Genomic DNA, 1,034,974 nt, shown 5'->3' with positions numbered 1-1,034,974 from the left:
CCTATCTGCTATTTATTTTAATATCAAGTATTCACTCATACCTTCCTTAAGCCCTTATAAGTGAATACATGAAATGACCACTGGGAACAAATTAAAACAACCTTCCTATAAAGAACTGAGTAACAGTTGATCATGAAAAAGAGATATAGTCAAGAATGTAATTTTAGGGCTGGGGATTTAGCTCAGTGGTTCTGCCACCTGCCTTGCAAGTGCAAGGACCCAAGTTCAATCCCTGGTACCAAAAGGAAAAAAAAGAAAGAATGTAACTTTAAATTCAGATCACCAAACATATTTGCACATTTTATTTCAAAGGAAATCCTTTCTAATTCATTGCTTCCAGAAACATATGGACTATACTGCTCCCTTTTGTAGATTTACTACACCTACATGTACAAAGAACAAATGAATGACCTTAGTGAACACTGTAATTCTAAATGGTTATGACATTATTAAATGATACTTTGGATTTCTCATGAAACATTTTTTTCTGAATGGAGAGCAGCTTTAGCTTATGATAAAGGTCAGTTTGAACATTTATAGGGGTGTATTGAGTGAAGCCTGTGAGATTAGGATTTTTGTTCATATTCAGTGTATAAGTACAGTCAGTACAGGAGAGAAATATAACTATACTATTTCAATTAGGCTCTCCTACTTTGGCTTAACCATGGAAGTTGCATATTTGCTTTCTTATAGCAGGTTTTCCCCCTAAAAACAAAACTAAATAAGGCTTTTATTTCATAACGGAGCCAATTTGTGAAGGAAACTTATCAATGGCTTTGGAGTAACTTTGCTTTAAGCCGTTTTGAATTACCTGTTCTAATTCAGAAGAGCTTCCCAAACAGAAAGTAAAGAAGACAAACATAGTACCAAGAAAAACAAACATAGTACCTGGTATATTCATAATATATTCTTTTTTGAAAGTTTAATTTCCCAATCTTTGGTTTAGAGAATGAATGCTTAACATCAGTCTAGTTGAATATTTAGACAAAAATCATATTTCTGGGCCGGGGATTTAGCTCAATTTTTCCACTGCCTGCCTTGCAAGTGTTAAGGTCCTGAGTTCGATCCCCAGTACCAAAAAAAAAAAAAAAAGAATCGTATTTCTTCACAATATAGCATGGATGGCATCAGGATAAACCCTTTGAAAGTCTTTGCAAGTATTTCCTTCACAGGTCATTTCAGATGTGGAGCTGGACACTGCAGGCTATATGGTCTGATGCCATTAGATAGTTTATCATACCTAAAACCCCTTACTCAATTCCAGCCCCAACATTAGCAACTTCCATATGCTTCTCCTATGATGAAAGAATATATTTAACCTTTATATTTTTCTTTGTAAATTACGTTTCCTGGGGTTTTATTTACACCCATTTCTTATGAGTTTAGAAATGCATAGTTGTGCTTTCTAGGAACAGTACGGTAGTAGGACTATACACTTGGGTTTCTGTAACCCCCTAAAAGCTAATAGCCAGGCCCTGGACCTCAGAGCTCACTAAATGTGTCATTCTGCTGTGTTGAGAATCGAATAAACTTCATGCCTGCTTTAGAACTTTGATGGCTGCTTCAGGTTCAATCAAACCAACCTACTTAAGACTCATGAGGGACAGCAATATTTTTGAGATAGGGCTTCTAAACAAAGTACCTTGGGGTTCTGAGAGGAAAACCAGGGAGATCCAAGAATGAGAAAAAGAGAGATTAATAATATCAAATGCTGCATTGATCCTGTAATGATGACAGCAGACTTGTTGAGAAAACAGTAAGGGACAGAATGGAGGATATGAATATAGGCAATGCTTTTAAAAAGATTAGTTATAAGGAGAAAGGTAGAAGCTAGTAGTTAGAGGATTATACCAGAGGATAATATGGAGTTGAGGGAAAGTATTTCTTTTAAGGCTTCAGTATGTCCCAAAGCTGACATGAAAGTGTCAATAATAGTAGTTAGGAAATTGAAGATTGAAGATAATTGGTGAAGGGAGCTCCATGAAGGGTTTGGGGTAAACAATCTATTGTGTGGGTGGCTTGATTAGCTTCAGATAAGAGAATACATTCATCTTGAATTTGAGAAGTAAGAAAGGATAGATAGAGATGCAAATAAATTTGTTAGTTCTCATGATGGGACACTGAGGAAAGATACCAATGTTATTTACTAAAGATGAAGGAAGAGTCATTGACAGTAAATTTGAAATAGTTGTTATTTGAAATGATAGTTGCTATAAATAAGAGAGGCTAACTGAAGCAACAGAAAAAATGGTGAGCAGAGACGACTCAGTAGAGGCTGGTGACTACAAATAAGCCATCAGTAAGATCAACATTGTAGTGAAAGGTGAGCCCAGATATTATGCAGAAAAAAATGAACTACAGCATTGATCCAATGTAAATATTTTTCCAGGTGAGAGGCCACAAGACATTGAATCAAACTTAGGTTAATTTAAAGAAATAATATTGGAGCAATGTGCCATGGATTAAGCTTATAGTCTATAAAAATAGATAGGATAGATAGGAAGAAATAGAGGAATATGGAGACCTTGGGTCCCAATAGGTTGAAGAAATTGTGTACGAGAGAATATTGACTAAGAGGAAAATAGAGAAGACTGTGGACAGAAATCTGGTATTTCTGATGGAGGATAAGGTGCCAGAATGCAGAATGGAGGTTAAGAAGTCCTGACCAATAAAGGCTGGATTATCAAAAAAGTGATAGGTTAATCAGAAAACGTAATTCTTAGGAAGGAGAATAGAGGGAGATATGGAACTAAATGTAGAAGTCTATGAAGAATGAGTCTCTGGAAGGCAGATAAATAACAGCAAGGAGGAAAAGTCATGAGGTAGCAGAAAAGAATGAACATTAAAAGAACTGGGTTTTACATGGAAGTGTAATTATTCTGAATATGTCTTTAGATTGTTTAGGGAAAGCTGACCTGGTCTTCTAATGGTGAGCAAGGTGAATCATGGGAAAATAAATAGTCTTCATTTCAGAGGGCTCTATGAAGGGTGACCTAAAGAGCTGGTTTGACAAGAAAAGCACTGGTGATCCTAACATAATTATTACTAGTGCTCCTTTCTGCTCTTTAAAAGTTTCCTAGTTTCTATATCAAATTACATATTCACCATAGCTTAGAATGTAGTAGCCTCAAGTGAGAGTTCTTTTATTTATAAAATAAACGTATTTTAAGAAAGTAGGAGGATGTAGGATACATTTGCTTGTTTGTTTTGTTTGAGACAAGACTTTAGTGGCCACAGTATGAAGAACTTGGGAGGTCGTCCAGCAGTGGGATATTGGTTTAGGGAAAATGAGGTAGCAGGCAGTGTTGGAATTGAGCGACCTCAGCTGGAGTTCCCATATTACATTTTTACCTCTGTATCAACTTTTTCACTCTTTCAATTGGAGTTGAACAGGCAAGTCTTCAGAAGTTAATGTGCCCATTCTTATTTATATCTTTTTTTAAACAAAACATTTATTGGTACATTTTACATATACATAATGATAACACATCATAGAAAATTTGCACCTGTACATGATATTATCTTCTTTATATCTTTACATTGTAGCCAGTGATTGCAGTAGTTACTGTACTACAAGATGAAGGAATCTGGTAGGAGACCTTCATAAATGTTTACCAGAGTCCAAGTTCCTGCAGATCACTACCATACAATGACTCCAGTTGGGGCGATAACCTCCTAACACTTGCTTTTCCCTGCACTGACCTACTGAGTGTTCTTTATTCTGAGCTCTGGCATATTCAGCTATTTTTGTCAACTCACCTCTATTACTTCCTTCAAAATCAGGGTAAGGAAACAAGGCAGTTTAACGAAAGAAGGCAGCTTAAGGAAAGGTCTCTGGATCTTATGAAGACTTTGATTTGTTCATCAAAGTCACTAGATTTGTATACTGAAATTGACAAAAGGACTGTCATGCTTATGTCAAATGGCAATGTAAAAAGTGGAAATTACTTCTTTCACTTAAAAGGAAAAGATTCTTATGTATCCAGTCACAGCATAGGCTGAATTGTAACTCCAGGATCAGTATAATGTACCCATATTGGAACTGAAGATTCTTTTGTTTAAAAAATAGGGATGATCCCCTCCCACTAAACATAGAAATCCCTAATACAACACCATTTAAGTCAATGAGGTCATTTGTATTTAAGTCTACAAATAATACACTGTAATGCAACTGAGACCTAAAGCTCATCGATATGACCTGTAAAAATGTATGTAAAGTCGTTTCCATGATCTATCAATATTCTTCAGTTGCCATGGCAAATAAATAAAATGAGTGATTTGCATTCACTTTCTAAAAATATTTATTCAAATTTACAAATAGATTGTCCACAGATATCTTTAAAGTAGTAAGATTGCAATATCAATTTGAAGTATGAATCATGTTTAAAAACCTATTTTATATATGAAATTCATTTTATGAATCATGTATTTATAAATGCAATTGTTCAAAATTACCTTGATAAGAAATCAGTGAGAAACTGGTTCACAAATTTGTTTTCTGTACCTAAAACATTCACATGTTTAATATATTCCTGTTAACACATTAGTTGCATGCATTTAGCATATTGTATTTTTATGGCTGAAAATATTCTAGGCTGGACTCACCCATCTCCTAGCTTCCTACTTCATCCTATAGGAATAGCAGAGTATTTGAAGTGCTGTAGTAGTTTGAAAAATATCCCTTTAGAATCATGTTTTTCAAAGACCTGATTTATAACCCATCAATTAGCTGTGTATTTAGAAAAGAAATTACCAAGAAAAGGAGAAAGAAAAATATCAAGAAATTCTAGTTATGAAAAAAACTACAAGTAAACACAATGCTTTGGAAATCATAGCAACCAGATAAAAGAAGAAATACACTGTGGGTTATATAGATCTAATTGTATAGGAAGGCTATGAAATCATTGGCCTAAACAATGGTAACTACATACATATATGTGTATTTTTAAAATATGTGTATCCTTGCCCTGCCTAGCTCTGTGCTCCAAGAGAACTTTGACCCAGGGGGTACTGACAAAAGTATTATTGGTGGTACATGGATCAAGAGCTTTCAAGTCAGAAAGCCTAGGGCTAAATGCCAGTTCTACTACTTACTGTGCTACTGCACAGTTGGACAAATTCTTAATCTCTACTTCCTCAGCTGTTAAAAGTAGACAGAAATAATAGAACTTAGTTCATAAATATTTTTAAAAATTTAATATTCATAAATTATCAAAGCTGAAGATAATGTCTGGCTCTAGTAAGGACTATATTGTGTTTCTTTAACAAAGTAAGCAAGAAAATAGTCTGAATATCAATTTTACAAAGGACATGCTTTGAAAATCACCATGTATAAATTATAATTAGTGTGATAGAAGTTATTGCAGTTAATTGTGGCAATGACATAAAACTGACCATTGCTTTGTACCTAATGTCCTATTGACTTCCTTACCTTTATTTGTTTTTAATCTTTTCCTAAATATACAAGGTCATTTATACAAAATAAAATTCAAATATAAAAAACATTTTCTGCTACTTAGATAAGAGTATCCATTTCTTATTCTTACACTTCAAAAAGCAATGCTCTTAATAAAATATGTCCCATTCAAGTTTTTTCTATCCAGACCTCAACCAGCTGTAAACTAAATTATCTGTATCCTTGTCCAGAAAACTTCACATGGCAACAATCAGCCAAATTAACCTATGCTCATGTGGGAAGCACACAGTTCAGAACAACTGACCAGCTAAGTTGTCTTCCTCAAAGATTAAAGCCTGTACAGTTTTTATTCATTTGCTCTTGTTGAGACTCTACAGTGACAAATTTTGGCTTAAGCATTTTTAATGAAATCAAATCAAAAATATCAAAAATTATTTATACACAAAAAATTTTCCATGTGAAAAGTCGATAAGCTCTATCACATCTTACTCTTATGCAGCTTTCATTCTGCTAGATCACTATGTCACAATTTTTTGCCCTTAAATAATGCTGATATCATGCATTATAAATGTTTGCTCTGTAATTTCATTTAACTCAATTTAGCACCTACTATCTGATGTCAATTATGTTATCATTAAACTCACAATAAAATATATATTTTTATACAATCTGTGCTTTTTTCTACTATGCTAGAACAATTTTAGAGAAAGGCTGGGTCATCTTTTGATAAAGTTCTTATTTCTTTTTTTTTTTTTGGTACGGGGGGTTGAACTCAAGCCCTTGAGCTTGTGCAGCAGGCGGCGAAACCACTGAGCTAAATCCCCAGCCCTAAAGTTCTTATTTCTTAATATAGTGCTTTATACACATTTGGTACTGTGTTAATAAAAATTATCACAGAAATGATATTCTTTATCAATAAATTATTTTGAAGTATTCTAAAGCTGCCCAGTCTTTCATGCATTAAAAAGCATGTAATGCAGTTTCTTTTCCCTTTTTATGTATTTAAATACCTATGTTTTATATATTTAAATACCAATGTTTTTTACTGCCTACATCAACCTAACCACTCTTGTCTTCTGCAGCTCTTAAACAAACATCTCACTGGGTTTTTTTCAGTGTTTATAAAATCCTGCCGAATGCTTTTAACCCTCTCTTTTGGAAATTATATTATCTTAGCCGTTCAGTTTTCAATATACACTTCAAACATTGCTGTCCATTTAGAATACTGTATTGGTGTTATGTACTATTAAAAAATGAGCTCTATTTTAAAATAGCATATGACTTCAATATGATGATAGGACTAAAACTAAGGTTAAAGTCAAGCTTTCAGAAACACCTGTTAACTTATTTTCCATTTCCTTTCACTCAGGCTAGAAAGCATAGTGAATTTTTACTTTGTATTCTTTGCTAATTTTTACTTGTTTTTCTGTAATTCATTTAGTATTTTACATTATGCAATAAAAAATAAAAAGTTAACTTAGACATTAAATTGAAAGGAAAAATATGTATTTATTATAGTGATGTAGCATTCTAACCCAGTATGTCTTAGTCTTAATCTTTTATTGTTTCATGTTAAAAAATTTTATGATAGATTTCCTCAGGAGCAGAACATCTTAGGAATTGTCAGAATAGTTAATTTATCTCCTTTCCACTGTTCATATCTCTCATTTAGTTATATAAGAACTTAACATTTTTATTGGCACATTCATGTTGCAAGGTGGATGTACAGGCTTTTTTATTGCAGGCAGTGAGGACTTTATTACAATTAACTCATTTTTATTATATAAACTTTGATTAATTCTAAGAAATATTTGAAGCTACTAAGAGATATTTGAGAATCTGAAGAATTAACTTAGGAGGCATCAATTACTGTCAAAGTAGATAGGATTAAATTCAGAATGATGTAATAAAACATTATAATATATTTGACACAACTCATTCATTTGATATAGTGTTTATCATATCTACTGTATTTCAGGAGGTCATCATCATAAACTTTAAATATCCTTTATAAAAATATCTTGTAATTGAAGTAAAATTAATTGTGATATGAAATAATAAAATTATAGAAAATTATTATAGCTTGCAGATTAGTAGTTGTTACTGAGCTTTGATTCTTTAGTAGAAGTAGATATGTTGTTACTTATCTCTTTGGACAAAATGTGTGTATTAGAGAAAGCTTCCAATATATTTTATAATAAGAGCCAAAAGATCTTTTAAATAGAATTAATAAATTATTGTTTAGATTTACTTTTAACAAGGAAATTTTTATTAAGACTTATCTAGCTAAGTACAATAATAACAATAGGGAGAAAATCAGAATCTCTTCCATTACCTGCTTCTATAATTGTGCATGCATAAAGTATGCATGAAGTCTTTGAAAAGAGATTCTGTAAGCTGAATACTAATTTCATGAATACTGTAATTTCATGTCTGCTATCCACATTCAAGCTGGTTGTGCTTTGAGAAGCAGCTGAGGCTTTATGGAAAACTTTGTAAAATATTCTATTTTAGAAGCAATTCTTTTTCTTTGCATTATGTGCTCTGGGTATTTTTCTTCCTTTGTGTTTTATTTTGAGAACATTTGTATGGAAACAAGATCTTTGTTTCTTATAAGCACATCTGCTCTTGCTGCTTATAGATTACGAGAAGGCATCATCCTCTGTGACATCATAATCATTTCCTTGGCAACCAGTTTGGCTTACTTTTTGTGAAAATGTAATAAAAAGTTACAGAATGTTAGCAGCAGTGGAGTGTTTATTTCATACTTATTTCTTAGTGATCTGCACCCACTGCACATGGCCCTTACCTTTTAAAGCACTAAAGTTTTACCCTGTTGCATTTAATTTCCTTAAAGTCCATGTGACTTTTGATTCTAATTACCCATCACTTTGAGAAAAAATAAAATGCTTTACCAATAAAAGGATATACAGTTGAAAAAAAAAACTAGATAGTTTTTTCTGCATAATGTCCCAGGCAAGAATAAATAGAAAAAAATTACAATAAAAAAAAAGAAAAAAGAAAATGCTTGAGGAAACAAATTCTGAAGTGACCAACTTTATTGTACCTCGATGCTCTGTCATGTGGCTTGGCTGGGGTTAGTTCAATAAGGGAGAAAATAGATGAGAACCTGGTGTTTTATGTTCTACAGTAAATAATGATATAGATTTGGATAACATCTGGAAGGATCTTGAAGCCTTTTACTTGAAATGATTTTATAAACAGGCAGTACATTCACTCAGCCACTTCACTGCTGTCACTGCTGTGATGAAATGTGGCTACCAGGGACCTCAGAACATAATCATTTGGATAGGGAGCCAAGGCTGCTAAGGAGGACTGAAAGTAGGGACAGACTTTGTGACATTTTACTACATGAACATTTTCCAAAATTATGAACTTTTATACACAGTAACCAGACAATCCACAAAGAAATATTTATTGAGTGTTTGTTACATGTATTGCACTATATTGGAGATCATGAATGAGATAAGGTGGTAAAGGTAAAATCCCTGACCTCTCAAGGATTAGTATCTAATTGTTACTTATCACTTTTTTTTAGCACTACTAAAATATTTTTAATTAAATCCTTATCCCTTTTATTCAGCAGGTTCATTTTATTTTAAAAAGTGTACACGTTTGATATGAATCACATTTCAGGAGAGTTGACTAGCTGAGCTAAGTAAGCTGCTCTGTGATGAATACTGGGCATGACCCATGGAAACTTTCCTCATGATCTTCTGCTCTGTTTTAGTTACTTTTCCCATTTCTGAGAAAAAATACCCAACACTCAAAGTTAAAAGAGGAAAGATTTCTTTTGGCTTACTGGTTGTAGAGGTTTCAGTCCATAGTGAGCTGGCTCCAAGGCAGGGTTGCATGGCAGAGGGGCATAGCAGAGGAGAAACAGTCCATGGCAAAGCAGGGCAGGCAGAAGGCAGCAAAACAGTGAAGCAGCAGCCTTCTTTCTGTCCCTTATATTCCATTCAGGCTACCTGCCCTTGAGGTGGGTAGCACTCACACTCAGGGTAAGGGACCCTTAATCCCAGCATTGCACCATTAATCCCAGCATTTCACACTCTAGATTGATCTACCTCCAAAAAGCTCCAACCGTTATTGCATGAGGCTTTGGGGGACATCTAGATAAAAGCCATAAGATACTCTCTTCCTTCTCTTGTCTCTCAGGTATATGTAGGAAATACAGTAGAGGATTCAAATTGCCCAAAGGAATGATTGAGCAACAGTTTAGGAAAGTTCTGAATCTTTCCAAATGCTTTGAGATATATACTATAATATATATATATAAAATATACGTATATAAAGATATATACTATATCTGTTTTGCCCTAATTCCATTAAGTAGAACTCAGTTACAATGGAATACCTAACTATAAGAGTGCATAGGGGGCCTGGGATGTAGCTTGACGCCACGCCTGCCTGGCAAGCACAAGGTCCTGAGTTCGATTCCTAGGGAATACAGTCTAAAAGTGAGCCCTGAAGGATAAAAGAAATAGGTTTTGGTAAATCAATAGTCTTAGTCACCAAAAAAATCCTATAATTTTACTCTTTCCCCACGCAAAGAATTTACTCATCCTCAACCCAAGTGAGGGCATCCAATGCCTCATTCAGTCTCTGAATCTATCTCAAACTCTAAGATCATGTTTTCTGTGGATCTCTTGGGCCCAGCTGGTACTGGCTTCATGAGTGTGTTGTCTGTAAAATTGCATGAGGCCTCACACTTACACAGCCGCTGAGATTGGTTTAATGATCTCTTATCTTTATGTCTTAAAATTCCTAATAATTTTACCTTTGAATTTGTGTTTTAAATGCCTGACAGGATAACAGTGCATGTGTGCATGTGAGTGCAGATATGTGCAGTATATGTGGCCTCTATTCCTTGCTTCCCCACTCACATACAGCATTTGTGATATCCCATGAGCACAGAATTCCAGTACACCTATGATGCTTGGGAGTCCAGCAAAACTCAAAGCACAAAAGAATCATGTTATTCCTCAGACTGAGTAAGCAGTGACTATTCTGAGAAACCACATTTCCCATTTGAAACAAAACATGTTTTGGACACACGATATTCTAAGAAGCAGGAAATACCAAAGAAAACTATTATATCCTTTTTGTTGCACTATCTTTCCCTGTGTTAGGCAATGGCTTACACTAAAATTATGTCATAGAAGGAAAGAGAACGATAGAGCAGCCATAACTCCTGCTTCTAAATCTTTCTTACTCATTAGTAAGAGAGTATTGCTAAGATATGAACACATTGAAAAGCAAAATAAAAAACAGTTGAATTACATATGTGTGCAGAAGCCATGAATGATGTCATTTTGGTAATTCTGCATACAAGTTAAACACTGTTGTATTTGCATTTAAAATTGGCATTGCTTGATATAAAGATAAACAGTGAAATTACACTTTTTTTTATTTAAAGGAGCATTAAGTAGCAAATATAAAACGGTAAGTTTAAACGTACTATAGAATGAAGGAAAACTCTTTGTAGTTAGTATTTTTAATGACACATTTTGTCCATTTTTTTAACAAATGGTCCCACTCTTTCATTTTGTATTGGGTCTTACAAATTATGTAGCCAATTCTAAATGTGGTGAGCTGTATTATCTACCCAGTTTAACTGTAATTAAAGATTTCACTCAGAAAAGGGAAGAAACGACAGTACATAGCAGTGGATGACCAAAAAAATCATTAAATCTTTTGGAGTGGGTACTTTGACTACCCAAGATTTGGAAGTTTTCCTATCTGTTCCCAGTGCTTCTTTTTGTGACCCTTGGCTACTCTTTGAGAAAATGTCTTCCTTAACTCTTAGCCTCCACGGCAATATCAGAGCTGGTTGTTGAGGAATATCCTCTCCTGTGTGTTTCATATTTATCTTCCTTCACAAGGGTTATTTTAAGACCCTTTTTAGCTCTAGCTCATGGTTTTCTTAGCACCACAATTCCTAAAAATTTTCTTAGTAAGCTTTTGATCCATTTGAGTCCAGTTAGTTCCATGTGCCAGGGTTTTCACTAGACATAGTTATTAAACTTGCCATACTCTTTGTTCTCTAGTTTCCCATGTTTTTCCTTCAATGTAATAGCAGGAGCCTTAAGGCTATCTGAAACAATATTCTGCAATAGAAAAGTATCTCTCTTAATCCAATGTTTATAGAAGGGCTGAGTTGTTTAAGAATTTCACTGTTCCTTTGTTACTCAGGGCCGCTTATTATTCTGAGTCCAGAAGCTATCACTTTCTAAATCACATACATCCCTCAATTGCTGAACTTTCTTTTTCTTGTTCTCTGCTTAGAAATTAACCCAAACTCATCTGATTGTCTCCTTATTACTAAAGTTGTAGTCAACATACCGTCACTCTGAAATTCCAGCTATTTCTCCTAGAGCTACAGAGTTGGTAGATATGTGAGCTGACTTTCACATTCTCCTATGATAGCTTTACTGAAAATGTGCTGAGGCACTCACATTAGAACTTTCCAGATACCTAGTGTATTGGCCAGCTTTTCTGTTGCTGGCACAAAGCACCCAGTACCTACAACTTAAAGGAGAGATCTGTTTACACACAGTTTCCATCCATGGTGGACTAGATCCAAAGTAGACACATCATGGAGGGAAGGCACAGTAGAGCATAGCTGCTCTCTTCATGGCTACAGGGAAGCAGAGCAGAGAAACAGCACCAGAGAGAGATAAGCCTTCCAAAGGCACGTCATTTAACTGGGCCCCACTTTCTAAGCATATTGAATATGTACATCAAGGGATTAATCTACTGATGAGTACAGTACCCCCATGATTTTATCACCCTTCCAGGACTCTCTTCATCCAGTCTAGATGAAAATTAAGCTTAACTATTTCACCCAGCCTTCTGTATTTTATGCTCTCTGCTGACAAGTCACTGTTTTGGGGTTTTGTTATAATAGTAGCACAAATTCCCAATTTCCCTACTGATCTAGGTGGTAGAACTGTTGTAAATAACACTAAAATCTCAATGTCTCCATATACTAAAAGTTTATTTTTACTTTTATGATGAAGAATATACTACTCAATGATTAAGACAAAAGAGTCCTATTTTAAATTATTTTATTCTGTATTACCAAAACTTATATTTTTGAAAATCTTGGTTTAAAACTTTCTGTTGAAGCATTTAAAAGATCAGTGTGGATGTTCTATTTATTGTAATACTTGAAATGTCATCAACCAGATTTGATGGTTGTCACAGTTAAAAACCTCCTAAAATTGGAGGTAGAGGCATATGAAAAAAAATATATATTTGCACTGGAAAATTTATACTCAATTTTCAGTATTGTCTTTGAGGTTATATATAGCTTTTGATGAAATTTTATTTGTTAAAGTTCCATATTTTCTGATACCAATTAGTAGTTCTCAGAAGGTAATCAAAGAATTGACTATTTTATTTTCCACAAATGCTCTTTAAACTCACTGAACTATCTTTAAGCAAATTAGAAAATTCTGTTTAAAATTTCATAGCTACTAAGATATGAAAGGTGTTTTTAAAGATGGCACATTTACTTATACTGCTTCAACTACGAAAATACAGTATAATAGAAAACATTGCGAAAAGTTCCTTTTTCCAAACAGCATGAGATTCTTTTAAAAGGTAGTTAGTATTTGACTCATTGTTAAAATATTACCAGTACCAGAAATAGATAGACTACTTGTCTCTTTGCAGATTTCTATTAGACAGTATGGTTACAGAAAATGTCATAACCAGAATCTCATAGTTAATGGGGTCCTTGGTCATTGCCTACTGAAGTCAGTATTACAGTTAACTCATATTTGAATATCAATAAAGTTTAATTTATTTCTTTTTAGATAGAAATAATCATAAGTACAAGATCTAATTTTTTGTGTGTGTGTGTCTTTTTGAGGCAGGGTTTCTCAGTGCAGTTCAGGCTGGCCTTCAGCTCACTTTGTAGCCCAGGCGGGCCTCAACTAGCAGTGATTCTCCCGCTGCAGCCTCCTGAGTGCTGGGATTATAGGTGTGTGCCACCACACCCAGCCTCAAGATCTAAAATTTTGTTCTTAACAGATTGAATAATTTTTTGAAAGGTCTCAATAAAAAGATGCCCTTATACCACTTTTGAAGCCATTGGAGTAAAGCGTATGATTTTGGACTATTATTGACAAGTTCCCAATAATCATGTGCTCGGTTCCCAATCATTTTTGCCAAATGAGGGAAGAATTTCTTACCTGGAGCAAAGTTTGCATCTAACACTGTTCTGACTCTCATCCATGTGTACCCAAATCAGTGTTAGTCCCAGTCCCACTTCCAGCTGGGACAATTTCTCAGACTCATCTTATGCTAAACATGTTCTCTGGCACTTTGTGCATAGCAAAGATCAACCTGTCATCACTGCTCAGTTCAAACCTGACTGCTATTGACAGAACGTCAGGGTTATGATTATGTATGAAGGACAACACATTATGTCAATGCACTTAAGTCTTTTCTGTATCTGGTATGAAGTTTAGAATTACGTTTATTTTTTAATCTGGTTGACTCTCAGAAAATAAAGCAAGAGATTTTAAAAAGAAAAAAGAGATACACAATTTAAGTTCAGTTTACACACTGAATGGGATTTTATGCTCCTACCCAATAAGCTTCATAGTAAGAAGACAATATGAACCAATAGAGACTAAAGTGAAAGACAAATGGCATTAATGTTCTTTTCTATCTTTCTTTGTCAGCAACCATTTTAAGAATAAACTTTTAACTTTAAAATAGTTTTAAATTTACAGGAAAAAATTTGCAAAGATCTTACCAAATTAAATTCAAAATAATTCAAAATCAGTTGCAAAACCACTTTTTATTTATTTATTTATTTATTTATTTTGGTTTGGTTGGTGGGATTGGTTTACTTTTTGCTTTTTGAAATCATGTACATTTAATGTTACTTCAATAGGTCAAGAAAATAATTCCAAGATTTGAGTAAGGAGGTACCACTGCCATATCTAGTGATTTAGAATAATAAAAACTATGTTTAGTTGGAATAAGAATTCAGAGGCATGACCTCTGGCCTCCTTAAGTCAATATCGCAGTGTTTAAAGCTGCCCTCTGGGAAAATATTTTAGGGCCTGATGAACGTTCAGCTTCATTTAAGATACAGCTTGTCATTAATATACCCAAGTGACTGACAATTTCTCTTTACTGTTTAATGAGAGTGTACCTGGGAGTCCACTGAAGTTCACTGTCAAATCTAGGAAAAGAAAAGAGCATCTTGTAGAGCTGACCAATATTTGAAAGGCTAGGAAGGGCACTAATCTGCAGGTGACTTGTGGTAGATTAGAAGCTTGTTGCCTGATAGCCCAAAGAAGGGTATGCATGAACTCAAAACAAGTGAATGTGACTGTCTCTTTGCCACTTATACTCAATGCCTTTAGTATATAAAGCTTCTTAAGAGCAGAGGTCTTAATTCTACATGTAAACTGTGCCAGACACATAGTTAGCATTCAAGAATTTGGTGACTGGTTGATTAAAAAAAAACATGGTGATTTGTACTGTTCATGAAGAATAAGAAGAGGCTACTGAGTTGGCAACAGAAGAGAGAAATGTTAGGATGATGAAATTCATGATTTGTTCTAGTCTAGGCTCTCCAGGGAAACAGAACAAATAGAATACATAATTTATATATACATATATAAACACACGTAAATACATATATAAAATATATGCATATATACACATATGTCTGTGAATGGATTTAGTATGAGAATTGGCTCATTTATGGGGGCTGAGAAGTTCTTCCATCTGTTGTCTGCAAGCTAGAGAACCAGGAAAACCAGTGATACAATTCAGTCTGAGTCTGAAGACCTGAGAACTGGGAGATCTCTGGGATGGATGGAGGTGGGGGAATGGAGTGATGGGAACTGGGTTGGGAGTGGGATATAAATCTCAGAGTTCAAGAGCTTAAGGACCAGGAGCTCTGATGTCTTAGTGCTGGACAAGATAGATGTTCTAGTCCAAGCAGAGAGAGAGATTGGAGAAAATTCATCTCTGCATTTTTGCTCTCTTCAGATCATCAAAGGATTATTAGTAAGGATGATCTTTAATTGGCCTACTGATTCAAATGCTAATTTTTTCTGGAAACAATCCTAGAAACACACTCAAAAATAATGTTTTGCCTGCTATCTGGGCATTCTTTAGCCCAGTCAGACTGAGCTGTAAACGTTACCATTACAAGTATCCTATTTTTAAACTTGTGGGTTCTTCAAGGAAAATACATACATGGTTGAAGAAGCAAAAAAAAATGTCAGTAGCCACTCCATAGAATGTGAGAAACCATTTCTGATCGGAATCTAGAGTATTCAAATGTTGAGTATACTATGAAGTTGAGATTGAGCACTGGATAAGGGAGAATTTGAAATAGAAAGGCTTGCCCATGAGTACAATGGTGCTGACCACAGATGAAGACCATAGTGACCAATTATCTTACAAAGGATTTTCATTACCTAGGATAGCTTGGCAACAACATGTAATGAGGGATGGACTTTGGTTTAAAAATATGCTTCTCACTGGAGGATCCTGAACTTTTAGGTCTTTGCAAACTGCCTTTTGCAAAACATGTACATTGATGTTTTGTGTAATAACAATATTTTTTGAGGTCAGTGTGTACCATTACAGAGTATGTTTCAGTTTCTGGGTTGTCGCCTAGCCTCAAGGAAATTACTTTAAAAAATAGATTCTAAACTTTATATAATGAATATCTGATAGTAATAATATTTAATATTTCTTGAGTACTTATTGAGTTGTACAAACAAATGCCACGAGATTTGAGGAGAGAAGCTACTGTATGCTTGATGGGCAGCGAGAGTCTAGTGGAAGTGAAAGATGAATGATTTCTTAGAAATTGAGAAGGATTTGGGTATATTTAGCAGTAGGAATAATCTTCCTTTACATTTGCCTCTTCCTAAAGGAAAAGGGTGAACAAAGATTATAAAATGAAAATAACCACCGATGGGTTCATAGGGTAGCAATTAAACTAGCTTAACTACAATATGAAATCCTTAATGAGGAAAAATGACAGAAAAATTGAAAATTCAAAACAAATTAAGGGAATCCCTAAAGGATGAACCAAAGCTTTTTCCATATGGGGTAGGGAAAAGAATCTGGGGCTGATTTTGAGCTCCTCTATTCACTAGATGTGGAACACTAGGTAAGCTTTCAAAACTTTTCATATGCTATCATTTCCTCATACTTAACTTGTCACATTTTGGTGAATACTGTATCATCAGTAATACTTGGATAACATGCCACTCACTGAGTGATTGGTTAAAATTGGTAGCTTACATGATTTCAGGAAATGGAGAATCACTATATACATTTTATGAGTAAAGCATTGCATCAAATAGGACTACTCATGAAACAGTTTTGAGGGTCTAAAATACACATGAAGAAAAATGAGATGGGAAGGAGTATGACAGTAGTGAATAAGTACTGACACTAGAGAAATCTAATTCCTTAGACAGCTGAGCATTGAGGAGCAGTGATAGATTCAAAAGTCAGAAGATGGTAGCAAGAAGTGTCAACTGGGCTGATTGAAGTGAAAGTGATCAAATGATGGAAACTCTGCATGGAGAGGGAGAGCAAATATATTGAGGAATGGACAAATGAGAGACAAGTTTATGTTCTAAGAAGGTAAGGATCAAGGCTGAAATCTTAGTGAGTCTGAACATTATGAGGATGTCATCTGCAAAATTAGTCATGATGGAGAGCAACGATGGAAAATACATATAGTCTGGTGAATTTGAAGAAAATCCATAGTTTTTAATTACTTATATCATAGGAGCATTCAACAAAGGTTTTGAAGGCTAGCACCCAAATTTTAAATACTAGGGGAAAAATATGAGGTATATTCTGAAAAAAATTTTTTGTCTATATTGGGGATTGAACCTAGGGCCTTTATACTGAGCTACATCCCCAGCCTTTTTATTCTTTATTTTGAGATAGAACCATGCAAAGTCACTAAGTTGTCCAGACTGGGCTTGAATTTGCAGTTCTCCTGCCTCAGCTTCCCTGAGTGCTGATATTACAGGAATGCATCACCACACCTGGCTCAGATTCTGAAATTTTGAAAATAATAAGAAAGGGCCAATTTTTCTTCAGAGTTAGATAAAGAGAGAAAAATAGCAATGTAAAAGGAAAAAGGAATAACTGGTATATCTAGATGTCTAAATATTAAAGGAAGAAAACAGAGCACTACTGGTGAGTTAAGGATCTGGAGACCCAAGAAATCAAACATTTTCTCTTTTCTCCATTAAGTAGATATGAGAAAGCCAATCAAAGATTTAGTCTTTACTAAAGACTGTGTATTGATTTCCTATTGTTCAGTGGCCACCTCAGATGCTCCCTCTTCAAGCTTTTATAGTGGGAAAGGGACATGTAGGGATGCCTACCTAGTTACCGCCTTACAGTCTTTAATAAAAACTAAATATGTGCTGTGGTACTTTTTCAAGAAACACAGTCTCACTTAAGAGAAGTGAAAAATGAAATACTGTCAAAAAATGAGAAATCTACTTAACATTTGTTTTGTGGCTGTTGTAAACAAGGAACTGTGCAATTGGAATTTACAATAGTAAAGTAGAAGTTTTACAACACATTGTAGGAAAAAATGGACTGACTATGGGAGATGGAAACAAGGAAGAGTAAAAACAATTTTGAGAATTGAGAAGCAGTAGCAGGGGAGTTTTAGACCTCAAATAGCTAGTGTGACTAAGAGAAAGAAGTTGGTTCAGAGACTTCTGAAGAGCATCACAAATATTTCCTGGCAAAGGATATCCTGAGAGACCAAGCTCTCCACACACAAGGGCACACAAATGTCAGTTTCAATATCTACAAGATAACATCTCATGGTACATTCAGCCCTCACCCTCACCCATGGACTGATCAGGTTTCAGTTCTGGAAACTTGACTTTTAGGGTTACTTGAGGAAGTGGAGAGAAGAGAAGATTTCTTCATAGGCTGTAGGAGCCAAAACAACTCAGCTGCTAGGACAGCTCTGTCTGTCTGCAACAGAATAACAACCTGGGGGATTTGAATAATTAACATTTTATAGTTTCTTCATATCAGTAAATTGAATATGATGCCATTACTAACCTACTAAAAGTTCTTGAAGTGTCTCCTGAAATCATCAAAAAAGAAGCAAATTGTTGTATATTTATTTTCTGTTTTTCAGTGGCAACCTCAACTGCTACCTGGTATTTAGACGTGCATGTAGTAAAGTGCAGTAGACATAGCTGATTACCCCTAAATATTCTTTCTGCACTACTTCATTGTCGAACAGCTACACGTTTTGGGGAAAGTAAGCCAGTCTAGCTTCGCCGCAAGTGGATCCTGATTAGCTGATGCCAATGTGAGTGACCAGTCGCAGGTCCCCACACCCGGTCACAGACAGAGATTTGTTCATGGAATCAAGGTGCAAGCCAGCTTACTACAGGGAATTCCTCTGGTCAGAGAGATTGGCCCAGGCTCACCAGGAGATGTGAGTAGTCCACTTTGAAGGAAGCCTAAGACTTGAGTTAATGCTTGGAGAAAGAAATTTAATCAATCATTTTTCCACTCTCTTACTCCACCCTCTTATCATGATTACTGATAGATACTTTGTAATCTCAAGGTTAATTAACCCTGGAATAAATTTGCTACAATAGAAAAAAAATTGGAGAAACAAAATTTCTCCTTGGTGAATACCATATAACTGCTGGAAATTTTGCCTTCAAGTTCCACAGCTAGGAAACTTTTGAGTTCTTAAGTCAATTATTACCTTTTATTAGCTTAAAGTGGTTAATAATATATCACGACTGAGATACCTTTCTGGGTTGTGATAATCCTTACCTACTAAATATTTTATTTTTCCCACTTTTTTTTCACCATAGACCCCAGAAATTCCTGATGTCATGGCAGGTCATCTAAAGTTCTAAAGATTAGCAGAAAATATTCAATGTTATCAGTTCTGTGGATGTAATTGTAGTCAAAGCTGAGTATTTTGATATTTTAGTTAATTAATGCAGCCTTATCTCGGGTAGAGGAGTTTGGAATAGGATTTGGCTACATTGAAGCTAACCAATGGCCCAAACAAATCTACTTTGCTTTTAATTTAATTCATGACACTTACTACATTTGCTCTTGATATGTCTGATTGTATTTATCTTATATATCATATATATCAACTTTCTATACTTGATTTTTGACTTTGGAAGAATATTTCACTTCTCTTAGTCTCAGTTTTCTCATTCATAACATGGGAGAATATATCACTCTTTTATTACTGGTATAAGGTTTAAATATGTTAATGAAATCAAAGCACTTAGATTAATTCTGGATATAATAAATACGGTATTGTTCTGTTATTATTGTTATGACCATTCAAGTGGGGAAATAGTTATATATGTTAAATTACTTATATTTTTTACTTTAGGTACAATAAAACATTTTCTGTTTCATAATAAAAACAAATCTTTTCATGTGCCTGGTTTGAATGTAATCTTGATGGTCTCTTTTTCAGTCAACATGCTCATGCAACAAATATGTATATGTACATGTGATAAATTAAAAAGTGACCTGCCATAGAAGTGACTATGTTAATGTTATCAAAAATAAAATAACTGTATATATAAAATGCTTTTAAAATAAGGTGAACACATTAGCCTTTAAAATGAATTTAATAATTGAAAGGTAAGTTTTTTAAAAATTAGATTTTTGTTTTAATTTGCTGTTTAACAAAGTTAATTTCATATTATATAACTACTTTTATTAAATTTTCATAGAGATAATTGTGTGCTCACATGCCATTGTGAGAAGTGATACAAAGATCCCTTGTGTACGATGTTTAGTTCTCCCAAAGGTAACATTATGCGAGACGATAATATAATATTCCAACCAGGATACTGACATTGGTACAATCCAAATAATCTTTCTCAGGCTTCTCTTTTTATTTGTATTCATTTGTGAGCATGGTATATGCATATGGGTGTGTAAACGCATGTGTGCGAGGTTCTTTACAATTTTATCACTGTTTTCATCCCAGCATTTATCACTGTACACAAGATACTGATCAGTTCCAATACCACACCCATCTCCTGCCTATATTGACTTTCTGAACTAAAAATCAGTCTAAAAAAGAACAAACCATGTAAATAAACCCATGAATCAACCACCCCTAGACCACATGCTATTTTCACTGGGAGCATATAAAGAACCGGTGGTCTTATACTTCCAATGTGGAGTTCTCTGGGCAGCCCTCACTAACAGACACATTGGTCTGTATTTTGTGATTTACATAGATTTCTGGCATCTCCACATACATTTATCTGTCTAAAATAGGAGTGAGAATATAAGGTCTGATTCATGTATTCATTTCACATTCAATTGTTATTTATTTGAATTACAAGGGATCTATTCATTGTTATTAAAATCAGACTAGAGTTTTGCCATCTGGCTTAGGCACTCCAAGATCTAATTTCACCTTTTACATACAATGTTTAGCCCATGCTTATCATGGGTATGTGACTTAAAGATTTGTTAATGAAAAATATCAAAATGGTAATACACATTGTATTTTATTTTTGTTTTAAATATGACATTTAAATATTATTTTAAATACAAAATGCTAGAATAAAATAATGCTTAAAATAAATATAGTATCTATATTCTTAATATCCTCAAAGAGAAAAATTATAGTCAGAAGAGCCAATCAGCCAGTACATACATTGGCTAAGATGTAAGTAATGACCAAAAATGGAAAATTTATGACAACAAAAAGAAAATGTAGCAAGATGAACTCTGAAGGTGCACTGTGTGTCCTTTAAATAATCTCGGTACGGAGAGTGTAGCATTCAGGAACTACTTTGGAGAAACTTGACTTAGCTGTGTTCTCTTCCCAGTCATTGGCTCTGTTAGCAGTTCAGGTCTCTAGAGGTTTTCTCACCAGGAAATGGAAATAAGCCTATCATTTGTAAGAGATTAAATATTGATTACAATTTTATATATATTTCATATTAAAATCTATATGTAAGTGCTTCATTACTGAGTTTAATTTCTGTATGATTGTTCAGGTCAGACAATACTGTCATAGGATTTTCTTCTATTGTAAATATACAAAAATTAATGCTGTAGCATATAAAATGACTTTCCCATAGAGACTGAGATTTAGCTCTAACAACAAAATAAATGTTGGTAAGTGAATGGGCCAACGTGGTGAAATATTGGAAGCAAAATAACTGAAAGGCAGGTGACTGTGGGTACTAGAACCAAACTGCAGGAATTCCTGGCTCTGCCACTAGACAAGTAAAATGTTAAAATTCCCTGGACCTCAGCTTTGCCATTTGCAAAATAGCAATAATAACAGGATCTAGGATCTAGGCTTCTAGGATTGTTGTAAGGGTTAAATTATTTTATACATATATATGCTTAAAAGATTCCCCAAAATATAACTGCTCAGTAAATGGGAGTTGTTACTAAACAACATACTTTTTCAATATTAATCTCAACTTTTATCCTGAGTACATTATTATAAAAATGATACTGAAAATAAATGCCATTTACAGTTGTCAAAACAGAAATTCAAGAGATCTTCCAATAATACTCTGCAATCATTCAAAATTAGCTGATTATGCCTTTAGAATCACTACTTCTTTATCGTAAGACTTAAAAGAAATCTGACTGGCTGTGTATAATACAATTACAGTGAAACATATAAAAAAGTTTGCTGGCTAAAGTGAGGTTTCCTTTTCATATATGTTGTGAAAGAACAATGACCAGAAATTTCAAAATGTTGTAAAATTTTGCAAGTACACAGTATGTTGAGTGTAGAGGCAAGGTTGAGACAAAATGGGTATACAGGCTGTTGGCCTTGTATGATATTTCATTTCCTTTTGTTTTATTTCTTCTGTCGTCATTTCTCTACTTGACATTTCCCAGCACCTTGCCATCAGTTATTGTTTATTTATCATACACCCATATTTAATACAAAGCATGGCATTGTATTGATCAACCCATTATGTCTTTCCAGCTCATCTTTCTATTCTGTTCTGATGGCTTTACACATTAGCTCTTTTGAATGATGTTGTAATTTGATTCAGTCTCCTGGTACACACAACTTCTTAAGAATATATTAGGCACTTCAGTAAGCTGCTTTACTTCTTTCTGCATAAACAATACTAGATTTTGCATATGGCCATAAACCATTCTTTCTTACTCTCCTTTGCAAGCTTTTCTTACTTTGCCTGTGTCTTGCATGTTTTCTTTATGATTCTAACCTAGTTTATCTTTGATTACTAATCTTAGTAGTCTGCTTAGATGATCTCTTCTTCAGTATCTATAATAATAAGCTATTTACTGAATTATTCCAAAATCTAACCCCCCAGGCTGTATCTCTACATGTAATATATCTAACTGGCCTCATAATATCTTCATGTGTATGTCCTACTAACTTTTAAACTCATTATGTTTACACTGAAGTAATCATCTCTCTAAACCGGCTAGTACTGCAAAGAATGACACCTGTGAGTTATCCTTAATTCCTCACTTCACTTTCTTCTTCCTTCTCCCTGTTAATTAGTCATCATTCCTGACCCATGTGTCTTATAAATAATTTTTTTTCTCTCCATCTCTATTCCTGGCCACCAGCATTTCTTACCTAGATATTTCCAATCTTCCTAAGTAGTTTCCCTCTATTCAAAATATTCTTCAGGATGTTGTCAAAGCAGTCTTTCTTATGAGAAGATGTGTAAGTAAGTCATTTTTCCATGCAAAACCCTTCAATAGCCTCTTACCCTGAAAATAGAATTGAAACACACCACTGTGACTCCTGAAGCCTTTCTTGACATAGCCTCATTCCAGAAGTCAACTTATTTAGTGGCAAAAACATAACTTTTGAAACTATATACCTAGATTTCAGTCGTATCTATCTATCCATACATCCATCCTTCTATTTTTGAATTGTGTGCCCCAAACAGTTTTTGTCTTTGTGGGTACATCAATGAATAATAAAATCTGCCTGGCTGGAGCTTTTATTCTAGAGGCATAAGACAAACAGCAAGAGAGCAAGTATAGAACACCAGATAACGATGAAGTACTCTAGGGTAGTGGCCGTGATGAGATTAATATGCATATTTAGTGGTATTCAAGAGATGGAACAAAGACAGTAGGTTTCCAATTAGAAGAGTGTGGAAGAGCCTTTTCATTTCACTAGGATCATCTTGACACTGAAAGTTTTTGGGGGCACTTTATGTTTACAAATTTTATTTGTCTTATTACCTAAAAGGATCTCTAGCTGCTATGCAGAGACTTTGAAGAAACAAGAGTGTAAGTTTAGGGGCAGCTAAGAGGTTATTAGCAAACATCCATAGCAGAGACAAAACTAGAGTTGTAATGGTGGACATGGTTAGAAGTGTTCTCACCCTGAGCATATTTGAATGTAGTAGAGTCAGTAGGTGTTCCTGATGGTTTTGAGGACAAGAAAATGAGAAGTGTTAAGAATTACCTTAAGGTTCTGACTCAGGAAACTGCAAATGATGGAACTATGTTCACTGGGATGAGAAAAAAAATGAGAGCCTATTTAAATTTCGGAGGGAAGAATCAAGAATCTGTTATTTTTGAGATGCTTAGTACATATCCAAGTGGAATTGTTGAATAGGAAGCTAGCTATGACAGTATGGAGTTCAGATGGATAGTTATATAACATTATCTGTCATTTGTATATAGTTTTAAAGGCATGGGACTGAAAGAAGATACTTGAGGATGAGTACAGATTAGGGATATGCTAAGAAATATTTCATGAGTGGCTCTCTTCTATAAAAAAGTATGTCCATGTATAGACCAGCACTTAGTTTACCCTTTTTTGACAGGACTTGCTGTCTCTAATTTGCCACATTTTCCCTCTACCAACTTCGCTATATCTATACTTATATAAGCCCTATTTACTTATCTGTATTACGTGCCTGGCTCTTTTAACATCAGAGTTTATTAACCAGCAGTAGTCTTTTGCCTGAACATTCTTCGCCATGTCCACCATTACAACTTCAGTTTCATTTCTGCCATGTAGCTTATTTACTCCATGCTGTATTGCATGCTATTTGTTTTTTCAAATGCCACATCACTGGTGAAATCGTGTATCATTAGTTCCAGCTTCTTTAAATCCAGCCAATATCAGTCATGGCAGCAAAAGGACAAGTTAGAAATACTCTACTTTATAAATATTTTGCTCAGTGCATAGATTATTCTTCATTAACTTGGAATTCTTTAATTCCCTCTTGTTGAACTGAGAAGCCAACACACTGCTGCTGGGATATGAGTATCTCAGGAGTTGTGTTTTTAAGAGAAATTATCACGTTACCTTGAATAATAAAATATGTTTTGGATATCTTCTTAGATATGTTAGTATATAAAATATTATTGACGTGTAAGAAATAGCAACATCTTAGATTTGAAAAGTACTCAGTGTTGAGACTAACTGGTCAAAAGAGATTTTAAAAATCATTTTCAAAATATGGTAAAGAAAATTTGTCAATTTTTGAAGTAAAGCAATAATTTCATATGTAAAAAAAGAGCTACAAAGATAATTTATTATGCAAATGATTTTGTATAGAAAAATGATATACACGAATTATATACATGAATAGCCACACACTGGATTTGTCAGTCAGTGAAGGTAAGGATCGTGGGGTTACATTTGGATACTAAACCCTGTCTTGAGTTAATTGTCCTCTCACTGAGGGCATACAGTTAGCTTTCAACCAAATGTCATAATTTTTAAGTGATTTTTTTTTCCTTTGGAAAATATATAATGGTATCTAAAAGCAATGTAAAATATTTCACATTAAAACCCAAAAGGCTCCATTATAGCTGAATAGCAGTCATAATTTTCTCTTTGAAAAATTTTTTCCCTTTCTTTATTCTCTGTTCTTCCTTTCTGTTCCACCTCCCTTACTTTTCATCGTTTTACAAGTCTATTGATATTTTTTTCCCACAGAGTACAGACAGAATATTCTGTGTGGCACTAATATGCCCAAGACCTAGGAAGCTCCTTCAAAGATATGGTAGTATTTTGAGTTAAGTTATTGCATAAAACTACATTAGCTATCTCATTTATGAAAATTTTACCAAATTCCCAGATATGTGGTAAGCTGATGCTGGTAAAAACATAATCCTAATGGTTTTCATAATTGATGTTCGCAAAAGCAGAAATAAGTCTGACCTTGTTGCATCCTTTTTACAGGACTTCAGTGGTGAAAAAGGATGCTGTATTTTATGAGATTTAGTAAATAGTATATTCAGTCTTTTTCACTGCTGTATTCCTGGAGCAGAAGTAAAACAAAAAGGAATTTTTACACCAGTTTGTGATACATTAATAAAACATACATATATTTCTGCTTTTAGTAGTAGAATTCCCAGAATGATGTGGCAGATGATTTCACAAGGAGTATGGGCATTTTTCAGCCAGCACTTAAAATACTTTTAAAAGAAGACATCATTGCACCTCTATGCTTACTTTTTTTTTTGGTACCAGGGATCGAACTTGGGTCCTTGCGCTTGAGCAGCAGGCGGCGAAACCACTGAGCTAAATCCCCAGCCCTCTATGCTTACTTTGTCTGGTAAAATGTGAGATTCAGGAAGCTTTTGGTTTATTTTTAAATTATTTTGTTCTACTTTGGTATAATTTCTGGAATTCAACTTTCTGCAATGATAATTGACCTACACATTAATTACAAACTGCTTGACCTTAATCAATTTCTCTTCTTTGTATTAGTCCAAATTTCTACTTAGTGTTTAAATATCTTAAGGAACATGACCTGACTTATTCAAAACTTCCATTGACTTTTACTGGAGTTGGTGAAATTTTGTCAGACATCCAGAATCAAATTTGTTGCTACGTCCCAGAATACAAAACTACAAACGAGAAACTGGCCAACTTTGTGCCATATAGCATGGTAATGCTCTGTTAGTGCTTTTTTCTGGTCTCAATGGAATTTTTTTGATAAATATGTACATCTATAATGACAGGTTCCTGGTAGATAAATATTAACTTATAATTTGTTCATATACTTAATGATTTTATTATATCAAATATTAACATTGCCATTTATCATTATTATTATTTTTTAAATTTACTTTTTAGGCATTCTGGTTAAATGAAGTCTATATACAGAAAAATTTTGCTGGTTATTCATTTCTAAAATATTTAGGCATAGTTTTAATGATGGTAATGGATAGATGAAATTTTTTCCTCATGTAGATAGAATGAATTGAAGATTATAAAATAGGGCTGCAGATGAAGCTCAGCAGTAAAGCACGTGCCTGGTAAGCACAAGGCCCTGAGTTCGATTCCTGGTACCGAAAAAAAATTACATACAATTGAGTGAATCACAGAAAGTTAACAATTTTGTAATGGTAACAGCATAAAGGCACAAATCTACCTCCAAACAAGAAAATAATCTCTTTGATCAAAGTAAAACAATGGCAGGGACGGGTATGGTAAAGTGGAAATGGGGGTAATGCTGACTTTGGGAATGATAACAAACACACACCACAAACGTGAAAGAATTTCTCCCAAACAGATTAGGGGTCAGAACCAAACTGAAGGAAGATGCCTTATCTTTAGAGAATATAAGAGTACTAAGGGAAGTAGAGGAAATTCTGGCAAAGCCTGCTAGCATTGGCGGAGCCCAGCTCTGAGCTGCAGACAGGCTCCCAGAAATGAGGGACCCTCAAAGCCTCTTTCCCACAAGAGTGCAACATTCCAAGGCCACACAGGCATCTCTGGAATGCAAAGTGAGTGCCCAGTCCCTGTTCACCCTGCTCCTCTGATCTGGCTTTCTGATAGTTACTGAGTTTCCTCAGGTGAAGGAGGGGATTCCCCCTCATATGAAGAGCAAAGGTCTGAAATGAAGAGGAATGGGAATGCGAACTCCAGAGGAGAATATTGACACAGGGAAAAAGCACTTAAAACTGAGAAAACAGCAGAAAGCATGGAAAATTGAAACCAAGAGGAAAGAAAATAGCCTCTACAGTTTGTTAGCCTAGGTTCCAATTCTTGGTCACTGGCTCCTACATGTGTGCTATGGAGCAAATTTCTTTGCTTGTGCCTCAGTTTCCTCATTTGTAAAATCAGCATAATGAACAACCTTATTTGAGAATGAAATGATCACATACTATTTATACACAAAGGGATTATGACAGTACCTAGCAAATGCCAAGTGTTCCATAAATTTTGATTGCTTTTATTAAATAAGTTAAATACTGCTATTATTAAATCCAAATGAAATGAGACTAAATAGCTCACTTACTTAATAAATAAAGCCTCAAATTTGACCCAAATGAAGTCTGTATGGTGTGTAAATGGGACAACAGAAGTAAAAGACTCACAAGTCAAATGCCCAGGCCGGGTGCTAGAAGACACAGTCACTATGACATGCACCCCTTGCAAGGCTACTCAGCTACAGGGACAAAGGCCACATTCTGTATCACCTGACTCGAGTGAGTCCCTTGAATATAGCTGACTTGTTCAGGGATAGACACCTGACTCGGGACCCCATAGTGGCCTCTGCTTTGTGTCCTGGCTGAAAAGGGTTTGGAAGAGAATGGATTAATTGTTTTTATATTTGGGAAACAAAATGAAGGAACTGAATGGAAGGGTGGTTATGGATTGAACTGGTAATTTCTTGTAGCCTTAACTGAAATACAGCAGGAAATGGACACATGGATCCACATCTGTCCTAGGTGGCCAGGTGGGAAACAGAGGGAAATGCCAAGGAACTATATGCCTTTAAATTTTTTTATTAATGTATCTTTACAGTACATAATGATTGCACTCATTTGGGGAAATTTATGTATATCATTGTTGATTCTCTTGTCCCCCTCCCTTCTTTTCCTTTCTGCTGGGAACTGTATGCCTTGGAAACATTCTCTGCTGCTGGCTCCTGCTCTGGGAGCACTGAGTGACAGCCGCAGAGACTTCTCCTGTACTGTATTTCTCTGCTAAGGATGGGATCTTGACAAGGAATAAGGTTGTCCTAGAGGATTGGGCAGCTGGGGATTCTTGGCACCCTGGCCTCTGGGAAGCGCTTTCCAGAGCAAGCCCCTTCTCCCCTGTGATGAGACATGCTTTTAGAAATCCATCCTGTGACCAAAGTTTGGAATGCAGCACAGGGTTTTGGAAATAAGCAAAGGCAGATTAAGGAAAAAGGGCCCTTTACTGGGAGTTCAAACTGATGTTTCCCTTCAGGGCCCTGAAGCTTAAGCCTTTATTTCTAGAAGAATGAGGAGAGGAGGAGCTAGTCCCATTTGTTGCCAAGCGACCAAAGCTTTCCCAGGTCACGCTTGCTGTTATTGAGAATCAGTGACAAGGTGGATGTAGCAAGGCAGAGAGAAATCTCTCATTTCAAGATTTCTGGTTCTGTATTTCAAACCACAGAGTTCTCAAGAACAAAATGGACCAGAAGCCCATCAAAGTTCTTCAAAGATGATGTTTTTAGAAATAAGCCAGATTGGAGAAAGGAGGATAAATTTCAGGCTCAAACCAACATAACAGGCCATCTTATCTTTCCCTACAAGGCTCAGGCCCACTAAAAAGGATGCTAAAAATAAATTTCACAAGGAATATATAGAATTTGTATGAAGGAAAACATAAACCTATCAACCCAATGGAGGACATAAAAGAATTTGAGAATAAGTGGATGGACATGTTGGGAAGACAGACATTGTAAAGATGTAAGCTTCCTACAAATTCACTTGCATGTATAACACAAAAATTCCAGTTTTTTGATGAGCAACATAATCTTCATTTATTTGGAAAGCTAAATATGTAGGAATGACTAGAAATATTCTGAGAAACAAGAGTATGGAATAGAGTTTACCTGTGAAGTATTAAACCATGTTGTTAAGGTGTGAAAATACAAACTGTTATAGTGTTTTATTCCAGTCACAGAATAAATTGACAGTACAGTTGAAGGGATAAGAGTCCTGAAACAAACCCACACATAACAATCATGGGAATTTGGCAAACACTATATGCAACGTTTTAAATCAATGGGTTAAGTGGATTTTACACAATATGCATTGGAAAAACTGGCTAGTGTTTACAAAAATATATTGTTGGAACCCTACCTCTCACTTGACTATTTATTCTGAAATTTATATTGTCTATATATTTTGAAGTTTAAAATAGGAGCTTTAAATGGAAAAAAAATAAGATAATAAAATAAGTGAGCCAGGCATGGTGGTGCATGCCTGTAATTCCAGGATTCCGGAGACTGAGGCAGGAGGACCACCACAACCTCAAGGCTGCATAGTGAGTTCAAGGCCAGCCTGGAATACATAGAGAGACCTTATCTCAAAAAACAAACAAATAAACAAAATAAGAGAAGAATGTTTAGATTAATAACATAATCTTGAGGTGGAGTGGTATATTACTGGGTCTGTACAACAAAATTCCTGTGGCTTAGATGCTGACAGATTTTCAAGTCTTTCTCCATGCTATGCCTTCATATGGCCCCATTTATGAACATTTCTGGTGTTTCTTCCTCTTTCTCAAAAGACACCAGTCATACCCCAACCCATGACCTCATTTAACCTTAATCACTTTTTAAATGTCTCTATCTCCATATATAGCTACATGGGGAAGGGTGGAGGGGCTGAAGGGCGCACAGGTAATGGGGAAAAAATAAGAACCAAGGTACATCATGTACAGGCACAAGCACCCAATGATAAATGTAAACATATTGCATACCTAAAATGTACCAATAAAAGAATTTAAGAAAAAAAATGAATATTGGAGAATACAATTCAGTCTTAGGAAATATTTTCTAAGCATTATTTCAAAGGCACAAAAGTAATTAATTTTACTAGAAATGAAAGAAATTCAAATAAGTAAAATAATAAATAATGAAAATGTCATTTTTGATTAATTTTATTTTTTAAAAAATTGGTAAATCCCATAGTTGGTAGGAAAGCATAGTACATGGGTGTGGACTCTACACAGGGCCATGTCCCTATTTGTTACATATTAAAAGAATGTGTATATCTTAGACTTTATCATAAGTAGTTCAATAGGTAGTTCAATAGGCAAAAATATATGTAAAAGTGTAGGGTTGTTTCAGATAATAAAAATAGTAATCAAATTTAATATTTACAAATAGAGGATTGAATGAGTCATTAAAATACCAATTATATAATGGAATACTTAGCCGCCATGACAAAATATACAAATTAATAGATAAGCTTACAAGATATGAACATAGAATCTCTACAATGTAATACTAAGTGAGCAAAGTAGGTTATAGTGAGTTCCCATTTATGGGCAAAATATAAATGGAAGTACATATGCTGAAAAGTGGTTATATATGGTTTGAATTATTTAATTGAAAACAATATTTTGCTAATTAGAAAAGCAAGCTGTTTTCATTTTGAAAAACAACCATTTGCAGAAATTTAAAAAAATGCACATGTAGAAAAGCATATTTTAAAAATAGCAGATTAGGGGCCGGGGATTTAGATCAGTGGTTTTGCCGCCTGCTGAGCAAGCTCAAGGACCTGAGTTCGATCCCCAGTACCAAAAAAAAAAAACAAAAAAAACCAGATAATGAAAACAATTGAAATACTTTTGCTTGACGGGGGGGGGGGGGAAGCTTTATAATTTCTAGGAATTAAACATTTTGGGACATACAGACTTAGACCTTTGCTATGAAAGGTTTATGCTGTCTGAAAAAGAAATGTTGTGAGAAGGGCCTTGAACCCTGGATGAGAAGGAGTTCAGACGCATAGATAGAAGTGAGGCACTCTGCTACCAACTGGAAGTTTATTTCCCAAATATTTCTCTCATAGTTAAGTCTATCTCTTACATGGAAAAGTGTGCATCAGATTTTCAATACTGGCAACACATCTCTAAAGGAAGAAAAATGTAATTTTTCATAAAACATGAAGTGTTATTTGCTCACAACATGAAGTATTACTTTGGTTTGTTCTTTTGGTAAGATTTTCTTTTTTTTTTTTGGTACCAGGGATCGAACTCGGGTCCTTGCACCTGCGAGGCAGGCGGTGGAACCACTGAGCTCGATCCTTGGCCCGGCCCTGGTATATTTTTAATGGATGTATTTTGAAAGATCAAATATGTTCATACTATGTTCATGGTATAAGAAGTTCTTTGTTGACAGTCTGCATTATATCTGACATTATGTGTTACCCATGATACTGAAACTTCCTTGTTGGCATTTCAAATTGAAGTATATTTCCCACAAGTCTCATGCCAAATGACGAAAAATATAATTTTATTTATCATAAATAATAAAGTACCTTGTTATTTAGTATAAATACTTGGCCTTTAAAAACGTTCCCAAATGAATATAGATATTCACAGCTTTTAGACTGTTTTTTAAAAAAAGATTTCTTGAGATGTGTGTGGTGGTGCATGCCTGTAATCCCAGCACTTGGGAGACTGAGGCAGGAGGATTGCTGTGTGTTAAAGGGCAGCCTGGGCTACATAGTGAGTTCAAGGCCAGACTGAACTAGATAGCAAGACTGTCTCAGAAAATCAAAAAAAAAAAAAAAAAAGATTTCCTCAAAAGAAAAATTGGTCAAATGTAACATTTTAACAAAGGGAAGATTCCAAATTTGACAAGGTCATAAAATATAAAGGTTAGGTGGAAATAGCTATGATTATCTATCATAAGTACATTTTTAAAATTACCAATGAAAAAAATCCCAAATGGAACATTTAAAAACTCAATTTGTTCCTGAGAATCACTGTGTTAAACAGAATTCAGTGTGTAGTTAGTTACATTTTCATCTTTAATCTATGAAATAACAACCCTATCACTTCAACCATTTGGGGATATAACTTTATATCTTCAATTCTTGCCTTATATTTCTATATCGATTCACAGTATTTAAGGGCTTCTCATGTATTTATTTAACTCTGCCATTACATAATGTTGTTCCATTGAAATATTATTTTCATTTTTGGGAGAATGATTATTCTATCTATCACAATATATTAACTGACTTTTATATGCCAGACAGTATGTTAAGTTCTGAGAATACAAAAGTGGGCATTATCTTTAACTCCAAAGATTTATTAACAATGACTATACAGTATGAGCATTATTAAAACAGTAGTATGTTTGGGATATATGGGGAAAATATAGCACAGAAAACAAATGAGAAATTGGGTCAAGAAAGATATTGTAAAAAGACATGTAAATAACTACATCAGATGTCCAGAATCATTCATTAAAATTCAGCATACCATTAGGATTTTGGAATGAATGACTATATAAAAATAGTCAAGAATATTTCTTAAATTGAAAAACTAAAAAAGCTTGCACTGCATTAAAGCAGTTCAAAACTATCATAATAAAACAATTTGATTCTAACAAGGAGATGCCAGTTTAACTGGCTTTAAAACAATAATAACAATAAGCTTTTGAATGTCCAAAAACATCATAAGCACAATTAAAATGTAAACGACAAATAGGAAATGTACATTCAACATGTAGGAAGGATAAAACATTTATTGATAACTGCAATGGATGAAGGTTACTTGAAATTTCATAAGAATAGTTGTAAGAATGATAAAGCATGTAAAATTCTACATATGTAAATAAGTGAGCAATAAGCATATTTTCATTGAATAAAGTTAAAATGTATTCTTTCATAGAAAAAAGATATACCATTTTTACACACTGGAGTATACAATGGTGAAAAGAATGACGCCAATGATTAATAAGTATGTGGGGAAATGGCCACTTTATATATTCTTCATGAGTGTGAACATATGAGAGCGACCTGCAAAATCTTTCTGGAGAAAAATTTTGGTATTGTGCACCTAAGGTTTAAAAATGCACTTTTAATTCAGCAATTTCAGCTCTAGGAGTTTATTCAAAGGAAACACATCTATGAAGAAATGTATATCCTCAAAAGCAGACACTGAAACCAAAGCTTCTGGGTGATTCCACTATTGAAGGGTCATCCAGAGATCAAGGGTGAGAATGCGGGAGTAAGAAATGGGAGAGAGCCAGGAAAAGGACCCATTATTGACTCAGCCACTCTTACAGGCAAGAGATTGGTTGCTATAGCAGGGTCATCTAGGAAGCCATATGAATTGTCTCAGGCTTTCCATCTGAGGGGAAAAGGGTGCTGTTGTGTACCTGGTCCCATCTCTCATTGGGCCAAAATTCACCCCAAGGGTTAACTCTACCATGTTTCCAGGTTATACATGACCAGTTCCTACCTATCTCTGATCCTTATGGCACCCCAGGTCTCTGCTTGAGGGTTATTCTGTCTAGGTATGACATGAGGTCCTGTCTGCCCTTGTCTGAAGCTGATCAATCACCTTGAAATGCCTGAAATATGAAACTGAGAGAAACTGAAGTGACTCCTAGGAAATAGCCAATAAAGTGTATCCGTGAAAACACTTCAGTCTACCTATGTCTTCATTCATGTGCATTTCCCTGCCTATGACCTTCCCTTTTCCCCTTCCCTTTCCGTCTTCTTTCTTCTTCTTTTGTGAGAATCATTTGGTCTTACTCTTTCCTGAAAGAGAAAGGTACAAATGAAAGATGACAGCAACTTCTTCAAGGTGGAGGCCACAGCCTCTAAGAAGACAATATAAGATGAGTGAAAAGCAAACAAAAACAAAATAAGTCCTACAATGCTCACTGATAAAGCTAGTCCTGAGCTTGTAATTATTATTTATCATTAATTTCCCTAGTTTACCAAGAATTCAAGATTTCTCTCACCCTTGTCCAGTACTTAGGCCCCCAAAAGGAGGGGATCCAAGGTAATCAACCAGCCAAATACTGTCTGGTTCATCTCCTAAGGAAATGATAAATATCATCTCAATCTGTCCAGCTGACAGGGTGGCCGTTCAGCAGTGGTACCAGTTAGGCCAAGTTGAGAACTTTTGAGTTTATGCATGGTCTACACACGGTCACTAAAGCCGCTGCATTCTTGTACTAATATGGCTAAGAATAGAGTCAAGTTGATGTCCACAAGATGTCATACTGTTCTTTGTGGTTTATTGCTGTGGTGAGTGCAGATGTTAAACACAAATCCTCATGCTTTGTGCCCAGTGTGACAGGTGAAGTCACATGCCTTTCTAACAGATCTCTTTGTTGTCAGTTTTTAAACTTCGTTCTTTTTAGACCATTGAAAAACAATTTGTCCTTGCCTAGGGCTCTATGTGCAAGTATATGCTTACCTAGATCATACTTCCTATGAACTGGATACCAAATGTACTGCTCACAATTTTCCTGCTGGGAGAATTTCCCATAAACACTGTCACTACCAAATCCTGCTATAACACAGCACTGGTCCATTTTTAGCTAACACCAAAATATCTCACTGAACTATCTGCAAATCAGGCTCAATTACTTTCCTTCTCCACTAGTTGAACTATAGAGAAGACTTTTTTCCCTCATGAAGCCATATTTGAAATGAAAAACTGTTGCAACAGAAATGTAGGTGGGGTATTTGGGTCATATGTTCAGATTGTTGTACTTAAAAAGATCATCTTATCGTGCCCAGGTCAATGGATACACACACATTTTTCAGATGTGGCAGGATCTTGAATTTTCATGGAATTTATCACCCAATTTTGACACCTTTGGTCTTTCTAAGGAATGCAGAACACCTGCCATCTGCTGCTCACAAGGTCCAGTTAGGGTGATTTCACCTATATAGTATATCAACCTATAAGCTAACCTCAGAAACCCCACACTGTCAATTCTGCTGTGTTCTACTTACAGAAAGTCATAAGCCTGCCTAGATTCAATGCAAGGAAAATTAGACTCCCCCTTTTGATAGGATAGTGGAAATTTTCTAGGGTTACATATGGGGGAAAAGATGATGTTTTGGCCATCTTTGGAAAATATAATCATCTCATGCATTTCCTGGACTCACAAAATACAACCATTCTTATATTCCTAGATCCATGAATCTTTTGCCTACTTTCTCAATACTATTCCAATGAAGTTCTGGCACTTAAAATAATCTCACTTCTCCTAGGTCAAGTTTTAAGGAACCCATACCAGGATAGTATGAAGAATTAGCCACATATCTCTGATAGGACATTGAATCCTGAGTTATAAATGAGTAGTCTTACATCAAAAATTCTTCCCTATTCAGACTTTTATTTCAACACCCTTATTTATCTATACCTATGATCCATTACTACATGTTCTCCTGGATCCTGCTAATACGTATGAGCTCTGTCTCATAATTCTTCAGTATTTAGACCATTTCTTCCAAGAACAGAGACTGCATGTAGCAGATGTTGAGAGATTTGAACCTTGTCCACTCAAGGTTCAGCCTTGTCCTCAGTTCAGCCTTCAAGTTTAACCTTTTTTCTATATGGTCCCTGACTCTGATATAGAAGATCTTTCAATATCTCACTTAAGTTCTGCCATCCTTGCAATTATATCTTTATACTGATTTTCAGACAAATGTGACCCATAACTGATTGAGATTGGATTCTCTTTCACAGCTAACATAGAGGCCCTCTGGGTTTCACAGTTTGCCAGAATTGACATGTAGTAGCTATTATGAGATTTTATTGTCTTTATCAAAACTTCCAAGAGAGATAACAGAAGCTAGCCTATACCAAAATCCATATAACTATAAATTTACCCTCATACCATGCAGGTGTCTTTTCTTCTACCTATATTTCATTTCAAGCAACCAAAGGAGAAAGCCTTAGTAATTGAGTTGTCATTCTAAAATAGAAGTTTTTAACACCAGTTGGGAGAGGAGAGAATACTTCTTAATGTCTGACCATTAAGAAATCCAGTTCTAAAATTCCATTCTGAGGAGCTGCTTTCCAAGGTCATTTCTGATGCCATCTTTAACGACCTGTGTTTCCAGAAAGCATGTACTTTATTTGGAGAAGTAGAAGGACAAGAGAAGCAAAACAAAGAGAGAAACTTGTAGATACCTGGTTACTAAATTCTGTGTGGAAATCTGAGAAACCAAATAAAATGCATGGAGGGTCTATTCCTCCAAGGGCAGAAAAGCGATAAGCAAGTATCCAACAGCTTTCAACCTCATTGGTCAAAATTTTACCCAGGGTAGAAACACCAAGTTGTTCTTGGAATATAATGCCTTGGAATCGATGAAGAATTCCTGGGATCAAAGATGAGAGGTTTATCACAGTTACCTGTGCCAAGAGGCTTACCTAATTGCATCTATGTGAAGCTGTTCAGTGCCTGTGCAGTGCTGACTGCCATAGAGAGTATCTGAAATTTTATATATATATATATATGTATGTATATGACCAAGAGGATCTAAAGGACTTCTTAAAAGGTGTCTAATATTATAGTCATAAGAACATTCATCATGAAACTAGAGAAAATAATGTAAATTTCCATCCATTCAGGATTTGCTAAATAAATGATGGCATGTTTGTTCAGCAAAACATCATGAATCTCTAACAAAAGTACAATAATAAAAACATATGATGAGGTAAAATATTCACAATAAATTTTAGATTGGGAAATCTGGTTATATTGTCAATATATAAACTGATTTTATAAAATCAACTATTTTTTGGTTAAATCAATAATTTTCTCATTCTTGAGAATGTACTTGTTTTGTATTTTCTTATTTTCCTATATATGTTGTTATAGTGTCCTGAGGTGCTGCACTCAAACTATCAAAGACTTTACTTACTCTCTAGGAATTACTTCTAAATTTCTACCAATGGAGAACTCCCATTATAATAGTGATTCTTCTCCTCCCCTTTTCTTGCCCCTTTTCTTCCTCTTCTTCCTCCTTCTCTTTTTCCTCATCCTTATTTTTCATAGGTATTTTATTAGCAGGATGGAAGTGATAAATTTGTTTCCTCTAGATTAAAACCTCTATCTCTGAAATTTCTTAAGTTACATTACCCATTAAACGTGATTACGATAGAGTGTATAGACATAGAATAAGATGGCATTTGGAGGGAATCCAACTCAAACTGTTTCACTCAAAAGGGGTCCCAGCTATAGGAATTCTGAGAAATATAGATGCTACTTTATACTTTAGTTATTAATGTTTAGCATTAGGAAGTTTACTATGTGGAGAAAGTTTTTTAAACACTATACTTTATTTGTCTCTTTAAATAAGAACAATCTTGAGATAGAATTCTGTTAAAATCTTAATAATAAGAAGCACTTACATTGCTCTTACAATATGTCAGACATGCTTCTAAGCACTTTTCATCTGTTAACATATTTAATCCTCACTGTAACTCAGGTGCTATTTGTATGTTCATTTTATAAAAGAAGAAATTGAGGCAAACGAATTCACACAACTTGCTCCAAGTGACAGGATCAGCAAGTGGCAGAACTGAGGCTTGACGTCTAGCCTTCTGGATCTAGAATGTGCACTCTTAAATGTTATATAAAGAAAATAATTTCCAGAGCTTTCACTTTTATTTCCTTTTTTTCTCATTTGCCATTGCTCTTTTATTTTTCAGAAAGTTTTTTTTGTGATCTCCAGGCCAAATGAGAGTCCAAAAATAACAATTTTAATTTCCAAATTGAGGGCATGATTTCTAAATGGACCAAGTTATTTTTGTGAACCCTACATAAAATTCAGGAGCAGAACTTTGGGAAGGATCTTCCAGATGGCAGTAAATCTTCACAGTTCAGTAATTAAGCCTTTTGAGAATGTTAGTCTGTGATGGAGCCACTGCCTGATTAACTGTACAATATCAATTATATCAAATGGCACTACTTTAATTCTGTCAAAATTTAGAGAAATCTGACATGCTGACACGAGATTCTGTGAAGTGTGATAATGAGCTGCCAAGTGTCATAAAATGCCACGGTGGGGTGGGGGGGGAACTCCCTTGCTTTCAGAGGAAAGGTGTTTTTTCCTTTATTCATATTAGGGTATGCTTTATTAAATAGCAAGAACATCTAGACACATACTTTTTCTGTTTGAAATGAACAGCCTAATTTTTTCAGTTTTTATGAATGAAGTTCAAGTATTATAATGCTTCCAGAAAAAAATAAATATAACATTTATTTTTGTTTGAGAAAGATTTTGTCTCCTCAGTCCTATGAAGCATGGCTCTTCGAAAGTTAACTTCAACTTTGCAAAAGTTAAGAAGTTTGACTTGGCTGATTTTACAATGGCAGACGCTTGTCTGGTCATTAAGGACAAATCCTGGCTATTTAAATAGCAAAGCTGGAGTTATTAAGTGACAGGGTCTTTCAACAGGTTTGGCTTTCTTGAAATTAAAGGCATGTCCTTCTCACAAAAAGTAGGAGACTTTATTTTACACGCAATGTTATCATCTAATGTAAGCATTTAGTATTTCATTAGTGAAGTAATAAGAATAGCTAAAAGGCCAGTCTACTCTGATATTTTCATCATTATTTAAGTGCAATATGTAAATATTTTAATTTTCTGTTGTGTCTTAAAGGAGACTTAGTGAGATGTCTGGGTATCCTTAATGAGCACCCTGCCATGGGGAATATTCCATACCCAGTGTTTGGCAAACAGCTCTCTGAGTGACAACCATATCTGTTCTTTCTGCCCTCTTTTGTACCTTCTTTCATGCATTTCTAGTTAGCTACTGGTCATTTCAGTTTGGAAATCCCAGAATCAACAAACTTAAAAGTCTGAAGCCCAAGCTTCCATTTCTTCCAGCCCCTTCCCAACTCTTCTTCCTCCCTTTCTTTTTGATGAAGAGAATCATCATTTTCGAAGTCATCCAAAGTTGACTCCTCAGAATCTTCCTTAGTTCTTCTTTGGCCCACCCACTTTCAACATTCTAGGGATTTATAATCCATTCCCTGAAACTTTCAAACTCAATATAAAACAAACATAAAAATGCTTTTCTTTTTGTTGAATCATAGCTTTCAGCGAACAGTCAAAACTTTGCCATTACATAATGGCATTAGGAAAAGTTTCTGTTGCCCAGATCTCCCAGTCCAGACATTGGTTAGGTTTTTACATTATGGTGCTCTTCAGTTCCCATGGTTATCCCCTATGGCTATTTCAGTCGATGTTTTCCTTAACCGGCAAGTTTTCCTCTTATAGACCAGTTGAATGCTAAAATCTGGCTACTTTCTAATTGTGTGCCTTGATGTACAAAGCTTTTAGACATCCCAGCCATGGTAAGAGGCAATAGAGCTGGCTGACACATTGCCTCCCTGTCTTTGTCTAGTTATCATTTTTCAATTATATTTTTCTTGGCTTTGGTAGGCTCAGACAGAAGAAGCAAACCCATTGGTTAAATTGGATATATGTCACTCTCTACTTTTTGCAGGTATTTCCACTTTTTTTTTTTTTTTTGGTACCGGGGATCGAACTCGGAAACTTTCACTTGTGAGGCAGGCGTCGGAACCACTGAGCTAAATCCTCGGCCTGGTATTTCCAATTTTTAATGAGTGATTAAGTTATTCTCTTACTGGTATTTGGGAAGGGAAGCACTAAGCCCACCCCACTGACCATAGTACTTCACTTTTATTTTCTGTTTTTATAGACAGTGAGGCAGGGTGCAGCTGGCATGATAGTTGAGGAGAAAAAGATTGCCAGTCCAGCTGCCTTTTTATCTCCAAAATGGGTATCTAGCTTCTATGATTTACTCAATTACTTGCAACTATATTTAGAGAATGAGGTTACTTAAGGCTTCTTTTTCCTGAACTTTGTGGCTTAGTTACTAGTTCTGAGTAACTAACACAGAGGCTCCCATTTGAGAACCTATTAAGAATTGCTAAATTGTTTTGATATGTCTTTCAAACTATTTTCCACACTCAAAGTAGGACCAAGGAGGTTATCTTATGTGTTAATGTTGAAAGATTATGTACATGTGGGGTGAGGCCTTAGGGGGACATTGTCTTGATTGAGAAAAACTTTTGAGTCTCTTGATGTAGAACATTACATGCAAATATCTGCTATTGGCTAACCAATTTATACCTTTGCTATTAGGTAATGCACATATTTGCACTTTAAAACCTCATCATTGGCACTTCAAGATTCCATCATTTCCTCTGAAATGAGAAAGTGCAGTTCAGTGATGGTATTTCTTACCATTTTCCTCTACAAAGATCAGAATTTAGAGCTTAATTTAAAGATGTTTCTGGTCCTCTCTCTTGCACTTCGCAATGTCTTTAAAAAGGAGTATACTTTGGGCCCTCCTGACAGACATGTAGGGAGAGTAGGCATGGAAGATATATATCGTGAGGTTATTACAGAGTTGTCAGGCAAGCAAGTGATTCTGCTCATAAGAGAGGTTGAAGGTTTTATAGTTCTAGTTGTCAGATTTGTTGAAGGACACCCAGATGTGCTTACTTCATGTATTAGGGTCCATTCATTTCCTAATACTAACTATTGCACAAAAGACCTGGCAGGGGTGATTCAAGTTGTGCTTTTTTTTTTTTTTTTTTTTTGGTACCGGGGATCAAACTCAGGTCCTTGAGTTTGTGAGGCAGTGAGGCAGGTGGCGGAACCATTGAGCTAAATCCCTGGCCCAAAGTTGTGCTTTAATACTGTTAACTATTAACTTAATTACGAAGTCTAAGTTCCAGCCATTTTTGCTGTATAGTTGGCCATGTTATCATTCATCACACATTTCTAGGCAGAGTGAAAGTTTACTACTCAAGGATTCTTTCACAAAGAACTAATGAAATATTTATTTTACTAAGGGGAAAATTGAACTAAGTAAAATTGTAATGCAAGGAGCAATGTTCGGCAAAGAAATTGAAAAAGCCTTAAGCAAATCCACGTAAATACTGAATGTTTACAAGAGCCTAATTTGGGGGACATTTCAAAGCAAAAGAGAATTAAAATGCTAGGTGTGATTGATTTGATTATTGTTCCGCAAGTATTCATTCATACTTTTCACATCCATCAGGGAAATGTACTTCTCCACCACACATTACACTCAGACTGGCTTTGGTCAATGTTGTTTTAACAGATGTACTAAGAAACGTCTTGAAATGTGCATACTTGCTGTGTTTGATTTTGCTCCCTTGTTTTTTTGCAATGAGAAGAGTGTGCTTCAGGTAGCCACTGTTCAAGGAAGAAGAGAGATATCAGAAGCAGATCTGGACCCAAAGCACAGTTTGGACTGAATGTTTAGTGCAGCCATGCCTAGCCTAGCCTAGGCATACCCAGTTGATCCAAAAATATGCAACTGAGAAATGTCTGCTTATTATTGTATTTTTTCAATCCGGGAATATTTTTGTGTCAGTTAAGAAACAAAACATGTATATTAGATATTAATAAGGATGCTAAAACAAAGGGGAAATGGTTTAAAGCATTCCAAGTTCTGTGGGTTATTTTGGAGGAGAAGTATTAACTTCTTAAAAATTATTATTACCTTTTTTTGGTAAATGTAATATATGTATATAATACAAAATTCAAAATATACAAAGGGTACTCAGTGTGAAGTATTTTGTCTCATACTTGTTCTACATGTGCCTATTTGCTTTCTTCAGAAGCAACTACTGCTACTAGTTTCATACATACACTTGCAGAGATATTTTGTACATTTCCCCTATTTGCAATTATAATTAGATGTATGTATATGCAATGTATATGCAATAATAGCAACATATTACACATATAAATGTTCCTTGTAAACTATATAACAAGATTGTTCTGCATCAGTACATATAAGACTGCCTAAGTGATACATAGAGGACTACCTAATAACCTATTGCTTGAAATATTAAGAATTATTTAATTAGACCTCACTTATATAGTATAATCATTACCTTTAAATATTATTATCCAAGTGAACATGTTATATATTAAGGATAATCATTAGAAGTATAGAAATAAACTTCTAAACCAGTAAAGGGAAGACTGATAAATCATCAGCCCATTAGAAGACAAAATAGTAAAAGAAAAAAAGCAAAGAAAATGCATGGTAAACAGAAAATTCAAATATTACAGTAGAAAAAAAATCTAAATATACTGGGTATTATCACTGGGAGGTATCTCGGTAATGTTTTCCAGTTAAAGGACAAGTTTCTCAAATTATAGTTTTTTGAAGGCATATATATGTGTATATATATGTATATATGGTATTTATAAAAGGTTTGCTTATAATATGACTGAATGTATAGGAATAAAAAAGAGATCACAAAATAATTATCAAAAATAATCTGGCATAGGTATATTAATACTAGAGAAGCTAGATATTAAGAAGTATTATATGTAATAGTGTATGTAATTATAACTTTCAACTCAACTGAAGGTTAGACCTGTTAAACAGGTTTTAGCAGAAGGTTAAAACATTTCTCAGTTTGTAAGCATGAAACAATATTGCCTCAAAATATATGAGGTAAAAGTGGACATTAATCAGAATTGGACGATTGACGCCATCTTTTAAAGTTAAGGTAATGGTAAAGATAATTTGAATAATAAAAATAATAAAAACTTGATTTATTTGTCAGTATAGCCAAACCAGTTGGAAACTACAGATTTTTTTCAAAAACACAGATTACTGGGCTGGGGATTTAGCTCAGTGGTTCCGGCGCCTGCCTTGCAAGCCCCGGGTCCTGAGTTTGATCCCCGGTAACAAAAAAAACAAAAACAAAAAAACACAAAAAACACAGATTACTTATAAAACTAATCCACCTATTAGGCTTATAAGAAATCTCTATATATAGTGAGAAATTGATATCATGTAGAATTCATTTTTAGACCAAAATGCAATTAATTTATAAAATAAGTAGAAAAAATTTCTCAGTATTAGTAATCTAAACAAAAAAAGCCCCTAAAATCTAAACAATTTGTGGGAAGAATTAATGCAAAGTGTAAAAATTTGAAGTTGATTTCAGTAAATGTACTGTATTAGAAATTTGTAGGACTTTGTTATATTATGTTCTTAGACATATTTAACTCTTTATGTACAATACTCTATGTATTTCTAGGAAATAACAAGGTAGAGAAAATAAATTAAAGTAGAAAAAGATTAAACACACAATTTAATGAATTAAACTATAAAAAGTGAAGAGCAACACCAAAAAAACATAAAAAACAGAAAACAAAAACAAAAAAAACCCTAGAAGCTAGTTGAAACTGGCAAAATTTATTGCAAACAAAAACAGAAAGTATAAATAACCAGTGTTAATGTTGAAAATAAGGACATAATTAGAATAAAAAAATAAGGACATAATTAGAAATAATTATTATTCTAATATTCTATATTTCAAGCAAGGTAAAATTTAAAAAGCAATGTCTTTTACTAGATTCTTCTGTGCTATTTATTCTGGATCTATGCTCATTTTGAAACTATAAAGAACTGAAGAACTAAATCAATGTCCATGATAAAACACCATAGAGGCCTTTTGTGTAACAAATTAGCATTGCATTGTGATATACCTTCAAAAGTTATGTACTTCAAAAGTTTAATACTGTGTAGTTGATATTCTGTATTGACACAGGAACAAATGTTGCCATGGACCTAATGTTTGCAACCACTGCACTAAATTCATATGTTAAAATCCTAACCTGGTGTTAGGAGGTGGGGTTCTAAGGGTGGAGCCCTTCTAAATGGGATTAGTGTCCTTACAAAAAGAGATAGGAAAATATGCTTTCTTCCCTGTGAGCATGAAGGAGAAAATGGCCTTCTACAAACTAGAAGGGTTCTTTCACTTTGATTTTGGACTTTCCAGCCTCTAGATAGTGACGAAATAAATTGATATTTTTCTGTATCAGCCAACCTCTTATGTTCTGTAATAGCAGCCCTTATTGATTAAGACAATTGTTAAAGAGTTGTCTTTTTTTCTCTCGTTTGGTACATGAGGTTCTATAATTCCTTTGCAGTTTACATAATCTTTCATGATACTTTTTAGTATTGAAGGACCAGTACCTTGACTGTCATTCCCAGTTTCCATTGTATGTAGTAATTTTCTCCACTGACAAACATTTATATCAATAAATTACACAATTAAAAAATATAATCAGCTAAATTGTTCATACATTATCTTATCTTAATACAGTAACTTCACATGTTTTGCATCAAAGAAACAGTAAATTGCTTAACTAAATTATGTTTTGAAAAGAATTATAGGCTTCAAACATAGTAAAATAAGTGAAAGATTTTTAATGGATTTTCTCAGAAATGTGAAATTGTTTTAATTTGAGTCTGGCCTTACAAAATTGATTTAGTAAAATTTCAATGGAATGTTTTTTCCAGTTCAGGCTATGTGACTCACAAATACATATAAGTTGTTCTTGGGAGAAATTGTAGACAAATGGATCTGTAGAACTGAAAGTTTAACAGGTTTAGACCATGTTGGAAGTGAAGACCAGCTTACTTTGGATTTGGCTGGCTGTGCAGAAAAAAGAACTGCCAGAACCAGTTTGGGCAAGTTCAACTGCTAAGTGAGTCATCAGAAGCCACAGTACTAATCTTTTTTTTTTTTTTTTTTAATAACTGATTGTTTTCCATTTAGGTTTGTTACAGGGTCAAACAAAGTTTCAGCATTCCAAGAAGCAAAATGGAATTACCTCTTGTAGATCATTTTATCTTCTCGTCAGGGTATCGATGCACATATTAAACCAACTGCTATTTCTTCACAAGAATTTGTTTCAAGATTATCTTCTTTATTAAAACATTTCACAGGATGAAAACAGTACTGTCTCATGAAGAGGCTGTTTCTTCCTTAGAGCAGGTTCCATATCTGATCATTTTGCCTATTCAGGAGGTGAAGAACATGACCCAATATGAAACAAGTGTAGTTAAAAAAACCATCCCAAATTTCATTAGAAGCCCATAACAGAACTGAAATCAGAACACCAGTACATACACACTTACATATGAGGATATAGGTTGAACTTTTGTGAAAGGGAAGGGCACCAAGAGATTGAGGGAGGTGGAGGGAGGAAGGGAAAGGGGATAAAAATGTTAAGAGGTGTTATATACATGTACCAACTCCCCACAATGAATGTAATCATTATGTACTGCAAATGCGTAATAAAAGCAAAATAAAATAAAAAATATGAACAAACTTTTACAAAGCTTAAGTTGAAGAGTTGTGGTTTGAAACCAGGTCTGTGAGTCAATAGAGCCTATGATTCTCTGAGGTACCAAGTGGCTCCTCACAGTGTCACAAAACGGACAATTTTATATTCTTTTTCTTTCTTTTTAGTTACTGAATGAGCTTTGTCTGCTATAGCTATGTGCTGTTCTTTACGTACATTGGGCTATTTTGACACCTATAATATATTTGCCTATTCTTTTTTTGTGAACTGCTACTTGCTGAAAGCCATCTGACTAGAATTTGGCACCATCTCAGGCAGACTTATTTCTACAGGATCTACAAAGGATGAATGTAAATGTATGCAAGTGAGCTGGGTGTGGAACAAAAGGGAACACTGTGATGGCAGGAAAGCCAGTGTTGGCATAATATGCATTCTTCCTTCATCTTTAACAATGTAACCTTAATTTTACTTTGAGGTCGTGATTCTGTGGAATAATGCCTTCATGTTGCAGCTTCCCTATAGCTAGGGATAGCTGTAAAAGTTCTGGACAGTAGTTCTTTGGAGCTGGCTAGCCTTGGAAGGACCATTTATCTGCATATCTCCCCATGGCTTTACAGTGTGATCAAGTCGCTAGCTTGAAATCAGCCACTGCAAGCTTATCTACACAATGAAGATTGGAGGGCTATTTGTCAAACATTTACTAGCTTATTACTGGTTCTTGACAGTGAGCCAACTGTAAGCTGCATGACTTCCCTTAAAAAAAAATTACCTTGCCTAAGCCCCTTCTGTCTTCTCCTTTACTTCTTCCTGCTGCTATAGCCCCCTTCTTATATTATAAAGTTAGGAGGATACTGAGTCCTGGATGACTTGTTGGGGGACCATATTGCCTGTTGACAGTCAGACAATGTGAATACTACTGGTTTGCTGAGCTATACTTTGAAAACTACTGTGACATTGGATTGTTATAGGTAGATGAATAAAATTCAAACTGATAATGTTAGAAAATTGTGCTGAACTAAAGAAATATACATATTTAAATTTCTAAAATTCTGAGCTGGCCAAAAACATACCTTTACTGATCTTATTCAGCTGTAAAACAAAATAGAAAAAAAGGAACTGCCACATTGACCCATTATGTAGCACTCTACTGTCAGCAACTGATTTACCCTAGGAAACGTAGAGAATAAAAGAGAAGAAAATATATGAGTAAATAAGTGGAAAAAGAATTAAGACAGGTATGAGTATTAAGTTTAAATAGTGAGCTGTATGAAGACTGCAGCAGACACACTCAGCATACTGCCTCAATCTTTTTATATTCTTAGACACTCTGGCTCCCTATATTTTTCTCTTAAGTTGTCAGCCTATATTTTTGTGTTGTAAGACTGACCTCTGCCTGCTGATCCTTTTTGGTTCTACTTTATTAGAAGAACCTGGGCACTTATATCACTCCAGAGTCAGTTTTTAACAAATCACTGACAGGTGCAGGGATTTAAATATTCCAGCCACCGTGGCTTGATTAGATAAATCTGTTTCCAGATAGCCACTGTGGGATACAGCCAAAAGTACCCACCATGCGACTACTTGTAAAATACCTGTGTTTAGTTTCCTTACCCTACTTGTCCTGGACAGTACTTCCTATTATCATATACGAATTCTCATCTCAGAGTCTATTTCTGGGGAACCTAACTAAAGACAGAGAGATAACAAGCATGATCATCTTCTCAGAAAATAGTGGACAGAATAAAGGCAAGATTAGGCAGCCTCTTCTAACTTTTTGTTTTTGGTACTGGGGATCAAACTCAGGTCCTTCGGCCTGCGAGGCAGGCGCCAGAACCACTGAGCTAAATCCCCGGCCCCTCTTCTAACTTTTTGAATTTGAGTTTTCCCCAACTGACATGTCTCCAATACGCTTGGGGAAAAAAATCAACCCATTAGATACATCCAGGTTCAATTAGGAAGTTGGCAATATATGTGTGGACTTCAGGGGAGAAGTCAGACCCAGAGGTATATTAAATTAAAACAACCAGAGTTGTAAACTCATAACGTATGCTGATTTACTTTTCTATGAACTACTTGCCTATCTTGCCTAATTTTAAAATTCAGTACAGCTGTGAGTTTCATTAAATGTTTATGATCCTATTATGGGATGTATTTTTAGCCTTAATAAAATGAAGTTGATAAAGCTTCATTATCTGTCGTTTCAGAGGAAGAATAAAAAAATCTAACATCTACCAAGTGAGTCTATAATATGTCATCATAAATCTTCTATTTCCCAAGCCTTTGTCTCTCTGTGACATCAAAGATAAATGACTATTACTAGAATTAATACCTCTTAAATATATCATGATTCTTCAACATTATTACCAAAAGGCTGTTATGAAAACTTCACTAAAATAGAATTTGATTTTCTTTCTATAGACTGAAAGGGTGACTAATATATTAGTACCTGTAGTGGAAACATCTTCCATATTAACTCAGCAGGTTTCCTTAGAGGAACAAAATTATTTTATATGTAAGAAAAGATATTATAAAATATAGTGGCAAAATTGTCCCAGATTTTAAAAAAATCTTTTGAAAACTACCTTCATTTAATTCACTTTACTAGAAGAGGTTAGTGTTACATGCAGGCTGGAGTCTTGCTTTAAAAAGACATAAGGCTAGTTACAAAATAATACAACTTAATTGACCTCAAGAAAGCTCTTAAGAAACAACCTTAAGATCTTTGAAGCACTCATGTTTCTCCTACCAGAAGCAAAAGATAATTCTGCTGTAAGTTTCTTTGTACTATTCTAACAAACATAATTTGTCTATGTAAAACATCCTGTAACAGTTGCTATGGAACTAGTTTCTAGCACTAACATTATTAAAGCTCATTTTGGATTGGAAAGAAATGCATCTGAAATACATTGAAAACTGCCTTCTATAATTTGGAGAGTGGCAAAAAAAAAAAAAGAAAAAATATTTGCAAGCCTTAGTTACACATGAAGATTCTATGCATTTTAATGGTGGTTATGTCAGAAAAATAAACATTTTATAGGTGTATTTTCTAGATTAGCATCAGTTAAAATGTTTCTTCTGAAATTATGAGTGTTTTATTTTTTAAATTATATGATTATTTGAATACATTGCCATATCCAAACAATACTGGCCCACATGACATTTTAGAAATTTGTTCCTTTTTTCAGGATTATACCACTGTAGGCAAAACTATAAAATAATTAAAGAATGCTTACTTAGTCTATGCCTGTGAAACTGTGAGGGATTTTTATGCTTGCTTTCTTGCTTTCCACTATAAAAGGCTGGTCTCTGACAGCAAGGACATGAATTCATACCAAGATAAGAGTCACTGCTACACAAAGCTCAAGTATAATGTCATGCAAACAGTCTAATAGTGCTTCTCTTGATTCCATTTCATGTTTATTCTCTTTATTTTCAACTTATTGTGATTTTCCTACTTAATTTTTTAACATAATATTTTGTTTATTTTGGGAACCGTCTCAAACCTGTTTTGAGGTGAAATTGAGGTATGAATAAATACATAAAACTAAAATGATAAATGATTGCATCAGTTTGCATCATTTCAGTTTCATGGATGAAAATGTCCAAGAACAAAAAGAGTAAGTAACTTGATTTACTGGATATAGCAATTTTTCTAGTTACAAATTAATACCACAAGGGCTAGGGAACTCAGTATTCTTTTCAGTAAAATTCCCCCTATGCCTGGCTTTTCTGAGGATGTCTATGAAGCGAGGTTGTTTCTAGTGACCAGAATACTGTTTTCATTTTTATTTGAAAAAGCAAAATGCTCACTTCCTGAAACATATCCCTGCCAACTTTGTAACCACAGGTCCTAAAAGTAGATGGTACACTTTAGTCTAATTCCAGTGTCTTCCTTACGGAGGATGAGCCCTTCAAGGACCAGAAGCAGCTAGGGGAACCTCATCATATGAGGTGGCTTACAAGGAGGAGATCAAGGTGTGTGTGTGGGGGGGTCACTGGAAAGAAACTGTCTTTGGGTTGCTATCATTAGTTTACCCTTAAATCATTGTCACACTTCCCCAACAAGACCCTGTTCACAAATGTGTATTCTCATAATTGAAGTATTTAAAATACAATGGGACTGAGTTTCCCCTTTATCTTTGAATTTCATTTTAATATGAAGATCAGATGTATGAGAGGATATGAGTTTATAATTAAAGATATATCACATTTGAAACATCACATTTTTTCCACAATTTTTAATTTTCTCAGGCTTTCTGGATATCCAATTTGACGGATCATGCAGATTTTTATCATCAAATTGTACATTTTGATACTTTTTCTTCATAATGCTGTTCTTTTTTTTGTTTAAAGCAGAATTTTCAAAATAAAGTGTGCCAGTAAATAACACTTATGGGAAAATAATGAATTAAGCAACCACAGATAACTGCTGTAACTCATCAAATACAGTATTACTATGATGAGAAAAGAAAGATGTTATATTCTGAAGTGGTGGAGGGAAATTAGTAAAACTAATGGATAAAAAGATGTCTGTGTGCTTCCCTAATGTTAAAATATTCTTTGAACCTGTGTACTATTTTTATTATTTTCCTTTGGTCCATTTATCATTCTTAGAACCTCTTCTTCATCAGAAATGCTATAGATTTTTGTATACACTGGTATCACTAGAACTATGTGTGCCACAAGTTTGAGTTGTTTATCCTGAACTTACAACCATACATATATTGAAACTATACCTATATTTAGTATATATTAAATTGAGGGAAATGTTGGAGAGTTGATGGAGTTAATATAAATAAATTTAAGCCTTAGTATTTCAACTACTGACCATTTACCAAAGTCATTTATTATGAAAAAACAATTTAAGGAAGTAGCTATTTTACTTTATTTTATTTATTTATTTTTGTATTAAATTCTTTTCTTGGTACATTGTAGGTATACAACACAATTACATTTCTCATTGGGAATTGTACCTTTACATAATGCATCTTGGTTCTTATTTTTTCCCCATTCCTAGCCCTCCCTTCAACCCCTCCACCCTTCCCTATTTACAAAGACTTTATTTCCATTTTTTCCATTTCTCATCATTTTTCCTTTCCCTTCTTTCCTTTCCCCTGCCCCTCCCACTACCCCTACCCCTTTGGACCTTTTCTTCCTATTTTACATTATCGATTATTCATTCTAATCATTGGTATATTTTAGGTATACAATATAATGACATTCATCATTGGAAATTTGCACCTTTACATAGTCTCTCTTGGTTCTTATTTTTCACCCTTGCCCAGCCCTCCCTTCAACCTCTCCAGTCCTCCCTATTTACAAAGATTTTGTTCCTATTTTTCCATTTTCTTATATTAATCCCATTCCCTTCTATCCTTTCCCCTAGCCCTCCCACTTCCTTCCCCTTTGGCCCTTTTCTTCCTATTTCACATGACCTATTATACATTTTAGTCCTTATTTACACTTTCAGTTTCTCACACCAGAGAAACTATTTGGTATTTACACATGTGTGTCCTATTTATTTCACTTAAGAGTATCACCTCAATGTGCATCCATTTAGCTATAAATGTCTCTAATTTCTCATTTTTTATGGCTGAGTAGTACTCCATTTTATAAAAAAACCACATTTTCTTTATCCAGTCTCCAGTTGATGGGCATTTGGGCTGTTTCCAAGTTTTAGCTATTACAAACTGTGCTGCTATGAACATGGGTGCACATATATCACTGTGGTATGATTCTTTTAATTCTTTGGGGAAGATCTCCAGCAGTGGAATAGCTGGGTCAAATGGGACTTCCAGTCCTAGTTTTTTGGGGTATCTCCATACTGATTTCCACAGTGCTTGCACCAGTCTACACTCCCACCAGCAGTGGAGCAGGGTTCCTCTTTCCCCACAGCCCCGCCAGCATTTGTTACTGGTTGATTTCATGATAGCAGCCATTCTTTCTGGAGTGAAGTGGAATCTCAGCATTGTTTTCATTTGCATCTCTCAAATGACCAGTGATGTTGAACATTTTTTCATGTATTTATTTGCTATTTCTACTTCTTTGTCTGAGAAATGTCTGTTCATTTCAGATGCCCATTTTTGGATTGGGTCTTTAAATTTGGGAGGTCTGATCTTTTTAAGTTCTTTATAGATTCGAGATAGTAGACCTTTGTCTGAGGAAGAGTAGGTGAAGATTTTTTCCCACATTGTGGGTTGTCTCCTCACGCTGCTAGTGGTTTCTCTTGCTGTGCAGAAGCCTTTTAATAAGAAGAGATCCCATTTGTTGATTGTTTGTGCTAGTTCACGGGCAACTGAGGTTTTGTTCATAAAATCTTTTCCTACACCGATATCTTCAAGGGTTCTACCTAACCTCTGTTCCAACTGGTTCAGAGTTTCTATTTTAATATTTAGATCTTTAATCCATTTAGATTTTAGTTTAGTGCATGGTGAGAGATACAGGTCTAGTTTTAATCTTTGGCAAGTTGAAGCCCAATTTTTCCAGCACCATTTATTAAAGAGGCTATCTTTCTTCCAGTGAGGGTGTTTGGCTCCTTTGTCTAAGACGAGATGGCTGAGTGTGTCTGGCATTGTTTCTGCATCTTCTAATCTGTTCCACTGGTCCTCAAGTCTGTTTCTTTGCCAATACCATGCTGTTTTCATCACAGTAGCTTTGTAGTATAGTTGCAGGTTGGGGATTGTGATACCCCCTGCCATGTCTCTGTTACCTAGAATTGCTTTTGCTATTCTGGGTCTCTTCTTGTTCCAAATGAATTTTTGGATTGTTTTCTCGAGGTCTATGAAGTATGCTGCTGGGATCTCAATTGGAATTGCATTAAATCGATATAGCAGTTTTGGAAGTATGGCCATTTTCACTGTATTAATCCTTCCTACCCAGGAGCAGGGGATGTCTGTCCATTTTCTGATATCATCTTCAATTTCTCTTTTCAGAGTGCCACAGTTTTCAGAGAAGAGGTCTTTGATTTCTTTTGTTAGGATGATTCCTAGGTATTTCAGTTGTTTGGATGCTATTGTGAAAGGAATTATTTGCCCTATTTCTCTCTCAGTGAATCTGTCATTTGTGTAGAGGAAAGCTATTGATTTTTGTGTGTTGACCTTGTAACCAGCTACTTGACTGAATTTGGTTATTAAGTCTAGAAGACTTTTGATGTAGTTCTTGGGGTCTTCTATATAGAGTATCATATCATCTGCAAATAATGACAATTTGACTTCTTCATTACCTATCTTTATTCTTTTTATTTCTTTCTCTTGTCTAATTGCTGTGGCTAATGTTTCCAGAACTATATTGAACAAGAGTGGTGATAGTGGACATCCTTGTCTTGTTCCTGATTTGAGTGTGAAGGATTTCAGTTTGTGACCATTTAGTATGATATTGGCTGTTGGTTTTTCATAGATGGCTTCTATCACTTTGAGGTAGAGACCATCTATTCCAAGTTTTTGTAGGGTTTTTATCATAAATGCATGTTGGATTTTGTCAAATGCTTTTTCTGCATCTATGGAAATAATCATATGGTTTTTGTCCTTGGCTCTATTGATATAGTGTATTACATTGATTGATTTGCATATATTGAACCATCCCTGCATCCCTGGGATGAATCCCACTTGATCAGGGTGTATGATCTTCTTGATGATCTTCTGCATTCTGTTTCCCAGTATCTTATTAAGGATTTTTGCATCTATGTTCATTAGTGAGATTGGCCTATAGTTCTCTTTCTCAGTTGGGTCTTTCTCTGCTTTGGGGATGAAGGTGATGCTTGCTTCCAGGAATGAATTTGGGAGTATTGCTTCCCTTTCAATTTCATTGAAGAGTTTAAACAGTAGTGGCAGCAGTTCCTCTCTAAATGTCTTGTAGAATTCAGCAGTGAAGCGATCAGGGCCTGGGCTTTTCTTAGTTGATCAGTTTTTAATTACATTTTCAATTTCATTGGTTGATATTGGGTTGTTCAGAATTTTTAGGTCTTCTTCATTCAACTTTGGTAATTCATATGTATCTAGGAATCTGTCCATTTCTTCTGTGTTGTCCATCTTATTGGCGTATAGGTTCTGGAAGAAGGTATTGATGATCCTCTAGATTTCTGCTGGGTCTGTTGTCATTTCACCCTTTTCATTCCTCATTGCATGGATTTTGGCCTTTTCTTTCCTTTTTCTGACAAGGTTGGCTAAAGGTTTGTCAATTTTGTTGATTCTTTCGAAGAACCAACTCTTGGCTTCATTGATTTTTTTGTATTATTCTCTTAGTCTCCATTGCATTGATTTCTCCTCTGACCTTTATAATTTCCTCCCTTGTATGAGCTCTGGGGTTGTCCTGCTTTTCTTTTTCTAGAAGCTTGAGGTTCAGGATCAGGTTGTTTAATTGGGCTCCTTCTGTTTTCCTAATATGATTGTTCACTGCTATGAATTTCCCCTGTAAGACTGCTTTCATTGTGTCCCATAGATTCCGATATGTTGTATTGTCATTGTCATTTAATTGAAGGAACTGTCTGATTTCTTCTTTAATTTCCTCTGTGACCCATTGGTTATTCAGAAGTGTGTTGTTCAGTTTCTATGTGTTTACGAAATTTTTTGAATTTCTTTTGCTATGGATCTCCAATTTCATCACACTATGGTCTGATAATATACAGGGGATAACTTCAATTCCTTTACACTTACTTAAACATGTTCTATGTGTGAGTATGTGGTCTATTTTTGAGAATGACCCATGTGCAGCTGAGAAGAATGTGTATTCTGATTTTGTGGGGTGGAAGACTCTGTAAACATCTGTTAAGTTCATTTGTTCAAGAGTTCGATTGAGTTCTACTATTTCATTACTTATTTTTAGTCTAGTTGATCTATTTGTGACAGTGGCATGTTGAGGTCCCCCACTACAATTGTATTAGTGCATATATGACTTTTCATGTCCGTTAGTATTTGTTTTATATAGTTGGGTGCACTAGTGTTTGGTGCATATATATTAATGATTGTCATCTCTTCCTGTTGGATTGTTCCCTTTACAAGGATGTAGTGTCCTTCTTCATCTCTCTTAAATCAGTGTGGGTTTGAAATCTACTTGATCTGCCAAGAGGATAGCTACTCCTGCTTTTTGGGGGGTTCCTATTGCATGGAGTATTGTTTTCCACCCTTTAACTTTCAGTCTATGAGTTTCCTTTTGAATTAAGTGTGTTTCTTGTATGCAGCATATGGTTCGATTTTGCTTCTTGACCCATTCTGCCTGTCTATTTCTTTTGATTGGTGAATTGAGACCATTAATGTTGATGGTTATAACTGAAACATATTGACTTGTCATTGCCATGACTTTTTCTTTTTGTTGGGTTCTTCCCCTTTACATTTAATTTCTTGTCTTGCCAGATGGGTTCATTCTGCTTTGCTTCCTGGGGTTGTGATCCTCAATGTCTGTTCCTAGGATATTGTGTAAAATTCTTTGGAGTGCTGGCTTGGTATTCACGAAGTTCCTAAGGTGCTCTTTGTCATGAAAGTATCTTATTTCTCCATCCATTTTGAAAGATAGTTTTGCAGGGTACATCAATCTGGGTTGGAGGCTGTTTTCTTTTAGGGCTTGGAATATGTCACTCCAAGCTCTTCTTGCCTTGATGGTTTGTGTTGAGAAGTCTGCTGTGATTCTGATGGGCTTTCCTTTGTATGTGATTTGTTTCTTTTCTCTGACTGCTTGGAGAACTTTGTTCTTCTGTTGTGTTTCTGGAATCTTAACAATTCTATGCCTATGTGTAGATTTTTTTTGATCAAGGTTATTTGGAGTCCTATATGGCTCCCTTATCTGTATGTCAAGCTCTTTTCCCCTGCTTGGGAAGTTTTCTTCCATTATTTCTGTGAAGAGATTTTTTTATGTCATCTCCACTCGCTCCTGTTTTTTCATTGAGCCCAGTCAGTCTTAAGTTATTCTTCTTTGCGTCACCTAGGAGCTGCTGGATTGATTTCTCATGTTCACTTATAATTTTGAAGCAATTTTTCTTTTCCTGGTCATTAATTGCAATCTTATCTTCTATATCTGAAATTCTGTCCTCACATTGGCTCATTCTGCTGTGTAGACTTTCAATGGAGTTTTTCATGTCCTGGAAATCTATTTGCATCTGTTTTATGGATTCCATTTGTTTCTTATGTTGAGATTCCATCATGTTCCTCAGCTCCTCTCTAGATTTATTAATCATGTCTTGCACTAGGGGCACAATTTCTCCTGTTATCTAAATTTATTTCTGATTTCATTTTTTCCAGATCCCCTTTGGTTGCCAGTTCAGTGGGTCCAGGTGGTTGAGTATCAGAGTGTTTCATCTCATTTCCCTTTGGAGTTGCTGTAGGTGATCTGGAAGTCTGGTTTTGAGACTTATTTATGTGTTTTCTCATTTCGACTGGGGTGGGGGACTGTTAGCACCTGCACGGATTACCTCCTCTGTGCTGGGTGAGGTGGGACCTTGGCCTGGAGCAGCGGTAGAGATGGTGACCCAAAAGCCCTTTCCTGTGGGCTGGGAGCAGCAGGAGGGATGGTGGCCTGGAAGCCCCTTCCTCTGGGCCAGGAGCAGCGGGACAGAGGGTGGCCCAAAAGCCCTTTCCTCTGGGCTGGGAGCAGCAGGAGGGATGGTGACCGGGAAGCCCCTTCCTCTGGACCAGGAGCAGTGGGACGACGGCTCAGAAGCCCCTACCTCTGGGCCAGGAATAGCGGGACTCAGTACCTTGGTCTGGTGGTCTGGGGTCCTCTGCATCTTTGTAGTGTATAACCAGGTGGCTGCCTGTCTGCAGCGGGGTGATTCGCTGTCTTCCGCGTGACTTAGGACCTCGGTAGGGCGTGCACAGACCTTCCTGTGTGCAGCGGGCTAATTTGGCATATTCCGCGTGACTGGGGACCTCGGTAGGGTGTGGGCAGACCTGCCTGTCTGCAGCGGGGTGATTTGGCATGTTCTCTGAAGTAGCTATTTTAAATATAGGCAGGTCATTTGACATAGCCAAGAATCATTTCTTCCAAAGATTAAAAAAGGCATTGAATTAGATGAATTTCAATAGCTCTTTCAACTCTAACCTTATCAATGACCATTCTTTCAATGTTCTCACTTAAATAATATCTAAGGCAAGTAATAGGAACAAAGGGATATGCTCACCTCTCTACCCAATATACTTTGAGGGAAGTTCATTAGATTAATATGGTCAGGTCATCTGTTTTATTTGTAATACCTGGGGGCCAGAGTAGTTGATAAAAATGATTAATAAACAGTGAAACTGCACTTGTAACATAAGGAAGTAAATATGAGCTGAAGGCTAAGAAGAAGGGAATTGACTACTGGAATATACAATGAAAGGAAATGATCCTTGGTTTAAAAATAAATATTATTAAGAAACAGGGTAAAGTTGATGCTAAAAAGATATATTCTTTCATGAAAATCTTTAGAATTTTAGAAAGTGTTTCTCTGACACTGAAAGGAGATTAGAAGCAAAATTAAGCAGTGTGTCATAACGTTTTCCAAGCTCAATGGTGAAGTTGGATAGCCCAAGCTTCTATCCTAAATAGGTCATTTAAAGCTTGGGACCTTCGATAATCTGTTTAGTCTCTCTTGCTTCAAATTCTTCATCTGTAGCACGTGGGTGATAATAATATCGAACTCACAGGTTTGTTGAGGTGATTAAATGGACTTAAATATAAATTTCCTGGCATACCAGAGGTCTTCAGTAAATATTAACTAGCCTTGTTGCTGTTGGAGTGTATTAGAGAGGGCTTTATTAAAAACAGTGAACAGACTGTATTCACCTGGTACAAATGACAATGCTGAGCCTTAAGCATGTATTCAGCTGAAAAATCTCATTTTTTGAAAGTGGAGGATTTGGTAAATTCCTGTCTTACTTCAATAATAGCTTCATGGAGTGAAAGGTAAAAAAATTATTTGGGAAATTATGATTATGAACCTGTGCATTTGCCCATTAGCTGAATAAAATTTTAAAAATTCAGAATAAAGTATAGAAAGAAACCAGTGTAACTTCCCAGGAAATTACTGACATGATCAGATTTTTAAATTGGTGAGACATAAGAAGAAAGGCCACACACTTAAATATTAGGATGGTACTGTCAGGATAATGTCAGAGGTGCTGAAGTCTAAAATGAACTGTGATGGATGAAAAATGTTAAGGCTAACAAAAATTTTTAAATACTAAAGAGGTTTCTAGAGAAGCAGAATTAATCTAAGCAAAGCACATTCTTTGGCCAGGGTTGCTAACGAGCAAAGTTTGGAGCTTACTAGTGAAGAATGGGATCAGACCTAGTTGTTATTTAGTAGAAAATGAATCATGACCCCCCAAATCCATCCACAATGAGCTTCAAGGTTGTTAAAATTTTGGGAAGGGACCTAAAATGGGTCTTGCAGCATTTAAAGGCAATTTGTGTTTAGATAAAGTCTCCATGAGGGTGGGAAGAAATGTGGCTGCGGGGGTGAATTCTATATGAGATCAGGATAGTGAATTAGAATGATGAGTCTGCACCTGGGAGGCAATAGACTCCACTAGGAATTGTAAACAGGCGGTGTCCCTGACAGGCTGTGTCCCTGTTGACCTATGGGCAGGCTACTTTAGGCCTTCCAAAAAGCTCCAACAGTGGCATTTTAGGTAACAAGAAATAAAGGGCTTTGACAGTAAAGCTTTCAGAAAGCTCTTATGAGCAGAAATGGCATGGCAGCCCTGGTAAAGTTTCAGCAGTCAAGGAAAAAGCACTCTACCACTAACCAAATGGGAGGATGTCAGAAGATGAAACAAAACAGCAGGCTTTTGAGTTTGGTCTCCCTCTCAGGATCATGACAGCAAGCTCTACTGCAGTTGTGATAAAAAGAAAAAGTGCCTATAATTCCTCCAACCTTATAGGGGCAAGTATGAACTCTTGAATGTTGAGAGAGTCAAATCAAGTTTGACCCTTTGAACATTAGTAAAGGTGTTGGGAGAATCCAGCGGTGAAGGAGCGTGAAGACTCTCAATTTCCTCTTTATTGAATTAGGTGTAGCCTAGAGTGAATCCTTCTCTAGCTACATTGAAGGACTATTCCCCTGAACTCACTCCATTATAGCTAGCTAGCTTTGTAAAATAATAATAAATTACTTGAAACATCAATTTAAACAACAAACCCAGACACTATGTGTATATGTATATAATATATATTATATATATAATCTGTAATTATAAATGTTGTTCACTGAAAGTGTGTGCCAAAGTGATTGATGTATATTCTATTTACATGCTAATCTAGAGCACTGAATGGTATGTTACATGGTGCTTTCCAGCCTTGAGACATATTTGATATTGAAAATGACAATATATGCACAGTGCTATGAAGGGAATAGAGGAGATTTCTTAGGCCAGCATGAATTTCTGGCTATTACAGCACTGAGACACACCTCTCATCTTGAAGAAGGAAGGCTGAGTCCATGTAGTCATGTAAAGAATATATTGAAAGAAATGTTCTCTGGTTCTCTCTGTGTCTCTGTCTCTGTCTCTCTGTATGTGCTCACGCATATGTGCACATACTTTATAAAAAGTGCACTTTATTGAATTCTTATTCACAGAAAGCCTCATGTTCTGTCATTAACAGATGATGTTGTAAGACTTGAAACATACCTTGTTCTGTAGGATGCAAGTGGCTGGAAACTTGGATTAACTTGCAAAAATAGAGAGAACTCTTTCATGAAGAATCTATACTATGACATTACCAAGATGCTGGCATAAAACCCAACCAGGAACCTGACTTATAATGTTGAAATTCTTTCATCCTATTAAAACACCCCATTCTTAATATATTACCCTTGATGTTAAAAAGCTAACACTAAATTTTATTTATGCAAGATTTTCATTTTACATTTAATTTAATGAGCAATATCAAATTTTATGGTCATTGTTTTTCAATTTTTAATACTCAAAGGACATTGGCAATGTGCTGACTTGACATAAGGAGCACAGAGCAGCAAATGGTGTGATCAGGTGTGGAACTCTGCAGAGCTATAATCCAAAAGCAAAGGTCCTGTCAGGTAATAAGAAATCAGATCTTCCTTTATCTTCTCCCGTGACTCAGCCTGGATGATGCCTATCCAATATTACAAAAGAACTCAAGGCTTTAAAATACTGGGAATGGGGCACAATAAAGCAAGTTTATAGATGCCTCTGGGCACAAAGTGCGGGGAATAAAATAATCAAACCCATAGCATGGTGGGAAGCACTAGAGTAATATGCGTAAGAGCACGCACTCTGTGGCCTAAATACATTGATCTGAGTCCTGGCTTCAGCGCTTACTATCTTTCATTTACTAAATAGTAAATCTATTTAACTTCCTTGTGCTTTAGTTTCTTATCTGTAATGATAACATTTTTGTAGTGTTATTTTAGAATTAAATTAATACACTTAGTGCCTGGATAATAGTGTCAATAATTATTAGATAAAACCAGTTTAGACATAACTAAGATGTGCAGACAATCTCTCTTGTGTCATTAAATATTAATATATTATTTGAGGACATGTGATTGATGAGAGACAATTCTGTGACTGGCTGTTATTTTTCATAATGGAAGTGACTGGGCTCAGAACTACAGTGTTAGGCTTTCTGAAATACTTATCTAGCACTGGTCATATGCCATGTGAAAAACTTATTGTTTACATGCACTCTTGTCTCTTTATCCTCACAACAATCCCCTGGGATAGGAAAAGTTGATTTCATTTTTATTTATTTTTTTGGTACCGGGGATCGAACTTGGGTCCTTGTGCTTGCGCAGCAGGTGGCGAAACCACTGAGCTAAATCCCTGGCCCCTGATTTCATTTTTAAAGAAGAGTAAATGTTAACAGAGACTTCAGTAATTTGCCCAAGGTAAAATAGGTAATCAAATGTAGCACTAGTATTTAAAACTGGCAGTCAATCCCAGAGCATCCTGGATGCTCTTTGCCTTCTTGATGATGACCTCCTTAACATTTTCTTCTCTAGTATGTGCATTAGGAGTGAAACCAAGGGTCATTATTGGTCACCATTGAGATAGCCTTCTACTCTTCATGAAGGAACTTGAAATAAACCCCAATTCAAACAGAAAAGGCTGAAAAATGAATTTTCCTTATCCCCAAGAATGTTAAAAAACTTCAATTTCTCATTTGGTAAATTGTGGAGCCTCAATTTCCTCATCTGTAAACTAGGAACAATGCCTGTTCCATAGAGTTGTTATGACTATTACATGAAATATTATTTGTCGAGTATGTAATGTGGTGCTTCAAATATAATAGCAGTAATTATTGTTAAATCCCCAAGAGTTATATGTTGCCTTGGAGTAAGGGAAAGTGGAGAGCGGATCTTAAGGGGGAGGAAAAGAATAAAAAGATCTGGAGAAATGCACGAGTGGTGTAAAGAGAAGACCTCAAACACATTTATGCTCATGCCATGCAGATTTTAATTCAGTTCTCCCATTATTCATATTTTCTTTCTTGCTACTCTCCTTGCTGAAAGCTTTGTCCTTTTAAAGCATATGGGTAAGTATCATATTGTGTGTGAAAATCATAGAGGCACTAGTCTAAAAATATGTAACCTGGATTCTATTCCTGGCCTAGCTACAGAGTCCTGTTAACTTATTAATGTGTGTATGTCTCAATTCCATATATATATATCTATATATAGATATATATAGAGAGAATTAACTCTCTCCTACTTACAGGAATTTTGGAGTGATTATTGAACATCTATAACTCCTGAGTTTTCTTGCAGTAAACAATGTGTATAAGCAAAGTTTATAATAGCAGGTGACATTTGCTTAAAAAAGTGTTTTAATGATACAAAGGGGATGGGTTCTACATGCATATAATCAAGAAACAGTGTTCACTTAATTAGTGTTTATTTTCTTGATGAGTTTTTCAAGTTTTTTAATAAAACATTTCTGACATTTAACTTATATTCAAACTTATTGCACACTGACAAAAGAAATTTAGCAAAAACCTACTTTACTTCACCATGATGGCTTAATGCTAAGGCACACACAAGTTAACATTACGTAAGGGCACAAGTGAAATTGATTGTTGCGTCCAATTTATTGAATGTGAATAATCTTAATTCTCAGATTTAGAATTAAATGAGGTATAAATTTTTTTAAATTGTTTTGCCACTAGATTTTAAATTTTCTTCTTTTTCTAGGTTCCTTGACAAATGCAACATAATCAGGGCATTCTAATTGCCTGTGGGGGGTTAAATATAAACATATATTTAGCATGTGAAGGTTTCCCTCAACCCTCAGAGACTCTATTTGGTTTAGCCTGCTCTGGGAGATCACCATTTAAAATGATCCCCAGGTGATTCTAAAATGTGTCCCTAATTAAGCTGTCATTTTGGTTTCACAGGCCTTTTAAATTTAAGGGTAAGTTTAGTTTTCCTAGGGACTGTCAGCCAGAGGTGTAGAGAGAACATTCTATTAAATTCTTAGAAATTTTTTTCTCCAACATTCGGTCTCTTGGCTAGAGTGGAAAATAAGGAAGTGTGAGAGAATGAAGAAAACATCTAGATTCAGGAGGAACATCACCATGTCTGGCTGTGTGTCAAGTGGAGCTCCTTTTGTGTTGTTTTGTCCTTTGTTCCTCATGAGATCTTTCCAACTTCAGAGTTCTTTTTATCTTGAAGTGCCAGCAATTAGGGTTCTTGTTAGAGAACACTTTGTCAGCATTCCATAATATCTCAGGACAAGGTAACAAAAATATGCTTACTGTATGGAGTGTTTTCTTGGAGTCTGATATTTTGGTGTTTGCTTTTATTATACTGCTCCTTAAATGTAAGTATTATTGTAATATTTGAATGTAAGTGTTCAGTGTCATATTCTTAAGTGTGATATTTACCTAGAGGGCTGTTGCATACAATGTCGCCATGAATGGGCAAAGGACTTTATAATCTGGAAAGCGACGTAAATAAATGCTCAATCCAATGAAAAAATACTTTAGTGAATTTAGTGACCCTTAAGATGTTGATCCTTGAAGGCCGTCTTGTTATGTGTATTTGCCTCTAGCACACCTCTTCTGAAATATTAAGGCAGCTTTCGAAGAGAACGTAGTTCACCTTCACCAGAGAATGTTATCTAAATTAATTATAAAAACAGAGACTTTAAAAATAAGTATAAAAGAACTATATGGTGATTGTAACAAATTCAAACAATGCAGAAATGTGGAAAATAAAAAGAACAGTTCCTACTCTATTCTGCACTTTTTGTTTCAGAGGCAAGAACTATGAATATATAGTAGTGTATTATTCCAAGATTTTATTTATATGTATGAACACACACAGTCTGTTTCTGTCTCACCTGAAACTCATTTTCTTTTAACCAAAATTGTCCTTTTTATATATCAAAAATGGTCTCAGAAAATGTTTCAAGGCATTTTAAAATTAGTTGCCTAAAGATCAGGTAATACAGTTCTTGTACTAATTTTTTGGAGTCTCACAATATTAAGCGTAAGACGCTGTTCATAGCCAGTTTTTCTGAATGTCAAGGCAAGGTACACCTGTTTTCACGTCTCCGTGTCACTGCATCTCCCCAGGGGTGAAGCTTTTACTCAGGGGATTTCTGGTTGGAGGAAGAGGGACTGCACCGCAGTCTCACTCTAAGTGATTATTATCACACCAGTAAGTTTCCACTGCGGCTGCTGTGTGCAGGCTGTGAGCACATTTGAAGTCAGCGGGGGACCGTTAGAAACCTCCCCTTCACTGAGGAGTTGTAAAACCTCTGCTTCACTGAAGCATACTTGCAACCTGCGGTCAGTCACTTCTTTTTTCATCCAGTGCTGTTTTAAACTGTCTTCTATCCCACAGAGTAAAAACATAGCCAACAACAACAACAGCAACAAAAAAAGCAGTGCAAACAATCCCCAAGAGTGTTTTTGAATTTTCCTCTGCTAATCTTGTTGTAATGGTATGAGGTCTTGGCAGGAGCCATTTGTGGTTTAGACACGCTAAATAACATAACATTCACACAGTTAAAAACAATTAATATCATGTAGATAATCAAAGGCTATTTGATGTGGAACCTAAATTAATGGGCTTTCTACCTCTCTTATGTAAAACCATTTCATCTTCTTTACAGGTTGCTGATTGCTATATAAGGATATATATTTACTAATCTATAGAAGATACGGAATATTTTATAATGACAATTGCATAATTGTCTTCTGAGCTTGCATATTAGGTTATCAGTAGGAGATTATCCCATTTCAAATAAAAATACTCAGTAGTTAGTGGAAAGTGTCTTTTCTATGTTTGTTCTAAGATGGGCTGGATTTAAGAGCACTAAAATCCTGTTTGGTATAAATTAAAAAGATGTTTTCTTGGTTGAAATCATTGATTTTTCTATCAAATAGAGTTTAGGTAAAATTTCTATTTATAGTAGAAATTTCAAGAGGAGTGCAAAAGTCATACAAGAAAAAGTGATTCTGCAACCCTTACCCCTAAACCTTCTAGGACTAAGTAATTTTCTACTAGAAATACTTTAAATTCAGACTGTGTGGAAACTGTGATATTAAAAAATGTTTATACTTAGATTTCTCTTCTGAAAAGTTAATAAACCGATAGAGATAAATAAAATCCCAGCATCAAAGAGTATGAAGGCAATAAGGTATTGCTAGTAGGCTATTGGCTTTGTTTAGTTATTTGTCTTTCTATTAATAAATCATAATAGCATATAAACCATAGTCCTTGAAAAAAGGAAATTAGAAAAGTACTAATAATGATAATTTTATCACTTACTGGCTTATCACTTGAGAACTCCAAGTTAAATAAAAAAATCATTAGTTTGAGAAAAACTGAATCAAAGGATAGTTTTTTCAACTTATCAGTCATTGATGGTTTCCATTTGAAATAGTTTTATCTTTGGCATTTGTAATTGAAAAAACTGACTTCATTATTTGGAGTGCTAATAAAGTTGAAGGTTCAAAATTTCATGATGTTTTAAATGTGGTTGGGGCCAAATATTTATCTTTCTGCCATTTGTTGGTCTTCTGAAAGAGATAAATTACTTCTATCTCATTGGATTTTCTTAAGAATAATGAACTTAAGAATAATGAACTGCAACCGTGTACAAAAAAAAAAGGAGAGGATGAAGAGATGAATGAAAAGAGGAGGGGAGGGGAGGAAGGGAAAGGGAATGAAAAAAGGAATTAAGATATGCTGTGTACATGTACCAACTTCCCACAACAAATGTAAATATTATGCACTACACAAATGGACTAACAAACTAAAATGTTTTTTAAAAAGGAAGACTTTTTGGGGGAGAAGGTTCTTATGTTTCTTTTCCTTCTGAAAGGGATACAACTTCTGTCTCCAACTCTGCTTCTGTTCCTAAGGAGGAGAGACAGTGTTTTGATTGGTCTGGATTTCTCTTCCTTACATTTATTGTTGAGATTCCCCATTTTTAGGCTCCTGATGCTCTTTCCTGTTTTTTCCCTGTTTCCCACAGCTGTTCTTCATGTGCTTTGGGCACTGCTGGATTGTAACCACGAGCTTCTAGGTTCTTGGAAAAACGGAAGCCTTGATACAAGAATAGGAGACAACTCTGACACTCCTAGCAGGCAATTCATGAATATTTTTGTATTTAGGTTTTTCTGGTCCATCCAAAGCCCCACTTCCGTTGTAGGAGCCCTTGGAGGCAGAGAAAGCAAGTGGGGAGAGGTCTCTCTATGATTGGTGCTTCTCGTTGCTCAATTTATTTCATTCCTGCTCTTCTTAGGAGTGATTCCTAAGTACACGAGAACCTCAGGGAAACCTCAGCTGATAGAGCTTCTTTGTATTCTGTGCTGTGGAGAAACATTATTTGTTGTGTTTCCATGGATATTTCATTGGAAAGGCAGGAGAGACTGAGTCACATGTGGTTAACTAGCTGCCAGAATGAACCCAAGACTCTAGAATTGAATGAAAACCATTTTATACAAATAATACATGTTTTCTACAGGAAAATTAGAATACACAGAAATAATTAAAAGTCATGAAGAATATATTCTCACCATCTTATATGGCTATATGTAAAATTTGATTGTACATTATTTTAGAATATATACTTTATAGAATACTAGATAATTTTACCTATTTGATATTATTATATATTATTTATGTAGTATATGCTATAAAATGGAATATAGAAATTGACTTCTAACTCATTTTAAAATTTAGCACATTATAAACATCTGTGGGAATAAATTAATTTTAATAACAATAATTGTAGTTATTACAGAATATTTCTAATAACAGTAATTTTAGTTATTATAGAATATGCCAATATCCTGTTTTTGCTTTTCCTACATTAACATGTATTTTTCCATTTATTTGTCATTAATACTGTGATTTAGCAATTGTAATTAAAGTTGTAACTAATATTCTTTTCAATATACAAATTCTATTGAATACATGCAAGTGATTTTCAGTTTCACTACTGAAACATGCTTTGTCCAGCTGCATGTGTTGGCAGGGATATAAGCGTTTGCTTATCCAATTTTAGAAAAATGTAGGTTTTAGCCGTTTTGTCACCGCAAACTCCATATATCTCTGTATTTTCAGTTGAACCACTCTGACTCCTAAAATCTGAAGGTCTAGAACCATGTTTGTTTTATGTTCAACTTGAAGACTTATCAAAATGAATGAAAGTCATATGAATCCTTAAATAAAAACCCGAGTAGAGAGGAAAATGTTGATTAAAACTAAATTTGTCTTTGGCACAGCTAATTGCTAAAGTAATTATAGTTAAATAGGAAGGTATTTTGGTTGGTTTAAGCTTTTATGATTATGGATATATAAAATTTCAGTTTTAAATCACTAAGTTCACAGTTTTTCACTTAGTTTTTAATATGAAACCCAGTAGATTATTCACTCGAGAGACTTGAGAACTGGTGCTTCTCACAGCATTCTGAGATCGCCAAGAAAAGGGATCTACATCCAAGAACTGTCCGACTTGATTGATTCCTATCCTGTTCAGTTCACTTCCCTCCGGCTCCCTGAACCACAGAAGGAATTCCCCGCAATGGTAACTTTGGCTTTTAAAAACTCACTATGTGTCAAATCATTCATTACTCTGAGGCAACTTCTGACCATATTCTGCTCTGCTCTTCTCCTTTTGAGTGACCTAACTCTATGTTTGTATCACTGGGGGCAATTCTGAATTAACTGCTTTTAAACCCTATACTCCTATTGGAACAAAGAACGTTAACTCAAGGGAAAAATAACAATTGGAATTTCTTGTGGGCTATCAATAAATTTATTTTTTACATAGGGAAGATAGTAACATTCTCTGTTCTTTTATTCAAATATAAGGAGCTGTATGGGCACCTTTGATAATGGAAACCTGGGTACAGATGGTCCTCCCTGTTCTATGTTTGTGCACATAAGTGTGAAAATAGATCCAGAAATACAAAAATGCCTTTTTTAGAAAAAGTGAGTTTAATTTTACTCCTGAAGAAACTTTTAAGTGCATTGTGATTCCTTTCCCGTGCTGATATCACAACTTCATTTTAATATTCTCTTTTTTAATAGGGTGAAATAGTGCCTAACTTAAACCCATGAAATGAGAGGTTTTGATACAATTAAAATGAGCCAAACAGCTATAGAGATATTTCTGAGCCTGGTTGATGAAGAAGTAATCTAGTTTGATGGATGTCTTCATTTCTGTCTTAATCACAGCATGCAAGATTAGCAATACATGTGTTTTACTTCAGTTAATTACTCAGAATGCATGCACAAATACACAGCCCTACTTCAATTAATTGGTTTGAATTTCAATAAACTTAGGAGAGACCACATGGAAAGTACCTGTTAGAATCCTTAAACATATACCTACTGAATGGTTCAGAAGCATTATATAATAGCTTCCTCCAGGTCTAGATTTTCTGTCATCATAGTGAAAAATCTGAAAATATAAACATGTAGAACATCTAACAGTAAATCAGATAATTGGATGACCTAATATCCTGTCTTTAGCTATAGTCATAACCTGAGGGTTCAAAGAAGAGTGAAAAACTATTAGACTAACTGCTGTGGTTATAGGAAATAAAAAGAAAGGCATATGTTCTTACTCATACATTGATCCACCTTTTATGACCCTCAATATAAATTTCACTAGTGACTATTGTATTGTGCTGGTCTTGGAAAAGTTTATAGATTTAAGACAAGATTATTTTCATATTTCACACTGGTTTTAAACATCTTGTGTAATATGTAAGTAAGCAGCGTTCCTCTCACTAGAAACTAGAAATAATCCATTGGTTAATGGGAAAAGGTTTAAAATTAAGAAACATAATATTATGTTGGCATTCACAAGAAAAGAACCTCAGATTTTATGGAGACAGGAAGGGGACAGGGGTATGGACAGATGGGAAGGAGTAGAGGGAAAGTGGAATTTTAAAAGGATCAAGATATATATATATAGATATATATAGATATATATAGATATATATAGATATATATAGAGAGAGTCTGCCCAAAAAATGTATATAAACTTCAGACAAAGAAAAATCGTATGATTTTTTTCAACAGATGATGTTACCCTTATATGGAGACCCTAGAGGATGTCATATATCACAGAAGACCCACTACACTGCTGGCCTTTAGAGAAGACGTTGAAAATGCATGTGCAGCAATCTCAATGACCAAGGTTACCCGAGCAGCAGTTTGCCATACTGATAAATTCCCGGAAGCTCATGGCCACCACTTTGAGCACCTCTTGTAATTGTAGAGGCCAAGGGTAACTTGTATTAATTTCATGATGACTCAATAAATTTATTATTAAAATATTTATATGTTTTTCTTTTCCTGAAGTGTATATACAGTTTTTTTGGTGGACTCTGTATATATGTACCAATACCCTACCACGAATATATTCATTATATATCACAAACATATACTATAAAAATTTTTTTAAAAAGAAAGGGGCCTTATCAAAACATGTTGGCCCAAATTAACATAATTATGTGAAAATCAAAATATATCAGAAAGAATGTTGCTGGACAAAAAGAAAGGTAATAGAAGATGTGTGCTAAAGTAAGCAAAGCTGTTTAAAAAAACTCCAAAGGAAATAAGGAAATGAGTCTGTCTCTGGGATGCTGTTATTCTCCAGTTAAAAATAGGCAAATAGAAACCTAGTAAAAATATGTGTATAACTACATTTTCATGGGCAACATTGTGGGTGTTTCTATGATAGAAGGAAGGGTATATTATTAACTATTTTAAAATTTATTCCTGTATCTAGATACATTACATCTGTGGAACTGAGAAGAGTCCGTCAAGGGAGCTGAACCAAAGTTAATGTTAACATAGCTCTGTCTAAGTAGTAGGCATTTCCATCATGCAAAAAGATAGACTGAGAAAGCAAAGAGAAGGGAAGGGGAGGGGAAGAGAAGGGGAGACAGGGCATTTTGGCACATGCCCATAATAATCCCAGCACTCTGGGAAGCCAAGGCAGGAGGACAGAAAGTTCAAGCCCAGCCTAGGCAATTCAGTTATTCAGTGAGATCCTGTCTCAAAAAAAAAAAAAAAAAATTACAAAAGACTGGGGATATAGCTTAGTGTGAAGGCCTTAAATTCAATCCCTAGTATTGCAAGAACAAATAAACAAATAAATTTAGCTGCTTAGCTGCAAACTTCCCCTGAAGTTCATTTCTCATTGAAGCTGAATTTCTATACTTTGAGCAAGTGTTCTAACTAAATTTGTATCATGCTTTATGAGCAAAACTACTGCACAACAAAGTAATCTTCACAGGAATTTAAAATTTGGATAAATTTTCTTAAAAAACTGCCTTCCTACTTCCACTTGACTCCTTTGGTAAATAAGCATTGAAAGCTCTTCACAAAGTTACAAAAACAAAACAAAATCAGAGAAGTTTCTGCAGCTTTCAGAAGGCCTACTGAAATAACACAATGTACAGCTTTTGCTGACAACAAACAGGGAAAACAGTTTCTCTCAGTGGTTAAGCTTATGTTGTAACACAAGACCAAGAATCTATTAAAAAAAAAAACTGAACAGTTGAAAATGGGTTGCTGGTTTATTCTTCAGAATTAATCGGTCTTCTAGCATATTCTTGAGAAAAAAATTAGTCTCCTTGAAAGAACAGTTGCCTTCCGACTTCTGCTAGAAAAGCTAAATTGCAGCATAGCTGTTAAATGAAACTGTATGATCTGGATCTCCACTTATTGACGGTGGAATTTGGCTTTTGGTAAGTGACTTCATTACTCATTTGTTAGCTATTCTTTGAACAAAAGTAGTTTTGTTGCTCAACCTGGGATTGAACAGATAAATATGTGACATGCATTACATTGGGGCTTGGAGTGTGGCCAAAGTAGTTTTTGAGAGTTCAAGAGTAAGTGCCACAATATTAAAGAACCAGAATATCAGACTCATTCATATTCAATGCTCATGAGCTGCAAAAATAAACAGTTCCTTCTCCTGAGATTACTTTAAACTGGAAATTTCAGTTTTTCTAAAACTAAGATGTCCTGTGCTCTACTGGATAAGAACAATCACAATTTACACAAAAACAAAGATAGTTTCAAAATATTGTATTAAGGAATGTAATAGCAATTTTTATTTCCCAAATTATAATGAACTGATGACAAGAGAGTTAGTTTATTTCTAGTATGCACTTGGACAATAAATGAAATAAACAACTGTATATGCCAAATCTTCATAAAATTGCAAAAACAAGGTAGATTTCCTATTCTATATGTCAGAAACATTCCTGTGGCTTTGTTTGAAGGATTTGCGTTCACCCCACCACCACACACTAGTGTGCCCTGTTGTGGGGATTGAACTCAGGGTCTTTCCTAAGTTCCCCAGGTTGGGCTGGAATTTGCAATTCTCCTCGAGTGCTAGGATTATAGGTGTGCTCCACCATGCCCAGTTGAAGGCTTGTTTTTAATAGCAAAATGATGTTTGTAGTGTGCACTGTAGTTTTGTTTTAAGGATAAGTATATATTACAAAGTGGAATAAGAAGAGGGTTGGGGGATGTAGATCAGTCCAAGTTCCCTGGGTCCAAGTTCCCTGGGTTCAATCTCTAGTACTGGACACAAAAAAGTTTGGAATAAAAAAGACAGTTAAGAAGGGCCGAGGATTTAGCTCAGTGGTTCCTCTGCCTGCCTTGCAAGCACAAGGTCCCAGGTTTGATCCCCGGTACCAAAAAAAAAAAAAGAGAGAGAGTTAAAGACTATTGCTTACTTGTTGGTTCCATTTTTATAGATATATTATTATTTAAATTTAAAAATACAGCGTCTACAAAATATGTGAGTGGTCAGAGCTAAATCTCTTTCTAGTGTGTGAGAGAGCACTGTTTAGTAATCGCTGTCTATTCTTTCTGCAGTTCTACTTTAAAACATGATTATTTTGTAAAGCTCCTGCTCATATACACTGAATAAAATATGAAAATGGTGTCAAGACACTGTAAAATGTTTATACTTTGAGAAATCTTTGTGAAGTGAATATTTTATTTATTTAAAAGTAAAATGATCTCTTTCTAATATACATGTACATATGTACATGAATGCACATACAGATAACATATTATATATATATTTCTATATGTAAGATTTCATTAATCCAAGGGGGATTAGAAATACTATGTGTTTTGCATCTTAATTTATTACAATCCTATGTTGGCTATTAACTATTGAAAAAAATAGTAGATATTCAATAAACCTTGAGTTTTCAAAATTACTATTTCATGTACTTAAAAAAATGTCCAGTATTTGAGAATGACTTCATTTAACATCATGTATCATGGATTATTTTTTTAAAGTGTATTACCTTTATTCTAAAACTATGGTGCAAATATAGCTCAGTCTATTCCAAATTTTAATACTACTTTTATTGAGAGATGAGAGATGATCCTTATTTTTAGATTTAAGTAACATTGGCTATTGGATATTGGTTACTGAACAGAAAAAAGAAAAGAAAACTTAGTTGAAATAACAACATAAAGTTTTGTGTCTATTGTATTTGCTTAGTATCAGTTTGCGACTGATAATGATAATTTTCTTCTGGAAACTAAGATCAAGGGCAGCAAATTCCATCACTTTAGGGACAGGCATGAAAGAAACTACTGGAGCTGCTGCCTTGGTATGGGAATTGAGGTGAGAGGCTAGCATACTCTGCTGACATATATCTAAGTTGTCCTCAGCTTTGAAAACACTGTGCTCTCAACAAAACCACTGACTCTTAACACTGTGCAGAGAGGCTAAATTTAAATGAATATGCAGCAGTTGTTCTGGGAAGGGCAGAGCCAGGGTGATGTAGTTAGTTTGTTGAGACAAATTCTAGTTCACACTTGGAAATTCTAATTCTGTGATCTCTGGAACCCATATTTTTATGCACAGACAAGTTTATATCTTATGAACTTGTGAGAAACAAGCAAATTTTCAAAAACAGATATCTAAAAGATAATGAGTTATCAGAAAGGATCACGAATGATTAAGAAACAGGGTTTTCTGAGAGACATCTGGATGTGAGGCAGTCCTTGTGTCTTAATATTGCCTAACACATTTATTTCATGTTGGCTTTTACTCCTATAAAATGTAGACAGATACAGTATACAGGACAGAAAAGAAAATAATCCAAGGAAGTGAATTAGTACAAATAAATCCTGAATGGTCAGTCCTGATTTGAGCTCCTCTTTTCAGTGAATTTCCACTTATTTAAATGAAGGCATCCTCATTTAAATGAGGAGATATTGGTTACAAATACTGTACTGATGCTTACCTGAGAAGTGTTCCTTGAACGATCTATGGAAAATAAACTTCTGCTTACCATGACTTCCAAGACTGGTAATAACAGGCAGTTGTTAATGCCATATTTGTTCTCTTAATCTGTTACTGTTCATGACAGTTGTATTCTGTAAAGAAAACATTCTACTGAACCAACGAAAGAAGTAACACACCTCTTATTTTTTTCTTTTTTCCACCTGACCTGTTCACCTTTTTTGAAGCAGTGTCTTCAGTTTGTCACTTTCAGACAGCCATCCCAGGGCTACCCCCTGACATTTTGGGTCACTGTCATTTCCACACCTTCACTGTTCTCACAAACTAGGTCCAGGGTGAGACCTGGAGACCCTACTTAACTAAGGGCAACTGGCCCCATGGTGAGGGGAGGTCTAGCAGCAGGTAGGGCCTATATTGATGGACCAGTCTGAGAACAAGAGGTTTTGGTGAGAAGCATTAGCCAAAAGTCTGGATGTTTTGGGAGACACAGAGTGAAGAAGGGAGTTTAGGCACAAGGATTCAGAAGAAAGTCTCAAGCATTAGAAAAGTGTTGGTGCAAGAAATCGGCATTTCAGTACAAGAACAACTTCCATCCTGCAGGAGAACCAAGACTGATGTGGGAACAGCGAGGGAGAGGCCAGGAGTGGAGACAGAGATATCTAGTCCTAAGACTTACTCCAAGAACTTGGTTTTTAGAAGCTGGGCTTGACGCCACATTGAGACTTGATTTTGAGCCTTACTTCTGGGATTCTTAAAATCTTCCTGTTTAATGTGAAAGATTTGTCCCAGAGTCAGATACAAGAAGGCAGAATTTAGCTGACCAGTCAAAATCATAAGTTAGTTATGGCTGGCAATAAAACTAAGTCTCAGGTTTTATCAGACTAGGTCTCTTTATGCTATGTTCCAAAGGAACTAGTGCAGATCAATATGTTTAATTGTATTTGACATGTTGTCACTATTGTTTCATAACTACAAGGGGAATTAATAATTAGAATCAATTTACTAAAGCAATAAATTATGGAATTCATTGGCATATGTAGAAATATATACACGAATTTGTCTTGGAAAAACTCAGAATTAACTGATTTTTCCTGACTTGTTCATAATTATAGGATTTCTAAAGGGAAAAAACCCATTCTAAGCAAATTTCCAAATAATATATAATTCTATGTATTCAGTTGATATATTTTTCTTTTCTTTTTTTCATTTGCAAAACCTGGCATTAAAGAAAGTTCTCAAGACAGTTTTTCTCTTTTGGCATGGTTTAACCATTGTTTTTATTGCTCTAATTACAAAATTTTGAATTAAATGTTTATTCAAGATAAATTTCTATAGTATTTGAAAAGTCAGCCATTTATTCAAAGCTATTTATACTCTTTCTTGTCATAATTGTATGTGTCATCGTATGTACTGTTTTTGCCTTAAAACCTTTAAGGTTAAAAGACTTCTCTTTTCATACTGAAAATTATCAGCCCCTCTCTTACTATTCATGAATTTGTTTCATTACAGAATTGAAATAAAGGGAACTGATTTTTAAAATTGACCAAGTCGTAAAATCAAGTACCATTTCAAGCTCGTACAAAATTTATCAGATAATAGTATTTGATCATGAATTGCATTACTGCTTAATTGCCTAGGATATATCTGGGTTGTGTTTGTTTTTAAGCAGAATTGATTCTTTTACATTGATGGATCATCGAGCTTTCTGACCTTCCTGGGCCCATGGTATTGATGTGAGTTTCATTTTGCATGGAGGCCACACTTAAAAATTGAGGTGCGCATTAGAAGGAGCAATGGGCTGAGCTCTAACATGAATGTGCCTACAGGGAGCTGCAGGTGAGGGGAGTGGTGAGAGAGTCAGCCAGGGCAAGAAGTGGGAAGTTTTTGAAAGATTTTCCACTACGGATAATATAGGATCAGGAAATTCCTAACAATGGACATTTTTATGTTTTGCCATCCAGGGAAGAAAAGAAGGTGAAAAATGGATGACAAATCCAGATATCGGGAAAAATATTTAAAGAACTAAAAAGAGAAAGATAAAATATTATGTGGTGATATCTATATTCAAGTTGACATCTATACCATTGCTAGTGAAGGTCTGATTCGAGAACTAGCAACATCAGCGCCAACTGGAAACTTAGAAATGCTCTCCTGCCTAGATAATCTCAATCAAGATCAATATTAATGTCTGAAAGGTCTGCTTTTGACACTAAAAGGATAAAAATGTAGATTCAAATGTCATCAAAATTATTCATGAAATTTTTCTCGATTTCAATTTTTATCTTTCAAAAGGTGGAAAAATGTTAAAGATATCATCAAAATGAATTTTTATTTTTTGTCTCCTCTCAAATTTCTTTTAATAAAATATTTACTTATCAAGATATTTATGAAGTATGCTTAAAGCATCCCCTTAAGTGTTTTATTATAATATTAACACATTTAAATTTCTGATCTAGTGAAATGAACTATTAATTTGCTGTTTAAATTACATTACAATTTCCCAGATTTTGTTGTTGTATGATCCATTTTATTTCACATTATTTTGGGTAAACATGAAAATACACAGCATTGAGATTGCTTTAAAAACTCAACTAACGTGGTAGTGTTTTCTTAACCTGGGTACTAGTTCCGTGAGTATGTTCAGTTTGTGAAAAGCACTTGAGCTACGTACTCATGATATATATTCAATTCTGTGAGTGTGTGTATATAAATTTCAATTATATTGTTTTTCAATTCAATAAACATTTCAATTTAATAAATATTTAATAAACACTTCAGTAAACATTTCAACTATAGAAGAAACCTATGCCAGTGGAGCACATCTGCTACCCTTAATGCAGGGCTCTTATGAGACTTTATGCACATTTCCAAAGTGCTGAAATTGCTGAAATTATTTGGGAAACATCTCTTTGGTGGTTTAAAGATTATTTCTAAATAGTGTAGAGTTAATTTACATCTCCACACTCCCTGCATCATGCCTAATATATCATAGCTCCACACACCTTTTAAATTTAATTTTGCTTTGTTTTGTTTTATTTTATTTATTACCCAGCTTAACACAATTACCCATTAGTCTTGGCTGGAAATGCCTTGTAATGTTTCAAAATTCAATTCCATCACCAAAAGCAGTTTTGTGATAGAAATAGACATTAAAAATATATGATACCAACATAGAAAGCCATTTCCAAATGTGAGTCCCCTAAAATATTTTGGACAAGGGCAATATCAGTGAGGTGAATGTTTGATTTTTCTTAGGTGCTGCTCTGAAAAAGTTCACATTAATTTAGATATATATAATTCCAACACACTTGCTAAAATATTTATTTAATTGCCTCGAAAATGTACCAAATAGCTGAAGGAAAGAAGGAAAAAAGCTAAACTTCAAAATTTATAATTCTTTTCCTTAATTTAAGATGAAAACCTGAGGCACAGGTAGAAAGGAGATAAAGTGGATCACTATAAAAATGATAGAGGGTTCTAGGTCAAGTTGGCTATTGGAAATAAAGCCACTATCATGTTTCATCAAATATTAGGACTTGGTGCCAAGGGTTTTCATTATACACAGGGTATGAAGTACTTTATAAATCACCATATCTGCTGACATTCAATTACATTCAGTCTTATTAATATGAACTGCAGAGTATTTTTAGATGTCTACCGGCAGTAAAACTATCTTTTTCATTAGAAAAGCTCGGCTTTTACGCATGACCCGTGTTCATATAACACTTTTAAAGATCCACTATACAAATGCTGATTATTTTGAAATGTTTCAAACTACAGACTAATTACCTCAGAACCTTAAAAATAAACATGTTCACATGCCCAGGGCCTGATTAAAATGTGAGAACGGACCTTGTCCAAATCAGGTGGCGATTTTCCCCACAATATGCAGATCCTGCATACCTCTTTCTGCGTGATCTGTTTATTCTGCACAATAACATATTTATATTAGTGAACCTGATGCATTTGTCTTCGGTTTTGCAAATGTTTTCAGTTTTGAAGCCTCTAAGAGACAAAATACCTGTCCTCCTTCTTGCAAACCCGCCACAGTGGTCTCTGTGTGGAAGCGGGTAAGGCGGAACGATTCAACATTTGACCGTTCTCACACTTTCTGGTAATGTAGACTCTTCTTTTCTCCTCACTTTTTATATCCTCTCCCAAATGAAAAATCCGTATACACAACTTTTAGATCAGAGGTTTGAAACACTGACTATAAATCCAGAACTACACTAAGGAATTCTGATGAGGTCTGAATGGTGACACTCAGAAATATTAATATTATTGTTGTTACTGAGGCTTGAGAATACTTGTAGAATAAGGTTATTGGGAGCTGAAAATCCCTTGTATAGTGGTAGAAAAGAGAGGAAATGTGAATGAGACCACCACAAATTCTACTGATATTTATATAATGAACATCATGACATTTTGAGATCTATTTCCGGTACATAGGTATATTGTACAATATTCACATATTTGTATAAACATATTAATACATACGTGGATGTGTACCTCATATTTACATATAAATAAATACTATATTTGAATTGAGTTTTAAATGATCTGTTCAGAACAGGGTACTCCAAACCTTAAAAGTATTCTCAGGTATGCAAACCCTCTGAAAGAGGAATTTTCATACATGACCACAAGGCGGCGCAAATGATCTGTGAATGTAAATGGAGTGGCAATTATATATGCATGTTAAAATAATTTGCTATTCGAAAATTTTTCTCAGAAGTAAATGTTATGATTTGTAGTAACAATTTTATAAAGTTCTTTCTATGCCATCTAAATAATTTCAAAATGCCCACATTTTGAAAAATATTTTACTGTAGGTAAGTCACATTTTCCAATTTAAATTCTTGGCTATCATTATAGTATAAGTTAAATAAACATATTTTAAAGGGACAGATAAATGTATCTATTGTCCAATTTTAAAATATTTCTAATGTCAAATTGATTTTCTATAAAAGATTACAGTTTTATCAGAATAAAAATAAATTTTTTTATTGATCATTAATGACTGAAGAGACTTAATTCTTGATTTTTTTCTTAATTTATAAATTTCTGAGTTACACTGTGCTTAAAGGTGATAAATGTTAAAATAATTTCCTGGTAGTTTTCAGAATTTGAGAATATTTTACATTACTTGGTTTAGCTTTTAGATAATTATTTCCCAAAATTTAACTTTGTAATGAAAGAGCATTCTAAAATAAAAGAGAAACTATATATAAAATTTAATCCAATAAACATCATGAATGTCTTTTATTTTGAGATGAAAAGTGCTGAGACTTTATACAGGCATTTTCTTTGTGCTCAATAATTATACCATTTAATGAATGTAAAGGTTGTGCTATTAGTGCAGATTAATGGGTTTGCTATTCTCTCTCTCTCCTACCCCCATGTCATACTATTAGGTCTCAGAGTTAAACATCTTCCCAAGTGGGAAGGGTCAAAGCATCCTCCATCTGGAGCCATAGAATTTCCATGCATCGTAAGCACCCTGTAAAGCAAGTGTGAGTTCTGTCTTCCCATATGCCTACTTAAGGGAAATCCATATCTTTTGTAAAAGACAGCTATAAGTGAAGCATATGTGAGCCAAACCATGATACCATGATTTTTGGTAACCCAGACCAGTTTTTGATGACTCTAGTACAACATTGTAGCTCTCCTATTTTCAAGTAGTAGTATCAGACTGAATCCCTCACACACTGCTTCCTGTCAAAGACCTTAAAAGAACTTCCTCTCTTAGATGTCGAAACTCTCTATAGTGTACATCCATCATGACAAAATTTATCTTTACTTTATATTGTTATATAAAAATCTATTTATGGGGACCTAGGTTGGATTCACTCTGAAATTGGTCTGTGTATCAGGAGGTCCAAAGTAATTAAAAGTGTTCAGAGTTGAGGCTGAACACAGTATCACTGTTTAAACCAGAAATTTATTGGTGCTGATGTTCTATGACTATTGCAGAAATAGTTGCAATAGCATGAAGATTGGTTACTCTGTTCTTTGGACATGCCACCTGGTCTTATCTGCCATTGCCATTCCTGAGCCATGCATATTTTAGAATCACTTGCCTAGAGGCAAGTGCTGAGTCCTTACTGCTGAATCCTGTGGTCTTCTTATGACTTCACTAATCGGTTTCACCACCTATTCACTGGGTTCTGGGGATTCTGATACTTGATAACTTTGATGTGAATCATCTCAGGGCTGCAGATACTTTCCAGACCATTTTCTACTCCCAGCAGACATTGATTACCCAGTCTTGCTGGAAAATGGGATGTTCACTGTGTCCACATGACTCTGATACCTGCTTCACTACCTGGATACTCCTTGTCCCCCTGTGTGGCTGCTCCACCCTATGCAGCCAGGATTTTCTGGGTCTTCAGTGTGATGGGGCCATTCATATTCCTGATTGTGCCCTGTACTGACGCTACCCTTTCTTATGTATGGAAAACAACACAGAAGACACCATTTCCACTTTCTCTAGGACTTTCCTTTGTAAACAGAATTTTTTTTCTGATCAATTTATGAATCATCACTATCGCTTCATTTCTTGGCCATTTCTTTGTTGCCTAGTGCGTTTTATTTTGTTTTCCTGGTACTGGGGATTGAACTCAGGGCTTCAATCATTCTAAGCAAACATTGTACCACTAGGTTGTCCATTTTTGAAGCAGGTTTTTTATTTTCTTCATTGTTTTTTGGAGCTAAAAGTCTCATCTTAGTATCAGTTGAGGGTACAGGTTATTAGCAGGTGCCAGTTATGATCCGCTATGAGCATTAAGTCTGCTGCCTGCTTTCAATTTTATGGAAATGAGATTCATTTTAAATAAGTTGACAGATGCATTCATATTCACAATGAGGGACTGCACCAAGAATAAGATACTACACTTAACTTTTTAGTGGAAAAACCTGACTGGGTAGGAAACAAAAACTAGGAGGGCATTTTAGCTTCTACTGTAGCTCTGAATGGATATATATGTGACCACAGAAGATAATATGAAGGAACAAAAATGTAGGCAGAAAATGAGATAAAAAAGAAATGAAACTTAACTCATCATACTAAGTTATACTGATCTGTGTGATTAGTGGGACAGGGGAGAGTCTTAAGAGGACCCTCAAAAATCAATTTTAATTTCTTGGTAGAATTGGGGACTGAACTTAGGAACTTCACAATGAGCTATACTCCAGCCCTTCTTTATTTTTTATTTTGAGATAGGTTCTGGCTAAGTTGCTAAGTTGCCCAGGCTGAGCTTGAACTTGTGATCATCCTGACTTAGCTGCTGAGAATGCTGGGATTGCAGATGTGTACCAACTATTAATTTTTAATACTGTAGAATTCCTGAGTAATAATTTACTCAGCAGTGGCATCATCAGAATGAAGTAAAGTAAGAGAATGTCCTCTAAGAACCCATGAGAAAGGTAAAAACATACCTGAAATGGATGGAAAGATTTTTTTAAACTTTTAGGAAACCCAAGTAATACAATATCTTCAGGCAGCAAAACCAGGACTTTCTGCTTTACGTCACCATCATCCTTGTGTGGTTTCACTGCTCCCCTACCAACCACCTCCACATTTGCTGTACTATAGTAAGAAAGTCTCTTAACTTTTATAATAATGAATTCTTATGGTGTTTATACTGGCATATTACTGACAAAGAAGACTGGCCTAAATTAGGAGCTTAGTTGTGGGTTTTTAGCTCACAAGGATACATGATCTTATTTTACCTGGGTCAATACTAAATTGGAACATATGGCAAGCATAGGGGAATTTCCTAATCTGTAAAATGGAGGTAGCAGCTCTGATTTACAGGATATGAGAGGTAGCAAAGTCCACACAAATCATTTAGTGCAATGTCTGTTGCAGAATCAGCATTCAGTACATAAGGTCACGAGAGTCAATATTAGCCAAGGACATTCTGCAGGACAAATGAAGACTGAGGCTCCAGTCATGCAATTGTTGATTATTTCTTGGATACCAAAGGAGTAGCAAGTTGTTCAGAGATGATTCTTGAGGTTCTAATCCTAACTGCATCACTTGATATCTTGGTGTCCTTAAAAAAATATCCTGCATTTAAAAATATGGGACAGCTTAACAGACTTCAAATTAGTTTAAATAAACTTAAGGCTTACCAATACATTTTCTTAACAATTGCCAAATTTCGAAACCTATGGTATCAATTGCTTTAGTCAGCATATGCACTACTTCAGGTCTTGTGGTATGTTTTCAAAACAGTGTTCTTTGATGAAAGCCTATTTCCTTCTGGGCATATTGAACTATTGCCTTGTCTAGGTCTGTAAGAACTTTCTCATTTGCATAACAAATGCAATTAATCTATATGCCTTTTAATTAGAATGCCGTGTATGGTCTATTTACTCAGGGACTACAAATTTTATCTCTTCTATAGGATAGTTAATATATAAAGTACATTAAGGAATTCACAATTACCATTTCAAAGTCATTATAGGGAATGCTTAGCAGTAACATGATAAAGTTATAAACACATCTATGTCTTTCTTTTACTATTCTGCTTTGTGCAGTTGTCTCCAAAAACAAATTCTCCAAATTTAAGTAGGAAAATTTCATTGCTAATTAGATTTGGAAAACAGTCAGGAAACTAATGGAAAAATAAATTTAAGAAGGGGAGCAATTAATTCAAAATTATCCATGAAGTCTTTACTGCTGCCATACAAGGTACATTTCAATTTTTAAAAAATGTACGTAAAACTGCTTTAAATAATATATAAGTGCATACAAAAACAACTGGTGTTAGAAAGTATTGAGTGAACTAATCCATGGTTAAAGAATATCTTCATTTATTAAATATTTTAGAGAAGCTGTACTTATCATTGTGTATTTTAAGATTTTGGTCACAGTATTGGATGGAAAAACCTATTTGTTTGAAATGTGTGTTACTGTACTACGACAGTAGATGTCACTGTTGTCATTTTCTACTAATGTGCTGAGTCAGAGCTGAGTTCACATGTTGCATTTTTTTCAATTAAGGAAAGAGAAGGACTACCATCCAAGAATCAATCTTAAAAGTCGGTAGGAGTTTGAAATGATGTCATAGTTTCATCCTTCTAACACTCTCTTGTTTAAGAGAACAAAATTCCTCTCACACCTTGGCTATAAACTGCTCCCTTGGGGTGGCCTAAGATCTTTTTGTGTGTAATGATTTTCTTTTAAATAATTTCAATACTTTTGCTGGCACAACAGAATGAAGCCTTACATAAATGATGCTAAGAAAAATTCAACTCTTTTCTCATCTCTGATATTCATTATCCTTCTTCAATAGCACAGCATGTATAACATGGCAGTGATGATGAAGGTTAGGATCAATTCAGTTTTCATTGGAAAGATTATGTGTATTTACACTTCCTGGCAAATTGTTGAAATTACCTCCCACCAGCATTTTGGTCAATGCAAATCCATTTACTGCTAATTTTTACCCAGATACAAACAAAACAGTATTAGCAACAACAATAAAAGCTTACTTCACTGCTTTTCCTTGCAATGAATGTGTTGTTTCTATTGTCCAGCTTAACACTGAGTCAGCCATTAGTCACTAATGGATTAGTAGTTTGAAAAGGTGGGTGCTATTGACAGGCTCACATGGATTTCTAAGCACTTGTACAAAACTCCTTTCTAATGCTCCTTTCTCAGGTGCAATGAAGCATGTCAATCCCTTCTTGCTGGTTTTGGTTTCGGTCCAATCAAGAAAGATGGGGTTTACCATCCTAGGGTTTTCATTTTGCTTCAATCTTAGGGATCTAGTTTGCTTTGCTAGGGTTTTCATAGTTAATAGAGAGTGTGAGATAATGCATTGAAAATAATTTGGAAACAACTCAAGGGACATTATCTGTTTTCATTTTATTTGCCATTATCCTTCCTTCTAACTCAGAAAATTTACAGATATCTGTTGCATTTGGTCCTTAGAATATGTATGTGATTTTCTTCAAAATACTTGAGTGTCTTTTATCTGCTATTTTATTCCAAGTAATGTGGTTATAACTACTATGATTTCCCCTACTTATTATATCCCATATACCATTAAAGTCAAAAAAGCTAAATTTTAGATATCTAATTTGATAATTTCATAAACAGAAATGGTATGAACAAAGGTGAAATATTTTATAAGAAGATTCAAAGAGGTCCAACTTTGTGTTTTATTTAGATGGCTGGCATTTGACTATGCTATAAGTATTGCTGAATTAGGGCCAAATAACTGCTATTCTTTGTACTTACAAAGAGGCCAAATAGCCTGTGGCTGATACTGAATGATTCAGCCTTATTGCTAATTAGAGCTATCAAGACAAAATTATCTCTAATTCCTATTTCAATTTGGTTCAAGCCAATCAAGTTCAAATCTATGACCTCTTTGTTTTCAGCATATTCCCTATAAGACATGGCCTGTAAACTCTGTAAGTGTTATACTGTAAGTTAGATAGGAAAGGTCCATGTGTGTTGCTTAGAGTCAAAGAATATTCTTATCGCTTTCTGTGTCCCATAATGCAGGGTGGGGTGTTGCTCAGTAAAATTTTTTGTTGAAGCTTTAAACAGAACAGTTGACTATCTGATAAGTTTGCCAATTTTCTCTTCAAGGCTTAATCTGTCCAGGGCTCCCCAACCCCTCGTCTTTTAAGCAGTGCATTAATCCTCTCTTCTACCCTTTCTAGAGACCAAGAAGTTTTTAAAAAAAACATTAGCCTGTTTTACTCCACTCATACACCTTTACTTAAAAAGTACCAGTAGATTCTTGTTACTGGATTACACTTATTTTTTAATTGAGGACTTCATAAGATGATAAGATTAGTTGGGAAATATTTAAAAATATAGGCAGTACATGTTTTGTATATGCTATAAATTCATGTGGACAATCCTTAACTAAGCTTATAATATGGGATCTAGTTATATGCAGACAATTTTAGTCGTTCTGAGATTTCTTTCAGACATCTGTGGTTAAAACTCTGCAATGGTTTGGATATTCTTTAAATGTGGCCCCCGAGGGCTCATGTGTTATTGGCTTGGTTGCCAGAATGGCAATGTGAGAGATGGTGAGACTTAAGGGACGGGGCTGGTGCAAGGTAAATAGGGAGCCCTCCATGCCCCTCTCTCTGGCTTCCTGTCTCACCATGTGACCTCTTCCTTTTGCATGTATTCCCTCCATGATCCCACCTGCTGTCATGCGACCTAGACACAGGAACTTCACCAGGAACTGAGTCAGTGTGGCTTCCCAATCTTGGACATAAGACTCCTTTTATTATGTGCTAAATAAACTTCCTTTCTTTCTAAGACATCAAGTATTTAATCATAGTATCTAAAAGTGGAATAATACAAACTCAGTTAAATTCAGAACTTTATTTTGCTTCCTTCCTTCTATCTAAATTTGATTTTAAATCATTAGACTAGGGAAAAGTTGTGGAGGCTGCCCCAAGTTATCCAACAGTATCCTGCACCTCATGCAGTAATCTGTGCTCTTCTATGTATGGCATCATAGCACCATGAGAGGCTACTGCCTACAGGGGTTCCACATGAGCAGTGGGTCTTCTTGATTTGTTTTTTTTTTTTTGATCACCAGGTTTATTTAGCAGTCTTCTATCTTCTTTTGCTCTATCCCTATGTACTTGATCTAAAGGAGAACAAAAACTAGGACTTTCTAGATCAGGATGGATTGTATCACTTTGACTCTCTTTGATTCTTTTCTTACCCCAATATAGAAGTTCTTATCTTATGTGCAAGGAAGGTGAAGAGGAAAGAAAAGCGAAACAGATGCTTTCTTTAGTAGGCAGTCTTCTAAATACTTTTTACCTAGATGGATTTTTTTGAACTGGAAAAGTTAAGAATTTACTCTATGTTTTCTGTTTTGTTCATTGACATCTCTCCTGGTGATGTTGATCCTCAGGGGAAATGCTGGGTTGGGGAGTAGGAGATAGGAAGGAGATACAGCAGCTAATCCTTCTCATACTGCTCCGATTCTTACACAGAGTAGGGACTTTATAAGGAAGGGGTTCTAGGCACAATCAAATCTTTAAAATAATGCTACAAACAATATTTCTCTCCTCTTTATCAGTAAGAAACTTGAGGTTTAGCAAGATAAAGGTGTAGCAATCATCAACTACAGAATGGCATGGCGGCAGTGTGAATCCGTGTTACCTGTCAATCTTTTCTCACTAAGATAGTGAAAATTTTAGGCATGAGTGCCAGAGAAATAGTTTTCTTAATTTTTGTCCTATTGCCTCTTGCAATCACTCCGATTCTGTATTATAAACTTCTACAAGGTGGAATGGTCCACCTCTCATTTTGATTCACATTGGACCATGTTAGAATGTTTGTTTCTTTGTATCAGCACTGATATAATTGCAACTCCATCTTATGTCTGGCATTCTTAGTATAGTTGAAAAATCCAGTATAGATTTTTTAACCTGTAGTGCCCAGGTGGGAGGTTGAAGTGTCTTCCAAAAGCCCCACCTGTGAGCATAAGAGGCCTTTGGGGGACATTCTTGATAGAAACTATAACAAACCAGATAATTTGTCATGGAGGACCATCTTGGGTATTTGAGCAGCATTCCTGACCTCTTCTTCCAGGGGCAGTCCTCCAATCCTGCCAAATAAACATGTCTTTAGTCATCACCAAATGCCCTTTGGGGGCAAAATTGTCCACCCTCCAATGACAACAAGAATATAGCCTTCTTATTTGAAATTATATCCTGTCAGTATTATTTCTGTTCTTTACTTGAAAATTCTGCTTTGTAGGACTTAAAGTTTTTATCATTTTGTGCTCCTTCTTTAAGAAAAAGAATACAAAATTATGAAAATAAAATTGAGTAAAACAGTTAAAGTTTTTTGGATGATTAAAGAGAAGTGATAATGAATCACAAATTTTGAAAAGCAGGCAAACACTAATATAACAAAACCTAGGCAAAAAACCTCACAATATTTTTATTGTTTGTAACACTCATTTTGACCTATATTTCTGACTGCCTATTCTTTGATGGCCTCATTTTATGATGAGTTCTCATTACTTTTATAAAGGGAATGGGTAATTTAGGTTTTTTTCTGTGATGGTTAAGTTGATTTTGTTTGCTACGACTGGTACTTCAGAAAAGTTTATTTCAGCCTCACAGCTTGTTATCTTGTGATCTAATATATTACAGTAAATAAAATGTGATTTTATATAGATATCTCTCTGAACTTAATGTTATTATAAGTTGGTCCTGGGAAGGAATTCCAATAAATTATAAATTACATTTCATATGATTCCCATCAAAAAAGAGATGAAATGTGGAACATATATTTGTAATAGGAACTGTTGCTTTATTGAGGTTATTCTGGTTGAGAAAGACTTCAGTTTTGACTCATCAAACAAGAATGGAATCCTTTGCTCACAGTTGTATAGAATTTTCATGCACTAGCTTCTAGATCCACATATTTCAAACCTTTTTAAAAGTTCCATTCCACATAATCTTTCAGTTCTCATTATGGAAACTTTTTGTATAGAAATACAACCTCTACCATTTCACCTTGCTATCACAATCCTGGGCCAAGTGGATACAGGACAACAAACATTCTGGTGGCCATTTCAATTTCCTTTTATTCAGAAGGAAATATGATGAAAGGGCATTACAGTGAAAATATAGGTGTCTTACTTGATGACAGTAAAAAGAACTACTGTTTTGAAAAACTCAGGAACATTAATTCCAATATAAATACATTCCTAGGGCTTTTCCCAGGGGCTTGGAAATAATACGCAACAAAGATTCTTGAAACATTAACTTCATTAACAGTTCCTCATGCTGAGTGGCAGATACCCACACCATACTTTTCTAATGAAAATATGTACTTTAGCATAATGGTAGCCAGCTGTGGGTCTCAGTACCTGTGCTGGGGGAATGCAGGAAGAAATCTTTGTGTTCACCCACTTCATATGATGAATGGCAAGGTGTTTGCACATCAACGGGTAAACGGTTGAGTTTTACCTATGTTATAGGCCATGTTACATTTTTGTGTATCTATAAGTTTTTATTAAATATATATTTTAAAATTTTTCTTGTAGAATTAGCCCAATTCAGTACAATGTCACATGAAAATCTGCTTTTACAACCTTGGGAGGAGGTTGAAAGTGAGCCATCAGTGACTTGGCTACTGAAAATGATTTGGATCATGTAAGCCAAAGAAGTAATATATGACAGATAAGACAGATATAGATGTGACAGAGAAGTACAGAATGAAGACCTTGATTCAGATGAGGAAGAAAACAGTAATGTAAATAAATATTTGACTAGTCAAAATGACTAGCCAAATTGTCATGTATACCTGAACCATCCAATATTTGAACTAGGTCAGAAAATGTTATTAGGTTCTTGCTAGGGGTGAAACACATTAGACAGAATGCCAATCCTACAATTCAATGCTGGAAATTGTTTTTAATGGATGATATGCTAAGAGATGTTTTGAAATACATTAATAATGAAATATAAGAAAACATTTTATATGAATTAATAGTAATACTCAAAAATATATTTATCATGACACCTCACTATCTGAACTAAAAGCCTTCATAGCAGGACTTTATCATTCTAATCATCAGAAACTAAAGGATTTATGGAGAAGTGACCGATGTAGCTTTGAGATTTTTAGAACAGTAAAGACACTCAAGAGATTTGGTTTCCTTTGAAATTGCCTATATTTTGATGACAAAAAGACCCAATAAGGAAGAATAAAATCCAACAATTTGGCTGCTATTTACTCATTTTTTGAAAGCTTTGTTTCAAATTGTCAAGCAGTTTTAATGCTGTCCAAATACATGACAACTGATGAACAACTTGCATCATTTTATGCTGTTGAAGGTTTTGGCAATATATACCAAATAAAGCTTCCAAATATCGTATAAAAATATATGCCTTGGTATATGTGAAGACATTTTACACCTTGAGTTAGAAATGTATCCTGGAACTCAGCCACCAGGTCTTTCTTCATGCAGTAACAAACTCTATGACTTTGTGAATAGACTCATTGCACCTTTTAAAAAAAGTAACCCAAATGTTACATTTGACAATTGGTTCACTAGTTATTCATTGATGTTACATTTTCTAAAGGAATACCAGCTGACCAGCATAGGAACTATTGGCAAGAACAAAGCAGAGATTCCTGAAAAAATATTTTAAGTTCACAATAGAGAAATATATAGTAAAATCTTTGGATTTCAGAAAGATATAACACTAGTCTCCTATATAATGTGAAGAAAAGCAAGGTAGTATTGATATTGTCAACATTATACCATGATAATAAGATTGATAGTGAGGTAGGGCATGGTGGTGCATGCCTATAATCCCAGCACTCAGGAGGCTGAGGCAGGATGATCCTGTGAGTTCAAGGTCAGCCTGTGCTACATAGTGAGCTCAGGGCTAGCTTGGACTGCACAGCAAGACCCTGTCACAAAACAAACAAATCAAAAGATTGATAGTGAATCCTCAACAGAAAAGAAGCCAGAAATGGTCACATTTTATAACAAAACAAAAGGCGGAGTAGATGTTGTTGAGGAATTATGCAGGAAGTATGATGTCACTCAAAACACAAAGCATTGGCCAATGGTAGTGTTTCACTTGATCCTAAACATGTCAGGCATAAATAGTTTCATAGATAACAAAGAAAATAACAAGTACAAAATATCATGGAGAAATTTCTTAGAGGATTGGGACTGGAAATGATAAATGATCAATTACAACAGAAGAAGAACAGTATATGTCTGCCCGAAGAACTCCATAAAAGATTTCTGGAGCTGACTGGTAAACAGACAGATGAAACATGACAAGAACCTCCTAAGAAAACAGGAAGACAGCAAATGTCAAGTATGCCCTACCAAAGAAGACAGGAAAACAAGACACATGTGCTGTAAATGTAAGCGATATTTGGGTATAGAACATGTTCTCACGTGTGAAAACTGCCTTAGGTGTGATAACTGAAGTAAAGATTATTTTTGTGGTAGAGTTTTATTTGTATTTTCATTGTAGTTCACATAAGAATTTATTTCTGCTGTTATATTTTAGATTTAGTAGGCAAAAAATAGTTGATGTTGAAAATTTTGATGTTTATTCTAAACAGTCTATATTTGCTATTTTATTTTATTATTATTTCATTTTCCTGCTAAGTGGACATTGTATAATATAATAGGAAGCTCCTGACAAAAGAGGAAGATGAGAGGTGACAAGTATGGCCTGCATAAAGGGAAGCTAAGCACACATGCTGTCAGTGTAGGGAAGACTTGTGTATGGAACATGATGTTGTCATGTGTGAAGGCTGCCTTGGTTGTGATAATTGAAGCAAAGATTATTTCTGTAGTAGAGTTTTGTTTTTATTTTCATTGAAGTTTACATAGACATTTATTTCTGCTTTTATTTTTTTAGATCATGTAAGCAGGTAAACAGTTGATGTTGAAAATGTTGATGCTTACTCTACACACTCATTACATATTAAACATTTAATATTTTATTGATATTTTATTTTCCTGTTAAATACACATTGTTTGATAAAATAAAACTCATAAAATTAAAATTAGCAATTTATCAATATAAATACTCCTAAAAAATAAATGTGGGCATTACACACTCCAATAATGCACCTTTAAAAAACTGCTGTGATGCCCGTGGGGCTATTTTAAGAATCAAACATCTAATCATAGCTGCAGATACAGAGGAAGTTGATGTGAGAGATGGTGGAGGAAAGAAGATTGAGGCAGGTGACTTACATTGGGTCTTAGGAAACAAGCAGAGAATTATGAGTTCCTATTTTCAAAAAAGTAGGAAAATTCCATAGCAAAGTCAATACAGAAGCTTTTGTTTTCCACCATAATGCCCCAAAAGCCTCATTTCACCACATATATTGAGAAAAAGTATAGCACTGATGACACACAAGGTTTATTCTCATTGAATTAAGAGGATTTTTCTTTAGTTTTACTTGTTTTAGAATTTCTTTCTTTAACCTTTGTATTGAAAACTACAGTACCCTGAAAAAGGAGATCGAAGAGGATATCACAAAATAGAAAGATATTTCCTGAAAAATGGAAACAAAGTCTATGTAAATAGGGAAAGGTGGAGGGGGTGAAGGGTGCACAGGTAATGGGGAAAAAATAAGAACTAAGATACATCATGTACAGGTACAAGCATCCAATGATAAATGTAAATGTATGGTATACCTAAAATGTACCAATAAAAGAATTTAAGGAAAAAAAAAAAAGAAAGATATTTCCTGTTCTTGGATAGGCAGAACCAATATAGTGGAAATGGCCATACTTTCAAAACTGTTATACAGACTTAATGCAATCCTGATCAAAATACCAAAAGCATAACTCACAGAACTAGAGAAAACAATCCTAAAATTCATCTGGAACCAGAAGAGACCTAGAATAGCAAAAGCAATTCTGGGCAACAAGGGCAAGGCAGGGAGCATCACAATCTCTGACTTGAAATTATACTACAAGTCTCCCCCCCACCCTTTCTCTCTCTCTCTCCTGTCACCAACTTACCTTTCCCCTCACTATTATCTTCCAGATTATTGCAAAACTCCTAGAATCTCTGTTTTCATAGCTTTCAACTCATCCTGGGTATCCTAGCTGGATTTCTCTTCTTCTTCTTCTTTTATTGTACACACACCATTTATATGGCATTTTCATTTATTTATTTTCCCACACTTTTTTTTTTTTTTTTTTTTTGGTACCTGGGATTGAACTAGCTTCTGCTTGAGAGGTAAGAGACGGCAGCACTGAGCTAAATCCCTGGCCCACCCACACTTTTTTTAGTTCCTATTGTTTGCACAGATTTAATGGGCTTCATTTTGGCAAAGTTGTACATGAACATAGCATACTTTAATAATTCCCCTCCATTACCCTCTCACCCCACCCCCTTAGTTTCACATAGTTTTTGAGGAAGTTTCACTGTGTATAATGTATTTTGAACATATTCATGCCCCCATTATCCACCCTTACATATAGATATAATCATCCAGTACGCACAATTTTGTTCTTTTTTTCAGAAGAATATTTTGAAGATGCATCCATGTTTTTGTAGGTCTGAATGTTTGGCCATGATTTGTTTTTCGGTTCATCTGTTGATGAACATTTGGAGTAATTCCAGTTCTTCTGCATTATAAGTAAAACTGTCACGAACATTCATACATATGCAAGTTCTTATGTGACTAAACCTTTAAATTTCACTTGGATCAGTTCCTAATTTTAGTCATATGGCAGACACATGTTTAAGTGAACCTCAAAAATTACTGAGTTTTTCTTTATCTCATTTCTCATCTGTAAGACAGAAATATTAGCATTTAAATTATAGCATATAACTACTTGTCTTCATTACTTTTCTCATTGCTGAGACAAAATACACAACACCCAAAGTTACAGGGGGACAGATTTATTGTACCTCACAGTTTGTAGAGGTTTCCATCCATAGTCAACTGGCTCCAAGGCAGGATGGCATGGCAGAGGGGCAAAGCAGAGGAGAAACAGTCCTTGGCAGAGAAGACAGAAAGTAGTGAAGCAGTAAGCTCCCCTTTCCTTTTATCCCACTCAGGCTACAAGCCTATTGGATGGTGCCACCTTCACTCAGGGTAGGCCTTTCCATTATCTATATCCAGAACTTTGCTAAACCAATCAGTCAACTGATATAGTTATCACACACCCTTAATCCATATTCACACACCCTAGACTCAGTCACCTCTGAAAAGCCCCACCTATGAGCACATAAAGTTTTGTGGAGGACATCTAGATATGAGCCATAACACTAGTCTAGTCTGAACAAAGTTTTTAGTACAATGCCTGGAATATAACAAACACTCAATGCATGAAATAATGAGCATTATTAGCCAAGGACATTCTCTAGGACAGATGAGGAATGATGCAACAGTCACTGGGAGTTTTGATTACTTCTAGCATGTGAAGGAAGAAGCAAGTTTTTTGGAGCAACTCTCAGTGTTCTAGTCTAAGCAGAGTCTAAAACCACCCTGCCTTTTATGAGGCTGATCTTATCTAATCCCAGCACCATCATTTGGCTACTTGTTATCCTTAGGAAAGCTCTTAACATTTCTGCAATTTCACCATCTGCAAAACTGGAGAAAACTGTTTCATAGGGTTTTCTAGTTTTAATATTCCTCTTATTGTCATTACCATACAATATTCACATTTAAAAGCACTCATTATGTTGGGAATCTATGTTTAAATAGATTTTCTGTAGTCTGATAGCCAAACGAAATAGGGTGGACTGCCTTTGGTAATTGATTTGCATAATAAAACTGTTTTATAACTTTGGGGGACTGTCTTCCTCTATTTCTTTTTGCCTTTATGCTGGAGAAGTTTTCCCCAAGAACAAATATTTTCCTGGTCTCCCTCAATCAAAGCATTCGCTCAAGGAGATTTTTTTTCCCCACAACCTAGTTGACATTTATGAGCATAAGTTGATGGAGATCTTTTTAGTTTTAGCTTTTCTGTGAGATTTATATAATTTAGGAGTCTGCTACAAGGCTTCTGACACCTGGGGAGGACATGGAACTGTAATAGCACTCTCAGACATGAACTAGTCAAGAGCAATGATGCATCTAGAGGTTTTAGAGCTGAACTTCTGTAGAACATAAAATACCAAAAGCTCTATTTCTCCTCACCTTGTAATAACACTGCCTGAATATAGGTTGCTATTGTACTGGAAGGGATTGGAATGAAAGGGAACCAAGGAACTGCTATGATACAAAAAAGGACCTTGCTTATATAAGCTTCCATGGAAAGTTATTTCTTTCAGCAAGAATAGAGACATCGCAGAAACCAGTCCAAGTGGCTTTGGCAGATCATGAAGTCAGTAAAAATATTCTTAGCATTAGCAAGCCAGACTGTCTCTATCTTCATTTTATTAACACAGGTACAAAAAGTAGACGTGGCCCTAACTTTAGTAATACATATACCTGAACTTAGTACTTATATAAAGGAAAGTTTCAAGTATATTAAATTCATAAAATGTTCTAGGTATAACTAGATACATACATTTAAATAGAGTTGAGAAATCTGGTTGTTGATGACTTACTAAATTACCTTATCAAATAAAAACTATAAAGATTTAAGGTGACCACATGATGTTTTATACGTACACATGAGCACACACATATATACCTTGTAAAATGATTACCACAATCAAACTAGTTATTATCACTTCACATAGTTACTTTTTTGAGTGAGACTATTTAGGATCTTCCCTCTGCACATTTCAATATACAATAGTTATTATTAACTATAGTCACCATGCTATATATTAGGTCTCCAGAATTTATTTATTTTGTCCCTGAAAACTACTGCTCTTTGACCAATCTCTCCTTATTTCCCTAACTGTTTGACCCCTGATAACCATCCTCCTGTCTGTTTCTATGAGTTGAGGTTTTTTAGATTTAAAAAAGATCATTCAATATTTGTCTTTTTGTGTCTGCTTCGTTTCACTCAGTAAAATGTTCTCTAGGTTCATCAGTGGTGTCTCAAATGGCAGAATTTCCTTCTTTTTAAGTGTGAATTACCTTTCTATGTGTATTCACACACACAATTCATTGACAAACATAGTTTCCCCCCCATATTTAGCTGTTCTGAATCATACTGCAATAAGTATGGACATGTAGATATTTCTTGGAGTTAGTGATTTTATTTCTTTTGGATATGTACTCAGGAGTGAAACTGCTAGATCATATGGTGGTTCTATTTTTAATTTTTAGAAGAAACACTGTACTGTTTTACATTGTGGCTATATAATTTTATAGTCCCACCAGAGGTGTACAGTGTTTCAATTCTGAACATTAATGACAAAACTTATTATTTATTATTTTTAATAATAATCATCCAAACAGGTATGAGGACATATTTTATTGTTAGTAATATTAAAGTTAATATTTAAAAATAACAATATGGAGGGAACATAAAGTAGTTGTTGTGATATACTATACTTCCTTGTTTTCATATTTAGTATGGGTAAGTTTTATAAGTATGATGCTCTGGTATAGTGTGGGAATGTTGATGTATTGTTTTGTGGGGCTATTAACTCTGGGAAAACTTTTAGAATTAAAATTTAGCTTCTGAATTGTTTCTTAATGTGATACTGAATCATAGTGATATTGCTTATTCTTCCTATTTTTATTCTCATCATTTATAACATAGGATTAATGAATTATTGACATTATCATGAAAGTGAAAAGGCACAGTACCAACAGATCATAGGGTATAATCCTCAAGGGACTTGACCGCGGGTCAGCTGTGGTTATAATCATCTGACACTCTCTGCTTTTTGGGTGAATTTGACCTTAGGACCAAGACTACTTCAGGATTATCTCTTCTATGAATAAAAATTAAACTCTCACTGTACACTGATAATTTGACTTGAGTTATTAACTTACTTTATTGTGGATATTAAATATGTTGCAATTTATACTTCATACTCATTAGTTTGTTATAGTAGTTATAACAAAAAGCATGGCGTATTCTCTCAGATGTAGAAGGACCTTGTAATTTTGGAAATAGCAATTGAGAGGCTGGAAATAAAGAATGAACTGTACAACTTGAACAGTGATAGCTCTTTTTGGGATACTTGAACAATCAAGGAGCATTGGAACTACTTTATCCAAGAGAGAGTTATAAATTCTGTAAGATTCTCATAGGTTCATTTTAAGTTGGTGGGTTAAGTGATTTAACATAGAAATAATCTCATGAAAAATCAGAAGTTTGGTATTTTCTGTTTTCCTTGATTAACCCAATGCCAAACATTTTTTTATTGCATTCTAACTCTAAGGAGCCATGAACTGATTTGTAGAAATTACAGTGGAGAACATGGGTGGAAACTATCCAGGTGAGTCAGATTTAAGAACTTTTCTTTGCCTGCATAGAGGCTTTCTAATTTGTAAAACAATATTGCTTTAACATTTTTGTATCTCTGAGGCTGGTTGAAGGTTATGTTTAAAAGCATTTCTTTCAAAGGATTTGGTGGATTGAGTAACTGGGCCCCATTCTTCTGTCTCAGCTATGGCCTCATGGCAGGTAGGTTTTTTGGCTTGATTCCAGGGTTTTACTCTGAGTACAGTTTTGGACATAATTTTTTAGTTTTACTTTGTCCAGTGGAGATCTAAGTAGATGTGGCACATAGAAAGGCCTGAAATATACTGATTGGATTTGCCCTCTTATGCTCTTCCTTTTTGCCCAAGAAGAGTATGCTTTGTGTAGCCTTTTTTTTTTTTTTAAGGAGGATGAAAGAAACATGTTGCAAAGTTTGATTTGGTCCAAAGTTGGACTCAAGATCAATGGAGCCAGCCTACAACACCTGACTCTAGCCGACTCACATATGCACATACAAAAAATAGTCTTATTGGTCAGCCCTGAATTTTGGAGTAGTTCATAAGATCACTTTATAGCTGATTGATAAAATGTTCAAGATGTTCTTATTTCTTAGTGAGAGCTTTGGCTTACTTTTGCTAATGGGGGGGGAGGCATTGTTGAAGTTATCTTCCTGAAAATCAGAAAATCATCTGAAAGTACCTTTATCAACATTACTTTAAGCCAAGACATTTTAAATTAGGATCCAAATCAATAAACATCTTGGCTATTCATTTCAAGCAAATTTTTGGAAAGCATATTTTGGGGCCAAACAGTTTGCTCATCTGGGCAAATAGCTATCTAGTCACAAAACCTAATTTGCTTGCCTAAATAAATAACTCACTTAGTGAGGCATTGATTAGTTTATCAAGACTTATTTTAAGATGTTCATCTTTCTAATTCTAAACTATTAGGGCACTGATTTTACTAATTTTAACTAGTTCCTCTCTTGAAAAATCTGCTAAACTCCTTTGAGCACAGTCTCTAACATTCTCAAATATTCTTCCCTAATATCTACCTTTGAAATATTACTAAGATTCTCAAGATGATATTATCTTTTGCTGAAGTAAAATTAATGCATTCAGCTTTGCTTGATCAACAGTTATTTTGATGGTCCTTGTGTAATATTTGACAGCTGACTTACACTAGAATTATTCCGTTGACCATTAAATACATATATTAGTAGGAATACCAAAATAAAATGCCTAGGTAGGAGTTTATTGGCTTTACACATTGAGCTATGCATCAAGCTGTCATCTACAAAGGAAAGCGATCAGGAAGAGCATCTTCAAAGTTTCCAGGTCTTAAATTCTTTTTTTTTTTTTTTTTTAACCAGGTCTTAAATTCTTATGAAGCTAAGGTTCTGAGGTTCTCAAATGCATCAGTGACTGAAACAGGTATTTTTTATTGTTGTTTATTAGTTTTTGATATCACTTAGGAGGAAGTACACAAATTGTAATTATTTAAATGATTGTTTTATTACTTTTAAAATCTAAGATAATTTAAAAACTACTGGTATAATTTATTCTTCAAATTAAAAAGTTTTTTATTTATAAGTTGCTTTATATTAAAAATATGAGACTAAATATATTATTTTTCTTATGCTAGTGATACTCTCTTGAAATGATAGCATTTCACCCATTTAGAATTCACTGGCAAGCAATATTGCCTACCTCAAATAGAAGTTCTACCTAACATTAGGATGTAAGCAAAAACATTTTTGGCAAAGAAATACTGCATAGCTTAATCACAATGTTTCATTTGATGTTTTTCCAGAAAATATTATTTTGCACATAATTATAACATGTCCTATACAAATTAGAAACAATAAAATAAATTCTAAAAATGATGCTGTATACAGGCACATTGATAACCATAGAAGTAAGACAGAGTAGTTATCATTTTGAAAAATTAAAAATAACCCAAAGTATCATATATCTGATATAGATAGTGCAAGAGCAGATATTCATAATAAGGATGTTCCACCATCTGGGTGAAAACTTATAATCTCAGCAGAATTCTTTATGTAGTCAGAGAAACATATAATATATTTTAGAAATATTTATATGCCAAAATTTTGTTTCTTAAAATATATATAGGTAACATCATATTGTTGTAAAATCTTACTATCCAAAATAATACATTACTCAAAATGTTTGGTTAATGATTTATGATACTTAGTAATATTCTTTGTTTCTTGATTTGTTTTCTTTTAGTTTTATAGCAATGATTTTCATTCAAGCTTTTATCATATATTTAATATTTTATAAATAATATTTTCACAATGGCAAGAATTAAATTTTGTCTTTTATTTTCATTTCCACTTTCATTTTATTTCTACTTCCCTATTTCCTTTCAAAACTCATTATTTCAAATATACCTGAATAAGGAAAGGTCAACTCTAGGAAAATGTTACAGTTTTGATTTAATCTATTTTTCATGTGGAAGTAAATTCAATTGTGAGAGATTTTTTTTTCCCTTCTAAGTTAAAAACTTTCATTCCTTATAAATAAGATATAGATTGATTACTTCTTGGGCTCTGGGTGTAATGATTCCATAACCTTAGAGAAAATAGTCTAGTTTCTTTGGAGGGAGGTCACATTAGAAAGTCACTTTGAAGTCAGGTGTTGCCTCCTTTCAATATTTTTGGCAGTTTAAGTGCAATATCTTCCATATGTGAAATAACTAGGGTGTTTGAACAATTTATAAAAAGCTTTCACATAGTAAGGAACTCAAACATTTTAGCCCTTAACTTAGCATTGTGAAGATAAATATAGGAATGGATGAAAAAATGAGGCAAAGAAAAAATTTTTGTAACCTCAACTAGATGGTAGATTATATGAATGAAGAAGGAAAGAAGTTATATTTTTAAATTTACAAATGGAAATTCCTGTTGCAATAATGATGGCTGTGTTCAACAGGAAAATGTATGGATCTGAGAAATTATGGATATATGTCCATATATATTTAACAGAAAGTTAAACTATTCTCACAGAAACTTGACTTACTCCTTGACTGTTTTATTTCAGTTAACAATGGTTTGGGTAATTGATCTACTTTTTGAATTCACTGATTATTAAATATTTTCTAACAGGCTGAATAATAACAAAACTCCCTGATAAGCGTCATTACAGCAGCTCTACAGCTATATAGTTCAGAGTTTGAGAGCAATATTTTAATTAAATAATTAATTAATTAATTTTTTACCATTAAAATTACAGTTGGTTTTTTTTGTTAAATTATTTATTGGTACATTTTAGGTATACAACACAATTACATTTCTCATTGGGAATTGTACCTTTACATAATGCATCTTGGTTCTTATTTTTTCCCCATTCCTAGCCCTCCCTTCACCCCCTCCACCCTTCCCTATTTACAAAGACTTTATTTCCATTTTTTCCATTTCTCATCATTTTTCCTTTCCCTTCTTTCCTTTCCCCTGCCCCTCCCACTACCCCTACCCCTTTGGACCTTTTCTTCCTATTTTGCATTATCGATTATTCATTCTAATCATTGGTACATTTTAGGTATACAATACAATGACATTCATCATTGGAAATTTGCACCTTTACATAATCTCTCTTGGTTCTTATTTTTCAACCTTGCCCAGTCCTCCCTTCAACCCCTCCAGTCCTCCCTATTTACAAAGATTTTGTTCCTATTTTTTCATTTTCTCATATTAATCCCATTCCCTTCTATCCTTTCCCCAGCCCTCCCACTTCCTTCCCCTTTGCCCCTTTTCTTCCTATTTCACATTACCTATTATACACTTTAGTCCTTATTTACACTTTCAGTTTCTCACACCAGAGAAACTATTGGCTATTTATATGTGTGTCCTATTTATTTCACTAAAGAGTATTGCCTCAATGTGCATCCACTTAGCTATAAATGTCTCTAATTTCTCACTTTTTATGGCTGAGTAGTACTCCATTTTGTAAAAAAACCACATTTTCTTTATCCAGTCTCCAGTTGATGGGCATTTGGGCTGTTTCCAAGTTTTAGCTATTACAAACTGTGCTGCTATGAACATGGGTGCACATATATCACTGTGGTATGATTCTTTTAATTCTTTGGGGAAGATCCCCAGCAGTGGAATAGTGGGGTCAAATGGGACTTCCAGTCCTAGTTCTTTGAGGTACCTCCATACTGTTATCCACAGTGGCTGCACCAGTCTACACTCCCACCAGCAGTGGAGCAGGGTTCCTGTTTCCCCACAGCCCTGCTAGCATTTGTTATTGGTTGATTTTTTGATAGCAGCCATTCTTTCTGGAGTGAAGTGGAATCTCAGCATTGTTTTCATTTGCATCTCTCGAATGACCAGTGATGTTGAACATTTTTTCATGTATTTATTTGCTATTTCTATTTCTTTGTCTGAGAAATGTCTGTTCATTTCAGATGCCTATTTTTGAATTGGGTCTTTAAATTTGGGAGGTCTGATCTTTTTAAGTTCTTTATAGATTCAAGGTAGTAGACCTTTGTCTGAGGAAGAGTAGGTGAAGATCTTTTCCCACATTGTGGGTTGTCTCTTCACACTGCTGGTGGTTTCTCTTGCTGTGCAGAAGCTTTTTAATAAGAAGAGATCCCACTTGTTGATTGTTTGTGCTAGTTCATGGGCAACTGAGGTTTTGTTCATAAAATCTTTTTCTACATTGATGTCTTCAAGAGTTCTACCTAACCTCTGTTCCAACTGGTTCAGAGTTTCTATTTTAATATTTAGATCTTTAATCCATCTTGATTTTAGTATAGTGCATGGTGAGAGATACAGGTCTAGTTTGAATCTTTGGCAAGTTGAAGCCCAATTTTTCCAGCACCATTTATTAAAGAGGCTATCTTTCTTCCAGTGAGGGTGTTTGGCTCCTTTGTCAAAGATGAGATGGCTGAGTGTGTCTGGTGTTGTTTCTGCATCTTCTAATCTGTTCCACTGGTCCTCAAGTCTGTTTCTTTGCCAGTACCATGCTGTTTTTATCACAGTAGCTTTGTAGTATAGTTGCAGGTTGGGGATTGTGATATCCCCTGCCATGTCTCTGTTACCTAGAATTGCTTTTGCTATTCTGGGGCTCTTATTGTTCCAAATGAATTTTTGGATTGTTTTCTCAAGGTCTGTGAGGTATGCTGCTGGGATCTCAATTGGAATTGCATTAAATCGATATAGCAGTTTTGGAAGTATGGCCATTTTCATTATATTAATCCTTCCTACCCAGGAGCAGGGGATGTCTGTCCATTTTCTGATATCATCTTCAATCTCTCTTTTCAGAGTGCTATAATTTTCAGAGAAGAGGTCTTTGATTTCTTTCATTAGGTTGATTCCTAGGCATTTCAGTTTTTTGGATGCTATTGTGAGAGGAATTATTTGCCCTATTTCTCTCTCAGTGAATCTGTCATTCGTGCAGAGGAAAGCTATTGATTTTTGTGTGTTGACCTTGTAACCAGCTACTTGACTGAATTTGATTATTAAGTCTAGAAGACTTTTGGTGGAGTTCTTGGGGTCTTCTATATAGAGTATCATGTCATCTGCAAACAATGACAATTTGACTTCTTCATTTCCTATATTTATTCCTTTTATTTCTTTCTCTTGTCTAATTGTCATGGCTAATGTTTCCAACACTATATTGAACAAGAGTGGTGATAGTGGACATCCTTGCTTTGTTCCTGATTTGAGTGTGAAGGATTTCAGTTTTTGATCATTTAGTATGATATTGGCTGTTGGTTTTTCATAGATGGCTTCTATCAGTCTGAGGTAGACACCACCTATTCCAATATTTTGTAGGGTTTTTATCCTAAATGCATGTTAGATTTTGTCAAATGCCTTTTCTGCCCCTGTGGAGATAATCATATGGTTTTTGTCCTTGGCTCTATTGATATAATGTATTACATTAATTGATTTTCATATATTGAACCATCCCTGCATCCCTGGGATGAATCCCACTTGATCAGGGTGTATGATCTTCTTGATGATCTTCTGCATTCTGTTTCCCAGTATCTTATTAAGGATTTGTGCATCTATGTTCATTAGTGAGATTGGCCTATAGTTCTCTTTTTCAGTTGGGTCTTTCTCTGCTTTGGGGATCAAGGTGATGCTTGCTTCCAGGAATGAATTTGGGAGTATTGCTTCCCTTTCAATTTCATTGAAGAGTTTAAACAGTAGTTGCAGCAGTTCCTCTCTAAATGTCTTGTAGAATTCAGCAGTGAAGCCATCAGAGCCCGGGCTTTTTTTAGTTGATCAGTTTTTAATTACATTTTGAATGTCATTGGTTGATATTGGGTTGTTCAGAGTTTTTAGGTCTTCTTCATTCAACTTTGGTAATTCATATGTATCTAGGAATCTGTCCATTTCTTCTGTGTTGGCCATCTTATTGGCGTATAGGTTCTGGAAGTAGGTATTGATGGTCCTCTAGATTTCTGCTGGGTCTGTTGTCATTTCACCCTTTTCATTCCTAATTGCATGGATTTGGGCCTTTTCTTTTCTTTTTCTGACAAGGTTGGCTAAAGGTTTGTCAATTTAGTTGATTCTTTCAAAGAACCAACTCTTGGCTTCATTGATTTTTTTGTACCATTCTCTTAGTCTCCATTGCATTGATTTCTCCTCTGACCTTTATAATTTCCTCCCTTGTATGAGCTTTAGGGTTGTCCTGCTCTTCTTTTTCTAGAAGCTTGAGGTTCAGCATCAGGTTGTTTAATTGGGCTCGTTCTGTTTTCCTAATATGTGTATTCACTGCTATGAATTTCCCTCGTAAGATTGGTTTCATTGTGTCCCATAGTTTCCTATATGTTGCATTGTCATTGTCATTTAATTGAAGGAACTGTCTGATTTCTTCTTTAATTTCCTCTGTGACCCATTGGTTATTCAGAAGTGTGTTGTTCAATTTCTATGTGTTTATGAAATTTTTTGAATTTCTTTTGCTATGGATCTCCAATTTCATCACACTATGGTCTGATAATATACAGGGGATAACTTCAATTCCTTTACACTTACTTAAACATGTTCTATGTGTGAGTATGTGGTCTATTTTTGAGAATGACCCATTTGCAGCTGAGAAGAACATGTATTCTGATTTTATGGGGTGGAAGACTCTGTAAACATCTGTTAAGTTCATTTGTTCAAGAGTTCAATTGAGTTCTAGTATTTCCTTATTTATTTTTTGTCTAGTTGATCTATCTATTTGTGGCAGTGGGGTGTTGAGGTCCCCCACTACAATTGTATTAGTGCATATATGACTTTTCATGTCCATTAGTATTTGTTTTATATAGTTGGGTGCACTAGTGTTTGGTGCATAGATATTTATGATTGTCATCTCTTCCTGTTGGATTGTTCCCTTTACAAGGATGTAGTGTCCTTCTTCATCTCTCTTAATCAGTGTTGGTTTGAAATCTACTTCATCTGCCAAGAGGATAGCTACTCCTGCTTTTTTTCGGGTTCCTGTCGCATGCAGTATTGTTTTCCACCCTTTAACTTTCAGTCTATGAGTTTCCTTTTGAATGAAGTGTGTTTCTTGTATGCAGCATATGGTTGGATTTTGCTTCTTGTCCCATTCTGCCAGTCTATTTCTTTTGATTGGTGAATTGAGACCATTAACCTTGATGGTTATAACTGAAACGTATTGACTTGTCATTGCCATGACTTTTTCTTTTTGTTGGGTTCTCCCCCTTTACATTTAATTTCTTGTCCTGCCAGATGGGTTCATTCTGCTTTGCTTCCTGGGGTTGTGATCCTCAATGTCTGTTCCTAGGATATTGTGTAAAATTTTTTGGAGTGCTGGTTTGGTATTCACGAAGTTCTTAAGGTGCTCTTTGTCACGAAAGTATCTTACTTCTCCATCCATTTTGAAAGATAGTTTTGCAGGGTACATCAATCTGGGTTGGAGGCTGTTTTCTTTTAGGGCTTGGAATATGTCACTCCAAGCTCTTCTTGCCTTGATGGTTTGTGTTGAGAAGTCTGCTGTGATTCTGATAGGCTTTCCTTTGTATGTGATTTGTTTCTTTTCTCTGCTTGTAGAATTTTGTTCTTCTGTTGTGTTTCTGGAATCTTAACAATTATATGCCTATGTGTAAATTTTTTTTTGATCAAGGCTATTTGGAGTCCTACATGGCTCACTTATCTGTATGTCAAGTTCTTTTCCCCTGCTTGGGAAGTTTTCTACCATTACTTCTGTGAAGAGGTTTTCATGTCATCTGAACTCTCTCCTGTTTCTTCATTGAGCCGAATCAGTCTTATGTTATTCTTCTTTGCGTCACCTAGGAGCTGCTGGATTGATTTCTCATGTTCCTTTATAATTTTGAAGCAATTTTTCTTTTCCTGGTCATTAATTGCAATCTTATCTTCTATATCTGAAATTCTGTCCTCACATTGGCTCATTCTGCTGTGTAGACTTTCAATTTAGTTTTTCATGTCCTGGAAATCTATTCGCATCTACTTTATGGATTCCATTTGTTTCCTCTGTTGGAATTCCATCATGTTCCTCAGCTCCTCTCTAGATTTATCAATCATGTCTTGCACTAGGAGCACAATTTCTCCTGCTATCTGAGAAATTGTTTCTGATTTCATTTTTTCCAGATCCCCTTTTGTTGCCAGTTCAGTGGGTCCAGGTAGTTGAGTATTAGAGTGTTCCATCTCATTTCCCTTTGGGGTTGCTGTAGGTGATCTGGAAGTCTGGTTTTGAAACTTATTTACGGGATTTTCTCATTTCAACTGGGGAAGGTGGGGTGGGGGGGTGCTGTTAGTGCCCACGGGGCTCACCTCCTCTGAGCTGGGAGAGGTGGGACGGGGCCAGGAGCAAAGGTAGGGATGGTGGCCCAGAAACCCCTTCCTCTCGGCCAGGAGTGGTGGGACAGAAGGCATCCCAAAAGCCCTTTCCTCTGGGCTGGGAGCATCAGGAGGGATGGTGCCTGGGAAGCCCCTTCCTCTGGACCAGGAGCAGTAGGATTGCAGCTCAGAAGCCCCTACCTCTGGGCTGGGAGTGGCTGAAGGGATGGTGGCCCGGAAGCCCCTTCCTCTGGGCCTGGAGCGGTGGGAAAGAAGGTGGTCCAAAGGCCCTTTCCTCTGGTCTGGGAGCAGTGGGAGGGGTGGTTGCTGGGAAGCCCCTTCCTCTGGACCAGGAGCAGTAGGATGGTGGCTCAGAAGCCACTACCTCTGGGCCGGGGGTGGTGGGAGGGATGGTGGCCCAGAAGCCCCTTCTTCTGGGCCAGGAGTGGCGGGCTATTTTTTTTTTTTTTTAATTCTTTTATTGGTACATTTTAGGTATGCAATGTGTTTACATTTATCATTGGGTGCTTGTACCTGTACATGATGTGATGTATCTAGGTTCTTATTTTTTCCCCAGTACCTGTGTGCCCTTCACCCCCTCTACCCTTCCCTATTTACATAGATTTCATTTCCTTTGTTTTTCTTTTGAGAGCAATATATTAAAGTGAAGCAACATACTAACACCTACAAAATCAAGCACTATTTCCCATACTGGGATAGTGTCATATGATTTTTTCCTTATTTTAGACTTTTTCCATGTCTACTTTTTAATTCATTATTTTTAAATTTTCATTTATTAGTACATGAATGTGGTACATGTTGTTCACAGTCCGTGTGGGAAGTAGATACATGTACACCACACCTCTTAATTCCTTTTTCGTCCCCTTTACCATTGTTTCTGCTCCCTATTTTATTCTTTTCATACCACATATTGTTTAGGTTCACACAATTATTTAAATATCAAGTTTAATCAAGTAGAAAAAAATACTGATTTAGAATTAGATCATTAGCGAGATAAATGGATGTTTCCTGAGGTCTCAGACATCCAACACTATGAGTTGATTAGCTACAACATTATAATTCACAATTCTAATTTAGTGATTAGGTGATAGAGTGCTCTCAAGTATTTTGATTAAATCCAGGTTAAACTCAGTGAATTTGGCGATTCACTATCAATTTTGCTGAACTTGAAGATGCGTATTTGAGATTCTCTGGAGAACAGTCATTAAATTCTCTCTTCACTAAAATTCAGCTCAAGTGGGGAAAATTATCTTCATTTTAAAATAGATAATATATGAATCATCTTAGTGAAATTTGCCATAACTGGAACACATTTAGAAAATTACTGGCCTCAGGCTTACTGTTCTTGCTTGCTCAATTCCTTAGAAAGTTAAGAGAAACTCTAGGACCACAGAAAGCCATAGGGAGTGATTTGAAGGAAACTGCTCAGCTTTCTCTTTATACAAGTTGCTGAAATTTGGCAGATCTGCTCAGGCTTACATGGCATCCCAGTCTTGGATTAATCGATAAAATCATTAATAATATATACGAATTTATGAGTTTTTACAGCATTTCAGAAATTTTGCCACAACTAAGTATAAACTACTTTATAATCCCATTTTATAGATGAGTAATTGAGGCCCACAAGGGTTAATTAACTTTTCTTATGTCAGCCTGCATATAAATCATTGTACAGAACTTGTGCTATTTATGACTATGCTATACTCCAACAAGCATCAACTGCCAGTTTAAAAAGTCATTTCTAGATCTTCATTTGTCTTTGTCTTACTTCACCTGCCAGGTAGCAATGATGATGAAGCAATGGTCTCCTTATGAGTCATGTTTCCCTATGATACTTTTATCTAAAAGTCTGTAGCACCAGTAAATAAAACTTCATGTCTTGGTTCATTTTCTGTTGCTACTTCAGGACACACATACTAGGTAAGCAATAGAAGGTTATTTGGCTCACAGAGGCTGGGAATTCCAAGAGCATGGAGCCACACCTCCTTCAGTTATAGCATTAATGCATTCATGAGGGGCCAAACCCCATGACCTTGTTTCTTGCTGAAGGTCTCACCTCTTACTACTGCCATGATGATAATTAAATATCAACACAAGTTATGGGAGAGCAACACACCGGAGCACCCTACATATTAAGATGTAAGTATATTTTGAACTCTATCAATGTATCCTTTTGCCTAATGCACATACAAGTAAGATAAAGTCCATACAAATATTTTCAATTCAATTGTGTTTATTATTTCAGCAGTAAAAGTAGGGTTGATCATTTAGTTGTCTTGTTTAGGTTCCTGGTTATTTGGGAAGTGTGAGACAAAGCTATCAAAACGTTTCTTTCTTTCTTTCTTTCTTTCTTTCTTTCTTTCTTTCTTTCTTTCTTTCTTTCTTTCTTCTTTCTTCCTTTCTTTCTTTCTGCCTTTCTTTTATTTTTTTAGACTATTCATTGATATTTTTTTCTTCTACAGATACTCTTAAATCAGGGAAGTATAAATAATGGCCATTTTGAAGGTGGAATTAATGTCACTGCATCACTTTGCAACAATTTCAACTCACCTCTTTTGGGTGGTAGAGTGACATAGGCATAGTTACATTTTGGGAAAAGCTTTTGCCATTAGGAAATTAAAAAAATGGGCAGGATTTTTAGAGATCAAAGTTCAGCAACCACCTATTATCCATATATTGGATGTTCCCTCAGACTGCATGAGGATTGGCCAGTGAAAACTTGAATATCTGTTAATCATTAGGAGAAAGTACTATACTAAACATCCAATTACAAGCTCTGTTTTGGTATCCTTTACCCATGCACATCCTAAGAGCAACTCTAGTAGGAAAAACTGACAGGTTAGGGGTTCTCCAACTTCAGTAACCATCAGGGTCACCTGGAAAAGTTGTGAAAACCCAGATTATAGCACCCCACTTGGGGGATTCTGATTCAGTGAATTTAGGTGGGCCCTAGAACTTGCATTTTTAACAAGCTTGCAATTGATGCTGCTGCTGCAGGTCTGAGCTCATTTAGAGAACCACTTGAAAGAACAATTGTGTTTTCAAAATATATTTTGTACAATTATATACTATCATGTATTATAGAATCCACTTTTCCTCTTTCAATGTTTTAATTTTTTTTTTCTTACTTGCTTTCATTTAATTCTTAACCCAACCTGTGTCTTTTTTTTCTCTTTTATTTTGGTGACTCATTCAATTTTTATGGCTACTTTATATTATGGGAGAGTAATTCTTTTAGAATAATTTTTCACATTAAAGTCAACTATAGAATTTTAAGCTTCCAGATGCAGGGAGTCATGTATACTGTTTGTCTTTGAATCCTCACTCTCCTCCTATCACCAGGGCATAACACTGAACAATGTTTCCAGAAGAAATCAATAGGTATGTACTATATTAAATATTGTCACATTTTTCTCTATTTTTTCTTCCTAAAACCAGTTATATAGAGAGTTTTGTGTAATCTGAAATTTAAATATAAGGAAGGAAGACAAAAAGAGGAAAAAAGAAGGCTAACAATTCTTTAAGAAGAAAAATATGAAATGATTAAACCTAAATCAATTTGAATCTTAATTTATTAAAACCTTTATTTGAATGTTCTATGTTTTCTATTTATTTGGTGGTTTTTAATTTGGTGTTTATAGTACAATATATCAAGAAGAAGCAATCAATGGAAGTATATTGATCGGAAATGAATTAGAATGGAATAAAAAACTAAATAGAATTCTTTAAAACCTGGAAGTAGTTTTTAGAGGACACTAGTTAAATTCAACCACTATTAAATAAGTGAAATAGTAGAGAATGTTTCATGGGACAATTTAAAGAGATTAAAATTGAAGAAATATTTATAACAAATATTACAAATACATTCAAAATATTTTCTCAAATGAGAGAATCTTTGTATAACCTCTGTAAAAAGTATATAGTAAACAATTTTCATAATTTTCACATATGTTTGAAATAGAAATATTTCATAATGTCAAGATGTAAAATTCTACTGGAAGACATAAAACAATAATACTGAATGACTAGAAAGTCCTATTATGTCTATGAACAGGAAGACTTCTATCATTAGGAAGTCAATGATCACAAAATTAGTATGTAAATTTAATGCTGTTCCAATCAGGATGCTAGAGTATTTATTTGGGTCGGGGGAGCACTTGTAAAATAATATTAATATTTATTGCTTGAAAAATGTTAACATAGCCTGCAAAAGGGTTAGGTAAAGGAACTTGATTTTCTAGATGTCAAAATATCAAAATAAAAAAATATTACACACAAATCAATATGGCAGTATAAAAAGAGAAAAACAGATTACAAGAATAGAATAAATATTTAATGAACAAATCTTGGCTAAAATGATAATTTAGTATATGGAACAGTGATGCATTCAATGAGAACAAAAGACATTATTTTTTAAAAGGTCCTGCTATTATTGGCTATACACTGGGAAGAAATTAATTTAGAATCTGTTTAATCTCTTATACAAAAAAACTTCAGATGAACTAAAGACTTAAATATGGAAAATAATTAACAAATTTTCAATATTTTCAAAGAGAAATTTTTTTTATTATTTAAGATTTGGCAAAATAGTCTTAGGACTGTAAACTCAGAAGACATAAAGAAAATATAGCTACAGTTGACCACAGGAAAATGGAAAGTTTACCATTTCAAAATTTTTATAAATGAAGTCAATAACAAGATGATAACTATGGACAAAAATTTAAAATAGAACTCAATAGCCCAAAGCCTAACAGTAGTAATTTACAAATTAACACAAAAATGTAGAAAATATGCAAAGGGTAAAAGATTCTTAAAATATTTCAACTTGAAACAGGTATAAATATAAAAATGACACTGTGTAGTTGACTATTTGTCAGAGTGAAAATTAAAGTAATATTGAAATGTCATGTTACATTCAAAACAAAGTAAAAAATTATAGAGAAAGCTATATACCTATACCTTTCAGATATTAATGTGAGATTTCATAGTTAATTTTGGAAATCTTTCTGGCAATAGCAGCTATTGAAATTAAAAGTAAATACAGTATATTGTTTGATTCAGCTCTTCCACAAGTCCATAGATTCTACACCATAGAAACCAAAACACCATTAATTAAAGCTTTTTGTACATGGGTTTTATTGCAGTAGTGCTTATGGTAGAGCTATACAGGGAAGGTTTGTACATTCTATTATACATACATTGAGGAATAAAGTCCAGCTACCAAAAAATAAACTTTAATAATACAAATTGACTTAAGTGATTTTCCTAAGATAATTCTGAGAAAAAAGAATAAGAGATGAAAAGTTAAATATAATGCTGTTCCATTTTTTTTGGAACCAACCAAAAGCTGTCTCTATTTATATTTCAATACGGATGTAGGATCAAGACCAAGATAGAGCCAACAACTCAGCACGTCTTGTGTGGCTTAGTTAATTTTCTCATTGCTGAGACAAAATACCTGACACACAAAGTTAAAGGAGGAAAGGTTTATTTTACCTCATGGTTTGTAGAAGTTTCAGTTCATAGTCAGCTTCGGCTCCAAAGCAAGGCAGCAGAACAGAGGGCCTTAGCAAAGGAGAAACAGTCCTGGCAGGTAAGGAAAGTAGCAAACATCAAAAACAATGAGCAGCAGCCAACCTACTTTCCTTTCCTCCCTTACATTCCAAACAGGCTATAAGCCTATTGATTGGTGCCACCCCCGTCCAGGGTGGGGCTTCCATTATCCATCCCCCTAATACCTGGGTGACACCTTAATCCAGCCACCTTCAAAACTCCCAACCTGTGACTGCAGGAGGCTTTGGGGGAACATCTAGATACAAGTCATAATATTGAGCAAGCAGAAAACACTATAGTGTTCAACAAATAAGCCAGTGTCCTCTTCCCGGGAGCAAGGAGGTATACATTATGCAGTAAAGTTGTTGTAGGTAGTCAAGTTGCAGTCTCTTTGATCTATTTAATTACATATGTGAATAAAGAAACTTCTCAATATCAGGGGAGTGAAGCCTTATAGTCTGGCATACTCAGGAATGCAAACAAGAGGAACAGCCAGGAGGAGAATTTTACTTTAGGATGAAGTGTTACCCTATCACAGAGACTGGGTGAAAGACAGCCAGGCAGACAGGCTTGTAGAGGGTGAGAGCTAGACAGAGATCTCCTGAGATTCCCTTGAAAGCTCAAACTCAGGCAATGAGGATCACTGGGCCTGAGTTATGTGGTGGGGGGACAGGTTTTGTGGGTGCAACTTTCAGAGGAGGTAGATTTGAAGATGGCATTTATTCCAGTGCTTTGCATGAGCTTTTGCTCTGCTGCCTACATCCAGCAGAAACTAGTGGTCTGATTTACTTAGTGGTCACTATCTAGGTACCCTAAGTGTTTACACTAAAACCATAGACCTCTTTGCTTTGGTTAAGTGTAGAGTGTGAGTGGTTCTTAGGGTTTTTCAGTATCCAATTTATATTTGATGCCACTGTTGTCACTGACTTTACTACTATAGCCACAGTGACTTAGTTGGTGCTGTTAATTGGTTTTCTCTGTATGCCAATATCTTGACTGCCTGGTGGTCATGAACAAAATTGTGGTTCATTCTGGAAGATCTGAGCACTAAGCCAAAGATGCTGCAAACATCAGCACAGAAAACAAACAAATTAACAAACAAAAAATAGAAACATGAGAAAACAAGGCAACAAAATGCCTCAAGAAACTCCTAACTCCCCCAGAGCTGATCCAAGAGGGATGGAAGGGGAGGAAGTCATAAGCCACACAGCAGAAAAGTCTCAAAGAATATCAGTGGAGGTAAAAAGAACAGTTCAATAAGGTGCTTGTCAAATTCAAAGAAGATACAACTAAACAGAATGATTCAAAAGAAACAAATGATCAGTGAATCTAGAGAAGACAAAAATAAAAATCTAGTGGAGCTAAAGAAAGAGGTGCAAAAATGAACACCCAGCATAGAAAAGAATGAGAATCCAAAAATAAGTTACAAGTAGAAATCCAGGAAAGTAAAAATATGATTGAAAGAATGGGCAGCAGAAATGACCAATGTAACTCTAAGCCAATGCTGATCAAAAGAAACAAAGAACACTACATATTTGCTAATAGAACTATTCAACAGGAAGAGATAATAATTGTAAACATATATGCACCAAACCACTCTCTGAACAGAACCCCGTTACAAGAAATAATATTGCAAATAAACAAATGGATCATATTAAATTACAAAGCTTCTGCACAGCAAAGGAAACAACCAACAGAATGAGTAAGGCAATCTACAGAATGGAAAAAAAATTGCCAGCTATTCCTCAGATGGAGGATTAACATATAGAATATATAAAAAACTAAAAAAAATTAGACCCCCAAATAAAAGACCCAGTCAAAAAATGGACAGGTGAAATGAGTAGACATTTCTCAGAAGAAGTACAAACGACCAATAAATTCATGAAACAATGCTCAATATCATTGGCCATTAGAGAAATGCAAATTAAAACTACACTGAGATACTTTCTTATTCCAGTAAGAATGGCCATCATCAAAAAAATCAGATAATAACAAATGCTTGAGAGGATTTGTGGAAAAATGAACACTTTTACATTGTCAGTGGGCATGTAAACTACTACAACAATTATGAAAATAAGTGTGGAGATTCTTAAAAAAACCTAAAAGTAGAAATCCCTTCTAGTTATATTCACAAGGATATCAATGTCATATTACAGGGATACATGCATATCCATGTTTATAGGAGCACAATTTATAATAGCTATATCTTAGAAACAACACACATGTTCCTCAACAGATCAACTGATAAAGAAAAAGTGGTATTTATACACAATGGAATACTACTGCGCCATAAAAATAAATTTGAGGCATTCATAGGCAAATTTCTACAACTTGAAAATACAATATTAAGTGAAATAAGTCAGACATACAAGCTGAAATATAGCTAATGTGAGAAATCATATATATATGCAGAAAAAGTATATATCTATACATATGCAAAATAGAAGATAGACAAATAGGAAGTAGGGAGAATAGCAAAATAAGAAGTAGGAAGTAGGAAGAAGTTCAAATAATTCCCCAAATCATCTATTTTATTGTTTCAAAAATATTTTAAGATATATGCTAATTTGTTTCATTTATACTGCTAGTTTCTCTTTGTTCATTGAAAGAAGTTAACCTTTTATTTGTTTGTTTTTTATAAGAGAGAGCCTTTTTTGTCTATGACTTGTACTCTAAGTAACATTTTGGCCATTCCTTTAACATCATGATACACAGTGTATTAACTATTGTTATTCTCTAACTATTTTGTTATGAAATTTTGTTTTATTTTTTCATGGAAATAAGTTGAGTGCTTTTCATATTTTCTTAATTAGTATCTACATGTATTACATTAAAATAAAAATAAAACACTAAAAATAGAGAAAGCATATAATATTTAAGCTTGTGTGTCTGATTTACTTCACTTTATATTGTGGTTTCAATGTACACTCATTTTTCCACAAATGACTGAAGTTTATCCTTTTTGTCAGAGTAGTACACCATTATGTATAAAAACCACATTTTCTTTATCCATTCATCTGTTGATGGACACATAACCCATTTCCAAGATTTACCTAGTATGAATTTTGCTACTATAAATATGGGTATGCATCTATCACTGCAGAAGGGGAATAGCTGGCTCAAATAGAATTTCTAGTTTTAGTTTTCTGAGGAATCTCCATACTAATTTCCATAATGGTTGTATTAATTCTAGGAGTTTTTTCATGGATTTTTTTGGGGTCTTCTGTGTAGAAGATCATGTCATCTCTAAATAATGATAATTTGACTTCTTCCTTTCCTACGCTTCTTTTTTATTTCTTTTTCTTGCTTGATACTGTCTAATTTTTCAGGATCTATGTTGAACAGGAGAGGTGATAGCTGTGATCCTAGTCTTGTTTCACATTTTAGAGGGAAAAGTTTCAGGTTTTCCTCCCTTGGTATGATGTTCCACTGGTTTCTCATAAATAGCTTCTAGTAGATTGAGATAATGCCCTTCTATATCTATTTTATTCAGGTTTTTTTTAATGAATGGAATTTTACATAGGCCTTTTTTGCATCAATTGAGATGATCATGTGATTTTTGTTAGTGCTTCTGTTTATGTAATGTATTGACACCTTCATTGATTTGTGTATGTTGAACCATCCTTGTATCCCTGGGATGAAGGCTACCTGGTCATAATATCTTTTTTTGGGGTACTGGGGATAGAACTCAGGACCTTGCACTTATAAGGCAGGCGGTGGAACCACTGAGCTAAATCCTCAGCCCTCATAATATCTGATCTTTTTAATGATTTGTTGCATTCTGTTTATCAGTATCTGATTGTGAATTTCTGCTTCTATTATCATTAAAGAGATTGGCCTGAAGTTATCTTTTGTGGGGTCCTTTTCTGTTTTTGGAATCAGGTTAACCATAGGTTCCAGGAATGGTTTTGGGAGTACTCCTTCTTTTTCAGTTTCATAAAGAGTTTGAAAAGTTTGAGATCATCCTTCAAGTTCTTGTAGAATTCTACAGTGAATCTATCAGGACATGGGCTTTTCTTGGTAGGTTTAAAAAAATGTTTTTTGCATCTTTTATTTCATTGCATCTTCTATTTCATTGCCTTTTTTGGATTGTTCAAGGATTTTATTTTATCTTTTTTGGTTTAAATTTGATAATTCCTATGTATCTAGGAATCTATTTTTTGTGAATTCTCCAATTTGAGTACAGGTTCCCAAAATAGTTACTAATAATATTCTGGATTTTAGCAGTGCCCATTGTGATTTCACCTTTTTCACTTATAATTGCATTTATTTGGGTCTTTCCTTTTTTTCGGTAAAAATGTCTAGGGGCTCTTCATTTCATTGATTTTATTTCTTTTTTAGTCTCAATTTCATTAATTTTTCTTCTGATCTTTATAATTCCCTTCCTTATATTAGCTTTGGACTTCAATTATTCTTGTTTGCCTAGGACCTTGAAGTGTATAATTGGGTAATTTATTTGGACTCTGTCTGGTTTTCTTATGTTGGTATTCACAGCTATAAACTTCTCTCTTAGGACTGCTTTCAATGTGCTCCATAGAGTCTCGTATCTTCCATGGGCATTATTGTTTGATACCAGAAACTGTTGAACTCTCCCTTGATTTATTCTGTGACCTACTGCTTAATCAAGAACAATATATATGTTTAAAGGTTCAATTCTGATAATTTCTTTATTTTTTGTCTTATTGATCTGTGTGTTTTTGACAGAGGAATATTGAATTCTCCCATTATAATAGTGTTGTTATTTGTCTGTTTTTTTATATCAAGTAGTGTCTATTTTATCAAGTTTTATGTGCTGCTGTTTGAGGTAATTGTGTTTGTAATTGTTATCTCTTCCTGTTGAATTGTTCCTTTAATCAGTATTTAATGACATTCTTTTCTGATTTGTATTGGATTAAGGTTCACTTTTTTTCCTGAAATTACTATAGCTACTCCTGCTTTTTTCTGGGTTTCTGGTGCATAGAATATTATTTTCTATCTTTCATTTTTAATCTGTAAATTTCTTTTTGGATTAGATGTGTTTCTTGCATACAGCATATCGCTGGATTTTGTTTCTTGATCCATTTTGCCAGTCTGTATCTTTTGATTGGGGAATTGAGGCTATTTATATTGAAAGTTATTTCTGAAAGGTGTTGACTTATTATCATGGGATTATTTCCTGTTGTTGACTTTCTTTTCTCTTTGCCTTCTGCTTAATTTCTCACCTTGCCTGGTATATGCATTCTATTAGAATTTTTTGGCATTTTTGGCTTCACTGTCCTTTTCTAGGATATACTTGAGAAAGTTTTATAGTGCTGGTTTGATGATCTGGAGTTTCTTGATGTGCTCTTTGTCATGGGAATACCTTATTTCTCCATCAATTTTGAAAGACTATTTTGCAGCATATGTACATCTGGGTTGGAAGTTGTTTTTGTGTAGAGCTTTGAAACACATCACTCTAAGCTCTCTTAACCTTCAAAGTTTGTGCTGAAAATTCTGCTATAATTCTCATATGTTTACCTTTATAAGTGATTAATTGCTTTTCTCTAAGACAGTTTAAGATTCTGTCCCTGTGATTGACTTGTGAGATTTTTGAGTATGATGGGTCATGAAGAGGTTCTTTTTATTTGGTACTGGGGATGGAACTTGGGACCTTGTGCTTGCGAGGCAGGCAGCCACACCACTGAGCTAAATTCCCGGCCCACAAGGTTCTTTTTTGATTGTGGTTATTTGAGATTTTACATGCCTCACTTATCTGTATGTTTTTTTTTTCTGTATGTTAATATTTCTGTAACCAGTTTTGTTATGTTATTTGTGCTGTCTTCTGATTTTTCACTAATTCCAGTTAACTTTAGGTTAATCTTGCTTTGTGTCGTGTAGCAGTTTATTGAGTTCATTTTTCTTTTTCTCTTGTTGTTTTTTAGTTGTCTCTGAATAATTCATCTCTGACAGCAGATCTGTCTTCTAGTTCTGCGCTCTGTCCTCACGTGGGCACTTCTTCTTCTCATACTTTCATTAGAACTTTTACTCTCCTGGATTTCTTTTCGGAACCTTCTCATGACTCCAATTCTTTGCTAAACTAGTAATTCATGGCTTGTATATTTTTGTTTAGCTCAGGTAGCTTTTTATTAGTGTTTTTTTATTACTTTATGATTAGTTTATTGAGCTCCTTGATCACTTTCTTTATTATAGCCATTATCTGTTTAATTGTATCTTCTCTGAGCTTGCTGAGGACCTTCTTTTTCTTTTTTTATCTTTTTTTTCTTTTTTTATTAAATTCTTTTATTGATACATTGTAGGTATACAACACAATTACATTTCTCATTGGGAATTGTACCTTTACATAATGCATCTTGGTTCTTATTTTTTCCCCATTCCTAGCCCTCCCTTCATGCCCTCCACCCTTCCCTATTTACAAAGACTTTATTTCCATTTTTTCCATTTCTTATCATTTTTTCTTTCCCTTCTTTCCTTTCCCCAGCCCCTCCCACTACCCCTACCCTTACCCCTTTGGACCTTTTATTCTTATTTTGCATTATCGATTATTCATTCTAATCATTGGTACATTTTAGGTATACAATATAATGACATTCATCATTGGAAATTTGCACCTTTACATAGTCTCTCTTGGTTCTTATTTTTCACCCTTGCCCAACCCTCCCTTCAACCACTCCAGTCCTCCCTATTTACAAAGATTTTGTTCCTATTTTTCCATTTTCTCATATTAATCCCATTCCCTTCTATCCTTTCCCCTAGCCCTCCCACTTCCTTCCCCTTTGCCCCTTTTCTTCCTATTTCACATTACCTATTATACACTTTAGTCCTTATTTACACTTTCAGTTTCTCACACCAGAGAAACTGTTGGTTATTTATACGTGTGTCCTATTTATTTCACTTAAGAGTATTCACTCAATGTGCATCCACTTAGCTATAAATGTCTCTAATTTCTCACTTTTTATGGCTGAGTAGTACTCCATTTTGTAAAAAAACCACATTTTCTTTATCCAGTCTCCAGTTGATGGGCATTTGGGCTGTTTCCAAGTTTTAGCTATTACAAACTGTGCTGCTATGAACATGGGTGCACATATATCACTGTGGTATGATTCTTTTAATTCTTTGGGGAAGATCCCCAGCAGTGGAATAGTGGGGTCAAATGGGACTTCCAGTCCTAGTTCTTTGAGGTATCTCCATACTGTTATCCACAGTGGTTGCACCAGTCTACACTCCCACCAGCAGTGGAGCAGGGTTCCTCTTTCCCCACAGCCCTGCCAGCATTTGTTATTGGTTGATTTCATGATAGCAGCCATTCTTTCTGGAGTGAAGTGGAATCTCAGCATTGTTTTCATTTGCATCTCTTGAATGACCAGTGATGTTGAACATTTTTTCATGTATTTATTTGTTATTTCTACTTCTTTATCTGAGAAATGTCTGTTCATTTCAGATGCCCATTTTTGGATTGGGTCTTTAAATTTGGGAGGTCTGATCTTTTTAAGTTCTTTATAGATTCCAGATAGTAGACCTTTGTCTGAGGAAGAGTAGGTGAAGATTTTTTCCCACATTGTGGGTTGTCTCTTCACATTGCTGGTGCTTTCTCTTGCTGTGCAGAAGTCTTTTAATAAGAAGAGATCCCACTTGTTGATTGTTTGTGCTAGTTCATGGGCAACTGAGGTTTTGTTCATAAAATCTTTTCCTACACTGATGTCTTCAAGGGTTCTACCTGACCTCTGTTCCAACTGGCTCAGAGTTTCTATTTTAATATTTAGATCTTTAATCCATTTTGATTTTAGTTTAATGCATGGTGAGAGATACAGGTCTAGTTTGAATCTTTGGCAAGTTGAAGCCTAATTTTTCCAGCACCATTTATTAAAGAGGCTATCTTTCCTCCAGTGAGGGTGTTTGGCTCCTTTATCAAAGATGAGATGGCTGAGTGTGTCTGGCATTGTTTCTGCATCTTCTAATCTATTCCACTGGTCTGCTGAGGACCTTATTGATCTGTTTTTCAATCTCCATTATCTTTTTGAATAATTTGTCTTTGTGGCTTTTGCTTTTCTTCCCTTTGATGCTCTATGGGGGGAATTTTAGAAGACATTTTTTTTGCCTTGTTTTCTCACATTTCTATCTTTGTTTTGTTTTGTGCTATAGTTTGAAGGTGCATATAGTGAAAAGAGTTTTTTGCTGTTATGGAGATTTCTTTAGTGTCTATTTTTCAGTGATGCACTCTGGGAATGACTAACTATAGTCCTTTGCCTCTGTTCTAATATCCAACCACCTCCATTAATTTGGGAGGGGAGGATGCAGTGTAATTGGCTCAGCACCTACTCCTCTGGGAATAGACCAAAGTATTGTTAATGACACAAATGTAATCCAGATATTGGCCTACAGACAAAACCCATCAATAGCAATAACTATGCCAACCTGTCAATAGCAAGTAAATTAGCAAGAATAGTATCATCCAAGACAAACTAGATACTGACATACCATAAGAACCACTGGTGTACTACCCTTAAACATAGGAAAGAGGTCCAAGGAATTGACTATTAAAATATGAAAATATTAAAAAAATAGGAACAAATGAGATTTATATAAGTAAACATTGGATATTAGAGCTATTAAAGAATTTAAAGATAATATTCTGCTGTAAATTCAAGAGTGAGGCTAGGGAATATTGACAGGACATCAGTTTTCATAGTTTGCTCTTAATGTTGGGAAACTGGAGCCTCTGTAATGGTTGGAATAGTACCATTCTCACCTCCAGAAACTTTTCTCCTACTTTTATTTGTCATCAGCAATCTTTGTCTCTGAAAGTCCTGTGAAGTTCTTATAAACAGCAGATTTTTTTTTTCTCCTAGAGGTTTTACCCAAACCATAGAAATGCCTATTTGTGTCTAATTTGTAACATTATTGATAAGGACACCAAATGTGTGAATCTTGGAAATACAGGTATATCTGTGTCAGGTTGGGGGAAAGCATGTTTAGATCCAAAGTAGTAATTTAGATTTAAAGTAGGATTTAATGAAAATTCTGATACTGGACTGAGGAAATAGATTATTATAAAAATTGCAGCATTTTTCATTACAGTGATTACAATCCAACCCTTTTCTGTTTCACATGTGGGTTTTAGATTTTTCCCTGTTACCTACTATTTCATGGATTACTCTCATTTTTCATGAATCTGTGACTTCTGTCAACCTATGCTTTGTCATTGGATACTCAAATTTACAGGCCTCTGGCTTTATAAATCCTTTGAGATACAACTCTATGCCAACAGTTCCAGGAATTGACCATTCTAGATTCAATGTATTCACTGGCCTTTTCACTACCAGACGTATTTTTCCACCAGGGAGAAGGGACAGAACTAAAGATTTATGTTTTAGAAAGAATTTATAAATCCTAAAGATTGATGTTTTAGAAATGATTTTTCTGCTGAAAAGAATTGAATATTACATTATATGTTTTAGAGTAAGAGTTCTTGCCCAACCCTATTCTTTCTGGTGGCATGGATAATTATGGATAATTATAGACATGCTAAGAGATGTTACAATCAATCAGAAAATATAAAACACTTCAGGTAATCTGCTCTCTTGCTTCATGTATGGGATAATACATTTGGGGATCAGGAAAAACTATGACGCCTGGAAGCAGGCTCCATCTAACAAGGACATCTTGAAAAGTGCTGGCCAGTTTCCCTGTGTTAAACATGGAATATCAATAGGCAAGTTTCCATGACTTGAAGTGGTCATTAGACATTAGATGTTCACTGCCAGAATTATCGTGATACTCTCCCAATTTAGACTTCCTTTTATAGCTACATCATTCCTGATTGCTACCTTTAACCTGTCTCTGTTCTCTACATAATGCTTCCCTCTTTCCAACTCTTGTTGTTGCTGCTCCTTTTGTCATTTGTCTTTATCTTCTTTGTTTCAGACTGTAGATGAAGAAGTGATTATTGGACAAGGTACAGGAAGGTGCACTGAACTTCTAAAATAGCTCACTCAGTTTTCTTCTATGTGTGAAAGCAAATGGAATTTCTTCCACTTGTATAAGGCAAAACGTACTTTCAGGTCTAAAGGCACAAAGGAACATTGTATCAAACCTTTTTTTGGTATGATAAGTGCACTTAAAATGAGATCTATCCTCTCAACATATTTTAAGTGCACAATACTACATTGTTATATATCACATATTTTTAGGAAAAAACACCTTAGCTGCAAAATATCTCTTCAAATAGTATGGAAGTAACAAAAATTCTCTATAGAGTCCATTTATCAGGTAGGTATTGTTTAGTTACAGGTGACAGAAAGCCCAACAGAAAATTCCTCATGCAAAAGGCATTTATTGTTTCAGATAAAAGAAATGTAAAGAGATGAGGCTTCTTAAGGCACATTAGAATCAAGTTTCAAGTAATTTTTTACAAATGAAATTTAAATTTTAGAATAGTTTTAGATTTGCCACAATGTTGCAAAGATAGTATGTGAAATTTCTATATAAATTTCTATATAAATGAACCCATATTCAATTTTTCTTATTAGCACTTTACATTAATATATTTGTCTTATAATGAATCAATGTTGACACTTTACAGTGTTATTAAGTAAATTCCACACTGTATTCAGATGTCCTTAATTTTTACCTAATGTCCTTTTTTTTGTTCCAAGATCCTACTTATAGTTAGTCTTTAGGACTATTTGCTTTTTGTTCAGATTGTTTCTTACAGTTTCCTTGCTGTCACTGATGTTGACAGTTTTTGATAACTGTAAGGTGTGTTAAGTGTCTTTCAATTGTGATTTGTTTGTTCTTTTTTCCTGATTGGTGGGACTATAGTTTTTAGGGGATAACACCACAGAGACAAAGGACTATTTTCATTGTATCAAGGGTACTTACCACGACGAATACAACTTCCTACTACAGACATGAGTCTTGATCACCTGGCTGAGTAGTGCTTATCGTCTTTCTCTATTCTGATATAGGGCTCCCTCCCCCTGTCACTATGTGCTTTTGAAAAATCTGTATGGACTCATAGTTATTCATAAGCTATTTTTATTTGTATGGACTCATAGTTATTCATTTTGTTCTTTAGATTTTACTTTGATACTACTTCATTAATTTTTGTTTCCCAGATTGTCCTAGCTTTGTCCATTGAATGCTCTTTCAATTGGCTGCCATGTACTTTTGATGTACTCCCATCATTGTGAGAGTTTTAGCAGGGGAGAAACTTTTTAACCTTTGAGCACTGTGTGATTCTCCAGGGTAATCTTTATATTCCTGGTCCATTACTAAATTTAGCCATTTCTCTAGGAAATCTTTGTTCCTTTCATTGGACAATGATTTTAGAAACCAAGATCAGAGTGCTAGGAATACTCATTTTTATATGGGTGACATTGCTTCTAGGTCTTCCTAGGTGACAGAGCATGGAAATTATGTGGTCATACTGGAAGTTTAAATGATTATATCTGGACTCAGATTTTATTTGTCCATAGCCCAGGTTCTCCATGTTGACTCAATACTTAGAAGTTTTATCTACACTTGCAAGGTGTATATAGCATCCTTAGAACCTAAGTCCCAAGAGAGAATAAGTGTCTCTTTTCCAGAATTACCAACAAATTTCTACCACGTCTAATTTGACTCCTTTTAAAACACTTGCTAATTCCAAAAAATTTCACTGTAGGCAAGAAAATTGAGATGTTCTTTTGTGTTAAGCCTGCATTATATGTTTCTCACCAAGACGGTGAATTGACCCTAAACTACATGGGATAAGAGTTTGGGAGAAATGAATTTTCAAATGAATGTTAGCAAAAAAGAAAAATATGTACTATATGGTTGAAAAATTATAATTTTCCACAATTGCTAGTGCTTCTATGAATTCAGAAATTCTAAAGCTGGCTACCACTTATTGTGAAGTTTTGAGAGAAAAATAAGACAGCTAATTTTCTAAACAGATGCATCAGTAAGTGGCTTGGGTTGTACTGGTAGCAAATGAATACTACAACTTCTGAAACTGAATAGTACTTTTCTACATATTTACATATGAGTATTTTCTCCATTGAAACTACAAATGTAGGGACTACATCCATTGTCAGATTCCTGTATGGTTTTGGTTTTAAAAATAATTTCACTTTTACATAAATGGAGGCTCTAGGCTGGGAAGAGATAAACGTTGTCCTTTGTGATTACTGCTTTATTTTTACTGTCTCCATTGATTTCTTTCATTTACCATTTTAAAGAATATATTCAAAGGGAGAGTAGAGAGTTTATGTTCATTCATCAAAATGTTAAGGCATTTTCTTCCCCTACCCCTACTTTAAAGAAATTTGTAAGATATACAAAAAAGGAAAGACTATAAGATGAAAATGTATTAAAACTCAAACTACTACTAAGATCTGAAACTTTGTTTTCTTTTAATAGGCCTTTTAAATGAAAAAGGCAACTTAAGAATTAAGGTATAGCATAATTCTTTTCAAATTCAGTCTTTGCAAAGACCAGTATCTCTAAGATATAACAAACTAGTCATAACAAAAGTTTGCATCATTTAAAAAATCTGAAGGCAATATTATTTGCTTATATTTATTATGATTATTTTTATTTATTGTCTTTAAAATGTTACTTATCCATTGTGGAAGTGAAAACATTTACAAAATAAAATATTAACATTTCTTTTAATTTGAATTTTGAAAGCACTGCTAGTTAGGTCTCTATAAAATGTGTTTCCAATTGTAGTTGAGCCACAAATATCTTAGGTGACTTAAATTTGAGAACTACTATGTGGACATACATTGGTAACTCAAAGTCTTGGTTATTTGGAACTTTCATAGAATTACAGATTTTTTGAGTGTTGTTCATAGGTAAACTTCTTGGAGTTATCAAAACATTTTTGTTTTGGGCCTTTTTGACAAAAATTCCACTTCTCTACTTTTTGCAGTGGATTCTGGCTATAATTTATTTTTTTCTTAAATGACTCTATTTTGAACTATTCCTCTTATTTTATTTTATTTTTTTTGAAAACAGAAATATTTAATCCTTTTCCCATACATTAGAACTTGTTTTGTCCTCAGGGCACAGTTTGACATGTGCATGTGCACTCAGGATTCACCTCATGATGTGCTCACTGCAGGAGAGAGAACAGAAATGCTAGCCTCTGATTAACGATCACTTCAAAATCTAACACTATTTTTATCTTCTGACTCACTCCAAATTATTCTTTTTTTGGTACTGGGAATCGAACTCAGAGACTTGCACTTGTCAGGCAGATGCTGCACCACCAAGCTACATTTCCAGCCCTCTAAATTATTCTTAACCATAATCTTTTTTTTTTTTTTGGTGCTACTAGGGATTGAACCCAGGGCCTCTCACATGCTAGGCAAATGTGCTACCACTAAGCTGCACCCCTTCCTACCATAATCTTTCTTTTCAGGGGAGAGAATTATTGATAGAAATGCAGCCAAGAAAGAATCTTTCCCACCATAATTGCAAGGGAGCCCAGTGTTCTCAGTCAATCCACCCATCAACTTCCATAAGCATGCTGTTTGGTGCGCTCAATGCACACCCAAGATTTCCCTTTCTCCTGATACACTGTGCCACCAAAATCTCTGAATTCCCTGAAGCTCAAAATTTCAAGTATCATAGCCAGTGCCAAGAGTCAAACCTGAAGATAAAAGCAGAGATGTTCCCCTCTGCAAGTGTTAGGTTTCTTCTTTGCAATAATAATAATCATCATAATAACAATAATAAAAAATCCTGGTTCTACCATTCAGGAAAAGGATTATCCCTCCCTTTGCCAGTTCTGTCCCCACTTCCCTCCTCAAGGGTGGTCCAACTGAGGGTGTCTAGGGGTGCTGTGGAGGGCACTTGGCACCTGCCCTCAGTAAGCATGCTGGAAGGAGGACAAGAAGAAAATGGGAAGGTGCTTGTACTTAGGGTCCCAAGGGTCCTCTGGGAACATGTCACTGACCTCAGAGCACCCTAGTGCTCATCTTGAGTCCAGGCATCACTGAGCCATGCTTTGGCCCTGACTGAGTCCCATGACAACAAGGCTGCATCGGGGGAGGGCTCTTTCACAGCCTGTCAATAATTTGTTCACCATGTCCATGTCCATGCTGCAGCCAGAGGCCTCTCACCACAGCCCAGTCCATTCCAGCCAAGGTAAGAATCAATGTTCCGATTCTCCTATGTGATCCTGGTCACAAGAAGCAGGTTGCAGGCCATGAACTGCACGCTCAGGACACTGCTCATCTGTCCAGTGTAGACACCCACGAGCTCACTGGAGGAGCCATCTGCGGGCGCACTACAGCATGTGTTCTGGAGGTCCCAGACACACACTGAGTTGTCCATGGAGGCAGAGGCCACTAGGCCATTGTCAGGGCTGAAGGCAAGGCTGGTGATGCTGTTTGTGTGGTCTCTAGCTCTTTAAAAAGGGTCCTGGAGGCCAGGTCCTGGTGGCCAGGTCCTACGGTTTTAACTGCTGGCCCTTGCCAACTTCCTGTTGGGAGCGAAACCCAGAGAAAGCACAAGGCCACGATGGCCTGTGAAGAGCCTCACTGAGTTCCCCTGCTGGGCACTCCACAGCCAGACAGTCTTGTCAGTCGAGCCCGTGGCTAAGTAGTTAGAGTTAGGGTGGAATCTGACACAGTCCACATCTGCCAGGTGTCCTGCATATGTCCTCAGTGGGTACGTCAGATCGAAGGACCACAGCCTGGCGGTGCAGTCGTGGGACCCACTAGCAAAGTACAGGCTGTATGAGCTGATGTCCAGGTCCCACATGGGGTAGGCATGTCCTTAGTACAGCACAGTGTTGGTGAAATCCCCCAGATCCCAGTACTGGATGGACATGTCCTCAGAACAAGAGAGCAACCCTGAGCTGTCCGTGAGGAAAACTGTGCTGTACACTGGCTCACAGTGTCCCCACAGGATTTTCATCTCCGTGCCCGCACTGACCTCCTCATCCTCCTCTTCCTCCAGAATATCACTAGTCAAGTGGATATATGATTGTCTACAAGGTGGGGCTCTGATTTCAACTTCTTGGACTGCAGACTCCAGAGTTTTATGCAGGAGTTGTCAAACCCAGCAGCAAGCAGCTTGCTATAGGAGGAAAATTCTGCAGTGTTTAGCAACTGCTCTGTGTTGTAGAAGCGGTAGAAGCAGATGGAGGTGAGGGAGGGAAGGTCATCCTTGATGTGTTTGATGCTGTCTTGTAAGACCTCAATGTGGCCTCGTTCTGCAGAATGGGGCTGGGCACATCCAGGGGCTCCAGGCCGCTGCTCTCACTGCGGGAGGAGCCACTACTGGTGTAGAGCTGATAGTTTGTTCTCTTGGCAGGCTGCACATCCAGGTGGATATGTAAGGTGAGGACCTCGTACAGGGCAGTGTTGTCACTTTGGAGGTAGTGGATCAGGTAGTTGTGGCTGTCTTCCTGGAGACGGACCACCTTCTTGTTATCTAGGAATGCACGAAGCTTGAAATTGGACAGGATGTCCTGGATGGTCTGAGTGGTCTGCAGCTGCTCAATAACATCCTTCTGGCTTGCATTCTGTGGAACATTCCATGGAAGCGGCTATAGAAACTTTCCACTGTGTTCTTCGGGTTGCTCTGGACAAGGCTGAGATGGAGGTAGACAAATAGTGGGTAGAGGAGAGGCATAACTTCACGGCTGTACTGGGAATCAGAATCAGTGAGAAAATTCCGCAGTCGTCCAAACTGTACTTTATATTGCTGGGGTTCTGCCGGGCAAGGAGCTGCAGACACTATGTTGCCACAACCAGATGCTAACTGGACTGTGAGTTTGGCTGCCATCTCCTCAGGAGTCTGAGACAGACGCAGGCCTTGCTTCGGTGGGCCATCCGAATCCACAAATCTACGTACTGCCGGCGCTTGAGGTAGCGGGACACTGCCATCTGGATGTGTTCCGTGCACACCAGTTTCATGACTGAACAACCCGGGCGGCTCCCGCTCCCACCGCTGCCGCCTGCGGCAGGGCCTGGCTCCACTGCCGCTAGCCAGGCCTCCCGCGGCCCTGGGCGGTTGCCCCACGACCGCCTAACGGAGGGGCACGCTGGCTGGGCCGCCGACGCCGACGCTCCTATTCCTCTTTTAAAGTGTTAAATATTTCTAAAAATATTTAAGTTTTATCTTAAATCTGTTCCTATATATTTAAATTATTTATAAATATACTATTCAATTTGGGCCTGGCATACTCATTCTATATTTTAAGTAAATTCATAAACAAATAGTTATTGACAGCATCTGATACATAAATGTGATAAGTGCATTTTACATCCCTTATTTCATTTACTCATTACATTTAATAAGATAGGTATTAAAATATTTTTACAGAACAGGAAACTGAGGCTCAGAGAACCTTATTTAAGATAATACAGAAGAGGTAGGATACAAACCTCTCTGCAGAAGATAACATACTACTGAACATCTAAAAATTAAGAAAAAGAAGAGGTGATTTGACAAAAGAAAAAAACAAAATGAACATTAATTGTTCTGAGAGACACTCCTCTGTGATTCTCTCATTCTTTTGCTTGTTTTGTGAGGTATGTCCAAAATTTACTGTCCTGACCACTCCTTACTCAGATCATTTTTCAGGCCTAGGTTTACAGGAAATACCCTTGAGGGATGAGTTCCCCTGAAACAAAGAGCAGAGCAGACTTTCTATGAGAGCAGTGGATTCCTCAGTAACAGAATTCCTTTCCTGTATTTTTAGCCCCCTACAACCAGAGTAGCTTTGATGTAAGAAGTTGAGGACAAAGAAAGGTGAGTAAAGAATGACTTCTACATATGAACTCTCCAAATATTATGTGTAATTGTGATATTGGAGTGTTCTGAAAAAACCAATAAAATCAATTAAATTTAATAGAAATAGCCAACATTTATTAGTGCTACTACATGCCTAGTAAGTTCTTAATGCTTTATGGTGTTACTCCTTGCAACACTGAGATAGGCACTACTGTATTATTATCCTCATTTTAAGGTATTAAGAATTTGGTCTAAGATTTTATAGCTAGGAAGTGTTGGCACCAGGCTCTGAATGTGGCCTCTTTAGCTCCACCACCCAGGTTCTCAATCACTTCCTTAGGAAGTTCCCACTATTTTTGGTAATAAACAGGAACTTTTATTAGAATCTATGTTTAGCATCCTCCATTCACCAAGAAGAGTACAATAAAAAGGGGCCTGCAAGGGAAAGGGTCTTGAAGATGCTTCAGATACATACATTATATAAACCTGAAGAAGATTCGGTCAGAGAAATAGGCCTGCACATGATAGGGCAAATATGTGTTATATATTATATGCTGGATTTTAGCTCTGGATTTTATGCTAGTGGCTTTACCTTGCAAAAAACAATGTTCCAAATACCATTCCAAATCCCAAAACATGAAACCAAAGTCAAAACAGATGTCCATATAAATGTCCATTAAAGATAGCAAAGAAACTGATTAATGTGACCACTTTCATTGCTAAGTATCTGAGGAGTATCTGGTAGCTCTCCCGGGTCAGTCTCTCAATTATGACTGTGGGACACTTCCTCCCCATTATTGTTGTTATTATTATTATTAATTATTTTCTCCAAGCACTATCTTTCTCTTTTCTAGTTTACCTTGGGAAGGATTGCGGTTCTATAAACAACTACAATTTGGGCATGTTAGAACCAAAGAAAGACAACGTAGGGAAGAAAATGAAATGAGAAAGAAATACTAGGGTCAAAGAGAAAGAAAACCAATCTGCTAAGGTAAGAAGATGTAATCCAAGCCCACTGAATTGGCATCTTGTCCACTCCAGAAACCGTTTCCTGTGCTTGCTCTCCAGGTAACTAGGCAACGACGTTGCCTTGGTAACCAAGGAAGCTCGGAGGGCCTGGAGGAGCCCTGAAGTGTCCAGGTCAGGGGCGGGGTGAGGGAGTCCTGGAATCTCGCGAGATCTACGTGAGGCTGTCGGGAGGCGTGCTGGACGCCGTTGCCCTTAGGAACAGCAGAGGGCCGGCTTGGAGCGGCCTCTGGAGTGGCGGATATGGCTGCCCCGCAAAGCCAGTCCAACTCTCCTCTGAGGGTCCTTGAGGAAGCTTTGGGCACGGGGTTGGCCGCCGCCGGTGACACGGAGGACGCAGAGGCGGCAGAGGGCGCCTACTACCTGGAGCGTATCCTTCCTGAGTGGCGTGGCCTTCAGGGCCCAGAGGCCGGGATGTAGTCGGGCGAAGGCGAACGCTTCCCTCTGGGGGCGCCGTTGGAGACCGGGGCCACTGTGCTCCTGGGACCCACGGTGACGTCTTTACCGCCCCCTGGGTTGCCACCTAGTGGATTTCTCCTTTTAGGATTTCCCCCGTTTCTCTTAGAAGAATTGGGAGACTTTCCAAGACCTTGTACTTGGTAACCACTCAAAACATTTTTGTTTGGAGGGTTGATTTTCTTGCTAAAGCAGCACAAGCGGTTGAGTCGACCCTCCTTTCACGTAATGGTTTTCCGAAATCTTCAAGTTTTCAGAATACCTTTGCTCTAAATTCAACTGGGGAATGTTAGGACCCTAGGCAAGACTTCTGCCACTAGGCTTTAATGAGCTGAGACTCAAGACTACTCTACTTGGAATCCTGTAGATGACTCAGTTGTCCAGTGATGGAACATTTTATCTCAGACCCATCATCTCCCTGAGTAGTTTCAGTATTAGTTATTTAATAATGACAATAATAATTGCTTTTTGTTTTCTTGTGCCACTAAGTGATGACCTGATGAACTGAGAAGTCTCTGAGATAATAGGAAGAAAATGGTGATGAGCAGTTACTAATAGAAGTACTAGACAAATTGAATAACCATGTGTGGATATTTAGGTTCACTATTTCTTTGTAAAGCTTGAGCACCCCTCCTGTAGGTATGTAGATTAATGATACCGGAGAGATGGGGAGTACTTGTGAGAAAAATTCTTGGTAGAAAGGTGAGATGGTTATCTATTTTATTCCTAAAGATATCAGACAAACTCAGCAACATCCCTTATTTTGTTTAGTTTGTTTGTTTTTTTAGACAGAGTCTTGCTTTGTGATTAAGGGTGGCTTGACCTCACTATGTAGCCCAGGCTGGTTTTGAACTCCTAGAGATTCTCCTGCCTCAGCTTCACAAGTGCTGGGATTACGGCATGCACCACTATGCCAGGCCTCAATCTCCCTTATTTTTGTCTCAACTCAGGTTTGCTATGCATCCATGCTTTAGGAAGTCATAAACAATGTAATGAAAAGATTACAGAAAACGTGTAGTATTTTAATGAATGCAAAATGATTTTTACAGGAATACGTTTGAATAGTTTGAAATCATTTTAATTGAAATATATGTGTACTTTAGTATCATAAATGAGGTTTTATACTCTTCATAGCTCTAACAGCTGTCTTTTCTGGTAATATTCCTTTTTAAGTTAAAAAATGATTCATTTATCATCATCAAGCATAATGTTGTCCAGTGTCCTTGCTAGTGAATGGTAACCAAGGATCTTGGCAATTTTGTATGTATTAAAATGATTTCTGTAAACATAGTTTAGTTGTTAATATGAAACACAATGCAATAACTTTTTGCAAATTTCTTTGTGGAATATATGACATATTACCAATATAATGAAACTTTTTTTTTAATGAAACTTTTAAAAATGAAAATCAAATTTCCTAAATTTGCAGGGAGGTCATAGAGTCACAGCTGCCAACGTTTAGCAATTTACAAAGACTTTGCAAATATTCACTTTAACAGACATAAGCAATTTTGATTTTCCAGTATTTTATTACACATTTTGTGAATCATCTAGCCCCTTTGTTTTTCTTCCATCTCTGTTTGGTTGACTGATTACTATTTTGTTTTTCAATTGAAAGGTAGTCAGGGGATAGCAAAGTTAAACATTTAAGCATTCAGTTTTGCTATATTCAATGTTCAGGGAAAAGCTTTAGTCAAGGATTACTTGTGAACGCCAATTATCCTTGTATCCCTGGGCTCTCTTCACATGCATAATTAAGAGTTGATTGTATAATGTTATTTGACATTGTTTCTTAAGGCAATTATGGTAGTTGCCGAAGTGAGACTTTCTTGGGTTTAAAGTCTTTAGTTCTCAGGTAATTGAATTGAGCTACTTCAGTGTATAAATAAGAGTTATAATATGCGGAAATGAATAAGAAGTCAGATGTTCTCTACTTCGTATATGTACTTAATCACTTTTAATCTGCATTTGGCCCTGACTTACCTTATTTATGGTTGAGCAGATGTTCCTAGTGCACTAGACAATGGGCTGTCAATATTGTACAAAGCTTTGAAAGAGGTTAACTTGAATTTTTCAGGAAACTGCTCACTCCTTTCCTGTGCTCATTCAAACCTAAAGAACATGAAAGGACTAACATGACCCAATCTGCATACCTAGACAGAGCCTAACATGAGGGTGGGTCGGAATGTATTCATTAATATATACTTCACTTTCTTCATAACAGCTCAGAGAATGTGTTCAGGGGGAGAATTCCTACCCTGGCAACATTGCAGAATCCCTCCCTGTAATGCCCTACCTATAACAGTGGCATTTATTTCTCTTCTGAGCAACTTTACAGTATTATTGCTTTCATCTTTTAAATGTCTACAACATCAGATACAAAATATACATGACATAGTTCTTATTTACCACCAGAATTTTAATAAATTTAGCAATGGAGTACATGAATCCTCTGTAAAGCTCTTCATTGGGAAACTATTTGCAGCATTGAAAAATTTAAGGCTAGAGTTTGACTTTGAGATATGTGGGGGCCAAGTAGATATCTCCAGAACTTGGTTGACTGTGTTTTGTGAATGAATCCTCTACAAGAAATCAACACAACTTAGTTTAGATTTTCAATTGTAGTAATGGTTAGGGGGCTGCCCCCGACTGTGGAATTCTGGGAGTGTCCGTTTCCAACTGGTAGATTCAGGCTAGGATGAATTTACATTGAGAATGCTAAAGGTTAATTGATTTTATTATTTGTTCAAGGAAGAGTAAGTGGAACGTGGAGGCCTGAAAGTATTGTTTTAGTTACCCTTTACTCTGATTCTCTGCTTCTCTAATTAACTTTTGAGCATTTCATCTTTCTATACATTCTAACACTAAGAATTTGGCTTTTTATTCTGTGACTATAAATTTGCTGGCCACTAGAAAAGTCACCCCTGTCCCCAGTAGGAGTTTCTCATGATGCTAATCAACTCTGGAGGCAGTCCCCAAATCAACTATTGATTGCAGTTGTTAAATTTTCAGCTGCAAAATTAAGGATTCCACACTCTGAAATAGGGGCTAATATTAGACTGATGCCACATCTAAGATTCATGTTTGTCTTCTGAAGTGAAATCACCAGCCAGTCTTCCACTGAAATAGTAATATTCACTGATAGCTTTTAATTAAAATGGAACTTTTACCATTTTTGCTTTTTATTTTTTTGTTATTTATTATCTTTAATTTTTGGTAAAAATAAACGTTGTAGTAAGTGAAGATAATTAGAAAGCTGGGTATATAGATTTCTCTATTTGCCTTCTTATTCTTTTGCATGAATCATTTCCTTAGATAACCTCATTTCCTTTTGTTATAAAATGATACTTCTCCACTGCCTGCCTCGCAAGCATGAGATCCAGAGTTCGATTCCCAGTACCAAAAAAAAAAAAGATACTTCTCTGAAATGTTTATACTATTAAATGAAAAGATATTTATAAAGTCCTTAATACTCATTTACTCAAATGATATATTTCTTATTATCATTGGAAAATTTACTTTGTTCATGGGTGCTCAGATATTAAGTTATATATATCCTACGTGCATTCAAATAAAAAGGATAGATAATCTGAATATAGAATGTAGACCAAAAGTCATGTTACTAAATCCATAATACTGAATATTATATGTATGAAAGTCAAAGTCTATTTAGTAAGAAAAATTGTGTTTTATTCTGTTTTCTAGTCTAGACAAACTTTAGTATGCATGTGAATCTCCCCTGGATCTTTATAGTAATTTTTTTTTTGGTACTGAGGATTGAACTCAGGACCTTGCACTTCTGAGGCAGGCAGCGGAACCACTGAGCTAAATTCCTGGCCCCTCCCCTGGATCTTTAAATGAAGCTTTTGATACAATTCTGCCTTGCTAACAAGACTATTAATACTGTGGGCTTCTGGTCTGAGAGCTGTAGTTGGAGTAAAAAGCCTGTAGTTAAACACTTTGACTTTTACTCTTCCCATTTTTAGGTAGAAGTATAATATGTAAAGCCCATGTCTTTGAATCTCCTGGCTTGGAAGTTGGAAAAGACATACACCATCATCCATAGTGAGAACTATGGTCTTATATGTTGAAAGAAAGTTATTTTCGGCTTCTATGGTAGAAGAGATGTGATAGCTATCTGGGACAAAAATGGCCAGTACATTTCCACTCTTGGCAATTCTGTTGAATTGCTAGTGACTCCCTGCTATGTGGTGTTAATAAGAATTCTGAAACCTCATGGAGACTGAGCGGTAAAGACTATAGGAAGCAAATAGCGACATGGAAAGTGACAGTAAGCATGCCCGTTGTTTGCCATCTTTCGTGTATTATTCAGTTAACTTGTTTTGTTTATAATGGCTTGCAGAAAAAAGGGGAAAATGACTTGATGTTTGTTATTTATAGTACTTTTCCACTTTAGTAACTACAGTGTTGATGATGGAGGCACCAAGCTAGATTGTAGATTGCCTCTGTGTGCATTGGCTCTGAAATGTTGGCAAAAATGAGAAAAGTGATTTTGTCTAAAATAACTGAGAAATCAAGTAAAATATAATTATGTTTCACTCTAGTTCTTTATAAAGATGGTTGTGGTGGCTATGATCATTACCTGTAAGTTCAGCAGCAGAAGAGAGTAGTGTGTGAGGAACTTTGTTGCTTGAATCTTAAGATTATGCATGGCTTTCTGGCTCTGGTTAATTTGGAGAACATTGTTTGTGAACCCCTCATACTAATTGTCAGCCCTGCTCTATTAGTCCACCTGAAATGCTTCTCCTAGGCATGTGGTCTGAGTTGTGTCTTTTGCAATACCATGATAGCTTTAGGGCTCTCTGGCAGTTGCGGTGTTACATTGGCTTATTTTCTGATATGATTTGCAGTGTCAGAATCTGGTGCAGGAACTGCTAGTGCAGAAACAACTGGCAAGTGCCAGTGAATGATTTTTACTATGCAAACTCATAAGTCTTCCTAAATTCCTTCTGTAATAGGTGCAGATGTGGTGGCATGTGAGCCTTGGTCTGTATCTAGCTTGTGTCTCTTGGATATAGAATTTTGCCTGGAGACAGGTGGTGATGTGGGTTGTGATTTCAGGGCAGGAAAGAAAGGGGAGTTACAAAAAGTACCCTGAGCAAAAACAGACTAGAAAACTAGGCACAGTTGAGGTCAAGCAGACAGAAAGGCAGGAATCAGATCTGAGGGCAACAGACAATGTGGAAAATAAAAATGAATTTTGAAACTGGAGTTCAAATATGTTCTTAGAAGAAATACTAGGCAGACAGTGGGATGGGAGTTTTGTAAGGGCATGGAGCGAGGTGGATATTATGAAACTGATTTTGAGCCAGAACACTAGCTTATTTTTCCAGTGAAAAAAATAACTGCAACAAAACTGACTAGCTTAATTGTATAGATGTTTCCTGAACTGTAGGATTATCTAAGAGATTAAATTATAGATGAGAAAGTTGCTCTGTAAGAGTAGAACCATAGTAAAGGGTTTTATTTATCAAGACCCCCCCCCCCCCGCCCCGTCCCGGCCACACACACTAATTTTTTTTCTTTTTTAGTGAATTGCTCTTTTCTGCTCTGGCAAGATTGCTGTCCAGAGACCTGCTTTCCAAACTTTTCACACATAGTGAACAATCAGAACCTGCTTTACTCTGTCTTTCAAGCTTCCCCAAAGGCCAAAGGGATTAATATCTGTACAGGACAGGGTGTTTTCCTTATGAAGACCCAAAGTATAATTTCTCTGAGGCTTTGAAGTCAGAGAATGTTTTGCATGAAACTCATCTATTTTCACTGGGTGGATACTGAGTTGGCCTGTGATTACCATTGTCTCTTTATCCTGACTGTTAGGAAGCTTGGAGTCAAATCTGTGGTTTATGGTTAAAAAAGTTTATGAAACCTATGGCATATGCTTCATCTTTATCTTTACCTTAGTTCTATTGTTTCCCTTTCTCCTTTTAGAGTCGTTTGTTTTTATATTTCGTATGTCACATATATTTGTCAACTGCCACAGAAGTACTTTAGGATTTGTTCGTGCATTTGTCCATGTCATTAGCTAGCCAGATTGATGGATGCATACAAACATACATGCCAAATACATTTATTTCTTCAGTAACATTAGAACATGATATATAAGCTGAGTTGCTTCTGGAAAGATTTCCTGTACAAATCATATTGTAGATATGTAAAAATATCAATCAGAGAGGATATCTCTTCTCATTTTGTGTAGTTTGTCCTCTACGTGACCTTTTGTCTCATTAATCTCTTGACTTTGGTTAAGTTAATCTTTGGATTAATCTTTTAGGGTTTTTTTAGAGTTTTCCCTTCTGGTCTTGAAATTGAGCTAAGTGATTTGATTTAGCTGTTGGTTACATACCTCTTGAGAGTTTGGAAAGAAAATACCTAGGACATTACCTAGGACAGTGAGGGTGAACCTTTTTGAGCTTTCAGTGACAACAAACTGCACGTCGTGGCATGTGTATAGGTCACCATCACTGACCTAGGATATTGATAAAAATTGCACATTTCTATTGTGTCACTATAGGCCCAGTGTGATATAGTAGAAAATTCATGTGTTTATGCAGGAGAAATTTGTCTTGGTCACTCATAGCTTTGTGACCTAGGGAAAATCTCTTAATTTCTCTTATTAGGCTTCTTCATTTTTAGTTTAGAGATGACCATTGATGCCTTTTAATTTCACAGAGTTGTTGTAAAAAGAAATATTATCTATGAGAAAATACTTCCATACTTTATAAAATGGTAGTTGATTTTCCTCATAATCTTTATTGATTTTTGGGGGAACAATATATGATGCATAATTAAAAGCTGTTGCCCAAAATACTTGGTAGGAGTAAAAAGTTTTTTTTGATATTTTAAGTGTTTTGAAGACAAATCACTTTTTCTTCTCGATATTGCTGTTTAACAAACTGCTATGGAAAAAGGAAAGAAAAGGCCCAAATCCATGCAATTAGGAATGAAAAGGGTGAAACTACAACAGACCCAGCAGAAATCCAGATGATCATCAATACCTACTTCCAGAACCTATACGCCAATAAGATGGACAACACAGAAGAAATGGACAGATTCCTAGATACATATGAATTACCAAAGTTGAATGAAGAAGACCTAAAAATTCTGAACAACCCAGTATCAACCAATGAAATTGAAAATGTAATTAAAAACTTATCAACTAAGAAAAGCCCGGGCCCTGATGGCTTCACTGCTGAATTCTACAAGACATTTAGAGAGGAACTGCTGCTACTACTGTTTAAACTCTTCAATGAAATTGAAAGGGAAGCAATACTCCCAAATTCATTCCTAGAAGCAAGCATCACCTTGATCCCCAAAGCAGAGAAAGACCCAACTGAAAAAGAGAACTATAGGCCAATCTCACTAATGAACATAGATGCACAAATCCTTAATAAGATACTGGGAAACAGAATGCAGAAGATCATCAAGAAGATCATACACCCTGATCAAGTGGGATTCATCCCAGGGATGCAGGGATGGTTCAATATATGAAAATCAATTAATGTAATACACTGTATCAATAGAGCCAAGGACAAAAACCATATGATTATCTCCATAGATGCAGAAAAAGCATTTGACAAAATCCAACATGCATTTATGATAAAAACCCTACAAAAAATTGGAATAGATGGTCTCTACCTCAAACTGATAGAAGCCATCTATGAAAAACCAACAGCCAATATCATACTAAATGGTCACAAACTGAAATCCTTCACACTCAAATCAGGAACAAGACAAGGATGTCCACTATCACCACTCTTGTTCAATATAGTTCTGGAAACATTAGTCACAGCAATTAGACAAGAGAAAGAAATAAAAGGAATAAAGATAGGTAATGAAGAAGTCAAATTGTCATTATTTGCAGATGACATGATACTCTATATAGAAGACCCCAAGAACTCCACCAAAAGTCTTCTAGACTGAATAACCAAATTCAGTCAAGTAGCTGGTTACAAGGTCAACACACAAAAATCAATAGCTTTCCTCTACATGAATGACAGACTCACTGAGAGAGAAATAGGGCAAATAATTCCTTTCACAGTAGCATCCAAACAACTGAAATACCTAGGAATCATCCTAATGAAAGAAATCAAAGACCTCTTCTCTGAAAATTATAGCACTCTGAAAAGAGAGATTGAAGATGATATCAGAAAATGGACAGACATCCCCTGCTCCTGGGTAGGAAGGATTAATATAGTGAAAATGGCCATACTTCCAAAACTGCTATATAGATTTAATGCAATTCCAATTGAGATCCCAGCAGCATACTTCATAGACCTCGAGAAAAAAATCCAAAAATTCATTTGGAACAAGAAGAGACCCAGAATAGCAAAAGCAATTCTAGGTAACAGAGACATGGCAGGGGGTATCACAATCCCCAACCTGAAACTATACTACAAAGCTCCCGTGATGAAAACAGCATGGTACTGGCAAAGAAACAGGCTTGAGGACCAGTGGAACAGATTAGAAGATGCAGAAACAACACCAGACACACTCAGCCATCTCATCTTTGACAAAGGAGCCAAACACCCTCACTGGAAGAAAGATAGCCTCTTTAATAAATGGTGCTGGAAAAATTGGGCTTCAACTTGCCAAAGATTAAAACTAGACCTATATCTCTCACCATGCACTAAACTAAAATCAAAATGGATTAAAGATCTAAATATTAAAATAGAAACTCTGAACCAGTTGGAACAGAGGTTAGGTAGAACCCTTGAAGACATTGGTGTAGGAAAAGATTTTATGAACAAAACCTCAGCTGCCTGTGAACTAGCACAAACAATCAACAAATGGGATCTCTTATTAAAAAGCTTCTGCACAGCAAGAGAAACTACCAGCAGTGTGAAGAGACAATCCACAATGTGGGAAAAAATCTTCACCTACTCTTCCTCAGACAAAGGTCTACTATCTGGAATCTATAAAGAACTTAAAAAGATCAGACCTCCCAAATTTAAAGACCCAATCCAAAAATGGGCATCTGAAATGAACAGACATTTCTCAGACAAAGAAGTAGAAATAACAAATAAATACATGAAAAAATGTTCAACATCACTGGTCATTCGAGAGATGCAAATGAAAACAATGCTGAGATTCCACTTCACTCCAGAAAGAATGGCTGCTATCATGAAATCAACCAATAACCAATGCTGGTGGGGTTGTGGGGAAAGAGGAACCCTGCTCCACTGCTGGTGGGAGTGTAGACTGGTGCAAGCACTGAGGAAATCAGTATGGAGATACCTCAAAGAACTAGGACTGGAAATCCCATTTGACCCCGCTATTCCACTGCTGGGTATCTTCCCCAAAGAATTAAAAGAGTCATACCACAGTGATATATGTGCAGCCATGTTCATAGCAACACAGTTTGTAATAGCTAAAACTTGGAAACAGCCCAAATGCCCATCAACTGGAGACTGGATAAAGAAAATGTGGTATTTTTTATAAAATGGAGTACTACTCATCCATAAAAAATGAGAAATTAGAGACATTTATAGCTAAGTGGATGCACATTGAGGCAATACTCTTATATGAAATAAATAGGACACAGATGTGTAAATACCAAATAGTTTCTCTGGTGTGAGAAACTGAAAGTGTAAATAAGGACTAAATGTATAATAGGTCATGTGAAATAGGAAGAAAAGGGGCAAAGGGGAAGGAAGTGGGAGGGCTAAGGGAAAGGATAGAAGGGAATGGGATTAATATGAGAAAATGGAAAAATAGGAACAAAATTTTTGTAAATAGGGCTGGAGGGGTTGAAGGGAGGGCTGGGCAAGGGTGAAAAATAAGAACCAAGAGAGACTATGTAAAGGTGCAAATTTCCAATGATGAATGTCATTATATTGTATACCTAAAATGTACCAATTATTAGAATGAATAATCAATAGTGTAAAATAGGAATAAAAGGTCCAAAGGGGTAGGGGTAGTGGGAGGCACAGTGGAAAGGAAAGAAGGGAAAGGAAAAAAATGATGAGAAATGGAAAAAATGGAAATAAAGTCTTTGTAGACAGGGAAGGGTGGAGGGGTTGAAGGGAGGGCTAGGAATGGGGAAGAAATAAGCACCAAGATGCATTATATAAAGGTACAATTCCCAATGAGAAATGTAATTGTGCTGTATACGTACAATGTACCAATAAAAGAATTTAATACAAAAAAAAACTGCTATGGCATCTCTAGCTCATAGAATCTCATTAGTACTTCCCTTATTTACAACATTAAGATCTATCCAGGTGATTTTGGAATATTTACTTCATTTTGAAAGTCATTATAGTATGAACCTGAAGGATGACATTGCTTTTCTGGAGACTTAAAGACAAGGGACTGCTATCAAAATCACCCTCTCATATCTGTCTCTGAGAAGGGATATACTTCTCTATGGAAAGAGACTAATTTACTCTAGCTGAACTTCAGGAAATTTTATCTCATTAAGTGAAAATATTTAGAAAAATATAAATCTAATACTGGAAGAGAATTTAGAATGTCTTTTTAACTTACCCGTTCATCTTAGCTTTAACCTATGGGAGAAGTATGGCATGGGAGACCTACGAGATTTCTCTATAGATACTCTTCCCTTTCCATTTTTCTTTATTTACTCATTCATTCATTATATTTTTAAATATTTCAGCCTACAAAAAAGTTGAAAAATATATACCTTTCAGCTAGAAGTGTTAACATTTCCATATTTGGTTTAGTGATTATTATGCTCACTTTCTCTGTATGCTTCTATATTCTTTTTCTTTTTTCTAAAGCCACTTGAAAATAAGTTGTAAACATTGTAAATTTTTTTTTTTTTTTGTATCGGGGATCGAACTCGGGTCCTTCCCCTTGCAAGGCAAGCGGCGGAACAGCTGAGCTGAATCCTTGGCCTCAGCATTGTAATTCTTTACTCCTTTTTTTAAGCAAAACATTTATTGGTATATTTTAGATATACATAATGAAAACATTCATCATAGGGCATTTGCACCAGTACATGATATATCTTGTTTCTTCTTTTTTTCTCCATTCCCCTCCCTTCCCTTTGACCTCTCAGATTCAGGAAAATAGTAATAACAAATAGTTGTCAGGCATTTCCTATAAGCCACATATCATTTTAAATTCTTTACATATATTACCTCTTTTAAATCTCTTGAAGTTCTATAAAGTAGTATGGTAGCCAGCCAGCCTCCTAGCATTCATGCTCCTGTATAGAATTTACCTACTGAATAATGTTGATTTAATGTAACTGATAAGATATGGAAGAGATGATTTCTGAAGCTTGGTTGTAGAAGACATTCTGGCTTCAACCCCTTGGAATACTATGAAGAGTAGCTAGCTAATGTATCTTGAAGTTGTTTCAAGCAGCCTATGGAGAGAGACACATGGGAAAAAAAACTGAGGCCTTCAGCCAACACGTAGTTTAATTTCAGTGAGCCATCTTGAAAGTGGATCCTGCTGCTTTAGCCCAGTCTTCAGATGACTGCCACCGTGCTGTCATCTTGACTGTGACTTAATGAGAGACCCCAACTCAAAATCTTCAACTAAGTGACCAGTGAATTCTTGACTCACAGAAACTGTGAGGCAAAAATGGTGATTGCTTCCTTTTCTTAAGCTCTATTGAAATTACTTGATAAATAAAATTGTGTATTTTCAGGGTATGCAGTGTGATATTTTGAAACACATATCTAGTTCATTGTAAAGTTATTGTCACAATCAAGCTACTTAATGTACTGTGTCATGTTGTTATCTTTGTTTTGTTTTTTTTGTGGTGAGAATACTTAAAATCTATTCTCTTTGTAAATGTCAAGTATGCAACATATTATTATTAACTGTAGTCAGCATGTATCACATTAAGTCTACAGAACTTATTAATCTTATACCTGAAAGTTTGTCTCTTTGACCAGCATTTCCCAATATCTCCAACCTCCAACCCCTAGTAGCCACTTCTATTTGTGTGAGTTGGACTTCATTTAGATTCCACATATAAGTGAGATCATGCAGTGTTTATTTTCTGAGTCTAATTTATTTCACTTAGCATACTGTCCTCCAGGTTCATCCACATTGTGATGGCAGTATTTGCTTATTCTTTTAATCCTAAAATTTTGGGTAGTTGGTTATCAGCAGTAATAACAGGTACAGAATTTGATCCCTGGAGTGGGGTGTTAACATAAGAAATGCTTTAAAGTTATCAGAGTAGCTTTGAAACTGGTAATTGGTGAGATGTTGGAAGTATTTTAAATTGTGTGTTAATGAAAGATTAAATACCTTGAACAGATTGCTACTAGAAGCTTGATGTGTCTAGGGAAGTTGCTGGCAAGGGATTACAGGAAAATGAAACAGATGCTATTGGAAACGTCTGCATCAATAGGTAACACAAGTAGGCACTTCACTACTACTAGTACTTAATATGGATGAGTTAAACTTAGGGGATAGTCTGAATTTGTGTAACTTTTTTTGTGTAGTTATTGCTTCATCTTTGCAGTTATTTTTTTATCCTAATTACATTTCACCTTATTATGGGGAGATACACTTAAACTTGACCATAAAACACTGATTTTTTTTTTTTGGCAGATATCTGGTATCTGAGGATTTTTAGTAACTGATCTAGGTTTAAGTGTCTCCCAGAAGTGATAAGGGATAAGGCAGAAAATGAAGGGTGATTACTTACAAGACAGTTGAGTAATGAGAATAAATTTACAGGTTGAGAACTCTGTGAAGATAATTGGAAGACACTTCTAAGTATTTATGTAACACAAAACCACATTCTGAATAAAGAGATGCAGTATTACATAGGAAAGCCTGATCCTCTGGGATTGACTCCCAACTCTGTTTGATCCTAGCTGGCACCTTGTGCTTTTGATATTGATTTGTAATATTTACATGATAATAATTCCAGCTTCATAGACAGGATGGTAGTCAAATGATGTAGTGAGATTTAAGTAAATTTTATTGGTGAAACATGTAAATGTGTTTTTCACTTATATTTAAATTTTGCATGCTTCTTTTGTTCATTCACAGTAAGCAATAAAGTCTTGTTATATTAATATATGTAGGAACTGAAACATTTAGTATGACTTGAAGATAATTTTAAAATTTGCTGTTTTTTCACATCTCTTTACATTTATATTATATTATGTATATTTTTATAAGCATTCTTAGCATCAAGCCAGAAATGATTAGATAGTAGTCCAACAGAAATAAATGTAGCTTTCATGGATTTGGGTTGTGTAAAAAATACTAATTAAAATATCTTATTCTATATCTTTATTTGTAAGGCGTATGAAGGCAAATATTTTTGGAAATTAAATTACACATATTTACAAACTTCCCACTGAGGTAGTTAGATCCAATATTATATTTTAAGTTCAAATACATTTTAATACAGTGTATTCTATATTTTTGAGATTAAAACTTGACAAAATACTTAGAAGTCACTATAACTGAAACATCTGAAGACGATTATGAATATGAAGAGGTAATTTGTTAATTTTAGATGTTTAATCTGTAAATTTTTTGCAGTCATTCTTATGAAATGTTGGTTTTATTTTCTGAAACATGTAAGCCATTTTTCTACAGGAACACTAGCTTTTTTAGCTGATTTTAGGTATTATCACATGGTTAAAAATGAGATGGGAAGATTCTCTTTAAGTATTTTATTAGATAACACATCTGGCTTTTTTGTTTTTCTGTTAATTTTTCTTCAGATTCAGCTTCTTTTCACTCACCTCAAGGATCCAGACTGTAGGCTGCCATCTCTCATCAGGAAGCATTTCCCATCATCCTCTCTGCTCTTGGCAAAGATTCTCAGAGTCCCACTACCTATTTGGAGCTCGGGCCTTTTGGTTTCTTCCAGCTTAACTGTACTACTGTAAAATATAGTTATCTCAAAGCTGTCCATTTATTCATTGTCCCCAGGACACCTATCATTACTCCTGAGACTTGGAGGATAAAGTCATTTTTCTGTGACAAAAGCTGTGAATGAAACTGTGTCGAAGCAACCCTGGCAACTTGTGGCCTGGATAAGCAAGTGACAGGGCAAACTGAGGGACAGGCTTTTGGTAAAATGGAGATAGTACTATATGTAATGAATGCAGTTACAGATTGATTTAAATGTAAAGGGTGAAAATAGTTCTCAGCGTATTAGAATGTGATAGGTGTTAGCTATCATTAATACAATCACATTGCATTACCTCTCAATTTTAACACTTAATGATTTCATTTTGTAATAAACTAGAGATTTCCTGTTGCTGTGAAAAATTAATTATGGAGAAAAGCATGGATGGAGAGAGATTGGTCACATTTAGATAGCCTAACATTTTTTCAGTAAAATTGTTAGACTGCATTTGTCAATATGGATTACAGCAGTTGCCCATAAACTAATCTGGAATTATAGGGATGGACATCGAAGGTCAGTTACAGTGAAGCAAGAAAGCTGTCTACTTGTTCCATATTTTTCACAGATATTTAGAATGATGTGGTGTCTTAGAGAAAGTATGTTTATTTTGGTGGTTTACTTTGTCATAAAATACTATTTCTGAAATGAAATACAGTAGTCTCTCCTTATCTGTGGTTTTAATACCTAGGAATTTATGGTCATTTACACTCCCAAAATATTAAATGGAAAACTCAAGAGATAAATAATTCATAAATTTTAATAACTTTTATTGCATTATATTATTAATTGTTCTATATAAGTTTATTGTTAATCTTTTACTGTGTCTAGTTTTTAAGTTAAACTTCATATGTATATATGTAGAGGAAAAATACAATAGGTATAGAGTTTGGTACTATCTTCAGATTCAGGCAGCTACAGGATGTCTTAGAATATGTCCTCTATGGATAAGGACAGCCTAAAACTTTTATTTTTCTCCTCACTCTTTCTTCCTCTGTGATCCAGATACCAGATGATAATTTCACCATTCCAGAAGGTGAAGAGGATCTGGCAAGAGCAATCCAGATTGTTCAAGAACAGATTACAGATACTCAAATTTTGGTGAGAATTTTGAACACTACTGTAGGCTGTAGCTTTGCAGTAATATTTTTATATGAAAATTTGAAAGTTATTTAAACTTTAAATACTTTATTAAATTCAACACTATTACCTGCTATGCATTTTTCACTTCTGTTTGTCACAAGCTTTCACTTAATGTGAGCAGTCATATTTATTCTTCTTTGGATTGCCATTCTCCACATCATGGCTACTCTGGCGTTATTTTGTGATAAGTGACACCTCCCCTTAGAACTCTACCTGATTAATCTCACCGCAGATTAAAGTAAAAACCTTCAACACTCATGCCCAGAATTTGGTATCATATGCAGCTATACAAACAATTTTATAAACATTTTATATCTTTTATTTCATAGAAGTATTCAGCTTACAGGGACCACTTAATATATTATGATGCTTTCTTGTAAGGCATATGAATTAGTTTCATTGAGGATTATGATGGGGCATACTTTTTGACTATCATACCAATTAAAAGTACACGAGACTGATAACATTCTGTAATGATTTAGATCTAAAGTGTCCCCCAAAAGTCAGATGTGTTCCGAGGTGGAGCTTTGGGAAGGTGATTGGATCCTGAGGGCTCCAACATTAGCAGTTGATTAATCCCTTGTTGAGTCGTAATTTGATGACTTCATTTAGGTTATGGGAGCACAAGATGGGGCCGGGTTGAAGGTGGGAGATCATGGGAACTGCACTTTGTTTCCCTTGGGAATGACACTTGATTGCTGGCCCCTTACTCTCTGTTTCATCCTTGCTGTCCCTGCCTCCCGCCTGCCATGAAGGTGGCAGCACCTTCATGCCCAGATGTTTCTGCCTCAGAGCCAGCTGACTGTGGACTGAAAAGTCTGGAACCATGAGCCAAACTAAAACTTTCTTTAAGTTGTTTTTCTCAGGTATTTTGTTACCATGAGCCAAAGCTAATACACTTCCAATAAAGTTGAAAACCACATTAAAAATCGATCATAACTTAATCACTTTAGCACAAAACTTTTAAAAAGAACTTTATATTTTTATGCCAACATTAATTAAAAAGATAATTTTTATTCAGCTGCAGATTTGTCTTCCTCAATGAAAAATACTTTGTGAGACTTTACTGTTTAGTATCACTGTTTCAATCTTTCTATACTTTTTGCAGACTTCCTTAGTTTAGAAATCCATTAACTCCTTTTTCAAATATCTATTTATTTAAAAAAATTAAAAAATCTCAAAAAGGAGGATTTCATGAAGCCAGAAATTCTATTGTAAATTACACTCTATTGTAAATGGAAGCTAATGGTAAATTGCATTTGCTAATGTATCCTATGGATAGATTTTCCTAGGTAGACATAAAGTGAAGTCTATTATGTAGACTTATTAGTCTGTTAAATATCTTAATGGAATAATTTATAAGAATAATTTTATTAAAACTTTTTTAGTATGTTTCTAATACTTGATAAATACATTCATTATGGATATATATATATATATATATATTCTTGATCTTTTAAAAAAGTTTACCTTTTTTTCACCTCCCTCCCATCTCCAGATCCCCTTCTCATCTCCACTGTCTAGCTCCCTGTCTTCTATCATTTGTCTTTTATTTTACTCTTTAAATTAGTTATACTTTGGGTTTCTCATAGAAGAGACACCATGCAATATTTAATCATCTTTGCTTGATTTATTTCAAATAGCATTATAGACTCAAGATACTTCCATTTCCCTACAAATTACTCAAATTTATTCTTTATCCATTCATCTGTGATGGGCAAATAGGTTGCTTCCAAGATTTAGTTATAATTTGTTATGCTGCTATAAATATGGGTATGCATGTATCACTGTAATATGATGTCTCTGGCTCTTTTGGGTAAATATTCAGAAAAGATATCACTGTGTCAAATGGAATAGTAACTTCTACAGTGGTCACAGGAGTTTACGTTCCCACCAGTAATGCAGAAGGGTTCCTTTTTCCTTACAACCTTGGAACCATTTGTTGTTTGCATTCTAGATAATAGCCATTCATTCTTAGAGTAAGATGAAATCTTAAGTTGTTTTGATTTGCATTTCTCTAATGGCCAAAGGTATTGAACATTTATATATACCTCTTGGTTATTTGTACTTCTTTTGAGAAGTGTCTACTCATTTCAATTGCCCATTATTTTTTTCATTGGGCCTTCTGTTTGGGGAATCTAATTTTTTGAGTTCTTCATGTATTCTAAAACTTAGTCCTCTCTCTGAGGAGTAGCTGGCAACATTTTTTTTTTTTTCCCATTCTGGTAGGTTGTCTCTTCAATCTGTTGTTTGATTCTTTTGTTGCATAGAATCTTTTTAATTTGATATAATCTTGTTTGTTGCTTGTTGGTGTTATTTTTTCCTAAAGTCCTGGCCTATTCATGTGTCTTTAATAGTTTTTTACCTATTTTATCTTTCAGCAGAGTAATTGTTTCTGTTTTAATGTTTATTTAGATCTTTAGTCTATTTTGATTTTAGTTTAGTGCATGGTGAGATGTGGGTCTGGCTTCAGTCATGTGCATGTGGATAGCCAGTCTTCCCATCACCATTTGTTAAAGAGGCTGTCTTTCTTCCAGCTTATGTTTTTGTCCTTTTTGTCAAAGATCAGATGGCTGAATGTTCCTGGTGTTGTTTCTGCATCCTTTCATCTGTTCCACTGATTCACATGTCTGTTTTTATTCTATAGTGGTGTGCTGTTTTCATCAATTTAGCTTTCTTATGTAACTTGAAATCTGGACTTGTGATGCCCCTGCTTTGCTCTTGTTGCTCAGGATTTCTTTGGCTATTCTGAATATTTTCTGGTTCTGTATAAAATTTAGAATTGTGTTTCTCTAGTTTGGTGAAGAAAGCTGTCATTATTTTGACTGGGATTGGACTAAATATATATAGATATTATTTTTGGTAAGGTGGTTATTTTGACAGTAATGTTTCTCTCTAAAAACAATGATGTCTTTGATTTTCTGATGTCCTTTTTAAATCTGTTTTTTTCCCCCCCAGAATATCAGAGTTTTCATTATAGAGATCTTTTGGCTCCATGGTTAAATGAATTCCTTTTTTGAAACTATTTTGAATGGGACTCTTTTCCTGATTTCTTTCTCTATGGAGTCATTGTTGGTGTACAGGAATACTATTGATGTTTGTGTATTGATTTTGAATCCTACTACTTTGCTGAATTTATTAGTTCTAAGTCTTTTTGTGGAGTTTTTTTTTAGGTCTTTTATATAAAGAGTCATGTCATCTGCAAATAATACTTTGATTTCTTCCTTTCCTATCTATATTCCTTTTATTTATTGCTCTTATCTGACTGTTCTAGCTAAAAGTTTGAGTACTCTACTGAAAAGAAGTGGTGAGAGTAGATACTCTTGTCTTGTTCCTGATTTTAGAAGAAATGCTTTCGGTTTTTGCATTCAGTATGAAATTAGCTGTGGGTTTGTTGTTAATGACTTTTATCACATTCCGAAAAGGTCCCTTTTTATTTATTATAAATGGATGTTGGATTTTGTCAAAGGTTTTTCTACATTTGTTGAGATGATTATATGATTTTTGTTTTTGCTTCTGTTTATAGGATGTATTAGGCTTATTGATTTATCTATGTTAAACCAGCCTTACATCTCTGGGAAGAGGCCAAACATGGTCATGATGTATAATCTTTTAATGATTTGTTGCATTTAGTTTATGGTATCTTGTTGAGGAACTTTGCATGTATGTTCATTAAGGAGACTTGCCTCTAGTTTTCTTTATTTGGTTAAGTCTTTGTCCAGTTTTAGTATCAGGGTAATGATAAGTTCCAGGAATGGTTTCAGCAGTATTCCTTTTTCGGAGGGCAATTAGTCTTCCAACTGCCTAGAAAGGGGAATGGAGAGGGCTAAAGAAAAAAAGACAATAGAGACTTGTGTAATTTCAAAGTACATAGGGGGCTGGGAGGTCAATGCCTTAGAGTGGGCAAAGACTAAGACACTCCAAGCTAGCCATTATTTATTGGGTACACACAATAATTGGAGGAAGTATCAGGTGACTTTGGAGGCAGTGGTAATCCTATGTTGATGAGAATCTTATGCTGATGAAGGCATTAGGAGACCATTCTTACAATAATAGGTGGGACAAAATAGTAGGCTAATAAAGAAGTTGCCCTTCCCCCAGGTGAAACCTTTCTCTGCTACTTGGTTCTCAAAGAACCAGGATGTCTTCAGCTGATGTACACTTGCCCTTGAGAGTCACAGTATCACACAACCATTGAGGCCTAAACTTGTGACCAGAGACAAAACAGAACTATGTTTCCACATACCATAGCTGGCTTGCAGGCAAGGTGACGTTGGGCCTTAGCTATAGTCATACTTAAATTATAAAATGATCCCCCCCAAATTTATGTAGAATGGCCCTCAACATTCTTTCTTTTTCAATTTAATGGAAAAGTTTGTGGTATATGGGTATGAGATCTTCACTGAAGTTCTGGTAGAATTCTGTGGTGATTCTGTTAGGTCCTCAGATTTTCTTGGTAGGATTTTCATTATTGTCTCTATTGCATTGCATGTTACTCATGGTTTTTATACCTTCTTGGTTCAAATTTTGTAATTCACATGTGTTTAGGTATTTCTGTGTTACCCAATTTATTGGAATATAAGGTTTTGCAATAGTTTTTTACGTGTTCTTAATTTTGGTGGTGTTTGTTGTGATTTCATCTTTTTCATTTCTAATTGCATTGTGTGCATTTTTTTCTTTCTTTTGGTAAGTCTGTCTAAGGGTTTATCAGTATTGTTTACCCTTTCAATGAACTAACTCTTTGAGTCATTGATCCTTGGTATTTTTTTTAGTCTTAATTTCATTAATTTCCACTCTGATCTTTTTAATTTCTTTCCTTCTGTTAATTATTGGTTTGGATTGCTCGATGCATCATTAGGTTATTTATTTGGCATCACTCTATTCTTTTTATATGTACATTCACTGCTATAAACCTTTCCCTTAGAACTATTTTCTTTGTGTCCCATAAGTTTTGCTATGTTGGGCTTCAATTATCATTAGATTCTAGGAACTTTTTAATTTCTTCCCTGATTTCCTTTGTGATCCATTGTTTATTCAGTAATGCGTTTTTAAATCTCCATATGTTTGTGTAATTTCTGTGCTTTTTTGGCTGTTGATTTCTAGTGTCACTATTTTATGACTTCATAGTATGCATGGTGTTATTTTGATTCTTTCATATTTATTTAAACATGTTTTATGACCTAAGATGTGGTCTATTTTGGCAAAAGTGCTATGTTCTGCTGAGATAAATGTGTATTCTGATATTGTTGGATGAAAAACTCTGTAGATATCTGTTAAGTCCAAGTCACAGCCCTTGGTGATTCCTCTTCCTGCCAGACCTCACTTTCCAGCAGCACACTCAGCTACTCAACTCACCACCATGTGAACCCACTGATGACTATATTTCAGTCACCTTCTTGAATCCTTGCCTCTGAGTACATGAGATTTTAGGAGGCAATCTCAATTTAAATTATAGCATTCCATCTGTGACCTCCCAAAACTCACATGCATCTCTGTATGCAAAATACATTTTGTGTATTTCTATATGTTGTCAAAGTCCTAATCGTACCAGCCTTGCCGAAAAGTCCAAGTCCAACCTCTCTTCTATAATTCAAGGCAAACTGCTGTGAACCCCTGTAAAAATAAAAAAGAAAGTTAGTATTACTGACATACAATGGCGCAGGGCAAACATTTCCATTCCAAAAGGGAGGGGTAGAAAGACAGAAAGAAATGGGACCACAGCAAGACAAAAACCCAACAGGGGCAACAATTCAGTCTTGGTACTACAAGTTTGGCAGCCACGGTAAAGGATGTGTATTCCAATCAACTTGAGCAGCCCTTTCCCTATGGCTTTTCTGGTTGGGGCCCTCATGGCGTCTCTCTTGGGGTAGCTTTGCTCTCACTGCCTGTGGATGTTCAGTGTTGTTTGATTGTCCAAATTCTTGGCATCTGCAGGGCACTTTCAGCTTCACTCTCATAGCTTCACATAATGACCTCTCAGAGGCACACTGGTTGACCTCCAGGACCTTCTTCTGAAATCTGGGTAGAAGCCTCCCTGATCCCACAACTCTTGCATTCTGCATACTTGTAAAACCAGCACCACTTGGATGATGCCAAGGTCTGTTGCCAGCTCAAACAATAACTGGACCACTTTGTATCATGACTGCAGAAGCATCTGAATTTGGATGGCTGAGCATTGTAAACCAAATTCTGGCAAACAAATTCCCTAGCTATCCTTTCTCCTCTAGGGTGCCCTGGGGCTCTCTTCTCCAAGAAAAACCTTTCAATTTTGTACCTCTTAGCCTATAAAGCGTATTGCCGATTCTTTAGATGGCCTCAAAGCATTTTTCACTTGTCTTGATATAAAGCATTTGACTTCTCTTATAACTTTAATGTTTTCATCAACAGAGCTCTGCTTGGCCAAAACTTTACAGACTGCAGCTTTACAAACTCAAAACTTTAAAAACTACCCTGCTTTGCCACCTGTTGCACAAGCGCAAGGACCCGAGTTCAATCCCCGGTACCAAAAAACCAAAAAAACCCCCCCAAAAAACTACCCTGTTGTACCATTTGCTCTTGATTCTCAATGTAGAGCTGGGTAAAAGCCCCAGTAGGGCCCTGAATTCTGAGTTGCCATGAAATTTCCTCTGTGAATCAGTTCTAAAGACTTCTGAACCTCATGATCAGGTGGCCTCAGCAATAGCCCCACTTCTGGTTCCAAAATTTGTCTTAGTCACTTTCTTGTCATTAAGACAAAATATTCAGTACCCACAGTTTAAAGGAGAAGAGGTTTACTTTTGGCCCATGTTTGTATCCATGATCAGCTGACTCCCAATGCACAAATGGCATGACAGAGATGTGTGGCAGATGAAAAGCTGCTCATGTCATGGCAGCCAGCAAGCAGAGGGAGAAGGGAGGAGCCAGGGAGGGAGACACACACTTCCAGGTCATGCTTCCTGATGACCCACCTCTTCTTACCAAGCTCCATCTTCCAATAGCACACTGAGCAGTGAACTCACACCAATGAGTATAGCACCCACGTGATCTAATCACCTTCACTGGAGTATGTAAAGCTTTAAGGGACATTCTTCATTCAAAATGTAACCAAATTTAATGCGTTAGATATTATATCTATTGCACTAAGTATCTGTAATTCTTGTTGCAAGCTTTAAAAAAGCATAACTTTGCCAGAGTTAACTTTATAAATTCATGGCATAGTCAGGATGGTTAAGTTCATTTAGTTTTTTTTTTTTTAACTTGGTGTTTTAGTTCTTTGGAGAAACAATACTATGTAGAAAATTCACAAATATTTGCCTTAAGCTGTTAAAATTTAATATGGATTCATTTTATTATAAGCATATTTGCTGTACTTTTTAAAAATTTGCTTTTTATTTTTATAATACTTCATTCTTCAAAAGGCCCCTTTGAATTGTGGCATGTGCTTTCTGTTTTAAAGAATAATTATTGTATATAAAATCAGTTTACTTTTGTCTAAGCTTTTATTACCTGTGTTATAAGCAAGATAAAAATTTACTTGAATGTCACCTATTCAATAAGTAGTCTTTACTAACAAATAAGAAAATTTGTAACATTTCTTGTAAAATTATTTTAATTTTAGTTTTCTTTTTTAGAGTAATATACTTTGTTTACTTGGGGATAGTTTTACACAAATAAATTCTCACTGGGTTGTGTAGACACTCTGAAAAAGTAGGATGGACTGGCACCTGGTTCAGCCGCAGTAGTGACACATACGCGCACACACACATACCCCCCAAAACGGTATGAAAATATTTTTTATTCATATAATGAAGTTTTCTATTTATAATATTTCTATCTAACTTTTGTAATAGTATCATGACTAGTTTTTCCCTGCAATCTTTTTTTAAAGACTTATTTTGGATGTTTATAATACAGAGTAGTGATGTTTGTTTGGGAGAATGGGTACATGCATGTAGCATGTATTCGTCACTTTGAATTCCTTTACCCCCATCCCTTTCTTCCCTCATCTTCCCCTGGTTCCCTTCCCCCTTTTTAAGATCTATCTTCTAGTTTTATATCATTTCACCTTTATTTTATTCATTTGTTTATTTGCATTTTATGGTTCTCAAATAGGAGAAACCATGATATATTTAACTTTGTGTGTCTGGCTTATTTTATCCATATAATGGACTTCAGTTCCATCCATTTTCCTGCAAATGACATAATTTCATTCTTCTTTATGGCTGAATAATGTTCTATTGTGTGTGATAACACATACTCAATACCATTCATCTGTTTGTGGGCATGTAGGTTGTATCCACAGCTTAGCTGGTGTGAATTGTGCTACTATAAATATGGGTATACATATATCACTGAAATATGCTGTCTTTAATTCTTTAAAGTTATACTCAAGAGTGGTATAGATGGACCAAGTAGTATTTCTATTTTTAGCTTTTTAAAGAATATCCATACTTATTTCCATAATAGTTGTACTAGTTTACATTCTTAATAACAATTAAGAGGGCTCTGTTTTCCCTGCATCCTTTCCAGCATTTATTGTTTGTTTACATGTTTTTAAATTCTTTCTATTCCCCCATTAAGTTTATTGGTACATTTTAGGTGTAAAATACATTTACATACATCATTGGGATCTTGTACCATTACATGAGTATCTTGGTTCTTATATTTTTTCCCCTTCCCCTGCTCTCCCTTCACCCCCTCCACCCTTCTCTATTTGCAAATATTTTGTTTCCATTTTTTTCCTTTTCTCATATTTTTTCTTTTCCCTTCTTTCCTTTCCCCTACCCCTCCCACTTCCCCTGCTCCTTTAGACCTTTACTTCCTATTACACAATACCAATTATACATTTTTAAAATTAAAATATCAAGACCTAGGAGACATTACCACAGATTTTACAAAATTTAAAAGGATATAGAAAACATATTTCAAAAATTTGTTTTGTAATAAATTTGACAACTTCTAAGAATTACCTTGGAAGACAAATTAATGAAGCTAACGCTGGAGGAAATATAAAATTTGAATAGCACCTATTAAAGAAAGTATTTTCCTAGCTTTAAACCTTCCTACATGACAATAACAGGCTCATATACATTTTAGCTGATGAATTATATCAAACATTTAAAGCAGAAAAAAGAAGGAACACTTCTCCCCTCATTTTTGGAAATCAACATTGTGCAAATCCTAAAACTAGATAAAGATAATAGAAGAAAAAAGTATGAACATAGGTAAAAATTTGTTTAACAAAGCAAACTATTAGAAGTCAGATCTGGCAGTATGTAGAAAGTGATTTTGTTATAGGGATGGCAGTGTTGGTTCAGCATTGGAAGATCCACCCCCAAAAGTCATCATTTTAACAGAAGAAAGGAAAAAGCCATATGATCCTGTCACTAGTTGGAGAAAAAGTATTGGACTAAATTCCACAGCTGTTCATAGGAAAAGCTATGAGGAGACTAGAAGTAGAACAGAACGTTCTCAACAGATTAAAGACATGTACTCCATACTTCCAGCAAAAACGCCTTATATGAATGGAGAAGATACAGTGCTTTCTTCTTAAGGTGGGGAACAAGGGCAGATACGCTTACTCTTCATCTGTCCATTAAACTTTGAAACCTGGGCCCAAACCAAAATAGTCTGGCAATAAAATGACACAATTAGGATAGGATTGGCAAGGTAGAAGCTAAATCTTTATATGTAGATGAAATGAACATCTACAGAGAAAATACTAAGAAATCTCTAGGAGCCCCTAGAACTTGTATTTGAATTTAGCAGGATTAGAAAACACAAGGTATATATAACAATTCAGGCCTATGTATACTTGCTATAAATGAAGAATTGGATATTGAAATTTAAAAGTTATGTAGGAGTACAAAGGACCTAGAAAAGTTAAAAAAAAAACAAACAGTGTTGGAAGACGTTTAGTACCTAATTTTAAGACTTCTTCTAAAGCTACAGTAATCAAGGCAGTGTTGTAAGGAAAGACATATAGATCGTTTTTTTTTTTTCTCTGTACCGGGGATTGAACTCGGGACTTTGCGCTTTCGAGGCAGGCGCCAGAACCACTGAGCTAAATCCCTGGCCCTAAAGACATATAGATCTTTGGAATAAAACAGAGAATCTAGAAATAGAACCACACATATATGGTCCACTGAGTTTTGAAAGATTATTTAACATTAACATTTTATAAAATATAAACTCAATTTAAGAGCCGAGGCAAAGATAGTGTTTTCAGCAAATGACACTAGAACACCTCAGCACTTTATTTCCATACATAAAAATAACTTGAAGGGATCTATGAACTGAAATATGAAAGCCTAAAAGTATAAATCTTTAAGAAGAAATTATAAGGGAAATGTTTATGAATTTAGGGTAGGCAGGAACTTCCTAGGATACAAAAAACATGATGTATAAAAGAAAAAAATTGATAAATGAGATTCCATCAAAATTTAGAACTTTAAATGACATCATTAAAATGAAAAGTCCTTAAACAGACCATATTTACAATGCATATAACCTATGAGCAGAATATATAAAGAACTCTTACAGCTCATTAATAGACAACCCAATTAAAAAGTAGACATAAGATGATAATAAATAGCCAGTACAGCACAAGGAAAGGTGTGCAATTCTAGAATCAGAAAAATACTAATCAGTACAATAACAAGATTGAATTATACACTCATTAGGGAGATGAAGTTAAAAGTTTTAAAAGCCTTGTCATGACTTTTTCTTTTTGTTGGATTCTCCCCCTTTGCATTTAATTTGTCACACCTAATGGATTCATTCTGCTGGGCTTCCTGGGGTTGTGATCCTCACTGTCTTTTCCTAGGGTATTGTCAGATTGTTTGGATTGCTGGATTGGTATTCATGAAGTTTCTGAGGTGCTCTTTATCATGAAAGTATTTTATTTCTCCATCCATTTTGAAAGATAGTTTTGCAGGGTACATCAATCTGGGTTGGAGGCTGTTTTCCTTTAGGGCTTGAAATACATGACTCCAAGCCCTTCTTGCCTTGAGGGTTTGCATTGAGAAGTCTGCTGTGATTCTGATGGGCTTTCCTTTGTATGTGATTTGTTTCTTTTCTCTGACTGCTTGTAGAATTTTGTTCTTCTGTTGGATTTCTGGAATCCTAACTATTATATGCCTATGTGTAGATGTTTTTTGATCAAGGCTAGGTGAAGTCCTATATGCCTCACTTATCTGTATGTCAAGTTCTTTTCCCCTGCTTGGGAAGTTTTCTATCATCACTTCTGTGAACAGTTTTTTTTTTTTATGTCATCTGCCCTCTCTTCTGTTTCTTCATTGACTCCAATCAGTCTTATGTTATTCTTCTTTGCATTGTCTAGCAGCTGCTGGATTAATTTCTCATGTTCCCTTACAATTTTAAAGCAATTTTTCTTTTCCTGGTTACTAATTGCAATCTTATCTTCTTTATGTGAAATTCTATCCTCACATTGGTTCATTCTGCTGCATAGACTTTCGATGGAGTTTTTAATCTCCTGGAAATCTGTTTGCATCTGTTTTATGGATTCCATTTGTTTCCTGTGTTGGGATTCCATCATGTTCCTCAGATCCTCTATTTTTTTTATCTGTGTCCTCTCTAGATTTATTAATCATGTCTTGCACTATGAGCACAATTTTTGCTGTTATCTGAGTAATTATTTCTGATTTCATTTTTCCCAGATCCTCCTTTGTTGCCAGTTCAGAGAGTCCAGGTGGTTGAGTATCAGATTGTTCCATCTTGTTTCCCTTTGGGGTTGCTGTAGGTGATCTGGAAGTCTGTTTTTGAGGCTTGTTTATGTGTCTTCTCATTTCCATGGGCGGGGGGGGGGTTGCTTCTTGCGCCCATGCCGCTCACCTTCTCTGCCCTAGGAGTGTGGAATGGCAGCGGGGGAGCCCCTGTCTGGGTGCTGGGACTGGCTCACCTTCTCTGCCCTAGGAGCATGTAATGGTGGCGAGGGAGCCTCCCTCTAGGTGCTGGGGAGAGACAACTGTTAATACACATGTTCCACAGTTGGAAATCTTAGAGGAAATATTTTTAGAAGTGAAAAAAGGGCATAAAGGATGGAAATGATAAAAGAGGATAGAGGCCTAGAATATGATTGAAGAAGTATGCCATGCTTTTAAATTCTTGATAGCAATTCTGTCTGATGTGAGACAGATTCTCAGTGTAGTTTTGATTTGCATTTCCTTAATGCCTAAAGAGGTTGAACATTTTTCGTGTGCTTATTGGCTATTTGCATTTCTTTTGAGAATTGTCCATTCAGGTTGTCCATTTTCGATTGAGTTGTTTGGGAGGGGGTAAATTTTTAAATTTATTTATAGATACGTTAATATATTAATTATAAGATATAACATTAAGTATAATATAGTAATATAACTAATATGTTACACTTAATATATTAATATAATAGTCATATAATATAGTATATTGTATAATAAGAATTAGTGCTCTATAAGAAGAGTAGGTATATATAGTTAGATATTAATCTATTAGAAAAGTATCTAGCAAAGATTTTTTCCCGTTCTGTAGGTTATCTCTTCACTCTTTTGTTTCCTTTTCTGTAAAGAAGCTTTTTTCTTTGATGTAATCCCATTTGTTTGTTCTCAATATTGTTTTCTATGGTATGGGGGTCATTCAGGAAGTTTACACCTATGCCTTCAAGTGTTTCCACTTTGTCATCATCCAGCAGGTTCAAAATTTCTGGTTTTGTATTAAGGTCTGTGATCCTTATTGATTTATTTCTAGTACAGAGTGAAAGATAGGGATAGACTTTCAGTCTTTTACAAGTGATATCCATTTTTCCCAGCACCATTTGTTAAAAAGGCTTTTATCTAACTTATATTTTGGGCCTCTGTGGGACATATTATGTACATATTTCCCCTCCAAATAAGACCTAACTGGAAAATAAGCCCTACCATGATTTTTCCCGATCCTTGTAATATAAGCCCTTCCCCAAAAACAAGCCCCAGTTAAGATGGTCAGCCAGACAGATGCATTTAGTACATCCTTTGCAATGCTTGACAGACATATTGAATTATAAAATAATAATATTAATACATAATTAAATATAAATTAATATTGTTGTTGACATTAATACTTAAATAAGTGATAATATAAATTAAGTATTTGTAAATACCCAAGCAGGCCCCTTTGGACAAGAGGTAAACACCTTTTTAAACAGATGAACTGGAGACTTATCACTAAATGACCAATCGAAGTACAGACACAACGCATGAATAATGTGTGGACTTGATGAAGGACAGATGTGGTTGTTCCTAATATGAATCTTCCTAATTCAATTTGTCATGTGTTATAATGGACATAATTTAAAACTCATGAGAAATAAAACATTTTTTGAATTTTGGTGCCTGCAACTTTTTGTCACTTGTCTGTGGATCATCATTCTTAATTGTCATAATTTTTGTTGGTATTTCTGTTTCATAAGTCTTCAGTTAACACTGGATTAAATGGAAACTTTGTGAATGCCCACCCTTCAAGAGGTCATGACATGAAGAATTTATGGGATAAAAATCACTGACAGCTGTGTTGCCAGTGCACTATGAGTAGGCTACATGGAGAAGAAGTGCTTATTCAAGGAGACTTCTATAGCTGGACATGACAGATTGAGGCCAATGGTTCTATAAGATACGGAGTCGCAAAAAATTTAGGCTGGAATTCTGGTGTGGAGAGTTATGGTGATGATCATCAGAAGAAGATGACATTACTGTTTTGGAATAAATGTAGATTTTTGTACATGAATAAATGTAGATTGTTGTATAGGAATAATGTAGATTGATGTATATGAAAAAATAAGTCATCCCTTGAAAATAAGCCCTCTTACATCTTTTGGAGCAAACAATAAGACCTGGTGTTATTTTGGGAAAATACAGTAGCTTTAGGCAAATGCGATTATTTCTGTGTCTTCTGTTCTATTCTTTATTTTTGTGCCACTACCATGTCTTTTTTTTTTTTTCGCTACAGCTTTGTATTCTAATGTTAAATATGGTATCGTGATGCCTTCAGCAGTGTTCTCTTTGCTCTGGAATGGTTTGGCTATTCAGAACCTTTTCTGATTCAACATGAATTTTAGGATTAGGTTTTTCATTGTTGCTGTTGCTGTTTCTAGCTCTGTGAAGAATGTTGGTATTTTAATAGGAATTACACTGAATCTGCAGATATATTTTGGTAATATGGTCATTTGAGCAAAATTAGTTCTGCTAATGCATGAACAGAGGAGGTCTTTTTACATGTTCTGATGCCCTCTTCAGTTTTTTTTTTCATTGTTTTGCAATTTCATTGTAAAAATCTTTCTCCTTTTTTTTTTTGGTTTGCTCCTTGATATATAGTATTTTTGAAACTATTGTGGAGTTGGTTTCCCAATTTCTTTCTCAGTGGACTCACATGCTATTGTTGTTTATAGTGTACAGGAACACTTTTGGTTTTCCTGTGTTGCTTTTCCATCCTGATACTTTAATTTATCAGATCTAAAATTTTCTGGTCAGGTTTTTTTGGGAGTCTTTTATGTAAGGAATCATATCACCTGCAAATGGGCCTACTTTCGTTTCTTCCTTTCCTATTAATATCCTTTTATTTCTTTACCTTACCTGATTATTCTGGCTCACCTCTCAACTATGTGGGACCCTTGTCTTACTCCTGAATTTACAGGAAATACTGTTTTTTGGGATTTTTTTTCTTTTATTATGATGTCTGGGGGTTTGTCATATATAGCTTTTATCAGTTTGAGGTAAGATCTTTTTATACCTATTTTCATCAGGGTTTTTATCATAAAGGGATGTTGATTTTGTCAAAAACTTTTTCAGTATCTGTTGAGATAATGTGATTTTTATCATTGATTTTATTTATGTGGTGTATTACATTTATTGATTTACATGCCTTGAACCATCTTTTTTTTTTTTGTACCCGGGATCAAACTCAGGACTTTGTGCTTGTGAGACAGGCATCGTGCCACTGAGCTAAATCCCCGGCCCTTGAACCATCTTTTTATTCCTATGATCAAACTGATTTGTTCATGGTGAACGATCTTTTTAACATCTATTGAATTTTATTTGCAAGGATGTTATTGAGGATTTTTGTATCTATGTTCATCAAAAATGTTGGTCTGTAGTTTTCTTCTTTTGTTGAAGCCTAACCTGGTTTTCGTATCAGAGTAATGCTGATTTCATAGAATGAACTTGGAGGCATTCCTTCTTTTTTTATTACATGGGAAAGTTTGAGGAACATTGGCCTTAGTTCCTCTCCAAAGTTCTGAGAAAATTCAGCAGTAAAGTTTTTAGATTCTGACCTTTTCTTAGCTGGTAGAGCTATTTGCATCAATTTTCATTGCTTTTTATTATTCTCTTTATTGTGTATCTTCTTGGTTTAGTTTTGGTAAGTCACAGTGGTACCTCGGTTCACAAATCCTTTTGTTTGTGAACAATTTGGTTCACAAACAGAAGCATATGACAAAATTTTTTTTTGTTTTCAAACTTCATTGGATGACAAATATGACCGCAGCCATCTTTCCCACACAAACTCAAATGTGGCCATCTTTTCCAGAATTGTGGAAAGAATTAAATTCATGAACTGAAGTGTCACTGTATCTAGAAATTTATCTATTTCTTCTAGGTTCTTTGGTTTATTCTAATATATTTTCAAAATAATTTCTAATAGTATTCTCGATTTCAGTGTTTTATAATTTTACCTTATTTTATTTCTAATTTTATTAATATGTGCCTTGCCTTTTTTTGGTATGTTTGGATAACAGTTTTTATTTTTTCAAAATACCATCTCTTTGATTCATTGATCATTTGTCATCTGAATTTTATTAATTTCTTCTCTGATTGTTAATATTTCTTTCCTTCTGCCGATTTTGGGTCTGGGTTGTTCTTGCTTTTTTAGGACTTTGTGATGTAGCTTAGTTTATTTACTTGGGATCACTCTGCTTTTTCTAATGAAGGTACTCTTAGCTATAAACTTCCCTCTTAGAACTGTTTTCATTGAATTCCACAGATTCTGATATGTTGTGTTTCCATTTTTATTTGATTCTATGAGTTTTAAAAAATTTCCCCCTGATTTTGTCTGTGACCCCATTAACTAGCCTAGAGAGCATTACCCAATTTCTATGTGTATGTGTCATTTCTTTGGTGTCTTTTGCTATTTATTTCTAGTTTCATTCCATTGTGATTTTGTAGGATGCATGAGATTATCTCAGCTCTTTTCAATTTTTGAGAATTGCTTCATTGCTCAAAATACGTTCAGTTTTGGAGAAAGTTTTATGAGCTGCTGAAAAGAAGTGTATTTTGCTTTTGTGGATTAATCACTAGATATTTGTTAAATTCATTTGCTCTATAGTATAACTTGACTCTGATGTTTCTTTGTGGAAATGTCATCTGGTGGACTTATTTTTGAGTGTGTTATTAATAGCCCCTGTGTGTCTATCTTGTTATGTCAAATAGTGTTTGTTTTATGAAATTGGGTTTGCCAATATTTGGTATATATGTATTTGTAATTGTTATCTGTTTTCATGAATTGTTCCATTTATCAATATGTACTGACCTCCTTTGTTTCTTCAGCCAAGTTTTGGTTTGATATCAACTTTGTTGGATTTAAATATAGCTACTCTTGTTTTCTTTCAGGCTCTAGCTGGGGGATTAACATTCTATCCTTTCATTTTCAGTCTGTGTATATCTGCAGATGCAATGTGTTTCTTGCAGGAAGCATATAGATCTTTCTTGTTTTTTTTTGTCCAGTTTGCCAATGTTTGTCTTTTAATTGGAGAGTTAGGACCAATTACATTGAGCGTTATTATTAAAAGGTATGCATTAATTGTTGTCACTTTATTGTTTTTCCAGTGTTTGATTCAATTTTTGTTTCTCATTTATTTAACTACTCTCCCAATGAGGTATATTCTTTCCTTGGCTTTGTGGGTGGTGTTGTCTTCATTGTTTCTGGTTAAGATTTCTTTAAGTATTTTCTACAATACTGGCCGGGTGATCATGAACTTCTTGCGTTTATTTTTATGATAGAAGGTCTTTATTTCTCCTTTGATTTTGAAGGATGGCCTTACAGGATATAGTAATCTACATTGGCAATTAGTTTTTTCAGGACTTGAAAACTGTCATCCCAGGAACTCCTGGCCTTTAAGGTTTCCATTGAGAAATCTGTTATGTTGATGCTATGTGATTTATTGGTACATATATATGTTGTATAATGTTTATGTCTGGTTAATCATACCTGTTTCCTTAAATATTTATTATTTCTATATGTAAAACATTCAAAATCCTGTTTTTCTAGCTTTTTGGTTTTGTTTTCATAATTTGCATGAATCTAGGAATCTCTATTTTGTCAAGAATTTCAATTTTTTGGAATACAAGTTTTCATAGTAGTTACTATCTTCCAAATTTCAGTTATGTTCATTGTGATTTCACATTTCTCATTTCTAATTGCATTGATATGAGTCTTTTCTTTCTTTCCTTTGGTACATTTGACTATGGGTTTATCTATTTTGCTTACTCTTTCAAAGAAGCAGCTCTTTTGAGTCCTTGATTCGTTGCATTTTTTTTGCTCTCAATTTTTAAAATTTCTCCTGTAATCTATATGATTTCTCTTCTTAAATTCAGTTCGGGTTTGGATTGTTGTTTTTTGAGTATCTTGAGGTCCATCATTAGGTTATTTGTACTCACTTTTTTTTTTTTTCCTAAAGTGAACATTGATTGTACTGAGCTTCCTTCTTAGAACTACTTTCCTTGTGTACCATTGGTTCTGGCGTGTTGTCCTGGCATTGTTATTTGACTCTAGAAATTGTTTAAATTTCTTCCTTGATTCCTTCTCTGACGCTTGGATGTTCAGCAATGTGTTATTAAGTTTCTATGTGTTTGTAAATTTTCTGTGGTTTTTGCAGTGATTGATTTCTAGGTTCACCGCACAGTACTCTGATAGTAAACATGGGGGATTTAAATTCTTTTGTATTTTTAAGCAGACTTTATGAACTAGTATGAGGTCTATTTTAGAGAAATTTCTGTGTGCTGCTAAGATGACTGTATATTCTGTAGTTGTAGGGTAGAATGCTATGTAGATACATATTAAGTCCATTTGTTCAAAGATGTTTATCTCTGGTATTTGTTGATTTTTTTTGTTTAATTGATCTGTCTGTGTTCTGTTGTGAAAGTGGGATATTGAAGTCACCTACTATGATTGTGTTTTTTACTTGATCTTTAATGTCCTACAGTAATTGTCTTATGAAAATATGTGCTCCAATATTTAGTACATATATATTTGCAAGTACTATCTCTTTTTGTTGAATTGTTTCCTTACCTAGTCTGTAGTGAACCTTCTTTATCTCCTCTGATAAGTTATAGCTTGAAGTTCACTTTGTCTGCAGGTAAAATTGATACCCCTGCCTGTTTTGTGGGTCCTGGTGTATGAAATTTTGTTTTCCATCCTTTGATTTCTAATCTATGAATATCTTTTTGGATGAGTTTCTTGAATGCAACAGATTGTTGGATTCTGTTTTGTGAACCATTCTACCTATCTGCGTATTTTAATTGGGGAGTTTAGCTCATTAACATTGAGAGTTGTTGATGAAAAGTGTTGATTTATACCTAACATTGCTTCCTTTTTCTGTTGATGACTCCATTGTTTTTCTTTGGTTTTTTTTGTTGTTGTTGTTTATCTGTTTGGTTTCTTTGATATATTTATTCCATGTGAATTTTATGCTTTGTAGGTTTCTTTGTCTCTGTCTAGGACAGTGATGGCAAACCTGTAATACACATTCTGCAGCTGGCTGTTTGTTGTCATTGAAAGCTCTAAAAGGTTCACCATCACTGGTCTAGGATATTCTTGAATATTTTCTGGAGTGCTAGTTTGGTGTTTATGAACCTTTGAAGTTTTTCTTTCTCATTGAATGTCTTTATTTCTCCATCTATTTTGAAAGAAAGTTTTGCTGTGTATATTAATCTGGGTTGGAATTTGTTTGTGTTTAGGGCTTGAAATAATATACTGTAAGCTCTCCTGGCATATAAATTTTGTGTTAAGAAGCCATCTGTAGTCCTAAGGTGTTTACCTTTACATGTGATTATTTTGCTTTTCTCTGACAGCTTTTAAAATTCTGACTTTTTGTTGGATACCTAGAATTTTTACTAAAATGCATGATGGGGATCTTCTTTCTTCATCGTAGTGGATGTTCTTTAAGTCTCATTTACTTGTATCTTAAAATCTTTCCTCATACTTCGAATGTTTTCTGTTAGGATTTCTATAAACAAATTTTTTATTGCATTCATGGTGAACTCCAATTAGCCTTAGATTGGTTATCTTAGCATTGTCTAATAGCTGATGGGTGAATTTTTCTTGTTTTCTTATCATTTTTAAGGTTTGTCAGTAGTTCATCATAATTTACAATTTTGTCCTTGACTTTAGAAACCCTGTCTTCACGTTGATCATTCTGCAATTTATGAAATCTATACAGTTTTCTCTTTCCAGTATTTTATATCTGATTCTTTTTTTGTGGAAGCTATATCTTTGATAAATTTGTCATTCATGTTTTGAACTGTTTTGGTTAGCTCTTTTGATTTATTATTTGTTTCTTTCATGTCTATATTGGTCATTTTGTATGATAATTTTCATGAACTTTTGAGTCATGTCCTCTTTGAACTCAACAAATTTCTTTACATCTTTAATAAATTCATAGATCTCAGCTACTTAGTATTTTTTTTCCTCTCCCATGTTGCCTCCTGCACCTGCCTTGGATTCTTTCGGAGAGTTGTGACCTTTTGGAGACCTTTTTTGGTCTTGTTTTCATATGTTAAACTTTACATTTATACTTCACCCATTATTGTTATTAGAAGTTGGTCTGTGATGTGGAAGGTAAAGGGAGGTGAAGAGTTGGAAGGATGGGTGAAAGAGGAGTGTAAATCACTAGCAGGAGAGTCAGGTAGGAGAAATAATAATAGGTACAATATTAGACAAGGGTCAGATTATTTTGGGGATCTTTTATAATTGGAACGAAGAGTTAATATTGAGGGTTTTAAGAAAATATTTCTTGGAGAGAGAACAGGTAGGAGGAGGGTTGTGTAAATTGAGATTGAGGAGAGCTGCGAGGTTGTCAGAACCGGTTGATGTATTTGTGCACCTGTATTGTGGAGAAGAGGCAATGGAAAATAAGAGGCTAAGTAAAATAAGGAAGAGCAAAAAGGATAGAATAGAGAGGACAGAAGGTTAAAACAAGAGAAGATAGGAATAAATGACAGAGTAGGATAGAGGGAAAAACTTGAGAGATTTAAAAAGTATGAGAAACAAGTAAAAAATAATAAAATAGTATTGCTACAGAAGCTACAAATGAAAAAGAATAGGAAGAAGAGAAGAGACAAAAAAATAAACAACTAAACTAGTGGAAAAAAATTAACAACAAAGAAAAATCCAAAGAGGGTACCAGATCAAGCACTCCAAGAGACTGTATGTGGAGTTCCCACATGACCGCTATGCCATAAAGCCTGAGTGCCCACACAATTCCCTTCTTAGTTGTGGTCTAATTACAGGCAGTCACATCAGTTTCCCCCCTTTTTCCTTGCAGTCATATCCCAAACTGTCCCAGGCTCAAGAATTCTTCCCTCCAGCCAGCATTTAGAATGTGACATGCTCCTGGTTTGGCTTAGGGACTCCTTCCCCCAAACATGGAGGTGGACTCAGCGGGTGGCAGGTGAACTTGGCAGGTGCAGTTCACTTGTTTATCATCTATTTGCCTAGAGTCAGGGTGTGGGGAGGTTTTCCATGCCTGTGGTCCATTTTTTAATACTTTAAAATAATAATAATTAAAACAACTGAAGCATCTGTACATTTCCTTTTTTACTGTTGTATATGAGAGGGAAAGGGCAAACTAATCTCTGTGATCTCTTCAGAGTATCTAATAATGCTGTTACCTCAGGTATCTGTAACATGAATCACTCCTCTTCCTTCTCCTCTCTCATTGTCAGCCTTTTCCTGTTCCTCCTCTGGTTCTTCCTTTTTCTCTTCCTCCTCCCCTTCTCCTTGTCCTCTTCCTCTCTTTATTTTCTGTTTCATCTTGTTTCTCCTTCTTTTCCTCCTCATTTGTGTTCAATACTTTATCCAGTGCTGATCATAATTACAAATGATACATTGTTGAAAGATTTATATCGTGAATGTTGAAAACTTAAAATCCACAATTCCACTTGTAAAGAAAGGGCTGTATAAGAGTTATAGAAAGCTGAATTCTGGAGAAGAGATTAGAGTGTTTTCAGTTATACTATATACAGATAGTTGCCAAATTGCTCAAATGTTTACTCCACCCTCCACTTTACAGGTAGTGATGTTTGCCCTCAAAAAATACCTTTCTTTAGAGAATGAAAAGAATTTGACAGGCCCAGCCACCTTAAATATCAAAGACCCTCACTGATATAGAAGTTCTTCCAGTGTTACAAAGCACATTAAATGGAGAATTGTTCCTGTTTAGAGATGTTGACTATCAAGAAATAGACATACTTCTAAAGTAAGCATGGAAAACTTCACTTTGGCTAATATATGTGAATTTCAAAATGGTCCTTATTATTTTTTGTTTGTGTTCATTTCTTTGTTTTTTCTTTTCTTTTTTTGTTGTGATCGTGGGGATTGTTACTAGAGCTTTTATACTAAGCTACCTCCCCAGCCCTATATTTATTTATTTATTTATCTAAATTTTGAGACAGGGTCTTAAGTCACTAGGTTTCTTAGGCTGGGCTTGAACTTGGATTCTCCTGCCTCAGCATTCCAGAGTGATAGGATTACAGATGTGCACTACCATGACCACCTCTGTGTGTGTATTTGTGTGTTTGTGTATGTATGTGTTTGAGTATATATAATTTATGTCCCATCTAGATCCTAAAATTTTAAAAAGTATCTGCTTCTATTTATATATTGATGCCTGGATATCGCGAAGCACTGTATAAATGTTTATATACACATTTAGTAGAGTTTTCGTTTTTTATAAGAAAATGAACTTCAGTTGAGTCACAAAACCATAATGACTGACTTAAATGACTGATTAGGTGATATCAGAGTTTCTAAAAATGAATTTCAGTGTAATGTCAATAAAGCTTGTTTTTCCATTCAGCCCAGTGCCTTTGGCTGTATCATGCATTGCTTAAAAATGCATTATTTGTCTGCATCAACAATCCTTCCAGCTGATGAATTTCCAAGAACTTTAAGTGAATAAAGCCACAAGTGACTGAAAAAGTTAGTGAAATTACTGACTGGCTTGAAAATAATTATGTGCACAGCAGGATAAAAAGACAATGCAGTGGTGCTGCCATTCCACCACCAAATATGTGGTCTGTGTATGAATTCATACTGAATGATTTCTGAATGTCTTTGTATCAGTCAGCCTTCCCATTGCTGGGACACAACACCTGACACCCACAACTTAAAGCGAGGGGAGGTTTAATTTGGCTCACAGTTTTAGGGGATTCAGTACGTGGTTGGCAGGCTCAAAGGCAGGAACATCATGGCTGAAGGGCCTGGCTGGAGCAAAGCTGCTTAGTTAATGGCTGGTGGCAAGAAGAGCAGGGAAGCAATGGCTGAGAAGGAGCCAGCAACAAGATATACTACCCAGGTTCACACCTCCATGACCGTCCCGACACAGCCAGAAGTGTGCTGAGTCAGTCCCCTGGGCAGCCTCCAAGCCATTGAAGTTGATATAATCAAGCTTAACTCATACAGTCCACACCATAGAAGCAAAGCACAGAAAATGAGGAAATAGGGAATGTTGATCTCAGTGTGTATCAAATCATGAAAAAATATAGAGCGGTACCACATAAAAGTGAATGTAAGTGTATTCTCCAAGGAAAGCCATAACCTGAAAGAAGTAGGCTCATCATGATGCAAGACTTCAAAGTACAGTTAGTGATAATCAGATTTAGCCAGCTTGTGTAGACAGCATACATACAATTTCCCATAATATAGGGTTGTAATAGACTTTTCTGTATGTTGAATTTTCTTATGTTTTTTAATTATAGTATTTTACATTTTTAATATTATTTTTACAACTTGTTAACTGATATGTTTTTTTCACATAATTTTCAATACTAGAGGTATAAATTGTGTAAAGAATTTCATGGAGATATTTTTTAAACATTTTTTGCAAATTCATTCCACAAAAGTGCTGTATGTCGTTGCTGACTTTGTATTTAAGCATTGTGTATATGCATACAAATGTTGAGATTTCTTCAGTAAATTAAGAGATATCCTTCTTGTACATCTGTATTTGTGGAAGATAAAGGTTTTTGAGTGCTCAACTCCTTGGGTGACTATGCAATGGTAACTCATCTTGTATTTGATCAGTATTGACAGAAGACTTAGGTTTTCTGTCATAGAATTTTAGATGACTTATTATAGAGCTGGGTGTACATAATGACCAACCACAGTGATATATGTTCATACTTTATGCTTTTGACCTGTTTCTTAATGAATACTATTAGTCTGTCGATAACTGTTACACCTGTGTGAATAACCTTAGCATCCTTTAGTGTTTATACTTACAAAAATATGCATGTTGTTTTTGCCTATTTTGTTTATATTGGGCTATAACATGTTTTGTAAGATTTTATGTTTCTCAAATAAACTTCCTTTGTAAAACTGTTAATGAATGTCTTTTAAAGATTTTTAAAATTGTTTCTTCTAGAATTTATTTCTGGGATTTTGATTCTTTGGGATATCAAACTAGGAATTTTGGTCTTTCAGGATTTCAGCATTTGGGCTTGTGTTCTCAGGCCTATGGCTCAAAACTCACTTTATCACTGAAAGCTTCCTTTACCATGGTATATCCAAAACTCAGCTCTGTACACATAGGGCTCTAGGCCTGGCTCTCCTTGTCTGCAAGCATTTGCTTTTTTCCCCCTGTAGGCAGTTGGTAGCATTATATATATTATGACCATTTTATATATATATATATTTTTTAGTTCTGTCTCTCCCCACTTGGCTATTACATAGGAGGGGAGAGACATTTTTGTTTTAAAAGATGCTTTATATCTAGTGATAGAAATAATTCCTGCATATAATAATTGAGATACATTTTAAAAAATGAATGAAATGCTTATCTGTACTATTCATGAAAGCCTTGACATTTACAAAATAAGCAATTTTACATTTAAATTTCAGGAACAGCAAACAGTTCTTCGTTCAAGGCATGCAGTACCTGAAGTAATAGAAGACTTTCTCTGCAATTTCCTGATCAAAATGGGGATGACCAGAACTCTTGATTGCTTTCAGTTTGAATGGTAAACAATTACATGGATAAATGTTCTTTAGCAATACTAGCAGCATTCAACCTACACTCTTTTAACTGCTTTAAAAGACTGAGTTCTGGAAAGAAACTCACTTTGGTGTTGTTGTCTTACCCTGTTAATATATTCCTGGATTGTTACCTGGGCAGTGAAATATCTTTTTTTTATCTCCAAACTAAGATTTTTCAATTGTGGGATTTTTTCATGAATTTTCAGTGGTGTAGTAGGTTGAATAATGTCCCATTTCTCACTGCCAAATACGTGTATATCCTAATCCTTGGAACCTCCTGTTACTTATATGGCAAAAAGAACTTTTCAGATGTAATCAAGTTAGGTCTTCCTTTGAAATAGAAATATCATCCTGAGTTACCTAAGTGGGCCTGATGGAGATATGAGGATTCTTTTTTTTTGTACCAGGGATCGAACTTGGGACCTTGCGCATGCGAGGCAGGTGCCAGAACCGCTGAGCTAAATCCCTGGCCCTATGATGGTTCTTTTTAAAAATTTTTATTGTATTAGTACATATTTGCTGTACATAAAGATCATATTTATCATGGGGGAGTTGGTGCATGTATATAACACAACTTAATTCTTTTTACTTCATCTTTCCCTCATATATGAGAAACTATGCAGTATTTAAAGATTTGAAACACAATTAGTGGTGCATATGTTATTTTTCCTCAATAAATGGCGCTGGAGTTTGGGGATCCATATGGAAAAACAAACCTTCAACCCTAACTTATGCCTTATGTAAAAAATTAATTTTAGGTAAATCACAGATGAAAATTTTAAATATAAAACATGATTTCAAAATATGCTAGAATAAAATATAAGACAACAGCTTATGATTTAGTCATATAATATTAAGCAGTAATAAAAAATGGAAAATTATTGGTAATGATGATAATATGGATGAATCTCAGAAACATCCTGAGCAGAAAACATAAAAAATACATGCTACATGATTCCATTTGTTAATGGTTCAAAAAAGGCAAATTAATCTATACTATAGTAGAATAGTGGGAACCCCTAAAGAGTATGTATTGAACGACATGGGGCAGGAAGAATACACCTTTTCGACTGATAAAAATGTTCTATATGTTAATTTTGATAATGTGTATCTGTATATTCATATGTAAAACACTATCAAACTCTACATGTAAGACTTGTGCAACTTACTATATATAAATTATATGTCATTAAAATTTTAAAGGCTTAAAAAAGACTTTGAAATGACAGTTTACTCAAATAGGTAGAAAACTTTTCCTTCTCCACCTCTGGAACCACAGCAGAGGCACTTGGGTGCATTCACATACAATGAGAATATTGATTAGAAAGACATTTTAATGAAATATCTTTCCCAAAAATTCAAGTTTCACTGATTTTCACAAAGTTAAGAAAAAGAAGTATCTCCTGGAGTTATATAATAGTTGAAAGCTATTTCATAAATTATTTTCATATATTGTTACATAATTATTGTTATAATTTCCTGTAACTAGACATTTTAATAACAACTTATTTATTTGCATTATTTAGTGAAAATGCTTACATTTCTCAACTTATACAATTGATTGGTTTACTTTCTGTAATATTCTTGAGCACATATCCTCCCTATGTACTGTTCCCTGGCTGTTGATAAGTTCATTATTCACTCACCTTAAACATACTTTCTTGTTCTTTTTGCTTTTCCTTATAACCATCCACCTTCTCTAAGTATTCCCTTTCCAAATAATAGTTTGAAAATAGGATTGTAAAAATTTCTTTACTTTTTTCTTTCCTATGCAGTCTTTGGTTCTCTCCAGTTTGGTCTTTGTTCTTACCATTTCACTGAAGATAGGGAGGTAGTAAAAATTCTCTGTAAGGTAATAGTGCATTTATTTAGAACATTTAATTAATTATTTAATTTGTTCTTAATTACAGGAGAAATTGTATCCAGGGGTATATTCTTTTAAATTGAAAAGAAAGGTAAAAATCCAGCTTTTAGTCAAAAAATTTTGACAAATAATTACTCAAATGTAGTCAGTATAGTTGACTTTTTGGGAGAAGGTTAGATTTTATTTTCTTCTTTTTTATATCTTAAATTCTTTTATTGGTACATTTTAGGTGTACAATACGTTTACATTTATCATTGGGTGCTTGTACCTGTACATGATATATCTTGGTTCTTATTTTTTCCCCATTACCTGTGCGCTCTTCACCCCCTCCACCCTTCCCTATTTACATAGACTTCATTTCCATTTTTTTTCCTTTCTCATAAGTTTTCCTTTCCCTTCTTTCCTTTCCCCTTCCCCTCCCATCACCCCTACCCCTTTGGACCCTTTCTACCTATTTCAAATAATCAATTATTCATTTTAATAATTTTAACCCTTATTTACACTTTCAGTTTCTCACACTAGAGAAACTATTTAGTATTTATACATGTGTGTCCTATTTATTTCACTTAAGAGTATGGCCTCAATATGCATCCATTTAGCTATAAATGTCTCTAGTTTGTCATTCTTTATGGCTCAGTAGTACTCCATTTTATAAAAAAAAACACATCTTCTTTATCCAGTCTTCAGGTGATGGGCACTTGGGCTGTTTCCAAGCTTTAGCTATTACAAACTGTGCCGCAATAAACATGGGTGCACATATATCGCTGTGGTATGATTCTTTTAATCCTTTTGGGACGATATCCTGCAGAGGAATAGCAGGGTCAAATGGGACCTCTAGTCCTAGTTCTTTGAGGTACCTCCATACTGATTTCCACAGTGGTTGCACCAGTTTGCACTCTCACCAACAATAGAGAAGGGTTCCTTTCTCCCCACATCCCCACCAGCATTTGTTATTGGTTGATTTCTTGATAGCAGCCATTCTTTCTGGGGTGAGGTAGAATCTCAGTGTTGTTTTCATCTGCATCTCTCAAATGACCAGTGATGTGGAACATTTTTTATATTTTTATTTGCTGCTTTTACTTCTTTGTCTGAGAAATGTCTGTTCATTTCAGATGCCCATTTTTGAAGTGGGTCTTTATATTTGGGGGGTCTGATTTTTTTTAGTTCTTTATATATTCTAGATAGTAGACCTTTGTCTGAGGAACAGCTGCTAAATTTTTTTTCCCACATTATAGGTTGTCTCTTAGCTCTGTTGGTGGTTTCTCTTGCAGTGCAGAAGCTTTTTAATAAGATGAAATCCCAGTTGTTGATTCTTTGTGCTAGTTCCCGTGCTGAGGTTTTGTTCATAAAGTCTTTTCCTATGCCAATGTCTTCAAGAGGTCTACCTAACTTATCTCCCAGCAAGTTTAGTGTTTCTGTTTTAATATTTAGATCTTTAATTCACTTCGATCTTAGTTTAGTGCATGGTGATAGATAATGGGTCTAGTTTTAATCTTTGGCAGGCTGAAATCCAGTTTTTCCAACACCATTTATTAAAGAGGTTATCTTTCCTCCAGTGAGGATGGTTGGCTCCTTTGTCAAAGATGAGGTGGCTGGGTATGTCTGGAGTTGTTTCTGCATCTTCTAATCTATTCCACTGATCCCCAGGTCTGTTCTTTTGCCAGAACCATGCTGTTTTTATCACAGGAGCTTTGTAGTATAGTTTTAAGTTGGGGATTGTGATGCCCCCTGCCATGTTTCTGTTGCCTAGAATTTCTTTTGCTATTCTAGGTCTCTTCTGGTTCCCAGTGAATTTTTGGATTGTTTTCCCTAGTTCTGTGAAGTATATTGTTGGAATTTCAATTGGCATTGCATTAAATATACATAGTAGTTTTGGAACTATGGCCATTTTCACTATATTGGTTCTTCCTACCCAGGAAAAAGGGAAGTCTTTCCATTTTCTTATATCCTGTGTGATCTCTTTTTTCAGAGTGCTGTAGTTTTCAGTGTAGAGGTCTTTTGCTTCCTTTGTTAGATTGATTCCTAGATATTGCATTTTTTTGGATGCTATTATAAAAGGAATTGTTTCCCTAATTTCTCTCTCAGTTAGTCTATTATTTGTGTATAAGAAGGATATTGTTTTTTTGAATGTTGACCTTGTATCCAGCTATTCTACTGAATCTGTCAATTAAGTCTAGAAATCTTTTGGCAGAGTTTTTTGGGTCTTCAATGTAAAGTATCATATTGTCAGCCAATAATGACAGTTTAACTTCTTCCTTTCCTATCTTTATTCCTTTTATTTCTTTCTCTTGTCTAATTGCTATGGCTAATGTTTCCAAAACTATATTGAGCAGGAGTGGTGATAGTGGGCATCCTTGTCTTGTTCCTGATTTTAGTGTGAAGGTTTTCAGTTTTTGACCATTTAGTGTGAGGTTGGCTGTTGGGTTTTCATAGATATCCTTTATCAAGTTGAGATAAAGACCCTCTATTCCAATTTTTTGTAGGGTTTTTGTCATGAATGGGTGTTGGATTTTGTTAAATGCTTTTTCTGCATCTATTGAGATGATCACATGTTTTTTGTCCTTGGTTCTGTTAATATAGTGTGTTACATTTATGGATTTATGAATGTTTTACCATCCTTGCATCCCTGGGATAAATCCGACTTTGTCAGGGTGTACAATCTTCTTGATGACACTTTGTATTCTGTTTGCCAGTATCTTGTTGAGGATTTTTAAATCTATGTTCATTAGGGAGATTGGTCTGTAGTTCTCTTTTTTGGTTGGATCTTTCCCTCGTTTTGGAATCAAAGTAACACTTGCTTCCATGAATGAATTTGGAAGCCTTGCTTCCCTTTCAAGTTCCTTGATGAGTTTAAAGAGTAATGGTGATAGTTTGTCACTAAATGTCTTGTAGAATTTAGCAGTGAAGTCATCAGGACCTGGGCTTTTTTTTGTTGTTAACTTTTTAATTGTATTTTCAATTTCACTCATTGTAATTGGGGTATTTAGAATTTCTATATCTTCTTCATTTAACTTTGGCAATTCATATGTATCTAGGAATCTGTCTATTCTGTGTTTTCAATTTTATTGGAGTACAGGTTCTCGAAGTAGGTATTGATGATCCTCTGGATTTTTGCTGGGACTGTTGGGACTTCACCTCTTTTGTTCTTAATTGCATGGATTTGAGCCTTTTCTTTCCTTTTTTTATAATTTTGGCTAAGGGTTTATCGATTTTATTTATTCTTTAGAAAAACCAACTCTTTGATTCATTGTTTTTTTTGTGTCATTCTCTTAGTCTCCATTGCATTGATTTCTGCTCTGATCTTTATAATTTCTTCTCTTGTACGAGCTTTGAGTTTGTTATGCTCTTCTTTTTCTATGAGCTTGAGACTCTGCATTAAGTTATTTATTTGAGTTCTCTGTGTTTTACTAATGTGGGCATTGACTGGTATGAATTTCCCTCCTAGAACTGCTTTCATTGTGTCCCATAGATTCCTGTATGTTGTACTGGCATTATCATTTTCTTGTAGAAGCTGTCTAATTTCTTCTTCAATTTGTCTGTGAGCTATTGGTCGTTCAGGAGGGTGTCATTCAGTTTCCATGTGTTTGTGGGGTTTTTGAGGTTTCTTATGTTATTGATCTCCAATTTTATTGCACTATGGTCTGAAAATATACAAGGGGTAACTTCAGGTCTTTTACATTTACTTAGACATGTCCTATGAGCTAGCATGTGGTCTAGTTTGGAGAATGACCCATGTGCAGCTGAAAAGAATGTGTATTCTGCTTTTGTGGGGTGGAACACTCTGTACACATCTATTAAGTCCATTTGTTCAATATCTTGGTTCAGTTCTAGAATTTGTTGTTAATTTTTTGTCTAGATGATCTGTCTATTTGTGATAGTGGGGTATTGAGTTCCCCCACTACAATTGTATTAGTGCTTTTTTGGTTTTTCATGTCCATTAATATTTGTTTTGTATAGTTGAGGGTATTCATATTTGGTACATATATATTTATGATTGTCATTGCTTCCTCTTGAATTGTTCCCTTCACAAGGATGTAGTGACCATCTTTGTCTCTCTTAATTAGTTTTGGTTTGAAATCTATTTTGTCTGCAAATAAGATTGATATGCCTGCTCTTTTCTGGGTTCCTGTCACGTGGAGAACTGTTTTCCATCCTTTTACTTTCAGTCTATGAATTTCTTTTTGAGTTAGGTGTGTTTCTTGTATACAACATAGTGTTGGATTTTACTTCTTAATCCATTCTGCCAGTCTATTTGTTTTGATTGGTGAATTGTGGCCATTAACATTGATGGTTATATTTGATAGATACTGATTCATCCTTGTCATGATGTTTTGCTGTTATTGGCTCTTTCTTATTTTTTTTCCCCCCTTTCCATTTAGTTTCTTATGTTGCCTGGTGGCTTTGCTCTGTTGGGCTTCATGGAGTTGTGACCTTCATTGTCTTTTTCTGGGATATTATTTAGAATTTCTTGGAGTGCTGGTTTGGTGTTCATGAAATTTCTCAGGTATTCTTTGTCATGGAAGAATCTAATTTCCCTCTCGATTTTGAAAGATAATTTTGCAGGGTACAATAGTCTGGGTTGGAAGTTATTTTCTTTTTGGTCTTGAAATACTTCACTCCAAGCTCTTCTTGACTTGAGGGTTTGTATTGAGAAGTGTGCTGTGATTTTGATAGCTTTTCCTTTGTAGATGATTTGTTTCTTTTCTCTAACTGCTTGTAGGATTTTGTTCTTCTGTTGAGTTTGGGGATCTTGACTATTATATGTCTAGGTGTACATTTTTTTTTGATCATGGCTAGTTGGAGTTCTATATGCCTCACTTATCTATATGTTCAGTTCTCTACCTTTGTCTGGGAAGTTTTCAACTATTACTTCTGTGAACAGTGTTTTTATGTCAATTGTACTATTACTTCTTATGTACTATTCTTCTTATGTACTTCTTATGTACTATTACTTCTTATTACTTTTATGTCAATTGTACTTTCTTCCTGGACTCCTGTCAGTCTTATGTTATTCTTTGCATCATCTAGCAGCTGCTGGATTGATTTCTCATGGTCCCTTACTATTTTGAAGAGCTCTCTGTTTTCAAGGTCTTTAACCACAATTCTGTCTTCTTTAGCTGATATTCTATCTTCAGACTCCCTTAATATGCTGTGCATACTTTCAATGGAGTTTTTAATCTCCTGAATATCTGTTTCAATCTGTTTCATGAATTCCATTTCTTTCTTATGTTGGGCATTCATGGCTTCTAGAATGTTTCTTAGCTCATCTATTTTTTTTATCTGTTTCTCTTCTAGAGGCTCTAATTATGTCTTTCACTCTGCTCACCATCTCTGTAGTTATCTGGGAGATTATTTCTGCTTTGAATTTTTCTAGAGCCTCATTCATCTCTTTTGTTACTTCCTGTGCTATCAGTTTAGTGTGTCCAGATGTTTGATTATCAGACTTTTCTACCTCGTTTCCCCCAGAATTTGCCTTTCATGGGGTGGAAGTCTGAGTTTGTGCCTTACTTAAATGTCTTCTCAGTTTTGTTTCTGGTACTGTCCTTGATTTAATTCCTGGCTTTGTACTTCAAAATTGCTCATTGTAAATACCTTTCTTGCTTGTAATTAGAACCCTTATGGAATGATTGCTTCTCAGAGGTGTCTTCCAGCTATAGCTGGTCTTTAGGTTTTGAGTCTCTAATGACTCTATGGCTATTTCATTTTCATTATACCAGGAAGGACAACTGAGTAGATTAATCACAACACCTTAGCCCAAGTGATACAATCATCAATACCCTAGCATCAAGTATACTTAGAAAATGACAGTTTGTGAAAGTTAGTAATATATCACCTTTAACTGTGTGAATTAAATATAAATTGAGGACCTACCTAACATATGTTTATAGTGAATAAACTCTTCAATATAGCAACTTTACCCTTCGGGATGGGGAGTTAGAAGGAGTTGTGGAGGGAGGGATAGACAGGTAGAAGGAGAGAGGAAGGTTACCAGTGAGGCCAGAGGACACAGGCAAGAGAAGAAAAAAGAGAATAACAGAAAAATAAAGAAGAAATCTGAATTAGGGCCAGGACAAGAACAAAAAGGGAGATGAAGAACAATGTGGGACAGCAAGAGAGTGAGTATGAGAGAGAAAGGAAAGAAAAAAAAAGAAGATAAAAATAAAAATTTGAAGAGTAGGGAAAAAATTAAAAAGAAGAGGAAAAATAAAAATGAAAATGAAGGGCCTCCAGGGTATGTCTCTGCTGTCACAATAGACAACTTGGGCATCAGTGTGCAGATATAAGTCAGTGAGTCTCAGCAAGCCATTTGCAGAACTGTGAGATTCAGGCAGATTTCTGGCTGCACGTCACACGTTGAGCTCCCTGTCCTCCTGCAGGGTTGCACTCTGCAAGGTTCTATTGCAGGTTCCAGCTGCCCTTCCTCCGAAGATAGTACAGGTTCCGATGGGAGGTGCTGATCCTTCCAACTTACCCAGTATGGTGGTCTGGTGTCCCCTGTTTCTTTGTAGTGTGGAACCAGGTAGCAGTATAGCCAAGAGGCCAGAGGAGCGCTGCGGGGGAGGATCCTGCAGGTGGCCGTGCGGCTAAGTGGATTGCCCCCATGGGAATGGCCAGTGACGATGGGTCCACACCTTCTGGCTGGTCCCCGCTGGTGTGCTTGGCGTGGGCTGGATGGGGCGGGGTGCCCTGCGCCCCGGGATGTCTCTCCTGCATCCCGGATGTCTCTCCTGCACCCCAGGACCTCTCTCCTGCACCCTGCAGGGAGTAGGTTAGATTTTAAAGGCAGATCCTAGAATTAAAATTACCCTTGAAGGGCTGGGGATTTAGCTCAGTGGTTCTGCCACCTGCCTCACAAGCGCAAGGTTCTGAGTTAGATTCCCGGTACCAAAAAATAAAACAAAAGAAAAAATTACCCTTGAAAAAGCTATCATGTTACCCAGTATGTATAAAAAGTATGTGTGCCATTTTTTATGTATGTAAACTTTTAAAATTAATGTATAACTTTATTATCATTCACTAAACACACACATACAAAAATTAAAATTATTCAAAGAAAAACAATGCAAGGGAAAAAACTATAATAATATTCAAATATAATAGAACTCAACTAAAGCAAAACTGAAAAGTACTTAAACATTTTTTCCATGTAATTAAAAAAAAACTCCAGCATTAACAAGACATCAGAAGATGTGATTTGTTTTAGAAAGATTTTCAAAACTAATATTGGACAAATAGTGGTCTGGAGAAAAAATTCTAATTAACTAGTAGACTCCACATAGGCCAAATTTTTTTTTAATTTAAATTTCAATACAGTCATGTGACATGTGATGGAAATATAATCTGAGAAATATGTTATTAGGCAATTTCATCCATGTGTATCGCAAAGTACCACACAGAGTACCAACTTCTAAGTGCAAACTGAACGTCAATCATTTGTGATGGCCTCTTGATATTATCCAAATATGCAGTTAAAAGCACACAGTAGGTGAGTATTTAAGTTAAAAATTTAAAAAAATATAGTGTTCTTTAAATGTGAAGGATTTAAAAATATTTTAAGCCTTGGGCTTACCACTCAGGAATTGAGTTTATATCTTATTTTTTTGGATACAGCCTATTCTCACACATTTTTTCACTTAATTCTCCCAACAGTTATATGTGTTGGATAGATACTAACACATCTTCATTTTATGGATTGGGAAATAAAGTTTGAGAGGTTAGGAAATCTGCCTCAACAAATGCAAGTATAAGTAAAAGTATACCTTGACTTGGTAAAACTGTATTACATATTTTATATGTTCTTTGGTTTATTAGTCTGGTTTTCAATTTGTTATGTAATAATTAACTTTATAAGGTCTTATAAGAAAAATAAATGAGTCTGATGCGGGAAAAATAAGAGCGGGGTGGAGGGAGGGAAGAAGAAAATTGAAACGTGTTATGTACAAATCCCCTACAATGAATATAATCATTATGTACTACAAACATGTACTAATAAAATTACAAAATAATAATATATACTTCCAAAGTTGAAACAAAAGAAAATATCTTGCATATGGAAATGCAGGATTTTCTGAGATGTATTCATGGAATTTGTAGATTAAGATTCCAATCACTTACTGTGTCTTTAAGATCATTTTTTATATTTTTTATGGATAATAGAAATTTTGCATGACATGATTTTTGAAGACTCTAAGATAGGACACAATGTAATACATATTATTACATGTATTGATTTGTATTTCCTTTGTGACATTTTATTTACATAAAATTTAATTTAGATAAAAACTACTAAATCACTTTTGCCTTTATAGAAATAATTTCTTTGGTGAATTTTAATTTTGCATTAAATAAAGAATGGTTTTGAAAATCAATTTTATGGTCAGCAAAATTTTATGGTCTAATACTTCAGTCAATCCCTGTGTGTTCTCGTCTAAGATAAGTACAAATTACATTCCAGAAGCAGATAAAATACTGAATTTATGACTAACTGGTTATCTATTTGCTGTTTTATTATTTGTGTCAAATAGTACAATATATTCATTGAATTATTTTGGCCTTCAAGTTATTCTACAGGGGTTCTCTTGATAGTTTTTTATATTAAAGTATATAATAGAAAATATTTATTAATATGTAATATATTAATGTAATGGTTTAAAATATGAAAATAATGATAATTCAAACATGTTTAATATTTAGGTTACCAAAAATAGACTCTGTAGGGATTGCTTTGTTAATAACTTTATTGTGTGAAATGTTTTTCTGTGCTGAGATTTTTATTTGGCATTATGGAGTACTACATACAGTGATTAAAATTATAATTATTTACAATTTGTCAATGATTCTCTGATATTCTTTTTTATTTTACAGAGAGAATAGAAGAGTAATTCTGCATCTCCTGTCTTTTTCTTTACTACCTGCTGCCCCCTGACCTGGGCCTTCTTTTTTCTGTCCTGTCACAAATGTAGACTCACCCAGACCATCATCTGTGGCCAGCTTTTCTCCTGCTGACTGGATCCAGCTGCTCTCACCTATTTCAGGACTTTGCCTTCTTTTCTGCTTATTTATTCTTTCCCTCTCTGCTGGATGATCTCCATAAACATACAGATGTGCGTAATACCTCACATATTTTTAAAAAGGCGGGGAGGAGCAACTTGGATGCTACATCCTCTTTCCTGGTCTCTGTATACTTCTTTGAGAAAAATTTGTTGCCACTTTGTCATTTCCTTGCATTCCTGCTGTAGTTTGTTTTTCATTCACAATACTATGCTGGAACATTTCTTTCAGTGGCTTTTATCTGGCCAGTTCCTTCCTTCACTTGACCACTGGGCCACAGCTCTCTCATGTTTGCCACTACCTCACTGGCCTCTCTTTCTTAGTTGCTTTTGGCATTGTTTTCTTTTTCTTCTTTCAACCTTGAAACAATATGGATTTTTATGGTTTAGTCCCAAGTAATTCATTTTTCTTGTTACATTCACTGCCTAACTGCTCCCTTACAGGGGCATGACTTTAAAAAGCATCTCTATTCTGAGGATGCTCAAATACAAATTGCCTCCTTGCCTTTTTCCCTGAACCCTTGACATGTGTACCCAACATTCACTTCAGTTAGATTTAATGTGAACAGACACAAGTCCTTGATTTCTCTAACCACCAGGTCCTTCTGTATTTCTTGTTTCCACTCAGTAAATGGATGTCTGTATCTGAGCCAAAAACCTTGAAGTCATCCTTGACTTCTCTCTTTTTCTAACACCTGACAGCTGATTCTTCAGAGAATCCTTTGAACTTTCCCTTTACAGCATGTCCAGAAAGTACCCACTTCTAACAACCTTCGCCGGCACCCATTGTTCAACCCACCATTCTTCTCTCCTGGACTATTGCAGCAGCCTCTCTGATTCTATGCTTGCTCCTATGGAGTCTATTTCTTCATAAATCTGTTTCATGTCATTCATCTCCAAACCTTTTCCTGGCCTCAACCTGATTCAGAAGACAATGTTGTTGCTCATTCTGGCTCCCTGCTGTCTGCCTGCCTTCTCTTACCACTCTCCCTTGTTGACATATGTGGCTGCGGTTCCAGATATTCCAGCTATATGACCTTTTGTTCTTTCTCATACTTGCCAAACACTACTTTGTGCTAGAGCCTTTGCATTTACTTCCTGTCAGCCCTGGATATACCTCTCCCATAGATCACATGGCACCATCCCTCATTTCCTTCAAATCTCCACTCAAATCATTTTATCAGTGTGCCTGTCAGTCAAGGGTGCTTTACATAAGATAGCACCAACATCCCTGCCAGTCTCTCCTCCTCATTCTTTCTCTCCCTCTTGTCCTGGTTTATTTTACTTCATAATACTTTCCCTCATCCCCACCAGACTGAAAACTCTGAGATAGGGACCTGAACAGTTTGTCAGCTTTACCATGTCTAGACCAGTGCTTGGAACACAGGAGGTGTCCAGTTATATTTTTATGCACTATGATGGTATTCATTAAATTTATTTTAACAATATACAATAAGTATTGCCATTTTAATTTATAAATGTAATATGACAGCTAATTACTATGAAATTCTCTGAGACATAGCTTTTTAAATTCTACATTAATTAAGCCAGTTTATAGAGAGAAATGACATAAAGACTTTTGTTTTATTTTTATCATAGGTATGAATTGATACAGAAGGGAGTAACTGAACTTAGACCTGCTCAGAGTGTCCCGGATGTCTACACTCAGATTATGCTTTTAGAGAACGAGAACAAAAATTTGAAGAAAGACTTGAAACACTTTAAACAGGCAGCTGAGTATGTTATTTTTAAATGATCTGTTTTTCTTTACATTTTAGACTAAGTAAAAATGAAGAGTTGAATGTAGCTGTATTTAGAAATTTAATTCCGGAGAGCAGAATTATGTTTGAAGTCTTGGTTATAAAGAATCTGAAATGTTTCACTAGCAAATTAATTGAACAAATAACCAAACTCTCACAGTTTATTGAATCACCATTTTTATTTTGTAGAAGATAGTTAAATCCTATCATGGTTTTTGAAATTTTGTCTTGTGAAAATAAGCTAATATCTGAAATAATAATGAAGTTATAGAGAGCATGGCAGAAGGAGCCAGTCTATTTTTAGGAGAAACATTTCAGTATTTGTAAATTCCCTAGAAGGAATAATGTAATATACTAAGTTTGGGTGGTACTATGCATAGATGCATCAGTTGTAGCAAATTTGGTGGGAGGTGTTGACGATGGCAAAGGCTTTGCCTGTGTGAGGGCAGGATTCATGTGGAACATTTCAGGACCCTCTGATTAATTTTTCTGTGAATCAGAAACTACTCTAAAAATATAAAGCAGAAAATATAAACTACCCATATTCTCATCACTCAGGGCCAAACAAAATTACAGCACTTTTTTTTTTTTGTACTGGGGATTGAACTCGGGACCTTGTGCTTGTTAGGCAGGAAGCAAAACCACTGAGCTAAATCCCTGGCCAGCCAATATTAAAATTTTGTTGAATATCTTTTTGTATTTTTCTCAATGCATTGTATATATATTTTAAGTGAAAAATATAATAACACTTTATGTCATATTTTGTAGTTTACTTTTCCCTTCAGTAACATATGGTAAACATTTTTATAAATACAAACTTTGTCCTAAAAACATTAAAAAATTTCTTAAAGAAAACCTTTGTTTTATAATTTTCTGTATGCCTTTATATGCAGAGCATAATCGTAACAGTTAGATGCAAATCTTTCCATATCCTTTATAATTAATGAAAGTCATGGACTTTTTGATGAATAATATTTTTGTTGAACAAATAGCCATGTTATTTTTTCACATAAATATGTGAACGTGTTGACTTGGGGAGAATCTACTCATGTGAAACAATATAATATGGAAAACCAATTATTTTATGTGAAGGATAGTTAATGCTTATTCATTTATTTAAAAAATTTACAGAAGGTATTTAAGAATCATATTAACACAAAAATTAGACTGCGAAAACTATCATATAGGAACATAGTATTTTTTTTTTTTTTGGTACCGGGGATTGAACTCGGGTCCTTGCGCTTGCGCAGCAGGCAGCGAAAGCGCTGAGCTAAATCCCCGGCCCAGGAACATAGTATTTTTAATTTATGTGAAGAATATTTAGTGTAATGAAATGTGACTTTGCATTGTAAAGTGAAGGAAACATTAAGAATAAATTTCTGGGCTGGGCATGTGGCTCTGTCTTTACCTAGCATATGAAAGAACCTGAGGTTGATCTCCCGCACCACACACACACATACAAAATTCACGCTATTTACAGTGGTACCTTAGTTCATGAACTTAATTCATGCCACAATTCTGAAAAAGATGGCTGCCACATTCGTGTTCATGTGGGAAACATGGCCACTGTCATGTTCATCACCCAGTGCAGAGTTTGCAAATAAAAGCAAAATTTTGCCAAATGCTTTGGTTTGCAAACTACGTTGTTGGCAAACAAAGGTGTTTGTGAACCAAGATACCACTATATTTGTTTATTCATTTATAATGCTGGGTATGAAACCCACTCAGTTACCCTTACCCTATAATACAGAGTATGGCTAAGTTACTAAGTTGCTCAGGTTAGGCTCAGACTTGTGCTCCTCTTGCCTCAGCCTTCTGAAGTGCTGGGATGATAGGCATATGCCACCATACCCAGCTAAAAGTTTCTACTTTGTAAAGCTGCCAGTAACTAAAGGAACATTTGTGTTATCACTTATTTACTTGTGTGTGTTTATAAGAATGTTTTTGCAAGGTATACGTATTTTATATAGTCTATGAATATAGTATTTGGAAATTTACATTTTACATAGGTATGTATAATGTTCCACAAGCATATGTTATTAGAATTTTTCTCTTTATTCTTGTTTCTATTTCTTTTTTAAAATTATTTTAATTTTAATTTTAAAGTTTTTATTTTATTAGTACGTGTTTGTAGTGCATGAAGTTTACACTCATCTTGGGGAATGCTTACAGGTACATACTACAGCTTCTTTTTTTTTTAAATTCCTTTCCCCTTCCCTCCTCCTCTAATTCTCCATTCCCATTTTTCATTGTTATCATTAATCTTAGCTCATGTCATGGTATATAATGTTTACATTAATTGAAATTACTAGGTTCCTATACATGGCATATCCTTATTCTATTTATTTCCTCTTCCCCTCCACCTCACTCCTCCCACTTTTTCTCTTTCCCTATTGCAGGAGATCCACCTCCTTGTCCTTTCTATCCATCCTTTATTATTCTTTTTATTTGTACTTTGCCTCACTGAAATGAGAGATACCACACGGTATTTAAAAATGTGTGTCTAGCTTATTTTACTGAGCATTATATTTTCCAGGTGCATCCATTTTCATACAATGTCTCAAATCTGTTGTTCTTGATAGTAGTGTAGTATTCCATGATATACAGATACCACATTTTCTTTATCCAGTCATCTCTTGATGGGTATACAGGCTGTCTCCAGGATTTAGCTATTCCGAATTGTGCTGCTAATAACAATGGTATGCATGTGTTGCTATAGTATGATGGTTTAAAGTGTCTGGGGAAGATACCTAGCAAGGAGATCACTGAGTCATATAGAATTTCATTGAGAAATCTCCATACTGATTTCCATAATGGTTGTAGTAGTTTATATTCCCACCAACAGTGAAGGAGGATTCCTTTTACATCACAGCCTTGCTGGCATTTATTATTGTTTGATTTCTTAATGACTGACATTCTTTCTGGAGTAAGATGGAATCTTAGCATTGTTTTAATTTATATTTCTTTAATGGCCAGAGATGTTGAGCATTTTTTCATATATTGTTGACCATTTGTATTTCTTCCTCTGTGAAGTGTCTGTTCATTTCTCTTGTGCATTTCTTGACTGGCTCTTTAAGGTGGTTAAATTTTTTTTTTTTTTGGTACTAGGGATCGAACTCAGGACCTCGCACTTGCTGGCCAGGCACTGTGCTGCTGAGCTATATCCCTGGCCCGGTGGTTAAATTCTTTTGAGTTTTTTGTATATTCTAGATATTAGTCCTTTGTTTAGGGAATAGCTGGCCAAATTTTTTCCCCTTCTCTAGGTTGTCTCTTCACTCTACAGATTGGTTCTTTTGCTGTACAGAAGTTTTTAGTCTGACATAATCCCATTTGTTCATTCTTGCTGTTATTTCTTGTGCAATTGAGTTTCTGTTTAGAAAATCCTTTCCTACACCTATGTCAAGTGTTTTACCTATTTTATTTTCTAGTTGGTTTAATGTTTCTGTTTTAATGTTTAGATCTTTGATCCATTTTGATTTTAATTTAGTATATCCTGAGAGATAAAGGTCCAGTTATTTTTTCCATTTAGTTTATTGGTACATTTTAGGTATACAATAGTTACATTCATCATTGGGATCTTGTACCTTTACATGATGTATCTTGGTTCTTATTTTTTTTTCCATTCCCCTGCCCTTCCTTCACCACCCTCCATCCTTCCCTATTTACAAAGACTTTGTTTCCATGTTTTTCCTTTTCTCATATTTTTTCTTTTCCTTTCTTTCCTTTCCCCTACCCCTCCCACTTCCCCTACTTCTTTAGACATTTTCTTCCTATTTCACAATATCAATTATACATTTTGATTCTTATTTACACTTTTAGTTTTTCACACCAGAGAAACCAGTATTTACACGTGTGTCCTATTTATTTCACTAAAGAGTATAGCCTCAATGTGCATCCACTTAGCTACAAATGTCTCCAGTTTCTCATTCTTTATGGCTGAGTTGTACTCCATTTTATAAAAAAACCCCACATCTTCTTTATCCAGTCTCCAGTCGATGGGCAATTGGGCTGTTTCCAAGTTTTAGCTATTGCAAACTGTGCTGTTATAAACATGAGTGTGCATATATCACCGTGGTATGATTCTTTTAATTCTTTGGGGAAGATACCTAGTAGAGGATGGGTCTAGTTTTAATCTTCGGCACACAGATAGTCAGTTTTCCCAGCACCATTTGTTGAATAGACTGTCTTTTCTTTAGAATATGTTTTTGGCCCCTTTGTCAAAGACCAAATAGCTGATTGTGTTTGTGTAAGTTTCAGTATCCTGAATTCTGTTCCATTGATCCATGTATCTGTTTTTGTTCCAGTATTGGGCTGTTTTTATCGCTATTGTTTTATAGTATAGCATGAAGACAAGTGTTGCTATGCCTCCTGCTTTGCTCTTGTTGCCCAAAATTGCTTTTTCTATTCTAGGTTTCTTCTAGTTCCATATGAATTTTAGGATTGCCTTTTCTAGATCTGTAAAGTGTGCTGTTGGTGTTTTGATTGGGATTGCACTGAATCTGTGTAACAGTTTTGAGAGTATGGCCATTTTAACAATATTGATACTGCCTATCCAGGAGCAGGGAACATCCTTCCATTTTCTGATATCCTCTTCATTCTCCTTTTTCAGAGTACGTACTTTTCTTTGTAGAGGTCTTTCACTTCCTTGGTTAGGTTAATTCCTAAGTATTTCAATTTTCTTGAAGCTACTATGAATAATATTATTTTCATAGTTTCCTTCTTATCCTGTTTATTGTTGGTGCACACAATGCTACTGATTTTTGTGTGTTGATTTTGTATCCTGCTACATTGCTGAAGTTTGTTATTAATTCTAAGAGGTTTTGTTTGTTAGAGTTCTTTGGGTCTTCTAGGTAGAGTATCATGTCATACATCTATGTAGAGCATCAACAGTTATCTAAGATTAATAATTTGAGTTCTTCCTTTCCTATATCTATCCATTTTATTTCTTTTTCTTGCCCAATTGCTCTGGCTAATGTTTTAAGTGCTGTGTTGAGTAGAAGAGGTGATGATGGACATCATTATCTTGTTCTTGAGTTTTCGAGGAATGCTTTTAGTTTTTCCCCATCTAGTATGATGCTGGCTATTAGTTTGTCCATTTATAGCTTTCATTATTTTCAGGTATGGTTATTCTAAACCTGTTTTCTTCAGGGCTTTTATCATGTAGTGTTGTTGGATCTTTTCAAAAGCCTTTTATGCATCTATTGATGTTCACATGGTTTTTGACCTGGCTTCTGTTTATTTGATGTATTACATTTATTGATTTACATATGTTGAACCATCCTTGCATGTCTGGGATGAAACCTATTTAATCATGATGGATGATCTTTTTGATGATGTGCTACATTCAGTTTGCTAATATCTTATTGAGGACTTTTTCAAGTATTCATTAAGTTCATTAAGGAGATTGGCCTATAGTTTTTTAGTTGGGTCTTTATCTGGTTTTGGGATCAGGGTAGTACTGGTTTCCATAAATGAGTTTGGGAACGCTCTAGCCTTTTCCATTTCTTTGAAGAGCTTGAGGAGTATTGGTTATATAACATCCTTCAAGGTTTTGTAGAATTCAGCAGTGAATCCATCATGTCTTGGGCTTTTTTTAGTTGGGAGATTCTTTCTCACTCTGTCAATTTCTTTGCTAATTACTGGGTTGTTAAACATATTTATCTCTTCTTCAGTTAGTTTTGGTCATTTGTATGTGTCTAGGAATCTCTCAATTTCTTCAAAATTTGATAATTTGTTGGAATATAATTTTTCAAAGTAGTTACTATCTTCTGGATTTTGACAGTGTGTTATGATTTCATCTTTTTCAATTCTGATTGTATAGATGTGAGTCTTTTTTCACTTTCTCTTGGTAAATCAGACTAGAGGCTTGTGTATTTTATTTATTTTTTCAAAGAACTGGCTCTTCATTGATTTTTTTTTTACTATTTTAAAGTGTCAATTTTATCAATTTCCATTCTCATTTTTATAATTTTTCTTCTTAATTTCAGTTTGGGGCTGGTTTGATGTTGTTTCTCAAGTATCTTCAGATTTTTCATAAGGTTATCTATTTGAGCTTGTTCTGTTTTCCTAATGTGAGGATTTATTGTGATGAATTTTCCTCTTAGAACCGTTTTTTTAATGACTCAGGTTTTGATGAGTTGTACCATTCATTTTGATTAATTTCTATAAATTTTTAAATTTCTTTTTTTATTTCTTCTGTGACTCATTGGTTGTTTAGGAATATAATGTTAATTTTCCAGGAGATTTTGCATTTTCTGAAATTTCTTGTGTCATTAATTTCTGTTTTCATTGCACAGTGTTATGATAGTATGCTTGGGGTAATTTCTGTTCTTTTATATTTACTTTAGGCTCTGTGGACTAGTGTGCAATCTATCTTGGGAAAAGTACGGTGTGCTGCTGAAAAGAATATATAGACTGTTGTAGAGGGGTGGGATACTTTGTACATATCCATTAAGTTGCTCTGTTCAGTGGTGTGGTTCAGCTGTCAAATTTCTTCATTGGTTTTTTTGTTTAGTTGATCTATCTCTTTGGGAAGGTGGGGTATTAAAATCCCCTTTTATGATTATGTTAGTATTTAATCAATCTTTTAATTTCAGCAGTTTTTGTTTTATGAAGATAGGTACAGTATGCAGTGTATATATGTTGATTAATGTTATCTCCTCTCATTGGATTGTTTTCTTAACTAGTATGTGGTGAACTTCTTTGTCTCTTCTAATCAGTTTTACCTTGAAATTTACCATGTCTGATATTAGAATTGCTACCCCTGCTTGTATTTAGGATCCTAGTGCATGAAATGTTGTTTTCCATCCTTTAATTTTTTGTCTATGAATCTCTTTTTGGATTAGATAAGTTTCTTGAATGCAACAGATTATTGGATTATTGTTTTTTTTTTTTTTTGGTACCAGGGATCGAACTCGGGACCTTGCGCTTGCTAGGCAGGTGCCAGAACCACTGAGCTAAATCTCCGGCCCTGGATTATTTTTTAAAAATCTAGTCTACCAGACTATGTCTTAATTGGAGAATTGAGGCCATTAACATTGAGTGATATTACTGAGATGTGTTGGTTATTTACTATTATTGCCTTTTTAATCTGTTGGTATATCCTTTGTTTTTCTTGATTTTTTTTTGTTGGTATTTATCTGTTGACCTCAGTAGTTTCTTCTGTATTTTTAGCTGTATCCAATTCATTGTTTCTGTCAGGAATATTCTTAGTAATTCCTCTAGAGCTGGTTTAGCACTCATATATCTTCTGAGTTGGTGTTTTTTGTGGAAATACCTTATTTCTCCATCTATTTTGAAGGATAGCTTTGCTATGTGTGTTGGAAGTTACTTGCACTCCAAGCTCTTCTCATCTTCAGGGTTTGTGCTGAGAAATCTGCTGTGATTCTAATTGGTTTACCTTTATATGTGATTTTTTTGGTTTTCTCTCATTGCTTTAAAATTCTGTTTTTTTTTTAGATATCTGGTAATTTAATAAGGATATGCCTTGGTGAACTTCTCCTTTCATCATAATTGTTTGATGTTCTGTAAGCATTGCTTACTTGTATTTTAAGCCCTTTTCTTATGTGTGAGAATTTTTCTTCCATGATCTCTATAACCATATTAGTGAATCCATCTGGCTATCTTCTAGCTTTTCTCTAAGTCCTTTTAGCCTTAAATTAGTCCTCTAGTTGTCATCTAGTAGCTGCTGGATAATCTTCTTTTGTTCTCTTATTTTCTTTTTGGATTCTTTGAGCACTTTTATCACTATTTTGTCCTATCAGACACTCTGTGTTCACACTGTTCATTTCTGCAATGTATAAATTATATATAGTTTTTTATTCCAGATATTTCTGTCTGACATATGTTCAAGGATTACATATTTTTGTTCAATCTATCGTTAAAATTTTGAACTGTTTTGGTTAGTTCATCCAGTTTTTTATGTATTTTCCCAAAATTCACCATGGAAATATTGAGTGAAATTGATGTGAACTTTTGGTTCATTTCCTCTTTGAACTCATCTATTTTCTTCATGCCTTCTATGAACTTTTCATAGATTTATGCTTTCATAGATTTGTTTTCTTCTTTCTCCATTTTGACCCTTTATTCTGCCTTGGGAGAGTTGGGAGGATATTCAAAGGTCTTTTAGTTCCTTGCTTCCCCATTTTCCTATGTATATTTGTGTATAATATATATATATATAAACATATATATATAAACATATATATATAAACATATATATATAAACATATATATATAAACATATATATATAAACATATATATATAAACATATATATATATATATATTTTAAAAATTATACATCTCCACCTCTTTTGCCCCTCCTTTTTTAGAGGCATTGCTGCAGATTAGGGACTAGAGAAAGGAGAAGAGTTTCTGGCTTATGTGGAGATTTTTGGTAGGACGTTGCCTCCCTGTGAATAATTTTCAACTTTGTATGTCCAGTGCTAGTATTTACTCCTTCTGTTAGTTACTTTAAATGTTTTGGACAGAGTCCTATGTTTTGCCAAAAGAATTACTTCTGGTTACAATAGCATCTACAGATTCAATCTTACAACACTTCTATAGTTCTTCTAGTCACACTTCTCCCCTTTGTCTGTTCTCTGTGAACTCTGTGATAGTTTATTATTTTGTGTTTGTTCTGAAATGAAGTAGGTGAGTTGGGGTGGGGAGAATGGGAGGTGGTTGGGTGAGGAGTGTTGGACACTGAGGAGGAGGTTTGAAGGAGGGAATAGTGGTAGATGAAAAGAAAAAGTTGATGTGGGATCTGATTTTATTGGAGCACTTTTAGTTGAGTTGAAGGATTAGTATTGAGAATTCTCAGAGGGTATTTTGTAGGGGCAAGGGTGAGACATGGGAGAAATGGGGTTTATTTTGTGACTGGGGAAAGCTCTGTGGTTGTCAGAACTTGCTGATAGAGAGCACAATAAGCTATGTAAGATATGGAAGAGCCAAAGGCTTAGGATGGGTAGGATCAAGGAATAATATTAGAGAAAATATGAGTACTTGTGAGGGAGCTATGTATGGGGAATTTAAAAACTTGGGAGGAGGAATTTACATCTCTGGAAAAAGAATAAAGAAATATGTTAATAATATTGTGTCAAGGGTTTAAAGTGAAGAAACTAGATAAGGAGCTGAGATGAGGGAGAGAATCTAGACACCTATTTAAATGAGACCCAATGAAAGAACAAGTACGCAATAGTAACAATCTAATAAAACCAGAAAACCGAAGAAGAACTTAGCATAACCCCACATTAATGAGTAAATAAAAAGAAAACATAAGAAACTTAAACCTGTAAGATGTCCGATGGGGACACAGATTAAATATTCCAGTGAGAAAGTGCATATGTGATTCCCTAGTAGCTTCTTTGCCAGAAAGTCTGAGTGCTCATATCTAATAACTCCTCCGATCCGTCTGCTACAATACTGAAGCTAATTTATACTCAAGACTTCTTTGTGCCAGATTGCAGGCATTCTTGCAGAGTCTGATTTCTTCGGTTAAGAACTCTTACTGTCCCTCTCTCTGGTGTGATGTTGGATTCAGAAGACAGGCTCACTAGCACTAAATTGTTCACTGAGTCAAGATCACTCTGAAGCAATCAAATCAGCTATAGCTGTGGCTGCCTAATCTGTTACAATGTTATCTATGAGAGCAAGGTGAGAAATAACATACCATGAGACCCTGTTTTGGGTCTTTCTGTAGCCTAGAGAAGAAATCCACTATTATATTGTAAGCATCTTGACGGCCCAAGTCTTGACCCACAGTTAATGTGCACTAAATGTGATGGCTTTGTCTCTCTAATAGTGAAAAACAGCATCCAACAGTAATTTTATAGACTCAGTTATATAAAGCCCAGGTTGCCAAGGACCAGGTAATGCCAAAAGTGGCAAGAAAAGAGAAAAAAATGTTTCTTTGGGGTGGGGGAGTGTCCTCCGCTCTGTGGTACGGGAAGAAATAAATAGGATGGGGCAAAGGATCCTAATAGTAATGATGTATTATATATGTAGAATGACATAACAGAAAATGGTACAAAATTGAAAGTGAGAAACGGGAACGGGAAAGATTCTATAACATAATTATTATAGAAAAAGTAAAAGGGGGAAACATGAAAAGGGAGAGAGAAAAAAAATTAAAAATAAATAAGACATGAGAGAAAGAAGTCAGACAAAGAGACGTGGATAAAACTAGGAGGGATATAAAGTGACAAAGGAAATTTCCCTTCCCCTGCCCAAACTATATGGGAAGAAAAATGGGAAGAGGAAGGGAAGCACACATACACAGACATGCTCATAAAAGAAAAAAGGGTAAAATGATAGAATAAAATATACAGACAGAAGAAAACAGCAAAGAATAAAAAAAATTTTAAAAATAAAAATAAAAAACTAAAAAAATAATACAATCCAATAAGAATAATAAAAGAAAGTTTTCTATTGTTTTGGATGCACAGCTCTTTTCCTCAGCCTTTGGTTAAGGAGCAGAGCTCGGGCCACGATGTGTCTGTTCACACTGGAAGCCTAAGGTGGTAGCCCGCCCCCAGAGCAGTGCTTTGTGTAGATCTGCTTACAGTGAGAACACAGCGCCAATGTGAGCTTCCAATCCTGTGTAACTCAGGCTGAACCTGGCCTTTTACCACAGGAGCCAGGTCTGTGTTTACCAGCCCTTGTCTCTCAGTGGGACCCCTCTCAGTCTGCTCTCCAGCTGCCACAGTTTCCCGTGACTGTCTTTCCCTCGTCCACTCTGAGAACTTGACAGTGTGAAGCAGCCGAGGCGCTGCTCTGGAACCCAGGTTCAAACGCTCAGCCCTTCCCTGCAATGGCGTCCCCGCCAGCGCTTGCTCCACGATTGCGGCTACACGTGCTATGCCGAGGTCATTCACAAACTGGGGACTGTGGAAGCAGTGTCCTGCATTTTACTAGCTGATTTCAACTGCAGAGGATTCTTTTGGTCCTGATGCAGTTCTCTGGTTCTCCTTGAGCAAAAATGATTTTAGTTTTATTTGGCTTCCCAGCTAGCGGCTAGGAAATGGGTAATGGGAAGTAATGAGAAGTCCCAACCTGTGTGGGTGGCTTGTAGCCTGAATGGACGTCTAGATATTAGTCCTTTGTCTGAGGAGTAGCTGATAATTTTTTTTCCCCATCTGTAGGTTGTTTCTGTTTCTCTGAAGTGGTTTGTACTTGTTGCCTTGAGACTGAGAGTTTTTCGTTTTTTGTTTTTTCCCTTAAATTCTTTTACTGATAAATTTAAGGTATACAATACCTTCACATTTATCATTGGGTACTTGTACCTTTACATGATGTATCTTGGTTCTTATTTTTTCCCCATTCTCTTTCCTCCCTTCACCCCCTCCATCCTTCCCTATTTACAAAGACTTTGTTTCCATTTTTTCCTTTTCTCATAACTTTTCCTTTCCCTTCTTTCCTTTCTCCTACCCCTCCCACTTTCCCTACCCCTTTGGACATTTTCTTCCTATTTCACATTATCAATTATTCATTTTAATCCTTATTTACACTTTCAGTTTCTCACACCAGAGAATCTATTTGGTATTTACACATATGTATCCTAGTTATTTCACTTAAGAGTATGGCCTCAATATGCATCCATTTAGCTATAAATGTCTCTAGTTTGTCATTCTTTATGGCTCAGTAGTACTCCATTTTATAAAAAAAAACACATCTTCTTTATCCAGTCTTCAGGTGATGGGCACTTGGGCTGTTTCCAAGCTTTAGCTATTACAAACTGTGCCGCAATAAACATGGGTGCACATATATCGCTGTGGTATGATTCTTTTAATCCTTTTGGGACGATATCCTGCAGAGGAATAGCAGGGTCAAATGGGACCTCTAGTCCTAGTTCTTTGAGGTACCTCCATACTGATTTCCACAGTGGTTGCACCATTTTGCACTCTCACCAACAATAGAGAAGGGTTCCTTTCTCCTCACATCCCCACCAGCATTTGTTATTGGTTGATTTCTTGATAGCAGCCATTCTTTCTGGGGTGAGGTAGAATCTCAGTGTTGTTTTCATCTGCATCTCTCAAATGACCAGTGATGTGGAACATTTTTTATATTTTTATTTGCTGCTTTTACTTCTTTGTCTGAGAAATGTCTGTTCATTTCAGATGCCCATTTTTGAAGTGGGTCTTTATATTTGGGGGGTCTGATTTTTTTTAGTTCTTTATATATTCTAGATAGTAGACCTTTGTCTGAGGAACAGCTGCTAAATTTTTTTTCCCACATTATAGGTTGTCTCTTAGCTCTGTTGGTGGTTTCTCTTGCAGTGCAGAAGCTTTTTAATAAGATGAAATCCCAGTTGTTGATTCTTTGTGCTAGTTCCCGTGCTGAGGTTTTGTTCATAAAGTCTTTTCCTATGCCAATGTCTTCAAGAGGTCTACCTAACTTATCTCCCAGCAAGTTTAGTGTTTCTGTTTTAATATTTAGATCTTTAATTCACTTCGATCTTAGTTTAGTGCATGGTGATAGATAATGGGTCTAGTTTTAATCTTTGGCAGGCTGAAATCCAGTTTTTCCAACACCATTTATTAAAGAGGTTATCTTTCCTCCAGTGAGGATGGTTGGCTCCTTTGTCAAAGATGAGGTGGCTGGGTATGTCTGGAGTTGTTTCTGCATCTTCTAATCTATTCCACTGATCCCCAGGTCTGTTCTTTTGCCAGAACCATGCTGTTTTTATCACAGGAGCTTTGTAGTATAGTTTTAAGTTGGGGATTGTGATGCCCCCTGCCATGTTTCTGTTGCCTAGAATTTCTTTTGCTATCCTAGGTCTCTTCTGGTTCCCAATGAATTTTTGGATTGTTTTCCCTAGTTCTGTGAAGTATATTGTTGGAATTTCAATTGGCATTGCATTAAATATACATAGTAGTTTTGGAAGTATGGCCATTTTCACTATATTGGTTCTTCCTACCCAGGAAAAAGGGAAGTCTTTCCATTTTCTTATATCCTGTTTGATCTCCTTCTTCAGAGTGCTGTAGTTTTCAGTGTAGAGGTCTTTTGCTTCCTTTGTTAGATTAATTCCTAGATATTTCATTTTTTTGGATTCTTTTATAAAAGGAATTGTTTCCCTAATTTCTCTCTCAGTGATTCTGTTATTTGTGTATAAGAAGGATATTGTTTTTTTGAATGTTGACCTTGTATCCAGCTAAACTACTGAATCTGTCAATTAAGTATAGAAGTCTTTTGGCAGAGTTTTTTGAGTCTTCAATGTAGACTATCATATTGTCAGCCAATAATGACAGTTTAACTTCTTCCTTTCCTATCTTTATTCCTTTTATTTCTTCCTCTTGTCTAATTGCTGTGGCTAATGTTTCCAAAACTATATTGAACAGGAGTGGTGATAGTGGGCATCCTTGTCTTGTTCCTGATTTTAGTGTGAAAGTTTTCAGTTTTTGACCATTTAGTATGATGTTGGCTATTGGTTTTTCATAGATAGCCTTAATCAGGTTGAGATAAAGACCTTCTATTCCAATTTTCTGTAGGATTTTAATCATGAATGGGTGTTGGATTTTGTTGAATGCTTCTTCTGTATGTATTGAGATGATCATATGGTTTTTGACCTTGGCTCTGTTAATATAGTGTATTATGTTTTTTGATTTATGTATGTTGAACCGTCCTTGCATTTCTGGGATAAATCTGACTTGGTCAGGGTGTATGATCTTCTTGATGACTCTCTGTATGCTGTTTGCCAGTATCTTGTTAAGAATTTTTGTATCTATATTCATTAGGCAGATTGGCGTGTAGTTCTCTTTTTGGGTTGGGTCTTTCCCTGGCTTTGGAATCAAAGTAACACTTGCTTCCATGAATGAATTTGGGAGCATTGCTTCCCTTTCAATTTCCTTGATGTGTTTAAAGAGTAATGGTGATAGTTTGTCACTAAATGTCTTGTAGAATTCAGCAGTGTAGCCGTCAGGACCTGGGCTTTTCTTTGTTGATAAATTTTTAATTACATTTTCACTTTCACTCATTGTAATTGGGGTGTTTAGAATTTTTATATTTTCTTCATTTAACTTTGGCAATTCGTATGTATCTAGAAATCTGTCTATTTCTTCTGTGTTTTCAATTTTATTGGAGTATAGGTTCTCGAAGTAGGTATTGATGATCTTCTGGATCTCTGCTGGATCTGTTGTGACTTCACCTTTTTTGTTCTAAATTGCATGGATTTGAGCCTTTTCTTTCCTTTTTTTGGATAAGGTTGGCTAAGAGTTTATTAATTTTTTTTATTCTTTCAAAAAACCAACTCTTTGATTCATTGATTTTTTTTGTACCATTCTCTTAGTCTCCATTGCATTGATTTCTGCACTGATCTTTATATTTTCCTCTCTTGTAAAAGCTTTATGTTTGTCATGCTCTTCTTTTCTAGGAGCTTGAGGTTCAGCATTAGGTTGTTTATTTGAGCTCTCTGTTTTCCTAATATGGGCATTCACTGCTATGAATTTCCGTCGTAGAACTGCTTTCATTGTGTTCCATAGATTCCTGTATGTTGTACTGGAATTATCATTTACTTGTAGAAACTGTCTAATTTCAGGCCAGGGATTTAGCTCAGTGGTTTTGCCACCTACTGTGCAAGTGCAAGGACCGGAGTTCGATCCCTGGTGCAAAAAAAGAAAAAAAATAAAAGAAGTGGTCTAATTTCTTCTTTAATTTCCTCTGTGACCCATTGGTTGTTCGGGAGAGTGTTATTCAAATTCCATGTGTTTGTGGGGTTTTGTGGTTTCTTATGCTTCTGATAATGTACAGGGGGGTAACTTTAATTCTTTTGCATTTACTTAAACATGTCCTATGTGCTAGCATGTGGCCTATTTTGGAGAATGACCTGTGTGTAGCCAAAAAAAAAATGTAGATTTTGTGGGGTGGAACACTCTGTACACATCTATTAAGTCCATTTGTTCAAAAGTTTGGTTCAATTCTAGAATTTTTTTGTTGATTTTTTGTCTGGATGATCTGTCTATTTGTGACACTGGGGTATTGAGGTCCCCCACTACAATTGTATTAGTGCTTATTTGGTTTTTCATGTCCATTAATATTTATTTTATATAGTTGGGGACATTCATATTTGGTGCATATATATTTAGGATTGTCATCTCTTCCTCTTTGATTATTCCCATCAGAAGGATGTTGTGACCATCTTTGTCTCTCTTAATTAGTTTTGGTTTGAAATCTCCTTTGTCTGCAAATAAGATTGCTACCCCTGCTTTTTTCTGGGTTCCTGTCACATGGAGAACTGTTTTCCATCCTTTTACTTTCGTTCTGTGAATTTCCTTTTGAAGCAGATGTGTTTCTTGTATGTAGCATAGTGTTGGATTTTGCTTCTTAATCCATTCTGCCAGTCTATTTGTTTTGATTGGTGAATTGAGGCCATTAACATTGATGGTTATAATTGATAGATATTGACTCATCCTTGTCATTATGTTTTACTGTTTTTGGCTCCCTTCCCTTTAGTTTCTTGCCTTACCTGGTAGCTTTGCTCTGTTTGGTCTCATGGAGTTGTGACCTTCATTGCCTTTTTTCTAGGATATTGTTTAGAATTGTTTGGAGGCTATTTGGTGTTCATGAAATTTCTCAGGTGTTCTTTGTCATGGAAGTATCTAATTTCCCCATCAATTTTGAAAGATAATTTTGCAGGATACAACAGTCTAGATTGGATGTTATTTTCTTTTAGGGCTTGAAATACTTCACTCCTTGAGCTGAGTGTTTGTATTGAGGCATGTGCTGTGATGCTGATAGGCTTTCCTTTGTAGGTGATTTGTTTCTTTTCTTTAACTGCTTGTAGCATTTTGTCCTTCTGTTGGGTTTCTGGGATCTTGACTATTATATGTCTAGGTGTAGATATTTTTAATCATGGCTAGTTGGAGTTCTATATGCCTCACTTATCTGTATGTCCAATTCTCTACCTCTGTCTGGGAAGTTTCCAACTATTACTTCTGTGCACAATTTTTTTTATGTCAATTGTACTTTCTCCTGTTTTTTCGTGGACTCCTATCAGTCTTATGTTATTTTTCTTTGCATCATCTAGCTGCTGCTGGATTGATTTCTCATGGTCCCTTACTATTTTGAAGAGCTCTCTGTTTTCATGGTCCTTAACCACAATCATGTCTTTTATATCTGATATTCTATCTTCAGATTCCCTTAATCTGCTGTGAATACTTTCAATAGAGTTTTTAATCTCCTGAATATCTGTTTGAATCTGTTTCATGGATTCCATTTCTTATGTTGGGTGATGGTTTCCATTTCTTTCTTATGATGGGCATTTGTGGCTTCTAGCATGTTTCTGAGCTCATCTATTTTTTTTTTTATCTGTTTCTGTTCTAGAGCCTCTAATCATGTCTTTCACTCTGCTCACCTTCTTTGTAGTTATCTGGGAGATTATTTCTGCTTTGAATTTTTCTAGAGCCTCATTCATCTGTTTTGTTACTTCCTGTGCAATTAATTCAGGGTGTCCAGGTGGTTATCAGACTTTTCCACCTAGTTTCCCCCAGAATTTGCCTTTGGTGAGCTGGAAGCCTGGGTTTGTGTCCTGCCAAGGTGTCTTCTCATTTTTGATTCTGTTGTTGGTGCTATTTTTTGCTTTAATTCCTGGGCTGATACTTCAGTATTTCTTATTTTGAGTATCTTTTTTACTGGTGTTTAGAGCCCCTATGGGGTGGTTGCTTCTCAGAGATATCTTCCAGGTATAGCTGGACTTTTTAAGCTTCGATCTCTAATGACTGTTAGGCAATCTCATTTTCAGTATACCAGGGAGGACAACTGATTAGATCAATCATGACACCTTAGCCCAATTGTCACAATCAACATCAAACACATCTTAGAAAATGACAATTTGTTGTAGCAGTTAATCTGTCACCTTTAACTGAATGAGCTAGATCAAAATCTAGGGCCAGCCCAAAATATGTTTGTAGTAAGTAAACCCTTCAATATGGCAACTTTACTCTTCAGGATAAGGATTTAGGAGGGGTTAGGGAAGGAGGAGTACAGAGATAGAAGGAGAGGGAAAGGTTAGAGGTGAGGTTAGAGGACACGGGAAGATCCCACGAATTATGGGAATCTGTTGAAGACAGGAGGAAAAGACAGAGTGAAAGAACAGAGACAAATACAGAACAAACTGACAACAATTGGGAAGCTAGAAATTGTATTCACCTTTCTATAATAGTGACAGTCAAAAGGACAGAGAAACAATTCAGAATGGGACAGGAACAGGAACAAAGAAGGAGGAAAATATAGAGCCAGAAGGGATAGAGAGTGAGAAAAAGAAAAGAAAAAAGAAAAAAATATGTATAAAACAAAACAAACAAACAAACAGAAAAAGGTCTCCCTCAGGATATGTCTGTGCTGTCCTGGTAGACAATGTGGGCAGCAGTGTGTGGGTCTAAATTGATTAGTCTCAGAAAGCCAGCTGTAGTCTACTGAGATTCAGGCTGATTTCTGGCTGCAAGGTCCAAGCTGAGATCCCTGACCTCCTGCAGGATTAAACTCTGCAAGGTTCTAGTGCAGGTTACAGCTGTCCTCCCCACTAAGCAAGTCTGGGTTTCTGTGGGAGGTGCTGATCCCACCAACTTACCAACCACGATGGTCCAGTGTGCTTTTATTGAAGAGATTTTTTTCACTTTCCGAGGGGCTTCAATTTTCATTGAGGAGCGTCAGAGAGGCCCTATATGTTGTTCACTTCTGCTCTATCTTCTGGGGCTCATAACCATGGTTTTTATGATGCCCTGGTGCCTCTGCTGTGCAGATTCAGATACCGCACAGCCTCTACGTGGCGTGGTGTGGCATGGTCTGTCTGGGGGCTATGTCTGAGATTTTGAATAGATATAAAGTAGATATATGGAAAATTTGATATAGTAAATTTTTCATAGTGCTTCTTGGCATACTGTTTCAGTTTCTTATTTCTTTGAATTATTTCTTGAGTTTTCTAATTTTTTTAGTTAGTTGCTCTTTATGGAATGAATTTTGCCCCAGTAATATAAGTCATTATTTCTTACTAAACATTTAATATGTATTACATTTAAAGCTATAATCAAAATTATGTAACATATTACTCATGCAAATTATTTTTATAATGTTAAAGAAGACATAATTAAAACAGGCATCACTCAATGAAATGTTTCTTGTTTGTATTTGCTAAAATACCAAATTTTAGTTTTAATTTGAATGGTTTATGGTTATGTCTCATTCAGTATAATTTAAAATCAAACTAATTAGAAAAGTAAAATATTTATTTGCTTTATTCTGTTCAACATGACAAATTCGAAGGAAAGTTGCTTTACCCTTGGGAGATACTCATTTTTTTGTTGCTGTTGGTGGTGTTGTGTGAATATTAAGCATGGTTTACTTTTACGGCACCTTGTGGTGAAGTATGCTCCTGTAGCTTAATTCTACTACAAAATTCTCAGAAAATGGAGAATGAAGTTTTATAATCAGTTCCCAAAGTACATCTGTCATGCTATGAGCTTGCTCCAAATTATAATGTTTTATTACCCAAGTTTTCAATTTGATTTATCAGGATATTTTTCTAACAACAGTTAATGATAAACATTAGATTCTTTTGAAATTAATCAAATATTTGCTTTTTTAAGGAGTAGACTGTCTCATAATGCAGGAAAAAATTATAGATGTAAAATACTTTAAAAATAATTAATATTTAGTATGCAGAATGACCCAGTTCACAGATACTTAATATATTGTCCTTCACTACGCTAGCAGCCTTTTGATGTATCAAGAAAAAGCAGAGAAATCATGTAGCTATAAAGTTAATATTTATTTGGAACAGAGATGCCATGAAAAGAATACTGAATTTAAAATATCTCCCTTTCAATAGTCTAGCACTTATTAACTCAGTTTTCTTATTGTTAAACTGGGAGTAATTATACATAACATTATTAACTTCCAAGGAGAGATGTGATAATTAAATGAGACAATCTATGTTAAAGAGCTGTGTAAATCACAAAGTGCTTTGAAATGTCAGCTATTATTATCAATATCTCTAAAGGGCTGTCATTCCTAGATTTAGAAAAAATATAATCACATAGTTAATATGTTTGAAATTCAGCAACGATGAAGTATATAGGAAAAAATGAAAGGGGAAAAATCTTTCCTGTTAAAATATCACTTGAATTTCTATAATTAAATCTTGAAATTGTCTTTTTCTGTTTTAGGCAATGTCAAATTTGAGCAACAGAGATTTTTCTTATACATGCTGCCAATATAGATCGTCTTCTAAAATGTAAAGTCTGAGAAATAGTTGTTAGGAAAATTTTCTTATACATACTTTCAAGGAGAAAGCAATTTGTTAAAAAAACATTTACAGTTATATTCAATGTAAAAGTATATTACATAGACCGCCATTCCACACTTCTAGGGCAGAGAAGGTGAGCCAATCCCAGGGCTCAGGAAGAGGCTCCCCTGCTGCCATTCCACCCTCCTAGGGCAGAAAAGGTGAGCCACTTGGGGACCAGAAGCACCCCCCCGCCCCCGGAAATGAGAAGACACATAAACAAACCTCAAAAACAGACTTCTGGATCACCTACAGCAACCCCAAAGGGAAACGAGATGGAGCAATCTGATACTCAACCACCTCGACTCCCCGAACTGGCAACAAAAGGATCTGGAAAAAATGAAATCAGAAATAATCTCTCAGATAACAGCAAAAATTGTGCCCATAGTGCAAGACATGATTAATAAATCTAGAGAGGACACAGATAAAAAATAGATGATCTGAGGAACATGGTGGAATCCCAACATAGGAAACAAATGGAATCCATAAAACAGATGCAAACCGATTTCCAGGGGATTAAAATCTCCATTGAAAGTCTATGCAGCAGAATGAACCAATGTGAGGACAGAATTTCACATATAGAAGATAAGATTGCAATTAATAACCAGGAAAAGAAAAATTGCTTTAAAATTGTAAGGGAACTTGAGAAATCAATCCAGCAGCTGCTAGACGATGCAAAGAAGAATAACATAAGACTGATTGAAGTCAATGAAGAAATAGGAAAGAGTGCAGATGACTTAAAAAAACTGTTCACAGAAGTGATGGCAGAAAACTTCCCAAGCAGGGGAAAAGAACTTGACATACAGATAAGTGAGGCATAAAGGACTCCAGCTAGCCTTAATAAAAAAAAAATCTACACATAGGCATATAATAGTTAGGATTCCAGAAACCCAACAGAAGAACAAAATTCTACAAGCAGTGAGAGAAAAGAAACAAATCACATACAAAGGAAAGCCCATCAGAATCACAGCAGACTTCTCAATGCAAACCCTCAAGGCAAGAAGAGCTTGGAGTGATGTATTTCAAGCCCTAAAGGAAAACAGCCTCCAACCCAGACTGATGTACCCTGCAAAACTATCTTTCAAAATGGTTGGAGAAATAAGATATAAAGAGCACTTCAGGAACTTCATGAATACCAAACCAGCAATCCAAAAAATTTTAGACAATACCCTAGGAAAAGACAATGAGGATCACAACCCCAGGAAGCCCAGCAGAATTAATCCATTGGGTGTGACAAATTAAACGCAAAGGGGAAGAATCCAACATAAAGAAAAAGTCATGACAAGGCTTTTAAAACTTTTGACTTCATCTCCCTAATGAGTGTATAATTCAATCTTATTATTGTTCATGATTAGTATTTTTCTGATTCTAGAATTGCACACCTTTCCTTGTGCTGTACTGGCTATTTATCATCTTCTTGTGTCTACTTTTTAATTGAGTTGTCTATTAATGAGCTGTAAGATGTCTTAATATATTCTGGTCATAGGTTATATGCATTGTAAATATGCTCTGTTTAAGGACTACTTTTCATTTTAATGATGTCATTTAAAGTTCTAAATTTTGATGGAATCTCATTTATCAATTTTTTTCTTTTTATCATGTTTTTTGTATCCTAGGTAGTTCTTTCCTACCCTAAATTCATAAACATTTTCCCTTATAATTTCTTCTTAAAGTTTTATACTTTTAGGCTTTCATATTTAGGTTCATAGATACCTTCAAGTTATTTTTATGTATGGAAATAAAGTGTTGAGGTTAATTTTTTATATACAGATACCAGGTGTTGTAGTGCCGTTTGCTGAAAACACTATCTTTCCTTGGCTCTTAAATTGAGTTTATATTCTATAAAATGTTAATGTTAAATAATCTTTCAAAACTCAGTGGACCATATATGTGTGGTTCTATTTCTAGATTCTCTGTTTTATTCCAATGATCTATATGTCTTTCCTTACACCAACACTGCTTGATTATTGTAGCCTTAGAGGAAGTATTAGAGTTAGCTAATAAATGTCTGCCAACACTGTGGTTTTTTTTGTTTTGTTGTTGTTGTTTTTTTACTTTTCTAGGTCCTTTGTACTCCTACATAACTTTTAAATTTCAATATCCAATTCTTCATTTATAGCAAGTATACATAGACCTGAATTTTTATGTATACCTGGTGTTTTCTAATCCTGCTAAATTCAAATACAAGTTCTAGGGGCTTCTAGAAATTTCTTAGTATTTTCTCTGTAGGTGAACATTTCATCTACACGTAAAGATTTAGCTTCTACCTTGCCAACCCTATCCTAATTGTGTCATTTTATTGCCAGACTATTTTGGTTTGGGCCTAGGTTTCAAAGTTTAATGGACAGATGAAGAGAAAGCATATCTGCCCTTGTTCCCCACGTTAAGGAGAAAGCATTGGATCTTCTCCATTCATATAAGGCGTTTTTTGTTTTTGTTTTTGTCTTTTTTTTCACTTTATTAAATTCTTTTATTGGTACATTGTAGGTGTACAACACAATTACATTTCTCTTTGGGAATTGTACCTTTATATAATGCATCTTGGTTCTTATTTTTTCCCCATTCCTAGCCCTCCCTTCACCCCCTCCACCCTTCCCTATTTACAAAGACTTTATTTCCATATTTTCCATTTCTCTTCATTTTTCCTTTCCCTTCTTTCCTTTCCCCTGCCCCTCCTACTACCCCTACCCTTACCCCTTTGGACCTTTACTTCCTATTTTGCATTATCGATTATTCATTCTAATCATTGGTACATTTTAGGTATACAATATAATGACATTAATCATTAGAAATTTGCACCTTTACATAATCTCTCTTTGTTCTTATTTTTCACTCTTGCCCAGTGCTTCCTTCAACTGCTCCATTCCTCCCTATTTACAAAGATTTTGTTCCTATTTTTCCATTTTCTCATATTAATTCCATTCCTTTCTTTCCTTTGCCCTAGCCCTCCCACTTCCTTCCCCTTTGTCCCTTTTCTTCCTATTTCACATTACCTATTATACACTTTAGTCCTTATTTACGCTTTCAGTTTCTCACACCAGAGAAACTATTGGCTATTTATACGTGTGTCCTATTTATTTCACTTAAGAGTATTGCCTCAATGTGCATCCACTTAGCTATAAATGTCTCTAATTTCTCACTTTTTATGGCTGAGTAGTACTCCATTATATAAAAAAACCACATTTTCTTTATCCAGTCTCCAGTTGATGGGCATTTGGGCTGTTTCCAAGTTTTAGCTATTACAAATTGTGCTGCTATGAACATGGGTGCACATATATCACTGTGGTATGATTCTTTTAATTCTTTGGGGAAGATCCCCAGCAGTGGAATAGTGGGGTCAAATGGAACTTCCAGTCCTAGTTCTTTGAGGTATCTCCATACTGATTTCCTCAGTGCTTGCACCAGTCTACACTCCCACCAGCAGTGGAGCAGGGTTCCTCTTTCCGAACAGCCCTGCCAGCATTTGTTATTGGTTGATTTCATGATAGCAGCCATTCTTTCTGGAGTGAAGTGGAATCTCAGCCTTGTTTTCATTTGCATCTCTCAAATGACCAGTGATGTTGAACATTTTTTCATGTATTTATCTGCTAGTTCTACTTCTTTATCTGAGAAATTTCTGTTCATTTCAGATGCCCATTTTCAGATTGAGTCTTTAAATTTGGGAGGTCTGATCTTTTTAAGTTCTTTATAGATTCCAGATAGTAGACTTTTGTCTGAGGAAGAGCAGGTGAAGATTTTTTCCCCACATTGTGGGTTGTCTCTTCACACTGCTGGTGGTTTCTCTTGCTGTGCAGTAACCTTTTAATAAGAAGAGATCCCACTTGTTGATTGTTTGTGCTAGTTCACGGACGACTGAGGTTTTGTTCATAAAATCTTTTCCTACACCAATGTCTTCAAGGGTTCTACCTAACCTCTGTTCCAACTGGTTCAGAGTTTCTATTTTAATATTTAGATCTTTAATCCATTTTGATTTTAGTTTAGTGCATGGTGAGAGATACAGGTCTAGTTTTAATCTTTGGCAAGTTGAAGCCCAGTTTTTCCAGCATCATTTATTAAAGAGGCTATCTTTCCTCTAGTGAGGGTGTTTGGCTCCTTTATCAAAGATGAGATGGGTGAGTGTGTCTGGCATTGTTTCTGCATCTTCTAATCTGTTCCACTGGTGCTCAGATCTGTTTCTTTGCCAGTACCATGCTGTTTTTATCACAGTAGCTTTGTAGTAGAGTTGCAGGTTGGGGATTGTGATACCCCCTGCCATGTCTCTGTTACCTAGTATTGCTCTTGCCATTCTGGGTCTCTTCTTGTTCCAAACGAATTTTTGGATTGTTTTCTCAAGGTCCATGAAGTATGCTGGTGGGATCTCAATTGGAATTGCATTAAATCTATATAGCAGTTTTGCAAGTATGGCCATTTTCACTGTATTAATCCTTCCTACCCAGGAGCAGGGGATGTCTGTCCATTTTCTGATATCATCTTCAATCTCTCTTTTCAGAGTGCTATAGTTTTCAGAGAAGAGGTCTTTGATTTCTTTTGTTAGGATGATTCCTAGGTATTTCAGTTTTTTGGATGCTACTGTGAAAGGAATTATTTGCCCTATTTCTCTCTCAGTGAGTCTGTCATTGTGTAGAGGAAAGCTATTGATTTTTGTGTGTTGACCTTGTAACCAGCTACTTGACTGAATTTGGTTATTAAGTCTAGAAGACTTTTGGTGGAGTTCTTGGGGTCTTCTATATAGAGTGTCATGTCATCTGCAAATAATGACAATTTGACTTCTTCATTTCCTATCTTTATTCCTTTTATTTCTTTCTCTTGTCTAATTGCCATGGCTAATGTTTCCAGAACTATAGTGAACAAGAGTGGCGATAGTGGACATCCTTGTCTTGTTTCTGATTTGAGTGTGAAGGATTTCAGTTTTTGACCATTTAGTATGATATTGGCTGTTGGTTTTTCATAGATAGCTTTTATCAGTTTGAGGTAGAGACCATCTATTCCAATTTTTTGTAGGGTTTTTATCATAAATGCATGTTGGATTTTGTCACATGCTTTTTCTGCATCTATGGAGATAATCATATGGTTTTTGTCCTTGACTCTATTGATATAGTGTATTACATTGATTGATTTTCGTATATTGAACCATCCCTGCATCCCTGGGATGAATCCCACTTGATCAGGGTGTATGATCTTCTTGATGATCTTCTGCATTCTGTTTGCCATTATCTTATTAAGGATTTTTGCATCTATGTTCATTAGTGAGATTGGCATATAGTTCTCCTTTTTGGTTGGTTCTTTCTCTGCTTTGGGGATCAAGGTGATTCTTGCTTCCAGGAATGAATTTGGGAGTATTGCTTCCCTTTCAATTTCATTGAAGAGTTTAAACAGTAGTGGCAGCAGTTCCTCTCTAAATGTCTTGTAGAATTCAATAGTGAAGCCATCAGGTCCCGGTCTTTTCTTAGTTGATAAGTTTTTAATTACATTTTCAATTTTATTGGTTGATATTGAGTTGTTCAGAATTTGTAGGTCTTCTTCGTTCAACTTTGGTAATTCATATGTATCTAGGAATCTGTCCATTTCTTCTGTGTTGTCCATCTTATTGGCGTATAGGTTCTGGAAGTAGGTATTGATGATCCTCTGGATTTCTGTTGGGTCTGTTGTCATTTCACCCTTTTCATTCCTAATTGCATGGATTTGGGCCTTTTGTTTCCTTTTTCTGACAAGGTTGGCTAAGGGTTTGTCAATTTTGTTGATTCTTTCGAAGAACCAACTCTTGGCTTTATTGATTTTTTTGTACCATTCTCTTAGTCTCCATTGCATTGATTTCTCCTCTGATCTTTATAATTTCTTCCCTTGTATGAGCTTTGGAGTTGTCCTGTTCTTCTTTTTCTAGAAGCTTGAGGTTCAGCATCAGGTTGTTTAATTGGGCTCGTTCTGTTTTCCTAGTATGTGTATTCACTGCTATGAATTTCCCTCGTAAGACTGCTCTCATTGTGTCACATAGATTCCGATATGTTGTATTGTCATTGTCATTTAATTGAAGGAACTGTCTGATTTCTTCTTTAATTTCCTCTGTGTCCCATTGGTTATTCAAAAGTGTGTTGTTCAATTTCCATGTGTTTATGAAAGTTTTTGAGTTTCTTTTGCTATGGATCTCCAATTTCATCACACTATGGTCTGATAATATACAGGGGATAACTTCAATTCCTTTGCACTTACTTAAACATGTTCTGTGTGTGAGTAAGTGGTCTGTTTTTGAGAATGACCCATGTGCAACTGAGAAGAATGTGTATTCTGATTTTGTGGGGTGGAAGACTCTGTAAACATCTGTTAAGTTCATTTGTTCAAGAGTTTGATTGAGTTCTAGTATTTTATTACTTATTTTTTGTCTATTTGTGACAATGGGGTATTGAGGCCCCCAGTACAATTGTATTAGTGCATATATGACTTTTCATGTCTGTTAGTATTTGTTTTATATAGTTGGGTGCACTAGTGTTTGGTGTATAGATATTTATGATTGTCATCTCTTCTTGGATTCTTCCCTTTACAAGGATGTAGTGTCCTTCTTCATCTCTCTTAATCAGTGTTGGTTTGAAATCTACTTGATCTGCCAAGAGGATAGCTACTCCTGCTTTTTTTCAGGTTCTCGTTGCTTGGAGTGTTGTTTTCCACCCTTTAACTTTCAGTCTGTGAGTTTCCTTTTGAATGAAGTGTGTTTCTTGTATGCAGCATATGGTTGGATTTTGCTTCTTGTCCCATTCTGCCAGTCTATTTCTTTTGATTGGTGAATTGAGACCATTAACCTTGATGGTTATAACTGAAACATATTGACTTGTCCTTGCCATGACTTTTTCTTTTTGTTGGGTTCTCCCCCTTTACATTTAATTTCTTGTCTTGCCAGATGGGTTCATTCTGCTTTGCTTCCTGGGGTTGTGATCCTCGATGTCTGTTCCTAGGATATTGTGTAAAAGTCTTTGGAGTGCTGGTTTGGTATTCACGAAGTTCCTAAGGTGCTCTTTGTCATGAAAGTACCTTATTTCTCCATCCATTTTGAAAGATAGTTTTGCAGGGTACATCAATCTGGGTTGGAGGCTGTTTTCTTTTAGGGCTTGGAATATGTCACTCCAAGCTCTTCTTGCCTTGATGGTTTGTGTTGAGAAGTCTGCTGTGATTCTGATGGGCTTTCCTTTGTATGTGATTTGTTTCTTTTCTTTGACTGCTTGTAGAACTTTGATCTTCTATTGAGTTTCTGGAATCTTAACTATTATATGCCTATGTGTAGATTTTTTTTGATCAAGGCTATTTGGAGTCCTATATGGCTCACTTATCTGTATGTCAAACTCTTTTCCCCTGCTTGGGAAGTTTTCTGCCATTATTTCTGTGAAGAGATTTTTTTATGTCATCTGCACTCTCTCTTGTTTCTTCATTGAGCCCAATCAGTCTTATGTTATTCTTCTTTGCATCGTCTAGCAGCTGCTGGATTGATTTCTCATGTTCCCATATAATTTTGAAGTAATTTTTCTTTTCCTGGTCACTAATTGCGATCTTATCTTCTATATCTGAAATTCTGTCCTCACATTGGCTCATTCTGCTGTGTAGACTTTCAGTGGAGTTTTTCATGTCCTGAAAATCTATTTGCATCTGTTTTATGGATTCCATTTGTTTCCTATGTTGGGATACCGTCATGTTCCTGAGTTCCTCTCTAGATTTATTAATCATGTCTTGCACTAGGGGCACAATTTCTCCTGTTATCTGAGAAATTATTTCTGATTTCATTTTTTCCAGATCCCTTTTTGTTGCCAGTTCAGTGGGTCCAGGTGGTTGAGTATCAGAGTGTTCCATCTCATTTCCCTTTGGGGTTGCTGTAGGTGATCTGGAAGTCTAGTTTTGAGACTTATTTACGTGTTTTCTCGTTTTGACTGAGGGGGGAGCTGTTGGCACCTGTATGGATTACCTCCTCTTAATTGGCAGAGGCGGGACAGGGGCTGTGAGCAGCGGTAGTTATGGTGGTCCAAAAACCCTTTCCTGTGGGCTGGGAGCAGTGGGAAGGATGGAGGCCAGGAAGCCCCTTCCTCTGGTCCAGGAGCAGTGGGATGGCAGCTCAGAAGCCTCTACCTCTGGGCTGGGAGCGGTGGGAGGGATGGTGCCTGGGAAGCCCCTTCCTCTGGACCAGGAGCAGTGAGACGGTGGCTCAGAAGCCCCTACCTCTGAGCTGGGAGCAGCGGGACTCAGTATCATCATCTGGTGGTCTGGTGTCCTCTGCGTCTTTGTAGTGTGGAACCAGGTGGCTGTACAGAGGCGCATGGGTGGTCCAGTGGATTGTTGCCGGGGTGTAGGCTGATTTGGCATGTTCCCTGCATGTGACGACCTCACGTGCAGACCTGCCTGTCTGCAGCGGGCTGATTGGGCATGTTCCGTGCGACTCGGGACCTAGGTAGGGCATGTGCAGACCTGATATAAGGCCTTTTTACTGGAAGTATGGAGTACATGTCTTTAATCTGTTGAGAAGTTTCTGTTCTACTTCTATTCTCCTGATAGCTTTTAGCATGAACAGCTGTGGTAGTGCGATACCTTTTCTCCAACTAGTGACAGGATCATATGTTTTTTTCCTTTCTCTTTTACAATGATGAATTTTGGGGGTGGATCTTCCAACCAACACTGCCATCCCTATAACAAATCTACTTTGTACACACTGCCAGATGTGACTTCTAATAGTTTGTTTTGTTAAACAAATTTCTATCTATGTTCATACTTTTTTCTTCTATTATCTTTATCCAGCTTTAGTATTAGCAGAATGTTGATTTCCAAAAATGAGGGGAGAAGTGTTCCTTTTTATTCTGCTTTAAATGTTTGATATAATTTATCTGTTAAAATATATATGAGCCTGTTGTTGTCATATAGGTAGGTTTTCAAGCTAGGAATATACTTTCTTTAATAGGTGCTATTCAAAATTTATATTTCCTCCAGAGTTAGTTTCATTAATTTGTCTTCCAAGGTACTTCTTAGAAGTTGTCAAATTTATTTCAAAATAGATTTTTGAAATATGCTTTCTATATCCTTTTAAATTCTGTAAAATCTGTAATAATGTCTCCTAGGTCTTGATTTTCATTTTAAAAATGTATAATTCATATTGTGTAATAGGAAGCAAAGGTCTAAAGGCACAGGGCAAGTGGGAGGGGTAGGTGAAAGGAAAGAAGGGAAAAGAAAAATTATGAGAAAAGGAAAAAAATGGAAACAAAATCTTTGCAAATAGGGAAGGGTGGAAGGGGTGAAGGGAGGGCAAGGGAAGGGGAAAAAAATGAGAACCAGGATACTCATGTAATGGTACAGGATCCCAATGATGTATGTAAATATATTTTATGCCTAAAATGAACCAATAAGCTTAATGGGGAAAAAAAAGCATATTACATACTGGATTCTGGAGAAGAATGACCTAAGTAATAGGTTGACATGTTTCTTAACAAAAGAGAACATTACTTGAGTTTTCTATTGAAATGTGAGCCAGGTGTTAGTTTAGATGCAGAGGTCCAGAGATGAAGTTACCTGTCCCACATTCCTAGAGAACTGGTGAATGAAGACTACAAAATATCATTTAGAGTTCTATTATCTTTCACAGTTAAAACACCATTTCATAAACTTTGTTTATTTGGCAGTTGACATACCAAAAGATTCACCAGGGTCTGAGGTCCATAAATAACTGCTTTGAATTGCTTTGAATTGTATAAATTGAATTGTATAAATTAGGAACCTGTTTGCTTCATCTTTTTGTCTATTTTAACAGCATTTTGTGTTCCCTTTTTGTTGCCAGTTCAGAGAGTCCAGGTGGTTGAGTATCAGATTGTTCCATCTCATTTCCCTTTAGGGTTGCTGTAGGTGATCCAGAAGTCTGTTTTTGAGGCTTGTTTACATGTCTTCTCATTCCACGGGAGTGGGGTGCTTCTGGCACCCGCGGGTCTCACCTTCTCTGCCCTAGGAGTTTGGGATGGTGGTGGGGGAGCTTCCTTCCGGGTGCTGGAACTGACTCAGCTTCTCTGCCCTAGGAGCTTGGGATGGTGGTGGGGGAGCTTCCTTCCGGGTATAGAAGTATAACTATATTATAATAAATAAATAACAAAATATATAACAAATTGAAAAGGCTACCTACAGAATGGGATCAAATATTTACATATCATGTAGCTGATAAGGTATTAATCTATAAAATACAGAAGCAACTCGTGCAAGTCAATAGTATAGAAACTAATAGGCCAATGACTTGGATAGACATTTCTTCAAAGAAGACAAAGAAATGGCCAACAGGTACATAAGCAATATCATCAAGTAAATGCAATTCACAACCAAATAATAAATAATTTCCTACTTCTGCAGATGGCTGTTATAAAAAAAAAGGTAAGTGTTGCCAAGAATGTGGAAGAATTAAAATTGTTTGTGGGAATGCAAAATGAGGTAAGCCACCATGGAAAACAATATAGTTATTCTTCAAAGAATAAAAATAGGATTACCTACATATGACTGTGCAATCTGACTTTTAGGTATTTATCCAAAAGAAATGAAGTGAAGATCTTAAAGAGAAATTAGCACTTGTACATTCACTATTCACAACAGTATTTAGGTGGAAACAACATCAATGTCCATTGATGAATGAGCTAAAAAATATGTGATTATTCATGGAATGGAATACTATGGAGGTTTTAAAAAGAAGGAAATTTTGCAAAGATAAATGAACCTTGAGGACATTAAGCTGAATAAGCCAGTCATAGATAAATACAGCATGATTCTGCTTATATGAGTCACCTAAAATTATCAAATTAACAGAATTAAACAATGGGATGGTGCTTTCCAGTGCCCAAGAGTAGAGGGAAATGAGATATTAATGATCAAGGGTTAATAAAGTTTTGTTAAGCAAAATGAATTAGCTGTACAGATCTGTTAAGCATTATTGTACCTGTAGTCAACAATAGTATATTTTACACTTAAAATTTTGTTAAGAGAGTAGATCTCGTATTGTGTTCTTACTACATATACCAGAAAAGAGTAAATATACTGAATAATAAATTTCATGACTCGAATTTATCTTTATGGAATTCATAGGTAAATGGTAAATTCATAGGTATATTATACAAATAAGAACAAAATAAAAGACATAAGTAGGAAATAGGGAGAAATTCAAATACTTCCTCAAATTACATATTCCATTGTTTCCAAAATATTTTAATATATATTAACTTGTTTCATTTACACTACTAGTTCATCTTAGTTTGTTGAAAAGGAAGTTTTGTGTTATTATTTTCTGTTTCTTCTTTTTAAGAATCATTTTGGTGGGGCCAGGGATTTAGCTAAGTGGTTTTGCCACCTGCTGCACAAGCACAAGGACCCGAGTTCGATCCCTGGTACAAAAACCAAAAAAACAAAAAAATAAAAAACAAAAAGAATCATTTTGGTCTATGCCTTGTACTCTGAGTAACTATTTTGAAGATAATGATACACATTGTATTAACTTATTATTTTGTTAGGAAATTTTGTTTCATTTTTTCATAAAATAAAAAAAAATCTCATGGGCCTATCAGAGACTTCTAATATTTATCAACCTTTGCTGGTCTTATTTTATAGTCTTATCACCAGCAATCTCTTACCATATAACAAGTTAATATAGCATTATTTTTACAGTTCTTTGTCATTTACATCAAAATGTACAAGTTTTAACTTTCTAATTTTGACAGATAATCTTAAGCCCTCACACATGTCTCTATATAGAACATTTTGTCTATCCAGAAATTCCTCTTGTGTCCTTTCTCTGTTCATTTCCTGGTCTAAGCAATCACTGTTCTGTTTTGTTTTTCTGCCTTACATTGGTTTCTCATATTTGAGAAGTTTAAAAATGGAATCACAGAACATTTCTTTTGTGTGTTTAACATCTTATACTCAGCATACAGTTTGTACCATGTACTAATTATTTTTCACAGTATAAGTAATTTGTTCTTTTTGCCAAGTAGTATTCTGCTGTATTATGTATACCAAAGTTTGCTTATCATTTCCCATTGGAGTGTTTCCAACTGTTTGTTTTTTATTAATAAAACTGTTAGTAGCATTCATGTATAAATATTTTGTGGGATTGTGTTTTCTTTTACACAAAAACTTAGGGATAGAATTTTTGGAACAATTGTGGATGTTGAACTTTGTAAGAAACTTGCCAGTCTATTTTTGAACATTCTGAGCTGTAATATGTGAGAATTCCAGTTGCTCCACCCAGTTAGCAACATAGAGGGCTATCTTTTTTTAAGCTTTAGGTATTTTAGTGATTTTGTACTGGCATCTTGTGGTTTTGATAATGTATTTTACTAATAATACGTAATGTGAACATAGATTTTTGTGCTTATTGATCATTTATGTATACTGCTTTGGGTATGTTTGAGCCTTTTTCCTAGTTTTGATTGGATTACTTGTGTTACTGAGTTTTAAGAGTTCTCTGTATATATTCTAGATAGAAGTTTTTTGTCAGAATAGTGTGAGGCTTGCCTTTATGCTTTCCTCACACTGTCTTGATTAGCAGATGTTTGAAAAATATATTTTGATGGTGCTGGGGATCAAATCCAGGGCTTGTGCAGGCTAAAGTGGAGCAAATAAGTGCTCCACCACTGACCTTCAATCTGAGCCCTTTTTAACACTTTTATTTTGAGATAGAGTCTCACTAGGTTTCCCAGGCTGGTCTTAAACTTGAGCTCTCTCTGCCTCTGCCTCTGTGTAGCTGGGATTAAATTATGCCTAGTCTGTTTTTCTTTTTTTTTATGATACTGCTTTTGATATTTTATTTGACATACCACTGCCTACCCTCAGGTCAGAGTTATTCTTCTGTTTGCTTCTAAAACCTTTAAAGAGTTAAGATTTTATTTTATCCTCTGATTGATTAGTCCTTACATTTTGTATATAGTGTGAGGTAAGAGTGAGAAGTCAATTTCCTTCTCTGAAGGAATATCCAATTATTATAGTACTGCTTCTTAAAAAACATTATATTTAAACCATGTTGAATATCTTTGGAACTTTTGTTAAAAATCAATTTACCCTATAAGTGTGGGTCTATTTCTGGATTTTATTTAGTTCCATTCATCTATTTGCTTACCATTTTTCCAACATGGTAGTTAGTTTAGTTTTAAATAAGTCTTCAAGTTGGATAGTGTTAATATTCCAGATTTTTTTAAAAGATAGTTTGGCTACTTAAGGTTCTTTATGTTGTTGTATAAATTTTAGAATCACTGCCAATTTCCATGGACATGGTGCAGTATGTAGTTTAATTTGGGAAGATCACGTCTGTGTTTCTGTGTGTATGTGTGTATACATATGCATATATTTTTGGTGTGTGTGTGGAAGGATTGATATCTTCACAAATTTGAGTCTTCTTTTTACATGGCATATCTTTCCATTCATTTGTTACCTTTATTTTTTTTTTTAATTTTTTTTTTTTTGGTATCAGGGATTGAACTCGGGTCCTTCCGCTTGTGAGGCAGGCGGCAAAACCCCTGAGCTAGATCCCCGGCCCTGTTACCTTTAATATTGTATATTTATGGAAGAACTTGTAATGTATACTTTTCATATTTAATTATCAAATATGTAGTTTTTGGTTGCATTGTGAGCTTCACATAGTAGAAATTTAGTCTTGTGTTTATTGTATTCCCAAGGCAAAGCATAGTGCTTGATAGAGAGTAGGAGCTTAAGTGCTTGTGTGCTGACATTTAGTTCTATAGTTAAGCTTTTAACAATTTTAGACTAGTTAATTGATATTTTTTGTTGCTTTCATAGGCTCCATTTTCTTTTCATGATGAGAATTTAAACAACTTCTATCAAGCCAAATCTTACCCCATTTAGAGTATTAACTTCCTTCCTGGGTTTTTACATTAAGAAAATATAATGCAGACCAGAAAGAGTCTATTGAAAGCCCTTCATATTTGGCAGAGTACTGACTGAGATTACTAACTGGAAGAGGGAAAAGTACCATTTAAAAAATAATGAAACATTTTATTATTTTACCTTATACCAGAAAATATAGACAATTAAAGAAAATTAAAATTAAATGGCAATTAATATTGATAAAAAAAAGGTGCTTTACTCAGGGGCCCTGATTTCACTTACGATACTCACTTCTTCAGAAGGTCGAAGAGTGCCAAGCTTTTGTGAAGACCCATTTAATTTAATGACTTTCAGAAACAAACACTGTGAAAATAAAGATAATAATGAAGCCCATAAAATTTCATGCTTTAGTGTTTAGGTAATTGCTTGTTAAATTAAGAAGGTATTTTTTTTTTTCTAGATATGTGTATCCCCCTTTCTTTTTTGGTTAAGAATATAATGAAAGTTTTCTAATCTGGTTGGATTCCTTTTAGCCAATCAACAGTTATTCCAATATTAAAATTAGTAGGCTAAATTTATTTATGACCACTCAAAGATAATGAAATATTTGGAACATATATAATTATGAAAAATTACTTTAGCTCATGTTTGCACATGCAGAAAATATATAACAATGCTGGCCTGCTTTTACTGGTGCAAGTTAACAAAAAAAATGTTTATATGTTTTATTTTATCAAATAAGGATAACAAAATAACTTAGCAAATTCATTATTAAATGGTCATTCCAAAATAATTACTTAAATCTACTCAGTTAAGAAAATTATTTCACCAAGGCTATTGACTTAAAAATAATTTTTAAGGGCATATGATACTAAATCACATTGATATCATGTTAAAATGGAGTTTCATAACATAAGAATATGTGTATCTTAATATTATGTACTTGAATTATCAATTTCAATGTGGTGGTTTTCTGAAATTGGAAGTTAATCATTTCACCATCTCATTAAGACAAAGCATGTGAAAATTCTGTTTTTTATGATGTACAAATTTAGACAGAAAATTTCACTGAGTAACTCCTTTGTGCCTGAAAGAGAATCTTGATCTTTGCTGTGTTAATAAAAGTTTTTTTCACACAAAAGTGTTCTATTAATGTAATGAGAACATATTCTGTAGTTTAAAATATTAATTGCTTATCTGAATATTTTAAATCCTTTAGCACAACTTTTATTTTCCTTTTATTAAGCAGATAGGCAGGAAGAAGGTCATAATAGGAGAAGCATCACCATGAAATGAATTTAAATTGTTTTACTGAGTAGACTTCATTTGTGCAAACAGAAATTCAGTCCCTGAAAACCAATTTAATGGTCAGAAAACTTTAAGGTCTAATACTTCAATCAATTCCTATGCTTTCTTTCCTGGGATGAGCACAAATAGGTTTCTAAATGTGTATTAAAAAAGTGAGTTGATGCAATGGTGCACATTTGTGGTTGTGGTTAAGAAACTTGGCAGCATTATGTTTTCAAGTATTTCTTAACCCATTGTGGGTTTACATTTGTGATAAGATAAATAAAATATATACGTATTTATATAATCCATCAAGATATTGAAATAAGATACTTTTAGTAGACTGAAATGAGATGTTCAGAAAATTTTAATACTAAAAAATATACAATATTACTAATAATAATGCACTCTAGTATTTTTGGTCCATTAGGGGAGACTTAACTACCTATTCCACACCCCCTATTTTTAGGAAAGCAAATCTGTTAGAAGAATTGAATATATTTCTTCTAGTATACTAAGTAGTAATAGTAATGTGAGGTCAATGGTGATGATTAATGGTATCATGTAAACCATTTTACAGAAATATTTAAGTAAATAAACTTTAAGTTCCATTGTATAGCCATTTTTCAGGCACTAAATCTGGTATATACATATATTGCATAGCTTCCCAAGGTCACATTGCTGTGAAGAATTTTCTATATTGAATATGATCATATTACCATGCTGGAAATACTCTACTGAAGCAGCTTGACCTATCGGCTGATTATTTCTGGAGACATAGCACTAGATTTTTATCTATTGTTCTAAACATATATGATAATCACTTTTGAGAGCATCTGTTATTCAACTTGGCACTCTAGAGCTGTAATTTTGATAAGACTATGAGAATATTCTAAAGAGGTATTTTAAAATATAAACTGAAAAGCAATGTTATAAGATCTTATACATTATTCTTTCTGCAAAATGTTTTCATAAATTCATTTTTTTTTTTGGTACCAGGGATTGAACTCAGGACCTTGCACACTTACAAGGCAGGCACAATGCTGCTGAGCTAAATCCTGGGCCCCCATTGCTCTTTTTGATAATAATTTATTCTATATATAGTCTTTCTTCATGTTTCTAATAGAAGATAGTTTTCTAATTGAGTGAATTCAGGCAAGATTCATTGTTTTCACAGCAAAATACCAACTCAAGCATTTAGTTTTCCATTCACTCTTAAAGAAGAAGTACTTTGCCTACTACCTGGGAGATTCATGGACGTGGGAGGTTTCTTATTTGGTCATTTTTCACTCTAAGAAAGGCATTCGGTATGCTGAGTCTTAAGGATTAGGATTTTTCATCATTTTTTTTTTTTTTTAGCATTCCTCCCTCTTCTTACCTCTTCAGTGTTTTGGCCAGATTCTACCCTGTATCTATAGTTGATTTTGTTGGGAATTTCATACCTGCACACCAGAAGTCAGAGACCTCTGCTTGGTGTGATAAAATTTTAGGTCAGGATGGTCACCTGTCCATCCATCAGGAGTAGATGTTTTTCTTTTGTCTTTTCTAACATGGAAAATAGCTTTGCTTCTGTCTTGTGTTTTGCCCTTTCCTTAGGGCCTAGGAAGAAAGTAGCTCTTTGTACCCATCCCTGCCACCACCAGTGGAAATCTCTAGTAGGTGATCACTGTTAGGAATCTCTTACTGGTCTCCTGGCCTGTCCCCTATCTTCCCCATATCTTTCTCCTGAACACTTGAGGTAGGCCTGATAAATGAATTCAGACTCCCCAGCTCTTTTTTTTTTTTTTTGGTACTGGGGATGGAACTTGGGTCCTTGCGCTTGCACAGCAGGTGGTGAAACCACTGAGCTAAATCCCTGGCCCTCCCCAGCTCTTTTGAGCCACTGTGGTAACCCTCATTTGATATTACTCAGTACTTAAAATTTTAGCTGATTTCTGTTGCTCTTTCTCTTCTGCTTGGCCGTAGTTTGTATTCCTATCTTTATTCAAACTGGCACAATTATATTTTGATTTCGTGCTATTTCGTTGCCTTGTCATTCAGCTCTTTGATAGGTTCAAGGAAAACTGAATTTTTAATTTACATGGCTTTTTGTGCCATGTAGGTTAGAACTAGCATATAGTTAGAACTAACCTTTTATCAATATTAATAATTAAAAAGCTAACTTAATTATTAGGCTTAAAATTGAAAGATTTCTACTTCTAAATAGGATATAGAAATCTGCAAAGAACACTATCACACTAACAACAACAGGAAACATATCTTCAGACTATCCACAATCTAAAAATTAGAAGATATATATATATATTTTTTTCTTATATTAAATTTAGGTTTTATAGTTGCAGAGATGAAAACTATCCTAAACTGTGGTATCTTTTTTTTGTAAACAGTGAATATATTAGACTTTTGACTAACATTGAAAAACAAATTGCATATCTGAAGAAAAATTACCATTAATTTTATTTTTACAGTAAAGCTTTCTTGGCCAGAAGTGGTAAAGACCAAAATAAAGAAAAACAAAACCTTTGGATCTTCATCCAACCTTATTTGCATTCTTATTTTCGAAATGAGCCTCTAGTATTAAGTAGAAGAATAATTGTAGCTCACTCTCTTTCATCAGATTATCTCTGTGTAGGTTTTAAAAAGTATGAAGAAATGAGTGTCAGTATCTAACAACAGCACTGAATGATCCACTCTAATTCACTCCAAAGATAGTCTTGAACCAATAGTTGGGAGACTGCTAACTGGGATTTAAGTCAGTGAAAGAATGATCAACATTGCTTTTGATATAATTGGTCCTTGTTTTGCCAGAAATATCATCTTGAAAGATCTGTTAAATTGCAAAACAGCTTGATAGTAAATGACAATGGTAAACTTTTGAGGAAGTTATCTCTCTTTTTCCCTCTCCCTACCTCCTTCCTTTTGTTGTTGTTGTACTGGGGATGTTACACCCAGGGGCTTCACACTGAGTTATATCCATAGCACCCTCTCCCCCCACACATAGGTAGACACCTTTTTAATTTTTTATTTTGAGACGGGGTTCCACTAAGTCACTAAATTTCCTAGGCAGAGCTCAAATTTGTGATCCTCCTGCCTCAGCCTCTCCAAGTGCTGAGATTATAGTCATGCACCACCATGCCCACCTTAATTCTTTTCTTTTAGTAAATTATGTGCACAGATGAGAAGATAAATCTGTAACTTGGAAATCTTTGATACTGTTTACATCACTGTCATTGCATGCCATGGATATGCAGCAGACATTATACTAGTCATTACAAAAAAATTTGCCTGCACAAGTTAGCATATTGATTTTTTTTGTGGTAGTAAAATGGCGAGGAAAACGTTATGTTAATCCTTAAGTTTTTGAGAAACTTAAAGGAAACTGAAAATAGTGTTAAAAGTTTACTGTATGCCATAGCTTACCTGGCATAACTGTCACTTTTCAAATTCATGGCTTGTTAGAAACTGGAAAAACTTTATCATTGCCATACTCCTCAGGTAGATTTTTTAAAGGAAATACTTGAATCAGCAATTTTTCTTGCCTACAAGATTGCTGAGATGAAAATCAAGTTGGTTAGATGCAGAGAGTAGGACAAGAGGATTGTGTTACTGGGGCATTGTTATTTATATGTGATGAAAAGTAAAAATTTGTCAGGAAAATAAAGAACAGTACAGGTCATCCAAAAAAGATTGAAAAGGAGAGGAGAAAGAAAGAAACTTGGAGTTTTTCTTCATGCATTCTGTAATATGATTTACAGAAAGAAGTCATAGTAATCAACATATGCGCCATTGGGGTTTTGAAAGCCAACCTTTATTCTATGAAATTCTTTGACAACTTCCCAGACACTGTTCCTCACCGCTCTTTTTTGACCTAGTTTAGAGCAGAAATTATTTATGTGCATTTATTTTCTGTGAATCTGAATTTTGATTTTTTATGACACAGAGAAGTAGATTTCTTCCATTTTGATCCTAATGTGAGATGTCAGTGCTCTGATTCAATTCACTTTTCACAATGTGAGAGGCTCATTGTCATAGCCCTTTGTCAGTTATCCAAGATTGTTGGAGAATTATTTTTCATTATAAATCATTTTTTACAGTATTATATTGAAACTTAGAGTGTGGAGATTGAAACATTCCCATTAATTTTTCACTTAGGACTTGGATTTAGAATGCTTTTGCTTGCTGTGCATCACGGCTCTGCAGAAGATAGGTCTAGTTGCGAGTTCTTCTGTATTCTAACACTGATATTGAAGACCTTTCTTATTAAGCTACCAATTATTTTTAGTAATGTGATCAATTGATGGTGTATTTTTCTCATACAAATTAACAGGATGAGATTTTGGTTTTCCAGAATTATGTGCTTTCTTTTCTCAGAACTAAGTAAATTTTATAGAACTAAAAACTCCATTGTATTCTTTTTCAATCTTCTAATCAAGGAAGTTCAAAGTTAAGTTCTGTAAAGACTTTTCATTTATTTGTAATTATTTTGAACTAAAAATTTCAAGTGTGTAAGCAAAAAAGATTCTCCTTGAAAGTAAATAGATTTTTGTCTTGGACTTATTGTGATGGCATATGTTTAATTTTAGTTTAGTTAAATGAAATGTGAATGGATCATATTTTTGAAATTACAGGTTTTGTTCTTTAGACTCTTACCCACTTACACATTATGACCTCATACAAATTATGTTGGATGCCATCCTTCCAGAGACTTATATGGATATTTAGACTTTTATCTTTCAAATCATTTTTTTTTTTTTTTGGTACCGGTGATCGAACTCAGTACCTTGTGCTTGGGAGACAGGCGATGGAACCACTGAGCTAAATCCCTGGCCCTCTTTCAAATCTTTTGAATTACTCAATACTGAATTTGAACTGAGGACTAAATACTTTTTTCAGAGAGTGACAATAATTCTTAAGCTATTATTATTGTTATTTTTTCAGCAAGGCTAGAGAAGATCTGCAGAAAACTCAGAAAGAACGTGATTTTCATCGAATGCATCATAAGCGAGTCGTCCAAGAGAAAAACAAATTAATTAATGATCTCAAAGAGTAAGCTGCTCATATTTATTGTGTATTTAGGAGTTATTTAATTAGGGTTAAGTATTTGACTGTGACAGAAATTTTTAGATAAAGTTATGTATTCAACTTTTATTGAGTATTTATTATATGACAGATACTATATTATACGTTTGAACCACAAGGATGAGTAAGTTTAGACCTTCGTGTCAAGGACTCCTATAGTATTAAGGTGTGTGATGGGGGAGGAGTTCAACACAAACATAACAAAATATATCTCTCTTTTGCTGTGTTTCCAAGAAGGTAGTCAGTTCTACCAGATTGGAGTGTGAGAGGACTCAAGGACCTATTTTCAGAAAAATTGAATTCTGAAGTATAAGTAAGAATAAACAGTGAGCGAGTGAGGTTGCCAGGAGGCTTTTGGTAGAAGGACCGTCCTATACAAAGTCACCACGTCATGAAGGAGCATAGCATGGTCATCAAATTATAAGTCTTTCAGAGGGATAGGAAACATATCCTAACTGAACTTGAATGTATAATAAACTTTAAGAAATTTTTTTGAAGACATTATTCAGATTTACTTACACTCCATCTTTACATTCCTTCCCCCCAAGAAACAAGAAATGAATTTTATAGTCCCCTACTAAAATCCCCATTTGTTTGCTTTAGGGTAATGCTGTCTAGTAGAAATTTCCATGGTAACATAAATATTCTGTATCTGTGCTGTCTAATACAAGTAGCCACCAGGTATTTATATTTCAAAACATAACAAACTTGTTAAATATCCAAGTACATTTAAAAGAAGTATTTTTATAATTAATTTCATATAAAATTCATCATTTCATATTATATTTTTTCATATTTTATTATCTCAGAAGCCCTGGTGAAAAAAATCAAATAACCTGGTGATACCATACTTGTTATATATTCAGATAGTCATTATTTATTTGTTTAATCATTAGGAATAATGTCTACTTTTGACCTTCTGGATGAATCACTAATGTGCATTTTCTAAGAAACTAAAACAAAAACTCAGTGACGCCATCAGAGGCACAAAAGAACTAGTTATCAGATTAGTCACCAGTAAATACTTTTTCTAGTAACTATACCATTGCATAATAAATTAGTTATACGGTAATTGATGCCTGATTGAGTTAGGGTTTGGGTTCTCTGTATCATATTTTACCTAAATATTGCAATAGTATAGCCATAATTCCTTTTTTTGGTAACTCTTTAAAAGTTGACCTTATTTTTTGTATAAAAATTTCAGAATCCTATTTTTTCATGGTCCATGTAGACTCCCCATTCTAATAAAGGGGTAATAATTTTGCCTTGGTTTTCTGGGTATCAATGGGAAGTCCTTAAAATATCTTTCCCTATTGCATAATTACCCATGTAAATGGCCGTAAATAATTTTGCGGAAGAATTGAGGCTATCATAACAGCTTATAATTGCCATGGCATTGTAGAGTAGTCTTTCTTGTGCTGTCCACAGGGGCAGCCTCAGACATTTCCACTTTGGTGAATGCTGGCTATGCCTTGTTCCAGTCCTGTTCTTTGAAGCTAATAAAGAAAGAGTTTATTATTTTGGGGCAAATTACAGTTCAATCTATCAGGGCACTCTAGAGCACAGTATAGCACATAACTCAGAGTTATCCCAACAGTCAATAAAAACAGCTAACTCCTTTTTGTTTTCTTCTTCTTTTTTTTTATGAAGCCTTTTGTTTTCTGATCTTCAAATTAGAATCAGTAAAACAGGTTTTGACAGCCAGAGACCTGATTTAGGTTTTGAGCATGTTTGTTTTTTGTTTGTTTGTTTAATTTAATTTTATTTTTTAAGACAGGGTCTCACTAGTTCAGGCTGGCCTTGAACTCAGTATGTAACCCAGACTGGCATTGAGTTTGCAGCAGTCCTTCTGCCTCAGCCTTCCAAATGCTGGTATTACAGGCATGGGCCACCAGTTCTTAAGTGTTGCTCTATCAGTAATTTATCTCAGACACTGAAGTGCTTGAAGGTTAATGAATTATTGTTTATCTAGTTTTACATTCTAAGACTTTCAAAATACTTGAAGCAAAAGCTGATAAAATTCTAAGAAAAAGCACGCATTTCTACATTTTTAATTGAAGCTTTAACCTCTTTTAGTAATTATTAGGGAATATAAACAGAAATTTTCTACATTTATAGCATAACAATATAATTAACATTTCTTGAATTCTGTTTCGGACTTTTTAGGTGTACATGGAATATTTACCTCATAATATATAATATACTGAGGATCAAAGAAGTCTGTAAATCTCAGATTGATGTCATACAAATAATATTTTTTGACCACAAACAATTAAACTTGTAACTGGCAACAAAGAGATCTGTGGAAATTTACCCAATATTGGAAAATTAATTAATACACTTAAAATAGTCCATGAGTTAAAGAAGGAAATTAGAAAATATTTTAAACTGAATGATTGAAGATACAACGTATCAAAATCTGTGGGATGCAGCTAAAGCAGCTTAAAGTGAACTGAGAGCTTTTAATGCTTGCATTAGAAAAGAAGAAAGTTTTAAAATCAAGGATACCATCTTTCATCTTCTAAGCTCTTAAAAAGAACAAGTTGTATATAAAGAAAGAAAAAGAAATGAAATAAAAATAAGAGCTGAAATCAGTAAAGTAGTACGTGGGCAAACCTAAGAAAAAGAACAAAGATGTTGGTTATTTGAAAATATAATATAATTGATAAAGTTGATAATAAAATTAATAAATTCGAATTGACTAATCATCATCTAATGTTGTCAAGGAGTACCCAGGAGTGTTTGTATTGCTCTTGGAAATATAAATTATAACCTGGTGATTTAACTCCTAGGTATTTAAGTGGAATGAAGATATATGACCAAAAATGACATAAATTACTTGTATAAAAATATTTAAGCACAAACTGAGATTTTCATCGGCAGGATATTATATAAACACATTGTTGAATGTAATACAAGGAAATACTACTCATGATAGAAAAGAAGTGAAGTTTAGGTAATGATATATAGGTCAACAAGGAACATTAAAAAAAAAACCCATAGAGAAACCAGTTTCCAAAGAGAACATATTCTATAATAAAAAATATATGTAACTTCCAAAATCTTTTGGGATGTTAGCAATACCTTATATTTTGATAACAGTGTGGATTACAAAAATATGCATGTTTCTCAAAACTTTTTGAACTGTGACATTTAAGATCTGTTTATTTTAAAAATGAAATTATACTTCAACAAAAAAGAAGAGACATTTTGAGGGCATTTTAAAATAAAACAGATTTTAAAGGTGTTTCCATGATGTTGAGTTGAATTATCTTCTATGAGATATCCAAATATTTTTATATTTAACTTTCTGAGGATAAATTTAATCAAGCTTGTTTTCAAGACCATTTTTAATTTTGGTGTAACTAACATTTCTTGCTTAATCATCCATTGTTTGTGGCCTTTGTCTTCTTGAAAATTGTTTTTCAATTGAATGAAGGAACTGCAATTTTTTAATCTCAAAGAATATCAGCAATCTTCCAAGTATGTAGTTGAATTTAACGAAAGGTGGTAGTAGTTGCGGCAAATGTGATTTCCCTTTCCTATGCTTCACCCACCACCTCCAGGTTGTGATTGAAGCTATCTATAAGTAATATTTACCAGGCTCTAGTGTGTTGATCTTGATTTGGTTATTCATTTTTTTTTCAAGCTAAAAAAATAAAATTAAAAAAGAATAAGAGAGGGAAAGATTTTAGATATCACCGATTTAACTGTTTTGCCATAGAATACTATTGGACTTTTTTTTTATAGGTTGAAGTTACACTATGCATCTTATGCACCTACTATTAGAGTATTACACGAGAAGCATCACGCTTTACTGAAGGAGAAAATGCTGGCCTCCTTGGAAAGAGACAGAGCTGTTGGGAAGGTAAAGAGACAATTTAATCTACCTCAAAACAATTTTAATCACTATATTTTCTAACATTATTAGAAATATTTTTTGAGAACATTTTAAATCATTTCTATCAATTTTCATGTAAAATTCATTTGAAAGAAATAAAAAGTATTTAATCCACTTAAAACCTTATAATTATTAGTAAATTAAATAATATTTTAACTGAAACATCAATTTATAGGAGATTATTAAAGTGTAAGTCGAAGAATATACTCAGCCAGTGTGGTTAGACAAATTTGGGTTTAAGTGCTAGCTTTGAGAGAAAGTTAAACACTTAGAGCTCAGGTTTGTTATATGTGAAATGTAACCACAAAGACCTTTTAAGTTTGTTGCACAAAATATCAGATATTAATAAAAATTCCCTGACATTTCTCCCCAGATAGATATTGGCACTTCTATTTACTGATCAAATTTTTGTCTTTTTTGCTAATTAGCTACTCTTTTTCATTCTTCCTATGGGTTTTTAGAGAGGTTTAGGCCTTCGGCAGTAGTAAGGAAACTTTGGCTTAGACAAAGGAAACAAAAGATATATATATATATCATATATAATATATATGATATATATAATATATATGATATATAAAATATATATATGTACATATATAATATATAATTTATATATACATATATAATATATATACTGATATATATGTACAGATATATATATACAGATATATATGTACAGATATATAATATATACAGATATATGTACATATATATGTACAGATATTATATATATATGTGTGTGTATATATATATATGTGTATATATATATATATATGGTTTATTAGAGAATGTAAAACTGCAGCTGTGGTTAATATCCTTTCATTGTTTTCTGAAGATTTTCACTTTTCCAAACTCAGAAACTACAAAAACATGAATGATGGTAATACTGTTATTTAAATAATTTTATTGTTAAGGAGTACTTTATTCCAGTATATTTTGTCTTTTCAGTGAAATTCTTAGCTAGTAAAATGTAACATATCATTTGTTTCAGTGTCTTTTGTGCGAGAATTTTAATTTTCTGTCCTTGAATGTTTGAATTCATTGTAAGTAATGTTGAATAAAGTGAATTTTATAATTAAATTTTTATGGCATTATATGTTAAACTCTCAGAATTTCTTCTCCTTGCTCCTTTCCATCTAACCTATACCAAGTGCCTACACTCCTCTGGGTTGTTCATTTCTACTTCTGCAACCTGTTCTGTATTGGGTCTGCCACTCATCTGCTGTGGTAGATCTTCCTGGAAAGGACCTTAGTTCCTCTGTCTCTAACAGGAGTGTGACTCTGAGGTTATATCAGAGACCATATGGAGAACATATTTAGGCCATATACAATCTTTGGGTTTAAGATTTTTCTGCTCTGGTGTAGTAGAAAGAATTCAAGATTCAAGATGGTGGCTGTGAATCTCAATTGTGCTGTAAAGTAGCATTATGTTTATTTAGGTCATTTACATATTAGTCTGTTTTCTCACCTATTAAACAAGGATAAATTACTTAACTTGTGATTGGTACGTAGCTAAAATGAAAATATGTTTGAAATGGAAACATATATGGCCTGAAGTCTACATGTATTCCCGGTCTTCACTTTCCAATGCAGTGTGACTGGCTAGATCGTATTCCTAATGCTAAGGTGTGTGGTTCTGAGTGGTTCCTTTGAGTGCAAATCCAAGACAGCTTTACTAAATCCCTGGTCTCTTACATGACATCCTTGAGCATCCTAACATCAGTAGCTTAATTGTTCTGAGTCTAGTGATTTGCTTTGTCTGATCCAGCATTGAAAGGTTTCTGATCTCCAAGCAGAAGGTATAAGCAATTAGGAAAGTATTTGATGTCTCTTTACATTGATACACACCTTCCGTCAAGTTCTAAAACACTGAGGGGGAGGACTGTATGTTTACACAGCCCAATGCAAAAATGTGAAGGGCTATTTAAGGGATTGTTGATATTCCTAGGATATCCCCTGAGAAACTAAAAGCAAGTATACTCTACTTGAAGTATCCCTGAAGTATCTAGCTCTATTTGGCATTTGCTTTCAACTAGCCCACTTGAATTTTTAGCTTGAGAAGCAAACCAGAATTTTCATGTTTTACTGCTTGTCTCTCCTTTTTTATGCACAAAGCCCTGTATATTTCTTTGAATTATTGGATAGGATAACTTATTCTCTTCTACAGTGTGGGCCATTCTATAACCCTATTTATTCCAGCCAATCTCCACTTATTACTGTGTTCACAGAGTAATTTTTATTTGATTCCATTTTATTCTAAAAAATTCCAATGGAATATACTTCCTAATGGAAAATGTCTATAAAAAGCTTATTCCTTAATGTCTAAAGCAGTACAGTTAGGATTTAGAAATAGCTTTTTTCTCTCAACCACATTTGGTATTTCACATGCTGGACTCAAGAACAATGAAAGAAAATCAGATTTAAACAGGAGATGCTACTGGTACCACCTCTTGATTGCCACCGTAGGTTTCACTTTGGACAGTGCTGATACTGGTTACCTGATAGATGCTCTTTTAGAATTACCTTACAGATGTCATTGGAAACTGGAGGTGGCAGCCACCATTCTTAGGATAAGTTCTGTCCAAAATGCAGCATGGGTTAGCAGAAAGTCTGTAAGCATCTGATACCTATAACAAAGTGGAAGACTCATAATTTACTAAACTCAAGTTGCCGTGTGGCCAAAATGATTGTCAGATATAATTTACAGCATTCTAATCCTAGGATCAATTAGTTTATTCTCCAAATGAAGGTAGAGAATATAATTTTACTTGTATCAGCTTTCTAGGTGTGTTATTCTAGAACAAGCCAAAGTTACCACTTAGTGAACTGAACCTGTCTGTGTGCCCTTAATACAAAATGGTTTATTACCACTCAACTCTCTTTTTTCTGTGACAGCATACTTAACAGGTGTACATTGGGTGTGCAGGCATGGGGATTAGCTTTTTAGCTTGAACCGATTAGTGTGTCATGAAGTCACAGAATGAATTTATTCAAAATATTCATACATTGAAAATATATTAAAATATATGAAAATTTCCTCTGTGGCTCCCAAAGGATAAATCAGTTTTTATGCTTATTTTAAAATGTCTTTCTTTTAGTGTTTGATATAGTTATCTTCTGAGAATTAACTTTTAACCAAAACTTCTAAGGTGTGAGCCAAGAGTATTAAGAAGTGTCTCATGTTTTTAGTCTGATTCCTTATAATCACTTCATTAAAGACTATATTTTAATGACTATTTAGCTTCTTTTGTTCTCATTTAAACATATACCTTGCTCAAAATTTTTAATGATATTCATTTTACAATAAGTGAGTAAAAGTGTACTATGATAAAAATCTAGTAATATGTGTTTTCACATTCATTTAGTAGTTAACAGTGAAATAACTTTTAGATTTGAAATGTAAAGAAAAACCTGTTACTTTGATTTTTTTTAGTTTTGCAAGTTCACTGAAACTATTCTTTAATATTTTGAATTAGATCTCTATGACCCCAAAATGATGGAATAAAATTCTCATATTAGTATATATGTATAATAAATTATATTTTATTGTTTCTTAGTCATAAGATTCTAATGCACAATAAATATATATAGTTTCTAATTATGTTTACTAAGAAGATCTAAAAGTAACAGTCGGTTGCAATCCATAGTTGACTGGCTACAATGCAGGGTGGTATGGCAGAGGAGAAACAGTTCATGGCAGGCAGAAGGCAGAAGTCAGCAAGAAGGCAAGCTACAAAGGACAAGACTAGCCCTCTTTCTGTCCCTTATATTTTATCAAGGCTATTTGCCATTAGGGCAGGTATTACTCACACCTTACTCTTACCCAGAACTATGGCAAACTAGTCAATACTAATTTAGTAAACACACACCATTAAACCCAGGATCACACACTCTAGATTCAGCCACCTCTGAAAAATCCCCACCTGTAACCTCATGAGGCTTTGGGGGGGACATCTAGACACAAGCTATAACAGATGTTGAGACTGATGGTGCCATTACAAACATAGGATGTGAATATTTTTATTCCTTAAATAACTCAGTTGTTTGAGAGAGCAGCACGTCCTTAAGCTTTTCTGAAATGCCTGAGAGAGAGCAGGGAAAGGAGACTGAATTGAGGTTTTTATTGAGGTTGGGAGTTACAGGTGGGGTGAGAATTTTCACATGGAGGAAAGCTGTTTCATGGTCTGAATCGCCTACCAGGGCCAAGGAGAGAGCACCTATGTGTCCTTAACAGCTTACCCTGATGTGTGGCTCAAGGGGAAGAAAGCAGGGGTAAGGCTTAAAAGCTGTTAGTTAAACATCAAAAAATGAAGCTAGATTCTTCATTATAGTGATCCAGTCTGACAATTTCCAGTGTTAATGTGTTAACAATTTGAGCACTGAACTAATATAATATAGTCTTGGATTATAACTTGAAGTATAAAATACGTATCTATAATTATATAATAATATAAACAAATGATTGAGTAAATAAGTGTGGGAGAATAGACAAATCCTCCTGTACCGAATTCCAAATAACCTGTATGGAAAATTCTGCCTTCCCTCAAGGAGATTGAACTTAATAACTTAGCTGTTAAGTGTTGGATGTACCTAAAGACTTGCTTCCAGAAGTATAGTGGGTAGAGGGAAAAAGTAACTTTTTAGTGTGGAAACCTACTGCACCATCTTAGCCAGTGATACAGGTTAACGTCATCAGTTCTGAGTCCTGTTGGAAGAGAACACCTGGATATGATGTGTTATTAATGGCATTTCTCCTCTGTTATCTTTTTCCCCAAGTCCCGTAACTCCATTTTAACCATGAGGAAATGTTGGACAAACTCAAATTTAGGGCCATCTGCAAAATATCGTTTGACCGGCATCTCTCTAAATATTCAAGGGCATTTAAAATCAGGGAAAGTCCAAGAAACTGCCCCAGTCCACAAGAGACTAATGACAGAAAATGACCAAATGTAAGGTAGTATTTTGGTTGGGTCCCTGGAACATAAAAAGGATATTATTAAAAAAATTAATGAAATCCAGACAGAACTGGACTTTAATTCATAATAATGTATTAATATTGTTCTTGTGACATATGTAATATCTTAAAATATGATGTTAACAGGAAGAAATAGTGTGTGGGGCATGCTGGAGCTGTCAGAACTTTATTAACAACTATTTGTTGCATCTTAGTGCTATTCTAAATATGTTTATTTAAAAAATTTAATTTAACTTCTAAGAATATATTTTTAACCTAGGCATTTTATTAGCATTACTTTATTGATTATACCTTATTTTCTATTAATATAAAATATTGCTATTAGAAAAATGTTGCATATATATGCAATTAAATAGATGGTAGCTTGGGTTTGTGTAATCATATACAATGAGTAATGAGGTAGCTTTTTAAGGTTGAATTTTAAATTTAAATCTTTTATTCAGGAACAAAGGTAAATGGTATGCCACCCAGGTAGCAAATGTTTTTAATTATAAGACATATTTAGTAAAATAGGGACTATATATAGGTAGAACGAACCAAGAGCTTTGGGGATAAAATAGACTTTTCATATTTAACTTTCCAAATAATTACTTCATAGTTAATAGATATAAATGATAGTTTATAGATATAAAGATGAAGCAATTGAAACAGAGGAAAAATCTCTCTCAGAGAGCTGAATAATTATCAAAGTGTGTTAATGAGTATATTTGATTTAGGAAACTATGCTGTGAAAGAGATGTTTCAGATGCTTAATATAATTAATAATTGGCTCTGAAATTAAATTTAACTAAAACCGTGTTTTCTTTTTGTTAAAGTTCACAGTTGATTTGTTGAATTTATAGACATTAATACAAGAGAGATTAAAATTTTACTATTTGCAACCATTCAGTTTTTAAACATTGTATTTTATTTAACATTTTAAAACTTATTCAGTAAATAACATTGAATCTTTGAATTTTTTTCTTTTTAGATTTCTAGACTTCATGAAACATTGAAGGGCATGGAAGGAGGACTTATTTCTTACATTCCTGAAATTAAAGGTAAAAGTAATATTTAGTGAACCTCTAATTTAACATTGTTAATATTAATCTTATGATTTCTCAGCCTTTTATCAGTGATCAACATTCTAGAAATATTTAAAACTGAATAAGTATTGTGGAAACAATTTTAAAAATCAAAATTTTAGTAAAAATATTAAGAAATATAGATATGATACTGATTTTGCTTTATTGTTATTAAAAGTAATATGTATGAAATATTTCTAAAAAACTGCACAGTAAGCCCTTTGGCTTTACATATTTTTTGCAAATTGCTTCATTTAAAATGTTTCTGAAATATATTCATTTGGATTGCTATGTTTATGTTTATTATTAATTTATACTACTTTGGTTTCTATAAAGTTGCAGTTGAATGCAAAAATGGTTACTTTCCATGTATATTATCTTTTATTATATGTAATATTTTAATATATCATAAATTAACTTAGGAAATTAGGAATTCAGGATTAATAGCTAGAAATTGGAAATGTTTAAAGAGTTGTGAAAGTTGACTTCAGAACTTTGCATAGAAAATAGATATCCTATGTAGTAAAGCAGATTATGCTACAATTTGGTACTCCTAAATTAATAGTAGAGTACAGTGCTCCTTATTATACATATACAGTACACCGGGGCACTCATTACTCCATATATTTTAATTAATCACTGCTGTTAGACTATGCTGTGCTCAGAATTACATTATGAGTTGCCAATTATTTTAACTTTTAAAAATTTTTATCAGTATATCTTTGCAGTATACACAGTTTACAGCTATCTTGGGGAGGGGTACGCGTACAGACTACAGCCTTTTTTTTGTGCCAAGGATCAAACTCAGGACCTTGTGCTTGCGAAGCAGGAGGCGGCACCACTGAGCTAAATCCCCAATCCCCTTCCCTTTTCCTTGCCGCTTCCTTCCTTCTCCTCTAAGTCCCTCATCCTGATTTTCAGTCTTGTTATTAATCTTAGCTCATGTTATGGCATATAGTATAATGTTTAAATAACTTACTGAGGGAATACTATTTACTCAAATATCTTCCCCTTTAACTTCATTTTATTTTTTTGATTTCCAATGAAATATATGCTTAGTTCCCTTATTTTAGGTTACATGTGTCTCCATCTCTTATTTTTTAAATTTATCCCTCAAGTTTAAGGTTTTCTTCAAAACCTTGTTTTTTAAGTTAAATAATTCTCTTTATAATTGTGTTTGATCTCTAAGGGAGTTAGGCATTGGCAAAGGTAGGTACCTAATAAGTATTTGTTAAATGAAGGTGTACATTTATTTCCTACATTTATTTAGAGACTTGAGGATGTTCACTTAATATTAGTGGAATGTGAATATGCATGAATGATTAGGTGAAATTTAGCAATAAAAGTGTAATGAATAAAATTTCTGTAAATGAAGATGTATTTGTTTGGTATTTGTATATTGATTGTTCCCAGGTAACATTTGGGAAAATGCATAGCACCAAGTCAGTATTTTAAGCCTTGTAATGAACAAGTATTAGATGATAAACTTGGCGATTCTATGTTGGAGATATGGACTTTGCTAAGTTGTTACTGAATATTGGAAATGCTGTGCAGGATTTGATAACTTTGAAAGTAGCATGGACCCTAATGTATGCGTATCTCACATGTTATATAAATCTTTGTATTAGTAAAATGATGTTTATTTGATGGAGAGTGGAAGTTGTGTTTATTCTTACTACCTTGGAATGTAATTAAGAACCATTATTTCTCTGCTAGCTCAATGTAATTTCTGTAACTTTTATTCGAAGAGGTTCAAAGTGTTGACTATTTCCTTAAAATATTTAGAGTGTGTATTTTTATAATTTTATTTTGATTGTGGAGTTATAGTGTGTAGTCATAAGCCAAATTTGTTCAGATTTTCCACTTTCATTTGTTGTCTTTATATTTATTTGTTTCTTGCCTTTTAGTTTTTCTTTTGTGAAATTATGCTTAGCAATGTTATGCATATTACATGAAATCTCATATGTGTGGAGTTATCTGTTTGACTTCTGGGTTTCTTTCTCTGCTGCTTTCTCCTTTGTTTCCTGTGTATGCTATTATATAAAGTGCCCTTTTAATATATAAAGGGAACCAAAAATAATGGCCTTTACAGGATTATTGACCTAATTGCGCAAAGTAATATGTGTAAATTGTTTAAAACACTGGCTGTTATGTAGTAAAAGGTCGGTGAGCTAGAGATGCTAATTATTACTTTTAATTATTGACATGATGTTGACACTCTTGGCCTTTCAAGAAGCAAATACAATAAAAGAGAATTAGAAGTTTAAAAAAATTGTCCTTGTATTTGAACAAGCTGTAATTACTGTCTTTGTGACACCTTGGTTTCCTAGATGCTGTGGGGCCCTGGTTTGTAACACCATTGAAGAGCAGCCAGTTGGTATACATGTCTTTCTAGAACTGTCCTGTGACACTGGTTACAGAGCATTCTGTTTCTCTTGGAGATTATTTTGAGAATTTTTCTCCTTTCTCTAGAATTGCTACTGAACAAGAAAAAGTAGAGCAGGAAAGAAACTAAATGCCAGCCATGTGCTTCTTTGTCCTCACGATCCCAGGGTTCTTTAAGACAGCTTTGAGATTGAAATTATCCAAACATTTTTGTGTTATTTATTTATTATGACTCTAGTGTTATAATTCATAAAATTGAGTTGTTCCTTTTATGTGTTAATAAATATAACCTTGTTAGTTAATTTAAATCAACTTGCTATTTAGAAATAAAGGTGGAAATTATATGTCCCTAAATATGTACATGTATATGGAAAGGTACAGAAGAGAAAGATAACTTTTTTGTCACCCCCGCCATGATTTCACTAGCACTGCTCATGTCCAGGAGAAGTAGAAGACCAGACCGGTGGTACACTATAGTAGGATCTTACCTTGTGTTTTTGTTTTTCCTTTCTGTTCACATGACCAGCAAGAAGCATAGATAAAAATTTGTATCAATATAATATTCTATTTTTAAAAATCTCATTTTTTGTTTAGTTTGATTTGAGAACTTTTATAACTTCTTATTCTTTACTTTGGCATTCAACATTGTTTATAAACATAAAACTTCATGATAATAGAAATTTGGATATAACACGATTGAAGATTAGTTTCTCTGTTTTGAAACTGGCTTATTCCATTTCATTAACGTTATATATTAGTGCTACTCTGCATTTTTGCAACTACATTTTGAGACCCCACTTAAACCATTTTACTTTGGTTTGATTATAATTAGTTTAATACTTTAAAAAACATATACATTAATGAAACCTTGGTTTGCATATTTTTGCATATGATCATATTTTTACAGAAAAAATGATAAATATTAAGAATAAATTGAATTATTTTGTAGTTCATCAGACTTGTGAAAAAGAAAATACTCCACAGGGTCCTACTCAGAAAGATCTTCATGAAGCCAGGGAACAAAACAAATGTAAAACGAAGAAAAAAGACAATACAAAGGTATGGTATTGATTTATGTATCCTTTAATTCATATTTAACTCTCAGATTTTTAGATCCATATACTCATTTAATATCAGGGTTTCTTTTAAACTGGAAAAGGAATTTAGAGGTTCTATATTGCAAGCCTCTTCATCTATAGAGGAAAAATGGAGTATACAAGTATTATCATTAACTAGTTGATTCAGGGACATATGGTTATTAGTGTCAGCAACAGCTCAAGGAATCTTTGGTGCCATGTACCCTAACATAGTTGTGGTTACATCAGCAAACCTGCCCACTTTTCTGCTTAAAATCACTGTTGTCAAAAAGATGTGACACCCAGATCATCTCTTGTTAGTTTCTTATAGTATAACTTCTGACTTTGCTTAGTCTTTAAAAATAACATGGAATGGGGCCAGGGATTTAGCTCAGTGGTTCTGCCACCTGCCTCGCAAGCACAAGGTCCTGAGTTTGATCCCCAGTGCCCCCCCCCCAAATGGAATGATTATGCCCCACTTAGGAATTTGCTGACGTATTGAGTACCTATATCAATGGTGGGGAACCTATGTCATGTGCCACAGCGGGGTGCTTGTTATCATTGAAAGCTCTAAAAGATTCTCCATCACTGACCTATACTTTGCAGTCAGACTGGTCATGAATTCTTCTATAGTGATTTATAGAATGGTATTAAAAATGCCTGGTCAAAAAGATCAAACATGAAAAAGGAAGAAAACTACATAAAACCTTTGAGAGGTTTCATTTCTTGTTATGCAAATTATGTAAAATTCTAGCTGAGGTAATGAATTTTCTAATATAGTTGTTATCAGAGAGTTCCTTAGCATCTGGCATTCATTTTAAAATAAAGTATTTATAATTAGAATAGCTTTTTTTACTAGTAATAGTAATCCTAGAAGTTATTGTATAAATTCACATTGTAGCATTTAGTTTGATAATGCCAGTATCCAATTTTTCCCCCTAAGGTATGTATTGGATTCAGATATTGTATAAAATATTTGAATAAAATAAATAATAAACTTTAGGTTATGCTAAGATTTTGACAGAGTAATCTGTTTTTGTGTTTTTTCAAATTAGTGTTTTATATTTCCTCTAATATCAGTATTAATTTATGGATTATGGTATTTGAAGTAGAAGCACATCAGAGTTAAGGAGTTTTGGTGATGGTGGTGATTGTCACTAAGAACATTTTCATTTGATCAGATAAATGTTCTCTTGAAGGTAGTCTTTCATATTTTAAAATGACTTGTTTATTTTTTCTTTAAGTGTTTATGGCTTATAAAACTTTATATTAATTATCCAGCATGATAATTGAAGCCTTAAAAAGTGTAGAATGAACTGAATCTTTCTCATCCTAATTGAGTAGTCAGTTTTACCAGTATTTTCCATAGTTTTCTTTAAATTATTATTAAAATAAATGGCTTAGTTCAATTTCTGTTTTGTCCATTACTCATTTTAAAAGCTGCTTACTGACGTCCTTGTGGAAATAAGCATTTAGAATACTTCACTGATTTGAGTTATATTAGTATGCATATTGTCATTATTAATAGCATTTACATTTTTCTGTAGTTTTAACAGTGTTTTCTGTCCTTTGTAAATTGATACTAAAAGTTAACTCCATAAAACAACATTTCACTGCATTATATTTAAGAAAGTATCTTTTAATCTAGTTTTAATTTGTAACTAGAACTATAGAGAAGGGAATATCAAAGGTATATGGCTCCAGACTTTATTTTAAAACCAGCCACCCTTTTTTACTTTCTTAGCTTAACTGACCTGCTCTTGTTACTCCTCACATTGTCCTCTTATGAGTTACTTTTTTTTTTTTCATTTTTCTGAAGTACCTCCTTGGATAATTTCCATAAAGAACCCATGAAGATAAATTATCTCAGTGTTTACGCATCTGAAATGTTCTTATTTTGCCTTACAGTGAGTTAATATTTGACTGATTATAGAGTTGTATATTTAAATTAATTTTCACCAGAATTTTGATAGTATTATTTTATTGTCTTAGAGGATACCAATACTTACTAATGTCTGATTGTTTTTGTTTGGTAGGGAAATACAAAATGCTATATGCAGTACAACATACCAGTAGTTTGAATAAGTAGGAAAATGAAGTAAAATCATAAAAGCAACTTTATTTATGTGACTTGTTGAACTTTAATGCTGATTAGTGGAGGCCATTAAACCCTTACCTTTGGATGAAAATTCATTTTAGGCTTGCTGAGAGTTATTAATTAAGTCTTTGTTCATTTTACTTTCCAAACATAGTCTCATATCAGTAATTAAATATTTCCAGCTTTATGCAATATCAAAGCCCCACATTTGATATTTTTTTCCATTTCTCAGCAAGGACCTTCTTTGGGCTACATACTTGTAGGAGGAAACAAATAGTGATGGTAGTGGTATGTGGTCCTTTCATTTTTTTATTTCTCTAGTTTCACTGACAGAAGGAGGAAATTTAAGAAGAGAATTTATTATTTTTAACTTTTAAAAAATTTATTGATACAATTTTGCATTACATGCAGTTTCTGATCATCTTGAGGAGTAGGTACATGTACATCCTACAGTGTGTTTCCTTTTTAAATCCCATCCCCTCCTCTCTCCTCCTCTAATTCCCCTATCCGGAGAAGTTATTTGTCTTGAACTTCTTTGTGATGGCTTAGAGTTTTTTGAAGGCCAGATACTGAAAGTTATTGCTGTAAGAACACTATCATGAGCTCTTCATTCCTTAAGGAGTTCCCTTTCCTGGAGCAGTAGATCCTGGTGGGCTACCCTTCCATACTCTCACTAGTGGTATACCTCCTAGCTTCTTTCCTACTTGGTTCTTTTTTTTCTCTGCCAGGCCACCATCTTGGATATTTTTGAAATGTCTTTAGGCCAATATTTTTCCCGGTACCATATTCCTATATCTAGATCAATGATAAGAAGGGAACTGCACATTTTCCTCCTTAGTAAGCTCTTTCTCTTGCTGTTATGGACCACAAATTAGGCACTGACACACGCTGTCCTTTCCTTGTACAAAGATCAAGCACTGGGCTCCCTGGAGGGGTCCTTTTAGAGAGCTTCACAAGGGGTTTAAGACTATGTATCTTCTCCTCAAACTTTGGAGGAATAGCTCATATGAGGGCTTTCTCTAAAGAAATTCTTACCTCTTATCCTCTCCTCCAGCCTCTTTACCTTCTTATGTCTTTGAGATGTATGAAAAGCTTGAAAGAGACAACTGTGTTTAGTTAAAAGTTTAAAAAATATTCAAGTGCTCTGATACCTCTTTTGGAATACAGAAAGTGTTGAATCTTGGCACTTCTGTGTAACTTCCAATTTACTATTATCATTTTTCTTCAATTCATTTTAGTTGTTTTTCTTTAAGTGTTGTCAAATTTCAGCAGAACCTAAATTAAGCTATTATTCATTTGCTTTTGAATTTTGTCTCTTTTATCACACATAGAACTTTTCCATATTAAGCTATGTGTGCCCTTTTACCTCAGGGAATTATTTTCCTAATATTTATTTGAATCCATTTTTTTTTCTTCTCACTTTGAAGCACATAATAGACAAATTTTGACTTCTTAAACCAGTCCTTCCTAAACCTTATTTTTCTTCTATATCTCCATTTTTGGTCTGTTTACATTTTGATATAACCTTTCAAGTTTGTCTTCAGTTGCCTGCTTAGAAATTAGTTTTATCCAGCAGGATGTGGTGGTGCAGGCCTGTAATCCCAGCACTGGGGAGTCTCAGGCAGGAGGATCACCACAAGTTCAAGGCCAGCCTGGGCTACATAGTGAGTTCAGGGTCACCCTGAACTACAAAGGGAGACCCTGCCTCAACAAAACAAAACAAAAAAAAGAGTTTTATCTAATTTATCACTATCAATCCATTGAATTTGTTTTTATTTTGAAAATTCTTATAATTGATTCCCAAAATTTATTTCTTGTTCTCCAGTTACTGATTTTTTGGAAGGCAATTGTGTGACATAATGTAATATTTACTTAAATATGATGATAATTAGACTTTGTAATTTTTAAACTTTTTGCAGTATTGTAGATTGAACTCAGTTCGTTTTGCATGCTAGGGTACTGTTCTACACTGAGCTACATTCCCAGCCTGATTACTAGACTTTTCACAAGATTTCCTGCTCCCTGAATTTTCTATTTTCTTCAGTCTATCTTCATCCTTATTTTTCATTTTTATGTTAATCTTTATTCTTAAAATGGTTGGTGAGCCTTAGTCAAGAATTCATATTCATGCATTAGGTACTAGATTAGGTTATAAAACTGTCTCAGGTCCATCATTAAAAATGTCCAATGCTGTGTCATAGTCAAAACCCCTAACTGCTGTTGTCTGCAGTACCAGACCTCTGAAGATCGACTATGGATCTCTGTGGGTGGGAAACTCCTCTGTTGTGGACGCTGGAGCAGAACAGTTAGAAAGGCTGAGAAGGATGCACAACTAACCTTGGCTAACCTGAATGGAGTAATTATGGACTTTGAGGGTGAAACAAAGTATGTTTTACTGATCTTGGCTTTCCTTTCCCATTCAGCCTTCATATCTTACTGCACACTCCCAGATGATATGGCTCCAGATCTTGCCAGATATGATGAAGGAGCTCTGGTGTCACTACAGGGTTGGCTTTTCTCTCCAGTTCCAACACTCACATGTATATCATCACAGATAGCTCGCTCATTTTATTTATGGAGCAGTGTTAGTTGCTACATAAAAACATCATCGTATGTCCTCCATGGAAAGTGGAGGAAGAGTTGGGGAAAAGGAATTATTTCTCCCTCTGCTTTTACAGTTATGAAGCAGTTGCTTAATGAATATTTCTAGAGTTTTGCATTTTCATGTAAACAAAAATAAGAAAACATTCAGTCAGGAAACAGAACTACTTTAGATCTTTTGAATAAAGTCTCTTAATGAAGAAGTGGTTAAACAGGTAATGGAAGAGATAAGATGTCAGATAGGAGACAGGGAGAAAACTCAGAGTTGCATAATAGCAGAAGACTGCCACCACCTTTTGTGTTGGAGGAACAGTGGGAGAACAAGTGTGATCAGCTGGTCTGGGCCCGTCTTGAGGGAGTTGGATTGTTGGAAGGAGCTGTCTCTTAGCACATGGAGCCATGGAAGACATATGAAAGTAGAGGAAGAACTTTTAATGGAGTACTGGAAAAAAAATCACATATATATATATATAAAACAAATATTTATAGTTGAAAAATCTATTTCTAGTCATGATGCACAGTTGGGATGCTTCTTCCTTCTTTTCAGTGTTTGACTTTGCTTAGCCACACTTTGACTTAACAGGGTCCTTTACCTGAGAGTTGACTCATATCTTCCATCTTGAAGGGACTGAGTATTTTTTGGTCCTGCCATTGAAGTGCTATAATTTTCCTTTGACATTTTCCATTTAATATGCAAATGTAAAGAGGTGCCCCATATTTTTTGCTGGGTTGTAGAAGGTCCTCTCTAAAACTACCATTTAACAGGAACCTAGTTTCTGTTTAGTAATATATCCCAAAACTAAGAGAGATGCCGAATCATAATTTAATTTTAATTAGATGGCATTTCTCCTGTGTGCCATGATAGAAGCATTCTTCCCTTTCAAATAAGTCATCTAATAGTGGAGTCCAGTGTTGTTGGAGCAGGAAGCAAAATCTGTGCAGGCTGGTTTTTAGGCATAATAATAATGGGGCTAGTTGTACCTTTATGAACCTCTAGTTTTCATTACTATGTGAGAACACTGGAGAGAATTATTTTTAAGCTAACATAATAACTGAGTTTCTAATAAATTATTCCAATTTTTTACCTGTTTGTGTCTGAGTGGTTGTCTACCATGAATTCTATAGGTATTATATTATAACCATTCTTTTGCTACAGAATGTGTACTTTGGTCAAAAGTGATTTTTTTTCTTTTTGTGAATTATTCTATTATAATAAATAAGGAAATTGGTAAGTAGGTGGATGTAGTGGATTGAGATCACTGAAGGCAAATAGCCAAACTGGAATAGTACATGCAATTACAAACTACACTTTAACAAGTTTACAGTAATTCACGTTTGTTTTCCAAGATCCATCAGTTTTCTAGGAAGGCCACTTGGCACATTAAGGGGGTTGTGATAGATATCTATCATTTGTACCTTTCAAGTGTTTTATGGTGGCATTAATTTCTAGTTTTTATAGGAATGTACTTTGCTTTTGGTTTACTCTCTTGGTAGAGATGGCAAGATCTAGGGTTTCCATTTTCTTCACCCTAAATCAGGTAACCAATGAAGAGATTTTACTAATTGACTAATATGTTTATTCCAAGTACATCCTCAAAAACAGGGGAAATAATCTGTTGCAGTGTGTGACCATGGTGGCATGAAGAATAGAAAGGATTACTCAGAGAGGAAACCTAGTTCAATCAGCAAGAGGCCTAGAGAGGCTATCTCAGCTGAGAGCACCCAAAGTTAGGGAGACTCCCAAGAGTAGCATCAAAGCTGAGAACTCACTGGCTTTTATTTAGAATATCAGTGTAAAAACAAAAAAAAGAAAAGAAGAAAAGCAGTTTGCAAAGAAGAAAAGCAGTTTGTGCAAGGGACGGTCCCAAGGATAGGCAGTTTTCTTGGGGAAAGGGGAAGAACAACGGCCAGACACAATATACCTCGTTAATTTAAACATATTGTTGTTTAACAATTCACTCCTCACAAGCCTGCATACTTTTGACCCATAGTGGAACCGCTCACTCCTTAGCCAAGTACTCCACAATAACCAAGGGATGGATTCAAAATCCCTGTGGGCTGAGTGTAAACAAATTTGTGCCCCAACACTATTGAGCAAGAGGTTATTTTAAGCCCCTTGTTTGATTAATGAATGATGATTTTTTTTTGGTGCCTATGAAAGGGCTTCTATTTAGAGTCAATTTCTAATTATCTCTGAAAAGTATATAGTATAAGAGTTGCCCTTGTAAATGTCCACTCTCGCTTAGGGAAGGGATTGTAGGAAGATTTACAGTTGGATTTATGTTTATCTAAACAGACCTTGGATTGCAAATCACTGACCCTTTAAAATGGAAATGATCCAATATAATAAACCTGTCACTAGGCAGCTGATGGGTTTCCTACAGTTAGGTGCCATAGCAAGGGTTCTGTGTTGGCTTCTGCTGTTGGCAAGCTGGGCTTTTTGCACTGGATGACAGTTAGATCATCTTTGCTTTAGAGAAGCCCTTATTATTGAGCCCATGCATAACCTCTGCCTTGACACAATGGATACCTGGGCTCATTGAGCACTTAGCAGTGGATCCAAAGAAAAAGGACAGCATTCATAGAATAGAGCTTACTGTTCATCTCACAACTGAAAATCACATCAGCAGTGAATTTCTTTTAATGTGAATATTTATGGCACATACATATTTTCACACTTTTGCTCATTTTGAGAGATCTAGCCTCTAGCAATTTACCTCTATCTTATCTCAAAATTTCCAGTTTTATTCTTCTATGAACCCATAATCAATCAGTCAAGGTGATATCCAAAGTCACAAAACAAGTATAGATCCGTTTGCCGTGCTATTTTTCCTTCCAGGGAAGGGAGATTACCAGAGGTACTGCCAAATTTCTGTTTACCTGAAGGCTTTCCATTTGTCAATGTTTAATTATAATTTTTATTAGTACATGTTTACAATTTGTAATGATTACATGATTATATTTATTGTGGGGAGTGGTACATGCACATAACATTTTAATTCTTTTTATATTCTTTTTCCTTCCCTTCCTTTCTCCTTGCTTCCATATCTTGGTCCCTTTCCCATTTGCAAAAGATATGTCTTCCTGTTTTCTATTGTTCATCTTTTACTTTGCACTTTATTTATACTTTGGATTTCTCGTAGAAAAGAAATGATGCAATATTTAAGCCTGTATCTCTGATTTATTTCATATAGCAATATGATCTCAAGGTGCCTCCATTTTCCTACAGATGACTCTGTTTTATTCTTTTTTATAGCAAAGTAGTACTCAATTATGTATAAATACCATTTTTCTTTATCCATCCATCTACTGATAGATATATAGGCTGCTTCCAAGATATAGCTCTTAAGAATTGTGCTGCTATACACATGGGTATGCATGTATTACTGTAATGTGATGTTTTTAACCCTTTCAGGAAGATTCTTAGAAGGGAATAGATGAAATGAAATGAATTTCTATTTTTAATTTTTTGAGGATTTCCATACTGATTTCTATAGTGGTTGTACTAGTTTACATTCCCACTAACAACATGGAAGGGTTCCTTTTTTCCTGCAACCTCAGCAGAATTTGTTATTATTTTATTTCTTGATAATAGCCATTTTTTATGGCATAAGATGGAATCTCAATGTTGTTATAATTTGCATTTCTGTAATGGCAGAAGATGTTGAACATTTTTCATACATTTATTGGCCATTTTTACTTCTTCTGAGCAGTGTCTGTTCATTTCAGTTGCCCAGTTTTGATTGATTCTTATTTTGGGAGGAGGGGTCTAATTTTTGTGAGTTATTGTATACTATAGATAAAATCCTCTGTCCAAAAATACAGCTAGCAAATTTTTTTCTTTTTTTTTTTTTGTAGAATATTTTTATTGCTCTTTACCAAGTAAAAAATACACATTATAGAAGCAGCAGCAATTTTAATTACAAGTGAATCTCGACTCTATTCCATGACTTATTTTGGAATCAGCAAATAATTTAAATGTATTTAGTAACCTTCAAATAGTTACGCTGAATATTTAAGTGCATTGGTTAAATTATGGCTTAAACAGTTTGTATGTGTTTTAACCAAATAAGATAACAAAATAAAGTGAGCTTTTAAAAATTAAAGTATATAACAAACTATCAAAGGGAAATTTTCTGTAACCTTGCCAAATTTCTCACCTTGGGATAGCTTATATCTGGTAATTAAAGAGTGATCATTTTATAGAAGGAAAGTTTCACAGCCTAAATTACAGAAATAATGTTAACTTATTGGTGTCCTGCTTTCAAGAATGTGAGATGAACTCAGCAGTGTTTTATTTAGGATATCTGAAAAGATCACAACTGTTTATAAATGGTAAGTCATTTTTATTGACTGAATATTCATATGACACACAAATGTAATGCTGTTTTTTCTCCCCCTAATGGATTAGGACAGGAGAAGATATTTCAGTTTAATTTCTTTTTGCACTGGTTTATTTTTTTATCTTGAGATTTAGAAAAAGGTGGTTTGAACTGACGACTTAAAAATGAGCACCAGAAGAACCAGGTACCAGTAGTCACATATTCCACCCATTCAGGAGTTTTATTATGTGAAGTTATTGCACTTGTAATGTAAAAAGTAAATAAAAGTAAATTACCAAACTCAATAATTATTCTCAATAGTTGATAAATTTTGAAATAAGCAATTTCAAAATGATTGAGTTTCCCTTCAAAGGAAATCTGGCACAAACACCTAAATCTAGCTATGTACTTTAAAAAGCAAGGATAGAGGACCAGGTTTTAATTCTAAACTATAACTGCACTATGAAAAGAGAGGCTGTTTCACATAGTGGTAGGGATTTGGTCCACATCTAATACACTGTTATAAAAATAAACAAGTTTTTATAAAAAAATTACATTGCATTCCTTGTTCAAATTGCACAGTACAAACAAGCTATCTAAATTAATACTATATTTAGGTAATCAGAATTACATATAGTGGACATGTGTTTAGTCTGAAGCAATTAAGGAATATGAGGTACTGTTTCATAATGTATGAAAGCTAAAATTTGTTGTATCTAGAAATACATAAAATATTTTTAAAGTTTACAATAAAGAATGCATTCTTTACATACTTATTTTTTGTAGCCATGATAATATAGCAAATTTTTTTTCTGTTCTCTAGGTCATCTCTTTACTCTGTTATTGCCTTTGCTGTGCAGAAGCTTTTTAATTTGATGATTCTTGATATTAATACTTGTGCAACTGGGGTTTTGTTCTGAAAACTCTTGCTTATGCCTGTGTTTTCAAGAGTTTTACCTATTTTATCTTCCAGTAGATTAAGTGATTCTGTTTTAATATTTAGATCTTTGATCCATTTTAATTTTAATTTAGTGCATGGTGAGTGGTCTGGACTCAATCTTCTGGATATCAGAGCGAGTTTTCCCAGAACCATTCTGTCTTTCCTCCAGCACAAATATTTGGCCCTTTTGTCTAAGATCAGATGTGAATATGCCTTGGGTTGTTTCTGTATCTCTTCTGTTTCTTTATCTTTTTATGCCAGCAACATTTTTTTTTTCAATCAGTGTCTTTGTAATGTAACTTGAAATCCAGGATGGTATTGCCTCCTGTTTTGCTCTTGTTGCCCAGGATTGCTTTTGCTTCTCTAGGTCTTTTCTTGTTTCATATGATTTTCATGATTATTTTCTCTAGATCTGTGATGAGTGCTACTGGCATTGTATTAAATCTATGTATCAATTTTGGAAGTGTGATCTTTGTGTCAATATTGATTCTGCCTGTCCAGGAACTAGGGCTATCTTTCTATTTTTTTGATATCCTCTTTAATCTCATTTTTCAGAGTACTATAGTTTTCACTATAGAGGTCTTTTATTTCCTTTGTTAAATTAATTCCTAAGTATTTAATTTTTTGAAGCCGTTCTAACAGGACTGTTTTCCTAATTTCTTTCTCACTGGGTTCATTGTTATTGTACAGAAATACAATTGATTTTTGTGTGTGGATTTTGTGTCCTGCTACCTTGCTGAATTTATTAATTTTAGGAGTGTTGAATTTCTAGGATGAACGTTAAATTTCATACAAAGCTTTTTCTGTATCTATTGAGGTGATATTGTGATTTTTGTCTTTGATTCTATTTATGATGTATTATGTATTGACTTGTCTATTTTGAACCATCCCTATGAATCTGAGATGAAGCTTCTTTGGTCATGATGCATGATCTTTTTAATCTTGTTGAAGATCTTTGCATTTAGGTATCTTTGCATTTTCTTGGTATGCTTTTTATTACTGCCTCTATTTTATTGCCTGTTATTAGATTACTCAGGGTTTTATATCTTCTTGGTTCAGTTTGGTGATATATATGTGTCTAGGAAAATATATATTTCTTCCATATTTGACAATTTATTGGAATATAGGTTTTGAAGTAGTTACTAATCTTCTGGATTTCAGTGGTGTCTTTTGTGATTTCATTTTTTAAGTTTCTAGTTGGTCTGAAATGATTATTTTCTTTCCATTTTGGGGGTAAGACTATTTTCTTTTTTCGTTCAAAGAACTAGCTTCTTGATTAATTTTGATTATTTGCATGTTTTTCTAATCTCAATTTCATTAATTTCTACTTTGGTTTTATAATTTCCTTCCTTGTAGTGGCTTTGGATTTGGATTCTTTTCATTTTTCCAGGACCTGCAGGTGTACTACTGTCAGGTTATTTACTTGGGCTCATTTTGTTTTTCTAATGTGGGCATTCACAACTGTAAACTTCTTGTGACTGCTTTATTGTGTTGTATTGATTTTGGTTTGTTGCACTGACATTATTGTTTGATTTTAGAAATTAAATTCTTCTTTGATTTCTTCAATCACCTTTTTTCAGTGATATATTAACTTCATGTTTTCATAATTTATGGGCTTTATTTTTCCATTGATTTCTAGTTTCATTGTACTTTATGTGGTAATATACATGGGATAATTCTAATTCTTTTGTATTTATTTAAACATGTTTTATGGGATAGTATTTGGTCTGTTTTGGAGATGGTTTTTGTGCTATTGAGAAGTATATGTATTCTGTTGTTGGGTGGAAAACTCTGTAGATATCTATTGAGTTCCTTTGTTCAAAAATGTAGTTCACCTCTGATATTTCTTTGTTCATTTTTGTCTAGTTGATCTATTTGTCATAGTTGGGAAGTGAATTCCCCGACTCTAATTATGTTGATGTTTATCTGATTTTTTAATGTCCGGTGCTGTTCATTTTATGAAGTTAGATGTGCCATTGTTCAGTGAATATGTATTTTTAATTATCTTTATCATTTCTTTGAATTATAACCTTAACCAATAGGTAGTGACCTTCTTTGCCTCTTTTGATTAGTTTTGGCTTGAAGTCCACTTTGCTTAAAATAGGATAGCTACTCCTGCTGATCCTGTTGCAAAGAGTATTGTTTTCAATCCCTTGATTTTTTAGTCTGTAACTTATTTTTGGATTAGATGTGTTTCTTGTATAGAGCATTTTTTTTTTTTTTTGTACCAGGGATCAAACTCGGGTCCTTGCGCTTAGCATAATATTTTTTTTAATCCATTCTGCCAATCTATGTCTGTTGATTTGGTAATTGAGACCATTCACATGGAGAGTTATTATTGAAAGATACTGACTTATTCCTCTCATTGCATTATTTTCCTGCTATAGATTCCTTTTTTTCCCTTCTACTTAAGTGCTCACCCTACCTGATGTATTCATTCCATTGTATATTTTGGGATTGTTGGCTCTTTCTGGGATCTTCCTGAGAAATTTTTGGAGTGATGTTTTTGTGGTCATGAATTTTTTAAGGTGTTCTCTGTCATTGTAAGACCTTATTTCTCCATCAATTTTGATGTATAGTTTTTCAAGATGTATCAGTGTGTTGGAAGGTGTTTTGTTATAGGATTTGATGCACTTCATGGCTTTTGAGTAATCTGCTGTAATTCTAGTTGTTTTACCTGCATAAGTGATTTGTTTGTTTTTACTGACAGGTTTCAAGATTCTGTCCTTGTGTTGGACTTCTGGGATTTTTAACTATGCGGCATTGTGGAGAAGTTATTTTCTAATCATGGCCATTTGGGCTCCTATATGTCTGGCTTGTCTGTATATTAAATTATTTTCCCATACCTGAAAATTGTTCTGCTATTATTTCTGTAAACATGTTTTTAAAAATGCCACTCATTCTACATAAGTTGCTCATTTGTTTAAAAGTCTATGCATTTTAATCAATGTACCTAAAGATTGTATGAATCATCTTGAATCAAGGTATACATGCATGAATGGATATGAAATCTGAACAAATTACCACAGAAGTAGAGATGTAGATTCCTTTTACAGGTTTCAATAATTCTCCTGACTTTCTAAAACACCTTCATAAATACTTTAAAAAAGGATATAATAGTATCCTTTTGTTTGCAACAGCCACCTTTTATACATATTTATGAAGAAACACATGAAATATAATTTATTAAGTATCGAGAAACATCTTATTTATCCATACTAATTAATATAACACGAAATGTGAATTTTGTCCTATTTCCAGATAGTACTGATTTTTCACAGTATTTTATATGACAGTGAGGGATAATGTTAACTTGGACAAAAACAAGAACTTATGCTGTTTTCTCTCACAGGTGAATACACACTGCTTCTGATCCTACTTTCTGATAGAATGTAAAAGAACACGTTTTCCAGATCAATGGCTGCACACTATTTACCCAAGGACATTTTAATCTGCTATTGCAAAGATACCAAATCAGGCAGAACAGCTGTAACTTAGGTCGCTGCTTTGTTCAGTTGGCAAATCTGCTGTCATCCTCCAGGATCTCTGTGTTTATAGAGGTTAGATTGGGGAATGATATGGAAATCTGATGAGAACTAATGCACTAACACCTTTTGTTTAATTTCTGCCAGATTCCACCAGTCTTCCCAGTATGAGACATTATTTTTGATTATTGTGATCAGGGAAGGGAGCAGTATTAGATGTGACCAGTTGGCATTTCCCCCTCCTGTAACCCTTCTCCCTCAGGTCAGGAACTAGTGTGAGAATTCTGCCACATGACCAAATATGTCCTTTCAGGTTACATATATAGAAATTGAGAAATGACTACCAGATATGTTTGTGGATATGATTTCACTGGAACAGATCTGGGAAGTTCTTAATTTATTACCTGATTCCTGTTTGCCTCATCCTCAACTCTAAGAGGAGATTGGGATTTATAATACTGCAAGTGTCTGAGGATCAATACCACGCTAGGCCCTATGTCAGACTCACAATGTTTGAGCATTCCTTTTTCTTTAATAGGCAGTTTTCTCAGTAAACAGCCATTTCTACCTTTGGAAAAGGAATGCAATCATTATGTATACTTCCTATGGTGTAGTAAGATCTTTTTTACTAGAGACATGATTTCTGTGTCAGTAGGCTCAGTGTGAAAACTGACTCAAGTCTGGAAACTCGGAAAAAGACTGTGTCTTTTATGAGTCGCCTTCCTCAGAATCCTACCCATCCATTTTCTATTTCTGTTGGTTTTATAGACTGAACATTATTCCTGTTGATTTTCTACCTTTCTGATCTCTAAGGGTGTTATATTCTATTAACGATGTCGTCTTAACAGCTATTCCGACCTTGCTGCTTTATTCCATAACTGTGCCTACTTTGTTTTTGACATTAGATACCTCTACCTGGCCTCTACCTTCATTGCTTTCAGAAAGCCTTGTTCATTAACAACATCTGTTATCCTGTAAGACAACCAAAATAGCTTTTCAGTGGTGTTGCTGCCCCTGTTACCAGTGTAGACGATTCCCTACTTTCGGTACATTCTTCAGTCTCGCTGTGGACATGGTTATCTCATGTGATTTTTAGCTTTGTGTAGCTTGTCCTCTTTCTCATGCTCACTCTGTGAGTCTTTTGATACTCCTCCCATCATTTGTCATAGATTTTGGCATTTATACTTCATTTATACTTCACCCCCCCCCTTTTAAGAGCCATTTTAGAATCATATTAATACCAGAGTCCTCACCAGGGTGTTAAATCCCATATCACAGAAGAGTACTCTCAAACTAGTAACCTCTCCCTTGTTTTATTTTTCAGTACCCTTGTCTCGACAGCATCAAGATGTAATTGCACATGTACTCTCTTGGCACAAGTACATGTTGGTTAGTTCCAACAGTGGCTTTGGGAGTAGTCCTTTTCATCTTTTACAGAGTCATTACTTCTCAGACTAGATTTTATTGTGACTTAAATGGATTTTTGTCTGCTGTACAGAAAAGTGGGGGAATACTTTGTAAAGGGGGACATGTGTTTTCTTTCAAGGCAGAGGACTTTGAATTGACTTTGGTCAGGGAAGCCATATCAGTCTTAACAGGGAGAGAAGACCATTTCAAAGGTCTAGAGAATTTAAGAAATATGAATATTTAAGATTTTCAAGTGAATTTTCTCCATAGCATCTCTGTCCTATATGTGTCTCCATCCTTTTCTAGTTTTGCTCTTGCTATCAGAAGAAAAGAAAAAATGTTTCAGAAGTACTATAAATTAAACAAATTAAATTAGGCCATATTCTATCACTGAGAATAAATTTATTTTCTCCATAAAATCAATTGATTTCCCTAAAAGGAGTTTACTAACTTACATTTTTAAATTTCCCTTCTTTGCCGATGACTTTCTAACCAGTGTATTACCATGTGGTAACTGTATAGCAATATTCTTGGCAAGGTACAGGAATTTTCATTTTGAGATACTACCGTCACCTCCAAGTGTTGGGTTAATTCACAAATCATTATTTTATTTTATAAATATGTTAATTTCTTCACATTTGAAAGGGCTGCTAAAGGTGCCTGTATTCTCTCTTATTCAGTTTAAAATTGTGACCTCATCTTTATTTTCCTTTCAGTTCTCCTAATTTCTCATTAATATCTTTTTCTTATTAACTGTTAGATTCTGAATTTCCTTATTTGGGAGAGGTTATAGGTTCAAATGTTGTTGGAAAAGGCATAAGAGATTTATCTTTAAGATTTATTTGCAGAATAAATTTACATAGGCTAAAAGTTCAGCTTGCTTGGATTTGGGATTATCTGGTGGAGATAAATGGGCAGCCAAAAAACCCCCTCCCCCAACTTCCTACTGTACTACCTTGTTTCCTTTTAATTCTCACTCTGACTCTCCTAAACATGGTCTTCTTGGACTACATTAATACAGTCTCCTGAATGCCTTCCTTTAATCTGTTCTGTGTGGTGTTACATGATAAGTCTTCCTATAACATGCCTAAATAAACTGGTCTAATCTTTCTTAGAAGATAGCAGTTTCGAAGAAGATGTCAGGCTGAATATCTAGCAAACCAGTTAGGTATTTATTTGCTTGATGTGCTATGATAATTCTCATGTATATTCCTATAACAGTATAAAATATCATTTTATATATTGCTTCTTCAGTTTTCAATAATAATAAGATTGTACTTTTAAGTCAATCCTTATGTTTTAAGATTTTATCTTTAATTAGGGAAATAATTGATGTGAACCTTGTGAAACACATTTTCTTCTGAAGGTCTTTAAGGTAGTCATATGCTTAAAATTCAACAACAGAGAAACACCCAATCCAAAAATAGGCAAAGCCTTGAATGGACATTTCTCCAAAGATAAAGAAATAGCTACTTAAACATGAAAAGAAGCCTAACATCACTAATAATTAGGGGATGCAAATCAAAACTATAGTGAGATTCCCTTTCACATACATTAGTGTGAGTTTTTTGAGGGGGTAAGAGAGATGGAGAGGGGGGGTGTGGAGAGACAGACAGACAGACAGAGACAGAGATGAGAGAAGGAGAATACCCTGTCAGTACTGATGTGAGATAATTGGAACCTTACTCACTGTTGGTAGAATATAAAATGGTGAAAAAAAAGTATGGTAGTTTCTCAAAAAAATTAAAAATAGAGCTAGCATTTGATTCCACCATTACACTTCTGATTATGTACCCAAAAGAATTGAAAGCACGATTTTGAAGATATATCTGTACACCTGTATTCATACCCATTTATCATAAATAAAAATGGAAAAAATCCAGGTGTCATTTAGTGGATGAATGAACAAAATGTGTTAGATACAAATAGTGGAACATTATGCAGCCCTACAAAAAAGGGATTTATGCCCTGTGCCTTAACCTGGAGGAACTGTGAGGACATTGTATTAAGTGAGATGAGCCAATAACAAAAAGACAAATGTATGATTCCCCTCTTAAAGGATTAATCTAAATTGTACTTATAGTTGTCAAATTTATAGATGCGGAAAGTAGAACAGTAGTTGTCAGAGCTGAAGGAAGTGAGAAATGAGGAATGATTGTTTAATGGGTGTAGAGTTTCAGTCATGTAAGATGAAAACAGTTCTGAAGATGGCTGAGGGAGAGGTCTGCACAAGGTATGAATGCCTTTTATACCACTAAACTCTATCCTTAAATTGTTTAAAATGGTTTTATGTTTTGTATATTTTAATACAATAAAAATTAGATAGAAATAAACATTCTACTCAACATGTATAGAAAGAGCACATGTCGAAGAGAACACATAAACATAAGCATAAACATTATGGTATGTATTCCAAAAATTTTATTTTATATCTTAATTCAAATGTCAGAGGTTAAAAGAATACCTGTAATATGCCGGGGATTTAGCTCAGTGGTTCTGCCGCCTGCCTCACAAGCACAAGGTCCTGAGTTCAATCCCCGGTACAAAGAAGAAAAGAATACTAGTAATATTTTAGGAAATATTCATATCATGTAATATTAAAGAAAATGGTTATTTATCAGGGAGAGATAAATGGTCTTTAATTATTATTTTCTTTTTTTGAGACAGTTGAAACCCAATTTTTCTAGCACCATTTATTAAATAGGCTATCTTTCCTCCAATGAGGGTGTTTGGCTCCTTTATCAAAGATGAGATGGCTGAGTGTGTCTGGCAGTATTTCTGCATCTTCTAATCTGTTCCACTGGTCCTCAGGTCTGTTTCTTTGCCAGTACCATGCTGTTTTTATCACAGTAATTTTGTAGTATAGTTGCAGGTTGGGGATTGTGATACCCCCTGTCATGTCTCTGTTACCTAGAATTGCTTTTGCTATTCTGGGTCTCTTCTTGTTCCAAATGAATTTTTGGACTGTTTTCTCAAGGTCCGTGAAGTGTGCTGCTGGGATTTCAATTGGGGTTGCATTAAATCTATAAAGAAGTTTTGGAAGTATGACCATTTTCACTCTATTGATCCTTCCTACCCAGGAGCAGTGGTTGTCTTTCCGTTTTCTGATATCATCTTCAATCTCCCTTTTCAGAGTGCTATAGTTTTAAGAGAAGAGGTCTTTGATTTATTTCATTAGGTTGATTCCTAGTTATTTCAGTTTTTTGGATGCTATTGTGAAAGGAAGTGTTTGACCTATTTCTCTCTCAGTGAGTCTGTTGTTCATGTAGATGAAAGCTATTGATTTTTGTGTGTTGAACTTGTATCCAGCTACTTTACTGAATTTGGTTATTAAGTTATGAAGTTTTCGTGGTTTCTTTTGCTATTGATCTCCAATTTCATCACACTATGGTCTGATAATATACATCGTATAACTTCAATTCCTTTGTACTTACTTAAACATGTTCTGTGAGTGAGTATGTGGTCTGTTTTAGAGAATGACCCATGTGCAGCTGAAAAGAATGTGTATTCTGATTTTGTAGGGTGGAACACTCTGTAACCATCTATTAAGTTCATTTGTTCAAGAGTTCAATTGAGTTCTAGTATTTCATTACTTATTTTTTGTTTAGTTGATGTATCTATTTTAGACAGTGGGGTATTGAGGTCCCCCCACTACTATTGAATTAGTGCATATATGACTTTTCATGTCCATTAGTATTTGTTTTATATAGTTGGGTGCACTAGTGTTTGGTGCATAGATATTTATGATTGTCATCTCTGCCTCTTGGATGGTACCCTTTACAAGGATGTAGTGTCCTTCTTTGTCTCTCTTAATCAGTGTGGGTTTGAAATCCACTTGATCAGCAAAGAGGATAGCTACTCCTGTTTTTTTTTTTCTGGTTCCTGTCACATGGAGTATTGTTTTCCATCCTTTAACTTTCTGTCTGAGTTTCTTTTTGAATTAAGCGTGTTTCTTGTATGTAGCATATTGTTGGATTTTGCTTCTTGATCCAATCTGTCAATTTCTTTTGATTAGTGAATTGAGACCATTAACATTGATGGTTATAACTGATACATATTGACTTATCATTGTCATGACTTTTTCTTTTTGTTGGATTCCCCCCCTTTACATTTAATTTCTTGTTACACCCAATGGATTCATTCTGCTGTGCTTCCTGGGGCTGTAATCCTCATTGTCTGTTCCTAGGATATTATCTAAAATTTTTTGGAGTGCTGGTTTGGTATTCATGAAGTTCCTAAGGTGCTCTGTGTCATGAAAGTATCTTATTTCTCCATCAGTTTTGAAAGATGGTATTGCAGGGTACATCAGTCTGGGTTGGAGGCTGTTTTTCTTTAGGGCTTGGAATATGTCACTCCAAGCTCTTCTTGCCTTGATGGTTTGTGTTGAGAAGTCTGCTGTGATTCTGATAGGCTTTCCTTTGTATGTGATTTGTTTCTTTTCTCTGACTGCTTGGAGAACTTTGTTCTTCTGTTGTGTTTCTGGAATCTTAACAATTATATGCCTTTGTGTAGATTTTTTTTGATCAAGGCTATTTGGAGTCCTATATGCCTCACTTATCTGTATGTCAAGTTCTTTTCCCCTGCTTGGGAAGTTTTCTGCCATTACTTCTGTGAACAGGTTTTTTATGTCATCTGTACGCTCTCCTCTTTCTTTGTTGACTCCAATCCGTCTTATGTTATTCTTCTTTGCATTGTCTAGCATCTGCTCAATTGATTTTTCATGGTCCCTTATGATTTTGAAGCAATTTTTCTTTTCCTGGTCACTAATTGCAATCTTATCTTCTATATTTGAAATTCTTTCCTCACATTGGCTCATTCTGCTGTGTAGACTTTCAATGGAATATTTAATCTTTTGGAAATCTGTTTGTATCTGTTTTGTGGATTCCATTTGTTTCCTGTGTTGGGATTCCTTCATCTTCCTTAGCTCCTCTATTTTTTTAATCTGTGTCGGCTCTAGATTTATCTAGCATGTCTTGCACTATGGGCACAATCTCTGCTGTTATTTGAGAAATTATTTCTGATTTCATTTTTTCCAGATCCTCTCTTATTGCCAGTTCAGTGAGTCCAGGTGGTTGTGTATCAGGGTGTTTCATCTCCTTTCCCTTTGAGGTTGCTGTAGGTGATGTGGAAGTCTGGTTTTGAGGCTCGCTTATATGCCTTTTCATTTTGATGGTGTGGAGGGGTGCTATTGGCACCTGCGTGGCTCACCTCCTCTGGGCTGGGAGTGGTGGAATGTTAGCCTGGAAGCCTATTCCTCTGGGCTGGGAGCAGTTGAATGGCAGCCCAGAAACCCCTTCCTCTGTGCTGGTAGTGTTGGAACAGTGGCCTGGAAGCCCCTTCTCTGGGCTGGGAATGGTGGAATGGTGGCCAATAGAGTGTTATTTTTTAAAAGCTGACCGTTTTGTGGATTTTTGTTGTTGTTATTGTTGTTTTTGGAGACAGGGTCTCATCATATACTTCAGACTGACCTTGAACTCACTATGTAGGACAGGCTGCCCTGGAACTCATAGCAATACTCCTGCCTCAGCCTCCTGAATGCTGGGATTATAGGTGAGTGCCTCCATATCTGGCTGAACACCTAACCTTTTAGTTTTGAGATTCAGATTCCCACGCAGTTGTAAGATATAAATATTAGAGCCCTCTGTGCCCTACTGTATTCAAAATATGGACATTGATACAATCAAGGCATAGAATAGACACATGACCATACTAATCCCTAGAACTGCCCTTTTAGCCACTATCACTTTCATCCATCTCTTTTCCTTTAATCTCTAACCTTAGCTAACTTCTAATCTCTTCTCCATTTCCAGATTTTCTTTTTCATTTAAATATTCTTTTTTTTTTTTTGGTACCAGGGATTGAACTCAGTTCCTTGTGCTTACGCAGCAGGCGGCGAAGCCACTGAGCTAAATCCCCAGCCCCTCATTTAAATATTCTTAAGTGGATTCATTGAGTATTTAACTTTTTAGGGTTGACTTTTATACTCTGTAATTTCCTTGACATTGATCCAGACTGTTGTGTGGCTCAATATCCAGGCTGTTTTGTAAATGAAAATGTGTTTTTTTTTTTTTCTTTGCTTTTATTTCTGAGTATTTCTCAATATCTTTTAAAAACATTTGATAGAATTCAGCAATCAACTCTTGGGTTAGGGTAAGTGGTTCAGGGCTATTCAGATTATCTCATTTTAGTTTAGTTTTGGTGGTTTGTGACCTTTGGGGAATCATTCCATTTCCTCTGAGTTGTTTAGTTTATGAGAAAAAAGTTAGTTATAATATACTTTATTTTCCTTTTTAAATAAATATAGGATCTGCTTTCATATGTCTGTTTCATTCTTAATATTTGTGATCTTTGTCTTTTCTCATTTCTTAAAATGTGTGCCAATTTTGTTAGAGGCTTATCAATTTTACTGGTTATTTAAGCTTGTATTTTGAATTTTCAATATCTTTGGTTTTTGCTTTTATCTTTATTTCTTTTCTCCTGGTATGAAGTTTATTTTACTCTTTCTTTTTTCTTGCGGTAAGAACTTAGATTACTAATTTGAGACATTTTCTCATTTGTAATATAAGCAGTGATTTCTATGGGTATCCTCAGCATTCTTTATATGAATCTCACATATTTTAATACATTGTATTTATGTTTTCATTCAGTTGTTACTTTTCTTTTCATTTCCTTTGAGTCTCTCTCTTTCGTTCTCTCTTTCTTTTTTTCTCTTTCTGCATTACTGAGGACTGAACCATGAGTCTTCACACTGAACTTCACTATACCTAACCCTTAAGTTGCCCAGACTGGGCACTGTGATTGACTTGCAATCCTCCTGCCTCATCCTCTCCAAGGGCTGGGATTACAGGTATGCACTACTACTCCTGGGTGAGTCTTCCTCTTTGAGTGATAGACTATTTTTTAAATTTATAGTTTAATTTTTGACTGTTTAGACGTTTTGTTTTTTTTTTTAATTTCTACTTTGGTGTCATTGTGGTCAGAGACTATATTACTTTTTGTTGATAGGTTGGGGGTGAGGTGCAAATCACCTTCTTAGGTTGTGTAAGGTGACAGTGAAATGTCCACCCCATGTGGTTACTCCATTTCTAACATCTCTAACCAATTTACTTTCCTGTTTACACTTCTCAGAGTTCTCTTGTCTCTTGCATAATTTCCAGGGTCGACAATTGTACTTAACATGGAAGAGTGGAGGAAGAGATGAGACTGCAGCATTTTGTCTGGACTGGACATATCTTCATACCATTTTGTTTTCCTATTTTAAATATTGAATTACCTTGAAATTGGTTTTTAAAATGTGAAATGTAGAAATTCATTTTGTTTGTTTGTTTCATTCAGATAGCGCTTGTCCTGGCCCAGTTTGTTATATGATTTCTCTTTTCTCCAAAGCTTTGCATTACTATGCTGCCATTTAATTAGCTTCCACATGTACACTCATTTGCCTCTGGGCTCTCCACTGCTGAATTTGTTTACTCCTGTGGCAATACCACACTTTTTTGTTATTATATTTCTTAGTAAGTTCTGTGTATCTGAAGGTGATTCTCTCAACCTTATTTTTATTTTTCAGAACCATTGTAGCTATTCCTATACCTTTCATTTTCTCTATAAATCTTAAAATAGCTTACCAGATTCCTTAAAGATTTTTTTCCTGTGGCTTTTATTGGAAATCTTTTATTGTTTTAAATCAGTGTGGAGATTCTAGCATTTTTAAGGAATTGGGTCTTTTAATGCATGAATGAGCATAGTTTATCACCTCATTTATTTGGACTGACTTTCTTCAGATATCTTTCAATAACACTTTTATTATTTTCTCCATACAGATGTGATACTTGTTGTAATGCTAAGTACTTCATACCTTTGCTGTGGTAAATGTTGTTTTCTAAGATAAATAACTTGTTCCTTTCTTGGCTTTGAGGCCTCCTTTGACAGAAATCAAGAGGCACCTCATAAGCTCAGAACAAGATCAGCCCTCTGTCCAAGAGCAGCAGTGGAGAGGAAGCTCACAGGCTTGGAGTGGGCCCACACTTCTGCAGGATACCACTGGCAGAAGATAGCCGAGTGCAGGAGCACTCAGAATAAGACCACCCACCTACAGCACATCTCACCTACAGCTGGAACCAAATGAGAGATTCTGAGAAACACACCCAATCCTGTTTTTCATCAACACCTACATCCTTTCTCCACATTCTTTTCAGTCCCCATAAGGATCTTATCGTTTATTCCAACACTCTAATTCTCCTTAAGACCTCTTGTATACTTTTTCTGGCCTACTTGCTCCTCCTCCTTCCTGCTTTCTGACTCTCCAGATTATTTATCTGTACTCACTGGATCTCAAATTTAGTGAACAGAATTCTCTGTTATTTCCATTTCCACTGTAAGTATTCTTACTGTCTTCTGTGCTAAAGCAAATCTAGCTTTCCTCTAGTGATTGTTCCTCCTGAGGCTAGTGGGGTTCTGATAAATGCTTAAATGATAAATCATCTCTCAAAAGAAAGAGGGGGGGAGAAGAAGGAGGAGGGGGGGAGCAAGAGTAGGTAGAGGAGAAAGGGATAAAGAAGAGATTGAAGAAGAGGTAAATATTTTCCCCACTCTATACTCAATTGTTACATTGGTCCTAGAGTTCAGATACATATTCCCCTTGCTTCTCCTTACTCCTTTCAGTTCTTCTCCCTCCCTCCTTTGGGAATGTATCATCCTTTAGATTTCACTATGGTCAGATTATCCCACTTACCATACTATTTTATTATAGATAGCTTTTCTATACTTACTTTCGTAAATTAAAAAAATAATTTTCACTTTCTTAAAAATGATTTCTGCCATAATATTCCATTATTTAAATATTTACACGGATGAGGCTTGTAACACTCTGGACTTTGAGTTCCTTGTCAGCCTGCTCCAGGATCCTATTCATTACCGATTCTCAGCCTCTCAATTCCACTGTTGTTTCCTAGGCCTTATTATTACCAATAACAGACATAATTTTTCATTTTTTGTTGCTTCCTTCTCATCTTCCTAAACTCTGCATGTTAAAGTATTATAATGTTTAGTTCTTAGACCTCTTCTGTTTTTAGTTGTCACTCCATAGGTGTGACATGGTTTTAAATTCTACCTATATTTTAATGCTTCTTTTATTCTCATTGTCTATGGAAATCTCTTCTGTGAAACCTAGTTTTATATATCTAGTTTCCTACTTGATACCTGCAGTTAGGCATTAATTTCTTAGTTACAGTTAGGTTTCCTGCAATTTTTTTCACCTTAATTAACAGATACAGTTGCTGGCTAAAAAACCTCGAGTCTTCCTTGACATTTTTTTCTTGAGTTTTTTCTCTAAGACCTCACACTTTCTATTAAAATTAATCATTTTGGTTATAGCTTGGAAAATATCTATACTTTTGTCTTTTCCTCCCACCAGCACTATTGCTATTCCCCCTTTACCTTGGATTATTGAAAAATCCTCTTAACAACTCATTGATTTAGTGTTTGTTTTCCTTTAGTCTCTTTTACACACAGCTGCCAAAGTGAACTTTTAAAAACATGTCTATCCATGCCATTTCTGCTGAAAACTTTCCAGTGGCTCCCTGTCTTACTCAGAGTTACAGAGAATCATTGTAACCTCTGAATTCCAATGTGGTCTGTTCCTTTTTATTTCTTTGTTAATTTATCCTGCTACTACTCTCTTGTCTTTGACTCATTTGCTGGCTTCCTGAGTGTCTGTAGAAAACTCTAGATGTGCCCTTGTCTTGAGGGTTTCACACTTGGGATATTTCTTCCTGGATTTGTTTCTCTTCCAATATTGGAACAGCTTGTCCCTTTCCCTTCCTTTTAAAATGCCCGCTGTTTAAGGAGACCTTGCATAGCCACCCAGTCTTAATTTTCATGCTGCCGGTCATTCCCTGACACTTGTTGGACCTTTTTCCTGCTTTATTTACATACCTTTCCTTATATATTGTGTTGTACTCATTAGCTCCTTTGTTATATCACTTTCCACTGGAATGTAAGCTTCACAAGAGCGGGATATTTATCATTTTTATTCAGTGCTATATTCCCAGTGCCAAAAATAAGTCTGGTAAGTAGTATCTCATATTTGCATTTGCAAGAGTGCGTAAATGAAAACCAAGTGTTCTGTTGTTGCATAGACATGCATTTGCTTATTAGGAACTGGCATGAGTACAGTGACCTTGCTGAATTACAGTTTATAAGTTTTAAAAATATTTTCCTTGTAAATGATGATACTCTCTGACAATGAAAGTTATAATTTTCCTTTTCTAACCCTCAAAAATTTTCTTTTCTTATTTTATATGTTGTTTATGATCTTCAAAAAATAGTTAAGTAGAAGTAGTTACAACAGGCACTTATCCTTTTTATGATTTTTAAAGGGAATGCCTCTGAAGTTTCAACAGAAGGAATATTTATTGTCTTTGATACATATTCTTTATCAGGATTTTTAAAAAGGACCCCTTTAACCACATTTGCTAAGTTTGTGATTTATCATGAATATACATTCTTCTGGTAATAAGTGAATGATAAAATTTAAAATTATTTTTAAGTATTGTGATTGTATATCATTATTGTAGATTAAATTTTCTGCTTTTTAGATGATTTTTCTCTAAAAATACTTTAATGTGGCAAATGACATTATGAATTTTCTACAGTAAACATCCTCTCTAGGATAAAGTTAATATTTCTTTCACATTATTTGATTAATGTATTACTATATCTATTTTTATTAATATGTTATTTTATGATTAAAACTGGTTGGTCTTTAATTTCTCTATAGTTACTGCCTTATGATTTTTGTATAGAGGGAATACTTCTTTTCTGTTCTTTGAAAGAGTTTTTATCCTATTGAAGACCTGTCCTTAAAAAGTATAGCAAAAATCTTCTGTAGAACTAATTGGAACTGTTATGGACAGATTTTATAATATGTATTCTAATTTCTTTTTAATTATAATAAAACTATACAGGTTGTTTTTGAATCATTTTTTTGTGAGTTATAAAGTAATGTATCCACTTTGTCTCAGTTTTAAATTTAGCAATTTAAGGTATTTATCAGATTTTTATCTTTTGAATCTCTAATGGACCCATGATTATATTCTTTTCAAATTTTTAAATTCTATTTTTCTCCATCCTTTTCAATAAACCTTTCTTCTTTATTTCTTATCTTTCTTCCTGGAAATAAGTAACTTTTATTGGTATTTCTAAAATCTAACTTTTAAGTTTTATGATTATTATTTTTAGTTTTTTCTTTCATTACTTTGCTGCTTTATTTTTTATTATTTTCTTCTTTCTATAGTCTTTTTTTTCTTTCTTTCTATAGTCTTTAGGTTTATTTATTTATTTTTCTCACTTCTTATGTTGGATATGCACCTAATTAATTTTTGACCTCTGTACAATACTAAGTAGTATTGTAAATTTCCCTGTAAATACTCTCAGGTACATCTTACACTTGTTGATACACAGCATTTAACTTTTTATGTAGTTTGAAATATTTTAATATTTCCATTATGACTTGTTTTTTATCCTTATTCAATTAGAAGTATTTTCAAATATACATATGCATAGGTTTTAGGTTACATTTTATTTGGTTATTATATACTATACTTATATTTGGAAAAATCATAGAGCATGTGGTCTGTATGAAACTAGTTCTTAAAATTTCTTGGGAGTTTCTTGGTAAAAATTGCTAGTTGTTTTACTGATACTTATTTTCTTTTTTCCTATGTTTTTCATGATACAGCTATATATATAGTCAGACATCTATATTTCTCAGCATCCTTCACCCTCAGTTGTAACCATAAAATTAAATTATGCTAATTGAATATGCACTGAATTGATTTGTGCTGTGGAATTGCTTTTCAGAAATCTTTATTCTTTTTCTTTATTTTCAAGGAAGGACACTAATTCCCTGATCACTATTACAGAATTTTTCATGTCTTTTATTTTGGTCAATGATAAGAAATCTGACAGAACAAGTCTTGTTATGTGCTTGCACGTTTAGATTTGCTCTCTTGTGCTCCTCCTGTGGACCTGAAACGAGTATGTGTCAGCTACCCAGCAAAATATAGGAGAATCAGTGCTGTTGTAAGTGGCCTATATCAGCTGACCTCCACAAATGCACAAGCTAGATAAACGCTTCTTGTCCTGTACCACTGAGATACTGTGATTGCTTATTATGTGACATCCACAGATACAGTGCCATTATCATGGCCATATCCTGAAAGAAACATCAGGGTTGAATTGCTCCAAACTCAGTTTCTTTCAATGTGGTATGGAACAAATGTGTGTCTGTGATCTGTCCTTGGTTATCTCTCAAGACAGTGTACTATACAGAGAATGAACAAAAGGGAAGGAATCCTAATCTGTTATGCTCTGTGTGTGCATCAACATTGACCACTCACCTTAGCAGAGTTACTTGTAGGAGGATTATTTTTTATTTTTTCCATTCTACCTCTGTTTTGAAGCTTCTTTGCCTTAAGAATTTGATTTTTATCCTAATTTATTTTTTTATTAGTACATGTTTGCGGTACATAATGTTTACATCCCTCACATGGATTGGTACATGCACATTACACATCTTAATTCCTTTTTTCATCCCTTTTCCCTCCCCTCCCTCCCTTCTTTCCCCTCCTTCCATCTCTCGATGTCCTTTCCATCTGAGGAAGATCTCTTTCCCTACTACTCATTGTCTATCTTTTATTTTGCTCTTTATTTATACTTTAGTTTCTCATATAAAAGAAACCATGCAATATTAAACCTTATGTCTGATTTGTTACACTTAACAGTATGGTCTCAAGGTGCACCTATTTTCCAACAAATGACTCAAGTTTATTCTCTGTATGGCAGAGCAATACTCCATTGTGTGTATGTACTACATTTTCTTTATCCATTCATCTGTTTATGGAAATATAAGCTGCTTCCAAGATTTAACTATTGTGAATTGTGCTGCTATAAACATGGGTATGTCAGTATCAGTGTAATATGATGTCCTTACATCTTTAGGGGAAGATATTTAGAAGGGAAATAGCTGAGTCAAATGGTATTTCTACATTTAGTTGTTTGAGGAATATCTCCATACTGAATTTCATAATGGTTGTATCAGTTTACAGTCCCACCAACAATGAAGAGTTCCTTTCTTCCTCACAGTCTTGTCAGCATTTGTTATTACAGTAAGTCTCTGATTTAAGAATGTTTTAGTTGCAAACTTTCACAGAAATTAACAGACCTCTCATTTAGTTTTTTATGCTTTACCTTGTATATTTTTGTCCAAGGTGTATAAGACTCACTTTGTTGGACTTATGAACAAATATGTCTTATGAACATTGTCTTGGAGTGAAACTCATTTGTAAGTCAGGGACTCACTGTATTTAATACATCTTGATTTGGATGTAATTTTCATCCTATGTATACTATATAGACTATTTTTGAACCTATGTATACTATTTTTGGTCAATATCAACAGTGAGTAAATTGATGCATCAATTTCATAAATTTTTACACATTTTGACGCTACCTGGTTTGGGGCATATAAACTACTATCAACCAGATGAACATTTATTATTTTGTAGTAACCAATTTTAGTTCTTTTTAAACTTTTATACACAAAGTATTATTTAAATAAATGAAATGGGGATAATGTTTCATGTACTCCTTCAAGTAAAAATGGTAATGTTGCATATTTTGGATCATTTTATATAGTTGGTATCATTACTTTTTAATATATTTTTGTATCATTACTTTTTCAGTTAACAGGAGCCTTTCTATGGTATTAATAGTTTTCAGAAACACTAGATTCAGCATTCTTATAATGCTTCATTATTTAGATATTTTGTAATGTATTTTACATGCCGATAGTATCTACTCACTTTGGTTATTTTCATTGTTTTGCTCTTTCAGATAATTCAGTGAGGCCATTTTCTTACACATATTCATACCTTATTCATACTTTTGGTAATTTCTTTCCAATGATATTCAAGAATGTGAATTATTAGATCAAAGTATAGAAACAAATATTCATCCTAATCTTTGTTTTGAAAGGCAAACATAATTCTCCTATAAAAGTCTGCTCCTAACATTCATTTTTTCCCTGTATATTACTCCTTATTACTTTAACTGTCTCAATTTCTAAAAATGTTTTGTGATGTGATTTATTTTATATTTACAATATTTGTTGAGGTTCATATAAATTTATGAATTATACTTTTCTGACTGATTTCACAATATCATCTTTTTGTCAGTAGCTTTACTATAATAAGTATAATGTTTTTATCAATTATCCCATGAAATATGTCAAACTTTCTGTTGTCATTTCTTACAATTCTTACTCTTTGTTTCAGCATATATTGCTTCTCCATTTAAAAATAGTCATTCTTTTTGGAGATGCATTTAGATGTATACTGTATCATCTGATTCTATCTTCTATATTTCTTAGGCTCTGTTTCAGATCTTTAATATTGTTGTTTCCCTTTGCTTTAGCATGAGAAATTTTTTCTTATCTTCCAGTTCTCTTTGTGTATGTTGAAACTTTTTAATCCATCTTTTGTGTTTTTATATATAATTTTTCTTCTAAAGGCTACATTTATTTTTTTAAAAAATGGATAATTATTGATAGCTCTTTGTGCCTTACACTTGTTTATGTGAATACCTTTTATATCTGTAAATACTCCTGAAATTATAAATTTACACTTTATGGGTGGCAAAAAGTTAGCTCTCAGGATTGTATTTCTGATTTTGTCATTTATTATCCTAACAGCACACCTTTTGCATGTTTTAACTGTTCATAGCTCATGTTATCTGTTTTCCTATCAGTTTACTTGGGTTCTAATTGTTTTTTAGCAGAATAATCCTTCTGAGTATGTAGTCTTATATATTATTATATATTAAATCAAATGTTTAATATTTAATTTTAACAATTACTATTTTATTTTTGCCTGTATTTTGGCACAATACAAGTGAACAGTTATCTATTTTTAATATGTGGAAAGAAACAATGATAATTTAAATGTATTTGAAAATAAAGTGTTATATATTCAATGTAAACCAAACTCTTGATCAGATATATTTATTGTAGATAGGATAAGAGAAAGCAAAAGATGAGTTCCAGAGTATCTTTACTTGATCTGCACAAGGGGAGTAGAGATTGAAGTAATGTCAAAAATTTAGATTGAATAACAAAGAAAGTTAACATAGATTAAAATTATAGGTACTCAAATGGGGTGTTCCCTTAGGTTCAGCTTCTTTTAAATAGCAAAGGCAGATTACAATGGCAGTATACATGCCATTTACTGATCCTTTTCAATAGTGTTTTCATTTTAAAAATGTTTTCTATGCTTTTTATCACTAAAGAGAGAGTTGGCTTGGTCATAGAAGAAAAAAATCTTACAAACTGTATGCAGTTACTTTATTCCTTCATCTGCATGTTATATATGTCATCCAGTCAACCCATGCAGTTGTGAGCAGTAATAATAATACATGCAGTTGTGAGCAGTAATAATAAAACTTAGGCTAGTAAGTTTTACAGGGTTTAATTAACATATCAATATATAACTATAAGAGCATATGCAAAATATTTTATTAGCATTTGAGAGAGATGATCTTTATCAATTTTATACTTTGGCCTAGTGCAGCATTATTCTATTATATCCATTTACTGTTTATGAGGTAACCTTGTACATTTTAGGGTAAGGCATCAGGCACCTGATTTATTTATTTATTTATTTATTTATTTATTTATTTGGTACCAGGGATCGAACTCGAGACCTTGCGCTTGGAAGGCAGGCCCTGGAACCACTGAGCTAAATCCCCGACCCCCTGATTTATTTTTTTATTCTATAGGATCCCTTAGATTTTTTTACAGAGAGACAAAGAATATGCCTGCTTTTTATTAAAGCTCTTTAAATATTTAAATATACATGCCATTAAATGTGTGTTTATCTCATTTCATCTTCATTTCCCAGGGGTTTTTTTCCAAAGATCCTTCAATAGTTTCTGTATTTTCTGAGGTCATATTAGGAAACTCAAACATTTGACACATTAAAAATACATTAAAACTATAAAGTTCAAAATCAGTTATCACAGAGTGCTTTGTTGTTGGGTCTTAGTGTATTTTATTTGTTTAGTGGACCTTAAGGTACAAAATCATTAAAATTACAGTATGTTGACATCCAGTTTTTCCAGCAATATTTGTTAAAGACACCGTCTTTTCTCCAACAGATAATTTTGGCCCCTTTGTCAAAAATCAGGTAACTGTAGGTATGTGAGTTTGTTTCTGTGCCTTCTATTCCACTGTTTTTTTATTTCTCTTTTGTGTCAGTGCCATGTTGTTTTTATAACTATGGCTTTATACACAGTGTAGCTTGACATCCAGTATAATGATGCCTCCAGCATTGCTCTTTTGCCTCAGGGTTGTTTTGGCTGTTATTGGCTATTTTGCTTTTTAATCCAAATGAAAACCAAGATTGCTTTTTCTATTTCTATAAAGAATGCTGTTGGTATTTTAATAGAAATTGCACTAAATCTGTGGATCATTTTTGCTAATATCAACATTTTCATCATATTCTGTCAACCTAAAGACAAGGAATGTCTTTTCATTTTCTAACATTCTTTTTAATTTATTTCTTTAGAATTCCATAATTTTCATTTAGAGGTTTTCTATCTTTCTTGTTAGGTTGAATCTTTTTTTTTGTGTGAGTAAAGAACCATATGTAAACAATAGTATTGACAAAGAGGGATAATTTGACTTCTTCCTTTCCTACTTATAGCCGTTTTATTTCTTTTCCTTATCTGAGTGCACTGGCTATAGTTTCAAATATCATACTTAACAGCAGCAGTAATCTTTGGGATACCTTTGTCTCATTCCTGACTTTAGAGAGAATTCTTTTAGTTTTTCCCATTTTAGTAAGATATTGGCAATAAGTTTGTCATATATCTTTTATCATTTGAGGTAAAGCCTTTTGGTACATATTTTCATCAGGTTTTTTTTTTAATCATGAAGGGGTGTTGAATTTGTCAAAGGCTCTTTCAGCATCTGTTGAGATGATTGTGTGATTTTAATCCTTGCTTCTAGCTATGCATTATTACATTTATTTATTTACTTTTCTTGAACCATCCTTGCATTTATATGCAGAAAACTGATCCCTAGATCTCTGCCTATCATCGTGTACTAAAATGAAATCAAAATAAATCAAAGACCTAGATAGAAAACTGAAAACCTTAAAACTGCTGGAAGACAACATAGGAAAAACACCTGAAGCCATAAGCACAGGTCCTGAACTGGACTCCAAAAGCACAGAAAATAAGAAAGAATCAACAAATTGGACTACATTGCATTTAAAAGCTTCTTCATAGAAAACAAAATAACAGAGTGAAGAAGCATCCCACTGAATGGGAGATCTTTGTTAGCTACTCTATTGATAGAAGAGTAATATCTAGAATGTATAAATAACTAAAAAAAACAAAAAACAAACAAAAAAACCCAAACTACTCCCTAAAGAAGAAACCCCCCCCAAAGTGGACAAATGAACTGAATATTTACTTCTTAACTGAAGAAATTCAAATGGCCGACGAATATATGAAAAACTGTTGAACATCTCTTACCATGAGAGAAATGGAAATTAAAATTCCATTGAAATCCATCTCACCTCTGTCCAAATAGTCAACTATCATCAAGAATGCTAAAAACAATGAATACTGGCAAAAGTGATGTGAGGAAAAAGGAGTCCTCCTGTATTTTTGCCTGTGTTGTCAATTAGTACAACCTCTATGGAAATCAATGTGGAGATGCCTAAAATACTAAATGTAGAATTTGAGCAGGCTATACCATTCCTAGGTATATTCCTGAAAGAATTAAGGACTGCATACTATAGTGACTCATACATACCCATATTTATAGAAGCACAATTTATAATAGCTAAGATGTGAAAACAACCTAGATGCCATTAACAGAGAAATAGATAAAGATAACATGGCATATATACACAATAGAGTATTATCATATAGAATTAAATTATGACTTGAAAGAAAATAGATTGAATTAGAGACCATCTGATAAATAAAATTAACCAGGCTCAGTAAATTAAATATCTCACATTTTCTTTTATATGAGAAACCAAACAAACAGAGATGGGAAGAGATCAGGAGATAGACTTCTGGAGATGGCAAGGGGGAGTGTAGTGTAGGAAGAGGGAAATAATGAGATTTAAATTAAAATATTAAAGTGTGTACCAGCTTCCCTGAACAATCAGAGAATTATGTAATATTAGCAAGTACTAAAACAAGACAATAAAAAATTACATTTGCAGACAGCACTATATCAATATAAAATCATGTAGACTTGGAAATTCTTCTGTCTTACATTCTTTTACTCTGTTTTCTTTGAACAAAGGAAATATTATTAACTTAATTATTCCCTTAGATTTTTATATATTTTGATTGTTTTTATAATATATACTGATGCTCTTAGAACTTGAAGTTTTAAAAATGCAAGTATATTCTAAAAATGACTATCATAAGAGGAAAACTATTAGCTTCCTTTTAGCATTAATTACTTGAAGACAATTTGTAGTTTTTATTTGTTTATTTTATTTTTTTCCCATTAAGTTTATTGGTATATTTTAGGTATAAAATACAGTTGCATTCATCATTGGGATCTTGTACCATTACATGACTATCTTGGTTCTTATTTTTTTCCCCTTCCCTTGCCTTCCCTTCACTCCCTTCACCCTTCCCTATTTGCAAAGACTTTGTTTCCATTTTTTTTCTTTTCTCATATTTTTTCTTTTCCCTTTATTTCCTTTCTCTTACCCCTCCCACTTCCCCTGAGCCTTTAGACTTTTCCTTCCTATTACACAATATCAATTATACATTTTAAAAATTACAATATCAAGATCTAGGAGACATTACCACAGATTTTACAGAATTTAAAAGGATATAGAAAGCATATTACAAAAATCTTTTTTGAAATAAATTTGACAACTTCTAAGAAGTACCTTGGAAGACAAGTTAATGAAACTAACTCTGGAGGAAATATAAAACTTGAATAGCACCTATTAAAGAAAGTATATTCCTAGCTTGAAAACCTACCTATATGACAACAGCAGGCTCATATACATTTTAAGTGATAAATTATATCAAACAATTAAAGCAGAAAAAAGAAGGAACACTTCTCCCCCCATTTTAGGAACTCAACATTGTGCTAATCCTAAAACTGGATAAACATAATAGAAGAAAAAAGTATGAACATAGATAGAAATTTGTTTAACAAAACAATTAGAAGTCAGGTCTGGCAGTATGTAGAAAGTGGTTTTGTTATAGGGGTTGGCAGTGTTGGTTCAGGATTGGAAGATCCACCCCCAAAAGTCATCATTTTAACAGAGGAAAGGAAAAAGCCATATGATCCTGTCACTAGTTGGAGAAAGAGTATTGGACTAAATTCTACAGCTGTTCATGGTAAAAGCTATCAGGAGGCTAGGAGTAGAACAGAACGTTCTCAACAGATTAAAGACATGTACTCTATACTTCCAGTGAGAACGCTTTATATGAATGAAGATACAATGCTTTCTCCTTAAGGTGAGGAACAAGGGCAGATATGCTTACTCTTTATCTGTCCATTAAACTTTGAAACCTAGTCCCCACCAAAATAGTCTGGCAATAAAATGACACAATTAGGATAGGACTGGCAAGGTAGAGGCTAATTCTTTATATGTAGATGAAATGATCATCTACAGAGAAAATACTAAGAAATCTCTAGGAGCCCCTAGAACTTGTATTTGAATTTAGCAGGATTAGAAAACACAAAGTATATATAAAAATTCAGGTCTGTGTATACTTGCTATAAATGAAGAATTGGATATTGAAATTTAAAAGTTATGTAGGAGTACAAAGGACCTAGAAAAGTTAAAAAGCAAAAACAGTGTTGGAAGATGTTTAGTACCTAATTTTAAGAGTTCTTCTAAAGCTGTAGTAATCAAGGCAGTGTTGGTGTAAGGAAAGACATATAGATCATTTGAATAAAACATAGACTCTAGAAATAGAACCACACATATATGGTCCACTCAGTTTTGAAAGATTATTTAACATTAGCATTTTATAGAATATAAACTCAATTCAAGAGCCGGGGAAGAGAAAAATGTTTTCAGCAAAGAGCACTAGCGGGCTGATTCGGCGTGTTCTGTGCCACTCAGGACCTCGGTAGGGCGTGGGCAGACCTGCCTGTCTGCAGCGGGGTGATGTGGCGTCTTCCGTGTGACTCGGGACCTCGGTAGGGCGTGCACAGACCTGCCTTTCTGCAGCGGGCTGATTCGGCGTCTTCCGCGGGACTCTTGAAAGATTATTTAACATTAGCATTTTATAGAATACAAACTCAGTTCAAGAGCTGAGGAAGAGATAGTGTTTTCAGCAAACGGCACTAGAACACCTGGTATCCATATATAAAAAATTAACCTCAACCCTTTATTTCCATACATGAAAATAACTTGAAGGGATCTATAAACCTAAATAAGAAAGCCTAAAAGTATAAAACTTTAAGAAGACATTATAGGGGAAAATGTTTATGAATTCAGGGTAGGCAAGAACTACCTAGGATACAAAAGACATAATATATAAAAGAAAAAATATTGATAAATGAAATTCCATCAAAATTTAGAACTTTAAATGATATCATTAAAATGAAAAGTAGTCCTTAAACAGACCATATTTACAATGCATAGAACCTATGACCAGCATATATAAAGACTTCTTAGAGCTCATTAATACACAACCCAATTAAAAAGTAGACATAAGAAGATGATAAATAGCCAGTATAGCACAAGGAAAGGCGTGCAACTCTAGAATCAGAAAAATGCTAATCAGTACAATAACAAGATTGAATTATACACTCATTAGGGAGATGAAGTTAAAAGTTTTAAAAGCCTTGTCATGACTTTTTCTTTTTGTTGGATTCTCCCCCTTTGCATTTAATTTGTCACGCCCAATGGATTCATTCTGCTGAACTTTCTGGGGTTGTGATCCTCATTGTCTTTTCCTAAGATATTGTCTAAAATTTTTTGGATTGCTGGTTTGGTATTCATGAAGTTCCTGAGGTGCTCTTTATCATGAAAGTATCTTATTTCTCCATCAATTTTGAAAGATAGTTTTGCAGGGTACATCAATCTGGGTTGGAAGCTGTTTTCGTTTAGGGCTTGAAATACATCACTCCAAGCTCTTCTTGCCTTGAGGGTTTGCACTGAGAAGTCTGCTGTGAGGGGCTGGGGATTTAGCTCAGTGGTTTTGCCACCTGCTGCGCAAGCACAAGGACCCGAGCTCGATCCCCGGTACCAAAGCAAACAAACAAAAACCTGAGAAGTCTGCTGTGATTCTGATGGGCTTTCCTTTGTATGTGATGTTTCTTTTCTCTCACTGCTTGTAGAATTTTGTTCTTCTGTTGGGTTTCTGGAATCCTAACTATTATATGCCTATGTGTAGATTTTTTTGATCAAGTCTAGGTGAAGTCCTATATGCCTCACTTATCTGTATGTCAAGTTCTTTTCCCCTGCTTGGGGAGTTTTCTGCCATCACTTCTGTGAACAGTTTTTCTCTGTCATCTGCACTCTCCTGTTTCTTCATTGACTCCAATCAGTCTTATGTTATTCTTCTTTGCATCTTCTAGCGGCTGCTGGATTGATTTCTCATGTTCCCTTACAATTTTAAAGTAATTTTTCTTTTCCTCCTCACTAATTGCAATCTTATGTTCTATATCTGAAATTCTATCTTCACATTTTTTTCAATCTGCAGTGCAGACTTTCGATGGAGTTTTAAATCTCCTGGAAATCTGTTTGCATCTGTTTTATGGATTCCATTTGTTTCCTATGTTGGGATGCCATCATGTTCCTCATATCCTCTATTTTTTTAATCTGTGTCCTCTCTAGATTTATTAATCATGTCTTGCACCATGAGTACAGTCTTTGCTGTTATCTGAGTAATTATTTCTGATTTCATTTTTCCCAGATCCTCTTTTGTTGCCAGTTCAGAGAGTCCAGGTGGTTGAGTATCAGATTGTTCCATCTTGTTTCCCTTTGGGGTTGCTGTAGGTGATCTGGAAGTCTGTTTTTGAGGCTTGTTTATGTGTCTTCTCATTTCCGTGGCGGGCTGGGGGGTGCTTCTGGTGCCCACGCAGCTTACCTTCTCTGCCCTAGTGGCGTGGGATGGTGGCAGGGGAGCTTCCTTCTGGGTGCTGGGACCAGCTCACCTTCTCTCTTCAATGGATTTCTCCTCCTTTATGGTGCGCAGCAGCCTCTGCTGGGTTTCCACCTCTGGGGTCAAGTGGGAAAGCCAGTCAGCTGTGCATTGGGAGCAGTCAGGGCCACCTTCCTGCCACCTAGTGCCCATTTTTACCCGCGGGAGCTGAAGTCATGGCTGGCAGGGTCCATTCTAGTTAGCAGCAACAGGGGAGCATCCTTGAACTTTGAACCTCCAACTGTCCAATTTGTAGTTTTTAAAAAATCCCATTTATGTAGATTTTCTGAAAATTTTATCATGTTTTTGATTAGTCCCTAAATTAATTTGGCTCATTTTTACTATAAAATATTTATAAATCTCAATTCTTTTATGGATAATACATTTACAATGTTTTAACTTCAGTTTAATTTATATCTTGAATTTAACTTTAAATTCTTGAGTTTTCAAATTGTTATTTGAAAGCAAATAAATATAAAAAATCTGTGTATAGGGACATATTTTCCCAACATCAGAACTATCATATGGTTAGTTTAACACAAAAATGACTTTGCTTCAAAAAATTGATAAATTCCCATTCTTTTAATATATTCCTATTGCAAAAATTTAAGCTCTGTGGGTTAAATAGTAAGCCAAGAAGTTTAAGTTTAACACAAAATAAGAAATAACTGCTGAAAAACTATTTGGCCTACACCATTCTAAATGATAAATGAGAACTTCAAGTTCAGATTTTTTTCCTTTTTTAAGATGCTATATATAAAAACAATAGCTGATCACTGCTCCAGTTTTCATACAGTATGGTGTTCTTTTTGATGTAATAAAAAGTACATTTAGGGTCAGGGATTTAGCTCAGTAGCACAGTGCCTGCCTGGCAAGTGTGAGGTCCTGAGTTCTATCCCCAGTACCAAAAAAAAGTACATTTAACTAAGAATCTCATCGTAGTTTGTGACTTAACTAAAAAGTAATTATAACTTTGTAAATATCACATTTCTGAGGACCCTGTGTCTTTGTTCTTTTCCTCTTTTAAACAATATTTCCTCAAAGATAAGAATCTGTATAGAAAGGTAAATTAACAGGTTTTCTTTTAATCCATGCATTTATTAGATAAATAAATCATCATACTTAATATTGATGTAGTATCTACTTTTTAGATAAATCAAGTTAGAAATTAGCATGTTAACTAACAAAATGGCATTTATTTAATAGATTGCAGTGTGTTTTGAGCTATCTTTTCTATCAGTGTTTGAATGTAACACTGCAATAAGTGGTAACTTAATTTTTTCAGCATTAGATAGTTTTGAAGGGATATTGTGTGCCAGCTGACTTTGGCGTAGCAATGTATAAAGCAAACATAGTTCCTGTCTGTCTTTGGCATAGATTCTAGGCCTTAGGCTCTAGCAGTTGAGAAAGAGTAATTATATAGCAATTTTACAAACTTCTCTGATGAGGGAAGTGTAGTGTGTTAAAGGCACACAGGGAAGAAATCTAGATGGTGACCCATGTAGATTTGGAGGACTCTCTAAATGCTTTCAGCAGAATGTGATAGCTGAACTAAGACCTGAGTAAGCAGGAGCATGCTACAAAGAGAGGAGGTAGATAGGCTCTGACAACATGCACAAAGACCAAGAGATCAGCTCAGTGCTTTTCAGTGTGTCCAGGAATCATTCAAGGAGCATGCAGTGTTGACTGCTTGACTGGGGCCAGGCCATGGGAGCCTTTTGAAGCCAGGCTTAGGAATTAGGGCTTTATTGTAAGATGTCTTCTCAGGTTCCCAGTGAAGGGGTTGCACTTTGAATTTTTGTGCCTGGAGAAAGTATTTTTCAGCCCACGATAAATGAAGTGGAGTGAAACTGGAAGTAATGATGCCAGTTGGGAATAAATGTAGCAATCTTACCTAAGGTGAAAAATAAGGATATATTGGCTAAGGAAGTAATAGTATAAGGATGAAGACTTGACAGATTTTGTTCTTATGAGGCAAATAGGTGGGTCTTGGTGTCTGATTCATTAAGTAGTGGATGTGATGTGTGTGTGTGTGTGTGTCTTGGATTAGGCAGTAGAGTTAACAGTTTTCTCATTTTTTAGAATAGAAGACACAATAAGGAACAGTTTTGGCGGGAAGATTATTAATTGGTTTGTGACATGATGAAATTGAATCTCTGTGGGACATCCAAGTAAAGCTGTGTAGATGACTATTGTGCACATAGTACTGGAGTTTGAGAAAACTGTGGTAGGAGGAAACAAAGGGTCGAAAGTTGCTGTGAAGGAGTAGGGTCTCTGGAGGGATCCTGGTTTGTCTGAAGGTAGGAGGCTGAAGCAGTACTTTGCAAACATGTTGAGGATATGAGCGAGTTGGTCAGCCATCAGTAGGCATGACCTAAGCATGCAATGGGAAGGAATGCTTGCAAATATGGAACAGTATGAAGATGAGATGATGAGAGAGACTAGATGGCCAAAAGGGACACATATCTTGAGTGGGGACTGATAGGCTGAGATCATGCACAGCGACTTTTCTGGTCTGAGGATGCCAAAAGGGTTCAGTATCAGAATCCCCTGGCTGTCCGGACGGGTTGCGTATGATTATAGGTCTTCTAGGGAGACAATGTCCTTGTCTGAGGTAAAGAGGGAGACTAGAAATACAGCCTAAATCTCTTGCTGTTTCCATCTCTGTCTGTCTGTTTCTCTCTCTCTCTCTCTCTCTCTCACACACACACACACACACACACACACACAGAAATTTAAATTGTTGCTGAGCTACAGGCTTCTGTTCATACAGATTCTCAGAATATATTAGGGGATAAATCTTTATATGAAAAGGCTCAGAGTTAGAGTCCCTATAGTCATAAATCTAGTTTAAGAGACAAAAGTTGGTCATAAACGTAATTAGACACTAGAAGTTCAGATTAGCTTTAACTTCAAACATCCCAGGGTATTTCCCTACTGTTGGTGTCATAAGCACAGAATACCATACAACATGTGATACTTTCAGGCAATATTATGTAACTTTTTTATACTATAGCACTCAGATAAATATTTATATGTCTTATCTTGGTAAATGGATAAGGCCTTTTTTGATAGAGGAAGCCAGCCACTGGGCTCGGGCAGTCCCAGGTCTGTCTTCACTACCCAGGGAGGAGTAGGAAAAGTGTTTTATGTTCTTTTATGAAGTAGGTGGGCACAGCTACCACAGAAGATAAAGGAAAGGCTCAGGAAAAGAAAGTTTATTCATAGTCCTAGAGACAAAAGTCATAGCACATCATACCATTTGAAAAAGGTACAAGGTGTTTGAGACACAGAAGACAGACCCAAGGGAAAACTTAAGACCAGAGCCTTTATGAAGTTTTTACAAGAAAGGCAAAGTGTGGCTAGGTGATGAATTTAGGATTAGCTAGTTTGAATAATTCTGGGGGGCTCTTAGCCATAGAGGTTGTCCCGAGTTACATGACACTGGACTCTCAGGTGATTAAGGCAAACCAATATTGCTTCATGGCACATATGGGCCAGATTAGGAAGTAAAACTTTATCATAGTTAATGTATCAAGGTTATGATCTTGGCTGGGCCCTTTGCTATTTTAAAAAACTAATTAGCCCCAGGAGGGCAGATGTCAAAATATTATACTATTCAGAAATACACACACTCACACAATACAAAGAATAATACTTCTGGCATAGGTATTGCTCATTTGTGACCAATCAACTTTAATAGGGAAGCTCTGCTTTGGATATGAGGAAGTAGAAATGAATTGGACATGACATGTCTGCTGAGTGCTTGGCCTTTAGGGAAAGGACCACATCTGTGTAACACAATGGTTTGCCTAGATGTTACAGGTGATGAATTCCAGGGGAGGATTTTTACTGTAGTGCTATGAATGTTGAGAAGAGAAACATGTTCTCAGTATTTCTGAAGTCCGTGAAAATCTTTTCATATGTTGATATCCTCACATTTGTGAAACATTAAGTCACTGAGGGTCTATGAATGTGATGTCCCCAGTATTTTTCTGATATTGAGCCAGAGCTGTTACAAATGCCAAGACTTCTGATAATTTTTCAGTGCTTTTGCATTCATATCTTTCTAGTTTCTCATACTGAGAAAATGGTTTCATATACTTTGAAATTATATTTGTGCACGTATGAGTCGTTTTCTTATTGCTGGGAAATAATACTGGATCCCCACCACTTAAAAGAATTAAGATTTAATTTGGGCTCATGGTTTTCAGAGGATTGGATTCATAGTTAATTGGCTTCAAGACAGAAATGTCACAGCAGAAGTATATAGTGGAGGAAAACTATTCAACACTTGGTTGCCATGAGTATAACACCACCATGATTCATTCACCTTTCAAAAGTATACCTCTGAAGACCAGGGATTCAGCTCAGTAGCACCATCCCTGCCTTGCAAGCGCAAGATCCTGAGTTCGATCCCCAGTACTGAAAAAAAAGAAAAGTGTACTTCAGAATACATGAGACTTTGGGAGGGAGATTCAAGATCAGAAATCCCCAACAACTGGAACCAGTTCCTAGCCAGTTAAGAACTAGACCACATAGCAGGAGGTTAGTGGCAAGGCAACAAGTGAAGTTTCATCTATAGTATTTATAGCCACTCCTCATCACTCAGTACCATATGAGCTCCACCTCCTGTCAGGTCAGAGGCAGCGTTAGATTTTCACAGAAGCATGAACCCTGCTGTGAACTCAACATGTGAGGGATTTAAGTTGTGTAGTTCTTATGGGAAGTTAATTTTTTTGAGGGGGGGGGAAGCTAATTCTTGATATGAGGTAGAACTGAGGCAGTGAAGCTAGCATTGGGGAGTGGCTACAAATTACAGAATAACACTGGAAAAGAGGTTTGATGACAAAAGAAAACAATGTGTCAATTGTTTGCACACTCATGTCAAAACCCTGTCAGTGAGTGGCAAGTGACAATTAAGCTTCATCTGGTGGTAGGCTTTAAGTCAGAATCTGACACTTATTTTAGTCTGTGTGGCCCACCCATTAAATGTTACTTACCACTTCTATCCATGCCTCTTTCCCACATTGCAAACTTGTCTCAGGCACAAACTTGTGTTTTTTGGTATACCCACAAGCTAACCCTAGCCAAAATGAGTAAAAAACACACATTATTGTAAAGCTTTCAAAAACAAGAAAGATTTGATGGTGAGAGAGCAGAAGAATCTTAAGACCATCAGCCAAAAGAAAACTACATTTAAAAGAAAATACCAACTGTCCTACTTAAATTATGGGTTCGTTACAACAAGTGATTCACATTCTCCAAGCCTACTTTGTATATGTGGCAATTGGTTAGCCAATGAAACCTTCAAAACTGCTTTGCTATATGAAGATCAAGCATCCTGCATTCAAAGACAAGTCTTTCTTTGGAATTAAAAAAAACAAACATGAACATGAAGAATGGGAGTAATTACTGAAGACCAATAATTTGTCAAATGCTCTACACTGAGAGCATCGTTCTTAGTGACTAACCAGATTGCTAAAGTTAAGAAGGCCTTTTCAATTGCTGAAGAGTTGATGCTTCCTCTGCTAAGGAAATTTCTTGTGAGCTTCTGCAGTTCAAAAGAAATTTGATAATATTATTTTAGTGCTGGTATTGTTTGATTTGCCTGTTTTGGAAGGATGATAAATCAGATGTAATATCCATCTTCAAGTTAAAATTTTGTTTTCCTGGATTCTCATTGAGCTCTCCTCTATTTCACGTTACTAAAATAATTTGGAAGAAATAATTTATTTGAATGGGAATTATAATTCTTTACAGATTACTGTAGATTATGAAATGTAATTTATGAGATGTAAGTTCTCATAACATTTTTGGGACTATATTGACACAGAAGGAATTGGCACAGTAATCTCCAGATGGTGCATCATGCTTTGTTTTCCTAAATAAGTTATTTGATGATGCAGGGCTGTCCTGTAGACAATTATTAAACATAGATAAGAAGGAAATAACTAACATTTTATTAGTTTGTATTATGTGCCAGGAACTGTATTTCATTCTTAACGTATATTGCCTCATTTTAATTTTATAAACTAATCACAATTTCTATCTTAGAAATAAGCTGTGTATTAATCAGGGTTCTGCTGAGTAAGAACCAGCAGGATATAGAAACAGATAGATATATGCAAGGGAGTTTCTTAGGGGCCTTAGTCCAACCAATTATGACTGACCGAATGTAGCCTGTAGACCCTAGGATGCCTGTAGCATGGCTTAGTCTAGGTTAGAAGACCTGAGAATTCCGTGAGTGTATGGAGGGTTTTAGTTTATGTCCCAGAGTCCAAATTCCGTAGAGCCTGGAGTTCTTGTGTCTGGGAGCAGAAAAAGAATTTATCCCAGCTCTGTGAGAGAAAAACCAATTTATCTTTTCTATATTTTTGTTCTGCCTAGGCCCCCAGCCAGTTGGATGGTGCCTGCCCAAATTGATGGTTGGATCACATGCCAGTGCCCCCTGGAAGCAGAAACACAATCAATACAATTTTTTACCAGTTGTCTAGGTGTTCCTAGTCCAGTCAAACTGACACTTATAAGTAATTTGCAAAGGCTCCTTCACAGAGAAGAAAAGACTTAGTTGGAAATAGTAGTAATTCCTTCTTATCCATGTAGGACAAATTCTAAGCCCCAACCACTGTAGATTCTTGAAATTGTAGATAATACTATATACTATGCTTTTTTTAAACATGCATATATCTGTAAAGTTTAATTTATAAATTAGGCACAGTGAAAAATTAGTAATGATCACTTTTAAAGAAAAAATATAACACTCTATAGTATACTGTAATAAAAGGCTAATATCATCTCTCAAAATATTTTACTGAATTGTACTCATCTTTCGTTTACAGTGATGTGAGATGATGCAGTGCCTGCATGAGCAGATGAAGTGAGGTGCAAGGCATAGGCATTATGTTGTAACATTAGATTATTCCCTAAGGGTTGCTTAATCACAGCACCTGCAATACCTTAACAATCATTCTGAGATAGCTTCTAAGTGACCAATGAGCAGTAGTGTATAGAGTATGGATATTACAGACAAAGGGATGATTTATGTCATTATCAGGACAAAGTGGTGACTCAGAAATATGTATTATTTAAAAATTATGAATAGTTTGTATCTGGAATTTGATATTTAGTATTTTCAAATAACAGTTGATAGCAGGTAACTGAAATCAGGGAGAGCAAAACTGCAGGTAAGAGGGGATTACTGTACACATGTACATAAACAGTAGCTTTCAGAGGTATATATTTTATCTAATTAAATATATAAGAAGTTTGTATATGTATACATGTTTAGTTGGCTTTATAGGTATATTATTTTGAACATAACTATAATTTATAATATACTATAAAATATTTATGTATCTATACATATATACTTTAAATATTAATACATGTAATTATTACCTCTATATTTTATACTATCTTCATACACATATACATACATATATACATAATTATTATAGCAAGTGAACTGTGCTTCATGCTCAGGATCTAGAACCCTTAAAGGATGTTCCTAGGCCATTCTAGAGGATTTTCAGGAAATTGTCCATTGGATTTTTCCAACTGCCATTGTGGTCCCTATTCTTTTAAGTTTTCTTCTCTGCTGAAAGAGCCCTGCAGTGGATCCCAATCTCCTGCTTGATGCTACAATGCATGGCTTGAAGAAAGACTTAGAGACAGAATTAGAGACAGAGATGGGGAACTGGGATGATCAGTGTTTGAGCAAGCAAAGGTCCTGAAAAGCCAGAACCATTGATATTTATTGGTGACACAATCGTTGTTAAATTGGGGTAAAGAGATAATGTGAAGGGGCTGTGTGTAGTTGCTAGGGATATGTTCCTGATGCAGACAAGGCTTGTAAAAGAAGAGACAAAGCATTCTTGTGTTAGGCTGGGAACCTGGGACCTGATTTTGGGTCAGTCACTCTGACCTCAGCTGTGTGTTATCTCAGGTGCTTTGGTAAGACTCACTTCTTTTTTTTTTCAGACTCACTTCTTAAAATAAGTCAATTGTGGGGTTAACTATTTACAGCCTTCACTGCTTGCAGCCTGCTTTAGCCATAATCAATGGGGTCGTCCCCCACAGCTGGGCATAGTAGTCTTTTGTTCTTGAGTACTTTTGGAGTGTTCTGCTTGATCATGGTTAAAGGAAAAAAAGTTAAATTTTACAAAAGGGTTTAGAACTGCCCTACCCTACTTTTAACTACTTCAGATTTTCTTTTGAGGGGCAACTATGTTTAAACATTTGTGATTTTCTTTTCTGTAGTTAATGCCCATTTCTTAATAATATTTCCGTATTTTATTTCTTGGCTTATGAATTTCAGATGTTAATTACTGACTTCCTTCTCTGTTGGTTAAAGATTTGGGTTGCTAACACTTTTGGTGTTCTTGTCTTCCTCTGTATTGTTGTATCATTACTTTTATTCCTTCATGGGTAAAAGTAATACATTTAATAGTAGCTAATATACTTAAAATCCTATTTTAATTCATAAAATGTATAAGAATCTGGTATCTTTATCACATTCCCCATTTCTTTACCTCTCATTGTCCCTCCTACATCCTAATACTCCTCAGCTGTGCTTTTACATTTTTCAAGATATTATTTACATTCTTATCTGTAACCCAGACTAAATCTTTTGTGTGGTGTTAGGCAGCTTTTCATCACTATCACAAAATACCTGAGCTAATCATCTCATAATAAAGAAACATTTATGTTGACTCAGTTTTCAAGGTTCTAGACCATGATAATGTCCCATTGCTCCTTTCCTGTTTTGATTTATTTTTATTCTTTATTTTTTTGTTGTTTGAGACAGGGTCTCACTATGTAGTTCAGGTTGCTCTGAAACTCACTGTGTAGGCCAGGCTGGGCTGGAACTCAGCAATCCATCTGCCTCAGCTTTCCAAGTGCTGACATTACAGGTGTTCACCACCACACTCAGCTCCATTCCTGTTTTGAGACTGGACATTGCAGTAGAAGGGTGTGATAGAGCAAAACTTCTCATCTCATGAGCAAGAGGAAGAGGAAGAGGCTGGGGTTCCATGATCCGCTTTGCAGACATATCCAATGTGATGACTTGTATCTAGATATCCCTGCAAAGCTCATGTGCTCCTAGGTGGGGGTTTTCAGAGGTGGCTGGATCTAGAGTATGTGAATGTGGATTAAGGGTTTGGGAATATGGACTAAATGTGTAATAATTGGATTAGTCCACTGATTGGTTTAACACTTTCTGGGTGTGGGTAATGGAAAGCCCAACCCTGGGTGTGGGTGGCACCAACCAATCAGGCTTGTAGACTGGATGGAATATAAAGGGAAAGATAGAAGGCAGGCTGGCTGCTTCCTGCTTTCTTTGTCCTGGCCTGTTTCTCCTCTGTGATACCCCTCTGCCACACCACCCTGCCTTGGAGCCAGTTGTAGACTGAAATTTCTACAAACTATGAGCTGTAATAAACCTTTCCTCCTCCTTTAAGGAGGGTAAGTGTCAGATATTTTGTTCCAACAATGAAAAAGTAATTAAGATACTCAAAATGACCTAAAAGCCTCCCACAAAGCCCTACTTCCCAACAGCATAACCCTGGGGACCAAGCCTTTAATACATGAGCCTTTGGGGGACATTTAGTATTCAGACTATTGTACTGTGTGTATGTAGTTTACAAAAATTAGACACTAGTAAACTTTGTTTCAATTACTATGATTATTTAAGTAACTTTTTGCTGAAAAACTAGTAGTATATTATGAATATATATTTCTGATGCTGATCATAATCCCAAAAGACACAGTCCTGAATGCCATAATTTCAAATGTTGAAATCCCAAAAGATCAAAATTGCTGAAATCTAAAGTCCCAAGACTCATAGTTCTGAAATATTAAAACCTCAATTAATGAAATACTGAAAGCCAAAATCTTAAAAACTGCAATTATCGTAAAAGAAAAAGCTATACACTAAAGGTACTAAGCCAAATTCTAGAGAAGAGATTGGCCTGAAGGTATGGCAATGATGAAAACTTCGGCTGAAGAATGTGTTATCTGTCTGCATTGGCATTCCTTATAGCTGACAAAGTTCTAGGCACTTTCAGTAAATGCAATTTGCCTGAAGAAACCAGTACAGTTAGTGACTGATCCACAAATAATTATGTGCATGGTAGGATAAGAACACATTCAATTAATTATATTGCTGTTTGGTTACCAGTGTTGTTTATGCCAAATTTGTGTTTTGTCAGAGAATGCATGCAGAACTGTACTCCTCATACCAAAAACAACATCAAGGCATGGCACAGAAGTTGGGACAGTGTAATAAAGTATGCTCATATCAGTGTACAGGAGCCATGTTATGTACAGAATGAGTATGAATATGTTTTTTCAGGATATTCATGTCCTAAAAGAAAAAAAGCAGCCATTCATTGTGATGCAAGTCCTCAAAATATAATTGATAATCATGAAAGTCAGTTCTTACAGGCTACCTCCATGCTGTTGCCCATAATCTATTCCTTTAGTACACTCTTACATATGTCAAATTTTCTTTTTAGTTTTCATTTGTTTTTGATGTTTTTATTTGCTTTCTTTTTCTCTTTTTCCTTCCACTGTTTTAAATTGTTAGCATTGATTTTTACAATTCATTAATTACAGCTCAGCATAATTTCTAATACTGGAAATATAAAGAGATCAAAAACTTTTAGAGAATTCTAATTTGTTTTGAAAGTTTAACTTTGTAAATGTGCATTAACACAATGTTGACTTTGTGAGTAATCATTGTGAATATATGTAGAAACATTAAAACTTCCTCAATAAATGAAGAGTTATCTTCTTTTTACACTTGTATTTGTGAGAGATAAAACTTCTTGAGATGTGGACTCTGAGTGATTGTGTGGTGGTGACTCATCGTGTTTTTTGATATAAAGACAGCATCTCTGTTATGGTATTTTATTTTATTATTATTTTTTAAAAAATTCTTTTATTGGTATATTTTATGTATACAATACGTATACAGTTATCATTGGGTGCTTGTACCTGTACATGATGTATCTTGGTTCTTATTTTTTTCCCCATTACCTGTGCACCCTTCACCCCCTCCACCCTGTTATGGTATTTTAGATGATCACAGTTATAAAACTAAGTGCATATAGTTATCAACCATAGTAATATGCATTTTATTTTTGGCATATTTTTTATAAATATAGAAGGTACAAAAATAGTCTTATTTTTATGCCCTGCTCAAAATCAAGCTAAATTTTAGTTTACTTCATATTTGTTACATGTTTTTAACTAAAGGTTTTCTACTCAGATGTATAATTGCCTTCCTTATTTCCTATATGAAGAAGTTATGTTTCTTTGTTCTATACTTTAATACTTACTATGTCTATTGCTTGGAATCTGTTATATTCTTATTTTGAAGTCTGTTATTTCCTATTCTAACTAGAATTACTTATTTTATACTTGGATCCTAACTGAGTTTTGTAGATTTTTATTTTCCTTAAATTTTTCTTTCCTCTTATATTTCTTTTTGTTCTGTTCTTTTATTATGTGTTGAGGTTTTTCCAGACTCTCAACCATATCCATTTAATGAAATCCACTCCTCTCTACTTCCACATTTTCCTAAAGATCTTCCTCCTAGACCTTTGTGTTTTCCATTTCTGTTGAGAGGTGTTACTATGTTTTCTGTCCAGATATTATCATAATACTTCCATTTGTTGTTTTCCTAGATGTATATTTTGTTTCATTTTATTGAGTTTCACTTTAATTTTGATAATATACTTTCTTTCTTAAGTAGTGTCCTAAGATAATGTGCAACTCATACCCAAATTTGGCCAATAAGAAAATTCTAGATAGAAAAATGTTCTCTGTAGGAACTTTAAGTGAATTAATTTGCTGTGCTTGAGCATCCAGTGATGCTAAAAGAAATGGAGAAATCAATTTAATTCTCATTCCTTTTAGTATTCTTGACTTTTTGAAGTTTTACTATGATAAATCTAGGTGCTAATCTTTTTACTTTTTCTTTAACACAACTTGTTTAGTACTCTGTATGCAATTTAATTTTGTAGAGTCCTATTGTGTATTTTTATCTGTTGTCTTTTCTTGAAAGCTTAGTTGTTGGCCTCCTGGATTAATCTTATGTTTCATGTATATATTCTCTCATATTTTCCATCTTCATCACTACTAAAACTTGTTATTTTGAGTATGATACATTCTATTTCAAAGAATTTTCTTGTTTTCAAATATGTTTATGACTTATTCTTTAATAAATCTTTTTTTTTATCAAACTTGGGATCCTGCGCTTGCAAGGCAGGCACTGGAACCATTGAGCTAAATCCCCGGCCCTCTTTAATAAATCTTAATGAATACAATATAGTCTTCAAGTATAATTAGATTTTTTGTTTTGCCTTTTGATCTTGGCATACTCTTTCATATAGAATCTTGCTTTTAATTTTTAAGATACCCTCTTCTCTTAGTAATGTTATAAGAGTGTCATAAATAGCTTCTGGCTATGAATTTTATGTTTACCATTAAGAATTATTCAATATAAAATATGAATTAGATCTCTGTATAGATTAGTTGTTTTGTCCTCTGGAAGGTTGGTATATAATGAGTGAATAAGTAGCTGATCATTGCTCTGGGCTAGTAATGGCGAACCTTTTAGAGCTTTCAAAGATACAAACAGCCCACTATGGCACATATGCCATAGGTTTGCCACCACTGCCCTGGGGCTTTTAAATGCCAGAACTGAAGAGGCTTTACTCATGGGCACCAGCACCTAAATTAATTACTAACTGATTTACTTCTTAGTTTTGCCTGGCAGTTAGGTCAGTTTCTTTGGAAGTGAATGTATTTTTTCCAGTGGTCTGACTCCTTGCCTCCTATTCATTCTAGACTGTAGGAGTAGTGAGATAAAGGTAGGGATAGTGTCCAGGAGTGGGAGTAAAGGAGAGTCAACTGTTCTGTGCAGATCAGCGATCCCTGTATGTCTAATCTCTCTTCTCACCACCACTCTGAAACTTACCTTTTTTTTTTTCTGCTACTAATCTGTTTGTTGAAATACAAATCAAAGTAGTTGTCTTGGAGCTTAACTCCTTCACCTGAATTGTTGGCTCTGCTTTCCTCTCCTTGTTTCTTCATTCAGTTTCTTCCAGTAATTCTGTCTCATTTCTCAGTATCCTCTTTTGTTTTCTTTTTCTTTGTGGGATTATGCCTTTTTATTTTCCTTTATATTAAATGTTTTAGCCATTGCTCTTTCCATACTCATCCTGCTACTTCTTTCCTCCTTAATATTAAGTTTATACAGAAGATTATCTTAGTAGCACTAAATGGAGTCAAACAAAAATAAGAGATGAAGAGAAAATTATTTATAGGAAAACATCATTTCTGAAATTTGTAATATTTATATGGTATTTATGAACTGGCAGACATTAAAAAATAATGAGATCAAATGAAAATAAAAAATGCACATTTTGGAAAATAAATGTTAATGTTTTACTTTCCTTTTTGTTTTCTTTTTTCTTCTGTGGCCTAGGTTACATTTCTTTGACCTAGAAATGTACCAACATGTTACTTGCATGCTGTTTTTTGTTACATGAACTACATTACGGTATGTATATTAGATGATAGCTTTTGAGTAGAAAAGGTGATTAAAAATAACATGTGAAATGTAAGAATTGAATATAATTTAATATCATTAGAGTTCACTGTGAACGAATCATGCTAAGGATACATCCATTTCAACTAGTGCAGTAATGTGGGCTCTGTGGGGCATTCCCATGCCAAAGCATTCATTAAAGGAACCAGCTATGTGTAGTTTTTTCCCTGTTCCTAAAGCAGATAAATAAATGACAAGATTGTATTTATAGTTATCTCTATGGATAATCATATTTTCTGGGTTAGCACCAGTTAAAATTAAGTTATATATTTATTTTATCAAACACTAATAATATCAATATATATTGGCCTACAGTTTTCATGTATACTGTACTCAGATGAATTATTGCCTAACATGTGGCATCTCTTCTCCTGGAGTTTATAATGTATATCAAAATAGAATTGATGTTTATTGCTTTCTTTTGGCACCTACACTTCATGGAAAATAAACTCTGGATAAATAATGTATTTAATCTGAATGTGAAAGATACAAGCAATGATATGTATTGTTTAGAATAGTCTGTCTGAGACACTGTCAGAGCATCTCTAGAGAGCTTGGCCATATTTTTTACTTCAAGGAACTATATTACCCATTTTTGAGATGACAAGAAGAGCAGAAGAAAATGGATTGGTGCATAAAGCAAAAACAAGTACATTATCACTCACAAATAGTGCTATTATGAACTGGAAGCTATATACTGTATACCCATTTCCATTTTAAAAGACAAGGGCCAAAAAGGATTTTAGAATTTACACAGCAATGAAGGATGTGAGTACAGAATACATGTGAGTTGCCTTAATATTCTCAAAGGAATTAGTAATTTTCCCATTGCCTCTCTGTACAATCATATATTGAATTATTCCATGTTACATAAAATTCTTATAGCACTATAGACTTTCTAAGAGCTATCTATGTTTGCTACAGAATATCTTCTGAGTTAGTTTTAGTTTCTTATCCTTTTAAAATTATCCTTGAAAAATTCATCATTCTTTGGCATTTACAAAAAAAAGAGGAATCAATACCCCTAGTCATGCTTGTTCATAAACAACATACAGAATTACTTGTCTAGGTTATATTCATAGGAGAAATAGAAACAATACCAGAAATCACAGAGTAACTTTTCCCTCATTCTCCCCACCCATCAGCAAACACACAAGCATATCATCCTCTAATTGCTGACCTAAAATAGAAGAGTCTTCGTATAGTCTTTGTATTTTACTTCTCAGCTGATGTGCAGTTAAGGGTTCTTCTAGATCAAGAGTTAGCCCAATGGGGACAATCTTTCTGTCTTGGCCCAAGCCTGAGGGCTAGCATTTGATCTCAAGGTTTCAGGCTCCAAAGATGGATATAACACCTCTCACAGCAGGCTCAGTTTGTGATGACAGCTCAGATTTCTACTCTGTGTACTTTCCATTCCTTCCCAAGCTCTTGGCTGTTAACACAAGGCTATCTTCTCACTAGTCCTCCTTTCTGCAGGCTTTTACCTTAAACACTAGAGGCTTTTCTTTTATGAACTTATTTCCTCGGGAGACAGGCAAAAAAGTATGGTTTGGCTGCTGTTGGTTAGCACTTCATTCCATTTGGGGAGATGGAGATTCTCTCTCTGGGTTTGATAACCACAACAGAATCAACTGTTATTTCCTGATACATTTGAAGCCATTGCATTCTTGCTACCTAAAACTTGGCCTAAAATTCTATATATTTTCTTTAAGGGTAGAACTGAATATACAGAAGAAGATTTTCATCCACAGACCTAAATATGGTTTGCTTCTTTTCTGTATCCAACTCTTAATATTAGATATAACCAAATAAACATTTAAGAAACATTTCAGTACAAGGTTAGGTACCATTAAGATTTACCAGGCTGGTAAAGATTGAATTCTCTGAAAGAGAGGTATTTTTTCAGGTGTTTACTTGGTCACATACTAGCTTTGTAACTTTCGTTCAATTAGAGAGATTCTGGTTGCCTTAGTGGCTTCATCTGTGAAAAGGGCTAAAAATATCTGTTACATATGATTGTTGTGAATCCCTGTATTTAACACAGTTTGATCTCAGTCATTAGTCATATTGTAATGATGATAATAACACCATTAAATACAGACACTTTACATATATGATTTAATTTTGGATCCTTTAATCAATTCTGAAAGAGAGGCTATTAATTCTTATCTTGTAGGTAAAGATACTAAAGGCCAGGAAGTTTTACTAATTTGCACCAGATCATTCAGTCAGTATCAGGCAAAACTAAGCTCAAATCCAAGATTCTGTCTTCAGTAGCTTTACTGTCTCCTTTAATACAGTCTTTTATTTGATGACTAGCATTATCAAAGATGTCTGTTTTTACAGAATATTCAGAAGAGTCCATACCTAGATCATATTCACAGAGTTATAGGTTAGTGAACTTTAGGATTTCATGTGGAAACTCAAAGACCACTTTACCTGGAAAAATTTGATTTTCCTGTAAACTGCTCTAGAGAGAGACAGAAAGCAGGTCGGGGCAAGAGATGATTTTGGGAGAAAAGAAGTCCAGTTAGAATGCTATAGTGGATGCTTTGATCTTAGAAGGGGCAGTTTGGAAAAAGTAGTGGAAGATTGGAACAAAGAGTGAGCAAGAACTATGAGAAGGGAAATTCTCAAATACATTTCAGCCTCTTCGTCATGCAGTTTAGGCCTAAGTATTATTATCAGCAGAAATAGTAAAAGGTAGAATGACTTTCAATAATGAAGTAATTTCTGTGTAAGGATATGTCATTTTACAAAAATTTGAATTTATATTTTGTCATCCTACTTTTTAAAATGACTTTATGACATAATATGATATATCTCCTGTACAGTGTTCTTTAAATTAGCAGTTATATTAAAGTACATCACTAAAATATTCTCAATGAATAAAATGAGTGGTCTTCACCTTGTAGCAATTTGCTGAAGAAATTGTTTCTTTTCAAATATTAAACTTACTTCCTGCCTTTTGTTTCTGTCTTTTTTTTCTTTCTTTCTCATTCTCTTTCCCTCCCTCCCTCTCTCTCTTGCTCTTTCTCCCATTTATTCCCTCCTTCTTGCCTCTCTCTCTCTCTCTCTCTCTCTCTCTCTCTCTCTCTCTCTCTCTCTCTCTTTTCTCAAGCCTCATTATGTTTGGCAGGTAGAGAATCCAGCCCCCGAATTATATTCATTCCCTTGCTACGGACTTTGGGGAGTATTTGTACTTTGGCAAGCCTTAGTAAAGAAGCAAGACTTGTGGGCTTCACACTCATAATTCCTTCACTGGTTTGTCCAATGTTTTTTTCAGGAATAAAGTATATTCACAAGGCAAAGGGAGAAATAATGTGTGGCCATACTACATTTATGCATATAAATACTGATGTGTAAAGTTGCTGTAACAAAAGTTCGATATATCCATTTCCATTGTACTGTTAATATTCTATACACATTTCTATTAACACTCTATACACTTATTTTGTTGAATTTTTTTATATTTTCTAATTTTTTTCTTATCTAAGATTATTAAAATGATCACAAACATTTTCTTGTATTTTTATAGTTTGTATCTTACATTTATATCTTTAGTTTATCTGGAATACATTTGGGCATAATTAGTATGAAGTAATACAACTCACTTTTCTCCTATAGCTAACAAATTCATTTTTGCAAATATAAACAGATTTGAGACAATTTAAAACTTATAAACCAAAAATATTTTCAGAAGTTATATAAAGTATTAGTACTACTGACTAGATACAATAATAATATTTTTCTTCTTATTTTTAACTAGAAGACTGATAGTGTAACCATCTCTTACATTACCAACATTATCATAAATTTTCATAACTATTAACAAGGTTAAATCTAGTGTATATATTCTACTTCAAAAGCCTACAGTCCTTGAGATCTTTTGTTTGATATTTTGCTCCTTATATGAAAAGCTAAAGGTTTTTTTTAAATAGGTGTTGAACATTAAATTTCAATTGTTTTTGGATTCATGGATGCAAGAACAATGTTGTTACTCCTCAGAGATAATTGTTATATTAAATTATAAGAATAATTTCCATAATATCTCAACTCTATTTTGCAAAACTTAGTATTGTGTCTGCGTCATGATTGTTTAGGAAAGCATGTTGTTCTGGCAAATGACCATCATTAAACTATTTAGTGCAAATTTAATTTCCTTTGCTAGATATAAAATGCATCTAAGAAGTGGTGTGTCTTATTTTATAGATAGTGATTTTGAGTGAAATAGTAGTGAATAAAGAATAAAATTCTTGTCTCTTGTACAGTGAAGCCATAAAAACTGATATGGTAAATCAAAAGAATAAGAAGAATTTAATGATAGTTATTTGGGCATTTTTATCAATGGAACTCAATATAATTTAACTTAACATTTATTAGCTCTAAAATGCTAAGAATTGTTTCACATTACATGAGTTGTTAGGACAGAAAACATCAGATTTCACTTAACTGCATCGAATTATCTTTTATTATGATTCTTTAAATAATACAGACATAAAATATGTATTCAAAGCTAGAGTTAACAATCTTTAAGATACGTGTCAAGGCTCTCTGTAATGTATCATCCTACTGTTACTTGCTAGCTATATAATCTTAGTCAGATATCTTACCCCTCATGTTTTTAATCAGTGCACCTTTTACTAGTCACATGGTGTCTCAGATATAACTTTTATTCATCATATCATCTTTGTTGTTTAATTTCTATCTTCTAAACAACTTAGATGACTGTATTAGTTACTTTCCCATCTCTGGAACAAAATACCTGGCACCTGCAAAATGAAGGAGGAGAGATTTATTTTGATACACAGAATCAGAGGTTCAGTCCATGGTTGGCTGGCTTCAAGGCAAAAACATCATGGAAGAGGTTCATGGTAAAGGAAAGATGTTCACCTCATGGTAGTCACCTCATGGTAGCTAGAAAACAGAAAGTAAAAGGAGGAGCCAGGGACAAGAATACACCCTACAAGGTCACACCCTCTGTGACCCACTTCTTTTGACCAGGCCTCAACTCCTTACATTCATCAGTGGATTAACTGATGAACATAGCGTCCCATGATCTAGTTGGTCACTTTCCAAAGACCTTGTCTTTGAAAACATGAGACTTTTGGGGGTCGTTTTAGACCTAAACCGTAACAATGACTAAGAATTAAATTCATTTCCAATTTTCTAGTTAAAATTCACCAAATACTTTCTATCAGTAAGTCTATTTCTAAAAATATGTTCTAGTTAAATGCAGCTAAAAGCACAATTAACAATCTAAATGCTGTTATTTATTAGTTGTTTAAAATTAAGTAAATTATTTAATCATTTAATCAGATATTTCTTCAAATTCTCCATTAATGATGTGTAGAATGTAAGCAGGAATAAATTGGGCAATTGAAACAGTTTCTAGATGTTTTCAAACTTGAGAGAGCGAGGAGAAATGTCAGTGGCTAATGGAGGCATTGAGTAAGGAGAGGGATGATGCAAAAAAAAATCAATATTTCTTTCTTCTGAAAGCAGTTAAATTTATTTCCTTTCAATATGGCAAGCAATGGAGATATTGGGCAATTAGAAAAATGTACAGTTCTCATGATAACATATCAAATATACATAATTTTACACAAATAAAATTGCTTTTAATTCAATTGTATGGCCAGAGCATTTTACACTTACCATGACATTGAAATTTTGTTGATGTTTTGTTCAGATAGCTCAATAGTTATTTGATGGTTAAAAATACTTATTTTATTATTTATTGTATTATATATTATACTTCATGTTACCTACACTAAAATTTTATGTATTTAAATAAATCTTAAGTATTGCATTCTATGAACTCATTTTCACTTAATTAAAAAATATGTAGTTTATAAATAGCAAATCTTTTTCTGGAATGATATTTACTTCTAAGAACAATTTAATTCCTTTTCAAATAGCACTGAATTCCTTTTATGGAAAAGGAATTCTTGCTTGCATTAATTGTTATTAGAGGCAAATGTACATTAAATTTCTTACATTTCTTGATTTCTGTCTTTTCATCCTTAGTACAGTATGTAATGATATGGAAAAAAATTGCTATGAGAATCCTCTTAGTCTTCACACATTGCGGGGAGAGTTATGGCATTTAGAATTACATTGCCAAGCCCTTGTCTCTTACTAACTTTGGAATGTTGAGCAAATTAATTTCTCTGACCTTCAGTGTTCTCATCTGTAAAATCAGAATTATAATACCTCATTTAAAAATAACTTTTATGAGAGTTAAGGAATAAAATATCTGCAAAGCATGTAGTCTGGTGCTGAGTACATGGCAGCCCTTCATATTGTTACCACTAACATAAATGTTTCTACATTTTAAAAATTATTTCTTGAAGATATTTCTATCAATTTTGTAAGCTTTGTATTTTCTCTTAAATTCAATTTATTCTACCACAGATCCTGCAGTCATAAATGTGACTCTAATCCCCTCTAAATTATTCCTTAATACTTGGCCTTACAGATCCTTGACTTATTCTGCCTCAGTGAACTTTACCTTATACCTCAGTCCCAGTCTTGTCGTGTTATTTTACATGCTCAGAGAAACTTGAGTACCTGAGTTTGTGAAACACTTGATTAATATTACTTTACCTTTTGGTTTTCTTTTTGCAGTACTATGTTACTATACCCAGTGGTACTCTACAACTGAGCTACATCTTGAGCATTTTTTATGTTTTATTTTGAGACAGGATCATGCTAAATTGCTTGGGCTGGCCTTGATCTTGGCAGTCTTCCTGCCTCATCCTCCCAAGTAGCTGGGATTCCAGATGTGTACCACCGTGGCTGCTAATTTATTTTCATATCAAAATCCTCTCCTTGTCTATTTACAGTGATCTTCACACTATTCCTCTTCATGCAGAATATATAGGTGATTTTCATTAGTTAATGCAGCAGATAGCTTCAGCTTCTCTGTCACTGTTATTTCAAGTACTTTTTGTTGCTAGTGATAGAAACTTGCTTTTAATGAGTCAAAACTCATCTTAAAGTAGCTTAGTTTTAACTAAAATGTAAAAGTTATTCATTAATATAACCAAGAAGCCCAGTGACAGTTATGGTTTAATGATGATTGGATCTGAGAGATTCAACCAGTATTATGTTTTGCTTCTAGCTCTTTATGTCTTTGTATCTCTGTTTTTTTTTGTTGTTATTCAACTACTTTAGTCCTTTGGCTCTTTGTTTCTATTAGGTTTTATTTTTTGATATGTGCTAGAAAGAAGGTTGCTTGCCATCATAATTTCATATTTATGGATAGCAGGAAAAGTGGAAACATGTTTCTGATAGCTCTGACAATTGATTTAGTGAAAACTTTGGCTCTGCTTACTTCATACACCTGTCTTTGAAGTAGTCAACAATGGCCAGGGGTGGGGACTACTCTGATAGACTAGTTCATGTTTCCAGTCCACAACTGCACAATGTGAAGTTTGTTTAAATCTGTGATTAGCAAACTGTGGCCTTTTGGCTAAGTCTGGCCCACTTCTTACCTTTATATAGTTTTATTGGAATACAAGCATGGTGTCTCAGTTTCTTTCTCACTGATGGGACACAATACTAGACACCTGTCAGTTAAAGGAGTTGCTAGAGGTTTCAGTCCATAGTCAGCTAGCTGCATGGCAGGATGGCATGGCGGAGGGGCCATGTTAGAGGAGGGTTGCTCATGACATAGCAGACAGGAAATAGAGAGAGATCAAGGGAGGTGGGAGGGAGATACACCTTCCAGGCCATGCCCCCAGTGACTCACCTTCTCTAACCAAGCTTTACCTTGCCAATCATATTTAGTATCATACCCTGTGATTCAATCACCTCCCAGTAGCCCCACCTATGAGCTTTGGGGGAACATCTTGATATAAACCATAATATATATTCATTGATTTCTGCATTGTTTTTTGGTACTTTCACACTAAAATGCCTGAGTAACAGTTACAACTGAGATTATAGAATATTTCTATCAGTATACCATAGAATATTTGCTGTCTGGTCCTTTATAGAGAATATTTGCTAACTTTTCTAGATAGATTTCAAAGATTACCCTGTGTGACATCTATATTTATATAATCACCTCTTTATGATTGTGGGCAAAATCAGTGAACATAATGAGATGCTACTCCTGGGACTTTGTTTCCCGTGTGGCAAAAGGAATTTTTTTCTGATGTAATTGAGTTCTCTAATCAGTTGAGTTAATCAAAAGAGAGACTATGCTGGGTAATTCTGACATAATCAGATAAGTTTTAAAGAGAGAGTCTAGAAATTAGAAGTGAAGAATGTCAGAGAGATTTTCTTCTGATATTCAGGAAGAAAGGAAACATTTATGTTGTTGACTTCCAGGGAGGCCAGGTAAAAGTGGCCTGTGGGTTTTCAAAAAGAGCTGACCGCAGTCCCCTGCCTGAGAGCTAGCATTCAAAACAGCTTCATGGAAACTCATTTTGCCAATAGTGACTTGAGAAGAAGACTCAGAGTATCAGATGAGAATTTTGGCCTGGCCAAATCTGTGCCTTCAGCTAGTAGAGGTCACGAGAGGATTGAGTTACTAGATCATTCCCAGGCTTGTGACCCATGTTGGATTACAAGATGTTAAAATCTACGTTGTTTTTATAGCTACTCATTTTTGTAATAATTTGTTACTCAACAATATAAAACTAACACAGACTTTTATAGTACCTAGAATAGGGGTGCTTTTGTAACAAAAACCCAGGAAAAGAAAGTAGCTATGGCTTCTGGCTGTGTGTGGATGCATTAGAATTTTAAGAAGTATGAGAGAGAATATCTAATTTGCCATGAATGATAAAACAAACCACAGATTAGGGGAAAATTTTAGCAAAGGCATACCTGAGAAAAGACATTATACAAACTATACAAATAACAAAATACAAGCGTACAAAATACACAAATAACTCTTTAAATTGTACAACATTGTATTTTGATAAACATATATGTAGTAAAATAATTTCTATAGTTAACCAAATTAATCTATCCTTTGCCTTTTGGAGTTACTTATTTTTGTGATACGATTACCTTAAATCCACTCTCCTAGCAAATTTCCAGTATACAATGCAATATTACTAACTGCAGTTCTCATGTTGTACATTAGATCTTTCAATTTATTCATCCTATATAACAGGAAGTGTGGTCCCTTTGGCCTACTTCTCCCCCTTTCCTCCCACTTCCTGCCCCTAAGAATCACCATACTACTCTCTGTGGTTATGTTTAGATTCCACATATATGTGAGATCATATAGTACTTCTCTTTTTGTATCCGGCTTATTTTACTTAGCATAATGTTCTCTCAGTGCATTTGTGTTGTCTCAGATGTCAGGACCTCATTTTTAAAGGTAGTATAATATTCCATTTTGTACATGTACCACAGGGTTTTTTTTTTTAACCATTTATCTAATGGTAGGCACTTGGAAAGTTTCCATATGCTGGCTGTTGTAAATCACATTGTAATAGATATGGTAGTACAGATAGCTCTATAAAATGCAGATTTAATTTCCTTTGAGTAAATGCCCAGGAGAGGGAATGCTGGATCATGGAGTAGGTAGTTCATTTTCAAATTTTTAAGGAACCTCTGTACAATTTTCTATGGTAGCTGCACCATTTGTATTCTACCTGCCAGCATGCAAGAGTTAAATTCTTCCTTATCCTTGAAAACAATTACGTAGTTTTTTTTTTTTTTTAAATAGTAGCTATCCTGAGAGATGTGGGATGATATCTAATTGTGGTATTGGCTTTCATTTCCTTGATGATTAGTGATGTTGAACATTTTTTTATACACCTGTTGACCATTTGTATGTCTTTCTTGGAGAAATTTCTCTTTAGTTATTTGCTCCCTTTTGGCTTTGAGTTGTGTGAGTTCCTCATCTATTTTGGCTGTTTGCTTCCCAACAGATATATAGTTTCAAAATGAAAGCATTCTTCCCATCATAAGCTGCGTTTTCATTCTACCGATTGTTCTCTTTGCTGTGAAGAAGGTTTTTTTAGTTTGAGGTAGTTGTACTTGCTTATTTTTGCTTTTGTAACCTGAGCATTGAATGATATTCAATGATATTCAAGACCAAAAAGTAGCTATTCCTTATACTGTATTTTCTAACAGGAGTTTTATGGTTTTGGATTTTATGTTTAGATCTTTAATCATTTTGATTTATTTCTGTGGATGTTGTAAGATAATAGTCTAGTTTCATTCTTTTACATGTGGATATCCAGTTGTTCTGATACTATTAAATACCGTCCTTTCATCATCTTCCTTTCACTTCAGATGGAATAGTGTATGGATGAAATGACTGAGATCCTACTGCTCCTTTCACAGATAAATGACTGTGGAATTAATATCAGAAATCAGCTGCTTAACATTTATGAAATGGAACAAATTTTTAAAAAACTATATTATGGAAAAAGTTGTTTGATATAGAAGAAATAATCCCATTTGTTCAAAATATTTATTATTTTAAATGTCTTATACCTATTGTAGATTTTTAATTGTTTTCTATATTTCTACTTATTTATATGGAAAAATTTCATTCTATAATTTGTATTTTGAATTTGAACTCAGCTTTCTTTTTTACTACAACTCTACATGTAGTTCCTAGATATAATATTTTCTTTCATCATAAATGTGCATGCGTGTGATTATTTTATTTTTCCACAAAGAGGTATTTCTTAATATTTTCTCTGTTTTAGGACTTTTCATACTTAGTTTTCGATTCAAAAAACTTCCTGTTATAATTTATTTTTCTTCTTCAATCCTAGATCTTTAATGTTGAAGCTTTGATTATATCAATTAATTATTTATATTTACTATCAATTATTTTAGATATAGTGGTCTTTTTCCCTAACTTTAGATGTGCAGACATTTATCTTTAAATATAAAGTGATTTGATATATTTATTTCAGTGTCATTATTCATGGAAATATACTGTTTTAATTCAACTCTGTTTATTGTGATTGAATGCATACTCTTTTCTCCATCCTTGTTTTTAGAAGTATAATAGTTTTCTAAAATGTTTCATTAGCTTTATTTTTTATTTAGATGATTTTTTATCAATATCATATTTACATTTGCATTTATGAACATCTCTTAAACATTAATTCATAATAAATATAGCTTGAGTTTATTTTAGTCACTAACTGCCAATGTGCAGCTTGCTATTTAGAAACTAAAATGCTTTCATTCTTCATGCATAAGAATTGATTTCATATGTCTGAAGAATCATGTTTTCACATTATTGAAATATGTGAAGAGGACTGTGCTCTGTGAAGAGTTTATTAAAGTTTAACATATTTGAAGGGTTTAGTTTGGGAATTAGTTAAAACCTGCAGCAAAATGGATCTGACAAATAATTATGTATAAAATTATTGTTCTGTTATATGGTAATTAGGCTCATGGAGTATGTATTTCATTTAGTTTTCTTTTATTATTTTTATGCATATTCAATTATTTCTTTGTTGAGCTAGGTGAGAGCTAGAGGGAAATGACTTTCCACATTATCTGTTAAGCACTTTTATGAATGTTGTCTCATTATGTATGTAAATAAGTTATGAATTTTTTTTCATTTCAAGATTGAAATGGGAAATGGGGCATGAAGATATTCCTTTCTTTCCTCTTTCCTTTCTTTCTTTCTTTCTTTCTTTCTTTCTTTCTTTCTTTCTTTCTTTCTTTCTTTTTTCTTTCTTTGATGAAGATGACTTTTGCTTCTGATTGGGTGGGAAACCAGCACGTCATCTTTTCTGCCCAGTTAATTTCTCCCACACTCACAGGTTCCCAATTTTACATTGTTCACTCACATATTTCTTAGAAATCCAGATATATTTAGCTAGCTGTTTAACTGACCCATCATCTAGGATGTCTTAAAGGTATCTCAAACCCATGTATGAACCCACGCTGTCTCCCTGGCTTGGTACCTATTTCCGTGACTGACATAATCATCCATCCTGTTAAGTACATCAGAAAACCCAAAACCACCTTCACACTCCTCTGTATCTTTCTTCCTACCACAAACTTTTCACAATATTTTCAATTTTTCTTTCATTTTCTTTTTTCAACTCATTAGTCTGTCTTCCCCTCTCTACTGCTATAATTCTACTCAAATCACCTTCTCTTACAATGTTTACCTTCTCCCCTTCTCCAGAAATAGAAAGATCTTATCCAAACAAAACTTTGTAACACATCTTTCAGTGATTTCCCCTTGTTGTTAAAAACAAACATAGTTAACATAGTAAATAGGGACCAAGAAGTTAAGGCCTTTCTATAGCTTTGTGAATTTTTCATCAAATTTCCATTGGCTTTCAGGGTCCTTCCTTCAGGTGCTCTGGTGTCTTGAACCCTCTCTTGGGGCTGGGTCTTTACATATGCTCAAACAGAATTTAAAATCTTCTGCTATTGAAAGATGATGTAGTATATTAACTACATTAATAAAATTTCTTCTCCTTGTAATCATGTTTCTATTGTTAATAGCAGAACATTAAAAATATACCATCAAAATACCGGCATTTGAGTTTTCTTTTGAAGAGATCATTTTGATATAGGGGAAATAGATGCAACTCCCAAACCTGCTAGATATCTGAAATGTGAATTTGTGTTCTCTAAAATTAAAGAATGAATTCTATGTAGGAACAACAAAGGTTAAGAGGAAAAATTTATTGAGAGAAAGCCTCTGTCTAAGAGAGACAGAAGGGGAACTGGAAAATGGGTTGCCAGTGACCCTGCTTCTCAAAGGTGTTTTATGGGACAAAGCCACAAGGTGAGGTGAGGCAGGGTCAAGGTGGGACAAAACCATAGTCACCTAGTGAGATTGCAAGTACAGTCATTTAGGTAATATTGATCAAATGAGAAATGACAAGATGGACAAAACTATGATCAACCAATAAGATTATGAAAAGTATAGTCGCTTAGGTAATATTGATTAAATGTGGATCCGATGCCGAAGCAAGTGGCATGCAGGGGTTTTTTGGTGAGAGATCTTTCCTGGAAGGGCTGGGTAAGATCTTGGTCCCTCACCATGGTAATTTATACCTATTTAGAATATCAATCACTGCTCTTTATCCTTAGGGGACACAAGCAGGTGTGCTAGTTTCTCTTCTTTTACAATGCTGGCCTTCAGTGAATGTGTCTTGATCGTCCTCCACCTTGACTCCTCCCAGGCAGGGCCCTGTAAACTGCCTACAAGATATCTAATTAACTCACTTGTCTACAATAATTTTGAATTAATGAATTTCAAACTCACTAATTCCTATATGTCCTTCAGATAGCAGCTTAAGCTTCACTTTTTTGAGTTTTACTCGACCATTCATTCTAGGTCAGGTTCCTTTCATATTCTCTTTCTCACTGAACCTAAGAACTTATCTTTTCTTCTTAGAACATTGCCTCATCACTCATGATCAATGCTTGTTTCCTGTTCTTAATGTGGAAAAAGCAAGAAGTCTACCTCTTTTTCTCATTGCTTTATCTCCAATGTCTCATATTGTGTAGATCATAATACTAAGTGATTTTTGAGGTGATAAATATAAGGAGATATTAAATTAGAGAGCTGGGATTTGAAATCAGAGCTGATTCCAAAAGTACAATTTCTCAGTGACAGCATATTTTTAGCATATTATAATAATAATAAATTACTACACTGAATGTTTAACACTAACCTTGGATACATTGAAAAGAAAAATGAGAATCCTTAGCTTTTCCAATTACATCAGTGTAATGATGTTTTCAGGATTTGTAATATTAATGAAATGAGAAATTATGATGACAGTTAACTGGTTTTGTGGGAAGAGTATAAACGTATCAGGGGAAACGTCATTGAAATCATACAGCTAGATTGTATATTGTTTGCAGTTGTGTCCAAAACATTCTAAGGGAAGCAGATGAGCTTCTGTACTTAAAAAAATGAGATGAAGTATTGCTGACAGAATTTAAAATTCATTCTCATCCTCTTTCCACATCTCTTTCCCTTCCTCCTTTTATTTCTCTCTTCCTTGGTCTTTCTGTGTATTCCTCTCCCTAACTCTACTGTAACCTCTAATATTTTAGTATTAAAATACTGTACATGTCTTGGAATCCTTGGAATCCTTGGTTTAAATGACCTGTGGAGAACCTGAGGTCAGGGCTTAGTTTTGACAGCTTTTTCTCTCTTACCATGAAAATTATAGTAGTTTCATGGAATAGAAAGTGCAGAATTTTCTGTGTTAATTTCAATGGTTTATCTTTTTGATGTTAACAAAATGTTCATTATATTATTTTAAGAAAACAGTATACATTTTATTCTAAAATCCTAAAACAGAAACATTCTAAATATTACTTTTGCCATTTGATTTTTAATGTATTTTATTTCATTTATGTTTTAAAGTACTTACTTGTATTTGTAATTTAATCTTGATATCAAAATTGTATTTTCTCTGTCTTTGTATTTATATCTTTTTTCATATATATTTAACACAGTCAAATTGAAACTGACACTGTCTTTAGAATCATCTTGAAAAAATAACCCTAAAATTAATTTCATAGGTTGCATTTACTTCTTCTTCTTTGTACCGGATCAATTTTTTTTCTAAGAACTAAAGTTATTTCTTATCAAGGGGCTAATTATGACACTTAGGACTGACTTCTTGGGCAGCCTGAGATTGCTTATTAGCAAGAGATTTGGGCTGCACCTCAAGATCTGTTGCTGCCCTCAGATATGATCGTTTTTTCTCATAAACTTAACTCTAGGAGTTAGTTCACCTTTTGTAGTCACTTTTGTAAGACACACCTATAGTTAAAATAGTTAACTGTGTCAACTTGAGTAAAAAACGCCCAACTAAAATGGATCATCACAGTTCTGGGTGTGGCTGAAGAGAGAGAAGACAGAAGACCCATCCTGGGTTTGAGTGGCACCAAGCAATAGGCCTGTAGTCTGAATGTAATAAAAAGGAAATGAAGGAAGTCTGGCTTCTATTTCTTCAGAGGAGCTCGAGTCTTCCCCTTCACCTTGGATGTTGTCTCCTGGCTTCCAGCACATACTCGTCAGCCTCTAGCACGGACACTTTAGTGTCCCATCGCAGATCTTTTAGCCTCTTGATATGGACACGCATGGGACACTACATTGAGCTCCAGGGTTTCAACTGGGTCCTTTGGATCTCCGGAGCACAGGCAACCCTTTTGCACTCTTCCACACCTGACTCTGTGGGCGGCTATTGCAAGCATGTCTTGGAATGCAAGCCTATTTTGTAAATCCTTCTATATTTATATATCTTGCATTAAATCTGTTTCTGTAGTAAGCATTGACTGATGATAGAACCAGTACCCAAGCCCCGAAATGAAATGGTTAAGTTCTACATGCCCCTAGGTTTAAATTATTAATTCTGATTAACAGCCCAATTATTTGATGAGAACATTTATTCTACTTACATTCCATATAACTAGATGATATATTGAGCTAAATTTTATTTTTACCTTCTTTATATCCTCTTTTTTTTAAAAAAAAAATTATTATTGCAAATAATACTCCATTTTTTTCTGTGCTTTCATTACTTAATAGACACATGGGAGATTACTCCTGGATCATTTGCTTATCACATCCTAATGCAAATTAGCACTTTTATTTCCTCCTAGGATCTTAGAATGTTATTTGTGCCCTTTCTGTTATTCTGTCATTCTCATATATTTTCATTTGTATATAATTTAAACTCCATAATACTTCAGTATTATTATAAAAACAGTTGGTTTTTTAGATATATTCACATATTTACCCATTATTTCTCATTATTACATTGTATATTCCAGAATATCCAAGTGAGATAATTTACTTCTAAATGATGGTTTAAAAAATTTCTGCCTAACTCATAACACTTTCTCTAGTGCATTTTGTGGAAAATGCTTTTTTTTTTTTAGATCTCCAGCTTTGCAATACATTTTCATGGAGAACACAGTTTTTGGTTCAGAAGTATTTTCCTTCAGTATTGTTTCATCATCTTCTGGCTTCCCTTGTTCTGTTAAGTTGTGTGTCATTGGTAGTATTCCTCTGAATGTACTGTGTCCATATTTCTCTCTAGCTGCTTTTATTCTCCTTATCTTTGATTTTCAGCAATAACAGTATGATAGACCTAAGTGTTATTTTCTCTTTATATATACTGCATGTGGTTTGTCATATTTTTAAAATTTCCATTGATGTCATTTATCAATTTGGAAAATTCTCAGCCATTACCTTCTCAAATATTGTTTCTTCTTCATTTTCTTTCTGTTCATAATTGGGATTCCTATGTATTTTTTACAGACTTCTCAACTTTATTTTATTTGCATCTTAAATTATTTTCTATATTTTCCAGCCATTCCTTATGTCCATCAGGTTGTTTTCTTTGGCTCAATTTTTCAGTTCACAGAGTCTGATTTTTTTCATCATCTGTACTACCTGTGGACAAAGTTCTGATATTGATAATTTCTCTTGGGTTTTAGTAACTTTGTCTTACATTTCATGTGCCTGTTTCTGTTTTGTTTGTGATTGCTGAGTGTCAGATAACATTTTTTTCAGAAGTGCAAGACTAATTTGAGTTCTAAAAGTGATATTTTCTTCTAAAGAAGACTTATACTGAGAATTTATAAACAACTATGTTGGAAGCACTATTGATTCCAAGTTGTTTTAATCCAATTAGTGACTGAGATGATTTAAGTCTCCCTTTTAACTCTAGTAGGTCAAATCTATTGCTAAATCACTCTCGTTCCCTGGATATAGTCCTCAGACTTGCAACTTATTGCCTGGAGTATTTATCAGAGCCTATCTCTTGGCTTAGTTTTAGCTCCAATGTTGGTCTTTTTTTTATTTCAACCCAGTATTCTCTACCAGAATCATCTGACTGTGACCAAATCTTAAGGTGAAAATTAATTCCAAATATCAAGCTCACCTCCAGGCATTTTTTTTTTTTGCTTTTAGGAAAAATATTTATAAGTAAACTTTTATAATTATTGGTAAAATTTATCCCATATTGAAATTTTAAAATAGTATGTTTTTGTTGAAAAACATAATCCATTTTCTGGAATCTTCTTGCTCAGAGATTTTAGTGTACCCTATAAAAATCTAATTGTTAAAATGTGATCTTGTCACTCCTTCATGGTCTTTTGCCACTCACCTTTCAGTTTTCACATTTACCTGCATTTACTCTGAGTTTGTTTTCATTTGAATTTGCTTTTCTTAATTCCATCTCTTTCTTTCTCTCCGAAGATGCCTGAAGTACCAAGTTTTGATTTTCCAAGAGTCCAAATTCTTCTTTAGATTAAAGTATGTTGTTTGTATGCAAAGACTGCAATTAATTGCTCTGTAACCCTAGAAAAAAGCTAATGTCATTATACCAAGGTAGATCCATAACATGGTCCCTTCTTCTTCTCAGTTGTCTCTCTGGATGAAAATCACCTGGCTCTAGATAAATGTGATTCACTCATGTACATACTTGCTAATATTGCAGAGAGCCACAAATAGAAATGAAGCAATACTTTGGCAAAGGTTTTAGCTAATTTTGACCATAAGACAGATGTTTGTCATAATTGAAATGCTGATATTCTTGAATTGTTATTTTATAATCCTTGATTTTGTAGTGAATGCATAGTAAATTTGATATATTTGTACATGGATATAAGCCAAAAGGTAGAACTTGAATCAGAGTCTCTGAAAAGTGTTACTAAAATACAAATGTGGCAGGTTAAATTCATATTTACATAGTAGTACAGTTACCCATAATAAATCAGAATGTGCCATTTTAGGGCCACTAAATCTTTAACACTTATTAGCATTTTACAGTACAAAATTGAATAGTGTCTCCAGCCAGTCTCTTATAGGATTTACCACTTAGTGACTGAATTAAGGAAATGTAATTTCTATGTAAGTCCATGTACAAAAATATAAATCATGTTATTTTTATTCATTTCTACTTCAGAGGAATATGTTGACTCTGTTCCATGAATAAAATATAAATAACACATTGACTTGGGGGAGGGCCATTTGTTCGCTAAATAGGTATTTATAAAATAACTATCATGTGAAAGAATACTGGAGAGATAAAAGTGAGAAATATGCTATCCTTGTTTTCTGGTAGTTCGTAGTTGATTGGAGAGACTATATAATGGCACAGTCATGATGGTTTGTAGAAAACAGTTTTGAGATGGACTGCTAAAGTGGGGCAAAAGCCTGCAATGACAACATGAACCCCTGGGCACAGTAAATTTTCATACACTGTAGCATGGCATGTTGTTTCTGTACCCTTATGTTCTTTCAACAGAATCATTATGAGACCCTGATAAAACCACAGAGGCAGAACATTTGCATGAAATAAAATGTTCTTTCAATGAAATACTGTACCTAAATGATCATTTAGGTTCACTTGCTTGTAGTCAACTTAAGAATCACTAATTGTGGCAGTCCCAAACTGAGTAATAACATTCTTAGTGTGCTATTAGCTTTGCTGTAGATGATGCCCTGATGTGTGTGGGGGTCTGATAACAGCTGGCTAGCTATTCCCAGGGACAAGGAGGGAGCTTTTGTTACACTAGTGACTCTTCATTTGCACTTGCAGATGTCTGATGACTAAAATGGCATCAAAGTTTGGCATCTCTATGTTCATATTGTGTCTGTCCCCTTTGTTGTCTTAACCCTTGTGTCAGATTCTACTCAGCTCTGAACATAGATATGTTGATCACTTAAGAATATGTTATCCAATACTGTAATATGGGGTTAATTTGGCCTGTTGTCCATTGAAACTGGTATTTTTTTCCCTTTCTTTCCCTTCTTTTCTGCCCTTACTTTTTGTGCTTCTTTAGCAGTCACAGCAACCCAAGTATCTAAAGTTCTTTGGCCTTATCATAGAATCCATACCCAAAAGCGTGGGATGTTTTACACAGGATTACGGTGCCAACTACATGAAAATTCAAGTCTCTAGGACATATCTGGAAACTTTTCCCTGGTTAGTGGAAATTATCCCCTTTATCCCACTCCTGTATATTTATAAAAATATGCTATTCTCTTTGTTCTGCAAGCAGCTCTCCGCCCCCCCCCCCACAACTGTTGCTGACTCCTTTTAGCTGAAGTCCCAGTTTAGCTGAACTGACACCCCTCTCCCAATAACACAAGTATTGTGTCCTTGTGATATTTGACCCGGTCTCAGTTCTACTTTCTCTGGGTCAAAAGATCCCAGCATCTTCTATCAGTTCCACACTAATAAGAGATATGGCATAAAAGAAGAGGAAATGTGGCATGTCTTAGAGCAGGGTACGTATTTGGGAAAGCAGATTAAGATGACATTAGAGAGATAGGTTTGAATCATCCTCCATGGATGGCCTTATTGATTGACCAATCTTAAAAATTTAAACTTTACCCTGTGGACAATAGAGAGTCATTGCTGGCAACATAGAGATATGATCTATGGTTACATATATCTTTTAATGTCATTTTGTGTGAGGAAGACACGACAGAAACTTCAGCAATATCTTGTGGAAAACAATAACAACCTGTAATCAAAAAGTGTGAATGCAGAGAGAGGGAGGGATGCTAAAATTGTAGGTTAGAAAGATTAAAATGATGGCTAGCAAGTGCCATTACTCATGATCATGAATGTAAAAAGTAGAACTGATTTGAGTGAAGTTTTTCCAAAAAAGGCAGCATGTCCAGGGGTTCTTCTGATCTGTCTCTTGCTTCAGCAGTGTTTGAACCAAACACACCTGGAGACCTTTTCTCCTCCAACCTCTGACTGCTCCAGTCTCTGCTATATTTTTCTCTATTTCCTATTTCCAGGATCAGCTAACCCCACTTTTATGGGTTAACCCCTTATTAATAAGCAACCTTGTACTCCCAGACCAATCAGAATTATTCTATGGATGTAGATGTCACCATCAAAATTTGGTCAATGTGAATCTGCAGGACTCCTTACCCATCTGTCAACCACAATGATGTATCTCTGCAGGGTGTGGGCCACTTCCCTGATTTGGCCAAAGAGAAGCACAAGAACATGCTGAGCCTCCATTGAAGATTCAAAAGCAGCACAATGATAAGACCTTGTCCCAGGATATGCAAAAAGTATCTCAAGATGAATGGAGTAAACCCTGGCTGCCTTGAAAGCCAACATAGTCCTGGAGGAGAACGTGAATACAGCCTTTTTGTATCTTTATGCTCTGGGCTCTGTCTACACAGACTTCCATCCCTGCAACTCTTAGGTGAGGAGATAAATTTTTCATGATAGCAGACTACCTGACTAATGTCTGCAGGCTGAGGAACCCACAGGCCCTTCCAGAACCCTCTCTGTATTTCCTTATATGAGGGCTCTTGCCTAAGCCTTTTTCTCAGGCCATTAGGCACCCTTTTAATGCTGGGGCCCTATCCCAACACTTGGACCACACAGAAAAAGCTTTTGGCTGGGAAAAACATGTTTAGTGCTAGTGAGATACATAGAGAAGATCTAGGTAGAGTTAGATGAAGCCAACAAATATACATTAGGGCAAGATGGTCAATTACAGATTTGAGAAATTCAGTGTTTAAGGAGCAAATATGGATATAGATATGCATATGTACAGGTGTATGTACATGTATATGTATGTGTATGAGCATGTATACTTCTGATGACTAAACTAAATTTAGTGTCAATGCCTAGACTGGCAAAATTTTCAACTAACATTAGAACATCTGTCATAAATGAAATATTGAAAAAGCGTTAAAAACCTTGGAGTTTGATTGCTTAACAATGTTGATTGTGACCCATGCACACCAAATGAATAAATGGCAACTATCATGCAGTGCAGATATTAAGTGTATCATGCAGCTTACCCCTTGCTATCAAAAACCGCTTCTAAAAAAGTAATGGATTTTCTATAAGGATGTGGTATTCCTCTAGTCAAAAGCAAATAAGCATTTATTTACATAAATCAGAGCCCACATAACCATACAGATAGAACATGGAGTTGGTTTCAACTGGACAAGTGGTATTTAGTTATTTCTACGTGACACTATCAACCATAAATGAACCTCAGCACGATCTTCTGAAATTGAATGGCATTCCATCCTAAACCTTCCTGAGAAGTTGCCTAATTGTATTTGAAGGAGGTAATGTTAGGTGGGTGAGTATCAGTAATCATAAGAAGATTAAAGAATAACAAACTACTGCATTTAAATTTTGTAATTAGTTTATGTGAAGTTACTCTGGCTTTAATAGGAAGGCCATTTTATTGTCTTAAGTCTAACTAATTAAAATTAAACACTGGCTGTGTCAGTACAGCAATGTATGTGAAAGGGCTCTGTAAATTCCATAATATAAATATGAATACTTCTTTTACTAATGGAAAATTAATAACCATATGGCTAATTGTTGGACTCTGTGAACATGAAGATAATGGTATTTTGTATTTATGAAAATACTGTCTCATCTTTAGTCCCAAGGATAATTCAACAGCATGTTTCTCTTTAGGCACTTGTAAACTCTTTTAGATCAGTGAATACCTCCAGTGTCCTTGTATCCCTAGGCATCTATCATACTGTTTGTACATTAATACCTGTTTTCCTGGATGAATTAATAGAAACCATTTGACTGTTCTAGAAGCTTCTGCTTTATTCCCACACTGTGAGTGGGAGCAGGAGGAAGCTAAGATTAAGAAGGATTCATTTATTCTTATCCATTCATCTGAATACCCTTAGGAAGCTTCAGTTATTTAAGACAAAGCCTTAAATAATCCCACTTAGGATTTCTAGTAAGTTTAATGTATTACAAATCAGGGATAGTGATAGAACATTGGCAGTTAATAGATGTTATTTGCTTGGCTCTTTCGATATTGACAGTACTCTGTGGTAAATACTTACAATAAAAATTGGATGTCAATATTTAAAATTCTTTCTAATTTGCCTAAAAATGTATTCCTCTCTTTATTCTTGTCCAGTCACACTGGCCTCCTTTTTTGTTGGAACATTGTCTCCTTTCTTTAGGTTTTTAACTAACTTTTCCATCTGCCACAAGTGCTCTTTCACTAACTAGCATCATGGTCAACTGCATCACTGTTGTTAAATCTTTGCTGAATTGTGCCCTTCTTCGTAGGCCACCATCTATAAAATTTTGCACCATCTCCCACAACTCACCCTTCCACTGCCCAGTATATTCCTAATCTCTCTTGTCTTTCTCTCTTTCCTTTCCTTTCCTTCCACAGCAATGTTTTCAAACGTTTTGTAGAAATTATACATATACGTTTATTGCTTATTTTCTGTCTCCCTAATATGTTATAAGCAATATGAGAGATGGGATGTTTGTTTATCTATTTGTTTGCTAGTGTGTTTCAGGGAATTAGAATGGCACTTGCTAGTATGTAGCCACACCACCCTGAATGCCCCTGATCTCCTCTGGAGTAGCACTTGTTAAATTAGGACTGTCATTAAATATTTGTTGAATGACTCAATGAGAAACTCGAGTATCTGACAGTTTTAGAAACAAAAACAATATCTTCTAACATTGGGCTTACATCCCTACATTACCACCATTGGTTGTAAGTCAGTGGCCACTGGTGCTTTAGGAACAATATTTATGCATTCTTCAGCCTTTACAGTCAATACTGTCCCAACTGTGTGCCCAGTACTGAGGCTTATATGTCTTACAATTAGTTTTCATGTTTCTTTTTTCTTTACTTACAGTAAAGAGGATTATTACTGTCTCATATCATCTCTGTTATCAAAAATGATTAAGAACAGGGCATTTATATGTTTACTGAAAAAGGAGGGAGATCATACATATATGTTGAAGTGAAAAATTTATCTCTGTGTTAAATATATAAAAATGTACCAATTCGTATGTGCACTAATTAATTCATTTGAATTTTCTTCCTGTTGCTTGCCCTTTGAATGTCTGTCCCCTCCTCTAGACAGTCACAACCATAACTTTATTTAAAATTCAGATAAGAAGGCTCATCAAAGCATGGATTAACAAAAATAAGATAAATATTGCAAAAGACTATATTAATAGCAAGTACCTCGACTAGCTCAGAGTGGAAGTTGTTTATTTTGTGGTAGAACTTTATAATGCTATAAGCTATCATGCCACAAGTAGCTAATCTTTGTGGACAGAGAGAGTGAAAACTTCAGTTGCCTAAGATGTTATCAGAAACTTACATTTATAGTGAAAATGTAAAACAAACAGATGCCAATCTGTTGGGCAGGACTATTAAGCATTACTCAGGGAAATGCTGTAACTCAAATAGGTGAAAGTATAAATTATTAATTTAATACAAATATTGAAAACAGGGTCATCATTTTAAAAAGTTACTCCATTGATTAACTTTGTATAAGGCATTTTCTAGCACTACTTCACTGCAAAGCGCTGATAGAAATAGTCATTTGTATCATTATGATGGTGCACTGTTTTCTGAACTTCTTGAGTTTTTTCTCTCTCTTTGCACTTTGCTTACCTCCCTTTGAATACTTTTGGATTTGCAACACTTTTTGTGTGATAATGATATCATTAAACAAAAGTAATAATTTATTATCTAGGGTTATTTTGCGTGTCATATATAATTGACGCTTTTTAGATATTTAATTATTGTATAACATTTATCAAAATGAAAAGCTGAACAATTTAAAATTGCAATTATTAATTTAGCAACCTTAGAGTCAGAGTAAGATAGCTGAGGTATGTTGCAATTTGAATTACAAAACTGTATGCTTATTCTTCATTTTCGAAGCCTGCCAACTAGAGAGCATATTAGGCATTCGGTGCAACTAGACAAGTCATCCAATTCAGCAATTTCTAGCTGGTCTGATATATCTTCAGGCAAATTTAACCTTTATAAGGCTTATTCTTCGTCTCTGCTTCATAGAGATTACACAATTGTTTCTTTTAAATGAAAATGATAGTGAGAGGGATATAACCTAAAAGTCATTGAAATTTCCACTTCTATCAATTTTAGTTTACATGCTGCTAGATGAGGGAATTAATAAAGGCTTAAAATATCTTCATTAATTTTCAAAACAAACTGCTAGTGGAGAATTCTTTACTTTTCAAACCTAAATAGATCATGTCTTTTACTGATAAATGTTCCCTACATTGGAAATTTTTGTCATCTTTCAATCAATTGCTTATAGTTTTTGTTTTCAAATAAACTTTAAAAAGTTCTTATAATTATTTGGCACAGTAATGAACTGACCTAATTTAAAACTCCTGGCAAAATATGTCCCTGTATATTTAATAGATATTCATAAGAAATAACTAGATCCTGCATGAATGACCCCTGACCTTCCTGATTCTGTTCAATTTTGTTTAGCATCTGTTTAGCCTCTAGGGTATTATAGGAACCACCAGGATGGCTTCCAAAGAAATAGAAAGATATGCAACCCAGCTGTGTGCTGTTTGTGCCAGGACTAGGAACTCTGCCAGCTGGCTACCCTTTGCAAATGTGCATAGTGAACAGAAAGTCATTGGGTATTTCTTTCCTTTCCAGAAGGGAAATTTTAGCTAAGGGGACACAAATGCATCAGATCATTATTTTTGTTTCTCAGGAATGGTCTGTTCATGGGAAGCATACTGACGTGATTCTTTGCTTTGTAGATAAGTTTACTGTAGATTCCATTGTGGTGATTTTTGTAAGTGGGGTGGGCATCAGAACATCATTGAAATGTGTACTTTGTGATAGGATATCTTGACTTGGCAATGAGAAGAATATGAAACCTGATCAGACTTTTTATTTATTTATTTATTTATTTTTGGTACCAGGGATCGAACTTGGGTCCTTGCGCTTGCATAGCAGGCGGCGAAACCACTGAGCTAAATCCTTGGCCCCAGACTTTTTTTTTAATCATTTCTTTTTCTTTTTTTTTTTTATTGTGTTTAAGTTAATTATATTAGTACATTTTAGATATACAATATAATGACATCCATCATTGGAAATTTGCACCTTTAAATAATCTCTCTTGGTTCTTATTTTTCCCTCTTCCCCTGCCCTCCCTTCAACCCCTCCATCCCTCCCTATTTACAAAGACTTTGTTTCCATTTTGTCATTTTCTCATATTAATTCCATTCCCTTCTTTCCTTTCCCCTACCCTTCCCACTTCCCCTTCCCCTTTGCCCCTTTTCTTCCTATTTCACATTATCTATTATACCTTTTAGATACTCTTAAGTGAAATAAATAGGACACACACCTGTAAATACCGAATAGTTTCTCTGGTGTGAGAAACTGAACGTGTAAATAAGGACTAAAAGGTATAAAAGATAATGCGAAATAGGAAGAAAACAGACTTCTTAATATGTGCGGTCTTGCCTGCACCAGTTTGAAATTTTGGTGATTGCATAAAAACATAACTCAAATATCTCAAAACATTTCTTTCACACACTACATGGCTGACATGAGTCAGCAAAGGAGCTCTATTCCTCATGATCATGGGGACTTAGGCTGATGAAGGCGGGCTTGACACATGCTTTCAAAGTAGGAGAGGATAGACAGGAGTGGCAGGACATGTGCTGGCACTTGCAGCTTTCTCCCAGAAGTGCCTTCTCTTGCTTGTGCTCACATTTCACTGGTCAGGAAGTAAATCACATAGCCACGCCACACCACACCTGGGTTCGAGAGGGCAGATCATCGACACGGTGGAAAGCCCTCATACTACTAAAATTTCCAGTGCCAAACTGATCTCACTTGATGGAAATGGCAGCGCCACTTGCTGGGCTTTGACATTAGTCGGAGTATAAGCTTATTCTTTTTTCTTTTTGGTACTGGGGATTGAACTCCAAACCTTGTGCCTGCGAGACAGACAGTGAAACCACTGAGCTAAATCCCTGGCCCTGAGTATAAGCTTATTCTTATCTAGTAGGAAAGAGATTTGTAAAATTGAATGTTATCTTGATTCTTTTAATTCATATGTTTATTTTTATTAGCTAATAAAATTAGAATTCGTGTATAATTATCTCAGATAATTATGAACCATCACTGGAACATGCAATTGGAAATATCTGATTGCTTCCCCATGTAGATTTTATAATATATGAGAAAAAGTTCTGATTAGAGTTCAAAATTGTGTGGTCAAGAACTTGATTGTTAATGAAGTGGTAAAGACTGTTTATGCTAAAATGAAGATAATGTTAAATGGATAAACTGATAAGTTACTTTGCATATGTTCTTTAAATATTTTCTTTTTGCAACATATATATATATATATTAAATACCATGCTTTTCCAAATGTTAAAAATAATTTTAATTCTTCAGAAAAATTTAAAAATGCAGAAATGAACATAAAAGGCACTCAGAGTTACTTACTATTAATATTCTGACATATTGGCATGTGCTACTTGATGACAGGGACACAATCTGAGAGACACATCCTCAGGCAGTTTCATCCTTGTGAGAATATTACAGTGTGTACTGACACAAAATAAGAGAATAAATCAATTGCGCCATATGGCCTCTTGATGCAATCAAGACATTAGGTAAATCTGAAATATTTGAGGCTGCTGTTTTATGCTTTATATGGAATGCTGTTTTGAAGTAAAATTTTTTATTAGTAGAAGGAAACCACTCTAAAAGGCACAGTATAACAAATACATAAACCAGCAAGTCATTTATTACTACTTTCAAGTATTATGTAGTGTATGTAATTGTACATGCTATACTTTTAGACAATTGGCAACACAGTAGGTTTCTTTACAACAGCATTACCACAAACACCTAAGTAATATGTTTTAATACAACACTGCAATGTCTACTATATTATTTAGATGATAGGACATATTGTCTCTGTTATAATTTTATGAGACCACTGTTGTATATTCAGTGTGCAGTTGGCTCATATCATGTGTTACACAATTGTACTTTTTTGCACATATGTAAATAAATCATGCATATGTGCCTTGTATTTTTTGGGTATTTTTCTATCCCTATAAGTATTCTTCATGAATATAGTTAATAATAGCTAAGTTGCATTCCATCCCCTTATATATAATATTCTCTAATCTAATTAAATAGTTATTTAATTTATGCAATTTAGGTGTTTCTAGTATTTATCTATTATAAGTAATGGTCAATAAATGACTTAGCTCATTGCCTGAAAATTTTTTAGAATACATTTTTAGAAATGGACTTACTGATAGGAAGTATTTGGTTCTTTTAAATATGCTTGATACATATTGCCAGTTCTTTCTAGAATGTTTGTTTCAGTTTGTATTGCTACCACTGGTGCAAGGGAGTACCATACATCATCAATTTTCTCATTTCTAATAGTGTGACAATTTTCAAATGAATAATTTTTCATTTGTTATTTTAGTTTACATTTATTTACTAGTGAGACAATCTTTTCCATGTTTGTTTACTACTTTATAGGTGACTTATGTATCTATATACCCTGGACCATTTTTCTTATAAAAGGTTTATTTTTTAATGCTTGATTTAAAAAACATTTTTAGTGTAGACTAATTCAATAATAATAATAATAATAATAATAATAATTCTTATTGTTACATACCCACACTTTCCTTAGTGTTTTCTTTGACTTTATCTCAGAAGTTTAAAACATTATGTAATCAGTTATAACCTCATGCTGATTTCTTAATATTATGCTTAGAAAGGGCTTCAGTATTCTAAAAGATTGTATAAAGTATTCTGTATTTTTTATGCTCTTTTATGACATTTTAGACATTAAACTGTAATCCATTTACAATTAATTTGGAAGCAGGTAATATGCAATATTTTACTTTTTCCCAAATAAATAAAACAGTTCCACAACTCATTTTGAGTCTCTTGGAGACTTCAGTTACCAGAAACATATTCTTATACGCCAAGGAAAGCAAACTGTGCAGATCTTACCTGAGACAAAGTTCTGCACTGAAAATCATTCTGCTCCTGTGTAGAAAGTCCGAATACAGAACTTTATTGGCATAGTTAAGGTAATAATCTTAATAGATCTGGCTGTCTGATTATCTGGCCTATATCTGTTGGGAAATATCAGGAAAGGGAGATCAAGGAAAGGTCAGAAAGAGCTATAATTATAATTTGAAAATAAAAATTAAAATGTAGACAAGATGTATTACTCAGTGGTAGAGTTCCACAAGATTACTACATCATGAAGAAAAAATGATTCATCATCTTTGTTCTTTTCTGCTTAAAAGCTCATTATATTTTAAGGTGTACAAACAATAGGCCTTGATACAGGAGCTAGAAAAGATACAGTAAAATGAAAAGGAGATTGGAATCAAAGAAACTTGGATTTTAATCTGATGCTCTTAACCTAAAAAATCCATATCATTGGAAAGGTTTAAATTATTGTAGCCAAATTTGCCCATCTATAAAATGGAAGAGATAAATAAGTCTTCAAGAGTGCCAGTGTGGAAGGAAAGTGGCTTGCAGCCTCATTGTGTTCATCTCTCTTTTACTTCCTCTTCTATCCCAACCCCTTTTCAAGTTTAATTTCCCAGTTGGTGAAGGCTCAAAATGGATATGGAATTCCTTTCAACAATAGCAGGAACTTTTAAATATTTTACTTTCAACTAGAGAAGCCAAATCATTCTTTTAAATTGGAAAGAAAGACAGGTCATTCACTAGTGGATCTTATTAATAGGGGTCATTAGGAGATGTAAGAATACTGATAGTTTCTGGAGCTGTAGAACAAAGAAACAACTCAGACTTTGTTGACAGGAAAATGTAGTCTGAATCTCTATCTCACCACTGACTGACTGGTAGTGAAGGCAGTTATCCTACTTGAGCTCCGTTGTTTTTCTGTTTGTAAATGCTATGATATCCAATATGTAGGTTATTAAATAAATAGTATTATTTTCAATATTCAGTATAACTACAGAAACTTCTGCTCTTGAGTGGTCTCTCAAGTTTAGTGATAAGTCGACAATATTAAATGTTACTTCATTTATTTTCAGTTGAGTTCCTGAGTACTATTTTTTATGTTCTTTGAAGATATTTCATTGAGATAAATAAAAGATACAATAAGTCATCATATATAATACCATAGATATTAAGATATCGAGTGGCCAAATTTATATTTTTCAGTTTCTGATTATATGGTAAATATATAATATATACCCTGTTGTAATAATGATTTTAGGTATACTTTATACATTTTTTAGCTAAGTTCGCTAAACTTTGGATGATGGGTTGCGCAGATAGATTCACAAATTTTAACAAGCATAAGAATCATCTGGTGAGATGGTTAAGAAAAGATTGTTGAGCCCCATTCCCAGAGTTTATGATTTAGAAGCTTAGAGTAGAGCTTGAGAATTTACATTTTAAGTAAGGTCCCAGCTGATGTTGATGTTGTGGTCAGGGGACTGCACTTTGAGAGCTGATGAAATTGACTAAGTTATTTTAAAAATAACATTCATTATTTTCAAGATAGTAAAAATATAATTTATCTCTAGAAGTTAATTTTTAAAAAAAGTGCCAATTTTTGTTAGCTTTCAATAGTATTCAGTTTCTTATAAAATAATACTCCTTTCATGCAAAATGTAGGCATTAAACATAAGTCTAACATTATTTCCTATGTTTTAAAATCAAACAATTTTTTTTTTTAGTTCTTTTATTGGTACATTTTAGGTATACAATTCATTTACATTTATCATTGGATGTTTGTACCTGTACATGATATATCTTGGTTCTTATTTTTTTCCCTATTACCTGTGTGTCCTTCACCCCCTCTGCCCTTCCCTATTTACATAGATTTCATTGCCATTTTTTTTTCTTTTCTTATAGTTTTTCCTTTCCCTCTTTTCTTTTTCCCTTCCGCTCCCTTCACTCCTTCGTCTTTGGACCTTTTTTCCTATTTCAAATTATCAATTATTCATTTTAATCATTTTAACCCTTGTTTACACTATCAGTTTCTCACACTAGAGAAACTATTTGGGATACACACGTGTGTGTCCTATTTATTTCACTTAAGAGTATGGCCTCGATATGCATCTATTTAGCTATAAATGACTCTAGGTTTTCATTCTTTATGGCTGAGTAGTACTCCATTTTATAAAAAAACCACATTTTCTTTATCCAGTTTCCATTTGATGGGCACTTGGGCTGCTTCCAAGCTTTAGCTATTACAAACTGTGCCGCTATGAACATGGGTGCACATATATCACTGTGGTATGATTCTTTTAATTCTTTGGGGAAGATCCCCAGCAGTGGAATAGCTGGGTCAAATGGGACCTCTAGTCCTAGTTCTTTGAGGTCCTCCATACTGACTTCCAGAGTGGTTGCACCAGTCCACACTCCCACCAACAATGGAGAAGGGTTCCTTTCTCCCCACACCCCTGCGAGCATTTGTTATTTGTTGATTTCTTGATAGCAGCCATTCTTTGTGGGGTGAGGTGGAATCTCAGTGTTGTTTTCATCTGCATCTCTCGAATGACAAGTGATGTTGAACACTTTTTCATATATTTGTCAAACAAATATTTTATCTGTTTTATTAATGGCACAAATAAGCAGTATTCTAGAAATATACTTTAAAAATGGGATGCAGTTGTGGAGTTTCCAAATAATAGTTTATGGGTGTGGATTTAATTTTTGTTAGTCTTTTTTCCTCCATCCTAATTTTATATGGGTCAAAAAATGGCTCAGTGATAGCTTAAAAATAAACTGAAACAAATTTATATTAGTTTTATAGAATAGTTATAAAAGAATAATATAGTCTATAGTCTATAGAGTTGAACTTTAAAGAATAATTAGATACATACTTTAGGGGTATTGAATCAAATAAGCTTAAATATATTTGGAAATATACCCTTTTGCAAGTGTAATTCTTTCCCCTGCAATCTAAGGCCACAATAATACCAAACATAAAAGTCAAGAAATTGAACAGTAAGATTGAATAAGTAAAGAAGACTTCCCTTGGATGACTCTTATTTTCCTACTTAGACTGTGAATGTCACTTAGCTCAATCAAGTCAAGCTAATAATGTCAGCTGTCAGTCATTCCTGGGTAGTGATGTGTGAAGTTTGTCAGCATATGATGGACCACTTGAGTGATGAATGAAACAATGAGGGTGCAGGAGTGTGAATAAAACTTCTCAATTTCTGGTAAATTTTTCACATGAGAAATTAAGACAAGAAAAGAAAATCCACATTAAAAAGTATTTTAATGGGGTGTTTACTTTTTAGAAGTATTAAACCTTTTAATTTTGCATTTTATAAGTAATATAAGTGGCCAATGATTAAATCATCATCATATGCTCCTAAATTCACATGGAAAAATATTTTGTGGTACAGTATTGGGATTGAACTCACCTTGAGCTATATACCTAAGCTTTAAAAAAAATTTTATTTTGAATCCTCAGCCTCCCAGTGTGCTGTGATAACAGGCATGTATCACCATACATGGCTCATGTTGAAATTTTGATTTGATTTAAATATGTAAACTAAACATATGTCTGTCTATGGATTTCTGAGTCCACAAAATATCAATAACAAATCACAGCTTGTTGTATATATCTCTGAATAAACTAAACTTCTTTCTTTAGGCTTAGCACATTTGTTTTTAGTGCTCTTTTATTATTTTTATCATATTGTTAGAATTAATGGAATATTTTAATTTTATAGCTATGGTTCATTGGTTTCCTATGAGAAGCCTATAATTTTTATCAGTTGTCAGATGTAGTCATCTGTAGTAACATGGCCTTTTTACTGGTTTTTTTTTTTTTTTGGCTTCATACACACAACTATCAATCCATCTATATAATCTATTAACATAATCATAATCACTTAATAGTAGTCTCTGTTCCAATAGTTTTATTACTTATTTCTTAACCTTAATATCTTCTGCATATTTCTAGTCTAGCTTTTTTCAATGATGTAGTTTTTTATTTATGTTGTTTTCTTACAGAACTGTGACTCTTTGAAGTGGAAAAAATGTATTCTACTCCTATTTGTAATTTACATAGTGGATTGTCAAATGTTGGCTCAGAATTATTTGGGATTAATTCCCATTAATGATCGTTCAAGGGAAAGCAAAGAAAAAAATGGAAAATTAGATCATACATGAATACCTGGCCTAGGAGAAACCTGGGTGCCCATGCAGTTCATTTGGAAGAAGTCCAAATAGGTTGACTTCCCCATAGGGATAAATACAGGGCATGCTTAACTGATATATCACTGAAATTGACAGAAAGATACCTATTTTAGTCATTTTCCTACACCTACAACTTAAAGAAGAATTGGACACACTGTCTTTAGAGGTTTCAGTCTATAGTCAGCCAGCTTCAAGGCAGAAATGGCATGGTGGAAGGGCCTGCTGTGGAGGAAAGCTGCTCAACACCATGAAGGCCAGGAAGCAGAGACAGAAAGGAGGAGCTAATGAGGGAGATGTACCCTTACAGTCTCTTCCAACCAGGCCTCACTTCCTAATATAACAATCAGCTATAGTGCTCCTGTGGTCCAATCACCTTCCAAAAGCTCCATCTCTGATCACATGAGAGGACTGGTGATCATTTTTTTGATCTAACCTATAACATTCCACCCCTGACCTTGAAAGATTCATGCATATCTTTTTATGGAAAATTTATTTAATCCATTTCCAGTTGATGCCAAAGTCTTTAGCAGTTCCAGCATTTCTTAAAAGTCCAAAGTCTCCACTGAATTTAAAGGCAAACTCTTATCCCCTTAAAAATATAAAAGGTAGACACTGCTGACATACAATGCCAGAGTAAACATTCCCATTCCAAAAGAGAAGAATAGGGGCATAGAAAGGAATAGCACCAAAGCAAGACCAAAATCCAGTTGGGGAAACATTAAATCCTGTAGCTCCAAGTCCAGCACACTGGGCAAGTTGTGGTGTGATGTGAACTCAAGAGCTTGGTCAGCCCCACCTCTATGACATTGCTGGTTGCAGCTCTTATGGTCTCTCTTGGGTGGCTCTGCTCAGTCCTTGTAACTTTCTTCAGATGTCCTGTGTTCCTGGCTTTTCCAGATTCCTGTAGCCTCCACTTTTGGCTTCACTCAAATAGCTTCATGCACTGCCATGTCAGAGGCACACTGCCCAGTCTCCTCCATCTTCTTTTGAAATCTGGTGGAAGCCTCCCTGATCCCACAACTCTTACATTCTACATGCCTGTAAAACTACTACCATGTGGAGGACATAAAGGTCTGCCACCAGTTTGAGCAGTAGCTGAGTCCTCTTGTATCATGGCTTCAGAGCCCTTTGAGTGCCTGGATGACTGAGCACTGTGAAAGGAATCCTGGAGAATCTATTCTTTAGTCAGCTTTTCTCCAGCAGTGTGCACTGGGACTTTCTCTCAAAGCAAATCTTTGAAATGAGTTTATTCTTTTCCACAACTAAGCTAATGTAAGGTCTTGGTTATTCCTGATATGCCCTCAAGGCATCTTTTCTATTGTTCTGATGCAAAGCACTTGGCTTCTTTAATGTTAATCATTTGAACAGCCATGCTCTCCCGTGTTCCAGTTCTACCTACCGACACTACTTCTTCCTTTTCCTCCTCCTCCTCCTCCTCCTCCTCCTCCTCCTCCTCCTCTTCTTCTTGTCTCCTCCTCCTTCTCCTTCTCCTTCTCCTCCTTCTCCTCCTCCTCCTTCTTCTTCCTCTTTTTTTTTTTTTTTTGGCAAAACTGCCACCTTTAAATGGGCTTTCTGGTTCTCATAGTAAATATGGCTGAAAGCCACCAACAGTACCCTTTCCACTGCCCTAATGTTGGGCTGCCTTGACATTTTTTCCACCAGGTTAATTAGTCTGTGTGACCCTTAACCACTTAACAGTTTACCCAGATTGTCACTCAGGCAGTGCATTTGTTTATTCTAAGATCCATTTTTTTTTTTTTTTTGGTACTGGGGATCGAACTTGGGACTTTGAGTTTGCAAGGCAGGCGATGGAACCACTGAGCTAAATCCCTGGCCCATGTGCATTTGTTTATGTATTGACTGTTCCAAGCATTGCTCAAGCATGTGTCATTTCAACCAATCAATTCTTCTATTGAATAAATTTGATAAAATTTTCATTTTAACATTTCCTATTATAAAAATAAATGAAAAAAATATGCATTTTTGTCATCCTATATTTAAATAATTGGACTAATGTATTAGTCAGTGCTTACTAGAGTCAGATGTAGAAAGATACAAGATATCTGTCTGCATGCTGGAGACCCGGAGGATCCAGTTGAAGGCATGGAACTAATGGCAATGTCCAGTGCAAGTCCCTATCAAGAGGCAGAAGGATCTGCTATGGGAGACAAAGAATCTGCACCAGAAAGGCCCAAGGGCCAGTGCTGGAAGCTAAAGTGTCTGTGCCAAAAGGCTGAAGGATCTAAGTGAGAGGGCTGAGGAATCTGCAGTGGAAACCAGGAGACAATGTCCAAGATGAAGACAAGGATTTAAGGTCCTCTGGAGAAAGAAAGCAGTCAAAGCCCCTCTGAAGAAAAATCACCAAATCTCTTCCAAAGAAAAGCAGCTGGAATGAAGCTCTTCCAAGGAAGATCAGCTGAAATCCTTCTCGCCCATTCTCCTTATGTGCCATTCTGACAACAAGCCTCCTTAAATCGGTCTTCCATGCCCAGGACCACGCTAACTCAATTCAGCTGAGCATTCCCCACTCAAGTTGACAATTAGTCAATTCACCACCACAACTGGTTAGTGATTAATCTCAGTCTGTAGCAAAGTCTCAGGACATGAACAAAATGTGGATAAATTTTCTGCCAGAGCATAATACTCATGGCCAAAAGTCCAACTGCCAATGGAGTCCTTGCTTTCAACTAAAACCTTCTGAGCCTTTCCTTTTGTGTCTGCATTTCTGTCAGCATTCTGGTTGTCTTAGCTCTAACTGGAATCTCCCATCAAGCTCAGCTTATAGCATTTTTGAGCTTCTCCAATTAGCATCCCCCAGTCTCTCTAAACTCTTCCCGTGAACCAATTCCAAAGTCTTCTAAACCCCCTGGTCAAGTAGTTCCAGCAATGACCCTACTCTAAGTACCAAAATTTGTCTTGTGACTTTTGTCACTGAGACACAATACCTGACACACACAACTTAAAGAAGAGGTTTATTTTGGCTCATTGTTAAGGATTCAGTTCATAGTGAGCTGGCTCTAAGGCAGAAATAACGTAGAGGAGGGGCCTGCCATGGAGGAAAGCTGCTCACATCATGGATGTCAGGAAGCAAAGACAGAAAGAAGGAGTCAAGAGGATATACCCTTTCAGGTCATGCCCCCTGCCTCTTCTGATCAATTCCCTCCTGCTAATGTCACAATCAGCTATAGAGCTCCTGTGGTCCAATTACTTTGCAAAAGTCCTGCTTCTGAGTGCATGAGTTTTGGGAGTTATTCTTGATCCAAACCGTACCAATACCCATCTGGCCCACCATCCTTTTAACCACTTTCCAGTCTAATTATTCAAATATAAATATGTGCTGCCTGAGTATTGCTTGGGATAAACTGTTAAGTGGTTAATATAAACAACAACAAATGGTTAATATAAACAGCAAGTCTATATTTAATTGCAAATGGGCTGTGAACTGAGAAGTATTATCATTAGTATTGGGGCAGCTGTAGATATCCAGACAGATCCAGCAGTTAACAGAATATGGGATTGTCACAAGTAAAGTAATAGCATACTAAAACCAAGAATGCTTAATCAATATCTCCAGAGTATAAACTTATAATTTGATTAACACAGAATTATTTATAATAAATAACTAGAATATGAAACAATAATTTACTAACCAGTTGAAATTGATGGGCTATTAATTACATAAATAATAAAAGAAATAGCATCTGTTAAGGCCCTACTAAGTCAAAGCATGTGGTGAATACAGAGATTATTTCACTCAGTTTTCACAGAATCCTATGCAACAGATATGATTTTGGTTATAATTTACATATGGAAAAATATGGCTTCAAAAGTTTGTTATATCCTTTGCCAAAGTTCACACATTATGTATATGGTGGAGGTGAATTGTTAAGGAAAGCCGTGACTTTCAGTGGTGACTTTTATTTCACATGGGAAACTTTAAAATAAACACCAAACACCGAAAGCCAAAACCACACTCTCAGAAATTATTATTCAATTGGTCAGTGACATAGGTATTTTTAAAAATTCTGCCCAGTGATTTTAATGTGTATTAAGTTAGGAACCACTTACCTATCAAAGGATACTACTGAGAGTTTATTTTTGCCCTCCACTTGTACCTTATCAGTACAATGAAATGGTAATGATTATGTAGCTTGAAATAATAGTTTTAAGATTTATTTTACTTACTCTACCCTGTAAACATTGTCTTTATTTATATATTCTACATTAACTTCACTTATCCTGCCTACTGACTCACTGACTATTGTCTCCTGGAATGTTTCAGGATATTGGCTGGGTAATATAGGAGTCATGTTTTACCTCTGCAAATGCATGCATATCTAGATAGAATTTCTTTTACCAGTGCTTTGCTGCCTTTTTGTAAGTCTTCTTTCAAATAGTTATTTAGTTATAAACTATATTTTCCTCAGCTATAGAAATGTGATAGGATCTAAGTGGCTAACTTTTATTAAATGCCTCACTTCATTAGTTTTATATAATGATATAACAATATTTATTAAATGGTATACATAATAAGTTTATGGGCTCAGATATTTCCATATAGTCAAAAAAACTATATGACTGGATTTTGATCCACTGTGGTATATTTTCCATCATAATTAATGATTTCCATCTTCCACCATTTTCAACTAAACATCACCATTAAAATTAAATACACCCATAACAGTAGAAAAATGAGCAAAGGACATAAATATGTAATTCAGAAAAAATGAAGGACACAAAAGAGAAATATAAAGCAGTTTGACATACTCAATTGATTTAAGAAACATAGGTAAAATAAAGTTTTATATATGAATTGCCAATAGCATTTTCATAGAATTTCACCTAATAGATGTAAAATAATTTACATGTGTATTATTTTTATTATTCTTGTCCTCTTGGTATAATGCAAGCTCCATGAAGAAAGGAATTTTATCTATTTTGTTTAGGGACATGTAAGAATTTAAACCAATGCCTTCCATGAAGTAGAGACTCAATAGTAAATATTGGTCAAAAGAAATAAATGTGCAATGAATGGATGATTTTAAATTGTGTGTGTGTGTATATACCATTAACAATGATGTGGTGAATTGATCAGTGTACACTGGTAGGAGTGGTACAGTGTTTCTGAAGAGCAATCTGCGAAGAGTTATCATGTTTTTATCAAATCTTTATTTTATTTGAATTATTTATTTACTCTTGTAGAACTACACTTTAAGGACATAATCAGTAAAGGGCAGATGTATAGACAGAAAACTCTAAATGCTGTATTCTAGCATTGATATTCACAAGAGACAAATATAGCAGGGTGTTATAGCAGGATGGAATTTATCATTCTTTCAAAACAGACCAAATGATGTGAAAATGAAGTAATATGATGTTAAATGAAAACTAGAGGGTGAACAATGGAGCATGGTGCCAACTTTGTAAAACTAGAGAGAGAAAGAGAACAAATTGTGTAATTTAACTGAATTGTTAATTGTGATCCTATCCTATCTGGGGGGTGAGACTAACAGTGGTTCTAATTTTCTTTGTAGTATTGTGAAATACACATCTCTATATGAATATGTATCATCTTGTTATCAGAAAAATGTCACATTTACAAAATTGAATTTATCATTTTCCAACTCTGAAGATATATTAAAAAATATATTAAATGCTACCTCCACAAGGGCAAGACTTGTTCATCTGCTTTGTCCAGTGGTAGAGTTCTCATGCCTAGCATATTGTTTGAGATAAAGTGCACTTACAAGCATTTTTTAATAAATAAGTGAATGCTTCCCTCTCTAACAATTTTGGAGTGTAATACGAAGGAAATAGATTAGTTCCTTTAAAAAATATTGTTAAGCAGTTAATCTACCCATGATTAATAGTGAGTGTCTATTCATAGCATGTCTTCTTTTCACTGAAGATTTTCTTTTCATATGGACAAAGAATTTCTTTAGAGTTTGCTCAGTGGGGAAGGAAGTGACCAATGAACAAAAGATATTTATGCCACTATATATAATTTCTTTCCTCTTTTTATTTTGGTTAAACCTTTTATCTTTACTAAATGCCTATAAATTAATGTTTCTTGGACGTAAGGAAGAAAACTTTAATAGTTAACCAATAAGCAAGTGTTATTGTTGTTTTTTATCCAAGTACTGGGGATTCACCCCTGGCCTCACACGTGCAAGGCAAGGACCCTACCACTGAGCTAACCTCAAGTCCAGCAAGGATTCTTTTGTTATTCAGTGGCATTGTTTTTAGTTCTGTCATTTACAGAAAACAGAGGGATATAAGAATTATCACAGACTGATTACTCACATTATTCTGAGGTTAAAAGCTTATTGAAAAATGACATTTGTCCAAACAAACAAGACACCATTATACTGTGCTTCATTGGAATTCACAAAGGAAGTGTTTCACATAACTTTTAACATGTAGCATGCAGCTTAAAATTGGTTAAGCAAATAGATATGTGCCTTATTTTACATTTTATCTATTTTACATATTTTTTCAAAACTAAAATGGAAAATGAAGGGCTTATGGTAAGAGTATAGCAGAATGTAAATAATAATATGTTGTAATTTAGTATTAAATAAGAATATCAGTGCCTATGGTTATTGGAATATTTAACACATGATTCTTGCTTTATGTTTTCTCCAGGATTCAGAATTTCCAATAGAGATGCAATCAAATCTAAATTTGAATTTAAATAAAGAAAATCTTCATCCACTGAAATTTGACTACAGACTGAGTGACATTTTCAGACTGCCCAAACTTCCAGTTAGCTGGTAGGATTCTTGATGTTTTATTAATTCCTTTGAGATTTTATTGTCACATCTAAATTGTGGTGACCTTATAGTCATTCCTGGTCAAAGTGGATTACTCTTAGCCTGTTCCCAAATTATTACTCATATCAGAGAAAGAGCCATCATTTAGATTCTGCAAGAATTCTAAAATTAATTGGTTTAGGCACTTGGTGGCAGTGCAGACTAAGTACATTATTGTGGAGGTTAGGGTTCTGGCTTAAAAGAATATACAGGTCATTTTAGAAAGATTTCTAGGACTATTTTAAAGATGGGACTTCAGAAACTATGTATTTTTTGTTTATTTTACTTGCAGATTTTATGAATATATGCTTTCTCCATTAATAGATCCTGTCTTTTTTTTTAAGATCATAATTTTATGAACTGTAATTACATTGGCTTAAAGACCAAAATTATTGCTTGGCATTTATTCAATACACTCTTTTATACATCTGCATATTTATATTCATGAAAAATGCATTCCAAATATTATAAAATTTATAATACTATTGTTCAGATTTTTGAGAAAATATTTCTGTGGGAGCATCTGCACGTATAAATCCTATAATAGAATTCTATGATACATTACAGGTTTTTTTGCTTTTTTTTTGTTTTTGTTTTTGTTTTTTGGTACCGAGGATTGAACTCGGGTCCTTACATTTGTGAGGCAGGCGATGGAACCACTGAGCTAAATACCTGGCCCGATACATTACAGTTTAAGGAAATGGTCAGCTTTGGTTGATAATCATGGATATAACATTTTTATTATGCTTCAGATAAGTAACATTATTTTCTTCCATTTGGTCATATAATCCAAAGTGTACATGTAATTGGTCTTCAAAAAAACCTATGATTTATGCAAAGTTTGCAGCACACATCTTGTAATTGCTGCTGTTACACTCAGAGATGATTAATCCCTTGAAATATATATTAGCAAGCTTTAATACCTTACCTAAGTTTCACCTGTGGTATTATTTTCCATTCATGAAATTTCCTCTGATCTTAATTATCTTATATGTGTAATCTTCTACCTAAACATTATTTGTTATATTTCTTGGTAAAAAGAATACTGCCTGTGATATGTGTCTTAAGAATATAACTGATATGATCTTAGCTGAATTAAAATCGAATGTTAATACATTAAGGGAATCATAAACATGATACATGATGCCTTCATGTTCTGTTTTTAATTAAAACAGATATGTGTGCATTTGTGTCAATCTTTTTTAAAAAATTTAATTTTATTGGTACATTTTAGGTATATTAAAATATAATGACATTTATCATCGGAAATTTGTACCTTTACAAAATCTCTCTTGATTCTTATTTTTCTCCCTTCCCCTGCCCTCCCTTCAACCCCTCCATCTCTCCCTATTTACAAAGACTTTGTTTCCATTTTTTCATTTTCTCATATTAATTCCATTCGCTTCTTTCCTTTCCCCTACCCCTCCCACTTCCCCTTCCCCTTTGCCCCTTTTCTTCCTATTTCACATTATGTATTATACCTTTCAGTCCTTATTTACACTTTCAGTTTCTCACACTAGAGAAACTATTTGATATTTACACATGTGTGTCCTGTTTATTTCATTTAAGAGTATGGCCTCAATGTGCATCCATTTAGCTGTAAATATCTCTAATTTCTCATTTTTTTATGGCTGAGTAGTACTCAATTTTATAAAAAAAACACATTTTCTTTATCCAGTCTCCAGTTGAGGGGCATTTGAGCTGTTTCCAAGTTTTAGCTATTACAAACTGTGCTGCAATGAACATGAATGCACATATATCACTGTGGTATGATTCTTTTAATTCTTTGGGGAAGATTCCCAGCAAGGGGAATAGCTGGGTCAAATGGAACTTCCAGTCCTAGTTCTTTGAAGTATCTCCATACTGATTTCCACAGTGGTTGCACCAGTCTACACTCCCACCAGCAGTGAAGCAGTGTTCCTTTTTCCCTTGTCAGTCTTTTGATAAAAGTTTATGACTTTTTCTTTAAGTATCTGTTGGCTGGAATTTTATGTCATATTGCTTGCATAAGTCATGTCAATAATGCATCATCTACAATTTCAATTTGTGATTATTTAATCTTAAATAACTTCAGGCATGAAGAAGATACTCTCTACACCTTTCATAACATTAATTTAATTTTCATTGACACCAATTCTGTTTATCATATTTATGTTTTATCACCTTAATTCATATTTAATTACATTACAATAGCAAACACAGCTAGCTTATTAAGAAATTTAGTAACTAAGTGTTTTGACTCTTTGTAATCCTGGAGCTTGGATGGTAGGAATAGCTGCTGGTTGACTTAGACAATACCGAGAGCTCTAAGCAGTGGGATGAAGTGGGCACAGCTTGTGTACTTCGGAGATACAGAATGGGAAGAGATGATCAATCGAATGATTAAGTAGAGGTTCAGGGAAAAGCTTTATTAATTGAAAATATGGGGGAGAGAAAGAGGGAAGCGTTTAGCTCTTACTCAAAGACAAAAATCTGGATTTCAGCTTAATTTATTTCCCGCCTTTGGAAAGACAGCTGCCCTAATAACTACTATTGCAACCTAGGGAATAATTTCTCTATCACAATCTGCACTAGTTAGTCCCTTAGGAGAAGAGTCTAGCATTATGTGTTAGGCAGTAGAAAAATGAATCAGGCCGGGGATGTAGCTCAGTGGTGCTGCTGCCTGCCTTGCAAATGTAAGGTCCTGAGTTCTATCCCTGGTACCAAAAAATGAATTAGTAGTAGAAAGAATAACCACTAATATTTTAGGGTAACAAACCTAAAAGGAAAATTAAGTTGTGACTTTGGGACAACTCTTTTACCTGGGTCTTTTTGTTCACCTTTCTACTTCATTTCCAATTTGTTTCCATTTCTGTTTGCTTATCACCATTTGTTCTTTGCCACGTGTTTGTGGTTCTCCCACCAACTTTTTCTCTCTTTGCATTCTATACTACCAATCCTTAATATAAAATTCAATTTAAAATTTTAATGTTTCACCATTTGCATAATCTTTATTCTTAATTTTAAAACCAGATCTATCACCACCCAGTACACATTTATACATATAGTGTTTTGGTGCTTAATAGCTCTTTAATAGAATATTTATTGGCTCCATTCTTTATTTATTTTTTGAGGTGCTGGAAATTTAGCCCAAAGTCTTGGGCATGCTAGGCAAGTGCTTTACCATCTTAAGTATTGCACATCCCTGACTCCCCAAAAAAGGTTCTAAAATGGTCATAAATTTATTCACTTTTGTTTGTCAATTACCATCATTGGAAAGAAAATTTTTCACTATGGTGTAAAGGTTCCTTAACTTCAAATGTATAACAATAATAGTAATTAAAATGATATAGAAGAAATATAAATAATAAGTATTTTACTAAGCACTTATAAATGCCAAGATTCATCTGCTTTGGGCATGCCATCTCTGACTTTCATATTTCAGTGAAAGAAAATATTATTCCTATTTCTGCCTCTGTCTTTTTCACACACGAGGCTTAGAAACCTTGAGAATCACAGAGAAAGAATTTGTGTCAGAGTTGTTTAATTCAAAAGCAGTGAATAAGCTACACATTATTTTTAAAAATTTCTGAGGGAATAATTTCTGTTTTTACAGTTGGGCATACAATTTAGCATTAATATACAATTATGTGACCTATGATTGAGGTGAAAGCCTTTTTTATTCTCTTAATAAGTATGGCCTAAGATAATTACTATAAATATAAATATTAAAATAATTAATTAGATTGTGTTGAAGTGGAGAATTTGCTAATTATTTGTTCTTTCTCTGGAAAACAGATTTATCAAACTGTAGTTTTTACTATGTTTTTCTAACAAGGTCATAATAAAATAAATGCATATTAAAATCCAGATAATATAAAAATTCTTAATGTCTTTCTAATTTGCATTTTTATGGAGTGTAATTTCATGGGTCAAGGAACCAGGAGGATTTTAAATTAGATTAGTTAAGAGAATTTTTAAGCTTTGATTTAGGTAGATGTCCTTCTACTACTCTTACAAGATGGTTCCTATCAGCCTAGAAAATTTCCTTCAGTAACTCCCATTAATTTAAACAAATATTCCTTTTTTGCTCAGAGAACTTCTCACCAAACTTAAGGTCTTTGGTTGTGCTCTGCTCATTTTCACTAAAAAGTCGATATAAGTGCTAACTGATCTCATAACCACCCCGTGCTCTTTTTATTCTCCCAATGGCATCCTGGTGTTCTTGCTGAATCCTAGACTGGTCTTTAAGCACATCTTCAAAGAGTTGCTCCTTTTGGGTCAGATTTCTGGTTGCTAAATTGCCCCTGGATTTCAACAGCTTCATCTTTTAACTACTGCTCAGGGGGACCTCCATTCTCTACTTTCAATATTCTCCATATAGTGATATCTTTAACCTGACATGTTCTCTGAGCTGGAATACCTAATGTGCTACTCCGCATTCTTATGTCCAAGAAAAAACCTGGTGTTTCCTGTGAAAACCTTTTCTTGAATTTCCCCATATTTGCAAAGGCAATACCTTGTGTAAACGTATACAAGCTAAAAACCTAGGAGTCATTTTGGTTTCTCATGCTGTCACATTGCAATTTCCATCAGAAAATCTGCAGGTACATCTGACATGACTTTTCTCTAGAATATTTATTTTTTCTACTTTTTTGTCTGTTGTTTAGCCTCTTGCAAAAGTCCATTGCTTTACCTCACAATAGTTTACTTACTTCATCGTAGCTAGACTGATCTTTTAAAAATGTAAATCAGACTATAGGGTTTTTTAAAAAATAAAACAATATCTTTCCTTTATTTTAAAATAGAATGCAAACTTCTTGCATGGCCTCACAGACTCTGCAAGGTGAGGCTCCTGTCTGCTGTGCTGGCTCCCATTCTCTCTTGCTCTGCAATCGGAACCACGTCAATCTCCTCACTAACTTGCAGATGTGCCACATTTGTTCTTGCTCAGACATCTTCACACAAGGTCTTCTGTGTCTTCGCAGTATTTATTTGCTAATTTTTACATGTCTGGCTCATTTCTTGTTTTCCTTAGAAATTTCACCTCCTCAGAGAGGTAATTTCTCCAAAATGTAACTAATATTTTACTCCTCACTTCTACAATCACTTTTATTCCTGTTATTCTGGATTCTTTCTTTCATGGCTCATAGAAGGCATGCAGAGGCATATATTTTAAAGTGTTTTATGAAAAAGAAAAACATGTTTTCCTAGTTTATGTGTGGCAGAATAGTAGTGTTCCTATTCTCTGAGCCCATTGGAAGAGTCCCTTCTCTAGGCTTCTCTGATGAATTTAGCATGTGAGTAAAACTGAGCAGAGGTAGTGCATACCACTTCCAGGCCTAGCTGCTAAGCCCCAGTGGGACTTTTTGCTCCCTTTCCTTGGAATGAAGGGACTTTGAAAGTGCTGAGTCATGTGATGAGAGTAGCATGGATCCTAGAGTCATCTTTGCTTGCAGAGTTCTCCAGGCTTTATCAAGCTTTTATACCCCAGACTAATGCTCTATATTCTTGTAGGTTGCATGAGATAGGCTATATAAAAAATGAAAAATAAAATCTTTAAAAAGAAAGATTGAGGGGACTTTCACATTCACTCATTCATTAAACAAAAATTTCTTGAGTAGTACTCAGGTACTATTCTGGGCAATTAACTAATTAGAGAAAAATCTATTCCCAAGAGCTTACATTTATTGGGGCAACAGTTAATAGCAATAATGAACACATACATTCTATAATTATTTGATGGCCATAAGTTCTGTAGAGCAACATAAAGCAGGACAGAGGGATGCTGAGTACAGAGTGGCTACAGAATTAAAGTGGCCTAGGCTTTTCTGAGAAAGTGCATGTAATGAACACCTGAAGTATGTGAGGAAGTAGGATATGCAAAGAAGTAGAAAGAAAATGAGCGTCAGGACAAATGGCAAATGCAGAGCCCTTGAAGTGGGGGCACAACTGTGTGTGCTGCCTGAAGTTCTTCACCTCATGTCAGTACTATTCTGTGGCTTTCCGCTGAAACAGACATTGGAAATCAGGTGGCTAAGTAACTCTTAGAGTTACAAAATGAACATTAACATGGGCTCATAAAAGCTTAATTGTTGTTTTATTTTGCTTGTGAATTACGTATATTTTCACAAGATTGCAATTAATATTTTAAAATGTAAAATTTAAAATTAAATATCTTTTAAATAATTAAAGATAAAAATGTGTATGTATAATATGCTAAAATTATGTTGTAATTTTTATAATGTGTGCATCTACCCAAATCAAACCAGCAACATATTAGAGCAAAATATGCATCTAAATTTTGAATTATCAAAGAAAGTTTAGTTTCTTAAAACTTCAAGAAAATTTGCCCTAGAAGTATAATTACATGTAGTTAAAAATAATTGTGGTCATTATTTATAAGTAGTGTACAGAAAAATTTAAAACTTTTTCTGTAATATAATGATATGGTCTACTAGTTTTATGATTTACTATCAAAGTACTAAAGCATTCATATTCAGTTAGCTTCCATTAAATAATGATATAGTAATATTTATGCTATTAACTTTTAAGAAGGAAGATGTGCATGAATTTACAATACATGTAAGCATTCATCTTAATGAGCTATTTACTTTTTAGGGTGTGTTCCATGAATAAATATATCATCTAATTAAATTTTCTATTTATGTTGGATTATCTTTAGTGCCCTTGCATATAACTTTCTTCAACATTAAATTTGTTTATACATGTTTTTTTTGAGCAGCTGTCATTTTCCAGAAGGTGTTTTGATTTGTTTTTTGGTCAACCAGTAGCAAAAATTGTGGAAAGACTTTTACATTGGTCACAGATGATACGTAAAGCATTTTCAATTCCAGTGTTTCATAGACTCAGTAAGAGGCTGACAGCTGCCCTTCTGGGGCTATAATCATTTTTCATTCTCTTTTAATTATCTAGATACATAGTAACAACCACAGTGACCTACAAGAAGACATCAATGAACATATTATAATTATATATAGCAATTATGTGTAATGCCATAATGCATAAAAATCCCACCTATTAACTAAGGTTGGTTAAAAAATGAAACTATGCTTGTCTCCCTTAGGACATAGTTTCAGTTTTTGAAAAATCTAGACATTTAGTTTTTGCAAAACATTTTTTCTGGGGTATATTATTATGATAAGGCAGGTCTATTTTCATAGAATGATGGTGCATTAATAATATTCTAGTAAATATAGAAAATGTCTCTCACTCCATCTTCTTCTTTCATTACACACTGATATTTCCTATTATCTACTTTGTAATAGAAAGGAAACTGCAAGTTCAAGGCAAAGGTTAATCTTTATATTGGAGAATGATAAGAAGGTTGTTTAGGACAAATAGCAATATACCTCTAGTTCTCTTTAACAAGTTAGTATTTCAAACTACAATATTCACACACATACACATAGTTCTGTTTAAATAATTAAAAGTCACAGACAGCAGAAAATATGACTAATCAGTAGTTTCAGCAATTTTTGTCATTACTTGATGGGGTGCCTCACCTAAACTTGCCAAAACATTCTCTTTCATCCATTTTTAAAGACAGTGTATATGGGACGGTAATCTGTATTTTTTCCTTTGCAATTCACAGTTATATGATGAATGGGTTGTAAACATCAGAGCTAATGCTGATAGATCTAAATCTTAAACCAATTTTGGAAATTTCTTATGTGGTCATGACTAGAAGATATTGTCACATTGGTTTGATATCATTAATTTTTTCACATTAATAGTGCTTTTATAATTTAATAGAAAGTAATAAAACTTGTTATTAGACTTATACACTCAACATACATAACAATACTTATGCACTGAATTCAACTATTAATTTAAAACTACTGACGTTATCCCAAGGCAATAACCATTAATTCAGAGTACCTCATAAAGTAGGACATTTTAACTTGTGTGTCTGTGAGCACCTCAAATTTAATAGTTATAAAAGCCAGTTTTTTCCTCTATTTCCTTCCTCTCCACCTTCACCCTCTTTTTCCCATTTTCATGTCATTATTGTCCATATAATAACCTAACATGACCTGTAAATCTTCCAGATATCAATTTATCATTTAAGCCCGTGTATCCTATTTATTCACAATTAATTTTTCCATCGTTCACTTCTGTCAAAGCCCATCGTCTGTCATTTAAGCTACTCAGCAGCTTTTTACTGCTTAGGACTTTTCAATTGATGAATATGTAATAAGGAAAATTTGTCATTCAAGGTACCATTGGCATATTAATATTATGTATATGGGGCAATGAATGATAAAATGCAGTTAAAATCTCCTTTACGCAGCCAAGTCACCAATGAGGAGGAAGGGCATTGATTTGATCAGAGCCAAGGATGTGATGAAATAAGTGGTCTTGAAGTGAGAATAGTATTTCCCCTTCATTTACTTCATTCAGTGGTTGTATATTTAAATTTCTACCATTTGTTTTAAACATTGGTAATGACAGAAAGAGTGAGAGAGACAGAGAGAGAGGAGAGAGAGGAGAGAGAGGCTCATTTATGTGCATCATTATATCATTATGTTAGTATAATCTAGAAACCCAGTTATTGATTATGGGGCAAGGAAAAATGGATAGAGGAGGAATGATGTTATATTTATGTCGTTTGGTGTGGTTGGAGGAAGCAGGACAAATGGAGTCCAGCTGTGACATCTGATAGTAGAAATTAAATAGTTTGTAATTACCCAGAGTATACATTTTGCATATTTTCCATAGAAGAAGGTAATATATACACATGAAAATATTTTGTTATCTTAGTTCTCAAACAACTCTAGCTCCTAATCATATCAGGACAGTATCAGGATGGGGTAGTATATTTAAACAGCATCTATTTCAAGTGTAATAAGACACGTGTCTTATGATACAGACTAGGCTTTTCCTATACAAATATATGGGTAACTCTGGGAGAGAGGAAGAGGCATTTCCATGGGAGAAAAATCAGCTGTTCATTTCTGATCTCAATATGAAGTGCTAGACTAAAGCTTTCCAAGGTAACTTATATCTGTAACAACTCTTATAGATGCTGCTGACAAGCTTTATAACTTTCATGTCATTATGTTATCAGTGATTTCTTAAAGCGCTGAATTCATTTCAAAAATTGTACCTTTTATACCAGGAACTATACTTAAGAATTTATTTTCTGTTGGCTTACTTGAAAGTCATTTAGCTAAAAGTAGAAACTTTGAAATAGAAGGCTAAATAAAAATGCAGTTTATGAATAGATTATTAGTCTCTCTTTAGAGATCAGTTAACATTTTTTCTGAAGTTTTGGATCATATTACTAAGATGATCATATGAACATTTATCGAGAAGTTGAAACAATTACAATGTTGAAAGTTTCTCAAATATAGTGATATTTAATTCTAATGAAAAGTTCTTTAATATGGTGCTATTATTTGCCCATTTTGCTGGTGAAGAGCCTAAGATTTTGGGGTGTTTGGTAACTTAGGCTTGATTTATTTGCTTCTTCTGTTTTTCCAATTAATATGATTTAAAATGATTAATAGATATAACTTTAGTGAAAGTGGTTATGATTAAAAAATGGTGAGAATGGACTGTGTACAAATCCTGGACATACCACATACTAATCCGGTGATGTTGGTCTAGTTACTTAACCTATTTGTCTCTTTTTTAATGTGAGCCCTGGGACCTTAGACAAGTTATTTAACTTTTATTTCTTCACCTATATAACCAGTATTATACCTAACCCAAGGAGCCATTATGATGTATAAATAAATCATCTTACTATCCATAAATGCTTGTTTAATAATAAAGAACTTAAGGCTTATGTAGAATGGCTAAATTTTATTGCTTTAATAGGAAATCACCTACAGGTTAAAAAATTACCATTTTTAATAAGGAATACTTTGTACTTCAGGATATCAGTACCTGGTCCAGGATTTGGAAATTTTCAGGGATTTCCTAGTTTAGTCATATTAAATTTAAAACTTAAATAGAATTTTTTGGATTGTTTACCTCAGTGCACTTAAACTAAGAAATGTCATGATTTTTCTCTAACCTAGAGGAATAAAACTGTCCATTTACATTCTACATTGTCAAGTTGCATTTAAAGAAGGTGAAATGCACATTTAATAAGTAAAATAGAAAACATGATTTAAATAATTAGCTAAAATGACAAAAATAAATCAAAACTTAAAATGGCAGTTTATTGTTCATAATATGTTTTAAGCTATAACTGCCTCTTTGCTGGAGAAAAATCATAATTTTGATGATTTTAGCAGTGACCCATTAAGAAAAAGACCACCACCTTAACATTCTCACTTTTAGAATCTTAAGAAAGCAGACATTAGGTGAAAAGTCAGCCTTTTAACTTAAACTACAGCTTAGTTCTTGACAAACCATTTGCTGCCTGTAGAAGCAGCTTGTCTTGGAGCTGGTGTACCTTGTTCCTGAGTCCTGTCTCATTTGAACCTGACTGCATCACTGTGCTCTGAAGAACACTCAAAGAGTGCCTGTTATCCACCGCAAAATTCTTCAGTAAGTCTTATATGATCTTTTTTTATCTGGTTCTTGCTAACCTCTCCAAATCTATATTCCTGCACACTATGCTACCATTGTTTCAGCAACCAGACCTCTTCAAAACTCAGTGCCTTAAACCAAAAATATTAGATTATTTCTTAAAATTGTGTAGATTCAGCTGTACAATTCTGCTGTGTGTGACTGAGCTGAGGTCACTTTCTTCAGGATGGTCACTTGTTCACCAGTGCAGCTTGTGTGTATAAAGTTCAGGAAACTTACTAAAAGGTTTCAATCTGATTCTTTCAGAAAAGAAAGATTTTTCTGGGTCCCTTCTCTGTGTTCGCAATACTTAACCATCTTGTGCTCATAATGCTTTCTTTTAAGTTCTTCATTACATTTATTGAAAATGTCCTGTGGTATATTACCTTAAAGCGCACTGAAAGGTGCCACTTGAAAAGACTATGTGACAGTGAAGTGAAACAACCACTACCATTGCTCCTCACCACACTTCATCTTTTGGGTCAGTGTCACATATATATTTTAAGAGGGAACTGACCTTCTCTTTGTGGAGAAATCTGCATGAAAAGGCTGGGGGTCCTGTCTATGGGAACCAGAAGGAGTAATGCAGGGAAAGCTGGGGGACAAAAGCTTCCTGGTGGTTTAGAGGGAATAATCCCCTCACTCAGCACTATCTTTTTTTTTCTTTTTAATTCTTTTATTGGTACATTTTAGGTATACAATTCGTGTACATTTATCATTGGGTGCTTGTACCTGCACATGATGTATCTTAGTGCTTATTTTTCCCCCATTACCAGTGTGCCCTTCACCCCTTCCACCCTTCCCTATTTACATAGATTTTGTTTCCATTTTTTTTCTTTTCTCATAATTTTTCCTTTCCCTTCTTCCCTTTCCCCTTCCTCTCCTACCACCCCTACACCTTTGGATCTTTCCCTATTTCAAATTATCAATTATTCGTTTTAATCATTTTAATCCTTATTTACACTTTCAGTTTCTCACACTAGAGAAACTATGCGGTATTTATACATGTGTGTCCTACTTATTTCACTTAAGAGGATCGCTTCAATGTGCATCCATTTAGCTATAAATGTCTCTAGTTTCTCATTCTCACTCAGCACTGTCTTAAAGAATAAGGAATCATCAGACAAGAACAGTTTTGAGATAAGCAATAAAGAGAAATTGGTAAATGACAGTGAAATGGTAAAATATAGAAACTTGAGTTGAAAACTAAATGAATTAAATGTTGTAATATGAATATAAAATACATTTAAATTTGAGTCGGAGGAACATGGTAAGAAATAAATATGGGAACTATTAAAATAGAATAAATTAAGAGGTTAAAAACTTGAAAATAGAAGCCAGCAAATGAGAAAGTAAAATAAGAAGGTTAAATTTTTTTTCAGTGTAAAGATGAACAGAATTTAGAAGTGATTTTTTTATATGGCTAATAAACAAAAATGTATGTTAGGAAATGATGAACATCAGCTAGAAATAGTGAAATAGACTAAAGATAAAAGATACAATGAGCCAAATGAAGTTTGAAAAAGGAGCAACTTAAACAACCAAAAGTAATTGAAAATACTAAAATATTGACAGGCTGCTGGACAACAAAATTGTACATTCTATAAAGGCCTAAGAAAGAAAACAAGGTAGAATAATGGGCAACAATATAAAAACTCCAGCCTGTAGACTAATGAGGTTGAATTCCAGCAAACTGGCCCTTTAGAGATGCTTTAGATGCACCTGTGTCCCACCTGCCAGTGTGACAAGGTTTACCCATGCTAGCAGAAACCTCCGACTCTGTGGAACTGCCCATGGCAATGTGCTCTCAGCCTCAGTCTCTTCCCCTCAGACTTGCTTCATAGCTTAGACAAATACTGTTTTTCTGTTCAACAAAGAGCACTTAAGCACTGGCATATATTCAAAATATCATTTGTATTATTGACATTTCAGTATTCATTATCATTTTAAGCAGCAAATATTTTGTATAAACATAAGTAGATCTTTCTACTTGACAACTGTGACCTTTGGTTTCACCTGTATTGTACAGATTATATATAATGGAGATTTAAAGAGTGTGTTGTAGGAATGGATAAAAAGAATCAATGTCAAGTGTATGAAATCTAATAGACACCATTAAAATGAGATTTATATTTTTTTACATTTAGGGTTTTTAGGATTTATTTCTTTTCATATTTTAAATTATTTGGAGAGATTGAGTAAATTTCTACAATAAAATTGACCCTTTCTGTGGGTTTTGCATATGGAAATTTAAATAACCATGAAATTGCAGTTAGGTCTATTGGGCTGAACATGTACAGACATTTTTCTTGTGCTTAGTCCCGAAACAATATAGTTTCCATAGCATTTTGATTGTATTGGATGTTATAAGCAAACTAGAAATGATTTAAACAAGAGGATATGCATAAATTAAATGAAAACACTGCATCATTTTGTATAAGGAATTTGAGGATCCAGGTATTTCGGTATATGGGGAGGATCCAGAATCTTTCCCTGTGTAGATATTGAATACTAATATAATACTATGCCCTTGTAGTAATACGTAGCAAGACTTACTCTACCATAGAAATGCACTTTTTTGGCTTTTTTATATTTTGACAGATTGCATAATTTTAATGCTGGTATTGATAATATTGGTTGCTGAACAATATTGTAAAATATAAAGTATTTTTTACTTGGTAAAGGTTCAGGAATTGATAATGACAGTTTTAATTACAAGAGAAATTGATATTACATAATTGCCTACAACTTTTGGCAACTTTGTAAATTTGGAGGAAATGATTAAATGCATTTTTTTCAAAATTATAAATACCCTTATTCTCTTAACATTCTTATTAGAATAATACCCTTGCTCCACATTTCAAATACAAAAAACCAGATAAACACTATTAACATGCCAGATAACTATTATTCCTTCAAAAAATCTTTTACAAGCCCTCTCATGCCTACTCTCCAGTGGCCAACTCACATCACATTAGAAACTGTCCCAAAACTTGCTTTATGCAGTTAAGACATCATATCTATCTGTGTTAACTGTTCCATCCCTTTCATATATCTGATCAATATTGACACATTAATCATTTAATTATTTTATTACTTTATGAAAAAGACAACTATGACTTTTACATAAACTTTTGTGTACTTATTTTCTTCACTTAAATTTATTATTTATACTATTTTACACTTTTTCTATCTGTATTGCATACAGTATATATCTGGAATTAAAATGAATTTAGAAGATTAAGCTACAACCTAGTTTTGTTAATTTTCTTTTACTACTTATGCTTGATTTAAAGAAAGAGGGTAGACAAGAAACTATTTAATTCCTGATATAATAATAAACATTTATATGATATGGAAATACCGTAGTTTTTAAGCTTTTCACTTGTAGGAAATTAATTTTCTTCAATTAGAATACATGTTGAAGTAAGTTTTGGAGCATTCAATTATACAAATATGTACATTATGCATATTTTAAACTATAGGATGTAGTATAATGTACATAAGTTCTTTCACTTAATAAATTTATTCCAAGTATATGAAGATATATTTTCATGACATTATAGTAAAAATACATTGCTGCCTACTTAATTTTCCTCTATGCTTTTTTTAATGTCTGGACCCACTGACCTCTTTGAAAAGTCACTCAAGTCCATGGTAATTAGAAACTCCTCTTTTTATTAGCGTCCACCCTTATCCCAGCTCTTTGTGCTCTGTGGCTTATTAAATGACTTTCCTGATGCTCATTTTAGAGACTACTGCTTGAGCCATGTTTGAATCCCATTTACCACCTGTATAAATTGGGATGCTTTATGGTAAGAGTGATACAACAATGACTACTAAAAGATAAAAGGAAATTATTGGGTCAATTGAGAAGATCAAAAGTAGCAGCAGCTTCAGGTCAAGCTTGATTTACTATTTTAAAGATATCACCTAGTACCCACATTCACTGCTTTTTGTTTTGTCTTTGTGTAAATATTATTCTTAGGCTCCCAAGGATCCTTTCATGGTAGCAGAATGGCTGAAGTCCCAGATTTCACATTCTTTCACAACATCCAGTAGGGAAAGAGGGAGGATCTCTTCCCTTAGCCCTTCAAGAAAAAGAATGGGAAGTTCTATGCCAGCAAGTTCAGGCAATATGACCCTGTGTATCATAGACTGAATAGATAAAATGCCATTTGAACAGTAAAAACTGTGACAGAGGAAACTAACCACAGGATTGACAAAGAACTGTCAAGGCCTACACTAGAGGTGGGGATAGTATCAGATTATGTGCATGGCTGATAATAGAAGGTGGTGGTAGTAGGGAAGAATTCCTTAAAATGCCCAGTGTAGTTACCAGAAAGAAAAGGAATGAGGCCAAACAAGTGTCAACTGCGCTGTATGTGTTTTCTTCACTGTTGGGTTTACCTGATAATCAGTGCCAACTAGTCTATTCTTCCCCAAGTAATAGTATGTCCCCAGTGTCCCAACCAGGGTCTCTGTTTGCACTGTTATTTGGAAGGTCCTGTTCTTATCACATTTAGTGTTGTGTAGCAGAAAGAAAATTACCACTGATATCAACAACTCAAGCTATTTATTTAACAGCATTGTACTCAGGACATTGTGCTACATTCTGGAGAGAATAAACAAAAGAAAACACTTCTTAGGATGGCTTAAGGATTAAGTGAAATTGTTTACATAATAGATTATGGCATTATTCTTGGAGCATTGCGTGTTCTCAGCAGATGTTAGTTTTTGCCTATTGGGTACAGTCCTTGTCAGGAATTCAGTGACCTCAGACAGAGTCTTTATCATATAGGACAATTTTTAAAAGATGTTCTTGACCTACTAAGCCTGACCCTTAGTGTTACTACACCTACTGACAATCTCCTTTATTTCTGGTGCTATTTGTATGGAGAATGGATTAATTTTTGAACAGGATGATTTGCTCTCTCCACTGCATCTCTGCTGCCATCTGTTTTCTATCTCTTGGGCACTAACTTGTGCAATTCTAGGAGGTAGGTCTATTTTCAATTTTCACTAAGTAAACACCCATGAGTCAGTAGTGCATTGTAAGGGATAACAACTTTAGATAGAGAAGTAGATTACTAATCTGGCTGAAGTAAGATCTTCTGGTAAAATAAAAGATTTACACTAAATGGAAACAATATATATTACATCTTGTTCTTTACTTTGGTAGTTTAAATGATAAGTAAGACTAATAATTAGACATGTTACAGCCCTTGATTTATTAATAGTGATATTTTATTTAAATATTTCCAGATAGAGCAGAATGAAATAATTTATGACATCATAATCATGTTTCATTAATGTTTCTGAGAGATTCACTATGACTTATTAAACCTTTGTGTGAAGTCTCTACTGCATTATTAAGGTCAGTACAAAAAAACCTAAGAAATGAGCCACTTTATTCATCCATCCATCCACCCATCCATCCATCCACCAATCTATTCATCCATCTTTATCTATTGATGAACCCTAAGCATAAATACTAAACTGTTAGCAATGGATTTCTTGATTGCAGAATAGATGATCTTTGTGTGTCAATTTTATTATAATCTGAAGCCTATAAAATGCTGGATTTTATTTTAATTTCTTGTTCTTGGAACAAAAACAAAAAAATCAGGATTTTTAAATTGTGAAGAGCAGTATCTTGTTAACCCGATAAATGATTTTTATGAGATCTTAAAAATGTAGTCATCTTTCCTATGAATTGTTATAAAAATGAAATTCAAATTATTTTCACATCATTTCAAACACTCCTGGAGATTTCTTTCCCCATGTATACTAGTAAGAAGTTTCTGGTGTAGTTTTATGGGTTTTCATGCTCAACCACAGTTAAGGTACATAGCTGCAGTTTAGCTTGACTTTAATAGAAGTCCTTATCTAGGTTTAAAGGAACTTTGTAAATTTGGTGCACCAGCTAGCCATATTCTTTCATTATTTCATGTATTATTTGTTTTATTTGCAGATGATGCTCACATATCATACCGTACTATGTTGTCACCTTCTAGGCATGTGATGAATTTTAAATTGCATTGTGAATTTTAAGATCCTTGAAACATATAGGTTATATTATAATTTATACTAAATTTCAACATGATTGATATGGAATATATTTAATTCTGGATACATGTAGCTGTGAGCAATTTAACTTAGATATTTGGTATAGCTGAGGGTACACCAATGTGGATTTCAGAGAATTACATTACCTGGACTCTATAACCTGTTGGGTTTAGAGCTTTTATGTGAATAACTGACCTTCTCTTAGGCATGATTTCCTCACCTATGAAATGTACATCATTTGTCAAATTGTATTGTATGAACAAATTGTTTTTTATGCTCAAGCTGCAGAGTCCTAAACCTATCAGGTTTGAGGCCATGTGAGGGATCTGCTTCATAGCAATGACTGGAAAAATGATACAAGATTCCAAGCTATTGTTTAATTCTACTTTGTGCTGTGGTTTGGATATAACCCCCAAAGAGTATTGTGTTAAAGGCTTTCTTCCCTGCCTTACGAATGGAGGCCTGGGGCAGCAAGTCAGGTTGCTTGGGAATGCCCTTGAAGAGACATTAGGACCCTTAGTCCCTTCCTGTGTCTCTCTTTGCCTCCTGGATGCCACAAGGTGAGCTGCTTCTCCACCATGCACTCCCCTCATGGTATACTGTTCTGCCATGGGCTCAGAGGCAACAGAGCCAGGCAACCAAACACAGAAGCCTCTGAAACTGTGAGGCAAAACAAGTCTTCCTCCTTGTAAGTTTACCTAGGCATTTTGTCAAAGTGATGGGAAGCTGACTAACACAACTGGTATCATGTTTCTGTAGGAACTGACATTTTAGTCCTGGCAACTCTGATGGAAGGAGATTGAGCTTTCATTATACCTTTGTACAGGAGGGATATGGTATAACTGCATATACCAAGGGGGAAGGACCCAGTGATGTTTGGTCCACAGTAGCTTTACCGAACACTATCAGCATTTTTCAGAAGTAAGTATGCCTCATCATCCTCTCCTGCCAAATAGAACAGGGGGCACTCCTTCCAGGGACTTCCTATGGTTTTTAAGGCTTGAAAGTTTCAAATATCCACTGCTTTTAAAGAGACTATCAATGCTCAAATGTAGTCTTTGTAACTACCTCTGCACTTCCCATCAAGACTTGAAAAGCCTCAACCTGCAGTTAATGGTCCTCCTTATCTCAGATTTCTTTTCTTCCACAGTATTAATATTTTTAGAGAGAGTAGTTCTCTAGGGATCTCAGAGTGCTCCAGGAATCTGCTGAGGTTATTAAATGAGTCTAGATGAACCCCTGTCAGGTGACTCTTTTGAATATCCTTGGTTTAATGCTATTTATTCTGTGACCCTCTTCTCCACTATCATATATTTTATTTTATCTTTTATTTTATCTTTTCTTGGTAAGCTTTGTTACCTAGTTGCTTGTCTTTTTGTCCTTCACAAGGAATTTGTAAAAATTTGCTCTTTTGTAAGGAACCTAGCACACACATTCTCTATGCTGATCTACAGGCTGTATTTGCAAAAACTCATGCCAAAACTAACAAGGTCACATACTGTTGATGATTCATTCTGTACTTTCAGTCCATCTATTACTTTAAAGATGGGTACCTACAACCCTTCCAGAAGTTTTTTTTTGTATCTCGGACTCACATATTTCATTCCTGTACATGTCATTAGCCAATTCAAGGTTCAGGGACTTATACAATAAAAGTTAATTTTCCATACAAACTTAGGCAGTGGAAATTTTCCTATGTGGATAGCTTTTCTGAGACCTCTTTAAGTAGCCATCAAAGGAATCTTATGGATTTGGGATATTTCTTTTTTGTAATACTGGCATCTTCAACACATGACCTTCAAACTTATGAGAAAGGAAAAGAGAGAGTGGACTATTGCTCTGGGAGCATTCTGGCTAGTCTTCACAGTATTGTATACTATCAGAGCTTAGTCTCACACTATTGAGCAATAGCTGTAAGGAGGACTGGGCAGTGTGTGCTAAGGTTAGTAATCACATAACACAATTGCTTGCACCATCTTCCTACTCAGTTCCCTTTGTGAATATGAAGTGTCTGCAGCAGAGAATGTTATGTTCAGTGGGAAGGAGGAAGAGACTCACTCTCCCAGTTATAGACTGTCTTTTCTTATATATATAGTCTAAAAGAAAATTGCTATATGGAGAAGCATTGAACACCTGGCCAAAATTAGGGCATCTCTATGGAAGGAAGGAACAGTGGAGATATATCAGAGAGTTAACATGGTGTGAGTGTGAGAGTCTGGGCATAATGGTATCAAAAAGCAAAATGAAAGAGAGTTTCAAATGATAGACTAGCCTATAACATTATAAAGATTCTGATTTGGGAAGTGAATGGTCCTTGGTATGTCATCTAAAAGGAATCACAAGATCATTTCTCACATTCTGGTTTGTTGTGGCATGCATGGGGGCTAAGTGAATGAGCCCCTGGTATTCATTCATAATGCTGTGCTATGTCCGGTTGGCTTTATTTCCTAAGTAAATATCTCATTCTCAGTGAGGCCCAAAACAAGAAGCATGGAACTATAAAGATAATATAAATAGTTATAACTATAGTTTACTTCATTGAAAGTATAGTTTACTTCATTAAAATTACCATTAGAAATATAGCACAATAGCAGTATATTATAATTTTTAACTTTGCAAATCTCATAGACTTAAAATAAAAATAATTTATAACATTGAATTTATTTATGATAGTGAAGATATAAATCTATGCTAATTGCTATAATAACCTAGATAATTAATTATTATGCATTCCTAAAATGGAATCCCATTAAGTTATTTTACTGTGATGGATATAATCATTTTGATAATATAAGTAATCTACACATTTTTCTAGATTAGTCACAGATGTTTTGCTAAAGCTGTTTTAATGTGATGAATTATAATAGTTCACTTATCAGCATCAAGTGTCTTGAAATCCTCTTAATAATCATCTGGATTTTATTAGCTAGAAGTAGATTGATTTTTTAAAATTAAAAATAACATATCAAATAATATGTGACTTATTTTCCAAAAAGTAACTTACATGTAATTATGAAATGAACTAAATAAATATTTAAACTATTAAGTAGTTTATAATTTTAAAAACCCTGCTTTCTGATTCAATGGAAAAATTACTCAGTTTGGTAACTCCTGATGACTTACTTGGCCTCAAAAGCCCTTACTGATAATGCCTAACTCCAATTTATCCTCTAATGTTGTCAACTCTCCTTTTAGACCAGGAAAACCCATCTAACATCCAGCTTACACCTCAAATGATGACTTCTGCTAAGTAAGGATGAAAACCAAATTCCTCTGTACTCTGGTCTGTACTCCTTCCCCAGGATCTTGTTCTACTGCTTTCAGTTGAGGTGTTTTCTGATCCTGCTTTTATCTGCTGTGTTTTCTGACATAAGCATAGGGTATACAAATCAGAAATAGAAATATTAACTGACTTTTACAACCTTGTTACTTGTTTTTTCCCATTACATTGATCTTAGTTGAAGCAGTTTGGTTCTGTACTTTTATCTAGTGAAGTATTAGTATCTGCACTGTCATTAAGTGACAGGAAAAAGTAGAGCAATTATGTGGGCAAGGAAGTTATCTTTTTTACTTTTTTGTTTGAAAAATCATTAAAGGAGCAGAAAATTATATGACATAGCTAAAATGTGCCAGAACAAGCCTAAATTAAGAACTGCTCAACACTTTACTTCCAGATAATTTTGAGAGATCCAGGAACATAAGAAACTTGTCCTCTGTTTCCTATGTTGCATAGCCATACACGTGACAAGACCTCACAGTAGAAATTGTGGTATTGTTCATCCAGGAAGAGAGTAGCACAGAGTTGCAGTTTGCCAGTATGACTCTAAGCCAAATGATTCCATGTTTTTAATAATGCAAAGAAAAAAATGGTAGCAGGAAGAGATATACTGAACTAAAAGAGGCCAGAAGGACAGGAACCAGAGTTTTCTGAAGAGACTTACTTAGTAACTATTAGTGAATTCTTTCAGTTGTGCCTGTAAAGCCGCAAAATAGGCTCTGATTATCCTACCTCCAGAGTTGACACGAAATGAGAAACCATAAGAAATTATGCTCAAAAAATTTAGTTAAAAAAGAAAGACAAGTTAAATTTCTGGCATCCGTGAAATTCTACTCTCAAATTCACACCAACTATGGAAGTTTATATCTAGCTCTTTGTGTCTAAGAAATGATATAATAAAAAATTCACCACTGAAGTCCAATCATTTTTCCTTTAATAGGTGCCCCCACATTACTAACCTGATAACAAAATGAAGCATAAGTTCTTTTGTAACATTTCATTGTTTTAAAAATAGAAGTAATTTTACAGACATTTCACTTTTAAAGAGAATGATTTGCATTTCTTTGAATTCTTTGTAAGGAATGACTCAGAGATAAATGTTGATTTATAGCCAGTTATAGATCTTTCAATCATAGACTATACATTTTTTCATTCAGTTAGAATATTGATTTAGCTATAAATATGTGTCAGGGAAAATTACAGAAATAAAGACAATCCCTGTTTTGAGACATATTTATAAAGAAGAACATGATAACCACACATTGACAGCCTAAATCCAACTATGAAGTAGAGTAAATGTCTGAAAGAAAAGAAAAAAATCTACCTGTTGTAGGTAAACTTTGAACATGGTGTTGAGAAATTGATCTATTAGGTGAAAAGGGAAATCCATTTAAAAATATTTGGTTACTTTTCCCACTAAATGAAAAAAATCATAAAAAGCCTCATTGTAGTTACTCTTCATATTAATGAATTTGTTTAGAAACATTCCTGAAAGGTTGAAAATACAGCCTATAATTTTTTGCCAACTCAGCTCTTTACATTTTCTTATTGACAAAGTTTTCTTCTTGAGCTATAAATAAACTCTGCTTAAGATTTTAACACTTACTCCTAGGAACAATTCCTCTTCACTAATGCAGAATGTCTTAGTCTTTAATCCTCCTGTAACAACCACACAAGAAAATAAAAGCAAATGAGTTTTTGTAATATAATATTTTTTTGGTTGAATTGTGTCCTCCAAAAGATATTAAGCCCTGTAAATATGATCATTTTAGGAAATAAAGTTTTTGCAGGTACAATCAAGTTAAGGTTATGCTGCACTAGTATGGCCCCCAATCTGAAATGACAGATGTTTTTATATGAAGAGAAGAGACACAAACACAGACATATACACACTGTGGAGAATGCTATTTGTTAATGAAGGCAGAGATTGCAGTTGTGTTATCACAAGCCAAGGAATAACCAGGACTATCTGTAGCCACCAGAAATTAGAAGACAGTTATTGGATGGTTTGTCCTTCATAGCTTTCAGAAGATACTCATGCTGCTCACCCATTAATTTCAGACTTCACTCAGTTGTGGTAATTGGTTACACCAGCCTTCAGAAATTAATATTGTGTTGATTCTTATTAATTTACTTATATAACTCCCAAATTAATTATTGTCTCACAGGATGCTCTTGAATAGGTCTCTCAGATGGGTTTCAACTGTGTTTATTAAGGATCAACATCCAATATAACCTTTAGACTTGGGATGATCTTCTCTTGCCTTAAGCCTCAGAGAGTACAATCATTTTGAATAGCTTTCTTGCCATTTTTAATCCTCCTTTGATATATGGGAATGTCTGAGGCTGGCATTGTCATCTGTCAGGTATTATTCTTTTGTATCTTTCTTCTTTTGGTACCGGGGATTGAACTCGGGTCCTTGCGCTTGTGCAGCAGGCGAGTCAGATATTATTCTTGACAGGATGCCCCATTCCCACTATTCTTTATGATCCTTTGTCCTGTATATAGAGTCAAACAAATATCCCAAGGAGCTCCTGGACTTTTGCCTCTGTCATCTTTCATAAACTGAATATTGGGACCCTGGCTCCAAGAAGGTGCCTGATCAATGGATTGTTCCTGCTTACTGGTATAATCCTTCCACAGGATCTTGCAGGATTGGGCTGCTGGAAGTGTGCTGATTTGCTATTTTTTTTTTTTTTTTTGGCACTGGGGATCAAACTTGGGTCCTTGTGCTTACGGGGCAGGTGGCAGAACCACTCAGCTAAATCCCAAGCCTGTGATTTGCTAATTTTGAGTGACCTTTTCAGTCACTTTAGATAGTGGATGACTCCAGAATCTGGGTGTGGGCTCCATCCTATCTATGTGTAAACTCCCATTTGTCTACTATAATGCTCAAGGACTCTACCTCTTCCTCAGGCTTGCTAGCATATTTCAGGTACTTTACCAAGGTGACAGACCCTATGTCCTTTGAGGGCTTTTGAGTCTTTTGTTCTACAATGCCCATGGCATTTTCACTTGATGGCCTTTCTGAGATCCAAATCATGAGGTTGTGGGCCAGCCAATCTTAAGTCATGCATGATTAGAAAGACATTTCTTTAGCCGTAGCAATTAGACAAGAGAAAGAAATAAAAGGAATATAGGAAATGAAGAAGTTAAATTGTCATTTTTTGCAGATGACATGATACTCTATATAGAAGACCCCAAGAACTCCACCAAAAGTCTTCAAGACTTAATAAGCAAATTCAGTAGAGTAGCTGGATACAAGATCAGCACATAATATCAATAGGAACAACAGACTCATGAGAGGAACTGGAGAAATAACTCATTTCACAGTAGCATCCAAAAAATGAAATACCTAGGAATCAGCCTAATGAAAGAAACCAAAGACTTCTACTCTGAAAACTATAGCACTCTGAGAAAAGAGATCGAAGAGAATATCAGAAAATGGAAAGACATCACTTGCTTCTGGGTAGGTAGAACCATATAGTGAAAATGGCTATACATTCCCTAGATTCAATGCAATCCCAATTGAAATTTGGATAGCATGCTCCACAGAACTTGAGAAAACAATCCAAAAATTCATTTGGAACAAGAAGAGACCTAGAATAGCAAAAGCAATTCTAGATAACAAAGACAAGGTAGGGGGTATCTACAAGGTAGGGGGTAGGGGGTATTACAAAGCTACTATGATAAAAACAGCATGGCACTGGCAAAGAAACACCCAAGGATCAGTAGAAAAGATCAGAAGATGAAGAAACAACTCCAGACACACTCAGCCACCTCATCTTTGACAAAGGAGCCAAACACCCTCACTGGAGGAAAGATAGCCACTTTAATAAATGGTACTGGAAAAATTGGGTTTCAACTTGCCAAAGATTAAAACTTGACCTGTATCTCTCACCATGCACTAAACTAAAATCAAAATGGGTCAAAGATCTAAATATTAAAACAGAAAAACTAAACCTGCTGGAAGAGAGCTTAGGTAGAACTTTTGAAGACATTGGTGTAGGAAAAGACTTCATGAACAAAACCTCAACCACATGTGAACTAGCACAAAGAATCAACAACTGGGATCTTATCTTATTAAAAAGCTTCTAAAAGGGCCAGCGATTTAGCTCAGTGGTTTCCCCACCTGTTGTGCAAGTGCAAGGACCCGAGTTCCATCCCCAGTACCAAAAAAAAAAAAAAAAAAAAAGGCTTCTATGCAGCAAGAGAAACCACCAACAGAGCTAAGAGACAACCTACAATGTGGGAAAATTTTTTTATCAGCTGTTCCTGAGACAAAGGTCTACTATCTAGAATATATAAAGAACTTAAAAAATCAGACCCCCTAAATTTAAAGATCCAATCCAAAAATGGACATCTGAAATGAACAGACTTTTTTCATACAAAGAAGTAGAAACAGCAAATAAACACCATGAAAAAATGTTCAATATCACTGGTCATCTGAGAGATACAAATGAAAATAACACTGAGATTCCACCTCACCTCAGAAAGAATGGGTGCTATCAAGAAATTAACCAGTAACAAATGCTGATGGGGTTGCGGGAAAAAAGGAACCCTTCTCCCCTGTTGGTGGGAGTGTAGTCTGATGCAACCACTGTGGAAATCAGTATGGAGATACCTCAGAAAACTAGGATTAGAGTTCCTATTTGACCCAGCTATTCCCCTGCTGGGTATCTTCCTAAAATAATTAAAAGAATCATACCACAGCAATATATGTGCACCCATATTTATTGCGGCATGGTTTGTAATAGCTAAATCTTGGAAACAGCCCAAATGCCCATAAATGGATGAGTTGATAAAGATTTTTTTTTATATAAAATGGAGTATATCTCAGTCATAAAGAATGAGAAACCAGAGACATTTATAGCTAAATGGATGCACATTGAGTCCATACTCTTAAGTGAAATAAATAGGACATGTGTAAATACAAAATAGTTTCTCTGGTGTGAGAAACTGAAAGTGTAAATGAGGTTCAAAATATATAATAGCTAATAATGTGAAATAGGAAGAAAAGGTCCAAAGGGGAAGGGAAAGGGGAAGTGGGAGGAGTAGGGGAAAGGGAAGAAGGGAAAGGAAAAAAATATGAGAAAAGGAAAAAATGAAAACAAAGTCCTTGTAAATAGGGAGGGATGGAGGGGTTGAAGGGAGGGCAGAGGAATGGGGGGAAAATAAGAACTAAGATACGTCCTTAAAGGTACACATTCTGGATGATGAATGGCATCATATTGTGTACCGAAAATGTATCAACAAACTTAATGAATAAAAAAAAGACATTTCTTGCTGAATGAAATAGTTTATTGGCTCCTCAACTATCATGTGGGCTAGTGGTAGTGTGTAGAAGGCCAAAGTCAGCATTGAAAGAGGTCATATATATGTTAGTTGGCTTTTTGTGGCTTGAAATAAAATATCTGACATTCAAACTTAAAGCATAAAAAGGCTTATTTTAGTTCAGCATTTCAGAAATTTCTGTTAATAGTCAGATGCCTCCAAAGTAGAAACATCATGGCTGAAGAGCATGGCAGGGAAAGGCTCTTTGCCTCATAACAACCAGGAAGCAGAATGACAGGGCCTAGGTATAGGATATACCCTTAGAAGCCATGCTGCCAGTTACCTTCCTCATCCAAATAGGCTTTACCACTCAATATGACCATTGAGCTGTTAACTTATCAGTGAAGTTATCCATTGATGAAATTAGTGCTCCATAATTTAATTCATTCCAAAAACCCCACCTCTGCACACATGAGCCTTTACAGGACAGTTTTGGTCCAAATTATAACAATATTTTACAAATGTGCAGTAAGTCTTGGAAAATCCACAAATAATAAACTGTACGGGGCTTAGGCTGCCCTACCCCTATGTCCTTGCTTGTTGCAGCCCACATAGGCTCCCTATTGGGCTTGCTCCACTCTCAGGCTGCAGCTTTCCTTGGCAGACATTTTACATTTTTGTCTACAACTTCCTGGAGTCTCCACTGCACCTGCACTTCATTCCCACCTTTTCAGGCACTGCCTTGTCAGGGGCTCCTTGCATGGCCTTTGAAATTTGGGTGGAAGCCTTCTTGCACCACAATTCTTGCATTTTGCATGCTGGTAAAACCAGTACCATGTGGATGACACCAAAGTTGGCTGCCAGCTGGAGCAGTAGCCTGGCTCTCTTGGACTGTGGGTATAGCAGCTTCTGAGTGCTTGGATGGCTAACCACAGTGAAATGAAGCACAGAGAGAAAATTCCCTATGAGGCCCTTCTCTAGGAGGCATCCCATGAACTTCCTTCTTAAATGAAAGGTTTTCAGATTTGCATCCTTGAATCTGCAGTGGGTGGTCAGGTCTTGCTGATTCCTGAGATACCGTCATTTCACCTTACCTTCTTTGACTTCAACTTTACACATGCTTCTTTCTAGGCCAAAATTTAAATGTTTCAAATATTTTTGTTCTGCTTTTTTCTTCCACGTATCACTAGAAATCTGGCTAAACTCAGCTAAGTATCCATGCCTGACTGTTGGACTGCTTTGTAATTTCACCACACTTAATCTCAGTCACTTGCAAAATCTCAGGACATGGTTAAAGAGTAGACAAATTTTCTGCCAGAAAATGCAACACACTTGGCCTCTAGTCTACTTGCCAATAGAGTCCCTCCCACCTGAAACTCCCTAATCCTGGACTTTACTGTCTGCATTTCTATCAACATTCTGGTCTTCTGAGTCCTGACCTGAATCTCACCCTTCAGATCCTGCATTCTCATTCTCAGCCCTTTCCAGTCCCCTTCTCTACACTTTTCCAGATGCATCTCTTTTAAAAGGCCTCTAAATGACCATGACAGGTAGAGTCTTAGCATTGACCTCAATTTTCTGTATTAGCTTTTCTGCCACTGTCTTTGGTGGAAGGATGTGATGGAACAAAGCTGCTCAGTTCTTTGGGACCAGGAGCAGAGCAGGGGAACAGTGCCTGAGAGGAATGGGAGAGGTATCCATATATAGTATCCAAGGTCATCCCTCCATCACACACACACTCACACACACACACACACAAACACACACCCAGGAGTGTCCTCTACTAATCTCATGGGCATTTCTTAATCTACTGAATTTGATATATCAGGATTAACGGTCACATCGAATAATAGGAATATGGCTTTTCCTGTGGTTGTATAAAAGAAATTGTCCAGGAATGCACCTTGAATGTAGAGAACCAAAAGATGATCCCAGGGCTAATTTGGAAGAGTTACAACTAATGGTTCATAAGCAAATATATAGATACTTCCTTACTCTAAAGTCTTACTGATAAATCACTTTAATCACATCAGACACTATTTTTAAATGTAAGTTGTTCATGTAGACAGGAGCCTAACAAAAGTATATTTGCTTTAGGCCACACATACTTAAGTCCTATCAATAGCTGTAAAAATGTGGGCAGAAGGAAAAGTTGACAAAGCCTCAGCCAAATCCACATGATATCACCTACATCTGACTGAAATGGTCTGTTCTTTAAAGTCTAGCTCTCTGGAGGGCTATGGCCTCTGACATGCTGGCCTTTTGTAGCTGACACAGACCCTGAAGAAGTTGATATCTAGACATCATCTGCCATTTGCACTCCCCGGCCCTGGGCAGCTATCCTCTCCTTAAAATGAGGGTCTGAGTGGCACACCTTTGGATTTATGGCGATTATATCGCTAGGGTTAAACTGTGTATTCGTGTATATATGAGGGACCAGATAAATTTTTTCAAGGTTATGATAAGGGAGACTCAAAGAATGACTGTCAATTTGGTGAAAATACCTTGGTATATAAATTATCAGTGAATTTGATAATGTTATTATATTTACATATCTTATTTTCTATATCACTTTTTCTCATTCCTGGGCTCTAAATTGTTTTCTTAAATCTGTCTAGCTATATATCTATCTATATTGAAACATACATTGTCTTGATTTTTTTGCTTGTTACACATTTTTAAAAAGAGTGCTAGAATTGCAAAACAAATAAAATAGTATTGCCTTGCTCCTAACCTCCTTTCTTAAGTCTCTGAAATTAAGCACTTTTACCCATCCCCTTATTGTTTAACTCTATATTTCTAAATAACCTTTTAAAATTGATTTCTTTAGTTTAAACTTTGTATTTTAATTCTAATACAGATATATTAAGATAGAAAACCATCTTGCTTAAATTATCATGTATTTTTTCCCTCTACCTGCCCACCCACCTACACACATTCTTTCCCTCCAGCCTTCCAGTTTACATCATAATTTATCATTAATTCGATATTCATTATTTATAAAATATGACTGTGGAATCAAGTAATTTGTTTTTTCATGCAACTTTTTTTCTGGCATTGATTTTTGTAGTTTTCCCCTTTATTTAATTCTACAAACCTATTAAAATTTATTTTGAAACATTTTGCTGTGCCAAATTTCTTTTGGTCTGATGGGTTTTCTTTCATCTTGAAGACCGGGCAAATTAGTACAAAGGCCCTGGGTTCATTACCCAGTTTGAAGAAGAAGGAGGATAAGGAGGATGAGAAGGAGGAAAAAGAGAAGTGGACATGAATAGGAAGAGGAAGAAGAACAAGAGAAGAAGTAAGACCTCATCACTCATCAAAAGGGTTGGAAACCTAATCATGTTGGTGCCTACAGGGGTTTTCTCTTGGCTGGTTTATGCTTCCCAGAGAAGCATCCAAGGACCTGGTTGGAGAGCATACAATGAAAGTATCTCATTATTCAGAATTTAATGTCAGTGAATCCCTCTGGTATTGGTGTGGACTCTCACCATTCCCCTCCGTGAGCTGAGGGTCCTTATGTATCATGCCTTTGTAGCTCCAGAGGATAAATCTGCTTTCTGCCATGAAGGTTGCACAGTTTCTGGAAGAACATCAGGGAGTTCAACTGTTGTTGATGTAAGGTTTCAACCACTCTGCCTCTTTTTAGCTTTACTCAGTGCCTCAAAATCCTCATATTTTCCAGAGTTCTAGATGAAAGAAATAGTTTGTTTCTTATGCTTGCCACTCTTAAGAGGTGTTTGGCTTTAGGCTTCTCAGTTAATATTTACTATTAACTGAGTTAATATTTACACACTTTGCAATTTCAAAATTTTCATTTTTTTTGTCTCTACTTCTATTGCTCTTCTATATTTTCTTTGACCTTTTGATAGTTTTATTTATTCCTGATGTCATTTTAATTGAGATTCAAGGAAAAGAATTAAGCATGTGAATTCAAACTTCTCATAATAAGTTCAGAAATTACAATTTCTGGTCAGCAACAATTTCTGCCTTTTACTCTCTGCTAAAATATATTAGTTCCTAAAATTGTAAATATTTGTAACAGTAAAATTGAAATCAAATATGGCAGAGTGAAGGTTTTCATTGGATTTTCTATTCTAAATAAAAAATGACACCCAAAGTACTTTTAAAAATAGCTCAGGAGATATAGGAAATAATATACTGAAAATGCAACACATTTCAGAAGAAAGGGTACTAAGAGCACACTTTTCTATCCATTCCTTGTAGCATGTAAAAGTTTCAAAAATAAACTCAGTGGTATACACCTGTAATCCCAGCACCCTGGGAGCCTAATGCAGGAGGAACACAAATTCAAGCCCAGACTGGGCAAACTCAGAGTAGAAATGAAAGTCATATACACAAATATTAAAAGCTCCTTTGAAATGACTTCAAGGATATGGATGAGAGGTTTGAAAAAAAAAACAGTGAAAATGTAAAAAAGTAAAGAAGCTGATTAGACAAGTGAGAGAAGGTAAAAGTCATGATATAAATTTCAAACAAGATGGATATTGACAGACCTGATTTTAAAAAGATAGCAGAAATGCAGACTATGTAGGATTCCAAGTTTTAACAAACCCAAGTGGGTTTTTGGTTTGTGTGTGTGTGTGTGTGTGTGTGTGTGGTAGGAGGTCAAACCCAGGGTCACGTGTGTACTAGGCAAGCACTCATCTACTGAGCTCTACCTCCTGCCCATAAATCTAAGTTTTCAGTAATCTGACCATCGCAATCACTTCTATGCCCAACAGGTACTCAACATAATCTGTGAGTGTAAAGCTCCAATATTATGTTGATAGTTTAGAGAAAAATAGGATTTATTTCTAAGATAATAATATTTATAAATCTACTGAAATATACTTGTGTCATTTAATTTGTGAAATAGAAAATGTTTTCATGGAAACCACTGAGCTAAATCCCCGGCCCTCAAAAGTTATTGTTTATCGAGACAGGCAGGTCTGCCCATGTCCTACCGAGGTCCCCAGTTGCGCGGAACACCGCGAATCAGCCTGCTGCAGACAGGCAGGTATGTGCACGCCCTACCGAGGTCCCGAGTCATGCAGAAGACACCGAATCACGCTGCTGCAGACAGCCAGCCACCTGGTTCCACACTACAAAGACACAGAGGACACCAGACCACCAGACCACGGTACTGAGTCCTGGGGCTCCCGGCCCAGAGGTATGGGCTTCTGAGCCACCATCCCACTGCTCCTGGTCCAGAGGAAGGGGCTTCCCAGTCACCATCCCACCCACTGCTCCCAGCCCAGAGGAAAGGGCTTTTGGGCCACCTTCTGTCCCGCTGTTCCTGGCCCAGAGGGAGGGGCTTCTGAGCCGCCATCTCACTGCTCCTGGTCCAGAGGAAGGGGCTTCCCGGCCACCATCCCTCCCGCTGCTCCCAGCCCACAGGAAAGGGCTTTTGGGCCACCATCCCTACCGCTGCTCCCGGCCCCTGTCCCACCTCTCCCAGCTCAGAGGAGGTAATCCATGCAGGAGCTAACAGCCCCCCGCCCCAGTGGAAATGAGAAAACATGTAAATAAGTCTCAAAACCAGACTTCCAGATCACCTACAGCAACCCCAAAGGGAAATGAGATGAAATTCTGAAACTCAACCACCTGGACCCACTGAACTGGCAACAAAAGGGGATCTGGAAAAAATGAAATCAGAAATCATTTCTCAGATAACAGGAGAAATTGTGCCCCTACTGCAAGACATGTTTAATACATCTAGAGAGGAGCTCAGGAACATGATGGAATCCCAACATAGGAAACAAATGGAATCCATAAAATAGATGCAAATAGATTTCCAGGAGATGAAAATCTCCATTGAAAGTCTACACAGCAGAATGAGCCAATGTGAGGTCAGAATTTCAGATATAGAAGATAAGATTGCAATTAGTGAACAGGAAAAGAAAAATTGCTTCAAAATTATAAGGGAACATGAGAAATCAATCCAGCAGCTGCTAGATGAGGCAAAGGAAAATAACATAAGACTGATTGGGCTCAATGAAGAAACAGGAGAGAGTGGAGATGACATAAAAAATGTCCTCACAGAAATAATGGCAGAAAACTTCCCAAGCATGGGAAAAGAGCTTGACATACATATAAGTGAGCCATATAGGACTCCAAATAGCCTTGATCAAAAAAAAAAAAAACAAAAAAACTACACATAGGCATATAATTGTTAAGATTCCAGAAACACAACAGAAGAACAAAGTTCTACAAGCAGTGAGAGAAAAGAAACAAATTACATGCAAAGGAAAGCCCATCAGAATCACAGCAGACTTCTCAACACAAACCATCAAGGCAAGAAGAGCTTGGAGTGACATATTCCAAGCCCTAAAAGAAAACAGCCTCCAACCCAGATTGATGTACCTTGCAAAACTATCTTTCAAAATGGATGAAGAAATGAGATACTTTCATGACAAAGAGCACCTCAGGAACTTCGTGAATACCAAACCAGCACTCCAAAGACTTTTACACAATATCCTAGGAACAGACATTGAGGATCACAACCCCAGGAAGCAAAGCAGAATGAACCCATCTGGCAGGACAAGAAATTAAATGTAAAGGGGGAGAACCCAACAAAAAGAAAAAGTCATGGCAATGAGAAGTCAATATGTTTCAGTTATAACCATCAAGGTTAATGGTCTCAATTCACCAATCAAAAGAAATAGACTGGCAGAATGGGACAAGAAGCAAAATCCAACCATATGCTGCATATAAGAAACACACTTAATTCAAAAGGAAACTCATAGACTGAAAGTTAAAGGGTGGAAAACAATACTGCATGTGACAGGAACCCAAAAAAAAGCAGGAGTAGCTATCCTCTTTGGAGATCAACTAGATTTCAAACCAACACTGATTAAGAGAGATGAAGAAGGACACTACATCCTTGTAAAAGGAAGAATCCAAGAGGAAGAGATGACAATCATAAATATCTATACACCAAACACTAGTGCACCCAACTATATAAAACAAATACTAATGGGCATGAAAAGTCATATATGCACTAATACAATTGTAGTGGGGGAACTCAACAACCCACTGTCAAATAGATAGATCAACTAGACTAAAAATAAGTAATGAAATACTAGAACTCAACCAAACTCTTGAACAAATGAACTTAACAGATGTTTATAGAGTGTTCCACCCCACAAAATCAGAATACACATTCTTCTCAGCTGCACATGGGTCATTCTCTAAAATAGACCACATACTCACACACAGAACATATTTAAGTAAGTGCAAAGGAATTGAAGTTATCCCCTGTATATTATCAGACCATAGGGTGATGAAATTGGAGATCCACAGCAAAAGAAACTCAAAAAATTTCATAAACTCATGGAAATTGAACAGCACACTTCTGAATAACCAATGGGTCACAGAGGAAATTAAAGAAGAAATCAGACAGTTCCTTCAAGTAAATGACAATGACAATACAACATATAGAATCTATGGGACACAATGAAAGCAGTCTTATGAGGGAAATTCATAACAGTGAATATGTGTATTAGGAAAACAGAACGAACCCAATTAAACAACCTGATGCTGAACCTCAAGCTTCTAGAAAAAGAAGAGCAGGACAACCCCAAAGCCCACACAAGGGAGGAAATTATAAAGATCAGAGGAGAAATCAATGCAATGGAGACTAAGAGAACGATACAAAAAATCAATGAAGCCAAGAGTTGGTTCTTCGAAAGAATCAACAAAATTGACAAACCCTTAGCCAACCTTGTCAGAAAAAGGAAAGAAAAGGCCCAAATCCATGCAATGAGGAATGAAAAGGGTGAAATTACAACAGACCCAGCAGAAATCCAGAGGATCATCAATACCTACTTCCAGAACCTATATGCCAATAAGATGGACAACACAGAAGAAATGGACAGATTCCTAGATACATATGAATTACCAAAGTTGAACGAAGAAGACCTAAAAATTCTGAACAACCCAATATCAACCAATGAAATTGAAGATATAATTAAAACTTATCAACTAAGAATAGCCCTGGCCCTGATGGCTTCACTGCTGAATTCTACAAGACATTTAGAGAGGAACCACAGCCACTACTGTTTAAACTCTTCAATGAAATTGAAAGGGAAGCAATACTCCCAAATTTGTTCCTGGAAGCAAGCATCACCTTCATCCCCAAAGCAGAGAAAGACCCAACCAAAAAAGAGAACTATAGGCCAATCTCACTAATGAACATAGATGCAAAAATCCTTAATAAGATAATGGCAAACAGAATGTGGAAGATCATCAAGAAGATCATACACCCTGATCAAGTGGGATTCATCCAAGGGATGCAGGGTTGGTTCAATATACGAAAATCAATCAATGTAATACACTGTATCAATAGAGCCAGGGACAAAAACCATATGATTATCTCCATAGATGCAGAAAAAGCATTTGACAAAATCCAACATGCATTTATGATAAAAACCCTACAAAAAATTGGAATAGATGGTCTCTACCTCAAACTGATAGAAGCCATCTATGAAAAACCAAGAGCCAGTATCATACTAAATGGTCAAAAACTGAAATCCTTCACACTCAAATCAGGAACAAGACAAGGATGTCCACTATCACCACTCTTGTTCAATATAGTTCTGGAAACATTAGCCACAGCAATTAGACAAGAGAAAGAAATAAAAGGAATAAAGATAGAAAATGAAGAAGTCAAATTGTCATTATTTGCAGATGACATGACACTCTATATAGAAGACCCCAAGAACTCCACCAGTCTTCTAGACTTAATAACCAAATTCAGTCAAGTAGCTGGTTACAAGGTCAACACACAAAAATCAATAGCTTTCCTCTACACCAATGACAGACTCACTGAGAGAGAAATAGGGCAAATAATTCCTTTCACAATAGCATCCAAAAAACTGAAATACCTAGGAATCATCCTAAGGAAAGAAATCAAAGACCTCTTCTCTGAAAACTATGGCACTCTGAAAAGAGAGATTGAAGATGATATCAGAAAATGGACAGACATCCCCTGCTCCTGGGTAGGAAGGATTAATATAGTGAAAATGGCCATACTTGCAAAACTGCTATATAGATTTAATGCAATTCCAATTGAGATCCCAGCAGCATACCTCATGGACCTTGAGAAAACAATCCAAAAATTCATTTGGAACAAGAAGAGACCCAGAATAGCAAAAGCAATTCTAGGTAACAGAGACATGGCAGAGGGTATCACAATCCTCAACTTGAAACTATACTACAAAGCTACTGTGATAAAAACAGCATGGTACTGTCAAAGAAACAGACCTGCGGACCAGTGGAACAGATTAGAAGATGCAGAAACAACACCAGACACACTCAGCTGTCTCATCTTTGATAAAGGAGCCAAACACCCTCAGTGGAGGAAAGATAGCCTCTTTAATAAATGGTGCTAGAAAAATTGGGCTTCAACTTGCCAAAGATTAAAACTAGACCTGTATCTCTCACCATGCACTAAACTAAAATCAAAATGGATTAAAGATCTAAATATTAAAATAGAAATTCTGAACCATTTGGAACAGAGGTTAGATAGAACCCTTGAAGACATCGGTGTAGGAAAAGATTTTATGAACAAAACCTCAGTTGCCCGTGAATTAGCACAAACAATCAACAAGTGGGATCTCTTCTTATTAAAAGGCTTCTGCACAGCAAGAGAAACCACCAGCAGTGTGAAGAGACAACCCACAATGTGGAAAAAAATCTTCACCTGCTCTTTCTCAGACAAAGGTCTACTATCTCGAATCTATAAAGAACTTAAAAAGATCAGACCTCCAAAATTTAAAGACCCAATCCAAAAATGGGCATCTGAAATGAACAGACATTTCCCAGGCAAAGAAGTAGAAATAGCAAATAAATACATGAAAAAATGTTCAACCTCACTGGTCACTGGAGAGATGCAAATGAAAACAATGCTGAGATTCCACTTCACTCCAGAAAGGATGGCTGCTATCGTGAAATCAACCAATAACAAATGCTGGTGGGGCTGTGGGGAAAGAGAAACCCTGCTCCACTGCTGGTGGGAGTGTAGACTGGTACAACCACTGTGGAAATCAGTATGGAGATACCTCAAAGAACTAGGACTGGAAGTCCCATTTGACCTCACTATTCCACTGCTGGGGATCTTCCCCAAAGAATTAAAAGAATCATACCATAGTGATATATGTGCACCCATGTTCATAGCAGCACAGTTTGTAATAGCTAAAACTTGGAAACAGCCCAAATGCCCATCAACTGGAGACTGGATAAAGAAAATGTGGTTTTTTAAATAAAATGGAGTACTATTCAGCCATAAGAAATGAGAAGTTAGAGACATTTATAGCTAAGTGGATGCACATTGAGGCAATACTCTTAAGTGAAATAAATAGGACACATATGTATAAATACCGAATAGTTTCTCTGGTGTGACAAACTGAAAGTGTAAATAAGGACTAAATGTATAATAGGTCATGTGAAATAGGAAGGAAAGGGGCAAAGGGGAAGGAAGTGGGAGGGCTAGGGGAAAGGATAGAAGGGAATGAGATTAATATGAGAAAATGGAAAAATAGGATCAAAATATTTGTAAATAGGGAGGACTGGAGGGGTTGAAGGGAGGGCTGCGCAAGAGTGAAAAATAAGAACCAAGAGAGACTATGTAAAGGTGCAAATTTCCAATGATGAATGTCATTATATTGTATACCTAAAATGTACCAATCATTAGAATGAATAATCAATAATGTAAAATAGGAAGAAAAGGTCCAAAGGGGTAGGGGTGGTGGGAGAGGCAGGGGAAAGGAAAGAAGGGAAAGGAAAAATGATGAGAAATGGAAAAAATGGAAATAAAGTCTTTGTAAATAGGGAAGGGTGGAGGGCGTGAGGGGAGGGCTAGGAAAAAAAAAAGAAAATGTTTTCATAAAAGTAGCAAGGATTAATATATATACGTTCACATTTGCATACAACTTAACTTTGATCACAGAATTTATTGCTTTCATTTCTTTTGAAATACTACAGAAGATTTCCACTGAAATTATATGTATAAATTCAGAAGTCATTTCTTATTACCCTGCTAAAGACTTTACATAAACTTAACCTCATTTCCCAATTTTACAGCCTGGGCAAACTGGGTACCTTTCCTATAATCCTTTCTTGGAGCTAAATGAAAGAAGTATAATTACTATTGTGAAATGTTAGATACTTGGAAAATTTCTTAATAGACAAGAACTTTGTGCAACATGTTATTTCATATAAAATTCTAATAATGAGGATGTGTTTTAGAGATTTATATTAAACCTCAAATATTCAGTCTGATAATAATTTTATATAGGATTTAATCATTTTATTGACACATTAATAAAACAATTCCCTACTCTAGAGGAGTAAGATTGAAATAGACTTGTTATTCTAAATGTTAGGAGGCTTAAAACTGTTTTAATGTTATAAATACCATTACCATGGATATTGTTCTTAATGTATGACCAGTTCAGAGTAAATATTGGCCTACTTGTAAACCAGCCCTACTCTCCTTCAGCCTTCACTTTCCACCCCCAAATATTCTGATTTGTAGTGCTTGCTGTTTCTGTGTTAATCCCTCCATCAGCTAACTGATCTAAAGTCACTGAAGGTGGAGCAGGAGAGAGGTAAACAGTGGATTCTTTTCAGCTGTATGAGCCAGGTCCAGCACACCACTGATTAATATAATCTTTTAAAAAATGTATTTGTCCCCTCAAAATTAATACACTGCTTTTAAATTCAAGTAGAACAGAAGGGTTTACGATGGGAAACTATCCAAATGTCATTCTGCCAACCTGCTTTTCAGAAGTTACTCTTTTGAACTGTTCCTGTTTTTAGTTTGGCTGGTTATTATTTCTCCTCAACAGTAAACTATTTTCTAATTTGGCAATAGTCCAAACACTTGCAAGTTTTTCAAGTGACACTATTTTTTCTGGTATCCAATAACTTTCTCCTTTTCATTTTTTCTGTTCTCTATGATTCCTTGCAGCTTGATGTAAGGTCATTATAAATCAAACTCTTTCATGTACCACTTTTTCTGCCATTTCAGCTCCTCTTTTTCTTTTTTGGGAGGGTATTTGAGACAGAGTCGCACTACATAGTAAGGCTATCCATGAACGCACTATGTAGCCCAGAATCGCCTCCAGCTCATGGCAATCCTCCTGCCTTACACCCCCTGCCCCCAAGTAGTGGGATTACAGACATTCACTACCAATGGCTGGTTGAATTTTTGTCTGTTATATGACTATATATTTTATTAGTGCTTTTTTCTCTTTTTTTCTTACCTTAGTCTTGTTTAATGAGTAAAGCATTACTTGAATCTTATGAGTCTTTAAAATTATGTATAATCTTTTCCTACTTCTTGAATTATCTTGGTTTTTTTCCTTAAGCTTTCAGCTTTTGTGTTGTTCATTTTCGAATAGCTGCTGAACTTTGATTATCTATTCATATTCAGCAATGTGGACTTGGGCTGATTTGCCTACGAGGTGCTTTGAGATGTCTATCCAGCTGTATAGAAAGTTCTCATATTAGGACTTTCAGCACCTTTTATAGGTGGGCAGAGTGTTCAGGCTTCAATTTGGAAACATCCTAAGAAACCCCCAAATGCCAGGATAGAGAAATTTTAAACTCCAGAGAAGACGTGTGTGTGTGTGTGTGTGTGTGTGTGTGTGTGTGATATGTTTGTGTGTGATTCTCTTTGTCAGAATGTGCCAGGTTTTTTGCACTCTACAGTTATGAATTGAGGAAAGAACAATGGCTAGAGAAGCAGTGTGTGGAGAGCAGATTGATGCAGCTATTTCCGGACAGAAAGTTTCTCGATCCCTTTCTCCCACCCACCCTCAGCCTTCTGGGCTGTGCACAGTACTTGGAGGTTCCAAGACCATTGCTTCTGTAGAGTCCTACCATCTTTCTCTGATCCAAACCCTTTCTGTGCGGTGAAATTGTGACTCTACTTTTCTGTTGAAGACATATGTCTTCATTTTCCTTAAAATTTTTGAAATCACTTATCCACTAAAGGTCCTTCTCTTGATTGTGTATTTCTCTGCATTTCTTCCACTTTTGTCTTCCAAATAATATGAATAATTGGCATTTATAATGGAAATATAATCATTGTTGGACATATGGCACAATAAGACCATTTGGAATTTCTCAGTCAATCATCTCAGTGCCTTTTTTGAGAACTATTCATGTTGTACCTGCTATCTGTACATAATTATATTTTTGAATTTTTATATGAACACTAGCTAAATAGTAAGCAATAATAGCATCACAGTTTTTGTTTTTGATTTTAAGAAAATAACAATATCTGTTTGTACAATTTTTTCCCTCAATTCTGATTATTAATGTTAGGGGCATTACATAAGAAGTTTAGAGTAGAGGGCTGGGGATTTAGCTCAGTGGTTCCCCTGCCTGCCCCACAAGCGCAAGGACCTGAGTTTGATCCCTGGTACCAAAAAAAAAAAAAAGAAGTTTAGAGTAGATATATGAAGATCTCTTCAAATGTGAGAACAAATAAAATCTTATACTTTATTATATTGTTGCATCACTGAATCTGATTTATTTGTAAAATTATGTTCAAAATATAAATGTATGTCTTAATACTTTCTTTGACTTGACAAAATAATTTTTAGGAAACATTTATTTTTATATATTATTTTGACCTGAAGTATAAGGACTGTTTCTTTATCTTAATTTTTACATATTGTTATTTTTAAAATAATTTGATTTTGGGAGAGATTGGTGATTCAATGCAGTTGACACTGAGACAAATGCAGTGTATTGACTGGAAACTTCATGTTATATTGGCTCAACTGGATTTCTAATACTTGAATATTATTTCAAAAGAATTTGTAATTTTATTTTCTTTTGTACTTTGGTGACAAAAAAATAAAGTTCACTTCTATTTTAATTTATTTTAAACCATATAATACAACATTTATTCTATCTTCTTTCATAGTTAATTTATTTAAAGATCAGCTCTATATTTTAATAATATTGATTTACATAAAAATACGTGTTCATTTTTTCCAGTAAATTATAGAATACAACTATTTAAAATATGTAGATTGCTCAAACCTCCTCTCACCTTTACCTTAGCATTCTGTACCACACATTACTTTTATTGAGTGCTTAGGGTTAAGCTGATGGTTTTCAGATTAAAAGGGAGAAACATTTATCCTCACTAACAAAGAATTTGTGAGCACCTCCTTGAGTTGCAAGACACTTGCTCCAGCAGAATCCTTGTTCTGTTCTACTATGGAAGCACTGGAGTAGCTGCTGTCCTCTTATGGAATTTGCATGTAATATACCAAATGGCACAAGAAGTTTATTATAATATATATTTTTTAATTTGTGCAAAATTTTTGTCTTTTAAATTTAAAAAGTAATGTGGGCTTATTTTACCTATATTTTTAGTGAAAGACCAAATCATTTTTTCTCTAAATATAAATGTTGGGCTGGGGATTTAGCTCAGTGGTTTTGCTGCCTGCCTCGCAAGCAGAAGGACCCGAGTTTGATCCCTGGTACCAAAAAAAATAAAAAATAAATAATAAATAAATAAATATAAATGTTACCTCTGTTTCTTTTAGAAAACTATGAAAATATGAGAAAATATTTATAATTCTATTAATTAAATAAATTACTATTGATATTTTGCTATTGTCTTTTCATCATACTTATGTATAATAAGCTACTATTTATATATAATTTTGGAATCATGTGGCTTTTATATTTGGAGCTTTAATATAAAATGTCCTTGGTAGTACAGTCTTTATGGAAAACTGGCAGTTTCTCAAAAAGTTAAGCGGCCACCCACTTTATTATGCACGAGCTTTATTTGTAGGTGTTTATCCCAATTAATTAGAAATATATGCCTAGAAAAGACTTATACAAAATGTTTATTGTAGCATTCTTCATAATGGCACACTATTGAAGTCTAAATTTACATAAAAATGGATAAAAATATATTGTATAAGTGGGCATGGAGACACATGGCTGTACACCCACCAGTCTGGGAGGCTAAGGCAGGAGGATTGTAAATTTGAGTCTAGCTTGGGCAACTTAGTGAGGCCCTGGCTAAATTAAAAAAATAAATAAGGTTGGGAATGTAGCTCAGCGTGAAGGTCCTATGTTTAATCCTTAGTACTGGAAAAAAAACAACAACCCTGTAGTATATTCATTAAATGAAGAACTACTCAACAATAAAAGGAATGAACTGTGGATTCACACAACAGAGATGAGTAAATACTGAGCAAAATAAAAGATAAGGTCTCACTATGTATTCCATGCTGGCCTTGAACTTACTATGTGGTCCAGGCTGGCCTCAAACTCATGGCAATCCTTCTGCCTTGGCCTCCCGAGTGATGGAACTACAGGCATGCGCCACCATGCCCAGCTCTTACTTTTCTGTCATTTTACAGTATTCAGAACACTTACTGTTTGTAATCTTTCTTTTCCTCATTGACTGCATTTGAATTTTGTGACATTCATAAGTGCAGGTATATGTGAATGAGTGTGTAAATTTATAATCAATCATATATCAAGAGAAGAAATGCTTCATTGCTCTTAGAAGTACAGTCTAACAAAAATGTCACATTCTTTTATGAACTTGAATAAAATTTTCATAAGTATTGACAGGAGTCTATCTAGATGTGGATAATTGAACATACCTATAGGGTTCCTGTGAATTGAAGATTTAGTAAGATAAGACAAGAAGAGTTGTAAATTATAGTAAGAGAATTCTATGTTGGGTCTAAATCTTATTGTACTTATTGTTTTAATTGTTCATGTGTGTTTACATCTTTATGATTTGTGTATTGTATTTTGTTTATGATATTTTTCCCTCCTGAATTTTGATACTCTTTTCTGTAATTTGCATTCTTCTAAAAGAAATTTTGCTGTTCACTCAAATTTGCATGAGAAAATATTTGTTTGGAGTAAGTAATAGAAGAACTATGTGAAATTATCGTTTTTTTTCCAGTGTAAAAAAGACTTAATTGGTGTCGATTTTATTGGATCAGATTGAAAATTGCCTAAAAATCATGGAAGATGGGTGCATAAAGAATCTCCTAGCCACTGTGGTGGAGCTCTGCTTGCTATAAGCTCAGGAACACTGTATTCTGAGAGGAACTGACGGCCAAGAAAACATGTTCAAACAAGAATGTGAAACTTCTCTTTCCATAGTGTTTGTTGATGCTTCTATGGCAGAGCTACCTCTATATCAATATCTTTCTGTATATTGGTTTTATTTACAATCTAAATGTTCATTATGCTTTTCTTGTTCTGCTTCTTGCTTTCATAATCTATTCCATCAAGGAATAGAATCTATAAATATCATAATGTTCAGTTGCCTACTGTCCTGATATTTAGGCTGTTTATATTTGCTTCATGTATCAGGACAGCTGCTTTCTGGTATAGTTCACCTACTTGCTAGCGGATCTTCTTTAGCTCTCTCTTGTCTACAGTAGTTACTTCTTTCAGCCTGTTCTTCAGTGGTGGTAAAATTATCTCTTTGGAATTTTTGCTTTCTGTAATAGTGGTGAATATTGAATGAGAGAGTTGCTCTTGTGACAATGGGACACTATCAGTTATTTCTATCTTCCAAATCTTTTTTTTTTATTTGGTACCAAGGATTGAACTCAGGGCCTTGTGCTTTTGAGGCAGGAGCCGGAACCATTAGCTAAATCTCCAGCCTATCTTCCAAATCTTTAATATGCCTTTTATTTGGAATTATAGCATGTCATGACAATATTTAAAAGCTTATTAACCATATTAACTGAATATACCTAAGAAATAGAACTGAGCTGGAATAAAACATGAAAATACTTGAGTCTTGTAACTTTTTAACTTGTGTAATGACCTTTAGCTATTTATGAAAAAGTCCAAATAAATTTTTCCTTTAGAAATATTTGTTTCTTTGTACCTTGTAGAACTATACTGGTGTCTTTCAATCACAGAGGCAGTTGTACATTTCTGACTAAAAAGTGCCTAAATGAATGACTTCCTGATATGAGTAATTTAAAGCTTCACTGAATTTTAAACTAACAAAAAGTGAGTGCTATAGTTGTCCTTGTTAATATATCATACCATTAAGCTTATCATAGCATTAAGCATAGTAATTATTAACTTGATTTTAAAATGTATTCTATTAATGAAAATTATTTTCAGATTGTTACTGATATTCAAAAATTAATGATATTGTAATTTTAAACAATTTGCCTATAGACGGAAGTTAAAATACTGTTTGTCATCACAAGTCTTAATTTCATCTTTCACTACCATTATTTTAATGTAATGACATATTTTGTATGTCATAATCACCTTAGCACAATTCAGATAAATGAAGTGAAATAGAGTTTTTCTAGTAGCATAATGATATTTTAACATTGAAAACTGAAGCAAATGAGGTCGTTAAAGGAGTTAAGTTCATATGTCCACATACAGTATAAAACTCTTGTTTTTTTCAGTTTTTTGTTTAAAAATAGCTACATTTAAAAAGTAAGCTGAAAGACTATCTTTAATCTTGGAAAAACCTGAATATAGACAAAAATACAACTTTCATTTATCATCATAAATGTAAACTACCTCAAAATGGCTGATATAGGTTAGCTTTATATATATCAATAAGCATTTCATATATTCTTACATTTCATTTTCTATTATTATTGCTTTTCATCTTTTTAACAAAAGTTTCTTAGACTTGAGTTAATTGTTTTGCTAATGATTTCTCAGGCACAGAAATTAGAAGACCTTAGTATTTAAAGTAATATTTCCCTATCATGAAATGTAATACTTTATCTTTTAAAATATTTAATTTATAGCCCTTTAGTATTTGAAAAATTAGAAAATGTGCTAGTATATAATTACGTCTTAATTACAGTAGCCAATGCTGATTTTTAAAAATGTAATATTATGTTTCAGTCTTTACTTTTCACAGCTACAGATATGCCAGGAAGATTATGGTGTTTGCAGTACTGTATGAACACAAAGAGACAATGTGAAGAATGGACTAGATATGGAGTCTATTCTTTGCACTCATAGTTAGAGGTGGAGACTAGCACTAGGCTTACCACTGAGTGTGCTCCTTTTTCCATTGATTCTCTCAGTGCTGTAGTTGCCATAATATTGCCATTTTTATATTTGGCCCTTGTTTGGTCGTTTTATTTATAGTGGAAAGTAAAAGCTGAAAAGAGGGACCCTGAAGAAACAGGTCTGAGTGGTGAGATGCTGCTACTGACTAGTAATAGGCTGTTTGAAGATGGTATTTGGAAGACAGACTTAATCTCCAGAGGAAAACCCCTCAGAAAACTTACAGAGAGGATGTTCATAAATGTTGACATGAACATAATAAAAATTAAGCTGCAAAAACTATAGAATTCAAAAATTGTCTTGAAGAATTGAGCCATCGATGGGAAGATTTGTGGTATTAATGATAATCCTGATTTGTCTATTGCACTAAATGGAAATTGCTTTATTATGTGGTTCTCAAAGTGCTATGAAAAGTTGAAACTTTGCACTGCGTAGACAAATATGGGACAGATTCTTCTACAGATTATAACAAAAATAAAGAATGTGCACTCTGAAAATACACAGCTAAAAAAGCTTGCTTTGTTCCCCTTTTATAAAAAGTGATGGATAATTAACCTCTTCTTTTGTCTAGAGAAAGGATTTATGCATAGTTGAGAAGTTGTTGCTTTCCTAAGGTATACCCACAAAACCCTTCCTGACAGGTGGTGGAGGTGGATGGAGACACCACTTTTAAACGACCTTAGTGGTTCCGGAAGGCACTACCTGTCAGTTTTCCTAGTCAAGCTCAACATTAAACCTGAGCTATAGTTTTTAAAACTAAATTGATGGGAATTTTCATATTGAAAATTTAAAAAATATAACAAGAACAAATATTTTATATGGGACACTGCTTCAGACACATGTGAATAAATAAGGAATTTAAAAGTCTTTGATAATATGTAATTTAAACTAAGATAATGCATATTAAATCTTTTTTAAATGATAATTGTGATTATTGATCCTTTTCAGTTTTATTTTTTTGTATGAAACTAAGCATTTATTTTATAAAGCTTTATTTTCTTTAGCATTTTCTATTTCATTAAGACAAAAGCATTATCTTCACTTAACAATTCATTCAGGGGATAAAAATCTGTCCAGTCCAAGTTTAAAATAAAAAAATAAAAAACACAATGTTACTGTTGCTAATAAATTTTTGTTTACTCATTTATTTGACAGTAAAATGTTACCAGTAGGCTGTTGCATTAATACACATTCTCCAATAACATCAGTGACTAATTATGATGCATTAATAGAATGCTATTCTATTAGTGAGAATGCTAACAAAAGAGCTAGAGTAATAAAAATAACATGCTAAGAATAAATATTCCTAATTAAAAATGAGGCATATTTCCTCTGAAACTATGTAAATAGAAAAGAAAAGAGTAAGGTGATTCAGCTTGTATATCTCAGATAGCTGACTTAATGTTACTACTTATAGTTTTTAAATTTTTTTTACTCCATTTATTCAAAGCCATGTATTTTCTTGTTTTACTTGAATTATGAAAATATTTGTCAGAAAACAAATTAAACTCAATGTAAGCAGAATTACATTAGAAATAAAAATAAAATAAATCAGTGAAATAGAAAGCAGATAAACAACAGAGACATCAATGAAATAAAAAACTGATTCTCTGAAAATATCAATAAAGTTGATAAATATCTAACCAGACTGATCAGGAATAAGTGAAGGTCTATTGCTACAAGGTCTGCAAACATTTATAGTACAATCAAGAATATTAAGAACATTGTAAAGGTCAATAAACTTAATGATTTAGATGAAATGGATAAATTCCTTGAAAGACACAAACTATCAAATCTCACTCAATAAGAAATAGACTGAATATCCCTAAGAAATTGGTGAGGTTGTATATCTTATTTTATTTCTCTGTTTAATGCTTTTTGAATATTTCTTACTTATTTTTCTATTCAATTCACAGCATTTAACTTTTCGTTGACCTGAATTCATGTTTATGTTATTAATAGACCCCTTGTCAGGTTTAGACACTGCAAGTAACTTCTCCCTATTTTATACTGAGTAACTTCAATTGTGTCCATTGTTGAAGAAGCTACTTAGGTTTTTTTTAATCTTTATTTTTTATTATTACATGTTTGCTATACATTATAATCACACTCATCTTGAGAAATTGTTCCTGCTCATAATATATCAGTTCTTTTTTTCCCCATTCCTCTCCACTCTCTTTAATTCTTCTTCCTCTCCAACTTCTAAAAGTCTGTTTCCATATTTTTCTTTCTATTCTTTTTTAAAAACTTCCATATTTTGGAAATCATGAAAAAAAAAAAAAACCCTGCTGCACACATCCATGTGCAGGTTTCTGTGTGCATTTCCTTTGGGTAAATGTATCAAGGAGTATGATTGCAGTATTGCACAATGATATTATATTTAGTATTATAAAAACAATCACCAAAATAATTTCAAAATTTTTCCATATCCTTGCCTGCATTTGGTCTTATATTTAGGGAATTTGGCATTTGAACAGATGTTTAGAATTGTTTTTGGCTGATTTCGATTCTAACATCCCTGTCTTTGTATTTTACAGTGGTTTTAAGTTGCATTTCCCAGGAGACATATGATATGGGGGAATCTTTTTCATATTCTTCTTGCCATTTGTATACCTTTTTTCATGATGTGTCTGTTGAGGTCTTTAAACTATTTTTAACCACATTATTTTTTATCAATGATTTTAATTATTTTATATATTTTAGATAACAGTGAACACAATAGGTATGTGTTCTTTGGCAAATATTTTCTCAGATGGTGTCTTTTTTTGTACTTTCGTAGAACAAAAATATTTAGTTTACGTAAAATATGGCTTATAAATATCTTACATGGTTTGTGGCCTTCATTGTCTTTTCTAAAAAGTCATTGTTAAACCCTAGACTTCTAAATTTCCTCCTGTGTTATCTTCTAGCAGTGTTTTGCATTTTATAGTTAGATTTGTGATTATGGAATCTTTGAAAATTTTTTCTGTCTGAATCACTTGTATTTATTCTCACTGCTTTTATTTGTTCAATTGTATCAGTCTCTGGTTTTCATATAGGAGGTTTGCTTTTGATGTCTGGTGATAATCAGCATAGTGTTCATGTTTAAGAATGACACTTCATGGGCGGACGATTTAGCTCAGTGTTTCCACTGCTTGCCTCACAAGCACAAGGTCCTGAGTTTGATCCCCAGTACCAAAAAAAAAAAAAAATGACACTTCATGCATTTGAAGAGTGTACCATTCAGTGGTCAAAATAGCATCACTTTATTTGCGATATCTCAAATTTTAATATCTGTAGGCCTTTTCTCTCACAGCCTGGTTTCTGGTTTTCCAGAACTGATTAAAAGAATAAGGTTCGGCCAGGTTGAACGGGATAGAATACTGTGTAGTTTATAGTGTTATAGGGCCAGGTGAGTTGGAACTATAGAGATGCACCACACTGAATTAAATGGAATCCTTTATTATCATAGCCAGCTCTCCAAAGCGGGCTCAGGCCTCCAAAAACTCTGGACAAAGGAAAGGCAGTTTGCAGGGTCCTTTTAAGGGCTCTTCTATTTGGGGAGGGTTCAGGGCGTGGGGGAGCACAAGCAGAATTTCAGAGGAACAGAACTTTGGTAAGTCAGTGGGTGTCAGGGGCAGTTTTACATAGTTTAGTTAAAACAAAGTATCACATAGGTGCGGAGTCTTCTGTTTACAAGGTATTGAAGATAACATAGTTGCAGACTCACACAGGATGCAGTGGTTGGTCTGTTATGGATTAAATGACAGGACTCCCAAGGGCAAGGTGAGGGGGAGGCGACCGTGGGAATCACTCAACTTTATACAAATGGAGCCAGGTTGGCTATCACAATAGAATGTCACTTTCTGTTTTAGTTTGCAGTCTGGAACCTCTTATTTGCCTTACTCTGAAATGGATGAATTTCTTTAGACAACATATCTTACAACTTTTCTGTGAGTGAGGAGATGGACACAAGGGTTCTCAGAAATAACTGCTTCTTAACCATACCTAGTCAATTGATATGCCTTTACTTAAGTCTTTCACTTCAGCATTCCCTTCGGTACACAGTTAGGTAGGCTGAGTCATTACCATCTATCCAACTGTCTTGGGATTCTTACATTTCAGATTGGAATTACAGCTACCTCCTTTCATCAGGCATAGACTGTTTGTTATTGCTCTTCTTGTTCTTTTAAATAATAATAATCATTTATTAAAGTAGATAAAGAACACTTGTTTGCTCAGATTTTAATACTGCTTTACATGTTTTCTGTTTGAACAATCATTATGTTATCAACCAAAATATTCAGCTGGTAACAGATTTATTTAATATTCACTTGTCAATCACACAGTTGAGAACCTTGAGGGAAAAACATATCAAAGGCATATATACAATTAAAGAAATTCTCATTATACATGTTGCATGGAAGATATATTTTATTAATTTTACATATTCTAGAAGACATTCAAATGAAGATAAATATCTTCTGACTGTTGATAAAACTGTTCTGGCGGTTGAGGTCCTTCATTTTCTATTTTTGTGATGAGAAAACCCCAAAATTATTAATGTTAAATTACCATCATACGTTCATCTAAAAGACAGTAAATAATTTGTAAAAAAAGATTATAGATTGGTTAGTTTAGGTATTTTATGGTGGCTTAATTCACTGCTGGAGTATCCTCTAGAAAAGGAAAAAATAAGGAAGAAAACTGTCCTTATATTTTATGTTGTTTTTACTTTGTTGAATTAAAGCCAGAAGCCATAAACATATTTTCCACCATGCATTTCTTCATAATGCTCTGATAAGTCTTTGCATATAGAAACAATTCCATAAAATTTCATGAATGTCTATCCACGACAACAGATATGAACCTATTGGAGTAACATTTTAACTAAACCAAAATGTTACTGAACTATCATTGTGCAAGGCAATAGGAACTCCATTCTTCTAGGTAAGAGATAATAAAAAACGTGTGACAATTGAAGTTGTTTATAAGTGTTATGAGGGAAAAGGCAAAAAATATAGAAACAAGATAGAATAATATTTTTACAAAAGGTTGTTCAGGGAGGTCTCTTCCTTAATGTTTAACATTTCTTGTTAAATATTCTCTGAACAACAAGAAGCAAATGAATTACTGAAAAATTCACTTAGAAATGTGAATGAGACTTCAGTGGTAGTGAGGTTTATATTTACCTTACCAGAAGTATATGTCTCTTTCATGTTTCCCTACTTTTAGAGGTTTATGAATGCATGCTTTAAATACTTCTTTGAAATTTAAATTGCAATTGAAAAAGATATAAAATGCAGTGATTTCTTTGTTTATGGATTTGGAGGAGAGAAAGAAAGAGACCCAAGGCTAATAGAAATAGATTATATCTCACTTATGGAACATAGATTAAGATAATGTATTTTATTGTGGACCTCCCTTCAGAATTCGAACTAAATTTCATTTACTTTTTCTATTTAAGTAATAACCTCAGGGCTCTTTTTAAAAATCATTATTGGAAGATAACCTAATATATCATTGATATAGTTTCTTTGTATGGTAGTATCATTGACAAAATATCATGTTAGCAATATCGCCTTTTTACAGTCTTGAAATGATAAAATAGAGAAAGCTTTGCCAAATGTAATTTCGGGGACAGGGTATAGTTCCTATTTTTTATGTTTTATTGAAAAAAGAAACAATACATGTACTTTATAGAGCATCAGTTTAAAAGTGAACATGTATTTGGTTTGCCCAAATTCACAATTTATTTTCCTTTAAATATCTTGCAGATCTTTATTATATGATCATGATTTCATTTAAAAGAACTCCCAGCTGACACTTGGTTTTTCTAGAATCTTTAAATGTAAACATTTAAAGTATATTAACCTAATATTTATTCCGTCTTTAAAGAACAACACAACTGATCTTTAAATCATGATGTTTGACATATAGAAGAAACACACTTTAAAATAAATACTTTAAACGTGGAGATTGAGTTGGATATTAATTTTGTTTCAAAATTGTGTGTATAAAATTAGGGACACAGTAAAATTTTCTCTCCCATCATCATCCTATTCCTCCCATTCTCCATACTCCTTGAAGTAACCATTTCATGTATCTATCTTGTGTAGCCTTCAGAAGTTTTATTCACGTAGAAACAAGATTAAATATATATGCTTGCTTGCCTGTATGTACCTAAAATTTAGCATATTTCAAAGTTTCTCTGTATGTTACATTTTATTATTGATGTCCTGGAGATCTTTGTATATTGGTACAAGATAAACTTCTTTATTTAGTTATTACCTACTTGTTGTATAAGGTGTCAAGTTTCATTCACTCTCTCTGAGATATATATATATATAATTTTATATATTATTTTATGTGAATTTATCTACTACTACACATATATGTTTTATATATTATTTATATATTTATATATTTATATATATATAATTTTCACCAATAATCTGATACTATAATCAATGATATATACTTATGTTGTTTTATACGTATATATTTTAGGGAAAAGACCTAGAAATAGAATTATTCTATGCAAAAGCCCAGGCCTTTTTAATTTCAAAAACTGTTATCGCCAAATTTCCCTCATAGTATCATTTTGTATAACATTGTGTTCCCCCAATAAAAATTGAAAGAGTTAATTTCTTTACAATTCTTGTTCAAGACTTTGAATGTGCACCAAAAAGATGATTAATAATAGAATATTTAGGGGAGTTTTAATTTTTATTTCTCATAGTATGAGATTGATAATTGTTTTTTTTTTTTTTTGGTACCGGGGATTGAATGATAATTGTTTTAAAATTCACTATTTGTGCTTCCCTTTCTGTGGACTCTATAGTCTTATATTTCTCCCATTTTTCTTTTGGGTTGGTTAATCAGTTCCTATTAACTCTTCATATATGAGAGAACTTCTTTTTCCTATGCTATAAAGTTATAAACATTTTTCACAGTTTGACATTGTCTTTTGAGTTTACCTGTGGTCTTTAACTTTTAAATTTTGGCTTAAAATATGAAACCTTTTTCTATTCAAAGTTTTGGTGGAGCACTCCAATGTCTTCTGATATTTTTATTAGTGTATATTTTAAGATATCATATATAGAATTTATCCTGGTTTATCATATGAAGTATGAATAGCACTTTATTTTCTTATGAGTGCCCCTGAGTTGTTCCAGCACTATTTATATAATCTTTTTCTTTGTAGATTTACAATGTCATGTTTATCATATGCTATATTCTTGAATATTTTTGATTTCTGTATGGAATAATTATTCTGACTAGCTTTTTTTCTTTTTGGTACTGGGGATCGAACTTGGGACCTTGCGCTTGCGAGGAGGCAGGCAGCAACACCACTGAACTAAGTCCCCAGCCCTTATTTGTAATTTGACTCACTTTTTTTCTTGGATTTTAACACCTTATTCTGAAAAGACCTATAATGTAATATAGAGATAAGAATTTTTAAATTGTAACTACTTTTAACACTTAATCTTTTTTCTACAATATTTAATAACAGATTTTATTTGATTTTTATAAGATCAGATCTCAATGTTTTCTTTTAAGATTTTTAATAGTTACAAGTATATTACTATTCATAATTCAGACTTTTCTTAACAAACAGGAAGTAAATGGAGGTTATATAAACTATTAAGTGTGGAATAACGACTTTATATTTTCAAATGACTTTTTAAAAATTCAACAAAAGCTGCACATTGACTTAATTTCACACATATATTTATACTATATGTTTTATTTTTTATTTATCTTTATTCATTCTTCAAGCATTTCTTACAACACTGTCTGCATGTTAGTTATGACTAAGGATTATGGAAATGCAAATGTCTGAACATCTGAATCTTCAATTTTGTAGTGAACCTAAGACTACTATGCTTTATTAAAAAAATACAGTCATGCTGGGCATAGCAGTATGTATCTATATTTCCAGATACTTGGGAGGCTTAAACAGAATTGTTTGAGTCTAGAAATTCAAGCCCAGCCTTGGCAACATAGCAAGACATCATATAAAAAAAAAAGTAAAAAAACAAACTATCTTTGTGAGGTCAAGTAATATAATATTAATAATGAATTGATCATAACCAAGTTACAACTATTTGGTAACAAAATATCGTTCTCTCTTAAAAATAAATTCAGAGTGTATAATAATTTTAATTTTAGTTTGCCTATTTTTTGATTTTTTTAGTTCATTTGTTTTCTTATTGAAAATTTCAGAGACCCAGAAAAGTGTAATGGTAAAATGAACTATGTATTGTTATTCAGCTTCAAAAGCCATTAGTTTTGTATCATTTAACATTTTCACCTTGCCTTCTCTCTATTCTTTCCTGAGATATTCTAAACTGCATCCCGAATTCACTTATCACTCAGAAATACTTCAATATGCATCTCTAATAGATAAAAAAATTTAAAATCACATAATTAAAATAGCATTATTACATGAAAAAGACTGATAGTGATTCCTTAATACTATCTTAATTTCTTTTCAGAATTCATTTTAGCTATGCAAGTTGTATAGAAATTCTTAAATGAACTATGCAAGAAATGAGACTATTAATTTTTGTCCCTTCAACAAAATAAGAAGACAAGTAGCATTCTAGTCTTTTATGGCTTTTGTAAAACATAAGTTAATCATAGTTTTCTATCTTTGTCTTTTCTAAGACAAAATAAATGTCTTCCCGAATCACTTGTGATTTATCTACACAATTTTCAAGTGGAATGACATTGTTTATTCTTATTTCATCTTATAAGGTCAGCAAATGTATAAATTTCTAACCTTGTGAAAGGAATGTGACGTCATGCAGGTTTTCAGAGAAGAATGCAATTAGTGTCAGGTGCATCGAACAGTAACTGCAACGTGTTTAAGGAAAAACAAGAGGAAAGAAATCTCACCCAGAAAAAGCTGATAGTTATATGCCAGTTTTCATAAATTACACAACTTTGTATTTGTTTCCCTGACTTAAGACTTAACATAAACCATAACTTGTATTTTATACTTTCAATGTTAGTTATATTTTAAGAGATTTCCACAGTATATTATTATTTTTTATTTCAATTATTTTCATAAGAGCTATATAACACATCTAAAAATACCCAAAACTTTGTAAGATTTTTATTGGCTGTTTTTATTTAAAGATATTATTTTTTCCAGTAGGGAATTAGATTTAGGATTCATAGAGATGATGTTTTACAAATGTATAAATTCATACAGTTCTTACTTCTAAAACCCAAAATTGAGTTTCGGTAAGAGAACATTTGACAGATGACACTTAATAGTACTTTTGAAAGTGGCAATTGATACTTTAAAAGAAGTATTGTGATAACATGCTTATAATTCATATGAGTATTTTATTGTATTTTATGTTATTTGACCACACATTCTACATATATAAAAATAAATGTAAAAGTCAAGTGAGATTAAAAGGAAAAAGTCCAACTTATTCCCTACCCTACATATCCTGGATGTGGATACCTATTACTCACATGTTGCTTATGGATTGTACCTAAGGAATTGTGTTCACTTTGGAAAGACAAATGTGAAATTATATCATGCCTATTCTAGTCAACCTCTTATTTGCAGTTTTGCATTTGAGAATCCTTTGTAGGATAAAAAGAATGTGGATTTTAAAAAAATTATATAACATATTGAAGCATTTTGAATATGGAAGAATCATAAAAAAGTAGAATATTTCTTAGTTGGGGAAAAATAAAGCTAGCAACCATGATTAGAAAATTTCTATCTAATTCCTTGAATTAACAAAACCCACAATATATAATTTTTCCTTCCTAGGAAATAATACATATACATTTCTAGAAAGTCTAGCATGATGATAAGAATCCACTTAGATATAAAGTAATGTTAATAAAGTATGTTTCAGAAAATATAATTTTATAATTTTAATATATGAACATAGAAATCAAAATTCAAACATCATTGAAGAAGAAAAGTGAATAATAAAAGCTCTCTAAATCTATATTCCCTGCCCCCTTCTTACACATAACTTCTTTTGACCATCGTTTGACCATTTTTAGTTTATCTGATGATGTATATTTGAGTGTTTTGTGTATTTCTTGATATGTTGCCTCTAAGAAATAATGTATTGTTTCTCCACTATGGAAAATAAGAACGAGATTTCTTAGTAGTCCTTACACTTGCTACTTCTTTATTTTTAATTTTTAAAATTTAAAAAAAAGTTTGCTTTTTTAATGAAATATCCTTATGAATTTTATTAGTGAAAGTTGAAATTTCAGTATCCATTTATTTTACATCTTTCAGTTTCACATAACAGATTCTAAGTTTGCATCTCAACTTTTCTCCAGTCTCTTCTCACATTTCAATTTTTGTCTGATGTGTTAATATTTTCATAGTTTCACATATTAGAATATGTATTAACTAAAATTATCTTTAATTTTTTACTCTGCATTCTAAAAATTGATTTAAATAGAATTTAAAATATTATGATTATTTAGCTACTATTGATTTGATATTGATGTTAAATGTGTATAGTATAAAAATACAATTCTTTACATATAACAACATTTTACTGTATAAAGGAACATCATACATGACTGTCTAACATGTTATTCTCTTAAATATCATCTCTTATTTAAAATTATGCTGTATTCTTATTTCCTTTGCTTTTGTTTCTAGATACTTTTTAAATGATATCTATTTTTTCTAAAAAGTTTCAACTGCCTCTTTTAACATTATTTTTACAAGAAAATTATGTGCCTCTTGCCATACTACCAATGTAGCAGTATGTACTTATTGCCTTCTATCTTTTGCTTTTTTTCTATTTATCTCTTTTGCTATTTGTTGTGGAGTGTGTCTAATAATGTCCCCTCAAATTCTCACATGGTCATAGGTGGGGCTTTTCAGAAGTGGCTGGATGTGGAGTGTGTGATGCTGAGATCAAGGGAGTATGATTACTAAATTATTCCACTGATTGTTTTGACATAGTTCTGGGTGGAATTAAGGGTGCTCCACTCTGGGTGCAAGTGCTAAGAGCAGGTAGCCTGAATTAAATATAAGCAACAGAAAAGGGGTCATTGCTTGTTGTCTGCTTGCTTCCTCACTACTTTGCTGTTTTGCTGCCCTCCTGCCTTCTGCCTACCATGAACCATTTCTTCTGTGATGCCCCTCTGCCTTGCCATCCTGCCTTGGAGCCAGCCAACTATGAACTGAAACTTCTTCAAATTGTGAGCTAAATAAACTTTTTGTCCTTTACCTTTTGAGTATGGAGTATTTTGTCTCAGCAATGAGAAAATTTAGACAGTATTTATTTATTTATTTATTTATTTATTTATTTATTTATTTCGGTACCGGGGATTGAACTCGGGTCCTTGTGCTTGCACAGCAGGTGGCAAAACCACTAAGCTAGATCTCCGGCTCCCTAGACAGTATTTATTGTTCATTCATACTTATTAATGAAGGACTAAATGGATTCATATAGGTAGCTTGTTTTGGTGTCTTCTGTCAGTAGATTACTACCACCTGAATGATTATACTGATGGCATGTGCCATGTATGTGGAAGAACATGTAGATTGGGAAACCTGCACTTTCTCCTGCTCTCTATATTAACCAACTAGAAAAATAGTAGAAAAGGGAACATTTTCACTGAAAAGAAAATAGCATACATTCTACATTAAATCTTTTCTTGTGCTTAATGAGTTATGACTCTCTGGATTAGATAATTTGCCTTTTCTGTTCCATTTACCTTTTCTGTATTTTTATGAATGTAAGTTGTTTATTCTCCTGTTGTTTCACTGATTAACTGAAAGATAGGACAAGGAAGCCAAAGGCAATATATATGTGTCTAGTTACCATCTTGAATCAAAAATTAAGAAAAAACAAAATATGATAATATCATTAACTTTTTAATACATAAAAAGCTTTGAAATAACATCATATATGTGGAATATTTTAAATAAAATTAATTGTAAACTACTGTGATGACAAGCTCTGGTACATGCCTTTGCATCACATGAATAATTAAGAAAGTAGTATACCACCTCCTAACATTTATTGAACACGTCTTATACGTCAGGCACTGTTTTGAGTACAGTACTTAGCTCTCATTAGCTATTAGTATGCATAAGGATCCTGTGAATTTTATACCAAAATTAACTCTATTAACTACATGTTACATATTAAGAATTGAAAGTAGAACAACTAAGAGACTTGCCCCAGGTTAAACAATTACTAACTGATGGAGCTGAGATTCAATATTGTAGTAGACCCCCTGAGCCTATGGGTTTAATTATATCACTAGTGATGAAAACATGAAAATGACAAAAATAAACTCATATGTGAAAATTTTAAAACATACTGTTTTTTAAATGTCACTAATATTTATGCTTAACAAATTTAGGAATAATTTTTTAAAATAGTCGTTTAAATGAGATGTGCCAGTATTATTTTTTTCTGGCAAGAATATGAGGCTTAGATCTATTCCCTCTACTACTCAATCCTAGTTCTGAGACTCCTGATTTATTTTCCTTTTCTGTTCTTCAGTTCTCTTTTATGTTACATGTTCATTTCATTCTTCATGATATACTGTTTATATTAAATCCTACATTCTTGGCTCTGTTCTAAGAGTATAGGAAATACCAATGACCAGAACATAAAGTTATTTTCTTCAGGGAACTTATATTCTAGGGGAAAACATAGACTATTTGTAAATATAAACATAATATAGATTTCTGCTTCCAGCGATGAGACTAGCTTGTTTCTAAAGCATTTTTCCATTGAGAACTAGAAGCCTGAACAAAAAAGTTACAGGAGAGCTATACAATTAGCAAAATTCACAGGAATCAGAATCTGGAGAGAAGGGAAAAGGTGAATCTACCAGTTGAAAGGACTTTTTTCCTCAGTTTCAATTCCAAAGCTGCTGTTGAAAGGGCTAGATAGTTTAGCAGATAATGGAAGCTAAAATGTTGAGAAACAAACCAGGATTTTCAGCAATCAAAAATTAGAAATAAGGGTTACAAAGAGACAAAACTCCCTGGCTTTTGATTGAGCCTTGAAGGTATGTAACTTAGGAAGAAGAACCAACCAGTAATAGTCCAGGTTTCAAAAGGATTGAATACTAGTTTTGGATCAGGTAAGGATTATTAAGTTAATTTGTCCATGCCTCAAATGAATACCAGAAGCAATGGAGAACATTTTGATGGTTGGAAGCAGGGAAAAATATTGTTTGAGATGTGTTGGTAGAAATAGAGAACTAGAAAGAAAATGCTGTCCTGCTGAGAGTGTGTTAAATGATAAAGGGGTCCATACAAAGTGTGGAAGGGGTGAAAACAAGAGCAGATAGTAGCCTAGGAAAATAGGAATGGCTTTGAAACTAGAGATTATGCTGACTATATGTCTTTCAGTGCTGTTGAAAGGTTAGTTTTTCTGTTTATACAGTACAAAGGTGAATATTCGTAGATATCACAATATGGCAAAGTCAGTGGGTGGCTGGAGGGAAGAAGATAATTGAGCAACAAGAAACCAAGAAGCTATGTAGCTAGGTAATTGGAGAAATTCCTCAGTGACACTGAAAATGGAAAGAATGCTGGCAGGAATTAAAAGTGAGAAGTCACTGCCTTTCTGAATCAGATTTATTACAAAAGTTGTGTAATTAATACTTTCTTTAAAGAGGTTTTAGTTTTTTTCATGATTGAGTAGCCTTTTTAAAGAAATCAAAAGGAATGATATTTAAAACAGCTAAATAAGTCATTTTTCACAGTGCTTCATTTTTAGCTGTGATTGGAGGAATGTTGAAACACAAGGGCTTGGTAATATCTATACATTTTTTAAGGTTTGTCTAATCTTAATCCCTTTTATAAAAATGAGTTTAATCCAGTGGTGCATGCCTGTAGTCCCAGCACTCTGGGAGGCTGAGGCTGGAGAATTGCAAGTTCTAGCCCAGCCTAGGCAATGTAGCAAAATTGAGACCCTGTCTAAAAAAATAAGGAAAATAAATAAAAGTCTTAAAAGATCTGGGAATGTAGCTTAGTGGAAAAGTTTTCAGATTCACCAGTACTGGGAAAAATATGTTGAGTCCTAAGCTTGTGAAGTCACACTGGCTAGCAGAAAGATCCATCTCTTTCAGGGGAGTCCTGGTTTGATAGAAAGAAGCATAAAGGAAACGATCATGACTGGAGATAAAAAGGGGCAACCCCATTCATCTGCTACCTGCACAAGAGTCTAGCAGTAGTGGCGAACTTATGGAATGTGTGTTATTTGTTTTTCTTTTAAGACGAAAGATGTTAATGTATGAGTTTTTTCTAAACTAAAATCTCACTATTCAGGGTTAATTGCAGTGTTGGCACTCTGTGATAAATATGTGGGGTTGGGGTTGCAGCTTGGACACTCCATCCCTAAACAGTTAGCAATAGCTAGTCTAGGGTAATTTTAGTATACTTAATGTACTTAGATGCGAAGAGAGTTCATTCATTATAAATTTTGGTGGAAAGGTCCTTATTTTTCTCTTTGCCCTTGTAAGAGGGAAAATTGAGACAGGTGGTTTTACTGGACAGTAAGCTGCAAAGCAGCTGTGCCTGATTCTTTTTTTTTTTTTGCTCATTTTCCTCCAGTTTCAATTTTTATTAGTACATGTTTGCATTGCATAGTAATCACTTCATTTGGGGGGAGTTGTTACATAACACATCTTCATTCTTTATTCATCTCCTTCCCCTCTTCTCCTCCAGCCCTCTCTCCATCTCTCAGTCTCCTTCCCATTTGCACTTCCTATTATCTGTCTTTATTTTGCTCTTTATTCATATTTTGGGTTTCTCATATAAGAGGAATCACACAATATTTAAGCTTGTGTGACTGACTTATTCCATATGGTCTCAAGGTGCATCCATTTTCCTACAAATGACTCAAGTTTATCCTTCTTTATGACAGAGTAGTACTTTATTGTGTATAAATACCACATTTTCTTTATCTGCTCATTTGTTGGTGGGCATTATAGACCTCTTCCAAATGTGAGCTATTATGATTTGTGCTGCTGTAAAAATGAGTATTCATGTATCAATATAATATTATGTTTTTAACTCTTTCAGGAAGATACCCAGAAGGGGAATAGCTGGATCAAGTGGAATTTCTGTTTTTAGTTTTTTTAGGAATCTCCATAAATATTTTCAGAGTGCTTGTACTAGTTTACGTTACCATCAACAATGTAGAAGGGTTCCTTTTTTTCCTGTACCCTTGCCAGCATTTGTTATAATTTGATTTCCTGATGATAGCCATTCTTTCTTGAGTAAAATTGAGTCTCGGTGTTGTTTTAATTTGAATTTCTCTAATGGCCAGTGATGTTGAACATTTTTTCATGTTTTATTGACTATTTGTACTTCTTCTGAGAAGCGTGTCTGTTCATTTCAGCTTTCCGCTTTTTGATTGGGTCTTTTATTTTAGTGGGTTTAATTTTCTTGTTGTTGTTCTTTATAGTATATTCTAGATACTCTAATGCTCTGTCTGAGGAATATCTGGTAAAGTTTTTTAGCATTGTGTAGGATATCTCTCCACTCTGTTGGTTGTTCCCTTGCTATGCAGAAACTTTAATTTGATATGATATCGTTCCTTGATTCATGATGTTATTTCTTGTGCAATTTGAGTGAGGTTTTAATTTTGACAGAGGAATCAGAAAGAAAAAATGTTATTCTTTTGCTATCATTTTTTCTCTCCTTCTTGAATGATTTTATATTTAATCCTTAAGACAGAATTCATTTTGAGGAAAGGAAAATTTTCAGTATAGAAACTCAGATAACTGTCATGAGGATAAAAGCTTAAATTCCATAGCTATCATTTTATTTTAATTATAAGTAAATCGATATCCTTCACAGTAATTTTTGACAATGGAACAATGGCCCAAGATCACTGTGTAACATCTGGTATACCCTCTGTCATTAAAAATCAATTAGAATTTTTAATTATTTTTGTGCAACATCTGCATAGCAATCTGATTCCAAGCCAAATTAAGTGTTCTTTTTGATGATAGCGCAAAATGACACAGGGACAGCTTAAGAACCTTCCCTTTCCCAGAGTAGGAGTGACAGTATTTGGCTTGACTTTCTTGATTTGATTTATATAATTAATAGAATATATTATTTTATCTTAACAAATTGTGAGACTCAATATTAAAATCTGTTTTTCAGTTGTCCAAATACCTCTTTTAACTTTGGCACTTCATTTTCTTATCAGACTGTTTCTCATAGTTGGCAAACAGTTTCAAATAATCCCCATACAATTAATTGCTGATGATATGATTTTCATCCTTCTGGCTTTTCTTGAGCTATTGCCAGTATTGTTGAAATCTCCTGATTAGGAAAGTCAGAAGGAAGCAGTAATATCATAGAGTGACCAAAAAATCTGAAGACAAAGTTTCATGATCAACATAGATTCTAGTCAACAAAGATTTCAGCTTTTAATCCTTGATTAATTATAATTATATATTACCATCACTTTTATTTCCCTCTGATAGATTTTGACATTTCTGTTCTTCAAGAGATTATATTATTTGAAAAGAACATGAAAATTAATCTCATTAAAATTGGCATGAATCTGTAGGTGATGATACATGCTATTTGAACTCTGTTGTTTTTGTTCTAAATATAATTGCATTTTGGTAACTAGCAATTTTTCAATGCTAAAAGCCCAGCCATTAATTCTGTAATTGTGTAAAATTCACTAGTAATATTCTACTATCTATACCTCACTGCTCTAACTATTTCAGGAAATTTTTGTGTACATGATATCTTGTAAGTAACATGTCTATGGCCTGTGATTTTTTTTCAGTTTAGAATTATCTTAATTTTGTAATACATTTGTGTGAATGCCTGTTCGCCCATATTTCAAATTGGTGCATTGGTTTAAATATCAAAATATCATCTGTGAATTTTTTTCTCTAAAAACTGTCCAGAGTGATACTTGATAGTTTTATAGGATTTCATTTTGTTTTGGTATAATTATGTTGAATCTTTAACAACATTAAAATGATACTTTAATGATTAAAATTAAAGGATATTTACTGATTTGTAATTTTTCTTAAATATTTTTTCCATTAGAGATGTTGTCTTATCATTTCAATTAATTGAATTTTCTTAATCCTTATATTGCAAATTACTAATTATATTTTCAAAAGTTTATTTATATTGGTTTTACAAGAGGTGATCATAAAATATGGTGAATGTTTATTTTTTTAAAACCTTATTTTAGTAAAAGACATATTGCTAAGAATGAAGGGATAAATGTGTTTGAAGCAAAGTGGGAAGATTTTTGTTTCTTTTATTGTGACAAAGTTTTTAATTTAAGCATTAACCATATTTTCTGATCACCTCTCATTGATCAGTTGTTTATGGCAGTTTCTATTAAGTAGCATTATGGTGTGTTCTCATGCATCTTATTCACTTGATCTGGTGCTATGAACTTCTAGCTCTTTGTCAAAGTCAAAAGACCAGGAAATGTAATAGTTTTGAATAGATTCATGACATCAGGGCAGCCCTGACAGGACCACTGAAGAGAATCACAAAAGAGATTACAGAACAGCTTCAGAAAGTGGCAAGAAGGATGGGATGAGTGTGGTCAAATTGAGGAGACATATTTTGAGGGTAATTAATACCAATACATTTTTCACTATGATAGTTTTTTGAGAATATAAATGCTGTATTTTTATAATACCATTTATGTATGCAGTTTTTATTCAGTAACTTTTCCTCTAAGCTCATGTTACTTATTAAAACATGGACACATTATTGGTGTATTGTCTTGACAATTTCTGATTGTCCAATTTCCATATAATTCCTTGTTGTATTTTTATTTATTGAGTTGTTCATTGAATGAGTTGTTTAGCAATTAATATCAGCATTATTGTCTATTTCTATGTACTGTGATAGCTATGTCAATTTTCCTGGGGGTGCTTCTTCACAATTTATTTTGTTTACAGAGTACCCTTATAGAAGTAGGCTCCTTTTTCACAAATAGAAGTTATACCTGCTCATTCATTAGTTGTGAATCTCTCCTTTTTTCTTCTTCCAAATAGTTTTTTTATTGTAAAGTTGAATTTCTGGTGTTAAGAATATACCAGAGACTCATATAATTACATAATTTATTCCTATATTTTTCATACTCTATTTTAATGTTTGTTTACTTTTATTTGGAAATCCAGTTTTTAGTTGTAAAACCTCAGAAGATTAAATTTTTCTCATTCTTGCTTTTATTTAATTTTAAATACATAATGTATGCTATAAAAGAATCAAGATTATTGTTCTTTATTGAAGTGAAAGGAAATTTTTAAATTAAACTCTCCATGGTAACATAAGCCTAGATAAATAAATTTATACCCATGATCTTCTAAATAGCCTCATTATCTACTTCCTGTATCTTCTTCTCCTTAAATTCTACAGTCCAAATTGAATCTTGTATGGTAGATGCTTATTTTTCTCACACCACAACTAATATTCCCCCTTGGGATCTATGCAATTTGTACTTGACAGCTGCTCTTGCTCAGATGAAATTTTGTGCTCATATGTGCTTTCTCAGCCCCCATGTCTGTTTCCTAATGCCCCTCCATCATTCCTCTCTCTCCTCACAAACCCATCTCAACTGTCCACTTCAGCTCAAATGCTACATGAACTATTTGTTCCCTGGTCTACTCTGAGACTTCCAACATACTGATGGATTTACCAAAGATAAAGCCCTGAGACTTAGGACAATTCTCCTAATAACAATGATTGTGTTTTACTCCTTATATTATTCTGATTTCAATGATGAAAATATTACCAAGTGTTATGGCTTTTGTCTAGATGTTTACCCCAAAGTTTCATGCAGTCATAGATGGGGCTTTTTCAGAGGTGGCTAGATCTTCAGTGTGTGATGCTGGAATTAAGGGTGTGTGATTTCTAAATTAGTCCTCTGATTAGTCTGACACCTATCCTAAGCCAGGTAACCTAGATATGATATAAAAGGAGCAGAAAGAAGCTGGTGTTTTTGCTTGCTTGTTTTTGCTGTCTTTTCCCTGCCATGTACTGTTTCTCCTCTGTGATGCCCCTCTGCCATGCCACCCCGCCTTGGATCCAGCCACCTATGGACTGAAACCTCTATAAACTGTGAGCTAAATAAACTTTACCTCCCTTAACTTGTTGGTGTCATGTATGTTGTCTGAGTAATGAGAGAAAAGTGACTAAGACACCACACACATTTTAATCATCTTTATTTATTTAAGGCTCTTTAACTTTTAAGAAACAGAAATTACTCAAAGTATTCAGTTATCTAACAATTCATTTGTGAAAATGAATACCAATTGGTTATTCTAGAGAGAGTTACTAAGATATTGGAAGCAACTGGGGACAGAAGTGATGATTTCTTCCCTCTCATTGTCTCCTGGGGTCAGCAGTTCTCTACTGCATCTTCTCTTCTATATTTCTGCTCCAGCCAACTCCCAGAAGAAGGACCCTCTTCTTGCACTCGACTTTTGGCGAAATAACTAAAACTGTTATGGAACTTCATTACCAGATTCACAGGACTCTACGTAGTCAAATGTCCACCTCTGATCCAAAGTGCTTGAAAGAAGAAAGAGGAAGGTCATACAATTCAAACAGCCAAAGAACAAGTGATGGAAAGAGGCTGGGTACAGAGACATGACCCACGTATGGCCATCATAATCAGCCATTTTGATATAGGTATGTCTTAATACCAGAGTTATTCACAAGTCATGTTCTCTTCATGGAAAAAAACATAGTATGACTCATTTCATTATTGATGATTTGAGTTTTTGTCATGATAACAAGTATCTGTGAAATCAACATGGCATGAAATTTGCTTAAAATGTGAGAAAACTGGGCTGGGGATTTAGCTCAGTGATTTCGCCGCCTGCTGCGCAAGTGCAAGGACCGGAGTTCGATCCCTGTACCAAAAAAAAAAAAAAGTGAGAAAATTATAGATTAATATCAAATTACAAAGATAAGATACCAAGTTGTCTATATTTAGCAACTGAATTATACCAAGTGTATTAAAAGCAGAGTTTTGGAATAATACCTTTGTTGTGTTTTTCTTATATTTTCTCCATTACTTTAAATATTACATATTTAAAGGTTTAAAAGTAATACAAGCATCTCATGAACAGTATGCATAAGTATATGGGTATTTTATGTAACTGTAAATAAAACCTAGGAATTATGAGATCATTTACCTGAAAATGCCACTTTAATGAAATTAGATTGACTCTGAGATAAAGAAAACCAAGATTCTGTGAGTTTTAACTCAATATGGGGATAGAAAGAAAAAGTTTTTGTTTCTATTGTTGTAAAGATTTTAGTGTTTTAAAACATTAAGGTAATAAATATTAACTTTGTTTCTTTTTATTTGAAAATTGGTTTTTATGTAGATTACCATAGTTCCACCCAATCTTTTTAATATGCGCTATTAGTGTAACTCAGGGAAAATTACAAAAGTTGCCTAAGTAAAGTCTTTTGTGCTTTATTTAAAAAATCCAATTTTAATGTTTCTCATTGTGTATAATTTTAGAAATTATATATATATATATTTGTGTGTGTGTGTGTGGTACTGGGGATTGAACTCAGGTCCTTGTGCTTGTGCAGCAGGTGGCGAAACCAATGAGCTAAATCCCCAGCCCTAGAAACTATATTTTTAAGACCGTAAAATTGTCAATGTTCTATTGTGAAAAATTTAGAGAACTATCTTCAATGTATGTTTTATGTATATCTTGAGTTGGCAATTTAACATTGTACTTCTCTAATGCCTTCATTTCAGTAATTTTTGAATTTGCTTTGTTATATAAATTCTTTCTTTTTTTTTCAATACTTCTCTACTACAAGAAAGATTTCTTTGGTTCTAGAGGAATCTCACATGCATCTGAGCAGGCCTAATACTGAATACAGGCTCCCTTCCAACAGTGCTGGCAGCCATTTTACTGCCCTCTCCACAGAAAGCCAGCTGCCCAGGGATTTGTAAGTAGGGTGCAGATTTATTGGTTACAAAATCTTGGGAAAGGGATATTTTCTGTCCTATCCTATAATAACAGTCATTTCTAATCTGTACCTTAATTTTGGTCTTATTAAAGAACTTAAAAGGAAACCTATTAATTTGTATTTGATCGGCAATAAATGGACTCTAATATTTTGTACTAGCAAAGAAAAATAAATTATAACTAGAACTCTACTAAAAATAGTCTGTCCATATAGATATTAATGTAAAGAGCGAGTAACTGTCATTTGTATTTCCTTTATAAGTTGTTTCTCTTTAATATTTTAAAATAGTCAATCTCCACTCACATTTAATTGATTTTACCTACAGTCTACAATTTTATGTACACTTTCCAATACCATGACTCTTTCATTAGTCAAAATGATAAGTGGTGATGATGAAATCAGTTCAAATTCTCCTTTACTCTCCTCATCAACAACTTTGTGATCTAATATTAATTATGTTGTAGTCATCTGTGATATAAAACCAGAGTCATGCTAGCAATGTTGAAAATCAGAAGATTATTGATGTTATCTGAATACTGATTAGGTTCAGGCATATTGTCTCCAATATATGGCATCTTATCATTTAAACACAAGGAAGTCACTTTCACCTTTCCCTCACTCCTTCCCTCATAAATACTGAAGTATGAGATTGTCCCTCTTTCCATCGTTCACTCTCATAATTAGAGACTGTCTTTGATCACTCTTGATGATGTCAGGAAGGAGGGAAGAGCTCTCATCTGAATGACTTTGTGGAAAAAGAAATCATCCTTTGAAGGCTTCCTATGAGGCTTGATTCACACCTTACATCTCACAGGACCTATATTTGGGCTCTGCTTCTTTTGGTATCAGTTCCATCTTCAGCTGGTTTCCATTATCACAGCCAGACAGCAGTAGTTGTTCTAAGTATTATACCTGAACATCACCAAGTCAACAAAAAAATTAAAAAGCTCTTTCTCAGCTACCCCTTACTTCCATAGCCCCTACAGATTACTGGCTCTAAGTGGAAATGAGAAGTGATGATTGACTTAATCCAGTCAGGATCAACTTGGTCCTGGGAGTGAGAGCAGCAGTACATGCATGGAAAGAGTGGTTTACTAAAAAACATTTAGGGCCTTTTATTAGCAAGAGTGAAAAAAGGTTGCTAGGGACCTGACAACACATGTTCAATATAATACATGCTGCAGATTATCATAATAGTTAGGATGCTTAAAGCAAAGAGGATTAGTAAATAAAAAGATCTGTAGTTATTCAAGAAGGTTACTGAACTCTCTGACTTTCTGTGTCTTAAATTGTATGACTAAGTGATATATTTATAATTAAATATAAAATATTGCAAAAAGAAATATCAGTCAGAGGGAAACTTGCCAGTGTTAAGCAAAACAGGAGGAAATTCATAAAGGAAAGATAATTACAAAAATATATTTTCAAAATGGTAAAAACCAGAACAGTGATAGACTAAGTAATATATTTGGAAAACCTCTGGCATGTAAATAAATTTATAATAAAATGATACACTAATGAACAATTTTTGAGCAAGAAAATGAAATTTTCACAGAATAGGGGCATTATCAATAGACTTGCCTAAAGCTAATCCATTTCACTATTAGTAGGAGAAAAAAATTAAAATGATGCAAAGAGTTTTTCAGTCTTCTGTGTGGAAAAAAGTCATAAAGAGCAATAGCATGCATTCTTGCAAGAATGAAAACATGGCACTCTATTGCTGGGAGGGATTGGCAAGTAATGTAGCTACAGTAATTGCAACTAAATCTTAGTTATATTTTACCATGGAATTATGTCATGGAATATCACATCATATTGTGAGAACAAAAAGTAAAATCTTTTCCACAGTCATCCTTCTGTTGATGCAACAAAAACAGAATAACAAGTTTGAAATGTGTTACATAACATGGGACCCCATCAGAAATGAAAACCCAAAGAAACTGAAGAACTCATGTATTTTTATGCTTGGTTTAATGAAGAGGTGGATAGGCATCCAGAAGTATGATTGCACAAAGTAGGTATGATTCACAGAAGAAGTTTAGCTTATTCAATTTCTCCTCTGGTTCTCTAAATCTTCAGAGATTAGAACCTTCCTTCCCTCTGGTTATTGTGTGGGAGCCTCTGAATGAGGATGTTATGTTGTATTTCAGTAGAAAATGAACTAGGTTTTTATGCTTGCTTTAGGAGGGAAGGAGCAAGGAAAGGTAGGTGAGAGTGACTTTTCTGCTTTTGCTGTTCCACAAGTGATAAGGTGCCATATTTTGGAGGCAGTATGTTCTGAACTTGATCAGTATTCAAATAAACATCAATGATGTCCTGATGTTTATGCAGAGTCAATATCACTAATACCACTGTGCTTTTCTGTTTTGATATCATAAATGACTACAATTTAATTTGCACTAATAGTGGATCACAAAGTAGTTGATCAGGAAAGCATGGGAGAATTAGAACTGATTATTTCATCGCTAGTCTTATCATTTTGACTAATACAATTTCTCTTGAATTCTCTTAGCCTAAATTATATTACCTTTAAATTATAATATAAAAACTTATCTTTTACTCAAGAAATACTTTAAAAGAGGACAAGTGATATGTAGAATCAATGTATGATAGCTTTAGTATCAAGAACTTTATCTAAGTCTTTCAATTTTGTAATTTAGATATTTCCTAATTATTATTATTTTTAACATTACTAAGGATCAGGTGAATATGCCTTACTTTTGTACATCGCCTTTGGTTCATAACCATCAAGAATGTTCAGAAGAGGAAAGAAAATATTTTTAGCAGTTGGCCCAAGATTGTTTCTTCTACAAAAGCATCCAGTTATTGGAACTTGCTTGAGCACACGGTGCTAGCCTTGAAATTTAAGAGCTGGAGCTTGTGAAATGACATAGTTGAACTGTGCTGTATTAGAAATTATAGTAACTGGAGATTGGGCAAGACCCAAGGGAAAAATAGAAAACAGAGAACCTTAAAAATCAGATTTTGATACTCACTTTAAGTTGTATTCTGTGCTAAATGGATGTGCTAAAGGGCACTACGTGCATAGGATGGCATGTTGTTCAATATATTGAAGCAAATGTAGCTGGTGTAGATCATAGGAGGTTCCTGAAATTAGCTGAAAATTTTTCCAGTGAAGGGTAAGTGATTTAGGATATTCTCTTGCTGCAATCTACTTTATGTTTTGGTAGGAAAATGCAATACTCTGTAATAAGCAGCAAGTTGTTAGTGTGTGTGTGTGTGTGTGTGTGTGTGTGTGTTTGATGCTAGGGATTGAACCCAGGGCCTTGTGAGTATTGAGTGCATGCTCTACATGAGGCTACATCCTTAAAGCCTAGAATGTTCATTTTTATTTAGATCGCTGTTTAAATACCAGTGACTATATAAATAATTCACTTTCTAGAAGTAGTGCTATACTTGTTATATCACTTACATTTCTAAAACAGTATGAAACAATACAAATAAAAAAGAAGGCACATTAACATTTATTGAATTTTATTTCATGCCAAATTAAAGTTACATAATTTTATAAAATTAGGCATTGTTTCTATGTTTTTGATTTGGTGTGTTTGTTTTTGTACCAGGGATCAAACTCAGGACCTTGTGCTTATGAGGCAGGGGCGGGTGCCACTGAGATAAATCCTCGGCCCAGTTTCTATGTATTTTTTATTTTGTTTCAACTCTGAGTACTGTATATGTAACATAAAATAGAATGCACTTAAAAAACACAGTGTACTAAATTGATATATAAAATAAATTTAATATTGTGTTGCAGATATGTTTTGCTAATAATATATTTTCTCTGAAAAGAACAGGTTGTTTTCTAAGTGGAACGGAACACATGCCAATATGTCATGCACAAACAGTTATATCTAGTTTTTATATAAATAATTAGTTACACTGGATCCTAAAAAGGTACATGATATACTATTTTCTTTATTTTTTGAGGTGATTGTGACTGATGTTGGAGACAACAGTTATGCCAAAGCATTTTCCCACATTATAATAACTATTTTTAACTTCTGTAGAAATAACTGAAGGTAGAAAACCATGTTGCATTTTTCTCCCTCCCCTGCAATGTAATGCTTTATGCACTGCTAAACCTTTTTAGAAGTCTGAATATAAAGGAATTTTGTGCCAGAGACAAATAACAGAGTAGACATTAGCAACTTTTTCAGGTACATTGCATTTTTTTCCCTGATAACTTGAGTGAGAAAATACCATTTTTGTCTGAGGTCTTGGTAACTGAGTATTGAAAGATTTTTCATATTGCCTTTTACAAAAAAGTGAGAAGAATAAAAAGAAATGTTTGATTTTCCCTTACACATTTTTCTTCCAAATTTGGTCTTCATTATGATATCTTGATAATGTTTTGAAATAATTCAATCTTATAATGAAACAGAAAATCATGTTAAAAAGTGTGGATTTCTGTAATATTTTAAAATAACAGAATGGGGTAGTTTGTAATAAATGGTAAAATGTTAAAAATAATTTTGTTTCAAGGTGTTGTGATGAATTATAAAAAAATATATATGGAATTTTTTCACCCACCATGCTGCTAATTAAAGAAGAAAGTACCAACATTCAGACATTTTATGAAAAATTATAAACTAACCCAACTGTTAAAATGTAAGTTTTGATAAGTTTATAATATCTTTGAAGCTAAGCATTAGTAACTGCCAAGTTTTGATGTCTCCATTACCCAGAGGTGTCTGGCCTCCTAGCATAGTCTCGGCCAAATCTGATTGGGTTGTTTTTATTCTGCTAATGCTTCATTGGAGCTTTTACATGACCATCATTGAAGCCAAGGTCTAGGAAATGCAGTTGGAGCTTTCCCACTATAATAGAACAATACTATGACTTGAATAAAAAATGGGAGCACAATGGTGAGGTTTTAAAGGAAACTAAGGTTGGAGTTCAGTGTTGCTCAGGAAGTTATTCTAACATATAGGGGAGAAAGAAGACATTAGAGTTGCAAGAAAAAAGGTCATAGAATTTTGTGCTGATTAGTTGGTTAAGGTGTAGTATTTTCTATCCAAGAAAGGTTAGAGACTGGATAGCCAGTAAAAGGAAACAAAGAAGGAAGGAAGGAAAGGAGAGAGAGAAGAGAAGAGAGGGGAGGTTAGGAGAGGGGAAAGGAAGGGAAGGGAAGGGAAAGTAAAGGAGAAGGAAGGGAAGAAGGAAAGAAAAATAAATGAAAGAAAGAGAGATGAAAGAAAGAGAAAGACATTAAATATAGGTACAGTCTACAGTCAGCCATTGAAGAATTCAGGAAAGATTAACGTAAATCTAAAAGATAAAAAGGGAACTTGGTCATTTCAACAATTCATTCATCAGTAGTGTTCACTGATGTGCCACTTTAAGGGTCTATCATAATGTGTTGTAGCAGTAATGAGGTTACCTAGCATGCCGGTGCTGTGTTGGAGAAAGCATTGGTAAAGATGATCTACTTCTTTTTTGCTGTGTTGACTAATTAATAATAGCCCAGAGGAATGGATCCACAATATACTGCAAATATGTACTTTTAAAAATAAAAATATATAAAAGTAATAGCCTATGTATATATATATATGTATATATATATATATATACATATATATATAGAAAGAGAGACAGAGAGAGAGAGAGAGAGAGAGAGAGAGAGAGAGAGAGAAAATGGCCATACTTCCAAAACTATTATATAGGTTTAATGCAATGCCGATTGAAATTCCAACAATATATTTCACAGAACTAGAGAAAACAATCCAAAAATTCATTTGGAACCAGAAGAGGCCTAGAATAGCAAAAGAAATTTTAGGCAACAGAGATATGGCTGGGGGTATTACAATCCCCAACTTGAAACTGTACTACAGAGCTACTGTGATAAAAACAGCATGGTATTGGCAAAGAAACAGACCCAAGGATCAGTGGATTAGATTAGAAGATGCAGAAACAACTCCAGACATACTCAGCCACTTCATCTTTGACAAAGGAGCCAACTATCCTCATTGGAGGAAAGATAGCCTATTTAAAAAATGGTATCGGAAAAAACTGGATTTCAACCTGCCAAAGATTAAAACTAGACCCACACCTATCACCATGCACTAAATTAAGATCAAAGTGGATTAAAGATTTAAATATTAGGACAGAAACACTAAACTTGCTGGAAGATAAGTTAGGTAGAACTCTTGAAGATATTGGCATAGGAAAAGACTTTATGATCAAAACCTCAGTAGCACGGATCTTACACAAAGAATCAACAACTGGGATCTTATCTTATTAAAAAGCTTCTGCTCTGCAAGAGAAACCACCAACAGAGCTAAGAGACAACCTACAATGTAGGAAAAAATTTTCACCAACTGTACATTAGACAAAGGACTACTATCTAGAATATATAAAGAACTGAAAAAAATCAGACCCCCCAAATTCAAAGACCCAATTCAAAAATAGGCATCTGAAATGAAAACATTTCTCAGACAAAGAAGTAAAAGCAGCAAATAAATATATGAAAAAATATTCAGCATCACTGGTTATTTGAGAAATGCAGATGAAAACAACACTGAAATTCCACCTCACCCCAGAAAGAATGGCTGCTGTTAAGAAATCATCTAATAACAAATGCTGGCAGGGATGTGGGGAGAAAGGAACCCTTCTCCACTGTTGGTGGGAGTGCAGACTGGTGCAACCACTGTGGAAATCAGTATGGAGATACCTCAAAGAACTAGGCTTAGAGGTCCCATTCGACCCAGCTATTCCCCCTTCTGGGTATCTTCCCAAAAGAATTAAAAGAATCATACCACAGCGATATATGTCCACCCATGTTTATAGTGGCACAGTTCATAATAGCAAAAGCTTGGAAACAGCCCAAGTGCCCATCAACTGGAAACTGGATAAAGAAGACATGTTTTTTTAATAAAATGAAGTTCTACTCAGCCATAAAGAATGAAAAACTAGAGACATTTATAGCTAAATGGATGCATATTGAGGCCATCCTCTTAAGTGAAATAAATAGGACACACATGTGTAAATACTGAATAGTTTCTCTAGTGTGAGAAACTGAAAGTGTAATTAAGTATATACATGGATGAAATGGCCTAATAACATATTACTCGGATTATGTTTCCATCGCGTGTCATATGACTGTATTGAAATTTAAATTAAAGAGAAGTTTGGCTTATGTGGAGTTGGCTAGCTAAGTGGAGTTTTTTTTCCACATCATTATTTGTTCAATGTTGGTTTTGGGGGGGTCTTTCTGAAACAAATCACATCCTCTGGTGTCTTGTTGCTGCTTGAGATGCTTTTTAAAGTTATATGGAAAAATGTTTAAGCACTTTTCAGTTTTGTTTTGGTTGAGTTCTACTATGTTTGACTATTATTGTGTTTTCTTTCCCTTTGCATTGTTCTTCTTTGAATGGTTTTAATTTTTTGTATGTGTATGTGTTTGATAATAAAGTTATTTTTTAAAAAAAGTAATAGCCTTTAAGAATCATTAAAGTAAAATTTCCTACAAAGATTTTTTTGATAAAAGATTTTTTCAGAAATATAAAAACTTTGTTCAAAGAGAACCAAAGATGGTCTTATTTCTCATCCAAATATATTAATTTCATCCATGTAAGCATGGAAAATCTTGTTTTGTTTTGGAGTGATTTCATTTCTGTTTTTCGGAGAGGTAAAATACAAGCTCTATCAAATCAATAAATTAATTTGTAAACATTTATACTTGCATGAATTAACCTTGACAAATCATTTTTGGAATGACAGAATTGTCAGCACTGATTTGAGTTATGACTCATGTTCACAAGGAAATAGAACCAAAAAAATTACAAGTAACTACTTTTCAAATATTTATTAGCCCTTCTCCCTTCTTTTTGCAAGGAAAGCATTTAATCTAATCATCCCATAGCACATTATGATGTGTTACAGTGTGATGAATATACTAATATATACCATATATTCAGATTTTTATTTTTAGGGATTACATAAGAAAGAAATAGTATATACAACTCAAATGTTTCTTAAACATACAGTCAAGAAGTTATTTAAAATTGTATTCTAAAAATATTTTTCAGAAGAATATTGACTATTTAAAATGTTTAGAAGTTAACTAGTTTCTGTGAAGTGTCAGTGTCTCAGCTCACGCAGACTGCCATAGCAAAATGCCATAAACTGGGTAGATTATAGCTGGTATTGTATTCTTACAACCACAAAGACAACTATTGTGAGTCTGTGGTCAAATTGTGGTCAGATTTAGTGTCCAGAAAGGCTGATTTTCTGGTTTACACACAGCACCGTTTGCAAAGTGGAAGGAAGCAGCTCTCTGGATCCTCTTTGCTCAGGGCACTAAATCAATTCCTGAGACTCTACCCTCATGATTTAATCACTTCTTAGAGGCCCTACAGCCTAATACCATCACCATGGGGATTAAGATTTTAACACATGAGTTTGGACCCATACAAACACTCAGACTGTAGCATTCTATCCTTGACCCCAAATTCATGACTTCCTCACATACAAAATGCATTCATTTCCATTCCCAAACCCAAAAGTTTTAACTAATTCCAGCATCAGCATTAAAGTATCAATCCAATGTGTCATCTCAATATTATATAAATCAGATATGGATGAAACTCACCAGTATAATTCATTCTAAGGAAAGTTGCTCCTCAACTGTGCACCTGTGAAGTCAGGAATCTTTCTTTCAATAAATTCTTCCTGCTCTTAACCTCTGTTGTTCCTAGAATTCATTCTTCCATTTTAGAGAACACAAACCTGGCATTTCAGACATCTAGCAGGTTGGGAGTTATAATATTTCCCATATATTATTTAGAGGTCCTTATCATACACCCTATATCACCAGGACTTTGGCAACCCTCTTTGGTGGTAGTTTGACTAGGCTCCAATGCTAGGGTGGCCTTTGTGTGGCCTTCCCTCTGTCTAAGTCTTGTGCCTGTGGTACCTCAATCTGGCCTCTTTCACTGTTGGCTCTACTATTATGATGTCTCAAGGATGGTTCCATCCCCATGGTTCCACTGGGATTTCCCTAGTGGGAGTTGTCTGTAATGGCTGTAGCCATGAAGCAGATTCCAGCTTTGGCCCTGTAACTCTCCATAGTATCCTTCAAAAAGCAGCCAGACCCTCACACCTTTGCTGGCTGCAATGCAAGCCACACTGAGGCCAGCTGTAGCCCTATATGGGATGATTAAAGAGCATGAGCGTGGGGATCAGAGCCTATGATATGAGGTGGTAGTGAGTTGGAGAATGGTGAGGGAGCTCTCTTCTGAAATTATTAATCATTAAAGATGCTTACATTTTGAGCTGAGATGGGAGGGCAGCCATTTTAACATAGTCATTACATAGTGACCACCATTAATATAGAGGACAAACTCTTGAACCCTTAGCTTGTTTCTAATTAAAATCATGATTTGTATTTTCTTCTGAGGTAGATAGGACTTAAAAGTGGATTTTACTAAAAATTGTGACTCTTCACTTGGGTCAATGATATGCCCAATAGGTAATTAAAAGTAGACTAAAGTTTGGCCTTTATTCTGTAAAACTCTGCATACTGTAGAGGTTTCTGGTAACATTTAAAGGGGTTCCAGTAGCATCCTTCTAAATTAAGTTTGTTAAAAAAATTATTATTCCCAAATTGTAGGTTGTCTCTTAGCTCTGTTGGTAGTTTCTCTTGCAGTGCAGAAGCTTTTTAATAATATGATGAAATCCCAGTTGTTGATTCTTTGTGCTAGCTTCCATGCTACTGAGGATTTGTTCATAAAGTCTTTTCCTATGCGAATGTCTTCAAGAGTTCTACCTATCTTCCAGCAAGTTTAGTGTTTCTGTCTTAATATTTAGATCTTTAATCCACTTTGATCTTAGTTTAGTAAATGGTGATAGGTATGGGTCTAGTTTTAATCTTTGGCAGGTTGAAATCCAGTTTTTCCAACACCATTTATTAAATAGGCTATCTTTCCTCCAATGAGGGTGGTTGGCTCCTTTGTCAAAGATGAGGTGGCTTAGTATGACTGAAATTGTTTCTGCATCTTCTAATCTAATCCACTGATCCTTGGGTCTGTTTCTTTGCCAGTACCATGCTGTTTTTATCACAGTAGCTTTGTAGTATAGTTTGAAGTTGGGGATTGTGACACCCCCAGCCATGTCTCCGTTGCTTAGAATTTCTTTTGCTATTCTAGGCCTCTTCTGGTTCCCAATGAATTTTTGGATTGTTTTCTCTAGTTCTGTGAAGTATATTGTTGGGATTTCAATCGACATTGCATTAAATGTACATAGTAGTTTTGGAAGTATGACCATTTTCACTATATTGGTTTTTCCTATTGAGGAAAAAGAGATGTCTTTGCATTTTCTTGTATTGCTCTTGATCTCCTTTTTCAGAGTGCTGTAGTTTTCAGTGTAGAGGTCTTTTGCTTCCTTTGTTAGGTTGATTCCTAGATATTTCATTTTTTTGGATGACATTGTAAAAGGAATTTTTTCCCAAATTTCTATCTCAGTGAGTCTGCTATTTGTGTATAAGAAGGCTATTTTTTTTTTTTTTTGAGTGTTGTCCTTATATCCAGCTACTCTACTGAATTTGTCAATTAGGTCTAGAAGTCTTTTGGCTGAGTTTTTTGGATCTTCTATGTAAAGTATCATATTATCAGCAAATAATGACAGTTTAACTTTGTCCTTTCCTGTCTTTATTTCTTTTATTTCTTTCTCTTTTCTAATTGCTGTGGCTAATGTTTCCAGAACTATATTTTTCCCCCCATTAAGTTTATTGGTACATTTTCGGTATACAATACAGTTATATTCATCATTGGGATCTTGCACCATTACATGAGTCTCTTGGTTCTTATTTTTTTTCCCCTTCCCTTGCCCTCCTTTCACCCCCTCCACCCTTCCCTATTTGCAAAGACCTTGTTTCCATTTTTTTTCCTCTTCTCATATTTTTTCCTTTCTCTTTTTTCCCTTCCCCTACCCCTCCCAATTCCCCTGCTCTTTTAGACATTTTCTTCCTGTTATACAATATCAGTTATACATTTTTTAAATTACAATATCAAGATCTAGGAGACATTACCACAGATTTTACAGAATTTAAAAGGATATAGAAAGCATATTACAGAAACCTTTTTTGAAAAAAATTTGACAACTTCTAAGAAGTACCTTGGAAGACAAATTAATGAAACTAACTCTGGAGGAAATATAAAATTTGAATAGCACCTATTAAAGAAAGTATATTCCTAGCTTGAAAACCTACCTATATGACAACGGCAGGCTCATAAACATTTTAAGTGATAAATTATATCAAACAATTAAAGCAGAAAAAAGAAGGAACACTTCTCCCCTCATTTTAGGAACTCAACATTGTGCTAATCCTAAAACTGGATAAAGATAATAGAAGAAAAAAGTATGAACATAGGTAGAAATTTGTGTAACAAAACAAACTATTGGAAGTCAGATCTGGCAGGATGTAGAAAGTGGTTTTGTTATAGGGATGGCAGTGTTGGTTCAGCATTAGAAGATCAATCCCCAAAAGTCATCATTTTAACAGAGGAAAGGAAAAAGCCATATGATCCTGTCAGTAGTTGGAGAAAAAGTATTGGACTAAATTCTACAGCTGTTCCTGGTAAAAGCTATCAGGAGACTAGAAGTAGAACAGAACGTTCTCAACAGATTAAAGACATGTACTCCATACTTCCAGTGTGAATGCCTTATGTAAATGGAGAAGATACAATGGTTTCTCCTTAAGGTGGGGAACAAGGGCAGATATGCTTACTCTTTATCTGTCTATTAAACTTTGAAACCTAGGCCCCACCAAAATGGTCTGGTAATAAAATGATACAACTAGGATAGGATTGGCACGGCAGAAGCAAAATCTTTATATGTAGATGAAATGATCATCTACAGAGAAAATACTAAGAAATCTCTAGGAGCCCCAAGAACTTGTACTTGAATTTACCAGGATTAGAAAACACAAGGTATATATAAAAATTCAAGTCTGTGTATACTTGCTATAAATGAAGAATTGGATATTGAAATTTAAAAGTTATGTAGGAGTACGAAGGACCTAGAAAACCTTAAAAAAAAAGAACAGTGTTGTAAGACATTTAGTACCTAATTTTAAGACTTCTTCTAAAGCTACTGTAATCAAGGCAGTGTTGGTGTAAGGAAAGACATATAGATCATTGGAATAAAACAGAGAATCTAGAAATAGAACCACACATATATGGTCCACTGAGTTTTGAAAGATTATTTAACATTAGCATTTTATAGAATATAAACTCAATTCAAGAGCCGAGGAAGAGATAGTGTTTTCAGCAAACGGCACTAGAACACCTAGTATCCGTATATAAAAAATTAACCTCAACCCTTTTTTTCCATACATGAAAATAACTTGAAGGGATCTATGAACCTAAATAAGAAACCCTAAAAGTATAAAACTTTAAGAAGAAAGTATAAGAGAAAATATTTATGAATTCAGGGTAGGCAAGAACTATCTAGGATACAAAAAACATGATGTATAAAAGAGAAAGAATTGATAAATGAGATTCCATCAAAATTTAGAACTTTAAATGACATCATTAAAATGAAAAGTAGTCCTTAAACAGACCATATTTACAATGCATATAACCTATGAGCAGAATATATAAAGAACTCTTACAGCTCATTAATAGACAACCCAATTAAAATGTAGACATAAGAGGATAATAGCCAGTATAGCACAAGGAAAGGTGTGCAACTCTAGAATCAGAAAAATGCTAATCAGTACAATAATAAGATTGAATTATACACTCATTAGGGAGATGAAGTTAAAAGTTTTAAAAGCCTTGTCATGATTTTTTCTTTTGTTGGATTCTCCCCCTTTGTGTTTAATTTGTCACACCCAATGGATTCATTCTGCTGGGTTTCCTGGGGTTGTGATCCTCATTGTCTTTTCCTAGGGTATTGTGTAAAATTTTTTGGAGTGCCAGTTTGGTATTCATGAAGTTCCTGAGGTGCTCTTTATCATCAAAGTATCTTATTTCTCCATCAATTTTGAATGAGAGTTTTGCAGGGTACATCAATCTGGGTTGGAGGCTGTTTTCCTTTAGGGCTTGAAATACATCACTCCAAGCTCTTCTTGCCTTGAGGGTTTGCATTGAGAAGTCTGCTGTGATTCTGATGGGCTTTCCTTTGTATGTGATTTGTTTCTTTTCTCTCATTGCTTGTAGAATTTTGTTCTTCTGTTGGGTTTCTGGAATCCTAACTATTATATGCCTATGTGTAGATTTTTTTTTGATTAAGGCTAGCTGGAGTCTTATATGCCTCACTTATCTGTATGTCAAGTTCTTTTCCCCTCCTTGGGAAGTTTTCTGCCATCAGTTCTGTGAACAGATTTTTTTATGTCATCTGCACTCTTGCCTCTTTCTTCATTGACTCCAATCAGTCTTATGTTATTCTTCTTTGCATCATCTAGCAGCTGCTGAATTGATTTCTCATGTTCCCTTACAATTTTAAAGCAATTTTTCTTTTCCTCCTCACTAATTACCATCTTATCTTCTGTATGTGAAATTCTGTCCTCACATTGGTTCATTCTGCTGTGCAGACTTTCGATGGAGTTTTTAATCTCTTGGAAATCTGTTTGTATCTGTTTTATGGATTCCATTTGTGTCCTATATTGGGATTCCATCATGTTCCTCAGATCCTCTATTTTTTTTTATCTCTGTCCTCTCTAGATTTATTAATCATGTCTTGCACCATGAGCAAAATCTTTGCTGTTATCTGAGTAATTATTTATGATTTCATTTTTCCCAGGTCCTCTTTTGTTGCCAGTTCAGAGAGTCCAGGTGGTTGAGTATCAGATTGTTCCATCTTGTTTTCCTTTGAGGTTGCTGTAGGTGATCTGGAACTCTGTTTTTGAGGCTTGCTTATTTATTTTCCCATTTCCACGGGGTGGGGGATGCTTCTAGCACCCACTCAGCTCACCTGCCCTAGGGAGCTTCCTTCCAGTTGCTGGGACCGGCTGAGCTTCTCTGCCCTCTGGGCCAGGTGCGGCAGGACTCAGTACCGTGGTCTGGTGGTCCGGTGTCTTCTGTGTCTTTGTCATGTGGAACCAGGTGGCTGCGGGGGTGGGGGGTGGGGGCTGTCCATTCGTGTTCTGCGCGACTCGCGACCTCAGTAGGGCATGCGCAGACCTCCCTCTCCAGAACTGTATTGAACAGGAGTGATGATAGTGGGCATCCTTGTCTTGTTCCTGATTTTAGCATGAAAGTTTTCAATTTTTGACCATTTAGTATGATGTTGGCTGTTGGTTTTTCATAGATAGCCTTAATCAGGTTGAAATAAAGACTTTCTATTCCAATTTTCTGTAGTGTTTTTATCATGAATCATTGTTGGATTTTGTCAAATGCCTTTTCTACATCTATTGAGATGATCATATGCTTTTTCCCTTGACTCTGTTAATATAGTGCATTACATTTATTGATTTATAAATGCTGAACAATCCTTGCATCACTGGGATAAATCCGACTTGGTCAGGGTGTGTGATCTTCTTGATGACCCTCTGTATTCTGTTTGCCAGTATCTTGTTGAGGATTTTTGCATCTATGTTCATTAGGGAGATTGGTCTGTAGTTCTCTTTTTGGGTTGAGTCTTTCCCTGGTTTTGGAATCAAAGTAACACTTGTTTCCATGAATGAATTTGGGAACATTGCTTCCCTTTCAATTTCCTTGATGTGTTTAAAGAGTAATGGTGATAGTTCTTCTTTAAATGTCTTGTAGAATTCTGCAGTGAAGCCATCAGGACCTGGGCTTTTCTTTGTTGGTAAATTTTTTATTACATCTTCAATTTCACTTATTGTAATTGGGGTGTTTAGAATTTCTATATCTTCATTTAAGTTTGGCAATTCATATGTATGTAGGAATCTGTCTATTTCTTCTGTGTTTTCCATTTTATTAGAGTGGGTATTGATGATCCTCTGGATTTCTGCTGGGTCTGTTGTGACTTCACCTCTTTTGTTCTTAGTTGCATGGATTTAAGCCTTTTCTTTCCTTTTTTTGATAAGTTTGGCTAAAGGTTTATTAATTTTATTTATTCTTTTGATAAACCAACTCTTTGATTCATTGATTTTTTTGCATCATTCTCTTAGTCTCCATTGCCTTGATTTCTGCTCTGATCTTTATAATTTCCTGTCTTGTACTATCTTTGAGTTTGTTATGTTCTTCTTTTTCTAGGAGCTTGTGGTTCTGTGTTAAGTTATTTATTTGAGTTCTCTCTGTTTTCCTAATATGGGCATTCACTGGTATGAATTTCCCATGTAGAACTGCTTTCATTGTGTCCCATAGATTTCTGTATGTTGTACTGACATTATCATTTACTTGTAGAAACTGTCTAATTTCTTCTTTAATGTGTCTGTGACCCATTGGTTGTTCAGGAGGGTGTTATTCAGTTTCCATGTGTTTTGGGGGGTTTTGCAGTTTCTTATGTTATTGATCTCCAATTTTATTGCACTATGGTCTGAAAATATACAAGGGGTAACTTCAGGTCTTTTACATTTACTTAGACATGTCCTATGAGCTAGCATGTAGTCTAGTTTGGAGAATGACCCATGTGCAGCTGAAAAGAATGTGTATTCTGATTTTGTGGGGTGGAACACTTTAAACATCTGTTAAGTCCATTTGTTCAATAGCTTGGTTCAGTTCTAGAATTTTGTCATTAATTTTTTGTCTAGATGATCTGTCTATTTGTGATAGTGGGGTATTGAGTTCCCCCACTACAATTGTATTAGTGCTTATTTGGTTTTTCATGTCCATTAATATTTGTTTTGTATAGTTGGGGGCATTCATATTTGGTGCATATATATTTAGGTTTGTCATCTCTTCCTCTTGGATTGTTCCCTTCACAAGGATGTAGTGATCATCTTTGTCTCTCTTAAGTAGTTTTGGTTTGAAATCTACTTTGTCTGCAAATAAGATTGCTACCTCTGCTTTTTTTCTGGGTTCCTGTGGCACGGAGAACTGTTTTCCATCCTTTTACTTTCAGCTTATAAATTTCTTTTTGAATTAGGTGTGTTTCTTTTATACAGCACAGTGTTGGATTTTGCTTCTTAATCCATTCTGCTAGTATATTTGTTTTGATTGGTGAACTGAGGCAATTAACATTGAGAGTCATAATTGATAGATATTGACTCATCTTTGTCATGATGTTTGGCTGTTATTAGATCTTTTATTTCTTATTTTTTTCCCCCTTTCCCTTTAGTTCCTTACATTGCCTGGTGGCTTCCCTCTGTTTGGCCTCATGGAGTTGTAACCTTTATTGTCTCTTTCTATGATATTATTTAGTATTGCTTGGAGTGCTGGTTTGGTGTTCATGAAATTTCTCAGCTGTTTCTTTGTTGTGGAAGAGTCTAATTTCCCCATCGATTTTGAAAGATAATTTTGCAGGATACAACAGTCTAGGTTGGAAGTTATTTTCTTTTAGGGCTTGAAATACTTCACTCCAGGCTGTCATTGACTTGAGGGTTTGTGTTGAGAAGTCTGCCATGATTCTGATGGGCTTTCCTCTGTAGGTGATTTGTTTGTTTTCTCTAACTGCCTGTAGGATTTTGTTCTTCTGTTGCGTTTCTGGGATCATGACTATTATATGTTTAGGTGTAGATTTTTTTTGATCATGGTAGTTGGACTTATATATACCTCACTTACCTATATGTCCAATTCTCCCCCTCTGTCTGGGAGTTTTCTACTACTACTTCTGTGAATAGTTTTTTTAATGTCAATTGTACTTTCTCCTGTTGCGAGGACTCCTATCAGTCTTATGTTGTTCTTCTTTGCATCATCTAGCAGCTGCTGAATTGATTTCTTGTGGTCCCTTACTATTTTGAAGAGCTCCTTGTTTTCATGGTCCTTAACTGCAATCCTGTCTTCTATACCTGATATTCTATCTTTAGATTCCCTTAATCTTCTCTGCGTACTTTCAATGGAGATTTTAATCTCCTGAATCTGTTTGAATCTGTTTCATGGATTCCATTTCTTTTTTATCTTGGGCAATCATGGTTTCCACTTCTTTCTTATGCTGGGCATTCATGGCTTCCAATATGTTTCTGAGCTCATGTATTTTTTTGTCTGTTTCTGTTCTAGAGCCTCTCATTGTGTATTTCACTCTGCTCACCTTCTCTGTAGTTATCTGTGAAATTATTTCTGTTTTGAATTTTTCTAGAGCCTCATTCATCTGTTTTGTTACTTCCTGTGCTATCAGTTCAGGGTGTCCAGTTGGTTGATTATCCGACTTTTCCACTTCATTTCCCCCAGAATTTGCCTTTAGTGGGGTGGAAGTCTGAGTTTGTGCCTTACTTAAATGTCTTCTCATTTTTGTTTTTGGTACTGTCCTTCATTTACTTTCTGGGTTGATCCTTTGAAAATGTTTATTGTAAGTATCTTTGTTGATGTATTTACAACACTTATGGAATGGTTGCTTCTCAGAGGTGTACTCCAGATATAGCTGGTCTTTAGGTTTCAAATCTCTAATGGTTCTGAGGCTATCTCATTTTCATTAGACCAGAAGGGCAATTGACTAGATCAATCATAACACCTTAGCCCAAGTGATACAAGCTGCAACACAATAGCATCAAATACCTCTTAGAAAATGAATATTTGTGGTAGTTATTAATCTATCACCTTTAACTGTGTGAATTAAATCAAAATCAAGGACCAACCCAACATATGTTTATAGTGAATAAACTCTTCAATATAGCAACTTTACCCTTCGGGATGGGGAGTTAAAGGAGTTGGTGAGCGAGGAGTAGGTAAGGTGAAGGATAGGGGAAGGTTAACAGTGAGGCCAGAGGGGACAGGCAAGAGAAGGAAAGAGAAGAAAAGAAAGATAAGGAAAAAATACAAAGTAGGGGCAGAACAGGAACACCAAGGGAGATGAAGAACAATGTGGGACAGCAAGGGAGCAAGGCAGAGAGAGAGAGAGACAAAGTGAAGATAAAAGAAAGAAAAAAGAGAAAAATAAAAATTTTAAAAGAGTAGCAAAGAAGAAAAAAAAATTAAAAATAAGAGCAAAAAAAATAGTAATTTTGAAAATAACAAATAAAGATGAAAATGATGGGTATGTCTCTGCTGTCACAATAGACAACATGGGCAGCAGTGTGCAGTTATAAGTCAATGAGTCTCAGTAAGCCAGTCAGAGACTTGTGAGATTCAGGCAGATTTCTGGCTGCAAGTCCCAAGTTCAGCTCCCTGTCCTCCTGCAGGGTTGAACTCTGCAAGGTTCTGCTGCAGGTTCCAGCTGCCTTTTCCCTGAAGATAGTCCAGGTTCCAATTGGAGGTGATCATCCCTCCAACTTACCAACCACAGTGGTCTGGTGTGTCTTTACTGCAGAGATTCTCTTCACTTTTCCAGTGGGCTTCAGTTTTCATCAGGGAACCTGAGAGAGGCCCTCTCTCTGTTGTTCACTTCTGCAGTTCAGGACAATGGCCTTTATGCTCCCCTGTGCCTCTGTAGTGTGGATCCAAGTAGCTGTACAGGGAAGAGGCGGGGTGGGGGGTGGGGGTGGGGGCTGTTGTTTCAGACACCCGTGCAGCCAAGCTGCAGGCTGGTGGGTAAGCCCCAGGGTTCTCACCGGCTCGTTCCTCTATTCTTAAGTGGATGGAGCGAGTGGGACTGAGCAGGGTGCACTCAGCCGGCGCCTGCTCTGCCTGCGTGCAAGGCCAAGCTGGAGGCTGGTGGGCAAGCCCAGGGGTCCTCACCGGCTCGTTCTCCTTGAAATGTCTCTTAATTAATTATTTAAATAATTCTGCAAACATTTATGAATGTGCATCATGTGTTAAGTCTTGGAGTACGTTCTAGGTATTCAGAAATCAAAGGCTTCATCCTGGATATCCAGCAGCTCATAACAAGTAAAAAATAATTAAAATTCTAAATATGAAAGGTGTTAGTACAAATAACAAAGGAGAAGTTCCTAAGGCTGCCTGAAGATAAGGGTAGTTGATAAGAGAAAATACTATGGTGGAGATGGTTATTGAACAAATTTTTTTGTAGTTTATCCAGAATGTGGGAGATGAGTGGTAGAAAAAGAGTGGATGTTGAGAGAAGAAAAGAAAAGGGGAGCATGTTTTAGAAAGACCTAGAAAAGTAGGAAATTGTATGTCTACAGAGAGAACTGCAAGTAATTCTACATGATACAATAAAATTTGTAAAAGGAAAAATGTGCAAAAAAGTGAATGCTGTTGGAACAAAACATTAAGAGGAGGGATGAGAACAGTCGTATGGAAAAGCCATATCATAATTAATGTTGTATGGTAATCATAAAAAGGAGTTTGAGCATGGAATTAAAGATATTTTGGAATTGTTGATGGATTCTAAACAAGAAAGACACAATGTTATGCATGTTAGAAGGATTGTTGGGCCAGGGATTTAGCTCAGTGGTTCTGGCGCCTGCCTCACAAGTGCAAGGTCCCAAGTTTGATCCCCGGTACCAAAAAAAAAAAAAGAAGAAAGGATTGTTTGAAATTATCAATATTGGAGGCCTAGAGATGTAATTAAAATTCTAGTGAGATTAAAGGGGGATAGACTTACACTATCATGAGAGCTTTGGAAATGTGAGTGGGAAGAACAATTAAAAATGATTTCGGAAGTGGAATCTAGTTGAATTCTTAAAGAAGTCTTAAAATCCAGCTTGGATTACTCACAAGGGATCATTTTTACAGAAAATACTGTGGTGATTCTCTATAACTAAAGGTGAAAAACCCAAGCACAGAAGGGAAGGAGGCAAGATTGGTTAAGTCTTCTCTAGAGGAAGTATGACATTTGGTGTTAAGATAAAGAACTTTCAAGTCTCTTGGTATTGTCAGGTGATCCCTGGAAAGCACATCTCCAGAGGTTCAGCTACAGCAAACTTAAGGCTAAAAAACCTGTAAGCATAGAAGACTTTTTTTTTTGAGTATATGGTCTCCTGAAAGTTAAGAATACAACTGGAAGCCAGGATAGTGGTTGGGGTACAGAGGGAGACGCTAAATTTTTAGAGCATCCCTGAAAACTGAAGATGAGTAGTAGGAAATTAGATAATATCTGAGTTCAGAGAAAATTTCTGAGCTTTAAAGATCTAAATTTGGGAGTTGCATAGTGTTCTTATGTTGTTTCTTGTGCATTTCTCTTATTAGAGAGGTAAAAATATTCTCCTGTAGGATTTACAATTGTAATCAGAATTGTATGTAAGAGGAATTTTTTCTTTATTTTAGCAATATATTAGACATCAAAGGCACATTAATATTTTAAAATAATTTCAGTTCATTTCCTCCTTTTTGTATTTTTAATAGAATATTTATATATTGTCAATTACTTATCATACAAGAAGAATGGATCCTCATAGCCTTATATAAACAGGAAGTTGAATATGAACCATAACAGTGAAGGCCTGTAGTAATTTAGTATGACAATGATTTTAACTGTTGGAAATCTTTAAAATTATTTTTAAGCAAAACACTAACCACCTCATATACTTGTGAGTCTTTATAAAAATATCCAAAATACAGTGTAGTAGCCTCATGTTTTGAAAAACTACAATTGAACAGCAAAATATAAAAAAGTATAATCAGTCCTTAAATTAAGGTACTTACATAATTGAGAAAAGTTTTGATTTAGAAAACTTAGTTCAATTTTAAAGGATAATCTGATCAACTTTCTTGGAAAGGAAAGTCTTATATTCATAGTTATTTAAAAATAATCATGTTAGTCAACTGGTTCTTATTAGTTTTATGAAAAATAAAAAATAAGCTGGTATAATAATAAATTATTTATTAGATTCTACCATACTCTTGTAGACAAAAAGAATGCTTACTTTATTATATTCATGTGCAATTTTCCTCAGTTTTGCTGGAATAATGTAGATTGTCCAGACTTCTAAATGGAAGAAACTCCGGTCACTTTGGATAAACAAACCAATATTTCTGCACTGTGGCTTTATATAACTGCAAGCATAAGTATACTCTCCTTTCTGGGCGTGGTGGTGCATGCTTGTAATCCCAGCACTTGGGGGGCTAAGGCAGGAGGATTGCCACAATTTTGATGCCAGCCTGGGCTACGTAGTGAGTTCAAGGCTAACCTGAACTGTATAGTGAGAGGGCGTCAAAAAAAAAAAATAGAGTATACTCTCCTAGTAGAAATAGTTTGTTTCTAATTTGCTATTCTAAATGTGTGTGTGGATTTCACTGATGAACAAATGACAAGTACTAATTTTTCAAGTCAATGAAAATATTCACAAATTCTTAATGATCAAAGTTGACTTGTAATTTCTTCCCTTATTGCCCTTCTGTTATTAGTTTTGTAACAAATGGGATCATGATTCTGACTCTGGCAAGTCAAGTTTCTCTGGACAAATCTTGGGTCAGGGTAGGGCCCTTTCTTCATGATCCCTGTGCCAAAGAACTCCATCACAGCTTCACTTTTACTTCGGAGTAAATTTCCTCAGACACTGGGACTCTGGGTGCTTTGGAGGTTCTCAATTTTGCCATGTATACTTCATGAGCAGTAGTATTCCCTCCCATTCTTTTTCAGATCTGTATAGTTAGAGGTCTTTTGAAATGTACTAATGTCTCTATCTTAACCCTCAGTTACAGGAGACATATTAATGTAGAAAAACTTGGAGCATTTGTTATGAATATTGTATTAAATGTCTGATTTCCTACAAAAGCTACAACACCTAAATTTCAATAGTTTTTATATATAATTGTATGTTTTTGTTCCATATCTTATAGGTAATATCTCTAGGATACAAAGGCCTTAGGGCTCACATTAAGAAGGAAATTCCAATTTATAAAGAAAAAATTAAGATTTATGCACTATAAGAATTTTTTGTATATTATGCCCTTTAAAATATTACTGCTCTTAATGAAAAGATATTATTCTATGAGACATAAAGAACAATAGGCAGACTTTATTCAGAATCATTGCCATAGGTGTAAGGACCACTGACTGCAATGATAGATTTTTGAGGGACGAGATAGAGTTGGTGATAAAGATTGGACTCAACTCTAAATGTAACAAGGACAAGTGGGAATTTATGGGTAAGGAGAAGAGTACTTAAAAGAGAGGGGCCATGGTGTAGAAAATTACTAAGAGGAAACATGAGGAATAAGGAGGGATTCTGGTTAACCTGGCCTAATAAGATTGTTGCTGAAGGCAGGCTTGGCTGACATCGCCTGGGTTGTGTAGGATGAGGAAATTGATTAGATATTGAGGGTGATCCAATATATAGTATGGTTAATTCCCATAAGCTGACTTTGTGGGATTCTTGCTAGATTTGGAGAGGGTAGGGATAAATACGATAGCACAAAGCTCAGAGCCTAGTTGAAAAGAAAATTGAGGGAAGCCTGAGTTTGGTCAAATAACTTATCTCATTTATATTTGAAATTTTATTTATATTAATAAAAGGTACTGCAAAGAAAAAAGCTTTCAGTATTATAATGTTAGGGTTTCAAAATATATGAAAACAGAGAAAGGACACAGAATTATTAAAAGAAAGCTATGCTGTACTCTGAATATTGACATGTAACTGTATGAAATCTAAAAGAATTCACATATACATACATGTATACATAATTTAAAAATAGGTTACTTCCTTTGTTTGTGTATCTTATATCTCTGAATCTGTATAATGTTTATCTTTATCAGATCAATCTTGTATTTTAGATTTCTCTTAATTCTATGTAATAATTATTCATTCTGAAGAATTTACTTAAAAATTTAAAATTTCATAAAAGCTCTGTAGTCAATAAATCAAACTCTTGGTTGAAAAATGAAAATATGTGTCTATAATCCTGTCCTACCTCTTGATATTTGATATCTGAAAAGCATCTGTCAAATTTAACAATGAGAATAATGGACTAGATGACTCTTTAGTCCCCTTTAGCTATGAGGATCTTTGGATGCCTGTGGGTAGTTCCTCTTCACAGGAAGGACATTCATTTGAGTGTAAATACTATTACCCACATCTGTTCTCCATGAGGGGAGGAAGTTTAGAGTTTCAGTGAAGTTCCTTGCTGTGCAACACAGAGCATGAAACCTGAGGTTGTTGATGTGAATGAATCTCTAAAAGGAGTAGCCACTTTGTCAGGCCGCAATGTGCTATTCTTATAGCAGGTGATACTCATAGAGACCATTTCTTCGTTTTCAACCTTCTGATGGAAGGCAGATCTACTAACAGACAAGTATAGAGATTATAATGTATTTTAACAATTTTAGAAATTATATCGCTTTTCTCCTTAATAAATTCTACCTCACCAACATTACTGTTTTGGGCAGAGCTTTCAGTATTTTTCCTTTAATTTTACTAGTGAAAACAACCTCAATCTATTTTTTTCTTCTTGGAGAAAATTTCCTAATTTGCCCATTTTTCATTTCAAAGATCAGCCAATGTATTTTTTTTTTTTTTTTTTTTTTTTGGTACACGGGATTGAACTCGGGCAACCATTGTTTTTTTGTTGAAGCTACCTTAGGAGTAAGAAAAACTCTGACATGGTATTTTGGAATTCTCTTTCAATGTGTTTCTTGCCGTTTTCATATGTGCCTTCTAATACCCCTATTGGATCTAACATTGTTTTTTCCCTATAAATTCATATTGCTTCCTGGTACTTGACCAGATCTTGCACATTGAGATTTTTCTATCAGACTTGATAAAAATCCATAGAATTTTCTTTTCTCATTTGTTTCCCACCTACCATCTATGTCTCATTTCTTATCATGAACTTTTATTATGATTTGACTTTTATTTCACAATATACTTTTTAAAGATATTTTCACTTGCAAAGTTGTAGGCAATTTTACTTTCAAAATTCAAATAATATGATGTGTATATTGTTTATAATTGGATATTTCTTAAAGATTTCTTCAATGAAGATATTTTTCCATATTATAAGTCATTGTGTTTAATATTTTCTTTGAAATTTTTCAGAGTGATTTCCTTCTTTTATCTAGACCAGATTCTTTGTCTGTATTTCCTATTTGTTCATGAATATATCCCAATTGGAGAATCAGAATAGACTTCTCCTGTTTCAGAACTTCCCCCTAATGGAACACTAATGTCTTTAGTTAGGATTCCTATACATATATGAATATATATTTGAATATGTATATGATATAGACATAATATATATATTATATATATTATAGATTATATATATCACTAGAGACTGCTTTAGGTCACCCTTGTCATATCTTACATAGATTATCTCAGGAGATATTCATATTTCTACTTTCAATGATTTTTCTTCCTCTTCAGTCTAATCTCTGCCCTCACAAAGGAGTTTCTTCTAAATGTAGTTCCTTAGAACTCCCCATTATCTACAGATTTAAATCCAGATTATTCCACATTATACCAAAAGCACATGGGCTAAAATGAAAGCTCCCCCTTATACCTCCTTTCATTACAACTTTGTACTTCATTATAAGAAAACTACTTGGAATTTTTTCCTATGATGAGGGTTTTTTCTTGCTTTTGTGCTTTTTAAATACTTAGTCTCTCCCTTCTTTCTATATCTAGCAAATTCCTACTCATTTTTTAAATCTCAAGGCCCTATCTCAAGTATCATTGCTTTTGAAGTTTTCCTTTCTCTTTGGGTCGCTCTCTGTGATTAACATAGTTAATTGTGGTATCAATTTGAATAAGAAAAGCCTAGCTGATTAGTTTTGCACAGTCCTGGGTGTGTCTGGATGACTGATTTACTGAAGAGGGAAAATTTACCCATTTTGCAAGTGAGTAGCACCAACCAGGCTTGTAGCCTGGATGAAATAAAAAGGGAAAGGAGAAGTAAGTCTCTCCTTTTAGTTCTTTACAGGAGCTCCAGTCCTTCAACTTTTGACTGGATCTTCTGGCTCTCCAGCACACAGGCAGCCCTTTTGCATTTGTCTATTCCTGACTCTGCAGGCAGCCATTGTAAGCCTATTTCATAAATCTTTTACATATCAGTGTGTGTGTATGTGTGTGTGTGTGTGTGTGTGTGTGTGTGTGTGTGTGTGTGTGTATGTCTGTTCCTCTAGTAAACTCTGATTCAGATTTTGGTACCAGAGAAGTGGAGAATCATTGCTGCGACACTACCTGACCAAGTGTTTGGAATTCTTTGGAACTGATTCATAGGAAGAGTTTGGAAAGGTTTGGAGATGCCAGGTGGAGAAGCAGACCTAGAATGCTGTAAGCTAAGATTTATAGGAGATTCTTGTCAGAGCTCATAAGACCAGAATGCTGACAAAAAAAGCAGATGGCTTAAACGAGTGGATTCATGTGCGATGTCTATAACACTTGTCAGAGCTCAGAAGACCAGAATGCTTGACAAAAAAGCAGATGGAAAAGACCAGGCTCAGGAAGTTTTTCAGTTGAAAATAAGGACTCCATTGTCAGTGGGACCCCAAATCATGTGTGTTATGCTCTGGCAGAAAATTTATCTACATTTTGCTCATGTCCTGAGACTTTATGGGAGACTAAGGGTGGTGGACTGAGACTAATCTGGTGGTGAAAATTTCAAGGCAGCCAAACATTCAGGCTATAGCTTGGATACTGTTGAGGCTTTTAGGTAGCTCTAAATTGAGAATCAAGAGTAGAGAGCCCAGGTGGAAGTTTTTGAAAGGTTTGAATTTGGCTTAAAAGGAAGCTCCAGTACACTGAGGAGATCTTGGCTGCTAAAAAGATTCACACTGCGAAGAAGCCAAGTACTTAACAGAAGACAATAGGAAAACTGGCTCAAGGACACTCTGAGATCAGCAAGACCCCACCCTTCTCAGGCTCAAGTGTGCGAAGGTGAAAGGTGACCTAGGGATTCACTGGGATTCAGTTTACCCTGCTCAGTCCTCCAGGCACTTGGAGGCCTCTGCAATCACCAGCAAGATGCAAAAGGGCTTGGCTGCTATGCCAACTGGTAGCAGAGCTTGGCATCCTCCATGTGGTGCTGGTTTTTTACGCATACAGAATGGAAAGAAGCTTCCAACCAGATTTTAGAAGACCTAGGAGGCCAGACAGTGTGCTCCTGAGAGGGAAGTGTATGATGCTGGAAGGGTGAAGCTAAAAGTGCAGTGGAGACTCTAGAAGGTTGGAAAAGTCAGGCATATGGAAAGTCTGAGCAAAGTTTGTAAAGAGTGAGCAAGGCTGGCCCAAGAGAGAAGCCATGAGGGATACAGTCACCTCCAGTGCCATAGGGGCCAAGGCACCCAAGCTCTGGAATTAAAAATCTCACCACATACTGTTTTCCCTGCTGGACTTAGATCTTGTTTTCAATCCATTTCTTTCTATCTCTCTATTTTTCCCTTTGGAATGTGAATGTTTACCCTATGTCTTTGCATGTTGGTAGTGTTTAACCTTCTTTTGATTTTTACAAGTGTTTATAGCTGAGAATTTGTCTTAAATCTCAGAGGAAACTTTCTTTGGGCTTTTCAGCAATGCTGCAACTATTAGGACTTTGGGAACTCTTAGAGATGGACTAAATGTATTTTGCATAAAAGGATGTGGATGAGTCTTTTGGGGCCAAGGGTGGAATGTTATGGTTTATATGTGGATATCCTGGGAAAGCCTCATGTACTCATAGCTGGAGCTATTAGAAAGTGATTGGATTATGAGAACTTAGAGAGGACTTGCTGTTAAAAGGTTCAGTCTGATGAGAAGAGTCTTATCACTATGGGTATGGTAGGGTTCTGGGGAGAGCTTATCTACTTTCCAGGCTCCTCCTTGATCTCTCCCTGCTTCTTGCTGCCAGGACATGAGTTGATTTCCCTCTGACATGCCCCACTACCATGTGTCTGCCTTTGAGCCAGCAGACTATAGAATGAAACCTCTACAAACTTTGAGCCACAATAAAGGTTTCCTTCTTAGAGTTGTGGGTGTCAGGGATTGAGTCTCAATGATGGGAAAGTAACTAAGACAACTGTTAAATAAGTATGTAGATGAGTTTCCTGAGGGGGAAAAAAAAAATCACATTCAAATTTTAAGTGATAATTCTGAAGCATGTTATAATTTAAATTTTGAAGCATGCGAATGATAGTCTGCTATCCCATAAAAAACAATAATAACAAACTTGAAGGAGTTCACATTCTAACCTATGAACTTTTTCATTTTTATCTCCAACGTAACTGTCAAGCAGTTAATTAAAGTTAACTGGGATATTGTGGCGATTAATATAACATCGTATGGTTATTTTCATTAACAATATTATCATGGAGGTTTTATGTTAAATTTAGTAATAATTGTGTTTATCCAACTGGAAATCTTTAGAGAAAGATCTGTGGACAGATAATTCTATTTTCAATTAGTTTTAGAAGAAATGCCAGCTTTTCTTTTAATGTCCATCAAACTTGACACATTTTGTATTCTTTAGGATCACTTTAAAATTTTTATATGGTAATTATCAGAAGTTTAGATAATTTTCAGGAAGTTATACAGCTAATAGTTTATACTTGTTATACCACATGAAGATCTTTATGCCACATATGAAGTTATAAAACACGAAAGTAGAAATATGTATCATCAGACATTAAAAAAATTAAATTACTCCCTTAAGTAATATATTGGATTTTCAATTCCGATTAGGTCTAAGAATATTAGAATTTGAATATTTTGATGGTTTTTTACTTTATACCTCAGAAATATTAATAAAGTAATCCTTGTATAAATAACCAACAAGTAACTATTGTGCAAACTAGGTGGCAATTTCTATTACAATTGAATGTATTTATTCTGTGAGTTATTGCATTTATTATCCAATAATATTCTAAAATGTACTTTGATCACTGTTGTGTACTTCATCGATGTGTTTTGTACTTCATTAATTCATAACTGCCTGAAAGTTAATGTTCATCCTGAGCCATTCTCCTCTAGAGAGCATCTTGCAATTCAATGCCAAATCACAAAATGACTATAAATTACCATCAACTTTTTAAAATTTTTCTTCTTGTTATATAAATTTCAAAGATCACTTTGATAGTGTATCAGATAAATAGAATTTTTATTTAATAAGTGATAGGACAGGTATATTTTCCCATGGGAATAATAATGAATTGATTGAAAACAGAAGAAGGAAATTGTAAACTTCTGGGTAAAAATATAGTGCTTGTGTATGTTGAGTTGAATATTGAATAAATTTGTATTGTCTTTGTATCATGAAATCTGATTTATTTTACAATTATGGTTTCTTCAGGGAATGTAAGGGCTTTTATTAAAATAACATCTAGCCCTCAAGTTGATCATTGTTTGTCATCTTGTCCAGATCACAGTAATATTCACTTGATCTTGGCCAAAAGGCCGAGAAATGATCACAGTAATATTCAAAACTTACTCAGATTTCATTTATGAAATCTGAAAAATATGAGGTTAAAAATCCTTCAAATCCAAGACCTTTCTTTGACCTAAATTTCAGAAAATATTTTTTAGTACTGGCATTTGAAATTATGATTAAACAAATTTTCAAATTCAATCAAGTGGGGTGAAAAAATTTAAATACTTTTGGATACTCATTTGCTTATTTTTGCTACTCAGGAAGTTATATTGAATTAAGATTAAAAATTCTAATTGGGACCCTATTGCTCTAGTGAGTTATTTAGTTTTGTAAGGTAAGGTAAAGGAGATTGTGAAATCCAAAACTCCATGGAGTGAGCTAGGTAGACACCAATATGAAAACAATGCAGCTGGTCTTCATTAGAATTTTGAAAATGAATACCTCTCTCACTCTGACTCTGCAGTCACCAAGCAAACTTCTGATTATTTGGCCCCCTCTTTTTTTTTTTTCTTGCAAAGAGAAAATCTAGATAGTTATACACTGGACTGCTTCCTTCTTTATGAAAATGCTAGAGGTTATAGAAGTAATTTGCTGAGATTTATGAAGTAAAAAAGAAAGAGCACAAATACAAAAGGCATTTCATGTCAAGACACCAAAGACTGACCTTTTAAACAGGTACAGTGTTGGTACGAGAATCTGCCTCGGGAGTAAGTGATGTTGCCACAGTATTCCAAACTGAACATGACAATTCAGTAAGGCCAAACTCACTGTAGAAGATTTTTTGTAATTAAATTCTGATTGATTTTAAAAGGAATTCATTCATTCGTTCATATGTTTATCCACTTTCTGAGTCAACCTATATTATTTACTGTGGATATTTTTGTTTAAGGCACTTTGTTGGTCACTGGGGATATAATTACAGAAATTTCTCCCTGTGGAGCTTATCGGCTGTCTGTTGCACATATAAAATATAGTTAATATCTATTTTTGTTATTTTTTCCATCCTTAATTTACCTTAAGCACTTGTTTTGCCAACCACAAGTCTACAATTATCAGAATTTTTCCAAAATTTAATTCACAAAGTTATCAAAAGTATGTCAAATCAGAGATTCAATTGTGGCCACCTAGGGGGCAAAACCAAGAGTAAGAGTCTTCGAATTTTGCCCCACAGAAAAGCAGGTACCTAGAGGTGGGAGCTAAATAGAATACTTACACAGGAGAGTAAATGAAAAGAGAAACTTACTGGACTAAAATCCAGTATCTGGTGAGTTTGTAGGGGGAAACTAGACCACTTCTGGATCACAGCAGCCCTCTACGCCAGGACTGAATACATGCCATCTTGGGAGAGGATCAGCTAGAGGAGGGAGGGAGCTACCTCTTCAGTGGTGGCCTGTGTGATGGAATAGGCTCACAATCACACTAACCTCTTCACTGGGAAATGGTCACTGCAAATGAAGTACATGCAAGCCAGGGCTTTGGCCAAGTCTGAAGCTAAAGATGGATGAGAGATGGATATATGAATTCTGGCATGTACTTGGGTTTAGAAAAAAATAGGACTCTGGGAACAAGAAGTGCCTGTGAGCTCCAGGACTGTGGGGAGAGAGAAGGGCTGCCCCACTGAGAAAAAAAAAAAATAGTCACCCATTCTGCCCACATGCAATGATAGTGCTGTGTAAGTGGGATATTCAATGCACTGTTTATGCTAGCTAGCAGGCTCCCACAGGGGAGCCCCCAGCACCCCTTTGCTGGGGTCTGCAAAGGGCAGGGAGACCCAGGACCTTGCCATGCTCACAGGTCAGAAAGTCAGTTCTCTTGCTGCAGTGAACAAAAATGACCAAGAGTGGAGGGACAGAGAGCAGCACCCAGGTCAGAGGCCTTCTTATGCTGCACTAGGCAAAAGGCTTGTACAAACCTGAGGAAGCCTCCCACCCTAAGCAGAGACCAGTTGAATATCTTAAGATGTTGGCAATGCACATCTCACTGGCAGGGAGGTGTAGATTGCATCTCGAGTCACAGCAGAGAAAAGGGAGATTCAATGGAGCTAGACCAGAGTAGGCACTTGCCTATAGTTTCTCCAAATACCAAAAGATCTGAGACAGTATGAAGTCCTGCCCGCTACCCATAGTCCCACACTGGCAGAACAGGCCTTCTTCCAAGTGTGGGAACTGCACCAAGTTCTATGGGCAGGTGGGAAAGCTGAGCTCTTGAGACAGTGAGAGATAAAGGATTGCAGGCAGAGGGACAAATGGGGCTGCCTAGGTCAGAGAGCTTCTGGTGATATATCAGGTAAAATTTGCCTGTGGAGGGAGAACATGGAGATGAGCATGGAATTTGGCCAGCCTTGAAGGGAGTGAGAGTGAGTGGTCCATGGGAGATGTTGATGGAGAACTGGGTGTTGGACAAATTATATCACATCCACTTCCTCCCAAATCAATCAGGCCAGTAAGAACTTGGAACAGTGACAGAGGCCTCCATTTGGCCATGCCCTCGGCATAACTTGCAACCCAGAGGTGAAGCCAGAGAGATCAGCAGCCCTCATCATTTCTATACAGGCAACTGAGCAGTCCATGAGGGTGTGGTGTGCGGGCCAGCTAGACTGCTCACAACCAGGCTATGATTCTTGCATAAAAGAGAGCAGTGGGGGTGGTCTGGCTTAATGCTGTAGCAACTATGTGAAGGCTTTTTGTTTGATCCCTTGCTTGTTTGTTTGTTCTGGGTCTTCTTTTCTTTTTTTCTTCTTGTTCTTTATTAATACTATGTTTTAAATTTTACTCTTAAAGCTTTTATTCTTTTGTCCTGCTCTTTTATTCTTTCTTGTCTCTCCTTTTTTACTTTCTTTTTTATTTTTTTCTTTCCTTCTCATTTTCTTTTCTCCTTGTCTTCCCTCTCTTCCTCTTCACCATATATATGTGCACAAGACAGTAAAAATTAACAAGTAATTAACAAGTGCTTTAACTTAAATAGTACCATTCATGGGTGTGTCAGGATAACTGTTGATAGAATTGTCCTTAGAATATCCACAAAAAATTAATTATAAATATATTAAAGGGTTCTGAAAATTTTACAGTTTCCTTCAGTCCCTTCTTATGCTTCCATTTCTCTGTATATGTCCTCCATCCTCTACAACTATTCTGTCAAAAACCCCCAACACTAGCCCTTTATGCTAACTATAAAAATAATTCCAACAGAGTACAGTCTCCTTTTTATCTCCTAAGAGTGATATTTCCCTTATCTCCCTTTCTTCTTACTCATTTACCCCTTTCCTTTTCACATTCCTTTTTCCTTCTTCCCACCCTCAACATCCCAGAATAACGGCAACATACACTATAAAACTATACATTATAGTATAGTCTGTAAGTGGCATTGATAAAATTGTGAAATTTTCTAAACAACTTTTATTTTATTTTTTTAAACAACTTTTAATGTTCATGATTGATCTACAGTTAGTTGTGTTGATGCTCTTGTATCCAGTAGGAGTCCTCTCCTTACAATGTAGTAACTGGATTCATCCCAATTAAACTTAATAGAGTGAAGTGGTAGACTATACCTCTTAAAAAAAAAAACCTAGACAACATCACTTGAAAACAGAACATAACTAAACAGACATTCATCCCAACAGCAAAGTCTTTTTACAGTTTTATTTCAAGCTTCAGCGTATACCAAAAAAAAAAAACAATACCTCTTGAAAAATAAAGGCATGATCATATCACTGGAAAACATAACTAATTAAACAGATCTTCATACCAACAGTGAAGTCTTTGCACTCTATTTGACCTCAGTGCTTTCGCGCGCGCGCGCGCACACACACACACACACACACACACACACACACACACAAACAAGGCAACAAAATGTCTCCCGAAACTCCCACGGCTCCCAAAGCAGATGCAAAGGGGAACCAATGGGGAAGAAACAACATACAGAATGACAGAATTGCATGATCAAAGAGGTAGCAAAGAACCTTGGCAGTTTCGAAGACCTAGATAGTAAAGTCAAAACACTTAATCTTTTGGACGATAAAATAAGTAAAACTCTTGAAGACATTGGAGCAGGTAAGAACTTTCTAAACACAAAGGTACATATACCTTATGTACATTTACCTACTCACAATGAATGTAATCCTTATGTACTACAAACATGTACTAATAAAAACTGTAAAGTACGGCAAATCACATAGCTATGTTAAATTTTGGAAATTTGCTAAAATTAACATCCTAATTAAAAATTTTATTTTGATATATTATAATTTGCTTTTTGGTCTAAATTTATTTTACTTCGGCTTCATATTGGCCAGCTAAATATAGTAACTCAAATTCATGAGCCTTGCCTCTGAATCTTGACAAATACAGCTATGGTTTTGTTAATGAAAAAAACCAAATCATTATTACATATTACGCAAATGTTTCATAAAGAATTTTTTCAAAGATCAGAATTAATAATCATATTTTAGCTATACACTGAATGGTTTACAATGCTTTTGAGGTAATATGTTTATAGAGGTAAGTTTGCCATATGACAATTTCATGGAGTGTAAAAGGGTGCTAATCATTGATGATCACTGGGAAGAATTCTACATGATTGAAGGATGAATTGAATTGTATTTGAAAGATAAATGAAGTATTACAAGTGATCTGACTTCCTCTCATGAATTGCTTCTTATATGTTCTATAATTTTTCCTTAATATAAGTTAAAAGAAGTCAAGATTCCAGTGAAATAATAAAACTGGAATTGCATATATTTTCTCTGTTGCGGGACAAAGGGGTATTGGCATGTTTTTATAATGGGTCTTAGAGACAAAATATAATTAATATTCATATATTTCAACAGGTTACATAAATTTGGTGAAAAAACAAACTTTAGACAATCTAGTCATTGCCTCTGAATATGAAATATTTGACTCAGAATATTGACCTTTAAAAAGTATTAGTTTTGTGTCATCTGAATTGAGCAAATGTGTTTTAGGAGAGGTAATGCCTCTTCAGTGTCATTGTGTTATATTATTAAATGCTTAGGAAGAAACATTCACAAATAAAATATTCTTTCAAGAATTTCACAGTTTGGTAAACAAATATAGTCTTAAAAAACACTTTATACTTGATCTGTAAATAGCCCTGTGAGTACAGAGTGAAGAGGAGGAGGAACAACTTGTAAGGAAGTATATATGGTGGGATATATGAGAATTGTGTGACAACCATCAATGACTTATGATTCAACCTATATCCAAGCCCACTGAAATAAATTATTGGCTGAAAGTTCATCCTAAAATTTTTTCTTTATATTGGAATTTTAAAATTTTGTTTTTATATAAAACATTGAGACACCTGAGTAAACATTTTGGTTTCTCAGCCTTTCTCTTTTCCCCAAATTTCCATTTCAAGAGTCCTATGTTCATACATGCAGATACCATTACTACTCCCACATGCATAGTATGCAGTTGATATTTGTGATATTTTAGTTTATCCTTCCTCTCTGGGGACGGTTGTAGCATTTTGATTTTTCAGGTTTGCAACTTTAGATTCTCTGTAATTTCTTTTGTTTTCCTCTTTTCCTTATTATTATGAAGACTTTAAACATCTGAATAAGCACTGAGAAAGCATTCATCTTTTATTTGTTTAACAAATAATAATTGAACTCTTCTATCCTTCATGCACTGTGTTAGAGATTGAATCTTTCTCCTGTGGGTCCATGAAAGTATTGATGTTATACTTTCAAACTTGTTCACCTTTTGGATATCAACTTTCTACACACATTTTTTGCTATGATTTAATTATTTGTGGCAATATGAGAAATAGAAACTATGATATGCTTGCTGGTAGAAGGACAAATTTCCAGAGAAAACACTTGAACTCCAAGTTTTGAATTTTCACCAAAAAAAATTTTTTTAACAGCCTCACTGCCCTTTCTATGTTCCTTATATATTTAAAATTTAGATACAAATTTAAGTGTGCAATGCTGGGGTAGATGCCTATAATGAACTACTGTACAACAATGAAAACTAGATACCCCTAAAGTCATAAGGATGGCTTTCAATAATGTTTTATATGAAAAATTATGATCAACTCAGTTCTGAACACATAAAATTTTAAGTGAATAATTTAAAAACAGTAGATGATTAAAGCACTGTTAGAAACACACTTCACACCCCAAAACAAATAGAAAATAATTTGCAAAAATTACCTGCATATTATTCATCTCTTATTGGCTTTCACTGTTGAATATTTCTCTCAAATGGTCCTCTTAGTTTTATACATGCCATATTTCAGTGAATTAAATCTTTAACTTGCCTTTTGCTTATTTTTGCATTTGGGTTTATTATTGAGAATTCTTACCTGCTAGAACACAGTAATATTCTTCTACTCCTTCTCACTCCTTTATGACTTTACATTATATATTAGTCTTTAATTCGCTTAGAGTGCATATTTACATATGGTACATGTCTTAGTTGCATTTTTTTTTTGTTGCTGAGACAAAATACCTAACATCTAAAGTTAAAGGAGAAAAGGTTGATTTCAGCTCTCAGACTGTAGAGGTTTCAGTCCATAGTCACTGGCTCCAAGGCAGGGAGGCATAGCAGAGAGGGATGGCAAAGGAGACACAATCCACGTGTGGCAAGCAGAAGTCAAGGAGCAGCAAGCAGTGAGCTTACCTTTCCTTTTAATTCCATCCAGGCTACAAGCTTATTGGGTGGTGCCACCCACACCTGGGGGCTTTGGTTTTCAGTAAATCCATTCAGCCACACCAGAACTGTGCTAATTCCAGTCAGTGCATTAATTTAGTACCACCCACCCTTTATCCCAGTAATACATTCCCTACATCCAGCCAGTTCCAAAAAATTCTACCTATGAGCACATGAGGATTTGGGGGGACATCTAGTTACAAGACATAACAGTGCAAGATGAATCAGCTTTTTATGCAATAAGAAATAGTTTTAAAATCTTATGGACTTTACAATAAAAATATATTCCATGTTTGCTTACATGATGAGGGCAGGTTCATTGTGATGAGCTGTGCCTGGGTCTATTCATTCAGGATCCAGACTGAAGAAGGAGTCTGTCTCTCCTTTTGTGGCCTGGTTTGACAGAATCATGAAATTCTGTCAAACTCTAGTCTTTAACCTCTATGAAGTAATCAACATTTTTCCTTTCTGTAAAATTATTCTTTATTTTTCTACTGGATTACTTGTGTTTTTTTAAGTTACATATATAGAAGGGAATTTAAAAAATAAGGTTTTATGTTAATCGTTTTTCCCTTATATGTATGTTTCATAACTTCTCTCCATTATTTGTTTTGTCATTTTGATTGGGCCATGTTTTGATTAACAGCCTTCTGTATCTTACTGCAGTTAAATTTGTTCTTTCCTTTCCTTCCTACAAGCCTTCAACAATGGATCTTCCTAAGGTTTCTATTACATGGCTTCCATGATAATAGTTGTTCAGTTCCTCTCCATTGGCTTCAAGAAATATTCCTTTGATCCCACATTCTCTTTCAGCTGCCATCTCATTTTTCTGCTTCTCTTCAATTCAAAATTCCTCAAAGGCCTTTTGTTTACACTAAGTTCTTTTCATTTCTCACTTCCAAATAGCGCTCTGCTTAGATAGTATTGATTGATGAAAGATAAAAAAATCAAACACATATAAAAACAGAATATGTACCAGACTTATGTACCTATCAAGAACATGGCCTAGCAAAAGAGGCGCAATCTTACTTCAGATATACCTACACAACTACCCCAACACACTGGACAATTTTGAAACAGATTTCGGACATGTTTTTTCATCTACAAATACTTCAGAATGCATTTCAAAAGACTGCACTCTTTTTCAATGGAGGAATAATTTTCATATAGTAAAATATACAAATCTTATGTGGCTTGATGTACATATATATATATATATATATATAATCTTTAGTTTATAGACCATTTATAACACAGACTTTTTTTTTTATCTTTTCCCAAGTGGTATCCTTCAGGGTAATCACTATTCTAATGATTCCTATGAACAAGAACTAGTTTTGTCTTTATTAAATTTAAATGAATATAATCAGAGTGTTTCTGTCATGTGTGACAACTTCCACTAAACATAATATTTCTGAGATTTATCTATGTTGTTGTGGGAATCAGTAATTTATTATTTTCTAGTATTGAATAACATTCTGTTATGTAAATATGTCACAATCCAGTTGATAGTTATTTATATTCTATTTTTTTATTATGAAGCTACTGTGAGTATTCATGTATGTGTCTTACTGAAAATATGCTGGATAAAGATGAGACATACATTCAGATGTAGAAGTTATTTCTAAACTTTTTTCCAAAATGGTTGAATCAATTTATACTCCTGCTACTTCTATGGTGCCTAGACTTCTAGTTGCTTCAATACTCTACCATTTGATAATGATAATCCTCTTGATTGTAACTATTTTGCTGAAGTATGTTGAAACGTCATTATGTTTCAATTGATACTATTCTGTTAGCTAGTGTTTCAGACACATTTTAAGTTCTTTGTGTGTTTTATTTCCTGCCTTGCCAATTAAAATATGAGTAATGTGGCCATGAATATTTTTGTATATGTTTACTTGTCACAGATACTGAAAGCCTACCTGATCTTAGTGGTTAGTTTGTAGCTGTACCTTTTATAGACCATGACCCCTATTTTCATCTTCAAATTGTATTCCATTATCGACCTCTGACCCTTAGCTTCTCTGATTAGCTTATTCATTTTATCTAATCTTTAACTCTTAATCTGTGTGTGACAATGTATCTGACCCTAATTTTACCATCAGCCATCCCTTCAATGAATCAGAAAACATCATCTCCCACACAGTCTTACCATCTCACATTCTTGGGAATAGACAGTGGTGAATAATACACAGAGTATTTCAGGAATCAACAGATAAAAATTAAGGTCCAAGAAAGTACTAATAGAAAAGAGTGGGATATTATCAGAGAAGAAAACAGCAAAGGGATATAAGAGAGTAGAAATCATTTGTAGAAGTTTATAGTGCATCACTTGTAGAAGTTTATATGAATCCTCCTGATTCATCAGGAGAATGATGTATTTTGTTTAGATAAATGAAGTCAAGTTGATAAAATACCTAAACATTGGCCAGATAGTTTCATTTTGATTTAAAAGAAAATAGAGAGCAGTCAATCATGAATGTTCTCAAATCAAGAGCATATTTTACATGATAACTTTAGAAAGACATAATCAATTGTTAAAAATTTAAATATGACTCAAATATATATTTTAGCAAAATAGTTTATTTGTATAAAGCAAATTAGTGGTTTTTGACATTTAATATTTTAAATGAACTTTTAAAAAGGAAAAGATCTGAACCATATTATCTAACTGCCTAAGTAATAAATTAGGAATACAAGTTATCTTTCTAGATTTATATTAGTAGATGATCTGTATCTGCTTCTATGAAATTTAGAAAGATGCATTCATCCACAGAGTATGTTTTAGTAAGAACATTTCAAACTTCTCCTTCACTGTTTAATTTTTATTTTTATAGAAGAGTTCTGGTACATGTTACAATTGTCATTTTATATCTGATAATAAAATTACTCAAATTGACTTAGATATTAAGGGCAGAGCTTAAGGCATACTTGAGTTTACTGGTTAGAGGTTCACTCCTCTGCTCCTTGAGTTATCTTCTATATTTACTGCAAAGCTATACTCATGTGTATTTTAAAACACAGCTAAGATACAATTGAGGTTCTGAATGAAAGGCTTTCACTTTTTTTCTTCCCATAGATTACAGGGAATTATATTTTTTTCTGGATAAAGTTGATGGTTTGTCGGGTGGGACTGCCTATGATATTAAGAAGTTATTTAAGTAATTTCCCTTCCAATAGGGCTAATAATAAATTTTCATAGTTGTTTAAGTTTGTACTTTCTGGACCTCAATCTATTTTTAATATTTTAGGAAGTACTAAGTTTAATTATATCTCTTTATAAGTATAAAGTATAATACTTACTTTTCAATGAGAGGTTGTTACCACTAAGAATTCTCTAGACCACAGGTTTAAATCTGTGTCCATGATTCTTTCCTGATTTTGTTTTTTCTAAGTGTGTGTGTGTGTGTGTGTGTGTGTGTGCGCACGCGCGTAGAAGCAGGGAGGGGGTCAGGGAAGTGAAATTCACAAAGTTTGACTTCGCAGCAAATTCAAGTAAGAACCTGAATATCATTCAGTGAATTTGTCCATTCTGAAAATTAAAGCTAAAATATAGGACTCTTGGATGCTTTCTGGAAGACTTTTTCCAACTGTTAGCTTGATTCTACATTTGTTCTAAATTACTGGAAATGATTTTTTATAAAATATCATTTCTGATGTTTTCACTTACTTTTGGCTAAATTCATTTTAGAGAAACAATAACCATTTTTACTTTTCATAGAAAACATTTTGTATATGCCACTTTTTCAATGCCTCTGTTGCCATCTTAGTTTTCTAAGCTTTTGTTTTCTCCCTGTGTTCCTTTGTATAGCCTTTTCAGTTTATTCTGAATACTACAACTTCTAGATGCTAAGTTAGTATTTTTACATATCACAGTGACTAGCCAACTCCCCTCTTCAATTCATGAAGGGCAGTTCATTGACTTTCATATCTCAATAAACATATTTTCAAGTCTTACTCCAATAAAAATTCATGTGATATTGCCTTTTATTATGTAGGTTCTGTCCACTCAAGCTGTTTTTCTGCTCATTTCCTACCTTCCTCAATCATTTCCTTTTCAGTCCAAACTCTTGCATATCAAGATTCTCATCATGAAAAGTGTAAACTGTTTTCTCTTAGACTTGCTGTCCTTAGCAAATTGAGTGCTCATCTTTAATTCTGCTTTCAGTGATGGTAGTGGTCGTGGTAGTGTGCTTGCTGATCAATGTAAAGGTGTATATTTTTTATAGCATTTTTAGGTCCTTTCAACCAAATTTCTTCCACTTATTGATACTCTAATTAATATAACTACCAAGAGCATAAGGAAAGCAGTCCTTAATTATGGCTTAGTCAGGCAGGACGTGGTTGTCTGAGACTACTGGCCGAAACCCTTAATAGCTCTTCTGTCATTGTCAGTATTGTAATTCTGACCACATTAAATATCTCTATCATTTTATTTCAAATTGTGTTCACTGATTTATTTTTGTCTGTTCTTTTTCATAATATAATAATTATACTATATTCATATTTTGATTACTATGATGCAACACTTGAGACCAGGAAACTTTATTAAGAAAAAAGGCTTATTTATTTAGCTCACAGTTCTGGAAATCCAAGGGCCTGTATATGCTTATGTCCTTCTTATTGGTTCCTGATATAGTGCAAGGCATCACATGGCAAGAGACAGGCAATACTTATATGTATGTGCTCTGGCCTCTCTCTCTCTCTCTCTCTCTCTCTCTCTCTCTCTTTTTATGAAGCTACCAGTATTCACTAATAAGAACTGCATCCTGATGACCTTCCCTAATCCCCATCACCTCCCAACAGCTCTATCCCCAAACACTTTAATTGGAATAAGTTTCTACTGTTTAAAACATCAAAACTGAGATTAAATTTCAATGTATTAAGCTAGGGACACAATAAAGAAGTATGTAAACAATACCAAATATTCTTGAGTATTTTAGTATTAATTATTTTTGTTTTGTTGAAATAAAATTGTCAATAATAATAAGATAAAGATTTATAAGTGAATATATTAATAACATGTTTTCTATTCAAGAAACCAGGCTGATACTACACTTCTTGAAAAATAATGACTATTACCAAGTTGAAGAAAGAAAAAAGTTTAAATATCTTGCAAAATTACATTGCATGTAGTATAGAGGATTTCAGTGCATTTTTATGGCTTTTTTTGGGCTTAAATGGAGTGTTTAGTTAATAATACTTCAAATTGTGTCTTCTGTCTTATTTACTTCACAGACAGCTACACCATTAACTGTACCATTTTCAGTAAATTTGCTATGTGAATGAGTAATCAGATTCCCAGGAGAAATGGAGTTTTTCACTGGGAAACACATTTTTCTCATACATATCCTATTATTATACCAGGTAATGATATGTGGTAGCACATGGAAGCACATAAATGAGGAAATACTAGATATAATTTCAAAGACATAAAGAGGTCTTTTGTTTCATATTAACATTTTACAACCAAAACCAAGAATTTATGAAAAAAAGCAAATTTTCTTTTTTGTATATATATTTAAAAGCAAGAATTTTCTTCATATTTAAAAGCAAGCTTCTGTACATTGGCTCCTAGAAAGCTACTCACTTGTAATATCACTTTCAGCATGTCCTCCACAATAATTTATATGGGGGCAGCTATGGTATGGTAGTCACATTTTTTGTAACTGTGACAAAATACCTGAGAGAAACAACTTAAAGAAGGTAACATTTATTTTGGCTCATGGTTTCAGAAGTTTCAGTCCATGGTAAATTGCCTCCATTGCTTTTATGGTCAGTGGTGGGGCAGAAGCATTGTGGTAGAAAGGCATGGCAAAGGAAAGCTGCTTCCCTCATGGCAGCCAGAAAGCAGAGAAGTTAAGGAAGAGCCAGAGAGAAAGGGCCTGGGATCAGATATAATCTCCAGGGTCCTATTCTCATGAATATCCCTCAACCTCTATCTCCTGTTTCCATCACGTTCCAGTAATGCCATCAAAATATGATCTGATCAAAGGATAAAGCTACTGTTGAAATTCAATCAACTTTCAAAAGCCCATCCTCTAAATACATGTGCTATTTGAAGTACAGTTTAGATCCAAATCAATCATAACATGTGGAAACTAAGACTAATTGGTGAAATAATAATAATTATTTAAAGAAAATGTTTTTTATTTTTTAAATATGATAAAATGTTTAAATTCATATTTTAAAGTTGGTGAAAGCTCAGATTTATATAACATTTTGTATCCAGTTCTTTTGGGCAACAAAAACATCAAATGTTAACTTATTTCACTTTTGTATTGATGACAAATTTATTTATACAGTAGTCCCGAATAACCATAAGAACTTCTTGGCATTATTTTGTTTTTAAAAGAAAACATTTAATAAACTATATCATAAACCCAAAAGTATGCTGGAAAAGTATAAAAGGTTAGAGGGGGCTAAAAGAGCTTCATTTTAGTGCCACTTTTTGGTATGTCCCGAGTCACCATTCTTTCCTGCTTCTAAGATTATGATTTTTATTGTAATTGGTTTAGTTTTAAGATGACAACATATTAACAAATTATTATTGATATAGGTTTTTCAATTTGTCCAAAATTATGCATTGTAATTGGAATGAAGCAGCATTTCCAGTTGACAAATGGGTCTATGGGTAATGAGGTATTTCTTAAATAAAGCTTGTGGCAATTCAACCAACAAATGGTGGCAATGAGAAAGCTATTGACAGAGTACAACCAGGGAATGTTCATCTCAATATATGAAGGAATCTGTACTTTAAGTAAAAGAATGAATACCTAAAGCAGTATAAATGATAACCAGCTACCAAGAAAACAGACAATGAGCTTGGGCAAGAGTATTCTTTTAGAGTTTACAATGTAACTAGGGAGAGATGAAGAAGGAAAATACAATATAGGCTCATTCATATAGGAAGTTATTTGAATAGCCTGTACCAAGATAATAACTTCTGACCAAGAGGTTATAAAAGTCATAAATAAGATTATCATCATGGAAAGTGACAGGCAGTAACTCTGAATGCTGACATAGACAGGATATTGATAAGAAATATTCTGTGCCTTCAGGCTTTGGTAGATACCTGGTTCTCCCAAAACATATGCAAGGACTGAAATCCAAATCAAAATTACTGCAAAGAACTAAAACACCTTCTGACATTTAGATGATAGCTTGGTGAGTTTAGAGAAATTCAGGCAATAATCTATAAAAGATATTAAGACGGGATAATGCAAAAAGCCATAAGTAAAGGAAATAATTTGAGCATAGAAACAGATATGGTATTTAGTAAACCTAATACCTAAAAGTACAAAATCTCTGAAATAGGATATAATGGAAATGTTTACCCAAAATAAAAAATCAACAAATGCTAATGAAACACAGAAACATTCCATAAAATTTTGATAGCTGTTTTTTCTTCTCATTCTTAGTGTGAGGATATTTAGTAATATTTTCTCAAGTACGATCAAGAACAACAGAAAAGTAGCATCTAGAGGCTGATTTGTTTGATGTAACTGGTTCTGAAAAGAGCAGCTGTCTGGAGAAAAAGATGTCATATTTTTAAATTTTAAGAAGACCTGCTGAAAAATACATGATAAAACATTGCTTCACTTTATTTTCCATTCCTTATCTGAAAAAGTTCCATCACAGGTTCTTGGTACAAGGACACAGAAACATAGCTGCCAATCTGACGACTGCCAAGTGATATTGCTTGGAAGAGGCCTAGATGGAATGACCAGATGAGTCTCTCCAGAGAGTCTTCTACTTGATCTTAGCCAAAAGGCCGAGAAGCGATCCAGAGAGTCTTCCTAACCAATGATCTTATTTTATTTTGATTTTGCTGCCTTCAATTATGTCACTGTAGGTTCCTTGCATTTCATTTTGCTATGCCAAAATGCTATGTAAGCTATCCTTTGCTGGTGTGGGTTATGTCTGGAAGTTGAGTGGCTGGTGCTCCTCGTGGGGCTCCGGGCCGCATCTTCCTCCGGAGTCCACCAGCAGAAACCACTGGCTGGAGCTCACACCCCGTGTCCCGTGCAGGGACCTTACCCCAATAATAATTTAAAAAATATATATATTTATTGGTACATTTTAGGTATACAATACATTTACATTTATCATTGGGTGCTTGTACTTGTACATGATGTATCTTAGTTCTTATTTTTTCCCCATTACCTGTGAGCCCTTCACCCCCTCCACCCTTCCCTATTTACATAGATTTTGTTTCCATGTTTTTTTCTTTTTTCATAATTTTTCCTTTTCCTTCTTCCCTTTCCCCTTCCCCTCCTACCACCCCTATACCTTTGGACCTTTTCCTATTTCAAATTATCAATTATTCATTTTAATCATTTTCATCCTTATTTACACTTTCAATTTCTCACACTAGAGAAACTATTCAGTATTTACATGTGTGTCCTATTTATTTCACTTAAGAGTATGGCCTCAATATGCATCCATTTAGCTATAAATGTTTCTAGTTTCTCATTCTTTATGGCTGAGTAGTACTCCATTTTATAAAAAAAAACACATCTTCTTTATCCAGTTTCCAGGTGATGGGCACTTGGGTTGTTTCCAAGTTTTAGCTATTACAAACTGTGCCGCTATAAACATAGGTGCACATATATGGCTGTGGTATGATTCTTTCAATTCTTTGGGGAAGATACCCAGTAGGGGAATAGCTGGGTCAAAAGGAACCTGTAGTCCTAGTTCTTTGAGATATCTCCATACTGATTTGCACAGTGGTTGCACCAGTCTGCACTCCCACCAACAATGGAGAAGGGTTCCTTTCTCTCCACACCCCTGCCAACATTTGCTATTGGTTGATTTCTTGATAGCAGCCATTCTTTCTGGGGTGAGGTGGAATCTCAGTGTTGTTTTCATCTGCATCTCTTGGATGACCAGTGATATTGAACATTTTTTCATATATTTATTTGCTGCTTTTACTTCTTTGTCTGAGAAATGTCTGTTCATTTCAGATGCCCATTTTTGAATTGGGCCTTTGAATTTGGGGGTCTGATATTTTTCAATTCTTTATATATTCTCGATAGTAGGCCTTTGTCTGAGGTACAGCTGCTGCTTTACATAGAAGACCCAAAAAACTCCGCCAAAAGACTTCTAGACCTAATTGACAGATTCAGTAGAGTAGCTGGATACAAGGTCAACACTCAGAAAACAATAGCCTTCTTATATGCAAATAGCAGACCCATTGAGAGAGAAATCCAGGAAACAATTCCTTTTACAATAGCATCTAAAAAATGAAATATCAAGGAATCAACCTAATAAAGGAAGCAAAAGACCTCTACAGTGAAAACTACAGCACTCTGAAGAAGGAGATCGAAGAGGATATAAGAAAATGGAAAGATATTCCTTGTTCCTGGGTAGGAAGAACTAATATAGTGAAAATGGGCATACTTCCAAAACTACTATATAGATTTAACACAATACCAATTGAAATTCCAACAATATACTTCACAGAAGTAGATAAAACAATCCAAATATTCATTTGAAAGCAGAAGAAACCTAGAATAGCAAAAGCAATTCTAGGCAACAGAGACATGGGAGGGGGTATCACAATCCCCAACTTCAAACTATACTACAAAGCTACTGTGATAAAAACAACATGGTACTGGCGAAGAAACAGACCCGAAGATCAGTGGAATAGATTAGAATATGCAGAAACAATTTCAGACATACTCAGCCTCCTCATCTTTGACAAAGGAGCCAACCATCCTCATTGGAGGGAAGATGGCCTATTTGATAAATGGTGTTGGAAAAACTGGATTTCAACCTGTCAAAGATTAAAACTAGACCTATTATCTATCACCATGCACTAAACTAAGATCGAAGTGGATTAAAGATCTAAATATTAAGACAGAAACACTAAACTTGCTGGAAGATAGGTAGAACTCTTGAAGACATTGGCATAGGAAAAGACTTTATGAACAAATCCTTAGTAGCATGGGAGCTCGCACAAAGAATCAACAACTGGCATCTCATCGTATTATTAAAAAGCTTCTGCACTGCAAGAGAAACTACCAACAGAGCTAAGAGACAACCTACAATTTGGGAATAATAATTTTTTTAACAAACTTAATTTAGAAGGATGCTACTGGAACCCCCTTAAATGTTACCAGAAACCTCTGCAGTAGGGTCCAGCCTCCTGCTCAGTGTACTATGCATACCTGAGAAAAAAGCTGAAAGACAGAACTAAGAAAGAGAGAAAGTGGGATGTCAGGATGACCAGTGCTGTTACAACCTACAAAGATGATGGCCAGTCCAAGCCACTGATTTTTCCATGTCATCAATTGGAGTAAAGGTGAGCTATGTGCAAGGGCTGGACTATGTGAGAAAATGCAACGTCCTGTGGTTACTATGGAAAGTAATGAAGGCAAGGCCTGTAGTAGAAAAGATAAAGCATTCTCAAATTAGGAACAGAATAGACAAAATATATGGTTGTAATTAGAACATTGTCTTTCTAGTTAAGAAAGTTTTTGATGTGGGAGTAGAATTTGGGCCCAAGTTACTCTGATCTTGGCACATAAGTTTTTGTCCAGACTTGCTTCTCAAGCCAATTGTGGGGTTAACTCTTTGCAGCCTTCCCTACTTATAGCCTGCTTTGGGCATAATCAATAATTGCAGTCTCCCACATCTCCCCTTTCTCTGTTTGAAAATGGCAGCAGGTGCATCACGGTGAGCTGTGATTGTCCTTGGCACCTGTTTGCTCCTGTGTCTCATCACCTGGAGGTGCATCAGGTCTGGAAGTCTGAGGGCTGTCCCATGAGAGGGGAGTCTCTCAGTTGCAGCCTTTACATGGCTTTCAGCAGGGATGTCACATCATGCTGCTTGCAGTGAATCCATCGTCTCAGTTGTACATTCTGGGATGATGGCCACAGCATGTTTGTATTTTCTGTTCAAAAATAAACATAAGCTGGATCTATGTTATTAATTGTATTGAGCCATTTACCTTTTAGTTAGGACATCTTTTGACAACACAAGTGTCTAGGACATGTCTGTAGATCTAGCTTTGTATCAATGGAGTTTTGATGGAGTATATTTACCTTCCATAAGTGAATTTAAAAAGTTTAAAATTAAAGTAATAAGAGAAAGTAACAAGATCTAATTGAGCCTGTTGAGGTAGCTCCACTCTCCCTTTTTTGTTTATGTAACTTTATGTGCCTTTAGGGAAAGGTGAGTATACCCAACAATGGCTTGTCCCTGTGGGTTATCCAATGGACATATGTTACAAGGACCTATAATGTATCTAACTGACTTAGCTGCTTACAATATTTCTCCCTCTAAAGAGCTATTCCTGACTGTGGTTTGGGGAGAATGGACATAGATTTTATCTAACTGCTTTGAGCTGAGAAGGGTTGATGTAGGGAAGACCACAGTTAGGGGCTCTCTTCAGGGAGCCAATTTAATGGCCTTAAATAAGAATCATGTTGTAATTTAGCAATTATAAACTCTCTTTATAAAGTTAATCTGGTGGATTTTGGTAAAAAACCAGTCTAACACATTTGTTGTTGATTTTTATCTGTATGATCACTTGGAGTTTGGAAGCCTAACGGCAAAAATAAACAAATTTTTAAAGAAATTAGGGCATGTATAATAGTCAAAGTATGTAGTACTAAAATAAAAAAAGCAGGCTGAGGAAAGAGCCATGTTTAGAAATTGTCTTTAAGGGACTAAAAGATCATAGTAAGACACATGGTGTATCTTTTCCTTTTCCTATCTTACTCTCAGTGCTAGTGCCAAAAGACAGTCATTTATGGTAATCAATAGGTTTTAGTCACTGTAAGGCAGAGAGAGTGGATGTAATTTACCTTAAATTCATATTAATTTAATCTTTGAAAACTGGTCCATTGCAGATGCCTGGCCTTTCTGGTTATTAGTACTCTCTAGTGGCATCAGAAAATGAATACCCTGGGCTAGGGATTTAGCTCAGTGGTTCAGCTGCCTGCCTTGCAAGCGCAAGGACCCGAGTTTGATCCCTGGTACCAAAAAAAAAAAAAAAAAAAAAGGCTAGAAAATGAATACCCATTACAGTGACCTCTTTTATTTTCCTTAGAAAAATCAATACCTATTTCTTGAAATCTGGGCATTCCATCTACTGGTCAGGATGATCGCAATGTTTAAGAACAGTCCCAGATAGGTCTTTACATAACTTTGACATTTGTATCTTGAAAGTAGTTACTCTTCTTCATATGTGAGTAGTTCATATGTGAGATTCCCTTATGATTTCATAAGACACTAATGATGCAATAATATAGTAAGCTTGGTTACTATTGCATATTGGTGCATGATTTATGCTTGCAGTAAAGATGACTTACGGTTTATATTACGTTTAAATATATCAGTATATGAATTTTTGGCAGGAGTTCCATAACATTTTCCCCAATTGGGAGAAAGGGAAGGGTATCAGTATTTCCTTTGAACTCTTCACTGTTAAGTATGATGCTAAGTGGATCATGTACATTTATTTTAATTCTGAAAACAATCTCTCAAGGTTGGTATTATTAGAACCAGTTTATTGATAAGTAACCTGCATCTGTGAGTGGTTATCTGATTTACACACGGTCAGTTGACAGGCAAGTAATCTGAAAATATTTGTTGAACACCTCCTATGGGAACAGTTATTCTGGTGAGATGATGTAGACAATAAACTCAGTTGTAATTTTCATGCCCAGTTGCCAGGTGATAAAAACCTACAAACAGGAATATCAAAATTATTATTAGAAGTGATTCTTACATTTTGGATTCTTGAGATTTTGTTCATTAATAACTTTTAAAATAAATCTCATTTTGGAAGTGTAGACATGATAATCTGGTAGTCTAAATAATCTGACAATTTTAGTGAAATAGTTTATTGAGTTGTGTCACATAACATTAGAAAATATTAGCTTTATCGTGCAAATAGCTATAGTTAAAGGAGAGTATAAAACCAGACTAGAGCTGCAGGTAACTAGTAAATGTATTATGTTATACAGTTTACAAAATGATTGTTACTCTGTGCAGTTATCACAATGATCCTATGAAATCAGTCCATTTTCCCTATGAGGACACTGGGGATCAACCTTAATAATGAATGCTTACAGCCATATAGCTACCTAATAGAATAGTGAGGATTCAAGCCTACATCCTCTAGTGCCATTTTCCCGAGCCTTTTCAAGATGAGAAAATACATAAACTCACTTGCAAATTCTCTATGAGTGAAAAGAAATATCCCCCAGCAAATTGTTCTGTCTAATTTTACTGCATAATTAAGCAGATTATACAATAAATTAATGTGTTGGCATAGTTAACTATTTCTTATTTACTTTTCTTTCCCTAAGGAATCTAATACACTACAGGAGGCCTTTTAAACAGAAACATCACATTAACTTCTTTAACAGTTATGGGAAAATAAACAGTGATAAGTGTAGCTATAAGAGATGGCCTTATGCATCCTGAAAGGATATCACCTTGAACCTTAGAGAGCAGTACCTCATAGAAAGGGATGGCAGCAGGGAAAGCTAGAAGATAGTTCAGCTTATGTTTTCTCAAAATCTCATCTACTTTAGAATCTTAAGTGAGATTATTAGACATTCAGATTCCCGGACTCCAAACCAAACTACTGAATCTGTATCTTTATAGCACAATCCCTATTCAGCTATTTTAAAAAGCTCACTAGGTGACTTTTGCTGATACCTTAAACATTAGAAATCGGAGAATCTAATTCATTTTGAGCCAACATGCTTCTATTATATTAATCTGACTGTACCAAAGTAGTCTGTCTAATTCAAACAAAAAATAATTTACTAGGAGCTCTAAAAAATTATTGAGGCAGAAGAAAGCAGTATTGAGAACAGAAAAGAATGAAGTTATTTTTGGGGGTCTAGGAATCAGAAAGAACATACCATGAGAAATTTGTTCAAGATATTGTATCTCAGACTAGACAGGTGCTAGCCATTTCTTAGTATCTTTGCTTCTCTGGAGTAGCATAGGTCGTGTTAGCTTCTTATCCAATGGGTAGTTGGGACCCTGTAGTCTGGGCTGAAATCAGTGAGGTAAAGACAAATGCAATAAGAAAGGGCCAACTGTAAGGAAGAGAATTTAACTTTCCACACACAACTGCCCTTTGTATAGTGTATTACCCAAGAATTTATTTTCACTGTTGATTGAAGCCTACTATTACTATTCTTAAGACCTTAATAAGACCTGGCTTAGAAGGGGCCTTCACTAACAATGAGACATTTACATTACAGTTATGAGCTCTAATGCTATCCAATTGGAACAAGTGCTAAAGCTCTAGAAGGCTCTGGTCCAGCCAGTGCTCAGCCCTTTGTTGGTGCTGTGTGTCTGTGGAGCTTTCCCTGGTGCACAACTCATTGTTCTACTACTCTCACCCCAAGCAGTAGCCTACAGGCTGTTAGTTTAATTAATTTAATGAGATTTTATCTTTTGAAACAGGATCTCACTATGTAACTCAGGCTGGCCTTGAGCTCACTATGTAATGCAAACTGGCCTCAAAATTGCAGTGATCCTCCTGCCTCAGCCTTCTGATTGCTGGGATTACAGGCATGTACCACCACACCCAGGTTCAAGGACATTTTGTTGTGACAATTTAGCAAAAATAAATAGCTTTTTACATGGTAGTATTCAATGTTAGCTAATCAATTGATTAAAGTCTAGTTACCCATATAACTATAGTATCTAGGACATTAAGTTTCTTTATCTGCCTTCTGTCTTCCCACTCCCTCTGCCTAGAACATTTCTCCAAATCACCACTCTTCTTGCTCCTTCTCAATATTAGAAATTCAATATAAATGACATTTTCTTGAAGAGAATTTTAATATTCTTTCCTAGCCTTGTCCCTGCCTTCTACCCTGCTTTTCCTGCCTGATCTTTTTCCTTCCCAGAACTCTGCATTCTCTGAGATTAGCTATTTAAGAATTTGTTTACTTGTTAATGTATCTCACTGTACCCTCCTCCCTGCACACACAAGTATCTGTCTTCTTCAGCAGGTTATGACTATGACTGCCACTTATTTTGAAAAGAAAAGAATGTTTGTTACTTGAACACATAACTCTTTCATCATTTCGTTCTCCTTAGCAGTAGCATAGAAGGCCCCTCCTTTTTTGGGGGGGTGGGTACTGGGGATTGTTTAAATGAAGGACCTTGCACTTGTGAGGCAGGGGTGGTCCCACTGAGCTAAATCCCTGGCCCAGAAGGCCCCTCTTTCTATCTTACCTGTCGCTATATCTCACCATTCACTCCATGCCTTAACACACCTTCAGTTCTCGCAGTTTGCTGAATATTCTATTCTCTTCCATTTTGCATGAGAATTTCTGTTTCCTTTGCCTCTATCGGAGAGAGAGAGAGAGAGAGAGAAAGAGTAGATTGAGTTGCTAGGCCATGTGACACCCCATAATTTGTCTCCATATGTATATTTTTATTGCTAGATTATCTCTCTAGTTTTACTTGCCTTTCCTTTAGTAAGTGTTTAATTGTACATTTTATATATCAGTAATTTAAATTATAGCTATTGTCTTAGCAACTAGAATTAATACAGGGTGAGATAGCTGGCTCATATGAACAAAGTTAAGTACGTTATTGTAAAATAATCATTATTTTAAGAATAACTATAAAAAATGCAAACATGGTTTTAAGTCATACATGAAAGAATTATTACAGCTATAAACAAAATATACATTAGACTCATCACAAGTCAAGAGTGTTCAGAGTTTAAGCAACAGTCAGGGAAGGTGAGAGGTGTTGGCTCTGAGAGCATAAACTCTGGTGATTAAAGTACTGTTTGCAATTTTATCATCAACTATAATCATGTATTTTTATATTTAACTTAATTTTAGTTTAAAATAAGACTGTTTAAGAAATTCAGACACACTAAAGTTTTTACATTCATATATTCAAGTTTCTCTTTAAGAGTTTTTTGGAAGCTCATTCTTAACCATTTGGGTAATTGAAAAATGTGACTTGACTTATAGCAAGTTTGACTTTTGTCTTTTTTAAAATTTAAGAATAGTCTAATTCTTAGTATTAATTTTACAAGTGACACTAGTGGTTTGTTTGGCATGTATATGAAGAATAATTTGGAGTAAAGTTGGCATTTATGATTTAAAAACCCTTAAATTTCACTATTTACTTGAAACAATCAAATTAATGATAAATCTTCAGCTTGATCTTCTCATGTCAGTGAGTTCTGACCATGGCTTCATCATGGTTTCCTACTATATTAATTTCAATGTTATTAAAAACATGTACCTCTAGTAATTTAGGGCATTTAGAGAATGTGGAGGAGAGATCAATAAGTAAAGATTAAGTAGTGCTCGCTTTGGCAGCACATATACTAAAAAAGTAAAGATTAGATTAATTTGTTGTTAGATTTTTTTTTTTAGTCATTGATATATAGTCAATATTTAAAATTGAATTATCATTTTGAAAAGATAATCTCATCTAATTTTAATGACTACTTTTTCAATGTAATTACTACTTTTCCCAAAGAATAATACAAAAGATACTACCATTTATTTTCCATGAGTATTACTATTCTTGAGAGTGAAACACTGATATAGAAAATCCACAGTTTTGTTCATGGGATTGGAATACAATAGTAAAAATAGAGTACCTTGAGGTTTCTTGTTGCTAAAACAAAAATACATATTAAAATGAAACTAATTATCATAATAAGGAAAAATAAGACTGAGGACACTTTTGGATAATTATACCAGAAAATAATTTTGTACTGTCTTTATCTGTTTAAAATAAAAGTTTTCATGTATAATGTACAAGTATCTATGTTTTCATATATCCTTGTATTTGATTAATAAGATATGAATATTTTTACTAATTAGCAACCTAATATTTGATATAATACTTTATTTTTGTATTTAAGATACTTAAAGGGTGTAAAGATATAGTACTATCATGAAAAGATAAAGAGTAAAGATTCTGCTTTTATAACCAAGATATACTCTTGAAAAGATAAATAAGAATATAAATAATCAGTATCTTATATCAATGTTTATATCAGTCTATATTTAGAAAGTAGATCCTTTGTTCTTAGAAAATACTACTGTTGGTTTCACCACTGTGAAAAGCATCATTATAGAATGAAAAGTCTTAACTGGCATAAAAATGTTCAATTTCAAGAGAGAGACTTTTGATGGGTAAGATAGTTGAGAAATGGTCAAAAAAGGGAGGTTGGAAAGGAAATAGAAATGGTACAGGAGACAGAGACAATGTATGATTAGAAAGAATTAATTATGCATAAAACGATGAGATAGATGTATTTGAAGATGTAGTTTAGAATAGACTATAGAGAATCCTATAGGGTTTAGTATTAGAATTATATACTTTAGCAATGGTAGTCCATTTAAAAGTTTTTGAATCTTTGCAATATTTCTTTGAGGGAAAGAGATTTGATATATTTGTTTTCAAAATGTGGTCTACAGATAAACTTCTTAATAAAACTACCTGGGGAATTGCTCTGTAAATGCTAAACTTCTGTTTTAATAGGCCTGTGTGCAATCCAGGACTTTACATTTTTATCAAGATCCTCTATTATTTCTCCCTTCACAATAAATTCCCAGAACCACTAGGAGAGAGACCATAGTCAGCAGAGTTCTGCTTTGGGGTCGCTAGCACTTCAGTGTCTCAGGACACACTTCAGGGTGCATCTTCCAATGTGAAGGATTGCAAACATTCTAACTCAACAGAACACCCAAGTAATGGAAGATGACTATAGTTTTCTTTTTATTTTACATCTGAAATGATCAGTAATTGTGATTCTTGCCCAACCTAGATTCAGAGCCAAGGCTCTCAGAAAACACTATCACTCACTTTTATTAAATTGTCTCCACATCAATTAAGACACTACTAGTTTCATGAATAAAATCTATAGAACATTCAAACTTCATTATTTCTTTTCTATAAATATGGTTAAAAAATAATTTTTTGTGAAGAAATTGGGACATTTACCTGGTTATTTTTGCAAGTTTTAACAATAAATCTAAAATAACATTTAGGAAAACATATGCAACTCTACACCTTTCCTTGTTGCTGCACCCATTTTAATCATTTATGTAATAAAGTCGTATGTTATTCAGTCACCCATGGAATGCATGTGAAGAATAATGAAAGCTTCAATTTATACGTCATGAATCTGCAAATATCTCTCTTTCTTTTCCATTTTGAAAAATCAACTAATTCATCTGCTTTAAATTTGCTAAGTGTTGACATTCAAATTTGGAAATTTCTGCATCCTATTATTGATGTATGTAAAGTTGTCATAGAAATTGCCATATGAGGTTAATTGCAGAATGTTTTTCTCTATTAGTTTACTGTTCATGTAAAATTAGTTTTTACTGTTGTTTGTATTTATTGCAAAAACCTTATACTTTTAAAAAATGAAACAATGACTGGTTTGTCAAGGGAATATAAACCTACTTCTTTTTCACTGTATTGTCAGTGATCAGAATATAAAATTTAATGTTTTTTTCAAGTACTTTCCTTGCAATAGACAAAATAGACAAGTAAGGCATTCTAAGAATTTGGAAAACATTCATGAAGCCCCCCCCCCTTTAGGTTTATCTAAAGTAATTTCCTTTTTAGCATTCCATTTTTATGTGATGTACCTAGTAGAGGTCATGTTCTTTTGTTCCATTGTGAAAGTCTGAAAAAATAATAGCTTTCCTACTAGCAATTAAGCTGGGGCTCACTTTTTATGGATGATATGCATTTGTTTGATTTGCTTTATTAAATAACAATTTAAATTGAAAAAGTCATATTTTTCCAGTGATAAATACTTGGCTAGGAATAGGTTAGGCACTTTAAAAGCTATAGTAAGAAACACAAGTAATCTTGCTTAATATTCAAAACCTGTCATATAAAAATTGTAAAAGCATGTTTTAATCATAATCCCAGCTATACTAAACATTAATGAATCCATTCTGATTTCTGCCTTTATCTCTCAATATTCAAATCCTGTGACAATACATTTACTCCTAAAGGTGAATTTTAGGCACTTATCAGTTTATATATGCAAAGGTTATATGATACTGGAGTATTCCATCATGGCATATATTTAACAGTGTAGTAAATTAATAAAATAAAAAGCACTTTATTAATTATGGAGGGCTTATTAGTAATTAAACTATGGCATAACAAATTTATATCAATTCAAGGAAAATGCTTTTGTCCTGTATCTTTGATTAATTTTTAATACCTGAACACTTTGTAGAAGTTGAACTAGAGGAAAAATATTTGCATTCTAGGTTTTGATTATCAACATTCTAAATTCCAAATGCTTTTACTTGAACAAATTATATTATGGTAATTTTTTCCTTTAAAGGGAGAATATCAATGGCTTAAGAATAATTTAGGCAATTTATCATCATCGTGAAAAAGTAAAATAACAATATAGCCCATTTAGAAGGCACATTAATCTCCTGTGTGACTCCAGAAACAAGCAGAATTTTAAAAAGCATCTTCAAAAATTATTCAGAATATACCTCTATTATATTAAGAATATATCTCTAATAATCTTTAAAATTTTAAATTATACAAGTAGTGAAATGGATAAATTTTTAGACACATAAAATTATGAAAATTAAATTTTAAAGATATAAAAATCCTCAAGAGACCAATAACTGGCAAAAATAGAGGCAGTAATAAAAACCTGGCTGACTAAAGCCCAGGACCTGATGGATTAACTGCTGGATTTTACCAGAACTTCAGAGAAAAACTAATGCCAATACTCCTCAAAATCTTCCATGAAATTGAAAGGGGAGGAACATGGCAAAATTCATTCTTTGGACTTAAGGTTAGCCCAACACCAAACGGGGACAAAGGCTCAACAAAAAAGAAGCAGAAGGGGAAGAGGAAGAAAGAAGAGCAGGTGGCAGCAGAAGAAAATTACAGGTAAATTTCTTTAATAAACATAGATGCACAAATATTCAATACAATATTTTCAAACAGAATGTAACAAATAATTAAAAAGATCATACATCATAATCAAGACAGCTTCATCCAGGCATGAGGGATGCAAAATTGGTTCATTATATGTAAATAAATAACCCTAATACATCACAATAACAGAAGTTTGGATAAAAATCACATAATCATTTTGATAGATGCAGAAAAAGTCTGAAAAATTATAGCAGCTTGTGTAACTTTCCATTCACTACTTTGCATATAGTACCTGGAACATGATCATTTGCTGGGTAAAATTTTTGGCTATGCCTTCTTAGAAAATGAAAAGGATAAGAGTTAGAATACAGGGATTGCGTGACTTCTGTGGTTGCCTGTCTAGTGTACCTTGGTCTAAAATGAAAAATTGAGCCTACTAAAAATAGTAGCTAGCATGCTATGCAATTATATACTTGTCAAAACAAATAGATTAACACATCAATAATTCTTGAAAAAATTATCCGCATTCAGATTTTTAAATGTTTTTGAGTTCAATTATTAATTAAACTTTGGAAACTCTTACTTACAAAATATAGTATTTATATTGGTAGTACAAACTATGCAGTGTTTAATGCCTTTTCTCATAATTCTATCTAAAAGAGAACAAAAACTACTTAAATTGTGGACTTTATAACTGATTTTTTTGAAAATGAGTAGACTAGCCCATTGAATCTTTAAAACATTGTATTGGAGGATGAATATACAGATGTATGTATTATAATATCTGGCATATTGTTGTTCTGAATTTGTAGAATAGAAAGCATGTGTATCTTGGTATTTTGGTATGTGTATCTTCTGTGAAATAAGCGTATGAAGTATTCTATTAATTCTAGTTGTTTATGGGAATGCTTCCGATATTCTAGTTGTAAAATCATATTAACACAAACCATTTTATATTACTTACTTATATTACACTTGCTTAAGCCTCAACATTAAAAAATCATGTTGCTATAACAAAAACTTCTTGATTTTAATTTCAATGACTCAAATATTTTTATTTAGAATATTTTCTTTTGATTGTGGTAAATAATATTTATCTTATATAAATAAAAAAAACTTTGCCTGTTATGATTTTCTGAAGTTCAAGTAAGGAATGTATCTTTTAATGTGTGTTGATACATTCTTGAATAGTTTTTTGTTGTATTAGTTCTGTTGGGAGTTCGTGATATTTTTGTTTGTTTCTTTATTTTTGTAATCTTACTGTTCTGGGATTTAACAAAATATACCTAAGGTTATGACTTTCCTCATTATTTCTGTCTTTATTGCTGAAACTTTCAATCTATAGACTCTATTCTTTTTAAGTACGTTTGTTTCAGTGTTTAGTATTGCTTTTCCTGCAAATACCTTATTTTTTTTTCTGAAAATCTAATCATTTATGGTTTAGTTGTTATGGTTTTTATTTCTTGGCCTTTGTGTCTTTTCCTCTCTGTTGTCCATTTCGTATTAATGTGTTTGATTTAGGCATTCAGAGACCTTCCATTAAATATGCAAGATTGCTAATATGATTTGTGATTATGATTATACTTCAGTTCATTTTCTGAAACTTCTTGTTTCAACACTAGAAAATTTTTAGAGGCCGGGGATTTAGCTCAGTGGTTCCACTGCCTGCTTTGCAAGCTCAAGGTCCTGAGTTTGATCTCTGGTACCACAAAAAAAAAAAAAAAAAAAAAAAAAAATTGGAAAATTTTTACTTCTGTCTGTGTGTTCTTATTTCCAAAAACATTTTTGGGAGGGTTAGGATTTCTGTCTGCTAATAGAGACTCAGAAAAGGGTTTTCTATGCTGGCAATTACAACAACGAAAGATGAGATTTGTTCTTACTCCATATAAGACCAACATTAGATCCTAGTAATGAATCCTAGTAATGAAAACTCAACAAAATAAGAGTATAGTATTGTTAGTTGAGTTTTAATAGTGGAAATCTTTGGAAAGGCAAAATTTCTTTAAAAAGGCATTAAAAATTACTAACAATAGAATAAAATATTGCTGTTTGATTATATTGGCTTTAGTAACTTATGATCTACAAAAAACACCTTACATAATAAAAGGATAAATTACAGATTGGGAAAAAGTATTTTTTATTCCAACAATCAACAAAGTATTAAGTACTGAGAATATATAAATAAATTCTACAATAAAAAATACTACATAAAGGGCCTAAGTCATGAATAACACTTTATAGAACAGGAAGTATATGTTGGTAATAAACAAATGAAGAGATATTTTGGACTTAACAATGATCAGACAATTACATGTCATGCCATAATGAACTCTATTTTACTTCCACTTGGTTGGAAAAATAAAATAAAAATCTCACTGTACCAAGTGCTTAAGAGGTTATGAGTCCTTAGGGTCTTTTTAGACAGTGTTCCTTTAAATATAAATTGGTGCAAATGCTTTGAAAAGCAATTTGATATTGTGTATAATTTTGCTCACAGTGTGACAAAGCAATTCTGGCTGTAGATCTAGGAGAAAATATTTCCTATGTGCATTGGAAATATGAACAAAGATGCTTATAGTAGCGTTCTTTCCAATAGTAAATATGTGAAAGTAAATCAGATGCTTCCACAGTAGAAGAGTGGCCAGATATAAAATAACAAACTGTTATAAAAAAAAAACTACAGTATGGATGAATACTAGTAAAATCTTATAAACATGTACCCTGAATAATTTACAATTTACAATTAAACAATTTACAAATAATTCACAATTAAACAATTGAAAATGAAATAAAAACTCAGAAAACTAGATGAAGCAAAGCTATATAAAAAGAAAGAAAGAATGATAAACACATCCTTTGGAAAGCTTGTTCTCTTCTCTGAGCAAGCAGAGAGGTTGGATGGGGTGAAGGAGCATCACATAAACAAATCGCAATGATTGACGAGATCTTACTTTGACTATTGTGCGGTTTCCTCTCAGTTGGTTATCACATTACTCAAAAAAGACAAATAGAAATAGAGAGTCACACACAGACCAAGTATGACACTTTAATATATCTGGTCTATTTCTGAGCAAATATTCTACATCATTCTTTGGAATAAAAAGTGCCATTTGTTTACTTCAGGATAGTTACTTTCCAGCTCTGCATCTAATGCTTCTTCTTTCTTTCCAGGCTTCCTTCAGAATATGTTATTATTTTCTTTTGTCTTTTTGCTTAGGATCAGGTCCCACTGCTGGTAAACCTAATATGATAGTGATCGCTAGTGTGGTGCATGATATGTTTGCTCTATTCTTTTGGGTCTTTGATTTATAGTCACAGGCAAATTGAAGTTTCTTGTTGGTGCTTCATAAAGAAAGCATCTCTACTCTTTAGTCTTTTTGTTGTCTCTCAGCCTCCCTTGAATAGTGTCTTAGTTACTGTTCTCATTGGTGAGACAAAATACCTGACACCCAAAGTTAAAGGGGGAAGGGTTTATTTAGCTCACAGTTTGTAGGGGTTTCGGTTCATAATGTGCTGGCTCCAAGGAAGGGTGGCACATGGCATAAGGGCAACAGTTCATGGCAGCAGAAGACAGCAGAAGCAACAAGGGAACCTGAACAGGCCCTTTTATGATGACTACCAGACTACCAGGGATTAGGGCAGTGCCAAACCAATCCATGTACTGATTTAGTAATCACATCCCCTTAATCCCAGCATCACACACTCTAGATTCAGCCGCCTCTGAAAAAGCCCTGTGTCGTCATGAGGCTTGTGTGTGTGTGTGTGTGTGTGTGTGTGTGTGGTGGATCTAGACCCAAACCATAACATTCTTCCCCTAGCTCCCTAAAGACTCATGTACATTCCTTTATGCAAAAAAAAATTTAGTCCACTTTTAAGAGTTGCCAAAGTCCTAACAGTTTCAGCATTGCTGAAATGTCCAAGTCCAAAGTCTCTGCTGAGATTTAAGGCAAACTCTTGTCTGCAAGCCCCTGTATAAGTGAAAAGACAGTTAAACACTTCCAAATTCAGTGGCACAAGATACAGTGGACCCTTGACTTATGAACTCAATTCATTCCCGAGGGCTGGTTGTAACTCAAGTTAGTTGTAAGTCAAGAATATTTTTCCCATAAGAAATAATGGAAACACCCATAATGCATCCTGAACTTCTAGAAGCACCCCTTAAATAACAGTTTCATAATAAAAAAGGGTTGTATAATGTGTGTAATTTACCAGAAACACAAATTCCCCAGTGTATTTACCAGAAAGTTATAAAATGTGCCTAAAAGATTTCAACCTTTTAAGAACTAAAAACTGGTCTAAGGCTGTTTCTGTCTTTAACACTGCTCTGTAGTATGACATTACACTGCCATTAAGCAAGTGATTGCAACAATTGGCTTTTTCTCTGTCTGGGTAGGTCATCTCTACAAATGGTTGTAGCTCTGCCAAGTCTTCAAGATTTCCTTCATTTCAGAACTTTGCTGCACTGATGGTTGATACTCCCACCCCCCTTCAGAAAGCTCCTCAGCTGCCATTCTCTGTTACTCAGGCAGAATTTGATGAAGTTTCTCTGTAGACAGTTCCTCTGAGTGTTCCTCCTCCAATTCCTCAACATCACCACTGTCTACCTGCAAGCCTATGGACTCTACAATAGTGACAGTGTCGTCACAGGGTCAATTGAAGGCTCAGGCTCCTCTACACAGCCATCAAAGTCTCTCTCTTGTATAATTTTAGGCCACACTTTCTTTCAGGCAAATCTCAATGTCCTTAGAGAGACATTGGCCCAGGATTTCTCAATTAACCCCACACAGGAAAGGATATTGTAATGTTTTTTCTAGAACTCTTTAAGGGTTAAATGTGTATCTGAGACCATCTGGAAGCATTTTAGGAACAGTTCCTTGGTACAGCTTCTTTAAGTTAGCTGTAATCTACTGGTCCATACGCTGCAGTAGAGGAGTTGTATTAGGTAGGAGGAACTCAACTGAGAGCCATGGGAATTCTTTCAAATCTCGTGGGTGAGCAGGAGCATTGTCCATGATGAGGAGAACCTTGAGTGGTAAACTTTTGTCCTCTAGGTATTTCTTAACAGTAGGACAGAAAGCCTCCTGGATGCACTCAAGAAAAAGTACTCTTGTTCCCCAGGCTTTTGCATTAGATTTCCACATGCCCTCTAGCCTATTCTTCATAACTTTTCATTTTCTGAACACTCTAGGGGTCTCAGAGTGATAAACCAAGAAAGGCTTTATCTTTGAGATCACCACTCGCATTGGCACATAGCAATAAGTTTAGCGTGTCCTTCATAGGCTTGTGGCATTTTCTTTTCTTCCTAGGTAATGTATGTTCTCCTGGGCACTTTCTTCCAGAAAAGGCCAGTTTCATTACAGTTGAAAACTTGATGAGAGCAAAAGGCATTTGTCTGTGTCATTGCTTTGAAGCAGTGTATGTAATTTTCAGCACCCCCTTTATCAGAATTGGCTGCTTCATCATGCCTACTTATGCTATGAACCCCAGTTCTCATTTTGAAATTGTGAAACCACCCCTTAATAGCATGAAATATTTCACCACTATCACTCATTGATGGATTATCCTTTAGGAGATCTGCATTTATGGCACTATCTCTTTCATAAATTATAGACTCAGATAGTCTATAACCTGCCATCTGCCTTTTGTTTATCCAAACTAATAACACCCTTTCTACCCATCTAACATTGTTGAGCTTGACTTACTAACTCGAGTAACACCTTTAGCAACACTAGCTTCCTTATACAAACATTTTCTCTGTAAGATTGTTGAGATGGTGCATTTCAACATGCTGTACATATTAGCAAGATTGGTCACAAGAATGTCACTCTCATATTTCTCTGCAATTTCCTTCTTTTTGATTGTGCTTGCTTTCTTTACCTTACCTTCCTTCTTTAGCTTTTATTCTAGCTTTTTGAGGGCTATTTTAATAGCAGTAGTCTTAGCAATTATATAAAGCACTGAACGAAATCATGTCCACAGACACACAGGTCTGGGCTCAGACTGACCCTTACATACACTTTTCTGGCATTGCAAATCTTTGTTTACAACCACACCAGTGGCCAGCATTTGGGTTGTAACTCAAGGTATTGGTCATAAGTTAAAGCTAAAATTCTGGTCATAACCCAAATTGTTGGAATGTGAGGCCAGTTGTAATTCAAGGGTCCACTGTAGACATTTCCATTCCAAAGGTTACAAACAGGGATAGCAAGGAATAGGAGCGAAGCAAGACCAAAATCCAGTAGGGAAAGCATTAAATCCCACAGTTCCACTTCTAGCATCTGAGGCAATCTGTGGCAAGTTGTAAACACCAAAGGGCTTGGGTGGTTCTGCCCCTGTGGCACTTCTTGTGGTTGTAGGTCCCATGGCTTTCATCTTGGGCTGGCTCTTCTCCCTCCTTGCAATTTTCCTTAGGTGATCCACATTCCTGGCTTCTCCAAACTTCTGGGGTCTCCACTGTACCTTCAGCTTCACACTCACAGTTTCATATACTGCCTTCTCAGGGGCATACCTCCTGGCCTCGCAGGCCTTCTGAAATCTGGCCAGAAGCCTTCCTTACCCCACAACTCTTGCATTCTGTATGTGCCTAAAACCAGCACCATGTGGATGACGCCAAGCTCTGGTGCCAGCTGGAGCAGCAGCCAGGCTTAACAGTGCCTATGAACTAAATCCTGAGGAACAACTTCCCAAAGAAGCTGTCATTCTGGAACATGGTACTCTGGGGTTCTCTTTTCAAAGCAAAGTCTTTCACTTTTGCAGTTTTGAGGCTGCAAAGGGTGGAGTCCTGGTGCTTCTTGTGATGTCCTCAGGCCATCTTTTTCTATTCTCCTGTTCCTTCTCAGCAATCAAGATCTCCTCTGCCCTATCTTTGTAGGCCAGAACTTTACTAGACCTACCTTTCTGACTAAAGTCAAAATGTTTTAAATCATTCTTCTGGACTCTTTGCTCTTGATTCTCAATGTAAATCTGGCTAAAAGTCCCCAACAGAAGTCATGCCACTGCCTCAGCATTAGATTACCTTGCCATTTCTTCTGTCAATTTAATTAGTCTGCCACCCTTAAGTCTCAGTCTCAAGCAAAGTCTCTCTGGACATGAGAAAAATGCAGACAAAAGGCATAACACACATCATCTGGAGTTCAGCATCCAATGCAGTCCTTCTCAGCAGAAACCTCCAGCATCTGGTCTTAACTGGCTTTCTGGTCTTCTGAGCTCTGACTAGAATCTCCCATACAGTTCAGCATAAGGTCTTCTAGCTCTGCCTTTTCAGCCAGCATCTCCAAACCTTTCCAAACTCTTCGCTGAAGCCATTCCCAAAGGCTTCTGAACCACATGGTCAGGTATAGTCACAGCAATGACCCCATATCTCTGGTATCAAATTCTGTCATAGTTACTTTTCTCTCATTGCTGAGACAAAAATACCTGACACCCAAAGTTAAAGAGGGAAAGGTTTATTTAGCTAACAGTTTGTAGAGGTTTCAGTTCATAATGGGCTGGCTCTAAAGCAGAGCGGCACAAGGCAGACGGGCAATAGTTCGTGGCTACAGAGGATGACAAAAGCAACAAGGGAACCTCAACAGCATCTTTCTGGCCCTTTTATCTTACCCAGACTACCAGGGATTAGGGCAGTGCCAAACCAATCTGTGTAGTGGTTCAGTAATCAAACACCCTTAATCCCAGCATTACACAAGCTAGATTCAGCCACCTCTGAAAAAGCTCTATGATTGCATGAAGCCTTGGGGAGACATCTAGACCCAAACCGTAACATATAGAGAACCTTGATCCTTCTCATCAAGGTTTGAAGACCACCCACACCAGACCTATTAATTTAATATATGGAACTTCTCCAAGCCAAGATCTTGTTAGGGTCTGACCCAATCTAATCTAGACTATGGGCTTCTCTATTATCAGATCCCAGAGACAGTCCTTCCTGGAGGGAAGGAATCACATCTCAAATATATTCATCAAGACAAAAGAAGACTTTAAAGCTCCATTGCCTCCTTCAATTTATTGCCTCCCTTCTGGCCACAGCAAAATTTTGGCTTATCCTAGGTAGATGTTTTAGATGAGATTAAAGAAATAACCAGGATGTTTAAAAACTGCTATTAGTCTAGAAATGTCTACTCTCTGCAAAGATTCTTCTAACAAAGTTTTCTTTTTCATATCATCTCAGAATTATAGTAATTTTCTATTTTTTTTTTCTTTTTTTTTTTTTTTGTATGGGGGATCGAACTTGGGACTTCCTGCTTGCAAGGCAGGGGGCGGAACCACTGTGCTAAATCCCCGGCCCTCTATTTTATTTTATTCATTTACACATTTGTTAATCATTTTTATGTTCCCTCCTTTGCAAGACTTGAAAATTTTTCTATTCTTATTTTTCAAAATAAAGGAAAGATGAAACTCCAAGAATAGCAAGCCTAGTTTTAACATTTACAGCTGGGGAAGCAGCTCTGAGGATAATCTAACTTTGTGAATGACTACAAAAGGTGTTAAATAAGTAGCAGGTGTTTTATAACCCATGTCTATTTGAAAAGATACAGCCCAGATGGAGAAGCTTAAGTACATCTATAGTTTGTATAACCAAACTCCATAGTCACTGGGTTCCATCTGCCACACTAACCTCAAACCACACTTAGTGGCAGCTAATTAACACCTTGATTAAGCTATAGACCACCTGCAGCTTCAGCGATGTAATGAGTTCACTGAAGTTTATATAAACTCATTGTAAAACTTAGATCAAAACAGTGTAAAGAAAAGGGAGGAAAATTCATCAAATGTGTCATGCTCACACACACCAATATTTATGAAGGCATGCATATCAGTGGTCTCATCTCTGCTTCTCCCTTAAATCTTCATTCTCTCAGATGTGGGAGAGAATGGCTATAATCTTTCTAGACTATTAAACCCATAAACTTCAAGCAATAAGGAATATTGTATTGTTTTCTCTCAAGTCAAATTTGAAAACTACCAAGGAAATTCTCTACTTTGCTTAGTTCAGGCATATGGGATTTTTTAATATAGTTGGGTGCTCTGGTTGACAAAGAATTTAGAATGGTTGCCTAATCTTGTGGCTTCTATAACAAGATATGGTTAGCAGACCCAAAACCATTTGTGTGGAACAGGTGACCAAAAAAAAAAGTAATCATCTGAAAAAATAACATAAACAGCATAAAACAATTGATACATGTATGTATTGTTAGATGTACAATATAAATGCTTTGCTTCCCTCGTTTTTTAATTGGTAGAATTGTCACTGCCTCACCTATGAGTTGAGGAGCAGCTTTTTATATTAAGAAAATGAGTGACTTCACATAAGAGAAAATTAAAATATTAGTTAAATATGTTTAAGCAAAAAACCAATCTTTTGTATGACTTTTATGACACCTTAACTACTAGCAGCTTTCAAGATTGATTGATGAAAGGAGAGCAAGAAAAAATATAGAGATAATCATGATCATCCAGATATGGTAGTGTAAAGGGAGGAGATAAGAATAGAAGGTAAGTCTGTTTGAGGTTACACAGTGAAGAAGTGCATAGGTGATATCTGTTCTGCCCACTTTACCCCAATGGCCACAGTAATTATGGATCAACTGTTTCTCAACTAATCATGGTAAAAAGTGACACTTGTAAGAAAAAAATCAAGCAAAATGCTGGAAAGCTGGGAAATAAAACAACAATAAAATAAACCAACATACAAATAGGTTTAATTTTACACAGCTCAGATTATCAAGAATCTCTTAGTAGAGTTAGTTATTCAAAACTATGAAAAAAGATTCATCAAATTATTCAGTACTTGGTATGGATGTGCATTTTCTCTTTTGAAGAGTCACTATTTATTTTTTTTCTTAAATTCTTTTATTGGTACATTTTAGGTATACAATACATTTACATTTATCACTGGGAACTTGTACCTTTACATAATATATTTTGCTTCTTTTTTCCCCATTCCCCTGCCCTCCCTTCAACTTTCAATAAAGAGACCCAGGACTTTCTTGACTCTAAGTGATGACATTCCATGACAATCTTTTTTTCAAAAATGAAGAAAAAGAGGTTCCTGAATTTCATTATATCCTCTCAAGGGGAAAAGGTTCAGTTTTAGTTTAAATTAATACATATCTAGTAAAGTTAATGTAAAAATCCTTTACTTGCTTTGAGATAGTATTTTTTAAAATTGTAAAAGACAGCAAATGGTCCTCAGTATGCACTGTAATAAAGAATTTGTAACAGGGACTTGCCCATATGCAATTTTGAGAGCTGACTGAATATTCTCTATGAAGTCTTTTGTCTTTGCATCCAATTGCAGAACATGAAGTTTTCAGGACAGGCAGTCAGGAAGAAAGGATGGACATAGAGTGAAGGAGAGCAAAGAGAAGATGGAATCCAGGGTCAGGAGCTGGAACTACAGGTGAACTAGAGATGTGCTGTTTCTCATCATCCCACCCCTGATTATGATGTCCTGAAAGAAAAGCCAGCTCTCTCTAAGAGCTAAACACACAACTGTATTGCTTCTGTACCAGCAGAAAGTATCTTTGCTAGCATTTCATATTATCTTTACTTTTAATTTTATCTCTCTTAGTAGGTAGTGATATCTCATCATAGTTATAATTTGCATTTTTCTAATAGCTGATGATACTGGATGTCTTTTCATTTCTAACTTAATGACTTTTCAGTCTTCAGAATTCTTTACGTATTCTAAATATGAGTCCATTGTCAGATATGTAGTTCATAAATACACACTTCCAATTACAAATTATCGTTTTATCTTCTGAATAGTCATATAGAGCACAAGTATTTAACATTAATTAAGTATAATTTATCTATTTTCCCTCTATAGATTATGATTTTGGTGTAATGTTTAGGAACTCTTTCCCAAGCTCTCAAAGATTATTGCTAGTCTCTTGTAACATTTTCATTGGTTTCCCTTTAAGAATGTGATCCATGGGCCATCTTTGGCCAGTCCCTGTTCTGATTTCACTACCTGGCATCATCTATCTAGTTGTTGTTAATAGTTCCCTACTCTTTCCTGAAGAAATTATATTGCCATGACTGGGTCAAGGGCTTTGGGGTAAAGGACAAGTGTTATAACTAACATTTTGCATCTCTGATTAGCTTTATATGTAATTTATTTTAAGAAAATCTTCCGAACTACTTCTGTGAGAGAATGGGAGGGTTGAATATTCTGTGTGTTTGGTGGGTTTTGCTTTCTTCCTAAATATTTGATCATTCAGCAGCCAAAGGGATCTGACCTGGGAGGACACAGTGACGACGCCACTGTGAGCAAAGACTACTTCAGGCTCCCTGAGGACCATGTCTGTGGATTTTAAAACTCATGTAGACCAGGAATGTAAAGCTGCTGAGGAATTTGTCAATATTTATTATGAGACAATGGATAAAAGAAAAAGGGCACTTATTAGGCTGTATCTGGATGAGGCCACTTTAGTATGGAATGGAAATGTTGTTACAGGGCTGGAAGCCCTAAGTAATTTTTTTGAGATGTTGCCTTCTAGTGAGTTCCAGGTTAATATGTTAGATTGCCAACCAGTTCATGAGCAAGCTATCCAGTCCCAGACTACAGTTCTTCTGGTAACCAGTGGAACTGTGAAATTTGATGGAAATAAACACGACTTCAACCAGAACTTCCGGCTGACTGCTCAAGCCACTTTTAAGAGCACTGTGTGGAAGATTACAAGTGATTGCTTCCATTTTCAAGATTAGGCTAAAAGTTAAAAGGGCAAAAGTCAATTTTTTGGTCCTTTAGGTCCAGCAACAGAAGTTTATCTGAATTAATTAATTTTATTGTAAAAACACTATAAATTAGTATGTGCTGAAACTAGAATTCTTCAATATTTTCTTATTTCTGACAGCAACTTTTCTAGTAACTGCCAGTTTGGACTATCGCCCTTAAGAGCTTTAATGCTAGTTTTTGGCATACCTTATATACATTCCACTGATGACATTCTTAGAGTAATATTAAACATATGATTGCAGTACTAATATACTCACTGTGAACCCAGCCTATCGCCAAAATCCTTTTGTAATACTATCTATGGGATGTCAGCACAACATAACACTCTGGGAAGAAGTAGAATTTTTTTGGTTATTAATTTTGTAGCAAAACTCATGCCTATTTTGAGTTAACACTCGTAATGCAGTTTTAATATATAAGTATAGCCTTTTCAAATCAGTTCAGTTTATGTTTGCCTAAATACTCTGACATATTGAAATTACATGTTGAAATATTCCATAGTCTTTTTTCATATTAAGTTTTCTTATGTTGACATATTTCCTTAACAAGTGAATTAGTTACAGAGGTGAAAATTGTTTTTCTTTGATACCTGATTCATTGGTGGCTTAAAAGCAGAACTTAAAAACATTTTTCTTGGCAGCACCAGGTCTACATATTTTGGGAATGTATGATAGTAGAACTAATAACATTTTTAATGAGAAATGTGAAAGTCCAAAGTTAAAGACAAAAATAAGGGGGGGGTGAGTAAATGGTAAAATGTTGATACTTGTTTTCTACCTTCTAAAAATGTAGCCTATTTTTAGGATTTCAATTAATAAATCAATAAGTATTATTGCTAAATGGTCATGAGCATCACTTTTGTTCTGAGAATGTTTTTTAAGGTCTTTGCACTTCATTCTTGTCATCAGTATATATCTCAATTTATTCAAGAACTTATAGGGGTAAAATGTCAGCAATAAGCCTGACCTGACAGGGTCTAACATGGAAAGTTGGAAACAAATCCATTCCTCTATCTTTGTTACATCCTTAACTTCTAAGTCTTCCATGTGAATTTCAGGCCCAGAGACTTCTATGTATTATCCACCCCAAAATGAGTGATTTTTCCCCCTGTGTTTTGTACTGTTAATTATATCATTTATTATTTAAAATTAAAATTAATTTGATTTATTCTTCCATATGGCATTGGGCAAAGAGATTTGTTTTAAAACACTTTTCTGTTATGTGACTAACTCATTGTCTTTTTAAAGAGAAAACAGAGAACAACAGATCATCATAACTTCCAAAAGAATAAAATCATTTTATGTCTATACTTCTAAAGTGAAAAACCCTAGCTCTGATTTTTGGATAAAACTTATTGATCTTTGCAATTTTCTAATGTCTTTAAGCTAGATATATCAGCCTTGTTTATACATTACAACCAGAATTAATGTTTTTATTAAATTCATTTAGTCTTGCCCAAAATTGTACACTGTATTTCTGATATAGTACCAAAATAGAATTAAACACAAAGGGTTGGAACTGATAATTAAACTACACCTTCTTATTGAACTAATCAAAACTTATGCATTATAGTATTCTACTCAAAAGTGAGATTATTCTTACTTTAGATTGTTTTGTTTTTTAAACCACAGCTTTAGCAGCAACAAAAATGGCCAAATACTGTCCTTTCCATTGTGGAGAAGAGTCCCAAATAAAAGCTGCATGTAACTAGCAATAACTGAACAATTGTAAATTACTTTCTCCAAACTCTAACTTTGAAATGCCTAGAACTGCTCTTTTATGGACTAGATGGTATTTTTGACATGGTCATATTTTTATAACTTGAAAAATAAAATTTGCCTGGGACAAGTTTCTCAAAAAAAAAAATATCTTGGGCAACTTCTGCTTTTGGTTGACAATATTTCAGAATATTGACATGAATATTCCTCCTTATCCCAACAGGAAAAGATTAGGCAAACTTCCTTATTCCATAGTCTCAATATAATGTTTAAAAATCAAATAGTTATGGTACAAATGATTCTCATATGACCTTTGAAACTGAAAACACTAAGACTGTAATAATTTCCTACATTGTTCTAAGCTTTTGAGCTCACATTTGTTTCTCATTTTCCTCTATCTACAGAGAGTAGCTACCTTTACAAATTCAATTCATATTATTTGTTACAAATTTTTCATTATAAATTCTATAGGTCAGTGCCTTCCTTATGATTTCAAGTCTTAAATAAATATTTGGTTTTCTATTCTTGTTTTTATCAAAACCTACATTTGGAAAGAAAACAATGTACACAGTGGCAAATCTGAAGATATATCCATCTCTCAAAGTTGTGTGTAAAAGTATAATAACATTGTCCTCCAAAATTTTCCAACTTTCTCAAATTGACTATCATTCAGTTATTTTTATTTCTTTGAAAGTATAAACAATCACTATTTCTGTTTAAATTTAGGCATATATAAATTGCATTTTTATATTTACACCCATTCCTTTGAATTTCTAGTATAAAACATACAATTCCACTGTAGTTACCTTATCTTCTTCATATAGTAATTGAGTGTATTGAGTATTAAAAACTGTCAAAGTGTTGTGTAGTGAATCTCATATTTTTATAATATTTGTTTTAATAGGCCTCCTTGAAAATTGAAAATAATTTCACAAAAACAATATTTATCATTTTGTAAATATGAACATGACTGACAGACTCCAAAGTAAATGATTATATGTGTCTAGTTTAAATTAGAAAATTAACTGTATTTTTCAATGCTTTAAGATAATTAATACTAAGTTAATAATTAGAGTGAATAAATCTCTAAAATTGCTTTAACTCACATGTTCAATTATTCAAATATTGCTAGCCTGAATGTTAAAATATTGAGTACACAACTGAAATTCAGCATGTTTAAAGTTTTCATCTAAATAACGTGTTTCAAAACACATCAAATAATAATTCAAAATAAAATTATTGAGGAACTTGCAGTTCAGTGGCCACTTATGCATCTGTTTTTCTAATGTTAGCAAATTAAAGATTGCAATGGAAAGGAGGAGGCTTTAAAAATAGGAGTCCTCTTACCTAGTTCTCTTACCTGGTACCCAGATACTACATTATTCTCTTATATGCCAGTGGGGAGGCAAAAAGAATAACATTAAAATCATTGGAAATAATTTAAGTGTGTTAGCAGTTATAAGAAGATTAGTTTAAGGGGCAAATAAACAAGTACATCTCAAAACCAAGGAGCATAGTACAGTATAATATTTAATGGTCATAGTGATTATTCCAAGTCATTAGAAAATACACAATGAAGACTACATTCTGGCTAAAAAGAAGTGGACCCACTCTCTGTGGTACAATAATGGTGAATACATATCATCAGAAGTGTATTGAAACCCATAGAATGCACAACATCAAAGTGAACCCTAATCTACTAGTGTACACTTTGGGTGATAATGATGTGTCCAGATAAGTTTATTAATTTTAACAAATGTGTCATTCTAGCAATGGATGTTGATAAAGGAGAAGGCAATGGATGTGTGGGGGAGGAGTACATAGGAAATTGCCGTACCTTCTGCTCAAGTTTGGTGTGAACCTAATACTGGCCTAAAAAATATAAGGTATATTAAAAGCAACTGGACCAGATATCAGATACCAGAAACAGATATATGTTTATACATGTTTAAAAACAAGACAAATCTTTAGGTTCTTCAGCCAAAATATCTACATTCAAAATACTCCACTAGTAACCCTGGATGGAAACTTGGTTTATATTTTCTAACTAAGTGATAGTTTGGGGTGGTATGGTGTGGTATACTCTTGGCAGTTAGAATAGTCACTACATTTTCAGTGGTGGTAACTGAAAAGAGAGGCTCTTGGGCTGATGGAAATATTGTTTTTTGTTTTTGTTTTTATTCTTGATTCTATACTCTTAGGTGTATTTAATTTTGGCATGAGCCTTACCTCAAAATCTATACATTAGTAATTTTCTTATTGGCTATCCTTGATTGATGAAATTCTATCAGCTGCTTCCTAATAATTTACCCTAGTGATTAAAATATATATGCACTTAATTCCTAATCATATATAAAAAAGCATATAGGACTTAATTGCATCTGAGCCAAGTTCCAGTTTCCTAAATGAAAAGGATATTGATTTAGTTGACTTTAACTTCATATTAAAAATATATAATCATTTTGAACTCTTTTTGTTAAACTATTTCTAGTAGTTTTTTCAATTAAATATGGTGATAAGATAGTTTTGTTATTATTGTTATGTAGTCTTTTATTTAAATAGTCATTAGTCTTCATGAGAAATATCTCACATATTTTACACTTTCTTCTTGGCCCTATTGTATTACTATCCGGTGATGGTGAGCCTTTTAGAGCTTTCAGTGATACAAAACACCCTCCTGTGGCATGTGTGGCATAGTTTCACCACCACTCCTACACTGAAGTATCTTCAAGAAAATACACTTAATTTCAAAAGCATACCATGCTATTGTATACAAGTATTAGGTGTTTTTGTATGTGTTCTTTTTATGACAGAAATAACATATGAAACAAGTCTGCACATAATTTCGCCTCAGTGATTATCACAGGAGCCAGGCCTTGTGTCTTTTCTGTTTATTTATGTTCATAGATGCCATACTCATTATGTTTGCTCAGCGAGCAAGGAAAAAGACTTCAGATCTATGCTTTTATTCAACTAACAAAAACTCTTACATGACATTAGTACAGAAACTAATGTAACTACAGTTCATTTATAACAGCAAAATCAATGTATAATAATAAAAAGTTAGTTTGGAGGATCTCAATATTTTTATGCTTCAAAATTTACAATTTAATTTTTAGGAATTTGTATTTCAAATGTGTTTATTAGAAAGAACTTTGAATAGTTCATAAAGAATCTCTGAAATCTCAAAAAGTGTCTGTTAAATATCAAAGAAAATAAATTATAGCTAAAGTTTCAAATTAAATTTAAATAAGACTTTTTCTATACCTGTCTGGATTTTTCTTCAGATCTTGACATTGGTAGAGTATAAATCTTCTCCAATTTTTTTCATTTCACTGAAATTCCCAACTATATGATATGATAAACTTTTCCTTTCAAGATTTCAAAAGATTTTGGTGAACTTTACCATTTCATTTTCTTAGTGTGGAAACTAAAACAGAGTTTCTTAGATTTTTGTTTCCTATTTTTTATGTCATATTTTCTTTGTTAATAAATTAATATTTTTGTAAACTGACAGATATAAGAGCCTTAATGAGTATATTATGTAAACAGATTTGTGAATATGGACAGATATGTATTCTTTCAAATATTTTAAAATCCTGACAATATTGAGTTTTTAAAGAGATACAATTCTATAGCTATGCCTCAAAGATTGAGCTTAGCCACTTATAAGTGGTTACCTTGATCAAGTTATTTAATTTCTCTCTCAGTTTTGTTGTCTCTAAAATAGGAGATAATAACACTTGCTTCAGTGTTAAATGAGTAATATTTTAAAAAATTTTTGCGTTATCAGTACTAATTGAACATTAACTATATTGTTATTTTGCAGAGATATTGTAGATTCAACCATGTACTTTGTAGTTTCAAAAAATATGACTTTTCAATACATGGACTATCAGGCTGTATTATATCAAATGTAGAAACAAAAGGGGACTTTGAGAATAAGATGACCTCAAAGTGAAGTGTGCTTTTTATTGTTTTTATGTCTTTATGAAAACTTTGGATGCATTTAGCCACTTTCAGATTTCTTTCAGCGGCCTGTTCCTATAATATTATTAATTTCTGAGTCTTGAGATATTTTCCTTGGGAAGGTGTTACAGAGAAGAAGACAGAGATGTGGAGAATTTGTCAATCTAAACAGCCTCATAAAACCCCAGTTCCCACTTTTAGTGGTTTACTGTTGCGTCCTAATCTCTGTGAAGACAAAAATACATAGTCTGCATTTATTCCAGTTTCCCATAAAGATATGAGAAAATCAGAAAAAGGGTTAGGAGAGGTTTCAATGTTCTTTCTATAGATAAAATCCAGAATGATTCTTCTGTAATTTCTCCCTGAGTTTTTCAAAAAAGAAAATTTCCCACATTGTGTGGATTAGCTACTCAAAATGCATTCATAACCTCTTCCTTCCTCCTTTGTCTTTAATTATTTTTCAGAATTTAGTGTTTAAGTTACTGATTCCCTAGGCTTCCTTGATTTTAGGATCACTCATGACTCCCTATTCTGCTGTCAATGAGAAGAGGTTTGCTTGCTGAAGAGAAAAAGCCTCAAATCACCAGGAGAAAATCCTTTGCGTTCTCTCCTTCCCATGAATTATTATCCTAAAAAACGTTTCTACAATCTCATCTTGAACCTTCCCTTTTAGATTCATAATCTGTGTCTTTCACTTGTTAAAGTGTGCCTTGTGGCCAGAACATCCTCCTCAGCAAGAGTCTCCTTTTGTCCCAGCTTACTAATTTCTTCCTCATGACACCCTGCCTCCAACTCTTCCAAACCAGATCAGGTTCCCTCTTTCATGTAGGATTCTTGTGTAAGATTGATCACATTTATGGATGTGATGAAATATTTGGCTATAAGCCATGGGCAGTAAGAACCATCTTGTTTTTTATCCTTGAAGCATAAAGGGCTAACATTTAATGAGCCAGATATGATGAAACAAGCACAGTTCTTAGTATTTTATTTGTATGAACTTACGGCATGTTCATTGTAACATATTATTTTGCAGGTGAAGCAGCTGAGACAGTAAAAAGTAAAGTATGTGGATAGCAGAGATGAATCTAATGCAAGTAGTTTGCTCCAGAAACTTTGTGGTGAGCCCAAACCACTGGGAACTTGCTCTGGAGAGGCGGTGAAGGGGAAAGACTAGACTTTGAGATAGTTTATGAGAAACACAACTAAGGGCCACTCTACTGTGTAGTTAGTGCATGTGCACATTTTAAATGATGTTTAAAGCTCTTTATTATTTTTATGTGTTCTTTCAGACAATTATTATGTCAAAATATCTAGTGCTATTACAAATTTATTTTGGAACATCACTTTCTTATGTGGGAAAACAGTTGTTTTTAAGTATTAAAGAGCATGAGAAACACGGCAGAAACATTTAGAATATATTTATTCTCTGGTCAGCCTCCTAGACATTCAAATTCAAATTACTAACTAAGGTGGGGCCAGCAGATATCTTTAAAAAAAAGTAGGTGTAATTGATAAACACTTACATAATAAATACTACATTAGTGAACATGATTAAAAAGTAAACAAATATTTTTGTGTTAAAAAACAGTGGAATTACAACGTTGGGAGGTTCATATAAGTTGTTTTATCATGTAGAAAAATCCCTCCTTAAAACATCTCAGAAGCTAGAAGTATAATTTTATTCTATATTCCCTCTGGATGGTACATTCATAACTGGTACTTTGAGTATTAAAGATCAAGGAGAACTAGTCAAGGCTTGCAGAAACTGAGTTTAGGTTCACAGAACAACTTACTGGACTTTTGAAACACAATCAAGCACAGTTAGCAATGCCATTTCAAAGGAGGCAGATGTAATCTTTTTCTATTTCAGTAAAAATATTACAAGTTAGTATTCTATCCAGTTTCTAATTACTGCTCTTATTTTATCCATGTGCTATTGTTTGCACATAACTCTCTGAATGAACAAAGTTAAGCCAAAACTAATTTCCCTGTATTTACAAGTAGCTATTCCATACTATGTGTCTGTTGGTATGTATGTTTGTATGCATGTATGTGTATATGATTTAGCTATCTTGGTCCAGGGGTGCTGGGCCTCTAGTTGGTGTTTCACCATTATATTTGTGCAATATTGCACTCTCCTCCTATTTTAAATGCATGTTTGTTTATATCTAATATTAAGAGTTTGATACCAAAAAAAAGCAAATTGAAAAATTTTGGTCTGTCAATGAAAATCTTCTTCTATATATTTAATTCTACCCTTAAAAATATAGAATTTAAGTTCAGATGAACATTCAGGTTTTAGGTAGCAAGAATGCATTGACTCAAAACATATTATCAAATAAGAGATGATTCTGTTGTGGTTATCAAACTTAGAGAAAGAATCTCCATCTCCCCAAATGGCATGAAGTGCTAGCCAACAGCAGCCAAACCATACTTCTCTGCCTATCTTCTGAGGAAAAAAATCCATAAAAGAAAAGCCTCTAGTGTTTAAGGTAAAAGCCTGCAAAAAGGAGAATGAGAGAAGATAGCTTTGGGTTAACAGCCAATTGCTTGGGAAGGGATGGAAAGTACATGGACTAGAAATCTGAGCTGTCATCACAAACTGAACCTATTGTGAGAGGTGTTATATCCATCTCTGGAGCCTGAAGCCCTGAGATCAAATGCTAGTCCTCAGGCATGGTTGGACCAAGAGAGAAAGATTGTCCTCATAGGGCTAACTCTTGATCTGAAAGAACCCTTAACTACATGCCAGCTGAGGAGTAAAATATACAGCCTTTAATACTCTTCCATTTTAGGTCAGAAGTTAGAGGATGATATGCTTGTGTGTTTGGAGGTTGATATGTGGGGATACTGAGAAGTTATTCTGTGATTTCTAGTATGATTTCTATTTTTCCTATGAATATAACCCAGACAGACAAGTGATTCTCTATGTCATTTATGAACAAGCATTAGTAAAGGTGTTGCTTCCTTTTTTGTAAATGCCAAAGAATGATGAATTTTTCAAGGAAATTTTTAAAAAGCTAACTCAGAAGATATTCTGTAACAAACATAGTTGCCTCTTAGAAACTCTACATTGTATTAAGTTATAAAAAATAACGTTTGATGTGTGTAAAGGTTATCTACTTATGGAAATGAAACTGGGAAAATTTTTTGGAGAATATGACTCAATTGATATTGAGTGAATCTTCACAGATGTTTAATTTGATTCTCAGTAACACATAGTGTACTTCCTTAGTGGTTAGAATATTTTTCCAGTTAGAATAAAAACTTAAAAGAGATATATATTTTAAAAATTATTGACACATACATGTTATAATTAAGATCCACGTTTAAGTTGATATTCAAATTATTTCTAAGTATTTGATTTTTCATAGCATGAATAAAGTTCTAAAAATAAGTTCATTGGTCTCCTCTATGTCAGTTATACTCAAACATAAATAGATTGATCAATATTTAATAGGCTCAATGTGTGAAAATAGAATCTGATTTGTTTCTTTAGAGTTAAAAACAATGGCTTTTAAAAACAAAACATAGGAGATTTTAATACCACTTAATTGCAAAAATATCTTTTATCATTCAAATTTGTCTTTTTTATAATAAGTTCTTTTAAAAAGCAATTACACTTTAATGACAATTTAATTATTTTCCCCAAAGTATAATGCTAACTAAAATCTTAAAATATTCTAATTTTCAAAAATGTGTTCTTTATGGTCAACTGTCAGTCAATAGAGTGCAGGCAGTAGTTACCTAGTAACGGTAGTGTTTCCCTTACCTAGAAGTATATGTTCCATGAACAGCAGTGAATGCATGAAACCACAGATAGAATTTAGTCCTATATATAAGAAGTGTTTTATGCCTGGCACACATATAGTCATGATAAAGTTTTATTTATAATTATGAACAGTAAGAGATGAACAGGTATAATAATAAAATAGAATAATTATAATAATACACTATAATAAAAGTTATATGAATGTGGTCTCTCTTGCAAAGTAAAATTTTTGATTTTGATTTTGAAAGCACAAAGGTTCTTCACTCTACACTAAGCCTAGCTTTATCATATGCCCTGCACTGTTACCATGTATTACTCCAATTAATCTCTTATATTTTTGCATGTACACCTCCTTTGTATCACTATTCTTGTGCTTTAGGATCATTTTAAGTAAAATAGGGTTATTTGAACATAAGCACTGTGATACTTTAACAGTCTATCTGATAACCAAGGCAAATACTAAGTGACTAATGTGCAGGTAACACATACAGTATGGATACTCTGAATCAGGGGAAAATTCTTGTCCTGTGAGAGATGGAGCAGGAGAGCAAAATTTCATCACACTACTCAGAATGGTGGGTTATTTATAGTTATGAATTTTTTATTCCTGTAATTTCCTATGTATTTTTTCAGACTCTAGTTGACTGTGAGTAACCAAAACTGCAGAATGTGAAATCAAAGATAAAGGGAGATCATTGTAACACATTTTGTAATTGTCCAGTATAGTTCATTTCATGTGCCATTTTTTCCTTCTCAGACTATGCTATTTTCCACCAACATATAGTTTATTCTCCTCAAAACTCTCCCTTAATTTTGAACACACTTCTCCCATCATTCTTGCCACTTTCTGAAGCAGTTCTTGATGTCTTCTTTCTTGAATACCTTTGCAAGTTGTGATAAAAAATATAGTGAAATCTACTGCTGACCTCCAAGCAATGGAAAGGCAGGCTCTTAAAAACATTAGTGTGCCTTCATCTGTTTACTGGATCTGGCACCATGAAGCTTCTAGCTCTTCTCCAAAGTCAAAATGACTATGAAAGCTAAATGTTTTAAATAGAACCAGGTGTTCACAGTATCACAACTAAAGACACTGAAAGAGGATTTTCAGAACTGCTTCTGAAAGTGGCAAGAATGATAATACAATTGGCTATTTCAAGAAAGTGTGGAACCTATAATATAGATAGCTTAAAGAATGAATAAGAACAGTTTCTTGATGTAAGCACTTCTGGAATCAGTAATAGATAATTAGCATGGTTTGGGGACATAGAACATGAATCTGACATCCAAGAATTTTCAGATTATTTGTTCAGTAGCTAAAATTTTCTTAAGATATAGCCCTTACAGTCACTGTCTGATCAAATCTAATAAGTTGTAACATTTGCCAATTAATAGTAAATGTTTATTTTTATCATGAAACAAAAAGCAGAAAATGAAAAAATTCTGTAGCAAGTTTTTAGTCCCTCCTATATATAGTATTGCAACTGTAATTAAACATGTTCTTAGATTTTTATGCATAGACTCAAATTTCAATATATAGGAATATAAAATATTTTAATGTGATAGCATTCAACAATCTGTGCTTTTTAAAAAAAATGAACAGTAAGCTATGTTTGAAAATAAACAGAGAAATTAATTTATGAATTTTGAATATTAAATTAGCAAATACATTTTTTAAAAGAAAACCTTTAAAAATTTTTTATTATTTTAATCCTACTGAAATCTTTGCTCTCAAACATGGTTACAGCAATTATAATTTGTAAAACATTTAAGAAAAGTGGTTTGATAATATATGTATTATGAATCACGAAACATCCACTCTGTTGGACAATCTTCCACAAGAAGTATTACAATGTTCTGATATTTACTAATAAAAATACTGTGAATTACTTCTGTTTCCCAATAATGCCTAACTAAATGTGTAAAAATGTAGAGTTAACTAAGAAAATACTTGTTCCTATAGTGAATAGGCTATGTTTCAAACCACACAAATGATTGTATAAAGATTGCAGTGTCATAAGAAAAAATTCATATTACCTTAATGGAACAAATGAGAAGTTAAATGATATATATGGTGTGGATAGTGCATGAGTTTCTTTTTTTTTGTGGTACTAGGGATCGAACTCAACACCTTGTGTTTGGGAGGCATGTGCAACACCACTGAGCTAAATCCTGGCCCCATAGTGTATGAGTTTCTACTGTTGGTATAATAAATTAGTACAAACTTAGTAGCTTAAAACATTACAAGTTTATTATAGTTCTGGAAGAAATTTTTTTTTAGAGTTTTATTTTATTTTTATTGTTTTAGAGTACATTTTATTTAACAAATTTGGGCCACAAAAACTTAAATCTTTTCCATACACTGTATTCATGTATCTCAGCCTGAGGTAAATGCTTGCTGGGAAGCTTGTTTTCATAATTTCCTTTTTTTAATTTTGGTACCAGGGATTGAACTCAGGACCTTGTGCTTGTGAGGCAGGCGACGGCTCATAATTTCTTTATAAAGTTCTCAATTATCTTCTCCTTTTAACATTAGGGTTATACCTAAAGAGATCATCAGCAAGAGACTCTTCTTTTGCATGTTGCTTTTGTACCTCCATTTCCTGTCTCAACCAGTCTTCTAATTCTGCATTCTTTTGAGCATGATGAGCTGTTAGATCTGATCCTCTAATGATGTGCGGGAGTTTACCTGCTCCAGTAAAGGTGACCTTTTTGAATTTCTTGAAATTCTTTAGTTGATGACTATGATCATTATTTATCCCACAGAGATTTCTGTAAGTGGAGTTATTAACCACCAGTGATCCAAATTCAGTCATTAACAACTGTTTTGGAAGCATCTCACTGCTGTCCTGAAGTTCATCATTATTAGATATTTCTTTAGTTGACCACAGTGATTCTTTCTTGAGCTCACATTTCTTCCCAACTTCACTTTCTTGAGGTATCTTGTCACTTTCTGGTAGTATTTTATCATCAAAATTGTTATTTGTTTCTATATCCAATCTTGGCTTTTTTCTAATGTTGACATATTCTTGTTTTTCAACTTTCACTTCAATTTCTAACTCTGGTCTTGTGTTCTTGAATAACTGCTCCAGTAGTTCATCTTCTATGGCCAAATCAATTTCTTTTCTTTTTTTGATCTTAGACTTTCTGTAGAAACAGATTTACTGTCAGAGTTTTTCACACTGGATTTTAAATCTTTATCCTCTGTAAATTAAGTTTTCTGATTTTGTGTCCATAGGTTCATTCTGAGATAGATTTTGCTCTTTGTTTTTCCATAGTGAGGTTATAGCAGGTTGTGTTTGTTCTGAAAGAGAACAAGACATTTCTATTCTTGCTGATTTGGATGAAGACATTTCTTGGTTTTCTTCATCCCTTTCCCTTTTTTTTTCTAATGGTATTTGTCTGTTGCTGAGAAGCGCAATCTCTACTTTTATTTGTTCCTGGGAATTTAGTTGTTGAAAGCTGATAGTTTTGGATATTTGCCCTAACCAGAGTATTTGATGCTATGTTATTATTGGAGCTATTTTGGGGACTTCTTTTATAATGGGTATTTCTTGTGAAGATGATTCACATTTTTGTTCCATTTTGGAGATTTTTATTTCTTTTGGCTTTTCACTCGCATACATACATGTATGTGCCTGGTCCGATTCTGTCAGCTACGTATGTTGCAGTGCTCTCAGGAGCACTTGACATGAGTTTTTCACTGACTGACCAGTCCTGTGAAAGGTGTGGCCCTGGAGTGTTTGTCTTTAATGCTGTGCTGTGCTGGCCCTGAGGATCACAATAATTCTCTGTAGTCATGAAAATAACTGCCAATCTAATTTCTGCTTCAGGAATAGGTCTAAAATTATGGAGTATATCCATAATTGAGTGAATCCATTTTTTCTGGGAGTTGGGAATTAAGATCTGTATATTTGTTATTCCTATGTCAACAACACAAGTTCCAGGAGCTGAAAAAAAACTATCTTCTTCTTCATTTTCTTTGGTTATCAACCTAGCTTCTCCACCGCCAAAAACAACTGCTGAACTTAATTTCTTATGCTGTTTGACATTTAAAAATACAAATGTTTTCCCTTTGAAGATTTGTTTTCTTTCCTGTTGTCCTGACAGATCAATATTTTTACTTCCAATGGCTAGTTCATCAACAGGTGGGTAAAAACTTTTAATTTGTGGAGGCTGTTTCTTGGACTGAACTGCTGTAACAAATTCAGTAAAATATTCTGGCTTTACAATCAGCTGTTCATAAATGAGTGCACATATTGTTTTAATGGTAACTTTAATTGATACCATAACAAGGTGAATACATTCTTCTGTCCAGTTGTTTACCATAAGTCCTCCAAGTTGTAATATAGCTTGACTTAAAGCAGTTTTCCCAGAGACATCTAAACAAGAGAAGCATGCAACCAAAGGGTCATATTCTATTGTGAATTTACTTTCAAACACTCCAAAGGTAACTCTATTACCTGTCTTCAAAGTTCAAGAAAGGCCATTCTACATTTTTTCCTCATTAACAAAGGTACCATACTTAGAATTATGTTTTAATAGGAATTTCACCTGTTTGCTGCAAGTTAGTTACAGAAAAGTTAGCAGTTAACACAGCATGACTTCAACTGATGGACTGATATTGTCAATTAAAATGGCACAGTTTTCCCTTCCAACAACATACTCAACACCAGTCAAAAGTCTTTATGGTTCTCCTCCAGCTGGGCCCATGACAGGTAGCAGCTTCCACATGGGTCTGGCTTCTCAGGACCAGTGTGGCCATGCAGCCTGGAAGAAATGTTTTAGAAGGTCTCACTTCACTCAGATAATATTTTTTTTCTAGTTGCGTTTAGTTCCTTCATTGTTACCCATTCCCACTGAGACTAGATCACTGTAAAGTAAAATAGACATATTACAAAAACTGATTTCTTTAGTAACTGTGAAGTCCAAATTACTTTTGAGTTGGATGTGATTTTTTGGACATCAGCAGATTTAATTCCTTTATTATACAGATGAATAAGTAAACCTGAGAGGTTAAATGTTTAGTCCAAATTCACACACCACTGGAATCAGGCAAGGCTAGAATTTAAATCTCACTTTTCTCATTTTATTGTTCTTTCCATTACACCTTGCTGCCGTATATAAAAACTGAAAAATTTAAAGGGAAAATATGAAAAAGTAAACCTATTATAGTACAAAAATTATTAAAAAATCATATCACACGGTTACCTTAAATTTTAAATCTTGATTTATCTTCTTTAGAACTCTGGTCCCTTTCTTTCTCTCCTGTTCCTCACATACTTTCTCTCAAGCTTTGTCTACTCTTACAAGATGACATCTGAGAAGTTAAACAAAATTCTGTCTATTGACAAATACTGTGGGGGAAAAAATTCTGAGCATAGAGAACAAAGAAAAACAGTTTTGTGGAAAGTTTCTAGTGTTGGAAAAACAATTCCTAGATCAACATGACTGTCAGAGTGTTATTACCCTTAAGATTTTTATTTCTGAGTTGCAAAACCAATAGTTATCATGCTCAAAATACCTGCAAACTGCTCCAGAATTAACATTTATGTCCACATTAACAGTTTCCACCAATCATTTGATGTTATTTTTTTGTATTTATATAAAATAGTATATATTTATTTTTGAGTATGAGAAATGAAGAATGAGTAATGTGGTCCTTATGGTAGCTAATTGGAAGTACTTCTAGGACTTCAAGTTTTTGTTCTCTAAGACTCTGTCTGCCAGAGAGGAAAGGGCTTTTGGGCCGCCATCCATCCTGCCACTCTTGACCCAGAGGAAAGGCCTTTTGTGCCTCCTTCTTCTGGCCTCTCCTGGCCCAGAGGAAGAGGCTTCTGGGCTGCCCTCCCACTGCTCCTGGTCCAGAGGAAGGGGCTTCCAGGCCAACATCCCTCCCAGAACATCTGGCCCCTGTCCCACCTCTCCCAGCTCAGAGGAGGTGAGCCACGGGGGCTCCAACAGCACACCCCCACACCCAAGAAATGAGAAGACCTGTAAATAAGTCTCAAAACCAGACTTCCAGATCACCTACAGCAACCTCAAAGGGAAATGAGATGGAACACTCTGATACTCAACCACCTGGACCCACTGAACTGGCATCAAAAGGAGATCTGGAAAAAATGAAATCAGAAATAATTTCTCAGATAACAGGAAAGATTGTGCTCCTAGTCCAAGACATGATTAATAAATCTAGAGAGGAGCTGAGGAACATGATGGAATCCCAACATAGGAAACAAATGGAATCCATAAAAGAGATGCAAATAGATTTCCAGGAGATGAAAAACTCCATTGAAAGTCTACACAGCAGAATGAGCCAATGTGAGGATAGAATTTCAGATATAGAAGATAAGATTGCAATTAGTGACCAGGAAAAGAAAAATTGCTTCAAAATTATAAGGGACCATGAGAAATCAATCCAGCAGCTATTAAACGATGCAAAGAAGAATAACATAAGACTGATTGGAGTCAAAGAAGAAACAGGAGAGAGTGCAGATGACATAAAAAATCTCTTCACAGAAGTAATGGCAGAAAACTTCCCAAGCAGGGAAAAAGTACTTGACATACAGATAAGTGAGGCATATAGGACTCCAAATAGCCTTGAGAAAAAAAAATCAACACATAGGCATATAATTGTTAAGATTTTAGAAACTCAACAGAAGAACAAAGTTCTACAAGCAGTTAGAGAAAAGAAACAAATCACATACAAAGGAAACCCCTCAGAATCACAGCAGACTTCTCAACACAAACCATCAAGCAAAAAGAGCTTGGAGTGACATATTCCAAGCCCTGAAAGAAAACAGCCTCCAACCCAGATTGATGTACCCTGCAAAACTATCTTTCAAAATGGATGAAGAAATAAGATACTTTCATGACAAAGGACACCTTAGGAACTTTGTGAATACCAAACCAGCACTCCAAAGAATTTTACACAATATCCTAGGAACAGACATTGAGGATCACAACCCCAGGAAGCAAAGCAGAATGAACCCATCTGGCATGACAAGAAACTAAATGTAAAGGGGGAGAACCCAACAAAAAGAAAAAGTCATGGCAATGACAACTCAGTATGTTTCAGTTATAACCATCAACGTTAATGGTCTCAATTCACCAATCAAAAGAAATAGACTGATAGAATGGGTCAAAAAGCAAAATCCAACCATATGCTGCATACAAGAAACACACTTAATTCAAATTGAAACTCAGACTGAAAGTTAAAGGGTGGAAAACAATACTCCATGAGATAGGAACCCCCAAAAAAGCAGGAGTAGCTATCCTATTTGCAGATCAAGTAGATTTCTAACCAACACTGATTCAGAGAGATGAAGAAGGACACTACATCCTTGTAAAGGGAAGAATCCAAGAGGAAGAGATGACAGTCATAAATATCTATGCACCAAATACTAGTATGCCCAACTATATAAAACAAATACTAAAGGACATGAAAAGTCATATATGCACTAATACAATTGTAGTGGGGGACTTCAACACCCCACTGTCACAAATAGATAGATCAACTAGACAAAAAATAAGTAATGAAATACTAGAACTCAATCGAACTGTTGAACAAATGAATTTAACAGATGTTTACAGAGTGTTCCACCCCACAAAATCAGAATACACATTCTTCTCAGCTGCACATGGGTCATTCTCCAAAATAGACCACATACTCACACATAGAACATGTTTGAGTAAGTGCAAAGGAATTGAAGTTATCCTCTGTATATTATCAGACCATAGTGGGATGAAATTGGAGATCCATAGCAAAAGAGACTGGAAAAATTTCATAAACACATGGAAATTGAACAACACACTTCTGAATAACCAATGGGTCACAGAGGAAATTAAAGAAGAAATCAGACAGTTCCTTCTTTTAAGTGACAATGACAATACAACATATCGGAATCTATGGGGCACAATGAAAGTCTTATGAGGGAAATTCATAGCAGTTAATATGCATATTAGGAAAACAGAATGAGCCCAATTAAACAACCTGATGCTGCATCTCAAGCTTCTAGAAAAAGAAGAGCAGGACAAACCCAAAGCTCATACAAGGCAGAAAATTGTAAAGATCAGAGGAGAAATCAATGCAATGGAGACTAAGAGAATGATATAAAAAAATCAATGAAGCCAAGAGTTGATTCTTTGAAAGAATCAACAAAATTGACAAATCCTTACCCAACCTTATGAGAAAAAGGAAAGAAAAGGCCCAAATCCATGCAATGAGGAATGAGAAGGGTGAAATGACAACAGACCCAGCATAAATCCAGAGGATCATCAGTACCTACCTCCAGAACCTATATGCCAATAAGATGGACAACACAGAAGAAATGGACAGATTCCTAGATACATATGAATTAACAAAGTTGAACGAAGAAGACCTAAAAAGTCTAAACAACCCAATAACAACCAGTGAAATTGGAAACATAATTAAAACTTACCAACTAAGAAAAGCCTGGGCCCTGATGGCTTCACTGCTGAATTCTACAAGACATTTAGAGAGGAACTGCTGCCACTACTGTTTAAACTCTTCAATGAAATTGAAAGGGAAGCAATACTCCCAAATTCATTCCTGGAAGCAAGCATCATCTTGATCCCCAAAGCAGAGAAAGACCTAAACGAAAAGGAGAACTACAGGCCAATCTCACTAATGAACATAGATGCAAAAATCCTTAATAAGATACTGGCAAATAGAATGCAGAAGATCGTCAAGAAGATCATACACCCTGATCAAGTGGGATTCATCCCAGGGATGCAGGGATGGTTCAACATACACAAATCAATCAATGTAATACACTATATTAATAGAACCAAGGACAAAAACCATATGATCATTTCAATAGATGCAGAAAAAGCATTTGACAAAATCCAACATGCATTTATGATAAAAACCCTACAAAAAATTGGAATAGATGGTCTCTACCTCAATCTGATAAAAGCCATCTATGAAAAACCAACAGCCAATATCATACTAAATGGTCAAAAACTGAAATCCTTCACACTCAAATCAGGAACAAGACAAGGATGTCCACTATCACCACTCTTGTTCAATATAGTGTTGGAAACATTAGCCACGGCAATTAGACAAGAGAAAGAAATAAAAGGAATAAAGATAGGAAATGAAGCAGTCAAGTTGTCATTATTTGCAGATGTCATGATACTCTGTATAGAAGATCCCAAGAACTCCACCAAAAATCTTCTAGACTTAACCAAATTCAGTCAAGTAGCTGGTTACAAGGTCAACACACAAAAGTCAATAGCTTTCTTCTACACAAATGACAGACTCACTGAGAGAGAAATAGGGCAAATAATTCCTTTCACAATAGCATCCAAAAAACTGAAATACCTAGGAATAAACCTAATGAAAGAAATCAATGAACTCTTCTCTGAAAAGTATAGCACTCTGAAAAGAGAGATTGAAGATGATATCAGAAAATGGACAGACATCCCCTGCTCCTGGGTAGGAAAGATTAATATAGTGAAAATGGCCATACTTCCAAAACTGCTATATAGATTCAATGCAATTCCAATTGAGATCCCAGCAGCATATTTCATGGACCTTGAGAAAACAATCCAAAAATTCATTTGGAACAAGAAGAGACCCAGAATAGCAAAAGCAATTCTAGGTAACAGAGACATGGCAGGGGGTATCACAATCCCCAACTTGAAACTATACTACAAAGCTACTGTGATAAAAACAGCATGGTACTGGTAAAGAAACAGACCTGTGGACCAGAGGAACAGATTAAAAGATGCAGAAACAACTCCAGAAACACTCAGCCATCTCATCTTTGAGAAAGGAGCCAAACAACCTCACTGGAGGAAAGATAGCCTCTTTAACAAATGGTGCTGGAAAAATTGGGTTTCAACTTGCCAAAGATTAAAACTAGACCTGTATCTCTCACCATGCACTAAACTAAAATCTAAATGGACTAAGGATCTAAATATTAAAATAGAAATGCTGAACCAGAACTCTTGAAGACATCGGTGTAGGAAAAGATTTTATGTACAAAACCTCAGTTGTCCATGAACTAGCGCAAACAATCAACAAGTGGGATCTCTTCTTATTAAAAAGCTTCTGCACAGCAAGAGAAACCACCAGCAGTGCGAAGAAACGACACACAATGTGGGAAAAAATCTTCACCTGCTTTTCCTCAGACAAAGGTCTACTATCTGGAATCTATAAAGAACTTAAAAAGATCAGACCTCCCAAATTTAAAGACCCAATCCAAAAATGGGCATCTGAAATGAACAGACATTTCTCAGACAAAGAAGTAGAAATAGCAAATAAATACATGAAAAAATGCTCAACATCACTGGTCATTTGAGAGATGCAAATGAAAACAATGCTGAGATTTCACCTCACTCCAGAAAGAATGGCTGCTATCATGAAATCAACCAATAACAAACGCTGGTGGGGCTGTGGGGAACAAGGAACTCTGCTCCACTGCTGGTGGGAGTGTAGACTGGTGCAAGTACTGTGGAAATCAGTATGGAGATACCTCAAAGAACTAGGACTGGAAGTTCCATTTGACCCCACTATTCCACTGCTGGGAATCTTCCCCAAGGAATTAAAACAATCATACCACAGTGATATATGTGCGCCCCTGTTCATAGCAGCGCAGTTTGTGATAGCTAAAACTTGGAAACTGCCCAAATACCCGTCAACTGGAGACTGGATAAAGAAAATGGGGTTTGTTTTTTTTAAATAAAATGGAGTAGTACTCCACCATAAAAAATGAGAAATTAGAGACATTTATAGCTAAGTGGATGCACATTGAGGTGATACTCTTACATGAAATAAATAGGACACACATGTATAAGTACTGAATAGTTTCTCTGGTGTGAGAAACTGAAAGTGTAAATAAGGACTAAATGTATAATAGGTAATGTGAAATAGGAAGAAAAGGCGCAAAGGGGAAGGAAATGGGAGGGGTAGGGGAAAGGAAAGGGAATGGAATTAATATGACAAAATGGAAAAATAGGAACAAAATCTTTGTAAATGGGGAGGAATGGAGGGGTTGCAGGGAGTCCTGGGCAAGGGTGAAAAATAAGAACCAAGAGAGATTATGTAAAGGTGCAAATTTCCAATGATGAATGTCATTATATTGTATACCTAAAATGTACCAATGATTAGAATGAATAATCGATAATGCAAAATAGGAAGAACAGGTCCAAAGGGGTAGGGGTAGTGGGAGGGGCAGGGGAAAGGAAAGAAGGGAAAGGAAAAATGATGAGAAATGGAAAAAATGGAAATAAAGTCTTTGTAAACAGGGAAGGGTTGTGGAGGGGGGGGGGTGAAGGGAGGGCTAGGAATGGGAAAAAATAAGAACCAAGATGTATCATGTAAAAGTACAAGTTCCCAATGAGAAATGTAAATGTGTTGTATATCTAAAATGTACCAAGAAAAGAATTTAAGAAAAAAGAAAAGACTCTGTCTGCCAGAATCCTGGAACCCCGAGAAATCTTATCTGTCAATAAATAAAATGCAAATAGATACAAAGTTTGATTTAAAACTGGTGAATGTTAATTTTTTTAAAATTTAGTAATGTGAAAGACATATTGCTATTAATCTGCCTCAAAATAGTCCCCCTTGCTTCAAACACACTTACCCCATTGTTCTTGCCACTTTCTGAAGCAGTTTTGGAGGTTTCTTCATGAGTGTTTTTAGTTGCACTGTTTTGGTTACCTAGGTGTCCAGAACTGATTCAAAACCTTTCCTTTCACTCATTGTTTCGTCTTTGGGAAAGCACTGGGAGTTGCACAGTGCCAGAGCCTGTGAATTAGTTGGATGAGGGCACGTGGTAACATTTTTAAGAGTCTGCCACGCCACTGGATGGCACTTTGCAGCATCATTCATTGCACGTTTGCTCACACCTCATGAAGACATTTAAACATTCACTGTACCTTTTGATCATGCACTGTATCTCAGTAGGTGTTTTAGTGCTACTTAATAATTTGTCCATTCTTTGTTCAGGTATTCTTAAATGCTAAAATGTATAATTATTAAAAGGCAAAATTATATGAGATAAAAACATTAATGAAGCAAATGTAAAAATAAATATTTACTATAATACAGATTGCTATGAAAGAAATTAAAAGAAAGGTTCCATGTAAATGTGTAAGTGGAACAATGATACAGATTTGGGTGCCATTAAGGCTCTGATAAAGGGTTGTTTTCATATGAAGAATGAAAAGGCTCTAGTCAGATACAGAGTTAGGGGAAAATACATGTATAGACACACAGACACACACACACACACACACACACACACACACAAAGGTATAAACTGAAAAGAAACTGAAGTATGTGAAAAAAAGGTCAAATTTAGATGAACATAATGAACAGTGCCCAAAATGGTTAGAAATCATGTGAGAAAGTAGAGAAGGACCAGAATAGCTGGTCCATTTTGTGGAACTTTGAGTCATTCCAAGTTAAACCGAAAGGCCCTGAAAGATTTTAAGCATGAGTGTTACATTGTATGAATTTCACTTTATGATGGCGCTGAGGTTGCTGTGCAAAGAGTAGATAAAAAGGGAACAAAGAGAGGCAGGAAGACTAATCAGAAGCTATAGTTGCAGTCTGAGCTAGACTCGGGCTTTGTGCAAGCAGGTGTATTTACTATGGGAAGTAGAATTCACAGGATTTAATGATGGAGAGTATTTCGTTCTGAAGAAGGAAGTTTCTAATTTAATCAACTTGGTGGGTGCCATTTATTGAGATAAGGTAAATAAACAGCAGTTTCAGGAAGGAGCCTGAGAATAATCAAGAACTCAAGGTAAGGCCAGTGCAGTTTGAAATTGCCTGCCAATTGACTCATTAGATTCACACTTCCTTTTTGAAATCCTTTGCTTCGTGGGAGTCAGAATGGTAGTATTACAGTCTCTATAATTCATTATTAACCACTTCCCCTCAGTTCAGACTGTATTTTTCCTTCTTGTGAGCATTGAAGCACCTTTTTTTACCCCAAGTAAGTCATTATCTCATTGTGCTTTGTAACTGAGTTGTTTATGTGACTTGGTTTAGCCACTGTACAGAGATCTTTGAAAGCAGAGGTCTGTCTTTATTTCTCCAAATGAAATTCACTGGCTTTGCAGATGACAATTTTGTGTTCCTTTTAAAATTAACTACTACCTCTTGGAACTAGGCATATATGTTTCATCAAGTTCATGTGTTTGGCTTCTTACTGTTTTTTTTTTGTTTTTTTTTTTTGGTACCAGGGATTGAACTCGGGCCCTTGAGCTTGCAAGGCAGGCGGCAGAACCACTGAGCTAAATCCCCGGCCCCATTCTTACTGGTTTTTATTCTCTTCTTGACCATCTCATTGGCCTTCTGAGCATATTATATTTTATAATAATTGTCCCCAAGTTATTAAGTTTTTAGATATCTTACAATCCTAGGATCAGATCTAAAAATGAAATTTTGTACTTGGCTATTTAGTATACTGCTATAATTAAGTTTATTTCAAAACTGTATCTCTTACAATCCACATTTGCTACCATGGAACTTCTCTCTTTTCCCACTGACGTTACTTAGCAATTGTGCCAGTTATCCCAATAGAGTCACAATATGATAAAAACCCAGAATTTGTCATGGAAGGATGAGGCTGCGTTCTTTTAAATCTATTTGAATAAAGTATAGACTGACATTGCAAATTTGTTTCTGGACGTCGTCTCTTTTATTTGTGTTTAATCATTTAGTTATCTTTTTATTACCAGCTCATACAGTTTAGATGCATGCTATTCAGCCTGGCATTCGAAATTGGAAGCAAAATTCAGGTTGTGAAAATATATTTCCTGTGATATCATCAGTTACCCTGTCTATCTGCTTAGTCATAAAATCTGGAACTCCATGAGTTAGGTTTATGGAGATAATTTACTTTCCTAACACCAATATCTCAATTAAGGATCTTTTTGCAATTTTCACTGACATGACACTAATGTCCATCTTAGAAATCTGCCCTCACTGAACTTGGACTTCATACTCAATTCAGAGGTGAGAAAGCAATGGCCACTGCTATTCATTTACAGATAGTCAAGAGTTTTGTACACAGAGAGCATTGCATGTGGAAGAGGAAGAGGAGACTAGGTCACACTGTGGCTTGGACACACAGCTCTTCATCTGAGGGAAAAAGGAAAGTTAAAGGAACAGAAAAGTTACAGAAAAGGAAAGGAAAAGGAAGGTTACAGTCAAGTGGAGAAGAGGCACATCTGGGTCCCAGGAGAGTGGCAATATAAAGACACGAAAAGCTGGCAACAACACAGGCTCTGCATTGAAACACCATAACTAGGCTGGCTGATGCATTTCTGTAGCAAGTGTGCAAATGTGTTAATATATTCCAAGTCTCTTGCATATTAAGGGAAGCTGGTGATCGAAGAAAGTAATAGAGAAAATGTTAATTGTTCTTTCTCAGATATGTTCTCATTCTTGAGCATCTACTTTAGATTTCTAATAGAAAAAATATTTCTTAAGAATAAAGCATGGACATGAATCTAGAGAGAATATTTTTGTGTCATGCAGAGTTGAACCATGGGTATACATCACATACTGGATGTTGGGGGAAATAAAAGAATCTTTCAATGCTTGGTGATCCATTTGTGGAACACCCATAAGACAGAACATAATGAAATGCATTCTCTTCAAATTCTTTCTTCTTGAATTTTTCTAGGTAACATACATGAATTTCATGTAAATATTCAAAAAATTTCAATTTTCAGCATAAATGGGTTGGTATAATGAAATGTAAAAGCAATCAACAGGGAATATAGGAGGGGAAATTTCAAAATATACCTGTAAGGAGAGAGTTGCCCTCAGCGTCACAAAGTCTGAGAGATGCAAAATCCAAACCAGACTTTCCCACCTGGTCTCTGGGACAGCAGGCAAATTTAGCTTCTTGGTGCTTCAGGTTCATCATTGGGATAGTTGTAAATTGACGTGGGTAAAGTAAGTGGTCTCTAAGACAGCTCTCATGCATAATATTCCATTAGTCACAATAATTTCCAACCAAGAGCTTGGGAAACTGTGTTTTAGGTACCTGTTTTGGATACTATAAAGAAAAAAAAAGTGATGTTACTACAAAGTCAAAGGGATCAATATAGGAGAGATGCTCTTTAAATTGGTCAGTGACAGTTCTTCACCAGCTTTGATGTCATTCTCCATTATGGAACAAGGAGACAGTAAGATACAGAAAAATAAGTCTTTATTTGCTGAATGTAGAAAAGACAGAAAGAATAGAAATTTATATTTAACACAGAGGTAAGAAATGTGGGCAGTGGACCTTTGTTTTGTATTTTTATAAAATGTTTTCTTTAATTTTTTTCAATAGGTAGTGAGCTACATAGATAGGTACATAATTAATTATATATAATTATAATTAAGCATATTTAAATAAAAATTTATTTTAGAAAAAGTGTATCTTATTCATATTTATTTTTTCTAATATTTTAGTACTAATATGGGTCCTTTAAAAAAAAACCCATATACAATCAGCCTTAGAGACACCAGAACACATACTAAATTCTATTAAAACAATTTAGGGACCCACTCACGCATATAATAATTATGATTGTGAGCATCCAAAGAAAATTAGTATGTAATGTCTTAATTAAAGCTGAGGATCAGATCATAATTTTATTTACAGATAGAATTCTATTAAATCTTTAGAGTGGTACATTTGCATTTTACTCTCATGTAATTAATATTTAGTGAAATTCTTTTGGTAGCACATAGAATTATTAATACTTTTTTGAGAAACATAGCAATTTGTAAAAAAGTCTCTTTGGAAAATGGCCAATAAATTTTATCACTATATTAAATGGAAATTTTGCCTCTTGCTTACCAGTTACTTATGAGTTGCATATTTACTTATTTATAGTTATTAAATGAACAAAATTGTAAAATCAATTTGATTGTGTTTGAGTGGGATTTGTTAAACTGAAGTTGGAAATCTTTCCAAGAAGCATTCTTAATTCATGAATATGAAATGAATATTGTTTTTGTTTTAATCTTGATGATCTTGTTTTTTTAAGGATAAACTGTGATTCATATTAGTAGCATACTATCAAAGTTACATGACTATTAATGTTTGAGCCTTGAGATACAAAAGTAAAAATTTTACATTCTTTTTACTCCTCTTGTCACAAGACATTGTTGTTTTGGTCACAGTATTTCCTCAAGGTGGCCTCTACAAAAAACATCATTTATCTTAGTTTCACTAAGAGAATTCTACAGAAGTCCTTTATTTTTGAAAATGAGTTTTCAGAGATAACCCCAAATAGAAAAAGCATAAACACACAACTCTATTAATCCTTTTATATGAAAATAAATGAACAAACAAAGAAGCCATCAATAGAAAAATAATGAACAAAGAGAAGGAGGAGGAGGACAAAATAAAAACTTAGACAATCTTGTATTTCTTAATGCTAAAATGCGATAAGAACCTTCACCTTGTCCTGGTGCTTCCCAGATTGGGAGTGAAAAGCACCTAAGTTTAATGAGATAAGTGCTGTTGGAATGAAAGAAGCATGTGTTTTTGACTTGTTCAGGGCAGTAGCTTATTAGCACAGTTTTGTTTCCGTGTGAACACCATTGCCCTCATCCTCTCACCTGCATCCCCCCCTGCATTCTCACCCACTGCAATAGAAATGGTTACTGTGGCTAAGCTGGTGGGTGAAACTGGAGACAGGCAGCCTTGACTCAGCAACTTCTGATTTTTTTACTGTTTCTTTCTGGGCAATTAGATTTGGGAATCTATAGAAATGGAGGCTTTTCACTTCTACTTTTTATTTGTCAAAAAATGCTGTTCTTAATTCTTAAAGTCCATCTGGAAAATGATTGCTAAATAAGTAATCATTTTTGCATAATTATTCCTTTTTATTAATACTTCTTAACATTTAATAATAATTAGTTTCACTCACTAAAGTAATATTTCTCATTAACTATGGTATAATTAATATATGAGTAATCTAGAATTTGAGGAGAGTTATTTTATTGTATCTTGAATCATTGGTTTGTGATTATTTCTGCCAAAGGAATATTTTAAAAATGACCTTTCAGCCTTTCAAAATCAAACCTCTTCTCCTTGACAGTTTAAATATTTAGTATGCTTTTTGTGTTCTAGGAAAAATAAGAGATTTTTTTCACATGTCGATAGTACATACATTAATATTCCAAATCTCACTCTGTGCTGCAGATTGATCACCAGAGCACTAATTTGTCTGCCCTACACATGTTAATATGAAACTTCTCCTGTGTCATTTCTGAGTTTTAAATGTATTTGTCATATTCTGGAACTTGGAGGATTTTTAAAAATTTTATCAAATACCATGTATATCATCAAGCACAATAAGGGCTATTAGAAAATTAGAACAGAATTGAAATTTGAAGACAGAAATGTAGGTAATTCTCACACAATAAATAAATGGAGGTCAGCACTGTTTTTCTTATTGCTTCCAACTCTGCCCTATGACTCAGGAACCACCACATGGTTATTTAGAAGTGTCTGTAGTTGTGAAAGCAACATGAAAATGACACCCTGTTATCATTCATAATCAATTCCCAGATTATTTTCAAATAGAAAGATCTCCTGACCGGGGATTTAGCTCAAGCGAAAGGACCAGAGTTCGATCCCTGGTACCAAAAAAAAAAAAAAAAAAAAGAACGAAAAGAAAAAGAAAGATCTCGTAATGACATAAAGTAAATTTAAGGCCATAGCAATGGAATAGTCCTTCTGATAAGTGTTTGTTTAACATTTTAGAAAATGAGACATTAATGCAAAGCTTTGAGTGGTACTTATTAGGGTAAAATAAAAGAAAATTTATAAGTAAAAATGTAAGTGTCTTTAAAGAAAACATTAAAGAAAAAATAGGACAGCAGTTTAGGAACTGGTCTATGGCCCCATTTTTCTGAAGGTGGTACATGTCTGTCTGAGATTTAGTGAAAAGTGGTCCAAAGAAGTTCCTTTATTTCTGTAGACATTACTTTGTAAAGAACCAAGATCCCTCAAAGGACTTTGGGGCCAAAGAGCCTTGTTTTGGGTAGAAGACACGCACGACTGGGATGGAGGGCATCAGAACCATAACAGTGGCAGCACTTTGGAGCTGCTCCTCCCACCACCTGTGTCCTTGATGCATGGCCTGCCTGTCTGCTGATGCTTCTGCTATCTCCCATTCCCCATCTTCTCCATAAGATTTCCTTCTCATTCATCCTCTCAGCTTCAGCTGCTGCTGTTGTTACCTTATTACTGTGGGATTTCCTAGTTCATGTTACCAGAAGTTCTCCAGTCCTCACCCTCCTAATTGGGATGGTGCTAAGCTCCCCATCCAGGATGTTGGAGGATCCACAAAGAGCTGTGAGCAGGCTGTGTTCATTTAGGCAGTCTGTGAGTTGGAAATGATTTTGATGTTATTTCTGATAAAAACATGTCAAAGATGAGGAGATGTGGCCTGAGGATGGTCAGCAAATGATCGAAGACTAGAACGCAGTATTTATTAGGTATATTACTAATTAAATTTTGTCATTATTTATCTAAATATATTTCATAGCAGCACACAACATACTAGTAGGTGATTTAAAATGATTCAGACATGGAACATCTCCTCTTTAAGAGACTATGATATAAAATAAACCCCAGTAATGTGGAGGGGCAATTAAAGGACTACAGAAATAAAAGTTGTAACGTGTTCAAGATCCAGATTCTGAATTCACTGAATTCTGAATTGACTCTTTTTAAAATTTCCTTTTATGGCTCTAATTTTTTTCCAGGAGCTCAGGATTATCATAACATGTCCTAGTGTAGAATTCTTTTCTTCACTCAGTCCTTAGCAGAATTATATATTACTTTCTTCCAAAAGATCAAATATTTCTCTGAGCTCTTTTTCCATTCTTTATTTTGACATTGTCAACCGACAACCATCTTTAGGTTTGATTATCCAAAGCAAGATTCTTTATACCTTTAATGCCTACATATATTTTTCTTATATCCCAGATTATAATTTTGGTTCTCCCTTTTAGATGCCTCTGTCAGCTTACTGACTGCCTACTGTTATTAGATAGATCAATATTTGAACCTCTTTGCTTTCCTATCTTTTAAGTCTATCTTCATGGAATGTGTTTTACATCTCTCACTTATATTTTCTGATCATATTTCCAACTTTAAAATATTTTCTTATATGATTGTCCTATAATTGTGTAATGCCAACAAATGTGAAAATTAAAGCATTATCTCTTCCACCTCCAATATGGGTTCTCTCAGTAACTAATTTTCATCAATGATAAGGTCTCTACTTGCTTCCTAGTCTTCTTGTTCAAATTTTTTTGTCTTTTAATTGATGATTTTAATACATTTTCCCCACAATATTTAAAATATTTTTTCCTCTATATTCAAATTTTCCCCATACTTCAAGGACTCAAATACCACCAAGCTCATAAAATTATGATTGTGTTTTACAATCATTGTCTGCAATTGTATTTTTCTATAATAAGATAGCAATTATTAAGTTAAGGAAATTTTTAAAAATAAAAAGTATTTTTTCTAGAACTAAGAGTTTCACAAGACCCTACTTTTTAGACTAATGAAACCTACTATAGTCATTAAAATATTATTATAGCGAGGGGGTGGGGACTTAGCTCAGTGGTGCCACTGCATGCCTTGCAAGCACAAGGTCCCAAGTTCGATTCCCGGTACCAAAAAACAAAATTATTGCAGTCAGAGAACCTTGTATTGCTTATGTAAAATAATTTAAAGTGCAGTTTAACATGTAGATATTGGGCTTAGATAATATGCTAGGGTCAAAAAATTCAAGGGTGTATGAAAAAAGATTGGAAACATAAATTATGGTACTTCCATACACTATATTACAGAGTTTTGATGGAGTATAGGTCCATATTCCCACATGTCCCATAATATTTTTGAGTGAAAGAAAACACATTTCAAAAGAGGGTACACAGTCTAATATCATATGTGTACAAAACTACAGTGATACACAAATATACACACATTTATTTTATATATCTACTGAGTAGATCTTAAAAATTATGCAACAACTTGTCAACAGTGATTTCTACTGAGGGGATATGATAGCTACTTTTCATATTTCATTATATTTTTAAATTTTGCAATAAGCTTGAATTAATAGTATAATAAAGCAAAATCATTGTGAAATAACAATAAGAAAAGAGGAAAATAGTTAAACTTCAAAGTACACACTCAGTCCACCACTAATTATTGAATTATTGTGTAAGTGAACAAAAGTCTCTTATAGTGCATTCTATATAAAAAGCTTACATTTAATAGAAGTAGAGACATTTTAAAATGATTTTATTATGTTGGTCTGGTTTCTAAGATTTCAAAAATTAGTTCATTTTTTTAGTTGCTTATCTGTATTATTTTTACTTGGATCTTGTTGTAATCTTTAAACAAATTTAATTTACTATATGTATTTCAGTTGAATATGGAACCAAACAATAAAAGTAATAACATTCACTCTATATTAGTCAAGAAAGTGGTTATAATTTTGCAGTTATAATGTTCTATAGTTTGTAATTTCATTCAGCTAAGACAACATACATGATTCTTTTAGGATTAGACTTTGGAGTAATTATTCTTCTTAGTAATTGTAATCTAAGATCATCCAGGCCTCAGCAATCTTGCTGCTCATAGCCTCTATATATGTGCCTTCAGAATGGCCTCTCCTCATTTCTTCCTGAGAGCTCTCCCTTGTTTTCACTACAAGTCCCTCTGGTGTCTTACCTTCACTCATCAATTCTTTCATGCTTTTCTCTCTTTGTTTCCTATTGAAAAATAGCTGACTTGAAGGTAGTAAGAGCCACCTTAGGACAATGCTGTTTTCTGTTTACAGTACTGTTTTCTGTATTCTCAAAGTTAAAGAAAAGAAAATTGTGATGGTCAACATTTTCTTTTGGTTTTGCCTGGCCACATAGGGTCTTGTTGTTTGTAATGCTGAAATGAGCAACATCAACCTCCTCTTCACTCATCCTGGTTCTGCTTGTGCCATGGTTCTTTTGCACACAGTCACCTCCTGACAGGAATTGCAAGAGGTTTAGGCAGAGATTGAACCGGGAAATGTTCACCTCGCTGTCTGCTGCTACTTTCTTTGCTTGGTTCCATGTTCTCAGACATGTACCAAACATTCTCAGGCTTTTCCCTGAATCCAGAGTAGCTCTTAAAAATGGACACCTGGGGGCGACAATTTCAAACATAGATTTGAATATAATTTTAAACTTACCCTGAATTCTATGACAAGCAATGGATTTATAAGTTTGCTTAGCATTATCTATACACTGTAATTGCCTAAAATTGCTTTTCCTGGCAACTTGAAGAGAGACAGTTTTAGTTGCAATATTACTTGTTTTTTTTCCTCTTTCTCCTAGAATTTGAATTGGTGTTCCTAAGAACCAGATAATAATTGAAAATTTCTATCTTTTGCAGTCATGCTACTTCCTGTAAGACTGCTACTCCATAAAGTAGAACCAGCCAAACAAAAGTACAATTTGATTTAAAATTGTGCTGCTGGTCCTGATAGTAAGAACAATTGTAATTTTGCCTAAACTTCCTTTTTTCACACTTCCCAGATGTCACTAAAATTGTAAATACACTTAAAATCTATGGAGAAACTTTTTTTTACTTTCTATTTCCTTTTTCCTAACTGAATTTCATAGAATTCACTTGTGTTTCAGTGATTTATGTGTTTTGTCATTTTATTTGTGATGAAAATAGTTGCAGAATTATCTTATATAGGAATATAATTTCTTTTTCTTTTATCAGTGGTTTAATACTTATAATTACAATTTTGAAGGTGTGTAGAGAGTATTGTTTTCAACAACTAGGTGGGACTCTACCAATAAGATACCTGGAAGTGAACACCTGATGAAAGTGCCATCATTGTAAGTACCTATAGTGTTCAGATATGTTGTATTCAAAACAGGTTTAGTTGTTTTTTAGTCAAAATTTTGCTGAGGGAGATATTCTTCCCTTAAAGTAATGCGGATGGTTTTGTGAGTAGATAGCCCTGACTTATATTAGTTTGATTTATAGATTTTGGATTTTATGATGGTGAGAAAGCAATATGCATTCAGCAGAAACCTCACTTGGAGTTTTGAATTTTGATCTTTTCCCTAAGCAAGTGATATACAGTAAGGACACTCTCTTGAGATGGTGGGCTTCAGCTCCAAAAGCAGTAATACGATCCCAAGGGCAGACAACCAATACACTGTGAATTGTGTTGTCAGAGTTTTTAGATATAGGTATTCAATAAGTTATACAATATATTCAGCACTTTATTGTAAGACAGGCTTTGGTGTTGCCAACTGAAAGTTAATGCAAGTGTTCCGAGCATATTCTTAAGGTGGGCTATGCTAAACTATGATATTTGGTAGTTAGGTGTATTAAATGCATTTTTTACTTGAGCAGTATTTTTTTCAACTTATAATCATAAGTTATAGGGAAAAAACTGATTGTAAGTTGAGGACTATTTCCACATAACACCCACTCAACACAGGCAGATAAAATCAGTAGCAAATTATAACAAACACTCATAACTGAGGGCAGGAGGACATAGCACAGCATTCTGGGCTCCACAGGAAGTGCACTCAGAAAAAAGGACTTTACAATCAGGGGCTGTAGGAGGCCAGCTCTGCAGTGGGCACCAGTTCCCACAGAAGGATGTTGTTGGCTTATTTGAAAAATTCCATTGCTGGTAGAGACGCTTACTATCAGATATAAATGGGAACTGTACCTGAGGTCTTTGGTTAAGAAGTCTGGCTTGGCTGGGAGACCTTAGCCATGGGAGCAGGATGAGGAGAGGAGGATATGATGAGGTCATCTGAGGCCTTCCTAGTTACACCAGATTCCAAGGCAGTATATAGATCTTGTTTGCATCTAAGTCCTTATAACACAAATACAAATGATTCCTGTGTTGCCTTTTTGTCATTACAAATACATATCTTCTTTAGTAGTTGAAAATGTTCTATTATAAAGGCAAAACTGGGATTTTTACAGAAATTGAAGCCCTGGAATTATGAAAGACTTCAAGGTGCAAACCTGTGTTCTTTATTCTTAAAGGATCAAATTTAGTTTATCAGAACATTCTAACTTCAGATCTAAGAATATATTCTGTGATGTGGTATCCATAATTCTTTCCTCAATTTATAAGTGCACAGAAAGAATTCATCCTGACAACACTGGATTGACAACTGAACAAAGTTGGCAGCGTTGCTTGTCATCTTGAAACTGCAAAATGCCAAGAAGGCTTCTGAAAGCTTGAAGCTATCCTGTCATTATGAGCATTTATTTATTTATTTATTTATTTATTTTATTTATTGGTACCAGAGATCGAACTCAGGACCTTGTGCTTGCGAGGCAGGTGACAGAACCACTGAGCTAAATCCCCTGCCCCAATTATGAGCATTTTATTGAAGATTAATTAAAATAAGTTTGCTTGGTAATAATGCTCAAAAGTAAATCAGTTATATCACAAAATACAACTAACTTGGAAATCGTGTTTTGTGTATATACATAGTTATGGTTAAGAATGAGACCTTGTGTTTTCTTAGTTAAAATAGGTAACCTATGGCAACAGTATAAAAAATGATATGGAATGCGTTAAAGTTAGATCAGAACACATACAGATCTGGTAGTAACATGAGGACCAATTTCTATTTTGTTTGAAAATCATTCCGGAATTGATTTTGCATTTGAATTTTCATATTTATTCCCATATTAGAACAAAATTAGTTTCTTTTAAAGCACGAAAACATGTATAACTTTCTACATTATAGTATAGTGACTTGTTAGAATTCTTTATATCTATTAAGTAAATGAACTACTTTCATGACCCTTCTGCTTGCTAATAGCCATTTTCAAAGTATCTTTCAACATTTCTGGGTTAAAGTCACTAATGAACAACTTACATAATTCAAAATAAACTTATTATATAAGATTTATTGATAACATAGTATGTTAACTAGATTCTGCATATTCATGGGAATAAAATGATAATACTTATCAGACACATTTCCTTCATGGAGTTAACAGTTTCCTAGGGAAAAATACACATATTTAAATAATCCTACAGTAAAAAATTACACCTTCAAGAAGTGCTTTGAAAGAGAGGTTATAGTTTTTGCTGGGAGGTTTGATATATAAAGCAGGTCAAAGAAGTATTTTTTTTTCTGTACCAGAGATTGAACTCAGGACCTTGTGCTTGCAAGGCAAGTGTGGCACCACTGAGCTAAATCCCTGCCCCCTAAAGAAGTATTTTTGAGAAGACATTCTTTGGATTTATAGCTACAAGATTTTAGATCCAGGTAGTAATTTTCAGTAGAAAGGGTCAGGGAAAGATCTTACCAGGAAGAAGATCTGAATAAAAGCTCATTGGCCACATGCAGTTCAACAACCATAGCGATGGTTATGAGTTGACTTGTATCACCTTAAAAAGATATAAATTGTCCTTATAACAAGAGGAAAGCTGGATGCAGACATGCACAAAGGGAAGAATATTGAAGAGATGTGAGGAGAAGATGATCATCTTTAAGCCAAGGAATGATTAGCAAAAATCAAAAGGCCAGTGACAGATCCTTCCCCAGCACTTTCAGAGAAAGCATAACCTGCTAACACCTTGACTTGAACATCTGACTTACAGAAGTGTGACACAATAAATTTCTGCTGTTTTAGGGCACTCAGTTTGTGGTACTTTTTTACAGGTGCATAGGAAAGGGATGAAATGACCTAAAGAATACTAGTGTAGATTGAAAAGGGAGAATGAGGACAACCTGACAGCAACAGGAGATGGAGCATTAAGCCAGGGCCAGATCAAGAATAGCCCTGAGGGGTCATTTCTAAGAATATTGTTTGTATTCATAGAGAAAGGGGTTTAAGTGGTCCGAAAGAGATATAGTCCTTTGGAGTAGAGTGCTGACAACAGTGATGGGGAATGGACAGAAATTTGCAAAGAAAACACAAAAATTCAAGATTACATAAGGGTATTACCCCATCAATTTTCTGTTGTTTTATCATTATTTTAAATCTATATTAAGACACTAGTGATTGTTCAAAGAATGACTTGGACAAAACCCGTTTGGTAAGTACATGAGTTTTTTTGGTGTTATGTACAGAGTAATGAATGACTTGGGCGTACAGCATAGCTGAAGTCACTAACTCTCCATTGCTAAATGTTATAGTTTAATCCAAATGTCCCCCAAAGTTTCATTTGTTCAGAGGTGAAGCTTTAAGAAGGTGATTGGATCAGGGGAGTGTTGTACTCATCAGTGGATTAATTTGTTGTTGAATTCATGTGCTGTTAGGCTATGGGGACTGGTTAGAGGAGTGAATCACTGGAGGTATGACTGGGAATGGTATATTCTCGTTGCTGGCTCCTTCCTTCCTCTATGCTTCCTGGATGCCATGAGGTGAGCAACTTTTTTCCACCATCCCTTTTCACGGTGATGTTTCTGCCTTGGAGCCAGCTGACTATGGGCTGAATCCCTGAAGGATGAGCCAAATTAAACCTTTTCTCCTTTAAGTTGTGCCTATTGGATATTGTGTCCCAGCAATGGGAAAGCTGACTAATACATTAAGCTACTGGTTTTATAGGGCTTTAATGTAAAACAGCAGGAAGCAGAAGGAAAGGAAACATGTCCTTAGGGAAAGTTGTATAGCTCTGCTCTCATCCCATCCTATCCTTATTGAAAACTCTGCCAGTCTCAGCAAGCACTGTACAGCTGCAGTGGTGGATGACCTTGGCATGCTGCTATCTGGCACACAGCCTCAGCACTTGGTAAGTGCCCACATGTCAGCTAAAGAGAGACTCACTACAAAATGGTATTACTTTGGTAGGGTTCAGGGAACTATTTGCCATATACATACTGCTTTATTCTTTTTCTTTCTTGATTGCTGTTTACAGATTGAGGAGAATGTACCATAAATGGTCGCTTAACAACAGAGAGGTATTCTGAAAAATGTGTCATCGAGCAGTTTTGGTGTGCGTTTAGCTACCTTCCCATCACTGGGACAAAATACTCAAGACCTGAAGCTTAAAGAAGAAGAGATTCTTGGCTCTTGGTTTTGGAATTCAGTCTATGGTACACCAGCTCCAAGGCAGATGAAGAGCATGGGAGAACAGATACTCAACTCTTGGAAGCTAGGAATTAGAGAAGGGAGGATCCTTGATAAGAGTACACACTTGCAGGTCGTGATGATCCCAGTTATGTGCCTCTTCCAACCAGGCCCAACCTCTGAACACATGAGACTTTTAAGAGACATTTTAGATCTAAACCATAAGAAATGTCATAGAATGTATTTACATGACCAAGATGGTACAGGCCAATTACTTGATATGGGCTTTTGATGTAATCAAGGGGTGTAGTAAGTACAAAAGTTATCAGAGTACTCCTGGTACATTATGTCATATTGATATGGAGTAAAATTTTAAAATATAAATGTACTCTAAATTAATAAAAATGTATAAATTGATTTACCTTTGTCTAAAATATATATTTAAGTTTTATTTTTGAATGATATTTTTCCTGATTATCAAATTCTCGACTGACAGTGTTTTATTGTGTTCAGTCTTTAAACGTGCTGTCCACTAACTTTTTACTTGTAGTATTTCCTACTAGAAAGTGACTGTCAGCCTCATCTTTGTTGCTCTGTTGTGGTATGTCTTTATTCTATGACCATTTTCAAAATATTCTCTTTATAATTGGCTTTTGTTATGATATACTTTGATATGGTTTTCTTTGTGTTTCTTGTGCTTGAATTTTGAAAAGATTCTTGGACCTATGAGTTCATAGTTGTCCTCAAATATTTTGGTCATATATTGTTTCTATTCCCTTTTTTCTCTTCTTTCTTTCATAGACTCCAGCTGCATTTATATTCTTCTATGTGAAGTCTCTAAATGTTAATGGATACTATGGTTTGTGTTTTAATTTGGATGGTTTTGACTTAAATATTTCCAAGTTCCCTATATTTTTTCTGCAGTGTGTAATCTGTTAGTAATCTCATCGACTAAATTTAAAAAAATCTTAGCTATTATAGTTCTATATCTCAAAACTTTGATTCTTTTTTAATTTTAATCTTCCTAATTTCTAATTAACCTGCTTAATCATTCCTCTCATGCTTTAAAAACATGTTGAATATAATTGTAATGACTTTTAAAACTTTCTTGTTTGGTCTACTAATTTCACTATGTGTATCACTTCAGGATCAGTTTTGATTGTTTTCTTCCATACATAAGGTTTATATGTTCTTATTTCTTTGCATATCTTATAATTTTTATTGGATATCAGGCATTGTGATTTTTGCCCTTGGCTGCTAAATATTTTTGTTATTCTATGATATTCTTCTTGTTTATTCTGGGAAGCAGTAAAGTTACTTAAAAGGAGTTCAATCTTTCTTGGTTCTACTTCTAAAGATAAGTGGAAACAGAACACTATTTGTTCTTGGGCCTCTTTCCTTTTTTTTTTAATCCCATGACCAAAACATGACCTTTCTGAATCCTCTAACCAAGGCCTCAATGAATTAATTTCTAGTCTGGAAAACCCTCATTATTCCCAGCCATGTTGAGGTCTGAATGTTGGTTCCTCTAATCTTTTCAAGTAGCTTTCTTCACAGCCTTAGGTGTTTTCCTCAGAAACAGGCACAAATTGATACCCAGCTGAATAGTCAAGGGAATTTAACTTGCAAATCTCTGCAGTGTTTTCTCTGTTGCTCTCTATTTTTTTGTGTGGTGCTGTAGTGAGGCTGGCCACTTTGTTTGTACTTCCTTTACACCACCCATTTACCTCTTCCAATCTGGTTATCACTCCCTTGGGAATTATCAAGTCACCAATGACAATAATTTTACCAAATCTAGTAGTTTATATTTGGTTTAAGTGATCTGGCTTTTGTAATGTTTGATTTCACTTTTCACTAATTTCTCCCTCATTTGTCTACATTTCCTTCAAACATAGTAGCATGAATTTTCCCTAGAACATTCATAATGGCTCTCTCTCTCCTTTCTCTCTCTCTCCCTCCTCTCTCTCTCTCTTTCTTTCTCTCTCTCTGATTAAAATGTTCTTTTTTAAGATATCTGCTTGGCTAATTCACTCCTAATTTTCAAGACATAATTCCTCAGTAAGTCTTCTCATCCTACATCCAGGATGATCACTCTTCAAAACAAGTCTCTGTGCTTCAATGCCAAAGTCACATGCGGAGGCACTTTGGTCAGTAACAACTTCAAATGAATTTCTAGTTGATGTGCAAACTCACTTGTTGGCCAGGGAAGTATAAGCGGAGGGACCTCTGGGAGACTATAGTCCTTCTGGTACCTGTCTTCAATCATAAGGCAGTTCTCAAGTGAGAGATCCAATGAGCTGACCCCAGCTAAAGCACACCAGTAGGAGGTAAGAGTATGTTGTCTGAAGGCACTAAATTTTTAGAGTAGCTTACAGGCAAGGATAACTAGAAGCCCCCTTTGATCTGCACTTCAGTTTCTAATCCTCTATTTTTTATTTTTCCCTTAGCATTTGTTATCCTTTAAACATATTAATTACATCATCTGTGGATTTATTATACTATTATTTACTTTTTGCCTAGCTGTCTGTACTAGATGAAAAGCTTTAAGATGTCAGTATTTGTTTATTTGTTTCCAATGTATCTCAATTGTCTAGACTAGTATTCCCATTACCAAGTAGGGATTAGGTCAATATTTATAGGAAGGAGACAGTATTCTATCATAAAACAAGATTCCTTATGGAGATGATAACAAATTTACCTTACATGTAGTACATGCCCAGAATCAACAGGCTAAATGAAGACATCAACAAATGCTAAGCTATGGACTTGTAATTAGCAAAGTAGAAGGAAACTATTAGAAAAAATAGGCACTATTTAAAATTACTTTCAAGTATTAGACCATTATGTGTCTTATCAGAGTGATTTTACATTAATATAAAATGTTATCACCTGACTTATGATGAACAAAAAGACCTAAGTAGTTTTAGTCAAAAGTAAATTTAAGTACATCTAGCCACAATTTTTACTACAAGGATTTGTTCCAGTATCTTTTTTGAGTGATTAAAAAGTTAACACAATTTGAGTTAGATACGTTTATTAACATCACTTTCAAATTTTAGTGAAAAGTTTGTCAGAGATTTGTGCTAAAAATGCATAAGATTTTTTTTTAAAGCAGAGAAAGATCTACTGATTGTGTTCTGTGTCGAAGCATAGCTCAAATTGTTTTTCAGTGAGAATGATGCCTTACTGTTCATTAAAGATGTTTTATCTTGAAAACTAAATTTCAGTTCTGAGTTAAGTAGTATGAAGATGGCTACAAATTTTTAAGTAAAAGTACATTTAAAAAATGATCACTGAAAACCCTTTTAAAATGACAGGGTCAGAATTTTAAACAATTCTATAGGCTTATTTTAAAATATGTAACTGAAATCTTTACATTATGAAAGAATCATCAATGTTTAACTGCTAATTTATATACCAACATGCATTCCCAAGCAATCTATAACAAAGAAAAATGACAAGCATGCTTCTGTAAGCTTAGAATGAATGTGAGTTTTATATTAATCCTCTTTGATGCTTTCTGAGTTTGAACATCTTACAGGTCTGACTAGGTAATTTATCAATTCTCATGCTCAATGAATTTAGTCATCAGGCATAGGCAACTTACAGAAATAAGGTACAACTATTGAGGGTCCTTAGAAACGTTAGTATGGATAGATATCACAGAATCAACATACAAATTGACATGTGATAACATAAGAGCAAATGGCAAAAGCTTTTTAGCTTTTAGCCTGAATATGAAACAAACCCACAATCGAAGGCCAAGTCCTACAACAGCATATTGAAACACAAGTTTTACATGTTTGCTTGTTAGGAATATTTCACCTTTACTTACCTCTCACATGCTGCACATTAGAAAAAAAATAAAATAAAATGGCATTATACAAGAACACATAAGGTAGTTTGCTAAACAATTTATGGATTTTTAAGACTTCTACTAAGAGATTCTAACCTAACATTACCTGTACTCTATAATTCTTTCCTAATGAAATAGAGTATCATAGCTAGGTAGTAAGTCAAGTCAATAAAATGTCAGATTGCCCCTGTGGAAATGAAGCTTTACATAAAAAATAATTTACCTGTATTTTGACTTTGGCAGAACACATCTCTGGTGTGAACCTTGGTTCACAAACTGATTGATTCCACAATTCTGGTCGCAAACCAGCTGAAGAAGAACTGAATAAAATTCAATGGTTTGGTTCCATGTGGACCTTATGGGAAAATTTGGTTCTGTTCTCATGCCATTTGGTTTGTGACCAGACTCATGGAGAGAATTGAGTTAATGAACCATGATCTCCCCGCCAACCCTTCCAGGCCATGACCACCTCTTCCTACCAGTCTTCATACCTAGCTCTAAACCCATCAATTGGCTAATCTAATATCACACCCATGATCCAGTCACCTCCCAGAAGCCCAACCTATGACTGCATGAGGACTTGGGGGATATTTTAGATCAAAATGTAACACATATCAAAGCTCCAAACTAAGAAATATTGAAACTCACTTCATTTTTTGTGCTCTATGTAAGGGGGGGGGAGGGAGGAGAGAGAGAGAGAGAGAGAGAGGGAGAGAGAGGTCACACAGTACCTGAGAGAGATCACACAGTACCTGAGATTAGTCCATAGCTGATTATTACTTGGAGATCTGTAAGAGTTAACTGAGGCAGTAAGAAAAGGAAGAGGGTATATTACTTAGGTCAGAATTATTTGTAAAACACAAGATTTACTGAGCACAGATAAATTTATGAACAGCAAAAAATTTCAGCTTAAGCTACATACAGCACAGATTTTTGCAATCCAGCTGTTTCACCTGTTTCTATTCATTGCTATAATCTTCTAGTTTCTCACATCTTATTTCTACAAGTCTTCTTTACAGTTCTTTTGTGCATTCACATTACATTCTGCTCATCTAGTCATTAATTCTATTCTCATTTATTTACTGAAAAACTATTCTGATGTTCCCTTTACCTGGCTTTCTAGTATATACTGGGATGTGTAGAGAAAAACATCACAATGACTATATGGATAGAATTCCTAATGCTGCAGACTCTCAGAACATTGACCTCTCTGAATTCCCAAAGGCCTCATCTTCATTTTGCTCCAGCTCCATATCTCTGAGGTCACAACCTTGATATTGCTTTTACCGGAAAATGCTTCAGGACTAAAATACTGAATCAGATTTTGTGCTCATTGACTTATCCTCCTTTCTTTCCCACCTCTCTATTTTCTTTTCTTTCTTCCTTCACCTCAAATTTTTTCACTATCACTGCACTTGAATTTATATATTTATCCTCATTAAATTCTTTACTCTTGTAATTTTTCTTCTATCACAACTTTCCTTAATTTCCAGTATTTTGGTGTCTTATTTTGATCAAGCTACTCTTCATGATCTTTTATACTTGTATTACTGAACATCATATCAAAATCTAGATCTTGAGCTGCTCAGGATTCGACATGTAATATTCCAGTCTTGTGTTTTTCTATATCACTTCCATCTGTACTGCTACATTCTTCTCCCACCCCCAGTACTGGGGATTGAACTCAGGACCTGTGCTTGTGAGGCAGGCATGGTGCCACTGAGCTAAATCCCTGGCCCTATGCTGCTACATTCTTGAATGTTATCACATGATTTTTTATAATGATACCGCAATAAGTATATGGTCATCAGATTTGACTAGACCTCATGATTCTCTAGATTTCTTCTCTATATATTTAACCTTACCTTTCCCTTATTCTTATAATGGCTGGTTCAAACTAGTTTCATTGAACTCAAACTTTTTTTCCCTGAGTTTTTGTTTCTTAACACAAGACCATCAGAGGAACTTTTCTTATATTTCCTCACTTTCCCCATCTATAAACTTATGGACAACAACAAAATGTCATAAAAAATACTATATTTGTTATGTTAATTCCTTTAAACATGCTTGGTGTACCATTTGCCAAAGTAAACTCATTGTTTATTCACTCATTTTCTGAAATAAATTTTTATCAGCTACATTATGACAGGTGCTGCATTAGGCTTGAGGGGACATAGGAATGAATAACACATATTAGGATGCTTTTCACAGAAAGCACTGAAAAGAGATGATTAGCTATTAGAAAAATAATAAAACTTTCCACTAGTAATAAAAACTTTGACGAATACTGAGACAAAGTGATATATTAGACACTGGGTACCTGGGTAAGAACTTACATACCAGGTAGACAAAGGGAAGGAAGCAACATTTGATTAGAGATTTGAATGACAAGAAAGAGCTACCCATGAGAGATATAAAAGAGGAACATTTGAATTGTCAGGAAAGAAGGAACACATGAGTCCTGTGTTAGTTTTTTCTCATTGCTGAGACAAAAACCTGACACCCAAAATTAAAGGAGGAATGGTTTATTTAGCTCACAGTTTGTAGAGGTTTCAGTCCATAATTGGCTGGCTCCAAGGCAGAGTGACAGATGGCAGAGGGGAAATAGTTCATGAAGGCAGAACACAACAAAGGCAACAAGGGACAACCACAGCTCTTCTGTCCCTTATATCTTATTCAGACTACTTAGGGTGGGTGACATTCACACCCTTAATCCTAGTGCCCTTAAACCTAGCATTGTACCATGAATCAATTACACACTCTAGATTCAGCCACCTCAGAAAAAGCCCCACCTAGGACTGCATGAGGCTTTAGGGGGACACCTTGCGGGGACATCTAGACACAAGCCACAACAAATCCTAACTGGGAAATGACTCACCCTGTTTCATCACCATGGAGTAGTTGAAAAATTATGGGAAATAACTGTGGATGATGAGGTCAAAGAGTTATCAAGGGCCAAAGGTAAGTTATGAAAGAAACCCTTAGTAATTATTAAGGATGGGAGTGACATGATCCCATTTATATTTTTATTAAAACTCAAACTACATTGACTGTGATTGAAGGTAGGGAAGGGTAGAAGAAGAGATATTATTTAGTAATTCAAGTAATGTACCATTTGTCCATGAAAATAAGACCTAGCTGGAAAATAATCAGCCTTGAAAACTAGAGATCAAACATGCCAGCCCCAGTCAGCCTATCCTTGTCTTACCTGCCATCACTCTTCTCTTGCTTGGTGGCTATTCTATAAGGCAGGTGTAGCAAGAATAGGCTGATTTGTCCTGACATTTCTGATCTCTAGTTTTCAAGGCTGATTATTTTCCAGGTAGGTCTTATTTTCAGGGAAAGAGGGTAGTGAGAGATTCATGGTGATTTGACTTTAAGGTGATAGTAGGGAAATAAAGAGTTATTGACTACTGAGGATATATTTAAAAGGTAGAAACAGAAAGACTTGGTGGTCTATTTCATGTGAGATAAAAGAGTCATGAATACCATAGTTTTTATTGTTATTTGAATACTTTTATCTAATCATTTGCTTCATTGAGGAGAATGAAAGAAAATACTTTTAAAATGAAATTACAGTTGAAACCCTGAGATAAATATTAGGCATGCTGTATTTAAAATACTTATTAGCCATCCAAGTGGCATAGAATATGTGAGATTGGAGTTCAGAAGAGAAGTCATCACTAGGCATTGATATTCAAGACTCAATAACTTATGGGTGGCAAAAGCAAGGAATAAGTGAGATAATGTAGAGAAAAATCTGTAGAGAGAGAGAAGAGAAAACAATTCAAGGTATACTTTGGGAGCATTTGAATATTTAGATAATAAGTAGCGAAAGAAGAGCCAAGAAAGGGGACTGACAAGTTGATAGTGAGGTTGAAGAAAAGACAAGAGAAGGTGATAACACAAAAGCTAAGGAAAGAAGGTACTACAAAACATCAATGACAAACTGTTTAGCTGAGAAGTCTAGGAAAATTAAAACAGTGAACTACCTCTTAAAGTTAGCATTCAGATGCCATTTACACTATCTATTTCAATTGAATAATGAGTGTTTTGAGGAAAAAATTCAAAATTAAATACAGAAGAGAGATAATAGAAAACTGTTCCCATAAGAGGATGAAGAAAAATGATGGAGGAACATGTGAGCTAAAAGAAGGAAGATTCTACAATATTCTGCAAAGATTAACTCAATAGAAAAAAATAGGTAATATGACAACAGAAGTAGAAAATGGAATGAATGCTGGTAACAACCAGAAGCTAGAAGAGGCAAGGACTAATTTTCCCCCTGGAGATTTCACAAGAAATCAGCCCTGCCCACATCATATGAGACTAGGGTGACCATTAATCCTGATTTATCAATTTTATTGGATTAAGAACCGCTCAGAAGACTAGTAAAGCATATTCCTATTTCTGGGTATGTCATGGATTTGTGACCTTGGCATTATATATGGTCCCTAACCCATTCTTCTCCAGTTGTCTTAGTTACTTCCTCATTGCTGAAACAAAATACCCACCACTCACTAGTTAAAGGAGGAAAGGTTATTTTAGCTCACAGTTTCTAGAGGTTTCAGTCCATCTTCAGCTGGCTCCAAGGGAAGAAGTCATGGCTGAGGAGAAACAGTTCATGGAAGGGTAGACAGAAAACAGTGAGCCTGCCTTCCCTCTCTCCATGTATATTCCATCCAGGCCACAAGCCTACTGATTGGTGCCACCCACACCCAGGGTGGGTCTTCCCTCTTCAGTAAATCCATTCAGCCACACCTAAAACTATGCTAATCCCCAATTAAGGGACTTATCCAGGTGTCATACACCCATAATTTATATGCACACATCCTAACTCCAGCAACCTCTGAAAAGCCTCACCTATGAGCACATGAAGTTTGGGGGAGCACCTACATATGAGCTATAACACTAGTAGTGTTGCCCTGCTCTGTTTCCCAATTACTATAAATTGAGCAGCTTTCCTCTACCATGCCCTTCCAACATGATGTCTTGCCTAGGAGTGAGCCAACATTGGCGTGAATTCCTCAAAACTGCAAACCAAATGAAACTTCTCCTCGTTTAAATTGTGGGTGTTGGATATTTTGTTTCACCAAAGGGAAAGCTGACTAATATACTGGGTCAGACTTATTTTGGACTTTTGAGGTGCATAATTGTAACAGAATACATTCCTGTTGTTTCAAGGCACTCAGTTTGAAGTCATTTGTTACAATAGCAGTTAGAAATCAATAAACCTCACCAATTAATTCCTGTCATTTGTATTTGTAATGTCTCCCTTGTTTAAGGCTTCTTTCTTTCATGATATAATCCCTGGCATGTAGTAGGTGGTTAAATGTTGAGAATTACTAATACTCCTAGTTCCTCTTTTCTTAAGTATTATGTTGGCTGGTAATTACTACCATGGCACCTCTATTTCCCACTACTGTTGCTATAGGAGTTTCTAATCTCTTCTATGTTTTTGGACATTTACAGTACTATTACCACCTCCACTCCTGTTTTCATTTGTGTAACTTCAGGAAATCACTTAAGAAATAATTTCTTCTATGAATTACATATGAACCAACTTTACAAATAAAATATTCCATCTTATTTTGAAATTTTGAGCCTAATCTTAGACATTATTTACAAGAGGCAGAAATATATCATATTTTTGACCTTTAGTTTTCTGTCTGTTAAAATGGATATTACATATTTCTCAAAAGTGTTCTTTTCCAGACAAATATGCATTCCATCACATTATAATTAGGACGACAACATTGCCTGCAATGTTACTCACAGCTTAATGAAAGGATAATCATGCTATGGAGCTTTATATTTTGGATGTAATGTTTATTTCTCAGTAATTATTTCACTTTGTAGAAATGATTTTCATTCTCATATTTTCATGCATCATGTACCAGATGGAAAACAAAGATAATCCCAAATGAAAGTGAGTGTTGTCTATTGATAAGAATTAGCTATATGAGGACCCTTTTCTTTCCTCCACTTAAACATTTTTAAAAACTCTGTTTCTGTTTTTTTTTCAGGGTACCATGGGTAATCTCTAACATTGGTTTTCTTTTCTTCCATCATTTCAAAGATGATCTATGAGGTATGATTGAAAAATACAGTGTGTTTAAATTTTTTAAAAGCGCTACAATAAAGACACTGTCATTCATCCTTGTCAAAATACTCCCCCTCACATTGAACACACATTGTTTTGCCACTTTCTGAAGAAGTCCTGGAAGTCTATTTTTGTGTCTTTAGTTGCACTATCCTTTTTGCCTCAATATTCTGAATCAATTCAAAACCTTTACCTATCATGGTCCTTTTGACTTTGGGGAAGATCCAGAAGTTGCACTGTGTCAGATTCGGTGATTGAGGTGGATGAGGACACACTTTAATATTATTAGAAGCCTGCATTTTTGTTGGCTGGTACTGGACATTAGCATTCAGTATACTTTTATCACATCTTGTAAAGACACTCATGAAAGAGCTATCCCATAACTGTTTCAAAGAGTGGCAAGAATTATAGGGAGAAGTATGTTTGAAGTGAGTGAGGTATTTTGAAGGGGATTAATGCCAGTATGTCTTTCACAGTGATAAGTTTATTTTAAATTTAAACAGTCACTATATTTTTCAGTCACTCCTTGTATATGTAAAGAAGATTATAGGCTACAGACTTGGGAATCTAGAAAGCCATCTGGGTTTGAAAGGAGAGGTAGTCAACAGCAATTAAAATCTAATAGCTAACAATATTCATCTTTGTACAATCCTTTTAAATTTTTAAAATTATTTCTTCATAATAAAGATACTTCTAAATATAGATATCCATAGCAAACAGAATACAGAAACTGAGGTCTCAACCTGATCCAGTTTATAGTATTATCACCAGATGGATTTTCTTTCAACTCTTGTTTGGAAAGGCCTATTTTTACAGTTGATATAAATCAAGATGATGCAATACTGGCCCCAAATAAAACAATCTTTTCATAGGAGGTTAAGCCTGACAATGGTGCCGGTACCTATACTCCATGAGGTGTCCTCCTCCTCCTTGGGTTTTGTCAGGAACTGTCACTGTCTTCTGTGAGTGGATTATTCCTGCCCATAATGTTGAACTCAAGTGCACCCATGGAATGTGTTGATCGATGAGATGATAACAGAGGGAAAAGGTATTCTTTCCTTAAAAGTCAGCAAATGTTTTGAAATTATTTTTCCTTCTCCTCTAATGACAGGCATCCTGTTCTAAAAGAAGATGACATGATAGAGATTGACTTATGAGGAGTGAGAAATTAAGCTGTGTGTATAAATCATTGACATTTGGGGATCAGTTCTTACTGAAGCACAACCTGGACCAGTGGTGACAAACTTATGGCACGTTTATTATTTGTTTTTCTTTTAAGACAAAAGATGTTAATGTATAAATTCTTTTTTTCTAAACTAAAACCTTAGTATTCAGGTTTAATTGCAGTGTTAGCACTTTGTGAAAAACAAATGGGTTTTGAATTGCAGTTTGAGCACTCATCTCTAAAGGGTCCACCATCACTGACCTAGACTTTGTTGACCCTCAGAGGTTGTAAGGGACTTTACTTCTTGATCCCCAGGGCTGTTGCTGCCTTTTAATTTACATTATGGCTGAAATGTATTCATAAAGACACACTTAATTTTTTTTCTAGTACTGAAAGAGCACTGACATTTCAAAGACTTTACTAAAATCAGGTGTGAGAAAATTGAAACAGACCCAGAATCTACTATATTTCCCTATCTTTTTAGTGATTTCTCAGTTCCATATGGAACCTCACAATCAAAACATCTTGATAAAGTCTTGACATTCTTTTCTGCACCTGGCTGGCAACTGAGTAGCTCTTCAGTCTGTGTCAGATCCTGCAGAGATAGGAAGATCAGCTCCTCCTTCAAAAAAGGACTCACTGCCCATCTGTGAGGACCATCTGTGAACTCCTTCAGGTCCACCTCAGCTTGGGTAGAGGTCATGCTCTTCTCAGAGTAGCTTCAGTCAATGACTAAGCAGTTGTGCCAGCACCTCACACTGTCTTTTCAAAGAGGGACTCCTATAGTGAATAATCTTTTCTTTGAGGCTCTCTGCTGGGCTGACAGAGACTCTGTCAGACCAACATCACAGTCTGGCAGCAACTGTTAACCAATCCTACATCTTCCTGTTTCTTTATAGATATTTTGTACTTCTAACCTCAGTTCATCATCTGCTTCCCAGAGAAACAAACTTGCATAAAATCTACCTATTTTGGGGTGTGCCCTGCTAGATACTAAGTCAGGACTGAAGAACAGAGTCTAATTTTCTCCTTATAGGTGTTATCAATACCTCTCCCTCTCTGAGTTTATTTACTGGGAAGCTTCACCATCAGCAGCAGAGTCAGACCCTATCACAGAGCAATAATGTACAGCACTTGTGTGCCTATAGTCACACATTTGTCCTTTCTGTTAAGATTTTGCAATGAATATTCTTTCAAGTGTAAAGTGAGGAAAATAAAACTAAGTTCCTCACAGTTTTGAAAATAATTAGCCAAAGTTAAAGAGCTCACTTTATGCCAGACTTTCCAGGAATTAATTTATTTTAGCAAGTGAGGGTATGGGGACAATGACAGAGTATATATGGAACACACAACTCATATCGTGAGTGGACTAGAGGCTAGACAGAGGGATATCCCAGGACAGTTAATTAACCACTGGTCTCTTCCTTCTCTCAATGAGATTTGTAAAGACTTTAATGTGCTTGGTATAAATTTACCTATTTGTTGAGCTAGGCATGCAATAAATGTTAACCACTATGATTATTCATTTTCAGTGTTGAGGAAGAGAAAAAAAACTACATGATTTGGATAGAGAAATAAAAGATGTTTTAGAACTAAGTTATTTAACTTGAACTTTATCTTTAGGTCATTGAATTTGAGAGTATTAAATAGGAACTGACATTCAGATTTACATGTTTAAAAAATTGCTTTTATAAAGTGCTCAATGGATTGAACTGGGCCATCAACAAAGGTGAGGAAATGGTGGATTTTATCCAGTCTTGGGGTGATAGTTGTCTGAACTATGATGGTGGCAACACAAGCTGGGAAAAAAAGACTTGAGACTAACTTTAGAAAACTCTAATTATAGACTTGGCCTAGCACCAGTTGTATTACGATGGACACTCCCATTTGGGTTTGTGTACTTATTTGTAAAAATGAGATATTTGAATAAGATAATTCTTAAAATTATCTCTCTTTTCTTAATTGTATAATATCAAGAGGAGAGTGAAGAGAAAAAGAAGGAGGAAGGGTAGAATTGTACGCAGAAATGTAGTAAAAGACATTTTGAATAAGTTTGCTTTGGAAACTATATTTTATCACATTATTAAGAAAGTAGGAAATTTTAAAATAGAGCCCATTTAACATCCAGCTTTATGTTGCTCTAGTTTAACATTTTCTGTCGTATCTTAACACAATAATCACATTCTTATCTCCTTTGAAAAAGAATGTAAGTGGAACTGTCACTTCAGTGTGAACAAGAGGGTCGATCATAGTGTAGGTGTTTGATAAATATGTAAAAAGCATTAAGCAAGCTCTTCCAATAATAGCTTTCCTTTTAAGAAAAATTCTAGGATTTATGCAAATCCCATATGGGATTTATGCAAATTCCATATACTTTGGTAGTCAGAGAAAATAGATATTTTCCATAGAGTAGTGAATTGAGCCTATCTCTCAAGCAATACAGATAATTGTAGAGAAAGTAGGGAAACAAGATGCACTTTACTCTCTTGTGCTTTGGAAAATTGTGTTGCATCTGCTTCAGACCTGGCAAAGTAAAGTGTATCATTTTGGAAATTGCTGCTGAGCATGATTATTGCACACTAGCATGGCAGAGATTTCGAAGTTATTGTGGAGCTGAGGTGGCAGGGTCACTATGTGTTAGCGCTATGGAGGCTATTTGTTAGAGTCTGCTGAATAGCTGACATCAATTTCAGGAGGCAGAAAAGTGCTGGACTCTATTCTCACTTGGCAAAACTTCAAGAGATAATGGTTGAATGAGTAAAACTTCTTCTAACTTGCTTGCATTTGTAGAACTCCATGTTGTTTTTTGAGTGTTGAATTAGATGAGAAAGCCAAGCCATAATTGGCTGTAAACGTTCATGTGTTATAATTCTACAGTTTTTTGGAGAGTTTACATTTAATTTTTAAAATGTCAGTATGAATGTAGCAGTGAGGATTAATGTAATACTAAATATTTACTCTACTTTTGGGCTCCAATATCATTTCTCCTAAATACTGATGCAGTCGTCTTCTCTCCTCTTTTGGCTTTCTCCAGACTTTGTATAAAATGTAGCCAATGAGATTTTTCTGAAATAAAAATCTGATCATGCTGATCCCTATTTAAATATCTCATTGTCTTATCTCTTTAAAAATCTTTAGTAGGTTAATTCACTAACTAATGCTGTAAAGAATAAATGCCAACACTTAGTTGTTTAAAATAACAAAAATCATTTTTAAATCACATTTTCTGTGCGTCCGTGATTCTGAAATACCATGGCTGGGTGGTTCTAGCTTGAGGGCTCTCATGAGGTTATACTGACTTATTGTCTCTAGAGCTCCAGTTGTGAGACTTGACAGAGGCTGGAGGATCCCTATGAAGCTCCTCTTACATGATTGTCAAGTTGCTGATGATAAATTGATTTTTCTCCACAAGGCTGCTTGATTATCACAATGCCGTGGCTAGTTTACTACAAAAGAGGAGCTTGAGAAAGCCAGGCAAAATTCTTCATTAATTCTTATGACCTAATCTCAGAATTTACCTCATCACTTCTGCCATATTCTATTGTTACACAGACAAGCATTCATTCACTGTGGGAAAGAGCTACACAGCTACACAGAGGTGTGAATAATAGGAAGTGATGATCATTGGGCTGCATCTTAGAGGTTTTCTATCACAGTTGATTTTCATTTAGTTTGGTCCAAGCTCTTAAACATTGCTTTAAAAAGTGCTTCAGAATAAGACCATTTCTCACATCTTCAGCTTTGTTCTGCTATTCTATGGATCATGCTAAAGCCATAAATAACACCAAACAACATTTCTTCAATTCTTCTAATGTACCATTTTGTTTTCACCGTTTTCCTTCTTTTCTGTTTTGGTACCGGGGATCAAACTCGGGACCTTGTGCTTGAGAAGCAGGCCGCAGCACCACTGAGCTAAATCCCCAGCCGTTTTCACCATTTTCTTGGATCTTGTATGCACATTGTTTTCTTTGGGTCACTCTTAACTTATGCTGTAGGTAAAATTATTAGACATTCCCTTTTCTGTAACTTTTTCCTTGACTTCCTATTGTAGATTAGTGACTTGATTTGTGCCTCTATAGTATTTTGTCTTTCTTAATAAAGCTCATCAAACTCTTTAATCACTACTTTTTCCCCATTGTGTTTATACTAATAGACTAATATCTCTGAAATCAGAGACCATGCACATTCTATCACTCTGCCTCAGTAACTGTTAGGTTTCTATACTTTAAGAATTTTTTGAATGAGTAAATGGTTATGTGAATAAGTGAAAGAATATCTTGACTTAGTAAATAATACATATTCTATATTTTAAGGAAATAGAGATAATCTGAGAAATGAAGTTACCTAATCATTTTTTAGTTAACTTATTTCTTTTTATAAGTCTTGAAATAAAAGAAGAATATGTGATATATCAATACTTGGGTTAGTTTCTCTGTGGACTAAAACTGGTATCTTGTTTTTCAAAGGTATAGATCCTATATTTCCCTCTTAATTATTAATGATAGATGAGTGAAAATGATTTTGTTTTTCTAGGTTACAAAGCAATACTATGGCATCTGAGAATCAGTGCAAGTTAATTAAGATTATCCTAGCAAATCACAGGTTTCTTTCAAAGCTGTAAAAATTACAATGCTGTTGTTAAAAGAGATTAAGCCAAATTTTTTATGTCTTTAAATTTAATATTACCTACACATTATTTTCTGTACCTACTTTTAAAGATGGACAAAATATCATTTGTAAAAGCACAGTGTTACTAATTAATTGTACAAAACAAAAATCATTTAAAGACACTTCAGGGAATTTCAAATGTCCCCCATCAAATCTATCACTCTCTCCCTCATTAAACATGCTATTAAGTATAACCAAAACACAATTCTCAGTGGAAGACTGTATTATGCATAGAATTTATAGGAATAGCACATAAGAAGAATAGTTCAGTGATAAAATTTCAGTCAGTGTTTTCAATATTTTAAGATTAGTGGGACATCTATTTATCCTGATATGCCAAATGTCAAGTAAATGGAGGGAAGTGAGGAAAGTTAGTTCATATCCCATCTTATGGATTTAACGTTGGGGTATCTAGAGTAAATTCTTCATGTATGTTGAGGAGATATCCCTATATATCAGACTGAGCAGAACCTTCTTAGCCCATGGAGCATAGTACCAATTTTGTCATAAAGCTGCATAAATGCAGGAGTATAATACCCATGTTTATTCTTTAGAATATTTCTATTGATGAGTTATTAATTTGCATTTTATAAATTTTGTTATATTAAATAATGGGGACAAATTTAAAAAGCATTGACTTTTTAATATATATTGAATGTTTGTAGAAAAGCAAAATTTTCAGCATCAACTGTTTTTTGGTGTGCAAAGTCTAAAAAAGAACAACAGAAATAAATTCCTCTATGAACTACAATGAAAATACCAATAGCACTCTAAAAAAATAATTTTTACTCCAATTATCACACCTAAGGCAGTCTTCATACATAACAACAACACATTCCATACACACGTATTGCTTACACGGACAGCACATGTGCTTTGCTTTCCTGGTCTTTTGGTAAGATATACATGACATCTCACTGGTCTTGCTGTTTTGTTAGGAGCTTCTTATTATACAATGAATAGTTAACAGGAACATAAAATATCAATAAAAAAGTATTAAATTCTCAATATGTATATTGCATTTAGAATAAACATCAACACTTTCACATTAGCTATGTATTTGCTTGCAAAACCTAAAAGATAACATCAGAAATGAATTCCTATATGAACTACAGTGAAAATACTAATAGAACTCTATAAAAAATAATCTTTGCTTCAATTGTCACACACAGGGCAGTCTTCACACATGACAAGTGCATGTTCTATGCATGTCTCACACTGAGAGCACATGTGCTCAGCTTTCCTTTTCTGTGTGGCAGGCCATTCTTGTCACTTCTCTTTTCTTTCTGGTTTGTCAGGAGCTTTCCACTGTATTGTACAATGTGCACTTAGCAGGAAAATAAGGTATCAATAAAATAAAATATCAAATTTGTAATTTTCAATATTTTCAAATCAGCTGTTTGCTTGCTTACAAAATCTAAAAGATAACATCAAAAATAAAAACCTATGTGAACTACAATGTAAATACAAGCAATAAAAGTCTATCACAGAAATAATCTTTGCTTCAACTTTCACATGCAAAGCAGTCTTCATACATGAAAACTACATGTTCCATACACAAGTTTTGCTTACACTGATAGCATGTATGTTTTGTTTTCTTGTTCTTTCTTGTAGGGCACAGTTGATATCTTCTTGGTTTTCCTGTCATCTTTATGATGCTGCACCTGCCTGTTCACCTGTCAGCTCACCAGTGTGCTCTACAACTTTTTTGCATAGTTCCCTTGGCAGAAACATTTTGTTTTTCCTCTGATGAGATCATCATCAGTTCCATTCCTCTAAGAAAATGTATCAGTGGTATTTTGCACTTGTTATTTTCTTTGTAAACTATCAAACTATTTATGCCACACATGTTTAGGATCAAGCAAAACACAACATTGGTGAATGCTTTGTATTTTGAGTGACATCATAGTTGCTGTATAACTCATCTGCAACATTTACTCTGCCTTTGGTTTTGTTGTAGAAAGTTTCCATCTCAGGCTTCTGTTTTGTCAAGGTTTCCCTATCAGTATTTCCATCATAGTGCAATGTTGACATCAGTAGTACAAGTTTCTTTTTCTTTGCCATATATGAGGTGAATGGAAATCTTTCTGAAATCCAATGGTTGTACTATACAGTTCTGTTTTGAAATTTCAAAATTTCACTTGGAAGTTCTGCTTTGCTCTTGTGTACAGTTACTACACTGGTGCACGTGTGCTCTGTTAGCAAATGTAACATGAGTTGGAAACTGGTAAACAAATTGTCAAATGTCACATTCCAATTAGTTTGGGAGATGGGAGCAACAAGTCTGTTCACAACATCATTCAGTTTATTACTATACAAATAAGAACCTAGTGGTTGAGTTCCAGGATAAATTTCTAAACTAAAAGCATAATAAGTCTTCACATCTACAAGAGCATAATTTTTATTTTTTTGGTACTGGGGATCGAACTCAGGTCCCTCTGCTTGCAAGGCAAGCAGCGGAGCCACTGAGCTAAATCCCTGGCCCTAGAGCATAAATTTTTTTCCCCATTAAGTTTATTAGTACATTTTAGGTATAAAATAAAGTTACATTCATCATTAGCATCTTGTAACTTTACATGATGTATCTTGGTTCTTTTTGTTTTTCCCCTTCCCTTGCCCTCCCTTCATCTCCCCCTTCCCTATTTGCAAAAACTTTGTTTCCATTTTTTCCTTTTCTCATATTTTTTCTTTTCCCTTTTTTCCTTTCCCCCTACCCCTCCCACTTCCCCTACACCTTTAGACCTTTTCTTCCTGTTACACAATATCAATTATACATTTTTAAAATTACAATATCAAGGTCTAGGAGACATTACCACAGATTTTACAGAATTTAAAAGGATATAGAAAGCATATTTCAAAAATCTGTTTTGAAATATATTTGACAACTTCTAAGAAGTACCTTGGAAGACAAATTAATGAAACTAACTCTGGAGGAAATATAAAATTTGAATAGCACCTATTAAAGAAAGTATATTCCTAGCTTGAAAACCTACCTATATGACAACAGCAGGCTCATATACATTTTAACTGATAAATTATATCAAACAATTAAAGCAGAAAAAAGAAGAAACACTTCTCCCCTCATTTTAGGAACTCAACATTGTGCTAATCCTAAAACTGGATAAAGATAATAGAAGAAAAAAGTAGGAACATAGATAGAAATTTGTTTAACAAAACAAACTATTAGAAGTCAGATCTGGCAGGATGTAGAAAGTGGTTTTGTTATAGGGGTTGGCAGTGTTGGTTCAGCATTGGAAGATCCAGCCCCAAAAGTCATCATTTTAACAGAGGACAGGAAAAAGCCATATGATCCTGTCACTAGTTGGAGAAAGAGTATTGGACTAAATTCTACAGCTGTTCATGGTAAAAGCTATCAGGAGACTAGAAGTAGAACAGAACCTTCTCAACAGATTAAAGACATGTACTCTATACTTCCAGTGAGAACGCTTTATATGAATGAAGATACAATGCTTTCTCCTTAAGGTGGGGAACAAGGGCAGATATGCTTACTCTTTATCTGTCCATTAAACTTTGAAACCTAGTCCCCACCAAAATAGTCTGGCAATAAAATGACACAATTAGGATAGGATTGGCAAGGTAGAAGCTAAATCTTTATATGTAGATGAAATGATCATCTACAGAGAAAATACTAAGAAATCTCTAGGAGCCCCTAGAACTTGTATTTGAATTTAGCAGGATTAGAAAACACAAAGTATATATAAAAATTCAGGTCTGTATATACGTGCTATAAATGAAGAACTGGATATTGAAATTTAAAAGTTATGTAGGAGTACAAAGGACCTAGAAAAGTTAAAAAACAAAAACAGTGTTGGAAGATGTTTACTACCTAATTTTAAGAGTCTTCTAAAGCTATAGTAATCAAGGCAGTGTTGGTGTAAGGAAAGACATATAGATCATTTGAATAAAACAGAGAATCTAGAAATAGAACCACACATATATGGTCCATTGAGTTTTGAAAGATTATTTATTATTAGCATTTTATAGAATATAAACTCAATTCGAGAGCCGGGGAAGAGAAAGTGTTTTCAGCAAAGAGCACTGGAACCCCTGGTATCTGTATATAAAAAATTAACCTCAACCCTGTATTTCCATGCATGAAAATAACTTGAAGGGGTCTATGAACCTAAATATGAAAGCCTAAAAGTATAAAACTTTAAGAAGAAATTATAAAGGAAAATGTTTATGATTTCAGGGTAGGCAAGAACTACCTAGGATACAAAAAAACATGAAGTATAAAAGACAAAAATTGAGAAATGAGATTCCATCAAAATTGAGAACTTTAAATGACATCATTAAAATGAAAAGTAGTCCTTAAACAGACCATATTTACAATGCATAGAACCTATGACCAGAATATATAAAGAATTCTTAGAGCTCATTAATAGACAAGCCAATTAAAAAGTAGGCATAAGATGATAATAAATAGCCAGTACAGCATAAGGAAAGGTGTGCAACTCTAGAATCAGAAAAATACTAATCATTACAATAACAAGATTGAATTATACATTCATTAGGGAGATGAAGTTAAAAGTTTTAAAAGCCTTGTCATGACTTTTTCTTTTTGTTGGATTCTCCCCCTTTGCATTTAATTTGTCACGCCCAGTGGATTCATTCTGCTGGGTTTCCTGGGGTTGTGATCCTCATTGTCTTTTCCTAGGGTATTGTCTAAAATTTTTTGGAGTGCCGGTTTGCTATTCATGAAGTTCCTGAGGTGCTCCTTATCATGAAAGTATCTTATTTCTCCATCAATTTTGAAAGATAGTTTTGCAGGGTACATCAATCTGGGTTGGAGGCTGTTTTCCTTTAGGGCTTGAAATACATCACTCCAAGCTCTTCTTGCCCTGAGGGTTTGCATTGAGAAATCTGCTGTGATTCTGATGGGCTTTCCTTTGTATGTGATTTGTTTCTTTTCTCTCACTGCTTGTAGAATTTTGTTCTTCTGCTGGATTTCTGGAATCCTAACTATTATATCCCTATGTGTAGATTTTTTTTGATCAAGGCTATTTGGAGTCCTATATGCCTCACTTATCTGTATGTCAAGTTCTTTTCCCCTCCTTGGGAAGTTTTCTGCCATCAGTTCTGTGAAGAGTTTTTTTATGTCATCTGCACTCTCTCCTCTTTCTTCATTGACTCCAATCAGTCTTATGTTATTCTTCTTTGCATCATCTAGCAGCTTCTCGATTGATTTCTCATGTTCCCTTACAATTTTAAAGCAATTTTTCTTTTCCTGGTTACTAACTGCAATCTTATCTTCTATATCTGAAATTCTATCCTCACATTGGTTCATTCTGCTATGCAGACTTTGGATGGAGTTTTTAATCTCCTGGAAATCTGTTTGCAACTGTTTTATGGATTCCATTTGTTTCCTATGTTGGGATTTCATCATGTTCCTCAGATCCTCTATTTTTTTTTATCTGTGTCCTCTCTAGATTTATTAATCATGTCTTACACCATGAGCAAAATCTTTGCTGTTTTCTGAGTAATTATTTCTGATTTCATTGTTCCCAGATCCTCTTTTGTTGCCAGTTCAGAGAGTCCAGGTAGTTGAGTATCAGATTGTTCCCCTCTCTTTTCCCTTTGTGGTTGCTGTAGGTGATCTGGAAGTCTGTTTCTGGGGCTTGTTTACGTATCTTCTCATTTCCACGGGGTGGGGGGGGGGTGTGCTTCTCACACCCGTGGGGCTCACCTTCTCTGCCCTAGGAGCTTGGGATGGCAGTGAGGGAGCTTCCTTCTGTGTGCTGGGACCAGCTCACCATCTCTGCCCTGGGAGCTTGGGATGGCAGTGGGAGAGCTTCCTTCCAGGTTCTGGGACTGGCTCAGCTTCTCTGCCCTAGGAGCTTGGGATGGTGGCGGGGGAGCTTCCTTCTGGGTGTTGCGACCAGCTCTTGGGGGTCTCCAGTCTCCTTATTGAACCTCCTTGTTTCTTTCACAGGTACCTTCTTTCCAGGATACTTTGAATTTCTGTTTTCCTCCAAGCAGTAATCATGGTAGAAGACCTCCAAAATGATACAGGGGGAAGAGATGTAACTTCCAAACCTACTAGATACCCAAATATCTAGAGCATAAATTTTTTATGGCCTATTTTGACCCATTGCTTTTCCATAAGTCTTTTACATTCCTGTGATTACCATGAGGAATCCCTGCTATGTACAGCAGACCTATGAATGCTTTCAGTTCAGCTAGCAAGATGTCATAATAAATACATTTCTAAATATGGCTATTGGTGCATACAGAATGTTGCACTTATATTTTAGCCTTTGTGTATTTCACAACATCTTGGAGCATTTTGTCTGTTACAATTTCCAACACTGAATGGTTGTGCTGGCAATCTGTCCAATAGGTTTCACCCCTGCCAAGATCCTCACTATATTTTCAGATGTAGTTTTAACATTGAATCATTCCATTCAGTTGCATGATAATTTTGCAACATTTCAACTAGTCAAATATATATTCACATTGCTGTTCTTTTTCCTTGTCTGAATCAAGGAGGTCTGCATTCCCTGTGTCTGTACCAGTCAATTTCTGCTCCATTTCATTGGCACAGAAAATTAGGTTCACATGGCCAATGTCAAAGTCATTATCATCTTCATCATCCATGTATGTGTAATCTGGTGACTCACTTTTGACCTTCTCCAAAACTTGAGAATCTGGTTTTTCACATTCCATTGTACTGCACTGGGATACTTCTACCAGAAAAATCAAAAGAAAACTTTTTTAAAAAACAAATCCTAAATGCACAGAAATTTAGCAATGAGCATTTCATGGGTAAACACCTGTTGCTGCTTTGGAGCTTCTGTACACACCTTGTCATTCATCTGCAAAGTGGATGAATGCACAGATAGGTTTTTGCTTTCACCAGGTGCAGCTATTGTGAATCATACCCACATTCCATTATGGTAAAAATATGGAAGGAAGAGTAGTGTGGGTGTATTTTACCCCCTGTGATGCTCAGGTACACATACACAAAACTTGTTAGAGCATTATGTGGGTAAAATTCCCAGTTTGACACTTTTGCACATGTCCACACACCTTGCTCTTCATCATACCAAGTGGGTAAACACAAAGATTGCTTCATGTATCCCCCATGCACGGCTATTGAGACACACAGCTGAGTACTATTATGCTAAAGTATAGATTTATAGTAAAAAAATATAGGATGGGTTGTTGTAATGCAATGTTATGCCCTTTGGAATAGTTACCTATTTTAAGCTATATCCTGATTGGATACTGGCATCAATTCTTTTGCATCTTAATTAATTCTATGACTGCCCCATAGTTGAATGTATGGAGAAGACACTTTGATGAAAGGTTTGAAACTGTAACAATTACCTTGAACCTTGTCAATGTATCATTTACCTAGAGCAAAATTTAATACATTATTGGATAACCAGTTAATGATAATCCATGGCCCTTATATACTGGCATTTTTGGGATGTTATACAAAGAATATTTTAAAAATTTATCCTCTGATACTTTTTATTTGAGATATTATTGGGACAAATACAATTAAAAAAGAGGCAGGAGAGTCCTTTCTGTCCATAACACTTATTTAAGATCTATCTATGGGAGGGGCAGATCGTTTGCTTCCAGATTTGTAAGAGATCTACATTGTCTTGTGATGTAAAACAATTCAGAAACACTTATGCAATATTTTGAGCATGGTTCTATGCATCCAAATTTTAGACTTGTTTAATGAACCCATGATTGAAAGCATTTGAACTGATTAAACAGGAATTCCTTTTACATTTTGCCAAGTTGACACACATTACAAACAAATCAAGATTTTAGGAAAGCAAAAAATACTACTAAGAGATCATGTTATGGACCTAACTGGTTTTTAAAGTAAAAGATGTAGTTTTAATAACCAATAAAGAAAAGTTATTAAAAATTTGGAGAATATAGTCATTTTATATATCTGATTCCCTATCCTCTACTTGGTCATAAAGAAACAGAAGGTGTCGACAAATGTTTCCCTCAAAGACTGATAAAGTCTGTTTGAGTTTATAAGTTTAAGATCATTTCTTAGAATACACAAGTTAACAATTATGTAAGTGCAATTTGTTAATTCCAACAATACATTTTTACTTTGAAACAGTTTTCTATAGTTTGTACATTTCAATATTGAAACTGTAATTCCAAATCATTATACAAAATTAGATGTTACAAATGACATAAATCTTTAAAAAACAATTACACATAATTAATAAGCATTTGTCATAATTTTTAAAACTTAATTTATTGTTTCTTAGCTTTGATATTTTGAGTCTCTAGAAAAAGAATATAAACATGTATCCTACATTATGCATTAAGTGGTAATACACCATTTATCACGAATCCATAGTTAAGTGTTCATATTCAAAATTGCTATTCAATTTGACATATATAAATGTGACATAATTCTCTCCGTTAGCTTTAATGACATGATTTTTTTCTTTATATTCACAATAGTTTTCCTCTACAGTACTCCTACTTTCATAGCAAAACATTAATGGCCAATAAGTTCAAAACTCAAGAAATCCATACAGTTGTCTTAAGAGTCTATATTGCAAACTTACACTAATATCAAAGAGACTCAAGAAGACAGTGTGGTCAATTTTCCTATTTCCCATCTTTGCAGATTTGATTTTGAGCTGGCCATTTAATAAGGTGTAAGTCACAAACTAAAGAAATGCTGTTTCCTGTCACATGCTAGTAAAACAGAAGGTGAACAAATGGCTTCTTTTTTAGCAATAACCCCTTTTGGTGATTTAAAAAAAAATGTTACAAGAATCAAAGCAAAACTATATAAGTGACCTTCACAAAAGTTTTATTACATTTTTAGCATACCAGTTATTCCAGAGTTTCCTTGTAAAAGACTGCTCAAATAAATTTTCAGTTGCATTTTCAATAAAAAGTTTTAGCTGTTGGTATTTCCTTGCTGTTATAGAATCACAAACAATCAATATTTCTAAATTAGCATAGTTCAGTATTCCAACTTATTGCCTCAATCACTCAGTTTCAAATTGTATTTTTTCCTCAGGTAATGATGGAATAATTGTTTTTTAGCCAAAATTATTACCCTTAAATGTTAGGTGGTGGACACATATTTATTTCATTTGAAAAGTTATATTCATATTTAAGGCATTTGAGATGTGACTATTTTTCATTATGAAATTCACACATGTTTATATAAATATTTTGAAATAAACAAAAAAGTAAAACATTCACTACCAGTTACTCTAACAGAATATAATTAACGTTTAATTAAATATTTTAATGACAAGTAAAATATTTACTTGTAATCATCATTTGTTTGTTTTTATAACTTTCTATTTTGGTTCATTCATCTCCACAGACATCTAACATCATCTGTATCACCTGACACTATGCCTACTACATAGTAGATATTTACTAAGTGTGATTAGTTGAATCAGTTATTTATCTCCAAATGCCAGGAAAATGCAAATTTATACATTCATAAAATTTCTATATCCAATGTTTGCACTGTTCCAAGAGGCATTGTTCTCATTCCTATTTGTATAAATTGCCTTCATGGGTGAGAATGTGAATAATGAGGAGAATTTTGTGGCCTAGATGTGAAATGCTGTTGCCATGTATGTGTACCCAGGAATGTGTATATACATGTATAGATTTACACACACACCTATCAACCTATATACATATGTACATACAGTAGTCATAAGTATTTCATTCCATCTATAAAACTGGCAATAAGGTCAAAAGTGAATGCATTTCAACTTATTTGATAAATATTTATTTTCACATAACTGAGCTATGAAGTAGGGAAACCTGTATGTCAGCAAGATAGATATCATATGTAACCTCTTGAAAATATCACAGACCATAATATTATCAGAGGGTGTTAAAAGGAGATTTTTTTCTGATATCACAGTTTCAAGGTGCTGAATAGTTCTGAGACTGCAGACACTAGTCAGAAAATACCCTTACATTCTAAACTGGGAGGCTGAACCATCTATGCCAGGCTTGGAAATGGTGACAAGAAATACATTTCTGCCAGTATCACCCATCTTCCACACATAATAAGACAAGGCTTAGAATTCATTTGAATTTGAGATTCAGAAGAGAAAATTTATATGAGAAAAATCAGAGACTATGGCTTTGCTCTCATTTCCATAGAGGGAAGGTGAAAGATTCTTTCTCTTCTTTCATCCCATACCAAGTAAGGGTGTCTCTAGGAAATCCATTGTAAGATTTTGCTTGAGTTCTCTGGAAATGAAGAAATATTGAAGATGGCTCATGATTTACTTAAAAAAACCAGAGGAAATAAAAGTGTTTTTAGACAAGAGACTAGATAGCTTCTCAGGTTGTCTGATGGCAGGGCAAAGGGAGATTGTCCTAGGCAGAAATGGATTTTCTTGTGATAGTAAAACATACATCATATCTTATATATCTGATATGGGTGCCAAGGAGGTGGGTGCTAGCTGTGAGAAGACTTGAAAAAAATTTGTTCAAGATGACTTTCTGATGACCTTCTGAAGGACACATAACCACAGCAAAAAAGAGACTGGAAAGCAAGAGGCTTATAAGTGTCCAGAATTGGGAGGCATCACATCTCTAGGATTAACAACCAAACGTCTCTAGTGAGGGGTTCTTTGAATAAGCCACAGGTGCCTATAGAAGAAAAACAAAACTAAATAGATGATGGACATCAACCACTATAAAGGGAATCAATGATGTATAACAATCACGATGACCATTGGAGGTTTTCTCTGCTCCTTACCTCTTCCTCATCCTAACTAGAAGGGTCAGAGGCAGAGACCAGAGCATTGGCCCCATCTTATCTAGTTCAAGCCAAACTAGAAGAGAGAAGATGAGAGTGGACAGGGTCATCTGGCTCTTAGGTCAGACTGTACTCAGACTTCTTTATACCATGAAACTTGAAAAAATAACATTTAATTGAAATTTCATCCATCACAGAAAATTATTTAAAAGGGAAATTGTACAAACTCAAGTTCTTGTAATTTACCCAGCTAAGTTCGTTCTAGTAACTTGCTCACAAAAAGCAATGACAACAAAATATCTGACTTTTATAATATAAGAAATAATGGATAAAAGAGTTACTTACCTCTAGCTATTCAGAGCAGTCCTTCCACCAACTATTCCACTGAAAGTAAATGTGGAGGGAGAATTATCTTGAATTCATAGTAAATCCTGCTAAAGATATTGACTATGGAGGTGAGCTATCTCTCAGAGATGTGTAGAAAGTCAAAACTTAAAAGCAGTCTGGACAACTTAGTGACTTACCAAGACTGGGTCTCTAAAACAAAAATAAGGCTGGAAAAGTAGGTCAGTGTGAAGGCCCTGGGTTCAATTTCTAGTATCACCCCAAACAAACAAACAAACCAAACAAACACTAGAGAAAAGTATTTTGCCTCTGCCTCAGGATAAATAGCACAATATTCTCAATGTGCTCAGCCTTATCTTGTAGTGTCTTCCAAAAATTTACAAAAGCATCCCATAAGGAAAGGAAACATCTGGTAGGCTCACAAATTGCTAAGCCATCTTAAAATAATTTCAGTGAAGTTATAACTTTCTTTTTCTCTTTCCCTTCTTCTTCCTCTTTGGCCTTAGAAGGGGGTAGGGGTGGAAATAAGCAGCTAGCAGGTGATAGGGACAGGAAGTTCTTCTGATTGAACAAAATCGTAAGCTTAGATAAATCATATGAAGTAGAGTACTTGTAATTATCATGTTACTAAATAAACTGTGTCTTTCACTTTAAAGTCAGACCAATTTTCACATTCCTTGCTAGTAAGAAAAACTAACATACATGGCCCCCCACTATGTGCCAAAAATGGTCCTATTATTGCATCTACTTAATCTTTTAGTTGTCACAGTAGCTCCAATATGTAGGAGTTGATAATACCCAGCATTTTATAGAGAAGAAAACTGAGGTACCTCAGTAAATGATTTGCCAAAGTTATATTATCTATAAATTTGGGATTTATATTCATGCAATCTGCTTCTAGAGTACAGGACCCTAACCATTTTTTATAAACTAAAAGTGAAGATAAATCTCATGAACTTATTGTATTTTTTCGTCAATTTCTGGACATACGAAACCTGTACCCATTAAGTAGGATAGAACTGAGAGAAAGAGATGATAGCAAAATTGCTCTACAACTGTAATTCTTGTTCAATATATTATTGTTGACTTTATTTCTTAGCTAGCTGTTAGCAACTATTGGAAAGTTTTAAAATAATCTTTCCACTGACAGAAATTGCTTTGGGGGTATAATCAGACTGACTTCTGTGTTTAGATTTGTTTGGAGAGACACAAGAGTAGAAAAATATAGGTAGGTTAGAAGTGTGAGTTGATGGTTGCTGACGCTAGGTAATGGAAAGGAGAAGGTAAAGGAGAAGAGATAAAAAATAGAGTCAAGCGCTATCTATCTATCTATCATCTATGTAAAATAGGACTTAAAGATTGACTATAGGCGTAAGAACATGTTATTACATTGTATCATTTATTTTTCTTTTCTTTATTTTTGTTAGTAAACGTTTGCAATACATAATTAGTATTTTCATTGTATTTGGTATCTGATGTATCTGACACATCTTAGTTTTTGAATGTGTGTCTGAAACTGCAAGAATGTATCATCCAGTAAGAATTGAATTAGAACTTTTACAAATGGGAAAGGGATCAAAAGATGGAAGGAGAGGGGAAAGAGAGTAGAGAGGAAGGGGATAAAAAAAGAATTAAGATGTTTTGTGTACCAACTCCCCATGATGAATGTGAGCATTAAATATTACAGATATGTACCAATAACAATAAATTAGATAACTCATTACAAACACTTGATGTATATTCTGTAAATGGCTAAGAAGCTTGCTGAAGTGAGAATAATTTAGATACTAATATTCTGGTAAATTTTGGGAAAATGGTTCAAACCCTCCATTTCTCCTCTGACTTATCTGCAAAGCATCAGTACCTTCTTCATGACATATTGAGCGCATCACACAAATTATTCTTGTAAAGAGATCCGCAGTTACTGACATACAGAAAGTCTCAATGCTATCTTTTACTAGAACATTTTGTTTTTATGTACTTGACAGTGATACTCTTCTTGAGGTTAATTTCTCCATGTCACAAAAGACACATGATTCCCCTTAGAGTAAGCTAGCTATTCATGAAGCTAGTTTATTGCTCTTCTGTGAATAGAGAAGATCCTTAAGACATTGTGAACCACTGACAAATCCACTCTACTTTGGCCTGGTACAAGTGGGAAGGGCTCTGGGTTGCCAGCCTTCCACCCAGAAGAGATAATTGGAAAGAAATTTGCAAGTTATCTAGCTAGTGAAATATTGTGTCAAGTAGGAAGTAATAAATCTGTACTGTATTTATTAGGGTACTCTAGAGGAACAGAATCAATGCAAAATATTTGTATAATTATGCGAAGGGATTTATCAGGTAGGCTTACAGAATTAAAAGCAGAAGAGTCCATAGTTGGCCAGCTGCGGGATCAGAGGCAGGAAGACCACAATGATCATAATGCTAGAGCCAGCAAACATTTCTAAAGTGAGAGCTACATAAATCTAGAAGCAACCCCTAAATGTATATTTAAGAAAAAATATCATGGATGAGAAAGAGAGTAACATCTTGATTTCTCTAACCAAAAGAGAAAATAAAAATTTTTCCCAAATAGAAAGTTGACGTCTTAAACTACTATTATTTTGGCATCATTTATATTCATTTACCAACTGACTTTTCAGCATAAATCAGCTTCTCTTTTGTAATTCTTGTAAGGACAATTTAACTTTTTTAATCTGTCATTCCTAATTATCTTCAAAATAAACTCTATACAAGTTAAATCACATTTGGCTAAAAGTTTTAGGTCCTAGAATTGATTTCTCTTACTTACATAATTTTTTAAAAGCTTACTTGTAATCTTTATGACATGGAGTGGTAAACACAGCAGAGTTAAATGAATTGGTAAGCTAAAATAAGTTCTTTGATCTTGTGGGAAAGAGACAAATGTATTTCTATACCCTTCAATTGCTCCACTTCCACTTTTACCTCAGCCTTTAAAGTTTACTTTTGTTTTGTTGCACATTCTTTGGCTCATAGTAGGTGCTGTTATTTTTTTCCTGGTAAGTTTGATTAATATATACGGAGGTATAAAGATGAGGATATTGTTTAACATTGAAATTAGATAGTTTCTGCAAGGTCAAATGTAAAAATCACTGAGAGCCCTACATTTTTCTGCCACGCCCTACATACCTATACGGGATAAAGCAGTGCTTTTTTATCCTCAGTGTGCATAGCAATCACCTTCCAATCTCAATAAAGTACATATTGTGATTTTTAGGTTTGAGGGCCATAAATTCTGTTTTTCTAACAAGTTACCAGGTGCTGCCCTGGAGATCACATTTTGAGCAGTAAAGATAAATAGGATGAAAGGAAGGCCAGGAGGCTCTTACATATATTCCTTCAATATTTTCACTATTTTAGACATTTGACATCCATTATCTATTATTAACTCCTGTAATAGCTGTAAAAGTATGTAGTATTATCCTTCAAGTGTGGGAAAATAAAGAGACATTTAGCAATTAAAAGTAACACACTGATCTATCTTCTCAGTAATCAAGATGTAGATTGTGAAATTACCTAAACTCTAAGATCATAGTTTTATTTTTAAAAATGGGAATAAAACTATCTTCCATTCAGAAATGTTAGAAGGGTTTGAGATCCATGTAAATCCTCTACCCCTGTGTTTGGCCCAAGTAAGTCCTTAAAACATTATCTGTTATTATTGTTATTAAACTCCAATTTTAGCAGTGTATCCTGCCAATCAAACTAGAAGAAAACTTAAGTGGTTATATTTCACATTTAGTATTGGTCATTAAGAGATGATAAAATTTAAATTATAAATATAATTGACAAATTTGTATTTCCATTGACCTGATTGGTTAAGATACTTAATCTTACCTCTTTTTCTCTTTAAATAATGAATCTTAGTAATAACCATTCTTTGCAAATTATGAATATACCATCTTACTCATAGTTTCCATTAGTCAGCACTGAGGCATACTGAGTGTATATTTTTTTTCTCAGCACGGAAAAGTACAAGTCAAGTAGTGAACCCTAGTATGCCAATCACCTAGTAATTTCAAGATTGCTAATTAGCATCATGTAGAAGTGGTAAGATTAACCAGGGTATAATGCATTCATTTATGTTAATGAATCTTTATTTGATCTTAAACAAGAATCACACATTTTTCCTGGAAGCAAAAAGAATAAAAGAACTAACTGGAGGCTTTTATTAAAGGGTTTATGCATTTAAATGTGTAATTAACCTATAATCATATAACAAGCACTTCATTTTAAAGGAAATGATACAATAAAAAGTATTGAAAAGGTAGGCTATCTCTAAATGTAATGGACATTTTAGTAATTGAAGTGGAGATATCAAAGAAGTATTAAGACACCTCCTGTTGCAATTAAAAAGGAAAAATATTACACAAAACATTAGAGACTATGTACCAAATTTGTTGAAAATAACTATAGACAAAGAATTTAAAAACAGGAGAAATATAATCAAATAGGAATGCTTATAGAAATGATGCTTGAGATGAGCCCAAAAATGAAAGATAAATACAGGTAGATGTAGATGGAAATTAAAACACTTAGACGATAGCATCTTTTTATTTTTAAGTGTGGTACTAAGGATCAGAAAAATAGAATTGAAAATTGATGTTAGTTTGAACAACTGACAGTACATTGCTTGAAAAACTATTTTCTTGGGCTGGGGATTTAGCTCAGTGGTTCTGCTGCCTGCCTAGCAAGCGCAAGGACCCGAGTTCGATCCCTGGTACCAAAAAAAAGAAAAACAATTTTCTCATTCAAGAAATGATTTAGAAGCAATGTTTTCCTAATTATTTTACTGTTCTTCAGTTCCAAAATTCTAGGGGTACCTCTACCAGGCAGGAGACAGAGTAAAGATGCAGAGCATGATTGCCAGGAGCTAGTGATAATGTGGTTGCTTGTTCATAGAGTCAAATTATGAGAGACTTGAGATGAAATCAGTACTTGATGTTGAAGATGGCAATAAGAGAGGGCATCCCAAATGAGGCCAGGATAAAGACATAGAAGACAAGGGATCTAACGGATGTCAAAAGACTAAGCTAGGAGAGAAATATATGGGAATTATGGAAAGGTAATGTGAATAACATACAGAATAACTCTGGATTTTCCAGTCAAAATGGTATGATGTCAACATCTAAGTAATTGTCAGGATTTGTGTGGAAAGTGCTGTATTGGCAAAATTAAGTGATGCATTAGTCCATTTTCTAATGCCGATAACACAAAAGAACAGATTGGGTAAATTTTAACAAAAGGAGACTTACTTTTGTCTCACAGTTATAGAGATCCAAAGTCTAAGGGCCTCTTTTGGTGATGGCCTTCTTGTTGGCAGAGTCCTGAGGTGGTGCATGATATCACATGGTGAGAGACAGGACATATGCCTGTGCAGCTGTGCATGTGTGTCTCTCTTTGGTCTCTCTTCTCATTTATTATAAAGCCACCAGATTTTAATCATGGAGGCTCCACCCCAATGACCTTACCTAATCCTAATCCCCTTGAAAGCCTTCACCTCTAAACACTGTAATAAAATTAAATTTGACTCTCTTAATATCTCACAATAGAGATGATATTTCAACACATAAAGCTGTGTGGGACAAACTCAGACCATTGCAAGTGTTCATAGTTCAGTCTTGGAAACTCAGTACAGTGAGTCACTATTTATAAAATGAGGGAGGTAAACTAAGGACTGGAGCAATGAGCCTGAGGTTGTTAAACCTAGGAATTGAGGCATGATCAAGGTAGGACATAGCAAATGGTCGAACTGATCCAGTATGCCTTGAATAAAAACCAGATGACAGCTCCAGCAACAAAACTGATCTCAATTTCGAGCTAAATTCTTCTGTACAAGACTCTAAACACCATCAGTTGGGTGTTGAACTTCAACATATGTATGGCATGAGAGGACATTAATATTCAGGAGACAGTAGGGTCTTACATTTAAAAAGATTGGTGTTTTTTTTTTTTTGGTACTGGGAGAGAGATTTTTTTAAAAGCAGCAATTCTGGCCTTTCCCTCCACCTCTCAGTTTCTCTACACATGTAGATGAAGAGGGTCCTTTCTGACTAATAATTTGTCACCTATCTTATGGTTATTTTATAAGTATTCTAGTCTGTTCTTTCTCCTCTAGTAAGTAGCATCTTATATGAATAACTGGTGGCTATACACTTTAGCCACAGTGGGATTTAGAAATTAATTCTAGGTTAAGGAATGAGGAAGAATATTGTGTCTGCTCTTAACAGCCATATTTTTTTTATAATCTGTGATGCTACTCTTGTTTGTTCTCAACTGTGTCTCAAATCTGAGGAAATGATGGGTACTACACTTGAGCTCTGAATTTACACAAAAAATCAGATTGTTAACTTGGTTGCATAAAAGTAGACAGCTTACCCATTCTCAAATTTTACCAATATTTTCAAGGGTAGAGATAATCAAGAAACATGGCCCAATAAAAGGAAAAGTCTAGGACATCTTCTATGATTCCTAGGTCTCTCTTTTCTGTAGCTGAAATGCTTTCCAACCCAGAGGAATAGAAGATTCACAGATCACCTCTGCTCACAGGGACTTTTAGGTTATTTACACATGTTTTATAGCCACATTGCTATAGGGTGTATGTGACAATTTCCAAGGGACTACATTTCAAAAATTCAGTTCTAAGCTCATCTAAAATAGGCAATCTCAAACAAAGACATCCTGCTAAGAGACTTCTGTAGGAAAGAACTCTTTTCCTAGTAAATATCAGTACCTTATTTATTAAGTAGTGATTTATCAGGAGGTTTGTAAAAATTACCCAGGTAATAAGTTTTTTTTTTTTCCCCTCAGTGTGAGTCTTAGTAAGCAGAAGAAGAAAGAAAAGTAAACCTCAAGGAAATTGCTTTAACTCTTAACAACTCAGAATCGTGGAATTTCCACAGATTGGGGCAGGGAAGTGGAGGAATAGGAATACAGTTCAGCTTCTGGCACTAAGTCCAATAACAATCATTATTTGACATGAATATAATCTAAGGAAACTATTATAACTGAGAAGAAGAGGCTACACAAATTATAGAAGAATTTAGGCTTGAGCAAATGGAGAAACCTTGACCAATCAGAAGATATGAGATGGTCAGGCAGAGCATTACCATGCTAACCATGACAATGGGGAGAAAAGAGTGAAACAAAGGTGTTTAAAAATACTATAAACAACATACTTAGAAATGGCAAACTTGTAGCTTTGACATTAATCATATAAAAAGATAAAAGTAAAATATTGCCCTACAAATTCTGGTGAGGGAGCTGAAACAAAATGGCAAAATGAAAATAAATGACATAATTGAAAACTATGTAAAAATCTTAGAAAAAAGAGATAAATTGAATTTGATTAATGGACATGAAAATAAGACATTTATTTCAACTCAGGTTGGCCATATGTATTACAAAAAAAAGCAGAAGTGGAAAACATGTTAAAATTTACAATTTAGTCGGAGAAATCTAATTTTTCATTTATTTAGTTGTCAAATATGCCAATATACAATCTCTGTTAATTTTAGCCACAAGAGAATATGTACATGAATAAAAAAGCCATTAAAAAATTTCCTGCACTTTATTATTCAGTTCCAGTGTGACCCTCTAATGTCATCTCCTCTTATTGCTAAACTGACCTCAATGTTAACAGTCCATGGTCTAAATTTCATCACCGTACAGTGTCCTTCCACTCTGATTGCTGTTTTGTCTGGCCAAATCATGCATGGATTTACTTCAAAAGTTGTGGCAAGGGATTTCCTTTAGTGGAGTTCTCTAAATGTACTCGACAGGGGGCTGATTTGGATTTCAAAGAAAGAAGCACTGATTGGAAGGTTAAGGAAACTTCCATAGAGAAGAGGCTGCAGTGTGTCTTAGCTACCAACAAAACAGACATTTCACTTAAGTATGTCTGAAATGAAGTGTTGGGTTAAAGAATATATATCACAGTATGATGACTGGAACTAGTCTCTATGTGTTTAGCAACATGACTGATCTTTGAATGTATTTGATCGACAATCTAAACAGATTTATTAGTATCAGGAATTGGTCAAGGCCCTGGCTTGGTTTCAAACCTGCAGGGAAAAACATCAAGAAGCCAGTTCACAGAATGGTCAAGACACTCTGTATTCTTGATCAGGAAAAAGAAAGAAAGGAGTGTGAACTGGCACACTGGAATCCCTCACCCAAAGGCCGTTACAGGAGAAGTTCTTGATTATTTAACTCCAGTAGCTGCTGTGTCAGTGCTCCATGCATCCCAGCCTGATTTGTAGCTGCCAACATGAGGGGCAGAGAAATGCCTGAAGATTTCTTTTGAATGCTGAAACCCACTTTGCCCAACTGTGTGACAGTCCTGAAGTTATGAGACAGTACAGCTTTCCTAGGAACAACCCTCTGTTCCTGACTGGCAGTGGTCAGTGTATGAATACCCTGCCTCTCTCACCCCTAAGGTCTGATATCTCTGCAGGATGTTCCCACCCTCAGATGTTCTCCAACAGGGTTAGCATCTAGTTCCCCACAGTTGTAGCTGCTTAGCAAGTATCCCTCATTAGCCATCTTTCCTTTCTTGTCTTAGTTGGAATAACTGTAGGCAAGGTTAACTGCATACAATCTTTCATAGGCAAAATATTATTTACCAGATATGTTTAGGTATTGGATTACAGTTAGAGATCGTTAGTTGTCAATCCTTGCTTTGAAAAAAAAAGTTGAGAATTTTAGCTGCTCAAATCCATTGCCATTAAATGGTAGAAAATGTGAAACTAAATTAGGAGCTCATCTTTTCTATCAGAAGTGTGTCCTTCAGTCATCACTCCACTCTGGTCACTAATTGGCATTTGGCATTCATTTTGAAAGTTTCCATAGCTGTAACAACAGAAGCAGCCATGTCAAGAAGGAGTTTCTATTTAGTTTCGTTAGTGTGATCATACTCATGTGAGTTGCTTAAAAATGGGTAGTAATCTTAGAAAAGCTGATGAATCTGACAGAGATAGAGCTCTATGTAGGGAAATTAGGAATCTTAATATCAGAGGCAAGTGTAAGATTATTGTTTCAATTCAGTCCTTTCAGTTTAAGGATTCTCAAAAGTTAGTGAAAAATATATGCATGCATTAAACATTCTGCACTGCAAGTTTAATTTTGAGCACATAATTAAGGAACAATTTTTGGAAAGGTTTATGAACATTCTCATGGATTCAAACTTTTTATTAATCATAGTCTTTATGTTTTTTCAATAGAAATCTTGCATTATCAACTCACTGTCCAAAACTTCTCAGGGTATAATGAACAAATACTGAAATTTAAAAGAAATATGTTTACCAGACATGTCTAGAGGAAATAAGTCATTAGACTTCATATTAAGTATAAATTTCAGTGTTCTATCCAGTTGCCTTCACTGCTTCATTCAATTAATCATTTGTGCTGTGCACTAGAAATTAAGCAGTGATTAAAAATACATTGTAAAAATACTTGGTGACACAGAGATTATTTGAGAGGAGGGACTGGTAGTTTAAACAAAAGTTAAAAATAATTTCAGTGGTCATAACAGCTATGGACAAAAATGTGTATAAATCAAGAGTGTGACAGCACATGCAGAAGTAAGTCTGAAGGCTTGAATGTAGATTTTTAAGAAGGTGGTCAAGAAAAGAACACAGAGAGGATTGAGGAAAAATAGGAAGAATGTCAGAGTGAGGCATGGCAGGATTTTAGGAATAGCCCAGCAAGCAAAGGAGCAATGGGTGCAGTAACACTAGTGTGGAAATATTTCCAAGTAGCAATTAAGTCAGTGCGGCATGGAGAAGAATGAGTGAAAAAGGGTATAAGAGGCGGTAAGAGACAACAATGGGCCTGCCTGCCTATAGGGCTCTGAGAACTGTTTTAATGACATCGGTTTTTAGTCTAAGTGAAATGGGAAGCCACCTGAGGGTTCTCAGCAAAGAAATTATACGAATTGACTTACATGTTGGTGTTATCAATCTAACTACTGTATTGTGTTTGAAATAGAAGAGTATATTAAGTCAGACTGAGAAAGTAGTGGTTTCAAAAAAAAAAAAAAACACTTCAAATCTCAGTTGATCAGCACAGTAACTGTTTGCATAACTACCTGAATGTGTATGCTTGGCAGGGAGGGACTTGAATAATTCAGGCTGTGTATCTTGTGACTCTCCCAGAGTTCTGGTCCCAGAGTATCTGGTGCTTCTTTCTACTTTTTCTCCTTTTTATAGTCAAGAGATGAGCGATGCTGTGCATATTATTTCTGCCAGCAATATACTGGCTAGAATTCCACAACATGGCTAAACCTAACAGCAAAGGAGGCTCAGAGCTACTGTCTAAATCTGTGCTCTGGAGGAAAGGAAATGGGTTTTGGGGAACACATTGTAGTTTCTGCCTGGGGAATAAGGACAGAAACAGAGGCATTAGTTAGTAGGCTGTTGCTTTTGCCCAAGAGACACGATTGCAAAGTAGACTACAGTGTTAGAGTTGACACAGCAAACATGATATACTGAGGGTTTTCATAAGCTGTGCTGCATTTTGTTTTCTTGTTGGGGAGCAGTATTAGTAGATATTATATGAAAAATAATCTTGGAAGTTAAATATGAATGGGAAATTCTGAGTTTTTCTACAGAGTATTCTTTCAAACTTCATTAGATTTAGCATTTTGTTTGTTTTTTCATTGCTAAAGGTAATATGCAGTTTCAAAAACAAATATCACATGGTTAATACTGCAAATATATTCTTTAAAAAGATAAATTATTGGATAGAAGATGATGGTTTAAGTCTTTGAAACTTACTTCCTACATGAACTTTGGAAAACTCTTTACCATTTGAGATTTTGATTATTTTGTTTCTAAAATGGACGTATTATCAATTTCATGGCTTATCTTTCAGGGTTACAAAAACAAAATTTTGTACATGCAAATGCTGTAAGCTAAGTGAGGATTATTATATGGTTTACTGTAATTAGGAGAGAACAGACAAAAATGTAAGGTCTTTACCAGGAGGAACTTGAATGCCTGTCAAGGTGCTGTACTTTAGATCTGAAATGAACCCGAATGTTTGGCCACCAGTCCACGTCACTATTGGGAAGTGATGGAACCTTTAGGAGTTGGAGCCTAGTAAGAGGAACTTAGGTCTTTGGGGTCATGTCCTTGAAGAGGATTTTGGAACCTCAGCCCTTCTCTTCTTGTTTGCATCCTGGCTTCCATGAAAGAAGCAGCTTCCTCTGTCAGCTGTTTCCTGCCATGATTTACCTTGCCAAAGGCTCTAAAATAATAGGGTCTTCCAAGGGACTGAAATCTGCAAAACCATAAGCCAAAGTAAACCTTTACTCTTTTTAAGTTTATCACCTCAGACATTTTGTTAGAGTAATGGAAAGCTGACTAACACACAAGAGGTCTTACAGGACTGCATCATCTTTAACACCTTGGAATTGATCCACATATATTTGCAAAGCCTGTTTATATTTGTGAATGCATAAATTCCATCGTATACAAGCAGAACTTATGGTTGATTTTCTGGGGCCATTTTGCTTGTATCTCCCCTTTTGTTGTATCCCTTTTCCAAAATAAGGATATTTGGGGATGCTGATTAAAGAGTCAGACATTTGCTCAGTGAACACTATGGATTGCAGAGGTAAAAGGTGAAATTGTTGTGGGAGATATTCCTTTAGTCCTTGATGAGAACAGACTCACATGAATGCCTCAACTCTGTGGTGACCAAGTCATCTACATTTAGTATCTAAATGAACTCTCCATCATTGGACTGAAAGGATGCCTCTTTGTAAAATTACACAAACTGAGAAACTGAGTTCAGGCACTCTTATTCCTAGAGATCTAGTGGTTTGATTTTCATTCAATAAATATCAATCTCTGTGATTATATCAGGTCACACAGGGAATAAATATTGGCTTAAATTACTCATTCTCAGTGGACTCAATGCATCCATTGGGTCAAGTTTTAGCTGATTAATCAGTAGACAAGTCTGATTTCTGAACCTGGAGTGAACTTCATTCACCTTAACGCCAGTTACCCAGCCAAGGAAAAAATGGTGGTGGTTGATGGTAAAATTTACAAAACATATCATTAGTAGAGTAGGTAAAGGGGAAGTAGGACTCAAAATACAATTATATAGCTATTGACAACATATTTTAACTATCAGTGCAGCTGCTGCCCTCTCTGCTGTTTCATGCTAGTTGGATAAATGGATATGGCTATTTTCATTCCATGGTTTCCACTTTATTTTTTCCTTCACTTTTTAAAAATTAGTTGTATTGGTACATTTTAGATAAACATAATGATCACATTCATCATGGGGAATTTGCACCTATACATGATATATGTTGATTCTTCTTTTTTTCCCATTCCCCTCCCTCCTTAGCCTCTCTTCCCCTCATTTACAAATGCTTTTGTTTCCATTTTTTCCTTCTACTATTTTCTATTCTTTCCTTCACTTTTGAAGGAAAATGTTTTGCTGATATACAACTACAGATTGGTAGTATTTTTTTCTTTCAAAATGTTCCATATTTCACTCTATTCTCTTCTTGCTTGTATGGTCTCTGACAAGAAATCCACTATAATTTTTATTATTGTTCCTCTGTAGGTAAGGAACCTGCTCCAAATTCTTTTAAATTTTTAAATTGCCTCCTCCTTCTTGCACTTTAAATATGGTGTATTTGTACTATTTGTTCTCTGAGATTTGTTGATATTTGGTTGGGTGTCTGTCATTAATTTCTAAAAATTTGAAGCCTTTATTACTTCAAATATTTTCCTACTCTGTTCTTTTTTTCTTTGCTATTGTGTCCCAATTATGCATGCAATACATATTTTGATTGTTCCATAGTTTCTCAGGGTTCTATTCTTTTTTCTTTTGTTATTTTTTTCTGTTATCATTCAAGTCTGGAAAATTTCTGTCTACCCATTTTCTGATTTTTTACTGTAGCTGTGCTGGGTCTACTGATAAGCCCACCAAGGACATCTTCTTTTCTGTTACAATTATTTTTTAAAAATTCTATTGATTCCTTTTTGAATTGTTTCTTAGTGTTTTTATTTCTCTGCTTAAATTTTCCATCTGTTCTTGCATATTGTCTTCTTTTCCCCACTGGTACTCTTAATAGATTAAACATAGTTTTTTTTCTTTCTTTCTTTTTTGTCTGTACCAGGGAACTGAACTTAGGACCTTGTACTAGTTATGTCTGATACTTCCAACATTTGTGTTATATCTGGTTTTGATTTATCTCTTCATACTGTGTTTTCCATTGCCTTTTAGCAGAACTTATAAATTTTTTGTTCTTGTTGAAATCTTCATATTGAAAATAAGGGTAGGTAGATCTCTAAGGTGAGAATTTATGTTAATCTGCATAAAATTTGGCCTGTGTTTAATGCTTGAGATAGCTATAGGTGCAAGAGTCTTCTTCAAACACCTATAAGTGGGATGTTTCTGTCTTTTTTTTGGACCTTGGACCTTGTTAAGTATTTCTCTTCAGAGTGGTTATGTGTTCATGTTTTTCTCAGCTATAAACTACTGTTTTTATATTGCAACTCCTGGTGTGACAATAAAGCATTTTTTGGATTAAATCTCAGGCTTTATGTGGATTTCCTTTCTGAGATGTGACCTTTACTAGTGGTTCTCCAGTGATATAGGTTTTCTCCCCAACTTACCTTTCATAGCTTCAGTATTCCCAGTCTGTTCCCTGGAACTCTTGACTCCTGGCAGTGCTCTATGTTCTTTATTGAGACAGGACAGCTAGTAGTTGTTGGAGTGGGAACAGTTTCTTTCCTCCAATTTGGATAAGGTTCTGGAAAACAGATCCTCCCTCCCCCAATAATAGACATGTATGCATTTCACCATTATTATTCTGTCTTTTTCCTGCCAGAGTCATGAAATGCTCATTTTATGGATATTCACCATAAACACATGATAGAGATTCTGGAAGTAAAGCCAAAGAAAATGTGAAGACCTCCCAATGATTATAGATGCTAAGAGTTTCTGATTCTCAGGCTAGTCAGTTCTAAGCCTCAGTAATTGGTCAACATTACCATTTAAATGTTCTGTCAATTTACGGCTGTATGGACTTCTGTTCTAGGTGACATCTCTGTTGTGTTCTTCTGGATGAGCATGTGTCTTCATATTTAAGGGTAGTCATTTCTCTTTGACTTTAGTTCAAGAAAACTTAAGGATTTTTAGTTTATTCAACTTTTTCTGATTGTAAGAATGGAATGGTGAACCTGCAAGTTCTTCACATATCAGAGTTGAAACCAGAAGTCCTTTATTCGTTCGTGTGGTTATGTTTGTTTGCTATATGTATGTATGTATGTATGTATGTATGTATCTATCTATCTATCTATCTATCTATCTATCTATCTATCTGTCTGTCTGTCTATCTAGAGTGGCTATCTGGAGAAAGAAAATAGTCTCTTACTACACCAGAGATTTACTAGGGATAGAAATATCATACTGTGACTGTGGCTTATAATTTCTGTCAATTCCCTGTCTAAATGCTGGGAAATTCCAGTGTAGTCCTATGCTGCTAACTTATGCTGCTAATATGTTTTGTTCTTGTTTAAGCAACGGGAGGGAAGGATTGCAAAGATTAACAAGAGATCGGCCATAAATAGAGCTCAACAAAGAAAGAGAAGAAATACTAGATGAAAACTACCATTTATCCTCTATTATGACATGTTAAATCCAACATTTAGTTATTGTCAATTTTAAAAGTGAAAAATTCATACCACCACCATATAGAGAGAGCATTGATATATTTCTTTTGACTGAGTCTAACAAAATAAATAGGTAGAATAGAGATAAACTGAAGAATTGAATATTTTTCTTCCTTCAAAAGTAAGATAAATTTAATGTTATAAAAACTGCACAATATGCTACCAAAAATGAACATGCACAATAAAAAAATAAATAAAATTCTTGTGCTTAAATTAAATTTCATGGAATCAAATTCTCAATATAGGGAAGGGTCTTAAGAATCAGTTTCCTTTATAAATTTATATAATTGGTTTTACCTTAGTTGCAATAAAAGGGTTATATGGAAACATATCAGTATGCTAATAATGATACTTTATTTCTCATTCTTTCACTTTTTGTAGATGTGAACATGCCTTTTAGGTGTGAAAGTATATTTCTGCAGTTTTCAGGACCATTCATTATATGCCAGACACTGTGCTAATGATTTGTTCAAGTTATTTTTAATCTCTGGTAAAGTAGCACATTTAATAAATCCTGTAACAATAAAATGAATGATTTGTGTTACATATAATATACCAGTTGTGAATTTTTATTCCATTCTCTTCTTCACTGCTGCCTCCTAAGGTGCCTTTCCAGATATTTTTTCCCTAATCACTCCTCCTTCCATGAAATTTTATTAAATATATATTCTGTATCTGTTTGTTCAAAAACGTTGTGACATCTCCAACTTTTACTCTTTTCCTATAATTTTTATCTCTTGGACCTGATATGGCCCTGGCTGAGAAAACATGCCCCATTTAATAATCATCATCATCATTCATGAAGCATCTAACAAAATCTGTGGGTACAAGTTCTAGTATCATACTTCTTGAGTTTATATACAACTATTTACCAGATGTGTGGTCATGAATTCTTAAACTTAATATTTCTCAGTTTGCTCAATTCAAAATAAAAATAACTGCACCAAAAACTGACCAAAGTAATTCTGATTGCTATAACAAAAGCTACAAATGCATAATGTTTCAGGTACTATTCATGTGTATTTCTCACAAAGACAGATTTCAAAAAAGGTGCTCCCAAGTAGCAAGTTGATACTTCTTCAGTTGCTGGCTTGCTCCATCTGTGCACCTCAACATGAAACTCAGACATAGCTTCCAAGGTTGCTCTGGGAGTCCACATCCAGTCATCAGTTAGACAACATAATGGAGAAAAACACACTGGAAGCCTTTATGAACCAATGTGGAAATGGTAAACATTACCTTTTTCCATATTTCACTGGTCAAAACTTAGACTAGTCCTTGACTATCTCTGTAAAGGAGACTGGGAAATGTGTTCCATCTCTGTGTTCAGGAAAATAGGATATAAATTTAAACTACTATAGTTGTTCCTCATTATCCACAGGAGATTGGTCCTCAAAATCTCCTCAGATACCAAAAAAATCTATGGATACTCAAGTCTCTTATGTGAAATGGTGTAATATTTGCATATAACCTATAGGCAAACTTCTGTATCCTCTATATCATCTCTACATTATTTGTAATGTAATACATTGAAAATGCCACAGAAATAGTGGGCACACTGTATTATTTAGGGAATAATGACAAGAGAATATAGTACTGGTATATTTTTTCCCTAAATATTTTTAATTTGCTTGTGATTGAATCTACAGAGGCAGAAACACAAATACAGAGATATGTAAGATATATAATGCTTAGAATAGCCTAGTACTGTAACTGTAATGTTTTGAAGATTATAGTTGGGATACATAAAGTAAGTTTAATGTCATCTTTATGCATATGAGAACATTTACATTTACAGAGATTAAATAACTTTCTTAATGTCCCTAAGGTAGAATTTTAACCCAACTTAATCAAAACCGCCCTTATTCTTATATTTTAATAAATCCAGGATTCTTTCATAGAGTGATACAAATAATTAGCTGATTTTTAAAAATGCTTTTGAATCATTATCATGACGATAATGATAATGACACCAATTTTTGAATTTCTAATTGCTGTAGGTTCAGTTTTTAATAAGATAACAATTACAGAAAATATGTTTCAGAGGGGCAGCAAAGAATAATTTATCAGTTTTTAAGATGGAGACTTTAATACCAAACTGAAAATTACATTTCTCTAAGGATATAGAAATTAATATAACTGAGCTAGACACACCTTTAAAAATGCTGTTGATCTTTTATAATTCAATATCAGGAGCCCTATTAAAGTAGATAACATTTTGTCCATTTCAAATTAATTCAATGTTTTCAAGATGGTATCTTATTATGGATTTATTTTTATTCATAGTTCCTCATAGAGATTCTATGAATCTTTACTTCAATTTTATAACATAAGCATTTAGAAAAAAAATACAATAAAACTCAAATTATACGAATAGAAAAATTCATGTTTTTTTAAAATTCATGTTTTAACACTACTCATATTTACCCTTTATTCTATTTTCTTCATGCATACATGCTTTACATAGTGTAATTATATATTTCTGTAGAGTTTTCAGAATTATTTTATAGCTTCAGAACATTCCATTATACTATTGTACAACTGGTCACCTTTAACTAATACCAACTGCTGCATTTCCCATGTGTATACTTTTTTCTTACCATTAGTAAACATAAGTTGAAAAATTATTTTCAGCAGTTTATGACAGCATGACATTTAGGTTTATTTTTATCTCTTTTTTTCTCTCTATAGTTTCTACTTAGCATTTTTAAAAAATGTTTTTGTCCCTCTCTTTTAGCCATAGTTATTATTCATTTCTTTGGGTTTTATGACTGCTTCTCCCCACTATAGTTGTATGTAAGTCTCTTTCCAAATATCCTGGATCAACTTTAGTATTCAAAGAACATCCTGACTTTTGCCTTACAGTGAAAGATCATCAGGATCCCACTGCTTATGGTTTCATTGCCTGTAAATTGATTACATTACAGAGGCTCATTATTGAAATTTTGTAGAGCCATTATTGTTAAATATATCATGTAGGATTGTTGATAAGAACTGTCCAATAGATAAATAAAATTTGTAAATTTAAGGACTAATAAATATGTAAAAGATTTTCCATATTCCTTAAAATATAAAATACTTAGAGATACAAAGTTAACTTAGGAGGTAATTTCATAACATTAGTTAAATTAATATTCTAATATTCTTTGCATATGAAAAATCTAATGTTGGGATTTACCACTATAAAGTTTTACTAGTTAGAAGGCACGGAAAACATATCAGAACCTTATTATTTATAGAAACATAGAGATACCATTAAACATTGATTTAAAATTGTAAATTTTTAATAATTGATTTCTATTAGCCTACCATTTTGTTACTATTAGTTTGACACACAGAAAAATGTGCTCTGTACAAAAAACCCAAAACATAAATAATTAAAGAGAAAAATAAAATATAAATAATTGGAAACAGGGAGATGGGTCTTTTGCAGAAGGGAAGGGGACCAAGAGATGGGGGGAGGGAGCAGGGAAAGGAGAAGAGGTTGAAAACAACCCATTAAGATGTGTCATGTGCTTGCACTGACTCCCCACAAGGAATGCCATCATATATACTGCAAGCATGTACCAAAACAGCAACAACAACACAAAGGAAATATGTTAGTTATGATTATTTCCAACTCATCATTTTTGAACCCATGGTAATTTTGCACTTTTTGTCCCCTTCTTGATGATGTAGGGTTTTGAGGCTGGATCTCACCAGTGAATCTGAACAGAAGTTATCTTCTGATCAGCTTTCACTGCCAGTGAAAGATTGTCTGGACCTATTTCCCTTCTACCACAACCACCAGCCATATTGCAAGACAAGCAGGAAATCATCTTTCATGTAAATAGCTGTGAATTGGGGATTGTTGTTGCAGCATAACCAATTGGATTCTGTTTATAACAAGAAAGTCACTTCTTGTTTTGTCTGGACCATTTGCTCATCTAATATTTGTTCATCTAATTAGTCTTAGAAGCAATTTATTTAAAATTATTAATAAAGGGTTTCTGTTTGCAAATTACTGATTTCTTTTACTTGTGGCCTCAGTAAGAAAAGGTGGCATGCTTAATTTGGCCCCCTTTTACTTATTCTCTGACAAGTTTATTTTATAACTACTTATTTTACAACATAGATTTTATTGCTTTTAAAACAATTAATTCAGAATTAAAATGTCTTTTGCATAGTAATATTTCATTTGGAGTATAAATGTTGGGTTACATAAATTAAAAAATACACATCTGTTGTTTTACTTTTAAAAATTATTTCTACTCTAAGTGCCACTTACTTTTTAGCCTAATTTCTTAGATACCCACTGGTTTATCAGAAATTCTTCATAAATAAACCCCTTAATAATTCACATAGGATAATATGCCAGGCTGTTAATATATTTGCATTTTCCTGAAAAGATTAAATGTACTGGAAATTATATTAGAAAATTTGAATTTCAATTACATTTGAAAGATCTTACTTTGCTTTTTTAGGAAAAAAGCATTATGAACTCTTTCAGAAAACTAGCACTGACTTTATCCTCATTCCTAACTATAATTTTACATAATGACTGTCCTTAAAGTGAAAAATCAACATATTATATTTACTTAAAAATGAACATTAAATTGAATATCTTGTTAAGTCAGCATTATTACTATAAGATAATTTATAATTATAACTTATTTCTAATAGTTTCTCCTGAATTAGAGCTAGGAGTGGTAAAATAATCAATGTAATACTTAATTTGAGGTTTAAGCAATTGTGTCCACGAATATAAAATCTAAGCTAGACACTCTATTAGTTGAGCGATGTTTCTGTTACAAAGAAGCTGTGAACAAAGATTGATAGCTTATGAACTCTGAAGATTCTGTTAGAGAAGCAAATCTAAAAAGAACAGCAGCTCTTCCAAAAAAAAAGGAGGCGAGTCAAGGCTCTGCTGATGAATAGCAACCACCCAGCTTCCTTATAAAAACTCAATTTTAAGTCTTCCGGAAAAGATTACTGCATAAGTGCAGGCCCTCACCGTTGGCCTTTCTCTCATCACACTGACTGAAATGAGAACAAGAAGATGAATATAAGCGCTGGGAAAATCTCCATCTCAGCAGGGAGTGATATGCACAGATTGTTGCTACATATACAGGAAATGATTGTTTAAAGTGAAAGTTACAAGGATAATTTGCCAACCTCCTTAATGAGGAAGCTGTGAAAAACTCAGAAGGACACAAAAAGAGGGAACTGTTGGCTGAACATCCAGTGTGGGGTTCAAGTTAGGATGTGGAGGTGAGGCTGGGCTGTGAACATAACAAGATCAGTCACTTGGAACTCATTCATCATCACAAATTTCTATACCCATCTCCTTCAGAGGTTGCTGAGGCCACAGAGAGAACACTTTCAAACACAACAAAGCAGAGAATATTCTTTCAATATTCTAAGTATATATTGAAAGTATATCATTTACAATATGAATTTTTAGTTTGGGCAATTTTAGGTGTAAAATACTAGGTATTGATCATTAAATTTAATATTGATTCAAATAATGATTTAATACCCATTATTAACTTTAATTAATATGATAAGCAACAGAAATTAAAATATATTAAATATGTATTAATCTTAAGATAAAGGTGAAGTGACAACACACTAAATATCTGAACAACATCAAGAATAAAATAATAGTCAACTTACATTGAATGCATATCTACAGTCACTAATTTAAAGATTTAATACATGTAAAATGTTTAATAATCATATTTGATTATTATTATTATTTCTGTTTTTAAAATAAAGGAATTGAGGCACAGAAGGATTTAATGTTGTCTACTGCTGTAAGCTGGAATTAGAAGAAAATTCTATGATTTTATCCCCCAAAATTTTAGAAATCTCTACTTCCTTTAAAACAGAAATTCAAGCATATTGTTAGAATATAATTCTAAATAAATTAACCTCACCTATGGAAAGATTCAGAAAAAAGCAAGCTATTAACTAAATTAAAATGATACAGAGAGATTATAAAGATTAAACAAGGACTATTAATCAAATGCAAATAAAAGAACAGGGATTATAACAGATTTCAGATTTTAAAACTTCAAAGCAAAATAAAATGGAATGTTTTCAAGAAGGTATTTTTTATTGAAGTATAAAATCCTCAAATAGTAATATAATTTTTTAATATATGTGCTAACTAGTTTGATAAGTAAATTTTAAATTCTGCTTTCTGTAATTAGAGATTATGTTATTAATCACATTCAAATTTGTAATTGTATGCACCTGGCAAATTCAACTTTCATCATTTTGAAATTATTCTATTTTAAAAGTTTTTTTTTTTTACTATAAAGTCTCTTGTGTCTGATATTGGCATAGTTATGCTAGCTTTCTTTGGTTTTGTATTTGCATGGTATATCACTTTCCATCCCTTTACAACCTTTCTGTATAATTATATTTTAGGATTGTAAGGGGCTGATAGTTTTAGTTTTTAAATCTAGACTTCATTATTTGTTTTTAATTAGAGCATTAAATCGATTTATAATTCAAAAAATACAAATGTATTTGGGTGTAAATCTTCATTGGGTTTTGTACTTGCTGTACCAAGAGTTCAACCTTCCTTTCACTCTCCCTTCTTAGCTTTTTATTAGAAAAACATTTTCAATTAAGTTTTTCCTAAAATGTTGGAAACTTATAAATTGTTCACTAATTTTGGGGGAGATTGCTATAGAGATTATGTTTTACATGCTTTAAGTGTAATAAGTACTTTATCCTCCCTCTCAAAAATACAAAGAATTTTAGAATACTTAGATTCCATTTGCACCTCTCCTGACTGACATGTCACTATTGATGTATATTTTAATTTCATCTCATTATTAGTATAATAACATTATTCTTATTGTTTTATTTAATTAAATTTTCAAATTTACTCATATATTTACCACATACACTGATCACATATAAAATTTTGAATACTACCTCATAGATAGTCTTGATTTATTTCTTAATTCTATAATGCTTGCAAATTTTTAGCATGCTTCATAATTGTCTTTCAAAAAGATATTGTTTGTTGTATCTCTTCTTTCAATTGAAATATAAGTTCTGAATGCAGGGATTTTTGCCACATGGGTTCATGGATCAGTGCCAGACACCTAGAACAGTACTTTCCCTGCTTAGTAAAGCATCAATTATATATTTATTGAGTGAAAGAATGAATTTGTTTTTACGTCTCTCTTTTTATTTATGTGTTTATTTTTTATTCACTGTTTTTATGGTGCTTGGGATGAATCCAGGGTCTAGCACTGAGCTTGATTCCCGGGTATCCTTTAATTTTTAAAAATGAGACAGGTCCTTGCTAATCAAAGTTGCCCAGGGTGGGCTTGAATTTATGATCCTCCAGCCTTACCCTCCCAGAGTTCTAGGATTACTTATTTTTCCATCATCTCTTAATGCTCCATTATGAAATCAACTTTCTTCTATTGAAAGCACATCTACTACTAGGATTTCCCTTCATAAAGATTTTTTGTTTTGCTCCCTATTTTTTTCCTCAGAAATATCTTTAGTTTTATTGTTAAAAGGTATTTTGCACTATACAGAATCCGATGCTTTTAAACATATATGATGTCAATTCTGAATGCTTCCACTGTTGTTATTGAACAGTTGGCTTCTAGTCTGTCTGCTCTTCTGTACCACAATCCATCTCTATTGTCTACACTATGAAGCAATTCTTTTCATATATTCTTCTCTCCATTTAAAAAAAAATGTTGTTGGTGTGGATTTAGTTTTACTTAATTTTTTGAGGAGATTTATTAGATTTATTGAAACTAAGGACTGTCTTATATCACTTCTAGAAAATCGCCAGCCATGGCATTTTAAATATTGTCTGTATCCTATTTTTCTATTGTGCTTTTAACCTCTGATTCAACGTGTTTTAAGCTGCATTGTGTTCTTCATGTATTTTAACCTCCCTTTTTGATTCTCCATCTCTAATTCTGCTCTTATTCCTGGCATCTCTGGGCTCACTGTTGCCTTGCTTCTTGCGCACTTAGTTATCTTTTACTGTGAGCTTCTCCTTTTCCTCAGAAAAGTGTTTGTGGGAATGTTTGAAGCTAAAATGAAGGTACATTTTTTCAGAGAAGTTTGGCTTTTGTATCTGACAGGGACCACCCGTCTGAGACTAATGTATAATAATTTCATGGCTAGAGTTAATATGGATTTGGATTGCTCATGGAATTTTTTTCTTACCTGTTCTACTGTGAACCAAAGTAGCTTATACTTTCCAGCTCTTCCGGAGTGTCAGTGAAGTGAGTGCACACACTTTTGTGTCTTTTGTGGTCTGTGGAGATACAGTACATATTAAGAATTTCCTCCTTGCTTTTCTACTTTGGCTGAAAACTTAATTTTGCTCTCTTCTTTTTCCTTTTCTTTCCCTCTTTCTCTCTTTTCTTTCTTTCTTTCTTTCTTTCTCTCTCCCTTTCTTTCTTTCTTTCTTTCTTGCTTGCTTTCTTGCTTTCTTTCTTTCTCTTTCTTTCTTATCACCCCATTCTTATCCCCTACATCCCTGCCTAGGTTGCCTGTGATACTGTGGCTTGAGTGCCTCATACTGGGAAAATATCTAATAAATATTAGTGTGCTTTCCATTGTTATAATACCAGATGCTGTCACTTTATGAAGAAAATAAATTTATTTATATTATAGGTTTTGAGGCTGTAAGTCCAAGATGGCTGGTCCCCTTGGTTTGGCTCTGGTTAGGGTACCTGTGGCCCTATCATAGGCTGGCAGATAGTATCATCGTAGGAACACATGTGAGATGAGGTCACATGACTAGACAGGAAGCCAGGAAGAGGGGAGGGGCCATTTTTGCTCTTTTAAAACAATCCTTTCACTAATACTAACTAGGGTCCCATAAGAACTAGTAAAAATTCTACCACCTCTTTACATCACCACACTGGTGACCAACCTTCCAATACATAAACTTTTAGGGGATACACCCCATCCAAAATAAGATTCAGTGCATTCCCAACTACTGTGTAATTCTGCCCCTACCTTTATTTTTTTGGCAGTCATTGTTGAGTTATTTATACATGAAAACTAGAAAAATATATTAACCCATGCTTAGTAGTTTTCAGCTAGAGACTCCATCTGACATCTAATATTTCTATTTTACTGTTCTCTACAAATAATAATTTTCCAATGGGGATATTAGGGATTATTTAATAATAAAAACATCCAGGAGAAGTGATTACCAGTTTGAAGTTAGGGGATCGTATTGGTAGAGGAAGAGAAAGAATGATGGCTATTTGAATCTATTTCGTCTTGCACACTGCAACAAGACACACTTTCTACCACTTTATTAACATTTTTTGTGGTCCACAAAAATCAACTGTAATAAAATCATAGAATCCATAGGTTTTTCAGGGAAAAGTGGGTGTTTACATTTTTTTCAGTTTCCAAGATTTTATAATCATTTCTGAAGTTTGTGTGTTGTATGACATAAATTGATCGTTCTCCATGCAAAGATCAAACAAATTCACCTCTATAATTTTTCTAGAATTATTGTTTTCACTTTGAACCTCTATTTAAAAAATTTTTTTTATTAATTGTATTGCTACATTTAAGGTATACAATATAATGATATTCATCATTGGAAATTTGCACCTACACATAATCCATTTTGGTTCTTATTTTTCCCTATTCCCCTGCCCTCCCTTCAAACCCTCCACCCCTGCCTATCTACAAAGACTTTGTTTCCATTTTTTCTTTTTCTCATATTAATTCCATTCCCTTCTTTTTTTTCCCCTACTCCTCCGATTTTCCCTTCCCCGTTGCACGTTTTCGTCCTGTTTCACATTATCTATTATACCTTTTAGTCCTTATTTACACTTTCAGTTTCTCACACTAGAGAAACTATTCAGTATTTACACGTGTGTCTTATTTATTTCACTTAAGAGTATCACCTCAATGTGCATCCATTTAGCTATAAAAGTCTCTAGTTTCTCGTTCTTTATGGCTGAGTAATATTCCATTTTATAAAAAAACACATTTTCTTTATCCAGTCTCCAGTTAATTAGCAATTGGGTTGTTTCCAAGGTTTAGCTATCACAAATTGTGGTGCTATGAACATGGGTGCATATATATCACTGTGGTATGATTCTTTTAATTCTTTGGGACAGGTAACCAGCAGGGAAATAGCTGAGTCAAATGGAATGTCCAGTCCTAGTTCTATGAAATGTCTCCATACTGATTTCCACAGTGGTTGCACCAGTCTACACTCCCACCAACAGTGGAGTAGGGTTCCTATTTCCACACAGCCCCGCCAGCATTTGTTAGTGGTTGATTTCATGACAGCAGCCATTCTTTCTGTAGTGAGGTGGAATCTCAGTGTTGTTTTCATTTGCATCTCTTGAATGACCAGTGATGTTGAACATTTTTTCATATGTTTATTTGCCATTTCTACTTCTTTGTCTGAGAGATGTCTGTTCATTTCAGATGCCCATTTTTAGATTGAGTCTTCCAATTTGGGAGGTATGATTTTTTTAAGTTCTTTATAGATTCGAGATAGTAAACCTTTGTCTGAGGGACAGCTGGTGAAAATTTTTTTCCCACATTGTGGGTTGTCTCTTTGCACTGTTGGTGGTTTCTCTTGCTGTGCAGAAGCTTTTTAATAAGAAGAGATCCCACTTGTTGATTGTTTGTGCTAGTTCACGGGCAACTGAGGTTTTGTTCATAAAATATTTTCCTACACCAGTGTCTTCAAGAGTTCTCCCTAACCTCTCTTCCAGCTGGTTTAGTGTTTCTGTTTTAATATTTAGATCTTTAATCCATTTCAATTTTCGTTTAGGTCTAGTTTTAGTCTTTGACATGTTGAAACCCAATTTTTCCAGCACCATTTATTAAAGAGGCTATCTTTCCTCTGTGAGAGTATTTGGCTTCTTTGTCAAAGATGAAGTGGCTGAGTGTGTCTGGAGTTCTTTCTTCATCTTCTAATCTATTCCACTGGTCCTCAGGTCTGTTTCTTTGCCAGTATCTTTCTGTTTTTATCACAGTAGCTTTATACTATAGTCTCAAGTTGGGGATTGTGATATCCCCTACCTTGTCTTTATTGCCTAGTATTGCTTTTGCTATTCTAGGTCTCTTCTTGTTCCAAATGAATTTTTGGATTGTTTTCTCCAGGTCTGCGAAGTACACTGCTGGAATTTCAATTGGGACTGCAGTGAATCTATATAGCAGTTTTGGAAGTATGGCCATTTTCACTATATTGATTCTTCCTACCCAGGAGCAAGGGATGGCTTCCTATTTTCTGATATCCTCTTTGATCTCTTTTTTCAGAGTGCTATATTTTTCAGAGAAGAGTTCTATGATTTCTTTTGAATGCTATTGTGAAAGGAACCAATAGCCCCATTTCTTTCTCAGGGAGTCTGTTTTTTGTGTACAGAAAAGCTATTGATTTTTGTGTGTTGACCTTGTATCCAGCTACTTTACTGAATGTGGTTATTAAGTTTAGAAGAGTTTGGGTGGAGTTCGTGGGGGCCTTCTATATAGAGTATCATGTCCTCTGCAAATAATGACAATTTGACTTCTTTGTTTCCGAACTTTATTCTTTTTGTTTCTTTCTGTTGTCTAATTGCTATGGCTAAGGTTTCCAAAACTATGTTGAACAGGAGTGGTGATAGTGGACATCCTTGTCTTGTTGCTGATTTTAGCGTGAAGGATTCAGTTTCTGACCACTTAGTATGATATTGGCTGTTGGTTTTTCATAGATGACTTCTATCAGTTTGAGGTAGAGACCATCCATTCCAATTTTTTGTAGGGTTTTTATCATAAATGCATGTTGGATTTTGTCAGATGCTTTTTCTGCATCTATTGAAATGATCATATGGTTTTTGTCCTTGGTTTTATTAATACAGTGTATTACATTGATTGATTTGCATATATTGAACCATCCCTGCATCCCTGGGATGAATCCCTCTTGGTCAGAGTGTATGATCTTCTTGATGATCTTTGGCATTCTATTTGCCAGTGTCTTATTCAGGATTTTTGCATCTATGTTCCTTAGTGAGATTGGCCTATAGTTCTTTTTTTTGGTTGGGTCTTTCTCTGCTTTGGCGATCAAGGTGATGCTTGCTTCCAGGAATGAATTTGGGAGTATTGCTTCCCTTTCAATTTCATTGAAGAGTTTAAACAATAGTAGCAGTAGTTCCTCTCTAAATGTCTTGTAGAATTCAACAGTGAAGCCACCCAGGCTTTTCTTAGTTGATAAGTTCCCCCCTGCCCCGCATTAAGTTTATCGGTACGTTTTAGGTTTAAAATACAGTTACATTCATCATTGGGATCTTGTACCATTACATGAGTCTCTTGGTTCTTATTTGTTTTTCCCCTTCCCTTGCCCTCCCTTCACCTCCTCCATCCTTCCCTATTTGCAAAGATCTTGTTTCCATTTTTTTCCTTTTCTCATATTTTTTCTTTTCCCTTTTTCCTTTCCCCTATCCCTCACACTTCCCCTGCTCCTTTAGACCTTTTCTTCCTGTTACACAATATCAAATATACATTTTTTAAATTACAATATCAAGATCTAGGAGACATTACCACAGATTTTACAGAATTGAAAAGGATATAGAAAGCATATTACAAAAATCTTTTTTGAAATAAATTTGACAACTTCTAAGAAGTACCTTGGAAGACAAATTAATGAAACTAACTCTGGAGGAAATATAAAATTTGAATAGCACCAATTAAAGAAAGTATAATCCTAGCTTGAAAACCTACCTATATGACAACAGCAGGCTCATATACATTTTAAGTGATAAATTATATGAAACAATTAAAGCAGAAAAAAGAAGGAACACTTCTCCCCTCATTTTAGGAAGTCAACATTGTGTTAATCCTAAAACTGGATAAAGATAATAGAAGAAAAAAGTATGAACATGGATAGAAATTTGTTTAACAAAACAAACTATTAGAAGTCAGATCTGGCAGGATGTAGAAAGTGGTTTTGTTATAGGGGTTGGCAGTGTTGGTTCAGCTTTGGAAGATCCATCCCCAAAAGTCATCATTTCATCAGAGGAAAGGAAAAAGCCCTATGATCCTGTTACTAGTTGGAGAAAAAGTATCGCACTAAATCCCACAGCTGTTCATGGTAAAAGCTATCAGGAGACTGGAAGTAGAACAGAACCTTCTCAACAGATTGAAGACATGTACTCCATACTTTCAGCAAAAATGCCTTATATGAATGGAGAAGATACAATGTTTTCTCCTTAAGGTGAGGAACAAGGGCAGATATGGTTACTCTTTATCTGTCCATTAAACTTTGAAACCTAGTCCCCACCAAAATAGTCTGGCAATAAAATGACACAATTAGGATAGGATTGGCAAGGTAGAAGATAAATTTTATATGTAGATGAAATGATCATCTACAGAGAAAATACTAAGAAATCTCTAGGAGCCCCTAGAACTTGTATTTGAATTTAGCAGGATTAGAAAACACAAGGTATATATAAAAATTCAGGTCTGTGTATACTTGCTATAAATGAAGAATTGGATATTGAAATTTAAAAGTTATGTAGGAGTACAAAGGACCTAGAAAAGTTAAAAAGCAAAAACAGTGTTGGAAGATGTTTACTACCTAATTTTAAAAGTTCTTCTAAAGCTATAGTAATCAAGGCAGTGTTGGTGTAAGGAAAGACATATAGATCATTTGAATAAAACAGAGAATCTAGAAATAGAACCACACATATATGGTCCATTGAGTTTTGAAAGATTATTTATTATTAGCATTTTATAGAATATAAACTCAATTCAAGAGCCGGGGAAGAGATAGTGATTTCAGCCAACGGCACTGGAACCCCTGGTATCTGTATATAAAAAATTAACCTCAACCCTTTATTTCCATACATGAAAATAACTTGAAGGGATCTATGAACTTAAATATGAAAGCCTAAAGGTATAAAACTTTAAGAAGAAATTATAAGGGAAAATGTTTATGATTTCAGGGTAGGCAAGAACTACCCAGGATACAAAAAACATGATGTATAAAAGAAAAAAATTGATAAATGAGATTCCATCAAGATTTAGAACTTTAAATGACATCATTAAAATGAAAAGTAGTCCTTAGCCCATATTTGCAATGCATATAACATATTAGCAGAATATATAAAGAATTCTTAGAGCTCATTAATAGACAACCCTATTAAAAGGTAGATATAAGAAGATGATAAATAGCCAGTATAGCCCAAGGAAAGGTGTACAACTCTAGAATCAGAAAAATAATAATAAGTACAATAACAAGATTGAATTATATACTCATTAGGGAGATGAAGTTAAAAATTTTAAAAACCTTGTCATGTCTTTTTCTTTTTGTTGGATTCTCCCCCTTTGCATTTAATTTGTCACGCCCAATGGATTCATTCTGCTGGGTTTCCTGGGATTGTCATCCTCATTGTCTTTTCCTAGGGTATTGTGTAAAATTTTTAGGAGTGCCAGTTTGATATTCATGAAGTTCCTGAGGTGCTCTTTATCATGAAAGTATCTTATTTCTCCATCAATTTTAAAAGATAGTTTTGCAGGGTACGTCAATCTGGGTTGGAGGCTGTTTTCCTTTAGGGCTTGAAATACATCACTCCAAGCTCTTCTTGCCCTGTGGGTTTGCTTTGAGAAGTCTGCTGTGATTCTGATGGGCTTTCCTTTGTATGTGATTTGTTTCTTTTCTCTGAAGGCTTGTAGAATTTTGTTCTTCTGTTGGATTTCTGGAATCCTAACTATTATATCCCTATGTGTAGATTTTTTTTGATCAAGGCTATTTGGAGTCCTATATGCCTCACTTATCTGTATGTCAAGTTCTTTTCCCCTCCTTGGGAAGTTTTCTGCCATCAGTTCTGTGAAGAGTTCTTTTATGTCATCTGCACTCTTGCCTCTTTCTTCATTGACTCCAGTCAGTCTTATGTTATTCTTCTTTGCATCATCTAGCAGCTTCTCGATTGATTTCTCATGTTCCCTTACAATTTTAAAGCAATTTTTCTTTTCCTGGTCACTAACTGCAATCTTATCTTCTATATCTGAAATTCTATCCTCACATTGGTTCATTCTGCTATGCAGACTTTGGATGGAGTTTTTAATCTCCTGGAAATCTGTTTGCATCTGTTTTATGGATTCCATTTGTTTCCTATGTTGGGATTCTATCATGTTCCTCAGATCCTCTATTTTTTTTTATCTGTGTCCTCTCTAGATTTATTAATCATGTCTTGCACCATGAGCAAAATCTTTGCTGTTATCTGAGTAATTATTTCTGATTTCATTGTTCCCAGATCCTCTTTTGTTGCCAGTTCAGAGAGTCCAGGTGGTTGAGTATCAGATTGTTCCATCTTGTTTCCCTTTGGGGTTGCTGTAGGTGATCCAGAAGTCTGTTTTTGAGGCTTGTTTATGTGTCTTCTCATTTCCATGGGTGGGGAGTGCTTCTGGTGCCAGTGCGGCTCACCTTCTCTGCCCTAGGAGCTTGGGATGGTGGTGGGGGAGCTTCCTTCGGGGTGCTGGCATCAGTTCAGCTTTTCTGCCCTAGGAGCGTGGAATGGCCAGTTGATAAGTTTTTAATTACATTTTCAATTTCCTTGATTGATATTGGGTCATTTAAATTTTTAGGTCATCTTCATTCAACTTTGGTTATTCACACATATTTAGGAATCTGTCCATTTCTTCTGTATTTTCCATCTTATTGGCATATAGGTTCTCAAAATAGGTATTTATGAGAGAAGGTGAGCCAATCCGAGGGCCCAGGAAGAGGCTTTCCCACTGCCATTCCACGCTCCTGGGCAGAGAAGGTGAGCCATGTGGGCACCAGAAGCACACCCCCCCCCGCCCCTGTGGAAATGAGAAGACACGTAAAGAAGCCTCAAAAACAGACTTCCAGATCACCTACAGCAACCCCAAAGGGAAACGAGATAGAACAGTCTGATACTCAACTACCTGGACTCTCTGAACTGGCAACAGAAGAGGATCTGGGACTAAACGTCTTCCAACACTGTTTTTGTTTTTTAACTTTCCTAGGTCCTTTGTACTCCTACATAACTTTTAAATTTCAATATCCAATTCTTCATTTATAGCAAGTATACACAGACCTGAATTTTTATATATACCTTGTGTTTTCTAATCCTGCTAAATTCAAATACAAGTTCTAGGGGCTCCTAGAGATTTCTTAGTATTTTCTCTGTAGATGATCATTTCATCTACGTACAAAATTTATCTTCTACCTTGCCAATCCTATCCTAATTGTGTCATTTTATTGCCAGACTATTTTGGTGGGGACTAGGTTTCAAAGTTTAATGGACAGATAAAGAGTAACCATATCTGCCCTTGTTCCTCACCTTAAGGAGAAAACATTGTATCTTCTCCATTCATATAAGGCATTTTTGCTGAAAGTATGGAGTACATGTCTTCAATCTGTTGAGAAGGTTCTGTTCTACTTCCAGTCTCCTGATAGCTTTTACCATGAACAGCTGTGGGATTTAGTGCGATACTTTTTCTCCAACTAGTAACAGGATCATAGGGCTTTTTCCTTTCCTCTGATGAAATGATGACTTTTGGGGGTGGATCTTCCAAAGCTGAACCAACACTGCCATCCATATAATAAAACCACTTTCTACATACTGCCAGATCTAACTTCTAATAGTTTGTTTTGTTAAACAAATTTCTATCTATGTTCATACTTTTTTCTTCTATTATCTTTATCCAGTTTTAGGATTAACACAATGTTGAGTTCCTAAAATGAGGGGAGAAGTATTCCTTCTTTTTTCTGCTTTAATTGTTTGATATAAGTTATCAGTTGAAATGTATATGAGCCTGGGAGTGGAAGGGGAAAGGGAGAAGGAAAAGGAAAAATTATGAGAAATAAAAAATAAAAGTGGAAACAAAGTCTCTGTAAATAGTGAAGGGTGCATAGGTAATGGGGGAAAAATAAGAACTAAGATACATCATGTTCAGGTACAAACACCCAATGATAAATGTAAATTTATACCTAAAATGTACCAATTAATATATAAATAAAAAAATAGGACACACATGTGTAAATACCAAATAGTTTCTCTGGTGTGAAAAACTAAAGTGTAAATAATGATCAAAATGTGTAATTGATATTGTGAAACAGGAAGAAAAGGTCTAAAGGAGTAGGGGAAGTGGGAGGGGTAGGGGAAAGGAATGAAGGGAAAAGAAAAGAAAATAGGAGAAAAGAAAAATAATGGAAACAAAGTCTTTGTAAATACCAAAGGTGGAGGGGATGAAGGGAGGGCAGGGGAATGGGGAAAAAATAAGAACCAAGATACATCATGTAAAGGTATAAGATCCCAATGATGAATGTAACTGTGCTGTATACCTAAAATGTACCAATAAACTTAATGAAAATAATAACATATTAAGCAAAAAAAAATGAATTTGAACCTGTTGTCATATAGGTAGGTTTTCAAGCTAGGAATATACTTTCTTTAATAGGTGCTATTCAAATTTTATATTTCCTCCAGAGTTAGTTTCATTAATTTGTCTTCCAAGGTACTTCCTAGAAGTTGTCAAATTTATTTCAAAACAGATTTTGAAATATATTTTCTATATCTTTTTAAATTCTGTAAAATCTGTGGTAATGTCTCCTAGATCTTGATATTGTAATTTTAAAAATGTATAATTGATATTGTGTAATAGGATGTAAAGGTCTAAAGGAGCAGGGGAAGTGGGAGGGGTAGGGGAAAGGAAAAAGGGAAAAGAAAAAATATGAGAAAAGGAAAAAAACGGAAACAAAATCTTTGCAAATAGGGAAGTGTGGAGGGGGTGAAGGGAGGGCAGGGGAAGGGGAAAAAATAAAAACCAAGAGACTCATGTAATTGTACAAGATCCCAATGTTGTATGTAAATGTATTTTATACCTAAAATATACCAATAAACTTAATGGGAGGGAAAAAAAAGAAATAGGTATTGATGATCCTCTGGATTTCTGGTGGGTCCATTGTAATTTCACCCTTTTCATTCCTAATTGCATGGATTTGGACCTTTTCTTTCCTTTTTTTTTGATGAGGTTGGCTAAGGGTTTGCCAACTTTGTTTATTCTTTTGAAGAACCAATTGTTTGCTTCATTGATTTTTTTTGTATCATTCTCTTAGTCTCCCTTGCATTGATTTTTGCTCTGATCTTTATAATTTCCTCCTTTGTATGATCTTTGTGTTTGTCCTGCTCTTCTTTTTCTAGAAGCTTGAGGTTCAGGATGAGGTTGTGTAATTTGGAGCCTGTGTGCCCATGCAGCTCCTCTTTGGGCAGACTCCTCTGAATCTCTATTTTTTATTTTTTAATTTGTCAGTTTTTCTCATTCGTTAAACTGTTTTCAAATAATTGACCAGTTATGTAATTAAATAAACACAAATACTTCATCTATTTTGAAATTCTACCTATATCATATTTATTTTGTCTATTTCTGTATAGTTTATCCTTCTAAATGTGGAACTACTGCCTACATCTTACTGAACATCCTTCTGATTTTAAATTTAAGTTATGGGCATATACATATTTTCAATGATTAATATTATCTTAATTTTTCATAATTATTATATTTATATGTAATTTTGAATTTTACCTATATATTTCACTTCTCTGTGGGTTTTTCTTTAATGTATGATAGTCTCCTCTAATCCCATAAGTATATAAATATCTTATAATAATGAATGTTAAAAGGAGAGATCTAATTGGTTGGATGGAACAATTTTGCTGTAGAAGATTAAAATGAGATAATAAAAGAGATATGCAAAATGGTAAACTGAGCAAAACTAAACAAACTAATTACCTAATATTTAAAAATAAATTTTATCATAGATTTTTCCTCTGGTTTATAATTATTTTATGTAGAAGGCAGAAGATTTGATACCCTTTTGTCTTGGAGTCTCATAAAAATGATTCATGTTCTGATGTTCAGGTCAGAATTTCATGCATCCTTCCTGTTTGAAATGAATAGTAAACATTTCTCAGTTTCTCAGAATATATGCTGCTTTGACCTCTAAACAACAGACCCAGAGAAAAATATCTGAAATTCTGAGCCCTAACATGTTTTCCCTCCTTTACATATTGGTGTTACTTGAAACAAAAATACATATTTTTCATACTTTATTCATTAAGATATTGAAATCTTGGAATATTAATTCTTTCATGATGATGCCATACATAAGTCCATCTAAGTTGAGAGGTTCTGCAGTATTGAAAGTTATATTATCTGAAAAGCTGTCTCTGTAATTTGCTATACAGAATCCTATATATAGCATTTGCATCAATTTACCTGATGTTCTAAATTCTTAAATAATAAAACATCCTTTGTCATTCAGAAGTACACTACACCTGAAATGGCTGAACTCAGCTTTGCTGTCTCAATAGAACTCATTCTTATATATTAACTAACTCAGTCAAGTTGCCAGATTATTATTTGTAGTACACTTGTTTTTATAAAAATATTGCTCTAATTTGTTTAAATTATTTTAAAATTTTATCAATTAAATTCTTCCAGTACCTATGATAAACTAATAGAATGGTCTTTATATATCGTGTTATTAAAAACAGCCAAAGAGGATGGAGTCTTTTTTCTAAAAAATATTTGATGAAAAACTTTTAAAAAGAATATATCCCTAAACGAAAAAGTATTTTCTTGAGCATGTTTCGGTAGCATTTTCACTCATTTGCTTATTAAATAGAACATGAGTGAACATCTGTTTATAATTGTTCAGATAAAACTCAAATGGGTTTTAATTTACTTGGAAACATAAACATGTCTTTTAAAACAGAGGTACATAAAATTGCATTGTTATGTTTATTTTCTTTGTATTGTCTCTATTTTTACTTTGTTAAGATTGAAGAAAATGTGCAGCAATAATTAATATGGTTAGTGACTACTTTTATTGGTTATTTATAAAATATAAACAATATATAAGAATAAACATGCAAGTGAAAGTTGTTTAATTTTAATTCTTATCTATAATTAACATAAACATAAAGAAGGAAAAATGAATGTATAAACCTGTTATGCACAATTATGTATAATCCATATTTAGATAATAGTTACCTATGCTAAAATTACTGACACCTAAATGAACAACTTTTTTTAAAGACATAGAAAATTTCTCACTTAGGTCTTATGTAAAAACAAGTGTTTTCTCTGCTTAAAAATATTTTCATTGAACTTACGCTGCATCCATTAGGAAACCATTCATAAGAGTTTTGTTGCTGTCACTTACGTTCCACTTTGTCTCCTTTCTTTACCTTATATAGATGGTTGATTTATACTCTTGTACATTCTTCTAGTTAATATGCCCTGGCAGCCTAAATGGATTTTGATGATCTCATTTTCAGTTGTATAAACAAGTTTTCCTGTCCCCAATATGTGGATTTGTACTGGATGTGGCGGAAGCTCTAGGATTTGGGGACAGTGACAGTGATATTTGGGGACAGATAACTAAAGTTCATGACAGCATAAAGTAAAAGCAGCATTTAAGAAGAAATTCCAACCTCCATATGTCTGGAGCAGTGTCCACAATCGTTTTCTGATTTTTTTAAGTTAGAAGGAAAATGATTATGTGGCAGATTATAATATTTATAAATTTAAGTATAATTATTTATTAGACTTAAACTGCTTAAGGTAATGTTCTTGGGTGTTTAGCTACTATTTTAGTGAAAATATTTTAGTTTTTTTAAACCTTAAATGATAATCTTTTATAAATTTTATTTTATTGTATTTTTATGGTCCTTTTTAGAACTTTTTTACTTGGGTTACAAACTAATTTACTAGCCTGACTTTTCTCATGGCCAATTTTTTTCTAACTTTGCTTATTTTTCCAGATCTTAAGAGATAAATACCTATGTAGATACTTAATAAATGTATTTTATTATGTAGCAGAATCCATAATTTGTTATCAGTGAAATCTAGATTAAGGACTTTAATGTGAATTTTCCAGTGATTAACCCAGTCCCAGCCCTCTTGGATTGTGTTCAAAGGCTGAACCTCATTTTATATTTGGTGTATTTGTGCAGAGCCAGCTAGTCCATTGTATCCTAGAAACACTAACTACATTCATCAATAGCAATTAAATAATTAAAATTTGCCTTCTTAGGTACTGGCAGGACAAGTATTCTAACAAGCATGAGCTTTTAAGTTAGTAAACACAGAAAATACTACACAAAATCTTTGTAAGGGTTAATGTTGCTGTGGCTATGCAAGCATATATTTTCTTTAACAAGATTAGTAATGCCAGCCTCTTGCATTTGAAGAGACAATTTAGCTTCAATTTGAGTACTATATGAAATATGGAATAAAATGACAATAGTAGTTAAATTAAATTGAAATGTGCATCACAATTACAAATGAAGAAATTAAAGCATACCTTCCTGCTTACCTGCTGTGGTTGTTATACATAAACAAAAATGTAATATTTCAATCTTTGTTATAGAGATCTATTTGCAAAAAATAGAATATTTTGTTATAGTGTAAAGTTTTTACATGTGTTTTCCTCTTATTATTTCTCCTACTGGTAAATCTCACCTAATTAAGGGTTTCACTCCACATGTGATTATTATTTGTGATCTAGCCTGCTTCTTCCTCATACCACTAGCCCCCAAACTCAACATGCCTTATGGCTTCTAAGTACCATAAAACCTAATGTTGAGCAACAGAGCCATATAAACTCGTTCTGCTACTTCCCGGTCTAGCTTCCTGTCTACTGGTTGACCTTCTGCCACTTTTGGACTTCTTATCAGTCTCTGGTAGGTAACCCCAACCTCTCTGAGACCTGTGAATAATGCAAGTCTTCTGTTTTATGCATTTCAGTTTCCATTCCTAGTTGTGTCTGACCTGACACCCATACTGAACCTAGCCTTCTTTCCAGTTAGGGTTCTCTTAGAGAGTGGCTATCTGTGGGAGTAAACTAGACACACATCAGACAAAAGCCACAAGGGTGTCTCAAGTACCCTTTGATAAGCACATGATAAATATGCATGTCCCTAATCCCTTGAGTTCTATCTAGGTCAGGACAGAACTGGAGTTTATGGCCACTCTCTAGAGACAGACTCCAAGGCTGTATAAGAAAAAAACTAAAACAAGTTAAAGTCAAAATAGTAAAACAAACAGGTAAAGCAGAGCTGGTTCTATAATTAAAAGTAACAATTTGTTAACCCCCACCACTACTATTCACAATTACTGAGCTAGAGATTATCACTTTTAAAGATTTTTGGGGTTTGTTGTTTTCATGGTTAATTCCCATTTCTAAACCTGAATAATACAACAATAATGATTGCTAATATTCTGTTGATTTTCTATGAGATTAGGTAGGTACTTAGAGTAGCTCTCTTCTTATCTCTTCACCAAACCATCCCATATAGTTATGTCACCATTTTCACTCCTTTACCATTTTTTATACCTGTAAATAGTGTATTTATACTTTTATTCACTTCCTGATAACTCAAGGAATAATATTTTTGCTTCCCTCTTTGTATGATTAGGGTATTACCATATTCAGCCTTTCCTGGACCTCTCTCCCCTACCCGTCCTTCCTCCACTTCTGTTTTTTTTCCCTGTAGATATGAGTACAGTAGCTATAGTAAATAATATATTTTCTTTCTCATGATAATTTCTACCAACCTGGAAATGTTTTTTAATCTTTCAACAGTTTGAAATTTGATAATGAAGACCTTATTTATCCTGTCAGATTGTTCATGATTTTATTCCCTTTTCTCATGGTTACTTAATGCCAAATCTTTCAAATAAAAAGTTTCACATAAGTATAGCTTCACAAATGAAATTCTACTATGTTTTGGCCTTTCAGTTGCTGTTTTCCTCTTTCCCTCTACCATGTATTTTGTGAAGCATTGAGAGGCAGTATATTAAAATGTAACTAATTATACTTTGCAATAGGCTAGTGTTTTCTTTAAGATTTTCAAAACCTATACGATATTAGAAAGACCATCAATTATTTAACCTTATTTAGTGAGCCATAGCATTACTTTAAGGGAAAAATAATGCACAGATACTTCAGTTCCTTTTCATGGTCAACAATTCAAAGCTTACAAGCTAACATTTTATACTCATAGAGTATTTTCCCGAAATATTTTACTGTGTGTTTATTTAAATTGATGCTCATTAGCTAATTCTATGATAACTCATTCACCCTATTTTATGTCTTTTTGCTTACTATTTTCTTTCTCATAAGTTGTTAGGAAATTTTAACACTTGAGGTTTTGTTGGAGTGTGTATGTGTGTGTGTGTGTGTGTGTGTGTGTGTGTGATTCCACCAGGCTATTTATGATTATCAAGATATTTCTCAATCCCTTTATGAGGCAATTTTAATATGTGTATATGTATAATTATTTTATGTTAACATATATAAGTTTTAGTATTGAGTATAAGAATATATACCCTGATAAAGGATATTAGTCTGTTATAATATTAACTTCCAAGCATAAAGAAGTCCCAGTAGCTACAGCTATAGAAGGACCAGAAAAAACTGAAAACAGTCTGTCCAAGCACTAGGCCTGGTCCCACAGGTAGTGGCAGCAATGGAGATGATACTGCCCAATGTGGATGTAGTACAGCAGCAGCTTCTTCCAGTGCAAATTGTTGGTGTCATCATTGTAACTATAAATGCTTAAAATGACTTGATTTTGATAAGAGACCCGAAGATATGTGTGGTCTTAGGAAGAAGGGATTGTAGGATATTTCTGAGAAATCAGAATCCAGAAAAATACTCTACCTTTATGAGAGAAAAACTACAACCAAACGGCAAAAGCATAATTCCAGTTGCATACTCAGGAAGCCATGGTGTAAATCAGAAGTCCGCAGCTCAGTGAGCACAGTAGTATATTGAGAATTAATTCCAACCTAGTGTTTGTCAAAATATAATCTATTATAATTTTCTGAATTTCTGGTTTAAATGTAGATAATCAGGCCTGTCATGGCTTATGTTTAGATGTCTCCCCAAAGCCTCATGCAGTCATAGGTGGAACTTTTTCAGAGGTGGCTGAATCTATAGTGTATGATTGATTCATGGTGCAATGCTAGAATTAAGGGTATGTGATCACTAAATCAGTTCACTCAGTGGTTTGGCACTGACCTAATCCTGATAGCCTGGATACAATATAAGGGACAAAAAGACTCTTGTCTTACCTTTGCTTGCTTTGCTGCCTTCAGCCCAGTATGAACTTTCCTCCTCTACAATGGCCCTTTGCTATGCCACCCTGCCTTGGAGCCAGCCAATTATGGACTGAAACCTTTACAAACTGTGAGCTAAGTAGACCTTTCCTCCTTTAACCTTGGGCATTGGGTATTTTGTTTCAGCAATGAGAAAAGTAACTAAGGCAAGGCCCTTTCCAATTGTTAGGCTTCATATAGGAGCCAGTAATCTTTATTAGCCTTCATGAAGGACAGTTATTAATCTTAAAATTTGGGAAACATTTTAATAGCATATTAAATACTGAGTACAGTATAGAAAAATAAATCACAAGGCATTTTCCTCCACCAGCCTTCTATACTTCACATTTCAAGGCCAGTATTCTCATTCCACTGTCAGCCTTGTCAGTGTGGCCAAAGACCTGGAAAGACTTTCCTGCACTTTGAAATGTTCATATCTGCAGTGAAATGGATCTGGAACAGGATAAAATTTAGAGGACATTGTTCATCTTCACTTTGTTGTGTACTAGTTTAACATGCAATAACATAACAAAGTTCATTTTAGCTTCCATTCTGCCTTCTATAACAAGTACCTAAAAATTATGTCCAGTTAGTATAATCCGCAAAATAAAAATAAAACAATGTGCAGACATATTAAACATATTCAGCATATGAAGTCTAACACTTTAACCTTCATAGTTATGAATAATCTCCTTCTTTAGTAAATATTAGATTCAGGATGGTTTTATATTAACCAAAATTAAATCTTAAATATAATGTTGAAATACAATTTAAGCTTCATAGTCCAATGACTATTTTCTTTTAATTTGCCTGATAAAAGAATGCCTGTTAGTTGGAGTGTGCTCAGCTGCATTAAATTGTAGAGAGTTTTAGGAGGTGTTAAGAAATGTGATGTTAATTTCACCTGCTGACTTTTTAAAGGCAACTTATTATAAGAAGCAGTTGAATAGTGATATCATGCTGTTGGCACTTGAGCTTTCTGCTGGAGGTTGCAATCCACTCTTTACAAACCTGTAATTACTGTTTCCTAAGTAATGCTAGGTTTTCATTATTGAATCTGGATATGTCTAAAAGGCACTGAGAAGTAATATACAAATAGGCAGAGTGATCAAATAATAACTACTTTATGTCAATAACATTCAATTTTTATCTTTCTGATGATATAACATGTTATTGGAAATAATATTAAATGCAACTGGCAGGTTAATTTTTTTATTTTGAGATGTTATTTCTTTTGTTGTTTATGATTTCCAATCCTATTACTTTTTTTTTTTTTGGTATCCGGTATCGAACTTGGGACCTTGTGCTTGAGAGGCAGGTGCTGGAACCACTGTGCTAAATCCCCAGCCCTCCTATTACTCTTTTAAATGAAAAGATTTTATTTCAGTATTATCAACCTGTACTTCAGAGATTTGACAAAAAATAGAGGACAGTGAAATTTTACATTGAAATTTAAATATTTGTCCCTCATTATTCAAGGTAAATATTTTTGATTTTTTTTAACATTATGTTATATAGAATTGTGAAAGCCATCCATGTCTGTATAATGGAATATAAAATAAATTATTTTCTTTGTTTAAAATACAAAATCCTGATAGTGTCTTCATTTCTCCTTTGAAATATATAGATAATTTAAGTGATCCACTGAATAGGTAGGTGCTGCAAAAGCAAAACTGGATTCTACATGTGAGAATACACCATGCATAGAATCGTGTGTGTGTGTGTGTGTGTGTGTGAAAGCACACATTTCATTTTAATGTGTTTCATGAATGGTTCTAGGCGCAAAGATTAGGGCTGAGAAGAGGAAAGATATTCTCTCATAGAGCATAAATTCTGATAGGCAGATAGGATGTACACAGTGAACAGCAACTCCAGGCTAGTAATTGGGGTGATAGCTGCAGTGGTGGAGATAAGCAACAGCACTGCATGTGGTGTACAATACACCGAGAGGAGTCTACAATAACCCTTAAATTGAGGCCAAGAAACTTAAGTTTTTGACTGTATCATTCATATATACAAGATAATATAAAAGATCAAACAGGAGCTTTCATGGTCCATATGGCTTGATCTTTATCTATTATCTAACTTCAAATCTATATATAATGATTTCTTAAAAATCTGCCCAATATTAAACAAGTAACCATCTGACTGAGTCAGGACTAGAACTGAGGACTTCTGATAGCAATATCAGATGTCAGTATGAGTGAACATGACAAACTACAGGCTAGAGGCCTTCCAGAAAAGAGTTACATTATTCAAACATGAGTAATTATAGCATTAAAATGGAGTTAGGAAGTCTGATTTATGCCTAGATAAATCTCTAGACTCGCTGAGCAAGGGCATTAGAACACTCTAGGTTTGGATTTGTGGCCCTTCACTTTAACTTTTGTCAGTCTATAACCATTACCTTACAAAAATGTGAATACCGTACTACTGAACTTTTCCAAAGATTTCAATGATTAGAGGGGTCTTTTGGAAGAGGAAGGCCTCAAGTGGTTAACATAAATCAGGTTAATTAAAATGCAGTTACCTGGGTTATTTGTGTATCCATATATATTCATACCTTGACACAAAAATATGTTTCTAAAGGGAGAAAGTAAACTTCTGACATTATAATCAAATGATTAAGTGACTATTATATTCAGTCATTATTGAAATGATGGCTTCAAGGAGTTGTATGTGTTACCTATGTGTTCTTGAGCCCTTGGACATATGAAACCTTCATAGGTTCCTTTATGGAAAAAAGAAATGAACTGAGGCATAGAAAGCCATAAAACTATTTATACAATATTACAATTAAATATACTCAGTAAAATTTCAGGATATAAAATAAAAATGCCCAAATCATTTATTTTTACATAATAACAAAAAATCCAAAAATGACATTTAAAAATACTGCCATTTATGATAGCACCAAAAAGAAGTAGAAATATAAACTTAACAAAAGAAGCAAAACCAAGCTATATATGCTGAAAACTATAAAACATTGCTGAAATTTAAAAGAACAGAAAAAATATTCCATGTTCATTTATTAGAAGGCTTAAATTTATGAACATGACCGTGCTACTTAAAGCCAGCTACAGATTGAATACAACCATTGTCAACATGTAGTAGCTTTTCTTTTTTTGGTTAAACTGTAAAATAAATCCTAAAATTCATATGGAACCACAGAAGACCATAAAGAGCCGAAACAAACTTGAAAGACTACAAAGCAGGAAGCTCCACACTTCTGGTCTCAGAACATGTTACAGATCTACATAAATCAAAACAGTATGGAGAGATGATTATGGGAAAATGGTGGAGTAGGAAGCAACAGAAATATATCTTTTCACCCAGACAAGAATGTAGTGGCAGCATTTAATATGACAATTTTGGAACTATGGTGTCTATTAAAGGCTTGCAACTTCCAAGGGAAGGCTTCCATGGTTGATAGTGGTTAATTTATGTCAACTTTAGGACTTATCACAGTAGCACCTATTGTTTTCCCACCTCAGCTCTGTGGTAGGCAGCTTTGTACATATTACTTGAGCCATCTGCACATAGCTTGCTTGTGTCACAGTGGATAAAATGACTCTTTCCTTTAAATATTGTGGGTCTCTGTTCTAATCTCTGATTGCTGCTGCTCATCACAAAGGGAACACAAAAGAAGTAGATGTCCATCGTTGAACCTCAGTCCGTTTTCTCAGCCCCACCCTATTTGGCTAAAATGACTTCCAAAGGATTGAAAAGTCCTTTAGCTTTCTCCTCTTCATTTTTCTCTTTTTCTTGTTTGAGGAGATAAAACACTAGATCTTTCAAAAACAAGTACATATATGGTAAAAATTAGAAAGTGACTATGCATGCTTACAGAAAGTTCCAGGCTCAGAAAAGAGCTAAGAAAACCTTAATTTTACACTTTAGATTAACCTGTAGCCTAGAGATGGCCTACAACAGAAAATAGCCTACAATTAGAAAAAAAGGGGAAAACTCATCAAAAGAAAATGGAAAAAAATCTTGAGAAAGGAGGAAAATCTAACTTTCTAGGGTTACCACATTATTAGACTCAAATGTTCAGTTCTAAATAAGCATAAAATATCACAAGCTATTTAAAGGAACAGGACAGTATGGCCTGTTCAAAGGTGTAAAGCCCTAAATTAACAGAAATGCCCTGAAAAAAAAATTGATAGCAGATCTACTTGACAATGACTTTAAAATAATTGTAAGGGTGACCAAAGAACTAAGGGAAGGTGTAGAGAAAGTCAAGAAAACTATTGTTATGGCTTATATCTAAATGGCCCCCTAAAGCCTCATGAGCTCATAGGTGGGGTTTTGGGGAGGTGACTGGATCATGGGTATGTGATATTGTATTAGTTCACTGATGGGTTTATAGCTGTGTGTGATGTAGGGATTTCAAGCCTGGTGTGAAGAAGTGAGTCACTGTGGGTGTGGCCTAAAAGTTCCCTTCCTACTTCCTTGCGTGTCTCTTGCCTACCTGCCATGGACTTTTTCTCCTCTGTGATGCCTCTCTGCCATGCCACCCTTCCTTGGAACCAGCCACCTATGGACTGAAACCTCTACAAACTGTGAGGCAAAATAAATCTTTCCTTAACTTGTGGATGTTGGGTATTTTCGCCCAGGAATAAGAAAATAACTAAGACAACTATCCATAAACAAAATGAAAATTTCAATGAAGAGAGAGAAAACAATGACAATGGAAATTCTCCTGTCTGAGAAAAAGAAGAAAACAAACATGGAAATACCTGGGCAGAGCCTCAGAGACCTGTAGCACACCATCAAATATCCCAAGTACACACTGGAAATCACAAAAGGAGAAGAGAAAGAAGTGGCAAGAAAATTTGAAGAAAAAAAATGGTAGCAAACCTTTGAAATTTGATGCAATCCATTAACATGAAAATTCAAGAAGCTGGGAAAAACCCCAAATAAGATGAACTGAAAAATACATACACCAAGGAATAGTATAATCAACGTTGGAAAGCCAAAGACAAAGAGAATCTTGAAAGCAGCAAGAGAAAAGCTATTTACCATATATAAATAATCTTCAGTAAGATTATCAATACATTTCTCAATAGAAACTTTGAAGGCTGTGGGAATGTATATTCAAATTTCTAAAAGAATTATCTCTCAATCAAGAGTCCTATATCCAGCACATCTGTCATTCAAAATGAAGAATTTAAGACACCTCAGATACACAAAAGCTGAGTGAGTTTAACACTAGATCTACCCTGAAAGAAAAGGAGGCAATAAGAAGGAAAGAGCATCCAATGAAGAGAAAGAACATGTACAAATATGTAAAACATTTTTAGACTTTAAAATGCATAGTGATGAGTGATTGGCATAGAAACTGTGATAAAGGATTTACACTTCTGATTTGAACAACTGTGAATACTATGGTGCTACTTAATCAATTTTCTTTTTCTTTTTTTTTTTTTTTGGTAAGTGGGATCGAAGTCAGGACCTTGCATTTGCCATCCAGGTGCGGCACCACTGAACTACATCCCAGTCCTGGTGCTATTTATTCAAAAAGGAAGCACAAGAAAAACAATAGGTCTAGAAAGATAAAAATAAATTGTAGACATGTGGATTTGTAATATTTATCAGAAAACCAAGTGGAAATAATCAGTGACCAGTTATATATATATGTTTCAGAAGTATGATCTGAGTTGCTATCAGAATGGAAAGTCTTATTCATTAATCATGTGCAGTAAAAGAGGCAACTTGAAACCTTGAATATTACTTTACATTTCTGCTAACTTTCTCCTCTTTCAGCCACCCTGCCAAAGATGAAAACACTGCGTCTCTTTTAGGTTGGATTCCTTACATTTTTGACTTTAGTTTATTAATTTTCTTCACATTTTCAGTTCTCTGATGTTACAAATCCTAATTTGACATGTTAGTTGTATTTTCTTGTGATTTCAGTGTTCTTTGAATTTTTTTAAAACCACTTTATTGAAATATGATTGATGTATATATTTAATGTATGAAACTTGGTAAGATTGGAGATAAATATATATCTGTACAACCAGACCATCAATCTGTTCCATAACATATCCATCACCTCCAAACTTTACTTCTATCCTGTTAATTTATCATTATTATTTAGTTAGGCAATAAAAATACAACATGAACTATATCCTCTTAGTAATTTTTAAAGTATATGGAACGCCATCATAACTATGCTGGATATTAGATTTCTAGGACTTAATCCATTTTGCATAACTGAAAATTTTAATCCTTTGACTAATACCTTTCTGTTTTCCCATCTCTGCAGTCTCTGGAACTCTTTGCTCACCATTTTACTCTCGCCATTGTACTTTCTGCTTCTAAGAGTATGACTATTTTATATCCTTTATGTAAGTGAGATCATGTAATATGTGTTCTTGACACCTTCTACGTTTTTAGAAGTAGGAATGACTTATGTTCTTTTCAATGGCCTTTAGAATTTTCTTCTCTCATATTTATTAAATGATGTCTTAGTTACTTTTGTGCTACTGATACAAAATACCTAGCACCGAAATTAAAAGAGAGAAAGTTTATTTGGCTCACTGTTTGTAGAGGTTTCAGTCCATGGTCAACTGCCTCCAGGGCAGGGTGCCATGGCAAAAGGGAATCACAGAGGAGAACTAGTCCACAGCAAGCAGGCAGGTGAGAGCACATTAGTCCTTTTTCTGCCTCATATTTTATGCAGGCTACCCACCCTAGGGCAGATATAGCGTTCATACATACCCTTAATTCTAGCCAGAACTATGCCAAACCAATCACACACCCTTGATCCTAGCACCACACACTCTAGATCCACCTACCCCTGAAAAGCCTCTGCTATGACTGCATGAGGCTTTGGGGGGACATTTAGACGCAAGCCATAACAAGTAGAGACTACATTTTTGGTTCATATTTATGTATCCCTCCAATGTTAATAAATACCAGCTGTAAATTCTCACCAATGTTTTAGAGCTAAGAATTTTTAGTACCCGCCCAATATATTGCTCCCAAATAGCTATGATTGCCTTCTTCCCAAGGGCTCCGTGTTTACTACATTGGCTTAAATGAATGTTAGATAAACAAAGCATAACAAATCATCTAGCAGTTGAGTATATTCCAAAGTTTGTGAAAAGCAGAATAATCCCTCCTCCAGTCCAAAATTATCTATATCCTAATCTCTGAAGTTTGAGAATGTGTTACCTTATGTAGCAAAAGAATTCTTGTGTCTGTGAATGAATGATTTGTGGCGATTATTCTGGATTATCTTGGGGATCCCAGTTTGATGTCAGAAGTCTATAGAAACAGTAGAAGTTGAAAAAGACTGAAATAGACTCTTTACTAGAACCTCTAGTAAGAAGTGCAGCTCTTCTGGGCCCTTGATCTTATTCCAATAAAACCTATGTCCAAACTTTATATTATAGAAATGTAAGATAATGTTTTAAGCCAAGTTTGTGGTAATTTCCTACACTAGCAGTATAAAACTAATACAAGACCAGGACAAAAAATATTTCTAGATATCAATTTTTGAAATTTGTGAGAGCAAAATTTAAAAAGAAAAAAATTCTCTTACTTTCCTAGGTTAACTTACCAAATTAATAAAATAAGAAAGAAATTAGAAAGTCAGAAGAGACACTAATCATTTTGGAGACATTAATTTTATAGATTAAAGAATAATTTTTTCTGATCCAGAAACCCACCAAGGAAAGATGTCTCTTGATATCTTTCTAACATTCATTAGTCCTGAGGTCAGTAATTTTTCTTCATATATGACTTACATGTTCTTAATAATATAATTACTAATTTTTATAACATAAGTATTTCAGAAAAAGGAATTTTAATGATTCAATGATGGTGTAAACAGGTAAATTTGGGGTTAACATGAAGAAAAAAAGTAAAGCAAAATTAATTGATTTCATTTTTAAAACACATTAAACTCAGTTAATAAAATATCATGAGTTTATGTGTTGTTTCACAAATGAAAACATTATACCGTGTTCCTGGTTTTCATTTATTATCATTTCAAAATTTTCCCTAATGACAGTGTGATTTCCCTACTCAAAGCCAACTTTTTCTGACAGTGTAGTAAGACCAAATATTCCCCCATTTCTCCAGCAAATGGCCAGATTTTAAGCATAATTTAATTGTCTTACAATTGTACCTTATGTAGCTGCTATCCATGTTTTCCTCAGCCAATCTAATTGCACTCTAAATGTCATCTTCCTGACAGTCCTTGAATATCTCATTATTAGTTTTGCTTTTAAGACTATAATAAATTTCCTGGCAAAGGTGCTGGTAATATTTGTTTTGGCTGTCCTACAACATTGTATTTATGAGCTATACAGTCCAGTTATTTATAAGTTTAGGAGAAAAATATATATAACACAAAATTGACTTTTGTGGAGGTGGCAACAGAGGTAGCACTATACTTGCTTCATCACACTCAGCCAAGACTTCTGAAAGATCCTCCTTGGGTATGTCTTCCCCTTGGTTCAGGAAAAGAACAAGGATGTATATAATATTTTTACCCATGTCATCTACTGATAAATAATTTGTTTTTAATAATGGAGATTAATAAGTACAAGACGTTTTAATAATGAAAATAAAAGAATAGAAATGCAAATTTTTTACCTCCCTCCCAACTCTCAAGGATGTCTTCCTTCCTTATTTATTTTTTTACTTCTAGCCATGTGACCTAGAGGCCTCATTCTCCTAATACCTCCCCTGCCAATACCTTCCCCATGAAGGAACTGATACTTTTCTCCCTACTTTATTGACTATGTGATTATACAATATGATTATGTGAGTCCCACTCACAATGGTATGTAAATTCAAAAATGACAATATTTTGCCTGAAAAGAGATATCTTAAAGTTTGCATTTCTAGGCACCCAGTCTCTGAAGATGGACTCTCAGAACTGGACTCAGAATTTTCTGGAAGTTCTAAAATCACATGATGTGGACAACTTTCTATTTGCAGTTTGAACATGAGGAAAATTATTATTATGTGGGTTCACTGAAGAGCCTTTTCCTCTTCTGTGATTATCTTTTAGAGCATAAAGGTCAAAATAAGCCAAAGAATGAAAATGTAATAAAAATTTAGATTACTGTTTATGATCTCCACGATCTCTTCAGAAAATAATTTCACAATGCTTTTTATGATTAGAGTAAAAGGAGCTACTAGAGTCATGTTTTCTATAACAATAACCACCTCCTCTGTGTTTTCACCTCTTCAGAGGCTAATAAGACTGTCATATTGATGGAAAGCTTCCTGCTTACTAAATTATAGCACCTCGATTTACATTAGCGTAATATGTGCCAAAAATGAAATACTATCTTGTTTCAAAGTCTGTGAATTTATTTTATTACTTAAAGTTGATTTTTCTTGTACTCTAAGCAGTAATAGTCCTCTTTAGGTTTTTCAGAAAAGGTGAATAAAACAGAAGAATGGAAAAGGAAGAAAGAAAAGTGGAAGGAAGGAAGGAAGGAAGGAAGGAAGGAAGGAAGGAAGCCAGCAGAGTGATGGGGGAGGGAAATAGAGGGAAGAAAGGGAAAGGAAGGAGAGGAGAAGGGAGGGGAGGAAAAGAAACTGTGTTTTCCTATTCTTTCTCCCATAATATTACATGATTAATAAAAACATTAAGACTGAACAATGACATGAAAGATCATATGTAAACATAAGGAAATATTCTCAAAAGGCAACTGAACAGTTAATGCATTGAGGTATAATACCTAATTAGAGAGTATCTAGAAGGAATTCTGTAGTTACAATAGACATATAGTTTACATAGTTCCAAATATAACAACTCAAAAGGAACATATTACTAACTTTAAAAGAATTCTTTTATGATAGTATGTAATCTTTCAAAAAATTACAAATCCTTTTATGCATCAAAAGTTAATGATGTAGGTGGAAATGAAAGCTGGCACTATGGATATATATGTGTGTGTGTGTATATATATATATATATATATATATATATATATATATATATATTAGAACTTTTGAAAGCTTCCCAACAAGTCTAAGAAAGTAGTAGATAAGGTATATCATATCTTATTTTACAAATAAGGCAACTAAAGCTGAGGGAGGTTCAGTGATAAAAATATGCAGTGGGGCATTGACTCATTGACATTTAGTGAAAATTTCAGTATAACATTCCTCTTTTTTGCCGATAATTATCCTCTATCTAAGAATTAAATTATCTCCAATTTGTAATTTTTTCTTATGGAAACATTCATTGCCTCACATAACTTTAGGGTATTTGGGGTCTAAAATAATGCTAACAATTAGTCAAAATGTGCTTTTTGCTTTCAGAGATTTTAATGAAATGAAAATGGACAATAATAACATGTCCTAAAATTTACATTTCTGGAAACTTGAGCCTGAAACTTCTGAAGAAATTTGACCTTTCAGAGTTAATTTCTCTACTTTTTGCTCACCTGGGCTTTTTTGTGTGACACTATTCATGATTACCACATATATTAAGATTATTTATAATTATGCTTTGCAGTAATTTCCAATCATATCTTGGGCTTGTTGAATGTGGAAGTTAGTTTCTATTCATCTTAATTCTATAAGAATAAACTCAGAGCTTGGCACCCAGTAAATGCTCAATAAACACAGGTTTATTTTCTACAGTGGTACTTTGGTTCAAGCTTAATTTGTTCCATACTTCTGGTCACAAACTGATTTTGGTTGTGAACCAAATCAAATTTTCCCATAAGGTTCAATGCAAATACAGCTAATCCATTCTGAACTATATGTCTTTTTAGCCACAAAATATGAACCAAAGTACAGTATAGTACAGCTTGAAGAGAGAGAACACTAACCTTGCTTGCTTCTGGTGTGGAGGGCAGGAACATTTGTGGGGAAGAAATTATACTTTGGAGGGAGAGTCCGCCTTCAGGGGTTTCCTTTTTTCTTTGTCTCTTAGCTACAGGGCCAATTGTGATGAAAAATCTTATGTCACTTGTTTTTTCCAATGCTGCATAACCCTCTGGAAATGAGAGACCATGTTATCATTTGTCAGATTCAACACTGTTCATTACAGTTATGTTGGGGTGGTGCTTCTCAAAGAAATCCTGGCACTCATTCCATTTTTCCACAATTGATTTTATTACATTACTCTTAACCTCCTCCCTGCCTTTCTCCTCTTCATTGAAATGCTCCTCAACAAGTGACTTGTGCTGCTCACTCTGCAGTTTAGCAAGTTCTTCCACTGTCAGCTCCTCCTCATGGTCCTCAACAAGCTCCTCTATGTCTCACCATCAACGTCCAGATGCATAGTCTTGCCTATGTACACAATTTCCTCCCCTACCTTTGCATCACACGCTTCAAAGTCACATTTAGTGACACATTCTGTCCCCAGTTTCTTCCAGGCTGTGTTTAAGGGTTCCATATGTGACATCTTCCCAGGCTTTGTCAATGAGATTGAAGCAGTGAGGGATATTGAAATATTTCTTCCAGAACTCTTTCAGAGTCAGACATCTCTTCAGTAATATTAAAGCACCTGGTGAAGATCTCCTTGTGGTGAAGAGCTTCTTGAAGTTGCAGATCACTTGCTGGGCTATGGGCTGCAGAAGAGATGCGGTATTGGTGGGGGAGGGGGACCTGACCTTTACGAGGTCATATTCTGTGTGCATTTCATCCACCAAGGCAGGAGGGTGTGCTAGGCATTGTCTATCAGAAGACACTTTTCAGGAAGTTGTTTATCAGAATGATATTTATTAACTGTGAATGCAAACACCTTGTGCAGCCATTCCATGAACAATTGCCTTGTAACCCAAGTATGTGCATTGGTCCTCCACATGACAGGCAGTCTGGCCATGTTAACATTCTGTTTCTTGAATGCATGAGGGATCTGGGAATGGTACCGCAGTAGTGGCTTAATCCTCAGATCAGTGCTTGGATTTCCACACAGCAAAAGGGTCAATCTGTCCTTCATTGGCTTATGCCCCAGCAATGCCTTTTCCTCCTGTGTGACATAGGTCTTGTTTGACATCTTCTTCCAGAAGACCCCTATTTCATCACAGTTTAACGCTTGTTGAGAGATGTAGACATATCCTTTTGCCTTCATGAATTCTGTGAATTCTTTCTGTAGGCTTCTGTAGTGGCCTTGTCAGAACTGGAAGCCTCACCATGTCTTCACACACTATGGATGCTCTTTCTCTTGTGGAATTTATCAAACTACCCTCTACTGGCTTCAAAATCATCACTTGTTACACTTGTAGAGGGGTTTTCTTGCAGTAAATCACTGAGCAATTTCCTGGCTTATCCACAGATCATTGCTTCACTAACACTGTCACCTGTCAGCCGCACTAACAGTTTATCCACCTCTTCCAACACTTGTGTCCTCTGCTTGTTTAACATTGTTACTACTTTTTCCACATCAGCTCCTTTGATGGCATCTTTATTCTACAAATTAGTTGAGATTGTTGAAGTAGCAATCTTGTACTCTGAGGACAAATCAGTCGCAGGAATACCACATTCATGCTTTTCTACAATTTTCTCTTAAGTGTAATAGTTATTTTCTTCAAAACCTTCTTATTATCATTCTTGCTCTACATGTTATCTTCATTATTTCTCTGAACATTCTTGTCACCTTCATTACCACTCTACATTTTCTTTTTTACCACCATGCTTGCCCTGCATTTTCTTTGGAGCCATTCTACATTGAATAATGCTCTACAGTATTGTATGCGGTAAAAAACATGCAGAAAAGCCTCACAGCAAGTGTGCACAGGTCTGTCTGTGACTGTTATCTCGAATAGAGGAAACTATGACCACAGGTCAGAACAGGAAGATAGCTATGGTCATATTGGTCACCTGACATAGAGTTCATGAATAAACCAATTTGTTTGCAAATAGAAGCGTCCAGGAACTGAGGTATTACTGTATTAATTATTTGAAAGGTAAAATTCGAGTAATCGAGAACTCACTTCTACTGCTCTTAGGTAACCACTATTATCATTTGGACTCAGGATCTCCTCGACACATTTTACACGAGCATAATATAATTTGTAATGCAATAAATTAAGTCTAAAAGTTGTTTTGAGAATACAAAACTTTCTTTATAAAGACACTATATGTGATTAGAAACCCTGATATTATTTGATAGTGTTAAAATACTTCAATACATTTTATGCAAAAAGAAAATAATTTGTTATGGTGATCAACCATCTTGCTACCATGAAGTTGCATAGATTCTGAATAGTACTTCAAATGTTAAACCAAGAGTATTTGTTTCAGATTACCATTTATTATGTTATATCAGGACAACAGTATGAATTTCATTTTTTCTATAAATCATCGTGGTATTTTCACTTTCATTATATTATTATTAATAAAACTTGTAATCTGTTTTATTTCTATTAGTTTCTGAACTGGTGATTTATATGTTGATTCTGTTTTTCAGAGTGTTTTCATTCAGTAGTAGAAATAACTCTTGATCCATTGAATTAATCTCAGGATAATGATATATGAATAGGAAAACTCATTCCAAACTATTGGTGGTGGTAACCACGTAATGGTAGAATTTTATGTGTTGTTATTGTTTTTCTAGTGCTGTTCATCTTTACTTCCTAAGTTTTACAATATTTATTTATTTAATTAGAGACAGTAAAAATAATAGACTTCATAACTATGATCCTTGACACTTTTTTATACAAGGTTGATTTAATTTCTTTTTTCAAAAATTGCTTTAAAGATAGGCTGTATTACATTATTAGTAAAATCTGAAAGGATAAGGCAAATTCTAAACCAGCCTCTTAGCTCTTCTTATGGTTTCAGTTTGCTTGGTTTATGGATGTGACAGATTCACAATATACCTATATGGCTGCTTCATGATAAATTGATAGTTCTAAGATCATTTTTTAATCTGTAGTAGAGTCTTCCATTTTATATTCATTCTCATTAGGATAATCCCTTCTATATTCCTTTTTAGAGTAATATTTGCTTTAGGAGGATAGGTGGAAAATAGAGTAGCTTAGTTTTTTTTTGTTTGCTCTGTCACTAATGAAAAATGTTAGTGTACTTAAAGATAAGCAACTGAAAGCAAATGTTTCAGAAGGACTGTTTTAATCACTGTGATTGTAATGGAGCACCTAAAATGTATGTAATGAAATCTTTAAAGAGATTAAAAATTCCTTCAGTAAATGTACTCACTTATTTGATTACTTCAAAATTGGAAGAAAAACTATAAATTATTTCATTTGGGCTTAATAACTGAGTAAGATGAATTCTGTTTTCAAACTTTAATGTAGGTCTTGGTGTTTTAACAAACATTTTAATAACTTTAACTTCAGCAATTTATTTGGTTTTTCTTTGCGATTTTCCCCATACCACATTCATCAATAAGAATGACTGATCAGTAGCTATGCTCATTTGACAAATAAAGCTATAATATTGAGAATTAACATTGCCTTCGTGTTAAGATGTGTCTGAGGGAATGTCTGACATCTCTCCTGAGAAATGCATGGTAATTTACTGGAGACAGTATATGCAGTCATTAAAAAGTTAAGTTTGTCAGTCTTTTTTTCCACCAGGATCTTAAAAAGACATACCAATTTAGTAAATTGCATCCTATATTTGACAGTTCTGTTTTGTTATAGTCTTATTCATTCACATGAGATGAAGATATCTGTTTTTTCAAATGATCCTTGATCTTCCCATGTTTCCATCATAGTTTTCCCATAGGTGCTATGAAGCTTGAAATTCTAAATAGATTGATTTTTCATCTGAAATTTAACTTATTTACCTCTTCACCTTCAAATCTAAAATATGCTCACCTGTTTTGCTTCAGATACTTTTTACCAGCAATGCAGTTAAAAATAATTCACGAATCCTTCATATGTCCAATTTTTTAAAATGTCATTGTCTTCATGCAATCAATTTTCAGTCAAACCTTTGTGTCATTTTTTTTTCTTTGTATCATTTTTACTCTTCACTTCTCTAGATATTGCTCAACCATTCATTTAAAAATCTACTATTCAAAATGACCCTTAACCTTAAATTTCTGTTGTTTACTGTCTTATTCATCTGCTTCTTAGCCCTCAATGTTATCTTATAATTACATGATACCATCTACTTCTTTGTCCTTCCCCAATACAATATGTGCCTCCTATGGCTAAAATTACTCTTTAAATTGTGGATTTTATTATTTTAATTAAATTATTAAGCATAATTGATGAATCATCCCCACAGATAAGATGCAATTTTGTTGTTTCTATTTTGTTTTGTTTTGATACAAGGTCTTGCTATGCAGTTCTGGCTAGCCTTGAACTCACTATGTAGCCCAAGGTGGCCTCCAGCTCCTAGCGATCCTCTTACCTCAGCCTCCTAAGTGATGGAATTACAGGTGTGTGCCACCACACCTAGCTGCAATTTTATTTTTGACATTCAAAACTCGGAGTCATTCACCAAACTATCTTTTCAGCTCAACAAGGTATTACTACATACTTTCTACTCGTAATCTCCAGTTTTCAAATCTCAGCTCTTTTATGTTGGATTCAATCCCAGAGGATCAATGACCAATCCCTGAATGTTTCTTGTTTTGTTTTGTGGTCCTGGTGTTCAAACCTAGAGCACACACTGTACAACTGAACCCTGAGCATTTATTTTCTAAAGCAGTATTATCACTACCCTAAATGTTCTCCACAACTCAGGTTGTTATAAGCAAAAGTATATATTTTTGGTGTAACTGTAATACTGTATTTTCCATTAAGATCTGTGAATTATTTTGGAAAATATTTGTCAAGTACAACTTCATTACTTATGTTTTATTAGTTTATTCAAAATATTAACATGCACATTTTATTTTATCATCTAAATATTTGTATAATTTTGTATTATGAATAAAAATTACCTGATTGTATACAGTGTCAACAATTAGAGTGTGTTTATATGTGTCATGCAAGCACATGTGTGTGTGTGTGTGTGTGCCTAGAGGTAGATGAAGACAGCCTAAGTCAGTGATGGTGAACCTTTTATTTTTTTATTTTATTTTATATTTAGTTCTTTTATTGGTACATTTTAGGTATACAATTCATTTACATTTATCATTGGGTGTTTGTACTTGTACATGATATATCTTGGTTCTTATTTTTTTCCCCATTACCTGTGCGCCTTTTAGAGAGGAGTGCCCAAACTACAACCCCAAACTCACTTATTTTTTGCAAAAGTGCCAACACTGCAATTAAACCAGAATATTAAGGTTTCAGTTTATCAAAAAATAACTCATACTTTAATATCTTTTGTCTTAAAAGGAAAACAAATAACAAACATGCCATAGGTTCACCACTACTGGTCTAGGAGGTCACTTATGACTGTTTAACAATTTTCTCATGGTCCAACGCTTGCCTACTTCCTACCAGTTGAAGTTGCACAATAGTATGTCTTAACTTTCTTTTGCCTGTTTCAGCCTTTGTTATCTCACTTCAACTCATCATCTGGCAGTTGCCTGAGTATTGTGCTTTAATCTGTTCTCTATTCATCTAAATTAGAATTCTATTTTAGATGAAAATAGCACATAAATATCCACTGAGAAATCCCTGGTGGTTTAATTATAGCTGATTTTTTAAAGAAGCAATTTGAAATGGTCTCCAATGTGGTTAATTTAACAATAAGTTTTTATTGGTGTACACATGGTAATAAGTATTAAAATATTAAACAATCTTCATTTTCATTGCCAAGTTTTTTATGGGGGGGACTGATATAGAGATCTTACAGTTAAGGTTCATTTACAAATCCAAATTTTATTGAGTGGTTGTTTGTATTTGTTTGTTTTTCAAACTCACAGTGGAAAAATAAATCCTTATTGGAGAAAACAAAACTTTGAAAAACAAATCTTTCCTTTAGAAAAGCTTCATTTTTGAATTATGAGACATTTTCCATAAAAGTTAAAGCAAAAGCTATCATTAGTCTTTAATATATCTCCTATTTTTTTATACAATGAAAGTAGATTTAAGGAATAAAATGGTACATCAAGTTCAAGGCCTAACTAAATAATAATAACTTTTAGGGCACACTATTTGACAACATCTTAAAGGATACATACAAAAAGAGCATTAAACTGTGTCAAGGGGATTAGAGTAGTATTCTTTCAGTAATGGGGTGAGCTGCGTAAGTCTGGAATTTGAATAGGAGAAGAAATGTGGGCATTCTAATCTTAAACATGTAAAACATGTTCATTCTTAAATAAATATTTTAAATAATAATATGCTTTTGCAAGATCCATATGGATTTTCTAAAATCTCTTATTTCAAAATATAAGTCAAGCATGGTAAGACTGGTCCTTATCATTTAATGAAAGGATTCGGAGTGAGTATAAAGTATTTCAAGTCATATTGCTCAAAGTTTGTTCTGTTCTGGAAAATAAGTCCTATAAGATGTTTAAGTTTTTAGAAAGCAACATGAGGGGCCGGGGATTTAGCTCAGTGATTTCATCACCTGCTGCACAAGCACAAGGACCTGAGTTCGATCCCTGGTACCAAAAAAAAAATGCAACATGAATAAATGTTTTGAAAACATTACACATGTTATTTCATCCTATTTTAAGGATAGGTTAATCACTGACACATTAAAGACAATATTTTGCGATACATTTAAAACCTGTTTCCTCAAAATTATTTCAGAATAAGATGCCTTTCCAGCCCAAAATATTCTCTTTAAAGCAGCAAAACAATGTCCATGAAGACAAATTCTTAGGCATGTTGTTTTAAAATGTTATCAGTTAAAAATGAAACAAAACTTTAAAGCAAAGTCTAGAATTGAGAGCTGCTTCCCAGTGGCCCTTAGCACGCAGCATATAGAATGAGACTGTACAGGAATCTCCTGGCTATTGCTGAGCGGAAGCAGATTGCACTCACTGTAGTGACTGTGGTGTGTCTAACTTGACCTCACTGAACTTTTCTCATCTGTAAAGGAGCAGCAGTTATGCCTCTCTGTTATGCCAACAGCTGTGTTGTTGTGGGGATTATGTAGAGAAATTTATTTTAACAGTCCTAAAATGCTACAAAAATCCCCATGTTTTCCAACTTAATTTTGCCTCACACTGCTTGATAACCTCAATTTTTCCTATCAGTTCTGTTCCTCTAGTCTTAAATGACTGCTTTAAGTGTGTTCTGCTCCCCTGACTTCTCTGAGGACAAGTTCTAGCTTGCTTGTTCCACAGATGACACTGGACACTGTTTCCCACTCCAGGGAAAGTGGGAATCTTTTGGAAAGCCCTTGAGGTCCCGCGGCTGCCTCTCCAAAGTCTGGCAGCCTTTCAAAAGAAAAGATGCTATTCTCTCTTTAATCACAGGAGGACTTAATGTCAACTTTCATAGAACTTTAAGCAATTCTTCCTTTCCTACCTGGTATTTTCAGTTTGTCTCCTTCAGATTCTTGCTAACAATAGTTAACATTGTTTTTGTTGTTCCCATAAAATCCAGACGAGCAGTACTGTATTGTCTTAGTTACTTTCTCCTTGCTGGAACAAAATACCTGACATCTACAAGTTAAAGGAGGAGTCGTTTATTTTGGGTCACAGTTTGCAGAGGTTAAGGCAGGGCAACATGGCAGAGGGACATGGCAATGGGGAAACAAGTCAGGGTAGGGGAGGAAAGAAGCAGCAGCCATCAATGGAAGAGCCACACCCTTAGCCATACCCACAGTGACCCATCTCTTCCCACCAGGCTTCACACCCATCATCACCCCCAGCTATAAACCTACCAGGGGACTAATCAGTGTAAACCCATGATCCAGTATCAAACACCTATGATGCAGTCACCTCCTAAAGGCCCTACATATGAGTGGATAAGGCTAAGGATGGGTGGGTGGACATCTAGATATAAGCCATAACAAATACCAAAACATATAAAACAAAATATACAAACCTCTCTTCTATACCTTTCAGCTACCATTGTGCCTCTTTCTGCCTATTCAGATTTGATATTTGTAGAGAGAATTCTCTGCACATTTTCTACATCTTTCACCTTCCAATCACTCTGAAAAAGACATTAGTCATCTGATTTCTGCATATACAATTTACTTGTGAATTTAGTTTTAAAAGCTTAGCCACTAGTTGTCTGTGAGTATCAATGTTAATGTCCTTTGAAATAAACTTCAGGAAAGTAATTTCAAGTTACTAAGTTTGTGTGATATTCATAAGGCATGTATGAAGAACAATGGAAAATAATAGTATCTTTACATTTTTAAGAATTATTACAGAAAATGACACATTGCCATTAACCCTCCCCCCAGCAGATACTCTGTCATGCTTCAAACACATTTATTCCTTCATTCTGAAGCAGTTCCGGAAGTCCTTCTTCCTGGGTAGCTATAGTTGTGCTGCTGTGCTGCCTGGATGTCTTGGATCAACTCAGTGTGTTTATCTTTTATGAGATCATTTTGACATTAGGGAAGAGTCAGAAGTAGCAGGGTGCCAGATTGGGAAACACTGTGGATAAGTATAGGCTACAATATTTTTATGAGCCTGCATTTTCATTGGGCAATACTCAGCATATTTTTGATCATACTTCATAGAGATGCTCATGAAAGAGGCCTTCCAGAACTGCTCCAGAAAGTGACAGGAATTATGAGATACATATTTTTACAGTGAGGAGGAATATTTTGAAAGAGATTAATGGGAATATGACTTTTATTCTAACACATTTGTAAACAATTTAAACATTCACCGTACTTTTTTTCACCCTTTATAATCCACCTATAAATATAATTTTTATAAGCTAGGTTAACATTTCAAAATAAAATTCTCTAAAACATGTTGAATGAATAAAGCAAGATTTTACTCCTTTAGTCAGAAATAAAGAAACAAGGTAACATTCATGTTTCCTTTTTAAAATGCTAGCTTCTCTTGGTGGTCCAGTTCGAATATCTCAGAAGTTATGTATGTTAATACTGCCACATATATATTATCTACCTATGTAACATCTTAAGAGATCACATATAAGATATTTCCCTATGGATTATGAATATACATTACTTCTTGAATATCTAATACTTTTTAATTTAATGTGATACTTTATTCACAAAAATCATTCATCAAATTCTTAACCCTTATATTCAAATCCAAATTTAAGAAACTCTTTAACCTTTTACAGAGTATAATAAAGACTTCTCAATACATCATCAAGGTGTGTTAAAATGGCTTGGAAGTTTTGAATTAAATTGCAAACTTTGCCCTAAAGCTGTTCATTTTATTCCTATTCAGAGCACTCTTAATATCAGGGGATAATTCTCTTTTCCTATTCTAAAAAGGTTTCATGAGTTTGAAATGAAAATTATTTTAATTACTGTGACAGAAAAGTCAATATGATATTTCTTTCTAGCAATTTGTTCCATATGAACTCATTCAAGAAGTGGAATTGTATTGGGCATGACTTATATGCACATTATACAGTTTTAGTATGTAAATGAAAGCTCATATTATAATGGTGGCCAGATTTCATTTGCAGTATTTTAAAGCTAATAGGCTCTCTGCAAATAGAAAGTGTTACTAAAAATAGGTTCTTGGTTTTCGGCTCATTTCTTTTCCTATCTAGTTTTGCTGTTTTACTTGTCTCTTTGCATTCCCTTGTGTTGATTATATTGTTTTCTTTTTAACTTTTCTTTCCAAAATATATATCTCCAAAAACATGTTGAAGGAATAAAATTGTCAAACTGGAAGCTAAAAAATAAGCTATATTTTAAAGAATATATCTGCTATCTCACAAATCAGATAGGTAAATATTTTATACCTTTGAAATAATTAGTCATTTTTAGTACTAACATATAAAAAACCTTAAAATTATGCCTGAATCTTATAAATTTAAACCAACTTAGAATTAGGCAAGATAAAATAAGTTCAATTTATAGTTGATACAGGACTTAGAATCAGAACATAGGTCTGTTGTAAGGCAAATATTATCCTCTGATTTTTCTGAAATTGCTAATGACATGATTAAATGATACAAAATTTGCTTAAAGTTTCTTTAGTTTCTATTTAAACTATTAAAATTACAAGCTAGTTTCTGAATATGCATCAAATGATGGTAAAAGATTGTGGTCATGATAGGAGCCAATGAGACTAAAAACCAGTGTAGATTTAAAAAATTATTGGTGATCTTATTTAAATAATTCCTTACAGATAAATGACAGTTAATTATAGAAGTCTGAGAAAATTATATCCAATGTCATGACATACATTCTCTAAATATTGCAAGTAATGAGATTTTATGTTTAACAATTATTAAGGATTCATATTAGCAAATTTTGTAAAAGAAATTCTTTTCCTGATGTTTGTAGTTCTAGATTAATGTTAAATGTAAGGTATTTACAAAGCACTCACTATGTAAAATTTAATTATAATTGATCACCATATAAAATATTAATACCAATAGTGATTACTATTTATTTATGTATTTATATCTTTTAAATTCTCATGCATTCAAAGTTTTTCTATTATCATTAATACAAGAGTGATCTAAATATGCAATGAATGTTTAAATTTTTAAAAAATTATTACAATTAAAGACACATTTCAATTAATCTCTCTCAAGATATTCTTCCCGCTTGAACACATTTATCCTATCTTTCTTGCCACTTTCTGAAGCAGTTCTGGAAGTGCTCTTTCATAAGTATCTTTACAAGGTGTGATCCTTAATATGGTGAAATTTTCTGCCAAGTGCCATCCAATGGATAGGTAGGCTCATAAAATATTAAGGTGTGTCCTCACCCACCTTACTTGTATTTATCACAGCTGTCACCATGGGACTTCGGGGCTCTACCCCAAAGTCAAAATGACCACGAAAGGTAAATATTTTACATGGATTCAAGAGATTAAGGCAGCCATGATAGCATAATTAAAAGTGCTCATAACAGAGGCCTCAGAAGGTAGCAAGAGGGCCAGGGATTTAGCTCAGTGGTTTTGCCGCCTGCTGCGAAAGCGCAACGACGACGACCTGAGTTCGATCCCCGGTACAAAAAAAAAAAAAGAAGGTAGCAAGGATGTGTATTAGAAGCAAGGAGGAGTATCTGAGGGGGGTTAATGGTAATGTGCTTTTGCTGTATTACATTTTAAAAATTTGAATATTCACTGTAGTTTTTGGTCATACTTCCTATTCACAATAAAAAAGTCTAATTTCTGCCTTAGAAAACAACCCATGTATTTATTACAAATTATGGACAAATTTTTTTTTTTCAGTACCAGCGATCAAACTCAGGACCTTGCACTTGGAAAGCAGGAGTGGTGCCGCTGAGCTAAATCCCTGGCCCAACAATTTTATTTTTACTCATTCTTGTTTACATTCCTGATATTTGATCATATGAGATCTTTATTATGCTTTTTAAAGAAAAAGGTCATAAAATTATAACAATTTTGTAGGACATCATGTGTTATGAAAATATTTAATCTATTTTTAGTTATCTCCAAATATGGTTAAAATTTTTATTAGAAATCTCTTGATTCTCATTTCAAAAGTAGTTTTAGATTTTGATAATTTTTTTTCAATGAAATCTACCCATTCTGCAATTTAGTGATTTTTAATAAATTTACAGAGTTTTGAAACCATCAGCACAGTATAATTTTAGATTATGACGGTCACTGCCAAAGAAAGCGTATGCCTATTAGCAGTCATTCCCCATTCTGACCCCTCCCTCTAGGTCACAACTAATCTCTTTCTGTCTCTCCACAGTTGTCTATTCTGGATGTTTTATGTAGTTATTTGTGTCTCATTGAATCTGCATTCTTTTGTAGACCATAATAGAATATAGCAGTACACATAGTGGAATATAGCAGTACTTGTTTCTTTTTCACAACTGAATTGAGTTCATTTCTATGTCCATCACATTATGTTTATCAGCTCACCAGTCAATAGATAATTGGGCTTTTCCCTCTTTTTAGCTATTGTGCATAAAGTTATTATAAACATTCCTGTACATTCTTTGTATGCATATCTGTTTTTATTTCTCCTGGGTAAATAACTAAGTGTGGAGTTGTTGGTTGATATGGTAATTTTTATGTTTAGCAGTTTGAGAAACTGAAAAACTGCTTTGAAAGTGCCTACACCATTTGATTCCTACCAGCAATCAATGAGTGTTCCAGCCCCTCACATCCTTATCAATACTTGTTATTTTCTTTATTTGGGTTGTATATTAATATATGTGAAATGTGTATGTTATTGAAGTCTTTATTTGCATTTCCCTAATAACTAATACTCTTAAGTTCTCCCTATGTAGTCATTGCTCATTCACATATCTTCTATGGAAAAAAATGGCTATATAATTCCTTTACTCATTTTTTGAGTTATTTGTGCTTGTATTATTGAATAGTAAGTATTCTTTATATATTCTAGGAAAAAAATCTCTCATCAGATTCATGACATGCGAGTACTTTCATTCTGTGGCATGTTATAAAATGTAAGTTTTAAATTATAAAACCAATTTATTCACTTTGTTATTACTTGTACTTTTTGTGTAATTTAAGAAATCACTGGCTAACCTAAGAGCATGAAGATTTACTGTGTTTTCCATTTTATAATCATAATGCTTACACTGCTGTATTTTTTGTTAATTTGAGGGTGTGGAGTAAAGTAGGATCAAATTCATGTTTTTTTAACCATGGAGGGCCTATCCGCACAGCACCATTTGTTCCAAAGATTAGTTTTTTCCCTTTTAATTTTCCCTGAAACTGTCAAAATCAATTGCCCATAAATGTAAAGGTTTATTACTGGGTTCTCAATCTTATTTTTATGTCTTGTCTTTATGCCAGTACTATATTTCTTACTTGTAGGTTTGTAATAAATTTTAAAATAATGAAATACATTACCTCAAATTTGTTTTTAAAAGGTGATTTTGGCCATTTAGCCTTTTTGTATCTACAAATTAATTTTAGGATCAACTTTTCAATTTGTGAAAAAAACAAACAAAAATAAAGATTTTGATAAAGATTGTATCTCTGTAGACCAATTTGTACTGTCTTCTTAACTATGTTAAGGCTTTTGGTCCCTGAATGTAAAGTATGGTTCCATTTATTTAGGTCTCCTTTGTTTACATTCTTTTGTCACTTTTTGTAGTTTTCAGTATATGCCTTACATTTCTTTTGATAAATTTATTCCTAGGTATTTAGTCTTTTTTTTTTTTTTGGTACTGGGGATCGAACTCAGGTCCTTCCACTTGCAAGGCAGGTGGTGGAACCACTGAGCTAAATCCCCGGCCCAATATAAATAGAGTTATTAATTAAATTTTCAGTTCATTCATTGATAGTGCCTAGAAATGCAATTTATTTTCATATGTTGATTTTATATCTTGAAACCTTACTGATTCTGATATTTTATATAACTACCAGGAAATCCAATCAAAATACTTAATAATGATATGACATAATATTTTGAGGAAAATCTTCTGAAAGCCCACTATATTGTTAAAATAACACTGACGTTTCGGTGCATTTTGTTCCATTTTTAATTTTTAAAAATGTCTGCATATATTTTGTGAATACAATTTTAACACATCATGTGCATCCTATTTTATACTTAATATTATTTTCTATGCATTTTTACGTTCTATAGAAAATGGTTATTTGTTTAAAAAGTTAACCAAGTGGGCCGGGGATTTAACTCAGTGGTTCCATCGCCTGCCTTGCAAGTGCAAGGTCCCGAGTTCAGTCCCCGGTACCAAAATAAATAAATAAATAAATTAAAAATAAATAAAAAGTTAACCAATTGTTCTATGAATATTATTAAAATCTGTAATTGAGAATATCAACTTAAATTGTTATGCATGAGAATAATTAGGATAAAATACAGAGTTCTGTGGTCAGAAATATGGATATCAATATTAGTAAGAAACATAACAAAATACATTAATACAGGAGATAATAAATTAATAAGCTGGCTCTTAGGAAAGAAGATACAGATTTTTGCTACATTTAGGACACCCTGGATCAAAACTATGAGAGACATTTTATTAGGCTATTTTCTGTTGCTACTAAAACAGTGCCACAGAATGAGGGACATTAGAAAAGAGGTTGACTTTGCCCTTTGGTTCTGGAAGTGTGTGGTCAAGGGCACACATCTGGTGAGGGTCTTCTTGCTGGGAAAGTCCCAGGGCAGTGCAGGACATCACATGGCAGTAGACAGGAAGCACATGCATGCACATGTGACTCTTATGGTCTTTCTACTTCCTATGAAGCCGCCAGGATACCATCATGAGATCTCCACCCTCATGGCCTTATCTAATCTTAACTTCCAGAGGCCTCACCTCTTAACACCATAGTTTCCACCACTTCCTTTGTTTGTTAATTTGTTTGTCCCTTCCCTTCCCTTCCCTTCCCTTCCCTTCCCTTCCCTTCCCTTCCCTTTCCCTTCCTTTCCTGGTCTCTCCTTCTCCTCCTCCTTCTCCTCCTTCTCCTCCTCTTCATTCTTTCTCTCTCTCCCCCTCCCTCTCTCTCTGTAGGAATGGAATCCAGAGCTTTGCACATGCTAAGAATGTGTTCTTCCACTGAAGTATAACTGCAACTCCTTTATATCTTTTACATGCCTCACAAGGAAGATTAAATTTCAATGTATAAAGAAGCCTTGGAAAACATTTAAACCACCAAAACATATCAGTACTGATATTTACAATTCCTATAAATATTGCTGCAGTCTGTTCTGGAACACATTTAGGTTTCTTATAGACACTTTCCTCTTTTGAGGCCTTACTTTTCTATGTAAGACCAAAGCAGTTTTTAGTCTAGGGGTAATTATTGAGGCAAGACCATTCTGAGAATTAATCAAGTGCTTTGTGAATTACACAGTTTTCTCTCTGGCTGATAGGAACAGTCGCCTGGCCCTGTGTGAAGGTGGGCTGTCACTTCCTCTGATCTTTTCTCGTGGTTCTTTCCACAGACTGGAGTAGTTTCTTTGCATGCATGTCTTGACATGTACTCTTCTGAATACTTTCATGAGGACCTTGAGTATAGCTTTTATTTCTTCTACTAGATGGGAAGTCAGAAAACTTTTCCTTAAGAATCAGGTCAAAAATATTTTAGACTTTTTTGTTTCTGCAGTCTCTGTTGCAACTTCTCACTTATGCCACAAGAAAAGCAGATGAATGAGTGTCCCTAATCAAATATAACAGTGTTTACTAAAACAAGTGGCCAGCTGTGACTCATAGTTTGCTGACCTACTTCCTAAACTCAATCTCCTCAGTAACCACCCAGACTTAAACTTTTGTTGAATGAATGAGGAAGTCTTATGCCAGCTACACCATCTTCATTTGAAACTCTTTGGGGCACCAGGACTTTAGGAAATTGGATGTTAGGGTCTGAAAAATAGGGAAGAAGAGGAAAAGGTCCCTTGAAGGGTTTTACTTAGCACCACTGGTCTGAATTCTAAATGCAGAGCTCCACAGGAAAGGGGTCTGTTTACAGAAGGTGTCCCTGCTACATATTTGCACACTCCCTAAGATCCTGATGTGGCACACACACCTGGAAACCACAGGAATATGTCCTTATTAATATAATTATATCACAGAAAGCAAGGCACTCTGGGAACATTATGGTGTACCTTCATACACGTATATCACTCTAGACAGAAATTAAAAATTAGTAAGTTTCTCAAGTGAATTAACCACCTAAGGTTAATATTGTAACAGAATTGTTGCCTGGCCTTCTCTAAGGCTCTGTTAAAGTGGACATGGCAGGAGGCAAGCAGACACTTTTCTGTGCAACATCTGGTCCCAAGTGAGCTCTTAAATTATAATGTTGACAGAATACTTTGACCTCTCCAAAGTATGGCAAGACTACTAACTTTCTTGTCCTTGACAGCCTTTACTTTAGTTATTGCAACCATAGTTTTACAGCGATATTACATTCTTGGTTTACACTGATTTTGTTATAATGTAATATCCCAGTTCTTTCACTTTATTAAATTCTGTTGAATAATGCTTTTATCATATTTCTTTTGTACTTTCCATTTATCCTTTTTATGTTTCATCATGTTGATTTCATCCCACAATAGTGTAATTTTAACTGAGATTCCCCTGACTTTATCTAGAACTAGAATTAAATTTAAAAATATTGTCTCAAAAACAAACCAACTTACTAGGTATGCTCCATCCAAATATTTGCAAATCTCATACCAAATTTAAAGTGGTCCATTATCTAAGCACCAATTTGCTATACTTCCACATAACACAGTAGAATGAGCTGGAACGACATCTGTGCTTTCTACCAATACCAAGTATCATCTGTTTTGTAACAGGAGAGATTTTAGTGCATTCTGAAAGCAATGAAACTCAAAAATTTTACCATCATATTTCTAATCCTCATCACCCACTGACTCTATAGCTTTTGGAATTTTTATATCTTATCATTTTCACCTGTGGTATAAAAGGAATAATTCCAGTGCTGTGGATAATAGGAAATTAGGCACTTAAGATGCTCTGATTCATGAGCAAAACTTTCTAAATGTAAAACAGTCTACCAAGATGCTGAAAGGTTTTACTCCCAACTGGTAAACTGGATATGTGCAGATTAAAATAAATGGACAACATTTTAAGCTTTTACAATGTCTTCAGATCTTATCTGGCATAATTGGAAAATGGTGACTGTCAAAGCAACCATAAAAAGAATTTTCAACTATGAAATAGAGGAATGAAGAAGAATCTTTGCTTTTTTGATGGAATAAAGGCTGTCAAATATTCATAATTTGTGTTCTCAGAAATTAACTGGTTATTCAGAGCCTAATTTGCACATTTTTCATTTAGTGAGTTATTCAGACTCTTTACTTCTCCCTCTTTTTTAATTGGAATACTTTTCTTTCACCATTTGTTATTATTTTGAAAAGCAGAATAAAAATGTAAAATTAGAAGAAACCTAAAAATCACTAGGAGTTATTATACAAGAAGATGAAAGAGTTATAACAATTACATTAAATAAATTGATAGCCTTTTATGTCATGTGACTGATACTTCAAGGTACTAATAAATTGAAATGTTTTGCTTTCTATATTAAACCAATATTTCATTATAAGGAAATGCAGTGTATATACATGTATGATATATAATATATGATATATGTTGCATACAGGTAATATCTGCATAAGTACAAACAAGTGAATAACAGAAAATTTGGGTAAGTCTGGTAAATCTAGGAAAAGTAGACAGCTTACAAGTAGGATGAGGAACAAATCACCTGTAATGGTCACTCATATCAACCAGATGGAAAGGTACCCTATGATACAGCAACAGGAGATTGGACATGAACTATAGAATGCTAAGTAAATACCCCCATTTCCTGAGTCAGTAACTGAAGATGATCCTGCTAAAATGTAGTGAAATGGTAATGAGGCATAATAATCAGAAAAATGAGAAAAGTTATATTACAATAATATATTATTGGGCTGGGGATTTAGCTCAGTGGTTTCGCCGCCTGCTGCGCAAGAGCAAGGACCCAAGTTCAATCCCTGGTACCACAAAAAACAAAAACAAAAAAAATAATATATTATATTATATTAATTATATATATTATATATAATATATTACAATTACAATTTGGTGGCCTTGATGCTAAGGAGGAAGGTGCAAATGTTTAAAAAAAGGTTCAATTTTACCTTTGAATTCTATGAACAGTTGGACTTTCCACCGTGTTATATGCTGTTCTGAGCGACTGAAAGAAGTCTCAAGTCATAAAGCCTCTGTAGCGATTTTTAAAAAAATTCTTTGAGTCTCAACTGAGAACCTGAAGTATTCACCAGGTGGCTATCTCCAAATTTTATATTTCAGCACTACCCAACTACTGAAAAATGTACTGGTTCCCAGTGGCTTTTCCCCTAACTTATTAGCCTCTAAACCTCTGGATCTTAGACTCATAAAATTCCTTAAGGGCAAAACCATCGCCAAATACAAGACTTATATCTCTGTGCCTTTTTCACCTCGCAATTTTGTGTTTCCTTGGCATCCCTGCACTTCAATTTATTGTGTATAAATATTTATTTGTGACCATTATAGACCAAGTGATGGGTTAAGGACTTAGGAAAATAAGCACAAAAAAACAGATGTAGTCTTTGCCCTCATTCAATTTAAAATCTACCAGTAAACTCAATAAATAATCAAGCATTTACAAAATAATGAATACAGCTGGAGTTGAATGAGTAGATGGAAAGACAAGGTACTGCAAAAGCATATATCAGGTTATTTTAACTTTATCAGGGAGGTAGGGAGGGACTTCTACAGGCAGTGATGCTTTATCTCTGACTGAGGACTTGATAAGGGATAGTTAGGAAGGGAAATGAAAACAGAAAGGACGCATGCAAAGGCCTTGTGCAGCTTGATTAGCATGAGAAATAAAGGAGACCAATGTGCCCAAAATGAGAGAGTTCTGAGAAATAAAACATGTGATATGACCAGGCATGGTACTAAAGGCCAATTCATGTAGTGCCTTTTAAGCCAAGCTAAGAAGTTTTATATTCATCATCAGAGCAATGGAAAGCCAATGAAAGACTTTAAGCAAGAGGATAACATAATAATAGCAAACAATGTATACTATCAGAATTAGGTATCTGAAATGTGGCTAATGACCTGCATTTTATTAATATCAGTGTTACTGTTGAGGAATCTACAATTCAAAAAGATAATTAGACATATTTATGATAACGGAGATAAGTGAAGGAATTGGATTCAAATTCACAATTTCATTTTCATGTCTGTTGCTCCTCCCTTTAATCCAAATTGCTTAATATGAAAGAGAGAGAGCATGCATAGAAAGGTAAACATCAACAGTTTAATCTGATTGTCAGATGATACATGGGGAAAAGAAAGCAGGCATTAAAATAGTAATTTTAAAAAATAATAATGGTTAATTTACTGTTTTTGCAGTGCTGGGAATAAAACTTAGACTCTTGCACATGCTAGGCTATCACTGAGATGAACTCCCAATTCTACATTTTTAAATGGAAGAAAAAAGAGGAAAGGACCAGATTGGTGGAGAAATTGATTTGGAGGCATGTGAGCAACAGTTGAAGGAAGTAGTCATGTTTGTCTTAAAGAAAAGAAACTGTGAATGGGTAGAGTGCATCAATGGTCTTCAAATATTAAGAGTATGAATTTATTCTGCAAGGCTCCAGAGCACTAAGTCCAAGAGTGATAAGATACAGGAAATACAGTACATTGTAAGTTTTCAGGAGAATTTTCTGAGGATGGCCATTGCCATCTGTAAACAGATTTCATATTATTGAAACTACATGTATTTTTATGAAAAAATAAAACAAAATTTCATAACAAAATAACAAGAGAATATAGTAACAATAGTTAATACAGTTTATCTTCAAAGGAGTTACTCAGAGTACAAAACAGAGAAAAAAAATTCTGTCTTACAAAGAAGAAACAAACAGATAATAGTGGAAAATTTTCAATGAAAAGAAACTAGGAATATAAATTAAACAAATTAGCATATATATCAAAATATTTTTGAAATAACAGAATAGGTAATTTGGTGAATTATTTGAACTTCTCCCTCCTTCCTTTTTAGCTATCTTCTATTTTTATCTTTATTTATTTATAGATGTAAATATGTTTCTCATATAAGAGAAATCATATGATATTTAACCTTGTGTATCTGACTTACTTTACTTAACATTATGTTCCCAAGATGCATTCATTTATCTGCAAGTGCCTCAAGTTCATCTGTCTTTATGTCAAAGTAGTGATACAGGGGAAAATATAACTCTCAACCTACAAGATGTCAGATATGCTGAGTTTGTGTTCCCCAAAATCAAGGAATGAATTCTAAGGAACAACAGAGGTTAAGAGTAGGAAAAATTTATTAACAGATAGCTCCCAAAAGACAGGAGGGGACCCAAAAGTGAGTTGCCACTGAGGCCCTGTGTCGGGGGTCATTTATACAGCAAAGTTACAACGTGGGTACAACATGGGTCCAACTACAATCAACCTGTAGGATTATAAGTATAGCTACTTAGCTAATATCAGCCTAATAGGGAAGTGGGTCACATTGCAGGAATACATAGAAAGAACAAAGACGTCATTGAGAAGGGATGGGTCCAGATAATCTGGTCACCCATCTGGGTGACTCATTCCTATCTGGACTTCCTGGACTGGGTGGTGCTAATTATAGTATAATTTCAAGTTACTGTTTATCCCTTAGTGAGGCATGTAGGTCTGGCCAATGTGTCTTTACCTCAAAGCCTAGGCTTCTTCAGATATACCTCCAGTCACAATTCTGATGTCTTTATTCTTTCTGCTGACTTATTTGAGAGCCCTCTCTTACTGTATATTAATTTCTGTCTAACTTAGGTGCCTATAATATTAGTACGCTATTGTGTATAGATACCATATTTTCCTTATCCATTCATCTGTTGATGTCCGTATGCTGTTTCTAATATAAATTGTCCAACTGTAAACATGGGTATGCATGTATTCCTATAATATGCTGACTATAACTCTTTTGGGAAAATAGCTGGAAAGAGGATAGCTGGGTCAAATGGAATTTTTATTTTTAGTGTTTTGAGCAATCTCCACACTGATTTCCATAGTGACTGTATTAATTTATATTCCCACCAACAATTTAGAAGAGTTCCTTTTTGCCCCACCTCACCAGCCTTTGTTATTATTAGCTTTTTAAAAAAATGATAGCCATTCTTTCTGGGAAAAGATGATATCTCAAAGTAGTTTTAATTTGCATTTCTCTAGTGTTTGGCAATGTTGAACATTTTTTTAATGCTTTTATGGGTCCTTTGTATTTCTTCTTCTGAGAAGTGTCTGTTCATTTTAGTTGTCTATATTTTTATTGGGTCTTTTGTTTGGGGGAGAAAAAAGATATTCAGGGACTATTCCAGAACTTTGAAGAGTAACTCATCGTACAGCTCTACAATCCTTTTCAAGACTCAGTACTTAGCACCACCTTGTGGAAGGTGATTAAAATAAATAACCTGCCATACACAGCTTGCTTACTCAAGGAAATTTTAATATTAAATTATAAGGAATATGATTCATGTGTGAAAAGATAAGTTGGGAGCAAGATTATTCCAACAACACTTTCTGGAAGAGATATAATTTGATGTGGACCTTGGGAGACATACAGGATTTATATTAGCAGAGAAGGACCTAGTTCCTTAAGTAGAGAAGGAAAGAAACAAGTAGTCGACCTGCCGGAAATAATAGGTCTGCCCTTACTGGTGTTGATGTAGTAGGTGAAGCTGGGCAGCTAAGCAAGATGTTTTCCCACAGGTCCCCCAAGCTTTGGGTAAGGGATTGTTTGAAGTTGATCTCATAAGGTAGAAATCAGTAAGACTTCCTTTGTTTTGTTTTGCTTTTTTGGAATTGAACAGTGTCTCCTGTGTGCTAACACTCTTAAAACTGAGCTACACCACCAGCCCTTTTTATTTTTAAATTTTGAGACAGGGTCTCATTAAATTGGCCAGGTTTTCCTTAAATTTGTAGTCCCCTTACCTCAGCCTTCTAAGTAGCTGTCATTACAGGTGTATACCAACTGTACCTGAGGCTCTTTCAAAATAGTGAAGCATTACTTTAGTGAGATTGATCTGGCTGAATGGACAGACTGAGTTAGGATTTTGGATTTGGGCCAGGAAGTTGAGATGTTCTCACTTTGTAATTTAAACTGTTCTTGAACTCATGGTGCAGCTCAGGCTGGCCTCAAACTTGCAGCAATCCTCCTGCTTCAGTCTCTCCAGTGCTGGGATTATAGGCATGCAGATCTCAGGATTTGGGAAATTAGAAGGAAGGGCATTGATTAACAAGTTACTATGCATACATCAAATACTTTTAAAAAGTATTCATACCTTGTGACACGGTAAATCCATTTCTAAGAACTTATCCTAAAGAACTAATCACTGATGTATATGAGTCAGCCACCAGAATATTTAATATAGCATATTTATATGATAATAAATTGGAAACCCAAACAGACTAATAGGTGACTTGCAAAATATTGGAATCCCATTACTCAGGGGGGTACTACAGGGCCATTGGGTTGATACAGTATAAAAGGAACAAAATGATGACTTATCATTGAAAGAGAAAAGCAAGTTATAAAATGCTAAATTAAAAAAATGCTAAACTGAACAAATAAGGCATTTTATTTCTGTAGAAAATGCAATTTTTGCCTCAAAGAAAAAGAAATTATATAAGCAGAGCTAGATAACCACTTGTTAGTGATATTGTAGAAAACATTTGTCTTTTGGGCAGAAAAGTGAAACTTGTGATGCCTAACAATTCTTCCAGCTCTGCATTCTGTGATTCTCTGCTTTGTAATTACATGCAACCTTTCAAAGTTATTAAATGAAGAAAAGAACCCAAATATAAAAATATGGCAAAATGACTATAATGCAAATGAACTTGCTCATGGTTCAAACAATTTTCTTTTAATTTTATCTTCGTATAAGAATGGTTCTTGTAGTGCCTAAGGCACAGTAAAAAGCCAAGTCTTAAGCATTGTAGTAGGTTATAAATACCAGGTTATGCAATAAAAAGCAACCCTTTTGAAAGCTTTCTTGAAGTATATTGATTGCTAATAAAAATTTAGACAATCTAGAAATTGCCATATATTCAAAATAAATGGAGAATTACTATCAGGTTGTATATCTAGCTTGATTGTTGGTATACAATTGATAGTTCTTTTGTTAGCATGAGGCATTATTAATGTGCTCAGCATGCAGATAGCAATGTTCCAGGTAACTATAGGAGGCATTGTCTTATTAAAACAAACAACTACCTCTAATGTTGACATTGTTCAAGTGGAAAATGCCACTTGAGATTACTTGCTATCCAGGAAATAAATTTAGGACTGCTCACAGAGGCCTGGTGTATGGTCTTGATACCATTTACCTTCTGATTCTCCTACCAGGTGGCAGAAGTAGGCATTATTTAGGTAAAAGTTTATAGTTAAAGTGCTTTCATATTTTCACATAATTAGATTAAATCAAAACAGACAACTTGGATAATTTTAAGAAGCTCTTATAATAAGTATAGTATGATAAAGATGAAAAATATTAGCTAAAGTGAAATTTTGAAATTAAATTTTTTGTAGCTTAAGTATTCACTTAAAATAATATTTTTCTTTATTAAAAAGGAGAAGTCTCACAAGGAATTCCCACCGACAAGTTTCAGTGTGCTTGAGGCAAATATTTAATTAATTTTTATCTATTAAAATTGCTTTATCTTTCTGGAGATGACCAGTGGACTCATAAATGCCAGTAAATTTAAAAGCATTTTGCACATGTTAAGAACAAATGAAAGATGACATGAATAATATAGTTATTCAGCTAAGCCAGAGATGATTTTTTAAAGGATTATAAATGTCATACACAAGATATAATCACATATACCTTAATATAAAATTACTTGACTGGGTTTAATAAATTGCAAAAATCAAATTCACTCATCTAGACCCCAAACATTTTAAAAAAATCATTCCAAGGGGATGCTTATTTTTCACTAAACAGTAAATGCTATGGCTAATTAAGAAATGTTTTCAAAGACTGAGCATACATCAGCTATTTTCCATGTCAGTTCACATTTTTGTTCTGGTGTTTTGTTCAGTTCTTTAAAAATCCCACTTCCTTATAGCCCATTAATTCTGCATCTGACATCATCCTACAATGACAAAAGAAATAGTCACACCTGTTACATTTGTCTAATTAGTCACTTGTTATATAGTCAAACTCTTTGCCAACTAACAGGCCCTTTTGGCCTTAATCACTCAGTGGCCCCTGACAAAGCAGATTGTCCTTTCCTTCCTAAAATGTGATATTTTCTTGACTACTGTGATACCATACTTCTTTGTGATCTTTCTTACATTCCTTTCAAGACTAAGTATGTGTATGGGGGGGAAGGGTATTCTGCAGATGTCCACGATCACAGTACCATTTGTTTTTTCCTTCAACTGTTGTTTCCCTATGTGGTATTGCGCATTTCCCTCCTCTAGATTTTATCTGTATGAAGAAGCCCCACAAATGCATACTCTAGACCACATCACTCCATTGACCTGCAGACTTGTAGGTCCCATGAGATCGCTTTTATTCTATTATGTTCTCTTTGTTCATAGCATAGAGTTGATGAAGAGGCTAGGCTAGTTTTCCTGAGAAATGTTTCATTTTCTGGAAAAAGTATCAAAAACATCATAAAGTAAAAATCATTACAACTTGCATTCTTATCACAAGTCATAAAAGATAACTGTGTAATAGAGAGGTCAAACTTTCATAAAGAAGCAATATAAATAAAGGGTTTTGAATTTTTATTTTTGCTTTGGGCAGTTGCAAATTTACAGTGAGGTATGCCTTAATATACAGAGTAGACAACTTACGGTTAAAGATAAACATGAGCCTATGTATATTAATTCAAAAATTTGCTTTAAAAGAGGATTCTGGCTTATGTTGGTGTTTTAAATTGAAAGACCTGTCAATTTGACTATGACTTCAATGTGTATTTTATAGGTATTGTTCTACCTGGCCTGGAGTAGGAAAGCACCCAAGAGTTATTGCCCTCACAAGGTTAGCTAGTAGCTTGTGATGTATCTTGGTGCTAAATATTCTGTCCAAGTGAAAATAAGCTGCAGCACAGACTCACTTTTACTTTGATTCAAGAAGCATGGGAAAAATGAGCCATTCAAGATCTGAAGTTATGAAATTATGGATCACATTACCGAAAGGGAGGGCCAGGGATTTAACTCAGTGACACAAAGCCTGCCTTGCAAGCCCAGGGTCCTGAGTTTGATTCCCGGTACTGAAAAAAAAAAATATTGAAAGGACCATAAGTGAGACCAATTATGAGTGAAGCTGTTCCTATGAAGAGGAGCAGTGTTAAAATGAGTACCTACTATGTGCCATGTATTGTTCTAAGCACTTATTTACAAGTAAAGAATGCCAGCAAAGTGCCAGACTGACGGGGATACAGATACAAATGAAAAACCAGTAGGCAAGATAATTTCAAAAGTCTATATATGTTACAAAGTTAATAAAACAGATGTTTCTGTATATCAAAGTGTATTGGGGAGGTTTGGAAGTCTAATTTAAGATGTTAGCTAAGGTGTGAATGTTAAAAAGATGTCACCCTGGAAAAAATTTTGTTGAAGAGCATCTTAGGCAGCATGAACACCAAATGCAAAGGCCCTAAGGAAGAAGATAGAAAATGAAAGAATGATGCAGCTAAAATATGAGTGAAAGGTAGCTTAGGAGATGTGAGAGGAGACCAGATGATCTGAAGATGAATTTCATTTCCCAAGGAATTCAGTAAAGGCTTTTATGAGGAAGGCAATGGGGTGTGATGCATGACTACTATGGCTGTGGAATGAATGAAGGGGGACCAGCCTACAGCTAGGAGATGTCTCAGTGAGAACAGTGGTGGATATTTTTGAGTGCCCAAACGGGGAAAATAGGAACAGATTATGAGTAACTAGAAGAGATGATAAAATCTAAGAAGTGCTGCTTTGCTTTTGTTTTTATTTTTTTATTTTTTAGGATTGTGAAATTTTAAGGAAATATGTAGACTAAGAAGAATGCAGGAAAAGGATAAAGAAACATACAGAAAAGTGACTCATGATGTAAGATCCTAACTTAGGTCAAGAATTACATACAAGAAAGGCCAGATCTTCTTATGACAGGTTGCATCCTATCAGAGCTGTTTCAAGTTCTACATCTCCTTTGTTGGTGAAAGGAGATTCTTTCAGGCCTGGAATCTGCCCCAGAGATGAAAAGGGCCCCTTGTCTCATTATCACCATACAAAAAGATGTGCCAGGCATCTGCAGGACATTGACATATTGTCATTTTATGGGAAAGATCCCTTACCTTTGTGTGTCTTCATATGAACAGAGCAAGCATGAGAAGTTGGCTTCTCAGTAGTGGTATACATAGGTTTTTGGCATCAGGCAATCTAGATTTGGTGTGCTAGTCAATTACTAGCATCCTCTGGAAAGCCAGATAATCTACACCTAGAGGAATGAGGATCTAAGAATTTAAGGGATTCTTTGGTACACCCTGGTTCAGACAGGAAGCCATTGGTTTTAATGGAAGCTAGAAGTCAGTATTTTTCTCAAACTTCAACCAAGAAGTCTACTCTAGCAAGCTCATTGTAACTAAGAATAAAAATCAAAGGACATATTTTTTGTTTCTGCTAATAATATGACACTTTTAAATGAGAGACTAGATACTTCATCCAAGACAAAAGAAAATAATTGAATATACAAAAGTTAAGGTGTTTGAGATAAAAAGAGGACAGGGAAAGAGAAATTTAATTAAACTAGGCTTTCTCTTTTCTCAGGGAAACAGGCAGCAAGATCTTTTGCTGTGAATAAGAAGAGTTGTGTTAGGGAGACATAGTAGAGGTTTAAAATATCAATAAGGAAAAAAGGAAAGCTAAGAAAAGATGAAATGTTTGATATACAATGCGAAGATCCTAGGTGATGAGTTCTTATTTTAGATGGGCCAAGTTTTATCAGTTTTAAAAACATTGAAATGCATAATTTTTTAGTATGGGGGCATATTTTTAGATAACAGTCTGTTTATAGAACTGATCCAAATTTGGGCTTTTTTCTAGGTATATGTGATAGAAAGGTGGAACTTGTGGTGATTGAAGATGCTTGTAAAAGATTCATTCATATGATAAACTGTACACCTTGTTTGCAAGGTGTTAGCGAGAAAAGGATAGAAGCCATCAGGGAGCTGTTAGGACTAGGGGAAAGAATTCATCAAGAGGACAATATTCTCTCAATTTTAGAAGTCCAGTGAATCATGAGAAAAATGAGAGATTAGGATAGTAGAGGCTTTTGTCTGATTCTGGAATGCTGTTGTTTCGATTGTTTTTGGTAGGGCCATTTAAGGTGAAAGTTTGAATCTAATAAATTTTGTAGCCAAAGTACAGTAAAAATGATGTGGACATTTAAAGCCCTAGTATTGTTAAATTTAGGAATATTATGCAATCATTCATTTGAACTTGAAGACTTCTAATAGTATAATGAGGGTCTGCATGGGAAGAAAGAATGTGAGGACTACATTCACAAAGAATGTGTGGCAAATTCATAGGCTTTACTGGGAATTCAGTTGATAGGAAATGACAAGGAAAAATTTGAAAAATTTATCTGATATTAAGGTGTGATTTTAAAAAAACAAATCAAGGTACTATAAGAGATGACATTTACTTGAAAGAATGATGTCACCACCCCCCCACCATATCCAGATGGTGCAGACGTAGGGGACATGTCACCTCAAAGAAAAGAAAATCTGTTCCTCCAATAGATAAGGAGAGACTCTAAAGAAATGGAAGACATACCATAAGAGCTTGTGAGAAGGAAAGCAATAAACCAGGAAGAAAGAAGAGCAAAGCATATCAAAGGAATGAGAGTTTTAGAGGAATATGGCCTTTAGTTTTGTGCTGGAGGAAGAGAGATGGTATCACTAACCATACTTGATCTCAAATATTCTTATTTTGGTCTAACGTGTTTGATTGTGGAGCTGGATGTGGGTCATATGCAATATCTTGCCTTATGTTAGAAATGTGAAACTGACAATACTTTACAGTATTATAGGAAGAATCTTATTTTGCAGAAAGTCAATTCTGGTTGAGAACAGTGGCTAAGTCCTTATTACCATGAGCATCGTAGAGCAGCTGTTTAGTTCTTCAGGGACTTGGTTATGCATAATGGAGAGCTAGAGAGCAGCAGTAATGAGAAACATTCTGGCGATTTTGTTTTCATGTTGAATTTTATTATATTTGAAAAGTAAGGAGGAATTAATGCATCCATTTTCAGCCTAGTTAGAGCATGTGTCAATATTCAACTTTTACAATTTAACTTCATTTTAAAGACTTTGTTCCAGGTTTGATAGTGTAAACCTTAAGACTGTGTCATTTAATATATTTCTTAGAAATTCAAAATCTCTTTCATTTATTATTAGTATGGAACACCTTTGCTAAAAGACCAACAATTAGATTCCAACAGAAATATATTATAATTATTGTTAGCTGTGACATAACACAGCAAGATAATGGTTCACTTTCCTATCTCTGTAATTCACTCTTTTAAAAACTCTTAGCAAGTGTTTGTGAATGTGCATGCATGGGTATATTGTTTCCAAATGATGTTGAAGAAACTAGAGGGCTTGCAGAACAGGGAGGAGGAGTTCCATTGGTCTTGTTAGTTGACAAGTGAGGAGTTTTCTTCTTCTTTTCTCTTCTCTATTCCTTCCCATCATTTTTACCCCTACACATTTCTCTGTCAACAGACAAGGAAGTGAGACAGACTGTGAAATATGTTAACCAGAAAAAGAACAAGGAGTAGATATCCTGACTGCTAAAAAAGAAATACAATCTTCTCAGCTTTTATGGTATTTAATCAGATAGGTTGTTGTGAACTGAAATTATTTTTTTTTGTGGTAATTTGTACTTTCATACATTTTCTTACTCCCCTCATGTAAAGTCAGCACTCTCGTTAGATTAGGGAATGATAGTTTAAACAAGGGAGGCAATAAAGAAAGTCAAGTACTGAGGGGCCAATGTTGAAAACTTCACTGAGGTTTCTGGATGACATGAATCAACTCAGCTGAGGCTACTGGAAGAAGTTCAGTTAAGCTGAGAAGATGGAAAGAGAATACATAATCCTGCCCGCAGAGTAAGGGAAAGTTCAACAAGTGATAAGACATAGGCAAGACAGTGAACAGGAGTGGGGAAAAGACACAGGGAGATTCAGAGAGCCAGGAAGGTACGGTGGACCCTTCCTTGACTTATGAACTCAATTCATTTTCAAGGGCTACTTCTAACTCTAATTGGTCAATTGAAGGCTCAGACTCCTCTACACAGCCTTTGAAGTCTCTCCTGTATACAGGCAGATATCAATGTCCTTAGAGAGGCATTGGCCCAGGATTTCTCAACCCCACACAGGAAAGGATGTTGTAATGTTCCTTCCAGAACTCTTTAAGGGTGAAGTCTGTATCTGAGAGCATGTGGAAACACAGCAGCCAGCATTCAGGTCATATCTCAAGACTTTGGTGGTAAGTTAAAACTATAATTCTGATCGTAACCCAAGTTGTTTGTATATCAGGGCTGTCATAACTGTAAGCCCCACTGCAGTTTGTTATTGCTGTAGGGACTCAATCAGTGAACCCTAGCCTTGAGAAAGCTGTCAGGGCCAAGTAAATTCACAGAGTGGGAAAAACTATGGTCCCTGGCATTATCTTAAAACAAGACATCAGGGAAAAAGAGAAAGACTGAGGGATAGGAACAAAGATGCAATAACTTGGGAAGATGCCTGTTTAATAGAACTGAGACTCAGAAGTACATACAGCAAAGTTGAAAGGTTCATATTATACAGAATCGTCTGTGTGAATGAAACCAGAGCATGGCTGAGGAGAACATTTGCATCTGACATGACAAAAGAGATTGCAACTTTTGACTAGAGAGAATAAACCAGGAATTTTTTATCTCCTAGGATCTGAAACACTGAGGAGTAGGTCTGCAGCTGAGCTAAGAGACTCAGCTCTAGATCAAAAGCCCAAAATAATCATAGTGGATATTTTGTATCAAGCATCTTTTTGAAACATCACATTATTAATACGTACAATTAACATACATTGCAGTTTTAAAAGAAAACATAAGGAGAAATTTTTATATGTATTTTGGCAATGATTTCTTAGTGATAACACCAAAAGTACAAACCACAAAAGGAAAAAAAATAAGATAAATTGGGCCTTTAATTTTACCAAAATTAGTCTTTTCACACTGCACCTTATAAATATGCATAATTATTATGTAACAATTAAAGTAAAGATATATTTTTAAAAGGAGTAATTAGAATTGAATTTTAGAGACAGTTGATTAGATGTTTACCTTTTAGCAGATATGTGTCTGAGAGAAATGGGTAAGGATCAGTGTATTATTTCTGGGAAGGAGAGATTGCAACTTCTGACCCCAAAACATGCTGGGAGGTTTTCTCTCCTGTTATCTAAAATATCTGGAATCCAAATGAGTTTATTACTGCCAAATCAAACAGTGAACTTTGGTTCACTCATTCACTTACACAATACACATTTATTTACTATTTAATTATATGTAACTAGGCAAGTCCTATGACTATCTTGTTAGACAATTAAGATGAATATTTAGCAACATGTTTTGTCTCTTTGCTTTGCCATGTTGTTTCTTATGTTATGAACTTTTTTGAGTTTTAACATAAAAGAGGGTCATAAGATCTACATGTTTGTAAAAAGAGAATGGGATTTTTTAAAGATTGAAAAATTCCCTAATTTGAATAAGTAAAAGAAAAAAAAAGACGATCTTAAATTTGATTCTGTTTCATGACTTAGTTTCCTTTGAGAATTCAACTTCACTTTAAAAATAGGCAGTCTTATAAGAATGTCAATCCAACCTCAAAGATGAGAACAAACAAGATAAACTATAAAATCATAATCTTTTTGAGTCTATCAGAGAACTAAGGTCACAGAAAAGTAGGTGAACTGAATTTGAAAGGAGTAGCAAACACCTTCACAGAGAGGTAGTTCACAAAGATTATATTCCCTTTAGCAGAGTGAAGAAGGAAGAGTGGAAACCATGAAATTGGGTAAGAGCCAAAGAACAAAAGTTTCATTGAATTTTTAAAGTTCAAACATGGGTCTAGCATAGCAGAATAGAATTCCTGGGAGTACCAGACATCCAGGTAAGCCCACACCCACTTTTCATGGAAGCAAAAGCTATCTGCTGCTGGAGGAGGGCCAGCAAACTCTCTTGTCCTCTGGTTGTAGATGGAGGTCAACTGCTACTGCAAATGTCTGCTATTGAGAGAGCAGCAAAGAAGATGAGCAGTTTCAGATTCCTGCGCTGATAAAAGCATAAATTCCAGATGTTCAGCCACTGGAGGGCAGCTGGAAACTTATTCACAACCATGACATGGTCTTCAACCACAACAACAAATTATATATATATGTTTAGCTGCCAGGAAGAAGAAAGAAAGACATGCTAAGGAATCCAAACTCAGGCTCAGATGCTGCACACGTCCATCTAGCATTGAGGCTTGGGCAGTAGTAAAGTGAAAGAGAAAGGGAAAGAGGAGGGAGGGAGGAAAGGGGCTAAGGGAGAAGAAAGAGAGCAACTGAGAAGTTAGTTTAAGGAATTGAATTGGCTGACTTCATTGTGGGGGCCGTTGAAGATCATTTTGACAGGACAGAAATTTAGTATTGTGGCAGTCTTGAGTAAAACATCTGCAGACTGGAAACTGAGGCAGTTTCTGTTTCTGCAGATTTGAGGCAGAATTGTCTCTTCTTTGAGAAGCCTCACTTTTTTTTCTTTGAACCTTCAACTGCTTGGAGGAGGCTCATCCAATTACTGAGGGTAATTTGTTTTATTCAGTGTCCACTGATTTCAATGTTAATTACATCTAAAAATAAACATCCATAGCAACATCTAGAGCTGTGTTTGACCAAATTACTGGAAACCAAGACCTAGCCAAGTTAGCACATAAAATTAATCATCACAATGAATATCAGAAAAGTAGATTCAGAAAAAGAATCATTAACAGTGATAGAAACATTGTAAGAAAAGAAGTTTCATTTTTAAAGAGACTATAACAACCCTAAATATGTACATCCATAGCTTCTAGACACATGAAGCAAAACTGATAGACCTGAAAAGAGAAATTGGTAAAGCCACAATTATAGTAGGAGACTTCAACAATTCTTTTTCAATAGACATCAAAACATATAGATAGAAAAAGGTATAAAAAACCCAAATGGCACTATCAACGAAGTTGACCTACTTAACATTTATAGAACACAAGATTGTAGAATAAATAATTTTGAAGGCAGTCAAACAAGTTTCAACAAATTTAAGTGAGCTGAAACAACTAATGCATAAAACAGTATGTTTGCATCTTGGAAGTAAGATAAAGACAGATAAAAATGGCTGTGTATTATATTATTTTACTTACAGCAAGTTGACCAGAGCTAGGTTTGTGTGGAGGTAATTGACTAAAAGGGCACAAGAGAATTTGGGGAAATGAAGGAATATTTTTTATGTCATGATTTAGTAATGGATATAGGACTGTGAATTTGCCAAAACTCATTAAATCATATAAAGTATAAATTTTATTGTAGGAAAGTTATATCTCAATAACCTGATTTTTAAAAAATTCTTTGAGGCAAAAATTTTCACATTTTGGGTATTTTATACTGGCAAACTCCGATGAGATTAAAAAATAATACAGAACAATAATACTTAGGTGGTATCTAGGACCAAAAGGCGTTTCCCTTGGTTCCTTTTATGAAATCACTGTCCTGAAACAACTAACTTCATGGCTCATTTTTAATAAATATATCAATCAATCTTTACCTCAAGATGATCTCAAATTAAATGTCTGATTTTTTAAAGTAGACTTGTTAATTAATGTTTTATTTATTACACATATAATAATTATAATTTGGTGCTCATTACTCAGGGCACATTTGTAATATTTTTAATTAGGTAATTAATTTATATAAAATTGTTCCATAATTGAGGGCTGTATCATTGTGTTTCTTAAAAATATAGCTTGCCTAAATATTAATTTGACAAAAGAATTAGCAAAGTTGTATTATTTAATGAAAATACTTTATGTAAAAATGCACCCAAATTATACAGGTAGACAAATTTTTGTAATCTCAGATCAAGAAACAGAACATAATAGCATGCTAAATTCCCTTGTTTGCCCCTTGTAGTCCCTCCACACTCCCCTCAAAGTTTATTATAAACTTTATGCATCTGAAACATATAGTATACACATTTTGCTGATCTAGTATTATGTGAGAGATTTTTTTTCATGCCATCACACATAGGTGTAGTTTTGTTATGCTGTTGGTTATAGAAGTATGCCTTAGTATGAATAAACTGTAATTATTTTTCCATTCTGATGCTAATGGACATTTTGATTGTTTTCAGTTTTGGCTATTTCATAGCATGTAGTTACAAACATTCTTGCACATATCTTTGGTTGAATTAAGTATTTCTGATGGGTGTACATGTAGGATGCAATGATCAGATTGTCAGAGATGGATATATGAGCATTAAACTTTACCCAAAATACAGGTGTTTCACAAATGAAATTTAGTTTTTCTAAGTATGACATTTGAAATGCCATGAAATGTTAAAGTTTTAGTATTAAAAGTTGAAAAATTATTTCAAACAACTAATACTACTACCTATCTGCTTAACATCTCAGGAAATATGAATGGTAATATCCAGAACACATATTATTCTATGTTTCATGTAACAAAAAGATAATCTTCAGGTACTTAAGTACAAAAATAATAAGATTATTGTTCTCTCAGCCTCCAGTGGCACTGCAGTTGACAATGCAATGCTATGTTCATAGATTAAATCTATACATTTCCAAGTTTCATTGCTCCAGAAAATACCATTAGTCTTACACTGAATGCAATTAACAGCATTTCACTTGCAAAATCCATTATTACTGTAATAAATGTGATGATTGACTTATTTGAGTGCCAACAAAAACCAGTAGTCAAAGGTCTGCAAGGACCAGTTTCTCACATAGTGACAAATGGAAATTTTCCTAGGTCTTAGAAGAAGTATTTCCTCATGAAACTTCCTAATTAAAAAGGCAAACATACAAAACAGAGAAAATGATCCTTATTTTCACTTTCAGTTTCTCACAAAGGGGAGGGGAAAGTGGGAGGGGGAGGGGAAAGGAATAAATATGAGAAAAGGAAAAAATGGAAACAAAGTCTTTGTAAGAGGGAGAGGTGAAGGGGTTGAAGGGAGGGCAGGGGAACGGGGAAAATATAAGAACCAAGATATATGTAAAGTTACAAATTCCCAATGATAAATGTCATCAGATTGTATACCTAAAATGTACCAATAAAATTAATGAATAAAAATACTAGAGAAAATGAACCATTTATGTATATCTAATAGATATAAATATACTCCAGTAATATAGTTATCTAATTTTTCAAAACATAATTTATAGAGGGGCTTTTAGAAGTTTTCTCTTAGCACTTGATAATTTAACTTCATATATCACATGTTCTATATACACATTTATATTATGGATTTATTTTATAATTAAAAATTCTTTTTAAGAAGATCAGGAAAGATATAAGGAACAGGAAATATAGAAAAGATAGTTATCTATATATACAAAATGACATCACATAAATGTAACAACAAAACTCAAAATGTCATATGAAGGCATGAACATATCCATTCATGCTCTGTGAATCTATTTTTCAAAAATAGAGGTTGCTTTGTGTTTTATTTAAGTTTTCTTTAAAGACAGTCATGACTATCCTTATAAACTAGAGCTTCAGAATTTTTAGAGACGTTGAATAACGTTGCTGTTTTACTGGTCCTTACTTAAAGCGGGCCCTATACTGATGTCAATTCTAATCAAGTGGTTTTGAATTTTATTCTACTTTTTTTGAAATTAATACTCAGCATATAACATGGAAATTGTTTTCCTGAAAGTTTGGAAGACTTCTCTGATAAAATTGTATTGTGTATAAGCCCTCTCGTGGGACTAATCAAAAGCTACATTTTTATTACACATTTGTTTATCTTACTGTTTGTTTTCCTTCTCATAAGATAGGTGGTGACTATTCCTTGTGTATCCTTCTAATCTTTGTTAATAAAGTGAATGTTCAATTATTTGTTTTATGAGTAAATGAATGATTGATCTTTGACAAAACAATTTTGAAAACAGAATCTGAATTATGTATTTATGGATTTTGGTAATTTTTTTAAGAACTTTTTAAAAAATCAAATTTACAAATATCTTAGTAAAGGTAATCTTTGGTGTTAGTTGTTTTTTTTTTTTTTTCTGGTACTGGGGATCGAACTCTGGACCTTGTGCTTGTAAGGCAGACAACAGCACCACTGAGCTAAATCCCTGGCCCAGGTGATGGGTTTTAACAGCTGAATTAGGTCCAGTGTGACTTTGGGGCACAGATTTTTTGAGAATGAATGCTTGAAATGTTCTCATTTTAGTTTTTATAGACACTTTTAAAAAAGTATAATCTTGACATTCTGAGTTAAAAGTGTGGGAAACATCTGAGAACATTGTATTATTTTGTGTCCATATTTATTTTTGTTTATTTCATCTGTTATTGGCTGAGTGTATAATAAATACTTATAAATAAATTGTGTTAGATTCATTATATATATTTAATGCTCTCCTATCAACTATATATAGGTTGATGACTTTATATCATCTTTGTGGATTATATATTTTATTAACATTAAATTGCCCAAGTTACCAGTTTTACCTTCTTAATGCAATTGCTAATTGTATAAAATTAGTAGTATGAACTTTGCTCATTTGACCTTTATTTTATTCTCTTGTTTTTGGATAGCATTTTGTTTATTTTATACTTAAATAATTAATAAATCTGTGCTAAATTTTCCCATTGGGCACAGATCTGGGGTTGGAAATGACAAAAACTGTATATTCAACAACTAACTTCTTTCTGAATTTCAATGAATACCTATCTTTTTCTTAACATTCTTGTGTTTCTTGTAGAATACAAGTAAATTTTATTGTGATGCCCATTTTTCTTTTATTCAGTTTGTGAATTCTTTTTTTTTTTGTATTAAATTCTTTTATTGGTACATTGTAGGTATACAACACAATTAGATTTCTCATTGGGAATCGTATCTTTCCGTAATGCATCTTGGTTCTTATTTTTCCCCCATTCCTAGCCCTCCCTTCACCCCCTCCACCCTTCCCTATTTACAAAGACTTTATTTCCATTTTTTTCCATTTCTCATCATTTTTCCTTTCCTTTCTTTCCTTTCCCCTGCCCCTCCCACTACCCCTACCCCTTTGGACCTTTTCTTCCTATTTTACAGTATCGATTATTCATTCTAATCATTGGTACATTTTAGGTATACAATATAATGACATTCATCATTGGAAATTTGCACCTTTACATAGTCTCTCTTGGTTCTTATTTTTCACCCTTGCCCAGCCCTCTCTTCAACCCCTCCAGTCCTCCCTATTTACAAAGATTTTGTTCCTATTTTTCCATTTTCTCATATTAATTCCATTCCCTTCTATCCTTTCCCCTAGCCCTCCCACTTCCTTCCCCTTTGCCCCTTTTCTTCCTATTTCACATTACCTATTATACATTTAGTCCTTATTTACAATTTCAGTTTCTCACACCAGAGAAACTATTTGGTATTTATACATGTGTGTCCTACTTATTTCACTTAAGAGTATCGCCTCAATGTGCATCCACTTAGCTATAAATGTCTCTAATTTCTCATTTTTTATAGCTGAGTAGTACTCCATTTTATTAAAAAAACACGTTTTCTTTATTCAGTCTCCAGTTGATGGGCATTTGGGCTGTTTCCAAGTTTTAGCTATTACAAACTGTGCTGCTATGAACATGGGTGCACATATATCACTGTGGTATGATTCTTTTAATTCTTTGGGGAAGATCCCCAGCAGTGGAATAGTGGGGTCAAATGGGACTTCCAGTCCTAGTTCTTTGAGGTATCTCCATACTGATTTCCACAGTGGTTGCACCAGTCTACACTCCCACCAGCAGTGGAGCAGGGTTCCTCTTTCCCCACAGCCCCACCAGTATTTGTTATTGGTTGATTTCATGATAGCAGCCATTCTTTCTGGAGTGAAGTGGAATCTCAGTGTTGTTTTCATTTGCATCTCTCGAATGACCAGTGATGTTGAACATTTTTTCATGTATTTATTTGCTATTTCTACTTCTGTGTCTGAGAAATGTCTGTTCATTTCAGATGCCCATTTTTGGATTGGGTCTTTAAATTTGGGAGGTCTGATCTTTTTAAGTTCTTTATGGATTCAAGATAGTAGACCTTTGTCTGAGGAAGAGTAGGTGAAGATTTTTTCCCACATTGTGGGTTGTCTCTTCACACTGCTAGTGGTTTCTCTTGCTGTGCAGAAGCCTTTTAATAAGAAGAGATCCCATTTGTTGATTGTGCTAGTTCATGGGAAACTGAGGTTTTGTTTATAGAACCTTTTCCTACACCGATGTCTTCAAGGGTTCTACCTAATCTCTGTTCCAACTGGTTCAGAGTTTCTATTTTAATATTTAGATCTTTAAACCATTTTGATTTTAGTTTAGTGCACGGTGAGAGATACAGGTCTAGTTTTAATCTTTGGCAAGTTGAAGTCCAATTTTTCCAGCACTGTTTATTAAAGAGGCTATCTTTCCTCCAGTGAGGGTATTTGGCTCCTTTGTCGAAGATGAGATGGCTGAGTGTGTCTGGCGTTGTTTGTGCATCTTCTAATCTGTTCCACTGGTCCTCAAGCCTGTTTCTTTGCCAGTACCATGCTGTTTTTAATCACAGTATCTTTGTAGTATAGTTGCAGGTTGGGGATTGTGATACCCCCTGCCATGTCTCTGTTACCTAGAATTGCTTTTGTTATTCTGGGTCTCTTCTTGTTCCAAATGAATTTTTGGATTGTTTTCTCGAGGTCTATGAAGTATGCTGCTGGGATCTCAATTGGAATTGCATTAAATCTATATAGCAGTTTTGGAAGTATGGCCATTTTCACTATATTAATCCTTCCTACCCAGGAGCAGGGGATGTCTGTCCATTTTCTGATATCATCTTCAATCTCTCTTTTCAGAGTGCCATAGTTTTCAGAGAAGAGGTCTTTGATTTCTTTCCTTAGGATGATTCCTAGGTATTTCAGTTTTTTAGATGCTATTGTGAAAGGAATTATTTGCCCTATTTCTGTATCAGTGAGTCTGTCATTGGTGTAGAGGAAAGCTATTGATTTTTGTGTGTTGACCTTGTAACCAGCTATTTGACTGAATTTGGTTATTAAGTCTAGAAGACTTTTGGTGGACTTCTTGGGGTCTTCTATATAGAGTACCATGCCATCTGCAAATAATGACAATTTGACTTCTTCATTTTCTATCTTTATTCCTTTTATTTCTTTCTCTTGTCTAATTGCTGTGGCTAATGTTTCCAGAACTATATTGAACAAGAGTGGTGATAGTGGACATCCTTGTCTTGTTCCTGATTTGAGTGTGAAGGATTTCAGTTTTTGACCATTTAGTATGACATTGGCTGTTGGTTTTTCATAGATGGCTTTTATCAGATTGAGGTAGAGACCATCTATTCCAATTTTTTGTAGGGTTTTTATCATAAATGCATGTTGGATTTTGTCAAATGCTTTTTCTGCATCTATTGAAATGATCATATGGTTTTTGTCCTTGGTTCTATTAATATAGTGTATTACATTGATTGATTTGTGTATGTTGAACCATCCCTGCATCCCTGGGATGAATCCCACTTGATCAGGGTGTATGATCTTCTTGACGATCTTCTGCATTCTATTTGCCAGTATCTTATTAAGGATTTTTGCATCTATGTTCATTAATGAGATTGGCCTGTAGTTCTCCTTTTCGTTAGGTCTTTCTCTGCTTTGGGGATCAAGATGATGCTTGCTTCCAGGAATGAATTTGGGAGTATTGCTTCCCTTTCAATTTCATTGAAGAGTTTAAACAGTAGTGGCAGCAGTTCCTCTCTAAATGTCTTGTAGAATTCAACAGTGAAGCCATCAGGGCCCGGACTTTTCTTAGTTGATAAGTTTTTAATTACATTTTCAATTTCATTGGTTGATATTGGGTTGTTCAGAATTTTTAGGGCTTCCTCGTTCAACTTTGGTAGTTCATATGTATCTAGGAATCTGTCCATTTCTTCTGTCTTGTCCATCTTATTGGTGTATAGGTTCTGGAAGTAGATATTGATGATCCTCTGGATTTCTGCTGGGTCTGTTGTCATTTCACCCTTTGCATTCCTAATTGCATGGATTTGGGCCTTTTCTTTCCTGTTTCTGACAAGGTTGACTAAAGGTTTGTCAATTTTGTTGATTCATTCGAAGAACCAACTCTTGGCTTTATTGATTTTTTTGTATCATTCTCTTAGTCTCCATTGCATTGATTTCTCCTCTGATCTTTATAATTTCCTCCCTTGTATGAGCTTTGGGGTTGTCCTGCTCTTCTTTTTCTAGAAGCTTGAGGTTTAGCATCACGTTGTTTAATTGGGCTCATTCTGTTTTCTTAATATGCGTATTCACTGCTATGAATTTCCCTCATAAGACTGCTTTCATTGTGTCCCGTAGATTCCGATATTTTGTATTGTCACTGTCATTTAATTGAAGGAACTGTCTGATTTCTTCTTTAATTTCCTCTGTGACCCATTGGTTATTCAGAAGTGTGTTGTTCAATTTCCACATGTTTATGAAATTTTTCCAGTTTCTTTTGCTATGGATCTCCAATTTCATCACACTATGGTCTGATAATATACAGGGGATAACTTCAATTCCTTTGCACTTACTTAAACATGTTCTATGTGTGAGTGTGTGGTCTATTTTTGAGAATGATCCATGTGCAGCTGAGAAGAATGTGTATTCTGATTTTGTGGGGTGGAAGACTCTGTAAACATCTGTTAAGTTCATTTGTTCAAGAGTTCGATTGAGTTCTAGTATTTCATTACTTATTTTTTGTCTAGTTCATCTATCTATTTGTGCCCATGGGGTGTTGAGGTCCCTCACTACAAATGTATTAGTGCATATATGACTTTTCATGTCTGGTAGTATTTGTTTTATATAGTTAGGTGCACTAGTGTTTGGTGCATAGATATTTATGATTGTCATCTCTTCCTGTTGGATTGTTCCCTTTATAAGGATGTAGTGTCCTTCTTCATCTCTCTTAATCAGTGTTGGTTTGAAATCTACTTGATCTGCCAAGAGGATAGCTACTTTTGCTTTTTTTCGGGTTCCTGTCACATGCAGTATTGTTTTCCACCCTTTAACTTTCAGTCTATGAGTTTCCTTTTGAATTATGTGTGTTTCTTGTACGCAGCATATTGTTAGATTTTGCTTCTTGACCCATTCTTCCAGTCTATTTCTTTTGATTGGTGAATTGAGACCATTAACATTGATGGTTATAACTGAAACGTACTGACTTATCATTGCCATGACTTTTTCTTTTTGTTGGGTTCTCCCCCTTTACATTTAATTTCTTGTCATGCCAAATCAGTTCATTCTTCTTTGCTTCCTGGGGTTGTGATCCTCAATGTCTGTTCCTGGGATATTGTGTAAAATTCTTTGGAGTGCTGGTTTGGTATTCACAAAGTTCTTAAGGTGCTCTTTGTCATGAAAGTATCTTATTTCTCCATCCATTTTGAAAGATAGTTTTGCAGGGTACATCAATCTGGGTTGGAGGCTGTTTTCTTTTAGGGCTTGGAATATGTCACTCCAAGCTCTTCTTCCCTTGATTGTTTGTGTTGAGAAGTCTGCTGTGATTCTGATGGGCTTTCCTTTGTATGTGATTTGTTTCTTTTCTCTGACTGCTTGGAGAACTTTGTTCTTCTGTTGTGTTTCTGGAATCTTAACAATTCTATGCCTATGTGTAGATTTTTTTTTATCAAGGCTATTTGGAGTCCTATATGCCTCACTTATCTGTATATCAAGCTCTTTTCCCCTGTTTGGGAAGTTTTCTGCCATTATTTCTGTGAAGAGATTTTTTATGTCATCTCCACTCTCTGTTGTTTCTTCACTGAGCCCAATCAGTCTTATGTTATTCTTCTTTGCATCGTCTAGCAGCTGCTGGATTGATTTCTCATGTTCCCTTATAATTTTGAAACAATTTTTCTTTTCCTGGTCACTAATTGCAATCTTATCTTCTATATCTGAAATTCTGTCCTCACATTGGCTCATTCTGCTGTGTGGACTTTCAATGGAGTTTTGCATGTCCTGGAAATCTATTTGCATCTGTTTTATGGATTCCATTTGTTTCTTATGTTGGGATTCCATCATGTTCCTGAGCTCCTCTCTAGATTTATTAATCATGTCTTGCAGTAGGGGCACAATTTCTCCTGATATCGAGAAATTATTTCTGATTTCATTTTTTCTAGATCCCCTTTTGTTGCCAGTTCAGTGGTTCCAGGTGGTTGAGTATCAGAGTGTTCCATCTCATTTCCCTTTGAGGTTGCTGTAGGTGATCTGGAAGTCTGGTTTTGAGACTTATTTATGTGTTTTCTCATTTCGTTGGGGGTGGGGGGCTGTTAGCACCTGCACAGATTACCTCCTCTGAGCTGGGTGAGGTGGGACAGGGGCCAGGAGCAGCAGTAGGGATGGTGGCCCAAAAGCCCTTTCCTGTGGGCTGGGAGCAGCGGGAGGGATGGTGGCCGGGAAGCCCCTTCCTCTGGACCAGGAGCAGTGGGATGAAGGCTCAGAAGCCCCTACCTCTGGGCCGGGAACAGCGGGACTCAGTACCTTGGTCTGGTAGTCTGGTGTCCTCTGCCTCTTTGTAGTGAGGGACCAGGTGGCTGCCTGTCTGCAGTGGTGTGATTCGGTGTCTTCCGCGTGACTCAGGACCTCGGTAGGGCGTGCACAGACCTTCCTGTGTGCAGCGGGATGATTCCGCGCCACTGGGGACCTCGGTAGGGAGTGGGTAAACCTGCCTGTCTGCAGTGGGCTGATTCGGCGTGTTCTGTGCGACCAGAAGAACAAAATTCCAGTGGTCCTCGCCAAAGCTGCTTCAGCAGTTCGGGCTGTGGCGGGAAGGAAGCCACTGCCCAGGCTTTGTGGCTTGAAAACTTGGCCGAATTCTTATTTTTTATAGGTCATTTAAATCTCTTAAATTCACTCTTCTGTCATTTTATTTTCTGGGGTTTTTTTTCTTGTTGTTTTATTCATTCATGGAAAGTATTGACTTTATTTTCTAAGTTGTGCTTTATAAAGGATTTCCTTGCTTATTTTCTTCTTCAGTAAATTGGAAGCTTGTAATCACCTTCTAATTCTATTTACAAAACATCTTTCACCTATATTATTTTATCAGAATAAAATGACATAATTTTAAAGTTTTATCTATTCATTATAAAAATGGATTAAACAGGTTACTAGTAAATTGCTCTTTTACCAATAAAATGTTATTTCTTATAAAAAGTGCATGCATGTTCATTTTCCAAAAGTATAAATTTTTGTATTCCATTTTGTATCCACATTTACACCATTATTCAACTCCATCTTGCATTTAATTTTATGCAGCACTAAGTGTAACTTACTTTGCTTCTCTCAATAGCTCACTCCCAATCCTTATATCACAAATTTCCTAAACCTTGAGTTCTTTTTGATTCATATTTTGTTGACTGACAAATATTTTTAAGTATTTGTTTTTCAAGATATTTATTGTTGTGTGTGTTTTTTTTTTTTTTTTTTTGGTACCAGGGATCGAACTCAGGTCCTTGCGCTTGCAAGGCAGGTGCTGGAACCACTGAGCTAAATCCCTGGCCCTCAAGATATTTATTAAAAGTGCTGTATGTTGAGATGTTGAATAGCTTAGCCTGTCTTTTTATGACCTTTACTTACATGTGAATGAAATTTGGCAGAATAAGTGTCTGATTTACAATTCTTTCCTCTCAAAATCCTTTAGTTTGTTACTTCACTTTATTCTAATTCAGTATTGAAAAGTGAAGCATGACTTTCTGCTTTGATCGCAACTGACATTTTCCTTGCCAAAATGCTTTTAGATTTCAGTTTAGTTTAGCCTTGTTTTGTTTAAAAATGATTTTCAGAATGTTCCCCTGTTACTTTGAGTGGAATTAGATAAATCCTGTTTGCTAACATTCACAGTTCTTCCTAGTTTTCTTTGTTGTAGGAGTAGTTTTCGTTTTGTTTTAGATTTATGGTTTGCTTGATTAGATAAAGACTGATCTGATGGCCAAAACCTGGTGGGGAAATTCACTAGGCCTGTCTTCATTTTTTTCTGACTTCTTTAGCACTCCTTTCCCTAGGCATGGGGCAGGACTTCTCTGGAATGAAGCTGCTATATCCTTTCAAGAGAGAGAAGTCAGACTGAAGGGTGTAGCTCCATGACAGCACCTGGCTGCGCAAGAGCAGTGTATGAATGAAAAGAGAATGGGAGAAGGTCAGAAAGACCTTACTTCTGAGCCTCCCCCGCCAAATCTCTTTCAGTTCAAAGTGCTGATCATGCCACAGTGCCATACTTTGGGTTATTTTTGTCTGAGTACCAAAAGTTACAGAGAGAGAGAGACAGAGAGAGAGGCAAAGAGAGGGAGAGGGAGAGGAGAGAGAGAGGAAAGAGGAGAGAGGATAGAGAGGATAAAGGAGAGAGAGAGACAGAGAGAGAGAGAGAAGAATATTTAATTAAAGCAGCCCTATACAATATTCTGTTTGCTTTTCAGAAACAGTATCCTTTTACAAGAAGCAGTAATGAGAAGTTTTTACAATAAGTTTATATGCTGAAGTCTGACTTAGGGCACACTTGGGTGGATTGAACTGCTTTCTAGGCTTCTCCTGTTTCTAGATTGTATCAGATATTGTTTCGAATTACAAAAGGTATATCAATCTCCTACTCTCAAACCCCTATTCAAGTTACCTACTTTCTGCTTATACTGTATGTTGTTATTAGACTTATAATAGTATGTGTGGGGGAGTTTCTTTTTCTCTGATTTGATTGGTATTGGTAAGAACTGAAGAAAACCAAGTACAAAGAAATTTTAGCAACACTCTGAAACAGAATTTAGAGATATTAAATAAGTTGCTGTCACAGTAATGTTCAATCAAGGTTAGAAACCAGAAGTACCTGCCATATTCTCTCCATATTTTTTCCTGTGTCCTTGTTTGTTTTTCCATTTATAGTCTGAAAATAATTTTCTACTTGAAAAACAAAGATCTAGGGCCGGGGATTGCTGCCTGCTGCTCAAGCACAAGGACCCGAGTTTGATCCCTAGTACCAAAAAAAAGAAAAACAAAGATCTGAGTAAATCTCAGAAAATTCAGTTTTTGTTACATAATTTAATATAATAAATGTTAATTAACTTCTAGTCCCAAACAGCCAGGTTATCTCATAATTGTCCTTTTTGAGAATGCTAGATTTTAGGGAACCCTGTGTACTGCTCAAATTATTGCTTTTCAACCTAAGATTCATTGAGACCTTTACCTGACCAAGATTTCTCTAGAAACCAGGTGAACATATTATGTTCTCTCTAGTTGAGTATCCTGTTTTTCATCTTTTTTCTCTAAAATATTTTATTATGTACAGCTATATTTCCTTTTCTTTTCTTTTTTTATAATTATCAGTGATTACAAAATAAGATTCATTCCAATGTAAATTTATTTCCTAAAGTTGTAACCTATATACATTATAAAAAGTACTAATTTGGTATATGAATATTTTATATCCTTTTGGAAAAATATTGACCAATTTGTAGTTTATGGAATAGTCATCTTGATCATGTATTTACCAATTTGCTCTTTATTTTAATGACGAAAGGTTATGATTTCTCTCTTGAAGCAGGGTAAGAATGAATGAGTGGGAATGTTGATGACATCATTATTAAATGATGATGAGATTTATTTATTCCATGTTATAAATAAAAGAACGTTAAACCTTTAGTCATTTTACTACATGCTTTGAAAATAACTGTGTTCATTATTTTGATAAATAGATTTCTTTATATGGGACAAAATCAATAACTATTAATTTACTGAGTAATAACATTATCTGTTAGTTATGCAAGACCAACAGTAGCTAAAGCTTGAGTGGAGACATTGAATTAGTAGTATTCACATATTGCTAAGAATGAATTCAAAACTAAAACTTAAGGTATTTTTCAATATACTGCCCCCCTTTTTTCCGTGTCTGAGAGAATAAAAACAGTTTTGAAACCTCTGGGTATTATAGTTATTCCTTGCCTTTCTTCCCTTTAGAAAAATTATGTTAACCAAACAGAAAACTAATTTTTTCCAATTTTTTTCTTAATTAAGTATGTGAGAAATATGCTTTAGTGGAAATTCTTAGTCCTATTTAAATTTAAAATGTATGGGCGAATTTTAATTAATATATTTTTATCTAACCTAACAATTATAATTATAACAAAGAATTCAAAACATTGTTATTAGCTATGTTGCTTAAAAATTACTTTTTTCATTCTTATCATGATGACAAACAGCTATCCAAATGCTTTTTGAAGTTTCTGTGGGCCTTCCAAAAACTATTTTTTATGAGAAGTTTTTCCATATCATATTCTTTTTATTCTTTAGCAATGCCTTGCCTCTATGAAATGAAGAAGCTAATATTAACCTCCAAATGAGTATTTATTTTCTCCTCCTCCTCCTTCTCCTCTCCTTCTCTCCCCTACCCTCTCTCCATCCCAAAAGATTTTTCTCTGGATCTGCCTCGGGGTCTTTCTGGTAATTTCAAATTTATCAGAAACTCTTCATTGTAATTCTCTTTGCTATCATTGCCACCATTAATTCTTTATTTTTGTCATCTTGCAGATTCTTAGTGGCTTCCCTCCTTTGTGAAGACCATCAGAGTGAACCATGAATATATTTAAGTTTTTGGCCACAAATTATCCTATCTTCCTGAAAGATTACTAGTCTAGATGGTATTATAATCTTGTGCTAGGGTATGAAACAAGAGAGATTTTGAATCATTTCAATATGGACCTTAGACCCAGTATAAGAAAATGTTCATTTTGTTATGTTGAAATGAACATCATTTATAGGCAGACAACTTTTCTCTTCCTAAACGAAAATCATAAATGCTCTTCCAGTTAGTGCCAATTTGTATTTGTAAGAGTCACTTACATGTAAAAGTCGTTTATGTATCTCATAATGTCTTACAGATTTTTTAAAATGTACTTTTCCATCTAGATCCAGTTTAATATTGTTTGAATTAAGGATACTGGGTTATTTGGGGGGGCAATATTCAAATCACCATTGCTTTATGTTTCTGAAGGAGATAAGAAACAATATTGTTATTTTACCTCACAGTTTCAGTCCATGGTCAGATGGCTCCATTTTGGGTGAGGTAGAGGATTGTGGCAGGAGCACATAGTAGGGCAAAGCAGATCACTTCATGGAAGCTGGGAAGTAAAAAGATAGAGGAAGAGGAAGAGTATCCCCTTCAGCAGCACACTGCCAATGACCTAACTCCTCAGAAAACCCATGCTCTATGGATTTTGTTGTTCACCACAGAAGTTGGTGCCACTCAACCATCATGCCCCCCCACAGCGTGAGCTTCCAGCTACTTAAACTTCTCACAGAATGTGTAAAGAATCTTTCCATTCTGCACAACTGTCTTTCATGACTGTCTACCACCCAGTCAATGTGGCAAGGTGACCCCATGGACCCTGAGATGGCTCTTAGTTATAGCACTCTAAGGTATAGTGGGTGCTCCAGTGGACTTCTTAATCAAAGCTCACCTGCCACACTGGAGTCATCACATAGCTTGCAATTGGATTTCTCCTGAGGCCAGGGCTGCAGGTCCATTGTTTATCATTGAGGCTGTTGGGCCATCTATGGGCTTATCATGTGTTTCCCAAATTAGGTTTCCTTCCCCTCAGGGAGATGGGTGTTGGCATTGCAGACTACTATATACTTTTTTTTTTTTGCATTACTTTTCTGCTTTATCATGCTTTGTAACTTTCCTACCACCTCTTTCTCTATTTCTGAATTCTACCTCTATCTCCTTAGAATATAGTTTCTACTTTCTAACTCTTATCTCTTTTAACTGCAATGTCAGACAAAGGATACTTCTGCTCTGCCATTTTGCCTAGAATCCTCTTACATTTCCTAGTTCTTCCCTGAGATTCCCTGTAACAAAAGAAAGAATAACAGGAGAGGAAGGGGCTATCAAAAGAATTAAGATATGTCTGATACATGTACCAAGTACCAACATTGAATGTATTCTCTATGAACCATAAACATGTAGTACAAAAAAAAAAAAGATGAGATGGCCAAAAGAATCTTTAACAAAGATATGGTTTGTTATACAGATTTAAGTCACTGTCTTTTCCATTTTTAAGAGCCTCTAATTAGTCATCCTTCTCTCCCTGAAACAGAGGGAGAGACTCTTACAAATGGAGATTTCCTTTGTAGATGTAAATTTCTCTTGCAAAAATTTTTTTCAGAGCTATTCCTGTATCTGCAGTTTCTCAAAATAATCAGTTCAAAATAATATGGCAAAGAGATATATTTTGGCAATGAATATTCTGTTTTCCCACAGTCATATTTTGAGAAATTATATTCTGAGACCCACCAGTGCTTTGTTCTTGTCTTCATGATTATGATGTGTTGCTGCACTTTCAGGCATCATGTCCAGGACAGGTGAGGAGAACAGAACAAAACAAAACCAATGCAGCAAGGAAAATCCAAGGGCAAAGAGCTTTGTCCTTGTCCCTAATTTCATATAAAGAAAAAAATATACTTCTCAGGAATTTCAGTCTATATTTCATTGAACAGAACTATGTCACAAGATTACTGTTGCTGTAAAGACAGTCTAGAAAGGTGTTTAGCTTACCAAACTCTGTAGTGCAGGAAATAAAGGAAATGAGATTCTGAGTGCTGGGGGGAGCTAATACTCAGAGCCTGTGAATGCAAATTTAAATGAGTGGTTTGTGTGAGATGAATTGGTTAACTCTACTGTAGATATCACAATTCTTCAATTGCCCATCTCACTTAAAATACTAAACCACTTAGTGCCTCTGCAGACATACATGCTGAATAATCACTAGATTTATCAAAGATTAGTTGAATATTTTAACTTTCTTATTATTCCTTGATTTGAAAAGAAAATACTTGCGGTGTAAAATTTTAATGAAGTTATTAAAAATGTATTCTTTTTCTCTATATACATAAGAAGAAAATTTTTTCGTGATCTCTTTCCCACTCTTACAGGGGAAAAATAAGTATCAGAGCCCCAAATAATTCTTACAAAAATGTCTACTATCTCCATAGACTTTCCACACCAAGATTTTAGGCATGACAGTGATTTAAAATAAACAATCCTTACATTTAAATAGGCTAATCAATTTGCAAAATTCTAAAACATTTTGAGAACTGTCTTACATATGGTATCTAGCCAAAAACAATTCTAAAATGGGATTTTTTTATTATGTATTAAAAGTTTTCTTAAAAGAGAACATATTTCACAGCCTGGAATGTGACATTACTGCTGCACAGCAGTAAAGTTGATGTGTATGGTGTATGGCACGCATCCAACTGAGTTATACATCAAGGAAATTTCAGGGGTTGATTATACTAGAGCGCAATCCTATAGTGGAGAATTACCCATTTTCTCATGAGCTACCATTTAAAACATTCCTTTTGAATTGAAATTTGTGACTTCCTGCTAACAGCTATAAAAGAGGGATGAGGAGGAGGGAGTGGTGGGGTAGATTGTTCCCATTATGAAAGGAAGCAACATAGGAAAGGTAGGAAGATAACATTTAAGTTTCCAGTAGCTCTAAGGGGAAAGCAGTATACTCAACAAGCCTCCCATACTCCAGTTTTCTAATTACTGCTGAGGTGTTCTGAGGAGTTCTAAACTACACTGTTTTCAGAATAAGGCATATATTTTTGTTGTCTTAAATTTGAATTTTTTAGCATTTGGAAATGAGTATTGTACATTAAAATGTTGATAGGAAATAAAGTATTGATGTTTTCAGTTACTTATTTTTAATAACCATACAGTATTTAGCCAGGTCTATTACTCTTGCGAAGCAAGGAATAGAGGCAATTACCTTGATAATGGAGACCTAATCATCCAATGTACATTAACCCTTGAGGTAACTTGATAAGAGCCCCAGATTTAGAGTACTTGCTCATGAGACATTAACTTCTCAAATGAAATTAAAACTTATTTTCTCTGCCTATCTGGGACAAACTCTACATTGGGTTTCCTATTAATAGGAAGACATTTAAAAGATGAATGAGAAATTAACAAGTGATTGCTTGGCATTGCAAAATCACCTTGAATTTTAAAGTTGGATCACTATTCACTGATTTAAGAAGGAGAAGAATCCATACCAGACAAAATAAGGTAAATATCCTGTTACAATAAGTGCTCTGTGCATTCAAATCTGGGAGCCGGAGAGGACCGGTTACAGAAAATCAGGTGAGATCTCTTGGAAGAGGTCATCTTTCGAGAAATGTAGAGGATTCTACATTTCAAATAGGCGGATTGATGAGTGGGATAGGGGTTGGCATGTGTCCTTTGGAAGAAAAAAATGTCACTTAAATATCCTTAGTGACAACAGACGCAAACATTATCCAGGGTTGAAAGGTACATTTGTATTAATTAGTACACGTGTGGATTGGGAATAGTGCAGTTTGATGAAAGAACATTAGACACTAAGATAACTCTATAACACGTTATCGTTTTGTCTGTGTGTTATAGGAGATTAAACACAGGGCCTTTGTACTGAACTATGTCCCCAACCCCCCATCTTTTTAAAAAAAATTTTCAGACAGGTTCTTCTTTGGTGAGTGGCCAAAATTTGGCTCAGACTTGTAATCTTCCTGCCTCAACATCCCAGAGTGCTGGGGTTATAGGTGCATGATACTATGACTAGCTCTATAATACTCTTTACCAATGAATAAGTAAGATTTGCTGAAGCCTTAGTATGTAATGGGTCCTGAAATGTTTCTCAGCCTGAAAAGTCGGTGTTCATGTCTCAAGTAGACTTAATGACTCTGGAGAAGTTCATTTACTGCCTATTAAATTAGCTATGTACTGTATATGACATTTCTATGAATTCCTGTAATAGAAAAGAAATTTTGTTATTTTTATTATAGTTGTTATGCTTTTTATGTTTTTGATTTTTGCTTGATTTTTCTTAGAAATACAAGAAGGGGAAAGAAAGTATTTATTTGTCATGGTCCATCTTTTAAAAAGGCATGAGTGTGATAGTTGTAGATAAATGCAGTGAACAAGTAGAGACTTAACACTGACAATTGTTTTTCTTCACTTGTTGAGAAACTGAGGAGCCATGACTTAGGGGTGGTTGTCTTACCATATGGTGGCACTAGGAAAATAAGACATTCATATTGATTTTAGATCCTTGGTTGATTTATTGGCTTGGGTATTTACTTGAGAGATTTTTTTTTTAAAAGAAATCTTTTCCTTAATAAAATGAGCAAAATATTCACTTTGAAGGAAATGGAGTTAACGTTTGAAAGTTACTTGACTAGAACAGTAATTTGCATGGTCTTAGTATTGCTCTTTCCATGATTGCAGTTTTGACTTAATTGTTGATGTATTTTCAATGTTTCATTACTTTACTCTCAAAGTAGAATTATATTGTTAAGACAGTGTAATATGTTGTAGCCTATTTGGTAATTGAGGACTTATTTTTTAAAGTACAATAAATACTCTTTCTTGTAGACTATAATTATAGCTATGTTTATGATGTCAAATTATACATGCATTATTAGACCTTCACAGCCCTTAATAAATTCTGTACATTACTGTTTGGGGCCTTCATCTAAGGTATGCATCTCTTGTACAGAATACAAATATTCATATAACTAAAATCTAAGTTATATTTCTTAAAAAACTCTGAATTCACTTACAGATTCCACTTTTCCCTTAATAGTAAAAAAGAGGGAATAATTTAATGGCAAAAAATAGAATGAGTTATAATTGCTAAGTGATTTTAAGTTCATAATTAGGCATTCATATTCATTTTTATAGTCTTGTGAAATAGTCTGTGTCATATAACCTTTTTTAAAGCTGATGAAAAATAAAAACATTATGACACTTCATATAAGAAATGAATTAGAAATTGTGGATTTTGAATAATTTTGTTCTAAAGACTTTAATTTTATGTTTTTCCTGAATTCAGAATGTTAGAATATTATACAATTGAATTCTTTCATACTGCTAGATTAGTCACATAGAAAGGGACAAGGGACTTAATCTCAGTATACATATTAATATTGTAGTGTATATATTGTATACTTTCATTTGTATATTTTAAAAGTGGACTCTTGTCAGTCTTCTTAGAGCTAATTAGTGTTTTTCTTTTGTTTTGTTATGGCTCACTTAATAGTAAGATATAGGTCATCCATATTTTAAAGAAGAAATTATAGAAACAATTTGCATATAAGTATTTTATTCTATTGTATGTATCTTGCTACTTAGATAAATTTTGTAGAAGTGGATTGTTTTAATAAAAATGAGAGATTAGTAAATTAGGCTTAATTTGTTACCAAACCACAATTTTGTTTGTTTTGTTAATACTATCCAAAACTAGATATTGTGGGTATCAGTTCATTGCGAAATGAGTTGTTACTGTAATATGTTAATATCCTTTTGCACATGAATTGCCCTTGGATAGCAAGGTAAATGTTTCCCTGAATATATATATAATAGAAATATACATATATATATTCTATGTATGTATATATATAATATATATAATATAAATATAAATATATATATATTACCTGGACAAATGTGTCCTTAGGTGCCATTCTTATTGAAATCTTAAAAAAAAACTTATAGAAAGACAACACCTCACTTCTTACATGTCTCAAGCAAGCTTATTATTTTTTAAAAGCAGTTCTAGGAAAAAACAGATTTTTAGTTTAATATTAGGTATTGTTTGAAAAATTGTTTCATGAACCCAATCAGAGCACACAGTTCATGGTCACTCATCCTTGCATTTGGCCCCCATTACACAAAATTATTTAAAAGTCTATGCAATCAGCAACAAATCTCAAAGCACAAGGTACATTAGGAACCACCTAAAACAAAACAGGTCAAATTCAGCAAGACCAAGCTTATGAAAACATGGGACGGCTGCCTATCCAATGCCATTGCTTATATTTTCCTTATGATGTGAAACTCAGAAAGCTGATAAAGATTCTTTCTTTGATCAAGTCAATAATTAATTGAGATCTGTTGTGATTATTATAATAATTACAATATAATGTGAAAATTATAGCAACTTTAATTCTTGGAGCCACTTGCAAAAGCTGTCAGTTGTTTATCTTTCAGACCAACAGAATTGGGGGTCAATGACATCAGGAATAAGAAAGCTAAATTCTAAAGGTCAAGCAACTGGTTGCTCTCTAATTGCTGTTTTCATAATTTACAACTGTCAGAGAACAGAGGGTTAGAACAGGGAATTCTCATTTTGCATAAAGGTTTTCTACTTCTCATAACATTTCCAACAACTCAGTATCATGCCCAAATGAAACCCAAAGTAAAGGATGGTAAGAGTGGGTTGGGAGGAGCATTCCACACAAGAGTTCTCTCAGCCTAATTAACATTCAAAGATCAGATGGAAAACATGAAATCAAGAAGAAAGAACAAAAATAGCAGGGAAACGGTACTTGAAAAGAGGACTTTACATATTGATAGACAGGAATAAAAACAGTGAGTTTAATCATCTTTGAGTTCTAACAAGACTGAGCAGACTTACCTGAGGAATTTCTAATAGGTAGAAGATTATCAAGGCAAAGAAAAAACACATGAAATTTTAAAAAGTGTAGCATTTTACATAATATTAACAACATTCACTATATTTCAGAAAGGAAAATCAAATTCCTCAGATTATAAATCTAATAAAAGCAAAGAAATTTTGCATTCTCCTGGCTCTGTTGATTTGTGAAATATAAAACTCATAGTAAATTGCTGATATATGCTGGTAGATTATAACCTATTGGCTCTAAAAAGCACAGATAATTTTAAAAATTAATTTTAAATATGCAAACCTTTGAGAGTAAGCTTTAGTATCTTTGGTGGTAGAGTGAAGCCATGTCATAAGTAGTAATATAAAAGTTTTTTTATTCATTCATCATACGTGATAGTATTTTTTGGAAATTGATTTGCTGTGCAAATGAAGTTGTCACAGGATAACATTAAAATAAATTTCCATACATAATGATACATTTAGATTAAAAACAGAGGATAAAATCCAGGCAGTGGAAAGTGAACCTACAATTCAGTGTTTTTCACAATATAGATGCAAAATACAGGATATATATATATATGATTAACCCTTCTAGCTCCAATGTCGAATGATTGTGACTTTAAACAATAAATCATTTGCAAAATAGCTGAAATACTTTGTCTTATACAAAATAACTTTAAAAATAAATGCATATAATATTAAATAAAAGTTTTTAAATTGTTAATATTTTATTTTCATATACCTAATAATTCTTAATTATAATGAACATAAACTATATTAATACATTCAAATATACACAGATTTTTATTTCACTAGCAATAGGTGTATAAAATATAAAAAATACTTTCTGATTGCAAACAAGGAATATTTTAAATTATACAGATAATTATAAAGTAAAGGATCTGTGTTAGCTTTTATCACTTAAGGAAAAAAAAGCCATGAAACTTCATACAACAGAAGTGTCTAAGGCTCAGGCACCTGATGTAGTCAGCCAGGTAGTTCTGTTTGCAGCTGGGCACAGATGTGTAGTTCATCTGGAATTTACTGACTTGATGTGTGTGGGTCAGCTGATCTGATTTGAGGTGGAAATCAGGACTTTAGGCTGTGTTCCCTATCTTTTATCTTCCTCTAGGCTAGGTAGCTAGTTAACTCATGACAATGATAGAAGGCAAAAGAGATTCCCAACGTATCCATGCAAAACCTCTTCAATGTACCATGTTTACTAACAGCTCATTAGCTAACACATGTAACATGTGCAGACCCATATTCAGAGTGAGGGGAAATACTACAAAGTTATATTGTAAAGAGTTTGGGTATAGGAATGGGTAGTAGAGAAAACAAAACCTCAGGGGCTGAAGTTTATATTATATGGAATAAAATAAATTTCAGAAGAAAGATGAAAATTTTGACCTAAACTATTATAGGAAACTACCAAATTTATTCTCAGAGATACTACTACTTTTACTAATAGTATTGTAAAAAAAATTCAAAGAGTATCTATGCTTTAATAATGGTTTCTAATCATTCCTATTTTTATTTTGGAGCCATGTGTTTTCTTTATCATGAAAGTAACCAAAGGTTATATGAAGAAAAAAGTGAAATAAATACATTAGCCTCAATTACTTCTCACAAATTAAAACATCAACAACTATCTATCTATATAAATATATAATATATGAATAAATATATAAAAATATATAAGTATATAAATATCTATATAAATATACAAAAGCTGCTTTAGTTCTTAAAAAGGTTAAAAATTAATTTCTCAGTTGTCTTTTAATGAAAGAGAACTTACCATTGATAATCCAAAAATCTGGTAAAATTAACTGAAGGGTAGTTGGAAAGAAAATTTAGAACATATGAATAAATAAATAGTATAATATACTAAATATGTAATAATTATACATAGATAGATCTCTGCTGGAATGCTGAAATTCACTGGCAGCAGAGCCTAAAGAAACTCTTAGAACTTAGCATAGGATTGTTAAGGTTTAGATCTAAAATGTCCCCAAAGCCTCATGTGCTTGGCAGATGATAGGATCATGGGGAGATTATAGCTGACTTGCTGCTAGGAGGTGGAATCTGGTCAGAAGAAGTGGTTCATCTCCTTTCCCAGCTCCTGTCTTCTCACTTTGATTCCTGGCTGCCATGATGTAAGAAGCTTTTCTCAGTAGCAGGCCCTTCCTCTAGGCCATTTCTGCATTTGTGTCTGGTGACCATGGACTGAAACTTATGAAACTGTGAGCCAAAATCACCTTCTTTGAGTTGGGAGTGTTGGCTATTTTGCCTCAGGGATGAGGAAAGTGACTAAGACAAAGGCATACTTCATCATTTCATTGGAATGAAAGTTAAAGTATCTTATTTTGCACACCTTGCTTTGACTATCATTTTTTAAAATGAAATTACAGTGTTCCTGTATGACTTAAAACTGATAATAAAATCATTAAGGAAACTAGTCCACAATGTAATATTTAATTATGTCTAGTATTATTTAGTTTGACACAAAATAGTGTAATTATGAGATAATAGATGATTTGTTTTTATTGAAAAAAACTAATATAATACAGTGAAATCCCTTTATACCAGATTTAAAATATCAAAAGCTATAATGTTATATTCCATAAAATAGATGATATGCTTTGAGTTAAATTTAATTTGCTTTGTTACTCACTGTAAGACCATATTTACTTTTTTATTGCTTTTGTAAGAAATCACCACAAATTTAGTGACTTAAACACAAACTTGTATCTCACAGTTCTGTAGGTCAAAAGTCTGAGCAGGCTTAGCTGGGTCTTCTGCTTATGATCTCTATTAAAATCAAAAGGTCAACACATTGGGCTCTGATACGAAGACTTTGTGGGAGAGTTTGCTTCCATGCTCATTTAAGTTGTAGGAAGAATTCATTTCCATGTGGTTGCAGGCCTGAAGTCTCTGTTTCCTTGTTGGCTGATGGGGGTGAAATAGCTCTTAGTTTCCAGAGGTCCCTAGCCGTGATTCCTTTATGTTTGTTTTGTCTTGTTTAAGGACACTGGGAATTGAATGCAAGACGTTCACTCCAAACTATATACACAGCGTTTTTTAAAATTTATTTTTGAGACATGACCTCTCAAAATGATAAGTTGCCCAGGCTAGACACAAACTTGTGATCTTCCTGCCTCAGCCTCCCAGAGCGCTGGCATTATAGGTGTGTGCTATCACTCCTGTCTCCTACCACAGCTCTTGCACACTTCCTCCATTTTCAACTCCAGCAAGGTGAATCAACTTTCCTGTTGCTTTTAATCTTTCTGTCTCATTTCCCTTGCTATTAAGTATTCCTTTGATTAGATTAGTTACATCCTTCAGCATAATTTCCCAACTTCAAACATATTCACAGGTTCCAAGATTTGGGAATGGAATAACAATTCTGCCTTCCTTATAGGATTCATTAAACATCTACTATGTGAGAGAAATTTGTAAAATCTAATTACTTAAGATAATTAAAATATATAAACTTTATTGAACACTATACAGTTTATTAAGCACTAATTTATGAATTATCTAAACAAATTTTCTTATAAAATACTATTATGTCCATTTGACAGAAGAGGAAACTGAGGCTCAGGCATCTTTTTTAAGTGGCTGTTCAGAGTACATGTCTTATTGCAGTGGTAGGAAACCTATGACATGTATGTTGGAGTGGGCGAGTGGGCTGTTTGTATCACTGAAAACTCTAAAAGGTTCACCATCACTGTAGAATTATTCTATTTTTTGATACTACAACAGAAAACCCGAGACTAGGTAACTTATAAAGAAAAGAAATTTCTTTCTCATGGTTTGGAGGCTGAGAAGTCCAAGATAGTGGGACCACATGAGGTAAAGGGCTTCTTCATGCATTATAACATAAGGGAAAGGATTGAGCTTGCAAGCTCAATTCTCACTTCCTTTTCTTACAAAACTACTAATCCCATCGTGGGAACTCTATTTGTATGATGTCAACTAATCCTAATTACCTCTCAAAGACCCCAGTGTCAAATACTATCAACATATGAATTTAAGAATTAAGTTTTCAGTACATGAACTTTTGGGGAGCCATGTTCAAACCATAGCAGTTCACACACCACAAAACCTTAGGGTAACAACCACAATGCACTCCACTCTAGTGCTTAAATTATTACTGTTTTAGCTAAGAAATGTTTGTTTATGACTTCTGAAATATTTTCTATTTTTTCAAACAAATATTGTATTTATTCTATAAAAATAATTTCCTTTGGCAAAAATGTGTTAGAATAAGATTGATTTTTAAAATTAATTTTACTGGTACATTTTAGATATACATAATGATTATGTTTGTCATAGAGAATTTATACCTGTACATGATATATCTTGAGTCTTCTTTTTTCCCCAAATTCTTCCCCTCCCTTCAACTCCTCTTCCCCTCCTTATTTACAAAAGCTTTGTTTCCATTTTTTCCTTCTGTTCTCTTTTTTCTTTTCCCTTCCTTTTGCCCTTCCTCCTCCCTTGTTCCCCTTCCTTATTAATAGATTTATAACTTTGTGTTCAGAATTCTTAGTGCCTAAGTTTATCCAAAATACTATACTTATGAAGTGTTTCCATTACTATCTACCCCAGCAATCTTTTTCCCCACAGCAATTTGAACATTGTATTAGTGAATACACTGATAAGTGGGCAATATTAATAAAGATGTGTGGGGGTGGAGGAGCAGCTGATCTGTCAGATAAGGGGCTGGAAAGTTACCACACTGAACTAAAATATTTGAACGTATTAAATCCGGAATATTTTACAGGTCATTAGAAACTTACATTCAATAAAGATAAGGCAGGGTGACCCAACACCAGAAGTAGAGACTTTTGTGTATTCTTATAGTTGCATGAATAAAGCTACAAAAGACATGAGGACACAGGGCAGGATATGGGAGTGATAAACACTGCATGCTGTAGGGGCATACTTCTGGCTGCCCTTGCACTGATCTCTCTCTTGCTAAAGACAACAAATGGTTAAAACATAAACATACCACACACGCTCAGGGATATAGTGTAAAAATAAGTGAAAGCTATATCATATTATAAGGAAAGTGTTGGGTAATTTTAAAGGGGGTCTGTGATGTGGACATTAAATGCTGCAATAAAGAAACTTAGTTACTTATTAAAAAGGAGCTGATTAAACTGTGCGCTTGAGAGAATCAGAATGATTCATACCTTTTATTTTTCTCTGAATTTGACAGAACTCATTTGTAGATAGTAAATCATATATTTAAATATCTCTGTATACTCCTGTGTTGATTGTAAAATTGGGCTTGATAAAAACAGAAATTTAACAGAAACTTGTCTGGGAATGCAGTAGATTGCTGCTTAGATGCTACCCCATCCCCTCTTCTTACTCTAGCATGGGTGGATGGGAATAGAATGAAGCATCAACAGACACTTTTTCATTTTTGCCTTTTTATATGTGTGAGAAGAAAGATGTCAGCAGCAACTAAGATGCAGAAATAAGTGCACAGAAATAAAAGAGCAAAGCAGCATACTATATTGCATGACATTATCAGGGCCCATTTCCTGTGGAGTCTTTGTTTTTGTCAATTTGTTATTATTTGAACCTATTTCTGGCTACTTAATTCCCATTTGTAGTTTTATGTCCCATAGTCATGTGTTTATTTCTCACATTGGCCCAAATTGACCAAGTAATTCTGCCCTTTACACTTGTACTTTTCCATTATATTAAACAATTTCAGGTATATTTACTTGGCCCTCCTAAGTTCAACTCATTTGTGCTTTTTTAAAAACAGCTTTATTGAGATGATTTTACAACCTCAGGTTCTACTCTTGTTTTCATCCCACCCTATTCCTCTCTTCCACCCACTGCAAACAGACTCAAGAGCTCAGCAATTGCAGCCTTTTAGCTTCCCCTAGCCAATGTCACCACTAGTTCCATACCTCTTTCTATCAGTCCTTGCAGATGGCTTATGACACAAATGAGGTTTAATGATAAAAACTTATTCACAGTCTTAGGACATTTTTAGTGTAGAAATTCATATATACATATATATATTTCTTAAACTTAGAACCGTATTTTATGAAAAAGTGCTAAATATTACAAAGAACGCTTTAATAATAAAATAACCATAAATAATTAATTTTGCTTTGTAATTTATTTATCAAGTAGATACCAAAATGTTGTCAATATTTAAACATCATTACGATTATCACATCAGCTTGGTGTGGTATTCAGTAAATTAGAGACATGTTCAGAACAGAATTCTTCAACGTGTAAATTTACCTTATGTTCACATCTTAAATAATAATTCTTTGAATTCTTCCTACATTATAAGTAGTTTTGGAAAAGAGATTTCTCATGACAAATCCTTTACCATGAAGAAATTTTACTTTACCTTGAAAAAATCAATTATGTCACTAATATAGTAAAGGGGATATGAAATGGAAAATTTTATATTCATAACAACACAGAATTCTTGTAAATTGCTGAAACATGAAATAACCAAATAAACTGTCTTATTTAAATGGCTTTTATAAGAACATAAATGTGTAATATAACTTTTCAAACTTGTTAAACCATAAAGAACTACAGCAATTTCATAACAGGAAGTACAGTGTGTATAAAATTATGTAGCATAAAATGTTCAGCTGCTAATGTGGCAAGAAGGTTCCAATAGATATTTTCATAAATCTAGAAATAGTTAATCTGTTTCATTGATCTCTCTCTTTCTACTTACCAAAATTATGGTACCTGACTTCCCCTGTCTTTGGAGTTTATAAATTTCCTTTAGGTGACTGTGTGAATTTTAAAATGATGTCTATTTTACCTATTCAACAACTTCTGGAAAAATGGAAATGATATTGCAGTGATTGTAGGGATGGAAAGATGTGATACCTGTCCTTACTCATCTTAAGTGTCTTGGCCAAAACTGTATTAGTTAAGGTTCTCTAGAGGAACAGATTCAGTGTAAAATACATGTGTGATTTAATGAGGGATTTAAGAGGTAAGCTTACAGAATTGGAAGTGTGCCAGTGGCCTTCTGCTGGATCAGAGACAGAAGAATCCAAAATGTCCATTCTGTAGACTTTAGAACTGGTGGATAGAGTAGCAGTCAAAGGTCAAATGCCTGGAAGCTGACTGCAGAGTTACCAGTGTGAGTCTGTTGCGGAAAGCTGAGGAGTCTGTGTTGGAAGTCTGAAGAGTTTGAGCTGAAAGACCGAAGGAACTGGAAACCAACCTCTCCAATGGCAATGGCAAAGACCAGGGCTGCTCTGAAGAAAAAGGGAAGACTTCCTTTTTCTTTACTTTTTTCTTCTGTCCAGTCTACAAGCCATCTACATCTAAGGTAGGTTTTTCTTGGTCAGTTAGCAGCCTATATATGGCAATCACACACAGACACACTCAGGGCTTTACTAATTTAAAAGGTAGCTTTTAGTCAAGTTGACATATCAAAACTCCTATAGTTAAAGACAAATTAAGCAAACTAAATTATGATTCAAGGGTTTTGGAAATTAACCCCTAGATATCTGGAGAAAACTGTCTATTTTTATGTTTAGAGTTCAATGAAGAATGGGGATCCATACAGAAATGCTATTGGAGAAAAGGATGTGGTCTAGTCATGACAAGCTGAGAGGGGGAACCCCAGCGAGGCCTGTCTGTTCAAGTTCTTCTTATGCCTTTTGTATAGCATCCCTCCCTCCTGGGTATGGGAGAGGACCCTCTGGATGATGGTCAAAAGGGGAGAAGGAGAGTGTGATGTTTCCAAGCTTGTTGGTTTGCTTTGGAAGAGAGGAGTTCTAGTGTCTACTGCTTGCCTTGGGGAAGAGAAATTTTCATTTCTCAGACTACTTTGGAGAAGAAAAAATAGAAGAGGAAAAACAGCAGAGCAGGAGACTGTAAGGGTCCTGTTCCTAAAGCCTTTCCAGTCTCTTTCAAGTCAAAGTCTTTAGCATGCCAAGTGCTGTATTTGGAGGTATAGCGCTTGAGCTCCAACAAGATTGAAAGTGCTGTTTTAATTAAAGGCGTATTCTTTTATTTATCAAATAGAGGACAGAATGAATAATACTACATTTTAAAAATATGTTGAAACAAATATAAAATTAAGTGACTTTGCTCAAGGCCACGAATCACCGTTCTTTGAGAATTTTTCTTTAGGAGTAAGGTTGTAAGAACATAGAATGAGGAAAACACAAAGGAGGCTTAACTCTTGTGGCTATCATTCAGGCCATTATGAATTTGAGCATAGAGTATGAGAATACACCCCCTATTTAGTAAAAAATCAAAGTGCTCCAAATTCCAACAACATAATGCTTTAAAGAAAAGTTTTAATATCCCAATTTTAAAACTTAAAATACTAAAGAAGTGTTAAGATTTCAGTTTTTCATGTGTCCTTAGTATCTTCAAAAATGAATGAGACCCAGTGTCTTATTTTGACAGGTTTCTACTTACTGCTTTGTGCACATATTTGTTATATGAATTTTATTGTATTTACTTTGGCACTTTAAATACACTAGTTATATAATGTTATTTAGTAGTGAGGAAATTATGAGATGACTTTTCATGAAAATAGCAGTGAAAATATGAGTATAATGAAGAGACATGTGTCATAGTAAAGAGAAACTATTGGTTAAATAGTCTTAAATAGACCTAAAGCCATGGTCTTCAGTTACTGTGGTGCATTCTCCCCACTATCTTCTTCTGTTGCTCCTCACTTTCCATTCTCCACAAGTATCTAAAGATATCTTTTCTACAAATATCAATCATATAACATTCACCAACTTTATTCATTTTTTAATGCTATAGCAAAATACTTGAGGGTGGATAACGTATGAAGAAAAGAGGTTTAATTAGCTTATGGTTCTGAAGGTTTAAGCATGGTGCTGGCTTGTGCTTAGCTCTGAGTCTCATGGAAGATGGCATCACTATGGCAGGAGGGCATAGAGAAGAGATCACTCATGAAACGGAGCCAGAGTAGTGCAGGGGCCAGTCACAGTTTTTTATGATAATCCGCTGTCATGAGGACTAATTCCACCAGACCAGCATTAATCCCTTCTAAGAGCAGTTCCCCGAGTGGCATAACTACTTCCTATTAGGTCCCGCCTCCCCTAACCCCTGTACTAAGGATAGAACCCAGGGTCGTTGCACTGATCTATATCTCTAGCCCATTTATTTATTTATTTATTTATTTATTTATTTATTTATTTATTTATTTTTATTTTTTATTTTGAGACAGAGTCTTGCTCGTTTGTCCAGGCTGGTGTTAAGCTTGAGATCTTCTTGCATCACCCTCCCAGACTGCTGGATTCACAAGCATGCACCACCACCTGGCTTACATCCCACTTCTTAAAGGTATCAACACCTCTCACATTGCCACACTGTCAACAACAGAACACTTGGGGAACACACTCAAACAGTATCCAAACTACAGCACCTACTTAAACTCATGAAATGATCTTAGGTCAAATCTCAGTCTTCTTTCCTCAGTCTCCAAGGCACTATGTGGTCTGGTACTTGGCTTCTTTTGCTTCATCCATCCTCAACATGGTTCTCTTTGCCAGTTACCCTGGCGTTCCTCTGTCCTTGGAATGCACTAACTCCTTTCAGCCCTAGGATTTGCCCTTATGGTCACCTGTGCCTGACACTGTTTGCCTTTAGATCATTCCAAAGGTGCTTCTTCTTTGTTATTCTGTTCTTAGCTAGAATGTCCTGTCTTTACAGACAACTTCCCTGACCACCTCACTGTAAAGAACTTTCTCCCCTGAATCATTGTCATATCACTTTGATATTTTTATAGCTAAAACATTTTCTTTATGGTATTATTTGTTTCTTTCTGCTCTTACATAAGCTCCCCCAGAGTGATGCTTACATTTTGTATACTATACTTTAGTAGTCATTCAACACATATTTGTTGAAATGATGAAAAAAATGCATGTTAGAATGTTTAGTATATCCCAATGCACAACCAAACACAAAATGCAGTTATTAGCTGGGAAATAGTCAGAGGACTCTCTCTATATTTTTCCTGGCAAGCCAGAGAAATGCATACATAAAATGCAAGTGAGGACAGTGTTTAAGGACAAGTGGATAAGTGGTCACCTAACGTTCAGGGAGAACATATTTTGATATTGATTTATTTTCAGCACACTATGCATCTTCTGTTTTGGCAATAATTAGAGCCTGTAAACTGAAGTGAAAGGAAACATTTACAATGCTGAATACCCTGAAGAGAAGACAAGGGTATCTAATTAGTCTTTCTTGTGACAATCTTTTTTGGATTAATATTCTTTGCTTTTGAAAAGCCTAACGGTCGTGCTTATGTCACTGATTCTACTGATAATTAACAGTGCTCACCATACACCTACACATATTCCCTCCAAAATATCCTTGTGTAATGCCACCACTGGAAAGAGCAATTTCAATTAGGGATGAGAGCTTTTGAAGCATATATCATGTTATCTATTATAAAGAATGTGTCTTATTATAAAAGAGAAAAAGTCTCTGCCAGAACATAATATTTTATGTAACATGCTCGGTATATTGTTCAACAAAACATTTTATGGATACTTCATCAGAACACGACTTGATTAAAAATCAGGATTAGCATTCACCCACATTTTCTTTTTTTGAACCCCAAGATGTTTTCCCGTACTATTTTCACCCCAGTCACAAGCTTATTAACTTAGGAATGAGGTGACAAGGCCTTTGTCTTCACATCTTATAATTATAATTAATAGTAAGTTAAAGGGAAGCAGAAAGCTTATATTCAAAGTTTAAAGTAAAGTGACTTTGTGGCACTTAGAACAGGTGCCAGAAAGACATTAAGTAGGAGCTTATTATTCTTATTAATTAGAACTTTTGGAAGGCATCTTTGAAAATGAAAGTAATTATGTGACTAGAAGAAGGACATGTTTTAGTGAGTGGAGTCTGAGGAGAAATCCAGGCTGTCTTCACCTTGGCATGCCCAGGGCCTGTGAGGGGCCATTTCCCTAGGGCCAGCAACTGTTAGTACTAGTTGCATAGCTGAGGCAGAGATAGGAGTGAATGTGTACATAGGCTTCACTGTTTTCCTCAGTGCATTCTTGAAAACCATATCTTTAAGGAAAACCTACAAATTTTCTTTACGTTTATTTGTGAAATTGTTATCTATAGTGGATATACTTTTACCAGAGGACTTAACATTTGGAGTAGACCATAGTCAAATAGTTTTTCTAACCTATTTACATATATCAACTTCTTTTGTTTTCACAGCACTCCTATAAATCAGCCTTATATTTACTCACTTTTCATAAATGGGAGAACTGAAGCTGAGAAGTTATACAATGTACTCAGTAGGTTGTGGGCCATTTTTCAAATATAGGCAGGCCGGCCTATGTTGCACAATGATAATGGTCACTGAATTGTCACTATGTCTATAGCACTGTTCTATATCCTTTACTTGTATTAACTTAATTAGTTTTCACAATGAACCTATGATACTAGTACTGTAGTGTTCCTAGTTTTCAGTGAGTGGCTGAGGCAAAGGCTGGTAAAAAAAACTTATCCAAAGGTACATAGCTAGTGAAGACTGGAACAAGAATTTAAATTCACATCTCGCTCCAGAGCCCATGGTCTTACACACTTACCTACTTGATATCACCCAAATGCTTTAGGAATAGAGATCTTCAAACTATGGTTCACAGGCCAAACCTGGCCAACTCGCTGGATGTATAAGTAAAGTTTAATTGGAGCATACACTTGCTCACTTATTTATGTTTTGTCCATGGTTGCTTTTGGATTACCAGGGCAAAGCTGAATGGTTACAACAGAGACCATATGGGTCATAGCCTAAAATGTTTTTGATCTGGCCTTTCTCAATCATCTTTATTTGATCAACTCCTCTACCCCTTCAAATACAGTAAGTACACAGTTTCCAGAAAAAAAAGATTGTAGAATTTTATACATTGTTAGAATTTTTTTTCATTTTTTTAACTTCAAAATGCATCCCAGTAAATCCTCTAAACAGAAATATAACTTCTCAGTTTTTGTCATCTAAAAATGGAAAAGGAAATTGAGGTTCTGAGTTGACTCTACTGAAAAACATGGACACTGGGAGAGTTCACTCAAGTTCTGGCTCTTCCACTTTGTGACCTTTGTGAGCTTTTACAGATAGATCCCCTAACCTCTATGTACTCTGGCTCTCTCATCTGCAAATAGGGATACTAGTAGATCCAACTCATGGTTAATGAGTTAATGTATGCAATTCTGGGATTAGGAACTGACTACGAAAAAGTAATATTTGTTACTTCTATTCTTCAACTTCTTCAAAAATTTGACACAACTACTATAAGCAGAGGGCAGAAGTTGAGGCCTAAGTATATTGGGGGAATTTTCAGTGAATTAATAGCCTATAAAATTGATGCTTATTAAATATTATTCTACATTTTTCCTTTACAGGCTTCTATGAAAATTAGTTGAATAAAATGTCAATGCCCTCTGACAATTTAATGTATGAATACAAGGCTCACACTATTAGAACGAGAAAATAAATTAAAGATCTTAAGTGCAACATGTAGTCCATCTGTTCAGAAGTCTGTAAAGGTTCATAGGAGGATTGCTACCCACCTGGATTTTCTTCCAGTGTCAGAGCATCTTAGATGTAGAGAGAAGGATCTTCTAGCTCCTTTAAGACTGTTGTATCTGGTGGTACCAAGTGCTAATGTATACACTGGCCATTCCTTGATGGGTTCTTTAATTAATGCTTAATAATGACTCAATGACTTAAGCATTTACTATGAATGATGATAATTATATGAAAGCTCTTTAAAAAGAATTACTGATATTGGATTTCAACCTGCCAAAGATTAAAACTAGACCCATACCTATCACCATGCACTAAACTAAGATCAAAGTGGATTAAAGATCTAAATATTAAGACAGAAACACTAAACTTGCTGGAAGATAAGTTAGGTAAAACTCTTGAAGACATTGGCATGGGAAAAGACTTTATGAACAAAACCTCAGTAGCATGGGAACTAGCACAAAGAATCAACAACTGGGATCTCATCTTATTAAAAAGCTTCTGCACTCCAAGAGAAACAACCAACAGAGCTAAGAGATAACCTACAATGTGGGAAAATTTTTTTAGCAGCTGTACCTTAGACAAAGGAGTACTATCTAGAATATATAAAGAACTGAAAAAAATCAGACCCCCCAATTCAAAGACCCAATTCAAAAATGGGCATCTGAAATGAACAGACATTTCTCAGACAAAGAAGTAAAAGCAGCAAATAAATATATGAAAAAATGTTCCACATCACTGGTCATTTGAGAGATGCAGATGAAAACAATGCTGAGATTCCACCTCACCCCAGAAAGAATGGCTGCTATCAAGAAATCATCCAATAACAAATGCTGGCAGGGGTGTGGGGAGAAAGGAACCCTTCTCTATTGTTGATGAGAGTGCAGACTGGTGCAACCACTGTGGAAATCAGTATGGAGGTACCTCAAAGTACTAGGGCTAGAGGTCCCATTTGACCCAGCTATTCCCCTGCTGAGTATCTTCCCAAAAGAATTAAAAGAATCATACCACAGAGAAATATGTGCACCCATGTACATAGCAGCACAGTTCATAATAACTAAAGCTTGGAAGCAGCCCAAGTGCCCATCAACTGGAAACTGGATAAAGAAGATGTGGTTTTTTATAAAATGGAGTACTACTCAGCCATAAAGAGCGAGAAACTAGAGATATTTATAGCTAAATGGATGCATATTGAGGCCATACTCTTAAGTGAAATAAATAGGACACACATGTGTAAATACTGAATAGTTTCTCTAGTGTGAGAAACTGAAAGTGTAAATAAGGTTTAAAATGATTAAAATGAATAACTGATAATTTGAAATATTAAAAGGTCCAAAGGTGTAGGGGTGGTGTGAAGGGAAGGGGAAAGGAAAGGAGGGAAAGGAAAAATTTTGAGAAAAGAAAAAAAATAGAAACAAAGTCTATGTAAATAGGGAAGGGTGGAGGGAGTGAAGGACACCCAGATAATGGGGAAAAAAATAAGAACCAAGATATATCATGCACAGATACAAGCGCCCAATGATAAATGTAAATGTGTTTACCTTAAATGTACCAATAAAAGAATTTAAGGAAAAAAAAGAATTATAGATATTTATAATACACTTATAAAGGAAGATTCATATTACATGGAAGTAACTAAAATCATGAGTCTCAAAACCAGACCATCCTGGATTCAAAGTCAGTTTCCACCCATTATCAAATGTGAACTTGAGAAGCAGACATAATCTCTGGACCCCTGTTTACTTAGGCATTAAAACAATACTAATTGGAGCAGAATCAATCACTCAGTCATACATTTGACAGGCATTTATTCAAAAGGTACTATGTGCCAGCTAGTGTTGGTATTGTTAACATAGATTTAAAATCCTGTTGTGATGAGCTTTTATTGAACGTGTCAAAATCAAGCATTTAGTAAAAAGTGTTGTACATTAAGCTTTCAAACAGTATTAGATATCATTGCCATTAATGGATGATGATGACAATGACTTTGGACACCAGTGCCTCATTATGGAATTGGTAATAATGCTGAACTGTATTTGGAAAAATATTTCTGGTCCACGGCTCTTATCCCATGCTCCCTGTGTTGGCCATGTCCCATGAGTGATCTGAACAGGAATTTGTAATTCTTGATTGGGGGTATTTATTGCTATGACTCAGTATTTGCTCATGCACTTATTTAGTGAATAAGTAGAAAAAGAAATGGTTACTCATTAATTGTTATGAAAGGATTAAATTCCTTTGTATATGCTGACAATGTTTGTATTCAGTTAATGGCCATTACATGGATTAACTAAAATATTATATTCTTTGAAGGATAAAATTCAATGCCTGAATGAAATGTATGCAGAATTATCAGAATTTACAGATGATATATATGTTTGTGTGTTACTTACAAAATAGTCCCTCCTTATCTATAGCTTTGCTTTCTGTGGTTGTAGTTATCCTTGATGAACTGTGATTTGAAAATATTAAATGGAAAATTCCAGAAATGATTCATGAGTTTTAAACCAATACCATTGAGTAGTGTAACAAAATTTCATGCTGTCCTGCTCCAAGCTGCCTGATGTGAATCAGCCCTTTTACCAACATGTGCATACTGTAAGAGAATGATCAAAATATAGGGTAGTATTTCCATTAAAATATTTATTACAGTACAAGACACATTAATCTCCCTCAAGATGCTCCCAACTCTTCAAACACACATTCCATCATTCTTGCCACTTTCTGAAGCAATTTCAAAGGTCCTCTCCCCTGAGTGGCTTTAGGAGGTGTGATCATAAGTTCCATGAGAGTGCCCTTGAAGCAAAAGACAGGCTTCTAAAAGCATGACTGTTTGTCCTCACTCATCTGATTCACTGGATCTCACACTTTGCAATTTGTGGCTGCTCCCCAAAGTCAAAATGACCATCAAAGGGAAATGTTTTGAATCAACCAAGGACACTGAGGCAGCCACAACACCACAACTAATGACATGAAAGAATTTCTAGAACTATTTCAGAGAGTTGCAAGAATGAACAGAGAAGTGTGTTCACAGTGAGTAGGAGTATTTTGAGGGGGTTTAATGGCAATGTTTGTTTTACTGTAATATTTTTTTAAGTTAAACATTTGCTGTGTTTTCCAATCACATCTCTTATATGCTACCTTGTTGTCAGTTACTTGTAGCCTTTCAGTTACCAGACTGACTTGCACTATCTCAACAGCTTGTGTTTGTGTTCAGGTAATCTTTATTTTGTTTAACACTGGCCCCAAATTGACTCTGGCAAGTCGGGTGTGCTAAAGACAAGCTGTTCAGTACTTCAAGTGTAAAGGTGAAAATGCTTGGCTTAATAAGAAAACAATTGCTGAAAACATAGTTGCTAACATCTAGAGTAAGAATAAATCTTCCATCCTTGAAATTGTGAAGAAAGAAAAAGAAATTTTGCCAGTTTTGCTTCACATTTCAAACTTCAAAGATTATGGCTACAATGTGCTGTTCTCAGTTAATATAACAAAGGCAGTGAATTTGTTAGTGGAAGGCATGAACAGAAAATACATTATAATTGTTGTATTTTATCATTAGTTATATTTTTGCTGATCTCTTATGTTTATTTTATAAATTTAATTTTATACAAGATATCTATGCTTAGAAAAAAGTAGTTTATGTAGAGTTTGTTACTATCTGTGGTCTTATACATCCACCAGTGGTCTTGGTATGTATCCCTTGTAGATAAAGGAAGACTGTTGCATAGTTAGGCAAACAATCATCCCATGTGGAATGGAATTGGGAGCTGCCATGGTACAGAGGAGGCTCCACAGTAGAAGGGATGAGGAGAGTCAAGAAAAAACACAAAGCTAAATGGCCAAAAATAGGTTTGTTTTTGTATATTTTCCTTAACTTCTGCAAATAGCTCCTCTCACAAAAGTCATTTTGGAAACTTATGTTTTAAAATTCATAAATACAGCAGTGATTCTAGCTATCTTCACTTAAAGAGGATAATTTGTCATCCAGTCAAGAGTGCATGTGTCTGCCAGAAAGCTGTGAGCCAACATACATCATACTCAGTAGCTTCAAGGATTTGGTGTGCCTTTGTGTGCACGTTTGAATATAGAGTTCATTTCAATCTGACATATTTACCTCTTTTCATATTTTTCTTCTAATTAAGTTCCATAAATGTATCCTCTACCCAGTTTGAGCTACAACAAATTTCTTTCTTGAACTGGCCTTCTGAAAGTAACAAACCAACATGATGATGAATTGGGAAATGAATAATTTTCCTTCTACTGTGTTTATTTTGAGCAGAAAAATATTTTTAAAAATGAAACAATGTTTTGCTAGAAAGAAGACCTTGTTCATAGTGGTTACAAGGCTGTGCAATGAACACTTACATCAGCCAATGTTCAAAAATATATAGTCCAACCCAAAGAAATAATATTTCATTTCATAATTTGGGGACTTGATGGTATTGATGGAGGGTATAGATAACAAGAAAAGTTGTGCGTTTGTGTAAGCCCTGCAGTTATGTAGGTATGGACTCAAGCCATGATTTCTTAGGGACATTGATTTCCTAAAGTCCGAATTACAGAAGAAAATAACAAGACCCTTCATAAAGTGGTGTTTGGGAGAGATGAATGTGTGAGTGCAATTTTTAAAATCATCTTTTTTCATTGCACTATTGAGGCAAGTAAATGTGTTTTCAGTGGAGATGGCCAAACCAAAATTAAACAATTTCTTGCTAATATTTAGGCTGGTATTTTAATAGGTACTTAACACTGGAGAAATTTGTCCCCATTATATTGTAAGGCATAGATGAAACTCTATATAAATAAGATTAAGGCATTGCTATAGATAAAATATCACACATTAACCTTCTAGACTCTTGAATTTAGAATAGTTTAACTACAATATTTAAATAGCTACAATGATCAGTCTGTTCAAACCATATTGCTTAATGTGTTAATTGTTAATTTTACATACTTCTTTTTCATTTCCCTCTATGCCTGTATAGAGGAGGAATTGCCTTATGCCTCTTGAATTCATTACCGTAATTTGTGTACTGTGCATTGACTGAAGCCAGTTTAAGTGGTGTATTAGCACAGAATTGGATCTTCTTTGCTTTGTGTAGATAGTGGGCCATGGAGTTAATGTTTCATTTATAGTATTTATTCTAAAACTGTGCTAATGTGGTTGTGATTCATGATCTTTTCCTGCATAGTGCCTGATTTAAGACAAACTATAGTCTGAAGAGAATTTTGATTTTCTATGTAAGTATGATCACTGGTCCAAATATCTTAACACAAAAATATGTTGGTATAACTTTTCTTCCCTAAAAGAAAAACCAGAAGTACTGTTTTAAAACCAGAATTAGACATGCACAATCACCTAAACCAATTTCTTTGTTTTGCAATTGAGGAATCTGAGATCCAGTGAAGTTCATTAGATTAATGAGGATCACAAAAGCTGTTATTTTTAAAGCTAGAGCTGGGACGTAGAACGTACTTCCTCTGACTTCCGAGCTAGCATTCTATGGGATAATCACTGTCATTTTGTTCATTCACACCCTGGAGCCATTTGCTCTTTTACGTCCCTAACATCCGTTCTCTGTCCCTGTGCAGTGTCATCATGCACCCCTGCAAACACTCTCTGATCTCCTGTGGGGAGGATCACCTCTGGAAAGTAGTGGGCCTCCCAAAAGGCCAGGTACTTCTCATGGGATATGGCCACACTGACTGGCTGTCTGACTGTTGCTTCGATCCCAGGTCAGTGCACAAAACCCCCAGACCCGATCGAATTCCTTGAGGGAATGAATTTATTTGCTTTTTCCTCACTTTGCTGGCTTCGATGACTGCTTCTCTCTCTGCAGCAGCACACTCTCCACTGCATTTAGAAACATGTAGATAAATGTGCATTTGACTTTCATTATATTGATTTTAGATTGACTGCTTTTGATATTTGGTACGCGTAAAATTTAGTCCACATGCTGATGCATTTAACAAGAGTAATAAGCTTCTTAGGACAAGCATTATTAATACTGCTTTTGCTCTCAAGCGTTGAGAAGGCACATGGATTTCTAGTCAATAATGTGTGCCAGTGTTACTTTGCTTCTGCTAATCTTGCAGGTTTTCCTTTGGGAATTAAGTCATATACTGAAAAGGATCAGAAGGCAGTGATCAATTTTTAAAAATTCAGTGACACTCAAGATATTCAAAAAGATAAAGCAGTTCTGGAAACATTAAGCTCTGTGATTTTTGAAGTTCACTGAAATTTTGTACTGAAAAGGCCAAGGGCACAGAAGGAAAGACATTGTTAAACACACTACTTCTATGGACAGAAAGTTCTGACACAGCTCCTCGTGGTTAACTCCAAATCCCAATACTGACCATGTTCTGCTGTCCATCTTTCTCAACATTTTATTTTTTTGGTACGGGGGATCGAACTTGGGACCTTGTGTTTGCAAGGCAGGCGACGGAACCAGTGAGCTAAATCACTGGCCCATTTTCTTAACATTTTTAAACATTCTTGGATCTGTCTTGTCCTTATACTGCCTGGCACAATGACTTTTGGAGACCTGAAGTCTTTGGTGCAGTTTCTAAACTATTCATTCTGTTTGGGAATTTTGTTGTTAGGAAGGCTTCTTACTGATTCATTTCAGTGATTACACTTGATTTCTTTTTCTTTACCCATCTTTCTCCTTGGTATGAATATCAATGAAATTAGATTAAAAATAAACTTATTGAGAAATTAATAAGTTTTAATAAGACTGAACTGTCTGTTCTTTAATTGTAATTTTAAAAAATCTTTCCAAAGTGTAGTTTATCCTTAGTACTAGATATTTGAACTCAACTTATGAACATATAGTGCTCCTTATCTGGTACACAGAGCTGTGCCACCTGCTCACTTCTGAGAAGCATGGAGCTAGTCCTGCAAACAGAGATGATACAATTAGAAGTGCAGCCTGTCGCTTCTGTAGCTACTGGGCATAGTAATCAGATTTGATAATGCTTTGTTACCATGACAGCAAGTGACTCAGAGATTTTCTCATTAGTGCTTGACCAGCAATGGTCCTTTTAATAGATCTTCCTGTTTCCCCACTCAATTACTGAAATTAAAGTGAGGTGAGATACACCATTATTCACTCATAATATGGGTTTACATTCAGTGTTTGCTTATAGCAGAATTATAGTAAAATGCTTCTGCACTGTTAGATTATTTTTCAGTACATGAGAAAAATGCAGTGGGGGAAACACACTTAAAGATCAGCATATTTCAGTGAAAAATATTGAATGGCAAATATTTTTTATGTGGAATTACTGAAGAACCAAAGAGATTATTGGGAAAAACAGCACAAAGGCTCTTTTTATTTATTAGAGATAAATTCTGAGTTTATATCTCAGACCTCAACATTATGTAAAAAGGCTTAATGTATATAAATCAGTAATGAACAAATAAGTATATAAAAAAGGAAAAGGATCACCTCAACACTGTATAAAACTTAACATACATAAATCAGCCATGAAGAATCTAAGTATATAAAGAAGGAAGGCGATCAAGACATGGAGGAGGGGTAGAAAGGCAGGGAAAGGGAATGAAAAAAGGAATTAAGATGTATTATGCACATGTACTAACTCCCCACAAGGAATGTAAATACTATCCACTATACAATGTACTAATAAATGACAAATAAATTAAAATATATATATATTCGTATATAATGTTAATGTTTAAAAGTTGTTGAAATTTGTGCTTTCTAAAATTTAAATCAGTGACATTTGATTTTTACTCTGGCTTATGTAACATAATTAGTAAATAATAATTCATTGTTAAAGATAATGTATCTATCTTTATGTATGGTTTAAAAAGCAAGATAAATTTAATTTAAATATGATACTTTAATTAGAATTTAATAAGTATTGATCAAAGAGGAACTATATACTCATAGTACCTAGTTGGTAAATAACCACAACCACAATCCTTACACAAAAGTATCCATGACTGGATAAAGAAAATGTGTTGTTTTTATAGTTTTTTTTTTAGTTTTTACTAAATTTTTAAATAAAAACCACTCAGCTATAAAGAATGAGAAATTAGAGACATTTATAGCTAAATGGATGCACATTGAGGTGATACTCTTAAGTGAAATAAATAAGACGAACCTGTAAATACCGAATAGTTTCTCTGGTGTGAGAAACTGAAAGTGTAAATAAGGAGTAAAAGGTATAATAGATAATGTGAAATAGGAAGAAAAGGGGCAAAGGGGAAGGGGAAATGAGAGGAGTAGGGGAAAGGAAAGAAGGGAAAAAATAAATATGAGAAAATGAAAAAATGGAAACAAAGTTTTTGTAAATAGGGAGGGGGGAGGAGGGGTTGAAGGGAGGGCAGGGGAATGGGGAAAAAAATAAAGACCAAGGTAGATTATGTAAAGGTACAAATTTCCTATGATGAATGTCATTATATTGTATACCTAAAATGTACCAATAAAATCAATTTTAAAAAGTACCCAAAGCTGTATTCAAAATAAAATTAATATACAGGTACTGATATATATATATATATATATATATATATATATATAGTATAGAAATATATGTTGGATGTATAAAATATTTTTATGAAATTAAATATTGTCAGCTGTCTGTACTGGTCAAAATAGAAAGCAGGGAATAGATTAAAAACAGTGAAAGAAACTGAGTTTTAAAAGTCTCATCTTACATTTCTATCTTTAGCAATTTTAAATAAGTATCAAAGGGAAAAACAAAGAATAAGAAGAAAGAAAGAAAGAAGAGACAGGGAAAAGTCAATTTTTAGGCTCATTAAAATTTTTGAAGGTTTGGGAAATAAAATAGGAAGTTTTATTATTGGCCTGTACATAATGCAGAAACAGCATTCCAAGCTTAACAAATACAGTGCAGACATGACAACTAGAGACCTATTTCACAAACATGAATGCAAAACTTTTAAAGACTGTGTGGAGAATGGAAATCAGTGGTTTGTTTAAAAAGAGCAGTATAGAATAACAAGTAGTATTTGAATTTGGAAAGCATGGAATTTATAAATAATATAAATAGAAGAACATCTTGTGATAGGTGTTGAAAGTTACTTTACAATGGTTATATAAAATCTAGAATTTCTATGTCTTAAGCCTCATATATTTGCTTATGCTTTTGAGCTTTCTGTGTTGAAATTGACTAGGAAAATGGATTTTGCTTGTAGCAAAGATCTACCACGTGAATTTAAGAACTGGATGCCAAGTGTTAAGAACAACAGACAAATGGGTGTTCACTGGAAATAGATCAAAATGGGAAATATACAACCAAACAGGGAAAAACACATGACAGCCAAATTCTAAACAGATGCAAATGTCTAACCAAGCTCTCCCTTGTCTCTAGAAGTCTAGTACTTCTCCAATTGGTGTTTATTCTCACTGAATGTTAGCCACATTTGTTTTCCTTAATAATAATTATTAGTTTTTACTAAATTACTTTAGCATTAACATGTTTTAATATATGTGTAACTTTAAAGAAATGAATGTGGAAAAGTTCTAATTATAAATTCTATGCAAATATGCAGATTTTATCCAAGTCAAGGAATTTAAAAGCTTTTATGACAAGAGTCTCCCAAAGGCCTTATTGATTCAAAATAATATACATACAACTGATCATTGCCATTTATTTCTCACAGGAGAATTAGTTCTGTTTGTATCTAAGTTTTTAAGGTCCTTAATAGGACTTTTAGTATAAGGCACTGTTGAGGAATGACGTGGGTAGTAACACTTGCATCACGGAATAGCCTGCTGCTATCACACATGTACCACTAGATGGCGATCATACATTGGTAAGGTAAAGCACCCTTTGGATTTACTCGGAAGACTGATGAATTTCTGTACTTGTTGAAAGTGATTCATCAGTTGTTGAAAATGATTAAGGAGTGGAAGAATGCAAGAAATATGCACTGGTGCTATCTTTACACTATTAAAAGAGTGAAAAATATGATGTTGAAAAGTAGGGATACGACTATAACCCAGGGCAAGATATGTCATACTTTGAAAACCTCAAGGCATGAGTCAGAGTATCATGCGGCCCATGTTTGAATGCTAACTTCAGTTTTTCTCTTCTTGTCAGTTTTCTCATTTGTAAAATTGAAACAAAAATAATGCACACTCTTTAGGTTAATTATGAAGGCTAAATGCTGTATCTGAAAAACACAAATGCTATTGCGGGACATACATGCTAAATAAAAGCTAACTCATTACATTTTATTTCTTAGTAAGAATTTGGAGAACTTGAAGAGGTAGTACAGGATGTGGGGAATAGCTCAGGGGTAGAGTGCCAGCCTGGCATGCCTGGGGCATTGGCTTTGATCCCTAGGACCTGCTCCCTCCTAAAAAACAGAAAGAAAGAAAGAAAAAAGCTCTCAAGAACTATTATAAAACTGGAATGCAATGAGCTACAGAGAATCCATTGTGATATCTGGATAATACCAATCTCCATTAAAAAATATCAGAAACCATGATATATTAGTTAGTAAGATGATGTCTCAGTTCTTACCCAGTTAAGTATGAAAATACTTAAAGCCAAGGGACAAATTAACATAATTAAATGAAAAAAGTGTGTGTTATTCACTATTCTTAGCTCTTAAAAATGAAAATCTTACTTTTAAAAAGATGCCAAACTAATCATCCTGTTATTTTTCCTGATGGGAGGGTATTCCTTATATTTTCATTTTTCCTTTTTCTTTTTTTAGGTTTAAGATTATGTTTTTAAAAGAAAAACATTTTTTGAAATCAAAAAACACCAAAAGCTGCTTTTAAAAATAATCCTTTTGGGGGAGAATGTAAAACATATAGTGTTTACGCTTCTTTATCCACAGACCTGTTTTATTATTGTTGACCCATTTAGATTTGCTTTGAGCAAACAAGACACAGAGTTGCATATCAATTCCAGGTTACTATTAATGGATCAATAAAGCTCACACTATACTATCTTAATTATCTATTAGTTGGCATTTACCTTTAGTAGGGAATCGCTCAATAACAGCAACAGAGTTTTGAATGTAAATATAATGTCCAGTTTGCTTGTGCTTGAGGTTGCATTTTTTTCTGTCTGACCATGGCTTGTTATGTGAAACAGCATATATCTCCTGCATATCTCTCTAAATGAAAGCAGAGGGGTTAGTGGTTTAAACAGTTTCACAGTGCTGCATTTTATCCTGAGTTCACTGCCTAAGGCAGAAATAGAGCTGACAGCATCCTGTTGAACATAACTTCCACCTTTATGAACTGATTTAGGAATTGTGAATAAGTGAACCTCTCCAAATACCTCATATTCTCTCTTCCCTCTACAAGCTGTCTATTCATGTATTTATGTAGTGCCTAAAACCATAGTCTGAAAGCTTCTTGACAAGAATATCATTTAGTTATTAAAAAGAAGTATGTGCTCAGTCCGGCTTGCTCCACCCACTTGTGACCAGGAGACCAAACTGGTGAGGACCCCCCTGGGCACGCCCACCAGCCTCCAGCTTAGCTGTGCAGGTGCCTAGAACAACAGTCCCCCCCCCCCCCAGCCTCTTGGCTGTACAGCTACTGCAGAAGTGAACAACAGAGAGAGGGCCTCTCTCAGGCTCCTTGATGAAAACTGAAGCCCACTGGAAAAGTGAAGAGAATCTCTGCAATAAAGGCACACCAGACCACTGCACTTGGTAAGTTAGAGGGATCATCACCTCCCATTGGAACCTGAACTAACTTCAGGGAAAAAGCAGCTGGAACCTGCAGTAGAAGCTGGCAAAGTGCAACCCCACAGGAGGTCAGGGAGCCCAACTTGGGACTTTCAGCCAGAAATCTGCCTGAATCTCATGGGTCTGTGACTAGCTTACTGAGACTCATTGACTTATAACTGCACACTGCTGCCCATGTTGTCTATGGTGACAGGAGAGACATACCCTGAAGGAGGCCCTTCATTTTCATCTTTGTTATTTTCAAAGTTACCATTATTTTTTTGCTCTTATTTTTAATTTTTTTCTTCTTTGCTACTCCCTTAAAATTTTTATTTTTCTCTTTTTTATTTCTTTTCTTTTTTCTTTGTCTCTCTCTCTCTGTCACACTCCCTTGCTGTCCCACATTGTTTTTCATCTCCCTTTGTGTTCCTGTTCTGCCCCTAATTTGTATTTCTTTGTTATCTTTCTTTTCTTCTTTCCTTTTCTTGCCTGTCCCCTCTGGCCTCACTGATAACCTTACCCTATCCATCTGCTTACCTATTCCTTCCTCCCCAACTCCTTCTAACTCCCCATCCTGAAAAGTAAAGTTGCTATATTGAAGAGTTTATTCACTATAAACATATGTTGGGTTGGTCCTTGATTTTGATTTAATTCACACATTTAAAGGTGATAGATTAATAACTACCACAAATATTCATTTTCTAAGAGGTACTTGATGCTATGGTTTTGCTGATTGCATCACTTGGGCTAAGGTGTTGTGATTGATCTAATCAGTTGTCCTTCCTGGTATAATGAAAATGAGATAGCTTCAGAGCCATTAGAGACTTAAAACCTAAGGACCAGCTATATCTGGAAGACACTTCTGAGAAGCAAGCATTCCACAAGGGTTCTAAATACATCAACAAAGATACTTACAATAAGCAACTTCAAAGTATCCACCCAGGAACTAAACCAAGGACAGTACCAAAAACAAAAATGAGAAGACATTTAAGTAAGGCACAGACTCATACTTCCACCCCACAAAAGGCAAATTCTGGGAAAAACGAAGTGGAAAGGTCTGATAATCAACCACCTGGACACCCTAAACTGATAGCACAGGAAGTAACAAAACAGATGAATGAGGCTCTAGAAAAATTCAAAACAGAAATAATTTCCCAGATAACTACAGAGAAGGTGAGGAGAGTGAAAGACATGATTAGAGGCTTTAGAACAGAAACAGATAAAAAAATACATGAGCTCAGAAACATGCTGGAAGCCATGATCACCCAACATAAGAAAGAAATGGAATCCATGAAACAGATTGAAACAGATATCCAGGAGATTAAAAACTCCATTGAATGTAGGCAGAGAAGATTAAGGGAATCTGAAGATAGAAAATCAGGTATAGAGGACAGGATTGTGGTTAAGGACCATGAAAACAGAGAGCTCTTCAAAATAGTAAGAGACCATGAGAAATCAATCCAGCAGCTGCTAGATGATGCAAAGAAGAATAACAGAAGGCTAATAGGAATCCATGAAAAAACAGGAGAATGTACAATTGACATAAAAAAAAAACTGTTCACAGAAGTAATAGTAGAAAACTTCCCAGACAGAGGTGGAGAATTGGACATACAGATAAGTGAGGCATATAGAACTCCAACTAGCCAGGATTAAAAAAAAATCTACACCTAGACATATAATAGTCAAGATCCCAGAAACCCAACAGAAGAACAAAATCCTACCCTACAGGCAGTTAGAGAAAAGAAACAAATCACCTGCAAAAGAAAGCCTATCAGAATCACACCAGACTTCTCAGCACAAACCCTCAAATCAAGGAGAGCCTGGAGTGAAGTATTTTAAGCCCTAAAAGAAAATAACTTACAACCTAGACTGTTGTATCCTGCAAAATTATCTTTCAAAATCGATGGGGAAATTAGATACTTCCATGACACAGAACACCTGAGAAATTTCATGAACACTAAACCAGCAGTCCAAACAATTCTAAGCAATATCCTAGAAAAAGACAATGAAGGTCACAATTCCATGAGGCCCAACAGAGGGAAGCCACCAGGCAAGGTAAGAAACTAAAGGGAAAGGGGAAAAAATAAGAAATAAAAGAGCCAACAACAGTGAAACATTGTGAAAAGGATGAGTCAATATCTATCAATTATAATTCTCAATGTTAATGGCATCAATTCACCAATCAAAAGAAATAGACTGACAGAATGGATTAAAAAGCAAAATCCAGCAATATACTGTATACAAGAAACATACCTAACTCAAAAAGAAATTCATAGACTGAAAGTAAAAGGATGGAAAACAGTTCTCCATGCTACAGGAACCCAGAAAAAAGCAGGGGTAGCAATCTTATTTGCAGACAAAGTAGATTTCAAACCAAAACTAATTAAGAGAGACAAAGATGGTCACTACATCCTTGTGGAGGGAACAATCCATGAGGAAGAGATGACAATCCTAAATATATATGCACCAAATACAAATGCCCCCAACTATACAAAACAAATTAATGGACATGAAAAATCAAATAAGCACTAATGCAATTGTGGTGGGAGACTTCAATACCCCACTATCACAAATAGAAAGATCATCTAGACAAAAAGTTAACAAGGAAATTCTAGAACTTAACCAAGCTATTGAACAAATGGATTTAATAGATGTTTATAGTGTTCCACCCCATAAAATCAGAATACACATTCTTTTTGGCTGCACATGGCTCATTCTCCAAAATAGACCACATGCTAGCTCATAGGACATGTCTAAGTAAATGTAAAATAATTGAAGTTACCCCCTGTATATTATCAGACCATAGTGCAATACAATTGGAGGTCAATAAGATAAGAAACCACAAAACTCTGACAAACACATGAAAATTGAATAACCCCCTCCTTAACAACCAATGGGTCACAGAGGAAATTAAAGAAGAAATTAGACAGTTTCTACAAGTAAATGACAATGCCAGTACAACATTCAGGAATCTATGGGACACAATGAAAGTAGTTCTGCACAGGAAATTCATAGCAGTAAATGCCGATATTAGGAAAACAGAGAGAACTCAGATAAATAACCTAATGCAGAACCTCAAGCTGCTAGATAAACAAACATAACAAACCCAAAGCTCGTAAAAGAGAGGAAATTATAAAGATAAGAGTAAAAATCAATGCAATGGAGACTAAAAGAATGATACGAAAAATTAATGAATCAAAGAGTTGGTTTTTCTAAAGAATAAATAAAATTGATAGACCTTTAGTCAACGTTATTAAAAAAGGAAAGAAAAGGCTCAAATCCATGCAATTAAGAATGAAAAAGGTGAAGCCCCAACAGATCCAGCAGAAATCCAGAGGATCATCAATACCTACTTTGAGAACCTGTGCTCTAATAAAACGGAAAACACAGAAGAAATAGATAGATTCCTAGATACATATGAATTGCCAAAATTAAATAAAGAAGAAATAGAAATTCTAAACACCCCAATTACAATAAGTGAAATTGAAAATGTAATAAAAAATTTACCAACAAAGAAAAGCCCAGGTCCTGATGGCTTCACTGCTGAATTCTACAAAACATTTAAAGAAGAACTATCACCATTAATCTTTAAACACATCAAGGAAATTGAAAGGGAAGCAATGCTCCCAAATTCATTCATGGAAGCAAGTGTTACTTTGATTCCAAAGCCAGGGAAAGACTCAACCCAAAAAGAGAACTACAGACCAATCTCCCTAATGAACATAGATGCAAAAATCCTCAACAAGATACTGGCAAACAGAATACAGAGGGTCATCAAGAAGATCATACACCCTGACCAAGTCGGATTTATCCCAGTGATGCAAGGATGGTTCAACATATATAAATCAATAAATGTAATGCACTATATTAACAGAGTCAAGGGAAAAAACATATGATCATCTCAATAGATGTAGAAAAGGCATTTGACAAAATCCAACAATGATTCATGATAAAAACACTACAGAAAATTGGAATAGAAGGTCTTTATTTCAACCTGATTAAGGCTATCTATGAAAAACCAACAGCCAACATCATACTAAATGGTCAAAAACTGAAAACATTCATGCTAAAATCAGGAACAAGAAAAGGATGCCTACTATCACTCCTTTTCAATATAGTTCTGGAAACATTAGCCACAGCAATTAGACAAGAGAAAGAAATAAAAGGAATAAAGATAGGAAAGGAAGAAGTTAAATGGTCATTACTTGCTGATGATATGATACTTTACATAGAAGGCCCAAAAAACTCAGCCAAAAAACTTCTAGACCTAATTGACAGATTCAGTAGAGTAGCTGGATATAAGGACAACATTCAAAAAACAATAGCCTTCTTATACACAAATAACAGACTCACTGAGAGAGAAATTCTGGAAACAATTCCTTTTACAATAGTATCCAAAAAAATGAAATATCTAGGAATCAACCTCACAAAGGAAGCAAAAGACCTCTACACTGAAAACTACAGCACTCTGAAAACGGAGATCGAGGAGAATATAAGAAAATGGAAAATGGAATTAAAGAAAATGGAAATTCTTTGTTCCTGGGTAGGAAGAACCAATATAGTGAAAATGGCCATACTTTCAAAACTGCTATATAGATTTAATGCAATGCCAATTGAAAATCCAATAATATGCTTCACAGAACTAGAGAAAACAACCCAAAAATTCACTTGGAACCAGAAGAGACCTAGAAAAGCAAAAGCAATTCTAGGCAACAGAGACATGGCTAGGGGTATCACAATCCCCAACTTCAAACTATACTACAAAGCTACTGTGATAAAAGCAGCATGGTACTGGCAAAGAAACAGACCCAAGGATCTGTGGAATAGATTAGAAGATGCAGAAACAACTCTAGACATACTCAGCTTCCTCATCTTTGACAAAAGAGCTAACCATCCTCATTGGAGGAAAGATAGCCTATTTAATAAACGGTGTTGGAAAAACTGGATTTCAACCTGCCAAAGAGTAAAACTAGACCCACATCTATTACCATACACTATACTATAATTGAAGTTGATTAAAGATCTAAATATCAAAACAGAAACACTAAACTTGCTTGAAGATAAGTTAGGTAGAACTCTTGAAGATATTGGCATAGGAAAAGACTTTATGAACAAAACCTCAGTAGCATGGGAACTAGCACAAAGAATCAACAACTGGAATCTCATCTTATTGAAAAGCTTCTGCACTGCAAGAGAAACCACCAACAGAGCTAAGAGACAACATACAATGCGGGAAAAAATTTTAGCAGCTGTACCTCAGACAAAGTTCTACTATCTAGAATATATAAAGAATTGAAAAAAATCAGACCCCCCAAATTCAAAGACCCAATTCAAAAATGGGCATCTGAAATGAACAGACATTTCTCAGACAAAGAAATAAAAGCAGCAAATAAATATATGAAAAAATGTTTCACATCACTGGTCATTTGAGAGATGCAGATGAGAACAACACTGAGATTCCACCTCACCCCAGAAAGAATGGCTGCTATCAAGAAATCATCCAATAACAAATGCTGGCAGGGGTGTGGGGAGAAAGGAACCCTTCTCTATTGTTGCTGAGAGTGCAGACTGGTGCAACCACTGTGGAAATCAGTGTGGAGGTACCTCAAAGTACTAGGGCTAGAGGTCCCATTTGACCCAGCTATTCCCCTGCTGGGTATCTTCCCAAAAGAATTAAAAGAATCGTACCACAGAGAAATATGTGCACCCATGTACATAGCAGCACAGTTCATAATAACTAAAGCTTGGAAGCAGCCCAAGTGCCCATCAACTGGAAACTGGATAAAGAAGATGTGGTATTTTTAATAAAGTGGAGTGCTACTCAGCCATAAAGAACGAGAAACTAGAGACATTTATAGTTAAATGGATGCATATAGAGACCATACTCTTAAGTGAAATAAATAGGACACACATGTGTGTATCCTGAACAGTTTCTCTAATGTGAAAAACTGAAAGTGTAAATAAGGTTTAAAATGATTAAAATGAATAACTGATAATTTGAAATATTAAAAGGTCCAAAGGTGTAGGGGTGGTGGGAGGGGAAGGGAAAAGGAAAGAAGGGAAAGAAAAATTATGAGAAGAAAAATATAATGGAAGTGAAATCTATGTAAATAGGGAAGGATGCAGGGGGTAAAGGGAGCACAGGTAATGGGGAAAAAATAATAACCAACATACATCATGTACAGGTACAAGCACCCAATGATAAATGTAAATGTATTGTAAACCTAAAATGTACCAATAAAAGAATTTTTAAAAAGTATGGATAACCTCTTTATTTGATAGAAGCATAAACCTAAGAGTTCAAATTTGAAAGCATAATGGATGTATTGATAAATCATTGCTCTAAGATAGTGATGACCTGCTTCATCCTGCAGAGATAGGTGCTTCCATAATCTGGAAGCCTCACTAGACTTTAGCAACTATAAGTTTAACATGGATTTATTAAATAATAATATTCTGCTGTATATTCTTTTAAGAGGTGTATGTTATGCTTCTTTTCTTAATAGAGTTTGTCTCCTTTATGTGAGAGGCACAACAATTCAAAGCAATAGCATACATATTTAAATAGCGTTTTAAAGGTGTTTTTGGTCTAATTCTAGCAGTAATGCATGATCACAATAGAGAAAAGTTTTAAAGTTTCTAGTAGTCCCACTGCTCAGTGAAAACCACATTTCTTCATGTAAAGCCAGCCTTCTAAGTTTTAATTCTAGCTTTATAATACTTGAAAATGGTTTAGCTCCATTTGAGTTGTCTAAGTACTTTTTGTCGGTGTCTTAGTTACTTTTCTCATTACTGAAACAAAATAACCAACACGCAAAGTCAAAGGAGGGAATTTTTATTTGGCTCATGGTTTGTAGAGGTTTCTGTCCATAGTTGGCTAGCTCCAAGGCAGCGTGGCCTGGCAAAGGGGCATCACAGAGGAAAACTGGTCCACAGCATGCAAGCAGGTAAGAGCACACTAGCCCTCTTTCTGTCTCTTATATTTCTGTAGGGTATCCGATCTAGGGCAGGTGTAGCACTCCCACCCTCAATCCTAGCCAGAATCATGCCAAACCAATCAGTGGACTGATTTAGTAATCTGACACCCTTGATCCCAGGACCACCCGCTAGATCCACCACCTCTGAAAAGCCCCCCCTGTGACTGCATGAGGCTTTGAGGGGACATCTAGATACAAGCCATAACGGTCAGACAACACCTTGGTCATCTTTCTCTCCTTTACACTAGCGTGTGTGTGTGTGTGTGTGTGTGTCTGTGTGTGTAGCAGTAGTAGGAGTAGTTGATAGCTTAATATTTGATCAGTTAATGGTTAATGTTGTGGAAGGAAATTCAAAAGAACAGAACCCTGAGATCTCTCTGTGTTCTGGAAGGGCTGGATTGAATGTTGACAGCAGTTACCATTTAAAGAACATCTGCCATGTGTCACATATGGACTATGTACACAGCAGTAACAATGTGATGTATTTCCATTCTGCTTTGTCTTCCTTCACACAGAGAGCCTCTGTGTCTTCTATAGTTGAGGGGAGGCCATATGGCTGAATGCTAGTCTAAGAAATATGAATGAAAGTGATACTGATGTCTGCGGCACACTGAAGAGCCCAGTCTGTCTCTTACAGTCTCCCTTTCCCTACCTTCAGGGCAGGGAAAGGAGGAGTAGTGTGGCTTTATGATGGAGCAGGGAAGCTTATCTTTCACTGACATGTGATATGGTCAAGAGAAGTCAGGCATCTTTGTTGTTCGCCTTAAGCTTTTAAGTTTGAATGGCTTGTCTGTTATGGCTGTTAGTGTTAATTATGCTCTAAAGTAAAATTTTATGTACTATGCATAAAAAAAATGAACCTTGGAAGGATGACTCCAGAGTTTTTCTTCTGTAAGTGTAGAAATCTGACTGTACATAAAATGTAACTTTTAAAGTCAGACTTGTTCATGAGTATGACAGAGTAGGATTTAGCCTGTCATTTCATTTAACATCTGAGAGACTCAGTTGCTTTATTCGAAAATGAGAATCTCCTTTTCCATAAAGTTTTCATGAAAGCTGCATGAGAAAATATATGTAGCTTAGCAAGCACAATTCTGGTGTCCAAGTAAACATTTAATAGAAGGAACATTGTTATTGTTTTGCAGAACAGCATAGTTATGGTTTTCTCTCAAAGCAATACTGACTGCAGGTCTTTTGGTCTTTCTCCCTTTTCTACCTAAAAAACTAAAATATAGGAACTCTATAAGTTTATTAAGGGCAAAGTCTGAATCTTACCTATTATGTATCCCTGGGACATACCAGGTCAATTGAAACATTATTGTGAATAAGCAAATATTTGTCTAATTTAGATCAACATAATTAAGCTTGCTAGACCAGAAATGGGGCTACTCTCTCCCTTTCTTTTAGTAGGCATCATGCAACTTTAGGAAGAGACAAACATACATATGGGATATGGTGGTATACATCTATGATCCCAGTACTCTGAGAGTGTGGGGCAGGAAGATTACAAGGCAGGCTCAGCCTGGGCAATTTAACAACTTAGCAAGGCCCTGTCTCAAAATAAAAAATAATTAAAGAGGGATGGAGATATAGCTCTATTCAAAGGCCCTGGGTTCAACCCCCAGTAATCAAGCAATACACACACACACACACACACACACACACACACACACACACAAATATATTTATATGTACCACTTGTTATTCTTGAAATCACTTTATCAAAGAAACCCCAAACTTAATGTTAATCTTTTATTTGACATAGAATAACAAAATTCAAAATCTTCTGTGAATAATATTATACCACGAATAAATTTTGGTCAAAACTCAGTAATAGGGACTCAATAATAAGCACTTCCAGAATGATAGAATAAAATCTTTTAAAAAATACTCCTCCACAGAAGCAGAGTAAGCACTGGAAAAACTTGTCAAAATCAACTTTTTCAGAATTCTAGAATTAGCCAATCCAGGAAACATTCAAGAAAAATTGCCGAATTTGAGTAAGAACAGTATCCATTTTATATTTTACCTTTCCATGTTTCCAACTAGAAAATATGGATAATGAGATAATTGGAAACACTCTGATGTACTTCTAGGAATGTGAAAGACATGCACAGGAGGGACTGTGTGCATGCCCAACAAAGACTTGGAAAGGGTCAAATTGCTCAACTATGTCTGACCTTGAGCATTTGATCAAGCAGGAAGCAAAACTAAAGCTGAATGGTAAACGTCCAGAGTGTGAAAGTTGTGCCCCAACATATACACAAGAACTGGCTGACCTACTGGGTCAAAGCATATAAATCACTAGCTTCCCAATGATTAGCTGGACATTAATCTCACCTAGAAAAATTGATGTTGGGGTTTAATTCTCTAATGTAAGAGTACTAAAAAGCTACGGGGTCTTTCAGAGGCAGAGCCTGCTGGGAAGTGATAATATGACTGTGCACATGAAAGGATTGAAGTTGGTTTCAAGGTGTGGTCGAAGTCCACAGGAATAGACTGGCTCCCTTGGGAATACTTTGTTATAAAGAATGGGCTGGCCCCTTGCTAGTCTCTTGTTCCTTTTACTGGGGAACCCTGAAATGTTACCAGAAACCTCTGCAGTAGGCTCCAGTCTCCTACTCATAGTATGATGCAGGCCTGAGAAAAAAACTAAAGACAGAACTAATAGACAAAAAGCCAGAGCCAGGATGACCAATGCCGGTGCAACTGACAAAGGCGCAGGCAAGTCTAAGCCACCGATTTTTATTAGTAATCCATTGAAGTAAAGATGAGTTATGTGTAAGGATAGCACTACATGTAAAGATGTGCGGTCCATGAGGTTTTTATGGAAATTAATGTAAGCAAGACTCATAAAAGACAAGACAAAGCATTCTCAAATTAGGAACAGAATAGACAAAATATATGGTTGTACTTAGAACATTGTTCTAGTGAGGTTTAAGCTGTGGGAACAGAATTTACGTGTGAGGGTCTCTGACCTCAACACGTAGGCTTTTGCCGGACTCTCTTCTATAAACAAGCCAATTATGAGGTTAACTCTTTACAGACTGCACTGCTTACAGCCTGCTTTGGGTATAGTCAATATTGCAGTCTCCCACGTCTTTCTTAACACGGGACCTCTCTTGCTCTTGCTTTGCTTACATGAGTTCAGGCCATATGATGGGATCTGCCAGGAAGCTTTTAGCAGAAACTGTTGCCAGTGCCTTGCTTTTGGACCTCCACAATGATACATCATGTAAACCTCTTTTAAAAATATTTAGTCTCAGGTATTTTGCTGTAGCACCATTGAATGGATTAATGTAAACAACAAAAGCTGGAAAGAAAGAAATCTGATCTCAGCTTTTCCACATTGTATTATTTTAAATCTCAGTTTTTCAACAATGACAAAAACAGAAAGCATGAAACAGAACAACATACAGAACTTGTTAATATATTAGATTGTGTTACAAGGTGCCATTACATTTGCAGATGGAATTAAGATTTTTAATTAGCTGATTTTAAGATAAGAAGACCATTCTACACTGTCCACTGGGTCCACTGTAATCAGATGTCTCTTTTTGATGAAGGCAGAATGTGAGAAAGGAATTCTTCCCAGCTCCTCTAACACCACAAGTTCAGTCCAGTGAAATTTATTTTAGCTTCATGGCCTTCAGAGCTGTAAGATAATACATATTATTTTTTTTTTTTTTTAAATTTTTTTTTAAAATAAAATTTTTTTATTGGTGCATTGTAGGTATACAACACAATTACATTTCTCATTGGGAATTGTACCTTTACATAATGCATCTTGGTTCTTATTTTTTTCCCCATTCCTAGCCCTCCCTTCACCCCCTCCACCCTTCCCTATTTACAAAGACTTTATTTCCATTTTTTCTGTTTCTCATCATTTTTCCTTTCCCTTCTTTCCTTTTCCCTGCCCCTCCCACTACCCCTACCCCTTTGGACCTTTATACCTAAAATGTACCAATGATTAGAATGAATAATCAATAATGCAAAATACATATTATTTTTTTTGCCACTAAGTTTGTGGTTAAGACATAGCAACAAAAGCAAATCTAAAATACTAGTCTTACAAAGCTATTGTTAAATTTATTCTGAAGTATTTTATTTTTCTGATACTATTACACATGAAATTGTTTTCTTAAAATTTAATCTTCAGACTCTACAGTGCTAGTACAGAGAGCTGATTATTTCATACTTCAGTCTTTCATAATTAAGTATGTTCTTAGCTGTGGATTTTTTAAAAAATTAATTTTATTGGTACATTTTAGGTATTCAATATAATGATATTTATCATTGGAGATTTGTACCTTTACATAATCTCTCTTGGTTCTTATTTTTCCTCCTGCCCTCCCTTCAACCCTTCCACCCCTCTCTATTTACAAAGACTTTGTTTCCGTTTTTTCATTTTCTCATGTTAATTCCATAACCTTCCTTTCCTCTACCCTTCCCACTTCCCCTTCTGCTATGCATTTTTTCTTCCTCTTTCACATTGTCTATTATACAGTTTCAATCTTATTTATACTTTCAGTTTCTCACATCAGAGAAACTATTCAATATTTACATATGCGTGTCCTATTTATTTCACTTACGAGTGTGGCTTCAATGTGCATCCATTTAGCTATAAATGTCTCTAATTTCTCATTCTTTATGGCTGAATAGTACTCCATTTTGTATAAAAAACCCATTTTCTTTATTCAGTCAACTGGGCTGTTTGGTAGATGCCTATGTTAAATTAAGAAATTTTACTTTTATTAATAATTTGTTAAATGTATTGATCATGAAAGGATTTCATTAAATGCTCCTTCTGAATTTGGGTGCATCTATGTTCCTAAGAGGTAAAGGTTTATATTTTCCTTGTGATATCATTTCTAGTTTTATTATCAGGGCAATACTAGCCTCACAGGATAAACTTTGATGTGCTCCATCTTCATATTTTGTGGAAGAATTTGTGAAGAAATGATGTTAATTTTTCTTTAAGCATTTGGCAGAATTCAGCAGTGAAATCATCTGATACTGAGCTTTGATTTGTGGAAATGTTTTGATTGTTAATTCAATTATAGATTGTTGTTCATTTTACCAAGATTTATAATTTGTTGGCAGATTGTTGTCATGATGTTCACAATTTCCCTTTTATAATTCTGTAAATTTTATATTGATATTACTTACATTTTTATTTTAATAACTTCATATTTTTATAACTTTATTGAACAAACTAGCTAAAGAATTGTCAATTTTTCAAAGAACTAATGTTTATTGTAGGTTTTATATATTTGAATTCTCTATTGCATTGATTTATACTTTGATATTTATACTTTCCTTTCTTTTTTTTTCTATTTATTTATTCATTTATTTTTGTTGTTGCTGTTAAATTCTTTTATTGGTACATTGTAGGTATACAACACAATTACATTTCTCATTGGGAATTGTACCTTTACATAATGCATCTTGGTTCTTATTTTTTCCCCATTCCTAGCCCTCCCTTCACCCCCTCCATGCTTCCCTATTTACAGACTTTATTTCCACTTTTTCCATTTCTCAGCATTTTTCCTTTCCCTTCTTTCCTTTCCCCTGCCCCTCCCACTACCCCTACCCCTTTGGACCTTTACTTCGTATTTTGCATTATCAATTATTCATTCTCATCATTGGTACATTTTAGGTATGCAATATAATGACATTCATCATTGGAAATTTGCACCTTTACATAGTCTCTCTTGGTTCTTATTTTTCACCCTTGCCCAGCCCTCCCTTCAACCTCTCCATTCCTCCCTATTTACAAATATTTTGTTCCTATTTTTCCATTTTCTCATATTGATCCCATTCCCTTCTATCCTTTCCCCTAGCCCTCCCACTTCCTTCCCCTTTGCCCCTTTTCTTCCTATTTCACATGACCTATTATACATTTAGTCCTTATTTACACTTTCAGTTTCTCACACCAGAGAAACTATTGGATATTTATACATGTGTGTCCTATTTATTTCACTTAAGATTATTGCCTCAATGTGCATTCTTTTAGCTATATATGTCTCCAATTTCTCATTTTTTATGGCTGAGTAGTACTCCATTTTATAAAAGAACCCCACATTTTCTTTATCCAGTCTCCACTTGACGGGCATTTGGGCTGTTTCCCAGTTTTAGCTATCACAAACTGTGCTGCTAGGAACATGGGTGCACATATATCACTGTGGTATGATTGTTTTAATTCTTTGGGGAAGATCCCCAGCAGTGGAATAGTGGGGTCAAATGGGACTTCCAGTCCTAGTTCTTTGAGGTATCTCCATACTGATTTCCACAGTGGTTGCACCAGTCTACACTCCCACCAGCAGTGGAGCAGGGTTCCTCTTTCACCACAGCCCCACCAGCAGTGGTTATTGGTTGATTTCATAATAGCAGCAATTCTTTCTGGAGTGAGGTGGAATCTCAGCATTGTTTTCATTTGCATCTCTCGAATGACCAGTGATGTTGAACATTTTTTCATGTATTTATTTGCTATTTCTACTTCTTTGTCTGAGAAATGTCTGTTCATTTCAGATGCCCATTTTTGGATTGGGTCTTTAAATTTGGGAGGTCTGATCTTTTTAAGTTCTTTATAGATTCGAGAAAGTAGACCTTTGTTTGAGGAAAAGCAGGTGAAGATTTTTTCCCACATTGTGGGTTGTCTCTTCACACTGCTGGTGGTTTCTCTTGCTGTGCAGAAGCTTTTTAATAAGAAGAGATCCCACTTGTTGACTGTTTGTGCTAGTTCACAGGCAACTGAGGTTTTGTTCATAAAGTCTTTTCCTACACCAATGTCTTCAAGAGTTCTACCTAACCTCTGTTCCAGCTGGTTCAGAGTTTCTATTTTAATATTTAGATCCTTAATCCATTTTGATTTTAGTATAATGCATGGCGAGAGGTATAGGTCTAGTTTTAATCTTTGGCAAGTTGAAGCCCAATTTTTCCAGCACCATGTATTAAAGAGGCTATCTTTCCTCTACTGAGGGTGTTTGGCTCCTTTATCGAAGATGAGCTGGCTGAGTGTGTCCGGTGTTGTTTCTGCATCTTCTAATCTATTCCACTGGTCCTCAGGTCTGTTTCTTTGCCAGTACCATGCTGTTTCTATCACAGTAGCTTTGTAGTAGAGTTGCAGGTTGGGGATTGTGATACCCCTTGCCATGTCTCTGTTACCTAGAATTGCTTTTGCTATTCTGGGTCTCTTGTAGTTCCAAATGAATTTTTTGGATTGTTTTCTCAAGGTCCGTGAAGTATGCTGCTGAGATCTCAATTGGAATTGCATTGAATCTATATAGCAGTTCTGGAAGTATGGCTATTTTCACTATATTAATCCTTCCTACCCAGGAGCAGAGGATGTCTGTCCATTTTCTGATATCATCTTCAAATCTCTCTTTTCAGAGTGCCATAGTTTTCAGAGAAGAGGTCTTTGCTTTCTTTCGTTAGGTTGATTCCTAGGTGTTTCAGTTGTTTGGATGCTATTGTGAAAGGAATTATTTGCCCTATTTCTCTCTCAGTGAGTCTGTCATTCATGTAGAGGAAAGCTATTGACTTTTGTGTGTTGACCTTGTAACCAGCTACTTGACTGAATTTGGTTAAGTCTAGAAGATTTTTGGTGGAGTTCTTGGGATCTTCTATACAGAGTATCATGACATCTGCAAATAATGACAATTTGACTTCTTCATTTCCTATCTTTATTCCTTTTATTTCTTTCTCTTGTCTAATTGCCGTGGCTAATGTTTCCAACACTATATTGAACAAGAGTGGTGATAGTGGACATCCTTGTCTTGTTCCTGATTTGAGTGTGAAGGATTTCAGTTTTTGACCATTTAGTATGATATTGGCTGTTGGTTTTTCATAGATGGCTTTTATCAGATTGAGGTAGAGACCATCTATTCCAATTTTTTGTAGGGTTTTTATCATAAATGCATGTTGGATTTTGTCAAATGCTTTTTCTGCATCTATTGAAATGATCATATGGTTTTTGTCCTTGGTTCTATTAATATAGTGTATTACATTGATTGATTTGTGTATGTTGAACCATCCCTGCATCCCTGGGATGAATCCCACTTGATCAGGGTGTATGATCTTCTTGACGATCTTCTGCATTCTATTTGCCAGTATCTTATTAAGGATTTTTGCATCTATGTTCATTAGTGAGATTGGCCTGTAGTTCTCCTTTTCGGTTAGGTCTTTCTCTGCTTTGGGGATAAAGATGATGCTTGCTTCCAGGAATGAATTTGGGAGTTTTGCTTCCCTTTCAATTTCATTGAAGAGTTTAAACAGTAGTGGCAGCAGTTCCTCTCTAAATGTCTTGTAGAATTCAGCAGTGAAGCCATCAGGGCCCGGACTTTTCTTAGTTGATAAGTTTTTAATTACATTTTCAATTTCATTGGTTGATATTGGGTTGTTTAGAATTTTTAGGTCTTCTTCATTCAACTTTGGTAATTCATATGTATCTAGGAATCTGTCTATTTCTTCTGTGTTTTCCATGTTATTGGCATATAGGTTCTGGAAGTAGGTATTGATGATCCTCTGGATTTCTGCTGGGTCTGTTGTCATTTCACCCTTTTCATTCCTCATTGCATGGATTTGGGCCTTTTCTTTCCTTTTTCTGACAAGGTTGGCTAAGGGTTTGTTAATTTTGTTGATTCTTTCAAAGAACCAACTCTTGGCTTCATTGATTTTTTGTATCATTCTCTTAGTCTCCATTGCATTGATTTCTCCTCTGATCTTTTATAATTTCCTCCCTTGTATGAGCTTTGTGTTTGTCCTGCTCTTCTTTTTCTAGAAGCTTGAGGTTTCAGCATCAGGTTGTTTAATTGGGCTCGTTCTGTTTTCCTAATATGCATATTCACTGCATGAATTTGCCTCATAAGAATGCTTTCATTGTGTCCCACAGATTCCGATATTTTGTATTGTCACTGTCATTTAATTGAAGGAACTGTCTGATTTCTTCTTTAATATCCTCTGTGACCCATTGGTTATTCAGAAGTGTGTTGTTCAATTTACACATGTTTATGAAATTTTTCCAGTTTCTTTTGCTGTGGATCTCCAATTTCATCGCTCTATGGCCTGATAATATACAGGGAATAACTTCAATTACATCGCACTTACTTAAACATATTCTATATGTGAGTATGTGGTCTGTTTTGGAGAATGATCCATGTGCAGCTGAGAAGAATGTGTATTCTGATTTTGTGGGGTGGAAGACTCTGTAAACATCTGTTAAGTTCATTTGTTCAAGAGTTCGATTGAGTTCTAGTGTTTCTTTACTTAGTTTGTATATACTTGATCTATCTATTTGTGACAGTGGGTTGTTGACGTCCCCCATTACAATTGTATTAGTGCATATATGACTTTTCATGTCTGGTAGTATTTGTTTTATATAGTTCAGTGCACTAGTGTTTGGTGCATAGATATTTATGATTGTCATCTCTTCCTCTTGGATTCTTCCCTTTACAAGGCTGTAGTGTCCTTCTTCATCTCCCTTAATCAGTGTTGGTTTGAAATCTGCTCAGTCTGCAAAGAGGATAGCTACTCCTGCTTTTTTTCAGGTTCCCATCGCATGGAGTTTTGTTTTCCACCCTTTAACTTTCAGTTTATGAGTTTCATTTTGAATCAGGTGTTTTTCTTGTATGCAGCATATTGTTGGATTTTGCTTCTTGACCCATTCTGCCAGTCTATTTCTTTTGATTGGTGAATTGAGACCATTAACATTGATGGTTATAACTGAAACGTATTGACTTATCATTGCCATGAATTTTTCTTTTTGTTGGGTTCTCCTCCTTTACATTTAATTTCTTGTCATGCCAGATGGGTTCATTCTGCTTTGCTTCCTGGGGTTGTGATCTTCAATGTCTGTTCCTAGGCTATTGTGTAAAATTCTTTGGAGTGCTGGTTTGGTATTCACAAAGTTCCTAAGGTGCTCTTTGTCATGAAAGTATCTTATTTCTCCATCCATTTTGAAAGATAGTTTTGCAGGGTACATCAATCTGGGTTGGAGGCTGTTTTCTTTTAGGGCTTGGAATATGTCACTCCAAGCTCTTCTTCCCTTGATTGTTTGTGTTGCGAAGTCTGCTGTGATTCTGATGGGCTTTCCTTTGTATGTAATTTGTTTCTTTTCTCTCACTGCTTGTAGAACTTTGTTCTTCTGTTGAGTTTTTGGAATCTTAACAATTCTATGCCTATGTGTAGATTTTTTTTGATCAAGGCTTGTTGGAGTCCTATATACCTCACTTATCTGTATATCAAGCTCTTTCCCCCTGCTTGGGAAGTTTCCTGCCATTACTTTTGCAAAGACATTTTTTTATGTCATCTGCACTCTCTCCTGTTTTTCATTGACTCCAAACAGTCTTATATTATTCTTCTTTGTATCATCTAGCAGCTGCTGGATTGATTTCTCATGTTCCCTTATAATTTTGAAGCAATTTTTCTTTTCCTGTTCATTAATTGCAATCTTACCTTCTATATCTGAAATTCTGTCCTCACATTGGCTCATTCTGCTGTGTAGACTTTCAATGGAGTTTTTCGTGTCCTGGAAATCTATTTCCATCTGTTTTATGGATTCCATTTGTTTACTATGTTGGGATTCCATCATGTTCCTGACCTCTTCTCTAGATTGATTAATCATGTCTTGCACTAGGACCACAATTTCTCCTGTTATCTGAGAAATTATTTCTGATTTCACTTTTTCCAGATCCCTTTTTGTTGCCAGTTCAGTGGATCCAGGTGGTTGAGTATCAGAGTGTTCCATCTCATTTCCCTTTGGGGTTGCTGTAGGTGATCTGGAAGTCTGGTTTTGAGACTTATTTATGTGTTTTCTCATTTTGACTGGGGGGTTGGTGGGGTGCTGTTGGTGCCTGCACGGATTACCTCCTCTGAGCTGGGAGAGGTGAGACAGGGGCCAGGAGTAGCGGTAGGGATGGTGGCCCAAAAGACCTTTCCTCTGAGGTGGGAGCAGTGGGAGGGATGGTGGCTGGGCAGGCAGCACCTTCCTCTGGACCAGGTGCAGTGGGACGGTGGCTCAGAAGGCCCTACCTCTGGGCTGGTAGTAGGGGGAGGGATGGTCACCTGGAAGCCCCTTCCTCTGGGCCAGGAGCGTCAGGACAGAAGGTGGCCCAAAAGCCCTTTCCTCTGGGCTGGGAGCAGCATGTGGGATGGTGGCCGGGCAGGCAGCCCCTTCCTCTGGACCAGGAGCAGTGGGACGGCGGCTCAGAAGCCCCTACCTCTGTGCTGGGAGCAGCAGGACTCAGTACCGTGGTCTGGTGGTCTGGTGTCCTCTGCGTCTTTGTAGTGTGGAACCAGGTGGCTGTACAGAGGAGCGGGGGCTGGGGGGGGTGTCCAATGGATTGTTGTTGGGGCACAGGTTGAATCGGTGTGTTCTGCAGGACTTAAGACCTTTGTAGGGTGTGCGCAGACCTGCCTTATTCTTTCCATTCATTATGCTTGCTTTGGGTTTATCTTGTTCTTTTTCTGTTTTCTTAAGATGGAAGCTTAGGTTATCATTTGAGATCTTTATTCTCTTTTAGTGTATTTGTATCAATTAGTTTATAGCTATGAATTTCCTTGTAAACAGTGCTAGAATTGGTCTTTCTCCCTACTTCCCTTCTCCTTCTGCTCTGTAACTGCATCACTTGTGTTTTTGAGCTCCAATTTCACTTAAATTCTTTTGTGGTTGTATTGGGCCCACCTAGTTATCCATGATAACTTCTACATCTCAAGAGCTTTGTATTTATTTATTTATTTATTTATTTATTTATTTATTTATTAAGAGTCTAGGTTATTTTAGTTGGGCCTCATGACCTGGCAGCAACATTATTAAACTGACTCTGAGGTTCCAGTTGTCACTGTGTTCCTTTTGTTTCCACTCTGTGATGTTCCTCTATAAAGGCTAATGCCATGCTAAGCCAAGAGCTTTATTTTAATTATCTGTGAGGCCATCTGTGCCATTATAAGGTGCAGGTTCTGGGAATTAGAATATGGACATTTCTGCAGGAGGGAGCATTTTATTCAGCTTACCACATTTTATACAGTGAAAAACCACATAACGTCATTATAGGAAATTAAAGAGAACCTCAGGAAATCAAAGATATTTCATGTTCATGATGCATAAGACTGTATTGTTAAGATGTCATCTAACATCTGTGTTTTCTGTTTGTATCCTAATAAATAATGATGCTGAGCATCTTTGGTGTGATTATTAACCTTTTACAGAAATGTCTATTCATATCTTCTATCATTTTAATATTTACTGTTTTACCTTTAAGATCAATAGTTGTTTTTATAACCCAGATATGTTATTTACAGGTATAGGTACATGATTTCTCCTAGTATATAGCTTAACTTCTCCTTTTCTTGATGGTGTTCTGTGAAGTATAAAATCTTTCAATATGTAAGAAATAATTCTTCTGTTACTTGGGTTTTGAGGTCATATCTAAACAATCATCCTTTAATTCAAGGTAATGAAGATTTGTTTCATCATGCTTTTTAAGGGTTTTATAATTTTTATTGTTACTTTTAATCAATGAGATATTTTGTATTAATTTTTAGAGGTAGTGTCAAGTAGGGATTTAACTTCATCCTTTTGCATATTCATATCCAATTGATCTTCACCATTTGTTGAAAAGATATTCTCTTCCCTATTAAAATCTCTGACACCCTTGTTAAAAATCAACTGACCCTCAAAATAAGAATTTACTACTTAACTTTCAATTCCATGTTGTTGATCTCTGTGTCTATCCTCATGCCAACATTCTACTGTCCTAATTACTGTAGCTTTTAATAAGTATACTCTTGGGAATTGCGAGTCCTCCAGTTTTTCTTCTTCACCATGATTGTTTTGGCTAGTTTAAAGGTATTCTATTTTCATATAAATTTTAGGATCAGCTTGTCAGTTTTTTTGCCAAAATAATAATAAAGCTATTGCTATTTTTGTAGAGAGTGTATTAAATCTATAGATTGACTTGAGGAGAAATTGGAATTCTCATACACTATTGAAAAGATTGTAAAATGCTACAACTGTTTGGAGGTATTTGACAGTTCCTCAAAATGTTAAATGTAAAACTTACTATATGACCTAGAAATCCCACACCCAGGTATATATATCCAAGAGATTGAAAGTGTATGTCCATACAAACATTTGTATTCAAATGGTCATAGAAGAATTATTTATGGTAACTAAAAATGAACACAATCCAAATGTCTATTAACTACGCCACTGATGCTTAATACTGTAATTAGTGAAATTGGTCTTTTCTTGTATATTAGTTATATGCATTTCTTTTGTGAATAGCTTACATGACATATTTTTCTATGTTTTTTAAAAAATCTAGTATTATAAGAACCCCCTCCTTCTTAGGCATGACTTTTATAGTGTACAATACATAAATATTTCCTGGACTTAATTTTCAAAACAGCTTTTTTGCTTACAGAATTTAATTAATTATCCATATGTTTCGCTTATGAAATACAACATGAACTAAGGATTTGAAATAAATTTATTACTGTTTATCTTTATAGTCCAGATTTATTTTGACACCAGATATTTAATTTAATAGTTAGTTGACAGTATCACTTCTACTCAGTATTTCTATGGCAAGATTTTCATATTTTAACTATTTTTTATTTACCTCTTGATGATTACTTAATATCTTTGAATTCAGATACTTAGTATTTCCTAATCTAGTAACTCTTATTAAACATAAATTTTCTCATTTAGAATAAAATCATGTTGCCTCTAACTTTTATATCTTTAATTCAAAGTAATTTTAGTCACCTTACTTTTTATAATTGATTGTCCTGATTTATTTTTTGTTTCACTTTCTGCTTTTTCTCCTAAACATGTATTTTATTCTTCTAATTTATCATCTATTTTTAGCCTTAGCTGATTCATCTCTTTGTCTGTCTGTCACTTAGGCATGTCATTTATATTTTTTTACTTTAGTAATTAATATTATAAAATAACTCACTTATGTTTATAGCTTCCTTGAAGATTTTATGTTGATAATTGTTTATTACTGCTACATGGAAGAGAATTGTAGGAGACCAAATAATGAGAATCGAGGCCTAATTGACCTCTGCCAGCACAAAAGAGAAAATGGCAAGCTGTCCCTTCTTTGGCCTACCTGAAAATATTTCACTTCCATAATGACTCCATTGAATGTAGTCTTGTCATTTCTCTCAGACATCAAGATCTGTTTTCAAACTGACATATTATATGGCAGGCAAATATTCAGTTTCTGCACAGACATACACACACAAGATGCAGAATATTGTATTGATGGATTGATCAATCGATAGGTAGATAGATATACAGGTAACAGAATCATACCCAACTGACTTTGCAAAATAGTATTTCATTTCCATATCCATTTTTCAACTTGGGATACAAGAGCAAAGCAGATTAGAGGGAGAGATTCTTAGTGTAGCACTCTGAACTAGCTGATGCTCCTGCTGTTCATGAAACTAACACACAGTCCTTACCTTATCAGCTCAGCAGCTGCCCTGGGCTTTACTCAGAAAATGCTTCTGGAAGGTAAACAAGTCATGTTTACCAAATTAAGAGAAAACATTTAAGCACATGTAATTGATATATTTAGCTTAACAGAACATTTGATCAATGTTTATAGAAATGATCTATAGCTTTCACTGCCTTCCAGGAGTAGAGTTTACATTAGGAGTCTTCTCTTTACAAACTCTATTCTTCCCTGCATTACCCTGTCATCATCTTGGAATTTTCTTTACTACTGCTTGCTCTGACTTCATAAGTAGTACTAAATCAGTCGATGCTAAATTGTCTTAACATTTTAGAAATTTTCTTTGGTAATTTTCTAATTTTTTCTCATTTCTTGGTTAGTGTAGATTTCAGAGTTATTTTGCTGGAGTTTTACAAATTGTACTCTTCTTTTGAGTTTAAACATACTTACAATGATCTTATAGTTTTGAAGTTGGAGAAGAAACAGAAAAAAACAATAACTCCATTGGAACCTGGTATAAATGCCCTGGCTTTCCCTTAAATATGTCTCAGGCTTCATGGGCTTTGGGTTTCCATTAGTCCTTTACCCAAAAGGAAGGGACTGCCTCTGAGATTCTGAGATTGTTTAGGATCTTCACTTAGATCCAGAGGGTGCTCCTATTGGGTGTACTATTAATGTTTTAGTCATTTGTCATAGAAAAAAAGGTAAAAAGTACTTGTTGCAGTGGTGTACTTTCTATGAAAACTAGCCCCATAAATTCTAGGTTTTCTAGGATATTTTGTGTATGTACTTCTTAATGAAAACAGAAATTTGTGAAAACAGAAATTGAAAACTTAACCTTTCTGCATTCCTTCCACCAATTTGGTCTATCATTTGTTTATTTATTTGTTTATTTATTTATTTAGTACCAGGAATCGAACTTGGGATGTTGCATTTGCGAGGCAGGTGGCAGAACAACTGAACTAAATCCCCAGCCCCTAGTTCTATAGTACATTTAGAAGAAATTCTTTGAAAGCTTGAGCCTTTGATGATAAAATGCATGGTTTTCAGGCTTAGAGTATGTTGTTCCTTTGTTTTCATGTTTTCCTGGTCATTTTTATGAACACTGGGTGAGGAAATATATCCATGCCATCATCTAACTCAGAAACCCACATTTATTTTTAATAGATGATTAGAACTGACCACTAAGGTCATTTTCACTCTTGAGTTTTTATGTAAGCAAATTTTGCCCAAAGACTATTTCTGTAGGCAAGAAATTTCACAGGTCAAATAGATGCTGTCAAAATAATGACTCCAGGAACTGTTAAATGTCACGAGGAACTAACATTTTGCCTCTGGTTAAACCAAGACTCATTCAACTGTATCTAAGCTGTAAATAAATATTAACTTGTATGACCCGACCTTGCTGATTGATGGCCTGATTAAATTACAGAGGAAATCTTGGCAAGTTACAGCAGTGGAGAGAAATTTTTTTTGCTGCTCAAATATCAGTAAAGCTCACAATGTTCACCTTAGAAAGTATTTCAATATATTTAAAGGTATGCTAGTCGAAAGGATGTTACATCCTGAAAGATGTCAAGCCTTCAGGTCAGAAGTTTCCTTTCTGAGTCTATAATGTGTTTCAATCTAAGTCAAACTTACTCATCACTATTCTGTTTATTTATTTATTTTTGGTACCAGGGATTGAACTCGGGACCTTGCACTTGAGAGGCAGGCATCAGAACCACTGAGCTAAATCCCCGGCCCCACTATTCTGTTTATTTTCAACTCTCCTTAAAATTATATCAGATGCTCAACACAGGTTATCATACAGTGATCAGTAGCCATTAGAAATACTGTAAATGACAGCAGCCAATTTTTAGGCAGTATTACTCATATGCATAGTCAAGTAAGCATAAGAAATTAGTAGTAGAATAAAACATACTATTGTTTTAATTTTATTATCATCTTTTACATAGAACACATAAGGTTTGCATAAAGACAATTGAACTACAAATGAAAAACAATGCCAAAGGCTAAAGCAAATTTTTACTTTCATGAAGGATCACATAGAAGAAAAGAGGCTAAAAGTTGAACAATAAGAGCCATATTGTAATAGTCCAAGTGAAGGATGAATGAAGACTGTAAACCTTTTTCAACTCTGATTCTTCAGGGGAATTAAATCCTAGACAATGATTCGAGTGACACTTTCTCAATTTTCCAACTCTGTATGTGTAGTAAATAAATTAATGTTTTTCATTCAGTGGAAGCATTAGGATATTACAGGTTAAATCTCCCCCCAGAACACTTATTAAGAGGGTCCAGCCAAAGTAAGTCCAGTCAGTGGCAAGAGAAAAAAATAATGATTGATAAAGATATATAAAAGAATAACCTTAGTAAGAATAGTTCTCAAATTGGAAGTGGGAAAGAGTGAAAATTTAATATGGCTTGTGTTTTTAACTGGTAAAGCTAGATTTCTAAGAAAAAGAATAAAAATAAAGCATCAAATTTTTGGAAACTTTTATAATTTTATCTTGAGTTTAGTGAGTTTGCATGCTGGTGTTGCATTCAGATAAACATTTTTTGTTTGTGAATCTGAATCTCAAATGAGAGATTTGAGTTTGTGGGTGATGTATCAACAGCCAGAGTAATGTTGCTTAATAAATCACTCCCAATTCTTTTTAGCTCAACACAAGAATTTCTTATTCAATTCATAGTTCTGTAGATTAAAAGTATATATGCAGCTTTTCTCTAAAGATCTGGTCTTAGCTGGGTTCCATTGCATCTGTTTTCAGGCTGAGTTAGCTGGATGAATCAGCTTCTTGTCAGCTACAGCGCCTTCATTTTCTTCCCTCCTCTCATTCTCTATGTGCTGCTTGTATCTTTCCCATAGGATAGACTAGTTGTGTCTTCACACGAATGCTCAGCTGCAAGCACCAGCAAATCCACCTGTGGAAAACGGCAAGCAGAAGCATGTATGTTCTCTCGAGAATCATTCTGGAGCTGGCATAGCATCACTGTCCCCTCATCCTATTTGTCAGAGCCCAGAGGCAGGGAATGAGGAGAGGGATACAAGGCTACAGAGTCAATGGTTTGGATATAAAAAAAAGGTTAGGAATTGGACCACTTTTGAATTCTGCCATTTCATATGTGTAGGTCGACCATACGTTCACATTTTCCCAGAAAAGACCCAGTTTATTCCTCTCATCCTTAGTAAAATATTACTGTCAGACCCTATTATTCAAAAATGTGTCCTAATTTGAGTGATAAATTATTTGAGCATCCTCCGTTTGTCAGGCCTTTGAGCTGGAATAGATGAAGCAGAATATATGAAATGAGCAGAAAACACAGAGTCCACGAATGAGGTTCTAGGGAGTAACAAATGCACCAGGACAGAATGGTTCTGGAAAAGCCAGAATAGAAAGGTTGCATGGAAGAGGTCTGAGGGATAAAGTCAGCACCATCAAGGCATGATATAAATACAATATGGAATGAAGGTATCTGTTGCCATTTGTCAACTTCTTTCATGAACATGATGAATAGTTTCAGAGGAGTCATTGCAGGGAATTAAAGATAACACTGATTTAATACTGAAACTTATAATTGGCTTTTCTGAGTCCTGTTTGTTTGAAATAATAGAGACTGGGCTCTGAGGAATTGAGGTCCTCTGAGCACTAACATTCTTCACGTCTGATCTCAGTACAGAAGCCAGACTAAAGCAAGTGTATAAGAACCAAGACCTATAGATTATATTTCTTCCCTACCCATTATTTTTGACACTAAATAAAAATGATCTGATTTTTATTCTTTAGGAATTATTCTAATTTTATTTTATTATGATTGAAAATTCATTTTTCTTCAGTATTTGATGTCTTTGATTGACACAAAAATCAATAAGATCTATTATAGTTACATTAAATATTAACCAGGACATTATTTTGAAACATTTGGGATGCTGTGATTTTTCAGTCAAATCCAAAATCTTGCTGTGCATATTAAACAGGATAGCTTTAAGAGTTGCCAAGATATTTTTGACAATTGTCCTAACTTTGATGAAGCAAATAAAAAAATAACAATTTTCAAGTAGAGTTTGCTGTAAAAAGCTTTGCAGATTTAATATTATATAAAGGTTTGCATGTACAAGCAGATGCAGCCGGAATTGTAATAAATAATATTAAAATTTTTGAATAACAAAACCCACATTTGAAATGTAGGATGACAACTTTTAGAAATTCAAAACTTCAAGGAGAACTAATTGGCTAACACAAAAAAAGCACAGAAAATATGGCTAGTAATGACTTCACACTGGCAATGATAAAAACAACAAAAACAAGGAAAGATGAAAGAAATAGGAGACAAACCTATAATCTTCATGTAGTTGAATCCTTTTTTTGGCTGCTACTTAAACTTTACAAACCTATTTTGTATGAGTGGACATCAAATTCCCTTTGGGATTTTCAATTTCATTTATTTTATCAATATAAAGAGCCTTCTTGTGGAGAAAGGAATAAATCACATTTAAATGAAATACAAGAGATTACACCAGTAGCTGAGCTTTTACAATGACTAATCCAATAGCTTTGGCCAAATATCTCAATGTCAAAAGCATTATAAGTATTGTACAAGGTAGGTCTGGCAAAGAGAAATCAATATTAAAGTATTGGATTTGATTAAAATGTTTACTTTTCCCCTCCACCTCCCCTTTCCCAAGCTAAATGGCCCTTTCCCATACTAATCTGATCTTCGTTACAGTTATTGGCTGCCTTGTTTGTTGTTACAATACCATTAATGTCTTAGAATTCATTCCTGAATCATACACTTTTCTGTCCCTCTGTAATTCCAGTATTAGGGTTCTTGTTCTGATGTCATACCATGTGTCCCTGAACTTGTTTACAAAACTTATAAACCTCACTTAGAAAAGTATATTATAAAATTTGCAGGGGAAAACATGCTTACCAATATAATTCTACTCAAAATTGCCCATCTCAGAAAGTTGTCTTTTCAATCATTTAAATATCATAAAAAATTTCAGACAATTGATGTTGACCTTTATCTTGCACATCAGTGCCTTTAAGTGTTCTATCATTTCCACCTAGAATATTTTTCCCTTTCTCATCTTTCACACAATTAATTCTTCATTATCTTCAAGGCTTAGCTTCCAAATTCATTTCTATTTATTTATTAATTTTTATTAGTATATGTTTTCAATATATAATAAATACATTCTTTGTGAGGAATTGGTATATATACACATTACGTAAGGACATTTTTCCTAATCCTCCTATATTAGGATAATTTCCAAGAAAACTTTTTACCTTATAGATTATCAGTCACCATCACACAGAGTTAATTTTAAAGAATGTGATGTGAACTCTGGCAGAGCAGGACAGAAAACTATAATGTTTATGTCTGTATTTCCAACACTTATGGCACTGAAAAGTATTAGTCATCTGTGTGATCTAGTTGCTGTTTAGGACTTTATGCACTCATTTGTGGATCATGGGACACATTGCCTTACTTTTCTGCTTGCCTCTTTCAAGTCCACATTATCCAAGCCTGCTTGATGTTGTCATCCTAAAACCCTGGTTTTATTATATTACATTCAAGAGCAGCCACTCTATCATCATCTGTTATTTATGAGAAGAAACGATGCTCCTTAGAGCAACATTCAAGGATTTCCATAAACTGACCCAGACTGATTTTCTGATGTTGTCACATCCTTTTCTCTCCAATGCAAGCACTTATCCTAGACAAAGTAACTGAGATACTGAACACAGAAGACTTCTCCCATTGCTTCTTGGCCTTTTGGCTAAAATAAAGTGCAGAATACTTCTCCCTGCTCTTGAGAATTACACAGACTTTCTACTCTATTGCTTCCCTCACTTTGGATGTTTTCTATCTTCTCACCGTTCCATCCATAATCTTTCCATATTTCATTCCTCTATGAAGTTCTTGATAATGGATCCTCTCTTCAGTGATTTCTTCTTCCATTTAACATCCATTAAATATCACCATTTCACTAATGATTCTATCAAGTTTTACCATTCCATATGAGGGGAGATTTTACTTTACCTCTGTCATTTGCGTATTTCTAAGCTTTGGCCAACTGACCAATAAAAAATAGAAAGATGGTATGTATGCACTACTAATAAATAATTTGACTTACACAAATCCACTGATAGTTTGCAACTGTGAATGCATACTTTTGATCACGATTATGTCAACATGGCATAATACTTAACTGATATGACTTAGAAAAGAAGAAGACATGATTAAGGTGAATCAACAACATTTTTCCCCTTTTCTGGTTTAAAATACATAAACAAAAAATGTAATACATGGCAAAACAATCTGTGAGCAGCCACTGTAAAAAAGAAATACATATAATATCCTGTCATAAACTTTCAAAATGAAAATTAAATAGATTCTTTTGTAATATTTTAAGCCTCTGGTGCTCGCCTCAATCCTTTCCACATTATCAGAATGTTGGATTATAAAGTGGTACTTTTCAAAAATAATCCACAACTTGGAGATGTGGAAATGAAGGGAGGGACAAGGCAGCTAGAGAAAAATAAAGTGAAAGGCTTACGAGTCACTTACTGGAACCACAGTTTCTTTTTAAGCATGGAGGGAGCAAGTGACATCTTGCAGAGTTCCAGATAAATTGGTGGAAAGACCCAAGCCCTCCTGCTAGCTTAAGGGGAATTAATTTCTGTAGGAATATTTTTAGAAACTTGATAAAGAGCAATTCCCCAAACTTCTCATCATTCTACCACCTCAAAGAAAAATTCACATAATCCAGTCAAGCTAAACATTCCTTACACACACACACACACACACACACACACACACACACACACATAATATAAGAATTAAAAATATAAAATGTTTGACTTTGAAACTCTAGCGGTGAAGACAAACAGATATAAGTAAATAATTAAGTGGGCTAAGAGGAATTTGCCCTCATCATATCAAGGCAAAATTATTCCTAAGAAAACAAATATAAAGAAGAAAAAGTAAATTTTTAACTGTGAAACAAAGCGATTCTACAAAAATAAATTTTATTTCAGGAAAACTTGCAATAATCACTGTAACTATAGATAAAATATGAAAATAATTATAAACGTGAAAAAAACAGATGTGCAAGACATGAATGAATGCCTCAACATCAGAAAAATTAGTGTTATTAACATAGAACAAAATTTATTAAGATACATGAAAAAGTTGGCTGAAATAGTTAGATTTATGTAACAAAAATGAACAATTAGCCTAAGATATGCTGGTACCAATATATTTTCCTATTAATTACTGAACTTCAATGACCAAGAAAGAAATCATCAAATAAGCAGAGGAAAATAAATGTCTTACAAAGGTCTAAGTTCTAAACAAGTGTTCTTCAGACTTTTCCACAACGGTGAATGCCAGAAAATTATAGAGTAATATCTATAAAATATTAAGGGGAAGAAAAGTATATCTATGTACACCATGTATTAAAGAACCCAGAAAATGTAGAATCCATGTGTGTAGCCTTGTTGAGGAAAACAAATAACAGCTATAGCAGTAGCAACAAAAACATGAGAACAATACCCACCCAAACAAATTTTCAATGGAGATGTGGTGAAAAAGACTAGCATAGTATTCCATGCCAGGAAATACTGGAGCAGAGCCAGCAAATTTCTGAGGGAAAGGAAGCAGGAGTATAAGAGCAACACATGTTTTTAAATGTATGAATCTTGAAGGTATAGGAATTGTAAGCCCTTCTTTAAAAGAATGGCAAGCACATTTAATCAAATGTGTATGTACACTGATATTTTTTCTCACGTCCAGAACCCAGTTGAGATATTTTTGCATTTAATTGTTGAATCTCTTTTGTGTCCAATCTGTGACAATTTCTCCATTTCCCCTTGTCTTTCATGATCCTGGCATTTTTGTAGAGTACTTGCTATGCGTTTGTAAAAATGATCTCAAGATTGCATTTGTCTGATGTTTTCTCCTGATCATATTCCTGAGAAGATAACACAAAGATGTTGTGTCCTTAATAAGTCAGGTGAAGAAACATGTAATTAAAAAATATTAACTACTTAAACTTTTCATATTTTTTCATATGTTCTTAATATAGCAGATGATGAAAAATGTAATTGCATTTTTCATAGAATGAAAAATGTTCTAGATATTAAAAATTTCTTACAGTTTAATTCATTTTTCTTCAGGTGAGTTTAGATAACAGTGATTTTTAACAAACTTATTTTAAAATCATGTATAGATTCTGATTTGTTTTCATATATTTAATATCTTATTTAATAATACTTTCATTTTCTTTATTTTTATCAATGCTATATCTATGTCTATCCTGACATCTATTTCTAGCTGTCTGGAAAGAAAGTATTCAACAGTGAATTTTGGGAAATGCTCTAGGCATTTCTGGCTGCTGGAATTTTGATGTATAGTACTAAACTGTATTCTGACTTTTTTTCCTTGTACTTTCTGTGTACTTAAATTTCTTTTTTTTTGGTACCTAGGATTGAACTCGGGTCCTTGAGCTTGTGCAGCAGGCTCAAACCACTGAGCTAAATCCCTGGCCCACTTAAATTTCTTTTTGTAATCATATTACACAGCTTTCATTTTAAAAGCATTCATAGTTGTGTGTGTCAGAGATAGAATACTGGCCCAGTGTGTGTGAGGCTCTGGGTTCCATTCCCAGCACCAAAAAATAAAAAGGAAAAACACCAGATTTCAGTTAATTAGTAAATTGGCAATCTCTTTCATACAATTTTTGTATTATGATTTTCTTGACAGAAAGATTTGGTGCCTTATTTATATTGAACCTTTGCTGGTTAGCAAGTTGGCTTGAATAGCAAAAGTATAATTTAATGTTTGCCTAACTGAATTGATTTCATCTGAGAAACTGTATTTTGAAGGAGACACCACAAAGTCTATTTCACTAGATAAGTGAATATTTATTGCATATTGTTTTATATACTATGTATTATATAATAGTTTAATATTTTATTTATGTATATTCACATATAAATATATTAAATAGAAAATATATATATGTATGTGTAAATATGTATATATGTACACATGCATACATACAGGTTATATAACTAAAGATCTATCAAATTAGTTATGAGATTTTTTAAAAAATTCTTTTATTGGTACATTTTAGGTATACAACACAATTACATTTCTCATTGAGAACTTGTACCTTTACATGATGCATCTTGGTTCTTATTTTTTCCCCATTCCTAGCCCTCCCTTCACGCCCTCCACCCTTCCCTATTTACAAAGACTTTATTTCCATTTTTTCCATTTCTCATCAATTTTCCTTTCCCTTCTTTCCTTTCCCCTGCCCCTTCCACTACCCCTACCCCTTTGGAACTTTTCTTCCCATTTCACATGACCTATCATACATTTTAGTCCCCATTTACACTTTCAGTTTCTCACACCAGGGAAACTGCTCAGTATTTATACATGTGTGTCCTATTTATTTCACTTAAGAGTATCGCCTCAATGTGCATTCTTTTAGTTATACATGTCTCCAATTTCTCATTTTTTATGGCTGAGTAGTACTCCATTTTATGAAAAAAACACATTTTGTTTATCCATTCTCCACTTGACGGGCATTTGGGCTGTTTCCAAGTTTTAGCTATCACAAACTGTGCTGCTAGGAACATGGGTGCACATATATCACTGTGGTATGATTCTTTTAATTCTTTGGGGAAGATCCCCAGCAGTGAAATAGCGGGGTCAAATGGGACTTCCAGTCCTAGTTCTTTGAGGTATCTCCATACTGATTTCCACAGTACTTGCACCAGTCTACACTCCCACCAGCAGTGGAACAGGTTCCTCTTTCCCCACAGCCCCGCCAGCATTTGTTGTTGGTTGATTTCATAATAGCAGCAATTCTTTCTGGAGTGAGGTGGAATCTCAGCATTGTTTTCATTTGCATCTCTCGAATGACCAGTGATGTTGAACATTTTTTCATGTATTTATTTGCTATTTCTACTTCTTTGTCTGAGAAATGTCTGTTCATTTCAGTTGCCCATTTTCAGATTGGGTCTTTAAATTTGGGAGGTCTGATCTTTTTAAGTTCTTTATAGATTCTAGATAGTAGACCTTTGTCTGAGGAAGAGCAGGTGAAGATTTTTTCCCACATTGTGGGTTGTCTCTTCACACTGCTGGTGGTTTCTCTTGCTGTGCAGAAGCTATTTAATAAGAAGAGATCCCACTTGTTGATTGTTTGTGCTAGTTCACGGGCAGTTGAGGTTTTGCTCATAAAATCTTTTCCTACACCAATGTCTTCAAGAGTTCTACCTAACCTCTGTTCCAGCTGGTTCAGAGTTTCTATTTTAATATTTAGATCCTTAATCCATTTCGATTTTAGTTTAATGCATGGCGAGAGGTATAGGTCTAGTTTTAATCTTTGGCAAGTTGAAGCCCAATTTTTCCAGCACCATGTATTAAAGAGGCTATCTTTCCTCTACTGAGGGTGTTTGGCTCCTTTATCGAAGATGAGCTGGCTGAGTGTGTCCGGTGTTGTTTCTGCATCTTCTAATCTATTCCACTGGTCCTCAGGTCTGTTTCTTTGCCAGTACCATGCTGTTTCTATCACAGTAGCTTTGTAGTAGAGTTGCAGGTTGGGGATTGTGATACCCCTTGCCATGTCTCTGTTACCTAGAATTGCTTTTGCTATTCTGGGTCTCTTGTAGTTCCAAATATATTTTTTGGATTGTTTTCTCAAGGTCCGTGAAGTATGCTGCTGAGATCTCAATTGGAATTGCATTGAATCTATATAGCAGTTCTGGAAGTATGGCTATTTTCACTATATTAATCCTTCCTACCCAGGAGCAGAGGATGTCTGTCCATTTTCTGATATCATCTTCAAATCTCTCTTTTCAGAGTGCCATAGTTTTCAGAGAAGAGGTCTTTGCTTTCTTTCGTTAGGTTGATTCCTAGGTATTTCAGTGTTTTGGATGCTATTGTGAAAGGAATTATTTGCCCTATTTCTCTCTCAGTGAGTCTGTCATTTGTGTAGAGGAAAGCTATTGATTTTTGTGTGTTGACCTTGTATCCAGCTACTTGACTGAATTTGGTTATTAAGTCTAGAAGACTTTTGGTGGAGTCCTCAGGGTCTTCCATATAGAGTATCATGTCATCTGCAAATAATGACAATTTGACTTCTTCATTTCCTATCTTTATTCCTTTTATTTCCTTCTCTTGTCTAATTGCTCTGACTAATGTTTCCAAAACTATATTGAATAAGAGTGGTGATAGTGGACATCCTTGTCTTGTTCCTGATTTGAGTGGGAAGTTTTTGACCATTTGGTATGATATTGGCTCTTGGTTGTTCATAGATGGCTTTTATCAGTTTGAGGTAGAGATCATCTATTCCAATTTTTTGTAGGGTTTTTATCATAAATGCATGTTGGATTTTGTCAAATGCTTTTACTGCATCTATGGAGATAATCATATGGTTTTTGTCCTTGGTTCTATTGATACAGTGTATTACATTGATTGATTTGCATGTGTGGAATCATCCCTGCATCCCTGGGATGAATCCCACTTGATCAGGGTGTATGATCTTCTTGATGATCTTCTGCATTCTATTTGCCAGTATTTTATTAAGCATTTTTGCATCTATGTTCATTAGTGAAGTTGGCCTATAGTTCTCTTTTTCAGTTGGGTCTTTCTCTGCTTTGGGGATCAAGGTGATGCTTGCTTCCAGGAATGAATTTGGGAGTTTTGCTTCCCTTTCAATTTCATTGAAGAGTTTAAACAGTAGTGGCAGTAGTTCCTCTCTAAATGTCTTGTAGAATTCAGCAGTGAAGCCATCAGGACCCGGGCTTTTCTTATTGATAAGTTTTTAATTACATTTTCAATTTCATTGGTTGATATTGGGTTGTTCAAAATTTTTAGGTCTTCTTCATTCAACTTTGGTAATTCATATGTATCTAGGAATCTGTCTATTTTTTCTGTGTTTTCCATCTTATTGGCATATGGGTTCTGGAAGTAGGTATTGATGATCCTCTGGATTTCTGCTGGGTCTGTTGTAATTTCACCCTTTTCATTCCTAATTGCATGGAGTTGGGCAATTTTTTTCTTTTTTCTGATAAGGTTGGCTAAGGGTTTGTCAATTTTGTTTATTCTTTTGAAGAACCAACAAGGCTTCATTGATTTTTTGTATCTTTCTCTTAGTCTCCATTGCATTGATTTCTCCTCTGATCTTTATAATTTCCTCCCTTGTATGAGCTTTGGGGTTGTCCTGTTCTTCTTTTTCTAGAAGCTTGAGGTTCAGCATCAGGTTGTTTAATTGGGATCATTCTGTTTTCCTAATATGTGTATTCACTGCATGAGTTTCCCTCCTAAGACTGCTTTCATTGTCTCCCATAGATTCCAATATGTTGTATTGTCATTGTCATTTAATTGAAGGAACTGTCTGATTTCTTCTTTAATTACCTCTGTGACCCATTGGTCATTCAGAAATGTGTTGTTCAATTTCCACGTATTTATGAAATTTTTTGAGTTTCTTTTGCTGTGGATCTCTGATTTCATCGCACTATGGTCTGATAATATACAGGGGATAAGTTCAATTCCTTTGCACTTACTTAAACATATTCTATGAGTGAGTATGTGGTCTATTTTAGAGAATGACCCATGTGCAGCTGAGAAGAATGTGTATTCTGATTTTGTGTGGTGGAAGACTCTGTAAACATCTGTTAAGTTCATTTGTTCAAGAGTTCGATTGAGTTCTAATATTTCATTACTTACTTTGTGTCTACTTGATCTATCTATTTGTGACAGTGGGGTTTTGAGGTCCCCCACTACAATTGTATTAGTGCATATATGACTTTTCATGTCTGGTAGTATTTGTTTTATATAGTTGGGCACACTAGTGTTTGGTGCATAGATATTTATGATGTCATCTCTTTCTCTTGGATTGTTCCCTTTACAAGGCTGTAGTGTCCTTCTTCATCTCTCTTAATAAGTGTTGGTTTGAAATCTACTTGATCTGCAAAGGGGATAGCTACTCCTGCTTTTTTTTGGGTTGCTGTCACATGAAGTATTGTTTTCCACCCTTTAACTTTCAGTCTATGAGTTTCCTTTTGAATTAAGTGTGTTTCTTGTATGCAGCATATGGTTGGATTTTGCTTCTTGACCCATTCTACCAGTCTATTTCTTTTGATTGGTGAATTGAGACCATTAACGTTGATGGTTATAACTGAAACATATTGACTTGTCATTGCCATGACTTTTTCTTTTTGTTGGGTTCTCCCCCTTTACATTTAATTTCTTGTCCTGCCAGATGAGTTCATTCTGCTTTGCTTCCTGGGGTTGTGATCCTCAATGTCTGTTCCTAGGATATTGTGTAAAATTCTTTGGAGTGCTGGTTTGGTATTCAGAAAGTTCCTAAGGTGCTCTTTGTCATGAAAGTATCTTATTTCTCCATCCATTTTGAAAGATAGTTTTGCAGGGTACATCAATCTGGGTTGGAGGCTGTTTTCTTTTAGGGCTTGGAATATGTCACTCCAAGCTCTTCTTCCCTTGATTGTTTGTGTTGCGAAGTCTGCTGTGATTCTGATGGGCTTTCCTTTGTATGTGATTTGTTTCTTTTCTCTCACTGCTTGTAGAACTTTGTTCTTCTGTTGAGTTTCTGGAATCTTAACAATTATATGCCTATGTGTAGATTTTTTTTGATTAAGGCTTGTTGGATTCCTATATGGCTCACTTATCTGTATATCAAGCTCTTTCCCCCTGCTTGGGAATTTTTCTGCCATTACTTTTGCAAAGAGATTTTTTTATGTCATCTGCGCTCTCTCCTGTTTCTTCATTGACTCCAAACAGTCTTATATTATTCTTCTTTGTATCATCTAGCAGCTGCTGGATTGATTTCTCATGTTCCCTTATAATTTTGAAGCAATTTTTCTTTTCCTGGTCATTAATTGCAATCTTATCTTCTATATCTGAAATTCTGTCCTCACATTGGCTCATTCTGCTGTATAGACTCTCAATGGAGTTTTTCGTGTCCTGGAAATCTATTTCTATCTATTTTATGGATTCCATTTGTTTCCTATGTTGGAATTCCATTCCATCATGTTCCTCAGCTCCTCTCTAGATTGATTAATCATGTCTTGCACTAGGACCACAATCTCTCCTGTTATCTGAGAAATTATTTCTGATTTCATTTTTTCCAGATCCCCTTTTGTTGCTAGTTCAATGGGTCCAGGTGGTTGAGTATCAGAGTGTTCCATCTCATTTCCCTTTGGGGTTGCTGTAGGTGATCTGGAAGTCTGGTTTTGAGACTTATTTATGTGTTTTCTCATTTCGACTGGGGGGGTGGGGAGGTACTGTTGGTGCCTGCGCAGCTCACCTCCTCTGAGCTGGGAGAGGTGGGCCAGGAGCCTGGAGCGGTTGTAGGGATGGTGCCCCGAAAGCCCCTTCCTCTGGGCTGGGAGTGGCAGGATGATTGGTGTTCAGGAAGCCCCTTCCTCTGGACCAGGTGCAGTGGGATGGTGGCTCAGAAGCCCCTACCTCTGGGCCGGGAGCGGTGGGATGGAGGGCAGGCCAAAAGCCCCTTCCTCTGGGCTGGGAGCAGTGGGAGGGATGGTGGCTGGGCAACCCCTTCCTCTGGACCAGGAGCAGTGGGACTGTGCCTCAGAGCCCCTACCTCTGGGCAGGAATTTTTTAAATGCTGAGAACTTGATTAGCTCCAGTACAGTGGTCTGGTGGTCCAGTGTCCTCTGCATCTTTGTAGTGTAGAACCAGGTGGCTGTACATAGAAGAGGCCAAAGGAGTGGGAGGGGGGTGTCCAGTGGATTGCTGCCAGGGCACGGGCTGATTCGATGTGTTCAGCATGACTGGTGGCCTCGGGACCCTGTCCGCAGACCTGCTTGTCGGCAGCGGGCTGATTCGGTGTTTTCAGCATGACTAGTTATGAGATTTTTGATAAATTCTATAAAGGAAGGTTTTGTTTTACATTCTGTATTTTGGAGGTCATTTATTTCAGAGAGGCATTTTAAGATAGTTTTCAAAATAAGTTATATAATCCAAAACAAAATGAATTATATTTAAAACAAGGCAATAATTAAGAATCAAATATTCTGTCCTTAGAAAAGGCTATCACAGTAGATTTCAAAGTTCAACATGCATTATACACACTTGAAGGACTTTTAAAAACATAAATTTATAGGCCTCAAACCTAGTTTGATTAAATAGATTTGGGGTAGGGTGAGTGGGCTTACATTTTTAACAAGTCCACCTGTAATGATGCTGCTGCTTGCTAGGACCACACATTCAACACACACACATACACACACACACACACATACACTTTTTGAATATTCTAGAAACTATTCATTTTTTGAACTATTCATTTTTTTCATGTGTGTGTGATGAAACATTGATCTGTAAATAATTTCAGAATACTGTTGAACCATCTTTTCTTATAGTTATTTGTATGGTCTCTTGTTCATAATTTCTTTCTCTTCTGGGTACAGGATCAATGACTTTTCTGCACTATTTTGGCTTATTTGCATACTTTTGTACTTATTCTCTCCTATTAAGTTGTTAGAAACAGTATATGAGACATGATCAAAAATATAGTGAATATTTAAGTTTAAAAATTATTATATTAAAAGACACATTGTCATTAATCCCCCCAAGCTATTTCCTCTCACTTAAAGCACAATCTCATTGTTTTTGCCAATTCTGAAGCAGTTCTGCAAATCCTCTTTTCTGAATGTGTTTAATTGTTCTTCCATGGCTACCTCAGTGTCCTGAATTGACACAAACCTTAATGTTGATTCACAACGTTTACTTTTCATGATCACTTTGACTTTGAGGAAGAGCCAGAAATTGTATGGTGCCAGATCTGATGAATAAGGTAAACCAGAACACATTTCAGTGTTTCATTTAACAGAAATTGCCTTAGTCATTCAATAATAGTTGATCAAAAGATACAGTTAATGTCAAAATTTTAAAAATTATTACAGTAAAAGACATATTGTAATGAATCTCCCTTAAGACATTCAAAGTGCTCCCCCTTACTTCAATCACGTATCCAACCATGCCTGGAAATGTGTCTTCTACTGTAATAACATTTTTTAATTTAAACAATCGCGTTATTTGTGGATCACTTCTTGTATGTCTGCTCTTTAAAAACATATATGCCCTTAAAAGAAGATATAAACAGCCATATACTATTGAAATAATGAAGGCTTAAACAAATTCTTTAGTATTCATAACAATAATTTTGAATTCATAGCAGATCATAGATTTAACCTGTTTCAATTTGCTAAAATTTTTTTGATTGACACCTATTGTTCAGTAAAAATCTTGAAGTTTGGTTCTTTAATCTTGTTATCACTGACCAGGTAATTTTGAAACCCTTTACTGTGTGGAAGCATAAAGACATTCCTGAACCATCTTATCACTATTTTCTTTACAATCATCTCCAGACATGAAATTAGCTACTCTGCAAGGAGTGTTGATACATTAATTTAAAAAATTACATTAAATATAGAAATGTGGGCACTATGAGTATAATAAAATCTTTGAGGGGAAAACTTCCATTGTTACTTATGTGCCAGATTTCATAGTAAGGCAATTGGAACATAAACATTTTTAAGAAAGAGTTTGCAGAATAGTGTATTTGTATTTTATTACAGTAGGATTCTGCTTTCTTTTCATACAGCAACACATTTATATCATATATCAGGTACAATGTACAAGGAGTTATCAAAATACACACTAAATATTTAAAATTTAAAAATTATTGCTGTAAAACACACATTGGCATTATCCTCCTTCAAAATATTCCTTCTTGTTTCCAACACACTTATTCCATTATTCTTTTCACTTTCTGAAGCAGTTCTGAAAGTTCTGTTTTGTGAGTGTCTTTACAAGATATTTTTCAAAATCTGGTGAATGCTGCTGCTGAATGCCATCCAATGGAAAGCCAGGAGCCTTGCAAAGACTTGAATTTCTCAAATGATCAGTGATGTAGGACATTTTTTCATATATTTATTTGCTGTTTATACTTCATCTGAGAAGCATCAATTCATTTCAGATGCCCATTTTTGGATTGGGTCTTTAAATGTGGGGGTTTCTTTTTGTTGGGATTAGAAGATTGCTTTTAATTGCTTTTTTTCCATTAAGTTTATTGGTACATTTTAGGTATAAAATAGTTACATTCATCATTGGGATCTTGTACCATTACATGAGTATCTTGGTTCTTATTTTTTCCCCTTCCCCTGGCCTCCCTTCACCCCGTCCACCTTTCCCTATTTGCAAAGACTTTGTTTCCATTTTTTTCCTTTGCTTGTATTTTTTCTTTTCCCTTCTTTCCTTTCCCCTACCCCTCCCACTTCCCCTACTCCTTTAGACCTTTTCTTCCTATTACACAATATCAATTGTACATTTGTAAAATTACAATATCAAGATCTAGAAGATACTGTCACAGATTTTACAGAATTTAAAAGGGTATAGAAAGCATATTACAAAAATCTGTTTTGAAATAAATTTGACAACTTCTAAGAAGTACCTTGGAAGACAAATTAATGAAACTGACTCTGGAAGAAATATAAAATTTGAATAGCACCTATTAAAGGAAGTATATTCCTAGCTTGGAAACCTACCTATATGACAACAACAGGCTCATATACATTTTAACTGATAAATTATATCAAACATTTAAAGCAGAAAAAAGAAGGAACACTTCTCCCCTCATTTTAGGAAATCAACATTGTGCTAATCCTAAAACTGGATAAAGATAATAGAAGAAAAAAGTATGAACATAGATAAAAATTTGTTTAACAAAACAAACTATTAGAAGTCAGATCTGGCAGGATGTAGAAAGTGGTTTTATTATAATGGCAGTGTTGGTTCAGCATTGGAAGATCCACCCCCCAAAATCATCATTTTAACAGAGGACAGGAAAAAGCCATATGATCCTGTCAGTAGTTGGAGAAAAAGTATTGGACTAAATTCTACAGCTGTTCATGGTAAAAGCTATCAGGAGTCTAGAAATAGAACAGAACCTTCTTAACAGATTAAAGACATGTACTCCATACTTCCAGCAAGAATGCCTTATATGAATGGAGAAGATACAATGCTTTCTCCCTAAGGTGGGGAACAAGGGCAGATATGCCTACTCTTCATTTGTATATTAAACTTTGAAACATGGGACCACAACATAATAGTCTGGCAATAAAATGACACAATTAGGATAGGATTTGCAAGGTAGAAATAAAATTTTTGTATGTAGATGAAATGATCTGTGGGTTGTCTCTCCACTTTGTTGGTGATTTCTTTTGCTGTGCCAAAGATTTTTTAGTATGATGAGATCTCAGTTGCTGATTCTTGGTAGTATTTCCTGTGAGGAACGGTTAACTCCTAATGATTCTAGTAAGCTATTTACTGGATTGGGGAAATAAAATATTTGGAGAAAAAACATTTTTTCTTTACTCCTAGAAAATAAAAATGCTATTATTGTCTTGAATATAAACAACAAAAATCAAATCATAGCATTGAAATATTACTTATTTCAATGACCCATGATATTTCTGCTTTGATATTTATTCCTTTCAGTCTTAACTAATTTTAAAGCTTCACAATATATTTATAAAGATTTGTCTGGGAGTTTCAAAAGGGCCATACTTCAATGTCTTTGCACTTTACATTATAGAAGGTAGATTTCCTGTTCTTGAACAATATTTGAGATTTAATGAAATATTATTAAATTTTACTTTGAGAAGATAAAAAGCATTTTCATTTGAAATATGAATGAAAATTACATATAAAAATAAACACAATATTTTAAACTGTATGTATAAAGTAACAAATCACCTAGTCAATATAGGAAATATCATTGGAAGATGCCCAATTGCCCCTGTAAAACTTCACAAATATTATTATACTAAACTACTAAGGAAGCCTCAAGCATATGGTTATATTTTCTTAGGGTTGGAATAATGTTAGGGTTAGAGTTAGGGCTAGAAAAATAGAATTTTTTTAAAATCCAAGAATGTTTCGGCAAGAAGCCTGCCCAGACAACAGTAACATGGGTGTGTAGACCCTAGCCAGATACAAGCCCTGATGACAGCTCTGCAGGTACACAGGCCCCAGCCAGCGGCCTGCCAAGATACCATCAGTAAGTGTGCACAGACACTAGCCAGAAGCCTTCCTGGGCAACAGCTGCTCAAGCGCACAGGCCACAGCCATAGGTCCACCCAGATTCCATCTTTAAGTAGGTGCTGGTCCCAGCCAGAACCCAACCTGGACAACAAGGACATGGATGCTCAGGCCTCAGCCAGAAGCCCACTCACATACCATCAGTAAGTGCACACAGGCCCCAGCCAGAATCCCAGGGGGGAAAACAGCCCAGCTCAGGGATACAGAGGCCATCATTCTGAACACAGGAATTAGTGCAGTGGTGAGCAGTAGAGAGAAGGCCTCTCTGAAGCTTGTTGAGAATTGAAGCCCACTGGGAGAGCAAAGAGTCATCTCAATAAAGGTGCAGCTGACTGCATCTGTTGAAATGAGAAGACATGTAAACAAGACTCAAAACCAGAATCCAGATCACCAAAGGCAACCCCAAAGTGCAACTGGATGGAACAATCTGAAACTGAACTACTTGGACTCCCTAAACTGACAATGAAAGAGGATCTGGAAAAATAAAATCAGAAATAAATTCTCAGATAATAACAGGGATTGTGTCCATAGTGAAAGACATGATTAATAACTCTAGAGTAGTCACAGATTAAAAAAATAGAGGAGCTGAGGAACATGATGGAATCCCAGCATGGGAAACACATGGAATCCATTAAACAGATGCAAACAGTTATCTAGAAGATTAAAAACTTCATTGAAAGTTTATGCAGCTGAATGTGCCACTCTGAAGACAGAATACCAGATATAGAAGACAGAATTGTGATTATTGTCCAGGAAACGAAAGATTTCTTAAAATTAACAAGGGACCATAAGAAATCAATCCAGCAGCTGCTGGATGATGCAAAGAGGAATAACAGAAGACTGATAGGAGACAATTAAGAAACAGGAGATACTACAAACAACATAAAAAACTGTTCACAGAAGTAATGACAAACATTTCCTAAGCAGGGGAAAAGAATTTGACATACAAATAAGTGATTCATATAAGACTCCAACTAACTGATCAAAAAATAAATCTACACATAGGCATATAATAGTTGAGATTCCAGAAACCCAACAAAATAACAAGATACTACAAGTGGTTAGAGAAAAGAAACAAATCACATACAAAGGAAAGCACATCAGAATCACAGCACACTTCTTAACGCAAACAAGTTGAGAAGACCCTGGAGTGAAATATTTCAAGCCCTAAAAGAAAACAACCTCCAACCCAGATAGAAGTACCCTGCAAAACCATCTTTCAAAATCAATGGAGAAATGAGGTACTTTTGTGACAAAGAACACCTGAGGAACTTCATGAATACCAAACCAGCACTCCAAAAAATTTTAAGCAATATCCTAGAAAAAGACAATGAGGGTCACAACCTCATGAAGCCCAGCACAATGAATCCATCAGGCAAGACAAGAAATTAAATGCAAAGGGGGAGACTCCAACAACAAGAAAAGTTCATGATAAGCATAAGCCAATACATGCCAGTTATAACCATTAATATCAATGGTCTCAATTCACCAATCAAAAGAAATAGACTGGCAGAATGGGTCAAGAAGCAATATCCAACAATATACTGCATACAAGAAGCACACTTAATTCAAAAAGAAACTCAAGGACTGAAAGTTAAAGGGTGGAAACAATACTGCATGCATCAGAAACCTGAAAAAAAGTAGAAGTAGCTATCCTATTTGCAAATAAAATGGATTTCAAATCAACACTAATTAAAAGAGACAAAGAAGGACACTACATCCTTGTAAAGGGAACAATTCAAGAAGAAGAGATGACAATCATAAATACAAATGCACCAAATGCTAGTGCACCCAACTATATAAAGCCAATATTACTGGACATGAAAAATCAAATAAACACTAATATGACAGCAGTGGGGGAACCTCAATACCCCACTGTCACAAAGAGATAGATCAACTGGACAAAAAAATAAACAATAAAATACTCGAACTCCACCAAACTCTTGAAGAAATGAACTTAACAGATGTTTGCAGTGTTCCATTCCACAAAATGAAAATACGTATTCTTTTCAGTAGCACATGGGTCCTTCTCCAAAATAGACCACATACTTGCTCATGGAACATTTTGAAGTAAATGCAAAGGAATTGAAATTATCCCCTGCATATTATCAGATCACAGTGAAATGAAATTGGAGATCAATAGCAAAAGAAAGCACAAGAACTTCACAAACACATGGAAACTGAATGACAAACTCTTGAAGAGCCAATGGGTCACAGCAGAAATTAAAGGAGAAACTAGAGAGTTTCTACAATTAAATGACAATGCCAATACAATATATCAGAATTTATGGGACACAAAGAAAGCAGTCTTATGAGGGAAATTCATAGCAGTGAATACTCACATTAGGAAAACAGAGCAAGCTCAAATAAACAACCTAGTGTTGAATCTTAACCTTCTAGAAAAAGAGCAGGACAAACCCAAAGCTCATACAAGAAAGGAAATTATAAAGATCAGAGCAGAAATCAATGAAGCAAGGAGTTGATTCGTCAAAAGAATAAACAAAACTGACAAACCCTTAGCCAACCTTATCCAAAAAAGGCAAGAAAAGGCCCAAATCCATCCAATTAGGAATGAAAAGGGTGAAATTACAATGGAACCAACAGAAATTCAGAGGATCATCAATACCTACTTTGAGAACCTATATGCCAATAAGATGGAAAACACAGAAGAAATAGATTTCTAGACAGATATGAATTACTAAAGTTGAATGAAGAAGACCTAAAAATTCTAAACAATCCAATATTAATCAACACAATCAAAATCATGATTAAAGACTTACCAATGAAGAAAAACCTGGGTCCTGATATCTTGACTGCTGAATTCGACAAGACATTTAGAGAGGAACTATTGCCACTACTGTTTAAACTCTTCAATGAAATTAAAAAGGAAGCAATACTCCTAAATTCATTCCTGGATGTATCACCTTGATCCCCAAAGCAGAGAAAGGCTCAACCAAAAAAGAGAACTGTTGCCCAATCTCAGTAGTGAACATAGATGCAAAAATCATCAATAAGATACTAGCAAATAGAATGCAGAAGATCATCAAGAAAATCATACACCCTAATCAAGTGGGATTCATCCCAGGGATGCAGGGACAGTTCAACATACAGAAGTCAATAAGTGTAATAGAGTATATTAATAGAGCCAAGGACAAAAACCACATGATCATCTCAATAGATGCAGATAAAGCATTTAACAAAATCTAGCACACATTCATGATAAAAAACCCGACAGAAGAGTCAAATAGATGGTCTTTATCTCAATCTGATAAAAGCTATCTATCAAAAACCAACAGCAAACATTATAGTAAAAGATCAAAAACTGAACTCTTTCATGCTATAAACAGGAACCAGGCAATGATGTTCACTATCACCACTCCTGTTCAATATAGTTCTGGAAACATTAGCCACAACAATTAGACAAGAGAAAGAAATAAAAGGAATAAACATAGGAAATGAAGTCAAATTGTCATTATTTGCAGATGACATGATACTGTATAAAGAAGGCCCCAAGAACTCCACCAGATGTCTTCTAGACTTAATAACCAAATTCAGTAGGGTAGCCAGATACAAGATCAACACACAAAAATCAATAGCTTTTCTGTACACAAACAACAGACTCACCGAGAGAGGAACGGGAGAAATAACTCCTTTCACAATGGCATCCAAACAAATGAAATACCTAGGAATCAATCGAACAAAAGAAATCAAAGATTTCTACTGTGAAAACTACAGCACTCTGAAAAAAGAGATTGGAAAGGATATCAGAAAATGGAAAGACTGGATAGCAAGAACCAATATAGTGAAAATGACCATACTTCCAAAACTGCTATAAAGATTCAATGCAATCCTGATTGAAATCCCAACAGTATATTTAATAGAACTAGAGAAAACATTCCAAAAATTCATTTGAAACAAAAAGAGACCTATAATAGCAAAAGTAATTTTAGGCAACAAAGACATGGCTGGGGGTATCACAATCTCCAACTTGAAACTATACTCCAAACTACTGTGATAAAAACAACATGGTACTGGCAAAGAAACAAACCCAAAGATCAGTGGAACAGATTAGAAGATGCAGAAACAACTCCAGATATACTCAACCACCTTGTCTTTGACTCAGCAGCCAAACACCCTCAATGGAGGAAAGATAGCCACTTTAATAAATTGTTCTGGAAAAACTGTGTTTCAACTTGAGAAAGATTAAAACTAGACCCATATCTCTCACCATGCACTAAACTAAAACCAAAATGGATAAAAGTTCTAAATATTAAAACAGAAACACTAAACCTAGAAGAGAGGTTACGTAGAACTCTAGAAGACGTTGGCATAGGAAAAGATTTCATGAACAAAACCTCAGTCACACATGAACTGGAACAAAGAATCAACAAGTGGTATCTCTTCTTATTATAAAGCTTCCTGACAGCAAGAGCAGCCACCAATAGAGTGAAGCAAAAACCCACAATGTGTTAAAAAAAAGTTTTTATCAGCTGTTCTTCAGACAAAGGTCTACTATCTAGACTATATAAAGAACTTAAAATAATCAGACTCCCAAAATTTATAGATCCAATCCACAAATGGGCATCTGAAATGAACAGACATTTCTCAAAGAAGTAGAAACAGCAAATAAACATGAAAAAAAGTTCAATATCACTGGCCATTTAAAAGAAGCAAATGAAAACAATGCTGAGATTACCTAATTCCAGAAAAAAATGGCTGCTATCAAGAAATCAACCAATTTGATTATGTGGGTCGTGGGGAGAAAGGAACCCTTCCGCACTGTTAAGGGGAGTGTAGACTGGTGCTACCACTGAGGAAATCAGTTTGAAGATACCTCAAAAACTAGGATTAGAGGTCCCATTTGACCCAGCTATTCCCTTGCTGGGTATCTTCCCCAAAGAATTAAAAGAATCATACCACAGTGATATATGTGCACTCATGTTTATGGTGGCACAGTTTGTAATAGCTAAAACTTGGAAACAGCCCAATTGCCCATCAACTGGAAACTAGATAAAGAAATTGTGTGGGTTTTTTTTTTTAATAAAATGGAGTACTACTCAGCCATAAAGAATGTGAAACTAGAGACATTTATAGCTAAATGGATGCACACCCAGGCCATATTGTTTTGTTTTGTTTTGTTTTTTGGTACCAGGGATCGAACTCGGGTCCTTGTGCTTGCACAGGAGGCAGCGAAACCACTGAGCTACATCCTCAGCCCAAGGCCATATTCTTAAGTGAAATAAATAGAACACATATGTATAAATACCAAGTAGTTTTTCTCTTGTAAAAAGAGAGAAAAAAAGTAGTAGTTTCTACTACTAGAAAAAAAGTAGTTTCTCTCTTTCAGTGTAAGTAAGAATGAAAATGTATAATATATAATGTGAAATAGAAAGAAAAGGTACAAAGAGGAAGGGGGAGTGGGAGGGGTGGGGGAAAGGAAGGAAGGGAAAGAAATAAATATGAGAAAAGGAAAAAATGGAAGCAAAGTCTTTGTAAATAGGTAGGGGTGGAGGGGGTGAAGGGAAGTCAGGGGAATGTGAAAAATAATAACCCAGATATATTATGTAGAGTTATAAATTCCCAATAATGAGTGTCATCTATTTTATACCTAAAATGTACCAATAAATTTAACGAAGAAAAATCTAAGAATGTTACAAGATAGGGGAAACCTAAGTGCTGAGGTAAAAAACTTGTCTCATGAAGTATTTATTTTACTTTTTCGGTTTAAATATCTACTGATATAAAGTACTCTATCAAACTAGAAAAATTACATAGAAATTTCCACAGGAAGCTTCTAATCAACTAAGTATTTAGACTTCAGTACTGAAATATACTAGTACACCATTTTGAGGTGTTTGATAGGCTGTGAACATAATCATTTCCTCCACTTTTGTTTTAAAAAAGAAATTGTCAAGGAATAATTTTCTGATATTAAAAGTAGTATACAGAATGAGTGGAATAATTGTAATGTGAAACCTGGATATCATTAAATAATTTGCTTTCTAGTTGTCCTCAAAAATTGTACAACATGATTTAATCTCAATTAACCAGCATCAGCCATAATTTGGTATCATTTAAGTCAGTTGAGCCACTTCTGGCATTAGAAACATTTTCAAGTTTAGTGAGAGGGGTACTTAGGAGAAAACCTCTAAATAAATGACTTTAGTGGTATTGTTAAATATCCACAGCTCCTGTGAGGAAAATATCCTCAATATATAACTGTAAAATCTAAATATAGTAACCATACCTTTACATCAGAAAGGTCATATTAGTGAATGACATTCTTCTTTCAGTAATGTGATTGTATTTCTCAGTGTCTTCCAATTATTTATTTCCACCAAGAAAATAATGTTGAGAATTATAAGCCTGAGTAATGTGTATGAGGCATATATAACACCGTTCTTAAACATTCTTTTGTAAAACAAAGAAGTTTCAAAGGTAGATAGTAGAATAAAAAGTATTTCAATTGTTCTCTTTTGTATGAATTGTATGGTATCTTTAATGGAGAAAATAGAATGAATTTATCATGAGTAGTAGCACAGTGATACTTTGGTACTCTCCATTAATTGGTTCAGGGGTTTCTGACAAGTTACTAAAATGAGAAAATACCGAACTTTAGCTAGAGAGGGTAGCTAGCCATGGAACAATCAATACTGACCCTTGTGATAGATAAGGAAAGGTATTATACTTTTCTGCTTCTACATCATTAATCTACATGTAGACCTGTTTTATTTTCTCTATTGTTAATTAATTTTTCTTGCATAACTAGTTATAATTGAAATATATTTATCTTCTTGCAAAATATTAATAACACATTATTTTAATAATCTTTTTTCCTGTAGTTAAAGGTTGATGTATTTAAGTTCAAAGATTGATAAAGTTTAATTGTCAGTGCTTTAGGGATGGGAAGGAAAGGGAATTTTTCCATGAATGTGGAGCTGAGGAAATCATCCTTCCCATCCAAAATCTGATTAATATTTAGTTATATTTTTTCTAGTTTTGTACTGTATATATAAATCATAATTTCTCTTAAATATTAATGAACTTTGACATATTAACTTTAATTTTGAGATTGTTGGTAGTTTTCCTTCTGGTTTATATTTTTACTTTGTTAGATATAATTTTACTTACATAGAAATATAAATTAAAAAGCATTATAACAAAATTTTACTATGCCTATTTGTAACATCAAATGATCACCATTAATTTTCAAGTAGTGGTAATATAAATAGAAATTTTAAATATATTTATGGAAATTTTGAATAATGCCTAAAACAAAGCTCATCTTTGGCATATATACTATATGTCCTCAACTATATCAATCCTTCCATAAACCAGAGGTGAATGCTATATTTAAGTAATATTTTACAGTTTTAAAAGTACTTTTTTAAGGTGTTCCTTTGTGGAATACGAGCATAACATCCCTTCAGATAGAGCTATAGGTAGAACTGTTCTGTGATGATCTGAATTTTAATTGACAAAAATAAATTGGCTGTTGATTGACAGACATGACTCAAATTCATATTTTTCTACTTTAGATGAAACACTTAGCATTTCTTAGCTGTTGCTTTAAAAAGATAATCAAAATAAGACAATAATTTATACGAGATATTTAACAAAAAAGTAACACTGATGGATCTTTAATTTGTAATTTATCTTGAATTTTTTTTCTTTTTTGGGATACTGGGGGTTGATGCCAGGGCTTTCACACTGAGGTACAATCCTACCCCTTCTAATTCATTATTTTGAGAAAGAGTCATGCTAAGTTGCCAAGTTGCCCAGGCTAGGTTTAAAATTGTGACCTTTCTGCCTTGGCAGATTAGTGCTAGGATTTTAAGTGTGTGCCACCATCCTTAGCTTTGATTTTCAAACATGAATATCTACTCAATTGTACAATAATAATTCTACGATTAGCCACTATCATATTTATGTGCTATTTTTGTGTCTACTGGATTTCTAGTCTTTTAATGTTTCAGTAGCATTTTAAACTTCCTTATCATTTTTTCCTAGTGGATTATTTTATAATTGGCTTTATTAATTTCTTGAATATATTTAAAATGTAGCCTCCCTCTATGTTTCTATGTCTAGCACTGTGCATCTCCTTATGCTTCCATTTCCATGTTATATTAATTTTTAGGGGTTGCTTTCTCCAAGGCCATGTTGCTAATCTCAAGCCAAAGCTTGTGCATAATTCTAATGCATAGTGCTGGTCATCATTGAGCTTATAACCCAGCATGCTAATCTACACCTAACTAATCTGAACTAGTTAATGCATGCCTAATTTCTAAATCAAGAGTACCGTTCCATAGTCAGTAATTTTGTCCTTATATAGAGTAATGGCACAATGAAAGTTCATAATATTTTTTTGTTCATAAATCACCCATTTTCTATCAGAAATGGGTAATTTCCTGGGGGATAGAAATAAGAACAATCATCCTCTTAAAAAAAGATGAATTTCCTGTCACTGGGTTACTTTTTTAAAAATTTCTTTAAAGCAATGTGCTTTATACAACTAAAACATTATTAAAAACCATCAGATAAACATCCACAAACCTTACTTCTTAGTGCCTACAACTGGGTTGTGGATTATATTTTGATTGGTATTTTGACATTTCTCCTTTTACAGATAAGTATACTAAAATTTTTATTATGTACCAGAATCAACAAGGCATTTAATTGGAAAAGATGTGATTAGAACATAAACTAGACTTCTGATTTCTCCTAGTGCTCTAGTTTATTTCCAGAACAGTTAAGAATTATTGAGTTTAAATTTAGTGCCCTTAAATGATTTTATTTACTTGTAGCACTGGTGGTGAAGAATTAAGACAGATTATTATCTAAATGCATATTCTGATGGTCATCCATTTTTTAGTGAATGGCCTAGCTCTGAGGAAGGCTATCTGATCTATGAAGTGCTGGATAATTCAAAGTGAAATTTGTGCAGATTTCCCAGAGTTGATTACAAATATTATTGGAAGCCTGCTTGGGTCATATCTATCGCTTCCCATCCCTGCTGCACTGAATTTATGGTGGGACAGATGGTGTTCCCAGAAGGACCAATAAAGTGTTTTGGTAACTGAATCTTTAACAGAAAATTTCAGGTTTCATTTATATATCCATGGTTATCTTTACTTCTTTCTCCCATATATACTTGCAGGATGGAGATAAAGAAGAGATACATAGCTGAATTTAAACATGGCTTAACTTAATGGCATTTGGAATTTTGAAAAGGAGCTTCATAAACTTAAGTACTTAACTGAGTTCCTGGATAGGAATACAGAATACCTCAGAATACAAGAGATAGCCTGTTTGTCTTGAATCCAATGATCTTATAAAGAAGTTTTCAACTGCGTATGAAGCCAGTTATTAGAAAAATGGGTCAGTCATAGAAAGGAAAACAACCTGAAAATGAAACAAGAGAAATAATTACTAAAAGAATAAATAAGAATGAGTATTCTAGCCTTGGAATGGAAATCAAATTAAGTGACTCTCACATTTTACTGTGTATAAATAAATATGGTCCAACATTCATTACCAGGATTTTAAGCAATGGGTTACAAGGTTGAAATAGAATAATGGAAATGTATACCCTAGTCCATAAAAATAGATCAGTTATCAGTTGAAGTAGAATAGATGTAGGATGTAGAGCTCATTAGAACTCTATGTGTTTGCAAAGTGGAAGTAGCAGAAAAATATTTCAGTGATTAAGAAAGGAGATGAATAGAATACTTTCCAGGACATAATAGCTTTCTTCCTGTATTCCTCCTATATGGAGTGAAAGAAGGATTATTTGAATTATTTGAATTCATTCTTTTGGATTTTATCTAACAAGGGAAAGTTTTATATAGAAGAAAAATATCTGAATAAAAGAAAAACTTTCTAACAAAATCTCTCAAACCAAATGAATGGAACATCCTGGTACTAGACGTTTAAATAGATTGGGTGATACTATGGGAGAATTTGTAGACTATTGGAAGAAATAATTGACATGCAGGATATGTGATGAGACTAGGTGGATTTAAGGATATTTCCAAGCTTGAGACTCTACAATGCTGTGATAAATAAAAATACTTTCAACAAGCTAGTTTTGAATGTACCCAAATTGTCATCATAATATCATCAGTTATGAAAAACATTTAATTTTATATCAGAAACAAAAAGCATTGCTTCTGGAATCATAATGATATGCTTCTTTTATTCGTCAGAGAGCTTTCAGACAGTGTGGCTTTAACAGGTGTGGATCATGAATAAATCTGAGCCCTGCATTGAATGTACCTTCTAAAACAAGCAATGATAAGGTTTTCTATTTTCACCTTCTATATAAGTGTATAGAATATGTACTTGAAAGATATTGGCCCTAATTTCACTTAGAACTTGCAAATTTTTTCTTTTTAAGAAAAGCAATAATCTGCACTATTCTTCTTGTCTTGATTCAGCTTCAGCTTCACTCAACAACTTTTGGTACCAAAGCAGAAGCTGCCAAAAAAACCCACAAAAAAACCTCATTCCATTTTTAGTTTAGTCTGCATTTGGTGGACAATGTATCTTGTTCTATCGAATATATTGTAAGATCAATCCTATGAAGACTTGGACTTGGTATCATAATTGCATGTTTTGATTACCATGTATTTTGGAAAGTCAGTAATGAATACATTGAGAAAATTCTACAATTTAGGATTTTTACTAATTCAGCTCAAAGATCTAAAGAAGGCATGGAAGCAGCAGCCTCACAGGGGGGCTTTTCACTGGACATGCCATTTTTTACAATGTAGTCTTGGAAAAATCCTTCAGTTAAGTGGAAAAGATAAGCCTGAGACTCGGCCTTAAAATTCATTTAAATAAATCTGGCAATGACTGTGATTATGCAAAAGACAGATATCAAAATAATTAAGCTCAATAATTAAGGGCAAATCTATACTGGAAATTGTTATCATTTCTCAAACGTAGCTTCTGCCTCCCCCTTGTAACTTCCCAGCTCTTTGGCATGCCCCCAGTTACCATCCTTTCCAACTAATCTGAAAGTTCTGTAATCTCTCCTTGTACCCTACAGACTGAAATTCTATAGGACTGCAGGACAAGCTTTTATTATTTGAATGTTGCTTATCTAATATTTAATACAATCCTTCTATTATTTTTTTCTTCTTATAAGTAAAATCTTTCAAATCTGTGATGATATCACAATTTTTACATGCTAAACACTCATCACTCTCATCTCCTAATTTTACACTGTGAATACTTGCTTATATGTGTGGATTTTGTTTGGATGTGTTCACTTCTTAAAAGCCTGTGACCACTTTCAAAACTTATAAAATTGAATATATTCTTTTCTCTCCTATCACTTGTATCATGTACATTCATTATTAAAATACTTACTAAATATTATAATTAATTGGTTATCTGTGCAACCTATAGATTATAACGTCCTTGAGGGAAGAGTTTATTTTGATCATGTTTGCATTCCTAGAACAGAGTAGATTTTGTGAATTTTAAATTATACTTTATATTATTCATTTTTCAAAAGGATTTAAAGAACTTACAAATATAGTTTTTTTGATATATAATTAATGTAAAGGACAACTTAGCTAAAATAAGATGAAGCTAGAAGGTAATATGCAAAATGCATACAATCTGCCTTAAATTTTTTCTATTAGATGCAGTTACCTAGATCCTTATTAATTTTAAATTAATTTTTGAAATTTTATTAATTTTAATTCATATATATTTAGAATTACTAGAGGAGGATTTCAACATTGAGACTATGTATTATAGCATTCAACAAAGAAGAGACCTCATTAAGTACAGGATTCCCATTATCCATAAAATCAGTCACCTCGATTGCTCAACAGCTGCATGATGACTTCTGTTAGTAAGGCCTGCAAGCCTTTTACCATTAGGTCCAGGTTAAGAGTATCTAATAGCTCATGTAATATATATAATCTGTTAAGTGATGGCCTCAGTAGTAACTCCTCAGTAATGAAGATGGGGTTGTACCTTGTATCTTTCCTCTTTTGTAGGACAGAGGAACAATACCACAGGTAATTCAGTAAAAGCAATTGTACGGTAGTGAAAAGAAGTTAAAAAAAAAAGTAATCCCTGAATTCAAAGCCTTCCACTTCTCACAATTTAATCCACAAGAAAATATGCAAAGATTTGTAGGAATATGTGTACCTCATATCTTTCCAATCTTTTGTAGAATTGGTGGAGAGTAGATATTTAAGAGGAATAGAATAAATTCATGAATTTAATAAATGTAGTAGTTCAGTTATAGCATGAATTAAATTGAAGGAGACCCAAGTATCAGAGAGGTGGAGTTGTACAAATTGTCTCAGTTAGGGGCTGGGGATTTAGCTCAGTTGTTCTGCCACTTGCCTGGAAAGCACAAGGACTGGAGTTCGATCCCTGGTACCACAAAACAAAAACAAAAACAGAAACAAATTGCCTCAGTTATAAAAGAAGTCTTAGTACTATGCAGAACTAAGGTTGAGTGTAAAAAGGCTTACAAACAAACAAACAAAAATATCAATAAGAGTAGCTTCCCTGGCTTATGATCCATGTGGCCATGGGAAAGAAACAGCAAGGGTTTGGAAATGGAGAGTTCTTACCACTGGAGCTATGAGAAAAAAACTTCGGTCTAGATCTGAATGAAAATGAGGCATCTCCCAGAGGTTTGTGAGAAGCAGGAGCATGAACGGCATCCTCCCATTCTAGGCCTAGAAATAGTAATTTTAAACTTTGTAAAATGGTGGGGATTGAGGATTTTAATAAACACTATTCTCAAAGGACTAGATCCAGGCTGAGAATAGGATTTCACTTAAAGGTACTAATTAGAATAAAGACCTAGGTAAAAGCCAAGGCCTATAAAAAATGGTGAGAGGTTGAGACCAGACAATGTCACTAAAATACAGAGTAAGTCAATAGGGATAAATACTACTGAAGAAAACAAAGTAAGAAGAAAGATTTCACTCATCTGTCTTCTATAAAGCCTGGAAAAAGGAAGCGAACCTGTCCTGAGTTTTCTCAGAAAGAACACGATAAGAAGAAATAGTGGAGCAAAGGCCTTATGTGGCTTCAGTAGAGAGAGAAGGGATAATCAATGTGAGAAAACAGTCAGTGTGGTAACCTAGGTGGATGGGAGGTGGATCATAGCCCTTATTTCATATTTAATGTTTAACTTGTACCCTGGGAGTAGAGAAACTATTAAGAATTTTGAGCAAAGAAGTGGCACAAACAGCATTCTTCAGGCATTTGTACTGAAAATAGATTGAAGAAGGACAAGGACATAAGCAGGAATACTAGGTTAGAGATCATCGGTATAATTCAGACTTAGAATTTAGTATACTAACACAGCACTTGCCTATGCTGATGATCTGAGGACTCAAGGAAATTGACTTTTTCATTAAATATAGATTTTTTAATAATGTACTTTATGGGAGCTATTTGTTTATTCATTGAACTTACTCATGCATCTATCCAAAGAAGTGGAGGGATTGGAGGTATACTGTTTTCCTGCATTTATAGGATGATAGCTTCCAGCCTTAGCTGCAGTTTTATAATAACTTGGGTAAAATTCAGAAAAAAACAATTTCCTATATCTTGAAATAAAGCTTGTTTAAGACAATAAATACCCATATTAAATATCCAATCTCAAAATAGGACCCATTTGCTTATATATTTGTATTTATAAAACTTGAAAAAGTGTTTGAATTACTTACTAAAAATAGGCGTTTAGGGACCATGTTATATTCATAATTATGTTTCATTCATTGATTCATTGCTTCAATAAATTCAGCTATTTATTAAGTGTTCCTCTGTGGCAGGCACCATACCAGGAATTGGGATATAGAATAAATTTTAAAAAGAAAGTTTTTGTCCTCAAATAGTTTACATTTTACTCATAAAAGTGAGAGACACAATAAATGTATAGGTGCTGTTGATAAGTTATAGAGAGGAATATAGCAGTGAAAGGATACAAAGAGAGGCAAAAGGTAGGGAAATGATACTTTTGAAGGGGTTGTCAGAGATATCCTTCATAAGAAGGTGAAATTGGAGAAAAAGACTAAAGTCATGGAGCAAGCCATAGAAATACTAAGGGAACAGCATCCTTCTTGTGTTAGAGGAAGAGTGGTTATGGATATCCTGAGGGGAGCATGCTTGGTGTGTTTGAAGCAGAGGGATGTCGATGAGATGTCTAGCTTTGTGTCTGGAGCATTCTAATCAGCTAAGAAATCTCTTCTGTTGAAACCCCTTAGCTCTTAGGTTAAACACCAAATACCTTCCCACCAGGGGACTCAAGGCCTTCTGTAGTTTGGCTCCTCCTACTTTGTGGCCTCCACTTCCAAAATCTTCACTCTAACCTAATCTGCCTCCCACCTCCCTGCCACACTCACCTTCAAGTTCTGAGTAAGTTGTGCCCATCTCAGGACCTCTACCCTGAACTTGTGGTCAGTTCTTCCTGGAACTTTGGCTCTGACTCATGTCTTTCAGGTCTCAGCTCCTATAGTTCCTCCTTGCACTGGCAACCCTGAGCTCCTATCTTACTCTGGTTCATTCAATGCACACCATTTATTACCATCTGAAACTATCTTAGGGACTCACTTCATTATTTCATCTCTCCCTGTGTAGAACATAAGCTTCAGGAAAGCTGGAACTTTGTCTTTCTAGTTTAACCATCTTTGCCAGTAAAATATTCTGAATGTGGATGAATCAGAGTGAGTTCTTTTGAGATAGTAAATATATCACTTAAAAATTTTCTTAGACTACTATATATTCAATTAACATTGATTTTTTTATACAGAATTAAGAATTTTTAAAAAGCAACCATGTTTGCTAAATTAAAAAAAATCTCAAATATAGCAGTCTTGAGATAGCTGAAACAAACTTAGGTTTAATATCCTGAAAATATTTTTCTAGACAAAAACCTAAAACATACATGGAAATTGAATTTTAAAAAGATAAGAGAGGTGCACCATAACTGACTCCTGCAAGACACGAATGGCTCAGGGTCCTGAGTCACTTTGCCTACGGATAAGCTGGCAGGTGGTTGCTTCTGGGGGCTCCCCAGGATCCCAGCCACAGGGCTGATGCTGTCAGAGTCACGCTGGAGACGGACACTTCAACGGTAACACAGTCAGTCCTGCAACTTAGAGGTGAAAGATCTAGAACTTTGTCCGGTCAGCTCTTCTGAACTCAGCTGTGTACTGATCACTTATTCCATTAAAAATTGCCTGGAGAACTTCACCAGGGAGTGGTGAAATTCACAGACTCCTTGGCAGACACAGGGCAGCACTGGCAAGTCTCATTTTTAAGTAGAAAGTGAATGTCCTCTTGCTTTAGATCTCTACACTTTAGCCCACAGGAATGAGAGGATTTTAGTCTAAATCTTAGGGACTTCAGTCTTCAAGGTTAAAGAGAATTTTCTGCTCAAAAAGCAACATTTAAATGCTAAATCCTTCCATATTAAAATATTGATTGGTAGAGCCTTGGGTTTTCCAGTTGAATATATGTTAAGAAGAAAATCACAGTATTCAGACCATTCTTAAAATGGGACAGTCAGCCTCACTCATAATTGTTGTAAAACGACAACAACAAACAAACAGACCTAGAATTTGAGGCATTATGATACGGGGTTTCAAATTTTGAGATCAGTTTCTTGACTTCATGGAAACTAAAGCACAAAGTTATTATATTTTTTATGAAAGGCTTTTAGTAGAGTTTTGTAGTATTATTTTAGTAGAATTTTATTTCTGTGCAATACAGAATTGACAGACCTCTGTATTCTTCTCTATCCATTGTGCACAGTATTATATAGTTTTGAAGTAATGGTGATGCTTATTGCAACAGCTGTTTTAGGGATGTTATGTTGATCTCTTAAACACTAAGAAATGACAAATAATGAGAACCGACACAACTTTGCCTTAAAGAGTACCAGACTGGAATTTGTCATATTATGTTAAAGGAAGACTTGAAGTGTTCATTGATGTTTACCATTTTAATAGTTCTGAATGCCATTACAGTAGCCTAGATATGTTTTAAAAGCCAAACTTAATATTTTTAGTCTTTTAAAACAAATAAATATTTTAAATAAATCCTATTTCAACACAATGAAATTGTTAAAAACTGTCTCATAGCAAAAGAAAAATAAGCATTTCAGTTTTTTTATTTTTTTAGTGGTTAGTATAAGAGAGTGTAAGTTGTCTGTTGTTACCCTTAAAACTATTTTGACAAATATTAGTGGTTTAACCTGAAATGCAACAAAAATTTAAAACACAAACTTGCCTTTAAAGTATGCCACTCAGAGTTGGGGTCGTAAGTTCTGATTTTTTTTTTCTTTTGTACTGGGGATCGAACTCAGGACCTTGTGCTTGCAAGGCAGGCACAGTGCCGCTCAGCTAAATCCCCTGCCCATAAGTTCTGATTTTGTCACGGCTGTGTCCAGTCATCAGAGGTCCTCAGAAAACCTCCAGCTGACTTGGAAAGTGGCCTGCTGTGGCCTCTCTGACGGAGCTGTCAAGAACTGATGTGAACAAGGAATTCGCAGGGCAGGAAAGACTCTGCTGCCGACCCTGAGAGGGCTGCTGAGTGAGCCCTGTGCATGCAGTATTATCTCGAATTTTTCTCCAAAAGTAATCAAAGTCAGGACGCTGGAAGAGCGTTTCGTCTGCCAATGCCAGTTAGCCACGCAGCGAACTGACCCTTCCAAGACTTTTTGCTCTAGGGTTCGACCTCAGTGCTGTGAGGCCCTGTGGGTTGAGCTTCCTCTGCGAGTCTGTCCTATTTTCAGTTTCTATGCCTGCACTTCTGTCTGCAAGAATGGGGACCATGGCCCAGGATTTAGCTCAGTGGTTTCTCTGCCTGCTGCACAAGCACAAGGACCCCAGTTCGATCCCCGGTACAAAAATAAATAAAGAATAGGGACTGTGATCGTACAATTCTAGGAGAACACAATGTTGGGATAAAGCAACTATTTAACCTCTCTGCTTTTTTAAGCAAAATATTTTAATTTTCTACCTTATTTTTAAATTTTTTTCATGATAATATAAAAAATTGGAAAAATGTTTAATGTTAAAATTCCTAGTTGCTAAAGAGCACTGAGGAAAGGGAGGTAGCACTTAAGAATAAAAAGAAAAACACAGCATTTTCTTGAACACATATATGTGATCGGGTATTAAACCAACCAGCATCCTCTGTCATCTCCACAAGATCAGAGGAGTCAGTTTGTTACTGCGGTCCTGCAGTCATCAGCAGAGTCTGTACTTTATTCACTAGTTAAGATTCTAGGTCCTGTACTGCAGTCTGCCTAGTCTATGCTACCCGTGTGCCGAGGCACAGTGGCAGGGGCAGCACCCAATCTATGTGGCTGATGCTGGGGCCCTGCTGGGGGAGCCAGGTCACACCCTTCTCCTTCGTCCTCTCTTGTCCCTTCCTGCTTTCAGGTGTCTTGTTCAATGCCTTGCTAGTTTACATCCTGGTGGTATTACCTGCTGAAGTCTTAAAGTTGTAAGGGAAACTGTCTCCTTGCTAAACTTCATCCCCAAAGATGGGAACCAAGCAGAGTGGACTGTGTCCTTTCCAAAGTGCAGGTGACTCCCAAAGAGCCAGTCAGGTGACACTGAAAGCCTGGGGCTTAACAAGACTGGGCTATTGCACAGTCCTGAGGACCTGCATGGAAGCCAGCATCTTTCAATACTTGCAATTTTCTAGAACCACAGGCTTTGGTGGTAGAGGCCAAAGGTCCCAGGCACTGCCCTGCCACCCGGGAATGAGTAGTGTCCCCAGCCCCAGTCCAGGGGCCCGATGAGCTCTTGTCACCATAGCTCTCTTGTACACACAAAGATAAGGCGTTGGCACCAAGACTGAAACCCTTCATGGCTTCTATTGGACATACTTTCTTTTTAGGAATGAAGGAAAATTCTCCCATTTTTGAGCCATTCTTTTGTCAGTTCTACAAAACACATGTAACTATAAATATTTTTAAAAGATACAGTTTTGTAAATATTTAATATTCTGTTAATTTGATTTTAATTGTACATGTCAAGTATTCTGTTTTAGGGGTTTTTATGTTTTATTATACTTTGTTAAAAAGGAAAAATTGTACATTTTTAGAATGTTTTTATGAGTAAATTTAATGTACTGAAAATAAAAATTAAGAAAAAAAGATAAGAGAGGTGAGAGTATAGCTCAGTAGTAGAGCACTTGCCTAGCATGTGCGAGGGGCTGGGTTTAATCCCCACCACTGAAAAACAAAGATTAGCACAGCAACATTTAACAATATGTGAGTATCAAAATTGTTTTGTTCAAGATATGTTTTTCAAAAATATTAAATTTAGAGCCCCATAGATACATAAGTATTGGAGAAAATGCACAAACATGTCTATTGCAATAAGAAAGCTAAATAAAAGAATTCTAAGGATTTAAATTAATTCTTGAAAGTTTTGACAAATGCATAGGACATGTCTATCTTATTTTCAGCATAAGATTGTTATTCTTGATCTTTATGTTAAATTTAATAAACTAACCTACTAGTTTATATTCTTCTCCATGGCAACCAAAATATAGCATCCTTCATGAGTTCACTCATTCAACAAACAAATATGTCTTAATGAATATAGGCATATGAAAGTAAATAGCAAAATAGACACAGTCCTTCCCCTCATGTATATTAAGTGGTTTATCAATAAGTACAAAGTTAATGTGCTGCAGGTATAGTTATTTCTCTGCCTTTCCCACTCTTTATTATATATGCACTTTAGGATTTAATGCGCCACAGATTTAAGGACAAAACATGCTTCATACTTGTTCTCAGGGATTCCTGGGACTCAACCTAAAAATAAATGTAAACATCACATTAGGGTCCAGTCTAAGGAGTGTGTTCAGTGTTTACAGAAGGTGATGTTAGATCAGTGGTTGAATCACAGGACTAGGAGGAGGTGTGAATGAGAGGAACAGGTAAGGTGTAGGGCAAGATGAGAACTATGTTGTGGAATGTAAGTGCGGTGAGAAAGAGAAGGGTGCCACTCGATCCCACATGATTTTGCTTAGGCTAGACATTTGTACAATCTTCCCATTAAAAAAGAAAGAAAATCATGAACGACACACATGTAGACCAAAATCAAATACATCTGAACTGCTTGCCAGAATCTTGTCATTCTTGTGTAAAGAATGAAATGTGCTGAAAATCCAACTGAAGTTGCTCAAATGACTGACTGAGGAGACTCTGGCACCCTCAGCAATGTATCCATCCAAGAAAAGGCATAGTTCTGGAGAGAGGCAGAGGAAGCCGCACTGTAAAGTTTACTTTCTTTAAATGCTGTGCTGCACATCATTCTGCTTTTGATCTCTTTCTGCCATGTTCCTCAGCACAGTTAAAGATTTCCACAGTCCCTAGGCAAGAAACTCAGTGCCTAGTTATTAACAATGTTCCTAGGGATTTGTTGGCCATCATGAAACTTACGTTCCAGCCTTCCATGTTTCTCTGTTTATTTTCTGAATTCTCTCTCCCTCTGATCACACTCCCTCCAGTTCTCTCCACATGCAGCCTTTCACTGAACTCTTGATGCTTCCTCCCTTGTTTTGCTAGCATCTGTAAAACCTGAGCACAGTATTGCCTTCTCAGTTCAGTATGTTTGTGATTCTGGTTGATTCTAGATTAATACATAAAAGGAGGACATAGCATTAGAGAAGCAGGACAAAAGCACTTAGGCATGGGTACTTTTTACTCTGGAAAACCAAAACCATTCTTTATGTAGATTTCTACTTATCCTGATTTATTCTATCACTATAACCTCATCCCCACCCTCATCCCTAATGCAACAAGCAGTTCTAAGAGTTTAAAGAAACTTGCACGAAAAGACCCTTTTGCTTCAAATCATCTTAAAATTTAGGGTGCTCTCACCAACTGTGTATATTAAATATTTTAATATTTTTCAAACAATCTAAATTATAAAAATGAATTTTCTAATATAATTATTTTATAAATTGAGTAAAACCAAAATTATGGCTTTTAACCTATACAAAAGCAAGACCATAGTTTAACTTAATTTTGGTTAGACATTAGTTTGCTGCATAAAGTAATAATACATATTTTATGTTAACTGAGGACACTGTGTATCATCTTTTTACAAATCCAGATAGTTCTATTAAGTAGACAAACACAAGTACAAGGGACTATGACAAAATAGTAATATCTTATTTTATTCCATTACTTATGGAAATAGAAGCAGTTTTATATACAAATTTAACTAGAAATCACAAAAGAATCTTTTAAAAGAGCACTCTCTAGTCTGAAGTACACTAAGAATTATAAACGTCCTATTGTAATAATTCTCTTAATAGATCTTAAAACCCACTCTTACAGGTAATATAGAGCAGAATTTACTGTCCATAATTAGAAATACAGACAATGAGTTTTAGACACACTAAAGCTAAGTGTTAAATGGCCTGTCCATAATCACTGAGTTGTCTAGCAGAGCCAGGATAAGCCAGCCATGCCTTCTTACTTCTACACTTTGTACTTCCTCCTTTGTGTCACAAGAAGCATCAATTCCTTCTGTTCCATCTTTCTCTCATGAAATATTTTAGCATATTCATGTTGCTTTAAAAATGCTTGTTATTAACCTGGACCCTGTGACATAATTTAGTTATCAAAATTAAAGTCATTTTCAATTCAAAATTAAAGTCATTTTCAATTCTAACATTTCTGCAGTGATGTCCTAAAGTCTGGAAAATATCAAGAATTTACATAAGGAACATGCAACATGTGCTAACATATTTAGCAACATGTAGGCTAAAACAATTATGGGAAACATGATGAATATCTCAAAATAGTTGATATTTGGTGTTTGTTATTTGGAAAGGGTAAGTTGGCTTGACCCAAACTTGATACATAAGCTGAAAAAAAAACTTGTAAAGGACTTAGTGCCAAAGAGTGTTGTCTAAAGCATTTTTTACCTGGAAGTATTCTTCATAGAGAGGATGGGATTGGGAATCAGGGAGAGGTAGCCACCAGACTAGATGTGTCTTGATAGAAGTAGCAGTGAAATATGAAAGTAGAGAACATTGTGAGGAATATTTAGCAGGAAAAGATGATAACAAGTTTTAGAAAATGAGTTACAGAGAAGTGAACACCATCTGAATATGTACTTACCACAGAGATATATATGATGTATGATCAAAAGATACGGTGAATGCCTAAATTTAAAAAAATGTATTACACTAAAGGACACATTGTCATTATTCCCCTTCAAAATACTTCCACTTGCTTTCAACACACTTATTTCATCATTCTCGCCATGTTCTGAAGCAGTTCTGAAAGTCTTCGTTTGTGTATTTCTTTACAAGGTATGATAAAAAAATACAGTGAATGCCATTGCTAAATGCCATTCAACAGAGGGTCAGGCTCATAAAATCATTACAATTTGTCCTCATCCACCTTATTTCCTAGATTTGAGACTTTTGGCTGTTTTCCAAAGTCAAAATGATCCTGAAAGGTAAAGGTTTTAAATCTACTGAGGTCATCAAGGCAGCCACAAACGGGCAACTAATGACACTGAGGAAAGGAAACTTTCAGAACTTCAGACACTTGCAAGGATTGTTTGAAGTGAGGATGAATATTTTGAAGGGAATTCATGGAAATTTGTCTCTTACTGTAATTCGTTTTTTAAAAAATGGTTGAACACTCACCGTGTTTTCTGATTGTGTCTCCACTAATCAATATGCAAAATATTGTTTTGAATGCCATAATTGAAATAAATCAGACATACAAGTTTAAATATTGCATAATTTCTCTTATATGAAACTTAAATTATAAATGAAAAGCAAAATAAAGATAATAGGGAAGTAGGGACACAAATTTTTCTCAAATGGGAAGAGGATCAAGAGATGAAGGGAGGGGAGAAAGCAGGGGGTGGACAGAGCACAAAAAAAGGAATTAAGATGTGTTATGTACATGTAACAAATCCCCAGGAGAAATGTAAACATTATGTACTACAAACTTATACTAGTGCAAAGAGAAAAGAAAAAACACTACAAATTCCTGCAACTCATAATGCTTAAGGTTGGTTAATCTATAAACTCTATTTTTCTAACAAATTGAAGTAGTTTTATTGAAAATAAAAGTAGTGAAATGCTTTGTAACTAACAATAACAATAATATTTTATTTTTGTTCATTAATGTCTCTTTGCATCCAAAAGGCTTATTACAATATTTCAGGGCTGGGAAGCTGGCAGGAAGGTGGCAGTGCATTGGAAAAAATAAAATATTTCAATTGTTGAGACTTTAGTTCATTAAATGTGCACTTGCATTATCTTTTTAGTTGTATTGTAGAAATAAGATCAATGTACATTTGTAGATGTTATGAATAGTTATATATATTCTGACTAAATAATGAAAACTAACAAACCCAACTTGTATTTTTTTGTGGTGCTAGGGACTGAACCCTACTACTTTCATTCTGAGCTATATCCCAAGTCTTCTTTAATTTTTTGTTTTGAGATAAAGTCTGGCTAAGTCACTAAAGTGCTCAGGTAGGAGTCAAACTTGCGACCCTTCCACTTCAACTTTCTAGAGTGCTGGGATTACAGGTGGGTGCCACCACACCCAGATAATCTCAGCTTTTCAAATGGTACTTATTTGTTTTCCTGGTACTGATCTATATTTAATTTTATTAGGAAATATTTGTAATATGAAACATGAAACAGATAAACAATTTATAAATTATAAAATGTAAACAAATATCTGAGAAACTTGCCTTATCACTTGAACAAAATTGATATAACTCAAATGATCCCTTCTTCACTGAGGCACTTCCCTGAAAATAGTATACTTTTCCACCCCAAGGGTTTCTGTCTGTTCCTATGACTTCTTTTGACCAATGGGTTAGCCAGCATCAGCCAAGCAAATGGGATATGAACTGGGGAGCTTGCTCTCCTGTGTCTCTCTAGTGTCCTGCAAACCTCACTGAGTAGTTTCTGTGCCTTCAGACTCAGTCCAGAATGCACAAGGTGAGATGGAGCTGCTCCAGCAGGCCCGCACTGCGGGACACAGAGCTGCCCACCTCTCACAGCTGGAAGTTGCTGACCTACAATCCATGAGCATTAGGAAAATAATTGTTCTTTTAAGCTACTACAGTTTCTAGCCATTTGAAACACAATAATAACATATTAATAGATATAATTACTTATATGTTAGAAACTGCCTATTTGTCCTTCTCCTATCCCTCTACTTAGCATCTAAAGAAGATGAATCAACCTGAAAAACTTGAATGTTGAATATTTTCTACAAATATCTTTATTGTTGATGCATAAATCCATATATTTAATGATTTGTATATATTTTGTGTTTGAATATGTTACTTTTATTTCATTAAAATACATTGTAATATATGTCATAATCTGAATCTTTTTCCTCAACATAGTATTTCATCTACATTATATATAGAGCATTTTATTCATTTCCATTGCCCTATGATATCCATGTGTGACTTCTTCATATTTAATTTATTCATGCTACAGTTATGTTATTTGGGTGATTTCCAAGGTTTGCTAATGCGAGCATTGCCTCAGTGAATATTATGTACATCTGGAGATACAGCCATGGAGAACATGTACAAAAGTTTCTCTTAGGCATCAGTTCTCAGACAAGCATCAGGATTCTTGACAGAAGTAGAATCAAGTGTTGAGGGTGGAGTGCACAAGAGAGACAGAGAGAGAGAGAAAATGAGAAGTGTTTTTTGAAGTTGGAGCTTAAATCTGAAAGTAGTTAGGAGGCAGGATTCTTTCTTGGGAGAAACTGTTGATTGGAGGAGCCCCGTTCACAGTAGAAAGTAATCTACTTCAAGTCTGCTGATTTAAATGTTAATCTTATTTAAGACGTAGTTTACCAAAGACATGTAGACTGATATTTGACCAAATTTCCAGGTACCATGACACAGATAGCCAAATTGACATATGAAATTAACTAACACAAGATCCCTTTAGGATGTTGAAAATTGTTAAGAATTTCCCCCCAATTTTTGTATATCTAATGATTTAAATATAGATAAAATGAAATAGAAAATTTAAATATATATTGGTTAATTAACTATAATAAACGTATAGCATGTTAACATAAAATTTTTATGAAAATCTACATGATACATAAAACAAAAGAAAATTAATGGAAATAATGATATTGTTTTAGAATTTTATAAAATCTTTAGTACCTGGCTTCATAGTCAGGTGGAGAGAATTTTTCTTTTGTTTCCTTCTCATCCTAAGCAGAGATTTACTTATTATTTTTTAAGGACTGTTTTGACCTTTATTGATCTTTCATTAAACTTTTCTATAGTATTTTTTCTAACTTAAAATTTTATATTTAGTGCAAAAGTTTTTAGCCAATCTTTTAGAATAGGCTAACTTTCCTTTAAAATATATGTTTCAGTTTATATCATAGTTGTTATATGTTTTGTTTTCATTTAATTCAATTACCTTCTAACATATCTTCTTTGATGTGTAAATTACTTAAAAATTTTTAAAATTTGCACATATAGTTTTTAAAAGATATATAGCTTTGTTGTTCATTTATTACTTAATCAAACTGTAGGAAAATAGCAATAATTCTTCAATTTATAACATTTGATTTACTTAGTATATGTTCTTTTTAAAAATAAATGTTCTATGTATATGTGAGAACAATATGTTGTCTATAGTTATTTGTTAAAGGATTTTATAGATGGGCATTGAAATTTTTAATTTTTACTTTTCAAATCCCCCATATCTTTAAAGTAGAAAACTAAATTAAAAGTGGTGTCTAAAACTTTCAGTTTTGTAATAGAACAGGCATTTTTGTTTTTGTGTTTTTAACTTTATTGCTTTTTTGCCTGTTAAGGTACATTATATTTTATATAATATAGTTCAAGCTCTCTTTTATTACTATACAAGGACTTATTTTATCCACAACATACTTTTGCCTTATGGTGTCTCTTTGTCTAATATTAATATATCTATTCCACCTATACTTTTATTTCCTTTTGTCTGGGTATCTCTTTCAACTTTCAACTTTTGTAAGTCCTACAGAGTGTATTATACTCATACAAATGCTTATAGGTGAAATTTCCAATTATGTCTTTGGGAATTTTTACAGGGTCATTATTTAGTTGATATTTGTCTGTGAAATGGCAAAAGCCTAAATTGGAATGATTTAGGCTAAAAATTAGCAACTTGATCTATGTGCATACTGTCTTATTTAATTTAGGCTATCATAGCAAGATTCCAGAAACTGATTACTATAAACAACAGGACTTTATTTCCAGTGTTAGGAAGTCCAAGGTCAGGGTGCCAGCATGGCTTGTTCTGGGGAGGGCCCTCTTCTGCCCCTTGGAAGTGACTAGCTTCCTACTGTGTTCCTCTTCTTAGGAGGACACTAATTCCTTTATGCCGTCCCCACACTCATAAGGCTAGATCTCCAAACACAGTCACATTGGGAATTAGGATTATGAATTTGGGGGATAAAGGACAGAAACGGTCAGTCTGTAATACCCACTGTTGCTGATTTTGACTATTTTGGCACCTTTTTTTTTTTGTGGAGCCTTGGAAACCTGCCTTTGTTTCACTTAGGGTTCCTCTTTTCCACTTGAGGACACTGTTGTGTTTCTCATTTCTTGAAGCCCTCAGAGATATCTTTCATTTTTTCATGAACCAAAAGCATGCAACTTTAAATATTTCAAATTATGCCTTTTAAAAGGCAAAATAATTTCAAAAGAATATTCAGAAATGTGTAATGTATCTTGGATGTAACATCGATTAAATAATAGTTTAGGAGACTTCTGAAGAAACAATACTACTTCATTCCAGGTGCAATTACTCCAGTTATACTTTTGTTTCTCCTAGAACATGGTTTAAGGAGACATATATAAAAGTTATATGAGAGGGTGTTTTAGCCACAGGCTGAAATATACCACAGTGATTATCACGTGAAAACGAAACTACTCTGTAATGACCTGCCAGCCCATCAGGAAGATATGTTTGAGAACAAAATGCACCTAAATAATTTTGTTTCTTTTTTTGGCTGTTTTAAAGACAGGTGTATTTTTTGAGAGTCAATATTAAAAACTAAAATTCTGGATAGCAAACATACGTACAAATAAGCAATTGATGCAAAGCAAAGAGCACTTTTCATTTTCTATTGGTGAAGGACTACCTGTCACACAGAAAATTTTCAACTATGCTAATTTAAAAAATAAAATAAATAGCCTTTTCTAACTTTAATGAGAATATCTTCACTCTATAATCATCATCTCTGCAGCACCTTCAAGCTTCCCCTCTCAATGGTAGCAAATTCTGTGGTGCCAGTACAAATTTCATTTACCTCTTAGCATAAAAATAACCAAATCTGCTAACAAGCAAAGAAAACACTTTCCTGACCCTGCCATTTCTTGGTATCTTAGGGATACCAATTATTTTTCCTTGTCCATTTATAGGATGACTTCATTCATGCCTTCACCCATTTATATACTTACTCATTCGGAAGTATTTACTGAGCACCTCATGTGGCCAATCATAATGCTTGATTCGGTACAAATAGAAAATAACATGTTTCTCCATCCTAAAACTCAGATGGAGGAGGGAGACAAATAAACGGTTCATTACTATTCAGTGGGAGAAAGTTGCTAGAGGAACACATAGAAATAGGACAGAATGCAGGAGGATGTAAAGAGTATGATAAAAGTGAATTTTCTTGCAACTGATATTTACTCCCACAAAGCAAAAAGCAAACAAAACATAGATGTTTTTAATCACTGATATCCAGCTATTTTTCAAACTAGCTTTTATGTCCATTATTAGAAATCCAGTGCCTTTTAAAACATCTTTTAATGACCTAAATGGAAAATCTAATGATTCATCCTCAACCAACCTGCACTTGAAAACTCTTTCATGTAAAATGATCTAGTGCAAAGCCATTGCATTCTGGATTCTCTTCTTTTTTCATCAACCAAGCTCCACCCTGGAGCATTTAGTTACTCCAAGCATAGGTAAGCAATGCTGACTTCCTGGTTCATATTGTGTGGGTTTTTTCTTTCCTTTTTTTTTTTTTTTTTTTTTGTTGAAGGGATGGTTGAGACAGGGTTTCACCATGTAGCTCAGGCTGGCTTTGAACTCATTACATATCCCAGGCTAGGATTATAGGCATGTGCCACCATGCCTGTTTCATATTGTGCTTTTGAAATTGTCTTACCCCATGTCTAAATTGTCCTCATTCTCAGCTCACATCATCTACACAGACTAAAAACATGACCTTGAACCCAGCACACTCTAATAAAAACAAATTTGGTGAATTGGGAATAATCTAGAATAATTAATGGAAAAACATTAGCAACTTTTCCTCATCAGCTCAAATTACTAAACAATCCAGGTAAGTGATGGTGTAGACTCAATAAAATCATAAGGTTAATCCTTTGTTTATGCCACTACAAGTAAAAATAAATCAGATACACAAATACACCTACACATTTTACTCAGATTGTGGCCATTCATGAAAATTAACTAATTATTAATACATTTAAAGCAGATTATCTTTTTATGTTCTTACAAACAGTGGTGACAAGTTGGCAACCTCAAGTGGTGACACTTCAGTTAAATTATGGGACCTATCTACAGGCAAATGCGTTTTGACCTTTGAAGGACATACCCACACAGTTTGGTCATGCACGTGGCATTCCTGTGGTGACTTTGTGGCTTCTGCCTCACTGGACACAACTAGTAAAATCTGGGATGTTAATAGGTAAGAAGTACTTTAAACATTATATATCTATATCTATATAGTAAAGTTACTTTCTTTCTCCTTGATGCTACCACTATGAAACATTAAAAGAAACTTTTAATTGATAAGACTTAAATAATCTTAGTGAAATCCATTTCCAACTCCATTAATCTTTGTTGATATAATAATTTCTTTCTAAATGTAGATAGTAGGATCAAGCCTGCAAAGTAAGATTAGAATTGCTTCATTGAGAAACTGTTTTAAACAGGGTACTGACCAGCACTTCTTTAAACAGTTGGAGTTTTAGTTCTAGGCTTGTTGTCACAGTACTATCCAGATTAGTCTAATAGACATGAATATGATAGAAATATTTATGTAATTTACACCTCATTTTGATGCATTGTAGTGTTTTCCCTAATTAAATGCTTCTTAGCAATTCACAAGTTTTAAGAAATAATGCAGTATATTGTGTGCGAAGTCCTATACACTATAATGTGAATTATAAGTTTTTTGTTTTAATCTTAACTCTAGAGACAAATACATTATGTTTACAGTGTCAAAACTTCTGTCACACATGTATTTTTGATTATTTATTACATTGTTAGCTATGCAGGTATAATACCAAAAAAAAGGTAAGTTAGGTACTACCTGGTATCCTAATTGTTTTAGCTGAGAAATTATAAATTGTCTGTCAAACTTCTGATCACTTTCATCATTGAAATGATGCCCAGGACACAAAATAAGAATAGTGACTCTTTAAAATTTAGGCAAACAATTGTTACATATCCAGTGTAATTTATTTTTGTAAGAGAAAGGTGGAGGTACTTTAAGAAAAAGGACTGTTAATTTAGGGTCATGTGTACTGTAGGTGCCTTGAACAACCTGTCTCCATTCTTCCTTGAGTCATGAGTGACACAGAGAATGGAGGGAAAGCAAGTAGGTACTTACAAAATTGATATTTTTTTTCTGGTAGGATTCCACGTTTAATTCTATGCATAAATGGATTATTGTTTAAAGCCATGTGACAAGTTTTAAGCTCTTTTCTCTCAACAACAAACTCGTCTTTCTTTACTCTGCTGTTGTGATGCTGAAGCTGGGTTCTGCAAACCACACTGTTCCCTTTGCTTTGTCTGCTGACCAGCAGGCTTTGCCTATATGAGGGGTATGCAGGAGACTATAAACCTGGAGCTGAACAAAGCGACTTAATGCTTCCTATCTTCTCCCTAAGGGGTTTTGGTGGCCTTGCATTCTACTGAGCCTCATCCCATTTCTTCTTCTCATCAGCAAAAGAAGTTTGTTTGCATCACAGCAGGTGAATCTAGGTGGCAGGTTTTTTTCCAAAACCATGGCATCATCAGGAACAGTAGCCTCAGCAAGCAGGTGGCCCTTTCAGTTGGCTTTGTTTCCATCTCTGCAAGATGAAATTGAGCAGAGAAGCACCATTACCAACAGACAAATCTTCCTCTTCAGAGGGCTGAGTTTAAGTTTCAAAAGCCTCCTCTTCAAGGTTTTTCTGGTTTTTAAAAAAAAATGTTTTTCAGTACTGGTAGTTGAACTCAGAGCTTCACGCATGCTAGGCAAGTGCTCTACCAATTAGCCATACCCCACCCTCAAGGTTGTGAGTCTTAACAATTCCACCCTATTCCTTTTATTTACTCAGTCCTTGGGTCAGTAGCTCTTTCCTAAAGTTGCTTTTGCCATATAACCTTAGTGTTCTTTCTTCCTCTTTTCAGTTATTCAGTATACATAATTAACAATCCTGTTATATAGATTCATTGTTTACTGCCCTGTCTTTTAAATTCTTGCTGTTAAAATGAGGTCCTAATATGAACTTCCACAGATCCAAACATGGGAGTATAAATAGCATCTTGCATCTGAGTTATAAACTACAGCTAAATAAAGGTTTCTCTTATATGAAGAAATCCAAAATATAAACAAAGAGCAAAAGAGAAGATAGATAATAGGAAACATGGAGAGAGATCTTGTGCAAAAGGGAAAGGGAACAAGAAATAGAGGTGGGGGAGGGAGAGAAAGGGAAGGAGTTGAACAAAAGAATTAATATGTGTTATATACATGTACTAACTCCTCATGAGTAATGTAATCATCACTTACTGCCAACATGTACTAATAACAAATAAAAATTGAAGAAAAAAACTATACTTTAGCTAAAAATATTTAGCATACTCTGAATGAAAAGCATGGCACAGCATGATACATTTTGACCTAATTCTATGTAAAATAGTAACAATTTGAGGTATGTTTTAATTTTCAGATGGATAACATTTTATCTAGAATAATTAATCATATATATTTCTTAATTCTATTAATCTTCTTTATTATGTGACCTGATTTCATAAATATGTATTATAGTAAGCTACTGGAATTTTAACACTAATAGTTAATTTTAATTTTTATCACCTTTGATTTAAATGAAGATCCTTATAGAAGAATGTAGTCCATTCTAAAATTTTTCTTCAAATCTCTTAATTATTCAGAATGTTTATATAAAACTGTGGTTAAAAAACTGATTCTCAGTACACACTGCTCATCTTAGAATGATTTCAAACACTTTGACTTGTAAGCTTTTCCCATGACCCTGTTATCCAAATATGGTTTTCCTATTTTTACCCAGTAGATACTGACATAAGAGATTAAAATCAGTTAAAATTGCTCCTGACTGGTACCAAAATTCTTTAAATACAAAATTTCTCATCAGCATCAAGAGATAAGATGTTCATCATAAATGACAAAAAACTGTACTAATTTTGAAGCTGAAGAAGTGGACAAATATTGACAAGTAAGAGAGAAATTGAATGTTTCTGTAAGGGCTATTGATAAATCATTCAGAGCTATAATAAAAAAACACCTTCCAATTCATAATTACTCACAGATCAATATGGTGTAGATATGTCTAAAACTAGTATCTGGCTTTAAAATTTCACAGGTTAATAGAACTGACTTAATGATGGAAGGCAAGAGGTTATTTACCTTGGTAGGATGGGTGTAGAAGCTGTGTTTTCCTGGATGATATAAACTTATTTTAATGCTCCATACTTCTTGATGAAGAAAGAATTTATATTTGCGCATGCTATTGTTCACAAGAGAATGAAGAGGTTAGAATATATTCTCCTCTGTTACCATCGACCCTTCCCTTTGAGCTCCTGGCTCAGTTTTGAGTATGCTTTAATTGGTAGCATATCACCAGCTATTTGGTGATTGTTCCTGGATTGGATGTGCCTTGGCAAGACTATCCATTTAGCTCCTCACTGACAAGATGGGGCACTGTGAAACATAATCCAGATTAAGACTCTAGATAAAGATTCAGGTTTACTAAATGTTAATAAGAATCCATGCACAGTATCTATGACAATCTTTTTTTTGGTACTGGAGATTGAACTCGGGTCCTTGAGCTTGCGCAGCAGGTGGCGAAACCACTGAGCAAAATCCCCTGCCCTATGACATTCTTAATCTAAATGAATTCACACTCTGTAAAGATTCTATGAGTATTAGCAGTATTTGATGATCTTCTGAATGTTCATATATATGAAGCAGAAATATATATACATTTATTAGTGTTCATTGATTTCTCTCTCTTTTCAATTTTCAAATATATTCTTTAAAAATCAGTATTATAGGATGTGTGCATACTTGGACACACGCACACACACGACTCCATTATTGTACTCTGAGCAGAGTGCATGGCAAGTGGTGGTTCACGTGCACACACGAATAGAGTGAATCAACAAATATATATGAAGATAGTTTTTTTTTTAAACTGTTTCCCTTGGCTACTCCATGTTCAAAATGTAGTATAATTATGCTGTCTTATCCTTTATGAATCTAGACAATGATGCAAACCAGACAGAAAAACTAGAAAAAATCTCAGTCAGCTGTAAATACTAATTTGTATTTCTTAATACACATTTATACATGACATTAATCAATAAGTATTCATAAGATAACAGTATTGGGCTATATTTTTTTCTTAAATTCTTTTATTGGTACATTGTAGGTATACAACACATTTACATTTCTCATTGGGAACTTGTACCTTTACATGATGCATCTTGGTTCTTACATATTCCCCATTCCTAGCCCTCCCTTCATGCCCTCCACCCTTCCCTATTTACAAAGACTTTATTTCCATTTTTTTCCATTTCTCATCATTTTTCCTTTCCTTCTTTCCTTTCCCCTGCCCTGCCCACTACCCCTACCTCTTTGGACCTTTTCTTCCTATTTTGATTTATCAATTATTCATTCTAATCACTGGTAAATTTTAGGTATACAGTATAATGACATTCATCATTGGAAATTTGCACCTTTACATAGTCTCTCTTGGTTCTTATTTTTCACTCTTGCCCAGCCCTCCCTTCAACCCCTCCATTCCTCCCTATTTACAAAGATTTTGTTTCCATTTTTCCATTTTCTTATATTAATTCCAATCCCTTCATTCCTTTCCCCTACCCCTCCCACTTCCCCTTCCCCTTTGCCCCATTTCTTCCTATTTCATATTGTCTATTATACCTTTTAGTCCTTATTTACACTTTTAGTTTCTCACACCAGAGAAATTATTGGGTATTTATACATGTATGTCCTATTTATTTTATTTAAGAGTATCGCCTCAATGTGCATCCACTTAGCTATAAATGTCTCTAATTTCTCATTTTTTATAGCTGAATAGTACTCCATTTTATATAAAAAAAGCACATTTTCTTTATCCAGTCTCCAGTTGATGGGCATTTGGGCTGTTTCCAAGTTTTAGCTATTATAAACTGTGCTGCTGTGAACATGCATGCACAAATATTGCTGTGGTATGATTCTTTTAATTCTTTGGGGAAGATCCCCAGCAGTGGAATACCAGGGTCAAATGGGACTTCCAGTCCGAGTTCGTTGAGGTATCTCCATACTGATTTCCACAGTGGTTGCACCAGTCTACACTCCCACCAGCAGTGGAGCAGGGTTCCTCTTTCCCCACAGCCCCGCCAGCATTTGTTATTTGTTATTTGTTATTCATGATAGCAGCCATTCTTTCTGGAGTGAGGTGGAATCTCAGTGTTGTTTTCATTTGCATCTCTCAAATGACCAGTGATGTTGAACATTTTTTCATGTATTTATTTGCTATTTCTACTTCTTTGTCTGAGAAATGTCTGTTCATTTCAGATGCCCATTTTTGAATTGGGTCTTTAAATTTGGGAGGTCTGATCTTTTTAAATTCTTTATAGATTCTAGATAGATTTTTGTCCGAGGAAAAGCAGGTGAAGATTGTTTTCCCCACATTGTGGGTTTTCTCTTCACACTGATGGTGGTTTCTCTTGCTGTGCAGAAGCTTTTTAATAAGAAGAGATCCCACTTGTTGATTGTTTGTGCTAGTTCACGGCAACTGAGGTTTTGTTCATAAAATCTTTTCCTACACCAATGTCTTCAAGAGTTCTACCTAACCTCTGTTCCAACTGGTTCAGAATTTCTATTTTAATATTCAGATCTGTAATCCATTTTGACTTTAGTTTTGTGCATGGCAAGAGATATAGGTCTAGTTTTAATCTTTGGAAAGTTGAAACCCAATTTTTCCAGCACCATTTGTTAAAGAGGCTATCTTTCCTCCAGTGAGGGTGTTTAGCTCCTTTATTGAAGATGAGATGGCTGAGTGTGTCTGGCATTGTTTATGCATTTTCTAATCTGTTCCACTGGTCCTCAGGTCTGTTTCTTTGCTAGTACCATGCTGTTTTTATCACAGTAGCTTTGTTGTATAGTTGCAAGTTGGGAATTGAGATACCCCCTGCTATGTCTCTATTACCTAAAATTGTTTTTGATATTCTGGGTCTCTTCTAGTTCCAAATGAATTTTTGGACTGTTTTCTCAAGGTCCATGAAGTATGCTGCTGGGATCTCAATTGGAATTGCATTGAATCTATATAGCAGTTTTGGAAGTATGGCCATTTTCACTATATTAATCCTTCATACCCCAGAGAAGCGATGTCTGTCCATTTTCTGATATCATCTTCAATCTCGCTTTTCAGAGTGCCATAGTTTTCAGAGAAGAGGTCTATGATTTCTTTCGTTAGGTTGATTCCTAGATATTTCAGTGTTTTGGATGCTATTGCCCTATTTCTCTCTCAGTGAGTATGTTATTCATGTAGTGGAAAGCTATTGATTTTTGTTTGTTGATCTTGTAACCAGCTACTTGACTGAATTTGGTTATTAAGTCTAGAAGACTTTTGGTGGACTTCTTGGGGTCTTCTATATAGAATATCATGTCATCTGCAAATAATGACAATTTGACTTCTTCATTTCCTATCTTTATTCCTTTTAATTCTTTCTCTTGTCTAATTGCTGTGGCTAATGTTTCCAAAACTATATTGAACAAGAGTGGTGATAGTGGACATTCTTGTCTTGTTCCTGATTTGAGTGTGAAGGATTTCAGATTTTTGCCATTTAGTATGATACTCACTATTGTTTTTTCATAGATAGCTTTTATCAGTTTGAGGTAGAGACCATCTATTCCAATTTTTTGTAGAATATTTATCATAAATGCATGTTGGATTTTGTCACATGCTTTTTCTGCATCTATGGAGATAATCATATGGTTTTCGTCCTTGGCTCTATTGATATAGTGTACTACATTGATTGATTTGCATATGTTGAACCATCCTTGCATCCCTGGGATGAATCCCACTTAATCAGGGTGTATGATCTTCTTGATGATCTTCTGCATTCTATTTACCAGTATTTTATTAAGGATTTTTGCATCTATGTTCATTAGTGAGACTGGCCTATAGTTCCCCTTTTCAGTTGGGTCTTTCCCTGCTTTGGGGATCAGGGTGATGCTTGCTTCCAGGAATGAATTTGGGAATACTGCTTCCTTTTCAATTTCATTGAAATGTTTAAACAGTAGTGGCAGTAGTTCCTCTCTAAATGTCTTGTAGAATTCAGCAGTGAAGCCATCAGGGCCTGGGCTTTTTGTAGTTTATAAGATTTTTATTACATTTTCAATTTCATTGGTTGATATTGGGTTGTTCAGAATTTTTAGGTCTTCTTTGCTCAACTTTGTTAATTCATATATATCTAAGAATCTGTCCATTTCTTCTGTGTTGTGCATCTTATTGGCATATAGATTCTGCAAGTAGGTATTGATGATCCTCTGGATTTCTGCTGGGTCTGTTGTCATTTCACCCTTTTCATTCCTAATTGCATGGATTTGGGCCTTTTCTTTCCTTTTCCTGACAAGGTTGGCTAAGGGTTTGTCAATTTTGTTGATTCTTTTGAAGAACCAATTTTGGGCTTCATTGATTTTTTTGTATCATTCTCTTAGTCTCCATTGCATTGATTTCTCCTCTGATCTTTATAATTTCCTCCCTTGTATGAGCTTTGTGTTTGTCCTGCTCTTCTTTTTCTAGAAGCTTGATGTTCAGCATCAGGTTGTTTAATTGGGCTTGTTCTGTTTTCCTAATATGCGTATTCACTGCTATGAATTTCCCTTGTAAGACTGCTTGCATTTTGTCCCATAGATTCTGATATGTTGTATTGTCATTGTCATTTAATTGAAGGAACTGTCTGATTTCTTCTTTAATTAACTCTGTGACACATTGTTTATTCAGAAGTGTGTTGTACAATTTCCACTTGTTTATGAAACTTTTTGAGTTTCTTTTGCTATGGATCTCCAATTTCATCACACTATGGTCTGATAATATACAGGGGATAACTTCAATTCCTTTACACTTACTTAAACATGTTCTATGTGTGAGTATGTGATCTATTTTTGAGAATGACCCATGTGAAGCTGAGAAGAATGTGTATTCTGATTTTGTGGGGTGGAAGACTCTGTAAACATCTGTTAAGTTCATTTGTTCAAGAGTTCAATTGAGTTCTAGTATTTCATTACTTATTTTTTGTCTAGTTGATTCATCTATTTGTGACAGTGGGGTGTTGAGGTCCCCCACTACAATTGTTTTAGTACATATATGACTTTTCATGTCTGTTAATATTTGTTTTATATAGTTGGGTGCACTAGTGTTTGGTGCATAGATATTTATGATTGTCATCTCTTCCTCTTGGATTCTTCCCTTTACAAGGATGTCATGTCCTTCTTTGTCTCTCTTAATCAGTGTTGGTTTGAAATCTGCTTGATCTGCAAAGAGTACAGATACTCCTGCTTTTTTTCTGGTTCCTGTCACATGGAGTATTGTTTTCCACCCTTTAACTTTCATTCTATGAACTTCATTTTGAATTAAGTGTGTTTCCTGTATGCAGCATATTGTTGGATTTTGCTTCTTGATCCATTCTGCCAGTCTATTTCTTTTGATTGGTGAATTGAGACCATTAACGTTGATGGTTATAACTGAAACGTTTTGACTTATCCTTGCCATGACTTTTTGTTTGTTTTGAGTTCTCCTCCTTTACATTTAATTTCTTGTCATGCCAGATGGGTTCATTCTGCTTTGCTTCCTGGGGTCATGATCCTCAATGTCTGTTCCTAGGATATTGTCTAAAATTTTTTGGAGTGCTGGTTTGGTATCCATGAAGTTCCTAAGGTGCTCTTTGTCATGAAAGTATCTTATTTCTCCATCCATTTTTGAAAGATAGTTTTGTAGGGTACATCAATCTGGGTTGGAGGCTGTTTTCTTTTAGGGCTTGGAATATGTCACTGCAAGCTCTTCTTGCCTTGAGGGTTTGCTTTGAGAAGTCTGCTGTGATTCTGATGGGCTTTCCTTTGTATGTGATTTGTTTCTTTTCTCTAACTGCTTGTGAACTTTGTTCTTCTGTTGAGTTTCTGGAATCTTAACAATTATATACCTATGTGTAGATTTTTTTTTGATCAAGGCTTGTTGGAGTCCTATATGCCTCACTTATCTGTATGTCAAGTTCTTTTTCCCTCCTTGGGAAGTTTTCTGCCATTACTTCTGTGAAGAGTTTTTTTTAATGTCATCTGCAGTCTCTCCTGTTTCTTCTTTGATTCCAATCAGTCTTATATTATTCTTCTTTGCATTGTCTAGCAGCTGCTGGATTGATTTCTCATGTTCCCTTATAATTTTGAAGCAATTTTTCTTTTCCTGGTCACTAATTGCAATCTTATCTTCTATATCTGAAATTCTGTCCTCACATTGACTCATTCTGCTCTGTAGACTTTCAATGGAGTTTTTCATCTCCTGGAAATCTATTTGCATCTGTTTTATGGATTCCATTTGTTTCCTATGTTGGGATTTCATAATGTTCCTCAGGTCCTCTCTAGATTTATTAATCATGTATTGCTCTATGAGCTCAATTTCTCCTGTTATTTGAGAAATTATTTCTGATTTCATTTTTTCCAGATCCCCTTTTGTTGCCAGTTCAGTGGGTCCAGGTGTTTGAGTATCAGAGTGTTCCATCTCATTTCCCTTTGGGGTTGCTGTAGGTGATCTGGAAGTCTGGTTTTGAGACTTATTTACGTGTCTTCTCATTTCAACCTGGGAGGGAATGCTGTTGGTGCCCACGCAGCTCACCTCCTCTGAGCTGGGAGAGGTGGGACAGTGGCTCAGAAGCTCCTTCCTCTGTGCCAGGAGTGGTGGGGCAGTGGCTCAGAAGCCCCTTCCTCTGGGCTGGGAGTAGCAGGAGCGATGGTGGCCTGCAAGCCCCTTCCTCTGGACCAGGAGCAGTGGGACTGTGGCTCAGATGCCCCTACCTCTGGGCTAGGAGTGGCAGGACCATCTATTTTTTTGGATGGGGGATTGAACTCTTGGGACCTTGTGCTTGCAAGGCAAGTGCCGGAACCACTGAGCTAAATCCCCAGCCCCTTGGGCTATGTTATAGATAAAAGAAAATTGTCAGACTCAATCACTATCTTCAATGAAATTATAAATAATTTTAAAATGTAGCAATTTTTAGCAATTATAAAATATGCAATGGATCTGCTATTTATAATATCATGTCAGGTATTCTGGTAACTCCTCCTGGTTTTCTTCCAAGGTAGTTGTGTATTTGGCTGAGTTATACTGTCACTCTAATATTTGGAAAGTGTAGTATTTACCTACTTAGCTTGTAGCTCTGGGAAATAGCCAAAAGGTAATTGAGCGTAGCTGCCCTAGATGTTTTTAAAACATGTTACACAGGCAAGAATTTCATAGTTTGTAACAAGGGTAAAATAACTTTCAAAGCTTCTTTACCCTAAATTATTGGAGATAAATCTTCTTTATATTTCTACATTTTTATAAGCCCTTGCTAATTTGAAGAAAGAGAAAAAAAGAAAGCCAGTTTAAGAACATGTTCTTTTAATTTGTTGACTTGTGTTGCATCTTATTACTTGGAAGCAAATGAATCAGAAACCTACTAAATTTGTGAGAGGATTGTATTCACCAGGAAACTATGAGCCTGCCATTAATATCTCCATGACCCTTCAAAGTATAAAATAGTCCTCAGTGCTCCAAATTTGGCTCCAAAAAGCAGATCTCTAGTGACACATAGTTAACAAGAAAAACATTGACTATAGCACACACTTCAGATGTGCTCATAGAAAATAATAGACAAGACATTCTTGAAGTCAGAAAAAAAATAGGCAGAAGAACTTTTCTTGGGAGCCTGTCATGGTCTAATCAAGGAACATTTTTCAGTTCCAGGGAAAAGTCCCTCAAGATGCCCAGTATTTTATCACTATTCAAACAAAATGTTTTGTGTTGCAGTTATTCTGTCCTTGCTTCAAATATCAGTCCACTTTCACACTGTTGGGTCAAAATACCTGCCACCCACACTTAAAGAAGAAGAGGTTTCTTCAGGCTCAAAATTTCTGAAGGTTCAGTCCATCATTAGATGGGTCCAAGGAGGAATGTCGTGGTGGAATAGTGTGGTAGAAAAAAGATGCATAGTTCATGGCAATTGGAAAGCAGAGCATGGGAAAAGCACCAGAGAGGATGGGACAGATGATCAGCTATAGTTTCCAAGGTCACTCCTCCATGACCTACTCAGACATATCCAGAAATGTGCTTTATTAATCCCCTAGGCAGCTCTTAAGTCAGTCAAGTTGATAATGCAGCTTGTCACATTTCACTATTATGCATTGAGTTTGTGGAGGTGGCAGTGGGGAGCAGAAAAATATTTTATTTAGTTGGTCACCCAACATAAGTGAAAACTCTGGAACATATTGTGCATCATTCAGAGATCATAGACCATGAGAAACATGCAGTAACTCTATGTGACATTGGGTCGTCTCCTTTTTTGAGTAGTGGAAAGAGTTTAGTGAATACTTTGTATTTGGAAGGAAGGATGGGACTGATATTTAGTGATCAGAAAGGCTATCACAGTAGTATTAGCTATTTACTAGAATCTCCTCCACATTTAGATGAAAATTTGACTTTCTATCTAAATGGTATTTCTCAGTTTCTCTGTTAATGAGATGTAGCTATGTACTGTTAGTCAAAGTACAGCCATCATTTTTATGTTCTTTCTCCTTATGGTGAAACTGGACATCAATGACTACAGTATTTCTTGAAGCTAATTGTTTAAAAATGACAGACAACTGTATACATACCTGCTTCATATAAAGTTGTGCCTATTCCATACCTTCAGTTAGCCTATACTATTCTCGGAATTCTTAAAAAATAAAAAAATAAACTTTAATTTTATTTGAGACAAACTATTCCCAGCCTATTTGTCACAGTATGTTAACCTGCCTGCTCCAGTATAGGCGCTTTGAGAATATTACTCTGGTAATATGTTTGCCCCACATTGAATATTATCAAGGTAACTAAGACAAATCTGAAATATTCTCAAAATGATTTGGATGGGACAAAAATGAAAACTCCGTGGTGATAATAAATAACTATTTAACTCTCTCTACATTTTATTTTCTTGTCTCTTCTCACCTTTTGTCCATAATATTTGTCACAATATTTTGGAGTCCATGATGTCTTATTTACCAGGAGCAATATCTGCAAATCAATGGTTGGATTGCATGAAAATTTAGTAGTTATAAGTTATAAGAATATAACATCATATGTGTCTTATTAGAACACTGATTCAAAAATGATTTAAACAATTCAAAAGACCAAGAATTTCAATTTTTATTGCATAGTGACCATATTTACTAATGAGAACCAGTTTTGTGGTTGTAGTTGAGCTAATGAAATATAAATGATACCTATGTTGTAGTTGTACTTGCAGATTTATAAATTTGTTTACAGGTCCAGCATAAGTGCATTGAGCATTTTGTGTTATTCTAATCAATAAGATGCAGCATTGAGCAAAATAGACAAATGTAGATATCATTATATCAGGAGGCAGAAAGTAAGAAAAATAAAAAAATAATAAATAATGTTATGTAGCATTTAGATAATGATAAATATTATGGAGAAAAATAAAGCATAGGAGATGGAAAGAAATGGTGGGCATTGGAAAGGATTGCATTCTTAACCATGAAGATCAAGGTAATTCTTACTATAAAATTGGATAACCTAATTAAGTAAGGGAAAAGCCAAGCAGATATCTGGGAGAATATTTCAGGCTCTTCTGAGTTTTTATGTGGTGGTGGTAGGACTTAGATAACTGGTGAACAGCAAGAAGGCCAGTGTAACTGGAACAAAGAAGCAGATGGGTGTACTGTAGAGGTATGAGTGTGTGTATACAGCCTAGGGCTTTGCCACCTAATTCAATGATTTTGACCTTTATTAAGCTCAATAGAATGGGAAACCACTAGAAGGTTTGATCTGAAGTCTCAATCTGCTTAACACTTTAATAGGATGATCTGCTTACTATTTTAAGATTAGACTGTGCCAGAGGGGTAGTAAAAGGATGAAAGGTGAAAGCAGGAAGACCAGCTAGGAAATTATTACAACAATCTAGGCAAAGGATGGAGAGAGTTTGAACCATGATGGGGTCAGTGGAGTCATAGAATTGTTTGTGTTCTGGATAGAGTTGGAGAAGAAAGCTAACAGGAGTTTCTGAGATATTGTGATTTATAAGATAAAGAGAAAACAAATGACCTGTTGCATTTTGAGATGACCGAAAAGCAAATGGCTCATTCGCTATACATTAGAACATTACTCTAAACTTTTAAAAAGGCTGTTCTAATTGGATGTATCAACTCAAATTCCAGACAGAGCCATAGAATGAGAAATACCTTCTCTTTTCTCATGTAACATTTCTCTTGAAGAGAATTGAGTTTCCCTACTGCATACTAGCATCACTTCCTTCTTAATTTAATAATTCATTGGTCAGTTATAACCATGGGCTAGAAGAGATGAGAGAAACAGAAGACTGTAGGTAAAGAAACCAATTTTTTAAAAAGACATGCAATACTATGATTTTGTTTCAGTTAGTTGTCTTCTATTAATGATATATACTACTAATTTCTTTTGGAGAAATAATGCACCAAATTGAACTGTGAAATATAAAAATTTCTTTATTACTAAACAGCATTACTATAAAAGTAATAAAAATTGGTTTAGTACTATAAATTATTCTGTTAATATATTTTATTTCTTTATGATTCATTTACAAAGTTTGTTATGCTAGCAAAGAAGGACATATTGTACAGTATTAATGGTTTTAAAATATAATAATGTAAAAAGAAGTATTAAGACTCAAGGACATGTATTATTAGTACATTAATATGTGTCTTGTATTGTGAAGATCTCCAGTTTGCCTTCTTATACTTGAAAAGGCACCCAGGGTATATATTAACAGACTGCTGAAGTAATACTTGAAGAATAATTATGTTACATTCTAAGAAACGGTAAGATACTTAAATTGACCTCTTATGATTAATATATCCTGTTCCACCAGGATAATAAATCAACTATTACATCTTCTTGAATTTTCATTTATATTCAAATGACTAGGTTCTGCTTGAAATATAGGCTTGAAATATCTAAGTATCACTGTCATAAACACATAGCACAAAAATGAAAAAAATAGAAATACCAACATTTTTCACTTTCATTTCTGCCCCTAAAAGTACAGTTAAGAAGTATTATTCAAGAAATATCTATTTTATGAAGAAAAACATATTAAAGCTAAGGTTCATATTTTATTTAGCAAGTTATAGCGTAATTTAAAAATTGAGTTCTCTCATAACTGATCCAGTTTGTGTGTGTGCGTAGAACACCTTGAGCAAGTCGCTGCAATAACCTTGATGTGAACGCTCTTTTATGTCAATTTGCAAGGATCAACAAATAAGAGGTAAATATCATTAGCATTTTAAAATATATTCCTATGCCTTTATATAAGAAATACCAAGAAAAGATTGACAGTATTCAAAAGTAACAAATTACTCAGCTGAAAAGTAGAAAAAAAAACATAGATAAGTCAAAATATTTGACGTGCCACATTACACAGTAGGAGTTAAGATGGAAAATACAAATATCCTTATATTTTGCTTGGATACAAAGGCTAATTATTCATTAAGCCTTTGGAATATACTGAATGGACTTACAGTTTTAGTTCTAGGATTTTAAATATAATTAAGCATAATTTAATAATAATCACACCTGAGAAGTGCTATGATTATTGATCTCTTCAATGTAGGTTTCGGAACTGTATTTCCCGCTGTTTAATTAGTCTTTCACTGAGATATTCATTGATATCTCAAATAAAGCATATCAAAAATGAAAAAATACTATTTTATATAACTTGCTAGTATAATTTGTATCCAAGTTATGTTTAATAGAGTATAAACTTTTTGTTTGTCATATACCAAAGAAAGTGTTCACTAGAAACAATTTGGGTTAATATAAATAAAACTAACAATATTTCAACCTGAGTGTACAAATGTACTTTATAAATTGATACACTTTATTACTCTATTACTAACAAAATCCAACCTTTTTCTTCACCATGTAAAATATACAATACCCCCCTTTTCCACCCTCATGAAAAATGGTGTGGTTGATAGGTGAATCTCATACTTTCTTGATACTAATGACTAAAAGGTTTTAAAACATATCTTTACTAATATATGTTAAAATAAAAAGATACATAGCCATTGTCAACATAAGGTAAAAAATAAAATTCACAATGTGTTTCTATTTAAGCTTCAGTTATGTATGCATGCAGGTGTGTGAATACCCAGATTTATGCATATAGTTTAATTATTATTAATGAAGCAAATTTAAATATTTAGCTAAACAGTAAGTTTAGAATAACAAGTATTTTACCATCTTAAATATTTTACATATCTGACAAAAGTGATATTTTATTCATTTATGATTTGTCTATGACTCCAGAACTAAACTTGTGTTAAAACAATTTATCTGAAGTAGCAAACACTAAATTTTATCACTTTGCCCAAACATTGTTTTGGTATTGTTCAAATGGTTTTCATTTAAAGAAATACCTAACATTTGAGTCAGTTACTATTGAAATGAATACGGATTCCAAGCCCATCAAATAAAAGTAAAATATTCACTATAAAATACCAAAAATAAACATTTAGGAGAAATTATAGTAATCTTTTCTTATATAAAACTATATTGTTAGATGGGAAAATCTTTAGATAATAAAGGTGAATTTGTTTACTTAATGCACTAGGAAATACAATTTTTGTAGACATTTTAAATAATGTTACATGGTCTGACATGAGTTCCTACGAAATTTCAATGCTTATTAAAAAGCAGAACTCGGTAATATGTGTCCTGGCTAAAAAAAATAGCCTGGACTATCTTTAGTTAAGAACCATGGAATGATTAAATTCTGCTCTGACCTTTAGTCAACCAGCAAACCTGTGGAGGCCTCCACTGGGGAAGCAATAGCTCTAACAGAGTTTCATATTCTAGATAAGTCAACCATGCTGATTTTTCCCATATCTTCTTGTATCATCTCCTAGTGTTCACCACATAAGTAGTAAAAATCTCTGTCCTACTTATTGTTGATTATTCATTCATTCATTCATTCATCATTTGTCCACTTTGTGCCAAGTCCTATTTGTGGAGCTGAGAGTACAGTGCTGAATCAGGGAGTCAGAGGTCTTGCCTTGTGAACCTTACATCACAAAGGAAACCATCTTGTGTTATCTGTGCCATACAAATTATTAGACAAGCTCTTACTTTGCCTTTGATCAATGAATTAATCCTTACCTGAGGTGTTAAAAGGGAATACCATTGAGAGTGATTGACTTTCTGAGCTGTCAAGAGTAGTTGAGTCCTAATTTCCCTATTATTGGAAAGAATTTAGAACCTTAGGAGTAGTAAGTCACCAGTGATGTGCCATTGAGTCTTTGTATATTTCTTTTCCCATTGGTATTTGGGTTTTATTAGCTTGTCACATGTAAACCTGTGACATATAAACTATCTAATTAAGATTGTCTAAAGCAGTTTTCACAAGAAGGTGAAATTTTCCGTGATGGTTATATTTCATTTTCTTTTGGTTTTGAGTAAGGAAGAAAATGATGAACTGTAGAATAATATGCATTACCAAGAGTCAATATAAAATGCTACTCAGCAATAACAACTAGAAATGATCATACTAATATATCATAAGTTGTTTATGTTTAAAGTATTTTCTTCTAGTAAAATGCATACTTAAATTATGTGATTCCTTAAAACATACAGATGAATAAGGCTCCAAAACTCTTTTGTGAAATAATAAAGACCTTTAAAAATCACTTTTGAAGTTATAGAATGATGTATCATTGTTTCAACAAGTAAAATTTCTATCCCAAAATTCAAGACTTAAAATTATTTTTGGAAATTTATGACAAATTTTCTAAGTATGTGCAGTTTTTAAATGCAACTTTTGAGCCTATAAACAAAATATCTTTGTATAAAAGTCTTAATTACTACAAAATAAATTAGGTACCTAATGTTTTTTTCTTGATTACCTATGCCCAAATATCTGACAAGTTTGTAAAAGCACCTAATGTATCAAATTTTAGAAGTGAATTATAATTTATTTCTTTGCCTATTTTTCTAGTTGTGTGACTAATTAAATGTACCTTTTAGAAAAATATCAGTTTCTGGTAACTCCAAAATAAACTTTTCTATTGAACTTTTCTATTTTACATATATGAATTAATATAAGTATATAAAAACTGTAATAAGACATTATATCCCTGAATCCCTAAAATACTACCTGGGTGCTTAATATTCATTATGAGTTGTAATTCTCTCACACAAATAATATTTTAGTAACAAACACATGTTAATTTTATAAGCAATCTCCTTTACTCTTTGCTTTTATTTCCTCCTAGCTCATTTATAAGAACACCTTAGTTTACAGGCTTTCAGTGATACCTATAACAATAAATTATCTCTTCATTATCTGAATTATAATGATTCTCATTATCTGTGTTCATATCCTTACTGCTACAAATCACTTAAGGACTCAATCCCCAAACTGAAACTGATTATTCCTTTTCCTCTAAAATATTGGGATTAACTCTATCAGGCTAATAGTGTTGTTTTTCTGGGTCACCACAAAAATGTTACCCACTGTATTGTAGATATTGTCCTTATATCTACCAATCAGACTATCTCTCACTCACCTCTGATCTTCCTTTCACTGCATGCTTTGGAATTCAGTCGTTGTCATCAGCATAATGTTCTATGTCCTCAATCTCTTCAATGTACAATTCATCTTCTTGTTTAAACTGGCTATCCCTTGCGGGTATTGATTCCCTTTTCTAATGAAGCCTGTAACTCCCTGAATTTAATCTTTCTCAAGAGATTTACAACTCATAATGAATATTAATTATGTAGCTGCTATCACTGAGATGCACACATATAATTTATTTTAGGATTTTCAAACATATATCACATATTAATTCATGTGTAAATATATAGAAAGGTTAAATTTGTTCTTGTGATACTGACACAAATTCTACCTTGCCCTCTGGACCCAGATGTCTTTTCACTAGTCTTTTTTATGGTACCAGGGATCAAACTGGGGTTCTTGCGCTTGCGCAGCAGGCAGCGAAACCACTGAGCTAAATCCCTGGCCCGTCTTTTCACTAGTATGTTAAGAGTAGCCTCAACATAGCTTGGGATATGCTGGGTAATTAATAAATATTTATTCAATTAATATGTACTTCAATGGCTTCTATCACCTTCTTACTCTTTAATGTTAACTCCTAGACCGTTTTTCCTTCCTTCTGCACCTCCAAGAGCATAACTTGTGATGAGCACATGCTTTGAGACTGTGCCTTTAGCTCCTCTTCTGTTTTATCATCAAATACTGAGGTCATGACCATTTTTATCATATTTTGAATACTTTAGCACTTGGCTTACTTTATTCATTAAATGCAATGTCAATATTTGAGTAGAAAATTCATTGAATACACGCTAAATTCCGAATGTATTCACTTCCTTACTACAATGTATTCACTTCCCTTGTCTACTCTTTGAGCATAATTGCACCTCTTTCCAAACTGTGTACTCTAACAGCTCTCATGGCAGTAATTCTTTGATTCCATTTCAATTGGTAATTAATTGCCCCCACTTTTTTTTATCCTTGAAGTAAGAAGCCTTCCTCTTCTTTCAATGAGTGGGTTCCCAGGTTCATTGCAATGATCTCTTCTCACATTGTCAATTCCCTTACACCTCTCTTCCTCCATGTATACTACTTATAAAAACCCTAACTCAAACTAAATTCTCTGCTTATTTCATGGCTACACGTGGTCAGCTTAGCATGGTTAAGAAAGAAATCACAGAATCATGATGAGAAATCACAGGATCATGAGATTACTTGGTAATCTCAACTCAAGGTGATCCTACTACATTTTCTTTGTCGATTTTTCTACTACATGAGATGAGTATTTCACATTTTTCTCCTCTACCTTCAGATTCCTAACACTTTCCTCATTCTTTATCCTTCTTAAATGATGACATAGATTTTATTTCACTGAGAAAAACAGAAGGAATTATAAGAGAACTATTCTATCTTCTACCACCAAATTCATCAATAATTTAGGTATTTTCTCTCTCTCCCTAAATGTTGGTAGGGCTTCTTCTAGATAAGCCTGTAGCTAGATAGTCTCAGATGGCATTCTTCAGATGTCTGAAGTTTCAGCTGGGCAGCTGGAGTGACTCTTTGTATGGTATCTCATCCATCAGCAAATATGCAGAATCTCCACATATTAGCAGAAATGGTCCAGCAGCAACAGAGGATAAATGCCCCAGTGAATAAGAACTTGTCTAAGCTTCTACTTGTGATTGTATTACTGACTAAAGTTATTCACATGCCAGTGTTAGCTTTCATGTTGGAAGGAAATACCCATGAATATGCATGTAATAAAATAAATAACGTCAATTGCTATAGACTGAATATTTTTGTCCCAACAAATTCATGTTGAAGCTTAAATTGCCAATGTGACGGTATTTAGAGGTGGGGAATTTGGGAGGTGATTAGGTCAGGAGGGTGGAGCCCTTATGAATGGAATTAGTAACCTTGTAAAACCAGACAAGGGGTCATGTTCCCTCTCTCTTTACTTCTTACCATATAAGGGTAATAACAATAATAGGATTGTCATCTTCAGACCATGAAGTAAGCTCTTATGAGAAAATGGATCTGCTGGCACTTTGATCTTGGAATTCTTAGTCTTCTGAACTGGATATATAAATGTTTGTTGGCTTAGCTACCCCATGTATTTGTTACAGCAACCAAAGTTGACTAAGAGAGGGATCACTTTTTAAAAATACACCTTTTTTTAACCCATTATTTCTCTTAGAATAACTCCTTTCCAAATATATGTATTATATTTATATTAAAGATTTGACAATTCTACAGTTGACCTAGGTAGTTGAATCAAATTCTAACATAATTCTGAGGTTAAAATGGATTCTCCCATCTCACCTTTTACACATAGATTATTGGAAAAATTCTTATAAATTGATTTTAATAAGTAATTTTAAGCTGTGTACTTTTTAGCTCAATAAATTTCATATGATCTTTATTCTTTATATTTTTATTTTGAACTTATTTAATATTCGTAAGTTGAAAATGATAAAATTTCCTTATATCCTATTCAGATTTTCCCAGTGATAACACTGTTTTTTATAAAAAACATTGCATACTATCAAAACTAGTAAATTGACACTGGTATAATATTAACTCAAACACACATCTCAGTTGAATTTCACCAGTTTCCACATGCAGTGCTTTTGTGTGTGTTTGTATGTGTGTAGGTTATGAAATTTTATCACATGAGTAGAATAATCAGTGCAACCAAAGATATAATCAAACACAGATAGATCTGTCACCATTAAAAATCATATTTATGTTTCTATTTAATCGATACCCTCTTCCTCCAGTCCTAACCCTTAGAAACCATTTGTCTGCCCTTCTTCACTATAATTGTCAATTCAGAAAAATTGTATAAATAGAATAACATGGTATATGATCATATGTTATAGTTTATATCAAAATGTCCCCCAAAGCCTCATACTCTCATAAGTGGGGATTTGGAGAGATAATTGGATCATGGGGGCACTAGACTCATTAGTGCATTAGTCCTCTGATGAGTTCATATCTAAGTACATTGTTGGGAGGTAAAGCCTGGTCACAGGACGTCAGTTACTTCAGGCATTGCCTGGAAGGGTTTACTTCCCTCGCTCCTCCCTTGATCTCTCTGTTTCCTGCTTGCCATGCCATGAGCAGTTCTCCTGTGAAATGCCCCTCTCCCATGTTGTCCTGCCTTGAGGCCAGACTAATATTGATTGAAATCTCTGTGAGCCAAACTGTGAGCCAAAATAAACATTTCCTGCTTTAAGTTGTGGATGTCAGATATTGTGTCTCAATGACAAGAAAGTGACTAAGACACCATAGGAGACTGCATTTTTTTATTTAGCATAGTACTTCTGAGAATCATACATTTGTGACAAACATATCAATAATTCATTGGCTTTTCTTCCTAAATAATAGTCTATAGTACATACATCCAACAAGACATTTGTTTAGATTCTAGTTGGGGAGTATGACAGATAATCGAAATAACCAAGGATTTAGTCAGCTTTCCCATTGGTAGAACAAAATACCTGACACTAACAACTCAAAGGAAGAAAAGTTTAATTTAGCTCACAGTTTGGGGGGATTCAGTTCATATTTAGCTGGCTCACAGCCTGAAACATCATGATAGAAGGGCATGGTAAAAGAAAGGTGCTCACTGCATGGCTGTGAGCAGAGAGAGAGAAGAGGAACCAGGGAGGGAGATAGATCCTCCAAAGTCACCCCCAACTATATACCTCTTCCAACATGGCCCAACCCCCTAATGGCACATTTAGCTATGAACTCATCAATAGATCAATCCACTGATGAGTATAGCCCCCTATAATCTAATCATCTTTCAAAAGCCTATCTCTGAATACATAAAACTAATTTATAACATTTTAGGTTTGAAGAATAACATTCTACCCTTGACCTCAAAAAGATTATGCTCATTATATAGAATGCCTTTAGTCCACCTCAAAGAGTTGTCAAAATCTTAACAGTTCTAGCATTGCTAAAAAATACAAGTTCAATGTCTCTTCTTAAACCCAAGGCAAATTTTCAGCTGTGAGATCCTACAAAAGTCAAAGAGCAAGTTTAATTTTTCCAACATACAATGGTAAGGGGAAACATTCCCATTGCAAAATTGAGGAATAAAGAATAGAAAGCAATCATCCCAAAACAAGATTGAAAATCAGCACGGCTCTCCTGAGCTTCTTGAAACATAGCTACAGAGTCCTCTGCATGCCTGGATGACTGAACTCAGGGAAAATACTTCCCTAGGTGGCTCTGAATAAGCAGGGTTCCCTGGGTGCTCTCTTCCCAAAGCAGTCTTTCAAAAGGGTTTAACTTGTTATACTCTTTACTGTCTGCATTCTTACCAACATTCTGGTCTTCTGAGCACTAACTAGAATCAGCAACCAAGCCCTATTTACAGTATTGTGGGTCTTCTCTCTGGCCTACCTCTCCAAACCTTTCCAAATATCCTCCTGGGAACCCAATCCAAAAGCTTTTAAACCATCAGATCAAATGCAGTCACAGCAATGACCTCACTTCTCCAGTATTAATTTTCTGTTCTAGTCAGCTTGCTCATCACTCAAACAAAATACTCAACATCCACAACTTAAATGAAGAAAGGTTTAATTTATCTCACAGTTTGGGGGATTCAGTCCAAGTTCTGTTGGCTCCAAAGGCAGAAGCAACATGATGGAAGGACATAGCAGAGGAAAGCTGCTCTCCTCATGGCAACCAGGAAGCAGAGAAAGAGGAGAACAACTAGGGAGGGAGATATACCCTCCAAAGGCACACGCCTGAAGGACACACCTCTTTTAACTTGACCCCATCTCCCATCGGCCTATTTAGGTATAAACTAATGATGAGTATAGCAAGTCATGATCCATTCACCTTCCAAAAGCCCCACCTCTGAATACCTGAAACTTTGGAGACATATTTTATTTATAAATCATAGCAATCATTTGTGTTCCGGTTTTTCTGTGAATTTAAGCCATCTTTTCTCTATGATATATGTTCAAGAGTATAATTTCTAGGTCATGTGAATGTGCTTTGAATATTATAGAAATTGCCAAGTTTTTCCAATGTAACAGTGCTATTTTGTGCTCTGATGATATATGAAAAATGTTTTTCTGCATTGTCCTCAGTACTCAATACTATCAATATTTTTTATCTTAGCCATTTTAATAGCTATGTAGTGCTATCTGTCGTGGTTTTAATTGGCATTTCTCTAATGACTGTGTTGTTGAACATCATTTTGTGTACTCATTGTCATTTGTATATCTTCTTTGGTGAAGCATCTATTTAAGTTTAATCCTTTTTCTAATTAGATTGCTTGGTATAGTGTGATTTCTTCAGTATGCTTTTTTTTTTTTTTAAATGTTTTGATTATTCTAGTTACTTATCTTTCCAGTTCTATTTTTTTCCAAATCTGAAAATCAGATCAGCCTGGTTTTCTTAGTCAGCAGTGAATTGCCATAATCCTTTCCTGCCTTAAAAATTCTTTATAGCTCTTACTAGTATCTTCTTTCTTCCTCTTGATTCTTCATCACACTCGTCACAATTAATTTCCCTCTAGATTATTTAGCAATCCAATTGTACTTTTCTGTGGATTTGAATTAAGACTCCCCCTTTCTAGGAAACTTCACTAACTTCAATCAAACTGATGGCCACATTTTCTATCCTATCTGTTCATTTTTTTCCTAAGAAGACTCCATTAATATATCTATTTATTATGATTACTGAATTATTTAAAAAGTTCACTCTTGTTCTTTAATTCTTTTTCTTTCCATCTTTGCCATTTATTCCCCTCCCCATTTGGTGCAGCTGCTTTGCAGTGCCTAAGGCATATACATCCTCTTTTTATTGAGCTTTTATAAATAATTTGCTCTATGCATGCATGTTTCTGCTCTGGTTCTCTTTAATTTTACTGCCTGTCTTCCATGTCATAATCACTTGTTTTCTCTCTCTCTCCCTCTTTTGAAATCCTTCCCGGGAACCTTAATAATAACCTAGTGTCACATTGTCTCATCCTCTACATCATATTTTCTTTGAATTTATTATTAAGGGTATCCTTTTTTCAAAATAAAGTTATTTTATACATTCCCCCATATATAATTCTGGCATAGTTGTTCCAGTGATTGCATACAGTAAAATTCCTCCTTCACAGCTCCTCTCATGTTAGAAAGGTATATATTCTGCAGTGGTCTGAAATTAAACAAGTAATCCTAGAAACTTCTTTCTATCTACTATCTTTTTAAACAATGTCTCTGTAAATTTGTCTTCTCCTACCCATATTAAATGTGGACTAAAATAATAAGGGTAGTTTTTAAAAACTTTTTCTCTTCGGATAGTTAACTAACTTATTATTTACAAGATAAAACAATGAGAATGTTCATATTGGATGAGAATAAGTGTCAACAATTGTTTCTTTTATAGGGTAAGAGTGGCACTCAAACCCCAAAATTATTTTAATGTGACTTTTTTACTCCAGCTCTGCACACTTCTAATGAATTTAAAACATTTTGGCAAAATGATTACAAGTCATATTTTGAAATATATTATTTGATTTTAATATAAGGTCTTCCGTACTCAACCTTGCTTATCAAAGCAAGTAAGTTTCAGCTGCAGGATTGAAAGAATATTCTCATGGAATATTTACTCCAAATTTTATTTACCATACCCATGTGTGTGCCCTTTATTTTGATTGTATAATGAAGCACATGAAGGGAGGTTTGAGTCTGAAAAAATTAAATGTACACAAAAACTATGTACAGAGGTGCCTGTGATCCTAACATGCAGTGAGGAAATGTGAAGCAATAGATTCAGGTTATTTTATAAAACCAACATTAATTAAAATGACTTCTTTCTGCCCCTGTAGCAGATCTTTGCTGTACAACTATCTTTCACTTGGTACAAGTCTTACATGTATGAACAAAATTTAGCTTTTGTTTCAATGACGCAGAAAATATATATGTTGGATTGGGAGTAACTGAAGCTGCCCTCCCTAAATATATCTGGGATTAGATAAGACAAATTGGCACACATTTCTTAATCATGAGTTCTACTTCATGAGAAGGAGGATTCACCTGAATCTTAAACTGTTATGAACTGTTAATATATTCTAGCTTAGAATGAGATAACTATTCATAGTGTATGATATAAAAGTTTTGTATAAAAGCCACTCCATATATATCAATTCTCATTTGAATTCCAGTTCTCATGGCCTGAATCTATCTTTACAAACACATTTTTATTTTTCTATGTTCTTCTAAGAGTTAAAGAATAATGTTTTGAAAAAATATTTCAGATGACGTTTTCCCTCTTCACATGGTCATAGATCTCTTGTTCTGACATGTCACTGCCACCGGAAGGGGGCTCATGCGCAGATACGTTCTTCTTGTATGTAATGTAAGACTTCCTTTTGCATCTTGAGTCTGTTTCAACTGGAATGAGAACAAAGATTATATACTCCTGTAACAATGGCTTCACCTGTTTAGATAGGTCACATGGGGTGTGTGAATTTGTTAGTATCTCCTCAAGATACTTTAAAAATGCCATTCAAGACCATTCTTATGTTGCTTTGGGAACAAGTTCTTTATTTATCCTTTGGTATAGTTTTATTCTTTATAATGCACCTGGCATAATTTGATTAGTATTTATCCTTGATACCCTTTTACAAACTAAGATTTTTCAAATACCATCTTCATATTCAAATATAAAAAGAAACAAGTTAAATTTACCTATTTGAAATTTAAGATTTTATAATATAAGAATGCTTGTAAACCTGAATAACTCAGAAAATTGAGGAAAATGCGAAGAAGTATAAAGTATGCTTTATATTATTATTCACTAAAACCTTCAATATTTAAAACTTTGGCTTCTATAATATAAAATAAATAAATTTTAATGATAATGAATTTTAAAATTCATCTAAATATAGTAGAAGTCATAAAGTGTGCCTGAATTCAAGATCACAATTATAACATATCCCTTTATGTTAGAAGAATTTTTAAGATCAATACACCAACATAACATATCCTGCCATGATTTCTCTACTTCTTAATTTAAATAGTTACAAAAGAGACAGAAGCACAAAAATACAGAAAATATGAGTAAAACCCAAAAGAATGTGTGAGCCAGTTTTAATTTCCACTCTTAATTACATTTATTGGTACTATCATATTTTCCAGAAAAGATTTAAACCAGTTTCCAAGAATAAATAAAATATGAAGTATGACAAAACTGTATAAGCTAAAGTTAGAAGGAAAAAGAAAGTATAAACACTAATGAGACTAAATGGAGCCAGAAATATATGCAAATGCCTTTTGTAATAATCCACCTACTAGTATTGATTCACATATTCTGAAGCAAGCTTTCAAATTGCCAAGGAAAGGGTTTATTTCTTTTGTATAATCAAGAATATTTTGATTTTCATTCAAATGAAGTATTTAAGACATACAACTATATTGGTACTGAAAGTGGGTTTCTACTGCTGATACAGCTCATCATAGAACACAGGTGAGGTAGATGCATTAAATCATATTCTCTATAGTATCCTTATAATGAATATAATTATGAGTTTCAGAGTGTGGTTTCTAATGTCTAATACTATCACTTATGGCCAATTATGCAGAGATCACACAGAGCATTAACAACTGGACATAACAGGATTTTCTTCAGAAAATTCACATGCTATGAATATATATATAAACATAATACACATACCATAAAATTCAATTGTGTACACTGTACAATTTAAAGCTTTTAGTATATTCAGAAAGTTGTATAACCACTGTCATAATCCAACTTTAAAACATTTTCATTTTATCAAAAATAAACTTTCTATACATACAGGATCAATTCTCATTTTTCCCTTCCCCAAGCTTCTTGAAGCCACTACTTTACATTCTCTTTCTATGGTTTGCCAATTCTAAGCATTTTGTATAATGGAATGACACACTGCATGACCTTTGATGACTTGTTTCATCTAGTATGTTTTCCTACTTCCTTTGCATCATAGCATGTATCCATATTTTATTATATTTTACCAAATAACATTCTGTCCGATGGATGCACCATATTTATTCACTCATCACTGATTATTATTTTGAACTTTCCACTTTTTGACTAGTGTTAATTATGTGGGTGTGGAACATTTATGCTCAAGTTTTTGAATTTACATATGTTTTAATTATTATTGAATAACTAGGAGTGGAATTGCTATGTCATATAATAATTCTTTGTTTAACAATGAGAACTGATAATTTTTTTCAAAATATCATTTTTATTCCTTCCAGCAGTGAGGAATTCTCATTTCTCCATATTCTTGTTCATGCTTTATATTAACTAGTATTTAAAATGTTATTATCATAGCTATCTTAATAGGTGTGAAGTTGTAGAAGATTGTGGTTTTAATTTTCATTTCCCTAAAGGATAGTAATGTTAAGCATTCTTATATGTTTATTATCCATTTACATATTTTCTTTGAATAAATTTCTACTCAGATTCATTGTTTTGTTTCAATCCTTTTTTCATAACTCAGTTGTAAGAGTTCATTCTTTATATTATATATATATTTCTCTATATTGATACAAATTATTTTCAAATATTTTTGTATTTGATAGCTTGTCTGTACACTTTTTTAAATGGTATAATTTGGAGCACAAATGATTTTAATTTTAATTAAATCCTATTAATAATTTCTTCATTGCTTGTACTTTTGGCATTGGATTACCAAACCCAAGAACATAAATATTTACTCTTATGTTTCATGTTATTTTATGAGAGTCTTATTTTGGTTAATAAATTTAAGTCTATAATACCTTTTGAGTTAATTTTTGACTATAATCTGTTTTATTCTTTAACAAGTAGATGTCTAGTTATTTGAGAAGACTCATTAAAAGTACTATTTTCTTCTATAATTGAGTACTTTGAAAAAAGTCAATTATCAATGTAAAGGTTTATTCCTGAATTTTCAATTAAATTAGTTTAATCTACAAATTCTCCTATATGAAATTACTACATTATATTAATTCCCGTAGCTTTATGGTAAGCTTTGAGATTAGAGGTTGGGAATTCTACGGTTATTTTTTTAGATCACTTTAGTTAATCTGGTTCCTTGCATTTCCATATGAATGTTAGATCAACTTTTCAATTTCTGTGAAAAATATACCTACAATTTTGATAAAAATATTATTGAATCTGTAAATAAATTGGTAGTGTTATCATTTTGAAAATATTATTCTGATCCAAGAATCTGAGATATTTTTCCTTTTCTTTGTGCATTTAATTTCTATCAAGAATGGTCTGTAGTTTTCAGAGAACAAGTTTTGCAATTTCTTTGTTAAATTTATTCACAAGTATTTTACTCTTGTTAATACTAAACAGAATTGTTTCCTCAATTTATTTTTGAATGTTCATTACTAGTACTAAAAATACGATGGATTCTTTCCAATTATTTTTTTATTCTGGTGAAATTGCCAAACATTTCCATATTAGTATTTTAAGTGTAAAATTCAGTTGCTGATAATCACTGCCACTATTCATATGTGAAATTCTTTTCATCTCATACAACTGAATTCTATACCTATTTTACAATAACATTTTGTTCCCTCCCTTACCCCTAAAGTAACCATTCTACTTTCTGACTGTATAAAATGTATGCCTACTTGAACTAAGTATCTGGTATAAATTGAATCACACAGTATTTGTCTTTCTGTGATAAGCTTAAATAGTTTAAAATAATGCCCTCAATTCATTCATGTTATAACTTGTGTCAAAATTTTCTTTATTTTTAGGACTGAATAACATTCCATTGTATGTTTATGCCATATTTTGCCTATCCACTTAGAATCAATGGACATGCAGCTTGCGTCCACACATTATTGTCATAATAGTGCTATGAATATGAGTATACAAATATCTCTCTGAGACTCTCTTTCAATTCTTTGGCATATATACCTAGAAATAGACCTTTTTTTTTTTTTTTTTTTTTTAAAGAAACTGTCATACTGTTTCCTATAGTTTTGATACCATGTTACATACCCACTAACAAGATACAAAGACTCTAATTACACTGGGGCCTCGGTTGACAAACCTGATTATTCCACAATTTGGTCACAAGCCAAGTTGGATGAGAACTATATCAAATTCAATGGTTAGATTCAGTTTTGACCTTAGGAGGAAATTTGATTTAGTTCTCATTCAGTGTAGTTTGTGACCAGAATCATAGAAAGAATTGAGCTCATGAACCAAGGTACAACTACTCCATATCCATATCCATATCCAAACTTATTTTGTGCTTAATGATAGTAATTATTCTAATAGATTACAAGTGTTTTCATATTACAAATTTTATTTGCATTTTCCTAAAGATTAATGATGTTGGGCATCTTTTATGTGTGTCTTAGTTACTTTTCCCATTGCTGTGACAAAATATGTGACATCCACAAATTAAAGACAGGTGTGACAACCTCTCTCTCCCTTATGATAGGGGTTTCACTCTGTTTCTATTTTACTGTGTATGTATTTCTAAAATCTTTAAGTTTCTGTTTGATCAGTTTCCCATGGTATCATATCCAGATATTAATCGCTACTATTTGGCATCTGATTGCTCTCTTATGTTAGAGAATTCCTCACAGTATAAATCACTCTATAGTTGAGTCTATTAACATCCCAGTCCCTTTGCAGATGTAATCTTTGAGGCCAGTCTTTCAACCTTGCTGAGGCCTCAGGTGTTCTCTTTTTTATTCTTTCTTTTAAATATTTGGCTTTTTATTTTAATTTGGCTACAAGCCATCTCAAGCTGAACCCCTGAAATCTCCAGTGTTCTCCAGCCCCCTCCTTTGCTTTACACAAAGTTAGTACCTTAAGGGAGAACTGTAGAGCTTTCTGTTCTTATGGCCTGCTAGTGCTTCAAAGAACAGCAGCCTCTTTTCTTAGCGTTATAGTGCTGTGTTAAGATGGTGACCCCTACCCCTCAAATTCAAAGACCCAGTTCAAAAATGGGCATCTGAAATGAACAGACATTTCTCAGACAAAGAAGTAAAAGCAGCAAATAAATATATGAAAAAATGTTCAACATCACTGGTCAATCAAGAGATGCAGATGAAAACAACACTGAGATTCCACCTCACCCCAGAAAGAATGGCTGCTGTCAAGAAATCAACCAATAACAAATGCTGGCAGGGGTGTGGGGAGAAAGGAACCCTTCTCCATTGTTGGTGGGAGTGCAGACTGATACAAACCACTGTGAAAATCAATATGGAGATACCTCGAAGAACTAGGACTAGAGGTCCCATTTGACCCAGCTATTCCCCTGCTGGGTATCTTCCCCAAAGAATTAAAAGAATCATACCACAGAGAAATATGTGCACCCATGTTTATAGTGGCAGTTTGTAATAGCTAAAGCTTGGAAACAACCTAAGTTCCCATCAACTAGAGACTGGATAAAGAAAATGTGTTTTTTAAAAATAAAATGGAGTACTACTCAGCCATAAAGAATGAGAAATAGAGACATTTATAGCTAAATGGATGCATATTGAGGCCATTCTCTTAAGTGAAATAAATAGGACACACGTGTAAATACAGAATAGTTTCTCTAGTGTGAGAAACTGAAAGTGTAAATAAGAATTAAAACAAATGGTTAAAATGAATAATTGATAATTTGAAATAGGAAGAAAAGGCCTAAAGGGGTAGGGGAAGTGGGAGGGGAAGGGGAAAGGAAAGAAGGGAAAGGAAAAAATATGAGAAAAGGAAAAAATGGAAATAAAGTCTTTGTAAATAGGGAAGGGTGGAGGGGGTGAAGGACACACAGGTAATGGGGAAAAAATAAGAACCAAGATACATCATATATAGGTACAGGGACCCAATGATAAATGTAAGCATATTGTACACCTAAATTGTACCAATAAAGGAATTTAAGCAAAAAAAAAAAAAAAAAAGATGATGACACCTAGTCTTCTCAACTTGCCTCTTTTCTTATGGTAGTTCCATCTTTTAAAGAGCTAAGCTAAGAGTGATTAGAGCCCAGAATTCTAAATCTACTGCATTCAGACTATACTTCCTGGTCTATAGTAAGGGCTGGTTAGAAGAAGGAAGCCTGACACCGCTCAGCATCACCTGCCTGGAATAAGTTCCTGCAACATAGAGCAAGGGCAGAAGGAAAATGCTGCTAGCTGACTGTATTAGTCAGGTCTCCCATTGCTGGACATAATGCTCAATTCAAAGGAGGAAAGGTTTAATCGTCTTGTGTTTTAAGTCTATGATTGGCTAGCTAGGAGGCAGAAATGTCACGGGGGATGGATGTGGAGGAGCAAAGCTGCTCAGTTCATGGCAGCTGAGAAGGAGAGTCAACAAATAATGCCAAAGAAGAAAGACTGAGAGACTATAAATTATACTGAAGATTGAACCTCCATGACCAACCCAGACATGCCCAGCATGGCTTTATTAATGTGCTAGGTGGTTTTTAATCCAATGAAGTTGACATATCAGGATTAATGGTCATATTGACCTTCCCACCCTGAGAATTTCTAGATTGCGATCTGAGAGGAGAAAGAGCCACATCTTATTGGTTATACTTGCACAGAATGGATTTTCTGTTATACTGAACCTGTGGGTTCTGATTTTTTTGTTTTGTTTTGTTTTGTTTTGTTTTTTTAGTAGTCATTCTAATGAATGTCCACTCATATCTCATTGTAATTTTGGCAACAAGTTCCAACATAAATGTCATAGACTCCATTCTTATTGAAATTTAATTCACTTTCTTAAATAGTTTTTTTCATTTGGAATATTTCCCTTGCTCAATTTCCAGATAGCTTAACTGGTTGTTTTTAATCATTTTCACCACTTATGATTGGTTTGTTTGGGAGAGTGTACAGTAGCTCTTTGTATCATATCCATTTCAGCAGTACTTTTCCTTCTAAATTATTTTTAAAGCAGACTATGCAAAAAGTAAAAAGTAACCTAAAACATGAACATAAAAATCCATAGTAAAAAGCATTAAGATGTATGCATACACACAGATATACATGTATACTGATATTCTAGATTAAGTTATCCATTTTACTTACCAAAAATCTGGCCCAATTAGGGGTAGAAATACAGTGGTGAGAGTAAAATTTAAATAAATTGATTGTTTTATGAGAAGTTATTTATAACCAGTATTGATTAAAATGTGTTTTAGAAATTTAAAATTTAAAATTCTTATTACATGAATAAGTAAACTTTCTGAACAATAAAAAACTTTTAAAAAATAGAAGATACCAAGTTTAAAGCCATTCTGGAAAAACCTAGCATGACCTTGTCTCACAATAAAAATAAAAAAGGCTGTGAACATAGCTGAGTGGTAGAGTGCGTCTGAGTTCAATCCTCAGTGTGACAAAAAAGAAAAAAATAGTGAATGAAATTGCTCTTTTGTCTAATTACATTCTTTGAGGGTAGCCACTGCTACTATTTGTTTATGTCCTTACAGATATATGAAAACACACACATACATTTTTGTTTTGTAAATAATAGAATGTGCATTTGTAGTTCATGACAGTGTTTATCATTCAGTGGTGCATGATAGACACACTTCAATATCAGAATTTAGTTCTAGCTTAGGCTTAATGAGCATATATTTTTCCACTTTTAGAAATTACATTACTCATAGTAGCAACAATACTACTAAGAAATGCTACTTATATTCAATGTGCTAATTGCTAAATATTTTAAATTCTGAAGATAGTATTATTAGTGTCCACATTTTACTCATAAGGAAATTCAGGCACAAAGATTAAAAATGTTTGTATAAGGCTCTACATCTTGACACCGCAGAAGTGGACAAACATGGAGGACTACATGAAAACCTCTTCAAAGCCTATTTATAGCCATCTTTTATTTAGATACACCTACAGTGCAAATAACTGAATTAATTTTAGTTTTTTTCATTATTGTGAACAAAAACTACATAAACAAAAAAATTGCTTGAGTATTTCTGTAAAACAAAGTACTAGATATAAAAACTTTCACTAGAACTACAAATATTCTTCTCTAACAGATTTCCTAATTTATTTGTTGTAAAAATTCTGAACCAGCTTGGTTGATTTATAAACAACTAGCCTTTATGCCATTTATAAAAATTCACTGAAGAAATGCTTAAAAATACCAAGCTAATATTATAAATATAGCCATAAGTGTACACATATGTAGGGGGCCCTGCCCCCCCCGCTGGAACTCTTGAGTGCCTTCTACGGACATGCCCGGGCTTGTTGCAGATCTACCCGGCAACAAGGAAGTAGCCCCAGTACACTCCTCTTGCTCCTCCCCTCTCGCCCTACGGTATATATGTTGTAGCAGCTTCCGCAATAAACGAGACTTGATCAGAAACCTGTCTTGTCTCCATCTCTCGTGTCCCCTGTCCCCTCTCATCCTCGCTCCCCCTCTAGGGTCTCCGTTGACTTACCCGCGGGCCGGGACACACATATGTGCAACCTTACATTTATAGAATTATTAATATAAACTCCAATATCCTGAATAATGTTATCGTAAGTTTAGTCTAGAAATGCTAACATAATAGTATATGTATACATAATATTTATTTTAAGAGTTGTAATAGTTTGATATTAATATATCATATCATATAGTAAATGCAAATATTACAAAGCTATTTCAATCTAAACAATGTGATACCAGCATAAACAAAGACAGATAAGCCCATCAATAGAATAGAGAGCCCAGAAAAGCTTTCTTTATACCTATGCCAAGATCATTCAATGGGTAAAGGACAGACTTTCAACTAAATAAAAAATTTGCACCGGTTTTTAATACAATATGTAAAATTAACTCAAAATGGATCAAAGACCTAAATGTAAGACATTAAACTATAATGCTCTTAGAAAACATAGGGAGAAATACACATAACATTAAATTTGGCATTTCTTAGATATGATCCCAAAAGCACAAGCATCAAAAGTAAAAATAAATTACTTAATTAAAAATAATTACTTAAATTAGAAGCTGTGTATCAAATGATGGAATCAGAATGTGGAAAAGCAACCTGTGGAACCAGAGAAAATATTTGGAAATCTCATATTTGATAAAGTGTTATATTAAAATTATTTGAAGAACTTGTACAACAACAACAAAAAATAAATAACCCCTCTAAAACACTGTGCAAGGGATTTGGATAGACATCTTTCCAAAAAGATATGCAATAGACAACAAACATGAAAAGATGCTCAGTGCTGCCGATCATTAGGAAAATACAAATCAAGAGCACAGTGTTTCCCCACATGACACCCATTTGGGTGGCCACTATCAAAACGACACACTGTAAGTATTTCCAAAATGTGAAAAATTGAAACCCTTCTGCACTCTTGACGGAAATGTAAAATGGTGCAGTTGCTATGCAAAACAATAGGTGGTTCTTCCAAAAATTAAAATAAAATTATGTAATTCAGCAATTTCTTTTCTGGGTCTCTGCCTAAAAGGTTCGAGAATTGAGTTGGAGGGATATCTGTGAACTTGTGATCACGGCAGCATTATTCATAAAATCAAAAAGGTAGAAGCAACCTAATTGTCTCTGAACAAATGAATGGATAAACAAAATGGGCATATACATTTAGTGTGTAATGTTGTTCAGCTTTAAAAAGGGAGGACATTTAATACATGCCACAGTGTATATGAGCCCCCAAGACATGATTCTACTTAAAATAAGCCAGTGGTAAAAAGACAAATGTTGTATGTTCTGCTATGTTAGTTACCTGTAATAGTCAAATTGGCAGAGACAGGAAATAGAATGGTATTTATTTGTCAGGAGCTAGGGGGAGGAGGGAGTGTGGGATGGTTTAATGAGTACAGAGTTTTAGTTTTATAAAATGAAAAGAGTTCTGGAGACATGATTGAACAAAAATATGTACTTAACACTACTCAACAGTACACCTCAAATAGTTGTTAGTCAATTTTATGTCATTTATATTTTATCACAATTAAAAAGTATGTATCACTATTGACTAGGCAAAACTAAAGTTAGATTAATTCAATAAAAGGGTTGTTTTTGTAGGAAAAATGAATGATATCATGCATTCACCAAATATTTTTTTCTCAGTCTTTTTTTTCTCTTAAATTCTTTTATTGGTACATTTTAGGTATACAAAACATTTACATTCATCCTTGGGAACTTGTACCTTTACATGGTGTATCTTGGTTCTTATTTTTTCCCATTCCCCTTCCCTCTCTTCAATCCCTCACCCTTTCCTATTTGCAAAGGCTTTGTTTCCCTTTATTTCTTATCTCATATTTTTTTCCTTTCCCCTACCCCTCCCACTTCCCCTATCCCTTTGGACCTTTTCTTCCTATTTCACATTATCAATTATTCATTTTAATTTTTATTTACACTTTTAGTTTCTCACACCACAGAAACTATTCAGTATTTACACATGTGTGTCCTATTTATTTCACTTTAAAGTATGGCCTCAATGTGCATCCATTTAGCTATAAATGTCTCTAATTTCTCATTCTTTATGGCTGAGTAGTACTCCATTTTATAAAAATAAAACACATTTTCTTTATCCAGTTTCCAGTTAATAGGCACTTGGGCTGTTTCCAAGCTTTAGCTATTGCATACAGTGCCACTGTAAACATGCTTGTGCATATATTATTGTAGTATGATTCTTTTAATTCTTTTGGGAATTAAAACCCGAGGAATAGCTGGGTCAAATGGGACCTCTATTCCTAGTTTTGTGAGGTATCTCCATACTGTGGTTGCATCAGTCTGCACTCCCACCAACAATGGAGAAGGGTTCCATTCTCCCCACACCCCAGCCAGCATTTGTTATTGGTTGATTCCATGATAGCAGCCATTCTTTCTGGGGTGAGGTGGAATCTCAGTGTTTTCATCTGCATCTCTCAAATGACCAGCGATGTTGAACATTTTTTCATATATTTATTTGCTGCTTTTACTTCTTTATCAGAGAAATGTCTATTCATTTCAGATGTCCATTTTTGAATTGGACCTTTAAATTTGGGGGGTCTGACTTTTTAAAGTTCTTTATATATTCCAAGTAGTAGACCTTTGTCTGAGGAACATCTGATAAAAAATTTTTCCCACCTTGTAATGAACAATATCATGCATTCAGCAAATATTTGCCAAAAATAATGGGTCATATTCAACATACATTCCTGATAGAAGAAAAAAATTGCAAACAAGTAATAGAGAAAATGTTATTTAACAAAAGTAAAATGATCTCAAACTTGCTGCTATTATCTTCTATGATGGTGAGACTTTAGATTTATACCCCTTATAATTAGGTGCAACATACAGAATCTGTCCTCAGAATTAGCAATAGTTTTTAACTCACTTTTTTAAATTTGGTAAAAAGTCTGATTTTAAAATTTTTCAAGAAAAATAAGATATATGGATATGACAATAATAACTCTTTAATGAAAAATATTGGAAAATGACTCATTATGGATCACCATATGTATATGTCAAGCATGTAAAATACATTTAAATCTATTGTAATTAAAATACAAGTTTTAAAAATTTGTGAATGTTTTTATAAACAGTGTGTAAAGTTGTGTAACTTTGTAAACCAACAATGTCACTAAATTAAAGTGTTAAAAATATATAACAAAGTAGGAGGGGAAGGGGAAAGGAAAGAAGGGAAAGGAAAAATTATGAGAAAAGAAAAAATGGAAACAAAGTCTATGTAAATGGGAAAAGGTGGAGGGGGTGAAGGTCGCACAGTTAATGGGGAAAAAATAAGAAACAACATATTACGTACAGGTACAAGCACCCAGTGATAAATGTAAACATATTGTATACCTAAAATGTACCAATAAAAGAATTTAAGCAAAAAAAATGTATTACAAAACATTAATGGATTCATGAAAAGAAAATATCCCTAAATATTAATTGACACAAAAAGCAGAATCAAACTTTACATATTGTGTAGTCTTTTGAAAAGTATTAATACAAACATAACTGAGGGAATAATAGGGAAAACAAGAAATACTTTTTTCTGAAATCACCCAAATATTTAAAAATAATTACTTGTGAGCCAAGTGATTAAGGGTGACTTTTATTTTCTTTGACACATCAGTACACATTTGCCAAATCTTCTACAGTGTATATTTATTTCTTTGATGATTACAGAAATAAACAGTATTAAAAATAGTGATGCCTATTTTAGACCTTACATTATGTTTAAATGAGTTTCATTAATTGGCTTTTCACTGCTTGCTTGATCATTTTACCAAGTCATTCAAGTCTACCTGTAGTGTCTCTGTCTTGATATTTCATCTTTATTTCTGACATGTGACCTTCTTCCGCTACCTCTGTTCCTCTGTTCATTAAGTGGAGTCTATTGGAAAAATGAAATTTAGAACCAGACAGCTATTCTTTCTGGTTCCAAGCTGCTACAAGTCTTGCAGGTCACACAAAGCTCTGAGACGTTGAGAGAGAATTCACCTCTGGAGCCCAGAGTTTAACTGGACTCAGCAGGAAGTGCTCATGCTGTTTCAACTTTCGAATAACCTGGTTCAATTGTTTCAATTTTTCTTTTATCTGTAAATTCAAGTCATCTACATTAGAACCCGTTATATTTGACCTAATATAGTTATTCTTGTTTGCATTCTCTTGTAAGGACATGCAAATTAATTACACAGGTCCTAATACCGCTTCACTTCCAACTGTATTCTGACCTGACAAAATCACCTGTTATTACTTTCCTTATGTTAAACTCGTAAAATATGTCAGTCAACAAATCTATTTCCCTCTCCTTAGATATTCATTAGGGAATTAGTTTTCTGTCACTCTGAATTGTACCCAGTAAAACCCCTGAAATTCACACAGTCACATCTTGAAGGTAAATAAAATGATCAAAGAGAAACTGAGTCAGATGTCAAACTCACACATGAAATGATTTATGATTTTAAAAAAAAAATATATTTAAATACAAATTTTTGTAAAAGCACTAAAATGAAAATTCTTCTCTAAACCATGTAATGATTGATAAGTGAAATAAGAGAACTATAAATGAAGTTGTCATCATCGTTTTATGTTTTAGGGCTAGCATCTAATTTTAGGTTAAATATATTTTGTAGGAGTATATTGTTTTGGGGGCTTTATGCCCATTTTATTAAATACTGAGGCTATTTGCATAATTACTGCATATACTACATCTATGTCATTTTTATTGAGCTTGAAAGGACAATAGCAATATTTTAGATGGTACTAGATTTATAATGATTCCCTCTTTCTCTAAAATTAAGACCTAGCTAGAAAATAATCAGCCTTGAAGACTAGAGATAAAAACTGCCAGCCCCAGTCAGCCTGTCCTTGCTTTGCCTGCCATCACTGTTCTCTTGCTCTGTGGCTACTCTCTAGGGCAGGTGAGACAAGGACAGGCTGACTGGGACTGGCATTTTTCACCTCTAGTTTTCAAGGCTGATTATTTCCCAGCTAGGTCTTATTTTCAGGGAAACATGATTGTACTTCCTTTTATGACATATCAATGACTTATTCTTTTTATATTTATTTATTTTGAACAGACATATAGAAACAAAAAATTATAGATGTGTATCAGTGCCATGTGAGTTTTCAATACATGCATACATTGCATAATGTTTGCATCCAGTTAAACATATCTAACTCAAACTTTATCATCTCATTTTAATGCAACTTTTCACTCTTTTCTCCTAGATTTTTGAAATATACAGTACATTATCTACAGTATCATCATCTACAGTAACTCCAGTGTACAATTGAACACCAGAATCTCTTACGCCTAACTATAACTTAGTACCCATCGATCAGTCGTCATCTGTATTCTCCTCCTCCCTATTCTTCCCAACCTTTGGTAACCAGCATTCTATTCTTAATTTCTATTACATCAACCTTTTTAATTTTCCCATACTAGTAAGATCATGCAGTACTTGTCTTTCTTTGTCTAGGTTATTTACTTAACCCAGTGATTTTCTGTTTCATCTTATTACTTCAAATGATATGATAGGATTTAAATTGTTTTCATGGATGAATACTATTCTATTGTGTCTATATACCACATTTTCTTTCTTTGTGCATCAGTTGACAGATATTTAAGTTGTTTCTATGTCTTGCCCACTGTACCTAGTACTGCAGCAAACTTGGGAAGGTATGTCTCTTCAACATACTGGTTTTACTTCCTTTGATATATGACTAGGAGTAGGGGTGTTGCATGATATGGTAGTTTCCTTTTTAATTTTTTAAAGGAAACTCCATTCTTTTTTCCATAATAGGTGTACTAATTTAATTCCTACCAACAGTGTGCAAAAGTTCTCTTTTCCCCATATCCTTACCTGCATTTGTTATCTTTTTTTTTTTTTGGTACTGGGGATTGAACTCAGAACTTTGTATTTGCAAGGCAGACTCGGTGCCACTGAGCTAAATCCCCAGCCCAGCATTTGTTATCTTTAATCCTTTAGATAGAAGCTATTCTAAGTGGAGTAAGTCGGTATTTTGCTGTGGTTTTGATTTTTGTTTTCCTGATTATTAATGATGTTGAGCATTTTTCATGTATCTGACCATTTGTATGTCATCTTTATTTTACTTAATGGTCAATATTTAATATATTTCAATGCATAAAGATGTCTAATTCTGTAGTGTTCAACAACATTATATGGAGCTATCCACATAGCTGTCTTAATCTATTGATTTGTGTACAAGTCAAAATATCAACTACTGATTTTAATACTATAGTGTCACGCTCCTTTTGCTAAAATTCTGCTGGCTTTGATTCAGAACTAAATTCAAATCCTTTATGCTTGGGCAACGATTAATCTTTTTTATTTCAGTTATCTTCTCTAAACGATAGAAAGCTGCAAATTTGAAGCCAAAAGCATTGTATTTAAATCTTTGACTCCACCAGCCATTACTAGATGTTTCACACTGGATATATCTTAACTTGTATAAACATTAATTGCATTTGTGAAATGAAAATAGGAATATGAAAATGTTCTGTAAACTGCAGAGCTCTAATCTAACTTTTGTTTGTAACACCTAGATATTTAGTGCCTATTTTTATTCTGAGTTTGCCCTTTAAGTGCTCACATCTTAGTGGAAGAGGTAAATACAAATCATATTCTTAGATAATTTACAGATGTGCAAATATTAAAAGAGGCTTGAGAGGAACAAATCTAAATAAGGGACAGTTGATTAAAGTAGTGGCTTTTGAGGTGGGCTTTAAAAAGAAAGAAATAAAAAGAGTTTCAAATGGAAACAAAACAAACGGAAGATCTAAATAATGGGAACAAGAAGCCCTATAGGTTCATAGTAAAGTTGACTTTTGATGGAGTGGGTACAGAATGACACCAGAGGAGACATGATAGCAAGTAAGCCTTGTAAAACATTTTGAAGCTGAGGGTAAAGAGCCATGGTACCCAAATTAGGAGCCTGGACTGGACTCTTCCGCTGGGTCAGCAGGCCACCATTGGAACTCCTTAATCATTCTTCACACAGATTATGGCCAACTGACACCTATACTTTATACATTTTGGATTTGAAGTCTGATGAGAGTAGAAGATGCCGAGTTAATTTCTGCTATGGTTGGAATGTTTGTATCCTCTCAAAATTCATGTTGAGACTTAGTCTCTACTGCAGCAGTATTAAGAGGTGGGGCCATTAGGTGGTGATTAGATCATGAGAGATCCTTGCTTGGGAATAGGATCAAGGCATTTATAAGAGAGGCTCCGTATAGCATCGGCCTTATTTCCCTTCCTGTATCTCCTGCCATGCAAGGCCACGGAGATTAAGGCATTATCTTGGAAGCACAGGCTGTCCTCTCATCAGACACTGACGCTGCTGGAGCCATGGTCTTGGACTTTCCAGTCTCCAGAAATGTGAGAAATAAATTTCTCTTCTTTATAAATTACCTAGACATTTTGTTATTACAGCAATACCCTGAACTCAGGTGTCACAGCTGAAAGAACTGAGTGTGAGAAAAGTGAAGAAGAAAAGGTGTATTTTAACCATTAAGATTTTAAAATACAAAGTCCGCCAAAAAAGTACACACACTTTAGGAAAGAAAAACATGTATAAATATTTTAATACTAAATTTATGAAGACATCATTAGATTAATACAAGTTACCTTTGGCCTCTACAGTTACAAGGGTGTTCAAAGTGGTGGCCATTGACTTCCAGACATTTACTAGTATGCTGAAGTGCTGCTTGGGTAACCTTGGTCATTGAGATTGTTGTACATGCATTTTAAGTTTCTTCTCTAAGGTCTGGCAGTGTAGAGGGTTTTCTGCATATAAGATATCCTCTAGGGTACCCCACGGAGGGTGAAATCATCTTTTGAAAAAAAAATCATACTATTTTCTTTTCTGGAATTGTGTATACATTTTTGACAGACTATTGTACAATAAAAATAATATAATAGTTGTCTCAATTTATTTAGACTGCTACAAAATACCTTAAACTATATAACTTTAAAAAGCAGAAATTTGTTGCTTTATAGTTCTGGATCCTGGGAAATCCAAGATCAAGCACCTCAAGGAGGACCCACCTCTTAGTATTATTGCATTGACCATGGAGAGTCAAGCTATGAACTGTGGGTGGACATAAATATTTAAACAATAGTCATTGTGAAATAATGCCAGTGGAGCTATGGCTAAACTTCTTAACAGTATAGGACTGATGAAAATTGTGGGACATAGGATCTGCAAACATGGTGCCTGAAGAAAAAACAGAACCTAAATTGACTGGAATATCTCGTAGATATCCTTCTTCCAAGGATATGAGTAAATATACACAATTCACATATTGTGTTCATACTTAAGTTTAACATGCAGAGTTAATACTCAAAAATGTATCTTGGATGGATATTTAATAGAAAGTATATTTACCCATTTAGTTTACATAATTGTAGCTTTTGTTCATAATACTGACAGACATGGCCTAACTTTCATTAGGAGGACTACATTCTAATTACGTTTTCCTACACTAATCATATTAATGCTATACTTGTCTTGATACCAAAGAAAGTAATTAGGTTGTTTTTCATGATAGCAAGTGTAATCTGTATGTTTCAAAATTGGTATATGTTTCATTTTAGGTTTCATCTCAATTTGCATGTAATCAATTGATAGTGATTCCAAATCAGCTGGCTAAAAATTAAGATAGGTATTCTTTCTCTAAGCTTTTGTACTATTATTTTAATACATTTAAAAATATTAGAAATTTCAAGAAAAATTAGGTTGTTCTTAATTTAAATCTGAGTATATTGAAAGCAACTTTTCAATCATAACTATTACATCATTAGTGCAAAACTGCATTTTAAAATTACTTTTTACCTTCTCATTGAGAGAATGATATATGTTAAAGTAATGATTTATAAAATATTAATATATCTGAAACTGAAATATGCATATCTTTAGAAAGTATATCTGACATCTTCTGATTATATAATTACTACATATTCTACTTGAAAATAAAATAAATGTATTATGTTTTTATCATGATAAAATGGATGTAACATAAAATTTGCCATTTTAATCATTTTCAGTGCACTATTTTCAGTGGCATTAATTACATTCACAATATTATGGATCCATCACCAGAATATATTTCATAATCTTTTAATACCCCAAACAATAATTCTGTATATGAAAAGGGAAACATAGAACTGCCCTATAATCCAGCAATTCCACTTCTCGGAATATACTCAAAAGACTTGAAAGCAAGGATTCAGATACTGGTACACATAGTTCTGTTTAACTTGTTGAGAAAGTGTAAAGTGTTTTCTATGATGACTGTATCACTTTACATTCTTTCCAACAGCATATGAGAATTCTTGTTTTTCCACATTTATTCCAAAACATGCTATTTTCTTACTGTTTTCTGAAAACAGCCATTCTCTAGGTGTGAAGTGGTATCTCATTGTGTTTCTGAATTGTGTTTTCTTGATATCTGATGAAAAGTACCTTTTTATCTGCTGTTTGGGCATTTGTATATATTCTTTGAAGAAATGTCTGTTCAAATCTGTCTTAATCAGAGAACCAGAGCCAATATAATATATACAGAGATAAACACAAAGAGATTTATTATGCAGTTTGGGCTTACAAAGTTATGGAGGCTGAGAAGTTCTATGGTCTGCCAGCTGCGAGTTTTGGCCACAGGAATGATAGTGGTATAGCTTTAGTCCAAAAGTAAGATCTTGAAAAACCAAGAGAATGGTTGGCTGAGAACAAGAGAAGGTGGATGTCTCAGTTTAGAAGAGGAGCAAATTTCCTTTTTCTTTCTTTTTTCTATTTGAATGATGCCCAGCTCAATTGATGATGATGAGTTTACCAATTCCAAAGCCAGTTTTCCAGAAACATCCTCAAAAGAACACCCAGAATCAATGCCACATCAGCTGTCTGGCTATGCCATGGTACAGTCAAGCTGACACATAAAATTAACCATCATAAAATCCTTTTCTCATTTTTTAACTTGAGCTGTCTTTGTGTTGTTGAACTCTTACAGAGCCTTATTCATTCAGGGTATATATTCTGGATATAGTCATATGATTTCTCATCAGATACATAGTTTACACATACTTTCTTCCATTCTGTGGGGTATGTTTTCACCGGCTTGATAGTGTTCGTTTGCTTGTCTTCTTTTCTTTAGCTTGTATTTGGGCATCATTTTGAGAGACTTCTTTGAATTTCAGGAACTTTTAAAAAGTGGAATATCCCCAAAAGACAAAATAGACAAACAAACAAAAACCCCACCTCTGTTTGAAGGTTGGATCTGTGCTGCTTGATACCACCTATAAGATTTAACTAGCCTATTTAAAGCTCTGTCTCAGAGATTAGAGACCATCTGAAGATAAGAGCTTCGTTTTCTAAGGTCATTTTGAGCATCTATCCTGTTGTAGGCATGTGCTTGGTTTTAAATCCCCTAGTACACACACATTCTTGTGGATGTTCTAATTTCCCAAAGTCATTCTCTCCTTTGCTGTTTGTGATGTATTTCAGGCAGTCCACTCTATATCTTAATGGTAATATTTTATCCCATATGGCTACAGGCTTTTCTTTCACCTTACCTCTTGGATCAAGAGGTGCTGCTTCTTTGTCCTTAATGGGATCCCAAATAGAAAAAAACAGAAAAAAGGTGCCTTGTGTCAGTCCTCAGTCACCCTAAGCAGGTTACAACGGACAAACACAATTATTTTTTAATTAGCTATTTCTGTTCTCTTCACAATTAGAGTCCATGGTCCCACAATGAGAATGCGGGATGCCTTCTTCAGGACAGTTGTAGAGAGAGTGAATAAAGGAAAGTAAGAATGCTGCAAATTTTTCCTAAAATTTTATGTTACCCTTTTCTTAATTTAGCATTTATTTGGTTATTTTCTAGAGTTCTGAGAAAGTTGGTCAGACTATTTCTGCTTCTTGTTCAGTGTTCTTGTGAAAGGACTGGTGTTTGGTGCTGTCTGCTCTGCTGTTTTACTGATGCGGCTCCCCTATGTTATAATTTTATGTTCTAACTTGAGTCAATAAAATTAGTAACCTGCAAACTATAAGACAGACAGGTAATACATACTGTAGAAGAAGTATGGGCAGAAGATTGGCCTTCAATGGATTTAGAGACTGGTGTAATGTGTATATAGTATCTATTATACAAGGTAGTGTATTATCTGCAATAAACCTAGTGAGTCAAGAAAGGATTAATAGTGATAACTTTTAAGGTATACTTTGGAGGTTAAGTAGAATTTTATAGTTAGTGATAATGGGAAGAAAAATTTCAGCTGGAAATGTTAGTGTAAGTGTAACATGAGGAATCAGAAGCAAAATAGAGAAGAATCTCATATCATGGGTATATAAATCATTTATGAAGTTTGGGTGGAAGAGAGAGCCAGATGATAGAAATTATTTCTATATTTTATTCAGAAGGCAATGAAAATAAAAGCTTTTAAGCTAATGCTATGATTGAAGCTATTGCTCTAGAAGATTAGTTTGGCAATGATATATAGAGTGAATTAATAGAAATATATATGTTTAATTAAGGTGGTCATATTTTTCTTAGTATCTTAATTGTTGCATTTTGTAAATGAGTACTGAAGAGTTTCTTATAATGTGGAAAATTTAAATAAATTAATAGCTTAAAATTCACTATGGTTAAAAGTATAAAAAGCCATTATCTGGTATTTAGTGATCAACCTATGGAAAGCTATATGTTTGTAACAAAATATCATATTTTGTAATGAGGAATTTGATTTTCTATGAGTGAGTAAAGATTGTTCGTAGCAATAGTAGTCAGTTATCCTTATATGATACAATTTTTTACCTAATAAATATCACTAGTCTAACTTTAAATTTCAAGAATGAAATGTATGGAGAATTTTCATTGCCTTCTAATTGTGGTATTTTGGTTTTCTGTTTTGAAATAAATAGCATTGTTATCTTCCTAGCATGGGCTTTTCATCTGTGGAGTCAACCAAATATAAAAGATAATTTTTGGAGAAAGCCTGCATTTGTAATGAAATTTTTTTCTTGTCTTAATACACTAAACAATATAGAATAACAATTATTTATGTAGCATTTACATTATGTTAGGTATTATAAATAATGTGGAGATAACTTAACATATACATTAGGGTTTTTAAAGGTTATGTACAAATATGATGCCATTTCTATAAAGGACTCGAGAATCCACAGATTTTGTTTTCCATAAGGGATGCTGGAACAAATTCCCTATGAATATCAAAGAATAACTATTTTCTGTTAAAGATATTTGGTTTTATCAAATTACTCTATTACATAGGTCTATGTCAATTAACAATGTACATTTTTATGGCTTGTCTTCTGCTGTATCTTATTTTACATACACTAGATATTTAATACTTATTTTCTAGCAATATAATATTAAGTAACTCTATTACTAAAAAAGATTCCCTATAGGTATAGTGAAAAGCACTCTGCTTTCATCCTTAAATACTGGTTAATTCTAATACCCTATAAACAAGTCTATCCCTTACATTTAGAGCAATAGGTAACACCTTAACTAGAACAAAAATTATTAAGTATGCTTTTAGATATGTAGAGTTTTTTTTCTATTGTTTATTGTTGCCATCTCTCATCTCCACCATTTGGTTACAAAGCCAAATGAAAACTAAATGAATTAATATGTCTCTGAACAGACTGAAAAAAATAATGTCTAAGTAGAATAGAGAATCAGCAGGGCTCTCCAACCTGGGCAGCCATTCAAAACTGGTAGAATTAGTTTGGTATTGTGTATCTCCAACACTTAATGAAGCACTCTGGATAGAATAATGCTTGGACCTAACTACAGATAAGTGTGTGAGTGTGTAAAGCCAATACTTTAGGACCTTGTCTGGTAGAACCTCAGAAATCACATGCAAATTACTTCCAGACTAAGATGTTGATCTGGCTTCTGAACTATGCTCTTTGCTTAAAATTTATCATTATAATAGTAAAAAAGAATATATAGAGAACACACACACACACACACACACACACACATATATATATCACTGTCATTAGGAAAATACATCATCTAAATTCTAGGAATGTTGAAGAATTTTTGTAAAATGCATCTTGTTTAAAATCACATTGGAAGAGCAACAGCTGAGTAAGTTTATATAACATAAAAATATATTAAAAAATAGAAGGAGATAACAGAAACCAAGACCTTTGGGATTCAGAAATTCTAAAACCAAATGTGTCAGGGCTAAAATTGACCTTTGCTTCTTTCAAATATTTCTAAAAATATTCCAGTCAACTTACTAATTAATTAAAATCAAGAAGTAAAGAAATATGTTAATGAAACAATGAGTGATAGAAACAAGGAACTGAGTTCATATTTTTATTAATATGAATATTATATTTCAATAAAAACTCAAATATTCTAAGTGAAAAATGATTATGATAATATGAATCAGGTGTACAAGATGATTTCTATAAAAATCTGGCAAAGTTTGAAGTGTTAGGATAAAAAGATCAGAAAAGGTATTTGTCATAATCCACAAAGAGAAATCAATAGAAAATATTTACTCTTAGCCACAAGTTAAAGAAAAGTATTATTTATAATTTTATAATTGTTACAGTAAAGAAACAAAATCAGTATAATGGAGGAAAGAAAAATTTTCAAAAAATAAAGAAAGATACAAATAAGGTAAATAATAGCACTAAATGTTATAATAAATGTGACTAAATTAAGCCTTCTTAAAATCTCTTTCGGTTTTGTCAATAAATAACTAGAGCTGCCTATTTAAAATACATGTAATCATTACATCACCTACACTTTCAAAGTACTAAACAAAGTCAATCAAAAGATAAATTATATTAATATACAATAACAAACTACATTTAAGGAACTATAAATAGTACAGGAAAGATACTTATGTAAATGCTATTTAAAATTCACATTAAAGATAGCCATGCTACAAGCCAATGCTTATTTGCTAAAATATGCCAAGAAGGATATTGGATTAATTCCTATGCCTCTCATAAGAAGATATTTTAAATACTTTAATAATGGCTGCTTAGGAAATTCTCACAGTAGCCCATCATACCATTTTGTGAATAAGGAGTCTGAAAACTAGATAAATTAAAGAATTTCCTTTCTACATAACAAGCAAAAGGTAGAACTGGGATTTGGTTCCTCTGAACCCATTTACTCAGGCTCTACTGACTTTGACCTTATTACATGGCACTCTCTCCTCTTGTAACAATCATCAAGCATCAAGTAACAAAGTAAAACCTCATAATACTAATACTAAAAGCTGGGCACAGTAGACCACGGCTGTAATCCCAGCACTCGGGAGACTGAGGCAGGAGGACTGCCACAAGGTGGAGGCCTGCCTGGGCTACATAGTGAGTTCAGGGCCAACTTGACAAAAATGATTCCAAACTGATTCTGTATATTAGGTATATATTATGACAACACATTACTTCCAGGTTCCAAAAGCTGTGTAATTTACTTATTGTTACATTAAAAGTCACATCAAAGTTTAGGGGTTTTGAACAGCAAACATTTTCTATCTCACAGTTTTCTAGTGCCAGGAGACTGTGACTAGCTTAGCTAGGTGCTGCTGGCAAAGAATCTCCCATGATATTACAGGCAAATTATTATCTATTGCTGCAATGTTCTGAATATGCAAGTGGAACAAGAAGATGTTTCCAAGCTCAGTCATGGCGCAGCTGGCAGGAGAGTTTTTACTATGTGGCTTCTCCACAATGGTCTTCATGACAGGTAGGTGGAAGAGGAGGAGGAAGAGGTGGGGGGAGGGGAGGGGGAGGGGGAGGAGGAGAGAAGAGGGGGGATTATTAAAGGTGGAAATTGCAGTATCTTTTATAAGCTGTCTTAGAAATGACATCCTATCATACTATCACATCCAGTATGTTGTAGTGGTCATATATGTCAACACTGGCATGCAGTTGTAGGGGACTAAAAGAAGGATGGACAGCAGGAGGTGGAAGTCACTGAGGCTTTCTTGGAGGCTAATCAACTACGGTTACACCTTCTATTCCTCTCAAAGAGTCAAATCCCTCTTTTTTGAGAAAATTAATTTTTGGATAAGGGATTTTATATTAGTATGCAGAAAAGGTTGTCTCAAGAAAGTCAAGATTCTTATTCAAGACAGTACTTTGAAAACAACTCAGACTTAACTCACCCCAGCCTCATACATGACCTAAAATTTCATACCTTTGCTTCTGCAGTAAAATAGAATGCCCTAGGTGTCTCCTGCTGTATGTAGTTTTGTTTTCCAACATACATAATATTTGCATACAGCTGAGCTTTTGAAATTGTCATGACTATCTTTTTTTGCCTCTATTTTATCCTCTAACCTTTGATTTACCTTCTGTCTCACATCACTGGGATAAGCATTCCAGACTGACAACTTTTCTCCCTGCCTTTTCAGATTATTATGATTCTATTAGTGATAAATGTGTGTATATAGAACCAGACTTGTTAAAATCATATGAAAAGTAAGGGTAAAGCATTTGCAGGCTGCCATTACAAAATATCACAGACTGAGTAACTTAAACAACAGACATTTATTTCTTGCAATTGTAAAGGCTAGAAAATCCAATGTCAAAATTCTGGCTCATTCAGTTCTTGGTGATAGCTTTCTTTTTGACATGAAGAAGACTTTTTTCTTGCTGTATCCTCACATGCAGCTTGAGTAGCATGAGTAATCTCTCCAGTGTTGCTTATAAGCACCTTAATCTCATTAGATCAGAGCCCCATCTTTATGACTTCATTTAAGTCAAATCAACTGCTTATTCCAAAGAGTCACAATGAAAGTTAGGGCTTCAACACATAAATTTTGTGGAAACACAATTCATTTCATAGAGACAAAATGTATGAGACAAAAATGTAGTACTTGGATTTGGGGATTTATAGTTTCCATATGGCATTTTCATCCTCAAAGAATATGTATTTATTTAGATCATTGTTCTCACTATTAATGCACATAGTGAGTGTTATGGTTTAGATATAAAATATTCCCCATGAGTCTCGTGTATTCAAAGGTGGGGCTTTTGGAATGTGATTGGATCAGGGGGCGATACTCATCAAATGAATCTTTAGCTGAATGTGCTCTAAGGAGGTAAGGTTTGGCTGGAAAAGTATTACTGCAGGCATGATCTGGAAGAATGTAGCTGTATTCTTGTCTCCACCTCTTCCCTTCTTTTCTCTCTGTTTCTTGGCTTTCCTCCACCATACCCTTCTGCTATGCCATTTCTGGTTTGGAGCCAGCCAACCACAGACTGAACTCTCTGAAACCTGAGCCAAAATAAACCTCTCCTCCATTAAGTTGCCAATGTCAGATATTTTGCCTCAGCAATGGGAAAGTGGTTAATATTTTATTTATTTTACAGATATTTAAGTTTCAAATAAGTTGCTCATGTGTTCTATCTTTGCTTGTATTTTATTTTATTTCATTAGTACATGTTTGCAATTTCTGCAGTTTACAATTATGGGAGTGGCTACATGTACATATTACAGCTTGTTTCTTTTTTTTTATCCCCTCCCAAGTTCCCTTACTCCCTTTCTCATACTTGTTGATAGTATTTGTCTTAAATCATGTTATGGCATATAGTATTTACATTAATTGGGGTTATTAGGTTCGTGTACATGGTATATTTTTATTATTTCCCTTTTCCTCCTCCTCACTCCTTGTCCTAGTTCCCTTGAACCACTTCTTTTTTGAGAAAATAAGGATGTATTATTACCAGTATGCCTGAAGCTCTTCAAAGAAACTGAAAGGGATGGAGTCCTTTCGAATTCATTTATGGAAGCCAGTTTCACCCTGAACCCACACCCAAATAAAGACCCAACAAAAAAAAGAACTATAGGCCAATCTCATTAATGAACACAGATGCAAAAATCCTCAACAAGATATTAGCAAATAGAATGCAGTACATTATTTAAAAAATCAGACATCACAATCAAGTATGTTTTGTCCCAGACACTCAAGGATAGATTCAACATGCATCACTCAAGAAATGTACTACATTACATTAAAAAAGCAAGGTCAAGAAACATGTGATCATATCAATAGATGCAAAAAAGCCTTTCAACAAAATCCCAACACCCCTTAAGGGGTGTTGGAATTTTGTATATATTCATATATATATATATATATATTCATATATTCATATATATATATATATATTGCTGAAGAAAACAGGTATAGAAGGTCCATACCTGAATATGATGAAGACTACTTATGACAAATGAATAGCTAGCATCATAGTAAATGGGGAAAAATTAAAAGCATTCCCCCTAAAATAGGAACAAGTCAAAGGTATCCACTATCATTTTCTATTCAACAGAGTACTAAAAAAATTAGCCAGAGCAATTAGGCAAGCAAAATAGAAGGGATACATATAGGAAAGAAAGAATTCAAATTGTCATTATTTCCAGATGACTTGATATTTTACATAGGAGACCCAAAGAACTCCACCAAAAAACTCTTAGAAGTAATAAACAACTTCAACAAAGTAGCAGGATTAAAGATCAACACATAAAAATCATTAAAATTTTTGTACACCAACAAGGAACAGGATGAGAAAGAAAATGATACTTTTCACAGTAGCTTCAGGAAAAATGAAATATCTAGGAATTAATCTAACTAAGGAAGTGAAAGACCACTACAAAGAAAACTATAGTAATCTGAAGAAGGAGATTGAGGAAGATATCAGAAAATGGAAAGATGTCCCCTGCTCCTGGGTAGGCAGAACCAGTATTGTCAAAATGGCCATATTCCAGAACTGTTACACAGATTCAGAGCAATCCTAATCAAAATACCAGCAGCATACTTTACAGATCTGGAGAAAACAATTCTAAAATTCATATGGAACCAGAAGAGACCCAAAATAACAAAAGTAATTCTGGGCAATAAGACCAAAGCATATAGTATAGCAATACCTAACTGCAAGCTATACTACAAAGCAATAGTGATAAAACTGGCATGGTACTGGAACAAAAACAGACATGTGGATTAATAAAACATAATTGAAGATACAGAAACCTCACCTGACACATTCAACTATCTGATCTTTAATAAAGGGGCTTAAAGCATGTGTTGGAGGAAAGATCACCTATTCAACAATTGGTGTTTCGGAAAACTGGTTATCTGTTTGCAAAAGACTGAAACTGGGCCCTTATCTCTTATACACCAAATTAAAATCAAAATGGATCAAATATATAAACATTAAAACAGAAACAGTAAACCTTCTGGAAGATATTGAAGACATAGGTGCAGGAAAGAATTTTATAAACAGATCCTTAATGGCATAAGAAATAGCAGCAAGACTCAACAAATTGGATTATATCAGACTAAAAAGCTCCTGTACAGCAAAATAATCAGTAGAATGAAGAGACAACCTATAAAATGAGAAAAACATTTTTCAGCTATTCCTCAGTCAGAAGACTGATTTCTAAAATACACAAAGAACTCAAAAAACTTAAACCATCTGAAATGAAAGAAATGGGAAAGAAAAATGCACACTTTGCTTCTTTTTAGAAATGTGTATTTTCTGAGTTTTAAATGTTAAAAAAATCTTGCTCAAGTTTAATATTGTACATAACAGTTTAAAACGCATTTTAAAAAGGAAAATACATGTATATAAAACTAATAGTAATGAAGTAATAACAGTGTACCTGTAGGTGGACTTGCATTTGGTTTCATTGACTTGAATAGCTTTTTAGAGGATCAGATTGATTTAACATTAATATAAGAGAACAACAAATCCATTACACATAATAAATTCACTGTTGTTCAGAGCCATTGATATACTGTATTAGATTATATTAAGTAATTGTCATCATTCATCTAGACATACACATGCTCACAATTATAAAATGGGTTACTAGACAAAAAGTTTTGAGGTGAATAAATTCAATGAGTAAAGATATCCATTTTTTCTAGAGTATATTTGAGTTTCTGGTATGTTTACATATTAAGAGCATTATACTCTTTGTGAAATTATATATTTTCTATTTTTAAGAAAAAATGAGACATATCTGAGATATAGAAGAGATATTGCCTCTGGTAATATTAACAAATTAATGTATGTTAGTCAAAGTGTGAGAAATATACACTTAGTAAACTTGAAAATGTTTTAATGACTTTAGACCATCAGCTAATGTGATATAGTAGCAATTTAAATTAAATTTATCAACATATTTTGAAGTAAACAAAATAAATTATTTAAGAGTGTAATCTCAAAATAAATATAGTAGGAGGCTAACATGTATCCATATATTTTGATCTATTGTGTGAAATAACTTTTATTACAATAAAAATAAAATATTCAAGTTTTTCTCTCAAAAGAACTGTGAGAAATAAATACCTTAATTACATTCCCAATTATTCTATTTCAATTATTCTATTATTCTATTCTATTCTTACTAACTAATTTTTTACAAATGGAAGGGAGACCAAAAATGGAGGGAGAGGGAAGAAGGAGAGAGTAAGGGAATATAGAAAGAATTAGATGCATTATGTATATATACTTATTCCCCATAAGTGTAAACATTGTGTACTTCAAACATGCACTAACAAAAATAAAAATTAAAGAAAAACAGTCACACTAATTAAGTACCTGAAGGTAATGGAATAACTGCATCAACATGCTGAAAAAAGAGGACTGTGTGTGTGGTGAGGAGGGAGCAGGATCCTAATCCTGTTTGATCTGCCTTTCCACCTGCATCTTGTATCCCAGCAACTCAGCAGGATGAGGGAGAGTCCAGACTATGGCTTCGGGAAGACTCTCACTCTCATCACGGTGCCCACAGCATCTGGCACCATCCCTCCGATGTGACAATGGCCACTGTTTGCAGCCAAGCTGACAAGAAGCAAAGTTAATCCTACTGAACAGGCACAAAGAAAAACACTGAAAAAGTCAGTGAGTGTGGCCTGAAAAAAGTAGAATATTTATTCACCCAAAAAAGGCCAAGAGGGAAATATAGCAAAAGAAAAATGATTAGAAAATTATCAAGCAAGGGCTAAAGAAGACATAACAGAAGAAACAGAATCTTAAAATGAGAATTCTTCATCCTCAAATGCAGCAGGAAACAAAGATGCCTTATAGGTAGGTTAGTGGTGGTTCTTATATGCCCTTCTGTGATTCTAAGAAGTCATTTAATGAACTGTATTAGAAACATAAACTTTCTTTATTCTAGAAAATATTGTATTCTGTGTTTTTAGTACATCCTCAAAAAAATCTAATGATACTATTGACTTGAAAAGTAGATGGAAGATGCTTTTATGTTTCATATTTATGTATAATAAAATCTTCTAGCACTTTTTAGCTCTAAAAAGTAATTATAACTGATTATTTGGATATAAAATATATTGCCACTTATAGAAAAGAAACATAAACAAAATTTGTCATCAAGGTATAGTTTCTGGCATGTATGTGGGGGGGATGTTTGCATAGGCATGATGTAGATCATTTGAGATGATAAAATAATGAGGTATTTAACTCAAACATTTTTGATAGCATAATAACTAAAGATAATTGAAAGTACATGGCAGTTGGAAAATTAATGTGAAGGAGTTTGAAAATACTACATTCTTTGTTTTTCTTTTGACTTGTTAATTCAGACCAACAGAAATTTTCTGTGAAAGCATAAGTCATGGAAAAGTTGTAAAAGAGATTTTCATAATATTGTGATGATTATTAGTTTAACAACTTTCATTAATACTATACTTTAAAATGGTTGACTGAAATTTTTACAGTCTAAAATACAACTCCTAACAAAATTTGTAGTCTTGAACATTTACTTTAAATTCCATTGTATTCTATAAATTGGAAGTGTTTGTGAACAATGATGTATGGAATAAATGTGAGTTTTTGGTATTGAAATTTGTCAAACTTAAAGAATAATTTTTAAGTAAAACCTCATGCTTTTAATTTTTTTCTTATGACTTAAATAATGGTATACCCTATTTTATGTGTTTGTTAAATAATTTGGAAATGTTAAATATATCAATCATTTAAAGGTCACTTGAAAGTTTGGTATGTTGCTTTGAAAATAAGGTAACAAGTTCAGAGTGACACAGCTCAAGCTTCATTACAAAAATTTTGAGATAGTTTTCCAGAAACAATGATAATAATAACTTTTTATTGTGTCAGTTTATGCCAAACTGCTACTATCATTCTTGGTTCCTTGATAATCTTTTTACAATGTGTTAGGCGGCATTACCCATAGGACTATTTAACATCATCAAAAACTGGTAAAGCTTCTGAACTTCAGGAGAAACCACCAACAGAGCTAAGAGACAACCTACAATGTGGGAAAAATTTTTTACCAGCTGTTCCTCAGACCAAGGTCTACTATCTAGAATATATAAAGATCTCAAATGAATCAGACCCCCTAAATATAAAGACCCAATTCAAAAATGGGCATCTGAAATAAGCAGACATTTCTCAGGCAAAGAAGTAGAAGCAGCAAATAAACATATGAAAAAATGTTCAATATCACTGGTAATTCAAGAGATGCAGATTAAAACAACACTGAGATTCCACATCACCCCAGAAAGAATGGCTGCTATCAAGAAATCAACCAATAACAAATGCTGGCAGGGGTGCGGGGAGAAAGGAACCTTTCTCCATTTGTTGGTGGGAGTGCAGACTGGTACAACCACTGTGGAAATCAGTATGGAGATACCTCAAAGAACTAGGGCTAGAGGTCCCATTTGACCTAGCTATTCCCCTGCTGGGTATCTCCCCAAAAGAATTAAAAGAATCATAGCACAGTGATATATGCTCACCCATGTTTATAGCAGCACAGTTTGTAGTAGCTAAAACTTGGAAACAGCCCAATTGCCCATCAACTGGATAAAGAAGATGTGGGTTTTTTTTTTATAAAATGGAGTACTACTCAGCCATAAAGAATGAGAAACTGGAGACATTTATAGCTAAGTGGATGCACATTAAACATTGAGGTCATACACTTAAGTGTAGTAAATAACGAATAGTTTCTCTGGTGTGAAAAACTAAAAATGTAAATAAGGATCAAAATGTATAATTGATATTGTGAAATAGTAAGAAAAGGTCTAAAGGAGAAGGGGAAGTGGCGGGGTAGGGGAAAGGAAAGAAGGGAAAAGAAAAAATACAAGAAAAGGAAAAAAAATGGAAACAAAGTCTTTGTAAATAGGGAAGGGTGGAGAGGGTAAAGGGAGGGCAGGGAAATGGGGAAAAAATAAGAACCAAGATACATCATGTAAAGGTACCAGATGCCAATGAGGAATGTAACTGTATTGTATACCTAAAATGTACCAATAAACTTAATGGAAAAAAATTGGTTAATCTTCTAAAAGTATACAAATTAGCAAATTAGAAATAATTTAACATGATTATGAAGATACATTGAAAGGCCTATGGTCCTCCATGAAAGAAGAATATGTAGGCACCAATTACTCTATCATCTACAAAACCCTGAGCTTTGAATCCATATTTTCACACTTTCCCCAAATGATTCTGTTTCTCTTTACTATCACGTAGCTTATTTTTCATTAGTAATCGGTATTTATTTTGTGCCATGACGGTGGAGGATTTGAGGGAGCCCTTTAACTACTGTTGTGTTCTCCAGTGTTTAACATATAATATAGATGGAAAATGATATAGATGATATCTTATATCGATAACTAGAGGACATAAGGATAGTATCACAGTAGTGACATTGGAATAAATCTGTAAGATTTTTATAAATTCCTACCCACATCACATAAAATAGAAAAGATAATGAAAAGAAAGAAACAAGTAAAACTAAGTGAGATTAACCTCAGGATTGAGAGATTTTGTGACTGATACAGCTGGAAGTCCCAACAGAGAATTGAAATGCTATTTTATATCATTATACACATGAGCAAATATGATCAAAATAATTGATATGTTATTGTATCAAATCCAATTACACCAGCATTATCAATTGACTATAAAATCTAATTGCTGATTAGAGAACTTATCACTGAGGTTATTCTTGATATATTTCAAATTGACATTTCATCCAGAACTATACCTCTTATAATTTATGATAATAAAATATTTGGTAGTGTACACACACATATACACATAAAATCAGTCCTACATATGTGTGTGCATATACATACACATATGTTCAATGTATAAAGATTTTCAGTATGTAGAAGCCTTCTTTGAGCCCTTTATACTTGGATGACTAGACAGCCAAGTTCATCACACCTCTCTAAGACCAACAGTTCCCTTATATTCTCTAGCCTAGTGAGCTGCTCCACAAGTGCTCCTGGTCTCCTTTGTACAATTTGTACCTCCAAAGCTAAACCACATTGTATAGGATGTGGGAAACAGTAGATCATCCTAGTTAAGCATGTTCGATTATCATCATCAGCCATGGTAAAGCTACACTTCTTGCTTTAGAGAGTTGCCTTAGTTAGAGCTTTGATGAAGGAAGTGGGGAAAGGGGAGGAAAGCCAGGATCCTTTCCATGATTCTGTGGTGCTTTTTAAAGTGGCCTCTCATTCCATTTCTCATTACTCTTCCTGTTCCTGGCTCCAGTACACAGGCCATTGATCTCTCTGCTGCTCCTCCAAGTACACTTGTGCCTCAGAAACCTCCCCTTACCTGGAAATCACTTCCTCAAATATCCACATGGGTCATTTCCTCACTTCATTCGGTCTCTGCTCTTGAGTCATCTTCCCATGGAGGACTTCCCTGACTCCCTATAGAAATAGTACTTTCGTCTAGTCCTATTTTTCTTTATTTAATCTTATCTCAGTAGAATGTCTTAAATATTTATAATCTCACAAGTGCAAATGTACAACAACGGATAAATGGATAAAGAAAATGTGGTGTGATACACAATGGAGTACTACTGTGCTGTAAAGAATGATAAACTTGAGTTATGTGTACGAAAACAGATGCACCTTGAGACCATAATGTTAAGGGAAATAAATTAGACACATAAGCTTAAATATCACGTTGTGTCTCTTTTATGACAAACGCAAAATATTAATGAAGAGTAAATAAAAAAGAAATCATATGAATTATGGAGATCTTTCTCAAATGGAAAGGGCCTCAAGAGATGGAGGGAGTGAGCAGGGCAGGAAGGGAAAAGAAAAAGGGGTTTAGGATGTACATGTACCAACTCCACACAAGGAATTGCAAACAATGTGTACTGTAAATGTGTACTGATAAAAATAAAATAAAGCTTAGAAAACAATGAAAGCTTTTTCATAGGTTTATTAGAATTATACTGTACTATCTCCCACTGTTTAGATAGAAAATAGGAAATCTTCTGAAAACTATGTTGAATAAATTAAGAAGTGGGTTCCTAACATCCATATCAACAAATTTTTTGTAGATTTTTTTATTTTTTAAAAAATGAACTTATAGATGAAATTTAATTTGTATCAAAATTATCTTCATCTACAAATACTTTGATAAAATTCTGATCTATTATGTAATACCAGGTAGCACAAATTTTAAGGATTTTTATGATAGTGAGAATAATTATAAAAATTATTAAATTAACTTACAACAAATATGATAAAAATCACTTACAAACTCACTTATGCCCATTGATTGCCAAATCTACATACAAAGGCAAACTTGAGTTCTTGTGGAGTCAGTGAAGTTTTGATAAAAATTTGTATTATTTTGCTGGAAAACATGTAAGCCTGGATCCTACATTTTTACTCATCTTCCCCAAGCAGAATACTTTACCGAGCTATATACAAAAGCATCAAAGTTAAGTGAACAGGATTGGAAGTGCATGAAGCAAACTTTTGGCCAGTCCAAAGTGGTGTACGAACCAGCACTCAGAGTGTATGTGGGAAAGAGGGAGTAAAAGGAGAGTATCCAAACAGATAATCACTTCATTAATGAATTCCATTATAGCAAAGAGAAGAGAAAGCAAATGGGGAAATGGCAGAGACTGCTACATGCATACTCTCTCTTTATGAACTCAGGGAACGAGCAAAGTTATGCATGGAAATGACCCACCAAGAGCCAATGACCTAGACAATAGTGAATCTGTTCCTTTTTTTTCTTTTATGTCATGTATGCCAATAAATAAAATTGGCAGCTCTTCTTTCCTTGTGGAAGAATGAGGAAAAGGAATTGTTTTCTGCATTATTATAGAGTGGAGATTCAATATGGAAGTTAGCTTTAGTGATTAATGCAAGGCAAAGAGTAATATAGGAGTAGTGAGGCTTGACAAGGACTATGGAATCTAGACAAAAAGATTTCCTTCTCTGGTTGATAAGGGACGACTTCACAGAGGAGGTGGGACTTGATGAAGTTTGTGTACCATTCAGGTTGTGCAAGGATCAGGACAGCATTAAGCTCTGAAGTGGAGATATTCAAAACTCATGAGTAGATTGACTGGACTATAATTTTTTCTCACTGTTTTAGTTTGCCTATGAGATGTTTATATTCATTTAGTTAAACTGTCCAAATCTATCTATTTGTAAAATCTTATCTGTCAAGATAACATTTGTCAAATATAGATTTGAATGTAATAATTTTAAATAATCATATTTTAAAATGTGTTTATACTTTAGCTTAGAATGTGCTGAAATTCATAGAAGAAAATAAAATAAGACAAAATTAAAACCTTATGAAATATTTTTTTAAAACCCCTGAAATAGTATATATATATATATATATATATATATATATATATATATATATATTTATATCTGTTAGAAAACTCCAATGTGTACCATTTTGGAGAAAATTTGTCTTTAAATAGCTATTTTCATATTATTCTTAAATTGAAAAATACTTAAGTTTTCATATTTCTTTAGGAGCAATAACAGGTTTTAAACCACACCTTATTACTAATTTGTGAATTTGGGAAAAAAGAAATTAGACTATGTATTTAACCACAGCATTTTAATATAACAAAGTATAAGGCTTTGTCTTTTAAAATGATGCCAGTTAACTGAAAATAGTTTCTAGTCAATGTTTTCTGCCTCTGATGTTCAAAAACCAAAACCAAAAAACTAAGAAAGTATCAAAAGATTTTAAAATAAAGCTTATTTTATGTTAAGAGGGGACAAATAAAATATTACAAAGCATTTTATCTTGAGAACTGAGCATATTTATATACTATGGTAATCTCAATATGAAGAACTAGAATATCTAAAGTTCATTGCCTCAGGGAAGTTTTCTTATGTCATGCATTATGTTAGTTTGTTCATTCATTTATCATAATCTGAACTCATCCTATAGGCTGGATAGCTTGATATTCATACTCCTTTTCATCTGACTCTGAACTCTGTCCTTATCTAACTTGGGACCTGGACACTTCCAAACTTCTCTTCCATACCTCTGTCTGCCACTTCATACTGCTAGCATCAGAAGATCTACAGTAAGTCATCAGGCTCACTAACTGCAAGAGATAGACAGGCTGAAGTTTTGATCCTACTAATTTTGAAATTCTGATTTTTTTTAATGTGTCATCCTACCTGTTTTCAGTTTTAGGCTGATTGAGAAATCACTAACTTTAAAACAAGTAAGTTTGAAAAACTAAGTTAGATAGTACCTTCTATGGCTGGATTGAACTCCAAAAATACTCCTTCATAGACAAACAGACCATTGTTCATACTCACGTGTTTTGCTATCTGCTTCTCCCTGAGTCTAGAATCCTAGTCCTGGGCAATTGCAGTATTATCCACTTGACTGATTCTTAATTTCTCAAGTATTTTTGCCTGTGACAAAGGAACTTCTTTAAACTCTGCACACATCAGGAAAAATCACAGTCTTAACCAAAAAGGTCCCATTTCTAAAGTGATGTTGAAAGCAGTATATAACAGAGGAAATTTATCTAGCTTGCTTAGATTACAAGAAAAAAATTAGAATTGGAGTAAATGCCACATTTAAAAAACATGCATTTATGATTGCAAGAACTAGCCAACCAAAGTGGGAAAAAGAAGGGTTAAAAATCCTTGGGATTTGAAGTGATTGTATTACAAAATATGAATATATAATTAATGCACTAGCTGCATAAACTCTTTCGAAGGGGTGTTCTAATCTCTTTAAATAATCCAAGACTATTCATACTAGAACAAATAGAAAAAAAATCAGTAAAGATATAAATAACTTAAATAATATCAAACAAATTTCCCTAATTGAGGCTTATACAGCACTCTACCCAAAAATGCAAAATACACATTCCTTTTAAGTATACATTGAATGTTACCAAGATACTAAATGCTGAGCCATAAAGCAAAGATCAATAAATTTAAAATGATTTAAAACCTAACAGAGTATGTTTCCTGGACAGAACTGAATGAAATTAGAAATCAATAACAGAAAGATACCTGGAAAATGTTCAAATATTTTAAAATTAAAAAGTACAATTTGGTTATTAAGGCTAGAAGACTTTTGGTGGAGTTCTTGGGGTCTTCTATATAGAGTATCATGTCATCTGCAAGTAATGACAATTTGACTTCTTTATTTCCTATATTTATTCCTTTTATTACTTTCTCTTGTCTAATTGTTGTGGCTAATGTTTCCAAAACTATATTGAACAAGAGTGGTAAGGGGCTAGGGATTTAGCTCAGTGGTTTCGCCACCTGCTGCACAAGTGCAAGGAGCCAAGTTAGATATCTGGTACCAAAAAAAAAGAGTGGTGATAGTGGACATCCTTGTCTTGTTCCTGATTTTAGTGTGAAGGATTTCAGTTTTTGACCATTTAGTATGATATTGGCTGTTGGTTTTTCATAGATAACTTTTATCACATAGAGGTAGAGTCCATCTATTCCAATATTTTGTAGATTTTTTAAAATCATAAATGCATGCTGAATTTTGTAAAATGCTTTTTCTGCATCTATTGAGATGATTGTATGCTTTTTGTTCTTGGCTCTGTTGACATAGTGTATTACATTTATTGAATTGCATATGTTGAACCATCCCTGCATCCCTGGGATGAATCCCACTTGATCAGGGTGTATGATCTTCTTGATGATCTTCTGCATTCTATTTTCCAGTATCTTATTAAAGAAAATAGCTGGATACAAGGTCAACACACAAAAATCAATAGCTTTGCTCCACACGAACAACAGACTCACTGAGAGAGAAATAGGCCAAAAAATTCCTTTCACAATAACATCCAAAAAACTGAAATATCTAGGAATCCACTTAACAAAAGAAATCAAAAACCTCTTCTCTGAAAACTATAGCACTCTGAAAAGAGAGATTGAAGACTATATCAGAAAATGGAAAGACATCCCTTGCTCCTGGATAGGCAGAATCAACATACTGAAAATGGCCATACTTCCAAAACTGCTATATAGATTCAATGCAATCCCAATTGAAATTCCAACAGCATACTTCATGGACCTTGAGAAAACAATCCAAAAATTCATTTGGAACAAGAAGAGACCTAGAATAGCAAAAGCAATTCTAAGCAACAGAGATATGGCAGGGGGTATCACAGCTCCCAACCTGAAACTATACAACAAAGCTACTGTGATTAAAAACAGCATGGTACTGGCAAAGAAACAGACCTGAGGACCAGTGGAACAGATTAGAAGATGCAGAAACAACTCCAGACACACTCAGCTACCTCATCTTCAACAAAGGAGCCAAACACCCTCACTGGAGGAAAGATAGCCTCTTTAATAAATGGTGCTGGAAAAATTGGGTTTCAACTTGCCAAAGATTAAAACTAGACCTATATCTCTCACCATGCACTAAACTAAAATAGAAGTGAATTAATGATATAAATATTAAAACAGAAACGCTGAAGCGGCTAGAACAGAGCTTAGGTAGAACTCTTGAAGACATCGGTGTAGGAAAAGATTTTATGAACATAACCTCTGTTTCCCATGAACTAGCACAAACAATCAACAAGTAGGATTTCTTCTGATTAAAAAGCTTCTGCACAGCAAGAGAAACCACCAACAGTGTGAAGAGACAACCCACAAGGTGCGAAAAAATTCTCACCTGCTGTCCCTCAGACAAAGGTCTACTATCTTGAATCTATAAAGAACTTAAAAAATCAGATCTTGCAAATTGAAAGATCCAAACCAAAAATGGGCATCTGAAATGAACAGACATTTCTCAGACAAAGAAGTAGAAATAGCAAATGAACATATGAAAGAATGTTTGACATTACTGGTGATTCCAGAGTTGCAAATGAAAACAACACTGAGATTCCACCTCACACCAGAAAGAATGGCTGCCATCATGAAATCCCCCAATAACAAATGCTGGCGGGGCTGTGGGGAAAGAGGAACCCTGCTCCACTGCTGGTGGGAGTGTAGACTGGTGCAAGCACTGTGGAAATCAGTATGGAGATACCTCAAAGAACTAGGACTGGAAGTCCCATTTGACACAGCTATTTCCCTGCTGAGTATCTTCCCCAAAGAATTAAAAGAATCATACCACAGTGATATATGTGCACCCGTGTTCATAGCAGCACAACGTGTAATAGCTAAAATTTGGAAGCAGCCCAACTGCCCTTCAACTGGACACTGGATAAAGAAAATGTGTTTTTGTTTTTTGTTTTTTGTTTTTTTTTTTAAATAAAATGGAGTACTACTCGGCCATAAAAATTGAGAAATTAGAGACATAGCTAAATGGATGCACATTGAGGTGAGACTCTTAAGTGAAATAAATAGAACATGCACATGTAAATACCGAATAGTTTCTCTAGTGTGAGAAACTGAAAGTGTAAATAAGGACTAAAAGGTATAATAGATAATGTGAAATGGGAAGAAAAGGGGCAAAGGAGAAGGGGAAGTGGGAGGGGCAGGGTAAAGGAAAGAAGGGAATGAAATTAATATGAGAAAATGAAAAAGTGGAAACGAAGTCTTTCTAAACAGGGGAGATGGAGAGGTTGAAGGGAGGGCAGAGGAATGGGGAAAAAATAAGAAGCAAGAGAGATTATGTAAATGTGCAAATTTCCAATGATGAATGTCATTATATTGTATACCTAAAATGTGCCAATAAAATTAATTTTTAAAAAGTACATTTAAAATAATGCAAGGATCAAAGAAGAAATGAGAGAAGCATTAGAAATCTAACCAGAATGAAAACATAACATGTCGGAATCATTCGACAGTATTCAGTGAGATTAAAGAATACAAGAACAACACGCAAATCAATCTTATTTCTAAATACTAGAAATTGAAATTTGAATACTAGAAAAGATTAATTGGTTCCAGGAGGCAGAGTGAGTAGTAAAAAGCACAAGTACCAAGCAAATTGTTTTGGCTGGAGAAGTTTAGTGAGTCATGAAGTCTTACTGTGTCAAAATTTTTCTGTCGGGTCGGGGATTTAGCTCAGTGGTTTCGCCGCCTGCTGCGCAAGCGGCAGTTAGATCCCCGGTCCAAAAAAAAAAAAAAAGCAAAAACAAAAAACCCCCAATTTCTGTCAAATTTGGTCCATTGTTATTTCTATGAGTTTCAAAGCGGTTGAGTACTAAGATATGACTGTGTAGGTTTAGTGCAGTTCCTATAAAAATACCAGCACTATTTTTTGTAGAAGGAAACAAAAATTTAAATTGAGTCAAATTTGGGATCCTACTGTCGCATTTGCTGAAATGATAGGGCAAAGCTATGTAACTAACGGGGCATGGGTTTCAGGTGTTTGCTGTCCAAACTTTCTTACTAGACAGTTGTGGCATGTGTCATAGAGTGAAATAGTACAATGGATTAAGTATCAACAAGGATGATCTCAATTTTAGTATGAGCTAAGACTACTAGGATAGTGAAAATGACTCCTTGTTAGTTATGTCCCGTGTTGTCGATTCTAAATCTGTAGATTGTGGTAAGGATAAAACATTAAGGGCAAAAAATACCCCCACTGCCTTTTCCATCTTCAAAAAACAATTCCCTGATGTTACTTTCCATTTGTCACCTTTGTCTTTATATTCTCACAGTCTACTTACAGGAGATAAGGCTTTTGGCCAGGCCATTTTGCAAGAAGCAAAAGAACATTCCAATTTCTTTATATCTGTAATTGGACTATTGCATGGTGCATTATCAGTAGTTTTCCTGTTGATTTTTTTAAAAACTTATTTTGTTTCTAAAGCAGAATGACACAAAATTATCTTTCTTGGACCTTTCAATGGCTGGACTTCCAAGTCGTGTTTATTGGGCAGCACACTGAGTGTAAAGAATAAGTAGTAAGATCAGTGTAATCATTGAGTGACCTGCCACGGTGGTGGGAACTGCCACTCTTGAGTGATAATTTGGACAACTCAGGGTTATTTCATTGTTGTTGTTTCAGTGATTCTTGAGCACTACTGTCAGATAACTGGAGGGGGCAGGCAGAACAAACATCTTGGTATGAATAGGGCTGTCCTACACCCTGAAACTTGCTTTGTGTCTCTATATGACTTCCAAATAGCCTCCTATGTATACATCAAGTTCAAATAAAAGCTCGTTTACAATGCTTTTAAAATTTTATTTTTAGCCTTGATTACAAAACTACATTAAAAATAAATTCTTAAAAATATTCCCCTTTAAAATATATTTTGTTTTTTAAGAATACAACCACTTCATAAATCAAAGGAATATTTTACTACATTCTATGAAGACTTTATTTAAAGTTATTTACCACTGCCAAAAAATCACCTCATGGGGAGTCAGACCACTTGAATATTAGTTTCCTAGATAGCAGACCTTAAGAGTTGGCATTTATGGCTGTCACAATGATGATGATTCCATGTGTAGCTATGAGCCTCTGAATCAATCATTAGTTTCTTAATGTAGTTGGGCATCAGAATTTGTAGTTTGAAAAAAAATCCACATTATTTTGTTATAAATTACTTTGCTTTTTACATCACAGTTAGGCCATATATTCATTTTTAAAATTATTATCTATCCATTACAGTATAATAGATAAACTTTAACTATATTTATCTTTCAGAGAGACCATTAAATCTCATGGAATTAAGAATTACTTTATGAAGAAATTAATCAGACTAGTACCAACTAATAAGTATAGAAATAGCATAGTTATTTAGCTGAAAAAAGTAGTAATTGCATAAGACTGAAGATTTATTTGGAATAATTGGCATACTTATATGCATCAGTTGATATTTCTATCAGGTTTAAATGATGCTATATATAAATGGAAAAACAAAGTCATGTAAAAGTTGGTCTTACAATACAGATGTCTAATAGGCATATAAGTCATCCTTATCAACTTTCTGCCATACTGACCAGTCATGTAATGAAAACGGATAGTACCTGAATGCAAAAACAATTATATGGCTATCTGAAAGAGGGTAGTCATACCTAAAGGATGAACAAAATACTTCAAGCAAAACTAACAGCAACATAACGACTGTTACAAAGTGTTACAAAGTGACTGGCACAAATGTAAGGAGATTATGTTGACTTGAAGAAAGCAGAGTTTGAACTGCTTCACTGCCCCATTTAAACAGAAGAGTATGCTCAGTATGAAGCTAAGAGGCAGTTTAAAGAGATAACACCCTGCAGGTAACAGCTGCCACCAACACCCAAAGGACAGAATGTATGGGAGGTAAATTTATTTACTTATGCAATTTGTGAGGAAGCTCTTGTCTGACATGAATCAACCTCCTCAGATCCACTCTTTTGACCAGAAAAACATCAAGGTTAATAGCCCAATCACAGAGTGGGAGATATTGCCATATGTATATGATTTAATGGAATAGCTGCAGTCATTTTAACAGGAACACTGTCAATGTGTCATTTGGATGGGCATAAATTTTGTGCTGATTTTGAAAAATAAATTTAAAAAAAGAATTATTCAAAACAAAACATCCTAAAACATAACTGTTATAGCACTGTTCATTCAATCCCAATTCTGTTCTGGAAATTTTACCCCTATTGAATTCAGTTCTAGGTTCAGGTGAAAAAGCAGGAGACAGCCAATGCTAAAGAAATATTGACACTATAAATATCTACATGGCTTTTAAAGAGAGTTGTGCTTAATAGGAAAACGGTAGTTTCTCACATAAAGTCCAGGCTTTGTTTAAGAAAATAGTACTGAATCCAAAGATTAAGTATACTAAAAATAATAGGGTATGCTTCTTTATTGAAAAACTGATAGCTTTAAATCCTAGACATAAATAAATAGATATGACATATGTGAATCTACCAAAGAATAAAACAGAGCTCATAAAATGTAAAGACATGATAGGACATATTTATAACCCCATAAAACAAACTGACATTTTAATACCTTGAGTGGGCTACTTTGCCGTATTTGTATATATGTCCTCCCTACAAAGTTCCGTCCTTGATTTGAACACATCACACATGACAGATAAAAAGCAGAAGGAAGATGAAAGATGCAAGTGTCATTCTGTTTATGAACTCTTTCAAATTGGTGACATTCTGTCAACAAGACCAAGGAGATCATATATCATGAATTGTGATGATTCCTGTAAAACTTATCGAGAATATATTCAGATCCTAAAAGAATCAATTATTATGCAAAACCCAAAAGCAGGCATTAAGAAAAGTTAGAGTAGTGTGATATAAATACAGAGAAAAGCATGTGTTTGTCTTTTTTTCAGACTTGGTTTTATGGTTTCCTACAGAGAGCAGTTTTCTTTAAAAGCATTAATTAGTTCACCGGTAGTGTGATTTTGTAGGAAGAGGTGTGAATAGTCATTGTGGTGACAATAAAATGCAATGTGCCCTAATATAATTCAAGGAAGAGATGGTGAGGAACACACCCTAAGTGACATATTTTAATGGAATAGTAAATGAATGACTAAGAAAAGAGAGAACTTCATTTTCAACATAAAAAGAAGAGGCCATTGAATAAAAGAAGTGAAAATGAGAAAATAGATTCTTAAGAGGTTCTTAAGTATCTGCCAGTTTGTATCATTCTGGCTAGCAGAATGGTCATATTTCATTAACTAGTTAGTTACACATCAAATATGAGATTCTACATTATGTGTCTTACAGTTCACTTATTATTTAGATAAGTAATTCAGAGAAAATGACTTTAAAATTTTTTAGAAAATCAGGAAGCAAGTAGAAAACAACGACTCTAATTACTGTTTTAGCTTCTGCATCCATTCATTGGATCTGAGATATGATTGTGGCTTACATATTCATGGCTGCTTTGGTTAAGTACCCTCTATTCTGAATTTTGTTTCCCATATTACTGTTAGAGAGAAATAAATACATTTTGTTTAAATATATCAGTGGAGCAAAAATATTTCCATAATCCAGAAGAAATCCAAACTCAATTCACTTAATCATATAATTTGAGATTCATTATAAGATGCTGCATATCTCTGAATTTTCCAATAGCTTGCTATCTTTCTTTTTTTTCTTTTTTGGTACCAGGGATCAAACTTGGGTCCTGGCACTTGCGAGGCAGGCAGCAGAACCACTGAGCTAAATCCTCAGCCCACTTGGTATTTTTAAAAAATCTTTTCTTATGTATTAAAATTTCTTCCAGGAGAAAAACTTGTCATGAAAAAAAAAAATAAGAACAAACTTCCTTGAGGTATTTATATGGTATGTATTATGGTATGTAGAAGGTAATTGTTAAAAATATGCTCTGTGAAGTGCACCCAAGAAGAATGCAAAAGGGATCATACCTACTGAAAGAAAACCTTCTCATGTGTCTTTCTCATTTTATCACTATGGACTTCTTAATTAAATTAGCTAGTTGCCCACCAAAGCCTGACCTAAGAATGACAAGGTGAAGCCACTAGGTTTAAATGTGTGGTAGATAAAATAGCAAAATCCCTTATAGGAAAAATGAGCAATATGGAATATTGTCAGGTGGATTTCCATGAAGGAGCGTGGAAAATCTTAAAGGAAATATAAGGAACTCAGGGAAAGAAGTTCCAAAGTGCTGATGCTACAGCGGAGAGAAGGCTGATTTTGTCTGTCATAGCTCCCCTCTCTCCTTACCATGAATAACATATATGGAATTACTTTTAACTATGTGATGAGAACACTTATACTCACTACATATAATTCTGTGCCTACAAATCAAGTAAGAGATAATTATATTTCCTCTTTTTCTAGAAGTCTGGCTAATTTAAACTTGACTATCTTTCCTATTAGTCTAGGCAAAAATTTTTCCTTGGTCATTTATAGGGCATCTCTTCCCTAAAATTGTGTCTAGGTTCTAATAAGGTCTTATTCAATACTAGGCCTGGGGAGCCTGTCCTAGTCATTGGTTATCTGTCCCCTGCTGAAATGTCCAAGTCTTGATACAATAGTGATGTCAATTGCATTGATGTCACACATGGAGTGTCTTTGGATGAAGAGTGAAACTGGAGCTTGAGACCTAGATGTAGCCTCTCAGATGAGGCTGTCCCCCTCTGAGGTCTGACTTCCTTCTCTAGGTGATGAAACTAGGATTGAAACTAAATTATTTCCTTCTCACAGAGCCTGACAAATATATACACACTTCCATTCCACTCCACTCCAAGGGGTGTCCTTCATTCTTTTTCCTTGTCCTTAAAAGCTTCCCAGCAGCCTCTCCTTCCTTCAGAGAAAACCAGCATGAGCTTAGGGTCTCATAAAACATGAGAAACACTTGGACTCCAGATAATTTCTCCTCTCTGTCCATTCAACATTTCAGGGGTAAGAAATTACTAAGCTTTTTTCCTTGCTTCCACAGCATGATTAGGGGAAAATCACCAGGAATCCAAACGTAAATTAGTGCTTCAATAAATTATACACCCAGAGAGTAAGTTTCATAAATTGATATCTCCAGGAACAGTGATGATGAAGAAATTAATCATCAAATTAATCCCCAAATACAATTTTAAAACAAGGACGTAATGGCTAAATTCTGGTAATAGATTTAGTCAGATTTGTGCATTATGCATGAAACTATTGCAAAAACATGGAAATTAAATCATATTTAAGACATCATAGTTTATGTATTATATTTAATAAAAATAATAAATTGTAAAAAATCAAGACTGTCAGGAAAAGACAGAATGCTTAGTCATTGTACGCAGTATAGAGATATTGATTTAAGGCAAAAATGTATTGGCCGCAGAATCACAGACACTTAAAATAGAAATAATAAAGATGCTTATCCCAAGCTATTTGGCCTTTCTAGGTTTATCCATCTGCTTTTCTTTGTTTGTTTGTCTTATTTTTATGTTTTTACATGCTTTATATCCTTGTTCAGTGGGTAGAAAATTCAGGAATATGGAAAAAAGGAAGACTTAATTTGGATAAAAGTGAAAGTTGGACTAATTGAGAAAAGTGATCTGTGCTTAAATTGTGTTCACTATTTGCATATTCATGAAGAGATCTCTCTTGGTTTAAAAACTTCAGCATTGGCTTAATTTTCTCCCTTCTGGAGTTTCATATCATATTTTCTTGCTATTGATCACCAACTTTTCACCCTTGCCTTCAGTTGTTATAGAATATATTAAAGAGTAAGAATGGAAAAAAATAATAGACATACCAGGAACCAAAGAATGAAATTTTACAGACACTTTCACACCCTTTGACTTCAGTTGTTGAAAATGTCCCTCAAGGATTCTTTGAGATTAAAGGCCTCATTCCTAAGTAGCAATGTTGCTAGGTGATGGCACCTTTAAAAGGTAAAGTCTACAAGGAATCCTTTCATCCTTGGAGGCAGGAAGTTCTCTACAAACCTTTGAGTTCTCACGTGAGTGTTGAAATAAAAGCAGCAAGCCTGGCACAACCCAGGTCTCTGCTCTTGTATCCAGCTATGACCACTTGGTCTCACATACACAACTGCCATTGCTGAGCCTGCACTATGCTGTGTAAGCTTTAAGCTTCCAAATGTATAAGCTAAATAATCCTCTTATTCTTCATAAATAGCCTGAGTCAGGTATTTGGTTATAGTGATATAATGATGAAATGCGGACTAATATAGTGTCTCTATGGAAATTACCAGAGGACTTGTTCAAAACAAGATAGGGATATAGCTCAGTTGTAGACCACTTCCCTAGCATGTCCCAAACCTTCAATTTGATCTCCAATCTTGGAGAAAAATGACTTATTTGGCTCAGAAGGGTGAGGTCTAAATAGCATCAAGAAGGAGATTATATGATATTGTATAAGGTCATATGTGACAGACCATGACATCTAAAATAGGAGATATAATGTCAAGAGAAATAGAATGTACCTTACACGTGGCAAAACTGAAGGTCTTCATTTTCTTTACAATGGTTCTGCCCTCATTCAGACATGTAGAAATACTTTCACTGCTGTTTTAAAGAGGCAGGATAAAAAAATACAAGAGATGATAAAAATAGTTATGGCTAATTAAAAGACTTATTATAGTAAAAGACACATTGTTAAAAATGATAAGTATATTCAAAGTGAGGGGAGCACTTTGAGTGGGATTAATATTAATGTATCTTTAAAAGTACTAATAATTTTTAAAATTTTTAAATATTCACCCTATTTTTCATGCCTTGTTATCAAACATTTATGACATTTTCTATCAAATTAAAATATTATGACAGGCTTCATCTACCTTATTCACTGCATCTGGCACAATACAACATCTAGCTTTTCATCAAATTCAAAATGTCCATGAAAGTTCAATATTTTGAGTCATTTCAGGACATCAAGGCAGCTACAATAGCACAACTAAAGACATGAAAGATGACTTCCAGAACTGCTTCTAAGAGTGACAACAACAATGGAATTGGTATGTTTAAAGTGAGTGGCAGTACTTTGAGAGGTATTAATGATAATTCTGTAATAAATTTTTACTATAATAATTTTTTTAAATTTAATCATAGTGTTCACATTGTGTAGAACCCTCAGATTGATACCATCAAGGATGGTAGCAAAGAATTTATTGATTTATTACTCTAGGACATTTTAATTTTAAGAATAAGAGTGTGAACAAAGTCAGATATTTAAGTTAACTAAATATACTTTTAGATGAGAAAACAAATCTAAAATACTGGCAAGGTTTTGTTCTTCTAGTAAGGGGAATTAATTATTCTATCCATTTTGTTGATTATATAACCCTTTTTCTCTCTCACTCCCTTTTCTTAGGGGGAAAGATTTTCTGGGGATTGAACCTAGGGCCTTGCCCATGCTAAGCATGTGCCTTACCATTGAGCTACATCTCCAGCCCTTATCTTTTCTCTTTTATGGTATTTGAAAACCATGTAAATATCAGTAAATTTATTTTTAAACATAGATTCATTATTTTAAGTAAAGTCCAAAGGAAAATATACTAGATTGAGGGTTAAATATTGAAAAGTTATAACATCTCTTTAGAGACCATAAAGATTGATAGTCTCATTAAAACTCACAAGTCTTTATGGACTACTTAGGCAAACTATGTGTTACTGTGCAGTCCTAGAAAGTGACAGATGGGACCATAGTCCTCATGGAATGAACCCTAGGTGGAGCCAGCAAGTGCAAGAGAATACAAGAACATAAAGAAATAATCAAATGAAAGTCATTGGTGCTACAAAGGAAATAAATAGGATAATGTGACAGAGTGACAACTATAGTGTATGTCTTTCAGTTTTCCACTTCTTTATGGCTAGAAGATACCCAGCTTTGAATGAACCTTGGGAAATACCTGAGTTGAAATCTTTCCTGCAATAATCCAGTCCTTGGAGAATCTTGGAGAATCTAAGAATCCCTGTCCCCATTTCAGCTATGTTTTTTCTCTTCTGTGCTGTTAGCTGGGTTCTCTACTGTCCTGGAAGCAAGATACCTTGGCTACCGATTTTTGCTGTTTGTTGTTCCTTTTTTCCATTCCCGGTTCCTACTTCAAGACTAACATCTCTTTCAAAGGGTTGTTATGAATGGAGAAGATGAGTAACACTTCAATATATCTGTGTGGTTATTTGTAAGCATACAGTGTTGTATTCAAATATTTGGTAGGATGAAGTTTGAATAATGATTTCACAAGTGATTTTTAGAATATTTAAAACTGTGTCCTTTAGTCAAATGACAGTTAACAATGAAGTTAATCACATCATCTTTAAAGCAAATTTATTATCTTTTATGTGCAAAGCTTTCCTTAAAAAATATATGCTAGAGGGCCGGGGATTTGGCTCAGTGGTTTTGCCACCTGCTGCGCAAAGGAAGGATCTGAGTTCGATTCCCGGCACCAAAAAAAAAAATATATATATATATATACACATATATATATATGAATATATACATACATATATATATATTTATATGCTAGATATGCTTCAAAACAACCCTCCAAATCTTTGCATCTATCTGCCTACTAAATAAATTGCTCCTTGATGAATTAAAATCATGAAAAATTTAGAAGGTACATTTCTTAAGAAAAATTATCTAACTGCACAACATAAAAAAGCAGCACTAGATACTTGAAGCTGTAAGATTTCATTTATTTGGACTCAAGTTTAATGTTCAAGCACAGGAAGTATTGGCTTTTATAGTTTCAAATCATAAGCACACTTTCTAAAGCATAAGTAACCATTTTACTTAATCTGTTAATTTTTAAAAATCTGGACCACGAGAATTAACTTGCAGTGTGATATTTTACTTCTAGTTCTTTTATGATAATAATTGAGGTAAATAACAATTCAACCAGTTTGAAGACTGGTACAGACTATTGTATGTACAATAGATAGCTAGATGATACAGATAGCAGGTAACAAACCTAAGATCTGAAAGCAAAAGAAGAGTTTATTACTAAAGACTTTTCTGTTCCATCCTTACGTCATAGAACCTTATACATTAATGCTCACATTCATTTATATGACTCAAAATATCAAATAGACTAAAAAGTAAAGAAAACAAAAGGAGAAAGAATGAAGGAAACTCAAGTTAACAAATGTAAAGTATGATGGCTGATAAGTGTTATTGAAATGTCTTTAATTAATTAATATAAATGTAAAAGGTAAATTCTAGGTAAAAAAATTATAGTAGTTAGTGTTCTTCAGAAAACCAACATGATACTGTATATACGATTATTGAGAAATAAATTTTTTATCAGAGGTTGGCTCATGCAGTTATGGGGACAAGAAGTCCCACAGTCTGTTGTCTGCAAGCTGGAGGCCCAGGAAAGCTGGCGATGTACTACTGCCTGTGTAAACCCAAAGGCCTGAGGACCAGGGGACTGAATAGTGAAGGTGCTGGTCCAGTTCTAAAGTTCTGATAACCAGAAACTCTGATGCCTGAGGGCAGGACATGATAGATGTTCCAGCTGAAGCAGAGACTAAATTCACCCTTCTTCCTGTTTGTTCTACTTTGGTCTTCATTAGTCTGGATGATGCCCTTCCACAATGATTCTTTATTCAGTCTATTGATTCAAATACTACCTACCCTCTTCTAGAAACACTCTTATGGGAGTGTCCAGAAATAATGTTTACCACATATTGGCACATTCTTTAATCCAGTTAGATTCACACATCAAAATAACCATCTTACTGAAGATATTAGTCATTAGACATTGGCATGCTTTTAAGTCCATTCTTAGAATGAAATTCTTGATGTGTAACATTTGCTCATTTCCATGGTATAGATACTCCCACCATGATAAATTTCAGGGTAGAAATGTGAAGTCAATGAATTGTGCCATTCTCTTTTGTGAAACAGTGTAAGTAGACTGCATGCGTCATTATATCAGACTAATTAACTTTTGTTTCATTTAAATTTAAAATTTTTTCTAACCTATACCAGTAGAAGTTGTTTATCTGGTACTATGGAGGATAGGTTAACATAAGTTAATTTTCTACCTACTCACTATTATATATATAAGCCCTGAAACATTTCTAATAGTATTTTTTTAAAAAAAACATGTATTTTAAAAAAAAACATGTAACATGTATTTTTTTCTGCTTTCATAGCATAACTTCAATTGCTCATGACCCAAAGCCCTCAGATGCCATTAACATTATTTTGTGTAATGAACAAAGTAGTATAGATAGTAAAAGTATAGTCATAAACTAACAGGGATAAAACCCTGCCTCTATCTCTAACTACTTGGAGCATATAAAGGATATAAAGTGTTACTTGATTCATTATACTATATTTTCTTTATCTGTAAATTAAGAAAATCATTAAGTGTTGTTAAATTTTATTATGTGAGATATTCATGTTCCATTAGGGCTCCAGGGAGCCTAAATTAGTAAACATGAATTATTGCTTCTAAAGGAGGTGCAGGATTAGTTTGCTCCAAGCTGGTTCATTGACTAATGAACAAAGTATCTTGATTTTTGTGTTTGTGCTTAAAAATCACCTGATTTATGAGATATTGTTGAATCAATATGGAACTCACTAATAGCAACACCATAACTCAGGTGTGAATGAAACTTATCTAACACGTGGAACTTTATAACCTTCTTGGGCATGGCACTTTAGCATGACGCTTGGTACCATCATAACTAGTGAAATTACTAACACAAAACTTAAGCATGTGAAAAACACAGTACAAAATAGGCTATGACTGGGACATATTTATAAGTTGAGTTGAAACAAGAAGGCAAAGTTTTGCCTGGTTTGACCACAGCTGGAAATATGTATGTCAATACGACTCAAAGTTTTTTCATCATTCTCTACATGTTCATGTATACAAATGACTACAAAGTGCTACAGGTATTGATTTGGGGGTCCATTCAAAGATAAATGAAGCTGGACACTAGTTAATGTAATAAGGTCAGATTTTAATTGGTCATATGCTTTTGTAACAGGGAAGAAGGTCTAGAATGACCTGCACTCCACTTTGATTTGTACTGAGGTGACTGAGTATTTTAAAGGGAACATCAGGGAATGTGGAAAGGGAGAGCAGAACTCAGTAGAGTAGGTAATGAAAAATAGTAAAGGGTTAGTTAGTGTAAATAATTTTACCTTCCAGCTGACTGAGCACTGGAGGTCTATCCTTCTTGATTACTTTTTTTAATTGACACGTAAAATTTTACATTTATATGGTGTAGCATGTGATTTTTTGATACATATGTGTTTTACGCAGTGTTCAAATCAGGGTAAGCATATTCCTCAAAAATGTATCATTTCTTTGAGGTGAAAACATTCAAAATATTTTTTCTAGCTCTTTTGAAACGTACCTTACATTATCGTGATCTATAGTCACCCTACTGTGCAATAGATCACTAGAACTTATTATTCCTATCTAACCATAGCTTAGCTGATGATTACATTTTAAAGGAATGATTTTCAAGTCCTTTGAGAAAGACATTCCTAAATTGTAGGAGATTCATATACATCTCAAAGGGATAAAGGGAGGATTCAAAACTGTAGGCACTTTTCTAGTAAATGCCATAAGAAAGAGTGGTCAGGGCCTGCCTGGTACTGATTACAACAACAGTCAGTTCTTCCTGCCAGTCTTGATGTTTCTCATGCAGGCACTGTAAAAGGGCTGTAGGTTCTATAAGCCACGGATGGGACCTAGTTGAGAAGGGGCTCAGAGGACCTTGACTACAGTTTGGTCAAGTTGGGAATCTTTGCTATACAATTACATTTTATCAAATGAGCAAACTTATAAATATGAAATCACAAATGATGAGGGTTTATTACACTTCACACTTTTGTTAACGTTTGTAATCTGCTTGGAACAGTAAGCACTTAATGTCAACATAAACTATGATGTACAATATAGGAACTGTTGAGTAATAAGGTTACTTGGTTTGGTTTTTACTAGCATGTCTCAGGTTGCCACTTTGATATTCAATCTCTTTTTAATCTTCTTTTTATTTTATGTTTTCTGTTTTCCAGTTGAGTGCCCTGCTTCCACTTTTTTTTCATTGCTATCGGTGTGTGCACTATTCTGCCCTCTTCCCCCTCCCCAGTGCTTGTCTCCACCTTTATACCAAAATCTGAGAATGTGCCAGTCCCTTATATAAATGATGTGATATCTGAATATAACTAAACATCTTCTCCTGTATACTTTAAATCATTTCTAGATTATTTACGTTACTTAAAACAATGTAAATTGTATATAACTAGTTGTTCTGTATTCTTCAGTGAATAATAACAAAAAAGAAATATGTGCAATGTTCGACATTGGACACATTTGTTTTTTTCATACATTTTCTATCCCTGACTGGTTGAATCCATGCATGCTAAGGGCCAATTGTATTTGAGTTTATTGAGAATCTGCCCATAGTGTAAAATTTTTATGATCAAGTAGAGAAATGCTCAGTGTATGAGTACATTGTCCAGGGTTTTGGCCATGAACTTCTCTTGTCTAGGGATGTGGCCTAACCCTGTCTTACCTGAGTGACATTCAGACCATGTGACCTCCACGCAGACACAGATTGTAGTGGGCTTTTCTCTAGTCCATGTGCAGATTCCATAGTGGGTATTTAAATTTCATGGGCACAGAGACAGGTATGATGCAAGGTGAAGTAGCCTGTGTTATTTTTGGTTATATTAAATGAAATACCTTCATTATAAAATGTTCTTTTGGAATCAAAATGTGGATGTTACTTGAGGACTTTGCCTTACAGAAGTGCAGAATTCAGTTGTGCTTTTGAAGTAGTTCATGTATAAACATTTAGAAATAAAGGAGAAGATGGAGAAAATCCTCCATTGAACGTGGATGTTACAAACTGCTGTATGGGGATTTAAACTTAAACGCATGTTGGAATGTTAGATTTAGGCATTTCATAAAAATTTTTTTTTCAGATAAGCCCATAAGAAGTTTTATCATTGTACATTAGTTCAATTATATAAATACTATTTAATATCTATGTTCTGCCATGAATTAATATGTCAATGAATTCCAGTACTTGGATTCAGAGCAAGGATGGATTTTTTTATCCTTTTTTCATACTCTTTCAAAATTATCTTGCTACTTGTCTTCCTGTAAAGGTTATATGATTCCATCAAGCATGTTTTGTTAACTGCATGTTCATACAAGCCTCAGGTTCAAAAGGTTCAATTTCATATTTAGTATTAATAGTATTAAAACAAGCACATCTTAAAAAACAAAAATCCTAAAATTCAATGTCACACAACAGAAAACTATGTGTAAAATGGTGTCCTCATTGACTTAGCATATATATAGGAAATACATTTTAAATGAAATATATCTGACTTAGAAGAATAGATAACTTTGTTTTATAGAAAGTTGAAAGTTTAGGGAAATACCTATCATTCAAATACCAGAGTAATAAATTAAATCAATGGAGCAAGGAAAAAAAATAGAGGAGACAAAGGAAACTTAGGGAAAAACAGGAGATAAGTTAAGAAAGAGCTATTGCTTGTGAATGAACTTTTTTTCCTAAAGAATGAGAGAAAAACAGCAGACAGGAAAACAGAGAAAATTGCATCAGGCTTCAGTGTTTATGTTTTTGATGGAAATGTACAAATCATTTTCATCCTTTGCTGTCCTGTCATGCTCCATCACTTTAGTCCATTTTCACCTTGCAAAGAAATTCTGAATGGGCCTTCCTTCTCTGGGAGCTAATTAATCTCTCACAAGCCTGCTCTTGCAGCCTCTCTGCCCTGGATGCCCCACACCTTAAGCCAGGGACTCAGACTCATGAACAGATTTCTTCCCATCTTGAGCAGTTCTTTCTTTCCTTAAGCTATGTGAAGACCTAGCTTTTCGATTTTATTCTGGAAACGATATATGAGTTATAAAATATCATTAATGACTGCTCTTTCCTCTCCAATGCCATAAATGAATATACTCCCAAATAACTAAATTGAGTTTTAATGACAACAGAAATGTCTGCATATAAATTATGTATGTACACAATATTTTACAAAAAATTATATATAATATATAAGGACTCACATTATGCAATTATATGTCCTTTGTTTATGTTGTGTCTTTATTACACTAGCATTGTGATAAATCAGATGCATTTATGATGCTTTTGTGTTTGTCTAAAAATATACTAACTTTAACAAACAAGAATTTTTAGTTTAATTAATGCAAAATTCTATTATAATGCAAATTTTTAATGTGACAGTATAATTCTTTACAGATTGAAATGCCTCAACTAAAAAAAAAGTTAAAAGCCTATTTCAATTTCTATTTTAAAAACTACCAGTAATAAAGTATTTACATATGGTAATACTTATATAGTAATGGGTGGAATTCTATTTTAACAATTACTCAAAAAAAGTTAGAAATAGTCATCATGCCTTAATATTTTCTGATATTATTAATCATTTCCTTTTTTCTCAACTATCTTTAATGCCTTTATTTTATTACTTATTTTTCTGTTAGACTTTTAGAGAATTTTTAATTTTTTATATTTCATTTTATTTTTTTTTAAAAAATAGAAAACCTAATAGCTGTGCAGTGCATGCCTTTATGAAGAAGAAATAGAGATAAGATCACCACAAATATTGATTGTATCTCAAAAACCAGAAGAATGAAGCTAGAAGAAAATAACATTCTGACTAGATGTATCTACCTTAATTTTTCAAATAAGATAATACATGCATATAGTGAAACAAGCAGCTATTAAATTTCCAATTAGATGAGCTTTGAAAAAGGGATACCAGTGAAATCAATTAAGATATTAAATATTTATAGAAACAGAAAATTTTCCCTACTGAAGGTCCACCTTCCACAATATTGTTCTGGTTTCTACAAGTATAGAATGAATATTCTTGCCCTTTATATGAATTTAATCATATAATATGTATGCTTATTTGTCCAGATTCTTTCATTTATTGCTCTTGATATTGAAGTACATTTTCAGTAATGGTTCATTAGTTTTTTTACCCACAATATAATTTGTTAATATTGTACCCCTTAAGCTACTATCTATGACCATTAAATAATACACTGTGTGTACCCCATACCTTGGGGAACTACTATCTTGTATTTTATACCTACATACTTAATATACCCATCAAGAATGGCTAGCTTTACTCTAGTATGTTTCTTATAAAAATTAAGAAAAAAGGCATTTTATATTTATGCATATATCGATCATTTCAGGTGCTTTTGTTCTTTTCTGGGTACAGATGTTTCTACCTGGTGTCATTTTCGTTCAGTCTGAATAACTTCTTTTCTGCATGTCTTATAAGAAAAAGATGAATTTTCTCATCTTTCATTGATCTGAAAATTTGTTTCATCCTCATGATTAAAGATTGTTTAGCCGAATATTGAATTTTAAGCCTTCAAAAACATTATTCTGCCTCTTTTATTTGTGTTGAGATGTCAGCTGTCATTTGTATCATTGTTCACTGCATGATGTGTTTCTTTTTTCCTCTATGGCTACTTTAGGACTTTAGCTTTGTGTTTTGCTGTGACAGTTTGGCTAAGGTGAATTCTGTCTGTTATTAATCATGGTTGAATTTTTCTGAACTTTTAAAATCTGCTTCTTTACATTTTTTATTAAATTGTGGAACATTTTAACTATTATTATTTTTTTTAATTTACCTTTTTCTCCCTACTTTCCAACCCTCTTTGCAACCGCAATTATAGCTATATTAGACCTTTCCATTGGTGACTGAAACTCCTTATCCATAATTTTAAAATATTTTATTTGTTCCTCAAATTAGATAATTTCTGTTGATTCCTTTTCAATCTTATGGATCCCCATTTCCCAGCACTATCAAATGTGATATTCTGCTTATCCACTGAACTTTTTGTCTTACATTATTATACTTATCTATTCTTCCATGGGCAGCTTTTTATAGTTTTCATTTATCTTGTGAAATTATCTTTATACCTGTTATAACTAGCTGTTTAAACCATTAAACATTCTTATAATAGACTGTTTGAAGTTTGTTGTCTTTGATTTCCAGCAATTAATTCAGGGTCTATTTTTATAACTTTATTTTTCTTCATCAAAGCTCACACCTTCCTACCTGTTAATATATGTAGCAATTTGCTTTCAATTATATGCTGAATTTTATACTAACACAATTTAGGGAATCTATGAACTATGAGGGCAGGGGAGTGGGGAAAAATAATATCCAAGATATATTATGTAAAGGTCCAAATTCCCAATAATGAATGTCAGCATATTATATACCTAAAATGTACCAATAAAATTAATGACTGAAAAACATATATATTATAGCAAAAGACACATTTCCTCCTCAGAATGCTCTCCCCCACACACTTCAAACAATTATTCCATCATTCTTGCCATTTTATGAAGTCTTTTGTAACTGACTTTCACTGTTGTGGCTAACTTGATGTCCTGAATTGATTCAAATCCTTTACTTTTCACAATCATTTTGACTTTGGAAAAGAACAAGAAATTGCATGGTGCCAGATCCTGTGAGGTAGGTTGATGAGAACACATTCTAATGTTTTCATGAGCCTGCTTTATTGTAGGATGGCATTCGGCATCTGCATTTACTATACTTTTGATGATACTTTATAAAGACACTCACAAAACAAGACTTCCAGAACTACTTCAGAAAGTGGTAAGAATGTGGGGAAAAGTGTTTTCAAAGTGATGGGGAATACTAGGGTATAATGGCAATGTATCTTTTTCTGTAATAAATTTTTATTTAAGCATTCACCATGTATTTTTCTCACAGTTCATATATTGAATTGTCTTTCTATAAAAAAGAATTTCTATGAAGCAGTGTAATTGTGAGCAGATAATATTTGCCCTTTCACGTTTTTTTTTATTCTTTGGTAAAAGTAATTTATTCTAGTTTTGAATTTACCTCATGAACCTGACATTCCTGTGGTGGAGACCTTGTAGAATCCCAATTGCAAATCTGAGGGGCACAGGAGGTTTCTTCACTCTGGTTAGGATTCCATGCTAATGTTTTCCAGCAGCTCCTGCTCTCTGGTGTCAGTACTCAGCTCTCAGTAGGAGGGCAGGGAATCTCTCCCAAGCCTTGTGCAATCCTCTGGAAATGCTGTCTAGACCCTAGCCAAGAACTGATTCATGGTGAATACCATACAAGCTACACCAATCATAAGCTCTCTCAGATGTCCTATTGTGCAACTTTCAGGCAGCTCAGCAACCCAAACTTTTCTCACTGCCCCTCAGCTTGGGGAGATTTCACTTCTACTCCCATCAGGGGAAAGTGATTCCAAGCTGTACATCAGAGAGATTAAAAGGTTTGTGCTGAGTTCTTTCTTGCTTCTCAGATCACCATCCCATGCTATGTTTAGTTTAATGCTAGAAACACTTGCCTTATGTAATGTGTATAATTTTATAATTTTTTATTGTGGAAAGAAAATTGCAGTACTGGTTACTCTATCATTGTTGGAAGCATGATTTCTAGGAAGGAATTTTTATTGTTAGATAAGAGAGATAAAGGCAACTGCAATACACACAGCAGATTGAGTGTGGTAAGAGACCAGGAACATTTAGAGTTAATACAGAGCCTATGATCCAAGATATTTGTAACAAGCTCCATTTATTCTCTAGTATAGAAAAATCGAGTAGAGATGAACTTGAGGGAGCAAGTCAGTAACACACAGAGTTAGAAATTTTTTTATGGAAGACAACAAATCTGACTGGAAGTGTTTTAGTTACCTCTTTTGTTGGTGAAACAAAATACCTGGCCCCCACAAGGTAGAGGGGAGAGGTTTATTTTGTCTCAGGTTTTAGTTCTTACTATGCTGGCTCCTAGGGAGGATAGCACGGCAGAAGGACATAGTGGACTGGAAACAGAGAATAAAGGGAGCAGTCAAGGCGGGAGATAAATTCTGTCAGGCCGCACACCCAACACCCCTGCTCTCCTGACCAGACCCACCTGCAAACAGCAAGTCAGCTATAAGCCATCACCATTCAATCACCCTGCCAAAGCCCAGCCTAAAAGCTCCCAGGCCTCTTGGAGGACATCTAGATGTAAACCATAGCAACATGTTCCAGATTACCTCTCCCTCCTTTTTCCAATTAATCTTCCCATTTTCTCTCATCTGCCATTCATGTTTACTAAGTAGCTATTCCCATACAAATATAAGACATAATAAGAAATAGAAACCCAGAACTCATGAAGAATTACAAAATGTAAAGGATAAATTAATATAAAAAACATCCCAATAAAGAATATATAGTGTATAAGAAATCACCAAAAATATCAAGAATTCAGACAAAACAATGCTCTGTATTTTCAAATTACAGAAATGCTATTTTAAAAATCAGGTTTATATAGTAAAACAAAACATCAAAAAAACTAAATATTTCCTGATTTTATAAGGCAAGAGATACAGGTGAAATGCAAACCAAGAAATATCAGGAAGTAAGTGAAATGGAACACAGAAAAAAAAAAAGCTTTTGCTTTCTTTTCCTCCACCCAATATATAAATAAACATAAATAGGTTATAAATTTTTTTAAATTAAGGAAAAAGAATACAATGTTTGTAGATAAAATGTTCAATGTATAGGCAAATGAGACAAAATATAACACAATGATTTTAAAGAAAATTAATAAAAGCAGGAGAAAAAAATATAGAAGAAGAAATTTTTCAGAAATAACAAACATCTGAGAATAGTAACAGGAAATTGCTACCAAGACATACTGTTCCAAAATTTTTGAACTTAAATGCTTATGGAAGAACTATAGAGGCTTTAACTAAATAATTTCCCCAGAAAGTAGGCTGGGCAGTGGTGGAGAGTTTAGCCTGGCTTCAGACTTTGGCAGTGGTATGACATAATGAAATATTTCTCACAAACTTTTAAGAAGAGAACATAGGACTCAAGAGATCATAACCAGTAAAAATTGCTGAAGTACTAAATAATTATGACATTGTATGAAAGACCAAGAGCAGAGAATGACTGTAAATGTGTATTAAATAAACACTAGGAGGTTGGAGGAAGCAAAAATATACAACTATAGGATTTGTTGTTACAGATCAAAATATGTATTATGATTTTTTAAATTCTAAAATGAAAAATAATTAAAATTTGGAAAGATGTGTAAAGAAAGGTAGGAATTAAAGAACTATCTTTTTTGTTCACTATAATTTCTATAGATGAAAATGTTATTAAAGATAACATGTAATTTTAATATTTTTCTTAATATTGGATATCTTTTTTTAAGTGCTGCTTTGTACTAAAAGATTTTTTAGTTGTCCTTCGGCAATGCTTTTAGCTACACTTGTTTTGTGGTTAAATTATATATGAATTCATTTAATAATTTTCTATTTTACTATAATAGGTACATAATTCTCAGTTTTCATAATATTTCTTTCTCTCTTTTTTACCACTTCTCCCTATCTCTGTCTCTTCAAGAAGCTATAACTAAAACAATTACACTAATATTTAAAGATGATTATTTCAAGACAGTAGACTTAGAATGTAAACTTTTAAATAAAAATTTTCATACGTTTTAGAATTACTCCAAAAGAGCAGATATAAATCATACAAAAATTTAATTATTTAAAAAGAAAATAATTTATTTTGTAAGTTTTAGCATCCTTGTGGAAAAAGTTAAATGTCATAGGCAAAAGCTAAGTATACCTTTAAATATTTGAGCCTGTTGGTATACATTATAAGAAAAATATACTGTATTTCTTAGAGGATCACATATTAAATGCTTCGGGCTTGTGAGCCATACTGTCTCTGTTTTAGCTATGCACCTGTCTTACTGTAATTCAAAAACAGCAACAGAGAATGTCTAGACAAATTAGCCTGTTAATAAAATTTTATTTTAAAAAAAATAAGCACTTGATTCATGAGCCATGATTTGTTGGTCTCAGTGTATACTGGCATATATTCAACTTCAATCATCAAAATTGTATCAGCCTACCTCATAAATTTTGAGGTAAAGTCTAACTATGTAATGTCCCTAATTAACGAATTTATTGATTTTATTTCCTTACTCCAGATATTAAGTACTGTAATATTTATCCTTGATATATAAAGGGAGAAGCTGCTGAGTAACTTACATACATGTTCATACATATATGAATCTTAATATCTCTTCTCAAAAATGCTGGAATTTAAGAAGAGAAGAATAAGCTTTGTTAGTAACAGTTCCTAGATGCTTTGGTCAAATTTACTTCTTCCCTTCTATTGAATATTTACAATAGAATTCATTGGTCAGGGAATATCAGGATGGAGCTAAACTAGATCTCTGAGTAAATCAAAGTAAAATGTTTTATTCACACAAGAAGGGTATTTGCCACTGAGATTTTAGGACTTACCTATGTTTACCCTGCTAGTTCTTTTCAACGTCAGAACTGGAATCTGGTGTCCTGGTTCCTACTGAAGAGTTTTGCCTACCATAGTATGGGATAAGCCTAGTCTAGGTCAGAGAAGAACCAGTTAGAGATTATTACTGGTTATCAAATTATGAATGCCCTAATAGTAATTCCTCTGTTCTCAGCACACATTAGTTACCCTGCTTCTTTCTCTATTTTTAAAAACAGATTTATAAAGTTACTTAGAAGCAATCATAATTACAAATGAAGAATGACTGTGTTCTATGTGTACCCTTGATTTAAGAAACAACCCTTTCATAAAATGACAAAAAACAAAGCTACAACTGTCTTCCTTTCTCAGTGACTTCTAGTGGTTTAGATCAATGACTCTCAAACTTTTGTATGCATCAGAATTCTGTGGAGAACTTTCTAAAACAGACTGCAGGGCCCCAGTTCAGAGATTCTGATTCAGTAGGTCTGGGATGAGGCCGAGAATCTGCATTTTGATCACATTCCCAAGTGACACTGAGAGTGCTCATCTGGGTAAAGCACCTTGAAAGCCACCAAGATTTTCAGGCTTAAACATAAATTATAATCACCACAGGAGGCATTAAGACATGAATACTTAAGTTCCATCCTAAGTTAAAGGAAAAAGAATATGTGGGCCTTGAGAACGGATATCCATGTTTTCTTAAAGTGTCTCAGGTGATTCTAACACACAGCCAAGGCTGAGAAAAAGAATTAAAGAGAATTAGTGACCTAAAAATTTGTTTGATCTTATGAATTAGTATAAGACTTTCTTTTCTTAACATATTCCTTTACTAGATGGAGATAACTTATATGTAGTCATTCCATGACATAAGTAAGACAGTATAAAAATGACTTTATCAAGTGATTTTAGAAACTGAAGGTAATTTAAATTTAATCAATATTATGCTAATTCTATGAAATGCTTAGACTATAAGCTAGTTATTTTTATTGTCATTGTATAGACAGTAAAAGCATTTATATACTAACTCCTAAAACTTCATCTCTTATTTCTCTCCATACAGTGAAAGATGCAGAGGTACCTTGTGTGGCCATACAGACTCTGTGAACAGCATTGAGTTTTTTCCTTTCTCCAACATTCTTCTTACAGGCTCTGCAGACAAGACCCTGTCTATATGGGATGCATGAACAGTAAGTAAATCATCTGACTTTTCATGGGGTTTTGATAAGTGTGGTCACTCTTAATCATTCTTTGGGTGAATTTAACTTAAGAAGTGTATAGGGGCATGTAGGGTCAAAGTCACTTCCTAATTACAAGACCCTAGTTATATACCCTTATGTACCCTGCCTTCTAAATTCTACAATACATAAACAGTAAAATCACTTCACCAAACATTAATTCAACAATTATTTATTGAAATAGAAACTCTGCTGGTGAAGGGAATACAAAAGAAAAACGCTTTACCTCTCTCTAAGGAGCTTATAATTTGGCAAGGAAAATGAAACAAGAAATATTTTAGTGAAATGATGTCTGTGTTAAAATGGAAGAATATAAAAGTGGAAAGCCAGCAGGAACCTCATCCACTGGCAGTGTGTGAATGGCTTCCTGGGAAGGTTGTACTGGAGCTAAAGTTTGAAGAGAGTCATGGCTTGTGTCTAGATGTCCCCTCAAAGCCTCATGCAATCATAGGTGGGGCTTTTTCAGAGGTGGTTGCATCTAGAGTGTGTGACACTGGAATTGATTCATGGTGTGATGCTAGGCTCAAGGACACTAGGATTAAAATTGTAAGCACTGCCTGCTTACAACTTATCTATCCAGTAGTCTGGATAAGATAAAAGGGGCAGAAAGACACTGTTAAGGGCTCTTGTTGCTTTTGCTACCTTGTGGATGTCATGAACTGTTTTCTGTGATGCCCCTCTGACAAGCCACCTTGCCTTGGAGCCAACCCATTATGGACTGAAACCTCTACAGACTGTGAGCTAAGTAAACCTTTCCCACTTTAGCTTTGGGTGTCGGGTATTTTGTCTCAGCAAGGAGAGAAATGTAACCAAGGCAGAGGGAAAGTAGCATATACCAGGCAACCTAGAGAGGAATGGTGTCTAAGAAAGGGTAGTGACTGTGCAGAGCCAGAGAAGGTGGAAGTGGCAATGGCATATTTTGAAAGTAGTGATATAGAAAGACCTGGAGGAAGAAAGGAGAAATTACAGGCAAGGGTCTGCATGTATACAAAGACAAGATTGTGAAGTATCGGATTTAAGTATCAAACTGTTTCAGAGGGAATCTGTTAAAGAGTGCTAAGGAAACAGGGTAACATAACATAATTTGCCTTCTGGATAAATTACTTTGCCAGTCGAGCAAGGAGTCAGTCTCGTGAGGAAGCTGGTACAGCAGGTTATGAATGCACAAGAATTTGAGTTGAGTATGTAAGGATGAAAAGGAAAGAATGGATTAAAGGTAATTTTAACTACCAGAATTTGAAGAGTGAGTAGAGAAGGAGATTATGGGAGGAGGAGGAGGAGTTTAAGAGGGTTATCTTGAGTCACAGAGCTTTCAGAACCAAAACTCTCCTGGATTGCTTTGACTTCAGGAATAAATATGAGAGAAAACCTAGAAACCAAAGATTGGACCTCCATCTCAAAGAGTTCAGGAGAAAAGACTGTAGCTCTTGTGTCAAATAGATGATCCTTCTTTGTTCAGCCAGACACAGTGTGTTTATTAAGAGAGAAGGAACTACAAATACAGGAAAGAGCACAGAAGTTTATTGAATGTAGATTTTCAAAATTTGAAGAATGGTAAGACAGTGAGACCAGGTTTCCACATTTCTCTTGGCAACGTTTGCTGGGGCTTATGAAATAAAGGACTCTGATTGACTATATAAGAAAAGATGAAACTAATTCCAGTTTCTAGTTCCTGAGGTTTAAAATTGCTACCATTTATCTTCTCATATACAAAACATATTTAACCTAAAGGAATCTATGATGAACATAGAGATAGTGTGAAGAGGAATGCAAGTTCAGTATAGGAGGCAAATTAATTTTGGATAAATCAGAAACAAGATATCCTTAAGCATAACGTACAGGAAAAAAGAAAGTGAAAGATCAATTGCTTATATTTTGTTTCTTCTGTGGTTTAATAAAGTGGAGTTGCTGTGTGTTCCTGGAGTCGGCAGTGTGCTTTCTATGTAACTAGTGTGCCTTACATGTTCAGAGAACACCCTTAGTAATAATTCCAGGTGTCTTGGGTGTGTGGTAGCTTACTTTCCCACCACCTTTGCAATTGTATGTATCTTGTCTCCTTTGAGTGAATTCATGTATTTTAGTCAAAGATGAGAGAAGTAGGACTATTTGCAATGCCATATGGAAAGTCTCTTAATAAATATATGTAAATAAAAATATTTGTCCCCACCTTTCCCCCACAAAGCAACAGCAAGACATATTTTGTTAGATATTTCAACATTTTTTATAATTAAAACTGTATATAGCTTGCCGTAATTGTTATTTTCATTAATTTTAAAATACTGAATGTTCTGACCTTTTACAGATGTTTTTAATTTTGTTTTTTTATGTTTTTATTTTCTTAAATTCATTTATTGGTACATTTTAGGTATACAATACATTTACATTTATCTTTGGGTGCTTGTACCTGTACATGATGTATCTTGGTTCTTATTTTTTCCCATTACCTGTGTGCCCTTCACCCCTAAACTCTTCCCTATTTACATACTTGTTTTCCTTTTTTTTCTTTTCTCATAATTTTTCCTTTCCATTCTTTCCTTTCCTCTTCCCCTCCCACCACACCTACCCCTCTGGACCTTTTCCTATTTCACAGTATCGATTATTAGTTATTAATCCTTTTTGTCCTTATTTACACTCTCAGTTTCTCACACTGGAGAAACTATTTGGTATTTACACATGTGTGTCCTATTTATTTCACTTAATGGAGCTTGACATAAATTTGCCAATAAACATTCTAATTTATTTTCTCTTAAAAAAAGATAAAGTCAGAGTGATATATTCATAGTCACCAGATTCACACTTTGCAGATATTTCCACTTCTGAGGAAGCAGAAGTCAAGGGGACATTGTGGGAGGAATATGACAGAATACCTCTTCAACAGTACTGTTGTTAAGTACAAAGGTCCTTAGACACTTATGCAGCAGAGTTTGCTTTTGCTAATGGAACATCAATGAAAAGCGGGATTTTCCATGCATTTAGCCCCCCAAAAAACCTTAGATGTAAACTGTATATAAAAGCAAACCATAGAGAAAATACTCATTTATCATTACCTAAATTTTAGGCTCATTTTCTATCTTTTTTAGAGTCCCTTTCTCTTTGTGTCATTCTCTCTCTCAAATGCTATAACTGGATGCTCTTGATTATTTCTTTTTTTTAAATTCTTTTATTCGTCCATTTTAGGTGTACAATACTACAAAGCTACTGTGATAAAAACAGCATGTTACTGGCAAAGAAACAGACCCGAGGCTCAGTGGACTAGATTATGTCTTATTTACTTTCTTTTGTGTGAGAACCCAAAATCCTGATGCTTAGAAGTAAGCTTCTCTATTAGGAAAAGCCACCTCTCATTTATCTACCTTAAATGATAGCTGTTTATTGATGGTCTTCCTCCTTCATGTTGCCAGCTTCTTTTCTTTTGTCCTTATTCCCCACAGTGTCAGGAGAAAAAAGAGGTATTCAGCATGGCACAGCGGCTTTTGCATAGTAGTAGCATTGCATGTGGTTGGATGCAAATGCCTAAAAGAGGATGTGAATCCCAGCAATATAGCTTTAATCAATATAAATTTGTTTAAATAGACTGAATGACAAATCGAAATGTATCTTGAAAATTGTTTCCATTTTCACTTCAAAATTATAATAATAATTATTCATATAGGGTTATAATTAAATTATAGGGTTAAATTATAGGGTTATAACTTTGTTATACATACTAGCTTTATATCAATTAATGCTAGGAGAATGACTAAAGTATTTTGATATAAATGAAATAGTATATGGTAATGCATAATTAAGTAGAAAAAATTCATTGAATAAGTTTATTTTCTGAAAATATTTTCATGCCATGTGGCCAAAAAAATCAAATTGGTAGCTATGTATTGTAGAAAATTAGCATATAGGGGCCGGGGATTTAGCTCAGTGGTTTCATGGCCTGCTGCGCAAGCACAAGGACCAGAGTTCGATCCCCGGTACCAAAAAAAAAAAAAAAGAAAAAAAAATTAGCATGTAAAGCAAAAGAAATTAATTAATTTTAATTATTAAAAATTAGACAATACAAGTTAACTAAAATATTGACATAAAGTTATATAAATAAAATTTGAAAACTCTAGAATTAGAATTATTTCAGTAAATTTGCATTGTGCAATGCTGGTGAATTTGCTTCAGATATACTTTATATATTATATGTTGTTTATGTAATGTGGAATTGTTAATTGTTGTTTACGTAATATGGAATCATTGAAATGATTCATAAAAGTCAAAATAAATTTACATTTAGTAAATGTAACAGTAAGAACTGCATAATGGGTTATTACAGATGACGTTATTTGACTTGTAACATCAACTGAATCCATAGTATGGTTCTTTTTATAATATATGTTAACTTTTTTATAAATGATAAATTGTCAGGGTAAACCTAAAAGAAGATGAACGACTTCCTTCTGTTATTAGGAAGAAATAAAAGTACATTTTGTTATCTTAACATGACCACTTACTATTGAGATACCCTCTAAAATATTTTTGATGAAACGTGAAAGTGACCAGTGGATTATACTCCTATAAATTAGTTTTAAACTTCCTTCTCCTGCTCTCAAACATATACTAGTCTTAAATCATTAACTTAATCTAACAGCTTATTGTTGAAGATAATGAATTTGGACCCCTCTAAATCAGTCTTTAGGTCAACTGGACAAATCAGCTGTGAATTTTCTGGGGGATGAGGAGAGGGTTATAAATCTCTATAATTACCAAATAGAAGCTATAAAAGAGTTTGCAGTTTGGAAACTCATGAAATTGCTCTGTTTTATAGGGCTGTATGTATTTTTCCTCAAAGGTATGAAAGAGTAAAACTACTTGATTAAAATTGAAAACTAAGATTGTTTTATTGTCACAAAATGATATATAGTAAATTTAATGAAAGTTATGATTTTCCAAAAATCACGAACACTCCCAATGTTCGTACTTTTGATTTGCAGCCTCTTTAAAATAAATGCAATGAGATTAATAGTCATCCACAAGTCCAGTGAAAACATAAGGTTTCTGAATTTTTTTTAAAGAAAAGAATGTATTCACAGTACAGTAAAACAAAGAATAAAAGTGAGGTGACTAACACATCGGCGAGTTGTTTCAGAGCTGGGCTGGCAGTGGTCAGCGTAACATTTCATGTACTGAGATGAGTTAGACATAGAGAGTTCATGGCCTGGAATGCCTTTAGTGGCCATGACTTGCGCCCTAGCAGGCACTTGTCCTGCATTCTGCTCTCTCCTGACTTAGCTTTAGCCAAAAAATCCAGTAACCAATCCGTGTGAGCTTCTATAAAGTGAAAGAACTAGAGCTCACACGGAGTGAACCTATTGGCTCCTATGTGGTGCCTGACCCCTGACTATTTCATAGTTCAACCTCCCCCTGCTAAGGCCAGTTGATATTCTTAGAGGATGTGGAAACAAAAGCAAAGCTTGTAGCTTTTCTCCAGGTTTTATTTCTCATCTATATTAAATTTAGTAATATTTATTGGAGATCTACTTGTCAGGCAACATCCTAATTTTTAGGGAGGCAACTGTGACAGAGGGAGTAGGTATACAGACAAATTGTTTAAATGTAGTAATTGTTTGTACTGTAGATGGTAGACTACAGATTTATTCTTTTTTGTACCACAGCTCACTATACCAAGATTTTATGGATAACATTTATTGAACATGTACTATGTACCATCACTTTACCTACAACATTTACATAATGCTTACTAGAATCTGATCGAGTGGGGATCATTACTATTATTTCAGATTTGAGAATACCAGAGGGTCAGGAAGGTAAGTTGCCCAGGACCAGCCAACTGGTCAGTGGCAGAGTCAAGACACAGGCTGGCTCTCCAAATACGGGGTGCCTTCTTCATGTCCCCTGGGCTGCCCTTCAGGTTTCTGCCACAGTAGTCCATACACTTTTTGCTGAAGTGTTTAATGAGCCTGAGCAGTGTACTGACTTAGCAATATTGCCCCAAAATAAAGTGTAAAAAGAGCTAGGGATATAGCTTATTGTGAAGGTTTAGTCCCCAGCATCTTCGCAGTGTTGCATGTCAGGGAGGGGAGGATTACAGGAGGATAAAATTAGCAGTGTTATAAATTCTGTATCGTTATTTTATGGCCTTTAATTTTTGTTGGTCTGATAAAAAAGTAACAGTGATATAAAAATTACAGTGAAGGTAGAATTGATAGTTTAATATGTTTATATTTTCAAAAATATGATTTAATTATTATAATTAAGGACAATTAACAGTAAGTCACAAGTCAAATCTAAGATTGGATTTGGGAGCTATCTGAGCTGCAAATGATCCTTCACAAACAGAAAACTAAAAGGAAAAAAAATACATTGTCATCTGTATGTGTCAGTTGACAGATTGGACTGTCAAACACATTTACCTATAATGCAAATATGTATGTTTGTTAAAAATTTGTTAGGTATTTTTCCTACATTGGAATCACCATCTCACCTTTGAAAATAATTAGAAATTTTCAAATACTTTAAAACAAGATAGAAAATTCTGTTCCTCCAAACTAAAGGAATTATATACAAATATTTTTAAAGGTTCTGCCCGTACATAGATTGGGCAAGGGAAACACCATCAAACATGTTTTCAAATCCTCTATAGGACAAGTTTTCTTTGAACATGCTGTTTGTGCATTGTTAAAAATAACATCTGTACTTTGATGGAATATAGTCATATTGTTATTTTTAAAAATGACTTCTTATAATACAGAGTTATCAAGTGTTTGTGATCAGATCAAAGATCAACAAATTAGGAATAGTTGTGTGTTGAGGAGAAAACCACAATTCATCTTTAATGTTTTTTCTTAAAGGGTTTGTTAAGAAATAAGTAATAGGAAACATTTTCTTGGTTATTCCCTAAATCATTACAAAAAACTGTGAATATTTTAATCATCTAAGTGCTAGTTTGCATAAAATTAACCAACTTAAAAATAGTCCTCTAAACTGTAATAATGCTTTGCATTGTACAATGATAAAGATGCCTCACTACTTTATTTCCATTACATTATGATGCACCTGGCTTTGCAGACCCTGATTCAAATGTATTCATATTGCATAGATACCACGCTAAAGCTTTCACTACATATATGTTAACAACACTCAGTTGTTAAAAACATTAATTCATCAAAACCACATGCAATTAACAGTATATAGGACATCTTAATTTTGAGAGGAAAAATTTCTTTTGCTATTTCATCTCAAAATAATTTCTCTCCACACTGGTGAATTTACATTTATCTTTAATTTTATTTCACCTCTTTTTAAAGTCTTCCATGACTTTTTGGAGGTAACCAAGAAAAGTAAATTTAGATGTTTGGCAATTAATTCTTTCTAAAGTATTTAAAATGTTGAACTTGATGAGTGAGCTATTTTTTTCCTCACCCAAATATAAACCTTACCTGTTTGCTAACATACTGTGTAATGACTAATGGCTTTGGCAATGTGATACAACCAGATGTATTTGCTAAAATAGATCTACTCATGTGTTTCTATAGAACCCTGGGTTTATATCCTGTATCATCTTGTATTTATATCAGGTAGCATAGCCCAGTATTAACACAGTCATTCTGCCTGTATTGAATAAAATGTTTTGCCTCAATTTGTCATTTGTAAAATGTGGACGGTAGTAGTACTTATCTCATGAGGATGTAATGGATATTAAATGATTAATCACATGAAGTGTTTAAAAGAGCAACTGATAATTCAAAATATTTTACATATTCTTGTAGCAACTGTCTTGCTAAATTATTATTTGCTTGCTAATATTTCTTTTTCATAAAACTCTGAGGTTTCCTCTGTACTTTTGCAATAGTTAGCATAATAAGTGCTCCATAAGAAAGGAAGGAAAGGGAAAAGGAAGGTAAGAAAAATGGAAAGGGAGCAAGCCAGGGAGAAAAATGTCTTACTATGGTGTTTTTTCTAATGCAAGGCCTTGTGTCCTGTTCTATGTGTCCTATTTCATTTGCTCTCCCTTTACTTTATTTCCATCTAGATTGATGCCAAGGCATGTCACAAAATTGGCACTAAACTGATATTTATGAAATACATAAAATATACAATTTTGTTTCTCAGGTGGTTATAACCAAGTTGTATCATCTTCCTGCTTTTCCAGTAATAATGTAGTCTATCTCCTCTGCTATTATAATTCCAAGACATGGATGTCATCAGATTTTTCAAATTATCTTTTAATTGAGCCCTAACATTGACTCTGAAATAATTTAATTTTATACTTCCTCAATTATCTTTATTTTATTATGCCTTACATTTCAGACAAACTTTTTTCTTCCCCTTTCATTTTCATTTTTCTCTGGGTATCTGTGTAGCTTCTAATATGCTATCACATAGGATTGACAGGCTTCTATTTTTTCAAATAATTCACCTCATTAAAAATATAATAGAAATTGTCTTCTAGCATTATGTTTCTTCAGATTATTAGTAATAAAAGTACTAATCTTTTACTTTCACATCTTTTCCTAGAAAAGTAGCATTTGCATAGATTTCAACTGCTTCTTAAAACACTAATTTAAAAGGTTAACTTTTATGAATGTTTTCTAAAATGCCTAAGATTTTGAAAATTTACCATCATTAAGTTTGTTACTGCATTCAGATATTTTTCATTAGATTTTTATGTTACAATAAATTGGAGATAAGATGGTTTGCTTTCAGATAAAAAAGTATTTTGCCTAAATAATCCAATTTTCTTAAAACTTAAGCATTTAAATGCATAATAAAATAGCTTTCTATTAAATAATTCAATTTAATATGTCATAAAATTTTTTGAAAGATTGTTATTTAACTCTGATAAAATACTGCATTTCTTTTTATATATCATATGTTCCACATAAAACCTTGGCATACATATCATAAAAAGCATCATTATTTCCTACTTTTCCTTTATTGTTAATATATATTACATTACAGTGGTAGCAATAGGAAGATTAGATATTTATATCTTTGTGTTAGTCTTTGAAAAAATATCATGTTTTAATAATGGAATCACTGATTTAAAATCATTGTGTATATTCAACTGAAATATATATCTGTGATTTTATGTGATTAGTTCAATTATATAATAAAATTCCTTAATACCTCATGCAATTAATTTAAATTTTGTTCCATAAAGATGTGGTGTAGAAGGCGAATAAGCAAAATTCCTTATCATTTCTTTAAAATAACTTCAGTATTATTGATAACACTTCACTATTGATATAGTTAATATACCACTTTGCAGTAGCTTTTAGAATTGTATGGATTGATTGAATCTAGGATTGGAAGTATTGAATCAAAAGAAAAATACTAAGTACTAGACTCTCATCTTTGAAAAAAGGTGACATGGCTTAAGTTTTCTCAATATGCTTATCCAGTTGATTTTTATTCCATTGACAAAATGAGTTATTTGTAATCAATTTTAAAGTATTTACATTATTAGAAGAGAAATTATTGTGAAGGATGACATGAAATTTGAAAAAAAATACATACAAATAAGTCAGTTGTGTTTTTAAAAATTAATATCCATAATAAAAATAACTAACACTCATTCTGCCAGGCATTTTCTGAACACTATTATCTTTAATCATCAAATTCCACCGCAAGTCAGACAATTTTTAATCATATTACAAATGAAGAAATTGAAAATCAGAGATATTAGATAACTTCTTAAAAGGCCTAGAACTGTATTAGTCTTGAGATCATATCCCTGTTCCCTCCAAAAAGATTCATGTCCCTTTACTACAGAATAGTATCTCTATTTTAACATGATATTAAACAAATAAAACCTGATTTTCAAAGGCATTTGTAAGCATCTGCTATGACATTGTGTTAGATCCAATTTCATCACCTTGTCCCATTTGTCAAGTACGTTCTTAGGGAAGAGTAAGTATTTGTATACTGTAAAACATAATTGTTTAAAGCAGTATCCTCAGAAATTATATAATACATTCAAAAGTTTTACAGAAATATTTGTTTATTCCCTATATTGAATAATATAAATGACTGTTTCTTCATTTTATTCATATTGCCAATTCAATCATAACAATAAATGACTGTTGAGGAGTTAAAAACCAAAGAAGAATCATGAATGTACATTTTTAGATATGGTAGAATACAGGCATGTGCTCTTGCAAAAACATCATTTTGAACCTATCTGATTTGAATAAATAATATTTTAAGAAAATTTAGAATATTTTAATTGAATATGTTTCACCAAAAGGAGCCTTCATTGCATTGCCTCCAGCCTCTTCTGTCTTGAGGATAGTGTGGAGAAAAAAAATATACCTTGAAGTCAGATAGAATGGAATTTGAGTCAAGGTTCTATTATTTCCCATTCATGTATGATATAGCATGATATTTAATGCGTATAAAACTCAACATTCTCTTTTAAAATGTAAACAATAATTGTCTTAGTTACTTTTCTCTCATTGCTGAGAAAATACCTGACATCAAAGTTAAAGGAGGAAAGGGTTTAGTTTCCAATTTGTACAGGTTTCATTCCATAGTTGGCTGGCTCCCAGGCAAGGTGGCTCATGGCTGAGGGGCATTTTACAGAAGACCAACAGTTCATGGTGCCCACAAAGTAGCAAAACCAACAAGAGAACCTTAATAGCATCTTTCTTCCCCTTTTATCTTATCCAGACTACCGGGGATTAGGGCGGTGCCAAACCAATCAGTGTACTGGTTCAGTAATCACAAGCCCTTAATCCCAGCATTACACACTATAGATTCAGCCACCTCTAAAAAAGCCACCTATGACTGCATGAGGCTTTGGGGGAACATCTAGACACAAACCATAACAATAGTTAAATCACAGTTTTAGGACTAGGACTTTATATTTGGAAGTGAAAAGAGTAATTTTCCCCTTCATTGATAACTGAGAATGCTAGTGGCTAGGCTCATGATTTGTTGTTCTGTCTCTGGTTGATGGGTTAAATGATGCTTAATGAAATTGAACAGTTTCATTGCAGATTATTTTTGCGAGTGTTGTGCCTGTTGCTGTCACTTTCTAGAACTCAGTGACTAATTTATTGCATCAATTTGTAATTCCACAGCCTCTATAGTGTTTATTTAACCTATTTTGTTCATAGTCCTTTAATTGCAGTTCAATGTATAGAAATTATTTAGGAATAATCTTGTCACTGTTATTTATTATTTTATATATTCAGTTCATTAAAGCTTTACTGATGATGGCTTGGCTGTACTTCAAGACAGTCTTAACTTTGAATTCATTGTAGCACTACATGTTAATCATAATTTTCAGGTATCATTGATGAAACTAGAAATTAAATGAAGCATTTTTGGCAAGTGTTTCTGGCATCCTACTGTGATTATGATCCATGTAAAGTAAAACTCCAACTTTATATATATATATATATATATATATATATATATATGGCACTGGAAAATTATTAATGATTAATTAAAGTGAATTGCTCATGGATAATAATGAAGGCTCCTTCTAATTGTGTTTTTTTCAATCATTTATTTTACTCAAACCTTTCCTTCAATAAAGAAAATACTAGAAAAGAAGACAAGCTTCTTTGTGTACTCTCCTGGATTTGCCACTTGTGCATTATAAAAGCAAAGGCTCCTAGATTTAGTCATAAAGCAAAATTGAATTATATGTTTCTATAAAAGATATATTGAACTGACTATTTGTTGTTGTTTTTGACTACATAGCATCTAAAAATGTTCTCAGTTTGGGAAGAAATCTACAATTTATGAAACTTAGTGGGAAGGACATTGAAACCTACTGGCAAACAGAAAATAATAGAAACTAAAACATAATTTAGTGGGAAAAGACAAAGTGGAATTTATTTATCCATAAACTATCTCTCTGGAATAAACAGTAAGAAAGTATACTTAGACTTGTGTTGCCTTAGTATTATTTATCATCTTCTTATACCTGCTAATACATAAATGTCTAGTATAAGGGTTTTAAAACTAATAAAACTCTCTATGTCTCTGTCTGTTTATGTCTCTGTCTCTCTGCCCCCCTTCCATATATATATATATATAGGATATATATATAGGTTATATATATATAGGATATATATATAGAGGATATATATATATATAGGTTTTATATATATATATATAGGATATATATATATATGTATATTAGAATTTTCAAAGTAATAAAAATTTTTTAAAAATAGCCCAGTAAACTTAAATGGAAAAATCAGTAGCTTTTCTCTCTGTAGGCAAAACAAATGTTAAAAATGCAAATTACCAACATCAACAAAAGATATACTGCAGTGGCTGTTAAACTTAATTATCAGATTGATTGGCTTGGGTGCTGTGTAGGGTATTAGTAAGGCATACTTATAGGTGTGTCTAGGTGGATCATGGAGGTATACTCTTGTGACTATGTTTAGTTGCTGGCCCCTCCTGCTTTTGTACTCTTCCTCTCCCATTTTGATCACCATGAAGTAAGCAGGTTTGCCCTGCCACACCCTTCTGTTGTGATGTCAAGCCTGCCCAGCATAGATTGAAACCTCTGAGATGATGAGCCAAACAATATTTCTTCCTTTAAGTTATGGTGCTGGGTACTCTTTCCCAGTCAAGGGATAGCCGACCAATATGCCATATGAATGAAAAATGTTTACATGATGTAAAAAAAAAATTGCATTGTAATAAAGAAATATGTAAATAAATATTGACACATGCAGGATATGTTTGGTTCTTTAATTGCAAGAGACAAACATACCACCTAATTCCTTTTTAAAATAGTGGAAAGATTGAATGGAATTGTGAGAGAAGGTTTTGATATTATTTTTGCTCTGAGTGTTTTGAAAATTGACAAAGTTATCCTAAAGTTTTATATATGTTTAGATAAGAGCAATTGATAAGTAAAACTGAAAAAAAAGGTTGACAATGAAGATGAGACTGCTAGGTATCAAGCTGTGAGGTTACTATAAAAATGTTGTAGAGGTAAAGAAAAATTTATAAACCAATCAAGGAAATAGACAAAGAGCTGTAAAACATCCTACATTAATAATATATAATGTAAACCATTTACTTCAAAAGAGAAATCTCCTGGAGACTTTTTAAAGAATCATCCTCATTGTCACTTTTTTCTTTCAGCCTTTCCCCATTTTGGCCTTTTGTTTCTGATTCTGAAATCCCTTTATATCTAAATATCATTGGACTTTGGAGGTCTGGTTAGAGTTTTATCTATTTCAAAAAGTCTTTATCTTACTGTTCAATGAGATTTTTCTTTTTAATTTATTTCAAAGTAAACCATTGTTCAAACTAGAAAAAACATGGATTCTTCAAAAATATTGAAAAGGAACTTCAAAACAGCAAAATAATATTTTGCTATTATACCTTTCAGATTTTATATATTATAGATATTATATCCATCAAAAGTGTCTCCATTCATAACAGTAGCATTGTACCATAACTTGTATTACAAAAGTTAACTTTTCTTAACATAATACCATATATATATATACATATATGTATATATATATATTCTCTTCTCAAAGTATTGCGGATATATTGCAATTATTACATAAGTGCATCAATATTGGACAATATTTTATTAATAAATATTTTAATTGTTTCTAATTATTTACTCCTCTAAATTACCCTGCAAAAGATATCTCTATAGGTGCATTTTTTTCTATGGTTGTGAACTTATTTCATTGATACATATTTATAGGTGGAATAAGTTGCATTTTCAAAAAAAATTTAAACCATATTGACAAAAGCTGTACAAAGTATCACGAAATCTATTTATGTCAACCATCCCCTCAGCTCCATGAATGTGCCTATTTTTCAACATTTTAGTCACACTGATTTTGGCAACAAAAGATCAAAATGATTTTACCAATGTTTAATGTGCATTTATATAATTATTAGGAGGGTAATGTTTCTTATCAATAAGCACAAAGTTGATATGAATCCTACCATTGACATTGATTTCTATGTAACTTGGAATTCATATTTAAAGTATTTGACACAAAATTTTGGACTTTTAAATATTTAGTATAATCTGATTTATTTTTAAACTCAAGTTAAAATTTTTAAAAATTTCACTATTTTTTTTTGTCATGGGAAATTATGTGCTTCTTGGAAATTATTGTGATTGTTCTAACGGTAAAACAGATAGTTAAGTGTGTTGTTAGGAAGCTAATTACAATGTATATTTGTAATATCACCCTCCACCTTCCCTGGGATTTGTGTCTTCAGTGGGTTGATAGTATGAATTTGGCAGTAAGTAGCATACTACTGTACCTAGACTACTCTGATACAACTCTCAGTTAACTGGCTAGGACTTCTCAGTACTTTCTGTGGTTATTCTTGGAAGTTTGCAGTGTCTGAACATGCCTAGGATATAAAGAAGAAATGGTTTATGGAATGTTAGCCACTGGCACATGAGACTTGGAGCCCACTGCTATTCAGTGCCTTACTACCCAGGGTCAGTAGACAGACAGATGGTGGAGCATTTTCAGTCAGTCTCTGTTTCATGAAATAAAGCTACAGCTTGGCATTTGCTGAAACTTGAGTAGGAAACAACTCAGCAAATTTAGGAATTAGATTTATGGTTAGTTTTTAAAATATTTTTGCATGCTTTAATCTCTTTCTGTGTCTTTTGTGGGTACTATATATCTTGATACCCAGTTACAAGTACATAGAAAGTGGCTCAATCTAAGATTATAACTCTAATACACATTTGATTAAACTTTGTATTTGAGTAGTCATAAATAAGAACCCTTTGTAACATTGAAGTAGTCAAATTGAGATTACTTGATCTAGAATTCAGAAAAATCTTACTATTTACTGTGTGAAAATAATTTTTTTGAAATGTGTATATATGTCTATATATTTGTGAACACCCAAATCTCTGCTACGGAATGTAGTACAATCGATCAGTCATCATACGAGTACTCATGGCTAGTATACAGCATATACTATTCTAACCCGTTAGCTGCAAGGCAAGTGTCCCTGACTTTGGGAAGATTGTTAATGGAAGGAGGAAGATAAAATAATAAGAAAAATAACTAGTATGTTGGATGATAATACATGTTATGGAGAAAAATCAGGGAAATAAGGTATGAAGTCTTTGGTTGGTATTGCAATTCTATTATGATACATTTTGAACAAAGGCCTAAAGAAGGTTTTTTAGAAACCCTCAATTAGTATCTGGGCAACAGTGTTAAAGACAGAGGAAACTCCAGGGACAAAACCCTTGCAGTAGCAATGTGTCTGTTTGGAGAACAATCAAGGAGTGGCTGGAGTGGATGAATAAAGGGAAAAGCTCTTGAAAAACATAAAAAGATCAGAGAGATGTTAGTTGGAAGGAAGAGTAGGGCAAATTTCACACTTTTGTAGGTCATTTTGATGACTTTGACCTTTACACAGGGTTATATGAGAAAATATTTCAGGGTTTGAACAAAGGAATGACTTTTATCAGACTAGAGAACAGAGAAAGGAGAAAGCAATGGTAGAAGCAGAAAAATCAGTTGTGGCTATCATAATCCATCTATGAAAAAGTTAAAAGTGGCATGGATCTGAATAACGGCAAAGAGAACTGCATGGTTTAATAAAACTGAACACATATCAAGGAAAAGATTGAAGGAGAGAGGATAAACAGAGGCACAGAAAATGTGGTATTGCCCCACAAACAAATTTTTTTCAAAGACTTTCACTAACAATCTAGTCTTTTAAGAAGAAACAGATTGCCCAGTTGCTCAAAAAATAAAAGGAACCACAAGCATAATTTTAATGAATTTGTTTTTGACAATTTTATTAAGGTATAATTTATATACAGAAGTTGCATGTGTTTAATGCCTACAATCTAGTGATTTTGAGCATATGCATGCTATCACCACAACCAAGGCAGTGAACACATCTGTCACTGCCACAAATCTCCTTGTGTCCTTTTTTTTTCATAAGACACTTAACGTGAGAGCTACTTTCTTAACAAATTTTTAAGTGGATAATAATACTCTCTTGTTAACTTCAGTCACTCTGTTGTATAAAAACAATCTATAGAACTTACTCTTCTTCCAGATCTGAAACTTTTATACCCATTTGAACATCAATTCCCCATTTCCCTCTCTACTGAGTTCCTGCCAGAAGTATTGTGTTTTCTCCTTCTGCAGGCTAAACTATTTCCCATACCTCATACAACTGAGATCATATAGTATTTGTATTCTACATAGGTTATTTCACTTAAAGTAATGTCTTCCGAGTTCATTCATGTTATTACAAGTGCTAGAATTTCCTTATTTTTATGGCTAAATAATTTTGAATTGTATAAACATACCATAAAATTTTGTGATTCAGTTTTTAGCTGTATAGCCAAAAGGATTAGAATCAGAATCTTGAAGACCCATCGACACCGTCATGTGCACTGTAGCATTATTCATAGTAGTCAAGGTATGCAAACAATAAAATAGCCATCAACAGATGAATGGATAAACACATTTATCTTTCTTTAATTCTTCAGCATCATATATTGAGCATTCAAATGATCATTGTAAACTTGTATCTTTACATGAACTATATGTTTTTTATTATTTATATATATTATATAAAGTACTAGGTTTTCATTTCCATTGTTAGGAATTAGAGGTTCATCTTTGGACCTCAAATGCAAAGATTTCATCAATAACATATCTTGCCAGTTAATTCTGTTCTACAAGATTTTGCTAAGCAGCTTTCTTTTCAGAAATGATGTATTTATTCCAGCCCGATTCCAAAGTATACCTAGGAGAGTGAAGCAAACGCTGTTGATACCTTGCCCCAGGACCTCAGATTCATCTGCAGGTACACTGGGCAGTTCCTGGGGCCTCTTTGCACCTCTAGAAGTTTCAAGTGCATCTCTGTTTCCCTGCCTGGGAGGTTTCCTCTAATGCCGCTAAGCTTAATAGGCTCCAGTTCCAAACAGCTAATGCTCCTAGGGACAGATGTAAGTCAGTGGATAAGTAGCTCAGCATCATTGTCCCTCAGGGGACAATTGTGAAGCATATTTCATTCAGCTCCTCAGAATCTTTAAGAAGCCTGAATCACAATCTCAGAGTTTTCTTAGAACATTCATTTTGTTGACTTTTGCCCTGTTTTGCACTTTCTAGTTCATTTCCTAAATAAATGACCTTCAGGTTACACCTTGGGGGAACTACATCAAAGCAATGGAGATATTTTAATCAAATCACTCATGCCTGGTAGACAAAACAGAAGATTCAGGAACGTTGCTCAGGAATTATGCAAGGGTATTTGGTGGCCCCTCTGGCTTTACTGTACTCCTCTTTGCCTTTACTGGTCTCAAAGTGTCTAGCATTACAGAAACAGAGACTCTTAAAATACTAATAGAGCTCTAAATGTTCCCTTACCCAGTGCAGCTAACGTTAGCATATGTTTCACAATGGTTAATCTGGTGCTATTTCTGCAATTAATTGTTTTTGTCAATAGTTACAAGTAAGGATAGCTGTGAAATGCAGGATGAATAGTAAGAAGCTGGACATTTATAGACATACTGAGAAGATACAGTGATCATTTGTATCAGTGAAAGAGAAGCAGAAATACAGTTTCTTAGGGCCTAAGCCAGTTTACAGATAAGGGGGAGATTTTGCCAGAAAACTATGTTTCTGCCATTTACAGTAAATCTAGTAGGAATTTAAAGTGCCACAGTAATTTAAAAGGCATAAGTGGTATGACGGTTTGGCTGAATTCTAAGGAAATCACATGTTGTAAGCCCTTAGTTAAGATCAGACTCAGTAACTATAAGAAGATGAAGAATTTAGAAAAGATACAAATTTTTTTGAGATACAGTTTCACTTACACTCCAGATTAGCCTTGAACGCTCTGTGTAGGCCACATTCAAACTCATGATCCCCATGGCACAGACCCCTGAATGCTGGGATTAGAGGCTAAAGCCCTAATTCTATATTAATTTTTTTATGTAGATGTACTTTGGAGGTATAGCAAGGGTTTCTGGCTTGGAAAGTTTGAGATATAGGGACTTCAGATGAGCAAATATTCGGTGATTCATTCTTTCCCTTTTTAGGCATAATCTCTCTCAGAAATGGAAATTTCCATGATGCTAGAAACATTTTTACTATATATGAAGAAAGAGAAAAACTCTATTTGTTTATAATTATGAAAAATTTTTAACAGAGAGCACATTTCCTGTTCTATGAAAAATATTTCAGGTAAATCAGACAGCCAAGAAAGACATATAGTAGGATTTGATCATTTTCCTGAAAGGATAGGAAAAGTGAAGTGTTTTTGGTCAAAGTTGTGTAAACCAAATTAAGGTAATATTATATAATAAGTGATAAGTAGTAAGGTAATATTATTACCTTATAATATTAAGGTAATATTATATAATAAGTGATAAACTTGTAAAGTAGGTTAAAATTGCAACAAAGACACCATAACATATTTTCCTCCAAGATTGGTGCTAAGTAGATTAATTTCACCAAGCAAATATCTACCAAGTGTCACTACTTTGGTGGGGGTGTGGGATCTGCATGTAGAGATGGGGTCAGCGTGAATAAAATCCAATTCTTTGCTTGAGGAATTTATAGTTCAATAGTTGAAAAATATATAAATAACTTATTTCACTGCAGTGTGCAAAGGGCACTGAGTCTTCAACAAAGTTGGACTCAGAGGTGTGACATGGTCTGACTTATTTTTTTAAAACATTATTTTGACAGTCCTATTAAGAAGAGGCTAGGGCTAGGGATTTAGCTCAGTGGTTCCGGCGCCTGCCTCACAATCGCAAGGACCTGAGTTCGATCCCTGGTACCAAAAAAAAGAAGAGGCTAAGTGGGGTAGGGAATAGGTAGAACACTTTGGTGGGCTTGGGGGAGGAGATGGAGAAAGATTTTGTTTATTCCTTCATGTACGTATCCAGTCATTCATTCATTTGGACCTAGGTCCAGTGTAACAAAGAAGTTACACCTACCCTTCATGCACTTTCCCCAGATGTTGCCATTTTACTCTACTTGCTTCATTCTTTCTCTATTTGAATACATCCATATTTGTATGTTACTTCCAAAATTTTGAGAATAACTCATAGGCATGATACTTCTTTTGTCCATAAATAAATTGGTGTTCAATATCTAAGAATGAGGGCACTTTTAAAAGTCTCAGGAAAATTATCCAAAGCAGTTATTTAGCACTGATAAAACTAGACAATCTATAGACTTTATTTAAAGTCATGTCACCACTCCAATAATACCTTTAGAACAAAAGAACACCTAGAATCATTTGTTACATTTTGTTCTCTTGATGTCTTTAGTTCCCTTTAATCTGAAAGTGTCTTCGTATTTCAAGATATTGACATTTTTGAAGAGTACAGTCTAGTTATTTATAGAATGTTCCTCAATTTATGTTTGTTTGGCATTTCCATTTTGTCAGACCTGGCTTATTCAAATTTAAAAGGAACACTTCAGAAGTGATGGTCTTTTCAAGGAAATACATCAGGAGTCACATGTTGACCTACGTCATTACTAATGATGCTAACTTTGATCATTTAGTCTTGCTAGACCTAGCTAAATTAGTCTCTCCACTGTAAAGCTAAATGTTTCCCTTTATGTATTTCTTCATATTGCTTTTTCTATTAGTATACATTTGCAATACATTCATTATGAGGAATTGGTAAATATGCATACTACCTCTTGATCCTTTTTCCTCCTCCTTATGCTCTCCTCTTTCCTGTATCCCCCAGTCCTCAGATCCCTTTCCTATCTCCACAAAGTCTACCTCCCTGTTTTCTATCATTTATCTTATATTTTCCTCCTAAATTTATATCTTGAGTTTCTTGTAAAAGAAACATCATATAATATTTAACCTTCTGTGTCTGATTTATTTCACTTAATATTATGGTCTCAAGGTGTATCCATTATCCCAGGAATTATTTATGTCTGAGTAGTATTCCATTCTGTATATATACCACATTTTCTTTATTTATTCATCTGTTGATAGGTGTAGGCTCCTTCCAAGATTTAGCTAGTATGAGTTGTGCTACTACTAGTATAAACATTGGTATCCATGTATCACTATAATTTGATTCCTTTCACTCTTTTGAGAAGAGACTCAGAAGAGATATGGCTAGGTCAAATGGAATCTTAATTTTTAATTTTCTAAGTAATCTCTATACCAATCTCCATTGTGCTTGTACTAGTTTACATTCCCTCCAACAATGTAGAACAGTTGCTCCTCTTCAATATCTTCTTCAATATCTCTTCAATATCTTCAATATCTATTCTCTTCAATATCAACCTTAACAGCATTTTTTTTATGAACTTTTCATAATAGTCATTCTTTCTAGAGCAAGATAGAATCTGTGCTCTTTTGATTTGCAATCTCTAATAGCAGAAGATGCTGAACATTTTTAAATGTACCATTTGGCCATTAATAGTTATTTTTTTTTTTGAATGGTGTCTTCATTTCAAATGCTCATTTTTTTTTGATTGGGACTTTTATTTTGGAGATTTATTTTTTAAATTCTTTATAGATTCTAGATAATAATCCTTTGTTTGGGGAGTGTCCAGCAAGCATCTTTTTCCACTTTGTGTGTTGTCTCTTCTTTCTGTTGGTTATTTTTTTTGCTGTGCAAAATATTTTTAATTTGATATAGTACTATTTGTTGATTGATGGTGCTGTTTCTTGTGCAATAGGGGTTCTGTTCAGAAAGTCCTTGCCTATGTTTATGTCTTCAAGAGCTTTACCTAATTTGTCTTCCAGTAGAACCAATGTTTCTGTTTTTATATATGTCTTTGATCTATTTTGATTTGATTTTAGTACAAGGTGAGAGATAAGTACTTAGATTAATTCTTCTACGCAAGAAAAACCTGTTTTCCAAGCACATTTTGTTAAAGGGGCTATCTTTTCTCTAGCATATGCCTTTGACCCCTTTGTTGAAGATCAGATGGCTGAAGAAGTTTCTGTATCCTCAGTTCTGTTCTACTGATCCATATGTGTGTTTTTATGCCAGTACCATGCTATTTTTACCAGTATAGCTTTGAGAATAACTTGAAATCCAGGTTTGTGATGCCTCCTGCTTTACTCTTGTTGCACAAAATTGATTTTGCTATTTTGAGTCTGTTCTGGTTCCATATAAATTTTAGGATTGTTTTCTCTACTTTGTGAAGTATACTCAAGATCTGGGTTCTGTTTGTTCTCATCACCATAAGAGTAATTGGTTCTGTTTTTTTCTCAGTAAACAAAACTAGAAATAGACATAAAGATCAATATGTACACACACACCCCTACTTATTACCTGTTTATATAATCAACTAACTATATTAATAGTTTGACTTCAAAATTATATATCTGATTCCAGTCTCACATGACAGTGTTCATTCCAATTTTCTCTCTTTGCATATTTATAAGGGATCTTTCCAGCAGTGGCAAACTTAGCTTCCTCAAATAGTACATGTAATATTACAACATACAAAAAGTAGTTTTAGTATTAATAACCCAGTCTTGGAGATAGGAAACATCCTAATCAAGATTCAGTATTTGTTTAGAGTTCTATTTTTCTTTAGCCTAAAGCATTTGGTCCAATTCTATGTTTAATAGTTACTTGGGTTAGATCTCCCTGAACTCCCTATTAGTGTTATTTATTTTAAAATATTAGTCATTTGAAATATGTTATATAATTTGTTTCTGTTTCTGTTAAATTTTAGGATATATGTATATACCTGTGTCAATGTTTATTGTCATTCCTTTGTAAGAAATTCTTTAATTTTCTTCATATTTCCATATTTACACAACAATAAAAAATATTAATGTTTTTATTCCAGTTAAATGACTTTTTGCTTCTTTTAAAATAATTTCTATTTTGTATATTATTAGAGTTTTTAAATTGTAATATTTATAATGAGGAAACTCACTTTCTCACTTAATATTTGATCAAATTTTAATATGTGCTTGAAAAGAAAATATATTCAGTTATCTAGATGTAAGTACATTTATATCTCCTTTATTGACTAAGATTGAGAGGACTTTTTCTGCATGATGTCCTATGTTCATTTGATTGATCTTATAATAATTCTGATGTACTAACATCTCCTGTGATTAACACATTTCTACCTATGTCTCTTTGCATTTTGTTTCATAATTATATTTTCTACATTTTTGCTGCATAGCTATTTATAGTTGTTATATCTATATTGTGAATTGAAGCTTTTAGCATTAAAACAATAATCTTTGCCACATTCAGTAAGGCTTATTTTAATATTTCCTTTACTTTTTTATTATTCTCAAAAGTCTAACATGTCCATGACTATCTCTTTCTTTATGACCTTTCTGGATTATTTTAATATGTGTCTTGTATATAGAACATTTTTGTGTTATTTTTTGTAAACCAAGTTGACAGTCCTTCTTTCATTCACATTTATTCACAATTGTTAAATGTTTGAGTATAGCTCATTCATATTACTTTATGTAATAAGTATGTGTGTTATGTTTGCTGTCTTACTCTATATAAATTGAGTTTTTGACTCTTAAAAATTTCTTTTAGTGTTTAGGAGCAACTGTATTTTTTGTTCTAGAGGTTAATTTTTCACTTATTTATTTTTAATTTCCTTAACCATGTGTTTTCTTTTTTAACATGTTGCTATGCTATCAGCACTTTTGAATGATACACGCCTACCCCTTGCCTACACAGCACCTCCCCTCTAGCTTCCTTAAAAATTATTTATATTCCATTGTTTTACTTATCTTCTTTAGAGACTCCAATTATAGCAAATTTCATCTCCTTTACCTGTCTCCAATTTTAATCACTTTGTTTCTGGACCTTTTTGCTTCTTTTCTTATTTTAATTTCTTGCTGTGTTACTATTAATTTTTAATGAAATTTATTTTATTGTTGCTTAAATCTTCCTTGGGCACCTTCCAATTTAGTATACTCTTTCCATATAATTTTGTCTTTTTAAACCTTTTTTAAAAATTTTTTCTTCTTAGGCTTTGATTTTCTGGTTCAAATTTTTTGTGTTTGTTTGTTTCCCTGTATGTCTCAAAATGCTTAATACTTAATTAATTTAGATTAAAATGTTCTGTTACAGTTTTCCTCTTCTTCATCCTTGAATTTGCTAGGATGTAGAAGAAAGGCTTTGTAATGTTGAATTAGCTGTATTTTCATTCAGGCTTACTTTTATAGAAGTTTTTAATGAATAAAGATTGTGATTCTCTACTGTAATGGCCTGGACTGGTGAATTGTATTATTGTATTGGTTTCTGAGTTTCAGAGATGCTCTGTGGCCAGGCCTGGTGGTCCTACTCATGATCTCGACATTCAGGAGGCTGAGCTTCAGAAGGATTAGGAGCTCAAATCCAGCCTGGATCATGTAGCAACTTCAAGGACAGAGTTACATGGCAACATTCTGTCTCATAACAACAAAAAGATGCCCTACGTTTTCAGTGTAAAAAAAAAGGATAATTTCTTTATTGAGTAGATTTGTTTGGGAGGAAAGGATGCTATGAGGTGATGAGTTATTAGTCCTTCAGTTTTTATTTTATCTTGTAGAGTCTAAACTCTTCCCTCATGCTTCATTTTCTTTGTTCACTACACAATTTCCAAATTGTACTATCATTTCCTTTTGATTCTCTTCTTGAAGACCTACCTACTTCTTGCATTCTGTATGTTCTCTTCCCAGTAATCTTTGTTTCAATCTAGATTTTTCCAGTGTTTTCACAGAGGGAGGATATTTTCTGAAATATTTTTATGTGAAAAACTTAGACAACATTATAGGAAGTGTCATTTATATGCGAACACATATAAGTATATGAAAAACTATCAAGAGAGAAATCTTTCACTCCTTAGAGAGCTAATTAAGCTTGTCTCAAATCCTAATTTAATTACATTAAGAAGTGAAAATTACCTTTACCTCATTTTGTACATTTTGGTGGCTTCATGTTTTTTTGTGTTTCAAAAGTTTGTCTGTTGATCCCAGTCTCAGCCCAGGAATGTTAAGTCCTTTGGATGAGTTCTAACAGAATATACACAGAGTCCTGCAGTTTGCTGAGATTTAGTAAACTTTGTTGAAGACTGGTACATGCAAGGAGCATGTGCTGGTTTCACGCTGTCTTCCTTTTCTATATCTCACACTCTGTACCTCTTCATTTGTATTGCAAAATCCAAAAAGCTTTTTCAGGTGCAGAAAACAATGTAATTCTCCTAAATTTCTTCTCCAAATTTATCTACCCAAATTGATCAAAGTGCTTAGCAATAAAAAGGATTTTTAGTTTTAGAGGGTAGTTTTAAAATATAGCACCATTTTACTCTGTTAATATAATGGGTTAAAAATGTATTATAAACACTTCAGGGTAGGTAGCTAAGTAAGGGAATGGATTTTCAAGTCAAACATATGAGACTCGAGATCTTACCCAGTTGATGTTCACTAAATTATGTTTAAAAAAATAAAGCTCAAATGAGAGACAGGAGCCTGATCCTGTAAAGGCAACATCTCAGATACTGCCTTCGCAACTGGTGCGCACTTCTGGCCAAGAACATTGGATGAGACCTCTACAAGAGGACCTTGGGATCACCTCACGAAGTGAGAACACTGAAATTATGAAAAACTCCCATTTATTAACTCAGGACTTGCATAACCATCATATTTTCCAGGTAGCTGAGCCCATAGATCTTGGATTCTATAGTTTACCCTTAGTCAGGACATCTTGTGAAGGGCATTTCAGAACCAAATTCTCTTGTCCCTAGAAAATACTAACAATCTATTCACCGAGGTATGCATTTAATAAGGAAATTGCACAGGGGTCACCTGCTAACATTCCTCTCCCCAGGAGCACTGGAGAATCTGAAGGGAGCTAATGAGCACAGGTCAGCTGCTTTAATGCCTTTCTTCTAGCAACTCGATAGGATTGTTCTTTTCTGTGTTTTTCTAAAATATTAGGTATTAAATGGACAACTAGAAGAATAATTAATGTACTGAAAGTGGGAAGGAAAATCTGGTCATTTAGATCATGAAATTAGAGTCATTCATTTATTTGGTTTCAGCTCTGCGCTATGTCCATGAAAATAGCAGACTTCACACTTGAAGTTCATTCATCGGAAGAAATCAGCCAGTGCCTTAATTGTTTAGGCAGTTGATATTATTCATGATGTCTCAAACTGAATTGAGACTTCTATTAAAACCCTTTGAAAATAGTGTAGAGAGTTTGTATATATATAATACTGCATATTATATGTAAATATACCATATGTAAACATATATAATAAATCAAAGTCTGAATTTATATACTGCTTATCCATTTTTTTTTAATTTTTCATGAGAATCAAACCCAGGACCTTGCACATGTGAGGAAAATGCCCTACTGCAGAACTACATACCCAGTTATATGTCAACATTTTCTTAATTGTTCTAATTTTGTCCCCAAAAATATATCAAGAAAATAATCATTGCAATTTGGTCACATGTGTAATTTTAATGTATAAATCACTAAAATTTTCTCAAAACTGTTCTAAATACAGTTCTCTAAATAGAATAATTTTAAAGAATGCTGAAAAGTCATTTTAATTCATAAAACACTACTAAATTTCATCTTCTCTTTGCTCCCATACTGTAGTTTCTCCCAAGCAATGCAGCTGCCTTCATGGGGTCTCAAAAGTCATAATCACCAAGGGACAGTTTGCTAGATGCTTCTAAAAAATGAACAAACAACTCTTACTCATTATTTTTTATTGGTGAAATTTGAGAACTTAGTAGAGTAGACATTTTCTGAAGTGAAAATATACTTAAAGCTTCTGAAAAGGCTTACTTCGATTAAGTAGGAACATTTTAGAAAATAAATGAGGCTTTTTCATTAAAAATAGTCTTGATCTTTATCATGTGAGCAAAAACACCTGTCATTCTCCAATAATATTTGGCTTTTAAAAAAATCTAGATTTTCTAAATGATAGCTTTTCCTCCATACCCTTTTTGTTAAACCTCTTCTTATGCTTTCTGACTTGCAACAGTATCTTGAGTTTTGTTTCAAAAACAGAATGCTATTTTGGGGGAAATTTTTATGTATTTGTGAATTATATTTATGAGAAAATGAATTGATTATTCTGGTCAGATATATTTTATTGTAGGTATATTCCTATTGCTAGCTCATAGTGGAAGTTTCTGTTCACATAAATTGTAAACTTTAAAATGCATGCTTATATATGAGTGCTGCCCACTTACATAGTATCTTTTTTCTGAGATGGAGAAACCATTTTTTGCAGTTGTACAATCACTGGGCTCCATGGTACACAGCTGGGAACCAGTGGCCTCTCACAGTCCTTGTGAGTTTACTGCAAGGAAGCTGGTAGGAGCCCTGAGGACTCCTGAGGGCAGAGTCCCAGGAAGGTAGGACTGGATGCACATGCAACTGTTTCTAAAGCGGTTATATCACAAGCCTCAAATTTAAGGCAAAGGGGGAAAAGAAACTTTAAAAATGTCATCATTTACTAACATATATTTTATAGAAACATCATTTGAAAAATACAAAAGCAATGCAAGACACATTGTGTATTAAGAAAAAGTTGATGGGAAAATATATAAAAATAGAATTTTTTAATACATGTTTCAACTAGACTTCTTTATTCTGGGGGGATAATGGCAAAGGAACCATACTTCATATTTTTCATATTTCACTGCAGATATTTTACTCCTTTCATAGAGCTTTTATTTCAAATATGGTTTGATTTCTGCAATCAACATGGGTGGCACAGTCCCATTACAGAGCATGTTAAGAACCCTATCAGTAAGCTCCAGATGGTGGGGAGAGGTGAGAATTAGATCAGAGACAAGAATTACCTTTTTTTAGGGACAAGGTAAGTCTTGATGATGAAGAGCAACAGGCAAAGATAACTCCAGGGAAGTGATTCTATAGCTTCAATGTGTTTACAAATCATCTGACAAGATTGTGATTAAATGGAGTCTTGGTACCTAGCTCAAGAAATCCTAATTCAGTATATTTTAAGGATTCCAGGAATCCTGAGTACTTCTAATTAAGGTGAATCTCTGAGCATATTTTGAGGAACATGGACTTGGCTCTGACTGGCCAGCACCAGTATCTAAGTGATCTGGCCTGAGGAACTCAGGTGGAACACAAAAAGAACATTATGTCATCATGTTTTTCTACAAGAACATGATATAATCATATTGCTTAAGTAATCAATATTATCCTGAAAACCAGAGAATAAAATTAGGACTCATTAATTCCCATAGAAAATTAGAAAACTATATATGATATATATATATATATATATATATAATGTTTACCTCATTCTCATTACAATAAATCCAATGTGTGAATTAAATATCTAAACTCACAAATTTCAACAATTGATGCAATGCTACCACAGGTAGGATTAACTCATGAGATATAAGGACTAGCAAGATCTAAGAGAGATAACCAGGCTCCTGCCAAATGAGTGATCATCCTAGTAAGGAACTGGGAAACTAAGCAGGAACATAGAAAAGAGACTTGTACAGGCTGAAATGTGTCTCTTCAAAATTGATTCAGTTATGCTGCTTCTGATTATCTTTGCAAAAGAGTTAAAATATATTGTATTACAGTGGTACATGCAAGCCTATGTTTATAGCAACACAATTCATAATAGCTAAATGTTGCTAAAATTCATAATAGGTAAATGTTATAAAGTGGTCTATATGCCCATCAACAGATGAATGAATAAAGAAAATGTGGTATTTAGAGAGAATGGAGTACTATTCCGCTCTACAGAATAAATTTGAGCCATTTATAAAACAAACAAAAACCAAACATGCCCCTTGATAGTATAATGGTAAGTGAAATAAATTAGACATGGGAAGTTAAATTTTGCATGGTTTCTGTTAGATGAGAAACCCAAAGTATAAATAATTTAAAGAGAAAAATAAAAAATACATGATAAGAAACAGGGAGATAGACTTTGTGGAAACGGGAAGGGGATTTGAGAGTGGTGGAAACTGGAGTGAGAGAAAGAGGAAGGGAAATAGAAAGGATTCAGATTCAGTTTGTGTATGCACTTGTTCCCCATGGTGAATGTACATATTATGTTTTGCAAGCATTAACTAATAAAAACACAAAATTTGTATGTTGAAGCCATAACCTTCAGTACCTCATAAATTGGCTATATTTTGAGATAGGACCTTTAAAGAAGTAGTTAAGATTAAATGAGATCAGCGAGCAGACCCTAGTCCAAACTGATTTGTGTCCTTGTAACAAAAGGAATTTGGACAAACCAAGAGACAATGTGCATCAACCAAAGATAGCCCATAAGAGAGGATTCTGAGGAGATAGTCATGTGCAAGCCAAAGAAAGAGGCTGCAAAAGAAATCAACCTTGGAGCTATCTTGAGTCTCAGAACTGTGAAGAAGTTAATTTCTGTTTTTGTAAACATGTATTTAGAGACCAGGCTAGGCAACATAGTGAGACCCCATTGAATTAAAAAAAAAATCTATTGTTTAAACCATCTGATTGGTGGTATTTTATTATTTCAACCCTAGAAAATTACCTAAAAATGTAGAAGTAGATTTGGAAGTGGGTAATGAATTGAGGCTGGACAAATATCAAAGTGCATATTTGAAAAATCCTATGTTGTTGTGCTATGAAGAGATTGTTGGTAGAAATAGGGATTTTTAAGGTGCTTCTGGTATTGCCTCATATAATGAAAATGGCAAGCATGTTATTGACACTGGAGAAAGATATTTGCTATTAAAAGGTAGCAAAGAACTTGACTGAATTGTGTTCTGATGTTTTGTGGGAAGCAGAAATTATAAGTGATGAACTTAGATATTGAACTGCAGAGATTTCTAAGCAAAGTGTTGAAAGTTTGACTTGCTTTTTCCTTGCTGCTTATAATAAAATTTGAGTAGAGAGAAATGATGTGAAGAAGGAATTGCTAAGCAAATGAAACTCAAACTTGAAAAATTGGAAAATTACCAACCTATTTATATTGAAAAAAAAAAAGAGAACGGATGTTTGGAGGGAGTGCCAAGGGTGTCCTGAATAGTAACTTTATAAAGAGATTATTGGTGTGACTCATAGGTCTAATCATCCATTTCAGCAGAAATAGGACAAAATGAAACAAGACTCAGACTTTTGGGTTCCTAAATGGCAAAACAATAGAGCAATCTGGCTGTGAACATGTGGCATCTTTCAGAAAAAGGAGAGAATATCCCCTGACTATCTATATCTTCTGCAGGGCCTTTGTATATGTTGCTCTGCTTATCATACTTTTCCCACCTCTCTGTGTCTAGAAAACAGCTATGGATCCTTAGATCTCAGCACTGAAATCACTGCCTCATGTGAGCCTCACTATGCGTAATTCCACCATTACAGTCACTCACTCAAATTCTTCACACAACCTATAAGTTCCATAAAGTTTGGCACAGAATCTGTTTGCACTCACATTTGCATCTTTAGAGGTTGAGTCCTAACTCTGAAGAGGAGCCTAAAAAATATCTGTGAATGATTTTATCTATGCATGTATGAATGAATATAAAATCTCAAAGAGAATATAGCACTGGGTTGTTATTACTATCTATATCAAGTCCTACTATTTAGCTTTATTTAAGAATATTTTTAAAAACCAATGTAGATATTTCATAATTGAGTTGATAAAGTTTAGCTGTATTTCACATTCAAACAAACACATAAATATCTGATGTATTTCCATAGGATACAGCAATCAGGCTAAAAGCCACTTTCTGAAGCAGTTCTGGAAGTTCATTCTTCTGAGGGTCTTTACTAGCACTGTTGTGGTTGCCTCAGTGTCCTAAATTGATTCAAAACATTTACCTTTCTTGATTATTTTGACTTTGAGGAAGAATCAAAAGTCAAGTGGTGCCAGATTCCCTTAATAAGATGGATGAGGACAAATGGTAATGTTTTCATAAGGCTGCCTCTCCTGGATGGCAGCTGGCAACAGCATTCACCATATATTTTTTTAAATCAGATCTTGTAAAGATACGTCTCATGAAAGAGGACTTACAAACTGCTTCAGAAAGTGGCCAGAATGGTGGAATAAATGTGTTGAAAGCAAGGAAGAATATTTTAAGCATATTAATAGCAATGTGGATTGAATAAATTTTTTATTTAAGCACACGTCATATTTTTTGATGGTCCTTCATGTGAAAGTACAAAATTGAAGTGTCATCAACTTTTGATGCTTGCTTGAAGTTTGTTGGTCTCTGCTGCCAAACATTTTCCTTCCTTCTTCTCATCTTTTCTTTAACATTTCTGTCACCAGATTATTTATTCTCCTTGGTTTTAAAACTAAATTCTTTCCCCCATGAAAATCCTTATGAAATTTGAAAACTAGTTCAGTTTACAAAAGAGATTTTAGAGCATGAGCCCAACCATGAAAGTCATTGGTAGACACTATTGTTCATTTTAACTCTGAAACAGTGTTGTTGAATAGTTCCAGAATCCAGAAAGATGAACCTGACAGGAAGGTGGAGTTGCTGATTTCCCTGAGGAATGCTTAGTTGTAATTATGCTTTTTGAAACATACAGTAATAGCAGTTTCTTAACCTTTAAGGTTGACAACGCAATGGCTTGTTGTGTCTCTGCCACTTTATTACTATCTTTTCTGTCACTTCCAATCTAAAGTTACTCTTTCAGAGATGATATACAGTATAATTTTTTGCTAATGGTAACATTTTACATACCAATCTCTTACTCAGCTCATGTTTTTTTCTCTGAAAATATTTTATAGCAAATAAATATTTTTTAAAAGTTGCCAATCTACAGTAGCATGGGAACTAGCACAAAGAATCAACAACTGGGATCTCATCTTATTAAAAAGCTTCTGCACTGCAAGAGAAACCACCAACAGAGCTAAGAGACAACCTACAATGTGGGAAAAAATCTTTAGCAGCTGTATCTCAAAGGACTACTATGTAGAGTATATAAAGAACTGAAAAAAAATTAGAACCTCCAAATTCAAAGGCCCAATTCAAAAATGGGCATCTGAAATGAACAGACATTTCTCAGACAAAGAAGTAAAAACAGCAAATAAACATATTATAAAACTTTCAAGATCACTGGTCATTGGAGAGATGCAGATGAAAACAGCACTGAGATTCCACCTCACCCCAGAAAGAATGGCTACTATCAAGAAATCAACCAATAACAAATGCTGGCCGGGGTGTGGGGAGAAAGGAACCCTTCTCCATTGCTGGTGGGAGTGCAGACTGGTGCAACCACTGTGGAAATCAGTATGGAGATACCTCAAAGAACTAGGGCTAGAGGTCCCATTTGACCTAGCTATTCTCCTGCTGGGTATCTTCCCCAAAGAATTGAAAGAGTCACACCACAGCGGTATATGTGCACCCATGTTTATAGAGACAGTTTGCGATAGCTAAAGCTTGGAAACAGCCCAAGTGCCCATCAACTGGAAACTTGATAAAGAAGATATGTTTTTTTTTTTTTTATAAAATGGAGTACTACTCAGCCATAAAGAATGAGAAACTAGAGACATTTATAGCTAAATGGGTGCATATTGAGGCCATACTCATTGAGGCCATGTATATACAATACACATGTGCATATACTTTCTCTAATGTGAGAAACTGAAAGTATAAATAAGGATTAAAATGATTTAAATGAATAATTGATAATTTGAAATATTAAAAGGTCCAAAGGTGTAGGGGTGGTGGGAGGGGAAGGGGAAAGGAAAGAAGGGAAAGGAAAAATTATGAGAAAAGAAAAAAAATGGAAACGAAATCTATGTAAATAGGGAAGGGTGTGTGTGGGGGGGTGAAGGGCACACAGGTAATGGGGAAAAAATAAGAACCAAGATACATCATGTACAGGTACAAGCACCCAATGATGAGTGTAAACATATTGTATACCTAAAATGTACCAATAAAAGAATTTTTTTAAAAAGTTGCCAATCTAAGTGTGCAAATAAAGAGGCCAAGAAAGGTGGCCAAGAAAGCTTTCACCAGTGCTCCCTATAGGAATCTTGCAGAAGGCATTCTGTGAACGATGAACTAGCCAGATTTGGGGAACTCCAGAGCTTTTAGAGCTTGTAGTCATATTGATCTCAAATGCTTTTCCATTTGCTATTTTTTTCCATATCATTCACTTCAGAGTTTTTCTATTCCCTTGAGGGTGCTAAGTTTCATTTTGCTTTTCTAAATTAGATACTATATCTGCTGTAACATTCTAATTAGAATCTAGTTTTACTTACAATAGTGTAAAATCTGAAGATACAACTTTTCTTGCACCTAGATTAGGTGACCCATGCTGAGGAAGTTTGGATAGACTCAATTTTGACAGAGTCAGCAAGATCACTGACATACCCAAGGGACATCTGCCTTCCAGAATCTGACAGGTGACATCCCTGCAGATGATCAGCCTTAAGGGCTGATGTGCATGACTTTCACTTTCCATGGTAATCTGATGTCAAGCTGCAAGCAGTTGCATATCACGGAATTTTTATCCTACATTGTTAAACGTACTTGGTAAATGTTTCCCAAGAGGTAGACTTAAGTTCAACACATTTCTATTCATTTAATAAAAAATAGTTTTCTGCTTCTTTATATATGATTTTAACATAGTATATTAATAGATATTGAGTGGAACACATTGTTATATTTTTCTGAACATGAGAATATGAATTCTATTCATGTCAATGAAAACGATGATTTTCATTTACATTTTTATTTTGCAAAAACATTTTTTTATTGGTGGGACTATTTTTGCATGGAAAAATAAAGTCATTTAAACTATATTAAAATATAAATATAGTATTAACATTATTTCCACAAGCTATCGCCTTTAGTGCTTCCTGCTATAAACTGAGTTTGCTGGACAAGGAGCTCCTGAATGCTTTATTTTGGCCACTAGATAACCTTGTTTGAAGAAAAAGTGGACCCTCTAGAAGTCTTATGACCTTAGTTACAGTCACACTGCTTTTTGCTGTCTCTGGTTTAATTTAGAGTGCAGTGGAGAATTACAAAGGAAAGGCGACACCTTGCCCCTGGGGCACAAGCAATTCACTTCCAGATAATTCCTACCTAGCAACCTGATCAGCCGGGCAGCCAGGATCCCAACGCTGATTGCAGTGCTGCACATAGATTATCCAAAGACCTGATTTCTTTTCTTCCAGATGTGGATTTGGAGAAGTTTTTGTTTCTTTATATTCTAATAGTAAGAATATGACTTCTCTCTGGAAGGACTGTTTGTAATACTAAAATGAAAGATTCTCTCTTCCAATTTTAATTTAAATTCCTTCTGTCTGTATATATTGTTGTCCAATCTCCATACAGCACTGACTTTTCTTTTCATACTTCCCTTGTGCTTGCTCATTACAACAAAGCCCCCTCCCCAAGAAAAAGTATAAAATGAACTCAAAGGGGAATAGAAAGGGCACACCTCATAACTTGGCTGATTTTCTATGAAATGCATTTTCTACCCTAGCAAGGTAGTTGAGGCACATTGAAGAAAGGAAAATAGCAAAAACTGGAGGTATCTCTTCAGTGATAGCTCTTCTACCTGCCTTCATATTAGGAGGTCTTTATGGTCTTTCCTATTTGAGACCTTAACAGTGTTCAGATGAGACCCCAAAATGCTTCGAGTCATAGAAAACCAGACCTTTGGTAGAAAAGCTAAAGAAAATGAAGTTTATTTTACCTGGAGAAAAAACTGAGAGAAAATATAATTCCAGCATGGGTAGAGATATTCATAAAACATAGAAGATAGCTATTCTATTTGAACTAGGGATTCAAATTTCATCTCATTTGAACTATAATTAATTTTTAATTTAAATTTATAGAAGGAGAAATTTGGAATTCACATGAAATCTCCTTAGTAGCATGTCAGCCCTTTGAAGCAGGAGCAGGCACTCTAGAAGTGTCAGGACCCCTGTGTAATCTCACTGCGTGTGACTTCCCTTTATGTAACTTGGAGTGTGGTGGAGAAATGCAAAGCACGCAAAGCCTTCCCTTGGAGAACAGCCCACTTACAGATAATGCATACATGCAAAACTGGCTTAGTGGCACTTCATAACCAGATGCTGATTGCAGTTCCACACACTGATTATTTTGAGCCTAGGTCGGAGGTAACACGTTTGTTCTTGTAATGATCACAAAAGTACAAGTGATCAAAAGGAAGTTCAGAGAACTAACTTGGCCAGATTCACACTGAAAGTAATAAACTTATATGACAGTCTCTGATTCTCAATGTCAAAACTTCTATTATTTCCATTATTCAGCATTGTATCATAGATGAAGTTTGAAAGCCTATTTCAAAGTTTGGATTTTATTAAATACATGTGATTAGTGATACAGTTAGGATTGTAGTTCTGCTTAGGTGGTAAATAGAATTCAAAAGTTGATAAATAATGAAATAATTTTTCATTTTTCCTATTAAAATGTTTTATAAAGCATTAGAGAGCAGAAAATAGAAAATTTGAAAATAACCTATTTCCTTTGAAAATTTCAATATATTTTTAAGATCTGACAAACTCCAATTTAAAAAGTATGAGCCAGCTTACTATGTCCATAAAAATGAGAGTTGAATTATATGGCATGTGATAGCTATAACATTTTGCTGGACATAAGTAGCTTTGAAAAATAAAAGAAGGGCCCTGGACTTTTCACAATGAATCTGCATCTCTCACAATATTTTTCTTCCTCCCTACTTACATAGCTATGTATTTCATGTCAGTCCAAAGATATTTTTTGTTTGTGCAAATTTAAGGTGATTAGAACATTTTTGATGGCAGTAATTTTTCAGGTCTAACCACAGTGTTTATTATCCTGAAAATTTTAATGTAAATATATGACAATTAGCAGGGTTGTATTGGGAAGGCAGAAATTTTTCTCCTAATCTGGAGGTCTTGAGATCCATAATATCCATACACAAAATTTTTCCATAACAACACTGCTCCAGGTAATCTCTCTAGTGATATAAATAGGTTAAAGTGATAGTCACAGAAAGAAAGTGACAGGGTATATAAGGGATGCCTAAATTCTGCAGCCACTGAGCAGGATATCCCCCTATTAAATCACAATGGAATAAAATTAGATATATAAAAATCACTTTATTAAATTTATTTGAATGAATTAATTAATTTATTTATTTTTTAGTACTGGGAATTGAACTCAAGACCTTGTGCTTTTGAGGCAGGTGGCTGCACCACTGAGCTAAATCCCTGGCCCCCTATTAAATTTATTTTTATCTAGGATACATATACTTTAAAATTGCCAGGAAAAACCCCCCAATTTCCTATTCTCTTACACTACTCTGTTTGCATTCCCATGAGAATTTCCAATTATATCTTGATGATTTTGATGGATAATTTAAGTGTAGAACTTTAAAAGAATCAATGTTATAAGATAATCCTAATGAACAAGCAGATTTCATTATCCATTTGCCTATCTTGCATTACTAAATACATTACTTTTCTTAATTAACTTGGTGCCTCTCAGTATGTACAATAGTAATTTTAAAAAATAAAACAGTAAAAAAATAATTTTAAAAATAAAACAGTAAAAAAAAGTAAAACAATAATAATTTTTTAAAATATTTCTGATTTTCCAGTCTTTATTCTATTTCCTCAATTTTAACCTGCCAAAAATGAAACAAATGCCTATGGAAAAGTGATTAGTTTAATCCTTCTTTAACTTCTTAATTAACTTTTAATCTATGTTGTTACACAGGGAGTATCTCTTAATACTGAATGTGTCTGAAATGTAAGAGACAAAGATTTAAATGATTTAGATAAACATCTGGCTAGCACCAAGGCATAAAAATTATAAAATTAAGATACAGGTGGCTGAATCTCAACAGTAGTTTCCAGCAAAAACAAGGTGTTGCCTTCATTTCTAAAATATTTTGCTTACAAAGAAACCAACTTAATAAATATGTCAATACATCTGTGTGTTGGAGCACATTTCTTGGATAATCTCACATGAAATTCCAAAAATTTAGAATGAGAAATTAAAACATAAAAGGAAACATGCAATCATTTATTAGACATGTTTTAATAGAGAAAAATATCTATAATTTGAAAAATTTCAACGTGAAGTGAAACACTATTGTTTGTTTAGTAGGAGTGGATTCTGTCAACAGCAATATGAAATAATCAGTTCAATGACATGATGGTGGTGTTCAGATAATTACTATACTTATGTCTAGTAATTTTCACCTATTAAATGAAGAACATAGTAGCAAGTAAAGATAGGAAGCTTTGACTGTTAATATCCCTTTTACTCTATGTGTGTAATGTGTCTTCTAATAACTGAAAGAACATGACAATAAACTCCTTATACACAAAGTGAAAATAGTCCTACTGAAATAATGCAGATTATTTGAATAATCATTGTCTTGAATTTTTTTGCGTAAGATATCAGATACCTTAGAAACACGCATGCATACATACAGAGAGAGAGAGAGAGAGAGAGAGAGAGAGAGAGAGAGAGAGAGAGAGATGCAAGCATGTATCTCTTCACCAAATCTAACTCATGTGAAGGAAAAACAAAGAAACAAAAATATATTCGTGGAAATACTGAGAAAAGATGAGTACATCACAAGTCAGAGGTTTCCATGAACTTTTGAAATACAAAAGGTGAAAAGGTCCTCTGAAATGAAAAACCCATGGAAAAGGAATCTCAGAAATTCAACAGCTATAGTGAAATTAGGTGATCAATGCCTTCTTGACCTGTACAGAATTTGGGAATGGCAGTCCTTCCTTCTCAGTAATCCATGTATTCCGGTGTCTTCTTTCCCCAGTAGTGTGTATAACGTACTGCCAGAAAAGTTTTCTTACCTTATAAGATGTCTTGCTGTTTATTTTGATTTATCTTGAAATGTCACCAAGGAATACTTTTTTTCTTTACTTTCCTTAACCTGAGATTTCTGAAGGATCAGCACTTTTTTCAGCTTATAAATTATTCTTTTGTTTAATTATTATTTCACTTCCATTTGCTACTTTTTCTTCTTCTGAAACACTTCCCATTGGGATGTTCGATCTCTGAGATATGCATATCCTCTAGTTAGTTTTTTTTAAGCATTGAAGTATATCTCAAAAAAAAGAAATGGAAGGAGACATTTTAAAGCTGATGGCTGCATTCATGGTCAACAAGAAAACTTCTTTAAAAATTTTCTTTTCCCACACTACTTTCTTTTCATTTGTTTGGCACCTTCCATACTTGTATTAGATCTCTTCTGTTTCCTCGTTCCACCTACCCTTCCCCACTAAATCTCCTAAATCTCTCTCTCTTTTACATTCTTGTCTCCAGTTCAGATCTTTTGCATTGTCTTCTCCTTTGTCTTTAGTCCTAATTCTTGTTTGTCTGTTTTTTTAACCCTTTTCATTGGTTATTCAGATATTTTGGAAGAACTGTACATGCATATAACATACTTTAATTACTTCACCCCCATCACCTCCATTTGCTGCCCTCCCCCCAGTTTCATATTTTAGCTGTTAATGCATCTAATATATTTGGCTCATATCCATCACTTCTATTCATATCCTTACACCCCCATTTTCCTTTCTTCTTTTGTAATAACAGGCTCCTTCTACTTTCTTGTCATCTTTTTAAAATTCCATGTACTAAGAAGAATATGAAATATTTGTCTGAGTCTCTTATTTCAGTCAATATGATGATCTCCAGATCCATCCATTTTCCTGTACAAATGACAGAATTTTGTTTTTCCTTGTGGCTGAATAAGACTCTGATGTGTGTGTATACATATCTATCTATATCTATATCTATATCTATATCTATCTATCTATCTATCTATCTATCTATATCTCACATGTTCATTATCAGTTCATCTGTTAATAGGTACATAGGCTAGTTCCCTATCTTGACTGTAGTGAATTGTCTCACAATAATCATGGGTATGCAGGTATCCTTATAATGTGCTAGTATGCTGGCTTTAATTTCTTCAGGTATATATCAAAGAGAAGATCAAATGGTAGTTCCATTTTTAGTCTGTTGAGGAGCCTCAATACTGATTTCCATAGTGTCTGTATGAACTGATATTCCCACCAGCAGTTCAGAAGGGTTTCTTTTTCCTTACATCCTAAACAGCATTTATTGTTTCTTGTATTCTTAAGCATAGCAATTCTTAATCTCAGTATAGTTTTGATTTGTATTTTCCTAGTGGCAAAAGGTAGTGAACATTTTTCATATATGTTTTGGCTATTTGTACTACCGTTTTTGAGAAATGTCTGTTCATTTTCCCACTGATTGATTGGACTATTTAATTTTTGATATTGAGTTTTCTGTGTTCTTTATATATTCTGGACATTAATCATCTATTGGAAGAGTAACTGGTAAAAATTTTCTGCCATTCTTTTTTTTATTAGTACATGTTTCCAGTATATAATAATTATTTACATTTACCATGGAGAGTTCGTACATATACATAATGCATCTTAATTCTCTTTTCTTCTCCTTCCCCTCCCATCCCTCTGTTCCCTAAAAATTCTTGTTCTTTTTCCTATTTACAAAAGCTCTGTTTTCATTTTTTATTCAATTCTCTTTTTTTTAATCCCTTTTCCCCTTCTTCCCTTCTCTGTCCCTCCATCTATTTCTTCTCTCCAATTCTTTTTTTTATTATTAAATTCTTTTATTGATACATTGTAGGTATACAACACAATTACATTTCTCATTGGGAATTGTACCTTTACATAATGCATCTTGGTTCTTATTTTTTCCCCATTCTTAGCCCTCCCTTCATCCCCTCCACCCTTCCCTATTTACAAAGACTTTATTTCCATTTTTTCCATTTCTCAGCATTTTTCCTTTCCCTTCTTTCCTTTCCCCTGCCCCTCCCACTACCTCTACCCCTTTGGACCTTTTCTTCCTATTTTACATTATCGATTATGCATTCTAATCATTGGCACATTTTAGGTATACAATATAATGACATTCATCATTGGAAATTTGCACCTTTACATAGTCTCTCTTGGTTCTTATTTTTCACCCTTGCCCAACCCTCCCTTCAACCCCTCCATTCCTCCCTATTTAAAAATATTTTGTTCCTATTTTTCCATTTTCTCATATTAATCCCATTCCCTTCTATCCTTTCGCCTAGCCCTCCCACTTCTTTCCCCTTTGCCCCTTTTCTTCCTATTTCACATTACCTATTATACATTTAGTCCTTATTTACATTTTCAGCTTTTCAAACTAGAGAAACTATTTGATATTTATACATGTGTGTCCTATTTATTCCACTTAAGAGTATCGCCTCAATGTGCATCCACTTAGCTATAAATGTCTCTAATTTCTCATTTTTTATGGCTGAGTAGTACTCTATTTTATAAAGAAACCCCACATTTTCTTTATCCAGTCTCCAGTTGATGGGCATTTGGGCTGTTTCCAAGTTTTAGCTATTACAAACTGTGCTGCTATGAACATGAGTGCACATATATCACTGTGGTATGATTCTTTGAATTCTTTGGGGAAGATCCCCAGCAGTGGAATAGCAGGGTCAAATGGGACTTCCAGTCCTAGTTCTTTGTGGGTTCTCCATACTGATTTCCACAGTGCTTGCACCAATCTACACTCCCACCAGCAGTGGAGCAGGGTTCCTCTTTCCCCACAGCCCCACCAGCATTTGTTATTGGTTGATTTCATGAGAGCAGCCATTCTTTCTGGAGTGAAGTGGAATCTCAGCATTGTTTTCATTTGCATCTCTTGAATGACCAGTGATGTTGAACATTTTTTTCATGTATTTATTTGCTATTTCTACTTCTTTGTGTGAGAAATGTCTGTTCATTTCAGATGCCCATTTTTGGATTGGGTCTTTAAATTTGGGAGGTCTGATCTTTTGAAGTTCTTTATAGATTCGAGATAGTAGACCTTTGTCTGAGGAAGAGCAGGTGAAGATTTTTTCCCGTGTTGTGGGTTGTCTCTTCACACTGCTGGTGGTTTCTCTTGCTGTGCAGAAGCCTTTTAATAAGAAGAGATCCCACTTGTTGATTGTTTGTGCTAGTTCACAGGCAACTGAGGTTTTGTTCATAAAATCTTTTCCTACACCGATGTCTTCAAGGGTTCTACCTAACCTCTGTACCAACTGGTTCAGAGTTTCTATTTCAATATTTAGATCTTTAATCCATTTTGATTTTAGTTTAGTGCATAGTGAGAGATACAGGTCTAGTTTTAATTTTTGGCAAGTTGAAGCCCGATTTTTCCAGCACCATTTACTAAAGAGGCTATCTTTCCTCCAGTGAGGGTGTTTGACTCCTTTATTGAAGATGAGATGGCTGAGTGTGTCTGGTGTTGTTTCTGCATCTTCTGATCTGCTCCACTGGTCCTCAGGTCTGTTTCTTTGCCAGTAACATGCTGTTTTTATCACAGTAGCTTTGTAGTAGAGTTGCAGGTTGGGGATAGTGATACTCCCTGCCATGTCTCTGTTACCTAGAATTGCTTTTGCTATTCTGGGTCTCTTCTTGTTCCAAATGAATTTTTGGATTGTTTTCTCAAGGTCCATGAAGTATACTGCTGGGATCTCAATTGGAATTGCATTAAATCTATATAGCAGTTTTGGAAATATGGCCATTTTCACTATATTAATCCTTCCTACCCAGGAGCAGGGGATGTCTCTCCATTTTCTGATATCATCTTCAATCTCTCTTTTCAGAGTGCCATAGATTTCAGAGAAGAGGTCTTTGATTTCTTTCATTAGGTTGACTCCTAGGTATTTCAGTTTTTTGGATGCTATTGTGAAAGGAATTATTTGCCCTATTTCTCTCTCAGTGAGTCTGTCATTGGTGTAGAGGAAAGCTATTGATTTTTGTGTGTTGACCTTGTAACCAGCTACTTGACTGAATTTGGTTATTAAGTCTAGAAGACTTTTGGTGGAGTTCTTGGGGTCTTCCATATAGAGTATCATGTCATCTGCAAATAATGACAATTTGACTTCCTCATTACCTATGTTTATTCCTTTTATTTCTTTCTCTTGTATAATTGCCATGACTAATGTTTCCAGAACTACATTGAACAAGAGTGGTGATAGTGAACATCCTTGTCTTGTTCCTGATTTTAGTGGGAAGTGTTTCAGTTTTTGACCATTTAGTATGATATTGGCTGTTGGTTTTTCATAGATGGCTTCTATCAGTTTGAGGTAGAGACCATCTATTCCAATTTTTTGTAGGGTTTTTATCATAAATGCATGTTGGATTTTGTCAAATGCTTTTTCTGCATCTATGGAGATAATCATATGGTTTTTGTCCTTGGCTCTATTGATATAGTGTATTACATTGATTGATTTTCATATATTGAACCATCCCTGCATCCCTTGGATGAATCCCACTTGATCAGGGTGTATGATCTTCTTGATGATCTTCTGCATTCTGTTTACCATTATCTTATTAAGGATTTTTGCATCTATGTTCATTAGTAAGATTGGTCTATAGTTCTCCTTTTCGGTTGGGTCTTTCTCTGCTTTGGGGATCAAGGTGATGCTTGCTTGCAGGAACAAATTTGGGAGTTTTGCTTCCCTTTCAATTTCATTGAAGAGTTTAAACAGTAGTGGCAGCAGTTCCTCTCTAAATGTCTTGTAGAATTCAGCAGTGATGCCATCAGGGCCTGGGCTTTTCTTAGTTGATAAGTTTTTAATTACATTTTCAATTTCATTGGTTGATATGGGGTTGTTCAGAATTTTTAGGTCTTCTTCGTTCAACTTTGGTAATTCATATGTATCTAGGAATCTGTCCATTTCTTCTGTGTTGGCCATCTTATTGGCATATAGGTTCTGGGAGTAGGTATTGATGATCCTCTGGATTTCTGCTGGGTCTGTTGTAATTTCACCCTTTTCATTCCTCATTGCATGGATCTGGGCCTTTTCTTTCCTTTTTCTGACAAGGTTGGCTAAGGGTTTGTCAATTTTGTTGATTCTTTCGAAGAACCAATTCTTGGCTTCATTGATTTTTTTGTATCATTCTCTTAGTCTCCATTGCTTTGATTTCTCCTCTGATCTTTATAATTTCCTCCCTTGTATGAGCTTTGGGGTTGTCCTGCTCTTCTTTTTCTAGAAGCTTGAGGTTCACTATCAAGTTGTTTAATTGGGCTCATTCTGTTTTCCTAATATGCATATTCACTGCTATGAATTTCCCTCGTAAGACTGCTTTCATTGTGTCCCATAGATTCTGATATGTTGTACTGTCATTGTCGTTTAATTGAAGGAACTGTCTGATTTCTTCTTTAATTTCCTCTGTGACCCATTGGTTATTCAGAAGTGTTTTGTTCAATTTCCACGTGTTTATGAAATTTTTTGAGTTTCTTTTGCTATGGATCTCCAATTTCATCGCACTATAGTCTGATAATATACAGGGGATAACTTCAATTCCTTTGCACTTACTTAAACATGTTCTATGTGTGAGTATGTGGTCTATTTTGTAGAATGACCCATTTGCAGCTGAGAAGAATGTGTATTCTTATTTTGTGGGGTGGAAGACTCTGTAAACATCTGTTAAGTTCATTTGTTCAAGAGTTCCATTGAATTCTAGTATTTCATTACTTATTTTTAGTCTAGTTGATCTACCTATTTGTGACAGTGGGGTGTTGAGATCCCTCACTACAATTGTATTAGTGCATATATGACTTTTCATGTCCATTAGTATTTGTTTTATATAGTTGGGTGCACTAGTGTTTGGTGCATAGATATTTATGATTGTCATCTCTTCCTCTTGGATTCTTCCCTTTACAAGGATGTAGTGTCCTTCTTTGTCTCTCTTAATCAGTGTTGGTTTGAAAACTACTTGATCTGCAAAGGGGATAGCTACTCCTGCTTTTGGGGGGGTTCCAGTCGCATGGGGTATTGTTTTTCACCCTTTAACTTTCAGTCTATGAGTTTCCTTTTGAATTAAATGTGTTTCTTGTATGCAGCATATGGATGGATTTTGCTTCTTGACCCATTCTGCCAATCTATTTCTTTTGATTGGTGAATTGAGACCATTAACATTGGTGGTTATAACTGAAACATATTGACTTGTCCTTGCCATGACTTTTTCTTTTTGTTGGGTTCTCCCCTTTTACATTTAATTTCTTGTCCTGCCAGATGGGTTCATTCTGCTTTGCTTCCTGGGGTTGTGATCCTCAATGTCTGTTCCTAGGATATTGTGTAAAATTCTTTGGAGTGCTGGTTTGGTATTCACGAAGTTCCTAAGGTGCTCTTTGTCATGAAAGTATCTTATTTCTCCATCCATTTTGAAAGATAGTTTTGCAGGGTCCATCAATCTGGGTTGGAGGCTGTTTACTTTTAGTGCTTGGAATATGTCACTCCAAGCTCTTCTTGCCTTGATGGTTTGTGTTGAGAAGTCTGCTGTGATTCTGATGGGCTTTCCTTTGTATGTGATTTGTTTCTTTTCTCTAACTGCTTGTAGAACTTTGTTCTTCTGTTGAGTTTCTGGAATCTTAACAATTATATGCCTATGTGTAGATTTTTTTTTGATCAAGGCTATTTGGAGTCCTATATGCCTCACTTATGTGTATGTTAAGCTCTTTTCCTCTGCTTGGGAAGTTTTCTGCCATTATTTCTGTGAAGAGATTTTTTATGTCATCTGCACTCTTTCCTGTTTCTTCATTGACTCCAATCAGTCTTATGTTATTCTTCTTTGCATCACCTAGCAGCTGCTGGATTGATTTCTCATGTTCCCTTATAATTTTGAAGCAATTTTTCTTTTCCTGGTCACTAATTGCAATCTTATCTTCTATATCTGAAATTCTGTCCTCACATTGGCTCATTCTGCTGTGTAGACTTTCAATGGAGTTTTGCATGTCCTGGAAATCTATTTGCATCTGTTTTATGGATTCCATTTGTTTCTTATGTTGAGATTCCATCATGTTCCTCAGCTCCTCTCTAGATTTATTAATCATGTCTTGCACTAGGGGCACGATTTCTCCTGTTATCAGAGAAATTATTTCTGATTTCATTTTTCCAGATCCCCTTTTGTTGCCAGTTCAGTGGGTCCAGGTGGTTGAGTATCAGTGTGTTCCATCTCATTTCCCTTTGGGGTTGCTGTAGGTGATCTGGAAGTCTGGTTTTGAGATTTATTTACATGTTTTCTCATTTCAACTGGGGCAGAGGGCTGTTAGCTCCTGCAGGGATTACCTCCTCTGAGCTGGGAGAGGTGGGACAGGTTCCTGGAGCAGCAGTATGGATGGTGGCCCAAAAGCCCTTTCCTGTGGGCTTGGAGCAGTGGGAGGGATGATGGCCAGGAAGCCCCTTCCTCTGGACCAGGAGCAGTGGGATGGCAGCTCAGAAGCCCCTACCTCTGGGCTGGGAGTGGTGGGAGGGATGGTGGCCCAGAAGCCCCTTCATCTGGGCCAGGAGCAGCTGGACAGAAGGTGGCCCAAAAACTCTTTCCTCTGGGCTGGGAGCCTTGGGAGTGATGGTGACTGGGACGCCCCTTCCTCTGGACCAGGAGCAGTGGGACAATGGCTCAGAAGCCCCTACATCTGGGTCAAGAACAGTGGGACTCAGTCCCCTTGGTCTGGTGGTCTGGTGTCCTCTGCGTCTTTGTAGTGTGGAATCAGGTGGCTGCCTTTCTGCAGCAGGGTGATTCTGCGTCTTCTGCACGACTCAGGACCTCGGTAGTGTGTGCCTCTTCTCTCCAATTCTTTAGACTCTTTCTACTCTGCTAATTATTTCCTTTGCTGCACAGAAACTCTTTGACTTGATGGAGACCCACTTGTTAATATCACTTCTTGATATTTTTCTCTGTGCTACTGTAGTCCTATTCAACAAGTTTTTGTCTGCACCCATGGCTTCAAGTGTTTTCATGTGTTATACTTAGGTCTTTGATCTGTTTTAAATGGATTTTTGTACAGAGTGAGAGGCAAGTATCTGATTTTAATCCTCTATAAGTAGATGTCCTGGTGTCTTAGGACCATTTGTTAAAAAGGTTTTCTTTTCTCCAGTGTATATTTTTGGTGCATTTATCCAGACTCATATGGCTATAGTTCTTTGGATTTGTTTCTGTGTCCTCTATTCAGTTTTACTATCCTATGTGTCTTTACACCAGTACCATGCTGCTTTTGTTACTATGGCCTTGTAGTATAATATGACTTTCAGTATTATGATGCCTCCAAACTTGGTCTTTTTACATAGGATTGCTTTGGCTATTCCAGATTTTTCATTTCCATATGAATTTTATTATTTTTTTAGTTTTGTTAATAATGTCACTGGTATTATGATGGGGATTGCATCAAATCTGTAGATCACTTTTGCTAATATGGCCATTTTGACAATATTACTTATGCTGATCCATGAACGTGGAACATTGGATTAGTGTCTTTACTATCACTGAGACAAAATGCCTGATCCATGGTACTTAAAGGAGAAGTTTATTTCTGTTCAGTCCTTTATTAGGCACCAAGTAGGAAACAGCTTGGTAGAAGGGCATGACAGAGGAAAGGTTCTCAGTGCATGGAGCCAGACAGGAGAAAGAGAGGGAGAGAGAGCGAGACAGAGAAAGAGAGACAGAGAGAGATAGAGACAGACCAAAGAATACAACTTCCAGGTCTCTCCTCTTCTACCTAGGCCCCACCTCCAAACATGTGAAACTTTTGGAGGACATTTTAGAGCTAAAACCCAAAAAAATGTCTTTCCATCTTCTGATGTCTTCCTCAATTTCTTTCTTCAGTGTTCTGAAATTTTCACTGTAGATATGTTTTACCTCCTTGGTTAAATTGATCCCTCAGTATTTTATTTATTTGAAGCTATTGTGAATGAAATAATTTTCTTGATTTTTCTCAATAAATCCAGTATTGGTGTATAGTAAAGCTATTGATTTTTTAAAATGTTGACTTTATATCCTGTTGCTTTGCTGGATTCATTTATCAGCTCTGAAAGCCTTTTGGTAAAGTCTTTAGAATCTTGTAAGTATAGGATCATATTGCCAGCAAAGAAGGATGATTTACTTTCTTTCTATTTGTTTCCTTTTTATTTTTGTCTCTGCCTAATTGCTGGAGCTAATATTTCCAGAACTGTATTGAATAAAAATGGACAGAATAGACATCCTTGCCTTATTCCTGTTTTCTTCTAGTTCTTTTATTTTCCCTTATTATTCTATAATCTCACAATTTTTCTTTGTATTGAAGTTATTTCTACCACTTATTGTTACAATTATAAGTTTGAGCCATACCTGACATTCTCTTTTTTTAGCTGCAGTATTTTATATTTTATGAAACTAGATTTTTCTATCTATATCCCTTTGATGCTGCTCATTCATTTTATCGTAATGTTTTGTTTGACCCTTTATCAGATCTACTTTATTGTGAAATATTACTTACTGCTGGGCTTTTGGCATAGTCACCATTCCTTAAGTCATGAATACCACTTAAGAATTTTTCTTCAACATATTTTCATTATATATGTCTTTCGCCTTCATGCACTTGGGGATATTATGGCTTTCAAGTCATGGCAAAATTTCAGTGGACAGCAATAGAAAAAAGTGGAAGGCAAAATCATTTTAGTTTTTGTGGTCAGATTGCCTTATGTGTCAAACGTGTTATTCTTGCTTGAATCATGAGCGTGCAGCATTCCTAGTCCTTATTTTACCTAGGTAAAAGTAAGAGGCCTCTACAATAATGGAAACTTGGGCCAAAGAAGTGCACTAATCCAGGTACATGCAGAGAGACTAGATTTCCTTTTAGGCCAAGAAAATGACTGGGATCAAGGAGATCTTTACACAACCAGAGCCAGTATCAGAAGACTTTGTAGGCTTCTTCCAATAGACTCTCCTCCATAGGGAGCATTTTCTCATGTTCATTCCCAAAATAGGTTAATTCTCCAGGTCTGTCCAGACTCTACCAGCTTGGTTCTCTGTTACTTCAAAGAGAGGTAGGAGGGAGGAGGAACCAGGATCTTAAGTTCCCAACATTCATTTATTTTGGAAATAAGGAGACAAAAATGTTTGTTATGAACAATATGATTGTATATCTCTAAAAACGGAGAGAATAAAATGACATACTTTTCGTTATCCCAAAACAACTTCTTTAAAATAAGATAATTCAGGAAGATGATAGGTTACTATATGTCCCAAATATATAGGGATAATTTAGAATAACAATAAAACCACAAAGCTCTTGGGATAGAATTAATAAACAATATTGTGATAGTTATAATAATAAAATTATGTAACTGTTAAATTAAAAAATTGTTTGTGTGAAGTGGAAGACTTTCTTTGTTCACATTGAAATCTTTAATACTGTAAAAAAATTCAAATCTAATATCCTTGTGAAATCTGAACTAATATTCAAAATTCTAATAAGATTGCCTTGAGGGGGTAGGGATAGGCAGAAAGTTGGAATGATAGACTAAAAAGTAAATATCAAGCTTCTAAATATTATAAGTGAGAAGAGTCAGAAAATTCCTTCTAAAGTATATTATAAATTTACAACTAAAATGTAGCATAAATGAAGTAATGTAGGACAAAAATAATGGTCTTCAGAACACTACATTTTGGATGATGAACTGTGGTACCTGAGTGATAGGTACCTGAGTGATTAGGGGAGTCCCATAAGGAGTCCTCAGCTCAAACTCAAGAGAGCATCCAAGAAAAGGCATAGAACTGTCTCCCGAGTTGAGGATGGAGAGTCTAAGGTTGGCCACAGGTGCAGAAAGAGGATCTCTTTAAGTACTTTAGAGACTACTGATCAACACATAAGAGTGAGCAAAATTCTTATGTCTGGAGAAGAATTATATGAAAAGATTAGAGGAAACAATATCTAGAGTTCATATGATACTGGGAATAATGTGTATTAGAACCAAACATTCTAAAGCTCATAACTATTTCATGGGGCATTGGCTTGAGTACTAAGAAAGGAGTTATTATTTTACTTAATAGTAAGGTTTCTTCAGAGAAACAGAACAAATGGATGTGAGTGTCTCTGTGTGTGTGTGTGTGTGTGTATATATATATTTTAAGCACCTGGCTCATGTGATTTGGGGGGTTCACAAACCAAACTTTGCTGGGCAGTCTGGCAGGTTGGAAAACCAGGGAAGAGTTGACATTGCAGCTGAAGTTTGAAAGCAGTCTAAAGGCAGGATTTCCTCTTTTTGAGGGTGACCACTTTTTTTTTTTAATGCCTTCCACTGATTAGTTAAGACTCACCACATAATGGAACGTAATCTTCTTTATTTGAAGTCTACTGGTTTTATTGTTAATCATATGTAAAATATTCCTTCACAGAAACATCTCGCCTATGCCTGACCCCAAATTAGATACCATGGTTTTGCCAAGTTGACATATAACCTAATACCCCATATTTTATACTACTTAGGAATTTTCTCAGTAATGGGGTATAAGCAGCCCTAGATTGAGCACTGCCATGGACGTATATAAAAAATTACGAAAACAACTCCAAAAGAAAAAATATTCATAAATGACTTCACTGCATCTAGAAAAAACAACACAAAGGTAATAATGAGAATAAAAAAACAAATAATCTACCACTCAACAAGATAAAGTTCCCAAATTTTATTTTCCAGTAAAAATTACCAGACATTCAAAGAAACAGGAAAATAAATATTCACAACACATAGAATAAGGGAGAAATATCACATATGCACAGTGTAAGATTTCTGAAGATTGGACATACATATCTTTCCTCTGAATAAAATTCCTCTTCATTTGTACACTAATATTTAATGTGCATCTTAAACTTAACATTCTAAAATCATACTTAACTGGTCTTCACTACCATTTTCTCAAACCTGCATTTACCCTTGTGCTACTCATTTGAGTTGATAGCAACACCATCCTTTCAGATGGTCAGATCAAATACCTGGAAGTGAATTTCTTTACTCCTCTCTTCCTTAATTCCACATCCAGATCATTCTGAAATCTTGTTGGCACCACTTCTACTCTTGTGTAGCCTCCTATCTCTGTTCCCTTAAAGTTTATTCTCAACTTCATAACCAGAGTGATTCTTGCAGAATATAAGTCTGATCAGTTTTTCCTCTGTCCACTCTCACTAAGGGCTCTTCATTTTGGTCAAATAAAAGCTAGTGTCCTTCCAATGGTGTATCAGTCCATTTTTCCTAGAGAAACAGATTTAATGCAAGGTATACAAATATGTAAGAATTTGTATGGCTGGTTTTTTGCAAGGTGGGTTTTTTGTAAGCCTGCAGAGTCAGGTGTGGAAGAGTGGAACATGGCTGTCTGTCCACTGGAGATATGAAGGATCCAGTGGAAGGCATGGAGCTCACCATAATATCCCCTGTGAGTCTATAGTGGGAGGCTTAAGGGTCCAAGACAGAAGTCTGAAGGCTTTGCACTGGAAGGCAGGAGACAACCTTCAAGGTGTAGGTGAAGACTCCTCCAAAGAAACAAAAATGAACTTCCTTTTTCATTTTCCTTTTATTCCATTCAGGTAACAAACCTATGTGTTGGCTCCACTCATACCCAAGATGAGTCTTCTGTTTTCAGCAAATTCCTTCAGCCACACCCAGAACTATGCTGATACAATTGTTGGGTGTTTCTTACTCAGATTGACACAATCGCTTATCTATCACAAATGGCTACCTGATCTGTCCCTTCTTTTCCCTCTAACCACATATGCCACCATTCTTCTAATTTAGCATTGTCTAATAGTAATGTAATGTAAGTCACACATGCGAATTTAAAATTTTAGCTGCACATTTAAAAAATAAAAAAATTAACATACTGCATTTAATCTGATACACCACAAACATCATTTCAACATGAAATCAGTATAAAAGTTTAACATTTAATAAATGTAAAAATATTTTTCAGATTTTTTTCATAAATAGCGATACAAAGTGTATCTTACACTTACAGTATTTCTCAAGTTGTGTTCACTCAATAGCTACACATGAGTAATGGGTACCATACTGGACAGCACAGTGTCTGTCAGCTTATTCCTCTCTGCACTAATTTCCACAATGTTCCTGGCACATGCCAGTTACAGGTGAGTCTTCTAACCTATTTTAGTCCATTTGTGCTGCCATAAAAAACACCACCGGTTGGGTAATTTATAAAAATGAAAATTTATTTCTCATGGTTTCAGAAGCTGGGAATTCTAGTGTTGCGCTTCTGGCAGGATTGGTGTCTGGTGAGGGCGGGTCTTCCTGTTTCCAAGATGGAGCCGTGGTGCTGCCTTCCCCAGAGCGAAGGAGTGCTGTGTCTTCACGTGGCAGAGGGGCGAGAGGGCAAGTTCCCTTCAGCCCTGTTTCTTAGGTTGCTAATCTCATTCATGAGGCTCATTTCACATAACTTAGTCACCTACTAAAGGCTCCAGCTCTTAGTAGTATTTCATTAGTGTTTAAGTTTCAACACATAGATTTTGGGTGATGTTCAGACCATAGCATAAAGTTTTTGCTTGTTTCTTTTTACTGTAGCTGCTTCCCCAAGGTGTATGCATGGGCTTGTTATCTCACTTCCTTCCAGTCTTTCATTGAATTTCACCATTTTGGTGAGGCCATGGCAGATTATTCTACTTAATAAATTCTCCAGCTCACCCAACCTTGCATTTCCTATTTCTCCTACTGCTTCTAATTATAACAAAGTATTTACCACTCTTTAATCATATATAAATTACTTATTATGTGTCCCTCTTCTCAGGAAAATTTGTCTTATGGTGTTAGGAATTTAGGAAAATTTTGTTAATTTATTGTATCCGTAGCTTCTTAGATATCGTAAATCAATAATTACATATTGAAGAAAAGAATAAATGGAGTTTATTTTGCAGTCATTTAACAAGTTAGATCAGTGTTTACTGACTTTGAAAGATATTCAAGATATTTTACTAAAGAAAAAACCCAACATGTTGAAAAACTACGTAAATGTATATCCTGTTTTGTCTCAAAATATATGTCTGTGGCTATGAATATAGATGCATTTAGATGGCACATAATTCTTGCAGAGAAATAATACATATATATAGTTGCTGTTACCAATTGCATCTACCTAGAGAGAGTGGAATTGGTGGAGAGAGGAGAGGGATTCTTTCATCATTTTGTATTATATATTATTTAAACATTTTAAAATGATACACATGGAATTTTGTGATGATTTAAAATATGTATAGGTTTAAAATTAGAAATACAATAAAATATTATCATGTTCTGAAAATTAATTCACTTAGAAGGCTAAAACCTGTTTCTTAGAGGTTAGCATTTCTGAACCTTCTAGGTATTTTTCCAAAGATATCCTGAGACCGCTAACTTGTACATGTATTAATCTGTTATCTTTGTTTGTATAAATAGGGCCATCTGTCTTTCATCATTTTAATTCATAGAATTGATTTGATAAGCTGTTCTGGGGTTCATAGCCTTTGCAATTGAATTTCAAGCTGACCTATGAGTTGAATTACAGAAATCAGATATAAACAAATGAACAGATTTCAGCTGTCCATTTGATGTAGTGATTTGAATTAATTTTAATGGGCCCCATGGCAGTTTTCTAGCCTGTAACTGCTATCAAATAGACTTTTATAAATTCACTAAAGATGCTTAAATACTTTGGGTAATAATGCAACTAATTTGTGTTTATTCAAGTAATAACTATGGATTGAATTAAAAAGAAAATATGACACAAAAGATAAGAAAGACTATTTAATGTAGTTTTTATTTTATCATTTCGTAAGATAGACATTTTATTCCAGTTTTTTCTTTGAAAAATTAAAATATTAATAACACCTAGCATTGTCACTATGCTGTTTTAAATATTTATCTCATGTGATTCTTACAATAAACCTATAAAGTTGATAGCAGGATTATCCCCATTGTTTCAGATGAGATAGTGGAGATTTAAAAGAAATAAAGTAATTTTTCCATGACCACAGAGCTAAAAAGAGTAGAATTATCACTTAAATGTTACATCCTTTCCCTGCAAATTTATGTTAAGCATGATGTCACTAACATCTTTCCCTTTGTAAAACCAGACTTCTGATTCTTCAAAATAGTTCTAAAATTAAAAATGTATTTGACCTAAAATGTATTATATATGTTGTATGAAACCCTATTTTTTATACTATTATTATACATCACAACACTTAGAACAGTGACTAGAACAGAGTAGGTACACAATAAATAATTTTGAATTAGTAAAATCAGAAAAGTTTTTGTCTTTGGTCACATTCCAGTTCTTAACAGTGAAGAAAAATACCTTATGAAATGAAAAGGATGGAAACAAATGACATGTGGAACTGTTACTTGTTTGATAATGGAATCATCATATAAAGGGGCTTTAAGTTCATACAACTGGTATCAGAAATGATAGAAAGATGCAAAGGGTCAGGATATTCCACATTGTATCTACTCTAAAAATTGAGACATATATATATATATATGTCTATATATATATATGTCTATATATATGTCTATATATGTCTATATATATGTCTATATATATATCGAGAGAGACAGTTGTCTGTATAACTATATAATAACTGTATAATTGACAGAAATATATATTTCCTCTGTTAATTTCATTCATCTTGAAATATGAAGACCTATTTAAAACAGGAAACTCTCTTGAAGGCCGGGTATGAGTCTACCACACCTCTCCTTTATATTAGTAGACTTTGCTTAGCTCTTGAAATATTCTGAGTCAAGCCAACTAATAATGGTTCAATTTCTTCTTGACCCACCTCCCCTAAACCTTGTCAACTACTTTCAAAGCAGCTGCAGGCTGTGTATGTGCTGACTCTCTAGTGCACTTCATCTTTTGCCTGGTATAGTCCTGCAGATCGTCCTCATCTCTTGGTGAAACTAATCATCTTCAAATTAGCTTCCTGAGTTAGAAGTCTACCTTCATTAAATTGTGTTAATTCCATGTCACCTCTAGAAGTAAGGCCTTTGGCTTCCTAATGAAAGTAAAAAAGCTTTCTTCAATCACCATTCATCTTTTGTAAATTCTTATTAGTATGTGTTTGTGATACATAGTGATTATATTCAGCTTAGAGATCTTCACATCTTGATAATTTTTACTGTCCCTGCCCCCATCCTCCCTGTTTCTCCTCATCCTTCCCCAGATCCCCTTCCAATTTCTACAGAGTATACTCCCTGTTTATTAATATGATTCTTTTATTTTGCTCTTTAATTTTTAAAAAATATTTTCTGTCTCTCCTATTAGAGAAATCATGATATTTATCTTGTGATTGACTCATTTCACACAGTATTATGGTCTCAAGATTTATCCATTTTCCTATAAATGATGGCTGAGTTGTACTCCATTGTGTATATATATACTACATGTTCTTTATCCATTCATCTCTTGATGAGCATATAGAACATTTCCATGATTTAACAATTATGAGTTGTGCTGCTGTAAATATGGCTCGTCTTCCCCACAAGCCTCCAGGACACCTGAATTACAGTAACTAGAGCACCTTACAACTGTACAAAATCTCCAAACATCTTCTCTCACTGAATTCTATTTAAAATGCAGTGGCTTTACCTTTATCAGTTTAAACCCTTCTTGGGCATCAAAGCTCAGAAGAAAATGCTATGTCCTTCATAGTCTTATTTCAAGGTTTTGCCATCCTACCCTTAACTTAGAATGAATCATTCCCATCAAATTTAATTCAGGCCTCTATTTATTGCACATCTCCTCCCTGTATTTATTATACTGTCTTCATTCTTTTTCTTATTGACATCAAACTCTTCATGGAAAACTGCAATGGGTTATTTAAGCTTTTCTTCTCCAGCATCTAGGACAGGGAAATATTTACAGGAGGAAAAAGCCAATACAATAAATATACATTGTTTATTGGAAAAAAATCAGCTTTCAAAATTGCAATAAAATATTTTTAAATATATAGAATAAGGATAGCATAGAGAAGATAACATAATCTCTATATTATAGAAATGGAGCATGATGACATTTGTATTGATAACTGGATGAATTTAGATGGATGTCTTATTGGAAAAAGGAAATAAAGGAGCAGGTAGGAAAATAAATCAAAATTATTCTTTGATTTCAAGTTTTCAGGGAAAAATTATTTTCAGATACTAAGTTTGCCTGCATTGGAAAGAAGTGATTTTGTAATTTCAAGAACTGTCATCCTTTGTTACACTATTGTCCTTTACTCACTGTGCTCTCTGGGAGTTTTCAGCAGATTACACACTAGGAGCATTGGACACAATGGCATTGAAATCTTGCAGTGCAGGAAGGCTCAGTAATCAATTCCTTCACTTTCTAGGTGGTGTGATTTGGCTCCATTTACTTTTAACTTTTCAGAGTTCTGTATGAAGAAAGCCTCTAGATAGTACCGAGGGAGGGAGAGCAATGAGACCAGTGATTACAAATCAATCACTTTTATTTCTGCCAGAGCTGGTGGAGGAACACAGATGATAGACAAAGCGATGGTTTGGTTCAATAATTGAGTTGTTTCTGTCATGGGGGAGAGGGGATAAGGCCTTTTCAATATGTCACTCTTTTTAGTAAATACGTATATTGTTTCAAACATCGGGTGGAATACAATAGAGAGAGGTTTTAATAGTGGTGCTTATTGTGAACCTCAAATGTTATGAGCCACTTTGAGCAGATTTGGGGGAGGATCAGCTGTACTGCAGCTATATATCCAAAATATCAGAGACACTTTCCACATGAAAAGTGTAAGGGGCACATTACCTAATCTAGGTGTGATTCAATTAAGGCATTGCTATTAAACAATTTATAAATTGTATTTAAAATTTAGGCAAATGTAAGAAAAGGGATTTTTATGCATATGTAAAAATATGCATATTCTTTTCTGAAAACAACTGAAGTTATAAGGATGGTTCATAAGTAAAAACATCTGGATTGAATATATCAGAGTCTGTGTAAGAAGGCTGTTGCCAGGATTTTGTTGAAATAACATTTTTATGCTAGCACATTGGGGTGGCGCTGTTTGATGTCAGGCCCCTAATTACTCCCTCATTCTGTCAAGCTGTTACCACCAAATGTAAGACTTATATTACCTATAAGTGAGACAGAGATATTATAAAACAGCCTTCATTAATTAGAAAAATAATATTTGCTTGGAGAAGAGGATGCAAGACTATAAAAATAATATCCATTTTTATAAATAGAATGCAAATTGTAATTTAACCCTCATCTTTCTTTGGGGGGAAAGTGATGAGAAAACATTTAATTTATATAAAAACCATGCTGCATAACAGAAAAACAAGTGCTATAGTGTAAGAATTTACCCCCCATCATCGAGTACTATGACGTTAAAGCCAGTCACTTAATTTCTGTCATCTTCCAATAATATTCTTAAGAATGAAAATAATAACACAGATTTCTAACAAGAGAGCATAAAAATATTGAGATGATGAATAACATGTGATTTTTTTTGGTTGCTCAGTGTGCCTTTTTTTGTTATTTTCCTGAAAAGATCCACTCCCAACATTAAATTACAGAAAATAAACACTGATGGCCACTGTACCTTTTAGATATTTTCACACAAATCATCATGGTAAACTCAGAGAAAGCATATTTAAACTGGGTATAGAGCCTTAATTTGTCCTAATAAAACATCAGTTTGTCCACATTCTGATAGTAACCATGGTTTCCACATCGTATTCACAGAAGTGACCATGGTTTTTATTTCCTAATAAGACTTACTGTGCTACAAGATCTGACTCAGAGCTTTTCCTAGGAATACAAAAGGGATAAATAAAAATGTAAAAGAAAAATTACTAAACTGTCCCCTGACAACTAAATGGTTGATCATAAATTGGAGTGTCTATGCAAATGAAGTAAATAATTAAAAACTCCAAGAACAGCATTGACTAGGTGGTTGATGACTGGCAATTATAAAAGCTGAATTTTTAATATGCATACATCTAAGAAGCCAGTAAAAATTAGCTCCCAGACTAATGGACTTGCCTTTCTTCCAAAGCAGAATTTTAATGAGAGCATTATTTATAACATAGAGTCCAAGAACCAGGGTATTCTTGCTTAGTTTCATTTTTTTTTAATTCCCTGACAACCTATCCATTAAACCATGAACTTCATTACAGAAGAATAATACTTTATACTTTGGGAAGTAAAGGTCAAAATGACCTTGGAAATTAGCCACACTGTATACTCTAAAGATATGCCATTTAGTATGAAAGAAATTATACATCCTGTTTTTTCTAAATATTCAAATTGTGTGTGCTTCTTTTATATATGCCACATGATCGAATTACATTTCATGTAACGTTGTCTTGAAGCTGCATAACTTATTACCCTTCCACAGAATTTCTATGGGATTGTTTCCTACATAGGATAAAATGTAAAATTCTAGTGGATATTTAATTTATTTTGTATATACTTTTATAATACTTGAGAATGGTTTTAGTTGTTCTGATACATGCCTATTGTTTAGTTGCTAATTGCTTTAAGGTCATTGAAAAGACTTTATTTTTCCCTTTCCATACCATTGTATTAGTAGTAGCCTGTATTAGAAGGATCAGAGCCCTTTTGTGTTTTCCTTAAAGTTGCACTAATATTTTCCCTTTTGAGATTTCAACTGGAGCTGTCTCTGGTCTTGATTGCATGATTCCTTCCCCCACAGATGTGTCTAAGCAAGGACTGTTTGGCAGAGGCATCTAAGGAGATTTTATTGGCTGTATGACATTCTCCCATAAACTATGAGTCAGATGAGACAATTACTCAGATCTACTTTCAACCAGATTTAACATGATAAACAAACTCATTCATTTATCCAGGCTTGTCTCCTTCTATCCTCCTCCTCCTCCTCCTCCTCCTCCTCCTTCTTCTTTTTTTTTTAAGGTATTAAGCATTCTATAAATTTCTGTGTCTACTTGTAAATACTTTGGGGTTAAAGGTTTTATTTAAAAAATCAGAGGGAAGGGGAAAGGAAAGAAAGGAAAGGAAAAATTGCGAGAAAAGGAAAAAATGGAAACAAAGTCTTTGTAAATAGGGAAGGGCACACAGATAACGGGGAAAAATAAGAACCAAGATACATCAAGTACAGGTACAAGCACCCAATGAAAATATAAGTGTATTTTATACCTAAAATGTACCAATAAAAGAATTTAAGCAAAAAAAAAAAATCAGAAGATTCAGTTCCCTCTCTGATGTCTGTCATGGGACAGATAACAGACAAATGCCCAAGACAACCTATATCCTTATATCAACCAAGATGAACCCAGGATGTTCTTACTGGGAATCTTTGGTGATAAGGTAGAGATTATAATCTACTTCAGAACACTGGATTATGAGAGCAATTATTTTTCTTTTATATTTCCAAAATTTTGTGTTTCTTCTTTTTAGTTGCTTGTTTTGTGATTGGCACATTTTTCAATTGGGCTTTTTTTTTTCTATTTGATTTGAAGAACTCTTCATAAATTAAAGCCACTGCTTCTTTCCCTTTTGCAAATATTTTCCAGGTTATTGTTTGACTCTTTAATCATAGAAAGCATATTTTAAATGGATGTAGGGCCTTGATTTGTTCTAATAAAATCTTGATTTACCCAAGTTCTATCAGTAACCGTGGGAGCTAGGAATGAAATTTATGCTCATAAACAATAAGCATATGTAATATAAGAGAATAAACAAAAGAATTTCATAATAAGTAGCTCACAATTCCAAGAGGGTGGTGGAATATCTCTGTAACAAAAGTTAAAAAGCCAGGCAGATTTCCAATAATATTCTCTAATTAAGATAGTCAATTGTCTGAAGCAAAGACACATCTGTAAATCAATATTTGAAACTTCTGCTATCATTGCAGTAGAGAAGCCTACCACATAAGGTAGCTATAGTAGACCAAAAATCTTCTGGTGATTGAACTTCTAGCTGGTGTGGCAATAAAGTCATAAAGAATGAAATAACACAGTACATCATATAAAGGATGTATCAGACAAAATTGAAATGATCAACCAAAATAGAGGGGTAAAGGAAAAACAATGAAAATAACCAGAGAGAAACCATTTACATAGATGACTGACTTTGTAAAGCTAAGGTATTCAGTTTTCTATTACTACAGTGTAAGCCAATGTAAACCTCAATGTGAAGTTGAAAGTTATTACTGGACATCTCCATGTTTACTGCATTAGTTGCACAGAAGATGCAGCTGCCAGTTGGCCTTTTGTCTCTCCATTCAATGGGTGTTGTAGATTGCTGAGATCCCCTAAAGATATTTTTGGAGGTCTATGGCACCATTCATTCATTTTTAGCTCCTATTTTTCATATGCATTCCTTTGGTCATTCCAGTCAAGTTCTAGGACAAATATCTCATTTGTTAATTTTTTAAAATTTTTCTACCTTATTCACTTAAGGCAATCAAACTAGAATTCAGTTAGGCATTTATCTCATTAATTCAAAATAAAAATTATAACTAATTAATTTTAGAATCTTTATGATAGATTTTACATGTTAGTGAGATCCTTCTGGAGTTTGAAAGTTAATTCATCCTAAACATGTGCAAGCTAATTTTTTAAGAAACAATCTCTTATGCACAAAAATTGCCAACTGAATTTTTAGAAAGAATTATTTATAAGAAGTTACTTTTTTCTTTGCTATATTTTTCTAAACATATATGACCCAGAACATTTCCAGCTTTCCAGTTGTCACACATCTTTAAAATGGCAAGCAAAAAATTTGCACCTTTTATGAGAGAGGTAAATGTCCCTTGACATACTGTGACACAGAAAGTTATAATAAAGCAAAGAAGAGCCAAAGTTTAAATCGCATACAAAAAGAAAATAGAAATATCTAGTAAAGGATATGAGGGAAGTTATTACTATTTTTGGTCTCTAACGTTCAAAGAATGTTCTATTGTTTCAAAATCTCAAATCTTATTAAAGAAAACTGCTGGGAAATTTGTTTTTATTAGACACATGGAATCACACCACACCTACATCAACAATAATTCTACTCACCCTGAATACAAATCTACCCTAAAATATTATTTTTCAGGAACTTTTCTTCAGCTACAAATCATTTAAAATGGACATTAAAAACATAAGCTACACTAGGGAATCTGTTTAGGGAAATCTGCTATTGAATAAAATTGCCAACAAATTTAATAATATAGGTGTTTGCAGATAGAAATGTGTTTAGTAGAAATTTAGGTAGCAGAAATGAAGGAGCTCGAAGACTAACATTTAAGGTATTTAAAAATAGAATCCAAGAGTGTGTCATAAAGAACTCCTCTCAGAAAAAGTAAGTGTATATAGTTAGGAAGGCTAAGCTTCTTCTTAAAATTTTTAAAAATTGAAATGTGATACAATTTCAAAAATAAGAAAAAACATTATTTCAATAACCGCACAGTTTTGGTTTCATTTCTATAGCATTTCTTATATTTTCATTTCTGAAATAGTCATGTTCATACAACCACTTAGCATATGTGTGAATATGAATGCACAGAAACATATTGGCACATGCATCTTAAAGTTTAAAATTCAAATGATAATTACTGGCACTTTGTTCTTTTTGGAAAAGGTGCTGGATATAAGATCTCAGCATGCAAAAAAATTGTAGTTCTATATAATTCCAATGAAAAATATACTATTTAGCTTAAAGATGAGACTCAAACAACCAGTTAAAAATCAAATAATTTAATGAAGGGTGAGCAAGTCTTCTACATTGAAAACTGAGAAACATAGGTGGAAAATTTGAACAACTCGAATGTAGGGATTTGTCATGTATATACAGTGGAATAAAAATGTCCATTTTTCCCAAATCAATTTATAAATTCAGTTCAATATCAATAATAAAATATCCCAGAAGTTTTCTTGGGGGGTAGACAAGTGAATTCCAAAATTCATAGAGAAATGTAAAGGGTCAAGATTTAGCAACACATTTTTTTTTTTGGTACTGGGGATCAAACTCGGGATCTTGCACTTGTGAGGCAGGTGCCAGAACCACTGAGCTAAATCCCTGGCCCTAGCAAGACATTCTTAAAGGAAAAAAAATTTGGAAGACTTCAGCTCCAAGATACCAAGTCACAGTATAAGGTTAATGACATTGTGGTATTATTTCAAAAATACACAATTAGAATAATGGGACAAAATATAAATCATAAAACATATATCTATACATTATGGTTTAGATATAAAATGTCCACCAAAATGACTTGATTCCTAGCTGGTTGCATTATTGGGAAGTGGTAGAATTTTTAAGAGGTAGGGCTCATTTGGAAGAAGTAGGTCACTGGGGATGTGCCCTTCTCTTTTTCTGCTTCCTGGCTGCCATGAGGTGAGCAGCTTTTTTCTGCCACACCCTTCTACCATGATGTTTTTGCCCTGCCACATGCCTAAAAGTAATGCCAAATGACCATGGACTGAAACCTCTGAAGCCTTGAGTGAAAATGTTATCTCCCCTGCTCTAAGGAAATTATCTTATGTATTTTGTCAAGCTACCAAAAAGATAACACACTCATGTGTATATTGTCATGTGATTATAAACTAAAGTGACACTGAATTTGCAATGGGCTGGACATTCCATACCCTCTGAAATCAATATGTTGAAATCCTAACCTCCAGTGTGATAGGATTATGAGGCAGGGCATTTGGGAGATAATTAGGTCAAGTGGGCTACACCCTAATAAATGGAATTAATGCCCTGAAATAAAAAAGAAGATCTCTTTCTTTACTTCTGCCATGTGAGAATACAGTGGAAAATTGTTTATTATCTGATATTGGGCCCTAACCAGAACTAAACAATGCTGGCACCCTGATTATTGGTTTTCCCCTCCTAAAATGTGAGACATACATTTCTATGGTTTATAAACTATCCAGTCAATGTATTGTTAGAGTTGTATGAACTATCAAAAAAGTAAAATGGGAAAAAGAATGCTTTTAAGTAATGATACCAGTTGGATTTCATTTTCACATGGAAAAGAAATAAAAAACTTATTCCAGGCTGATAGAATACCTAGAAATTAATTCCAAGTAAATCATACAATAACTAAAAGTATTTAATGTCTGAAATATAAATCAATATTTTTTCTAGAAGTTAATAGAAGAGGATATTTGAATCATCTTTGAATTTCAGGTTGGCAAGGATTTATTAAACAAATGATAAAATGCATTACTACCAAAAGAGAGGTTTGACAAGTTGGGTATTATCAAAATCAAGAAACTATTTTTATTAAACATACCATTAAGAAACTGAAAAGGTAATCAGTAGAAGAAGATTTATGAAAATAAAAGCTGGAGTAAAGAAATATAAAGAGCTCCCATAAAACAAAAGAAAAAGACATGAGAAAGAAATGTTAAAAGGTGGATAAAAGATTTGAGGAGATTTGAGAATAGTTTTATAAAAAAAGATTTTCAAAGGACTAATAAATATATGAAAAGGGTTCAACATTCATGGTCATTAGAGAAATATTACTTAAAAACACAAGGAGATGCCATAAATATACACGACAATGTGTAATAGCCAAAACCTAGAATAACTTCAAATGTCCATCAACAGTAAAATCAATCAAGAAATAAGGCCATTTACACATTCAAGTACCATAAATCCATGATGAAAAATGAAATACTGTTACATGCCATATAGGTGAATCTTACAAGCATAAACTTAAACATGAAGGAGGCTATTTTTGGTTCAAGAATGATCCTCAAACTCTCTTAGCTCATGGCTTTAGAATGGTGATTAGATCCTGGAGGAATGACAGCAGACTTGCTGTGAGGAGATGGGAACTGCTTAAAGGCTGGTCACTAAGTGTGTGACTTAAAAGGGCATGTCTCCCTTTCTAGCTCCTCCCTTTACTCTCTGCTTCCTGATGCCATGACATGAGAAGTCTTCCTCTGTAGCAGGCACCTCCACCATATTTGTTCTGCATTTGAGCCTGTGAACTATGGACTGAAACTTACGAGACCATAAGTCAAAATAAACATCTTCTCCTTTAAGTCCTAGGTATTGGGTATTGAGTCTTAGTGAAGGGAAAATGACTAAGAAAAAAAGCATATAATTATTGAGTCCATTTATATAAATTCAAAACTAGAAAAATTCAGTGCTGGTAATAATTAAAATAATAGTTACTTCCTGATGAGATAGGAATTGGGAGGGGCAGGAAGAATGCTTCTGGGCACTAATGATCTATCTATAAGCCACTTGGCATAAACTCATAAATATAAACATTTGTGATTTCAGTATTTTCCTGTGCTTATGTTATATAATTCAATAAAAAACATTTTCTTACAAAATAAAATAGAAATATTCAAAGAAAAACTGCACAGCCTCAGGGGAAAAATAAAACATACATCCTTAAGATAGGCGAAATTCAAAAGCAGCTGTACTCATTAAGTCCAACAGAGGGAAATACAAATATGATGATAACTAAGTGAAATTGTTATATTTTTATCTCTGTATATATTATCTTTGCTCTTTATGACTTCATGTGTTGTTCTTAAGGAAAAATGCATTCTGATGCCTGTAGTAAGAAAGAACACATTGTAAATTCAAGGACTGTGCTTGAATTTAAGACTTTTCAATAGTAATTGTTAATTTTCTTAAGTAAAGATTTTTTCCTTGATTACAACTGATTAGCAAAAGAAAATTTATTTTAGTTATATTCTCTTATATGGAATTTAAAATTTATTAAAATAAGTTATATACATGTCTATACTTGAATGCATTCTATATGCAAACATATACTTTATATATTTAAATGTATATTTTATGTAGTAGAGTATATAGATACACACATATATATTTTTTACCAATTTTTAAATGAACAGAAAATTGTGTTTGGGATAAGGGAAAAATCATTTCTATTTGAATTGAGAATGCCTTGCATGTTTTTTGAGGTATATGTATCTTCTTGATTACAGCTTGTTTAGACTGATATTGAAATTAGCCTGAACTACTTGAAGACTCAACACCTGATCTTGAAGAATTATATGTAAAACATTTTGGGTAACAGAAAAGCTATCTAAGGATTAAGTCTTAAACACTAATATCCAAAGAGATCAGCAACAGACTGATAAAAGAAAATTAGCTGCAATTTAAAAATCAATCATTAAAATAAGGACATGCCTTAAAGTTAAGCAAAATTAAGAAATTATTCTAAGTGAAAATTAGGGTATATAAATTTTAATCTTTCTTAAAGCATTTTACTTCTCTGTGTGTATGGTTTGTGAGAAGAATGTATGCTGCAATAAAAAGAGTACAGGCTCCAGATTCTGACAAACCAGTGTTTTAACACTGAGGTTTTTTTTTTTAATATGTTAGCGAGTTACTTGACTTCTTGCGGTTCTTGTACTAGCATGTGCCTTGGCCTGTGATTGTTAAGAATTTAACCACAGTAGTATGCAAGTTTGTAGCTTGCTTTTGGTTGAATATTGCCAGTAAACAAATTGGGGCTAGAAGGCTAGTTAAGATAGTTTACACTAGAAAATGATGACTTACCTTTGGGACATAATCAGTGGGAAGCATCCACTTGTACCCTGAGGAGTAACAGGTTGAATTTAGAGAGATCTGAGTTGGAGATGCAGTTTCAATGTCACCATGCATATGTGGCAGTGGAAGCTTGGAAATGAACCAAGGCTCCCAGGATGAGTGTGTAGCATAAGAATAGAAGAAAGCTTGGGATCTTGAAACTTAAGAACTACAACATTTAAGGGAAGCCAAGAAGAGTTTCATTTTCTGATGATACGGATGTTAGTAAGTACAAAAAAGTAGAACAGAAATAACAGAATGAGGTTGAACAAGTAGAAAAAATAATTTCATAATAATAACCATACACCAAAGCCTCTGGATAACTAAGATCAAGAATATAACTACCATATCATGGAAGAAAAAGCCTGAGATCCTGAGAATAAATTCCCGTACTCTGTTCCCCTAATCGTTTCCCTGTTTCAAACTGTACATCTTTCTTCTTGTACAGATAGAACTGACTTGTTCCTCCAAACATGTGTTTTACAAAGTTTACCCTATAGATTCTGGGTTTTATGTCTCATCCATATAAAAAGCAACTCAAAATGAAAGTAGACTTTCAGTTTTTATTCTGAGTTTTGGAAAAGGCACCACTTCATATACAAAGCTTATGCATCTCAGCTGATTGCCCCAAGAGCTATTGTCTCTTCAGATCTTCAGTCGCTTGTCCTGACAAAGCTGAGCTTACACTCCCTTTTAGCTGCCCCCACAAAGGCAGGCTGACCAGCTATGAGCCGTGAATTCTGACTCTTCCGATCACTTTCAGACTTAAATGCCACACAGGTGGTGGAATCAGGGTCATGGTAAGGCTGTTGAAGTTCCCAGATGACGCACTTACACGTATGGGGCAGTTTGATTGCCAAGAAGAAAATTTTAACTGAATATAGCTTCCTCCTTTTCATAGATTATTCAAAGTCATAGTTTCTCCTGCATCCTGTCCACAGAAAACCCTAATGCAAAGCGGTGGAACTGTGGAGCAGCTTGTCGTTGCTTTTGTGTACTATCCATGCACTCATAGCTCATTTCCCATCTGCTCCTACCTCAATGCTGTCTTTTTTCCCCTAAGTTTCTCTAGGTTTACACTTTCCAGATAGTACACTGGCACAGTAATTCTTGTTTCAGCCTCCATTTTCTAGAGACTCTCATGCTATGAGAGGCAGCTTGTTATTTGCATGGGTGGTAGTGCCCTCTGAGACCATCTGCATGCTGAATTAAGGTAAAGTATTCCCAAATGGGGACTCATCCACTTGATTCTGTGGCTTAGGGGCACAGGGAACCTTGGGCTTGGAGAAAAGAAGGAGCCATTACAATCGGGATAGACATCCCAAAAGACACCTGGCAAAGATTAAAAGAGCAGTAATAAAGGGTTAGTCCATTAGTTATTATTCTTCCTTGCAGGCCTGATAGCTACAAGTTTGTTCATTTTATATTTCCCCTTTTAAACAGTTGAATAACTCTAACCTCAGTAGGTGTCCCTATAAATATGATACATTTATATGAGAAAATAATTCTTGAGAAATTTATTACAACTGCTAATTTTTGTAGATTAAGGCAATGGCATGATGCTGTATTAGACAGCTTTCCTATCTCTGAGACACAATACCCTATATACATGAATTACAAGAAAAAAAGTTTAATTTAGTTCATGGTTTCAGAGATTTAGGGAATGGGTGGTGGGCTTCAAGGCAGAAACCTCTTGGTAGAAGGACATGGGAACAAAGTGGCTTATTTTATAGTGGCTGGGAAGCAGAACAGGGGAACAGTGTCAGGGAACAATGGATAAGGGACCATATGTAGTCCCTAAGGCCACACCCCCATGACCTATTCAGGCACACCCAGAAGCATGCTTCATTACTTCACTACATATTTCTTAATCAATGAAGTTTACATATCATAACTAACAGTTATACCTATTTTTAGCTTTTTATTTAAAGGACATTTCTCTATGAAATTTTTAAAAATCTTTAAATGTGATTCTATGCCCTTATCAAAACAATTTCCTTATAAGGAATAGCTTTTGGGTTGCCAAAAACTATGCAATCACTGACTCAAGTTGATGAACTAACATAAGATAATGATCCCATTGCCCTTTTTACTAAAGAGGAAGGCAGCAACAACCAGTGAGAAGATAGCATAGGGCTTGGTAGCCATTCTTTGTGTGCCTTGTAGGATAGACATTTCATTTTTCAGGGCGCCTCAATTCTCTGCTCTTCCATTGCCTTTTATAAGCCTAAGGCACATCTAAGCATAGTCAAGAGTAAAGATAGTCACAGCAGGTTACAAAAACACAAAATACATCAAAATCAGAGCTTCTAACCACTGAGAAAAAACATTACTTCTCCCTCTTCCCTCTCACCATCAGAAGATACCATTTAGCTTTCTTGCTTTCCCTTTTATAGATGCAATAAATTATATGAAGCATAAGATATGTAGAAGAGCTATAAATACTTTCCAAATTATATTTCACTGCCACTGAGAGTAATAATCTCACAATCTGGTAGGGAAATCACTTCACTTATATAATTTGTTGTGTTCACAATTCATGATGTTTAAACACTGAATTTTATTACACTAAAAATATTTTCTTATGAATAAAAATTTTTAAATAAAATAAGTTAAAAAGAATTCCAGAGAAGAAATTAATGCAAGAACTTAATCAGTGCATTATAATCCCCATTAAGTTTCAAGCAATATCTGCAATATTGGAAAAACACATAAGCAAATTGGAAAAAACAGCTAAGCTTTCTATTAACAGATGAAGACAGTGTGGGGTTTCATAAAGAATCATAGGCTTTTTTATTTATTTTATTGTTTGACTTATTTTAGGAGTCAGATTTTTTTTCTCAGAAGAAACTATGAACCTGAGACTAGAGGGAAAACACTGACATGTTTACCCCTTTTCTTGCTCCCATTTTTTAAAATGAGAGAATAAAATTTAGAAATGCAAACTACATAGTTTAGACAGCAATTTAAGTTTCTAAATAAAAGCAAAGTATTACGGTTCAAGGAATGAAGGAATGTAGATCTTGCAGTCAGTCAAGTTGGATTTGAAATATGTTTTTGCCACTTCTCCCTAGGTAAATGTGGGCAGTTTACTTAAGCTTTTCATACATCTGTTTCCTCAGGTGAAAATATTTATGGTCAGATTTTTGTAAAAATTCAATTATATCTCACATATCATACATATAGGGCACTTAACATATAGGAGACAAACATGAGGTGAAGGCTTTATCAGCAACCAAATTATCTGAAGATTTGAAGCATTAAAATCTTTAACCAAATAAGAGTAAGAGATACTAATAAGAGTAGTAAGAGATACTAGTTCACTTTGCAAATGAACATTTCTACACAAGTAACAAGACCTCTTTAAAAAATACTAACTCCATGAAAGTTATTTTTAAACTTTTATGAAGCACTCAGGATAACAGTATTATCTTCTTCATTAATCTGACTTATTAAGATACTGTGCAAATTCTTCAGGCCAAAGTGTCACAACCAAAATAAACACACCCCTCACCTATGTCTGTTTATCCTGATTGCAGGCAAAGTTCTCCCAGCGGGGCCAACCTAGTTGTCAAACCAGATGCACCTGGAAGCCTCATAGAAAGGCAGATGAAAGGCTCACCCAGTTTTTAACTTAGTATGTCTGGGGCGATATTCTAGCAAGTTCTCAGATAATATTGATATGTCTGGTCTGGGGACCACACATTGAGAACCACTATATATGGAAATAGTAGAATCTTAGATGCTTTCAAATATAAACTAGAAAGCAATGTAACAACAAACAGGGACATATAATTATGTACATAAAAATATGAGAATATGTATAAGATAGTCTTCCACCTGTGCTTTCCTCACTGAAGACCACAGTTCAACTGAGCTATGTTCCTAAAGTAGGAACCTTTAAGGAGTAGGATCATACCAAGACTCCCAAGCTACATAGTGCCAATCCTTTCCTCAGCCAGATTTTACTTAACATGAACTCTCCTGTTGGTTAAATTATGTTTCCCAAAATGATATGTTCTAATCCTAACTCCCAGTATTTATCTCTGTTTCCAATGGTAGTGGCTTGGAAACGGTGTTTTTTAGTGTAGTTAAGATAAGGTCATTCTGGGGGAGGGTAGGCTCTAACCCAGCATGACTGTCATAGGAAGGAAACACAGACACTTAGAATGCTTTGTGAAGACAGAGGCAGAGGTTAGAAGGCTGCATCTGTGAGCTCAAAAACATCACGGGTTGCTAGCTCTATCACCAGAAGCTAAGCAAGAGACATAGACAAGTTCTTCTTCAGGGCTCTTACAGCGCTTTAACACCTTGACCTCAGGCTTTTTTGTCTTGACATTGTGAGATCATATGTCATGTTGTTTTATGCCACCTGATTCGTGGTGTTTTGCTTTTATGGCATCAGGATCTATTCTCCAATACCTCAAGATTGTCAGTCTACCTTTCAAATCTGTCTCCACTCTCAACATTTTCTGTTGTTTTACCTCACTCATTTTTTTTTAATTCATGGAAGTGTTTCCTTAAAGAAAATTCCAAGGGAGAAGATAGGTAAAGTGTGACCATTAGATTCTGCAATCATTAGAACTCAAGAAAGGAATACCAATACAAAATGCTTTGCTGACCATTTCCTTCTGGCTCTGCATCAGGTACCTCAAGCTCTGCCCCCATTTTAATTGTCTGTACTTGGCTTCAATACCCTGGCTCAATATTTATTTTTGGCTCTGATTCTTGGCTTTCCTCCTAAGTCTTACTGGCCCTTGCTCTTGGCTTTGTTATCACTCTACTGTCCTGCAGCTATATTTGGTAAAAATTTCCGCTTGCTCTTCATATTTGGTTCTTGTCGTTCTATTTTATCCATTTCTTTCCTATCTATGTCTGAGTCTACTCTTAAAAATATGATAAACTCCTCACCTGAGAGGTCCACCCAAACTAATTTTTTTCTATATAATTTTTATCACATTTCTTTCATTAAATGAAATATGTCTATGCCCTCAAGACATAATATCATTAAACCATTTTCTATTCCATTTTAAAAAATTACCATTCTTCCTGTCCCCGGACTTTTGTGACCCTGATGGGTTGACTTTTACTACTATTTTAGTTCCACTGTTTTTTCACACTATTCATCGTCCACTGCCTCCACTCAGTAATCTTCTCCATGTTATCTACTTTCTCCAGTTTCACTTCACTGCCCTACCTATGGTCTGTCTCCAGGTCAGCATCCTACATTCAATATGTCTTTAATGCCTGTTTCACTCTATTTTTCCTTTCACCCTTGCCAGACCAAGTGGTTCTCAACTTCTGGTGCACTTTAGTGTCACCTACAAAGTTTTGGAAAAACGATTCTCTAATAGTGCTACCAAAGAAATTCTAATTTAGTTGACCAAGGACCAAGCATCATATCTCTTGGCAATAATCATCACCCTAATATTAGTTCAGCAGTTTCAGTATCTATAAAGACTTTTGCAGGAGCCAGGGATTTAGTTCAGTGGTTCTGACACCTGCCTTGCAAGCACAAGGTCTTGAGTTTGATCCCCAGTACAAAAAAAAAATTTTTTTTTCTTATTTCCTAGCCTCACAGTTCGTCATTTCAAATTTACTATTATCACCTTCTTTCACTCACTACATCACTCAGATATGTTTTACAACTCTTCATCACTTGAAATAACTTTACTGTTTACCAGCATAGTCTCAAACTCATAACTAATCTCAGTCTCATTTCTCTTCCTTCTCACTTGCAATGAATAAATTTTTATTATGACAATACTTTTTATGCTCTAAATTTTTATTATAAAAATATTTTGTTCCTTGATTTTTTTTCAACTTGTCACATCAGATGGCTTCACTTTCAGGTCTCCAGAGCCAGACATGTGGTCAACCATATCAATATATCAATACCTTAGTATTATACCATATTATTAAGAAAGAAAGTAACTTAATAAGAAGAAAAACTTATTCTGCAGTTATCCTTTTCCCACAGCAGGAAGAGCATTTATCCTTCCAGGAGGAAAGTATTAGACCAATACTTGAGGCTTCTTCTCTGGATTCCATCATAGATATATCCCCAAAGAGGATGTAATTGGCAGTAATCTGATTGGTAGCTGGGAAAGAACCTACATGTATGGGTCAGTCTTTAATTCTCTAAGTTAAGGATATAGGTTTTGTTTTGCTTTTGCTTTTTTTTTTTTGCTTCTCTTCCAGACAAAAAAGTTTTTCAGTTCCACTAATGATATGTGAATTGGTTTAATTTAGTGGAAGGAATACTTAGATAGGGGTTTTTAACCATTATTGAATTCAGCTACATCACTAACCAGTCTTGTATTCTAACCCATATCTATTTGATTCTAAGCCATCTCTTCACCATTGGTTCTCAGTGCAAGAGAAGAAGAACCATACTATAGACTAATTAGCCATTCTCTGCTTTTCTTTTTCTTTCTTTTTTTTGGTACTGGGGATCGAACTTGGGACCTTGTGCTTGTGAGGCAGGCGGCAGCATCACTGAGCTAAATCCCTGGCCCTAATTAGCCTTTCTTCATCTCCTTTGTGGCATAACTGATCTGGGAACCCATTGATAGCAATTCTGTCCTCTAACCATTCTTGTTACTGTACACAGAGAAATGCACAAAGCCATATTATTTGATGTACTGTGATTCTTTAATTTTAAAAACAGATAGACACTCATTATTGCATCTTATTTGTATTCCTTATATGTGTTCATTAGCTTCCTTTCTCATAGCTATTTCTAACTTCTCTGGCATACTGAAGCTCTAATACTAAATCTACCCGTTAATTTTCAGTGGATAACCACAACTCATACAGTTTTGACCAAACCATATAGCATTTAAACTTTTTACTTTCTTCTTCACTTAAAATTTCTCTTTGTCATTCCCTCTTCTCTGCTTTTTGTTTCTCCTCTAAGACTATTTTTTTTTTCCCTCAACAATGCTTCACAGGGTTCTTAACTTCTCCCCTCTCTGAGACCTCATTGCATCAAATCCTTCCATTTTTTATATCTACAACTTAGCCCTCTCTGAAACATAATTTCTCCCAGTCTGATAAAATAAGCATGACAAAAAGGTCATGAGCTGAGAAGAAAACCCTGTTACTCCTTCAGATGATCCTTTTTGTTTTTCTCTTTTCAATGCTTAAAAGAATTATCTAGATTTTACGACTTCACACTTTATTCCTTTCTCATATCTCACATTATTTAACTACCTTTAAATCAATGGAGATGCCTCATTGATAATTTGTCAAGAAAATAATAAATATAAAACCATAAATACCCTATCGCTTGTGTTTCAGCCTCATTTTGGCTCTCACCTTTCTTTCTCTTGACCAGTCCACCCATATTCTCAACTGCCCTCATCATTTAGGTGATAATATCACAGTTCCCACTTCATATTCACATTAATAATTTATTTGGCCCTAAACTCAACTGATCTTTACCCCAATTTCTTAGCCTGCTCTAAATTTCCTATTTCCATAAATGACAAGTTTATATCTTAATGACTCATATACAAACTCTCAATGTCATTTTATATTTTCATTTATCAATTTCTTCACCATTCATTATGTACTTGTCTCTTGCCAAGGAATGCCTTATATCCTAGGGACAATGTAGAAAAATAAACAATATCCTCAATGATATTATATTATATTGTATTGGAGGAAAAAGCTGTCAAGGAAACATATGAAGCATGCACTAAGGGCTGTTTTAGAGCTACATAAAAGACTGAACTTAGAGTAGAAAGTGATTCATGTTGTGTGAGGGAGTTGAAAAAAATATTTCACATGCAGTAGGTACTTCACTGGAGCCCTTAAATAGGACTGTGCATTTAAAAATAAAACTTATAAGTCCAAGAGGCTACTAGGACAGCATCCATAAAGTCAAACATGCACAAAACTGTATGAAATTTGGTTTGACTGAAGTAGAGAATCAAAAAAGAGTAAGACAAAGGAAAAGGAGTCTAAGAGTTATTGTGAAGTTCACCATATGCTTTAAAACTGAGCCAGTGATCAAAGTTGTTTTTAGATAATTATCCTAGAAACAGCATGGAGAGGGAAAAATAATTACCTTTGATTCTACTTCACCAATCTTCCAAGTATTCAATTACTTGTTAAATCTTGCAGACATTCCCTTCACATCTTTTCTCTATTATCTGTATTCTGCTGCTCCCTTCCTGGTCCAGCAGTTCAGGACCTTTCCCTTAACGATCCAGATTACAAGAAGAACAATTTCTATTATGCCATTTATGTAATCATAAATTTTCCAGACATCTGACCATCCACTACATTGAATATATATTCTTCATTATGACATTTAAGGATTTCTCCAGTGACCTATCTATCTAATTATCTGCTAATATGAAGTGGGCATGTTTAGTGTTCCAGCCACACAGCACTTTTGCCTGATATTTATACGTGACTGAAGCTTGTCCTCCCTTGTGGCTTTGATTTATGTTTCTTTACCTTGCATACCATTTCCCCCCTCTGCTTTGTGGAAACCTGTCCATCCTTAAAATTTAATTTTAAATTATACCTCCTTTCAAGATTTAATTTTTAAATTACTCCAAACATGCTTGATTGTATCCTTTTGCTTCCATGAAGCATTCTACCTTTTAAATTTATTTTAACTGATGCATAACATGAACATGTTTTGTGAATATCGTACTATATAATATTTTGATACATGCACATCTTGTGTAATATTTAGACCAGGTGAGGCATATTTAATCTCCTTAAACATTTATCATTTCTTTATGGTGAAAACTAAAAATCTTTTTTTGTAGTTTTCTGAAGTGGACAGTATAGGCTCTTATCTGTAGCTACCCCACTCTGTAATAGTGCAGCACATCTTCTGCTTCTAACTGTAATTATACCCAGTGATCAACCTTCCCTCATTCTTCCCCCACCTCCCAATCTTCTAGGCCTCTAACCATCACCATTCTACTCTACTTCTATGAGATCAACTTTTTAAATTCTGGATATAAATGTGATTATGGGATACTTGTCCTTCTGTGCCTGATTTATTTCTCTAAACATAGTGATCTCTAGTTCCATGTATGTTAATCCAAGTAACAGAATTTTATTCTTTTTTATGGCTCAATGCTCATCTACCTTTTCAATTATGTGACTTAAAAAGCTATCTGACTTTAACTTTTAATAAGAAAAGTTACCAATTCTCATAAAATGTAACATATTGAAACTGGCACTACATCTTACTGGCTTCCATTTTATTTCGTTTCATTCCAAAATATTGCCTTATATAAAGTATATATTAATTAGAGTTACTTTTAACATAGTTTTGAGGTCATTGTATTTTTTTTGACTCTTCATTGTTTAACATAAATACTTACCTGTATTTATAAATGCCTGTAGTTATGATAATTTCTTGTGTGCCAAGAAAGAAGGGTCTTAAAAATTTATAATCAGTTGTATATATTTGTAATGTTTCCACCATGCTCTGCTTCCCCCAGAGGGTAAAAAGTCTAAAAATGCACTCTAGATCAATCATGTTTGAAACTCCATGTTCAGAAATTATCTTCAGGCACTATAGTATAAGAAAAAAGAAAATTAAATTCAGTAAAAGGATGACATTTAAAATTTTGAGTGCCAAATAAACAATGATTTAGGTTTTTTTCACTACTGAACTCATTGATAACAAGTAGATTCAAATAATCTACTTGTTTCAAAGAGAGAAACTTTACCTCAAATTGTAACATCCTGGTCCTCTTGTCTTTTTCTTTTCTGTGTCCATCACTATGTCATTTCTTAACTCTTTTATTCAAGTTTCCTTTAAGTGGTAGAGTCTTGACCACTTTACCAATAAGTATTCTAAATATTTTCATTGGATCCATGCTGAAGATGTCTAATCTTTAATGAAAATTATAGGAGGATAAATGAAACAGTTAAGTGCAGATTTTTTTTCTTAACTTTACCTAAGTAAAAACTACAATAATGTAGGAAAAATGTGCAGACACAAAAAGAACAGGTAAAAGTAAGACACTACATTCTAAAAAAAGTCATGGTCATTATTTTGTTCTACCTTTTTTTCTTCTAGCTCAACATGATAGTATATTATTAGCAATTATTGTAAGTTGACATTGAGACTGTGTGTTAATTCAGTCTTCAAATATTTATTAAGTATTTACCATGACTCGGGCAACTATACAAATTATCAGGAATGAAATATAGGTAAAAACAAATGGATAATTTCCTAAAGGATGTCACCATGATAAGCAATGATCAGCAAAGGAGGGAATGGCTGTGAGCAGAAACTGAGAAACAATGCATTCTGGGAACAGTAGGCCACCAGTCTAAAATAATAACAAGAGACAAAAGGGGGCAAGAGAGATGAGAAACAGTCCATGGCATGGCAGGCAGGAAGTAGCATGACTTTCTCTTCCTTTTCCTTTTTATTCCATCTAGTGTGTAAGCCTATTGTTTGGTGCCACCCACACCTGGGCTGTGTCTTCCCTCTTCAGTAAATCCATCACCCCCATTCAGAACTATGCTAAACCAATCAGTGGACTAACTCATTATCACACATCCATGATCCAGTCACTCCCCAAAGCCCTGCCTATGTGCACATGAGGCTTTGGGAAGATATCTAGATATTAGCCATAGCAGTATTTAAGAATACAACAGAACACATGCAACCAAATATACTCTCAACCTTATTAAAAATCTGTGTATGCAATATGAAAGAGCTCATCAGACTCTGCAGACATCAAAAAGCCCACACCCATACATACTGCCCAATGTAGAACACCTGCCCCCAGCATTCTTCATACTGCATTCATTCTCTCTAGTAGATACTTTCTAGAAAGCCATTTTAATTGAATGAATAAATAACAATCTACACATCTACAGGAAAAAATGCATTACTTATAAAAAAAAATAATTTACTTGCAAGTACAAAAAACCAAGACCCAAAAAATACCAATGCATAGCAAAGTAGTATTCCACCTTTGTTCAAAAACTCATGTTCTAGACAATAATAAATTAGCAAATTAAAAAAATAGAAAGAGAAGTAGATAAACAGTTGAACCATGAAGAAATTGATAGAAGAAATGGAAATACCCAGAGATCTAACATTTGAAACCACTTCTAGGACTAGATGGTTTTTTGAATGAGTCCTTCACCCTTCAGAAGGCACAGTAAGGCCAATGATGTCTAAACTATTTCAGGACCAGTTGGATAAAGGCTGGGTATTATAATGCTGGTATGATAATAATATTGAGATCTTGCAGAAAAAATGAAAATAAATGCTTAAAATAGCTGACCAATTTTACTTTAAAATATGGATGTAAAAAATTAGAATGCTTCCAAACTGATATCTTGCTGTGTATTTAATGTCAGAAGCATATTATAGAACAATAATAGGTACCTAACAGGAAATATATTCATATATTCTATATGTCTTCTATGTCTACCTTCTCAAACATTTCAACTATAAACTCTTGTTGGGAGCAATGCTACATAATTCTAGGGAAAAATCATTTGAGTAGGCCTAGTTCTCCTGCCTACAGACCAGCTACAACATTCCAGACATAATTGCATTTTGACCTCGGTTCACAACTGAGACCTCAGTGATCCCCAGATGCTGTAATGCTCCAGGACAAGACCACACCTGCAGGAGAGGCCAGAGAGGAACCAAATCTTCATCTGCATAGTTCCTCATTGTTCTTAGATTTCCACTGCCCCCCAGTCATTTTATACCTTGTTTATCCCAATGTAAAGTACTGAACTCTGCATTTTTCACTTTTTACATCTGTTTCCCCATGTACTGAATAAAAAGTGCTGCAAGCTAGGGGTCTTTTGTCTTTGCTGCCCAGAGTGGCACTGATCAGACCCAAAGCTCAGCTTCTTCTAAGTCTCAGTTTTCCACCTTTCCTGTAATTCGCCATGTGCTGCCATGGCTCACAGGAGACCAGGACTCACTGGAGAGGTTCTGCTAACATCCCCTTCCCCTGTTCCCTACAAACTCTTTTATGGTATAGTTGGCCAAGGATTTTATCTTGGCTACTGCTGTCTCCTAGGTACTCATATTAACATCTTGCCAAAGTAATCATTAAGTTTCTCTCGGTATGTGGAAAATTGAATGCAGCAGTTGTCAGAGAAACAAAAGAGATATTTGTAAAGGGCACAAATAAAATTTAGCAGGTAAAATATAAGTTAATTAGATGAGAAGAGAGTTTACGAAAAAAACCTAATCTTGCTACTTCATAATACTAATAATATAAACAGAGCATTGATGTGGCTACACATGTTATATTAGAAATATGGATGAGGAGTACAGGATAATATTTTGAGAGCTTAATATTTATCCACAATAAATGAGAAATCAAAAGATAACATCTAAAGTGAATGAATTAGCCACAGCTGTTTAAGAATTTCAATTAGGTACAGGGAATAAAATATTATGATTATGTAAAATAAAACAACAGTAGAAGTTACAATCTGGTTGTCTCTAGGGAGTGGAATTATTAGGTCTAGACAGGGGTCTGGTATATTTTAATATTATTATAATCATTCTTAAGTATCATAAGCAAGATCTTAAGTGCCCAAATGACTTTAAAATTATGGTTTGAATTTTTCAAATGTTGAACATATTAGTGAAAATAAGAATTTACAAATAAATTAAGCCTGACCATAATAACATTAATGTAAAGAATGATAAAATCTATTTGTGACAAGAGTAAAGAGAAAGAAACCTTTAAATAAATATTGAGGGATTCAAACTGATCAAGGCATTTGTTATTATGCACTAAAAACTTTAGGATTCTGTGATTTCTGATCTAGTAACTTATTTTCTTAACTTGTCAAAATGTACAAATGTTTTCATTGCTGGCCTTGTTTATGATGTATCATTCTCCTCCTATTTCCTTTTAAACGCCCACCCTCTAATACTGGGAATGGAACCCTGGGCCTTTGCACTGAGCTACATCCATAATTCTTTTCAAAATTTATTTAAAATTTTTTTTATGTTGAGATAGGGTTTAGATAAGTTCCCCATGCTTAACTTGAACTTGTAATCATTCTTCCTCATGCTTCCAGAGTTCTGGGATTACAGGCATGTGCTACCATGCCCAGGTTAAATGGTGAATGCATTCTAAAGTACATGCTTAGACCCTTTCTCTACAGTGTTATTTAGTGTTCTTATCCAGCCTCACACTTTAAATTACCATCTATTTATTGATAACTTTTACATTGGTCTGTAGCTCTAATCTATCTTATGGATCTAGAACTCAGAACTCAGTATCTACTGACATTTTTAGCATCTCACCCTTGGTTTTTTCAGAGACATAGAATAATATTAACAAAACTATATTCATGCTTTTTCTCTCTCTCAAAGTTTACCGTTCTATGAGGTTTTCTAAGAAAATCTATCTGCAAAATCATATTTAGGAGTTATCACTAAAATTTCAGTCTAGGACTAGTCTTTTACCAAATACTATTGGTACAATATTCTAAACATTTATCATTTTTCTACTTCTTTTTGAGGCCTCCTACTTCTACGCATTGGTAAGATATGGCTATCTGCTGCCCAGACAACTAACATAGGTGCTTGCCCTTCCAATATGTACTCCCATTGGCTCAGTTTCCAAATGAGAAGCATATTCCATTGGTATCATATTTATACATAGGCGTACATCTGTATAAATAATGAAATACAATATTATATATAAATCAATAACTTCTGCAAAAGAACTACAAGGGAATGTAAAGTGTAACGATGATGGTGATAGGAGGAAAAATGGAAGAGAGAGAAAGTGAAAAAGAAGAGGAAGAAGAAAGAGGGGGAAGGAGAATGGGAAAGGGAAGAAGAGGAAGAGGAAAAAAAGGAACAAGAAGAAGAGCAAAAGAAGAAGGAGAACAAGAATCACAAAGACGAATGAGAACAAAAAAGATTTTCTAAAAACAATTTTCAGCGCTAAAAATAGTAAGTAAAAGAACAACAATGCTCAGTTTCCCCCCAAACTCTGAGAAACTCGAGTATTTCAAAAGCAACCATTGACAGAAAATAGAATCTGATCAGAAGACCTAGTTCAAATTTCTCAGAGAGAGGCACTTTCTCTGATTTGGTCACTACATCTGTCTACCACGGTTCCAAGAGTCAAGAAAAAAAAGACTGAATTGAGGTCTGAACTGATCCAAACGAGGCAGAACTGATTAATGGCCAAATAAAAGAATGACTCTGGGAAGTGTGGCTTCTGTAGCAGCTCTTGCTTGTATCTCAACCCCGTTTCCTTTGCGTACTTTATTCCTCCTATCATTTAAATCTCAGCTCCAATATAATTTTCTTGGTGAAATTGTATTGACTTCCAAACCCATGAAATATTGTTCCTAGCATCCTGATATTTTCCTTAGTGTTTATCAGGGTAATCATGTTTGGAGAGTTTATTAAAGTCTGTCTCTTCATCATTACTCTTTGAGTCCTTTCAGGAATAAAGTACATACTGATAGGTCCACAGGGCCTCCACTGCCGCCTCGAAGTCCTTCTATAAATATGTATTGAGGAAATGAACAAACAAAAGTGAGAAGAAATAAATAATCTAAAATCTCACAATACTGGATTTTTACTTTTGCTTTCTGAGTTTCAGTTTTTTAGGTCTTGAAAATGTTGGCTACAGTTAAACTTGTTTTATATGTATTTGATAATGTAGAGAAAGAAATCAGTGATCTATTAAAAATAATAAAACAAAACAAACAAGTGTCACACTTTTACTTTCCTAACTTCAGACTCCCTGTGCTGCTGACAGCCTGTGTATAAATCCTTCTCAGACTTTCCTTTTGCTCATAATAATAACAATAAAACCTCATTCATTGAGTGCTAACTATGTGCAAAAATCTTTTCTAAGCATTTTGCATTACTATTTATATGAGATGTGATTGAAGAATATGTTTTTTAAATTTTTAAAAAATATTTATTACGGTACCTTTCATGGTCATTTTGACTTTGGAGAAAAGCCAGAAGTCGCACAATACCAGATCCTGTGAAGAATGTGGATAAAGACACATTGTAATGTTTTTATTTGACAGAAACCACCATAAATGTTTAATCAGTGAGGCATGATCAAAGAATGTGGTGAAGGCATAAATTTTTTTAAAATATTACAGTGAAGGATACATTGCCATTAATCCCTCTCAAAACATTCATCATACTCCCCTTTGTTTCAAATACTTATCCCAAAACATCCCATTGTTCCTTGGCAATGTCTTTTATTATGATAATTTTAAACAGTTAAACATTTGCTATTTTTTATAATCCCTTGTATGTACATATGATTGTATAGAAATGTATTCCTGTATCCATCTCTTCAGGTCCCTTTACCTTTACCTATTGACACTCTCTGCTCAAAGGAATATTCTAAAAGTTTGATCAAAGCATGTTTTCTCAAAGACTGGTTAATCCAACTGCACCTCCAAGTTCAACAGAAATGAAAAAATTTATGTCAAACAACTGATACCCCACAAACACCAACAGGGCCCCTTTGTCACTGTATAACATGGGATTATATTATATGTGCTTATAGGCATTTTGCTTTTCTCACACTTATCAGGTACCAATAATTCAAACTTGTCTAATAGAGTATTATTTTATTATTTAATAATCCTATTTTATTATTTAATCCTCTTTATAATTTAATGTATATTTGGCCCAAGAAAAAAGTTTATGTAAAAATTATTTTCTTGGTGGGCAGTCACTTTACTTCCTGGTTTTTGCTATTACTATATGTTGCAAAAGCATACTCATATATAAATTTATACATGCTCATTTATGGCAAGATTAGGAAACATCATTTTTAGTGTAATAGATATTATCAAATTGCCTATCAAGATGCCTATAGCAATTCACATTTCTAGCATGAATAAATGGAAGTATCCTTTCCCTGCAGGCCTACCAACAGTAGGTTGGTTGACAGTTATCTGTTCATTTTGGGTTTCACTGACTAGTGTATTTAACATCTCATCATGTATTTATTGTACATTTGTATTTTGGTTTTTTCCTTAAAATCTTTTATTGGTACATTTTAGGTATACAATATGTTTACATTTATCATTGGGTGCTTTTACCTGTACGTGATGTATCTTGGTTCTTATTTTTTTCCCATTCCTGGTGCTCCTTTCACTATTTACAAAGACTTTGTTTCCATTCTTTCCTTTTCTCATAATTTTTCCTTTCTCTTCTTTCCTTTCCCTTTCCCCTCCCGCTTCCCTTACACTATTGGACTTTTTCTTCCTACTTAAAATTATCAATTATTCACTTTAATCATTTTAATCCTTATTTACACTTTCAGTTTCTCAAACTAGAGAAACTATTTGGTATTTACACGTGTCCTATTTATTTCACTTAAGAGTATGGCCTCAATATGCATCCATTTAACTATAAATGTCTCTAGTTTCTCGTTCTTTATGGCTGAGTAGTACTCTATTTTATAAAAAAAAAAAATCTTCTTTATCCAGTTTCCAGTTATGGGTACTTAGGCTGTTTCCAAGCTTAAGCTATCATAGGAGAGGAATAGCTTGGTCAAATGGGACCTCTAGTCCTAGTTCTTTGAGGTACCTCCATATTGATTTCCACAGTGGTTGAACCAGTCTGCAGACCCACAAACAATGTAGAAGGGTTCCTTTCTCCCCAAACCCCTGCCAGCATTTGTTATTCATTGATTTCTTGATAGCAGCCATTCTTTCTGGGATGAGGTGGAATCTCAGTGTTGTTTTCATCTGTATCTCTCTAATGACCAGTGATGTTGAACATTTTTTCATATATTTATTTGCTGATTTTACTTCTTTTTCTGAGAAATAACTGTTCATTTCAGATGCCCATTTTTGAATTGCATCTTTGCATTTTGGGGTCTAACTTTTTTCAGTTCTTTATATATTCTAGATAGTAGTCCTTCGTCTGAGGTAGATCAGCTAAAAAATTTTTCCCACATTGTAGGTTGTCTCTCACTTTTGTTGGTAGTTTCTCTTGCAGTGCAGAAGCTTTTTTTTTGGTACTGGGGATTGAACTGGGGTCCTTGCACTTGCAAGGCAGGCGGCAGAACCACTGAGCTAAATCCCCTGCCCTACAGAAGCTTTTTAATAAGATGAGATCCCAGTTGTTGATTCTTTGGGCTAGTTCCCATGCTACTGAGGTTTTCCTATTCCATTGCCTTCAAGAGTTCTACCTAACTTATCTTACAGCAAGTTCAGTGTTTCTGTTTTAATATTTAGATCTTTAATCCACTTCAATCTTAGTTTAGTGCATGGTGATATGGGTCTAGTTTTAATCTTTGGCAGGCTGAAATCCAGTTTTTCCAATAACATTTGTTAAAGAGGCTATCTTTCCTCCAGTGAGGATAGTTAGCTCCTTTGTCAAAGATGAGGTGGCTAAGTATATCTGGAGTATTTTCTGCATCTTCTAATCTATTCCACTGATCCTCGGGTCTGTTTTTTTGCCAGTACCATGCTGTTTTTATCACAGTAGCTTTGTAGTATAGTTTCAAGTTGGGGATGGTGATACCCCCAGCCATGTCTCTGTTGCCTAGAATTGCTTTTGCTATTCTAGGTCTCTTCTGGTTCCAAATGGATTTTTGGATTGTTTTCTCTAGTTCTGTGAAATATATTGTTGGAATTTCAATAGGCATTGCATTAAATCTGTCCCGGCCCGCGGGTAAGTCAACGAAGACCCTAGAGGGGGAGCGAGGATGAGAAGGGACAGGGGACACGAGAGATGGAGACAAGACAGGTTTCTGATCAAGTCTCGTTTATTGCGGAAGCTGCTACAACATATATACCGTAGGGCTAGAGGGGAGGAGCGAGAGGAGGGTACTGGGGCTACTTCCTTGTTGCCGGGTAGATTTGCAGCAGGCCCGGATATGTCCGTAAAAGGCACTCAAGAGTTCTAGCGGGGGTCAAGGCCCCCCACAGGTCCTCCCTTTAAAATTATAATTATAAGAAAGGCGTCAGGAGAGCCAAGCCTGCGGGGGCTGAGCCTGTCTTGGGTCAGAGCAACATACGTGTCTGCACCGTGCACCTTACCCGTCATCGGTTAACCAGAGAATCAATGCTCTGGCACCTGTCTTAGGCGGCACACAAGGGCCTTTTTACAGCATGGCACGCTTGCTCAGTTGCCCGTCATTGGCTTGCCAGCCCTCTCACCAGGTACTCATCCTGATCAGCCATGGCTAACCGATTATAATGGACCTGTATGGGCGCTGTTTTTATTGCCTTGATTTGGGCTTTTAGGAAGGCCACGATTTTGTTATAAAGTATGGGCCCTAAAGAAATGAGCAAGAGTAGACCCAATAGAGGCCCCAACAAAAGGAGGAGATAGGGGAGAAAACCATTGAGGCCAGTCCAAAGGGGATTTTGAATGAGTTCTTGTCGTCTTCTGTTTAAATCTTCTTGAAGTTCGCGAATTTTTCCCTGACGATCCCAGATTTGTTGGCATAGAAACAGCAATGTTTATTTAAGGCTATGCAAATCCCTCCTTGTTCTGTTGTGAGGAGGTCCAGACCCCTTCTATTTTGAAGGACCACCTCAGCCAGGGAATCGATCTGATCTTGTATATCTGTAAGAGTGTTGGAGAGAGCTTGAACATCATTAATCAATTGGTTGGATAATTTGGCATAGGAGTGTAACGCCACCCCAACGCCAGCAGAGCCAGTGGCAAGGGCGCCGGACACCCCTAGCCCCACGAGCAAGGGGACCAGTGAGATGGCCCTTTTATGTCGCCCAGCGATATAGTCAAAGCTGGGCAAGGGCACTGGCTCATCTCCAGGAATAAGGGAGATGCCCGGGAGGACAGTCGCCACCACGCACAGCCCAGTCCAATTAGTGGGGAGGGAGATGAATGCCAAGCTCCCTCCACAGACGAGCACGTGACCCGGGGCAGGGCAAATGGCGGCAGGGCCATTAAGCACTACCGAGCAGAGAAAGAAATTTTGGACTCCAACACATATATCGAAGCTATTGTTGTGGCCCGAATTTAGATAACAAACTGAGGCATTGAACTGTACTGGCTGGACCCTGAAGGGCAGAGAAAAACTGCAATTGTAACTAGAACTGTTGGCATAGTCAGTTTGGTCGACAACTGGCAAGGCGAGGGGCAGGGGTGTGTCAAGAGTCAAGCATAGCCAACAATCCGCAGCAAAGGCGGGGTTGGATGTATTGATCAAATGATAAGTGGCCTCTAGGACACTCAGAGTTTGGGCGTCAGGGTCTGGGCCTCGAGGTTTGGGAAGGACCAGTGGATGATAATTTAGGGAGGGATACATCTCTTGGATGATAGTCTCAAGTAGTTTTTGTACTCGCTCTTCCCTGAGCTGATCTGAAGGCCCACCACCATCAGATATATGGATTGGGGCCTGTGGTGGCCAGGAACAGCAACAGACCATGCAACAGATTCAGGGATGTCATCTCTTTAACCTGTAAGCAAAATTTCATCCTGCGATGTAAACAAGGCTGGGCTGTAGATAAGAGAGTTAGGCTAACCTGATTAAGCTTTTGAAGATAACCAATGTGGACATACTACAATAACATATTCAGAACTTAACCAATATAAACATTTTGTAACAACATATTCAGTGCTTAAATATCAAGGACAACCAATACAATCAATTTATAACATATTTAGATAATATTCATTGTGATATGTCTCCCATAAGATTATATAATATAAAATTTACTAGGGGGTCCCTTTAATGAATTAAGACCAGAATAATCATTTTCTGGGTGGCCACTTCTATATTCATCAAAGGGAGTCCCCATCTTAAGTCATTTTGACAAACAAGAGTCTATATCTTCCTATTTTGTAACTGTCAATTGCAAATTGATTATTGCTTGTAATGCACATTACTTTCACAACATAAATTCCAATGGTACTTTGATCCATTAACAACCTGGAAAGGAAGGCATGTCTTTAATTCAGTCATATTTATCTGTAAATCAATTTAACAATAGGCGAATATCCTATGAAAGGGAAGGAACATATTGAGCTCAACTGTACGAACACAAACAACAGACAATAGACAAACATATAAGACAGTGTATAAAATTAGGGTGCACCCAAATATAACTAACCAAATTGAATTATACTATACTCTTGATGATTATTAGATTGTAATTGTAGGCGCCGTTGTTAACTGGTTAAGATTGGACAATGTCAGGTCATCGGCATCATCAGCACGCCTATCGACTTGTTTTACTAGGCATTCTGGGAGCCACCTGGCTGACTTCATTTCCTTGGAGTAAATACACACTGATCCTCGGCCCCAGATAAGTACAGGATCGGGCCCGTGCCATGAGTGGTCCAGGGGGTCTTTCCACATCACCGAGGCAAATTGTCGTTGCGTCTCTGGTTGCCAGAAACGATTGGCTGCAGATAAACCTTTGGCATCCAAATTTAAGAAGTTAAGAATAAATAGTGCATGTGATATCAGGTTTCTAGGTGACCCCTTGATAGGGTACCATTCCCCTCCTTTTATTTTATCTAATGTAAATTTGAGTGTGAGGTTGGCTCTTTTTATAATGCCTTGTCCCTGTGGATTATATGGGATTCCCGTTATGTGTGTTATGTCTAATTGTTTGCAAAACTTTGAGAAGCCAGAACTGGCATAGCCTGGACCATTGTCTGTCTTAATTTGTTGTGGACATCTAAGTACTGAGAAGGCAACTAGAAGGTGGGCAATTACATGTTTAGTAGCCTCCCCGGATTGTAGGGTGGCAAATACAAATCCACTATATGTATTAATGTTGACATGTATATATTTAAAATTTCCAAATTTAGGGTAATGTGTGACATCCATATAGTGTATAACATACATTTGGGCCCAAGATTTACGTACGGCCTGAATAGCTGAAGCTACAAAGGACTGGCTCAATGGGCTGTACAATACCTGTAGAGTGTTTACCTAGCCCTTTGCCTGGAATGTACCCATTTTTAAACATCTGTGTAGTGACAATTTTATTAGGGCTAGAAATAATCATCTCCATTTGTGATAATAGGTCTCTCCCCCATAGATTAATGGGTAACCCTGAGATGATATAAGGTTGAATGGTGTCCTGATTACCATCTTGGTCTCTCCAGGTCAGATCTTTGGCACTTTGTTTAGGATTTTGACTCTGACCTATACCCCTGAGATGGGTGAGGGTGTCTTTTAATGGCCATGCCTGAGGCCAATTTTTTCCCTTGATGAGAGTTACATCAGCACCAGTGTCTACCAATCCAGAAAATTGTCTCCCATCCAACCACAAGGTCATGAGAGGCTTCTGGGCTGAAAGCATCTCCGACCAGTAGACATCGGATGAGCCGAATCCCTGGCTGCCTCGGGCGTTGTTAAGAGCCTTATTAGAGGTAGAGAGAAGGGGAAGGAGTAACAATTGAGCAAATCTTCGGCCTGATTGAATGGTGTTAATGACTTTGGGGGAAGAAACCATAACTCTAATCTCTCCGGAATAATCACTATCAATCACCCCCGGGTAGATCAGCAGCCCATCTATAGTGCTGTTGTTTTTGTCTATTACAAGCCCAAAGGTTTCCTTAGGCAGGGGCCCAAAGACCCCTGTCGGAAGGGCCTGTATCCCCATTTCTGGAGTCAATACTGTGTGGGCAGTGGAACTGAGGTCCAGTCTGGCACTTCTCGTTGTTGCTCTGAAGAGGTCTGGAATGGATTGTTGTTTGCTGGAGCAAAATTGAGCGCCCCGTAAATTTGTTTGGGTGTGGGGGCCCGGGGCTGGCCCCCTTTCCCGTTTCCCTGGTCCGGGTTATGGACAAGCGGGAGGGGCCAGCCTTGAGCGTCAGTCATGGACTTGTATTTATTTGTCCAATGTCTCCCTTTATTGCATCGAGGGCAAGGCCCCGGAGGTGTGGCCCTAGGGGCCGACGTCCTAGGGGCCTGACATTCTTTGGCAAAATGACCCGTTGTCTCGCACCGGAAACATTTGTTACCCGGGCGGTGTGACAAAGCGACAAAAACTGTTTGACCGTGTAACCCTGCATGGCGGCAGCCCTGGCAAGTCCCTGTTGGTAGGCAGTCCCAATTTCTGAGCAAAGGCGAATGTAACCTGAGAGATCAGTTTTCTTTTTATAAGGGCGGATGGCGGCCTGGCAAGCAGCATTAGCATTTTTAAAAGCAAGCTGTTTAACAAAATCTGTCCCGGTTTTTGTGTTCCAAAAAATCTGACCCGCTGTTGTGAGCAGGCGGTGAACAAAATCCGTGAAGGGCTCATCAGGCCCCTGTCGGATATTGGTGAGAGAAGTACTCACATCCCCTTTAGAAGGGAGCTTTCTCTAGGCTCTAGTGGCTGCGGTCTGAATCTGGGCATATAACCCCGCATCAAATTGCATCTGTTGATCGTTGGTAGCATAGGCCCCATCCCCTAGAAGCATATCAAGTATCCAACCATTACCCGCCTGAGCATTGTGTCTAGCAGTATCTCGGCAATTTTCAATATATTCAGATTTCCATAATAAATAATCACCTCCTGTAAGGGTGGCGCGGGCCAGAGTCTGCCAATCAATTGGGGTGAGCCAATTTTCTGCCACCGATTCTAGAATAGCCATGGTGTAAGGTGCAGTGGCCCCGTATTGAGCTGCGGCCGTTTTAAGTTCTTTAATAACCTTGAAATCAAAACCACTATGGTGTCTCCACGCCTGTCCCTGTGCGTCAGCAGTCTCAGTTACAGGAAAGACTTCCACAGTTTCAAGTTTTAGGGGTACCCTTGATCCAGATGGCACCCTGGGGGTCGCCCCTCTAATGGGGGGTCGTGGCTTAAGGGTGTCTTTTCTACGGACATTTTTATGGGCTTTGCCTGTTCTTAAGCCTTCAAGCTGGGTAATAAGGTCTTGATGTTCCTTTTCTAACCTTATCTGTTTTTTTAGAAATTCTATTTTGTCCCAGAGTTCCTTTTGGGGATCAACAACAGGGCATGTCAAAGCGGGCGCAATGGGAGTGTTGGGTTCTGGAAGATAAGGAGGCGGACATTGAACTACGGGTGGCCAATCAGGATTGCGATATCTGGTTGCCTCCTCCTCAAGATTGGTCCAGTCAGCCTCCCCCGGACCGTTCTGTGGGAAGGGGGGGGTTTCTGAAGTGTCGGAGGGAAGGCTACAAGGCTGGTTCCTCCTTAACAGGCGGGGCGGGGTTAGAGGCAGGGGCTGAAAGAGCGGGGGCGGAAGCTGAGAAGCGCCGAAGCTTTTTTTTTTAAAAGGCTTGGAAGAGGCAGAGCCCGCCTGTAAGCCCTCATCAATAACATTTTGTTTTTCCTTGTCTAAGTCATCGTCGCTATCAAAAGACATCAAGTCTTCTCCTTCATCCTTTGAAGGAGTCCCGTCCCGCAGGGGCTCGGGCCTCGGCGCCACCTTGGCGTCCCGCAGGGGCTCGGACCTCGGCGCCATCTTGGCGTCCCGCAGGGTATTTACAAACTCCTCACTCCGAGGGAGAGTGATCAACCCTTCCTCCGATCGGAGAGCTATCTCCCCGACCTGGATGGCTTGAGCCACCACCGGATCTTTGGTTTTCTGAGAGATAATGTCATTAATAAGATTCCAATAAGAAAATGCAGTGATCGGGACCTTTCCTGGTCCGCAAGTAGCATAATAATCTTTAAGGGCCTCCCCTACTCTTTTCCATCACCTCTCGTCAATGGTACCCTTGGCGGGAAACCAAGGGCAGAGATCTCTAATATAATAAAAAAATTTCAGCAATTGTTTGACTGTAACCTTTACCACTCGTGCCTGTAATGTCTCCTTGAGACCTTGCACGAACAATTCGTGCTGACTAATGCCCTGTCCCATAATCGCTGCTCAACTTACCGAGGTGCGAAAAAGACGGCAGGTTTACGTCAATTGCAAGCCTCTCCTGTGTCGAGTGTGCTCTTTGTTCCTCAATCTTAATCTTAGGGCCCCTGAGCAGCGTCCTTCACTGGATCCCCCGTTCTCTGGCCCCATGTTGGGCGCCACTTGTCCCGGCCCGCGGGTAAGTCAACGAAGACCCTAGAGGGGGAGCGAGGATGAGAAGGGACAGGGGACACGAGAGATGGAGACAAGACAGGTTTCTGATCAAGTCTCGTTTATTGTGGAAGCTGCTACAACATATATACCGTAGGGCTAGAGGGGAGGAGCGAGAGGAGGGTACTGGGGCTACTTCCTTGTTGCCGGGTAGATTTGCAGCAGGCCCGGATATGTCCGTAAAAGGCACTCAAGAGTTCTAGCGGGGGTCAAGGCCCCCCACATAAATCTATATAGCAGTTTTGGAAGTATGGCCATTTTCACTATATTGGTTCTTCCTACCAAGGAACAAGGGATGTCTTTCCATTTTCTTATATCCTCTTTGATCTCTTTTTCCAGAGTGCTGTGGTTTTCAGTGTAGAGTTCTTTTGCTTCCTTTGTTAGATTGATTCCTAGATATTTCATTTTTTTGGATGCTATTGTAAAAGGAATTGTTTCCCTAATTTCTCTCTCAGTGAGTCTATTATTTGTGTATAAGAAGGCTATTGTTTTTTGCATGTTGACCTTGTATCCAGCTACTCTACTGAATCTGTCAATTAAGTCTAAACGTCTTTTGGCAGAGTTTTTTGATTCTTCTATGAAAAGTATCATATCATCAGCAAATAATGACAGTTTAACTTCTTCCTTTCCTATCTTTATTTCTTTTACTTCTTTCTCTTTTCTAATTGCTATGGCTAATGTTTCCAGAACTATATTGAACAGGAGTGGTGATAGTGAGCCTCCTTGTCTTGTTCCTGATTTTAGCATGAAAGTTTTCAGTTTTTGACCATTTAGTGTGAAATTGGCTGTTGGTTTTTCATAGATAGTCTTAATCAGGTTGAGATAAAGACGTTCTATGCCAATTTTCTGTAGGTTTTTTTTTTTATCATGAATGGGTGTTGGATTTTGTCAAAGGCTTTTTCTGTATCGATTGAGATGATCATATGGTTTTTGTCCTTGGCTCTTTAATATAGTGTATTGCGTCTATTGATTTAAGAATGTCGAACCATCCTTGCATCCCTGGAATAAATCCAACTTGATCAGGGTGTATGATCTTCTTGATGACCCTTTGTATTCTGTTTGCCATTATCTTGTTGAGGATTTTTGCATCTATGTTCATTATGGAGATTGGCCTATAGTTCTCTTTTTTTGGTTGGGTCTTTCCCTGATTTGGAATCAAAGTAACACTTGCTTCCAGGAATGAATTTGGAAGCCTTGCTTCCCTTTCAATTTCATAATGAATTTAAAGAGTAATGGTGATAGTTCTTCGTTAAATGTCTTCAAGAATTCGGCAGTGAAGACATCAGGTCCTGGGGTTTTCTTTGTTGGTATTTTTTTTTATTACATTTTCAATTTCACTCATTGTAATTGGGGTGTTTAGAATTTCTATATCTTCTTCATTTAACTTTGCCAATTCGTATGTATCAAGGAATCTGTCCATTTCTTCTGTGTTTTCCATTTTATTAGAGTACAGGTCCTCAAAGTAGGTATTGATGATCCTCTGGATTTCTGGTAGGTCTGTTGTGACTTCACCTCTTTCATTCTTAACTGCATGGATTTGAATCTTTTCTTTCCTTTTTCTGATAAGGTTGGCTAAAGGTTTATCAATTTTATTTATTCTTTTAAAAAAACAACTCTTTGATTCATTGATTTTTTTTGTATCATTCTCTTCTTCTCCATTGAATTGACTTCTGCTCCAATCTTTATAATTTCCTCTCTTGTAGGAGCTTTGGGTTTGTTATGTTCTTCTTTTTCTAGGAGCTTGAGGTTCTACATTAGGTTGTTTATTTTAGTTCTCTCTGTTTTCTTAATATGGGCATTCACTGCTATGAATTTCCCCGTGTAGAACTGGTTTCATTGTGTCCCATAAATTCCTGTATGTTGTACTGCCCTTGTCATTTACTTGTAGAAACTGTCTAATTTCTTCTTTAATTTCCTCTGTGACCCATTGGTTGTTCAGGAGGGTGTTATTCAATTTCCGTGTGTTTGTGGGGTTTTTGCCATTTCTTATGTTATTGATCTCCAATTTTATTGCATTATGGTCTGATAAAGTACAGGGGTAACTTCAATTCTTTTACATTTACTTAGACATGTCCTATGAGATAGCATGTGGTCTATTTTGGAGAATAACTTGTGTGCAGCTGAAAAGAATATGTATTTTAATTTTGTGGGGTGGAACACTCTGTAAACATCTATTAAGTTCATTTCTTCATTATCTTGGTTCAGTTCTAGAATTTTGTTGTTAATTTTTTGCCTAGATGGTCTGTCTATTTGTAGTAGTGGGGTATTGAGTTCCCACACTACAATTGTATTAGTGCTTATTTGTGGTTTCATGTCAATCAATATTTGTTTTGTATAGTTGGGGGCATTCATATTTGGTCCATATATATTTAGGATTGTCATCTCTTTCTCTTGGATTGTTCCCTTCACAAGGATGTAGTGACCATCTTTGTCTCTCTTAATTAGTTTTGGTTTGAAATCTACTTTGTCTTCAAATAAGATTGCTATGCCTGCTTTTTCTGGGTTCCTGTCACATGGAGAACTGTTTTTCATCCTTTTACTTTCAGTCTATGAATTTCTTTTTGAGTTGAGTGTGTTTCTTGTATATAGCATATTGCTGGATTTTGCTTCTTAATCCCTTCTGCCAGTCTGTTTCTTTTGATTGGTGATTTGAGGCCATTAACAATGATGGTTATAATTGATAGATATTGCCTCATCCGTATCATGATGTTTTACTGTTGTTATCTCTTTTATTTTTTATCTTTCCCCCTTTCCCTTTAGTTTCTTCCCTCTGTTGGGCCTCATGCAGTTGTGACCTTCATTGTCTTTCTAGGATATTGTTTAGAATTGTTTAGAGTGCTGGTTTGTTGTTCATGAAATTTCTCAGGTGTTCTTTGTCATGGAAGTATCTAATTTCCCCATCAATTGTGAAAGATAATTTTACAGAATACAATAGTCTGGGTTGGAAGTTATTTTTTCTTTTAGGGCTTGAAATAATTCACTCCAGGCTCTCCTTGACTTGAGGATTTGTGTTGAGAAGTCTGCTGTGATTCTTCCTTTGTAGATGATTTGTTTCTTTTCTCTAACTGCTTGTAGGATTTTGTTCTTCGTTTGGGTTTCTGGGATCTTGACTATTACATGTCTAGGTGTAGATTTTTTGGTCATGGCTAGTTGGAGTTCTATATGCCTCACTTATCTGTATGTCCAATTCTCTATCTCTGTCTGGGAAGTTTTCTACTATTACTTCTCTGAACAGTTTTTTTATGTCCTGCTTTTCCATGGACTCCTATCAGTCTTATGTTATTCTTCTTTGCATCATCTAGCAGCTTCTGGATTGATTTCTCATGGTCCCTTACTATTTTTAAGAAATCTTTGCTTTCATGGTCATTAACCACAATCCTGTCTTCTATATCTGATATTCTATCTTCACATTCCCTTAATCTGCTGGAATACTTTCAATGGAGTTTTTAATCTCCTGGATATCTGTTTGAATCTGTTTCATGGATTCCATTTCTTTCTTATGTTGGGCATTCATGGCTTCCAGCATGTTTCTGAGCTCATCTATGTTATTTTTTTTTTTTATCTGATTCTATTCTAGAATCTCTAGTCATGTCTTTCAGTCTGCTTACCATCTCTGTAGTTATCTGGGAAATTATTTCTGTTTTGAATTTTTCTAGGGCCTCATTCATTTGCTTTGTTACTTCCTGTGCTATCAGTTCAGGGTGTCCAGGTGGTTGATTATCAGACTTTCCCACCTCATTTGCCCCAGAATTTACCTTTGGTTGGGTGGAAGTCTGAGTTTGTGCCTTGCTTAAATGTCTTCTCATTTTTGTTTTTGGTACTGTCCTTGGTTTAAATCCTGGGTTGATATTTTGAAATTGCTTATTGTAAGTATCTTTGTTGCTTGTGTTTATAACCCTTATGGAATGATTGCTTTTCAGAGGTGTCTTCAGATATAGCTGGTCTTTAGGTTTTGAGTCTGTAATGACTCTGAAGCTGTCTCATTTTCATTATATCAGGAAGGACATCTGATTAGATCAATCACAACACCTTGGCCCAAGTGATGCAGTCAGCAACACCATAGCATCAAGTACATGTTAGAAAATGACAATTTGTGGTAGTTATTAATCTATCGCCTTTAACTGTGTGAATTAAATAAAAATTGAGGACCAACCCAACATATGTTTATAGTGAATAAACTCTTCAATATAGAGCAACTTTACTCTTCAGAATGGGAAGTTAGAAGGAGTTGAGGAGTGAAAGACAGATAGGTAGAAGGATCGGGGAAGGTTAGCAGTGAGGCCAGAGGACACAGGTGAGAGACAGAAAAAGAACAGAAAAGAAAAATAAAGAAGAAATCTGAATTAGGTCCAGAACAGCAACAAAAATGGAGATGAAGAACAATGTGGGACAGCAAGAGAGTGAGTGTGAGAGAGAAAGAAAAGAGAAAAGAAAGAAAGAAAAAGAAGACAAAAATAAAAATTTGAAAAGAGTAGAAAAAGAAAAAAGTAAAACTTAAAAATAAGAGCAAAAAAATAATAATTTTGAAAATAACAAAAAATAAAAATGAAGGGCCTCCTTCAGGGTATGTCTCTGATGTCACAGTAGACAACGTGGGCAGCAATGTGCAGATATAAGTCGATGAGTCTCTGCAAGCCAGTCGCAGACCCATGAGATGCAGGCAGATTTCTGGCTGCAAGTCCCAAGCTGAGCTCCCTCTCCTCCTGCAGTGTTCAACTCTGCAAGGTTCTACTGCAGGTTCCAACTGCTCTCCCCCTGAAGATAGTCCAGGTTCTGCTGGGAGGTGATGATCCCTCTAACTTACCAAGTACGGTGGTCTGGTGTGCCTTTATTGCAGAGATTCTCTTCACTTTTCCAGTGGGCTACAGTTTTCATCAAGGAACCTGAGAGATGCCCTCTATCTGTTCTTCACTTCTGGTCTATTTTCTGGAGCTTAGGACAATGGCCTTTATGCCCCCTGTGCCTTTGTAGAGTGGAACCAGGTAGAGGCACAGCTAGGAGGTGCGGGGGGGGGGGGTTGCAGGTGCCTGCTAGGCTAAGCTGGTCGCCGGTGGGCATGGCTCAGCTTGGACAGAGTGGGGCTCCAGGTGGCCAGGGCCCTCTCTCTCTGCCTGCCTGGCTAAGCTGGTCACCATGGGCATGGCAAGTCTGTATTTTGTTTTATATGAATGATCTATCCATATTCTCTTTCTGTACTTCTTTGGGAATATTTTCTTGTTATTAAATATAAGTATTCTTCATCCTCTGCTCTGCAATTTTTTAATAAATTGAAATTTAACCTATTATATTTATCTTTTACCATTGAAAGTATACTTTTGGAAAGTTTTGGCAGTTAGCTTATTCACATTTTATCCTTATGCCAATTACTAACACATCACCCTTCTAAAGTCAGCTCTGTGATGCTGGGAAAACCTGCAATTCCCATTTCTGTGTGCAATGGACTAACAATTGACCTCTTCCTGTGTGGGGAGTTAAGGGTGATGGTGTGGCTGGAGGAGGAAGGCAAGATTTATCTTTGCTTGTCTCCTTTCCATGGTTCTTGGGGCACCTTCTGGCTTTTTGCATCTCAGCAGCAGCAGGCCCTTGCTATGACAGCAGCTGAATCATGTTTCACTTTTTCCCAAACTCAAAGCATCAGCTCAGTGAACCCTTTTCAGAGACACTACCACTACGCAAGCAGCACCTCCCTGAGAAGTCTGAGCTCAAGTCCTTTCTCTAAGTCTTTTCAATTTGTTGAATCAAATTTTTCCTTGGTCTTTCAGCCCTGAGTTTTGTAGCTGCTTCCTGCCATTACTGCCTCTATGAAGCTGTAAGGCTAACTTTAATCCTTTCAGCCACCTAGTTTGTGCCTTTATACTTAAGATATAAAATTTTTTCTTTTAATTCTCTGGAAATAAATGTTGCAATTTCTAAGTCTTGCCTTAATCTTCATAAGTAATTCATAATCAGTGTAGGTCACTTGATTTTCTTTTAGGAAGTAATCAATGTGCTCTAGATTTTCAAATTTGTTATCTATAGTGATGCTTACATTTTTACTTTATATGCTCTTATTTCTTTTACATTTGCAATTAAATCTCCTTTGTCATTTAAATGTATATATCATGTATCTATCTATATATACATATATATATTGCTTGATTAAAATAATTCAATTATATATGATACAGTTATTTGTGGTTTAGTGCAGAATTCAGCAAAGTTTTTCTACTAAAATCTGGCAATGTACATCTGGGATTTCTGTTGTAATGGAAACTCTGCCATTGTAACACCCAATCATTGATAAATAATATAAATCAATATTTGTGCTCTAGGATCACTGTTTGATAATTTTTGTCCTCTATTCTCCGGCTTTCCCTGATATTGTCTATATCCCATCTAAATATAATTTTTAAACTGGGGAGGTATAATTCAGCAGTAGAGTGTGTGCTTAACATATGCAAAACCTTGGGTTAAATCCCTAAAGCACAAACAAAATTGGTAATAATAAAAAAGCCCACTTTCCCCAGAATGCTTCCTATGATTTTCTTCTGGATCTTTGTTATTATTATTATTATTATTGGTAATAGTAGTATCAAGACGTGATCCATGGCCTGATGATGTCCATCTTACCTGAGTGCTTGTTAGAAATTCAAGCTCTTAGGCTCCGTACCGTGGTGCTGGAATTGGCTCTATTCTCCCTAAATTTAAGTTAAGTGACATAAAGATTGTAGCTTGAAATTGTCTATGAAAGGAATATTTGTACCATAGGAATTGGCAAATGCTACAAATGATGGTATTTTGTTTCAGAAAATAAATTTACCAGTACGTAATTGGCCTACCCTAGACCTACTGATTCAGAATCTGTATTTTAATAAAGTCATTTATATAAATATTAAGTATTTGAGAAGCACTGAACAAGACCAGTTTCTTCCTAAAGTACATGTTAGAATTTCATGGCGTGCTAATTAAAATAGATATTCCTGAACCTTGTTCTAGAATACTGATTCACAAACTGCATAGAGCCATGTAGGAAGAATCTTTTTATGTAAAAAAATGTATATATTTTAAACAAGCTTTCTGCTATGTTCTTTTGGATCCAAAAGTTTGATAATTACTGCCCTAAAATATCCTTCCCCAGGGCATGCTTTACTTCCTAATGTATGACAGAGCAGAACAGAGTCATAAATAATTATTCCTAGGTCTTGACACCATATCACAGAACTTGCAAAATATGTAGCACTGAATTTCAGAATTGTTATAGACAGTTGCCTCTTTGTGCTTTCATTTTCTCGGCTATACGGTGTTTTGTGCCCATCTCAACAATGGATATGGGCTGTATACTCTTAGGTAACTTGTTTTCTTTAGTGTCACTGGTCTACACGTTGAGAGGAAATGAACTTGAGGAGCTGTGCTTAAGAAACCATACACTAGGTGCATCATCCACCCCTGGACCTGATTTAGATCAGAAGTTGCAGGGCTCCAGACTGATGCTGTCCTTGGATGCGACTTTTACAAGAACTTGGGAAGGGGTTGCATGTGAGAGAACAGAATCCTTGGGAGCCAGAGGAAGATTACTTCAAGGATTTAAGTATTCCCTTGTTTCCCACTGATCATTTTTTGTGCCCCACATGAATAAAGAAATTCAAAATTCATTACACATGTCTTTCATAGATGGTGTATACCTGCTTTGGAGTGTGGATTCTGTTGTCTCAGGCTTAGTGCAAACTTCAATTTAAGCACTGTACTCTCGTGCAGTGTGTTTGGTACTTAGTAGATTTTAAATAAATGTTTCTTGAATGAAGGACAACTACCAGTTATAAAACTGTGAATATGTAATATTTAAAGATTTTTTTTCTGACTATATATTTTACCCAATTTTATCGATAATTTTTAAAAATCATGTATCATAGAAAATAGAAAGCTCATATTGGCTTCATATTTGGAAAAGTAAATGCTAAGTATAAAATTTATAGCTCATTAATGTATATAAAATTGTACAAGACAAAAGTGTTGGAGATTTGTTGTATACCATTGTACTTACAGTTAACAAATTCTTTACAGAGAAAATGTATTGAGATGATAGTTTTTATGTTAATTTTTAATCACAATTAAAATTATATCTAAATATCAATAGTCCACAAGAAGCTGTGAAAAATAATTTATCCACTGAATAAAAACTTTTAAAAAACAGTAAAATTTTTAATGGACAATAAAATCAATAGCCGCATAAAACTATTTTTATATTTGGAGAACTTGAATTGTGGAATATAGTGGTGAAAAGAATTAATTAAATGTATGAAAAAAAGAGTAGAGCTTTAGAGTCTGTTTTCCCTGAGAGATTATTTATTTTAGCCTTTTCTTGCTTATCAGAAGCCAGTGAGATTGAGTCTTCACTTTAATATTTGTTTTTATTAGAATTTTCTTCTGACCCTTATAATGTTTTTCTTTTGCATTGTTTCCAATAATTACGTTTCTTGTAGAAAGCCCTGACTCTTGATGTCTTCTGCATGAATTTCATGAGGCTGGTGGTTTAACATAGGGAGGCTTGTTTGGTTAATGCAAGAAAATGTAGATATTTTGTCAAGGAAAAGCATTTCCACAGACAACTTTGGTTCATTAGATGGTGCCGCTGTACCCTCTTCTGGTGCACTGTGTTCAACATATTGTGACAAAAGGCTCATTTTCATTAAAAAAAAAAATTCCTAGAGGATTTTCTACTTTGATGAAATGGAATTAATTATAGTCTAATATAAGGTGGCTAGAAATGTGTTTGTGTGTGTGTGTGTGTGTGTGTGTGTAAAGTAGCATTTTAGTCAGTTTTCACGCTACTGAGAGATTTTTTTCTTAACTTTATTTCTAAAAAGCTTGAAGAACTCTGCATGAAAGCTTTGCTTCCTTCTGGAAACAGCTTGTTTTTTCAGTAGTTAAACGTAGAACAAAGAAATAAAAATGCCATAAGCCAAGAAAGATCCACAGGAGAAATTTCGTAGAGGCAAGGCAAACTAACATTAATAAATGATGCTAATTAGGCTTGATTTGCATATTTAACTCACCTTAATTACACATGGATTCAGCAAACATTTTAAAAGCTGTAATCAATCTTTCACAGACATGGTTAGTTATTTACATGAAATAACAAAAAATGGGAGTCTTGTCAATGATTACACTATTTCCAATTTATATGGGGGATTATTTCAGTAATAATAATAATAATAGAATGCATTTTTCTTTAATAATTTGTAATCCCATAAATTTAAAGGTCTTTGGTATCCCAAAATATTTTTTTAAGTTTGTAGGAAATATGAATAGGACATAAATTACTCTATCATATTAAACTATTTAACCTTGTTCAATTAAGAAAAGAGCTTCATAACACTCATTTAACTTGGATTTTTAAATTTTATAACTGAAGTAAGAGCTATAATAGAAAAAACTGCACCCACTTGGCAATGAGTTGGAGATTTTTTTTCACAGATGGAATAAATTTTAATTTTGTTCACCCTTGGATATAATTTGCTTTCTCTTTAAAAATATTTTTTATTGTTTGCAGAATTTTATTTTTTAAAATTTTATCTTAGTACATGTTTGCTGTACATGAAGCTTACAGTCATCTTGTGAAATATGTACATGTATATATGACATCTTGATCATTTTTATTTTCCTTCCCTTCCCACTCACCTCCCTTCCTCTGTCTCTAAATCTTCTATCCTCATTTTCATTATTATTTTTAATATTAATATTTTAAATTCATGTTTATAATATATAATGTTTACATTCATTGTGGGCAATTGATACATATTCATGGCACATCTTAAATCTTTTTACTTCCCCTTCCCTCTAGACCTTCCTGTTTGAAAAAAATCTATCTCCCTTTTTCCTTTGGTCATAGAATTTTAAGTAAAAAAAAATAGGAACCATTATACAATATAAATCTCCTTTAACTTCAGTATATTTTAATCAGAGAATTGTTCTTTAAAAATTCTTAAGTATTTTTGTAGAAGAGATTCTTTTCTAAGAATATACACAGGAATGATTCTATGAGGAGGCGATGGCTCTCTTGTGCTGTGTAGGGCTGAAAGAATCCTGGGAAGGACCAAGGGCTTTAGGTTCTGGACAGGAAAATGGTGCACAAAACCTTATTATGTGCAGCCACTAAATGGATATTAAATACCAGTGTTAAGGCTTCGTTTCTTAGAGTTCTTTGTGAGAATTCTTTTATAAAATAGGAAATCCTGGAAGATTAACCTTTTTGCTTGAATTGCCTTGAAAAGTCAAGGGTCATCGGGTGAAGGAAAGAAAGCTGGGGAAGGAAAAACTCACAAAACTTTCTTAATGTCTTTCCTAGGTTAACTCTGTGTGTGTGTGTGTGTGTGTGTGTGTGTGTGCGTTTTCACACGAGCATGCATTAATTTAAATATATTTATTAAGTATCTCTCCTGAGCCAGTTCATTACTGTGGTTATAATTAAAAGTGAAGAAGATAATAGACACCATTCCTGATGTCATAGAGCTATGAAATAATTAATACTTATTGAGCACTTTCTGTGTCCCAGTCAGGAAACTAAGCAGTTTACATAAATCAGTTTGTTAAATCCTCAAAATGGGCACTATCTTGTAGGTATTATTATTATTATTATTATTATTATTATTATTATTATTATTGGTACTGGGGATCAAACTCGGGACCTTGTGCTTCTGAGGCAGGTGGTGGCACCACTAAGCTAAATCTCTGACCCTTGTAGGTACTATTATTATACTTATTTTACAAAAAGAAAACCTGAGGGCTGGGGATTTAGCTCAGTGGCACTGTGCCTGCCTTGCAAGCGCAAGGTCCTGAGTCCGATCCCCAGTACCAAAAACAAAAATCAAAAAAACAAAAACAAATAGTAAAACTAAGGGCCAGAGTGTTCCAAGGACACAGCAACCAAGAAACCACAAAGTCAAAGCCAAGCAAGCTCACTATAGACACTGTGACAACTGTTACATTAATGTATGTATAATGTTCAATTCTCTTTAGATATATACAGAAATAATCATAAAATACACAGTTATTCATTTTGAGGCTCTTTGCAAACAAGGCTCAAGTACATTCATTTAACATGTGTAATTTCTATCTGAAATATGTTAAATAATGCAAAGTAATATCTCAAGTGAATTTTTGTAACAAGGCAAAATAAAGATCTCTCAAGCCCTTTATTATACATTAAATTGTATTCCTCAAAATCTGTATGTTAATACTTATTTCTCAGTACCTCAGAAGGTGACTGTATTTGGAGACAGCATGTTCAAAGAGGTAATTGAAGTGATACGAGGTCATTGGAGTGGACCCTATCCAATATGACAGTTACATATTGAGTAAAGACCATATGAAGATATAAGGAGGCCCCCTCTACCATCTACACAGCAAGAAAAAAGGCTTCATAATGAAACCAACCTTGCTGACACTTTGATGCTGGACTTCTATCTGTGAGGAAATACATTTTTGTTATGTAAGTCACCCAGCCTGTGGTACTAGGGTAGAGCACACCCAGTAAAATAATACACCATTAATTGTGTCAGAGGATGAGAACCCCAGGCAATATCTGAAACTGAAAAACTGTACATATTTTTATAGTTAAGAGTGGGACAGTTATACTGGTCACAGATATACTCATGGAGCAGTTCCATTTGCTTATCTGATACCCAGTTTATCTGACAGGCTTAATCTGCACAGTGGTGGTTACCTAGGCAAGAGTGGGTGGAAGGCATTCTGCAGAGCAGTTGGTGTTTGTTAGTGCTTTTTGTTGGTTTCAGAGGCCAAAGATGTGTGAGATCAGCCTTAGAAACAGGGTCACTGTAGTGAATCTGGCCAACTGGCTGACTTTCAAAGCCAGAGTCTGTTGCTGTTTGGCTTGTCAAGGAGTGTTCACTGAAGTTAGTTGTCATTGATTAATTAGATAGTTCTAAAATCAGTTCTTATTGCTCACTTGTAGGCAGGGTTATAGAACTGTTACTAATTGATGAGATGAGCTTAAAAGTAGTTCTGGTATTCGTTACCATGGATATAGAACAAGTCTTTTCCTGTGAGACTTGTGACTTTTTATTCCTAGTGGTCAACACTAATAAGTAAAGAATAGAAAACTGAAAATTAATCTTAAAGTGGTAATATCTCTTACTTGTGTAAGCATTATGCTAATCCGTTTGTATACATTTCTCCAAATAAAAAATGGGGATTTAATATGGTACCAATTTTATATGGTAAGGATTAGGGTTACTGTGCATAAAATACTTAGCATAAAGTTTATACAAATAAGAGATATTATCATTAATTTTCCAATGGGCTGAATTCATTTTCACACCAGTACTGCATTCTTCACCACTGCAATATAAAGTACTACCTCTTGCAATAATATGAACATTTAGTATGATTTCTTTTCTATAATAACTGAGATAGACCAATTAGACAGCAAGAAAAGTGATTGTACCTGCACAGCCCAGTCCATGAAACACACAAAAGATGCAATTCACAGTGGTTACATCTGAGGATGACCTGAGACAGGAGACCAAACTTCATTAGGTGGTCTTCTATAATATTTGAATATAGATAGGCTGGACATATTCCTATTTTTTTTCTTAAAAGTTATAGATAATAAAAAATTAAGGTAGTTTTTACAGTAGAAGCCACAAAGGGGCTTTCTGGAGTGATAGAAGAGTTTTATATCATAATCCAAATGGCAGCAACACAGATATATACATATATAATAATTCATTAAGATTTGTTCACTCTTCTGTGTAAATTATACATCACTAAGATAAAAATCACATCCACACATCAAAACGGCATTTTAAAATATGACCTTGGAGGGGAGAAACTGAGTTGAATTGCCTTACTTTACATTTTTAAGCCTTAAATATTTTTTAAATGATACTGAATTTATTGGTCGAGTGTACCTATAAAGGCAAAGGGAATGTATGAGTATTATGTCTTTAATACTTTTAGTGATAGTTTATTTGGATACTTCCTTTATTATTTTATTTAGATCTATTTTTAATAGTTTTATACTTTTTTTGAGCATTAGACTTTTGATGTTTTCATTTTTTTCCAATTTTTCACATAGCATTCTCTTTTTTTTTGGTATGGGGATCGAACTTAGGACCTTGCGCTTGCAAGGCAGACGGTGGAACCACTGAGCAAATATCTGGCCCTCACATAGCACTCTTGACAGTAGCAAGGCTTTTAATATTCTGAAGAGACAAGCTTAATTTTCATACACAGACTTTATGTCAGTCAGGTAAGCCAAGTTGTGTTATGCTAAGAAACAACCTCCAGACCTCACAACATCCATAACTTCCTCCTGTTCTGGTTCCCCCATAGGTTGGAAGGGACAGGAAACATTTCTGCACATTTTCCTCATGGAAGGGTCCAGGATGATCTGGCAACCACTTCCTTGAATGTTGTTGATTTCTGAAAGAGGGAGAGAAGGCTCCTAGAAGACCCAATACCTCTAATTAAAGGCTCAGAAAAAAAGTTTAGGTTGGAAGGAACATGAACAGTATATTTATTATGTGTTCTCGGGCCAGGATTCATTATGTGCCTTGACACAACAGCATGAAAGCCATGAGGTGTGTACCTACTCAGAAATAGAACATTGGAAACAGTTGGCAAATATCCTCAGCTACTTCATCTTCTTGCATATAAAGGATTAGATGACTTTGGATTTAAAATAAAGGGGTGCCCCTCTTGACTGGCTCTGGGCTTTTTCAACATCTATGTTAGCATGAGTTAAGTCCCTCTGATTTCACACATCAAGAATGGGAAATATAAAAGTATGCATCTCATAGTATTGTTATGAGGATTCAGTATGATAATGATTATAGAGACCTTAATACAATGCTTAAAGTACATAACGTACTCAATACATGTTCAGCTCCCTCCTCGCCCTGCAGTCCTCATTTACTTATAGCTGTTACAGATGTTAAAAGATTGTGGCAAAGTCCATGTAATGATGTGTCCCCAAGTTGGAACCACCTTCCAGCAAAGGCTTGGGGAGAATCAGACACCACATACATTCTATGTCATGACTGAGCAAAGCGAAAATAAATATTAGGAGGAAGATGGAGCTGTTTGTCCAATGATGACCATACTTGGTGAAGGAGGTATTTTTCCAATTTTCATTTGCAATTCCCACATACTTGTTTACTCTCACTCAACAACTGTTTATGAAATCCTAGTAGACCTATCCTAATGATATGGTCGTAACACAAAATTTTTCTTGTGGGGCTTAATTTAGTGACAGGCGAGTAACAATAAAAGGAAACAAGTTTATGAAAGAAATTTTAGTTAATGATGAGTAGCATTAAGGAAACAAAACAAGGTAACCTGTTTGCTGGGTATGGACACCAGTGGAAATACTTGATACTTGAAATTTTGGGGGTTCAATGCAGTAGAAACCCAGTCCTCACTCATGAACTGTCCAGATTGGAGGCCCAGCTTATTGACTTCTCTTCTTGTGATCTAGATACCCAGATTCCTTGCATTTTGTGCTCTTCCATCATCTAGGGACCCTCTTCCTACATGCTACTAAGAGACAGAAATAGAGTTTAGAAGATTATGGGGGGTATTTTCAAGGACCAGGCTTAGTGGGCTTATTCAAGATGACTTGTATTTCACTGCTCAACTGGTCAGAACACAGTTCCATGGACATACTTAACCTCAAAGCTGGTTTTGTGCTCCAGAAGAAAAAAGGGTTTTCCTAAAACAGTTTCTTCTACTGCATTGGTAGGTGGTAAGAGAGGGATCAGGAATATTAAATCTCAGACTCCACTGAAATAATTTTTGAATAGAAAACTGAATAAAAAGGGGACTCCACTAAAAATAGTTTTGAGTAGAAAGCTGAATAAAGAGGGGAGGGGGACGGAGGGGGGGAGGGGGGAGAGAGAGAGAGAGAGGAAAATAAAAAGAGAAGAGTGTTAGACCACGAGAGAAACAAGAAGGCCAGTGTGACAGCTTTATGTTTTTATGTTTTCCTTTCTTCCTTTCATCCCCTCCTCTCTCTCTCTCTCTCTTTCTCTCTCTCTCTCTCATCCTGATAGAAAACAGGGTTCTGAATGAGAACATAAGCTATTTATTGCTCACGGATCACCCTGTTATGCTCCGTGCACCAAATTTTCTTGGGGGATAACAGTGGGAGCTACCTTAAGTACACTGTATGTGTACAGTGGGTTTATGTACCATGGAAAAGGAAGGCCAAATTATGAATTTCAGTTTCCTTCCAGGGATGAGAAGGAGCGGGGTGGGTTGGAGGTTGCTCTGAAATGCAAAACAATCTTCAGCAAAAGATAAGGGGAAGAGCTCTAGGATTGCATCCCCCTGGACTGTTAACAAATGCCTCAGGAATAGATGTTCCTGAATCTTTCCACAAGTCTCTGTCTTTAGGGATGCTGTTCTGTTCAATCATTTTTTAATCGAGATGCTATTACTTTTTTTTTTCTAATAGGTAGAATTAATGGAGCCAACACCAGTATAGGGAGGGACTTGAAATATTGGGAAGCCATTGCTTCCCTTAGATCTGAAAGTGCAGGCAAGGAGGGCTTTCCTGCGTGCCATGTGTGTTGTGCTGTAGGAGAGGCCCTGTGCAACAGGAATTTGGTAGAGGATAAGGCTATTGACCAAAACTGCAGCTTAACAGGAAATTACTCATGGTGATTTATCCATCTGCTCATCCTTTGGCTTATGAATCTCCTGCAAGTGGTTTCCTTTGGCCGACGCCAAGCAGAAATGAGAGGCCTAGGAGCCCAGTGCAGCAGTTAGTAGAGAATAAGGAGGCCAGAGGCCAGAGGCTGTGGTAATCTGTTATCTTCAGAGCCAATCAGAGGACACAGAACAAACCTCACAGATGCCTCTGAGACCCCTTAAGAAGGCAGACAGATACTTAGATCTGGAACTCAGCGGAGGAGGGCCAGAGCAGATGCTGACTTGGAAGTCATCAGCATTGCAGTGTTTACATGTTTCTGATATTAAGAGCTAATATTTGTTGAGCATTTCTTTGTGCTAGGCAGTACACCAAAATTCCACATGCAGTGTTAGCTCAGTTATTTCTCCTAACAAAGCTAAAGGTGAAATACCATTACCTTACTGTACACAGTAGGCAACTGAAGCAAAGTGTAGTGAAGCAATTTGTTTAAGGTCACACAGCTATTAGGTGGCAGACCCAGAAATTAAGTGCCAGGCATTTCTACCCACCCAGGCTACTGATAAAAACCATTATTGGACACAGCTTGTCTGAGAGAATCAACTACTGAAGATATGTGTGTTGAGTCATATCATAATTTAAAAAAAACCTCTCCCCTCTTTTAAAATTTTTTTCTACTCTTTTGAAAGGAAACAATTCTGACAAGAATTCATTAGAGAAGATAGTCCAAATTTTAATGTCCTGGCTTGTGTATTGTTTTTGATTAAGGCTGTTAAGTAGCCTAGAATATTAGTAACCCACATATTCCCTCTACCTCACAAAGAGTAGGTTCACTTTTATCTTGGGAACAAAGCTGGATAGAAAAGCTTTTTTAACTTTTCTTAATTCCTGAAACATTTGTCTTTGAGTCAGGTTTTGTTATAGCAGCACAAATGTGGCCCGTCAGCATTTCTATTATAACCCCTTATTTCCAGGGCTTTTCAAGAGTGCCTTGGAGACTGCTTTGAATTAACTTGGCATTCAGGATTGAATTCAGGAAACTACATTTTCCTTACCAATTAATTAGTTTAGAAATTCTCAACTTAGGAGAGGGCCAAACCCAAAAATTTTATTAGTGCAAAAAATACCTTAAAGCAAATTTGCCAACTTAAAACATTGTAAAAATATTTACACTCATTATATAGTATAATATTATATCACTCTGTATTAGTTCTCAAAGAAAATGAACAATAAAAGTCCCTAGGATGAAACTAATAATAATTTTAACATCTTATACTGTGCCTGTTTGATTTTCTGAGTAATTTATTTCTACTTTGGGAATTAGGATGATTTGAAGTTCTCAGTATAACTGGTTTAAAGTCATAACAGTATCCAGATATGGAACCATAATACAAGGCATGGGGGGGTATCCAGAGAGGAGACCGAAGTGTTTCTGTGTATTTTTTGGTGAAATTTAAATTTATCTGGGGACCTTTTTCATTCTGTGAACTTGATTAGCAGCATGCACTGATTCTGTACATAGATCTTTGAAACTGAACTTCCTGAATACAATGGCAATCCTGAGGACTAAGTTACATAAAGCCTTTCTAACTTTTCTTAACTTAAAAATATTCCAAGAGTGACCAGTAAAAATGAGAGAACATTGTGATCACTTATCATTAGTAGCTCATTTTGTAAGATTTTTTTTCCTGCAATCTCTCTTCTAGCCTAAACACAAGGTAGTGAATGATAGTAGATGTAGCTGTTTGGATAAATCTACTCTCCTCCCGACTGATTTCTCTGAAGCTGCTCTGGCTTCTGTGTTTCAGAAGAGTGCCAGCAAACTGCTACCTGTGGACTTTTGCTCTACCTTTTCTTTCTTCTTGGAGTACACTTTCTCTGGCTGTCTACTTCATTAACTCCCTACTACCTACAGTCTTTGTTCAGACCTTACCTTGTGAATGAGACCAAACTGGATCACTCTGCTTGATGATTTGCCCTTAGTCCCCCTTAGGGACAAGATAAGTTTCCTGTACATGCTCTGAAGGCTGGTGAAGTAAACTAACAATAGAAACAAATAGATGAACAAGAGAAAAGGCATAGCAAGTTATCAATGTGCCTCAGCATGGGGGCTCTTCAAATATGAAGGTGAAAGAAGGTACAGATGAGTGAGGCTGAAATACCTTCTTCACTGGGGAAGTGGAAATGGGAGATGGGGCTGCAAGTGATTTCAGAGGGCCAGTAAATGACTTTTAGGGAAATTGATGGAACCCAAAGAACAGACACTAGATTGTAAAAGACTCCCTTTGGAAGATGAAGAACAGAAAGTAGCAATGACAGAGTCTTCCTAGGTGAGGTGACATTCCTGAGTCTTCCATCCCAGGGATGGTGAAACTTCAGGAAGTTCCAAGACAACTGTATTATTTTTGGAAAGTCTTTGTCCAGTCATGTAAGGAAACTTGGAGCTAGCTTGACTCTGAGACTGGTTTTCCAGCTCACCATGACAAAGCAGCACACTTTGGTTCTCATTCTCTGAGCCCCAGTATACCAATATCAATATTATTGATATTTATAACCCTGTCAGATATTTTCTTTTTATATACTTATCACCTCCTAACACTTTTTATACTTTTTTAGCAAAATATGTGTCTTCTGCTACTAAAAGATAAGGCCCATGAGGATAAGGTTCTTTGTTTGTTTTATTGGTTGACATATATTAAGCACTTAGAATTATGTCTAACAAATTAATTGCTCAAAAATAATTTGCTGAATGAAACCTGAATTTCAAAGCTCATAACAGGAATTCCCAAAAAACTATTCCAGATGTAATTTTCCTTGTTCTAAATAATTTGCATTATTTCCCTCATAGTTAAGAATTTTCTTTGAATGTTAGTGTCAAAATGAAAAGCCTCAGCTATAGATCCCCTTTTTAATGTGTTATGGATCCATCTTTCCTGGAAACATTTAAATTGAATTTTGGAAATTTCCAAAGTTAATTTTAATGTCTTTTAGAAAAGATAAATGGAAGATAAATGTGAAGTATGGTTTCCACAAAACAAAAGCTTATTCTGTATTTTAAAATACCACTGTATATATTTTATAACACTTTTATCCATGTGTTAATATTAATGCTGAACTTGGAAAGTTATGAAATTAAATTGTGATCCTATAATTTTAAAAGAAAAAGAAAAAACAATGAAATTTCTAGTCCCAACCCAGCAGTACTGAAAATGCTGTGTTAAAAGCAAACTATTCAGTGGAACCATTTAGCAAGGATTCACCACCAGCTCAATATACAACAGTAAGAATGGTAGAATTTGTATGTAGTTATCAGGACCGTGGCACCACATCCAACCTGTCTGATTCTAAATGGTGCTTAATGGCAAAAATTAATATTATCTGTCATGAAAATGTGTTAATTTTATTATTAGGCTAAAAATACTTAAAAGTTCAATTAAAATGAGCTTTCAATTTCTTTCACATATCAGATGGAATTTTATTTTATTTCTGCTTTGTCTTCCTAGGGCACTTGTGAGCAGTCACTCTATGGGCACATGCATTCTATCAATGATGCCATCTTCAGCCCTACAGTAAGCTCAATTCTTCCAATAAACTATTTTAATTCTTTATATGTGCAAATGCATTCTTATGAAACAAATTTCCAAGGTAAAATGGTAACACTACATTGGTGAGACTAACAATTTTAGGTATTAATTATAAACATGATAAATCAATAATAGAGGGGTGCAGAATTTTAAAACTCACACTTTCTCATGCATGTAGATAATGAGGAATAGTGGGAGTGATAAGGAATTCTCTTGAAATAAATTCCATTTACACACATTTTTAAGAGCTTTTTATCTAATTTGGACTTCACAAAAGTAAACAGATTAATAGATTGCATTAAAATTTATTGCATAATCAATAAAGTAATGTGCTTGAAAGGAAACCTGAATAAAAAAGCTAAAGAAATAGAGGTTTTTCTGTTCACAACATATAAACTGACAGCAAAAGTATTTTTATCTGCAGTTTTTTTTTTCTTTTGGCACCAGTGATCGAACTTGGGTCCTTGTGCCTGTGCAGCAGGCAACAAAACCACTGGGACAAAACCCCAGCCCTACCTGTGGTTTGATGTATTTAGATATAAGGATAATTTCACCAACCGTGAAAACTGCTCAACTTTGCTTTTTGTTGCTAAGCTCATTGAGTATATCTTTAAAAGGGTTCATATAATAGTTGTGGATGAATGACTTAACTTCCTACATTCTGAGATGAAAATGATTTGATTAGATAGATGACCTCTCAAGTCTTTTCGAACTCTAAGTGATTTAATTATACCTAACATTTTAATTTGACTTCAAGTTCTCAGTAGAGTGAGATCCTAATTCTATATCCTCTTCTTTTCCAATTAGCTAAAAAAGAAATCTGATAGATTACTTACATCTAACTTCACTTGATTTTAGCCAAAAGGCCAAGAAGCGATGCTTACATCTAACTTAAAAATGACAATGTAGTCAAAATTCTGTTACTATCATGTCATTAATATTCTTTTAGACGTAGGAAAAATACTCACTAAAAATTACATCTACTAAAAGGATGTTGATTGCTCCAGTTGAAATTGTGCTAGTGTCATTCTCATTCCTGAGAATTTTATGATGGGCTCAGGCACATATATTTTAATGGATTTGTCTTTGTAAGGAACATTCCATTTAATAGACTGTAGTGAGCCAATTAGTTGAAAAATATTATATTACAGATTGGTTCTAGATAACAAAGTAAAATTTTTTTTCTAGCGGAGTATAGAGACATTTAAGTACCATAGATCCATATGATATATTTATACTAAAATTCTGTCAAGTAGCTTATAGGTTCTTATGCCCTAGGAAAAGTAAATGTACTTTGAAATGAAGTTAACCAATAATTTGTAAGCCAGGCATTTTATTTTGGTAAGCAATATCATAGCTGAAAATGACACATCATTCAACATTCTAAATAGTAAAGTTAACAAATATTAAACTAGCCAAATGAGATTCACTAAATCAGCCATCAAGGAAAATAGACATTAATTATATATATTTCAAAGGGCAAGATGATGAATATGAGGTCCAGGTGTCCAATATCAAAACGACTAATCTGCTTTTGCTTACATGCTTTGTTCACACCAAAAGGACTGTTACAACACTATTCCCAATCAACTTCTCAAATCCCTATTGAACATTCCTATTCATTTATCTCTTCTTTAGTGCAAGTAATTATTAACTCTTAAGAGAAATGTTATGATAACTGACATTTATAAGTAAAATTCTTGGTCACCTTTATTAATTGTTTTGGAAATGAGTCATGTCACATACCTGCTAAGTGGGGAAGCAGAATGACTGCATATCCTAAAAGCTTTCAGGGTCTCTTGAAAACATGTCATGGAGACACCATTCTCATGCAAACACACTATCAAATTAGTGGTTACAGATGTGTTATATGGTGCAGATACAGCAGTTTATAGCAGTTTAGTTGCTTGGTATTAACCTTGCTAATTGTTTGAAGCCTCTAGGGAGAGGTACTCATGTTACATTATGAGCTAAAATGACATGTGGTTGTCTATATGAATGTAATTCTAGGAAAATTCTATAGCTGAGACATTTGTAAGCAGAAATCACAATATAAAATTTAGTGTTATCAATCTAGGAATCAAGATATATAAGCAACATTTATGTGTGGTCCTGAAAAACTATGTAAATTAATTTGTATTTCTGTGTTTATAGTATTAGAGCTCTGCTGTCTTGATTTCGGACTGATTTCTCATTGGAAGTATATATTTTTAATCTATTTTATAGTAATCTCTAATGAGACAGCTTTTTTACAAAGGAAAACCAAAAAATCAAAAGGAAGTTAAGAGGTATATGTTTCCAAACATATGAATAATTTAATATAAGGAAAGATAAAAAACAAACTAGCTATGGAATCCATCGATTTGTATATGTCCTGTATACACAACAGGGAAAGGACTATTGCAACACTACTCTTAATCAGCTTCTCAAATCTTTATTGAGCATTCCTATTAATTTATCTCTTCTTTTTTTTTAAATTAAATTCTTTTAGTGGTACATTGTAGGTGTACAACACAATTACATTTCTCATTGGGAACTGTACCTTTACATAATGCATCTTGGTTCTTATTTTGTCCCCATTCCTAGCCCTCCCTTCATCCCCTCCACCCTTCCCTATTTCCAAAGACTTTATTTCCATTTTTTCCATTTCTCAGCATTTGTCCTTTCCCTTCTTTCCTTTCCCCTGTGCCTCCCACTACCCCTACCTCTTTGGACCTTTTCTTCCTATTTTACATTATTGATTATTCATTCTAATCATTGGTACATTTTAGGTATACAATATAATGACATTCATCATTGGAGATTTGCACCTTTACATAGTCTCTCTTGGTTCTTATTTTTCACCCTTGCCCAGACCTCCTTTCAACCCCTCCAGTCCTCCCTATTTACAAAGATTGTGTTCCTATTTTTCCATTTTCTCATATTAATCCCATTCCCTTCTATCCTTTCCCCTAGCCCTCCCACTTCTTTCCCCTTTGCCCCTTTTCTTCCTATTTCACATGACCTATTATACATTTAGTCCTTATTTACAATTTCAGTTTCTCACACCAGAGAAACTATTCGATATTTATTCATATATGTCCTATTTATTTCACTTAAGAGGATCGCCTCAATATGTATCCACTTAGCTATAAAATCTCTAATTTCTCATTTTTTATGGCTGAGTAGTACACCATTTTATTAAAAAAAACCCCATATTTTCTTTATCCAGTCTCCAGTTGATGGGCACTTGGGCTGTTTCCAAGTTTTAGCTATTAAAAACTGTGCTGCTATGAACATGGGCGCACATATATCACTGTGGTATGATTCTTTTAATTCTTTGGGGAAGATCCCCAGCAGTGGAATAGCAGGGTCAAATGGGACTTCCAGTCCTAGTTCTTTGTGGGATCTCCATACTGATTTCCACAGTGGTTGCAGCAGTCTACACTCCCACCAGCAGTGGAGCAGGGTTCCTCTTTCCCCACAGCCCCGCCAGCATTGGTTATTGGTTGATTTCATGATAGCAGCCATTCTTTCTGGAGTGAAGTGGAATCGCAGTGCTGTTTTCATTTGCATCTCTCGAATGACCAGTGACATTGAACATTTTTTCATGTATTTTTTTGCTATTTCTACTTCTTTGTCTGAGAAATGTCTGTTCATTTCCGATGCCCATTTTCAGATTGGGTCTTTAAATTTGGGAGGTCTGATCTTTTTAAGTTCTTTATAGATTCGAGATAGTAGACCTTTGTCTGAGGAAGAGCAGGTGGAGATTTTTTCCCACATTGTGGATTGTCTCTTCACACTGTTGGTGGTTTCTCTTGCTGTGCAGAAGCCTTTTAATAAGAAGAGATCCCACTTGTTGATTGTTTGTGCTAGTTAACAGGCAACTGAGGTTTTGTTCATAAAATCTTTTCCTACACTGATGTCTTCAAGGGTTCTACCTAACCTCTGTTCCAACTGGTTCAGAGTTTCTAGTTCAATATTTAGATCTTTAATCCATTTTGATTTTAGTTTAGTGCGAGGTGAGAGATACAGGTCTAGTTTTAATCTTTGGCAAGTTGAAGCCCAATTTTTCCAGCACCATTTATTAAAGAGGCTATCTTTCCTCCAGTGAGGGTGTTTGGCTCCTTTATTGAAGATGAGATGCCTGAGTGTGTCTGGCATTGTTTCTGCATCTTCTAATCTGTTCCACTGGTCCTTAGGTCTGTGTCTTTGCCAGTACCATGCTGTTTTTATCACAGTAGCTTTATAGTAGAGTTGCAGGTTGGGGATTGTGATACTCCCTGCCATGTCTCTGTTACCTAGAATTGCTTTTGCTATTCTGGGTCTCTTCTTGCTCCAAATGAATTTTTGGATTGTTTTCTCAAGGTCTATGAAGTATGCTGCTGGGATCTCAATTGGAATTGCATTAAATCTATATAGCAGTTTTGGAAGTATGGCCATTTTCACTATATTAATCCTTCCTACCCAGGAGCAGGGAATGTCTGTCCATTTTCTGATATCTTCAATCTCTCTTTTCAGAGTGCCATAGTTTTCAGAGAAGAGGTCTTTGTTTATTTTCGTTAGGTTGAATCCTAGATTTTTCAGTTTTTTGGATGCTATTGTGAAAGGAATTATTTGCCCTATTTCTCTCTCAGTGAGTCTGTCATTTGTGTAGAGGAAAGCTATTGATTTTTGTGTGTTGACCTTGTAACCAGCTACTTGACTGAATTTGGTTATTCAGTCTAGAAGACTTTTGGTGGAGTTCTTGGGGTCTTCTATATAGAGTATCATGTCATCTGCAAATAATGACAATTTGACTTCTTCATTACATTCCTTTTATTTCTTTCTTTTGTCTAATTGCTGTGGCTAATGTTTCCAGAACTATATTGAACAAGAGTGGTGATAGTGAACATCCTTGTCTTGTTCCTGATTTAAGTGTGAAGGATTTCAGTTTTTGACCATTTAGTATGATATTGGCTGTTGGTTTTTCATAGATGGCTTCTATCAGTTTGAGGTAAAGACAATCTATTCCAATTTTTTGTAGGGTTTTTATCATAAATGCATGTTGGATTTTGTCAAATGCTTTTTCTGCATCTATGGAGATAATCACATGTTTTTTGTCCTTGGCTCTATTGATATAGTGTATTGCATTGATTGATTTGCATGTGTGGAACCATCCCTGCATCCCTTGGATGAATCCCACTTGATCAGGGTGTATGATCTTCTTGATGATCTTCTGCATTCTGTTTACCATTATCTTATTAAGGATTTTTGCATCTATGTTCATTAGTAAGATTGGTCTATAGTTCTCCTTTTCGGTTGGGTCTTTCTCTGCTTTGGGGATCAAGGTGATGCTTGCTTGCAGGAATGAATTTGGGAGTATTGCTTCCCTTTCAATTTCATTGAAGAGTTTAAACAGTAGTAGCAGCAGTTCCTCTCTAAATGTCTTGTAGAATTCAGCAGTGAAGCCATCAGGGCCCAGACTTTTCTTAGTTGATAAGTTTTTAATTACATTTTCAATTTCATTGGTTGATATTGGGTTGTTCAGTATTTTTAGGTCTTCTTCGTTCAACTTTGTTAATTCATATGTATCTAGGAATCTGTCCATTTCTTCTGTGTTGTCCATCTTATTGGCATATAGGTTCTGGAAGTAGGTATTGATGATCCTCTGGATTTCTGCTGGGTCTGTTGTAATTTCACCCTTTTCATTCCTCATTGCATGGATTTGGGCCTTTTGTTTCCTTTTTCTGACAAGGTTGGCTAAGGGTTTGTCAATTTTGTTGATTCTTTCGAAGAACCAACTCTTGGCTTCATTGATTTTTTTGTACCATTCTCTTAGTCTCCATTGCATTGATTTCTCCTCTGATCTTTATAATTTCCTCCCTTGTATAAGCTCTGGGGTTGTCCTGCTCTTCTTTTCCTAGAAGCTTGAGGTCAGGTTGTTTAATTGGGCTCATTCTGTTTTCCTAATATGCGTATTCACTGCTATGAATTTCACTTGTAAGACTGCTTTCATTGTGTCCCATAGATTCTGATATGTTGTATTGTCATTGTCATTTAATTGAAGGAACTGTCTAATTTCTTCTTTAATTTCCTCTGTGACCCATTGGTTATTCAGAAGTGTGTTGCTCAATTTCCACGTGTTTATGAAATTTTTTGAGTTTCTTTTGCTATGGATCTCCAATTTCATCACACTATGGTCTGATAATATACAGGGGATAACTTGAATTCCTTTGCACTGACTTAAACATGTTCTATGCATGAGTATGTGGTCTATTTTGCAGAATGACCCATGTGCAGCTGAGAAGAATGTGTATTCTGATTTTGTGGGGTGGAAGACTCTGTAAACATCTGTTAAGTTCATTTGTTCAAGAGTTCAATTGAGTTCTAGTATTTCATTACTTATTTTTTGCCTAGTTGATCTATCTCTTTGTGACAGTGGGGTGTTGAGGTCCCACACTACAATTGTATTAGTGCATACATGACTTTTCATGTCCATTAGTATTTGTTTTATATAGTTGCGTTCACTAGTGTTTGGTGCATAGATATTTATGATTGTCATCTCTTCCTCTTGGATTCTTCCCTTTACAAGGATGTAGTGTCCTTCTTCGTTTCTCTTCATCAGAGTTGGTTTGAAATCTGCTTGATCTGCAAAGAGGATCTGCTTTTTTTCGGGTTCCTGTCACATGCAGTATTGTTTTCCACCCTTTAACTTTCAGTCTATGAGTTTCCTTTTGAATTAAGTGTGTTTCTTGTATGCAGCATATGGTTGGATTTTGCTTCTTGACCCATTCTGCCAGTCTATTTCTTTTGATTGGTGAATTGAGACCATTAACGTTGATGGTTATAACTGAAACGTATTGACTTGTCATTGCCATGACTTTTTCTTTTTGTTGGGTTTTCCCCCTTTACATTTAATTTCTTGTCATGCCAGATGGGTTCATTCTGCTTTGCTTCCTGGGGTTGTGATCCTCAATGTCTGTTCCTAGGATATTGTGTAAAATTCTTTGGAGTGCTGGTATGGTATTCATGAAGTTCCTAAGGTGCTCTTTGTCATGAAAGTATCTTATTTCTCCATCCATTTTGAAAGATAGTTTTGCAGGGTCCATCAATCTGGGTTAGAGGCTGTTTTCTTTTAGTGCTTGGAATATGTCACTCCAAGCTCTTCTTGCCTTGATGGTTTGTGTTGAGAAGTCTGCTGTGATTCTGATAGGCTTTCTTTTGTATGTGATTTGTTTCTTTTCTCTCACTGCTTGTAGAACTTTGTTCTTCTGTTGTGTTTCTGGAATCTTAACAATTATATGCCTATGTGTAGATTTCTTTTTGATCAAGGCTATTTGGAGTCCTATGTGCCTCACTTATCTGTATGTCAATCTCTTTTCCCCTGCTTGGGAAGTTTTCTGCCATTACTTCTGCAAAGAGATTTTTTTTTATGTCATCTGCACTCTCTCCTGTTTCTTCATTGACTCCAATCAGTCTTATATTATTCTTCTTTGCATCATCTAGCAGCTGCTGGATTGATTTCTCATGTTCACTTATAATTTTGAAGCAATTTTTCTTTTCCTGGTCATTAATTGTAATCTTATCTTCTATATCTGAAATTCTGTCCTCACATTGGCTCATTCTGCTGTGTAGACTTTCAGTGGAGTTTTTCATCTACTGAAAACCTATTTCCATCTGTTTTATGGATTCCATTTGTTTCCTATGTTGGAATTCCATTCTATCATGTTCCTGAGCTCCTCTCTAGATTGATTAATCATGTCTTGCACTAGGGGCACAATATCTCCTGTTATCTGAGAAATTATTTCTGATTTCATTTTTTCCAGACCCCCTTTTGTTGCCAGTTCAGTGGGTCCAGGTGGTTGAGTATCAGAGTGTTCCATCTCATTTCCCTTTGGGGTTGCTGTAGGTGATCTGGAAGTCTGGTTTTGAGACTTATTTATGTGTTTTCTCATTTCGACTGTGGTGGGGGGCTGTTAGCGCCTTCATGGATTACCTCCTCTGAGCTGGGAGAGGTGGAACAGAGGTCGGGAGCAGCAGTAGGAATGGTGACCCAAAAGCCCTTTCCTGTCGGCTGGAAGCAGCGTGAGGGATGGTGTCCAGGAAGCCCCTTCCTCTGGACCAGGAGTAGTGGGAAGGCAGCTCAGAAGCCACTACCTCTGGGCCGGGAGTAGTGGGACGGATGGTGGCCCAGAAGCCCCTTCATCTGGGCCAGGAGCCGTGGGACAGAAGGTGGCCCTAAAGCCCTTTCCTCTGGGCTGGGAGCAGTGGGAGGGATGGTGACTGGGAAGCCCCTTCCTCTGGACCAGGAGCAGGAGGACGGCGGCTCAGAAGCCCCTACCTCTGGGCCGGGAGCAGTGGGACTCAGTACCTTGGCCTGGTGGTCTGGTGTCCTCTGTGTCTTTGTAGTGTGTAACCAGGTGGCTGCCTGTCTGCAGAGGGGTAATTAGGCATCTTCTGCATGACTCGGGACCTTGGTAGGGCATGCACAGACAGGCCTGTCTGCAGCGGGCTGATTTGGCATGTTCTGTGTGACTCAGGACCTTGGTATGGCATGGGCAGACCTGCCTGTCTGTAGCAGGCTGATTTGGCATGTTCCATGTGACTCAGGACCTCAGTAGGGTGCGCACAGACCTGCCTGTCTGCAGGGGGCTGATTTGGCATGTTCCCAACTTATCTCTTCTTTAGTGCAAGTATTTATTAACTATTAATAATGGTCTGTCTATTGGAAAGAGTCTTCTCTGGCCTCCATTTTCCAGGAAGTTGATTTTCCTAAACCTCTTCTTGGACTTTTTGTCCATTTTTGCTGTTATTTTTATTTTTTGCTTTATTCCTATTTTCAAATTAGTTATGTAGACAGGTCATATTTATTAGACATACTCATATATTTTATTATTTCATTGGCTACAACTGACTTGTTTGCTTTATCACCTTAATTTGAGATTTCATTTTCTACTTGCTGGAGAATATTCTTTGGTAGTTCATTCTGGGAGAATGTACAGCTAGTAAACTTTCTAGGTCTTTGTATATCTGAAATTATCCTTACTCTTTTCATCCTGGAATTCCATTTTCTTGTGGCGATATTCTTGCAGATGAGACTATTTCTTCAATGTGGATAACTTTTTCTATTTTTCTGTGTGGTATAATGTAATATCTTCAACAACATACATTTAGTCTTTCAGTGTTGTTTCTACATGTGATTATTAATTTTCCTCTTCTCTTTCTCAGGATGTGTGCTTTCTAAATGTGAGTACCCTTATCTTTCTACTGTTCTGAAATTTTTCCAGCCATTATTTCTTTAAATATTTCTTTGGTCAACTTTTTCTAGTCTGTCTTTTAGAAATTCTTTTTATATTTTTATTGAAATTTCTTATTTAATTCTACATTCCTTAGCTTTCTAAATATTTTCTATGCTTTCTAGTTTCCTCTGTTGCATTCTGACTAATTTCTCTACATCTATTTAAAAATTCATTAATTTTTCCTGTGGTTGACTCCTGAATTTTTATATTACAATCACTATATTCCACATATAATTTTTATTGGGTTATTTTCAAATTTTCCTGTCTTTGTTCATTATGTCTAACTTGATTTCAGGTTTAATATTACTTTTCTTTTTTATTTTATAATTCATAATTTCTATGAATTTTTAGTGATCAGGCTACTTATGCATTATCTTATTCCTCCATATTGCCCAGATGTTTCCAATACCATTTTGTCCTCATCTATTTCAATGTAAACTCCAAGATGGATTTCCACTGAAACTGCTCTTGATTTTCATATCATTATATCCAGTAGCTAGTCCATCATTATTATCAGACTTCACTTTTCATCATCATTTAAAATGTTCTTCTCTCTTGAATCCTGGGAAGTGAAATATCCATAATCAATCCTTCTCAGCCTATTGTGCTGGATCCCCTTGTTACCTAACTGCTAAATATTAAACTATATCAAGACTCAGTCTTAAATTGTGTCTTTAACAGGTTCTCTTCTTAATTCATCTTATTTAAGCTATAGCATTTCATTTCATCTACAGGCTCAAGATGTGCTAGTAGATATTACTCTGACTTCTAGACTCACCATTGCCTATTGTTTATCTCAGTTTAAATTCTGTAAGATATCTCATTTAAATATACCAAAGTTGAACACTTGCTTTTTTAAAAATCCTAACTGGTTCCTTTCCCCCATTTTATCAGCTTAGTAAATATTATCTTGTTCATCCTGATGCAGAAGCAGGAAGATGAGTCATAGTTAGCAGATGTCTTAGGGCTTTCTGTTTACTTTTTTTCAGAAATTTCTCATCATTGGAATTCAGTGAACAGAAATGAGAAAAAATATATTTTCAATGTTGTATGACTCAATGTCTCCAGCATCTACTACTGTACAATTTATTATATATTTAGTATTCTAGTAAGGCAATGAATGAATAAATGCAGAGTTCTGAACAAATGTAAACACAAATTTTCATTACAGCATTGTATCATATTTATTCCAACTTTATTGGCCTTCTAAATTCTGCCAATGATGGCCTACTAAGCACTGTTGGATAAGAATAGATTAGCTATTCCTTAGAAAACTTCTGTAACATCATAGGGTTACATGAATTTGAAGCATACGACAGTTAGCAAATTCCAGTTATGTTGGTTTCCTCCTAGTAACTTTTGAATTCTGGTAGTATCATTCAAAAGATCTGTTTGTTTAACCTAATAATAATAACAGAAATATACAGCTGCAGCACATATTTTGCACTTTAGCCAAAAAAATAAATTCTATAATTATTCTGAATGAACAATGTAACTGCATTAAACTGGAGCTAAATCCTTCTAAAAACTAGATGTAATATCAGTAGAAGTATTTTGTCTGTTCCATATCAGCATATATCATGTAGTCAGTCATTAGGTATTTTAGAGCTTTAAATTTTACCTGAGATAGGTTAATTGCTTTTTTGTAAGTTTCCAGTATATAGATATAAATGCATTAATTTGCATTGTTTTCTTCAAGTCATTCATAAACAAATACATTCAATCACTTACCTAAAAACATTATCCTTGTTCCATTTTAGCAAAAGAAACTGAATTTCTGATTCCTGATTTTTTTTTAATCTAAGATCAAACAGAAAGTACTTAGTTTCAATTTCTGGCCATTTCATATAAAGAAATGTAAACAATATTTAAGTTTTGTAGCATCGATCCTCTGAAGGATAAATGATGTCAGGCAGTATTTATACACTACAAAAATTTCAATTTTGTTAAATTCTTCAGCAATCCAGCTTGATGTCAGCTACCACTTAGCCGGGCCAATAATATTGATACTTGACATCAATTCTTATTCATTGCTGCACCTAGAAGATGTGTAAGTCAAAATTTTTAGTTTTGTGCTGAAAAATACTGGTTCAGGTTATGTCCATCCAAGGAAATTGCAAATAAATAGGGAAGAGAAAATTTAGCAACAATAAACATGCCATTTTTATTTTCTATAATGCTTGAATTATGTTGTGGTCCTACATACTCAAAATTAACTTTATATCTTTTATGCTTATCCTATACTATGTAACATTTTTAAAACAAATCTTTTATGAAATAACCTTCTTGTCCTTGCAAGGAAACTAATTTCTGCTAGCAAAAGAGACATTATAAGAAAAGTAAAACAAAAGAAGACAATTTATATGAGCAGATTTTCAAATAATGAACTGGAAAACTATAAAAGTGCAATAAATTGCTAGAAATATCTTCTATTTCTACTTTGATTTGTTCTTAGAAATGCAATAGCATAAATGGCCAAAAATATAAACAGAACTGATAAGATTATATCTACTTTCAGTTTTAAAAATTTGTATTAAATTCATCATGGGGTGTTGATACATGTACATAACACATCTGAATTCTTTTTATACTCCTTTCCCTTATGCCCTCCCCCTCCAACTTTCAATTTCCTTCCCATTCATTGACAAAATTCTGTCTCCCTGTCTCCCATGATCTATCTTTCATTTTGCTATTTAATTCATTCAAACATTGGGTTTCTCACATAAGAGAAACCATGTGATATTTAAGCTTGTATGTCTGATTTATTTCACTTGACATTCTGGCATCAAGGTGTATCCATTTTTCTACAACTAATCCAAATTTATATTTCTTTATTCAATGTAATACTCCATTGTGTATAAGTACAACATTTTTTTATCTATTTTTTCTTGATGGACATATAGGCTGCTTCCAAAATTTAGCTTATGAGTTGTGCTGCCATAAACATGGGTAAACATCTATTACTGCATTATGATTTCTTTATACCATTCAGAAGGTACCTAGAATGTGAATAGCTGGATCAAAGGGAATTTCTATTTTTATGTTTTGGAGGAATCTGCGTACTAATTTCCGTCATGGTTATGCTACTTCACATTCCCGCCAACAATGCAGAAGTGTTCTTTTTGCCCTGCAGCTGTGACAATATTTGTTATTATTTGATTTCTTGATGATAAGCATTCTTTCAGGAGGAAGATGGAACCTCTGTGTTGTTTTAATTTGCACTTCTTTAATGACCAGAAATGTTAAACTAGCAATTTGCATTTTTTTCTTCAAAAGAGTACTGTGTCTATTCATTTCAGTTGCCTATTTTAGATTGGGTCTTTTATTAAGGACAAAGAGTATTTTTTTTTTAACTTTGAGATTTTATTTTGTTTCCGACAGGTGGACAAGATATCTACATGTTAGAACCTCTTAACAGTCACTAAACATGTGAAAGCCTACTTACATTTATAAAGGCAAAAAGAAAGATCATGATTCTCTAATAGGGAACATGAATCCCCAAATAAATTATCTTACAAAAATATCAAAATTGCTTTCCCCCTTGTCTACTACTGGTAAATATGAAAAGAAAATTCACACTGTAAAAATCTGTAGGCTGATATAGTAAGTTAAGGCCATTATTTTTGCATATTAAATAAGTCCTTCAAATAAATATTTTACACAAATTTAAGTTTAAAAAAACAGGTTAGGTTTCACCCTATATTTCTTTGGTCCACTAAAAGACCATTTTATCAACTGACATTAAACTGGACAACAGCTCACACCATGAACAACACACACACCACTGAGACCGCACGTGTGCAATGGCTAACACTGCTGCATCCTGAGGAGTTTCACCCTGCACAAACCCTCAAGCCTATCCGGAATCAAGCTGCAGGGAAAGAGCAAAAGATATTAATACCTACTACAGAAATGTGCAGGCATCGTGAAAAAATGCAGAAAGGATAAGTCTTCCAGACATAAAGATTACTGAACATGGGTAAAACTCAAGACTGCTTCCAAATACCTGAACTTGGAATGCAGTCAGCACACTCGTGGAGGACACAGGAATGAACACGTGACAGAACTCTGGCTTCTGTGGGGTATATTCCTGTTGTTTTATTCCAAAGTTTTATGTGAACTTCAATCCTGGTGGAGATTTAATAAAATACCAGTACATTAAGTTCTTCTATTCTAACAACCAAATGTAAGAAAAACTACCATAGAGGGATATAGGACTTTTTTGTATCTTCCTAGACTTTTAAAGCTAATTTGATTTTCATTATAATGATATTTTAATTAACAATATGCTAAAAACAAAATCGACAGAATTACTTTTTGTCCACACTGTTCAATTCTCTTATTGCTAAAATACTGTATTACAAAATGAATCCAGTGAACATCTTCAATTTCAAAAGGCCTGAGAGGTGAATTCAACTTTTCTTTAATCTAGGCTGAGGACAGCGATGGTAACTTTGCAAATTGAAGCTTTCCATCCAGGATAGAAAAAACGAGCATCCAAAGTAGAGAGAACCACAAAACCACTTCTCTTGTTATTCGAGCTAGTAGCTACTCAGAGCTTAAAGTTTCCGTCTTCATTATTATTGGCGGTTCCAAAAGTCACAGTTTCGATGTCAAACGTGACAGTAGATCCAGAAGTAACTGCAGGCAACTGGTTGGTCATTTCTTTTCCATTTACAAAAACTGCACCATTGGTACTGATTCACACTGCCTGGTCCCGCTGCAGAGAGCCGCATCCGCGCTGGTTCTCTGCACACACTCTGATACTGCCTCTGCGGTCTGGCTGCCCCACAGTTTCAACCCTGAATGTTAATGTCTGCGCACAGAAATAGGTCGGAGCTTTGGAGTAGAGAACACCCGAGGATTCAGAATCATTCCGAAGAGCTATGTTTCTTTGACTGCTCAGACTGTACTCCTCAAAGCCAGTTGTCCACTCATGAGGCCCCAGTGTGGAGTGACCTATCTGGGGGACGCTCCAAGGACTCCACTCCTGTCGCCCGTATCCTCGAGCGTAGACTCTGAACTGATAATCAACAAACATCGGGGTCTATGTGTAGTACAATGAATTCAGTTTCAGATCCTACGTATTGGTCTTCAAAATGATTTGAAGTGCATTTACGGAACTGAAGCCTGTAATCTTGGGCTGCAAAGTCGTCGTCCACCTTACACCATCGCACGATGATGCCCCCAGGCCTCTCTATCAGCTCTTCTATCTGTTCTGGTGAACGGAATGCTACAGCCACATGCTTAAAAATGTGGTCTTTCACTATGTTCAAAATGGAATCATCCAACTGAGCAGATAAGCAAGGCGCATCAACCAGCACAGGCACTTCCGGTAAGCTGTCCAACTGAATGTGTGAGCCCTTTTTGGTAAAGCTCCACAGTTTCTTGTTCTCTTCCTCTATACCTCCAAGAATAGCAATCTCACCTTCTCAGACTAAGTCCTCTGCAGTGTTCACTCGGTGCTCTATGAGCTTCTGGCAATCATCTAGTGGTTTAATGGTCTCCTGCTCAATGGTGTCCACTTCTTGCAAAAGAGTCACCAGGCGCTCAACCAGAAGCTTCCCAAGGGTCGCCTTTAAATCATTAAAATGCTGTTTGAGGACCTCCCTTGTCTGTGATGCACTCTCTTTAATCTGCCTCTGCTTCTCCTGCAGCCCCTGAAGCCGCTGGCCCAGCTTTGGGCCGCCTCCACGTTCTCGCGGGCCTCCTGCAACACCAGCTCTGTCTCCAGCTCCATGGTCCCCTCATCTGGCTGCGCAACGAGCGGCTGAGGGCGAGGGTTGCCGACTCTATTTTTTTTAGTTATTTTTATAATGCTAGATATTCATCCTCTGTCTGAACTATAGCTGCAATTTTTTTCCCCATTCTATAGGTTTTCGGTTTACCCTGCTGTTTTCTTTATTGTGTAGAGCTTTTTAATTTGACATAATCTCTTTTGTGCACTCTTGATGTTATTTTTGGGCAATTGCGGTTCTGTTCAGAAAGTCCGTGCCTATGCCTGTGTCTCGAAGAGTTTTACCTATTTTTTTCTTCCAGCAAGTTAAGTGTTTCTGTTTTAATGTTTAGGTCTTTCATCCACTTTGATTTTAGCCTTGTAGATGGTGAGAGATATGCATTTAGATTCTATCTTCTGCATGTGTATAGCCAGGTTTCCCAGCACCATGTGCTAAAGAAGCTATCTTTCTTCCAGCATGTGTTTTTGGCCCCCTTGTCAAAGATCAGATGTCTGAATGTGTCTGGGATGTTTTCCGCATCCTCTGTTCTGCTCCAGTGATCCACATGTTGGTTTTGTGCCAGTACCTTGCTGTTTTATCACTGGAGCTTTGTAGTATAACTCGAACTCCAGAATTCTGATGCCTTTTGCTCTTGTTGTCCAGGATTACTTTTGCTATTCTGGGTCACTTCTGGTTCCATATTAATTTTAGGATGGTTTTCTAGAGTTCTGTGAGGAATAATGCTGGTATTTTGATCGGAATTGTGTTAAATTTATAGATTAATTTTCTGAGTATGACCATTTTGAAAATATTGAGTCTGTCTATCCAGGTAAAAGGGATATCTTTACATTTTCTGATGTCTGCTTAATCCAGCTTACCTTCATAAGTGATTTTTTTTACTTTTCTCTGACAGCTTTTAAGATTCTGTTCTTCTGTTGGACTTTGGGATTTTTGACTATGATGTGTTGTGGGCAGCTTCTTTTTCAATCTTAGTTATTTGAAGTTCTATAAGATTTGCTTACCTGTATGCTGGGTTCTCTTCTCATACTTGGAACATTTTCTGCTATGATTTCTGTAACAGATTTTTTTTTATTCCAAGTGTGCTGTCTTCTAATTTCTCTATAGCTCAGTTAGCCTTGGATTAGTCTTTTTAGCTTCATCTAGTAGCTACTGGATAAATTTTTCTTGTTGTTTTGTCATTTTTAAGGTATCTTTGAGTACATCATCATATGTTCCCATTCTGTCCTTGAGGTCTAAAGTTCTTTCTTTACATTGGTCACCTCTGCTGTTTTTATATTGAAGATAATGCTTTATCTCTCCAATTTCTGTTTTGTACCTTTTCATGGAGTCCATTTTTTGGGTAAATTTGTCATTTATGTTTTGAAATTTTTAGTCAGCTCTTCTAACTTTTTATATATCTTCTATAACCTCATTGGTAGGTTTGTTCGTTAGTTTCACCATCTTTTAGGTTATGTCATCTTGGAGCTTGCCAAGTTTCTTTGCTTCTTCTGTAATCATCACAACATTTTAGCTCTTTTGTCTCTGATTTCCTCTTGGTTGGTGCCCCTTGGATCTGCTTTGGGAGTGTTTGGACTCTTTGCTGGCATTTTGTCACCTTGCCATTTCATGTTCATTTTGTATGTGTGTGAGAGAGTTAAAAGTCAAATAGAGTAAAGCAAATTTGCTATTGCTATGAAGATCACTTTACTTAGATTCAGTTTTCTAGTGATGTGATATTGGTTTTATTTTTCAAGAGGTATTGTCAACCACTTCAACCTATTCAATTTAATTGAGTTAGACCCAATCACTGTGTTATAAGGAGAGAATTTCTACCATTTATAACAGCATCAAGAATTCTAACCAAACATCATTTGTAAATATACCTTAAAGACTATATTATAGTGCTATTTGTGGTTTGTCTGGGGTGTGGAGGGTTGAGGAAGAGGAAGAGATAAAGGAAAGAGTTCTGTCAGTGGGAAGGAGATATAAGAGAATGTCAATGGGTAAAAAATAGACAGGAGAGGAGGCTCTGCTGGAATTGTTTTATAGCCAGGATAAAGGCTAATGTTGGGGGCGGGGGGGGTGAGAGTATTTGTGTAGGTGAGCATAGGTATGCAAATAAGTAGAGTGTGTTTAGAAACTGAGTGAGGCTGTAAGGTTTTTGTTACATATATATGTGAAGGAGGAAAGTAAGTGAAAAAGAAAAAGCAGTGAAGGAGGGAGAGAGCAAGAGGAATATCCTTAAAGAATAAAGTAAAATAAAAAACAATACCTATAAGGAAGCAATAACTAGAAAACAAAAAGATGCCCCAGAACAAACAAACAAGCAAGGAAACAACAATAACAACAGCAAATTTTACACAGTTTTTGTAGCATTAGCCCAGAGTATCCACACAGCTCTCTCTACACTGAAGTCATAGTCTGTTTACATGCAGCCAAGAGCAGTTTGCCTCTTTGGACCGTTCAATTGCCTGCCCAAAGTGGTGAGGGTGCCAATCCATCTGGATCCACCTCCTGGCAGCAGACTGGACCCTGGGGATGGCAACTGCAGGTCTCAGCCACAGCCTCAGTCGATTTGGGAGGAAGTGGATGTGGTATCATTTGTCCAACTCCCAGTTCTCTGTTAGTTTCTACCAGATCTGTACTCCTGCTGCCTTCACTGCCAGGCAGATATGGTCGTCATCTCCCTGTCTTGCCTCCACAGGCTTTCCTTTCTTATAACATTGCCAGAATATAGGGACCTAGGTGCTCCTCTATCTGTCTCTGCCTCAGACCTGCATATGGAGCCTGGCACTGTCCCCAGGCTCACCATGGGGTGATGGTGGGTGGAGGACAGGCCCTCAGGCCATCTCAGGCCCTTCTGGAATTTAGGGAAACACCAGGAGAACACTTGCTCTGTTCTGGAACTGCCACTCACCCTCCCCCCCACCCCCTGTCTGTAAGGATGAAATCCATGGTTTCCCTCAGTCAGATCAGCCCTGTCCACCACCCACCGTGTTCAGGTGCTTTCTGCTTAGGGCAGGGGCAGGGCCCTCCCCAAGCTTTTTGCCCAATGCAACCCCAGAAGCTCTCTGAGCTGGGTGCCAGTCTCTGTCTCACCTTTCACAGGCCACCCCTCCTCCCCTTTCTGATACAAGTACTTGGTGCAGTCTCAGGTCCCCTGCCCTCTGCAGCCCCCCAGCCCCACTGCCAGCATTCACTGGGTAGTACACTGAATGACCCACAAGCAAAGTACTCTCATTATAGGTGAGGGGAATGGGTTACTTAATTTTTTGTGTGTGGCAGGCAAATCTTCTCTTTCCCCACAGTTCCCCCTCTTGCAGAAACTAGAACTCTGTTGTTTTCAAAACCCAAGTATGTGGCATTATTGTCTCATATTGTTTCAGTGCTTTGGGCTTCTCTGAATCCCTGGCTTGAGGTATCTCATTCACCGTGTTTGGTAAGGAGGTTAGAGTGCTTGCGAGTCTATTCCATCAGCCAGTTTGCCACTAAAAAGATGACTCTCCCCGCTTAGTCCAATCCTCTCCCAAGGTAGCATATACGCCAGGTCTGGGGTGCTGTGATCCACTTTCCCTTCACTGCAACCCAGAAAATAGATTTTGGTCGAGAAAGTTGCTTTTTTCATTTACTCTCTTGTATTATACTTTATCTTTCCCTCTCTCTTCCCAGTACCTGCTTCTCTCCAGGGCCAGTTCAGAGACTTGTATCCTTACTAGAGCTTCTTAGTAAATGTCTTTTCTCTCTATTTCCAAATTTTAAACTTCAATAACTCCTACAGTCAGTTAGCCATGATTTTGGATATTTATGATTTTTACTGGGGACATGAAAATTAGAACAAATATGGTTGTCATATTTATTGATATGTCTTCTTTTAGTATAAATTTAATAGTTTATTTTCTATTTATGGATTATTTGAATGACTTAAAGTTTTTTTACCATATATTAAAAGTTTAATAATGAAGTTTCTACTTAGCAATTCTTTCTAAACATTGACTATGCATGTCTTGGCCACTACTGTAAATACTGAGGTTTCAGCAAGGAAGAAAACAAAATCTTGTCTTTATTAATCATCTATGGTCATAAGAACCAGAAACAATAAATAAGTAAATAAGTGAATACTACTAAGACTAAGTTTGCATACATTTAAGTGATTAGTATTTTATTTAACCTAATTCACAATTCAGTTAACTCTGCATCCTGAAGCTTAAAACTAGCGATTCCTATGCAAATGATCTGCTTAATTGAACTATGAAAATTTGTAATTGCATATATTTGTTTGATGCCACATCCCATGTTGAAATTTAAAATATAGTCAATATACTACCCCCCAAAAATGAAGAAGTGCTCCCTATCAAGAATATCAGGGTATAAAAGAGTAATGGGATGAGTTTGGGCGCTTACAGTAAAATAGTTGGTGGTGATGAGCATGCTGAGAAAATGACATTTAATAGGCAAAGGAAAAAAGTATGCTGAAGCACGAGAACTCAAGCAGAGGCAACAGCAAAGTCTAAGTCCCTGAAGAAGGAATATCATGTGTGGTGGGAGAACAGCAAGTCCAGGACACATCAACTGGACTAGGATTAGATTAAGCAGGTAGAATATCTTGCATCTAGTAGGTAACTTTGGTTGTTTTTATTGGGTGAGTATGGCATAATTGAAGGAAGTTTTTAATAACTGCATACCATTTTCTGTAGTTCCCAAGGTATTTATTTGCACAAAGTTACCCTGGCTATGAAAAATATAGTGTTAGCTTTTTTATCCCGTACATCTTGGCATAATTCTTATTCCAGAAACTAATTAACAAATACGTACTGGTTGTGAAATATCAGAAAGTCACTAGATTAGAACTCAAAGGACATTTAAGGGGATGTAGGTAGGACAGTGTTACATGATGAAATTTATTATTATTGATTTTAAATTTTGTTTAAAAATTTAACACATCTTGCAGTCCCCTCATGATTGTTCTAAACACATAGGTGCCCCAAATAGTCAAAAGTTACTTATTGCTTTATAAGAAATAATGTCACTGCTCAGAATATTTGGCCATTTAGGCAAATCATCTCAGTTAAACAAGTTTCACAGCACAAGAAGTGGTTCCTAGCAATATCAAAATATCAACATAAAATTATATATTTCCTTCCCATGATGATAAATTGTGATCAGTCTTAACTTGTATGTGATTTTAAAAGTATGAAAAACTACATATCTGATAAAACACCAGGGGGTTTTAGAGAGATCTTTTAACAAACAGGGATAATGTATCATGGATCGTACATTGTCCCTGAATCACGTAATTAGAGCAAAAAGAATTGTCACACCAATTTACTCATAAACATAATTACAGGAAAACTCGATTATCTCCTTTAATGTGATTTTCTCCACTTAATTGTGCAATCTCTGGTGAATGTGACCCCATGAATCCACACTTTAATAAGTGACTGCTAGTTAACATGCCACACTGTAGGCAGAGCAAAAGAATCTGTCTGACTTCTGGAAGAGATTTAATTTGTAAAAACAGAGTGACCCTGTGTGGAAAATGTTTTAAAAGTTACATCTCCCAGCAGAATGGGATGGAATTTCCTGTAGTAGCTTTGACCATAATCTTGGGTCTCAGCATGTCAATCTGCCTTTCATCTCACCGGTTTCCATAGCTGTGTCCAAAAGCTCAACAGTTTTCTAAACTGCTATATCTAGATTACATTCAGAAACCTAAATTTATTGTATTTTCTTACAATATTCAAGTTTCTACCCTCCTTTCAATTTTTTTTTTTAAGAATTGGCAAACTTTCTCTGCCTTGTTACTTGAGTGGTGGTGAAGCAGAAGTACCTTCATTTCTGACTTGTAATTTTACTTTCTATAAAGGGCATTCTATGGATACAATTCCATATCTTCAATGAAATATTATTGTTCTGCTGCTGGATAACATGGGTCCTTGCTTTAATAGAAATAGAAATTAAAACTAATGCACCAATTTACAGAAAGAAAAAGCTTTAATTGGAAAGTTAGGGGGAAGAGAGAAAAAGACTCTGCCCTCCTCCCAAAAATGGGAGGGGGTCTTATTGGCCATTATCTCAGTCTTGCTGTCACAGTTCTGGAATCTTCATGGCTGAGGGATGGATGATTTCATTCCCAGGAAAGTATTGTCTCTGACTGTGCCAGTCTTTGTCATGTGAGGTTCTGCCTTTCCTGAAAACCAGGTGATTTCAGATTTAGGAAAATGACTAAAGTCTTCTAGGTATAGCTGAATGTCCCTATAAACCTCTTATCTTGGTGTCCCCAGTTGGATAGGAGTGGGCATTGAGGCCTGAGGTGTGTGACGGGGATTACATCATGTAAAATTCAGGGCTGATCAACCCAGTCCAGCCAGCTTCTAGACAGACATTCTCTACATGATCAACATTGGAGATCACTATGTGGAGAAAAGATCTTAGTCAAGATTTATAGTAACCAAGGAAAAAAATAAAAGCCAAGCTTAGTTATGCTTTTGGTTAACTATAGGACATCTATGGGCTCAAGTGAAGGTCACAGTTCAGAGCAAAAATGGCTTTTAAGTTTGTGACTGTCGCAGAAGAAAACACAAGTCATGCTTTTAATGAGTAACAGGAAGGGGCCCAGAATTCTGCCTCTTCCCCAACCCTATAGTGCTCTCTGACCATTATGACTACGTCAATTTTATTAGTGAAAAAAACGTGGAGTTTCTAAAAAATTAGGGGTAACAAATAGAAGTACAGCTCAAAAAAGTGCAGTTCCTAGAAAGCGTATGAATTTTTAGTGAAACACTTATAACTTTACCCTCTAATCTATTTCTGTGTATAAAACTATAATTTTTAGGATATTTTATGCTATTACTTCAATATGGCAAAAGCCAGGTACAGCTTATGATCATAAATTATCATCTGTATATACATTGTAAAATTACTCTGAATTTATGTATCTGTGCTCACTTATATATTAAAAGAAAATAAATTCATTGCAGGTTATCCCAGAAATCTTATTTCAGTGAGCACTATATTAATCAATAATAATTGGCCACTTTAAAAGACTTGCCAAATAGCGTAACACCTTAGGTTACTACTGCTATAAGTAAAACAGATCTAGTAGAATTTGTGTGGAAATACAAGTAATATCATCTACAGTGGTCAAAGAGCAGAAGAACAATGCTATTAAGAATAGTAACTAACACTCCACTCCCATTTTTGCTGATTTGCTTTGTTTCTCTATGAGTGTAAATGTACCTACTTTAAAAGGCTGTATCTAAGCCCTTAAATGATTATTTTGAAATTATGAGATGTATAATGTTATATATTTTTTGTAGCAATCTCTATAAATGTTTGTGGAATAAAATTAGGGAAATGAAAATATCATAGCTTTTCCAACAAGGAAAGAAATAGATTTGTCTGGATTTTGCACTTTAGCTAAATCATCTGTTGATGTGGGATCCAGGATTTCAAATCCCTCTTTGACCTCTAGTCACTGCAACAGAAGCCTTATATTTTTCTATTTGTCATTCCCTGCCTTCCTCCCTTCATTACTTTGAGGATATAAAAGAATTGACTTCTTCCCTTGATAAAAGGACAACAGATTAATGAATTTAAGTGCCTGCATCATTAAAATTGTCATCCTTGGTATACTATTTCAAGTGCAGTATCAACTGTGGCTAGCTTTTACTCTTCAGGGGGTCCACAGATCTTCAGTTTTTTATGTAAATTTATGCAAAAACTGCTCCAGCAATACCACATGCTATTTATTTCAAGCCCAGAAAGAACTGCTGTTTCTTGATTTAGGAATGGAAAGAGCAGAGAGAGAGAGTAAGGCTGAGTTGCAGGTTAACAGAGTGTCAGTCCACTCGGGGCAGAAGAGAGTTTGGGAAGAAAGCATGATGTCTGTTACCCAGTGCATTGCACCGAAGATCGCTTAGGTCTATTTTATTCTTATCTATAAATATTTCTAAAATATAAAATTACATGAAAACACATGTCATTTTGCTTAGGAGGTTTACAAATTAGCTTCTCTGAGATGATTCCATTGCTCCTAAAGTTCTAGCACTGTGTCTTCTCCTTGTCCATGTCACAGATCTTCTGGCCCCTCGCTCACCACGCTCTAGCACCTGGCACTGGGCCTTTCTAAAAAGCAGCTCTTACATGATCAATACTTAATGAATGACTACAATTTTATCAAAGTTCTTTTAAAAAGAAAAATAATTCTGTCATTTAAAAAAGTTACATACAAATGTCCTTGGTCAGCTTGTGCTAACAAAAGAAAATCCACTAGTGGAGCAATGGAAACAGAACATGCTAGAAAAAAGATGGGTTAGAGCAGCTTGATTAAATGAAACAGAGTTGTAGAAATTTTTCAGTTGTAAAATGTGCATTTAAACTCATTGGAATATTCTTTAAATCTCAAGTTGGATCACTCATCACCATAGGTTATTTTAGGAAGTATGCTTATCATGTTGTAAGTTTTTTATTTAAATATAGGTGTTTAGAAAAGATAAGCTCATGGGTAGAGGCAAAAATTTCTCGTGTTGCAATCACATCAGGGAAATATATACTGTGTGTGTATCTCTTTATAGTGTGTGTATGAATTACTCAGTTGTATGGCCATTTAACATTAGTTGTATATATTTGTGATGCTACAGTTGCTTTAATGTTGGGCTATAGGGTTATTATCATGACTTTGTTAAATCCTATATTACATAGTTTAATAGAAAAAGTGACAAAAAATGTAAAATTCTAAGCTCTAGCCAGGTTTTTCTTGATCTATTTATGTTCACAACAACCCACACCTCCCTCTTTCTTCCCCTATACTTTTCGTTTTCGCTCTCAACTTATGTTGGTTGTAAGATCACTGCTCCAAAATCAAATAATAGCATCCATCAAAATTAGATCTGAAAGCTCATACTAAAGAGCCTACATCTGATTTGCATGTTAATTTTTTTTAACTTTGTACTTGTTTATCTAATGGATTTGAACTCTGAGTTACAGATCCCAGTTACCACTTACCCACATATGTGAATCAAAACAGCCTCCGTTTTCTTGTACATAAAGTAGAGATATTACCCAATACCTCATAAATTTCTCAAGTTAATCTTGTTGGATGCTAGATAATTTTGTATTCCTATAATTACTGATCAGCTGTGTTTTGGGATACTGTTAAGTTACTTAGAAACAGTGTTGTGCTTTCAAGATTTGTTAGATGAGATTAGAATAGTACTCAGTCTAGGATTCATTACTTTCACACTACTGAAGCAAGACCTTCCTTTTTGTGTTCTAATCCACCTGCTGACTTCTAATCTTGAAACATTTCATTCTATCTTCTGGGAAAGGCAGCATTTTCAGCCTTGTATGCGAACTTTCCCTGTTCCCTGTCTAATTTCAGGTTGTACTTTCCAGGATTCTAGATAATTTCCACACATATGTACACTAAATAATACTCAGCTAAATACAGTATTGGAGGAAGTTGCTCTGCAGACTTCCAGGGCTATCTCTGGGCATCTCGCCTCTGCTGTACACTGCTTGCATGCTGGAGTTGCCTCAGTTTCCCCAGACTCAACACATCTCCTTATTTTAAGGAGAGGTCCAAGTATATCACAGCAGTTTTCAATGGCTCCCCTCATTACTTTTCCTTCTCTTACTGATTATTATCCTTTGTTGTCTGATGTACACTGTATTTTCTATTTTTTTTTTTTTGGTAATTTCAAGCAAAAGGGTACATATGGTCTCAGTTACTTGCAGTGGAAGTCTTTTTAGCATGCTTTTGAATGCCAAATTTCTTAATTTCTCAAACCTTCCCTTTTCTACTCAATGGAAGACCTGGAACTAGAAAACCTTTACATTCTCTTTCAGAAATATATCAATAATCATTAATACTTTCTTTAGTGATTGAAAGAAACTATATGGCTATATCATTTAGATGGCTCTTCAGGGAAATAATTCCTTCCAGTATCTAGTGTTTCTAGAATCTGAGAATCTTTGTGACTCAATAGTTACTAGCAGGCTTAACAAGAAAACAGACATCTTCCCTTAACATACATAGCAATTCCAAGCTGAAAAGCATAATACTACTCTCTCTTCAGATACTGAGTACTAAGCTTTAATTTTTACCTCATATCTCCTTGGTTCATTCCTTCATGTAACAGAAACCCTACTGTCCTGCATCAACAATACAGTGTGCTACTCTGTAATTATATCACAAAACATTGCTGCATTGTGACCAGCAATGCAATGCCGTATCTGAAGGAAACACCAAGGGCCTATGAGGCAAAGATCTCATACGTGACTATCTGAAATAATGCCAATAATGGTAGTGAAAATGAAGTAAACTCACATGAGATTCAGAAAATTCAACTTTAGTGCTTTTAGAAGAGGCTCATTGCCAAAGGCAGAATGCATTAATTTCCATTTCTCCTTGAGATGTTAGTTTCAAAAATTATCCTCAGAGTAGGAAGACTTGTGATTTATAAAAACTTCTCCTTTTTACTTTCAGAAACCCACTATTTTGTCTCTCAAATGGCATGTAGGTAGTTGGGCTGATCTACACTCAATACCACCAGAATAGTATTTTTAATTTACTTAACATCTACAAAATAAAAATCATTACAGTGGGTATTATTGGGAGATTCAAAGAAGTAAAGGATTTAGCCCTTCACTTTGATGAACCAGAATGTAATTAAAGAATCAAAATCTACATATGAAGTAGGTAACTATTTGTGACAGAATAGTGTCAAAAATGACTAACTAAAAATCAATGGGGGCAAACAGTCCTAAAAAAACCTGCATGGGAGTGTCTGTGGTAGGTTTGCTCATCATTGCAAAAACTGGAAACAAGCTAGATGCCCTTCAACAAGTAAATATATAAACTGGTATATCAAGACTATAGACTGTTATTCAGCACTAAAAAGAAGTGATCTATCAAGAAATCAAATAATATGGGAGAACTCAAAATGCATGTGAAAGATGTCAGTCTGAAAATGACACATCCTATGTGATTCCACCTGTATGATATTCTGGAAAACTATAGATATAGTAGAAAGAATCAGTAGAAGATGGAGAGAGGGAAGGATGAATAAGTAAAACATAAAGGAATTTTAAGGCTTTGGAAATACTCTGCATGATACTATACTGATGGACACGTATACATTTGTCCATAGCCATAGAATGTACAAAAGCAAGAGTGGATCCTAGTATAAACTATGGACTTTTGTTGATTTTGATGGGTCAACATAGGTTTAAGAGGTGGTTCTCTGATTACCAGTCTGGAGGGAGATGTTGATGGTGGAGGAGGCTGTGTATGTGCAGGGGGCAGGGAGTATATATGAAATCTTCTGCTTAATTTTCCTGTGAACCTAAAACTTCTCTAAAAAACACTAAATGTTTTTAAATTGTTGAGAATATTTAGCATATTTCTTGAGAGACTTCAGTTACAAACACTAGCAGAAATTTTGCTTTGAGTATTCAATATGGAAAGAATAATTTGTTCATTCATTCATTCATTTATTCTTTCAAATATTTGCTAAGTTTATAAGGCACAAATGACTCTATTGTCCAGAACAACTTTTTATAATGACAGGTGTCTTTTTTCTCTTTAATTTTTTTAGTAGTACATGTTTGTAGTACATGTTTACAGTTCCTTGTGTGGAGTTGGGACATGTCCATAATGCATCTTAATTCCATTTATCATCTCTTTTCCCTCCTCTTTTTCTCCCTCCATTCATCCCTTTACCATTTAAGAAAGATTTATCTCCCTACTTCCTATTATGTATCTTTTAGTTTGCTCTTTGTTTATAATTTGGATTTGTCATATAAAAGAAACCATGTGATATTTAAACTTGTGTGTCTCATTTATTTCACTTAATATTATGGTCTCAAGGTGCATCCATTTTTTTTATAAATGACTCAGATTTACCTTTCTTAATGGAAGAGTAATACTCCATTTTGTCTCCTTTATTTAACACTCAATGTGACAATTAAGGACTTGCATAAGCAAGTTTTATTTTAACTAATTAAAACTAAATAAAACTAAAAATTTCAGTTCTTCTAGTGTTTAGCTCTTGTAATGTAGTTGCCTATTTCTTTCTCTAATGATGAACCAAAACTGTGGTTTATTTGAAGAATAGCAAAGAGAATAATATATGTAGAAGTTTGAGCTGATAAACAAGAAAAAGGCAGGTCAAGGAGGAGCTCAAATTTACATTTTAAAAAATTATTCTGCTGCTAATCTAGAGAAGAGTTTGTCAACCATGACAATACTGATTTTATGGACCAATAACAATGGCATAAAGTTTTAATTTCTAAAATTATTATCAGTACATGTTTGCAGTACACAATTGCATTCAGAGTGGGAAGCACATCTTAATTCTTTTTATTTCTTTCTAATTCCATGCTGAAGGTGGAGGGCTGTCCTGTGTTTCACACTTATCAGCATCCTTAGCCATAACCAACAGAATCTCAGTGGCACTCACTCCAGTCGTGACAGAGATGTCTGGACATTACCAAATGTCTTGTAGGAGGAAAACCTCCCCTAATTGTGAACCATTGCTCCAACAGTGGCCTTCAAAAACGTAGGGCTGAAAACAGGAAAGTTTTACACCTGTCCTTGTGTGAGTTGATGGAGGCCTGAAGTAAGTGATTGTGTAGCACGGAGGCAGAATTCAAATGAACAGGATTCTAGAGGAAAAAGGATGGAGAATGGGAGACCAACTCTGATGATTCCAGGGCATGTGAAGCCTTTTATTGAAGTGGGAAGTAGAGCCAAAGGATCAAGTTTGAGGAAGTAATTAATATGGCTTTGAATATGCTGACACTGAGGTATCTGAAGGAAGGTGCCCTATGGAGAGCTGGAAATAAAGATCTGAAACTCAAGAGAGAGGTGTGAATTGGATATGTAGATCTTGAACTCATGGGAATATCTCATTCTGCCCCCAGCAATCTAAATTTAATAGCAACTGTCAGTGTTTTCAACTAATCTCCAAATATAGGTATTTTGAGCCCATTTAACACACAATGCCATTTCTATTTTTGTGTGTCTGTTTGTGTGTTTCCTGATTTCATGTGGAATAAAAACTTTTAGCTCTAGATACATCACCCTCTTTTGCTGCTTCCACTCCAGAATCCTTGATCTTGTTTTCCTCTTTTTGGGTCACTCTTTATCCCCTATAGCACATTTTGTTCCCCCAATTTTCGAGCTCTGAACTCAAACATATTCATAGTGTGACCCTTCCTGACTAGGCTATTTACCATTCAACACTCTTTTATCCAAGCAATTCATGTCTACACGATTTAAAAAATTTTTTTCCATAACTTTTATCAACATTTAACATGTAGTTTTCCCTAGAAGTGTTGAAGTTTCATAAGATGGAAGCTTCACCTGTTCTGACCATTTCTGCATATCCATTACTTATAACAGTGTCTACAAATTAGCAGTCTCAAAAATATTTATTGATGAATGAAGTAGTAAGTTTTATACTGGTTGAGACAAGTTTGCCTGAATTCAGTCCATCTTTTGCTTGGATTTCTGACAAACTGTAATACCACAGGAAAGCAATGATCACTTTTCAGAGTTTCAGGTAGCACAATTTTGCACTTTATAGTACTGGCTTAGCTCACCATGACTACTGGCCTTCAATATTTTCTTTAAAATATCAATATCTGTGTCCAAAATGCATGACATTTTTACATCACATAAAATTCACATTCCCAGTTTTAAGTACAAAAACTTCTCAGAATTATTTTGCATGGTTAATCTTATCATAAATTCACATATTTTCAATGGACTGATATGTTAATTTCTGCTTTTGTGCTCTGACAATGTATCATTTTCAAAACAAATGATGCCATCTTGCTTTCCCTTCACTAATATTTGTTCATACTCTTAATCTATCAAGTATCATTTTCAGAAATCTCTGTTCTCCCAGTGAACCTATCCTAGGTCTAAACTTCTGGAAGATACCTCCTGAGATTGCAGTCTTAAGTGAGGTGTTCAGTTTATACTCTGAACAACCCTTTGCCTACTTTTAGCTTTTAATTCTTGTATTGTAGCTACCTAATTATTTCTTTATCTAATGATAAACCATAAGTTTTTGAAGGTTTGTATCTATTACCTCTCTTCCTTCTGGCCTGCAGTGAAGGACATAGTAGAGCTTGGAAAATATTTATTCCTTTTTATACATTTTCTCCATTGACTTTTCATTAGTTATATGCCTTATAAACTTTTTTTTTTTTTTTTGAGATAAGGTCTCACTATATAGCCCAGTCTGGCCTCGAACTCAGGGATAATCCTCCTGCCTCAGCCTCCCAAGTGCTAGGATTATAGGCATGTGCCACCACACCTGGCTTCCTTATAAATTTAAGCTTGTTCAATTTGTTTTTGTTAATACAAGGTTGTTGATATTCTCTTAGTTTTAGTAGTTGTTTTGGCATATACTACCTCAATTATAGATTATGTCCTTTTTGCACTTAAAAAGTACTTCATGATCTTCTATCTCCTAAAGTAACTTAAGTAAGGTATGCAAAATTTTTTTCTTGTTAAAATCCAAGGGCTCAGACACTGAAGTCACATTGCCAAGGATTGAATCCTGTATGACTTAGTCACTTTCTAATCACTGGGACAATTTACTCAATACCTACAATTTAAAAGAAGAGAGATTTATTTTGGCTGACAATAGTTTGTTATTGGCTGGCCCCAAGACAGAAATGGCAGGGCAATGGGGCGTGGTGGATGAAAGGCTGCTCACATCAGGGAGGCCAGGAAGCAGAGAAAACCAAAGGAGGAGCCGTACAGGGAGATTTACTCCTTCAGGTCACACCTCAGTGACCCATCTGTTTCAAACAGTCTCACTGCCTAATGGCACATCCCCCTCTGAACCCATTATCATCCTCCAGAAGCCCCATCTTTGAACATATGAGGCCTTTGGTGGACATTTGAGATCTAAACAATAATACTAGGTCTATGTTTTACTAAATCAATGACTTTGGGCAAGGCCTATAATGTTATAAGCTTGATTTTCTTATCTACAAAATATGCTAGTATAAATATTGACCCATATTGAAAACAGCAATCTTATCCACTTCTATCCATGCTTTGTATTTCCTCCTTCTTTAAAATTCTTAAAAATTCCCAAATTTTATTACCTCTTTCCATTCTAATTCCACAATTCCTTTGCCTTACTGGTGCCGCCAGGGACTGAGGAAATGATGTAATGACCTATTGCTTAGGGCTGCATATGCCTGTCCTAAGAGACACGCTAATGTATCAGAACTAAAAATGTTTGAAATACTAATTTTCCTCCTAATGAGCCTAAACATTTTATTATAGTTATACCTTAATACCAAGTTGCAGGTCATTACCTTCACATATTGGAAGCAGCTGATGTTTCCAGAGCTTAATGTTTCTATCATTTGCCTGATGACCACTCTTCTCGCCCATTCTACACAGCAGAACCTTAGAAAGTGAAAATGAAGTCTCTTGGTAGACAATTTTGTGCATTATGTTTTGATTTCATTATTCATTCAAAAATATTTTTGATTATAAATATTAATATGTATATATAAATCTCATGAAATTTGAATTTGTAAAATGAAGAGAAAAGGTGAAGTTAAAATGAATCATTCTACTACCTAAATAATCAGTTCAGATTTAGTTCCTACACTCTTATTTTCAATACAAACTTCATATGTATGTATCATACAGTATAGGCAATTTTGTTTGCTACTTTTCTCTTTGAACTATCTATTCATATTTTTCCTTGCCATTAAGAATCTTTGGAAATACCATTATAAAAATAACATAATATTTCAGTTATATAATTATATATGTTATGGTTTTATATATGCATATACTATATATGTATCACTATTTTCTTATATTTTAACCATCTTATAAATAATAGTGCGAGGAACATCTGTATGACAAATATTTATCTGAATTACTGACTAAGTGTAGTCCAGCGAGAATATTTATTTACTTATTTATTTATTTATTTATTTTTGCAGTACTGGGGATTGAGCTAGGGGCGTTTGCAGTGAGCTACACTCCCAGCCTTTTTCATTTATTTATTTTTAAAATTTTGTTTTGAGACAAGATCTTGCTACATTTCCCAAGTGGGACTTCAGATCCTCCTGCCTCAGTCCCTCATAATGCTGGGATTATAGGCATGCACCACTGTGCCTAGCCAATATTTTAAAATATTGGTGATATATTATTTTCCAGAAATAAAATAAAATAGATAAAATCTCAGCCTGAGGTCAAGCAGACAGTACTTAAATATTCATTATAAATCATGCTATGTAGGTAATTTTAGGGAAGTCATATTACCTCTTTAAACATGTTTTTTCATCTATAGAATGAAATTATCTTTTAAACAGTATTACATAACAATAAAAGTTATTAATTTTAATTAGTAGGGCAGCCACTAGGAATGCAATGCAGTTTGAATTATATCTTTATCAATAGGAATATTATGAAAAATCTATTCTAATTTGATAGAAAAAATAAGACATTTTTAAAAATTCTTTTATTGGTACATTTTAGGTATATAATACGTTTACATTTATCATTGGGTGCTTGTACCTGTACATGATGTATCTTGGTTCTTATTTTTTTTCCCGTTACCTGTGCACCCTTCACCCCCCTCCACCCTTCCCTATTTACAAAGACTTTGCTTCCATTTTTTTCTTTTCTCATAATTTTTCCTTTCCCTTCCTCTCCCACCACCCCTACACCTTTGGACCTTTTCCTATTTCAAATTATCAATTATAATAAGACATTTTTATTGAAAACTCCAAACTCAAACTACTTTCAGCAAAATTAGGGTATTTATTGGTTCCCAAAACTAAGGTCCAACAGGGTAGGTGGCACCAGTAGAATTATTCTGAAGCCAAAACATATGTACCACCACACTTCCTGAATGGTCCTAATCTTATCAGTTTCTTTATTTCACTAGCACTGAATGTTAGAAGTAAGATTATGTGTTTAAATTATATATTTTCTGAAACCTTTCAGAGAGGAAGAACTCTCTCTCTCTATATATATCTATCTCTCCCCCCTCCCCCCTCCCCCTCCCCCTCTCCCTCTCCCTCCTCTCCCTCCTCTCCCTCCTCTCCTCTCCTCTCTTCTTCTCTCCTCTCCTCCCCTCTCCTCTCATTAGTTTGAAAACTATGGGAAAGTATTTTTAATGGTCTTACTTCAGCCACATGCCTGCTTCTTAAATATTTACTCTGTCCACGAGTATGGTTTTCTATTAGGAGATCAGCTGCAGTGTAAATAAGAAACAGCTCTTCAAAGTAAGGAAGACTGAAAATCTATGGCCACTAGAGGAATCTTGGACTGGGTAGCCAAGCTAACTAGATCTACTCCAAAGAAACCACTGATGTTTGAACTTGCTTAATTAAATGACAGAACTCTCCCCTTATCTGCAATTTGGTTTTCATAGTTTCATTTACCTGCAGTCAAGTGCAGTCAGAAAATCTTATTACAATGCAATCAGGAATTATATTTTACCAGTTTATTTTTTAAATAAATTATATCACATTTTATTTCTTTTTAATTTTTATTCTTTCAAAAAAGGACATCTGCAATTTAATATTCAGTGTTTATTTGAAATTTCTTTAATAAATGCACATGGAATCATAAATTTCCATTAACCATGGCTTCAACTTCAGTCAACAAATATATGAATAATTCATTTAGGTTGATTCTAAACTTGTAATTTACAGTTGATGTTTTTCTTTTTCTCTTTCTTTCTTTTTTTTTTTTTTTTGGTACCAGAAATAGAACTTGGGTCCTCGCACTTGTGCAGCAGGCAGCAAAACCACTGGGCTAAATCCTCAGCCCCTATTGATTTTTTTCTTTTAGTTTGCAAACTTTTTTTAAAACCTAGTGCAATTTTAGTTTTTAATTTATTTCCACCATTGTGAGAAAATGTAGCCTTTAAATATTTTTTCTTTGCCATTTCTTAAGACTTACATTGTGTTCTATCATATATTTTACATATATAGTACTTGATGAACTTGTAAACTTGATATATATTTAGTTTGTATTTTTAGATCAAGAATTTTGTTGATGTTAAATCTTGTATAACCTTTTTTTCCTTTTCTCTTTTTTTGAATGACTTACCTTCTGATAGATGTCTTCCCCATTATTTGGGAAAATGATGATTTTTCTCTGTAGCTTTGCTTTTATCTTTTGAGAATTGTTTTGTATTTACATAAAAATCTGTCAGTTATATTTTGATGGAGTGTTCCTTTTATTGATCTCTGGTAATTAGCACTACTAGTGATTTTTTTCACATAAATTTTTTTTGAGATTGATATTATCTTCCAGTTTCTTATTAATTAGTATTTAATAATTTATTTTATGTTCACTTTCTAAATATTTAGCTTATTTTGTTATTGATGCTTCTTTTAAATATTTTTCTTGTAAATTGCAAATTGTATTCCTTTTTAAAAACTGTTTTTGTCTTTTATTTTAGTATATTCTTTTTCTTTTTGTGAGTATATTCATGTGTGTGTGTGTGTGTGTATGATTATATATTGGTAGGTATTGCTCTTAAAACTTTATTATGCTTTTGTTAATTATTTTTTCTTTTATTTTAAAAAAATTATTTCCTAAGTTTTTATGAATGAAATTTAGAGTTAATGTTTAGGTTGAGGTTTTTCCTCTTTTATAGTCAACAATTAACCTTGATAACTTTTTTTTATTTTTCAATATTTATACTTACCATTATGTCTGCTGACCCTCTCTTTAGGATTTTTCTCCCTTTTTGGTAAAATTCAAGCATTAAGAATTGTTCCTATAAGTTATATTTAAATATTTTTAGTTTTAAAAGTCTAAAAAAGCATTCAGTGTAAAGTGATATTTAGCTAAGTATACTATCTCGGTAGAGTTTTATTTTGTATACAATATAAACATTCCAGTGGTTCCAAGGTCTACTTTCTGTTATCAATCTACATGGCTTTCTTTATATATAATATCACTTTTTTACTTGTAGGTAAATATTCTTTTATTTGTACTATTTCACATTTTTCAATACGATGTGACTAAGTATAAGTGTTTATTTTTAGGTATAGGAGCGCTGTAACTAATCCCCGATGAGTACCAAGGGACAACCATATCATACCTTTCTTGAATTCTGGAAAACTTGCAACCATTACACCTTCAACTACTTTTCTGCTTGTATCTGTATGGTCCTTGTTTGTTATGCTTCTTAGAGAAACACTAGACCTCTCAATTCCAAACTTTCATTTAAGTCTTTAGATTACAAATGTACTTTCATTTTTTTATCTCTATCTCCATATCTAGCTAAGTTTCTTTGATTACAATCTCAATCCACTCACTAGAGTCCATGCTATGCATCAAGCCTTTTCTGTTTGGTGACTCTTCAATTCTCTTGGTTTTTCTCAAGTCATTTGTATTATTTTGGTATATTTCCTTTTCTTCAATAAATATTAGCACTTTGCTAAAATCTTAGAGACCTGTGGTTTTAACATCTTTTTCATACTCTCATAATTTTAATCTACCCATATTAATTTCATCTTTCAATTTTTGACTGTCTTTACCCATTTTAAATCACTTTGCATTTTATGGAAAATGTTTTGTTTCTTTATTTGAATGAGTAAAAGAGCTAATTGTGTTTTCCCTCCTTTTTATCTCCTTTGTTCTATTTGTACTGGTTTACCATTCCATAGCATTCAGTATTGTCATCTATTTTCTTCTGTCCCAGGGCTCCCAGGCCAATAGCCCCAGGATCACCCACCTAGGACAGTTTTTATATTTATGACTCAGGAAACTTTCCTCCTGGTATTGAAACCAGATACCCAGTCACTCACTGCATAATTTAGTTCAGACCCAGGTTGTGAGACTATATATTAACTGCAAAATCCTTAAAAATGTAGCTTCATAAAACATGTAGCTTCAGAAAGCTTTAGACAGCAACTTTTGACAGTGTCATTTTACCAGAAATCTTACATTACCCATGGTTTTAGCAATAAGTTGGCTTTTATCTTCCTTCAGACACAAAGCCCTTTTAGTCTCTGCTACACTACAGAAGCTGAATGACCAAGGTCTGCTTCAAAATCCAGAGACTAGAGGCCCTTGGTTTCATCCCAGTTTTCTTTGTGACTCTTGTGAATATTGTTCCTAACATGCTTTAATAAAATATTGTGAGGTCTTATACTTTAAACAATCATATTTATAGACCAATTATCTGAGACATAGTATTGCACAGTAGCTAACAAAGCCAAAGAGGGTCAAATATTGCCTATTCTTTTAATGCTGTGGATAGTGGCAATTTAATTAAGTTTTCTTGGGCTCCCTTTCCTCATTCATAAAATGAAGGTAGTCAATTAGTCTCTAGCAATTTTTATTCTTTTTAGAAATACCTGATATTGGTCCATGCGTTAATGTAGGTGCTTGGCACCTTGAGTGGCACAGATAGTTACCTAGGAAGTGGTAGCTGTTATTTTTCAGTTGTCTCATTTGGAAGTTATATTTAAGATAATTTGGATTGCAGTCTTTCAATATATTTTTAACACCTTCTAAAATATATTTAATTCTATATTGTGAGATAGAATAAAATTTGATATACTATATAGTTGTAAGAATCAGTTTTGATATTATTTATAGGTCTACTATAAAGTAAACGTTGAGGCATTGTGCAAATTTATTATTTTCAGGCTTGTGACCATGCAACACTTTCTCCTGAGCTTCAGATTATTTAACATTGCTATATTTTTTTTAAAAAATAGCCTTTTAAGTCATATATAGTACATAATGATTATTCTTTAGTCTTCTATATTCATTAATTTAATTATTTATTCACAGTCAATACCCAACATGTGGCAGAAACTACTCTGAGTTCTAGAGATTCGGTGTTAGCTGTGAATCTAAACTTCCCAGCTCTCCATCCAACTTCCTTTGGTACTTTCTACTTCACAGAATCAATACTAGTAGCAATGGCATATTTTAAAATTTCACGAAATAAGAAGTAATACATTTGGCAATAACATTTTAAAAATACATGAATGTTACCTTTGAGAACTATAATTATTTGTGATGATGGTTTACATTTAAAGCTTAATACACAAGATTTTATAAATGTATTTCCCCATCTAATCATCGTACCTGTGTACTTTATAGTTTTAATCATTGTAACTACAGTTTAGCATAAATTTTTCCCATGTTTTACACTGAGTTTATAATTTTTATTTTATGGTTTAATAATTATTCTTGTAAAGTATACATTTCTGTATTTTACCATTGTTTCTTGAACATATACTAGGCATTATTCTAGGTCATAAGAATGTGCTGATAGATAAAATGAAGTAGTTATACTTACAGATAATAACATACATAGGGGTGCACAATTGATATATGCTTATTTGTTTAATTGTGTATTAAGTAGTGTAACTCTTTGAGAAGAGAATGTTGTATATATCCTGTTGTTTAGCCTTAAAGAAACTCTGCAGAAAGGAAGCACTGCTTTCAGAGACCTAAAATTATTTTATTTATTTAGATGTAGTTCTATAGCTTGACTTTCTAAAAGAAGACAGGAAATAAAGATACACACACACACACACACACACACACACACACAACCTAGTGAGTTGAACTAAGAAAGTGCTAACTCACTGCAGACAGATCTGCACATGCCCTACCAAGGTCCCCAGTCAAGCAGAACACACCCAATCAACAATCCACTGGACACGGCCCCCCAGAACCCCCCGCCCCTCCTCTGTACAGCCACCTGATTCCACACTACAAAGATGCAGAGGATACCACTGGACCACCAGACCATGGTACTAAGTCCCGCAGCTCCTAGCCCAGAGGTAGGGGTTTCTGAGCCACCGTCCCACTGCTCCTTGTCCAGAGGAAGGGGCTGCCCGGCCACCATCTCTCCTACTGCTCCCAGACCAGAGGAAAGGGCTTTGGGGCCACCATCCCTACAAATGCGCCCGGCCCCTGTCCCACCTCTCCCATCACAGAGGAGGTAATCCGTGCAGGCAGCAACACTCCCCGCCTAGTTGAAAGGAGAAAAAACACAAATAAGTCTCAAAACCAGACTTCCAGATCACCTACAGCAACCCCAAAGGGAAATGAGATGGAACACTCTGATATTCAACCACCTGGACCCACTGAACTGGCAACAAAAAGGGATCTGGAAAAAATGAAATCAGAAATAATTTCTCAGATAACAGGAGAAATTGTGCTCCTAGTGCAAGACATGATTAATAAATCTAGAGAGGAGCTGAGGAACATGATGGAATCCCAACATAGGAAACAAATGGAATCCATAAAACAGATGCAAATAGATTTCCAGGACATGAAAAACTCCACTGAAAGTCTACACAGCAGAATGAGTCAATGTGAGGACAGAATTTCAGATATAGAAGACAAGATTGCAATTAATGACCAGGAAAAGAAAAATTGCTTCAAAATTATAAGGGAACATGAGAAATCAATCCAGCAGCTGCTAGATGATGCAAAGAAGAATAATATAAGCCTGATTGGAGTCAATGAAGAAACAGGAGAGAGTCCAGATGACATAAAAAAACTCTTCACAGAAATAACGGCAGAAAACTTCAAAAAAAATCTACACATAGACATATAATTGTTAGGATTCCAGAAACTCAACAGAAGAACAAAGTTCTACAAGCAGTGAGAGAAAAGAAACAAATCACATACAAAGGAAAACCCATCAAAATCACAGCAGACTTCTCAACACAAACCATCAAGACAAGAAGAGCTTGGAGTGACATATTCCAAGCCCTAAAAAAAAACAGCCTCCAACCCAGATTGATGTACCCTGCAAAACTATCTTTCAAAATTGATGGAGAAATAAGATGCTTTCATGACAAAGAGCACCTTAGGAACTTCGTGAATACCAAACCAGCACTCCAAAGAATTTTACACAATATCCTAGGAACAGACATTGAGGAACACAACCCCAGGAAGCAAAGCAGAATGAACCCATCTGGCATGACAAGAAATTAAATGTAAAAGGGGAAAACCCAACAAAAAGAAAAAGTCATGGCAAGGACAAGTCAATATGTTTCAGTTATAACCATCAATGTTAATGGTCTCAATTAACCAATCAACAGAAATAGACAGGCAGAATGGGTCAAGAAGCAAAATCCAACCATATGCTGCATACAGGAAACACACTTAATTCAAAAGGACACTCATAGACTGAAAGTTAAAGGGTGGAAAACAATACTCCATGTGACGGGAACCTGAAAAAAAGCAGGAGTAGCTATCCTCTTTGCAGATCAAGTAGATTTCAAACCAACACTGATTAAGAGAGATGAAGAATGACACTACATCCTTGTAAAGGGAAGAATCCAAGAGGAAGAGATGACAATCATAAATATCTATGCACCAAACACTAGTGTGCCCAACTATATAAAACAAATACTAATGGACACGAAAAGTCATATATGCACTAATACAGTTGTAGTGGGGGACCTCAACACCCCACTGTCACAGATAGATAGATCAACTAGACAAAAAATAAGTAATGAAATAGTAGAACTGAATCAAACTCTTGAAGAAATGAACTTAACAGATGCTTATGGAGTCTTCCACCCCACAAAATCAAAATACACATTCTTCTCAGTTGCAGATGGGTCATTCTGCAAAATAGACCACATACTCACACATAGAAGATGTTTAAGTAAGTGCAAAGGAATTGAAGTTACCCCCTGTATATTATCAGACCATAGTGCGATGAAATTGGAGATCTATGGCAAAAGAAACTGGAAAAATTTCATAAACATGTGGAAATTGAACAACACACTTCTGAAAAACCAATGGGTCACAGAGGAAATTAAAGAAGAAATAAGACAGTTCCTTCAATTAAACGACAATGACAGTACAACATATCAGAATCTACGGGACACAATGAAAGCAGTCTTATGAGGGAAATACATAGCAGTGAATATGCATATTAGGAAAACAGAATAAGCCCAATTAAACGACCTGATGATGCACCTCACGCTTCTAGAAAAAGAAAAGCAGGACAACCCCAAAGCTCATACAAGGGAGGAAATTATAAAGATCAGAGGAGAAATCAGTGCAATGGAGACTAAGAGAATGATACAAAAAAATCAGTAAAGCCAAGAGTTGGTCCTTCGAAAGAATCAACAAAATTGACAAACCCTTAGCCAACCTTGTCAGAAAAAGGAAAGAAAAGGCCCAAATCCATGCAATGAGGAATGAAAAGGGTGAAATTACAACAGACCCATCAGAAATCCAGAGGATCATAAATACCTACTTCCAGAACCTATACGGCAATAAGATGGAAAAAGCAGAAGAAATGGACAGATTCCTAGATACATATGAATTACCAAAGTTGAACAAAGAAGCCCTAAAAAATTCTGAACAACCTAATATCAACCAATGAAATTGAAAATGTAATTAAAAACTTATCAACTAAGAAAAGCCAGGGCCCTGATGGCTTCACTGCTGAATTCTACAAGACATTTAGAAAGGAACTGCTGTCACTACTGTTTAAACCCTTCAATGAAATTGAAAGGGAAGCAAAACTCCCAAATTCATTCCTGGAAGCAAGCATCACCTTGATCCCCAAAGCAGAGAAAGACCCAACTTAAAAGGAGGACTATAGACCAATCTCACTGATGAACATAGATGCAAAAATCCTTAATAAGATACTGGCAAACAGAATGCAGATCATCAAGAAGATCATACACCCTGATCAAGTGGGATTCATCCCAGGGATGCAGGGATGGTTCAATATATGCAAATCAATCAATGTAATATGCTATATCAATAGAGCCAAGGACAAAAACCATATGATTATCTCCATAGATGCAGAAAAAGCATTTGACAAAATCCAACATGCATTTATGATAAAAACCCTACAAAAAACTGGAATAGATGGTCTCTACCTCAAACTGATAGAAGCCATCTATGAAAAATCAACAGCCAATATCATACTAAGTGGTCAAAAACTGAAACCCTTCACACTCAAATCAGGAACAAGACAAGGATGTCCACTATCACCACTCTAGTTCAATATAGTTCTGGAAACATTAGCCACGGCAATTAGACAAGAGAAAGAAATAAAAAGAATAAAGATAGGAAATGAAGAAGTCAAATTGTCATTATTTGCAAATGACATGTTACTCTACATAGAAGACCCCAAGAACTCCACCAAAAGTCTTCTAGACTTAATAACCAAATTCAGTCAAGTAGTTGGTTACAAGGTCAACACACAAAAGTCAATAGATTTCCTCTACACAAATGACAGACTCACTGAGAGAGAAATAGGGCAAATAATTCCTTTCACAATAGCATCCAAAAAACTGAAAAATCTAGGATTCAACCTAACGAAAATAAACAAAGACCTCTTCTCTGAAAACTATGGCACTCTAAAAAGAGAGATTGAAGATGATATCAGAAAATGGACAGACATCCCCTGCTCCTGGTTAGGAAGGATTAATATAGTGAAAATGGCCATACTTCCAAAACTGCTATATAGATTTAATGAAATTCCAATTGAGATCCCAACAGCATACTTCATGGACCTTGAGAAAACAATCCAAAAATTAATTTGGAACAAGAAGAGATCCAGAATAGCAAAAGCAATTCTAGGTAACAGAGACATGGCAGGGGGTATCACAATCCCCATCCTGCAACTATACTACAAAGCTACTGTGATAAAAACAGCATGGTACTGGCAAAGAAACAGACCTGAGGACCAGAGGAACAGATTAGAAGATGCAGAAACAATGCCAGACAAACTCAGCCATCTCATCTTCGATAAAGGAACCAACACCCTCACTGGAGGAAAGATCGCCTCTTTAGTAAATGGTGCTAGAAAAATTGGGCTTCAACTTGCCAAAGATTAAAACTAGACCTATATCTCTTGCCATGCACTAAACTAAAGTTGAAATGGATTACAGATCTAAATATTAAAATAGAAACTCTGAACCGGCTGGAACAGAGCTTAAGTAGAACTCTTGAAGACATCAGTGTAGGAAAAGATTTTATGAACAAAACCTCAGTTGCCTGTGAACTAGCACAAACAATCAACAAGTGGGATCTCTTCTTATTAAAAAGTTTCTGCACAGCAAGAGAAACCACCAGCAGTGTGAAGAGACAACCCACAATGTGGGGAAAAAAAACTTCACCTGCTGTTCCTCAGACAAAGGTCTACTATCTCGAATCTATAAAGAACTTAAAAAGATCAGACCTCCCAAATTTAAAGATCCAATCCGAAAATAGGCATCTGAAATGAACAGACATTTCTCAGACAAAGAAGTAGAAATAGCAAATAAATACATTAAAAAATGTTCAACATCACTGGTCATTCGAGAGATGCAAATGAAAACAATGCTGAGATTCCACTTCACTCCAGAAAGAATGGCTGCTATCATGAAATCAACCAATAACAAATGCTTTTGGGGTGTGGGGAAAGAGGAACCCTGCTCCTCTGCAGGTGGGAGTGTAGACTGGTGCAAGCACTGTGGAAATCAGTATGTAAATACCTCAAAGAACTAGGACTGGAAGTCCCATTTGACCCTGCTATTCCACTGCTGGGGATCTTCCCCAAAGAATTAAAAGAATCATACCACAGTGATATATGTGCACTCATGTTCATAGCAGCACAGTTTGTAATAGCTAAAACTTGGAAACAGCCCAAATGCCCATCAACTGGAGACTGGATAAAGAAAATGTGGGTTTTTTTTTTTATAAAATAGAGTACTACTCAGCCATAAAAAATGAGAAATTAGAGACATTTATAGCTAAGTGGATGCACATTGAGGCAATACTCTTAAGTGAAATAAATAGGACACGCATGTATAAATACCGAATAGTTTCTCTGGTGTGAGAAACTGAAAGTGTAAATAAGGACTAAAGTGTATAATAGGTAATGTGAAATAGGAAGAAAAGGGGCAAACGGGAAGGAAGTGGGAGGGCTAGAGGAAAGGATAGAAGGGAATGGGATTAATATGAGAAAATGGAAAAATTGGAACAAAATCTTTGTAAATAGGGAGGAATGGAGGGATTGAAGGGAGGGCTGGGCAAGGGTGAAAAATAAGAATCAAGAGAGATTATGTAAAGATGCAAATTCCAATGATGAATGTCATTATATTGTATACCTAAAATGTACCAATGATTAGAATGAATAATCGATAATGCAAAATAGGAAGAAAAGGTCCAAAAGGGTAGGGGTAGTGGGAGGGGCAGGGGAATGAAAAGAAGGGAAAGGAAAAATGATGAGAAATGGAAAAAATGGAAATAAAGTCTTTGTAAATAGGGAAGGGTGGAGGGGATGAAGGGAGGGCTAGGAATGGGGAAAAAATAAGAACCAAGATGCATTATGTAAAGGTAAAATTCCCAATGAGAAATGTAATTGTGTTGTATACCTACAATGTACCAATAAAAGAATTTAATTTTTAAAAAAGAGGTATTTTAGAAATGCTCATGATTTGCCAGTTAATATTACTATTAATTGGAATAAATAGTATATAATATACCATTCATGAATATTGATGATAATATTAATTTTCTTGATAATGGCATTTAGGTAGATAGATCACAATTTCAATTTCATTAAAATAAATATTTGATTTGACTTAGAAGTTTTAAAAATGTATTTTATTTATTTGATATAATTAAAAGTTGTACCAGCGTTAATGCTTTTTAAATTTTTAACAAAATACTTACAAGTAGTTTCTTCAGTTTTCTATCCTGTAGTCATGAGGTGTTTTTTTTTAAACTAAATGATTGTTTTGTTTTCTGGCTTGCAATTAAAAAAAAAAAAGAGTTGCTTTCCATTTCCAGTTCACTTTGACAGTCCTAACCCTAACCTGAATGATTTATTAGAGGTTCTGTCTTGATAGAAAAGTAAAAAATGGGAAGACTATCCAGAAGTAGAGTTCAGAAATGAAGTACTAATTGTCTACAATGTATAAAAATTTAAAAATTTAACAACAACAAAAAAGAAAGTACTAACTCTTCAGGATGAAGATTCAAATACAATCAAATTGCACCTGTATGATTTTATAATCAATTAATAACCTAATTAACTGGTTTCTAACAGGCTATACAAAAACTTAAAGACTTTCATACAGAAAATTGTATTAATTTATGACATTTCTGAACTTACTTGAAAAGTAACTTTTTACTCTTAAATCTTATCTCAAAGCCCAATTTTGTAAAATCTTCTTTAAAAATTATGTACTTGGGGCCAGGATTTAGCTCAGTGGTTCCACCACTGGCCTCGCAAATGCAAGGTCCCAAGTTTGACCCTTGAGACCAAAAAAAAAAGTACTTATATGTTTAATTTATGGAATAGTATTGGTTTATGAAAATAGTCTTTTAAATATTCATTTAAATTATAAATGACCTAATTAGCATTTGAGCTTTCTTTTTTTGTTACTCTGTTTTACAGTATATAAATATGCTTGGAAACCCTGTGTGGAGAGACAGCAGCCAATCTGCTTTAGCTCCCTGTAGCTGTTGGTATCAAGTTTGCATAAAGGAAGGTTCTGGCTGTTTCTGAATCCAAAACTGTACATGGTTTATTTTTTCCATGTGAGGTTATTACTACAAATTTCACTTCTGCTCATATTTTATTTATAAATAATATTACATTAATTATTCCTCATAACTTTTCCTGTGATTTTTAACAAATTTCAGAAGTAGTGTCAAAAGTTTCAAAAGTATGACCACAGTTGTGGTCCTTGACATATATATATATATATATATATATATATATATATATATATATATATATATAATTTTTTTTTTTCTTTTTAAAATTCTCTTTCAATATATTTTCCGCAGCCTAGATGAAGCTGAGTTGTTCTTATGTTCCCTTACTCTATTCTAACTTATAAATAACTTCACGTCTGTATGGCTCTTCCCATTATAGGATCTTTATTTTAGTAGTAGGGACAGTTAACATAGGCATCCAGGAGTGGTGACTACTCATTATCATCTCAAAAGTATCCTTTGTCCACTTTGCTAAATTCTATTTGTGTAAGTTAACTCATTTGAATCATGATCAAAACAATATTTCTTCAGCTCACTTAACATTTCATGTTTGAAAAAATCCTCTTAAATCACATGTAGTCCCAATGATAACTCTATTCCCTTTATGCTCATTAATTCAAGTATTTATTCAAAGATTAAGTGCTAGCATGAAACAGGAATTCTGCTGGGTGCTAGAGTTTCTGTATTGCAAACATATGGATTCAATCTGAACTTAGAGCTGTCCATCAACTACCTTTAGTACCTTCTCCTTGGAATCAGTACTGAGAATTACCAGAATAAGCAGAATTACATTTTAGAGAATTTCCTAAAAACTCTTGAGTCTTCACTCTTTGTAAGAGTATCACACAGTTCCACGCATCTCTGACATTTTCTTTGAAATCTTGATTTAAGTGCCTAGCTATAGCTATCCTTTCTTGTCTTGCTTGTCCTCAATGTTACGTAAAATGATTTCCCTTGTATCATCAATAAATCACTTTTGCACAGCTCCTCACCTTCAGATTCCTCAAAATATACACACTTCATTTGGATCAGCACCAGATGAGTTTCTTGTTCTGCCTGAGGGTGGGCAACTGGCAGGTGGCCCTCTGGTTTGCCCTGAATGGGAGGAGAAATTCAGGGTCTTGCGAATACTCCAACTTTTGGATTCTAGATTCGTTTTTTTCCCCATTAACTTTATTGGTACATTTTAGGTATAAAATACAGTTACATTCATCACTGGACTCTTGTAACTTTACATGAGTCTCTTGGTTCTTATTTTTTCCCCTTCCCTTGCCCTCCCTTCCCTATTTGCAAAGACCTTGTTTCCATTTTTTTCTCTTCTCATATTTTTTCCTTTCCCTTTTTTCCCTTCCTCTACCCCTCCCAATTCCCCTGCTCTTTTAGACCTTTTCTTCCTGTAAATCTGTGGTAATGTCTCCTAGATCTTAAAATTGTAATTTAAAAAATGTATAACTGATATTGTGTAACAGGTTCTAGATTCCTTATCCTTTTTATCATTTCATTTTCTTTTTTCTAAGTGGTTTAGAACCAAGAGGATTAGAATTTACATTTACCTCAAGACTGCTATGGAAGGACTTGAGTTAAAATGAATCTTTTAGGTGAGCTCCAAGGAGACATTATTCATCTATCAATTTAGCAAATATTTTGTTGAGCTCTATTATACTCCCAAAGCTGCAGTAGTCCATATACAACTGCACCACCTGCTTAGTATGACTAAGCAGTTCTTTTTCTTTTTACAAAGTTTCATTAAGTTATTAAATCTAAATGCAAACTTATTTATATCACTTAATAAGGTATTATATTCATACTACCATAATGCATACTTTGTCATAGCTCCTAAGTTCCTAAGGCTATGGAAAATTTGGACTAAATGTAGTTCAGTTTTTTTTTTAAATTAGTATGTACTCTTTTACTAACAAAGTGTTTAGTACAGGACCTGGTTCATTAAAAGCATTTAATAAATATTGAATTACTTTAGTATCATTAAACTATCAAAAATTGATTATTTAACAATAAAAGTTTCATTATTAAATGTAAAAGTTTTAAAGTATTTAAATATTTATTTTCATTTTATATATGATAAAACCTTCTAGTGTTAGTGCTTTCCTCAAATTTTAATATTCAGTGGAATAAAGCATACTTGAAGATTGCCTTAATTCACAAACTTCAGGCTAGAAAAGTACACCAAGTGAATAACTTGCCTTTGATGAGAGGAACATCTGAATTAAATTGTGATTAAAACTTATCTACTCTGTTCTCAAAATTGAACAAAGATTCTGTTTTGTGACTTCTGAAAGATGATTGAAAGCCTTTATATTTGGAAAGAGATTTTTTTCTAATTTATAACATTAATATTCCCTGCTAATACTGAGAACTTTCATCTTCTGAAATGAAATTCACTGATTCTTCACAATTCTTACAATACATGTTTACATATTTGAGATCATTCCAAGTTCGCTATGTTCCCTTTTAAGTCATAAAAAAGATTAAACATCTCATTTATTTGACTGAGGACAAGGCTGTTGTATTACTTTGCCAGTGGCAACAGTTATAGAATTTTGAAACTAATGGAATTCATTGCATTACTGGTGTGTTTAGGGAAAAACAAAAGATCCACTTGAACTGTAATATGTAATGTACATTTTTTACAGAAAGCAAAGAAATCAGGAAGTAAATGATGAAAAAGTGAGGTAGCTCAAAATAACAAGAATAAAAATTATGTAATAATAGTTAATACCTTTAACTTTTTAAAAACTTAAAAAGAAAATAAGAGGACAGTTTTTGACATTAGATTTTAAAAACTAAGCTGGAACTGAAGGGAAAACTGTATATCAAATTGAAAATAGTATATTGACTTATCATACACTTTAAAGATAGTTTTGATGTGAACAACATTCAGTTTTATTTGTGAATGGGCAAAGAAATTAAATGGTGAAATGATAAGTGTAAGATGGAAGTTGCCAAAGGACAAAACCCCCTCTTATTCATCAGAATGTCCTGAGTTCTTGATGAGAAGTGGGTGTTCAAAGCACATTTCATGAGAGTCCAGTAGAAGTATAGACAGCCAGTGAGCTCCAGTGGATGAGCCTGAGTTGCCATCACTTTTTGAGAAAATATCCTCCTCTTCTATTGTCATTTCACTTGAATTCATCCACTCTTCCTTCTCTCCAGTTATTTTCTTTCTTGCTTCACTAATTACTATCAAAAATGGCTCAAATATTTCTATTGAGAATTTTGTCTAATGGACCACAATAGGCATGATTTCATTGCAATCAATGGACTGGCCCTAGTCATTCTACTCTCCAAGATGAAACTCTTCTCTCACTGTGTCCATTTATCTTCCTATATGTTTCTCTCTTTACTTGAGGTACAAAATATCAAGACTAATTGCAACCACATAAATTATGATGTCTTGCTGAGGTAATTTTTTCAGGTGCATAGTTTTTATGCTACATATATCATTTACAAGACACATGGCATGTATTTGTATAGCCAGATTTCATAAGTGCATATATTTTTGTTTTATTGTACCCTTCACATAAACAAAATGTCTTCTTGAAAAATTATTTTTCTAAAATTAGTATAGAATTTCATGTACTAAGAATATTATTTTATATAACTTCATATGCAATGTAAATAATGAGTACATTTCAGTTTAGAGGAATGTGGTTTTGCAGAGTTAATAAAATTGTGACATGAACGTTACCTTTTCCCTTTGGGTTACTATGAGTATTTATATATGCAATGTATGTATACATATTTTTGTTTATTTTCTATTTTGAAGGGTCACATGATAGCATCCTGTGATGCCTGTGGGGTTATAAAGCTATGGGACTTTCGGAAGCTTTTACCAGTTGTGTCCATTGATGTAGGTCCAAGTCCTGGCGATGAGGTGAATTTTGATTCATCAGGTAGGATTCTTTCAGTTTCAATTTTGTAAGCAACCTGACAGCATTTATGTTTATTCTGAAACTCTGATGTTTTCTCTTAAATTGGGGGGTATTTTTCCTATAAATTTTTGTTCCTAATGTTATATTAAAGTAGATTACAGTGTATTCATCATATTATATGTCCATCATATTCATTTTAAAAAATTATATTCATCATATTCATAAAGAATGAAATAATAGCAGAGATAAGTGTGTGCTAATATATATAACACAAGTTTACCAGTAGTACCATTTAAAATCTTAAGGACACATCCCTCAGAATCATGATCCAAGGTAACCAAATAGAGTTTTTAAAAGGAAAAGTTACTAAGAATAGAGGAAAAAAAGTTTGGTAAAAATAAACTTGAAACATTTTAATGGAATATTTATAGTTATAACAACTTAATAAGTTACCCCATGTGGTTTAGATTTTATAATTAATTTAAAATACATACTCATCTTTTTGTTGCAATTATGTTCTGTATTCCACAGTAAGCAATTATGCAACTGATTTACATTACTTAATATTATGATCTTAAGGCATATCCATTTTTCTACAGATGACTCAAATTTTTCCTTCTTTGTGTCATTGTAATACTCCATTGTGTATATTTGTGTACATTTTCTTTATCCATTCATCTGTTGATGAACATACATGCTGCTTCCAATATTTAACTCTTATGAATTTTGCTGTTACAAACATAAGTGTGCATGATTCACTGTAATATGATGTTTAACTTTTTTGGGAAGATATCTAGAAGGAGAATAGATGGGTGAAGTGGAATTTCTACTTTTAGTTTTAAAGAAATCTTACTGATTTCCGTAGTGGTTGTACCAATTTACATTCCCACCAATGATGTAGAGTGTTTTTTTTTTCCCACAGCCCCTCTACAATTTGTTATTATTTGATTTATTGATGATAGCCATTCTTTCTGCAGAAACACTTAATTTGCTGGAAGATAAAATAAGTAAAAATCTTGAAGACATAAGTGTAGGCAAGGACTTTCTAAACAGAATCTCAGTTGCCTTTTTTTGCCTCTTACTGAATTGTTGCTGTCATTGTGTTCTTTCTCTGTTATTTACTACTTTAGTTTTTCATTTTGTTTAACTGTTCACCTCGCTTGATGAATTCATTCCATCTGACTTTTTCTCTTCATTTGTTTCATTGTCTCCATCTAGAATCTTCTTCAATATTTTTCGAGTACTTATTTGGTATTCTTGAATTTCCTGAGATGTTCTTTGTCATAAAATGTCCCCATTTCTCCAAAAATTCTAAAACATAGTTTTGCAGGATATATTATTCTGGGTTGGAAGGTGTCCTCTTTTAGGGCTTTGTACACTTCACTGCAAGCTTCCCTGGCCTTTAAAGTTTGTGTTGAAAAGTCTTCTATAATCCTAATGGGCCTACCTTCATCAGTGATATTTTTGCTTCTCTTTGACTTTTTTTATGATTCTGTTCTTTTCTTATATCGGACTTCTAAGGTTTTGACTATGATGTGTCTCGGGAAGCTTCTTTTTTCTTTGTAGTTATTCAGTATTCTGTAAGCCTTACTTTCCTGTATGTTGATTTTTTTCCCTGTACTTAAAAATTTCACTGTTATGATTTCTGTAAACAGAATTTTTATTCCATATTTTCTCTCTTCTACTTACCCTCTAGCTTGAATTAACCTTAGGTTAGCCTTCTTGGTGCCACCTAATAGCTGTTGAATAAATTTTTATTCCTATTTTATTATTTCTAAGATTTCTCTGAGTATATTATCATGTGATTCCATTTTTTCTTAATTTCTGAAATCTTTTTCTCACATTATTCATTTCTGCTCTTCATGTATTCATTAGAATTCTTTATTTCTGGGATTTCTGTTTGGCACCTTTTCACGGAGTATATTTCTTTGAGAAATGTGTTACCCTGATTTGAACAGTTTTGGTCATCTCTTTTAAATTTTTACTTGATTCTTTTGTAGCCACATTGGTCAGTTGGTTAGCTTCACTGTCTTTTGAGTTTTGTCATCTTTGATCTGGCTGAGTTTCTTTGCTTCCTTTTTAATCAGGTCTTGTACCTCAGCTATTGGGTGTTTGATCTCTTTTCCACTGGTGCCCCTTAGACCTGCTTTTCCCCTGTAGTTTTCTTATTTCCAGGTCACTGGTGCATAGGTAACTGGTACATGGCATTTTGTCCTGTCCTATTCTTCTGATTTGGCTTCTCTGAATCCCCTGCTTGTATGTCTCTCGCTCACTGAGCCCAGTAGGGAGGTTAGCGTGATTGTGAGTCTATTCCATCAGCCAGCCCTGTATTGAAGGGCCAGCTCCCTCCCTCATACAATCCTCTCCCAAGATACCATGTATGCTGGGTGTGGGGCAGGGTGCCATGATACAGAAGTGGTCCAGGGTCCTCTCATACACCCTCTAGACACTGGATTTTGCTGCAACGAAATTCTGTTTTCATTTATCTTCTCTTATCAGATTTTATCTTTTGCTCCTGCCATAGGGTACCTGCTTTTTTCCAATACTGACAAAAGACACTCACCCTTGCTGTCACCCCATGGGCAATCATCTTCTCTCCTCTGGTCGTATTTTCCAAAGCTCTTGTAGTCATATGATATATAGTTAATCACTTTAATTAATTCTTTTAACTATATATAAGAATAATCCTTGAAGCACACAAAGTTTGAAATATGAAAACTCAGTCAGAATTTCATTTTCTACTGTGAATGCCTGTTAATATTTCCATTTATAGTTTCTGACATGTAAAGCTACATTGGCACTATAGCTCTAAAGGAGATTTAAATTGGTTTTCATAAACATTTTGTATTCCTAAATCTCTTCTTAGTATCTTGAGTGAAATTTAAGTGTTCATACTTTTGAATTTTGAAGTTTGCAATTTTAAAACTTTTGGCTGTAATTTAATCTCTCTACAACTACTCTATTTCTTATAATAGTCTAATATTAAGAAAAGCACAGAGAATCCAGGGTGGAACAATGAGTAACATAAAAGACAAAAAGTATAAATTGGGGACCTTTCTAATGGAAATACTTTAGGAGACTGAGAGAATGTAATTTCAACTTGACCATATAATCACTTTGACCATTTCTTCAAGGAATTTATGTCAATTAATTTTAATTCTATGTATCTGAGAAATTACTGTCATAAGACATTTCTCAATGAATAAAGAGAAAACTGCACTTTTGTACATTACTTTATTTACAAAGGTTAAAATATATCAAAAGTTGTGAAACTAGGGAGAACAAATATAAGATCTAATAAGAGCCTGAGGAAGAAGTGAAAATCACAAAGTACTGGAAATAATGGTTTTTTTTTAAAGAGTGACTTTGGAGCCAGGCAAAATTGAAATTAGGGTAGAAAAACATACATCTTTTTTAATTTAGGAAAAGATTATTTAAAAGAGTTTAACTGAATTATATCATGCAAATATCTGGAGTATAAGGAAAAAATCAAATCTGACTTACTAAGATGAAAATATATATTTATTTGAATATACTTTCATGTATTCCCACTGACATGCCAGGCCAAGCCTACATTATATAATCATTTTCAAAAACAGTGAGAGTACAGTGACACTGCTGACATTAATGAATATGTATTAAGAGTTTACATTAAGTTATGCCAAATCATGGTATATGGTCGAAACTCTGACAAAACTAAAGTGTATAGTTAGATAAATTCCTAGATCGATGTTTGTTACAAATTTACTAATGTTAGTCTAGGATCTGGTCATCTATCTCAGATGAGCTTTTGAACCTGATAAGAAGTCATTGAAACCAAATATGTAATGCCATCATAATATTATATGAGAAATGAATGTATGGATAATATTCTGTTTTAGAAAGCTCATTAAAAGATTGTGAGTAGTTGCTAGATATTCTAAGTGATCTCATAGAAATAAAAATTTTTGGTGATGTTTCATATATCTCAGTCAGTTTAATTGAAGAACAGCTTGAGGTTATGAGGTGTGCTGCTTTATAAAAATATTTCCATGTACAATGACGTATTTTTACTAATAAGGGGTTTCTTGATACTAGAAATTCAATACAATATAGAAATAAAAGTGGAGGTCATAAAAGCTTGAAATTGTATCCATCACTTTTCACTTAAAATTTTCATGTATATCAAAATTACCTTATTATTCATTAAAATCTTCAGCAAATATTTTCATTTTATATTTATAAAAATAAATTAAAATAGGGGTGTGTGTGTGTGTGTGTGTGTGTGTGTGTGTGTATGTATGTTACTGGGGATTGAACCTAGGGCCTTTACACTGAGTTACATTCCCATCCCTTTGTATTTTTCCTTTTAAGTTAAGGTCTCACTAAATTGACCAGGTAAGACTTGAATTTACATCCTCCTGCCTCAGCCTCCCACATGCTGGGATTACAGGCTAATGAATAGTATTTTATCTGCTTTAAAACTGAGATTCCTCATACCCTATCATTTGTATCATATAGCTTTGGAGAAAACATTTGAAAATCAGGATTGTAGCAAAAGAATGCAGACTATAACTCAGAGCCTAGAGTTTAATCACATCTTCACCACTTTTTAGGCTTTAAGCAAATTATTTAATCTCCTTGAGCTAACTTTCCTCATAGAAATAATGGAGGAGATAATTGTCTTGAAGTGTTTAATGCAGATTCAAAGGAATAATGGTATCCTGCAAGAAAGCGCTATCAGAGTAGTCATCGACTGAGTTTTATCCTAGGACTGGAAGGGTCTGAAATGTTGGCTCATTTATTTCAGGAATGAGAAAAGTGAGTGAACACATAAATGTAAAGTAAAATACAATGTGTGGCATTCTAGAAAGTTTCTGATCAAAGCATGGAAAGTAGTGAATAGATATTGAAAGAAACAAAGGTCAAAACCTCACTCTCATGTGATATTAAAAATAACTGAAATGGTTAACTAAAAGGTAATTATCTATAATGTGATATTTTCATGTATACTTAAAATCAAAATATTTGAAGATTTGTGAATCATCATCCAGAGTTTAGCTTTCCCAGAGTTCTATTAGCCACTCAGATATTTAAAAGAGGAGTTGTGAGTGGCATAGCATTTTTTACATATGTTTTCTTTGCAAATACATTGCTCATGACAAATATAGATTATCTGTGTTTACAGATATATACATTTTAGTACATATTTATAACTATATTTTTAAAAGAATGCATTCCTGTGTTTCTTTTTCATTAAACAGAGAGCCTTTCAGTAATATAAAGCCACAAATTTTGTGAATATTCACTATCTTAAAAATGGTGCTCACTTAGCATACTCAAAACATCACATATTTTTCCATTCAGAAACTTAGTGCTATTTCAGAAAAATGTTAAATGGAAGTCCACAGTGAAAGTAATAAAAATGAACTGTGAAAATTTATACATACACTTTTCCTTTCTCTCATTTCACTATGTTTATCCAGTTTAGAAATATTTTCCTTCTTTATAAAAGGCAATTCCAGTACATTTATAAGACAATCACATCCCTAAAAAACTAGACTGAAATCTGAGCCAGATGGGGACTTTTCAGTAGAAAGCTTATCAGTATCAGATCATTAGAATGGGCGAAGTTTCCCACCATTTGGAGGAAATCCTAAATATTTTCCACAGGCAAAACCACAACAGAAGTGCTAAAATGGGAAGTAAAAAAGATGACTCCACTGAAAGATATGAAAATTAGCAACCCCCCCCCCCCGTTTTTCAAACCAGAATGATAGAGCGCCAGATTCTTTGGTTTAAATTTGATTTTATCAGTTTCTGCTAGTAGAGGCTACAGTGCATTTGCTTTGTATTTAAAATGAGGTTGTGGTTCATTCCTTGTGATGGAAGCAGTGAAGTGAAATGGTGAGAACATTTAGAAATTGGAAGCCCTGATTTTAAATTTTTCCTTCACTACTTACAGTTTGAATGATTTTTGGTGAAATTTCTAAACATTTCTGAGCCCCTGTTTCCTTGCATCTAAAACATTAAAAATCCATAGAGACTTAAAGTTCCAGCCAAGATAAATGCAGGGACCAACCAGATTTTCTCTTTATGCATAACAATTGAATAAAAGACAGAAGTTTGTGAAATAGTAGTTTTCAGATGCGGGCTGTTGCATAATTTGTAAAAAGTGATTCCTGAGAGAGGGGAAGAAAGCAAGGTAAGCAACATCACTAGTCCCTGATTTTTGCCTGGAGGAGGTTTCTAGATCTCAGCTGAGGTACCAGTATATACAGTAGGTGTTGGGGTAAGGAGCCATAGTGGGCAAAGTAGCTTTAGTTCACAGGATTGAGTACAGGACAAGTGAGAGGGGCATGAGAGAACCATGGAGATCTACAGAGCATGCCCTCCAGCCTCTAGCAGAGCAAGGACTGGCACAGACAGCTTCAGGCCAGGGAAAAGACTGTCTGAGAGTTATAGAAAAAAAGTCCCCAGAACTCAAAAGGCCTAGTAGTTTGTGTTCCCACCAACTAGAATTAGCAAACTACTGCCCATGGGCCCACAGCCTCTTTTCATATATGAAGTTTTATTGGAACACAGCTTTACCCATTCCTTTTTTGTTTTCCCATTACTTTTTATATTGCCTAAGTTTGTCCTTGTACCACAACAGCATATTTGAGTATTCTTAACAGAATTTGTATAGCCTGCAAAGCCTAACATCCTTACTGTCTGGCTGTATGCGTCATCTTTCTATTACTGGAACAAAATACTTGACCTACACAATTTGCAGAGGTTTGAGTCTATGGTTGGCTGGCATCAAGGCAGAAACATCATGTTGGAAAGGTACGGCTCTCTTCATGGTAGCCAGGAAGCAGAAAGAAAGGGAAGGAACTAGAGAGATAAAGGACAGGGGGCCAGATATACTCCCTAAAGTCATGACCTTATGAACGACTCCCTTCAAATAGACTAAATATCCTAAATTTCTATTACCCCCCAATAATGCTGTCAAATTATGGTATCAATAATGGATCAATCCACCGATGAAATTAGAGCCTGCATGATCTAATTACCTTCCAAAATCCCCACTCCTGAACACATGTGACTTTTGGGGGGCATTTTGAATTGAAACCATAACATTGTATCTTTTTTAAAAAATTGCTAAGATAGAGTACATTGAAGGGATTGCATCCATAGTTAAGCAATATCTGCCTAAACCTCTGGAACTATATATACTATATATATATACTGTATTTTGAACCATACGAGTTGGCTCATGTATTCACCTATTTCATCCTCTGTACAACTCAATGAGAATGTTAACTTGTTCACTTTTTACAGATAGAGAAACAAAGACACTACAAAGATATTAAAAATCTCATGTCACCTGGATGATGAAATCTGGAATTGGAATTCAAAGCTAGGCAGTCTAAATTCAGAGTAAAGATTGATATTATGATTCTTCTGGGACTAATTTTATCTCTTAGGAGAAATCACTCATTAGCTATGAATACTAAAATAGTCTCATTAACTACCAATTGGAAATGTTTTATTAAAAGCTAAGCCATAGACTCCTATTGTTGACATTAGCTGCCAGTTGTCTCTAGAAGAAGAGAGAAAAAAAATCTCTGTGGTATTATCTGCCAGGTTTCTAATGTGTCTTATGTCAAAGGAGAAGCTAAGTACCTGTGTGTTCCAAGTCAGAGCTGGAACTCCAGTCTCATAACGCATTCTGAATCCCTACTCACATTATCAGGGCTGAATCATGCCAGCACCTGCAGGGTCCTTCTTTCTGTCTTTAAGGCCTGGCCTAATTAAAAATGGAAATCAAAATCTTAAATAAGAAAGAAAGAATGCAAGCCAAACTATTTTATCTCTAAAGATTAGGAGGATCAAGCCTGTTCCACTACATCAATTTCTTGGGATAGAGAACCACATGAAGAGAGGATAAAACAGAAGAGAGAAAAGGTGACCAGATGACTCAAATCAATTATTTATAGTCCCAATATTTAATTTCATGTTTGAGCAGTCCTTTTGGGTAAGCAGGTCCATTTTCTTCTTAGATAGAATAAGAGGTTCCTCTCATACTGGAGAATGGAACTGAAGGAATTGAAGGAAATCAGATTATATAGCCCTTTGAATATACAAATCTATGAGTAATACCTGGGATGGGGCATGCTGTGCTCTAGGAACTAAACTTTCTCTTGCAATTATAGCACTATGAGTTGGGTTTCCTCTTCTATTTTAGAGTGTGGAGAGCTTTAATTACATATTTATATTAATAAAGTTACATGCTCTTACAATTCTGTAAAAACCCGAATTGGATTCATTTATTTACTGTGAATTAAGAATTATAGAGAAATAAATGGAGGACTGTATGGACCAGTTTTATGTTTTATCTGTAAAATTAACTATTTTTCCACTTTGGTTTTGTCTTATTATCCCTTGGACAAGAAAGAATGTAATTTTATTGCAGTAAATATGGGGAAATAGCATACCAATAACATTGGAGATATAATGAAAATTTTAATTACAGACAGATTAACCAAAAATATATTAATTCAGGGATGATATTCATAGTAGCAGAGAGGGTTATAGCCATCAGTTTGTTCTGATAGGTCTCATGTCCCTTCTGATTGATTGGCCAATGATTAAGGACTTAGACTGGCATCTCAATAATAGATCATGAATCCTAAGAACTGAGATGCATTTGAATCGCACAATTTCTGATTGATTAATATAAAGGAAATTTTCTGACTTCTACAAAATATAATAGAATTTATACAAGTAACTCAGTCATTCTTTTCAGATGTTTGAAAGGCTATATATTTAATCTAATGATGACACCACTGTACAAACCATGAAGCTTCTGTTTTGGAATTGTCTTCATAGCCATAGAAATAGTTTTACATCCCAAATACCTACAAATCTTTTTATTCCTTTCTGAATCTGAATTGAATTTATAGAAATATCTAGAAGTTACTCACATTTCATGAGTTAGAAAAGGAATATGAGTCAAGCATAAGGTGAGTTCTAAAGAATAAAATTATTTTTCTTTGATTAATAACATCAAACTGAGCAAGACATCTACCCTCTCTTGACCTCAGCTTTATCTATCATCTGTAAAATGAAAAGTTTGGATTAAGTGACTTCATCAATTGGGTTTATAGTTAACTTTTAGACAATTTTCATTGCATTTTCCCTGTGTATTTGGTGTAACAAAAGACATGGTATCACACACACAAAAAAATTAAAATGTGAAAAAGAAACTCAAAATCTAAATAAAAATTTCCACTTTTTCTTGATTCAAAAAAATAGATGTGGTACAAAAGTGAAGATTATTAAAATTGAGCCTCAAATTAAATGACAGCTGTACTACTCAGAAGCTTAACTGTTATTCTTGCATATCTAGCAACACATGCAGTCTCTGTAGCAACAGAATTTTGGCGAGAAAATGAATAAATTTTTAAATTAATGTCTGTATGAGCTAATAAGAATTTGACCTGTAATGTTTGACTCAGAACAGAAAATAATTTACTCTCCTTACAAATCTCAGTACTGTGTAGTTGTAATTCATGAATTACACAAAGTCACACTTGTGTTAATTCTTCGATTTTTTGTAGTATTTTTTAAACACGTATAGTTGTCATTGTATCTTAGGTCTCCTATGTAGTTGTGCTACATAGACATCTAATTGTAACATTATAGGGAAAGATAATCAAACCTTGCTAGGAATGTGTTCTTGTATAAGTAAATATCCTCAGAAATTCTTTACAAAGCTTATACATAGAATTATATGCAAATAGTTTAAATCTACCCCATACACAAATAATGACATATCTTAAATTAGTGTTGTCAGATTTAATGAATATTGAGTGTGGTGTTTATATAGGACATATTTATTTTAGTGGCATCTATAGTAGTTACAGGCATATAAACCATTAGGGAGGTCATGCCAAATTATTTTTCAGCACATTTAAATAAGAAATTCAGAAAGATTTCTGTCTGAGTAGCAAACATGAGAAATTAATTGCATAGCTAGCTATATCTTAATATCTTCTAGGAAATAAAACATTCCAATACATATAATTAGCTCTGCTGGTATGTTCATATACATAGTGAAAATTACATGCACATGCTAGCACAGGTTATTTTGCAATATAGCAAATGACATTTCCACACATATCTTACTGAATAAAAGTGAATTTATGAAAGAAATAAATCATAATCAGCCCTTTGAATTTTTCCAAAGGGTATACCAGTTTGGATATCTAAGAAGAATAAATTATTTTAATCTAATAGCATGCAGTTTTATTAGATTAAAAACTAATAGTTAAAATTTACAGTGCACACATACTGCATGGCCCAAAGTGAAGTAGTCCAATAATTTGTCTTCCTTTTAATAGTCTGTGTATACAAAATTGAATAGATAATCACCTTTAATCTGCCAAGCTGATACTTTCTAATAGGATAATCCTTTAAGGGAAGTTTCAGTTCAACAGATGCACAAATCAAACCAGAACAAATAGCACACAGCTCTTGGAGATGGAGCCTGTACAGTTGGCACTTGTGATAACCTGCATTTACATTTATCTAAAATTGAATTTCAAACAGTATTCAAATATGATTTGCTCAATCTGATTGAGCTGTGAAGTATCTTTTCTCACTTGTAATGTAAAAGGACTGTAAATGAAAATTGTTTGAAATCATCATGCAGGATCTTACTATGAGCCCTATCTACCAGGAAAAAAAATGAAAAAAATAGTGCATCATTATTTTGGAAATCAACACTCGGTAAATATTTTGAAATAATGAGTTTGATAAACCTCTGGGGATCATATATACACGTTTTAGACTATGCTTTTTATCCAGTAATTTTATCATTCCTTTCCAATTTTTTGCTAATGGTGGAAATTATATTAATTCGGTTGAAAAATATTTAATGTGAGCCTACTATGTGCCAAGAAATGTCCTAAATTCTGAAATTTAATCTTAAAGAGCTAGGTAAGTTTCTACTTATAGAGTAAGTTGAAGTAGTAGACATGAATTTTCAAGTAATAATTGGGGTTTTTTTCAAGGTAAATTAAACTATTCCAATTGTAAAATCCTATATGTGTCATCCCAGTGTTATTTGTATAGAAAATATCATATAGCTATATACAGAGGTGGAAAAGAAGGATGAGGGCTCTTTGTAAGATCACTTATAATCATCCATTTCTGTTCTAATTGCCAGAGTTTAATTTACGAACTCAATGATCAATTTGTTTTGATTATTACTGCTTTCCTCAGTTATCCTTTTACTGTGCCTTCCATAATATCTGATTTGTTCCTATATTCATATTGCATGAAGGACTATTTAATATTATCCAAATTTAGTTATGACAATGAATGCTTCTGGTTCTTCTACTTCTACTTCTTGTACACATTTCCCCATTAGCTCCTTCCTCTTCATTCTCTTGTCCTCCTTTTTCTCCTCCTTCTTCCTTAGGTACAAAGAGCTTAGTTAATCATACTTCTCAGCATATAGACAAGTATCATCAGATTTATTACTTTTCTCTTTTCATATTCCATACCTACTCTCATGGCCTCCCATATTTTGTGGAAGTTTTTTAATGTTTCTGTTATATTTTTTTAAAGATTTTCAAGAGTCTTTAAAGAATATATCTATACAATTACTTTACTTACTTAGGTATTTACCTAAGATTCCTAAAAGCTGTATTTAGGATCAGATTCTATTAAATTTGTGCTTCTTTATTCTATGTTATGCTTATGTTACTGAGTTTTACCTCTATTAATATGTGACTAATCAATTTTATCAATTCTGTCAACTGGCTAGTACTCCAATTTATTCATCTTTCTGTTTTCTTTAGCTATCACATTCATGATACACATATGAGTTCCTGCTAAACCCTTGCTACTCTGAGGCATTCTGTGCTAAACATCCTCATAAATATATCTATAATGGGTTTCTGTGAGATTTTTTTCTGTGATATAACCAGGGGTGGAATTGCTATGTCCAACCTAGGGAAAACATTCAATTTTTGTAAATACTACCAGTTTGACCTCCAAGATTATTACTTCTGAACTATTTTATAATTTAAGTAATCTTGTTCTCAACATTTGCTAGTACTATAGACTAGTCCCTCACCACCAAATTCATATATGTAAACCATAACCCCTAATGTCACTATATTTGAAAACAGGGATTTTAGGAAAGTAATTAGGTAGTTAGTGAGGTGGTAAGAGTAGAGCCCTAATCCAATTGAATTGGTGGCTTTCTAAAGGACTTCCCAACTCTGGGATTAAATAAAATACAGTAAGTTTCTGTTACTTAAGTAATACAGTCGATAGTATTTTGACATAGCAGTCTAAGCAGACTAAAACAGGACGCATTTGAGTTTCTTTTTCTGGGAGTATAGTGCATATGGTGTATTTACATTTTCCTACTACTAGTGATGTTGAACATACTTTTTACATACTTGTCTGTCTTTCAGGCTTCCTCTTCTGTGAATTTCCTTTGCCTAGTTTGGGTTTTATATTTCCTATGTCTTGAGACTTGCTGATTTTGTAACAATTATCTATGTATTAATCTATAGTTTGTTGTACATATTGTAGATTTCTTCCAAATACTTGCCTATTTATTGATTTCTTCTATGGTGTCTTTTATTGAATTGAAATCTTTAGACATTGTACAGTTATAACTATTTTCTGTCTTTGTAATTTTTTGGAGGACAGTATTACTTAAGAGTATCATTCCCACTGTTAAGCCTAAAAAATGTTCTCCTATATGTTCTTTTAGCTTTATATTGGTAACTTTTATTTTAGATCTTAGATTCAAGATGCAATAAAGTGTTATCAGTTACTTTGTTGAAGTAACAAACAAACCCAGGATTTTCCTATCTTATAGGATCATTTGCTTCTTACTTATGAGAGAGTTTCAGTACATCTCAGGCCTAATGAACTTTCCTAAGCTCAGCCAAACTCCATGTGTCTTTTGATTGTGGATCACAGGGCCTCTATGTATGGGGCATGTCATTTTCAGAGTGGAAAGAGCAGGGGATGAGAAACCACATTTGACTCCTTTCTGAGGTATCACAAAGACTCAGTCTGCTTAACATCCCATTGACCATACCATGCTCATAGAAAGTTATAAGCCAAATCCCAAACCACTGAGAAGGGAAACATATATTGTAATACTATAGATATCAAAGGCAAGTCTCATGATAATGGGTGGGAATTTTTAACCCTATTGCAGAGAAGAAACAAGCAATTGGGAACAATAATTTAACAACCATATCAACTTCATGTAGGTAAGCAGACAATTTTCTGAATTCTTTCTTCTACATATTGATAGAATTATTGTTTTCTTATCTGATATAATATGTTTTTAAAAATGTGGTATCTTAATATTACTTAATAACTAAATGTGAAATCATTTTCAAAGAAAAAATTTTCTTTGTGAAAGGTATCTATAGAATTTCCTATTTCACAGAATGTTTAAAATTGGTCCTTTAAAAATTTTAAATTGTATTGAGTTACCTCAAAAGACATGGTTTTGTAATAAATTGTTCTATAAGATAGAAAAATCACTCACTGCTCCTTGCTTAATAAAAATGAATGCATATCTATGCATCTTCCATTGATTTGAAAATTTTTATAGAACTTTTACATTATTTTATTAACTGGTTATTCAAATAATTTATAGAATTTCTTATTTTTGACTACTGAAATCTCAGTTTTTGACATGCCTGTATTAAAATCCTCTAGCACAGGTTTTCACTAATTTATCCTATAATTCTGTAATCTTTTGCTCTATGTATTTTAAGCTGATACTTTTATGTACATATAGATTTTTGCTCATTGTGCCTTTTTGATCCTTTTTCCTCTCTTTATCAACTATAACATCTCCTTTATGATGATTTTTACCTTAAATTTTATTTGATTTCATGTTAAAACTTATACTGTTTTCTTTTGTGTCAAATCTTGTGAGTAATCTTTTCATACCTTTACTTTTATTTTTTGTTTTTCTTTCTTTTTTTTATTAAATTCTTTTATAGGTAAATTTTAGGTATACAACACAATTACATTTCTCATTGGGAATTGTACCTTTACATAATGCATCTTGGTTCTTATTTTTTCCCCATTTCTAGCCCTCCCTTCACCCCCTCCACCCTTCTCTATTTACAAAGACTTTATTTCCATTTTTCTGTTTCTCATCATTTTTCCTTTCCCTTCTTTCCTTTCCCCTGCCCTTGTTTTTCTTATTCACAATTTGATATTCCTTTTTTAGAGTAGTGAATTTAATTTACTTATAAGTGTATATTGTTTTCTAAATCAATATGTTTGCATAGAAAAATGCATATGATCGTGATTCTCCAGAAAAACTGAGTGGTAAGATATTGTGTGTTTTATATAAATAGAATCAGAAAGAGTATACAAGTGAGAATCACTAATTCTAAAATCCAAAATCAAAAATGCTTCAGAGTCTGAAAAATTTTGAGTGCCAATTTGACCTCATCAGTAGAAAATTGTGAAATATAGTTTCATGCATAAAATTATTAAAATCATTGTATAAAATTACTTTCAGGCTATAGGTAAGGTACATAGAAAACATAAATGAATTATATGTTTAGACTTGGGTTTGTAAGATATGTTATTATGTATATACAAATATTCCAAAATGCAATTCCAAAACATTTCTCTCTTCCACCCTCCAGGGCCAGTGTGTGGGAGAGAGAGAGAGAGAGAGAAAGAGAGAGAGGGAATGAAAAGAGAGATTTTATTTTAAGGAACTGGCTTACATGACTGTGGGGGCTGTCTGGTTGGAATTTTGCAAGGCAAGGCAGCAGGACAGAGATATAAGAAAAGATTGTGTTGAAGCCTAAGTCTGAAGAAAGTATGGGGGCAGAATTCTTTCTTTCTCAGAGAAACAGTCTTTCTCTTCTAAAGCTTTTAATTGATTGAATGAAGCCCATCCACATACTAGAGGGTAATCTGCTTTACTCAATGTCTACTGAATTAAATGTTCATCATGTCTAAAACATACTTCCACTGCACATCTAAAGTGGTGTTTGACAAAATAGTGGGCACAATAGGTATAATACCAGAGCCAAATTGATACAAAATTCATCATCACAACACTAAAATGTGATTTTCTGTACCTTATTTTTTTTCTCTTTGATGGTCTTGATTCTTTCAATAAATATTTTTGTGCCGTATTTAGACACTGAGGATAAAGCAGTACACACACACACACACACACACACACACACACACAATTTTTACTCTCATGAAACTTACATTCAGCTTGGGAAAGAAGGCTCAGAGAATGGGAAGTAGATGATAAAAGAACTAAGAAAGTCAATACCAACATATATGCCACCTGGTGCTATGTCCTACAAAAAATTAAGACAAGTTATGAAACAAGGTGATGACATAGTGTTTCTTCAGAGATACTGTTCAGAGATGCCTTCTCCATGAGATGATATATCTGAGCAGAGTCCTGGATGATTTGAGAGAATGGATGAACACAATGACACCTATGCCTGAATCATGCTTTTTATATGTGAAATCACATAAGGAAGAGTATAAGAAATGAGTCAAAGTGTTAGGTAAATGCTTGATCATGGGTAATCTATGGAGCTGTGATACAAATTCTGATATTCTCAAAAATGATTAACAAATTATCTTAATTTTTTAAGTGCACATATGTTTAATGTGGTATAAATAAAAAAAATTCAAATCTTTCCCAAAGAGAAAAACACATGCAGCTTAAAAGAGAACCAATATATTTTATAAAGTCAAAGAATAATCAGTGAATTTGTTTGCTATTCATTATGGATTATTAAACCACAGAAAATTTTCTAAAGACATGGTAGGACTTAAGTTTCAAAACCAACTGTGTGAAATGTAAAAATCTAAATACTTCAGACATTGCTAACAGACAACAATTGATAACATCATGGTAAAAAACAATGAAACACACTATAGTTTCCTTTGCAACTCTTTCCTCTTCCAGAAGCTGACACGTTACTACTGTAGGTCAACATTACTGGATTTGTTTACAAAGGAGAAACCATAGGATTTGCTGCTCTTCAACCTCACAGTGAGACAGTTTTTCTTTTCTTTTTTTTTTTTTTTGGCTTGAATTCTTTTATCGGTACATTTTAGGTATACAATATGTTTACATTTATCATTGGGTGCTTGTACCTGTACCTGATGTATCTTGGTTCTTATTTTTTCCCCATTACCTGTGTGCCCTTTACCCCTCCACCCCAGTTTCTCTTTCAATATTGATGTGAGAACCATAGTTATAGATTGTGATGTTGCTAACATTTAGAGGGGGGCTCAACTTTTACTTTTATTCATTTGACAAAGATATTTTATAATTAAATTGGTTTAGGAATCTCTTTGGGGAATATTTGCATCTGTATAAGCTTATATGAAGAAAATGTTCCTATTTTCTTTAAAATAATTATATCAGTGAGAATTTTGAAGTCTAAATGTTTTGAAATTTCAAACAATGGGAAACAATAGAAACTTAATCCCAACATGGGTGACCTCTTATTAATAATGCACCATGTCTGTAAAAGTCTATAAATTTTAATATCATTCCTTTCACCAGGATATTTTCTCATACTTAGTTTTGTGGGGTTTTTGTTACCAAAAATGACTTCTTTTTAAAAGCATTTTGACTGGTCATGGGAGCACACCTTGTAATTCCAGTACTTGGAAGGCTGAGTCAGGAGGATCATGACTTTAAAGCCATCCTGAACTATATAGTGAGTTCAAGGCTCCCCTCAACTACATAGTGAAACCTGGTCTCAAAACAAAAACAAATTTTTTTAAATCATTGCCTTTTTTGCCACAAGCCAGTTAAAATAGGTCACATATTTCTGGAATTACTACTTCTATTCATCCTCTGCTTATACTCAAATTACCCTGTAACTTTTCTGTATCTCCCCTGCCCTAAAAGTTTCTAGTCCCAATTAAACATTGCTAGTTGTAAGAAAGTTTTTATTTGGCTTTGGAGTTTGGTACAGCAAATTGATCATAATGTGATGAATATTCTGTTCATAGTGGCACTTAATAAACCCATCATATGTCATTCAACCAGATTTAAATATTGCTCTGCTATTTTCAGCAAAGATGGCAGAACATGTGTTAACAGAACCAGATTTGCTACAATTAGCTTCCCTATTAACAATATGATTAGGGATTTCATTTAGGTATTTAATGAAAAAACAAAGAGAGCAGAATTCATATTAATTACAGAATACTGTTAAAAATTAATTCAAGAGAGCATCTTTAATCTTGAAAAAAGATGATCAGTGAAGATAATTTGAAAATAAATGTCTAAGCATGAGACTTGTGCAGATATAATATCTCAAATTCAAACAGTGAATGCCACATAACCATTAAAATATCATAAATGGGTATATAATGAAATACAAAAACAGATTTTTAGGATACATATACTAGTTCCCAACTTATCTGCTGCTTCTCTTTCCACTGTTTCAGTTGCCCACAGTTGACCACAGTCTAAAACTGTTAATGGAAAATGAAAGAAATAGACAATAAGTTGTAAATTTGCTTACTGCTCTGAGTAGCATGAGGTTATCTCATGTCACCCTGTCCCACCTTCACTGGAATACTAAAATTCCCTTCATATGCTGCCTTCCCTGCAGCAGTTAAGAAAAAAGGGACTCTGTTCACAAAGCTTCTATTATATATTGCTACCATTATTCTCTTTTCTTGTTTACTGTTGTGAATGTCTATGTGCCTAATTTGTAAATTAAATTTTGTCATGAGTATAAATGTATAGGAAAAAGCACAGCATATGTAGGGCTCATTACTATCTGTGGTTTTAGGCTTTCATTAGAAGTCTTTTGGAATATATCCCCCAGGGGTAATGGGAAATTATACAGTGGAGATAAATGTAGTGTTAAAATAGAGGATAGAAGGACATATTTTCACAATGAAAATCTGCATAGACAAATAGGTCTGCTGCTCATTCTCCACTGGCCCCATCCTTTGAGACACCCATTCTCTTTTCCACACTTTTCCTCTGTTCCCCAAGGAAGCCACCTGGCCTGCTGACCTCTGTTTGGAACTATGGCAGGCACTACTCTGAGAGGCATGGGCAGGAGGAGGGGTGGGAGAATTTACTCCCTCTCCCCCTGCCCTGCTTATGCACATTCAGGCAAGGGCTGCACTACTTGCTTTATGGCTTCAGCTGGGAATCCCAGCTTCTGAGATGTCATTTCTTAGCCAGGCTCCAATAGATAATTTCCTCTCTAATTGTGGACAAGCTTAGGGTCAGTGAAAACTTCCCACTGCTTCTAATTTATGTTTTTATTTACTCAATTATGCCTCTCTTTTTACCCCTTCAGTAAATAGGCCCTTTATTAATGTCTCTTTTAAAGTTCCATCTGATAATGTGCTGTTTTTTTCCCGCTAGGACCTTGACTAACACAAGTGCACATAAACCTGCCATAACATCCAGCAGTGTAAGTGCAGTCATTCTTGATGAGGTGATTTCCTTTATGTTGAAATTTTCTAAAGTAAATATACAATAATTTTTCAATATGAAGAAAGTCCTGTAAAAATGACCCTATATATAAAATAGGGTCAAAACATAAAAGTAATCCTGGTATGCAGCCATGAAGAGCTGGTATTTTTGAAGTTGTTATAATTGGCTAGATTGTAAAATGATTTCCTCTCTATACACTTACTATTCCTACACATCCCCTCTGAAAATATTCCAGATAGAAAAGAGGACAGAACCAGATAATTCATCTGAAGCAAGTTGGCATTTGTATTTAGTATAGATTAATGCTTATTCCCTCTAGCCTTCTTTTCTTTCTGCAAGTAAGAGCCTTTCCACTCCACTGTCTCAGGGCTAAAAAGTCAAAGCAGCAGATTCCTAGCCTCTTTCAACTCATCTCGGTCCCTCCTTCCTCCCTCTCTATGTGAAAATGGTGTCTCACCAACAAAGGAGTTCAAGGAGAGCCAAGCAATTCCCACTGAATAGCTCCTGCTGGCGAAGCTACTCTAAATCTGACCACTGGTCACACGGGTTCCTCCATCCATTGCTGCCACCAGATGGCCACAAGAGGCTTGAGTTGTTGCCACTCTGCAAATAATTGGCCCGGCAGTCTTCATTCACTGAGCTAAGTGTTAGACATCCATGAGGCTACACAAATTTATGTTGTGGTTTTTATCCAACCAGGTTATATTATAGCTGATATTTTTATTTCCATCCCTTTATGATCTGTGTCTATTCCTCAAATCGTTCCAAACTGGAGATAGAAGGAAAGGGATATTGTACTGATGCCCTTACATAATATTCAGATTTCTTTTATATTGGTACTGGAGGCATTATTTATAGAAATGCATATTTTTGTTATTCTATGACTTTATTTTTTTGGTACCGGGAATCGAACTCGAGTCCTTGCGCTTGCGCAGCAGGGAGCGAAACTACTGAGCTAAATCCCTGGCCCTATTATCCTAAATGATTAATACAGACATTTTTTTAAAAAATAGAAGATATTTAAATGGAAAATAAATCATATGGTACCACACAGAGTTTCAAATTTATATATTTATTAAAGAACTATGAAAAATTGCCATATAATAAGTATTTGATAATGTTACTTTAGTTTTAATTATATATAAAATTGTTTTTTCATTTTAATTATGCACAGAAGAGGTAGAACAGTTGGGAACAACACCCTTCAGTGACTGACTGGCTTTGAATCCAGAGCCTATCATTAATTAAACTTGGTCAAGTATCTTAATGTTTCTATGTCTAAATTTCCTCCTCTGTAAGATGATGTTAACAAAATAGTACCTGCTGCAGTTTTTGTGAGCATTAGTGAGAACATCTATATAATCATGATAAAGAAGGCAAAAGTCTCTGGCCTCATTGTTTACATTTTAATGGGGGAAACAAGAAATAAAATACCTTTTCTTTGTCCTTCTCTTTCTCTATTTCTCTGTCTCTTTCTTATAGAAATTATGAATGCAAACACAAAATACTAAATCTGTGTTAGGTTTGCACAGTGAAAGGGTGGGGTGTTGATGCTTTAGGAATGTTGTGGAGGAAAGGCTTCTGAGAAAGAAAACCTGTATGAAATGAAGAAGCAAGTCATGCACACATCTTGGCAGAGCATCCTAAACAGAGGACTCCAAGAAAACAGACCCTGAGCTAGAATAAAGTTGAGCAGGTCCATGTGGTTAGAGTAGAAAGAATAAAGGAAGTAAGGTATATCTGGTGAATTATCTGAGAGCAAAGTGGAGTGAGCCTTCCAGGCAGGTTCCAAGCTCTAGTTTCCAGCCACTCTTTAAAGGATGTGGCATTGCTGGTGGGAAAGCCCAATCAGGGGACACTAGGAACAAGGCAGCCTGAGAAACTGTTGTTATCTCAAATGCACTCCCTTGTTGAGCAGGATTTTCACCTATGAAATACTCCAATAGAGCACTGAATTTAACATTTTATTTTATTTAAAAAATTAAATCACTATGATTTTGTATAGGCTCTAATTTCTTATGTTAGTGGTTTTCATAAACATCAACCTTTCTTTTGTACATTAGCACATTAAATTCTTATATGGGAGAAGATATCCAGTAAAGAATTTATGTATATCATGTAATTCATGATTTGATCATCCTTGGGTATTTATAGTTGTATTGAGAAATCATTCTTCCTTGGAATATAATAGTATTTGAAATATAAATTAATGTGTTTATTTGATGCTAACCAATAAAGTTTAATATTGTGCCAGTTTAAGTCCTCATTTGGTTTTAAGAAAGAACATGTTCATAATTTGACTCCTACTCTAAGAAAGTAAATTAAAATTCAAAGTGTTAAGGTCAGAAGTGAATTGATGAATGTTATTTTAACTTTCTTTAGAGCATTTTTGTTCCCAAAGTGAGTCAGTATTTTGCATTTTGGTCATTTTTCTTTTGCAGGAATAATGAGGGTGGGGACTCTAAAACTGCAGGCAATTGCTTTGAGTTCTAAGCACTTTGAAGAGATTAGACCATTGATACTCTCTTCAGTTTGTAGAGACCAATGCTGACTTCCCCTGTGTGTAAGAAGATAGACAGTTACTGAATAGAAACTGCTTTTGTCCAGAAGATAGTATAGTATTAAATATTCTCTTCTCAAATACATATATATATATATATATACACGCACCATCAGAAAGCTTTCTAAGATCATTGGGAATCTTTTCACAATGACTTGATAACTTTGTTTGAACCTGAAAAGCTAAATTTGTTATCATTTCCCTGGAAAATATCTTTAAAGGGGTTAGAGGCTGGATTGTATTTATATTAAGCTAACCAACTTGGTAGTGAACAACTAATTATCCTGGGGATTAAAGGGAAAAAAATGACATGATTTCTGCCAGTAATAAAATGAAAAATGTGAGTGAACTGCCTGGAAGTGTTCTTACCCAAACCAGTAGGACTTATCTGTCCAATGTCCTATCTCTCCTGCGTAAGTTTATAGAAGATGTCTTTCTTTGATTTCAAAATATAATTGTTAGAATTCAGATGAAGCCATATAAACATTATAAATTTTATATGACTTGATTCCATATGCATTATGTTGTTTTATTTCAGGAAAAGTTCAGTTGGCAAAATCTTGATTTAAATGACTTCTATCATTAAAAATGCCTTCTGTGGGAGAGGGATGCATATATATGTATATATATATATATATTACTGTGGTTCTATGTAGTGTCTGGCTTAAATACAAGAGCTTCATCTACTGATTAGCTTGCTCCTGCAGACAATCAGATAGATACTCCAACCTTTTGAAGGTCATCACATCCTTCATTTCCAAAAGCATCCCGTGAACTTCAATAGTTTTGTAAATTTCTGTTGTCTTTGTGTTTCTTGCTCTGTTATACATACATCAGGGATATTGCTTTCCTTCAGAGAAGGTAATAAAAACCTATGATTTAGGAAACAAGGTCATCATCAAATAAACCTTTTATTTATATTATTCAGACTGCCTATCTTAAGGGTATTATAATTATGGATCAATTTCAGGTCAATTGGATGTGTGAAATATAAGTTACAAGCTATAAGCTCATGATTATATTATATTTTGTGGTTTGAAACAGTGAACCTGATTACATGACCTAGTAAGGTACCCTCTTTAGTGCACTTGAAACAATTTGCCTGTGCCGACTCTAACAGTTTACCAGGAAGTACCTGTGGCACAATTTTAGCTATTTTTTCAGGGTATAAGGAAATATAAACTCCTACTGTTTCTATCCCTAGAACTTCTTAATTCCAATCCCAATAACAAAATAAAAGATTGAGATAGAGACCATCTATTCCAATTTTTTGTAGGGTTTTGAACATAAATGCATGTTGGATTTTGTTGAATGGTTTTTCTGCATCTATTGAGATGATCATATGGTTTTTGTCCTTAGCTCTATTGATATAGTATATTATATTTACTGATTTGTGTATGTAGAATCATCCCTGCATCCCAGAGATGAATCCCACTTGGGCAGGGTGTATGATCTTCTTGATGATCTTCTGCATTCTATTTGCCCATATCTTATTAAGGATTTTTGCAAATCTGATAAAAGCCATCTATGAAAAACCAACAGCCAATATCATACTAAATAGTCAAAAACTGTAATCTTTCACACTAAAATCAGGAACCAGACAAGGATGTCAACTATCACCACTCTTTTTATTGGAAGCATTAGTCACAGCAGTTAGACAAGACAAAGAAATAAAAGGAATAAAGATAGGAAATGAAGAAGTCAAATTGTTATTATTTGCAGATGACATGGTACTCTATATAGAAGACCCCAAGAACTCCACCAAAAGTCTTCTAGACTCAATAACCTAATTCAGCCAAGTAGCTGGTTACAAGGTCAACACAGAAAAATCAATAGCTTTCCTCTACACAGACCCGCTGAGAGAGAAATAGAGCAAACAAACAATTCCTTTCACAGTAGCATCCAAAAAACTGAAATACTTAGGAATCAACCTAACATAAGAAATCAAAGACCTCTTCTCTGAAAACTATGGCACTCTGAAAAGAGAGATTGAGATTGAAGATATCAGAAAATGGACAGACATCCCTTGCTCCTGGGTAGGCAGAATCAACATAGTGAAAATGGCCATACTTCCAAAACTGCTATATAGATTCAGTGCAATCCCAATTGAAATTCTAGCAGCATACTTCACGGACCTTGAGAAAACAATCTAAAAATTAGGAAGAGACCTAGAATAGCAAAAGCAATTCCAGGCAACACAGACATGGCAGAGTATCATAGCCTCCAAATTGAAAGTATACTAAAAAGCTACTGTGATAAAAAAGCATGGTACTAGCAAAGAAACACACCTGAGGACCAGTGGAACAGATTAGAAGATGCAGAAATAACTCCAGGCATATGCAGCCACCCTATCTTTGACAAAGGAGCCAAACACCCTCACCGGAGAAAAGATAGCTTCTTTACTAAATGTTGCTGGAAAAACTGGGTTTCAACTTGCCAAAGATTAAAACTAGACCTATATCTCTCTCCATGCACTAAAGTCAAAATGGATTAAAGGTCTAAATATTAAAGCAGAAATGCTGAACCAGCTGGAACAGAGCTTAGGTAGAACTCTTGAAGCCATTGGTGCAGGAAAAGATTTTATGAACAAAACCTCAGTTGCTCATGAACTAGCACAAACAATCAACAAATGGGATCTCTTCTTATTAAAAAACTTCTGCACAGCAAGAGAAATCACCAACAGTGTGAAGAGACAACCCACAATGTGGGGAAAAATTTTCACCTGGTGTCTCTCAGACAAAGGTCTACTATCTAGAATCTATAAAGAACTTAAAAAAATCAGACCTCCCAAATTGAAAGACCTAATCCAAAAATGGGCATCTGAAATGAACAGACATTTCTCAGACAAAGAAGTAGAAATAGCAAATAAAAATATGAAAAAATGTTCAACATCACTGGTCATTCAAGAGATGCAAATGAAAACAACACTGAGATTCCATTTCACCCCAGAAAGAATGGCTGTTATCATGAAATCAACCAATAACAAATGCTAGCAGGGCTTGGGGAGAAAGGAACCTTTCTCCATTTTTGGTGGGAGTGTAGACTGGTGCAACCACTGTGGAAATCAGTATGGAGGTTCCTCAAAGAACTAGGACTGGAAGTCCCATTTGACCCCACTATTCCATTGCTGGGGATCTTCCCCAAAGAATTAAAATAATCATACCACAGTGATATGTGTGCATCCATGTTCATAGCAGAACAATTTGTAATAGCTAAAACATAGAAGCAGCCCAATTGCCCATCAACTGGAGACTAGATAAAGAAAATGTGTTTTTTTAATAAAATGGAGTACTACTCAACCATAAAAAATGAGAAATTAGAGACATTTATAGCTAAATGGATGCACATTGAGGCAATATTCTTAAGTGAAATAAATAGGACACTTATGTGTAAATACCAAATAGTTTCTCTAGTGTGAGAAACTGAAAGTGTACATAAGGACTAAAAGGTATAATAGATAATGTGAAATAGGAAGAAAAGGGGCAAAGGTGAAGTGGGAGGGGTAGGGGAAAGAACAAAAGGTAATGGAATTAATATGAGAAAATGAAAAAATGGAAACAAAGTCTTTGTAAATAGGGAGGGGAAGTGAATGGGGAAAAAATAAGAACCAAGGGGGATTATGTAAAGGTGCAAATTTCCAATGATGAATGTCATTATATTGTATACCTAAAATGTACCAATAAAATTAATTAAAAAACGAATATTTTTAAATTAATTGAGTAACAAATGAGGAATCATATGAAAATACAACTGTCAAATGAACTGATAATACCGTACCAGGTATGATATAGTTTGTAATAAAACATTAAAATGTAAATAAAAGAAATATATATCTAATGAAACAGAAATCTAAGAATGGGTTCATAAAATTGTACAGAGTACCTAGAACAATTTTGTTACTAATACCAATAATATTTTCTTCTCAATGACAATGGATAACTGAGAAGTAATGACATTTATTGAAAAGTAAATATGTAGGAGATTTGGAATTATTCACAATGAAGATTTATTAAATGCATTCATATTGTAGAGTATTCCCAGAAGAATGATGCTTAATTTTCAACTGAACTTCATTTATTTAAAATCCTGTGATTTTTTTGTGTACTAAACTTTCTTTTCATTTAACAAAAGAAACTAGTAGTATAAATGAAACAAATTAGCACATATCTTAACATATTTTTGAAACAATGAAATAAATAATTTGGGGAACAGTTTGAATACTTCCTAGTTATCTATCTTCTATTTTTCTCCATATATATATATGTATATATATATATATATATAGTTTCTCATATAAGAGAAACCATGTGATATTTAAGATTGTGTATTGATTTATTTTACTTATGTTCTCAAATTGCATCCATTTGCCTAGGAATGCCTTAAGTTTACCTTTCTTTATGGTAGAGTAATGCTCCATTGAGTGTAAACACCACATTTTCTTTATCCACTCATCTGTTAATGGACATAATCAGATAATAACAAATGTTGGTTGTGACAATGTGAAAAAAAAAGGAATTCTTCTACATTCTTGGTAGGAATGTAAACTATTTCAACCACTATGGAAATCAGTATGGAGATTCCTCAAAAAAATTAAAATTAGAAATTCCATTTGAACCAGCTCTCCCCTTTCTAGGTATCTTCCCAAAAGAGTTAAAGGCAGTTTTGCTAATCTCTCCCTCTGTGCATATATATACCCATATTTATAGCAGCACAATTTATAATAGCTAGCTCTTGGAAATTCTGCAATTTCTAAACAGGCCTAACAGCCCTTTAAAGTGACATAAATGACAAAATGTGAATATAAATTCACTAAGATCTTTTTTTTTTTTGTCTGCAAAAACTGTACATTTGGATTTATTTACTGACTTAAAAGTTATTACTAAATAACATTTAACTTAAAATATGTTGAGTCAGAAATCTAAATAACACCTATAAGTTAATATGTCATCTGTGTTATTTTTATATCATTCCTATGTGCTCCAAAATTGAGTGGAAGTCAAGTTACTTTCCCTAATTTTTCCTAAATAATGTTCTGAAGCTCTGTATTGACAAATGTACTTGTCTTCCATTAACTATATATCCCGGGGCCATTAAAGCCACTAACTTTTAATAATTAATTCATACATTATCATACAAAGCTGGTATCAAGTGGTTTTTCCCTCAACTTAGATTTCTCATCTCTTATCCTTTTAAGAATGTGCTCTGAAGTCATTTTTCAATCTAATATAAAGCAAGAACATTATAGGCTCTGTAGTTTTGATGAATCGTGTTATGTATATGATTCACTGCATTATACTATCTTTCAGCTCTCTTCTACATCGTTTTTTAGCTCAAACCTAAATTAGTGTCCTGGTTTTGATATTTAAATGTTACACCCAATTAAATTAAGAAATTTACCTCGTTTGAATATGATGCATTTTGTTTTTATTCAGTGTAACAGGCATATAAATTGGTCTTGTCTTTTCACATTTCTTCTCCAATTATTTTCTATACAATTTCTGAATTAGGAGAACATTCTGGGGCTGAGTGATATTTTACTACTCTTCCACTTGGAATTTAGCAATGACAGATGTCTCTACCCTGTATTTCTTTAACAATTATATAGTCAATTAGAGATAGTTTCCTGCCCACTGCCTTAGGTAATTTTCTTTCTTTCTTTTTTTTTTTAATCTTAGTTAGTGGTGCCCAAACCCTCACGAAGCTCATTTGGATGATGAAGCGGCATGGCATCAAGATGTCAAACTCTTTCATTCTGAGTTAGGATCACAAAGGCCTTACAAGGAAGAAAGGGAGGAAGAGTTCAAAGCATGGGGAAAGACTGCAGGGCTATATTTGTTTCTGTTTCTCTGAGGTGGTTTCTTCTCTCTAACTTTTAACCTCGTCATCGTCATTGGGCATGTAATGCTGGCAGTTATGACTTGCAACTCTGAGTTAGGAAAGCATAGTGGTGAAAATCTTTTTTTAAGAGCCTGAAGTTTTCAGTTTTAATAAATATATGTGACTCTGATCCCAGTAATCTTTTAAATTTTTTTGTAAAATTTTATAGGAAAGCAATGTGACATAGTAGAAAGACCATGAGGTACTGCTGTTCCTTGGGTTCAATCCTGGGCAGTTTTGCTAATCTCTCCCTCTGTGCTGCCCTGGAGGATATTACTTATTTATTTGTGTTTAAGTAAAATAGTAGTGTTGGTAACTTGGAATTCCTAACTCCAGCTTGAAATTCCCCTTCAGGAGCTAGACATACAAAAATTCTTTCATATTCAAATCTTCATTTTGTTCTCATGGGGATTTTAGGATTACCAAGTGTGAATTTCTGATTTCTCTCCTGAGTCTGTCTTCTGCCTTTCTCTGTCTCCTTCACCTCAGTGCTGGGATGGCAGGCCACTTAGCCACCCAGCCAAGTCAGGCATCTAGGGGGCTAGTCACTTTCCTTACTTCCTCTCTCCATCTATAATCCATCACTTTGACCTTTCAGTTTACCTCCAATGTTTGTTCAAATATATCCACCTCACTTCACCTCCACATCCATGGCCACCTTTCTAGTTCAACTTTCCAATTCTACAGTAGTTCCATAGTGTTCTCCACACTGCCACTGCTAACCCCTACAGTTTTTTTCTTGCAGTTGCTAAGGTAAATTTTTAAAAATGTAAATGGAATCACAACAGTCTCCTCTGGTTGATATCTGTCAACTCTACCTATCCCTCAAATACATATGTGCATATTTGAACTTGGATAAAATACAAACATTTTCATGTAGCACCTATCTATATTTCTGCCTTCATCTCCCCACTTTCGCATCATTTGTCATTGGTCACTCAGCTCCTCCCACACTTGATTTATGACTCTTCCTGGAACTTGGAAGGGATTTTCCATCTCAGGACCTTCATAGAATCATTCCTTGGGCCTTCAACTATTACCTGTTCTCCTTGCTGTGTATGCTCATTTTTTAGTTTTCCTATTAAATATTACGACTGCATGAGGATATTTCTGTGGGTTCTGCCTTTTATTGTCTCTCATTTACCTCTTTTAATTTCTGTGATTCAAAATTTTTTACAATATAGTTATTTTTACATTTTCTTATGTTTGTCCTTGCATTTAACTTTAAGTAGTATGAGGACTGGGATACATTTATTTTATTCACAAATAGACCTCACATGTCTAGTACAATGGCTACCACTTGTAGATGTGCAATAAATCTGCCATATGGTCAGATATAGTTAGGAAAGATATGGTCATGTATCTGATCCTAGAAGTAAATTTTCAGAATATTTTCTTTTTACCAAGTGGATTCAGACACATGGCTTTGAGGTGAAAAAAAAAATCCTTCCTTCCTTAATATCTAGCAATATGATAAGTGAGCAACCTTATTTATGCATCTGACATCCATTTTTCTGGCCATTTAATAACTTTGTGACTTTGAAAGAGTCAAACACATGGAGTCATCATTCACGAACAAAATAAGAATATTTAGTTGACTGGAAAACCTCTAGTGTTTAAAAAATATCAAAAGTTACAATATGTATAAATTGTGTAGAATATACACAATTTGAAAAATAATTGCTCTGGTGATATTAGATGTCAATTTGACACTGTGTGGGTTTATGGATACTCGTCTTCGGTCTTATTTACTTCTTTCTAATTTTCCTGCAGTTTCCGATACCAGATAGCTATAGCTTACTAGAATACTTCTTGAAAACAAAAAAAGGTATAATGTCTTGAATGAGTGTGAGAGGGTATATCTATGAGTGTGTGTATTTATGTACAAAAATAAGTTCACATACTTTGTAATTATCATGATTCAGCATATAGATTTGCCTGCAGCTGATTTCCAGAGACTCAAGGCATTGCTTTTGTCTTTAAACAAACCTAAAGTCAAATTTAATATATCGCCATCTAGTGGTTACCACTCAGCAAAAGAAAAAGCCCCATTAGGGCCTCCTATCTATTTGAGCATGTCACACATGTAGTAACAGAAGGGCAGGGGAATGGGGAAAAATAAGAATCAAGATATATTATGTAAAGGTACAAATCTCCAATGATGAATGTCTTTATATTGTATATATTGTATATATTGGTGCCTAAAATGTACCAGTAAACTTAATTATAAAAGAATAATGTGCTGTTTTAGAATCTATCAGTGACCTTCTTAAATAATGCAATACTTGTCAAAACTGTTTATTATTTTCTGACTATAATACTTTAGTATTATATAAAGTTTAATTTTCTCTGTGAGTCTCGAAGAATGCTGATCAATTTTACTAATACAATAATACATTTACATGGTACATTATTAACATATCTCAGAATTTTATCTTTTAAAGTGAAAATATGAAACTAAAAGTTCTTTTATATGCAGAGATGACCCTCATTATTGAGTGTTTTTACGAATAAGATGCCATTTACACCAAGTGCCACATTTTCTCACTTGGTCTAATTTTGTTTTCAAGCAAGTGTCTGAAGGCATGGAATAGAGAACAATTCCCTGTCCAAATATAAAAAAAGGAACTAGCATTTATTTAATGAGTGTCTCCCTTTTGCTGCCAACTTCACATACAGTCTCCTGATGATCCACAGGTAGGTATCATGACTGAAGTTGAAAAGATAACAGACAGGATTCAGAAAAATAACCCCCCAAGGTCATGCAGCAGGTAAGTCACACAGACCACTACAGCCATGCAACTTTTTTTTGCATTGAACCCCTCTGCTTGAATCCTTGGTAGTAGTAGCTCTGAGCTCTACCAAATGACATAGCTTTCTTTCTCTGTCTCTTGATTTTACTTGAACACTAATGAATTTTAATGAAAGCCTTTAACATTTTATTTGCAAAACTATATTTGACTGGTGTAGCAACTGTGGGTGAGGCTCCTGGAGCCCCTCTCAGCTCTCTGTGTCTGGCCAGTACAGCATCCATCTCTCTGCTGCTGGGAGCACTGGCTGCTAAGCGCTCATAAGTGCAATTATCTTTAAATAGCAAACAAAGCAAACAATAAACCCTTTTGCTGAAAGCCATTTTTCTAGGAAATGTCTGAGGTTACACGCAGGTGAAGCTTGTGGCCACTAGCTGATTGATCTGAGATACAAAGGTTGTCCCTTTGCCTCAGTGCTGGACAACTCTACAGTGTCATTCATGCTTCAGAGCTCCCCATGGAACCAGGCTCTGATGACCTGAGCTGCATCATCATCACTACTTGGCCTCTGCCCCTCCACAATCTGCTTCTCTCACTCTGTTACAAATTTCTCCTAAGAGCTCTTCCTTGCAAATAATCTCCACCCAACTGCAAGGTCACAAGCTCTTTTTCTCGGGGAACATGATGTAAGACAAAAGCTTATTGCCATTTCACTATTTAGTTTTAAAGACGCAGTATGACAACAGAACAACAATCACAATTTGGGAAACATTGTTTTGCTTACCCACGGGTCCATATTAACCAAAGGAAACATTTTATGAAAGACATTTGAGGAAAACAAAATCATTCTGAATGCCATAAAATATTAGATCTGTCTCTTTGGAAAAGCAAAAACAAAACAGAACAAAAGATATAAAAGGTTATACAATACTACTAAGTGCACTGAGGAGAACAAAGTGTAGTATATGACAAAGAGAAAAGGAAACAGCTTTTGGTGGAATACATTATAAAAATGTAGCTGAATGTAGCTGAATGCACTGGGCAAATAAAATGTCATTTTCTCCTTGATTTTTGCTCCTGGAGATGGCAATATGTAATATAAGGAACATACTTCTATTTATGAGAAATAGAAACTAGAATGCTTTGCCAGCAATGTAAAGTTATTTGGTAACAAATTTAACATTATTCATTAGCTATGTCATACAGGCACTACTTTCTTAAAGTACTTGGAAAAAATAAATATTGAAGAAAGCAGAGCCATGAAAGAGAAAATGCCTACCTTGTTTTCTATCAATCATTTATGTGCTTACATGAACCAACATGAACACCATCCTGGGAAAGCAGATGGTTTAGTTCCTGGGGAATTTCTAATCTTCATTCGGATTGCTATAAATTCCTATGTAGAAAGGAATCATAAACTTGCACACCTTCACAGAATTTAAATGTTTGGGGTAAACAGTTCACCTTAGTTTCTCTCCCAGAAGCATTCTTTTTTTCTTACTAATTTCTTCTTTCACCCTAGTCCTGTTTTCTCAAAACAAAGTCCAAGGATTCACTCAGATTGATTGAATAAGAAACTATTAGAACTAAAGTTCAGGAATCAGCATACTAAATACATTTTAAGCAGGGGCCTTTAAACTGATACACATTTACCCTTAGGATCACAAAGAATTTCATCTCAGTAGATGGGCACAGTATACGTGAATCATTTTCTAGAACCTCAACATCTATATGAACTCTTTCCTAAAACTGGTTCACAACTTCCTAGTTGTTTCTTTCCAATTTCTCTTTTTTTATAACATTTTTTTCTTATTTTGCTAAAGGAGAATTATATTATTGTCCTAGGTGTAATTATTGTGCTTAGTGATATTTTATATCACTAATATTTAATGATATAATATTTTATATCATGTTTTGGGTGTTTTAACCAAGAGACAGTTTGAAAATGTGTATCTCTCACCAGAAGAGTCTAGCAAGAAAATCAAAGAGATCTTTGATACAAAGCAATAAAGGTGGCTGATGATGTTCCACTTCAAACTAAAATCTCACGACAACTTTCTGCTAGCTATTCTCTTTCCCATCCGTCCATCCATCCATCCATCCATCCATCATTCTACTGTTCTGCAGCTCTATCATTCTGTAACTCTTTCTGGAATCCAGAAGAAATGGTCATCTTGAGAATATTTGTTGGCATTTTTCTTTGAATTGTTAATTAAGTTAGGTGTTTTTTACAGATAGTAAGCCTGATTTAGCTAACTGATTTTATAGTGAGGACTAGCCTTTTACCAATTACTGTAAATTGAATAATGTAAATCTACAGATATAAATAAGCTTTTGATCACAATCTATTTGTAGTATATTTGTGTTGTAGTTCAGGCTGCTATTACAAAATATCATAGAATGAATAGACTATAAGCTTCAGAAATTTGTTTCTTAAATTTCTGGAGGATGGAAGTCTGAGATCAGTGTGTCATCACAGATTTTGGGAAAGGTCTTCTTCATTTACAAAATAGCTGCCTTCTTCCTGTGTTCTTTCATAGTAGAAAGAAAAGGAGATCCAACCATTTCCCTTTTATAAGAATAGTAATCCAATCATGGGGATCCTATCCTCATGACCTCTTTTAAACTGAATTAATTGCTATGGCCCCTCCTCCAAAAACCATACCATTTAAAAGTAGGGCTTTGCTGTAGTTTGGACCTTGAATGTTTCTCAAAGACTTGTTAGTTGCTAAGCCAGGCAGGCATCTTTAGGGGAAAAACCCTAAAGAAAGAAAGCTGCTACCCCTTTAAGACTGTTAATGTACCTCCAAAGTTTTTCTTTCTTTTCTCTTTCTTTCTTTCATTCATTCTTTCATTCTTTCTAGCAAAAGCTCTCTGCAGAATCTCTCAAGGAACTAGCCAAGGTCACTGAGTCAAATCTGACTCATTCTTTTAGGCCACCTAGGCTCATTATAATACTAAAACACTCATATCCGCAGAAGCATTACTGTCTGCCATCTTTCCTCTTTGAACATGTAATCTCTGCCCAGAAATATATTTGCCATCTTTCTTTTTTTGAACCTATTTTCCATGACCTTGAACTTAGCCTGCCTGGACATGTTCTGCCATCATTCCTTTTTAAATACGAGGTCTATTCCTTAAAGTGAGCATGCTCAGAAATATTCCTGCCCTTACTTGTGCCTTCTTGTATGAAAATGTAAAGGCTTTCCAATAAAATCCTCACAGCTTTTTTTTTTTTTTCCGCCAGCAGGGATCAAACTCAGGACCTTGTCCTTGTGAGGCAGGCACAGTGCCACTGAGCTAAATCCCCTCACAGCTTTTTGATCAGGGAAAGTATTGCTTTTCAAATAACCTCAGTTCTCTCTCTACTTGCAGCAAGTAATAAATCTGTCTAGTTGTACTCATTGGATTTGTTCTCTCCAGAGAAGAGACTACTGGATTCTGTTACACCATGTCTAAAGACCTAGTTACTAGCCTTTGGGACTACTGTGAGGTGATGGAACCTATAGCACATGGTGCTTAGTGGGAAGAAAGTAGGTCATTGGAGGTGTGTCCTTGGAGTGGATACTGCACCTTGGCCACTTCCTCTCTATTTCTTTGCTTCCTGGCTGCCCTGAGGGAAACAGGCCTCCTCTACCATACCATACTATTGTATGTGTAGAGCTTTTTTTGTTTGGTACCAGGGATGGAACTCTGAACGTTGTGCTTGTGAGGCAGGCAAGAGAACCACTGAGCTAAATCCCCAGCCCTATATCATACTATTGTAGATAGCTAAGTCAGAAATTATAAGGCAGTTGGACAAGGCTGGACCCTCAGCATAAAAAACAATCGAGATGGGGCTGAGATTTAGCTCAGTGGTTCCGCTGCCTGCCTTGCAAGCACAAGGACCGGAGTCTGATTCCCGGTACCAAAAATAAACAACAACAACAACAACAAAAATTGAGGCACATTTGCTGAAGGTTAACATTAAAAAGAGAGAAAATACTATACCCAGGTACTTCCCTAGGGATGAATAGCAGTGATTGATATTCTAAATAGACCTCAGTCATCTTAACTGGGGACCAAACCATCCCTAGCCAGACCATTCCTTCTGGGAAATCCATGTACACTACATGACTAGCTTCCCCATTTGATCTTCATTTAATGAATATTATCCGGGTGACTATATTTGTAATATTACTGATTGATCATGGTTTCGTCCCACCTCATGCCAACCTTGGGATTTTCCAATGGATCTTATAGTTTTGTCCCACTTTTTTACCCGTCTCACCTCATAGCTTTGCCTCATAAAACACCTTTGAGAAGCAGGGTGGGCAGGCAACCCACTTTCTGGTCCCCCTTCTGTCTCTCTTAGACAGAAGCTATCTTTCTTTTGATAAATTTTTTCTACTTTTAACCTCTGTTGTTTCTAGAATTCATTCTTTGATTTTAGAGAACATGAACTCACGTTTCAGATATCTAACAGGTTGGGAATTATAATATTGCCTTTGTTTGGATTATTCTGCTTATTTGGATTACTTGACAGCCTATATTAATGCTATAATGTCATTTGACACTGGAAGCCCAAAGTAACAGGAAAAGTGACCATGCACTGAAACCTCTGAAATCATGATCTAAAATAAACCCTTTCATGTTTTTGATTATCTCAGGTATTGTGTCACAGTGATGGACATGTGACTAATACAGGGATCATCATGAATTTTGGGGCATACAAGCATTTAGTTTCTCATAATATATGACATAAAACAGGATGGAGATAACATCCTTTATGACCATTAAAACCTTTGAAAATAATTGTAGGCATCAGCTTTGTGTAAGATTGTATATTACTTTTCTTATATATTACTTATATATTTCTTATATATATTTATACTTATATATTTTCTTATATATTACTTTTCTTTTCTAAGATTGTATATTACTTTTCAAAAATTTTACATAAGGAAATAAGTTGAAGTGTGCTGCTCAAAAATTTTCAAATTTCTCTTCTAGGTAAATTTCAAACAAAACAAAACATTTTGGCAAGTGAAGGGTTTCATACCCAATTCCTTTCCATTTTTGTAATCTACCTTTCTGTCCAAGAGGTGTACCAGAGAGAGGAGAGAATGTATCTTGATGGAGGAGGACAGAGGAAAGACCTAAAGAAAATTCCAGTAACAATATAATGTGACTATTTAAAGAATGATTGGTATCCAACTGCATACATCTATGTGTATGAATCAAGGTTGAAAAAGAGAAAGGAAAGAGGTCAGATAGAGCTAAATAATGCAAAACAGAGAAATGAAAGATAATTTCAGGGCAAAATGATTATTTTGCAGATTGGTTCACTCAATTAAAATTCTTAATTATTCTAATACTTTCAGCCATAAAATCCTAATTTGAGAAAATCCTAAGTGATACTCAGCTTTTAAAGTTGTTTTGATAATGCAAAATACAATCTATGTTATCTCAGTTTTTGGTAGATAGAAAAGCACATATATCCGGTTTAAGTAGTTGTATAAATTAATTCATATGTAAAAGAGTTAATTGTATAATTAAGTTCATTTTTTGAAAGAACCTCTTAAAAACCACTCTTTTCTCTGGAATATTTTCAATCACTATCAAAATATCATGGAGAAAAATGTAAAATAGTTGTTTATGCATTCCATACCGAAAAACCATATTTAGCATTTTTATTTTTGTGGTAGTCTCCTAGGACCACATTTCACTACAGTCTTAAAAATTCTCCCTTTTAAGCCCATATTCTAAAAGGTGCAAAATGCACAGGTAAGGTATAGGGTTTTATGCAAAGGAAAAACAAACACTGTTTATATGACTGGCATTTAAAGTGATTATGAAAAAATTCTCAACAACATGATTTGTAGTATGAGAACCATGAATGTCCTGGAAAAGACAATGGTAACCCTAGCTGACATAAAAAATAAGATGCATTCACTATTTAATGGCTTTTGGGAGTTTTTCAATGTGAACTGCATGTTTTATAAAAATTGCTTTCAGTCTTCCTTTCTCAAAAGCCAGCTCTCCCATTATTATTCCACATTAGTTCCATTTGCTGATTTGATGACTAAAGGCTTGGTGGCCAGATGCAAATTCTGCTTTCTGATGTTAATCTAACAAACAGAACTGGTGAGAGTCTGTCACTTGCCAGCCAAAAGCTAGGAGGAGCCCTGAGACTCATTTTGAGAAGTACTGCACAAATCTAAAGCAATACAAGGTAATTATATGAATTGACTTGTTAGTTCTGAAAGTGAACATTCACATGGCTAAAAGAGAAAAGGAATATGATTTTTATGCAAAGAGGGGAGTTCTTTCCTGGCCAAAAGATGTGCTAAGTATAAAATGCGACTCACTTTCTTCTAAATCAAACCGAGACAGAATACCTTGCTATACATGAAGAACATAGAGAGATGGGGCACCCCACAATGAATTATGAATTTAGTTAACTAGTCTTAGTAAAGGATGAGTTACAAGGATAGATGTGCTATTTCAGAAGTACGGGATTAATTGCATTAACAGAGTTTTTTTCACATTTAAAGTGTGAGTTCAGTATAAGAAGAATTCCTAAAATTAGCATTCATGCTGGAGCAGGTAAATAAGAGGGTAAAAATGGAGTTAAAAGTAAAGCTATGTTGCCTCTGAAGACTGAACAATTATATTTGCAAAGAGTTGCATTTTCATGGATATGAGATAATATTGTGTGTGGATAAGATACCACCAACGAATATTTAGTTATGAAAAATAGGGGAATAAATCCAGATACTTAGTTTAATAAGTCTTTTTATTCTAAAGTGTAGGATTTCAATTATTTTAATTTATGGTTTGAAGAATCAGACATAATTAAAATAACTACACCCAGACTTAATTTTCAGACATTGCATTATGACTGCACTTTAACCTAAGTACGAGAGACATATACTTGGTGATATAGTGCTTTTGGCACATGGCACATGCATTATGAACAAGTGTTAACTGATTGAATACACAACAGCTCCAAGAGACCATACAGAACAAAAATAAGTATCGCCACAGATTTCCTTTATGTTTTTAAATATATATGAGTCTAATTAATGGTTTCTTGGCAATGCCTCTGAAATTTTTACTGTGACCTTTTATTCTCTAACCTTAGTGGATCAGTTTCATGTGGTCAAATCAGACATGTAGCTATGTGGGACACTGGTGATTCTGAAATAAAGATGCACAAAAAAAGAGGGTGCTATGGGCAGAGGGCCAGGCACTCTGACCTATATAATTGATTATAAGTTTGGTTTCTTACAGTTCTAAGCAGAGATGTTGAATAAATTGTCAGCTTTCAAGGTCATATGTTTGGTCCTCTAATGTATAATGTAAAATTTTCTTACATATATGGCAATGTACTTTAATAATAGAGGAGCTGTGGCTAGAGGGATTAGGTCTGGTATTTTTTTTTTTTTTTTTAAGGTCTGGTACTTTCTATGCAAGTTTCATGTTCTGTTTCTGTCTCTCTTTCTCTCTCTCTCTTTCTCTCCCTCTCTCTCTCTCTCTGTCTTTAGTTATTCATTTGGCCAGCAGAAAAATGACAAGGCTAAGACACATGGAGTTACCAGAGTAATCTGAAAAGCCTAGAAAGTTAGTACGTAGAATTGTATTGTCCTAAAGTTCTTTACATTTTTTATTATGGAAGATATTATTTTTACAAGACCAATTGGCAGCTTTTTTCTTCCTTCATATTTTCAGCCCTTAATGATAGAGGAACCTCTTTCCTAGTTTTAACTAGGGGGACATATTATTCATATCAGACAAAAATATATCAGCTTAAATTGGTAATAAATTCTGATAAAGAACTCTTGCTTTCTGAAAAAAGGAACAAATGGTTTTGAATGAATAAATGAATGAGTTGATGGATAAGTGCTTGGTTTTTATAGTCACAATAAATGATAAAGTTTGTTAGGATTCTATTTTTCCATTGTACAATACCAACATGCCTTTCTAAAATACTGGTAGATAATGTACAAGATAGTTTCAATCATCTGATATGAACCTCAGTCAAGGTTAAAGAATAATTGAGAAGTATTTAAAACAAATCTTTTTATGGATTAGGCAGGGATATACTGGAATTATGTGTGTGTGTGTGTGTGTGTGTGCATGTGTGTGTCTTTGCATGTACATGTGAGCTTTCCAGACCTGTGATATAATGTTTGAGAAAAATGATTTAAAGGAAGAAAGGCTTATTTTGACTCATGACTTCAGAGGCTTCAGTCCAAGGCAGAAACATTATGAGAGAAGGAAATTATTCACTTAACATAACAACCAGGAAGCAGAGAGAAGAAGGAGCTAGACAGGAAAAAGCCAGGAACAAGGTCACCCTCCCATGATCCATTCTATTCAACTAAGTCTTACCTCCTAAACCTCCCATAATGTGATCAAATTATGATCTCATCAATGGGTTATTTCACCAATGAAGTTAGAACCCTTTTGATCTAATCGTCTTCCAAGAGCTCTACCTCTGAACACATGAGATTTTAGGGAGACATTTTAGAATTAAACCATAATGGTACATACATGTGTGGAAACATATACTGATGCATAAACATATATATTTGAGCTATAATTATTTTTGCAAATAATAGACCATTCCTATAGAGTCTCCCAACATATTGGTTCCTGAGAATGTAAACATTGTAAAGTTTCCACTTCCCTTCTCTATTGAAACCACTTGCACATTGCATGTTCCTATTCCGAGCTCTTTCTAATCCCTTGGGGAGAATTATATTTTGATAATTTGCATTACACTGAGATTAATATTCATTTCCTGCCTTCACCTATTTTCTGACAGTAACATGTATGTTCCAGAGCATTTATGGAACTTTATTACAGTGAAAGCAAAGGGAAGCTATGTGGTTTTTTGTCACTGTCATTTCTTCATTGTTATATTTATTGATTCATCTGAAAAATACCTAATTCCCTGGCCATCTAATTTTTACTCACCTTTATTAAAACATTTCATTATTATTGTTCCCCATTGGTCTCAACCCCAATGACTTCTCTTTTTTTCTTTCATGTCTCCCATTCTCCCAACCCCTTGTCACTCCATGGATTCTTTAGCTTAGAGAGAAAAAAAAACCCAAATAATTAGATTCTCACAAGTCCTTTTACTGAAACTTGGACCGTGGGTTTAAATTTGAAATGTAAGAATCTGATGTTTTAAACTCTAGCATCCTGCTGAATCACAGTCATGACTCCCCCTTGCAGGAGTAGAGGGCTCCTTGAGAATAGTTCTATGGTGCAATACAAAGTGATGGGTGAAGATGGCATGGAATTCTTTAATACTTAGGAACATATTTCCACAATTTACCTAATAAACTTCACTCAGCCTATATTCATTGAGTTATCAATTACATTTTTATTTTTTGAACACTGGCTGTTTCATTTCACACCTTGTACAATGTATTTCTGAATGAATACTAAAGAAGATAAAGACTCTGCCCCAGCGGAATTCACATTTTTAGTTTTTTTTAGTTTTGCCTGCATTTTTAAATTTTGCCTGCTCTGTGAAAACTTCTCAAACTACCCCAGTTCATGCAGTATTCTCCATTCTGAAATTAAACAATATATATATATGTTTTTTCTATATATCTGTTTAATGTTCAAGGAAATACCTCTTCATAATTTCTCTAGTTCTCTTGATGTACAATTCATCTTATTATCACTCTGTAAAGTCCTTTTATTAGGTGGGAATTCATTCAGGGATACTTATAACAGAAATATCTGTTTGGGTTAGTATATTTTGATCCTTTTCTTAGTTTCCTCCAGATTAGTACTCTTATTGCAGATACGTAAGTTAATTAGATATCTTGTAGGCAGTTAGACAGGGCCAGCCCAGAAGGAGCCAACATGGAGGACAGTCAAGGAGCCAACATGAAGGACAATCAAGACACATTCACTGAAGGCCAGAATTGCAAAAGGAGAGAACTACATCCATGTAGGATGAATAGCAGTGACTGATATTCTAAATAGGTATCAATCACCTGGGTGGGGGGCTAAGATCTTCCAAGAAAGATCCCTGACCCATCTCTTTCTGTGGAAAATCCTTGCTCAGTTCCTTGTAAGCTTGCTATGTGACTTGTTTCCCCATTAGATCCCCATTTAATCAATATTACCTGGATGACTGTACTTGTAATCTTATTGGTTGGTCATTGGTTTTGTCCCACCTCATGCCCACCTTGTAAATTTCCATTGGGTCTTATAGTTTTGTCCCACTTTATACCCCCCTCACCACATAGCTTTGCTGTATAAAATATCTTTGAAAAGTGGGGTGGGCGGGCAACCCACTTTCTGGTCCCCCTTCTGTCTCTTTTTCTCTCAATAAATTTTTCCTACACTTAACCTCCATTGTTCCTAGAATTCATTGTTCGATTTTAGAGAACATGAATTTGTGTTTCACATATCTAGTAGATTTGGGAGTTACATCTCTTCCCCCTATATCATTCTCATTTCCAAATGCAAAGTACTTCAAACTCAGTAACTAAGAAATATGCTTCTATAGCACAGCCATAAGTTAGCAGGTACATACTATGAGGCAGGAATTGTACTTACTAATTTGTGTGACACATCTCATTTTATGCATATGATAACCTTCTGAGATAGGTAGATCTAAGCTCAGAATGGTTATTTTCTTGATTCATTAATACATACTAGTTTATAGTGGAATGCTGTTAGAGAACACTACTGACTCTAGGATGAACACTTTCTGAGGCATGTGTTAGCTTCTGAAAAGAAGTCTATTTTGGTTTGATGCAAATTTACTTTGTTAATCAGTTACATGTGTTAACTATTGATGTTAAGAAAGAATATGATCCTAAAATGTCCAACTGTAATATTTTAATATCCATAGAATATTCTAAATGCAAAAGAAAACATTAACATTTTTAAAGACTTGAAGCCATCAGTTCTCTTTTGTCATTAAGTTACTTAAATTTTAATGAAGACTTTCTAGGAGAATTAAAATTCATTTTATAGAAGTCTACCTCTAAAACCTTAACAACTAAAAAGTAAAAATTTGAAAGCTTCAGGTTTTCAGTGATAAAAATGATTTGTTGAATTATATGACAATAATTACACTTATAAATCCTACTTTGCTATCAGTCAGCCATGTGCTGCCCTTTAAAAGAAACCCAAAATGCTGACAGATGTCTGGGAGCTATCAGCCAATAAGATTTTTATCAAATTATTCCCTTTTGTTTTTGACTCTGAAAGGAGTTACAGATTCACCCTTAAGTAATGTATGGTAATAGTCAACCAATAACTGGCCTTATTATGTACCATAACTTTGCACGAGAAGACTGTAGGATGAAAAAGAAATGTTTATCTTATTGCTGCAGGTAAGGAAAAATAAATGAGTCTGAACATTAATCTCTAATGGTTTCACCCATCTAACCCAATTACCTCAAAAGTAAACAAGTGAAAATTAGCAATTCTAGAGACTGTGGTTGGGATGAATGGCTGATAAATTATCAATAAAATCTGAAAATCTTTCAACTAACTTTACACTTATGTGACATAATAACCCTTATTGTATTGCAATATCATAATTATGATAAAATTTTATTTTAATCTATACCAAAAATTAAATGCACTTTATCCTATAGATATCAGGGACAGAGAGATGTTTACTATGTGTCAATGAAGAGCAAAATGCCAGAATAATAGCAAATTTATTTCATGTGACATGTATTTGGCAAGCTAGCTCTGATTTGTCAACTCTTACTGGTCCTTGAAGAGATAAGTAAAGAAATGGAAAATCAGCATTTAAGAAAGTGTACTATAAATAGATGTATAATAAATACCATACTTAGAATAGCATGAACCTAAACTCTACTGGATAAATAATGTGGCACCTTTTATATCAAAACTTCCAAATGTTTTAAAAGATGTACTTGGTATCTTTACAATCTCAGATGAGACATTCTAGTCACTGAGGCTTCAGTAGAGACTTTGGTCTTCAAAGCATTCTATTTAGGGGAAAGACAGAAAATTCATCAGAGTAAAAATTGTTAGGCATTGAACACTGCTGGTACAAGCTTGAATTACACAGATGAAGAGAATACAAAGAGTTGGGACAGGTTTCTGAGCTAAAATGAGAGAAGAATGATGGGGATGACCTATAGCTTACACCCTTTCCTGCCTCCTTTTCAGCAAAGGTTGCCATGTACCAAGTGTCAGCGCATGAGGCACAGCAGCCCACTTATCTATGAGATATTTTCCAAGGCCCCAGTGTATCCAGAAACCTATGGATAATAACAAAAATTGATATTTTTTCTGTACATACCTACCTATCATAAAGATCATTAAGTAGGCACAGTAACAGACTAGCAACAATAGATAACAATAAAATAGGTTAACTATAATATACTGTAATGAAAGTTATGTGAATGAGGTCTTCCTCTCTCACCCTCTCGGAATATGTCATTGCACTGTACTCACCCTGTCTTTCTCGTGACATAGGAGATGATCATTACTGGAAGCTCTTAACAGCTCCTCTTTGAGTATTTGAATCACAGGTATCACTTCTGTTGTACTCTGAGGCCATTTTTAGATAAAATAAGAGCTACGTGAACACAAGCACTATAATGCCAGTGCAGTCATCTAATAACCAAGCTGGCTTCTGGTAGACTGACGTGGGTAGCATATACCACTTGGAAGTGCTAAACGAAGGGATGAGTCACAACTTGAGTGAGAAAAAGTGAAATTGCAAGACTTTTTTCCCACTTTTCTGAATAATGCACAATTAAACACCTATGAAGTGTTTATTTGTGGAGTTTTTAATTTTATATTTTTAGATCACAGGTGACAAGGGGTAAATGAAACAGCAAAAAAGGAGGAGACTACCTGTACGCAGAAGTCTGTAGAGCTTTCATGGGGGAACTTTTGCTTTCCTTCTTGATAGGAAAAAGCTTTGCCCGACTTGAGCAAGTATAGAGCTGTAGCAGCCACTTCAAACCCAAGACAGAAAAGTGTGTGCGCTGATGTTCTCCGAGCCTCTACACCAACATTTGAAACTTCTTGGTTTCCAGAACCTGTGATGGAGGAAAAATAAACCCTATTTGTTTATCCTTCTCATCATCAGATAGTATACTATTTGTCCCTGAGTGAATTCCTATCTAATAATAGGAATCTCAGGAAGCAAATTAAGACTACATATAGAGACAGAAGTGGATCTGCTTGTGGTTAAGACTGTGTTCAGATAAATACAAATAGAAAAATATTCAGATGTTTAGGTTTTTAAGTCAGAGAAGGAGGATCAATTCAAACAGGGATGGGCCTTTTAGAAATAAAAAGGATGATTTTTAGAAAAGGAAGAATAAAATTAGTAATTACTACTAGCCTGCTATACCCAAAGGTTAGAGATAATTTCTTCAGCAAATATTTGAGTATTTACTACATGCCAGGCATTTTATAACTATGGTTACTATGGCTTCCTCTGAGTTCCTTATACTTGAGAATATAAGCAATACATAATTGATGGTAACAATAATAAGACAAGTTTAATTTTAAACTATATGTTGTATTTATTTTTTAAAAAATTTGTGGAGAAGTTTGGAAGGGAAATGAACAGTAGGGATCTGATATTTATGTACAGTAAAATGACATGATCCTGGCACTGTGAGGCAATCAACTCTTTTATATTGCTAAAATACAGCACAAGTGTGAAAATTCTGCAATTTTCTGAAACACTTGATTCATTATTGGTCCTATTATCACATTAATACTGATATATCTTATAAATCACTACCCTGATAGCTTACACATTATTCAGCATCTGGGAAAACATTGAAAGTAAAAAAAAATACTAACTTTTGGACTCAAAAGTTAGCAGTCCTTTTCTTCCATATCTTGAAATACTTATATGAAAAATATTACATATAGAATATTATATATTTGTATATAATTTACATGTTTATTATTATTTTCTAGCACATACATTGGACCAGAGAAAGAATTGCAAGAATGGCTTATTATGGGTTTTTTTTTTTTTGGTACCGTTACACAATGCATATATCAGTATATCTGTCAAATAGTCTATGTGCTCATTATTCCCATCTATTTTACATTATACACTCTGAAAAGACATAGGCTATATTCATGAGAGTCCAGTGTTCTACTAAAAAGCACTGGTATATTGACTTTTAAACTGAGAATCCTAAAAGTATACACAAATTTTTAAAATAAAACAGATGAGTGACAGTCTCGAAAATAAAAATGATAAAATCAATAAACTACTGATATCTACAATGCTTATTGTCTAGTATATACCTAAAGCGTTTGGTTTTATTTTTTCTCTTTTTTGTTATATTTCTTTCATCTCTAGCAAAAAATAGAGAGGGGGAAGAGGAAGAGATAAACTGTCAGTTTATTTTACTCCATGATCAATCTAATAGAGAGTATATAACAGATTAAAGACCATAGAGCTTTCTAGACAACAGAATTTTAAATCATTGTTGCATTTCCTGTTCTCGGTGAGTCATGGATTTGGAGGCATGTATGTGTGTGTGAGTGCTGGGTGGAATTTGATAGGGTACAATTGTGATGTTTAGGGACCTTCCAAAATGCAGGGGATATGACCATTAGAAAAGCTTCCAATAACAAGTTGTTCTGAACCATCTTTTAGACATTTCTTATTGTTTATATTTTAATGCAAAAATTATACCCTCTGCTTGACTCCTGGGTATTTTCCTGAACTATAATTTTGCATCTTATAAAAATGGCAATGACAGAATCACAAGATTTTTTTACTTTAGAAAATAATTTAAAGGAAGGCAGTGAAACTAAAGGAAGGAAAAAAACTTTTTTTTTTAAGTGTGTTGAACTGGAGTGGGCTTCATGGAATGCTTATGACCCTTTTAGACAAGGCCTGTGAGGGATGCAGCTTTTCCATTCTCCTGATTCATGTTCTTTATATTAATATGGTAGTACTGGTGCTAAGCAGACCCAGAAATGAAGAAAAGACACTGCTTAATGAAGCAGGAAGCTATGTTTGAAGTGCCCCTTCCAATGTCCAGATAAAGAAAAAGCACATTACAATTTCTCCTGGCCAGGGGCCTCTATTTTGCATCAGTGACTCAGCCAAGAATCATGGGCCCCTTCTTTTTGCTCAGTATATCATGTTCAGTTGATATATTTGTCATTTAGCATCATAGAAAAAAATGTATTATGAGTATACAAATTTAAAACGTAAACATTTCTCATTTTAGAAAGTTTTGTTTCATCTGTTCACATTTATCTCTTTTCTTCCCTCTCAGATATTCTCCGTTAGTCTTTATTCTGACTATTGCTAATTTAACATTTTATAAATATCATCTGATATCTTATGTAAAATTATTATAAATTTAGTTGGAAAACATAAGTTAATATTAAGTAGGTGAAATTACCAAGAAGTATACTTTGCTTTTGGATGCTACTAAACAAACAAACAAACAAACAAAATATATATATATATATATATATATATATATATATATATGAGCATTGGTTTAAACTCAACCAATCAGGGATGCCTGAAACAGAGAAAGAGAGAACAACTTTATAATGAAATCTATTCAAGACCAAAAATGAGCTTAATAGGTTTAAACTAGGAACAGTTCAGGGGTCATGTTGTATCTAGACTAATATGAGTTCTAACATTAGAACTTTCACATTCCTCCTCAGTTGATAGTCTGGAAAGCTTCTTTAGGTGGAAGAAAATTCTAATTCTAGAACCACCATCAGACCCCACATCAGAAAGTCACCATTCAAAATCTGCACTCAATCATAATAGTAGGTGGTGGATTAGCTCACTTCAAGTATCCATTCTTCACCTCACTTTGGTGATTTATTCTATATTGTAGTGTATGTTGGTGGCATAAAAGCTACCTTGCTTTTATTGTATTAACTGGCCATTTAAAATGAAGATGAATTATAATTTCTTAGAGAAAAGTTGTTGACAATTAAATTAGGTAAACATAAGCTATTTATAGTTTATTCAAATATATCTTGGAAATATATGAACATGAATACTAATTCAGGCATGATAATAGGACTATACTTAGTTCTAGGTAATTCTGATGATCAACTGTGTTTTAAAGAGGTACTACAATCATTCCTTGTTAAGTTGCTATATGTGGACCACTGAAGTATCATGTGAGAAAAGGGAGTTTTCCACTTAGCTTTAGAAAAAAATATCCTAAATTTCATGAAATATACTGAAATGTCAGCTCCACTTCATTCTTCCAGCAATATGTGTATAAAGCATTCAAACTTGAATACAGGCCATTAATCAAGTTGCCAGCTTCCTTCTGAATCACTCTTCAGTTGTGGGAAATGTTGTTACTGTAGTTTCCGGTGGGTCTAAAATATGTCTTCTCCTATTTAACGATACTTATGTTTGGCATGAAATAGGGAAGAAAGGTGAAGAAAGCAGAACATTATTTACTCATATAATTTCGCATACACCCATGATATTTGTCTAAGAAGATTTAGATAATGTTAACAGTCTTTTCCCATGTAACTGCTAAACTAAATTGGCTCCCTAATAGCTGAACTGTTCTAACACCAGTTACATATTTTTCTGACAAAATAATATTAAATGAAAGCTCTCAAATTCTAGGTACATGCAATCATATTTTCCCTCTCGTCATGGTCCTTATTTTTTCAAATTTAAATGCACAAGTTGTATAACTTGTTTACTGTTGCCAATAAACCTTGAATCAAAAGTATATGTAATTATTGTTGATGGTTGTTTCCCACAAGAAAGCTTCCCATAGATGTAATTCTAGCTAAGAATATTTGTAACATATACGTTCTATTGGAGGCACTATCTGTCAGATTCATTTTATTTTATTTTATCTTATTTTATTTAGTTTTATTTCTTTTTCTTTTTCTCAGTACCAGGGATTGAGCTCAGGACCTTGCGCTTGCTAGGCAGGCACAGCACCACTGAGTTACATCTCCGGCCCAAGAGTCATTTTATGTCATAAGTTATTCAGTGCCATCTCTGCTGATTCTATAATAAGCAACCTAGTTTAGAAAGAGCAAGAAGTGAAGACAAGATGGATCAATTTGTAGAGAAAGGTGCTTTGATATCATGGAGCAGCTCTTCATAGACAAGGAATCTCTCCTATGGGAAAAGAGGTGGCTACAAACAGATGGTCTTCTCTAAGTAAAACTGACAGGGCTACAGGTACTTGGTTTCTCCTATAAAAAGAGGTAGTTTACCCATTGGGGTTTCAGCACTACAGAGCCTAATTATTCCTGACATATTGCCCATTTCATATGCTCACAATATTATGGCCAAATAAAAGATAATAATTGTACCAACTGGTTGCATAAAACTCAATGGAAACAATGCAAGCTTTAAAAACATTTCTAGAGAGTGAGATGTTTTAGAATGCATGTCTAGCTATTCTTTCTAAATTGGCATATGGTGAAGACCAGATAGTATTAAAGCAAGCTCCTATGTACCATATGATTTTGTTTTGTTTTACATACTTAAATTTTGTGTTACAAAATATTTCAAGAAGTGGGTAAGTTATTGGAGTTCGGCGATATTTTTACTGTTCAGATCCCATAGCTGTAATGTCTTGTTGGACACATGCATCACTTGTTTTAGTGAAATTTAAGATTATATTCTGGGTCACCTTAGTTTGCAAAAGAAATGTCTAAGTCAAAAATAAACTTTGTAAGCATTCTTCCGTATGAAAATCATATCCATGATTTTATTTAGATTCTATACATAAAGAATACTCCTAGAAGAAGGACCTTCAGGAAAATATATTACAGAAGAATGAATTTCCAGAAAATACTTTTGTTAATATAAATAATCAGAATATTTTTGCCACAACATTTAGCTTCAGACACTAGGCATCAAAAATTATAAATAATACCACAATATTTTGTAAAAGTGTGTGCTATAAAAAAACTTAGTTGTATGTGCATATGTGCTGTAATACATTTGTTATCAACATATTTCCATGCATGGCTCATGTGAATCAGCCTCATTATGTTATAAGCATTTAAAAGAAAACACATTTTAAGATTGTCTTGAAATTCACTTTTATTCATTTAACTCTATTTACTCAAGAAATGTGGTGTTTTTTTCTCATTAGCAAGTTCCGGCTTTGGGATAAAATATACATCCAGATGTTCCTTTAGCACAAGAGTACTGAACCAGAGCCATATTATTTTTTGTTCAACCACCTGTGTATTAGCATCTGTTTTCAATTTTATATATGTAGTTTTCATCATTGATTACCATCACTTTCATTACTTTACAAACTACATAATGTAGCAACCATAAGACTCATATATTCCAATTTCTTAGATTGGTTTATTATAAAAATATAGCACTATGTTTGCAGAAATCTGGTATTGACTGTCTAAAGAAAGATAATTGAGTCAAACAAGAGCTATTTATTCCAAAAATGCCCTAATTAAACCTAATTAACATTTTTAAGTAAGTTTTTTTGGTTAATAAAAATAAAAACCTACATCTCCTCTTCACTGCTTCTTCTGTATAGTTAAATATATATACTTAAATATATATATGTGTGTATACATATATTTCAGTTTATATGGTGCAAATAAATAAAATATAAATGCAGTTATATACATATATAACTGTATCCTACCTTTTTCATTTAGAATTTATATTGAGCATTTCTCCATAATTAACATATGAAATATTTTAATCTAGTAATAAAACTGTAGTTTTATTATTTTAAAATAATTGTTATGTTAACATGGCACTACCAGAAACACTATCAATGTGCTCAGCAAACCGCAGTGCTAAATAATTAGTTATAGTGTAAATACATTAATGTAAAATGGAAAGCTAGCATAATTACATCTACAAGGAGTTTTAGTTTTTGACAAAAGGCTACCTTCTGGCATAATTCTTACATACATTAGAAAGGGATTTATTTTGCCTGAGGGATGCAGTGGGGAGGAAAGTGATGGACTGTTACTTGAAAAAGTAGCATTTGAATAGAACATTAAAGAATGAATAAGGGTTTGCCAGACAGAATAGTAAAAGATGCAGAGCAAATGTATCAGTCAGCTTTTCAGGTGCTGAGACAAAATGCACCAGTAACCTCCTAATGTGCCAGCAATCCTAAGAAATGGCTGGTAGGCCCTATTAAGAATTAATTAATTAAAGAAGAAGGGAACACTCATGATTCTGTGAATCTTCTTAAGGACAATTCATCTTGGAGGGTTAGATTTTGAAATTATTTTGCAAGTACTTGGTAAATGATCCATGTCAAGAAAAAGAAGTTAAAGGAAATTCAGAGATTTTGAACTTAGGCAATGCTTGAGTGATGCTCATTTTCTACAGAAAGTAGGATATATGTTTATATATTTATATTAACAGAGTGTCACTTAAAACATAATTCTTGAAGTAATCTTAATTTCCTACCAAGGTTTCCATATTGATGAATATTCCTGGAGTCATAATTTACACCAAATTATAAACAAATATAGATGATCCACAAATAGAAATGTAAAAAAATTAGCATAAATTTTTAGCACTAGAAATCTGTTAATAATGTCTAGAAAAAGAATAACATCAAAGAAAAAGATAATACTTCTCTTTTTGCTAAGGAACTCTTCTTGAAAATGTGTAGATATATATAAAAATATACACACAAATAATGCATACAACTAGACTATGATAGGAAAGTGAGCACACGTGGGAAACTTTTTAAATTTTTCACTATTATTGTACTTTTGTTATATGAGGCACTTGAAGGAAGACTAATAGAAGGTTGTCTTGAGCTTCTAAAGGAAGATAATGTATCAAGTATACATTCTTTGAGATCAAAGGCAAAAGAAAGGAAACTTTTTGTTACCTATCCTTTAAAACATCCACAGAATTAGAGTTATTTCAGTTTCTTTGTGTATGAGTGAAGAAGCCACTTGCTAAAATAATCCCTTGAAAGACAACTTAGTAGCCTATGTGGAAAACTACAACTACAGGGTAGAGTGAGCTGATTAGAGGAACATATTTAGACCTGTTTGGAGAATTTCTGTTTAAATGTAAATTTTACAATTTCCCATAGCTGTACTGTAATTTTTAAACCTGGTGCTTGTCTTTAGGGATGACTATCTGTAGCACTTCTAACTCTAGGAATAATATTGATTTTTTAAGAACAACTTTTTAAGAAAAACTGTCTGTTTCAGTATCATAACTTTATCCACTTAGATGTTCATTTGGATCTCTTTCATCCATTGTTCTTTAGTAGGGAATGATGGTTATTGCTATATCTGAGTATCTTGTCATCAACAAAAGCTTTTAATAAACCTGTATATAATCTGAAGGTATACTAAAAACATAACCTTAAAACATGTATTATGCAGTGAGATACAAATGAATATATTCTAATATCTTCTTAGTAGACTACATTTAGAAATAGCAGTATTTTTACTACAGAATATTCCAAGAAAAATACATCATATAATTTTATTGTTAACACATTAAATTTTATTATTTCCCTACTTCTGCCCATATCAAAACACCACTCCCTCTTATGAAAGAAAGTACCTACCTTAACTTTTCTATATAAAGAAACATCTCCTGAGAAATTCATAATTTTATACAAGATCATCAAACTACAACAAAGAAGGAAAAAAGATTTTTTCCATAGCTTTTGTTTTCTTGAAATTAGGATCTGAGGGATCCAAATTGAATAAGTGGGACGTATACATTGCCTAAAATTTTGCATCACTAACGTTTACCTCAAAGTCATCTTCTAATAATTTTTTCTTTTTCATAAGCTGTTTCTTCTTTTTGCTTAGATTCTGGTGCTCCACAATCTTATTATAATTGAAGTGTTTCTTATTGTCTTCCTCCTCATCCATCACAAGCAAGCCGTTTCAGCCTTTTGTCTTTGTATTTCAGTTTCTTCCTCTGGAGATGTGGCATTGAAGATTTCATTGATTTTTTTCTTTTTTTTATATTTAATTCTTTTATTGGTACATTGTAGGTATAAAACACAATTACATTTCTCATTGGGAATTGTACCTTTACATAATGCATCTTGGTTCTTATTTTTTCCCCATTCCTAGCCCTCCCTTCCCCCCCTCCACCCTTCTCTATTTAGAAAGACTTTATTTCCATTTTTTCCATTTCTCATCATTTTTTCCTTTCCCTTCTTTCCTTTCCCCTGCCCCTCCCACTACCCCTACCCCTTTGGACCCTTTCTTCCTATTTTACATTATCGATTATTCATTCTAATCATTGGCACATTTTAGGTATACAATATAATGACATTCATCATTGGAAATTTGCACCTTTACATAATCTCTCTTGGTTCTTATTTTTCACCCTTGTCCAGCCCTCCGTTCAACCCCTGGAGAAATCCCAGCAAAGAAAACAAAAAGAACAAGAAATTACTGAGGCAATAAAGAAAAAAGAAAGCGAGGTTGAAAAGGTACCACAGAAGAAGTCCATTGATCCTGCCTTGTCAATGCTGATTACATCTGTAAAAAAACAAAACAGAACAGTTTCAAGCAAGAAAAAAACAAAGAGTCAAATAAGTGGATATTATTTCTTTTTGCATTGATAATGTATTCTAAAGCATACAGAAACAGTAGAGGAGATACTGGGAATAAAGTCACCTTTTCACATAAAAAAATCTTTTTCTGACCATAGTAAGATTCCTTTACATGTATACTTGTACTTAATTGTGGCTGATTGATAGAGTTGTACTGTATATTTCCACAGATCTATCATAGTTAAATTACCTGAATTACAAAAAAAAAAAAGAAGGAAAAAAGATGTTCATAGCTGATGATATTGGCATTAGTTCTTCTCATTGAGGTCAGAAAAATATTTTTACTTTTGAAATTATCAAACTATTTTTAGCCTGGAATATTTGATTCTAAAAAGCTTTGATCATCACTTCTATTATCTTTTATATCTTCTATCTTCCATTATTCCTTCTTCTGACTTTCCTTGTTTTTCATTTTGGCCTTCCCATGTCCCATTGGATTCTCCTAGAGGATGGTCAATCAAGGCATCCCAAATTCCACTAGCCAAGAAGAAACAATCCTCCTTGATGATGAGATGTTCTCTTTCAAACCTATTCTTGAATGGAATGATATCTGGGCCCAAAATGGTGTGTTTATTAGTCCAATTCCTTGCATACCCAGAGCTTCACTGATTCCCCTATTTTCAGATGTCTGGCTTCAGAGTTTAACATTCTTTTAGATTTTTCAAACTGTAACATTTTCTTCTAGTACATTCTGCCTTGCTAAGAGAGAAGATTCAGTTTTTATTGATTTCAACCCAAGAACTGTAACTATATCATGCAACAGACACTGTTGGCTGTTCACTGAAGATTCAGTCTCCCTTTTTGAGAGAGTACAGTTGTCTTCTGAAAGTGGCTGTTATGCCAGAGAATGCAATTCTCACTCTTTCTTTTATCAAACTAGGGCCAAAGAAAAGTACTTGTCATCTGAATAAGGTGGATATTTATTGGAAGAAAAATATTTATTTTATGCTAAGGAAAAAATAGTTATTTTATATCTGTGAAAAGGTTAAGGAGGATATTTTCATTTTTTCCCTCCATTTTCATATTTACTGGCTAAATGTTGATGTCTATAGTGACCTTTTAAACTACACATTTAAAATAGAAGAGCTTTGTCAGTTTAATCCTCTACAAGATAGTCTTCTTCACAGTTGGTTGATGTAAAAGAAGTAATATTTATTTCTTAGGCCACTGATTTTTAGATTTTTCCACCATTTGTCATTACATTAAAACCTGCAGGTAATAGTAATTGATTTTTTAATATTAGTTTTTTACTCAAAATGTAATCTGATTATTTACTCTTCTTAAAGATCTTCAATAATACTGGACATAGATTGATAAGTTACAAATCAGCCATGTCATACAATCAAGTTCACTTTTTTAAACCTCAGAATATAGCATAATCATGAGCTTATAGCATGCCACTTCTATTTCACACACACCTCAAACCTGAATCTTTAAGAATTTGTGGGAGCATCCAATCCAAAAAACAGAATAAAATATTTTGTACTATGTCAGTGTAGAGCTAATTTCCTAGTAGTCTCTGTTGGTGCAAGGCACCAAAGCTCACCTTTAAAATTGCAGGGAAGTTGCCAAAAATATACTAAAATTCAAGCTTCAAAATCTTTAATGAAATCTTTTTGAGGCTATTCAAAAATTTTTGAAAAAGTACTGATAATAACTATAAGGGCCTTCAAAAACATTTTGTACGTAGTTTTCAATTGACAAATATTTCTTGATATGCTAGGATCTGTACAAGGAGAATAGAGATAACACATAAAAGTACAGCAAAAGGACAAAATACGTTTTGTAAATTAGGTAAAAATACTGAAAAGGAGAGCAAAATACTCATGAACAATCTATTTCAACACAAAGAAGAAAAGACTGGTCTTTCAAGTATTTGCCATAATAATTAAGGTCCAACATAACTGTAGTTGATGCCCCAAATAAAATGGGCTATGCAGGCAGATTCAAATTTCTTACCTTGTCTCAGTCTTGAAAGTTGTAACAACCTTGAAAAAATTTCATTGACTCTAGTTTCCAGGACTGAGGAGTCATAAAATATTGGGATTCTGTGAGACACTCTTGGTTATAAAGGTAGAATGGCAATTTTGTGATCCTAGACATATTTCAAGACATCCTACACCCTACCTATTTCTCCATCCCATTGCCTGTTCAGGGTCTTTGATGATGTTTTGTTTTGTTTTGTTTTGTTTTTTAGCTATCATCAAAACAGTTTTTAAAAGTAAATTTATTATTCTTTTCACATAAACCATACACTGAGATTATCTTTTCCCTCAGGGTTTGTTGGTTTTATTTTTTTATATTTTTTTTCAGTTTTTTAAATTTATATATTAATTGGTACATTTTAGGTATACAATACATTTACATTTATCATTGGGTGTTTGTACCTGAACATGATGTATCTTAGTTCTTATTTTTCCCCCATTAACTATGCATCCTTAACCCCCACCACCCTTCCCTATTTACATAAACTTTGTTTCCATTTTTTTTCTTTCTCATCATTTTTCCTTCCCTTTCTTCCTTTTCCCCTTCCCTTCCCTCCACCCCTCCACCTTTGGACCATTTCAAATTATCAGTTATTCATTTTAATCATTTTCATCCTTATTTACACTTTCAGTTTCTCACACTAGAGATACTATTCGGTATTTAAACATGTGTTCCTATTTATTTCACTTAAGAGTATGGCCTCAATATGCAACCATTTAGCTATAAATGTTTCTAGTTCCTCATTCTTTATGGCTGAGTAGTACTCCACTTTATAAAAAAACCACATCTTCTTTAACCAGTTTCCAGTTGATGGGCACTTGGGCTGTTTCCAAACCTTAACTATTACAAACTGTGCCACTATAAACACATATATTGCTGTGGCATGATTCTTTTAATTCTTTGGGGAAGGCTCCCAGTAGGGGAATAGCTGGGTCAAATGGGACTTCTAGTCCTAGTTATTTGAGGTATCTCCATACCATACGGATTTCCACAGTGGTTGCACCAGTCTGCACTCCCACCAACAATGGAGAAGGGTTCCTTTCTCTCCACACCCCCATCAGCATTTGTTGTTGGTTGATTTCTTGACAGCAGCTATTTTTTGTGGGGTGAGGTGGAATTAAGTGTTGTTTTCGTCTGCATCTCTCAAATGACCACTTTTTAAAATTTTATTGGTAAATTTTAGGTATACAATATAATAACATTCATCATTGGAAATTTGCACCTTTACATAATCTCTCTTGGTTCTTATTTTTCCCCCATTCCCTTGCCCTCCCTTCAAGCCCTTCATCCCTCCCTATTTACAAAGACTTTGTTTTCATTTTTCATTTTCTCATATTAATTTCATTCCCTTTTATCCTTTCCCCTACTTCTCCCACTTCCCCTTCACATTATCTATTATAGCTTTTAGTCCTTATGTACACTTTCAGTTTCTCACACTAGAGAAACTATTCGGTATTTACACATAAGTGGCCTATTTATTTCACTTAAGAGTGTCTCCTCAGGGGCTGGGGATTTAGCTCAGTGGTTCTGATGACTGCTTTGCAAGTGCAAGGTCCTGAGGTCAATCCCCAGTACCAAAAAAAAAAAGAGTATTGCCATAATGTGCATCCATTTAACTATAAATGTCTCTAATTTCTCATTTTTTATGGCCGAGTAGTACTCCATTTTATTAAAAAAACGTATTTTATTTATCCAGTCTCCACTTGATGGGCAGTTGGGCTGCTTCTATGTTTTAGCTATTACAAGTTGTGCTGCTGTGAGCATGGGTGCACATATATCACTGTGGTATGATTCTTTTAATTCTTTGGGCAAGATACCCAGCAGGGGAATAATGCTAGGTCAAATGGGGCTTTCAGCCCTAGTTCCTTCAGGTGTCTCCATAATGATTTCCACAGTGGTTGCACCAGTATGCACTTCCACCAAAAATGGAGAAAGGTTCCTTTCTCCCTACACCCTCGCCAGCATTTGTTAATGGTTGACTTCATGATAGCAGCCATTCTTTCTGGTTGAGGTGGAATCTCAGTGTTGTTTTCATCTGCATCTCTCGAATGACCAGTGATGTTGAATATTTTTTCAGATGTTTCCTTGCTATTCCTGCTTCTTTGTCTGAGAAATGTCTGTTCATTTCAGATGCCCATTTTTGGATTGGGTTTTTCAATTTGGGAGGTCTGATTTTTTTAAGTTCTTTATAGATTCTAGATAGTAGACCTTTGTCTGAGAGATACCAGGTGAAAAATTTTCCCCACATTGTGGGTTGTCTCTTCACACTATTGATGATTTCTCTTGCTGTGCAGAAGCTTTTTAATAAGAGATCTCACTTGTTGATTGTTTGTGCTAGTTCACAAGCAACTGAGGTTTTGTTCGTAAAAACTTTTGCAACACCAATGGCTTCAAGAGTTCTACCTAAGCTCTGTTCCACCTGGTTCAGCATTTCTGTTTTAATATTTGGACCTTTAATCCATTTTGATTTTAGTTTAGTGCATGGTGAGAGATATAGGTCTAGTTTTAATCTTTGATAAGTTGAAACCCAATTTTTCCAGCACCATTCATTAAAGAGGTTATCTTTCCTCCAGTGAGGGTGTTTGGCTCCTTTGTAGAAGATGAGGTGGCTGAATGTGTCTGGAGTTGTTTCTGCATCTTCTAATCTGTTCCATGGTCCTCAGGTGTGTTTCTTTGCTAGTACCATGCTTTGTGTATCACAGTAGCTTTGTAGTATAGTTTCAAGTTGGGGGCTGTGATACCCCCTGCCATGTCTGTGTTGCCTAGAATTTCGTTTGCTATTCTAGGTCTCTTCTTGTTCCAAGTGAATTTTTAGATTGTTTTCCCAAGGGTTGTGAAGGGTGCTGCTGGAATTTCAATTGGGATTGCATTAAATCTATATAGCAGTTTCAGAAGTATGGCCATTTTCACTATGTTGATCCTTCCTACCCAAAAGCTAGGGAAATCCTTCCATTTTCTGGTATCATCTTCAATCTCTCTTTTCAGAATGTTATAGTTTTCAGAGAAGAGGTCTTTGATTTCTTTTGTTAGGTTGATTTCTAGATATTTCAGTTTTTTGGATGCTATTGTGAAAGGAATCATTTGCCCTATTTCTCTTTCAGTCAGTCTTTGTACAGGAAAGCTATTTATTTTTCTGTATTGACCTTCTATCCAGCTACTTGACTGAATTTGGTTATTAAGTCTAGAAGACTTTTGGTGGAGTTCTTGGGGTCTTCTATATAGAGTGTCATGTCATCTGCAAATAATGACAATTTGACTTCTTCATTTCCTTTCTCTATTCTTTTATTTCCTTCTCTTGTCTAATTGTTGTGGCTAATGTTTCCAAAACTATATTGAACAAGAGTGGTGATAGTGGACATCCTTGTCTTTTTCCTGATTTTAGTTTGAAGGATTACAGTTTTTGACCATTTAGTATGATATTAGTTGTTGGTTTTTCATAGATGGCTTTTATCAGATTGAAGTAGAGACTGTCTATTCCAATTGGTTGTAGGGTTTTTATCATAAATTCATGTTGGATTTCGTCAAATGCTTTTTCCATACCTATTGAGATAATCGTTTGATTTTTTTTCCTTGGCTCTATTGATATAGTGTATTACATTTATTGAATTGCATATGTTGAGCCATCCCTACATCCCTGCACTGAATCCCACTTGGTGAGGGTTTATGATCTCCTTGTTGATCTTCTGCATTCTATTTGCCAGTAACTTATTAAGGATGTTTGCATCTATGTTCATTAGTGAGATTGGCCTATAGTTTTCCTTTTCGGTTGGGTCTTTCTCTGCTTTGGGGATCAAGGTGATGCTTGCTTCCAGGAATGAATTTAGGTGTATTGATTTCCTTTCAATTTCATTGAAATGTTTAAACAGTAGTGGCAGTAGTTCCTCTCTAAATGTCTTATAGAATTCAGCAGTGAAGCCATCAGGACCTGGGGTTTTCTTATTTGGTAAGTTCTTACCTATATTCTCAATTTCACTGATTGATATTGGGTTGTTTAGAATTTTTAGATCTTCATTCCACTTTGCTAATTCATACGTATCTAGGAATCTGTCCATTACTCCTGTGTTTTCCATCTTATTTTTGTATAGGTTCTCAAAGTAGGTATTGATGATCCTATGCATTTCTGCTGGGTCCATTGTGGTTTCATTATTTTTATTCCTAATTCCATGGATATGGGCCTTTTCTTTCCTTTTTCTCATAAGGTTGGCTAATGATTTGTCAATTTTGTTAATACTATGAAAGAACCACCTCTTGGGTTCATTGATTTTTTTTTGTATCATTCTCTTAGTCTCCATTGCATTGATTTCTGCTCTTATCTTTATAATTTCCTCCCTTGTATGAGCTTTGGGTTTGACCTGAGCTTCTTTTTCTAGACACTTTGAGGTTCAGCATCAGGTTGTTTAATTGGGCTCACCCGGTTTTCCTAATCTGAGTATTCAATGCTATGAATTTCCCTCTTAAGACTCCTTTCATTGTGTCCCAAAGTGTCCAATATATTGTATTGTCATTGTCATTTTATTGAAGGAACTGCCTGATTTCTTCTTTAATTTCCTGGTGACCCATTGGTTATTCAGAAGTGTGTTGTGCAGTTTCCATTTGTTTATGAAATTCTTGCAGTTTCTTTTGCTATGGATCTCCAATTTCATGACACTATGGTCTGATAATATACAGGGGATAACTTCACTTCCCTTGCACTTACTCAAACATGTTCTATGAGCAAGTATGTGGTCTATTTTGGAGAGCGACCCATGTGCAGCTAAGAAGAATATGTATTCTGATTTAGTGGGGTGGAACACTCTGTAAACATCTGTTAAGTGCATTTGTTCAAGAGTTTGATTGAGTTCTAGTATATCTTTGCTTATTCTTTGCCTAGTTGATCTATCTATTTGTGACAGTGGGGTATTGAGGTCCCTCATTACTATTGTATTAGTGCTTACATGATTTTTCATGTCCATCAGTATTTGTTTTATATAGTTGGGTGCACTACTGTTTGGTGCATAGATATTTATGATTGTCATCTCTTCCTCTTGGATTCTTCCCTTCACAAGGATGTAGTGTCCTTCTTCGTTTCTCTTCATCAGAGTTGGTTTGAAATCTGCTTGATCTGCAAAGAGGATCTGCTTTTTTTCGGGTTCTTGTCTCATGGAGTATTGTTTTCCACCCTTTAACTTTCAGTCTATGAGTTTCCTTTTGAATTAAGTGTGTTTCTTGTATGCAGCATATGGTTGGATTTTGCTTCTTGACCCATTCTGCCAGTCTATTTCTTTTGATTGGTGAATTGAGACCATTACCATTGATGGTTATAACTGAAACGTATTGACTTGTCATTGCCATGACTTTTTCTTTTTGTTGGGTTCTCCCCCTTTACATTTAATTTCTTGTCATGCCAGATGGGTTCATTCTGCTTTGCTTCCTGGGGTTCTGATCCTCGTTATCTTTTCCTATAATATTGTTCAAAATTTTTTGAGTGCTGATTTATTTTTCATGAAGTTCCTAAGGTGCTCTATGTCATGAAAGTATCTTATTTCTCCATCAACTTTGAAAGGTAGTTTTGCAGGGTACATCAGTCTGGGTTGGAGGCTGTTTTCCTTTAGGGCTTGAAATGCATCACTCCAAGCTCTTCTTGCCTTGAGGGTTTGCTTTGAGAAGTCTGCTGTGATTCTGATGGGTTTTCATTTGTATGTGATTTGTTTCTTTTCTCTAATTGCCTGTAGAATTTTGTTCTTCTGTTGGGTTTCTGGAATCTTAACTATTTTATGCCTATGTGTTGATTTTTTTGATCAAGACTAGTTGGAGTCCTATATGCCTCACTTATCTGTATGTCAAATTCTTTACCCTTGCTTGGGAAGTTTTCTGCCATCACTTCTGTGAACAGTTGGGTTTTTTTCTATGTTGTCTGCACTCTCTCCTGTTTCTTCATTGACTCCAAGCAGTCTTATGTTATTCTTCTTTGCATCATCTAGCAGCTACTGAATTGATTTCTCATGGTCCCTTATAATTTTAAAGAAATTTTTCTTTTCCTGGTCACTAATTGCAGTCTTTTCTTCTATATCTGAAATTCTGTCTTCACACTGGCTCATTCTGCTGTGTAAACTTTCAATGAAGTTTTTAATCTCCTGGAAATTCTGTTTGCATCTGTTTTATGGATTCCATTTGTTTCCTATTTTGGGATTCCATCATGCTCCTCAGCTCCTCTTTTTTTTTTTTTTTTTTTTTTTTTTTTTTATTTGTGTCTGCTCTAGATTTATTAATCATGTCTTGCACTATGGGCATAATCTCTGCCTTTATCTGAGTAATTATTTCTGATTTCATTTTTTCCAGATCCTCTTTTGTTGCCAGTTCAGGGAGTCCAGGTGGTTGAGTATCAGATGGTTCCATCTCGGTTCCCTTTGGGGTTGCTTTAGGTGATCTAGTGTTCTGTTTTTGAGACTTGTTTGCATGTCTTCTCATTTCAGCGGGGGTTGGGGTGGGGGTGGGAGGTGTGCTCCTGGCACCCCTGCAGCTCACCTCTTTGGCACTGAGGACAGCCCTAAAAAGTTCTTATTAAAATATATTGAGGACCATGATTTTAAAAATTCATGTTGATGTTATAAAATAGGTATTATCACATCCATTCTCACTTCTTTTGTCAGTAAAAGACAATATTTAGGCCAAAAGTACTATTGCCCTTTACCTGGCTGTTGGTTGAAAATGGCCCCCAGTTTTCATGTGCTGTGAATCCACACATGATTATATCACTCATTTCCATTTCATTTCAAACATTATAGCAAACTAACCTATAATTTAATATTTAAAATGGACAATTAAACCCAATATGCAAATGAAAACCTCAACCAATATGTTAAAAGTCCTTAAAAATCATAAATCAATTTTCATTCACTCAAACCTTTTTATTTTAAAAAATCGTAAAATATTTTGCTGCTTTGCTTTAAAGCATAAGTGAAGGAAAATTTAAAATGAAAAGTAATGAATTATTTATTTATAATTATATGCAAGATGTCATGAATTTAAAATATAAAAAGACAAAATTTATAAATTCAACATTTTTAAGAAACTAGTATTTTAAGATTTCTAAAGCAAATATAGAAGAGGGATATACAGTCAATACCATTTAATCCTAAATGACTATATCTTTCTCCTCCAATGCATTAGCTTTAAAAAAATAAATGAACTCAATCATATTTGACAAATAACAATCATAACACAAGAGAAGACATCATTTAAGGCATAGAGTATATAATACTAAAGATGTTTGCTTCTTCCAGCCAATTAACATGTAATCTATTAGATCATCTCCGCATCTACATTTGCCTAGATACAAGAACAAATTTCTGACAAAGTGGTGTCAGTATCTGATGGATATAGACTGGTACTGTTTTATGGATCAATTAGCAAAAATAATTAAAAATACCTCTTTGTGTAAAGACAGAACAAAATTTGTCTAAGGGGCCACAATTAAATACAAAATTTCTTACTTGAGAGGTTGCATCAAGCTGTCAGGTCAATTTGAAAATTAGAGACTTGTGGCCAGATACTTTCAACTACTTCTTGAAAATCTAGCTATTAATGAAAGTGTTTAAACAATAAAATGTATTCTTATTGTTAGTATGAAAAGTTGTGGTGTATTTCACAGCAGTTCTGTAGTCACAGAATACATGAGGACATCAGTGTCCTCCCTAATGTTTTTATAGTTACTTCAGGCTTCATTATCACACAGTGTGTGGCAACATGCACCTACATGTGGTATAGAATTTGAATTTATGAAGAAAGCCATTGGAAATAATAAGTGACAGTATAAAAAGAATGTTTAAAGCTCCTAAAAAAAGCAGTTTTCATGCCTTTAAACGCATCCATTTCCATACTGCTTGAGATATATACCAGTATTTAGATAACTTCATCATATCCTCTACAATGTCAGGCAATACTAACCAAACTCTAGAATAGTTCATATGATACTCGTTATATCAGCAAAAGCACTGATTTAGGAAAAAAGATTCTAGTTAGAAAAATTTTACAACTCAAAGATATTAACTAAATGGTTACTTTATGATATAACTATATTTAATTTTAAGAGAAAATTATCTGGGGTAAAAAGAGAGGGGTAGGAAGGATATTTAAATAACATGGCAGGGTTGCTGATGGTCTTTAAAGAAACAAAATGATTTATATTTAGTTTCAATTTGCCTGCATCCCTAGAATATAAAAACCTTCAATAAAGTAAATGTGTTAATACTAGAAATGAATATCCTAGAGAAAAGTTCCATTCTTTCTATGGTCAACGTCAGGGCAGAGGTAAAGGAATCATGAAAGAGAAAAACTGAAGCTCAAGATTTCTATAGAATTAAAGAGTGGGAATCAAAGGAAATGATTAGACTACAAGCACCACAGGAAATTTAAACCAGGTAGATAAGGACATTGTACTTTCTTCAGAACCTGAAATCTGGGTTGAAGCTAATCCTGTCTAGATCTTTAAGGGCCCATGAGACAGAGAATGGTGTGTTGGATACACAAACGTATGGCTATATGGCCAAAGCATCTGTATCTAAACATATTCAAAAAAATAAAGATAATAAATATTCTTCTTTTGTTTTTCCATTGATGCCACCACAGGAATTATCACAGATGTTTTTTCTCCTGTCTGCTAATCTGTTAAAGACTATGATCCTGGGAAACAGACCTTGGAGAATTGCTTTCTCTTCTGGTACAAAAATATTCTAAAGTTCTATTTTTTAAAAAAATCTCCCACCAGGTGAAATCAATGTAAAATATTAAAATAGGATTTCAGCTCTGGAAATCTAAATCATTCTCTTTTACATTGTCCAGAAAGATCATTTACTCATACTAAATGAAAAATGCCTTCATTGTGCTATATATGAGAGGATGAAGAAAATTAAATCATAATGAAGATAATCTAGAATATCCAATTTAAAACTTAACATCATATTATAACAACACTGTTTCATTTAATTTTCTCGTTCTGGGGTATTTCTAAGAGTTTTTAAAATGTTTAAATTGATATTTTACTTGTGGTTCTTTATTTTTATCAATATGGGGTTTAAAAAACATAAGTCACTGACAAACATCCTAATTTCATCTTTTCAACTGTATATTTATAATTTCATATATTAGGTAATTCTTATTCATAAAAATATAACATTTATGTAGCTAGTACAGAAGCAATAGTTACACATTGATTTGGCTACATAAAAGTATTCAGGAGCACATCTCACCTGAAGACATTTATACTTTAATTATAGATGTAAAACCCACAAATAATAATACAAAAAATAATCCATCAGTATATACAAAATAAGGTGATATATATTACCATTTTTGAGGGAATTTTGAAAGGATGATATAAAGAAATGAATTCTAGTACATATATAAAGATTTATGTAAGAGAAACCATTGCAATAGGTTTGGTCTCAACTTTATTAAAGTTCTATAAAATAGAAAATGAAAGCCTTAAAGAGGTAATTTTCTTAAAAAGTTGCTGGAAAATTTATACCTCCAAAGGAAGCTCAATAGTGCCAGAAGGACTTCAGTCATTACTCTAGACATCGAGGCATTTGGGTAGTTGGATTTCAACCCATGATGTTTGAAGATAGGCCTGTTTAATAAGCCCAAAATTGAAATATGTCTATCCCTTCACCTGTGGAAAACAAATGCTTTAGTTGCTTCAGGATCTTATGATAAAAGGATGGTTTTCTTTGAATGATCCCCATTTACTCATTGCGTTTGGATTTCAGCCTGGCTGGATGGACAAATCATTCTGCTTCTTAAACCCACTGTGTCAAATTGTGATACACCCTCAAATATTTCCTTCAAAATCAGAATTTTGTAAGGGTGTCATTTACCTATTTCTGTCCACACTGGGTGCTAAAATACAGATTTTAATCTAGATAGGATCCTCTCAGTTCAAATGTCGATTCTTCAGCAATTCCTGGGGTTTATTGTCTGTCTTCTTCTAGTCCTCTCCTCATACCATCACTTCATTAATAAAGTTGTTAATGTAGATATGCAATAATTTCAGATTCCAAAGTTTCAATTTTTGCTCATTAATCAATGGATCCTATCCTTTTACCAAAGGGCTGAGAAATCTATATGCTCCTTGCTACTTTTCTCAACTATCAGCTTCAGAAAAGTAGGTGTATTTTTATTGAGTATACTTCTTTTGATGCCTAGCTTTTATTTCTGAACATGCTAAAGGTAGAGATTTGGGGAAGATACCCAGCAGGGGAATAGCTGGGTCAAATGGGACCTCTAGCTCTAGTTCTTTGAGGTATCTCCATACTGAAAACTGGATAAAGAAGATGTAGTTTTTTTATAAAATGGAGTATTACTCAGCCATAAAGAACAAGAAACTAGAGTCATTTATAGCTAAATGGATGCATATTGAGCCCATACTCTTAAGTGAAATAAATGGGACACATATGTGTAAATACTGAATAGTTTCTCTAGTGTGAGAAACTGAAAGTGTAATTAAGGATTAAAATGAATAATTCATAATTTGAAATAGGAAAAGGTCCAAAGGTGTGGTGGGAGGGGAAGGGGAAAGGAAAGAAGGGAAAGGAAAAATTATGAGGAAAAAAAATGGAAACAAAATTTATGTAAATAGGAAAGGGTGGAGGGGGTGAAGTGTGCACAGGTAATGGACAAAAAAATAAGAACTAAGATACATCATGTACAGGTACAAGCACCCAAGGATAAATGTAAATGTATTGTATACCTAAAATGTACCAATAAAAGAATTAAAAAAAAAATAAAGGTAGAGGTTTTAAGTGCTGAGTCTTTCAAATGATTTTAATTGAGTCCTTTATTTAATGGGTTCACTAAAAGAATGATTATATAAAAATTAAAATAGATTATAATAGAATAATCTAATAGTTAAGAACATTGATCTGGAGCTAGAATTCCTGAGCCTGAATCCCAACTCTTTCACTCACTTCCTATATTAATAGCTATGTGACCATGGGCAGAGCACTGAATCTTCCTGACCTTCTGATTTTGCATCTGTAAAAGAGGGATTACAGTAATACCTACTTTGTATTTTTGTGGTGAAAAAGAAATATGATAAGTAATTACAACATTATCTAGCACAGAGTGAAGTTACTGAGATATTTTCCATTTTTTGAAACCAATTTCTATTATTATTATCCATCTTTTATTTTTCCCTTTCTGGAGGCCACATAGAGCTTTTTTCTCCTTAAATGCTATAAAAGACCATAAAAATTTTAGATCCTATTATCAAAAAAGGGTCCTTTCCTACCTATCGTCCAGACTCAATATAGACTCCTTCTCAAGTGTTTCTCAATACCTAGATATGGTGTTCTGGACCCCTTACATTTTGCCATTTCATCCCTTCATGTCCAATATCCTGAGAGCACATCTGAAACTCTAGACGAGACTAAAAACCAGAAGCTTAATTGTAGAGAAAACCCATTCCAAACTGACAAGTAGGGATTTCATTTGTGCCACACACCTCCATCATCACTATCTCCAGAACCATAAAATAACAACAGACAAGGTTCTGGTTTATTCAAAACTTTAGAAACTCACATTAACCATGAATTGTCTAATACTCTGGGAAAAATATTCAGACAAAAGTGCACCTGCTCATGAAATAAGCCACAAGGGAGATGTTCTCTCTTGTTCTTCAACATTTTGCAAGCGTGCTGTGAACCATAGAAAAGTATCTTTTCAATTGCTTCTCGGCCTTTTGGCTAAGATCAAGTGAAAAGTATGTCTTTTCAGCTGACCTGATCTTCTTACCACAATAGTAGAAGTTCCCAACCTTTGGCTTCAGTACTGTTACCAATATAACTGATGCTTCCAATTGCTTAGATCCTGGCTCTGATGCCAATAGCCATGATGTTTAGGCTTTGCCCAGAAACACTAGCACTTCCCACTTACATTGAGCTTAATTAAGGCTATAAACCTGCAACATTCTGCAATCAATAGATTGCATAATTGATTAATTTGTTACCCACACTTCAGTTAAGTATATTTATTTATATTTGGAAATGAAGATAACACCAAGAAATTCCCAGAAACCCAGCTGTAGACTTTGTCTCCCAATAGTTACCAAGCCCAATCTTGAACTCATTCTCCTTGTAGAGAAAAATGAAGAATTCAGTGTTTTAAGAAAATACCAGATGTTGAACACGATCACCATCTGAAATCAACACTCCCTCCTACAGTTTTCTCGACCTGCTTGAATCAGCTGTGATTTTTATCAACTGAAATTCCTCAACAGGGTTAGAAGGTGATAGAGAGAGGAGGGGAAGTGTCACATATCTCAATCAATATCAGAAAGAAAATATTTTTAAAGGAATACATGAAAGACTGTTTTCAGATCCTCATGATAGTTTTGAATATTTGGAAATGTCATTTGGTCTCATAGGATACAGTCTCTGTTTTAAGATATCCTAAAAGTGATTTCTAAGATCAAATTAGAAAATTATATTAGCATATATTTGAATAGAAATTAACATATTTGTGTGACTCCAAAAAATACATCTCTTAATAATTGAGTAAAGGAACAATTACTGAATGCATGATTTGGAGATATCTCTAGTGGTAATGTTAATGTTAGTAGTCATGAACTATTTTATCCAGTTAACCAAAAGAATTATGTGGATTAAAACATGAATTAAGTGTAGATTTAAGGGATCTATTGCTGTTGTATAGATAAATTTTTGAGATGTTTAGAAGAAAATTACAGTGAATAGTCATATCCCTAGAGGAATATTAGGGTAAACATTAAGAAGTAATAAAGGCCGGGGATTTACCTTAGTAGTTCTGGCGCCTGCCTCGTAAGCACAAGGTCCCAAGTTTGATTCCCAGTACAAAAAAAACAGTAATACATATCTACATAGAATACAAATAAATTACAAATATTTCAGACAATATAATAAAAATAAAATTAAAGCAAAATGTGCACTGAGAAAAAAATATGTTTGTGACATATAAAAGGTGACTCCTTAAAATGTAGAAAGGTGAATATTCTTCTTTAGCCAGCATCAAATTTATTTACTTAAAGTCTTTATCAAGATAGTTATCAAAAACACAGGTTAACAGAAATACAGACGAAAAAAATCATATAAAACAATTTATCCTTCTTTAGGCAAAGTAGTACTCCATTGTGTATCCGCATGTTTTCTTTAACCATTCATCTGTTGGTGGACATATAGGATACTTTAAGATTTAGCTATTATGAACTGTAGTACTATAAGCATGAGTATGCATGTATCACTGTAATATGATGTCTTTAGCTCTTGTAGGAAGATGTCTAGGAGGGGAAGAGTTGAGTCAAGTAGAATTTCTATTTTTAGTTTTTTTGAGGAATCACCACTGATTTTGTAGTGGTTGTATCAGTTTACTCTCTCCCCAACAGTGAAGAAAGATTCCAGCAGCCTTACCAGCATTTGTTTATATTTGATTTCTTGAAAATAGCCAGTTTTTAACATGTTATGGAATCTCAGTATTGTTTTAATTTGCATTTTTCAAGTGGTCAGCAATGCTGAACATGTTTTTAATGTATTAATTGGCCATTTGTACTACCCCTAAGTATCTATTCATTTCATATGTCCATTTTTTGATTGGGTCTTTAAATTTGGGGTGTCTAATTTTTTAAATTCTTTATATATTCTAGATAGTAATCCTTTCTCTGAAGAGTAGCTGGCAAAAATTTTTTCCATTCTGTATACTGTCTTTTCACTCTGATGTTGATTATCTTTGCTGTGCAGAGCTTTTTAATTTAATGTGATCCCATTTGTTGACTCTTGGTATCATATGTTGTGCAATCAGAGTTCTGTTCAGAAATCCTTTGCCTGTGTCTGTGTCTTCAAGAGTTTGAGTTATTTTGTGGTCCAGCAAATTGTTTCCATTTTAATAGTTAGATCTTTGATCCTTCTTGACTTTAGCTTAGTGCATGGTGAGAGATATGGGTCTAGGTTAAATCTTTAGCATGTGGATAGCCAGTTTTTCCATCATCATTTGTTAAAGGGGCTATCTTTCCTCCAGTGAAAGTACTTGGCCTCTTTGTCAAAGATAAGGCAGTTCGGTGTACCTAGAGTTGTTTCTCTATCTTCTATTCTGTTCCATGGATCCACAAGTCTTTTTTGATGTTGCCACTACTGTGCTGATTTACCACTGTAGCTTTGTAATATAACTTGAAGTACAGGATTTTAATGCCCTCTATCTTGCCCTTGTTGAGAAGGAAAAAAAACCCACTATGTGACTTTGAAATCATATTAATGTAGAATATTTAACAATGAAATATTCTACAGTATATGTGATAAAAAAGAAGAATGAACTTTATATATTGCACCAATGTCTGGAAGGTGATAATAACAGAATGGTTGATGATATTACAAGTAACTTCTTTTATTTTATACTTTAACATATGTATTTTTCATTTTTCCTAGAGTTAACATGCAATAATTTAAATCAGGAAAAATTATTTTTATCAAGGATGCAAAAAAGACTTTATTAACTGGGATAATTTTAACTACATAGTAGAATCACCAGGGGAGCATTAATAAAACCAAATCTTAGTTTCATTCTAATTTTTTGATCAAAATATTTCATTTTTTTTATTTTCTTGCTGATTGTGATGTTTTCAACATGATTCTCAAGGGATTCCTAAGTAGTCAGACCAGTATGAGCCCACAAACTGGCCTTTGGGTACAACTGGAATATCATAACTCCTTGGGACATTTTGAGAATCAAGTGAAATAATGTATGTGAGTGATCAAAGTATGATAGATAACTAATCCAATTATGGGCTTTTTCCCAGTAAGCTCTCCTCTGAGAGATTTTACTTCTTTTGGAAAAGAGTAGTTCAATGAAGCATTTATGTCTTTCTAACACTTTTGGAGGTGATAAATCCCAGCTTTCTGGGGTCTGTGACCAAGACTTGGTCTCTTATCTCCCTAGTAGTACAAGGAGTGGTCCAGGATCTGACTAATCAATCATTACCAAGGTTTTATATTTGTTTGTTTTTCTGAGCATGGCCAACAAACTGTAAAGTAAGCCTATTCCATCCCAGTTTTCCTTGTGTAGGGAAGAACACTAATACTCCTATGTGATTAGAGTAAAAGCTCTTGCCTTCATATCCTCCATTGTCTGTCAATGGGTCCTGTTAGCTCTCCTTTGAAATATAGTATACCACAAAGCTGCCCACTTCTGGCCTCAGTTTACCACTAGTTTGGAGCTATTGTGCCACTTGGTGCCTACTTGGTGTTCTCTTTGTCTAACTGGAAGCAATTGTCTCAAGAGCCAAATATACAGTATTTTAAAAGTATAAATCTAATGGTGTAATTTCTTAGCTGAAATTCTCCAATGAAATCACATTACATTTAAAATAGTAGCTACAGGTCGGGGATTTAGCTCAGTGGTTTTGCCACCTGCTGCACAAGTGCAAGGACCCGAGTTCGATCCTCGGTACAAAAAAAAATATGTATTACCCTTGGGCTGGGGATTTAGCTCAATGGTTCTGGCTCCTGCCTCGCAAGCATAAGGTCCCGAGTTCGATCCCTGGTACCAAAAAAAGAAAAAGATAAAATAGTAGCTACACTTTTGTATCCTGACAAGCCTCTACTTGGTTTACCTCTTGACTGCTTCTCCAAATTCATACATCGTTTTCCTAACACTCTTAATTCTGACTTTCTCACTGCACCGTGAACATGGTATATTTTCCTTGCCTCTTTATACTTACTCTTTCCATTTCCAGGACTGCTCATCAAGTAGACATACAAATACTCCTCACCTTATTTCTTCCAAGTTTCGCTCAGCTATTGCTTCCTCCTAGGCAACTTCCTTGACCTCTCTATTGAAGTAATTCTCCCTCACTCACCTATTATTCATCAGTCTCTGTGTACTATCCATGCCTTTTTGGTTCACAGCACTTAGCAGTATCTGACACATTAGTTACATGTTTATTGTTTGACCCATAAAATGAAAGCTTCATAAGGTCAAGAAAGTTCTCTGCCTTATTTACACAATCAGTATGTGATTGTGTCCTGTTACTACTACACATAAGTGAGGGTCATCATTTATACATTGAGTTAGATCTTTATTATGTAGATAGGCTGCAGAAGGCTATAGAAGGCACAAACCAGTGGGTGAGAACTTGTAGAGCTTCTGTATCATACCAGCAAGATCTACCCTTCCTTTTTTTCATTCCTTAGGCAGGTAACCCTCAAATAGTCCCCTTTTCTCTTTCAGTTTGATCATGATTCGTATTACTTGAAATGCAAAGAGCCCTAATAGCCAACTAAATATTTAGTTTGAGGGCCTGAGGAATTTTGAGGGAAGAACCATGAAACACCTTCATGATCAGATCACTGAAATAAAAAGCTCCACACACACAGATTTTCACCTCTTAGGTTAACCTTTGGATGCACCATAGGCCACCATTATTTTCAACATAATCAAAGACCTTTCCCTTCCCTGTTGAGCACTTTGTTCTTTGTGTCACTGTGTATTCTCTTCATTTGCTGCTTGAACAACTCAGCTTCAGCTGTTTCATACCCTCTTGACATTTCTCTCACCCTTCCAGATTTGCAGATGATTTCAGAGTTGTGAATAAAATTCTTATCTTTCAAAATTGATTTTCCCATGTTTCTTTTACACACCAAGCAAATAATGGATGCACTTTAGTCTATAGTGATAATATCTCTCATCAGTATTAAAGCACCCTGATAATCCACTTATCCCTATACTGAATTAGTTTATTTAAATATTCACATGAAGCTATTACTTATTCTGAAATTTGAGTCCAAGATGATGACTTTATGAAGCCCATATACCTGAGTACTCTGAAACCGCTCCTGTAACAACATAAAGTAGTGTAAACTGTAAGGGACCTCTGTCAAAGCCAGGACCAAATGGAACTAAGTTCAAAGAATTCTTCACTAAACCCAGGGAGCAAACAAGTTTTAAGGCACATTTCTTGACTGTTGCACTAATTACTAACATTTGTAGTTCTCCTGTGCATCCTGTGATGTGTAGCTGCATTCCTGGCCTCTACTTTCTTGATGCCAGCAGCACCATTCCAATGTGACAATGAAAAATATTTCCAGATTTTAACAACTATCCTGCTGATGTGTGTGTGTGTGTGTGTGTGTGTGTGTGTGTGTTTATGTATGTGTTAAGAGAAGCTCTCCTGAGAAAAATATAGACTGGCCTCAGGATAAGATTATCTTCTCATACAACCTTTTCATCCCTCTTCCCCATAGCTTGTTCTTTCTACCTTTGTTTACTCCTCTCTTGAGAAGCTTGCAGATCTTATAGTTATATTTTTCCTCCTATTGCAATGACATTGTCCTCAACCTTGGAGGAAGTCTTTGTTACAGATTTCAAATAAAGCTTTTATTTATACTAAGTCTAGACTTACTTTTTTGGCTTTGACAATGAAATTACTGAAGAAAATGAAATGAATGAGTAAACATAAACTTTCAAAGCAACCAGCTTCCTTTGTACTTTATCAGGCTGTTGCAGTGATAATGCTATTGCTCTCCCCAAGCCTGAGTGGGCTCTGCTTTGGACTCTATTACTTGTGCCCACTGCAATCTATTTCCCTGTCAGCCCTCACTATAAGCATACTCGGTCAATAGAGTCAAACAGTTCTCACCTCTATCTTTATTTTTGCTTAAATCCCACCTTTGTCATAATCCAGTCTAGATCCTAGTCGATTTCAGCCTTTTCCTGGCTTAGTTCCAAAGAAAACTTGACACTCTGCAATTAAAATTAAGGAGATGAATTAATTTTCAGAAGGCCTAATATATATCAATGTAAAAAGTATGAGAATGACCATTCCAGATGCAAAAAATTGTATGTGAAGTCCAAGAGACAGGAATTGCAAATTCATGTTGCAGGACAATAAAGTTAGCTGTTTGAATTTAAATTGGTAGAATAATGAGAAAAGGTGGGAGATTTGAATGTTAATCTTACTTAATGGTTAGATAGAAGTGATTGAACTTGATACAAAAGACCAAAACAATAAAGCAGTGAAGATTCTTGATTGTGGTGGTGACATGATGAACTTGTTTAGGACGTTAAGCTGAATGAGGTCGGAAGAACTTGTAAAACAGAGGGGAAAAACTCAACAATACACCCTGAAGAAATAATGCTGCCTGGAGATGATCAGGATTCTGATTTACAGGATTGCTGTAGACAAAAAAAAAAAAGCATTTTAGGAGTGAGTATTGATTAGGATGAAAATCATGACTGACTTTTTATGTGTGAAATTTCAGATATTGGCAAATTGCACAAACATTACTATCCTATAGTAAATTAAAAAGTGTCGAATCTATAATTTGGGAGACAGTTGTCTTCTGTTTTCAAAATCTTCAAAAGATTCCTGGTTCTTGAACAGAAATTTTGGAGCACAAGAAATATTTGCAGTATTTTGCAAATTTTGAGTAAAAACTGTGATATTTTCTCACTTTCATAAAATATATAAATTGAAGTCTCAACTGATTTTATAACTTCATGCTAAATATAAGATCCAAACAGACATATTTAAAATTGTAAATGTTTTAAACACTTAAGAATGGCTAACATTTAAAAATGTGAAGTACAGTTTTGAACTTCTTTCATTGGTTGGAAGTATTGTGTTCAAAAGAATGAGCAAAAAATTAACACCCTGTATTGGCACCCTGCATAGGCACAGGCTATATTAAAATGTGATTAAGATAATGTTAAATTACAGGGTCATTTTTATAATCATTATTTCATAGATTAACAAATACCAACTTCCATCAGGCATTAAAATCCATTAATTTAGATAAGGAACATTGATTTATAAAAGCCAAGTGGCAGATTTTAACACAACCTCACATTTTAATAAAAGTGTTACAAAGTTTTAGTTATTAAAAATTCATAAAGGTTAACATTTTAGATATAAAAAGAGCAAGGCACCAATCGATTTAATGGGAGATAAAGGGTAAAGCATGCAATGCTTAGACTTTAAAAATCCAATTATTTCTATTACTCTGCATACATTAGGCAGTCATAGTTTAGTGCTATCCCATGCAGCACTTGTCTTGCTGCCTCTTATCAAACCTCCTGTTTGTATTTTAATTGACTCAAGGAAGAGCAAAGAGAAAAAGAAAAACGAAGTTGTAAAATTACAGAAAGGGCTCTGCATATGTAAAAGCACATAAGTGACCTCCTGTATGTTATACTATTGCTTTAAATACCATGATCCTTCAAAAGTCAGTTCCATATCATTCTGCTTAGTTTTAAATTATCATATCCAATTCTAAATATGTTATGTGAAAATTTCTGTTGCCAATCTTAGGAGTGCTTACTAAACACAGGAATCATGGTGGACTTAATTGAATAAATTCCTACCAGATACACTTCTTACTCACTAAAACAAGGGCCCTAAAATTTGCTAGGACCTGGCCACACAGCACCACTGAAGCTTTGTGCTTAAAGCTGCTCCCCATTGCTTGCATTACTGCTTGATCTGCCTCCTGTCAGACAACTGAACATTATAGTCTCATAGGAGCATGAACCTTACTGTGAACTGTGCATGCAAGATTCTTTATGATAATCTGATGATCTAGGGTAGAGCTGAGGCAGTGTTGCTAAGGCTGGAGAGTAGCTGCAAATATGGATTGACATTAGCAGAGAGGTTTGACTGCACAGGGACCATAATAAATGAATTTCTTATAGACTCATATCAAAACTCTATCATTAAGTGATAAATGACAATTAAGCTGCATCTGATGGCAAGCCTTATAGTTGCAAGTGAGTTGATGTTCTTCAGTTATACAGTGTTATCTGCTGGTAGACTTTAAGTCATTATCTAACACTTTTTCTAGTCTGTGCATGGCCTGCCCATTATTTTATTCATCACTTCCATCTATGCTTTTTTGCCTACACCACAAATTTGTGGGGTAAGCCTACAAGCTAGTTTTGGTAAGCCCACAAGCTAACTATAGCTAAGATGAGTAAACAACAAACATCACTGGAGACCTTCTTTGAAGGGGGGAGGTTCACTGATGAGACATCGGAAGACTCTAAGATTGCTAATAAAAAGAAAGCTACATTGAAAAGAATATACCAGGAATTCAACTGAAATTATGGGATCATTTCAATAAGTGATTCACATTCTCAAAGCCTGCTTTGGACAGTATTCCCTGTTCTGGGAGAATGTTCTTAAGTTGGATTCATTTGTAATCCAACCTAGTGAGTCTTATGCAGTACACCTGTGAAAGTTCAAAATTTGAATGTTTGTAAGTCAGGACTTACTCTACAATATATGGGGACTGACTACTTAATGAAATCATGAAACATTTCAAACCCCTTCAGCACATGGAGACAAATCACCTTGCAATGCTTGGAAATTTTTCAAAAGAAAAAAAAAATGAACACACACACAAAAACAGAAGCAATTATGGAAGGCCACCATTTCACTGAATGTGTCTGCATGGAGAGGATCATTCTTAGTGGCTAACTGCATTGCTAAAGCTAAGGAGCCCCCTCCTCCTTTTTTTTGGTACCAGGGATCAAAGTCAGGACCTTGCGCTTGCAAGGCAGGTGGTGGCACCACTGAGCTAAATCCCCAGCCATAGGAGCCCTTTACTGTTTGTGAAAAGTTGGTCCTGCTGGCTGCTAAGGGGATTTGTTGTGAACCTCTAGGAGACACTGTGTTTCTCTTTTGGCTAGCACCATAACTAGACTAATTGATGAAATAGCAAAGGATATTAAGGCACAATATTTGGAGAAGACTAATAAGTCACCATGATATGCAATCCAGGTTGATGGGTTTACCAGTGTTGACAATAAAAAAACACATTCTTGTTTTAGTGTGATACATTTTTCAGGAAAAGGTTATGAGGACGTTTGTTGCCAGAAAACACCAAAAAACACCACAGGTAGAGAACTATTCAAATTTTGAATGATTGCATATGAGGAAAGGCAGATTGTTCATTTTATGTCAGTAAATGCATGGACAGAGTGCCTACCATGACTAGATGGCTCTCTGATTTGACTACTTGGATCAAAGTCACTTCTGAATTTGAGTCTACATACTGTGTCATCCATAGGGAAATTCTGGCTGGCCATAAAAATACAACTTTAACTTAATAATATTTTGCAGGATATTACTAAAATTATCATCCATATTAAAATGCATGCCCTTAATTCATGTCTTTCCTCACAGCTCTGTGAGGAGGTGGATACAACAGAACACACATATTTCTTTTTTTTTCCATCAAGTTTATTGGTACATTTTTGGTATAAAATCCAATTACATTCATCATTGGGATCTTGTACCTTTACATGAATATCTTGGTTCTTATTTATTTCCCCTCCCCCTGCCCTCCCTTCACCCCCTCTACCCTTCCCTATTTGCAAAGACTTTGTTTCCATTTTTTTCCTTTTCTCATATTTTTCTTTTCCCTTCTTTCCTTTCCCCTTCCCCTCCCACTTCCCCTACTCCTTTAGTCCTTTTCTTCCTATTACAAAATATCAATTCTACATTTTTAAAATTACAATATCAAGATCTAGAAGACATTACCACAGATTTTACAGAATTTAAAGGGATATAACAAAAATCTTTTCTGAAATAAATTTGACAACTTCTAAGAAGTACCTTGGAAGACAAATTAATGCAACTGACTCTGGAGGAAACATAAAATTTGAATAACACCTATTAAAGAAAGTATATTTCTAGCTTGGAAACGTACCTATATGACAACAACAGTCTCATATACATTTTAACTGATCAATTATATCAAACATATAAAGCAGAAAGAAAAAGCCATATGATCCTGTCAGTAGTTGGAGAAAAAGTATTGGACTAAATTCTACAGCTGTTCATGGTAAAAGCTGTCAGGAGACTAGAACCTTCTCAATAGATCAAAGACATGTACCCCATACTTCCAGCAAAAATACCTTATAAGAATGGAGAAGATAACAATGCTTTCTCCCTAAGGTGGGGAACAAGGACAGATATGCCTACTCTTCATCTGTCCATTAAACTTTGAAATATAGGCCCAAACCAAAAATAAATAATCTGGCAATAAAATGACACAATTAGGATAGGATTGACAAGGTAGAAGTAAAATCTTTATATGTAGATGAAATGATCATCAACAGCAAAAATACTAAGAAATCCCAAGGAGCCCTTAGAACTTGTATTTGAATTTAGCAGGATTAGAAAACACAAGGTATATGTAAAAATTCAGGTCTATGTGTACTTGCTATAAATGAAGAACTGGATATTGAAATTTAAAAATTATGTAGGACTACAAAGGACCTAGAAAAGTAAAAAGAAAACAGGGTTGGAAAACATGTATTACCTAATTTTAAGACTTCCTCTAAAGCTACAGTAATCAAGGCAGTGTTGGTGTAAGGAAAGACATATAGATCAATGGAATAAAACAGAGAATCTAGAACCACACATATATGGTCCACTGAGTTTTGAAAGATTATTTAACATTAACATTTTATACAACATAAACTCAATTCAAGAGCAGAGAAAAAGATAGTGTCTTCAGCAAATGGCACTAGAACACCTGGTATCTGTATATAAAAAATTAACCTGAACTCTTTATTTCAATACATAAAAATAACTTGAAAGTATCTATGAACCTAAATATGAAAGATTAAGACTATAAAACTTTAAGAAGAAATTATAAGGGAAAATGTTTATGAGTTTAGGGTAGGCAAGCACTACCTAAGATACAAAAAACATGATGTATAAAAGAAAAAAATTGATAAATGGGATTCCATCAAAATTTAGAACTTTAAATGACATCATTAAGAAAATGAAAAGTAGTCCTTAAACAAACCGTACTTATAATGCATGTAACCTATGACCAGAATATATAAAGAACTCTTAAAGCTCATTAATAGACACCCCAATTAAAAAGTAGACACAAGATGATAAATAGCCAGTACAGCACAAGGAAAGGTGTGCAACACTAGAATCAGAAAAATACTAATCATCAGTACAATAACAAGATTGAATTATAGGGCCAGGGATTTAGCTCAGTGGTTTCACTGCCTGCTGTGGAAGTGCAAGTTTGATCCTGGGTACCAAAAAAAAAAAGATTGACTTATACACTCATTAAGGAGCTGAAGTTCATGACTTCTTCTTTTTGTTGGATTCTCCCCCTTTTCATTTAATTTCTTGTCATGCCCAATGGATTCATTCTGGTAGGCTTTCTGGGGTTGTGATCCTCATTGTCTGTTCCTCGGATATTATCTAAAGTTTTTTGGAGTGCTGGTTTGGTATTCATGAAGTTCAGAATGTGCTCTTTGTCATGAAAGTATCTTATTTCTCCATCAACTTTGAAAGGTAGTTTTGCAGGGTACATCAATCTGGGTTGGAGGCTGTTTTCCTTTAGGGCTTGAAATACATCACTCCAAGCTCTTCTTGCCTTGAGGGTTTGCTTTGAGAAGTTTGCTGTGATTCTGATGGGCTTTCCTTTATATGTGATTTGTTTCCTTTCTCTAACTGCTTGTAAAATTTTGTTTTTCTGTTGGGTTTCTGGAATCTTAACAATTATATGCCTATGTGTAGATTTTTTTTGATCAAGGCTATTTGGAGTCCTTTATGCCTCATTTATCTGTATGTCAAGTTCTTTTCCCCTGCTTGGGAAGTTTTCTGCCATTATTTCTGTGAAGAGGTTTTTTTTTTTATGTCATCTGCACTCTCTCCTGTTTCTTCGTTGACTCCAATCAGTCTTATGTTATTCTTCTTTGCTTTGTTTAGCATCTGCTTGATTGATTTCTCATGGTCGCTTACAATTTTGAAGAAATTTTTCTTTTCCTAGTCATTAATTACAATCTTATCTTCTATATCTGAAATTCTGTCCTCACATTGGAGCCAATAAACTGCTGCATAAACTTTCATTGTGGTTTTGAATCTCCTGGAAATCTGTTTGTATCTGTTTTATGGATTCCATTTGTTTCCTCTGTTGGGATTCCGTCATGTTCCTCAGCTCCTCTATTTTTTTTATCTGTGTCCTCTCTAGATTTATTAATCATGTCTTGTACTATGGGCACAATCTCTCCTTTTATCTGAGAAATTATTTTTGAATTCATTTTTCCCAGATCCTCTTTTGTTGCCAGTTCAGGGAGTCCAGGTGGTTGAGTATCAGATTGTTCCATCTCATTTCCCTTTGGGGTTGCTGTAGGTGATCTAGAAGTCTGGTTTTGAGACTTGTTTATGTGTCTTCTCATTTTGCTGTGGGGAGGGGGGCTCACCTCCTCTGGGTTGGGAGCGGTAGAACAGAGGCCCAGAAGCCCCTACCTCTGGGCTGAGAGCACTGGAACGGCAGCCTGGAAGCCCCTTTCCTCTGGGCTGCCCACAACACCCAGCCAGGACACACATATTTCTTAATCACGGAAGTAAGATGGCTCTCTCATGGTAAATCACAGGCCAAAGGCTTTCAGTTATGAGTTTATCTAGAAAGTTCCTCTAGAAAAATGTGCACTGCAGGCAGCACATTTCAGTGACACAGAATGGGCCTCAAAACTTGCTTGGTTATGAGAGATATTAAACCTACTCAACAAACTAAATCTGTCACTTCAGGACAATTGTATTTAAATCAGCAGATAAAGTGACTGCATATAAACCCAATCTCAAATTATGGGGCCAATCACTGAACTTTGGTTTATTTGCCATTTCAAACATTGTCAGAGATTTTGAAAGACACTGAGCCAGAACCTTCTTTCTTCCTGCTGGTCACCTATCTCAGCTTTCAAAAGAGTTTGAGCATTAATTCCCGACTTCAAAATATCTCCAAACTGGGAAGGAATGTATCTGTGACCCACTTGTGTATAAATCAGGTGAATTGACTTTGTCTATGCTAAAAAAGGATCAACTGCTTGAGATCACAAATGACAGTGGCATTAAAAGTATGTTTGAGACAACTTCAACCATCTATATATTCTGGATTAAAATTAGGGCAGAATATTCTAAGACAGCTGCAGAAAATACCTGCTTCTGTTTCCAATTTTCCATCTTTGTGAAGCAGTTTTCTGCAGTGACAGCAACCAAAATGAGATTTCAAAGTAGACTGGACAGAAGCAACACACTTTAGTGTCAGTATCTCCCATTATTTCTAGATAGGACCTTCTAGTTGCAGGAAAACAAGCTCAAGGCTCCCACTGATTCTGCATTTTGGTGAATTGTATATGTATTTCATTATATATTACAATGTAATAATAATAGAAATAAACTACAAAATAAATGTGATGTGTTTGAATCATTCCAAAACCACCTTATACACACACACACAGACACACACACACATACACCCCTCCCTGTTGAAAAAATGTCTTCCATGAACCTGACTCCTGATGCCACAAAGGCTGAGGGACACTGTGCTAAGAAAATGGGCTACAATTTTATCAGATTACATTTCACAATCATTTACTCTTTAGAAATGTCCATCTTTCACTTGATTGAGAGATCTTTTATGAGAAAATTATGAGTAGGCAGTGCCTGGGCATGTCTGGTGAAGTTCTTATAGCTTTTCTGGGAGGGATCCCCAGTGTTTTGCTGCATGTTTTGAAGTGGCTTTGAAGCTGTTTCTGGGCCAGTGGTTCTCAAAAGTCTTGGTCTCCAAATGTTTTTATGTTCTTGAAAACTATGAAAAAATCCCAAAGGCCTTTTGAGTATTTGAATTATATCTTTTGATACTTACTATATTTTAAATTAAAATATACACTTATTTCAAATAAACACAAGCTCATTACATCCTGGTGTAAATATTTTGTGAAAATCTACATTTTAAGAAGATATGAGAGAATATTAGCATCATTTCACATTTTCAGATGTCTTTAATGTGTAGCATGAGAGACCTAGATTTTCATATCTGCTGCTGTAGTAAATCTTTCTTGATATGTTGTTTTGATAGATGTAGAAAATCAGGCACACATAGAATAGCATTGGAATAGGGAAGATTTTGAGTCCCCCTAAAAGGGCAAGAAGGGGCTCCAGAAGACCTTAAAACCACACTTAAAGGATTGCTTTTGGGGGGAATAAGTTCAATAAGGAGAAGAGCAGCCACCATTTATAACATTGACTCCATGTCAAAGCTGAGGGAAATTTTACAGGAAAATGCTAGCAACTGAAGAACCTACCTTTTGTCCTCAAGGTATCTTTAATCTGTCTGTCATTGCTTTCCATATCCACTCCAATCTTGCTCCTCCAAGATCATAAGTTTAGCCTGCAATCAGATGACAAAAGAAACAGAGAAGTTGGGGGGAGTAAAGCTATAAGCAGAAAAACACATTTGTATTGTGGAGGTTTTCTATACTACAGTTCAGGAGGAATGTGGTTTGATTTATTATTATATCCTATTGATTCTTCAGATATACAGGCCTAACATCTGCAGTTTCATGAGTGACCATGAAGATGAGTGCATGTAATCATTTGTAATTTTGTTGGGTCATGAGTTTGGGGCAGGGTGCAGGTGCATCACTGACAAGTGGGCATAGCTGATCCGCAGCACCTCCATCCCAGTGTGAGGTACAGAGGAAACTTTTCTTGAGTGAATCTCTCCTAGAGTTATTAATATCATTACTGGAAGTCTTGGGTTTAGGGAAGTAATTGTTTGATGAGAAATGCCTTGGAAAACTAAAAATCCAACCACCAGTTTTGGTAATAAAAACAAGAAAATGTGAAGCTATGGTGCTTGTTAAAAAATAACTGTCTATTTTGGTCTAATATTTATGAAAAAATTAAGGATCCAAAATTATCTCTTAAATTTAAACTTTAATGCATTTATGAGGATAATTAGAAATAATTGTAGTATTCATAAATTTGAGTCTTTGCAAATGTCAGGAGACTCCTATATTAAATCAATATTTAAATTCAACATCAAAATAATCAGGGCTGTTTTTCATTTTCAGGTTCAATGGTTTTCAAATCTTTTACTAAAATCTAATCTGGAGGAGAAGTTAAAAAGTATTGATTATTAGTTATAATATATTTATAAAAACTTGTAAAATTTACTTACTTATAAAGTAAACACTAATTAGCAAATACAGATCTTTTTCTGCTATGTAAAATATTATGTTCTTTCTATAACAAGATGATCTATAAGGATCTGTGCTTAAATGACTTGACACAATTGCCTGGCATATATAAGGTGATACATAAATGTTCTTTAATTTTATGCTTTCTTAACAAATACCACTAAAAATAAGTTTGAAAAAACCCCAAACTATTTATTGATTCCTGCTCAGTTCCAGTTACTCCGTAAACATAGGGGATAGAGTGCCTAGAATAGAATTATTATTATGCATCAAAAACATTTTATTCTATAAAAGTCCCTAACTCCTTGGGAAAAAAATATTCATATTTCTCTCTGTGCATTTACTGTAACTTACAAGAATTTGGTCTTATTGAAATAAATTACTATATCTGGCAAACTCCCAGAAGTTTATTTACATCTGAAATGCTACACCAACTATTCCTTTTTTCAGCATTAATTGGTGATGGAAACTTAGACAGTATAAACTTTATTAATAAGCTTACATATAAACAATGATAATTTGGCAAAACCTATTGGCATGTTTACACTCTAAGAAACATTATATCTTAATTAATTTTAATTTATTTTTTCTCCACTGTTTCTGAAAGTTTATTTACAAGAACTATTTTATAGAGCTTAACATACAGATAAGTGAGGCATATAGGACTCCAAATAGCCTTGATCAAAAAAAATCTACACATAGGCATATAATTGTTAAGATTCCAGAAAAACAACAGAAAAACAAAGTTCTCCAAGCAGTCAGAGAAAAGAAACAAATCACATACAAAGGAAAGCCCATCAGAATTACAGCAGACTTCTCAACACAAACCATCAAGGCAAGAAGAGCTTGGAGTGACATATTCCAAGCCCTAAAAGAAAACAACCTCCAACCCAGATTGATGTACCCTGCAAAACTATCTTTCAAAATTGATGGAGAAATAAGATACTTTCATGACAAAGAGCACCTTAGGAACATCGTGAATACCAAACCAGCACTCCGAAGAATATTACACAATATCCTAGGAACAGATATTAAGGATCACAACCCCAGGAAGCAAAGCAGAATGAACCCATCTGGCATGACAAGAAATTAAATGTAAAGGAGGAGAAGCCAACAAAAAGAAAAAGTCATGGCAATGACAAGTCAATATGTTTCAGTTATAACCATCAACGTTACTGGTCTCAATTCACCAATCAAAAGAAATAGACTGGCAGAATGGGTCAAGAAGCAAAATCCAACAATATGCTGCATACAAGAAACACACTTAATTCAAAAGGAAACTCATAGACTGAAAGTTAAAGGGTGGAAAACAATACTCCATGTGACAGGAACCCCCCAAAAAGCAGGAGTAGCTATCCGCTTTGCAGATCAAGTAGATTTCAAACCAACACAGATTAAGAGAGATGAAGTGGACACTACATCCTTGTAAAGGGAAGAATCCAACAGGAAGAGATGACAATCATAAATATCTATGCACCAAACATTAGTGCACCCAACTATATAAAACAAATACTAATGGACATGAAAAGTCATATATGCACTAATACAATTGTAGTGGGGGACTTCAACACCCCACTGTCACAGATAGATCAACTAGACAAAAAATAAGTAATGAAATACTAGAACTCAATCAAACTCTTGAACAAATGAACTTAACAGATGTTTACAGAGTCTTCCACCCCACAAAATCAGAATACACATTCTTCTCAGCTGCACATGGGTCATTCTCCAAAATAGACCACATACTCATGCATAGAACATGTTTAAGTCAGTGCAAAGGAATTGAAGTTATCCCCTGTATATTATCAGACCATAGTGTGATGAAATTGGAGATCCATAGCAAAAGAAACTGGAAAAATTTCATAAACACGTGGAAATTGAACAACACACTTCTGAATAACCAATGGGTCACAGAGGAAATTAAAGAAGAAATAAGACAGTTCCTTTGATTAAATGACAATGACAATACAACATATCAGAATCTATGGGACACAATGAAAGCAGGCTTAGGTGGGAAATTCATAGCAGTGAATATGCATATTAGGAAAACAGAAAGAGCCCAATTAAACAACCTGATGCTGCACCTCAAGCTTCTAGCAAAAGAAGAGCAGGACAACCCCAGAGCTCATACAAGGGAGGAAATTATAAAGATCAGAGGAGAAATCAATGCAATGGAGACTAAGAGAACGATAATAAAAAAAATCAATGAAGCCAAGAGTTGTTTCTTTGAAAGAATCAACAAAATTAACAAACCTTTAGCCAACCTTGTCAGAAAAAGGAAAGAAAAGGCCCAAATCCATGCAATTAAGAATGAAAAGGGTAAAATTACAACAGACCCAGTAGAAATCCAGAGGATCATCAATACCTACTTCCAGAACCTATATGCCAATAAGATGGACAACACAGAAGAAATGGACAGATTCCTAGACACATATGAATTAACAAAGTTGAACGAAGAAGGCCTAAAACTTCTGAACAACCCAATATAAACCAATGAAATTGAAAATGTAATTAAAAACTTATCAACTAAGAAAAGCCAGGGCCCTGATGGCTTCACTGCTGAATTCTACAAGACATTTAGAGAGGAACTGCTGCCACTACTGTTTAAACTCTTCAATGAAATTGAAAGGGAAGCAATACTCCCAAATTCATTCCTGGAAGCAAGTATCACCTTGATCCCCAAAGCAGAGAAAGACCCAACTGAAAAAGAGAACTATAGGCCAATCTCACTAAAGAACATAGATGCAAAAATCCTTAATGAGATAATGGCAAACAGAATGCAGAAGATCATCAAGAAGATCATACACCCTGATCAAGTGGGATTCATCCAAGGGGTGCAGGGATGGTTCAATATGAACAAAGCAATCAATGTAATACACTATATCAATAGAGCCAAGGACAAAAACCATATGATTATCTCCATAGATGCAGAAAAAGCATTTGACAAAATCCAACATGCATTTATGATAAAAACCCTACAAAAAATTGGAATAGATGGTCTCTACCTCAAAGTGATAGAAGCCATCTATGAAAAACCAACAACCAATATCATACTAAATGGTCAAAAACTGAAATCCTTCACACTCAAATCAGGAACAAGACAAGGATGTCCACTATCACCACTCTTGTTCAATATAGTTCTGGAAACATTAGCCATGGCAATTAGACAAGAGAAAGAAATAAAAGGAATACAGATAGGTAATGAAGAAGTCAAATTGTCATTATTTGCAGATGACATGATACTCTATATAGAAGACCCTAAGAACTCCACCAAAAGTCTTCTAGACTTAATAACCAAATTCAGTCAAGTAGCTGGTTACAAGGTCAACACACAAAAATCAATAGCTTTCCTCTACACCAATGTCAGACTCACTGAGAGAGAAATAGGGCAAATAATTCCTTTCACAATAGCTCCAAAAAACTGAAATACCTAGGGATCATCCTAACGAAAGAAATCAAAGACGGCTTCTCTGAAATCTATAGCACTCTTAAAAGAGAGATTGAAGATGATATCAGAATATGGACAGACATCCCCTGCTCCTGGGTAGGAAGGATTAATATAATGAAAATGGCCATACTCCCAAAACTGCTATATAGATTTAATGCAATTCCAATTGAGATCCCAGCAGCATACTTCATAGACCTCGAGAAAACAATCCAAAAATTCATTTGGAACAAGAAGAGACCCAAAATAGCAAAAGCAATTCTAGGTAACAGAGACATGGCAGGGGGTATCACAATCCCCAACCTTCAACTATACTACAAAGCTACTATGATGAAAACAGCATGGTACTGGCCAAGAAACAGACTTGAGGACCAGTGGAACAGATTAGAAGATGCAGAAACAATGCCAGACACACTCAACCATCTCATCTTTGATAAAGGAGCCAAACACCCTCACTAGAGGAACGATAGCCTCTTTAATAAATGGTGCTGAAAAAATCGGGCTTCAACTGGCCAAAGATTAAAGCTAGAACTGTATCTCTCGCCATGCACTAAACTAAAATCAAAATGGATTAAAAATCTAAATATTAAAATAGCAACTCTGAACCAGTTCGAACAGAGGTTAGGTAGAACCCTTGAAGACATCGGTGTAGAAAAAGATTTTATGAACAAAACCTCAGTTGACGGTGAACTAGCACAATCAACAAATGGGATCTCTTCTTATTAAAAGGCTTCTGCACAGCAAGAGAAGCCACCAGCAGTGTGAAGAGACAATCCACAATGTGGGAAAAAATCTTCACCTGCTCTCCCTCAGACAAAGGTCTAGTATCTCAAATCTATAAAGAAGTTAAAAAGATCAGACCTCCCAAATTTAAAGACTCAATCCAAAAATGGACATCTGAAATGAACAGACATTTCTCACACAAGGAAGTAGAAATAGCAAATAAATACATGAAAAAATGTTCAACATCACTGGTCATTCAAGAGATGCAAATGAAAACAAGGCTGAGATTCCACTTCACTCCAGAAAGAATGGCTGCTATCATGAAATCAACCAATAACCAATGCTGGCAGGGCTGTGGGGAAAGAGGAATCCTGCTCCACTGCTGGTGGGAGTGTAGACTGGTGCAACCACTGTGAAAATCAGTATGGAAATACCTCAAAAAACTAGGACTGGAAATCCCATTTGACCCCACTATTCCACTGCTGGGGATCTTCCCCAAAGAATTAAAAGAATCATACCACAATGATATATGTGAGCCCATGTTCATAGCAGCAGAGTTTGTAATAGCTAAAACTTGGAAACAGCCCAAATGCCCATCAACTGGAGCCTGGATAAAGAAAACGTGTTTTTTTTTTTATAAAATGGAGTACTACTCAGCCATAAAAAACGAGAAATTAGAGACATTTATAGCTAAGTGGATGCACATTGAGGTGATACTCTTAAGTGAAATAAATAGGACACACATGTATAAATACCAAATAGTTTCTCTGGTGTGAGAAACTGAAAGTGTAAATAAGGACTAAATGTATAATAGGTAATGTGAAATAGGAAGAAAAGGGGCAAAGGGGAAAGAAGTGGGAGGGCTAGCGGAAAGGATAGAAGGGAATGGGATTAATATGAGAAAATGGAAAAATAGGAATAAAATCTTTGTAAATAGGGAGGACTGCAGGGGTTGAAGGGAGGGCTGGGCAAGGGTGAAAAATAAGAACCAAGAGAGACTATGTAAAGGTGCAAATTTCCAATGATGAATGTCATTATATTGTATACCTAAAATGTACCAATGATTAGAATGAATAATCGATATTGTAAAATAGGAAGAAAAGGTCCAAAGGGCTAGGAGTAGTGGGGGGGCAGGAGAAAGGAAAGAAGGGAAAGGAAAAAATGATGAGAAATGGAAAAAATGGAAATAAAGTCTTTGTAAATAGGGAAGGGTGGAGGGGGTGAAGGGAGGGCTAGGAATGGGGAAAAAATAAGAACCAAGATACATTATGTAAAGGTACAATTCCCAATGAGAAATGTAATTGTGTTGTATACCTACAATGTACCAATAAAAGAATTTAATACAAAAAACAACTGTTTTTTAATATATTGAAAACACTAAATTCATTAATATTAATTTTAATAGAATACAGGATATAGAATAAGATGTTTAAAATAGACTCTACTTATAATTTTACACAAATTTTAATTTAAAATTTACTATCAGTAACAATTTAAACTTTATCCTTTTTAAATTAACTTTATTGGTAAATTTTAGGTATACAGTATAATGACCTTCATCATTGGAAATTTGCACCTTTATATAATCTCGTTTGTTTCTTACTTTTTACCCATTCCCCTGCCTTCCCTTCAACCCCTCCATCCCTTCTTATTTACAAAGATTTTGTTTTCATTTTCACATATTCATTCCCTTCCCTTCATTCCTTTCCCCTACCCCTCTCACTTCCCCTTCCAACCTTTTCTTCCTATTTCACATTATCTATTATACCTTTTAGTCCTTATTTACAATTTATGTTTCTCACACTAGAGAAACTATTCCATATTTACACATGTGTGTTCTATTTATTTCACTTAAAAGTATTGCCTCGATGTGCGTTCATTTAGCTATAAATGTCTCTAATTTCTCATTTTTTATGCCTGAGAAGTACTCCATTTTATTTAAAAAATCCCACATCTTCTTCATCCATTCTCCAGTAGATGGGCAATTGGGCTGCTCCAAGTTTTAGCTATTACAAATTGTACTGCTATGAACATAGATGCACATATATTGCTGTGGTATGATTATTTTAATTCTTTGGGGAAGATATCCAGCAGGAAAACACCAGGGTAAAATGGGACTTCCAATCCTAGTTCTTTGAGGTATCTCCATACTGATTTTCACAGTGGTTGCACCAGTCTACACTCCCATCAGTAGTGGAGCAGTGTTCCTCTTTCCTCACAGCCCCACCAGCATTTGTTATTGGTGGATTTCATGATAGCAACCATTCTTTCTGGGGTGAGGTGGAATCTCAGTGTTGTTTTCATTTGCATCTCTTGAATATTGAACAATTTTTCATATGTTTATTTGCTATTTCTACTTCTTTGTCTGAAAAGTGTGTTCATTTCAGATGCCCATTTTTGGATTGGGTCTTTCAGTTTGGGAGATCTGATTTTTTTAAGTTCATTATAGATTCTAGATAGTAGATCTTTGTCTGAGGGACAGCAAGTGAAACTTTTTCCCCACATTGTGGGTTGTCTCTTCACACTGTTGGTGGTTCTGCTTGCTGTTCAGAAGCTTTTTACTACAATGAGATCCCACTTATTGATTGTTTGTGCTAGTACATGAGCAACTGAGGTTTTGTTCATAAAATCTTTTCCTATACCAATGGCTTCAAGAATTCTACCTAACCTCTATGCCAACCGGTACAGTGTTTCTGTTTGAATATATAGGATGTTAATCCATTTCAATTTTAGTTTAGTGCATGGTGAGAGATATGGTCTAGTTTTAATCTTTGGCAAGTTGAAACCTAATTTTTCCAGCACCATCCTTTAAAGAGACTATCTTTCCTCCAGTGAGGGTATTTGGCTTCTTTGTCAAATGTTAGGTTGCTGAGTGTGTCTGGAGTTGTTTCGGGATCTTCCATTCTGGTGCACTGGTCCTCACACCTGTTTCTTTGCCAGTACCATGCTATTTTTATCACAGTATCTCTGTACTATAGTTTCAAGTTGGGGGCTATGATACCCACTGCCATGTCTCAGTTGCCTAGAATTGCTTTTGCTATTCAAGGTCTCTTCTTGTTCCAAATGAATTTTTAGATTTTTTTTTTTCAAGGTCTGTGAAGTATGGTGCT

The 1,034,974-nt window shown here is 34.6% G+C and overlaps 2 protein-coding genes and 6 pseudogenes across 14 annotated transcripts; 2 read left to right on the top strand and 6 right to left on the bottom strand.

Annotated features, from left to right (window-relative positions):
* Positions 1–122,150: 122,150 nt before the first annotated feature.
* On the bottom strand, positions 122,151–124,160 carry LOC101721130 (TAF5-like RNA polymerase II p300/CBP-associated factor-associated factor 65 kDa subunit 5L pseudogene; annotated as a pseudogene).
* A 1,969-nt stretch (positions 124,161–126,129) lies between these two features.
* Spag16 (sperm associated antigen 16) lies at positions 126,130–900,114 on the top strand. Of its 11 annotated transcripts, XM_087206154.1 has the most exons (14): positions 126,161–126,376; positions 139,881–139,927; positions 141,350–141,445; positions 165,608–165,726; positions 178,256–178,393; positions 217,747–217,854; positions 221,638–221,755; positions 227,734–227,803; positions 231,162–231,271; positions 320,582–320,709; positions 634,045–634,188; positions 708,322–708,507; positions 793,362–793,488; positions 899,995–900,114. In XM_087206154.1, exons 1-13 carry the CDS (start codon positions 126,250–126,252, stop codon positions 793,483–793,485), a joined length of 1,515 nt encoding a protein of 504 aa, XP_087062280.1. In that variant the 5' UTR covers positions 126,161–126,249; the 3' UTR covers positions 793,486–793,488; positions 899,995–900,114. The 11 variants fall into 11 exon arrangements, 10 of the variants coding, with proteins under 10 accessions (XP_087062281.1, XP_087062280.1, XP_021119128.1 ...); XR_002397077.2 differs by lacking the exons at positions 634,045–634,188; positions 708,322–708,507; positions 793,362–793,488; positions 899,995–900,114 and adding exons at positions 300,749–300,891; positions 301,888–302,137 and having other exon boundaries at positions 126,164–126,376; XM_021263469.2 differs by lacking the exons at positions 634,045–634,188; positions 708,322–708,507; positions 793,362–793,488; positions 899,995–900,114 and adding an exon at positions 383,375–383,974 and having other exon boundaries at positions 126,164–126,376.
* LOC101723361 (putative G protein-coupled receptor 160) lies at positions 426,064–427,560 on the bottom strand (annotated as a pseudogene).
* Positions 450,372–476,039, top strand: LOC101723716 (NTF2-related export protein 2 pseudogene; annotated as a pseudogene). Its single transcript, XR_015449176.1, has one exon. The product of XR_015449176.1 is annotated as an NTF2-related export protein 2 pseudogene (transcript).
* LOC101724079 (nibrin pseudogene) lies at positions 463,418–465,669 on the bottom strand (annotated as a pseudogene).
* LOC147829359 (syncytin-1-like) lies at positions 874,580–880,891 on the bottom strand (annotated as a pseudogene). Its single transcript, XR_015449175.1, has 2 exons — positions 880,648–880,891; positions 874,580–877,221 (listed from the first exon to the last, which is right to left on the bottom strand). The product of XR_015449175.1 is annotated as a syncytin-1-like (transcript).
* On the bottom strand, positions 879,065–880,649 carry LOC147829360 (uncharacterized). The gene is made up of 2 exons (XM_087206153.1): positions 880,220–880,649; positions 879,065–880,183 (listed from the first exon to the last, which is right to left on the bottom strand). Exons 1-2 carry the CDS (start codon positions 880,228–880,230, stop codon positions 879,124–879,126), a joined length of 1,071 nt encoding a protein of 356 aa, XP_087062279.1. The 5' UTR covers positions 880,231–880,649; the 3' UTR covers positions 879,065–879,123.
* Positions 900,115–913,757: 13,643 nt separating the features above from the next.
* On the bottom strand, positions 913,758–915,078 carry LOC106009892 (cytokine receptor-like factor 3; annotated as a pseudogene).
* Between the last annotated feature and the right edge of the window lie 119,896 nt (positions 915,079–1,034,974).

This window comes from Heterocephalus glaber, unplaced genomic scaffold, assembly GCF_053883595.1.
Source record: "Heterocephalus glaber isolate CG9 unplaced genomic scaffold, H.glaber_assembly_v1.0 deba00000621, whole genome shotgun sequence".
Lineage (NCBI taxonomy): Eukaryota > Metazoa > Chordata > Mammalia > Rodentia > Bathyergidae > Heterocephalus > Heterocephalus glaber.
Note: the sequence above shows the minus strand (reverse complement) of the source record. Positions and strands in the feature narration are given on the sequence as shown.

Excerpts from the sequence above, each read along its gene's own strand:
- Spag16 (XM_087206154.1), top strand. The coding sequence starts at position 126,250 with ATGGCTGCCCCGCAAAGCCAGTCCAACTCTCCTCTGAGGGTCCTTGAG. Across the intron at positions 139,928-141,349 it reads ACGATTATGAATATGAAGAG|ATACCAGATGATAATTTCAC; the intron begins GTAATTTGTTAA and ends TCTGTGATCCAG. Across the intron at positions 634,189-708,321 it reads GACTGTTGCTTCGATCCCAG|TGGTGACAAGTTGGCAACCT; the intron begins GTCAGTGCACAA and ends TCTTACAAACAG.